Source organism: Myotis nattereri (assembly GCF_964212035.1).
Source record: "Myotis nattereri genome assembly, chromosome: 3".
Classification (NCBI taxonomy): Eukaryota; Metazoa; Chordata; class Mammalia; order Chiroptera; family Vespertilionidae; genus Myotis; species Myotis nattereri.
Window position 1 is genome coordinate 164,189,188 of NC_138077.1, and position 1,153,433 is coordinate 165,342,620.

The 1,153,433-nt window shown below is 37.5% G+C and overlaps 1 protein-coding gene and 2 pseudogenes across 6 annotated transcripts; all 3 read left to right on the forward strand.

Annotated features, from left to right (window-relative positions):
• Positions 1-70,807: 70,807 nt before the first annotated feature.
• On the forward strand, positions 70,808-947,931 carry NEGR1 (neuronal growth regulator 1). 4 transcript variants are annotated; one of them, XM_081085889.1, is made up of 8 exons: positions 70,876-71,426; positions 404,307-404,539; positions 562,152-562,277; positions 639,613-639,744; positions 740,993-741,113; positions 763,977-764,128; positions 769,985-770,051; positions 773,316-773,346. In XM_081085889.1, the coding sequence occupies exons 1-8, from the start codon at positions 71,251-71,253 to the stop codon at positions 773,335-773,337; spliced, it is 1,029 nt and encodes a 342-aa protein (XP_080942015.1). In that variant the 5' UTR covers positions 70,876-71,250; the 3' UTR covers positions 773,338-773,346. The 4 variants fall into 4 exon arrangements, with proteins under 4 accessions (XP_080942014.1, XP_080942017.1, XP_080942015.1 ...); XM_081085888.1 differs by lacking the exons at positions 769,985-770,051; positions 773,316-773,346 and adding an exon at positions 946,144-947,931 and having other exon boundaries at positions 70,808-71,426; XM_081085890.1 differs by lacking the exons at positions 769,985-770,051; positions 773,316-773,346 and adding an exon at positions 764,700-764,758.
• On the forward strand, positions 870,593-870,988 carry LOC308516836 (mediator of RNA polymerase II transcription subunit 10-like; annotated as a pseudogene). Its single transcript has one exon. The product of its transcript is annotated as a mediator of RNA polymerase II transcription subunit 10-like (transcript).
• Positions 947,932-970,262: 22,331 nt separating the features above from the next.
• Positions 970,263-971,035, forward strand: LOC308515526 (chromatin target of PRMT1 protein-like; annotated as a pseudogene). The gene has a single exon. The product of its transcript is annotated as a chromatin target of PRMT1 protein-like (transcript).
• Positions 971,036-1,153,433: the final 182,398 nt, after the last annotated feature.

The window sequence follows — 1,153,433 nt, forward strand, 5'->3', positions numbered from 1 at the left end:
TGGAGAGAACATGGCAAAAGATCCTGGACAGAAACTGGCCTCAGAACCTAGAGACAGAACCTAGCGAGAGAACATGGCAAAAGATCCTGGACTGAACCTGACTACAGAAATTGGCAAGAGAACCTGACTAGAACCTGGTGACTGAACCTGGCTGGAGAACCTAGCGAGGGAACATGGCTACAGAACCTGGCTGGAGAACCTAGCGAGAGACCATGGACACAGAACCTGGCTGGAGATCCTATCCAGAACTTCGCTGGAGGTCCAGACCAGAACTTGGCTGGAGATCCTGGCTAGAGATCCTGGCTAGGATGCTGATCAACTGAACGCTGTCTCCGTGTCATTCCTTCTTCGCCGACTCCATCCACGCCTTTGGGAACCCCTGGACCTGCTGGGGTTGGACCCCAGAATATGGCGCCCGAACAGGGATCACTAGGTAAGCACCCCACACTCGGGACGGATAGGACTCCACCGTAGGAAGAGGGTGGATAGTCTTCGCCGACTCTGTCCACACCTTTGGGAACCCCTGGAACAGGATTCCCATAGGTAAGCCCCCCCCATTGAGAACCCCCACATTCAGGACGGATAGGACTCCACCAGGGTGCTGCAAACCCCCCTACAGAAGATAAGTAGGGTAAGAAGGTGGATAGTATAGAACTTAGATTGAGAAGATGTGCCATACTGAGTCCAAAGAAAGAAGACTCTGTATTGATCTTTACATTAAGAAGATGTGCCATACTGAGTCTAAAGAAAAAAGACTCCGTATTGATCTTTTAACACATATGCTTGCTAGCAGAGGAGTTAAGGTTACTCCCAGTCAGATGGAACATTTTATACAAGAAATATGTCCATGCTTTTCTGAGGAAGGAAAGGTGCCGGAAAGGTAAATGTAGAGGCATGGGAGAAGGTAGGCCCAAGGAGCCTTATCCTTAACCCCACTGCAGCCTTTCCACCCTGGGAAAGTGCAGGATTGGCAAGCTCTCCCTGGGGTGATAGATCAGGACTCAGGTAATAGCGGAAAGCGCCAATCCTACTCTTAAAATGGATATAAGAGAGCATCTCGGGTTTTTCTTTTTAATGCCTGCTTTTAAAAAATAAAAAAGGGGGAATTTATTTCGGGGTCCAACCCCAGCAGGTCCAGGGGTTCCCAAAGGCGTGGATGGAGTCGGCGAAGAAGGAATGACACGGAGACAGCGTTCAGTTGATCAGCAGCCTAGCCAAGATCTCCAGCCAAGTTCTGGTCTGGATCTCCAGCGAAGTTCTGGATAGGATCTCCAGCCAGGTTCTGTGTCCATGGTCTCTCGCTAGGTTCTCCAGCCAGGTTCTGTAGCCATGTTCCCTCGCTAGGTTCTCCAGCCAGGTTCTGTCCAGGTTCTCCAGCCAGGTTCAGTCACCAGGTTCTAGTCAGGTTCTCTTGCCAATTTCTGTAGTCAGGTTCAGTCCAGGATCTTTTGCCATGTTCTCTCGCTAGGTTCTGTCTCTAGGTTCTGAGGCCAGTTTCTGTCCAGGATCTTTTGCCATGTTCTCTCCAGCGAAGTTCTTCTGTCTCTAGAGAACGTTCTGTGTAGGTTCTGTGCCAATTTCTGTCTCTCTAGTTCTGTCTCCTGCAGTCTTGTTACATCTGTATTTATACCAGTTGATTCAATCCTATCAATCTCTATTACAAAGGTTAGGTTAGGGCGTTTCTTATCTCCATTCCAGGGAGTAAAGATTATGTAGCTTAAGCATGATTGTTCATAGTTAAAGTGATTAATTACCCGCCTGGCACTTAGTTGAGGGGTTTTATTCCCTCCCTAACTTCAGGGGAAAATCCCTACCTGGGGAAACAACCTTTCTCAGAGACCTTGGTTAAAACACATAGTGCCAAGAAGGTGAGCAAACATATTAAGAACAGTATGCCATATATGCCAGGTCCCTTGAAACAGTAAGCATGGACCGGCTCCCGGCACATTTAAAGTTTAAAATTACATATGACAATAAACACACACATACACTCAAATATATCCATATACACAACAAGTTCTCTCTCCAAAATAAAAATAAATAAAAGCATAGGAATAAAATATAGCAAATGGTGATAAATATATATGTAGAAAATATAACAGATAAAGAACTTTATGTTTAATGAAGTGCTATTTAAAAGCAATAAAATGTGTAGATCTTATCAAGATGAAAACATATTTTAGATGTCCCTGAATTTTTCTTCCCACTAGATAGCTGCCTTTTCTACTCTTTCTGCTGTGAGACTATCACCTGGTTAGGAACAATAGCAGGAGCCTAAAAGGTTCACTAAACAGGTCTCCTACAACCTTAGGGGACAAAGAAATCCAAAGGCATGTTCTCTTTTAATCTTGGTGGGACCTGAGGGTCTTGAAGCAAAGAGGGGGCTTATCTAGCTTTGATACCATGGACAAAGCTTTCAACAGGGCCACTATTATTCCATGTGGGATTTTGTTGTATATTAGAAAAAAGCCAGTTATACTCCTTTCTTGGCTCTGGGGCTTAATCAGAAGGGTGCAAGCTGGTCATTCTTATGCAGTGTGACACCAATATAACCATAGATGGTGTTCTTGGATGTGATTCATTGAAAGAGCTCAGGAGACAACAGAAAATGATCAATACATTGATGAGGGTCTTTCTTGGCTTGTTTCCCCAACATGGTCACATATTATTCTGGAACAACCTGTTCCTGATGACTTGTGAATACCTGGAGGGGGATCCCTGATAGTCTGAGTTCGCCCTGATTCACCACCAGTCCGTAAGTTTTAAATTGCTGTGCTGGCCACCAATCACTAATGACCTGGCTTGGCAGATGATACCACACAAAACAATGAGCAAGTGAAGAGGAATAACAATTTAAGACATTAGAGAACCAGAGAAAGGAAGGGCAAGATGAACACTTAGAACAAATAAATAAAACTGATTAGGGACTCAGGTGAGATTATAAAGCAATAAAAAAATCTCAACATTTTCAAATAAAGAATAAGATTTGTTTATCATGTGTTTTAAAAATACTGTTACAGCCCGGCCATTGTGACTACATGGTTGAGTATCGGCCCATGAACCAGGAGGTCAGGGTTCAATTCCAAGTCAGGGCACATGCCTGGGTTGTGGGCTGGATTCCCTATAGGGGTTGTGTGGGAGGCAGCTGATCAATATATCTCTCTCATCCACACGTGTATCTCTCTCCTTTCTCTTCCTCTCTAAAATCAATAAAATATATTTTAAAATAATTTTACAATTTAAAGTTCAACCAACAAACTAAAAAAAAAAAAGGATGATCAATATTGAGAATTAGTGGTTCTCAATCTTCCTAAAGCTGTGACCCTTTAATACAGGTCCTCATGTTGTGGTGACCCCCAACCATTAAATTATTTTTGTTGCTACTTCATAACTGTAATTTTGCTACTGTTATAAATCGTAATGTAAATATCTGATATGCATGATGTATTTTCATTGTTCACGACCCACAGGTTGAGAACCGCTGGCTAGTGTAGGATCAAAACATATGATGAAGAAAAAAAAATAAAACTATTGAAGGGAAAGATGAGGATCCTGGATAATATCTTCAGAAGATATGACATTTCGATATAGACATTCCAGAATGAGCAGAATAAAATGTAACAAATAATCAAATAAAAGACTTTATTTTTATTTTTAAAAAACTAGATTATTTATATAGAAAGGCATCATTGAGACTCAAGTATGATTTTAAAAAAACAACAAAAAAACAACATCACCTAGACACATGCTTTTGAAATTCCTGAAAATATTGAGTCTTCTAAACAGTGTCTAACAACAGTTATGCATCCCTGATTTACTACTCTGCACTATTTTATCTAGCTGCCATTCCAACTGAGTCTCTACTATCCCTATAAGATGTAAGAGAGTAAATAATAGCACATATTCTCTACTCGCTTTTGAAGCATTCATCCATATATTCTATCATTCATCTGGTTTTCTTTTCTTTTTTTAAATATATTTTTATTGATTCAGAGAGGAAGGGAGAGGGAGATATAGAAATATCAGTGATGAGAGAGAATCATTGATCAGCTGCCTCCTGCACGCCCCCTACTGGGGATCAAGCCTGCAACCCAGGCATGTGCCCCAACCTGAAATTGAACCCTGACCTCCTGGTTCATAGGTTGCTGCACAACCGCTGAGCAACTCTGGCCGGGTGAAATCTATGTTCTTGACCCACACTTTTATGAGTGAAAGATTATAAACTAATGTTGTATCCTCCCTATTAACTGTTTTTTCCTAATGCCTCCCTATTTAGAATATATAAACCTATTACTTTATTTTCCTTAAGAAAAATAACTTCTCTTTCTGATTCCTATTTTCTTATACAAATATTATTCAATTATATACACATTAGATATATGAAAAATAATAAACCCTGAAACTAAAAGTTTTAAATTATTCCAAGAAAATGAAGAATTCAGAAGGGTGGGAAGGGAAAGCAAGACCAGTGCTATGCATTCCCATCATTCCCTTTGAGCACAAGTCAAGACATTATTTTCCAGACTTCCTTAAAGTGAGGGTGAGACCTTGTGACAAAACTGGATGATGAAATGTGAGTGGTAGTGAGGCTGTAAACATACTGCTTGAAGCTTCAGCTTTCTCTTCCTCTGCACAGTCACTGAGGGCCCATATGTTGAGATGGTTGTGTCAAAAGATGGAAACACTTTAAATCACTGGATCCCCACTCAGAGGGAGCTTCCCTTCAGAGATGCTAAAGCTTCTAGACTTTGAAAAAGTGAAAACTTTAATGTGGTAAGCAACATAGCTTTGGGGACTCTGCTCCACATAGCATAGCTTCATTTATTCTGAATAATGCAGGAGGCAAAAAAAAAAAAAAAAGTGGGGAATTTTATGTGTTCTAAAGTTTTTGTCTTGGATTGTCATTTGCAGTGAATAACATAATAAAGGGAAAATATATATTAACTTCTGATGGTTTGAAATGGAAAAACAAGCAAATCCATATTGAAAAACATAGTAGAACATAATTAGCAAGGAAAATAATAAAAGTATAATAAAACCAGAAAAATAATAAAAATGAAAACAGCAAAGTAAAATAAATAGCCAACATAAAATAAAATGCAAATAATAAAAACAATTATAGCATTTATAAAACTAAATGTGAACATGGTGAATTTCTAGATTAGAGACAGATAATTGTTAGAATGGGTAAAAACAAAATCTATACATATGTTGCTTAGCAAAAAAAATAAAATAAAGTGATAAAAACAAGTTTGGAATAAGAGATGAACAAAAGATTCCTAGACAACTATAAACAACAGAAAAAAATCCTGGCAATGTTTCCAGCACAGTAGAATCTAAGAACAAAAGCATTCACAAGGGAAAAAGACACAGCATATATTTTTCCTTAGTTTAAATTTTCTAAAAAATACAATTGATCTAAACCTTCATTTATCGAATAAAAATCTTTTTTAAAAATCTTCTACTTGACCATGAAAACAACTTAATTTTCTTTTAAATAAGCTATAGTCTCTGCTCCTAATATATCAAATTAAAATATGACCCCAAACAACTTCTATAAAATGCTCTCCAAAATAATCAGCCAGAAACCTAAGAGGTAAATACTATTGTTATTGCCAGTGCACAGACCAGGATATTGAGACACACAGAGATTAACCCCTAGAGTGCCAGGGAGCGCGATCGCACTCCTCCTGTCTTTCGCCAAAAGTGCCAAGAGCGCTATCGCACTCCTCCTGCAGTGTCAGTTCTAAGTCTGCTTTTATTCGAGATGATGATATTGCTAAATATGTCAATTCTTGCTGTGAAGATGACGATTTTGTGGAAGATATTAAATATGTAATTTCATTTACTTGCGATTCATAATTTTTTTCCTAAACTGCTGTAAAATCAGCAAAAATGCCTTGGCAATTTTAGCATAGTTCCTAGGATGTTGGTTGGCACTCAAAGGGTTAAAGAACCCATCCAGCATCACCAAATTAGCAAATTGCAAAACCAGCATTCAAACCTAAGTGTTCTGGCTCCAGGTCTATGCTCATAAATATTGTTACATTAAATATTAATATTTATAAATTAGGGGAGAACTACACAAAAGAAATAAAGGACTAGTAGGAGGTAAATAATAATTTTCAAAACTGAAATTCATAAATGAGACAGGAAAACAAAAACGCTTAGCACAACAAATCTGGTTCTTTTTGGCAAGAGTGATTAAATATATAAACCACTAGAAGCCCAAATACCCACAAAAATTTTAGAAGGGCATATCTTTTGATCAATTAATTCTATTCCTAAGCACAGCTGAACAATAATGGCAAGTATATGCATCTCCAGGATGCTTCATAATTAAAAATATTGGCAGCAATCTGAATCTCAATAATTTGGGAGCCGGTTAAAGCAGTAATGTCATAGCCATACAATGCAACACTTATATGATAACATAGATATATGTTATTGCCATGGAAAAGCATCCACAATTTTTAAATAAATTAAGAGGTTATACATGTTATGTAAAATATGATCATCTGATAATTTAATAATTATCATAAAGGGAATTGTCCATAAAGGGAATACCTAAAAGGATTTGGATGATAGAATTATTAGTGAGGTTTTTTTTGTTTGTTTGTTTTTTATTTTTATTTTTCATTCCATTTAGGATTTGAATTGTTTTTCAGTGTTAATATTACATTCATAATGAGAAAAAGAACACTTTTCACTTTGAAAAACAACAAAATCATTGATTCTGGGCATCTTTACCAAATTAACACATGGAGAAGGCACAGATATTTTTAAGTTATATATTCATCACTTTTTTATATAATCAAGTCTTACAAAACAATCAAAGAAAGGGCTAAATTTAAACTCAAAATCATTTGATGAGCCACTATGCAAAACTTTTTGCTTCAAAGCAAGTTTAGCTCATTATCTGCTTGTAACAAATACAAAAGAAAGGCACATACTTGGGTCTTTGCAGAATAACAATTAGTAGTTTCCTAATAATTGAGCTTAGCCTACCAAGCAGAGCTTAGAAATTAATTTAACTTTTGATTCACTCAGAACTTCTTTCACTTCTTTCATATTTCTCACCTTATTTCCATGAGATAAGTTTTAAGATTTTTAATACTTTATATTAATATGTAGGCATATTTTGCAAAAATAGAATTCATATTAACTCGTATTTTAAACCAATTTATGATTTTAGGCAGATACACTTAAATACAATGAGGTTGTCAAGATAATCTGATGGGTTTAAGTATATAGAAACAGTTAGCTGATAGACAAGGCTAATTAGAATTTACTTATCTTCATATATGGAAACTTCATTTCTGAAGTCATTGTGAGTAAAAGGCACAGTTTTTGCTTTCCTGATCCAAAGATAGTCCTGATTCAGAATGGTCTCTACATACTATTTGAAAAAGTATTTTTAAAACATTTTATATCTCTCAATTAATCTTTAAACTACTTTGACCTATTCTTAGTAAATGTGACAACAAAAACCCTTTGGATGAATAATGGAAGGAAGCAGTAAAAATTGTATGTTAAAAAATCTGACTATCATTTGGATGTCAATCTAGTCAATCTAAATATATTGAGGGGAAAAAATACCAACTCTTATTCTGAGTATTGAGACTACAAAAGGAAATAAAATATAGTATCTTTCCTTTAAAAACTTATTTATTCAGTAAATATATTTAAGACTGGGATATATGTCTCTGACAAAGTATATAATCCACCTGGAATCAAAAGAAAACCAGTTAACTCATGAAAGTTTGGCTTCAGATTCAATAGTTACCTTCTATCAGACATGAGGTCATATCATTTTTAGGGGTGATTTAGTTCTTTTAGGCACATGCCACATCAATGGAGAATTTATATGTTACAAATAATTAATTTTATTTTATAAACCAAGAAAATAGTATCTGTATTAATACATTTTACATAATTCATAAATAGGTGTCTTAAAATAAAGAATAAAAATTCCACCTTCTTGGTTTATGAATTCCTTCTTTCAACTCTCTATCATGTTAGGATTGGTGGAGAAGTATATGGAAAATAAGTTTAATGTAGTGTTCATTGTGGTAGGCAAAATGTCCCACCCCCATCCTAAAGATGTCTGAAACCTGTGAATGCATTAGCTTTTATGGCAAACATGACTTTAGGTGACCTTAAAACAGAGATATTGTCCTTGATTATTTGAATAGGCCAATTAAACAGAGCTTCTGAAAAATGGAAAAAGGAGGTAGAAAGTGTATATGAGAAAGAGATGTGATGAAGAGAAGGGAGAGGGGAGGAGAGGAGAGGGGATGGGAGGGGAGGGGAAAGGAGAAGGGAGGGGAAAAGGCAGGGAAGGAGGGAGGGAGGAAGTGCTTACAATGGATTCTAAAAGCTTTTGCTTTAGAATGCCTTCACTTTCCACCTGGATTTATTAGGAATTCATCTTTAGTTTAAGCACAGCACCTAAAGTATAGCCACTGTAATTATGTTTTTAGGAAGTTGTTTCTTCTTTTAATCCATTTGGATGACTAATGACCACAGTAACAGGAAGGTAAAAGAGATCTTGCCCAGCCAGTGTGGTTCAGTGGTTGAGGGTCAACCCATAAACCAAGAGGTCACAAGTTCAATTCCTGATCAGGGCACATGCCTGGGTTGTGGACTCAATCCCCTCTCCCTTCCTCTCTCTCTAAATTTAAGTTTTAAAAAGCAAAAATAAAAAACAAATGTTTAGAAAGAGATACTGAATGTAGCAGGAGATTAAAAGAAAATTTAAGTTTAAAGTTATGAACAAAATATCACTTTTCCCTTCTTTACTTGAATTAGGCCACCGACTGAATTTAATACTTTCTTTTTAATTACATTTGTGTCCTAGTGTTATTTATAGCAACAAACTTTAAGCTGTATAAGGAAAAATATTTAGGAAGTTGTTTCAAATAGGTCACTTATTGTTAGTCCAAATAGATCACTTTGTATTTCTCATAATTTTCCCAAACTTGGATTGCATTCTGCACTTAAAATTTTACTCTTTTCTTCATGTTCTACATCCATTTTGGGAGCTATGCTGACTCTTTCTCTGACTTTATACTATTTACTAGTGTCCTGGTGCACGAAATTCATGCACAGGGGAGGGAGAGAGTGTCCCTTAGCCCAGCCTCCACCCTCTCCAGTCTGGGACCTTTTGCAATCCGGGACCACTGGCTCCTAACTGCTCACCTGCCTGACTGCTTGATCTCCCCTAACCACTCTGCCTGCCGGCCTGCTCAACCTCAACTGCCCTCTCTGACAGCCTGCTCCTCCCCAACTGCCCTCCCCACCAGCCTGCTAACCCCAAGATGCCACCACTTGCCGGCCTAATCACCCCCAACTGCCCCCTCACCAGCCTGCTTGCCCCCACCTGCCGCCCTTGCTTGCCTGATCAACCCCAACTGCCCACCACTGCCAGCCTCCTCGCCCCCAACTGTCTCCCCCTGCCAGCCTGCTCACCCCCAACTGCCCCCCACCACCTGCCTGCCCACCCTGCCAGGGCTGTGTGATCAATGCTGCACAGAGGGAGGCGTTTCCACCCAGGCTGGGGCTCTGGGATTAATGGCAGAGCAGAGGGAGGCCATTCCCACCAGGCCTTGGCTCACCATTGATCCCCGCCCACAGGGAGGCCTTGCCTACCAGGCCTGGGCTCTGTGATCAATGGCAGAGCAGAGGCAGGTGTTTCCCACCCGGCCTGCACTCTGTTGTTAATCCCCGGAAGGTCATCCGGAAGGTCTCCTGGTCTAATTAGCATATCACCCTTTTATTAGTATAGATCAGGGGTGGGCAAACTTTTTGACTCAAGGGCCACAATGGGTTCTTAAACTGGACCGGAGGGCCGGAACAAAAGCATGGATGGAGTGTTTGTGTGAACTAATATAAATTCAAAGTAAACATCATTACATAAAAGGGTACGGTCTTTTTTTTCAATAGTTTTATTCATTTCAAACGGGCCAGATCCGGCCCGCGGGCCGTAGTTTGCCCACGGCTGGTATACATGCTACATACTTATTTGTCTTAGTTACCAATACACCTCCTGAATATCAGAAATATGAGAGGTAGTTGAAAAATATCAGGGTGCTAAATTGGTTGGTGTACATTTTACAAAACTTGAATTTTCCCAGAGAGCAAACTTTTCTTAACTTTAAGCCCACTGGTATTTAGATATGTTCTAACACATTGCAATAGCTTTGTGAGTTTATTTGCAAAGCATTACTGAGGTCCTTTTTTAAAAAGTGATCTCAATCATGGAAGCACTTTTTGTACTTATATAAAAAATACACTTTATTAGGAAAGAAAGATTTGCAATATAACACTATCACCTTAAAAATAACAAATAAATACAAAATAGTTTATAGAATATACTGATTTCAAGTATATTACTTAATATATGGCATATATACAGTTTTAAAATAAAAGAAAATTAAATATGAAACATTAGTGAATCATGATTTTGAAATTAGGACCATGTAGAAGCTTCTAAGCAAATATTCACTCCTACTATAAACTTACCTGATTGATATAATGAACAAAAGTAACTGAATTCACAGTTATTTACCTATGAAATTATTTAGAATCTGATTATAATAATTAAGTGGCATTTAACTAAAACCCTTCTTCCAAGTGAGTTTTTGCTGTTTCACATTAACTGGCTCATTTGAATTATCCCATACTGTTTTCATCCATGATATCATGCATAGTGGGGGTAGTCTTGGCTTCTGAATTTTAATAAGTCTTGTACAACTGTTCACTGAACACCAAGTAGCTGATAAACAAACATTAGCTAAAGTGGCTTATGAATCAAATATTAAGCTGCATTTTTAAATGATTTTTAAATGACTATCGTCTAAATATGTAAAAACTGCAAATACTAAAGTTAGTCACTTAAATTGAAAAGTAGTTCAGCCTAAATTAAATTAAAAGTACCTTTGAAAACCTTGATGATTAATCTTTCATTCTGAGTTACTTCCACTAAATCTTTTTCCATATAACCCAAAACTTTCTAAATACTCAGTGCATTGTTATTCCAATTAGATGAATGTTTCACAATCTTCCTCTTTCCACAATATCTCTCTCTCAAATTAGAAAAACACATAAAAAATACAATTTTGATAGGGTTGCTATTGATTTCTCTGTTACTGTGTATGCTCAAATAGGTAAATACACAAGGAAGTACATACACATAAAGGTACAGGCACACCCCGGTTTTCACCACTATCCAAAAGTAGAGTTTTCCATGAAACCTTTCCTAAGTCCCAATGGAATAAAGCAAATAAGCAAATTACCATTAATTTATATGAAACAAATGAGCATTCTCAGACCCCAAAAACATTAAAAAATTAACCTATAAATCAAGGGTCCTCAAACTTTTTAAACAGGGGGCCAGTTCACTGTCCCTCAGACCGTTGGAGGGCGGGACTGTAGTTTAAAAAAAAACTATGAACAAATTCCTATGCACACTGCACATATCTTATTTTGAAGTAAAAAAACAAAACTTCAAAAAAAAGGCTCTCCTAACTTCAAAAAAAGGCCCTACTAACTGCAAAATCAAAAAAAAAATAGACCTCCTAACTTCAAAAAAAAAAATCCTAACTTGTTCTTACCTCGGTCCTCAGGCAGCAGCAGGCTCTGCACAGGCAAGCTCCTGACTCGTCCGATCACACCCAAGACTGAGAGGAGGAGTCGAGAGACAGAGAGAAGGAGGGGAGTCGGAGAGTGCGGCGCACATTCCACACATGTGCACTGCGGGCCGGGCCAGGTCGGCTGCTAAGCAACAGGCAGCGGCGGCAAAAACACCAGGCAGGCCGGATAAATGTTTTCGGCGGGCCGCATGTGGCCCGCGGGCTGTAGTTTGAGGACCCCTGCTATAAATCATACCAAATGACAAATAAAACCTAAAATAACACTAACATAGAGAAAAAGTAAGGATGATATGATAAATACACAGCCTATAGGAAGTTGAAATAATGTATTTACACTATAGTTTTACTGGTTCAAAAGACTGATTTAAACTCAAATAATTTAGAATTTTAAGCAGAAATGTGAGATTATCTGATTTTTTTAGGATTCGTATGTATTTTGTGGAGAGAGTTGTGGGGGTAAAGGCAAATATGGAATGATGAAAATCAATTAGGATGACTACATGGGGAGATATGAGGCAAATAAAAGTGCAATCAAGAATAGCTTCTAAGATTTTGGCCTGACACTGGAAGAACAGAGTGGCTATTTATTAAAATCTCTAATTATATGAGGAGGCACATTGGTTGTGTTGGTGGTTGATGGGTGGGGGGAATAGGAATTCAGAAATTCAATTACACATGACATTTTCTGTACTAATTCAAATAGAGGTATGGAAGACAGTTTAATATGAACCCAAAATCCAGAAAAAAGGTCTAAGTTGGTTATGTATAGTTCAGACTCCTTATTGCCATGAATATAAGATATTTAAAGTCCTGAGAATGAAAAAGAGATGAGAAGAGATATGATTCATAAGCCTTGAATCATTCTGACCTATTAAAAGTAGAGAGAAAATGCATCAAGAAGACTACAGGGGTTACCCTTCCATTGAAAGAAAACATATACTGTTGTATCACTGTCTCTCAAACATTAACCTGAGTATTATCTGTATCTGTGTACTTCCTCTTCCCTCCCTTTCCCACTTTTATTCTGAGGGTCAATTTATTTTCCCAACTCACACTGAAGTAGAAACGCATTTCTAAATGTGAGAAGATAAGAAACAAAGATTCTTTGCTTTAGATGCATAATTTTAAGGTTTGATTTTCACTTCTGTAAAAGTAGGTAAGGCAGAGTCTGGGATACATAAGAGAGGAGAGGCTTCTCTCACAGAGTACTCAAACAGAAAGCCAACAGGATACTTGGAACAGAGGGAATTAAAAAAGCTGGTCCTCCCCTACTTCATAAACTTCCCTTCAGTAGTTCTGAGCATGTCTAAGTCCTACAGAATATCTGATAGTAGATATAGAAACTCTGTGTGAGGGTAAGAGCGCAGGGAGACATGAAAAAAGCATTTCATACATGTGGGGAGCACTTATCAATGTGGATCAGAGCAGAAGTAGAGCTCTCTGAGGGGAATGAATGATAAATCTATTTTAAGAGGCAATCAGATGACAGATTACATTAAGGCACAAAAGACTTCTTAAGTATTTTAGGTCAAAAAGTTTCCTGCTCTGGTTAGTGAACAAAAACCACCCCAAATCTTAGTGCTTTAATGCAGAAGGTATTCATATCTCTCATGATTTTGTGGGCTGACTGATCTTAGCCAGGTAGTTGTCTTTGGGGTCTAGCATGCTGCGTTAGCTAGATGTCCACTATACCTGCAGTTACTTGAAGGCTTACCTGGGCTAGGTATTTATTTAACACTGTTCACTCACCCAGTTGATAGTTGGTGTTGGCTTTTGGTCTTAAAGTTGAACTGGGACTATCAACCAGAGTGTGTACACCTGGCCATTCCCTGTGGTTTGGGTTTCTTACAGCATGGACATGTGGTTCAAAAAAAAAGAAGATTTCACAGGCAAAATCCTACCCAAGGGTACCAAGAAGCTCGGGCAGAAGCTTAAGCTTCCTATGGAATTGACTCGGCCATCACACATCATCACTTCCACAATATTCTATTGGTCCAAAGCAAATCACAGAATAAACCCAGATTCAAGTGTAAGGAACTATACATGAACACTAAAATCATTTTAAATGTATTATATTGATTTATAAACATTGTGCCTTATTTTGAAAGAATATAAAACTCATGTTTACTATAGAGAATTTAGAAAGTGTTGACAAGAAGAAAGAATTCATAATTCTATCATTTAAAAATAATTTATACATAATAGGTGGCTAAAACTATTTATTCAATTAATGAATTGACAAATTAATGAACACTGGAATTTTTGTATGTAACTTTGAAATCAAGATAATATTTAGATTTTCTTATCTTCTCTTTCTGCTAAAATTGTGCCATATAGTTTTATTTCATTAAATATTCCACTACACAATCCATTTTAATATTACAGTACATTCACCCCCCTGCTTTTCCAAATTTGTTACATCACTTTTATGAAAGACCTACATTAATTAATACCTATTTTCACTAACGAAAATAAATTCAAAGATTTTCCATTTTACAAAAAAGGTGAAAAGTGAAAATAGCACTTAGCTAATTGCTTCTTCGCTTCATGCTACTTCAGCTTACAAAAGGCTTCATAGAAATGCCCTACTTTCAAATAATGGGGAAAACCTATATAATGGTATATAATTATTAATTTCCTATTGCTACTCAAAATTTCAGTGACCTCCAAAATTTTGCTATTACATTTTTTAAAAGAAACTAACATCCTAGTAGTTAAAACTCTACCGTTATGATTAATTTCTATTAAAATAAAATTTGACACCATTTTAAGATTTTTTAAAATGTGCTGTAATTTTTTTAAAAATGCTAAAAAAATTTACACTACCATTAGCACTATTTGTAGATTTCATTCCCCCTATTCAAAATCACTTTCAATATGGAAAACAGATTTTTTTTGTCTGAGACTAAATTTCTTGTCCATTTCTCATTCAATTACTAGTAATATGAACATATGTCTCTCTGCTTAGAGGCCATTTGTGTTCTTTTGTTTTCTCATCAGAGCCTTCATTATTTTTCCATTAACATGTACATTTATAAGAATGTATTTGCTACCACATTATATATATTTAAATGTCACGAAGAAATAGATAAATAAAACAAAAATCCTAAATAGTATATCCTGGGTTGCATTTCTGACTAGCTTCATGACCCAGTGGAACAGAAAAAAAGTTAGGTAGATAGGGGCGGGACCATGGGAGGAGGAAGTGAAACCAGAAACATAGCTATGCAGAGTTACTAAGGAAAGAAGGGTGCACCTGAGAAGCATGAACTTTAAAATGTGTGGATATTACTAAGACAGACAGGATGCAGATAACCAGTCACAAGGCAGTGAGTGAGGCAAACATACACACAAAAAAGCACGTGCTCCTTTTCTGCTTTCTCCCCCAGCCGGTGCAGAATGGATACCTGACATTCCTGTTGCCAGAGAGAACATCCCCCTTCACCCAGGTGGCCTGTGGCCATATGCGCCTCCACACACGGACTAGTAGACTTTAACTTGGATATTAAACTACTCCCGACTGTAACCTGGAAAAGAAGGTCTGGACGCTGGCCTGCTCCTGGAACCTTTTCCAGGACTGGCTTCTCCCAATAAACTTTGGTCCCATTAATTGTTTTTTGTCTGTGACTTAATTCTTCTGTTTTCACCAGACAAGAACTCAGACTCAAAACACCACATTTTTGGTTTCACCATCACATAAGAATACTCAGAACACTCAGAAATAAACCTAGAGAATAATTATTGTCAGTTTACTTGTGGACTGATTCTTTTTTTCCCCTGACCTTTATCATTTAGTTGTTTTATGGTCTAATTCGGGGGTCCTCAAACTACCGCCCGTGGGCCACATGCAAATACAAATATTGTATTTGTTCCTGTTTTGTTTTTTTACTTCAAAATAAGATATGTGCAGTGTGCATAGGAATTTGTTCATAGTTGTTTTTTTTTAAAACTATAGTCAGGCCCTCCAACGGTCTGAGGGACAGTGAACTGGCCCCCTGTTTAAAAAGTTTGAGGGCCCCTGGTAATTATTACCACCAAAACTTTGTTCCCCAAAATAATTCTATAAAAATTAGAGAATTAATTTATCCCCTGGATTCCATATAGTGTCTGCTAAACTGTAGGAAATCAAGGGATTAGATGGTAGCTCAGAAGTCTGCACTGATTTAATGGGAGGTAAAAACAGATTGTTCCTAAATACTATTAATAATAAATAAATAAATAAATAAATAACCACTATTTACACCACTGCCACACAGAAAATAAAATAAAGCTTTCAGTTTTCAAACAATTTGTATTGTCTGATCCCATCTCAAGTACTGATCCATCACAAAGTGGCTATATAAAATATAGTTTCCTTAAAATCATTTAATGTCCTACTTAAAACCAATATTATCACCAATGAAAGACATCAGAATGAAGCCAATATAATAATCTAACTAATACCATATTATCTAATTAAATACATTTTCACATCCTATCAATTCAACTCTGCAATCACAGCATCAGAATGGAATACAGCTATTAGCTCCTAGGAAAGTACTGCTGTCATGCCTATGACTATGTTTCTATAAGAAAACCAGGAAAGATGCATCTTCTATTTACCATATGGTTTTATAAAATACTCTCCAATTTGTCTAATATCCTACATGTGAAAGCCATTTTTATATGACACATAATTTCTGCTTCAGAACCTGACAATTTAGGCATGTAAGCACTTATATATTACCTAAGGGAAAAATCCAATTTATATCAATGATATTGTCATATTTTATACCTTAGGGACTGGAGTAGGAGTGGCTAAGAGATCAAAGTAGGCAGCATGTTAATGAAAAAACCAGAAGCCACACTAGTCAGACCAAGAACAGGCACTGTACTTACTCATTTCATGCCACTTCAGTTTCTTACACTTGCCTTGCTTCCAAAATCTGCCTGCCAAACCCACAGCAACAATTCCTCGCTCTCCCAAGATGGTCTGTTCAAAAAAACAATAGTTTATAGAGCTTCTTAGAACACTCCCCACAAGAGTAGATGATCAACTGGGGTGTATTTGCAAATAAGATGTTTGCCCGCAGGCTGTCACTAAACTGAGGGCCTACAGGCTAGAATAGGGTCACCAGGAGAGGAGCCCGAGGCGAAAACAGTTTGAAGGGAACCAGAAATACAAAAAGGGTTTAAGAGGCACTCAAAACCGAAGTTAGATTTTAAAAAACAAAACAAAACAAAAAGTACCCTTTTTGTTTTCACCTACAGAACTGTGGATCCTGTTGTAAAAGAGGATTTCAGTCTTAGAAATAACCCCCCCATAAAAAAAAAATTTAAACTTTTAGAATCAAAAATGACTATGTGATGCCCTGACCAGTTTGGCTCAGTGGGTAGAGCATCAGCATGGGGACTCAAAGGTCCCGGGTTCGATTCTGATCAGGGGCATATACCTTGGTTGTGGGCACATCCCCAGTAGGGAATGTGCAGGAGGCAGCTGATCGATGTTTCTCTCTCATCGATGTTTCTAACTCTCTATCCCTCTCCCTTCCTCTCTGTAAAAAATCAATAGAATATATTGAAAAAAAATCAATAAAATATATTTTTTAAAAGAATGACTATGTGAAAAAAAGTATGTCACAATCCTTAGTACTGCTCCATCTTGGTATTATTCCTACTTATTGTATCATTAGAATGGCTTTTAGAACTACAACAGATTTCTGGCCAAAATTATAATTTGTTGTATCACAAACTGGGCCCCAAGCGCAGAGAGCAGCAAGAGATCGAAGAAAGAGACTACGTACAGTAGATTGGTGGTAGGCTTAATACTAACATAGGAGACTTTCCTGGGGCAGCTACAAGAGAAGTACATCTCTGCACCGTCCGCCAGAAAGTTAAAAGCTTATATAGCGGCCTAACTGGGTTCAGTCACTTACTTGGTTCAGAGGGTCTCAGAATCCCTCAAGGCTGCATCCTTGGAAAGGGCTCCTACTGTGGGAATGGTGCTCGAAACTTACATTCTGAAGGCAGGGAGGGGTGAGAAATCGCCAATTGCCCAGGTCAATTAAGGTCACGGGTCAACCCACGGTCACAGCCTCTGATTACCTCCTCCAACCTAGTTAAATGCTTGCAATAAAAGTGCGTTCTGGGAGAGGCAATATCAGCTTCACCTGAGAAGTACGGAATCTCCAAACCTGTTGAATCTGCTCTGCAGTTTGTTAAGATTCACAGGTGTTTCCTAGGCTCACTGAAGTTTGAAACACATGGCCTTAGAGCAGTGGTTCTCACCTGTGGGTCGCGACCCCTTTGGGGGTCGAACGACCCTTTCACAGGGGTCGCCTAAGACCATCGGAAAACACATAGATAATTACATATTGTTTTTGTGGTTAATCACTATGCTTTAATTATGTTTAATTTGTAACAATGAAAATACATCCTGCATATCAGAGATTTACATTACGATTCATAACAGTAGCAAAATTACAGTTATGAAGTAGCAACGAAAATAATTGTATGGTTTGGGGGTCACCACAACATGAGGGACTGTATTAAAGGGTCGCGGCATTAGGAAGGTTGAGAACCACTGTCTTAGAGACAGAGAAGGTCAAGTGTGAGCACTGCACAAAGACAAATCAATTTCTTAAATGGTGCCATGATAGATAAGACCTGGTTATTGTCTCCAAGGAGCAAAATGCTGGTTGATTAAGGCGGGTGGGGGTGGGGGAGAGAAGCTAATAAATACTAAGTACTTACACTAGGTTTGGAACTTTACTTGAGGAGTTCACTAATGTTATCACCTTGAATAATATCGCAAAAATCCAATGGAGCAATATGACAACCCTTACTTTACTGATGAGTAAACTGAGGTTTAAATAACTTACCAGAGATTACACATTTAATAAATCTTGGCCAAGTATTTCTGGGCCCCCATACCATCACATTCTTCTATAACTGAAGTGCAGTGTACATGAAAAAAGTTATAAATAATTCATGAGAAAAACAGAATAATAAGTAAGTGCATGTGCCACAGATTTCAAATTATAAAAGTGATCATAAGATAGTATCATTATGAATTGGTCTTCTAAAAAAAAGATTCATGAAGGTTGGATTAGAAAGTGGTGAAAGGTTTGCATAATGAAAAAACAAGAGTAAAAATGTATATTATTTATAAACATCAGCTACATATCTAGCACTGTGCTTAGCATTTTATACTCGTTATGTGCTTCTTCTGCAAGCCTTATTAAGTGAAAAATATTTTCCAATTTAGAGATGAAAAAAACAGAGATTCAGTGAGCTTACGAAGTAAAACCAAGTTCACAGATCAAATAAGGAACAATATGATGAATTCAGAATATAAAGCTGTGATTTTTCCCAAAATACCCTTGGGAGTAAAAACAAATGTTTGTTTTAAGGTGGCAGAGGTCTCAGTTTTCAGCTTTATTTTGGATTGTAATAGTTACAACAGATAGTCAGAACCAATACTTATTAATCTTATTGATATTATTTAAAGTATCTGTTAAATAGTCCATTTCCTGACAAACTTCAACCTCCTCCCTACTTATACTTCCACTGAATTGCTACAGATGCTTCTAAATATTTTCTTTCCTTCAAATAATCATCAGGCTCCTTCTGAGATAGGAAAAAAAAAAATAACACTTGACGACAAAAAATACAGCCTTTGAAAATTACATTTAACTTATCCTCCAAGTATAAAATTATAATATCACATGCTTAATAACACAGGAAAAATAAAAAAAAATATATATATATATATATATAAAGCCCCTTAAGGGCAAATCAACATTGCTATGAAGTTGCATTATTTTCCATTACGTCAAAGAGTATCACACTGGTCTTCAAAAGAGACTCATTTTCTTGCCGTTTAATAATACCAAGCAACTTGTAATCTAATAAAAAACAAATCAGCAGGGCTATTTGATGTCACATACAACTCCAAGAGAGACCATTTCAATGAGTCTACAACCTACAACTCTCAGTAATAAGAATGTTTCATTGTATTATTCAGTGTCTTGCAGAGGCCCATTAAATGTTTACTGAAAGGAATTTAATTGGGAGTAAAGCCAACAGTCTGTTAGTAAATGTGCATATGTAGATGCTGTATTAATTTCTACATAATTTATCTCTGTACTCTCTACTCTGCTTTATTTTTACAGCAACAAAGATACAATTATTGATGTATGGCACCTGTGAGAAGCAATGCAAAAGATACTAAAAGGAGAAATTAAAGGGGTGGTGATGAATATACATGATTGTGTCATTAGACATTAATATATATAGCTTTTGTATTCATAGACATGGAATATAATGCTCTTATGTTCAGAATATCATATATTATCTAGTCCAACTTCCCACTTAAACATTCATTTGCCCATGTTTATTTACTAATTAATTTATATACAGGTGTGAGCATAAGTAGATTTACAATTGTGAGTTCACAAAACACAGCATTAATAAAGCTATTATAATGATCATAACCTGCATGTATTTTTCAATATGAACAACTGTAAAACTACTTTTGCCCACCTCTGTATTTATTCATGCATGCATTTGTTTGAAATGCTTAAGTTCTTTGATAAAAACAGTTAAAAATAGTACTTGTCTTATAGAGTTCTTGTAAATATTCAATGACATAATCAATGCAAAGTGTACAATATAGTGTCTGATAAAAGGTGGACATTAATCCTATCTAATAAAGAGGGGATATGCTAATTGACTCTCACTCCATCGCAAAGATGGCGGCACCCACAGCCAATAAGGAGGGGATATGCTAATTGACTTTCCCACCCTCAAAGATGGCAGCGCCCACAGCCACAAGATGGCCAGCAGGGGAGGACAGTTACAAGTGACCGGGCCGGCAGGGGAACAGTTAAGCGTCGATCAGGTTGGCAGGGGAGTGGTTAGAGGATGATCAGGCTGGCAGACAGAAGCGGTTAGGAGCCAGCAGTCGTGGATTGTGAGAGAGATGTCCGAATGTTGGTTTAGGCCCACAGGGATTGGGCCTAAACCGGCAGTCGGACATCCCCTGAGGGGTCCCAGATTGGAGAGGTGCAGGTGGGCTGAGGGGCACCCTCTCCCAGTGCATGAATTTCATGCACTGGGCCTCTAGTATTACTATAACTAAACATATTTCTGAGAGTCTGGTATGAGCAAGGATCGGTGATGAAATAAAATGAATAAAGGATGTAACCAACTTTGTAGTTATATCTTGTAAAGATATTAAAAAATATACCCATGCCCGGGGTGGGAATGGCTGGGGGGGTGTCAATTGGGGAAAAAGGAGACATATGTAAAACTTTAGACAATAAAAAAAGAAAAAGAAATGTGATACTAGATTCCAGAAGAAAAAGTTCTGTGAGGGGGCAGAGATTTCCAGAGAGAAGTCCTTCCTTCTACAGTACTTACAAGTGCTTTAATATGTATTTTAGCAGTTTTGTTTTATTTTTACTGACTCACTAGACAGCCTATTCTATTTTTAGAAATGTTTAATTATTAGAAATCATATTCTATTATTCTATATGGAAATTTCCTTCAGTATATTTCAAAACATTTTCCATTTTATTTCTAATCTCTCTCAGGTGAATTTTAAGCAAATGCAAATCAAATGAGGAAAATGCAAAAGAATTTTCTTCAGTTAGGTTTTGTTGCTTTGTTGTTTTGGTTTTTACACAGAAACTAGCGATTGGTAAGTGAATTATTCTATATAGAATGCTATTGTTTTATTTCTGCTGACTTCTAAATAAAATAGCCTAGCCAAAAGGATAAATAACAGACTGACCTGGCCACATGCTCCCAATATATTATTAAAGTACACTATATTTCCTTTGGGAAGAAATTACCCTGGTATTTCCTTTACATTTTTTATATCAATAGATGTCTGAATTTCATTGGAGCCACGGGAGACGGCTGAAGGAATAAAATTTGACAAAGCTGGGTTCAACTAATGAGAGGTAAGGGAGCTCAGAGAGGCTTGAGTTTTGCCATGAACTCTGGTTTTCATTACAGCATTCGGGGAAGCAGGATATATCAAGGAGAAGGATTTGGGAAAGGGTGAATGTGAATAGATTTTACGTTTGGAAAGGTACGTTGGAAAATATTCTGTCAAAATCTGACACTTACCTTCAATTTTTCAGTTCAGGCAATACTGTTTTCCAAAATAAGACTTTTTTAAAGTATTTATTTACTTTGTATTTTCCAATTTGAGTAAAATAATTGAGCTTCTTGTTGACAGTATTTGTTACTGGAAATGAGAGCTATAAATGTGATATTTGCCGTAGAATGCTCATTCTCATATCCTGCTCCTGTGATGTCACATTTGACCTGTCTACATTTTGTGTTGCTTATTACTGCAGGCAATAAGAGATGTGCCCATGTCAAACTACCTCTATGGAACAAATCTATTTCTAGGAGACATAATGTTTTAAACAGGATACACAGGCAACCTGTCAACAAGTAATAAAGTACTTATACTGTATCTCCAGCACAAGGAGTTGAAAAGGAAGTCCTTACTAGTTACATTATTCTGCATGTATTAAAAAAGACTAATAATCAGAAAAACAGTCCTTATCCTTATAAAACCAAGTTTAGCAAAGATTTAAGTTAAAAGCAAATGAGGTGTCAAAATTTAAATGTGAATATCTATCTTTTTTGCCCATCCACAAATATTTTAATATATGTATAACATATAGTTAATATTATTTCCATTACAGATTATACTGGTGTTAATAGAAAATTATTTATAATTCCAGAACCTTTTATTTCCTATATTTCCTTAACCATGTAATATGCCTCTGAAATTATAATCCAAAAAAAAGAGAGTAAGAAAAAGGACTATCAAAGAAACTTGTTCACAATGACATCTGACTTAAACTAAAAACATCTTAACTAAACACAGAATTTAACATAATTTAAAACTCTTAAAAATTAATGATATTAAATGATATTTGAAATAGAAACATTTTATAAACAAAATTGTTAAATGCAAATGAGATTTGCCTACTAAGATAGCTATCTCTCTGTAGTTACCTCAGTAGGCATAGCAAAGTCAGCTATTCTGCTAGGATGCTGCTTCTCTAGATGATAACTTAAATTAGGAATTACCTGTTCTAGTTTAACTTGAAGAAACTATAGAAAAACAAGTATTGAGATGTATGTTTGCCCGTATTTGTACTTTAATAAAACTAGTAATACAAGTACTTGCTTAAATATAAGATAGAATCTATGATTTGCCAACTATCTCTCTCTGATGGAGATGTACTCATTACTCTTAAAATAAAGAAATGAATATGCATATGGAAGCTTTGTCTAAACTCCAATTATAAAATGGCATTGAAAGGGAACAAAGTATACTAAATTGGGTTCTCCAGAAACAGACCTTGAGACAAATACTTGAAGTAATCCCAGAACGTTATCAGTAGAGTAGTGGGGAAGACCAAAAAGAGATTAAGAAAACTAATATAAGTACTTAATAAGCATGGCATTACTTTCAACAACTAGGGAACATCTGGGAAACCATATATAACATAGTCCACCTTAGGTAGAAATTATTCCATTTGGAGGGCCTGGAAGTTGGTGTATCTACTTGCCAACTCTCATGGAGCATTGTTGGAGAGCTACGCCTGGGTGTGTCTGTGAACTTTCACATGCTCGGTGTGAGGGGCTGAGCACACTCCTGTGATTAGAGGAGGCAGTATGGTACCCACTTATGATGCGCCAAGGGGATATGGTTGAAGCATTGATAGTGGCTGCTCACAAAGTAAGTAAAAGTCACATTCTACATTTCTCAGCGTTTACTATTATTCATACAAATGGAGATTCAGACACAAGAATAAAGACAAAAGCAGCATATAATAGATGCAACTATAATTCTATGATTGTGCATTAGAACAGTTACTATTAAGGCAAAACAAACAAGCACAAGTCTCATTCTAAAGCACTAGCACTTCGGGATTATAACTTTGAAGATACCTGAGAGGTACATGAAATGAATAGAGGCAACCAGTTAGCCAGCGAGGCTCCCCTGAGCTTTGGTATGAAATTACATGTTTGCAAGAACACAAATTATATAATGCTATAAAACCCAGGTATTAGTGAAGGAGCAAATGGAAGGATTTTATTAGCTGATATTTTACACATTATAATGGAATAGTGATGTGGAAATTAGTTCATATAAAGGGATTTATTATAAAGCTACATGAAAAATAAAAGGAACCAAAGAAAGTATCTCAGCAGAAACATTAGCTCAATATGCTTTGCCATCCGGGTTGCAGTAGTAGACCTGGGCATCAGTCTCCGTCTTGGTGACCTGTCTTTCCCTCAGAAGAGAACATGTAATAGCCCTACTCTTGGGACTCACAACACAATAACTCATTCTCCCTCCTTTTCACATTTCTGCCTCTATGGCTACTATCTCCTTCTATTGTCTCCTAGTATGATTTTCTCCTTCTCTCTGCTTTGTATTCCTATGCCTCAAGAGATATGACCTCATTTTATCAGTTGGCCCCTTTCTAGTTTGAGGCAAAACTCTGGAGCTGCTCAGAAAAGGTTGTCTTTGCTAGGATGCAGATTCTCAGGCCAATACATTACATCATGACCGCTTGTGGAGAGGATCCTGTTCCTGCTCACTTGCTTCAAAGGGGGAATTGGGTGTGCCAGGTACTTAGTTATTCTTTAAATCCGCCAGGAAAGGGAGAGCAAATGCTTAGGTTTCCACTCAACTTGTGTCATAGAGTAAATGATGGTTCCTGGAATGGGTTAATGGATTTATGTGTGAAATCATTAGCTGATGTATGTTATGTTTGTTTCTTAAGAGAGAAAAACTCTGAACAGGTAAAACACAAAACAGGGCAGCCTTAATAGTGATATGGCAAATTAGATGGGAATATGACAGCCGGTCCAGAGACTGGCCCAAGCTGAGAGGCTATCGGTGCTTGTACTGGAGAACAATTGCACATGTTTTCACAACAGCAACTGGTCCCATGCCCTTTCCAGGCTGTTCACAATTTTGCTTAGGCAAGCCTCAACAGCCAGGAATATTAATTCCTCTTTATTCATTCCATGTTTAGGACATCACTTTCCTTTTTGAAAAATTAAACTAATAAGGCTATGCTACCAAAATGTACTCCTCATGCAAAATAAGGATACTTGTTTTTTTTTTTTAAGTAGGCAGATTTTAAAGTAGTTCCAGACTTAGCTGTGATTTATATATGAAAAACAAAAGAGGTCTTATTGACATTATCATTATCTGTAATTTAACTAAATTAATGTAATTGAAAAATGACCATGTGCCAACTCATTACAATGAATATATTTTAAACACCTTGAACTGGCATAGAACTTATGATTCAGTTGCACAATAAAGCTTAAAAAATAAGGCCCAGCAAATTTTTTAAAAATTAAGATATGGCTTTAGCTACAAGCAACCCTGATTTAAGGGAATCTTTAATTATTAATATTTCTGGGAAATATATAAAGTCCCTTCCATTTTGCCTTCAATAACAACAGCTCCTGCAGCCAATATATTTTCTAATACTCTTATTACTTTATCTGTTAGCACTTTTTTTTTAAAAAAAACCTGGCAATTCCAAAGCTAACAATGGAGGTGGCTGGTGAATCATAATGCTGTACATCTTATTGACATGGAGCATAGATGTCTCAAGAATTGGCTTTGGATGAGTGCAGAAGAGTGAAGAGATTTCACAGAAGATAATTCTTGCATATCATGTCTGAAAGCTGAAGGGAAGTACAAATATTTCAAATAAAAACATATTGTGAGCATTCTCTCTCCTGTGCCAGGGACTGTGGGTAACACAGGAAGCATAAAACACAGTTCCTGATTACGGAGAGCTTACAATCTATGTAAAGCTAAGTAACTTCCAATAACAGCTCAAGATAAAAAAATTTTGACATACTGGCTCATGATTAATATAACCTAAGTAGAGAATGATTGCTTTAAGTGCTCTGTACATAATTGTTATGAGAGAATCAAACTTCCCTTTTGCTCATGGGAGCAAGGTTCTTGCAATACCTTCAGAAAATGCATTTTTTTGATTCACACAGGAGAATAAGATGTAGAAAAAGGCTTTATTTTTGTGAAGTGACATTGCTCAGGTTCCAAAGTCCAATCCCCCTTATGCCAGTCCTGAAAGAGGTGCAGGTGGGATTCCAACAGCAAGGCCAGTGTCCAGAGCTTCTGCTCCATGTTGCAGCCAGGTGCGGTGGTGCAGCATCTAGGCTAATTAAGGCCCATTAGCCTGTGGGTGCAGGGGAGCACAGTCTCTGAAATAAGTGTCACAGGAGCCATGGAGCAATAGAATGTGGTTCTTTGTCTAGAAGTTTATATATTCAGGTTTTAAGCATTTGCAATGACCATGCCCATCCTGGCTACTCATTTGTTCCCAGGTATGATTGACAGGCAAGGACCTTCCATGTCACTCAGATCTTACTGGGCATGACTTTAAACCACCTTTGCCTAGTCCATCCACCATCAATGAGCTGGAAAACAGACTTGGACAGGTTTAAATGCAGCTTTTTGGCAAAATTGTATAAATGCTATGCCTATATTCCTCCTTTCCTGTGAAATAATAACCAGGTTGTTACAAAGGCATCATGATGATTTCATATTAGTAACGCTAAATTGAAAATCTCACTGACTATACTTAATTTTAGATTAAATTGAGATATAAACTATGTTTTAAACTTTGGGTTTTAAAAAGAAATTTGATTAAAGACAATACAAATGAAAATATTTAAATCTCTGTCTAATTATGATGAAGCAAATCAGTTAAAATAAGAACTAAGTTCCCAAACAAATGCTGACAGAGAGTTGCCTTGACCATCGTAGCTGTGATAGACAAAAGCAAAGTGATTCGAAGAGATATGTAAAGAGGACTAAGTTAGGACTAAAACCTTGACAAGAAGTGGGGATACTGTTGTGTACAACTTGCTTATTTGGATGATAATTCCGTGATATTCACTTGTAAGGACAAACTGCTGGAAGAGAGGACACTAGAGCCCTCAAATCATGGTCCCAAAATGGACTTTAATAAGTTGTCTCTAACCAGCTGCATCCATCATGAGAGAGAATGCCTGGATGATGAGTACCTTTCTTGAGAGATGTTATCATTTGCTTCTTTTCATTCTTTCTCAGGTATACATAATAGGTCTCTTTCCCATTTCTTTTTTAAAAAAATATATTTTATTGATTTTTTACAGAGAGGAAGGGAAAGAGATAGAGAGCCAGAAACATCAATGAGAGAGAAACATCGATCAGCTGCCTCCTGCACACCTCCTACTGAGGATGTGCCCACAACCAAGGTAGATGCCCTTGACCAGAACCGAACCCGGGACCCTTCGGTCCGCAGGCCGACGCTCTATCCACTGAGCCAAACCAGCCAGGGCTCTTTCCCATTTCTTAAATGACTCCTACTGAGTGCTCAAATTGGTCTGTTGTGTATGAGGAAAGAGAGGAGAGTAGATAGGTGAGTGGTAGAAATATTATCTCTTATTTTCCCCTAATTTGTTTGATTGTTTTCTATCAGGGTCATTTGATAATGTGGGGGCAATTTCAGTTTTTACTGGTTTGCACTGACCAGGGTCTATAAATGCTAAATGTCCTACAATATTTGTGAAAGCTTTGCAGAACCAAGAATTTCCCAACTCAATTTGCTAATAGAGATCCCACTGTATGCTTAAAAGAAGGAAACCATTGCCTCAAATTTAATAGATATTTTGGGAAGTAGACTTGCTTAATGTTTTGGGAGTAGATTTGCTCTATAATATATAGGACCCTAAGCCAGTCTATACTTTGTAGTTTTAAAAAAATGTAAACTTTAAAAAATTACTCTATTGGGGATTCCTATATCATCTCACTCAGCCAACTTATTTGTAAAGATTTTTTGCATCTAATCAAGAGATAAATTTCCAAGGAAATGGCTATGTAAGTATTATTTAAAATCATTAAATCATGATCAAAATGCTCATTTATATAATTTCAAAGCATGCTTACTAAGGATGGAGATAGATAGACATATAACAAAGAAAATGTATCTAATGTGACAGGAAAATCTCTCTGAACATTTCAGAAAGAGAACAAGTTTTCAATGACATCAATGAAATGATTCTATACCTACTTTGTGTACAGAATAAGTTTGTATGTGCGTGCGTACGTGTGTGTGTGTGTGTGTGTGTGTGTGTGTGTGTGTTTCTTGCATTATCCAGCAAAGGCAGTTTTAGCTTGAGGTTAAGAATACAGTTCAGGAACCAGATTGCTTGGGTTGCAAATCCAGCTCTGCTACTTAGGAGTGGAATGAGCTTGAGAAAGTTATTTAGGCTCCCTGTAGTTTGTGTCCTCATTTTCAAATTAAATATGAATAGTGCTCCTATTTTAATATTTTGTACTAGACCTAAAAATCTACTTTAACTTTTGATTGCTTTTAACATTTTTTACCATGTTGTTTGAACTAGTTTATTTCATCTTTATTCTTAATGTAGCTCAAAACAAGAAAGAAAACCCCATAAAGGAAAACTCATTAAACACACAGTATTAGTAATAAAATAGTGCACATCAAAAGGGTTATTTTATAGCATTCTGTAGCTTTCTCATAGCCCACCTTAGAGAATCATTTTTTAATTTTCCTTTAGCCACCATGGAAATCACAAAACTCTTATGATGTCTGCCTCAAGATTTATTCCCATGATGTTGCCCTGGCAATGGTGATATATTGTGATTTGTAGGTATTAGATAAGTATCTCTTTGCTGACCAGGTAGCCAGAGAACACATAGTAATTATAAAGATGTAAATTCTAATATATTCTAACTAGAGAGGATTATCTACTTCTATAAAGGGGTATTTATAAATTGCCTACTTACCCTTTCACAAATAGGACTGATTTTGAATTGTTGTCATTGATTTTGCAAGCTGTAAAAAAGGAAAGAACGATTATATTAGACACACAGGTGATTTTGTTTTATATTCACTTCATTTTTCTTTTATTTTTCTGAGCAATCACTTGGTTATTTTTCTTTCAAAATTCAAATGTTCTTTAAAATGAGGATCTGCAACAGTTTTTTCTTGTTTGGACAATGATTCTAAATCACAGAAGACAAAAGCAATGGATAAAAAGGTACCATTAACTAAATAATGACTATCAGAATAGAAGTGTCAAATAGTTAAAAATAAATAAAAGAGCATTCTTTGGTATATGGACTTCATATTTGTTTTGTGGAGTTTTTTAATAAGAAAACCATAAGAATGATCTACTCAGATTTGTAACTGGCCAGACTAATAATACTTTTTCAACTAGGGAGATACACTGCAGCAGAAAGATAAAGGGTGAAATAGCAATGGGAGGTAGGGATGGGTTGGGGCATAACAAGATGTTTTCTTGACAATTTTAAATTGATGCGACCAAATCTACACCTTCTCTTTCCTTTCTACCAAGAATAGTCCTCTCCCAAAGGCCATGAGCCACCATCATGCTTCTCAAACTAGAAATTGAAGTCATCTTTGTGGGTTTCTTCCATTTCCTCACTCCTCACAAAAAGTCATCACAAATTATGTCTCAAAAATATATCTTTATCTCTTCTCTTCTCAATTACACACTCATCCTCTTAGCTGCAGTAGCCTTTCACAAATTCTAATGAACATACAGATTACCTGAGGATCTTGCTAAAATATATGTTCGGCTTTACTAGGTTGGTGTAAGGCAGCGGTTCTCAACGTGTGGGTTGCGACCACTTTGGCAGTCGAACAACCCTTTCACAGGGGGTCGCCTAAGATCATCCTGCATATCAGATATTTACATTATGATTCATAACAGTAGCAACATTACAGTTATGAAGTAGCAACGAAAATAATTTTATGGTTGGGTCACAACATGAGGAACTGTATTTAAAGGGCCAGAAGGTTGAGAACCACTGGTGTAAGGCCTGACATGTGTTATTTTTTACAAGCCCCCCAGGAGACTTGATTCTGCTATTCCTTTAAATAGCAAGGCCTAGTTTACCCTGAAGTCACCTAACTTGTCTTGAAGGTTTAATATCTATTTCCAATCTATTCTCCACCAAGTAGAGTGATCTTTGGAAAATATAAATCAGATCATGTTCCTTCTCAAGTCAAAAATATTGTAATAGGATTTTAAATGATCTATTTACTCTAGACTCATGATAGAATCTCCAACTCTAAGAAAAAATGGGTGGAAAGTATCCCAACAATCTCTACAGATTATCTAGAAATGTCTCTGCCAGATATTAAAAGTACCTAGTTGATCTCTCCAATATCAATATTCATTACCTAACTCCTGTTTATGTAAGAGAAAGCCAGAGGTTAACAAGAATTCACCCTGGTTTTCTTCTCCCTTTTGCAAGGGGGAGGGTAGGAAATGCTCCATTTCCTAGTAATAGGAGAGGGATCCAAAAGAATTACTCATAGAAATTGAAAGTGCCTCTGAAATGTGATATATATATGTGATTTAGATGACCAAAATTTCTCACACATATATGGTCTTCAATCACAGTTCCTGGCTCACAATTCCCAAACCCCTTGGAATTTGAGGAAAATAGTGTTTTTTGTTATGTTAATGAGCTGACTTGAGACCCCCACCCAAAGTTGGGGGTTGGTTGCCAATAGGAGCCAATAATATGGTTAAAGCAGCGATTTTGAACCTTCCTTATTGAAGTATGGTAGCAATCCTCTCAGGTAGAAACTATAGTTTAACTTTCACCCTGCTGTTTGGCTTTTGTACTTATTTGCTTTGTTTAACAATAGAAAAGTTACATTGATCTTCTGAATTATATAAATCATCCCATTTGATTGAATGCCTTATTGATTGTAATGTGAATACCCCATTGGTTGTGGTCATACTGGTTTTAGAAAGCACATTCCTCTGTACCTGGGAACCAGGACAGCACAATTATCCCAAGACCGAGGGTTCCACATAATGTGTCCCTGTCAACTCAGTGGCCCCAAGTCCCGAGGGCTCTAGATAATGTGTTTCTGTCAATTCAGTGGTCCCAAGACCCAAAACTATAATTAATCTTTGTAGATAACTAATCAGCTCAATCTCGCTTGTGTAACTGCTTTGTGCAAACCAGGGTCCTCATTCCAAACCTTGGGATGTAATCAATACCTTTGTGATCTTTGCCTATATAAATCTGATGTTGGGGCTGGGGAGGGCACTGCGAGATTTGGGAGAGCGAAATGCCCCCTCATAGTCCCGGATTTGCAATAAATGTGACTCCTTAATTCAACTTTTTGAGGTGTCCTTGTGTGATTACAACATTATCTCATGGCACACAAAAACTAATTACTAAAATTATACAGCCCACCAAAAAATATATTATAACTTTTTGCCTATGTGACAAAAACTAGGTATAATTTTGACGGATTTAAAAATAAAATAAAAAATTATTACCTATGCTTTTTGCTTCAAAGTGATTTTTAAAAAAATCACGTGCCTGTGCTTATATGTAAGGATTTCTGGTACCAAGAATGAACCAATCACATGTAACCTTATTATGTGACATGACCAATAAGATGCATCTCTATTATATGAACTACTGTACATAGTTATGGGTCAAGACAAGGCATTAATACCAAGTGATTATTGTTGTGTTGGCTGTTGGCATTTTTTTATTTGACAATCTAAGGGAAAATAGGTCAGTGCCTCTCAAAATAGTCAGATATCACATGCTTTAAAATTTCTTGTGGCACACTAGTTGAAAATTACTGGGTTAAAAGATTGGAACTTTCAGTTTCAGCCTGGGGCTTAATCACCAGTAGCCAATGACTTAATCAATACTGCCTATGTAATGAAGCCTCCATAAAAACCCAAAAAAACAGCTTGTCGCACCCTTTTGTAGAGTTTCCACGATGGGGAAACAGAACCCTTCCACACGCCACCTTGTCTTGCCCCACGTTCCAAGAGAATGGAAACTCCTTTTTTGGGGACCTTTCCCTATGTAGTTTTTCATCTGGCTATTGATTTTTATTCTTTAAAAATATCCTGTTTAGTACATTGGTGATCTGGTGAGTAAACAGGTTTTCTTGAATTCTATGAACAGTTCTACCAAATAATCAAATTTAAGGAGGGGATGGGGCGGGGGAGGACCTCGGATTGATAGCCACTTGGTCAGAGGCACAGGTAATAACCTGGGTTTACAGCAGTTGGTTTTAATTGGAAGACAGTCTTATGGACTTATGGACGAAGCCCTGAAACTGTGAATTATGATTCTATCAATGGGGAGGTAGTGCCAGAATTTGTTTAAAATCCTTGTACTCATGAAGATATAATCATACAAAATTTCAAGCTCAGGAAGCTTCATTGTAAAGATTATCAAACTCAGATTTAGATAATTTAGTACAAGACCTTATTTCTATGAACATTTTAGAGTATAATGATTTACTGATTACTATTCAAAGGTATTTATACTTATCAGATTTGTGAAGACACTTATATCTTTATTCCATGCACATATTTCTCTCATCCTTATTTTTATATGCCTACCAGTTGACTTTTCATCACAAAACATTGTCCTAGAAAGTGTCATATGGTAACTTTAGAATACTTTTTTGCCTAACACATTAAAACATCAAGGTAGATGTATTGAAAAGAAAGATCATGTTTGTTTGTTTATTTATTTTTCCTAAACTATTTATGATTAGCCCTTGAAATGAAACTTATAAAGACTGAGAGGTCTATGTGTTACTGTAGATAGCAAGATATTAATAAAGGAAGGTAGCAAAGGGAATCAGACATTAAGAAGTTTGCTTCATTAGGAAGCTACAGCTTCACACACTCCCCAGGGAACCTTTGCATCCTCTGCCCTTGGATCTAATCCAGGAGGGGGCAAGAAAGATAGTTACTGGTCATTACTCAGGGAGGAATAAAAAGAACAGGAAAAATTCCTCTTCTGGGTTCATGCCCAGTAGAAGCCAAGATGGCACAGGGGGAGGTGTTTCTACTACAAGGCATGTGCATCAGGAGTCAAGATGGTGACCATGAAGGCCTGTCTGTCTAATCTGGGAAAAGGATTGGATTGGATAAGAGATACAGAACCTCAGAAGATCAAGGGAATGGATTGGTTAGGGGGAGGACCCATCCGAAGCCCAGGAAAGATTAGAAAGTTGACTGGTTAGTTTGAAAGGTTTTCTGGTCCTTCTCAAGCCCAAAATCATATAATCCAAGCTTAACAACCTCATTCTTTCTCAGTTGGTAGCCTATGCTAGCCCTGTTCATTCTTGTGTTCTCTCTTCATGGCAGCCATGTGGGCCTAGAAGTCTCCTGTGGCTCAGCAGCCTTGCAGACTCCAAGTGTGGGCTCAAGCACAAGCCTGGATATAGCAACACAGCGTCTGCTGAGCACAGCTAGGCAGACGGTACAAAGGCCAAAGTGGACTAAACTTTGACATGGCACAGAACTCCTGGACATTGGCCTTTGTTCTTGGCTTAACAAAGTAAAGGCTGGACTGACGGACATAGATGAGACATAGAACCTGGCTTCAGCCTTCTATTTCTATCCAAATAAATATTACCACAACACCTCAATCACCCATGCATGGGTCTCCAGAAATGTTTTCCTTGAGACTTTGTGAAAGGACCCCATTTTGACTGGCAACATTTGTTTTGGTACCTAAAGCTTAAAAATATAGAAAAAAAAATCACAGGGTGAAACCAATCAGAAAGTACTGGATTCAGGGCCCCTCTCCTTTTGTGTTCCCCTGAACTTGCAGTGTGTTGTGTTGTGTTTTGTTGTGTTGTGTTGTGTTGTGTTGTGTTTTATATCACATAGATGATGGGCTCAGGCTTTATCTCTTGATGCCTTTGATTATGAAGAAAATTGTATTCAGTACCCAGACAGTGTCAGCTTCCATTTTTCCAATATTGAAAAGTCATATATATGATTAAATTTGGCCTAATCTTCGCTATATCACCCTTACTATAGGATGTCCTGGCCATTTCCTTTTTTTTCCTTCTTCTTCTTTTAATGGGGAAAAGCAGTTAGAAGGAATGAGTCATCATGGTTTCCTATGCCTCTCACAAAGTTCTCCTTTTTGTCCTGTCAGGTACATAAACTTTGCTTCTCCATCAAGATCATATCGGGTTTTAGCTATTTCGCTCTCAACAAATGGCCACCCTTGAGCCCCCCATAAATAGGAAGACACTTGCCTTTAATTCTATAATTTTTCCAACTAGCCAAATGAAATGCAAAGATTCAATAATTTACACTACCATTTTTAAAGTGCCCATGAGCACATATTCTTTTTATAGAGAAAACTTTATGATACTTTAGTGATGTTTGTATATTTCTTATCTTCTTTCTTTCAAGATAATAGATTACAACATACTAGGCAAGATTGCATTATTCCATATACATAGAAACATGAACATTTGGCTGGCCTGCCGTCCTTTATCAGTAACTCACCCAAAAATAAATAACTGAAAAGCAATCTTGGGAAAACACATTTCAACCCTCTCCAACTTTATATCAGGTATTGTTGAGAGGATCTTGCTGTAGTTGTTTTTGGTGGGGGTGACAGAAATAAGCCAACTGCTAACCTTATGCACAGGAAATGCTTTACCTCAGAGCTCTAAACTGAATATGTTTAGCCAATGAAAGTTATCTCATAAATCTAAGTAGTCCAATGAGTACTGTGTCAAATTTTATACATGTACATCTGAGTTTCATTTGCTTGGCTCACTCCTGTGAACTAGAAGACAGCTCAAGGGCATGACCAAGATTAACTATAAATTTTCCTTCAAGGATATTTGAACTTGGGAAAAAGTCTTAACACTTTTCAGGTAAGTACACAATTCCAGCAAGATTCAGTGTGAAATGGTTTACTTGAAACATGTTAGTTCTTATTGCTAAATGACACATCTACTTCTTACATATAGAAATATAAAGTGAAAGGTAACCCTAATTTCAGATGACAACAGAATTAGAAGATATTTGCCTTGTGTTTTGTTTTCTAAAGCTTTTTATTTTTATTGTTTTTAATATTTTCATTTGCTGGTTTAGAGTAAAATAGTTCTTTCTAAATTAGGACCTGACAGCTTAATTCTGTGATCAATAGGCTTTCTTTGTAGGAGTTACTGCTGGAATATAAACACCTATCTTAATTCTTATTTGTATTTATCATACACAATATAGCACAAACATAGAATGGAGATATTTTAGTTTTGTGAATTCAGGTATGCAGATTGGAAAAATCCTAGTACAAGCAAAATTCTATTCAGTAAGTATTTAATTATACTGTTCTGCTTTGAGCAATTAGTCCCACTATGGTATACAGTTCACCTAAAATTGCTATGCAGGTGTAAATATGACAGATGGGGTTTTTTTGTTTTGTTTTGTTATTTTTTAGTATATTTTATTGATTTTTTTACAGAGAGGAAGGGAGAGAGATAGAGAGTTAGAAACATCGATGAGAGAGAAACATCAACCAGCTGCCTCCTGCACATCCCCCACTGGGGATATGCCCGCAACCCAGGTACATGCCCCTGACCGGAATCGAACCCGGGACCCCTCAGTCCACAGGCCGACGCTCTATCCACTGAGCCAAACCGGTCTCGGCATGACAGATGGTTTTAATGAGAAATCTTTTACAAATATTTATAGCCATGTCTCTATTTAATACTAAATAGTAAGTAGTAGGGGAAAACTGCCCTTTTTGCCATCATGGCTAAATCTAACAATATTGTCTGCAAAGACATGCAGTGTTTCAAAGACATATACTTTTAATATATGCAGCATTAAATATTCTTCATAAAATGCCACTATTTCTTAGCTATCATGACTTTCCCTTGGAATCAGACTGACTAGACTTGAAACTTGATCTTGTGAATTGCTAGACATGCAAAGTTACTAATGATATTTAGTCTCTGTGAGTTTCAAATTCTTCCTCTGTAGAATGCCAGTAACTATACCATTAATTAAAAACCTGCAGAGTATATCATGATGCATAAATGAAGTAATAGTGAGTATGAAGTGTCTAAAAGCATACCCTGTGCATTATACACATTCAGTCATTAAAGTTGTTGTCATGACTATATAAATGTTTATGCTGAACACTTTTTTTATTGTTTCCCTAATTAGTGTCCCCATTTTTTTCTCTTAAATCATATTCATTTTCCAAAAAAAGAAACAAAATCAAAGTGAAATAACATTAGTGTCTTACATGACTGCTGAACTGAAGAATAGAAAGCATATAGAGATCTGTTTTTTTGTTTTGTTTTGTTTTTAGTTTTCAAAATTCAACCTCAGGAAGAGATAGCTGACAAACAGTTATATTAGTTAGTGTTCTTAGTTGGATGTAACAAAAACCCAATTCAATCTACCTTAAGTGAAAAAGATAAAATTTATTGTCTCCTTAACTTACATGTCAAAAGGGTAGAGTTGGCTATGGGAATATGCAAGCGATGTCGTCAGAATGTGTCTGTGTATCACTCTGCTCTAAATTCTCTATGTTAAGTACCACAGCTCAAAAGATCTTCCACCATGGACAAACACATCTTTGAGAATTCCAGGTTTCCACAGATTTTACCACCATAGAAGGAGAGAGTTTGTAAAATCTACAAATCTACAATTAGTTTGATGTAGTTCTCCTATGTTTTCTTCTTAAAGTTTTATCATAAAGTCTTACTATTAATTCAAAACCATTTTGAGTTGATTTTTGCATATGGTGCAAGGTAGAGGGTCCAGTTTCATTCTTTGTGATGTGGCTATCCAGTTTTCCAGCACCATTCAACCATTCATTGAAGAAACTATATATATATATCCTCTATAATAAAGAGGCAATATGCAAATTGACTCTCACACCCTTGCTTCATCACAAGATGGCCGCCCCCACGTCACTACAGATGGCTGCCCCCACATCCCCACATTGTCACAACATGGCCGGCAGGGCAAGGCAGTTGGGGGTGACCAGGCCAGCAGGGGAGGGCAGTTGGGGGCCATCAGGGGCCATCAGGCCTGCAGGGGAGGAGTTAGGTGTCAACCAGGCTGGCAGGGGAACAGTTAGGGGGTGATCAGGCTGGCAGGCAGAAGTGGTTAGGCCCAATCAGGAAGGCAAGCAGGCGAGCAGTTAGGAGGCAGCAGTCCCGGATTGTGAGAGGGATGTCCGGCTGCCGGGCCTAAACTGGCAGTCAGACATCCCCAGAAGCATCCCAGATTGGAGAGGGTGTAAGCTGAGCTGAGGGACACCCCCTCCAGTGCAAGAATTTAATACACCGGGCTTCTTCGTGTGTGTGTGTGTGTGTGTGTGTGTATTCTAATAAAAGGGAAACATACAAATTGACCGTAACTTCACTATGCTCCAAGCCACGCCCGCCAGCCAATCAGAGTGACTATATGCAAATTAACCCAACCAAGATGGCGGTCGGAAGCCATGGAGCTGGAGCAAGCAGGAGGCTTGGTTGCCCCAGCTGTGGCCTCTGCTAAAGGCAACAAAGTTTCAATTATAGAAGATAAATAAATCCCAGATACCTGCTTCTAGCCAGCCTCCACTGGGAGCTTGGGTGGCTGGGGGCCGTGGCCAGCCTGCAAACAGTCATCAGTCCCTCACCCAGGCTGGCCACACCCTCAAGGGCTGAGGGTCCCTGCTGGGGGTCTTGGACAGCCTGCAAACAGCCCTCAACCCCTCACACAGGCTGGCCAGGCACCCCAGAAGGGACCCCCACTCTGAAAAGGCTGTGGCCAGCCTGCAAACAGCCATCAGCCACTCACCCAGGCTGGCCAGGCACCCCAGCAGGACCTCCCTTCCTGAAGGAGGTATGGCCAACCTGAAAATGGCCCTCAGCCCCTCACCCAGGCTGCCTGGCATTCCAGCAGGGAACTCCACCCTGAAGGGGGTGTAGCCAGTCTGAAAACAGCCCTCAGCCCCTTACCCAGGCTGTCCAGGCACCCCAGCGGGACCCCCACTCTGATCCGGGACACACTTCAGGGCAAACCAATAGGCCCCCACCCATGAACCAGGCATATAATAAAAGGGTGATATGCAAATTGACCCTAACAGCAGAACAACTGGGAATGACTGGTCACTATGACACACACTGACTGCCATTGGCCAGATGCTCAGTGCAGGAGCTGCCACCTGTTGGTCAGTGTGCTCCCACAGGGGGAGCTCTGCTCAGCCACAAGCCAGGCTGATGGCTGCCAGCAGAGCAGTGATGGAGGGAGCCTCTCCTGCCTCCTCAGCAGTGTTAAGGATGTCCGACTGCAGCTTAGGCCTGGTCCCCACTGGCAAGTGGATATCCCCCAAGGGCTCCTGGGCTGCCAGAGGGATGTCTGACTGCCAGCTTAGGCCCGATCATCCGGGGAGCGGGCCTAAGCCAGCAGGTGGACATCCCCCGAGGGGTCCCAGACTGTGAGAGGGCACAGGTTGGGCTGAGGGACCCACCCCCTGCCTGAGTGCACAAATTTTTGTGCACTGGGTCTCTAGTATATTGTCTATTTTGTCATAAATTAATTGACCATATATGTGTGGATTTATTCCTGGACTCTCTATTCTGTTGCATTCATATCTCTGTTAGTGTTTATTCCAATACCATACTGTTTTGATCACTATAGATTTGCAATATAGTTTGAAATCAGAAGATGTTATTACTTTTGCTTTGTTTTTTCTCAAGATTCCTTTGACTATTCAAGGTCTTTTGTGGTTCCATAAAAGTTTTAGGATTGCATATAGTCAGCACTCTAAGTCTGTGAACTACCAACTCTAGACCAAAAAATACAGGTGTTTATTATAAAATCTGCATATAAGTGGACCCATGCAGTTTATACCTGGGTTGTCCAAGGGTCAAATGTAGTCTTTTATAATTCATTGTATTTCTGTGGTATCAGCTGTAAGGTCTCCTCTTTTATTTCTAAATTTATTTATTTGAGCCCTCTCTTTTCTTTATGAGTTTAGCTAAATGTTCATAAATTTTGTTTACTAGTATATTTTAAAAAAATAGCTTACTTTCATTGATTTTTTTTCTATTGTCTTTTTAGTCTCTATGTCATTTATTTCCACTCTTACCTTTGATATTTTCTTCCTTCTTCTAAATTTGACCTTTGTTTATTCTTCTTTTACCACTTCTTTGAGGTGTCAAGTTAGGTTGTTTACTTAAGATCTTATTTTTCTCAATGTAGACCTTTATTGCTATGAACTTGCCTCTGAAAATTGCCATATCTGTATCCCATACATTTTGGTACATTGTATTTCTATTTTTATTTCCCTTAAAATTATTTATTATTCTTCTGAGTTTTTCTTTGACACAGTTGTTCAGTAGCATGTTTTTTAATCACCAAATATTTGTGGAATTTCCAGTTTTCTTTTTGGAATTAATATCATGCCATATCATTGTGATCAGAAAAGATGTCTGATATAATTTTAATGTTCTTAAATTTAGTAAGACTTGCTTGTGGCCTAATATATGTTCTATATTACAGAATGTTTCATGTGAGTTTGAGAAGAACATACATTCTGATGCTGTTGTATAAAATGTTCTGCACAGGTCTGTTACGTACATTTGGCCTAGCATATAATTTAAGTCCAATGTTTCCTTATTGATCTTCTTTCTGGATGATCTTTCTAATGTTGAAAATGGGGTATTGAATTTCCCTACTATTCTTTATTACTCTTTATTTCTTATGTATTAATATTTCCTCTGCGCTATCTTTAATCTTTTTCATTCTTTTTCTTTTTGCTCCTCTGATTGGATGAATGCCACTGCCCTGTCTTTGAATTTGTTGACCCTTTTTCCCCTTCATCTAGTCTGATTTTAACCACTCTATTGAATTTTTCAGTTCAGTTAATATATTTCTTCAGCTGTATGATTCCTGTTTGTTATTTTATATCTCTTTGCTGAAATTATATCTTTGTTCATACATTGTTCTCCTGACCTCTGTGAGCATCTTTATGACATTAGATATTTCAGGTAAATCAATTACTCCATTTCATTAAGGTCTTAGTCATTTTAGGTTCATGTTGTTCCCTATGTCCATTTCAGAAAAAATAAATTAATAAATGAGAGTTCATTTTCGATTGCATTCTTCTCTTTCCCTATGTTCTTCTATGAATTGTTTTATAAGACAGAATATTTTAGGTGACCTTTAAATTTCTCCCAGGTGTGAAAGGTCTGTTTTAATAGAGTATTTTTATGTGTAGCTTAAAATATTGTTTGATTTTTTTCCCTCAGAAATCTCGAGGCTTATATAAGACCAAATTTATTTATTACTATTCTCACTCAGTGTTAATTTCATAAAGAGTCTTTAGGATAAATATACTGTATTCTACTTTTTTGTAGTTTGCTTGTTTTTTTTCAACCTACAAGCATTACTATTAACAATAGATAAATGTTCTTAGTTTAGATTCTACTCAAATTCAGTGCATCATTAAAGTAATCAGTTTAATTTGGGGATGTGAGGTGAGCAATGAGATGTATTTAGGAATGAATATATTTACTGAACAGTATTATCCTATTTCTAAAATGCATTATTTCTTTCTTGTTTGGTTTATTACTGGTAGTATTATCAATTTATCACTAATTATTAATTAATACTATCTTGAATTTTACATTATTACTATAATTATTATTAATGTCAATGATATAAAATATATAAAGTCCTTAAATTTGTCAGCTGTATGCTAAATACTTTAAGTTTTCACAAAATTCTATATGCCATTTTACAGATGGAAAAACTGATGCAAAGAAATTTAAGTATTTTATAGGAAGAAGTAGAGCTAAGAGTGGAAACCTAATCTCTAACCATTATATTGGTATGATGAACTGCCTACTATAAATCCAAATTACAATTTTTGCTGAATATATTTATATACATGCATGTCTTTAGAACTAAAAAAATAAATAAGAAATCTATTGTTTGTTTAGAAAGGATATATACACACATACCTTTTGAATTTGATTCTATGGATAAGTAAAAATAATCACTTGAATAAAGAGGACCTCTCCCATAAAATTAATTTTGCTATAATGATAGGCATATTATTAAAAACCATGATTTGTTGTTTATATATAGATAATGTTTCCTTTTTGATAATTTACTATCTAGATTTTAAGACTCAAAGAGTCATTACATAGGAAAACGAAAGCTTATAGACTTTAAAAAGTAGAATTTGCTCGGACTTTATTTTCTCTAAAAAAAAAAAAATAGTGTTCTCCTTAACAATAATATTTGCATCCATAAACAAGGACTCTAATGGGAATGGATAAATCAGAAATGAACAGATTGAGTCAACCAGGGTCAGCAAACCTTGCAAGTCATTATCATAAATGCCTGTCAGCAGGCATGCATAAGGATGTAGATGTCATTGCTTGGTTCTTAATAGAGAGGCATCTCCACCACAGTCTCACTTTCACTACAGCAGGAACCTCTGACTTCACTTTGCAAAGGCAGATATTTGCTGACCTCAGCAAAGGCAAGATGGAAGCAGCATGGAATTGCACAGGGTGCAAATATTATTAAAACATTATTGTTTACTGAGCTCCCATCTGTCAGGAAAGCTCAAGTGATTACACACAAGTTATCTTCCTGGACATGCTCTTTGCTCTCCTTTTCTAGCCCAAATTCTCTTTACTTCTGTAAATTGATTCTATGTTTATACACAGAAAATGATCCAGCTGCTGTTTAAAGCAACATACTCTACTTTTGCAAAATGAGGCAAAACAATTTATATACCATTAAAATATACACACGTACATACTTTGCAAAACAAATGGCTAGGGCTGCAAGCAGATTTTGGATCTAGAACAGGATTTTTTAAATGATTTTTTAAAATCTGAATCTCTGAATGGTTAGTAAGTTGTCTGAAATTATATGTAAAACTAGAGGCCCGATGCACAAAAATTCATGCAGGAGTAGGCCTTTCTCTCCCCCCTCCCCCCTTCCCCAGCTGCCAGCACTGGCTTCTCTCCGGCACCTGGGACCCAGGCTGCTTCCCTCCTCTGGCCGCCAGCAGGCACTCAAGACCCTGGCTGCTTCCTTCTGGCCACCTGCAGGCACTCTGGACCCAGCTGGCTTCCCTTTGGCCCGGCTTCGCCAGGAAGGACATCCGGAATGACATCTGGAAGATGTCCAGTCTAATTAGCATATTACCCTTTTATTATTATAGATATTTGTTATGCACATATGTTGTAGAGAAGTTAGGTAACTTATTTCCATTGAAGAAGCTTTCTCCCCTCCCAAGAGAGCATTCCTTTTCCTATAAGCACGAGTCTTGCATGCTTTGTTTGTACATGACACTAGCCCCATGGCTACAGTTGATTGTATTATGATTGAATTCTTGACCTAAGCTCTAACTATTCAGATTCTCTTTCCCAGTAATTTGGTATTAGGATTCAGACACAGCGAGTAAGTGCCTAGAGATTTGTATGTTCCAAAATGTAACATATATGCATATGTACTTTATACATCCATATTTTACACAGTGAACACAGAGAGAAAACTATTTCATAATATCACAGAAGCAGAGATAAAAAAGAGTGGATTTCGGAGTACTTTCCATATTCAAATTGAGTCCCTCTGATTGAGTTCTGGCTTCATTCCTGTGCTCAAGTTCTGTGAGATGCCCTAATATATAACCTACAAATTCATCATATCCTTAAGTTGTCTCAGATTGTTTTAGTTATGCACAGTCAGTCATAAAATGTGCATCATTTAAAAAAAAAAAACTGGTTGTGAGAGGCCATTGTTTTGAGCCCATAAGTCATTTTTTTAAAACTCTACAAGAGTAAACCTCTGTCTTTGGGGTGTTACATTATTCCCAGTCAGCTAGGCAATGCCTGGTAGACAGCCTCCTTAGCCTTGCAGAATACAAGTATTCTCTTGTGTTCCTCTGTAAAGAAAAATAAGATAAGGCTACATTCTGAAAATAAATACATGCTCTTAAAATAAGATATTAAAATAAACAAATTTACTTGGGTAAAAAACATACTTTGGGAATTTGGACCACATCTGCATTTCACCATATGATTTTTTGCTGCTTTCTGGCAGGAAACAATCATTTCCCCTTGATTTCTCGTCTCTGATACAGATGTTTCAGAATTAGAGGGAAATTCAGTTAACCTATATCAGAGTGTAAAAGAGAACATATTTTTTTTAACTAGATGGCTCTGGATTCAAATTCCAAATCCTTTATTAACTATATGCATGTTCTTGGACAAGTTAATTTATTACCCTGAATTATATTTTTCTCCTCTGAAAAAAAGGACAAATGTGTCAGTCTGAGAAACTAATTAAATGAGATAGCACTTGTCATGTAGCTTGAATGGTGCCACATTCAATACATAGCAAGTGCACAGAGTATCTTAATCCCTTTCCCTTCCACCCACATTTGACCCTTAGTTTAAATTCAGAATATGATGCTAATACACAATCAGTTAATAAGTCCCAGTGGTGGTGACAGAGGGCCCCACATGTACATTTCTAATCTCCTTATTTCCCGAAGCCCCGAGGTCTTTCAGTGTTATTAACACCAATGAAGAAGAACCATTTTATTCCTGTTAGAATCAATTTTCATTATGTATCTGTCTAGAACATTCCCTATAACAATATGAAATGCTAGTTATTGATCACTAATTAGGTAGTAAATGGCAATGCGTTATATGATTAACCACGTTTAGTATTCACAGCAACACTCTGAGTTAGCTATTGCTATCTTTATTTGCGGCTTAGAGAGGATAAGTAAGTTTCTTGTACAAGGTCACCAGTTAAAAAGTGTCAGAGTCAGGATTCAAAACCAGCTTAATTTTGTTCCAAAGTAAATATTATAACCAACTTCTTTTTGTTTGTTTCAATATGTTTTTATAGATTTCAGAGAGAAAAAGAGAGGGAAAGAAGGATGAGACACATCAATGATGAGAGAGAATCATTGATCAGCTGCCTCCTACACCTCCTCTACTGGGGATGGAGCCTGCAAGAAGGAGTCGAAACGTGACCTCCTGGTTCATGGGTCAAATCGCAACCACCGAGCACACTAGCCAGGCACCGCCTTCTTTTATATTTTGCCCATTAAAGTAATTGTTGATTCTGCAGAATTTGACAGCAACCCAGAAGAGCAATAGGTTTTTAAAAAAGTTGGAGATTCTACAAACCAGTATTTGGAAAAAAAAATTGCAGTTTATATACTCACTCTTTTTTCTCAACTATTACTTCGTAATGTCATGTTGTGACAGTTTCCAATTTCAAAATTGTATCAGCTGTTATTTCATTTAGATGTTGCTTATTTTTCTTAGTTTTTCTGTTTGTCCCTTTATTTTTAAGCTATTCTTTTTGTTTTATATTGTGTTTCCTTCCTTCTTTTCTTACTCTCTTCCTCCTTCTCTTTCCCTCCTCCATCCTTCCCTTCCTATGTTCCTTTCTTTCTTTATCTTATTTTATTTTTTTTAATTTATCTTTATTGTTGAAAGTATTACAGATGTCCCCCCTTTTTTTTTCTATTGACACCCTTCACCCCACACAGTCCCTCCCCGCCCAGGCCTTTACTGCACTATTGTCTGTGTTCATGGGTTATGCACATATGTTCTTTGGTTAATCTCTTCCCAGCACCCCTTTCCCCCCTCCCTCTGAGATTTGTCAGTCTGTTCCATGCTTCTATGTCTCTGGATCTATTTTGTTCATCAGTTTATTTTGTTCATTAGCTTCCACATATGAGTGAGATCATGTGATTCTTGTCTTTCTCTGACAAGCTTATTTCACTTAGCATAATACTCTCCATATCCCTCTTTGCTGTCTCAAAGTCTAAAAGATCCTTCTTTTTTGCAGCTGCATAATATTCCATTACGTAAATTTCCCACATCTTTTTTATCCAATCATCTACTGATGGGCACTTGTTCTGTTTCCATATCTTAGCTACTGTAAATAGTGCTGCTATGAACATAGGGGTGCATATATTATTTCTGATTGGCGTTTCAGGATTCATAGGATATATTCCTAGAAGTGGTATCACTGGTCAAATGGCAGTTCCATTTTTATTCTTTTGAGGAAACTCCATGTTGTTTTTCATAGTGTGCATCAGTCTGCATTCCCACCAGCAGTGTACTAGAGTTCCCTTTTCTCCACATCCTCCCCAGTATTTTTCATTTGTTGATTTGTTGGTGGTAGTTGATGCCTTATTGCTTTAATTGGCATCTCTCAGATGATTAGTGGCTTTGAGCATTTTTTTCATATGTCTCTTGGCCATCTGTATGTCTGTTCTAGAGAATTGTCTATTTAGATCCTTTGCCCATTTTCTAATTGGATTGTTTATCTTACTTTGGTTAAGTTTTATATATTTTGAAAATTAACCTCTTATCAGATGTTTCATTAGCAAATATATCCTCCCATACAGTGGGCTCCATTTTCATTTTGTTGATATTTTCTTTTTCTGTGCAGAAGTTTTTTTTTATTTTGATGTAGTCCCATTTATTTTATTTTCTCCTTTGTTTCCCTTGCCCTAAGAGATGTACTAGTAAACATATTGCTAGGAGAGATGTCAGAGATTTTGCTACCTATGGTTTCTTCTAGGATTTTTATGGTTTCACGACTTACATTTAAGTCTTTCTTCCTTTCTTTAGCAATTCCGACCCACTTGAATAAAGAAAATAGTTACAAGTGGGCTAGCTTTATTTTTTGCAGCTTTGCAATTTTAATTTTTGAATCAACATAAAATGGTAGAGAACAAATTAGAATATTATGTTTAAAAATTGATTCAAATGTTTGAATATTGAAAGTTTACAGAATTCATTTATTCAGCAAATATTTTTTGAATGTCTACTTTGTGCCAAGTTTTGTTAGATACTGGAAATGCAGTAACAAAAAAAAGAAAAAACACAACAAAGCAAAGTTCCTGCTTCAAGGGTAAAATAAACAATAAATAAACAAATATATAACCATATTAGGGAATAATGTGATATTTCAAAAGTAAGTCATGTTGCTTCTCTATAGTGGCAGAGTCAAAGAGATTATCAGACTAGCTCCATGCCTGTTTGGTCCTCTTAAATTTAGACCTTTTTAATTATTCTGACCTACTCTCTCAAAATTACCACAATGTCTTTCTCTGACATCTCTACTATTTTGGGAACCTAATTAAAAGTGAATTCAAGTTCCTCTGGGTTATATACACATGAAGGCTTCTGGCTTATAAACACATGAAGAGATATATGTCCTGGAACCACTTTTAGTATTCTCGATAATTTAATAAGAGCTAAGAATTTTTCTGAAGATCATATGGCAGTTAGGATGCAGGGGAACAAAGTTTACATTACAGATAAGGAAGGCATTCATTTCTGCCCATACACGAAAGGAAGAGCGATGAGTTGACTTTATGTGCAATGGCAAGGCAATTCAGAATATGTATAAGTGGGACCTGCTGCTTAGAACAAAACAAAACTAAGCAACCAAAAGTGAATCAATTACAAAGTCAAACTAGCTGGAAAAATTACTGACTACTTCTAGTTAAGACTATATACCCTATCTTGATTATTAATTTTCACACTGATTACTCTGTGTTTTTGCCAATGTTTCTAAAAAAGATGACCCACAACACAGTTTTTAGATGTGATTATATGGTCCACCTGTATAGGTGTTTCTCCCTAACAGTACCTAAACCAGTTAAGCCCTTACGGAGACATGTTATACAAATTTTTATCAAAAAACACTTTCTTATAAGGGCTTTGCATGAACACCCTAATTAAAATATCAGTTAGTTATTGTCTTTTTCATTACCCTGTTTATTTTTCCTCATAGTGCTTTAATTATTTGAAAACTTATTCCATATCTGATAATCTGTTTATTATCTGTCTCCCCCATTAAAATGTAAGTTCAAAAATTGCAACAGCCTTATATTTTTTAAAAACTATTTTTTTTTATAGTTAGAGAGTGAGAAAAGGAGAAGGAGAGAGAAGCATCCATGGACTGCCTTCTGCATGCCTGCAACCCAGGCATGTGCCATGACTGGCAATCAACCAGTGACCTCTGGATACATGGGACAACACTCAACCAACTAAGCCACACTGGCCAGGGCAACAACCTTGTCTTATTCACCGTTGTGCATATGCCCCAGCACCTAGAATACTGGCTACATTGAGAATATTGAAGCCATTCTATGAACATAAAGGTTCAACTGATTAAACATCTAATTTTAATATAAATTAGACCAAATCATACCAAATATACCATCATACTACATTGTCTTTCTATATTAACTCCTACCATTTCCTTAGTAGGAGCTGGCAAACAAGGGGACTTAATTGTTCTTCATTTATTTGCTTTTCTTTTCCTGATTATATATTATTCACTGAAATGTTTCTTTTTTATGTTTCAATCCAACTTCCCATTAATTTCTCTTTATTTCAAAGTATTTTTATAAGTGCCCAAATATTAGGGCACATGGATATTCTGATGTTTTTTTTCTTTTTTTTCTCACATTTTGTTAAATTTATTTCTAAGTATATTATGCTTTATGCTATGGTAAGTAATATTTAAAACAATTTTATATTCAAATAGTATGTTGTTGCTGGGGTCCCACCCCAGCAGGTCCAGGGGCCCCCAAAGGTGTGGACGGAGTTGGCGAAGAAGGAATGACACAGAGACAGCGTTCAGTTGATCAGCAGCCTAGCCAGGATCTCTAGCCAAGTTCTGGTCAGGATCTCCAGAGAAGTTCTGGTTAGGATCTCCAGCCAGGTTCTGTGTCCATGTTCTCTTGCTAGGTTCTCCAGCCAGGTTCTCCAGGTTCTCCAGCCAGGTTCTGTAGCCATGTTCCCTCGCTAGGTTCTCCAGCCAGGTTCTGTCCAGGTTCTCCAACCAGGTTCAGTCACTAGGTTCTAGTCAGGTTCTCTTGCCATGTTCTATCCAGGTTCTGTAGCCAGGTTCTGTCTCTAGATTCTTTAGCCAGGTTCTCTCGCTAGGTTCTGTCTCTAGGTTCTGTGGCCAGTTTCTGTACAGGATCTTTTGCCATGTTCTCTCCAGCGAAGTTCTTCTGTCTCTAGGTTCTGTGTCTAGGTTTTGTGGCTCTTGGTTCTGTCTTCTAAGTTCTGTGTCTGATGGTTTTTTTCTTATTGCACACACGTGTCACACAAAATATAATGTGGGCCCAGCCAGTGTGGCTTAGTGGTTGAATGTTGACCTATGAAACAGGAGGTCACAGTTTGATTCCCAGGGTCAGGTCACATACCCGGGTTGCTGGCTTGATCCCCAGTGTGGGGCATGCAGGAGGCAGCCGATCAATGACTCTCTCTCATCATTGATGTTTGTATCTTTCTCTCCCTCTCCCTTCCTCTCTGATATTAATAACATATACATATATTATTAAATATATATATACATATATATGTTTATATCCTATATAATAAAAGCCTAATATGCAAATCGACTGAAAGGGGGAAACAACTGGTAGAACAACTGATCGCTATGATGCACACTGACCACCAGGGGGCAGGTGCTCAATGCAGGAGCTGTCCCCAGCCCGCAGGTGAGCGAGCGGTGCCAGCCCAGCCAAGGTGGGAGCCAGTGGGGGCCTCCCAATAGCCCTGCCGTCACCCCACATATGGGCCTTGATTGCCGGCCAGGCCTAGGGACCCTACCCATGCACACATTTTGTGCACCGGGCCTCTAGTATATATAGTGGAAGAAGTGGCTATTCCATGATGTTGTGTATTCTCCTATATATATTGAATTTACCCAAAGTTTCTCCTAAGAATAGTCCCACTACAAGATAGCATAGGGATTTGAGTATGTTTTTTGAACTAGACTGCCACATACCAGTTGGCAGTGACTTACCTCTCTGTGCCTCATTTTCCTCCTCACTAAAATAAGGATGAGGAAAACTTCATACTGTTGTCCTAAGGAGAAAATCAGTTAATAGAAACAAAATGTTAAAACAGTGCTAAACACATAGTGAGATGTCAGTATCTGGAGACAATTCTACAGAGAGCTCTCATGTTTCTGCATCTTGAGAGCAGAGGCAGTGATGGTTCTCTACCAGACTCTTTTCAAGGATGTTTGCAGAGAGAACATTTGAGCAATCCAAGCTAAGGGAAACACAATCTTTATAATGAACTTCCTTTTGCCCCAAAGGGAGACATTATTTTATAGATAGTAGACACATTTTCCTTTTATAAGGAGGGAGACACTACTTCTATATTTCAAGATTGTTCACTTTGCAAACATTCTTGAAGATAGTCTGGAAGAAAACTGTGTTTGCAGATATAACCTGGCTTTTTTTTTTTTTCTTGTGGGAATTGGGGCTTGGAGAAGGGTACAAGAAAGTATTTGTGCCCTAACCAGTTTGGCTCGGTGGATAGAGCATTGGCCTGAGGACTGAAGGGTCCCAGGTTCGATTCCAGTCAAGGGCATGTACCTTGGTTGCAGGCACTTCCCCAGTGGGGGTTGTGCAAGAGGCAGCTGATCGATGTTTCTCTCTCATCGATGTTTCTCACTCTCTATTCCTCTCCCTTCGTCTCTGTGAAAAATCAATAAAATATATTAAAAAAAGAGAAAGTATTTGTACTTTGGCTATTACTAATGCTGGAAACAGGAAACTTGTCTCTGACCCAGGAGTCTCATGTCTCCTCTTAGCATTCATGAAGTCATGGCAATATACCTTATAAGCTAGCAAGTAAGATTAAATGCCAGGTTTTTCACAGTTCTTGACAATCAGCAATATTATTAAGATTATTTTTCTAGGTTTTATATAACTTTCTAACATTGAACAAGACAATTATTTTGAGATCATTGCCTCCTGTTTTCCTCCATTAATTAGAAACCATTGCTCTTTCATTTTTTGAATCTCTGAAACCTTCCTACCACTTACTATAAAATATAGCCTCATTTGGAGAACCTGGTATTAAAAAATTGCTCCTGAAAACAAACTGCTACATACTAGTTTATGTTATGTCACCATTTCCTACAAGCGATATATCAATTACCACACTTACAGTCAATGTTCTAATTCTGTAAGTTGAAGTACTTTCAATTTATCAGAAATGTGCAGCCTTCTGTGCAATGTTTTTCTTTCTTTGCTGGATTTTCCTCACTCCACTGTAATCTCTGTTGCCTTTGTTTTCTACTTTACCATCAATCTTTCATGCTAATAACACATAGGCCTTTCTTCAAAATACTTCACCTTGAGGTGTTTTAAATTTTCAGAAAAGTAAAATATAAGCAAGGGCTGCAGTTTATTCACCATCTGAGTGATGGTGCATAAACAAAGTCAGCGATATTTATATTCCAAGATTTTGTATGATATGACCTTTGCTTTCTCCATTTGTTTTTACTCAGTCCTTTATTTCTAGTGTTAAAAAAAGTCTCACCCTAGCCATTTTAACTCAGTGGTTAGAATATTGGCCTTTCGATGACAGGTCACAGGTTCAATTCAGGTCAAGGGCCAGGGGCATGTACCTTGGTTGCACACTCCATCCCCCGTCTGGTCAGGGCACACGAGGGAGGCAACCAGTTGATGTGTCTCTCTCACATTGATGTTTCTCTTTGTGTGTCTCTTCCTCTCCCTTCCATTCTCTCTAAAGAACAAAAAACAAAAACAGACAATAGGGTGGTGAAGGCATGGGGAGTGGATGCAGGCTAGAAGAGGTCAATGAGGGGAAAAGAGGGACATATGTAATACTTTCAACAATAAAGATTTAATTTTAAAAACCAATGGAAAAAAATTATCTTCCCATGAGGATAAACAACAACTAATCTCAAAACATTCTATAAAGTAGTTTAAATCTAAGTCATTTAGTCATTTGCTTATCAGTATTTTATACTTCACATCAGCATTTATAAGCCTATCTCCTATGGTGTTTCCTGTGCAATAAGCCATGCTAGAGATGATCATATCCTGTGGTTTGAGCAGCAGTTTATTAAGCTGTTTAGTAAACATAACTCAGCATGTTTGAGGTATGTGAGCTGTTACCAAAATGAGGGTTTTAAAGTCACTAGTTAAGTTCTGAGTTTTATTAATATCTTAATAACATAATAGTTACTATTACTGCATTTTATATTTTATGGAATTTGAAATTCAAAAACAAATTAAGGATCTGAATCATTTCATTTATAAAGATAGCGTTACCCCAATATTACTTAGAGTCAATCTGAAAACAAAAGTTAAATACTTCAGAAATTTCTTTATTTCCCCGCCAACACCTTGCACAAGCAGAAACAGCATACACATGCTCCACAAACACCATCACAATTCATGTGGGGTCAGCTGAAAAGAAAGATGGAAGGTAGCTCAGGCATAGAGAGTGTGTGATAATTCTGCTACTTGGACAGAATGTCCTGCATATTATCAAGTAAGCCTGAGCAATCTGCTGGGCCTCGGGGGTAGATACTAAACCAAATGAGTAAATAACTTGAGGATTTTAGAGGTGATTATTGCCCCCAAGCTGCTCCACTTGGGAGTTAATGCACCAAGGTCTTTAACTCTCATTTGTGTTTATTTTGATATATAATGTAATAACTGAAAGCCTAGATTCTCTGTCCCAGGTTTATAAACGAACAACCAGGGTAAGGCTCCTGTTATCCACTCATTAGGTTCAATGTCTCTCCACCATTCCTCTTCATTCTCTGAAGTCAATGCTTGGACAGATTTTTGTTGTTGCTGTTCAGTGTTGCAGAATTATTATTATTGTTTTTGGAACATTGTTTCAGCCACCTAAACTTAACATTTTGAGCTAATATTTTCCTCTATGACCTCAGAGATTTTGGATGTGATTAGACACACATAAACACATAATCTATATATGTACATGGGATGTGATTTGGTCTTTGTCCTTGTTTCTGCCACAGAGCTCCTAGAACTTGGAATTATCTAAGTGATAAGAGCTATAAAGGTGTACTGGTATTCATAACAAGCCCCTTTCAACCACACCTGAAAATTTATCAATGGGGTGACATTTGGAATGCCTTTTAGGTGGGAGCTTATTGCCAGTGGAACCAATAACAACATGATTTGAAATTTCAATCCCACTCCCCTAACCTTTGGGTATGGGAGGAGGCTGGACATTGAATCAATTGCCAATAATCAATGATTAAATCAACATTGCCTATGTAATAAAGCCTCCAAAAAACCCAAAAGGACTGTGTTCAGAAAGCTTCTGAGTTGGTGAACACATGGAAATTTGGGAAGAATGGCACACCAACAGAGCTTGGAAGCTCTGCACCTTTCCCCTTACCTTGACCTATGCATCTTTCCCATATGGCTATCCCTGAGTTATATCCTTTTTACAATATACCAGTAATCCAGTAAGCAAAATGCTACTCTGAGTTCTGTGAGCCATTCTAGCAAATTAATACAACCCATGGAGGGGGTCATGGGAACCTCTGACCTATAGCAGTTTGGTCAGAAGCACAGGATTTGAGGTTGGCTTCCAAAGTGGGGGTTCAGGCAGTTTTGTGGAACTAAGCCCCTAACCTTTGGGAGAGATAATAGTCTCCCAGGTAGATAGTGTCAGAATTGAGTTGAACTATAGGACAAGAGCTGGGGTTGGGGATTACTTGTTGTTGTGGAAAAAATACACACATATTAGAGTATAGTGACAAAACATTGTTTCAGTTTAATATTTTTACATAAAACAATCCAGCTTCACAATCAATAATGTTGCCTAATTTTTGAGTAAGAGGAGAATTTATTCAAAAGTGTTGTGGGTAGAAGGTATGTGAATGTATGGAGAAGCTCTAGCAAGCTAAGGCTTTTCCCTTTCACTTTTGCATTATCCTGTCACTTCCTCTACCAAACAGAAAAATAATATCACTAATTATTTATGAAACTAAGCATTTTTCATATAAATGGTTCAGCTTTAGTATCCATAACCTTATACATTTGATTATAAAATTTTATAAATAAATAATGTGAGTATCAATGAGCTATCAAAACCTGACCAAGGATTTGAAGGCAGAAAGAGGATTCTATACCATACTTATCTGACTTTAGAAAGCATGAAATAACAACAGTCAAAAATTGGGAAAGATTTTTATAACACTATATTTTCATGCAGTGTTTTCCAGGAAGAATTTCATTTTTATTCTGTCTTCCTAACCTAGCAAACAAAGTAAAAAGTGAATTCATACCCAAGATAAAGAATGGATAAGACAGAGAAGGGTATAATTTTGTATATTTTTTCATATAAATGATTTTAAAAATATGCCAGTATACCTGGCTGTTTTCAGATTTTATTTCATATTTAGACAGCGTAGGTTTCTGCCACATGGCTCCTCATATCCTAGATGTGTGACTTAAGACTTATTACTTTAAAGCCCTCTGATCTTAGTTGTTCCACATTTGTAAAAAGGGAGGGACTAGGACCTGTCTGTTTTCACTGAGTTGTGCTGAGAATTAAATGAGAGGATACATGTGAATTACTGGCAAAATGAATAGCAAATGTTACCAATTGATATTTTGCTACATATTAAGGACATTATTATTCTATTAATCCATCATTATTATCACTAAAGCAAGGGAAAGAGCATTTTAATGACCACTTTGAGCATTCCTTGGAAGGCATATACTTTGCTTTAAAACCCTGTAGGCAGTCTAGTCCTTTCAGAGTGGGAGGGGTTGGTTTCTGATTCAGACTTCTAGATTGAATTCACTCTTCTGGTTCTTCCTCTTGCCTTATATCTCCAGTGTGAAGAATTGTGTATGATTCCTAGTATCTTACTATCTCACAAATTGGTAACTGTTTCATTATTAGCATATTTCATAGGTATATGCACATAGTTTAGTGGCACATGTGATAGAAAAATTTGTAAAGATGTTTTACATTTTGTTTTTGTTAATTTAAGGAAATTTTCCCATCTCACTTACATAGTATTAAAAAAAATTGCAAAATTAAATGTAAAGGTGGGGGGCAAAAGAAACAGTCTGTATTCATACCACTCAAGATAAATATTATTAGCATTTGGCTTCATTTTCCTCTAAGGTTATTGCCTTACATTTTATACAATTAAGTATTATACTAAATATAAAATATGTACATCCTGCTTTTTTAAAAAAAATGTTTTCTAGCATTTACTATATGCAAAGTTCTAAGTGCTTAAATACATATTATGTACACTGAGTACCAAATCTATCATTTTAACTATTTTCATTATGAAAACATAGAGAAAAATGCATAAAACATAGTTTAAATAAAAACTAGAAATTCAGCATCCATTTAACTACTATTCAGGCAAAGAAGCAGGGTATTGGTTATGCACCAGAAACTTGACCAAGTACCTTTCCCTCATCAAATCCTTCTTGCTTCCCTCTCCCAGAGGGAATTGGATTTTGTGCTAGACACTTTGAGTTGTGTGCTAGACATCTTGAATTTTGTGCTAGATACTTTCTTGATTTGTCCTTATATTTTTATTTCTTCACATGCTTGCAATAAAGACAGTGCCAAGAATGGAGAATGCTCTGAAATTTCTCCTGACTTGCAAGTTAAGTTAGAACGCCGTAGTTTCATGGATGCTGGCAAACAATATGACTTTTGTGTCAGAGACAAAGTACAGTGTACTAATCACTGTAAGAGCAGTAGCCAGAGAATTGGCATGCATATTAGTTTCTCAAATTCCCTTTCCCAAAGGGGGATTTGAAAAGGGCTAGGTGACCCCCCCACACACAGGGGAGTGCATACAGGAGTGGAATTCTAAGCTTAAGGAGCCTATATTTGTTATAATGAGCAGCAAGTGTGTTTAGATTTAGCCCCAGAATACATTGTTTAATACATTCGACAGTAAAGAAACCTGCCTTTTGTCAGGAAGGATATGAGGGATGAGGTAAAGATTATCTCTTTCAAGTCTGTAAGCTATATAAAATTTCTTAAAAGGTAGTCTAAACCAAAGGCAGACAGTGCCTCTGCTCAAAAGACATGCAGAAAAACATGAGAGACCTATGGAGAATTGCCACCCAATAGGCAATACCATTTGAATAAATACAAAAATCGGTTGGGCGAGGCAGGGATTCTGGGGAAAGAGAGAGTATTTTTCTGACTCCCATAAAAAGTAACACTGTTGGATTCTAACATTCTAATTGGACTTCATAAAATTAGGCAATAGGTTATCAGTCTTGATAAGCATCAGAAAGTGTAACAAGGCCATAACTATTAAAACCATCCTACAAAGAGAGGGGAAAAATATATCTCTGGGTGTATAAAAATTAGTACTTGATAAATATGAATGTATTAATTAGATGATGAAATAAAACCAAAAATTAATTCCTTCATTATCTCATTAAAACAAACAAACAAACACCAAAAAGCTTCATGGATTTATATATTAACAGATACAAAGTCAAATTATATTAATATAAACTACAATACAAATTACTATTCATATATTTTTGCACAAGATAGACAAAGACATTAATTTTATAATCAATTGTTCATGTAATGGAAGAGGCATTATTGTTAAGATGACAGTTCTCTCAAAATTAACTTATAGATTCAATAAAACTACAATAAAATTTACAGCAAATTATTTTGTGAATGTTGCCAAACTGATTCCCAAGTTTAGATGAAACGTAAAGACATACAATGGTCAACACAATACTGAAGAAATGAAATAAAATTGGAGGATTCACACTACCTGATTGCATGACTTACTATAAAGCTACAGTTAAAAAGACAGGGTGGTATTGTTAAAAAAAAAAAAAAAAAAAAGGAGATATATGTCAATGAAACAAAAATAGAGATTCCAGAAACAGACCCACACAAGTACAATCAACTGATATTTGACAAATGGGCAAAGAAAATTCAATGAAGAAAAAAGCTTTTCAACAAATGGTGCTGGAACAATCAGACATTATATTTAATAAAAAAAGAAAGAATGAAAGAAATTAGGCTCAAACCTTATACCTGACACAAAAATAAAGTCAAAATGGATCACATGCCTAAATACAAAAGAGAAGATTAAAAATGTTCTAGAAGATAAAATAGAAAATCTAGGTGCCTATGGGTTTGGTGATGAGTTTCCAAATATAAACAAAAAGTATGATCCATGAAAGGAAAAATTAAAGTTAGACTTTATTAAATTAAAATCTTCTACTCTACAAAATACACTAAATGGAGAATGAAAACACAAGCCACACACTGTAAGGAAATATTTGTGACATATTTATATGATAATGTGGTTTTATCCAAATAAAACAAAAATCATTAACAGTCAATGATAAGAAAGTTAACAACTCAATTCAAAATGGCCAAAAAGTCTGAACAGACACCTCACCAAAGAAAATAAACAGATGAAAAAAATCATATGAAAATATGCTGAACACCTTCTGTAATAAGGGAATGATAAATGTAAACAACTGGGTACCACTTTATACCTATTAGAATAGCTAAAATCCAAAGAATTATGCTGACAGGGATACAGAACCACAGGGGCTCTAATTCATTGCTGGTCAAAATATGAAATGGCACAACAACTTTAGAAGACAGTTTGGCAGTATTTTTGGGTTTTTTTTATTAAACATAATCTTATAAGATCAACCAACCATCCTGAGCCTAGATATTTACCCCAATAAATTGAAACTTTATGTTCACATAAAAACCTGTACACAGTTTGTAAAGCTTCATTCAAAATCTCTTAAAAGCAACCAAAATGTCCTTCAATAGGTGACTGAAAAAATAAACTGTGGTGTATCCATGTAAAGACATATTATCTATGTATATAAAAGCCAAGTGACCAGAACAATCGGAACAACCAGTCACTATGACAAGCACTGCAGTGTCCAACCGGCCCGATTGGGGCCCCGATCACCCCCCAACCTCCCACGGCCCTGCCCCTGATTGGCCTTCTCACCCCGATTGGGGTTGGGACTGACAGGCCAACTGCTGTGGCCCCTCCCCCTGTATCAGCCCAGCCCGATCAGCCCCCATCAGGGTGGGCCTGCTGGACCCCACCCATGCACAAATTAGTGCACCAGGCCTCTAGTTTAATGATAAAAGAAATGAGTTAATAAGCCACAATAAGGCATGTATCAACCTTTAAAATACATTGCTACATGAAAGAAATCTGAAAAAACTATATACTATAAGATTTCCAGGTATATAACATTCTGGAAATAGGAAAACTATAGAGATGTTGAACAGGTCAATGGTTGCTAAGGATGTGGAAGTGGGTTAAATAGGTGAAACACAGGAGAATTTTTAGGGCAACAAAACTATTCTCTGTGATACTGTAATTGTGGGTATATGACCTTATGCATTGGTCAAGACCTATTAAACTTTACAGCACAAAAAGTAAAAGTTAATGTATGCAAATTTAAGAGAATCTCACTTAAAACATCAAGGGATACCAGAATAAAAAGCAGATGATGACAAAAGAATTTGTTATTTAAAATGCATGAAACGATCTCATTGAATTGGGTTGGAGGAAAAGGTGCTAATGTAAGTAGCTTTGGAAATGAGTGGAATCATAACACTAAAGTCAAAAGAACTCCACCTAAGCCTTGTACTCTGGTTAATAAAGTAGTTTTCCATGGAGGGATGGGCTAACAATTCTGATACTGCAATACGTACATACTGCAATCAAGTAACTTGATAACATATAGTGGGAACTATGATTCTCACTATTTTGAGTGGGAATTAGCACATAATTAAGATGAAAAATTTAGAATGATCTATATTTTAATAAAGTACAGTTGGAGATATCAGTATGAACTCATGTTTACACATATGTATAAATATTTCTATAACACTGGTTAGGATACATATGTATTTCTTTGTCCCATCAGTTGATAGGGCTAGAAACAATGATAACCTTGTAAAAATAAAGATACCTAGTATCCGTATTTTGGTTTCTCATACTATTTTCCAATTACAAAACAAAAAAAACAAAAACAAAAAAAAGAAAGGAAAAGTTTTCATGGAGAATTCCTGTCTCTAGAACTGATTCAGGAAATATAAAAGATGACTATGGAGATCTAAAGCATCAAGTAGTGCCAAAATGTAAGGAAATTACCAGAAAACACAAAAGCTCACTCCAGCTGGTTTGGCTCTGTGGTTAGAGTGTTGGCCTGCAGACTGAAGGTTATTGAGTCCGATTCCTGTCAAGGGCACATACCTTGGTTGCAGGCTTGATCCCCACTGATCTGGGCACATACGGGGAGGCAAACAATCCATGTGTCTCTTTCACATCGACTCTTCTCTCTCTCTCTCTCTCTCTCTCTCTCTCTCTCTCTCTCTCTCTCTCTCTCTCTATCTCTCTCTCTCCCCCTTCTCCCCTCTCTAAAAATCAATGGAAGAAAATATATCCTTGGATGAGGATTAACAAAAAAACACAAAAGCTAAAAAACCGAGTTTGATAGGGATACGTCAAAGGATCCACTGAAAGAGCCACCCAATGTCCAAACCTCAAACAATTTGAGCAATAAAATAAAGTAACATTGCATTGTAATCCAAACTATCAAATAAATATCAGTGTTCCCACAATAATATAAATAAGTTAAAATGATTGCATAAATAAATAAATATGGGAGGTAAACAAATCTCCCATGCAGAGGAATTATAAATATTTTATGTAGATACTAGAGGCCTGGTGCATGAATTGTGCATGGGTGGGGTCCCTTGGCCTGGCTGGTGATTGGGGTTGATGGGAGCTTCGGGAGGTTGGCCGAGGGACAAGGGCTGTAGGAGGTTGGCTGACTGGGGAAGGGGCTGTGGGAGGTTGGCTGTGGGAGTGCACTGACCCATCAGGGGCAGCTCCTGCATTGAGCTTCTGTCCTCTGGTGGTCAGTGCGCATCATAGCGGCCGGTTGTTTGATTGTTCTGTCACTCACTTAGGTATATGTATATATATACATCACCTTCACGAAAGTAGAGAGAGATACTTTATCGTGGAGAATCCTAAAGAAATACCACTTTGCCAGGTGTTCAAGGTCAACATCAACAGCAATAAATCATTTTGATAGAATGGATCCTTGAGATGATGCCAAGAAAATAGCACTTTGTCTATGAAATCTTTTTCTCAAAAACCTATAACCTAGTGGTTCTCAACCTTGGCTGCACACTACAATCACCTGGGAATCTTTTTAAAATACTTATTTCTGGGCCTCATCCTCCGGAAATTCTGTTTCTTTGTTACTAATTTTGTGGCCCCACCCCATAACAAAGAAACAGAATTTCCGGAGCATGAGGCCCAGAAATCAGGATTTTAAAAAGATTCCCAGGTGATTCTAATGTGCAGCCAAGGTTGAGAACCACTGCTATAAACCTAGCCTAACCATAAAAGAGACATCAGAAAAATTCCAACAGAAGAGCATTCTACAAAACACCTGGTCAGTACTCCTTAAAACTGAACAGTCATCAAAACAAGGAAAATCTGAGAAACTGTCCGGGCTAGAGGATCCTTAGATGTGACAATAAGGTAACGTGGATCCAAGTTGGGATCCTAGAACAGAAAAAGAACATTAGGTAACAACTCAAGGAATCTGAATAAAGTATTGACTTGAATGGTAATATATTAATAGTGATTCATACTAATGTAAGATTTTAATATAAGGGAAACTGTGTTACCTCCTCAATTTTCTGTAAATCTAACAGTTCTAACAATAAATTTATAAGAAAATGGTATTTATAGTTTTAGTATGTAATGTCTTCTAAATATTCATAGACAAAGAAAATTTTCAAAACTTAAATCTATGTACATGTATATGTATATGTATGGAGTAGTGAAAAAGTAGGTCTAAAGTTGTTTGTATGGAAAATAATACAATGATTAATAAATAAAAATACAGGAATAAACTCTGTGTTTAGCATACACACAACTATAAATCTACTTTTGCTCCACCCTGTATATGTCCACTTACAAATGTATATATATATATATATGCAATTTCCAAAATATGAATCACCAGTGAGCTTATGAATAATTTCATCAGAATTAGTAATCAAATAAATATTAATTAAAACAAGTGCAAGAGTTTTCATTGATTATCAAATCAGAAAAACACAACCCACAATTCTCTGCTAATAGAAAAATAAATTGAAATAATTTTTTGGGAGAACAATTTTCCAACATATCCAAAGCTTATCATTTAGGCTTATGCCACTGGATCAAGATAGTCTAATTCTAGTAATGCATTTTAAGGATCCATATTAATTTATTTCTGTGTAAAGATTCAACACTAAATTTTAAACTGAAATTAAATTTGCTCATTGGTTGTTTTAACATGGCAAAATGTCAAATTACCTAAATGTTTCAATAAGAGATATGTCAAAAAATTAGAACTACATACAGCTACACAATGAAGTATTTTGTAACTAAACATAATGTTTAGAAGAATGTTAGTGACTTGAAAAGTTGGCTAAATTTACATATATATATACATATGATTTCAATATTATAAATTCAAATAAATATATGGAGTTGCCAGCCTCTAAGATAGCTCTCTGATTGATCTTGCCTCCTGGTGTTCAAAGAGTATCCTCCCACATTGAATAACAGATGGATTGTACAATAATTTGTATATGAGAACATTACGGTAGGCTACATCATAAAGGAGGAGATAAATCAGTTCCTGCAGCCTGTTGACTATATTAAGGATTTGGTTATTTTCTGGAGGATAATATGAATCCATAAAAGAATAAGAAGAGGAAGGAAATAACTTCTGTGTTTTAGAAAAATTATTTTGAAATATGAGGTTGTAGGTAAGGAAAAAGAAATGTTGGAGACAAGTTATTTAGTCAAGAGAGAATCATTATTTTATGGTGAGCAGAGATGGAGAATTTTCAATTACTATTTGCCGATAAATGGCAAACAAATGAAACTTTATTGTTTATTCTTCTAAATCAAACTATAGGCTCAATAAAAATAAGTTTGGATATTAATTTGATTTCAAATATTAAGTGAGATATGGTAGGGGTCTTAATGATGAAAATCTAATAATGACAAATTTATTATACTTAACTAACATAAAAAGAAAAGAGTAATATGTTTCAGAGAGATGTTGAAATGAAACAATTTTGTTGATTGGTTAATAACTTCATGCTTTACTTTACAGCTATAATTAACAAATATTTTAAAATAAATGTAAGTACTTCTGTGTTTAATATTCAGTTTTCTAAAGTAATGTACATATAACAAACAAATCCTATATAGTAAAAGTGTAATATGCTACGTGTCCAACTGATCAGTTGACCATTCCATTGACCGCTTGACCAGTTGCTATGATGCGCACTGACCACCAGGGGGCAAATGCTCCGACTGGTAGTTTAGCTTGCTGCTGAGGTCCAGCAGATCGGGACTGGCCAAGAGGGGCCGACACACCCTGGAGCCCTCCCTCAGTCCCTCCACAGCAGGCCAGCCCCCATTGGCCCTGATTAGGACTGGGCAAGATGTCCCTGATTGGCCCCCATGACTGGCCAGGTGGAGGGACCCCACTGGTGCACAAATTCATGCACCGGGCCTGTAGTAATATCTATAATAATAAAAGTATAATACACTAATTAGATCGGATAGCCAAATGACTTTCTGGATGTTGGGAGGGCCGAGGCAGAGGCGGTTAGGGGCAATCAGGCAGGCAGGTGAGGAGTTTGGGATGATCAGGCAGGCAGAGGAAGTTAGGGGCAATCAAGCAGGCAGGCAGAGTGGTTAGGTGCAATCAGGCAGGCAGGCAGAGTGGTTAGGGACAGACAGGCAGGCAGGCCAGCGGTTAGGAACCAGTGGTCCCAGATTGCAAGAGGGTGCAGGCTGGGTTGAGGGACCCACCTCCCATGTACGAATTTCATGCACTGGGCCTCTAGTATAAAATAAGATAATAATTAAAACACCATGTTTGGTAAATAAGTTCTCAGTGAATGTTTGTGGTGAGTTTTTATATTATGATTTTTCAGACATTATATCTGTTTTATCTTAAATTTCTTGACTTCGCAGCTTCTTAAAATTAACTGTGTTAATGGTGTCCCAGGTCACAAGATAACCTGGAGAATCCACTAATCATCTAGAACAAAAATAGTTTTGAAATAAATACATTTGTGAGTTGGAATCATGATAAATATAAATAGCAATTATTTGAGAATATGAGAAATATTAATCTATCATTATTTCATACTGCTGCCCCCATTTTGCAGTGAAAATTGTGTGGAAATTAGAAAATCACTTCTAATGAAATAAAGTTGATTTCAGTCTCCAAAGCCATGTGATCCTGCACCGAAAAATAACACACTCATTATATATGAATAATCCAGATAAATTAGTCATTTGGGAATGCCAAAATTGGATTCTGAATGGAGATATGGCCAGCAGAAAAAGCATTTGGAAAAAATTAGCTAATCAGACTGTAAGACATTTTACTACTGTCTGGCCACAATCCTTCTCTTCTTTCTCAAAGGAGTCAGGACTAAATATTATTAAGAGTTCCTGAGAGCATCTGGATTTGCTTTTGGGGTAAGGGAAAATTAGATCATAAATGATCACACATAAATCTTACCATGTAAATCTCATTAAAATTGGCAAATAAGTGTAAGTGTAGCCCCTAGAGTATAATTATAGAAATAGAGCATAATTTTATGTGTTTTAAAACACGATCAGGTACATGCCTCATGTAGAAGTTGTGGGGAGGTAGGCAAACATTCTTTAGACTGAAGAATTGTCTTAATTTTTTTTATCTTTAATTTCTTTATTGGTTAAGGTATTACAAATGGGTCCTCATCCCCCCAAGAATTGTCTTAACTTTAAAACTACTTACATGTGTTCCATTAAAATGTTCTTTAAGCCAATGCTGATCCTTAAATATATTGCATTATTAATAAAGTTTGTGCACCTGCACTTGAATGTGCACTCCAGGAAAGAATATGTACCAAACAAAAAAAGAAAGCATTTACTCTCCCACCAATGTCTAAAGAAATTCTAATTCCTTCAATCCTATAAAGCCAGCTTCAACTCAGTGTCCATTATTCATTACTCTATTTGTGTATAAATCCCCACCTCATAGTCCAAATAAATCCCTCCCTTAAACTCTGAGAAAAAATTAATTGAGCTTATATGTCACCTGTATTTAGTAATGTACATTATAAACTTTAACATAATAATAAAACAGAAACTAATTGACTGGACAACTTCTACCCAGTCATTGTATCCAGAGGAATTGAAAAATGGAATGTTAGTATTGACTATCCAGGAGGGACTGAGATGGCCAGAGAGCAGGTAGCATTAATTCACATGATTCAATCAGTAAACACACGTCGTCCATCACTTTATTCTGGAAGGAACCTTAGAGATTACATATTATTCCAATCCCTCTGCCTTGCAACAACTGGAATGGAGCCAAGAAAAGATTTGTCTTTGATCCTTCACCACCTAGTGGCTAAAACTTGCCAAAAATTAAGGTCTCCTGCCATCTATTTCAGTTTTCACTCCAATTATAATCATTATGCAATGTTAAAATACTGATTTAAAATTAGCTACATCCATAAGAAATTTTACTTTTCCTTCATTTTAAACCATAAGGTCTTTCTACTATATGTAAACATCTTCACATTTACTTATATAGCCATTAAGTGTTTCTGATTGGCATAGACCCGTGGTTGGCAAACTGCGGCTCACGAGACACATGCAGCTCTTTGGCCCCTTGAGTGTGGCTCTTCCACAAAATATCGACTTCTGTGCATGGGCCACAAAGTTTCAATCGCACTGTACATGCGCGCCCGCACGTGGTATTTTGTGGAAGAGCCACACTCAAGGGGCCAAAGAGCTGCATGTGGCTCGCGAGCCACAGTTTGCCGACCACTGGCATAGACAATCAACAATAGTGACGGAAACACAAAATATAGATTGATAGAAACATAGCCATTTCAGTGGTATCATATAAACACAGCCTGGGTATCTGAAAATGTTCACTTGGCCAGTGAAGTTCTGTGATTAAAAAAGTTTATTATACACTAAACTTTTCTTCCTTACACTTTTATGTTTCCATAATAGATATTACTTTCATTATATTCTATAATAGTAAAAAACAAGCTTGGTTCAAGTAACATACTGATAGACGAGATGAAAACCTAGGTTGAGCTTACTAGAAAAATAAAATTTATAATGAAAAAAAATAATGTCATTATGCATTAGAAAAGATGGATTAGGTGTTCTTCCCACCAAGTGTACTAAACACACTGACAGTAAAGGTAAAACAAACACAAGATAACTCTGAAAGAAAACAGACTGGCCAGGAGCCTGAGGACCTATGGAATGACCTGGCTGTGTGTTCCCTGGGTTTCCCTTTTGCTTCATGCATTGTGCCAGACTGAGTGCTAGAGAGGCTGGCAATTTACAAGTGCCAACAGGCATGGACAAAAATTCCCAAACAAAAGCCTGCTCAGTGTAGCCTAAGTACCAGAAAAGGGGCATCCTGGCAAGAAGAAAGCTTTTAAACAATAATTGCTCAAGCCCAGCCAAATACTCCCCAAAACAAAACTGGCTGCACAAAGCTTCTTAAACCTCCTTCCTTGGGGTCAGGAGTGGGCATGAGGGCAGCGTGGTGGTATTAAAAATGGCTGAGTTGAGTTGCCAGGATCTTCATTCCCACCAGGGGGTGATAACACATGCCAGTATATTAGAGGAGGCCTCGTGGTGAGTCAGAAGTTTCACTACCACTTACAAGTAAGGAGACCAGGCCTTATTCTATGGTGTCAGTGGAGACCATGTTGGGAGCAAGAAAAAAGTGTGGCCGCTCTCCCAGCCAGAGTACTAGCAACAGAGGCCTAGGGGGAACCTGAATTTCCACATCAGCCTGTCAATAACATAGAACCACCCCCTACGGTCGGGAACATAGGCTTCTACCCTGACCAGGCACTCTAGAGACGTCAGCCCTTTCTCCTACGAGGACGTTGTGAGCATACTATTTGAAAAGATGATTTCAATATTTTCCAGAGTCTCATGACTACAAAATAATCAATTAAAAAATCAACATACCATGATCTAGCAAACTTTCAACTTGAATTAGAAAATGACATCGATAGATGTCAACACCAAGGTGACACTAATGTTAGGATTATCTGAAAAGGATTTTAAAGAAGCTATCTTAAAAATGTTTCATTGAACAATGAAAAACATGATGGAAACAAATGAAAAGAAAAAAGTCTCAACAAAGAAACAGCCTCGGCAAAGGAAAAGAGTCTCAACAAAAAATAAACAAAAGGTATAAAGAACTAAAATAAAAATGTAGAACAGAACAGCAGAACAATCAAAAACAAAAACTCAAAGAATGGGATCAACAACAAAATGGAGAGGACAGAGTACGGACAAAGTAAACTCAAAGGTAGAATAGAAATTACCTCCTCCGAACAATAGTGAGAATAGACTAGAAAAAAACAACAACCAAAAAAACAGATCTTAGGGACTTAGGGGGCTATAACAAAAGAGCTAACACGTATGCCATTGGAGTCTCAGAAAGAAACGATACAGAGGGTGGGGCTGAAAATTTTTTTGAAGAAATAGTGACTAATAATGTCCCAGATATTTTTGCTGAGCTCTCACACAAGCCACACTTCAGGAAGAAGCCTGAATTAAGCTGCCTGCCTCCTGCACTAAAATGCCTGCCTGCTCTTTGTTCCTGCAGTTTGAGTCAGCCCTTACAGAGCAGTTCCTGGAATTCTATTTCAACCAATAGAACTGAGACTGTCCCTGCCCAATCAGAGCCCTCCAGCTATGTCCCTATCAGCCTCTTCACTGGCCAATCAGAGTGGCTCAATTCTGACCAATCAGAAGATTGCTTTTTGGACCAAACTTCTGATTTGGATTCTGTGAGGATTTGAAGTCTCATTTGCATGAGAATAGACTGATCAGAGAGGAGAGGTGGGGAACCTTTCTTTATATAAATTAGTTCCCCTCTGCCTCAGAGAGTGCACTTCCCCTTTCCAGGAAAGCTGGAGCTGAATCAGAAACGCGGGGTAGTCTTATACTCAGGGCCAGAGAGTAGAACAGAGTGAAGCAGAGTGTGCATCCAGATCAAACTGGAGCAGGACAGAGTGGACTCGACCATATTGGAGAGAAGCACTGCTGTCCAACCAGAGAAGCAAGTCACCCCAGGGAGACCTAGGCACAGGCCACTTTGCCCCAGGGCTGCCTCAGAGCCACGCTCTTCCAGAGCTGTGCTGTCTCATAACTGAGCTGTGACACTACTGAGCGGCCTCCGTGCTGTAACATAATTAAGCTGTTTGCACTGAATAAAGTTTGGTTGACAGACCTTAACAGACACCCTATCAAAGAAGATGTTCAGATGGCAAAGAAGCATATGAAAAGAAGCTTCACATCATATGTCATCAGGGAAATGTAAAGGAAAACAATAGGATGCTACAGACCTGTCAGAATGGCCCAAATCCAGAACACTGACAATAGCAAATGCTGGTGACGATATGGAGGAACAAGAACTTTCATACATTGCTGATGGGCATGCAAAACGGTACAGCCACTTTGGAAGTCCGCTTATTGATGCGGTTCAGACAATTTTCATATTAATATTAAGGTGCTTTGGCAGTTTCTTACAAAACTTAACGTACTCTTACATAGGATCCAGCATCATGTTCCTTGGTATTTAACAAAAGGAGTTGAAAACTTATGTCCACACAAAAATTTGCATATGGATGATTGAGGCAGCTTTATTCATAATTGCCAAAGCTTGGAAACAAACAACCACAAACATTTATTGTAAGACTTCTCTTTCTGGTTTAAATTCTTAGGTGAAATTTTCCGTGAGATTCTATGACAATAATTTAAAGAGCTTTGAAAACAGTGTAGTATCCTTGCAACCCCCTTCCCCCAAAACCCCCCCCCCAAAAAAACCAAAAACAAAACCAGAAACAAAACTTCTTACCTCTTTGCCTATCATCTACATTTAATAGATAAGTTGATATTTTTAAAAGTGGTAAAAGTATGAATATATGACTTATTTTACATAGAGTGATTTAACAGGGAACTGACTTTGTTTTCATTTTCCTTTATTTAATAGCCATTTCCTGACTGTGCATCTTATAGCTGTCACTATATAAAGAATACAAAGGTTTAAGTTTTCTTGCAAGAAAGAAGCTCGCCGTCTATTTATATTTTTATTCAAATGACTACAAAGTGACAATTTCTTTTAAAAATAAGGACTATCACTTCAACTCTGGCTTAAATAAAAGAGCTCCCACAGAGAAATCATAGAAAGACATTTATAATCAACCTTTAAATTCATTACATCTTTGTTAACCTAGGTCACTCCATCACATGGCAGGTGAATGTAGGGATTTAATCGATAAGGGGGAGCTACTTTGGTAGCTATTGAATTCAAATAAAATACTTTCCCCCCTACAAACCTGCTTTACTATTTTCTGTGAAAGCACAAGATGGTATGTTTTTATAAATGTAATCTATAATGGAGTTTCGCAACCTGAGGTGATTTTTGCCCTCTCTCCCCTAATCCACGGACATTTAGACAACATCTGGTGAAATTTGGGTTATCGCAACTATTGCCATCTACTGGTGCTATTGTCATCTAGTGCGTAGAGGCCTGGGAAGCTGCTAAACGTTTCCCAATGTACAAGGCAGTACTGACCACAATTACCTGCCCCAAATACCTAAAGTGCCTGGGTTGAGAAACCTTTCTATAAAAGAAGACTTTCCCACCCCCCGACAAATTCCCTGAACATCTTAGTTCTGACAGTGACCTGCAAATCATCACTATAGGTCAGTTTAATTTGATAAGGTGCTCCAAGCTTAAACTAGCTTAATTAAATAGAAAATCAATTATGGCCCGCGTTAAGGAGTTATTATCCATATGTCCTGTTTATAAGAGCCTCCTGTCTGACTCTTTCAGGAATTACAAAGGTATCTCATTAGTTCTTTCCACTAGATTCTGCGACCTGTTTGCCTAAAATTTCTCATGCCTAGACAGTAATAGCATGAAAAATGTTCCTGGGTTTACTCATTCAGTATCAGAAAACAAATGTGAACTTATAGTCTAAATTTTTTCCCTAATAATAATTTCATTTGCACTGTGGAATAAAAATCAAGCTAATTAAACTAAGGAGGTTTAACAAGTTTCCTTATAACTTTATCTTTTCAACAACACTGAAGTCACAGGGCATGAAAAACAAGGGTGTAAACCAAGCTACATGATGTCATAGTCACTAATTATACTCAGGCTCCACCTTTCTCCTTCCAAACTCACTCCATACTGGTTATCACATTTCTTCAAATATTAGAAGTCCAGCTTTGAAAACAAAATAAAGGTACATGACTCAAAGGAAGTAGTAATTCATTCCAATGTCAGTTCCTAAAAACTGTGATCAAGGGACCATTCTATTACACCCACTAAAAAGTTCAAACAATGCTGTTACCTATTCTTGATACTTAAAAACAAATTATACTAAGGACCTATGTGCTAACTAAGCAGGGAGGTTTCCTTTCTTTCATATTCTTGTTTTTATTTTATTTTTCTCAGAACGAGCCAAGATTGCCAGGTTTTTAATCTATGCTGGGAAGAAATCTAGGATCTCAAAACCCTGTAAAATCCTCTCAAATATATTCCCTTAGAAAGGTTGGGAGGGGAGAAGAAAGTCCTAGAAGTTTTAAAAATCATTTCCCTCCCTAGAACAGCAAAAGTACTGTAGTCACAGCCCCACATATATGTAAATAATCTCTCCACTAGCCCACATATCTATCTATAAACTAGGTTTAGTTATTGCTTCCCTGTGGGTTTTGTGAGAGTTAAGTGCTTTGTGATCAGTGATCAGTGGAAGTGATTTAAAAAAATAGAAATGAACTCTTTGCCTTTAAAATAGAAGTGGTTCTAGTTTCTTTTTACAAGCCTGAAGTGTTGTTGTACATATTAAAACCGCTGCATAGCTCCATCCCTGGTCACAGAAATCCCAGCTCCCTCTTCCTTCCTCCCAGAAGATGTCAGATCTCTGGGAAACAGCAGTTACCAAAGGATGCTTTTCATAGCTTGTACTAGAAAACGCTGGCACCCTACTCCTGCATAAAATAGAGCTAAACTGAGTCAGAATACTGGAAGCTGTGTCTTCTGCTTCCCTTCAAATGAATCTCAATTATTTCTAGAGAGAATTCTAAATAACGCTGCATAATTTTGCCCATGGACATGACATGTCGATTTTTCTAATCCCCCGTTTGCCCTAGATAATTTTAAGCTTTATCCATCAGTGTACCACGCGAGAAAGAAAGAAAAAATGCAGTTTACACGATGACAGTGTGATCTAGATATTTGGCATCAATATTAGCAGGAGTCTCTCATTTGACAATTATTTCCCTAGCGTAAAAGACTGTAAGGAGAATGTTTCCATTCACCCGCAAATGACTAACATTTTATTGATGTTTCAAAATGCGGTTGAATACCATTGCGCTCTCAATTTCTGAGCTGGGTTTGAGAGTTAGGCTTGAATACCAATAACATCAGTAACTCCTGCTGCAAACGGTTTGGTTAATTGCCAAGCCTTGGAGTGTCGGTTCAGCGGGGAGGTGATGCTGGTTAGGGGCTCGTCCATCAGCCAGTGTAGTGGTCACAGGTGATGGAGCCCTTCCCTTTCTGCACAGATCCTCGTGCACCGCGATAAAAATCACTCTGAGCGCGGCTACCGCCAAGCAAAACGACTCCCTGCCCGCCTCGTAAAGAGCTCAGTCTGGGGGGGGCAGCCGGATGCTGACCCCTGCAGAGATTATTGCTTCTGTGCGCCTTGCCAAAGGACCCTGCTAGCATTATGGAAAACGAGTTAGGCACGTGCGAGGTTTTATTTATCTCTTCCAAGAAGAACTGGGATCAGGCGAAGAACATCTTTAAAGGCTGCTTAAGGAGGCTAGGGGTGGAGAGAGGGAAGAAGGAAGCGGGTGCTGAGCGTGTTTTTTAATTACTCTACTTGTGTCTCCCCTTCACTTCCCCGCTTTGCTTTCCAAACTCCTCACTGAACCAGATTGATTGGCTGATTGGCGTAACTGCTATTGACTCCAGCCTCGGCTCTCTCTCTCTCTCATTGATCTGCAAACAACCCGGAATAGCTGAAGGTTCTTGAAGCTGGACATGCAGTCAAGAAGGGACGAAGCAGAAAATGAAGGGGGCGGCCCCTTGCCCAGCACCCCACTCTGCCGTGGGCCAGGACAGCGGCTCGCAGCCGCGGGGCGAGCGACTAAGGGGCAGCGGCGGGGGAGGCAGGGGAGCGGTTCTGCGCCACCGAGCAGGAAGCCTGTCCATCCTGGCCTGGAGGCTGTTAAAAAATGCAATCCTGTGACTCGTTAAACCCCGTAACCCTGCCCTGCCTGGATACAGATGCGCTGATCATCTTGCCTGATCGGCTCCAACGGGCTAAACTGCCTCTTACATAACAGGACGGCCTGGCTCTACACAATTAAAACACTAGATTGTAGTCTCTTCCCGACTCTGCATCCCCGCACTACCCTCCCGGGCCCTCTCAGTGCGCCTGCGTGCAGAGCGCGCACTGGCCCGGCGTGCACGATTCGCGCGCGCGCACGAGCACGCGCATGGCATATACTCAGATACATGCACACACTCTACACTTTCAACACACACACACACACACACACACACACACACACACACTTTAGTGTCAACACACACGGGGGAGGGAGGCGTCCTCCAAACCGTATTGACTGACCCTATAGACACTCCAGCTGCTCCACTGCAAAGCCTTGCATGCACCTCCCGCGCGTCCCCTCAAAAAGCAGCCCCACCCACTGTCCCTACCTATTTCCGAAAAGAGGTAAAGAGCGAACTAGTTGGCTGCTTGTTAACTGTAGCACAGCCGCCCAGGCGAGAATGGAAACAAATAAAAAAGAAACAACAGATCCCCTCAGTTCTAGGCGTCATGATGGCGCCGGCCACAACTTGGAGGACTTGAAAGTTACGGTGCCTCCAAAGGTGAAACGCACGGGAGAGGGAAAGCCAAGCGCTCCTCTGCGCTCTCCTCCTCGGCCCGACACGGAGACTTTTCTAGCAAAAGCAGGGCATATGCCAGGAAGGGAAGCCTTCTGTCTAGGAGGCATCTCTCTTTCCCCCGCAGTCTGCGTAATTGTGATATACCTCCTCCTGATAGATATTTTCATTTTCTTCCTTTTTTTTCCCTCCATTCATTTCGCCCTCCTCCCTGTTGCATCCCCCAATCCCCGGGCGGGGTTGCTAAGGAAACGGCCGCTTGGCAACGCGCGCGAGCCGGGGGCCGCCGGCGGCCGCTGCGCCCCGCGCTGCTTCTGCTGCTGCTGCTGCTGCTGCGGCGATTGCAGCCGCCGCCGCTCGCCCAGCCTCCGCCTTCGCCGCGCCTCCTCCCTCTCTCGCCGCGCGCTCGCCTCCTCGCTAGATGGTGTGCGAGCCGCCCGAGAATCAGACACGCTCCGGACTCGGCCAAAAGCAACCTAGAGGAGGTGTAGTGTGGTGCCAGGGGGAGGGAGGGGAGGGAGGGAGGGACAGCGAAGAGGAAAAGGCGGGGAGGCAAGAAAGAGAGAGGAAAACAACACCCAACAACTAGAGAGGGGGAAGAAAGAAAGAAAAGAAACCCACCCATCCACAAAAAAAAAAAAAAAAAAGAAAGAAAAAAAGAAAAAAAAAATCCTGTGGCGCGCCGCCTGGTTCCCGGGAAGACGCCAGCACCAGGGGGTGGGGGAGTGCGAGCTGAAAGCTTCTGGAGAGTGAGCAGCCCTAGCAGGGATGGACATGATGCTGTTGGTGCAGGGTGCTTGTTGCTCGAACCAGTGGCTGGCGGCGGTGCTCCTCAGCCTGTGCTGCCTCCTGCCCTCCTGCCTCCCGGCTGGACAGAGTGTGGACTTTCCCTGGGCGGCCGTGGACAACATGATGGTCAGAAAAGGGGACACGGCGGTGCTTAGGTAGGAAGAACGGCGTGCTTTTCGTACTTGTCTCAGTCTATCCTTCTCTCTCTCTCTCCACCTTTTTATTTTTATTTATTTTCTTTGCCCCCCCCCTTTTTTTTAAACTGAGTAATAACGCTGCTGATGGGGATTGTTATCAAAAGACCACATCTCAAGACACGCAGGTGCTAATTCTGCCCCAGCCCTGCCTGGTCCCTTTCCGCTGGGGCAGGCAGTGAGCTGGGCTCCTGATGCTAAAGCACTTTGCCCGGCCGCCAAGTAGCCCGGGGTGAGTGGAGCGTGCGGGTTAGGAGGGGCAGGTGGTACTTTGAAACTCCATTCACGAGGTCTCTGTTTTACTGGCACTGGGTACTCTGGGAGAGTCTGACAAGTTTATCAGGTTTGTTGCTGTTTGACTCTAGTCTAAGCGACTTTTCCCAACTGCTTGCTCCCATTCCCATTTATTTTCCCTCTCAGTTGGACACTTCGGCTCAATTTCTCCCTCTTCAGCTTTCTTTCCTTTTACCGCTTTTACCGTTTTCCCCCCTTTCTCCCTTCTCTTTCTTTTTTTTTCATTCCCCCACCCTCTTCTTACTCTCCCCGCATCCATTGCCTCTTTCCTTCCCTTTTCTATTTTCTCTCCATTCTTTCCTTCTATTCTGATTTTATCCTCAATTTTCTCTTTTTTATCACCTCCATTCTAATTCTGCATTCTCTCATTTAACCTCCTTTCCTCCACTCTTCACCCCACCCACTCCCTGTTTTTGTTCCTCCTTAATGTTCCTATTCTGTGATCTTGTCAGTCCCATTCCCATCTCTTTCCCTATCGCTGCCACATACACATGCATCTTCCTTCTAACACCCTCCAGTACTATTTTTTTTTTCTCACCCTGGCAAATCTCTTTTTCTTAAACACACTCCTTCACATATTCTCTACTTCACATCCCCACACACATCGGCTCTTCCATGGTCTAGCAACCACTTTCACATTCAGATTCTCTTTTACTGTTCAAAAGGCACACACTTCTCTACTGTTCCACATGCTGTCACTCACACATGTGTACAACCTCTCTCTCTCTCTCTCTCTCTCTCTCTCTCTCTCTCTCTCTCTCTTTCTCTCTCTTGTCTCATTTTCTCTATTCCCTCTTTCTTCTTTATTCCCTCCCTCCTTCAATTTTCAGTTTTACTTCTTTTTCTCACTCTCCCTTCTCCCTCCTTTTCCCCTAAGCTTGAGCATTGAAATGTTTTGTCATTAATGAACATTCATAGCCTGATGCTACCGCTAGCAACAATGCGGAGTGAGCTTCTGGATACCTTTTCTCTCTTGTGAAAATATAAATGGATGATCAGTAGTACTTAGATCTAAACAAGGCTAAACGCCCCTATTCCTTCTTTTCCCATCGCCCTCCCTTCCCCCCGGCACCCCCACCTGATGTACACCTCAGATCTGCCTGAAAGATCTTCTTTCTCTCCACTGGGTGGTAGTTGGCTTCTAAGAGTGGATTGCACAGTATACATGGCATGGCTAAGTGAAAGAGTGGGATATGTTTCTGTTTGGATCATGTAACATTTTAAATTTAATGATCTGGGATCTGGGTGTGGTATATAACTTACAGCTTCTGAAACATGATTATGAGTCCAAATTTGTGTGGAATACTATTATAGTATCTAATATAAACTAGTAATGTGCTTTTATAATATATCTTCTTATCTTTGCTGTGAACACAGAATGCCACCAGGCATATACAAAAGTAATGCATAATTTTTTAATAACCTAGTAAAATACCTCTTCATTGTTGGTAAAAGCAACGAGCTCTTTGTCACATAGAGGATATAAATTAAGCCCATATTTATGTTCTTTATATTAAGTTTGTTTTAAAAGTTTGAACAATAGTGGTAAGGATGACACACTGTTTTCCGAGGCTGCAAACATACATAATGGGAGTTATAATTTATATGTTTGTAGAAGCATATTGCTTATTTGTAATGAGCATTAATATTTTCAAACTAAAGAATTTGCTAGACTGCTTGTCTTTTGAGGATATACCTTGGCATTTTGCTTCTAATGGATAATCTAGTAAATACTGTGGCTAATTAAAATAGCTGAACTCACGGTTTGCTTCTAGGAGACCTATGGCCAGTTTGCTCATTGCTTCAATACTAAAGCTTCTCTAACTAGTGGGAAAGATATCTTCCCAGTGCTGTTGGTGTGGTGCAGTCCTTGTTTACTTGTATGCACTGTACCTCACCCCCTCCTGTTTTTTTTTTTTCTGTGTCCTGACTTTGTAATATCCTATTTCAGAGAACTTTTGACTTTTAACATTTTTAAACAGACTAGAATCTCTGTCTTTTCTAAATGATATTTCTAACTAATTACAGTGTGTGTTTTTTAAAATAAAAACAATCCTTTTTTTGGTCATATGCAATAGAAATCTGAGCTGCATTACTTTTTATCCAAAGTAATTTGCTTTTAGTAATTCTAGAATTCTCTAGGGAGCATCCCATTTTTATTTATTTTTATTTTTTTTTACATCGTCCATGGATTTTTAACTGTTTTTACATATATGTTTACAAGAAATTCTCAGTTATTTTTCTTTGCTCCTCTCCTGCAACTGGTATTGGCTCTGTTCATAGACCAGAATAGACAGAACTTAAAAGTCTAATTGAGTGTAAGTCAGGTGACATATTTTTCATCAAAAGTAATGTTACAGAGTTATATAGTATGTTTTTGCTTTGGATATTTAGAATTGTGCTTGATGTTGTGCTGTACCTCATAGAAAACAAAACAAAATAAACAAAATTTACACTCAACTATAGACTCCAGCCCCAATTAAGGTACAGAAGTCTAATGCTCAAGAGAATATTTTACTGAATTACATTATATCATTTACTAAGTTTTACACAATATACTCCATTTTTCATCTAACACATTCCTCAAGGTGTCTCCAATAAAAAGCAAGTAGTGGCATAACAGTTATCAAATAACTTTAAGAGCCAAAGGCCTGAAAGTGCAAACACGTCAGTCAGTGACTCTGTTGCTTGTGGTTACATTAATGAAACAGAAGTTTAAAGGTCGGATGTTACATGTTTATCTCCAAAATGCCACAATGTCTGCTTTAGAGAAAGAATCAAGAAAAACAAAACTCTCCTTAACGCATGTTATAATGTAAAAGGGAAATACATTCTCTGGTCCACGACCCACATCTATAATTTGTAAACCATCTTCTCTGTTTAGCCTAAATAGAGGACTTACTATGAAATTTCATTTACCAATTTCAGCATGCTTATCACTTTAACTTTGGCTTTTAAAGTTAGTAAAACAATACATTAAATGTCAAAATGTCCATTTCTTCTAATGATGTTATTATGCACTGATAAATCTCTGAAGGATTCATTTGAGCTTTTTGGACCTTCTTTATAAAGTATTTAAGGATGCCCCTACTCAATAAAGTAACATTTGGTATCTCTTACTTAAACTTTGGATTCAAATGAATGCATGGATGTCTAGAGTACATTGTAATTAGTTACAAGCACAAATTAAACATTCATTAATTTCTTAAAAAGTGACTTTGATTGCAACTACATTTATATGTATTAGTGTTTTATACTTAAGAAAACTTGTTAAACTGTATATGGAGAAATTAACTTTTTCTCCAGTCTTCATATTGCATTTTGCAGTACGTAGAAGATTTGAGTTAATGTTTCGTGGGGCCACATAGCAAAGGACAGGAGATGATAGGACCACATTGATCACACTTCAGGATCTGGCATTTCTACATGTGGAAAATCAAGGAGAACATAATTCAGCTCTGTATCAGTACATAAATTTCGGATGACTTTTTAAATATAGTTTTACAGTTGTCTTAATGTGACTAAATTATTTTATTCTTACCTTATTAACCAACACAGTTATGTTAACGTTATGTTTAATATTCTTTGGAAACAATACAAGGAGCATCCTCATTTACATCTTGCCAGTGTCTGAACATTTTTAAAAACACATGTCATTTTAAGGAAATTATTTCAATATGTTTCTACTTCAACTCTTCTGTATGAATTTTGAACATTTTACGTCACCTTCCTGATATGAATTCAAAATATTCTCTTCTGTGCTTGTCATGTTTTAACCGAAGGAAAGGAGAGTCTTTTCTTAAATGTGACATATTTTACATGAGCAAAGTTGAACACACATCTGTTAATGTAGTTGATTGAAATGGAACTTATATGAGATCCTAATATGATATTGTAAAAAGAAGAAAACTTTTGCTTAAAGCAAAAACATAAAGCGCATTTCCACAGAAGGTACATCCGTTGGAAGACACAAAACTTTTATAAGTGGACTTACAACTGGATATGACAAGTATTTATTACTTCTCAGCTTATTTTTCCTATACATTTGCCTTTGATTAAGTTAATTCATTTTATTTGGATGCAAGAAAGTAAATGATTTACATATGGGAATGGAGAATTACCAATAGCAATAGAAATCAATTATGCTGTACTTTCAGAATATCATTGAAAAGTCTCATGTTATCTGTTGAGTCATCCCTACACATTCCAGGTACATTTTCAAGTATATAGATATTTCAATTTTGAAACATTAAGGCATTATTTAAAAACCTATATACTTATTAAATAGTGCCATTGAACAAGTATATTTAAGATTCTGATCCCCCTCCCTTTTTTTTTTAAAAAAAAAAAGGGGTGATAAATTGTCATACTGACTCAATTGGAAAACTGTGTTTCAGAATATGGAATGAATTGGTACAATATTACATGTTGTGATTTTTCTGAGCTGCCCTATTAGCATTAATTAATACTTGGCATATCAATATGCAATCATTTATTATACTTAAGAACAATAGTATTTTTAACATTTATAAAGAATTTTTTCCCTCACAATCTTTTCATCCTGAAGAATTGGTAAGCCCATGCAGTTATAGAACTCTTGGAACACAAACATGTTAATGAAGTACTTATTTTAAATAGATTGGCTTTGTAAAGTAAACTGCTCCATGAAATAAGTTAATTCTGTATTTCCTGACTTCCGAAGCGTTTCAAGAAATGTTCACATCCTCCATGTGACAGTTCTGGGCCCAGTTGACCAGATCCAACCTTCAGCCTTCTGCTGCTCTGGGCTGTTGGAGGTAGATGGTGGAGCGAATTCCTCAGCCATATTTCTCAGTCTGCCATGTCTTCAGGCTGCAGTTGGCCAAGAATAGGCAGTATGGGAGAATGGAGGACATAATGAGTGACAGGCCAGAGTGTTTGTTTCTCCCCCTCTTCATTGCTTTGGGCAATGTCCAGCAATGTCTCCATCTCCCACTGGAACCTCTTTGCTCCATCTCCCACCCCATAACTGGCTCTTGGGCTTCTGTTTATGCCTCATCCATTTGTTCTTTCATGCTAGGAGCAGTAATGGTTTCCTGCTGTTCTAACTGCTGGGTATGGCTTCTCAGCTTTTCCATCCCTTTGTAATCAGCTCCCTCCATTAAATTCCCTCTGTTTTAAATATCCAGAATGCGTTAGGTTTTTCTGGTAGAGTCCTTATTAATACAAAGTGAAAAGTAATGGTTTCAGTGATTTTAATTATATTTGATTAAATTACTACTTCACCCATGGCACCATAATGTTGCTTGCTAGCATTGGATAGCCACATTGGGGAATATTACAAACAAGAAAGATGGATAGTTGTTTGTTTGTTTTTTTCCATACCCAGATTATAATGAGAATAAAACAAGTGTGTAAATATTTAATTAAATTTACAATTGAATAAAGAAGTTTAGTGAAAAAATATGTAATGTTGCTATGGGAGGGAAAAATAAAGAAGTTGATGGGTATATATTAGCAAGATTCAATAATACTATATCTTTTTTTTTTTTTTTTGACTGAGCAAAAGAGAACCAGGGCTAAACAATGCTTGTGGATATGTGATCAAAATGCTGAGATAATTCTTACAGTTTTGCCTATTTAAATCAATGGGAATTAAAGGTCTTTCTTTTATGTAGCTTAATACCCAAGGAGTTTTCAGTTTCTTATAAAGTGTATGACCAAAACGATGCCCATGTTTCAAACGATGCCCATGAAGTATTTGACTACTGTAGAAATTAGTCTCTCAAGCCATTTGAATCTTCTAATTAGAAATCAAATTACTTTTCTACCATATCCTGTTCAAATTAGCATAAATTAAGACATTATGGACATCACATAACTTATATAGAATAGCTAAGGGGATCTTCATTAGTGGATATTGTGGTTTTTTTGTTTGTTTGTTTGTTTTGTTTTAATTTACTCTCCCTCTTAACTGACTATTAGATGATGTGGTGACTTTTCCCCTAGCTTCTTCAAAATACTTTGTGAAAGATATTTGTTCAGGTGCCTGGCTCCAATATAAACAAACCCTACTATTTGGTACATTTTTCCACACTTTCACAGAAAAGATCTTAATTGAAACCATCATTAATGAAATGACCCTCTCTCAAAGATGCTCAAGAAAGGATTTCTGAATTGGGAGGGCAGTTGCTAATTGATCTCTGCCATTCCATCTTTCTCAAAGTTTTGCTGATTCATTATAGATTATCATTGATGCTTTATAGGTATAAGAGAAAATTATGTCTACTGTTTTATTTTACCTGAGCAGTATAACATTACCTGCTTTTTGGCTTTTGTAAAGAAAATTTTAAATTAAAATTGGGTAACATGAGCTTTGATTAGGTGTTTTATGTGTTTCAAATTCATCATCACAAAAAAGAACTTCCCATACTACTAGAGAGTAAAATCGAACATTTCCCTACATGGTTATAATCATTATCAGATTGGATTTTAATTAGTTCACCATATTTAAAATGTGGTTAAATGTATTTAATAATAGTACTATTTTTGATTCTTTTTAAAAATGTACTTTCTGTTCTTAGCTGTATTAATTTTGTTTGACAAAACACCTGGGTTTGTAAGCGTTACAACTGTTATTCATCTATCCCTAGGGCTGAGCAGATAACTCTGCATAGATCAGGCTGACATCACTATCTTTAATTAATGACACCACTGAAGGAGAAATGAAAGAATAAATGTATTTGTTTTTTTAGTTCATTAATTGTTTCAGATTTTAATAACTGTAATATCTGTCAGACTGTGTTGGATCTGCATACTTATAGTGATTAAGCACTTTTTATTGAATCTATATATGAAGAGCCTCTGCCTTAAGTAATTCCTGCAAAAGTTCTAATTTAGGGATAAGACACTTTGGAATCAATCAGTGTCTTTAAACTAAGATACAAACTACAGTGTGCCTTGAAGAAAAAGTATACTAAAAGTATTTTTTAAAATAAAATGTATTTCATAAGAGTAAAGGCATTATATATAATAAAGGTAAGTTAAGTATTGTTCAATTAAGCTTTTATGGTGTGTGTGTGTTGTGTGTGTTGTGTCAAGATTTTAGATGTGTATGTCTCACTGAGGGTTTCAGAAGAAAAAGTTTGAAATGCAATGGGATACTTATTGGAAGACTTTTGAGATGTCGTTATAATTTTAAGAAGACCCAAGCTTTTAAATTATATAGGAAGGTTTTTGCTATTTGCAATTATAATCAGCAGATAACAAGGACAGTTCAAAACAGCAAAACATTTTTTCTGTTTCTACCTCAGTGCCTGGAGCCTCCTCTTCCTTTCTCTTAAGGTTTCAATTAAATGAAATCAATAAAAGTAAAGAGGTAGAGAGAATTGGCCATTTGCTATGGATGAAAAGCTTTCAATTGTGAAAAGTAGCTACACACCCCAAACCAGGGCAGAACTTTTGTATCATTCCAAATGTCTTCCAGAGTTAGGGCAACAGTACTTTATAAACCACAGGGTGTTGCTACAGCTGATAGAATTTTAATGTGGTCATATGGCTTTGATTTATAACGGTGGGGAGGTTATCTATTAGCATAGTGGTTTCTAAGCCATATCAAGTTCTGAATCTTGAGAGAGGACCTTTGCTGCTCTTAAGCATCCAGCTGGCATGGGAACTGGTCTTTTAATCACTTTCTCTAGGAAAAGGGGAATATAAGAAAGCAAGACTTTGGCAGTGCTGCCAACATTAAGTGTTACTCTTTTGAACAGAAGCCAATATATTATACTTTTTGGATAGCTGGTAATTTGTTCAATTTAAGAGAGATGTTTATAACCCTTTTCAATCCAGAACTAAATTATTCTTTACTGTATTTCACTAAGTCATTTAGACACAGGTTAGTGCCCATGCTCATGCTACAAAATAAGATTTCTTTAAAGCTATAGCTCCTGCCATAAAGTATTGAAAGGTTTGGCTGATCTAAAAGGCCATGGGAAAAAATGTGTTCTGTTGTCTCCAGAAACTCCTTTCCTCTCATGGAACTAAATTAAATTAAATTTAGAGATATTAACAGGATTTAGGAGATATTGTGAACGTAAGAGCTGTAATCAGAAGGCAAGAGAGTATTGCCTATATATTCTCTCCAGTAACATTACATACCATTGTATTGGGATATTAAGTGAATAAATCAAAGGGGTCATAAAGTTTTTCTAATCTTATAGATATAATATCTCTTACAGGAGAACATACTTAGATATATTTTATTTGTGAGTAACCCATTTTCAAATTAATGTCTAGGTAATTGATAAGCTGAATAGAAAATGGCATTTCTACTGTTTAATATATTGCTTGACATATTATTAGTGCTCAAAACCTGAATGCTGAGTAGGAATTGATGGAAGGGGTAGGAAGGGAAAGAAGGAGGAAGGAAGAGATGTAAGTATGTTATGCTATATGAGTGATTTCTAATAAAACCACCTCACTGTGATGACAAAAATTAAGCCCATAAATTTTACTATATGGAATAATTATAATAAAAGAAATGAATTTTAGTTCAAATAATTCATGTTATAATTGGAATAATGTTAGACATACATCATATTTTACACTCAGGTATATGTCTGCCTCCAAAGTTGCTGGTCTGTTTATGTTTATTATAAAAGATAGATAGTAGCTCTATACCTTGGCCTGCAATGGGATCAAGGACCAATGTTTTGTAGTATAAGAGGAATTTATGTATGTATAAATCTTTGAATAATTGCTCACTTGTCTTCCTGAGAATATGCCATTAATCAATGTTTTGCTTATATGTCATTAATGTGAAATAGATATAAGGAGTTACTTTTGCTTATGCACAGAGTTTATCGTTTATTATAATTGTATAGTTGCATTGAAAAACCCATCATGCTTTGAGGTATCCACAATAGGGGTGATGAGAGTTTGAGTTTTTATTTCTCTGCTTACTGGCTATGCGACATGAACAAATGCCTCATCCTCACTTAGTACCTCCCTAGCAAAATGACATAGATGATGTGGGAAATGCTTGTAAAATGCTAACCCAGTACCTACTACATAGTAAGAACTCAATTTATATTAGGTAATGATTTTGTGCTTCTTTTATTTTCCTGATATCAATCTGAAATTTGATTACTGACATGGTATATTTTTCCACATATCACTGTGCCAATTATATGTGAAATCATTATACTTATTTGTTGAATATATATATATATATATATATATATATATATATATATATAGTGATTTTGTTAAAATAACATTTGATAAGTAGCTTCCTGGGGTATCAGATGGTGAGCCCTGATTCAAAAGAATACAAGAAAAATTGAAACAGAGAAGTTTATTACTCACAAGTTCGGTAGGACACACATGGCATGCCTCCAAGGGCCACACGAGGAGTTCAAGGCCAGATGCAGGCAGAGGAAGTGGCAGGACCTGGGACATATGCCTTTATTAAGGTCATAGGAGGAGTGCTTGCTGATGAAATGGAATAGGTCAATTCAAACCATAAAGAGAGAGGGAGAGGGAGAGGGAGAGGGAGAGGGAGAGGGAGAGGGAGAGGGAGAGGGAGAGGGAGAGGGAGAGGGAGAGGGAGAGGGAGAGGGAGAGGGAGAGGGAGAGGGAGAGGGAGAGGGAGAGGGAGAGGGAGAGGGAGAGGGAGAGGGAGAGGGAGAGGGAGAGGGAGAGGGAGAGGGAGAGGGAGAGGGAGAGGGAGAGGGAGAGGGAGAGGGAGAGGGAGAGGAGAAGGTGAGAACAAAGGGAAGGCACAAGAGGAGAGACGGGGAGGCTAATTTCAAGGACTGCTGGGGAAGTGATATCAGGCACTTCAATTTACTATGATTCTTCAGGTTATTATCTAGGGTATGAACTGAAGGAAGGGCTGATGCTAGTTCAAGGTCCCTGCTGGCCTTTCGGCCACACAAAATGAAAGGTAAGGAAACAATAGTATGGAGTAATTCAGCTAAACTCTTGACATTTTATATTTCAAAGAGTCTATTTAGTGGGCAACTTGTATTTATTATTGTTAACCCAGTAGCAAATGAAATGACTCCCAATTGGAAAGTCAAAACACAGCAAAAGAGGTTTTAATTATTAGGGTGCAGACCAAGACCACTCAATAGCACAAGAACCATAAATTTTATGCTGAATAGATTGATGCTAATTTAATTAACTTACCAGAGGTAAAGCATTACTGTAACTGGATGGTCATAGGAAGTATGAGGACTGAAGAAGAAATGAGAAGAGACAGAAGAAAGTACAATATGATGGCAGTAAAAAAATTAGAAGGTGAAGATTAATATTTGTGACAGGGTTTAGAATGGAAGAGGTGACAACTGATGACAACATTGGAATAGTTCATAAAAAAGCGATATCATTTTTTTAAAGTATTGAATTTATTGGGGTTACATTGATTAATGAAATTATATAGGTTTCAGGTATATAATTATATAATATGTCATCTGTATACTGTATTGTGTGTTCACCACCCAAAGTCAAGTGTCCTTCCATCACTATTTATCCCTCCATTACCCTTTCTCTCTAGTAATCACTATACTGTTGTCTGCATCTATGAGCTATTAGTGTTTTATTTTTATTTTTTCTTAGTCCCTTCACCTTTTTCACCCAACCCACAACCCACCTCCCTTCTGATAGCCATTATTCTGTTCTCTATCTATGAGTTTGTTTATATTTTGTTAGTTTATTTTGTTCCTTAGATTCCACCAATGAGTAAAATCATATGGTACTTATCTTTCTTTGACTGGCTTATTTCACTTAACATAATGCTCTCCAGGTCTATCCATTGCTGTTGCAAAGGGTAAGATTTCCTTCCTTTTTATGGCCGAGTAGTAGTCCATTGTGTAAGTGTACCAGAGCTTTTTGTCCATCTACTGATAGACACCTGGGATGCTTCCAAATGTTGGGTATTGTAAATAACACTGCAGTGAATATACTGATGCATATAATGCATATATTCTTTCAAATTAATGCTTCAGGATTCTTTGGATATATTCCCAGAAGTATAATGGCTTTGTCATAAGGCAGTTAAATTTTTAATCTCATGAGGCAACTCCACACTATTTTCCACAGTGGCTGGGTCAATCTACATTCCAACCAACAGTGCAGGAGGGTTCCCTTTTCTCCACATCTTTGCCAACACTTGTTATTTTATTTATCGATGATAGCCATTTTGACAGTTGTGAGCTGGTCAAAACATCATGGTATATGTATAAAAACAGACAGGTAGATCAATGGCACAGAATAGAGGGCCCAGAAACAAACTTATGTCTGTATAGTTGATTCATATTTGACAAAGGAGACACAAATATACTATGGGGTAAAGATGGTTTGTTTCAGTAAATGGTGCTGGGAAAATTGGACAGATATGTACAAAAAAACAAAATTAGACCACCTTCTTACACCATATACAAGAATAAACAAAACAGATTAAAGAACCTGTGTTAGACTGGAAACTATAAAAATCCTGGGGGGAAAAACATAGGCGGTAAAATCTCAAACATTTCTTGTAGCAGCATTTTTTTCTGATATATCTCCTCAGGCAAGGGAAACAAAAGAAAAGTAAACAAATGGGACTACATCAAGCTAAAATGTTTTTGCACAGCAATGGAAACCATGAGCAAAATGAAAAAACAACCCACTGAATGGGAGAACATTTTTGCCAATAATACATCTGATAAGGGGTTGATATCCAAAATTTATAAAGAACTTATAAAATTCAACATCAAAAACAAACAAACAATCCAATTAAAAAATAGGCTAAGGGTCTGAATAGACACTTCTCCAAAGAGGAGATACAGATGGCCAATAGTCGTATGAAAAGATGCTCAAAGTCACTAATAATCCAAGAGATGCAAATTGAAACAATGAGATATCAACTACCATCAACACCTAGATTAAAAAACAATAGTCAACTGTGAATTGTAGATGGGACAGCAAATAATTATTCAGGATTAACTATGCTTTTATGACCCTTATGACATCTCTATGTTATGCTGAAAGACAATAGGGTTCAGAAGCAGACTGTATGGGCCAGAATTTTCTATCTATATTGCCATTTTATCCACAGGCAATAAACTCAGTAGAAGCTCAGAAAATATGAATGCTTCTTTTAATTCTGCATATTTCCTAAGTGCACAGCAGAATGATTTAAGTTTATAATCAAGTTACAACTCTGAACATCATGGTTCATATTCAAATTTCATTGAGTACTTACTATATATGACATACCATCACAATAGTATGCAAAACTTTTCTGGTTTTGTAGTCAAATAAACACAGGTTTGGAAAGGTAAGGTAATCTGCCCTGGGTAGAACAAGTAGTGGCTGAGCTAGAATTCAAATCTAGGTCCTTTTATCCCAAACCTTGTGACTTTTTAAATCTGTGCTTCTCACTAAAAGATAAAAAACAAATGATAAATTTATTGCTTATCCAATTATTAACATTTAATAAGTACCATATGCATTTTAAAATACTGCTAAATAAACAATGATAAAAAATCAAGAATGCATTATATATTTAAGGAAATGTTAAATTATTTTAAATGAGATTAAGTACTTAACATATATTAGATAGTAATAAGCATTCACTAGATTGGAAAATAGTGAATTCTCTCCCCTGCCCCTTTTATTGAATTCATTAGGATGACACTGCTTATCAAAATTATACAGGTTTCAGGGGCACATTTCACAACACATCATCTATACACTGTATTGTGTGTTCACGACCCCACATCACGTTTCCTTCTATCACCATTTATCCCCCTGCACTTCCTCCAGCTCCTGGGAAGTCACCACACTGTTGTCAGTGTCCATGAGTTTTTTTCTCTTTTTCTTTTCTTCTTTGTTCAATCTAAAACTGCATATAGTTACCATATTATTGTCCCCTAGAAGTTACCACACTGTTGTCTATGTCCACGAGGTTTCTCTTTTTCTTTTTATCTATCTGAAACGATATATATTCTGGAAAAAACATTTCATCTAAGATGATTTCATCCCTAATGATTATAAGTTACTGGTAATACAAGAGAAAAACGACTTTGGGCATCATTTATAGTTAGGCATTATACATTGGTTACTTTGATGAATCCTCAAAACAACCTACATTTTTTCTACTTTATAAGTGGAGAAACAATCTCATAGAAGACAAATAACTTTCTGAACTTTAATACAGGTAGTAAATGACATAACCATAATTTGGTCCTAGACTTGTGTGTCTCCAAAGCCCATGCTCATTATTATTACTTAAGGCACAATATTTCCTGAGGCCTTTTGTATTCTGTAGTTATTAACAAAAAGGAAAAGCTGTAGGTTGCTTGCTGTAGTTCACCAAGTCCTCAATTTAATCATTTGACTGTGAATTCTGGTATAACTTTAAAAAAATGAATCAAACTGATTTAAAATTCTCCTTGAAAAAGGTTAGGCAGCCTAGAGTAAAGCACCATTATTTTCCAAGATAGATGGGAAAATAAATTTAAAAAATTCAGGAATCAAAAAAGATGTTTTTATTCCAATTTTATTAAACATATTGTTAATATGTTATAAAGTCTTAATACATCCTTTCCAGCATTTGTCATTTGTCATTTGTTTAATTGCAGTCAGTGTATAAAATTGAACATATGGGAAGTAGATGGGTTGCCTTTTTGTGCTAGCTGTAGAAGAGATATACTATATAGTTTATAATCTGAGTGGAAACTTATTTTTATAAGTTTGTAAGTGTTATAAGATTTTTAAGAATCTTCTTTAATGTGTTTTCATATTCACCTTTTACAGATTTTACATGTGTCCCAAAGAGGAGAGTAAATTTCCTGATGTCTCATTCCTTGGCTATCCAAAGCTTTCCTAACATAAAGTCCTATTTTTGTCTCATAGTATTTAAGAACATTTTCAGCCTTCTGTAGTTCAATTCTAACTCCTTATTTTCTGAATTTTGAATTCCTACAACTTTTTCCATTTTAAATGTTTATTCCATCAATTTTATATTACAGTATACTGTTGTCTGTTATGATTCTGCAAAGGAATATAATAGCCATTATCTTATATAACAGTCTTTCACTTATGTTATCACAAATCCTTCACAGAACTTTGTATATTAGTATTTGTATAGAATATGTTTACTGAATTCTGGAATACTTGAATTGATTTTTCTTTATCTTTTTTTTTTTTATTGTGGAGGTGTGTTTTTTCGTAGGAACGTGTTTTATCAGACCTTCATTCATCATTTTCCAGCATATGTTTATTGAGTCCCTGTCATATACTAGACACTTTTTTATAAGTTTGAAATATAATGATAATAAGAGATAAGGCCCATTCTGTTGAACTTACATTGTAGTTCAACCTGTGTTTTAAACACTATTGGGTAGTGTAAAGAACTTACGTTTCACATTTTACTTTACCATCTATTGGCTCTCTGGTCACAAGTGAGTTATTTGGTTTTAAAGAAACTCAGTTTTATTGTTGGTAAAATGAAAATACTGTTAGCTACTCCTATACTGTACTTATTGTCAATCTTGATAATAACATATGTGAATGTGTCCTAAGTGGTATTCAGTACACAGTTGACACTCAATGTCAATGTCTTTTCTCTTTACCTTCCTCATCCATCCTGTCATATAGCTGTAACTTATGGCCAGGACTATCTAGTTAAAGGGATGGTTCATGTCATATTGTGCTTTATACATTATATTTGTTCTCTAATAATTTCTGGGGCTCACCTGTTTTTCATTCAAGGCAGATTTCTTTGAAAAGTAGAGATAATCGGAATATGAGATGACTATCTCATTCAGTAGTTTTTATTTCTTGGGCTCATTTTTATTTCATCTAAAATGATTTGCCTTTTTACTGTCCGCTCCTTAATATTTTTGTACATGGATTTCCCCCTAAATTTGCCAGTTTTGACATATCCTGAATGTCCATGAAGAGTATATTTTCTTTCTCTCAGTTTCTTCTGCTGGCCTCAAAACCTTCTTGCCAACATTATGTGTTTCCTCTAAATCCTACACGTTTCTCAGTATACTTGCATTATCATTTTTTTTTTTGGTTGGAATTGTAATATATGTAATGAACCCTTCATGATTGCCACCTGATCCTCTGTTTGACCATCAAAGTAAACAATATTTGAAATTATTCTGCAAAGAATTCTTCATTGAAATAGCATGTCTGTGCTTTTCTACCTCCTAACCTCAATGGAATGAATGACACTTCTCTCTAATCTCAATAATTGAGGAGCTGATTTTTGGACTTTTCTTGGGGCATTCTAAAAATTCTCTTCATATCTGACGTATAAAATCACTTGGTTTCTGGTAGACCATATCTAGACTTTCCTATATCATCTACCTTTAAATACCAATTACATATTTTTTAATATGGAGAAATCACTAAAACATACATTGTTGTAAATTTATTTTTTACATTAAACTCTCTACCTATTTCACTCTCTATCTCAAAACAAGAAATTATCAGGCAAGAATGAATATCTATTAATGCTGGTTATCTAGCCAATTGCACAATTAATTTGGGAGCTAGAAAGTCAGAGAGAATTTTTGCAGAAAGAAATGCTTACATAGCAGTTGTTCAAGGAATATAAAAATATTCAAGTAAAGACACCTTTAAATTATCAGGATGTATTTTTTTTATCTGTTTTGGCTAGCTACAGTCATCAATATATATTTTTTTAAATTTTATTTTCTTGTTTAAAGTACTACAAATAATAGTACACATGTCTCCCTTTCTTCCCCATTGACCTTCCCCTGGCCTCCCCACCCCCCAGCACATGCCCTCACCCCACCCTCCCAGTGTCCTATGTCCATTGGTCATGCCTATATGCATGCAGATAAGTCCTTTGATTGATCTCTTACCCACCCCGCACCCACAACACTGCCCAGCCTTCCCGCTGTACTTTGACAGTCTGTTTGATGCTTCTCTGCCTCTGTATCTATCTTTTTGCTCATTAGGTTATAATGTTCTTTATTTTCCATAAATGAGTGAGATCATGTGGTATTTTTCTTTCATTGACTGGCTTATTTCACTTAGCATAATGCTCTCCAGTTCCATCCATGCTGCTGCAAATGGTAAGAATTCCTTCTTTTTTATAGCAGCATAGTATTCCACTATGAAGATGTACCGTAGTTTTCTAAACCACTCATCTACTGATGGACATTTAGGCTGTTTCCAAATCTTAGCTATTGTAAATTGTGCTGCTATGAACATAGGGCTGCCTATATCCTTTCTTTTTGGTGTTTCTGTTTTCTTGGGATATATTCCTAGAAGTGGTATCACTGGGTCAAATAGCAGTTCCATTTTTAAGTTTTTGAGGAAACGCCATACTGTTTTCCACAATGGCTGCACCAGTCTGCATTCCCACCAGCAGTGAAGGAGGGTTCCTTTTTCTCCACATCCTTTCCAGCATTTGTCATTTGTTGATTTGTTGATGATAGCCATTCTGACAGGTGTGAGGTGGTACCTCATTGTTGTTTTGATTTGCATCTCTTGGATGATTAGTGACTTTGAGCATGTTTTCATGTCTCTTGGCTTTCTGAATGTCCTCTTTCGAAAAGTGTCTATTTAGGTCCTTTGCCCATTTTTTGATTGGGTTGTTTAGCTTCCTTTTGTTATGTTGTATGAGTTCCCTATAAATGTTGGAGATTAAACCCTTATTGGAGATAACATTGGCAAACATGTTCTTCCATGCAGTGGGCTTTCTTGTTGTTTTGTTGATGGTTTCTTTTACTGTGAAGAAGCTTTTTATTTTGATGTAGTTCCATTTGTTTATTTTCTCCTTAGTCTCTCTTGCCCTAGGACCTGTGTCTGTAAAGATATTACTATGACATATGTCTGCAATTTTGCTGTCTATGGAGTCTTATAGAGTTTTTATGGTTTCCCATCTTGCATTCAAGTCCTTTAGGCATTTTGAGTTTGTTTTTGTGTACGGTGTGAGTTGGTGATCTAGTTTCATTTTTTTACATGTATCTGACCAAATTTCCCAGCACCATTTATTGAAGAGGCTGTTTTGACTCCATTGTATGCTCTTGCCTCCTTTGATAAATATTAATTGAATATAATGGCTTGGGTCAATTTCTGGATACTCTATTCTGTTCCATTGGTCTATATGTCTGTTCTTGTGCCAGTACCAGGCAGTTTTGAGAACCGTGGCTTGGTAATATAGTTTGATGTCTGGTATTGTGATCCCTCCAACTTTGTTCTTCGTTCTCAGGACATTTGTGGCTATTCGGGGACTTTTTTTATTCTAGATGAATTTTTGGAGAGTTTGTTCTAGATCATTGATGGCGAACCTTTTGAGCTTGGTGTGTTAGTATTTTGAAAAACCCTAATTAACTCTGGTGCTGTGCCACATATAGAAATTTTTTGATATTTGCAACCATAGTAAAACAAAGGCTTATATTTTTGATATTTATTTTATATATTTAAATGCCATTTAACAAAGAAATATCAACCAAAAAAATGAGTTCGCATGTCACCTCTGACACATGTGTCATAGGTTCGCCATCACTGTTCTAGATCTTTGAAATATACTGTTGGAAATCAACAAACGACAAGTGCTGGAGAGGATATGAAGAAAAAGGAACACTTGTGCACTGCTGGTGGGAATGCAGACTGGTTCAGCCACTGTGGAAGACAGTATGGAGTTTCCTCAAAAAACTACAAATGGAAATACCATTTGACCCTGTGATCCCACTTCTAGGAATATATCCCAGGAAACCAGAAACACCAATCAGAAAGGATATATGCACCCCTATGTTCATAGCAGCACAATTCACCATAGCTAAGATCTGGAAACAGCCTAAGTGCCCATCAGTAGATGAATGGATTAGAAAACTGTGGTACATCTACACGATGGAATACTATGCTGCTGTAAAAAAGAAGGAACTCCTACCATTTGCAACGGCATGGATGGAACTGGAGAGCATTATGCTAAGTGAAATAAGCCAGTCAATGAAGGAAAAATACCACATGATCTCACTCATTCATGGATAATAGAGACCATTATAAACTTTTGAACAGTAATAGATACAGAGGCAGAGCTGCCTCAAACAGATTGTCAAACTGCAGCGGGAAGGCCGGGGAAAGTTGGGGGGCAGGAGGGAGGGGTGTAAGAGATCAACCGAAGGACTTGTATGCATGCATATATGCATAACCAATGGACATGGGACGCTGGGGGGTGGGGGAGGCTAGGGGATAGTCAAGGGTGGGGAAAAAAAAAGACACATATGTAATACCCTTTGTAATACTTTAAGCAATTAAAAAAATGCAAAAAAAATAAAAAAAAGAAATATGCTGTTGGTATTTTAATAGGTATTGTTTTGAATCTATAGATTGCTTTAGGTAGTATGAACATTTTAATGATGTTGATTCTACCAATTCATGAACATGGGATGTTCTTCCATTTGTTTATGTCTTTCTATCTCTTTTTTCAATATCCTGTAGTTTTCTGAGTATAGGTCTTTTATTTCCTTGGTTAAGTTTATTCCTAGGTATCTTAATTTTTTTGGTGCAATGGTAAATGGGATTGTTTTTTTTGTTTCTCTTTCTGTGAGTTCATTATTGGTGTACAAAAAGGCCATAGATTTCTGGGCATTAATTTTGTATCCTGCTACATTGCCAAATTCATTTATTAGGTCTAGTAGTTTTTTGATAGAGTCTTTAGGGTTTTCTGTGTACAAAATTATGTCATCTGTGAATAATGACAATTTTACTTCCTCTTTACCAATTTGGATGCCTTTTATTTCTTCTTCTTGTCTGATCGCTATGGCTAGTACTTCTAGTACTATGTCAAACAGGAGTGGTGAAAGTGGGCATCCTTGTCTTGTTCCTGTTCTTAGGGGAAATGATATTAATTTTTGCCCATTGAGTATGATATTGGCTATAGGTTTGTTATATAAGGCTTTTATTATGTTGAGGAGTTATCCCTCTATTCCCACTTTGCTGAGAGTTTTTTTTAAGAAAGGGTGTTGCATTTTGTCAAATGCTTTTTCTGCATCAATTGATATGATTATATGATTTTTGTTTCTCAGTTTATTTATGTGATGTATCACATTTATTGATTTATGGATATTGTACCTTCCTAGCATCCCTGGAATAAATCCCACTTGTTCATGGTGTATGATCTTTCTAATGTATTGCTGAATCCAATTTGCTAGAATTTTGTTGTGGATTTTAGTGTCTGTGTTCATCAAGGATATTGGCCTGTCATTCTCTTTTTTTGTGGTGTCTTTATCTGGTTTTGGAATTAGGGTAATGCTGGCTTCATAGAAAGAGCTTGGAAGTGTGCCTTCCTCTTGAATTTTTTGGAATAGTCTGAGGAGGATAGGTTTTATTTCTTCTTTGAATGTTTGTTAGAACTCCCCTGTAAAGCTGTCTGGATCAGGGCTTTTGTCTGCTGGAAGATTTTTGATTGCTGTTTCAATTTCCTTGGTAGTTATTGGCCTATTCAGGTTTTTTGACTCTTCTTGGCTGAGTTTTGGGAGCTTGTATTTTTCAAAGAATATGTCCATTTCATCTAGGTTGTCCTTTTTGTTGGAATAGAGTTGTTCACAGTATTTTTTCGTAATCATTTGTATTTCTGCGGGATCCGTTGTTATTTCATGTCTTTAATTTCTGATTTTGTTTATTTGGGTCCTCTCTCTTCGCTTCTTGGTGAGCCTGGCTAGAGGTTCATCAGTCTTGTTTATCCTTTCAAAGAACCAGCTCTTGGTTTTGTTGATCTTTTGTATTGTTTTTTTGGTCTCTATTTCGTTTATCTCCACTCTGATCTTTATTATTTCCTTCCTTCTGCTTACACTGGGCTTTTCTTGTTGCTCTCTTTCTAACTCTTTGAGTTGTAGGGTTAGGTAATTTATTACCATTGTTTCTGGTTTTTTTGGTAGGCTTGTAGAACTATGAACTTCCCTCTTAAGACTGCTTTCACTGTGTCCCATAGATTTTGAATTGTTGTGTTTTCATTGTCGTTTGTTGCCATGATGCTTTCTATTTCTTCTTTGATCTCTCTGGTAACCCAGTCATTGTTTAATATCACGCTATTTAGCCTCCGGGTGTTTGATTTTTTTTTATTGTGGTTGATTTCTAGTTTTATGTCATTGTGATCTGAGAAGATGCTTGATATGATTTCTATCTTCTTGAATTTGAAGAGACTTTGCCTGTGACCCAATATATGGTCTATCTTTGAAAATGACCCATGTGCACTTGAGAAGAATGTATATTCTGTGGATTTGGGGTGAAGTGTTCGGAAGATGTCAATTAATTCCATCTGATCTATTGAATCATTTAGGATTGATGTTTCTTGCTGATTTTTTGTTTAGATGATTTTTCCAACAGTCATAGTGGGGTATTAAAGTGCCCTACTATAGCTGTATTGCTGTCAATCTCTCCCTTGATATTGTTCAGAAGTTTTTTTATGTATTTGGGTGCTCCTGTATTGGGTTCATATGTTTACCAGAGTTATTTCTTCTTGTTGGATTGCTCCCTTTATTATTAGGAAGTGGCCTTCCTTATCTCTTGTTATGTCCTTCACTTTGAGATCTAATTTGTCAGTTATAACTATTGCTACTCCAGCTTTTTTTTCATTTCCATTCACCTAAAAAACCTTTTTTCATCCCTTCACTATCAGTCTGTGTGAGTCCTTTTTTCTGAGGTGGGTTTCCTGTAGACAGCAGATATGTGGGTCATATTTTCTTATCCACTCAGCTACCCTGTATTTTGATTGGGGCATTTAATCCTTTTACATTTAAAGTTATTATTGATAGGTACTTGTTTGTCACCATTTTTATTCTTTATGCCTTCTTCGCTTCCTATTTCTTCTTTTTACAGCAGGAGCCTTTAGCATTTCTTGCATTGTTGGTTTGGTTGTAATAAACTCCCTTAGTCCTTTTTTGTCTGTGAAGCTCCTGATTTTACCCTCAATTTTTATTGATAGCCTTGCTGGGTATTGATAGCCTTGCTGGGTACAGTATTCTTGGAGTCAGACCCTACCTTTTCATGACTTTGTATATTTCATTCCATTCCTTTCTGGCCTGATGTGTGTCTGTTGAGAAATCAGTCGCTAGTGTGATGGGGATCCTTTGTAGGTAACTTTCTGTCTCTCTCTGGCCGCTTTTAAGATTCTTACTTTGTCGTTGTGTTTGCCAGTTTAATTATAATGTGAATTGGTGTTAGTCTTTTGGGTTTCATTTTGTTTGGGACACTGTGAGCTTCTTGGATTTGTGTGAGTTTTTTCTTCCGTATATCAGGGCCAAATATCAGGGAAGTTTTCTGTCATTATTTCTTCAAACAGGTTTTCTATACCTTGCTCAGTTTCCTCTCCTTCTGGCATCCCTATTATGCGGATGTTGTTTCATTTTGTGTTGTCCCAAAGTTCTTTTAAGCTATCCTCCTGTTTTTTAAGTTTTTTTTTTTTTTTTTCTAGATGCTGCTCTGCTTCGGTATTGTTTCCTACCTTGTATTCTAGCTCAATGATGCGGTCCTCTGCTTCTTCTAGTCTACTGTTGATGCTTTCTATTTACTTCCTTATAGCGGCAATGTCATTTTTCATTTCATCTTGGTTTTTCCTCATTTCCTCTTGGTTTTTGCACATATTGTTGAATTTGTCTTCCATTCTTTTCAGCGACCGTATGACCATTTCTCTGAATTCTTTCTCTGACATATTGCTTGCCTTCATTTTGTTTACTTCCTTTTCTGGTGATGCCTGCTTTTCTTTCATATGTGGGCTGTTTCTTTGTCTCTCCATGATCTCTCTTCTCCGGGTGTCTGGTTTTGTAGCACTCTCTCTCCTTTTCCTAGGCAAAATCTGACCTTTCCGTGAGAAGGTGCAGAGCTCATCCGAGTCTGCGTATACTTGCTGCTAGAGATCCGGTGTTCCTGGGTTCGCAGCTGGTTGCTGGGTTTTGTGGTTGTCAAGACCCGGGCTGTATAGGCTTCTGATAACAGCCACTCTCCCCTTGAAGATGGTGCAGTCTCCACAGCAAAGCTGTCACTCCAGGAGAGATTTCAGCAGCAGTGGAGGCTGCCTGGTTAGGGGAGCCCAGTTCAGCAGTCCCCAACAGTATCTTGGAGTATAGCTGTCCCTCACCCACAAATATACACTTCATGTACGTCCACACACTCTCCTTTCGTTCTTTCCCTCTCACACTATCTTGCAGTCTGCCTTCCCATTGGCAGCCATCTTCCAGACTAGCCATCAATATTTTTAATTATTTAAATATTTATGGTTGCTTTTATAAGCATTTACTATTTAAATTTGGCAATAGATTTTTCCTTCTGTTTTTCATAAAAAAAACTATTTACATGTTAAAAACATGGAAATCCCCTTTGGAGAAATAAAACTTTCAATTTGGGTAGGTAATTTCCACTAGTAAAATAATAGAGTACTTTGATAACTCTTGATCAGCATTTCCCCAAATGGTGTTATGGGAAAAGCTAATCTATACAATGTTAACACAAAAGAAGCTCTTTTAGTTGACCTGTATTTGGAAAGTACTCTTTAATTTCCTTTACAAAATTCTAACTGGTGCCTACAGCATGCAGTATTTCTCTTTAATATGTACATTATTTTTCTTCCTGTCGGTTGAATTCTGAGATTAGCAGAGTCAGTTAAAATGAGTGTTATCAAAAAAGATATTTGCTTCTACAAAAATAATGTTGAATGCTTAGAAACTATTTGATAAAGGCAATCGTTAAAAACAATTAAGTTTAACTAGAGGTAGATGAAGTAACTGTAAAATATTTATAGGAAAATAATAAAATGTAGATGCATTTTATACTCAGAATGCTTCACAGATTCTTTAAATTCTCCTCCCATTTTGAAGAAACAGAAACTAAAAGTCTGATAATCTTAATTGGAGCAGTATATGGTACAAGAAAGACTGTGGAACTTTAGTCAGTAGTCATATTTGCTAACAACAGAAGTTGCCTCAATTTTTTTAAATACTGACATATGAATATACATGTTTAAGTGAAAACAAAGTATTTTGGTTATGAACATTATAAATTCCTTTTTGATGAACTGACCAATATGATCTTTATCTTATAAGATGTTCCTAAAGAATATGCTATGGGGAAATTTTGGGAAAACTAATGTCTTCATATGGTGTTTATTTTTCAGCTTCTGCTTAAAATTGATCATTTTTAATCCACCATAATTATTTTATTTATTTATTTATTTATTTATTTATTTATTTATTTATTTATTATCTTTCTTTCTTTATTGTTGAGAGCATAACAGATATCCCCCCGGCTTCCCCTCATTGCCCCCCTCTACCCAGATATTGCCCTATGCCTGGCACCAGAATTGTTTTGGTTATATTTTGCTGCTAGAGTATTTTTCATAATTCTTTCACTTATCAGAAAGGAATGCAATTACCCAATCTGCATACAAATATCAGTTTTTAAGAATCTTGCCTCTCTTACTGTATTATGGAATACTGAATGAAGTGTGAAGTTGCATTGAATTCCAAAAGGAATTCATCTAAAATCTTATTTTCCAGTTTGAGCAACTTTTTAAATAATGTGTATTTCGTCCACAGGGTATTTCATTGGGGTGAGTTAGTTTGAGTAGTACTTGACAAGGTAACAGGATCTTAGTGTACTGTGTTATCTCTAGACTCTCACTGCTTGATTTTGAATCACAACTTTGCTACCATGTAAGTGTGACTGGACAGATTGCTTACTCCCTGTGCAGATGCTCTGATCTATAAACAGGCGACAGTAATAGTGCATATTTTATAGAGAGTTGTTATGAGGATTCACTTTATAAAAAACTTGTGAATTACTTAAAACTGTGCCTGGTGCATAGTAAATGCTTATTAAATATTAGTAAATTATTACATGCTGTTTGCTAATATAGACCATATAAATTAACGGATGAGAATAAAGTTTCTGTTTGAAAATATTCTTCATACTAACTGGACTTACCAATAGTAATCAAATCTTGGTTTGGGGTAAAACCAAGGATGAAGGATATCTATATTAATAAAAGGGTAATATGCTAATTAGACTGGATAGACTGGACGTCTTCCAGACATCCTTCCGGACAAAGCTGCAGTGGCTGCGAGGGCCGAGGAGGGCTGGCAGCTGCGGTGGCTGTGAGGGCCAGTAGTGGCAGCAGCAGCGAGGTGATGGGGGCAGCGCCTTCCCCTGATCGGCCCAGTTGACTCCTGCAGAGGGAGGCCAGACTGCAGCTTAGCCCTACGGGTAGTGGGCCTAAGCCTTCAGTAGGACATCCCCTGATGGTTCCCGGATTGTGAAAGGGGGTAGGCCGGGCTGAAGGACCCCCACCCCCCAGTGCATGAATTTTCATGCACTGGGCCTCTAGTCTTTATATAAACACCCTCCAGGGAAGTATAGTTTTTAAGCCCATATGTTTCAAAATCAGACCAATGTAGATTCATTTACTTCCTAGCTATTGGGTGTTCAGGCAGTTCACTTAACCTCTCAAAAACATGGTTTTGTTATCTATAAAATGGAACTGAGTCTGTACTTAGAGTTGCTGTGAGGATAAAAAGAGGAAATTTACATAAGGCAGTTCATTATAGGATACAGTGTAAGCAATTGATAGATTTTTTATATTATTACTATTATTATTTTAACTTCATATTATAGCTAATTATTTCAGAAAAATATTTTAAATGAAAAGAAAAAGCAAATCCACAAACACAAAAATCATATGGAAAAAATTGAAAGAATTGCTACTGGGAACTGAGGAATGAAAACAATAAAAAAGATTAGTGATAACAAAAGATAAACTTTGCCTGTATTGCAATTTTGCTTAACAGAACTACAAAAAAGAACCATTTTATTTGTACCTCATTATTGTCAAAGAACATTTATTAGGCTTACTCATGTTCATGCTCTTGTACTGGCCCATTAAATAACATGATAGTTACCCTTTAAAAGGATATAATGAGGTGTATTCTGTCTATGTATAACCTCCCTTTCTGTAATAGGTTTGATATATTGAAAAATGGCACCATGTTGCTGTGAAATGTAATTAAATACTACACCTTTCTCCTCTTACTACAAATGACATAAAACTCTCCCTCTACTGCAAACTTTAGCTTGATTAAACCTAGTTATAAAAAAATTTATTTGGTCTTATCATGGTTCAGATCACATGGTATAAAGGCAGAAAATAAAAAAATATTTCAAAAATGCATAACAATAAAGGGCTTGGAAGTCAGAGAAACGTCATTATATTTTATATTGAGATACACTTTTTAAATAACTTCCGTAAGTTAATCTTTCTTGTGATCCTCAGAAAGAATCAACGTTGGGAGAATTTTAAGGGATAAAATAACCAAGGTCACTTGGTTATTTATTTAGTAAAAACTATTGAGTAAACAACTTAACATAAGATATCCTGGCACCTAATCTGTTTTTATCATGGAACTAAAAAGGTGATAGGTGAATTTTAATGCACAAAAATACATTATGATTTAACATATTAGATTATTTCCCAATTATAGGCTAATTTCTCAGTATTCATTATCTTTTCTGTAAACTTTGAGGCAGAGTTTCCAAATGACTAAGAACCTTCTTTCTATGCATTTGTACCATGTTAGTTATAAACTTGTATTACATATAATAATTTAGTTACAATACCTGATGGGCCTCCGGGTAATAGCTAATTTTACTTCAGAAATGCCTATAGTTATTTATGTATAATGTATCTCTTTTTTCTTTTGGAGAGTTTTGTCTCATCTCTAATAATGATAATCTTAATGAAATCAGAGGCCCTGGGTGTGGGAGGGTCAGCAGATGTCCACATGCACACAGATTACTACTCTGTGCCTCTAAAAGCCCAGCCAGAGTTGCTCAATCTTGGCATCATTGATCTTTTGGCCTGGTGAATTCTTTGTTGTATGGACAGTCCTTTTTGGTGAGGAAGTTTACCAGTATCCTTGTCCCCTAGCCACTTGATACTAGTAGCATCCAACCCTGAGTTATGATACCCAGAAGATCTCCATGTATGTATTGTCAAATGTCCTCTGGTAGGGAAAATCACCTGTGGTTGAGAGCCATTGAATTATAGCCCAGTGGTCCTTGATTCATTGGCCTCAGGCTAAGACAACCTGCATCAATGGAGATTTGGGAAGGATTGGGAATATTGGAGAATATCTGTGACTTACTGCCATTCTTAATTTGGTATCCTTTAAGTCTTTTCCATCACCTTTACCGTAAAACAATTACAAAAATAACCTTTTTCTAAATTCGAGAATTTTAAATATGGTTTTTCTGCTAAAAGAGTTCAGTGATTTATCTAGGAGAAATTATTCTTAAATATACAACATTTTGATTTTCATTCCTTATGGGCCTAAGATATCTAGTCTTCACATGCTTTGATTCCAAGTGAAGAATGATTAGGCAACCATTGTAGCCTGAGATTAACATCTCTGGACTGGGGACATGAAGGAGGGAACAAGAGATGTGCACCAGTGAGTAGGAAGGAGATACTGGAGGTTGAGTTGCCTTTCCCTTTTTACCTTTCAATTTATTCGCAATAGAAAAATGTCTACTCCAAAAATGCATGGGAATATAAATCTCAAAATATATGGAGGATGGACATATGAGATATTAACCAGTATGATATTATATGTGTATATTTATATTAATATTTTAATAAAAACAGCGATGATAATCAAGTGTTATAATTTTCCAAGAACTGTGTAAATAAACTTACGCATGTATTTATTTTTTTCATTCACTGCTTACCCAACCTTGTAGGTTAAGAAATATTATTATGAGCTATTCTTATCTGTTTGCTTAAAGAAAATACAGACAAAGACATTAAACTACAGATCTTAGTTTGTGTTTAAATCTGGGTTTGGTTTACTCTAGAATGCATTTAGTTAACCACTTCAATACATGGATTTCATATGCATTCCATTTTCATTATATTTATTTTTAATATAAATTCAAATTTGATAGGTAAGCTGTGTTATTCATCTAATCAAGTACACAAATTTCGATTAAAACCAGTAAATAAAAACTAAAAATTTTGTTTATGCACAGAATCTATATTCTAGTATATACATAAAGTTTAGCTCATTTTTTTCTCCCTCTGTGAACTGCAATAATGAAATAGATGTTAGGAAATAAATATATTTGGTATGTATAAAACAATGAAGTTGCCTGGTCAGAGTAATTATAATGCATAACTTAATTTTAAATGTGAATTTCCTACCTCCTCATCAGTGTAAACTAGATAAAGAAGATCAACCAACAAACAAAAAACACATTCTTGTTCTCTTCTGTTGAGAATAGGGTCAGGGAAAGACTCTGGCCAGCTGGTGCAGTTAAAATGTATAGTAAATGGCAGGGAAAATAGACTTGTTTGGAATCCCCAGCTGGATGAGCATTGTGTCAACATTTTTGTGATATTTCTTGGTGATATCAAGTTAGTCTGAAGAGCACTTAGCAGATAATAATTATCATCTGGTGAATACTCTTTAGTAGAAAAGGTAAAAATCTATTCAGTGTGTGCACTGCATGCCCAATTGTTAACCTAAACTACGAACTTCTAAGACTTAATGTTTTTGTGATAGTATAGCTTTAAACAAAACAGATTCTGTGGATTATTTTATAAAATATATGTTTTCCAGTAATTAAGCTCCAATGTCTATTATTTTTATTGAGTGGGTTAATTACCTTATAAAGCACAACATATAAGCTTCTAGATTGCTCCCCAGTATAATTTTAAGCTATTATTTTTAATTTGGAGAAAAACAATAAATATTCACTACATTCATAGGGAAGTTTAATGTTTTGAAGTTAATACGTATTTGTTTATAAATCATAGTAGACATTCTTAAATGAGCAAATTTTAAGTACCATACATGAGTCAGATGACACATTAATATCCACAGTAAGATAAGATTGTATCCTGATGTTTTTATTGTTTTCTGGACAGTTATTTATTCATTAACAAATATAGATTTAGCACCTACTGTGTGCCAGCTGTTTAACTGTCATTTTATTTTGCTGAAAATAAACTAATTGGTTTTAATTAATTTGATGGAATTATCATTCATGGTATTATTTTATTCAAATCATTTATAAGTAAAATCAGTTACTTCAACTGTAAATAAAATTTTATTAATAATGATGTGCATGGCCCTTGCTGGTTTGCTCAGTGGATAGAGTGCCAGCCTGCAGACTGAAGAGTCCAGGGCTTGGTTCAGGTCAAGGGCACCTATCTCAGTTGCAGGCTTGGTCCTGGCTCCTGATCAGGGCGTTTGCTGGAGGCAGTCAATTGATCTGTCTCTCTCACATCGATGTTTCTCTCTCTCTCTCTCTCTCTCTCTCTCTCTCTCTCTCTCTCTCTCTCTCTCTCTCTTCCTTCCATTCTCTCAAAATCAATGGAAAAAATATCCTCGGGTGAGGATTTAAAAAAAATAACGTGCATGTTGCATTAATACACAAGGCAAACATTTAACCAACCTGTACTTTCTATGTAAAAATGGACCTGATCATGGGTTTATTTTTCATATGATTGTGATGACTCATAAATACAATGAATAGAGGTAACGAAAGACTATATGAGCATTTGAGAAGATACAACCTAATGTGGGAAATGAGAAAAAACATAAACATATATTAAAATGTTGTAGAAACATATACATCTTACTGCATATATTGAGGTGGATATATAAGTTTTCTAAGGGGCTATCTGAAGACATAGGAATGGCCATAAAGCTTCTAGAAAAATTCACTAGAAAAAAAAGTAAAAGAGACGCTTTTTAAAGAAAGGACAAATGTAGTTCAATGGAAAAAAAATAAAGCAACGCTTTACATAAAATGTCTCAACATTTTACTGGCTATTGAAACATGTTGAACCATATGTTGAATAAAATGATTTTTCTTAATGTATACATGAAATGAGAGCCAAGGTCTCATTTTTGAAAACACAAAAGCTTTCAAAACTTTAATTTGATGCCTTGAAATGTTCCTTCTTCATTTCCTCCAAGCTGCAAACATTCTTTGAATGCCTCCTAAATACATACAATTTTACTAGGTATTGGAAACTTATAAAGATGATGTCCATTAGAAGAATCTTTGATGGTAGCAGTAAGAAATACACCCGCGAAAGATTTAACAGCATAATTTATAGTAAAGTCTTTATAAAGATACTACATGATACTTATATCCAGAGAAAAAGGAGTATATATGGTATAGAAATCTAGGAGTGAAGTGGGATTTGAGGTGAACCTTTGAGTATGTATAGAATTTGGGTTAGGAGAGAACATAGGTTAGTCTTTGTTCTGTTAGAGAATGTCACCTAATTCTTATTTGGGAAATTCATTTGTTTTGCCTAGGGAAATTCATTTGTTACCACTTCAGATTTCAACATATTTTTTTTAATATGATGGAATTGAAAAAAATTCTATATTCAATCTTTCATGTTGAATTAATCTGCATTTCAGTTTCAGTTAGCATCTCTACCAATTCTTCTTTTAATAACATATCCAACACAATCCCAATTTCCTGAAATTTCTACATCAATATCATGGTTTCAATACACATTTATTATGCTTGGTATTAAGTTTGTTGCTAATATCCTGATATCCAAATAATATTTCTATTGATTCCAACTATAGATGTAGATATTGGATTAATTTCCTGTACCTCACTTTTATATCTATTCCATTTGGAATTATTTTAAAATCTATTATGGATATCTTATTTTTATTTCTGTTGATAACACAATGTTCTAGCCTTTACTTTTTTCTGTATGAACCCTTCCTGTATACCACTTCTTCCTAAGGTCAATTTTCTGTCCCCATGCTCTCTTCTGTAGTCGAATGGAAAAGACTTGTACTTGGCTGTGTCCTAAGATACGACAGAAAGTATAATATATTGCAGTGAAGATGAATGTTGGTTTGTTATTTAATCCATCTTCAGTCTTATTGTCACTCCATATGAGTATTCTGATTTTGTGACTTTGTGTTGTGTGACTTTCATTCCTAAACTTCTGGGCATCAAGCCTAATGAGATGGAAGGATTTCCTAGAGAATCCCCAAAGCATTCTAACATGAACTTTGCAATTCTTCAAGTACTTTCAAAAGAGAGAATGAAAATGGAACTATTAGCCAGTCTTTGCTGACAGTGAGGAAAAGATGATGGATGAGGCAGTGGAGGTTTATAGCTTAATATCTTAACAAAAAATACTGTCCAACAAATTCAGTATAAATTATGAATGTACGTTTTCAGATAATTTGAAAAATCTCTACATATTTAGGCCTATAAGAGCCAATGCACCCAATTACATGAGCACCCCACCCCCTGGCCACAGTATTTATGCTTGCCAAACTAAAAAATGTCCTGTAATTAAAACAACAAGCACAACAGCAACAACAAAAGAAATGCAAACATATACCTAGCTTAGGCAGGCACTACCGATTTATTGTCCCTTAGCAATTGAATTGAATTCTAAACTTGTAAAAATTTACTTTGCCCTAAATTTGACCATTTATAATAAGAGGTCTGGATTAGATGATGTGAGGTTATATATGACTATATACTCTAAATTTTATGCCACTTTTAGGGAGTTATATTTAGAGGCCCCCAAATGAGCACTCATCGTGGTTAATTTGGAGAAGCACCTTTTTTTTTTTTTTAAATCATGCTCTCCTTCTCAAACACAAACACACACATATTTACACACATGTAAACACATAGACACACATTCCTCACAATTTTTTTAAAAGGTAAATTAATACTATTTAAATTATAGAGTTAACTTTACAAAGGAATTTTAAAGTAACAGAACTTAATTGTGGAAGAAGAGAAATAACAAATGTGATACAGTTAGAATTGCTAACTGAGACTTGAGTTTACCAAACTCAAGCCCTGGCTCTAGAGTTTGGTACACTAATACTTGAGCCCTGATAAGGAACTTGTCTCAAGACTACAGTGGTAAAGGAATTCTCAGATAATTCACTGGTTTCCATAAACAAATAGATAAGAGGTTAGATAGCACATATTTTTATGTAAAAATTCACTTATGGCTGCCCTTGGGAGACTCAAATAAAATGTGGTTAATGAGAAAATGTGCTTTTATAATTAACCAATTATATGTAGCAAAAACCATGATATCTACAAAATAATGTGCTGAAATTTTTGTAAATAAAACTATCTGATTAATCTATTTTTTTTCTAGAAAGTAATTTCATAAGTTTGTCTGGACTGCATTCTTTAGTGCAAAGAAAAATTGTTTTGAATAAACATTGTAAGAAAATTATTTTATTATAAAGATATAATTATATCATTCAAACAAAATAGTGTGTATTTTTGTTAGTCTTTTATTTCTGTGTTATTTTTAAATATATATTTTTAAATATATATTTTTGAATTAAATAACAATTAGTATCTATCAATATATTGCTAATCTGATTTTTATGACAAAATAATTCATAGGCAGAATAAGATCTACATAATATACAAAGCTTTTATTTAAACTAATTCCTTGCTTCAAAAAAAATCAATGTAAAATGGTTAAAGAAAAGGTACATTGGTCAACAATATATAATATGCCCCCTTTTAAGATATAGTACGACCTAAGAAGATATAGTATGGTCCTAGGTTACTCTTCTTGTACACATTCGCAGGAGAATTTCTAGTAAACAGGAGTCGATTTTAATGTCCCATTACTCTTTCCACATGTTTTCTATTTTGCCAAAGGATTCTCACATAGACATAAGAAACCCTCTGGTGAATTCGGTTGGGGTTCCCTACAAGAAAAGAATTCATGAGTTCATAAATCTTTCAGTCCCTTCAATTTATCTGGAGAGTTATGGATAGCATGCTGAGTAGCAGTACATGGAGCAGATCATCTTGAAAAATAATGCCGTCTCCATAACAGGGAGGTTGCTATTTCCCAGTGGGGGTGAGCTGTTTAGGCTATATAGATATGGCCCTATTTCAGATTGCTGCTGGCAGGGAAAATCACATTCTTCTAGGTTTCCATGTTGCTTTGAATATATTTCAGTGCCTGAGACTCTAATTATGTCAAAAAAAGCACATGTTAACACTGTAAATTTTCAGATAAAATGGACAAAAGAAAAGAACTTTAACAGTTAAAATGTATTGTTTTATTATTGAAGTTCTCTAATGTGTAAAGGTATTACAGGATTCAAAGATTATTAAAGAATATTTTATGCTATGTATGCTGTATCTTTAGACATAATGGCAAATAAGAAAGTAGACATTCTTCATTGGCTTGTTTTTCATATTTCTTTTATATTTGATTATTTTGTTATTAGAATGTAGGTATTTGTATTTTATTGTTCCTAATTAAACAAAACAGCTACATTTCTAATCAGGCATTTGTTTCTAACGAGTTATCATTTCTCTGTTGTATGAATATCACAATATGCATGTATATGTTAAGTTTTTTTTAACTAGGTAGAGAAAATGGTAATTAGTTATAGTTCAAGGGTAGTATATTATAGTTCTCCAGAGAAAGAGAATCAGTATATATATGTGTATATCCTCTATGTATGTGTATTTTCTGTGTATCTATCTATCTATCTATCTATCTATCTATCTATCTATCATCAATCTATTATCTATCTATCATCTATCTATCATCTATCTATCTATCAATCTATTATCATCTATCTATCATCTATCTACCTACCTATCTATCTATCTATCATCTATCCATCCATCCAGCCATTCATTGATTTATCCATCAGAGGAGGGAAGAAAAGGGGGGGGGGCGCGTAAGTTTGATCTGTCTTAAGAAATTGTTTTATGGGATTGTGAGGGGGCCAGCATGGTAGAGGCTTAGGCAGGATTTCTTTGTTGCAGTCTTGAGGAGAATTCTTTCTTTTTTGGGAAACCTCAACCTTTTTCAACTGATTGGATGAGGCCAACTCACATTACAGAGGATAATCTGCTATAGGGATAGCCTATGGACACAGACAATAGTGTGGTGAAGGTCTGGGAGGTGGGGTGGAGGGGGTCAATGGGAAAGAAAGTGGGGGACATCTGTAATACTTTCAACAATAATGATAAGTTTTTAAAAAGTCTGTTGGTTTAAATGTTAATCACATCTGAAAACTACCTTTATAGAAAATCTAGACTAGTATTTGAACAATCAACTGAGCACAATAGCTTAGACAAGTTGACTTAGACTTATAAAAGTAAGCAATACAGGTAGTATCGGGCAAGTTTTTGTTATTTCTGGTATCAATACCAATATCCCAAATAATGAATAGAAAATGTGGGGCATTTGTAACAAAAAGGAATCAGATATATTAGTAAAACTGATCCTTTTTAGCCAGTGTGTTGTATTGTATTATTCCTTTTTTAAAACCTATTATTCTTCACCTATAATTGCAATTCTCTCCTCTCTCTTTCTCCCTATTTAAATGGAATCTAACTTAATCAATTTGGTCTATAATTGTGTTCCAATTTAACTTACCTATCTTATATTTCACATGACAGTGTGTTAAATTTCTTTGGGTGAGGAGTTCAATTTTATTTCTTTTTTAGACCTCAGGATGCCTTACTAATATTAAGCTTTTCAGTAGTTATCAATAAATATGTGTGAAGTTACTGTCAGGGCATATTTTTACTATTAAGGATGGCAGGAACTATCATAAAAATATTCATCACATTGAATGTGTTCTTTCTCTTTTATTCTTTCTCTCTCTTTTTAAATAACCAAGTGACTTTTCTGTCCTTCCAAATAGAAAATGTGACTTTGATACTATTCCAAATTTAAATAATAAACAATCTTGGCTCTATTCTAATTTTTCAACATTATGTACCAATACTACCAACTCAAACCATTGTCCCTAAATATCTCCATACAGATTTCCTAAATATATTTTTTATTGATTTCAGAGAGGAAGGGAGAGGGAGAGAAACATCAATGATGAGAGAGAATTAATTGATCAGCTGCCTCCTGTACACCCCTCATTGGGGATTGAGCCTGCAACCCAGGCATGTGCCCTGACCAGGAATTGAACCATGACCTCCTGGTTCATAGGTCAACACTCAATCACCGAGTCACATGCCTGGGCCATTTATATATTTTTATTTTTTCTACATATGTCTTACAATCCATATCATGCCTCACTCTCTTTCAAGAAGCTTCTACAGTATGCTATATCTCACACTACTGTCTCCCTAACTCCTGTACTTATAGGAAACCCACATCTTGTTTTTTTTTTTAAAATAATAAATCATCTGTATATTGTATTGTGTTCACCACCCCAAGTCAAGCCTTCCATCACTATTTATCTCAATTTACCTTTTCCTCCCTCCCTCCATTCCCATGGTAATCACCATACTGTTTTCTGTCTATGAGGTTTTTTGTTGTTTTGTTTTTTGTTGTTGTTTTCCTAATCCCTTCACCTTTTTCACCCAGTGTCCCAACCCCTCTGCCTTCTGGCAGCTGTCAGTCCGTTCTCTCTATGAGTCTGTTTCTATTCTGTTAGTTTATTTTCTTCATTACATTCCACATTTAAGTGAAATCCTATGATATTTGTCTTTCTCTGACTGGCTTATTTCACTTAGCATAATAGTCTCCAGGTCACAAAGGGTAAGAATTCCTGCTTTTTTACGGTGAGAAGTTTTCCATTGTGTAAATGTACTACAGCTTTTTTATCCACACATCGACTAATGGGCACTTGGACTGCTTCCAAATCCTGGGTATTGTAAATAACACTGCAATGAACATAGGGGTGTATATATTCTTTCAAATTAGTGTTTCAGGTTTTTTGGGATATATTCCAAGTGAAATTGCTGGGTCATAAGGTGGTTCCATTTTTAAATTTTTGAGGTAAGACTTCATACTGCTTTTCACAGTGGCTGCACTAATCTGTGTTCCCACCAACAGTGTGTGAGGTTTCCTTTTTCTCCACATGCTTGCCAACACGTGTTGTTTGTTGATTTATTGATGATAGCCATTCTGACAGATGTGAGTTGATATCTCATATCATTTCTCTGATGATTAGTGACATTGAGTATCTTTTCATGTCTGTTGTCCCTCTGTATGTCCTCTTTGGAGAAATGCCTATTCAGGTCCTTTGCCTATTTTTAAATTAGATTGTTTATTTTTTTGGTAATGAGTTTTATAAGTTGTTTATATGTTTTGCATATTAACCTCTTATCAGATGTATCATTGGCAAGTATGTTTTCCCATTCACATTGAATTTGAACATGTGAAAACAAATTATGGAGTAGCAATAAAAACAAGCTTTCTGGAATATATGGTGACAAAAAATATGGGATAAGATGATGAATGGATTATGTACTTTTATAGAAAATCATGCTCTACCCTAGGACCTTTGTTCATGTTGCTTAATCTTGAAACATTGCTCCCTTAGTCATCCACCTCTGTTACTTCTGGTTTCTAATCTGGGGTCACCTTATCAATTGCGTTTTTCTGTTTAGTGCTCATAACCACCTAACATACCAATTTTTTAATATATTTATCTGTTTACTGTTGGGTGTAGAGTATAAGCTCATGAGGAGAGGAATTTTGTTTGATTTGTTTGATGCAGTGTCCCTGGCACTTACAAAAGCATCTGACACAAAAGGTGCAATAAACATTGTTGAAAGAATGAATAGATATTTGAGAGATGGTTTAATAGGTACACTCTTTATTTATTCCTCTAGGTACTTCAGACTATATCCGTTATAGTAAATTAGAACATCAGAATGCAAAGCATTTGTGGCATTTGAGTCTAATTACTTACAGAAATATAAACACTCACTGAAACTCAGTTTAACATATAACTTTTACATCAAATAAGGAATTATGTTTTGGAAACATCAATATCCATCTCGATACAGTTGTTTACCGTTTGACAATGAAAACATTACCTAAATTTGCTGTTGTTGTTGTTGTTTTTTTGTTGTTTTTTCTGAAAAATAAAATGATACTAAATCTGTTCTTAATACTCCTCTCTCTTATCCAGTCAGTTGACACAGTATTCATTAAGATATACTACATGGCCATATACTAAAATGTTATTTTACAGAAATCATTTTATAGAATAACTAGAGGCCCAATGCACGAAATTTGTGCAAGGAGCTTAGCCCTCACAGCCCCAGCTTCGTCCAGAAGGTTGTTCGTCTGTCTGGTCTAATTAGCATATTATGCTTTTATTATTATAGATATGCAAAATACTTGGTCCAGGACAAGATATCAATAATCAAAAAATATTTGTACTTGCAATGAGCCAAAGAAAATGCAGACTGTAATTTAATGCTCAAGTCTAGCTTTAAGTTCATAGCGAGGGTCTAGTGATATCTGCTCCTCATTCTGTCACCTGAGGTAGGGGAGGTGTTGAGGTATGATTAAGAGCATGAGTTCTGGAGTGGGACCACATGGTTTGACTCTGGCGGTCTCAGACACTGGCTGAGTAACTTGTGGCAAGTGTTTTGCTTTATTTATTTATTTTTTAACTTCTGTATCTTCATTTTTTTTAAATTAATTAATTTATTTAAATTTCTTTAAGTTATTACATATGTGTCCTTATCCCCCCCACCTTACCCCCCATCCCCCCACTCATGCCCTCACCCCCTTGTTATCTGTGTCCATTGGTTAGGCCTATATGCTTGCATATAAGTCCTTCGGTTGATCTCTCCCCCTTACCCCCACCTTCCCCTACCTTTCCTATGAGGTTTGATGGTCTGATCGATGTTTCTCTGTCTCTGGATCTGTTTTTGTTCATCACAGTTTATGTTGTTCATTATATGCCATAAATGAGTGAGATCATGTGATATGTATCTTCATTTATTTCTTTGTAATGGTGATGGAGAAAATAACACCTATATCATTTCATGCCATGAGGATTAAATGAATCAATATAGCTATAGTACTTAGAAGAGTGCCTAGCTGATAAAAGCATCCTTTGTTAACTGTTATCTGCTCTCTATATTTGAATGTATTTAATTTATACTTTAACACAATGTCTCAATTCTTCTGAAAATAGATGGTATATAAATCTAAAATAAAAATATAGCTTGGGATAGTTCAGTTAGTGGAATTTGATGAACTTTATGTTACATATTGAATCTTTTTAATCCATTTTAATGTGTGTTGGTAATATGTATAATGAAAATATTTCCCTATTTTCTATTACCAATGAATGTTTATTGAATGAAGAATCACACCATGGTTGTATTCTGTGTTAAACCAGATTGACAGTGAGTGTGGAGTGGACGCAGGTCTTTTTCATTTTGTCATTCTACACACACATTATTTAGCACACACTCTGTGATGAGCACTGCGTTAGTATTTGACTTATGAAATAAATAATACAAAATAAAGAATATTAATCAATAATGACACTAAGTCTTTTGGAAACCTACTTCTGTATGATAAAAGGCAACAACAAATAGATGTGAACGGTTCTAAAGTGAAACACGATAACATACTTCTCAAGGCAGTTGGGTAAAGAGTTATAGGGAAGGCAACACTTCAGAGTGATTTTTAAATAAGTAAGAGTTCTGTAGGCAGCCTAAAGGAAAATGAATTCTACGATAAGGATGAAAGGCATGGAGACATAAAACAGAGTGGTTTGGGGTGAATTAAAGTTACTGCATTATTGTTCAGATATCTTATGTAGCGGAGACATAGCAAGAGGTGAGGCTTAAGAACTAGACAAGGATATGATCATAAAGGGGTATTTTAAGACTGGCAATAGTTTGGGTTTTATTGGCTTTGAATTGTTTCAAGTATCAGAATGATCTAGTCAGGATTATATTTTAGAAAAGTAATTGATAGAAGAGAGAGCAAAAGACTGGAAGTGGGATCATTAGTTCAGGTTATTGAAAACAAACAATGGACAGATAAAAAAATTGATTTTATTGGATGGAATAAAACACTTTCTATAACTGTAATTCATCTCATTGTAATAATGGAATTTAAATATTTCAAGGGAGTACTTTATAACAAATACTGGTAACAATATTGCTAGAACATTAAGTAATTAATATTTTGATTTCTTGTTTTAAAACTTGTATTTAATTTGTATAACCTATACATTCAACACCACTTAGGGTTTAGTTTTGTATAACATAGTTCTGTGTCAATAACATCTTGAAACTTAGGTTGAGTGTCAGGTTTTAAAATGAAGTTTTCGAAATATAAAGTCTGGAATTTTAGAGTTACTTTTAGATTAATGGAATATTTATTTAGCAATTTTCTTTAAATGAAATATTAATAATATATTCTATCACTGTTTATGCAGAAAACTTCATACTAAGTTAAAATGTTTAACTCATCTATATGTATTTCTTTTATATTTAAAATTAATGTTTGAGTCTTCTAAATGAATAGCCAAAATATTTTATTTTCTGAGAGCCAATAGTCATATTCTTCTATATTATTTTAAAATAATATAATTTAAAAGATGATACCTGTTTAAGTCTAAGTTATAATATATAAAGACTTGCAAAGTCTAAGTTATAATATATAAAATTATTAAAATTATTCCATATTACATTAAAATGTTCTGCAATTTTCATGAATTATTAATGGTGCCATAACTATACAGTTGACTCAAAAGTTGAATAGTACTTGTGACAAACATGGATCATTTCAATAAAAATGGCATTATCAGCCTTGTAGTCCTATATATTGCTTTTGTAATTTTTGGTTGATTTGCTGAATAGATTACTTAAAATCTGTTCTAATCACTTCTTAATCAATTAGAAAATGTTTTTTGGCTGGATGACCCAGCATAGAAATGTTGACAACATACAGTTGATCCTCATTATTTGTAGATTTCATAATTGCAAGTTTGCTATAACTTATTTGCAAGCCAAAATGAATATTGGGACACTTCACAGTCATTTGTACATATGCACAGAGCAGAAAAAATTTTGAGGGGACTCATGCACACATTCCAACGTGAAGTCAGACACGTTGTCACTTCTTTCAGCTCATACTATTAACATATTGTAAATAAGTGTCATTTTTGCAGTCTATTTAGGGCCACATTTTCTGTTATTTTGCTTTCTGTTTGTGATTTCACTATTTAAAATGGCCCCCATGCATGATGCTGAAGTGTGAAGTAATGTTTTCAGTACAAGGGCTGTGATGGTCTTAGGGAGAAAATACATGTGTTAGGTAAATTTCATTATGGCATGAGTTATAGTGCTATTGGTTGTGAGTTCAATGAGCTAATTAGACCTTAATTCATGTTGAAACCATGGTTTTTAATGCCTTAAATGTTAAGGCATATTTAAATGGAAACATACATAAAACAAGGTCATATATTGATCAGGTGACAAAAATATTGTAACCAGAGGCTCCCGGGAACCTAATCCTTTATTTCCCCTAGGAGCAATGGTTTGGTATTTGCTGATTCAGTGGTTGCAGCACCTTAATAGAACATAACTACCACGAGTAATGAGAATTGACTGTATTTGCAATTCCCACATGGTAACAACAGTGTGAGATAGAAGATACACAAGCAAACAGTGTTTTGCTTTATATATCTAAAACAAAGTTGAAAATGTACATAAAATTCATATAGGTGGGTAGAAAATTCCTGAATTACCTATCACACTATACAAAGTAGACAGAACAGGTTTATAAAATGTAACAGATCTAAAATTTATTAATCTCTTGGATATTAAAAAAGATAGGTTATTTCATAGATAGAAAGTTCTTAAAAGGCATACATCTTCTAATTAATAATAAAAGTGCTAAGGCATTAAAAGCAACCTGGATGCAGTAATCCTCTCTTGCATCCTAGAATATATATTTTGATTATGAATAAATAGAAAATTCATTCACATGTATATGGGAAGTTCTCTATCACATATTGTTATAAAAAACAAATAAAATAAATTGTTAATGAGACAGAGAATTAACTTGGGATCAGGGACTAAATATGGTATACTGGAAAATCAGATTAAGATGCTATACTTAGATAAGTCTGAAAGGATAAATCTAGCTTTCTCTATAAATCTCCTATTAACCTAAAACAAGGAGAATTTAATTTCCAGCTCAAATTTAATTAAAAACTTTGATCACTTTATATACTAATCAGAAAATATTTATCCAGGCTTCATGTCACACAGAAATTAATATACTTATTTTTAGAAATAATATAAAGTAGCATAAAAGAGCACTATAAATCATGTAATGTTTGAGATACTTAATGCATGTAAGTAATGAGAGTTAATAATCATAATGGATATAATCCAGTAAGTATACACACTTCATGCATCTTTTTCTACATTGTTATAATTGTAGTCAATCTTTGTTTTTATAATACTTATAGAAAAATAATTTTTATTATTTACTTAAGAAAGGTACCTTGGACAGCAGCACAGAAACATGACTTTCAGAGAATGCCTCAAATTCCAATGGTGAAAACAGGTCAAGGGGGGGTGGGGGGGGGGGGAGGAGACATATGTAATACTCTTTGTAATACTTTAAGCAATAAAACAACATTAAAAAATTTTAAAATTCTAGATTATTTACCATTTAATCCTCAATCAACCATGAGAAATAGATAATGTTGTTCTCCCACTATATTAAAGCTATCCGTCCTGCTATCTAAGAGATATATTCCTCTAAGAAAACAAGGTAACCTTTTTAACATTAGCATCTGTAAGGGCATGTTCAGCATCTATAAGGACATTTTATTGGCTAGAGGTGTACCTTTATAGTGTAGAAATAATTAGATATGATTTGTATGAATTATCTTTTTTAACCAATAACAGGCATTTATTATTATTAAGTAGTAAGTATATTTTATATATATTTATATATAAATCTAATACATTTGTGATATGTGACTATTAATGCTTTGTACTTTAATTTTTTTCCCATCACAGATCAAATTTTTAGTATCTAATTCATTATACTGCAACTAGGGCTTGTGGAAATTGCTTGTTTTTAAAGGAATAATATTCAAAAGTATAACTGCTTTAAATTGTAATTCACCTTGAATATTAAATGGGTGATATATGAAGAATAATAACTTAGAGGGCAGCAAGTATATTTTATGATTATGACATCATGATGAATTTGTCATTATTTTATTTGCCAGAACCTTGATATTTTACTTAATAAACCACATTGTTATCCCTCCCATCCTTCTTTAATTTTTAGAAAAAAATAAAAATATCAAATAATAAAAATTATAATAAGCTCTAACTGTAAGAGTTCACCAGAGACAAAAATCCTGTTTTCGTTACATAGTACCTAGTTTGTTTTGAATGCTTAATATGTACCAAGTATTGTTCTAAGGGTTTTCCAGGTATCATATCATCTTATTAAATCCTCACAATGTCTCTCTCAAGTAGGTGTTATTATTGAACACAATAACAAGTAGAAGAATTGAGATAAAATTAGGCTAAGTCATGTGACTGCATTCACAATCTGCTGACCTGGATGGAGTTCAAGGCTAGCTTCGGAACTTGCATTCTTACTACCCCTACCTATGCTGTGCTATCTCTAATATGAAATTGTTTAATTTTGGATGGTCTGGAAGGAGAAGAATATTAGGATCCACTAAATTTTGATTTAAGTCATCTTTGTAATTGTTTTTATTTAAAATCCTAAAAATGCTTTTTTTTTCTAACTGTAAAATATAGTAAAGCTCATTTCAAAGGTTGTTTAATTATATACATTAGATTTATCATGTAGATACAGGATTTTTTCATACTGGCTACTCATTAGTTGATTCAATAGATCTATACACGTATTAATTATTGTAAAATCTGGTCACATTAGGACTGTTCCTCATTTTAATTTTCTTCCATTCTATGATAAAAGTGATTTCTAATTTGGATGGTTTCTGGGTAACATAACAGCTTGAGGAATAAAGAATTCAAAGATTTAAAGTACTTGGACATATCATTCTACCTGATGTGATTACACAACTATTGTCTACTGATTAACCAAGGCACAGCTTTAGAATCTTAACACATCTAGGTGGCTTCTAACTATTGGTCAGAGTTAGTGTGTAAGAAGAAAAGTATTTGTGGGCCATGTTCCATGCATTTCATAGAACATGAGTAGTTGGCCCACATTCTCAGAATTCAAAAGAAAAAATACATATACACCTTCTAAAGTTCTCACATATAATTAATTCATTTATTCATGCCAAATTACTGTATGTAATACTGTGGTAGAGAGAGAAAATCTGTGTCTGGAAATTTGGGATCTGATCCTATCTGAATATTTTTTATTTGAATTTAAGTAATTCACTTAATCTATGGGACTCGAGTTTTTTCTCTTGTTAAAACAAACAAGGAAGACCTTAGTTCCAAAGTTATATTCATGCTGATCATAAGTATAGCAATACATACAATCTAATTTGCAAATCCAAATACCATGTTATAAATTTTTTTTCATGTTAAGGACCAAATGTTTTCATAAAATTAGCTTAATTTAATTTTCATCTTAATTCTTTTGATGTAGCATTTTTGTGGATTATGGAAAGAGGCCGACTTTTTAATTTTTTACTGAATAAAAGTCAATTTTATCCCTGTTTTTTTTGTGTCCATCTAACCCAAATGATGCAAGGCTATTGGGGAAATTTTAGGTAAATACTATTTCTAACTTTATTATTTTTCCTCTTGATATATTTTTGTCATTGTATTTGAGGAACTGTGTATTTTTATTGAATAAAAATTATGTAATTTCACTTCATATTTCCTTTTCAGATCTTAATTTTAGAACAGTATTTAGCTACTCAAAACAACAAAATTAAGTAGCACAAAAAGAAAATGCTAAATCACTTTGTTGAGATACTTACAAAGTTGTTTATCTCTAAAGTTTTTTAAAATTAAAAAACAAACAAACAAAATTACAAACAAAATAAGCATAATATTTAATTGTCTCTAGGATGAATTTAAAAAATTTTTTACTGAAAATAAAATATTCGATGATTGCCGTGACTGGTTTGGCTTAGTGGATAGAGCGTCGGCCTGTGGACTGAAGGGTCCCAGGTTTAATTCCAGTCAAGGGTATGTACCTTGGTTGTGGGCACATCCCCAGTGGGGGATGTGTGGGAGGCAGCTGATTGATGTTTCTCTCTCATTGATGTTTCTAACTCTCTATCCCTCTCCCTTCCTCTCTGTAAAAATCAATAAAATATATTTAAAAAATATTCAATGATTATTTATTGACTACTAGAGACCCAGTGCACAGATTCATGCACCGGTGGGGTTTCTCAGCCTGGCCTGCAGGGATCTGGCCAAAACTGGCTCCCCAACATCCCCCAAGGGGTCCTGGGTTGTGAGAGGGTGCAGGCCAGACCAAGGGACACCACTGGTGCATGATCAGGGCCGGGGAGAGACTACGGGAGGGCTCTAGGGTATGTCTGGCCCATCTCGCCCAGTCCTGATCAGCCAGACCCCAGCAGCAAGCTAATCTACCAGTTGGAGCATCTGCCACCTGGTGGTCAGTGCACGTCATAGTGACTGGTCAAATGGTTGAACGATTGGAGGAACAATTAGCATATTAAGCTTATATATATATGGATGTTATTGTCCTGAATGCAGAGTTGACTGCTTTCATTTGCAATTTGATATATTTAGGGTTAAACATAATTTATTATGGAAAAGGCATAAAGATTAGGGATACATTCTCCTCATGTCAAAATTAAGTTTCCATGCCAAAGAGTGATTGGTTGACATGAGGCCCATGAACAATGGAAAGAAGGAGAATGCAATGTAGACCTTTTGGAAAAAGTAGTTTACTGAGAAGTGTCTTTTTTCTAAAATTCATTCTAATCAGCAGGCTCCATGATATGAAGTACACTAAGTGCTTATGCCTCAGGGGTTTTATTTCCTTAAATTTTTGTACTTTTAATGTCTCTGTTATTTTGTGTAAGTTTTTGAAGACAAGTGTCTTACTTAACTGTACCAGCATCAGGCTCTTTATGAGGAAGTGAAAGGAGGGCACACAAGCCTATTCGTTCAGATGAAATGCACAGGATTGCATCATCAAAGGAATGAGGACTGTAGGACACAAGGGTCTCTATCATAAGTCACATTGCTAAATCTCCAGTGACAGTGGAAGGTGACATCAGTGCCTCAGGAGCACTGTACTGATAGCTCTGTGTTGGAAACTGCTTGACTTTCATTATGGATCCAAAACCTCTTGTTCTGGTAGAGACTGGTTTGTCTGTTTGCTTAATTACATCAGCCTAACACGTAGCAGGTAATGAGGAAATCAATTTGATATGGGTATTTAGCATGGCTTAAAGAATACATATTAAAATTAAGGAGGGATTTAAATTTTCCATGTATTTGAATGATCATTTATTCATTTATATTTTAATTATTTGTTTCAATGTCTGTTTCTCCTACTAGAGGCTGAGGTTCTTAAGGGTCGAGATCATATGCTATTACTCTTGGTATTGCAAGGAAATGGCTGTTGTTTCATGAAGGAAGGAAGAGAATGTGATTTCTTACTGAGTCCTTACTCAATGGGTTGCAAAGTAAAGGTAGGGATTTTACATGTGGCAGAGTAATTGATGGAAATCAACCAATTGCAGATTATCAGACATTTAAATAATAAATAAAAACTAATTTTAAGTAGTAAGGCAAGAAATGAAATATGGTCTTCAAGGTGAAAGAGGGAGAAAGTAGTAAGGAAAACAATTACTGAGTGCCTACTTTGCACAAGGTACTATACTGGAACTTTACTAAATTATTTCATTTAATGCTTACCAACATAAGGAGGTTATTCACTGCATAGCATTATATATATATTTTTTGTATGTAACTTGCCTAAGGCTATATGACCAATGCATGTCAAACCAAAGTGAGAACACAGATCTTTAGGTATTTCAAATTTCAATATAGCATCCAATGTCCCTAATGAAATACTCTGGTCCTGGCCAGTGTTGCTCAGTTGGTTGGGTGTTATCCAGTGCACCTAAAGGTTGCTGGTTCAATTCCCAGTCAGGGCACATGCCCTTGTTGTGGGTTTGATCCTGGTTAGGGGATGTGCAGCAGGCAACTGATTGATGTTTCTCTTCTCTTCTCTTCTCTCCTCTCCTCTCCTCTCCTCTCCTCTCCTCTCCTCTCCTCTCCTCTCCTCTCCTCTCCTCTCCTCTCCTCTCCTCTCCTCTCCTCTCCTCTCCTCTCCTCTCCTCTCCTCTCCTCTCCTCTCCTCTCCTCTCCTCTCCTCTCTCTCTCTCTCTCTCTCTCTCTCTCTCTCTCTCTCTCTCTCTCTCTCCTCCTGTCTCATTTCCTCTCTCTCTAAAAATCAATAAAAAATTTTTAAAAAATAAAACAAAATACTCTGGAAAGAAAGGGTCTAACATAAGAACATTAAAGATATTTCACTTTGACACTTTTAATAATTGGAAACAGTAACAATGCCTCCCATCTACACTAATAAAAGAGAAACATGGTAATTGGCGTACGACCGCTACCCTTTTCATTGGCTAATCAGCAAGATATGCAAATTAACTGTCAGCCAAGATGGCGGCCAGCAGCCAGGCAGCTTGAAACTAACATGAGGCTTGCTTGCTTCAGTGACGGAGGATCATTGGAGGAAACCAACGTTCCCCGCCTGCGGCTGCAGGCCTCTGAGCGGGCAGTTTAAGAAACATTGTAACAAATACCGCCAGACTTCAGCCAGCAGATTCGCAACATTGTAAGCAAAGGCCAGAAACCTACTTTCAGCTGCGGGAGGCCTAAGAGCTGGGGCCAAGCCTCAAGGTAAAGCTGGCCCAGAATAAAAAAAAAAAAAGAAAAAAAGGAGCGGTTGGGAACTTCAGTCACTCCCAGCCTGAAAACAGCCCTCAGCCCCTCACCCAGACTGGCCAGGCACCCCAGTGGGGACCCCCAACCTGATGCAGGACACCCTTCAGGGCAAACCAGCCAGCCCCACCCATGCACCAGGCCTCTATCCTATATAGTAAAAGGGTAATATGCCTCCCGGCACTGGGATCAGCATGACAGGGGGCAGCGCCCAAACCCCCTGATCGCCCTGCGGCTCTGTGTGTGACAGGGGGCGGGGCCCCAACCCCCTGAGCAGCCCTGCTCTGTGCCTGATAGGGGGGAGCTCCCCATCCTCCCCCACCCCCACCGGCCCTGCTCTGTGTGTGATGGGGTAGAGCCATAACCTCCCCATCGGCCCTGCCCTGAGTGTGAGAGTGGCGGCACCCCAACCCCCTGATCGGCCCTGCTCTGTGGGTGATAGAGGGTGGTGCCCCAACCCCCTGATTGGCCCTGCTCTGTGCGTGACAGGGGGCAGCGCCCCAACCCCCTGATTGGCCCTGCTCTGTGCGTGACAGGGGGCAGCGCCCCAACCCCCCTGATGGGCCCTGCTCTGTGAGTGACAGGGGGCAGTGCCCCAACCCCCTGATTGGCCCTGCTCTGTGTGTGACAGGGGGTGGCGCCGCAACCTCCCCATCGACCCTGCCTTGAGTGTGACAGGGGACGGTGCCCCAACCCCACAATTGGCCTTACCCTGAGCGTGACTGAGGGTGGCATCACAACCTTCCAATCTGCCCTGCTCTGTGCATGATGGGGCGGTGCCCCAACTCCCCAATCGGCCCTGCTCTGAGCCCAACCAGGGGCTGCACCTAGGGATTGGGCCTGCCCTCTGCCAGCCGGGAGCAGGCCTAAGCCAGCAGGTCGTTATCTCCCAAGGGGTCCCATACTGCGAGAGGGCACAGGCCAGGCTGAGGGACCTCCCCGCACCCCCCCGAGTGCACAAATTTTTGTGCACCGGGCCTCTAGTTTTATAATATTTTGTAACATGTGAAAATCAAATTTTTTAGTCTAACATTTAATTGGTATTGATTTCATTTATTATTTTTCCTGTAAATGATTTTTTAAATTATTTCATTTTATATCAAAATTAAACATGACATTAGAAAAGTTTTGGTAATTAAAAAATATTCAATTTATTGGGTGACATTGGTTAATAACCTGATATAGTTTTCAAGTGTACTGTTCTATAAAACTTTATCTATACATTGTATTGTATGTTTACCACCCAAAGTAAAATCTCCTCTGATTCTTTGCATTTAAATCCCCACTAGTTCATGGCTAATCTATAAACAAATCTTCACATGTAATAGAGTATAGTTCACTAGTTAGAGAAAGCATAGATCCCATAGTAAACTGTAAAATCACACTTGCTTTAAATGATGAATAATTCTGTATTTGACATTGTTTTTACATATGCAGATCGTATCCTTTAAAAATCAAAATATATGTTATAAATTCCTTTAAACAGTCAAATATTTATTCAATATTCTATTAGACTTTTTCATCTAGTGTGGCATAGGTCTCTGATGAATCTATATACTGATATGACTTTTCCTAATTTTAACCTTCATAAATGATTATTGCGAAAAATAATGAAAGATGATACATTAAAGAATAAATAAAATTTAAATAACAAAGCTTGGAATTTTTCATTTTATATTAAAGTTAGGAATATATGTTTTCTTAGAAAAAATCTGCATGGCATGGAAACATTTTTTAACTATTCTCAGCAAACAGAAACTACTGGAATAACAAAATATTTTTATCCTGAGTTAGCATACCCATCTGCATAGCACACAGTGTCACTTGAATCATAATAACTCTTTCTTCATAGCAGAAATCTCTATAGATTATTTTGTGTATATAAATGAAAATAGTACTCTGAAATATTAGAAAACTGAAACTTAATAGATCAGAAAAGTCCTAGGCAAACAGAAAGTGACTTGTTCAGATATAGAGTGGAAAGAGAACCCCAAAATAAACTTGTTAATACCTTTCATTCCTTATTTCTCTCTTACAGGATAAAGAAAAAACTTTTTCACAGAGAAATAGCCCATGATAATTAATACTACAATTATAAGATTATAATTTAAGTTGGAATCAATTATTTCCAGTAATGGACTAGGTGCTAGTTTAGGTACTTCAAAAATTGTATATAATCCATAATCCTCACATTTTTTTTAAAAATATATTTTATTGATTTTTTACAGAGAGGAAGGGAGAGAGATAGAAAGTTAGAAACATCGATGAGAGAGAAACATCGACCAGCTGCCTCCTGCACATCCCCCACTGGGGATATGCCCGCAACCCAGGCACATGCCCCCCACCGGAATCGAACCCGGGACCTTTCAGTCCGCAGGCCGACGCTCTATCCACTGAGCCAAACTGGTCTCGGCAATCCTCACATTTTTTATACTCCATAGTCTTACTTTAAAATATATACTTTCATAAATATGTTTTGCTTAAGATTATTCCCAGGTCTTAACTGTTTCAAATGTTGTGTCCGAACACATAATCTTAATCAGGTTACTTCATGCAAAGGAAGTAGTTCCTATTATCAATGAAATTAGTATTGAAATCCTTAGAGATTTATTCTCCTTTCCCATTATTTCTTATTAAGAATGACATTCTGTTGTCAATAAGTAATTCTTTTTGCTATTCAAAATACCATATTTTCTGCCTTTATGTCACACTTACTTTTTTCTCCTTCTTCATGAAAATAATAGTACTGTTTTTCATATATTTTGTATTTCATATTTTGCTAATTGTTTTATAAATATGATTTTGTTTCATATTTTCTTGCCACACTTCAATTCATTCTTCACATACCAACCTTCACTGACACTTGATAGTTCAGCCACGCTATGTGTTGTTATACCTTAAATACATCTTATGGTCTCCCATTTCTGCCCCTTATCTCACAATTTTCTGCTGAAATATACAAAAAGTACAAGATAACTCTCTTTTATCCATCCTCTACTGATTCTTTTTTATATTCAGTACATTCTTTTAGGCCAGGGAGAAACATTACCTCCTATGTAAAAGTTTTCTTGATAAGAACAACAATAACAGATTGCTACTTCCTCAAGACTATCTTAGCTTTTATACTTTGCTTTTAACAGGGACTGCACCTTAATATATATTTATATATGTGTCAACATCTTCTTAGATATTTTCAATTCCTTGAGGATAGAAGTTACAGTGTTTCAGTATATCTATATTCTTCTGTATATAATTTTATAATACATGCAATGTTAAAATTTGGTGAAAGCAAGCAGGTGATGGAGATATGTTTCCCCATAACTATCCGGATTGAGAACTGAGTACCTAGCTGCATAGCTAGCTAGCTGTTTTTCAAGACTTCACTGTTTACCTCTTTTAAATTAAATTTCATCTCCCTGCCTTTTAGATTTTTTATGTCCTTCTATAGTTTCCTATCTTTTTTGCTTTTGAGGGCAGAAAAAGAGGCTCCAAAGAGGTTAGATAACCTCATACTTGTATGGTAACAGGACAAAGTCCGTGGCGATTTAAGGACGGGCAACAACCTAGATTGTTTTAGTCCTCTGTTTGGCCCTGCGTCTCCCCTGCCCAGCTCCACATAATGGAATGCATTTTGCTTATCCTTCCAGATGTACAAAAACACTTGATAAAAGTAAAAAAAAAAAAAAAGGCTCTATGACACAATTCAAACTATTTTCTATTACTCTAAGGAAAATGTATCACTTAAAGAAATCACAGCACACAGTTTTACAGACATTGTTTTTCAGGATCAGGCTGTTACTCAGTTATGGCCATGGAAATGGTTGGTAACACAGCTCATTCAGCTACTTAAAGTGACTTTCTCTCACCTTCTCTCTAAGGAAGCTGGATGTCCTTACCCAAATGGATTAAAATGTAGCATAGACGTAATTTATGTGCTTGGCTGTGAGTTAAAATTAACTTGAAAGCTTGTTAAAATATCAACTCCGAGGCCACTCTCTGAGATCTTGATCAGTAGCTGAGAGTAGTTTTATTTATAGTTTTAAAATACCCATCCCCCTATGATCCAGATGCTGGCAACTCATGAAGCAATGTTTAGTCGATTTCCTTTGCATCTCTGTGAGAGAGGTTGTGTATTGGTGAATTATCTCAGGACCTTACTGACTTTATGCAATAAAAGCAAAGCCAGCGTCTTACCTCCTTTAGAAAGCTCTGCCCTGTGTATCCCTTCACTTGTTTTAGTTGCCATTCTTCCTAAAAATAAAATAATATATTTAAGAATCATCTCTGTTCAGAAGATCAAGAGATTAATGTAGATGGCTTCTGCTCTCTTGTTATTCACAGTATAGTCAGAGAACCACTCAAATCAACAAGCAAAATTATCACAATGTCATAATAGATATGTATAAAGCTATTTAGGAAGAAACATGATAAAGTAATACATCCTGTAAAGGTGGAAAATATCTCACATAACATCAGTAATTACAATAAGAATAATAATTACAAATACTCGCATAGTACTTACTATAGTTGTAAGTCCTTTTTATACATTAACTCATTCAATCTTTAGAACAATCCTGATGTAAGTAATACCATTATCCCCTTGATAAATGTGAGGAACTTGATGCCAAATGAAGACATGTACTTGTCCCAGACCTCAGTCTTGAATGGTGGAGCAAAGATCAGATCCAAGCAATCTTGATTCAGAACGTGTGCTTTTAATCAAAAGAACTTATGGAGGAGGCAACATTTCAGCATATAGTAAAGGAAAGGGAAAATCATTTTACAAAAAGAGAGAAAAGAAAGGCAAAAGGGTAAATACAAAAAGAAGCTATGGAAGTTGTTGGCAGGCCTGTCTTCCAGAATTAGTCTGAAGGACGGGATGAGAAATGGGTATAAATAATCTATCACTTTTATCACCCTGTTCTCTTTGGTTGCTCCTTAGCCAACAGTTTCATGCATTTATTCATCATAAGCTTGTTATGGTATTCTTGTCAGAGCATGACTCAGGAATGAGGACTCTCTTGGACACCTTTGGAATCCTCCCATACTCTTTAGAGATCATAGCAAAAAGTTTTTAGAAGTACTAATGATTATTAGCAAAGTGGGCATGTTTAGAATAGCTGAACAATGTATATTTGTGAATGACTCAATGTTGACCTAAAAGTCTACATTAAATCTTAGATGGAAGGATGCAGTTCGAGGATCAATATTATTTTATATAATTTACTGTTTCAGAGGCTAAACAAGAGCATTAAATTTTGGATGACAGGAAGTTGGATATATTTGATAGAATTGGGATACTGTAAGGTTAGAATTTGAATTAACTTTGACAAATTAGAGATATATTCAGTTTTATTGTAAATAAATAGAACTAATTGAGATTGGATATAAGATAAATAAAAAAAATGGAAAATGACTAGCTACTAATAATGTTTTAGAAAGAAATTCAAGGGCTAGCCAAAGACTATTATTGCTTTGTTTATAATAACTCAGCAAAAGTGGAGATTTTTGTTTGTAATAAAAGAACACCATAATTTGATTTACATATTTGATGACATGTACAATGCATTTGAATCCTATCTGGTATTACCTTAAATTACCAAAATTTTTTCTAGCAATAAAGCCATACAAATAACTTCCCCTATGACATTTGTACCAATCAATACTACATTATTTTTAAATGTTAGGCATTATATACAAATATTTTTCAAATCAACTAGATAACATTTTAGGGAGATAGGTAACTCAATTCTTAAAGAGCAGACTTTAACTATTAGTGTAAACTTTGCTTGCTTTGCTAGAATTAGTTTGACAAATTATTCATATGTGAGATTTCCAGCAGTGAAATTTGTAAGGTGTTCTATCCAATGTAGTTGCTTAAATCCTCTACAATCAGAAAACTCCCACTAAACTCATGATTATCTGTATGATCTATTCTAATATACTGAGCAACTGTGTAAAGATCATGTAGATTGATTGTTCATTTTACTAACTTCTTAAAGGGATTGAGTGGAAAAATTACACAGTGTACCCTTTATTGTACAAAATCTGCTTTTGATAAAAGGAGAATGTTTTAGAAGATTGTGGAATTTAGAAATGTAATTTTCATTACATGCTAATGAATTTGGGCAAACATCTTTGAAATCAGAGGACAAATCTAATCCTCTAAACAAATTTTAATTTACAGGCATTTAATAATACACTAGTGGCCCTGTGAACAAATTCGTGCACATTGAAAGGAAATTAATTAGATGAAATATTTTAATATCACTATTTGCCCTTCTCTATAATAGAAGTGTCAACCAAATTCAGATGGAAACACACTCATGTGATGGGCGCCAGTAAGAGCTTTTATATGTATTGTGCATGCATGAGTCAACTTAGTCTTTTATAGATATAGAATAAACTTGATTAATTAGACCTGCTTTCTGATTTAGCTAAACTTTTTCCAGCCCAGTGAAGCACCCTAAGTTCTCTTTCAGGTAATTGTCAGCAACACAGCAGTAAATGTCAACACGAAGCACATTATAATTGTAGACACGCAGGGAGAACAGAGGGTAAAATATTTAACTGCAGCAGTGTTTGACTATATTCTGCGCAGTGAAGAAACCTGAAGTCATTTTCAAGGTCCACCATTTCTTACTTCTTTTCAGTGGGTCAAGTTTCTAAATCTCCATTTTCCAGCTAATGAAAAGAAAATAGGATTCCACCGATTCTCCTATCTACCTACTCCAGGACTTCTATGAGGATCAAATGAGATGAGGCATGGGAAAATGCTTCACAGACATTTGGTTACAGTGTAAAATGTTTCCACCTGGCTATAAAGCAAGTCGTGTTACTGGGCTGAAGAAACTCCAAAGAGGCTAGTCGCCAGGGAGAGGAAGCTGGGCATTGCTACGTGATGTCATTACCCGGATGGACACTTAGCATATTAGCCTTTTATGTACATAGATTAGAAACTGCCATTATTAGTTCTATTTAAAAATCTATTTTAAAAAGAAAGAATATAAAAATATTGTTATAGCCACATGATATAACACTAAAGGATTTAACAGTTAGTTTAAGTGTGTATCTTCCAGATTATAACTTTACTTTTCCCAGCTTTGATCACTGCTTTTGCAATGAATATTTAAAACTCTCAATTGATAAATGCTATATTTTGGGAAATATAGATCATTTACTTTGGAAAAATGTGAAATTCAGTATATAATTCTGGCCTATTTAAAAATATTAAATGATAGAGTCAACTCTTGATAAGTAAAGTATTATTTACAATCAGAGTAATGTTTTATATACATGTATAGGTGTCTGCATTTATTTGACAATACACTGAAAATATTAATAATGCCTCATAATAAAGATTTCAGTATCAACTTGCTTAAACATTGCAGTAGCATGGGATGATACTATTTTTGTCAAGACTCTATGGCTTTTCTACAAGTCGAGCTGGAAAAATAGTTTTGGTAATGATTTTAAAAATATAGTTGATTACATTTCCATTTGTATAGGGTATTAAATAAACTCCAACATTTGTTCATTCAGTTAGTAATTTAATTTTACTGAATTCCTGCATTGCACTTGGAAGAGGAAGAGATGGATTAAAGCTAAGTACTACTCAGACCCTTCTTTGAAAAACTTAAAAAAAAATTCTGACCTCCAGTTTAGTAATACCCTGGTTTTCTGGGTTCTTCCCTCTTGGAAGCAAAATGATTCTTTGTGTCTTCTGCAAACCAGTTTCTTCCTAACCTTTTCTTTCATACCCTCTGTTGTTGCTTTACCTTCAGATTGCACTTTTTACCTCAAGCCATCTAACTTTTCCCCTACAAGTACTTCACATTCTTAGAGGACTCTGGTAATAGCTGTCAGAATGATACAATTTTTAAAACTTTCTCTTTTGCTTATTAGGTGCTCATTACTTATGGGGCATTGTTTTATAATATTGCTTCTCATTCCCCTAACTTTGCCATTAAGTAGGCTTTTGCCATTCTCATTTTAGAGATGGGTAAACTAAGTTCCAAGGAAATTAATTTGCTTGTTCGAAGTTTCAAAACCATTAAGTATAACAGTGTGTATCCCAACTTTGATTTCAAAGTTCAAATTCTTTCCAATGTTTTCTTTCTCATTCAGGTCATGAATATTCCTAGATACATTATGTAACCATAGCATATTGTGATTAAATGCTTTGCATGCATATAGGTTCAATTTTTCTCCAAAGGAGATCAATTTCATAGCTGTTCTGTGAAAATGGAATGGATAGCCATTTTGCCTATTCTAATCCTATATATTAAAAGCCTAATATGCTAAGTGTCTGTTTGTCCAGTCAGCTGTTCAACCAATCAAAGCATAATATGCTAAGGCCACTCAACCTCTCACTATGATGTACACTGACCACCAAGGGGCTGACATTCTGACCAGTTTTTTTTTTTTTTTATGTGTGTGTGTGTGGCTGTTTTGCTTTTATTGAAACAAGTAAATCAGACAATTACAAGAATTTGTGACATCTGCACGTTCGTATGTGGTCCAGCTGATTGGGACTGAGCAAGATGGGCTGGACACGTCCTGGAACCCTCCCGCAATCCCTCCCTGTCTGGCCAACCTTCTGCATCCCTCCCCAGCCCCAATCATGCACTGGTGGGGTCCCTCAGCCTGGCCTGTGCCCTCTCACAATCGGGGACCTCTTGGGGGATGTCTGAGTGCTGGTTTTGGCCTGCTGGCAGAACAACCAGTCACTATGATGCACACTGACCACCAGGGGCAGACACTCAATGCAGGAGCTGCCCCCAGGTGGTCAGTGCACTCCCACAGGGGGAGCACCACTGAGCCAGAAGCTGGGCTCATCGCTGGCGAGCACAGCAGTGGTGGCGGGAGCCTCTCCCACCTCCACAGCAGCGCTAAGAATATCTGACTGCCAGCAGTTGCACATCCCCCAATGGCTCCCGGACTGTGAGAGGACGCAGGCCCGGCTGGGGAACCCTCCACCCCCAGTGCACAAATTTCATGCACCGGGCCTCTAGTATAACAATAATTAAGCCATTATAGCTCTCAGTACCATTTTTTATTGTTGTTGTTAATACTCAAAGATATTTTTCCATTGATTTTTAAAATCCTTTTTTAAATATTTTATTGATTTTTTTTTTTTTTTTTTTTTTTTTTTTTTTTTTTTACAGAGAGGAAGGGAGAGGGATAGAGAGTTAGAAACATTGATGAGAGAGAAACTTTGATCAGCTGCCTCCTGCACACTCCCTACTGGGGATGTGCACGCAACCAAGGTACATGCCCTTGAGCGGAATCGAACCTGGGACCTTTCTGTCCGCAGGCCGACGCTCTATCCACTGAGCCAAACCGGTTAGGGCTGGGAATCTTTTTAAAATCCTGATTTCTGGGCTTCATCCTCTGGAAATTCTGTTTGTTACTGATGTTGTGGCCCCATCCCATAACAAAGAAACAGAATTTCTGGAGGAAGAGGCCCAGAAATCAGGATTTTAAAAGATTCCCAGGTGATTCTAATGTGCAGCCAAGCTTGAGAACCACTGCTCTAGGATGTAGATTCTGGTCTGAAGGCCTCAGCTAATAGCACCAGCATGTGTTCAAGAGCCTGGGCATTTATTTACTTAGTGCAATCCTGTTAAATTTTTGCTCTGTGGTGGAGAAACAAAGGCCTATAAGATTCAGCTTTGTAATCAGGTTTTTCCTTGCTACTCAGATGTCTTCATTCACTCCTTCATTCAAGGCTATTATTAGGAAGGTACAAAATAAATTGATGCAATTTTTAAAGTAAAAAAAAATATAGCCTAAGTTAGAACATAACATGTTAATTAAATTAATAATTACAATAATCACTCTTGTCTTTGTATATGCAATTTACTCAACCAGTCTTGGATATATTATAATACTCAAAGCTAGAAACAAACTCTCCTTTTAAATTAAATAATTAATTATTATTTTAAGAACATTTATTCTTGGAGGTATTATAGGTGTCCCCTTGTTTTCCTCATTGACCTCTTATAGCTCACTCCGCCCCCCAACCCCAGGCCTTCACCACCCTATTGTCTGTGTCCATAGGTTAAACATACACCGAGTGGCCAGATTATTATGACCACCTGACGTTTGTAGGCAAATTAGCTATAATTCCAAACTGAAGTTGCTAGAGAGCCAGACCATTATAAATAGGGAAGCAGGTTGTTTACCACGACAGTAGAAGTGATTTTTTTTTCCTGAAGATATGGGTAAACAACGTGATTTAACAGGCTTTGAATGTGGGATATATATATATATATATATATATATATTTTTTTTTTTTTTCTTTGTTTGATCTCTTCCTACCCATCCACGCATCACCACCTTCCCTCTAAGATTCCACAGTCTGTTCCATGCTTCTGTGTCTCTGGGTTGATTTTGTTCATCAACTTATTTTGTTCATTAGGTTCTACAAATGAGTGAGATCATGTGATACTTGTCTTTCTCTGAACGGACAAGTTTCAAGTTACTTGATTGTGTAAGCTTGGATTTATTCATACATTGAATAATACAGTAGTAATAATAATAGTACCTATCATAGGGAAGCTATGAGAATTATATCGAATATTGCATGTAAAGAGCACATAATTCAGTGTACTTGCATTTATGTATTCCCTGCATGGAATTCTTCTTGGAGATACTCAAGATTTTCCTAACACCATTTTATTTATTTATTTATTTATTTATTTATTTATTATTTTATTTTATTTTATTTTATTTTTTTTAATATATTGATTTTTTACAGAGAGGAAGGGAGAGAGATAGTTAGAAACATCGATGAGAGAGAAACATCGATCAGCTGCCTCCTGCACACTCCCTACTGGGGATGTGTCCGCAACCAAGGTACATGCCCTTGACCAGAATCGAACCTGGGACCTTACAGTCTGCAGGCCGATGCTCTATCCACTGAGCCAAACCGGTTAGGGCCCTAACCCCATTTTAAATAGCATCCTCTACTCTCCCATATCCTTTCATTACATCTTAAGTAACTTGGACATGAATTAGGGAAAAAGGTCAATGAATTTGACAGTTTTCCCAACCAGTGTTCTTTTCATGGTTATCCTACTGACATAGTTGTCAAGATAAATGTTATGAGAGAGGAAACTCCTTTTCAAAACTTAGAAAATGTTGAATGCATACATCACTGAAAGGTGAAATTCTTAGGGGACAGAGACTTAGGTAGTCAATTTAGTATAGTTCAGCATACAATAGTCTTCTAATCTTTGTCAAAATATTTTTAATGAAAGCAATTGTTATGCCGCCATAATGTTGTCATTTATCAGCCTAATGAATTTAAACTGAAGGCCATTCTTACTGTGAGAATGAGCTGATTAAGTGGAGGGTCTGCTTTGGTAACAATTAGTCAGAAAAGTGCAGTGGTGCAAATCAATATCTTGGTCCTGAGACTGTCCTTGGAGAATCTAAACCAGAACAAAGCTGTCAAGCTGCTGGGAAATGGGGATGTTGCTGATTTGTGTTTCTAATTTATTTTGATGCCTTTAACTTATATGCTGAATACATCAGGAATGAAAAAGGTATTTTACTTATGAAATTGTATTGGTTGTCCTGCTGATACCTTATTTATTAGTAAACTAATCATGGCATTTTTTGAGGGATAGGAGAAGTATCAGAATTATTGTATTGTTATTTTTGGTCAATGTTTAACAAATATGCATCACTTGCTATTTAGTGGTATAACTTCTATGCAAGTAACTTTATTTTAAATTGGTGTATTTTTAAGGGAAGACCATATAAAGTAAGCAGCACCTTTATTTGACTAATGGAATTTCAGTTATACTTAAGGCTACTTGTACAACATATTTCAGGAATGCATTATGTAAATGAGAACCATCTATCACTCATCACGGGGTTTTAGATTGCCAAGTTTAACAATTTTATTTTAAAAAAGTCCATTTCTGATAATAGTTTCAAACTTCTCTTTTTTTGCATTATATTTTAAGTTTTTCAGCAAACATGTCATCGACTTGTGCAAAGTGCAGTTTTTGGACCTTAGTTTGGTTATTTCTAATACTTAGGAGGTTGGAATTCTGTTTTAGTTATTTATTGCTGCATGAAAAATTTTTCCAAACGTTGTTGAATAACACAGAAATGATCATGGGATCTTTAGGTCATGAATTTGGACAGGGCTAGATAGGGTGATTTATCTTTGCTCTGTGATGTCTGGGGAGTCAGCAGAGGGTGATGCAAATAATAAGGGGCTATAATTATATGCCCACTGTCCAATGGAGTAGCTGCTATCTATATATATATAAAATAGATAGACTGTTTGGTCACTATGATATGCGCCGACCACCAGGGGGCAGACACGCAACACAGGAGCTGCCCCCTGGTGGTCAGTGTGCTCCCACAGTGGAAGCGCTGCTCAGCTGACCAATGGGCGCCAGATGCCTGGCTCACGGCTGGTGAGCATAGCTGCGGCAGCGTGAGCCTCTCCCGCCTCCGAAGCAGCGCTACAAGGTAGCGGCAGGCACAGAAGGGCCAGGATGAACGGGAGCACATGACACCTGGCCTGGGCTCAGGCTCCTCCCTGGCCAATTCATGCACTACTACATCCCTCGGGCCGAAAGCAGCAGTCCAACATCCCCCGAGGGGACCCGGATTGCAAGAGGGTGCAGGCCAGGCTGAGGGACCCCACCAGTGCATGAATCCGTGCACCAGGCCACTAGTTTATATATAAATTTACACTAATTAAAATGGAATGTAATTCACTTTTCAGTTCTTCAGTCACACTAGCCATATATTAGCTAATGTGGCTAGCGTCTATTAGTGCTAATATACAGAACATTTTCATCATCACAGAATGTTCCCTTGGACAGCACTCATCTAGAAGCATCTACACCCAAATATATAACACCTGTTCTTGGATGACTTAAAAGTCAGGAAGAGTTGAGACTATTGACTAAAGTATGTAGATAGGGCATTTACATTTGGGGTTCTTAACAGCATAGTGACTGAGTTCTGAGAGGGTTTTTCTAGCATTTGCACTTGGACCAGGCTGAAGCTGTATGGTCTATTAGGATTTAGCTTCAGGAGTCATATAGGTCATCACGCCTTACTCTGTTGGACAAATAACAACCCCACCAATAGCAAGCCCACCCAGATTCAAGGTGTGAAGATATAGACCCTGCCTATAAATGGAGGAGTGTCAGTGATGCTGAGGCCAGGATTTAGAACCACCATGGACTAAGTCGTGTTACACATGGTGCTTTGGAAAATGAGATATTTATAAACATGATGGGAATGGGCTCAGTGACCAAAGGAGACTTTGTTTAAATAAAATTTAATGCTTAGAGATTTTCATAGTTTTTAGTATGCTGATGTTCAAGGCTAATTTCCAAAGTGGCATTGCATGCCATGTTTAATAACTGTATTTTACCAAGGCATGACTTATTAAATTAACACTTATTCATATCTGGTAACATTAAAGTTACACAGAAGGAAAATTTGGAAAATGATAAACTGAGTTTTCTTCTATTTCTAAAATCCCTTGAGTCTGTTATATTGACCTTGGTTCCTGAAAAAGCCTATCTGTACATGAACTTTTTCTATTATTTGAATTCTACTTTACAAAATTTTGTAGAGTAGTGAATTCTTCTCTTAAGAAAATCATTTTTGCCCAATGTAAAATTTTTTTAATTTATATTTTTTCTAAGATTCAGTAGGGAATTACAGGTAACTATAGAGTGATTATATGTTTTAAAACAATGTGAGCTTATTAGTAAATTCGAACTGCAGACTGTAAAAATTACTATCAATATTCACATGGGGATAGTATTTAGTATAAAATTATGTACATAGAAGAGCTTCAGTAAGAATGTAGTCAATGGAATTTGGGACTTAAGGCAATAGTTAGATTGAAATTGCATGAAAAAATCATAGAAGCAGTTTGTCTTTATAGCTAAGGAGATGTAGGTAACTGCCACCAATATCAGTTTTACTTGTAGAACCAAAACAAATAATTTGTGACAAATTATATAAGTGATAGACAAATAATAAACTCTTCACTATCTCCAAGTGGTTGTTCAACTGTTATGCTCCTGCACTATTCATCAGAGTTAATGTAATTATAACAGAAGTCAAGTTTAGAGTTGACTATATTATAGCCATATTTGAGATCCTAGTCATGTAATTATAAACATGCCTATTGATTATAATCTATGTTGTTCAGAGTTAGGACTTACATGAAAAAAAAATGATGTATTAGAAATAAGCAGTGAACTCTGAAATAAGCTAATTTACTTCAATATAAATTATTAACCAATATGTTCTTCCCATGAAAGTCATAGAATAAGATTGCTTAAGTTAATTTTGATTACAAAGAAAATACTTGGGAAATAATAAGATTTCCATGGTACCATCAAGTAAATAACTCAGCATATATATCATTATTATTATACATAAGGAAATAGATATAATATATTGTATAGTATGTCAATTATAATAAATATCAACTTTAATTAACACTTTAAAATTTAGAAAATGTGAACACTGACCATATTTATTATCCATGGTAAGAAGTACAGGCTGGGAATATTTGACTTGTTTCGAGATGATTATTTTGTAATGATTTTACGGCCCTGGCATTAGTCACTATTCATCCATTCAAAAAAAAGTTGTTGGATACCTACAGCCAAACGCAGATCTGAATGCCATCCTGAAAGATGTCACAGTGTAAGAAAACATGTACTTGTGCAACATTAGTGCAGTACGATGAGTTCTGTGTTAGAGGTAAGCCAGGTGCTATGTGGGTGTGAGGAAGGAAGACATCATGCGTGAGGAAGATGAGGCTTCACTGAAGAGGCCGCTGTCTCCATCCTGATTTGTGCTGTGTATGTGTTTCTGTGAGGTTAGTTGGACATTGCAATTGGATTCCTCATCTGTGACGACAGGGACAATTTCTTTATGTGTAAATTTGTGGAACTCCAAATTACTTTGTAATTATATTTTATTAGAAAATATATCTTTGAAAATAAACATTCATAGTATATGATAAAACATCTTTTTTATTTTCACTAAACAAAGTATGACATATGAACAATATTTGAAAAGTTCAGGATTGACCATGTTTTTTTGGTGTTTGGACTATTTCATTTTCAATATTCCATTTCCCCTTACAGTATAGTATAGCTGAATATTTCTCATAGAAAGGTGATTTAAAAGATGGTACTATTATGTGATTATAAGTGAAAGTATGTTCTTTGTGAATAATGTGCATGAATGTCTTCATAATACCTAATATAAAAATTTTATTATGGATTTTTATAAACTGCATAATTTATCATCATATCAAATCCATGTGTGTTTTGTTGTTGTTGGGAAAAACAAAAACAACAACAAAATGATCTTCAAAGCATATGGAAAGACTGAGTCAATTCTGTGAATGTTTTACACAAACAGGACAAAAATGTTTCTAATTCCATCAATACTGAATTTGGCTTCATTCATTCTTGTGAATTGCACTTTGCTTCTGTAAGTGTCCACCCTGTCTTCTGCTCCCCAGAAAATTACCAGAAAAGAATATGAATATTTGCCTGGATTTAATAGCTTTAGAATTTTTAGAATTTTGATATATCATTGACTTAACCAAGGCTTATTCCTCTTCATCAGAATTATTATTCCACACCTTTGGCTTTGCCTACTTACTGGAATGCCCTTGCACCCTTTTCATCCAGCCACCACTCTTACATTCCTGATTGCCTACTCAATTGTCTTACCCAGTCTTCAGCAACTGTTTCATACTGTTCCTCAGTTCCTACCATACACCTGACACATAGTACGATCTCTTTTTAAAAGACTCTTTCTTTTGTACTTTTTATGACAACTTTGTAAGTTTTACTCACATTTAAAATGTAAGTTTCAGGGGTGGAGGTCTTCTATATATATTTTTAAATATAGTTCATAGCCATTTCTGTTTATCTTATGTTCATTAACTTTTGTGTAAATGGAAGGATTTTAAAACTTTCATGTGATTTTTTCCTAATTTTATATGTGGTGGGGCAAAAGTAGGTTTACAATTGTGCATATGGAAATTGATACAATAATAAATAATAATACAATATTAAACTGTTTTGCATACTTCCAACTATAAGCCTAATTTTGCCCCAGCCTGTATTTATTACCTTCCACACAGTTTTCATATGGACATTGACTATTTTGATTATTACCTCCTAATTTTTATTATCCTTGCTTAGTTAGAACAGCTTATAAACAGATGCTCAGAATGTAAGTTATATTTAAGGGTGAGTGTTATGTAGTGATCTAGATTATAAGAATCTCTTCAGAAATTGAACATTTATATCTTTTGAGATTAATTTTGCTTTGATTGCTGTTAGGGTTTTGATAAATTTGGTGTCCAACTGCCTACCACAAAGCTTGGCTTCCAGAGATAAGTTCCAGCCAAATGTTTTAATTTGGTCCTGTCCATTTCAGGCACCTATCCTATGAGCCATCTGCCACCCTGGATATAAGAATTACTGAAAAAAATTCTTTCAAAGTACAACATAAATGAAAAGCAAAGGCAGCTTTTGCATAGTATTTGGGCAAAATGATCATTTAATAAAGTTAAAATTATTTTTGGAAAAAGTAAAAAACTTTCTGGCTCTGCTGCAAAAGTCAGACATGAATTAATTGCTTGTGGTATACATTTATTTTCATGAAATTAATTGTCTATTCTAAATTTTTTTAGGAGTTTTTAATTATTAGAATCTAAATTTAATTAAATCTAAGATAAAATAAATTTACCTTCATAAAAATATACCTAGGATACCAAAGAGATTCTGCTTATGTAGCTTATCATATTTATTATATTAGAAATTAAAATTGAGAAATTTAAAAATATTTATCATTCATTTATAAATGACAGACAAACCCATTACATTAATGTAAACAACATATTGTTATAAAATTATATAATTTATGTATAAACTTATATATTAAAATGAGATGAATGGCATTGTTTTACATTTTTTTCACATCTCTTCAATGTCTGCCTTAATAGAAGACAAAAGGATCCTCATTCTGATTCTGCATTCAATCTCTGACATGATATTTGATTGAATATAGAGAGAAAATTAGCCTCGCCAAATATAGAGTTGAAGAGGATGACAAAAGTTGACAAGTGGTGTTTTCAAAATGGTTCATTGCGATGTAAAATTTTAAACTACATCAATGAACTTTGGTTGATCTCTCCCCCACTTCCCTTTTACTACTCCCCCTCTTTCTCCTGAGGTTGGATGGTCTGTTTGATGCTTCTATGTCTCTGGATCTATTTTAGTTCATCAGTTTATGTTGTTCATTATATTCTACAAATGAGTGAGATCATATGATATTTATCTTCCTATGACTGGCTTATTTTGCTTAGCACAATGCTCTCCAGTTCCATCCATGCTATTGTAAGTGGTAAGAGTTCTTTCTTTTTTTACATCAGCATAGTATTCCATTGTGTAGATGTACCACAGATTTTTAATCCATTCTTATTTTTCTAAAGAAGCCTCATTAAAGATACTATTCTACATTTTCAAGTTCAACATAACAATATATGGGAAGAAAAAACATCTGAATATTTCAGTGGAGAACTGAAAATATGTGTATCTAGTTCATTATTTGAGTGAATAAATATGATGTAAAATAAAAATCCAGTTTCTATTCAGAGAGTTAATAACAGAATCTTATCACAATGTAACAGAGATATATTGACAAAAAAGTATCCTTTCTCTGATATATCTCTACTCTGATATTTAAACTAATATGGTAATATATATTAGCATTTCATAGTTTGCCAAATTCTTTATAGATATGGATATATTACATATAATTTATACATTATTTTATATATGCATATATATTTAAATTTATTGATTTAGAGACAGGAAGGGAGAGCAATAGCAAGATAGAAACATGGATGAGAGAGAAGCATTGATTGGCTGCCTCCTGCATGCTTGTAGGGCATCTACTTTATTTTTTTTGCCTGCTTAAGGAGCCTATATATTGGCTTGTAGTTTGTTTTGTTTTGTCTTTTGCTCTTCTCAAACTTACAGCATCTTTCCTTTGTCTTTTCAGCCATTTTAATCAAGATATTATTATTCATCCATTGCAGTTGTTCTTCATCTTTTGGTTCTAAACACCTTCTAACAAATAACATATGTTTCAATTTTTTACAGTCCTTATACTTACTAAGAATAACTAATTCTTCTTTCCCTGATATATACATGTAATATCTACATTGCTGCAAACCAACCCTTTAAAATATGTATATTTCCATATGTCCTTTGTAAGTATTTGTTATTCGCTTTTCTGGTTCTATCTTTGTATTTTTCAAATCCAGTCGTCTTTGTTTTGTTGTTTGTTTTTTCACTTTTGGTCGTTGTAGATTTTCTGTTTCTTCCCTAGCATAAAACTAGAGCATCCCCAGATTTCCATACTTAGCCTTTTTTTTTTGACCACTCAGAAATTTTAGTACTTTAAAGTTCACTTTTGTATAGAAGTTTAGCAAGTCTCCATCTCTAGGCATAATCTTTCTGGGAAATGAATGCTCAATTCAAAGTGAATGGTATACTAATGCCCAAATCAGCTATCACTACAGCCTGGCTCAATCCAAAATTATTTTGTCCTAAAAGTTACATACCAAATCTTCCCATTCAGCTCATAGACACAGTATTGGAATTATTTAAAGAAATGGATAAGCCTGGCCAGCGTGGCTTATTGGTTGAGTGTCAACCTATGAACCTGGAGGTGACGGTGTGATTCCTGGTCAGGACACATGCCTGGGCTGAGGGCTCGATTTCCAGTGTGGGGATGTGCAGGAGGCAGCTGATCAATGATTTTCTCTCATCATTGTTGTTTCTATCTCTATCCCTCTTCCTTCCTCTCTGAAATCAATAAAAAAAAATTGATAAGATCGTAAGAAACATCTATATAAGAAATGATGATGTCTGGGGCTTTAATTGTGTTGGCAATGCATTCCAGTAGTATGTCCACAGGTGATAAAAATAAATTCAATATTTTCTATTAATTAGGAACAGGTCTTGACTTCTTTATGAATGTCCTTAATTGCTTACTAATGATGTAAGTACTTATATTAAAACGAATATATAATATTTTTTAACATTTCATGTAAGAACATGAATGTAAGTACAAATTTTTCACACTCCTTGTTGTGTATATGTACAATCTTAACACTGGCATAACATTTTTTTCTAATAAGTTTCATGGATTTATTCATTTAGAAATATATGGTTACATTCTTTTTGAATTCTTTTTCTTGGTTTTACAGTTTCTGGTTAATTTAAAAGGATCTATTTGTATGCTATTTTTGTTAATTATTAAAATTATTTATATTTTATTATTAAAACTAGTGTCTTAGAAATATTTTTGTTTTGTTTCCATATAGCTACCATTTTGGAATAATGAACATAAACACAGTATAAATATAAAGCACATTTATAGTTTTACTTTTTAGCTGTTAATTTTCAACTTGTGTGAAGCTCACTTTACAATATATTGTATATGTATATAATCATGTTTACACCTGATCCAAGGTGTAAACTAAAGTACTTTAAAATGAACTAGGACACATAATCAGGAAAGAGGGCTAATAATATTTATCTTATGGTCTTAATGCAATTAAAAGGGAGACACAGTCAAGAGCATTATTTAAGTTCTTTTCACTGATAACAAAATAAAGATAAGTCACTTTAAAACACTAGCTGTAGGGATTAAAATGAAAATGAGATTTGATGTCATAAAATGTAACATGACTTGTTTCCCCTCTTCTCTTTTAATGGTAGTCTCAACTATGAGGACCCAGCCTCTTTAATCTCTAACTCATTACTCATCCCCATGTATGGAAAGAAATCAGCCTGTAGAGTGAGAACAAAGTAAAATGTCAAGGTTAGTTTATTGGGAGATGTAGCTATTAAATAAGGTCAAGATTATAAATGTAGAAAGTTAGCAAGTCTTATAAATAGTATCAAATTGTGAGGCACTTTAACACAAAATTAGTATCACTGGGTACTTGTGTACAATGAACTTTAGGACACTGGTATTTCTTGAATGTTCAGTGTTGCTATTGGTTCAGATATTTTAATAAATGTTCAAATTATTTGTGTTTTCTTCTTATACCATACCACATTTTTAAGAAATAGGTTTGTGCTAAGACTCAAGTATAATGATCTGGTAACAATATGTAGTTGATGCTTTTAAAAATATCATTTCCCATACACACAAAATTGTCCGACCTTCCCACTCCACAGAATTAATCATGCCATCTGTGCTCACATTGTATTTAATCATGCTTCTAATATAACATTTTCACATCATATTATATTAGAGTTAGTTGTTTATTTCTTGTCTTTTCTACGAAATCATGTCCTCGTGAGAATAGAGATATTTCATTCATCTCCGTATCTCCAGCATCTGACATGTCTCACGCATACTAGATATTCAATAGAAAATATCTGCATTAATCTGAAAAACAATTAAAAGAAATATTTTTAATTAACAAAAATCAACTGTTATATAGGACTCCTAGTATGAAGCTTTATTGTTAAGTAGCAAAGAATTGTGAGTGTAAAATAAATATTAGAAGATTAACAACATCCATGTTCTCATTCCAGTTTAGTAGAACTACAACTAGTAGTGAACACGCAATTTTAGCATTTGCTTGATCCAGTGTCATCTTCAAAGTAATATTTAAGTACATGAAGGCCAAAGAGGTATCTTTCACTCTTCTGGCTTTTAGAATCTTGTTATTTTAACCCAATGTGGTTTTCCCATACATGGAAATTCAAGCAGGTAGTAATTATAATGTTAGAGAGTTCTGGTATACATAAGTGGGTTGGGTTAGAATGGGAAAGTAATATAAAATCAAAGAATCTGGTCACTAGAAGATAAGCCTTGTTATTTTAACTCAAAATAACTTTCAGATTACATATTAGCAATTTAATTTGGTGATTTTCTTCTCCTAAGGACAATTATGTTTTTGCCCTCTTCCCATTTATGACCCTATGAGAGGAAAATCCTACATTCTCAGTATAATACTTTCTCCATACTCCAAACAGTTTGCTTTGCCTATAATCAATAATCTCATATTTGCTTATTTTATATTGCATTCCACAAAGTCATATAATTTTATTTTAAGCACTGTCATTTGTCTCTACAGAGGTGACGACTTGATTTAAATTTGCCATGACAAGTTACAGAAGGGAGACTGGAAATATTTCTAGTGTTTCTCACAAATCAGAATTAGGGGCTACATCCTAACACCTTTAATTACATAACATTTTATTCTCATTATGAAATTAAACATAAGAGTTAATTATTCTGCATATTGGCTTTAAAGTAGAAATGAGAATCAGTATATATTATATAGCTCATTGAAACAGACTAAATTATTTTTATACAGATTTTTTTGTGTGCTTGAAACCCAAACTGGAGCAATACTGGAAGGAAGTCAGGATGTAATTAGGTTGGATATATGAAAAACAGATTGCATTGTTTCACATGCTGTGAACTGTGAGCAATCCTCCAAGCTGTAAAAGACAGCAAGGATCAACAGTTTCCCCCCTGAAAACTCAACATTCTTTGACTTTTATGTATCACTGCATGGGGAACTGAAAAACACAGAGGTTCTACTGATACAACTATTGACCATAATGGCTGGGTTTGTTATCATGTATTAGCTTATGGCTTACTTCTGTAAAGATTCTTTTATTCTTAAAATCAGTTTTGATCTTATTTGGAGAGTGCATGCTGGTGAGGAAAAAAATGGTGAGGAAGAAGGAAATGACTTTTTTTCTCATTAAATGGTGAGTTTAGATGACTTTAAAGATCTTTACAAGGAACCTATTGAATGATCTGTGTGGTTGTAGTCAAGAAACACATATAGTAATTTACATAATTCAAGCTATCACAAAGTTATCCCTGTGACTTTTTAAATGAAGTGTTAGCCTTCTAGTGTTTTAGTTGGTTTCCTGACATTTCACTGTATGTATGCATCTTTGGTAGAATTAGACCAAATTCATTGTAAGGTGGGAGGATTTGGTGATTATGAACATCTGATTGTAATTTACTATACATACTTTTTTATTAAAATTAATATTTCAGTGAGAGGAATTTAATGAATGTTTAACACAAAATAACTACTTAGTAAGTACACATACCCTGCATTCCACTGATTCTAAGACAGTTCCTCTACCTCTCCCACATCTCAAGACTGCTGAAATCATGACACATCTTCAAATCCGCGGAATCTTACACTTGTGGTCAGAAAGGCAGTAGTGATGACACTGTTGTGCTTATATGTGCATGTACAACCTTCACCCAAAATATTCATAATTTTCCCGAGTGGTGTGCATTGTTGAGTACAGTGATGGAGTTTAGTTGCCACTTAAAATGTCTACATAATTATTACAATAATATGTAATTTAAAGTGAAATTAAGAGTATTATATTCTCAGAAGACATGAAAAAAGAAAAAAATGGTATAAATTTGATATTATTGCAACAAATGTTCAATATTGGATAAATTAATATGCTTTCTTTCAAAACTATAACCAAGTATTTTATAAGACCTAACAAAGGAGGATACAATTAACTGAGGATGTGCTGTTAGTTACTGAAATATCTGTAATATAATTGTCTGACATTCCACACAATGTAAATGAATGCAATAGGCATTGGCAGATCCTTCGTAGAGATGGTATTAAAAAACGTATATATAAATGATAACTATTACCAAGTCATTTTGTAATAGTACATAGGGAAATTTTTTATCACTAGTAATATATAAGGAAGGTTCCATCTGGTGGTTAAAGAGTACTTAGAATTTGTGGACTATGTAAAAGCTAAAATAACTGAACAATTCTCTATTGAAAAATTATGTTGAAAGATTATTATAACTCAAAGTAGTAATCTCTCCTTTTTACAATAGTGTAAAAATCCTCAGATGTTTTTAACTTCCAGATATTTGGGGTGATGAATTTTGTACTTTATATTACATTTCTGATTAAGTATAAGTCAATGTCATTCATCACCTCTGTTACATTTGCTGGCCAGAAGTTTCTCTAAATTTGGAAAAAAATATTTTCTCAGCTGGTATTATCTATTTAACCTTTCTAGTTGTTTTCCTGATCAAAGAAAGCATAAAGTAGAAAAAGATAGAAAAGAAAACAATAAGCCAGAAAACAATCAAATTGAGTACTGACTTCTGTTTTACGAGTAGGTTTGACTATAAATGATAAAAAAATACTAAGTAACAGCTGTTAAAACAAGACAGAAACTGAATTCTGTCACACATCAATTTCCAGAGGTAAGTAATTCAGGGTTGGTGTGGAGTTCCTGATTATCACATACCAACCCAGGTCCCTTCCACCTCATGGCTTAAAGTTTCTCAGTTCCACATCACATCTCATTCGAGCCTGTAGGAGAGGACAGGAAAGGAGAAACTCATATTCTTTCCCCTTTGGCCAGACAGGCTACCTTTTCCCTTTCTTCCACCCCCAATTTTTAGGCCAGAACTAGGCCAGATATATGCCCCTAGTAAAGGAGGCTGAAAAATGTGATCTTTATTAGGTGCAGCCATCTAAAAAGTGTAGGTACTTTCAGCTAGAGAAGTACCTAGCTGAAAGTACTTACTGGAAATGCCAGCTGCCTCTGACTCATTCTCACACCAATTACAGATCTTTTGGGAACCAGGTGGGCAATGGCACATTATACTCTCCAAGGAGAGATGACCTTTTGTCTTATGTGGCTTAAAATGTTGAGATAATACAAAATTAATTTACTATCAAGACTTAGTTATCCCTTACTTGTTTTTATGTTTTTTTAATTTAATAAATATATATTAGTTATGAATTTTGTGCTTGGTACTTAAAGTACCACTTGTTTTAAACAGTTTCAGGATTATCATTCATTGTGAGGGATCCTCATGGTGTTGTGTAATGCACTAACCATGCCACTTTAAATCAAAGAACACAAATCTAAATACCAAACTGAATTTTAACTGGTTTCACTAAAATCTGCTTTTGATGTGAATAATCTAAATTCACTCTTTCTTATTCTGTAGCTATGAAAAAGTCTTACTTTGGTTTTAGGTCATAGACTCTTACCAAATGTAGAAGTGTCTTGCACCACTTTTGAGCAATATATTTTAAGTTCTTTGCTGTGGTTTTTTATTCTTAGATCTGTAGGTTGGGAATCCAAATGTTTTTCCTTGTTGGCATATTATGTAGAAGACAATTTTTCTTAAGATGAAACTAGAGAAAGTTTCAGCACTTAGAAGTTTACATTGCTAAGTGTTAGACAGTGACTGACTCTGTGCCAGCAAATGAAGTGGCAGGTTTATAAGTATACATTGTTGATCAATAATGAATAACGAATAATTGCTTTTAAGAAGATCATTTTTAAAATATATAATCTTTAGCCTATAGTAATCTACTATTCTGGAAAAGATGCCTGAATTAAATGATTGATTAAACCAGTTATTACTTTAACAAATATTTTGTGGGGTTTTGTTCATTTTTCTGTAAAATTACATCATGTTTTTCTAAACTTAAACATTGATTTCTCTTTGGTTGATAGTTTTTAAACTAACATATTATATTACATAATAAGAAAAAATATCTAAGTTATTACATCTTAGAAGAATAATGTTTATTAAACCTAACATATGTTTATCAATAATTTTATGCTTGGCAACTTCTACAAAAATGTAGAAGGAGTTTAGGCCTATCATCCTCTAGAAAATGATTTTTTTCTGAATTGTGTACTGGAAATTAGAAACGGGTTGTTAGAGTAACAAGTGGTAAAATTTGAAATTATTAAGAAAGAATGAATAAGCATCACTAAGAGCAGGAGCTCTTCATCCTCAAAGCAATATATCCACTCTCCTAAAGTACTTCTGTGGTTTTTGTTAAACAATGTCATGGCTATGAGCCTGCTTCCATTAGGCCATTAGCCTATTATAATGGTTAAGCTTAGATATTGAATGCAGTGCTATTAATCCTTGATAAACTCCTGTTTCATTGTCGTGATGGAACAGTGACATATTGAACAGAAAGATGCCATCAAATACATGCATGAGAAAGAAGTCCCTTTAATGTTCAAGTTACAACAAACTCTGCAGCACAGTACCTCTTTGTATGACTGTGCAGATCACTCCATACAGCAGATGACATGGAAGGCATTTTCCCTATTTCGGACCCATCTGCACAGCCTTCCAGGACATGGGAAAGAGCTGGGACCAATGAAAACTCGTGATATGACATAAAGGTCCAATTAAGCACTTTGAGAAGCTCTTTTACCATTCTCATGACATGTAGTCATGAAGCCAGAATTTTCACAAAAACGAGAAGCAAGAGAAATTAAAAAAAACTCCATATGTCAGGGATGTGGAGATTCAAGATCAATTTCTCTGTTTGCTATCACCCTGGAAAGCTGATGTATAAACCTGCTTGCAGTCTAGTTCTGAGTCCTATAATTGATTTTTGTGTTTTTGAAAGAACCAGTTAGAGAATCTTGGCAATTTCCCTGAGCGTGTTTGCTCTGGACTTTGATTCTAAAAGAAATTACTTCTTAGTAATTACATTTTCTACTTTTGAGATTCAAAGTTAGATGGCGAATAAAATATTTATTTAGAACAGAATGTTACCACTAAAAATAAAAAAGACTCCTAATTTATTTCTTCCTGTTGATTAGTACTTTAGACAAAATAAACTTACAAAAATATTAGTACCATTCCCTTTAACATTCTGATACATGTATATGTAGAAAGAGCAAGGCTTTGTACCTCTATAAAGTTTATCTTAATCTAGTAAAGAAATAGGCCCCTCTTTTCAGATATACAGAAATGTTGTAAGGGAAATAGACCTTTGGACAAATATTAATGCTATATATTGTGGTAGAATAATTAATCCTGTAATTTCAAGTGATAGATTTAAATTCTGTTGATTTTAATGGATTTTCCAGTTCAGCACTCTTTTCAAATGTTCATAATAATATTAAAATGTATATTTTATGTATTATTTTATTTATGTTGTATAAGAATGATGCCCATTGAATTAGTGTAATAAAATAATACCTTAGACCAGTATCATTAAAAAATTTGATATCATCCTTAGGTTTTGTATTTCATAGATATAGCATTATATTATGATGGTAAGCCCTCCATAGTTGATGTACAGGACTAGTCTCAAATAATTAAAATGATGTATGGCAGACATGTCTTCAGGGTTATAATATGACCTGGAATGTATCTGTATGTGATCCAAAATAAATTATTTTTACAAAATATGCATCTAATTTCCTAAAATAAAATAATACAATATAATCTAAGAATAAAGAAAAGTGTAACATGAAAAAGTCATATTTGTGATACTGAATTAGAAAGAGGATTAAATGACATTGCTGACCTTAAAATATATTTTCTTTCTACCTTTTAAGGATCTTGTGTATATACTTCTCTGATGTCAATAATCTCTATAATATGGGTGTTTAGGAAGAGTGACAGAATGTTATAGTTCTTAAAATTTCCTTTTTGAGTCACACAGATACTAAAGTTAAAGAGAGATATTACAGATTATATGCATGTTTTTCTGACACTTTATGTTACATTATGTTTGTATTGATTTTCAGAACATTGATGTACTGGAACTTTTGTGACTGTTCTGTATGAAATTATTGCAAAGATAGACAAGGAAAAACATGTTTTGATTTGCTTTTCAATTATAAGGCAGTGTTACCTTGATGACATGGACAAATTAAAAATTATTCATGTTCAATGATCTGAAAAATCAGACAAAAATTAATATCTCTGTTGTCTTACAGAAGTTCTTGCTTCTGTTATCTGAATATATAATGTTAAGTATATACTTAAAGCTCAGTGTTAGTGGGTGGTTCCATCACTCACTAGCTTCATGACTTTAGAAAAAAATATATCCATCCTCCTCCTCATAGAGTTCAAAAGTCATAGCCTAGACATGAATGTACTTTTCCTTTAAAAATGTATTAAATATTATTGGTGTACTGATAGGAATAATAAACAAGAGAGACAAAATCAGTCATCACTAACCTTATATATAGAAAAACACGATAAAAATCAGGATCTGAAGCTGAGGCAAAACTATCCTACCATCCAATGCTAGAGTCATCAGGCATTTACTAAAAATCTGGATGTGATAAACCCTATTATCTGTAAACTATTACTTGATACGTCAAAGTAACACCCAACAAAAGTGATAATTCCACATTATCAATACTGTCTGATTTAATAGTGGTAATGCATGGAATTTTTGAAGCTTTAATTAGTATTTTTAGTTACATGAATGAAATATATTCTTCTTACTGATTCATTGCTAAGGATGTGTCTCATGAAGACATATGCATATGCCCTCCTAGACTGTAATTTACATTTTTAATATTTCTAATTTGCAATTAACCGTCTCATTTTTCTTTTATTTGGGACTATATACCGAATCAGTACTCATAAAGTTTAAAGAAAAAATCCATACTTTGTAATGTTCTTCCTAGAGTATATTATACTGTGATGCATTTTACTTTCTGCCAAAACTGCTCTTTTTCTTTTTTTTTTACAGCAGAAGATAAATTGCTCTTTATCTCTGAGCACTGCCTTTTCGCCATAGCTAGTGGGATTCAATACCACTGATTCTTTTTACAATCTTGGTTTAGAAAATTAAAGAAACGCAAGTAGCACTGCTGCAATTCATTTATGGCTAATACATCTTGTCTCGCTTGACTGAGGACAAGTGCCCTCCAGATTAAATTTTGCAGCTCAGCATCCTGCATTTTCATAAAATATAGTCCTTACATAGCTCCATGAATATCCCAAGCATGTGGTTTAATTTAAACCAACATGCTTGAGCCACCCATTTAAATAAAATGTTTGTACTGTTCCAAAACTATTTTTTAAGTGCAGCATTTAAAAATAAAATGAGCAAACACTGTAATTTCAAACAAGCTGAAAGATCTATACTCAGTGGTAAGCTGAAAGATCTGCAGGGAGGGTTACCTGAGTTACCTTAGGGACTAGACTTTTGCTTCTGAATTTTGATTCGTTAAAGAGGCAAGTTGCACTGCAAGCTGGTGCTGCAAGTAACTGTACGTGCTGGACCCACCCACTCTGCTTTCCTAGCTCCTCACCAAAAGGGCAGAGATTACGTTGACATGAATGGCTCAGCAAAACGTTACCTTTCCTCTGCAGTGTTCCATTTACGCTGCATGCTGCCTGCTTTCAATCATAGTTTAAAGGTGATCTTTTACATGAATGTTGACAAACTTTATTTATAAAAAGGTTATATATGCGTGTGAGTTTGGTAAGGGTAAAGAAGATAAAAACTGATTTGAGAATTTATTAAACAGTCTCCATTAGGGAGTTATTTATTGTGACTATACACATACCATTTGGATATGTGTGTGTGTTTTTTTAAATAAGAAACATCCTGACGTCTAAGGAAGCACTTTAAACTTTTATGTGCTTATGAAAACAAACCAGTTAAAATAAGCATTTGATTCTACAAGTTTTTCTTTCATGTATGTGCCTGTGTGTGTGTGTTTTTTTGGTCTCCACTTAATCCATCAGGTATTGCCTCAAAATGGTAACAGTTAGCTTTAGAATTCATCCATGGACTTTTGACCACATAGAAACCATGAAGAGATAAACCAAAGGACTATATGCAAGCATATAGGCCTAACCAATGGACAGAGACAGCAGGGGGGTGAGGGCATGACTGGGGGGGAATAGGAGGTAACATGGGGATAAGGACACATATATAATAACTTAATTTAGAACAATTAATAGAATGTTATGCATACAGAACCTTGTATGTATGTTGGCAGTTTTAAGGAATCACATCAAATGATCTGTATGCACAGGAATTTGTAGTTACTGAGTTATCATGTAAACCTTTACTGGCTCTTAAGTAAACATTTACTAAAATGGAAAAACCTGTAAAATTAATTGAATCACTGTTTATACATACTTGAGAGTGTCAAAGCCAGCAAAATGACAAAAATTCTATACGTAGAAGAATCTATATGACATAGAATCTAACTAGTAAATACAGAATAACTGAATGGGTTGAAGGGTTTTAATCATTGCCTACCATGTATTGCCATATATTAACATTTTCAATGAATTTTTATAAAGATAGCAAAAATGATTAAGTAGTTATATTGCATCTAAGGGGAGTGGCAGGTATTTCCAAATTGTAGTTAAGTGACTCTAGGTCAGCCGTGGCAAACTATGGCCCGCAGGCCGGATCCAGCCCATTTGAAATGAATAAAACTAAAAAAAAAAAAAAAAAAAAAAAGACCGTACCCTTTTATGTAATGATGTTTACTTTGAATTTATATTAGTTCACACAAACACTCCATTCATGCTTTTGTTCCGGCCCTCCGGTCCAGTTTAAGAACCCACTGTGGCCTTCGAGTCAAAAAGTTTGCCCACCCCTGCTCTAGGTAGTTTCATCATTCATCATTATTATTTATTCAGTTATATTAGCAGACATGTACTTTCTTGCTTATATAAAAACTTTAACCAACATGTTAATTTTATGACATAACATTTGATTGATATGGTCTAGTAACGTCATCCTATATAATAAAAGGCTAATGTGCAAATCGACCAAATGGAAGGATGACCCGTTGCTATGATGCACACTGACCACCAGGGGGCAGAATCCCTGAGCTGGGCTCTCGGCTGGTGAGTGCAGCAGTGGTGGCAGGAGCCTCTCCCACCTCTGTGGCAGTGCTAAGGACGTCTGACTGATGGCTTAGGCCCACTCTGCTAAGCCATCAGTAGGACATCCCCCGATGACTCCTGGACTGCAAGAGGGCGCAGGCCAGGCTAAGGGACACCCTCGAGTGCACAAATTTTGTGCACTGGGCCTCTAGTAGAAAATAAAACTAAATAGAAACAAATGTTTAGGAACACCATTTTTTGTTGGCAAAAAATAAAAATGTGTGATTATTCTGCATATGAGTTACCAAAACTATTTTTCCAGTTTCAATACAATAAAAAGTAAGTATCTGAATAAATATTCAGAAATGTAAAGTCATGTTTCCATTTAAGTTGCTCAGTTAAAGGTAATTCCTTGGTAATTATCAGCAAGCATTTTCCATATACTTAGCATTTATCAAGTCATTTCACATAAATTATATACAACATTCTCACAAAAACTTGCATAGTTATATTATTTTCCATAGAAGTAACCACACCCGTACACATATACAGCTGAAAATAAGAAAATGTACATGATATTTGGCATAGATACATCATGTGTCCATATATTCTGACTCTATTTCTCCTCAGTTTATACCTAATATAGCTATATTTGAACAATGAAATTAAAATTTCCTAATCATGTATAATTTATATTGCCTAATGTGCTAATACTTTTTTATTAACAGAAAATTTAAAACTTTTGTTAAGACAAAAATTCTAAGACTGCCTGGCCAGTGTTGCTCAATGGTTGAGTATCGATCTATGAACCAGGAGATCACAGTTCAATTCATGGTCAGGGCACATGTCCAGGTTGCAGGACTGATCCCCAGTGTGGGGTGTGCAAGAGGCAGACGATCAATGATTCTCTCTCACTGATGTTTCTATCTCTCTCTTCTTTTCCCTTCCTCTCTGAAATCAATAAAAATATTTTTTTAATAAAGAAATGAGAAACTTTGCTCTTAAAAATAATTCTAAGGCAATGACTTCTTAATGCTGTGAATTAAAGAAAGAAGTGAATGAGGGCTGAGTAAAGAAACAAGAAAAAAGGAGAGGAGAACTGAAAAGACAGGCATTGAATATTACCATCTGACAGTAAATACTGAGATAAGGTTTTTAAATCCAGAAAGACCTGACTTTGAATCTTTTCTCAACCTCTAAATGACTATATATTCTTCAGCAGAAGACTTGAGGAATACAGTCTTGTGTCATGAACAACATAATGGCAGTTCCTATTATATGACTGTCATTATTATATTTATCTGCTTTATAGAAAGAACATTTATAAAACATGAAAATAAACATATTTCAAGCAATATAACACCTACCTTCTTATGCAGGCTATAATTTATGGTTTCACTAATCTGATCAATCTAAACATCATTTCTCCAGGGCCTATTTGGACCTCACTAATACTAGTCACTCCATATATAGAGATAAATGAAGTGCATCTAAGCATTGAAGAGCTTATTTTCAAGAATGAAAGACTTATATACAGAGAGGGGAGTATAAGACAACATTATTTCGGGAGTCCAGAACAGATTATAAGTACCACAGCATAGGGAAGTCAAGAAATTTTCAAAAATCTGATTACTGCCCTGTCCAGTATGCTCAATGGTTAGAACATTGGCCTCTGCACTGAAGGGTTTTGGGTTCTATTTCTAGTCAAGGGGTCAAAGGCATATCCCTGACCCCAGTTGGGCCACAATCAAGAGGCAACCAATTTATGTGTCTCACATCAATGTTCTCTCTCTCTCTCTCTCTCTCTCTCTCTCTCTCTCTCTCTATCTCTATCTCTATCTCTATCTCTCTATCTCTCTGTCTCTCCTCTCCTTTTACTCTTTTTCTATTTCTCTTTCCTTCCTCCCCTCCCCTCTACTGTCTAAAAATCAATGGAAAAAATATCCTCGGATGAGGTTTAACAACAACAAAAAATCTGATTACTGAGCTGAGCTTTAAAAGATGAATTGGAACTCTCCGGAGTATGAGACTAATATGAATAAATCTAAAGAGGTGAGAAACAGCTTGATATTTCAATCACTTCAGCTGTATATTACAGCAAATGAAGTGTGATGGAAAGGTAAAGGAAAAATTGCTACATTGCACAGCTTTTGGGAGAGAACATTCCAAGAATGAGTATATAGCACAATAACATAATTATGTATTTAAAGGAAAGATACACACATAGAATTTTACAATGTGACAAGAAGTAAATTTACCTTTCAAACATAGATACTGTTTTTGAAGCTGAAAAATGAGATGGTGGGCATCAAGCTGGCAGTTGGCAAACTATTGAAATTTGCAAATGTGTTACATTTATAAAATATATTTTCATGTCAGAAATTTGAGGCAAAGACTCTGTGCCTAATGAACATATATTTATGGATCTAAGAGCAGATATTGAAAAAAGACTACATGTTGAGAATTAATTCCCTTCCAATTTTGTTTCTAACTGCTATCTGGGGCTAGTGCTAACCCCGTCAATGTTGAAGTGCCTATCCTGACTTGATGGCCTGACTATTGTTTAAATAAAATCAAAATAATAATTAATTCTGGTTATAATAGTAGAAATGTAGAGCTCAGGAAAGTTGTTTGTAAACCCATATTTAATATCACTATAATGTAGAAGGGTGACAGCTAAGTTTAATATGCCAACCGTTGTTCTTTGTGATCTGTGTGTCTCATGGATAAATATGTACAATTTGCAAACATTTCCTAGGATGAGTAATAATAATTGTATAGGACTCTTGCTTAAGCAAAAAGCTATAAACACTATCTCAGATAAATTAATCTTTAAATTAAAGTCACTGAAAAACCTCATTTTTGAAAGTATAGGCACTGGCCCAGCTGCTGTGGCTCAGTGGTTGAGAGTTGACCCATGAACCAGGAAGTCATGGTTTAATTCTCGGTCAGGGCACATGCTTGGGTTGTGGGTTCGATCCCAGTAGGTGGCATATAGGAGGCAGATGATCAATGATTCTTTCTCATCATTGATGTTTCTATCTCTCTATCCCTCTCCCTTCCTCTCTCTGAAATCAATAAAAAATATATTTAAAAATACAGGCACTGAAAGGAAGAATGTGATTTATTTTATTCCAGTTAATGAACTATTGCCAAGAATTAAGCAATGACAAGTCCACAAGGGAAGTGACATAAAGGCAGCTAAAGTATTAAATATAAAGAGTATGAAGATTTAAAAGATGTGCCATTGGTGGTCACATTGAAAGATAAACTTATGACCATCGTTATTGAGAAAAATCCCTAATGCTTGATCTCTCTAAGTTCATAATTTACAGAATAACTGACCCTTTCCAAAGGTTCATCTTTCTAAAATAGTTTGGCTTCGAAACTTATGCCACTTTCAAGCACAGGTAAAGATACAGTTAGAGAATGGCATGAAGTAGCTAGTGTGAGTCTCTTCATATTCATCCCAGGGAGCAAATATATCAGCATCTAACATCAGTTTAACATTCCTTTGGCTCAAGGAACAAAAACTGTTCTGAGTCTTAGAATGATTTTTAAGTGCTTGATAGTATTAATCTCGATGCAACAGTTCTGTATGCATTGACTAAATTGACTAGTGTAAAATGATCAGTAGGAACATTACATGAAGCATATAATGCAAATAAGGATATATATCATAGTGACTAAGACTTTTCCTACATGTCTGAATTTCAGTAGTGGCTCTACTACTTCTCAATTTCTTTAAGTCTCAGTTACCTAGTCCTCAAAATAGAAGTTAAAAATGCTAACTAACTTAACTGGATTGTGATGAAGACTAAATACAGTCATTCATGGAAAGGTCGTAGTGCTCTACCTGGTCTATGGTTCAGTAAATGTTTATTGTTGTTATTATTATTCCTTTAAAATATACTAGCTTTGAGTTGTGTGGAGGCTAAAAATATTTTAATACTTTACCGCCCACCTTCTAAATTCTTCTGACTGGGCTAATAACCAAATTAACAGAGTCAAATTAATAGCAGAAAGTCAAAGTTTAATTCCAAGTGCATGGGGAATTAACATGGAGATGATAAATCCTGTGAGGCAACATTGGGTATTTATGACATTTCAGACAAAGGAGAAAAGGTGGGTAAGGGGTCTTACATTTTAGAAGCGAGAATGGGCAATTTACAGGTAGTTGAGGAAGAGTTGAACACACATGGCAGAACAATCTTTGCTGGACTCAGAAACAGTGGGGCACAGGGAGTATCTAGCTCACAGGCACCTGCCTGAAGCCCTTTATGTACAACATGTCATTTAAATTAGGTGAAGGCAGCATCCTAAAACCTCTTTCCTGGAACAGATTTCTCCGTCTGAATCTCTTGGGTAGGAAAGGGGGGAGGATCAAAGGTTGTGCGTCCTTTCTTTCTTAAGAAACATCTTAAAATTAATATCCCAAAAAGCAATTTCAGGGTGGCAGGATGCTGGTCCCTTCAATTGTGTATTACGTGGCATGTTTAAAAATAATATTTGCGTGTGTTATTTTTTTTTTCTCCTGGACATTCCGTAAAGATTAAAAAGTAGAAGAAGAAGCTCAAAATCTTACAGCCTGAATCCAAGAAAACATAGTAAAACCTAGGCACGTTTGTATTATCAGTTGTATGTGGGGAAGCATGAGACTGGGTTGGAGGAAATTCTGATAAACAGGGCAGGCTGCCTTCCACACACTTGGCTTTTCTCGGAATATCCTTCTTACAAGCTTTCCAACCAAGTCTCATGCTTCCCCACGGGAGACCTAGGGGAGTGTCGAAGATGGTGCCCCTAAGGTTGTAAACTGTGTACATAACATTCAAGAAAGTTCTGAGACCAAGTCTTTGGTTTAATTGGTCAAATCAAATAAACTGATAATTAATTTATTAAGTAAACCTTAAATATTTGAGATGATTTTAATACTGTGTTAAGAACCCTTCTATATTATTTTAATTATTATTTTCTAGAAAAAAATCTAATATAAATTAAACAAAACTTAGTGTCTCTTTTGAGACAAAAAATGTAAAGCTTGCTGGTAAAGTTTTGAAGGGTAAGAAACTTTCTATTAAAGAATAAGCTCTGTAGTTGGAGAGAAATCTCAGCCGATAAATTGCCAAGGGTAAGGATAAACCCCAAATAAAGAAAGCCCTCCTCTGGCTAAAGAGAAAAGCACTGGGAACTAGACACCACTTCTTTGGGAAAGGGGAAGAATATGTTTTAGTGCATTGCGATTGGCTAGTTAAAAAGACAGCATCCTAAATTCAGAGTACTAAGCCATAGTAGTGGTTGCTTTTGAAGCAGTGAAAGAAAATAAAATTGGCCTAGATTTTTTTTTCATATTGAATAAAGTTGGAAAGCACTTCACCTACAAGAGAGAGAAAGGATAAAACAAAACATAATAAAAACAAAAACAATGTGGGTATCACTTTCCTCTTGTTGCAAGTGCAGATCCCACAAAACACTCCCCAAGGAGTACTACCAGATGATTCATGACAGTCTTTTGCAAAAGATTTTATAGTTTTCAAAGTTCAGTGTTTTATCTCATTGAATTCTCAACTAACCCTATAAGGTTTTATTATTCCTGTTTTAAAGATGAGGAAGCACATTATTAAGACAGAACAGGATGCAATACCTCCAAGAGTAAAACATATAGAATTGGAAAGCTCCAGATTAAGATATTTTTACTGCTAATTAGTTTTTTTGGTTTTGTGAGTTTATGCAAATGAAAAGAAAGAGTCTCAGTAGTGTCTTAAGACTCATCTATACTAATAAATGGGTAATATGCTAATTAGGGCAGAAGTCTTCTGGACATCCATCCAGACATCCATCCAGACAAAACCCCAGTGGCTGCGAGGCCCCGGGCTCAGGCAGGCATGAACCCCAGTGGTTGCAAGGCCTAGGGCTATGGCCTCGCAGCAACCGTGGCCAGCAGTGGCAGCAACAGCAGGGCGATGGGGGTGGCGCCTTCCCCTGATCAGCCTGGTCGCCTCCCACAGAGGCAAGCCACACTATGGCTTAGGCCTGCTCCCTGTGGGTAGTGGGCCTAAGCTGTCAGTAAGAAATCCCCTGTGGGCTCCTGGACTGTGAGAGCGGGCAGGCCAGGCTGAGGGACCCCTTCCAGTGCACAAATTTTCGTGCACTGGGCCTCTAGTCTATATATATAAAAGGCTAATATGCAAAGTGTCCCCTCGGGAGTTCGACAGGAAGACTGGGAGTTCGATTGCTCGCTATGACATGCACTGACCACCAGGGGGTGTCATGGAACAAAGGAAGGCCCCAGCCAGCAGCTGGAAGGCCTATGGACCTTACCTGTGCATGAATTTTGTCACCGGGCCTCTAGTTATAATGATAAAATTACTTCAGCTTCTCTCAGTTCTATGTCTAGTAAGTAGCAAAATTGAGACTTTAGCATTCATAGAGTGTCATTCATCTCATTCCCCTTCCCTCTGTGTTGCTGCTCTTCTTGAATGGCTTAAGACAGTGGTTCTCAACCTTCCTAATGCCATGACCCTTCAATATAGTTCCTCATATTGTGGTGACCCCCAGCCATAAAATTATTTTTGTTGCTACTTCATAACTGTAATTTTGCTACTGTTATGAATCATAATGTAAATATCTGATATGCAGGATGTATTTTCATTGTTACAAATTGAACATAATTAAAGCATAGTGATTAATCACAAAAACAATATGTAATTATATATGTGTTTTCTGATGGTCTTAGGCGACCCCTGTGAAAGGGTCATTCGACCCCCAAAGGGGTTGTGACCCACAGGTTGAGAACTGCTGGCTTAAGATATACATTACTTTAGGCAGAAATTTATACAATATCTAAGACAAACCATTCTTAAGGATACAAATTCTCCAATAAAAGCCACTTTGATTGAGTAGAGAACAGAATGAGTGGAAAACAAGTTATGGATATTCAAGAATCCTATTGAGAAGCATTTATAAATGCTTTCCTGTGAATAGAGAAAAAACTTGAAATAGAATTTGATTATAGCTAACGTTTCCCAATTCATGTGGGAAGTTGAGAGAATGGTGTGCTAAATTTTAGCTAGTTTGGGACAAATCAACAGATGGCAGAATGGTCTCAACTTTGTTACATGAGATGTTCCAAGTTAGCTTTGGAGAAGAGCAGCTTCTTCTAGAAAATGTTTTATTGCTGAGTGGATTTGGAGCTACTATTTTTTTTTACTAAGAGAAATTTCTTGGGTTGCCAAGTTACAGAATGAGTAAAAACTAACCATGTCTGATGATCTGGAAGGTCATAACTAGCATTTAGTAAATGTTTTTATCTTCTGTATTTCACATGAATTCAGATATAAAGAATGAAATCACGCAATACCAGAGTAGAGCATTTATTTTCCCATTTAGGTGAACATAGTGTGTATGTAACAGTTAAGTGATACAAAGGTTGTATGAATCATCTCAGTTGGTTTGGATACAGAAAGGCTTACCATAAATGTAGGTCTTTAGCACTTCTACACTTACTATACAGCTGAGCAAAATTTAGGAAACACCCAAATAGTAATTTAAGAATTATTCTCACCAGATATGCGTTCCATCTTAGATTTTGACCTAATAAAAAATTAGATTGGATTTTTTAAAAACTTAGTTTTTAAAAACCCCCCACCATGATGGTGACATCAAGTAGAAAATACAATGTTAATGGTAGAAGGCCCTGTTCAATGCATGGAGACAACTCAATTAATTCCTTTCCATCTGTGCAGTTTTTATCCTACTTATCACTCAGCCATTCTACAGCTCTCCTGGGAAAAGGCAGCTCTTATTGTTCAGTTCTCAGACCCTGAGCAAGTAATTGCTAAGTTTATGAAGTCAGTCACAAAAAGTATATTCATATTTGATTGATTGCTTTGAAGAGTTCAGCTCATGGATTAGACCATATTTTGTTGAACTATTATGTAGAAAAACTCTGACTTTCCCTAAAACTTCCTTCCAACAGCAGCAAAAAACCTGTCCTCTCTATAAAGTCTGAGGTTCTTTCCTTAACCAGTTGTTCAAAGGGAAGGGGCTTTTATCTGTCAAGAAAAAGTTTGAAGAAAGTAAATCAATTAAAATTTGCGGAATCATCATATATGTTGTTTTTTATTACAGCTCAGTCTAGGTCCTCTGAGACGCAGTCATCAACCCAGGGTTGGATGCATGATGCTTAAAGAGACAACAACTGAGAAAGATAAAGGCGAGGGAGTGGAAGTAGAAAGGGAGAGCCTTCAGACACTGACACAGTCCTGACATCTGTGGAAGGGGAAATGGAAGGAAGAAAGATGGAGGAAGAGCCTCAGAGTACAGCACAGTTTGAAGACAGTCTTGACCTTGACTTCATGTCCCTGAGCCAAGGTCAAAAGAGACCCCTGAGAGTAAGAAATGGCCAAGCTCTAGTACCCCCATGCTTTGTCATTGACTGGAAGAAAAGTGGGAAAATCTGGCCTTGGAATAAATACCATGATGATCTGAAGGTGCAGAGCTGGGAATTGTCACTTAACTATACTCCCAGAAGCAGAACCTCTTAAAGGGAGGTTGGAGGGGCCCACCTTTTCCACATTCATGCAGTTCTTTAATAAGAATATTTCTCTTTAATCTCATTAGCCACTTGATGTATTAAAAGAGGGAGCACTTACCTTTAAAATCATTATGCCAATAATACTAAATTATGAGGCAGCCAACCTAGATTTTGGTCTTGCTTTTAGTCCTTAGTTGCATGACCACTATACCATTGTCTGCCTGAATTTTTTTCTCTATAATATTTTATGAAAATGTTTTGTTTCCATTTTAAGGTAAATATAAAGTATCACAAACAGGACTATTCTTTTAGGCCACAAGAAAGTCTCCTATTGGCCCTCCTCTTTTATTAATCATATTAGGGGCCCGGTGCACGAAATTCGTGCACTGGGTGTGTGTGTGTGGGGGGGAGAGTGTCCCTCAGCCCAGCCTGCCCCCTCTCACATACTGGGAGCCCTCAGGCGTTGACCCCCATCACCCTTCGATCGCCTGATCGGCCCCCGCCCAGGCCTGAGGCCTCTGGCCCAGGAATCATGCCTGGGCAGGGGACCCCCATCTCCCTCTGATCGCTTGCTCCACCCCCCGCCCAAGCCTGACACCTCTGACCCAGGCTTCAGGCCTGGGCAAGGGGACCATCATATCCCCCCAACCCCCGGCTCCGCCCCCCACCCAGGCCTGATGCCTCGGCCAGAGGAGTTGACCCTCATCACCCTCCGATCACCAATCACCGGATCGGCCCCTTGACCAGGCCTGAGGCCTCCGGCAGAGGTGTCAGACCTGGGCAGGGGACCCCCAGCTCCCTGCGGTTGCAGGCTCCGCCCCTGCCCAGGCCTAACGCCTCTGGCCTAGGCGTCCGGCCCAGGCAGCGGGGACCTGCAGTGGCAGCGGGGGGCGCCGCGATTGTGGGCTTCGCTTTAGGCCCAGGCAAGGGACCCCTAGCTCCTGGGACTGCCAGCTTCGACCGTGCCCAGCTCCCATCGCTGGCTCCACCCCTACTTCCTGCTATCACTGGCCAGGGCGGCAAAGGCGCCTGATTCTCCGATCATGGCTGGGGGGCAGGGCAAAGGCAGCCCCAGGGCCGCCTTAGCCCTGCCCCCCAGCTCTTAGCTCCCCCCTGGGTTTCTGATCACTGTCAGTGGCAGGGGGCTTCTTCCTGCTTTCCCTTTCGCCTCCCTGCATTGTGCCTACATATGCAAATTAGCCCCCATCTTGTTGGCAGTTAACTGCCAATCTTAGTTGGCAGTTAATTTGCATATAGCCCTGATTAGCCAATGAAAAAGGTATCGCCGTATGCCAATTACCATTTTTCTCTTTTATTAGTGTAGATATGTTTAACTATCTTTAATATATAGATAATGTAGCTGTGTAGTTGTTATTCTCAAACTCATTTAAATTCATACCATACACAACAAGATATTAGTTTTAAAGAGTGAGTGGTATATTTAGAAATTTGGGCATAGAATCCTACTTGGGAAGTTTCTTCATAAGAAGTGCATTCTTTACTACAACATTCAATTTGGAAGTAGAAACTACAATCTTACCTTTTGACTGAAAAACAGAATAGCTTATCTAGCCCTTTATACTTAATTGATTTATATAATTTTATTAAAATTTATTGAACTTTTCTTTTAAAACCATTCTTATATTCTGGAAGGGTAAATTTAAATAACTAAATAATGTTTTAATACTTATTGAGCACGTACTATGTAGCAGGCACTGTTCTGAGCATTCCACAGGCAATTTATTCCTAACTCTCCTGTGGTTAGTTATTGCCATAACAGTTCAGTGTAGAAATTAACTGCAGAATCTCAGCAGCATTAAAGAATAAGTATATGTTTAAGCTACAAATCTCCAGAAAGTTTTTAAATTGTGGCTTTGAAGGCAGTTGAAGTGTTGTTCTGGTTTCAGTTTGGTTCATTCACAGATCAGTGGTTGTGTGGGGGATTCATCTGATTCATGTACCTTTAATTTTACTTCTGGGATCGGTGGACTGACCTGGGCAAGAGTGCAAGAAATGCCCAGCTGGTGTGGCTCAGTGGCTGAGTGTCAACCTATGAACCAGGAGGTGTTGCGTTTCAATTCTCAATTCCCAATCGGGGCATTTGCCTTAGTTGAAGGCTTGGTCACCAGTGTGGGGCTTTCAGGAGGCAGCCAATCAGTTACATTCTCTCATCATTGATGTTTCTATCTCTCTCTCCCTCTCCCTTCATCTCTGAATTCTATATATATATATATATATATATATATATATATATATATATATATATATATATATGCAAGTAGGTAAATGAAATGACTGAAGGCATTATAAAGTCTGGCTCAAAGCTAGCACACTGTCAGCCTCACTTTATTGGTCAATACAAGCCCAGAGTAGTCATGATACAGGGAAGTGAGCCATGTCCACAGTGTATAGTCTGCAAAGTTACATGGCAGAGTGTGTGACTGTATGGAGGGATGAGTTATTGAGACCAATAATGCAAAATAATACATATGCTAAGAGACAAATAATTTTTTCATCTCCATTTTACAGATGAGGAAACTGAGACACAACAATTTAAAAGCCTCCCCAAATTTCAGGAACCTTATATATAGTTGAAGATATGACATAAGTATAACTTCACATAAACAGAGCATGCAGGTAGTATATGATTTTAGAAAAATAGATTTTCAACTTGCTGTTGAATATTTGCTATTGTGGCATAGAAACATAGTCACTATCAGGGGATGTAGAACTTGAAGCCGACTGAAATATGGCTAGAATTTGCATAGTCAGAGAAAATAAGTGATGTCATTTGAGATAAAAAGATAGTGGAGTATAAACAGCCATTATGTACACATGCTTGGAGGACAATGAGGAGACCAGAGCCAGTATAATGTTTTTAAAAAGAGACAGACTATTTGATTGTAGAAGCCTGGGTCAGTGATTAATCTGGCCTCTTGGAAAGCACTGAATGGCTATTATTGGGCATAACTGTAATGTTAGAAAGCCCAGATTTAGGTTGTATTTTTTTTAAAAGGAAGAACTATGTGAGATACATTGAGAATGAAGAGTAAATAGACCTGCTAACTTATCTCAGAATGGGGAAAATTCTGGAAATAGTTAAGTTTAACCTCAAGGTTTGGAGCCTGAGCATAGCGAAACTATGCATTCCAATAGGAATATTCAGAAGAGGGTCTGAGCTGGTCAAGAGAAAGATACTGATTTTGGTTTTGGGGGGCTGTTGATTTTTATATTAACAACAGGGTAATATAAAAATAGAATTGTCCAAAGAGAATTAGAAATTAAGAGCTGGAGTTCATAAAGAGAAGGATAGAAGATTGAGGCATCATTTGCCACGTGGTGAGAGTTAAAACTATGAGGTAAATATTGGATGTTTGATAAGTGGGAAAGAGATCTGGGGGTCAGGAACGAAGCCTCAAGCACAACCTGCATTTGGGTGAATGAGGGAGATGAAGAGAATGACCCTAAAAGGAGCAGAAGGGTGGTTATCAGGACACCAAGAGCAGAAACAGAAACTAAGAGCAAATACATTTTTAAATGTGTAATTTCCCGAAATACTGCAAATGCATCTAAGACACAATTGTGATTGACTTTTTAGGGTATTGTTGACCTAAAAGGACTCTCTTTCTAGATATATGTTTTGAAAGAACAAAAGAATAAGTGACTATAGAAGATATAAAGAAAAATAAAATAGACCATTCAAAAGTCTAGAAATGAATAAACTAGAACAGTGGTTACCACAGTAGAGACTGGGGTCAGTAGTTTGTTCTAAGAGAAGAGAAGGGATAAGTCTTTGAAGATAGTTTCATAAGGAGAATTTGAGCGTTTACCCGACTTTTGTGGTAAAGAGGAAGATCAACACTCATGTATGTCAAAAATATTCAGTTTTGTTCGTTATAATCTTGGGCAAAAGAAAAATCACTTGAAGCAATACATATCATAGTGATAACAGAATGGATTTGAAGTTTAATTAGATTGTTTTACATCATGTGTTGGTTATCAAAATTTCAAATATAGTTCATATAGTAGTATGAAACTTACTGTAAAATTATAAAAATGTAATGTCAGGATTATTTAGACTATATCTAAAATAACCAGAAAAACCTTAATGTAATCATCCTGCAATCCCTATTAGTTTGCCTTTCTATTATTCTTTACATAATTAAATCCACAAATATTGTCAAGTCTTATTATAGGTGCTAGAAATTATGTGTGACCTATCACTTTTCCATAATTATTACGTATGTGAAATATATGTTTTACATACACACAAACACAGCCAAATAGGTAGACAAATGATATATTTATTTAATTAATAGTGCTCATAATTAAATAATTGAATTATCTGCACACCATTTTATTGAATGAACACACAATATTTTTGAAGTAGATTAGTACTTACAGAAGTTGTACTTTTCAATTTTCATGTGCACCTTTTTTCATTTAATTCTTGGTGTAGTATTTTAAATAATGAGGCAGTAGTCATTTCAGCTACTAAAAACTTTTATCTCAGATCATACATCATTAGTGTGTAGACTTTCTGTTTTTTGAGCTAATGCAGTTGAGATGATGATGCTGCTGATGATTATGATAAATACAATGCTAGGACTTCTTAGAAAATCCTATTTCTGATGCATTTTAACAACACCATTCTTTGTTCTATTTCATCAGGTAGCTGAGTAAATCATATGCAAAATTTCAGTGTATCTTGTATCTGGCACGATAATAAAAAAATGTGACCAACACATCTAATAAGCTGATAATTTTTAGAGCTAGGGATTCCCCTAACACACAGGAGAAAAGCAGTGTCACAACATTGCTAGACACAAGCTAAGCTAGAAGGGCTGTAAGAGTCCTCAAGCCTCTGTGAGTCATTGGTGTCCTGATTTAGCTACTTGTTCATGCCAGCTGTCAAGCAGAATCCATAGAGGGCAAGGGAAGTGCTGTGACAAGGTGCCACTGAGAGGAGAATTAATTGGGATTCTGCAAGTTAACAATGTGTGAGTTTCAGAGAAGTGGACTAGCTAATGGGATGCTCTATCTTTAGGGAATGGTCATAAAAGTCAGAAAATACAATTGGGTATTGATCCCAAATTCAACATCTTTGATTTTTCAAAAATAAAATTAATTGTTGAGAATAAAAGAATAGAGGAAAGAGTGGTAACTATTTTAATTAAACTTGATAAATTGTTCTCTTTAAATACCTCCCCCTAAAGTATGAACAAAAACAACGTTGGAAATAGAACATATGTGTGCAATATCCTTGACTCCAGTTTCACTCTATTAAATAAATTCTTTGTATTGTAATTAAACACACACACACCCTCTCCTTTTAAAGACTTTTGAGAACTAGGTTCATACTCCTTCTTAATTTTTAAGATGCTGAGTTTCTAGAAAGGTATGACTTTCTCAGAGCCCATAGCTAGGATCTGAAAAGCTGTAAGCTATGCTTCATCTCAGCGTCATTGTGCCCTTCTCAACAGACCTCATTATCCTTCCTTGCACTATATGCATTGTAGGTATTTTCTAGTGATTGAGAAATAACCTGTGAATGTACTGACATTTTTAGAAGGTGTGGTGGAGGGGAGATGAAGAAGGATATTGTACAATTACATTGAAATAGTGTGGGATGCCGAAACCGGTTTGGCTCAGTGGATAGAGCGTCGGCCTGCGGACTGAAAGGTCCCAGGTTCGATTCCGGTCAAGGGCATGTACCTGGGTTGCGGGCATATCCCCAGTAGGAGATGTGCAGGAGGCAGCTGATCAATGTTTCTCTCTCATCGATGTTTCTAACTATCTATCTCTCTCCCTTCCTCTCTGTAAAAAATCAATAAAACATATTAAAAAAAATTAAAAAAAATAAAAATAAAAAAAAATAAAATAGTGTGGGATGTGTGTGTGTGTGTGTATGTGTGTGTGTGTGTGTGTGTATGGGGAGAGGTTTGTGTTTTTATCCAGAAGGTCAGAATATTAATGGTTGGTAGGAAATAAAATAGATAATATTAGTAAGCTTTATGAAGAAATTATTACTTTCATATACTATTGGCATTAATATTAAAATTATAATTAATTTATATATGAGAAAATAATTCAAAACATGTAATTATGTATGTACAATGATATTCAATGTAGTATAATAAAATATTGGAAATAAATGAAATGAGTGTCCAATGATAGGAAAATGGTTGATCTGTGGTATATTAAAAGATTAAAATGAACTTCTCTCACCCTAGGTGATTTCGACTCAATGAATAGAGCTTCAGCCTGGGGACTCAAGGGTCCCAGGTTCCGTTCTAGTCATGGGCACATGCCTAATTTTGGGCTCAATCCCCATTAGCGGGTGTGCTGGAGGCAGCCAATCAATGATTGTCTTTCATCATTGATGTTTCTCCCTCTCTCTCCCTCTCCCTTTCTCCTTGAAATCAATAAAAATACATATTTAAAAAATGAGCTTCTCTCATTGCTTCTCAACCTCAGTTGGTGGCACTCATTGGAGTAAATTTAGCTAGTAACTAGACATTGTTGTTACTACTCCTATTTTCTCACCCTGCATATCACACCCTATATGCCTGGGTTTGAATCTTGACTCTGCCTGTTGCTAACTGTGTACCGTGAAAAAAACATTTATGTCTTCTCCATACCACAGTTTCTTCTTTTCTGGCATTAACATAAAAGGAGGACCTAACTCATTAGGTTAACCAAGATCATATCACTGTAGCACTTCAATCAGTATCTGACGGATAATAGCTCTTCAATCAGCATCATTTTTCACTATTGTGAAGATGATGGTGTAATCCTTTAATCCTTTCATTTTATATGCAGAATGTTCATTAAATCCATCTTGCAACTGACTTTTAACTGTTCCCGAACTTTGCTTCTTTTTCCACTGAAGTCCAGGTCCTAATTTGTAGCTGCTAAAATGATCTAAGTTTGGCTATTTCATTATCTGCTTAAAACCTCTCAGTAGTCTTCCGAGTTGTATATGTCAAGGTTTGGAGGCCTCCCTTGATTGTCTATGCTTACAATTGCAAATTCACTTATTGCCACTCTGCATCATAGTTTATAAAGTGCTTATTCTTTTTCTTGTAGGATGACAAGCTAATATTCTTAAGCCAATGCTATTATCTATATCTCTTTGCCTCAGAAGACTCACCTATACCCACTGTTGACTGATTAACTTCCACTCATTTATTAACTATTAGCTAACTGAGTTTGACCTCCTTCTGGAGCTAGGTTTGGTTAGATGTCCATTCTCTGGCTTCTCATGACCCTGTGTGTACAATTCTATTATCACATTTACTACCTTATATTTTAATTCTCTGGTGTCCTTCCCAGGAAAGTTTGATTACGTTGATGGCAAAGCTTAGGAGTATTCCTAGCACCTAGCACAGGGCTTAGAGCAGCCGTGGGCAAACTGAAATGAATAAAACTAAAAAAAAAAAAAAAAAAAGACCGTACCCTTTTATGTAATGATGTTTACTTTGAATTTATATTAGTTCAAACAAACACTCCATCCATGCTTTTGTTCCGGCCCTCCAGTCCAGTTTAAGAACCCATTGTAGCCCTCGAGTCAAAAAGTTTGCCCACCCCTGGCTTAGAGCATAGTAGCTTCTCTATAAATGCTTTGATCATATTAATAATGTATTGATATAATTATTTTGATCACTGTAGAAATAGATATGAAAAGTTATATAATCAAAGGGAAGTGTAATATCCTATAAGGTAAACACACATGCACGCATGAGCGCGCACACACACATACACACACACACACACAAAAGGACCAAATTCTATTTAAAATTCTAACTACCATTGTTAAAACTGTATAAAAAAGCAGAGGGGATAAAGATAGTTGGCTATGGTTATCTTTAATGCTGATTTTCCAATTAATTTTCAAGAAAAAGTATTTATTATATTTTTAATATCAGTATAATTTATGTAGCTTTCTTAGAAAATCTTCCAGAAATATTTAGTCCTCTCCTGATTTTTAACTGTATTCTAAGGTCCACAATGTATCTTATAGTGTCCATAATCTTCATTTTCCTGGTGTTATGTACATAAAGACTATTAGGATACATTCAAACCAATGACATACAATAGTGGTATTCACAGTGCCCATACCTCAGTGCAAGACTGCTTTAAAGTGTGAAATGTATAAAATTTTTTAAAAAGGAGTAAATTTTTTTTTGTACAAAACAGCTATAATCCCAAATTATAATATCTTGGTTTTATAATATTTCTAAAACTTACAAGCAAGAATTGTTTTTATACAGAAAATCAGCACTTGAATTCACATATGTTCCTTAAATGTAAGCCCTACTTAAAGATTTATTTGAAACAAAACCCTAGTTTTCTTCTTCAACATATTTTATCTCAGCACTTTTTTAATTTTAAAAAAATTAAACCTTTATTGTTGAGAGTATTAAAAATGTCCCTCTTTTCCCCCCATTGCCCTCCTCCACCCAGGTACTACCCTTCCCCAGACCTTCACCACCCTATTATCTGTGGCATTGGTAATGCATATGTACTAGTCTTATATAATAAAAGAGAAACATGCAAATTGACCATACTTCCGCTACACTCACAAGCCACGCCCACCCTGAAGGGACTGTGGCCAGCCTGCAAACAGCCATCAGCCCCTCACCCAGGCTGACCAGGCACCCCAGCGGGACCCCCACCCTGAAAGGGCTGTGGCCAGCCTGCAAAGAGCCATCAGCCCCGCACCCAGCTGGCCACACTCTCATGGGGTGAGGGTCCCACTGGAGGGCTTGGCTAGGATGCAAACAGCCATCAGCCACTCACCCAGGCTGGCCAGGCACCCCATGGGGACCCCCACCCTGAAGGGGGTGTGGCCAGTCTGAAAATAGCCCTCACCCAGGCTGGCCAAGCATCCCAGCGGGACCCCCACCCTGATCAGGAACACCCTTCAGGGCAAACCAGCCGGCTCCCCCCCATGCAGCAGGCCTCTATCCTATACAATAAAAGGGTAATATGCAAATTGAGCCTAATAGCAGAACAACTGGGAATGACTGGTCAATATGACACACACTGACCACCAGGGGGCAGACGCTCAATGCAGGAGCTGCCCCCTGGTGGTCAGTGTGCTCCCACAGGAAGAGCTCTGCTCAGCCACAAGCCAGGCTGATGGCTGCCAGTACAGTGGTGGTGGTGGGAGCCTCTCCCGCTTCCTCAGCAGCGCTAAGGATGTCCGACTGCATCTTAGGCCTGCTCCCTGATGGCAAGTGGACATCCCCCGAGGGCTCCCGGGCTGCCAGAGGGATGTCTGACTACCAGCTTAGGCCCAGTCCCCCAGGGAGTGTGCCTAAGCCAGCAGGTAGGCATTTCCCGAAGGTTTCCAGTTTGCGAGAGGGCACAGGCCAGGCTGAGGGATCCCTCCCCCCGAGTTCACAAATTTTTGTGCACCGGGCCTCTAGTACATATATAAAAAGCCAGTGACCGGAACGTCTTAACAACTGGGATGACTGGTTGCTATGACGCCCACTGCAGCCAGTGAACCTGCCCAATCAGAGGGTGGGGCTGGCCAGCCAGCCTCCCATGGCCCCTTCCCCCTTTAAACTCTCATTTAAGTCCCTTGAAGCTCTCATTAAGATCCTTGAGCAACTTTGTTTTGAATTCTGTCGATATCCTATAGTTTGCTTTCTTCCATTTCTTTCATTTGTGACATGTTTCTTTGTCTCTGCATTTTGACTGCCTCCCTGTGTTTGTTTCTATGTATTGGGTAGAGCTGCTAAGTCTCCTTGAGTTGATAGAGTGGCCTTGTGTAGCAGGTGTCCTGTAGGGCCCAGTGGCTCAGCCTTCCCAGTCACCTGAGCTGTGCTCTCTAGGTGCGCCCCTGTGTGGGCTGCGTGCACAGTCTTGTTTAGTTGATCCTTGATTGCTATTGGCTTCTCTGGGAGGAAATGACCTCCAGGCCATCGGCTGTGAGGACCAGGTGAGGCTACAGTGGAAGAGCTGCTGTGCAGGAGATACTTCTATAGAGCAGGACTTGCTTTAGTGGGTATTTGGTGCTCACTTAGTCTGCCCCTTGAATGTGTTGCTTGTGGATGTTTAGAGTAGTAATCTGGTATGGCCTGTAGCTTTCTACCAGGTGCATGTTCTCTGGAGCCTTCTGGGAGGTGAAAAGTCAGCCACTGCCTGGGGCCACCTGCAGGAGTTACAGAGTGATCTCTAGATGGCTGCTACTTGTATTGGGCTTGGACGTGCCCAGGCCAGGCCAGGCTGTGAAGCACGGTGGACAGGTGCTAGTGCTAGGTCTTGGGCCTCTTATAGATAGGCATGGGGCACACTGAAGCCAGCTGCTGCTTGTTTGGGAGATTTTAGAAAAGTCTGAACCCTGAGCCAAAACAGGTCATTCTCAAAGCTTGGGTGGGGCTGCAAATTGGATGGAGTAGGGTCTCAGGGAATCATCAGGGCAGATCGATTAGTGTGAACCAGGCTGATAGAAACTCAGATATGGCTGCTAGTCAGTTCTGCAATGTGGGAGGTCCCATCATTGGAACAATGACCCCTGCAAGCACCCCTATCTGGGAGAAAGCCACTCCTGAGTTCTTGCTCCGATGCCAGACAATCCAGTTTCTCCCCATTTGTCCCTGGTTCACCCAATGCTGCCACCAAGCAATAGAATTCAGAATATCAGGCTCATGTAGGTCTGTGGGTGGGCCTTTTAAGAGGAACTGCCTGGGTCTGCAGCAACCTCCTTGTAACTCAGTCATAATCCCTACTGGTTTTTATAGTCCAAAGTTACGGGGCTTCTCTTCCCAGCTGGGGGATCTGGTGTGGGTCTGGGACCCCTTACTTTTCATGGGAGACCTCTGTAGCAGAGATATCCCTCCCCATTAAAAAAAACAAACAAACTCCACAACTGGATGTCAGATGAGCCTGTTCTGTACCTCTGCCACTCTGACTAGTCTCAATGTGCTTTCTTATTTACTTCTCTAGTTGAAGGATTTCCATTTAGCCAGATTTTTGGTGGTTTTGAATGATGGCTGCTCTGTATTCTAATTGTAATATTAATGTAGTTGTAGGAGATGGAAAGTACTGGCATTTACTTACACCACCATCTTGGTTCTCCCTATCTCAGCACTGTTGGGTGATGGGACTGTTTCCTTAGAGAATTCCAACTACTCATGATACTGTCATACTAGTAGCAATTTTACACATTTACAAAGAGGAAAAGTAAACATTTTTCCACTTAGGTGATGTTAGGAGACCACATCTGAAAGCATAATTAGACAACTCACTAACATAAACAGAGGAAAGGCCAAGATGGGCAAAGCATTGATTAGAAATCAGGAGAGCAGGGGTAACTTCTAGATATCATTCCTCTTCTCAGTAGGTTAATTTTGGATAATGACTCATTTCTGATCAATTTGTGAGCATTGCCTGAGTCAACTCATAGCCTGTCATCTTTTGTTGATTGGTAATTGGGCAACCAAATCTAATAATTATAATCTAATTATTACAATGGTTTATTATATTTTAAAGAACTCTATAATTTACACAGTGAGTTTAAATGTACCAAGCCTGGACTTAGCCTATAAGGTTCTTAATGATTGACAATATTATCCTCACATTGCAGATAAATTCTCAGAAAGTCTAAACAATTTGCCAAAGCTGAGTGAACACTTGCCTTCTCATTCTGTGTTTTTTTTTATTCAATATCCCACACTGCCTCCCCTGTTTCATGGTAATGCAATAAAACACAGATTTAAAGCTGTAAAAAGACTTTCTTTTCTATTTTTAAAAGTTTTACATAGAATAACTTCCTAGCCTTTTGATCTATTGACATTAGGGTGTGAACTTATTACATCATTTGGAAAAAGTAACGTGATTTAAAATAAATCCACTTAACTTAGTAGATTCAAAACGTATTTGTTCTAATATAATTCTAGACACTTGACTGGCTAGGTGGCTTGAGGCATGGTGGTGAATCTTTAAGGTCTCAGTTAACTCACCTGTAACATAAGATTTAAAAATGCCAGTGGAGCAAAACTATGGGAACAGTAAAAAGATCAATGGTTGCCAGGGGATAAGGAGGAATGTAGAGATGAATAGGCAGAGCAGAGGGAATATTTAGAACAGTGAAACTATTCTGAATGATACTGTAAGGGCAGATACATGTCATTATACACTTGTCAAAACTCATAAAATGTACAACACTAAGAGTCATAAACTATGGACTTTGGGAGATGATGATGGGTCAATATAGGCTCATCAATTATAACAAATGCACCACTTTGGTGCAGGATTTTCATAGTGGGGGAGGTGGTATGCATTAAGGGGCTGGAAATATATAGGAAATCTCTGTATCTTCAGTTCAGTTTTGTTGTGAGCTTAAAACTCTTCTAAAAATAAATTATACATTAAAAGTCAGGATGATAACTTGAACAACTTTATACCATTAAATTAAAACCATAGATAAAATTGAAAAAAAAAATGCGTTGTGTGCTTATGTGAGAGGATTGTTGTGCAATTGAATAAGGAAAAGAAAGTGCTTTATAATCATGAAATACTACTTCACTATCAGATTATTTTCATTCATCTTTTATTATTTAATAGAACAGGAATAATAATAAAAAAGATGTTATGTGATATGTAGCCAAGGTTTAAACTTCAGATTAAATCATTAGAGATTAAGTAGCCCATAAACTGAGGGAGAAGGAAACACAAAGATGAAGTAATTACTGCAGACATTTTTTTCCCTTTCAATGTCATACTTTCAAGAACATATTTACAAAATTTCCATGAAAGCTGGCAATATAACATTAATTTACATTGCATTAAAATGAATTTAATACCAAGAACATGTTACTACATTAGTTTATGTGGGAAAAGGGAGTTCATTTTATTTAATTAATTAATTTATTAATCCTCACCCAAGGATATTTTTCCATTGATTTTTAGAGAGTGAAAGAGAGAGTGAAAAACAGAGAGAAATGTGAGAGAAACACATCGATTGGTTACCTCTTGCACATGCCCTGACCAGGGCCTGGGCTGGGGAGGAGCCTGTGATGGAGGTATGTACCCTTGACTGGAATCAAACCCAGGATCCTTCGGTCAGTTGGCTCTTGCTCTATTCACTGAGCAACATAAGCTAGGGTGGCAAAAGGGAGTTTAAATGTCAGACGGAATGAACATAGCTAAAAGTTAGCATTGCAGTGGGGAGATTCTTCTGTATGATCCAGGTGGGCGCGCTGTAATCACAAAGGATCTTAAAGGTGGAAGAAGGAAGTGGAAGAACAAGAAACAGAAAAATAGCAGCATGGAAGGATTTAACCCAAGATGCTGGCTTTGAAGATGGAAGGAGCAGCTATGAGCCAAGGAGTATTGGTAGATAGAAAAGGTAAGCAGCAGGCCCCCACTTAGAGCCTCCAGAGGTTGTAGCTCTGGTGACACTTTCATTTTAGCCCAGTGACACCCATTTCAGATGTCTGACCTCCATAACTGTGATATATAAGTGTGTGTTATTTTAAACCACTAAGTTTATTGTAAATTGTTGCAGCAGCAATAGGAAAATAATACAATATGTTTAGCATAACAAGCAAATAATATCACATATGGCTGGGGGAGGGGAAAATGAGCCATTTTGAAAAACACCCAGAGAACTCTGTTCTTAACTAGGCCTCCCTTCAATGGACACTATCTTGCCAGAGTCTGGCTATGTGGGTTTTTACTAGAGTCTAACAGACCTGTGGAAATGGAAGGGCCCAACTCCAGTCCCGATAGCCTCCCTGTCTCCTGTAAGGGTGGATGGCAGGGGCAGAGGAATGAAAAGTACTTGTTGAGGTTGCAGCCCAGAGGCACAGGCTCAATAGAAGACTGACACCTCATCATAGGAATACTGAGTGCTTCCTTTCCCCCTACTTCTCACCACCACTTCATTAGGGCTCCTGTGTAATAACAGCTGCATAGAACTGGCATATCTCCGATCCTATCTAAGGATTCTCTATGGAAACCCAAAGACAACAGGTGATGCTTGAACTAGGACACCATAGGAAGGGTTAGCCTGCCATACCTGCAACTATAGCACAGTGGATATCACAAGTTAGCAAATTTGGGTACTAGGTATCAAATTGTAAAAAAAAAAAAAATAAAAAAAGATTTTTTTTTCCCGTTGCTCAATGAAAATAAACATAGAGCTGAAAGGACTCACTCTGAAAAGATTAAGGATTTTCCTGGCTTAGCAACCTCTTTACTGTTTTTAAGTTCCAAGAATGATAAAATTTGCATTTATTGGCTCATCCTACATTTCATTTTTAACACTTACCATGGGCTAAACACTAGCATTGTTGTAGAGACCACAACAGCTCAATCCCTGTCCTCATGGAGATTACATTATAGCTGGGGAAACTGATGAGAGACATATAAATGGGTAAAACATATAGTGTGTTAGGTGGAAATAAATTCTATAAAATAAATCGGGGGAAATAAGAGTGGATTTGCAATTTCAAGTAGGATGTCCAAGAAAGGTCTTGTAAAGGTGCTATTTAAGGATAGGTCTAGAATGTAGATTCATGTCAGTTAAAAAGTTACAGAGATATAGATGAAATATTCATTTCTTAATTCAAAATATTTGTGAGTGCCTAGGATGTGTAAGACCCTCAGTACTTCAGAGGAACACAGAACTACCAAAGGCTTATAACCTATCAGGGCATATCATTAGACTATTGCAGTAGAGATTTTAAAAAAGGTACAAATACAAAATAATAAAGGTATTTTGTGTGTATCTAAATAAAATAATTTATATAAAGTATAAGGAAATATAATTTTGAATTCTCTGATTCTCTCTAAACTCCTAAAACCAGTATTAGTGGTCCCACGCTTTAATTATTTTTCAATATGACGATCTCACGAGGTATCTCTTATTCTTCTTCTGTTGAACATGTGTGTGTTCAGTTTTTCATTTGTTTTCTATTCACCTCCAATTTGCCAGTGAACCTTTAGCTGACATTTGTTAAAGTTCACTAAATTTGGAAAAGATCTCAGGGATTAGGAAGTGTCAGATCTCATTCTTTGTTAAAAGCAATTGAGGGGCTGGGTGAAAAGGGATTAAATGACAACAAAAAAACAACATGCAACAAAATAAAACAATGGGTCAGAATGAAAGCCTCATTTAAGATCTATTTAATGGAGATTACACAGAGAATTTGACATAAATTCTGGATCACATAAAAACCCTTGCAGAAAATAATTATTATTTGCATAAGAATAAGCATAGAGAGTTTATATTTCATTAACCTGTTGAATCTTGTAAAAGGTCAGAAGCAGAAATAATATTAAAAACCATAAGAAAATTCAGTAGAGACAATGTACTTAATTCCAAAATTATAAGCTTATACACTAAGTCCAGGCCAGAGGCAAACTATCTTAGAATATATAATTAATTTAAAAATCAGAATTAAAATACTATACAGTAGTTTTATTTATTTTAAATTAATATATGATATAAGTTGCTTATTTAGAACATTTAAAGCCTTTTTAAGGTCCATTAAAAGGCAATATTTAATAATGTATTGAAAGTTTCACCTTACTGATTTTCAGGGGAAGAATTTCTAAAGATGATTTAAAAATATGAATATCATTTTTAAAGGTCTAATTTACATTTAAAACTTTCCTAATAGAGACATTATGAGAATTTTGTTCAACAGCACAACACTTAATATATTTTCTTCATAATAAGTGTTGAATATGTATGAATATCTGACAGTGCAACTTCCTACTAGTTATATTGATTTTTTTAATTGCAGGGAATAACTTTAGTATATTTTTCTTATGATAGTATTTTTTTAAATTCAAAATCATTGTCATGTCCTCTTTCTCTCTTTTGCATACCCCATTATTCTCAGTGTCATCCTAATTATTTCAGCTACTATGCATTTGATAAGTTTCCAAACCTTCACCAAATTTATAGCACGTTCTCTGTACATCACCCTTTCTGTAGATTGAGGTTCCTTCATGGCTACTACCTAGTAGATCAAGGTGCTTTCTCCTCCCTTGACCTGAATGGATAATCTCAATAATTGTACTCAGAGCAGTGTTAACTTTGTTTTTGACAGTCACATTGTTCAGATAAAAAAATAATAATAAAATCAAATAAATTTAAAGACAGAAGATCTCTTAATTCTCCTCCTTTCAAAATTGTTTGATTATGTATACTTGTGTATGTATTTGGACAGAGAGAAGAGGAATAGAGAAGGGCAAGAAAGAAAAGAGCCCGCCTTCTTTTATTTCATCAGTTTTTCTCCAATATTTCATGTAAATACCTTCTAAATAAAGGCCTTATAGAAGTCAGTGAGAAAATTTTGAAAAGCTTCCTTTGTAATTTTGGAACAATTAATACATTAGAGATGAATTCCATAAACTAATCAATATACAGTGACACATTAGTTTGAAAGAAAACAATTGGTTAATTGGTTAAAAAGTGAGAGTAATATGTAATGCTTATAATTTCATATCAGGATATTAAGGAAAACTTTTTCAAGGTTTATTTATATTTCATTTTTTAGAGCTCAATTAGAGTAAACTATGTCTTTGGCAGACAGAAGTTTTTTTGTTGAAAAGATGGAAGGAACCTTGAGTTAGAGGCCATTTTTAAGTGACAATAAGCAGTACTAGAAAGAAAACTATAATAAAACTTACCCCTCTTTTGTTATCATTGTAACTAGCTAGTAATATTAATAAAGGAAAGAAAGCAAGGGGAAGTCAGACATCATAAGCACAGTCACCAGGAAGCTACAGCTTCACACAGCACTGTTCTCCAAGGGATTAACACCCTCCTTTCCCCATCTGGTACTGGATTCTAGTGGGGTGAGGGGAGAGAAGAGCATATGTGCAGTAAAAATTGGGTGGTACAGGGGAGGTGCTTGCCTGTCAGTCTAGCCTTGGGGACAGTGGGTTTGCTAGGGGGTGGACCCCATCAGAAGAGCATGACATTTCCAAAAATTAATTGGTTTGTTTGAAGAAGCTTCTGGTTAAAATCCCCAGACAGAGAATTCTCATGATTTTGCTCATGACCCATACTCTCTGGTGAGATGGCCTATTCTCTTCCATGCCCATGTGGCCTTTAAGCAACTGCTTGCCCATGGCCATGTAAACCCCACGCCCAATAGACTGCATCTGGGAACACAAGCTAAGCTGGCCAGATGCTGGGCTGGCCTGTACTTTAATATGGAGTAGAAATTCTGGGCAGTGGCCTTAATTCTGGTCCTGCTGAAGGCAAGATTGAGCTTTGTCCATGGTGGGACAGATAGAGATGGAACCTTGGAGGAGAGCCCTCTTAATCTTTTTTTTTTTTTTTAATATATTTTATTGATTTTTCACAGAGAGGAAGAGAGAGAGATAGAGAGTTAGAAACATCAATCAGCTGCCTCCTGCACATCTCCCACCGGGGATATGCCTGCGACCCAGGTACATGCCCTTGACCAGAATCGAACCTGGGACCTCTCAGTCTGCAGGCCGACGCTCTATCCACTGAGCCAAACCGGTTTCGGCGAGCCCTCTTAATCTTACATCATCAGTAAAGCTTTCCAGGAGGACCCCATTCTCCCATGAGGGCCTCTTGACACCCCAAGAACTCCACTTGCACTGAAAACACTTTTGCTTTAGATATATTAATTTATACTAATTTTCATATGTTGTATATCACTATATATGCAGGTTTGAATAATGATTTGTTTGACTAAAATTTGTTTACTTAGAAACATAGTAATATTGCATGAAATTATTTAATTTTCAATAGCTTAGTTACTCACAATTCAATAATTTTTAAATTATGTTTTCCAAATTTTTGTTTCCCTTTAACTTTCCTGTATTATAAATGTCATTTAAAAATCTCTTCATTTGGTGAGATTTTAATTACTTTTCTACTGTAAAGAGTAAAGCTTAAGGAAACATGGTACTTTGTCCAGAGAGAATTCCTTTCTTATGTTTTGAACAGCATCTTCTTGCTTTGAGGAATTGCTTCACCTCAAGCTCACAATATTGTCTCATCTCTCTACCCCCCAGGGTTGGCCAAGGCACTAGCTTGTCACTCGGGGGAGGTCAATCATAGTACTTGGCCATCTGGCCTTAAACATAAATTTAGGAAATAGTGATTTGAACCAAGTTATTCAATTCTTATCTGGGATATAATCTTTTAAACCTCACACTTGGCAGTAAAAATGCCTTTCCTTTTTATTGATAAAACTCAAGAGGTGAGTTCAAAGCTTGTCTATCTCCCAATTTATAAAGAATCTCTATTTTGAGATTTTATGTTTAAGAGAACAAGGTACACAGATTAAAGAAGAGCAGAAAACAGAAAAAAGTTCCGGCTTGTAATTCCATCAACTCTGCCTATATCATTGTGCTTCCTAATTATGTAAACTCTTTTTGCCTAAGGTTGTTCAAGTTGACTTTCTGATACTAGAAATCAAAGTTCTTAAAAAGATAGTTAACCAAACAAAAATGTCACTTACTTACCTAAACAAAAGCCAATGTGATAGTTGGAAGGGGACACATATTGAGAAAGTATCCATAGTCTTTTTCTTCTTGCTAATCTATTTCCCAAACCAGCAGCACCCACAGATTGAGAATAGTGAGGAGAATGCTTCCCACATCAAGAAAGATATTCTGGGGAGAACCAAGATGGCGGCATAGGTTAACGCAAGAGTTTGCTGCCTTGAACAACTACTTCAAAAGTGAAACTAAAAGACGGAACGGACATCACCCAGAACCACAGGAACGATGGCTGAGTGGAAGTCCTACAACAAGGAGGAAAGAGAAACGCATATGGACACTCAGAGGAGGCGCAGTGCTGAAGTCAAATTCTGAGGTGCAGAGTGCACGCGGAGCGGGCTGGCGGAGGAGGGCGCGGTTGGTGTTTTCAATCGGGAGGGAGTCGCAGACTCTGAGCTCCAGATACGGGCGAGTCTTTAGGGACCCAGACTCAAACGGGAGAAGCAGGACTGTCTGGCTTCGGTCAGAGCGAGTGCAGCTTTCTCTCTGAGGTTTGCAGTGGGTGATGGGACTCAGAGAGGCAGAGCCCCTGGGGACAGGACTGAGAGCTGCCATAACTGCTCTCTCTGGCCCACCCTGCTGATCCTGTGCGACCTGCCCCGCCCAAGCCCTGCACAGAGGCATTTGCCGGATAGCCTCAGGCAAAGGTTAGATTAGCACCTCCCTAGAGGACAGAAGTTCTCTCACTGCAGACACAGCTGATTCTCACAGCCACTTGGCCTGGAGGTCAAACCCTCCCTGGTATTAGCTACAACAATCAAGGCTTAACTACAAGACTGTGCACAAAGACCACTAGGGGGTGCACCAAGAAAGCATAACAAAATGCAGAGACAAAGAAACAGGACAAAATTGTCAATGGAAGATATAGAGTTCAGAACCACACTTTTAAGGTCTCTCAAGAACTGTTTAGAAGCCGCCGATAAACTTAATGAGATCTACAAGAAAACTAATGAGACCCTCGATGTTATGATGGTGAACCAACAAGAAATTAAGCATACACCGACTGAAATAAAGAATACTATACAGACTCCCAACAGCAGACCAGAAGAGTGCAAGAATCAAGTCAATGATTTGAAATGCGAGGAAGCAAAAAACACCCAACCGGAGGGGCGGAATGAAAAAAGAATCCAAAAATGCAAGGATAGTGTAAGGAGCCTCTGGGACAGCTTCAAGCGTACCAACATCAGAATTATAGGGGTGCCAGAAGATGAGAGAGAGCAAGATATTGAAAACCTATTTGAAGAAATAATGACAGAAAACTTCCCCCACCTGGTGAAAGAAATGGACTTACAGGTCCAAGAAGCGCGGAGAACCCCAAACAAAAGGAATCCAAAGAGGACCACACCAAGACACATCATAATTAAAATGCCAAGAGCAAGGGACAGGGAGAGAATCTTAAAAACAGCAAGAGAAAGAAACTCAGTTACCTACAAGGGAATACCCATACGACTGTCAGCTGATTTCTCAACAGAAACTTTGCAGGCCAGAAGGGAGTGGCAAGAAATATTCAAAGTGATGAATACCAAGAACCTACAACCTAGATTACTTTATCCAGCAAAGCTATCATTCAGAATTGAAGGTCAGATAAAGAGCTTCACAGATAAGGAAAAGCTAAAGGAGTTCATCACCACCAAACCAGGATTATATGAAATGCTGAAAGGTATACTTTAAGAAGAGGAAGAGGAAGAAAAAGGTAAAGATACAAATTATGAACAACAAATATGCATCTATCAACAAGTGAATCTAAGAATCAAGTGAATAAATAATCTGATGAACAGAATGAACTGGTGATTATAATAGAATCAGGGACATAGAAAGGGAATGGACTGACTATTCTTGGGGGGGAAAGGGGTGTGGGAGATGCGGGAAGAGACTGGACAAAAATCGTGCACCTATGGATGAGGACAGTGGGTGGGGAGTGAGGGCGGAGGGCGGGGCGGGAACTGGGAGGAGGGGAGTTATGGGGGGAAAAAAGAGGAACAAATGTAATAATCTGAACAATAAAGATTTAATTAAAAAAAAAAAGAAAGATATTCTGTTTAGCAACCCTAGTGCCACTGACAGTTTCACAAATATTTAGATACTGAGGATAGATGTCATGGTGCCTTGCTACAAAATTTATTTTAAGCTTCCAAGAAGCCATATTTGGTAAAGAAAAGGCAATTGCTTAAAGAGATTGAGATTGGTAGCAGAAAGGAGAGTTGACCAGAGAGGAGTATGGCAATGAAAGAAAGCAGAGTTGGAAATGTTTCTTGTACTGATGCAGGTACAGACAGAGAGAAGCTGAAGGACATTTGCAATGCTTCATACTCTCCAGTACTCTATTTACTATTGGATTAAAGGCCTAGTTAACTTGGTGGCATAGATTCATTAGAATCATTGGTTCTAAAACTGCCGATGGCAATCTGTGTATATTCTTCACTTGTCTGTATGAACTCATATTTTATTAAGTAGTAGTAACATACTTATTTAATATTCTATTTGGACCCATTTTTTTCCCTCTAACTAAACAATGTATCTTCTGTAAATAAAAATATGTTTCACCACAAAAACTGTTTTCTCAATGTGAATGACCTTTCAAATTAAAAGTTCTAATGTTAGGTTCTATCTAATAGTTGGTGACAACTGTTGATGTTTTGTTATTCCCCTTATCAGCATTATTTTTTGTTGATGGTAATTTTCCCATAAGATACTGTTCTGATAAATTATAACTGTTACTGTAATACCAATAATGACACATCTAATATCATAAACTATATCAAGACTCCTAACTTCTGCTCCAACAATCTTACAGATAAGGAAATGGTCATGTTAGTTAACTTAAATTACCAAGAGTCTGATTTTAAAGTGTGTTTGTAAAAGCAAAGAGAAACATTTGGTTTCCTTTTTAGGAAATTATTTAGAATGATACTTAGCATAGGCAAGTGACATTTTAAAACCTTCCTCTTCCCTATCAGAATTTTCATTGTTATTTATATCCATGATTAGTCTAACCACTGCATTAATAAAAATGCTAAATAGGTGCACTTTGTTTGCTTCGCTCTACCATAATTTTCTTTCTGTAATAGTGAAGGGAGTGAGGAAAACTGGGGAGTAGCAAAACAGGGAGCTGTGAATATAAGCACTCGGGACACTGACAGAAGATACTAAGCATTAGGTCCTCCACAGAAAAGGTGTGAATTCTAAGAGCAAAGGAAATATTTAAATAGCACAAACTTCATGAGCTTTTCAGTTGGATCTTATGGTTTGTGTATGAGTAAAATGATATACATTTGGGGCCTGCACACTTGGGGCCTGCACACTTGCTGAACCTGATGGAAGCCACCTTTGCATCTACCCTTCTGGTTTCTAGTTTTAAATGGGTTTATTTTAATTTAACTTTGGATTTTTCTGTGTTGTTTTTTCTCTTTCACTTTACTTTTCTTTTTTTTGTTTTTTTCAAGTTTCCCTGACACCTGACCTAATTAAAATGGACTAAATTCTCATATTGGCTAATGCATTTAATCTGCTGCAACATATTGTTTTTAAATCCTCACCCAAGGATATGATTTTTCTTGATGAGGGAGGGAAGGAGGGAGAGAGAGAGAGAGAGAGAGAGAGAGAGAGAGAGAGAGAGAGAGAGAGAGAGAGAGAGAGAAAGAAAGAAGAAGAAGAAGAAGAAGGAGGAGGAGGAGGAGGAGGAGGAGGAGGAGGAGGAGGAGGAGGAGGAGGAGGAGGAGGAGAAAGAGGGGGAGAGAGAAACATCTATATGAGGGAGGAACATTGATCAGTTGCTTCCTGGGGATCTAGCCTGCAGCCTGGGTGTGTGTCCTGACTGGGAATAGAACCTGCAACCCTTCAGCACATGGGACAACACTCTTATCCACTGAGCCACACTGGTCAGGGCAATAGATTATTATTTTTTACTTTTTATTGAATTTATTGGGGTGTGACATTGGTTAACAAAATTATACAGGCTTCAGGTGCACAATCCCACAACACATCATCTGTACAATGTATTGTTTGTTCACTACCCCAAGTCAAGTCTCCATCCATCACCATTTATTCCCCCTATATCCTTCTCAACCTCCCTCACTCTGGCAATCACCACACTTTTGTTCTAGTTCTTGAGTTTTTCTCTTTGTTTTCTTTTTTTCTCAATACCCCCACCCCAACTCAGCCCCTGACCCTACAGCTGTCAGCCTGCTCTATCTATGAGTCTGTCTCTATTTTGCTTGTTATTGTTATTTAATTTAAAAAATGCTTGTCTGGAGATTTATGTAAGTTAGAATCACTTTATACTCTTTGTATCCTAGGAATATTTGCTCCAGTGGTATCACTGCATGTCAGGCATAAACTCGTAACTTACCAGAAAAGTTTCACTGTCTGTGGTATAACAATTGTTTTTGTAATTGTTTATTTTTCATTTCCTAATAGGAAAAATGACCCATGTTGCAATAATGAAATAACACACACTAAAATTTCTTATGTTAAAAGTTGGAAAAAAATGTGCATCTTTGACCCAAGTAATATGGTGTAATATTTGCCTTGACATTTTTAAGAGGAGGACACAAAAGCATTTTGAGAAGTTTTGACTTGGCTTTTATAAAGTGGCACCTTCAGATAATTTATAAATTAGATAAAGTGGTATAACTGCTCAGAGCCTAGATTAGGAACATATTTGTTCTAAAATGACATTCTCACGCCTCCATTTGGTCTGCGTGGTCTTCAGACTTCTAACTTGGCTATTTTTAGTAGCTTATTTTTTCTAATCATGTTTGTTTTTTGTGTGATGTGGGCATGGAAGACAGAAAGCAAGTAAAATAAAAAAATTAGCATAAAATAATAGCAAGAATGCTTTAAAAGCATGTAATTATTAAACAAAGGCTTTAGTGCTAAAGCTTAACTTTATGTCACAGGTTAGCAGTAGAGGCTCTGAGGGTAGGGTAAGATATGGGCCTCATAAACTAGCAAAAAGATGACCTATGGCAAGTTATATAGGGTGTCCCAAAAATATATGTACACACCTTTTGAATAATTATAAAGACAAAATTTGAGCTATCAGCTGTTAAAGTGTATATACATTTTGGTGACACCCTGTGTATGTTGAGTTTTCCTTATATGTAAAGTAGGAATAATAATAGTATCTGTCACAAGGATGAAGTGACAATATAATGATTGCTCAATATGTGTAATGATCCTCATATATTTATTGTAAAAAAATTCCCGTAGATTGAACAGCATGGTTAAATTTAGGTTGTCACCGTGATAGAATACAGATGAATAAGTGCATTGTAATATTTTTGGTGAATCTCATAATATTGTTCTAATTCTGTTCCCAAGAAAATGTGCCATTTATAAAATTTTAATATGTAGTTTTATTTCACAAAGTCAAAATAAATGAGAGATTAAATAAATCTGTATTTTCCAAACATCAGCAATCTGTAACATTTTTGGAAAATTGTCTAAAACATAGCATTTTTATCAGAAAACTATATCACTCTCAAAAAATATGAAAATTTCACTAATGATATTCTAATTAAATATGGTCTACATTATTGCAATGCCTATCTGATACTACCTTCAAGAGAGCAAGAACGTTTCTGTTTTAAACTGCTGTGTTCTTACGGCTCAGGAATTGCTTATTTTATTATAAATATAGGTTTATAAGTATTTGTTATTGAGCAAAAAGTCACTTGAAGCCTTCTAGCCTGTGCAGTTTATATGAGGTCATGGAATGAGATCACCGTGGCCCTTCGTGCCTAAATTGTTAGTACTCAAGGCTCCATTGGTCTCAGTGCTTCAGCGTTCTCCTGCTGGTTTGTGGAGTGTCCCCGGGCTTGCTTCATGTGTTTCTAACAACACATTTTTCATGTCGCTCTGCTCTGGATGCCCCTTTCCTGGCTTCACTGCTGTGTTTGCTGTCACACAAGATGTCAGTGCTTTGCTGGGCACAGCAGTGTTCACGATGCCTGTCTCTCCAGATGGGCAGTGAGGCAATGCCTTCCCTTGGTGTCCCCGTCATTTCCTTGTGCGCTCAATACAGAGTTCACTTTAACTGAATTATACTGTCTAAAGCCAGTTGTGGTTATTAACTTTTCCATAATTTCTGAGAGCACAGCTAAGCCTGAAGTGTAACTTTTCATACTGGTTGAACAAACCTTTAAGGGAAAGCACAAAACACAGAGCAGCATAATGCCTGCCCTGCACCCAGGGCTGGGTTTCTCAACAGCCGTGGTCTTGACCTTTTAGACTGGCTATCCTTTCAAGAGGTGGCTGCTCTGTGCGTGGTAGGAGCAACCCTGGTCTTCCAAGTCATGGCAATAAAAAGTGTCTCCAGACATTGCCAAATACCACTTTGGGGCAAATCCCTGGGTGAGGTCCACTAATCTAGGGGATGTGGACCAGCTTATTACAACCCGAGAAACACACCAAGTCATCACTTACCTAAGAATCCAGACCAGACTAACGGTTACCACCTGGTAATTTTTGCTGCCCAAAGAGTAGCCTCTTTCCAAAGTATGGATCCTTGTGCCCTTTAAGTCAATCACTTCTCAGAATCCATCTCAGAATATGGTAAAGGGATTCTTGGGACTGCAGGACCCATTTGGCAGTAATTCTTTTCAGTCATGTTTCGAGTTCCTGAAACAACTGCTCCAAGTAACAATTTGTAGCTCAGTAAACATGTAATAAAGGTATTCACCTAATTAACATTACTGAACACAGCAGTTCTCTGTTTCTTTCATAGAATGCAGTCGGCCATGAAACATGGGTAGATTCGTGCTATGGAGTGACTGAAATAATAGTTTCAACTGGGTGTTTTTGTTTGTTTGTTTTTCCCTCAGAACCAAAGGACTGACAATACAAATAAAAAATCCAAGTCTTAGCCTTAGGAGGCAGAACCCGCTCACACATTTTTATATGACATTCTTCTACTTTCCAATAGTCTGAAATTCTAGCCTCAAAAACAATGCGTTGTTACATAAATGGCACTTTCAAACATTCTGAGAAAGCTCCATCTATTTAAAAGGTGTTCTAATAATCTTCCCTTTGTTAGTAAAATTTCTTTTGTTAGTATTTTCAGTGTCATGATAAATTCCATGTGAATATTATTGTAAATTGGGTTTATTTTAAAGTTCCAAATTTGGGTTTGAATGCTTGCACTACTTGACTTACATCTACTACTTTGGGGGCATTTTAACTTTTGAAATTGACCTTTTTATTTAAAATATTTTCATGCAGAGTGATAAGAACAATAAAACCCCTGAAATGTAATATCCTTTTTCAAGTTGTAATTCTGATAATTGCATATTGGATTTGTAAGGGGAAGGAGAACAAATGAAACTATTAAGATATTTTTAGATGTTTTAAAGTTTAATTTGCCTTCCCACCTGGGCACTTTGAGGAATTTAAAAGTATTTTGTTATAATATTCCAGTGAGAAAAGTCATCACCAAACGGTCTATTCCTTTTAGTGCTAATATTGTTCACGCATCAACACCTGCTTCTTCGGAGATGGTAGCAGCTGTTTGAGTTGGGAAAAGGAATGAAACTTTGATAGTGTCACACTCAGTACTACTGTATAATGAGCTATGCCAGCCTTGGAAAAATCAAACTTATCTTTTGCAGGAAAGTGAGACATTGTTTGCAAGAACATCAGTTAGCCATTCAAAAACGAATAGCGATAAAAAACATAAAGAAGAGTTTCCAAATGATAATTTAATGAACAGATTGTGTAAAGTCCATTTAATTTAACTATGACTGCACAGTACGTTTGTGTTAAAGAGGCAGGAAACTCTTTTGGAAGTTACAGTATATCTTAATTCCAGGTTAGTCAATTATATGTAATTTTGTTTTTATTCAAAAGCTAAATGAATTCAATTATATAAAATGTAAAGCCTAAAATATTCTTTTATCCATAAGACTTGCGCATATACCCATCTGTGTCTTTCTTATGGTACCTCATTTAAATATGCATAATCTTGCCCACCCCCAAATATTTAAAAAGATAGAAAATGACCACAGCACTTAATATTAAATTATAGGCAAAACAAATAAAATGTGTGGCAGCAGACACAAAAAGTTAAAATATGTGATACCTAAGCAAAGCTCTCCATTCTTCTAGCGTTTAAACTCAAATTGCTTAATTTTAGGAGAATGGGTATGTGACACTTCTTGCAGTATTTAATGTTTGAAGTTAGATGGCAATTGCCCATCTTACTGAAGCTCTGTGATACTTCATAGTTGGAGTCCTTGAAGACCATGGGGAGGTTTTGTATTGTGCAGAATTCAGTGACTCATTTACCTTACGCATGTGAACCCAATATTGCATCTGCACTCTGTATGTTACCTGGGAGTGATATTTAAGGTGTTGTGTTCAATCAACCAAGACCTATATGGTTTGGCCTATTGCTTTCTTAGATATAAGAGTTTCTTCTCACTTATGAAGGATAGAAGTTACTGAAGAGTAAGGAGATTATTAGAAAGACTCTTCCTAATCCTAAATACTCTGCTTCTCTCTTACAAATAAAAGTTTACAGCTGAGACTATAACCTAGGTGGATTTTTAAACCAAAGTATCAAAATTGGAATGGCAATAGACACCTATAAGAACGGAAGAAAAATGCTCATGTCTAAACTTTAGTAGACATTTAGGATCTATTATACTAATTTCACATTATCTAGGCAAAGTACATACCACCTGCAGCCTCAGCAGATGCATTATTCAGCCTCATAAGGACCTTCCACCTGTGTTTGATTTTATTTTGGGTTCAGTTTAACATGCTGACTTAGATCCTCTTAGGGCTCATCTTTATCAACTGAATTCTTAGACAATTCATGCCACAGAGGATTTATGATTTTTTTAAAAAAAGCTCTGTTTTCACTTCAATTCTGGTCACCATGTTTTAAAACTCAACCAACGTAATGACCTTGGGAAGCTTGATCAAGTAATATATACTGTAGATAAGTTTTTATTATTCATTTTTAGATGATAGCTCCATTTATTGCACAAATGGTCTCCAATCTGGAGTGTGTTGACCTAGAAAAAGAGCTCCCGTTTCATTTCTGCAGAGACAGCTCTATTTCAGTTCTATCTAATTTAAAATTAAAATCAAAATGTTCGAGGTAAATGCATCAGGCAGGAGAGGGGAAGAGGGGAACGGGGAACAGAAGATGGCAGGGATCATAGAGTGTGATATCTATAAGCTAGTGGGACTAGTTGGGACACTGTGCCAAATAAAAAGTATTCTCCAGCATTAGCTTTTTCAACTACATCAAGTGGCACAGTGGGCCCTGCTGCCTGGGCCTGCCAATAGGGTAGCTGGGCAAGAACTACTCCAGAATTTGAGAGCTACACTGCAGGGAAGCATTTTCACAGACTATCCTGTTTCTTGTACTACGTCATCTAAGATACTTTACACCCCGCCAATATTACAGAATATTATATTCACAGAATATTTTCTCAGGATGTCTTTTGACCCTGAGCCAACACCTCAACGACTTTAAGTGCCCACTTTTCATTGATGACAACACAGACACTCCCTCAGGTGGCAAAGAATGCCTGGCCCTACTGTAGAGCTTTTCAAACCTGCCCCTGGAGGAACATGATAGAATCCCTTCCATAATCTTTGCATGCAGTGTCATGTGTAGGCCTGCACTGTGGCTGTGGGGAGCCCTGGCTTTATCTTACAGTACTTCCATGGATCATATGGTAAAAATGTGGGAAACTGTCTCCAGAAAATAATGTCAAGTATTTGCTCTGAAAAGGGCTACGTTTTGTCCTCTTAAACAGGGCATCATGCACTCAGCTTTGCTCTCAAGCAGCCACGTGGTAGTGCTAGCTTTGTGGTAGTGATAGATTGGCATCTGCTCTTGACCTGTAAAAGGGAATGGGAATATCTTCAGAGGGGAGCGAAGAGCACGTCTGTCAGTGTTGATGAATGGCAGTCCTTGCAGTTAGTCTCACATGATGAGGTGGTGCTGCCTCAGAGCCAGAGGAAGCAGGGCTGTGAATAGGGCCCCACTGCATTCCTTCTGTCGGAGTTTTTATCATGGTGGCCCAGCTGACATGCTCACATCAGATAGAAGGTTTCACCTTGCTTTGCCCAAGTTTAACAAATGCCCTCCTCCTACTAGGAAGAGTGTTTTATAATTGTGCAGCTGCTCTATGTGTAAAGGACACATATCTATGTATAAGATGTACACATGTATAAGAGTCACAACATGCAGAATCTGGACCTCACTGTCATAAAAGTGATCACAATAGCTGACATTAGGGATTGGATTAATCTTTGCAGGAAATATTTTTTTTTTTGTAAAATGTATCACTGTTATACAAATGAAAATATCTTTATAGTTTGGAAGTGCAAGCTATTTATTTGGAGTAAAATAATCTGAAAGGGTAGAAAATCTTATATCAAATATAGATAATTTATTTGTGATCATCAAATTTTTATTTATTTTTTTTTAATATATTTTATTGATTTTTTACAGAGAGGAAGGGAAAGAGATAGAGAGTCAGAAACATCGATGAGAGAGAAACATCAATCAGCTGCCTCCTGCACATCTCCCACTGGGGATGTGCCTACAACCAAGGTACATGCCCTTGACTGGAATCGAACCTGGGACCCTTCAGTCCACAGGCCGATGCTCTATCCACTGAGCCAAACCGGTTTCGGCGATCATCAAATTTTTAAAAATCAGGAGATATCAAACAACATTTTTTTAATTTTAAAAATAAAAAAGGAAAGCATTTGTCATTGTGTTTATTCATTTTAGTCAAAATTTTTTCTCTTTCATTTGTTCTAGACTGTTACTGCTGCTAACTGGTTTATAACAGATATAATTTATGAAATGAAAACAGGATATATCAGAAACATTGTAGTGCCTTGGTTTAAAAAAGGACTATGATAATAATAGCAGTGACAAAAAACAGCAATAAGAACTGGAGAGCATTATGCTAAGTGAAATAAGCCAGTCAGAGAAAGATAAATATCATATGATCTCTCATATGTGGGATATAATGATCAACATAAACTGATGTACAAAAATAGACCCAGAGACAAATGGTAGGGGAGCTTGAGGGGGTGGGGGGGGGAGGTTAGAGACCAACCAAAGGACTTATATGCATGCATATTAGCATAACCAATAGACACAGACACTGGGCCAGTGGGAGCTTGCCTGGAGTTGGAAATGGCTGGAGGGGAGGAGTGGTCATTCCAGGGAAAAAGGAGACATATGTAAAACTTTAGACAATTAAAAAAGGAAAGAGAAAAAGAAAAGAATGTAACTCTTGTATTTATTGAAGAAATAGTTTGTATGTATAGAATCTGTCATAGCCAGCACAATTCTATCAAGAAAAGTCAGTCCCGTGCTGTGGAAAAGGAAGACTATTTTGCTTAATAGCAATTCCATTGGAATGGTAAAACAATTTATATAGAAGGAATGAGATGATTTTTGTCTCCATTGCTTGCAATAATATTTTTGTTCTTACTTAAGACCCATGTTGAGTAATTTCTTTGAAACCTCAAAAAAAGTGCTAGATAGCATTGTTGACTCCCAAACCCCAATACAGTGCTAACGCTATTCTGCCTATAAAGAACTTGAAAGCCTAAACTGGCTTTACAAATATTGGTATAATTATTCTGCGCTTAGTAAATATATTAAGATAATAGGAGGATGAAAATAAATATTGTATGTTCAATGAATAATCTTAGTAGGTGAAAATACCTAAATCTCTTGAGAATCACAATGTGGTTAATATATCATTTTTTAAGAATTTGAGTTATGATGCAGTCACTAGCTATAACGAGTACCATCCTTGCTAAAATGGTAATTATTTCAAAATGTAAATCTGATTGTCTTTAGGATAATTGTCTAGGCCACTAGGTACATGGCTGCTCATGAGATTTCTTCCCTTAAATTGTGACTTGTAAATATTATGAAAGATGGTCTTCTTTCCCTGAACTTGAGAGTTGATTTTTCCGTGTCCTTTAACTGCTCACATTTGAAGTGAGCATTTTTATTACTGAAGAGAAATGCTCTTGGAATCACTACTGGAATAAGAGTCATTGTGGTTGTTTCAGCAATGATGATAAGGTTAAAACAATTAGAAAGTACTCATGGCATAATTGAGATGTATGAATTACTGGTACATTATGATCGAAGAAAAAGTAGAATTAAAGTAATAAGAGAACAAATGACAAAATTTATTTAAGGATTGTTATATTTTCTGCCATATATTTTTTTTTCTCCTGGAGGACAAATTTGCAGAGCTATTCTCTAATATTTATCATTATTTATGTTATGTTTTATATGTATTATTATATTCAAACCATAAAGTTATTCATAGCCATTCCTCTAATAATAGTCTCATCCTTCACCCATTCTGTTGAAATATGGCATGCTGACATTCATTCTGAAGGATAATTTATTAATGTATTAATGTACCCAGTGACCTGTGGACATCTAGTAACTGCCAAAACAGCAGGGCTCAGACTTGCCCTGTGAATCATGTGCAGAAAATACTAACCTAAAGTTATGTGCCTTCTTAGGATATGACTCTGAGATGTCATTATAAAGTTCTATACACACATTTATATTCTGAGTGAAGTAAAATTTTCATGAGGTGCACAATCTCTAACACTCTGTTGGTCTTTGATCAGTTCAAATATTTCAGAGTTGGTGAGTTTCTACATGGGTTGGGCATTCCTACAATCTTTCCCAGTAGGTGGGTGTTTGTTATGCTCCTGCTCTAGAAATTTAAATAGCCCCATGGTGACTTGAAGGAGACAGAGCTTCCTGAGCTACCTTGATGACAGAAATCAATTTGGGAAGAGGCTTTGGGAAGACTGGCTTCAACAGGAATGAGACCATCATGAACTAGAAACCAGAAAAATTATTTGGGTTCTGATTTTGGTTGTCATTGAATTTGCTTGAAACAAATTCCTGGTTTCTCAGGGATTTCATTTTATGCCTTAAAATGTGCACTCCTGTGTCTTAAGTCTCTACTTTTTCATTGCATCATATTTGTTAGCGTATATATATATATATACATGCTCACCTCTGTCCAGACATCTGAAAAGCTGTTTACATTTTCCCAGATCACCTGTTGGCATCACTGATTTGCTCAGTTGTCTCATTGTTACCAATTTCAAAAATTTTTTCTTCGTAGCTTCATTTTTCTGAACCATTTAGTTTTCACAGGTAGACACTATTATATTTTCTCACTTCTTAAGTTGGATACTAGATTATTTATGTCTGCCTTTCTTCTTTACTGATATATTTAAAGTTATGAATGTCCCTTTGAGTACTGCTTTCACTCTACTCATCAACATTTGATGTGTAGTGATTTTTGTTATCATTCAATTATAAATGTGTTAAAATCCAATTATGATTTATCACATTGATTATGTACTTTTAAATTTCCAAATATATAAATTTAATACTCTTTTATTTCATTTTTTAAAATAATTATGGTTATAAAACATGATTCTGTCATTTCTTTAGCTCAGTTCTATGCTTAATGACTAGTGCATGGACACTTTTGAAATTGCTTGATATAAATTGAGAGAATGAGCATGCTATGTATGACTCATATACCTCCATGAAGCCCATGTTGTCGTGTTCATGAAATATTCTCTATTTGTACTATATTTCAAAATGATATATCAATATTGTCAGAAGCACATTGACATCTCCTACTTTGGTAATTACTACATATATTTTCTTCTGGTTCTATGAATTTTTGTGTGTAAAACATTGGTTATTTTATTGTGTATGCATCTTTGGAATTATTATATCTTACAAATGAATTGACACTTTTTTCATTATACAATGACACATGATATAGTAAAATAAAATTTTTATTATTTGGCTGATTTTTTGTCTTTTTAAAGAAATCAACTCCTTCTGAGGTCATAGACATATTTTTCAATATTGTCTAAGACTGTGACAATATCACTTATTTTTCTTTTATAATATTATACCTACCATTTGTTTCTTTAGTCTTATTGCATTGATGAGACTTATAATACACCTTGTATAGTAGTGATGGTAGTAATGACGCTTTTAAAGTGTTTAACATAAACACAAAGTGTTTTTCATATTTTACCATAAAGTATCACACATATGTGAGTATTACTGTATATGTGTGTGTGTTTACATGTAACTTTATATACTCTGCTATTATCATTTCTTTTTAAAAAATATATGGTATTAATTCTTTACAGAGAGAAAGGGAGAGGGATAGAGAGTTAGAAACATCAATGAGAGAGAAACATCGATCAGCTGCCTCCTGTACACTCCCCACTGGGTATGTGCCCGCAACCAAGGTACATGCCCTTGACCGGAATCAAACCTGGGACCCTTAGTCCGCAGGCCGACACTCTATCCACTGAGCCAAACCGGTTAGGGCTCATTTCTTATTTATCTGTCCAGAAAGCCATAAGCTATAAATTTCTTTAGGGGAATCTCCTTTGTTTTGACAACCATCATATCTCCATTGACTAGCATACTGCTTGATATATGGTAGATATTCAGTATTAACTACATTAAAAAAAGTGTAAATAAATTATATATATATATGTATGTATATATATATATATATTCAGAATCAAATTGCTATGTACTAAAGAATAAATAATGAGAGAACCATTATGCAAAACTTTGATCACTATGCTCTGGGGTATTTTTGTTTTTATTTTAACAAAATATTTCTCTGAATTTGTTAAAGTCAGTATTTTACAAGGAAGATATTTACCTGTTTAGTTGGTTGGTTTTTGTTGCTCTTTTATTTATTTTCTTTTATTTCTTAATAATACTTGCTAAAGAATCAGAGAAATTTTGATGGACCAAGAAATAAACCAAGCAACAAAAAGCATGTGAATCAGGGAGATGGTGATAAGTTTTGTGTTATTATTACCTTTTTGTTGCTCATATTATAGAGTGGCATTACAAAAATTATGTGAGTAATTAAAATGACCATTTTGGCCTTTATACAACTTTCAGAATCTCAATTTCTGGTTTAAACATTAATGTGAATGTGCCTATTTAAAATAAAAATAAAGAGCATCATCAAATCTAAACTTGTTACATTTTCCTGGCCAGTTGTGGATACAGGAGTCAAGGCTCTTCCACAAACTCTAATTAACCACATTATAGGATGATCCATTTTACCAAGATGCTAACCAAACACCACCAAAAATATGTCTATGCCAACATTTCAGATCTGAAATACACATAGTGAAATTGGATATATTGTCTTTGACATTGCCAAGTAAACTTATTAGGTTTTGTTTTATTTGCAGTTATCAAATAATTATTAGAAATGTTATCCTCCTTAAATCTATTTTAGTTTATTTTTGCAATGGTTAGTATAGAAGCAAGAATTTTATATCACAGTCTCTTAAACATCACACTCTTTAGAAGAAATCTCAGCCAGGCTTCCTCCTTTGTTATACGTTCTTTTCTTTTTTCTTTCTTCCTTTTTTAAAGAAACAATGACTGGCTTTTCTTCTCAAGTCAATGCATGTCGGCTACACATTCATAGTATCTTTGTAGCTTGGAAGGCTTGTGCTTTGTGACAGGTGTCAGGGCTGGTGGTAATTCAAATTAATATTAAAGTTAATAAATGAATGGTAGAGGAAATCTGCAACATCTTCTCTAAGACACTCAGCTTTGGGACTTTACAGACCATAATGGATTCCATAAGGCAAATTATGAGACGATTCAGAGTACAGTGGGGCCTTGACTTACGAATTTAATTCGTTCCAAGACCAAGCTCATTAAGGAGCTCGTTAAGGAACTCGTTAACTCAAATTGCTCTATCAACTCAATGCAAAAAATTGGCTGAGAGATAGCTGGTATCTAAAAAAACGTGTTAGTCGGGACACTCGTAAGTCAAGGCCCCACTGTAGTGATATATGAAGAGAACAACACAGAGATATGTGTGACAGGTTTTCTGAATATGTCTGATATTCAAGTTATAAACTGGTCTTACAGTTATCTATATATATAAAAGCTTAAGCAACCGTTTGACCATTTGACTGACTGTTTGACTGTTAGACTCTTAGACCAGTAGCTATGATGCACACTGACCACCGGGGGCAGACACTCAATGCACAAGCATGGAAATGTGCAACAGACTGATGAATCTCAGAGGAATGGGGCGGGGGGAGAGGAGGGCGGGAAGAAATTAACCAAAGATCTTATATGCATACTAGAGGCCCAGTGCATGGATTCATGCACCAGTTGGGCCCCTTGGCCTGGCCTGCGGGGACTGGGCCAAAACCAGCAGTCCAACATCCCCCGAGGGGTCCCAGATTGTGAGCGGTTTCTCATAGTAAAAGAGATTAGTTAAGTCAGCCATAACCAAAATGCATTAATTAGAACTACAGGTCAATGAAGAAAATGTATAATAAGTCCCTGTGAATTTGAAAGAAATTGCACACCATCATGTAGTAGGAAATTCTACTTTTCCCCAAGTTCCACGGTAGGTTCTACTTATAAATGTAGTCTCTGAATTGTGTGAATTTACACAAACAACATGTGCTATGTGCAATTAATTATGCCACCTACCCACTAGCCTTAAAATGGCAAATTAAACAGCTTTACAGATATAGTATTTTTATTGACACAGTGAAAGAATTTGCTCTGACATGAATTTATGTAGTTTTGTGAAGACATTTTAATTGACTCCCCAAGACTACCCAACAGAAAAAAGAAATGATGGGAATCATGTAGTGTCTAAGTAAAAAAACAAAAACAAACCTGAGAATTCTGAATAATAATGTTCTTTAACTTTCAAAGAAAGACAAAAATAATTCAATTCCAGAGTGATAATATAAGTCATAGCAGATTGAGTTCTTAATATTTGAGTGGAAAATAAAAGTAGATATGAAAAATGGGAGGAATGAATAAAAATAAGCCCTAATTGGAATAACATTTACTAAGGGAACAATCCTTTAAAAGAAGAAATAGAGTGATATTCTAGCAGTGTTTTTATGCTAATATGAGTAAAGAAAAAAGGAAACTAATGAAAGTGAAGAATAAATGTTTGAATGGAATCACACAGAAAAACAGAAATTCAAAACAAAATATTTCTATGATGACCTATGTCTTGTGAAATGTGTCTCATACCATGAAATGCCCACTTACCTATGGCGAGACAGAAAAGCAATTTTTATCAATCTAACCCATCAAAACATATCTCACTTCATAGGGCAGGCAAAAACAACATATATTTTAGAAAAGCATGATGCATGCATGCTCTCCTATCAACTTAAAGGTTGCACATGGTTGCTTCAGTGCCCCATTCAAAACTCTGTTTCACACCACCTTGCAAACTATATTTTCTGCTATCACATTTAGAGTTCGCAGCTGACAAACTGTTGTTCAACAACCTGATTCGCTTGAAATGAACTCTCAATGATGAATGTACATGGAGTGAAAATAAAACTACATGGGCATACCTAAATGAAAGTCAGAAGAACATACTCGATATAAATGTTAAGTAGATAACTTGGATACCTTTTACTGAGCATGTCTTTTTACTTACTATTCAGAATACTTGAGGTGTATTAGTATTATCTTAACCCCGATAATTGAAGAGGTTGTTAGGATAAGTCCTGATGAATTTTTATTTTCTTCTTTGTTAATCCTCACCCAAGGATATTTTTTCCATTGATTTTTAGAGAGAGTGGAAGGGAGAGGGAAAGAGAGAGAAACATTGATGTGAGAGAGACACATCAATTGGTTGCCTCCTCCACGCATCCTGACTAGGGCTGGGGAACCTGCGAACAAGGCACATGCCCTTGACCAGAATCAAACCTTCAGTCCATGGGCTGATACTCTGTCCACTGAGCCAAACCAGCTTGGGCTTGTTTTCTTCTTTGAAGACCATGTGGACATATTTTATTCACTCTTTATAAAACTCCAGATTGACCATTGTGAATTACAATGTCTTTCATTTAAGTCTTTGTTAAAAATGACAAATGCATGACTGACATTTCATGCTTTTATCAACAGTTCACTTTGAAGATAGACAGGTAATATATACATATTATATAAGAACAATGCAAACCTTGGGGGTTGAGTTGCATATGTAAATTTGAATGAAGGGCCAAGGTCAAGTTTTCCATTCTAATTTTCTAAGGTAAGAGATATTATAAACAAATCAGGAAAAAAAATAAGAACAATGGCTTTGGTTCTGAGGATTGTGGGGGGATAGTCAGAAAAGCAAAAATACATTTCAAAACAAGACAGATTCCTTCCTACTAAAGTGTATGAATCAATGGGCCCTTGTTCAATGATCTTCTCATCTCTGAAATATATATATTCTTATCAGAGGGGTGAGAAGCTGTGTGGGAAAAATGTTCAAATCTATGCAGTTTGTGTATCAATAGTGGAGTATTAAGGAGTACCAACTATGGTAAAACTCTAAAATATTATTACAGTAATTTGCTTCTTTCACATGTGAAATATGTGGATATATGATTATAAGAGTGTGCTCCATGCACATTCACTCTATATCCTGAATTTCCAGTTTACATCCTATGGCAATAATAGTATATGTGCATATGTATGGTTCATTACTTAATCCACTTTTAACAGTGTTTCTTATAGTTGTGTAATTACATATTTTCTACATTAGTCAGACATCTCAAATGCAAATAGTATTGAAAAATATAAATTGTTATTAATGATTGTCTTATCATTCACCACTGTACCTCCATATGTATGTCCAAATCTTAACATATGCCTGGTTGTTCAATAATACACATTTAATAAAAATAAATTAATACATTAGATATAATTTACAAAGAATGGAAGGTTGGCATATCTTAAAGTGAGCAGAAATATCATGTATGTTTGGAATATTCAACTCAGAATTGGTTTTGTGCTTATTTTTCTGAATCCTATGTACATAAGCAGTTATTTTTCATTTTTTTTTATTCTACTCCAAAACCTGAGAGATAGAACACTTCTCCTTTAAAAGTGGAATTGATGTAAAAGAGGAAAGGCATAGAGAAAATCAAGAAAATCCCAGGTATTCTTACAAGTCCTTCCCCAATTAAAAGCACTTAATCGAGACTATATGTATATGTATATGTATATATATATATATATATACATATATATATATATATACATATACATATATATATAAAATTTCTTTTTTGTCAGCACATTATCTAGGAATAAAACCTGAGTGGACTCAATTTACAACATAATGAGATACTAAAATATTGTCAATATTTAGTAAAATATATACCTAGGCAAGGTTTTTCTCTTGCTTTCCATACTTATTTAAAGTATATTCACCAATGGGTAAAAAAAAATGGCAGCTTTAAAATGACATTCTTTGGTGAATAAGAAAAAGTGAATATTTAATCATGAAACTTAGTGTCAGGGTAATGCTGGCCTCATAAAATAAGTCAGGAAGTATGCCCTCATTTTAAATATTTTGGAAGAATTTGATGATTAGCATTAATTTTTCTTTAAACCTTTGGAAACCATCTGATCCTGGCTTCCTTGTTGTAAGGAAAGGTATTCCGTCTAGCTGTCTGAATGCTTCTCTCAATAAAGTGTTTACTTTTGTACATCCACCTGGTTTTACACTTCACCAAGTCTTACTGTCTTTAATCTTAAGTGTGTACTCATTGTGTTATTGTCTGGCAGAACTGGTAAAAAGTCTTGCAAAGCATATTGGACAACTACTGACAGAATGTCTTGTATGTTCCTGGCAAATGATAAGTTTTCTGTACTTACCTCCTGAATTAATGAGTGCATTAGCTAAGCACACTTTTAAACTATGAGGTTTCTATGGGCACTTAAATGTGGGATGAAAATAAATTCATTTTAATAACAATTTGAAAAACCTATCTCAGTATTTGTTTGTTACTAGATTTTAAGTGTGAGAGAAGTTTAGTTATGCTAAAATCTACATCTCAGGAAAACAAACAAATAAATAAATAAAATCTACATGTCATTAAATTTCAAAAAATCAAAAGAATGTAGTAAGTTTTACATCATTGTTGACCAATGATTACCTTTAAATTTTTCTGTTAATTTATTTCATCTATATAAAGCTCATCACTTGCCACCTGAAAATTAGTAGCTCATACTAGTAGCTTACACACACACTCAAACACACACACACACACACACACACACAGTTTATGAACCACTCTACATATTTCTTCATAGTAGTACAAAATATCTTCCACAGAAAGATATAAAATAATCAAATAATGTAATTAATTTGAATGTGCTAGTGAGGAATATTCTTAGATCTTAGTAAGTGTAAGTCTATACTTTGACCATTTTTGAACATAAGTTACCTTATTATGTGTATAGTGTGATTAAGTACTAATTTATTTGGCTGAACATAAATTCTGCATAATAATAATGCAATCCCCACTACAATCATAAAATAGACATATTATAATCCCCACTGTACACAAGAGAAATGAAAACCCAAAAGATGTTAATGAGTTGCCATATATTACACAACAATAAGTTTTAGTGCTGGATTATGAAGCCAGGTGGTATGACTACAGAGTCTATAATCTTAAAAAATGTAATATTTCCTCTTGGTAAAGCCTTGTTTAAATAGTCATGATTATGGGTTAGTAATGATTGCCATCATTTTACTTTCTAGTCAAGTTGTGGTCTTTTTCACCATTTTCTAATAGGTAATGAAGAAGTATTTTTTTTCTAAATAATGAGCAGTATTTTGATACGTTCATTAGATTGTTTTTATTCATGTACTTTTTATTATATCACCCCATGTTAATCTCTGTGCTAAGTATGTATTAGAACCAGAGGTTGCCTGAGTTTGATTACCTGAGAATGAGGAAGGACTAAGGTTTATACAGAGAATTAGTTGCTCATTTATTGAGAAAAGCTAACAAAATTTAAAAAAAAAAACAATTTCGTGTGTGGAATCTCATTTGATATGTTGCAGGAATAGCAAAATTTGTGAAATTTGTATCTTGAGGTGAACTTCATTCTGATCCCTATAAGTCATTAAACAAATATTTGTGGAACACCTACTCTCCAGTCAACTGTACCAGGTATGGAAATAAAACAATAGGCAAAAAGAGGGATATGTCCTCAGCACCACTGAGTTTAACCCTACCAGCCATCTCCACCACCTGCCACCCATTCATTCTCCACTTGCCAGTGCTCTCTCAGACATCCCTCAGCTTTTGACACACAGTTGCCAAACACACACACACACACACACACACACACACACAGTTTATGAACCACTCTACATATTTCTTCATTGTAGTACAAAATATCTTCCACAGGAAGATATAAAATAATCAAATAATGTAATTAATTTGAATGTGCTAGTGAGAAATATTCTTAGATCTTATATCCTCTCCTTTCTAAGTATCATACATTTAACTAACAGAATATGGTTTAATGTAAAGATGATTGGACCAGAAACCCCAAAATACCAAGTTTAAGGATGATTGGGTATTTGAGTCCCTGATACTTTTAAGATTACGAGATTGCATATGTAAGCTTCTCTGAAAAATAGTATTCAACAAATTAGTTCTTTTGTTTAAATGAGACAAAATATATTAAGGTATTTTTAAACCAAAAACTGATATGTATTGTCTATGTTTCTCTATATCTCTATCTCTATCCTTTTTTTCTTCCTTTCTATCTGTCTGTGTGTCTTTCAGATTATTGTGATTAGCTATTGGCTTGGCTTGTTGCCTGAAATAATACTGATAGTGGGAAAATGTGTCTTTTATGACAAATTATCAACATCATAGCAGGTTGTGAACCAAATGATTTTGTAGCATGAACTTCACTGTGTCCTAAAATTATATTCAATAGTTGAAAATTGGGTGACTGTTGAAGATCAGTCTTGCATTTTTCATGTCTATGTGTCTCTGTTTCCGTGTGTGTCTGATAATCATTCAGAATTACCTTTTGCTTAGGAGGAAATTAAAAAATCACACTCTGACAGAGTGAAACCTTCTTGACAAAGCATTAAATTATAAAATCTAAGTACCAATTACCTCCTTGATCGGAGGGCATGGAGTTGGAGTCATGTGAAGTAGAATGAATGATGAACTATGGGTCCCCTCCAGTTTCTGCTATTTGATTCTCTGGTACAGAGTTTCTTTGTTAAAATAATTTACTTATGATGATTGCATGGAGACAGTGTTCACACAGTTATTAATTCCTTCTCTTTATTAGCTTATGACTTTTATTATCATGCTTTCCCTTTTTGCTATAAATTATTAATTATTACTTTGATAGCACTGCATAAAACTTCTAGTAATTGTCATTGTTTGACTAGCAGTTGTGGAGATTTACTTTTGTTAAACTTGTATCATATAGACAGCCATACAGCAAAGGGCACAGTACATTAACAAAAGCCCTTTCCCTCTGCTAGTGTGGCTCAGTGGATTTAAAGTCAGCCTATGCACCAAGAAGTCACTGGTTTGATTCCCATTTCTGGTCAGAGCACATGCCTGGGGTTGCAGGCCTAATTCCCAGTAGGGGTCATGCGGGAGGCAGCCAATGGATGTTTGATTCTCATTGATGTTTCTATCTCTCTCACTCTCCCTCTCCTTCTCCCCTCCTCTCTCTCCAAATGCAATAAAAACATATTTAAAAAAGAAAGAAAAGCCCTCCTCCTTTTGTTGTCTTTAGCCTAGGGAATATGTATATTTCCAGGTTTATAAAGAAACTGTTTATTGAGGGCCAATGGATTTTGTCAAAAATCTGTAGTTAACATCATTTAAACAGATTCTAGAGAAATACCTTGCTATAATTAAGACATTATCCATTGACCAATATTAAAGTTTAATAAAAGTTCCCAATAAATTTACTGGTGATCCCATTGATTACAGAATACTTTAATAAGAGAATGACTTATTCAAATTTTAATAAACAACTTCTAAATCCGTTCAGGATAATACATACCATAGGGTGAATGGATATTGTATTTATTGAATGTGTAATTTTTCTTATCTTTTAATAGAATTCCCTGGCATAAATTCATATGTCAGTACTAGAAAATCTGTATAAAATGTATCTTTTATATTTCCATAAATTTGGGAAATTACATATTCAGACATTTGCTTATTTCACAAAGTGTTCTTATATCCTCAGAAGATTGTTCCATGTGTTCCAGTTGCATCTTTGATATTCATGGCCTGTGTTTCTATAAAACTGAACTACTTTGTGGCTCCCTGATTCTACCATATGGATTATATATAGATTACTCACTTGAGTTCTTCCCTGGAATGCCTCTCTCCTTCCCCTTTTCCAATATACTGTTCTTAATTGAATATGTTCTCAAGCACTTTGTGAGTTCTTCTGTGTTAGGATATATAATATTATGTGGTGTACATATAATGGCATATATAATGGTAGGGTCTACATCTTTAATCTCTATATCCATATCATGCAGCAAATTATGTGGCACGTATTAGGCATTCAATGTAATTTTGTTAAAAAATAATTGACAACTTTAACTCCCTTACAAATCTAAATATAAGTCCCGATTAAAAAGTTATACTGAAAAATGAATAAGTGGAAAAAGTTTTTATTATCTAAACATATCATATTAGTTATTAATAATTTAGCATCTAATTGATGAATTTCCCCTTAAACAAGATGGTTTGAGCTGCAAAAGTCAATTATATACAGATTTTTGTTGGGTAAATACTGTTAATGTATTTTCTTTCTCATGATTTTCTGAATAACATTTTTCTTTCTCTAGCTTTATTATAACAATATGACATATAATATGTATATTATATAAATATGTGTTAATAGACTTTTTCTGTTGTTCATAAGGCTTCAAGTGATGGTAGACTATTACTAGTTAAGTTTTTGGGGAGTCAGTTATATGTAGATTTTTGATTGTGTGAGGGGTGTTGGCACACCTAACCTCCACATTGTTCAAGAATCAAAATTGGTTATTTGTATATATTGGATACATGAACTTGTTTGACTATATTATTTTTTTACTAAAATAAAAAAATACATATATTTTATTTGACCCAATGAAACTCAGAGGGAAGGAGGAGGGGAGCAGGAAAAGATTAACCAAAGAATTTATATGCATATATTCATTACCTATGGACACAGACTATAGGGTGCTGAAGGCTTGGGGCAGGGCAGGAACCTGGTGGAGGGGAGCAATGGGGGGTGGTTGGTGGGGGGAGAAAGGTGGACATCTGTAACACTGTCAACAATGAATATTTTTTATTAGTTCATTAAAAATATATGTATTTTTTTAGTTTGCATGAAAGAAAAAATTAGATTGGTAACAATGTTTAAGGAAAAGCAGTTTTTCTATTGCTATATTACTTGGTATAAAACTAACTTACCTAAATTAAATGTGCATGTATTATAGAATGTCTCTAAAAATGTATTACTAAAAATAGGGCCCTTCCACAAGGTCACAAGTAAAGCATTTCGGGGACCCATATATGGGAAGGTGACATGTAGTGGGGAGATTTATTAGAATTTGGAATAGAAATAAAAGAATGCCCTCAGGTTCCTTGTGTCTTATCTCCATTCGTCCTGCTGTGAAAGAAGTCCAGCCTTGTCTTCAGGAAAAGCGCCAGGGCCTAGAAACACTGTGCCGTTGGTTCAGTCCGTGCCAAAGCTTAGTCCAGTTCATTCTCTGTCCTCATCCGGGTAGCTTAGCCTCTGCTCCCGCCCGCCCTCTGGCTGGTGCTGCTTGCAGTACCCAGGCTCGCACTTAGAGTCACCCACTCTTGGAGCCAGTGCTTGGGACCTGGCATGCGCCACTAGGCCTGCATGGTTGCTCTGAGGAGAGAATGAGAGAATGTGCAAACGAACAGGCCAACAAACACATGTTACCAGGCCAATGTGTGCTACCTGGCCCGAGGCCTTTTTTGTGCTCCGATTTTATTACCTCAGGCTCGGGAGGACCAGGCGCTCTTGCAAACTAGCCAGTGAGTGAGTTTTCTAACCCATTCCTGGCACTTTCATTACTTGGAAACAATGTTATCCTTTAGGGTTTTACTACTGAAGTATGTTAGGCAAACCAGAGCTGTTCAGTCCCAGGCAAATTATTCCCCACCACTAAGGCACAAGCTTGGGCTGTTCCCCCAAATACGCTGTGAATCAGGAGGTTTAACTGTCACTGTTCTGTGTGACCTATGCGAGTGCCAAGTACTGTTCCCTTTAACTTTTCAGAAGGTTCTTCCCTCCTTTTGGGTAGTTTCCTCAAATGTTTGTACTGGTGAGCACTTTGCTGAGTACTTAAGGAGGGCCCTCTAAATATCCATGAGTTTCTTTTTCTTATTCTGTCTTGAAAACTCTCATGCCTTGGAAATCCCAGTCGCTCAGCTCTGTCACATCAACTCATTTAGCTCTGTTTACTCCCCCTGTGCCACAGCGAGTTGGTGCACTCACAGAGTTCACTCGTTTGTCTGCCCTCTCCCAGGAATCACTGTCCTTCAGAGTCTAAAGCTCATGTCTTTAAGCTGTTTCTTACATTATGTCTGGTTTTTCGCTTGTGGCATAAATCTAGTCCTCTTACTCCTTCTTAGTCTAAAGTGTAAATCCTTATTTATTGCTTTAAATAGTGGGAAAAAATTAATATTATACCGCAAATATAATAAAAATTAGGATAAATCCTGGCTTAGTAATAAAATTTTCTTGAATGTAAAGTATTAATATTGTCATATATAAATCCTGATGATGTTATTTATAAGCAAATTCCTCAAAAAGAAATTATTATTTTTATGGTTTTAGTAATACTTAAATATAACTTTAATGGAGGTAAGAAAGTTATGAATTAAAAATATATACTCAGAAAAAAGATACAAATGGCCAACAGGTACCTGAAAAGGTGCTCAACTTCACTAATCACCAAGGAAATGCAACTCAAAAACATACTGAGATAGTCATTCACACCTGTTAGAATGGCTATCATCAAAAAGACAAGATATAACTAGTGTCAAGGATTTGGGATAAAAGGGAACTTTTGTGCACTGTTGGTGGAAGCATTTAAAGATAATGTGTAAATTTTCATGGTAATAACCGTTTAGTAAATATAGTGCTATAATACCATCTTAGTTTGTTTCCTTTCTAAACGATAGTTCAATAAATTTTTGTAACAAAATTTTTTTTTTACAAAATATATGGTCTTTTTATCTATGCAAAACCTTATAGCATTATTTTGAAAGAATTTGGAAATATGTAAACATTGTTTAATATTCTTTTAAAATTAAAGAATCATTGCAATGTTTATATGAAAGTTCATAACTTATTTTACTCAAATGGGTTAAGTATACTATAACTAAAGTATAATATATAGTTAATGCCTTTTTAAAATATTAACCACAAAGTCAAAACAGAGGACATTTTTGATTCTGCTACTTATGTGCTAGAGAATCTGCTAAAACATTTTTAGCTTTTATCTAAAAATGTTTATATCATATTTCTTTGCGTTTTACATTTTTACTTACTTGATCACTGAGTCCACTTACAAATACAAGTGAATATTTAATTATATGTCACTTTCTTTAGGAACAGAATACCAAGAGTCAAACACATGTCATACATCTGGTGCAACTGGGAGAACACAGAACTGAGTGGAAGAGAAGCTCCCCTGCCTGACACAAACTAAATATATTTTTTGAGGAATCTCTATACTGCTTTCTGTGGTTGCTGCACCACTTTATATTTCCACTAACAGTGCACAAAAGTTCCCTTTTATCCAAATTCTTGACACTAGTTATGTCTTGTCTTTTTAATGATAGCCATTCCAACAGGTGTGAATGGCTATCTCAGTATGTTTTTGAGTTGCATTTCCCTGATGATTAGTGAAGTTGAGCACCTTTTCAGGTACCTGTTGGCCAATTGTATCTTTTCTGAGTATATATCCAAAAGAAATGAAAATAGTATCTGGAAGAGGCATCTACACTCCCATCTTTATTTCAGCTTTATTCATAAGTGCCAGATGTGGAAACAACATAAGTGTCTGTCAAGAGATGAATGGATGAAGAAGATATAAGATATAGATATAGGTAGATATAAATACAGATACAGATATAAGTATAGATATAGGTTTAGAGATAGAAATAGAGATATATGGGAATTTTATGTCTAAAAAAAAGAAGGAAATCCTGTAATTTGTGATAGCATGGATGATCCTTGAGGACTTTATGCTAAGTGAGAAAGAGAAAGAAACATACTGTATGATCTCACTTATATGTGGAATCTAAAAACATCAAACTCACCTGTGTGATGTATTTCTAGGTTTTCAACTAATTCTATTAATATTATAAGGTTGTCTTTAAAATCAATTTATTAGATTTTTAAAATTATTTAAACAGTTTCTCTGGAAATGATACAACACTAAAAGTCTCCATAATATTTCTTTCTGATGTCATAAAAACAAATTTTGTAATCTCTACAATTGCTATTCGTTTTCAAGTTACCACCAAATTTAAAAGTAGTTTATTGGAGAATGAAATTTTCACGAGACTATTATACCCTGGGCCATCTTTGTTTAGAAATTTCTAACCCCACCCAGTTAGAATTTATTTCTTTATTATCTTAATTTTTCCATTTTTTATCTTGTATTCTATCATCATTTATGTTTGCATGACTTGTTCCTCAATGATCCTATGGGATCCCAAGGAGAGGTACTTTTTCTTGTTCTTGATTTATTTCTGTACATCAGAGTGTCTGGGACACCATAACAAATACATAATGCATGTTTGTTAAATGTGTATTGTCACATAAATTCAATAATAAGTGTATAAAGTAGATGAATTCTAGATGTTAAAGTATATAGAGTTAACCTTATCAAGGAGCTTGATCAAGATTAAAGGAAATTTTAAATAAGTAAATTGGGACGCTCAGGAGACAGAGTTTATAATGTAAAAGTGTTTGCCAGTTAGATGGATACAAGCATGACCTAACAAATGGTGCAATAGAAAATTTGTGTTATGAACATTAGAACCTTGTAGACAGATGTTTCTCTTTTAAGAATTTCTCAGTTGTTTTAGTTGTGTTTCTTTTATTCCCCATCCATCCAACCAGCAAATATTTATCAAGCATTTACTAGTTGTTGGGAACTACTTTATGTGTTAGAGAGATAAACATCCCTGTCTTTATGGAGCTTATATTCTGTTAGGGATGTGAGTCAGGGATTTAGGGGCATTTAGCCTTCACTGAGGAAGCCAAAATAGCTGGAATAAGCAGGAGGTAAACAGAAGATCAGGTCTCAGAGATAATGGGATTGGGGGAGCACAAGCTGTTTGTCCACCATTGTAAGGAGATGGATTTGCCTCCAAATGAAATGAGAAGTATTGGCTATTTTGAGCAGAGAACTTACAATATCGGAGTTAGTTTTTAATAGGATCATTCTGGCAGCTGGATTGAGAAAAAGGCTCTAAGGGTGAAGCTATCAAAGCAAGGTACCAAATTTCAGGCAATTGCTATAATCCAGGCAAGATGTAATGGTGAATTGGTCCAGAGTGTTAGTAGTACAGATAGTGAAAATGTGTTATATTCTGAATATATTTTGAAGGCAGAGGTAGAAGTATTTTTTGACAAATTGGATATGGAGTGTGAGAGCTTCAAGTTGTTTTTTTCTTTTTTTTCTTTTTAACAACTTTAAGTGAATAGAATTGTCATTAATTGAGAGAATAGTAAATATTATTTACTTACATTGCTTTTCACTTTTTCTCTTAGAACTTGCAATTTGATTCTGCTTCAAACACTAAAAATAAATTGGACCTCCAAATGTTTTCTGCTGGCCCACATTGTGGCATTTTATTATTTTGATCTCTTATAACTTATTTTCCTTGTTTGACCAAAAAGTCTTTGCTCTACATTTCTTTCTCAGTATTTGTGACCCACTTCCACTGATTTTGGTATGCAAAAAGTAATTTACAAACCTATGTTTCTATTAATGAATAAAAATATATTATAACTTAGATATTAACTGGATGTAGTTTATTTTATTTTGCTGTATTTAGAAAATTAAATACATCCTAGTCAAGTGAGTAAATGATATATGAATTAAACAATAGAAATGTGACTTTAGAAGTACTTATACTTATTCAAGAAGTTTAACAATAACATTGAAAAAGATTGAACATACCAAAATCAGAGCAAATTAATAGAAAATGTTTAACACCTTTTTGCAAAATAATTTTCTTAAAATATATAGAATTTTCAAAACTATTTCAGATTTAGCATGGTCACTTATATATGACTGCCAAACATATTCATATCTCTGAAAATCTTGTTTTATACAACTTATGGATATTGTCTGTTATTGTTGCAATTTTGAGTTGTAACTGATATGTTTACTTAGTGGCACCACTGTTTATTAAATTTCACACTCAGGGGCGGCTATTAATTTTTCAGATGTACAATTTTATGATTTATTGCTGCACTTTAATAATACTGTCTGTCTCAGTTGCTACACTGTTCCACACCTGTTCTCTATGAATTTGTTTCTCTTAAAGAGATTTAACACCATTGCAAACCCTTAATGTAATGCTTTATCATGATCCAGTGTGATTATACTGTATAATGCAATCTTAGCTTGTTATGGTTTTACACTTCTTGAGCTTGTAACAACCTCCTTCCTGTAGCAAATGAGAAATATTTCATGCTTTACTTAGTGTGGTCATCAAAGGAAGATAAGATTTTTATCCAGATAATTTTTAGGTCATATTAAATGTTCTGTAAGATTCTGCTAAGCGTGTGTAGGATCACTATTCCTGGGGATTATTTATATTCATTTCACTGACAGAAACTTATGTTCTCATACCATTTTCTTTCTTCCTAAAATACCTCTCTAATGCATGTTTGTTAGCTATTTTGTTTATTTGTGTTGTTTTTGTGCCTCAACCAGTTAGAGCTAACAATGTTTACTTCCCCTTTTTCTTCTGGACTTCAGAAAAGATGATATAGGATTGTAAATATATAATTGCATATAAAGACATTTCTTTCCCTTTTAGAAACAAAAACATTGTGAGTCAATTATTCCTTGATTATGATGAATTACTTTTCTTCCAGATACTGTTTTATTGAAGACTTGAGTGCACTAAAGACAGACAATAGCTACTCGTTGATCTGCTTATTTTATAGATGAAATACATATGTTCAAGGTGTCAGGCTTCATTGAGAGTTACTTTAATAATTAGACTATTTTACCATCTTCAGAAGCTTTTAATTTTCAGCAGTCACTACTGAAGCTATTTTTTAAAGAACATTTCTAGTGGTGTAAACTAACACTACATAACAAATGACAACTTTTGCATGTGTAAGTGCTATCATTCATACATTTTGGCTGTTGATAGTTACAAAGATGATGTTATTACCTGTTGGGGGGCAATTATCCATGGTATTCTTATACATTTGTGACAACTTGTGTTCTTGACTACCTTTTGGAGGAGGTTTCTGAAGTGGTATCTCCCTCCAGGGCAGAAGGGGTATAATTTTAGTCCAGTGTAATTAAGATAAGATCTTCCTCTGGGCCAAATAATGAGCAGGCTTGCTGGAAGTCCTTTCTAAGATTGGGGGTTTCCTAAATTCAGACAACCTCCGCTGTGATAAGCCCACTTTGCAGTAGCCTTCTGGGCCATTTAGCATTGTCCCATGATTCTTGGGTGGAAAAGGAACTGATGAAAATATGAAGCTCAGGAAATGCATAGTGAAGTTGATTTTTTTCTCTGACCCAACAGTCTCCTGTCCACTGAAAGCCTTTATAAAAGTGTGGCAGGCTGACATATTAGTTTACATGGAGAATGAAATCTCTGACCCTGGACAGTTGACTCCACCAGCATTTTACAGAAGAAATAATAGGCTCAGGGAGGGGGAAAAAAACACAACAAAAAACTAGCTTCAAGCCTTAGAGGCCATAAATGACAGAGGTAGAACTTGAACTCTGGTCCTAGGCTTTTGCCATACTGTGATGCTGCTTCTAGGGAGTGGACTTTCAGCCCATGATTGTTTAAAATTTCTTTTTGCATTTTCTTTATATATTTTTTATGGTTGAGACATTCTTCTATTTATTTATTTTATTTTTATTGAATTTATTGGGATGGCATTGGTTAATAAAATTATATAGGTTTCAGGTGTACAATTCTATAATACATCATTTACATATTGTATTATGTGTTCACCACCACAAGTCCTCTCCTTCCATCACCATTTATCCCCTTTATGCCCTTTGCTACCTCCCCACTCCCCCATTTCCTTCTGGTAATTTAAATTGATGATCTCCTGGGAAGTCACTAAAACTAAAGACAGTCAGGATTCATTCTGGCAGCTCATTATAGTCATGAAAAGTTAATGAAGCAAAAATAAAATAATATGTATTCATTAAGATTCAGTTACATCTTCAGTAAAGCTAACATAAAAGAACATTTGAAAAATATTGTAATTATTATTTCAGATTTTTGTAACTTTAGTTTTAAAATTGTACTTTGATTTTGGAAAAGATGCCTGGAATTTGCAAAGATCGGGGACTATGGAGATAGAAATGAAACACTAATTTACACCACTGGCTTTTTCTCACAAAATATTTTCTCTCTCTCTCTCTTTCTCTCTCTCTCTCTCTCTCTCTCTCTCTCTCTCTCTCTCTCTCACACACACACACACACACACACAATTGTATTTTTTGATGGCTTACAGGAAGAATCACATCACATAGTAAACTAACTCAAATAGTACTAGTAGTTTTTCTTAAGGATTTCATAATCTTACTATTATAAACTAGAATTATTTCATTGTTGGGAAATTGTCTTTGAGGAACACAAAATGTAATTAAAATTCTGGACACCAAGTTCTATTCTCACCTGTGTCACCACCTGATCATTGTCATGTTACTTAACTTTCATGCCACCTACTTTGTTGTGCTGTGGGGGGAAAAGGTTGATTACTTTCAATAATTTTAAAGGAACTATTTAATTATAATAGTTAAAGTTTCTTGATTCTGTGTGAGAAGTGTAAAAGCTTTCAAAAGTGGCATTGGTGTATTATCCTATGGCATTACTTCATACATATTTTGAATACAATACGTATTCATTGCTATATGTGGTCTTTGTAATACACTATCTGTGATCTGTGTATATCCATAATAGTAATAATGTTTTCTTGTTATATTCATAAAATAGAATAAAATGCCATTTGATTTTAATATTGAAATGTTATAACTGATTTACAAATAACGATAGATATTCAATATATGTAATTCAATATATAGTTTATGGACTAAATTTAAATTTTTATTTGGCTATATTTTGTATTGGCCTTTATAGTTTATACGTCTTTTGGCATATTGTAGCAATGATAGTGCTATAAAAATTGTATTATTCTTACCATTATTGCTGTTTTAGAGGCCATGAATAAATTTTAAAATACAATTTTTTAATTTTATAGTGAAAATAACTAAATTATATATGCCCCTGCTTACATAACCCTCTATCTGGGACATTCAGTTGTTCCTGGTCAGAATGAGGGCTTTTTATATTTCTTACTCAATATTTTCTTGGTTTTGTAAGAGCAATATAATATGAAATTTGAATGGGATGCAATCACAGGAGTTTATTTAGCAAAACCATTTTTATATAGCTGCCACTCATTTCAAAACAGTTTATAGAGGTTATAACTGACATTTTATTGAGTGACATGTAAGAAGTTAGAATACCTTCTGACTTTAGTATAAACCTTATCTATAATAATAAAAGTTAATATGCTAATTAGACCAGAGGACCTTCTGGACGATCTTCTGATGAAGCTGCGGCAGCGGGGGCTGAGGCAGAGGCAGCCACCGTGGCTACAGGGGCTGAGCCCCTTGCACAAATTTCATGCATCAGGCGTCTAGTCATAGATATAAAAGCCACGTGACCAGAACAATGGAATGAGTGGAATGACTGGAATGACCGGTGACTGGTTGCTGTGATGCACACTGCAGTGACCAACCGGCCCCAATTGACGCCCCCCCCCCCCCGCAACCTCCCATGGGCCACCCCCCGGCTGCCCCTACCCCTGATCGGCTTCCATCAGGGCGGGCAACCAGATGCCACCTGTGCACATAGTTTCACTCCATTTTATGCCATGCTAATATTTTATATAATTAGAGAGCTCATTCTACAAGCCTTAAGAATTGCTGCTAAATCACATGTATATCATTCACATATATGCATAATGATGTATAATCTATACATGTATATATACTTACATGCATACTTATCTATAACTAGAGGCCCAGTGCACAAAAATTTGTGCACTCGGGGGGGTCCCTCAGCCCAGCCTGTGTCCTTTTGCAGTCTGGGACCCCTTGGGGAATGACCATCTGCTGGCTTAGACCCGCTCCCCGGGGGATTGGGCCTAAGCTGGCAGCCAGACATCCCTCTGGCAGCCCGGAAGCCCTCGGGGGATGTCCACTTGCCAGCAGGGAGCAGGCCTAAACTGCAATTGGACATCCTTAGTGCTGCTGAGGAGGCGGGAGAGACTACCACCACCACCACTGTACTGACAGCTGTCAGCCTGGCTTGTGGCTGAGCAGAGCTCCCCCTGTGGGAGCGCACTGACCACCAGGGGGCAGCTCCTGCATTGAGCATCTGGCCCCTGGTGGTCAGTGTGTGTCATAGTGACCAGTCATTCCCAGTCGTTCTGCTGTTAGGGTCAATTTGCCCATTACCCTTTTATTATATAGGATAATAAAAGCATAATATGCTAATTAGACTGGACAGTCGAATGACCTTCTGGATGTCATTCCCGATGTCCTTCAAGACAAAGCCACGGTGGCAGGGGCCAAGGCAGAGGCTGTTAGGGGTGATGAGGCAGGCAGACAAGTGGTTAGGGGCAATCAGGCAGCCTGGCAAGTGATTAGGGGCGATCAGGCAGTCAGACAGAGGTAGTTAGAGGCGATCAGGCAGGCAGGCAGGCAGGCAAGTGGTTAGAGCTAATCAGGCAGGCAGGCAGAGTGGTTAGGGGTGATCAGGAAGGCAGACAGGCTAGTGCAGCCGTGGGCAAACTATGGCCCGCGGGCAGGATCTGGCCCGTTTGAAATGAATAAAACTAAAAAAAAAAAAAAAAAAAGACCATACCCTTTTATGTAATGATGTTTACTTTGAATTTATATTAGTTCACACAAACACTCCATCCATGCTTTTGTTCCGGCCCTCCGGTCCAGTTTAAGAACCCATTGTGGTCCTCTAGCCAAAAAGTTTGCCCACCCCTGGGATAGTGGGTAGGTAGCCTGCAGACCCAATTGCAAGAGGGATGTCTTCCTGCCAGTTTAAGCCCGATCCTGCAGGGATCTCTGTGGGATTGGGCCGAAACTGGCAGTCAGACATCCCCCAGGGGGTGCCAGATTGCGAGAGTGTGCAGGCTGGACTGAGGGACCTCCCTTCTGTGCACGAATTTTGTGCACCTGGCCTCTATGTATATCCTATATAATAAAGAGGCAATATGCAAATTAATCCTCACACCCTCATAAGATGGCTGCCGATGACTAGGCTAGCAGGGGTGTTAGTGAGGGACAACCAAACAACTGAACAAGCAGCCTGCATGGGACGACCAGGCCAGCTTGGGGGGGTTAGTGAGAGACGACCAAACAACTGAACAGCAGGCTGCGTGGGGCAACCAGACTGGCGGGGGGACCATGAGGGGCGATCAGGCCTGCTCGGCAGTTGGGGGCGACCAAGCCAGCAGCGGGAGGGCTGTTGTGGATGACCAGACTGGAAGGGGTGTAGTTTGGGGTAACCTTGCCGGCAGGGGAGCAGTTAGGGGTGATCAGGCCGGCACCCAGAGGCAGTGAGAGTCAATCAGGTCGGCAGGGGGGAGGGCAGTTAGGGACAACCAGGCAGGCAGGCAGGTGAGCGGCTAGGAGCCAGCATTCCAGGATTGTGAGAGGGATGTCTGACTGCCAGTTTAGGGCCGATCCCCAGGATTGGGCCTAAACCGGCAGTTGGACACCCCCCAAGGGGTCCCGGATTGGAGAGGGTGCAGGCTGGGCTGAGGGCACACCCCCCCCCCCCGCACAAATTTCATGCACTGGGCCTCTAGTGTATATATATATATATATATATATATATATATATATATATATATGGAGAGAGAGAGAGAGAGAGAGAGAGAGAGAGAGAGAGAGAGAGAGAGAGAGAGAGTGTTTCATAAACATGACCAAGGTCACAAATTTGTATATGTTTGCGTATGTGAAAAAGCATAAAGTTACTAAATGGATTGGGACTAAAATTCACAAGTTTTCTGCCCATTATCAAACTGCGCATTTGTGCATGTTCTTACAAAGGCCATTTCTTTACAAATAGTGTCCTGGGGGATTGTTAGCACTAGATGAAGCTTCCTGTTTATTCACCTGCTCTGGGATTTCCCATTTACCAGCATTAAAAACGCACTGTATTATAAATGAGAACAGCTTGTTGAGAGCAGTGGTTTAAGGCTTTCTGGAAATAGATGAATACAACACGTTCTGATATATTTGTAGCAAAATTCAGCTTATTGAGTGAATATAGGGTGGTTTTTATTTTTTGAACAAGCATAGGAAATATGTTCCTGTGGTGGTATTATTGATAATTATAAATTCTTCCTGAAGAAAGTAATCATGCATGCTTTATAGTAAACCTCCTTTTAGGAGAGCAATTAGTATTCAGTTTGGTATCCAGGTAAACAATATTGACATCAAAATAGTAGAAGGTTATTTGGATATATACCTTAAAAATTCTTTGCATTGCCCCATAAAAATAAAATAAAATAATAATAATATTTTTGTAATCATAGATTAGTTGGTAAACTCTCCTTATTACAGTTTATCTAAGTGGATTTTGACTAAATATATAGATAATCATTTTTCTGGAAAAAAAAGGGGAAGAGGATGCATGTCAACTATAGTTGAAAAATAAATTTAAAAAGGGGTGAGGGGAGGATAGAATAAAGTTCACCCTACTTTGTCTGCCAACACATTTTGTTTTCATAGTTTTGCCTATTTTATAATCCTAAGCAACACTTTTACTGCTTAAGAGATATTTACTAACATAATGAAGGAAAACTTGAGTTATCTTTATTTTTCATTTTCTCATAGCTAAAGATAATCTAGATGCTTAGATATGATATTTTTATATATATATATATTTATTTATTTCAGAGAGGGAGAGGAGAGTGATAGAAACATCAGTGATGAGAGAGAATCATTGATCAGCTGCCTCCTGCACGCCCTGCACTAGGGATAGAGCCTGCAACCTGGCATGTACCCTGACCAGGAATCGAACCGTGACCTTCTGGTTTGTAGGTCGATCTCTAACCACTGAGCAACACTGGCTAGGCTGACATTTAGTATACTTTTAGTACATAACATGTAAAAGCTTGAATATGCTACAGCATACTTATACATATAGTATTGACTTTCAAAAATTTGGGGCTCAGCATTTTATACATTTTTTTTAATTTTTAGCAAATTAAAAAAATAGCAAGATAAGTTTTGATATTTTATATTTTATAAAATTGACCTTTGTTTTTTGGTATGTGGGGATGTGTAGATGTGATATGGGTGAGTGTGTGTGTGTGTGTGTGTGTGTGTGTGTGTAGTCATAAATGTCAATGTAAGAGATGTATTGTAACACTAGAGTAAAATTTTGGTTTTGTCAGCACAAACCTGAACTTATTTAGCTTTAAATGGGACAAAGAGATGATTTATCATATGTTATAGCAGCATTTAATGAAAGTAGTTTATATACAAACTATATAGAGTAAGAAAATACCTGTCATGTGAAAAATTACTTCTTTGAGCACCCCAAAATTTAATGTTTACAACAGAAGCTTAAACATAATCTTGAGATATATATATATATGTATATATATATATGTATATATATATATATATGTAAAAATTTGTTCTATTCTAGTGAGTTATGTTTAATCAAGTATAGTTACCTCAATCACAGATCATTTTTTAAAAAAGATTTATATAACATTGTGTGTTAAAGTGAACTATAAAAATATTTTAAATTATATAGCTTCAGAATGATACATGGATCACTGTAAATTACAAAGGGTAAGGAAAAATGGAATGAATTTTTAATAGACCTAATTTTTCCTTTTAAAAAATAGAGGTTGTTAAATGAGCATCTTAAGAAGTATTAAATTATTCACAGATATATAAAACATTAATAGGATATTTGTATTGGGTGGCTAATCTCTAATTTCTAAGTTTATTTACAGGATACATAGCATCTTTCCAGTTTCTTATATTTTCAGTTATACTATTCAATTACATATACACTTTTTTCTAAGGTTTCGACTTCATCACCAAATCATTTTTTCTATCCATAAAATATATTGTGCAGATTGACCTTTTCCTTTTTGCAGTGTAGTCAAAATACTTTTTGGATATAAATAAAACATGCTTAACTCTCTTTTCCTAATATTCTTTTTTACTGAAATCTATAGGAATGGGCAAAAGTAGCTTTACAGTTGTGAGTAGGCAAAACAGAGTTTATTCTTGTGTTGTTATTTATTAACTAGAGTCCCAGTGCACGGATTCGTGCATAGGTGGGGTTCCTCAGCCTAGTAGGTGATTAAGGCCTATCAGGGCCATCTTGCCCAGTCCCTACCAGGGCTGATCAGGGTGGCTGCCCAGCCGGGGGGAGGGACTGTTGGAGGTTGGCTGTGGTAGCGCACTGACCACAAGGGGCAATTCCTGCATTGAGCGTCTTCCCCCTGGTGGTCAGTGCATGTCATAAAGAGCAGTCAACCCAGGTTGTAACAGTCACTTAGGCTTTTATATATATATATATACTAGGGGCCCGGAGCACGAAATTCGTGCACTGGGTGTGTGTGTGGGGGGAGTGTCCCTCAGCCCAGCCTGCCCCCTCTCACATACTGGGAGCCCTCAGGCGTTGACCCCCATCACCCTCCAATTGCAGGCTCTGCCCCACCCAGGCCTAACGCCTCTGGCCAAGGCATTAGGCCTGGTCAGGGGACTCCCAGCTCCCCGCAGTTGCAGGCTCCGCCCCTGCCCAGGCCTAACACCTGTGGCCTAGGCGTCCGGCCCGGGTAGCGGGGACCCGCAGCTGCAGCGGCCCCACGATCGTGGGCTCCGTTTTAGGCCCAGGCAAGGGACCCCTAGCTCCCGGGACTGCCAGCTTCGACCGTGCCCAGCTCCCATCGCTGGCTCCACCCCTACTTCCTGCTATCAATGGCCAGGGGAGCAAAGGCACCTGATTCTCTGATCATGGCTGGGGGGCAGGGCAGAGGTGGCCCCAGGACCGCCTTTGCCCTGCCCCCCAGCTCTTAGCTCCCCCCTGGGTTTCTGATCACTGTCAGTGGCAGGGGGCTTCTTCCTGCTTTCCCTTTCACCTCCCTGCATTGTGCCTACATATGCAAATTAGCCGCCATCTTTGTTGGCAGTTAACTGCCATCTTAGTTGGCAGTTAATTTGCATATAGCCCTGATTAGCCAATGAAAAGGGTAGCACCGTACACCAATTACCATTTTTCTCTTTTATTAGTGTAGATATATATTATTGTTTTATTTTCCAAACAAACAATGCTAAACTTACTGTTGCGCCCCGCCCCGTACTTATGTGCTCCCCAAAATTTATGTGCAGTGTTATCTTCTTTGAGGTTTAACATTTTTTAAATTATGTCTAAAATACATGAGATGGGAAAGTGTACAAATATGAAGTACATATAGCTCCGTGCTTTTGAACATATGAAAGCATATGAGCAAACAACATCCAGATCAAGATATAAAACAATTCTATTACCTCAGAAAAGTTCTCTGCTGACACCTCACCCACTCACCCAAGGTAATCACTCTTCTGATGCTAAAAACATCAATTCATTTAGCCTGTTCTTAAATTTAATATAAATAAAATAAAACTATTTTATGATGTCCTCCTTTGCTCAACAGAGTGTGTAGGATTTATCTATGTTGTTGGGTGAATCAGTAGTTCATTTTATTTTAAATTATCGTTTTGTATTTCATTAGAGGAATATATGATAGACTAGAGGCCTGGTGCACAAAAATTTGTGCTCCCCGGGGGATCGGGCCTAAGCTGGCAGTCAGACATCCCTCTGGCAGCCCGGGAGCCCTCAGGGGATGTCCACTTGCCAGTGGGGAGCAGGTCTAAACTGCAGCCAGACATCCTTAGCGCTGCTGAGTAGGCGGGAGAGGTTCCCGCCACCACCGCTGTGCTGGCAGCTGGCAGCCTGGCTTGTGGCTGAGCAGAGCTACCCCTATGGGAGTGCTCCCCCTATATCCTCCTGCATTGAGCGTCTGCCCCCTGGTGGTCAGTGTGTGTCATAGTGACTAGTCATTCCCAGTCGTTCTGCTTTAGGGTCAATTTGCATATTACCCTTTTATTATATAGGATTAATATTCCATTCTCCTGATGATGGACATTTGAATCATTTTTAATTTTTGTCATTTAATTGTCACCTCAGAAGGATAATTTTAATATTTTACTATTAAATAAGTCAGCTATAGTATTTTGGGGGGGGATTTGTATCTATCTTCCCCCCATTTTTATTGAAATGTAGTTGATATATAGCATATTAGTTTCAGATATACAACATATATATTGTTTTATAAAAGTTGCTTAAGAAATGAAATATTTAAGTATCACAAATACATTTACTTAAAATTTTGAAAATAGTTTCCAATAGAAATGGAAATGTAGAAACACATGCAATATATATATTTAGAGGCTCAGTGCACAAAACTCGTGCACAGGGGTGTGTGTGTCCCTCAGCCCAGCCTGCACCCTCTCTGATCTGGAACCCCTCAAGGGATGTTCGACTGCCCATTTAGGCCTAAATGGGCAGTTGCACATCCCTCTCACAATCCAGTTTTGTTGGCTCCCCACCGCTCACCTGCCTGTCTGATTGCCCCTAACTGCTTCTGTCTGCCAGCCTGATCACCCCCTAACCACTCCCCTGCCAGCCTGATTGATGCCTAACTGCTTCCCTGCCAGCCCGGTTGCTCCTAACTGCCCTCCCCTGCCAGCCTGGTCACCCCTAAATGTCCTTCCCTGCTGGCCTGGTTGCCCCCAACTGCCCTCCACTGCAGGCCTGGTTGCTTTTAACTGTCCTCCCCTGCAGGCCTGGTCCCCCCAAACTGCCCTTCCCTACAGGACTGGTCCCCCACAACTGCCCTCCCCTGCAGGCCTGGTCATACCCAACTGCCCTCCCATGAAGGACAAGTCCACCACAAGTGTCCTCCCCTTCAGGCCTGGTCACCCCCAACTGCCCTCCCCTGCTGGCCTGGTTCCCCCCAACTGCCCTCCACTGCAGGCCTGGTCCCCCCCAACTGCCCTCCCCTGTAGGCCTGGTCCCCCTCAACTTCCCTCCCCCACCATCCTGGACACCCCTCACAGTCCTCCCCTGCAGGCCTGGTCCTCCCAACTGCCCTTCCCTGCCAACCTTCCAACATCATTCTGGACATCCTTCCAGATGAAGCCGCGGTGGCGGGGGCCGTGGCAGAGGTGGTTAGGGGAGATTAGGCAGGCAGGCGGAGTGGTTAGGGGAGATCAGGAAGGCAGATGAGCGGTTAGGGACAAGCTGGCAGGCAGGCGAGTGGTTAGGGGTGTAGAACTGCTAGTTTACTACAATTACAAAGTAAAATAATCAGGCACAACTTCTCTCACTACCTGCTCCAAGAACATACCACCCTAGCCACTGCCAGGATTATTGCCACCTGAGTCACAAAATACCTGCTCAACCTTCACTACCAATGCAAGTACAGTGTGGCCCATCACCTCTCTTTCCACTTCCTATTTGGAACCTGATTGGGGAACCTCAGTCACTGCTGGAGTCTTGCTGAAAGGGAGTTTCAGAAATACTGTTTTTAGCTCAACATTCTCTGCGGTACAAAATGGTGCAGAAAAGGGGATGAGAAGAAAGACAGATGAAACCCATCCGAATCCACTATAATTTTGTAAGTGGCAGAGTCTGGATTCAACCACAAATAGTGTGGTTCTAGGGCCAGTGTTTTATATAGTTCAACCTATTAAGGGGATTTAAAATATCATGCTATATTTTTTCTTAATACATTTCATCCATTATTACGTACAAGCCACTGAGCTTAGTGTTGTAAGGACACAGGTCTCGGACACATAGGAATAATTCCATGCCCTCAAAAATTGCATCTGGCTTTGAGAAGTAGGAGGAGGAACGTGCTTTGTTGCTGAGGAGAAGTCTCAGCAGTGCCCGAGGCGTCGGTCCCATCTCATCTCCATCAGAGCGATGCAGGTGACTTTCTAGAGTTAGGAGCCGGAGTGCTTATAGAGTCTTCTGTAGCCACGGGATTTCTGTGCCATACTTCATTCCACTTCTCTTAGATAACATTTGGCTGCAGTTTCTAGAGCAGGTGGCACTTGAGAATCAAAAATACCCTGAGGCAAGTGAACATCCCTCTGCTTACAGTCTGGCCTATATAAAGAATGTTAAACTAGCAGGTGTCCTTTCTCGGAAGCATTTGCCCACAAACCAAAAGGAGGTATTTCTTTTGCACTGGGGAATATATTTCAGACTTTACGGGACTGGGGAGCAGAGGGAAGTTCCTGAAATACTAGCAGTGTCAGGGACATAGTGTGTGCAAGTAGACAGGCTGTTTCAAATCCCCCTGTCCTGCCGCAGAGCCTATCCAGGCACAATGGGGTTTTCCCTGTATTCCTCCAGAGAGCAAAGTCGAAGATCTCTTGGTAGATGTTTCTGTTGTGCCTAGAATGCTAGCAGATTAAAGCACAGAAAGCAGTGTCATTGTTGCTAAATTATATGTTACGTTAAAGCTATATTCTCAATCAGGTAATTCCCTACCTTTTCAGAGTACTGCTACTGTGAACGATAAAGCAGCGAGGGTAACCACTAAGTCCTTTTATTAGGGATCATGGAGGACAAAAGGAAACCATGCAGAACACCTCTCGGTCTAATAAAATTAATGAATTTAATTAGACACAGCATTAAAAACTACATAAAATATTCCCAGAATGTGCATTATAGCATGTAAAAAGAATGGAACTCCGTTGTTCCACTCTATTTTAATATTTGTCAGTAAAACTCATCAAGCAGAAAGATGGTAAGGAGATGGAATAGATTAATCTCAACATGGTTTGCAATACATCGATTGTTTTATGAGTCAGAGTTCACAGAAAACTGCTAAGTTTTCACTTGAGCTTTTACACCAGAAACAAACAGCTCAGATAAAGATACATCATCAGAGGCATATAGAACTAAGCTATGAGGGAACGATTTTAACGTGTCACTTATTAAAATATTTCAATCAATATTTTTGTTATCAAGATCAATGAAAATGTTTTATTAAAACTTCCTATGGATGTAGACATTGGAGAATATCTTAGTGTTAGCAAACTGTTTCTAAAGAAATAAGTGGAAATAACTAGTCTAAACATTTTCACAGACTTAATCAATTGAAGATTTATGATAATCTTTATTTATATAATTAAATGTTTTAAGTGTTAATCTGCTATTTGAAAGTCAGTATAATTATTCTACTTAAAGCAAACTAATTAAAATAATGTACTTTTTATTGTTAATACATATCATTACCAAATAAATGTGTGTGTGTGTGTGTGTGTGTGTGTGTGTGTGTGTGTGTGAGACATATACACACAGGTGTGCCAGGAGGGTGGGAATCATGTTGGGATATTTTGTTTCTATGAGGTAGGGATTAAGTGAAGTGTAATTAAAACCACTTTTGACTATTTTAGTCAACAGATCAGATATTGGTTGATTATCTTCTGTATGTACAACAAGGTGTTTAATTAGCATGAAGGCTGCATATGACTTTAAGGAAATCCAAAATGCTAAATCTGAGGTTGTAAATGGAATGTTATTATTCAAAATTCAAAAGGATCTATATTTTGCAAAGCAATTCTTTTTAAATGCTATTACTAATGCATTTGCTGCTTTACAGATCATAGTTACTTTTGAAAGATATTTGATGGATAGATAGATATATTTAAACTTAAAATTTATGGCTTTACTTTCTGAATATCCTTTAATGTGCACAACATTATAAAATAATAAAGTATAGAATGGTATTATATAAAAAATAAAAGTTGTTTTTTTAAAAAATAAAAGTTTTGCAACAATACTGCTCCCATTTCCATTGCATTCCCCAGAGTGAAACTTATTTACAGTATGTTTTGAAAATGGAAATCTCTGTTATTCTTTGCTGACCCTCCAAACTGAGTTGAGAATCATAATAATATTGCCCAAGGTTGTTTCCCTAATTAATATTTTTCTTATGTTTCAAAGAGGCTGATCAACTTTTGCTTAATTTCAGGCTACACATAAAAGACCATCTAAACTTTAAATTAACCCAGATGTTCTTAAGCGATGTCCTATTACTGGTTGAACCCTAATTGCTCTCTTGATTTCATGAGCTTATATTTGTGTTATCAGAACTCCTTTGCCACCCTTCCCTCCATCACGATGGCATGGCAGAAGAGGTAAGACCTACACCTTCAAGACTCAGAATCCACATTTAATTTCCTTTCTTTTAGTGCGTGCCCCTTACTTGAGTTTAGATTAGTCAGTGTATTGTAATCTGTGGTACTTTCTGCATATGGCAGGAGTAATTCTATCTCTGGCACACCCATTAGATGCCTACAGCCTTCTCTAGTGAAGCAGTAAAAAACACTACCCTTTCTTACCTCCCACATATGCATGTCCCAAGGTGTTGTTCTCATTTGAAATCCATGTGTATAGCCTGCTTTGTTAGGCTGCAATCTGCTCATATCTGCTGGGTCCAGAAGCCATTGATGGTATCAGAATTTCTGGCACAAGTAACATCACTCGAGTCACTGACACTAATGCCCCACTGGCCTTAACAAGTTTGAAGACCCACACTGTTGAGGCCGGGCTGAAACCTTGAACAAAAATTTGCATAAATTGAAGGAAGAGATGATAGCTATAATATGAATTAACTTAAAACTTGCTATTAGGTAGCATTATCAAACTTATTGCCAGCCATATTTTTTTGATCTATGATTTATGGTGGGAATTACCTTTTTTAAAATGTTTTTATTGATTTAGAGAAAGGGAAGGGAGAGATAGAGAGATAGAAACATGGATGAGAGAGAATCATTGATTGGCTATCTCCTGCAAGTTCCCTACTGGGGATTGAGCCCGCAATCCAGGCACATGTCCTGACTAGGAATTGAAACTGTGACTTTTTAGTTCATGGGTCACTGTTCAACTGCTGAGCTACCCTGGTGAGGCTCCCATTCTTTTTAGAAAGTGTTCTTCTCAACCCAGAGCAGTGTGACATTATTTTATATGCTCAATGAAAAAAAAAATCACATTAAAATATAAAAGGCAAAAATCAGTGCATCATTCACAGCTTCTCAAGGACTTCTATTTCTGGTGAAGTTCTTTGCCTTTTACTGACATAACTCCAAGGCTCACTTCAGGAAGTTTAACACAGCAAAACTCTGAATCAAAGGCATGTTTAGTCTCTGTCTTCCAGGAAACAAACAAACAAAAAAATCATCTGGTTTTGGAAAGCCAGTTTTTTCAATATTCTGCTGATCCCATTTTGGGATCAAAAACAACAGTGCCATTTTTATACCACATCTTCTTATAAGAATTAACGTGGTCAAAAACTGAAACTTTTCATGAGTACTCTAATTTCCCTTCAATAATAATCTGCAAGTTCAATGAATTGCAGTGTGACTCTCCTGGGTGATCAGTTAGGTCAGGTGCTTCTGTTCCCAAGGATGATGGGAAATAGAATAAATGATATTTTCAAACATTTTTCTTGTACTCTTTATTTAAAAACAAAAAAAGCAATATCTTCTAAAATATCTTCTCATAATTTGAAATATTATAAGAAAGTGGAAAGCTTCCTTTCAAAGAAGAATCAGTTTTGTTTATGTAATCACTAGTTTCTGGTGCACGAATTCTTGTACTGGTGCGGTCTGGCCGGCCTGCCCCGATTGGGGCCCATCGGGGCCAGGCTGGCAGGGGGGAAGGGAACATGGGAAGTTGGCTGGCTGGCCCTGCCCCTGATTGGGGTGGGGGGGGGGCAATCAGGGGCAGGCTGGCCAGGGGGAGGGGCCACAGGTGGTTGACCCCACCCCCAATTGGGATCAGGGGGGGTGGATCGGGAGGCGGGGTGGATCGGGAGGCGGGCTGGCCGGAGGGAGGGGCTGCAGGCAGTTGGCGGGCTGGCCCCACCCCCAGTTGGGTTGCAGGGGGGTGATCAGGGCTGCAGTGTGCGTCAAAGCAATCAGTCCTTCTGGTCATTTCAGAATTCTGGTCGCTTGGCTTTTCTATACATAGATTCCAAGTCTGATTTTCATGTTCATTGTATTAGGGCTATCAGGTGAAACAAAATCAATAAGAATGAGCTAGACCTATTTCTACATTTCTATGTATATATCATGTGTATAGATATATCTGGTCTGACTGCATTTAGTAAGTTGAAGGGCTGTAGGTGAAGGATGAAGCATAGTAAGTCCTGGGATGGACTTCAGTCTGGGCTTGCTTGTTTGTGTGTTCATTTTGGCTCCGGACATAGGTCCTGGAGAGGAAAGGGCTTGCTGACTTGGGAGGCATGGAGCTCTACTCTGGCCTAAATGACTCTTTTCTACTCATATGCTGTATAAAAAATTTGGAAACTGGGAGACAGGACTGAAAGAGAAAGAGAGAACGGGAGAGAGAGAGAGAGAGAGAGAAGAGATGGGTAGAGATAGGAGAGAGATGTTTTAAGGAATTGACACAGGTGATTATGAAAGTTTTCCAAGTTTCAAATTTGTAGGGTAGGCCCCGGGAAAAGTTGAAGTTTGAGTCCAAAGGCAGTTGTCTGGAAAATTCCTTCTTGTTTTTTTGTTCTCTTAAGGCCTTCTACAGATTGGATGGAGGTCACCCACATTATGGAGGATAATCTGCTTTATTTAGAGCCTACTGCTTTAAATGTTAGTCTCATTTAAAAACATTTTTTCCACAGAAAATTCTAAAATAATGTTAACCAGGTACCTGGGCTCTATGGCCCAGCCAAATTGACACATAAAATTAACTACTGCATTCAATGAGTTGGTCAATTCTGAAAGTTTTAAGTATAAAATTATAACTTACATTGTTTTATGATTAGTAAATTATAACATGAATTTTACAAATGTTTTCACAAAGAGAAAATAGAGGTATGGCTGGCTCAGCGGGCCATGTGGTAGAAGTGTAAGCACGATAGAACAGCAATAGTACCCTGCTTGATAAGGCAATCTTCATGGTGCTGTCATACACAAGAATTATATCCAGGCTTAAGTGTTGTGAGAGGTTGTACTGACTGAGAGTCTGATGGTATTTGAGGAAAATGAAAGCCACCTAACTTTGAGAGGGCAGAAAATCCAGGATCAAGGAAATATCACAGTCTGAATCTTCTTAGAAAAAGTAATTTGAAATACTGAACTAAAGTAGATACAATTCCTCAGCTTTTCTCATCCTTCACCACACTTTCCCCATTTCCTTGCTTACTTTTCTACTTATGATTTTCCTTTTCTCTGGCATTGCTCTTGTATTCGTTCTATTCTAAACACACACACACACACACACACACACACACACACACACACAATATTCCGTATAATAGCCTTCTCCATCATTCAAGTCCACTCTCTAAAGATAGCAGCTATAAATTTTATTTCACCAGCTCAGATTTGCATCAAATAACCCTAGCTGGTTTGGCTCAGTGGATAGAGCATTGGCTCTCGGATGTAAGGTCCCAGGTATTATTCTGGTCCAAGGTACCTACCTGGTTGCATGCTCGATCCCTGGCCCTGATCAGGGTGCGTGCGGGAGGCAATCAATCAATGTGGCTCTCTCACATTGATGTTTCTCTTTCTATGTCTCTCCATCTCTCTTCCACACTCTCTAAAAAATAAAAATGAATAAATAAATAAATAAATAAATAAATAAATAGGAAAATATCCCCAGATGAGGATTAACAGATTTGCAACAAATAAATCTTATTTTGCTTTCTCTACTTTATATATGAATTTCTGATTTGGAGTCGCCATTCACTTGGGTTGGCTGTAAACCCAGTTTTGGTTCTGGCTTTCCAAACTCCAAAGCTCAGTCACAATTTCAGTCTCATAAGGAACTCTGACTTACGCATTGGTCCAGACAGTTTGTTGGTAATGATAAGCCAGTAATTCTGGGTGTCATGCAATCCTTGGGTCTAGTGGCTCTTTGAGCCTCTCATGAGCCAGGTTGGCAACTTGGTGCTCATTTCCCTAGGGTCCAATCTTCCTAGATGCTTCATGGGGCAGGGCTAAACATGCAATCCTGACTTCCCACTTTGCTGAAGAATGAATACATTAAAATTCAGATCACTTAATGAAATAGGTCAGAGATTCATTTTGATACATTAGTTCAGATGGCTTCTTGAGAAACAGAAGGAAGAATTAAAGAAAATTTTGGTGTGTGTCATGGAGGTGATGCTAAACAAAGGAAAATAAAAGAGCAACACTAGAAAAAGTAGGTATATAAAAGTTTTGGAGAAACCCCAAATTACTCAACAAAAACCTATTTAAGAGGAGAGCTGGCAGGATTTCAAGCTATGACTTTGCTAAGGATGATAGTGACAGAGGGGCTTGGAAAAGGAGGTTGATTTTCAGTGAGGACATCACTTAAGACTTACCAGATAAATCACCCAAATACTCTAAAAGTGTTCTCAAAAGCTGAGATCCAAAACCGTTACATCTTTTGTAATAAACCATTCCTAGTCAGAGGCCTTTTTCAGAAAGAGGTCAGAGGAAGCAGGAGAGGGGAGGAGAAAAGGCAGAAGTTCCAGGAAGTGTAATCAGCAACAAATTGAGAATTGGATGCATTTTTCCTTCTTGGGACATTGCACACTCCCATTTCTGATCCTAGAAAGATCCATTCTCTTTTGTATCTTATAGACTGCTTTCTCTTTTTTTTTTTTCCACTTCTCTGCATCCTCCAGCCTGGGGAGATTATTTTCTGTTCTTCTTTGTTTTTCATCACTCACCATATCACTCCATCTATGTCAGTCACTTCATGTATGTAGGTGGGTCATTCTCACTGAATTGCTAGGTAGGTCTCAAAATTGTTACTAATTATCTCTGTCCCAATATAAATTAGACCTTACAAAACTAATGTGTGTGTTTTGTTTGTTTGTTTGTTTTAAATATTTTGTTATTGATTTCAGAGAGGAAGGGAGAGGGAGGAAGAGATAGAAACATCAATGATGAGAGTGAATCATCGGCTGTTTCCTGTAGGCCCCCTGCTGGGGATCAAGCCCACAACCAGGGAATGTACCCTTGACCTGGGACCCTTCAGTCTGCAGGCCGAGGCTCTATCTACTGAGCCAAACCTGCTAGGGCAAAATTAATGTTTTTTGGATGGTATTCTGTCTACAGATACCCTTTGATCGCTTAAATGACACAATTAGATGTTGCCCAGAAGAAGGACCAAATTGGATTCCAACCAGTATAAGTGAGGTGGCAGAGCCCCTGTTATTTCACATTGTTGCTACTATCTTTTATGTCTACACCATTTTAAAATTTCATTTGGCATCACCGCAGTTCAGGTTTTAAATTATTTAATGCAATAGTGTCATTTTTATAGATTACAATAGTGTCTTCTTTTTCCAACTTTGATTGAGATATTATTGACATGCAATATATGTAACTTTAATGTACACAACATGATGATTTGAACATGTATGTATTACAAATGGTTACCACATTAAGTTAGTTAACATTTTGACCCCTCACAATATTAGCTTTGTGTGTGTGGTGATAACAGTTAAGATCTTTCCTGACAACTTTCAACTACATAATATGGCACTGTTAATTATAGTCACCATGCTATGCATTAGATTCCCTGAACATATTAACTTTATAACTGAAAATTGGGGGGAATTATTTTCTAGTTAGAAAATAATTTCCTCCTTTAATATTTGTAACCAACACCCATGTTCTTTTATTTTTTAGTTTTTTTAATATATTTTATTGATTTTTTACAAAGAAGAAAGGAGAGGGATAGAGAGTTAGAAACATCGATGAGAGAGAAACATCGATTCATCTGCCTCCTGCACACTCCCTACTGGGGATGTGCCCGCAACCAAGGTACATGTCCTTGACCGGTATCGAACCTGGGACCCTTCAGTCCACAGGCTGAGGCTCTATCCACTGAGCCAAACTGGTTAGGGCCCCATGTTCCTTTAAATCAATGGCTCTGCCAGGCCAGTGTGACTCAGTAGTTGAACATTGATCCATGAACCAAGAGTTTACCAGTTCTATTCCTGGTCAAGGCACATGCCCTGGTTGAGGGCTTGATCCCTAGTACTGGGCCTGCAGGAGGCAGCTGATCAATGTTCTTTCTCATCAATGTTTTATCTCTCCATCCCACTTCCTTCCTGTCTCTCTAAAACAAAGCAAAAAGACATATTTAAAAATAAAACAAATCATCGGGTCTTTGCTTCAATAAAAGGGGGAAAAACCAAATAGTTATTGGCTACGCCATAGATATGTCAATTAAGAATCAATCAATGACTGCATAACTGGATGGAACTTAAGAAGACAAAACAAAACATTAGGATATTAGAAGATAAAACATAATAACATTGGATATATTATGGAAGAAGTAATGAATTGTGGAAAATATAATTAATATATAAACTATAATGAAGATATACTAAGATAGGACTCTCATTGCCACTTTGTATTTTCAGATAATTATATAAGAAAAAAAGTAAGCCAAAGAGGTATTATCTCCCTTTTATCAAAAGAGAAAAATAAGATTCAGGGCCATTAATATTCTTAAGATAAATAAAAACTGTGAAGAATTAGGTCTATTTTGTTAATGTTCAAGTTGGAAAATGAAAATGGAGAAACGAAATAGACTGCCTAGTATTATGGATAGACTATGGAATGTGGAATAAAATAAATTAATTTTAAATTTCATTTTGCTACTTAACCACTGTGTGGTATTCTTCATATTAACAACTCTAAATCTCACTTTCTTGTCTGTAAAAGAATGCCTTTTCACAGAATTACTGTGAAAATGTGATGATCATTACCAAAATGAAAACAATGAAGCACATGATAGGTGCTCAGGAAAAAATCTATTACCTTTTTGTACTTATTTCTTGTAGGAAGCAGAGATGTAAGTGTGCAAATTCCTGCCACAAACATTTCAGGAACTTGCACAACAATTCTTACTATTCCCTGCAATTCTTTGTTTGACTTTCAGAAGCTCCATTGCAAAATCAGTTATTCTCTTATTCATATCAATAAGGGGTTTTTATGGAACAAAGGTTTTATGACTGCAAACTATGAGAACTTCCATAATTTGGATTAGAAAAGAAAATGAGTTTTTATATTTATCATTACTCATTTGTCATGAGTGTTCTTTATCTGTTAGTCTCCATTAAACTCTGATGTCTTTGCACACCCATGTTTTATCTTACTCATCTTCTCATACTGTACTATGTCTAATGCTGTGCCTAATGCTTATTAAAATAAATTGACTTAATAACAGTACTTTATGCATATTGGTATAATTATATTAATGATTCATTTTTTCTCATAATGTTAGGTTCATAATCTGCTATGCTTTGAGAAGCGAGAAAAGAAAGGGAGCCAAGTGGTTAATTTCTATAAAACTTAGTATGAGAAGACAAAAATACATCTAATAATTATAATTAGAATAACTAATATTATTTCACTCCAGCTACATGCCAGACCTGTGGTACCTGCTTTTTATGGGTTACATGACTGAATCCTCACAACAATTCAATAAGATAGGCACTGTTGTTACCCTCATTCTACAGAGGAGAAAACTGAAGTTTAGAAAAGTTGAATAACCAACCCAAGGACATGCAACTCACATTCAATTCACTATACACTGGCGCCTGAAAAGTCTGCACATTGTTATATACAGTTATTAAATTTGTGTAACTATTATTGACTCCTACTCAATAAGTCAAAACTAAATGCAGTAAACCAAATAATGTAAGCAACATGATAGAATAACTACTCATACATTGGGTTTCTATTTATTTTCAGGTTCCCAAAGATAATATCTATATGTTTACTATGACAATTACAAATAATAATATATTATTGGAGTTTAAATAGAGATAGAAATCACAGATCAATAGATGAAATATAAAATGAAATAGGATAAAAAGTTGTGAAAGCCAGGTATACACTATTGTATTTCTTAGCATGTTTATTCACAGGTTATATAGTATCCTTAAGTTTCTCAATTCATAGAAATACTACTTGAAATAATTAAGAGTTGGTTATATAGCTTTTATTGGAGAAAAGATCTGTTCTGGCTTATAATATTTTTAAATTCTGCATAACCTGGCTTTTAAAAAACAATCATCAAAAAGTGGCTAATGATGGAAAATAACTTCTTTCCAGAGAGAGCATAATACAATGTTAGGCAAGTATTAGAAATATTTTTCCAATTTTTTAGAGAGTTTATCAGGTTAACGTTGGTTTAACAAAATCATACAGGTTTCAAGTATACAACTCAACAAAACGTCATCTGCACAGTGCATGGTGTGTCCATTGCCCTAAACAAAGTTTCTTTCTGTTCCCATTTTCCCTCCCTTTGCCCACCTCCACTTCCCCCACAAGCTGCTTTCCCTCTGGCTATCACCATACTGTTGTCTCTGTCTGTGTGTTTTATTTATATTTGGCTTAATCCCTTCACCTATTTCACCCAGCCCCCCAAACCCCTCCTCTATGACATCTGTCTGTCTGTTCCATGTATTCATGCCTCTGTTTCTATTTCTGTGTCAGTTTATTTTGTTCATTGGATTCCACATTTAAGTGCGATTATATGGTATTTATTTTTCTCTGACTGGGAATGGACAAGTTCTAGGAGTATTCATTTCTTTAAGCCTTTGCACTCCTATCAGTTGATATAATGGAAAGTCCATATTGTGGCTTTCTAAGCAATATCATCAGTGTTTTCGTTCTTTTATATATTAGCTTGATTGGAAAAAAAATGAGAAGAAAGGTTCCTAATTATACGTTTTTAAAGAATTCCTAACAATACGTCCAAGATTTTACATACAGCCATAAACCAGTCCAAATTTTTCCTATGTCCTAATTGTCATATTTCCTTATTTTAGAAACATGAAAATCAATATTTTTAATGCAAATTTTGGGTTGGTTGGTTAAGCTAGTTAGAAGTTTGCCACTTAAATCAGTGAGTGTTTATTTTCTTTTAGTGGGTCCTGATCTTAGGAAGGAATTAGACAATTCTCAAGTTTCTGGCTTCATAGTAAGAAGAATGACATTTCCAAAGCAAATAGGGAGGTGAATAAAGAATAATGCACATTTGTAATTTTGGAAGACAAACAGTGATTATAATACTTGTCTCAAAATAACTCCATAGAATCAATTGAAGGTTAATAAGTTTCTGTAGCTTCTTATCAAGAAAATCTTTCATTAACAATACTCATCTCTGTGGTGTTAAAAAGAATCAGGCATGAGTGCATTGTACTTAACACATGTTGAGAATTAGATGTATTTGTATTTATGACTCTTCTTTTTTCTCCCTCTGAACCATTACCCCCAATCTCCCTTGAAATAAAAGATTCAGATAAAACAGAGTGAAATAATAGCATAGATTATGAATTATTGTACCTTCTTTGAATTGTTTTTTGTTGTTATTTTAATTTATCTGTATTGTTGAAAGTATTACAGATGTCCCCCTTTTTCCTCTGTCGATGTGTTTCCTCTGTCTAAGCCTATTCTAGGCTTCCTGCTGTGATATAAGGAATTTGTCCAGACAATCACATTTTTAAATTATTTTGTATATTGTTTAGTTGCAAATGTGTTTATGTGAAAATGATATTAAAGTAATAGAATGCTTTTTATACCATGATAACTGTGTCTATCTAACAGTTAACAGTGTCTAACTGACACTTACTCACCTGGGACGTTATTGATTCATTGCAACCAGGAGAAGAAGACTCTAATATTAAAATCTGTTCATTATAATCTCCTAGCTGGTTTGGCTCAGTGGATAGAGCATCCACCTGTAGACCAAAGGGTCCCAGTCAAGGGCATGTACCTTGGTTGCAGGCTCCTCTCTAGCCTGGGCCTTTCTCGGGGTACGTGCAGGAGGCAACCAATTGATGTGTTTCTCTCACATTGATGTTTCTCTCTGTCTTTCCCTCTCCCACTCTCTCAAAAAAATCAATAAAAATATCATTGGGTGAAGATTAACAGGAAAAAACTCTGGTAATTATAGTGGTGTTTTAAATGAAAGGAAAAACAAGTCTTTTAAAAAAGCTAGAAGTGGATGCTTAACTATGGCATGCATTGAATTAAAATTAATGCCAAGCATAGTAAACCAGAAGCGGATACAGGAGGCTTGGTTCATGGTCTCTGTTTTGCCACTATCCACCTCTGTGGCTTTAAATATCTCTCTGAAATCCTAAGGAGGTTGCAATATCTATTTTCTACTCTATTCTCTATCTTGCCTCTCATAAGTATGCTTTCCTTGGCAAATAACTCTTTATATATTCTTGATTCCATGAAGTACTTTCTCTAAATTATAATCTGTTTTTCTTATATATATATAAGTTATATCTTTGCGATAATATGAAATATTCCTTTTGCTAAAATTTTATATATGTAAAATGAATCATATTGAATTATTTACATATCCTCAGACTCTTAGTCTTAAGTTATAAACTATAAATAGCATATCATTTATTTAGTTCTAGAATGGGTAATCATATTGCATATAGATCATATTTGCTTATGCAATGCTATACTTTTAAAGGAATTCAAATGATCATGAGACAAAATGTAAATTGCAAATAGGAGGGTCTCACTGATAATGCCTCTAATGAACTTAGGGGAGAATGTTAACAGTTCATGGTATTGAAATAGTACTTAGGTAAAAATGAACACAATAATTATTTGTAAAAATGAGAAAGTCTTTCTGAATCTCTGTCATAATATCTGGTCTGTTAAGTGAATGACTGCATGAGAGGGCAATGCAAAGTGATTTAAAAATATTATTTGTAATACCTATTCAGTTATTTTCTTACCCTTTGAGAGGTTCTAGCAATTATTTGGTTATAAAGTTCATGTGTTGTTGTAGTTTTCTATTCTCTTTAAAAACTTGATCTTTATTGATTATTATTTATTTTCTAGAAATCCCTATTGTGCTTTAAAAAATTATGAGACTTATAAATTAGACTAGAGGCCCGGTGCACGAAATTCGTGCACTGGGTGTGTGTGGGGGGGAGTGTCCCTCAGCCCAGCCAGCCCCCTCTCACATACTGGGAGCCCTCAGGTGTTAACCCCCATCACCCTCCAATCGCAGGATCAGCCCCTTGCCCAGGCCTGACGCCTGGGCCAGAGGTGTCAGGCTTGGGCAGGGGACCCTCATTTCCCCCCATCACTGGTTCTGTCCCCAGCCCAGGCCTGATGCCTCTGGCCCAGGCGTCAGGCCTGGGCAGGGGACCCCCAGACCCCTCCAATTGCAGGCTCTGCCCCTTGCCCAGGCCTGACGCCTCCGCCAGAGGTGTCAGGCTTGGACAGGGGACCCCATCTCCCCCCGATCACTGGCTCTGACCCCCGCCCAGGCCTGAGGCATCTGGCCCAGGAATCATGCCTGGGCAGGGGACCCCCATCTCCCTCTGATCGCTTGCTCCACCCCCCGCCCAAGCCTGACGCCTCTGACCCAGGCTTCAGGCCTGGGCAAGGAGAACATCATATCCCTCCAACCCCCGGCTCCGCCCCCCACCCAGGCCTGATGCCTTGGCCAGAGGAGTTGACCCTCATCACCCTCCGATCACCAATCACCGGATCGGCCACTTGACCAGGCCTGAGGACGCTGGCAGAGGTGTCAGGCCTGGGCAGGGGATCCCCAGTTCCCCGTGGTTGCAGGCTCCACCCCTGCCCAGGCCTAACGCCTCTGGCCAAGGCATTACGCCTGGGCAGGGGACCCCCAGCTCCCCGCGATCTCCCACTCTGCCCCTGCCCAGGCCTAACGCCTCTGGCCAAGGCATTAGGCCTGGGCAGGGGACCCCTAGCTCCCCGCAGTTGCAGGCTCCACCCCTGCCCAGGCCTAACACCTGTGGCCTAGGCATCCGGCCTGAGCAGCGGGGACCCGCAGTGGCAGCGGGGGGCGCCGCGATCGCACGGGCTCCGCCCCTGCCCCTGCAGAACGCCTCTGGCTGAGGCGTCCGGCCCGGGCAGCGGGGACCCACAGCTGCAGTGGCCCCACGATCGTGGGCTCCGCTTTAGGCCAAGACAAGGGACCCCTAGCTCCCAGGACTGCCAGCTTCGACCGTGCCCAGCTCCCATCGCTGGCTCCACCCCTACTTCCTGCTATCACTGGCCAGGGCGGCAAAGGAGCCTGATTCTCCGATCATGGCTAGGGGGCCCTGGGGCCACCTTTGCCTGCCCCCCACCTCTTAGCTCCCCCCCTGGGTTTCTGATCACTGTCAGTGGCAGGGGGCTTCTTCCTGCTTTCCCTTTCGCCTCCCTGCATTGTGCCTACATATGCAAATTAGCCGCCATCTTAGTTGGCAGTTAATTTGCATATAGCCCTGATTAGCCAATGAAAAGGGTAGCGCCGTATGCCAATTACCATTTTTCTCTTTTATTAGTGTAGATGTATTTAGCAGACTAACCACAGATTTCAGGAAAGGGATGAAATAATGTAAGGGCTCAGCCTAATGCTTGCTAGCATTGAGGAAAAATGGCCTGTGTAGAATGAAGTAGACTTATTATATGTGAGTGTGTGTGTGTGATTGATATTGATATAATTATGTATTTAAATAAACTAAGTAAAATAACTTTAGAGTAGAAAAATGAGTTTTAGAGAATGCTATGAATAAGTAAATATGTTTTAAGTCCAAAGCACAATGGATATGCCATATTTTTGCCTCAAAAATGCTAAATTTATCTCTTCTTTGAAATGAAACTAGAAACCCAGCCAAGAGAACATATTAAACTTGGGTTTAAGTAGGTAAAACCGTTTAGCATATTTTAACATTTAATATAAAAACTTCTGAAAATTACATTTATGCATCTATTCTACTCTTCCCGGGCCAATTTTTTCATATTGTCAATACAAGTCCCCTCTTCCAAAGTAAGGCCTGTTCTCTAGTAATTAGGTATGCTGAAGTATATGTAGGACTTATGAAGTTTATGAAATAGATCATTCTATTTGTAAGTATGATTTCACAAATCTGTACTGTGGTAATTTTATGTAGTGAAATTTATAATATCCCCAATATTATTTCCTTTCTATGTTATCATTGCAAAGCAGTTCTGCAATCAGTTGATTCATTGTAACCTACTTTTAAGATGTGTGATTATTTCCCACCTTAATGATACTTCACTCAAATCATTGTATATAGTCTTAAGAGAAAACTTCTTATCTGAAAAAAAAAGTGGTTTCTTACAGAAGCTGCATAAATCAAGCTCGAATCTTTTATAATGTGAATTTTATGGAGTTATTACAGAAAGCAACTGAACACCTCTTACTAAGGCCATGAAAGGAAACAGGAATGGTTCATATATCTAAATCCATATTTATATCTGTATTTTATTTTATTTTTTTATATATTTTATTGATTTTTTACAGAGAGGAAGGGAGAGGGATAGAGAGTTAGAAACATCGATGAGAGAGGAACATCGATCAGCTGCCTCCTGCACACTCCCTACTGGGGATGTGCCTGCAACAAAGGTATATGCCCTTGACCAGAATCGAACCTGGGACCCTTGAGTCCGTAGACTGACGCTCTATCCACTGAGCCAAACCGGTTAGGGCTATATCTGTATTTCAATGACATGTTTGATTTTGATAGAGAGGGAACATTGTAAATACTAACTTCATTCACAATTTGTCTAATGATTTATCCAAAATTTATAATCTCAAGTAGTAAATTCACCTCTAAACTACTACTGCTCTTGGTCATTCAATTCTTCTTTGTCAAAAAGTTTGACAAAGTAATGAGTTTCTTATTCAAAATGCATGGTTGTCTTCCTTAGTCATATTTTTATTTTACCTTTTCATTCAAGGCAATGGGAATAAATTGATAACCTGCCATGTTAGAGGCAAAATCCAATCATACTAGAAATCAAAACCTTATCACTCAAATCTATTTTTTCTTCTTCTTGCCTCTGATTTCATAATTGGAATGGAGAACTCATATCCGGAATTTAATATGAGTAATTTAAACTAACATAGTAATGTCTACTGAACTTTTCCTGCATAATGAGACATGCCTGTGAACAAAGCACTTTGGGGAAGTGGACAGTAAAATTTTCACATCACATGTTCCAGGGTCACTGCTTCCTCAAATTGAATCTGAGTGCTCCAATGCCTCTCAGCTTGTCATGCTACAGAATAGTGAAGCAAGAAAAGTTAACTGAAATTTCAAATCTACCACTGGGAGAAAACCTTTTCCTTGTATCTAGTCATATTTTTATATTGTTTACAGATGATGAGTCTTTTTTACTGTATGTTATTGTTACCTTTATTAAATTGTTCTTTAACTTTTCCATTATTGTTTCTTATAGCTTACGCTCAATGAATTAGCTAGTAATTATCTTTACAGTTCTTTACATTTTCTTCAATCCAATGCAATCATTTTAGAAAAGGTGTGATCTAATTTTGGTCCTGCTCAAAATCTTTGTTTAGATCCTACTTTTACAAGGGCACATTCATATTTATTTTAGTTATTTCTGGATTTTTCACTGTCTTTAGAATTTCTTATGAATCTCCCATTTGTTTTCCATTAAACATTTCCAAAAATCTATTCTCAATAAACTTAACACTGAATTTCTTCTCAGTTATTAAAGCAACTTTCTCCACCAAGATAAAGGCCTTGAATATGCACTTGATCAACTTTGCCTTTCATTGCTATGTTTCACCTCCATCCTTCCTTATTTTTCCAATCCATACTTTTTTCATTAATGCCCTAGTCCTCTTCTGCTATTATTACCTGTGTAATTATCTCTCTCTTTATATTTAGAAATAATCTCAAGTTTTCACATCCTAAGGAAGATTTCAGCAAACCCTGATGATTCTTATAGCTGTTTTTATTTTTCTGTCAATATTTTTCCTTTACTTCAAAATGTTCTTGATAAAATAATCTGTCTTCTGCCAAACTTTCCTCACCACTTATTCCTTGTAGTCAAACTCCTGCCTTGCTTTGAAATTATTCTCATAGTATCAGTGGTGACTTCAAATCACCACATACACCCAACCATCATCTTCAAAACATTCAACATTGATTGTGATTTTCTTCTACTTAAAACTCTTCCTCATGTACTTCTGTAGCTCCTTTATAATATACTACTCTTCAGGACATGTCAGTACAATAACAAATTCCTCCAAATTGCATTAGTTTTAACAAACAGAGGTTTCTTGTTTACTCACTTTATACTCAGGGTGGCAGGACTCTGCTATACATAGTCATCAAGCTATCCAGGTGATGGAGACTTCATATTCATATAGCTACATCGCCTGGAACACACAGAAAGATCATTGTTGACACTCAGGGGCAGAAACACTGGAGGTTGACCGCTATTTTTTTAATGCTGCAAACCAGGAAAATCCCATGTCACTTCTCCCATAGCCCATTATCCAGAACAAGTCATGTGATCCTTCTTCAAGGAGAAGTTTGGGAAAGCACAAGGAATATTTGTTGAGCTCCCCTGTTTCTGCCACACCAGTCTGCTCAGTATTTTTCAGTGTGATTATTCTTCCTTTAGCTACTCCTTAAATGCAGGCCTTCTTCATGGTTGTTCCCTTGACTTTTATTCATAACCTAAATAACTTAGCTATCATTTCTATGGTGTAGACTTCACCTCTCTATACCCAACTTGATCTCTCTCTTCAATATTTAGCTGCTGGGTGTATATAACTTCCCCCTTCTTCAGTAAATTGTGATTAATGAAACAATTCTTATCCTAGACACCACTATTTAAATGCCAAATAATTACTTCAAAGTCACATTTTTATTGTGTCTTTATTGTCTACAATAAATGTCCATTTTACTTCCTTTTTTAAATTTCCACTGTTCCAACATAACTCAAGGACTTATTACTACTTCTGTTACTGTTACTACTACTACTACTGTTCAACTACTATTTAGCAATAACTGCAAATCTGCTATCACTTATTAAAAATCTCTTGATATATTTTTTCTGTAAGACAATGCCAGCTTAATCATCCTAAATATTATATATATGTCTATCTATCTATCTATCTATCTATCTATCTATCTATCTTGCCTCATTTTTTAATTGGAAAGCCCATGATCAGTGGGGCTGTTTAAACAATTTCATTTTACTTTGGAGCAAATATAAAATACATGGTTTGGTGTTGTACATTTAAAGAAAAGCACTTTTAATAGGAAGACAAAAATAAGTAAGAATAGTTTCAAGCAATGGTGGACATTGCACAATGAGAACAAGAAAGGATCAAAGAGTGGTTGACTATGTACCTTTTTACCCCCATCTGTTCACTTTATTTTGATTGAAAGCAATTGCCATTCAACAAATGCAGCAGTTTTTTTTTTGGAAAAATTATTTCTTATAGTAGGTCTGTTGCAGAAGAGGCTTGCCTCTTAAATGTTTCTAGTATTTATTTAGATGTGGATTCATTTGATTTTCTGTATTATTGCTTTACCCATAAAATGTGCAATAATTAGGGAAAATTACTATGTAAGTAAATATAAATAGCTTCACAATATTAAATATAGATATAAAATATGTGTGTGCATATATATTAGTACATTATATTTTATTGCTTTGTTGAATAATGAGATGTGACACTTCAGTTTGCTTTGGTAAGGATTCAGCTAGCAAAAACCCCACTTTAAAAGCTTTTCATTTACAGCCTCATTAGAAGGAAGTTATATATATAGTTACCATGTTTACAGACCTGGGCTGTTTTACTCACTACTTCCAAATGTGAGTAGTTCATGGAACTTAAATGCAATTTTCTTGCATTTTATAGGTACATGTTACAGTTAGAGCATAAAATATTGCCTATAGCTAAGTTACTTATAAAATAACAGGAATGCAACTTTAATGCAAATTGGCTTTTTTTTTTAATTTAACATTTTAATTTTGAAGGTCACACTCATAAAGACCATGGGGGCTTCTGAATTTTTTAGAGCATAATTGAATTGTCTGGATGGTGGGGGGGTGGAGTGGGGGTTGAAATACCACCTGTGTCATCTAACTCATCACATCACACAAAAGTTTTTCATCATACGAGTAAAACTTTTTGTAAGTATGCTTTTTTCCTGAATTAGCTGCACTGTTCTGTGTAAGGCACACTTTACTGAGGATTGTTGTGGAAACTAAGTGGATCCTTAGTTTCCTCAGGAGTAACTCATCTGCTAACTGTTGTCCTCTAGGGATCGAAATGCTGCTTCTTGGAGTTGCAGAGTCAGCATGGCATTTTTGGTGTGAGCCTTAGGAATACATAAGAGATGAAGGAATAGATGGGCGGATGGATAGATGGCTATTGAAACTATGTAAAGATCTAACCTTTATTTAAAATAGCAACATAATATGTTGTTAAAACTCAATAAATCAATTAACACAAAAATAGGCCATTGGGAGGCAATGGATTGAATTAGGTCATGAGAGTGGGGTTCTCCTGCAATGATATTGGTGTCCTTATAACAGAGAGAGGGCATGGAGCTCTCTCTGCAGGTGCACAGGGGAAATGCCATAGGAGGCACACAGAGCAGCTGGCCATCTGCAAGGCAGGAAAGCCAACTTTGCCAGCACCTTGATCATGGGTTTCTAGTATTTAGAACTGTGAGAAAAGTGAATTTTGTTGTTTGAGTCACCCAGTCTACACTGTTTTATTATGGCAGCACAGATAGTCTAATAAGACATACAGTATGATTATAACTGCAAAAACTCGGTGGTTAAGTCTTAGCACATTTTGTCCTCAGTAGATGAAGTTCCATGCCTGATGAAACACACAGAAAGTAATTCTAACTAATAAACAGATCAGTTAGAACTGTTTATATGTGTGTATGATGGAAACCGGGCAGTGCTCCTTCCACAACTGGAGCATAGCAATAAATCCCACTTAAAATTAATGTGGTTACAGTAAGTCAAATTTACTGCTTACTGCTTACTGAAGTGACTAAGTTCTAGAAGGGCACCAAAACTTTCAACTCTGCAGTATCCTGAACAAATACATAGTTAAGATCTTATGCTGGTGTTTTATATGAGCAGAGATGTAATGAGATAATGGTTTGGGGTGATTGTAATAATTAAAAAAAGGGAAGAAGTACTGAAATTAGATAAAATCAATTTTAAGTAAAAATGAGGACATCCATGTACTAGTACATAGTTTTCTGCATGGACTAGTACCGAAACTTTCCTTGTGGATGTTTTAAAATTAAGTATTGATTTGATTTCAAGTAACACGTTTGGGCCCTTGATGATTACTATAGTTCCACATTTGTTCCTTTATTCCTCAAAAATAGAGAATTGGTCAGAAAGAACATAAAAGTGTATTTTAGCCCTTAGAAGAGAATCAAAGTATTTTATTTTTAGCATCAGAGTATTTAAATTTCAGTCTTCTATCTTGGCAATGCCAAGATTACTATTGATGCTTTACTTATATTTCAATGGCCATGCACCACTAAATATAAGAATATTATCCACTTAAAATTCAATTGTATACTGCTACATATATACATCAAAATATTTGCTTTTTCCTTTTTTAAAGTCATGTCAGCTAAAAGTATTTAATGATCTATAGGCAGAAGACAAAATAAACTTGCATGTATAATATTTAAAAGTAACATCTAAGTTTTAGTTTTTCATCTGTAAAATAGTTTAGATGCTAACTACATCAGTGAGAATTAATTTGATGATAAAAATCAAAGTTATACTGTATAAATGGCCAAATCATTGTACAAAATTAGCAAAATATTAGACCTGTAAGGAGAAATTTTTTCACGAAGATTACTTACCAGGCCCAGTTTCATTTTATTAAAGAAGAAAATTCATGAATGTAAAGAGTTTTACTCATTTTATAGTGGTTTTATATCATCCATCTGTTTATAGATATGTTAATTTATTTCCTTGAAACAATTTCTCTTTTGCCATTTCCATTTAAGAAGAAAAAAATCATAATCTCAAAAATTTTACAGTTCCTAAGTAGTGAACAGAACACATCTCTTCAGCATCTCACCACTTTAAGGAATGAAAGACATGAAAATATACAATGAATTTTTACTAGGTTAGAAAAAATATCTTCAGCTTGAATTGGACAATAAACCATTATGGTCCAAGGATATGATCAATCAAGGTCTACCCAGTTGTTTGATTTGCCATGGTCATAGATAGATGTACTGAAGGAAATGCTCTACATTCTTGTTCTTTTTGTTAAAAGATTGATTATAGAACCATTTACAGGACACTTGCTGTGAAGCAGCATTTAAAACTCTGGAGTTCACATTTGATTCTACAATATAGACAAATAATAGAAGAAGGTTTATAATCAAAGTTTTTAAAACCAGGAGTCAAAATATGCCCCAAATTAAACCAAAGAGAACAGATTACAATTTCCAATGCAAAGAGCACACAGAAAGAGATATGGAAGTATTAGACAAATTACCTATAGTCTTGATTTCTTTGATCATTTTTCAGGATAATCCTAATGATCTCAGACATCTTTCTGTAGCATTTATGACATTCCTTCCCTAAGAATTAGTCAACTCATGATATATATATATATATATATATATATATATATATATATATATATTATAATCAATTTCATGGATCTCTCAGGCCAGCCATTCTCTGGTCTTAGTGAAATTTTGCTATTCTCTGAACTGAAGCTTATAAGAATCTTCCCACTCTCTAGGTCTTTTGTAAAACATGAAATGGGAAGATTTGCGGACAGAAAAAACAACAACAGCCCAACATTTTCCTTCAGTGATTAAAAATACCTGAACTCAAATAAAGGCCCAGTTTACCTTTTTCTATTAAACCATTTATAATGCCATTGTCTAAAAAGGGAAATTGATGGTCTGAATTAGACCATGGAAGAATCACAAGCCCATGTGATAGAGGAAAATAACGAGGCACAACCGAGTATCCTGGCGGTCTTTCCTTAGCCATCCGTATTATCAAATAATCTGAATAGTTTTATAATAATGGTTAATACTTATGCTTAGTGTGGGTGTAATAGACATAATAGCTGTTTCTCATATATTACTAAATCCCCACAAAAACACTAAGCGAAAGATACTATTATAATCCCAATCATACTGAGATAGAGTGAGGTTAAATAACTTCCTAATATCTGTTAGCTAGTAGATGATGATGGTGATAGTGGTAGTGGTTGTTGTTGTTTGGGGGGTGGGGGGTTCAAACCCAATCTGAATAGTCTTTACTTTTAACCGTCATATAATACCACCTTTCAGATAAGGAGGTGTGTCAATTAACTCATATTTTAGAACCCATTTATAGTGCATACATTTAGCAAATCATTACATTTTACACTTAAAATTTATTGCAATTTCATTTTTTTGTCAGTTATACTTCTATAAAGTAAAAAAAAAAGAGATAGAATAATATGATGTCTTTCAGGTTAGTGGGATTTTAAGAGAAAAACACACACACACACAAAAAAAACAACCACCCCTACAAAAAAAAAAAAACAAAAAACCTAAGACAATCTATGCAAGACTTTATACAATTTTATTTTAACTGAAGATTCAATATAAAATGTCTAAAAATATTTACATAGTATTATGGACTTGTTGAAGATGTGTTAAATGAAAACTATTGTTATACATGAATGTATTATTTAGAGTTTAAGTGAATTAAACTCTAAAAATATCAGGAACTATAATTAACAGGCTATTTAGTGACTGTGTTTATGAGTTTCTGATCTATATAAAAACTATATTTTAATGTACTCTTATATTAGGTCACATTTGTTTTAACTCTGTTTTATATAAAAATAAAACAAAGCTGGACAAAACTTGATAGTTACCTTTAAAATTTTCTGAAGAACTCAACTAATACAATGATTTACTCATACAGTGAGATCTTATATTGAGGTTTTTTTATGTAGTGAAATACTATAAAATATTTTTTTGCTTCATTATGTTATCTGCTCAAGTTTTTATTTACTCAAGGTCTGGGATCTCCATAAACCAAAGAATGGAATAAAGGAGGCATTTGCCTTTATAGGAACATTTAAAATGAAGTGAAGTTCAGGTTCACCTTGAAACATCAAACATCATTTCTAATTATTTGGTGTTTTTCATCCTTAATTGGAAAATTGATCATATAAGACTTTTTATTTGAAGTGTAAAGAAACGTGTTCCACAGAGAAAAGAAAAGTACTACAAACTGGGCCTTAGGCCTTGTGAAAGTCTTAGCAAGATGCTTACTCATACTTTAAGAATCATATATTTTGGATCAAAGCTTAAAGAAAAAGCAATGTCTATAACCCATAATTTTAATTATTAAATGTAAATGTGGGAGTAGGAGAAGCAGAGATATGAGGTGGTGGGGAGAATTGAAAATAAAATGCTTTCATGGCTAACTTGGAGAGAGAGGAGAACAGCTCTATTTTTATTACAAACTGGAGGCTGGTGCATGGCATTTGTGCACGGGGGGGGGGGGCGGGGGTGGTCCCTCAGCCTGGCCTGCAACCTCTCACAGTCCGGGACCCCTCAGGGGATGTCCAAGGAGTGGGCCTAAGCCAGCAGGTGGACATCCCCCGAGGGGTCCTTAGCTCTTCCAGGTGGGAGAGGCTCCCGCCGCTGCCACTGCACTCGCCAGCCATGATCCCAGTTTCTGGCTGAGCAGCGCTCCCCCTGTGGGAGAACACTGACCACAAGGGGGCAGCTCCTATGTTGAGTGTCTGACCCCTGGTGGTCAGTGTGTGTCATAGCAGCTGGTCATTCCACTGTTAGGGTCAATTTGTGTATTAGCCTTTTATTATAGGATAAACCCTAATAAGCATTTATGATCTGAGATTGGCTTGGGTCAAGGTTTACTATTAAAATTGCAGCAGTTTTGGAGTTTGTAGATGGCAAATTTTACAATCTATGAGATGCATACTTGTATTAGAAAGATTTAAATAATAATTAGGTAATAGATCTAATAATTTCTTTTAAAGTTTCAATTAAAAAAACACACACATCATAATGTCAGATATTGGGAAGGAGATATCCTGAGTTTGAGAAATGTAGCCAATATGCTTAACTTGGCATTCACAAAAGAAAAGAACATAATTTAAACAGGATTTTTTATTACAAGTAGTAAGTAGGAGGCAGGGGATTCATTAATTAGTATAAAGCATTCAAGGGAAATTTACCACACTAATCAATTAGCCGAAGTATTCCTGAATCTTCACTTGATTCCTACAGTAAAAGATTTTCACTCTTACAAGTGGTATAATTTTGCTCAAAAAAAAAAAAATACCAAACAGCAAAGCCTTGATAAACTAAGGAAACTATGGCTGTTTTCTCCCAGGCAGCATATAATAGACTTTTATTTTAATTTGTCAAAGGAATATCCATATTTTAGTGCAAAATAAACATATGAATTATTACCAAGATATTTGAAACAGTATTTTAATCTAAAATTGCCATTCATCTTTGTATATATGCTAAAATGTAAGTTTTAATGGAGATTTATATCAATAATATAAAAAGGCAAGCTTGAAAAATTAGATGTCTTATTTCATTTAAACATTTTTTAAGTCCCCATCTGAGGGCATTCTTTTATATTTTTATATTGATTTTTAGAGAAAAAGGAAGGGAGAGGGAGAGGGAGAGAAACATTGATCCATTGCCTCTGTACATGCTAGGACAGGGGATCAAAACCTCAACCTGTGTATGTGCCCTGACTGAGATTCAAGCCCACAACTCTTTGGTGTATGGGATGACACTCCGACCAACTGAACCACATCAGCCAGGTTGAGATGTGTCATTGCATTTAATTTTCATGTTTACATAATATAATGTTATTATTTTTAAATTGTACATTTTAGCTTTTAGGCATCTTCACAGATAGAATAATTTCTTTTGTGGATTGTAGTAGTTAGAAAAATACTGGAGTTTTCTATATTTAAAACAGAAACTCATGAGATGAAGTTTTATTTGACGTTCATACAGAACCATTAATTCATTCCTTCAACTTATTTGGAAGTTGTATTGCACTAGCTTATTTTATCAATTTACTCATATTACTTTTGGTCTACCTTATGTGATTATAAACATTTACTAGAGGCCCAGTGCACAAATTTGTGCACCAGTGGGGTCCCTTGGCCTGGCCTGTGGGATCAGGCCGAAACTGGCTATCCGACATCCCCCAAGGGGTCCCGGATTGGGAGAGGGCATAGGCCAGGCCGAGATACCCCACAGGTGCAAGATAGGGGTTGGGGAGGAACCATGGAAGGGCTCCAGGGCATATCCGGCCAGTCTTGCTCAATCCCAATTGGCCGGACCCCAGCAGCAAGCTAACCTACCAGTTGGAGTGTCTGCCCCCTAGTTGTCAGTGCATGTCATAGTGAGCGGTCGAGCAGCCTTAGCATATCACTGGCATATTAGACTTTGATTGGTTGACCAGATACTTAGCATTTTAGGCTTTTATTATATACGATATTTCCTACTAGTAAGTTTCCTAACATTTGTTTTCTTTAAACATTCATACTTTTCAAAATATCAAAAGCTCAGGAATTATAGAAGTAAAATCAATGAATCACTGAGGTAATAATTAGTATAGGTTTATTGTGCACACACCAAAAAGACAGTTTGCAAACCAGCACCAATCAAACTAAAACATGGAATGAGGTTCATGGGTATATTGTTATAAAGCAACTCATATAGTGAGAAAGCAGTGACTATTTATTCTTTACAGAAGTTACCTCATATCAAATTTGGAAAACAGTTCAAATTTTGTTTCTGATTTCCATAGACATAAGCAGGAAATTACACAGATAGAACAAGTCTTGCAAAATAAGCTAACTTAAGCTTTGTCTATATGATAAGACTGGTTTTGTCAGCTCTGGGAATTTTCAAGGGTTTCCTCTGTTTTTCATTTTAACAAAAGTTACTTTTGATGAGGTATCAATTCCTATGGAGACATTTCCATTGAGTAACTTGGCACTATGGTTTGCTTGGTTCCATTAGTGTTTAGGCATACACCGAAGAAGAAAAAAAACAAACAAAAAACAACCCTCAAATCCTTCTTAGAAGAAGCCCATTCAGGTTTGTTTGTGTGTTGTTGTTTTTTTTTTTTTTTTAAATGTGAAAGTACTGGGAATGTTAACTTGAACAAAATGAATTTGAACAATTATTGAGCTATTTATGGGAAGAGATTTGTGGTGCAAAGGGGCAGAGGAGAAAAACCAGGGGGAGAAATAGAGCATTTCTGTGGGTATTAGGAAAAAGTAGCTCTGGAGTTAGTGCAATAACTTGAACTCTGTTAATGGATATGTGTCATATGAGTGTGAACTCTGAGGGAGAACCTCTTGGGTTGTGATAGGACAAGAAAATATAAGGAAGAGAAGCACAGGTAGCTATCCAAGAAACAGATGCTAAAATAAATAGATGATTATATACATGGGGTGAATGCTGGGCACTTAACTAATATCTGATGGTTAAATGCTCATAGCATAGATATTTTGGAAAAGGGGTGAGGACCCAGCTAGGAGGAAGCATAGTTTGTTAGGAAGATGTATTCTTTCCTATGCTAGACTGCTGAGTTATCTGTGTCAGACAGAGTTCCTTCAAGATTGAGTCCCTGTACTCACTAAAAGTACTTGTCTTTCTAAGGAGCCTTAGGTTATCAATAATCACTTTCAGAAATGATTGTTTTAATGGAGAAAATGAGATTAGAAAGCAGTCAGTGATTTTCAGAGTTTCAATGACAAACATGTTTTTTTCTGGAGAAATTTTAGAAATAAAGGTATTCTGTAGCTAAAATGAGCTTGACAGTTTAATTATTGAGAAAATCCAGCCTTTGGTTAGACTTAGTGTTTGCTCAGTGTAATGGCCTTTCTCTTCTCATCCCTGCCATAGCATTCTATCAACCCTCTTTTCTTAAAATTCATATCACCGATAAATAAACAACAAACGACCCAGACAAAGTAATTGTGATGCCAGCCTAATAAATTTTGTCTGAGGTTTTCAGTTGTTGTAGATGAGGGTTACAACATACTTTCATAATGAAAATCACACTCCATAATTAATCAGTACAGTTACTGCCAATTCACATTATGACAACATACGACGTGTGTGAATTCCCTGTACTCATTGAGATAGAAAGAGCAAGAACCTCATTCCTAATTCAGCTCAGGGCCTTTGCACAAGTTATTCTCTTTGCCTGGCGTAATGTTTCCAATTCTTTCCCTGGATACACTTATTAATCACTGAAATCTTAGACTTTTTTCCCATAATCCTCCACCAAACATAAATTAGGTCTCTCTTGCTATTTTTTTTTTAACATAACCCTCTGATATTTTCCTTCATAATGTCTTCCATATTTGTAATAATGAATTTTATGAGCTTATATTTTAAGTCATTTCCCCTAATTTTAAGCACTAGCAGACTGATGCATACTATTTTAAATTATATGAGGCCGAGTCTGATATTTTAAGTGAGAAGTTACACTATTAATTATTAAATAGTAAGAAAAGGGGAGGAAAAATACCTGGATACCTTGTTGTTACTGACTTTTAAGCAACAAAATTCTGCAAGATTTGTTATACTTTTCAATATTGTAAGAGATGAATTAATTGCATTTGTGATTTCTACTTAAAGCTTGCTTGAATAACAGCATGTTAATTATCTAACCTTTGCTATTGTAAGAAGCTCATTAAGAAATCAAAATGTTAAGTTAAGAATATCTACTAACAAAATTTATAAATTTTATCTAACCAAGCTTTGGTTTTAGTAAAATACTGACTTATAAGTAATGGTCTACATGAACCTCACTATTTACAAATATTTTTCTAGGTAAAAAAAGACATTACTAATATAATGCAATATCTCATTAAGTTTCTTATTTGTTTTGTGGATTTTATTTTATTATTTTTAAAAATCTTTATTGTTGAGATTATTACAGATGCTCCTCTTCCCCCCCCCCCCCAGCTCCCCTCCACCTGGCACCACTCTGCCCCAGGCCTTTGCCACCCTATTGTCTGTGTCCATAGGTAATGCATATATGCATATGAGATCTTTATCTAATCTCTTCCCTCACACCCCCATGCCCTGTCCCTCTGAGAATCATTAGTCTGTTCCATTTCCATGCCCCTGATTGTATTCTATTCACCAGTTTATTCTGTTTGATTTTTTATTCTATTGATTTTTAGATTCAATTGCTGATAAATATGTATTTGTTGCCACCATTTTGTACATAATTTTTAATCTGTATCTTTTTCTTCTTCCTCTTCTAAAAGAATACCCTCCAGATTTTCAAATAATACTGGTTTGGGGGTGATGAACTCCTTTAGCTTTTTCTTGTCTGTGAAGCTCTTTATCTGACCTTCAATTCTAAATGATAGCTTTGTTGGGTAGAGTAAGCTTGGTTGTAGGTTCTTGCTATTCATCACTTTGAATATTTCTTGCCACTCCCTTCTGACCTGCATAGTTTCTGTTGAGAAATCAGCTGACAGTCGTATGGGCACTCCCTTGTAGGTTAATTACTGCTTTACTCTTGCTGCTTGTAAGATTCTCTCTTTGTCTTTTGCCCTTGGCATTTTAATTATGATATTTCTTGGTGTGGTCCTCTTTGGGTTCCTCTTTTTTGGGGTTCTCTGTGCTTCCTGGACTTTTAAATCTATTTCACCACATAGCGGGAGTTTTCTGTCATTATTTCTTCAAATAGGTTTTCAATATCTTGCTTTCTCTTCTACTGGCACCCCATAATTTAGATGCTGGTGTGCTTGAAGTTGTCCCAGAGGCTCTGTACACTATCTTCACTATTTTTGGATTCTTTTTTTCTTTTTGCTCTTCTGGTTGGGTGTTTTTTGCTTCCTCATATTTCAAATTGTTGATTTGATTCTCAGGATCTTCTACTCTACTGTTGAATCCCTGTATATTCTTTATTTCAGTCAGTGTATGCTTAATTTCTAGTTGGTCCTTTTTCATAACCTCAAGGGTCTCACTAGATTTCTTCTGACTGGTCCTTTTCCTTTTTTTTAGCATTCTCACTAAGATCCTTGAAAGTCTCACTAAGACCCTTGGCGGTTTCTAGAAGATTCTTGAGTAACCTTATAACTGTGGTTTTGAACTCTATATCCAATAGTTTGCTTTCTTCCATTTCTTTCATTTGTGACATGTTCTTGTCTCCACATTTTGGTTGCTTCCCTGTGTTTGTTCCTATGTATTGGGTAGAGTTGCTAAGTTGATAGAGTGGCCTTGTGTAGTAGGTATCCTGTAGTGCCCAGTGGCTCAGCCTCCCCAGTAACCTGAGATGGGTACTCTAGGTGCACAGCTTCGTGAGCTATGTGCACAGTCTTGTTGTAGTTGAGCCTTGACTGCTATTGGTGTCACTGGGAGGAATTGACCTCCAGGCCAGTTGACTGTGAGGACCAACTATGATTATGATGGGAGAGTTGCTGTGCAGGACACACCCTTATGGAGCAGGACTTGCTTCAGTGAGGCTTTGGTGCTCACTGAGTCTGCCTCTTGAGTATGTCACTTATGGATGTGTAGAGTTGTAATCTAGTATGGACTGACACTGACAACTGGGTACACTGGCTCTTGGGTTTCCAGGGAGGTAAAGTCAGCCACTGCCTGGGTCCACCCAGCAGGAGGTACAGAGACATCTGCAGATTCCTCCTCTTTGTATTGGGTTTGGAAGTGCCCAGACAAGGCCCAGCTGTGAAGCAAGGCAGGCAGTTCCTGGTGCTGGGTCCTGAGCCTTTTATTGATAGGTTTGAGGCTCCCTGACTCAGCTGCAGCTTGTTTGACAGGTTTTTAGCCTAAGCAAGGAAAGGCCAATAATATGCAAAAGCTGCTGCACACAGCTTGGATGGGGTTGTAAATTGGATGAGGCGGGGTCTCAAGGGATCACCAGGGTGGAACAAACAGAAATGGCTGACAGTCAGCTCTGTGACCAGGAAGGTCCCAGCACAGGAACAATGACTGCTGTGAGCACCTCCTCTGAATGCAAGCTGCCCTCAAGTTCCTGCTCTGATGCCAGATAGTCCAGTTTCTCCTCGTATGTGTGTGGGTCCCCCAGAGCCTCGTCCAGCATTGGAGCTCAGAGGAAGCAGGAGCTTGTAAGTTAAGTTCATGGTGCCAGCCTCTTAAGAGGAGCAGCTGGGTCTCCAGCAGCCTTTGTGTCACTGAGCCCCAATCCACACTGGTTTTTATGGCCAGTAGTTCTTACTGCGCATAGGAACTGCTTTTCTCAGCTCTGGAACCCTGGGCTGGGAGTCTGGTGTGGGGTGGGACCCCTTGCTCCTCTCGGCCGCCTCTGCAGAGAGGATCTCCCTGCTGATTAAAAAAGCTGCCAACGTGGGTGCCGGAACAGTCTGTTCTGGCCTCTGCACCTCCTACCAGTCTTATTGTGCTTTCTTCTTTACTTCTCTAGTTGTGGGACTTCCATTTAGCGGTTCTGGATGATGGTTGTTCTGTAATTTAGTTGTAATTTTGATGTGGTTGTGGGAGGTGGTGAGTACAGGCGTTTGCCTATGCAGCCATCTTGTTTTTTCTATCAATTCTCTCATTAGGTTTTGATATGTAAATATAGCTTTTCTTTAGAATAGTAAATCTCTGACATTAGAAAAACATAATGGCCACAGGATAATCTTGCCTTTACACAAATGTAAACTACTGATAAGTGTGAAAATGACTTGTAAATATTTTCTTCTTCAAATCCTTGAAGAGTCCATTTAAAGTTTAGTTAGAGAACATACTAATGTGAAATTGTTACACTCATATCCCTAATTTGTTCTATGTTTTGTGTTACCATTGGATTTTCTCGTTTTTAAGGAACTTGTGTAGTAGATACAAGGCCTTAAAAATATCCAAAAGAAAATTAAAAACTCACCAGCAATAATAAGTATTTGAGGAAATTGTACAGTGTAATCTAAGAAGAAGAAGTGAGCTCATCTCTGTTGTGTTCATTATGGATTGGAATTGAAGAAAAAGCATAATTGCTTTTTACTTGTTAGTTATGTGCTCAGTGTAAAATAAAACTGTGCTAGATAAGTTAAAATTATAGGGCAACATAGTTTTCAAAGTATGTTTATTTCAGAAAAAAGTTTACTATGTAATAAACATTACATTGGGTGCTTCAGTATATATGAGAGAATATGATGTTAAACGTGTAAGCATGGCATATTCTCTTACTCTGTGCTTGCTTTTAGTGAAACTTCTCTAGTTTTTGAGAAGGATGAACAAAAAAAACAGTTGAAACCATCTTTTACAATTTTGGGGGTGGAGGATTGTCCAATTAATTTTATTTATTTAAAAAATTTTTTTTAAATATATTTTATTGACTTTTTTACAGAGAGGAAGGGAGAGGGATAGAGAGTTAGAAACAATCAGCTGCCTCCCGCACACCCCCTACTGGGGATGTGCCCGCAACCAAGGTACATGCCCTTGACCGGAATCGAACCTGGGGCCCTTGAGTCCGCAGGCTGACGCTCTATCCACTGAACCAAACCGGTTAGGGCTCCAATTAATTTTAAATATTTTAATGTATCAGAGGCAGGTAAAGATACATGTTTTGTTTTGTTTTGTTTTGTTTTTTTCCAAAAAATCTCCATAGTTTAGAATTACATCATTATGGACACTGGAAAGCATTAAAATTATCTCCTATAGAATTCCTAAATATTTTTTAGGGATACCATGACATTTCATATTATTTCAGCTTGATAGCACCTTGGAGATTAGCTCAGTTCCTTATTTTTCAGATGTGAATACTAGAGTCAGGGTGTTAGATGACTTACCCACAGCCCCACAGCTGTCTGGTTTACCAGGGAGAAGGCAAGCAAACAGGTGTTCTGACTTCCTGTGAATGGACCTGCTGCCTGCTGTGAATGTGCTCATTTTAATTTTCAAATCTGAAGTTGTCATTAGGCAAGCCTAGCAAATGTGTTCAGTGAGCAAACTTGCTTCCTGTTAAAAAATTATCCAAATTATCAGGTAGATGATCCTGGAGTTATTTTAATTAAAAGCAATGGAGAAAAAAATTAGGCACTTAGATAGGTTTCTTGGACTCATAAAATTAAAGAGCCTCTTCTGTCAATATGTAGGTTAGAGGTAATTCCTGTAAATGCGAATGTAAATTAACTGTGTAAATTCCCATGCATATTAATTACAAAGTAAACTCTCACTAAACTACCCTTTATTTCCATGGCAGATGCTCTTACTTTTTAAGAAAGAAAAAAAAATTCTTCTGTGAACTGAAGTTGGAATATTTTAGGTCTCTTTCTCTGGCTCCAGATATGCAGATATATAATTACTCTTTGATGAACTTTTCACCTTAGGTTATTTCCTTAATATAAAGACTATATACCCAAAGGATTCTAAATGGCAACATCCCAGGGGAGTGATTAAATCTCTAAGGTCTCTTACTCCTGTGTATATTTAAAGAAAGAAATATACACTATCCTCTTAGTATGAAAATGTGAGTTATTTACAGCAGTCAGGGATTATTTTACATCTTTACCTCACTTTTTTGATAGAGGTTAAAATCTAATGGCAAGCTATTGGTCCTCTGGCAGATACCTAACTTCCGACTTTAATTTCCAATTTGACCATTTACATGATTAAAAGCCTCATAAAATATAGTAGTAATCATTTTCCTATTTAAGAAATTAGGAGAATATCCAACCATAAATCCCTGAAGTTAGGTATAATTCAGGATTTCTTATCTCAACTAAATTTGAAATTAATCACTGGACTAATTAGTATATATATTTAATAGCCCATAATTTAATCTTCTGTCTTTGGGAAAGAAATTATTTAAAATGCCCAAGTGGACATAGGCTGTAACTAATAAGATGGAGTTAAAGAATAGGAAAAAAGAGTATGAGGAAAAAGAAATGTTTTGGTAGAAGTTATTGATATTATCTTTGATGGTTAAATATGAGAGCAGTAAGCATATGTAATATGAGCTAGGAGTCAGGCGATATTTCATAAGAAATAAAACATTATTGTACTAATTTAAAAATTGTCATTTTTTTCCTGCAGGATTTTCTGTTTCAAAAGCAATATTTATATATTACTTTATATGAATTAATCACTTGAAATATTGATTGAAAATTACATATTTTATAATGATAGGTAACTCCCTGGCCTAAATATAAAAAAACTAAAAAATAATATTGTATGATAAGCATGTGTCAGACACTATTCTAAGCATTTTGCATATAGTAACTTTTTTAATCTGCCATTCATTAAAAATAGGCACTATTCCTATCCAGATTTTACAGATGGGGCCCAGAAAAATGTATTGATTACTCATACATACATGGTTATAAATGGTTGTGCTGGTTCAGATCCCAACTCCATACCTTTGCTACACAGAGTGAGTTCTATGGAAGAACATTGATTTTCAAACGGTGTGCCATAGTTGGCTCACTGCTGTGCCACAGCATTTTTAAAACATGCGATACCTGACTGTTTAATCAGGGATACTGACCTCTTTTCCCTTAGATTGTCATATAAAAAGATGACAGCAGCTGACACAATAATAGTCATCGGGTATGAATGAATGTAAATTATACCCATTTTTTTGTGTCAGATCAGCAAAAAATACATTATTTTGTGTGCCACAGAATTTTACTAATTTGTTTATGCATGCCATGAGGTGAAAAGGGTTGAAAGTCACTCCTCTAGGAGCTTGGTAGAAATGCCATATCTAGGCCCCATCGCAGGCCTAATGATTCAACCTCTGCATTTAAAAGATTTCCTAGGTGATTTATTAAAGTTGGACAAGCATGGCTTTGTAACTACTGCCTCTGAAAGAAGCAAAAACTTCTTTTAGAACTACATTATGTATGGTCTTATATTCTTAACTGATAACTTATGTTTCTGTTTCTTTAAAGGAATCGAAAATTTCCTTGGGGCCAGCATCTTTAAAATGGTATATAAATTCAAAGCTAAATGTTAAGGTATTGAGCCAGGAATCATTAGTTTAATATTCTTGATCTTGCTTTTTTAATGGATGCAATACTGGTTATACATATGAACTGTTTAAGGCCGATCTGGGTTCAGCTGGTTCAGTTCTTGCTTGCTGGCCTGCAGATTACCTAATTTTTGTTTTCTAACCTATAGAACTTGAGATGAGTCAGAAAAAATATATCTGAAATACACCATCTAAGCAGCTGTCTTCTTTTTTATCATAATGACAGCCCACTGTGATAGCCTAAGTCTGTCATTCTTCATGGTTAGTGTTTATTAGAATCGCTTTGTTACTTGTTGTACCTAAGATTGTTGCCCCATCCCTCCAAAATTTTTGACTTCCATATATCTGGGATGAGAGCTAAGATTCTGCATTCCTAACAAGCTCAGAGGGATGCTCTTACTATTGGTATAGGGACCACACTAACAAGTCACTTTTCCTCCTCTCTGATTTCATCTACATTGATTACCAACAAAGTGTCCCAAATTAATTTACTTAGCCATTAAGGAAGGCTCTAGACTACACCAATCCCATTCTCCACAAAAAGCTCCGAGTCTAGAAACTAGTCAGTGAATTGATTCTTCTGAATGAGGGGATTAATAACCTACCTAATGAGAATTTCTTGGAAACTTGAGGACACCTATTTTTTTGGACATAGAGATTTACTGCTTCTCATTAGTCATTTCCTTTATTCTGCCATACAGGCCATCTCTTCCATATTAAGTAAAAGTTGTTCTTATAGGGTTGTACTTATTTCTGCAAATATAGTTCTGATTATTAAATGCCATTATCTTATTAAATGCTTTAAATATAAACTTTCTTCATGAATATGGCTTTCCTTATACTGAGTTTAAGCCAAATATTCTAAGTATTTATAGAATCATAGGATTGTGAGACCTTTAGATTTTGTATATTCGTACCATTCATTTTAAAGATAAAGAGGATCTAGAGCAGCGGTAGGTCGTGACCCCTTTGGTGGTCAAACGACCCTTTTACAGGGGTTGCCTAAGACCATCCTGCATATCAGATATTTACATTACAATCCATAACAATAGTAACATTACAGTTATGAAGCAGCAACAAAAATAATTTTATGGTTGGGTCACAACATGAGGATCTATATTTAAAGGGCCAGAAGGTTGAGAACCACTGATAGAGGGTCTTACCAACAACCATACAACTCATCCTAGTATTGAGATATTATGCAATAATTAAAACAAATTCCTTAAATCCTAATGTGTTTTTATCACAATTATTGTTTACTGTACTGTCTAACAACTTGTTTTTGTTGCCATGAAATGTTGTTAAAACTATCTTTAGTCAAAAGTTATTAAATATATACAGAATAATATAATGTTATTATAGATTGGATGATTAACAACGATTGGAAACAAATTTAAAATATAATAAAAATGTGTCCATAATAAATATAACATTATCTTACATCAAAATGGCTTACACACACACACACACACACACACACACACACACACACACACGACTCAGCAGCTTTAAATAGGCCTATCAGCATTTTCAAGTTTCCCTGAACAGTCCTAATGGTAAAGGAAACCAAACAGTCTGAAGTTACAATACACACCTGCTGGTAAAAGAAATGTTTGCAGCATAAGCAGTGATAGTAGTAAGTGGTAGCCTTAAGGTAGGGCGAGGCTTGAGGAAGCTGTCTTATCTCAGTTATTCTATAGTTTTATTTGGTTTCTCCAGAATGTCCTGAACTGGAGGCTCATAATGATAATGGCTCTTCCTTTAAGATTCCCAGGAGAGACTTCCCATTTGAACCCAAGTCCTGCCTATGTTTTTCTGAGCAGTACAAGTATCTGAATAGTTAGAACCTATCCACAGTGAATCTTTTCATCTTTACTATATTGCAGCTTTATGAAACTACTAATTGTTTCTTTGAACCCGCTGTTTCATATTTCTATTCTTTTTGGTTTAACTAGTATCTTAGTCTGAAATACTACCTCTCCCATTCAGAGATCCATCTATGGTTTCATGCATGCATTTATTCATTCATTTTAGGCATCTTGCTAAGTGGTGGGCCCAGAATATCTACCAAAACTTCCAGAAAGCCTTCCTTGATTCCACCAGGGGAATTACTGAGTGCTTTGTATGTACGAGCTTCTGTGCTAGGCATGCTTCATCCTTTCATTTTATTGACACCTCATAACAACCTTATGAGGTTATTTTATTATTTGTTTTTGTTCCCAAATGGGGAAAATAAATCCTATAGCAGGTACATGACCAGAGCAGAATATAAGTGAACTAGAGGCCCGTTGGTCAGTGCACATCATAGCAACAGGTGGTTCCACCAGTTGTTCTGCTGTTCGGTCGATTTACATATTAGGCTTTTATTGTATAGGATAATTCTAGAATCTCATCAGTTAACCATCACACTCTCATGCTATGTTTTCATAACACTGGATTTACCTCAATGTAGTTCTTAATCCTAAGTTTATTATAATTTTTAAAATTTAAATATCTAGTTCTCATTTTTAACTATAAAAACCTTTTTAGCAGGCTGCATATCATTCTTTAATTATCCACAGTAATAAGAAGAGTATGTTTTATAAATACATAAATTAATTAATCTTGTATGTTATCTAAGAATCTGAAAAATGTTTAATATATGCAGCAAGTTTTAAAACCATAATTCTAGAATTAGTTTTATCTCAATCAAAAACTACATGGATGTTTGTACATAAATAGTTAATACATTCAAGACACTGACTGCTTATCAAGATACAAGCTTATTTTCAATGTGTCATGATATTGAACATTTTACTTAAAATTAAGCCGAAACCGGTTTGGTTCAGTGGATAGAGCATCGGCCTGCGGACTGAAAGGTCCCAGGTTCGATTCTGGTCAAGGGCATGTACCTGGGTTGCGGGCATATCCCCAGTAGGAGATGTGCAGGAGGCAGCTGATCGATGTTTCTAACTCTCTATCTCTCTCCCTTCCTCTCTATAAAAAATCAATAAAATATATATAAAAAAATAAAATTAAAACCTCTGATGTTAGACTCTAGAAGAATAACAAGATGTATTTGTAACATCAAATCTCTGTTCTAAAAACCAACAATAATGGCACCAACATATAAATATTATAGAGTTTACACGTTGTCAAAAATATTTTACTGGTAGGCTGCTAGATATAATAGTTCGAGGGTTATTGACTCAAGCAAGCTAATGGTTCTCCATCTGTTGAAAAAAAAAGCGATAGTAGTTTTGGAGAGATATTTTTTCAAATTAATAAATACAATCTTTGATCCTATTAAGATCATCTATGAAGTGAAATAGAATTCAAAAACTTAATTTTTCATTTAGGGATCTTCAATTTAAAATAAATAGATCAAAGTTATTCTAGATAGGTAGATAGATAGATACATAGACATAGCTATCTAGCTACCTAGAAATAGATATAACTAAATTAATTAAAACAACTTTACTTTGAAACTATCAAAGTTCACTACTTAATACATGGACATATATTTTCATATTCAAAAGCAGAGCTTGGGATTCTCTTCACACAGATAGAAAATTGTTAAGATGTATGTAAGTCTTTATTTTGTTTCTTAATTGCTCTAAATTCAAAAGTAAATTTAATGGCCCAAAGTTTAATTATTTTGAAATAATTCACACATATTCCACTTTATCTATACCTGTATCAACTGAGTATTGAATATGAAATACATGCAAACATATATTTATTATAATGACTGACATTATTTTAGTTACTAAGTTCTTAAGAAAAAATATGTATTTCTCTGTAATTTTTCTTTGCTCTTGTACTAAGATTGTTAAGTAGGACTGATATATTCTTAAATAAGATACGCTTTTAATTTTTAAAATTTAAGAAAAAATGTTTGCTAGCTAGTTTAATTTTCTCCTATGGGATTTGTATATCTGGGACAATGACTTAGTAGGTATATTTCTGTTCCCACTGGTATACTAATTAGGTGAGATTTACTGTAAATTAAAGTTGATGTGATGTTGTAGAGTTGTTAGGAAAGTAAAATCTGATTATCAAGCAATTATATCACTCAAAAATCACTCAGGGAAGTATATTCTTAAATGAACAAATGAGTATTAATAATGCTGAAGTTACTGTTACATTTTAACCTGAATCTGTATTAGTTTCATTACATAGACATGTAAACACTACATATGACATTAACTTGTTGACGTTGACATATCTTATTTAAAATATGCAATTGTATGTGACATTATTAAATAGGTTCAAATTTTCTAAATAATTAACATAATTAACTCATTTTAATTTTATATGCATTTCCATAGCTTTATCTATAATTTGAAGTAAAGTTATATTCAGGAACAGGAGTAATAGATTGAATGGGAAGTAAAATTAATATAATTATATGATAAAATAATACATGTATAGAAATGTTTATATCATTTTAATTTATAGTGATGGTGAATTTTCATACTTAAATAAGTCCATATTCTTTCTACTGATATCAGTAGAATTTGTGAACACATATCCAAAGAAAAAGCTAGATCCATAAAATCTCTTGTCTTCAAGATAATGGTTTTTATATTTGTGTGCATGTGCTTTCCAAACAGCTATGAACACATTTTAGTGAGATTTTTCAGCTCAAAAGTAAAAGGTGAAAGATATCAGTGGTACTCAGATTACTTTAAATCTTTTTGTGGTCTTATAGTAAAGTAAATTCTTTGAGGTATTGCTATGCTACAACTGCTTTTCCTGGTTTTATGTTTGCATACCAGTACACTACATTTTACGTCTCTGCTGTTTCATTTTGGCTGCAATTTGGATAACTCTTTGGGTTAAATTAGGGAGTAATAAATTAGTACTCATAGTTGAGCATGGATAAAAAGACAGGCTGTCTAATGGACAGGATGTCGGAATTATACTCTTGAAGCAAGACATTGTTAGTTCCAAGCTAATAAACAAGGAATATGCGTCTTCTCAACAGGGTACTCATTAGTTGTGCCACATTTTCACTGTGCTCTGATTATTTCTAATTATTTATTACAGTCTAATAAAGAAAATCTGTAGAAAAGGACTTGCATCAACAGCTAATTTGTAGTAATTTCTAGGGGACTGTCCACTGTTCATTTCTAGTAAGTTCTCTTTCAATTCTTTGTGCTTGATTTGAAAAAGAGCAGTTCTAAAAATATTTGTTCAGTAAGTGGGATTTATTGTGAGGTGGCAAAGGTTTGTCTAAATTTTTAGTAGAGGATTTATGTAGAGAAAAGGTGACTTTAAGTAATGTAATTCAATTATCAGGAAATGTGGTGATAAAACTCCCCCCAAAACAGTGGCTCATTCAGTATTGTTTCTCCATCTTCCACACATGGCTGAAGTCTCACTTCCAATGTGCTTGCTGCTCCAATTGCAGACATCACATTCAAGTTCCATTAACCAGAGTACAGGGTATGAAAAGAAATCATGCATTTCCTTTATTTAGCATTTTGGAAGTTGAATACCAGTTCTGTATATGTCTCTTTCCTCAGACTTTGTTATATGATTGCATTTAGTTGGAAGGGATCCTGGGAGGTGTAGATTATATTTCAAAGTTGGAAATCAGAAGTTCTTTTGCTGTAGAAAATGGGAGAATGAGTATTGGAGGGAACTGGAAGTTTCTCCCACAGGCTATTATCACTAGTGTCAACAAGAAAGCAAATGGGGACTTCGGTAAGGAAAAACTTTATTCAAAAGATTATTGCAAGAAAGCTAAAGGGACTATTGCAAAAAGAGTATGGGGAATTCTGCCTTATGCTTTGCCCATGAGAGCTGCAAGCATCTCAAACGTTAGGAGGAAAAGGGCTTTTCTTTAGTAAGGAAGAGTCAGCAAAGCTAGCAAGAAGTGAGTTGGGGGAAGCAGGATGAATGAGGATGGTGTGATAAAATAGTAGCTCAGAGAATGTTTGACCCTTAAGTCAGCCTATTCTCTGGCGTTTTATGCTGGCTAGGATTGAGAGCAGCCCAGGGTCCCACAGTGTGGGGGAAAGTTTGGTTAACAAGGATTTTGTTCTTAATTATAGATCAGTTGGGATAAATTAGTTAGGAAATTATTTATGAGGCAAAGAATGAGAATTTTTCAGCTCTGCGTCTAGCCTTGCCATAGGTGAACAAGGGGGGAATCTCTGGGCCTTGTCTAAGTCATGGGGAAGGAAAGATGTCTCTTTGCATTAAGCCTTTTCTGGAACACAAAAAGTGGGGCATCTTTAATCTTCCAAATTTACCGGGATCACAAATGTTGGGTAAAAGGCAACATTGTCATGGGAATGAGAACAAAGGTAGCTCTAATTCCGAAGTTTATTGACTTTGAAGAGGAACCACCTTCACAGCGAAGATGTGGAACCCAGTGGTGATATTAGTTAAACCTATTCTCTTTAAAGCCACTGGTTCCGTCATCTCTGAGGTCCACTGGCATGGACTGTCCCCTACACGGGGAGGAGTTGTTACTCATGGAAGCAAGAGGCTGATCCTCAGACAAGGAAACTATATCTTTAAAAGGCAGAGCTTGAGCATGAGTATGCACATTTTCTCTCATTTTTGCTCACTCTTTTGAGTTTGGACATTCAGTTTAGACTTTAACCTTCAGTAAAATTTAGAGATGGTCTTTGGCTGTAAAGGCGGGTGGGGGCTTAAGCCAAGCATGCTTGAATGAGCTTAGTTTGAAACAAAATTATCCAGTGGCATGTTGCCTTCTCTGTGTATCGCTTTTTGTTACTTCCACACATAGCAAAGCTTTTCAAATGCACAAACCAATTTATTAAGTTTGAGCTGTCACTGGTATATAAAGAGGCTACTATGGTGACAATTTTGGGAGTTTGCAAAGAATTTGGGCCATGATGTCAGGTTGCCTTTCCCAGCTGAAAGATAGCTCTGTTTTGTCATTATTGTTGATGTGGTGGGTTATGGGTGAAGAGTTAGCTGCCTTTCTTGAGAATATTTTATTCATGCTTCTTGGCCAAAATATACTGATAGAGTATATGAGGGAGCCCAATAAATGTTTTTAACCAATTGAAAAATGAAACAAAAAACTAAGGTAAATGGAGTCCAAAATCACATGATCTAGGTTGAAGGATGTAGTTTAAGTCAAAATAGACTTGCTAACTCCTTATCTCCTTACAACATTATTCAGGGATATAGATGAAAGGGGAAGGAGTAGAGATGAAATCCTCTTAGGAGCTTCAATAAATAAGGGACACATAATAAAAAAAATGTGTAAGAATGCATACCAGTGGCAGTTGGCCACCAATTTACTCCATCTCCATAATCAGAAGGGGCAGGGTCCTGCCTTTTAATCACACAGCCCCAGGTAGTTACCTTGCTTTCTCATACACTGTGACATCCTAAGCTCCCCTTCTATTTATTTATTTATTTTTTTTGATCCAGACCCTGGAACAAGCCATTATGTCCAAAGAACACTAATTTTTCTTAGTAAGAAATTAAATTTAGAAATTACAACTGGATACTAAGGGCAGGTTTCATCTTATGATTAATTTTATTATTGGTTAGTTTAAGTTCATGAGTGAATGATTCTTAGAGCTATTCTTATATTTTTCTTATACAAACTGCTTTGATTTGAAGTTATGTTAGAATTTAAGTAAACAAAAGAATAGCCCGTATATGACAGGCACATAACTCAATACTAAATACATATTAGTATGTGTTTTATCTGCTTTCTCTCCTATAGATAAAGGATTACAAAAGTAACCATTTGGAAGTTTATATGTGAATTATATATAATAGGATGGGTGTAGTGCGCTTTATTTTAAAATGTAGAGAAACAACATGATGAGGTGTGCATATTTTCCCAACTTTCTATTTTAGTCAATGTTATTTTTGAGATTTTCCCAGGTTAATATGAAGATGTGTTTTATTGCTTTATAGTGTTGCATTGAATGAATAAACAACAGATTAATTATTGATTCCTCTGAGACAGGGTTGTCCCTTATTTGCAATACTGTAACAAAACCTTCTATCCCATGTCCCCTTTGCTCAAGTACAGGATTTCCTCTAAGGAAGGTATCTACAAGTAGACTTCCTGTCTGAGAAGATTCTGTATGTCTAGTGTTACTAAGTATTAATGAATTTTCTCTCCAAATCGGTTGTACAAACTTATACTCTTACCAGTATGTGTTTCTATGACCTCAAGCCCTTATTGATATTTGGAATGACAAAACATTAATATCTGTGGAGTACTAATTTATTTACATTTTTCTGAATACCAATAAAATTCTGCAGTTTTTCAGAAGTCTCTTTGGGTTTCTTCAATTCTATGTTATATTACATGTATTATAGCCATAGGTCTAGTCAGGTTTTCTTTTTCATCATAAGTCAGTTTTGGTAACATTTTTCCCCCTAGAATATTCTCTAATTTGCCTAAATCTTTAGGTTTATTTGCATAAATTAGTTCCACTCATTGTTTATGACTTTTAAATATTGCTAATGTTTTATGTATTCTTCTGCCTTTCAGTGGACACTTATTTGGACTCCTTGAATTTCTCCCCCCGCCCTCCCCGCCAGCTTTATTGAGATATAACTAATGGTTCTAGGTATTTATTTAAAATATATTTTATTGATTTTTTTACAGAGAGGAAGGGAGAGGGATAGAGAGTTAGAAACATTGATGAGAGAGAAACATCGATCAGCTGCCTCCTGCACATTCCCTACTGGGGATGTGCCCACAGCCAAGGTACATACCCTTGACCTGAATCGAACCTGGAACCCTTGAGTCTGCAGGCTGACTCTTTATCCACTGAGCCAAACCAGTTAGGGCGGTTCTAGGTATTTTTGCCTTGAGAATTTTTGCTACAAATGTTTGCTGCAAGCATTTTTTTCCTGCAATCACTTTTGGAGCACAACTAATATAGATGTAAGATAATTTTTGTAAAAAAATAAAATATGAAAAAGGGATACTAAAAGGTACGAAATGAATCATGAAAAATTTATAACAAACAGATTATCGTGAAAAATGAAAGGCATTGTTTTCAAAGTCATTCATTCATTAGTATTAGACTTTTTTTTTTTTTTTGCTCGATGATTCATCTCCTTATTCAGCATTGCCCTTTTCCTTTTTGCTACAATTCCTTCTTTCATTAAGAGCGGTATCTGTTTCTAACTAAAGAATTTATAATTAAATCTCTCTAGCACTGTTGTGGATGAGTAACCACCTCTTTTATATTTGTCATAGTTTGGTAAACTTGGTTTTGCCGGGTGGGAGGGATGACTGCTCACTTAGGATTTGCAAACTGGTGTGCTAGCATTTTCTAGTATAGTATGCAATCTGGCTTTACATAAAGCTTTGCAATCTGGCATTATACATAGCTGTTATCATACACTATTTTAAAACCACCACATTAACTCATTACTGTATAAACCATTGTGAGGGCTAAGATTTATATAATATAAAAATGGGAATACTGAGAAAACTTTGTCAATGGAGAAATGAAACCAAAATAATAACAAGTTTAACTACATTAAGTCTGTCTCATGAAAACCAAACTGTCAACCAGTTATTTTATCTTTTAAGGCAAAATAGCCTTACAGCCAATTAGTTGTAAAGTGAAAATGTTCGCTGCAAAAATGCTTGCTGCAAAGATATTTACAGCAAAGATGCTTATGGCAAAGATACCAGACACACAATTAACTTAAGACAGTGTGTAATTCTAAGGTTTACAACATGGTGATTTGATACACATATTTGCATTGCAAAACTTTTAACCCAATAAAGTTAGTTATGTTGTGAATTGCTTAAGTAATTCACTTCTGTTTTTTATTTTATTATTTTTGTTTGGTGGAAACATTTAAGATCTATTCTCTTAGCAGCTTTCAAGTACATAATACAGTATTGTTAACTATAATCACGATGCTTAATATTCGATCCTCAGAGCTATTTATTTTCCAACTTTAAGTTTGTATCTTTGGGCCAACATCTCACCATTTCCTACACTCTCCAGCCCGTGGCAACCACCATTGTACTCTGTTTCTATGAATTTGGCTTTTTTCTTTATCCATTCACATTTTCTCTATCCATTCATCCATCATTGGACACTTGTTTCTGTGTCTTGGCTATTGTAATTAATGTTTCAGTGAACTGAGGGTATCTATCTCTCTTTAAGACAATGATTTACTTCAGATATATGCCCAGAGGTGAGATTGCTGGGTCATATGGTAGTTTGATTTTTAACTTCTTGAGGAACTTTCATTCTGTTTTCAATAGTCTTTGCAGCCATTTACATTTTCACCAACACTGCACAAGGATACCCCTTTCTCCACATTCTCAGCAACATTTATTACCTTTGCTTTGTTATATTAGCCATTCTAACAGGTGTGAGTTGTTATCTCATTTGGTTTAGATTTATATTTCCCTGATGATTAGTATTGTTGAGCACTGATTTCATGTACTTATTGGCCATTTGTATGTCTTCTCTTTCAAATATATATATATATATATATATATATATATATATATATATATATATATTCAGGCCCTTTGCCAATTTTTTAATTGGATTCTTTGTGGGTTTTTTTTGTTTGTTTTGTTTTGCTATTGATCTGTATAAGTTATTTATATGTTTAAAAATTAACCCATTATCTGATAGATGGTTTGCAAATATTTTCTCCCATTTTTGTAGGTTGCCACTTGATTTGGTTGATGGTTTCTTTTGATGAGCAGCTTTTTCTTTTATGTAGTCCCACTTGTTGATTTGCTACTGCTGCTTGTGGTTTTGGTGTTGTGTCCAAAATTATCATTGTCAAGACCAATGTCAAGAAACTGTTTTGCTTTTCTTTCTAGTTTTATGGTTTCAGATTGGAATTCTATATTTTCATTCCATGTATTGTTATCCTATTAAAAGATGAAGACCCTGGAGTTCAGAGAGTTTGAGATTTGCCAATAAATAACAAACAACTAATAAAGGTATTAAATCCTACTCAAACCCAAGGACTCTGATTCTAACCTTAATTCTTTAACCTCTTTACTAGTAATTGGGAACTGACACTCTTTTTCATAGTCTACAGAATTATAAATTAATACATAGAAGAGAAATTCTATGCAGAACAAACCCAGGCATATTTTCACTTTCCAGCATGTTGACAAATGACTTCCTGAGGATCAACCAAAATATATTTTTCCATAGCAGCAGGCATAACTTTAGCTTCTGTTGAAAGGACCTGGGTAGTCATCTGTAGCATTCATTCATCCAGATGGTCAGCACCATAAAAATTTGGATGAAAATTAGTATATGCAGATGAGCTGTAGAAGCTTCACAGCTTGACTCTGCTGAAATGATTTTTTAAAAAATGTGCCTGAAAGCTCAGAGTTCTTCTTATTTTGAAAGAAAAAAAAAAAACAGGGAGAGAAGCCACCTTTTACATATTAATTGTTTAAATTCCAGTATATAATCTTAATCATCACATATGTAATGTTTAGAGGAGGATTATTTGAAGCATTTTTTTGTAACTCAGAATTTAAACTGAGTAGTCAACCTTTCTCAGACTGACTTGCTTATTTTCTGTAATACTATAGGTAAATCACAGAGAGAAAGCAAACTTTATTGAAGAATTCATGAAACCTGTATCACTTACTTGCTACCAAGATAATTTTCCACTTTAATTACATATCATGGGTTTCTTATTTGTAAAAATAAAATATGTGCTAAACTTCTGTATATCTATTTGGTAGCTTGAAATATTGTAATGTTTTCTAACATTCTTGAAAAGTGATTTACAGGAAAAAAAGTTAACTCATTTTATTCCATGTTTCAAGTGTCATATCTGTTAGGCATAGAATTAATTCAAGCTACAATATTTCAAGTTCAGGATTGTCTATATTCATGTCCTTAAAGTGGAATATAGAAATGCCACATGAAATATGCACTCTATGTGCCTGACTCTCAAAAGATTTCAACCAATTTTAATTTGAATCATTAAGAAGCATAAAAAAAAGACTTAGGAATCATAAAATCATAAATTCAGAATAAAATATATAATGGCAGGTCCATAAAATGGAGAAAGTATTACTTCTTTTTAGTTTTACAATATGAAAATTATAATCTTTTATAAATGCCACACTGTAACAAGGACTTTTGGAAATATTAAATAAAGTAAAAATAAGTAAAATCTATGCTTATTCATAATTTTGAATAGGTATTATAGGAGGTTAGCATACCAATCTCAAATTTAGACTTTCCCTTTCATCAGAAAGCTGGTGTTCTTTCAATGTCGTAAGGGTAGAAGAATGCATTCTAGAACCTGGAACAGCAGTGCATGGAAAAATGTTTTATTTTCTTTTACCCACAATATATGAGATACATTTGCATATCAAATGATAACAAATAATATACTAATAGTAGTATAGTTAAACTATATAAATGTATAGGTGGTACATAGAAATGTAACAATTATTTATATTAATTTTATAGGGAAAGCTAACAAACTTTAGGAGTATAAGTACAGTCATAAATAAATTTGTCATCTCTACTTAATCTATTATTTTTACTTTTATCACCCTTGAAGTTAATACCATATTTCATCAAATCTAAGATATCCTCTATTGTAGGACATATTATTTTATACTAGAGGCCTGGTTCACAAATGCTTGCACCAGTGGGGCCCCTCTGCCAGGCCTGCAGGATCAGGCTGAAACCAGCTCTCCGACATAACCCGAGGGGTCCTGGATTGCGAGATGGCACAGGCCAGGCTGAGGGACCCCACCAGTGCATGATTGGGGCCGGGGAGGGATGTGGGAGGTTGGGAGCCAGGGTGGGGCTGCAGGAGGGCTCCAGGGCATGTCCAGCCCATCTTGCTCAGTCCTGATTGGCCGGACCCAGGAGCAAGCTAACCTACCATTCGGAGCGTCTGCCCCCTGGTGGTCAGAACACATCATAGCAACTGGTTGACTGGTCGAGTGTCTGCCCCCTGGTGGTCAGTGCATGTCAAAGTGAGGGATTGAGCGGCCTCAGCATATCATTAGCCTATTATGTTTTGATTGGTTGAATGCTGACCAGACACTTAGCATATTAGGCTTTTATTATATAGGCTATCCCTATGAAAGAATGAAATCCAATTAAATGACCCTCTATTAATTCTAAATTCTGTACTAATTTGAGAGGTGACAAAATGTGGAAGAGTACATCTTAAAACTGAGCAAATATGCCATTGTTTTAATATGCTATCTGTTATGTTTAATCTTGCATATTTGAGCCTTAAGACTTTTATATGTCTGTATTTTAACATCAAATATTACTTGTCATTCTGTGATATTAGTTTGTATAGTTTGAACTTCAATATCATAACATTTTTACAGATACTCCATAATCTTCCATTTTGCTTTTTCATGTCACTTCTTATTTTGTAAAATGAAAAAAAAAATTTGTAACAGCAACCCTTTCGTGACTCTTAAGGACATCTCTGTCTGAGGTATAACTTAGGAAAGCTTGAGTTTTATCAGCTATATTTTAGAAAAACCTTGGACATTAATCTGTTTATTTTGTAGCAGTTTAAGAACATATGGATACCACATTCAATGTGAAATGTATGCTATTTAAATACTTAAATGTCATTTAAATTGATGTATCAAATTGTATACCTCTTTTACAAAGTTAGCTTTATGTTTCTCCTTATTTTGTGTTAATACTTTAAGATTGATATGTAGACACACAGAAACATAGGTCATGGACGAAATAGGCACAGCATGTAGTATCACCCAAATCAGTTTCAGGTACGAAAATTACTTTCTTAACTCCTGGAAATGTTGTTAAAAGATAGCCCATGAAGACAACTGCCTTGTTCCAGTTCAGACATTCTTTTTGTTAAAGTCTGAAACCCATGATTGGCCATCACAGGGCATGTGCAGGCCTGATGCCCTTGACACAAATAGGAATAACTATGAAGGCCTATCCTATCTCCAGAGATATCAGTGGGGTTGGCTGAGGTTTTCTGTATCATGCTCAAAACGGCCTCCCACCCCCTGAAGTGTTTAATCCCAGGAGCATTTCCTATAATAAATGCCCTGCTTTCAAATCTTTACTTAGGAGTCTGCTCCTTGGAAAGCTTAGACTGGACAGCAAGCTGACGGAAAATTTACAAATTAAATACATAAACCTTTATCTTCATCCAGGAGTTCAAAACACCAGGAGGGCATATTTTGTCATTATTGTCTGCATGTGAATGAAGAAATCAGGCCTAGTTCTCCAGCAATTATTTAGCAATATTTGAATGACACTGCCCTGATAAGTCATGCTATTTGTAACTCAAAAGGAATTCTCATTCAAAAAACTAGAAAACAGGGAGTGCTGGGAAATGAACTCAGAAGATGCATTTGAGAACCACATGGATAAAGTACTAAGTAAAGACACTCAGCCTTTATTTTACCTAGAGACTCAAACCCAGTACCTGCAGAGGCTAGATCAAATCCATTATTATTCATTCATCTTTATTTTGAGGGAAGGATTAGATGTATAGGAAATGTTTGCTGTGAGCATTCTTGCAGCAAATGTTTACAGCAAAGACTAGAGCCCCGGTGCATGAAATTTTGTGCACTCCTGGGGGTCCCTCAGCCCAGTCTTCACCCTCTCGCAGTCTGGGACCCCTCAGGGGATCTCCAATTGCTGGCTTAGACCCACTCCCTTCCCCCCCCCCACCCCCGGATGCCCCAGTTGTTCTGCCATTAAGGTCAATTTGCATATTACCTTTTTATTATATAGGATACTATTGGTGAAAATACCTACAACCTTCAACTTGATCTCAATTGTTCTTGACAAAAAAAGAAACTAGTTGAAATGAATAAAAATAAATAAAAGAGTGTCATTAAAAGGAAATAATGAAAAATGAATAACCAAAGTCATGTTAATGCCATGTAACTGAGCTTAGTAAAAATAATATATTTATGGGAAGGAGTTTTCTCTGAAGGTTCTTGAAAAGGATTAACAAGAATAATAAGACAGAGTAAGGATTTTGAAATTTATCCTAAAATCCATAGTGATATGGTGAATGGCAAGCTGGAATTCTCCTGGTTCTTGTCCTTCAAAATTTGAAGAATAAAATTTGGGGACAAAAGGATTTTAAGCAAAAGAGGGGAAATTTACTGCAAATATATACAAACTCCACCCTGGGGAGGGATCCCTAAAATGGAAAAACCCTCCCGGAGAGGGGTCCACAAAATGGGAAAAATGAGTGAGTCTTTTTGTCTCAGGGTTTATAAATGCTGGCAGCTTCTTTGTCTGCACATGCTACTTTCTAATTGGACCCTTCCTCATTTTATGTCTCTCTGTTTTTTGCTAATTGGCTTATTTCCCCCTTCCCTGGTTGGTATCAGTTTCAAAGTTTCAAAGCTCACCTGGTGTCCCCTCTCCTCTTGTAAGATAAACATTCTGAGGGTTTGGAGCTGGCTACATCCATCATATATGCATACCTTTCCTATGAATCCTACCCCAACTGCCTCTCCTGTTTCTAAGTCCTTTCAATGGGAGCCATCAAAAGTTCTGTAAGAAAGAGAGCATGATGTTTAAATTCATTTCAGAAAGCATGTAGTGCAGAGGAAGGCTGGGAGAGTAAGACTAGAGAATGAAGACATTGGTGTCAGGGAGACTATATCATTGGTTGTAGAGAGAGGATTAATGTTTCTAACTAGAGAAGGGATTGTGGAAATAGAAACAGACCCTTTTCACATGCAAAAAAATATTTCAGTTGTAGAGTCAAAAGGGATAGGAGAGTAATTGGACATAGTACAAATGAAAAGGAAGAAGAGAATCAAGGGTGGCACTGTGGTTTTGTGTAGAGTTGATGAAGAATACTTTATCAGGGATCATCATAGGCAGCATGTACATACACAGAATCTAATGGGGATGCTGAGATGTAGGCAAAAAGAACAGCTAATGCAGTTTTTTGCCTGGACTACATTGATTTTTCAGTTTTAGATTCTTAATATCTGAAATATGTTTACTGAAACAAATTGAGTTAATTAGGACTAGTTTCTTTCAGTAATATTGCCATTTAAATGAACATGCTATTGGGCTGGAACATATATACCAAGACCTGTGTACTCATTTTTGACTAAGAATTTTTGAAGTAAAGGTGTAGTATCACAAGAGAGTATCACTTCTCTCTTATTCAAAGAACTTTAAAGTGTGGGTTCTGCTTTGTCGTTTTTAACAAAAACAGTGCTCTACTTAATCTTGTGGGATACATGAATGAAATGTAAAATAGTGATTGGTTGAGTTTTTGTGCCTTAAAAATTGCTAGAATGGACCCATTTATATGAAAAGGGGCATTTTACAAGGTAGAGGTGACATAAAATTTTACATTGAATACCTTTATTAAAAACAAATAATATGTGCTTTTTAAAAGATCTTAATTTTTAAATATGGTATAACCTATACTACAAAATAAATAAGACTTTTAAAAAATATCCTAAGTAGATAGTAAAAATGAAGTTCAGCTATCAAAGCTTAGTTGGATGGGTGTTTATGTTGTCCTTGGTTTTATGATGGAGTCAGGGATTGCTAATGTCAGTGTTCACATCCCAGGCATTAGTCTAACTTTGATGTTCTATTGCCATAGCACTTAATATAAAATGTCTCATGTTTTAACACTTTTATCTACATAGGTAGATATTAATTTTAGAATCCTTATTTTATTAGTTATTAAGTACAGCTCTCAATTTTTATCATATCTTAAACTTCTGCTACGTGTAGTAATAAAATATGAATTGAGGCATAGGAAATTTCTTTTTTTAATTTTTTTGAAGCATAGGAAATTTCTGTATTAAACATGAAAACTTTCTTAACCAAGTCATCACTGATATCTAGTATTGACAGAACTTGAAATGGGAATCCTATGAGTCTTTTGGGAAAAGAGAAAGTACACAAAACAGCCATTAGGAGAGAAATTTCAATTTTACAAGAAAGAAGAATTAAGCTATATTAAAAAAAAAAAAACATTACGGAGAACTCTAAAAAGTTTGAAGCCAATTTAATTAATGCAAACAATCTACTTTTCTTTGTACACTATTAAAAAATCAATAATCTGAGGATCAGCTTTTCAAAAAGTATGGAATTTTGCAATAGTTATTTTAAAAGCAAAATACACTTTTGTTTATTTAATTTTGCTTTTCTTTGTACACTATTAAAAATCAGTAATCTGTGGATCAGCTTTTCAAAGTTTGTTGAATTTTGTAATAGTAATTTTAGAAGCAAAATGCATTTCTATTTATTTAATTTTGAAATTAAAATAATTTTAAAATTACACCTGTCATGTGAGGTCCACTGTTAATTATCGTGAGTTATAGATTATGATATAGTTAAATCATCACAACACTAATAAGTGTCATATATAGTTATGTGAAAAATTAATGCAGCCTATTTTAATAGACCTAAAGGTATTTGAAATTATCTTCTGTGTTTCAGATCCTATAAAGAAGGATTACATTGTCAAAACTGCCAAGTCATATCTGATGCAGTTCTGAGAGAACTTCCTCATTAGTGTGCCACACGCATTCTTGCATGTATGATTGGTGGTATAGTCAAAGATCTTTCCAGAGCAGTTGCAGCACTCACATTATAGGACTTGATTAGAGATACAAAACGGATTCATTTTAGTAGGATACCATTCTCCTGGCTCTATACAGTGTTATTTCAGGGGTGAATACTTGGGAGGGGTACTGGATAATATGAGAAAGAAAAAAACAGATAGAAATATTGTGTGTGTGTGTGTGTGTGTGTGTGTGTGTGTGTGTGTGTGTAAAGGGGAGATGGAGAGAGGAGGATATTTATTTGGGAGGTAGCAGAAGTAGATTTATAATATGCATACATAATGTGATAAAAATAATATTAAGGTTCCTTTATATAACAAACATAAGTAGACACTCAAATATATATAACGAAATTATTTTTGGTTCATTATTTAATTATTAATTAAAATCTGAAGGTTTCTCTATTAGCCATGATATTAATCAGACAACATGATGACTTTTCTAAGAAACACACATTTTTCCAAGTGTTAATTGAACAACATATAACTATTTTAATATATTTAAAAATTTCTCCTTTTAAATATATATATTATTGACAATAATTTTTTTAAATTTGAATAATTAAATATTTAGACACTAGTATATACTTCATATAACACATTCCTCAAAAATCATTCCAAGCTGATAGACATTTAGCATTTAATAAAATTATTTTATAATTGCTAACAATAACTATAAATGTTATTAATTCAGGTAAAATATTTTCAGTCTGCTTATACTGGTACTCTATTAAAATAGCCTGAATTTATAAAGTTGTAATTACTTCAAGAAGTTGTGTTACCTTATGCAACCTTTTTAAAGCACTGACTTAGAAGCACACATGCTAAAATTCATGGACTACCTAATCCTTCATTCTCCTGTCCATTGATTTATCCACTCACATAATAGAGTGAATTAAGCAATAATCAGTGACCCTCTGATTGTAATTTGTGAGGTAACTTACAAGAGTTATCTCTTGTAGTGCTGGTTTTCCCATGCAGTATGGTGCTAGAGAAGAACTTGTCAATAAGCATTCATTCCGTAATGCTAAAACCCATACATAAGATACACAGGAACAATAATTTGGTTCATTCTATTTGGCATGTTGTCTATCAGATATTTTATAATGAATACAATCTTCAATAACAATAGGCATTATACTCAGAGTAACCTTCTTTAAAAATAGATACCAGCTATTTCTGTATGTCTTAAGTAGGAAAATAAATCCTTTAAACACTTTAATTCATGTATATAAAGAACAAGTTATTTTCCCCTAGTTGTCATATCTATTCAAAACCACAAACCTGATATTATTATGCATCATTGATTATATTTCTTGTTAGAGTGGACAACAAATTGACAAGCTAGAACATAGATTAGGAAACTCAGTCAGTGTAAAACTACGGTTCAGGCAGGATTTGGAGCAAGTAAATTGTCTGTAAATTACAGTACCTTATCTTCAAAGTTCTATAAATTGAATAAGTTGTATTTCCTAAAATTGGAGTAGACATCTAGTCAATTTTTTTCTTTAGTAAGAAATGGTTATGGTGTTAAAATATGCATTTTATCTTCTACTTGGTGTTTGAGGTATGACAAGATGAATATCATCTTTACTTAAAATCAAAATGTGTTTTACACTGTGAACTTTTTACAAACCAGTTTGAGCAGAACACTCATTAAGAGTAATGGAAATTGAACATATACAGACACAGTTACACCACAACAAAATTTAAATCTCTAATGTACAGGATACTACCAAGTATGAAAGATTCATGAGTTGGGAATCTTAAAATTAAAAGGTATATAATTTGGTTTACAAATCAAATCGATCTTTCCCGTGTTTCAGAACTTGTTATTCTGTCACCAAATGTTGCTACAACTATTTTTTTTCTTACTTATTTTACCAGGTGCAATACATATATTATGAAATAAATATAAGTTTTGATCATATTGGGATTTTGTGGCAAAAATTAGAATGGGTGCTGGGATGCCCTAAAATGTACTTTTTTTTCTGCTCTGGAAATGTATCACTAGAATTTTATCTATTTGTTAAAATTCTCTTTTCAGACCTTCTCTAACACTTAACTGTTCTTTAGTAACTAAATTTGCATTAGAGGTTGGTCGATGTCTTAGTCAGCTAGGGCTGCCAAAACAAAATACCACAGACTGGGTGCCCAAATAACTAAAACTTATTTCCTCACAATTTTGGAGGCTGGAAGTCCACATCAAGGTGCCAGCAGGTTTGGTTTCCCTTGAGGCCTCTCAGCTTGCAGACAATCAGACAGGTGCCTTCTCACTCTGTCCTCACAAGGCCTTTCGCTGGTACATGCACCTTCCTGGTGTTTCTTTCTCACTCTTCCTCTAAGGCAGCAGTTCTCAACCTGTGGGTCGCGACCCCTTTGGGGGTCGAATGACCCTTTCACAGGGGTCGCCTAAGACCATCGGAAAACACATATATAATTACATATTGTTTTTGTGATTAATCACTATGCTTTAATTATGTTCAGTTTGTAACAATGAAAATGCATCCTGCATATCAGATATTTACATTACGATTCATAACAGTAGCAAAATTACAGTTATGAAGTAGCAACGAAAATAAATTTATGGTTGGGGGTCACCACAACATGAGGAACTGTATTAAAGGGTCGCGGCATTAGGAAGGTTGAGAACCACTGCTCTAAGGCCACCAGTCCTATTGGATTAAGGCTCCACTCATATGACCTCATTAAACCTCAGTCACCTCCTCAAATGTCCTGTCTCCCTTTAGGACCACATTGAAGGTTAGGCCTTCAACAAATGACTTGTGAAGGGACATGATTCAGTCCATAGCCTTCACTTTCATTCTTTCTCTTGCTACTCTGAAACTTAAGATTCGGTATCCATTATAGGCTTCTATGTGTATTAAACTAATTCTTTACCTTTAGATCTTATTTTACACAATTATTTTACTCATGAAAAATGGTTAAATTGAAATAAATGTCAATGAGAAGCACTATAGTTTGGTAGTTAAGCCCACAAATCTAGGCCACACTGCCTGGATTTAGATTTTAGTTCTACCACTCATTGGCTGAGAGAATTTGGGAAAGTTACTTAACCTGAGTCTTCTGATGTGCAATATTGGTATAAGTAACACATTCAAAGTGATTCACAAAGTATTAGAAATATTCTGGCAAATAGTAAATGCCTGTTTTTTTATTATTGATAATATTTTCTCTATATTCTGATGTTTAAAGGAGTACTTAGATTATTTTTTAAAGTGAAGAATTATTTTTAAATGTTTTAAATTGCAAGTTGGTTATATGTATGGATTCTGGTGTCAGGCTGCCTCGGTTTGTATCCTTCCTCTATTACTTCCTAGCAGGATGTCCTCTGAGAAGTAAGTCACTTAACCTCTCTAAGTATAATTTTGATTATGGGTGAAATGACAATTAAAAATAGCACATTATGGGGATGTTGTGAGCATTAAATGTGGCAATGTAGAAAAATGCTTAGAGCATTGTTGGGAACAAAATAAGAATTAATTACTCATGTTTTTCCCTTATACAAGTATTAATATAAAGATGAACATCTCTTAAGTGTGTGCTTCATACTTTTTTTTTTAATTCAGCCAAACCTAAACAATAGCCTTTTTTCCCCTCAGCTGCCATTACTTCATTCAAATTTTTCCTTCTACTTTTGGGGACATTTCTGAGTAAGCAAGTGGAGAAGGTTCTCAGCTTCCAAAACAGTCTCTGCAGATTGATTTTGTTTGTTTATTTGTTTGATGCTTGGGCAGTTATGTACAAGGCAGTGTTTCATGTCCAAATCTATGGGAAAGTAATAGTTGAGTAGGTATCATATTCTGATAAAATAAATCCAAGTTACCCCATTTAGGGCCATTCACTAAATCACGGGTGCAGTAGAGGAAGGATTTCCAAGAAAATATAAAGTTTTAAGGAGAAACTGGGTGATTTAATGGCAGGTTGATAGGCTGATTAGAATCCTTCTAACTGTGCCCCTTCTTTGACCCAGAAGTTATACATCCTGTAATTTATCCTTACAAAGTGACAGAACAAGGGTGAAAAATGTAGGTATGAACATGTTCCTTAAAAAAAGTGACGAAGTACTTTATAACCTTGTATGATGACAGTAACTTATCTGCTTTCACTGTGTGCGTATGAGAATATACATATGTATGCATCTATATCTGTATAAACCAAAATAACAGTGGCTATCTTGAGATGCTTGGGATTGGCTTTCTTCAGAGTGTTTGATATTTGCTTTTGATATACAGTTATATATGCAATCTAATAATAATAATAGTAATATTAATAATAATGCAAAACAAAACCTGGGGTTAGCAGTCATTTCTAATCCCAACACTGTAAGTACATGCTAAAAGCCTAGATGAAGTGCCATGCACTCCCTATTTCTTAGTTTCCTCATTTATTTAAAGGAAACCAGACGACAGATCTCCCCTATCACATAAGACTACTGTAGGAATAATACAAGGCAAAAAAATATAAAAATACTTTGCAATGTTGAAGGAACAGTTTAAATATCAGGTATTAGGTAGGGTTAATGGCGATAACAAAAATATCGATGATTCTCATCCCAGATGAATAAGAGACACAGTGTACATTTTGCTTTTTTTGTAGAAAATATTCCTTGGAAACACAGATCCCATTAAAAGTCCATTCTGAGCAGAAAGTTAAACTAAATGCATCATCAATTGAGGAGAATGACTGTATTTGGACAGCGCTGGTGAAAGAATGGGGCCGGCATAATGGAAGCGTTAGTGCTCAGGGCCACTGCGCTCTGGTTTGATCCCAGCTGGCTGAGCCACAGGAGCTTTTGCACAGACACTATCAACATACTGCTTGTTCTGTCCGAGTTTATCTTGCTTCAGTTATTGGGGCACTAACAAAGCCGCAGAGGCAAAGGAGCCTCAGCTCCCCACATGCCTGGAGAGAGGATTAGAGGTTTCTTTTCTTTAGGTAACTGAGTCTGGTTTCTGTATTTGGAGGGCTTGTTTGTAGTAACCGAAGAGAAAAAAGCGAAGTGAAAATGTTTTTTTCTGAGAGACTGGAAAGGCAGTGCAATTCCTGATAAAGGCTTCGTCGTGCTATAAAAATAAATGACACAGATTTAATTACCCATCACGTCTCTGCATCAGACTTAACGCCTTGTTCTCTTAGTTGGCATAATGTTGAGAAGGAAGAAGTTTCTTCTTTTTTTTAAACTTTTAGATGTTTCTCTTTGCTTCAATATAGAAAACAAATTATAAAATTCACCTCTTGAATTGTTCTTTAAACTGAAATGGAGTCTATGAAGCCACCTTGTCACTGGGAATTATTTTTACAGGAAGGTGGCTCTCATAAACGACATTAAACCTAACACCTGGCAGACTGCATCTTAGAAGGAGATTCTGTGAGTATATGTCTTAGGAGGAGCACATAGCCAGGGAAATTAATGCTAAAATCTGGGCTTTGTCACTTGCTGCTACCTTGTGGACTGACAGTCATGATTCAAATTGTGCACCTCGGTACCTAGCGGGTTACTCCCAGGTGCTACTTGCAGGATGGCATGTGAGATGGTTTTATAACTGCTTGTAATGTGTAATCTACATATTTAAATCTACATAGTTACACTTAGAATCACGCCCTACATTCAGAGAGTGCTGGAAATAAAAGTGGTTTTAACATATCTGAGACTCAGGTTCAGATTCTGGCTCTGTCATTTACCAAATATGACCTAGGAAAAGTCAGTTAAATTATGTGAGTCCCAGTGTCCTTGTCTTCCCTTGTAAGGAATTTTAAAGGATTAAAGAAACTATATGTAAAACACAGTGCCCATTAGCTGATTGGGATGATCAATGCCCCAGAGAGACTATTTAGTTTCAATACTTATAATTTTATCACATAAAATGATTTTTACTGATCCACTAAACAGAGCTCATTTGTTTAAAAGTAAATATTGTATCCTGATTTATTATAATTTCCAAAATAAATGCATCTTCAAAATCACATATAGAATCTCCTTGTTTGCCTTTCCTCCCACTTTCCAGTACCACTGATAAATAGTGTTCCGCTCAGTTTAATCCTAATAATAGAGGAAGAAGAATGGAGTTGGAGATAAATTCTCTCTGAAAGTGCCTACCCATGTTTGAACCTGTCAGTAAGGCCCCGTGGATAGGCCCTGGTTTCCCTTCAGGGCAAGCTATCTTGAGGAAACATACCCACTGGAGGCTGGGTAGGCAGAGACCACCATGGTCAGCTAAGTTGACAATTTAGCTCTTGCCTCAGGTGTTGGAGAAGCAGTTAGTCTGCATTTACTTTAGATCAAAAAAGCTATTTTCCAGAAAAAAGGCTACTGAGACATGCGCAGCCCCCCCCCTGCCCCCCCCCCCCCCCCCCCCCCCCCGCTTCTCTGACACTGGGAGTGAAAGATTACAAGAAGCCACACAGGTCTACTGGGAGTTAATCAGTCTAGTCACTAAGCAAAATATGTGTGTCCCCAAAGTCCTTTGTAACCACTTTATTTCATGCTCTATTTATATTTATTGAACTCATTCTGCATCTTCACACTGTTCTAGAAGCTAAGCATTCAAAGATGAATGAGGAGAGTCTTTTTCCCTTCAGAAGAGGGAGACACATAAATGCATGTAGTACAAGACATAACATCTAATAAATACTACTAATATTGAGCATGCTTGGTGCTGTCATAGAAATACATAGCAATTATTATGGTATCACAGATCAGGGAGTGATTAATTCTGCCTGGAGGATTCTGTAAGGCTTCAAAGAATGGGTGATGTTGGAGCTGGGCTTGCCAGTTAAATACAGAGGACTGGAAATTGGGACACATTTTGTAAACAGAGGAAACAAAAATAAAGGCTGAGAGAAAGCTAAATTCATAATTCTTGGGGGTAACCTTATATGAAGACAGTAAGTATATTTTGTTTAGAGTTGCAGTTCAAGATGATGGAGTTGGGACCCATTTGGAAAGGGTTTTGAATGATGTGGTGAGTCCCTTTGACTTCATTCCTGAAGCAATGATATGCTAGCTGTTTGAAAACTGTCATTAGGGAAAGGCAAGGATAAAACCATGTTGCAGAAAATTATCTCCAGTAACAATGTAGGAAGTAGCCTGGGGTTAGGGACTGGGCTAAGAGGAGATGGCAGGCAAGGAGTCTATTATAAAAATCATGCAATAACCTGAGAAGGGAATACAATAGGCTAGAGTGACATAGCTCACAATTTGCTGTCAGAGTAGTGCAGCTCCTGCTTCATAGAATGGGGTTTTATTGACTGTAGAACATTAAGCATTTCCAGAAGGTAAGAAAACTTACATCATTAATAGAAATGATTGTAGATAAGTTACTTGGATGAGGGTAAAATTTCTATGCCAACTTTTTATGAAAATCATGCAATTAAAAGTTATCTTTTCTTCTTGTTCTAGGTATGTATTGGTGAGTGGGTAAAAATCTTTCTTTTCATTCAATCATGTATTCAGTTTTCATTCAATAAATCTTTATAGATTGTCTTCATATGTTAGTTAGATACCAGGCTAAGTGCAGGATGTTGAATGAGACACAACCTTTGGCTGTGGGCATCTCACTATTAAGAGTCTGACAATAAATGATGCTATTTGTTAGAAACTATCATAATGATTCTATGCTTGGAAATGATATGTGTGGTGTGGTGTTTCTGGGAGAATTATCATTAAATGTCCAAAATAAATCAATTTTTGGACATGATTTCTCCATTACATTTTGAGGAAATAATTTCACACTGCTGGTAATGAAATAGAGGACATTGAGCTAAACCATCAGTACAGTGAGAGGTTAATAAGGTTACTGCATTCTTTTATTTTAGACAGTTCTGAACCACAGAAAACATTTTTTTTTACCTATGTAGGTCAGCATGGAAATGGAAGGTGTTGATATTCTTTTTCTTTCCTTTTTATAACATGAATCCTTCATACAAGATAAAACTAGATTGCCCACAATAGTTATCAGCCATTTTATCAGGAGTAAGGAAGTAGCTATGTCATTGATCCTAGCCCAGAGTGAGGAAATCCACAGTGATCATTTATTTCCATTTGAGACAGGGCATATTTACCACACCAAAGCCTTTGCTCAGCAGAAAATATAGTTTGGGAGCAGTCGAGCATTTGAGATCGTGCTGTGAAAAACATAGCAGCGTTTTGTCAACCTGTGGGTCGCAATCCCTTTGGGGGTCGAACGACCCTTTCACAGGGGTCGCCTAAGACCATCGGAAAACACATATATAATTACATATTGTTTTGTGATTAATCACTATGCTTTAATTATTTTCAATTTGTTACAATGAAATTGGGGGTCACCACAACATGAGGAACTGTATTAAAGGGTTGCGGCATTAGGAAGGTTGAGAACCACTGTAAGGTATGGATAAGTTGCAACCATTCTGTTGCTGAGAAGAAGAAAAAAATCCACCTTTAAAACTTAAAGAAGTATTTATCCATGAAGTAAATAATTTTTTTTTAAATTCAGTCTTGTTAAAATGGCCCTGCTTAATGGTCAGGAGTCTGGAGTTTACAGAATGGAACATAATGGATGACACTAATGTAGCCATCTTAGTTAATTACATGCAAACTTTTGGAACTTGAATTATGTTTATTGTTGATGTCCATCGCCTGCTGAGTGCTGCTTCAATTGAATGTCACAGAATGTTATTTATGCTCAATTTTAAAACAGTGTTCTGTAATCCAGGAGCTTATCATATTAACTCCTCCTCTAAACAAGGGCAGAGATGCAAATAAAGAGGTTATTAAAATTGGCTGTAAAAGACATAGATCTTTCATTAAAAGTTTCTAGACAAACAGAAACATATAGGCTTAACTCAAGGAGATTAACATGGTTAGGTTAGAGGCTAATTGTGTTTTGCATCTGAAATGTAATAAAAGTTTGTACCCTTCGGGGGGAAATACAGCTAAGGTTCATCAATTATTACCATCTTTAATTCTGCAAACCCTGGAAAACTAATTCAGAGCAACAGTACGGCTAGTTAAGATGATAAATCTCTAATTAAACAAGGAGCTATCTCCTTAAATGAATAATCTGTATCTATATCTCAATGTGTCTCAGCATATTTAACTGTCTGTGTGTGGGAGAAAAATCAAAGTGTGCTTATAACATTCAAGGTAGAGAGCTTGAGGTATTTGAGAATGCTATTGATATGAATATAAATTATTAATATCGTAATTTCCTAAAAGCAATTTTTGTCACTTCATAAATAAGAACTTTATGAAAATTTTATTATAATTTTTCCAACCAATTACTTTGTCAGAGGATTGCAAGATGGATTCTTTAAAGCTCGAGTTTCTATCTAAATAATGTTGAAATCTGAAATGCTTCAGGTTCTGTCATAGAAGGGACACACAGGTTTTATGTGTGAAATAAGAATTACAAGTCCTGGAGGAATGTATTCTTTGTTTTCCAAATGTGAACTTTCCTGTCTGTTTTATGTTTTAAAAATATCAATTAGTAAAATATGATTTAATATTTAACATGCATGGTGTATACATTTATTAGATGTACTTAATTTTATAATTATTAAAACATGTTTATTGGATGAATATTCATGGATCATTCAACCTGCAGTAGACTAATGCAACAATTCTGCCTCATATATGAGCAAAACTAACCGAAAGGCAGGATATTACTCTCTGTCATCATTACTTGTTATATATTATGATTCAAAATATCCACTAAATCTGTGTATTATAAAAAAAAATAGTGGTGGCAAGACTGCCACATGCTTATAATTGTGTATTGGATAAAGTCAACAATGCTAAAAAAGAAACAATTTTAAACTTTTAATAATTATTACTTAGAAGGTGAAATGAGTAAATCCTATTTCATTTAAAAGCATGTATCTGATAAGCAATGACTTGATCTGTTAAGGCAAAGAAACTTTTACCCTCTTGCCCTCCACAAAGAATGAATGGTCTGTGAGTCTATAGAGGCAGGGTCTAAAAAAAAAATCTAAGGTCTGCAATGTTAGTGATGATTAGACCATTTATTGTGGAATTGCATTTTAGCAGTACTTAGTGGCATTAGATGTATATAATCCTTACCCCCAGGCTTAAAATGAGAAAATCAAGGAGCCTGATAGAGAAGGCTTAAGTTGTAACTAGGTGCTGGCCTCTCTGTGGCTGCTTTGTTGACACCTTGTCACATTAAATTTACTAGAAACTTGAAGTAAGAAAAAGGCAACAAGAAAATGGGGAAAGAAATCAATGTGTTGCAGGAGGTCTGGGGACCAATCTAAAAGACAAGCTTCCAGTTGTATTTCCAATGTGCCTTTTTCATTTTGTGATGTTGTAAAAGTAAGATCTTCATTAGATACCTCTGGTGTTTACAATCCCCACAGTAGAAATAAAAAGGAAATGAGATGTTCCATTTTTAATATTACACATACAATCATTTTAGAGTGTGGAGGTTAATTTCCCCCACAAATGTGCATGAAAGGAATTAAAGGAAACAGTTTGAACATTTTAATTCTTTTCGTGCATTTCAAGGAGAGGAATTAAGCACCAAAACACAAAACAATTATATGTGTAATTTAGAATACATATTGATTTTTTTTGGTGAGTAATAAATAGGCAATGACACTAAATGTAAAGCTAGCCTTGTTTAAATAAAACATTTTCCTACCTAATAACTCAAAACTAAAGTGATAATTATAGTCGATGCCTAGCTTACCAACTTAATATTTGTATAATAAAATGAATCCTAGTCATTGTGACTATAAGGAACGCATGAAACAAACTAGACATCGACAAAACTATTGTTTAAAAATTTTGTTCTAACTCCCTACTGTTATATAACATTTACCCCTTTACTTAGAGACTACTTGAATCCCCACCTTCAAAAGAACCAACAGCCCCACACGCTTCAACTTGCTGTTAATCAGATAGCATGCCAGATATCATAGAACCTAATTGGAGCGTGCTTGGAGTTCTAATGTTAGATTACAAAGGAAGCCTTTCTCTTGGTCATCTTTGCCAAGTTCCTCTACCTTGGGCACTTTCAAATGCAAAATGTTTGTGAGCACCATTTGTGGTGACTCCTTCACTTCTCTCCAGATTTCCAGACTGAGAGTCTTATTCCATGCAGGGTACAGCTTATACTGGGCATAGCGAAGTTGCATGCGAAGGGAATGCTCAGGTCCTGAACCCCAAAGGCAGATGCATTTTGTACAACTGGATGTGTGCCCTGTTAGTTCAGTTGTGTCCAGCTGTGTCCAATTAACTCAAGAAATAGCAGCGAAATACATTTGTAAGAAAACCAGAGAGTGTGTATGTGTCATGGACTAAATCCTATGTTGAAGCACCAAACCCCAAACTATCGACACCCAGTGTGAGTGAATTTGGTGATAGGACATGTTAGAGGTAACTGAGGCTAAATAAGATCATAAGGGTTGAGATCTGATCAGAGAGAGCTGGTGCCCTTATGAGGAGAGGCAGAGATATCTGAGTGCTCCCCTCTCTCTGCTGTGTGAGAACACAGTCATGTCAGCTCTCCATGAGCTGAGGAGCATCCTCACTAGAGACTGACCCTCCTGGCATTGTGATCTTGTACTTTCAGTCTCCAGAACTTGAAAAGTGTTGTTTAGCCAGCCAGTCTATGGTAATTTATTATGGCAGACCTAGCGGACTGATACGGCGGACTGATTTCTCCTCTAGAGTATGCAGATCTGAGGACGACATCTCAGGCTGCTTTAGGCCAGCAGACTTTCAGCCATATCAGTGGCCTGGAAGTGAAGAATGTTGATTCCTTCTTTTCTTTGTTTGCCAAATCTTAAGCTAAGTGAATTGTGAACATGTTCCTTACTTATAAGCATGACCCAAGGAAACTGTGAAACTATAATAGCTGTGTTTCTGTAGAACCCAGCTACCTGAACTAGCACACAGTGTTAACCATGACAATCTAAGATGCACAAAACTAAATGAATACTTAAAACTTGAAGTTCAATTTACTTGTATTCCTCTAATGCACAATCTACATTTTGTAGCCAGAATTTAATAAGGAATTTTTTCTAATGTTTTGAGTGTGGTAAACAACTTTTGTAATTCATTATTTTATCCGCCTATTCTTCCTTCCCTTAAAGAAATAATAATGTTATGTATCAGCAGTAATACCATGCACTTAGAGATCTATTAAGGCGCTCCCACCAGTTTCAGGAATTCTTAGCAGGGGAATGATAGTGGGAGGTGGAGAGGGGGAAGAGGGCAGTGGCTTTAAGGAAGAATGAAAACTGCTGAGGTAGAAACTAAGTACCTTGGCCTATGGGAGCACAAAGCAGAGGGGACTGGCTCAGCCTCAGTACAGGTAGACTTGACAAGAATGTAACTACATTAGTGGACATGGAAGGACCCATGTGTAATTTACTGTGTGGAATCAGAAAAATTGTTCTGAGGCAGAGTAAATAGAAACGGGTGGCTAATAGGATGTATTAGTGGGCAAGTAGAGAAAATATAGTTCAAATAGACTTCAAAACAAAAGTTAACTTTACATCCTATTAGTTCCTACTTAAAACATTGCTATGTGTAATGAGAAAGAGCTAATTCAATAAAAATGAATTACTGGCTACTATTCTACATCTTAAATGTAATCACGGGACATAGATCAGTGGAAATCTTATTAATGAGCAATAGGGGACATTTGTGTCTTAAAATAGTAACTTAGTGAGAATCTAATGATATCCTTAACATTTTGGTGAGCTTTTTAAAGTAAAGCGCTATAATTCTAGCAAGAACTTCACTTACTGGATAGATTATTCTAATTGCAATTTCCACCATAGAATCCAGAAGGGCACTGACAGTACTAATTCTGAGAGGTTTTAAAGAAAAAGCTGTTCTCATATTGTTATCCAGACCTAGCTAAAACTCTTTGATCCTCTAGTCATCATTAACAAAGTAAGTCTCCATGAACTGCCAGAAAAAAATGAATAAATGAATAGTAAATAATTACTCATTCTACTTTGGGAATGTACAAAATTAAGGTTTCTCTCTTCACTAAGCCTCTCCCCTGAACCAAACAAGACCCACACAGAGAAAAATAAAGATTTGATTAACTCATTGAGAGTAGTAGCTTATTAGATAACATAAGAACATCAAGAAGTATTATTAACTCATTATATCTAATGACTCTTTGGGAAATGAGATGTATTCAAATCCCACATAATATATACGCAGATATCTCAAAGAAGTAACTGATTTACCAATGAAGTAGGAATAATATATAAGAAATAAATAGAGAAAAATATACATTCAAATCTTAAAATTATAGGCTTAAATTCAGGTTGTTAGTAATGATGAAACGGCAAGCCAGAAAGACTAAGTAACTTACTTCAAGTAACACAGCTAGTTACTTTCAGACCTAGTATTAGAAGCCAGATTTCTAGGTATGTAACCTGCCTTTTGTTTTTCTTGTGCTTTGTATTTTTAGAGAATTGAATAAATGTTTTTCACAGATAACATATATAATATGAACTCTATTTTATAAAATATTTTTATCAAACTATATTTCATATTTTTCAAAATACATATAAATTGGTATTTACTTTTCCAAATTGTTATATCTTTTCTATAAGCATTTAATGTATTTGGGAATAGAATAGTACCCCCTTTTCAAATAAATTTGTTAATAAATACTGCTTGGTTTTTCTATTTGTCTAAATCAGTGCATAATCTGTGTATCTGCATACATCTCCAAAGAATCAAGGGAAAGTATACATTAAAACAGCAGAGAATTCTAGAATGGGCCAAGTCAATCAGCATTTTACAGTAGTGAATATAGAGAAAACAATAAATAAAGACAATTATTTGCTCAGCAAAGGGTAAAGTAATTTTGTTTCATTGCATTAGTTGAAACTAACTGTAAATAATTCCTTCAAAAGGCCTGGTGTATAGCATTAAGGACAAAGACAATGTATACTTCATCTTTAATTTAAGCCTTTAACCTTTGTTAAATATGCTTATATTAAAGACCTGGAGCAAATATTCACAATGAGTAGGAGAGATTAAAAAAAAATATGGTATTTGGTAGCAGCAAGAAGAAAATATGTATGTAGTTTACCATAAACAAGTCATGTTTTTTGAAAAAGAAAAACATGTGGTCCACATGTCACCTATTAAATGTGTAATCTTGCTAATTACTTAGTATTTGGAAAAAGGCTTTGAAGATGAGAAGTGCCATATGTGTTAATATTCTTATTTGAGTACTATAGCTTCCATAAATTAAATGTATTTGCAAATAAAATACTAAGTTTTTCATCTCCAGGGATAATTAGTGGTTTCTGCCTTCTTCTAATTTTGTAAATCATAACTTCTCAAACTTATATTAGCATTCCAACTACTAATATATACAGAGAACTCTTTAAAAGTTAATATGGGGAGAAAGTTTTTATTTTATGTACAGATAAAGAAATGATGATTTAGTCCAGTGGTTCTCAACCTTCTGGCCCTTTAAATACAGTTCCTCATGTTGTGACCCAACCATAAAATTATTTTTGTTGCTACTTCATAACTGTAACGTTGCTACTGTTATGAATCATAATGTAAATATCTGATATGCAGGATGGTCTTAGGCAACCCCTGTGAAAGGGTCGTTCGACCACCAAAGGGGTCGAGACCCACAGGTTGAGAACCACTGAAAAGGTGGTATTTTAATTGTATAGTTAGCATATATGGAAAAGCAAATGTTGGGTGAAATCTCACAGCAAATTGATTACTAATGAGTTATTTATGGTGAATACTACCCTGATGTGGCAAAGACTTACAAAATAAGTCTGTCATCAAAACAATGAAATTAATATGTTTTGCTAAATAAGGTATCACAGTATTTGTAGATATAAATTACTAGTAGATGTGTTCAGGGATACAATTTCATTTTGAAAATAAAATTTATTTAAAGTTTTAAATAATGTACCTTAGTTTGTGGAATTGAGCCAGGCAAGTTGAATAATAAACTATTTCAAAGAATCTTTAGTCTAAGACTGAAGATTCAGAGAAGGGTTTCAAACGGCAGAAAAAGAGAGAGAGAGAGAGAGAGAGAGAGAGAGAGAGAGAGAGAGAGAGAGAGAGAGAGAGAGAGAGAGAACACAGATGCAAAGTGCTATGCTAGGGCTATGGATATAAATATTCAACAGTCAAAAGCTTCAGTCATTTGCTCAGTGATGGCGTACTTCCTGAGGGGTTTCCCTGCGCACTGGAGCGTTTCCGGTTTAATATGAAAAAGCTCTGAGGATCTACTTTGCACTAGGTTAGAAAAGACATTTGCTTCACAATTTTATTTTTACCACACACTCTATTTTTTATGCAGGAGATATTTTGCTGTAATTTTCTCTAGCTAATGTACCTATTATTTAAAAATTATTCCCCAGAGCTAATTAACTTTGGCAAGTTTAGATTTTATCATCTTACCTTATGGCTTTATACTCTTCTAATTGCTTGAACAATGCTTTCTGTCGGAAGAGATGGTTTCATTCAGAATATTGTAGTACTAAATGAGGTTCAACAAACATTTAGTTGAGGCTCTAATATGTATAAGTTATACAAATCTTTTTTCTTTCTTATTGATCTTAGAGAGAGGAAGGGAGGGAGGAAGGAAGGTGAGAGGGACAGAGAGAGAGAGGGAAACACCAATCATTTGCCTTCCCAATGCTCCCATCTGGAGAATGAACCGGTAACCAGGTTCTATGTCCCAACCAGAAATGGAACCTGCTACTTCTTGGTGAACAACACTTCAACCAACTGAACCACACCAGCCAGGGCTAATAATCTTAAATAAAATTAAAGTGGGAAAAATGGCCATATTAATTTTAGAGATAGGAATATTATCTCTAAAATTATTATATTAAAAACTTTGATATTGAAATTCTGCATAAATACAAAATATGATACTAGTATGGGCACAAAGGGATTGAAAACAAGTGCAGTATCTAAATAATTCAACATTTCTCATTTTCCTGTAAGTTAAATGAGTACTTAGCTAATTACAAATAGAATTTGGCTGGAGATATGTGGACTTTGAGTTTAATGTTAACTACTTTACCAGGGTTTCTGGCAATTAATTTTAAAGAATGGATCAACTGAATTGTATCTAGAACCAAGCACAAACTGTGATGTGAAAAATTAAAAGGTGATTTAAGAACATTTTTCCATGCTACATAAAATTTAATTTAATTGGAAAAGGTTTAATTACTACTTTTTATGTATAGGGTACTGATTCTTATTTAAATATTGTGTAAAATATTTTTCTTGTATTTAAAGGTGATAGTTGACTAGATATTATGTAAAAAACAAAACAAACAAAATTTAAATGTCACATAATTTGTTTATATGTGTTTGATCTTACCCAGTTGCCAGATCAATTTCCTTTACTAGTAGTAAAGGAGATGGAAATATAATCATTCTTCCTGTAAACACAAGTCTCTTAGGGTGGGGAGGGAGACTCAGTCTTTCCATTTGCTTTGAATATCATTTTGTTGCCGTTTTTGTTTTTCCCAACAACAAAAAAACACACATGTACAAGTTGGGGTCAGGTGTGACCAGGTCTGCATCTCTAATTTTTTAAAAGCCAATATCAGAATTATTCAGTGTGCTAAATTTAAAAGGCTTTTCAGCACAACCAGTAAGCAAGAGTTCTGTTGTGACTCCAGAGACCTAAAGATATTTTCCTGGAGGAATTTGGCAAGGTGGTGTCCTGACCTCCTTACCCCTGAATAAGTGCTTTTAATAGCATTTGGAAGGAAGCTCATGTAGTTGTCAAACTTCTCTCCCCAATCATGAAGTTAAACAAAATAACCTACTTCATCAAAAACCATGTCACAAGGCCCTACATGAAAATATTTATTCATTCTTATGGCCATAAATACTCCCCAAGTAAATCAAGCCACCAAGACACTCTATAAAATTGTTCTAAGGATGAGCTATCTTTCTCTTGAACTTTTTACTCAGTTCAATCAAGGGCTTTGGAACATGTGCTCTAGAAAGTTGGCAAACTTCTATTTACTAGAGATGAACTCTGTATTCTCCTTCCATCTTCCTGACACATTTCTTAAAAAGGCAGTAATTCAAGACTCTGGCTCTGATAAAGTTGACAACTTTTAGGACAGTAGACAAAAATCCTCTCAGGATGGCTGGCAGTGTGTTTATTGCCAGCGCATGCCAACTCAGAAAGCAGTGAGTCACAGTCAAGTGCGGGACTCCTTTCTTCACCAAGGCAGCAAAGCCATGGATGTTGCCAAGCCTCACAGGTGCTCCGTCTGTGCTACAAGTTACTGAGTTGTTGTTGTTTTCCAAGCTAAGTTTATCCTGGCAAAGAAACTTTGCACACTTTCGAGGATGTCAGTGGCCCTTATAATTCAAATGGGGGTGGGGGGTGGCTAGAAAAAAAAGGAAATATTCAATACTATAAAAATTGTACATCATAATACAAATGCCAATAATTTTGTAGATTTGGTGAAATATCTTATTTTGTTCCAAACCACAAATGAGCTAGATTCTTTCCAGGGTTCACAGTATCATCACGGTCACTTTCCAAAAGAAGTGTTTCTCTTATTATGATTGGAATTGTAATGCTTAAAACAAATATTTGTATATTGGAACAATCCATATTAGGTACAGATGCTTCCATTTTATATCAAGTTGTCTTCTCATGACAGTATATGTGATTGTACTGTGTATTTTCATGATGGACAAATGCAAGGTGCTTCATCAAAATGTGTGCCCTCACACTCTCACTATATTCTTGTTGTACACTAAATGCTAATTATGGGTCCCATGAAATTTAATGATGAATGTGTAGGCATAATAGCCATTCAGAAAAGGATTGGGTTTAAAATGCACTGGGAATATCACATGCAAAGGCAAAAATTGGAGAGTGCATGTGAGATTTTAAGGAGAGTGGGTCCTTTAATGGGGTGGAAAACTTGGCTTATCAGGGCAATAGTAGAGAAGAATTCCAGAATATGAGAAACTTGAGGGTCAATGAACAAGCTCCCAAATTCCACAAAGCATATACCAAAAATGTAGATTTTTTTATTTCCTTATTTAACTAGGAAAAGTAGTTCTTTTGTCAAGTGAAGACAAGCTTTTGTTTCACTATGAACAAATTTTGAATTTCAGAGACTGTTATTATTTAAGGTCAGATCTGAAGGCTTGATTGGGAATGAAGGATGTCATTCCAAGCTGGTTCATGCAGCTGGCCAGCAAATTGGTGCTGGCTCCTGGAAGAAGACTCTAGTTCTTCTCTATGTGACCCTCTTCATAGGGCTGCTGGAGTACATGATATTACTTCCCCCAGAGCAGGCAATTCAAGACAGCACCAGGTAGAAGCCAGAATGCCTTTTATGATCCAGCCTCAGATGTCGCAGGTCAGTCCTTTTCCTAATACCCTGTTGGTAGCAAAGTCAGCTTTATTCAGTGAGGGAAGGGACAGCACATGAATACCAGGAGGCAGATTATTGCGAGCTATTTTGGAGGCTGACTATTACATCCAATATTGGACCATCACTGTCATCACACAAGCGGGACATCTGGAATAGTCACCCATGGGTAAGAATAAAAGTGTGTCTTTCTCTGTCAGAATTTAAGTGGACAAAACATTTTAGTGAATAATTCAGTTCGTTAGGGATAGCAGTAAGTCACAAATAGACCTAGCAACTAATCTTTCAACAAAACGTATACAGAACAAAAATAATTATTCATTCCTTTGTTTGAAATTGTATAGATCACACAGTTTTATGACAATCATTGTTTCCAACTTGAGATTAAAATCAATTTAAATGATGCCGAAACCGGTTTGGCTCAGTGGATAGAGCATCGGCCTGCGGACTGAAAGGTCCCAGGTTCGATTCCGTTCAAGGGCATGTACCTGGGTTGCGGGCATATCTCCAGTAGGAGATGTGCAGGAGGCAGCTGATCAATGTTTCTCTCTCATCAATGTTTCTAACTCTCTATCTCTCTCCCTTCCTCTCTGTAAAAAATCAATAAAATATATTTTAAAAAAAATAAAATCAATTTAAATGAAACATTTTTATAAAGAAATAAATACCTTTCAATCGGTGAGTCATTATGTGTATCTACTAATTTATTTATAAAGCATTTAGTTTATTAAAGATTTTAATTTTCCAAGTATGCTGTTAATATTAATCATTATATACCTAATTTTATATATCATATTACTTAATTTTAAAATTTTTATGATTTTCCTACATTTTTTTTTTTTTACCTTTCTCTTTTTAGAATAGAATAGAAACAAAAAGTCCTTTGTCTAGAAAAGCAGGGGACTTTAATGGAATCCATTGTTATAAGGTAATTTAAATTTATTTTTATCCTATATTAGCAGTCATTTCTCTCCAAAAAAATGCAAAAATACTTAATTATTTATAAATCAACAAAATGTCTCTGTGCCAGATGCAGTAGCAAAGCATGCAAGTATTTTTCTTCACATTAGTCAGAGGCTTATACCCCCAAACTTGCTGTTAGAAAGGTTCAACCATTCTGGACTGTAGCCCACTTTATGGAGTAAAATGAAATATAATGTATCAACAATTCAGATTTTATTAATTTCCTGCAATATGCTAAGAATTGGAGAACAAAGATGACTAAGAGATGTTTTTTTTTTGTTGTTTTTTTTGTTTTTGTTTTTGTTTTTTTTAAATATATTTTATTGATTTTTTACAGAGAGGAAGGGAGAGAGATAGAGAGTCAGAAACATCGATGAGAGAGAAACATCGATCAGCTGCCTCCTGCACATCTCCCACTGGAGATGTGCCCGCAACCCAGGTACACGCCCTTGACCGGAATCGAACCTGGGACCTTTCAGTCCGCAAGCCGAAGCTCTATCCACTGAGCCAAACCGGTTTTGGCTGTTTTTTTTTGTTTGTTTGTTTTTTTCCCCTCAAAAATTCACCTGTTAGTGGAGGAAACTGGCATGCCTGTATTTAGCCTACCCCCTGGTGAAGTTGGTGGATTAGCCACGTGCACACTGATGGTGGAGACACAGAGGAATGAGCTTGTGCTGTTGGGCTCTGCATCCAAATTAAAAAAAAAAATGTGTGCAAAAACTTTCTGTTCTACCACTTTACATGGTTATTCTGTTTTATTTGAAACCATGGAAAGATTCCGTTTCTGATAGATATGCCTTGTTACCACCTAAGGTCATGTAAATATATCTTTGCATTTACTATTTCCTCCGGCTTAAATAAACTTCCTCAAATTCTTCCTGCCCTTAGTTCACTTTCCTCTTCCAGTCTCAGTTTAAATGTTTCTTTCTTAGTTAAATCTTAATGACCAGTCTTTCTAAAGTGGTCCCCAAGTTATTTTTTCATTATCTTCTATATCTCCTAAAGACAATTGCACGATCTTAATTTTCTTTCTTATTTCTGATAACTTTATGGGCTTCATCATTAGCATGAAAGGTCAGCATTTGTGATTGGGGGCAAGTGATATACAGGTTGTATTGGGAGAATCCCTGCTCCTGAGATGTTCTTTTTTGTTGTTTATTTAAGGTTGTTGATTGTTTGATTTAATTTTTCAGAATGTCTATAGAATATGGTAAATGCAGAAAAGAACTAATGTTCTGTATATGATTTCACTTTGAAGATGTCAAAGGATTAACCACTGCAGTTTTGGGGAATAGACCGAAAAAGCATCTTAGAAATAATAGTATTCCTTCTGGGGTCTCTAGAGAATTTTTTACTCTCTAGTGGAATCAAGACTTACTCATGCCTGCCCTCCCCTTTCCACCTCACTCATTACCTATTCAATGGTTGCCCTTTTTAGAAAAGTTGCTGTGTAAATAAATACTGATAAAATATAAAACTTGAAGAAGCTTATACATTTAAAGTGGGTGATGAACTACATGCAGAGCTATTCAATATACAGGGGAGGCAAGCAAGTAGAAGGGATACAGTCCTTTTTTGCCTCAAACGATGGACTCTTAAGCAATTCATTAAACAGAGACTTCAGTTTTCTGATGTGTAAAAAAAAAGTCATGGGAGAAATGAAAACTAACGTTGTTTCAACTTTACATTCTATATAATAATATAAATTATGACAAAGAATAAGTCCTATGAGAATCCAGTGCTGTCTATACCACTTCTGGCAGGGGATAATAAAAATAAAGTTTAAGAAACAAATTTCATGTTTGAGTGGAATTCTCAGGGATAGAGAGGTTGGCTAGATTTTGAACACTTACAGGAGTGGAAGATACAAGACAGGGAAGAACACTGAAAGTAGATGGGAACTCCCAGCCAGGAAAAGCAGAAATGAGTCAAAGGGATACTAAATAGCTGGTCCATTTTGGCAGCCTCATGGGGTACGTATAAGGCTAACTTCTGGAGGGCCTTCTGTGCCAATGAAGAGAACTTATACACTTGGTGTGCTATGTACTTCCATAGATGATATTTCATCTACTGAGGGGAGAAAGACTTAATGGCCATCAGTTTATAATAAAACTATTGAGTGTCAATTGCTAAATCAAATGCTTATTAGGGTATTACTAGTAACCTTTGTTAATACATTTCTTACATCAAAAGTTTGATTTCTGTTTGTTTTTTTTCATGTCTTTAACATATAAGGATTGAATGACTACTTATAATAGGAATACTCCCTGTGAATTAAAATAAATAGTGATTGGCCCAATCTATCGGAGATAATTCTGGAATCTATTTTAGCATCATATGAAAGACTGGAAAACTTTTTTTTTGAGTTTTAATAAATTACTGATAATTTATGAAATTCATATTTAGTGATATCTGAATTATGCATGATATTAAGCTATCATATTTTATATTAAAATGTGCATATTTCTTTAATTATTTTTCAATATACATTTTTAAAAATCATGGATTGTGTTTATTTTAGGAAATGGAATCATCTTACATAATTACTCATTAGAATCCAATGACCTTTCTTTAGATTTTTAACTCTATTTCTGCTTCCATTTTTTAAATTTTCTTTTATTTTTTTAAGAATTTTTGTGGTTTTTTGAGGCAAACTGTTGACATATGCTAGGAAGCAGAACCTCAATGAATTGAAATAATGCTCCCTTAATTTTCTTATATTCTGGGTTACAAAAGATATTCAGAGATAAATATTGAAATTGTTTCTAGGGCTTTAACTTTCAATATCTTATTAATACTAAATATCATCTTTCATCTGTATGTTTGAAATGCTTGCTAAAATGGTTAAGTAGATATTTAAAAGGCTGAGAACAGATTGCTGGAATGGGAAAAAAAAAAGAGAGAAAACAGGAGAAAGTAATCTTTAAAATGAACTTGGACAGAAGCCAGGAATCTGAGAATGCTCACTTTAAAGTAATCAGAGCTTTTTGATGGGGAGTGCGGGAGGGTGGTTAATCTTTTCTTGCAATCTGTGTACCATTCCGCCTACTTAAAAATGAAAGATATTAGAAGGGGATGGATGTTTGTAGAGCACAGACTGCAGCTAATCGATAATAGAACATTCCAATATTCTTGCCTGCAACATTTTTCTTTGTATCTTACTGTAGATCTTCTAATCATTTTATTACTCTTCATTTGTTATATATTAAGCATCTAGCAAATATCCTTGTTTTGAATTAATATTTCCTCTCTCTAATGTCTGGCATATTTAAAATGTTTGTATTCTGGTAAAATAAAGCACACTACATATAGACCCCTGTAAAAGCTCTATACATACTTTTCTTTATCATTGGAAAAAGGTTTATTAAATGGTCAAATGTTTTCAACAACTAAGTATTATTTTATTTACTGCTGAATAAATTGAACGATTCATCTAATTTAATATAAAATAGATACCTGTTGCTTCAGGTCATTCCTCTGGCTATAATCTCGAACTGATAATTTATTATTTTGAAGGGTTGCACTGACCGAAACACAATGTCATTGAATTGAATAAAAGCATTATCTCTTTCTGAAGCCAATTTAGTGTTCCTTTTATATTTTCCTAAGAAAGTATCTTAAAATAAATCCATATACACTTACCTCACTCAGTATGTTCTTTGTTCTCTTGGCTTTATTTTTCTTGGTGCATCTCCAAAATATTTAATTTTTATCATTTCATCCTTTGTCAAATTTATTTTACTAGAGTTTCAGTATTTACTTTCTCTCAAACTTTACTCTTTGTTCAAATATAGGACACTTATATTCTTTGACACTAAGGCTAATAGTTATATATGTAGGCATGAAGTTTGTGGTTGAATGACTGGTTTGACACTCAGAAATGCAGGTGTTTGTTTGTTCGTGTTTCCCACTAATGTTTCTCTTTTAAGACATTGAGTCTTTCTATCTCCATTTTCCCTATTAGGTCATTAGATTTGCCATTGATGCTTTTCTTTCTCCTCAATTATCTTATTTCAGAAATGAGCCAGGTTTGATTTTTTAGCAAAAGAATTCACATCTGATGAAACCACAGTCCCAAGAAATACACTTGGACTTCTCTTATCATTTTAAGATATTTCAGATACTTTGTAGATAAGTTCATACAAAAGTATATACAGTTCCTTCTAATCTTTTCTAAGCTCTTTTCTTCTGAATCTCCCATTTTGGGGTATTGAATTTGATCTGTTGATGATAATATAGAAACTTATGAAGTGTGGCATATTTGGAGGTTCTTCAAATAGACATGAAGATAGATGCTGATTTAACAAGCTTGTTTGCTTCTAGTTTTTTTTTTTTTTTTTTTTTACAGATTATTAAATGTAACAATAGACGCCTTTTCATAATAGTGTTTTGTTTTTTTTTTTTTTGCTATGAGGATGCATTTCTGAGTGCTCATTAAAATATTTTTTTTAAATCAATAGAGATATTTTGTACCAGTTATGAAAAGAATAGATTTTAATTGTGTGGAATTCTGATGAGGTTATGTTATGCTGAACAAGGTCAGAATTATGTTGAGAAGGTTAAAAAAAAAACACCTCAAATCACATATGAATACAAACATATAACAGTTTGGTTCATAACAGTACTAAAGAAATTATATAACCTTTTTGCTGTATAATATACACTTTAGAGCAGTGGTTCTCAACCTTCCTCATGTTGTGGTGACCCCCAACCATAAAATTATTTTCATTGCTACTTCATAACTGTAATTTTGCTAGTTATGAATCATAATGTAAATATCTGATATGCAGGATGTATTTTCATTGTTACAAATTGAACATAATTAAAGCATAGTGATTAATCACAAAAACAATATGTAATTATATATGTGTTTTCCGATGGTCTTAGGCGACCCCTGGGAAAGGGTCGTTCGACCCCCAAAGGGCTCGCAACCCACAGGTTGAGAACCATTGCTTTAGAGGATTCTGTGTTCAATTTAACTTTTACTTTTTTTTTTTTTAACTTGAGTGAATGAAGGAGATTACTGACTGAGGAGAGAGAAGATACAAAGAAGTTATTTTTTGACTTTTGTCATTGTGAAGTCATATCAGTGCTCTCTGTTCTTGGCAGATGTTCAAAATTAATACTTTATTTGGACATGTCTTTCCTGGAAATATCCAACTGCACTTCCTCTTACGCAGGATAAGCCTTCTCTGGGCCATTTCTTTTAATTTGCCCCCTCATTCTATAGTAATTTTGTAGCTTTGCCATGACCTGAGAAGCAAGTTTCCTAGGTGGAATCGTCTAAGTCATCCCAGGCTTGCTTGCTTTCCATTATGGTCTACAAATGGTCCAAATACCCTTGCTCTGAGAAACTCAGCAAGTGTGGGAATTCTTTACATGGTCACCTCCCCTTCCCCTGCTATTTGAGAACAAGGTACACTTAATATCTTGCCTTTGTGTCTGTGGTCAAAGACTCCACATACTATGAGTGTTGAAGGTCCTGACATCAGGTGAAGAAATGAACCCCACGCCTGAAACATTTCTTAAAAAAAAAAAAAATCCTCCACCAGTTTCTTCAAAATCAGTCATGATAGTCTCAAGGGGGAGCTGTCTGGAGTCACAGAACCAGCACTTGATTCCTCTCTTGGGAGCAATAGCATAGATGTGACTTGGCGTCTTGCTTTGGAACACTGGGGAGCCTTGCTATTCATTTTTTTTTTAATTCTCCATCTTTGAATATGCACACAATTCAAGAAGGAAAACATCCAATTTTAATGGAATGTGCAATTTCGGGAGACAAAAGGAGAAAGAGAATATATGGGTTAGAAATAATGTAAGTATTTGTAATTAAGACAATAAAATACTACAGGTATATATTAACTGAATTAAACACATGAAGAAATCCAAATCCTTGAAAAACATGCAGAAAGAGACCCAAAGGGACAGAAGAAGAAAATAAAGGACAAATGATTAGGACAAAAGGATTGAGATTCAACCTATTACAAAAAAAAGTTGACGGCCAAAGTTTAACTTAGATACATGGAATAATTCCCAGTTTGTAACAAATTTCAATAAAGAGGCATCAACTACCTGAAACATACTGACATAGGAATGAATTGAAACAGAAACCAGATTATTAGGTTGATGGCCAGAGAGTGGGGAGACTGTTGTGATTGGGTCTACCTTTACTTTTGGTCTTTACTGGAGAGAGAAATGTTGAAGATTATGAAAATTATGTCCTGGAATGGTTGCAAGATGGTATTTGGGTGAGATTTAATATTTAACCAAATTCAAAGTGCTGTTCTTGACCAATTGCATTGGTGCTTCCTTTTATATTTATTATAATCTGCATGTAATTAACCACATATTTCATTTATAGCAAGAACCTTGTAACAGGCATTAGGTCCTTTTTCTTTCCTGAATGCATATGCAGACAGACAGACAGACAGACAGACACACACACACACACACACACACACACACACACACACACACACACAATTTCCTTTCAGTAAGGTTCAGAGTTGATGGACTTATTCTCTGATATTTTTGTCACTGCTCTTACTACACTTGCCAGTGTAACTGCTGAGAGTTAGCAGGCTGACAAGTTCATCATTATCAGCATCTATTCCATTTCCATTTTATACTCAAGGTCTATTGTTACCAATTCATTCAAGAAGGTGTTTTTTATTTAAGTGGTGCTTAACTGCTGTCTTCTGTGCACTGTGAATGCAATCCTCACAGGGAGTGGTTCTGGAGAATGGTTCATTCTAAGTGATTCTATGCGACTGTGATGCTCTTGTCTCTTGCAGATTCATGTGAAAATTTTCTTTCTAATGTAACAAGTGTTTATCTGACTTGTATTATCCTTCAGCATTTTGGGATCCTCTCTGTGGGATTCAGAGGAACACTTTGACAAAGCCTTTACCAGAAAAGAGTTTCAAATATACTATGGACTTGACCATTATAATATGTAAAAGCAAATCTATAGAAAACAAATAGTTAAATGTAAAAATATGTGGTATAAGTTGTTAGTTTTTCAGGAAATTAAATTATTGAAGGTGTTTGTATGTCTTAATATTTTATTTCTTTGCAGCTGCATGTGTATCTAGCAATTACATTTCACAGCTGTGTATATTGAATATTTCTTTCTTTACCTCATGATATATAGGAAATGCATTTCTGAGTTAAATGCCTACAAGCAGCATTTTTTCTCACTGGAAAATATTCTTAAATATATTGCCAACTATGATCAGTATAAGTAAAAACTGAATAAGCCTATATACTCCTCTGATCATAAAAGAATTTCATATTTCTGTGAATCTGAAGATCCCCTCTCTACATTCTTGACATGCAATTGGTGTTTGCACTTAATACGAGAAGACAGTCCTTGAGTATTTATTCTTTGATTTTATATTCATTCCTCTTATAAAGCTGTGGAGAGTTCCTCTATTATGTTTTATATCCTTCTGGGATTCTACATAGTAGAAAATCCAAAATCATCTTTGTCCTCTTGATCACAATATGCAGCTGCTATCCAGTAACAGAGAGGATTTTGTTGTTGTCGTTGTTGACTCTTCAAGACTCAGAGAGTTCTTACTGTCAAATCAGAATACATTAATGTTGGAAAATCAGAAGCCAGAAGAAATGTAAATTTTTATTATATAATTTTAACAGAGCCTACCTTTGAAATACCTCATATTTTCTCTTGCTAACTTTCTATTGTAGCTAGCATGATCTTATGTCTGGGCATCTGCAAAAGCTACTCCACATCCGTTAATCCACCCTTTATCTTGGTTATATGTTCTCTTTGAAATTAAGAAATGTCCATGTCATTTCCTAATCAGAAATCTCAGTGGGTTATTCATACTTACAAGAAAGAAGTTATCCTCCTTACCATAATATTTACATTTCTTCAACATCAGATAATCACTGTTATAATCTACTGCATATTAACTATACTGAACTAAAATTCCAATGCATACTTTGATGTTTTCTGAACTTTTCATGGTCTAATCCACCTCCATGCCTTGATTCCTTCTGTTCTGTTTGCCTGGAATGGCCATTTCCTACTTTGTTACCTGAAACTGTCTTAATTTTACAAACTTTATGCCAGATTCCACTGTCTCATTCTTTGGGAAAATTTCCCTTTCACATATTCACTCTTTGTTTGATTCATATTATAGAATCTGACACATATGCTTGTTAAATATATTATTCTTGTCCTCTACTCAGTGATGGAATCTTCAATGGCCTGATTATTGGATTTCTCAAAAACTAGAAGTGTCTGATATTCAGTGCCTTTTATTCAGTGTGACATTGGAATCTTTTTATTTTATTATAATATGTTGACTCATGGAGCATCCATAATATTTTCTAATGTTGTTTCTTGGAACACAAAGATCTTTGCAATGAAGAGATTTGGAAAAAAGTCACGAGCTTTTTGAAGAAAGATATAATAGGTTTCATTTTTTGTACCCCAATGTCTTTAGCAGAAATCATTTGCAGATGGAGATATTATACAAGAGATATTTTTTTTTTAAAAAAAAGCATCAGTTTGTATGCTTGGTGGCAGAACACAATATCTCAACAAAGACTCCTGACTTATTGAATAGATCCCTTGACCTTGAAAACTACATTTTCTTGAACCATCCATGGTTTGTTGAAAGAAATATAAGCATCCTTTGGAAATATATCCAGCTCCATCCTTAGCTTAAACCTATTGATCTATAATTCATTATTTAAATAAATGTAAACATCTTGTTATGTGTATAATGTTTTGCAACCTCTTTTTGTTTTCTTAACACTATGTTATAGGTATTTATCCTTGTTAGTGTATGTATAACTAGCTTATTCTTATTTACCACTGTAGGACATCTGATACTATGGATATAACACACTTATTTAAAGATTTTTCTAAGGAGGAAACCTCTATAGTATAGTGGTTAACAGCTTTGGATTTGTGCTTTAAACCTTTCAAACTTTACTATACTTCTTACTAGTTATGTGATACCTTTGCTAAGTTTTGACCTATGAGGACATAGTATTTAGAAAATGGCTAAGAATTACTAATGCTAGGAAATACACTTAACCAAAGGAACTTGAACTTTTTTATAATAAGGAATACTCTCAGCAGGTGGCAGCAACTTTGAATGGTAACCATAAATACCAAAAAAAAATTAAAAAAAAAATGGTGCTTTTTAAAATACAGGCAGTTCAGGGAGCAAATACCGATAAATGACCTGGCAAATATTACATTCTAGAAGTACACTTATTAATAGAGAGTTGTATTTTTTGTATGTTACATAATGGTACATAAAAATGCATTCATATCTATGCCTGAATCAGTGTGAAAGGGGGCGGGGCCAAAACCTCCCTATCTGCCCTGCTCTGTTCGTGACAGGGGAAGGCACTGCTGATCCCGGTGCTGGGAGGCATATTACCCTTTTACTATATAGGATAGAGGCCTGGTGCATGGGTGGGGGTCGGCTGGTTTGCCCTGAAGGGTGTCCTGGATCAGGGTGGGGGTCCCCACTGGGGTGCCTGGCCAGCCTGGGTGAGGGGATGATGGCTGTTTGCAGCTGGTTACACACCCTTCAGGGTGGGGGTCCCCACTGGGGTGCCTGGCCAGTCTGGGTGAGGGGCTGAGGGCTGTTTTTAGGCTGGCAGGTGACTGAAGCTTCCAACTGCTCCTTTTTTTTCTTTTATTTTTTTTATTCTGGGACAGCTTTAGCTCTGGCTCCAGCTCTGAGGCCTCTGCTGCTGAAAGCAGGTATCTGGTTTGTTTGGGTTCTATAATCGAAACAATGTATAACTCCAGCTCTGAGATCCTGGCCGGCTGAAAGCAGGTTTCTGGGGTTTTGTTTAGCTTCTATATTTGTTACAATGTTTCAAACTGCAGGCTCAGAGGCTGGCAAGGCAGGCGGGGAACGTTGGTTTCCTCCGTCACTGAAGCAAGTAAGCCTCATGTTAGTTTTAAGCTCCCTGGCTGCTGGCTGCCATCTTGGCTGGCAGTTAATCTGCATATTGCCCTGATTAGCCAAGGGAAGGGTAGTGGTTGTACGCTAATTACCATGTTTCTCTTTTATTAGATAGGATTGTTAGTAGTGCCAGAAATATAGTAAATGCTCAATAACACAGAGCAGCTATCTTTTCTAAATACAGACTTATGCTGTATTTTTTCCTAGTAAATATCCCTATATCTTGGTAATTCTCAAGTTAGTCTCAATGTATGTTTCCTCGATTTTATGCTCAACATATCAGAGGTGGTAAAAATATGCATTTAATGTAAATATCAGATACAGATTCATTTATGACAGAGATAGATATTGAAGTAGCAGGATGTTTTCATAGGCAAGAACACAAAATTCAAGCATCACCATCACTCATGATCCATCAAGTAAATTGAATCTGTGTCTGAAAAAGTAGCAATTTTCCTAGTAAGTAAAAAATACGAGATTTGCGGCATCGAATTTTTAAAGGCATTTCTTTTTTTAAATATATTTTTATTGATTTTTAGAGAAACATCCATGTGAGAGATAAACAGGATGTGAGAGAAACATTTGATCAGTTGCCTCCCAAATGCATCCTGACTGGGGATTCAACTCAAAACCTGGGCATGTGCCCTGACTAGGAATCGAACCAGCAATCTTTCAGTGCATGGGACGAAGCGCAACCAAATGAGCCACACCAACTGGGTTATCATCATCAATTTTTTTAAAGCTCTTGTTTTATTGTTTTCTGTACTTAGTTGGTACACACACTTTAAATTAATATATACTTAATTAGGCCCCACCTAAAAAACAAACAGAAAATTAACTATTGTTGTTTATTTGTAGTTATTTGGCCTATATATTATCCTTAATTTTCATATTCTTATACAGGCTTTATAGCACAGAGAAACAGGTTAGAAATGTGTTTTTCCCTTTGAACATCCTAACATCTATAATAATAAAAGCGTAATATGTTAATTAGATCGGAGTCTTCTGGATGCCCTTCTGAACAACCTTCCAGATGAAGCTGGGCTGCGAGGAAAGCCCGGGTCCCGGGTGCAGGAGGAAAGCCAGTGCAGGCAGCCGGGAGAAGGAAGGCCTACTCTTGCATGAATTTCATGCATCGGGCCTCTAGTAATAGAATAATAGAACACAGTTTTAAATGAACATAAATATTTAATTTTCCATCTGTGTAATTTAATATTGCTTTTAATTGTGAATCTGTAGATGAGCATATTTTTATCTACCATAGACTGGGAAGATGCAGAACCGTATAAACATTTGTGACATTCAGAAATATTAAATGCTTTGGGAATGCTTCACACTTTATGTAGAGGTTTTATATTTCAAGACTGAATTCATTTCTATATAAATTAATAATGTATATGGAATATCTCAGTAATCAGTCTAGGAGATAGATTGTTGTAAACAGTTCTCTTCTAACAGCATTACATCAGAACTCTCTAAAATGTACTAATACTAAAAGTGCCATTTTAGATTTTGTACATTGTTGACATGGAACCTGAAATAATCAGACATTTACACTATTTTGGAGAACAGCTTTTGAATCGTGTACCTTAATAAATTTCAACTATGATGCGATTCCTTACATTTAAAGTTATTCCTGAATCTGCCCATCTGTAACGTGTGATGCTATTAAACACTATTAACACAATGAGTATGGCCACTGGGAGATGGAAGACGTGAACCTATCCTAATTCTGCTCAAGGGCCATATGAGCTTTCTCATATTTAACTTTCTGGCCTCTGTTTCCATATATGTCAAATAGAAGTTGTAAAAGGAACTAAGCCTTGGTAGCAACTTATTAAAATAATAAAGTGCCAAGCACAAGATCTGGCTCAGAGACCTTATCAATTCCTGGTAACGATTTTAATTTTTGTAGAATACGTCAAACTTTTAAATATTTTCGTTCTGAATACCCTTTCCCAGCAGTGCCACTGACATCCCTGCCACTCTCACCCACATGTATATAAAAATAACTGTAGGCATACATTCTAAAAAATAAGATTTGGAGTCTGAACTTTGTGATCTGTTTCCCGTTTTAATTTAAGCAAAACATTCTAACTTCCCGAGCCCTATCTATATCCATAAACACAGGGAAATAATACTTAGTTCAGTGAGACTGGGGGAGAGCCAAATTTCAGTCCTGCTAATGTTGTGAAAATCATCTGTAAACCATCATCGACTACTCTGTGATGCCTTACTGCCCTTCTACAATAAGGACCAGTAAATGTAAATACCTTTCCCAACCTATTAAGGGGCCCTGGAGTCAGGGAGGTAGCAGCAATTGTCCACCAATATTCCAGTTTCTTACGAACAAAGATATTTCTTACCTGCTCTGTCTATTTGAGATTCAGTTTAATAGAACGTGCCAAAATGGGGTTTTGTGGATGAGAAGAGAGAAACTGAGATATGTAGAAGGTGTGATTTTCTTTTTTAAATGGAGCAACCTAGTTAAAAAGTAACATAGTGACAAGCCAAGAAGTAAATACTCCAAACACTCTTCCCTTTCCTTTTCTGCTCATCTAAAAGGAGATACAATTTATGCTCCACAGTAGGTGATCACACCTGCATGCACAATAGAACCCCTTCTGGTGTTTTTTAAGGGCTAAAGAAATAAAACGACACTGCCAGGAAGTAACACACCCGACACTGCCAGGAAGTAACACACCTGTGTGCTTTTGGCTAGTACCACTATATGTTGTAATTGGCCAAATGTTTCCAAATAAGTATACTCTGTAGTTAATTTCATCTGGGGAAAAAGGTGTCATTTCATTCTGCATGTGTTCCAGGGTGCCTCTGTTCCACGGCTGCTGTGCTGTTTTCATTTTAAGACTGGATGCAAGAAAATAATATTGCTTAGGTTTGTTCCACTGTCCTGAAACACATGCATTCTCTCATAAAAGAAGAGCACTTTGTTGCTTTCCTTGTTTAAAGTTAAAATGTGAAAATTAGGCAATAAATCAAGGCAGGCCAATGTTCTGGGTCATTATAGAATACCTCAGAGGGTATTTTAAAGCATGAGTCCTAGTGGCTTTGTCTTCTTCGGGGACGTGTAATAATCCCCCAGAAAAATACTGTTTGGCGTACTGTGTTGGTATTATGAAATAGAATTTATATATAAAAAGAAAATGTAGATCTGTAATTTTACTAGACAGTATACACAGGGCAAAGCATTAGTAGAGTATAAAATGCAATTTCTGAAAAGCTATTTAATTTGTAAACCCAGTTAGATGTCTCATACTATTGATGTCTCAAAAATTTGGCGAACTTCTTAATAAACAATTAAAACTAGACAAATGATCATAAGATGATTGCCTGTGGTAATGCGGTTAAAATTTAAGGCGCATGAATTTACTTGAAGGCGTAATAGTGGGGAAGTTGATGATAAATGTTTCGTACTTTCAGAAATGGCATCATTTATGGAAATATATGGTATCAGAATAAAATTCCAACCTGTAAAAGCCTCCCTTTTGATAGTGCTTTAAAAAATCGTTCCATTATAGCAGGCTAATAGCTTGCCTGTAATGTTTGTTGTTAAAGGAGCAAGTGCCTGAACAAATATTAATCTTACATTATTACCACTAAATATTCAACTGATTTGAATATTAAAATAGCCCAAAGGCTCTTCAATAAAATATGTGATTACTGAAATAGTACAGTCCTTTTTATCATGCCAGGCATATCCCATACATATATTAAAAGATTTCATAATTTCCTAGGTTAAGTAAATATATTAATTTATAATAGTGGCAAAGCCTGAAGTTTAATTTTTTGCTTTCAGAAATGCTCTTTGATTATACTTCAACTTATCTGCTACACTGCAGTAGAATTTTGATGCTGTGAATAACTGTTGAAACTTTGCACTATGTTTGTATTTTGTGAAATGTTGATCCTTTTTCCTTTTTCCTTTTTTTAAAAATATTTCTTTTATTGATTTCAGAGAGGAAAGGAGAGGAAAAGAGAGATAGAAACATCAATGATGAGAGAGAATCATTGATTGGCTGCCTCCTGCACACCCTCTACTGGGGCGAACCCGCAATCCAGGCATGTGCCCTTGACCGGAATTGAACCCAGGACTTTTCAGTCTGCAGGCCGATACTCTATCCACTGAGCAAAACTGGCTAGGGCTCTTTTTCTTTTTTAATTTTTTGTTGTTGTTGAAAGCATTACATATATCTCCTTTTCCCTTCATTGACCTCTTCTAGCCCGCCCCTGCCCCCTGCCCCAGGCCTTCAGGACCCTATTGTTAGTGTCCATGGGTTATGCATGTATGCATACACCTTCTTTGGTTGATCTCTTCCTACCCTCCCACCCTCTCCTGCCTTCCCTCTTAGGTTCAACAGTCTGTCCCTTGCTTCTATTCCTCTGGATCTATTTTGCTTATCAGTTTTATTTTGTTCATTACATTCCACACATGAGTGAGATCATGTGATACTTGTCTTTCTCTGACTGGCTTATTTTGCTCAGCATAATACTCTCCAGGTCCATCCATGCTGTTGCAAATGGTAAGATTTCTTTCTTACAGCTGGTAGTATACTTTTTAAGAATAATGATGATAATAACCAACACTTATATAGCAATTATTGTATGCCAGGCTCAGTCTCTGTTCTAAATACATGAGTTATTAGCAATTTTAATCCTTGTAATAAACCTAGAAGGTATTTATTTATTTATTTATGTATTCATTCATTCATTCCCATTTTATAAATAAGGAAATTGTCTGAGAGTGTTTAAATAAACTGCCCAAGGCCACATAGGTAGGAAGATTTCTAGTCAATGTGGTCAGATTTTATGGTCTTTACTTTTATTTACTAAAATGAAGATGAATATTAAACAGCACATGTAATAGAAAACATAACTCAATTTTAAGAAAAATGAAGAAAACATAATTGCTTCAAGGGTGCTATGTGAGGAGCTTCTTTTCTTCATTTGGTTTCTGTCCTAGGTCCCAGTTCAGTGTCTCCTTTCCCAAGAAAGTATGTAAAATTTTCAGCCAATGTTTTTTTGTGATTCTTGTGAGCATTCAAATATTTGTCACCCTTTACAAGGGTATGTTAACTCCCCAAACACTTGGGAATGTCAATGACTCTAACTACATTTGCTTTTAGTTAATGCTCCCATGTGGTTTTAATTATATATGATACATATTTTTCAATTTATCTTCTGAAAATACATTTTTTTTTCTATTTCTCAGTGTGGTGGTTACATTTGAGAAGAGCCTGCATTGCTTTATCAGTTGATAGGATCACTCTATTACTCCATAAATAAAGAACTATACATTATATGCTATTGTACCTTTTAAATGACAAAGTCATGTTTCTTAGAATGAAGTTCTTGAACACTAACTATTAGCTTGTGGTATTCTATCTTAAATCTGCCTCTCTTGCCAAAACCGGTTTGGCTCAGTGGATAGAGCGTCGGCTTGCGGACTGAAAGGTCCCAGGTTCGATTCCGGTCAGGGGCATGTACCTGGGTTGCGGGCACAATCCCCGGTGGGAGATGTGCAGGAGGCAGCTGATCGATGTTTCTCTCTCATCGATGTTTCTAACTCTCTATCTCTCTCCCTTCCTCTCTGTAAAAAATCAATAAAATATATTAAAAAAAAAATCTGCCTCTCCATAGACTACTGTCTATATTATCTCTAGTTGGGACCTTACATGTAAGAACTTTACAATGTAGATTTTCACTTATGCCAATGAGCTTTGGCAAATGTGAATTTGACATTTTTGTAGTTATATGAGGACTGGCTTTATATTTTTTTGCTATCTTTGCAAAGCTGTAAGCATTTCTCCACATTGTAGCTCTTTTGAAAATTTCTTAACATTTAGGATTTGTGGAAGGAGAAAAATCAGTAACAATTTTTACAACAGGTTCATGGTCTTTTAGTATGAATATAATCCTATTATATTCACATACTTTTTATACTGAAATCTACTTCAATTGCCAAATTAGACAAGGCATAAAGACTGAATAGTGTTACTATATTTGGACTCTCTGACTTATTTATCTTTCAGATAGTATTACTCCCTTAATTAATCATGCATAAACACAATTTTTGCATGTTGTGAATCTCTTGAAATATGTTTTCATCCTTTAAATTATCCCATGCTATTCAAATTAGTCATCTTCTATTTTGTTGCATATAACTTTTGAAGTACAAGTATAATTTTTTGTTAAGTTGGCATAATGTTTTCTCTTTAAAAGCCCATAATTTTCAATGACATATGCTTAATATTCCATAGGAGACAGCATTACTTGTCAATAAGCACATCACAATGACTCAGTGATAAGCACACAATACTTGATAGACTGTGAAGTGATCCATCCTATGAGTGCCACAGACTAATAATCCAGAACTGCCAGCTCATACAGCCATTCCATTGCTAAGGAGCCTTGCCCCTTGCTTGCCTTTTCTAGTACCTTCATTAGCATATAAAGCAATACTGAGGTCACTTCCCTTTTCTTCCTTCTCTCTAAATGTCTTCCTCATTGTCTTTCGTTGTTCTTTTACACAAATCTATTTTCTACATTTTCAAATTATTTTTATGGAGTCAATCTTTGCATATCAACCTATATAATTAATTGTTCTGATATTTTCTTAAACTAGTCATTTGACTCAATTTTCTTTGTCCTTGAACAATTTAGAGATATTTATGCTGTTTCATATTCTTGGAATTTCTTTTTTATAATTGTACATTTTTTCACCTTTTTATTTCATTCATTTATTAAACATTTTATTAATCATCAGGCCCTAAGTTAGAAAAATAAAGCATGGTTTTCACCTTCAAAGTGCTCATGATTTAATAAGGGAAATAAACATTGAAACTCCTGTAATTTTCAAAATGCTATATTAAAGAGATGTGTAGGATACAGTGAGAATATAAAGAAGGTGATAAAGTTTATTTGGAGAACATCAGAATAATTGACAAAGACAGAAATATCTGAGAGGACTCTTGAAGGTTGAATAGGTATATTACTGATTTAAAAAGGTGGGGAGAAGACATTTTACATAAAATATCAGTGTTCACAAAGACAGCGACATGAGTGACTAAATGCTTCAACTCCAGTGTGATATGTTCAGGAAACTGAAATCTGTGGGTAAAGTGGTCAAAAGTAGGTAGGTACTAGGAGATGAGGGCTAGGGGGTTATTTGTTTCTTTATCCTATAGGCAGAGAGGAATAATTACATACATTTATTTACATTTATTTGTCAGGTCTCCTGATAAATGAATGCAAATAAATAGTGGAATCTATTTATGCCTTAGTGAAACCAGATATATTTGTGTGAAGGCCTTTAATCAGGGGAGTATAAATAAAATCCATGCTTTTGAAACACAATGCCAATATAGAACAAGGATGATGGAGTCAGATTAGAACAGATTAGATTAGAACAAGGATGATGGAGTCAATTTGAAAGCTTGAGATAGCTAATTTAAGAGTTGATGAAAGCTTAGATTACTGCTATGCTGTGGTAAAAAGAGGAAGAAAGAGTTTTAGTACGGTTTAAGCTGTAGTTTAAATAGGATTCAGTGATTTGTTGTGTAGAATGAAGATGTCTCTGAAATAACTGGTTTGATTAGCTGAGTGGATTTGTGGAGCCAGGTATTAGGATAGAAATTTCAGGAGAAAGAGTTGGAATCAGGGCAGGGAGGGAAATGTTGAATTTGTGGGAAAGCAAGTTTTATTGGCATGAAGTGTTGATGGGAAATTTGAGTACGCTGCTCTCAAAGTTTAATGCACATACACATCATTGGGGAGTCCTCTTTACATGCAGGTTCTGGTTCAGTGGGTCTAGGGTGAGGCTGAGACTGCAGTTCTGACAAGAACGTGGGTGATGGCCGTAATACCTGTCCATGGACCACACTTTGCTTAGCAAGGATCTAACAGATAGTTGAATTTAATACTCAACTACGAGATACAAGCTAGAGATATAAATTCACAAGTTTTGAGCCAATTGGAGGCAGCTGAAACCTGATAAAACCTATATTAAAATATGATACAAGCAAATTGGCAATTGAAGGAGCACAAACTTTCATATAAATGGTACTTGTTTTTGTTTTGTTAAATATGTTTTTATTAATTTGAGAGAGAGAGGGAAGGGGAAAGAGAGAGAAACATTGATTGGTTGTCTCCTGCATGCCCTCCACCAGGGATCAAGAGAGCCTGAAACCCAGGCATATGCCCTGATCTGGAATGGAACCAGTGACCTCTTGGTGCATGGGATGACACTCAAACAATTGAGCCTCCTTGGCCAGGGGAATGATACTTGAATCTAGGAAGTGCACATAAAATGAGAAAGAAAATAGTAAAGCCTAAAACTGATTCCTATTGAGCAGGAACATTTCAGAGACAACTAGAGAAAGATAAACCAGTTAAGCAAATGGAGGATTGCTGGAGGGGAAATAAGGTCAGGAATTTTTCAGGTTCCTGCAGTCAAAACAAAAGAGCATTTCAGGGAGGAATGGGTTGCAATATCACAAGGCGCAGTCAATGAAATTTAGATGGGTGACAGACAGCATCCATTATATGCAGAATGCCTGCTGCTATGCAGATAGTGGCCACTTCCAGGCAACTTCAGCAGAGGCAGAAGTCCGAAGCAGCCAGGTAACTGTGGCTTGAAGATTGAATTGAGGGTTAAGGATGAGGAGGGATAAAGAGATACTGATTTTTGTTTGCTTAAGGAATTTTATTGGGAACAGTATACAGTGAGTGGAATAGTTGACAAAAACTCATATTTAAAATTATATTTTAATGTCAAAGTTCAACTTTGCTGGCAACTGCTTTTACTTCTTTTTCTGTGCAGAGGACTCTATCATAGGAAAAGAAATAGATTAGAAGCAGATACCAGGGTCTTAGGTGCAGTCTTCCATTAATATTCCATTTAATGGGACTGGAAAAATGACAGCTTGAATCAACCAGTTGAAATTCTGTATTCCCATCTATTCTGTTCTTACTGGTAAATTAGTCAAAATGAGAGCCACTTCACAGTGAGCAGGGGCGCTCCTTTATTTGATCCAATGAGCCATCTGCTTTAATGATGTCCCTTCTGGAAAGTGGGGCGCTCTTTTCCAGAACTGCAACTTAGTTTTTGGCAGGATGTACAAAGGAGGACAAAAATTACCCTGCCTCTCGTCAGCGATGTATTTAAATGCTGCTAAGTGGAAATCAGAATGCAGTACATGATTCCAGGTAGATCCTGAAATTAAAACTTTACTTTTTTTTTTTTTTTTTTTTACCAATTTAACCCTGGACCTATCTTCCTGTCTTGGCACTACTGAGTGGTTTGGGGTTAATCATGATGGTATTTTGTTAACTTTTGACTCCCAGGGATTAACATAGTGGCTGGAAACTTTGAAGGTGTTCTCTAGGTATTTACTGAACCAATCAATATATTTTATTACTTAATAAGTGTTTTAAAAACCATGATAGAAGAGTATCAAGCTAGTTAAAATAATCATTTTTACTGTAAGTTTTGCGTAGCCAGTAGGAACTTTGGAAACATCTAGTCTCCAATATGGTAAGAATATTGTGAGATAATTATGGTTCAATATAAAAGTTAATATCTATAAAGTCCATATTGTTAAAATGTTGAAAATATATAGAATTTGAGCAGCTTCTGGCTTTATTTTTTTTTGGTGCGGTCATTGTAAAGGTTATACTCTATGACAGGGGTCCTCAAACTACGGCCCGCGGGCCACATGCAAATACAAATATTGTATTTGTTCCCTTTTTTTGTTTGTTTGGTTTTTTTTTTACTTCAAAATAAGATATGGGCAGTGTGCATAGGAATTTGTTCATAGTTTTTTTTAAAAACTATAGTCCAGCCCTCCAATGGTCTGAGGGACAGTGAACTGGCCCCCTGTTTAAAAAGTTTGAGGACCCCTGCTCCATGAGATATAAAAACATAGCAATATGTTTTATGAGTTACGTTTTGGTGTCTAGACTGAAAAGTGTTTCTTAAAAGTTTAATAGACTTTCTTGATTTTTGGATCCTAATTCCTTTGTAGAAAAGTGAAATTGGATTGTTTCACTATAACTCCCAAGTGGCAAATCACTTCAAGAGTTCCATGATTAGGTGCTTTCGCACAATCTGATTGGCTACCCTAAAGGCAGAAACAATTATATTATGCTAATGCTCATCTTATGCTCAGAAATCTGAATTTACCATTATAATACATCAAGGTATATTTCCTTTTTAAAGAAGCAAGCTTATAGCTGTCAAGTTTTGTGTAAAGAGCGATTTTAAAGATTAGCAATTGTCAGGTCTGGGAGCTTGAAGCATTCTTACATTTCATGATAATGACCAAATCTTTTCTTTGACAGTAAATACAGAGCTGAATATAGTAATAGCCTTGATTAAATAAAACATGGCTGTGCCAATGTTCAGTAAAGGCTTTTTACATCTTTATGTGGAGTTCATAAGAAGCTCAGGAAATTATTTGGAAATTTGCTCATTAATAGCTTGGCAGAAAAGCATTTTGTTTGCATTGCCTAATAAAATGGACCAGTGGATACATAATTTTTCCTAGGGTATGTAGTTTATGGTCGTAAATGTCGTGGTGCTTTTGTGACACTATTTACCATCAATTTTTTAAAATTATTTATTTTATTTTATAGCTCATCAAAAGTTTTAACAGGAAATATTTCCTTTAAAATTGAGTAAACAAAAGTAATTGCTGAATTTCTTGCTTCAACTAAGAAACATGAGATAATACATACTATATACAGATATTTTTTAGTTTTTATTTTAGATGGAGGTAAGAGATATATGATGAGGTGATTAAAAACCTTTAGTATGTAGACTTTTTCTCAATTAATTTCTGGTATGTATTTCAGTAATAAGCCATGTAGCTAGATGGCTTTATGTGAGAAATGACCTGTGTAAGTAAAATATTTTATTCTAAATTTTAGTAAGGGTGATGCTGTGTATTAGAGAGGATTAATAACTTGTATCTTGGAGCTGGGTTATAAAAATTGATTTTTAAAAAATATGATAATCCTTTTAAAGGTTATTACTAATATGATGAAGGTAAGAGTTGTAAGCAACCCACTGAGTTCACTATCTTTGTCTATGATATGATTATTTTTTTTGTTTAAACAGTACAGTGTATCAAGATAGGAAAACATGGCATAATTTCAAAGGAGAGTATAATAAAATATAATGACATTTACTAGTCCTAATACTCCTACTATGTTATTTTGTTAGTTCATTAAACTGTTTTCTTTCTCACTTTAATGTTTATTGATCCCCAGTGAATTTGAAAGCCTTTATATAGCTCAGCTCTTTAATTTGTTGTTTGAGTAATTATTGTTCTTGTGTTATTTGCTAAGATTTTTTTATTAAAATGTTTTAAACATGGCATGTAATCTATCAGGGAAGCATTATATTAACTTTAAAAATCCCTTGCTTTAATTTACAAGATATTTTCTAATATCATTATGGAGGATTTAGCAGCCTAATTCTCATTTACACAAGAACAGGCCGATTTGACTCTCTAAGTGGGAAAATTTGCATCTGCATTTTAAAGCACTAAGCCTTTTTAATACCCCCCTGATAAATCAGCTTTTAGGATTCAGGCAGCAAATAGGTATGGGGAGAAACTGTAAACACTTAGCTAAGTGGTTACAGATACATAAGCAATAAAAATGAGGTAATTTTACTTATGTAAAGGGTTTGGGCTTAATTTGAATTAGGCCAGTGTCAAGGCCTCTGCCTAGCTTCCAATACCACCATGGTCACCACCACAATTCTGTCTAATAAAGAGGGAATATGCTAATTGACCCTCACAGCATTGCAAAGATGGCAGTGCCCACAGCCAATTAGGAGGGGATATGCTAATTGATGCCACGCCCTCAAATATGGTGGCACCCACAGCCACAAGATGGTGGTGCCTAGTCCGCTCAGTCCCCCAGCCACCCAGGGCTGCCCGAGGCTCGGGTAAACAGGGCCGGCCGAGGCTTGCACTACTGGCAGTGGCAGCAGCTGAGGTGTGATGGGGGTGTCGCCTTCCCCTGATTGCTGGGTCGCCTCTGGCCCCTGAGGGCTCCTGGACTGTGAGAGGGGGCAGGCCTGGCTAAGGGACCCCCCTCCAGTGCATGAATTTTCATGCACTGGGCCTCCAGTAGCAATATAAGCCCAGTAAATTTGCCTGAACACTCATAGAGAAAAAGTTAGGGTTTATCTCCGCTTTCTTTTTAAAAACTTCTATCACAGAAATGATAATGCTGATAACACTGAAATGCAATGAATTGAGGAAATGAAATACTCTTTAATGAAAGAAGTTGGATACATACAGATTTCATTCTTACTTTCTTACGTGTTTTTACTACTTCAGGGCATTTTCTTGCACTGAAATGCAATTATTTGTGTAAATAAAATAACATTTCATGAAAGGAATAAGGTAGTAAAGATTTTATTCTTAACTGATTTGAGTGATTCTATTGTTTTTTATTATGAGTCTTTGGAACCTTTAAAAAACACAGTAAAATAAAACCTTAAAAACTGTCATTGCTTCTTAAGAGCTTTTCAAATTCCAATAGATTTATTATATTTGTTTTAGTCTAAATGAAAGATTAACATGGAGGATGGTGTGAGCAGGTAAGCTAAATTGCCATCTCAGATGGTGATTAAAGAAAAATTGAATTTATTTAAGGAAAAGGGGAAAGGGGATGGGATATCCAAAAGGAAGGGTTACACAGAGAAAAGGAGGCATTGGAGACAGATTCAGGGGTTAGCCGGGGACGAGCTGCCTCTGCTGATTGCTCCTCTGGTTGCAAGTCTCATGGGGTCCTTAGAGGTTGGGGCAAAGGTGCAGTGGAGGAATGACACAGGTATGCTCCTCAGAGGAAGGGCATGCACTGGATCCTTTGTCCTGATCATATTTATCCCTCCCTTGTAGGAGGAAATCTTAGGGAGGTTTCAGGGGAGAGACCTAATAGAAGGTTCATCAGCTTCCCAGGTGTGCTCTTTCAGGGTCATGGTCTCCATATAGCTGGTCCTGAAGCAACCACCACACCACCTGTCTGATTTTCTGAGCCCAGAGTTAAAACTGAGGCCAAATGTTATCTTTAGGGAGGAAAAGGTCAGGGGATCTAAACCACCTGACCAGTGATGTATTAGGGGAGGATAGGTTACCCTGGGGGCAAGGTTCTAATTTTCCCAGGTTTGCCCCTTGCTAGGCATCCAGGACATTCTGCCCTAGCGAGTTTCTGTACCTGACCCATCGTCCTTGCTCTGGGGGGTCTAATATTCTGGGGGGCTATCTAACACTAAATGTTATATTAACTTTTAAATGTTATCAAATTTTTTCTTAGATACCTTGTATTTTTGTTGTTGTGTAAGATACTTTTTAAAATGAAAGGTTCTAAATACTTGCTATTACAATACAAAAATTCAATTGTTTTCTATAATGTCGGTTTTATGTACAGCAACCTTGCTGAACAGTTATTAAATTTAATTATGAATTTGTAATTCTTTTGGTGCCTCGACGGAGATAAGCATATCATTTGTGAATAATGACCATTTGGATACTTCTTTCACAAGCTATACCACTTATTTCTTTATCTTGTCATATTGTACTGGTTAAAATATTTGCTGGATTTTAAAAACTAACTGATGATAGCAAATATGTGTCAAGTTCCAAAGAAAATGCATTTAGCTTTTCACTATGGATAATACTATTGTTCCCTTTATTAATGCTCTTTATAAATTTAAGATTTTTCTTATATATCCTTTTTCAATTTTTAAAGCTTCTTTTATAAATAGATACTAAGTTTATTGAACGTGTTTTGGGCATGGAAACAGTTCATGTATGACTTATGTCAGTGTAACTAATAACTTTCATACCATCTGCATAATTTCGTAATATTTTTTCTTTGCATGATCTAAAAATTAACTATAAAGACATACTTGAATTTTTTTTCTAGTAACTGTGTCATGTTTTTATTTAATCATTTTGTGGCTATCCTATAAGACCATCTAAAATTAGACATTTATATCTTTGTGTTAAATTAAAACATATTAACTTGTGTGACTTTTATTGTATCTACTAGAGGCCCAATGCATGAAATTCGTGCAAGAGTAGGCTATCCTTCCCCCAGCTGCCAGCACTGGCTCCCCTCGCAGAGGGAGGTCCCACACACCCACCACAGCCCACTGGTTAGTGGCCTGGGCCTCCCTCTTTGGGGCGCTTTAGGGCAATTGTGAAGGCCCCCGATTGATCGCCCCAGCGAGCCTCTGACCAATCGCATCACACCCGCCTGGGCTGACCTGGCACCAGTGGGTGTCATAGCGTGGTCCCCAATGGTCATTTGAATGGTCATCCGGGTGGTCATTCCGCTATTCAGTCTATTTGCATATTATGCTTTTATTATACAGGATTTTTTTTTGTTCTTGTTGATTTGTTTTACTAAATTATCTTATGGTTTACTTTGATGTTACTATAACTATATCAGATTTCTGTTGTTTAGAATTTGCCTGATATACCTTTTTTTTGCCCTTTGACTTTTGATTTCCAGTGTATTTTTTTATCCAATTTGTCTTGTAAAGAGCATGAAGCTAGGCTGTGCTTTCTTTTACCTAGTCTAACATTTTCTGTCTGGTCTAAACTAGCAAGTTTTCCTACTTTTCTGTGTGTTTGTTCTGTTTCTGGAAGGAGTGTTTTTCTTGATTTATTTACCTAGATTGTTGCTTGTCAGAGGTCTAATATTATGGGAGCGAATTCGTTCAATCTTCTACCTTTTCCGGGCCAGGTGTTTTGTCTATTGCCTTCAAGAGTGGCTTGAGGTAGCCAAATTAGGCCAATCAATTTAAGAGAATTTTCATAATATACTTCTCTTTCTTCAAGCATTCTTATAATTTTAGCCCTTGGGCAGACTTTCTGTCCCCAAATTTCCTGCTAACTAGTATTTTCTGGTGATCTATATTGGAATTATCTTCCTCAAAATCTATTATGCTTTATTGCCAAAGCAAAATGTAATTTAAAAATAAAGTATGTATATTAAAAATGTTAGATAGCAAAGGAAACTTTAACAGTGCCCATCAGTAGATGAGTGGATAAAAAAAGCGATGGTATCACACCTGTCAGAATGGCTACCATCAACAAATCAATAAATGACCAGTGCTGGTGAGGATGTGGAGAAAAAGGAACCCTAGCACACTGCTGGTGGGAATGCAGACTGGTGCAGCCATTGTGGAAAACACATGGAGTTCCTTCAAAAACTTAAATATGGAACTGCCATTTTGACCCAGTGATCCTACTTCTAGGAATATATCCTTAGAAACCTGAAACACCAATCAGAAAGATGTATGCACCTCTATGTTCATAGTGGCACAATTTACAATAGCTAAGATCTGGAAACAGCTCAAGTGCCCATCAGTAGACGAGTGGATAAAAAAGCTGTGGTATATTTACACTATGAAATACTATGCAGCTGTAAAAAAAAAAAAAAAAAGGGGATCTCTTACTCTTTGACACAGCATGGAGGGACCTGGAGTATAATGCTAAGTGAAATAAGCCAGTCAGAGAAAGACAAGTATCACATGATCTCACTCATATGTAGAATCTAATGAACAAAATAAACTGATGAACAAAATAGATCCAGGGGCATAGAGGCATGGAACAGCCTGTGGAATCTCAGAGGGAAGGCATGGGAGGGTAAGTGGGTGGGAAGAGATCAATCAAAGAACTTGTTTGCATATATATAACCAATGGTCACAGAAAATAGTGTGGTGAAGGCCTGGGGCAAGGGCCCGGAGTGGGTTAGAAGGGGTCAGTGGAGGAAAAAAAGGGGACAAATGTAATACTTTCAATAATAAAGATAAAAAATAAAGAAGTGACCTAGCAATTTTTTTTTTTTTTACTTTAGTCCCTCAGTTTTATCATTTAAAAAACAGGAATTCTAATACCTGCTTTACAACATTATATATTTTATTATAACTAAAATATGTGAAACCATTGGCTCACTGATAGCCACATACTCAGTAAATGTGATTGATTTGGATAGTCAAAGATTTAAGTGAAAAAGTGTATTTAAATGAGGAATGCCTTCAAAAAAGAACTGGTGGTGATAAAACACAAACTATAATTGACACAGTGAATGAATTGAGGTTAAAATATATAGCTTCAGCCCTAGCTGGTTTGGCTCAGTGGATAGAGCGTCAGCCTGCAGACTGAAGGATCCCGGGTTTGATTCCAGTCAAGGGCACATGCCTGGGTTGTGGGCTCAATTCCCAGTAGGGGGCGTGCAGGAGGCAGCTGATCAATGATTCTCTCTCATCATTGATGTTTTATATCTCTTTCTCCCTCTCCCTTCCTCTCTGAAATCAATAAAAATAAAAATATTAAAAATAAAATAAAATGTATAGCTTCAGATCTGCAGTGCTGCATGGAACATCGTGAGGGAGTATGATATTGTGTGGCAAATTAGGCACAGTAATGAAGCTCAACCTTTACTCAACTTTCATCAAATGGAAGTGGCAACTTTAAAATTAAGACAAAACCAATTTAAAATGCCTTTACTGTCTCCAGGCTTCTACTTGTTTGAAATTGATTTATTGATCTGGTCAACGTTTCATTTATGTCTTTGATGATATGCTTTCATTTATTAGTTCTTTCTAACTTTTAGGAACTCTTAAAAGATTTTCAGGTTCACACTGATGGATCCAGGATCGGGTGTAGCTGCATTTCAAGACAACATTGTATTCTGTTTTCTTTTTTCTGTCGCTGTTTTCCAGTGTAGAACAAAAAAACGTTCCTTAAACTTAAGAGCATTTTAAGGCTGTGAATCTGCTTATGCAAATATGTGTCTATGCTGTGTCCATATGATAGAACTATTCCTGTATACACATGTGGAAGAGAAAGAGAACTCTGGATAGATTATTTAACCATCCTATTTTAGGACCAAGATCCATCTTCTTTATCTTTTCAGTTGGATGGAAATACATAAACACGAAACTCCAAGATTTATGACCACTGCACTGCTGTTCTCTTCTTTGCTTGAGCTAAAAGCCCTGGAATCATCCTTGACTTCCTCACATCATGTCCAATCCATGCAAACATATCCTCATTTCTAACATCAAAATGCCTATTGAATCATATATCATGGTTCCCTGTGCTACCACCCACCCAAAAGTCCCCACCATTTCTCATACTTCCTGACTTGTTTTGCTGCTTCTACTCTTGCTCTTGTACAGCATATTCTCTGCAGAGCAGCCTGAAGGATGTCTGTGTAACATACACCAGATCATGCTCCTTTTCACTAAGATTCCTCCAATGCTTTTCCATCACAGTTAAATGAAAGCATAAAATCCTTGTCGTGGCCCCTGACTATTTCCTTGAGAAAAATATTTACCATGCTGCCCCTATTTCCTTGAAAAATATTTACCATGCTTCTCTTTGCTTCAGCTTAGCCAGACTGGCCTTCTGCTAGTTCCTGAAATGTCATTCCCTAGGTAGGCACATGCACTGCTAGAGGGCAGTCCCTGCCAGTTCCTTTGCCTTTGGCCTGCACTATTTTGCTTCACAGCACTTATCATTGCCTGGCTTATATTTTATGAGCATGTGTTAGTTGTGGATTTTCTTTAAACTAGCTGCATATCAACAATTCCTGAAAAGTTATTAAAATTATAAATTACATGTCAAAAATGCCAGAATTGCCAGAAGCATTTTACATGGATATATGTCTTGGTGGGGTGAGAGAAGGGAGACATCCTAGGCATTGGCAAGTTTTTAAAACTCTACAGCCAGTTGACAACCACTGTAAATTTCTTTTGTTCTTTCAGTAGATTGTAAGCTCGATAAAGGCGAGGGCATTTTCTATTTTGTTCATTCCTCTGCTCCCAGCTCTCAGACTAATGGCTGGCACATAGTGAGCTTTCAATAAATATTTGTTCATAATTTTTAAAAAATATATTTAGTTAGTCTTTTCTATCTAGAATGTGCAAACAAATATACACCATTGGCTCTATATAATTCAGTAAACTTTATACCTCCCATTTCCTCACTGGCTTGTTCATTCATTTAAGAAATACTCAGCGCATTTAATGAACCACATAATATTCTAGGATCTCAGATCAAGAGTAAAATAAATAAACATATCTGCCCTTGTGGAGCTTATGTTCTCATCAAGTAGATAAGTGTAGTTTTAGAAATCAGAAAATCTATCTTCTTTTAAAGAATTTTTCATTATATAATGTGCTTCCTTCATAAAAGTCCCTTAACTTCTTTGGGCCTATTCATAGCATTATTTAAGGAATCCTCCTTTAATTCAATGTAATTGAAACTGTTATTTTTGTGCAGCTTTTTAACACATCTTTCCGAAGTAATTTTAGAAGATTCTTTCTCAAACTGTGACTAATTAAAAGAAAACCAGTCTTCTGCATAAGAAAACAATTGGATTGTAACAGATTTATAAGACCCACTACATCTGTCTTAAGAAAAGCTCATAGCTTTCAGAATAAAGCCAGCTGGAGTGATAGCTCTGGGATATACAGGATGGCATAAGTGCTGGAATCATTTAAAAGTTATTTTGAGTTTTGCACAAACTGATCATTCAATTTTTCATTCATCTATTCAACAAATATTCTCAGGTTAAATATTGCTAGGTGGTTTGCCAAGTCATAAAGTTATAATACATGTTCTCTGATCTTAAGAAGCTTATTTTATTGTACTACTTTCATGAAGAAATAATAGCAAATATTATGTCAGCGGTTATATATAACAAGCAGTGCACATTACAAGGAAACAATGAGATTTGAGCTTAGACCCTGTCTTCAGCTTGTTTGATGTCAACTGACACAGTCTGCTTTTATTCTAGTTCTTTATCTACTCATGTAGCTCGTTCTTTTAACTCCCTTTGGCTAATACATGTGTATTATATGTATATTATATTTACATATGTTTATATTCATATTGCATTGCATTTACTCTATACATATATTTTATCAAATTATATAGAATAAATTGAAATAACTATAATAGTTATAGTCATAAAAGTCTAGAACAAAGTCCAATAATATAAATGCATACCATACTCAAAGGCTTCCAAAAAAGCTAAATAAATAACGGTGCTCAGGTATAAGACAAAAGAACCAGAGGTTATAATTAATTGGAGGCAAAACAAAAATCTCTGAACAGATCAAAATGGTTATAGCATTGTAACAACTGCATATTAAACACAACTTGCTGAACCACGTGCCTTCCCTTTGAGAAAAGGGCAGAGCAGTGTTTCTTAGAGGGAACCCAAGCACCTGAGCTCCTGGAATATGGACTTTTATAAATTGCTGTACATATCTTCCTGGGTTATAGGTGGGTATCTCCCCTGTACATGTTAGCAAGATCTTAATACTTAAGAGGAAAGCATCTTGTGTCCAATTCTGTTATCTTCATTATGGAAGTATTTGGAGGAAATGTCAGGAATTTTATAAGTTTTTACATTGTTTGCCTACTCCTTTAACTCTTGCATAGTTTTCTGGTCCTTTTTATTTGGGGAAGCAATGAGTTTAAGACACAGAGCGTGAGCTCCAGAGGCATACAGGCCTCAATTTCCAAACTGGTTCACAATCGCAACCTCTTTGAAGTATGAACTCTCTAATCCCCAGTTTTTCTGCCTGTAAAAAGTAACACAGTTTATACCTTGAAGGTCTTTTTAGATGATCACATTAGAAGTTCTTTGTAAAGGATGGTAGGTAACAGGTGTTAATTACTTCTTGTATCTCTCTTTCTTGCACATTGCATTGTTTACTTTGAGTTGAATCTTCTGTTCTCACTGGGGTCAGTCTTTGTTATTGCTCCTCTAAGATTGGATCCAAACCCATCAGTGATATGATGAGGAATTTTTCTAAATAAATAAAGGTCACTGAATACAAAATTGTAAGATGGCATGATCTCAGAATGAAAGACGATTTCAGCAATTGAGAAAATTTAGCTTTATCTAAACGTCACTGCAGCATGCTCGCTCTTCTCAGTTCTCCTTGGAGCAAACAGAATGTCAGCCTGCATTTGTATTCACGGTTAGAACTGACTAGGTAACTTTGGAGACCTGCTTCTACTCTGATATTCTTAGGATTGTGACCATGGACACCGATGTTTGTAGCAATTTACCTTAAAAATCTTAATGATCATTTTATCCATGGTAAATTCTAAAAAGAAAGGTTGCAGATGACTTACTAGTAGAGGTTAACTATTTGTTTTCACAACTTTAGTAGACTAGCATAGATGGATGCTCAAGCCATGGGACAGTAAAATGCGCATTTTTGTGATGCAACAATTCTAATAGATCAATGTATTTGCTTTGGTGAAGGCAAAATGCCACAATGCATACTTCAAATTTTTTAAAAAAAGATTCAAGGCAAAACAGAGTAACCAATTTCATTTACGTTCATTAAAAACACAGTAGCGAAAAGGACTTTTATTCAGTATCTTCTATGTTTGCATGATAATTTCAAGGAGTTACTTTTTCCAAAAAGTATCTATTTTTTTATTTTATTTTATGGTTTGACTCATATTAGTGTGTTCTCTAAAGTATGTTTCCTGGATATTAGAAATAATTGGAACAAATGAGGTTTAGCTGTAGCATATGGAGCACAGCCTTATTTACTTCCGTTTCTTAACATAGATACTTAAAAACAGCCCTGTGAAAAATGCACCCTAATATAATTTTAATGACAACCAAATGCCTACGCTTTTGGTGTATTACTTATGAAGAAATACCTTCATTTGTTGTATGTCAGAGACCTCTTAATTGTTGCATTTCTACTCACACCAAGAGCTGTGAATAATTGCTATGAAAAAGAGTGTCTTTGTTGTAATGGGTAAAAAGTATTAAGCATTTCTGGCTTGATGAGAACATCATAGTTAAATGAAGACCTTTAAAAACTCAATATCTACACCGATTTAATGAGAGCATTACATTGTTAATATTGCATCTACAAGCTGGAAATAATTATTTAAACATTATTTAACTAAATTTTGGTATGTGAATATAATATTGTTAATATAACTTCTGGACATTCATTCTTTTAGGAGTTTCAAAGATATATAACTTTTACACGCTATGCTACATACATGAATATGTGTGAACTAAAAATTGTATACTGAATTTTATTATGATTATTATATATATATATATATATATATATATATGAACATCAATGATGAAAGAGAATCATTGATTGGCTGCCTCCTGCACGCCCCCCACTGGGGACTGAGCCCACAACCTGGGCATGTGCCCTTGACCAGAATTGAACCTGGGACCTTTCAGTCTTCAGTCCGACGTTCTATCCACTGAGCCAAACAGGCTAACGCTGTGTACTGAATTTTAAAGGGAGGTTAGCAGTAGCAGTAATACTGATATTACTGGGAAATGTTGTGTCAAATATCTCAGAAACCATTTTTGAAGTGAATTTTTTAAAAAAAACTATTTTAAAGTTAAACAGAATTACATAAATGTCTAAATGTACAATCTGTGAAACTCAACGTTTTAGGTTCAATCCCTGCTCTCCCACCACTCCTGGGGCTGCAGGCCACTTCCTTATATTTGGGTTCCTCATATTAGAAGAGATACAATAACCACTAAATGGCATTTGTAGTACAAAATTCTTGACAAAGAGTAAGCAAGCATTCAATCAATTGTAGTATCATGATGATAATGTTAATAAGTTTCACTTTAAAATTAAAGAAGTTATATGGTTAAAGAAATTTTGAAAATGTTGCATACAAAAACGATGAACAGCTCCCCCCACCTCCAGCATTTCGTAGAGCTTTTAGATGCTAATGTGCATTGTGAATCTCTTAAAATTCTACAATTCCCAACTTTAATTAGCTATGAAGCCATATATTTTTTCCCCCACAGAGCATCTCTTAGGACTAGGGTTCTTCCCACACACTTTCCTAAATGATATCTTGATAAAGATCTACCTATTAATCATAATTCATGTAAAATTCATACTGCTTAGGTTTTCAACTGCTTGTATTAAAAAATTTAAATACTAAATGTCAAATGTCAGAATAGTGAATGTTTAAAAAATTTCTTTCATGAACATGACAGTCTGATAACCAGGATTTTAGGAATAAAGTTTTCAGCTGCACCAAAATTAGTCTTTCCATTTTGCAAGTGCTCATAATCGCCAGAGTATAATAATCAATTAATACCTTCCATCATTAATAATTGTTCTTTTATTAATAAATGAGACAATTTATTTATAGCTACTTTATGTTAGCAGAAATATTACATGAGAGTGCTTGAGATTATATACTGTCATGATTCTAGTTAGATTTCAACTCTTTCCTTTTTAAAGAAAAAAATTATAAAAACAATGAAGAGAGATGAGTACTATCTTTCCTCCAAAAAATTCATTCATTTCATGTACAGTTGATAGAAAGAAAAACAGGCTGTTTAAAAGGGTCAAGAGTTACATATATAACTTGAAATTTAAACCTTAGGATCTGAAGTACTGTCTTCCCCTGGGGTTTGGAAGATAAATACACTTCGGGCATTGTACCAGAGGGACACACTTTAATAAAAAGCTGACTCCCCTTTGCTTTCAGGGTGGCTCCTAGAACTCGGACAGAGCACAAGGCTCTCCAGCCCTGCACATGCCCCACTCTCCATCCCCACCAGACGCCTGCATGCGCTTCATCAGTGTCTGCTCTCTCACTAATTAGGTGTTGCTAGGTCCCTGCACACTTTACCATGTTTTTTTATTTGCTTCTCTGTTTTTGTGTATATTATTCTTATGGGCAGATTAACTCCAACTCGGTGTTTAAGATTCCACTTAGGCATCACCAGTTCTAGAAGAATTTTCTAACCCCCGAATCAAAAACTGGATTTAATGCCAATTAACTATATTCCCATTTTACAGGATCGATTGCTTTTAATATTTGCAGTGACCATGCTGTATTCTAGTAAACTGTTTGAATGCCTTTTTGTCCCTAGGCATATCAGCTTTTTTTTTTAGGGCAAATATTGTGGTGTAGTGCTTCATTTCTAGCATCCCTATACCATTTTGCTCTGTCTCTGGTTGTGCTTGATCCCACTGAGTATTAGAAAATAGTTCCATTTGGCAACATAACCTTAAAAATGTGTGAACCCTCTAAGTGTTCCACCTAGTACCTGAGAGTGTTTGATTTGCTAAGTCGGTATTCCTCTGTGAATGCTCTGTATTGCATAACATTGAAAGATTGTCCTTTCAAACCCTAAACTTCTCATTCCCCAAGATATCAGCTCACCCACTGATTTTCTGAATTATTCTAATACCAACTGCATCTGACTCAGGCACTTGCTGGTAATGAACTTCTCAGACATGCTGAGCCCAGTAATATCCTTTGAATTCTTATGTTCTCTCAGAGCCCCCTTTCAGGGGAGAGCATCAGAGTGTTCATCAGCCCCCATGGTGCCCAAATTGATCTTTATTGACAGGACCAAAATCATGCAGAGGGTACTGCATTAGATAATTAAAAAAACAGGCACTTGAAAGGAATATTGGTTTTAAATACATACTTAGTTTTCCTTCTGTTACTTTTTTCTTTAGCCTAAAACAATCATTCTTATGGCATCATCTTTTCATTCTCCACTGTTAATGGCACCAAAATATTTCTAGGGCCTCATTGAACAAGAAGTCTCATGAATGAAGATACTGGTGAAGGCTAGGGCGCACACTGGCATGGTTGCCCTGTGTATCTATTTTAAATTGTCTTTAGACGTCTAACTATGGTCATGATGACCTCCTCTGATCAAAGAACCACTCCCATCTACCCAGTCCTCTCCCAGGCTTCTATCAGCAAATAAATGCCTATGTGTTTGCCCATGTGACCCCTCAGAATTGTAGCCAAAGGCAAGTTCCCATTGAGTTCCTCACAATTGCCCTGGTGTGAGTGGGAGGGTGAGGAATGGGGTAGGGGAGGGAGGGCGGAAAGGAATATAAATATCCAGGGGGAAAAAACTGCAAGGCTTTCGTTGAGCCTGGCAGGTATATAGATTTATATACTGCACATAAGGCAAAAATTTCATTTTTAACCGTTTTCATCAGGTTTCTTTCCTGAACAGAAGGAGGGAAAAGAAAAAGAGTATGGCTTTGTACTAATTAGAAAAACAAAGATAAAAAAGGCCATATTAGAATTGGACATTTTAGGAGCACCATTTGTTTTTCCTTTTCCTTTTTTTTTTTATCCAGCACTGATTTTCTTCTGCCTTCTTTCCCTACCTGTATCGGCACCTCATTTTATTAGCTGTCTGTAACTGCTTCTGACCTATCTCCTGAGCGTGGGATGTGGGAACCACAGGTGTCAGCAGCTCTTCATCGCTGGCAGAGCTGTGCTTGCACTTCATCTTCCCCCATTAAAAAGGGGGAAAACCCACAAAAACACCAAACACCTGTTTTGACTTATCTCCCTTCTTTTCTCCATTGGCAAATTAAACTGACAAGCTGGCTGAACAGTGGCAGAGGGGACTTCGTTTTTAGTCAAATCATTTTTGTCTTTTTTTGCCACTGGATTTTCTTGCTGTCATTTCCTCCATGTGGTTTTTGACAGCTGAGATTCTTTTCATTATACATTCTTTTTCTTTTTTTTGCATTTAATAGCTAAGATTATTTTTCACTTTCCAGATTTAACAAGCTTAGAATGACTGTTTGACCCTTGTATTGAGCTATGTTTCCAAATATACACATATCTACCCTAAATTTAATTCATTCTTTGAGAACATAAATGTCTATGATATGCCAGTGCTGCCAGATATTGGGGCCAAAGATATGAATAACACATGGCTCCTATTATTGAATAGCTCAGCGTGTAGTGGCCAGTTAGATACAAAACAGGTGAATACACTGCAGAACTGTGGGGAGAAAAACTGGGAATTTTGGATGGGTAACCCCTTAGGTTACATGTAATCTGTCATAGAATAGTTCCTGCCCTAATTGTTAGGTTGTTACTTGTGTTTGTTGATGGTAGTAGGGTCTTTGAGAACTACTTTGTTCAAAGATTATTTTTCTCTTGAAATTATACTTTTTATAAACAAACAAAAACTTTGCACTGAAAAGTTGAATGATTTTTTTTTAAAAAAAGGGAAAAGTAAAGAGAAATTGGGAAAACTATGCTAAGTTTGTATTTAAATGAAAACAAAATTAGAATATTATATAAGAATCCATATGCTAACCTTCACAAAGACTGGGAGAACTTAAAGAGGAACAGTCCCTGAAATGTAGAGGCAAATGAATGGTTTGAGGAGTCTCCTGCAGTTTCTGTCGCTGACAAGGAAGAACCTCCTTATATTGAGTTTTGATTATTTCTGTTATGAAGGATAAAGAAAAAGATGCAGGAATAAAAATACTAGATTTGTTCATCATCTGCTACATAAAATTCTTTGGCAAAAATATCATTAATCCACTTTATAATTCTGTGAAGTTGATATTATTAACACTATCACCCTTTTTTCTCCTTTTCTTCCCACCCCTTTTTTTAGATGAGAAGTTGTTCAGGTAGATTTCATGATTGTTAGCAGTGGTCTGTGCTAGGAACTGGTTTTAATGCAGATATTTTTGACTTTCATCTTTTCCCTAAAGTTTTTGTGAAGAAGTTTTCTGAAACATCAGTGGTATAACCCAGGAGTGTGCATTTGACAGACACTATAGGCCATTGTAATGAAGATAATATAAAGTTGAAATACTGCTCTTAACAAGTTTGGACTTATTTTTTCTATTAACATCACCTGTCCTCCTGGACAAGTTATATGAAGCACTGACTCAATCATGGGACTGCACAAAAAGAATTATATAGGTCAAGTCTCAACTTGTAGTGAGTTTACTATCTGATGTGGATATGGAGATTCAGAATAATAATGTTTAAAATTTATGAGCATTTACTGTGTGTCAGGCCCTATTGTAAGGGCTTAACACAGACTATCTCTTAATTCTTAAAACAGCCCAGTGAGGTAGGTATTTTTATTCCTATTTGCAGATGAGAAATTTGAATTTGGTGTGGTGACATGACTTACAACTTACCCTGTGTCCTAGACTTATGAATGGGAAACTCCAAATATAGACTAGGGAAAATGTCATGATGCATACTGGTAGATTACAAACAGACCAAATACACGTATTTTATTAGAGTAAAAAGAAAAGTTTCTTTATAGAAACAAAAACAGAGGCTTCATAGGAGAAGATGTCTAGATTGGGATCCTTGGAAGGAATGTCTAACACTTCTTTGATTGATCTATTTAGTAACTGTGGCTTTGGGTATATGATGTCAACTAAACTCAATGTTCTATTCTATAAAAATGTGAATGATACCCATTGACACCAATAAAAACCACCAATGAGCTTGTATATCCATACCTTCATTATTTCTTTATCTTTCCAAAGTAATGTTTAGCTTTTTAAATAAAATTATCCCCAAATAGTAATTAAAGCAAAATGTAATATTGAGACATACAGATTTACTTTTTAAAAAATTCAAAGTTTTATCATATCTGTCCTAATTCTTCTTCATAGTCCAGAACCAGTCTCTCTCTCTCATTATATGCCTATTACCCAACCGTAAGATGACTCACTTGGCATGTTTTCTCTGAGAAACTTATAAGAATTAAAAGTCAAGCTTTGGTCAAAGTACTAATGTACTTAATGAAGAAATATATATAATTATTAATATATGGTAGAAAATAGCATTTATCTTCTGAGTATATTTTCTAGACTTATATTATTTTTTTTAATGTTACAAATTTAAAATGTGTAGCTTTGAATCAAAGAAAATGATAGAAAATGTTGTTTTTTAACTAGTCCACTTTTTATATAGGAAGTTACAGTTTTGGTGCTCTATTCTTTTTATACTGGCTTTGATACTAGAGTTTTATATGTATTTTTTCCAACTGGTAGCTATAGGGCAAGTGGTAACAGCTTGGTGGAGGCAGAAAAGGGTCTCAGCTAGTGGAGAGAAGTGACCTTCCTTCTTCAGAAGCACCCAGGCTTCCCCTTCTGCCAACAGTGAGTGTGACCCAGATAATCAGTCAAGCCCTAACCAGTTTGGCTTAGTGGATAGAGCTTCGGCTTGCAGATTGAAGGGTCCCAGGTTCCATTCCAGTCAAGGGCATGCCCGTTGGTTGTGGGCACATCCCCAGTAGGGGTTGTGCAGGAGGCAGCTGAACGATGTTTCTAACTCTCTCTATCCCTCTCCTTTCCTCTCTGTAAAAATATCAATAATATATATTTTTAAAAAAGAAAATCAGTCAGTATTACATATGACCCCTTTTTACCTCCATTGATCCCTATAACAATAAAGATTTAAAATGATTAAAAAAAAAAAAAAAGACAGAGAGCCCTAGCCGGTTTGGCTCAGTAGATAAAACATTGGCCTGTAGACTGCAGGGTCTGGGGTTCGAGTCCGGTCAAGGGCACATGCCTGGGTTGAGGGCTTGATCCCCAGTAGGGGGCATGCAGGAGGCAACAGAGATATATATATTTGAAATCAAATATATATTTATATATATATATATAAATTGGATCAGTTGACCTGTAAAAAAAAAATAAGAAAATTGGTCAGGTTAGATAGGGAAGAAGAAAAAGTCTTCTCTTTCCTTATCAATTTTTCTTTTTTATTTCTTTGACTTAGGAACAGAAAAAAAATTTTTTAAAGAATTTAATGCCTAAATTCACTGGGATGCTAAAACTTTAGACTGGTAGGAATATATGAGCAGTTATGAAAGAAATGGTCACTCTCATAAATGAGCCCAAAGACATTTATGATGCAAGTACGTCTAGGGGAAACCAAAATAGTTAAGTGATATCCTGTCCTTTGTTTTTTCATTGTCCAGTGTTAATATTTACTCTCCTTTCTCATGAATGGAAGCAAGTATTTATTTTTAGATGGAGAATTTTAACCTTTGGAAGGAAAATACTTAGACCTCACTAACAGCAAAGAGATATGTAGAGAAACACAGGTGTATTAAGACATATAAAAACAAACAGAAATTTACACCATTAACTTTGACCTTGATCTCTCCCTATACACTCTCATCAAAAAGTGGTTAACAATGTACTTATTCCCACTGTGCTCAGTAAGGGAGGTAAGGATGCAGCAGAGACTGTTGATACTGGGTCAGAGGGACTTGGTAAAGGCAATCTAGCATTTTATTTGCCAGCCATTTTATTTTTACATAGTTTTTACTACAGTAAATCATGACAGTACTTTAGAAATGTTCATATACAGTTTGTTTACATGAGCCATCATCCTATCTAATAAAAGAGAAACATGGTAATTAGCGAATGACCGCTACCCTTCCCATTGGCTAATCAGGGCAATATGCAAATTAAGTGCCAACCAAGATGGTGGCCGGCAGACAGGCAGCTTAAAGCGAACATGAGGCTTGCTTGCTTCAGTGACGGAGGACTCCAACGTTCCCCGCTTGCCGCTGCAGGCCTCTGAGCTGCAACTCTAAGCAACTATGTGACAAATATAGAAGCTAAACAAAACCCCAGAAACCTGCTTTAGTTGCTGGGCTTCAGCCAGCAGGATCACAACATTGTTTCAAATACAGAAGGTAAACAAAGGCCAGAAACCTGCTTTCAGCAGCAGAGGCCTAAGGTCTGGAGACAAGCCTCAGGGCTAAACCTGGCCCAGAATAAAAAAAAGAAAAGAAAAAAAGGAGCGGTTGGGAGCTTCTGTCACCCACCAGCCTGAAAAAAGCCCTTAGCCCCAGGCTGGCCAGGCACCCCAGTGGGGACCCCCACCCTGAAGGGTGTGTGACCAGCTACAAACAGCCATCATCCCCTCATCCAAACCAGTCAGCCCCTACCCATGCACAAGGCCTCTATCCTATATAGTAAAAGGGTAATATGCCTCCCAGCACCGGGATCAGTATGACAGGGGGCAGCGCCCAAACCGCCTGATCATCCTGCGGCTCTGTGTGTGACAAGGGACAGGGCCACAACCTCCCTATCTGCCCTGCTCTGTTCGTGACAGGGGAAGGCGCCCCAACCCCCTGATCAGCCCTGCTCTGTGACTGATAGTGGGGAGCTCCCCAACCCCCTGATTGCCCTGCGGCTCTGTGTGTGACAGGGTGCGGCACCCAACCCCCTGATTGGCCCTGCTCTGTGGGTGATAGAGGGCAACGCCCCAACCGCCCCCAACAGGCCCTGCTCTGTGTGTGATGGGGTAGAGCCATAACCTCCCCATTGGCCCTGCCCTGAGTGTGACAGGGTGCAGCGCCCCAATCCGCTGATCCGCCCTGCTCTGTGTGTGACAGGGGGCGGTGCCCCAACTCCCCTATCAGCCATACTCTGTGAGTGACGGGGGAACTCCCCAACCCCGTGATGGGCCCTGCTCTGTGCGTGACAGCGGGTGGTGCTGCAACCTCCCCATCGACCCTGCCTTGAGTGTGACAGGGGGCAGTGCCCCACCCCCCCAATGGGCCCTACCCTGAGCGTGACTGTGGGTGGCATCGCAACTTCCGGATCCGCCCTGCTCTGTGCATGACAGGGGTGGCTCCCAACTCCCCAATCAGCCCTGCTCTGAGCCTGACCAGGGGCTGCACCTAGGGATTGGGCCTGCCTTCTGCCACCCGGGAGCAGGCCTAAGCCAGCAGGTCGTTATCTCCCGAGGGGTCCCAGACTGCGAGAGGGCACATACTGGGCTGAGGGACCCCCCCCCCCCCCACCGAGTGCACAAATTTTTGTGCACTGGGCCTCTAGTATCTAATTATAGACAACCATTGTAATTCACCATACCTCTGACACACTTCCCATTGGCTAATCAGGGAGATATGCAAATTAACTGCCAACCAAGATGGCGGCCGGCAGCCAGGCAGCTGAAGCGAACAAGAGGCTTGCTTGCTCAAGTGATGGAGGAAGCCAACGTTCCCTGCCTGCTGCTGCCGGCCTCTGAGCTGCATTTTATGAAACAATGTTACAATCATAGAAGCTAAACAAACCCCAGAAACCTGCTTTCAGCCAGCCAGGCCTCAGACCTGGAGATGCAACAGTGTTTCAATTATAGAAGCCAAACAAACCCAGAGACCTGCTTTCAGCAGCCGAGGTATCAGAGCTGGAGCTGAGCCTCAGAGCTAAAGCGGGCTCTCAGCTCCAGTGACAGCCATAGACAGTAAATAAATCCCAGAATAAAAAAAAAAAAAAAGGGAGTGGTTGGGAGCTTCTGTCACCTGCCAGCCTAAAAACGGCCCTCAGACCCTCACCCAGACTGGCCAGGCACCCCAGTGGGGACCCCCACCCTGAATGGGGTGTGACCAGATGCAAACAGCCATCATCCGCTCATCTAGGCTGTCCAGGTACCCAACCGGGACCCCCACCCTGATCCAGGACACTCTTCAGGGCAAGCCAGCCGGCCCCCACTCATGCACCAGGCCTCTATCCTATATAGTAAAAGGGTAATATGAAAACTGACCCTAACAGCAGAAGGACTGGGAATGACTTGTCACTATGACACACACTGACCACCAGGGGGCAGACGCTCAATGCAGGAGCTGCCCGCTGGTGGTCAGGGCACTCTCACATGGGAGGAGCTCTGCTCAGCCACAAGCCAGGCTGATGGCTGCCAGTACAGCGGTGGTGGTGGGAGCCTCTCCTGCCTCCTCAGCAGCACTAAGGATGTCCGACTGCAGCTTAGGCCTGCTCCCCACTGGCAAGTGGACATCCCCCAAGGGCTGCCGGGCTGCCAGAGGGATGTCTGATTGCCATCTTAGGCCCAATCCCCCAGGGAGCAGACCTAAGACAGCAGGTGGTCATCCCCTGAGGGGTCCCATACTGTGATAGGGCCCAGGCCAGGCTGAGGGACCCCCTCTCTCCCCCTGAGTGCACAAATTTTTGTGCACCGGGCCTCTAGTTTTCATATAATAAGGGATAGATGAATGGATAGGGATATATATATATATATATATATATATATATATATATATACACATATATATACATATATATATACACACATATATATATATATACATATATATATATATATATATGTATATATATATATATATATCCTATCTAATAAAAGAGAAACATGGTAATTGGCGTACGACCGCTACCCTTCCCATTGGCTAATCAGTGAGATATGCAAATTAACTGCCAGCCAGGATGGCGGCCAGCAGCCAGGCAGCTTGAAACTAACATGAGGCTTTCTTGCTTCAGTGACGGAGGACTCCAACATTCCCCGCCTGCCTTGCAAGCCTCTGAGCCTGCAGTTTAAGAAACATTGTAATGCATATAGAAGCTAAAGAAAACCCCAGAAACCTGCTTTCAGCGAGCCCGGGATCTCAGAGCTGGAGTTGATACAGAGTTTCGATTATAGAACCGAAACAAACCAGATACCTGCTTTCAGGAGTGGAGGCCTAAGAGCTGGAGCCTCAGAGCTAAAGCTGGCCCAGAATAAAAGAAGAAAAAGAAAAAAAGGAGCAGTTGAGAGCTTCTGTCACCTGCCAGGCTGAAAACAGCCCTCAGCCCCTCACCCAGACTGGCCAGGCACCCCAGTGGGGACCCTCACCCTGAAAGGTGTGTGACCAGCTGCAAACAGCCCTCAGCCCCTCACCCAGGCTGGCCAGGCACCCCAGTGGGGACCCCCACCCTGATCCAGCACACCCTTCAGGGCAAACTAGCCGGCCCCCACACGTGCACCAGGCCTCTATCCTATGTAGTAAAAGGGTAATATGCCTCCCAGCACCGGGATCAGCGTGACAGGGGGCAGCGCCCAAACCCCCTGATCGCTCTGCGGCTCTGTGTGTAACAGGGGTTGGGACCACAACCTCCCTATCTGCCCTGCTCTGTTAGTGACAGGGGAAGGCGCCCCAACCTCCTGATCATCCCTGCTCTGTGCCTAATACGGGGAGGTCCCCAACCCCCTGATCGCCCTGCGGCTCTGTGTGTGACAGGGTGCGGTGCCCCAACCACCCCCCTCCCCCGACGGGCCCTGCTCTGTGTGTGATGGGGTAGAGCCATAACCTCCCCATCGGCCCTTCCCTGAGTGTGACAGTGGCAGCGCCCCAACCCCCTGATCAGCCCTGCTCTGTGGGTGATAGAGGGCGGCGCCCCAACCCTCTGATCCGCCCTGCTCTGTGTGTGACAGGGGGCGGTGCCCCAACTCCCCCATCGCCCCTACTCTGTGAGTGATGGGGGGGACTCCTCAACCCCCTGATGGGCCCTGCTCTGTGCGTAACTGGGTGGAGCTCTCCAACCCCCTGATGGGCCCTGCTCTGTGCTTACAGGGTATGGAGCCCCAACCCCCCTGATGGGCCCTGCTCTGTGAGTAACTGGGGGGAGCTCCCCAACCCCCTGATGGGCCCTGCTCTGTGCTTATAGGGTACGGAGCCCCAACCCCCCTGATGGGCCCTGCTCTGTGCGTGACAGGGAGCAGTGCCCCAACCCCCTGATTGGCCCTGCTCTGTGCGTGACAGGGGGTGGTGCCACAACCTCCCTATCGACCCTGCCTTGAGTGTGACAGGGGACGGTGCCCCAACCCCCCAATTGGCCCTACCCTGAGCGTGACTGAGGGTGGCATCACAACCTCCCAATCTGCTCTGCTCTGTGCAGGACAGGGGCGGCGCCCCAACTCCCCAATCGGCCCTGCTCTGAGCCCGACCAGGGGCTGCACCTAGGGATTGGGCCTGCCCTCTGCCACCTGGGAGCAGGCCTAAGCCAGCAGGTCGTTATCTCCCGAGGGGTCCCAGACTCCGCGAGGGCACAGGCCGGGCTGAGGGACTCCCCTTTATCCCCAAGTGCACAAATTTTTGTGCACTGGGCCTCTAGTATGTATGTATACACACACACACACACACACACACACACACACACACACACAGGGTAGGGCAAAAATACGTGTAAAGTTGTGAGTATACCAAACACAGAGTTTATTCTTGTATTATTATTTGTTAATTATTGTATTATTTTCCATATGAACAAATATATATTTCTCCTTATAAATTATAATTATTAAAAATGTGGTGAAGTATCAAAACTTATATATAGATCACCAACTTACACCATACATAAAAATAAACTTAAAATGGATAAAGAACTTAAACATAAGATAGGAAACCATCATAATACTAGAGGAATCAGCAGGCAGCAAAATCTCAGATATATGCCAAAGCAATTTCTTCACCGATACAACTCCTAGGGCAATGAAAACTAAAGAGAAAATAAACAAATGGGATTACATCAAAATAAAAAGCTTTTGCATAGCAAAAAAAACCGTCAACAAAACAACAAGAATGTCCACTGCATGGGAGAATATATTTACCAATGTTATCACCGATAAGGGTTTAATCTGCAACATTTATAGAGAACTCATACACCTTAACAAAAGGAAGATAAACAACCCAATCAAAAAATGGGCAATTGTCATAAATAGATATTTTTTGAAATAAGACATAAGGAAGTCCAAGAGACATATGAAAACATGCTCAGTCACTAATCATCTGAGAGATGCAAATCAAAATGACAATGTGGTACCATCTCGCAGCTGTCAGAATGGCTATCATCAACAAATCAACAAACGACAAGTGCTGGAGAGGATGCAGAGAAAACAGAACCCTTGTGCACTGCTGGTGGGAATGCAGACTGGTGCAGCCACTATGGAAGACAGTATGGAGTTTCCTCAACAAACTAAAAATGGAACTCCCATTTGACCTACTGACCCCACTTCTAGGAATATATTCCAAGAAACTAGAAACACCAATCAGAAAGTATATATACACCCCTATGTTCATAGCAGCACAATTTACCATAGCTAAGATTTGGAAACAGCCTAAGTGCCCATCAGCAGATGAGTGGATTAAAACCTGTGGTACATCTACACAATGGAATACTACGCCACTATAAAAAAGAAGTTCTTAACATTTGCAATAGCATGGATGGACCTGGAGAGCATTATGCTAAGTGAAATTAGTCAGTGAGAGGAAGATAAATATAACATGATCTCATTCTTTTGTGGAATATAAACTAATGAACAGAAACAGATCCAGAAACAGAGATGCATCGATCAAACTGTTGAACCTCAGAGGGAAGGTAGGGGAGGGTAGGGGTAAGGGGGAGAGATCAACCAAAGGACTTGTATGCATGCATATAAGCCTAACCAATGGACACAGACAACAGGGGGGTGAGGGCATGAGTGGGGGTGAGGGTGGGGTTGGGGAGGCAATGGGGCGATAAGGAAACATATGTAATACCTTAATCAATAAAGAAAAAAGTAATATTTACTAATTAAAGACAATGAAACAAGTTAAAAACTAAGCATTCCCATTTTATAATTAAAAAAATCTAGATGTGTATTTATTTGAAATGTATAAAAAATTTACCTCCCCATTAGTTGGTCGCTAGTATTATTCCTTTTAGTGGGACTTTTTTGAAACACTTTTCTTCTGAATTAATTGTCATGTTCTCTCTTATGACATTATACAGTTAGGTACTTGGCTAATTACTAGGGTGCTTAATGTCAAAATGTGTAATGCACCTTAATGGATTCCTTTCTTCCCTTCCTAACACTCGGCAGCATTACACTGTGTACTGACCAGGAGAGAATGCGAGTACAGCAGTTGGTTTGGTGGCACTGATACTTATAGAGGAAAATAATAATTCTGATAGAACATATATTACATTTTGTGGTGGAGAATTATGATTATAGGCATTTAAAATGCATGGAATGTTTCTGCTATAACTATGTGGTCTTAAAGGCCTTTATTACACAGAGCTTATTTACTCTCAGAACTCTAAATTTACCATGTCATTTTAACACATTCTTGGGGGCTGACAGAACTGGAGATACTTTCATAGGCTAATGTAAGTGGACACACAGAAGTGCCACAGTGCATTAGGAAAATGAAAATCTATTCTGCTTCACGGTTGAATTTACCCTTCTCCAGAGACTGACTTTATTTGCATATTTTGTTTTCAATATATGTGAGTTACGCTGAGGAAGGTTTGAATTTGACTAAATGCTACGATTAAATGACAGACATCGTGGTCGCAAACTTGGTAGCCTATCATAAATTTTTATTTTCATAGAAATTTAAGCCTATTTACTTATTGGTAACAAAGATATTTGTCTTGTGAAAATGAGTAAAATTTTATTGGAAAAGGTTAACCACTGAAAGATATATTTCATAATTACTATTTGTATTACTAATATGTGAGGAGAATTAAAGGATGAATCAAATCAAAATATAGGTGATTATATAATTGTTTTTCATAAGTGATTCTTTTCTGATCAGTTCATGATTGTCTACTGCCAAATATTTCAAAATATCAAAGTCACTACAGACATTATACAGTTGATCAACTTACTACTTGAATCAAAGAAATATGGAAGCTGGATTTATTTTAAAAAACTACTATGACCATGTATTAATTAGAACTCAACTAAAACTATTTAAAGCAATTTGGACCCAGGTTTTTAAAATTACTTGTTATAAATTTCAAAGAAATACACATCTAGCTGTGTTTAATTATAAAAGGTAAATGCTTAGTTTTTTAAAAATTAAGTCTTGATATTTTATCATACTTTTAATAATTAAAATTTATAAGGAGAAATAGATATTTGTTTATATGGAAAATAATACAATAATTAACAAATAGTAATACAAGAATAAACTCTATGTTTGTTATACTCATAATTTTACACCTATTTTTGCCCACCCTGTATCCTGTATAATAAAAGGGTAATATGCAAATTGTCCTATTGACCAGGAGTTCGACCAAAGTTTGACCAGGGCGCGGGACCAGCCCACCAACCTCCTGTGGTCCCTCCCTTGACCAGCCTGGCCTGATCACCCCCCTCTCCCCACCCTGCTTCGGGGGCAAGGCAGGCCGGCCAACCTCCCATGTCCCCTCACCTGGCCGGCCTGGCCCAAGTGGCCCTGATTGGGGCAGGCTGGACAGACCCCCCCCCCCCCACCTGTGCACTAATTAGTGCACCAGGCCTCTAGTATATCCATTCATCTCTCCCTTGCCATATGAAAATGGCTCATTTAAATAAACTGTATATGAACATTGCTTCTAATATCAAATGAGTATCTCATCCATTAGGACTTGTATTTATCACTTAGAGTCATGCATATACATATAGTAATGATTTACTTCTTGATTTTATTTATTATACATCCCCCACCATCACCACAATCACAAGCATGTGTGCGCGCACGCACACACACACACACACACAAATTGGGCAAAAGGAAAGGAAAAGGAAGAAAAAAAGTGTGGTTTAAAGCAGATGTTTCTTAGGGGAAGTATATTTACCCCTTTCACTATGAATAGAATGTTCCTGATGTTGAAACTCGAAACCCCTAATGTGATAGTATTTGGAACTGGAACTTTGGAAGATAATTAGGTGATGAAAGTGGAGCCCTTTTGATGGGATTAGTGCATTTACAAGAAGAGACATGAGGGAGTTTTCTTTCTCTCCAAGTGAGAACACAGCAAGTCAGCTGTCTGCAAACCAGCCAGAGAGCTCTCCCTGGATCCTGGTTGTGCTGGCACCCTGATCTGACTTTCTAACTTCAAGAACCGTGAGAAATAAATTTCTGTTGCTGAAGGAACTAACATACCTATTTTATTTAAAGTTCTTTCCTCTTCAACTAACCAGGCACGCTGATCACACAACATAAAAGAAATGGCAGGAAAGCTTACCTTTATGTTTCCACCCTTTAATCTCTCAATCACTTACTAGTATCTATCCATTCATCTCCCCTTTACTACATGTAAATGCCTCATGTAAATAAACTGTAAATCTCTGGTACTAGGTTGACTATACGAAGCTATAACACAAATAAAGAAATTATGTGCTTTATAAGAATTCTGAATTGGAATAAAACATTTTAGCTTTGTTCATTCTGCTCTCCCAAGTTTTACTTGAATAGCTTCTATAAAACTAAAAATGCAGTGTATATTCCTTTAACTTGATGTTTCCATGTGAGATTTTATATCATTCATTGTACCATGCTTATTTATATAAGCCCACACAATAAGGGAAGTCTATCAGTATAATCAAGTTCAATTAATATGGCCTTAAAACAAAATTTGATCTTACCTTCCAATAACTTCATGGCCTTTTTCATGACCTTTTTCTTTTCGAAGTTATCCATTTTCTACATGCTTGGAATATCAGACTATTAGCTTTTTATTTTTTTAAGGCCTTTACTTTTGCAGTGCCTTTCTTCGCCTCTTTCTTGTGTTTTCCTTTTCCACCAATATCTCCTCCTTGCTTATTTAACTTTCTAATTGAATTCTGCCAAGCCCCTTTTAGCGTCGCATGGCCTGTTTGCTGCCAGGCTGCATTTTTGCTGTGCTGCTTCAGCTTGAGTTGAGGTACAGAAATGTTGATATTTCCAAAGCATCCTATGAAAGTCAGTTTTCACCAGGCAGATCAGAAGGGCAGCAAGGTGGTAAAGCCTACCCTGCAGGCCAAACTTTTCAGGTAGAGTTTGAACGCATCAATGCTGAAAGGATACCTTAGGCATTTGAATAAGCATCATAAGCATTCCTGAATCTGAGGTGTCAAGGAAGCAAATACCTGAACACATAATTGGATTTCTTTCTAGCTTTTCTCTAAATCTCTGTTTTTCAGCTGTAATTTGGTAACCTTGAAAGAGTCCATCTGAATGCTGCCTAATTTTAAATGCTACTTTTAAGCCATTTTACAGGTTAATAACATGTGTAACCCCCTCCAAATGTTTTTATTCATGGGCTATTAAAATTGTAACCCATTAGCAGAAATTATTTTTAGTAAGCTTAGAAACAAGGAGCATTTTACATTTTATGCGTTCTTTGCATTGATTTAAGGAAACCATGAAAGATCTGTGGTCAACTCTCTGGTGCAATTTGTAAAGAATAATTAATGAATTGCTGAATTGCATTTTTGAAAGTTAGTATTGATTTACATTTAAAAGTAGACAATCCATATGACATTATTGATTAGCAATATGAATGCTAAGTTTGAAAATATCATTTCCTCTTGTTATATGGCTTCATTATTCCAACACTCTTCCACCCGCTTTTTTAAACTTCTGTTGAACATTTACTCTTGAAGCATTACATGCTCTCTTCTATTGTTCCTTAATCAGCATATCTATCACCTCCTTGGACCATAGACTCCTTCCTGAGCCTGTAGATTCTATCACATTGTTACAAGTTCCTGTTTATTAGTTGACATTAGAGTCATCATTCTATTTGCCTAAGTAGCACTGTGAGTTGTGTTTTACCCATTCTCTCTAGGATGTGTGTGTGTGTGTGTGTGTGTGTGTGTGTGTGTTTGGGGGTTTGGGGGTTTGGGGAAGGTTAAGGCATTCCATGGAGGGAACTAAAGACATAGTATCACCTTGCTATACTTAAAATTTTTATTTTGTGATTTTATAAAAAAATTTTTTTAAAAAATTTATTTTGTGATTCTATCTGAAACTTTATTAAAATAATAATAATAAAATGCACCCCTATGTTTATAGCAACATTATTTACAATAGCTAAGATCTGGAAACAGCCCAAGTGCCCATCAGTAGATAAATGGATTAAAAAACTATGGTACATTTAGACAATGGAATATTAACCTATATAATAAAGAGCTAATATGCTAATTAGACCAGATGGTGGACTGACCATCCAGACAACCTGGATGACCTTCCAGACGAAGCCTGGGCTGCAAGGGCCAAGGCATCCAGGGCTGCGAGGGCCAAACCCCTTGCAGAAATTCATGCATAGGGCCTCTAGTGCAGCTATGAATAGGGATTTCTTAACTTTTGAGACAGCATGGAGGGACCTGGAGAGTATTATGCTAAGTGAAAAATAAGCCAGTCAGAGAAAGACAAGTATCACATGATCTCACTTATATATAGAATCTAATGAAAAAAATACACTGATGAGCAAAACAGATCCAGAAACATAGAAACATGCAACAGACTGATGTATTTCAGAGGGAAGGGTGTAGGGGGGCGTGGGAAGAGATTAACCAGAGCTTCTATACATATATCATAGACCAGGGACAGACAATAGTGTGGGGAACGCCTGGGGAAGTGCAGGAGCAGGGTGGAAGGGGTCAATGGGAAAAAGGGGACATCTGTAATACTATCAACAATAAAAAAATATATAGAAAAAATAAAACAAAATAAAAGTTACCCCATTACTGTTTCCCCTATTGCATCAAAGCACAATTTAAAGGTAGAAAAGAAGTGAATATACCTCTAGGTTTAATTTAATTTTTCCCTAAAGAATTTCAACAATTTTTTGTATGACCAAGAACTGATTATATTAAACTTTGAGAAGTAGTGTGGAAAAGATAAAATAACAAAAAACAGCAGGCTAGAATTTTATTTATTTATTTTTTTTATTTTTTATTTTTTTTAAATATATTTTATTGATTTTTTACAGAGAGGAAGGGAGAGAGATAGAGAGTTAGAAACATCGATGAGAGAGAAACATCGATCAGCTGCCTCCTGCACATCTCCTACTGGGGATGTGCCCGCAACCCAGGTACATGCCCTTGACCGGAATTGAACCTGGGACCTTTCAGTCCGCAGGCCGATGCTCTATCCACTGAGCCAAACCGGTTTCGGCTAGAATTTTATTAATACACCAGTTAAAAAAAGAAAAAAAGAAAAAAAATGATTTAAAAAAACCTGCAAATCCATTGCAACCCCCAGGAAAACTCTGCAATGAATTATCAAGTCAATTTTTGGGGAAACACTAAAAGAAAAACCTATATATGTTCATAGTCTATGTAACAGAAGAACACAGTTTCCTTCAAATGAGACTTTAAGTTACTGAAGAGTATATTCCTTTTAGGGTAGTCTCTATGGAGATGAAATCCTGCCATGCTTTATTGGCAATTGCTTTTCCATTCTCTTCAACCCTGTGAAGTTCTGACCCTCCACTGGGCTAGCATTTGAGCTGCTATCCATAGAATTGCATGCAATATTAAAAATGCCCTTCTTAACATCAAAGGACTTGACTAATACCTAATTGTCTATCATTCAGTTTGTTTCTTTCTGCTTTTCTTGGTTGGTGTCTGATGTTAATGGTTATATGTTAATATTAAGCATTTTTTTCTTTGTGGTTAATCCAGAGCATTCACTTGCTGTGATCTTGTGATTATAGATCAAATTTGATGCCTAAATTAGTGCTTCTCAACATTAATGCACATCACCCAGTGAACATGCTAAACCTCAGATTCTGAATCAAGATTCTAGTAGAAAGCCCAAGATCCTGCATTTTTAGTAAGTCTAAGATGATGCAGATTTTGAGTGGTAAGACCCTTAAAGATAGGAAATAAATGATGTAGATATTACAATAAAATAAACAATTGGTGCTGCAGAGCACCCTCACCTTGGGGTAGCTTGATAAATTGCTCACTGGTTCATTAGGATATAAGGATATAACAATATAGAAAAAAATTAATAAGCTACTTTTGAGAATGTGAAATGAAAATGAATGCATTCATTTTCTCATTGACTAAAACAAAAAGTAAAAAAGAATGTATTATTAAATTCACAAAACTAAATATATTTCAAACAAATTTAAATAAACTTATAGAGAATAACATTTACACTTCTGAAGTTATGGCAATTTAAGCTGCACCAAGATGTTTGTTTTTTTTTTTTAAATTTTCCTCCAACTCTATTTTCTTATCTATAAAATGGAGACAGTATTATTGTGAGTATAAAAATGATTATGAGTAATATGCTTACATGTAAAGTGTTCAATAAATAGTATTCCCTTTAATTTTTTATTTATTGATCAAGGTATTACATATGTGTCCTTATCCCCCCATTGCCTTCCACTCTCCTGCTCATGACCTCACGCCCCTAGTGTCTGTGTCCATTGGTTAGGCTTATATGCATGCATACAAGTCCTTTGGTTGATCTCTCCCCCTTATCCCCACCCTCCCCTACCTTCCCTGTGAGATTCAATGGTCTGATTGGTGCTTCACTGTCTCTGGATCTGTTTCTGTTCATCAGTTTATGTTGTTTATTATATTCCACAAATGAGTGAGATCATGTGACTAATTTCACTTAGCATAATGCTCTCCAGGTCCATCCACGCTGTTGCAAATGTTAAGAACTCCTTCTTTATTATAGTGGCATAGTATACCATTGCATAGATGTACCACAGGTTTTAATCCACTCATCTGCTGATGGGCACTTAGGCTGTTTCCAAATCTTAGCTATGGTAAATTGTGCTGCTATGAACATAGGGGTGCATATATCCTTTCTGATTAGTGTTTCTAGTTTCTTGGGATATATTCCTAGAAGTGGGGTCACTGGGTCAAATGGGAGTTCCATTTTTAGTTTTTGAGGAAACCCCATACTGTTCTCCACATTATACCCATAATTATTACCTTTGTTCAAAGTTCAAAATTAAGAAGGAAGATAAGGAATCTTATAATAAAGATTATATATGATGATATTGCTAGGACAGTTATCACTATGATATTCCAGTTTTCAGAACAACTTGGAGATTTAAAAATGTAGGCTTTGAGGTCAGATTTGAGTGTACACCAGGAATTTTGATTACATTGTTTAGCCTTAATGAGCCTTGGTTTAAGGGTCTGGCAGGGAGCTTGCCAAATGTAATCTTAAAATGGCCTCTTACCAGGAGGTTAGGGAGAGACCAACAAAAAATTCAGACAGCTCCACATTGCTAGGGGGCAGGTTCAATAAGCAAGGAAACTTAAAAGATTTGTATTAGGTGGTCACAGGTAGTTTTCCACATTCACCTGCCAGAATCTTAAAAGTTTATAGAAACGACTGGGTTCAGTTATGTACACAGCAGACTTAACTTGGTTCATTCACATACCCAGCCTGAATAGTCTCATCACCACATGACTATCTGCAGACTGTGTCCTTGGAGTGGCTTCTGGGGAAGGCAAGTGAAATGCATGTTCCAAGGACAGGGGAGGGGGTGAGAAGCTTTCAATTGCCTGGGTCCAGTTCTCAGGTCACTGGTGGTTATGTCTTCTGATGACTTCCCTCAAGGGGTTATTATAAGAACGAAACAAAATAATGGCTATTTATCTCACAGTACAGTGACCAACACAAAATAGAGACTCGATTATAGACTCTGCTTTTGAGACAAACCAGGGCCACTAGAACAAGAAAAAATGAAGGTAGATTAATTAATGACAAAGTAAGCAAAATATTACATCTAACAAGGGTTAGGTATTAAGACTGATGCCTTCAAAGCTCAAAAAGTGTCATGCCCTGGTCAGGTGGCTCAGTTGGTTGAGTGTCCTTCTGTATACCAGAAGGTTGTGACTTTAATTTCAGGTCAGGGCACATACCTAGGTGTGGGGGTTCAATCATAGGTCGGGGTGCCTACAGGACACAACCACTGGATCTCTCTCTCTCTCAAATTAATAAACATGTCCTCAGGCGAGAAAAAAAAGGTGTTATTAACAGTCTTTAAACTAGTGAAAGGTGCATATTTTCAGTGATTAAAGGTGTGGAAAGCCAAGGCTCAGACATCAAGGCGGAGGGGGAAAGTTGCCTTGTCCAAAATGCAAATATAGCAAATCTTAGGAATGAGAAAGAGTATATCTTAAAAGTTTTCAGGAAACAGAATCAACAAACCCAAGTAAAAATAGATATTTGTAAATAGATGAGGTGCTTTAATTCTGAAGCCAAGACCCATCTGTCATAGTCCTTGCTTATAATGTTATATTTAACTTTTCTCAAAATCTTCTTTATATGTCATCTTCCCAGACAGGGAAAAAAAAAGGAGAAATAAATAGTAATGCTTCACTTACCTTGAAAAATAATCTCAAAATTATTGTAGGAATTAATAGTGGACATTATTAAACACTACTGGTGTACTGGTAGGGTCCTTCAGCATGGCCTGCCAGGATCTGGGGAGGAGCCACTCCCGCTTATCCTGCCCTGCTCATGAGGTCAGCGGAGCGGTGCTCCCACTGTGGGAGCATGCTGACCACCTGGGGGGAAGCTCCTGCATTAAGCGCCTGCCCCCTGGTGGTCAGTGCATGTCATAGTAACCAGTAGACCGGTTGAACGGTCAACTGGTTGCTTAGCCTTTTATATATAGACTAAAGGCCCAATGCATGGAATTCATGAAAGGGGCTTGGCCCTCACAGCCCCTCGCAGCCTTGGCCAGCCCTCACAGCCCAGGCTTTGTCTGAAAGGTTGTCCAGATGGTCGTTCTGCTGTTTGGTCTAATTAGCATATTAGCTCTTTATTATATAGGATGAACAAATGGGCAGGCTATAAAATTCTATTCAAAGTTGAAGTCTTTTAAAATAGAGAAGGTATTTTGCGAAGTAATGATGGCCCCATCAAAGCCTGGAGTGGGCGTTGTTATATTCCTTTTCACTCCTATAATTTTGTAATGTCAAATGCTTGGGACTCAGAAAGTACATTTTAGAAATTGATATCTGACCATGAGGCATTGCTGAAAACCATTATAAAGACTGGAGTTTGTATCTTTCATAGATGATAAAACAAAAGGTAACTCATTCAATTACATATTCACACCTTTAAGAAAACTATATTGATAATTTAATATGTACCAGATGCTGTGCTAAGATACATATCTCACAGAGCTTATGACCTAATAGAAGAGAAAGTTTTGTATGTGAATTATTATACTCCCAAGTATGTGCATTATATAAATTTCTATACTCTTTGATTATGATATGTATATAACCTTTATGTGTATATTTATACATTATTTTATATGTATACTTATATTCTAAAGACATATTTTACAATATATTTAAAATATGTACATATATACATACACAAGTATATGGGGGTGTAGAAAATGAACATGTTGTGGAGGATATGATCTTTTAAGTGGTATGTTTTGGTATGAGTAAGAACCTGTATAGAAAAATAAGGAGTGGGTCCAGGAAGGGCATTGTAAGGAGAACAAAAAAAACAAAACAAAAAACAAACATGAGACTTAAAAGTATATAAAATGACTTTTATTTGGCCTTAATGTACGTGTGTGAGAAAAGTAATGGCATTATAAGGTGGAATGATAAATTAGACTTCTATTGTGGAAGGTATTGAATTCTCTTCCAGCGATTTTGAATTTTATTTTCTGAGCAGTAGAAAGCTAAATAAATGTTCTAAGCAGTACAGAGTCATGATCAGTCTGTGTCTTAGAAAGATAAATATGATAACAATGGGGAGAGGGCAGAATGTAGTATCTAGAAAGTTGCTTCAATAGTCCAGGTTAGAGATAATAGGCACCTTTACTCAGGTATTAATGATAGAAATGGGAAACTGAGAACTCAGTCATGGAAGATCTCATGTGTTTTCATAGAGAACTCTTCCATTTTTTAAAAAAAATGACCTTTGTTAATCACAAGAATTCACAAAGTTTTGGAGGAAACCACACAGTTACTCGAATAGTTCTAGCTTCTTTTACTCATTAATATTATAGTGACACTATAAAATGGGGGCTTTACTTAAATGACAAAGTCAGAAGACATTTCAAAAAAAATAATTCCAGGGTAGTCTTTGAAACTGGATTTTTATGACTGGTTTATTTTATAGGCATATCATGAAATTATTTTCAATGAAACAGCCTCCTGCCTAGAATATCTGGAATAAGATGAAATTAATGAATAAAAATACACACCAATTATTGAATTGTATGCAAAGAATCATTGAAAACATTGAATATGCATTAATTTTTTTAATCTTCAAAAAACTTGATACCTTCTGTATATATGGAAAATATTGAGAAAAACTAACACCTTAAAATGGTCAAAGGCACCACCTTAAATAGGATCTCCATTAAAAGACAAAAGAAGATGTTGAGGATAGGGGAGCCAGTTATGAAAAGCTTCGGGGAACTTAGGGGGAGCACAGTAAACTAGCATAAGGTTAATATACAGATTTATGTTCTTGCCTTCTTCATTTATAATTTTCTAAAAAATTTAGTATTTTTCTATACCTCTTACATAAAAGGAGAAACCCTTACTAATTTACCTTATAAATGTCAATGTTCCTTATAAAAGGGTAACTTCTGGGTTTTTGGAGCTTTTCCCATGTCTATTTCTTGAAAATAATCATCAAAATATAATTCTTGTACCAAAGAGGTATATTTTGGGGGAACAAACTTTGTCCCCCTTCAGAAGCAAATAATTTTATGGGTGAAATGAGAACATCAGTTTAACCATGTCAAATTTTAGATAATGGCAGTTTATTCAACAGGTAGTTTGAATTATAAAACTGAACCTGAGAATAGAAATGAGGACTGGATATTAAGTTTGAAGTAACATTAAATAGAGGTGGCATTAATGTACTGTAAACATATTGTCTAACAACTGATTTTAAAAAAGAAATGGAGTATACTTTTCTTTGATGGCTTATAGTAAGTAGGTAAAGAGAGCAAAAAGGAGGAATTTTTGAACATACTATATTATAGAAATAAAATGAGCATGTTTCAAAGAGGATTAAGGAAAACAAAACCTGGGAATAAGTAAATTCAAAGTTCATTAGTAAGTGTTCCACTTCTATGGGAACATATGCACAGGTGACCCAGTGCGCCTCATTTGGATATACCAATACAGACGTCAAAGGGTACTTTATTATTTAGGCCGAGCTTAAACCAAAGCTAAGAAGAGAGGAGACACAGGAGAAAACAGAATGCAAGAATCACACAAATTTATTTACCAGAGAGCTGATGGGTTCCAGAGAGCTGATGTGTTTCAGTCCTTGGCAGGCCACCCGGAGACACTTGCTAACAGAGACACACGGAGGTCATCAGATATGCAGCTGCAGGTACTTGGTCTCTTGACATGAAGAGAGGCCTCTAACAATCTGGGCTCAGGAGCAGAGCAGGAATGCCAGGTTCCAGGAGGGTAAGGAGAACGTCTCCTCTGTGGAGGGCAGACAGGCGTCTGGCTGCTGGTGTGAGGGTCCTTCTTTTATACCCGATGGATGGGCTCCTTCAGTGTCTCATGTCAGTGTGCTCCGGTGGTGCCTTCTGGACTTATTGGGATACACACGCGGGGGTTACAAGGTACTTATTAGGAGTGCACACGCAGGGAGCTACAAAGTACTTATCAGGGTCACACACACAGGAGGCTACAAAGTTCTTACCAGGGTCACACACACACAGAAGTTAAGTTTCACTTCTAAGTAAAGTTAAAATTCACTCTAATATAAAATGGAGTTTGCTTATGCTAACCTATACTAATACATAATGGAGTTTGCTTATGCTAACTTATACTAACTAAACTTATTACTATAACAGTAAGGTTAGAGGCACTTTACTTAGAATGTAAGGGTCAAAGGTCAACATTTAGAGGTGCTATGACAATGAAAATGAGCTTTGAAAACAAAAAGCATCTTATTTATTTTTACATCTCCTGATCCTTCCATAGTAACTGTAAGGTTGGAGGCGAAACAGCGACCTCAGTACTTGGTACTTGAGTTCTGTCTAAGAAAGAGTCCATGCCAGGACAGGATGTGATTAGTTATAGCATCTGGTCCTGAGTCAGCCATGATATCACCCCTCTGGCCTTGCTGCTGTTCTGAGCCTGGACCTGAAACACAGTGGAAGCTTAGATGTTATCTCTAGGGCTTAATGCTTAAGGCAATGGTTATGCAAGGGCTTGTATGGGATTCTATGAGGCTGTTCTCCAGTTCCTTGTTCCTCCTTTAACAGGGCTCAAAACTATATGATTAGCTATATGCCAAGGGGGAAAAGCCCAGGGAGCATCTGAACCATAGGACCAATGATAGGGAAGGTCAGGGAGTTTAAATCACATGACCGGCATATATGCCAGGGGAGGAAAGGTCACCCTAGGAGCAAGGTCCTTGTTTTCCCAGTTTTACACATTGCTTTTTGCCTTGATGACCTTCTGTACCTGACTCATTGTTCTTGTTCCATTCATGTATGTCTAACTGCCTAATACAAAACTAGATAGGAATAAAAATATATATACATTTGTTAGAGGCAAGGATTGATTGAAGAAGTTAAGAAGGAATGACATCAAGATCATATGTTCAAAACATAGCCTTAGAAGTGAGGATAGTTGTCCTGAAAGGAAAGTTGAATGAAAAATCATTAATATTTTTGAGATGGTTAGAAAGATTCTCAGAATATCCACTTTAATGACTTTGATTGTTCCATGCTGTAGAAAGAGAAGTCATCTATTTAAAATGATGGAATTGATTGGATCCTTGGGGGTTTTAGAAAAGGGTTGACACATGTCTATGAGAAAATAATAGATAAGAACGAATGAATAAGCAGAAGAAATAGTGAGCTTCCACTTGCAGTAGGATAGCATGGTTCTTAATTGTCTCAATAAAAATAATTTTGTTAGGCTGCAAGGGGGTGAATATATACAGTTGACCCTTGAACAGCTCAGGAGTTATGCTCCCCCAACCCCAGCAAAAATCTGTCTTTTCAAACTAACTCAAAAAGAGTCTGGTGGTTAAAGGTTAAACATGTATTCAAGGGTCCTTAGGTTTGCCACCGGAAACACAACTAAGCAATACCCAGAGTGTCCCAAAGAATGAAAAGTTAAGAGTTCTTATAGTAAAAGCCACATTCTGGAAAGAATCCGGCCTGTATTCCTAGCCTCTGATTGGTCCCATATGTAATTCTCTTGATGACTCATGGGCTGTATAATGGATGTCAGGTGGTCTGGATATTTACAATTTTTTTTTTTTAGTCCTTCAAGGGGTAATCAGAGGGTTATCTGGAGGTTTGATGTACATTCAGACATTGAGGCAGGACTGGAATGTTCAAAAGGTTAAGTTGCTAAACTAGTTTAATAAAGAATAGAATAGGTTCCTCAAAAGAATTTGATTTTAATAATTTAGCAGCTTGACTATCATGACTCTTTTATTTCTTCTCTCTGTTTCTCAGCATGTAAATTTAGACTCCCTGAAAACTTAGTTGTTCCTCACTATTCATGGAGGATTGATTCTGGAAATGCATGTCCATACCTAAATTATTGAAGGCTTAAGTCCTGTATATAAAATGGCATCGCCTGGTGAGGGCAGATGCCTGAGTTTCGGGCTGGAACCCCAGTAGGAGGTGTGCAGGAGGCAGCGATCAATGTTTGTCTTTCATATCCATGTTTGTTTGTTTTTTTCTCTCTCTCCCTCTCCCTTCCTTTATAATAGGTATTCATTTGGGCCAGATTGAACGTGCCAGGAAAGAAAAGAAGAACTCCTTAGAAATGGTTGGATTTGGAAAATGCTCTAAGTGACCACGGGTAGCTCTCAGACAGTAACTGTGGTTAAGATCAGGGCATTGGCGTCAAGAGATTAAATCTCAAATCTGCACTTGGTAACTGCATGACATGGAGGAGATTCTTTAGTCTGTTATCTCATTTAGTGTATCTGTACAATGGATATAATAATAATGCTTGCTTTATAGGGTAGCTTATGAAGGTTATGCCAGATGGTACATTTAGCACATTTTCTGGTAGAGAGTACATATGTGGCTATTATCATGATTGTATTAATGTTGTTATTATTTCTTAAATGTTCTTCAACTTTCACTATCTCACTAAAAATAATGACAATGCTTATCTTAATAAAACAACCCATTTTAATGTAATGTTTGGCTTTTTGGAGATTTGAGTCTTACAGTTGACATTATTTTTATAAGTAAATTTGGTCAGGTAAATAGAGGAGGCATTATTTTCCCAAGTTTAGCCATGTGTAAAGAGTGAGGCACAGAGAAGTTAACTGGCTTGCCTACATTGTCAGTCAGTGGGCAACTTTAGCCAGAAATTAACTCTGTTAACTCTCTTCTTTGTGCTCTGGCCATTACACCATTCTCACTTGCTTCAAAGAATTACTTTTCTGCCTGAAAACTTCTTTTAGTCATTCTAAGGGAGTTATTAGGGGATACATAGTATTATAATAATGTGGAGCTTGACTCAGGGCAATGACTAGGGGATGGAAGCTAAAAGTCCTCAGTTGAGAAGAGTGTGAACTGCCAGAATTAGCCGCACCAGATTTGTCCATAAAGTCACCTGCCGAACAGTTTTTCTTCATAGAATAAATCATGTGCTGCATAAAAACCTGCCTCAGGAAATCTCTGGCAGAGCAAGCTGGCCCTCCATACGTTGCTTTCAAGTCTGCAGTTGGTGTGTTTTGCTCATTTGGCGTTCCTTATGATAGTGACAAGGAAACCCCAGCTACACTTCGGGAGTCATCCTTATTTTCTATGGAAGATACACTCTAGGTTAATTTCTTTAAAGTGATGTAAACTTTACTTTGGTCATAGTTACTACTTAAAACCAAACAAAAACTAATTTTCCTAGCCTAATTCAGATTTCATTCAGAGCTGAAGTCTAACTGATTTGCCATGGAGTGAATTTTAACCTCACAGTTCTTATAAACTTACCAATGCAGTAGCCATTAGCCACACCTGGCTATTAAACACTTATTTTTGCATCTGTCCTGAATGAAATGTGCTATAACTATGAAATTTACAATAGATTTTGAGATTAGTATCAAAAAATATTTGTATAATATATCATCAAAATGTTATATTGATTAGATTTTGAAATGATACTTAAAAAGTATTAAATTAAGTAAAGTGTTAATAAAAATAGCCTGGCTGGTCTGGCTCAGTGGTTGAGAATACACCTCTGAACCAGGAAGTCACAGTTCAATTCCCAGTCAAGGCACATGCCTGGGTTGTGCGAATGTGCAGGAGGCAGCCAATCAATGATTCTTTCTCATCATTGATTTTCTATCTCTCCTTCTTATTTCCTCTTTGAAATAAATAAAAGTATATTTAAAAATAATGATAATAACTTCACATGCTTCTTTTCACTGTTTCCTCAAAGTAGCTACATATGTGACTGGCAATATATTTCTACTGGTCATGTGTTTAGACATGTAATTATAGATGTCTTAAGGAAGACCATACATTAGTGATGCTTTCACATATTTAAGAAAATTTTAGTAGTTCAAGATTTGGAGTCCTATAGTATTTTTTATTTAAAGACTTTTTTTTCATTTTACATTTATTTTTATATTTTCTTGAATTGTTGCTAATAATTTAATTTCTACTGTAAACATATATGTATATAAATTCTAAATAATAATATCATGCTATTAATAGCATTCTTCAAGAACAACTTATCTTATCTGTATCAATAATATATAGACAATAATATTCTCTATATAGTAGTACTATATACTCATTTGTTCATTCACTAACATCTCATGAAGACCTATAATATGTTAGGTTTAGGATATAGTTTGGCAAACTTAGTGTTTTCAAATAACTCACAATCTAGATTAAATAGACAAACAATTATTAGTGAGAGTGAGAATTTAAAAAAAAATGCATTTTGATAGAAGTAAACATAAGTTGCTGAGAGAGTGAAGAAGGTAGGAAAGTGTCCCCAGAGGAGTGGCAGCTAAGTTGTAGAAGTTTCATAAACCAGTTAATATTCTTCAGATGAAGAGGAGGTTAGAACATCCCAGCACTAGCATTAGCTAAGTTACAGAGGCATAAAATGTGGCCTGTTTAGGAAATCAATGCATTTTCTATGGCTTAACCAAAGGATGTGTTTGTTATTGGTGGGAGAGGCTGAATGGGAAGAGAGTTGTGCCAGGAGCTGAGATTGGGACGGATGATGATAAAATATGTGATCCTAAAAATAAGAGATCCATTATATAATAATAATAATGAGTATGAAGGAGGGGAGCTTTGCAACGTGTGAGCTAACTTTGACAAAACATCAGAGGTAGATTTCAGGGAAAGAAGAGTGGAGGTGAGAAAGTCAACTAGGAAGTTATTGCAAATAGCCAGCAAGAATTTATGATGACTTCAGCCAAAGAACTTGCATGCTGTAAGAGGTAGGGCAGGGAATAAATAAGACACAGACATCTAGGATAGCACTCAGGTTTCTGTCTTGGGTTATAGGATATCATTTTCAAAGATAGGGATTACAAGAAAGCATGCAGGATTGGTACAGGGAAAAAGAGTTCAGTTTTGAAGACATTAAATTTGAGGTGTCTGTGATCATTTAGTCATTAATTATACATATGGGTCTGTAGATGGAGAATATGAGAGTCATCATTTAAGAAAAAGTTATATAAATGTGTTTGTGGGTTGAGCTTTCTCAGAAACAAAATTCAGAGTGACACGAACAGAGGCCTGGGGATTAGTTAAGTCTTTTGATGAAAATTGGCAAATATTAGAGATGATATTAGAGAATACCTAGGATGCATTTTCCAAAATTAGTAATATAATCAATGGATTTTGTAGGCCAGGGTTGTTCTAGAAGACAGATGTTTCATAATTTTACTAAGTTATCATTTTACCAGTGATAAATGATGGGTACCCACATTATTATTCCTGTTTATGTAAATCAAATATAGAAATATATTTATTGGCATGCATTTTATAGCTAGGAACTGCAATTTTCCAGCATACCATAATTGTTATTGATATCACACATTTAGATGCCCCTTATAAAGAGAGGATGGGATCATAAAAAGGTTACCAAGATACATAACTCTCTATTTAATTGTCCCTTATACAAATATGAATATGTCTATGAAAAATCTATGTATATACCATAGAAAAAGGTAGTGTTTTTGTTTACTGATATTAACCAATAATGAGATGTTTCAAAAAACTTGAAGCATTCTGAGGAATCAGGTGAGTATGACAGATGGAATTCAACTTGTCTATATAAGATGAACAGCTTTTATAAATCTGACCTGTTTTTTTGTAGATTAAACTATTAAAACTATATGGCAACCTTTTGAATTCTGTAAGGAACGTAGTACTGCAGATACTGAAGACACTTTTCTACTGCAGCTCAGTAGTTAATAACAAAAGCACTTTGCACACAAGGAAAAGGAAAACCTTTAATAGTAAAATGATATAATGACTCCATATCAAATGATGCATCCCCATTGTACATGGTCCAAGTTAGATTATTTCATTTTAAGGCATATTAGAGATCAAAAAGGTTCAGAGAAAACAGCCAGGCTATTTAGAAATGCATTAAGATTTACATATGATGAGTGATTGGAGAACAAGAATTGCAATGGTATATAAATGAGAAAATCTACACAAGTTTTGGTTGAGAGAGTAACAAATGTGAAAGCTGTGATGCAAAATTATTCCAATGTCTTCTTTATTCTGCTTTATATTTTATAAAAGAAAAATAGAGGCTTTTAGTTGTTAAATTTGTTAGAAATATTCTGACCAATACAATTTAGTAGAAATACTTAGTAGTGATTTCAGTAATATACTTACCGGTGCAATTTATGGTGAGGCTTTATTTCCCCCAACTTGACAGAATGATCATGCTGGAAGGATCTTTTTTAAATGGACTTGGGTCATTTTTAAAGATGGATTAAAATCATTAATAATATTTGCAGTTATATAAGCTCATGCCATAAAATGCCATTACTCATTTGTTCTACTTAGGCAACACAGAATGCAGTTGCTGAATTGATCAGATCTGCAGCTGGATCACTTACTGGCTCATTAATTTTTATCATATATTGAGTATTCTGACCTGGTACATCAACTATTGAAATAGCCACTTGTCTTGTTTCCCTGGGCAAATAGCTACTGGATGCATTTTTTAAATGTTGATCTAATTTATTTTGTTCTCATTGAACATCTGTGGAAGAGGACAGCTGGTTAACATGTGTTTAGGTTTACATGTGCTTTGGGACTCATATCACCTCTATGTACACTCCTGCAGGATCAGCTAGGCAAATTTGTTTAGATGTAAACAGGTCCTCAGCATTTCACATCTTTTCATTCCCTCTCCCTACTCTTTCAACATCTACCTCCAGGCATTTAGATTTTACTCTTCCTGCCATTTGGTAGCCCCAGAGAAACAGAGTAATTTGGATGCTAAAGATGAAAACACAGACACACACACAAACACTTTGTAACAACATTACTTTGCTTTCTTAGTCTTATGTATCTCCCCAAACCTTCCCTAGTGCACAGAAGGCGTTTTTACACCCAGCATGATAGAGCCCAATGTCTTGCATTGTGAATCTTCATCCCACATGTTCAGTCCCTCCTTTATGACTCACAGGACAAAGAATGACAGTTCTGTGTATTTTCGGTACTTTAACTTCATATTTTTTTTTTCCTGCTATGCCAGCCACTTCTATCTTATTTTACTTCCCAACCCCAATATTCTGTTTCTAATTCCCAAATTAATTCACACTGGGCTAGTAATATGTGTTACAAGATAACCAATGGACACAAGACACGGGGGGGGGGGGGGGGGGCGGGTAGGGGAGGCCGGAGGAAGGTCAAGGGGGGAAAAAAGGAGACATATGTACTACTCTTTGTAATAGTTTAAGCAATTAAAAAAAAGTGGACTTCTAAATATGGCAGTACTTAGCACAAAGAGATAAGATGTGATACCAGGTATGGTTGATGATCCAGGAATGAGACATGGATATGTAGAATCCCCTTGTGCTCCAAATCATATATGTTCATTTACTTTATCATAGCCATTTTATTTTTAATCAAGCCACATAAAACTATAGCAAGTTTTCATTCTCTGTGAGTCCTCTAAGCCACATGGTTCTTGATAATAGACTTTCGTTGTGTGTACACTATTGTTACATGTATATTTAACACTGTACTCTTCTCCCTCTTTTATTTTACCCTCTTGAATTTTATACCTTCTTTCATTTTATATTTCCCTCACCTGAAACATTTATAATTCTCTTTTCCCTTTTATCTTATCTTCTTTTACTCTTCATATCATCCCCAGAACACCTTTTTTTTTTTTTTTCTTCTGTCCTTTATTCTATGCCTGGGGCTTTATCCTTTGTGTGTTGGATGGAAGACTCATCTCTCTTAGGGAATTTAGCGACCAAAAACAAACCTTTGCCTGGCATGAACTCCCTAGGGATGAAGAGGGCAAAGGCCCCTCCTCTGCATGCCCATCTGTAGCCTGGAAGTGGTCTTAGGGAACAAGAAACAGTGTCTGTCTTTATTAGAGACTTAAAGCTGGAGATGAATTTCCAAATGAGGTTTTGATCAGCCCCCAAAGCATCCTTTCAGGACGACTCTTTCAAATTCCATGTGGCAATGTTGTTTTACACTCATCCGCATCCTTTCACTGAGTTAATTGTATACAAAAGGAACTAAGAAGAGAGTCAGAAATAAATGGCTTTAATAAAGCAGATTTTATAAAAATCTCCTGATTTCCTCAATTCATAATAATATTCTAGAGATTTTCCCCGGGCCATGAATAGCTGTAATTTTTCCCTTTTGTACCACAAATGGGGGTGTTTATCCCCCCTCCCCTGCTCAATGGTAGCTGAAATTTCAAGAGGAATGTGCTTCTGTGGTGTCTTCTCCAGTGTGCTCTATCCTGTGCACTCAAATAAATTGGCTCATTGAGCACCGCTAGGTACATTCACGCTCCAGCAGCAGTCAGGGAGGGTCAGTGCCCTGCATTCTGTGCCTGCCCTCCCTTTCTTTACTCAGTGGTGGGCTATTGGGTTGACGATATTTAGTCTTATGTTTGCACTGACTCCCCCTCCATCTACCCTCTCCATAGATCACTGTCATGTGAGTGGTTTGCATTGCTCCCTGATAGCTGTTGCTTCCCGCTCTCTCTCCTGCCTGTCTCTTTATCTCTTTTCTGTAGGCCAGACATGAAGCTAACACCAGGCCTTGATTTCAACACTGTAGTAACTCTTTCACCACTTGCTATTTTACATCTTGTCCCTTTTATCTGGATGCAGTAAATGAAGGTTGCAGAACAAGCAGGATTAAGTAGGTCCAGGAGAGAACTGGACATGAACTCCTGAGGAATTCTAGCGTCTGATGAGGCCATCCTGTTGAAAAAGCAAGGCAGTTCCTTTCTAAGCAGATTGTTTCTCAAGACTGCACAGGAATGCCACTTCCAGACAACCTCTTGCTCACAACATTTTGCTTTTAAAGCACTTAACCCTTGAGTTAAACGTTTCTCCCTTAAAATATCAATATCAAGGTAGACATTGCAATTTTTTTTTATTTTCACAGACCATTGTAATACTATTTAGTTTTTGTATTTTCCTCCTACAGTAGAATTACCCTTCCCTTTCTGGTCTCAAGGACATTGATAGGAAAATGTCATATGACAGGAGGACCCTGAACAATCTCTGACAGGGGAATTACTGGAAAGTAGAACTTCAAAGAAGCTGGTTGGGAGTGGGGTCTGCAAATCTGATACAGTCCAGTGAAGACACCTAGGGTAGGTCATGATGTCAAGGGAGGGGCTGTCATACAATGGGTGGTCCAGAGAGACAGGCACTTAGAAATTATTGTGAAACATCCACAGTCCTACTAGACTATTTTTATTCCATTGGTCAACATCGTGAGCCTCTGCATGTCTCTGGAATTGGGTATATGTTCTTGGAGGAGAGAATATAAGGGGTGTGGGGGTTATGAGCAGGACCAAGTGGGAAAGCAGGAAAGTTGCAAAAGGGGATAAGGGAGAAGCATAAGATAAAGACTAGTCCATAGGGCAGGCCAGATGTGGTAGGGGATCTTAGTGTTACTGAGTTGTAGGGTCCCAAAAAACTGGAAAATAAAACTTTCTAGCATTCACTCAGCCAAGACAAATGTTTCCTTTAAAATCTCATAATGCACTATCATGTGGAATATATCTGGTAGATGAATTACCAGCTGTTGTTAAGGCCTGAAGCCCAATTTTAAGCTAGTGATAAATATCTTGGATTTAGAGGTTTAAATGTTTTTAGTAGCTAAGAATTATTTTATGAAATGATAAAAAACAATTACTCTGCCTTGGATAGAATTCTCACACAGTGAAACCAAATTTAATTAGCTATGTCTTTTTAGATGAGATTGGAGAACAAATAAATATAAATATGTGAGCATTTTTTAGTTTTATGTGTACTAAAGATTTTTGTCTTCCTTTCCCTTTAACAGTCTTTTCTTATATATTCTCTCAGCTAATGTACTTCAAGTGCTCTCTTTTCCAATTTTCTTCTCATGAGTAAAGTTATCCTCATTTCAAACATGAGAAACCCTGGTGGTTGAAGAAAATGATTTCATCAAGTATAATGCACTTCCAAGTATGGTGAAGCCATGCAGGTTGTCTACCAATTAGAGAGTGAATAGACAAGTCTATCAAATCCCCAAATTTTATAGATAGTCTGGGGAGTCACTGATGTAAAATAAATGGAATGCGTAATAGATTCAAATAGATAAAGTGCTTTCGCTTCTTTTCTGTGCATTACTCTATGGTTATATATAGATACCATAAAACTGTAGATATGTGAAATTTAATATATTTGTCTATACATTTTCAAAGCCATTGAAGGAAACATCCAGGGCATGAATACACTCCTTCCATTTCCTATAGAAACTATGAAAAAATAACGTGGCTTTGTGGACTCTATCTAGTGTTAGGCTGCCCACCTTCAATCTTAATTCAGAGATTTATCTGTGTCTTAACCTTGGGCAAGTAATTTTATCTCTCTCTACAATTCAGTTTCCTCATGTACATCAACCCTATGAAGATTAAATGAACTATAACACATAAAGTGCTTACCACAATGTTCTGGATATTTTTATTATACAGAATTGTAGGGAAATGTCTTCACAATTTGAAAGGTACAATGAGGGGAGGAAGTTCAAGAGAAATCCAACCCATCTTCATATGATTACAGTATTCCAAAGACTTTGGTATTTGCCATACTTCACAAATTATTGTAATTTCTGTTGATTTGTACTTAGGATTATGATTTTGCCTGTGGGAGAGAGATTACTTTTCTTATAATATAAAAGAGGAATCTGAAGCTCACAGAGATTGATGTAATGTGGTACAGAGTTTCAGAACTCAGATCCTGAGTTCAAATTCTAGCATAAGGTTTCACTTTCTAGCTGAGTGATTTCAGGTGATTAACCTCTTCATGCCTCAGACTCTCATCTGTAAAATGGGAATAATAACAGTACTTATTGCCTGTGATTGCTATGAGGATTTGGTTGTTATATACATAAAAGGTTTATAAAATGTTTGTTCATAGTAAGTACTGTATATGAACTAGCTATTGCTTTTATATCATTATTTTTGTTATTAAAAAGTTTGCTTAAGTTTATGTACCTAGAAAGCAGCAAAGACTAACTGAGAATTCGGGTTTTTGTGATTGAAAATATTTATATTGCTATTAAAATATCAGGATTTTTTTTCTGAAAATTAATTATAGGACATTTACTGGACTCTTACTATATGTAAGGTGTTCTGATATTCACTTCATATAGATTCTTTCAATTATTTCTCACCATGACTACATGAAGTAAGACTTATTATGCCTATCTTGTAGATGATCCAACTGAGAATAACAGAGGTTACATTATTTGTCTAATGCCACTAGAATCCAAAAAAAAGTAGTCTAAATCTAGAACCTACATAACATTATACAGATTTAAATTTTATAGTTTTTCTCTATAGTCACCAAATGTTCCATCATGGCTGTGTTACTTTTACAAGTGAGAAAAATGGATGTTAACAGTTAATTCAACAGAATAACTATTCTGTTAAGCAATAGAACCATCAGGGAATTGTACACAACAGGTGATGACTGAGCTGTGGAACCAGTGAAAGTTAAGATAACATTGCTGTGGGTGGGCAGGATGCAGCACAAAGGAAAGGAATGGAAAGAGAGAAGAGATCCAAAAAGTGGCATGGAGGTAACTGAAAGGGCAAAGTTTAAATTCTGAAAGCTTGTATTCAGGGCTAGATTTACATCAACAGAATGCAATGACACAAAATATTTCAAAGAGACATTTTATCATAGCTGGATTAATGAAAGCATTGATACTCCCTTGACATCATGATTTTATGACTCACAGAATTTCATGAATATTTTAAATCACATTTGGTTAATTTCTTGACTACATTTTAAAGTTATAGATAGGAAAATGAACTAATAAATTGTAATAAAAGTGGAGTTTACTCCAATTACTTATCTGTATGCATTGCTATTGGAATCAGTTGGTTTTATATTTGTGAACACATATGCATGACTTGCACATTGTTCAACCTCCCTTTATGGAACACACTCATTTCTTTTTTTTCTTTTTTTGGATAAAAATTTTCCATTGCTTTTTAGAGAGAGTAGAAGGGGAGAATGAAGAGAGAGAGAGAGAGAGAGAGAGAGAGAGAGAGAGAGAGAGAGAGAGAGAGAGAGAGAGAAACATTGATGTGAGAGAGACACATCGTTTGGCTGCCTCCTACCAGGGCTGGGAATTGAACCTGCAATACAGGTATGTGTCCTTGACCAGGAATTATACCTGTGACCCTACAGTGCAAGGCCTGACGCTCTAACCACTGGGAACACAGGCCAGGGCTCATTTACTCTAAATAGGCCTTTTCTTTCTGAGTCTCTGGTTGTTCAGAAAGCTGCCCAAAGACTTACTAAGAGCATTTGCAGAAGTGTAAAGTGTATTTCATTTGATTCTACTTACTGTTAATGTAAAAATAAAACAAAAAAAACATTGAAACCTGTAAAGAATTTTTGTGAGTTTATTTGAGCCAAACTGTTGGCATATGCCCGGAAGCAGAACCTCAAAGCAGAACCTCAATGAATTGAGATAATGCTCCAGAGAATGACGGGTTACATTTGTATTTATACATTTGCAATCGAAGGAGGGACATAGGTGGGTTACATGAAATCATTGGTGATAGATTAAGGAGGTGGGAAAAAGCAAAGCAGGGGAAACCCCTGGGACTGGATAAAAAGTAAAATGATGGACACATACTTAGGTGGGTGCAGGAACAATTAACATGAAAATGAAGGAATTTGTGGTCTCTGTCCTTTGCCCAGCACATTTGGTTGTGCCCCAGGGGCTCCAGGAAAGGAGGTTACAAGTTACCTAGACCCGTGGTTCTCAACCTTCCTAATACGACCCTTTAATACAGTTCCTTATGTTGTGGTGACCCCCAACCATAAAATTATTTTTGTTGCTACTTCGTAACTGTAATTTTGCTACTGTTATGAATCCTAATGTAAATATCTGATATGCAGGGTGTATTTTCATTGTTACAAATTGAACATAATTAAAGCATAGTGATTAATCACAAAAACAATATGTAATTATATATGTGTTTTCCGATGGTCTTAGGCGACCCCTGTGAAAGAGTCATTCAACCCCCAAAGGGGTCGCAACCCACAGGTTGAGAACTGCTAACCTAGACGTTTCAAGGGTATGTTATTATAGAGGCAAAAAGACAGATACGCTCAGTTAAGGTAAAGGTTGACCTTCTCAGTGAAGATACCAGCCTAGGATGTAACTGCCCACCATAACTGCTTTTAAAGTTTAATTTCAGACCATCCTTTGTGGTTACTTTAGGTCTCTGAGTTTGCAAGACTGCCCTGCAGGCCTCCCCTGAGCTTGTCGGGTCAGCATGTGGCCCCTCGTCCACATTACTTAAAGTAAGACTGATGAAAGCATGGCTCCTGTGGAGGATGCAGACATTTTTGGAAGGTGGTGAATTATGCGCTGCTCTGCAACTGCAGATGTACCTCTCCCTTACATGGCCCAGAGGAGTAAGTGATGGTAGTTAAAAAAAAAAAATCCTATTTTATTTGTTACTAGATTGAAAAATAGCTACTTAATCTGATTTTTGCCTTGGGAAAAGAAATGTGTTTTCTACGACTTCATTTCCCAAATATCATTATGTAGAATTATTTATGTCATCATATAAGTAAAATTGATATATTTAATAGCAATTTTAAAATAAGTTTTCAGTAAGTTGTATAACTATTAATACTTTTAATAATTTGAGTTTAACTATAAATCAGTATTTCTTTCTAAGTCATTGCAGATATAGACTACAATCGGCTAAATAATTTCAATTGCAAAGTGATCTTAATCATTAACAAATGATTATGCTTCATGCTGTTTTCTCTATGATTAAACTATTAAATATAGTTTTTAAAAAAAACATTCATTAGCTAAACTTAGCAAATCCAACTAGCATGTGCAAGATTTTGTTTAATGTACAGGATTTATAAGAACTACAAAGATGCAAAGTCACATGAACACCAAAGAGAGTTCCTGGAGGAGAATTATTCCCATGAATTGTACATAAGTGAAGTAGAATGCATCTATCTTTCCATCTGTCCTGATACAAGGAAGATTTTCTTGATCTTGTGTGTTTAGCCTTTTAATGATTTTTCTCCTCAGAAATAGGCTTTGGTGAATTATGCTTTATTTGTATGTATTGCTATACTCATTAATCTTTGTGGCAGGCACTGTCTAATTGAACTTAGTTTAATGAAATCATTTTGCTTTGTTGGTCCCTCTATCTGAGTATCTGAATCCAGTTGGAGTTTTACAGGTATCCAAACACTGCAGTCTGCTTCAAGTTAATTAGTCAACATTTATCGAACCCCTGCTGTATGTATTGCGATGAGAAAAGCATTGTGGAATTGTTGAAGGAAGTCGTAGATACAGTTGTTTACTTCATGAAACCAGGAAAGGATCTAGAAAACAGGACTCGGGTGTTTGGGAATCACTTGTTTCTTTGTGAAAAAGTATTTTTTAAAATATATTTTTATTGATTTTAGAGAGATTGAGGGGGAGAGAGAGAGAAACATTGATGAGAGAGAAATATCAATGGGATTCCACCTGTACCCCCCCACCCCCACCAGGGATAGATCCTGTAACTGGGGTGTGTTCCTTGACCCAGAATCAAATTGTGACATCTTGGTGCTTGTGTCAGTGTTCAACAACTAAACCACATTGGCTGGGCGTGAAGAAAGATATGAACTAAAATTAAAGAAGCTGGGATTCTAGGTGGCTGTACTGAGCCATAAAAATGCTATGTTTTCTATGCTATGCCAAATCCTATATAATAAAATGGTAATATGCAAACTGACCCTAATGGTGGAACGACCAGGAATGACTGGTTGCTATGATGCACACTGACCAACAGGCTGTAGATGCTCAACGCAGGAGCTGGCCCCTGGTGGTCAATGTGCTCCCATAGGGGGAGCTCCACTCAGCCACAAGCCTCTCTTCCTCAGCAGCGCTAAGGATGTCTGACTGATGGCTTAGGCCTGATCTCCCTGGGAGCGGGCCTAAGCTGGCAGGTGGACATCCTCTGAGGGGTCCTGGACAGCAAGAAGGCGCAGGCTGGGCTGAGGGACACCTCCCCGCCCCCCTCCCCCCTGCCCCCACCCAAGTGCACAAATTTTCATGCACTGGGCCTTTAGTATCAGTATAAAAGAATGTTACCCTTTCAAGCCAGGAGTTGGTAAGGATTAATGAGATATTTGTTTGGGGGGTGATATTTTCAAAGTGCTTAGAAGAAAAAAAAGTCATGTAAATTCATATGATTATTGATTTATATTGAACTTGTATATTTATAGGTTCAAAATCAGCCCATATTTGTATGTAGTCTTTAGTTTGAATTTTTAAAGCCCAAAGAAAGAGAGATTTCATTTTTGAAAAGTAGGTTTTTATGCTCTATTGTATTTTTTTTACTCACTTCTCTTGAAATTCTCATTTCTTCTATAAATTGAAAGAACCAGGTAACAACAATGTAACAAATTACTTGTTAATGGGAAATTGCTCACTAGATGCAAAAAAAAAAAAAAAAAAAAAAACCCTCCCCAAAGCACAAAAACAAAAAACAAAAACAAAATCCAAAAGTCATTAAACATTATTGTTACCTCCATAATGTACACAATGCTAATGTACGTGATTCATTATTTCCAAGGAGAACTGAATAGCTCCAATCTAGGTGTGTATTTAAAATCCTTAAATAGTTCACAGCATGCATATAAACTGCAGAACAAGTTTCAGTTATTTCATTCTGAGACATGAAGCCTCGATATTATCTAACTCTCCCACATCTCAGCAGATAATCGAAAAAGTCTTAGTGCAAAGGCTAAAAACGAATTGTAAAAAGAAATTTGAACAATAAAATTTCTTTTTTTTCTTACCATCTCAGAAAGAATTTTGTTTTAAAAGTAACTTTTTAAAAAACTGTACTCATTCCCAAAAACTTAGAGATAATTGTTTACAGTTGAGATCACCCCCCCCCCCAAAAAAAAAGAAAATTCTGCCAGCTCTTATAGCTACCAGCCAGGCTCCCTCAATCAGATTCACTTATCAGGTGTTAAAATTAAATGAAATGGAAACTCTCTGGCTGAATCTAATGCATTATGAAGTATGCATATTCAAAGAAAATATTCCAGTAAATCATAAAATAAAACAATAGCCCTGAAATTTCAGAGGACTGTCAAAGGCTCCCCCTCATTATCCTTTTAGCTGTTCATTCACACCCATATTATATAAGCGGATGGGATCCAAATTGCATCAATGTTTTATTTTTGGATGAAATCTCATAACTGTGTTTCAAAGTTATGATGTGATAATGTGAGTTCTTGAAGTGAAGACAAAACCAAAACCAAAACACAGGAAAATATAAATGTCCCTTTGGGTTGTTTTAGATTAATTTATTCTAGTTTTTGGCTTATGCATGAGTCTACTATGTAAGCTATTCTGTTTTCATAATAAATGTGGTTATGGAGCCCAATGCTGGAGCACTAATAGAGACTCAATGTGTTAAAAACATATTTACTGAGTACCTATTGTATTTCAAGCTTTGTGCAGGGTGGTAACCACACAAGATAGTTAAGAGCTATGCAATTGGGAGAAACTGGAAATAAGTAGTTTTCTCTTTCCAAATATCAGGTGATTAAATTTATTGATATTCTCTTCTCAAAATGATAGGTGAATTTGACTGGATGATAAAATAAACCTAATAATTATAAGTTTTGAACTGGAAGGGATCTTAGAGATTACCTAGTCCAACTGAAATATTAGTTTTATAGGGAAGAAATTGAGCCACAGAGAACTTAAGGGACTTGCCTCCAATCACATGGCTAATAGGGATCTTCAATTAGGACTCCGTTCAGTAGAGTGAAAAAGACCAGGTTCGATGTCAGAGATATTTTCTTCTGCATAGAATATGTTTTAATGAAAATTTCTGACAATTACCTAATATTACCTCATGCCTATGTTGATTTCATTGCACAGATGTAGGAGCTCTTGGAAAAGTACGGTCAGACTCCACTTTAAAAATATTACTGATTTCCAAATTTTGCATGAAAAATGGGACAGAAGATCAGTAGATAACAGTGACATACTATTGCTCCTGTTCCATATCCTTCTTATTCTAATTATCTGTACTTCATTAAATTGCAGTATGTTAAGGTTCTAAGACATATCTTCAGTAGAGTATATTAGACACATTGTGAAGAAGAGAAAAATAAATATAAGAAGGCAAAAGTAATGAGAAGAAATGTGCCAGAAAGAACAGAGCCACTTTCAACTCCCCCATACCTCCTGAAGACTAAGCTTACATTACTTGTTCTACTTTAAAAATTATGTTGACTGTATTCTGCCTTGCCATAGAAATACATTTAAGATTCTTCTTTATGTGATTCTTAGGAAAAGTAGGAATTCCTCTTTGAAATTTGTAATGCTTATTCAATAAGTGATTCAACGTGTATATAGTGGAATATAACTACTTCTGAAATTCAGAACTATGACTGAAAAAAAGGGTTGGTATGTCTTCTCCAAATGTAGGCTTTTCCACTAGACTCATATTAGCATGAAGTCTTTTCTGTGAGTGCCAAACTGGACAGTTAAGAACATTACTGAAGGAAACACTGACACAAGATGAAATCATTACTTCTCAGTCTTGAGTTAATCTTGAGCTAATTAAAGCTTCTGTTAATTTCAGTGGGGACTTGAATAAAAGATGGTAAAACATTATGATTAAGATATAACTATTATTCTTTCATATTTATGAAATAAGCAAGATATGCTAATCTCTGATGTTGAGTAACTGAATTCAGATGTAGACATTTGCAAAATAATTAATATATAATCAGATATAAAACAGACTAATTTTGAAATGAAAAGATTTATTAGTCATATAAGATTCAGAAAAACTTGCCCTTAAATAATTTTTAAATATTGCAAGCAAATCAAGAGATATGCCTATTCCCCATTAATTTTTTATCATTTTTTCATTAGTGCTCAATTCAAAACTAATGTGTGTGTTTAATTATATTCATCATACTTTGTGGACTATTTTATATGAATAATTATATTATTAAAATAGTTTAATTTAGTAATCTATGAAAAGCTCAAAAAAAGAAACCTTAATTTTAATAATATACTCTAAAAATTATAAATAAATTCATTTGATATCCTCCAAGTGTAGAATCATGATTATGACTTTATTCATTATTCATTTTATTTACTCAGATAAGCATACATGTTATTACTCAGGGCCTAACCTATTTTGGCTTACCTACTGTTAATATCGAACAGATAGTGAACAATTTCATAGAGAAAATCAGCATGTCAGAATCAATAGTACTGAATATCCCGAGGGCATGTGGTTAATGTTCATGGGTTTCTGAGGCAGTGGTGTGAGTGTCTGCAGTGAGAAGATAAAGAGCGCCAGGTGTGTAGAGATGACTGCTTTCCTAAGTAACCTACTTCCTTGACTGCCTTCTGTAAAAAAATAAATTCCTCTGTTAAAATTTTTTTTTGCACGATGAATGAACAAATGCAAATGCAGCATGAACATGGGGATGGGCTCCCAGAGTGCTCAAAAAAAAAGGGAAGGAAATGAAGGAAGGAAGGAAAAGGAAAGAAGAAAAAAGAAAAGGGAAGAAAAAAAATAAGAGAAAAAAAATAGATTGTCCAGTTAGTATTGCAGGCACAAGAAGCAACAGGCAATGTAATGTATCCACCCTGGGACCAGGCAGTCTCTTCAGGGCATCCTCTTCGTTTCTAATACCCTGTGCTTATGCTCTGTGCATATCCTTCCAAGTAAAGATGAAAATTCATTATTTTATATTTTAGTACACATTTGGCTGTTTATCATCTGTGATATTCATTTTGCTGAGCAATGGAAAAAATATTATGATCATTCCCCTTTTTCCCCCAAGTAATTTTCAAACATTGCTTAAAGATAAATGTTTTAAATAAGACACTTTGCCCTTCTGTTCTCCATGGTAGATTACAAACACCAACATTTCTGGGTTAAAATGAAAATCCGTATTAGTTTTCCAACTTGGTGGCTTAAAACAACAGGAATTTATTTGTTCACAGCCCAGAGGGTGAAAGTCCAAATTGAATCTACAGAAGGACAATGCTTTATCCTAAGGCGCTAAGGGAGATTTTGTCTCTTGCCTCCCCCAGCTCTTGGTGCATTCAGGTATTCCTTGGCTGGTGGAAGCATCACTGCGATTTTTGCCTCCATTATCATCCGCCGCCTCCTCTTCTATCTGTCAAAGCCCAGGAGTTTGTCTCTTACACTGACACTCTTTGGATTTAGGACGCACCTGGGTAATTCAGGATGATCCCTTCATCTCAAAGTCTCTAAGTTAATTATATCTGCAAGGAATTTTTCCCAAATAAAGTAATATTACCAAGTTCTAGGAATTAGAATATGAACACATTTAGAGGAAATCATATTTTGTTTTCATTATTTAAAATTACTTCGTTTGGTATGCAATCCAATGAGATCTACTCAACATGTCTATGGAAAACAGTAGAGCAAAAGGACTGAAAAGACCAATGTCAGAGCTAGATAGACCCGGGTGTGAATTACAGCATCCATTACTTAGCTATGTGACATTAGGTAAATAATTCCAAAAGTGGTAAAATACATAAGACATAGAATTCCAGGCACCCTACAGTAGTTTGAAGGCTTCAGGTATGGTACAACTACCTTAGGGTGCATGATGATGTTCTAAGGGCTAGTCAGGAGCGTGTAGTTTCCAGCAAATTCTTGGTCTTAAATGTTGCTAAGTATTCTTTTCTAAAAGTGACCTGCCTGCGAATAGGCTATGATGAGGATGGTTCCAGGTCCTATCTCATGAAATTGTGGTTAAAATTTAAAATGTAAAGAGTTCTTGTTACCATTTCTAGACACAAAAAGTGATCAGTAAGTTATACTTATAACAATTTTATAGTATTTAAACATCTTATTAATATTTAAATTTATATTGACCCATTCAAATTAGCTTAGTTTCTAATTTTGAGTGTATACCACTGGTATGAGATAAAAATTTGTATTCTCTCACATTTATTTTTATAATTAGAAAATTATCAGTTTGTTGATCATATATTTAAAACTTTAAGGTATCAACCCAATCAGCTGGGCAGTACAGATATGATACAGATTTCTATTTCTTGAAATTTTAGATTTTGCCAAATGTTGGATTTTGTTATGCATTATATAAAAAATGATTTATTTTATAAATATTTATAGAATAACTACTGTTCAAGGTTCTACATTAAAAATGTTAGAGATATAAAGACAAATGAGATTAACAAAGTACTACACACTTTATAAAGGAAATTGTATATAATTAGTTTATACAAAGAAAAGTACTTAAAAATCAATTAAAGTATTAGAGCATTTTTTGACACTTAAAAGTTATTTTTATAAGATTTTATTTTATTTTATTGAGCACTTATAGATTCCCGTAAAAATGGAGAGGCAGGTACAGAGATTTCCTGTATAGTTCTTGCCCCAGACATAAATAGCACCCTATTATCAATACTCCCCTACCAGAATGATACATTTGTTACATTTCATGGGCCTACATTGACATATCATTATCACCTAAAGTCCATTGTGTGCTTAAGAGTTCATTATTGGTGTTGTCATTCATTGAGTTTGGACAAATGAACCTGGTAATGGTATATTCATTCTTTTTATACATTGCTAGATTCAATTTAGTAATATTTTGTTGAGGATTTATGCATCTATCTTCATGAGAGATATTGTTCTGTAGCTTCATTTTTTTTGTAATGTCTTTGTTTTTAGTATTAGGATAATGCTGGCCTCATTGAATTAGTTAAGACTTTTACTTCTGAAAGAGACTAGAGAATTGTTATAACTTCTTTTTTAAATGTTTGGTAGAATTTACCAGTGAATGCATCTGAGCAAGATGTTTTATGTTTTGGAAGATTATTAATTATTTATTCATTTACTTTAATAGATACAGGCCTATTCAGATTGTATAATTCTTCCTATGGTTTGGCATATTGTATCATGCAAACAATTGGTCCATTTCATCTAGGATATCAAATTTGAGGCAAAGAATTGCTTATAGAAATCCTTTATTATTCTTTTAATGTTTATTAGATATATAGTGACAGACCCTCTTTCATATCTGATATTACTAATTTAGTTTCTCTGTTTTTCTTAGTTAGCCTGGCTTATAAGTTTTATTGATCATTCTAAAGAACCAGCTATTGCTTTTATTGATTTTCACTATTGATTTATGTTTTCCATTACATTGATTTATGATTTAAATCATATTATTTTGATTCTGCTTCTTATTTTGAATTTAATTTGCTCTTTTCTAATGTCCTAAGGTGGAAATATAGATTATTACTTTTATTTTTTCTAAAATATTATTTAATGCTATAAATTTGCCTCTAAACACTGCTTTTTCTGCCTCTCACAGATTTTTGATAAATTGTGTTTTTATTTTCATTTAATTAAATATATTTTAAAATTTCTCTTTAGATTTCTTCTTTGACTCATATGTTAATTGGAAGTTATTGTTTACATGACATGTATTTGGGGATTTTTTTTTCAGTTATCGTTCTGTTACTGATTTCTACTTTAATATTATGGTGGTCTGAAAGCAGACATTGTAAGATTTTTAAAAATTTATCAGTGTTTTGGTTTTCTTAATATATTTTATTGATTTTTTTACAGAGAGGAAGGGAGAGGGATAGAGAGTTAGAAACATCAATGAGAGAGAAACATCGATCAGCTGCCTCCTGCACACTCCCCACTGGGGATGTGCCTGCAACCAAGGTACATGCCCTTGACCAGAATCGAACCCAGGGCCCTTGAGTCTGCAGGCTGATGTTATATCCACTGAGCCAAACCGGTTAGGGCTTTATCAGTGTTCTTTATGATTCAGAATGAGATCTCTCATGGTGAATGTTCTGTGTGAGCTTGAGAAGTATGTGTATTCTGCTTTTTGTTAGATAAGGTAGTCTATAGATTTTAATTATATCCAGATGATTGATGGTGCTGTTGAGTTTAATTATGTTCTTAGTGATTTTCTGCCTGCTGGATGTGTCCATTTCTGAGAGGGGTGTTAAAACTTCCAGTAATGATAGTGGATTCACCTATTTCTCCTGGCAGTTTTATCAATTTTTGCTGCATGCAGTTTGTCACTCTGTTGTGAAGCGCATGCAAAGCCTAGGAGTTGTTATGTCTTTTCAGAGAATTAACCCCTTTATTATTATGCTATGCCACCCTTAATCCTTGAACTTTTTCATTTTTGGACATTATCTTGCTTGGTGTTCTCTGAACTGTGGTTTGGTGTTAGGAATTCTCAGTCATTATTGTTTCAAGTTTTTTTTTTCTGTTCATTTCTTTTTATTTTGGTATTCTCATTATGAATATGCTGCACCTTTGTGGTTGTCCTATAGTGACCTAAATATTCTGTTCTTTTTTTAAAAAATATATTTTAGATTTTTTTTTTTTTTTTTTTTTTTTTTTTTTTTTTACAGAGAGGAAGGGAGACGGACAGAGAGTTAGAAACATCAATGAGAGAGAAACATCGATTAGCTGCCTCCTGCACACCCCCCACTGGGGATGTGCCCGTAACCAAGGCACATGCCCTTGACCAGAATCGAACCTGGGACCCTTCAGTCCTCAGGCTGACGCTCTATCTACTGAGCCAAACCGGTCAGGGCTCTGTTCTGTTTTTATTAGCTTTTGTTCTCTGTGTGTGTGTGTGAGTTTGTGTGTGTGAGTTTGTGTGTGTGTGTGTGTGTGTGTGTGTGTTTTGTTTTAGAGGTTTTATTGATAGATCTTCAAGCTCAAAGATTCTTTTCTCAGCAATGTTTAGTCCACAAATGAGCCCATCAAAGACATTCATCATTTTATCGCAATTATATATTTTTAATTTATAGCAATTCTTTTGGTTTTTCCTTAGGATTTTCATCTCTCTGCTTACATTGTCCTCCTGTTCTTGCATGCTATTTACTTTACTCATTAGATCCCTAAGAATATTAATCATTGGTGTTATCATTTTGAATAGCATCTACATTTCTCCCATCTCTGGATCTGATGCTTTTTCTGTCTCTTCAAAGTATGTTTTTTGCTTTTTAGTATTCTATGTCTCTATCCTCTATCTATCTATCTATCTATCTATCATCATCTATCTATCTTCTAATCTATCTGGTAGCCAGACATGCTTTACCTAACCTATCTAATAAAGAGGTAATATGCAAATTGACCATCACTCCAACACACAAGATGGCCACCCCATGTGGACACAAGATGGCCGGCAGAGGAGGGCAGTTGTGGGCTACCAGGCCTGCAGGGGAAGACAGTTGGGGGTGACCAGGCCTGCAGGGGAGGGCAGTTGGGGGGACCAGGCCTGCAGGGGAGGGCAGTTGGGGATGACCAGGCTGGCAGTGGAGGGCAGTTAGGGGCAATTGGGCCGGCAGGGAAGCAGTTAGGCATCGATCAGGCTGGAAGGGTAGTGGTTAGGGGGTGATCAGGCTGGAAGGCAGAAGTGGTTAGGGGAAATTAGGCGGGCAGGCTATCGGTTGGGAGCCAATAGTCCTGGATTGCGAGAGGCATGTCCAACTGCCCATTTAGCCCAGTGGGATCGGGCCCAAACGGGCAGTTGAACATCCTTCAAGGGGCCTAGGTTGGAGAGGGTTCAGGCTGGGCTGAGGGACACACACTGCTGTGCACAAATTTTGTGCACCGGGCCTCTAGTGTACTGTATAAAAGGAATTACTCTAAGTAAGCTTCTATTAATGTGGTGGTGACATGTTGGGGGTGGGTGGGAAGTGTTCTATAGTCCTATGATTAGACCTCAGAATTTTAGTAAGACTATACTTCTGAACTTTGATTTCACAGATGCTTCTCAGTGTCTCCCCTTACCCCCTCACCTCCAATAAGTGGTACAGAATATTTAGAGTTGCATGGAATTGAATATTTACTTTCTCCCATATAGAAGGCCAGAGTGGGTGAGAACTAAGTATTCCCCTTTTCTCTTGTGGAAGATTGGGACTGGTGGAGTTTGGTGTCTCTCTTCTCCCTTCTTCCAGGCTAGTTAGACTCTAATAAAACCCCAGCAAATTAGGTTCTGATTAAATAATTTCTCCAGAGGAAAGACCATGTTATAAGAATAGAATGCTCTGGTGTATTGCAAAATGGTTCCTTTTTCTTTCCCCTTAATAGAAGCACAGTATTTGTTTTGTTTGTTTATTTTTCCTTCTTCAATTTACTATGAAAATCTGGTTGGGGTTCTGGAGATAAAGCTCACAAAGGTGGGGGACCACCCTATAACTGGATATTCATGAAGTTTTTAGCTCTCAAATTTGTCTATACCCGTGGTCAGCAAACTGCGGCTCGCGAGCCACATGCGGCTCTTTGGCCCCTTGAGTGTGGCTCTTCCTAAGCCTTAGGAGTACCCTAATTAAGTTAATAACAATGTACCTACCTATATAGTTTAAGTTTAAAAAATTTGTCTCTCAAAGAAATTTCAATCGTTGTACTGTTGCTATTTGGCTCTGTTGATGAATGAGTTTGCCGACCACTGGCACTGAGCCTCTACCAGTTTTTCAACTGCAGGTCAGGTTTTCCCATCTTGGCAGTGGTTTCTACTCATGAGTTTTTGCTCTGGTAAATTATGACTCTTGGTATTTGCTTGACTGTCTGTCTAATCTTTGGGCAGCAGTTTTCTGTGTCCTCACTTTTCTTCTGCATCAAAGAATTGTTGATTTTCAGCTTTTTATTCATTGTTATAATGGCATTGTGACTACTAAAACCCTTCCACATAGAACTGGAAGTTCTACTATAACATTTTCTATATTTTTGAGCAAGGAAATATTAAATTTACCAAAAGAGAATATACTTAAATTTTATTTGAATTAAACTTAAGAATTTTAAAATGCACTTTTTGGGAAAAAATCTTAAAAATGTTATAGCTTTTGTGCCAACAGTGGATTTATTGAAAAAAAAAGTTTTGAAGTTAATTTTCAGAAATAAAAGCTTTTCCAGAAGAAGCCATTTTTACTTTAGCACATATCTATTTATTTTTGTTCAAATAAAAACAAAATATAGTCAGATAAATCTAATAGAGAAGCAGTTTAAAATAAACCATGTAAGGACTGTAGGGCAAAGGTAGGTAAATAAAAATAATTAAAATGTTAATTTTGTGCATTTTCTCATTTTATTATAATTTCAAAGAAAACTATATAATTTATATTTTTAAATCTTCCACTTTACTCTATTTTTTTTAAAAAATGTATTTATTTTTAAGAAAGATAGTAAAGGAGAGGGAGGGAGGAAGAGAAACATCAATGTGAGAGGGAAGCATCAATCAGCTATCTACTGCATGCCCTCTACCAGGGATGGAACCTACAACCCAGGCATGGGCCATGACAGGGAATTGAACTGGTAACCTCTTGTTGCACGGGGTGACACTCAACCAACAGAGCCACAGTGGCAAGGCCAGTGCTACTCTATTTCTAAATATGTATGCATCTGTTCACTTACCTCAGCAAGTGAAACTTATAATCGCTCTTAAAATGAGACTTTAGGGGAAACATTATTTTGTCCTACAGTTTAAAAAAATGAGTTTCTAGAGAGCAAGCTGACAGCTGTGGAGGGGGAGCTGGAGAGCTGGAGGGATTGAGCAAAAGAGAGAAAAAAATGAAAGAACTCATTGACTAGGACAACAATGTGGTGATTAGAGGGTGGAGGGGAGAGGGATGGGTGGTAGTTGAAGAGGGCATAGCAGGGATAAATGGTGATGAAAAAAAACAAAGAAAAAATGAGTTTCTATTTCCAACAAAAAGACAACAATAAAGTAGAGTTAAAATATATTTTAAAGTGAAGAATTAACTAGGGAAGAAATAGTACTGCTGAAATAATCTATTCTCAGTTATATCTCATAAATTACCTTTTTGGGTTTGCTGTACCAAAATATATGGAAATCTCATAGCATCTCAAGTATAAACAGGGACTAGTTGAATATACAGAGTGGGGCAAAAGTAGCTTTATAGTTGTTTGTATGGAAATGAAACAATAAGTGATAAATGGTAACACAAGAATAAATTCTATGTTTTGTGTACTCACAACTGAATAACAACATTTTACAGTATAGATACTGTAAAAAAGTATCTATAAAGCAGGGAATAAAGTAGTAGCTCTTTTGTAGAATTTTGTAATCTCTCTAGAGAGACAAATACTAATACTGCCAGCCAGTGGAGAGTGACGTGTTCCCATGTCAGATAAGCAACACAAGTTAATTTTAAGATATAATAGAGGAGAACAAATACAGCTGAAGTTAGGTATGTACATGTTTTTTCCTAAAGTGACATGAAATGAGTTCAATCTGATAGATGTGTTTTTGAAGAAGGGCATATCAGCAGTGGGATTTATTTTGTTCTTGGTTTCTGCTTTTCATTCATCTCTCTCTGTCCATGGTAAATATCTGTATCTTTAGATCAGTGGTTCTCAACCCCTTTGGGGGTCCACCCCTTTGGGGGTCGAACGACCCTTTCACAAGGGCCACCTAAGACCATCGGAAAACACATATATAATTACATATTGTTTTTGTGATTAATCACTAGGCTTTAATTATGTTCAATTTGTAACAATGAAATTGGGGGTCACCACAACGTGAGGAACTGTATCAAAGGGTCGCAGCATTAGGAAGGTTGAGAACCACTGCTTTAGATATTTTATGCTGTAGATATAAGGGTTCCAGCATGGTGTCTATTTACATAGCTGCCATTTCTAATTTGAAAAGCTTTGTAATCCTCCAGTAATAAATGCATTCATAACCACATCTTATCTAATCACTCCAGGGCCTGCGCTGCTATTTGGCACTCATTAGCTGAAACTGCCATTCACCTATAATTTATGACTAGCATACAATTATGCGTTATCACTACTCCAAGTGATTACTACACTGCATCTTTTTCAGATGTGGTATGCACCACTCCATGATAAATTATACTGCAATGGATAGTTCATTTCTGTCATTTACTCTATTATTTTCCTTAAAACAATCTTGAGAGAATTATATTGAAATGTGAGTATTTTCTTAAAGTAAGAATATTGTGCCAATGATGTTCTTACATGAAGAGGAAAAAACTGCATTCAGGGAAGGAAGCATTTAGTGTTAACAAATGCATTTGAAAATATTTTGATAGAAATGAAATATGCAACTTTAAGGACAGAGTTGTTTTTTGTTTTTTTTTGTTTTAAAGCACAATTGCATTGTTATTAAAGTCTGACTTTCTTTTTAATAATTTGACAGCAATAGTAAATATTTTAATATTAAATATCATTAAGTGTGGCATGGATAATTGAACAAAATTACAAAGTAATTATCAATTTGAATGTGATGCTTTACAAATCAAAATAGTTTAACCATTTTTTAAATTTACTTAGTATTTTTGTAATAGTTGTAGGAACTAGAATTCATTATTCAGTCTATGTCAAGCAAAGTACTGCTCTAAGTATCTCTCAGTTATTATCTCATACAATTCACATAATATCCCTGTAAATTATGAAATGAGACAGTTGTGTGGCTTACTCAACAGCACATCAAAGGTTTTGTTGTTGTTGATTTTTAGGGATGCCATAACAAAATATCACAGACCGGGTCTCTTTTTTTGAAAACAACAACAAACAAATAAACAAGACAAAACAAATCCAAAACAGAAGTTTATTCTAACAGAATTCTAGAGGCCAGAAGTCCATAACCTAATTACTGACAGGACCAAGATTCGCTTAAGGCTCTATGAAAGAATACTTTCTTGTCTCTTATAGCTTTTATTGGCCCTGAGCATTCCTGGGCTTCTGGTGGGGCTAACTTCAACCTCTCCCTCCTTTTAAAAGGTATTTCCTATGTGTCTCTATGTTTTCTCTCCTTTCTTGATAAGGGCACCTGCTGTTGGATTTATCACCCACCCTCCACCTCCTACACACACACACACACACACACACACACACACACACACACACACAGATTATTCTATCTCTAGGTTCTTAACCAATTACATCTGCAAAGTCTCTATGTGCAAATAGGTTACATTCTGAAGTTCTGAGCAGAACTGAACTTGGTGGTGGGTGTAGGGGGGTGAGACTAGTCACCTCACTCTGGTGTGGAGCTGGAGGCTCTATATCAGTGATGGCGAACCTTTTGAGCTCGGCGTGTCAGCATTTTGAAAAACCCTAACTTAACTCTGGTGCCGTGTCACATACAGAAATTTTTTGATATTTGCAACCATAGTAAAACAAAGACATATTTTTGATATTTATTTTATATATTTAAATGCCATTTAACAAAGGAAAATCAACCAAAAAAAATGAGTTTGCGTGTCACCTCTGACACGCGTGTCATAGGTTCGCCATCACTGCTATATAAACACAAATATAATCCAGAGTCTGTTCCCTTAAACCTGTATGATTGTATCAGGGCCTGTGCTTGGTACATATTTTATTTAGTAGCCATTATAATCGCCTGGGTACATCTTCTCTTTCTTTTACATGTAAGCATGCCCAAGGCCATGTGTCACAGAGCAGCATCGTTTAAATTTGGAGTGACATTTCTAAAACACAAATTATGCCATCACCCTGTGCGAAAAAAAAAAAATTGTTTTTACATTCCTATTAACTTTAAAATGAAAACTACATTCTTTAAAGTAATATTTAGCGTCCACCAGGATCTGGCCCCTGCCTTCTTCTTCAGCTCCTGTTTACCTCTCCCCTCTTAATTCATTATGCTCTACCCATTCTGGCCTTCAAGATTCTCCCCATGCTGTTCCCTCCATCTACATAGCTTTCTGCCACCCTTTTTCTTCGGCCTACTCTCTGGTCTCACTTCGCCACTTCTGATGGACTGTCCTTTCTGACAACCTAGAGTAGGTTTGGTGAATCTGCTATGGGCTCCCATGGCCATCTATGCAATGCCTACCCTATCCTGTGTGCCTGCTGTGATTGTTTGTTCAATGGTCTATAAATTTGTGAGGGCAAGTCACACAACTATATTCTCAGCTACATTTTGAATACTGACTGACACTTACATGTAGGTTGAAAGAATAAATGAATGCAATTTGTGAAAAATTGAAATCAGAATATCTTGATGCATGGGATAAAACAGAGGCAGAAATCTGCCTAGCCATTTATGACTCAGTGTCTTCATATTGTTCCAAAAAGGCTTATTCTGACTTTTTGGCACACTGCTCCTCAAGAAGGAAACACATCTGGGCATCCAGTGAGCAGATGACTATCAAACAGTTCATCCCCAGCGTCCTTATTCCTGCTCTTTTCCATGAATCTAGGACTTTCTAATCACCCTTTGAGAATTCAGACAGCATATTTACATGTCTTATTCCATTAGCCCCACTTCAATGGTAAGTGTTAAAATATACTGAGAAAGGTAGGGAAGCAAGTAATGATTACATGATAGGACAGTCATGACTTCAAAGGTGATTGTGTTAACTGGTTGGTCATGGCCATGCCAGCATCCCAGGGTTGTACAAAACCTAACCTGCACTGTATGCTTCCTCCAATGTTCATCAGCCACACGATGACAGAGGCAGTGAAATGCTATATAACAGGATTTCCCATGAGGAATCTCAGTTGTTAGAACATGATGGTGTATATATACACCTGCAGTTTTAAATGTGTGACATCTGAGCTATGGTCAACTATCACTGAGGTATTGTCTCTCACTGGTTGAGTGGTGAGTCCTTTCAGAAGTTTATCCTGTATGAAGGATTAAGTTACACGTCCATGTTTCCTCTTTCCAGTACAACTTGTACATTTTTTTTATAATTATACAAATTTAATTTCTAAATGAAAAGTCGATAATGCTTCAGAGTTGTTAGAGAGAACATCTAGTTGAAGTAATTTGTTAGCAGGTTGAGGAGTGAAAGTGATATCCTTTAAATCTTATTTGTTTAAAACATGACAATCTGAGAAATTTTCTTGGCTTCCTGGATGCTGTTCTCAATAGTGACAGTGAGGCTACAAGTCTTCTGTGTGACGGACTAATCACCATACATCATTACAAAATGGTTTCTCACTTCAGCACATGAGTCTATGAGTAAAAAACGAAGGAATATGAAGAATGTGGCATATATGCATTGGACATAAGACTATGTCACTACTTCTCCACTCCTATGATTTTTAAAATGATTTACTGTACCATCAAATATGTGCTTAATTCACATCATAAACACACGCAGTGCCTATGGATTATTTGAACTAAAAGATGAAAATGAAGAAGGTAATGATGGCTAGTACTATCCCCTGGGTACATTCATTTATTTATTTTATGTTTATTTTGGAATTTGCCAAGCCAGAGTTGTTGATTTCATGGAAATACTCTTCACTTATTATATGTAAAATTATGATGGCAGATGAATTTGCTTTGAGATAAAACTCTCTGTTTAAAACATTATAATAACATATATTCTCCTGCTATTCAACTTGTTCATGTTGTTGAAAATTTTCAAATAAGATAGGATCATATTTCTTTAAAATTCAAGCTTACAGGGTCTCCTTCTCTGCAAAGGCCTGTGGTGATATAAAATTTAAATGTACCATTGTCTGGGAGTACCACAGAAGAAAAATTATTACTGCCTTTGGATGTTGGTTAGATTGAATTGCTCTATTTTCTTTATATGCCTGCTTGCTATGAGTAGGAACACCCAGCATGGACTTGCCTCACTGTCATCATCCATTTATTACAGAGTTGTGGCATTTATTTGAATTTTGCAAGTATAATATCAGTTCTCCATTCATTATTTTTCATAAGTGCATCTTAGTGAAATAATCCTCTGCTCTCTGCTCTCATGTTTTTGTCAGAACCTATTACATTAGTGGAGAAATCTTGTTTCTTTCTTAGCCTTGAATATACTAAGAGCTCATTTAGGTTTTCTAAAACTGAAACAAATGCAGCTAATTATTCCTTGACCTGTATTAACAACCCAGCTGGTGGAGCCCAGACTTAGCTACTGAATATAAAATTATAATAAAATTGAGTTGCTCCCTTCTTCCAAGTTGTGAGCATGTTAAATATTATGAAGCATTTTCAAAGCTGCTTATTTTCTTGTCCTTTAGGCATGATCAACCACTTTTCTATGGTCTCAAGCCGTATGTTGCTTTTTAACTCCTTTAATATCTGTTTCTGTGCCACAGAGCAGAACATCAGAGGGGAGAAGTACCATCTGCACTGGCTGTCATCACCTGCAGGAATTTTTGAGTTGCCTGCGGATGTGATTGAGGCATGGCTGATTATCAGTGTACTACAAAAGATGCCTTCTTTATACTGAAAACTCAGTATGGGAAACATTGTACACTCTTTAGCTCTTTAAAAGGACATTTTTATACATAAGTTACAGTTAGAAATTTATAATTTTCCACTTTCAAGATCACTTGGAAAACAAAATATAAGATATATTTTAAAACCTGCTATTGAGGAATTTAGCAGAGGGAAACCATCAGTATCAGTAGGTGGGAAAAGAGTATAGCTCAAACATATATGGGCAGCATAAGTGGCTATCTACTTAGTTTGGTTGAAGGAACACTAGGGCTTATTTCACTTTTTTGCCATGGTATGTGAAATGCCAATAACTTAAGACATTTTGGAGGTATGCACATATTAACAAAAAACTGCTGCTTTGGGCAAAGGACCAGTGTTCATTCGTTAATATTAAAACCTTAACCTGAGTGAGTTTGTCAGATTAACTAGCAGTCATTTGAAGAGTTAGTTGTGCTATAATGAAAGGGAGAGATATCTACATTTAATGAAGTACTAAGAACCAGGAGGTGCAGTTATTTTTAAACTAAAAAACACATGCAGATATACTTTTAAAGTTTGAGTCTGTAATATTATTACTCACAGCAAATGTTAGTTGAATGAATGAGGGGAATTATTGAACTTTAGTGACATAGTTATTAGCATTCTACATTAATGTTTTGCACATGGTTATCAAATCAATGAATAAATTAACAGATTCAATAATGTAATTGTTTCTAGATTGGCCATTTTTATGACATGGCATACTATACAAACATTGACTCATTTATAACCTCTTACTTTCTAAACATGCAAAATGAAAATTAGTTTTCCCTTTTTCTTTTTTATTACCAGAATTAATGAATCTGATGGTTAAAAGGTATAGAAAGATTAATGTTCCAAAATAATTTCTAGGTGATTTAGATCTGAGTTCAATATTCATTTCCCAAATGTAACTATCTAAATTCCAATTTATTATATTTCCTTCTATTAAAAAGGTAAACATTTTCTTAATCAAAATGAATCATACATTCTAACATAGAAAATGATATGTAAAATTCCAAATTATAAGAGAATGGGTAGATGGGCAACTTGTGTTTTCTTTAACCATTTTCCATGGATAAATAAACACATCACCTTGGTCCTCACCAAACTTTAATTCAAGGCAGAAATCCTAGGTCTAAGAATGTATAATTGGTCAGGACATCCACTTAGAAAATAAGAAAGATATTTTTTCAGACCACAATGTCTCTCCAAAAGAAAAATGTTCTGGTTGGCAGTTAAATTAGTCTTTGAAATCGAGAAATACTTAATCCCCCAAGGAAGATTTAGAATGAATACTGAGAGGGCCACTACACTACACAAATCCATCAATACCATTCACACCATAGATTATGAAGAATTGCCTAAGTGGCCATCTGCTGAGGGTAACACTTCATCTGAACCAAGGGTAGCATTCACAATGCATTCGGCTGTAGGCATAGAAAAAACTCACTAAAGTTGATTAAATCATACAGATATAAATTGTCTTGCATGATATAGAGATATGTGACTCTAGGTTTTGTTTGGTGGATCAGTGATGCCATACCTATGTTTTGGTTCAGAAATTCCATTATTCCCTTGGCCTTAACCTTATGTTTAGAAGATAGCCATCACTGCTTCAGACATCAGGGCTCAAGTCTTCATATAGCAAAATTTAAGAGCACAACGTCTGTGATTACACAGTGATCATGGTGGTACAATGTCCAGAACATGGACAAATAATTTTATGTATATTCCCTCGATTATCTTATCAGGGAAAGAAAATACTTTTCAGACCCCTCCATTGGGTCTGAGTCTGGTCTCATTTATGAGCACTGGGATAAAAACTCGCTTCTAAACCAATAACTAACAAAGGGAATATAATGACCATGTTTCCTTTAGACCAATTATTTATAACCATCCAGGGATATTGGGTAGACAATAGGCTCCTAACAGTGTCTGCTGAATTCAGTATTTCTTCAAGTTGAGAATCATGGTTATATAATGGTGTGTGTGTGTGTGTGTGTGTGTGTGTGTGTGAAATACTGCTTTCACAAACTCCCACTCACTAAACAATGCTTTGGAAAATATTTTGTTTTTATGTGATTATATGTAAATGCAATAGGTAAATATTTTTTTCTAACACTTGCAAATATAAAACAGTCTTTTGGTAATGTAGCTACCTATTACTACATAACAATACCACCCCAAACGTAATGGCATATAATAGCAACTATTTTAATTTGCCATCAGATTCTGTGAATCATGAATTCAGTCAGGGCACAATGGGGTTGGTTTATGTTTGCTCAGAATTGTCTGGGTCCTTAGCTTGGAAGAACTGAAAATCTGGGCATGACCCAAATGACTGGAGGCTGGAATTATCTGGAGGCCTCTTCATTCCTAAGTCTGGCACCTCTGTTGGTAGGAATCAAAAGGTGGGCACATTCAGGACTCCTGGCCAGGTCATCTATACATAGCCTTTCCTTGGCAAATGGGAAAAAAAAATCCTGGGAGGAATAATCTGAAAAGTGAGAATTATAAAAGAACAGAATAGCAATCATATGGCTTTTTAAAAATCTAACCTCAAAATTTCTTGACTCATCATTCCCACCACAAGCTATCAGTTAGAACCTATCATTAAGCCTACCCAAGACTAAGAGAAGGGAACTTAGACTCCACCAGTTGATCAGGGATTGGCAAGGCCTTATTGCAGAAGAGTATGTGAGATTCAAGATATTGTTTCCAGCTTCAGAAAATACAGTCTGCCACAAGTAGTATGAGGAAGGTGTAGAGAATTTAGGGGGAAATTGGTAAAGACCCTATGATTGAGCTTACTTTAAACTTCTCAGGTATAAACATTGTACAACAATTCAAGGTCTGCTTTGAGAAGAGAAGAAGAGAATACTACCCCTCATTTTGTTGCTACTTAAGAAATCTGACTGCAGAATGGATTCTGATGTAATGTATAACCATAATTTCTCAACAACATAGCTGTACAAAGCACCAGAGGGATATACGGAGTGTTATTTCATGGATCTCAGTTTCTATTTACTGTATCACAAATTCTGGTGAGAAATTTCCACAAGTACTGTGTATATAACAAATCTAGTCTGGTTAAATAAGAAGAAGTGACTACTGAATATTTTCTCTAAACAATACAATATATAACAACTATTTACATAACATTTACATAGCATTTACATTGTATTAGGTGTTATAAGTAATGCATAGCTTATTTAAAGCATATGGGAGAGTAGACATAAGTTATATGCAAATACTACATCAGTTTATATAAAGGACTTAAGTATCCACAGATATTGAAATCCCTGAAGGTCCTAGAAGCAATCACTGGTGAATACCAGGGGATGAGCTATAAAATCTTCAGACCCAGTCACAGAAATTCTAATTATTTTGGTTTGTACATATGTTTAAACTCAATATAAATATTCATCAAAATATTTAAAACATACCCACCAAGATAGGGATGATGAAAGGAATAATTAACACAATAGTTGAGAAGACAATTTGGCAAAATTAAAGATTCACTTAGCCTTGACCCAGCAATTTCACTTCTACGAATTTGTGATTTAGCTGTACTCACATTGTTAACATTCAAAGTCTATTTATTGCAGCATTGGATTAGCAACTGTCTACTAGAAGATAATTAATGAAACTTAACTTAGAAGACATCAAAGTTAACAGTGCTTTGCATTCCTTTTGTAAAACGGAATGACTGTTCATGACCTCTCAAATCTAGTACGCTGGCTTCTCTTTAGGATACCCCTTGCCCTGATAAATATCATATAAGGCCTCTCCTGTAAAGAGTTCATGGGTAAATCTTTAAGCACTAATGTATGCATTATGCAAAGATATTTTATATATGCTGTGAAGGTAAACAAGGTATTTATAATATAAGATTAACTTATTTATACTAAAAATTTTAAACAGATATAGGTATAGAAAAGTATTCTCGTTTATATAATTTTTAGAAAGACATGTAAGAAATAGTTAATTCCTTGAGGGAGCGATACTGGGGTTTTAAAGTAAGGAGTGATTATTTCTATATAATTATAAATGGTGACGGATGGAGCCTTGGCTTGGAGTGGTAAACACACAATACAGTGTACAGATGATTTGCTGTAAAACAAATCACCTCAGGGGGGAAAAACGGGCATTCATTGTTTTTAAAACAAAGGCCTAGTATATGTAATTTCTTTGTTTAAAGTGCTACAAAGCTGATTATGATGTTCATCTGGGGTTAAGAACAACTGTCACTAATGTGATTCATCTTTTTAGGCGAGAGCAAGGAGCAGAAAAATGTATATTTACAGAAAAATACATGGGAATTTAGAAGACATACAGTAAAAGCCCAAGATATTTTTACAGTGTATTATTTAAGGGAAATCAATAGGAGAAATTTTTTATGCTTCAAATCAGCATTTACAAATGCAATAATGAGATATGCTTTAACATATCATTATCGAAGAGATAGGTGAATCTTAATTTCTAAAGGATTTTTAAGTATATAGAATAGAGCCAACTAGGACAGATTTTCAGTATAAAGAGATATCATTATACCAATGATTGCAGGCTAATTCCCCACTTATACCATCTGACCACTGACCATGCTAGATCAAGAGGGTTTAATTTCCTTTGTAAATGTTCATTCCTGCTCATTTTACTTGAGAGGAAGTAAAATGGTAGTTTAATAAGGGAAGAAATCATTTTTTCAAGAGAGTATGTAAATGCAAATGCTGTGGATTTTTGTCACAATAATTATACACTTCCCTTTATTATCATTTCTGACATATCTGTGTAAAACCAAAAAATAAATCATGTTTTCTGATTTGTTTCCAATAGCTTTTAAATGATGCCCACAAAAGTATTGACCTTTAGTGTTGACAAGAGTACATTGTACTGTTTTCTTCATGAAATGGGTTGTTATAATTATCCCTTTCCTTTTGTCTTATATGACATTTTGGCATTCATCACTTTTTAAGACTGTATTGGATTTTTTCATGAAAGCATTACTGGCTGACAGTTGAGTTTGTCAGTTCTTTTCATTCCTAAGAATTTTTTAAGTAGGTTAATATTAATAAAGTAGCATATTTAGATATTGCCCCCCAATTTATGATTATTTCATCAGTTCTTTTAATATAACTGATTCAGAGTTATTTTACAAGTGAAAATAATTTGAGCTCAGAGAAGTTATCTGACTTGGAAAAGTCACATAACCATTAAGTGGAAAAATGGAATTCTAATCTAGGTCTGTCTGACTTCAAATCTGCTATTATCCATATCATACTTATAAGGATAATGTCTTTGAAAAGTTCTTTAACATTTACCAAGAATTTTTGTGGATGTCAACTCATTTGGTCATACAACAACTCCAAAGTTCATTATTAATATTGAAATTTTGCAAAAAATATTAAATAAAGATTGATAAATGAAGTGAGTGTCCAAGAGAACAGAATTAGTAAGTGACAGACCTGAAATTTGAATTCTGGCATTTTTATTCCCATGACTCTTTCCACTGTGACTCGCATGGCTTAATGATTTTACACCCAATATATCACCTAATTTAATTCTCACTTCCACCTGTGTGGTCAGTGAATTTGTAATCTTTTAAAATATATATATATTATTGATTTCAGAGAAGAAGGGAGAAGGAGAGAGAGACAGAAATATCAATGATGAGAGAGAATCATTGATCATCTGCCTCCTATACAGTGCCTACTGGGGATTGAGCTCGAAACCCTGGCTTGTGCCCTTGACTGGAATCTAATCCAGAACCCTTCAGTCCGCAGGCTGCTGCTCTATCCACTGAACCAAATGGGCTAGGACTGAATTAGTAATGTTGTAATGTATACAGCTGAAAAAACAGGTTTTGTGGGAGGTCAAGTGACAAATAATAAGTGGCGGTGTCAAGGGCTGGATCTTACTCTACTGACTCCAAAGTCCTTTCTTACAAGAATACCTGCTATTTAAATCATTTCCTTTTGGCATTAGTGTCATCTATAAATGTAGAATTTCACTTTGAAGCTCTGCTAGGGACAAGTAATATTCAATAGAGTATGTATCAGTCTTGATTCAAGCATTCTAGTACAAGAAATAGGAAGATTAAATGCTGGACTTTGGTATCAATCACAAACTTGTGGGATGAAAGTACTAACTAACAGGCACTTACTGGATTTAAGCATAGCCTTCTGCACACCAAAAACTAAAGTTCAGCTTAAATTTGTGGACTTCATGAGAGTCTAGTTCTTTTGGGGTGCTATAACAAAAATGCCATAGACTGAATTTCTAATAAAAAAAAAGGACACAAATTTATTTCTCACAGTGATGGAGGTTGGGAAATCTAAGATGAAGGCATTGATTTCTTTGGTGTCTGATGAGAGTCTGCTTCCTCATTTATGGATAGCCATCTTTTTGCTGTGTCCTCACTTGGCCGAAGAGGTGAGTAAGCTTTCTAGGGGCTCTATTATAAAGGCACTAATCCCATCTCCCAAAGCCCTCACCTTCTAATACTATCACATTTTGAATTAGGCTTTAATATATTAATTTTGGAGACACATAAACATCCAGTATATTGCAATAAGTGAGTGATTCTTCACAGTGAGCCTAAAATATTATCAGGGAATTGCTTAGGCAAAACGAGAATATGATAAAATTCTCCCCTGTGTGTGTTTGACAAAAGTCTGATATATGAGTATTAGTATAATTTGCTTATGGAAGAGTTAGGAGTCATCAAATTATACAAACCATGGAGTTAATATTATATCAAATGATACCTAAGGAAAATAAGCATAATTTTATTTTATATTCTGGCATTTAAGGAATTTTGTCTCCATGGGAACATTTGTGCATTTGTACAAACATATAGTCCATTTTAATAAAAGGTAATTTTATAAGAGTTTTTTCCAGAATGAGTTGAATTTACTGCTATGACCTAGGCAATAAAATTAACTAAAATTAGTATTTATAAGTCTGGGAAAAGCAGACCTTAATGATGGAATGAATGTTTAGCCCTGTGGATTAACTCTGAGCCTTCTAATGAGCCACTAATGTTCATGGGATGCTGGACAGAGTTTAGGAGGATGCAAGAAATGAAAGCCTAATGACAGTGATATAATTAATTGGAGAATCTGCTCTGGCTATTAAAAATTAAACTTTAATAGGAAATAAAGAAAATTTGCATTTGTATTTTATACTATGATAATTTTCTAGACAGTATAAAACTCTTGTAAAATTATATCCGGTTGCTTTGTATCAGATTCAGATTTCTGTGACAATAAACATTTCTTTAAAGGACCTACTGTAGAACAAATGCCATCTTGTAATTTTGACCATGGACTATAAAACAAAGTACAAAGAAACTAGCAATTATATATAGATAGATATAGATATAGATGATGATATAGATGATGATATAGATATAGATATAGATATAGATCTATGCGACTGTCAGACCATTCGACCATTCAACCAGTAGCTATGATGCACAATGACCTCCAGGGGACAGATGCTCAATGCACAGGCATGGAAACATTGAATAGACTGATGAATCTCAGAGGGGAGAGGGAAGAGAGAGGGCAGGAAGAGATTAACCAAAAATCTTATATGCATACTAGAGGCCCAGTGCGTGGATTCATGCACCTGTGAGGTCCCTCGGCCTGGCCTGTGGGAATTGGGCTGAAACTGACAGTCTGACATCCCCCAAGGGGTTCCAGGTTGCGAGAGGGTGCAGGCCAGGACGAGGGACTCCACCGGTGCACGATTCCTTGCACCGGCCTCTAGTGTTATAACAGAATAATTAGAAAAACACTTCTCTTCAAGAACCAGGTTCGAAGAAGTTTCATAGGGCAAGCGCAATGTCTTCCACATAGGAGGTGGTCAATAAATATCACTGCGTCCATTTAAAAGGAATGTTTGAGATTTCTTCAACACTTATGTAAACAAAAAACACTCCAGAGACTGTGTTTGAGAAAGTTTTTAAAGTCAGTTTTGCTAATCTGAAAGAGCACCATCCATCCATGAAGGCAGATGTCATTTTTGATACTTTTCAAAGTGAATACATACTTGCCTTAGTGCTTACCTATGAAAATTATTTATTTGAGATTTGAAAGATAGAGGAATGTCTACATAAAATAACATTGCTATCATTTCTATGATGTGCAATTTTTGGAAAGCTAGTATAGAAAATATATAATGTAAAATAAAAAGGACTGCATTTTCAATTTTGATGATGCTCATTTTGGATTCTTATCAAAATTATCTGTGGAACATATTGGGAAAAATGTTTTCATGTGTGTAAATATTTTCAATTCAGGAAGTGTCAGTCAAAATTAATAACTATTAGGAGATGTAAAGGAATTTTGTCATGAAAATAAAATAGAATTAAATATGAAGAAATAAGTATGAAATTTTAAAAGTACTAAAAATAAATTATAGGCAATTAAATTATTAGGAAATACATATGTTAAAAAGAGGATAACAAAACTAACTATTCATTTAAATTTACTTAGACCCAAAATAAATCAGACTCCAGAGAAACAGCAAACTGAATCTAGCATGTCCATATGTGCATATTATATTTAAAATACGTTGCCATGCATATTCGTAAAACATTTCTTCAACCAAAAAGAAACATTGACAAAGGAGGGTATATCTTGGGAAACAAAGATATTGAAAAAGTTTAGATTCATTGAAGTTAATTTATTTCTGTATATACCAGGAAAATAAAAGTATTGTTTAATTTCTTTTATTGCTTAATACAGCCACACGTCTTTTTATTTTTAATTTAATTTTATCTATTTTGGCTTTTTTAAATTTTTTAATTTAAATTCTTTATTGTTTAAAGTATTATGTAAATCTCTTTTTCCCTCATTGATCTCTCCCCAGCCAGCTCTGCCCCCAATGGCACCCCCACACCAATTGAGGGTGTGGCTGGCTGGACAACCTCCCACAGCCTCTCCTCAGGCCGCTGTGATCGGCCCTGATTGGCCCTCCCCACTCCGATCAGCCCGTGGCCCCTCCCCCAAGCCATATCCACCCCCAATCAGCCCCCTCACCCCAACTGGGGGTAGGGCTCGCCAGCCAATCACCCGTGGCCCCTCTCCCCAGCCGGATTGGCACTGATCAGCCTTGATTGGGGCAGACTGGCCTTCCAATCTCTCGCCGTCTCCTCCTCCCACCAGGCGCAGACCCGATCTGCCCCAATTGAGGCTGGGCAGGTCGGACCCCACCTGTGCACAAATTTGTGCACTGGGACTCTAAGTAAAGTATATAAAATATCTTTGATTCCAGGATAATGCCTTTGGTCCTGATTTTGTAGGCAATGAAGAATTGCATAATCAAATTATAATTTAAGAACAATTAATCAAATAAAAGTGGGTAGAATGGTAGTAAGGTAGTAAGGTATATTTTGTAAGTTATCTGATGATAAGGTGATACATTATTCTATAAGTTTACTAAGTTTTCCTGTGTACTTGGTAGAGTCATATACATTTTTTAAACAATTATTGATTTGCCAACAACAAGATTTTGTTCATATGGACATTTTGTCTATGTTAAACAATTTTACAATACCAATGAGATGGATAGATATGTTGAATGAGTTCTAATTTTCAATTGACTCATTCATGTGATATTATTTAAAAGTGATTATTGAGAAATGATTTTGTCTCATAAGAAGACAATATTTTACACAATAACTTAATTAATATATGCTTTTTTCCTCCCTACTGCAGAAACAAAAGCATTCTGTTGCTATAAATCTTCAAAATGTTGTATTTGCATATTATTAGTCATTATATTGATTTGTATTTATCTAAAAAAATACCAATTCTATACTTATTTGGTTTGATTCATTTTTATAAATAGTGGACTAATTATTTGTCTAAAATTGGTTTAATGTAACTTTGGCGCTTTTGATACTGGATTTAGAGCTTCAAATTACCCAGGTAAAACAAAATATCTGATAATATCATGTTTACCTTTGCATTTAATCCTAGTACTATAGCTATTGGCATTTAGTCTTCTGGTATATAGACAGAGTTTCTAAATGAGCAGAAAGGACAAAGTGAACCTTGCTGAAGTATGCAGTGGGCTATAGGCATGGCTTTCAGTTTGTCATCTTTCTGCTTCTCTGAGACACTAATTCTGCAAGATTAATCTTGGACAGGATGTTAAGAGACAAATAAGTTTTGATATACCTATGTATTCTCTCTCTTTTTTGAAAATCCCTCATGGACATTAATACACTAAATGTTCTGAGAATCCCTATTATAAGGAAATACTAGAGGCCTGGTGCATGAAAATTCATGCACTGGAGGGGGGGTCCCTCAGCCCGGCCTGCCCCTCTCACAGTCTGGGAGCCCTCAGGGGCAGGAGGTGACCCGGAGATCAGGGGTCACACCTCTGCTGCTGCCACTGCCGGCACTGCAAGCCTCAGCTGGTCCTGGTCCTGGGGGTGGGCCAGCCTTGCTGCATGCCTGCCGCCCCAACAGAGCTGAGGGGATTGGGCGCCACCATCTTGTGGCTGTGGGCGCTGCCATCTTTGAGGGTGGGGCAGTCAATTAGCATATTCCCTCCTTATTGGCTGTGGGCGCTGCCATTTTTGCAATGGTGGGAGGGTCAATTAGCATATTCCCTCTTTATTATATAGGATATTTTAGTTTATTTGTATGTACATGGAACTACATTTTGAAGAGATGCCTTTTAATATCCCAAGGAAGTATCTCCATGGCACCCATTTTGGAAAATACTAATATCACTTCATAGATAAGGTAGCCTAGGTCTACAGACACTAGTTCCTGAATAACAGATAGTTGGTAGGACAATAATACCTAGAGTCCAAGTCTTCAGATTCTATTTTTGAGCCATATATGCTAGGCTGTGTTACTAAGAACCCCACATTCTCTGCAGTTACACTTTAGACCAAGTGTATACCTACATGACCATTAAAATTCACAGAAAGTAAAATGTGAATATTTCTTCCTGATATGACTGGCATGCATTGATAAAAAATTTCATAAACATTGCATAGCTTTAAAATTATTAGTGTTATAAAACATTGATTTCTTTTCTCACTTTTACTTTAATAAGTTTTTACTAATTGAGCCTTAGGCTTCTTATTGCTCATTACTTTTATCATGTGTAGAAAGAGTGCTCGCTCCTTCACTGTTCCTGCAGCCTTAACAATAAAAATAATTAAAAGAGAAGAAAGGTGAGAATTTAGTTTTGTAAGAGGATGCTGCTTCACCATGATTTCTTTGGATATGATATATTTGTAATGTATGCTAATAATCATGCTGAAAGATGATTTATTTAATTAATAATTTATTCAAGCAATAAAAGTTGAGGCATTGTAGATGTCAGACACTGTGCTGGGCTCTGAATCTATCAGCAGCAAGAATACCCTTGAACTCCAGGAGTTGATAATCAAGTTTAAATATTGAAACTATGTTTAGTGTTGCAATAAATCAGATCATATATGTATACAGTATATATTTGTTGGAGTATCCTTTGGTTGCCCAAACTATTCAGTATTTGCTCTGCCTTTTAAAATATTTACTTGTATCTTGATATATACCTGATTTACAAGTGAATTCAAATGAAAAAAAAATGAATTTATCCATTTTAATGCTGTCTTCAGCACATCTTCATCTTTAAAACAGGGCAAATGTTCTCTGCAGACAACATGTGAACATAAGCTTTCACACAGAAGTGTGATTTGTTTATAAGCCTGTTCTTTTTCTAAAATATATTTCATTGATTTTTTGCAGAGAGGAAGGGAGAGGGACAGAGAGTTAGAAACATCAATGAGAGAGAAACATCAATCAGCTGCCTCCTGCACACCCCCTACTGGGGATGTGCCTGCAACCAAGGTACATGCCCTTGACCAGAATCAAACCTGGGACCCTTCAGCGTGCAGGCTGATGCTCTATCCACTGAGCCAAACCAGTCAGGGTAATATAAGCCTATTCTTTCCCCAACAACAGCATAGTTAAATGAACTCAGCTGAAGGTTCTGTGGAAACTGAATTTTATGGACTTTGCCACAAAATCAAGAAAGAGACTGACATCAGAGATATGTATCATGAACTGTGCCACTGCTGACCTACACCTGAGGTGTGGATATTTTAGCAAACCTTACTCTAACAATTCTCAATGCTTAACTCTTTTGGGGAAAAAAAAGTGAATTCAAAACTATAAACAATAACTAATAAATGCCTTCATTCACCACTAAAGCTGAAGACTGATCTAGAGCAAATCACTAAAGACCAATATTGATACATTGGTCAGAGTAAAGCATTGGACTCAATTCATGGTCCCTGCAGTACCAAAGCAAACAAATAATCAATGTTTATAATACATAAGCAGGTAAGAGAATAGAGTTACCTGAACTAGAATACTAGTTCTTCCTTTGTTCCGTAGTGTGGCCAGCTTGACATTTGCTGTTCAAGACTGACTTCAGGCTATCTGCAATCTGTTTTTTCTGAGGATATCAGAGCCCGAATTCACTGTGTTTTATATATGCAGGCTAGGAAAAGGAAAATATTAACATTCAAGAATAGCCCTAGCTGGTTCAACTCAGTGGATAGAGTGTCAGCCTGCTGACTGAAGGGTCCCAGATTCAATTCTGGTCCAGGTCACATGCCTGGGTTGTGGGCTCAATCCCCAGTGGCATGGCGGGCATGCAGAAGGCAGCCAATCAATGATTCTCTCTCATCATTGATGTTTCTATTGCCCTCTTTCTCTCCCTTCCTCTCTGAAATCAATAATAGTAAAAAAAGTATCTATCCACTTCCACATAAGAGAATTACTTTCTACACAACATTATTTGCCTTTCTGTTCTGTTACTGTGTGGGCCCAGTAATTCAAGATCTGATGAAGGCCTACCAAAATATATTATTTATTGTATGGACTTATTCAGATAATTCTTTGTAACATGCCAGGCAAAAAAAAGTGTTGCTTGTGGGTATGTTGAAAGATATCTATGAAAACTGTAGTTTCATAATAGTTTGGAAAATCTAGTAGAATGGGCCAGGTATTTGGATTCAGTTATACCTTGAGTTCAAATTTCAGCTTCATTTTTAGTGTGTAGTATTATACTATTAACTTCCATATTATTTTTCTGTAAAGTATAGGAATAGCAAAAGCTTTATAAAGTGTGTGTATTATGTGCCATTGAGTCAGCTGCAACTCCTGGGGTCTGTATGAATGAGTGATGTCCACACCTCTTGTCCTACTCTGCTCCTGTCTATCCATGCCTATGTCTTCTTTTATGGAGTGAATTCCTCTCATACTTGCTTTTCCTCTTTTCCTACTGCCTGTACTTTTCCCAGAATTATCATCTTTAACAAAGAAGCCTCCTGGCTTATGGTGTGCTCAAAAGAGAAGAGTTTCCGTTTTGTCATGTTGCCTCCAGGGATGTTTCAGATTTCAATTCTTCTAGGACCCATTTGTTCAGATTTCTGGTGGTCCAGGATATTCATAGAGCTATCCTCTAACACCATATTTCAAGTGAAGCATCTTTTCCTCCCTACCAGCCTTCTTCACTGCCCAACTTTCAAATCCGTACTTAGTAACTGGAAGTGGGAGGGTATGGATGATCTCTGTGTTGGTCTCTGATGACAAATCTTTGCCATTAGTTTTTTTCCCCCCTAATCTTACCATTGCAGCCCTTCCAAATCTCAGCTTTTATATAGTACTTGTGTATAGTTGATTAGTGTTTAGTTTATCACTAATGATGAAATGATGGTAATCGTTATTTGATTATTTACATGTGATTGACAGCTACAAGACTGCAATACTTTTATTAGGATTGATTTAATTTTTAGACTTTGTATTCTCTGCAATGTGCTTGTATGGATTTTTGTTTGTAATATCATGATCCCTGGAATTTCCCTTTTGGAAGTCAGAAAAGCATGGATCCTTGACAATAATGATTATTCAAACACTTTTCTCAGCTTCAATGTAATGTCCATTAATTCTCAGTTTATTATTTATGCAAATTATCTCAGTAATTGCTTAGGTCAGCATAATTTTTTTTATGTTTTCATTTTATTTAGGCTTATATCCAACCAACTTTAGAATACCTCTTTCAATTTTTCAAAGCCTGAATTTATGAACTGTTGTTCATGTTCTTTCAGAAAGATAAAGAATTTGGATTCATTATAACCAGTAAATCAATTCATGTCAAAACCCTTTTCCTTAAAGAAATTCTCCCTTCCTTGGTTTGTCTTTGCTTTCCAAAAATACACAATATAGCTGGCTATTAAATAACCATTTTTTATACAGACAGGAAATACAGAAATACATTTTAAGGATTAAAAATACCCCACCACCCACACACTAATTGAAAATTTAATGATGAGAAAGAAATAAACAATCTAAGCATTATCTTTTCTAAAGTCCTAAGTGAGTAGGAAATGGTGTCAGATGCTATCCTGCATCTGTACATTTAAAATTATCCAAATAAATTAAATGAGATGAAAAAATATCCAATAAATATATTATTTTGAGGACAGAAATATTGACTAGACTCTAAAGAAACTTGTACAAAAATGTTAGTTGGCTGAAGACAAACTTTGAATAAAATTTCAGAATAGTATTATTGGTAATTAAATAATGCTTACCAATTCAACAGGACCAAAGTGTGAGTTTGTGATTTACACTTTCAAAGGCTACAGATTAGGGATGCACAACATCATCTAATTAGTCACTATTTTCTCTATTGAAAGTCTGCTGTATATAGGTAGTAGGCTAAAGAAATAATACTTAGAGACATAAAAATGCAATGAGATTGAAAGGGAGGAAGCTTGAGAAAGCTATCAAGTTTCAATTTTACATGAATCTAATTCTTATAAAAGAACTATACATTATAAAAACTATAAAATTATAGTTTTCTGTTCATTCTCTTCTCCACTAAAACATCTTAAAATACTTACATCCTTACTTCATCACTGCACTGAAACAGCTCTCAAAAATGTACTGAGAAGTAATCTGCTAGTTAATGACATGTTTTCAGTCCCTTTTGACTTCTCTATAGTATTAGACACATAAAGACACTCCTTATTAAAATTTTTCTTGATTTTCATGTTAAAATATGTTTTTGTCCTATCATTCTCAGTAACAAAATTAGTGGTATCACTGTAAGTTTCTGTCTTTGAAACTCCTTTTTATTCATAATGCCCCACAGCATGACCATACTTACACCTATTGTGAATAATTACCATATATGTCTATTTACTAATGACTGCATTTATAATTACTTATTGACCATCTCCTCCTGGTGACGGTACCTATGTATCAAATGCAATATGTTAAAAAATAATTATTATCTCTGTCCTCAAGCCAAGTCCTCTTTCTAATTTCCCCAAATTTAGGGAGTTCTTGGATATTTCTAGATATACAAGTTTCTACAATTGAAAAGAATGCCATCTGTTCACTCTTGTCTTATACTAGACAACCCCCACCCCACCTCTTTCAAGACTAACAATTTTATCTTGATCTTGGCTCTCCCATCTATCTCCTCGTATGAATTTTCTATATTGACAAGTTAGACTAGTCTTTCATGATTGGTGGTGAAGATAATAGCTTCTAATTTAATATTCTGTCTGTTTTAAGAATCCTAACTTCAACTCAGGCTACACAAGGGAGACTTGTGCTTTCCCTCTTTATCTTCTCTGTGGCTTTTTGCCTGCCTCCTTCCCTATTTTTAGTAGTTTTTCTAATTCTTCTAATGCAATAAGATATGTTCTCACCGTCTAAAAGTTCTACACCAGTCTGTCTCTGATATAACTTCTATCATGTCTATCATGGTGTAAATATTTTGTATATCCTCCATTCTTGATTAGTAAGCTTATGGAAAGCAAGGACTTTTTTTGTATTTGTCTTTTAATTTTGTAGTATTCTTACATAGCTAGAACTAAAAAGTAAATTTCCAAGGGGGGTTGAAATGGGAACTAACTCAGACTCTATCTCAAAATAACAATCTTGAATTCATTTTGAAGCATGATTATTTCTCAATGAGATTAGACAAATATAGCTCAGTTTCACTTTATTTTCTGTGTTTAAATATAAAGTGGAGTTTATTTAATGATACTATTGGTGATTTTCCACTATTGTTGCTTGTCCATTAATAACTGATTGGGATGACCAACTCATTTCACAAGGGTCACTGAGAATCTATCAGATGATCATGACTTTCAGTCATTACTAAAGATGAAAGATAAATGTTTCTCATTATTTGTAAGACAATTTGGGGTTTTAAAAAATCTGAAGTATGCTTTGGCAAAAATAGTTTACTTTCATTGTTGGGTGGGTGTGTATTTCAAAGGAAATGTATTCATTCATTTGCTCATAACTCAATAAAATGTCACCTGAAAACCTATTAGCTCTTCATAAAGTCATATATATTTAAATTCATCTTTTTTTCTTTTGTACTAAGTACATGCAAACTAATGTAGACTGTCAAAGAATTATACAATTTTGATTTGAAATCCTGAAAACATACATATGGTAAGCTAATGTTTTATAGAAAACATAGAAATATAATAGTTTTTTTAAGGGCTCATAATTAGAAAGGCCAATTAGAGAGAATAAAAGGATGCATGTGTATATATAGTATGACATCTAGGGAATGCTTTAGAATCAGAAGCAAGTCATGAATTAAGGAGCTCCAGGCAAGCCAGGAAACAATAGCCTCATGTGTTCAGTATTGATTGCAAAGACAATTGTGAATATTGGTAACAGAATAAAAGCTGAGGAAAGCGTGGTTGTATTTCCAACATGAATTTTACAAGGCAGTTTATGCTTAACTAACTTGCTGGGCTGCTTGAAAATAATGCGCTGTGAAAGATAAGAAAAGTGGATATAGTACACTTTGATTTTCATAAAAGATTTTTGGCAGCTTCATGTGAGAGATTAATGGCTAAGGTAGAGAATTGTAGAGTAAACGGTAAGGAGTTTCATACACAGGAAACCAGCTCAGGAACAAAAAAGTCTTTGCGGAGGAAAATATCTCAAGTGAAAAAAAAAATAAATGTAATAACCCTTAAAATTTCAGAAGTACTACATCTTATATTTCTAATTAAAAAAATGTATTAAATTTCCATTCTTACTCTTTTTTTCTCTAAGTTACTACTATATACATTTATTATGTTTAATGATGTTACCCAAATAAGAATTATGTTAACTACAAATGATACTAACAGTAATGATTAGTGTGTTCAGCAAGAAAATGCAGATAATTTTAAAGACAGTGAACAATACATTTTTCTTTGGTTAAGAAGTGAAAGACTTACTCTCATAAAGTAAGAACTCTGACCTAATTGACATAAACATTAATAATATTTTAAAATCAACATGTGCAGATCATCAAAAGTTTAATAATCTAAAAATAGCATATTGTTCCAATCAAATTAAAACCAAATGAGTAAGCTTTTCCCATAATTAAACAATATATTTATTCATGTACCAAGTAAGTTTTCTTTATGACGCTTTCTCACTGACTATTTAAACTAGCTCCTGAGTTTTGATCACATGTTCTGAGAAAATACAACACTATGTGAGTGGCTTCTATTTGTTTTTCTGAGACAAATGGAGGTTTGTTTTCCTTTCAGTACATCAAAGCTAGATTTTTGCATCACTAAATTATTTTTATGGTAAAATGAAGGGGCAGGTACAAGTAACCTCTGTAGTTAGTGAGCACAGCCTTTTGTTCCACATGCTGTATTCCATGTTTTGAACCATGGAGGAAATCCAGAGATTTCTGTGTGTTCTTACCTTAAGGATAACCAAGAGCAAAGGTTTGAAGTACAATGGGAATAAGGTGAATGTCAATGCTGGCTCTGTGCTAGTCCCACCCCATTCTTGTTCCCAGCAGTTTGTTGTTTCTTTTTTGCACCATTCTCACAGTACTTTATGTAGAGTTCTCATAGTATTAACACTCTATTTTAGGCATAACTATGTGACAGAAATGCACTTGTTGCAGGACATCACAATGAACCAGTCAACTACTAGGGCCCTTTACGATTTAGCATAGTTAATAACTGATTTAAAAAACGATTTCAGCCCTAGACGGTTTTGTTCAGTGCATAGAGCATCAGCCTGTGGACTGAAGGGTCCTGGGTTTCATGTCAGTTAGGGGCATGTGTCTGGGTGGCGGGCTGGATCCCCAGAGCGGGTGTGCAGGAGGCAGCCAATTGGTGATTCTCTCTCATCATTGATGTTTCCATCTCTCTCTCCCTCTCCTTCCCTCTCTGAAATCAATAAAAATACATTTAAAATAAATAAATAAATAAAAAACTATTTCACAGCAAGGGACAAACAAGATAGTTAATGTGCTGGGGCAATGCAGACTTTAGGAGAGGTCAATTAAACCTGCCTTGGGGCATGGAATAGAGATGTCAGGAAGAGTTTCCCAAAGCAGTGGCATTTAAGGTTAAGTGCTTAGGTATTATCACATGGGACATTTCAGTTAATCCTCAAAATAGCTCATTCAAGGACATATTATTTTCCTCATTTTAAAGAATCAAGTGTGAAAACTTAGAAGAAAAATTAAATAGTCCCCAAATTTCTAAGGTTAGTAGGAATCATGAAGAATTGTGATTCAACCCCATGTTGTTTGAAATCAGGGTACAGTTATCCTTGAAGAAAGCATATTAGCATTTCACCAGATTCCAATTCACCTGTTTTTAGAGAACATTACAGTGATACTTTTCTTCTTGGCTCTTGAGGTTCACTATTTAGAGTGGCTCAAGAAGGTAATGACCAATATCACAGAATTGTGACCTTGAGAATTCAGTCATGGGGGTAGGGAATAAACAGTGATCTAATAAACAGAGGCCCAGCCAGAAATTCATGGCTGGAATTTCAGCTTTTCACAAATCACAGTGGAATTTTACATCCCTTGGAGGCACTTCCTTTCCTCAGCCAGCCAGGCACTGAGATCTGACAGGTCCAGCTGTCCACTAGAGACTACTGCTGGATGGATCCTCCAGCAAGAGTTGGAGGCTCTGGAATTTTCTGTAGGCATCTAGTCAGATGTAATGAATATAAATTAAATGTTGGTTACATATTCAAAATTTCCATTCTTATAATTATAAATATTCATTTTCATTTCCTATCAGTTTTTGCATCAAATGTCTCCTCTCTCTCTCTCTCTCTCTCTCTCTCTCTCTCTCTCTCTCTCTTACACACACCACGCACACACACTCACGTATACACAAACACAGCTCTTGAAATACACACACATATCTTGAGGTATCAAAAATTTAATAATAACAAAAGAGTTGATCTTCTAGAAAGATAAGTATATTTTAGATTTCTCAAAAGGAGAAGAGACTACCAAGGTTATGTTTAAAAAGAAATATTTAAAATCCATGGGTACTGGCTTAAAATTTTCAAGTGTGTTTAAATATTAAGAAATACAAATGAATAATCAAACTCATGGAATTCAGCAAAATTCAGATATTATTATTGTTAGTTTTAAGATATGAGGTAAATAATTTTAATTTACTGATATATGGACAATTATAATATAGCCTGTCTCAACCAAGTTTTGTTTTGTATTCAACAGATTTTTAGTAACTGTAAGGATAATCTTAAAACACCAATGAAAGTGAAAGAAAGACCTTTTGAAATTATATTTAATAAGGACCTTTTCTTAGAAATAACGACTTTGTGGTACTAAAATTAATCTGTAAACTAACATTCCAATAATTCTCACACAAATCCAGTCTTCTGTTTTCCTTACCCCAAAGCAGATAGAATCTGAAGTTGGAAAAGGAGAAAAATTGGAGACAAATATGCTGATATCTTTAAATAAGGAGTGAGTTCAATAGCTGAACAGCAGAAAAAGACACGAAATATAGAATTTTAGATATCAAAATGTTTTAAACTGTGGTATAAATACCCAAAGGGTGTTTAATGATTTTCCAAGGTTTATGTAGGAACTGACAGTTTTTAAAATTTTATTGTTCTTAATTTTTTATATATTTTCCCCTAAAAGTGACCTTCGTGAGAGTAGGTCTGTGGTTGGATTTGTTCCAATTCATACCTCCTGCTTTTAAATCTTCTTTCACAAAATCTTTGGAACATATCACGGAGCATGGCCCAAAGTATAAAACTTTCACACAATAAAACAAGGAGTTTATTTAAAATATTGGTGTTGATGTTGAGACGATGAATAGATAATTTCCAAATTGCTTTTCAACATATTGGCAGGAAGTTATAATAGGGTTATAAACTGACAGAGCCTTAGGAATGATTTTGGTGACATTATTTGCATGTCTCTGATGGAGTAAAAGATTTGAGTGACATCTCTATAACAGGACTCATTCCATTCCCATAGTCTAATTTAAGAAAACTGGTTTTATCAAAATTAATTCTAGACTCAGAGTCATGTAAGCATCTATATATATAAAAGCCTAAGCGACAGAATGACTGAACAACTGGTTGACCAGTCACTATGACACACACTGACCACCAGGGGGCAGACACTCAATGCAGGAGCTGCCCCATGGTGATCAGTGAATTCCCACAGCGGAGTGCCACTCAGCTGAGCAACCCATCCCTGTGGCCCACCAGCCCGGCAGCAGCCACTCACTCCCTCAGTAGTCCTATAGGTCCGATCTCTGAAGAATAGGCCAGGAACCAGTGGGCCAGTGCTTGCTAGCCTTCTGGAAGTCAGCCTCAGGCACCGTGGCCGCTTCCATCCTTAGACGCTCTGCAAGGAAGAAACGATAAAAGAGCAGCCACCAGGTGATTCCTGACAATCGGCAGGAAGGTCAGCAGGATGGATCCGGATCTAAGGCCAGCAAGGGCATCCCACCACCCACCCAGAGGGCCAATTGTTTCCCATCCCCCCTCCCTCCTGGGACAGGTGCCAGACACAGGGCTCATGGCTGGTGAGTGCCACTGTGGCAGTGTGAGCCTCTCCCGATCAGGACTGACTGGGCACGAGCCCGCAGCAGGTGCAGCGGGTCTGGGATGAGCAACAGCAGCAGGCAGGAGTGGCAGGCAGCATTGGACTGCCAGTTCTGGCACAATCCCTGTAGGCCACACCGAGGGACCCACCTATGCACGAATTTGTGCACTGGGTCTCTAGTATAGTATGTTTACTCAAAAAAGTTTGTCCATGTGTCTAGATAATACCACCTAATTAAGACATCCAGCATTAAATACACAAAGTAAAACACAAAATTTAATAAATATTTATCAGAATGCTTAATATAATTTAATCAATTGTATGCTATCAATAATTGTAAAACTAACTTTATCCAGAATGTATTTTTACATTTAAATTCTTACAGTCATAAGAATTTTTAATAGCCAATTTATATATTTAATTTTATTGCAAAGAAGATAAGGTATCAATAAAAGAGCTAAAAAAATAAAATTTGATTGAGCTCAAACTGTATGGTAGAAGTAGAATGAAAATATGAGGTCTAGGAGAAAAAGAAACAATATAGCATTTATTTTAGACTAGAGCTTGTTCATTATTTTGCAAGTGGATGATAGCGAATATCAAATCACTATGTTATTAGTTTTTCTTGGATACATGAAAGAATTAACAGCTTAATTTTTAAATAGCCATAATAACAATCAAAAATTATAACTTTTACAAGGAACTTAGCTTATAATAAAAATTTTAGGTAATTGAAAAATGTAAAATAGTTTCCATAGTGTAGAAAATCATTTTATTGATCCTGAAAGCAAAGAGAAAACAAATTGGTACCATTTTACTTCATCTCACTGAACTTTGGAAGATCCCAATGCCCATGAAATCTCCAAGTGGAGAATTATAACCATGTCCTATAGTTCTGAGGAAAATTAACTCATAAAACTTATCATAATTATAAAATATTTACACTTATATTTTGCTTTATAAGTTTACAAGTTTACCTTCCAGGCACAGACTCAACTGATCTTATACTAAACTAGTGGCCCAATGCACGAAATTTGTGCAAGGGGCTTGGGCGCTCCCACTGATGTGGCTTCATCTGCAAGGTCATTCGGAAGGATGTCCAGAAGGCTGTCCAGTCTAATTCGCATATTACAATTTTATTATTATAGATAGGACTTACATAAAACAGGTAATACTATCTCCATGTTGCAAGTAACTAAGCTTTAATAGAGATTGAGTTACTTGACCCCTAACTTTCTAGTAAACCAGGGAGTTGGTTTCTAAACTTAAGTTTTGAGTCTCAATATATATGCTTTTTACTAAGTGAGAAGTAATTTTTATTTTTTTTAAATTATAGTTGACATACAATACTAGATTGGTTTCAGAGGTACAACATAGCGATCAGACATTTATATAAATTTCAAAGTACAATTAAAAAAATATAACACCAAAGCTCTCTTTTTCTATGTGGGTTCTGCTTTAAGATTGGGAAGTACGAATGGAAGAAAAGCTTTTCTGGATGTAATGACTCATCTATCTGCAAAATCATTTCTTGTGAACCAGCCCTATACTATGATAATGTAGATAAACAAAGCTCTGCAAATGCCTCATTTTCCTTCTTGCATTTATATTTTATAGCACAGGCTTTTTGTTGTCATTGATGATGGTGGTAGTTTGTTTGTCTTGTTTTTTAAACAAAGTCAACCATAGGAAGGTAGGTTAATAAAAGTTGCCTTTATTTACACACTTACCAGGTACCTGGCACCATCCTGGACATGTTAAAAAAAGTATTTTAATTTTCATAATAATGATTTTAGATCAATAATTTTACTAACCCCATGATAAAGGTAAGAAACCTAAGGTGAGTAAAGTTTACTCCAGTTTCCAGGGATAGTGCACAAGAAAGCTGACATTTGCACTCCAATATTAAACTCGCTACATTATGTGCAGCCTCCAAGAATTGTCCATATGATCTAGCTGAGAGTTAAAATTGAAGACTGTTTTTAACATTTAACATCTTTTGCAAAAATATAATCAGTTTAAATTTGTTTTCAAGGAGCACATGGATAACCAAACTGCATTTTGTTTTTTTCCCTCTGAGGTACATTGCCTCATATATTTGAAGGCATAGATCATATTGAAATATGGTTTAGTCAATTTCATCAGAAGAGGACATATACACATGGATTAATGGTTACGTTAGTTAATTATTGCAAGTCTGGCTTCAATTAATTGTACTGTGCATCCATTTTTATTCATAAAATAAAATTTGTGTTCAGAATATATTTTAGTAGAAAAAAATGAAAGAAAAACCCAGCAGTGACCAGCAGAAAGTTTAAAGATCAACATAGAGAGAATGATTCTTATAATTTTTCTTTATTATCTAAATGTCCGTATTCACCAATGCTATAAAGAAGTATATACCTTTCTGTGTATTTTTTATGTTTCTTATTTTATTAGTTGTATTTATATGCACATAGAACACTTTCTAAATGACTTAGACACAAAGATGGCTGATGCGAGGAAGTAGAGTTGCTGATACTGTTTGATGCAGAACTCCATGTTATTTTTCCCTGGTTCTGAGAATGAGGTGTCTGTACTGGCTTTCTCCCCGGGAGGACGGAAGAGCAAGGTGTGCCTGGAGCTTAGCGCTTTATCGGGACACTTCTCTGGGCTGATTCGACTCTCCCTCTCAGATGCAGTTACTTTAAACGTCTCCTGCATGCATTTTGAATGTAGTGCTCACTCCCTTTATAGCTCCTGAGGTGAAAGTCCAACTTCTCCAGGAAGCATCTGCCAGGGAGCAGCACTGCAGACAGAATTCTCCCCACAGCGGTTCAGAGCACCTGCTAGTTCACAGAAATCTTGAAGCCCTTCCAGATCCAAGTATCTCACATTCAAGTCCACATGGGAGAAAGCAAGCTGGTTTAGTTGGATTCAAAAACAAAAAGTAGAAACGACAGAAACATTTTCCAATTCTATTCATGCTTAAAGTCATTTGAAAAAAGCTAGTCCTAAACTAACTTCCTCAATATGTAACACCTTGTCCTTTTTACAATCTCTGCCTCATTCATCAAGCCTGCATTCGTGCGTGCACCACTCTTAATGTGAAGATAAGATCTACCTACCTCTCAAAAGGCTCTGTGAATGTTAAATGTGATCAAGCATTAAAGTATTTTCCATTCCTCTTAGTCCATTCATAGTTATCAATCAGCTAATGAAACTTTTTATTATTATTATCAAGACAAGATGATGATGATTAGACCTCAGTAGTAGGCTGAAAATGAAGTCATTTTACCAATCAGACTTTTCTATTTTATTTAGTTACTAGAGGCCCAGTGCACAAAATTCTTGCACAGGGGTGTGTGTGCCTTAGCCCAGACTGCACCCTCTCTGATCTGGGACCCCTCAAGGAATGTCCGACTGCCCATTTAGGCCCGATCCCACCAGAATCAGGCCTAAATGGGCAGTTGGGCATCCCTCTCACAATCCAGGATTGCTGGCTTCCAACCGCTCACCTGCCTGACTGCCTGATTGCCCCTAACTGCTTCTGCCTGCCAGCCTGATCACCCTCTAACCACTCCCTGCCAGCCTGATTGACACCTAACTGCTCCCCTGCCTGCCTGGTTGCTCCTAACTTCCCTCCCTTGTAGACCTGGCCCCTCCCAACTACCCTCCCTGCTGGCCCGATCGCCACAACTGCCCTCCCCTGCCGGCCATCTTGTGTGTTGGAGTGATGGTCAGTTTGCATATTACCTCTGTATTATATAGGATAAGGTACAGGCTCTCTTTACCCATACTTATTTTACTTCATAAATGCTAATTTATATGTTGAATGTTTTACAAATAATGTATTCAAGTATTCTAAACGTAAAAACTCCTTGGTGTTGCCATTACTAAACATTGATATTTTGCTTACATGGAGGCTCAACTTACATAAGCTAGTGGAAAGAGTAAGATAAATAAAATTGTAGTATTATAGAAACATATGGTTTAATTACAAGTTGAAATAAGTGAATTTAATGTTTAAAATTTAGTGATTAATCCAAAACCAACTTTTAATGATTTCCTAGACATTGAAAATGTTGAGTAAATATTATTTTTAATAAAGACTTAAATAATTTAAATTGCAGAGTAAAGTAAGACTAAAAGACATAAATTTACACTATAATTTGATTGCATTAAAGTTCCCATCTTTTAGGAATTAGGTTTAGATCTCATAAAAAAAAAAAGCAGAAGTTTTATTTTTTTTCTTGAAAAGTATTTATTATTTTCTTTTGATTTAAAATATTAAAATATTTAAGTTGTTTGAGATTTTTTCTTATAATTAGGAACTAGCTGATAACTTTCAGTCTCTTACCAATATATTTTAATATGTCTTTATTATTATAAAGAAGTGCCTGAAGGAAATATAAAGGAAATGGATTTCATTCTCTAAAAAATTAGAAATTAGTTTTCTTTTTTATGCTACATGAAGTAAAATATGCCCCACATATCATAATTTCCATTCTAAAAATCACTGTACATGTATCATTGATATTACTAGATAGCTTATGCCTGAAGGTTTAATTGAATTTTGTCATAATAAAGTTATTTCTATACAGTACAAATTTCAATAAGAAAGTCATTTCAATAAGTTACTTAACCTCTCTGTATCTTAGTTTCCTCTCTGTAAAATAAGCATTATCATAGTACTTTACAGTACCTGTCCCAAAGAGTTGGTGTAAAGATTGAGTGAGAAATATATGTAATACCCTTACAAGAGTATTTGGCAGACAATAATGTTAGTCTATTATTTTCTACATAATAGTATTTAGCTGTTACCTGCACAAGTACATTTTACATAGGTATTTATATAAAATGCAATTCTCATTATTTAGAAGGCATGAGTACTTAATTAAGTAACTGAAGCTCATTTGGACAAACTGTTGATTGTGTGGGTTTTCCTTGACAAAGTCTTATACCTCCTACACCTGCCAAGAAATAGAAGTTAACAATAATTGTTTCTGCTACAAATAAGATTTTGTCATAATAGTAGTAAAAGAGAACTTAAAGTATTAAGTCAATCACTATGTTATATATAATGATATTATTATCTGGAAAATATTAAATATATAATCATAAAATTATTTATGTATATATGTATACACATGTCTATCTATATTAATATACATTGATCTCTATCTCTATCTCTATCATCTTTATCTCTTTCTCCATCTCCATCTCTATCTCTATGTTTATGTCTACCTGTGATGTTATAAAGTGAATAACTGGCATGAAAGACATTAAGAAAGAGAGTGCCTTAAAAATAAAGACAAGTAAAAGAGAGATAGAATTTGTTCTGTTTCTTTTAATCTGTGCTTTACTTCCTTTCATTGTGGCCTGGACTTCAGGATCTCAATGCTCTCTTTGCATGCAAGAATTACCATGGAGGTTGTATGGGTTCTGAATTTATTTTATTTTCTCTGTATTCTTTTAAAAGTTCTCCTGTCAAATTTAGAACTTTGTGATACCATGAAAAGACAGCCATGAAGGTAGCTAGCCAGTTTCTTCACAGCAATATTGTTTTCACATGGCATAGTTTTGAATCCAAGGGAAATTAATAAAAGAAATTTTCTTCTTTTTTTAGTTAGTACCTTTGATGAGAACTTTCATTAATCACCGTGTCTAGAGAAAAGCTGGTCTCTTTCCATAAACTTGAATAAATCCTGGTGTGTAGCATACTGGTAATGGTGCTAAGGATTATGTTTTTGGAATGTGTTATAGGGCATTAGAGATATGAAAGTGAAACAAATCATTCCTCAGTAGCTATAGGCTTTTTCCCTAATAGAGCTTTACAAAATAATAAATAACCTAAGTATGCTAATTTCTACTAAACTCTCTGAGGTCCAACTTTCGTATTTAATCACCACAGGTGATAATATCACAGACAGAGTCAGTTAGAATATTCCAATATCAGTTTGATCAGCTAGTAGCATATGAAATAGAACTTATTACTCCCAAACTAGGGGCCTGCTAATATGTGGTAATGTCATTTATAAAGGCACTCCTTCAGAGACTTCAGAAGTAAATGCAATTCTGATTAGAAAAGTATTAACTTTGGGTTGATTTATCAACCCAAAGTTGGGTTGATATAATTAACAATCGTGAAATAAAATAAATATTCCAGCTATTTTCTTTCTTTATTTTTTTAAAAAATTATGAAACAACATTAAATTTTATTTTTTTTTCATCATCATTTATTCTCCCTATACCCTCTTCCACCTCCACCCACCTATAATCACTACACTGTTGTCCTGGTCAATGGGTTCTTTCTCTTTTTTTTCCTCATCCCTTCACCCATCCTCCCCACATAGCTGTCATATTTCTAACAACCAGATGTTTGGAACTATGTATACAAAACACCTGGATGATTGACTGAAAATTGAAGTATTTGTCATGGTGCTAACACAGCTTATGCTGAGGAGTGTATTTTTGAACTGCTTCACTCATCCCCCTATAAAGTAGATAATGGAGAAGATTTTTTTTAAAAAAGAAATAAAACACTTTCAAGAAAATTCATGCCATACTCAGTTAAAGGATGTATTCATTATTAAACATTTTTATTATTATTTTATTATCTATACTTACAGGGATCCTAAACTCACTGGCTCTTAAAATATTCCGTTTAGAAATCTGGAGAGGATAAAAAGATCTGAGTGTGCTACCTAGAATTATGGCTTTATACTGCTCTCATTAATTACATGACTATCTTTGTTTCACCAACCTCTCCCTCACACAGGAATTACTCCATCCTAAACAGGTAGAATCTCTCACCCTTGCTGATGTCCAGCTCTAAGAATACATAGCATAGTCTATCATCACAGTTAAGAGTTCACGCTGACTGGCTCTGTTCATGATACCTTCCTTCCTTCCCTCCAGAATTCTTTCTTAATACAGCACACATGCCAGGCAGAATCCTTTGTATTGTAAAGGGAAAAAAATAGGGTGAATGTGGAGGTAGAGGACATAGGTGTTATTCTCAAGGAATAGATTTATTTGTTTGGCCTTTTTCATATATTTTATATAATCATATTATAGTTGACCTTAAAATATATAAACCCTATATAAGTATCTTATGATTTTTATGAAATAGAACGATTTGCTACTTCCAATTTATGAAATCCATTATAGTCGAGTTATTTAAGTTCTAACTCAGTAGTATAATTTGATAATAATTATGCAGCGATCCGAGGAAATAATACAAAAAAATGTGTGTTTTTTTTTCCTTCTTTTTTTCTGAGTCTCATTTGAGGATTTTTCTAATATATGTCTTCAAAAGCTTTGAGTTGGGGCCAATAGCAATTATGAAATATAGTTACCTAAACCCAGAGGACATAAGGGCTCATTTTTTTTTAATTTCACAGTAGAACATAACTTCTATTCTTCCTGATGGTCCCTGACATGCCAGAACAGAGGAACAGTGCTTATGCTAAGACTAGAAGTTACAACCCAGATCAGCTCTATGAAAGCACTCGTGTTTAAAGGCTAGTTAATCTCTGTGGTTCTCTCATACCCCCCACATAAAGGAAAAGCTGCTTCTGCCTCTAGGGAGAGGGAAATGCAGAGCAGAGTGTTCAAAATCAGACTTTCATGGTCAAATATCCATTAATAATTAATGTTCTGCTTCCTTTAGAATAGGACAGGTTAAGTAGTCGGTCATATTCAGTAAATAAGAAATTACTTGCAGTAATATCTGCAACATTCTAATACTCTTCCCATTTCTGAAACCTATTTGAAAAGTCTTTGATCTGCATGCATTATGGTGGAAAGGGCATTGGATGCAGAAATATTTGACTCAATTATATATTCAACTTTGCCACTCACTACTGGTGTGGCTAAGGCAAGTCATATAACCAAAGTTCCAGTTATTTCCTGGTGATGAATTAGACATAGCAATCCATGCACTACAGGGTTGTTATGAGCACCAGATACTGTGTGAAGGCCATGAATGGAGAGGTCACACAATAAACTTCACAAATCCAGATGGTAAATACAAACCTGGAATTATCACAACCCTGGTAGTGGTATGTTAGTATTGTACCCAAAAGTATAAATGCGATCTTGTGAAATGGAAATAGGCATCCTCTATCTTCTTTCTGCATATTTAAAAGAATAGAGATACACTATAATTGTTTGATTATATCATTAAAGTGGGTTTTATTTTCTTCATTACATATATAAAGAAAAACTTTTCAATGAACAGTGACCTTCATGACTTCCACTAGTTTGGATTCTGTAGATGGTGAAGCTGACTACAAATGTGATTCTGCAATGTACCCTGTTCGTTATTTTTTTCACCCACTGATTAGTTTCATGCAGTTGGCAGCAACCTACCCCTGCTGCATTCAGCTTGCAATTTTGGAGCAATCTCAAACACTGTGTTCAGTCCTCCAAGGTGTTCTGTCGAAATGCTGTCAAACTATTTCGATGTGTGTGTATTTTCATTCTGTAGCTGCGCTTTGTACTCATTTAAGAGAACCAGTCTTTAATTTGTATCAGAATGTTTTCCAGATGAAACAGAATTCCAGGCCTCAGCAAAATCACTGACATATGACCAGAGCCTTCTGTTCTAAGTCTTGATGTGCCCGACTTCTATCAGATTCAAAGCTAGATAGTTGAATCTTGTTACAGAGTACAACTTTGAATAAATGGCTTCAAATTTGGCCTCAAAATCTACTGTCATCATGCTTACTATCATCATCCTCTGGTTCCAGTTCACCATTCCAGTTGCCTCTCTCATCTTTCCCTTATAGCTCATGCTTATTTGTACATCCTGGGAATGCCTGTTTCTCTCACCTTTCCCTGGTGTTGCCCATGTATAGCACCTCTGTCTAAAAAGCTACGTCTTCCACTTCTCACTGCTTTAGCTCGGGCATTTCCTGTCCTATCCTATTTCAGAAAGCCATTTACTATACCCCAACACCCTTACTGAGTCAAGTAACCCTCTTTTGTCTCTCATGGACCTTAGCTTGAATTAATAACATTATTTTTTATTAATGGACAGTATTAACTACATTGTTTGGTTAGCTTCCTTACTAGACTAAACATTTAGAAGAGCAAGGATAATATCTTTTTTTTTAACCCATAAGTAGTAGATGCTTCATAAATGTTTATTGAATAAATGAATGCTACCTGGAAAAGCTGCTGGTTGGTTCATTGAAAAGGCAGCAAAAATTTACTACTAAAATTGATACTTTAATTACAGCAGCAATATCATCAGTGAAATGCAGTTTATAATTTTAGTGTGCAAACTTACCACTCTGAAAATGCAGGAGATTTTAAAAATAAACATGTTTATGATACTATTCTATGCTTTGCTTTCTGCATCTGGTACATTATATTCAGAATTGGATTGGGTTGAAAGAGGCTGACTCGTACACCTTTCCTACTTATTATTTCAAAGAACAGAATGTGTTTTAATGCAGAAATTGTTACATGAACTAATTTAGCCTTATTAAATTTACTTGTCACACAGAAAGAATGAAAACTGATTTTGACTGGCTTTCAATGAAAACACACGCACACATGCTCTCACAAAACAAAACTGTATGCAGGTATTGTTTCACATTTGTATTGGGAATGGAGACCTACCAGTGTGTTCATGTTTCCCGTGTTTATGTCTGATGTTAGGATGTGATGAAGTGCTATAATTCATCAGATGAGAATACAGTCAGAACAAAGATAATGTCTCTCATTTTCATTTGATTAATAGTGTTCTGTCTCTGGTAATTTGTAGGTGTTATTTGGAAGATGGAGCTTCAAAGGGTGCCTGGCTGAACCGGTCAAGTATTATTTTTGCGGGAGGTGATAAGTGGTCCGTGGATCCTCGAGTTTCAATTTCAACATTGAATAAAAGGGACTACAGTCTCCAGATACAAAATGTGGATGTGACAGATGATGGCCCATACACGTGCTCTGTTCAGACTCAACATACGCCGAGAACAATGCAGGTGCATCTAACTGTGCAAGGTATGCATTTCCATAACTGCTCTACTGGGAGGGACTATGCTTAGAAATGTTCAATCTTTATATTTTATTTTTTAAAATACATTTTTATTGATTTCAGAGAGGAAGGAAGAGGGAGAGAAAAATAGAAACATCCATGATGAGAGAGAATTATGGATCGGCTGCCTCCCTCAAGTCCCCTACTGGGGATCGAGCCCACAACCTGGGCATGTGCCCTTGACTGGAATCGAACCTGAGACCTTTCAGTTTGCAGGCCAACGCTCTGCCCACTGAGACAAACCAGCTAGGGCAGAAATGTTCAATCTTTAGATAGCAAAATTATTCAGAAGTAACTGACAATGTTGAAAGACATGTGGTCATAGTCTTCAGGGATTTATGTTCCTAGATTCCATTAAGTATAATGGGTATTATAGTCATATGAATCACCACATACCAAGATAAAATCAATTCACATCACATTGTGATTTTTTGTGTATGATTCACTTCTTATCTTCCTTTGAGTTACCCCTTCAATAAATCTTTGAGAACCCATGATTGATACATTAAAATAAATATCTGATAACCCATGAGGGATACATTAAAATATTAGAACTTTTTAAAATATGGAGAATAACTCTTTAAAAGTAATTCTACAGGTTTCCAACATTCTGTCTCAATCCAATTTCTGTTTACTTTGATTAAAGTTACAATGAAAAGAAGCAGCCTTCTAGAAATGCTTAATTTAAATATAGAGTAATTGAAAAAATATGGTACACAATGCTTTCTACTTTGCCATACTTTCAGTAGATCATAAATCATGCTAGCTAACTTGCAATCTCCAAATACAAAAAGAATCATCAAATTATGTTATTTTTCTTGAACACTAAAATGTAAGAGCATATTTATTCTGAACACAAATGCTTCTCAAGAAAAATGAAATTATAATGCAAATAGAATGGAAAATGTATATTTTTGCCATTTACATTATTTCCTCATGCGTTTTAGATTAATCATGGTTTGGTTGCATAGAAATATTATGTTGTGGAACTCAAAATGACATTGCATCATTTCTAAGTAAAATTAATAACAAATTGTATGATAATGTGGTGCCAGTGAATACATGTTTTATTCCTAACAGGAATGCTGAGTAAGCAAGTTATTTGTACTACCTCTGAGTTAACCCTTCTAATAATTTACACTACTAATAAGTGTTAATTTATGCAAATGGCTTATATCTGGAAAATATTGTTAATCTATTTCCTTATATACATGTAAACCTGAATTCAAATACAACTTCCATTGTTAGTAAATATTTTAACTGTGATAAAAATTAAATTTATTAATTAAGCTATTAACTTTAAGGAAGAAAATATAATGGAGAATTAAATCAGTGAATTTTCTCATTGGCTTTTCTTATTTTAATCATTGCTAACTCTAAGAAACCCCTCCTTCAAAAGCATAGGAGAAGATAGTACTTTTCACCAAAGCCCACCTTTATTCAGAGATTATCCAGAGATTCCAGAGGGCAGGATTTTGTCCAGCTTCAAAAACTAACATGAGGTTATAAGTCAGAAACACATTTCTTCTGTATCTAGGCCTAATCTGATTCTCTTCTGTAGTGCAGTGCCCTTTGACTTGTGTTTCTAGCTCAGAGACTACAAAAGATTCTTATTACATAAGAAAAAGTAAACTTAGAAAATAATATATTTGAGTGACTTGAGATACAAAATTTTTGCTTAGATTTAAATGATGTATTTTAGATCATGAATATTTCCTCTTTCATTTTTTCTCATTCTTTCTTGTTCCATGTTTGGAGGAGATTTTTACACCAGATTATGGATATATAAGCCTGCCTAGAAACTTGTTTGATTTCCATAGGATTTCTTTATAACCTTATGTTACATAGATTGTTTAATATTATGCACATTTTAAAAGCTGTCGCACGCCTTACTCTGGCATTCTTTTTTGCTGGCCATTTGATGATGGTGAACTTTTGAGTACCACTTCAGGGAATGCGTATTAGGAACACACTCATTGAATGTTTTACCAGTATTACGTTTTGTTCCTCTAGAAGAAAAATTGGTTACTATGTTGAAAGCATGTGCTTGGGACAAATTAAAAGCTAATAATTTTACATATTTATGAGCATAATTACTTATTAGAAGTTGATTGGCATGTGAGCAGTTTTCCAATTACATTAATAAAGTTCAGGGAATCCATTAATAGGCTTGTCAGTCAATTCAAGAACTTAGCAAATGTCATGAAAAGTCAAGCCTGCTTAAGCTGCATTTCCTCTCAAAGAACGGAAATAAACTGATGTGCTCATCTCTTCAGTCTCTGAATTTGTTCTGTTGTCTGGTGCTCAGTGTATCTGGATAGTTTTGAAGTGTATGTTCTTTGCCAAACAATTTGTTAAGCCTTTACTCACCAAGAAAAAGAAATTTAGCAATTGAAAGAAGGGTAGTAATCACTGATGTCAAACAAACATTGGCTGATAAAAAAATAAAGCTCATCTTTAATTGTTGCAACTATGTACTCAAAGAAGCTACTTAAAATCATTTTAGAAAGGGGGAATAAACGGGATATCATGCCAAGGCTGACATTGTGCATGGGAAATTCGTTGGTGCTATTGATTTATTAGAGCTATTAATATCAATAGCTCTAATGAATGGAGCAATGAGGGAGAAAAAACAGTGGGATATGGGTTGGAAAACCTGGATTCAATTCTAAAATTTTCTTCATGAAGTGGGTAATTATCAAGCCTCTCTAAACTCTAATGTTCTCATTGGAAAGATGAGGCCTCAGAAGGTCTTAAGGTCCATGGCAGTCAAAACCAAACAGACAGATGACCAAAAAATAAATAAGTAAAAAATCCATTGTGATCATTAGCTTTTGATTTGAAAGGTCAAAAAGATTTCAGTTAAAAAATTAAAAACATATATTCATAGCATTTGTAGAACACTTCCATTGTGCACCATACAAAACAATTTTCAGACAGTGACATCTTGTATTTACCCTGCAAGTGTGCTTTATTTTCTTTCACCAACTGAGCCGAACAATGCATGTACTTATGGAATTTGAAGAATGTGGTGAATTTGGGTTTTGCTTAAAGGGTTAGAAATTAGCTAACAAACTCAGTGAAAAAATTTCTTATAAGTAATACTAGAGACCCAGTGCACGAATTCGTGCTCCAGTGAGGTCCCTCAGCCTGTCCTGCGGGATCGGGCTGAAACCGGCTCTCCGACATCCCCTGAAGGGTCCTGGGTTGTGAGAGTGTGCAGGCCAGGCCGAGGGACCCCACTGGTGCATGATCAGGGCCAGGGAGGGATGTGAGAGGTTGGCCAGCCAGGGAGGGACCGCGGGAGGGCTCCAGGACATGTCTGGCCCATCTTGCTCACTCCTGAACAGCTGGACCCCAGCAGTAAGCTAACCTATTGGTTAGAGCGTCTGCTCCCTGGTGGTTAGTGCACGTCATAGCAACTGGCTGACCAGTCAACTGTCTGCTCCCTAGTGGTCAATGCATGTGATAGTGAGCGGTAGAGCAGCCTTAGCATATCATTAGCATACTATTATTACTCTTTGATTGGTTGAACAGCCAAATGGACGACTGGACACTTACCATATTAGGCTTTTATTATATAGGATGTTGCTAATAAATCAAGTTACCTAATTGTTCAGTGATAGATGGTGTGCTATGCTTCTCTTTACAAGGATGGGCTTGCAAGGTGTCAAGCAAATGACATTAGCAAATGGTATTTAATGGTCAACCCTTTTGAAGGTAGCCTAGAGAACCACCTTGCCCAAAGTCAACCTCTGCCTAGAGCAACCAGTATCTGATGACTGATTGAGCAGGAAGCATAAAGGCCCCTCTCTTTCAGCCTAAGGAAAGTGACTCTGATGGGTCATTTGGCCATAGGCAGCTGAAGCTGTTCAGCAGTATGTACTGCAGTTTATCATCTTGCTCTGTTCAATCCCACTTTCTTCCTTCTCCAAGGATTTATCACAAGGATATCCCTTAATAAATATCCTGTACTGTCAACTCCATCTCATTTTATTGTTCACTTCCCAAAGACCCTAAACTATGACTATGTTAGATCCTTGCCTTAGGCTTACTCATTGTTTTGAGAAAGGCTTTGTAGAGTGGAAAGAAAATGCATTCAAACACAATTTATTATTAACAGTCTGTTTTATATTGGAAGGGATTTAAAGCAGCTTTTAAAGAAGTATTTAGTAAATCAAGATAAATAGGAGAAATCTGAAGCAAATGATAAGGTTAGACCATAACATTTGTAACATGATTTCTATATATGTTTGAAGCTTGGTAAAAAAATAATTCTAAGATTTATAGGAGCTGACACAACAAGAGAAACTGGATCAGTTATTCATTTCATGGACCATAAGGTTAAAACTTACAGTTCTTACTTCCTTGATCCTGTTACTCAGAATGGAGAAGGATTTCCACTGAGTCATCTCAGAATATCACTGCGAGCTATGAGGAGCAACTCAACAGGAAGTGTGTAGTTCTCACAGTACTCTTTCATAAGATTGTTCCTTATAACATGTTTCAATATAGCCCAAAGTACAGGGAAGTTAAAACATTATTAAAAAATCGAAAGATAAAATCAATAAGATGCTAGTTCATCTATGAGTAAATTTTAGAACCTGTCCTTCCTGAGTCAAACCTCAACAAATATTATTTCCCTTGGTGGATCTTTGAATAGGAATTTAGGTACAGATATTTCAAAATTATACTTACTAATGAATATCTTGGGAGTAGTTAGTCCATCTGACTACAGCATAGAGCCATATTCTATAAAGACCAGCACATCTTAATCTAATGTTAACATCCTTTTCATGATTCATAAAGCCTTGAAAGGTTCATGCTGGAAGAGGAAGACACCACACTTCTGTTCCGAGTTGAGCTTATGGGCAATAACATGGCATCACAAGGTATAGGCCTGCCTTCCTCAAAAGTTATAAAGAAGGAAAGAGCTATAATGGTCAAAAAGCACATTAAAATGTCCACTATATTAGGAAAGTCAAGTCATTGTTCTGCAACAGTAAATATTTCAGACTTTCAACAGCTAAAAAATTAAAGAAAAATTATCAGCACTAGGAAAAGTTTTACAGAGCCCTAAAATGTTAAAATGGTCATTGGTTGAATGCAGTGATAGCTCAGGACTAGGCCCATCCATAACTACACATTTATTTTCTTGTGATTAGAACTTTTAAGATTTAATCTCTTAGCAACTCTTAAATGTACAGTACAGTATTATTAACTACTAGTAACCTGGTGCACGGATTTGTGCCCAGTGAAAGGAAATTAATTAGAAGGTGGCGAGTGGGGCGGGACTAGGCAAGAGGAGCCAGACATGCGCTGGAGCCAACCTCCTGTGGTCCCTTGAAGGGGTTCTGTGGAGTGAGCGGGGTCCCTCCAGCAGGTGGGTCCCACCACCTGTTGGAATTGCCCAGCCCCATGAGGAATCGGGCTCCCTCCTCTCTGGTTCCGGGTGTGTCACCTGAGAACTGCCGCTGTTAAGACACTGTAGCTTGGCAGCTCCTGCATTGAACGTTTGCCACCTGGTGGTCAGTGTGTGTTATACCTACCAGCTGGTCGGATGGTTGGATGGTCATTTAGCCATATATATATCCTATCTAATAAAAGAGAAACATGGTAATTAGCCATATGTAGCCATACGCCCGCTACCCTTCCTATTGGCTAATCAGGGAAATATGCAAATTAACTGCCAGCCAAGATGGCGGCCGGCAGCCAGGCAGTTTGAAGCGAACATGAGGCTTGCTTGCTTCAGTGACGGAGGACTCCAACGTTCCCCACCTGCCTCTGCCGGCCTCTGAGCTTGCAGTTTGAAACATTGTTACAAATATAGAAGCTAAACAAAACCCCAGAAACCTGCTTTCAGCCAGCCGGGATCTCAGAGCTGGAGTTGAAACAGTGTTTTGATTATAGAACCCAAACAAACCAGATACCTGCTTTCAGCAGCCGAGGCCTAAGAGCTGGAGCAAAGCCTCAGAGCTAAAGCTGGCCCAGAATAAAAATAAAAAGAAAAAAAGGAGCAGTTGGGAGCTTCAGTCACCCACCAGCCTGAAAACAGCCCTCAGCCCCTCACCCAGACTGGCCAGGCACCCCAGTGGGGACCCCCACCCTGAAGGGGGTGTGACCAGCTGCAAACAACCATCAGCCCCTCACCCAGGCTGGCCAGGAACCCCAGTGGGGACCCCCACCCTGATCCAGGACACCCTTCAGGGCAAACCAGCCGACCCCCACCCGTGCACCAGGCCTCTATCCTATATAGTAAAAGGGTAATATGCCTCCCAGCACCAGGATCAGCGGAGCCGCGAGGCCTCCCGGCACTGGGATCAGCATGACAGGGGGCAGTGCCCAAACCCCCTGATTGCCCTGAGGCTCTGTGTGTGACAGGGGCGGGGCCAGAACCTCCCTATCAGCCCTGCTCTTTTCATGACAGGGGAAGGCACCCCAACCCCCTGATCAGCACTGCTCTGTGCCTGATAGGAGGGAACTCCCCAGCCCCCTGATCGCCCTGAGGCTCTGTGTGTGACAGGATGTGGCACCCCAACACCCTGATCGGCCCTGCTCTGTGTGTGATGGGGTAGAGCCATAACCTCCCCATCCGCACTGCCCTGAGTGTGACAGCGGGCGGTGCCCCAACTCCCCTATCGGCCCTGCTTTGTGCGTGACAGGGGGGAGCTCCCCAACCCCCTGATGGGCCCTGCTCTGTGTGTGACAGGGGAGAGCTCCCCAACCCCCTGATTGACCCTGCTCTGTACGTGACAGAGTACGGAGCCCCAAACCCCCTTGAGTGTGACAGGGGGTGGTGCCCCAACCCCCCAGTAGGCCCTACCCTGAGCGTGACTGAGGGTGGCATTGCAACCTCCCAATCCACCCTGCTCTGTGCATGACAGGAGGCGGCACCCCAACTCCCCAATTGGCACTGCTCTTAGCCCGACCAGGGACTGCACCTAGGGATTGGGCCTGCCCTCTGCCACCAGGGAGCAGGCCTAAGCCAGCAGGTCGTTATCTCCCGAGGGGTCCCAGACTGCGAGAGGGCACAGGCTGGGCTGAGGGGACCCCCCCCCCCGAGTGCACAAATTTTTGTTCCCCGGTCCTCTAGTATATATATAGTCATTGTTGGTTTGAAACCTTGGGAGTTCCCCTGGTGAAATCTTAAACTGGCCTTGGTATATGGAGGGAAAGGAGAGACCAAGAAAGATGCAGAGTGGTAGATAGTTGGAAGGTTTAATGAGTAAAGGAACTTACACACAAGGCTTATCTTGTGTGGTTGTAAGACAAGTAGGTCTCCAGACCCTTTTCCAGAACATTAAGTGTTTATATAGAGGTTCAATTAATAAGGATAATAAGGTTCAGTCATATATAAAGTGCAGGTAGTTTCAATGACACCTTATTCTCAAGGCTGCATCTTTGTAACAGCTCCTAGTGTGGGAACAGTGGGCAGAACCTTCATTCCAAGCACAGTGGAGGGGTAATGACCCTCAGACTGCCCAGGTTCAGATCCAGAACCAAGCTGTCATCACATTCTCTAGATGACTTCCTCCAATAGTCACCATACTGTATATGACATTCCACTGACTTATTTTATAGCTGGAAGTTTGAACCTTTAACCCTTTTCACCCATTTCTCCCCCTTTCACCTCTGGCAACCACCTGTCTATTCTCTGTGTCCATGAACTCTTTCTTTTTTTTTAGAAAAAATATTAAGAAGAATATTCCCTAAAAGTGACTTCATTTTTCTGTATGATCCATATCTTTATTGCATCAACTAGATTACAGAGATTAATTTCTAAGATCACCTTATATGGGATGATACATATATATGACATCATTTACTCTCTAAAATTAGGTTATAAGTGTTACCAAGTAATTGATAGGTTATAAGTGATATCAAGTAATTGATATCAAATAGGTTACATGGATAAGAGTATACATACTCATACTCATTTCCTCTGCAGGAATTTTTTGCTTATTCTACCATAAATAAGTTTTTGCTTACCCTAATTCAATGGGAGCCAAAATATACTGAGCTCATACAGACTAATCAATAGGTAAATACTGATCAGTGGGTCAAAGACCAATTGAGTAGATTAAAAGCTTTAACTATGGTTGTATTTGCCCTACAGATGTCCCCCACAATGATGTAGTAATAACACTGGAACCATACCTAAAACCTCCCATTTTTCTCTTTCTTTTGATCTGAAATGTCCAGATTTGCAAGTTAGGAAGAAAGAAATGTTAAGCATGTTAAGATATGCCTCTTTAGCTAATCAGACTCTCATTATCTTTATCCAGTTGGAAGCATTTAATTTGTTGAAATATATGAGGTAGTGTTGTTGATGTCCAGACAAATAATGGTCTGGCATCTAAACAATTTAGAACAATTATGCCTAATTAGTGAAACCTGAGAAAAATAAATCCTTTGGGTGTCTTTTGTGATCTAGACTTCAATAAAATTATTCCCTCAAACATACCCTCACAGACAAACTCAGGTCTATTAATCTGGACTTAAATGAGATAGGCTTTTTTAAGCAGTGAAGTATTTCATAAAAATTTTAAAACTTAATGCATTTCTCAGGTGCATTATTTCATGGTGTTTTTTATTTTTATTTTTTTCAATTTGGCTACAATTGCTATGGTTACATGGCAGTGTATCAGGACAGATTCTAGGAAGCCATTTCCTCACTTTTATCTGGGAGGTTGTTGACATTAATTACGCTATTGGTTTAACTGTTAGGGGCCATAAGAAGTAAGGTTAATTGAACAAATTTTCAGCAAAATTTTCATTTGAATATTGGCACTTTTTCCAAGATAGGCATTTTTCTTCTTTTCTAAATATCCTTGTTTGTGTTTTTTTAATATAGTCTTTAGTAAAGACTATAGGCCATTATTTTTATGTGATTGAGACTAAAGCAGTAGCAGAAAAGATGTCAGGTTTTAATGAATAGTTTTTTCATTGAAAAACATTTTTTTCTGTAAGTGTAGTGATCATGTTTTCCTAACAAAAAAAGTAGTATATGATAATTTAATATTAGACACAATCTTATATTAGGGTAGTATTATTCATCAAACTATGTAAAAATCTATAATGTACTGCCTACTGTACAGAGGGAATGAAATATTGATGGTATTTTCCTATCAACTTTCAATATGCTGTTATTTACAAATGAAAGAGAAGTGTGAAATAGCAAGAAAAAATAAAATTGACAGATATTGAAGGAATTACCCCTCTAATCAAAAGTTGCTGCCCTTTAAAAGTCCCTTCAATGATTGATAAATATTTATTCTAGCTCGTGAAGCAGATAGTTTGATATCTCAAAGCTTAGACTGATCACATTATTTTTTTTAATTTTCTTGGTAGTAATTCTGAGTTTTGTTTTGCGTATTACATTGTAAACTAGTTATATTTGTTGCCTATTTTAGATTATCTTTATTCTTTTCCTAAAAAAACAAAGACAATAACTGTGTAATACCTGTCAAATAACAATGCAATGTACACTATCAGCATTAAACATTTCTCTATAAATGAAAGATTACCACCCTTTAGCTGGTCGACTTATTTTGAGAAACCCTGCAAGTGAAATCTAAGTCTGGTGCAATACTTTGTCTTCTCCTTGGAAGTTATTGCAATAAGATTTAATCTATAAAATTATTTCACTGTTTTTGTCCCTAAGTTATGTGTGTAGTTAAGAAATTAAACCAATGCAATTAAGATTTTGTGTTTTCATTAACTAAATTCTAAATGGCATGCCCCTCGTAACCTTTATGTAGGACAAAGATAAAAGTTAGCAGAGGAGAAAATTTGAATCTGCTAATGATATTGTTTATCTTATGATTTATAGTGGAACAATAAGAATTAATTATGTATAGTGCCAAGAGGAAAATGGCATAATTAAAATTGGTAGCGAAGTTCAATTTTCAGAATCAGACTGACTCTCTGTCCCCAGGTCTCTCTGCCCCACACCACTTCACTTCCCATTCCTTCAGCATCTCCTAGTTGGTTATCTGGAGAGAGCAGTAGAGAGACTCGGGAAGAGTGGACCATGCACCTGCACTTGGCTGTCAGAGACAGTTCTAACCCACTTTAGTAGGTTTGCATCTACCAATGGTTTTTAAACATTTTCCGATCCTGAACCCATTTGAAAATCTGGTTGTAGCCGGTAGACCTGGTTTCTAGAAATATATACCATTAACATTTTAAAAAGTTGTTTTATTGAACAGAATGATCACCAACTCCCTAAATCTATGTGTGGACTTCAAATAAGAACCCCAGTGAACTCCTTGAGGGTAAGAACGGGGTCTTAATCTCAAATATTCAGGAAAGTGCCTGACAAATGTTAGGGACTCAATAGAGATTTATTTTTTTCCCCAGCTTCATGCCAATCACTTTTGCTTAAGCTGTGACTTAATGTATTGATGTTATCTTTAGGGCATAACACCAGGAATGCTGACATAACAGGAAAAATTTTAAATTAAGAGGATTAGTTAGGCATTCATGACTTAGGTTGCTTATTTTCATTTCAGGTCATAGCATCCTTATCCTCTGCTAATCCCCATGTTTTCACAAATGCAGACCATGCTATAGTGAAGAAATAATAAATGAGATACCAAATTTTGCAATTTTTTTTTCTCCTTGGGATGTTATTTTGAGAACATAATATTTATGTGGAACAGACAGTCTTAGCTACAAAAATTATAAACAAAGTTCCTAATGCCAAACCCATACAAGGGGTTAATATTTTTAAAGGGTCAAAAATAAGAAAATTAGAATGTCCTCTCACGTATTTTACCCACTCTTCCAGGTTTTGATTTGAGCAAGTTGATGGATGGACACATTTTAAAATGGCATGTTGGTGACTTAAGAATATTTCAGAGCTCTTTATCAGTGCAGAGGAAGGCAAGACATGTGAATTGTTTTTCCTGTACTATGACCCTTTCATGTAAAAGTGGTCCATTTTAAAAGGACTTCTAAGATGCATTTAGTTTAATTAATGGAATACCGTGTAGTTCCATTTTAATTCAGTACCCACTCTGTGCAAATAACTTTGCTAAAAGTTTCCCATGCATTCCTCCTTGTGGCAAGCAGAGTAATGGTACCCAAAAATAACCAAGGAGCCTGTGCCTATGTGAGGTTGCAAGACAAAAGGAATTAATATTGCAAATCACCTCATCTTATCACAGGGATATAATCTTGGATTTTGCAGGTGGGCCCAATGAAATCACAAATGTGATTAATAGTGGAAAAGAGAGAGAGAAGGCAATTAGAGGGAGATACGACTGTAGAAGTAGGTCAGAGTGATGTAATGTAGAAAGGACTCAACCCTCCATTCAACACAGAAAAGGGGATCATAAGCCGACGAAAATGGGAAGCTTCTCAAAGATGGAAATGGTAAGGAAATGGATTCTTGACTAGAGACTCCAGAAGGGAACATAGCCCTGGCAACATGTCGACTTTCACTGAGCTAATACTGGACATCTAACCTATAGAACTGTATGATAAATTTGTGTTTTGTCAAGCCACTTCATTTATAGGAATTTATGGCAACTGGAAAAAAACTAATACGCACATACACACTCAAAAATAAAGGTGCCTTCACACACACCTAGGAGAGACATTCTGAACTTGGCATTATTGACATTGTGAACCATATAATGTGTGTGTGTGTGTGTGTGTGTGTGTGTGTGTGTGTTATAGGAAGGGAGGAAATATCCTTTATATTATAAGATGTTTAGGAACACCTTTGACTGCTATAGGTTGAATGTTTGTGTCCCTCATAATACATATATTGAAACATAATGCCCAATGTGATGGTATTAGGAGTTAGGGCCTTGGAGATATACTTAGGTTGTGAGGGCAGAGCCCTCATGAATGAGACTAGTGCTCTTATCAAAAAGACCCTACAAAGATCCCTCCCCCTTTCTATCATGTGAAATTGTAACAATGAAAACATGGTCATCTAAGTGTGGGTCCACATCAGACAGAATCTCTGGTGAGGTGATCTTGGTCTTCCCAGGCTTCAAAACTGTGAGAAATTAATGTTTGTTGTTAATAAATCACCCTGTTTATGATATTTTGTAATATAAGCCTGAATGGACAGAAAACAATGCCATCAACATCATAGACACCAGTATCATCCCTTGGTTGTGGCATCCCAAAATATCTGTAGACATTGTCAAATGTCTGCTGGAGTAAAAAAATCATTCTAGGCTGAGAACCACTGAACTAGTAGAAAAGATAGACACATGCTTAAATGTTCCAGGGCCTAGCAGGTTGTGGCAAGCTCCATGTAAGTATGGATCTTATCTATCTTACTACCCTACCCTTAGTGACTAGAACAAGGACAGGTATATAATTGGGTATAAAATAAATGTTTAATAAATGATACAATGAATGACTGAAGTCCCCTGGGAGTACAAGCTAGCAATGACCAGGTAAAATTCTTCTGATGTTTTTCTCATTTAGTAATGGTTTGGATGATTTTCCCTTTAAAACTAATAATTGCTTGTGTTCTCCTAGTTTAGTGTGACATAGGCATAAGATTGATGTCAGGTGACTTCCAGCTCTGATATTTATAAAGACTGTAAACTTAGTTAAGTGTCTATCTCCTTAAGCCTCATTTTCATTCTCTGAGAAGTATAAAATAATACCCAACTCTCTGGATTGCTGTGAGAATTTTAAAAAACAATTAGTTATATGAGAAATGTCTCCAAGTGTCTGATTCAGAGTAGGCATTCAATAGATGTTACCATCTGTCTTTTTCCAGTGAGCTAATAATATACAGAGCCTTTCCTTTTTCTCTGTTTGAATTAGGATATAATTGAGATTGTTCTCATTGATTCCAAGTGATTTTTATTTTAGAATATAGGTAATAAAGTTAATTGTAAAATGTTAATAAAAGTAATTATTCTTCCTGTGGAAAAGTTCCATGTGAAAGATATAATAAATTTTACACCAGTGTTAAAGTTTGAGGCTACAATAATTGAAAATACTTCTACTTAAAAAAACACACACACAAAAAAAAACTGATTACTGCCTAAAATTAAGGAAAAGATATGGTGGCAATCATTTTTTGCCTATTTAATCTCAGAGCCATTCTTTGTACCTCTTTTGTTGTGCTTTAAACAATGGGGCTGGCTCATACGCACAGTGTGTTCCCAGGCTGCTATGTGTTCAGGTTTCTGGCAGATTCACCCAGTGGGAGACACTGGAAAGAGATCAGGGACAGGAGGGAGGAAGAAGGCAGGCTGTTTTCCCTTCCTTATTGCCACAGATTGTGTCTCCTGCAAGGACTTTCTTCCCTGGCCCAGCTTCTGCTGGACACCCATCCTCCCGATGACACACAGCTCACACTGGGCAGTTCCATGCTGTGGGGTCAGTTCCTGGGGAACAACCCTGACCTCTGGGCTCTGGTAATGACGCCTCCTTGTAGGAGTTAGTGGCTCCTTGTTGTTACAAATGTCCTCATTTTCTCTATGCTTTGGCTTTTTGCCCTTCATCACTGTGTGAATGACTCCCTGGTTTAAACCCTGTTTATTTGGAATACTTAAATCAGTCTCTACTTTCTTTTTTTAAAAAAATATATTTTTATTTATTTCAGAGAGGAAGGGAGAGGGAGAGAGAGATAGAAACATGAATGATGAAAGAGAATCATTGATCAGCTGCCTCCTGCATGCCCCCTACTGGGGATTGAGCTCACAACCTGGGCATGTGCCCTAACCTGGAATCAAACCTTGACCTCCTGGTTTATAGGTCGATGCTTAACCACTGAGCCATGCTAGCTGGGCCACTTTCTAGTTTCTTAACTGGATTCTGACTATTACAGATTTTTTCTCTAAAATTTCAAGTGTTTCCTAGTTTCAGATAATCACAAAAGGTATGTTTTAACATGTATCTCTCATATAGGTAACCATTTTATATAACGATAACTACCTCTTTATGTTCTGAAAAAAAATATTTTATTCTTGAGTATATATTCTGAGTATAAAAAAACAAATATAAAACAAATTTTTAAGTTAATTACACATACATTGGGATCTCAGATTTACTAAACTAATTATCAGAAAGTAAGATAAATTAGGGAGAAAAGATGAACGTATGCATACTCATTAAATACTGGCATTTATGTGAGCCTTGGGTTTCTCTTTATTACCTTTTTGGGTGCAATTATCATTAGCATTTCAGTCGCATCTTTAATGAACATTAGAGCTACACATACACAATGGCATGGGTGGTAATGGCAGTCTTTCATTATCCACACAGACTGTAACTTTAAGAAAAATAGCATACAGAGAGGCTGTGCAGTGTTGCTGTACATTTACCCTGGGAGCTAGGAGCTGGCCAGCAATATTCTGGGCCTTGATTTTTATAGCTGCACCTGTGCCTTGTAGGGAAACAATAAAAAGCAATTTGGGATTTTTCTCCAATAAACCAGTTACCTGACTTTGGACACTAACTCTAATGCAACGTAGGCACATTTTTAAAGCATTTGTCTTGTGGTAAACATTGTTCTAGGTGTTAGTGAAACAAAAATCCACAAATAGGAATTTGCTTTTCCCTTCAAGGAATTTATAAACCAGTGGGGCTATACTGGCGTGAGGCACATAAATGCACTAAAGTTAGGTAGGAGCTAGGACAGATGTATATGCAGGTTGCATAGAAAGGAAGTAAGGAAGTGGTCCTCTTTTTATGGAGGGCCATGCTCAGCTTTTGCAGTGAAGAAGTTGACTGGGAGAAGAGCTTGAGGTTTGAATATAAGGCAGGAACTGATGGTTAGCTGTAGGAAACTGCTTGGAAATTACTCTAAGTGTGCATAATAAAGCATTGAGAGCTGAATGAGAAGTTACTTTGAGACCCAGCAAAGGCTGAAGGAGTAGTTAGAAGTATGAAGTCACATGGTTTTCCATAAAATCGAATGAGGGTTGAAGGATTGGTGGTTTGGGAACAGGACCAGTTCTTCAGATTGGGGGAATGGCTCCCTTAGAATATTGCCATAGGACACCTTTTAGGAATGGTGCTGACAAAGAAATGCTCAAATGGGCAGCTCCTGAGAGATCAAGAAGCTGGTGGAGGTTGTTTGAACATGTGAGAAGCAATGGGACTTGGGGAGCAGCTGTGGGAGGCTGCGATTGCTGGGCTCAACTGCTGACAGGAGGCATTCATTGCTGAGAGGAGCAGCTGTGGAGCAGGGAACCCTGGGGAGCCATGGCCTGGAGCTTCCTCAGATTAAGAAGCTACCATGGGAAGCAGCACTTTTGAGTATCATCCTATGGAAACTTTAGAGTCATTCATCCAGCTCCATCATCTTGGCAGTTGGCAATGGTGGAAACATAGTCTTATATATATTGACAAGGTTGACACACTCTTGTTGGAGATTTTTAAATAAAAAATGTTCTCAAACTCTGATACATCCTTCCTTGGCTGATAAAAAGTGTGGCTTTTTATTTATTTATTGAGGTTCATTTTTACCCTAAAAATAGATATTATACTAGCCAAAACAAGGTGACGCGAGTTTAAATTGAGGAACTATTGCTCAGCTGATATGGCTCAGTGGTTGAGCATTGGCCTATGAATCAGGAGGTCACATTTCTGTCTGATTCATGGTCAGGAGACATGCCCAGGTTGCTGTTTCTATTCCCAGTGGGGTGCCTGTAGGAGGCAGCCAACCAATGATGCTCTCTCATCATTGATTTCCTCTCTCTCTCTCTCCTTCTTCTTTCCTCTCTGAAATCAATAAAAAAATATTTTAAAAAATAAATTAATTGAGGGATTCATTTATTGTTAAATCCATGAGAGTATATGTAAAATTTGATATATTTTGATATTTTTCCTCTGGAAAGAATGACTATCATTTTTAATTGTTGTCAGAGTTCCTGACACTAAAACACTATGACATTTTCATCAAGAAGCCAGAAAAGAAGGTCAACCAATGGAGAACTTGGTAACATCTGTCAACAACTTATCTACAAAAGGCCCTGTTGTTTAACTGATGAGTTGTGTAATAATCATGTTGACATGAACTAGCATTACTCTGAGGCTTTCTTATTGAAATATCATGGGAAATAACATATTTTCATGCATTACTGATTTAATTTACATCTTTTTGAACAAGCATAAGCTCAGTTAAAAGGGGATGGGGTGGATAGAAGCAAAGTAACTGATTTTTATTTTTTTAAAATTTGGGTGATACAGATGTATGCTACAAGGACTTGAGAAAGAAAATCAAATTGGAAAAGTATTTTGATGCTTCACACTTGAGTGAGGCTCTGAGAACTAGTGTGGATACTGTGGAAATGGAAGAAATGGTGTGAAGGTAGAGATGTTAAACTTGTGAATGTGAGCACTTTAATTTTCAAATTATAATATATCTAGTAATATTTCTTTGTTGAAATCTTATAATGTTGCTGATATCTGTGAAAATCACTCGCTCCATCTAGAAAAATTCCATGTGGATTAAGCCACAAGGGAGTCAGTGTACTCTGGTTTAATAGATGCTACCTTGCTGTGGGTTTTAATTGATAAACTTGACCTTCAATCTTTGCCTATTATGTAATTTGTTCCGAGCAAACAATGAAATGAAGTAAAGTGAGTCAGGTTTAGAGTATATTAGTGAATTGGGGTTTGAGTGACCAAGAATGAAATGTCAGAAGAACAACACAAAGGAGAAGACTCAAATTTGTAAGATTGGCGTACTCATTTTTTTCAGGTTTAGCGTAAACCTAAAAGAGCGTTTTTAACAGAAATCGCTATGTGTATTTTTCAAAGTAACATACATTTACCCTCTAAGCTCCTGACCTCCTAAGACTCCTGGAAAGAGTTACTTTACATTTTATCTAGACAAATAAAATTGCTCTCAAAGGCATTTATTTAGCTAATGAAAATGCCTTGCAGAGCAGTTGAACAATTATTTGAAGGCAGAAACCATACCATGGCTCGTCCATCTCTCACGGGGAGGTGTCAGCTTTGCATACCTTGACGTATTGTTTCCCATCTCCAAAGGAGACACTGCCCCACTTCCTGAGACTTGGCATGTGGTTGGGATTACTGCAAGGCTTTTGAGCCCACTCGGCGTTGACAGCATGATATGTTCCTCTTTTAACTTCGGAGTACACAGCAGTGTGGTCCCCTTAAAGGCAACCTAACTCAATCTGTGCTTTCTGAAGTGTGGTTTGTTATCCACTTTGGCTGCTGCCAAAATGTGCTATGACTTACTCTTTGCACTTGCATGTAGTTACAAAATCAACATGGCCTTATGAAGATCAAAGGGAGGGAATATATGAGTCCCTCGACCCTTCAATTCATACACAAGGCTTAAAATATGGAGTTAATCAAATAGGAAGAGCGATATATTTCTGAAGCAAAATTACCCCCTGTTCTGTTTCTTTACGGTAAATGAAGGGGTCAGCCTTCTGGTTCATCACCTTCTGAAAGAATAGGAGTTATTTGTTCTACTTATTATAGAATTGTTATATTACTGTTCAAAGATGACTGAATATACCAGTTTGATTTAATACGCTCCATAAATTTTCAGTTCTCTCCTTGTCCCACTACAGTACTTAACATCCCATATCATCACCATGGCGATATTTATGAGCAGCCATAGGCACCAAATGCTGCGCAGTGCCCTCTGCCTACTGTGGCGTCAGTCCTCTCTGACTATTCCATAAAATTAAGAACACCGACACAGCTAGAGATGTAGAGGTCATACATATACACATGAAACATCAAGAAGAAAATTCTACACCAACCTCTACCTTTCTCTCTTTTTCTGACTCCTATCAAGCAAATATTCAAAAAGCGCCCATCCTTTACAGCCCAATGGACCCCTTTGTTTGAGCTCAGACTGAAAACTTTGTAGATGGCTGAATAAAACACTAGGCCTACCATTTGGAATAGTCTAATGAAAAGAATAGTGTGTACTTGAGATGGAAAAATCTCTGGTATTTGGTATTCTGACTTGATGGCTCTACATGTATCTTTACATTTTGATTGTTTATTGATGAATGGGACAGTTTTTAAGGACCTACACGGCACCTGGAATTTTACCACAAATTGGTAGTTACCTAACATTGTGGTGGTTAGTAAGGAAAAATAAAAGGAATTTGTTTCTAATAACATTCATTTTGTTTTGCAGTTTGTAATTTATTTCATTTTAAAATTTAAAAAATATAAAGACTGCCATAGCCAGTTTCGCTCAGTGGATAGAGCATTGGCCTGCGGACTGAAGGGTCCCAGGTTTGACTCCATTCAAGGGCACATGCCCAGATTGCAGTGGGGGCATGCAGGAGGGGGGCATGCAGGAGGCAGCCAATCAATGATTTTCTTTCATCATTGTTGTTTCTATCTCTCTCCTCTCTTCCTCTCTGAAATCAATAAAACTATATATTTTAAAAATGATCTGATTTTAAAAAAAGAAAATAATTTAAAAATCCTATATAATAAAAGGTTAATATGCAAATAGACTGAACAGCAGAACAACCAGTCGTTATGATGCACACTGACCACCAAGGGGCAGACACTCAACACAGGAGCTGGCCTCTGGTGGTTGGAGCACTCCCACAGGGGGAGCACTACTCAGCCAGAAGCCCTGAGCTGGGCTCATGGCTGGTGAGCGCAGAGGTGATGGTGGGAGCCTCTTCTGCCTCTGCGGCAATGCTAAGGATATTCTACTGATAGCTCCAATTGGGGAGCGGGCCTAAGCTGTCAATTGGACATCCCCAGGGGCTCCTGGACTGTGAGAGGATGCAGGCCGGCTGAGGGACCACCCTGCAAGTGCACAAATTTAGTGCACTGGGCCTCTAGAGAGAGAGTGTGTGTGTGTGTATATATATATATATATATATATATATATATATATATATATATATATATATGGACTTATGGAACATCAAATAATAGGTAATGGGTTTTTAAACAAATGATTAGATTTTGAATATCTCTTTCTAAATAGCAGCCTAGCCAGAATGGCAAGTAAACCCTTCATGGCCTGCTCCCCCCAGTGCAACAACCATGCTCCCTCTGTCTCCTTTGCCCAACTTTACTTTATGAATGTACTAAACATTTTGCTGTTCTCTTAAAAAATTCTGGTGTTTCATATCTCTACATTGTTGTTTCTTCTTGAATACCTCTTCCTTCCCTTTAATTAGAATCAATCACCTCTTTTCTGAGTCCTCTTTGACCCTTTCCCTCTTCTATCATAGTCCAATATGTTAATATGTCTGTGCTTCAATTCAAAATATAAACCACATGAGAATAGACAACATGATTTATTTATATTTAATAAATATTTTCATAATGAATTAATTTATTTGAGCATAACTAATATGAGTCAGCTAATAGAATCATGTTTTGTAGAGAAAATGGCTTCTCTAAAAGTATGATGCCATCACTGATGCTTACACAGTGGAAAGGGCTAAAGTGTTACATTCGGACATCTGGACCTGGGGCTTGGCTCTCTCTCAGTCTCTGTGTAAACTCAGGATTAAGACACTTGATCTTTAGGGAGGCTTTGTGGATAATGAAACCTATATATTACAGCATTACCTTTAAAATTAAGAGATGAAATGTATTAAATATTGAACACCGTCAGTACTCAATGAATGATGCTATTATTACTATTTGTAATGGAAGTCTTTTAGGACATTTGTATGGGTGTTCATAGTTACTAAAAAAAAAAAAATTCAGTGACTTAAATCCTCGGTTACTCCTCTGCAATGTCACTCTGTCTCCTTTAATAGATGTACCGAAGATCATCTGTACAAATATTAAATGCTTGTTTCTCTGACTTTCAGGTTTTAGGTGGTTTTGTTTTGTTGTTGTTGTTGTTGTTGTTTGGTGGAGTGGGATGACAGCACAACATAGAAAAATGCATATGCCAAGCCAGTTTTCCCTTTGTAATGACAAAAGATTCTTGTTAAACCTAAATTTGTTAAAATGCCACCCAGTCACTTTATTAGAATTGATGAAATTTTTGCCAGATTCTTAATTTTAACTCAGTCATCTCCCAGCCCAACAAAGCAATGAAAAACAAACAAACAAACAAACAAAACACACAAAAAAACCCAAACATTATTGTGTGGCCTCTAACTTTTGTAATAACATAGTAATTACATACAGATCATATTGTTGGAAATACTTTTTAAAAATTTATCTTTATTGTTGAAAGTATGTCCCCCTTTATCCCCATTGATTCACTCCAGCCCGCACACAGCCACCCACCCCCAGGAGTTCACCATACTATTGTCTGTGTCCCTGAGTTATGTATATATGCATGCAAGTTCTTTGCTTTTGATGCCACCTAAAGGAAGAGAAAGTACTTAGTAGTACTCAAAAGTCTTTTACATACACAATGGTGATCATTAACAATAGCCAGAAAAAGAAGACAAGAGCAAATAAATCCAACTGTTAAAATAGGCACTAATATGTACAGATTTTATAGTGAAATGATGGCAGCATGGGTCTCTGGAGCTACTCAAAAGGGAAGCAAACTGTTTTCTTAATATTTTGACATTAAGACATAAAGAGAGTCATAATGAGAGAGAGAGAGAGAGAGAGAGAGAGAGAGAGAGAGAGAGAGAGAGAGACTGAGACTACATTAGACTGTGGTATTTCCCAGCTCCGATATCCCATCAGAACACTATGTAAAAATTATTTTCAAGGAAGAACCATATTTTTCCATAGGACCAAGTAGTAGTGCTGTAGTACTTAGATGTTTGTGGAAAATTATAGAAGTAATAAACTAAGTCCTCTGAACTGCTGCAGAAAAGACAGAGGGGCTTACATTTAATGGTAAATGGGACAGACAGCACCAAGTAATAGCATCAAGTTTAAAATCATATATAAGTTGGGCTGATTGGATGAATCATAATGATTTAAAGCAGTGGTTCTCAACCTTCCTAATGCCACGACCCTTTAATACAGTTCCTCATGGTGTGGTGACCCCCAATTTCATTGTTAAAAATTGAACATAATTAAAGCAGAGTGATTGATCACAAAAACAATATGTAATTATATATGTGTTTTCCGATAGTCTTAGGCGACCCCTGTGAAAAGGGTCGTTCGACCCCCAAAGGGGTCGTGATCCACAGGTTGAGAACCGCTGATTTAAAGCATCTGGTCTTCATTGCCTGGACTGCTACCATAATCAGCAGATGTTCCATACTCTTGGGAAATTAATAGCGGAGAAGGGAACATAAAACCATAGTGTAGTATTTAAAAAAATAAATCTTGGCTTAATTTGTAAAGATTTTGCACCCCTATAAATTCATTTATTATGAATTTCCAAAAGTTTTGATTAATGTGGAAAATCTATGTGCCTATTTCTCTTTGCTTGGCTTAGTTTTTTTTTTAAATTAAATTGTCAGATTTCTTTATAAGTATTATTTTTTGTTCTTATTGTCTCCTGAGAGGGAGCCTGTAGAAATTTTATGACATGCTTTGGAAATCCAGAAGCAAGTGATATATCCAGTTAATTTATGCAATAATGTTGTGCCTCATTTACTCTTCTGTTAAATATGGATGGAAGAAAAAATAAGGGTGATCATTCATTAATGTAGCAATTACCTACATTTTGACTGTTGAAGTAATGGATGGATCAAGTCTGTCTGTGATGTTGATGGGTGCCCTGCCAGTATCTTCTTACAGGATATAGATAGTGCTCAGGTTGGTTCAGAAAGAGTTAATTCTTACTCAGGTTTGGTGTCTCAATATCTTATTCTAGATTGACCATAAACTCTGATCTCAAGGGTCAGAAGTATCTCACAATCTTCTCAAAGAAATTAGAATGTCTTTGTTTCAAATTTAGCATTTGTTATGTTAATGAAGAGGATGTTGGTATTGTGATCAGATGTTCACAGAGAAGTTTATGAATTAGAGACAGGCCATAAAAATGTCTTGCATACACCAAGGGGTATAGTTACTTATCAGTTTTTGTGTGTTTCTTTTTTTTCCATTTTCCCTTTTTTTAGGAGAAACATTTTGTGTTACCAGAGTTTACAACCATGTGTTAATGACTGTAAAATTCAATTCGGGAATGGCAGCTCTAGTTTTTTCTTTTGTGTGTATGTGCCATCTATTCCTTTGTTATGAAAGATTAAAAAGTGCTGAACAACTAGAAAGAAAATAATTGGAAATGAAATCAGGGTAAAATGAATAGGAAAGAAAAATTCTAATCAGTTGATGAAGGCATGTCATTTGGCATTGGATCTTCTTTCAGTTTTACATATTGTCTCGTCCTTCAAAATCTAATCTCTAAGATTGAGAAATCCCAAAATGAGAACATGGAATATCACTCAGAAATATGCGTTTAGAAGTGACATCATGTGGGCTCCTTTTCTTTCTTGTCCACTCTAAATAAGAGTAGAAAATGTAATGTAGGCACAGATTGTTTTCATATTTTAGTAAATATATGAGGTTAGAAATATATGAATTTAGCATCTAATGTATACTTTTAAAACTACTCAAATTGATAAAAATTCCCTCCAGAGAACTGCATTGAGTCACATGTATCAAACAATTATAACTACTGTTAAAGATATGAGAGAAAAATAAAATTATTGTTCATAGTGAGATTTGGAATTATTATAAAGTATATGAAAATATTCAATCTAAAGTAAATTTATATGTATATGTAAATGAAATACACTCTCCTCTGAAATATATATATATATATATATATATATATACATATACATATATATATAGTAAATACATATACATATAAAATAAAAGCAGTTATTTTAAATCATAGCATCTGTGGTAGTCAGAATAATGGTCTCCAAAGAGTCCATCTCCTGATCCCTGGAGTCTGTGAATATGTTACTTTACATGCAAAAGGAATTAAGGTTGCAAATGAAATAAGATTGCTTATTAGCTGAACTTATAATAGAAAGTTTGTCCTACATTATATGGGTAAGTTCAATGAAATTACAAGGATCCATATAAATAGAAGACAAAGATGGAAAATAAGGTCAAGCCCTGACCGGGCACCTCAATTGTTTGGAGCATTATCCCGAGATGCCAAGTTTTCGGATATGATCCCCAGTCAGGACACATACAAGAATCAACCAATGAATACATAAGTAAGTGGAACAACAAATCCATGTTTCTCTCTCTTTCTCTCTCTCCTCAAAATTCAATCCTAATATTTAAAAGCCCTGGGTCCATCACATCCACAATGACCAGAGACTCAACTTAAGGCCCAGGCTGCACGCTCAGCAGGCTCTGGTGGGTGGAGACTTGTGGCAGCACTTGTGGCAGCGGAAACAGGGATGGGGGAGGCGTGGCCAGCACTCACACTCACAACCACACACATGCACAGACACACACAGCACCCACCAGCTCACAGCCTTTTCTCCCTTTCTTTCCCTCCCTCCCAACTTGCTCTTAGAGCCTCTCTCAGAATGAGGAAACAAAACAGACTGGGCCTGAAGAGGCCTGAATGGAAGGGAGGGCTGGTAGAGGGTGGAGCAGCCCCCACTGGCCCCATCCCCTCCCAGCTGGGAAAGAGGAAGAGGGACACAGGGAGGCTGGGAGGCCTGGAGGACTGCTGAGAAAAACAAAGAGAGATAGAGACTGGGAGAGACTGGAATGGAGAGATGGAAACAAAGCAGATTGAGCCTGAAGAGGTCTGGATGGAAGGGAGGCCTGGAAGAGAGTGGAGCAGCCCCTACTGGCCCCGCCCCCTCCCAGCCAGGAAAGAGGAAGAGGGACACAGGGAGGCCTGGAGGACTGCTAAGAAAAACAAAGAGAGACAGAAACTGGGAGAGATCAGGCCAGCAGGGGAGGGCAGTTAGGGGTGATCAGACAGGCAGAGGCAGTAGGGGGCGAGATCAGGCCAGAAGGGGAGAGCAGTTAGAGGCAGTTTAGGGATGATCAGGTAGGCAGGCAGAGAGGTTAGGGGCGATCAGGCAGGCAGGCAGAGGGCTTAGGGGCAATCAGGCAGGCAGGCAGGCAGGCGAGTGGTTAGGAGCAGCAGTCCCAGATTGTGAGAGGGATGTCCCAATGCTGATTTAGACCTGATCTCCAATTGGACATCCCCCAAGAGGTCCCCAATTGGAGAGGGTGCAGGCTGGGCTGAGGGGACCCCTTCATGCACAAATTTTGTGCACTGTACCAGTAGTTAAAAATAACAGAAAAGAAAATGAGATCAAAATGATTTGATGTGAGGACTGACTTATCTTTGAACATTGAGGAAGGGGCCAAGAGCCAATGACTGCAGCCAGCCTCTGGAAGTTAGAAAAGATAAGGAAATGCAGACCAGCCTACACCTTGATTTTATCTCCATAAGACCAGTTTTTGGACTTCTAAACTATAGAACTGTAAGATAATAAGTGTATTTGTTGCCTTAAGGCATAGTTTCTGGTAATTTTTTGCAGCAGCTACAGACAACTAATATGTCAGTTGTGTGTGTTTAAGTGATTGCTATATGCCAGATACCATGCAAACTGCTTAATTTCCATTATGTTATATATAATCAATACAAATCACAAAAAATATAAATATTGTAATTACTACTATTTTATGAACAAGGAAATTATGGAAAGGAGCTCTTGTAGGTTTGATAATTAGATGAAATAATGTAAATAAGAAGTATCAGAGCCAGGATTCAAATTAAAAACTGACTACAAAATTTATGCCTTAAATTTCTGATTTTTCAATGTAGCTTTTACCAAGCTTACTTGGCACTATTTCTTCATTTTTGCATTTCTCTGCAACTATACCTGTTTATGTTTAGAATAGGTAATATAATGGAAAGAGACTATACTTAAGATTCTAACTCCAAATTTGCTATTAAATATCCATATAACCTAGCTAAGCAATTTTGTGTTTCTTACCCTCAATTCCATCAGGTATTTATGTCCCCCAAACAGCCCCCACACTTATGGGACTTAGTGTCCACTATTTAGCTTTATTCATGCTTATAGTTAAAACTGTTTTTGCATTTATTATCTTATTTGCATTATTTACAACAATTCCCTAAATACCATGAACAGTTATCAATATCCCCATCCTATATAATAAAAGCCTAATATGTAAATCAACCGAACAGCGGAACAACTGGCTGAACAACCAGTTGCTATGACGTGCACTGACCACCAGGGGACAGACGCTCAACACAGGTGCTGCCCCCAGCTCTCAGACCCCAGGCAGGCTAAGGTGGATGCCAGTGGGGCGCCTCCCCAATAGCCCCCTGGTTGCCCCACAAAGAGAGTCTACCGGTGGTAGCAATGAGGGGTGGGGCCAGTGAACGGGCGGTGCCAGGCCAGTCAATGCAGGTGCCAGCAGGGGCCCCTCCATCACTGGCCCCACAGATCGGCCCTGATCACCGGCCAGGCCTAGGGACCCTACCTGTGCACAAATTTCATGCACTGAGCCTCTAGTTTTATGTATAAGAGAATAGCAGAGCCAGGTCTTTAAAGGATGTGATCTACCTCTTGAGTAAATAGTACAATACAAAATTCTTTCAAAATGCTTTATTTTTATACAAATCTAAGAATTGAAAAAAAATTAGTATATTGCTTGTAAATACACACTTTAATCAAAAACATTGAAGCAATGTCATTGATTAACATAGTACCTTAATTTTTCTTTGTAAATGTTTGATATGTTTACATCTGGAGAAGGATTTCAATGAAAGTAAACCAATAAAATGATATTTGTCTTGCTAATGTGGTGCTAATGCTTGTATATATATATTTTAAACTCTGCAGGAAATTCTGGCTAGAAGCCAAGGCTCTAGGATAGCTTTAGACATGATCTCTTAACTTACTCCAGAAGCTTAGGATTTTGTCAAATAAACTGAATGTAACTTTGAATGTAATTTCACTTATTAATTGATTAGAATGGTAGGCAGAGCTGTAAAACAGAAATAGAATGGATTTTTTAGTCAAATTACGTGGACTTCAATTCCCACTCTACCATGATTAACATTGTACCTCAGTGAAAAATTTCAAGTTATAATCAGGCAGGGTCAGTTTAATCATCTGTAAAATGAGGATAATCAGGCCTGTCTTTGAGGGTTCTTGGTACCTAATAGGCATTCAAGTATTTCATTTAAATTGCACCTTTAAAACTGGTTTTGACTACAAGCCTTTCTAAGTATTCCAGTATTTAAATATTCACACTTCAATTTTAGTTGCTTGTTTGCTTATGTACCCACTGGGTTCTCAGTGTCTTAAAGGTTGGGATGATGTGTTACTTGAAGTTTATCATCAGCATTTAGCATGGGGTCTGGCCTCCAGTAAACATTTGTTAAATATTGGTTGAATGCGTGAGAATCATCACTGAAAGTCCTTTGGCTAAATTATAATGTCTGATTTTGTGAAGTTACTTTAAAAAATCAGTGATGAGGAAAAAAACCTTTAAAAATAAAACCAAGATGTGCTATCCTACCCCGTCGAGTTTAGTTTTAATGCTTTTCCTTTTTTTTTTCTGTAAGCATCTAATCATATGATAAACTCCGCAGATTCTGTAATATACTTAAGTAAATCCTCCACTATTTATAGTCTATGCATACCTATAATAAATGACTTTGATTAAATACATTTAATAATGTTGATGTAATATGTGCTTTCTTTTTGTGTTAATATATCTTTCAAACACCTCCTCAATATTAACATATTGATTCAGTATTTATAATGTTTGTGAAGTCTAACTTATTTTTGAATCTGTCCAAGAGAGACATACATTTGGAACTAACGAGATAAATCTTACATAGATTTGTGTAAAGTGGAAGAAAATAAATATTCAGGTCTTCTAAAAATCACATAAAAACCCCTTTCTAGTTAAAACTGACAATTTATTACTCTCTTACATTGTGGATATTTGAATGGGATGTCAGTTTTGGTTATAAAATTAACTCACTAATGTCAGCCACTTTTATCATCTTGTCCTAGCTCAGAACAAAAAGAACAAGATAGAAGAAAAATTTTATATATAATTTAGAAGTGATTTGGTGAGATCAACCAAACAATGACAAAGCAATCATGTTCAACAAACATCAGAACATTAAAAGACTGTTTTATTCCCGGATATATCTTTGAAGAAATATAAAGTTGTATTTTTACAATCATTTCCAGTTTCCTCGCACTCTTTCATTTCCAATTCTATTTTGCCTGATTTGTGGAATACTTTATGAAAGAACAAACACCAGCTATTGCAAATGGGCTTCTGCCCATGTGCGCTATACATGACAGCATGAAGCAATGCCTTCTCTAAAGCCTACTCTCTATAAATTAATCATCGCATCTTTCATCTTTAGGATTATGTCCTCAGGGCACTGTAGCGTAGACTTAATTGTTTTGAAAACCTTGCAAGCAATCCAAAGGGAATTCTCCAAGTATCTCAGCAGCAAGAGTCTTTAAACTTCAAATAACATTACTGGGAGTTCCAAGTTTAAAATCCTGAGTGCTTCCAAATGAGTTGTCCTTTGTCAACAGTGTTAAACTTTGCACTATTTAAACATATATATGTATGTAATAAATGAGGGCATATAAATTGGCTTATGTTCTTAGATTTGAGAAAAGAAAGGAAATAGAAATAAACTAAAAACTATTTAGTGTCTACATTGGTAACAATAGCAAACAACAAAAACAACAAAACACATGAGTTAGTTTGGAATAGAGAAAAGTAATAATATATGCTGCTCTGAGTGATTAATAACTGTGGCATTGATTAGATGGACTTAAGACAATAGAACTTATGCATAGAAATTTTAGACATCAACTGTCTCAATTCACAGCTATGGGCACTAATACTCATATTAGTTGAATGATTTTGGTAGCTATAGGGTAGCAAGGAGTCAAGTAGATCTAAATTTAAAATCTGTTTCTGCTTCTTCATAATTGGAGGTACTCTTGCAGCCTCCTTTCTTCAACCTTTTGAGGCTCATTGCCTATCTCTGAGGATGCTATATGGGTTCTGATACCTTTAAGACATTTAAGTATGTGACTGGGTTCCTGTCAAACATGGAATGTTCATTTCATGTTAGTTCCTTTCCCTTTCTGCTCTTCTCTTTGTCTGGAGTTCTTTCAACTCTAGCACATTTTCTAGAACTGGTCTATGTTTGGATTAAGCCTTGCCATAATTCAGACGTATAATTGTGGTTATACTTTTTGAAATGTTTGCATTAAATTAGAATGAAAACTGTGCTACAAAAGATTCTAAGGCATCTTATATAATAAAGAGGTAATATGCAAATTAACCCTAATGCCCTCACAAGAAGGCTGCCTACAACCAGGCCGGCAAAAGGGTTAGTGAGGGATGACTAAACGACTGAACAAGCAAGCTGCATGGGGTGACCAGGCCGGCAGCGGGGGCAGATGGGGGTGACCAGGCCAGCAGAGGGGGGAAGTTGGGGGTGGCCAGGCTGGTGGGGGGGGCAGTAAGAGGTGACCAGGCTGGCAAAGAGGGGCAGTTAGGGGTGACCAGGCTGGCGGGCGGGGGTGTGCAGTTGGGAGCGATTAGGCTGGCAGGAGGGCAGTGAAGGGTGACTAGGCTGGTGGGGGGGAAGTTAGGGGTGACCAGGCTAGCAGAAGGTATCAGTTAGGGGCAACCAGGTCAGCAGGGGGGCAGTAAGGGGTGACCAGGCCAGGGGGGAGCAGTTAGGAGCAACAGGGCCAGCAGGGAGTGGGCAGCTGGGGGCTACTTGGCCAGCAGTGGGGGGCAGTTAGGGCTGATCAGACCAGCATGCAGAGGCAGTGAGGGGCAATCAGGCCACCAAGGGCGGGGGGCGGGGCAGTAGGGGCAACCAGGCAGGTAGGCAGGTGAGCGATTAGGAGCTAGCAGTCCAGTATTGTGAAAGGGATGTCCAACTGCCAGTTTAGGCCCGATCCCCGGGGATCGGCAGTTGGACATCCCCGAAGGGATCCCAGATTGGAGAGGGTGCAGGCTGGGTTGAGGGGATCCCCCCATGCACGAATTTCATGCACCAGACCTCTAGTGTTGTATATAAGAGACTCAGTGATTATTTCATATGGACTTAACTGGTGTCTTTTTTTTTTTCAGATTCTTCCTCAGATAAATTTGCATCTATTCCAAATCATTTAATTGATATTTGTAATAATGGGTAATTCAAAGTTTTGGCCAATCATATTATCACAAATTAGAGCCAATAAGTGCCAACTACTATGGAGATATAGTAATGAAAACAGAGAATAGACCTAGACATTACTTTTAAATCTTCATGAAAGTGCTCTCTTTGAGCAACATTTTTCATCTCCATTAAATTAGAAACAGCATATTCTATAAATATTGACCATCCCTTTTAGTTTAAACTTTTTCACATAAAATTAAGTGCAGGTAGAAAGTAAAAGGACTGACCATGAGGGTCAAGAACCAAGACAAAATGACTGATCTCTAACAATTTCCCTGGAGTTAACCAGAGTTAACCTGCAGGCTGGTGGCAGGAACAATCAAAGCAAGAAAACGAAGGGAGAGTCTTCTGAATTGCAATTAACTTCCTAATGACTTCCTTTACTAATTGCTTCTTAGGGCTAGGTAAGAGTTAGGTGTAGCTAAGAGATAGAAACTAGTTTAGCTCTAGAAACACTTTCTGAAATCCAAGTTATCAAGATGCCAAGTGTATACTTCACCTTGTACTATATATTTTTTTTGTTAGTTTTTATTTTGGCAGAGGGAAAGAGTTAATAGGTCATATATTTCTAGTGAGCCTTCAAAATGTCATTTTTGTAAATTATACATGTATTGTAATGTTCCTGTTCTCTTTTCCCATGAGCATAATGTGTTAAATTGCTTATTATCTGTGGCTTAATTTCTTTGGAAAGCAGTGATCAGTGGATCCCGCTTTAAACATATTCTCTTTTTTGTTAGCTTTCTAATTTTTCCTATATTAGAGAGGCTATCTCAAACTATTGTTAAATTCAGAGCTACATTTTACTTCATTAGCTCTATCAATACAGTAAAGGACTAATTAATGACCAATGAATTTCATATTGTTTAACTTAATAAGTAATCTTCATGATTTTTATTCTTATTGATCATATTTACATTGTTCTAAGAATTAGATTCTGCATAAGAGGAAAATGTCAACTCCATATGAATTTCCTTGGTATGAATAATATGTAAATGTAAATAAAGGCATGTTTGTAAAAATATAAGGTACCTTGGATTTGTCAAAATATGATTTTAAAATAAATGAACTATATCTAAACACAGCTTTTTAAGAAAAAATAGTTAACCTTTTTTGTTTTGTGTCTGCAGACAAGTAAGCATTAAAAACTGAATTGAAAACTAAATCAAAGAATAACATCATAACTGACACTAAGTACTTTTTCAAAAGTCTCAACCAAAATATTGGATCAAATATCTTTATTCTTAAGTTACAAACTGTGAAAACAAAACAAACCAGTTAGCTATACAAAATGTCCTGGTTAAAGAAGAAAAATATTTCACAGTCCTTTGAGAGCATTCTAATTATGGAGAGAATTAAGGTGGCTGCTGTAGCATTCATTCAGAAGTTGCATTTGGAATGAGTTGAATTACTACTGTCTCTATTGGTAGTAAGGACTCACAGGCAAGCTGCAGTCTTGGGTATGGCACATCCTAGATCCACACTGCTGATGGTAGGATCACATAATCTTGCTCTTTTGAGAAAATGTGTGTGTTGATAGTAAAATTTCCAGATTCCACCATCATCTACATTGTGAGTTCTTTCTAGACAACATATTGAGTGGATAGGTACCAAATGAGTAGAAATACTAATAAACATGATCATTCTTTAATGAGTTTGCTTGCAGAAACAGGCAGTTGTATAGAGATTGGCTTATACAAGTTTCCAGACAGACATTACTTCTCTTTTTAAGAAGAGACTGTTAGTCTTGCCAAGTCCTATATTGGAAGAGACATAGAGATAAATCTTGAATGACAGTGTTCAAAAGTTTAAGGAACATTGCTACTATATTAAGTTATATTACTTTATCAGACTTTCTGTCTCTACCATGGCAATTGTATTATCTTTCATTTAAGAATGATAGTGTTGTGTAGTACCATAAGGCAAACTCAATTATATTTTGGAAATTGTACCACAATTGTCAAGCATTTCTGTCCAGTTATGTAGATGGGCACATAAAAGTTATTAATCAAGCTGTTTTATAATTTGTAATATACTTTCTTCATCAATATTATAATTTTAGTAAGTAGTATCTACTTGAAATCACATTATTAATAAACATGCCCAAGCCCCCTCTTTTCATTTTCATGTAATGCTGATAAATACAGTTGCTGTCCTTAGTGATGGAATCACAATTGCTTTTGTTCCCTGAGGCACTGCTTCATACTGAATTTCATTTTGGGTAGATAAAAGATAGACTAAAGGATTTTAATATAATACATAGCAGAATGATGACATGGACTCATCATAATAAGCTCTTGTATTGTATAAATAGGGAAGCAAAGTAATAAATCAATTGTTATTAAATGAACAAATATGACTGATACAAATTATAAGGCCAGAACTTTGTTTCTGTACACTAACATTAAACTCAATAAATAATAGCATGCCTATCACATATCTGCCTGGTTACAGAAAAGGAAAATAATTATAATTAGATAGATGATAGATAGATAGATAGATATAGATAGATGTAGATATAAATATAGCATCCTTCAAAGTAAGAGAAAAAACATAAAATGGAAATGTATTTTGATACATACCAAACTCCATAAATGATCACTCTTGTTACATGATTAAATACATAACCTTAATCAAGGAACTTTTACGACATCTCTAGTTGAAAGATTGAGGTCAAAATGGTGCTCTTTGACTGATTTAAGACTAACAATATCTGACATATTAAATATCTTAGTTGAAATGCTATCATCATATAACAGTTTTTTTGTCAAGTTTGGTTAATGTTTTATAAAGTGAAGTGCATAAAAATAGCATTGAAAATAAAATTCCTGCTTTAATTATCTGGAGAGCAAAATAATTTTAAGCTAAATAACATTTCTAATTCAGTAAACATACTAAAAATATGAGCAGAAATAAAAATGATTAGATATCACCACAGTGGTATCAAAAGTCAACAGTGCCTCTATGGGTGTACAATGGTGAACTTGGGCTTAAGTAATAGTAATGTGAAGAGAACTTGGTTTTCTAATTTTTCAACTAGGTCTCTGGAGGTTTACATATTATGGATTATTTCCTCCTTTTTATTTGATGTAAAAATCCTAGACTTAGCAGAAGTAAATTTCATAGATAGATAAAAAATAAAAATGGAAAGCTAATAAAAGAGGATTAATCATAGTATTTCAATGATTCATTAGTATGTCCTAGACTCAATAGTTGTTTTTTTTTTTATTTAACTAACATAGCCAATAAGTTATTATCACAAGAACACATGGAAACATAATCTACAAATGAAGCTCACCCAGAAAAATACCAACTTTTTATAATTTAATATGTATATGAAAGTATATTTAATGTCTTTATCAGATGACTTTAGTGTAAAAAAATGAGTGTTTAGGTCAGATGGATCTGTGTTGAAATAACTTGTTTACACATTATATGAATATTAATCAGGAAATATTTTAAACATATTAGTACTGCTTAGCTATGATGATGATCATGATGATGATGATGGTGATTATATATTTTCTTTCACTCTTCTCTATTTTATACCTAAATACAATTAGAGCCTAGTAATAGATCTTGTTTCTCTGTTTCAGAGTCTCTTCACTTCAATATATCTTCCCCAGTTCAAATTAATATTATTTAAACAAAACAGCTCAATATGTACACAATAATCCTGTACATATTGAGAGATAAGTTAAGCAAATAAATGTGCTATCGTTAGCTTCTATAATTGTGGTTACAGCTTAAATCTTATGTTCCCTCTTAAAAGTTATTAAAACATGCAAACATTCTTTTCTCATATTAATTGGAGCCCTGCCCTCATTTTCCAGTACATAGTTGGCTACCCTGCAAGTTAAATAACTCTAATTATTAAGATTCAAAACATTACATGTATCAGTGAAGGCAATTAAGATGATTTGAATATTATTAAATGAAAATGAACTATTTCTGTTTCCAAAAACTAAATAAATATGCTTAGGGATTTTTACATTGTTAAATTGCCTCAAAAATAATTGGACAATTCAACATAATAAAGTGAATGCAATAAATAATTTTAATTAATAACAATAAGTAATGTGCTTATTTGCATGACTTGGATAAATAATGTATTGTGTAAATACTAAACAGAGACTAATAGGGGAAAGCATAGGTTATTATACTTCTAAACCTCTAGTTCATAAGTTATGTGATTAAATGTGGTCTAACTCTACTGTAGCATCTAATATAAGAGTTCTTAAACCCCTGGCTTTTATCATTGTGAGGAAATCCTCATATATCAGGTCAAAGAAACTGCTTAGGACTTTCCTTAAGCAGGACTGCATACTAAATAGCATACTGTAATATTTGGTTGGAAGTAGAAAAAATGTTACACTACGTGAGCAGACAGTGCAACGATGAGGGCTTTTTGGTTGTATCGAACCCAAATGTTTTCCTTCACAAGCCCCATTTTCTCTGTAGCCCTTTGGAAAGCCCTCAAGTACTCCAATAACTATCCTATTGGAGGACATAAGGAGGGCTGCAGGGCCAGAGAAAAATCAGCACCAGTGAGAGAGGTTCTTTGGCCGGTAGTACTGTCATTTGGACACTTGGTGGAAGAAAACGTTAGTACATGTTTGATGAGCTCCGGAGGAAACTAAATGGGAACAATCTGGAAAATTTCAGACAAACCTGCTATGAAAAGGAATAAAATGACTTCTGACCAGAATGGAGTAGCTCTAACCTATTTATACAAAAACCCTGGGTGTGACCCGTCACATCTGAGGCTCTACCAACCAGAAGGAAGTCAGTCCTGCAGGGGTCGTCTTGGCAACAACTGCGCCCTCCCAGAGCTGTTTCCCATGAGGGCGAGATTTGAGGCAGGAACCTGCCCTCAGAGCGTGGATGCACTGAGTCCTGGGTCGTGTTGCCAAGGGCTGCACCCTCCCCCAGCTGTTTCCCACGAGGCCAGAGGGAAGAACCCACCCTGGTAGCGCCCAGCAGCAGTCAGACCTGGGCTGTTGAGGCAGAGGCCACACGTGGTAGAACTCTGGGTCTGGTCCAACAGGGGGCGTGGCCCGCCTTCAAACCAGACCCTGACAGTAGGGAGGAGGGAGCCCCATTCCTCACAGAATCTGCTGTTGCATACCTTGCTGTCAGTGGCCTGCCAGCCAGGAACCCCATTCACCTGCACCCCGGACCCTGACAGGAGGGAGGAGGGAGCCCCATTCCTCACGGAATCGACAGGTGGCCAGCTTGCTGTCAGGGGTCTGCCAGCTAGGAATTCTTTTCACCTGCATATCTGTATAAAGTTTTAATACATTATATTAGAGGTCGTGGCAGTACTGTTTTACCCACAGCATCTACAGGAATTGCTGCAAATTTACTTCTCGGTGGAAGCACCTTTCATTCCCAATATAAATTACCATTCCAAATGAAACTTAAATTTCTAGACTCGATATAAACAGTGAAGTTACTAAAACTATTGAAAAGGCCCAACTTCTCATTATTGATGAATGCACCATGGCATCCAGTCATGCTATAAACACCATAGACAGATTACTAAGAGAAATTAAGAATTTGAATGCTGTATTTGTAAGAAAGTTCTCCTTCTTGGAGGGGATTTTCAACAATGTCTCAGTATTGTACCGCATGCTATGTGATTGGCCATAGTACAAACAAGTTTAAGGTTTTGTAATGTTTGGGGATGTTTCAGAAAGTTATCTCTTACAACAAATATGAGATCAGAGGATTCTGCTTATAGTGAATGGCTAGTAAAACTTGGAGATGGCAAACTTGATAGCAGTTTTCATTTAGGAATGGATATTATTGAAATCCCCCATGAAATTATTTGTAATGGATCTATTATTGAAGCTACCTTTGGAAATAGTTTATCTATAGATAATATTAAAAATATATCTAAACGTACGATTCTGTGTCCAAAAAATGAGCATGTTCAAAAATTAAATGAAGAAATTTTGGATATACTCAATGGAGATTTTCACATATATTTGAGTGATGATTCCATTGACTCAACAGATGATGCTGAAAAGGAAAATTTTCCCATCGAATTTCTTAATAGTATTACTCCTTCGGGAATGACGTGTCATAAATTAAAATTGAAAGTGGGTGCAATCATCATGCTATTGATAAATCTTAATAGTAAATGGGGTCTTTGTAATGGTACCAGATTTATTATCAAAAGATTATGACCTAACATTATTGAAGCTGAAGTATTAACAGGATCTGCAGAGGGAGAGGTTGTTTTGATTCCAGGAATTGATTTGTCGCCAGCTGACACTGGGCTCCCATTTAAATGGATTCAATGACAGTTTACCTTGATGCCAGCATTTGTGATGACTATTAATAAATCACAAGGACAAAAACTAGACAGAGTAAAAATATTCCTACCTGTACCCATTTTCACACATGGTCAGTTATATGTTGCTTTCTCTTGAGTTCAAAGAGTATGTGACATTAAAGTTAAAGTTCTAAATACTTCATTTCAAGGTTAAATTAGTCAAGCACTCTGAAAGTGTTTTCACTCTTAATGTGGTGTACAGGGAGATATTAGAATAAGTTTAATCACTTTATCAGTCATTTTTTGCATCACTGTTTTTATATCATGTTTTTGTTGTTTTCATATCATGTTTTTATATCATGTTTTTGTTTTTATATCACGCCTCTGTTGTTGTTATATCCTTTTGTTACTGTTTATTTATTAATAAATGTATATATTATTTGCATATACATTTTACTAATTTTCTTTCATCTCTCACACTTCTATTATAGAGAAAAGGCAAATAGCAATATTAAAATATTTCCGCTAATTAATTCCCTTTTAATGTGCACGAATTTTGTGCACCAGGCCACTAGTTATGAATAACATGACCTTGCTTTAAAGACATTCCAACATTAATAATAACTATTTCTACATTAAATTAAATCACATTTAATTAGAATATAAATATTGGTTTTAATTTGGGTAAATGAAGCTATAGGCAGAAACTGTAAAACTGAAAAATGCAAATTGTGTAAAATTTTTTTTTTTAAAATATATTTTATTGATTTTTTACAGAGAGGAAGGGAGAGAGATAGAGAGCTAGAAACATCGATGAGAGAGAAACATCGATCAGCTGCCTCCTGCACATCTCCCACTGGGGATATGCCCGCAACCCAGGTACATGCCCTTGACCGGAATCGAACCTGGGACCTTTCAGTCCGCAGGCCGACGCTCTATCCACTGAGCCAAACCGGTTACGGCCAAATTGTGTAAAATTTTAACCAGTTCCTGGGGTTAGAGGTCTAAGTGAATTGGTGCTCTTAACAGTTTCTTCTTCAGTATTTCTTCCTTTTTATTGGAATCTCAGAGAATCTCAGGTTATAATTCCTCACTTCTTTTCTTAACCTTCTTTTCCAGGTCTGGTATCCAAGAACCTCTGTTCAATGTTTGTTGACTCTATTTTCAGACCAGGGTCCATAGGCTTTTATCACTGTCTTCCTATTCTCTCCCTCTTGGATCATCCTCCATACCCTGATATTCAGAGATCAGTACTGACACAACACTGAACCCCGCCCCCCCTCCCCTTTCCCAGGGTCTAAGTCTAAGGTCTATATTCAGAACTCAGATATCTATGTAGGAAGTTTAGAAAACAGTGACAAACCTTGATTCAACTGCTTATCAGGCATCAATGCAGGAGACAATGGTTTAATTTCTCAGTTTCCTGAAAGAGGTTTTAAAAATGGACATGTTCACCATGGAATTTTGCTTTTACAAACATCTTTCCTATTGTAGTTCTAGGCATCTATGTGAAAGATTGCTCTCTTTTCACCCAAGCCTAACCTTTGGATCTCAATTATTTCAAGCTTTGCTTTAGACTTCTAAAATATTATATGAAACAAGCATATAAGCTGTATAGCACCTTTCATTTTAAAAAACCTATTGATTTTTATGTCTTTAAGCATTTTCTAAGATAAATCCTTTTTACATAAAGAGGATAAAATATACTAAAAAGATAAAATAACCCTGGCCAGTGTGGCTCAGTTAGCGGGAGCATAGTCTGTGCACTGAAGGATGTCAGGGCACACACCCAGGTTGTGAGTTTGATCCCCAGTGAGAGCACCTGTGGGAGGCAACTGATTGATGTTTCTCTCCCACAGTGATGTTTCTCTCTTTCTCTCTCCCTTTCCCTTCCTCTCTGTCTAAAATCAATAAGAACATATCCTTGGGTGAGGATTTAAAGAGAGAGAGAAAAAAATGACACAGCCATAGCACTGAGAAAGAATATGTTAACTTCCCTAATGACTGATATTATAAACACCAATCAGACTGACTTCAAAATGTCATTGAGTGCCTTTAGCCAAATTTTAGAAGACAAATTATGTACTATTTACAGACTCTCAGTAATTCCTAGTTAATGAGTCTTCTTCCATTATTAGATATGGCACACTAGTAACTGTGACATTTGAGGACTTAAAATGCATCAGTTCCTCAAAAAGAAATTCCATACCTAAGCCAAAAACCTCTATTAACTTTCTAAAAGAGCTAAAACTGTTATTTAAAATTTCTAAATCAGAAATTGTTTTCTCCTGGGTTCCTGAATATATTGTATTTTATCTCTTTCTTTAAAATGCAATATTTATCTAAACTATTAAATATACAGTGAAACTATAATTATTGGTTAGATTTTCCAAAATTATTTACAAGGATCTAATACTATGGAGATTGACCAAATTTGAGATTAAGTTGTTTAAACTCAAAAGTTTTTATGAACTTTTTTATTACTTTTATTGTATAATTACATTTTTCTCCCAGATATTATATATATATATATATATATATATATATATATATATATATCAAGAACATATATTCAAATAAAAATTGTACATATTCTTAACAGCTTTATTGATAATAACCCCAAAGAGAAAAAAACACAAATGTCCATTAATTGATAAAGAGATAAACAAATGTGATATGTTCACAGAATGGAATATTATTTGGCCACAAAAAAAGAATAATGTACTATTATTCTACATTATGGTTGAATCTTAGAACATTATACTAAATGAAATAATTCAGACACCGAATACTATATAAATGAAAGATTTAAAGTAGGAAAATCCATAAAAATAGAAAATAAATCAGTGGTTTGAGGGAAGGGAAAATGGAGAGTGAATACTAATGGTTATGGCATTTCTATGGGGTTGATGAAAATATGGTGATGGTTGTATAATTTTGTGAATATACTAAAAACAATGAAAGTGTACATAAGAAAGGGTAACTTTTGTGCTATATAGTTCATATCTCAATAAAAATTACAATCTACTTAAAAGGGCTATTGTGAGAATAAGTGAGATAATATATGAAAAGGGAAGGACTGTATCTATTAAATAATAAGTATTTATTAAAGTTAGTTGATAGTGATGATGACAATAATAAGAAAACCTTGGTCCAATTGAGGCATATAAGTAGGAAATACATTAGAACCCAAAGTAAAACCTAATTTATCACTCAAGTCTCTTCCATCCAACCATTCACAAAATGTTCTACGGAGTCCATAATGACAATTAACTCCAGAATCATATCATAGAAGTACCTGGAAACAATTTGTAGACATTTATTATATACTAGAGGCCCAATACATGAAATTCATGCAAGAGTAGGCCTTCCTTCCCCCTGGCTGCCGGCACTGGCTTCCCTCTGGCATCCAGGACCCGGGCTACCCTTGCAGCCCCGGCTTCATCCAGAAGGACATCTGGTCTAGTTAGCATATTTTACTCTTATTATTATAGACTAGGAGCCTGGTGCATAAAATTTGTGCACTGGTAGGGTCCTGAAGCCTGTCTGACGTGCTATCGGGGCCAGTCAGGTTCCCTGCCTCCCCGCCTCCTCCTTCCCTTGCTCCCCATGCAGCACCACTGTGCAGTCCCCTGCCTCCCTGCCTCCCCGCCTCCTCCTTCCCCCACCCCCCATGTGCTGCCACCACCACTGGTTGCCTGCCATGTTCCATGCTGCCCTCTGGTGGTCAGCGCACATCATGGTGAGTGATCAAATTCCTGGTCTCCCAGTCAAACTCCTGAGGGGACACTTCACATATTAGTCTTTTATGTAGAGAGATTTAAGTAAATTGTATATGACCTTATTTTTCCTTGTGTAGGTTCTTTAAAAAAGTTAAAACTCAGTAAATGATTTCAGGTTTTATTAAAAGACTTTTGTCTTTAACACGTAAGCTAACTTAGTAATCAGGATCCTCTAGTACTGGTTGAATATCAACCAGTATCTCAATAATTATTTATCTTGCTTGAACTTGTTTTTTCTTATCAGTAAACTGGGGAGAGTAATTCATACATCTCAGTGTTGTTTTAAGGGAAAGTGGTATCATCCATTCAAATAATTTAGTGTAATACTTGTTACATGGTAACTGCTCAGTACATAGAAAAGAGTGTCATTGTTACTAATTTTAGAAAGATGCTGCAAATATTCCCTATTTCTGTTTAAATGTACCTCCTATTATTATTGAACTATTAATAATGTTTTTGTTTTGAACTTATGGTAGCAATGTTTTTGTTTTGAACTTATGGTAGCAATGTTTTTGTTTTGAACTTATGGTAGCATTCAAGAAAATACTAATAGATTGTATGTTTTGACTTCCTCTATTCTAAATAAGTTTTTTTTTTTTCCTATACAGAGATAACTCAAAATATTAGAGTACTTAGGCTAACCTCTACTCTGGGCCAGTGGCAAAATTAATAAATTTGAGACTGTCAGGCTTTCATATATGTGCTTGTCATTCTTAAGGAGTGTAAATGTGTGGCCTTTCAAATAGTGAAGCTACCTTGACATTTTCTGCTACTACCCACCAGGAAGATTGCAGTAATATAGACAACAATGTGGTGAAGGCCAGAGGGAAGAGAAGGTGGGGTTTGGGTGGAGGTGGGCAATGGGAGGAATGGGGACATCTGTAATAATGTCACCAATAAAAATAAAATATAATAAAAAGTTAAAAAACAAACAGATAAGTGAATGGGACTCTGGATGGGGGTGAGAGCTGTTAGATTAGGAATTTCACATAAAGAAGGTTAGTTTCCACCAGTCTTATCCTTAGGTAACAAACATGAATACTGGGGAGCAAGAACTGTGGCAGTAAAGAAAGGGGAGGTAATAAAAAATAGTCTAATACAAAGGACTAGATATTTGCTCCTGACCTCATAAGTGGATGAGAATAAGGAGGAAAAGAAAGAAAAAATAAATAAAACAGACTTGCATTTTTAAAACGTGTTCTGTTTGTAGATAAATAGGTCAATATTTACACCCAAAGTGGAATTTTGTGCTTAGCACTGGTCAGTACAAAATAACTAAGTGATAACAGTAGTAGACACAACCTCTCCTCTCTGCTCCTATCCTCACTTCTTAGCATCTCTCTGGCCTCTATTTCAGAAAACTATTAAATAAAATACATAAAAAAATACAATACCTATATAATGCCTCTCAAGTAGTGCTCTATCTTTCCCTTACTGTTTAAGGCAAGTTGGGGAGTGGGTGAACGATAAGAAGCTTTAGAATGCCTCTTACCATCTATATGGCCATTTCATAAGCCGGCTGATATTAAAAAGTGAGGATGAGTCTTTCACCTAAAACAAATAACTTACCTTATTAGATGTGATAAACTAAAGACTAATTTATCTGTCCTGCTCCCATCTGTCCCTTCTTTCCTTTATTTGTTCCATAATAAAGAGGTAATATGTAATTGACCATCATGCCCTCGCACAAGATGGCCACCCCATGTGGTCAAATATGGCCGCCCCCATGTGGTCACAAGATGGCCACCACAAGATGACTGGCAGGGGAGGGCAGTTGTGGGCAATCAGACTGGCAGGGGAGGGCAGTTGGGGGCAATCGGGCGGGCAGGGGAGCAGCTAGGCATCAATTAGGCTGGCAGGGGAGTGGTTAGAGGGTGGTCAGGTTGGCAGGCAGAAGTGGTTAGGGGCAATCAGGCAGGCAGGCAGGCAGGCAGGTGAGCGTTTGGGAGCCAGCAGTCCCAGATTGTGAGAGGGATGTCCGACTGCCAGTTTAGGCCCAAGGGGTCCCAGATTGTAGAGGGTGCAGGCTAGGCTGAGGGACAACCCCCCCCCCCCCAGTGCACAAATTTTGTGCACCAGGCGTGTAGTTGTAGTATAATCAGAGGCCACAAAGACACATAATACATAATATAACACTAGTAGCTATGGGTTAATACCTTGGAAGAAAAATAAAATATAAGGTATAGGTCTTACTGTTCTTAAATTATTATTGCCAAAATAAATATAACATTTTCATTCACTCTTCTTATTAAGGCATATCTAGTTATCATAATTCTCAAGGTTAGAACATGTTTAGCAGGTTTTGACTTCAAGAAACTTCCCTGGACTAGTCTAAACCCTTTTGTTACAAATTCCAAAACCTTTTGTTTCAAATTCCAAAACCTTTTGTTCCTCTATGTATTATTAGCAACTCCTTTGAAAGCTTGCAAACATTAGACTTTAAGTTTGTTGTAAGTACTGTTAATGGTTGATAATCTTTTCCCAGACATGCATAAGTGAAAATGCTGTCGTCTTTTGATATAGAAACTTCATCTCAAGATTTTAATTAGTATTTTAAGTCTAAATCTTTTAAACTAAGTCTTCTGCCTGCCTTCTTATTAAAAGCATGAGTCTATCTTACCCGTTTTATAACATAAACATACCTAGTATTTCTGTGAAAAACATATCAATGTCCATGCTGTGTGTAAAAACCCATTTGTCTGGTTATGAAAAATATCCAAGTGAACCTAGAACAGATAAAGGTTTCAAGAGAAACATACAGTAAGTTACCAGATAGTTGGACACATCATAATGGTAATGTGTGTGATCATGGATAAAGAATTCCCTACAATATTGAGTACTTCCCTACTCTCTAGTGTTTCTGTGTATATTAAAAAAATCATGTTCAGTGTGATTAATTAATGGCTTGTGAACCATTTTCTAGGAAGATTGGATATTTTATTGCATATTTTGGCTATTATTTGTAAACTCCATGTGTTTTTTCTATTCCTCCAGATCCTCTATCTTATAGTTGCATTGTTAATGTTGTGCTTTACTACAGAAGTTTTTAAAAGAGCTAATGTTAAAATTTTCCTTGTAATAAGAAAAAAATCTTTAAAAAAAATCTAAACAAGTAGAATTCCTACAAGGACCATAGCTATGTGAGTCAGGTCTTCTGGGAGAACTGCAAGCTGGCATCCTGCCCACTTATGCAGGGTTTCTTAATTTGTTTTACTATAAAATAATGCGAATGTTCTCTCTAGCCGTAAGTACATCACTGGTTTGAAATGCAGGAAGTGTAATTAGACTTGAAGCTGAAAAGGAAGGTACCTTGGAGAGTCCTGGCTCTTATTAGCTTTAGAGGTAGGGCCAAACAGATGCCACAGACTATTTGAGCACTGTTTCTTGGATGATGCTAATTGTTTACTGTGCTCATTATTTTGTGACATCCTTAGAATCACCCAGGTGGAGAGATATTGGACTGAAATTGCCAGTACCTGTGCTAAGAAAAACTCACCCTTCCACAGTTTAACTCCATTTTGACCAAGGCAGAGGGATTCAAGGGCCATTGAGGTTTATGAACAAGATTTAAAAAGCACTTGGCATAGGTCTTAGCTGGTCAAAATGGAACTCTCAGTAAATTGTTTCTGATTCTTTCACATTACCAGCTGAAACATACAGAGAAAAAACGTTTACAAAAAGAGATAAGATCAAGAGCAAACCCAGCCTTTCTCCAAGTGATTTAAACCAACAACCAGGCAATTGCTTTGAATCATTATATGTGACTAGAGGCCCAGTGCACGAAATTCGTACACTGGTAGGGTCCCTAGTGGCTGCCGGCTGCTGGCAGGGCCTCCCTCCCTTCCCCTGGCTGGCCCCAACCCATGGCTGAACTCCTGAACCATTCCAAGGTTGAGGGGACAATTTGCATACTATGCTTTTATTATATAGTATTAGCTCCTGACATGTCTTCCAGTTTCATTCTAAATAATCATTACATACTCTTTCAAAATATAACTTCGCTTTGTTGTACTTGTTTCATAAAAGTGGTGAGTGTATCATCTAGTTCTCCATTTCCCACACGACAAGTATAGGATTTTGCATACCCTACGTGTACAATAAGAAATTCAACCCTCTCTCTACTCAGAGAGAGAAACATGGAATTTGAATTGGATCTAGAAGATTTTTAAGACATATTTCAGTTTTCAAATTCTGTGATTTTAATCACTTGTTGATTTGGTTTGGTTGATTAACTTATTAAATAGAAGTATTTATAAACTAGTTGATCCAGTGCACTAATATTTGAATGGTTCGCATGTGCAGTGATCAGTTATGGTATAAATTTAGACTGTGGGTGAGTCTGTGTGTGAGGGTGTGAGTAGTCCAGTTACAATGAATAATAGATAACTTGCAAAAAAATTGAAATTCTTTGAAAAAATTTTATACCACTTCTCCCAAGAAATGAGGAAAAATATCACCCTTGAAACAAAAGAAAGAACCAAAAATGAAAAGTAAGGTAAAGATAGAAGCTGCTCCCCACAGACAGAGGGAAACAATTGCCAATTAAAGATATGTTAAGATAGATATCTGTGTTAGGAGAGAATAAATGAAATTATTTTTGTATATTTTAAGGGGCCCCATGGAGAAAATTGAACCACTTCATTTTATTGATTTGAGTAAAGCATAAAGACAGAATAGCATTATGGTTAAGGACACAAGAGTCATAATACTAAAGAAAGTACAGAGTTATTTTAATTAGGCTGCTGTTAGCTCTTCTCTTTACACTTTTCAGAAAAATTATCTCATTTAAATCTGTATTGTTTCTAACAATAATGGCAAACAATTTGTGTTATGTGAGGTTATCAAGTGAGTCCATTTTAGCTTTAGGAAAAAATATCTCCTTTATATCACTGAAAACTATATTTCAATGTAATAACCTCTAATTATCATTATGCTAGACAAACTTTCTCTTCTGGGGAGTTTATTAAATGGTCAGATTTTTGTGTTGAATTATCTATCTGTGATAAACTTCTAGTTGAATAAAAAAATAAGCATTTTGAGTTTTCTATTTATTTAGCAAAAAATCCAGAATTAGTCAACATGAAAGCATCCTATATAATAAAAGAGAAACATGGTAATTGGCGTACGACCGCTACCCTTCCCATTGGCTAATCAGGGCAATATGCAAATTAACTGCCAGGCAAGATGGTGACTGGCAGCCAGGCAGCTTGAAACTAACATGAGGCTTGCTTGCTTCAGTGACTGAGGACTCCAACATTCCCCGCCTGCCGCGGCAGGCCTCTGAGCTGCAAGCAACTATGTAACAAACATAGAAGCTAAACAAAACCCCAGAAACCTGCTGGGCTTCAGCCAGCAGAATCGCAACATTGTAAGCTAAGGCCAGAAACCTACTTTCAGCAGCCGAGGCCTAAGAGCTGGAGCCAAGCCTCAAAGCTAAAGCTGGCCCAGAATAAAAAAAAAAAAAAAAAAGAAAAGAAAAAAAGGAGTAGTTGGGAACTTCAGTCACCCCCAGCCTGAAAACAGCCCTTAGCTCCTCATCCAGACTGGCCAGGCATCCCAGTGGGGACCCCCACCCTGAAGGGTGTGTGACCAGCTGCAAACAGCCCACAGCCACTCACCCAGGCTGGCCAGGCACCCCAGTGGGGACCCCCACCCTGATCCAGGACACCCTTCAGGGCAAACCAGCCAGCACCCACCCGTGCACCAGGCCTCTACCCTATATAGTAAAAGGGTAATATGCCTCCCAGCACCGGGATCAGCGGAGCCGCGAGGCCTCCCGGCACCGGGATCAGCATGACAGGGGGCAGCGCCCAAACCCCCTGATCGCCCTGCGGCTCTGTGTGTGACAGGGTGCAGCGCCCCAACCCCCTGATTGGCCCTGCTCTGTGTGTGACAGGATGTGGCACCCCAAACCCTCCCCCCCCCACGGGCCCTGCTCTGCGTGTGATGGGGTAGAGCCATAACCTCCCCATCGGCCCTGCCCTGAGTGTGAGAGTGGCGGCACCCCAACCCGCTGATCGGCCCTGCTCTGTGGGTGATAGAGGGTGGCGCCCCAAAACCCTGATGGGCCCTGCTCTGTGAGTGACAGGGGAAATACCCGAACCCCCTGATTGGCCCTGCTCTGTGTGTGACAGGGGGTGGTGCCCCAACTCCCCAATTGGCCCTAGCCTGAGTGTGACTTAGGGTGGAATCACAACCTCCCGATCGCCCTGCTCTGTGTATGACAGGGGGCGGCGCCCCAACTCCCCAATTGGCCCTGCTCTAAGCCCGACCAGGGGCTGCACCTAGGGATTTGGCCTGCCCTCTGCCACCCGGGAGCAGGCCTAAGCCAGCAGGTCGTTATCTCCCGAGGGGTCCCAGACTGCGAGAGGGCACAGGCTGGGCTGAGGGACCCCCCTCTCCCCTGAGAGCACAAATTTTTGTGCACTGGGCCTCTAGTCCTATATAATAAAAGGGTAATATGCAAATTGACCATAACAGTGGAACTACCTGGAACGACCAGTTGCTATGACACGCACTGACCACCAGGGGGCAGATGCTCAATGCAGGAGCTGCCCCCTGGTGGTCAGTGCGCTTCCACAGGGGGAACACCGCTCAGCCAGAAGCCGGCTCATGGCTGGCCAGCACAGCGGCGGCAGCACTAAGGATGTCCCGCATGGGGAGCGGGCCTAAGCTATTAGTCTGATATTCCCTGAATGCTCTGGGGTTGGCAGAGGGATGTCTAACTGCCAGCTTAGGCCCGATTCCCCAGGGAGCGGGCCTTAGCCGGCAGGTGGACCTCCCCTGAGGGCTCCTGGACTGAGAGAGGGTGCAGGCCAGACTGAAGGATCCCCTGGAGTGCACGAATTTTCATGCACTAGGCCTCTAGTATTAAATTACCGAAGTAAACATATATAATGATTATATAGTTAATCAGGTATTTCAATCTAAAGGAAATTATTAAAATCATTTCATTATTGCATGCAATGTGTAACATTACAAAAGGTGGCAGTTTTATGTTCTGAATGGAATATAATTAAGGCAATATATTTTTGTGATGAATAAATCCTACAATGGTGCTATGGATGAGGTGAGTAAAGTGTAATTTACATTTGTTGAAATAATATTTTATACATAGAAAAAAACTGAGTTCCCAAAAGATTAACATTCTAAGTCCAAACAGACACAAAGCTGAACTTACACTTTTTGAGTTCACCTATATTGAGTTAAACAGAAATAAATATTTTGGCAGTTGATGAACTGTTACAAATTATCCATTTAAATACCTATTCTAGATAATTTTTTTCTAACCTTTCAGACTCTGTGAAGTAGGTAATATGGCTCTCAAATAATATAGCAGCAGAAGGCAAAGGAAATTATTCATAATCACATAGTAAATGGTATACAAAAGGTATTCCTGTAACCTCCTTCAGATCTAGTTTGGGTACCACTGAAATAGAATATTTTGGAAGTACCTAACATGTTTTTTTGTTTTGTTTTGTTTTGTTTTTGTTTTTTTTTCTGAAGAAGATGATTTTTTTTAGTATGTGGAGCTGATAACCTGTTATGATGAATACCTGTGGGTGAGAAAACAGAAATAATAAAATAGGTTCCTTTTTGGCCCTATTAAATTTCACAGTGTGTGTTTAATTTTTAAGGAACTAAAATTTTTACATATTGTGTTTGTAAGAAAGGCAGCCATGAAAGATTCAGTGTTCTTCTAGGAAACATTCTCTTCCCTAAATGAGAAAATAAATTCTTGGTTAACTCTCTTGAAAGGTCTTCTAATTGAGGAAGTCCATCCTCTCCTTAGAGCACATGGGCAGCTCCCATTAATAATAAAGGCCTTAGGGGGAAAACAATTCCCTAAGATGCTTTAAAATGCCCAAATAGGATGAAATCTTCTGGCAACATTTATACTGACTCTGAGTTTTGATATAAGCAACTCACTGTGCCTTCTACTGGACTTTGAAATATTTTTATCACCAGTTATACAACTAATTGAATTAAATGGAAAGGAGCAAATGTAGAAGTCAACAGATTTAAATTGCACCCGTTAAAGCAAGGCTTGAATCTGTTTATTTAGATGAGGGGCCATCCTGGTGCCAGGCTTTAGGATCTGAGAGCCTAGGGGAGTGAGATAACAGTGCTCTTGAATTCCACAGGAAGGCAACATGTTTGGAAGAGAGTATTTCCAATCTGCATTAATATGAAAACATCTGTCGGCTACAGATTAATTTTCTTCCCAGATTTTCTACCTTTGGAAACATCTGCAGTTGAAATGCATTTCTCTAAAAATGTAGATTACAGAGGTCAACTAGTTTATCAGCCATTCTAAGAACTGGCTGCCTTCTACACTACAGATATAGCTGAAATCGCAAGATTAAGCACATACCTTCAAAACTATAAGGAAAAAAAAAGTTGGGTGAAGGGGAGAGACTTCCAAAAAAGAACATATTAGTACTAAAATAATTCAGTTGGAAATTCACTTGTGGCTGGCACATTTTTCAATAGATGAAAGTCACATTATACTCATTATAGTCAAGAAATATTTGCACCCATCTTCTTTCCCACATGCATTTTTATAGTAAAAATGCACCCCTTTAAATGTAATAATCCTTAATCAAGTGAAAATAAATCGAGAAAACAAATGTACCTTGCAGAACCTTTAGCTAAGATCATTTATTTACAGCTTTACACATAAATAGTCTGTATATTTTAAAATACACGTGCATAATAACAAGTTTAGAGAAATGTAAATGTAGAAGTCTGTGCAAAGGCCTAATTGAGGTGAAACTTGCCAAAAAATTAACAGTTATGATTTATTTTAGACTAAGATTTAAAACTCTTTAGGGAATTTGCATGCAAGCACCAGAAGGCTTGCTGATGTCACCAGAACGTAAGGAAGAAACTGTCAGTATTCTTATGAAAAGCTGAATTTGCCCCAAAGCAAATTAGTTTCCCCTCCTAAACATCCTTCTTCTTCTTTTTGTAAAAATCCTTTTCTACATCAGACTTTTATTGTCCCAAACAAACGTTTTTCATAAAACACTTGCATATTTAGGGATCCTGTTATCTATAGAATATATAGAGGAGAAATTTCTCTGAAACATGCTACACTGTAGGAAATTTTCTAATTGAACAGAACTCTCTTGAGAATCCTTTTTTGATAAAAAGTGTAAGATACCAAGGAAAAATGAGTCCATAAAATAAATTTCTTAAGTATGAGAACAACATCTCTCTTTCAATATTCTGAGCACTTGCCATTGTTATTATATTTACTGGATATGTTGCCTATCATTCTCACAAAACTCCAAAACGTTTAATTTCAGCTGGAAATCTAACCTAAATTTTTATAAATATTAATAATTAAGCATCAAGGCCCCTCCACTACTTATTCTTCACTGTAGCAAGAAGATGTGAGGTCTTAAAGGAAATGCTAGCAGCTGGAAGCATAGAGTCTTTGTCCAATGCTCTTAACCTTTTTTTGAGGCATTGCATTTTTAGGGAAGAAGAAAAATATTTATGCATACAGCCAGAATTGAAGGCAGTAGGTTATCTTGGTAGGAGGCTGCAAAATAATATTTTACCAGAGGGTAGAAGAGTACTTTAAAAAGCTTCATTGAAACTATAAGGTTTTTATCTTATCAAAATATTGGGAGCTCATTTCAAAGGAGTAAAAAAATAAATGTTTGTAAAAAGAAAATTCATCTAGGACCAAAGGTTGTCTTAAAATTTGACCAGAGGACAACAAAGGAAAAGACATCAACAAAGAAACTTGCTTCTGCTAACACATAGTTTTCACATATTTTTACAGAATTATTTTGGGTAAAAGGGAATATAATTTTTATCTCTAGAAATATATTTTTAAATGGATTAAAGTAATAATTTTATTAAACTTAGGAAGATGGTACAAACTGCACTTCAAAATGCAGCCTTCCTTCTTTGAAATATGAACAATAAGTACATTTAACTAGGAAAGATATTGATAAAAGAAGAAATGTGCCCTAGCCAGTTTTCTCAGTGGTTAGAGCTAGTTTGCAGACTGAAGGATCTAGGGTTCAATTCCAATCAAGGGCATGTACCTCGGTTTCAGGTTCAATCCCCGGCCTTGGTTGGGGTGCTTGCAGGAGGCAACTAAAAGATGTCTCTCTCTCACATCAATGTTTCTTTTGGTGCCTCTCCCTCCTTTCCACTCTCTCTAAAAATCAATAGAAAAAATGTCCTAGGGTAAGGATTTTTTTTAAAAAGATTAAAGAGCAAAAAAGTTAAGACATTTTCCATAGAGAAAAAAAAAATCTTCACAACTCTTGATAAACGAGAACTTCTTGCATGTTTAGGGATCTTAAACTCTTGAGCAAGAGTTTGCTCTGTAATTATCATGGTGCATTTAATTATCTCTCCATCCATAGTGTCAGCATAAGGTTCATCAGCAAAGTCCACATTTCCATAAATGTCTCCTGTGGTTGATTAGCCTCCCTAAAAATAGCTGGGCTTGAGCCAACTTGTTGGTAATTCTCATCTCCTTAAAGGCAAACTTAGTTTCCTAAAACAATTCTCTTTTCTTAGATATTAACTCCTTAAAGGCTGCCAATGTATTTCATTTCAGTCCTCTTTTTATATTGATGAATAGGGTTTGGTGAGAATCATCTCTTATTCTCACAGTGCCCTTAGCTTCAATCAAGGGCAACAAGAAATACCTCTCACCACTCATCATCCTTGTATTTTTTTTGTTTTGTTTTTTTTGTGTGTGTGTGTTCAAAATGCTTTTTTAAATTTATTTTATTTTTTTTTTCCTTATTGACTAAGGTATTACATATGTGTCCTTTTCCCCCTAATGTCCCCCCACTCATGCCCTCACCCCCCTGTTGTCTGTGTCCATTGGTTAGGCTTATATGCATGCACACAAGTCCTTTGGTTGATCTCTCCCCCTTAACCCTCACCCTCCCCTACCTTCCCTCTGAGGTTTAACATTCTGATCAATGCTTCTCTGTCTCTGGATCTGTAATGGTAATGGAGACAATTATTTCATTGACCTAGCTATAGCTCTTAATAGAGGAATGCACTGATAGTTATGATATTGATTTTATTATCTTCACACTAATGTGGCTAAGACTAAGGCGACACATGGTCAAGCAACAAATACTTTAAGTGAACACTGACTTCTTAGAGTTATTCACCTCTTCAATTGGTTCTTGGTGGTGATAGCAGAGGTTAATTTCATATCCTCTTAGATACCATGCATGTCATAATTATTTCCATCAGTTTCTCATCATTCATAATGGTGACTTAATTTATTTAATTAAAACTATATATTTTCATTTGAAAAAATACTTTTTCAAAGTGAAATGGAATAATTTGATTTTTTAGTTGCAAATATGACTGTAGAGCAGAGGTTTTCATGGAATGGTTCCTGGACTAGCAGTATCAACATTACTGAGAACTTACTAAAAATGAAAAATCTCAGGCTACACTACAGGCTACAAATAAGAAACTTAGGGTGAGGTCCAGCAATCGTCTATCAAGCCCTCCAAGTGATTCTAATTTATGTCAAAGTGAGAACAACTGCTGGGAAGCATAAGAGAGGGCTTTATTCAGAGATGGATAATCTTTGCAAAACAGCTTTATAAGGGAAGCAAATATAAATGTAAAAGAATACACTGACCACTGAAATTGGCCAGAATAGATTTTAGATTATTTATTAATTTAAAAAAGTCATTCAAGTATTTCTTTATTCTCTACCCACCAAATAAAAGTCAGAATGGATTTTTCCTATTGTTTGAAATTATGAGGAGAGGATGATTTTGGAGTCATTTCTAATATGAGTTAGAGACAGCAAAATAGTAAATGATTACCCTGATATAACTAATGGAAGTCTAAATAAAGTTCAGGGTATGCTATATTTTGTTGTTCTTAAGTTATAATATAAAACTTAATAAGACTGCCTTCATAAAGGACAAAGTACTTATACCTGGGGCATCTCAGGCTATCTGCTGAGGCAAATAATTTTCCCCAATATTTTTTCTTTTTTTTTTAAATAAATTTTTATTGTTGAAAGTATTACATATGTCCTTTTTCTTTCCTCATTGTCCTCTCCCTCTTCTTGCCCTCCCCCAAGCCTTCACTACCCTATTGTCTGTGTCTTTGGGTTATGTATATATGCATATGCGTATGAGTTCATTGGTTGATCTCTTCCCACACTGCACCCTTCCCTGCCTTCCCTCTGAGGATTGACAGTCTTTTTGATGTTTCTGTGTCTCTGGGTCTATTTTTGTTCATCAGTTTATGCTATTATTTTTATCTTATAAAAGTAATGCACATTATTGTAAAAGTATAAATAGTAAATTAACACCAGGACAATTCCACTGTTGTCAAGTCTACTTTATTGGTTGTTAACAGTGAATTGTGTTCCCCACCCCAACAATTACATGTTGAAGTTCTGACCCTCTGCATCTAGTAATGTGACTGTACTCAGAGCCATTGCAGGTTCACTTCCAGACCACCGTAAAAGAGCAAATATCACAGTGAAGGGAGTCAGCCTTTGTGCTGGTGAAGATTCTTGTTTTCTTTTTCTTTTTAATCTTTAATGTTGTAAGTATCACATATGAGCTCTTTTGCCCCCCCACTGCAGGCCTTCACCGCCCTGTGCCCACAGGTTATGCATATATGCACACAAGTTCTTTGGTTGATCATCTCCTACCTACCCACCATCCTCCACCTTTCCTCTGAGATTCTGCACTCTGTTCCTTGCTTCCTTGTCTCTGGATCCACTCTGTAAGTCTTGCTTTCCATTTGTCAAACAGACATCACTTGTGAAGCACAATAAAGCATAGTACAATATCAAGAGGAATGCCTGTATTTGGACATGGGCCTTTAAAGTGGTAATTAAGGTTAAATGACATCATGAAGGTGAAGCATACTCTCCTATGACTAGTGTCCATAGAAGAAGAGATGATTAGAACTAGCACAGACACATAGGAGGGACCATGTAAATAACAGAGATAGAAGATAATCATCTACAAGCCAAGAAGAAAGGCTTCAAAACACCTTGAAAAACTGCTGGCACCTTGATCTCTGAAGTCTACCCTCCAGAAATGTGAGATGGTTAATTTCTATTATTCAAGCCACCAGTTTGTGGTACTTGGTTTGGCAGCCCTATCAAACTAATACAGTTACTATTATTGATTATAGTCCTTACTCCTTCTTCTAAGGTCATATGTAGCTACTTCTGGTCCCCTGCTGGAATTTTTTCTAGGTAGAGCTGGCTCTCTTGATTATTATTAGCTTGTTTGTCTCTTTCCACTGTGCTAGCATTGTGTTGAAATTGTTTTGATTCTTTTATCATTCACCACTTCACATTTTACCCCTTACCCTGCACAGTCATTGTTGCTAGAGTTTTACATGATGTTTCTATTCTCACTATTACTGCCACAGTTTGTTATCTCTTTTCTGGGCTATGAAAACTTCTTTCTATAGGGTACACTTTCTCTAAGTCTCTTGTCAATCTATCCTGGTCTCCAAAATGCAGGTGGCATGTGTATTCTAAAGCTAGTTTATCACATTAAATTCCTTATCCTCTCTATTCTCCAGTTTGTTTAGTTTAAAACCAGTGCTTTATTTCCCATTTATTACATGACTAGAGGCCTGGTGCATGAAATTCATGCACTGGGGCAGGGGAGTGTCCCTCAAACCAGCCTGCACCCTCTCACAATCAGGGACTGCTGGCTCCCAAATGCTCACCTGCCTGCCTGATTGCTACTAACTGCTTCTGCCTACCAGCCTGATCACCCCCTAACCACTACCCTGCTGGCCTGGTGGCCCCTAATTGCCTTCCCCTGCTGGCCTGGTCGCTGCTAATTGCCCTTCCCTACTGGCCATCTTATGGCTGTGGGTGCCACCATCTTTGAGGGCGGGGCAGTTAATTACCATATTCCCTCCTTATTGGCTGTGGGCACCACCATTTTGTGACAGCATGAGGGTCAATTAGCATATTCCCTCTTTATTATATAGGATACCTCCCAAATGAGACTCTGACTTATAGCAATTTCATTTATTCCCATCCTCCACATACTATTTATAGTCAGGGATTTTAAACCTGTGAGCTTTCCACTGCAGCTGGAATATACTCCTCATTCCTGTTGTCTTTCTATGTAACTTTCAGACACATCTAAGATCCTCAGATTGCTTGCTATGAATGAATGAATGGTTATATCTACAAAATATTTTAAGAAATCTATAGAGAAATGTCCATTAAGGTTGAATTCAAGTTTCCATTTTCTCCTAAGATCTTTCTTAAGCACTGTTGCCTATACTTCATCTTCTGAAATACCTGTAATATTTATCATTAACTTAGCAATGGATAGTGAACTGATTTGTTTCTCATATTCCTAGCTTAGAATACTAACAGTATAGAATAGTACTGGACAGTTCAAAGAAAAACCCCCCACTATATTCAAGAATTTCTTGTTTTTTTGTTTTGTTTTTTGAGGGGAGGGTGTTTACTATGTTAAAATAATGCTTAAAGATACTCTCCAAAAAAAGCTTCTTGTTATCTTCATTAGCTTAAAAATTTGAGAATTATAGAGAATAGCAATCTCAGGGGATACGCAGAGTATGGAAACCAAGTTCAGGAGAGATTAAGACTAAATAAAAAATTTGTAACTTGGCAGTATAACTACCTTTACTTGGTGGACACTTCTGGATCAGGACAAGTTCATAAAGACAATACAGAATATTCTAATTATGGTCTAAAACAGAGACCTGCTTTTCAGCACAATTAAAGCAAACTAACATAGCGGAGAGGAGGATGACGAATTGGGGCTAGACTTCATTTTTCTCAAGACTCCTTGTGCAGTGTTATCTACTGCAAAGTCATTTTTAAGGCTTACCAGTTTATTCATATTTGTCTTTGTGATTTAATAAAGGCATATTTTACAGAGGAAATAAATGCTATGGAAACCAAAAGTTTCCTCAGCCATCAATATCTGCAGAACATTTTCTTGTGATGTTATGGTGATGAATGAAAACCCAAGTTTTCTAGTGTTTAGCATCTTTTAATTGAAGACACTTGGGCCTCTAGAAAGCTACCATGCTTAAAAAGCAGGCCTGGCAGCTTCGACCCACTTCAGTCCAAGTAATTTACATGCTTTCAATATTTTTCAGAGCAGGCAAATTATAATATTAGGTTGGTATATTTAAAAGGCAGGAAGTAATAATGGAGAGGACACATCATTTGGCAAAAGTATCAGTCAATGTTGGCTTGTAAGTATGAGATTGGTCAGCAGGGTTGTGGTTAAAGAAAACAGAAACCCACAAACTTACTAGACAGGGGAATAAAATGAGAAATTGGAGGTTATGGAACTATTTTACACTAAAACATAAGGATAAACTTTTATTTCGTACCTTGCACATCATTCCTGAATAGAATGTTCATTCTTCTTTTTCCTTCCATTAACAATGTATTTTCATAAAGTGCTTTGAGATCCTTATATGAGAGGTACTAAGTGCAAATTAATGTCATCTAAAAGCTGTATTAATGACTTCATAAGCAATGCTTCCAATTTAGATCTAAATAGGTATAAATCTTTTCACATGAACAACCAAGTGAATTAATTGCAGAAAAATAGTTCAGCATGCACCAAATCTATTAGGATACTTGAACACAGCTGCGACTCAGAGGATAAACTAGATTAGAATACTGTTTGCAGAAAATAGCAAATCGAAGCACTCTTTGAGGCAATTAACAAAATCAGAGCATCCTTTGAAGCAAATAAGCATGAGAAATGCCTTTTTTATTCTGATTTTTCCAATTGCCTAATTTTGCTACTGTCTTGAGTGTCTTGGATTATGTTCAAAGCCGAACACAACATTTTCTGTCATACAGATGAGATTTTGTTTTGATGTGAACTATTCAACCTCAACTAAATGCACATTTTCAACCATAGCAGTGATGAACATGAACTATTACAGTAACACCCACCATGGCTTGACTCACTGGTGGCATTACCCATCATATTCAATTCATATTTTCCATTGATTGAGAGTAGAGGCATGAGAAGTATGATAATTTTGCATATGTATATGCAGATTATTTGAAATATGCACAATGTCTTTATATATTTTTTCATAGTTGCATACAGCTACCATACGCATTAGTAAGGTAGATGTCATTTTTTCCCATATTTTAAAGTGAAAGAGGCAATCATTCACATATATTAATTAATGGACATGGGGTCATATAGTAAGAAAGTTCTTTATCAGGGACTTACCCTAGTGTTTTTATTCCAAAACTTTTTCACTAACCAATACTACAATAACATTTCTCCTTTTAAAAATTTTCTAGTTTTTTTCTCATTAGCATATATTTTAGCTTCACACTGCAAAACGAATTTAGAAATAATGTTTTGCTATGGTTTTATATATTTCATATATTTATTTTTATATTTAAACATTTTTTTAGTCTGAAACTCAAATTTCTTTATAAACATAAATGTTATTCTGGAAAGTAGGTAAATGCTTGCATTAAAACTCTGCTGAAAACACTTCCCTCTGCTTTTATTTTTTGTTCAAAATCTCAGAATAACCTATTTGCCTTTTCTACATTGTAAGGATGCATAAGAATTAAGAGGCAAAGCAAAAAAAAAGAATGTCTGAGTCACAAAATGCAGGTGATTTTGTCTGAATGTAAAACATTGGTGAAGTCTAAGGGTAGCCCAGCTTCCACAACCTCCCAAAGCATTTTCAGGAATACAATACAGAAGAAATGAAGTAGAAAAGAGAGACAACAATGTGCACATGGGAACAAACAAGAATGAGAACTAGTGGTACTGTTGGTTTATTATACCATCAAAATCTTAGATATTATAAACCATTGCCTATGTTTGTTCTAAGTTCATACAAACTGCTTTCTCAGCAGTGTGGCCAGAATTATGTTACTGAAATTTGAACTGGACACAGCCCATATGTGTCAGAATGGGCTAAATAAGTTGCACTGCAATATTTTAACACCTTTAATTTTCAGTGGCTTACAATAACCAAGTTTTATTCTTTGTTCATGTTCTATGTAAGTTGTGCTAGATTGAGGATCTTTCATCATAGATGCAGATCCAAGAAAACAGATCAGCCACCATCTTGAACATGATACTATGCTGGAGGGAAAAGAGAATGCTTTAGAGCAGGGGTGGGAATATCTGTCCTGCAGGCTGTGTAAGGTCCCCCAGATTCATTTGGTCTGTCCTTGCCAAGGCAACCACAGGCGGGACTTGACATTCAGTAAATCTAAGAGCTTTTTTCAAGCAACATAAATTTATATTAAGTAATGACATTATAAATAGCCATATGGCCCTTGGGAGAAAAAGGTTCCCTACCCCTGCCTTAGAGGCTCTCCAACCAACCAGGAAGTGACACACATCACCTCTGCTGATAACATTCCCCTCTGCTCATTTTGAGTCCTGAGCCCCCTGTAACTGGTTTGACACAGATAAATTTGCTTAACAGTGCTCATGTCTGTAACACAACAAGTTTAGTTGTTAGAACGATCCATACAACCATGTCTTAGAGAACCATAGAGCTTATAAACACAAGTAGTTAATTTAGCAGAATATATCAAAACCATCTCAGAAAAAACACAGGCTTCCACTTGAGTGTACTCAGACAGAATCATCATTGGTTTTCTACATGCCACACCTCCTCAAAGTAAATTTGAGGCAATATTTAATTATATAATTATCATCAGATTGATTCAGAAATTCTTTAACAATTGAATATACTATAGTTTTTCACTAGTTTTGTGATATTTCCTATGATTGCCACCATTTATTTTTATTTCCACTTTATCATTGAGTTGGCCAGAATACTATGTGGATTTCATAGACAAAAAGTCCAAGGTTAGTATTGCAGAGAGTGTTTAATTTTGTGCAAGTTATAGTAAGAAAATCTTCTGTGAGTAATACTTCACATAATTCTTTTCAGAAAGAATAAATTGATACCTCCCTTATTCTCAAACACAAATACTAGTAGATCATTAGAGCTCAAGTTCATGGAAAATTTAATTCATGAATGAAACCTTATGAAAACAAGAACCCTCTGTGGGCAGTATAGAAAATAAGTTTCTTCTGAAACAAATAAAAGGAACATACATTTAAATCTGATTTTTTTTTAAAAAAAGCTATTTTATTGCCAGAAAAGATGGTAATGTGATTTAAAGCTTTCATTACTGGTTTCAAAGTCTGTTAGGTTCTTATTTGTCTAGTACAAATTAGTTTAACTTGTCATGCAGTGGCATGCCAATATAAAGCATATTGTCTCATGGCTTACAACAAATGTACAAGGTGTGTAAAGTGTCTGCAACTGACAGGGCTCCTCAATATGCATTCTGGGCTCAGAATGAACCTAAGCAACCAGAAAAACTGAGACACCACATAAAAAAAAGTTGTGTAGTCCTAAGTCAGTCACTTTTATTTTAACTTTTCTCGTGATACTTATAATAGTGCCATGAGAGGTGGCCTGACAAGGCAAGATTATTTCAAAACATTGTAGTCCTCACATATAGTCTACCAGAAATACTGTTCTATCAATTTAGAGTCTGAAGAACTATAGCAATTTTAGAGATCTAAGACTTAGGTAAGACCTCTAAAAATGACTAGGTCACTCACTTCTGAGTCCATTCCTTAGGGCTATGTCTTTTCATGTCTCAGCATAATATGTCACTACTTTTGTAAGCCTTTACATAAATGGCACTTTATAACATATACTTTGTACTCCCAAGTCACTGAAACATTGATGATAAATAGTCAAGTACTTGATAATCGTGACACATGTTGGAGAAAGAGCTCTAAGACTGAGGAAAACTTCTGAATGGCTCTTCTACTTAATGCAATTCTGCAATAGAGTTTAACTTCTATTTAGACTTGCTTCTCATGGCACTCTTATCCCCAAGTGTTCATATGAAAGCTGAGATTCATACAAACAAAATATTCCAGCCTTCAGGGTGAATTTTCAAGACTCTGCTTAGGCGAGGCACATACAAAATCTGTTAGTTTATTGCATTTTGGGTGAATGTTGCCTCTCCAGTGTTTTGAACATTCACCCCTTCAGGTTAACACATTCATTAAAAAACATTGCATGAGTGTGATATGAACTCAAATTTGAGCACACAGATTTGAATGAATAAAAAGGCACTTATAGAGCCAGATAATAGTCACATGCATAGGCCTGTGATTTTTCAACCTAGCTGTAGGGCAGCAGAATTTCACAAGAGTAAGAATGAATAGTAAAATTATTACCTAATCTTGAAGACAGTATAATACAAAATTCTGGAATTAAAAATAGCAGGCAGCTATACCTAATCACTCCCTCACCCCGACAAAGCTTTAATTATGGTGCAAATAAAGTATGAATTTAATGTAGGCCATTTTAATATACATGTACATATTCTCATCCAATTTCTGAATTTTATTTAACTACCGGTGACCTATTCAAACTAATCTGCTGTTTTGCCAAAGAGCAGGAAATAACCTGTTAAATGTTCCTTTAACTAATATAAGTATCCATGAACTATTTTAATTCCTTTATTTAAATTAATCTTTTAAAATTGTAGCCTTTGTAATAGGTCTTTGTCAATATTGCATTCCTAGATTTAAAAATGTTTAAAGCAAATGTGTTTTTTTCAGTTCTGGTATATTCAGAGTGCTCAATTTATGACAAATACTTCATAAAAATATTTGATGCAACTACAAATGAGCTTAATATATATTAAGGCTACTGCTACATATCATAGATTATTGGAAAAAATACTGATAGTTTCTGCCTATTAAGTAGAAGGGAGGAAAAAGGAAATCAAAATACACTTTAGAGATATTATATTCTAAGGAGCTGAACATATATTCCCTATTTTTATTATCATGTCTTAATCTTTACCTGTACAAATATTGTCTGGGCAAATTCCCAACCTATACTACCTTTTTAGCCACCATAGCGCTCTATTACCTGAAAATGAGCCTGATGTGGCACCGTCAACGTTATCTAGCAATGAGTATCCGTCACCTTAAATAAGCGTGAGTCTAATTGCATTTCCCTTATGGACTATCTGTTTCCCAGGATTTTGGAAAGGTAATCACTTTTGCCTGCTATGTTTTCTAGTAAGATTTATTTAAAACCATGGCACTATATTCTAGGACTTTTTTCTCTAGTTCATAATCATTCATATCTTCTTAAAATATCTGTACCAGTTTCTTTCCATATAAAAGTCGGATTTGGAAGACTTGTATCAATTGATTTAAATAACTAGTTTGCCTAATTTCATTTAGAATTCTTTTCTCTCATCTGTTTAGTCTTTCATCAAATATTTACTTAACCACTATTTTAATCTAGAAACTCTACTCAGTACTAAATATTAATCTATAAACAAGACACAGAAAGATCCTGCCTTCATAGAAGGTAAAAACTGGTAAAGGATACAAGTTATGAGAAAAGGTGATGTCTATGCTAAAACATAAATGCTGAGGAGGAATGCCTTCCTATGTGAGTCAGATATTTAAATAATAAAATATAATATTTTTCTGAGTTTGGATGTTTCTGATATTTCTCAGGTATTACAAATTTTTAATTCTCTGTCTGAATTTTATTCTTCTAATTTTGTGTTATTTTTATTACAGAGGGACACCAAAATTGTATAAAGCCCCTCAAAATCCTAGATCAGCGGTTCTCAACCTGTGGGTCGTGACCCCTTTGGAGGTTGAACGTTCCTTTCACAGGGGTCGCCTAAGACCATTGGAAAACACATATATAATTACATGTTGTCTTTGTGATTATCCACTATGCTTTAATTATGTTCAATTTGTAACAATGAAAATACATCCTGCATATCAGATATTTACATTATGATTCATAACAGTAGCAAAATTACAGTTATGAAGTAGCAACAAAAATAATTTTATGGTTGGCTAACAGTTGTGCTCAAACAGTGGTAGCCTTTACAAATTGAAGACCAGGATAATTCACCAAATCCATGAATTCTTTCCTCAGTGTCTCAGCCTCAATGTTCTCTCCTTACTGAATTCTATGGTATTTGTCTTGGCGTCACCAGTTTGAGCCTTTTCCTCTACCAGTTTCTGTTGTGGCCTGTATGCACCTTCACATGGTAAGTTATGTATTGACAGTGATTAACTTATAAACTCAAATCTGGATTCTCCAGATCAAGCTAAAGTTCTGCAACTCAAAAATTTGCTCGCTTTACCACTGCTTCCTAATCTGATGTGTCTCTGCATGCAGTCCTTTTTCAGAATGGACTTCACCATTATTTATTTTCAAAGGAAATCTCAACTCTTTAATTATTTTCAAATTATCTTCTCATCAGTGCCCCAATACTTCCAATAGACCATTCCTAACACATGTAGAATTTTACTACTTAAAGGTGACATTTAGTTGAATTTTTGAAATCCTATCTTCCAAGTTTTATTTTGTTTGGTTGTTTATTGGTTTTCAACTTGTAAAGAGAGAAGAAGCCTCCCCAAATAATGTTTCTTTAAATCAACCTGTGTGCTTTCCTTTATTTGCTTATATGTAAAATAATTAACTTACTCTAAAATATAGAGACTCAATAAAAATTAACAAATGTTGCTTTTTGATATTACTTCACATACATACTAGTTTTTGAAAGGATTATGCACTTTTAAAGTTCGAAGGAGACTTAAATGTCCATATCTATAAAATATTTTATTCTATTTTTTAGCATGTGTGGCAGTTTTTCATTACTGCTAATATGTCTCTGTGGATAGAAAGTTATAGTATCTATTTAACTGTGTGGAAGTTCTGATCAGAAGATAATTAATGTGCCAGTCCTCTGAAACACCAAAGGAGAAGTCAACTCTTTATTCTATTTTACCAACTTTCAAATATTTTTAAATAGAGATTGAATCCCTCTTTAGTATTTCTTTCCCTAATTTAAACAACCCCAATTTCTTCATCATTCTTTATATGACATATTAGTCAAACAATTTAGGTTAATTCTATCCATTTCAATAGATTTAAATCCCTTTATAAGGATAATGTACCTCTCAGTTCACTATTTCCCTTTTCAAGGTACAATAAAACTGATACTTATCATTTCTATGAACTTTATGCCTCACAAATAACTTTCACTTACACTGTCTTATTTAATCTGAGCAATAAAAAGGAATTAGCTAGATTCCCATATTTCAGATATGGAAACTGCAATTCAGAAAGTTTAAATTTTTTGCCAAATTCATAATTCTAGGTATAGAACCCTGACGAATCTTTGACACTACATCCAGAAAGCATCCCATTATACTATCTCTCCTCACCAAATTTATTTTTAAATATACTATAGTCGTTAAAATATACTATATTTCCTTCCATAAACATTGTTTACTGACCATAAAATCAGGTACAAGCTTAACACAAAAGTAGCCCTGTCCAGAGATGAATCTATAAACTACCAATAACATTGGTGAGAGTTGCTAAACAGTACAGAATATTTAAAGGGTCAAAATATTGGAATAAAACTCTGATGAAACAGTTTAATATCTTAGCCATTTTAAGTAAAATGTGCAAAACTTGGTAGGGTCAGATATTTGTGTTAGTAAAGTATAGCTTACATTATTCACAATAGCTATGCCCTTTTATCATTGTTTAAATATTGCAATATTACAAGAACTAAATAGTTGGGAAAGTGTCTCCTCTTTATTATTATTTGATTAGCCTATTCTTACTGACATTATAATGGATGATATGATGTTATGAAACATCATGTCCAAAACAATTTCAACTCTGCCTCTGAAACTAAAATTTATTTTTCTAGTAATTGCTAATGGTCTACTTAGAAGATATTTTACTGTTCTTGTCAATTTTTTCTTTGATACTTATTCAATTAAGTCTTTCTTATATTATTCAAATAGATTTCCCCCCAAGAGAAACTACCTTTGGCATTTAACTTGCCTCTTTTCTCTCCTCATCCTTTCCTTTAAGTAAGGGGAAAGAAGGCTTCTATTTGTAGTCTTATTTGTGCATGCTCAATGATAGAATATGAAGGTATTTCAAACCTGGGTTAGGAAAACTGTGGTATATTTTAGATGTTGGCATTTTTAAAATAACACTTTCAGCACAGAAGGAGAACAATAGAATATAATAGTTTTATTCATAAGACATCTTTAACATGTATATGTCTTTGTTCTGTACAGAAAACACTCAAAATATTTCAAACCCAAGGAGATTTTTATGCAGGGGTTTTAATGCTTGTGAGATTGTTGGAGAAGTTCTATGTTGAGCTTCCAGGCATGGCTAGAAAGACATTTCAGATCTGATCTACCAGGGGACAAATGCTAAAAATAAGAAAGATGGGAAGGAATCAGCTAGTGGCTACTGGAAAGTTCTGGCCATATTATCAGGCCTCCTACTTGCCATGTTTTAATTCACCATGTTAATGGTTATTATAGAAATGCAAACACCCAGTCAACTCTGACCTTGAACTTCTCTTCTTTGCAAAACCTACTAGAAACTGTTCTCTCTACAAAGGGGACCATAGAACTGCTTTCAGTATATTTGCTTTTCTTCATATGAAAAAGCCTATGCATTTCTCCTGTTCGCAATGTGTCCCTAAAACGGAAATCATACAGGATAATTATTTTTCTCTTGTGTGTTATTCAACCTCGGATATAAAGTCATGTGCATGTAGAGCACCGTATAAATAATAAATAATAATATTTATGTCCTTCAGGGGAAGACTGAAACTTTACACCTTTAATTGAGTTCTTCTGTTTGTGCTTTTGATGTTTTATTTATTGTATGCTTTGTAGGAGGGATTTTGCTGTTTATTGTGTGGTTCCTGTTCTATTTCAGCACTGGACATAGTTAGTGCCTGTCTTGTGTTGCCCTTTTCTTTGAAATTTTGTTTAATTTCTGTCAGATGAAGGTTCTTTGGAGGCTGAAGGGCACTTGTGTCAATAAATTAAGGAAATAAAAAATGTCATCTGCCACTTTTTTCACCTACTATACAACATTTGTCAATATATCAAGAAAAATTACTTTAGTCACAGTTCCCTCGCAGAGAAATTTATTTTCTTGTTTTTCTCTGATGACCTTCTAATTTTTAGGTGTAATCAAATTGTAGGGAAGGCCAGCAAATTATGCACATAATATTCTTAAAAGTTTAAATTCTAGTCACAGCTAGAGCATTCAGGCCATGTCACACAGCCCTGGGGATGAAGTGAAGGAAGGGCTAAAACTTCCCTTTCAGGAAGCAACTGTGCCCATGAACTGCAGACCTGTGTCTTCCAGAAGGACTAAGCTGTGCAGTCTCAATAACAGAAAATGACTTAGCATGAGCAATGCCAAAGGTGATACCATGAAACCTATGGACCAGGGGGCCTTATGCTATTATAGCTCCTTGGCAACCATCTGGTCACCACCAGTGAATACTGCTCACCATAACTGAGGGAAAAGCCAGAAAGGGAACACAATTTAGCACCAAATGATCTTGTCAGAAAGATCTGAGGTAGTCTCCGAGCAGTACTGTGTGAGTTAGTGATCCATTTACTTTGCCAAGTTTCGTTTTTCTCATCTATAAAAGACCCATGAAAAAAATGCCATCTTAAAGATAACAGTTGTAAAGTGATTAGCACATAGGTATTCATAAGAAATGATCTTTTAACATCCTGTTAATAATAGACAGTTTTCCTGTTCATCATGTGTAATCATCACTTTGGTTTGGTGCCAGACCAGTCAGTTCTACTCCCTGAGGGGGCTGTGGAAGACACACTTTCTATTCCTGATTGTGGAAGATGGCATCTGCTTTGGGAACTTAATAAATGTGTAGGAACCCTAATTGAAAAACAAATAAACAAAATAAGTGTAACCAATATTCTCTCAATCACCCATGTATTCAAATATATCTATTGAGGGCATATTGTGTGCTTAACACTGTGCTAGCTACTGAGCTCCTAAAGATATCTAAAGACATGCCCCTATTTTGAGAGGCACTCAGATATGTCAATCGATTGGTTACAGTGCAATAAAATCTAAAATGTATGGGACAGTACACAGAACAGAATGGAAAAACATTGATCTTTTAATAGAAGTGCAGAGCAGAGGAATCTATGGGCAGTGCCAAGATTTACCTCGGGATGTAGGTTGAGATGATTTTGTAAGATCACTAGGCCAGAATAGTTTTGTCTAGGAGACATCTAGGAAAACAGAGTGAAGGAAGGAACAGAAGTTATCTTATAGTAATTTTTTTAAATGGGTGAATTATGGCACATCAGAAATGAGAGTGAAATGGGAACTTGAGCATAGTTTGTCACATAAAGAGTTAGGAGTGTGAGGTATAAAGTCAGCACGTGTAGATTTAATTCCCTCTTTTGCCCTTTTCTAGTGGAGTCCTTCATCCCTTTTAGTTCCTCATCTAATAAATGTGGCAGGGGCATTGTGGCAGGAAAATTAAAGAAAGTGATTTTTTTTAATGATTGGTGGGGGACCTACATATAATAAGCATTCAAAAAACTGTTAAACACATTGAAAATAAATTAAGCCAAATTTATGAATCACACATAATGCAGGGAAAACACCCTCAAAATGCAAAAAGAAACCTCTCAAATGTTGCTCTTTTGTCTTGAGTAAATTATTTCTGCAGGTTGTCACCTCTGTGTGTGTAAAACCTACATCATGTCATAGAAAAGCGGATGTGATATTTATAAATGATGTCCTGGCAGAAGTTACTTTATCTAAATACATGGTTTTACTTTTCATGGAGGGAAATCTATTTCATTCAGTTCAACTCTGCTGAGTCAGACCTCTTCAATGGTTAAAATGAAAAATGGAAACAGTGATAATTACTCACTATCTTGAATTAATGTGACTACATTATGCCCTAATAAGTATAGTTTACTCACGTCTCCCCTGTAATAATCCAAAATTAATTTCATTTTATGCTTGCAAACAATCAGTTTATTTATAAAGGTTAGCCATCTTTCTTAGCGAAGCTATCCCTTTCTCATTACTTGCTAGACTGTGCAAATTAAGCCAAGGCTAGAGATGCAAGCAGATCTATTTCCCCTGCTCTTGCTGGCATGGAAGGGCAGCATAGGATGGAAATATGTCTGCAGATAACTGAATTTAGGGCCTGAAAATCTGATTTCTGTCTCAGCTATTTCCAACGCTTGTAGGCACTTCAGTGCCTCCTAGCATCTCCAATGGAGGGGACCAAAACTGCCTCTAGGGAGAAGGACAGAAGCCCTCTGAACACTCCCATGGAGCTGTGCAGTCCGCCCCCCTTCGACTATAATCATAGTGTATGGTGGTTATTGTGTGCCAGGCACTCATCTAAGTGTTTCACATTTAATTCTCACAATGACTCTAGGAAGTAGGTGCCATTATCATCCTCGTCTTACAGGTGGAGAAACTGAGCCACAGAGAGATTAAGAAACCTGTCCAAGAACAGAGAGCTATTGGGTATTGAAACTGTCATTCACATCCAAGCTGCTGGCTCCAGAGCCTGTGATCAGAAGCCCTGTGCTGTGTGGCTTCTCAAATCATCCATTTCCCTATTGTAGGATGTAAATAAACCATAGTTAAAAGAGAGTACCTTGTAGCTTTCAGTTGTTAGCAAACTAGTAGTTGTTCTCTATGGTCTCTTCTTACTTTTGGTTTTATCAGATGCCAAATCATTCTATTTTAAATTGCTTATGCAAATATGCTATTCTATAAAAATAATATCTAATTTTTTCAAGTTGGTGTGTTCTCTATTCCCAACCACAGAAATTCTTTATGAATTAGGAGATTGTTTCTCCTTTCTGGGGCTCACTTTCTTCATCTGTATATAAAAGGCAAAGGTGTAATTCAAATCCTTAGTGATTTTTCAACTCTAAAATGTTATCCTTCTGCAGTTACATAGGAATGGAATTGAAGCTTTATATTGTTTTAATTTGGGTACTCACCCATCACTGTATTTTGCACACAGTAAATTCTAGCCAATCTTATGGTCTCTCACTGTATTTAGTGATCATCTAAATTCTAATGTATGATTTTAAAAACTATTTTAATTAAACATTTGTGTTAAAGAGTTACTCTAATGTAAATTTAAATCATAGTTTCCTGAAACATAAAGTCTTCTAAACAGCCTGCCACTATACTTAGACAATATTAGATGGTCCCCAAGATCCACTGGGCAAATATTGTGAATAGGCTGCCAAAGAAAGCACTATAAAGAGTGTAATAAAAGAATGGTTGTTCAGTGTGATGATCTACTTTCTGAGAGACTTGCAAAGTCATGTTTTCAGAAATGTGTGTTAAAAGGAAAGAAGGAAAAAGTCTGTTGTCTCTCACAAACTTTCCATTCCTGGGTAGTTCATGAGTGAGTGGAATTTCTCCCCGAGCCACATTAGTACATATATCTTAGGCCTACCAGCTTCTTGGTGCACCCACAATAAGGATAGCAGGGTATGTTTGACCTGGATTGGCAGGATTTGGAAGGGAATGCTCAGGCATATTGCAAGAATTTACAAAGCAGTGGGGATCTGGAAACAGACTATTGGCACCTCTTTCTTCTTTATTAATCATTATGAGTATGGCAGATGGTCCTTGGGTTATTTCCCAGAAGAAGTAGGAACATGGCTATGGAGACAGAGGTCCTCCTCTTCCACTGTCCTCATTTAAAGTGTGATTTGTTACCTTGAGATTTAGATACATAAATGAAAAACTTCTACTGAACAGTTAATGTATTGAGTGTCACCTGTGTTCCAGGTATGGTTGTGGCCGTGGTGGTAGAGCCACGAAACCCTTGCCCTCGTGAAGTTCATATCTAAAATGTGGCAAGAAACAGATCATAGATACAATAAGTAAAATATATAATATTTTGTACCAAGGGTTAGCTAATTAGGCCCTGTGAGCTAAATCTGCCCTGCTTCCTGCTTATATAAATAAAGTTTTATTAGAACACAGTCATGCCCTTTTATTTATTTACCTGCTTTTGTGTTAGTACAGACTGGTTGCAGAATCTGGATCTTTCTTTTAACAGAAAATTTCTACTGACCCCTGAATTAAATTCTAGTAAGTTGTATGGTTAAACATAAAGCCAGAAAGGAGAAGAAGAACAGGATATATTTTGGATAGAGTGATCAGAGGATAAATAACTGAGAAAATAGCATCTATGTAAAGCACTGAGAAGGTGAGAGAGGAAGCCATGCAGCTTTTAAGGAAAAGCCATACTAGACTGAAACAACAGCAAGTTCACAGGCTCTGAGATAGAAGGATACTTGGAATATTCTAGAAACAGCAGAGAGGCCCAGAGTGAATAAGGTGAGAGAGGCAGGCGATCAAGAATTGGGGGAAAAAAGGTATTAAGTAATCATATAAGGCCTTGGAGGCCATCGTAAGTCCTTTGATTGTATTCTGAGTGATTTGGGAGGTGTTTGGAGGTTTTTGACCAAGTGACATCCCATATAACATTTGAACAACATTTTCTGTGGCTGCTGAGTTGAAAACACATTGGTCCAGGGAATAAGGCCAGAGCAGGGAGAACTTCTAGGAAATGTTGTGAAAATTAAGTGTGTGAAGACAGTGGTTTGGGAAATAGTAATAGAGGTGGTAAGAAATAACAATGATAGCCCTAACCGGTTTGACTCAGTGGATAGAGCCTCAGCCAGTGGACAGAAGGGTCCCAGGTTTGATTCTGGTCAAGGGCATGTACTGTGGTTGCGGGCACATCTCCAGTAGTGGGTGTGCAGGAGGCAGCTGATCAATGTTTCTCTCTCATTGATGTTTCTAACTCTCTATCCCTCTCTCTTCCTCTCTGTAAAAAATCAATAAAATATATTTTTTAAAAAATAACAATGATAATAATAGAGACCTGATTTTCAGTGAAATGTCACATTTATTTAGAGTAGGGAAATAAAATAATGTCATTTTGAAATGGGATAATAAAACAGTGCTTCATACTTTCATGCAAGTATAGTTGTGGTATGAATAACTTGTCCTCCATATACATCTGCTGGGCTAGCCATAAGGTGTTTACTAATTAGGATTTAAAGATGTTTTTGTTTCTTCATTTGTTTTCCATAAGGAGGCTGTGATTTGAATGTCTCCTGTGAATATGCAGGCCATCTGAAACAGGAGGAAAATAGCAGCTAAGTTCCTTTCAATTCTCTTTACTTTTCTCCAATCATCACTGAGAAATGCAGCAATTTAAAATAGGACTCTTCATCACTAACATGAATTAGCAAAGTTCCACTGTAATAATTTCCCATTAAAACTCACAAAGCTCAGGTTTTACATGATGAGTTCAGAGATGGTTACACAAATGCCTTGCTCTGCAGGCAGTCTGTTCCATCTAATGCAAAAGCCATCATGGCTTTTAAAATTTACCGGCAAGACTAACTGGAAACTTCATTATGAGCAGTGGAGTCCTGAGTTTTAGAAAAGAATGCTTCAAAAGAATCAGAATAAGAAGCACATTCTTCATCGGGAGCTCTGGATAAGCATGTGAGAAGAACATCTGAATAGTAGCTCTCTAGGCTGTTGACCCGAAGGATCAACTCATCAAAAATATGTTTGTGCTGCTGCACGCTGACCACCGATGATCACCACTTCGGCAGAACACTAGGGGAAATATGTTTAGAAAAATGGAAATTAGGATAGAAGAAAGTGAAAGCCAAATCACAACACGTGGTGTTAGAGAGTGGGAAGGGAAAGGGAAGCCTGCCAAAGTCAATGCCCTAGAGAATGTTCTGAGGGAAAGGAAGTCCTGTAAGAATGTTTCGTTTTTCAAGGGAAAAAAGAAGAAAGACTTACTACAGCAAGCCTTTAAGAAGAATCATCCCATTAGTTAGAGTCTCTAGAGATTCTAGGAAAGCAGGGAATTTATAGAATGTTTGAGATAAAGGGAAAGTGAATGTTTTGTTGAAACAAAGCTGGATATAATTAATTTATCATAGCCAAGAGATAATAACAGCACCGCCTATGTCTACAAAGCTTAACACTTCATAAAGCATTTTTATGTACATCCTCTTACAAAACCAGGAATGTTTATGGGTCAGAATATTTTTCAGGTGAGAAAACTTTGGCTCGGGAAATTTAAATGACAAGGGGTTTTGTAACCACAATGTCAACCCGTATTTTAAAAATTCTAAACTAAGGTATTTTTAAATACCCATGTTCTTTTTCAAATCAATGGGTTCTGTGCTGTTTTCAAAAACAATATTGGAGTTTTATAATCACCCAGAAGTTGGAGGTAAAGAATCATGTACCACCACCATTAACATTACTCTTTCTTGTTTACAAGCCTTGCCTGCACTCTCTCATTTGCTCTTCCAATTTTCAGATGAGGAAACTAAATCTTAGATACAGAAATAATAATGGAAACCCAACTCTTTTGACTCCAAAGCAGGCTGATAGATAGTAAGTATGAAAATGGACAAAAGAGTAAACAGATGGATGATATTTGCAATAAGTCTGGAATTCTATTTATCTCACTATTGCTTTACTTTTACTTTGAAACCTTTCTTTATATTCTTCTGCCTAAGCCAAGAACTGTTAGGTGCATAACCTATCTGCTTCCATAATAAGACATGTGTTAGACTGTGAGTTATTTTAAACAAGAAACTAAATCTTGCTGACCACTGTATTTGGCATATGGCAGAGATACACGTTTGTTAATGACACAACAGTTCCCGCTGGGACCTTGTGCTTCCTTATAGGAGATCGCTCAATACTGTATAAATGGCTCTTTATGAACCAATGTCTCCTCATGTATATATTACTTGGTAGGACACTTAATTGGGTAGATTACTGCCTTCTTTTTTTAAAAAACAATATATACATATATATATATATATATATACACATATATATACATATATATATACACATATATATACATATATATATATATTTTGTTATTGTATTTTTTATTTTCCTTTTATTATTAAGATATTACAAATGTGTCCTTTTTGTCCCAATGTCCTCTCATCCCCCCAAGCCGGCCCTCACCCTCACCCCCTGTTGTCCACATCCATCACTTATGCTTATATGCATGCATACAAGTCCTTTGGTTGATCTCTCCCCCTCCCCTGCCTTCCCTCTGAGTTTTGAGCATCTGATCAATGCTTCTCTGTCTCTATATCTGTTTTTTGTTCATCAGTTTATGTTGTTCATTATAATCCACAAATGAGTGAGAGCATGTGATATTTATCTTTCTCTGACTGACTTATTTTTTATTGATTTTTTACAGAGAGGAAGGGAGAGGGATAGAGAGTTAGAAACATCAATGAGAGAGAAACATTGATCAACTGCCTCCTGAACACCCCCCACTGGGGATGTGCCCAAAACCAAGGTACATGCCCTTGACCAGAATAGAACCTGGGACCCTTCAGTCCATAGGCTGATGCTCTATCCACTGAGCGAAACTGGTCAGGGCGATTACTGTCTTCTTACTAGACCAATTCTTCCTTTAAAATAGGCACTATTTTTTACTCATTATTTTGACTTCACTACTATGAAGGTGAACACTTTGAAAATATCTGCCTTTTTCTACCCCATCCTTACTCTTAGCCAGAGGGGCTTGTAAGGGTGGGCATAAGAAGTATAGCAAGTATAGCAAATGCAGCATGTCAAGACACAGAATTGTAAAAAGGCATCTTTGGGAGTAAGTGGAGGGGTTGCAAAGTATAGCTGGAGAGCAGAATGCACTGATATTTGCTTACTGGAATCATGATCCATAATTATATCCTTAAGAATAAAATTTCCAATATGAGACACTTTGAATGTATTTTTCTGAATCCAGCCATTTCCTAATAGAATTAACTCACCTTATCACCACCCTAATCATCTATTAAAATGATTTTTTTCATGATAACAATTATTACCTGTGCCCTCCAAAATACTTTGAGTACCTTGAAGAAAAGTATACTGTAAATTTAAAGATTTTATTAAATACATAATTCAAAGCTATAGTTACTAAACCATAAAGATGATTAAGCATAATGAAAAAATAAACATTATCTTTAATACATTCTAAGTCTCAATATTAAACATTTTAAAATTATTTTTCGGCATCTTCTAAATGTCAATATACATATCTTCTAAAGGACTTCTGTATTTCTCCGAGAGGATAAATGGCTTTGGCAGCTTCCTCCAGAATTGGGTTGGCTATTTCCACTTCATAAATCAGTTGCTTTTCTCCTAGGACTGAGGGAGCACCCCGATTCATTTATTCTATTTTAAAAGAAAAAATATATATATTATTAAGGGTCTTCTAAATAACCTCACTAGTGGGGAAAAAATGAAATTTCTTCAAGGTCCATCAGGGAAAACCAGAGATTATACAAATGTTATTTGTCAGCAAATACATATCGATTGAATAAACGTTGTTTTGCCTTCTAATTGCCACATTTTCTTACAAGGAACTTGGCAGGTCAGGGATTTGAGTTTATTGAAAGAAAATGAAACGGGTTGCAGTTTGACCTGACAGACTGCATATGGGGAAATATACAACAGAGGTACATTTTCAGAAAGGGACTTTGGGCAATGAAAATGATTTATAGAACCTCTACATGCCTAAATGTGATATTCACTGGGGAGTATTTAACGATAAGAAGTGTGGAAGAGCTTAAATTCAAGCATCAAAACTCATAGGTCAAGAAAAGGGTAAATTCAAAAGACTTATATAACTGACCTTATTCTGTTGTAATATCCCCAAATTGCTTGGGTCTTGGCTTCAAGGGACATTGGCTGTTACAACTTTTTGGTTCTCATTAATTCCTGACTGACCAACTGATTTATGGTATTGAGATGAATCTATTCTCATTCAATCTTTTTTTAAATACGAGAGGTTGTATTAGATATTGGGGGTACATAAAATATACTTTTATTCATTCATTCATTTGCCCAACATGACTTTATTGAGAACCTACTGTATTCTAGTACTATACTAGGAACATAGAAATAACTATAACTTGGGCCTGAAAAATAAGAATTCACATTAACAGCTCACAGGGGAAGTAAATTCTAGTCAGCATGTTAAGTAGGGGTATATGAAATAGAGGTATATGAAAGCTACCCAATAAATTTTGAAGAAAGGAATTAAGGATAGTTTTAAAGAAAATATAGGGCTTGTAATGGGTTTTAATGAGTGGATAAGAGTTTTCCAGGTTGACAAGGAATAGGGCAAATCAGAATGAACAAAATATCTAAAGTTGAAGAGATTTATTATTAGATTAACTATTCAAAGAAAGCATTTTCAGTAAAAATCGAATTCCCAATGGACCACAATACAGAATTAGCAATATCAGCTGGCACTTACTCTGCCATTTGAACTGAGGTCTGAAAACCACTAGTCTTGTCTCATTTAGTAATTCATTTTGCATATTTCATGATTACTCCATTTTTCTATGAATTAAGCACATTTACATTAAAACAGATTACAGCAGTGCTACAACCAAAAGGGTACTGCTTCATAAATGTAATCCTCTTCCAAGGAAAGCATAGACAAGTTTTGGCACTTTTTGTAAAAAACAAAGTTGGATTATGATAACAGAAAGCTTCTTTATTCCTCTACTTTCTTCTTCTGTCTCTTTAGCCTTTCTGGATCTGGCTGTTGTGAGCAGAAACCCTGTAAAGTTAGAGTCACAGAAGAATGAACCAAAGAGAATCAAGATATGTCTCTCCTGTTAGCCCTCAATTTTCTCTAGCAGGAGCTTCTTATTTCTGCCTCTTTTTGCTACTTTGAATGAATCAAATCCCTGATATGCTCATGGAAATCTCAAGACAAAGACACAATTTGGTGGAATTCTACTCCATTATACACTACACAATTGTCTCTGAAAATTTTAACATGTATATTTTAATGGGCTTCTAAACATAGCTCAGAGTTCTTGTAATCATCATTCAGCAAAGTCACATTAAATTCCTATACTTCACATGGAATAATTAACAAGAGTAGAGTTCTATCTGAGAATTCATTATGCTGTAGATTTGAAAATGACAAATTTACTTTTAATTGTTCAAAGTTATGAGCAGGGTCTGTGAAAATATGATAGCACTCTAAAGATTGATAAAAATGTATACATATTATCTATAATTTAATTCAATAAAAATGAGGGCATACATACACTTTGCCAAGCTCTGAGATGACATGAATAGATATAATCCCATCATTGTCACAGTTTATTGTCATTGATTAGAATCTGCAAATATTTCTGAAGGTCAGCATTGATTTTTGCCATGACTCATGAGAATTGGAAATTACCTTAAATTTAAAAATCCAATTCACTACTATGTTCCAAATTGAAATATCTGTGATCTCTAGTCATATTCTGGTCTATCCCATTTCTATTAAGCACACCAGTCATTTTTTAGTAATATTAATCTTTTTTTTCCTCTTTTTTCCCCAATCAGTTATCAAAATTCTCTTGATTATACTTTTGGAATAACTTTTATACGAATTCTTTTCTGGCCATTTCTGCATTAATATGACACCTGTTTTTACCTATCCTTTATACTACTGAAAACCTTCTGTTTTATTTATTTCCAGTATTGTCTTTCCTCTAATCAGATCTGAAAATTGCAGATATATTATAGTCCTGAAAATACCTGTCAGCTCCCCACCCCCATTACAATACAATCAACAATGACCCATTGTCTGTAGAAGTCACAAACTCAAGTGCCTAAAAGGGCCAGGTAGGTAACAAAATGAGTGTAGTGGGTAGAATTAACAATAGGGAATAGTAGAGACTGGCATGCATAAGCTCCAGATGAGAGAAAGAAAAAACTTACTTCTAGTTGATTGTTTTCACCAGAAGTAATCTCCACCAAGCTCCCATGTGACTGTACCTGCATCTCTCTCATCTACCTTGTGTTAAAATGTGCATACCGATCTTACTTCTTTTACTAACCAATATCAACATATTGTGATCATGCAAAGCCCCTTGCTCAGAGTTGGAGCTATAAAACTGTGTTGAGTGAAATGAGAAATATAGGCATTGCAGGGTTTTGTATTTCCTGATACAAAGAGTAGGCTATGTCTAAATGTAGCTAAATACTAATTTAAAAGAAACTGCTATTAAAAAGAAATTCACCTCTTGCTGGAAGTGCTTAAAAAATCTTAGTTCAATATAAGCCATCAAAACCATTTATTAAATTATGTAAAAATTAGATTTAGGATGTATTTGTAAAACATTAGGAGGAAAAACTCATTTGGTCAGGAAATAAACTGGGGCTTCTGTGTGGGCGGTAGTGTCAACATGTAAACCAATTCCCCTGGTAACACAGTGCATAAAAACATTTTGTTCAAACCTTGGTATCCTGCTGTGTTCTGTAGTTTCCTGCCAAAATATTCCTTTGCTGTCATGTAGATAGCCAAAGCTATTTGTTAGGAAAACTCTCTTCTCTACTCAAATAGCCCAGCTCAGCACTTTGAAGGGCTCACAGGAAACACACTAAACTAGAAACCATCAGGGGTGGTTAGATAAATACAGGTAGCCTGATGTTATATAGTCCACGAGACTACTGTCTCCTAGACTCTGATTAAAAAGTGATTTTGAGCTATACCCTTTGCTCTCGGGGAACTCTCAACCTGCAGTGCTTCAGGATTGAGCATTTAAGTATACTTTAATGAGGACATTTACTAAAACTAGTGTTGGAATCTTTATAGGCAATTATGGCACCCCGAGATAGTCATCTAGATTACATTCTCTAGATGCCCTATAGTTTAATTAGAGCATCCGAATGTATGACACGATGCCAATTTTTCGTACTTCAGTGCTCTCTTTGCTCAATATTAACATGAAAAAATATTATAAAATCAAAAGCCCACGTATTTATGAATAATTTCTCATCATCCTGCCCCCCCAAAAAAAGAAGATTAAAAAATAACATGTAGATACTAATATATACAGATTCACTTAGTAGGAATTCAGATTGGTATGGCAGAGGATATTCCTAATAGGGCTGTGTAGGAGTTTATTTTGCACTAAAATGAAGAAATCTTCAGTAATAGTCCAAATAGTCAATATCAACACATCAAAGGAGATGTGATGAGGAGGCCTTATTCCCCATTGTAGTAAAATATTCTCAACCTTTGTGTTATTGATTCATAATTTACAGTAGGTTTGGTTCAAACATTTTATAGTGAGGGTGAGAGGTTTTGCTAGGTGATACCAGTGAAGAGAAGTAGTTATATGAAAAGAAGAAGGAAGAATTCATTTTTTTTAAATAGAGTGTAGTCTAACAAGATAATTGTGTTTGAATGTATGTGATGGTAAAGAAAAGAGAGGACCTCTAATGAGCAATCTGTATAGAATTGCTGAGTTTCTCTGTGTTGTAGGGTGCAATGAGGCAGAAAAGAAGGTAGGGAGTGGCCAATGACTAACTTTACTCTTTGCTCACTTTTATTGTCACAGAAAACATACTCCAGAAAACATGTTGGCAATCTTTTAAATGCCATAACCTACACTAGTGTGTGTGTGTGTGTGTGTGTGTGTGTGTGTGTGTGTGTGTGTGTGTTTGAAGCTCTGAGGACCAATGGAGATAATCACATACAAATAGTTAAGCCCTCTTGTTATTTTAGGTAGGTGTGACTAATAGTACTTCTTGGTACTTGGTGCTGGACAAGCAATATAAGTTAAATTTTTGTTTAGCTGAGAGGAGACACTCGCCTTTCACTCACCCAAATTGTAAGGCCAACCTTAGAGCAGAGAAAACAGGAACATTTCTGGCTCCCAGATGCATAACAGAGAGCACAGGCCCAGGGGTCAAACTGTCTGTACCTGGTTTAAATCTGGCTCTGCTGTCTTTTTGCTGTGTGAATTAGGTCAAACAATTTCTTTGTGGGGATAATAGTATCAGCTATGTATAAGATTATTGGGAAAGTTGAGTTCAATGTTTAAGTGTTTTGAATAGGGCATAGCACAGAGTAAGTGCTTAATAGATATCATTATTCATTATCACTTTGTGTTGGTACTTAGTTTTAGTGCTACTTTTGAAGAAAGTGGAAGACTGTTCTCCTGGGTTAGAGAACAAAGTCTTTATGGAGTTTATTAGGTGAGACATTATCTTTTCTCTTACTTTCTCCTACTCTTCATTCCGGTTTTCTAAGTATAATAATTTACATTTTGACTATTTAATAAACTGACTATTATTTCTGCCTGTTCATATGTGTATAACATTATTTTTTATAGCATGAAATCTGTTTTGTAGAGACATATAAAAATCTATAATCCATTATGAAAAAATTAAGGCGAAAATAGGCTACTTTTTCTGACCATAAAGTTAGATAGGCATTATCATGGGAAATGTGTTATAACGGAATACTCTGCAATTAATATTATGTAAGTCATTATGTATTAAGAATAATTTCCACAAATATTTAGTGACTCCACTGATTTGTTTGAAAAGAGTTATTTATATTATTTTTTAACTTTAATGAAAATCTCTCTTTTGCTTGTCCTCAGAATGATGGGTCAACTTTAGTTTAAATCTAGTCAAATTTTAAGTAAACTTTTAAAGAAACATTTCCAAAGCCTCGGAAACAGGAAAATAATCCCTGTCTGCAAATGCAAACTCTTATTGAAATGTAGTTTTTTGAATACATATGGATTTTCACCTCTGGCAGTCCTGCCTCTTCAAAGATATTCATCATGATGTGTAGCTGGTCAGGAAATCTCTGTCCAAGGCATGGCCAAGGCAGGTCCCTACGTGTTAGAGTTCTGACTTTGCTCATTGCTTGCATCTCCCAACTCTTTGCTGCTGCTTCTATGAGGCTGAACTGTTCCTTCTGATGAGGAACTTTTAATTTATTTCTTTTCAGGCCTGCAGGCATAAAATTCTGATTTGCATGCCATTCTTGCTAGTCTACATTTAACAGTATGACAGAATAACTCAGAGTAGTTTAGAGATGTGAAAAAAAAATCAAGAACAGTCCCCACATTACCACTGATTACAAGATCATATTTCCCTAAAAATACTTCCTCTCTCTTTAGCATCTTCTTCAAAACCTGAAGGATCGCCAATAAGACTGAGATCATTAAGAATAATTTTGAAATGCCTTATCTTTGCAAAGCAAGTGTGATTTTTTTCTTAACCATAAGCAAAACGATTTTGATTCAGTCACACAGTGTTCTCCTTTAGAGAACATTAAACTGTTGCAGGGATCAGGAGGCCCTGATTTGCACACCCTGGAGTGACTCAAACGCAAGTGTTTATGCAGAAAGGTCTACTTCATAAAATTCTTCCGTTCTGCTCCTTTCTGCATTGAGGCATTATGATTTTGTTAAGGGATGGTTACATCCAGGGTTCTCATTAGTTTGATTAATGGTATACCTCTAATAGAGGCTGCCACCTGACATTTGGGAAAAAAATACATGGCAGGTAATTTTTAAAAAATACAGAACCTGTCCCCTTAACCCAGTTTCATTCCCTCTGGTAAGAGTGGCAATTGGATGTGACACTCATCAGTGGGAGAGGTCTGACATCCTCTCCCCGCCCCATACCTGGTTCAATTAAAAGAAAGATAGCCTGACTTTCTGGAGAAACTGAAGCAAATGTAGGGAGAGAGCTGTTCAATATCCCAGCACAGTAAGTGCTGCCTTTCACATCCACAGATTTTAAACTTTATGCTTCCTGTCAATTAGACACGTTAAGTTTTCACTAAAATATTGAATTAATGGAGCGATCCTGTCCCTAATAGATAATGTATCTCATGTGTCTTGCTTGCCTTTTCAATTAGAAAAACAATGAGGTGTAAAAAATAGGCCAATTTCAAATTTTTCAAATGCTGAACTAAGATTTATATTCAAAAGTCTTGGCTCTGGAGTTGGCTTTAGGTCTCACTAATGACACCACTTACTTCTCTTTTGGTCTTTAGAGTTATTACAATTGTTCCTCTGGTCCTGGTCCTTATTCACTGTCCTTTGTAACAACAGGATGAGACTTTAATTTTGTTCTAAGAGAAATCCCTTCTAACATTAAGAACATATAAAGGATGCAAAACTGGCCTGTGAGAAACCCTTGCCTAGTAGGCTTGTCTCTGGCAGGATATAACCACTAAAATCACCCTGTTAACTTCCATTTCAGTGCACTAAAGACAATACCCCCAATTTCTGTACTCTAATGGGAAATGGATTTATTTAAAATTCTCCAAACAAATTGCAAGTTTTGTTGCTTTTATTGGTTTGCTTTTCCATTGGATGCTCTTTTTCCATATCTATGTCTATTTCCCTCCAAAGATTAGAGTTGTGTTTCTAAGCAATCATAAAAGTCCTTCCCTGCCCCCTGCACCGCAAACAGGAGGGCACTGGGGAACTGATGACAGCAGCTCTCCTTGGGCATGGATGTCCTCTTTAATCAAAGTGAGTTCCCTCATGGGTATGGTACTGACATGCATTTGCCATTTAGATGTACCTGATGTGACACTTGAGGCAATGCCATGCTTACTTACCCTGAAAATTGTAAAATAATTTTACAAAAATAAAAAAGGCAGAAATATTGCTTAAAGAAGTTCCTTTTTAAACCAGCAATAGTACCATGGATTTGGGAAATTTATGTAATCTTCTATTTCACAAAGAGGGTCATTTTATAGTTAACTTGGTGACTAAATTCAGTATGTAAGAGTAGCAGATCTATTGGTTACAAAAATCAGTCTATGGACTTTATAACAGAGTTTCCTGAGTTAAGGAATAACAATGGTAATTTAATGATAGCATTGCGAGGCACATCTTTGAAATCAAATGTTTTACTACCTGGAATTTGAAAAGTGTTTCATAATGGAGGAAATCACTCTATCCTAGAACTAATATTTAGACTAATATTTTCAACTAATATTTAGACTAATATTTTATTTTTACATGAAATCTCTAATACTATTATAACTGAAATGCATGCAGAAAAGTGCTCCATGAAAAGTTGAAACACATGTTTAACAATGTACGTGGGAACATCTCCCCAGTGTATATTAGTGTGGTATTTGCTAGGCATAATGGAGAACATTTTCAAACATTTTAGAGAAATTTCTTATTTTGTTAAGATCACAGACATGGGGGTCTGTAAGAATCTTCAAAACATATATAATACTTATCTTTAGCCTCCTGGAAAGAGGCATTGAAAGATAGATGCTGTCCATGACAAGTTTATATCTTGTCCAAGCATGATAAATCTAAAAATTAAGCTCAATAGATGGTATGTTTTTCCTTCAAAAGAATCAACAGGAAGATGCTTTCATAACTTTCTTTTTTACTCTGTTACACTGTCTAACAAGCCAAAACAGCCAGACTCCTAGCTCTCAAAGTGGGACAGAGCCATATCATCAAGCAGCACAAAAAGGAAATAAAAGGACAGAATATTGTGATCAATGGCAACGTCCCATGCGATTTGGGAACTAACAAATGCCTGTTACCCATCACCTAATAGACAGTGGCAGCGCGCTGCAAAGCACAGTGAGCACAGTTTTGATTTAGACTCAAATTAAATGCTGACTCTACTGTTGAGAAGCTGTGTGTGATGTTCAGAGCTACTGCTCCCGGAGCACTAGCTTCCTCACCCAAAAAATGGGGAAAATAGGAATTTATGAGAATTCTACATTTTTTAGTAGACCATAAACACACAATAATTGGTAGCTATTATCTTTAGTTATTATCTAGTTGACCACATAGAAAACACTGAACTAGGTGATGTGTGGGGTGGGGTGGAATGTACGTAAGAAACCACCATTGCTCCTTAAGGAGGCTGAAAGGAAGAATCAGATCCTACGATGCTTTATGTGAAGAGCACTGCAATGTTCTCCTTATATTGGCCCCGTGGAGTAGGCATTGGTATTCTCATTCTATAGATGAGGAACCTGGTGGTTTGAGAGGTTACCTGACCTTCCCTCATCATGACCCCAGGATGGGCCTGATAACTACCACATTATACTGAGTCACATGACAGTATATTGTCCGGAGGGGGAAAGGTATGCACAAATATGTCTGTGAAATAGGGTAAGTGGGGGACCACTATTGCCAGATACAAGTAAATGGGTGTCTGTCTGTCTCGGTCTCTCAAATTTGGGGTTTGACACCCTGTTGGATATATCCTTTAAAAAGCTAATTCTTGAATACTGGAATTATAGAAGGTGGCCATACCCTTTTCCCCATAAGGGCCTCATTTTTTTTTCTCAAAATAAGGGTTTAAATTTAAATGTTTATTTGTAATTTATATTTTTATACAGAAACTGAAACAACATTTGTATTTTTTATATAATACTCTTTGCCAGGGAGTTCTCATGTAACCCCCGTTCCGTCCATTGAGTGGGTACCTGATGGTCATGCATTTTGTTTGTACTATCAAAGGTTCCTCAGAGAAACAGAATTACTAGAATGTATGTACAGTTGACCCTTGAACATGCAGTTTGAACTATGTGGGTTTGCTCATCTGGGAATTTTCCAAGAGTGAGTAGAGAGCTGGCTTAAGTTATACATGGATTTTCAACTGTATGGGTGATCAGCACCCCTAACTACCCCCCTCACATTGTTCAAGGGTCAACTGTACTATAGAAAAAAAGAGATTCATTTTAAGGAATTGGCTCATTTATTTTAAGGAACTGAAAATCCCAAACCTGCAGGGTAGGCTAGCAGGCTGGAGACCCAGGGGAAAGTTTATGTTGTAGTTCAAATCTAGAGGACCTCTGCTGGCAGAATCCCCCTTGCTGCAGGAGGTCAATCTTTTATTGCATTCAGACCTTCAGCTGATTGGGGGAGATTCAGCCACATTGTAGAGAGCAAGCTGCTTTATTCAAAGTGTGCCAGTTTAAATATTAATCCCAATCCAAAACAACCTAATTGAAACATACAGAACAATGTTTGACCAAATGTCTGGGCACTGTGACTTCGCCCAATGGAGACATAAGTCATCAGGGAGGTTTTATTGTGGCACAAACCTATACTAGTATATCTCGTTCCAAGTGGCCAATGTGGTCAGTCAGCCACTGGAATTTTTTAGGTGGTGATTATTGTGAGTATCATATCCTATTTTCAGTAGAGTGAGGTCTACATGTTTAAAGTAAAAATTAAATTAGGCATACCAGATCACTAATTTTTCAATATAGCAGTGGTGAAACAGAATAGTTAAAGCCTTTTTTTCATATCTGAAAAGCCACAGAAACTTATTACTGTCAATGAAAAGGAATTCAGTCTTTTGAATGAACCCCATTGAAGAGTTAATCAACTTAATAGAAATCATTTTATTATTGTTTAAATTATGTAGATAAAATAAAAAATTACTTCGGAACATATAAAAATACTGATGTTTAACATGATCTAATGACATTGTACTTTTGAACACTTTAGAGTTTTTATGGTAGTGAAACTTTAAACATGTTTGCTGTAATTGAACATAATCCTCAGATGTTGATGTCCAATGTGTCCTGGCTCACTTAAGTAATGTATGAAAGAAAAACTCAAAAAAAAAGCACACGTTTATAGTCCTTCCATAAAGTGAGCTTCTTCAGGAATTATATTTACAGAAAAGGTGAAACCTGCTCTGGAGATAATACATATAATCACATTTGCTAAAAATGGAAAAGCCTTAGTACATTCTTGTTTGGTATCTATTTTACATCATCACCTGCAGCTATGTTCTGTTGCCATTATCCTAATACTACTAAGAAGAAATTGCCACTAAAACCCTCAAAAGAAAGCACTTATTTTGTAAAGCTGTAATTATAAAGCTGGAGTTTCAGCATCTCCCTCAAAGAATAACAATATGAAGGCTCTAAAAACTATTGCAAAAGCAACACTTTGAAGAACCCTCTGTGAATATGTTTTCTCCCAATACATACTCGAATATTTGCATAAATAAGGATGAAGGCTCTATTATGGAGAAGAGTTTAAATGCCTTCATTAAAATAAAATCCTCTTTAAAACTTGCAAGTGATGTGTTCAGCTCTGCTAATGAAGAAGCAGCCTATGTTATCACAATCAAAACTGAATCTCTCTATCAAAGCTATATATTTTTATCTATCTTGATTTTCCCCATTATTTTAATTTTTACTACTTCTTTAGAAAAGTTTGGTACCTTTGAAGAGTTTGTAGAAAATTGTCATAACAAATCGGATGCCTTTTCCTCCAGCTGTACTTCTTTTTTAATCCTCTTCTCCAAAGATTCCTTGTGGGGTCCTGGGTTCCTTCTGCTGGAGAGGTGTCTAGTGCTCATGAAGGTTCTGTTACAGCACAAGTTGTCCATGACATTTCAACTTTCCCAATGTGGCCAGCAAGCCACTGGAATTTTTAGGTGATGATTCCTATGAGGATTTCATATTCATTTCTATTTTAAAAACAGCTTGCATTTTCTCGAAGCCCATTACAGAATATCAAATCAACTTTATATTAACTGTTAGAATCTCTTTATTGAAACCAATTTTTAATTTTACTTCAACTTTTATTGGATCTATTTTTTAATCAAATACTGGCCTTTGCAATGCAAGATTAAATCTCATTTGATTAATTTCATGCCATTTTTTTCTAGGCTTTTTGTACTATTATATGATATCTCATCACTTGATATCCTCTCTCATCTGAGAATTTAATTAATGTCATTAAAAACTAACTGCAGATCATTTATGAAGATGTTTAACAGACTGGAGTTCAAGACTACTCTGAATGAAACAAAACACTTCACACTCACTTTTAAAGACAATATGCATTTATATTTCCAATTTAGCTCATCAGTAAGCTAAATGCAGCCTTTTGTTATTACCTAAATATTTTCCAGTAGAATTCTGAGATCCTAACATATCAATGAGTTTACTTTCACCAAAACTAGGAGTCCTTTAGTTAGCATTAATAATGATTTCCCCTAATGGTTTTGTATATATGTATAAATGAATTTTTTTCTGAAGAAAGGAATCACTGTGTTATAATTAATTCCCAAGAATACATAGCTCCCAAAGTACATAGAATTTTGTGCTTTCTTATGTGGTTATATTTAAAAACAATTAAGATACAATTCACCTTTGTCATAGATAGAACTATTAATATTTTCTCCATGGTGTCTAACCTCTGAGTTATTTGTATCATCCATATTCATTTTCTTGTAAAGAAATCATTTTCTCAAGTGCATATACTTATGATTTTCCAGATAATTTTTTAAAATACATATTTGACCATATACTGTTTTGGATGAAAGAGAAAATAAACTAAACTGTAGAAACTGGAAAATATAAGATCAGATTTTTTTTTATAAACGTACTTCATGTAATGTGAAAAATTGGGATATTATCCAGGATTATAAAACTTTTAGTAAAATAATTACTGTCAGTCTTATTTAATGTATGTTTTCTCTGACAGTAATATATTTGGAACATCAAGGAGATTCCAAACTATTTAACTTTTGAAATGTTCTTCCTATTGACATATCTAGAAAAGAAATGAGAGAACTAGATTATATCTTCCAGTAGTTTTCTAATTATATGAGTGCCCAATTGTGAATGATTAACACTAACTCAATATCTATTTCATGGATCTTGCTTTACTGTTTTAAAGGGATGTTAATTAAGGCTGTGTCAATGAGGGGAAAATTGCAGTGGCATGCTTAAGAATATTAAAAGAACATTTCATGTGGGAAACATAAGGTTATAAAACTATTTACTATGGGATAAGTGGAGTGCTAGGTTCAATTGTATCCCATTATTAAAAGAGAGATATAGAGACTAAGGAGAGTGCTAGCAAGAGGACAACAAACATGAGTGAATGTTCTGGGAAAAATAAAGAATGAATATATTTCAAGTAAAAGCAATGAAGAGAAATATAACGTCTGTGTTCAAGTATTTTTTACAATAAAAGCATAAAGTCTGGGATGAGACAAATCTGTATTTGAATCCATGTCCTTTTCTTGTAAGCTCGTCAACTTTGCATCTGTCCTCTATGTAAAATATAGAATAATCTTTATTTTGAAGACTGTTGTTAGAAACAAGGATAATATAAGTAGTACACCTAGAAGAGTATCGGACATATAAAGAAGTGCTTCTATAAATAATAGTTGGTATTATTTCTACTGTTTTTATTAGACACTCCTCAAAAGCAGTTCCAGAGCAGTGTACAGAGGCTTCTTTGAATTGTTAATCATAGAGTTGCTTGCTGGCAGATTAGTATTGGTGGAGGTTGGAAAAGACAAGAAGAGTCTGCTTGACCTTAGAAGACACTAGATCTGTCAGTTCTTTATTTAATATACAAATACATGGGTAACTTCAACATAATTCAAATTTTCTGAATGCTATGAGGCACAACTTTTGTTTCTGTTTTTCCCCCTCTGCCCGCTCTCCTTTCTTTCTTAGAAATTCTGCTAAATCTAGCTCTGTGCATCTGCAGGGAATTTAATTATCAGGTCTGATTTGGCCAACGTGCTTTCCTCAGAAGTGTGGTAGAGAGTAATAATATATGGCTTAACCCATGGACACAGACTATAGGGTGGGGAAAGCCTGGGTTTGGGGGATGGGGGCAGGATGGGAGAGGTAAGTGGGGAAAAGAGTGACATATGTAATACTTTCAACAATAAAGATTTAAAAATTAAAATAAAATAAAATAAATAAAAATAGGAAAACAAAACTTCAGGAACAATAGAACCAAATAAAAGAATCCTATCTAATAAAGAGGGAATATGCTAATTGACCCTCATGTCATCACAAAGATGGCGGCACCAACAGCCAATAAGGAGTGAATATGCTAATTGACTGCCCCACCCTCAAAGATGGTGGTGCCCACAGCCAATGAGGGAATATGCTAATTGACTGCCACGCCCTCAAAGATGGTGGCACCCACAGCCTCAAGATGGCAGTGCCCAGTTCCCTCAGCTCCGCTGGGGTGGCATGTGTGCGTCAAGGTCAGGCAGGCCTGGCTACTCCGCACGCCTGCCTCCAGAGTCCCCCAGTCCCCTCAGACCCCCGGGACCAGCCAAGGTGGAGGCAAGCCTCTGATGGCACTGCCCAGCCGATGCCCGAGACACAGGCAAGCCTCAGATGGTGGCTGCCCAGCCTCCCAGGGCCACCCGAGGCTCAGGTAACCAGGGCCGGCCGAGGCTTGCGCTGCTGGCAGTGGCAGCAGCAGAGGTGTGATGGGGCATTGCCTTCCCCTGATAGCCAGGTCGCATCCCGTTCCTGAGGGCTACCGGACTGTGAGAGGGGGCAGGCCGGGCTGAGGGACGCCCCCTCCAGTGCATGAATTTTCTTGCAGTGGGCCTCTAGTGTAGTATAAATTAAGAAAAATGAACTCTAATTACATGCCTAGATTTTCTTTAAAAATAGAATATGTAGGTTTAACATTCATGGGTTTTTGTCTATTTGGCTTTAACTCAAAGGTCAATAACTTGTCACACATACTCAGAGATTAGGATTGGTGTAAATGTGAGAAAAATGAGTGGGCCCAGTCAACCAGCCACACAACACTATTTTTGCCATGTCTGCTAATTATCCAAGAGGCCACACTCATGATTTTATATCTCTCTGAAATTAATTAATTAATTAAATGTAATATACAAACACACATACATATCAGGGTCACTATATGCTACACACAAATATATATAAAACTTGTATTTAAACATCTCAGTAACTCTATAACTCTGAAGTATAAAGATATTAACTAGCACAAGATTACATAGATATGAGTTGTCAGTCATAATTCTTACTCTGTGACTATTGCTTAACTATGCTGCCTTTAATGCCTCACTTGACTTCAACAGTGAATTATAAGATCAAGAAACTGAAGAATTAAATAAAATTACAGGAGCCATCCCTTATGGCTATAGGTTGTCCTGTAATTACTTCTTAGTTATACTGGAGACCTGATAGGGGGGATAAACAGACTTTTACTTGAGCAATCTTAGTTTTTTATTAATACTATGGAATTGCACACATAAAAGGAATAAGGTGTGAGTGAAAGAAAAAGGCTAACAAGAAAGCACAGGTTATAGGTTAATAATAACAATAAATACTCTCTATTAAATGCATATATGCAGGTACTATGAACAACTTCTTAGGTTGTGGTTGAGTGAAAAAAAATGATCACAGTTCTCTACTGTCCTCTCTGTCCTTAAGCCTTTGCAATGTGAATTTACAATTATTCACATTAAAAGATAGACTCTAGCCTGGCTGGTGTGGCCCAGTGTGTGAGCATTGATCTATGAACCATGACATCATGATTTGATTACCCATCAGAGCACATGCCCAGTTATGGACTCGATCCCCAGTGAGGGGCATGCAGGAGGTAGCCAATCAATAATTCTCTCTCATCATCGATGTTTCTATCACTCTCTCTCTGTCTCCCTTCCTCTCTTAAATCAATAAAAATATATATCTTTTAAAAATAGAATTTATTTTCCCAACCCTTGGATTTTAGCTAATCTTGTGACTTGCTTTGAACACTAGAATGTGGCAGAGGCAACATTTTGCTAATTCTTAATTTTGGTTTCAAGAAGACTGAGGGAAGCCCAGCTGGTGTGGCTCAGTGGTTGAGTGTAGACCTATGAACCAGGATGTCAGGGTTCAATTCCCTCTCATGGCAGCAGCCCTTGCTGGCTTGATCCCCAGTAGGGGGCGTGCAAGAGGCAGCTGATCACTAATTCTCGTCATTGACGTTTCTCTATCTTCCTTTCATCTCTGAAATCAATAAAAAATATATTTTAAAAAAGAAGACTGTTTTGAACTTCTGCCATACCATGAGAAAATGTTGATGGGAATGCATGACCCAGTTAGCTTCATTGCCCTAGCTGACAGCTAACTAGCTATAAGGCAAAGACTACAATGAAGCCTCACTGAGACTAGCCAAGCCTGTCCTAAATCAGCAGAACTGCCCAGATGTTCTATAAACTAATGAGTAAAAACAAATAAGCCACTAAGTTTGGGAGTTTGGGGTGTTTCTTATGCAGCAGTAGATAAGTGATAAATATTATTGCCTAAAATCTAAAGACAGAATTTCAGAGCTAACAAAGCTCTGTTATAGTAATGGTAGGAGCCAGTATTTACTCTCAAGTTGTATGACCTTATGCCCAGATCTTGTCCTTCCCAGAAGAAAACAAGTTAAGTAACTAACAGTTAATGAAGATCTAGATATAAATTTCTCCTAACTTTCAATCCAAATGTTTAAAGCATGAATCAAGACAAGTTTATGAAGCAAATTCCAATATCCATAGAGTTGGCTTCACTCCAACACAAGCCAGTTTATTTGGATAACATTATAAAAAGATAGGCCAAAATCCAAGACTGAAGCAAACTTATTTATTTATTCAACAAACATTTATTAAGTGCCTGCCATATGCTAGGCCCTGTGCTTGGCATTTTTATGCAATTAATTTTAAAAGAATCTATGATCTCAGAAAGAACTCTAAGCTAAATAATGTAGGCAGAACAAGGCGAGTTATTCGCAAGGATGTAGACTAATTGGAAATTTCCTGGTTTGAATGCCATCCTTATATTGCAATGAGAGTGCTATGGATCTAAAGGGACATACACATAAGATTCTAAAACAATTTGTCAGAATAATTAAGCATATTAAGAATGGGACTTGGACCCAAATTTCTTCAACCCACTCTGCAGAGAACACAATATATTAGTACATTTGGTGCAATTGGTTTATAACACCAATTCTACTACAGCCATAAGCCCATGACAAATACTAAAAGATAGACCCAGCTTTATATATTGCCAGAGACAGAATAGGGAATCACACCAAGCACCAGCATGTGAGAGCCACCAACTCAAAATGACATTTGCCATTTATTTTGCATGCAGCTCTGCTTTCCTCTTCATTATCTCCAGCCCATAAAAACGCTGGCCTCTTCCAGAAAGATTCTCTCTGTAACACATTCTAGGCTTGATCAACCATTGAGAAATAAGTGTGTGTTTTTTTCTCTCACAGTGTATAATTTCCTCTTTCTAACTCTTGAGAAGGAAACATTGATAGAAGTTAATGGTATTTGCCTTTAGAAAACAATAGGATTTGACTCAGAATTGTACAAGATCCATTTCATTTTCCTGTTTCAAAGAAAAGTCCCAATACCTTGCCACTGCCCAGTGCACAGAGTATGTTTTTCAGGTAAAAAAACAACAAAAACAAACAAAAACAAACAAACAAAAAAACACACATGTAGTTGACTCATGTTATTGTGCATAAATCATAATAGGCAGTACAAAATCTGTTTCTGATCATCTCAAAAACAGTAGCCTGCATCAAGGAAAACAGATAATTTATCTTTATTGGTTAAGTAATGAAAATGCATTCCCTCTGTATTATGTTTCTGAATCTGTTTTTCATGATGTTTTTATCTCCATGTATCAAACGTGACCTCAGAGCCCAAAGAATGACAGGTTCTTTCCACATTGAGTTCACAGATATGTAGATACCCAGTTATTTAATAGCCCTATATGTTCTTTTTTTTTTTAAATATATTTTTATTGATTTTTTACAGAGAGGAAGGGAGAGAGATAGAGAGTTAGAAACATCGACGAGAGAGAAACATCGATCAGCTGCCTCCTGCGCATCTCCCACTGGGGATGTGCCCACAACCCTGGTACATGCCCTTGACCGGAATCGAACCCGGGACCATTCAGTCCGCAGGCTGACGCTCCATCCACTGAGCCAAACCGGTTTCGGCAGCCCTATATGTTCTTAACATGTTTGCAATCAGGACCACTCAGACAAAGCCAAACATTTAAATAGAGAAGGGAACAAATTCCAGATAGGATGGGCTTTCCTGATTGAAATTCTCCATGTACTCATTGCAATGCACTTTGCACTTGCTTTTTCGAAGGCCATCACAGTTCACCTCACTGGGCATTGGCTTCGTGGCTTTTTAAAGCTGTTCTTTCTCCACTCTGCTTACATGGTGGGCGGTGTTAAAAAGTTAGACCTACTCCCCACTGACTTGTTGTTAACCCCGAGTCCTCAGTCCAGTTCAACACATCTCTATTCAAGGCCTACCAGGTATTGTTATTTGATGTTTTATTATAGTTTACAGGTGACCTGGATGAAACTTCACAAGGAGCATGCAATGCCTATCTGCAATTTTGAACTGTATAGACATCAGAGCTGACTTACTCTGCGGGCCTTAATTTGGCTTGACATATGAGGTCACATTGGCTACAGCCTTAGAGAACCTTTTTTTTTGTTTGGTAATGTTCATCATGTATCCATGTACTCCTGTGTGAGAAAAATCTAGAGGAAACTTTCCTTTCAGCTTAGTATCTCTGATGAAGAGCTTTCAGACATCTGCGTCTAGTGGTGTGTCACTTTGATCCTCTGCTTGTCAGTGTGCAGGGGCTGTGTTGATTCTGTCACTGCTTTCACCATTCTCCCCGACTGTCTTTTCCTCTTCCCTCTCATTCGAACCTAGTATTCCGTCTGTCATTGCATCCTGTCATTTCCGCTTTTGAGCTGTCTCTCAGCTCCTGCCCTCCTCTCCTTTCCCATCACCACCTCAGCCATCTAGGCTTGTGATTCTCACAGGGATACTCAGTTGTTTTCTCTCACTCCAGTCTTGACCATTTGTAACCCATCGTTCATAATTACACCAGTCCAATGTTCCTAAAGCGCCGCTGTTCTCCTGTTATTTCCTGTTGAATAACCCGGAGTCGTTCCCTCTTACCATGTGATAAACACATTCAAACTGGTACATCCTACTCCATTCACACCGGAGCTCCCACTTGTCCCAGCACACCTAGATACCACACCAAGAGGCAGGCTTATTCCTGCCTCATTGCTTTTTGAATGCTTTCCTTCCAACCCAAAATTGCCTCAGCATCCCCTCTCTTATTTGAAATCCTACTAACATCCTCAGAGACCAACACAAGTTTCATTTCTCCCAACGTTTTCTCTAACAGCTTCAGTCCACACTCAAATCCCCTGTGCTTCCATAGCAACCATTAATACTGTGTAACAGCACCTATCACTGTGTGCTATAACTGTCTATTCCCATGATTGTGTCTCCCACTCAATAATGAGCCTTCTGACGCCAGAGTCACTTGTTTAATTTGTTTAATTCTGTAACCCTATGTGCCCAGAAGTATTTGCCTCGAAGTAGCTTCTCATTGACTACTTGTCGAAGTATTTAAAACTCTTCCTTTCTAAATACTTAACTCTAAACCAAAGAAAAGTTTAGCAATATGCACTGTATCTAAAGATGATTGTAATGATTAACAGGCATGAAGGAGCTTTCATGAAGTGAAGCAATCTGTTTCATTTGTAACTATATTCTTCCCAAAAGCTCCTTATGGACAGAAACCACATATAATTAGCCCTCTGATCCTTTGGTAGAATCTAGCTCAGTGATGGTAACTGAGAACCTGGGATTTGAATGTTTAGGCTTCCAGAGCACAAGATTCTCAGTGTCTGTCACAGCAACTGCTGGCTGAGCTAAAACACTGTCCTAAAGGACAGTATACTGGTTTTCTGTTTGCATCTTTACGTGTGGACCTATCAACCCAAAGAAAGCTGCTGTATGTTTCATTTTCCTCCACCCATGTAATGTGCTCCTGCTTAAGGCCACTTTGAGAAATGTTGAGTCAGCCTTCGGAAACGCTTCCTAATTTAACTGGTTAAAATGTCTCCAGAACACCTAGATCCAGAGGATGCTAATGGTACACAGTTTTTCCCTGCAAGTATGGTGTGATCTTCTTAACAGCAGAAAATGTTGCTTATAGAATTATGTTTTCCCATAACGCATAGTGTCCTGCACAGAGTGAATACTACGGGGATGCTTGTGGAGTGAATGACTAGATATCAAAGCTAAGAGCTAAGCTTTAATAGTGGCTCAGAGAAGGAAATATCAATATGGGATAAACTAGAGAACTATCCTAATGGAATGGTATTTCAAACCTGCCCACATAACCATTCCCGCCTTGTGTTTTATTGAACACAGCCATTCCCATTAGCGTACATGTTTGCTATGGCTGTTTTTTGTGTGCTACAATAAGCAGAATTGAATGGTTTGAATAGAGACTTTATGCCCTGCAAAGCAAAAAATATTAACTATCAGGCCCTTTGCAGAAAAGGTTTTCTTTTTTTTTAGGGATGAATTTATTATTTTATTGATTTTTAGATTTAAGAAAATGTTGAAAGTACAGATTAAACTTAAAAGTGTGTCTTGCCTATAAAAAGCTGTTTCACTGCCAATAGCACAACAAACTGAAATGTTTTTGTCTTCAAAACTATTATCTAATTCAGCATCTACTTACATTCTTGACAGATGAAAGAAGTTCCAACATACGACTTCACTGTTTATGTTTGTCTTACTCCTTAACATCAGTGAAAATATCAACTAACATTCACATAGGAGCTGCACTCAGAATGCTGCAAACATCACCATCGTGACATACGGCTGAGCCTCAACCCCGGGTGGGGAGGGAGGCAGAAATCCAAAGGAGAGACAGTCCCTGCCCTTTGTGCTGCCCACTGTTCAGCCACAGGGAATGGCCTGCCTTGTGCCTGGTAATCATTTTCCCCCACAGACCACAGGTGACAATTCATACCCACCATCTGCAAGAGGGAGACCTTGAAAATAAGCACAGGAAGAGAGGTATGCATTCTTCTCTTACATGCCATTAAGCTGCATTTAGTGTCCATCAATAGGACTGTTAAGCAATATACGATAAGGATAATCAAAGAAGCATTGAAGCCAATTCAACATCTCTAATGAAAACACATTTCAGGAAGAAACTTTAAACAGGTATTGAAACAAAAAACCCCCCAGAAAATGTTTTCAACTCTTGGTCCAGACTGCAGAGGTGGGGAACTTTTTTTCTGCCAAGGAACATTTGGATATTTATAACATCATTCGAGGGCCATACCAAATTATCAGCTTAAAAGTTAGCCTGGTATACTTGGTCAGACATTTAATTAACTCACCGCTAATGCCTTAGCAGAGCCAGACCAAAAGAATTTGCAGGCCTTCTACGGCCTGAGGGCCAGATGTTACCCATCCTTGGTCTAGAGCAGTGCCTGACACCTATTAGATATTCAGTAAATGTCTATTATATGAATTAATGAAATAATAAATACATGAGTCAGAGATAAAACTATGTTAGATAATACTCCGTCATGCCTTCCAAGGCCCTCTGTGTATCTTGAAATGTTTAGAGACTCTGAAATAGATGTCTAGTCCTATCCCTGGATTTATAGGGGACCCATAGTGCTGTGGAAGAGAATCTGAATTTAGCCCCAATTGGCAGAGATTTGTATAAGCATTTTTTCATGGCCTGTGCTTTTAAAGAAGATTAGAGTAGAAAGTTAATTAAGGTTCTGAAATACAATCACCATTGAGAAGAGAAATCTGAGAATCTTGGGTAGGCTACCTGTGGAACTACTTTGGGAAAGTGGTTATTCTGGATAGTAAAGGGTTGTGTCTGACATTTCCTGGCCCCACCACCTTGGGAAGGATGGTGGTGCATGTCAAGAGTAGAACTAGACATTTCACTGTGAATCCCTAGGGACTCTGAGATATCTCTTCTTGGAAAGAGCGTGTTAGAGAGCTACTGCTAGAAAGGAGGGAAACCCTGATCTGTCAGTCAGTTTAGGCCCCTATATCAGAATACCACAGGCTAAATAGCTTATAAACAACAGACATTTACTTCTCACAGTTCTGGAAGGTGGAAGTTCAAGGTCAAGGTGTCAGCATGGTCAGATTCTGGTGATATCTCTCTTCCTGGTTTATAGGTGGCACATGCAGAGAGGAGGGAGAGAGAGAGAGAGAGAGAGAGAGAGAGAGAGAGAGAGAGAGAGAGAGGATGCAAGCTCTGTCATGCTTCTTCTAACAGGGGCACTGATCCCATTCATGAAGGCTCCACTCTCAGGACTTAATTACCTCCTAAAGGCCCCATCTCCCAATACCATCACATGGGGGTTAAGATTTTGACATGTGAATTTTAGCAGAACATAAACATGTGAATCATAACACTTTGGTTGTTGCTATTTTGGTGGAAATGAACACATAATTATGAGTCAGGCATAATGGTCAAGAGACCAAAAGAGTATTTGGAACCTTAGAATCCTGAGCTGACGTAGTGCAGTAGCAGCAGCTCTGATTATATATCAGGGCCCCTGCCAGAAGTAATTGGAGTGTGCTATCTCTGAAAACAGTGAGCTGTCTGCCTCATCACATGGATAGGAGCTTATTGCGTTGAGATTTGGAGTATTGCTGGAAGTGCAGCAGAGTCTTCCTTACAGGTTGGTGATGCCAGAGATAGGATGGATTCAATGACTGTTCGACCTCAAAAAAAATGATGATTTTAGTTTAATTTGTCATAGAAAAGAAACTGAAAGGAATATGAAAAAAAACTACCTTGTGAAATTTAATTATAATTGACTTCAGTTTGATTTTATATAATAGTCCAATCCAAACTCAAGAATCTTTTTTTTTAATCATGAAATACATTGAAGTCTTGTTTCCAACTTATATGGATTCAGACTTCAGATAATAGCAATGGACTGTGACATGAGATAGGAGGGTGAAACTATACTCATGTTGCACAATTTCCAATTATGGTTGTATGTCCCTCCTCCCTCTCTGTGAATGGATCCTGTTCTGAAACACATAGACAGGCCCTTGACCCTCAGGCTTCAGCCTCCTCTCATCGCTCAGCCGTCAGTAGTATTTATTGTGCATTGATTGGGAGGAAAACATAAGCCAAACCTTTTTTTCCTTGAGGGAGCACAGCTCACACTGCAGGCAATAAATAATGACACAGAATCAGAACAAACAGCAGCTCCTGTGGAGTGCAGGACAGCAGGTGTACTTTGCTAGAAAGTTAGAAACTCAAGAATTTGGTCTCTGATGGCAACAGGCCGAGGTTACTGGGAAATAGGAGGCAATGTAGACTTGTATCCCACAGACATGACCGACATACTCATTAGAAGAGTAAAAAGACAGAGTGGAATTGTGGGGAGCTGTGCGGATTGTGTAGGTGAACATTTGAAAAAAAATAAAAGAAAATAAAGAAAGGAAAGGAGAGAAAGGAAACCTGTCTTTTGTAATGAAGGAAAAAGAAAAGGTCAAAAGCCTATGTAACAGCAACAGGGTGTGTTTCTGTGTTGCTCCTTAGGAGCCCAAAATGCAACTGCTCTTTTCTCTTTATTATGGTCATTTTCTTTGTTTTCTGTTCCTATTACTGCTTTCCATTTAAAGGATGAAAATTAGAACGAATGCAAGACTAAAGAAAATTTTTAAACACTTCTTGAATACTAACAATACGCATAGAAATGAATTAAACATATTGGAAACATATGAATACACACATATTGCTCTGAAATTCAGTCTAGTTGTAGAGTAAGAGAGATGAAGTATGGTACAGAGTAATTACAATCAATTATTTATTCCGTTTCAATTACCCCAAAATATTTAGTCCATATCTTTATTATAGTACACTAGGCGCCCAGTGCACAAATTCATGCACCTTGAAAGGAATTGTGGGCTGTGAGGCTGCAGAAACACAGGGGCATAGGGGCAGGTCTCAGCCCATCCTCCACGCCCCCTCCTGGCCCCTCTGCCATGGCCCCTGATCCCCTGTCTGCTGGCAGCCCCGCTCCTGCCACCGCCACTCCCACACACTGACTGTGCTGGCACCGCTCTCACCCGCTGATGGCACGGAGAGATTGGGGCTGGTGCCAGCAGTGGGTGCGAGTAGCAGCTGCTGCCCCAATCACCCCTCAGGAGCAGGGGGAGGTGGAGAAGCCCTCAGGGGATCAGGGCCTGGAGCCACCGCTCACACGCACTGACAGCGCCAAACGATCAGGACCAGTGTCGGGTGCTGGCAGTGGGTGCAAGCAGCAGCTCTGACACTGGCTGCAGGTGCGAGCTGGGCCATCACAGGCAGCGGGTACGGATGGCAACTGCTGGCCCCAGTTGCCCCTCAGGAGCAGAGGGAGGTGAAGAAGCCCCAAGGGGTGATCAGGGCCAGCAGCCACTGTTCACACCCACTGACGGTGCTGAGTGATCGGGGCTGGTGCCAGGCACTGGCAGCAGGTGTGAGGGGCAGGTCCAGCACCAGCAGTGGGTGCAAGCAGGGCTGGAGCCAGCAGCAGGTGTGAGCGCCAAGTGGGACCACAGCTTGTGGGAGCAAAGAATTTTCAGTAACCACCACAGGCTCGCTCCGATGATAGCGACCAGCACCCTACCTTGGTATGGCTCACCTTCTCCACCATCCCGCCGTGGCTGATGCCTGCCATGTTCTGCACATGCCCCCTGGTGGTCAGTGCACATCATAGCAACTGATTGTTCTGTTTTTCCACCTTTCAGTCTATTTGCATATTAGCCTTTTATTATATAGGATAGTGTTATAATGACATAATTCTAAAATTTGAATACCCCTCTGGCTTTAAAAGAAATTTCTGTCTTTTATCTGATTTTGAAACTTTAACTGTATTAGAAAGGAATTGTGAATTATTCTAGAAATGGTCAGAAATTGAATATTAGCTGAACTTTTGACATGACATGACATTTGGTTTCACATGTTGTTCTTTTTCTTTTTTACTTATTTAGAGTAGACAAGGAGTTTGTATTTTTATCTGGGTCAATTTAGGTAGAGGTAAAAATCTTGAGGACATTATGGTATTTTTAATGCGATGTTTATCTCTTGGTATAGTTACATAACAATTCTGTTCTAAAAGGAAACATTTTTGAAATCAAAAGAATAAGAATTGTGTGTTGCTTGTTTTTGTCTTCAGATAGTTAACTCTGGATACATGTTTTAGAGAAGAGTTCTATGTTGCCATTTGTTTTTAATATCTGTGTTTTCTGGGTGATCTATTAAGAACAATCTTAAAAATCTATCTATCTATCTATCTATCTATCTATCTATCATCTATCTATCTATCTATCTATCTATCTATCTATCTAAAGCCAGCAACCGGAATGCTGTAATGACCAGAATGACCGGTTGCGATGACGCCCACTGTGGCCGGCAAACTGGCCCAATCGGCAGAGGGGGCCCCCACCGGCAACCCTCCCTTGGTACTTCCCCCCAGCTGGCCTGGCCCCTAAGTGGCCTCTCCCATCCTGATCAAGGATGGAGTGGCCAGCCAACACCCCCACAGACCTTCCCCCTGGCTGGCCCCATCCCCAATATGTCACCACCACCCAGATCGTCCCACATCTCCTACCACTGGCCCCACCCCTCGTTGTCCCCCCACCCCAATAGGGGGTGGGGCTGGCTGGCCAACTTCCGGCAGCCCCTTCCTCTAGCTTCCCCACACCAGATGGGGCCCCACCCCCCCATCAGGGGCAGAGCTGGCCAGCCGACTGCCTGCAGCTCTTCCCCGAGGCTGGCCCTGCTCCATATGTGCCCCCACCACCCCAATCAGCTCACAGACCCTTCCTCAGGCAGCTCTGCCCCCAATTAGTGACCCCCCACTTCAATCAGGGGCAGGGCCGCTGGCTGGCCAAACCCCCATGGCCCCTCCCCCAGGCTGAAGGCCCCAAATCAGCCCCCTCCAGTCCCATTCAGGGGTGGGATCAGCCAGCCCACCACCCACAGCCCTTTCCCCTGGCTGGCCCCAACCCTAATCAGCCCCCACCACACCAACCAGGGGTGGAGCTGGCTAAACAACCTAGCATGGCCCCTCGCCCAGCCTCATTCAGTGGTGGGGCCCACCAGCCAATCGCCTACGACTCCTCCCCCCAGTCAGCCCAGTCCTGATCTGCCCCAATCAGGGCGAGCCAGCCAGTCAACCTCTCACCATCTTCTCCCAAGAGGCCCGGCCCTTATCTGCCAATTGGGGCTGGGCCAGCCAGACCCCACCCATGCACAAATTTGTGCACTGAGCCTCTAGTATATAAATAAGGGACTTCAGCAAGTCCTGGCACTAGTCATCTCTCTCTGTCTTTATCCCCCCCCCCCCCACTTTGGCATTTTCCATAAAACCGAAAACACTGACTTACAAACTGTAGCAGAAAAACCTATGGCATAAAAATCTGAAGAATGGTTATTGAAAGCCAGTCTTTCAGCCTCTCCATTGATTGGATAGGATTGCGTGACAAAATAACTGTTGGTAAGAGATGTAGACCCTTGAATTTACATGGAAAATGGAAAGCTAGACATTCTTGTGAGAATTTTCAGCAGCCTACCAAATTTCACCCATCAGAGGTAAAGTTTGGATTGCTTCTATTGCTCAGTAGTAAAACACTTATTTCTCAAGCAAAACCTTTTCCTTTTCCTCTCTGCTCCATTTTTTTGAATAAGTAAAATATAAAACAAAGACTTCTTTAATTTTCTATATAATTATTGGATATTTACTGAACTGTCATAGCAATCTAAATTTCACCCTTATTCTCATGTTTTTAGAAATCACTTGTCAAAGGAGAAGTGCCAAAAGTGAAAACCGCTCTGAGCAAAAGTATAAGTTTAAAAGCAGTGGACCGAGAGTATTCTGCTAAGCAAAATTAACCAGTCAGAAAAAGACAATGACCTCGCCCATATGTGGAATCTAATGAACAAAATAAACTGATGAGCAAAATAAATCCAGAGACTTAGAAGCATGGAACAGACTGATGCATCTCAGAGGGAAGGCAGGGGTGGGTGAGTGGGTCAGTGGGTGGGTGGGTGGGTGGGAAGGAATTAAGCAAGAACTTGTATGCATATATGCATAACCCATGGACACAGACAATAGTATGGGGAAGCCCTGGGAGGGGCATGTACAGGATAGAGGGGGTAAATAGGGGGGAAAAACACACACAAAAACAAAGGGGACATCTGTAATAGTTGTTTTCACCTTCCTTTAATTAAGGAACATGGACTATCATCATTAATAAAATGTTAACTATTGACAAATATTCTTTAGTTTAAAGGATGTTCTTATGTTTCTCATTATCCTTAGGCTTCACTAATGTATTAAAAAGTACTCTATAAAGAGAGTCATTTTATTTTTATATTGTAGAAATACGGTTATGTTGGTTACTAGCTAACCCTGCTCTCATCAATAAGAAGAAAATTTTAATAACTCAAAAATCTTTTCCCTTTTGGACTGTGTACATTTGTACAAATGAGTAACAGACAACTCTCTTATGTGGTTGAAACCAAGACATTACACCTTTCTTTTCACAGAGAAAAGGGGAGGAAATCTTGCTGTTTTACTTCCATAGGCTCATATATAATCTTAACGAAATGAAAATCTACTTATATCTCCTTTTAGAAAATGTATGTCACGCTGATTACAAATTATTCAGATAAAGGAAGGAAAACCCGTTTAAACAGGAAGTGTCAACCTTAAAAATTAAACAGCAAACAGTTATCTGATCAGTGAGTTTATTGGGGAATAGCAGAGGATTTGCAGATTGAGACATGCGAACCATGTCAATCCATAGGCAAATCTGAAGAGATGAAAGGGAACCCAGCATTTGTTGTGTTGCAGGAGGAAACTGGGGAGGATGGTACTGAACAGAAGCCTGTTGGTGGGGTTGTGGTGGTTTCTTATTGGTGCTGGGGAGAGTGCTGTTTCTGTTGCTGAGGCAGGCTGGGAAGAAATCTCCCTTCTTGCTAGTTATATAAGCTGCAATGAGTGGCAGTGTCTGAACAGTCGCCTTTCATGGTTTCCTGCCTCCATTTTGATGAGTTTTCCTTCCTCCATTTTCACAGACACTGCAACTGATTTGTAAAACAAAACAAACAAACAAACAAACAGCCAGAAGCAGAATGAATCTTAAGTGTAAAACAGATGTTTTCATTAAAAAGGAGAGAGTACATTTAGTGAATGAAGTAATTCATAGGTAGAGTCACGGTTGTGAATTGAAAGGAAACCTTTTTGTTAATAATTAAAAATATCATCATGAGAGTACTAATGGAATGGAAATATACAGATAAGTAGATTTAAAATAATAGAGAAAGAGAGAGCATGCTTGGTTACATATTTTCATTTAATGTGTGAAGGGAAGGGAAAAGACAGCTGAGAATTCAGAAACAAGAACCAAACAATTTAGATCAGAGCATCAGACGAAAACAGAGACGCAGGAGGAAACCAGAGGCCATCTCTGAGACATTGTACTGGTTAATTAACAGCTTGACAGAGCACACCTTCTACTACTCATCACATGAGAAGTTTATGAAAATTGGGAATACCAAGACTTGGGACAACATGTCAGTCTACAAAAACAATACAGGTGAAAGAAAGATGAAACAAAGTAAGAAACATTTTATAGAATACTAGGGGCCCGGTGCATGAAATTTGTGCACTGGGTGTGTGTGGGGGGCGGGGGAGTGTCCCTCAGCCCAGCCTGCCCCCTCTCACATACTGGGAGCCCTCAGGCGTTGACCCCCATCACCCTCTAATCGCAGGATCGGCCCCTTGCCCAGGCCTGACGCCTCTGACAGAGGCGTCAGGCCTGGGCAGGGGACCCTCATTTCCCCCCATCACTGGTTCTGCCCCCAGTCCAGGCCTGATGCCTCTGGCCCAGGTGTCAGGGCTAGGCAGGGGACCCCCAGACCCCTCCGATTGCTGGCTCTGCCCCTTGCCCAGGCCTGATGCCTTGGCCAGAGGCGTAGACCCCCATCACCCTCCGATCACCTGATTGGCCCCTTGCCCAGGCCTGACGCCTCTGCCAGAGGTGTCAGGCTTGGACAGGGGACCCCCATCTTACCCCGATCACTGGCTCTGAACCCCGCCCAGACCTGAGGCCTCTGACCCAGGCTTCAGGCCTGGGCGAGGGGACCATCATATCCCTCCTATCCCTGGCTCCGCCCCCCACCCAGGCCTGATGCCTCTGGCCCAGGCATCAGGCCTGGGCAGGGGACCCCCAGCCCCCTGCCCAGGCCTGATACCTCGGCCAGAGGAGTTGACCCTCATCACCAATCACCAGATCGGCCCCTTGACCAGGCCTGAGGCCTCCGGCAGAGGTGTCAGGCCTGGGCAGGGGATCCCCAGCTCCCCGTGGTTGCAGGCTCCACCCCTGCCCAGGCCTAACGCCTCTGGCCAAGGCATTAGGCCTGGGCAGGGGACTCTCAGCTCCCCTTGATCTCCCGCTCTGCCCCTGCCCAGGCCTAACGCCTCTGGCCGAGGCGTTAGGCCTGGGCAGGGGACCCCCAGCTCCCCGCAGTTGCCGGCTCCGCCCCTGCCCAGGCCTAACGCCTCTGGCCGAGGCGTCCGGCCTGGGCAGCGGGGACTCACAGCTACAGCGGCCCCGCAATCGTGGGCTCCGCTTTAGGCCCAGGCAAGGGACCCCTAGCTCCCAGGACTGCCAACTTCGACCGTGCCCAGCTCCCATCGCTGGCTCCACCCCTACTTCCTGCTATCACTGGCCAGGGCGGCAAAGGCGCCTGATTCTCCAATCATAGCTGGGGGGCAGGGCAAAGGGGGCCCCAGGGCCCCCTTTGCCCTGCCCCCCAGCTCTTAGCTCCCCCCTGGGTTTCCGATCACTATCAGTGGCAGGGGGCTTCTTCCTGCTTTCCCTTTCACCTCCCTGCATTGTGCCTACATATGCAAATTAGTCGCCATCTTTGTTGGCAGTTAACTGCCATCTTAGTTGGCAGTTAATTTGCATATAGCCCTGATTAGCCAATGAAAAGGGTAGCGCCGTACACCAATTACCATTTTTCTCTTTTATTAGTGTAGATTGTCTACAGTTTATGAATAGTTTAAACCAGGGGTCCTCAAACTACGGCCCGCGGGCCACATGCTGCCCACCAAAAACATTTATCTGGCCCGCTGGGTGTTTTTGCCGCCGCTGTGTGCATAGGAATTTGTTCTTAGTTTTTTTTTTTAAAAAAAAACTATAGTCCAGCCCTCCAATAGTCTGAGGGACAGTGAACTGGCCTCCTGTTTAAAAAGTTTGAGGACCCCTGGTTTAAACAATAGTAGTAAAGGCATATATCAAATTATCGACATTAAGTTTCTGATTTGTTTAGTTTTTTCAAAAAATTCTCACTTTTTTTCCCCTTCCTTCCAAAGCATATTGAGCATATATTATGAGTTTGACACAATGGTAGTGATTTTACATGCACCATCACATTTGGTGCTTTTCAAAACTCTATAGAGTAAGTATTATACTTACCCTCAATTTACAGATGAAGAACCTGAGATATAGAGAGATTATGCAACTTGCCCAAAATCACATACTCAGTAAGTGGAAACTAGGATCTGATATCTAGCCTTCTTTATTTTAAAGTCTATGCTCTTAATTTTATATTACTTTTTTTATGATCTAATAAACAGATTAATAGCATTAGTCAGATACCTATAACATAATCCACTGGTTTATTTTTTTAATCAGAGTTATATTTCTAGGCCTTATGCCATATCTCCTGAATTAAAATGTTTGCAAGTAGAATTAAACATGTGCTAATTCACTAATTTGTTTGTTTGTTCATTTAAATTTACTGGGTTGGCATTGGTTAATAAGATCATAGAGATTTCAAGTGTATATTTCTATTATACACCTTTAATATATTATTTTTCAAAGTTTCATAGGTAATTTATAAAATATCAAGGGAAAATAAAAAAAGAATTCATACATTAGACTGTTTTCTGAAGGGAATTTAAAGCCCATTTAAGTTCTATGAGGTTTACATATGAAAAGAAGTTCAGCCTTATTCTTCATCTAGGAAATATAAATTAAAACAATAATAAAATACTATTTTATACCCACAAGAGTTGTAAAAATAAAAAGACTTATAATACCAAGTGTTGACAAAGATGTAGAAGAACTAGAACTTCTGGTGGGAGTGTAAAATGGTACCTAGACCTAGACATATCTCCAAGACAAATGAAAACATATCTCTATAAAAAGCTTATACATGCATGTCCATAGCAACCTCAATCATAAAAGTCCAAATTTTAAAATAACTCAAATATCCTTAAACAGGAGAATGGATAAACAGATTGTTGTATATTTATATATTGCAATACTACTCAGCAAAAAGAAAGAGGAAATGATTGATATATGTTACATGGACAGATTTTAAAGACATTTTATTGAGCAATAGAAACTAGATAATTCTATTTACATAAAGTACAAGAAAAGGCAGAACTAGTCTATGACTACAGAAGTCAGTAAGTAATTTCTTGTATGTGTGGAGGGGGCTAGGGATAGATAGACTGAAAGGGGCATGACCAAGTTTTCTGGGATGATGGAAATATTCTATATCTTGGATGGTGGTTGCACAGAAGTGTGCAGAAGTCAAAATTCATTGTTTTGAAAACTTGATATCTGTACATGTAAGTTATAATTCCATTTTAAAAAGTATGTAGTTTCGCCCTAACTGGTTTGGCTCAGTGGACAGAGTGTCAGCCTGCGGACTCAAGAGTCCCAGGTTCGATTCCGGTCAAGGGCATGTACCTGGGTTGCGGGCACATCCCCAGTGGGGAGTGTGCAGAAGGCAGCTGATCGATGTTTCTCTCTCATCGATGTTTCTAGCTCTCTATCCCTCTCCCTTCCTCTCTGTAAAAAATCAATAAAATATATATATTTTAAAAAGTATATAGTTTCTATTATTACTCTCTTCCTTCACTTACAACTGAGAAAACGGAGGTTCAGAGAGGATAGGGTAAGATTTATGGCTCTGGAGTTATAGAACTTACATCAAATTCAGGTCTCATTCTTTCTTTTTAAAAAATATAGAATTTATTGGAGTGACATTGGTCACTAAAATTATATCTGTTTCAATTCTATACTATAGCATCTGTATGTTGTATTGTGTGTTTGCCATCCAAAGTAAAGTCTCCTTCCGTCACCATTTATGCCCTCTTTACCCTCTCCTACCTGCCCTCACCCCCCTATCCCTCTGGTAATCACCATACTGTTTTCTATGTCTGTGGGTTGTTTTTTTCCTTTGTTTTTGCTAGTCCCTTCACTTCGTTGTGTTTTTTTTTGTTGTTGTTGTTGTTGTTGTTGTTTTTACTCTGGGCCTTCTTATTTCAAGTCTCATGCTTTTTACTTTCTCCAATAGCTCCTATATAATCATAAGGCTCTCCTTCACAATGTAGCTACATAACTATAAAAAAAACACACCAGACTGAAACATCTTCTTTAATAATAAAAAAATGTAAAGATGAGAACATTGCAAAGGCCAAAGCATCAAAATTAACTAGTTTTGGTGCTTTTCTGGAGAGATGCCCAGACCAACTCTGAAAATCTCTTTGTACAGATGACTCTAGCCTCAATGACCAAGAGTAGTCCATTTTTATTTTTTAGTACCATAATCTATACTTCTGGACACAGCCAGGGAAGATAACTTGGCTCCTTTTCCAGATTACATTTTATGTTAAAGGAGTTCCCCATACACTGGTAAATGTAATGAATAGAGTGCATTCCATTTCATCAAATCGCTTCTGTAGACATTCACAAAAGATCAGCTTCTGTGCACTTCAGTCAGACGCACAGTTATGAAAGCACCATAAAACCGGTATAATCACCACCTGCATGTAAAAAATGCCAGCGATAACTTACCAAAATATTTCCAGTGAAAATATGACTTTGACCCAGATGGCAAAATAGGCTGCATTGGCCATAAATCTGCAGGCAGTAAATGGGCAGGTGGTAAATCTGCTATCATTGCTGGTGTTTTCCCAACACTTTATCTGCACAGACATTTCCTAAAGAGATAAAAATTCTGGAAATATGAAAGAAGAAACAAAATACTGACTGAAAACGCTGGTATGAGGCCTAAGTTTCTTGAAATTTAGGAAATAGGTCCTAAGGTTTATAGGTTCAGTTTTGAGATACTGAGAAGTAGAAAAAAAAAAAAAGTGTGCAGAAAATGGAAGTTAAAATATATAAAAAACCTCACGTTTATTTTCTATAACTTTTGACAGAAAGAATTACCCTGGAAATGCAAATTTTGTTATCTTCTTTACAAAAAAAATTTTCCCCCCAAACAATTACAATGTATTTATCTCCTAACTTCTATTCCCTATCACAATTGTTTTTACCCAGAATTATAGAAAGGATACAACAAGGTTTTGTGGACATAATGGAATAAACCGTGCTCAATTTAGGAATAATTTGTGATAACCCCATTCACAAGATTGGGAAAAGATTATACCCTGCTGAGTGGAAATTTGGTTTTCTTCAGAAAAGAATGGATGTACTCACTATCCATCGTCCTGTAAAAAAGTGTATGACCTGGTGTAAGAAATGAGCAGAAATCTGGACTTTGGAGGGAGGCATCTCCATTACTGAGATATTTGAGCCTGAATCGGAGGCACCTCTTCCAATAGTCTAGGGAGCTGCCCTGTCTCCGTAGAGTTAGATTAGGATCAAGTGATTCCACTCCTGGACCTATTCTTCCAGTCAGTACCATAGCAAATATAAAGGTTTTTGGTTGAGTACATATTCTGTACCCCCTCCTTGCAAAACAGTGCCTGCAACTTGGCACTTCAGCAAGCTATTCTAACACATCTTCAGGTCAGCAGTCTGGGTGAAATATGTGATACAACCAGTGGGTCCTGGGATCATGGATCCACTCATGCACCTTATTTACTAAATAAATAAATTTTACAAAAGAGGATCCCTGGTTAGTAGGATTCCATGCCAGTGGCTCAAACATACTGTGAGCCTTTGATAGTGGGGCTAGCTAAGACTTTATTGGCAAGAAAAGCAACCCTATATGGGGAATGGATGCCTTTTCCTGAAAACAAACCAGTGGTCTTTACAGGTTTAAAACAATGTAGCCAACTTGTCCTCAAGAAATGGTGCCATATCCAGGGCTCAGCATTGGTCTCTATGGTGGGAAGTTGGGCTGTTGGCAGCAATAGTAGCTAGAGCAGTCTTGATAAGTGGGAGCTGATGCTTTTGGATCCATGTGTAATATTCATATTTGGCATCATAGCTGCTTTGTTTATGTGCCAGCACTTTGTGGCCAAGGACACATGAGTCATGTTACCTATGTGGCAGATAATTTTATCTGCTTGGTTGTTTAATACCTCTTCCCTTGTGGATGCTTTCTAGTGGATTTTAATGTGTGTGATACAAAGATCTTCTCATGCTGTGCCCATTCTTATAGGTCCATCTATATAATCCTGCCTCATTACTCCTTGGCTAGAGTACCAGTCTTTTACTTCCAGGACATGTGCACAGGCCACCTCTTAACTGCCTTTTGGGATACTTCTCTTTTCACACACAGTACGTGACCAGTTGTACTGCCTGAGGTCCCAACTCAGGAAAGTAACTTTTTTTCTCACCACTATCCTTTAACCCTGTAGTTCAGCTGCTCTATATTTTTTGACTTGCAAACAAAGACAACACTTCTGTAAACCCTCTATCAATTGGTCATATCTCATCTCCATATGCCCTAGAGGTGGGCTGGAGAAAGGGGTGATGTTGCAGTAGTGCTGGGTTCTGTGGGGTCATAAGCTATCTGCTATCTTGCTTGTGTTTTCTTGTCCTGCTCATTCTCAATCCCACATGTACCACTTTCATTTTTTTTATCATTGCTGGGAGAGGTCCAGAAATAAACCTTAAGTCTTAATGTATCTGAAGGGACCAATCTCAGGATCATGTAATTTCCACACATCAAGTGGTATCCCATGATTAGGGGTTTTGTCTCTGTGAGGACCAAGCATCACATGTTTTTCAAGAAGTATATGATTCTCCCTCTGAAAATGGCATATCATTTCTTCAGAAATCCAGGGGAATGTGTTATGATTGTCACTTCAGTTTCCTACAATTTCTATATGGTGTTCTTCTCACCACTTACACTCCAACACCATAGGATCCACCATATGCTGTGACCCAAGTGTGAGGCTGTTGCACCTTAGCCTGGATCTGCTGTAAAGCCCATTTCTGTTCTGAGCTTTACTAAATGTTTGTCTTTTTTTGCGTGTACCAACCAGTACATTTCTAGCTATGGAAGAAATATGTTTTGTTTTAGAACTCTAAAAGACCTGATAGGACATTATGATTCCTTCTTTGTGTTACTTTGTGAATATACAGTGATTTGTCCTTTACTTAGAGCCCTGTAAATTGTTTTGGACATGGGAGGCCCTTTCATCTACAGAGTTTTGACCTCTCACCCTCTGGAATGCATGTGCTCTACCAAGGCTTCCAGAATGCTACCTCTTGCTCATCTGGCATGATCAGTATAATATCATCAATGTAATGGATTAATTTGAAGTATTATGAGTTGTCCAGATGGTCCAGATATTTTCAGACTGTATTATGGCAGAGGGTGGAGGAATTAACATAGCTGTGAGCAAAGCTGTAAATTAATATTGTTGTTCAATCCAGGTGAACATGAACTGTTTCTGACTGTCTATTCTGATTGAGATAGAAACAAATACATGCCCCAGAATATTGGCTTCATACCAAGTTCCTGAGGCCATATGAATATGCTTTAGCAAATATACCACATCTGGCATGGCAGCTACAAAGGGACTATTACTAGGTTAAGCTTGCAGTTATCTTTCAGGATCCATCTTGTTTCTCTAGTGTTCAGTCTAGTGAATTAAATAATGATGTTATAAGAACAAATGTCCCTGCATCCTTTACATCCATAAAAGCAGCACTAATCTTTAACCTCTTTCCCCACTCTCACAGTTCAACAATGTTGTTCAATTCCTGATGACTATGGAGGGGATGGAACAGATTTGGGGCTTTCAGTTGACCTTACCCAATATAGTAGCTATTACCCAAGTGGTCAAAGATCCAATAAAAATGTTTATCACACTTCTAAGTGCCATTCTTGATTATACATTCAAGGATTGGAGAATTGACCATTAGGAGATACACCATTAGTGGATATGTATGGACATTGACCGTGACTACATTTCTCATCTGACCCTTATGTACACTCACTTTACCAGGAAGACCATTATGATGGTCTCTGGGTATCAATGTCATCCCAGACCCTGTGTGTAACAGTTGTCAAATATCTAGGCATTTGCTTACCCCAAGTAAATGACCACAGTCTTTTGGAGGAAGGACTGGGGGCATCATCACCATGTATACTTTCCATCCAGTAGTGAGGACCTTTCACCTGGAAACCCTATCCCATCTTCAGTGAATGCGTCTTCTGGCTGAAAACTAACTCAGTTTTAGAAACTGGGCAAAGGATCATAACTTTTTTTTTTTTTTCAGTGCGGCTGCCCTCATGCCCTGCTCATCTAACCTTGAGTTATTTTGCTGGTACAAGCTGAGTAGTTCTCCCTTTGACAGCTCATCTACTTGACCCCTAAGGATGCCTTGTTCTATTAAAATCTCCATGGCCACCTGTGGTTCAGGCTTCCTTGGCTATTTATTCATTCACTGCGACAAAAGGAAAGCCTCTTGGGTAGTGGTAGTTAAGCACTGCCACTTAGTCTGTCTTGTTTTTCAGTTCAGTCACCTGCCCTGATGGCCTTGAGTAAAGCTTTGCAACATCACTCCTCTCTTCCAGTTCTGCCCAGACAGCTACCAATGAACTTTACTGATGCTGGTGCCATCCCGTTAGCACATTCCCCATGGCCTTAGAAAATGGCCTTAGTGTGGAATGAGGTCATCTGCTGAGTCTGCCAGCTGTACAATGCGTATTCATTTGAGCATTTGTCTGAGCCTCCTATATTCTCCTTCCAGTGCCTGCCATGACATCCTGGCTTTTCAGCTTTGCTCAGTGTGTGCTATCACCTTCCCCTAGTTTTTAGGAGTCATCCTAGTAAGGATTCACAACCTTTTTTTTGGGAGGATCCTTGTTAGTTAAGTCCTGTACTGTAGGAAGACACACGCAAGTCAATAAACTTTTCCCTGTCCAATTTTTATCCCTTGAATAACCCTGTTTGGAAACCAGTCCCACGTGCATTTACCCAACCCCACTTAGGACACATTGGCTGGGTCTGGTAGCTCTTTTGGGGCACAGATCACTCACTACCTGGGTTATGCTGTGACTCAATCATAGATTAAGGCCCAGTGCCATAGGAGAGAAGGACAAGTACTGAAGTGGGTACATATTTCCCTGAATGAGAGAGGACTTTAAACTATCTTCCAACAGGGCTGGCAGCAGGTGCAAACTCCCAGTAGGTGGGTAGGTCCTGCCACAGGCTCACAAAACTCAAAAAATCTAGGGAGTGATCTTTTTTAGAGGAATGTACCCAAATGTCTCCATCCTAACCTTGGCCTTAGTTGATGTTTAAACCTCTGTAATGTTTGTACAATCTGACTATTAAATCCAGAATTGGGCCCTCAGGTTTCTCCAACCTCTCCCTAGGGACAATGCTAGTTTCTTTGTATAAAAACAAAAAGCCCATTTGCTTCTAAATCTAACTTTAAACTGCCTGTTATTCAATTTCAGGTGTTTATTTTTTTCTATAGAGCAGTATTGCACAATCTACTTATATAAAAACAATGGGTGGTGTTAGTCACATACGGACGAACAGCAACCAGCGGAAGGAAGTCAGTCCTACAGGGGTTGTCTTGGCAATGGCTGCACCCTCCCCCGAGCTGTTTCCCGGAGCTGTTCCCTGTAAGGGCAGAGTTTGAGGCAGGAACCCATCCTGGGAGCCTGGAGGCAGATCTTTCTAAAGTGTGAACTTGAGTGGGGCGGCTGAAAGGCTTAGAAAAGACAGACAAGAGAATGAAAGCTGGGTCTCGGTGGGACGCTGCTTCTCTGAGAGACAGTGATCATGCCCTCAGCCATGCCTTTAGTTTATTGCAGATACTACAAGGCAAAGTAAGGGTGTGACCAAGATGTTTACAAACATTCTCCTGGGTTTCAATCCTACTCAACTACATGCACCTGAACTCTATCAAGCCCACAACACTCAGGCACGTGGGGCGACGTGTTCAGACCATAGGTTCAAGCTTACAACTACATCTATTGGCTATAATTGTGCTGGGAGGGCCCTGCCCTCCAAGCTGGGACTTGCACGTGGCAATGAGAGGACTGTGCCTCTCTCATCAGTCCAAGGCTTGAGCCTGTCCAAAACACTGTAGTGGCTCCCCACAATAAAGTTTTAATTCTGCTTCTTTGTTACTAATGTTGCGGCCCCACCCCATAACAAAGAAACAAAGGAAAATTTCCCCATCAAATTTCTGAATAGTATTACTCCTTCAGGAATGCCATGTCATAAATTAAAATTGAAAGTGGGTGCAATCATCATGCTATTGAGAAATCTTAATAGTAAATGGGGGTCTTTGTAATGGTACCAGATTTATTATCAAAAGATTACGACCTAACATTATCGAGGGAGAAGCTGTTCTGATTCCAAGAATTAATTTGTCCCCATCTGACACTGGCCTCCCATTTAAATTGATTCAACGACGGTTTCCCGTGATGCCAGCATTTGTGATGACTATTAATAAATCACAAGGACAAACTCTAGACAGAGTAGGCATATTCCTACCTGAACCCGTTTTTGCACATGGTCAGTTATATGTTGCTTTCTGTCCAGTTTGAAGAGCATGTGATGTTACAGTTAAAGTTCTAAGTACTCCATCACAAGGGAAATTAGTCAAGCACTCTGAAAGTGTTTTCACTCTTAATGTAGTATGCAGGAAGATATTAGAATAAGTTTAATCACTTTATCAGTCATTGTTTGCATCACTGTTGTTTTCATATCATGTTTTTGTCATTTTTATATCATGCCTCTGTTGTTGTTATATCCTTTTGTTACTGTTTATTTATTAATAAATTTATATATTATTTTCATATACATTTTACTAATTTCCTTTCATCTCTCACATTTCTATTATAGAAAAAGGGCAAATAGCAATATTAAAATATCTCTACTAATTAATTCCCTTTAAAAATATATATATATATATATATATATTTTATTGATTTTTTACAGAGAGGAAGGGAGAGGGATAGAGTTAGAAACATCGATGAGAGAGAAACATCAATCAACTGCCTCCTGCACACTCCCCACTGGGGATGTCCCCGCAACCAAGGTACATGCCCTTGACCGGAATCGAACCCAAGACCCTTGAGTTCGCAGGCCGATGCTCTATCCACTGAGCCAAACTGGTTAGGGCAATTAATCCCCTTTTAATGTGCACGAATTTTGTGCATTGGGCTACTAGTAGAAGTATAATGCAAGGGACATATATACTTTAAAATATCTCTAGTAGTCACATTTTAAAAAGTGAAACTAAACAAAATAAACTAAAACATGAAATTATAATGTTTTATTTAATTCAATTCAGGGATTATCTAAAGTAGGTTTATAGTTGCGTGTATGGAAAGACAAACAGGTTTTTGTTATTACAGAGTTTATTAACTTGAAAAAATAAACTCTGTTTCACCATTGTAAACCTATTTTTGCCCACCCCTGTATAACTAAAATAGTATTTTAACATGTAATTGGCATGAAAAATTAATGAGTTATGATTTTTTTTTTGTAATGAGCCTTCTAATCTGTTGTGATTTTTACATATATAGTACATCTCAGTTTGGAATAGCCAGATTTTAAGTACATAACAGCCACTACTCTACTAGGCTGTATGGTTACAGGACACCTGTGTTGCCTAGCAATAGCTATGAAATCCTGTTACTCATATACTAGAGGCCCAGTGCATGACATTCGTACACTTGGGAGGAGGGGTGTCCCTCAGCCCCGCCTGCGCCCTTTAGCAGTCTTGGATCCTTTAGGGAATGTCCGACTGATGGGGAGCCGGCCTAAGCCGCAATTGGATATCCTTAGCGCTGCTGCAGAGGCAGGAGAGACTCCCACCACCGCTGCTGTGCTCGCCAGCCTTCAGCCTGGCTTATGGCTGAGCAGTGCTTCCACTGTGGGAGCACCTGACCTCCAGGGGGCAGCTCCCACATTGAGTGTCTGCCCCCTGTGGTCAGTACACATCATAGAGACTGGCCGTTTTGCCATTCAGTCAATTTGCATTTTACCCTTTTATTATATAGGATAGAGTATTTTCTCCATACATTTCAATAACGGCAATGGAATCACTTGCTAGTATATGCCAGTCTATCAATATATCCTCATGGTCAACCAAATTACCAAAGTTGAACGTTTTAGTTGGACAGCCACTTTGTCCAAGGCGACACCTGTGTTTCCCCTGGCTAGTGATAAGTTGCCATGGCTGCCTAGTGACTTGTGATCCAGCTCCTAAGACCAAACCCCATTTTGCAGCCTGGATTCTGAAATCCAGGTACTGACTGTCACAGGTTGGGTTCTCTGAAAGCAGGTACTGGTTTGGGGGTATAAGATATTTACTAGGGAACAACACCTGTGAAATAAAGGAGAAAGTAAGCAGGACTAAGTGGAAGAAACTGTCAAACTGCAGCAAATATCTACGAAATATTTGGCCAACGTGCTGACCACAACCCCTGGCTGCTGCCAGTGGTCCTTTCTTGAGGGAAATGAGGCAGTACACTCCATGTCTGCACAGAGGCCATAGATCTCCTTCCCATGTAGAGCCTCCAAAAGAGGGTGGAAGCAAAAATTTAATTGGAGAGTTTTAAGGAGATAATGCAACTACAGAAAGTTGGAAAGTCAGTTTACAATGAAGGCAAATAAAGAAATGGAGGCTAGAAAAGGGGATCAAGAGGGCTTTTATTGTTTTTAAATTTTAATATATTTATTTATTAAAATATATCCTTTCTAATAAAGAGGGAATATGCTAATTGACACTCACACCATTGCAAAGATGGCAGCACCCACAGCCATTAAGGAGGGAATATGCTAATTGACTGCACTGCCTCAAAGATGGTGGTGCCCACAGCCAAGAAGGAGGGAATATGCTAATTGACTGCCATGCGCTCAAAGATGGTGATGCCCATAGCCACAAGATGGCGGTACCCAGTCCCCTCAGCCCCTTGGGGCGTCAGGCACGTGGCAAGGCTGGACCTGCACCTGCCTCCGGAGTCCCCCAGTCCTCTTAGTCAACCAGCCGCCCAGGGCTGCCCGAGGCTCAGGTAACCTGGGCCAGCTGAGGCTTGCGCTGCCAGCAGTGGCAGCAACAGAGGTATGATGGGGGCATCAGCTTCCCCTGATTGCTGGGTCTCCTCCCACCCCTGAGGGCTCCCGGACTGTGAGGAGGCAGGCCGGGCTGAGGGACTCCCCCTCCAGTGCATGAATTTTCATGCACCGGGCCTCTAGTATATATATATATATATATATATATATATATATATATATATATATATATAATTATTATTGACAGTATTATAGATGTCCCCCATTCTCCCCCTTTACTCCCCTATGCCCAACCCCTATTCCTACCCCCAGGCCTTCACCACACTATTGTCTGTGTCCATTGGCTCTGCATATAAATGTATAAGTGTTTTAGTTGATCTCTTCTCAAATTACCCCTCTTCCCCTCACAAACACACACGGAAATATGTCAGTCTGTCACATTCTTCTGTGCCTCAGGTCTTATTTTGTTGGTCAATTAATTTTGTACCAAAGCTTTTATACCCATTCATCTACTTATGGGCACTTGGGCTGTTTCCAAATCTTAGCTATTAGTAAATAGTGCTGCTATGAACATAGGGGTTGCATATATCCTTTCTGATAGGTGTTTCAGAGTTTTAGGATATATTTCCAGTTGTGGGATCACTGGGTCAAATGACAGTTACATTTTTTAATTTTTTGAGGAAACTGCATACTGTTTTCTGTAGCGGCTGCACCAGTGTGCATTCCCACCAGCAGTGTACTAGAGTTCCCTTTCCTCCACATCCTTGCCAGCAGTGTCTGTTGATTTATTGGTGACAGCCATTCTGACAGGTATGAGGTATTATCTCATGCAAAAGATAAAACTAGACTACCAGCTTATGCCATGCCAAAGAATAAACTCAAAATGGATAAAAGACTTAAATGCAAGTGGTGAAACCATAAAAGTCCTAGAAGAAAAGTTAGGCAGTAAAATCTCAGACATCTCACGTAGCAGAATTTTTGCCTACACTTCTCCAAGGGCAGTGGTTCTCAACCTTCCTAAAGCCGCGACCCTTTAATACAGTTCCTCATCTTGTGGTGACCCCCAACCATAAAATTATTTTCGTTGCTACTTCATAACTGTAATTTTGCTACTGTTATGAATCGTAATGTAAATATCTGATATGCAGGATGTAGTTAGGTGACCCCTGTGAATAGGTCGTTTGACCCCCAAAGGGGTCGCAACCCACAGGTTGAGAACTGCTGTCCTAGGGCAAAAGAAACAAAGGAAAAAATAAACAAATGGGACTACATCAAAATAAAAAGCTTCTTTTGTTTTTTTTTAATAAGAGGTCACTAAAGATAATTCTAAAAAATAGGACATGATTTGAAAAGGAAAGATTTTTCAGGAGCATAATGGATGTAATACAGGTACAATTCAAATGGCTGGCCTTTGATAGGATCAGAAATATTTTATCCATGGTAATAGTCCAGAAGGCAGAGTGTAGAAACATATACATATTAAGTGAGAGATTTGGGGGTAAGAAGAGATTTCCTATAAATTTTCCACTAGAGACATGTAATTGGGGAGGAGGGTGAAAAGGCAGGTGAATCATATAGGAGATCTGAGGAAAGAGAAGCTATGGATTTGTTCAGCACTGGAAAGCCAGGATGCGAGGGAAGTGATTTGGATTGCACCCATTCAGGTCTCATGTGAGTTTTGTGGTCATAAATTTGAATTCACAGTAGCTAGCAAGTATGTAGGCAATACTTTGATTTTACTGGGTTTTTGAGTTTCCCAGACGAATGTTGTAAAGGATAATGTGAGTGAAGAAATTAGGGTGTTTGAAAGGAATTGATCTTATTGATGCACTTTGAAATACAATTTGAGTAAAAAACAAATTAAGGATATAAGGGTAGTGTTGACTGATTGTGGAAAAGAAGACAAATTTCAAGAAAGAGGAATCGGTTGAGCCTTTTACAATCTCTAATTATGATCCAGTTTATCAGAGATCACTGGCTGACTTAAATGGAAAGAGAAACTGATAGGTATACTGAAAAAGGGAAGAAAAGAGGGTAGTGATGATAGATTTTACCAGTAGCATAGTGGGCTGAAGAATTGTTTTATTTGTAAATGCAAGGAACAAAGACCCTGATTAGAATCCTCAGATTTAGAGTATCTGCAGGCAACATGATATATAGTAAAAGAACATTAAATACTAGAGGCTCGATGCAGGACATTCATGCTTTTGGGGGCAGGGGAGTCCCCCCAGCATGGCCTGTGCCCTTTAGCAGTCTGGGAGCCCTCAGGGAATGTTGGCCGCAGTCAGACATCCTTAGTACTACCATGGAGGTGGGAGAGGCTCCCACCACTGCTGCTGCGCTTGCCTGGCTTGTGGCTGAGCAGAGCTCTCCCTGTGGGAGTGCACTGACCACCAGGGGGCAGCTCCTGCAATGAGCATCTGCCCCCTGGTGGTCAGTGTGCATCATAGCAACCAGTCATTCCACCTTTGGGTCGATTTGCATATACCCTTTTATTATATAGGATTGAATCCAACAACCTGGATTTGAATCTTGGCTCTATTACTTCATTCATTCATTCACTCACTTATCCATTCATTTATACATTTATTCAACAAATATTAATTTAACAACTACTAAATATAGGCATCTTTCAGCAAATAACAAATTGAAAAGTTCTTCTTTCAGAGGCTTACATTCTAGGGGCGGGGTAGAAAAGGGAGAAAGATACATACATGCATACATACTTATATACATGCATGCATATGTACATAAGTAAAATCACTTCAAGTTGTAAGTACCATAAATAAATAAAAGGAATTAATGAGATAGTCACTGACTTGGACTGAGAGATGCAGCTGCTATTTAGTAAGGTGGTCAGGCAAGGCCTCTCCAAGAAGGTGACATTCGTGCTGAGATCTGAATGACAAGAAGGAACCACTTACACAAAAGAAGTATTCCAGTCAAAGGGGAAGTTGGGTAGCTCTGTCAAATGAGATAAGAAACTTAAATTTTCTGAGCTTTAATTCCTTCATTAATAAATGGTGATAATATTCTCTTAGAGGTTACTATAAAAATAAATAATATATGGCACAGCGCCTTGGAGATAGTAATTATTAAAATGGGATTTGCCTTCAGTATTTCTTCACAGTGATGGTACAGTTTCCTGAAAGATTTAAGGGTAACTCTAATCTACCTTTTGTACTGACTCCTTTGGGTCACACCTGAAGTTCCCATAAAGTGCTTCACAGAACCTACAATGGAATATTCTGCTATTGTACATCTAGTTAAAAACCACCAGAATGTTCATGGGAGTTTTTCTTGATATTTAGGCCTTTGAATGTCCCTTTTGTAGAAAAGCAAATTTGAGAAATACAAAACTTCATAAACAAGGGTTAACATATTTTGCAAGTCTTGTACAATATTTCTATTTCAGTAAACTCATTAAAAAGCTTTTACTGCAATTCAATATTTTTTATTCAGTTTTAATACTGTTCCAGTTCTATCCATGAGGGTGATTAGATTACCTGACTGGAAAATTACAAAATTAACAATAAGGTGAGTAGCTCAGATGTATACTAGATCTTCTGGAGGGAAAGCACACCATGCTGTTAATCTCATTCTCTGTGTAGAAGAAACACTATGATTTTTAAAAAGGCCATTATAATATCATTTCAAATAACTTTTGTTTTAATTTAAGACAAATAGGAGAGCCACCCTTAGGCCCAGCACGCAAAGGCAAGCTAAACCTCAGTGTAGGAGCCTTCTTCCTTCCCCCAAACTGCCCCTCTGTCTGCCATTGCCAGTTAAGTCAGGGTATTAGTAACTATTAATAGTGCAGATTGCTAGCTTGACTAAATGAAAATGTATTATTTCCTCTAACATAAAGCAGCTTATGGTTCATAATCAATTTCACTTGGATCAACCATCCCAGTTCAGTGACAATAAAACCTTCTGTAAAATCTTTTTACAATTACTACTATTTTTCTGAGATGATTTCAGTTTCTTTTCATACACAACCATATTTTCTTCTTTATTTTATACTAGAGGCCCAATGCACAAAATTCGTACAAGAGTAGGCCTTCCTTCCCCTGGTTGCTGGCACCGGCTTCCCTCTGGCACCCGGGACCCGGGCTCCCCTCGCAGCCCGGCTTCATCTGGAAGGACACCAGGTCTAATTAGCATATTATGCTTTTATTATTATAAATTTCCCTTGACTTGCTCAAAGAAATTATTTCTAAACTACAGATACAGATGTTTTAGGATCCAAAGAGAATAAAAATCTTTGAGTAGTCATGTTACATTTTTGTATCTGTACAAATGGTGTTCTTTTAGAGTGTTGAGTATCTACACACACATACACTTCTCAGTACCAAATCAGATATATCAGCTTCCCATTGGCAGAAAGAAAGCTATATGCTGTATATAACAATGATACCTCTATAAACTCAATGAATAGTTAACAGAAAAATTATTTATTTTCATTAATTATTGCTATGAATACCTTTGATAAAGAGAATAATTTTTAGATTTTGGATCTTTAATGAGTATTTTTTATCATCTGGATTCATTACCAGATGTACCGGTTAATAATGTGGATTTTGTAATCAAAGAAAAACATGATAATTTCAAGAGAAACATCAAAAGTGCTTTATTCAAAGTAATGGCCTTTGCTAGCTATACATTTTCCCATCTTTCAGGTAATTTGTGGATACCATCCCAATAGAACTTTTCTTGTTTTGAGGCAAACCATTCAGAGAGACCCAATTTTCTACTTTTTTGTATGTTTTGAAGTGCTGCTCAGAAAGTGTGTGTGCCATTGATCAGAACAAGTGGTAATCTGAAGGAGCAAGGTCTGGTGAATACAGCGGATGGGTTAATACTTTCCAGGCCAGATCTTTTAATGTGTCTTTAACTTGTTTTTGAATTGTGTGATGGTGCGCTATCATGAAGCAAAATTACTTTGCTGTGTCTTCTGGAACATTCTGGTTGTTTCACAATCAAAGCGTGATTCAAATTGATTATTTGTTGTCGGTAGCGATCAGTGTTAATGGTTTCACCTGTTTTTAGAAGCCCATAATACACCACTCCTTCCTGATCCCACCAAACACAGAACATTATCTTCTTTCCAAAGTGATTTGGCCTTGCAGTTGATGTTGATGGTTGGCCTGGATCAACCCATGATTTTGTGCATTTGGGATTCTCAAAATAAATCCACTTTTCATCGCCAGTCACAATTCGATGCAGAAAAGACTTTCTTTCATGACGTTGACGCAGCATTTTATCGATGACTTTTCAGTTTTCCATTTGTCTTTCGTTCAGTTGATGTGGCACCCATTTTCCTTCCTTTAAAATCTTTCCCATTTCTTGTCAACTATCGGATTTGTTTGCTGAGCAACGTTTAATCTTTCTGTAAGTTGTTTTTAAGTTTGACACACATCTTCATCCAATAATGCTTGTAATTGTTGGTCTACAAACTTTTTTTGGTTGACCTGGATGTTCTTTCTTTCACTTTGAAATCATCATTTTTAAAATGTTTAAACCAGTGTTCAAAAGTATCTTGAGATGGAGCATGTTCACCATAAGCTTCCAGAAGTATTCAGCAGCAGTTTTCCTCAAAATAAAGTAATGAATTAAAACTTCCCGCAAATGCTCTTTTTATGGCACGAAATTCAACATTTTTAAGTGTAAAAATATCTATGATGTTAACACCTTCAGCAAATTTGACGTATGAAGTTTTGAAATTTGTTGTCAATACAACAAAATAGCATACATATCAAATCGCATATATATCAACATATGTGTAACTCCATCTATTAAAAAAAATCCGCATTATTAACCGGTACACCTAGTACATTGCATAGGACTTGGAAAGCATGCTCCATTCATCTTCATAACCTCAGTGCCTAGGAAAGAGCCTGAGAAACAGATGATGCACAAGGAATATTTTGTGAATGAATGAATGATTATGGCAACTTAGTTTACTATTGTTGCACGATGTGGGTGACACTTAAATCACTCTTTGAAAAAAGAGGCAAATGAGATAACTGGCTGACTATCCATAGCAATAAATTTCTAGAGACAAAACCACTGCCTATTATCTTTATTTACTTAGCTGCCTTGTGTCATGATGATGGGAGATGTATGATGATCCAGGTTAATCAAAAGCTCAGAAAAGCACAGCTTTCCAAAAGGGCCCACATGCTTCTGCAACACCAATAAACTGGGAACAAACAGTGAATGGAGGCATAGCCATTTTTCTTTCCTTTGCAGCCATCACTTATCTTGTCAGTTCCCCTGCTGCTTCCGCTTTAGCTCACATGGAGGTGTATGTTTAATAAGCAATAGGTGGAGATCTTTAAAGGGAGCCTTTTCAATCACAGTGGATCTAATCATGGTAAATGGCAAACAACATTCTTATTAGGTTTCGCTAGCCAGTGAGGAATTGCCATATATGGAAAGCAAACTACACATAGATGGATGTTGTTGTTGTTTTGTATTTGCTTTGAGCCAATTTGGTGTGCATTGATTTAAAAGCTTTAGATAATTTACTCTCTGGGTAGAAAAAAAATCACATATCCTTTTTGGGTGTTTACCACTCTGTGAAAAATCTCTCATTTTCTCCTATTGTTCTCTCCTTTCATCTAAAATAACATTATGTAACTGGGAGTTGGGGAAAGTAATTATGCAAAAGATTCTATTTATTTTCGCTTTAATGCTTTTAGAAGTTAAGAACTGGTATTGCCTTGGATTCAGGGAAGATGAAGTACATTCTCTTGTTTGTACAAAAATCATGTTGTTGTAGTTTTGATTTGCATTTCTTTAATAACTTGTGAAGTTGAGAATCTTTTCATGTACCTGTTGATGATTTGTATGTCTCCTTGGGAGAAGCGTCTGTTCAGGTCCTTTGCCTGTTTTTTAATTGGTTGGTTGGTTTGTTTGTTTGGTGTTGAGTTGTATGTATTACGTATATATTTTGGATATCAACCCCTTGTTGCAACTGTTGTTGGCAAATATCTTCTCCGAAATAGTTTGCTACCTCTTTTTTGTTAGCAGTTTATTTTGCTGTGCAAAAGCTTTTTAGTTTGATATGTTCCCATTCATTTATTTTTGCTTTTACTTTCCTTGGTTTTGGAGTCAAATTCATAAATTCTTCCCTAAGACCAAAGTTCATAAGTTTATTGCATATGTTTTCCTCCATTGTATTGTTTCAAGTCTTATATTTAAGTCATTGATCCATTTTTAATTTCTGTATATGGGACAAACAATAACCTAGTTTCATTCTTTTGCATGTGGCTTTTCAGTTTTCTAAGCACCATTTATTGAAGATGCTTTCTTTTCTCAATTTTATCTTAGGTATCCAAATAGAACTCTTGGGTTTAAATGTTGACTTAGAAAATTTTGAGATGGTTTGTTATCGTATACTAGTATTTTGGAAATGTAAACAAACAAACAAACAAACAAACAAAAAAACAACAACATAAACTAGGCCTAAATCTATAACATAGCATAAGAATTACATAAAGCATCATATGAAGTTAAACATGAAAGATTTCTATTAACTTCAGTTCTTCTTCACAAGGAACTAAATCATTGATTTGTAATGTAGTATCATTGTCCTTACTTCTACTTTTGTCCATTGTTACTTCTATTTGTATACATTACTGGTTAGGCTTTGTTCAGTATATTTTGTTGTTGTTGTTATATGTTTGATTTATTTATATTTTCTTACCTCTTACAGATCATGTTCATTCTCTCTATTTTTTTAAAATATATTTTCAGATTTCAGAGAGGAAGGGAGAAGGAGAGAGAATCATTGATTGGCTGCCTCCCCACACCCCACACTGGGAATCAAACTGTGACCTCCTAGTTCATAGATGGATGCTCAACCACTAAGCGTGCATTCTGGGCCAATTTCTCAATTTAGAAATGTTCAAAGTTTAAATTTTAAGTTGTAGGTCTTGATTAGCCAAATTACACAAAATTCAATTTATACATTTTTCAGTAACTCTTCAAAACATCCCATAGTCCATTCATTGCAAAAAATAGATGAATATATCTGTGTGATACTTACATTTGTGTGATATACTCAAGTTATAGAATAGTGAATAAAAGCAAAGAGCTTAGTGCCAAAAGACATCTAAATCTTAGCCAAACTCAGATATGTACCTGCCTCATGACTTGGGCAGATTACTTAACTACTCATTTTTAAAAGACCTATTTAATAGATATACTAAGAATATCTCCTTTTAGGTCCTTGTGGGAATTAAATGAGATAATGTATGGAAATTTCTTACTATAATTCTGGGACAATAATAACTTCTCTATAAATATGAACTAATATTAATATTAAAACAATTTTTAAAAGTCAATTTATGGCTCTAACACAAGGAAGCTATAGTTGAAGTGAGAAAAATACTGGATGGATTTTTTTATTGTTGGAGGGAGAAGGAGGGTATTTCCAAATGATTTTGAGTTGTAATTAATTTTTTTTTACATTGCATAGAACTACATATTCATTTGATACTTTTTATATTACAGTGGTAAAAACTTTATTACCACAGAGCTTTACTCTTTGACCATATAAGCCCCAAGTCATAGGGATTCTTACTCCAGTATGAGAGAACTTTAAGATAATTTTTTCATTCCAATGATGTTTAGCTCAGGTGTTAAATTTGTGAATATTTTATAAAGCATTTTCTTTACAATCTCAATATCATCTTTTCTATAGTTTCTTGGCTAAAGAGAAACAACTTATTAAAAGGATTAAGCCAGGAACAAATGGGGTTACAAAGATTTTTTTATTGTGATATGATTTTTCATGACATATTTATAATTATGTATTATCCAACCCAAAATTGAAATTATTGAATTACATCTTTCTTTATATTAAAAATAATAATGAAAATTTCATAGTAAGAGAGTGGCAGCTAATATGCACACACAATTACAGAAAAAAGTAGTAGTTTGAAATCTTTATATTCTTTGGGGATTATTTTCAATCATTTTTATTTTGATAATGAGAGCTTGAGAGGTTTGCAAAAGAAAATTTTCTATAGTCATTATTTTTTCATTAACCACTTAATTTCGCTTTGCCATTCCAATACCTATTCCTGAGAACATGAATGAAATCTGTCATTTAAATAAACCAGGTGCAGATGGATTTCAATTCTCCTCCTATTATACATTACAGTAGGCAAGTAGTTAAGCATTTTTACAAAAAGAAACATGAAAAATTGTAAATATTGTTTGCAAACTGTAATGAGCTTGCAATGAAATCTCCAGCAACACCCAACATTCCAATTATCTCTAAAATTGTGCTAGAGTGTTATTATCATTGAAAGTGATATTCAAAAATCATATACAGCCTTCTCTGTGATTTCACACGTGAATGTAAATAGGATGGTGTCTACATATGAATATGTACTTTACTGAGACTGTACTAGGAGGCCAGTTACTGGACCATGGCCAGCAGATCTCTTAGAACTGCATTACATCTGTTCTTACTAATTAATCCACCTAGCAACGTTCACAGTCATTGGGAAGATTGGCAACAAGGCATGTGATTGCTGTTTATTATCAAGTTTATAACACTTGAAAAAACAAACAGTCTAAAATAAGTGTCAGATTCTTAGTAATAATTTTCAAAAATTACTTAAAAATGTTCATATACATATCAGAAATTATGGCAATGGTAGAGTTGTGATTTTAGATGCTCAATTCTTCTCCTTAATATCATCAAACATTCATTCCTTCATGTAAGACTGATATCTGAGGTATTGCTTTATTTTGACTCTTTTTAATAAGATATAAATTATTTTAACATAAAATTTAATACTTTATACTTACCCTGTAGGCACTAGAAATTCAAATATGAAAGTAATTATTCTTTGACTCTCAGAGAAGGAAATTTAAATGCATTTCAATCTATTTAATAAATGTTTATTAAGCATCTACAATGTGATAGAATCTATTCTAGGTAATGAGGATTTCACAGGGACAAATATTGATAAAAATATGTTACCATGGAACATTTGTTTCAGTGAGAGTGGACAAAGAACAAAATGCGTAAATAATTCAGATAAGTTCTATGGAGGAATTTTTATCAAGAAAGGTGGAATGGTGAAACTTATAAATACAATGATCACGGAAAAGATTTTCCCTAAAGTGACATTTAACCAAAGATTTAAAAGATGTACAGGAAGAAATTCTGCAGATATCTGAAGGAAGAGTCCAGACATGTGGAGCTGCAAATTATAGTCCTTAAGGCAGGGGAAGGCCAGAAAGCAAGGAGCTAGTGGGTCTAGAGCAAGTAATATATGATATTGAAAAAGTAATAAGATGAGGAGGGAAAGGCCACTGTTAGCATTGGAATGGCTTTACCATTTTCTCTGGGTGTGATGGTCTCCTGGAGCTACCGTAATGAACTATCACAGATTAGATGACTTAAACAACAGACATTTGGTTTTGTCATAGTTCTGCAGGCTGGAGATCCAAGATCAAACTATCATCAGGGTTGGTTTCTGGTGAGGCCTCTCTTCCTGACTTGCAGACAGCCCCCTTCTTGCTACGTCTTCACATGGCCTTTCCTCTGTGCAAAAAAATGCAATGGTTAGATGGGATAATCACTCATTTGAAAAGGAAGACATCAGATCAAAGAAAAGGGTAGTATATCCCAAACAAATCCAAAACCTAGCAATACAAATTCTACTAGATCTTAATTTTTAAGAATGATCCTCTCTGGCTGGATGCTCTGCCCTCCGGGCCCACTGGGGTTGCAGTGTCTCCTCCATAGCCCCAGGCTTCTGATCCATTTCCTTGGCTCTTTGAGAAGGCCCTGCACCACAGTTCTTTGCAAGGTTATCCTGGGACACTAAAACCCAGGATGTGGTCTCACCTTCTGAAATGGGTGGAAGCAGCCTTGCCCTCTGGGACTGGATGCTCTGGGCCTGTGGTGGGAGTGGCAGCCCTGGTAAACTCTGAAGCCACAGGTTCCCTTTTCTTGAAAGGTAAGGCAGATTGGTATTGCTTCATCCTGGCTTCTGCTGAGATGGCTGATCAAATGCATAGGAAATGGATTTAGGGATTGATGATCCAGTTCCATCCCTGGTTTTCTTTCCAGAACACACTTTCTCATTTTGACAGTAGAGATAGGCTGAGAATTTTTCAAATCTTTAAGTTCTAGTATCTTTTTGCTTAACCATTCCTTCTGCATTTCATCTCTCTCCTCTTGTATTTTACTATAAGTCATAAGGAGAACCTAGCTGCACCTTCAACTCTTTGCTTAGAAACCTTCTTTGCTAAGTACCCCACTTCATAGCTTGCAAGATCTACCTGTCACAAAACAGTAGGTCACAATTCAGCCACGCTCTTGGCCACTTTATAACAAGGATAGCCTTTTCTCCAGTTTCCACTAGCATATTCCTCATTCTCATCTGACACCTCATCAGAAGCACTCTTAATGCTCATATTTCTAAGAATATCCATTCATAATGATAAATGTATTCTGGAAGATAATAGAAGCTTTCTGTATAGCTCTTTTCTTTCTGAGCTCTGACAGGATTTGCCTTTAGCATCCACATTGTGATCAACAACACAATGCGGTACACAAGGGATGGAAAACTAGTGGGATGTTTTGAGCAGAATAGCAATGCGTCTGCTTATTTTATAAAAGTTACTCTGGCTTCTCTGTTGAGAATTGATAATAGAGGACAAGAATGGTAACAGAAAGAGCAGTTAGGAGTTTCTGAAGACAAAGTGAAAAAGTTCTGCTGACATTGGATGTGAAGTGTGAGAAAAAGGGAGAATCTAAGTATGACTTCAAGGATTTTGGTTTGAGCACATTGGAAACACCAATTATCATTAATTATGATTTAAGGCTGATAACATAGAACATTTGAGTGGGAATAATAAGAATTCTTGTTAGACTCATTAAGGTTGAGTATATGTCAGAACTCAAGTAGAGATACTGAGCAGGCAGTCTTATACAGGGTGTCCCCCCAAAATGTATACACACTTTTACAGCCGATTCTATCACATTTTAAAAATGAAATGTATTTTAATAAACAATACCTTTATAATTATTCACAGTGTGTATACATTTTTTGATCTATAATTCAGCAAAAAACTCTGTCTATAATTCAGGGAAGATCTGTCATCTATTGGTGTTTAAAACCATACAATTTGATGGAATAACTAAAGGAATAATGTAGACAAAGAACAGGCCCAAAAATTCATTCTAGAGATTCTCTAACACCAGGAGGCCAGTGAGATAGGAAGGACCATCAGAGCTGACTGGGAAGTGAGGCCACTGGAAAAAAAAAAAAAAGGAGAGTGTGATAACCTGGAGGTAAAATAAAGTGTTTAAAAGATGAAAAATAAATAAAAGAAAATGGGGACTGAGAACTGGCCACAGGATGAAACAACATGAATCACTAGAGTAATAAGAGAGAATGCAATATAGAGTTGTAGTGGTGCTGGAAGTTTAATTAAAATAAAATCAAGAGAGAAGTATATTGAGACAATTGGGAATGTGAGTATAGACTCTATTTTGAGGAATTTTAGTCTAAAAGTGATGTAATATTGGAAGGGGAAAGAGTGCTCAAGAGGTTTTGTGTTGCTTTATTCTGTTTCTGGTTTTTTTTGTGTGTGTGTGTTTTTTTAAGATTCCAGAAATTAGAGCACATGTTATATGAATGACCCAATAAATGTGAAATACTGGATGATGTAGGAGACAGCAGAATAATTGATATAATGAATCTCTTGAGCCATTGAAAGGAATGGGTTCCATGCCCAGTGGAGGGTTAGGCATGTACAGGAACAGAGGAACATGTCTGCTAAAAAGTCAGAAGGCAGTACATAAGTTCACAAGCACATAGAGAATTTCCATGTGGAGAGAAAACAAATGATTTTGAGAGTGGAATATTAGGATATGGATGGTGTGCCATGGGAATAAGGAACAGGGATAAAGAGAAGAGCAAACTAGGAGTTTTGAATACCTACAATATTATCAGACATCCTTCTGATGTTGGAGAACACAAATCAGTACAAGATCTTTCTCTCTACCCTCAAGAGGCCCACAGTGTGGTAAGGCAGACAAGTGAAGATATATATTTAATTATGCAGAGTAATAAATATCTTAATATAGTAGATTCAGCTACTATATGCAGCATATATAGTATATCAAGTCATGAAGGCATGCATGGGCAAGCTCACAAAATAGAAGGTCAAAAAGGATTATAGTGGCAGGTTGCCAATACTCTTCCCTAACGCTTTTAAGTTTTCTATATATAATGCGCTTCTCTTCTCTTCAGAGTTTGTTTTATAAATCTCTAATATTTATTTATTTTCCTGCTATATAGTCTTAGAGACAAGATCAGGTGTGAGTCGAAACACCTCACTTTGAATCCTAAATTCCTAGTTAACAGGTAGGTGATCTAAGAAAGTCAATGATCTTGCCTCAGTGTCCCCATCATTATCATGGAAGTAGTGGTGTCTCTCATAAATACTCTGAAGGTGGAATCTTTAATATATAGAAGTGATTAGAAGAGTGTCCGGCACATAGTGAACATGCTATCAAAATTAGATTATATGTCTTACTATTTTATTGCATGCTATTTTATTTTAAACTAGAGGCTCGGTGCACAAAAATCTGTGCACTGGGGCGGGGGGGGGGGAAGGTCCCTCAGCCCAGCCTGTGCCCTCTTGCAGTCTGGGACCCCTAGGGGGATTTCCACCTGCTAGCTTAGGCCCACTCCCCAGGGGATCAGGCCTAAGATGGTAGTCAGACATCCCTCTGGCAGCCTTGGAGCCCTCGGGGGAAGTCCACTTGCCATCAGGGAGCAGGCTTAGGCTGCAGTGGAACATCCTTAGTGCTGCTGAGGAAGCAGGAGAGGCTCCCGCCACCACCGCTGTTCTGGCAGCCGTCAGCCTGGCTTGTGGGTGAGCAGAGCTCCCCCTGTGGGAGCACACTGACCACCAGGGGGCATCTCCTACATTGAGCACCTACCCCCTGGTGGTCAGTGTGTGTCATAGTGACCAGTGATTCCCAGTCGTTCTGCTGTTGGAGTCAATTAGCCTATTACCCTTTTATTATATAGGATTTCTACCCAGTGTCTTAGCTTTGTCACCTTTCCTTTTTTTTAATTTTTTTTCTTACTCATTAGTAGGAGTTATTTTTATATTTACCATTTGTATATTTAAAAATATATTTTTATTGATTTCATAGAGGAAGGGAGAGGAGAGAGAGATAGAAACACCAATGATGAGAGAGAATCATTGATCAACTGCTTCCTGCATGCCCCACACTGGAATAGAGCCCGCAACCTAGGCATATGCTCTGACTGGGAATCGAACCATGACCTCCTCGTTCATAGGTCAACACTCAACCACTGAGCCATGTTGGCCAGGCTACCCTTTGCATCTTTTATTTCTCATTTAAGATGATTCCTCACCATGAAGTTTCTATTTAAGACTACTTTTTTATCTTTTCAATTGCGTTTTATCTTTGGGCTAACTGTGGACACTCCCTTCTTCACCTTCTCTGATTCTACCCTCTAAATGGGCTGGAGTGAGTGACAATACAAAAATCCACTCATGGGGGGAGGTAAGAGATCAACCGAATGACTTGTATGCATTCATATGAACATAACCAATGGACACAAGACACTGGGAGGAGTGTGAGGGCATATACTGGGGGGTAAGGGAAGCCGGGGGAAGATCAATTGGGAAAAAAAAAGGAGATATATGTACTACTATTTCTAATACTTTAAACAATAAAAAATAAAAATAAAAGCCACTCATATCTTCTGGGTTCTGGCTTCTCTGTGCTCTTGCTCCCACCCAGCTGTGTTCTGTTTGCTTTATATGAAAAGAGGAAACCTGGATCTGAAAGGGGACTATTGTGGCTCAGTATCCTTTAATGTCTGCCATCAATTGGCTGATGTTAAAGAAACATACTTTTTTAAAAAAATGACAAGAAATTATACTTAATGGGGAAAAAAAACATAGAGATTTTATACTTGAGCAAATTCTATAACTGGATTCTATAACAATTAAAGTTAAATAAAAAAGCTGTATTTATTTTTTCTAAAAATATTCCATAAAGATGATGAATACAAATACAAAATGTATGACATAGTTTATGGGGCAAGACCTAATTCTAGATGAGGAGTCAGCACCCACTGCACATTATTAAGAGGAAATAAAGACAACTAAATAAGTTAGTGCCTTTTGTAAAAGTTGCTACCCCATGGTCCCTACCTTTAGGCTCCTAATTCGGTATATCAGGCCCCTGTGTGAAAAGTCTTCGCTAGCACTCCAGGCTAAAGTGCTCCTCTATGCTTCCAGAACTTGATTGGTATACCATTATTTTGTCTGGGAAATTGACTCCCTTTGTGATTCTCTTTGTACTTTCATGGCTCCTGGTTCCCTAGGAGATTGATGGGAAGTTGACATCTGCTTATTTATTTATTTATTTATTTATTTATTTTTAAGGGAGAACACTGCCTTGTGTGCATGATAGGTATTTACCAACTTTCTGATGGATAAAATTAATGAAGTATTTTTTTTACACTGGAATCCATTTTGAAAAATTCTTTCAGCTAATTATGTGCTGTACTAAAAGCAAGCAACTCCATTTGAAAAGCTTATGCTAAGGAAATTAAGTCAGAAAAAGCTAAGAACCATATGATTTCACTAATATGTGGGATATAGAACTGAGATTCAGAGACACAGACAGACAAGAATATGGTGGTTACCAGAGGGAAGGAGATGGGGAGGGTGGTAGAGGGTAAAGTGGGCCAAATATATGGAGATGGAAGATGATTTAACTTTGGATGGTGGGTACACAAGGCAATATACAGATCATGTATCATAGAAATGTACACTTAAAACCTCTATGATCTTATTAACCAATGTTACCCCAATAAATTAAAAAAAAACAAGCAACTCAGTGACCCCAGGTTTTGCTACATCCAGATTGCTTGAACCTCTCTTTTGACTCTTAATCTCATTCATTTTCTAGATCATTTAAATATGATAAAAAAAGCACCAACTCATATTGTTTTTGAATGAGTTGAAAAAACACAGTAACTTTATCATTGTCTTCAAAATAAAGGGAGGAATGTGTTTAATGGTAATGCTATACATTGGCAGAACATCTTCTCAAAAGCACCTGCAGCCGAAACCGGTTTGGCTCAGTGGATAGAGCGTCAGCCTGCGGACTGAAGGGTCCCAGGTTCTATTCCGGTCAAGGGCATGTACCTTGGTTGCGGGCACATCCCCAGTGGGAGATGTGCAGGAGGCAGCTGATCGATGTTTCTCTCGCTCATTGATGTTTCTAACTCTCTATCTCTCTCCCTTCTTCTCTGTAAAAAATCAATAAAATATATTTTTTTTTTTTAAAAAAAAGCACCTGCAGACAAGGAGATGGGTAAATAATAAGACTCATTCTGCACTGTCTAAAGCAGGCCCAGGCTGTGGAGGAGGTAGAGCACACACAAAGAAGGCAGCCATACACTTAGAAGGAAAATTGTATTATTGTCCGTGGTGGCCAGGGTCAAGATATTGGATGGAAACTCAGGCTAACCAAATGTTTAGCAATCAGAATTTTGAACTGTATCGATGTGCAGTCAGGAGACCAAGGTTAGCATCAGCATTGCTACAAAAGCTAGATTTTTATGACCAAAAGTTGGCTTATCTGAGACCTGTGTGTGCACACAGAGAAACGCACCATTTCTCTGGGACTTACTGAGTCTTTTGAAATGATCCCCAATGGCTAGTTTGATCCAAATGATAGCTGTTCTTTCTGTCACAGTATACCATTAAACAAAGCACTGCTTCTTTCCTGAAGGATATGAACTTTCAGTTTCCAAATAAGGTGGGGAAAATATATCTTTTTAATGTACCCTTGGTCTCAATCCATTGGCTTTATATTTGGTGGTACCAAACATCAAACATCATTTCTTTCCTGAAAATGAAGCCTACAGAAAGATAAATTAATGTTTTTTTAATCGATGTTGTATTTTTGCTTATATTTGTTTTGTGTGATTGTTGGTTTTAAATAATTCAATGTTATTGTAACATCAATCATATGTTGTGTCAAAAACATTTAATGTTTGATGTATAGAAATTCTTTATTAAAACCATGGGATAATGTACTTGTGGAATTGCTGCATAGCTCACTTATAATGGGTTTAGAGAAACAAGAAAAATGTAAAAGAGAATGGAAGAAGCAATGAATGAATAAGTCGTATGCATAAGCATTAAGCAAGTAATTAAAAAGAAGAGACTGAAAAATGATGAATGCTTTCAGTTCCTTTTATATGAGTTTCATTTTTTATGAGAAAGAAAGTTAACCTGTGTGTTTTTTTTAGTTTCTCTTAAAAGAATTGTTATTAATAATGACAGCTAATACTTATATAGCATTTACTTTACAAAACCGTTTCTTCTTTCAAGCATCACATCCCTTTTCAGGTTCACAACACCGCATGAAATAAGGACCCTTTTAGTGCACATTTTGTTTAAATTTCTAAGTTATTTTGAAATTTGAAAAATACAAATAACTGAAAAGATATCAACATCATTATACCAATACACAAATTTAACCATTTGATAATATCAATTCACTTCACTCAAAAATGGAAATAATATTTGCAGCTAAACATTTACTTTCTATTTCCCCTTCTTGATTCCTTGCTCTGTCTGCTCTAAGTTACTATTTATTTGAATATAATATATGGTTGGCAATTCAGTTTGTCTGGATTAAGGTTCATGCATTGGAATACTTTATGAACATCCCAGGTTTTCCTAATGTGCATCCAGTTTTGAGAACCACTACTTTTATCTAGGGCACTGCTTCTCAAATTTTAATATGCATATAGTATATTACCTAGAGATCTCCTTAAATTGCCGCTTTTGACTTAGTGGATCTGGGTGCACCTGAGATGTGCCTTTGTAACAAGCTCTCAGGTGATAGAGGACCACGCTTTAAAGTAACAAGGCTCTGGGGTATGTAAAGACTTAGAAACGAAACTGTAGAGATACATGTGCAGCTTCAGTTCGATTTGCTATTTTCAAATCGCTCACATATTTATATTGTTTTCATTATCATATGGCATTCTATTTTCTGACACCATCATTACCCAAGTATTATCTATTTTTTAAAGTTTTACCTTATGGATTTGAAATTGTGTTCTTTGAATTTAATTTTTTCTATTAATGAAGTTTCACTACTTAAATAGTCATCACATTTTCCTCTTTTATGAATCCCTTCATCCATTTTTAATAACACGTTCTTTTTCTTTCTTTTTTTAAAACTTATTGAAATTATTTACATATTCAGAATACTAATCATTTTTTTGTGTAAATTCATTGTAAATATGTCCTACAAAGCTGCCACTTCACTTACATTTATTTATGGTGTCATATATTTATACCATTTATAACTATGTCATGCATATGTTTATACATGTAAACACACATATGTCATGTTTTACATATACATATATGCATACATATATTTACATGTACACATTTTTAAATTTAACATGGATACCTTTATTGATTTTTTTCATTATGGTGTGTGTTTTATGTCTTACTCCTTCCCAACTTCAATATAATAAAGTTACTTTATATTTTTTAAAAATTTAAATATTTTACTTTTAAAATTGAGGCTTTTAATATATGTCCAGCTTATTTATATGCATGATGTGAGGCCAAGATCCACTTTTGTATTTTTCCTAAGGTAGTTGAATTTCTTAATACCACTGATTGAATTATACATTCCTTTCCCCTAATTTGTAGCAATTAATTATCTAAACCTCTGATTGAGTTTGTTCTGGGCATTTTATGTGTTTTGTATGAATCAGTTTCATTCTGGTATGTTTTTTTCCACCAGAGTTTTATAATTTTTAAGAGTGTGAAAGAATTAACTTATCTTTCTTTTTTCTCTTAGTCAAGGTGGTTGTGGCTAATCTCTGTCCTCTACCCTTCAATATTAATACCAGGTTAACCTTGCTGACCTCTGTGAATACAAATGGAAGTTTTAATATAATTTAAAATTCTTGGATGTATTGAGAAAAAATTAAGATATTTTTATTGTATGCTAGCTAAAGTCTCACCATTATTATCAGTTTCAATAATATGTAACTTCTCCTGAATATTCTGCAAAGACAATTGTATTATACTAGAGGCTCAGTGTACAAAATTTGTGCACTCATGGGGGGGCGGGCGTCCTTCAGCTCTGATTGCGAGAGGGTGCAGGCCAGGCTGAGGGACCCCACCAGTGCATTATCAGAGCCGGGAAGGAATGCGGGAGGTTGGCCAACTGGGGAGGGACCATGGGTGGGCTCCAGGGCATGTCTGGCCCATCTCACTTAGTCCCAATCAGCTCGACCCCAGCAGCAAGCTAATCTATTGGTCAGAGCATCTGCCCCCTGGTGGTTAGTGCACATCATAGTGACTAGTTGACTGTCTGCCCCCTGGTGGTTAGTGTACGTCATAGTGAGCCGTTGAGTGGCCTTAGCATATCATTAGCATATTACACTTTGATTGGTTGAATGACCAACCAGACGACTGGACACTTAGCATATTAGGCTTTTATTATATAGGACTAGAGGCCCGGTGCATGAAATTCATACATGGGGGAGTCCTTCAGCCCACCCTGTACCCTCTACAATCCAGGACCCCTCAGGGGATGGCCAACTGCCTCTCGCAATCTGGGTTCACTGGCTCCTAACCGCTCCCCTGCCTTCCTGCCTGATTGCTCCTAACCACCTCTGCCTGCCTACCTGATCACCCCTAATTACTCCCCTGCTGGCCTGATTGTCCCTAACTGTCCCTGAATCACCCCACACCCGGGACCCAGGATTCCCTCCTCCATCCAGTCGCAGGCATCCAGGACCCGGGCCGGCTTTACCCAGGCTGGCCACAGGTGCAGGGGACTGTGGGTGGGTTGCTTTGCCAGGGCCGTAGATGCAGGCACCCGGGACTGAGTGGCAGGTGGTTTGTTCCTCTCCTGGGCTGCATGTGCAGGCACTGGTGCCTGGGACCACAGGACAGGCAGGTTGTCCCTCTCCTGAGCCACAGGCACAGGCACAGCCATTGGCTCCTGGGACTGGGGGATAGGCAGCTTGTCCCTCTCCTGGGCTGCAGCCTGTCTGGTCCCCTTTCCTCTCTCGTGAGCTCATTTGTGCCTGGCTGGTCCCCATTCCTCTCTTGTGTGCTCATTTGTGCCTGGCTAGTGCCCATTCCTCTCTCCCCAGTATTGAGTGTCTGAGCCATTAAGGTGTGATGGTGTGATGGTGTGATGACTATTTGCATATTAGCTCTTTATTATATAGGATACTAGAGGCCTGGTGCATGGATTCCTGCACTTGTGGGTCCCTTGGCCTGGCTTGGGGGATTGGGCCAAAACCGGCTCTCTGATACTCTTTGGATTGCGAGAGGACACAGTCCAGGCCTAGGGACCCCACCAGTAAATGATGCACTGGGACTCTAGTGTGCACATATAAGATCTTTGATTAATCTCTTCCCAACCTTCCTCCTCTCCCCTTCCTTCTGAGATTCATCAGTCTATTCCTTGTTTCCATGCCTGTGGTTTCTTTTCCTGCATTGTCTGTCCCCTGGTGGTCAGTGTGCATCATTGCTACTGGTCTGCCAGTTGGCCGGTTGCTTAGGTTTTTATATATATATAGATGATCAATAACTGTTTTAGACTTTTTTCCCAATACTTACATTTCTAACTTATTTCCTAACTTATTGAATTGCTTAGGAAGTTCAGGACAGTGTAAAATAGAAGTAGTGAAAATGGACTTTCTAATCTTGTTTCCATTTTTATGAAATATATCCAGCACTTCATAATTAAAGATAATGATAATTGTGAATTATTGGTAGATCATTTTAGTCACATTATGAAAAAAACTTTCTGTCCCTAGTTTGCAACTTTTTTGTTATAAATTTAGTGGGTTTTTTTTTTCTTATGTGATGCTTTATTTAAATCTATTGACATGATCATTTCTCCGTCAATTATTTCTGTGGAGTACTAAGTTGATAAATTGTTAATATCCCCAGTCTTAGAATAAGGCATGATTTTTAATATACATTGCTGGATTCACTTGATAGATTCAGTATTATAATTACAATTTTTCTTTGTGCATAAGTGAAATTACTTTTCTTGGACAGTCCTTGTCCATATTTAATGTCATATTATATTGGTTTCATAAAATGAATTGGTGAGGTTTTTCTCTTTTTATTTTTAGGAAATGATTTATACCAATTATTTCTTTACATTCTGCTTTATAAATCTACTTTTGAGTGGGTTATAAGACAGAGATTATTCCCTTAAATATTGGTAGATCTCTTCTATAAAACTGTGTGTGTATTATTTACTTTTTTAAAAAACACTTTTCTAATTCATTTCAGAGAGAGGAAGGGAGAGGGAGAAGGAGAGAGAAGCATCAATGACGAGAGTAATTGATTAGCTGCACACCCCCTCACTGGAGATCCAGCCTGCAATCCAAGCATGGGCCTCACCTCCCTGTTCATAGTGCAGTGCTCAACCACTGAGCCTTGCCAGTCAGGCTACTTTTTGCTACTAGAGACCAGTTCTCTATCTTGTATTTCTGTCATCTTCCAAATATGATTTTCAGTTTTGAAGGTTACGTGCATAGCTGTAAAGGGGGAAATAAAATGGAGGACCATGAAAGAAAGTTTTTGTGGACCAAGCATAGAAGTTACACACATCATATCTGCTCAGATTCCGTTGTTTAAAATTCACTCATAAGTAACTGCAAAATACTCTGGGAAACACAATCTAATTGTATGTCAAGAAGAGAAAATGAATTTGGTGATCAATTAGCACCCTTGCTGTACCCAGAAAGGAACAGTTTATATATCTTTACTACAAAAGTTTATTTTCTTCTCCTGTGAATTTTATTTAATTCCACTTTTTTTAAAAGTACCATTCAGCATCAAGCATACGACTCAGTTTTGTAAGAGACCATTGAGTCTTACATCTCTCAGCCTGATAGGAACTATTTGATGTTGCAATCACAGCACAGTTGTGCTGACTGCCTACAAAAAGCACAATGTTATATACATAATAATTCCTCTCATCAGCTGGTGAGGTGACTCTGCTGTCATTTGGTACATGTTTTCTTCAATAAAATAACTGGCTGGCAAAATAAACCATAGTCACTGCTGTTTTTAAAATATTTTTAAAGGGCAGGTGGCCATCCAGTCTCTGAAGATTAAAAGCAACTCAGAGATAAATGTGGAACAAAAGGGGAACTAGGGCAGAAAGTGTGTGAGTTTAGGTGTTTGGTGAAACAGGATGAGAAGGGCTCTAACGTTGCTCATCAGCTGAGAAACATATTTCCACCTGCTTATACTAACACATTGATCTGGATGCATTCACTGTGGCTGGTATAATGCACACAAACTCAAAAATTTGCTTAGGTATAAACACTTGATGCAATATTCATATGTTTGGAAAGGCAAATATAAAATTGGCCAATACAATATTCAAATAGCAGAGAATCATCTCTTTTTCTCCTTAAAATAATAATCAAATATTTTTTTTCCATTCCACAAATTCAATAGAACTTATTTGGACCTATTATATCTTAAGGACTTGGAGGAAATATAGGAAATAACCATTTAGCCAGACCCTTTATTATGTTCATTTGTTTTACTCTGATTTGCTTCATCATATAACCATATACCATACAGCAAAGGGTAAAGAACCAAACAGTTGAAAAATCCTAGGAGTACATTTGACCCAAGCACCCAACTCAAAATAAAAATCCTTCCCTAATCCTACTCATCTACAATATTCTCTGAGAACTGTTTGATGACAAGGAGCTTATATTCTTATTAGAGGCCCGATGCACGAAATTCATGCAAGGGACATGGCCCTTGCAGCCCTGGCTAGCCCTCGCAGCCTTGGCTTTGTCCAGAAGATCATCCAGGAGGAAGTCCAGAAGGTCATTTGGCTGCCTGGTCTAATTAGCACATTATGCCTTTATTATTATAGATAAAATAGTCTCTTTCATTGTGAGGGCACTTCTTGTTAGGATACTTTATTATAATGACCAGAAATCTACCATTATTCTGTCCACCAGAACAACTAAGAATACATGCACAAATCAATCCAAAATTTTCTCTTTCTTATATTTCTTATCTTTAGGTAAATATGTAGCTACCTCAGCTGTGTCTATACATGGTATTGTGCCTGGGCACTTGACTCTTTTGATTGATCACTAGATTGTGAAGTAACATATCAGTGTTCCATTCTTAAACTCTAGTGATTATGACTGAACACACAACCCCTGGTATGGTTTTATCAATAAGCTTGTCTCTAAGAATTTCATCCAAGTTGTTTAACAATGAAGAAAGCAGGAGGCAAAGCACAGATTCCTATGGTACATCTCTAACATTCTCACTTCATACTGACATGAATCCACCCGCCAACATTAGTTGTAGTTGCTTAACCAGACAGGATTCTTCCTGGCTGTGTGAGTTCCTCATCCCCATGTCTCCATTCTGTTGTTTGAACTATCATTAACAACTGTCAATGACTCCTGAGGTTTTTATAAACTCCATATGTTCATAGAATTCATTTATCTACTATATTAGTTAACCTATCCAAAAAGTAAATTTAGTTATTTTGACATGACTACACCTAGCCCTTCATTTCTCTCAACACTCAACCCAAAAATTTAGGTATATTTTCTACCCTTCCACTATAGTAGTAGCTGTGATAAAAGAATAAATAATGATAGTTAAGGATAGGCAAAAATATATAACAAAAAATAGCTAATTTTTATTGTGTAGATCATTTGAGTGTTCCAACTTTCAGAAAGAGGAGAGGATTTAGCTTGTTTTGGGAGGTTTTTGCCAAGGGATGAGACTGGAGTGTTTAAAACAAGAAAGTTCAGCAGGTAGGAGATGTAGCAATAGAACATGTGCCCAAGGGAATATATTTCTCAGTCTTAACTGCATCTTCAAGTTCTTAAACATATAATATTGTATTATTTGAAAAGCAAAAATAATAGTAAATGGTACTTTTCAACTGTAATATAACAATGCATACCTAGTACCTTGGAGAGGCTAAATAAATGAATATTTCCTGTTTAATAACTAGAGGCCTGGTGCACTCAGGGGGTCCTTCAGCCCAGCCTGCACCCTCTCACAGTCCAAAGCCCTCAGGGGATGTCTGACTTCTGGCCTAGGCTCACTGGAAGAGCAGGCCTAAGCCGGCAGTTGCACATCCTTAGTGCCACCATGGAGGCAGGAGAGGCTCCCACCACCACTGCTGCTATGCTAGCCAGCCATGAGTCCGGCTTCTGGCTGAGCAACAATCCTCCTATGGGAATGCACTGACCACCAGGGGGCAGTTCCTGCATTGAGCATCTGCCCTCAGGTGGTCAGTGAGCATCACAGCGACTGGTCATTCTGCTGTCAGGCTGAAACTGGCTCTCCTACATCCCCTGAGGGGTCCTGGATTGTGAGAGGATGGAAGCCAGGCCGAGGAACTCCACCGGTGCACAATCGGGGCCAGGGAGGGATGCAGGAGGTTGGCCAGCCTGGGAGGGACCATGGGAGGCTCCAGGGAGTGTCCAGCCCATCTCGCTCAGTCCTGATTGGCCGGACCCCAGCAGCAAGCTAACCTACCAGTCGCAGCATCTGCCCCTTGGTGGTCATTGCACATCATAGTGACTGGTTGACCAGTCAACTGTCTTCCCCTGGTGGTCAGTGCACATCACAGTGAGTGGTTGAGTGGCCTTAGCATATCATTAACATATTATGATTTGATTAGCTAAATGGCAGACCAGCCGACCGGACACTTAGCATATTAGGCTTTTATTATATAGGATACCCAAGGAGTAGTTTACTCACAAAGTTTTGTGTTTTTGTTTTGTTTTGTTTTTTAATTCAGAAGGGAGAAATTGTAAAATATCTGTTTCTCAGAATATGAAGAAGAATATGACTTTTCATTGAATGTGTTAAAGACTAACTTTTCAAATAAGGAAAATTTAGAACTGTTGAAAACCTTCTTATTCAACACTTTCTGAGCACTTACTGTGTACTTAGTATGATTCTGCAAAGTAATCAGGGATTAACAGAAAATAGTTCCTGCATTTATGCGAGTTCTCTAGAAATGTGCAGAAAAATTAATTTGTTCATATCTTGAAAGTGAATAGGAGGAATAATTTTAGCTGTTTCCAGCTAAATTAGTTCATTCAACTGTTGCAACCACAGTGGTGAATACATGGTCTACAGATGAGTTCCGATGTTTCCCAACTCTGTGCCTCTACTTGGAATGCACTTCTCTGTTTAGGTAGTTACAACATGTTATTCCAAAGTGCATCTTTGCATCTCCATCACCATGCTTTTACCTTCATCTAGGTGAGGGGATTTCCCTTTAGAATTAATATTTCATATATTTGTCTCTTTTATATCTTCACGTAATTATAATTTTAATTCACTTCAATCTTTGCTTTCTCCCATTATATATAAATTGCTGAAAAGAAGCAATTCTATTTTATTAGTTTTTAAATAACTAGAACCTACCATATTTCCTGGTGCCATAGCAAGTGATAAATACATATCTTTTGACCAAATAAATGGTATATATATATATACATTTATATAGAGAGATCTTTTGAGGTTAGCTTTCTATAATTACATTTTCCCCTTTATTACCATATTTCAGCATAAACAGAGGAACACTATGATTTTAAAAGATATACACACATATTAAATATAATGTATATTGTATATATATATCACTACAAAACATATGAATATATATTCACATATATGTATACTATAGTTTATGTGTTTGTATATATAATTGGTTATATAATTTCTGTATTGTACTTAAAATACTGAATAAATGTTAGTTATAAAATTTCGGTATTTTTATGTGAATCCTCTATATCATTTTATCATAACTTAAAAGGAATTACCTTTGATTACTTTGTCTACTAATACTAATGAAATACTCATTAGTTTAACACCGAGATACAAGACAATTTATAATATTCAACCCACTTGATAGAAATTAAAGAGTTAAAAAGATAAAACTCTTATTTAAAGCAAGATAATTATGAGTATATGAAATTTTCAGAGTTTTTGTGATTCATATTTAAATGTAAGTCCCAGAAGCTAGACCAAGTATAAAATAATTTCTGGCAAGAGTCTGACTTTTTTCCAATGAATAATTAAAAATGCAACTTTTTTTCCATGTGAACCATTTTATATCTTGGCAGTAGTCATAGTAGTATTTCAATAATTTATACAATTTTGAATATAATATAGTTAATGCCATAAAAGCAATTTCTTTGGTATTGAATTATAACAGAATGCACTTAGGCCACTGTGACTAATGATCTAGGGGCTGGCAACATGGCAAATTGCCTTTTAACCCAATTTTAGAGAGAAATTGTGCATGTAAACAGGACTCTACTGAGATCTCCTGGCATATAGTTGCAGAGTAACCTTTGGCTGTTTCATTCAGAAAACATAAATAAAGCATTTGAGAAAAGTATATAAAGTAACATGATGATTTTTAAAATGTAGGTGATAATTATTGGGGGTGCAGGATGTTAATGTGAATTATGTTTTTATTATTTAAATTTCTGGATAAATTTCATTCTCAGAATATTTCCTAAGCCAGGACTCTGGCCATTCTGGAGACCTAATCATGGTTATTCTATGGCAGGTGAGCAGCCACACATTAGTATGAAAATGCACAGCTTTGATATTGAACCAAGCAATGTAATGTGGAAACAGAATCCTTGGGTCTTACAAGGTAAATGAAGAGCCTGAGGGATGGAAGTCAGCGGTGGCAAGATTAGGACTTTAAGACTGAATCGAGACCGCACAGGGTTTGGAACACATGGTGAGGATTTTGTACACACATAAATCCGTGGGCCCTGTTTGCTTTCATAGCACATGTAGATTTCTATATTATGACAGTTTCCCAGTATGTGATGATCAAGTGTCTTCAGTAAGTGGCAAATTTTTCTAATTCCCATAATGGTACCCTTTGGGTTGGGGCCAGGGTAAGTCACAGATACTTGGATGAGTTTGGTATGGCATATAAAAAAAAGGAAAAATTCATGTTTGAAAGATGGGAAAACCTAGACATCTATTTCCTAAATGGAAATTATGAGTGATACTGCCCCCTTTAGACCGGTGCTCCCCACTAGGCTCTATCACTCACAATGCACAATGCACATCTGCACATTTTCTCTTCGCCTACATCAGTCACAATGTTATGTATGCATTGCTTTAGGTATTATAGTTTTTAATATAAGTAACCAGGGCTTTGGACCTCATGGGAAGTGTACTCATCTATTTTGGAGTCTCTGTTTTGTCCCACTGTCTATTTTGATGCTGATGCTACACTTTCTTTGTTGTAACTGTATAATAATGTCTTGAAGTCAGTATAAGTCTGCCGGGGTTCTTGTTCCGGCATCAAGAAGGGTTCAGGAATCTGGAAAAGGGGCTGTGTGTAACTTAAGAGTCCAGAGATGAAGCATAATTTTGAAAGGCATATGGGGGTCAGAGGAGCCTAGCTAAAAGGAGCTAAGATCTCCTCGTCTTGGACCCCATGATTTTTATTAACACAAATTGTCCTGAGGCGAGGTGGAGGTACACACTTCAAAGGGTCAGGATTTCCTATATAGAGTCCATTGTCAGAATGGGGAGAATTAGCCTATGGCTGTTCAGGTGTTTGGCCAGTAGGAGGCAATAACATGTAGATTAAGATGCCCTGAGCTGTCTGGCAGCAAACAATGATCCCTTTTCAGGTTTGGGGAAATGCCTTTAGCCATTCCCAACAGGTGACAACATATGTGACTCAGCCCTTGTTGAGTCCCCAAGTTCCATCAACCTTTTGATGAAACTTTTGAAATTATGACATGCTGGAATTGGCTTCCAGCATAAGTCCTCTAATTTTCACCATTCTTTTTCAAACCATGCCCGAACATGGTCACTTTAAACAACTACCAGTATGTACTTTGCTCACAATATCGCAATTTGGACAAGGTATTGGAAGTCTCACTTGGATGCCTTCAACAGTTAGGGCCTAGAGTGTTGAGGTGCTTCCTAAGCTCTCTTTTTGTTCCTGTTGTGTCTGAACTTCGCCATGTGGGGTCTCCACACGTTCTCTCCAGCACGGTGGGTCCATGGTGGTCAGGCTAATTATGTGGCAACTCAGACCTCCAAGAGTCAGTGTCCTCAGAAAACAAGGCAGATGACAAATGACATTTTATGATTCAGTCTTGGAAGTCACTTAGCTTTTCTTCTCAGTGCTGTTATTTGAAGCATCCAGGAGCCTACTCAAATTCAACTGAGGATGGGGCAAAGAAAGTACAAAGACCCCATTTACAATTGGGGAAGAACTTGGGACCACGTTATAAAACTGTCTCATACGCCAACTCACAAAGAAGTAAGTGGGTGGCTGGAAGAAGAAATTGGGGACTGGATATGTAAAATTTTGCCCCATGATAGGCCCCACTCAGTCAACAAAGTAAAAGTGATGAAGCTCTCACTACATTACACATAGTAACGTCCAACACATATTAATCTTTGCTATAGATATCCTTTGGTTAGACCTGTGTCCAATGAGAAAAGGAAGAGAACTAAAGTGCTGGGTTTTGAATCCCTCTCCTACTACCTTCTAGCTCAGTTTCTAGAGGGTGTATGTCTTAGAGAAAAGGACACTTTATTTTCAGCCAAGGCTTAAGCACAATTTTCTGGTGAGGTTGTTGGGCCTTGTGGATCTTTGTAAAAATACCTGCATAAAAATACAAAATAAAATATATCAAACAATTAAGAGTGATTCACATGACATTACCAGCAGCCATTTGATTTCAACCTGCCAAAAGGCAATATTCGATGTTTCAACCTAATAGATTCCCCCCCTCCTCATTCTTTATATCTAATTCCACATTATATTCAAGAGGTGCGTACTGCCTTCTTAATTAGGAAAATAAATATGTTCAAAGAACAAAGAAACCAGAGTACTTTATAAAAGGCATGATTTTTCTGATTGTGCTGCAATGACACATCATCTCTGCAAGTCCCTAAAACCTAGCAGCCTTTAGATACAGAAATCTGCCAAAATACATTTATAAAAACCTGAGCTTATCAAGGGGAACTCATATTTAATGGAAACAGACTTACCTTGTGAAAGGAGAAGCCAGGTGTTACATTATAACTCTAGGAGTCCAAGGGTAGACATTGGACTCATGTTTCAAAAAAAAAAAAAAAATTCTAAAGCAAGCTTAAAGAGATGGGAAATGTTTGCAAAAGGAGGCAGCTGGATCCTAGTATGACACAGCTGGGCTGTTTCCTCTGGTTTATGTGGAGAAGAGTTCACTGCCAAGGACGAGGCAAGAAAAGTTCACCCGAGCCTCTTCAGGGGGTGTTTTCTGGCACATTTCCAAACAGAACAGTGGAGCTGGCCACCAGGTTTATGGGAATACTGACGATATTCACAAAAGGTACCTGCTTTCCTCAAGATAAATTCCTGGAAGGAGAAATCATTGGCTCATTTGGGTTGGAATTTTTAAAAGTTCTTAAAATATGCTGCCAAATTGTTTCCAGGAAGAAGCTCATTATTAATTCTTAATAAAATATTACTATCGCTGCTGGTTTTAAAGATAAAGTTGGCTCCTTAAGAATTCTGCCTCACTAGGTATGGGGACCTGCATTTGGGTGCTCTAAGGTATTTCAGTTGTGGCATTCTCCCTATGTATTTTGTACCTGTTTTCTGCTAGGGAGGAGGATGAATTAAGCAGGCATTGTAGACACCCTGTGATATACAACCGGCTGCAAGTGTGCTCTGGCCTTGCTTCTGCTGCTGCCGCGGCTGCTGCTGCCACTGCTGCCGCCGCCTGAGGGGGTATCTGCTATTATGGTTCTGATTTGAAGCAGTATTTTATATTTTGAGCCATCCAATAAGTGGAGCTGAAGCTAGCCTGAGGTACAGCAGGGATTTGCACTCTGCTGTATAAACACTCATGTGTAAAGACCATCTATTGATCCTCTAGCCAAAATGAAGCAAAAGAAAACACCTTTATAGTCTAAAATATTGAAACTTGTAAAACAATGTTGCATGTTTTACTTCAAAATGTTTAGATAGCAGGTAAAAAGTTGCCTTCAATCAAAAAACTTAAAATCATTAAATAAATATTATGCTACCAAAACCTATTCTTTCTAAACTATTAGCCTCATGAGATTGTTTGTGTGTGTGTGTGTGTGTGTGTGTGTGTGTTTGCCACTGAAAATCTACTTAGCAAATAACTGCACCTTTCTTCAATGAGAAAAAAGAAATCTGTCTTAAAAGTCAGGAAGTAGTTACTTTTTCTCATCCTACTTAATGCATAATTTAGGATTTAGGAAGTCAATTTGAGATGGAGAAAAGGGCAAGAGAGGAACACTATTGCCGCTTTGATTTTCCATGACTACATATCCTTGGGGGTATTCCTCTTAGATGCTTGCTTTCTTCTCTCCATTGCTGATTGTCTTGCTCACTGCTACGAAAAATGGATTCTGCATTTTCTCAAGGGAAAATAACCCAGTGGGGACAAGTTGCCCATGGCACTTTCCACCTCCAGTCTGAAGTCCTCTTTACTTCCATCGTGCTGCTCTCAGGAAGTATGAAAAGAAATCAAGCTACTCAAGTCTCATCTCTTCTAAGGGTAGTTCTATTTTAATACTAGTGCCCTGGTGCATGGATTCGTGCACATTGAAAGGAAATTAATTAGAAGGTGGCCTCTGGGGCCAGACTGGGCAAGAAGGGCCAGACACACCCTGGAGCCAACCAGTCCAGGTCCCTCCCCAGCTGGCTGCACCTGGGGTGGTACCATGGCTCCAAGGACATAAGTGGAGTAAACGGGGCCCCACCAGCAGGTGGGTCCCTCAGCCTGGCCTCTGGGGATCGGGCTGAAACTGGTTCTCCGACATCCCCCGAGGGGTCCCAGAGTGCAAGAGGGCACTCTACAAAGTTGCTATCATACAAGATATGGAAGGCAAACACAAGTATGCAGTAAACCAGATTCAGGGCCAAAAATGCCTCAGCAACAACATAATCCATGGTCGAAGGTGGAATCCCTCGACCGCATGAGGAATTGGGCTCCCTCCTCTGGTTTTGGGGTGAGTCACCTGAGAACTGCCACTGCCAAGTCACTGCAGCTTGGCAGATCATGCGTTGAGCATCTGCCCCCTGGTGGTCAGCGTGCGTCACAGCTACTGGTCAGATGAGGGAGGGGCACTTAACATATTAGCCTTTTATATATATAGACTAGAGGCCCAATGCACGAAATTTGTGAAAGGGCCTTAACCCCTGCCCCTGCCTGCTACTGCCGTGACCAGGGGCCTCCGCCACCTCTGCCTTAGCCCCTGCCCGCTGTGGCTTTGTCCAGAAGGAAGGACATCCGGAAGGACATTCAGTGTAATTAGCATATTATGCTTGTATTATTACAGATTAGGCCCCTGAAGGTAAATAACTATGCTCTGAGGATGTGAAGGAAGGCCTTCCTGATTAGAGTGGAGGTTTTCAATAAATAAGAAATGTGTGTGCAGTGGTCTTTCTGGTACCTTGTATTAGTTTTCAAACCTATAGATTTTGTAACTTATTCAATAACTATTGGTCTAGGATCTCCTGAGTTAGCCCTCCTCCCAATCCTAGGGTTGAAAAAGTCTCATTAGATTAGCCTGATGATTGTCTGGATGCAGAAAACTATTTTTAACCATCAAATTCCACTCAAATGCCATCTGTTTCATAAAGCCCTCTCTAGTTTCTCCAATTCTGACTCCACTGGCAGAGTTATATTTACTACCCTGTGTTCCCCAAACACCTTGTAGTTACAAAATCCACTTTGTAGGATTTATGACTCCATATTATAATGAACTAGAGGTCCAGTGCATGAAAGTCATGCATGGATAAGGTCTCTAGGCCTGGTTGGTGATCAGGGCCCATCTGCAGGGTGATGGGTGGGGTGACTGGGGCACCCTCACTGGCACCCACCTTGGCTGGCCTGGCGCTGCCAGTGGGGGTCCCCTGATTGCCCACTGGTTGCCCCGCAATGGGAGGCAACTGGCGGGCGATTGGGAGGCCCCCACTGGCACCTGCCTTGGCTGGCCTGGTGCTGCCTCTTGACAGCGTCCCCTTCCCTCCCCCCCCCGCCCCCCTGCTGCAACCAGTCAGGTCCTGTGGGCAGGGGGCAGCTCCTGTGTTGAGCGTCTGCCCCCTGGTGGTCATTGCGCATCATAGTGACCGGTCGTTGAAACCAGTGGTTGTGGCCGGTTGTTCTGCTGTTCGGTTGATTTGCATATTAGGCTTTTATTATATAGGACTAAGGGCCCAGTGCATGAAATTCGTGCACTGGGTGTGTGTGTGTGGGGGGGGGAGTGTCCCTCAGCCCAGCCTGCCCCCTCTCACATACTGGGAGCCCTCAGGCGTTGACCCCCATCACCCTCCAATCGCAGGATCGGCCCCTTGCCCAGGCCTGAGGCCTCTGGCAGAGGTGTCAGGCCTGGGCAGGGGACCCCCAGCTCCCCGTGGTTGCAGGCTCCGCCCCTGCCCAGGCCTAACGCCTCTGGCCTAGGCGTCCGGCTCGGGCAGCGGGGACCCGCAGCTGCAGCAGCCCCGCGATCGTGTGCTCCGCTTTAGGCCCAGGCAAGGGACCCCTAGCTCCTGGGACTGCCAGCTTCGACCGTGCCCAGCTCCCATCGCTGGCTCCACCCCTACTTCCTGCTATCACTGGCCAGGGCGGAAAAGGCACCTGATTCTCCGATCATGGCTGGGGGGCCCCAGGGCCGCCTTTGCCCTGCCCCCCAGCTCTTAGCTCCCCCCTGGGTTTCCGATCACTGTCAGTGGCAGGGGGCTTCTTCCTGCTTTCCCTTTCGCCTCCCTGCATTGTGCCTACATATGCAAATTAGCGGCCATCTTGTTGGCAGTTAATTGCCAGTCTTAGTTGGCAGTTAACTGCCAATCTTAGTTGGCAGTTAATTTGCATATAGCCCTGATTAGCCAATGAAAAGGGTAGCGCTGTACGCCAATTACCATTTTTCTCTTTTATTAGTGTAGATAGTATTAGGTCTTTCTAACTCTTTAAATATATACTCTTTAAGATCATTCTGCCTAATCAAGCTGGTGCTCAATAAATATTTGTATGGATGGAGTGATTAAAATAGGTTATTGACTGTTTTGCTATTTTATATACTGACCCCTTGAAAGACACAGTCAATTGAGAAAAAAAAAAAGTGTATGTTGGTTTCCAAAAAATGAAAAACCACTAAGCACCATGATTCAAAGTTTGAACCGAAATCTGAAAGATACCATTTTCCTCAAACATGTTCTTTGCCCCCAAAAGTAGTTCTGCTGTATTCCATCAGCAGGTAATTCACAAATCTGGCAAGTCTGCATTTGCAAGTCATGCCTGGATATTTTTCCCTCCTGTCACTACCTATGTGATAGAATGAGGGGAGAAGCCATAGAAGTCTGTGAAATGTCATAAACTACAAAAAGTCAGTTAGAGGCCCTGACTGGAGAAAACAATGTTGCTGGTTAGATTCAGGCCAGGAAATCATCCAGCACCTGCAAGCAAACCAATTAAAAAAAAAATCATGAAACAATGTCTTCTTTCAGTTTGAGAACAACACCTTTTCCAGGAGGTTTGTTATGTAACGGAGATCCGCTTTTGCTTTCTGGGGGCTGGCCAAGACAGAGAAGGGACGTGGCAGCCAGGGGAAAGTAGGACTGTTCTTTTGATATTGCCAGCCATTTCCAGATATGGAGTGCAAGAAAAGCCAATTCTCCCCAGATTTATAGTTATGTCTAGCTTGTTCACTGAAACAGTTTAAAAAATCTTCAGAGATATTGTTTATTCCAACTAAATCAGATTCCAAGTCTGTGGAGAGGGGAGAAAAAAGCAAAAATAATAGGTACATACTCTTAGAGTCAAATCCATTTGACCCTAAATTTGCATGACTTCTCAAGTAAAAATCAAAGAATATGTAACCAGTGTGCACAGTGCTGCCTAAAATGCCACAGCCCATTCTGTTGAAAATCAATATATAGGACCATCATTCAATTATTTCTCTGATTTATGCACAGCAAAAAATATGGTAGGTAATGGAATAGAAAAGTACCTTTTTTTAGAAGAGTTAAAAGGAATACTGAATCCCCAAACTGAGAGGATCTTTGAAAAAGTCACATAGAACCCCTGGCTTTATAATTATATTTTTACTATATTCTCAGAGTTTTTATTACATCATTTTCTCCAGAGTATGAAATTCTATGGGAAATCTTTAAGAGATTGAAGAAATATTAGCTCAATACAGGAAAGAAAAATAAAACAGATACTTGCTGAATATCCCATATATGTCAGGCACTTTTGTAGGTGCTGGTGATATATATGCTGTTGAATAAAGCAGATGGTGTTTCTACAATAAGACTTTACTTATGTTCTATGAAGAGAAGACAGGCAATGAACAGGTAAATAAAAACCAATGACAATGACAGATTGCAAAGCATACTATAACAAAGAGACTATAAGAAAAAGAGGAGTGATAAGGGACAGGGGGTTATGGGTGCAAATGGTTATTTCAACAAGATGCATACTCAGAAAACTTGGGTCTTGCTTTAAGATGATTGATGTTATCAGTGATGCAGTGTTTTAAAATGAAATTTTAACCTTTTAGCATTCACTAACAAATTCACATTTCAGTGTTTTTGTCTTTCTGGTAGGTTTTTAGGGTGGAAGAATTCACTGTGAAGAGGTTTGTCAAGCAGGACCCCAAAAAGATAGAATCACTTTATTTTTATTTCCTGCTTGGCCTGGAAAACATGTTTGAAGAAGAGATCTAGTGATTGTGTGCATAATTCAGAGATAGTAAAAACTTTAAAGGCTTTTGTAATGAGCCTATGACTTCAGAGAATGAGTGGGAGTACACTCAGTGTGTGTTCCTTTAAAACATGAATTTTACACCCTGACTAAGGAATATCATGGTTACAATAAATGCTGAACTGATTTTTTTTCCATAATCTGTGAGTGTAACTAAATAAATGTTATGTATGTTGGATTAAATAAATACTCTATTCAACATTTATCCCTGGCAGTCTAAAGAAGGCCTCCAATGGATTGGTATCTGTGGTGTTTCATGGTCTATTACAACTTAAGAACTCGATGGTGCATGTAATTGATTCCAGTGAGCTGATGTAAATTTACAGATCCAAATAGTCCATGTCTTGAATTTATAGTTAAGTTCACCATCAAATACATCCTCTAATGGTTCTCAATATTATGTGTGACCTAGACTTGAATCTCATGCAAGTAAGTACAGGTGTAAACTTTATTTTATTTATTATTTCTAAAAAAAAATCATCTGAACAGACTTTTAGTATAATAAAACACTATCCTCATATGACTCCTGCGATGTGTAGGTTAACCATCCTTGTGTTGACTTTTTAATGGCTATGTTCCAGACTACAAGATGAATTATTGGAAGAAATTTAATTGAAATCAGTGAAGGCTGCTGATTAAACCAACAAAAACCTATTTATATAGCTCAGGAAATAAGTACACATTAACAACAACAAAGTAAACCATGCAACCTCTCACAAACTCAATTGCCCATTATATTGCACACGGTAGGGAATGATACCAACTGGTATTTGGTCTGAATGTGATTTATCTGACTTTCCTTGCTGATACTGCTTTATACCCTGCCCAATGACACTATGATAGATGACTCAAATGGGCAAAAGGTAATTGGGGCAGGTCAGATTGCCTACTTTTTTGGAGAAAGTGAAACCAATAAGAGATGTAAATTACCTTTAATGAATCTAAATCTATAGATACATTGAAATATGCACCATTCTCTCATGATGGAAGCAAATGAATAGGATTTGAGGACAGGGTATATTAGGTAGCAGTTGAATTTGAGACCCTTGAATAATTAAAATCAAAGCAGATTATTAATTTGAGGGATCCAGAGTGATTTTTTTAAATGCATTTAGTACATCTGTATGTCCTCTTTGGATGAGTGTCTACTCCAGTCCTCTGCCATTTTGTAATTGGATTATTTGTTTCTTTGGTGTTGAGTTTTATAAGTTCTTTATATTTTGGATATTAACCATTTATCAGATGTATCATTAATGAATATGTTCTTCCATTCAGTGGGTTGTCTTTTCATTTTACTGATGGCTTCTTTTGCTATGCAAAAACTTTAGCTTGACATAGTTCCATTTGTTTGTTTTTTCTTTTGTTTCTCTTGTCTAAGATGATATATCAGAAAAAAATATTGCTATGAGGAAATGTCTGAGATTTTACTGCCTATGTTTTCTTCTAGGATTTTTATGGTTTTGTGTTTAACATTTAAGTTTTCAGTCCACTTTGAGTTTATTCTTGTGTGTGGTGTAAAAGGTAGTCTAGTTTAATTTTTCTGCATGTATCTGTCCAATTTTCTCAACACCATTTATTGAATAGACTATCTTTACCTCATTGTATGTTTTTGCCTCTTTTGTCAAATATTGACTACCTATAGTACCTGACTAAATGTGAGGTTTATTTCTGCACTCTCTACATGGATCTATATGTAAAGATGCTCAATATCACTAACCATCAGAGAAATTTAAATTAAAACCACAATGAGGTATCACCTCACACCTGTCAAAATGGCTATCACCAATAAATCAACAAGCAACAAGTGTTGGCAAGAATGTAGGCAAAAGGGAACGCTTGTGCACTGTTGGGGGACATGCAGATTGGTACAGCCACTGTGGAAAACGGTATGAAGTTACCTCAAAACGTTAAAAATGGAACTGCCTTACAACCCAGAGATTGTACTTCTGAGAATATATCTGAAGAAACACTAAACACTAATTCAAAATAATATGTGCACCCCTGTATTTATCGCAATGTTATTTAAAATAGCCAAGATTTGGAAGCAGCCTAAATGCCCATTAGTAGAGGAATGGATAAAAAAGCTGTGGTAAATTTACACAGTGGAATACTACTGGGCCATAAAAAAGAAGGAAATCTTACCCTTTTCAACATCAAAGGATGTTATACTAAGTGAAATAAGCCAGTCAGAAAAAGACAAGTACCATATGATTTCACTCATATGTGGAATCTAATGAACAAAATGAACTATCAAGCAAAATAGAGGCAGACCCATAGACAGAAAGCAGGCTGACTGCTCTCAGGGGAAAGGAGGGATGGAAGTATTGACAAAAAGGAAAAAAAAAAAACCTCAAGGACACAGACAATAATGAGAGGATTGCATGTGGAGGAGGGTATAGAGGGAGTAAATGGTGATGGAAGGAGAACTTGACTGGGTGGTAAACACACAATATGGTGTACAGATGATGTGTTGTGGAATTGTGCACCTGAATCCTGTATAATTTTGTTAACCAATGTCACCCTAATCAATTCAATAAAGAGGAATAAATGTATATGGAAATTTTATAAAACATTTAAGTTGAACACAAACTTTCAATCTACTTACAACTTCTGTTTTTATTTTTTACTAGGGGCCTGGTGCACGAAATTCGTGCACTGTGTGTGTGTGTGGGGGGAGAGTGTCCCTCAGCCCAGCCTGCCCCCTCTCACATACTGGGAGCCCTCAGGCATTGACCCCCATCACCCTCCGATCGCCTGATCGGCCCCTTGCCCAGGCCTGACGCCTCCGCCAGAGGTGTCAGGCTTGGACAGGGGACCCCATCTCCCCCCGATCACTGGCTCTGGCCCCCGCCCAGGCCTGAGGCCTCTGGCCCAGGAATCATGCCTGGGCAGGGGACCCCCATCTCCCTCTGATCGCTTGCTCCACCCCCTGCCCAAGCCTGACGCCTCTGACCCAGGCTTCAGGCCTGGGCAAGGGGACCATCATATCCCCCCAATCCCCAGCTCTGCCCCCCACCCAGGCCTGATGCCTCAGCCAGAGGAGTTGACCCTCATCACCCTCCGATCACCAATCACCGGATCGGCCCCTTGACCAGGCCTGAGGCTTCCGGCAGAGATGTAGGGCCTGGGCAGGGGACCCCCAGCTCCCCACGGTTGTAGGCTCCGCCCCTGCCCAGGCCTGACACCTCTGGCCTAGGCGTCCGGCCTGGGCAGCGGGGACCTGCAGTGGCAGCGGGGGGCGCCGCGATCATGGGCTTCGCTTTAGGCCCAGGAAAGGGACCCCTAGCTCCTGGGACTGCCAGCTTCGACCGTGCCCAGCTCCCATCGCTGGCTCCACCCCTACTTCCTGCTATCACTGGCCAGGGCGGCAAAGGCGCCTGATTCTCCGATCATGGCTGGGGGGCATGGCCCTGGGGCTGCCTTTGCCCTGCCCCCCAGCTCTTAGCTCCCCCCTGGGTTTCTGATCACTGTCAGTGGCAGGGGGCTTCTTCCTGCTTTCCCTTTCGCCTCCCTGCATTGTGCCTACATATGCAAATTAGCCGCCATCTTGTTGCCAATCTTAGTTGGCAGTTAATTTGCATATAGCCCTGATTAGCCAATGAAAAAGGTATCGCCGTACGCCAATTACCATTTTTCTCTTTTATTAGTGTAGATAGCTTTATTTATTAATGTATTTATTTATTTTTGGTTGTTTTACCACTTATTTATACATTCATTGGTTGATTCTTTTTAAAAAAATCTTTATTATTGAGATTTTATAGATGGCCCTCTTTTTTAATGCATAGCTCCCCTCAACCCGGTTCCCACCCCACCCCAGGTCCTCACCACCCTATTGTCTGTGTCCATAGGTAATGCATACATGCATATAAGATCTGTCTAATCTCTTCCTGCACCTGCTCCATACACCTGTCACTCTGAGAATCATCAGTCTGTTCCATTTCCATGCCCCTGATTCAATTCTATTCACAAATTTATTATGTTCATCAGATTTTTTATTCATTTGATTTTTAGATTCACTTGTTGATAGATATGTATTTGTTGCCACTTTGTTGTTCATATTTTTTAATCTTTATCTTTTTCTTCTTCTTCCTTTTCTTAAAGAATACCCTTCAGCATTTCATATAATACTGGTTTGGTGGTGATGAACTCCTATAGCTTTTTCTTGTCTGTGAAGCTCTTTATCTGACCTTCAATTCTAAATGATAGCTTTGGTAGATAGAGTAATCTTGGTTATAGGTCCTTGCTATTCATCACTTTGAATATTTCTTGCCTCTCCCTTCTGACCTGCATAGCTTCTGTTGAAAAATCAACTGACAGCCATATGGGCACCCCCTTATGGGTAACTAACTGCTTTCCTCTTGCTGCTTCTAAGATTCTCTCTTTGTCTTTTGTTCTTGGCATTTTAATTATGATGTGTCTTGGTGTGGTCCTCTTTGGGTTCCTCTTTTTTTCGGTTCTCTGTGCTTCCTGGACTTGTAAGTCTATTTCTTTCACCAGGTAGGGGAAGTTTTCTGTCATTATTTTTTCAAATATGTTTTTAATATCTTGCTCTCTCTCTTCTGGAACCTCCATAATTTGGATGTTGTTATGCTTAAAGTTGTCCCAGAGACTCCTTACACTATCTTCATATTTTTGAATTATTTTTCCTTTTTGCTTCCTCATATTTCAAATAATTGATTTGATTCTCAGCATCCTCTAGTCCAGTGGTCGCCAACCTTTCAGACCTCACAGACAATTAGTGGGCTGCAGACCACTGGTTGGTGACCACTGCTCCAAAGGTTTACTTAAACCAGTGGTTGCCAACCTTTTGGACCTCAGAGACCACCAGTGGTCAATGGTCTAGTCTACTGTTGAATCCCTGTATAATATTTTTTTTATTTCAGTCAGTGTAGCTTAATTTATGACTGGTCCTTTCCCAGTTTTTTGGCATTCTCACTAAGATCCTTGAAAGTCTCACTAAGTCCCTTGGAAGTTTCTAGAAGATTCTTGAATAACCTTATAATGGTGGTTCTGAACTCTATATCCAGTAGTTCACTTTCTTCCATTTCTTTCATTTGTGGCATGTTTTTTTATCTCTGCATTTTGGCTGCTTCCCTGTGTTTGTTTCTATGGTGTTGGGTAGATTTGCTAAGTTTCCTTGAGTTGATAGAGTGGCCTTGTGTAGTAGGTTTCCTGTAGGACCCAGTAGCTCAGCCTCCCTAATCACCTGAGGTGGACACTCTAGGTCTACCCCTTTGTGGGCTGTGCATACAGTCTTGTTGTAGTTGAGCCTTGATTGCTGTTGGTGTCACTAGGAGGAATTGACCTCCAGGCCAATTGGCTGTGGGGACCAGCTGTGACTACAGTGGGAAAGTTGCTATGCAGAACACACCCTTATGGAGCAGGACTTGCTTCAGTGGGGCTTTGGTGTTCACTGAGTCTGCCTCTTGACTGTGTCACTTATGGATGTATAGAGTTGTAATCTGGTATGGTCTTACACTGACCACTGGGCACACTGGCTCTTGGGTTTCCAGGGAGGCGCAAAGTCAGCCACTGACTGGGCCCATCCAGCAGGAGCTATGGAGACATCTGCAGATTCTTCCTGTTTGTATTGGGTTTGGAAGTGCCCAGACAAAGCTCAGCTGTGAAGCAAGGCAGGCTGTTCCTGGTGCTAGGTCTTGGGCCTTTTATTGATAGGTTTGGGGCTCCCTGACTCAGCTGCAGCTTGTTTGACAGGTTTTTAGCCTAAGCAAGGAAAGGCCATTAATATGCAAAAGCTGCAGTGCACAGCTTGGATGGGGTTATAAATTGGATGAGACAGGGTCTCAGGGAATCACCAGGGCGGAGCAAACAGAAATGGCTGTCAGTCAGCTCTGATACTGTGAAGGTTCCAGCACAGGAACAACGACTGCTGCGAGCATCTCCTTCTGAAAGCAAGCTGCCCTTGAGTTCCTGCCCTGATGCCGGACAATCCAGTTTCTCCTCATATGTTTCTGGGTCCCCCAGAGACTCGCCCAGCATGGGAGCTCAGAGGAAGCAGGAGCTTGTAAGTTAAGTTCATGGTGCTGGCCTTTTAAGAGGAGCACTTGGGTCTCCAGCAGCCTTTGTGTCACTGAGCCCCAATCCACACTGGTTTCTATAGCCAGTAGTTCCTACTCTCTGTGGGGACTTCTTTTCCTGCTCTGGGACCCTGGGCTGAGAGTCTGGTGTGGTTTGGGACCCTTTGCTCCTCCCAGAGGCCTCAGCAGAGAGGATGCCCCTCCTGATTAAAAAAGCAGTACACCTGGGTGGCAGACCAGCCTGTTCTGCACCTCCGCATCTCCTACCAGTTTCAGTGTGCTTTCTTCTTTGCTTCTCTCATTGTAGGACTTCTATTCAGCCAGCTTTCCGGAGATTCTGGATGATGGTTGTTCTGTATTTTAGTTGTAATTTTTATGTGGTTGTGGGAGGCGGCAAGCACAGGTGTTTGCCTACACCTCTATTTTGGTTCTCCTCCCCCAACTTCAGTTTTTGGAAAGTTTCTGATATTTTACAATCTCTTTCACTGGTCATACACAACACATAATTATAAACAAAATAATAAAATCTCATATATCCCCAATTAAAGTCCAATTAGGAGAGAAATATTCTATGATTTTGTATGAAATCTAGAACTTCTTCCCTTTACTGTTTTTATTTATGGTGTCATGTTGATGATGAGAGTAATTATAATGTTATAATAATTATTTACTGTAAATTAAACAAGTTTACATTTAGACAAATAACATATTTTTTATTACACTGCTGTGGTCATAAATACTTTAATAATATCACAGAAGTCCAAAATTCATAGTTACTTAAAATAATTGAATTGATTTAACACATTTGCTCCTTTGTAAACACATCATTTAAATTAAATTTCTAAATAAAGTGTTTGAGCTCAGCAAGTATTGCTCAGTGGTTGACCATCAACCTGTGAACCAGGAGATCAAGGTTCAATTCCCTGTCAGGGCACATGCCCAGTTTGTGGTCTTGATCCCTAGTGTGGGGCATGCAGGAGGCAGCCAATCAATAATTCTCTCATCAATGATGTTTCTACCTCTTTCTCCCTCTTACTTCCTCTCTGAAATCAATAAAAATCTCTTAAATAAAGCATTTGAAAAATTTTGGAATACAGTATATAGAAAAGGAACATGCACCTAGAATAAATAGTAAGTTATTTTAACTCTTGTTTTTCTATGCTAGAGCACAGCATATCGGACATACCATTAGACACACTGCTTGCTTTGTTGTTCAGAAGCCTCAATAGAGTCCTTCCCACCTGTGTGCGTGTGGATCATTTACACACAATCTGTAACCCAGGAAGAGATACCAGAACCAGAAGGTCTTAAGATGCCTGAGATAACAGCATCGTTCCCAGTCCCTGCCACCCAATGTAGAACCATCTCTTTTCTCTCCCATTTTCCCTTAGCCTGATGCACCTGGAATGATCCCAAACCCTTCCCCAGCACCATGCCTTATTCTGGATATAGAGCTGACAATGTCTACATTTATGTTGTCCTACTTTGAGGTTATTAATAGTGTTTCTCCATTATAAATAGCACCGGGCCAAAGAGCTTTGTGCATAAGTTGTTCTACATGTTTCACATTAAAATAAACCAATATGAAACCAATCTTTGCTGATTTGGACCCAGAAGGCATAGTTATTAAATATGTGTTACTCATGTAAACTGGTAAAGAAAAATGTGGAAATATTTATCTTATCTTAGTTACATTCCTATCTGCCTCCTTCTCTTTATTTTAAGTTCCTTGAGGGCAAGGATTATGCTTTGAAATTTCTATATTTGCTGTGTGTCCAGAATTAACCTTTCATCCATTCAGTAGAACTCTTAAACAGAATGGACAAATGTTTTGAATATTCAGTGAAGCAACATCTGTTTTTGCCTCCACAAACTACAGTGCATGTGAAAGATTTCATTGCCTCCACCTCCCACCCTAACACACAGTATCTGACGTCAACAGGTGATGCATTCTGGGGAGAAGAGCCTTGCCAAAGGGATTTCCCTTATTTACCTCCTCTTTCCATATGTTCCTTCCCTGTAGCATATCCTGAATCATGAAGCCCCAAGAGGTGATTGCAATCACTGAGATGACATACCACACCTGGAATTCAGTACTCTTCCCTTACCAATTTCCCGTAGTTAAATGTCAAATCTAAGTTTATGGCTAAGAAACTCTGTTGTTTCTTTGCGAAGTCAAATATTGTGCTTAATATCAGTGTACCACTCATGTTTACTGCTTAAAATGCAGGCAGATGCATAAGGTGAAAGTAAACTACTTTAAAATCTGATAGAATTGACAAAATAATGTAATTGAGAGGATAGGATGTATGGTCTTATGACACTTCATCATTTCTCTTAAATATACACACAACTTCTACCTAAAGTTGACTCAGTTATGTGTTTAAAATATATAAATAAACTAATCATCCTAGGCTGATGTCTATGTACTATATTCCATATAAAGGAGAAGGTACTAAGTAACTTTTTCTTTTATTTTATTAATAGTGAGCATTAGTATATATGTATTTGTGTGTATGTGCATTTATGTATATTTGTATATTCTCACATATTTACACATGTATTTCATAGTTTGCCGTATCAAATTTATACCTACATCCACATAGCCAATGGTATTCCTATTTAATGTTGTAACTTTATTTTTATTAACTCTCCTGTTCACTAGTAATAGATAATTCACATTTTTTCCCCTAGTTCTGTCTATAGTATCTTAATGTCTATATTTTTGTTCTGTGTCAGTTAAGCTAAAAAGAGTACCTGTTTAAAATGGTTTTTATTTTTTATTATTATTTGCCTGAGAATAGTTCACTGATGAGCTTAAGGATAACATGTTTTAGATGCTCATTAAAAATATGTCATTTAGAAACAGTTACAATAGTATATCACTTAGGAATAAGCATTTTCTTCAATCATAGCAATAGTTACATATAAACAAATGCTTTATACCATAATAATTATCCTAGATTTTTCTTATAGCAGAGTTATGATTTCATTTAAAAAATCAAAGATGATATTCACAGGATAGGTAATTTAATTTATCCTTAAGATAGATTTTAGTTACTGTTTTTTTTTAAATAACTGTCTAAATATCTCTTACATGAAGAAAATCTAACAATTAGAAAATTTCAGTAAAAAAAGCATATTTTTCTAATAGTTATCAAGGTATCTAATTGCTGTTGGGAGGCAACCAGTGGATGTTTCTCTCAGCACACTATAATTTTTATATAGTAAACCAAAATGTGTATTATAAGCCAGTCATACATTACCAAAGTGATGAAGTTCTGAAAGCAGTTTAAGGCATGGGAAAAGGGCAGTACTGAAATTAAAAACAATATGATATGTCTTTTAAGGCATCTAAAAATAATAGCTAACAATGTCAAGTACTTTTCTAAGTCCTTTAACATGTATTGACTTATAGAATGCTCCCAGCAGCTACATGGGGTTTGTATTATTACCTCCAAGTTTCAGATGAAGACACTGAGTCTGAGATACATTAAGTAACTTGCCCTAAATAACTCACTAGCCAGTAGAGGACCCAGGATTCATATCCATGTTGTTTGAGGTTTAAATGAGACCATTTGGTATTTGGGAGAGTAATGGACATTTTAATCCAGGAAGTTAATTTAAGGATTTTTCTATCCAACTTTCCCAATTTGTATTCCATGGTCTGTAAAGTGTTCACCAAATGCTGCTGGGATAAAAGCTCCCATAGTCCAATACATCAGGGACAATAAAAAAATACAACATAATATTTTCCCCTTTACTCTTGAGAGGTACAGTGGGCATAACAGAGGCTCTAAGAAATCCAAAAGTGAAGAACTGTTTCAACCAGTGGTTTCCAGCCGTCACTGACAAGAAAACTCTTGCGGAACACAAGTGTCACAGCCCCTAGTAATAGTGTCTCTTAGAACATAAATGCTGGGAATCTCCAGCCCTACTATTTAGCAGATAGAAAATTGAGGCCCAAAATGCCTTTGAGAACCCGGAATCTTACTTCCCAGTCCTGCACATGTTTTTATCTTACTCAGCTTTTGAATCAAGATGTAGGCACACCTTTTTTAGCTTAAGTCTCTTCTAAATTTCCACTTTTTTTACACTCTTCAACAAGAAAACCATCATTATGGTGAAGATTCATGGATAGAACAGATTGATTATGAATACTCCAGCTTATTTAATACAAAATATCCACAATAACCCTATTGGTTTCTGCTCAGTGGTTAGAGCGTTGGCCTGTGGACGGAAGCATCATGGATTCAATCTGTTCCAGGGCACATGCCTTGGTTGCAGACGCGATCCCTAGCCCTGGTTTGGACACATGTGGAAGGCTAGTAGTGGACGTGTTTCTCTCATATCAATGTTTCTCTTTCTCTCCCTCCTCCTCCCTCACACTCTCTCTGAAAATCAATGGAAAAAGAATATCCTTGGGTGAGGCTTAACAACAACAATAAAAAATATCCACAATAAAACTTTAATTTAAGCAACACTTAAACATTTTTGTTATTAAATATTACACATCTAAAATTTAGAAAAAAAATAAAACTAACCAACTAACAAAGAAAACTCTAGGAGAGTCTTGAGGAGCTAGAGAATCTATCTTTGGGGTACTGATCATGATCATAGGCCATAAGTGCATTCCACCACCCCAGCTTTAGTGCATGAGATCATGGAGTTATCATATATAGCTCAACAGAATTTTATATATTTTTTTCTGACCACTGCATGTTTTACCATTTCAGTTCCTCCGAAGATATATGACATCTCAAGTGATATGACCATCAATGAAGGAACCAATGTCACCCTAATTTGTTTGGCCACTGGGAAACCAGAGCCTACCATTTCTTGGCGGCACATCTCCCCGTCAGGTAAAGCAGAACTATGCCAGTGTTGTTTGTGCTGTTCACTATTCTCCTTTAACCTCACTTGTTCCAAACTTGAGTCAATTTATTCTCTTACATCTTATTCATGAGGTAGGCAGGACGCGTATTTTTATACTTATTCTTTATACCTAAATATGCTGTCGCTCACAAAAGTTAAATGAACATTTCCTGTCAGAGCCTGGAATAGAACCCGTGTCTCATGATTTTTAATCAAAGTTATTTTCATTCTAGTATCCTGGAGAATTGCACATCCATAGACAAAAGGCCCAAATGGAAATATTCCAAGTGAAATATTTTCGTTGACATGTGTAAAGCTTTTTATTCTGTCCGCATGCACATGTTAATAGGCCATCATGAACGGCTAAGGGAATCAGGGGGAAATCACATTATACAAACTATGAGGTTGCTGGGTCTAATTTGAAAATGCAGTTCAGAATCAAGGATCTGGTAGTTAGAATTACATTTTCAGTGATGAAGGGATCTTAAAACCCAAGAGCTTAAGCGACTTGTACAAGACCATGTGCCTCTGTGGAATTAAGGGGCGTGGCATGAAGAGGGGAAGTTCACCCTAGGAAACTGAGGATAATCATCCAACACTTCTGTTTTCACAGCAGCAACTCTAACAGAATCATCAACTTGTGTCCGATTTTAACATTTGAACTATATAGCTTTAAATTTACCATGGACATGAAGGCGGTGCTTTTAATGAGCAGGATGCCACAACATTTCAGATAATGAAAATTGATTTTTATTTGTCCTATATTTTTAGTGGAAATAGTTTCAACAAGGCTATTGTGATGAAAATGCTTTTAAAGAAATCAGAAAGACACATTTTATAGAGGCATAGGAAGAGGACAGCTGGAACATCTATTTGATCTGCTAATGCTTTCTTTAATATCACTTATCCTTAAGTGTCTTTCAGTTTCCTCATTTATGCAGTAGGTCTGATGAGACTTACTCACATCATATGCTTAGTATTACTATTAATGTGAGAAGGAAATCAATATAACAGCAGTATACACTTATACGATATGCATTATGGCCTCTGTAATGTTTCTGAAGCATGAGTGCACTCTTGACTGCAAACACTTCACTCTCGAGAGTGGCTACAGGATCATAAAAACTGGCATGTGAGCACTGAATTAGTGACAGGGCTCTCCGTGGAGTGTGAGACAAATGCAGGACTAACAGTTGGGATAAATGTGTCCCTATCGCCAATTCCCTAGTCATCAGTGCAACCAATGCTAGTGCAAATCGCTTAGCCTCGGTTATTCTCAGCTAGTTTCCTACTTTTCAAAATCAAATGATAATGATCCCTGGCTATTGTGAGACTGCAAATAGATACTAGGCCTAAACGTGCTTTATAAAGTATAAGATGATATGCAAATGTATGACTGATTCTTAATCATCTTTCCAGGGATTTAAATCTGATATAGTAATATATTTTTTGTAAGAACGAGGCACAGAATCTCCATCTTTATACAATTTAAGATTAATATGTTGGATTTAACTCTCCTGCTTTGCAGTGCTTGTTATTATGCATAGTCTTCCTTTTAAAGTGCTTGGGTACATTTTAGTTTAATTAAATAGCATGAATATTGGTTAGTGAAGTTATTAGAATAATGATAATGGATAACATCATGAAGCTGAAAGAAGACAGATTGGGTTTATAAGTTAAACTGTACATAGATTTGTTTTCCAGATCCTGCCATACAGAGCAAATTAGAAAAATTAGCATAAGTATCAACTATTATCCAATAGTTAGCTAGACATGGCTGATATTTTTATAAATGCTTCCAATATTTTCAAATTATAATTTGTTAACTATCTATATTTAAATGTGCAGAACTGTGGAGTTCCTGCTTTAAGTAACATGCCTGATAATTCTACTAGCTTTTGTCCATTTATATATTTACATTTGAATGCTAAATTGTAAAATTCAGGTATGTTAATGTTTTACCTAAGAAATACTAAGAAATATCAATATTTTATATATTCTCTTTTTTTAAATTTTGTTATTTCATGAAAGAAATGTGGCTCAAAACAGCAGTCACCATATAAGCAAAGTTTAGTGTTAAAAACAGTTATACAGTTGACCCTTGAACAATGCAGAGGTTAGAGGTGCTGGCACTGTGCATCCCAAAATCCACTTATAAATTTTTACTCCCTCAAAACTTAACTTATCCTTTGGTTATTTAGGGGTATTGATTCTAGGACCCCATCCCCACCCTGACAGCACCAAAAGTTTCAGGCCCTATGTAAAATGGCCTAGATCCATGCGTATAGTGGGCCCTCCTTATCTGTGGACTCTGAAGCACTCATCAAAATTAGCACAGGGAACTTATTGACAAAAATCCACAAATAAGCGGAACCATGCAGTTCAAACCCTTGCTGTTCCAGGGTCAACTGTCCTCCCTGTCAACATTGGGAGAGATGTCTAGCTTTTGTACCTGTGTGATTTGTTTCCATCTTTTTACCAATACCTTTGGTAATTTTTGCCAACTCATTCATGGTCTATTTACATTTTTAAAATTAACAAGAAATATGTAGTAACAGAATGATAACTCCACAGAGCTTCTCCCTAATCTACAGAAAACTTAGGTTGTGTGTTCCACCACATCGCAGACATTAATCACCTGAGGCCATTGGAATTGCTCTTTCACTTCTTAGTTCAAACAACTCAGTGCATTTTCCTAAAACTCATCTCTCCAGAGAACTGTCTTGGATATATGAGTTTCCTTAGAGTTTACGTATACCAGTGATTTCTTTCAATTTTTTCTAGTCTATAGTCAGAGATTAATTTCAAATTTATATTTAAAAATTATCGCAGTATCATTTAAAGAACACACTATATCCTTTATTCAGTTTCATTCATGATCATTTTTCCCATTTGCTTCTTCATTTGCTATGTGTAGACTATGTAGAAAAATACACGTATTATATTTTCATTCCTGATCATTTTTACTTCCTCAAAACTTAACTTGTTCCTTGGTTATAAAAGGATCATTGGTTCCGGGACCACCACCATCCCCAGACACCAAAATTTGCAGATGCTTAAGTCCGCTATATAAAATGGGGGACTTATAAGATCAGCGCATACAGTGGGCCCTCTGTATCTGTGGACTCTGAAGCGCTAATCAAAATTTTCACTCATGATCATTTTCCCCATTTGCTTCATCATTTGTTATGTGTAGAATATGTATAAAAACACATGTATTATACCTTTTCATTGAATTGTTTGAAAGCAACCTGTATTTATCATGCTCTCTTCTCCCCAGTTATTTCAGTGTGCATTTCTGAAGAATTAGGACATTTATTACATAACCACAGATGTTCATATGTCTAACATTGTCATTATACTTGTATTCCACTGCTATCCATCTTCCAATTCTGGCAAGTGATCGAATAGTGTCCTTTATGGAATTCTTTTTTCTCTATTACGGAATCCAAGTTTTGTATGTAGTTGTCATATCACTTTAGCCTGGGGACTAATTCTTTATCTTTCTTTGTCATTACTGAACATTGATATTTTTTAACAATGTGTGTACCCTTTATTTAAAACAGAATATTTCTCATTTTGGGTTTGGCTCGTTTCTTCACGATTGCATTCTAGTTATGCCCATCTGGAAATAAATAAATGAAGTTGTAACCTTCTCAAGGAATGATATCTAGAGGCACAGTATATCCATCTGTTCCTTATTTTTTTATGTTAATTTCCATTACTCAACAAGATGTTGTCTGATTTCTGTACTGTGTAGCTATTTTTTTCTTGCCCTACGCTACCAATAAGTAGTAGGGGAAGATTTTAAGATCATAACATACAAATATCTGCTACTTGTCCACCTTACACTTAGATTTAGCATTACCAGTGATTCTTTTGTGAACCAATCTTTACCCTAATAATCATCAAAGAGGATATTTTCAAGATGAAGTACTCTTTTTACTGTCACCAATTAGTACTTGGCATTCTGCTGTCAACATGAGCTTCATTTCCCCCTGTTATTTATTTATTTGTTTATTTATCTACGTATTATGATATAGACTTATGGATTCCTAACTTTTAAAAATTATTATAGTTCATTACTGTTCTAATTATTTTGATGCTCAAATCGTCCCTTATTTGGCCAGTGGGGTGACTTCATTCTGACTCTTGTGTTGTTGTGATATGTCCCATCATTTTTTTTTTTTAGCATTTTCATTTTTCCTTCATGATAAAATATGCCAGACTCATCTTGTGTCTTTCTTGCCCCAGCTCTGCAATCAAGCACTTCACTTACTGCAAATGATTAGAAACCATACACTTGGGGTTAGTATCATTACAGATTGGTTTATGATAGCTAACAGTTAGTCAGGCTTACAGCAAAATTATCAGAGACTCACAGGCCTAGGCTACTTCCTGTGATATTATAATAACCACAAGACCTGACATAACCTCAGTGCAAAGGGTAGACTATATTTTATTTGGATTATTCTAACAATTAGCATGGAACGGGGCCAGCAATGTTGTGTGTATACAAAAATGCTTATGGAATTAATAGTAAAAATATTTATATTAAGGAAAATATAAGTAGGAAATTGTTCTTTTGCTGGAGATTTAAATAGGTTCATACATCCTTGTTCATAAGAAATCCAATTGTTTTGAGTAATCTATGACTAGTTTCTTACCTACTCAGAAAATTTTTAAGGTTTTTCCCAAATCCCTAACATAAAATATATGATTTGTTCTTATTCTTATCAGTAATTTCTTATGCACCAGGTAGTACCAGAATAGCAGGGATAAAGATCATGAACTTTGATGATAATCAGAATTGAATTTAAGACACCGGTCTTCTCATACCAAGTGTAAGATCTTAGACAAAATTGTTAACCTCTTTAATTTTAAGTAATAAGTGATGATAATAATTCATAGAAGTATTATGGGGACTAAATAAAATGTCATAGGGTATTGAAAAGATTTCATAACTTCGAGCAAATATTCCATAATATTAACTATTAATGGACTACTCAAATGTGTTTAATGTTGACTAGATAGACTCTTCCAAGCCTTTTTTTGAAAGTGAGGGGACTATTTACAGCTCTTAAATGCAATTCATATAACTGTTCTCAAATGAGTGTGTTATGAAGCCAAAAATCACTTCAAATTCCTGGAGAACATTGACAGTTTACATAAGCCACCTGATTTTGAATACAATGACAAATAAACGTTTTCACCACATATCATTTTATCAATAAATCTAGATTCAGTCAGAAAAAATAGGAAAAGTTAAAAGATGAATTTTTAAATGATAGATTACAATTACAAACCTGAGATATTTCTAAAGCCTCTGTCAAATTTTCACTTACTAGTCATTGCTGTTTATCTTAATCACTGTTATCTAGTGTATTCTTATTATTTGATATCTGAAATCTCCAGATATGTTCTTACTCTATCCTTCTGCTATTTATTATCTGATGAAGATATTATTTTGGTTCTGAAGCTAAAATATGAGAGAAACAATGGCTGTATGTCTCAAACTCTTTGTTTTCTAATTTCCAATTGCCTCATGCCTTTTGGCAGGATATTCTCACCGTAATTATCCATAGGAGTTAAGAATATTACCTAACTCAATATAAGTTAAGGCACCTTTCTCCTGTTATGTTCTGGACTACACATTCTTTTAGATTCTTATTTCATTAATATCTTAAACTCTTCTTTTCCTTTTGACTCCCACTGTCCAAATTTAAACTATTTTCTGAATGCACTCTTTTGACATGGATCACTTTAGTTTAATAAAAAAAATTATTAAGCTTTTATAAAGAGAAAACAAAAAAAAGGTCAGAGATGTAAGAATGCAAACAACCATGATTTTGAGAGATTAAAAGAAGAAAACACTTCCTGGAGCACTGTGCAGTGAGCAATGTTAATCAGGTCAGATAAGAGCCAAATAGTTGCCTTTGCATTGGGTTGTTTGGTGATCATGTGACAATTCAGTGACAATGGGCCAGAAACCCAGTGGTGGAGGCTTAAAAGGATATGGGCAGTGAAGAACTAGATGTGAGGCAAAACTATGCATCCAGTTAGTCTAGATCAGTGATGGTGAACCTCTTGAGCTCAGCGTGTCAGCATTTTGAAAACCCTAACTTAACTCTGGTGCCGTGTCACATATAGAAATTTTTTGATATTTGCAACCATAGTAAAACAAAGATTTATATTTTTGATATTTATTTTATACTAGAGGCCTGTTGCATGAAGATTCGTGCAGTAGGCCTTCTTTCTCCTGGTTGCCAGCACCAGTTTTCTTCTGGCACCCAGGACCCAGACCTTCACTCTGGCCACCACCTTCCATCTTCATTCTGGACACAGTCTTCGCTGTGGCTGGAGCCTTCAGTCTTTGCTCCACGCTCCGGTGGGAGTCTTCAGTCTCCGGCTAGAGCTGCTCCTGTAGCTCCTTCTGCCCCCCACACTCCCCCTCATAGCTTGATCTCTGCTTTGCCTGCAGACCTTGCCGATGGGCTCCTGGGTTCCAGGGGGCCACCTTGCCTGTGGCCTGGCTTTCTGATCATGATCAGGATCATGGGCCACAGGCAAGGCGGCTCCTGGGTCCCAGGGTCCTGCCTTGCCTGCGCCCAGCTTTCCGATCACAATCAAGATCACGATCACGATCACGATCACGGGCCGCAGGCAAGGTGGCTCCTGGGTCCCAGGGTGTCACCTTGCCTGTGGCCCAGCTTTCTGATCACCATCACGGGCCACAGACAAGGTGGCTCCTGGGTCCCGAGGTGTCGCCTTGCCTGCGGCCTGGTTTCCAATCACGATCACGATCAAGATCACAGCCACAGGGTCCCGCTGCCCAGGGCCACACATGGGGGTCCCCCCATGGGGGCCCTGATAGTGGCTCATGCTGGCCCAGACCTGCCTGCAGTATGCAAATTAGCCGTCATCTTTGTTGGTGGTTAATTTGTATATTGTGCTGATTAGCCAATGGGAGGCATAGTGAAGGTACAGTCAATTACCATGTTTGTCTATTATTAGATAGGATATTTAAATGCCATTTAAACAAAGAAAAATCAACCAAAAAAATGAGTTCACGTGTCACCTCTGAAACGCTTGTCATAGTTTCGCCATCACTGGTCTAGATGGAAATTTGATTTCTCTACTTTAACACACATTGTTTTTGCTATTAGGAACATCCTTTAAACCTGTATCCAATCCATAATAAAACCATTATTAAGCATCCCAGGAAAAGTGGGGTGCTTTTTGTACATTAGTTGTACCACGTGAGTTGAACTATTTTTCAGAATTATAGTTGGTGGCTTTGTTTGTCTAAGGCAGCAATTCTCAACCTGTGGGCCGCGACCCCTTTGGCGGTCAAATGACTCTTTCACAGGGGTCGCCTAAGACCATCCTGCATATCATATTTACATTACGATTCATAACAGTAGCAACATTATAGTTATGAAGAAGCAACGAAAATAATTTTATGGTTGGGTCACAACATGAGGAACTGTATTTAAAGCGCCAGAAGGTTGAGAACCACTGGCTAAGGCTTATGGGACAGGGGACTCTTTATGTTGGGAAACAGTGTCAGTTTACTATTGTATCCCATGGCTTAGCACAGGGCCAGGCACAAATTAGGCTCTGGAGACAAATTCTCTTAGCAGTCTTCATCTGTGCATGTCTTGCTTTACTTTCATTTCTGAAGTATATCTTTGCTTGGGATAGAATACTGTCAGTCATCATTTAACATCGAAGTAGCCATAAAATGGCCAAAGACATTATTTGGAAATCATGTGGATTAAAGTATAGAAACTGAAAGATAAAAGGCAATATTCCCTATGCTTTCCATAAGTATGCTTTCTACAAGTATTGCTATGGGTTTTCTCCTTTATAAGATAAATAATATAAATTTTCAATCAGGAATACAATAAATTATTCAAAATGAAGAGATTTTTAAGGACTTTGAGATTACTAAATGAGAGTTATTTCAGAATAAACACAATAAACAAGGTCAAATATTCATTAGACCATGGGTCAGGAGCCTAAGGTCTGTGGGCCAAACTGGCCTACAGTCTATTTTCATAAATGGAGTTTTAGTTGTTGTTGGCACACAGTCACACTCCTTCTTTTGCATATTGTCTATGGCTGCTGTCATCTACATATATATGAAAGCCTAATATGCAAAGTGCACCTCCCCCCCCCCCCTTGGAGTTCGATTGCTCGTTATGACGTGTGCTGACCACCAGGGGGTGGCTCAGAATGGAGGAAGGCCCCAGCTGGCAGACAGCAGCTGGTAGGGACCCTACCTGTGCACCAATTTCATGCACTGGGCCTCTAGTATTATAATAATAGAGTTGAATAATTACACAAAACTTAAGCTAGTTACTATCTGGTCCTTTAAGGATAAGTTTGCTGAGCCCTGCATTAAATATTTTAAAAGAGGTGCTTTACATTTTGTTTCACAGCTGCAAGACATACAAGTTTAATGTTAGCACATTAAAGCTTCTGTAACCTTTAAAGAGAATTAAATACATTCTTAAGAGAGAAAATGTTAATTACTAATTATGAGAAAAAAACACATAAAAGACTATAAAATGAAAGTTACTATCTAAAACTCATGTACACTACTGAAATCTGCTGTTAATAATTCTGATAATAGTTTAAATCATCACAGGTATCATCTGGAAAGTACTACTTTCTATTATTGCTCTTGATTCTACTAAAATTTCCTCTTGTGAAAGAAATACTTGACTGCTGGGCCAACACGAAGTGTGTTATGATGAAGAGGCTGTGTGTGTGTGTGTGCTTTTTGCAAGCTGCAGTCTATTGCCCTAACACTTAATTCTTTGAACATATTCTCAGGTTTGCAATCCTGACACTACACTTTGCTATTTAATGTTAGGAAAAAAATATTCAGTAAAATCAGCAATTTATGCTCATGCCATTTCAACAATACCAGATATTCCGATTACAATTTATGCTTCCATTTCCATTGTAGAGCCGCACTCTATGTAGAGCTTTGGGGAACTTCCATAATGACTTTACTAAAGGAAAATTATATAATGAATGAATCTACATAACGATGGCTAGTTAAACTTTTACCATGAGACTGCATACAAATGATTTATGTATGCAGTTACAATTGCCTCTTTGTTCTGAATCTGTCTTTATAGTAATTTTTAAAACCTTCATTTGTCTGCTTCTAAAGCCCCCTCTGCCTTTATTCAGTTAGCGATGGGCTCTCTGTATTCAGAACTGTTAATGCCTGCTATATGACTACAGAAAGCAAGAAAATATGCAGTGTTTTAAGACAAATCCAAGGCTAAACAATGGACCTGATGATAATGCCTACTATATGACTGTACATAACAAGAAAAAATTCAGTGTTTTAAGACACATATAAGGTTAAACAATGGATCTGATGGTACGATGCATTATTATAAAAAAAATAGTCCACTGTTCTAAGAGGAAAGTGCTTTATCCATAATGAAACAGGAAACAGGAATCCATCAAGCATCTCAAAGCATTTCATAATAGATCCTGATTTTGTCTCCCTTTAATGGACTAAATTTGGGGTTAAAGATTGGCATTTGGGCGTTTATAGTCTAGGAATTAGGTTTTGGTAGAGTCTTTTTTCTAAGTGATGTCAGTGGCATGTTGCATGTATTAGGGAAAGGTTTTACATAAATGGTTATGTCTAAACAAATTAGGGGCTTGTTTAAAGGTTCCGAATACAGAGAGTCCACCACTAACTGAATAAAAGTAGAGAGGGCTTTAGAAACAGACAAATGAAAGTTAGAAAATGCAGCTTTACTTTGGTTGTAAATGTCATGCTAATTCATGCTGAGGTAGGACTTCCTGGGTAAAAATTCCACTCATATATTGAGATCCCAAAAAGATGCAGAAAGATCACCAGTAGGTACTGTGAATGTATAAAATGAACCCAAAAAGTATTTAAGTATTATTTATTAGCATTTAGTGTGTTCCAGGCACTGTTCTAATATATCTTAGGTTAATATATATTCACTAGTTTACATGTGAATTATTATAACTTCCTGTATCGCATTCATGAGGAAAAGAGCATTATGTTCATTTGAAGCCAGGGCAGCCAATGAAGGCACAACTTGGTTTCACTTCCCCATAAATGTATGATCATGTCCATCAAGGCTCCATTTGTATGCAGACAAGGCCTACTGAAAGTTTAGAGCTGTTACAGGATAATTATGAAAATATACATAAATAATAAAAAGAAAATACGTTAATAATGATTTTTTAAATCAAGACTCAAAATGTCCTTGACAATTATAGACATGAGCATATGTTTGGCTTGCAATAATTATTTATAGAGGAGTTGTGACCTGCTATGTAAAGAAGCACTGTAACCATTTTTCTTCATTCAAAATGGATATGTTATTATTGCATTTTTAATTATACTCCAGCTTGTTTTAAATTATATTTTCCTTGATTAATTTAACCATAATTAGGAAAAATTCTCACTAGTATAAAATTAGGATGATTTTAATAATATTGGATTATAGATCAATAAAACTATGATAAACACTATTTATCTCATTTTTTGGGTGCTCTCATTTTAACATCTATTTAACAGGCTACATAGTAGGCTCTCAATAACTAACTGTTAAATGACAATGTTTTAAAATACTATAAATTCTTTACATGATCAATAAACTTATATTAACTGATTAATGTCTTAAAAATTAATATTACCATTCATTATTTTCATTTATAATAATTGTGAATCTATTATTCCCCAATGAGGTTGTAGAAAAAGCTAATAACATTTTTATATTTCCAACTCTTATTAAGGCAACAGAGCACAGTGCTTAAAAGGGCATGCTTAGTACTTGGACTTACTTGGCTTCAAACCCTTGCTCTGCCGCTCACTGCGTGTGTCATCCTGGGCAAATTTCTTAAGCTCTCTGTGCCTCAGTTTCTTCATCTGCAAAATGGAGGTGACAATAATAATAATAAATAATCATATCACAGGGCTATTATATAAAGGAGATAGTACATGCAAGTATTTAAAGCAAACACAAATTAAGAGTGCCAAATTCTAAGCTATTATCAAAATTTATTTCAGTTTATCTTTATCTAAAAATTGCTTGAGGACATATGATAAAAGATGTCAGTGATAAACACTGTTCTTATTTGATTAAAATCAGATAAATGCAATGTAATGATTGCATTGCTACACTAGTGAGATGTTATTTTGTAGTTGTCTCTACATAGAAAGCAGAAGAGAATTGTTTACTGAGCAACTACCAGAATAACTTCCACAAACAAAGTTTTAATTATTTATTTGGGTTCTCATAAAAGGCTATTGATGAGAGGAAAGGACAAGAAACATAATGCATTAGAGGGATACCTTTGGGTTTTTCTTTTGCTTTCCTTTTTGGTATAAAAAATGTATAAAAATAAAGAACAAAAGAAAGGTCTTTTAAACAGCTATAAATTACTGAGAGGTTGCCCTCATAATAAAGGCCCAAGTCTCTCAAGAGTTTGGTTTGATTACTAGCCCGAAAAAAGCCAAGATAAAGAATATAAAGGATACTATGACCAGAACATGAATAATAGTGCTATGTTTTTCTTCTTCTTCTTCTTCTTCTTCTTCTTCTTCTTCTTCTTCTTCTTATTATTATTATTATTATTATCATCAATAAGTTATCCTAGTACTATGCCACCCAATTTCAGCCTGTTAAAGTTTCCTAAAATTTATGAAATATTTTCTTTCAGAAGACAGTACTTTCACTCTTTATGAAAATGTTTCAAAGGGAATTTTGTCCTAAGGGAAGAGGTTCAACTTTCATGAAATGTCTCCTAGTATAATGCATAATGAAAATAACTCCTGAAATGTGGAGACTAATTTTGCCAGACTGACAAAAGAGGCAAAATGAAACTTTTATTGCATAAAATTTTATATGTATGCTTTGCCGAAGAAATTGTGATTTAAATAACTAGATTTATTGTGTATTTTTGTCTAACTCGGGCCATGTTTCTTCATCATCTTTATAAATTTATATAAAGAATAGTCTTGCATAACTTGACAAATTGATAATAAGCCATGCTAAAGTCTTGAAAACTTGTCTTCAAAGTATATAGGATTATGAAGTTCATTGAAATAACTTTTTTATTTAGTGTGGGGTTTCTTTTTGCCTTCCTTGTTAGCCAGTAGTGGTGTTTTTTTTAGTGTTTCCTTCTGCATTAGGTTTAAATTTAATCAAGTGCCAACTGCATTGTTTCTGGACAGTGCTGAAGCCCTGAAGATGTATTATACCCATGCATCATCATAGCATTGTCATTCAGACGATATATTAGTGTAATACATCTTCAGAGCCCTCAAATGAGAAGCTGTCTAGAAGGAATGGGGCGAGGAGCAAATTCAATTCAATTACAGGACAAAAGAACCGATTGAAGAGAAGGAGAGAACTCTCTGAGCAAGACTCTCCGTGGAGTTTATTACAACCGGGTATTTCATGGACATATATACCATTTTTTTCTTTTGTGACATGACAAGGAATAATTATGGATTTTGAACACGCATCTGTAAGGATAAAGGTTTCCCTACCCGTGTTTGAACAGTAGAGGACTGGTGGTTTGCGGGGAAACATTTAATTGATTTGGGGGAAAGTTGTATAAGCAATGCTATCCATTGAATAGATAAACCTACAATATACAATTAACCTAGAAACTGATTTATTAAAATGGGGTAGGTATGAAAAATATTTATCTTTCAAATAAAGTCTATATTGGCACTTTTTAAATTTTCAGACACAAGTTAAGATATACAATACCTGACTGAAAGGTGATCAGCAGGCAACACATGAGAAAATCAACAACTCTTCTTAGCCAGCTTCTAACTATTTCCACTAGATTGAGTTGTCATGAGTGATCAATAAGTTTTATTGCAAGGGTAAGTTTTTGTTAGATATATCTCATATGTTAAAAAAAACAAACAAACACAGAGAAACTCTTAATTTCATCACTGAACAAAGCACATCCAGGGTTTCAAGTGTTCTGCCTGGCTTACATGTTTTACAAAAAGTAGATTGTTTAAGAAAAACATCCCTAACTCATCACATAATGGTTATATTTTGAATATTTATTTTAAATGAATTTTCTTCTAATATCATCTATTGAATACTCACATGCTATACAGTTTGCTAAACATTGAGTATACAGTTGTAAGAGGAAAATATACAGCTGCTACCTTTAAGGGATTCACAATCTTGTTGCAAAGAGTCAGGTAAAGAGGAAGACAATAGCCCTAACTGGTTTGGCTCAGTGGATAGAGCATCGGCCTGCGGACTCAGGGGTCCCAGGTTTGATTCCGGTCAAGGGCATGTACCTTGGTTGTGGGCACATACCCAGTAGGGAGTGTACAGGAAGCAGCTGATAGATGTTTCTCTCTCATCGATGTTTCTAACTCTCTATCCCTTTCCCTTCCTCTCTATTAAAAAAAATCAATAAAATATATTTTTAAAAAATGTCTAAATACTTTTTTTAAAAAAGAGGGACACAATAACACATTTACTAAAGACTGAACACAATGATAAGGCATCTCTCTCTCTCTCTCTCTCTCTCTCTCTCTCTCTCTCTCTCTCTCTCTTACTATGAGGGTACATTTATTAAAGCTGGGTATAGTTAAACAAGGAAGGGCTTAGCATAAAGCAACAGGAGAGTTGAGGCTGGGCTGCCTTAACTCACGGGAAGTCAGAGTAAGGGGGTCCTTAGGGATAGGTTCAGGGGATTGGCCTGGAACTTGATGCTACTGCCTATTGCTCCCCTGGTTGCAAGTCTTGTGGGGACCCTTCGAGTTTAGGAGATGCTTGCCTGTGGGGGAAGGAGAGAAGGAAGAGAACGGTGAGGGCTGCTCCCCATAGGGAAAGCTTACACAATAAGGCATCTTTGAAAAGTTATCTTCTAAACTGAACCTTGAAGTTGAAGAGAGGGAGGCTGCTGTGTGTAGCAGTGCTGTGGTGAGCACAGCATTCGTAAATGCTTGAAGGCAGCAAAGAAGTTGGTGTGCTCTAAAACAGAAAGCCTGGACCTAGCTGATAAAAGGGGGAGAGTGGCTTAAGGTCAGGTTGGAAATTATCTGAGAGTTCATATCAACTAGGGATTGGCCTATGCCGAGGAGATAAGATTTTCTTTTCTAAATGCAAAAGGAAACCATGGCAAATTTTTGAGCACAGAAATGGCATGACTTGCTGCTAATCTATAGAAGTTTGTGGTGCTATGTAGAGAACAAATTGCAGGGAACCTATCAGAAGAAGCAGGAGACCATTTAAGACACCACTGTAGCAGGTGAAGTGGGAAATTATGTTGACTTTAACAAGGGTGATTGCAGTGAAGATGAATAAAGTAGGTGAAAGCCATATTATACAGGTAAAATCGGGCGACTTGGAGAGGTGGGAAATGGGCAGTAGATTTTAGCTTCCTGGCTTTCTCAACTTGGAGAATGGACGTGTTGTCAACTGAGGTGAGGCAAACCAGGAGAAAAATATATTTTGGAGGAAAATTAAAATTTTGATCATTTTAAGTTGTAAGGCATATTAGACATGCAAATTGAAATGTCAATGAATGATTTGATATATGAGGCTCATTCTTAAGGAAGAGGCCAGAATAAGAAATAAGACTTGTCATGAGTATAAGCCTGTATATGGAGGCAAGTAGAGAGACATAAGAAGGTCACCCATGGTCAACGAGAATTTGGAAAACAAGAGAGCAATGAGACTTAGGAAGGTTTGCTAGACTCAGAGATGAAGACCTAGAAGAATAAAGCTCAGAGAGGAGATTGTTTTAATAATTAGAACAAATATCTAATGAATCGAAATGTAGGGAGAGGAATAATAAGATACATACAGAAAAGTGTCTATTGTGTTTGGCATTGTGGAAATTACTCTGATGTTGATAAAACTGTGACACTATGGGAAACGAAGCCAGATAGGGTGGGTTAAATAAGGAATGTAGGTGTGGTGTGGAGAACCAATGGAGAAATTTTATCTCTTTCAAGAAATTTTTCGTGACAGGAGGAGAGTAATGGGATATTTCAACTGTTGTATAAGGTTTAAGAGACAGAATAATATAACAAACCTATTGTCCTTATCATCTGGCTTCAACAATTATCAATGCATGGTTAATTTTGTTCATCTGTGTTGCCTTCTCCAACTTAAAGGGGGTTCTTTTAAACCACAAAAATGTTTATGTTAAAAGGTTCATTAGTAATAGTAATTGCCGAATGTTTAAACTCCAATAGATCATAAAAACAAAACAGAAGTAGTCGCGATTGTAAAAGTGGTGTCTCCTTCTTTATGCTTTGTACCTCAACCCAAGGTGATCAACAGAGTGCACAAAGAGCTAAAAACTCACAGGTGTGGATTGTGGGCTGGTCACAAGCTCCATTCCCTCAGCTCTGTCATCGCAACATTCCTGTCAGTCATGAGGAGCACCAAGTTTCTCAGTTCCAGCTCTTTCAGGAAAGCTTCTGTTCTCCTCTTTTTGATAACATGCCCTGTCTCTTAGTTCTGTTCCATTGCTTTGTCCTGAAATTGTGTGTGCTCTATGCCCAATTCATCACCCCAGGCATCTGCTGCTCTGAATGGCACCAGCCTGGAAATGTCACCTGGCAGTTTATTGCTCAAAGGAATCACTATTCTTTTCCTTTTCTTTCTTTCTGTAACAGAGGTGCAGCCTTCAAAAAAGGCAGCCTTTCTCTTCTCAGGTGCTCTCTTGCTCTGCAGCCATCTCACATTGCCAATTGCTCCTATCACCACTCAGAAATGTTACAGAGCATATGTTGTATCCACAGAGTTAAATCGGGAAGAAGGAAGTGATTTGGTGTAGTTTCCAGATGATTAGAGAAAAAAAAGTTTACAATCTACACACCTGTTGATTCCGATGTGTACAATAAAGAGTATACTGGCTCACTCTAAATACAGAAAATACTCAGTCAAATACAATTTGAGTCTATAAGCCAAAAAGTAAACTTTTTAAGATGGTATATTTGGTGAATTTGATAGATTCTTAAATTTGTGTTGAATCTCTCAAATATTGCTTGTGATAAATTGAGTCCATGTACAGTCCAAGACTATAATCTGAAAGAATTATGGTGGATTTAAAATTCTGATTTAGGCAGTTTGATAATGGAATTAGAAACCTACCTTTACCAGGTTTCAGTATTCAAATTTATCCTCTCTAGGATTTGTTTCTACAGATGGTGGGGTAATCAGATGTAAGGGGTTGAATAGAATATGATTTCTCCAAACCCCACTAAAGCAAAGAAGGACACATGTTGAGCTTGTTAAGGCCCTGACATAATTATCTTTAATCATGATGTCTAGACTAAACATCAAACATGCCTGGATTAAGATATGCAATTGAGATTGTCTTAGCAACAGTTTTCTTATGCACTCCTTTCAATTTTATTATTTTTAAATTATTTTTTATTTATATCTCTAAAAACATTCACAATCTTGAAACCTATCTCTGATAGGTGATATAGACCTGCTATGTACATGGGAAAAGCCCATCTTCAAAATACAAACAAGGGTATGTATAATCACTAGGAAATCAGTGGAGGAATCTTGTTAACAGTCCACAAGCAAAGACAGTATTGGTGTTAGTGATTCCCTGTCATGAATGATGAAAGGGGCAGTATGTACCTCAGTGATTGCTAATAGAGATGCATATTATTATTTTGCAAGTATTCAGATGTGGTCCCAAAACTGAAATTTAACAAACCCACTAACCAGAGCCTACATTTGAGGATCCATATGGGTACAGGAATATCTCTGCCACTGTAAAAGATCCATAAGAGCTGAATATACTTCTATCGTTGTCTTCATTGTGCTTTCAATATAGTAGGTGCTTAAATTTTTTGACTGAATTTTAAAAACTGAAATATGTTTCTGGTGACTTTGGGTAATAATTTTAACTCTTCTGTTTCCACTAGCAACAATAATATCAGCAATATCCTTTTAGGTGAGCACTTATTATCTGCCAAGCAATTTATATTCATTTCCTTAAGTAAAGCTCAAAAAGAAAACACTCTATCCTATAAGTGGCATTATTTGCATTTAAAGTCTAAAAACCACTGGGCTTTAATTTTTAGTAATTTTCCCCAGAACTACAATCGTATGTTTCAGAGTTAAAATTCACAATCAATTTCAATAGACTCCAAAGCCCAAGCTATTAACCATCACTAAAAAGAGCATAAAGGGTATGAAGTATTGGCTACATGGAGTTGCTAAGAGTAGAATTAGAATTTCTGGTTTATGGGCTTACTGTTATAGAATAGTGTTAATCTCAAAATGGACACGATTTTCTGGAACAATTTCTAATAATGAGAGCTATTATAAAATGAAGCCCAGACCCTATTAGGTAGTAAAATCCTTATTACTGAAATAGTAATAAAGAATATATAATCTCTTATGAAGAATATTACCTATGAATGTGAGAGAATGCACTAATGATTGATACCATAATATTGTATTTATAGGCCAGTGTATTAGTCTAGGTTCTCCACAGAAACAGATACAATTATATATTTTAGATATAATATACATATTGTATATATAATGTATATGTAATCAACTAGCCATTTTTACATAGTACTGTCTTTTATTCTAAATGTGTACCCTGTTTTCTTTTTTTTACTAACATATCTTTTGTATGAAATAAAAGTGAGAACAAGTGATAAAATTTTATTTAATGTATACATATATGATGTTATAATGTATAATAAATTAAAATTATAAATTTTGAATTTTTTAAAAAATATATTTTATTGATTTTTTACAGAGAGGAAGGGAGAGAGGTAGAGAGTTAGAAACATCGATGAGAGAGAAACATCAATCAGCTGCCTCCTGCACATCTCCCACCGGGAATGTGCCCGCAACCCAGGTACATGCCCTTGACCGGAATCGAACCTGGGACCTTTCAGTCCGCAGGCCGACACTCTATCCACTGAGCCAAACCGGTTTCGGCATAAATTTTGAAATTTAATTAAATTATAAAATTTGCTTAGTGTATAATTAGCTATATATATATATATATATATATATATATATATATATATTATACTAACAAAATTTTGTAATTTATTATCATTTTTTTCATTAAAAATATGTTAATGCAAAAAAGAAGAAAGGATGCACATCTATACTAATAAAAGGGTAATATGCAAATGATTGGGACACCCTCACACATAATGACCGATCAGCAGACGCAGGTGGGCGGGAACTTGGCAGCATAGGAGACTTGCGTCACACCATCACAATCCATCACCAGAGGAGACCTGGGGCCTGGTGGAGGCCTCCACGTGGTTCCGCCGGGGGTCTGGAGGCCTCCATGTGGTCCAGCCCTGGGGCAGGACCCAGCAGAGGCCTCTGTGCACCTTGCCCGGGTTCCAGAGGCCTCTATGCAGCCTGGCCAGGAGGCGGGACCCAGTGGAGACCTCTGCACGGCGAGACCTGGAGGTCCCTCAGCTCCATGTGGCAAGGTCTGAGGGTCCTGCGGCTTCGTACTGCATGGAGGCAGGACCCCCAGCTCTGGCCTACCTCTTTGGGGCAATCCATCAAGGAGCCCCGGATGGGTAGGCAGGGCCTACCTCTTTGGGGCGATGGATCGCGGGGTTCCCGCACAGTGACAGGGCACAGGTCAGGCTGGGGGACCCTCCCTCAAGTGCATGAATTTTGTTCACCGGGCCACTAGTTTAAAATAAAAGAGCACTATGCAAAAATAGATCATTGATAATTTTACATTAGAAACCCTTCTGATCTATTTATCTATCAAGTCAATAAAACCAAAATTGTATATTTTCTCTAGATCAGGAATTAATAAACTACAACCTGTAGAACAAATTTCTTCTGTCTGTGTTTGTAAGTAAAGTTTTATCAGAACACAGCCACACCCACTTATTTTTGCACTGTCCATGGCTTCCTTCATGCTACAACAGCAAATTTGAGTTATTGCAACAGAAACTATTTGGTCTGCAAATCTGAAAATATTTATTATCTGGTCCTTCCCATGTTCTTACTCCTGCTTTAGATTATAAAACGATCCCATTTCCTCCTTAGTATTATACCAAACATGGACTGCTGCTGAATTTCTAGAGGCCAATACTTGATTTCATGGTTAGTACTTCCTAGGTGTTCTGTAATTCCAGTAAGAACTATCTCCCAATTTATTCAACTAATTCTTTAAATGCATCCATTTTTGCTTTATTTTGCCAAGCTTCAGTCAACCAGTCGACCAGATGACTATTGACCTTTCTTCAAATTCTTAAAATGTAAAAATCTATGATTTTCATATTTTTATAGATACTACTTTCACACAATTACCTCCATATCTATTCCAAGAAAGGTTTATATTACCGAGTTCAGAATGGATACATCCTTGATTATACTGTTCTTTAGACAGAGAAAATCTGTTTCTGGGCTTCTCTCTAGGAAGAATGCTGCTTTAAGCCAATTTATGTAGCCTCCTTTGAGTGAGGCGGAATTTTTTTCTTGGGAAAGAAGCTCGCACATTTGCTCAGGAGGCCTGTGGGCATTCATTGAGTGACAGCCACAGAAGCAGCTCTAGGCTGAATAGTTCCCACGCAGTTAGATAAAAGTCACTGCTTGATCAACATCCAGTGGGTAGAGAAAAGCACAAGAAACAAACCGTGGGGGGAAAAAGCTGCCTAGTAAAATCAATAAGGCCTCTGTTTGAGATTTGGGAACTCAAACAATGGGAAAATGTATGATTTAATAATATTGATCTTCAGAGACATCCCCAGCGGAGCCTCATATGCCCTTAATGGGGATTTGTTGTGTTAAATGTTGATCATTGACTGTTCCAGCAGTCAAATACATATCTAGATGTGTTCAAATTATACAGCAATCTAAACTATAATAAGCACTATCTATACCCTTTAAAAGTGAAATACATAAACGGTCTATGTAAGTTTGAAATGGCAAATTAAAAGGACAGGTTGGGGAAGCTCCTGGGTGACCTTAGCTAAGAGTTCATCACTTTTAAAAAAGGAGACAAAACCTGAAACCACTGAATTCCTTAATCACATTGGATATTACTCTGTGTTAGAGGATGCAGGGTAAAAAGGAAAACAAAAACCCACAAAGCAGGAATGAGATGTACCCCAAGCATTTTACAATTTTCTCATTTGATAGAACATCTTTTCTATAGCAAGACTGCATGGCTAATGAAAAGAGAAAAAGTCATAAGTGTAAGCCCTGCCACCTTACTATGAGCTCTTGGGCAAGCCCCTTAGCTTCTTAAGAACACAGCTTTCTTACACCTAAAATGCAGGTATATGAGAATCTCTAAGGCATGTCCTGCCAAAGTTCTTTAATTCTGTATATCTAGTTAAGCTAAGCTCCATAGATGGGGCAGACAACATTCTGTCTCATCACATTGTCCTAAAATACAGATACATGAAGTTCACATACATGAGCACACATACACAGAGTCATGATCTGACTATGAACTAAAATACTTCGGGGTATGAAAGATAAAAATTAAGTAATAGACCTGCTTTCTGGGAAAATAAATAGCAGCTCAGTAAAAATTAAAATCAGAGCTGATTAACACACATGGGGAACAGAGACCATTACAATAGCTTATATAAATCTTGCTGATCAAAAGAAGGTAGCAAAACATTTCATCCTGAGAGATTGATTTGTTTGTGAGCTTCGAGAAGAATTTTTACATGCCAATATAATGTCCATGACCATAGGGCACTAAATGGTCAGTGGAACTCTGACTGTTTCTATGTTACTCCATGATGAATGTTAAAGGTGTGCCACTTTACAGTGGCCTGACTTAATAAAGAGATACAGCCTTGAAAGGCTGGAGAAGAAAATGGTTCAACACAACCACTTGTCTCAAATTTTGGACTGGACTGGTTCTTTAGAAATGTAAAAGTGAGATTGGGACTATTTTACCAGATTCTAGGAAGTGGAGCTAGAGCTGAGAGTCAGCTGCAGCAGGAGGGACAGGGACAGGACACATGAATTCAAAGAAGAGGCCCCAAGTAGCAGTCAAAGATAGGATATCAGAGACAAAAGCTTGAAAGTATAAATAACTATCCTTTCTTTAGTAGCTATAGCATTGCAGATACTATGCTAAGTGCTTCAAGTGTGCCATATTACATATTCTCATAACAATGCAAAGAAGATGTGCTATTATTATCATGTCTATTTTACTCACAAAGAAACTGAGGTTTACATAATTAAATGAATATACTAAGTTAGGAGACACTGTTGCTATGTAGTTAGCCTGCATAAAATATGAGTGTTTTTATATTGAGGTAACATTGAATTCAGTATTTTATTCAAAATGAAATTTGCCAAATGGTAATTCAGTGAATAATTGTGATATCTTGGTAATAGCGGTAAAAGGGAGAACTGTTTCCTTAATTAAATATCCCCCTACATATTACATCAGAATATTTTATTCCAGATGCTGTTATTATGAATAAGTTATAAGTTATTTTAGGGTCAAATAAGTATATTTTGGTAGCACATAGTAAAAACATCCTTCTTATTTTAAGTTAAACTCTGCTTCATTTCAAGAAAAACAATAGCATCACGATCTTGTTATATTTATGGTAAACCTTTTTTCTAGTTTGCTCCCATTCTCATTGTGCAATCTTTTGATTCCATTCTTTTCAGAGAGTTTTCTTTGATCAGTCTCTAAATGGCCTTTTTTCTCCTCTCGTGTGAATCATAAGAAGCATATTACGGTCCTTTATAGAACTTAGTTTCTCCAAGTATTAGAGACACTGTCCATTTTCAGACCAAAGTGAAAATGTATTTGTATCATTTCATTTGTTTTAAATTATGCCATTATGTCAAAACCAAATGGTCCCAGGGTATTTTTTTTTTCTGAAAATCATCATAAAAATTTTTTAAAGGCTGAAAAGAAAGTTGATTTCATTTGGATTAGTCAATTAAAAGGGATAAACACACCAAATACATAAACATACACAATCAAAGGGCATAACCTTTAAACTTTTCATTTATTTTCCCCACAATACAGATATCATGAGTCATTGATAATGTCTTAATATATCATTATATTTCCACCAAAAGATAGCAGTCTACCTTTTAATTAAAACAAGAGTGAAGGTACTTATATTTACTCAATGAGTCCATTCAGGCCTACTTATACTTTTTATCAGGAATGAGCTTCATATTTACCCTTGGGAACTACATTGTAAACCAGCATATTCAATAATCAAGGAACTTATAACACTGACATTGAAGGACAGACTCCTGCTTAAAAGGCTAATTATACCCTGTGATGTATTCTCTGGGGTGAAGTAGGGAAAATAAAAAGAGCACTGGAATGGGAGTCAACAGAATGGTTTTCTCTCACAGCTCTGCAAATTGTGCCTGTGCCAGTAAACTAACCTCTTTGGAATTTAATTTTCTTGAAGCAGAATGGGAAAAGTTATACCTACCCAAATTGATTACTTTGAAGACAAGATGGAATAATCAACATAAAAGCATTTTCAAAATCAATCTGAAGCAAGCATCAGTAGGATATTAGGAGATGTGTTGTGTCCTACAAAACTGGATTTGAAAGAACCTGGGAGCTAGGAAGTAGTTTCAACTTTCCAACTCTTTCTGTTTTCTTCCCTAAAACTTTGTAATGTAGATTTCTCTAATAAAACCTCCATGTAAAACTCCAGGGTGAAGTGTGGGGTAAGGATGGGATAGGATTAAAAATAATATTATAAAAATTGAAAAATCAACCCACCCCAACTCTTCTGTTAAGGTTTCTTTTATTATATAAAGATGATGAAAAGAAAATTCCCCCAAGCCTGTTTTCACTCAGAAGTGACACCGATTCCAACATTTATATTTATATGTTTTAATATTGATTCTATGTGCTATACTGAGCTGGGTTTAATGGAAGGAGATTGGCTGACTGATATGCCTACCTAGAATCCCTTCTGGTAAATATCTATACAGGAAATACTTCACTTTTTAAAAATGAGATTTATATGCCTGACTTCAGAATAGCTCTCTACAACTGTGTCTATTTGTCACTAAGTCAATTGCCTCTTTATGTAATAAAAAGCTGATGTATTTTACTACTCACTGGAGGAAATAGTCTTAGGGAAGAGAGCCTCCCTCCTACACTCAATTTAATTGTCATTTGAAAGCCAGTAATGCAACGGAATCATTTACGCTCTCTATATCCTTTATTTTCGGAAGAGGGTTAGAAACTTCAGTGACCCTTAGAATCAGATAAGCTTCTTACATAATTGAGACAAGCAATATTCCATTTTTAATGGCTAATACCTAGGCGGACTGAAAGGCATTTTAGAGAGGGAGTGTACCATGTAATTAAAAGAGGAATGAGACTGCAGAAAACATCCATTTATTTCCTTTTGGAAAATTTAGAAATATGCAAACTATATATATAATTTTTCAGGTGAGTTGATATTATGTGAATGTTATGACAGAGTGGCAGAACAGAGAACATACTTTGAGAAAATTTAATTTACCTGTATTTTTGGAAGTTAACTTCCAGGGAGAGTTAATAGGAAAAAAAAGTCTTAACTGGTAGTCACTCAAGGATTTAGATAATGAGAAGTTTAAGATATCTGACTCTTTCTTGCCTTAAAAAAATATGAATTCAGGGTATTTAATAGCTTTCAGGTATAACAAAATAATTTAGATAAAAGTGTATTTCAGGTGTGCTGGAACAGCCTATCCTGGTTCGCTGTCTTCTGCAATTGCACTGTTTCCTCCAAGTAGCCTATATCCTTTCATGTTGCAGTCCTTAGCAATAAAGTTAATAACTTTATGTATTCATTAAGTACATATTTATACAAAGACTGACACAGAATACTAGACTAATTGTCTGCTCTTTATGTTTGCCATATGTTTTATTAAATGGCTTTATAGCACCTTAGCTATAATGTGATAATCACTCTCTGCAATTTTTAAAAATATATTTGTATTGATTTCAAAGAGGTTGGGAGAGGGAGAGAGAGATAGAAACATCAATGATGAGAGAGAATCATTGATTGGCTGCCTCCTACATTCCCCCCACTGGGGACTGGGCATGTGCCCTGACTAGGAATCGAACCATGGCTTCCTGGTTCATAAGTCTATGCTCAGCTATTGAGCAACAGCAGCCAAGCTACAATTGTTTTTAGCTCTTTTTGGATTTTCATTCTTCCATGTAAGTACATATGAAAGTTTTGAAAAGTTCCTCAACAAAAACAACAAATTACCCAGAGGAATTTTTGAGGATTAAAGAGGTAGAATTGGCATGTTTTCAATATTCAGTCATTTATTTATCTATGAGCACGATATATTCCTTCTCTTATGCTAGTACCTATCTTAATTTATCATCTTTAATTAAATGTTAAAAATCTCAATGTAATGATTATAGATTCAAATGTTGATAAGCCTATATATTTGATTATCAGAGCTGATATTTCTCATACGATTCATTGTATTTTATCAATGAAATTACAAACCAAAATTACTGACTAAGAGTGAGGATAAGAAATAGGTATTGGAGATTTGCCCTGGCCAGATAGCTCAGTTGGTTAGAGAATCCTCCCAATATGCCAGGTTGTGGGTTCATTCTTTAGTCAGGGTGCAGAAAACATCAACCAATGAATGCATACATAAGTAGAACAAGAAATCTCTCTCTCTCTCTCTCTCTCTCTCTCTCTCTCTCTCTCTCTCTCTCTCTCTCTCACTCTCAATAAAAATTAAGAAAAATGAAAAGAACTTGGAAATTTTTTATCTTGTTAGTTAGAAGAGAGGTTTTTTTGGTTTTCTTCTTTTTTATTTTGTGAGTGAGAGCTGTTTTCAAATATCAAAAGGATGTTCTGTGATATGACTATCAATCATTTATGTGTAATCTTGGAGGGTAGACAAAGGACAATGTATACTCTAAATGTTACAGGAAGACATATTTTTACTTTTATGTAAAAGAGAACATACTCCAGTAGTGCTGTAAAAGTAAAGCAAGATTTCATTGAAATCATGAAGTGTTCAAAGAGGGCATTTCAGTTGCTTGGAATATATAAGGTATGCTAGAATGACAGTTTATGTATAAGCTAATGGTTGAACAAAAAGTCCTTAAAATTCCTATTCAACTTAGAAATATAATTTTACAAACTAATAATGAAGTATTTTCTTATAGAAATTAAAACAATAATTTTGCACTACCTTTGGTGGCCATGCAATTTCTATTATTTGGCCCACAGTGGTGAGTGATATTGTGGATAGAGTCAGCATTTTATAAGATCAAATAAAATCTTTAAAATTAACTTACATCATCTGTCACCATCAAGTCCTCAATTAAATGCTTTAACACAAAAGAGAACAGTTTGTCAAAATAAAAGAAGTTGCTTTAACTTAACCTTTACTTGTCTTTTAAAAAACTCATTACATACTCTCATTTCTCTAGTAAAACTTTACCATGGACAGACATTGGTCATTTTATTAGTTGGATCTATGGACATTTATGTTAAGGAGATGTGGATTGAAGATTTTTGTGAAAACATTTTGTGATTTACAATAGGGACAGTGTCTTAGTCGGCTCATGCTGCTGTAACAGCAGCAACAACAACAAACATAGACTGTCCTGCTTACAAGACAAACATTAATTTTGCACATTTTTGGAGGGAACAGAGCCCAGGATCAAGGCACTGACAAATTGGGTGAGAGCTAACTTCTTTGTTCATAAACAGCTGTCTTCTCACTATGTCCTAGCATGATGGAAAGAGAGTGAAAGAGCTCTCTGGGGATTTAACTTTTGTTTTCTTTCATTTAAATAATTTACTCTTTACCGTAGTATAGTTTTCAACTAAATGAAGAGCAAGATACAGAGATTTCCCACTAACCCCCTGCCTCCACACATGCATAACCTCACCCATTATTAATATCACTCACCAGAGTGGTACATTTGTTAACAAAAATGAACCTACATTGACACATCATACTCACCTAAACTCCATAGTTTACCTTAGTATTTACTCTTAGTATTGTACATTCTGTGGGTCTGGACAAATATATAATGATGTGCATCCATTATTAAAATATCACCAGAGTATTTTCATTGCCTTAAAAATTCTCAGTGCTCTACCTATTCCCACCCCCTCACCCCTGGCAACCACTTATCTTTTTACTAAAATGCATATAGGTGAGATCATATAGTATGTAACCATTTCAGATTTGCTCCTTTCACTTAGTAATATTCACTTAATGTTTCTCCATTTATTTTTCATTTGCTTGATAACGTCTTTCTTTTCAACACTATTTCATCATCTGGAGGTGCTACGTTTACCTACTAAAGCATGCCTTAGTTGCTGCCAAGTTTTAGCAATTATGAATAAGACTACAACAAACATTTGTGTGCAGGTATTTATGTGGACATAAGTTTTCAGCTACTTTGAGTAAATGCCAAGGAACATGATAAGCTGGATCATAAGCTAAGGGTCTATTTAGTTAAAAACAAAAAACAAAAACAAACAGCAAACTGCCTTCCTAAGTGGATGCATACCACCACTTTTTGCTTTCCACCAGAAATGTTTGAGAGTTCCAACGTGCTCTCTATCCTCTCCAGCACTTAGTATTATCAGTGCTCCATATTTCAGCCATTTTAATAGTCGTGTAATGGTATTTTATAGTTTTTAATTTGCATTTCTCTGATGTTAAATGATGTGGAGATTCATTTCATATGTTTATTTGCCACTCTTATAATTTCTTGGTGAGGTGTGTATTCAGGTGTTTGGCCCAGGGGTTTTTTATTTTCTTGATGTTGAGTTTTAAGCATTTTGTATGTTTTGGATAACAGTGCTGTATCAGATGTGTCTTTTACAGATATCTTCTCCCAGTCCTGTGGCTTGTCTTCTCATTCTCTTGACATTTTCTTTCACAGAGCAGAAGTATTTATTTATTTATTTATTTATTTATTTAGTCTATTTTATGAATTTTTTGTTTCAAGAGTTGAGTTTTTGGAGTTGTATGTGGGTCTTTTAATAAGGGAACTAATACAATTTATGAGACTCCACCCTTATGAGCTAATCACCTTCCAAAGTCCCCACTTCCAAATATCAGCACCTTGGGAATTAGGTTTTCATATTTGAGTTTGTGGAGGACACAAATATTCAGTTCATAACAGTCAGCAAACTACATTCAGCCCCAGCTCCCTTGCCAAATGCAACCTATTGAAGCAGGCATCCATGCTAGGACAACACAGTTGAGTGTTGCCACAGAGATAGTATATCCCAGGAAACCTAAAATAATTACCATCCCTATCTTTACTTTAAAAGTTTCCTGACTCCTGTGTTAAAATTGGAGAGGACAGATGAGCATATATGCACTAATTAAAACTGCATGTCATGGATACGGATATATGGTATTGATGTTGATTTATGTGTTTTTAATCTTACATGGACTATTATCATTATTGCTACTATTTATGGAGCACTTGCTACATTATATTTGTTAAGCACATTATATTTTTATCTTACTTAATTATCATAAACATTCTATGATCATCCCTCCTTTACAGAGGAGAAGTTAAGTGTGAAGAACAAAATTAGATCTTGGAATTTGAGCTTTATAACTATAAAATGTATGCTCTTTTTCTTTATATAATAGTCAATGGCTTAAAACAATAATGACAAGTTCCAAATGTCATCTGCCTAGGCTTAGTTGACAACTTTTGCTCCCCAGATATAGAACTAAATCAGCATTTTGTTGTTGTTGTTGTTAGTAAATCCTAAGGTCATCCAAGCTGCTGGTGTAAGAGGATTGTAGAATTAACCAGAAAGGAGAGATAAATAATTTCAGGACCAATCATATTTCCAATTCTTGACTAAGAAGGTAGTTATTTCATACTAGAGGCCTGTTGCACAAATTCGTGCATGAGTGGGGTCCCTCTGCGTGGCCTGCAGGGATTGGCCTGAAACCTGTAGTCCAAGGCTGCCTGCCACTCCCGCTCATCCCCTCATTCCGGCCCTCACACTTGCACCTAGTCAGTCCTGATCAGGAGAGCTTAGCACCTGCCGCAGGAGCACTAACCAGCCATGAGCTCTACATCTAGCGCCCATCCAGAGAGGGATGGGGTGGCCGGGACACGATTGACCCTCCTGGTGGGCAGTGGGATGCCCTTGCTGGCCCAGGATCCAGATACACATTGCTGACATTCACACTTGTTGTTGGGAGCCACCTGGCAGTCTCTTTTATATTGTTTCTTCCTTATGAAGCATCTAGGAGGAGAAGAGGCCATGGTTCCCGAAGCCAACTTCCAGGAGGCCTGCTGTGCTGTTGGGATCATGCCAGTGGCACCAGTTTGTCAGTGCCTGGCCTGTTCTCTGGAGATTGGACCTGCAGGCCTACTGAGGGAGGGAGTGGCTGCCACTGGGTTGGTGGGCCACCAGGATGGGTCAGTCAGCTGAGTGGCACTCCTGCTGTGGGAGCACACTGACCTCCAGGGGCCACTCCTGAATTGAGCATCTGCTTCCTGGTGGTCAGTGTGCATCATAGCAACCGGTCAACCAGTTGTTCGGTTGTTTGGTCACTTAGGCTTTTATATATATAGATGTAATTTTCAATGTTTAGATGATGCATGAATGAATAGAAACTAAGAGTAGAGTCTACTTTGCTTCAATTATCTGACTAAGAAAGGACATTTCAATTCACAAGACTTAAGTTCCAATTAGCTAAATGAGAAAGTCAAGCATGATACCCAGCTTCAGGGTAGAAAGATGCTCAGAAAGGCAACAGAGCTCTGCAACTGTAGGCTGATCTTCACCTGCACCGACACCCCACTGAAGATCATTTTATAGGCTATTAGGCCCTGAGTTGGAAGTCTGACAGAACAATAGCATTTAAAGGGAATTTATAAGTAAGGTTCATTTTGAACATGAATGACATTATTTTTAATAATACCACACTGAAAGACATTTTCAGATTCAACATATTAAGCATTAGTTAAAATTAAGATTCATTGTTAACAAAGAGGCTGACCCAGTTATGAAAATTTTAGTTGAAATTGTTCTTAGGCTGAAGAAATCAATGACAGCTGAATTATAAACTATTCAAATAAAAATCTTACTGATAAAATCAGATAACTTCAATTCTGTACTATCTCAACCTCTGCAAAAGTTATTTTGTATGTATATTCAATGATACATTACTTTCTTTTTAAAAGATAATTCTATATTATATATTTTTGATCCCCCATAGTTCTTAACTTAAGAAGCAATGCATGTGGTAGGTAACTTGGCAAATACTTACATAAAGGATGAATGGATATTTGGAGAGCTGAATTAGTTTTCCCAGGAAGATGAGCCTGGAGGATCTAAAGCACAGAATATCTACTTTTGAAACAGAAAGGGATGTAAGGGATAGGGTTATATGAGAAAGCAACTATCACATGACTTAAAAATAAATTGATCAGTTATGGCAAAAGATGATAAACACAAATATGATATTCATCATCATTCCTATTAATTTTATAGTGTCCATAGATGCTCAGAGCTCCATAGTATTAGAAAGATTTTAAGATATTTTCTGAGCCCAAATTTTAGCGTAACTTTTCACTATGTTCTGCAACTATAGTTGTTAAACCTCCAGCCCAAAAAGGATCCACATAAAGAATTAACAGATCAGCCCACGACTCTGGGTGCCTTCTCCTTAGAGCCATAATGAATGTGTGGAATTTAGTATACAATGTCACGTGGTTGAATGCCTAAAAGGGAAACAGTAAATGAAAGAAATCATTTGGTCAGATTTTTTTCTGTAATTTAGACTCCATATTCTGATGGTTAATGAGGTACTTGAGGAAACATCTCTAGGGTGTCTCTTTCAGTATTCTGAGTCACAATGAAGTGAAGCAGGAGGCTTACAAAATAATTCCTGAAAATAAATTTTTACTTATCAACTCTGGAGCATCCAATGGCCTAGCTTGACTATAAAATTATTTGTTAAAACATCCCCATTACTTATTTATGAAGGTAATAAAATGATAATATTAAAATACTAGTATATCTGCTTTCTGGTTCCAAAAGGCACCAAAGATATGATCCCCTGAAATTTGGCAGGGGTGATGTTAAATGGTATACCTTACATATAAAACTAGAAGCTCGGTGCACAAAATTCATGCACTGGGCGGGGGGGCTCCCTCAGCCCAGCCTGTGCCCTCTCGCAGTCTGGGACCCCTTGGGGGATGTCTGCCTGCTAGCTTAGGCCCACTCTCTGGGGAGCGGGTCTCAGCCAGCAGTCAGACATCCCTTTCACAGTCTGGGACGCATCACTCCTTACCGCCTGCCTGCTCGCTGCTCCTTACCGCTCGGCTGGCTCACTGCTCCTTAACGCTACCATGGAGTGGGGGAGAGGCTCCCACCACCACTGCTGTGCTTGCCAGCCTTGAGCCTGGCTTCTGGCTGAGTGGCAATCCCCTGTGAGAGCACACTGACAACTAGAGGGCAGCTCCTGCGTTTAGAATCTGCCCCCTGGTGGTCAGTGTGCATCATAATGACTGATCGTTCTGGTCATTCTGCTGTAACAGACGCTTAGGCTTTTATTATATAGAATTTTCACTAAATCAAAATCTCAGTTGGTCAAGATTTATTTTATTTATTTTATTTTATTTTATATTATATTATTCTATTTTATTTTATTTTATGTTATTTTATGTTATTTTATTTTATTTTCCTGTGTACAGCAAGCAGACAAGCCCTTCCATTATTGTCCCAGGAAACATCTTTATGGCATCATATAAGCTCATTTCCTTAGGGTCCCAACCTGGTTCCTAGGATGTGGGTTATCCAGGAGGAAAAGTAGGCTTTGTATTTTTTAGGTGAACTAGATATTTAATTCCATTATATGTTCCTCTCTTAAAACATACTTATATTAATCTCTATATACAGAATCCATATATGGTACAGAGTAGCAAGCTTCAAGAATAATACAAATATTATACAGCAATAATGGGATAATTCATTCACAATTTGATGAGAACTACCTATATGTTATGCTTTATTAGAGGCCCAAATAATGAAGAATGGCTGAAAAAATATACAAATAAGGTTGACTGCCTTTAAAAGTTTATAGTGTATTAGGAAGATGGAGGTATACATAGTTGTATTTTAGAAATGAATGATGTACATTTCCTAAGAGAAATAATGAATACAATTACAGGGAAGGCACAGATGTGGCATACCAGATCTAGATGGGACACATATAATTCTGAAATCATGAAGTATTTGAAATAGAAGTGATCTCCCAATAGTACAGCTCATGGGAGAGGAGGGAAAGTCTGGAGTAGGGTATCATCAAATGGTCCTATGCAAGGAGTGTTTGGGAATACAGTGAGGATACTTAGGAAAAATGGTGGGAATCTTAGACCTTATTTTTTATTTGGTAAAAATTGAAAGTCATTAAATACTTTTGAGCAGTGAAATAACATAAGTTGAATTATGCTTTATAAATATGCAATCAATAGGGATGTGGAAGCAGGAAAACACAAATCTACTGACTCCATTAAGATGGTTGATTTTATTCTTTTGGTTCACTACTATATTCATGTCACTTAGATCTTAATATGTGCTGAATAAAGTTTTTATTGAGTGAATGAATCAATTTCCTGATTTTGTGAAGGTCATGAAAGAAAAGTAAGCTTTTATTTTAGACACTCCTAGAATTCATTGGGAAAAAAGGTGCAATTGCACAAAAGTAGAATATGAGGGAATTATCCAGTCATTTATAAGAATGATTTAAGAGGGTTTTTTGACTTTGATTTTTGATTTTTTTGTTTTGATCTCTCTCTCTCTCTCTCTCTCTCTCTCTCTCTCTCTCTCTCTCTCTCTCTCTTCTCTCTCTCTCTCTCTCTCTCCTGTTATGTTGTCTCTTTAGTTCCTAATAATAAACAGAGAGGTCATAATTTGAATTAGGTAGGGAAAGCAGGGAGCTCATATCATGCAATTCTATGTACACTCAGTAACTAAAACAAACAAACAAAAAGACCTTGAGGTTCATAGAAGGTTTTTCATAGAGGACAAAGTCTGCAGGATTTTTAGAATTTTACTTCAAGGGAAAGAGATGGAATAATAGTAACCTAGGAAGGAGAGAAAAGAAGGATTATAAGACTTTCATACCCCAGCAAGGCCTCTCCCTCCCATAGCTGTTGGATGGAAGTCATCTGATGGAAGAAGCAAATATTGATTCTGGGCAGATACAGGGTTGCCTAAAAGGATTGTAACCCTTGCCAGCCATGGGGGCTATAAGCCTGATCTGAGAGATCCAGAAAATGGGTCAGGGAGGAGGTTAGGGTGTTTATTACCTGTTGATGAAAAGGCAGCTATTAGATCCAACTTTTAATTTCTTAGTAAATGGCACTGTAGGAAAATTCACTTGAAATATACATATAGTTATTTTGGCCTTGTCTGAAGGAAGACTGGAAAAGTATAAAACATATTTTACTCCCCACTTCGTTTGTCATGTTTATAGTTAAAAAGTCTTAAAACTAATGGTAACTTGCATTGTGAGAGGGTACTCTTCCCACTTTATTACTTTCTTCTTATCTTTGTTACTGGAACAATAACATTTATCCACTTTTATCTCCATTTTGAGGGATGGGACAAACTTAGGCTTATGGCTTTCAGCCAGCATTAGTATTCCTCTACAAGAAAAAGGGTTATTTTCTTACCTCCATCCCAAAGGTGATTGAGTAGGAAATACACAGAAAAGTCAGGACTAGAATTTGTAATTTTAGAACTATTAAAAAACTGGTTGAATAAAAGGTCACATTTTAAGGACATTTTGGATATAATATAATTGAGCCTGTTTCATTTCCTTTTTCATAAGTTGAAAAATCAAAAGGACTTATTTTAAAATTCAGGTTACATCTCTACTTTTGCTTGGAATTTATTATAGGTGAAAGAGTTGTGTGTGTGTTTTTTCTCACATACTTTTCTTGTGTGTGTGTTTTTTTCCTCACATACTTTTCTTTCTTTTTGCTTAAAACATGTATGAATGGTTTCTGATTTCTTCCCATCCAGATATTAGAGAACAATTTTAGGAAGCACCCAACTTGACTGCATTGCATTTTCTTTTCTTTTTTTTCTTTTTATTTATTTATTTATTTATTTATTTATTTTTCATATATATATATATATATATATATATATATATATAATTGATTTTTTACAGAGAGGAAGGGAGAGAGATAGAGAGTTAGAAACATCGATGAGAGAGAAACATCGATCAGCTGCCTCCTGCACATCTCCCACTGGGGATATGCCCGCAACCCAGGTACATGCCCTTGACCGGAATCGAACCTGGGACCTTTCAGTCCGCAGGCCGACGCTCTATCCACTGAGCCAAACCAGTTTCGGCTGCATTGCATTTTCAAGTGTTCCTTCCTATCTCCTCTTACAGAGCCCATCCGGAATGTGCCTTTACAATGTTAAACATCACCTGGCATTTTTAGTTTGGTTGGAATAGAATTGCAGAAGTTGGCTTTTCTTACTTGTGAGAGAGCAGATAGTTATCCACATTTTTTCTCCTCCTTCATCTTGAAAAGTGCATTTAATTCTCCAGCAAACATTTAGTTCTATTATGACAGATACAAGAAGGCATGATGACAGTGAAGGTACTTGGCTGTCAGGTAATCTCTTGTAGAAACTTTGGTCTAGGAGGACTCTCATGATTCCATTCAAACTATGCCCTAGAGGCAATCAGTAGATGGCTTCTTGGCTTGAACAACTTGGAGAGGCTTAGATAAGAACTGTACCTTTTCTAGAAACTGTACTCTGTACAAATTACCATATACAAATTACCAATTATTTCAAGTCATATGGTTTTCTCTAATGTTGCTGCACAAACTTTGAAAGAAAATGTGCATTTTGAATGTTAATGTAATGGTTAACTGTGAAATTGATATGTAAAATAAAATATATTGCTTATACTTTCATAATCTCTGAATGTATACATAAAAAAGAAAAATAATTTTTGTAAAGATACATATATGTGTATATATTATTTTACAAATTCTTAAATATCAAAACCCAGATTCTATTTTGGTCATAAGATTCATAAAAATGTTTTCCAAAAATATAAAAAATTGGAGAATCTAATACTATAATACAAAGGTTATGTGTCATAACAGAAAATAATCAATAAGAAAAATTTCATTTAATTTCAAAAGTTAGAGGGTAATATTTTCTTTTATAAAAAATAAAACAAAGTTTCTATCTGGCTTTGGTCAACATCCCTGGTAATTTTAGGCTTTTTACACAGAGAGTGATGAAAATATTGAAACAATAACAATCTAGGGAGATCCTGAATCACATTGTCTGAAACTCTATGAATAGTCTCTTTCACTGAATATTAATTGATCATTTCAATAGAATGTAAAAACTTTAAGCCCTCTATACCCCTGAGGCAGGAGTATAAAGTAGATGACTTTCTCAGTCCTTTCTAGCCCTTTGATTCATATGTAACAATTTAAAATTAATTTTTCTTAAATGACCTTGAGCACATAATATTATTCTAGGATGAGTCATTGTTTAGTTGTTGCCCTCACCTATCATCACAAGAGAAGCTTGGGTATAATATAAGCATATAATTAATTTTATGCTTTTAAATTTCTTTATACTTAATTATATGTGTATACATTATATAAAAAATCTATAGATAAATATTCATTTTTGCTATTCTTATCACAGTCATTAGAATCTTGTTTATTTTTTACTCCAATTTCTGCAACTGTATTATGCTCCTATATGTTTTTGTACAAATCATGTAATCACTTTGTCTCACTTATCATTTTAAGAGGTAATACCTCCCTTTACATCTAGCAATTTAATTCAACAACCATTTATTAATTATAATATTGTTTGTTCATCTGTCATTTTTTTAAGAACTTTAAGAATTACAACAATGTTTTGGGCTCTCAGCAGCTTATAGTCAGTAGTGGGTTAAAAATGGATATATATGTAAAAACTAACCACATATATGTAAGAGATTCAAACAAAGAGTGGGGTTCTGATAAAATTTAACTTGAAACTCTTAGAAGGATCTGTAAAAGAGGGTCTATTTGAAGTGTGCACTGAAAGATGAATACTAAATCTGGCAGCATTATAATGGATGAAACAGAATCAAGAAATGGGAAATTCATGCTGAGTTAGAAGTGCTGATGAGGCATCCATGTGGAAATGTCAATGTGACTAGTAACTGCAAATAAAAAAATAGGCCACATCTAGTGAGCAACATATAACTGAAGGGGTAAAAGATATTCTCAGGTAGGAAGTATATAGATTGAACTTAAAAATGCCGAGGAAAGGTGCTTAGGAGGATGACTAAAATTAAGTGGCAAAGAGAGGGAAGAACCACTTAAGTGACTGAAGAGGAACATGCTCCCTTAAAAAGGCTAATAAGGCATTTAAGTCTATCAAAGACAATGATGGCAAGACTATGCATAGGCTCAATGCATTTAAAGCTAAGAGGCCATTGGTGAACTGAGTGAAAGCTGTTTCCTGGTGCACTAAGATGACAGAGGTTTAAGGACCGATTGCTTTTGGGAGAAATGAGACTTTAATGAAGTGTGGCAGGAAGAGAAGGAGAAAAATGGAATGGATGATTAAGTTAGAAGCATAGCTCACGGAACATTTATTTTCACTTTGAGGAAATCAGACTAAAAGGGAGAAGACAGTGTAGAGACATTGACATAGAAGAAAGAGGATAATTAATGGATAAAAGTTACTTATAATATCAAAATAATGATGAGAATAATTATTGATTGTGCTATTACTAATGCTAGGCAGTATTCAAAGCATTTTGTGTAAAATAAGTTAGTATGCCCAGTTGGTGTGCTTCAGTGGTTGTCAACACATGAATCAAGAGGTTACCAGTTCAATTCCCAGTCACGGCTCACGCCTGTGTTGCGGGCTCAATCCCCAGCAGCATATGTTTCTATTTCTATCCCTCTCCCTTCCTCTCTCTCTAAAATCAATAAAAAAAAATATTTAAAAACTAAGTTAGTATATCCTCCAACAATTCTACAAGGTATGTGTACTATTATTATACCCATTTTTATAGATAAGGATATTGAAGCTGGGCTAAGAGTGGTTAACAAACTTGCCCCAAGTCACCCTAACAGAAAGGAACAATATATAAGTTGAACTGAGGCCATCTGGATTCAGAGCCCCAGCTCTACAAATAAACCTGGTGTATCTCTGTGAATTCTATACTCTGTCCCTTCCTTAGGGTCCCAGGCAAGTTTTGGAATGTGTCAGTCCCACACTACCATAAAGGAATCAATGGCTCTCAGTAATATGAGAAAGCCTAGATTTTTTATTTATATTTTTTTATTTTTATGAGAATCTTACAGAAGTATGAAAATTAACCAGATTTTCTAGATATTAATCTTGTTGAAAGATTTAATCTTGTTGAAAGATTTGATACTTTCCAATTTAGGAAGTTTCAACATGATGGTTGAAAAGGAATGTCCATGGTGGAGGTGCATAACATATGACTCATTGTTTCTTCTTTGTAAGAGACTGTCAGTGATATGTTCTGTTATGGAATTCATACTATACATACATTTGTAAGATATATCTAATTATGTGCCATTTAATTTTGTTATATTACTACTAGTGGCCTGGTGCATGGATTCGTGTACATTGAAAGGAATTAATTAGAAGAAATATTTTAGTATCTCTATTCGCCCTTTTTCTATAATAGAAGTGCCAGAGATGAAAGGAAATTAGTAAAGTGTATAAGAAAATAATATATACATTGATTAGAAAATAAACAATAACAACATGATATAACAACAACAAAGACATGACATAAAAACGACAAAAACATGATATAAAAACAAAGAAAACGTGATATAAAAACAACATTGATACAAACAATGACTGATAAATTGATTAAACTTATTCTAATATCAACCTGTATACCACATTAAGAATGAAAACACTTTCAGAGTGCGTGACTAATTTTCCTTGTGATGAAGTATTTACAACTTTAATTTTAACGTCATACACTCTTCGAACTTGAGAGAAAGCAACATATAAATATGTTCAAAAATAGGTTCAGGTAGGAATATTTCTACTCTGTCTAGAGTTTGTCCTTGTGATTTACTAATAGTCATCACAAATGCTGGCATAACAGGAAATTCTCTTTGAATTAATTTAAATGTGAGGCCAGTGTCAGACAGGGACAAATATCACACATGTACGAGTCAACATTTATTTTTTAATTGCCAGTACACATCATATGTACTGGCTGGTTGGTCAGTCGGTCCGACAGTTGGATGGATGCATGGTCGGTCACTTAGCCTTTTATATATATATAGATTGTTTTGTACTCTGATATTTTTAAAAAAAATAACTTTGAATTATTTGTCAGGATTTACTCTTACTTTTTCTAGGTCCTTCATTCTCATTCTCCTTGCCGTAGCTTCTCCACTCTCCAACTAACTTCTGTTACTTTTGCTTTATTGAAAAGTTCTTACAGCCTTGGGCTCTTCAGCCAAAAGTGTGATATGAAGCTGAAATATAAATAATGTATCAGATCTACATTACTTTCACTCAATCTAAATTGTGACATTTACAATTTGAATAAACTGAAGGCAGGGTGATGAATAAGAGAAAATTTGAACAGGGTAACCTTCAGTTAGAAAGTAGACTAAAATTGCCAAAAAATTTTTCTTTTAATATATATATATATATATATATATATATATATATATATATATATATAATATACTGAGTGGCCAGATTATTATGACCACCTGACGTTTGTAGGCAAATTAGCTATAATTTCACACTGAAGTTGCTACAGGGCAAGACCATTATAAACAGGGAAGCAGGTTGTTTACCATGACAGTAGAAGTGATTTTATTCAGATATGGGTAAACAATGTGATTTAACAGCCTTTGAATGTGGGATATATATACACTGAGTGGCTAGATTATTATGACCACTTGATGTTTGTAGGCAAATTAGCTGTACACTGCATCATATGGGATATGGAAGCCGAAGGCCTGTTTGAACACCTTTGCTGTCTGCAGTTACCAAGATAAAAAGTCTCCAATTCACACAGGAACACAAGGACTGGACAGTCGAGCATTGGAAAAGAGTCGTGTGGTCCGATAAATCATGTTTCCAGTTGCATCATGCAATTGGCAAAGTGAGAATTTGGCAGAAACAGCATGAAAGCACGCACCCCACATGCATGAGTACAACCCTTCAAGTGGTGGAGGCAGCGTTATGGTTAGGGCATGTTTTCCTGGCATGATTTGGGCCCTTTAATTTGTGTGGAACAACGTCTGAATAGCACAACATACCTAAGTATCATTTCTGATCAGGTTCATCCTATCATGTTTATGGTGTATCCCAATGGAGATGGCGTCTTCCAACAAGACAATGTGCCATGCCACGGTGCTCGTATTGTGCAGGAGTGGTTTCAAGAACATGAGGGAGACTTTACCTTGCTTAGGTGGCCCCCACAATCACCAGATCTCAATCCAATTGAGCATTTGTGGGACGAAGTTAAAAGAGCCATCAGGCAGCTGGTTCCACAACCATCAAATCTCACAGAACTGGACAGTGCTATTCATCAGGCATGGTGTCACATTCCTCGCATCACCTTTCAACATCTCGTGGAGTTAATGCCAAGAAGAATTGCCTCAGTATTGAAGGCAAAAGGTGGCCCAACTAAGTATTGATGGGGTGGTCATAATAATCTGGCCACTCACATTCAAATATATCCCATGTTCAAAGGCTGTTAAATCGCGTTGTTTACCCATATCTTCAGAAAAAAATCACTTTTACTGCCGTGGTAAGCAACCTGCTTCTTTATTTATAATGGTCTGGCCCTCTAGCAACTTCAGCCCAAAATTATAGCTAATTTGCCTACAAATGTCAGGTGGTCATAATAAATCTGGCCGCTCAGTGTATATATTCAAGTCCCCTGGAGGAATGCTGCCTCTCAGGTGCTAAAATGCACAGCTGAAAACTTTTCCCACAAACAATCTGAGTGACTTCCACACTCTGAACCGTCACCAATTCTTATCATTTTCTACAAAGACAATGTGCTTCCTTCGAAACAGCAGTACACATATCAGATGTCTCAGTATTAAGATGGAGATATGCTTGACTTTTAGATCTCGGTCTAATCTCTGAAGCTAATCAGCATACTGGGCAGCTTTCCCAAAGTGTTTTCTTTGCGACAATAACCAGTAGATGATCCACAGGAAAAAAATTCCTGTGACCAAATTGACCTGAGGAAAGCTGAGCACACCTTTCTTGAGGAGTCACAGTGCACATTTCCGTATTAAAGGCTCTAAGAAGTCAGAATCTGAAAATGTGCTTCTTTTGTTTAATCCAGTATTTCCCAAAGTTATCTGAAAATGGGAAAACATTTTCTCCATAATCCTATCAAGAGCATGTCCTATAAAATTTTTTTTATTCAAGGCGGTTGTTTTCTTCTCTCCTACCTCCCCCCCAAAACAAACAAATAAGCAAGCAAACAAACAAACAGAAAATACATTTTGCTATGCTGCAGTCAGATTTGTGCTTTCTGGAACAATAGCAGTTTGGAGAAAAGTCAGGATTCTTGATTATTTATGTATTAGTAATATAAAATGCAAGTGCCTTTCAAAAGAACTATGAAATGCAATCTCAGGAAATTGGTACCCAAAGTTTTACTTGAATGTTGCATTACATTTTCCCCAGATACCTCTTTAAAATTACAAATATTGGGCTAATGACAAAACGATGTCTACAATATAGAAGAACAGGCATATTAATTAAGTAAGCAGTTTACCATACTTTATATTTCTAATATAAAACATGGAAAGTGGCAAAAAAGAGGCATTCAGTAATGTGTGTTGAATGTGTCACTAATGAATTAAAGATAGTAATTGATGAGTATAAAATCGAACACATTGCCTGAACACATTGTTCCTGATAGAAAACCAAGTTATCTACAATCTGTATAGACTTGTGAAATGTAATATTTTATTATTCATTGCCGATAAGGACCTCTGTCTTATAAAAACTGAAGGCATCAATTCTAAATCAATATCTTTACAATGAAAGTGTAAATTGAAGCCTAACAAGTAATCATGCTTATTGATTCTCCTCATTTATTTCCCCTTGTTCATTTGTGAATAGGAGCAGATATCAAGTTTTCATAGAAGTACTACTCTAGAACTTCAAACTATCTGAAAATTAAATTCCAACAATTGTATACTCATTTCATGTAATGCTTATGTGCTAGTAAAGCACTAGTCTTCAGAAGACACTGTATATGAAAACAATATGTCAGTTTTGTATTTTCTGCAGTGGCATATAACAGTAACCATCACTTTAGGCAAGTCCAATTTTGCCTGCTCTTCTGGCGGGGAGTCAAGAGAGAAGCAATGTGTAATTGTCTTTTAATGAAACTGGTACAACAACAAAAAAAGGAATTCCTGTCTCTATATTCTATATTGAATAAATTGTCTTTTCTCCACTATATAGGGCATCCCCCCAAAATGTATATACATTTTAACAGCTGATAAATCACTTAATTTTCACTCCTTTTCAGGCTTAAATGGTCTGAAATAATGGGTGAACCAAGACTCAGCTTTGAACAAAGAAAATTCATACTAATGTGCCTCTAGACTTTTTTTATGGAGATACATAAAACATAAAGTTTAAGGTACAACACAAGCAACAGTCAAATTGAGGGCTCACAAATACCGACCAAAATTATTCTTGATGCTTGCGATTCCATTGCTTCGCTTTATCAGCAGTACCTGGACCAGAATGATCATAAGTTTGAAAATAGGCATTGACAAAAAAATATTCATTTCTGTAGATTCTTTTAGATTTTGAAAATGAACTGTATGTTAATAAACACTTTATAATAATTCAAAGTTTGTACACATTTTTGGGACACCCTGTATTATTGTTCCTACCAAAAAATTACCTATAATTAGCAATACTTTTGTTAACTTTTTAAATAATATATCTTGCTACATTCTCTCTTCTTAAAAAAAATGTGTGTTTTGGAAAGTATGATTTGAGATGTCAGAGTGATCGCTCCTCACCCTAAGCGCTAATCACAGAAGCTGAACGACACCATCATGTAATCATGCAGTGATGGCCATTGGCAATAGTGCCATCTGAGTAGAGGGAGCTCCTCTAAGGGTAATGCTGAGACCTGAGTTCTATGTACTTTATTCTACAAAATGGTATATGCTGCTTTAAAAAATGAGGAGGAGAGAGGCTGTAGAACACATACCATCTAAAATTCATCACATGAAATTTACTTTCCTGACTCATACTGTCTTGTTAATAAGAATGATCTCCTTGGTCTTATCTTCCTTAAATTGCTGAAATCACTAATCCACCTAAGAACAAAATCTGACAAATTTCTTTTCTTGCTCTCTGAGCCTCCGTGCTTATTAGGAGAAAAAGAAAGTAAAAAGTCTAATAGTGACAAAATTAAATCATTTTTTACCTGCTTTTGTTCTTTCACATTTTTAAAAAATTCTTTATTGTTTAAAGTATTATAAATGACTCCTTTTCCCCCCATTGACCTCTCTCTGAACTCCCACCTCCCAGCACATGCCTTCACCCCGCTAGTGTCTGTGTCCATTGGTTATGCTTATATGCATGTGTACAGTCCTTCGGTTGATCTCTTACCCCCCAACTCACCCTCCCCTGCCTTCCCTCTGAAGTTTGATGCTCTGTTTGATGGTTCTCTGTCTCTGGATTTTTTTTGTTCATCAGTTTAGGTTGTTCACTATATCCCACAAATGAGTGAGATCATGTGATATGTATCTTTCTCCAACTGGTTTATTTCACTTAGCATAATGCGTTCCAGATCCATCCGGGCTGTTGCAAATGGTAACAGTTCTTTCTTTTTTACAGTAGAGTAGTATTCCATTGTGTAGATATACCACTGTTTTTTAGTCCACTCATCTACTGATGGGCACTTAAGCTATTTTGAAATCTTAGCTATTGTAAATTGTGCTGCTATGAACATAGGGATGCATATATCCTTTCTGATTGGTGTTTCTGGTTGCTTGGGATATATTCCTAGAAGTGGGATTACTGGGTCAAATGGGAGTTCCATTTTTAATTTTTTGAGGAAACTCCATACTGGTTTTTACAGTGGTTGTACCAGTCTGCATTCCGACCAGCAGTGCAAGAGGGTTCCTTTTTCTCTGCATCCTGTCCAGCTCTTATTGTTTGTTGACTTGTTGATGATAGCCATTTTAACAGATGTGAGATGGTATCTCATTGTCATTTTGATTTGCATCTCTCAGATGATTAGTGACTTTGAACATGTTTTCATATGTCTCTTGGCCTTCTGTATGTCCTCTTTCAGAAAGTATCTATTTAGGTCCTTTGCCAATTTTTTTTATTGGGTTATTTAGTTTCCTTTTGTTAAGTTGTATGAGTTCTCTGTAAATTTTTGAGATTAAACCCTTATCAGATATAACATTGGCAAATATGTTCACCATGCAGTGAGCTCTCTTGTTTTGTTGATGGTTTCTTTTGTTATTAATAGGTACTTTTTGGTAGCCATTTTTCTTCTTTATGCCTGTGTTCCTTCTTCCCTTTCTGTTTCTTCTTTAGCATGTCTTGCATTGCTAGCTTGGTAGTGATTAACTCCCTTAGCCTTTTTTTTTTTTTTTTTTTTTTTTTTTGTCTGCACAGCTCCTGATTTCCCCTTCAATTTTAAATGATAGCCTTGCTGAATAAATTCTTGGATTCAGTCCCTTGCTTTGCATAACTTTATATACTTCATTCCAGTCCCTTCTGGCCTGATGTGTTTCTGTTGAGAAATCATTTGATAATCTAATGTAAGATCCCTTGTAGGTAACTCTCTATCTTTCTCTTGTAGCCTTTAAGATTATCTCTTTGTCATTAACATTTGCCATTGTAATTACAGCATTTCTTGGTGTGGATCTTTTTGGGTTTATCTTGTTTGGGACTCTCTCTGCTTGTGTGAATATTTTCTTTCTCAAATTATGGAAGTTTTCTGTAATTATTTCTTCAAATAAGTTTTATAATCCTTGCTCCTCTTCTTGTCCTTCTGGCACCTCTATTATACATATGTTGCTTTGTTTCATGTTGTCCCAAAGCTCCCTTAGGCTCGCCTCCTGCTTTCTAATTTTTTTTCTCCAATTGCTGTTCATACTGTGTGTGTTTTCTGCCCTTTCTTCTAACTCATTAATTCAGTCCTCTGCTTCTTCTAGTCTACTATTTAAACTTTTCATTACTTTTTTATTGTAGCTATATCATTCTTGATTTCCTCTTGATTCTTACATAAGTTGATTTTTTTATTCAGTTGGTTTAGGAACACTATGTCCCTTACTGTGAATTCTTTTTCTGAAAGATTGCATGCCTCCATTTCATTTAGTTTCTTTTCTGGTGATTCCTCATTTTCTTTCCTTCGGGGGTTGTTTCTTTGTCTCCCCATTTTTGCTCTCACCAAAGGGTCCAGGAACTGTGTCACATGGGCCTGTGACTGAAGCAGTGGGCTTGGTGGCAGACTCTTTCACTTTTTTAAATTAAATTTATTTAGGTGACATTGGTTATTAACTTCATATAGGTTTCAAGTATACATTTCTATGACACATGATCTGTATTTTCAGAGTGTACCCACCACCCAAAGTCAAATCATCTTCTGTTATATGTATTTGGCCCCCTTTATTTATTACCATCCTCCAACCCCTTTCCCTCTGGTAATCACCATACTGTTGTCTGTATCTATGAGTTTCAGTTTTATATTCCACATATGAGTGAAATTTTATGGTTCCTAGCTTTTCCTGAAAATATTTCATTTAGCATAATATTTTCAAGGACTATTCATGTTGTCACAAAAGGCAGTATTTTATCTTTTCTAATGGCTGAGTAGTATTACATTGTGTTTTGTCTAGTCAGATATAGAAGGGCATTTCAGTTGTCTCCATGTCTTGGCCACTGTGAATAATGCTGCAATGAACTTTGGGGTACATATATCTTTGTGAATAAACATTTTTTTCAGATAGGTTCCCCTTAGAGGAATTTCTGCGTCATATCGTATATCTATTCTTAATATTTTGAGGAACTGCCATACTGTTTTCCATAGTGGATGTATCAGTTTACATTCTCAACAGCAGTGAATGAGGGTTCTTTTTTCTCCACAACCTCTCCAGCACTTTTTATTACCTGTTTTGTCAATAATGACCATTCTAACAGGTTTGAGGTGGTATCTTATTCTGGTTCCATTTGTATTTTCCTAATAGCTAGTGAAGTTGGGCATCTTTTTGTATATATGATGACCATTTGTATATCCTCTTGGGAGAGCTATAAAACAGGTCCTCTGCCTGTATTTTAATTGGATTGTTTGTTTGGTATTGAGTTGTATGAGTTCTTGATATATTTTGGATATTAACCCCTTGTCTGAGCTGTTGTTCACATTCATTTGGTTGCCTTTTTGTTTTGTTGTTGGATCACTTTATTTTCCATGGTAATTTCTTTTTAAAAAAATATATTTTATTGATTTTTTACAGAGATGAAGGGAGGGAGTAGAGAGTTAGAAACATCGATGAGAGAGAAACATCGATCAGCTGCCCCCTGCACACCCCCTCCTGGGGATGTGCCTGCAACCAAGGTACATGCCCTTGATCGGAACCGAACCTGAGACCTTTCAGTCCACAGGCCGACGCTCTATCCACTGAGCAACACCAGTTAGGGCAATGGTAATTTCTTTATAAAAGGAAATACACTCCACCACTACACACACACACATACACACACACACACAAACACACATACACAAAGAGAAATACCAGTGCTTCTCTACCCTAGCAGCAAATATGTATCTGAATCTGTTGGTATGGATGGATCAAGAAGGTTTAAATGCCAAACAGTTTGGCTACTAAATCTGAATGAAAGCAAAAAAAGTTTGTGAATATTGGAAAGAACTTTTTATTTATATTTTGTGATTTTTTGAAATAATTATAGATGTTAATCATCTATTTGATAATATTTTGGAAAATGTGGCAGTGAATCTAAAATGCTTTTCAGAAATGTATTTTCAAGTTTGGAAAGGCATATATAGTTTCCAGATTTAAAAAAGGAAAATATATATATATATATATATATATATATATATATGGAAATTATATGATGATTTTATGTGTGCATCACATAGGACTTTCTTGTGAAAACTGTCTTTCACAAACCTTGGTTAAATAAGACATATAAACTGTACCAAAATAATATATTTTTTAAAAATCATGGGCATCATTACTATTATCTCAGCGTGAATCGCAATTTAGACATTTAGACCTTTATTCTAGACTTTTTGAATTGTATCTATTTCTCTAAATCATTTCCTGTATCTTCTCTATTGCTGTTATCAACATTTTCCTTGATCAGAGTGAAAAATAATCACTTTAACAGCTCTCTCTGAGGCTCTAGTTGTCACCATCCCACACTGCATTATTTATTCCTAAGAAATCTGTACACATGCTAGTTATTTCTCCAATAAATTACTCTAGGTTGTCTGTATCCTCTTATTGTAAAAAAAACATTTTTTTTATGAAGCCTCTCATGCCCTTGACTTTAGAATTTCTGTCTGTTCCAGAATTCATCTTCCTGGTCCCATTCCAATTACTAGACTGAACAGAGATTTTCCTGTTTTCTAATTACTTTGGTTGACTTTTATCCAATTTTATTTCTAAGTCAGTTTTGGACACACCTTTGTAAGTATTGTCTTCTGATCAAAGAAAAAAATCTTAATTAATTGTTTTCTCATTGAAACCATTCAGCCATATCTCTTAATGAGTTTTGTTAAGTTACTAATGTAGGTCACTCAGATTTATCTTGTAAAATACAACTTTCATTTATGAAATTACTAATGATTTATTAATATTTTACCAGATGTCAGAATTTGGGGCCGAGGAGTGCATAGAATTGATAAAAGCTTTATTCTTTGTAAAGCCTTTTTTTTCAGTAAGGAAGATGGAAAATAAATAATAGATATTGAATCACATAGTATGTTAGAAGCAGGTTAAATAGATGGATTAGGGGGTGGAGAGATAAAACCGGATAAAGTGGAATGGTAATGCTGGAGCAGGAAGGAAGATGTTGCCATTTAAAATGTAGCCTCACTAGGAAGGTGACATTTGAACAAAGATGTGAGCAAAGTCCCTGACACAGGAGAGTTTCAGGTCTGAAGAGAGGTGAGGCGACCTGTGAGGCTAGAGCCCAGAGAACAAAGGAGAGAGGTGAGGAAATCAAATCTGAACGATCAGAGAGCAGGTCAGATCAGTAATAGCTGTTAGGCCATTGTGGAGATTTCACATTTCTTCTTTTATCAGGCTTTCCTGCAGAGCTGGGTAGTGGTTCTTCATCACACATCAAAACCACAGAAAATACCTGCCTCTCAGCTCCTTCATCCTTCTCCTATCGGGTAGAACATCACTATGGAAGAATAACTTGATTTTGCTGCTCATTGCTTTTTCTTAACTTCCACCTCGTTTTGAAATAGAAAAAAAAGAGGAAGAAAGGAGAGTGTGAAGAACTGAAGAAAACTTGCATTAATAAACATGTACTTGGGATAGCTCTGTGCTATTTACTAAGGCATATTTTATATCATTGAATCTTCAAAACTGAGAGACAGTCAGTCATTAGTTTTCATTTTGAAGACAATGAAGTAGAATGAAGATCAGAGGGATTATGTAAGTTGCCTAAAATCACACAACCAGTGCAGCCCACTGTAAAATAAAGGGGAGAAACAAATTGTTAATTCCGTTGAAATAATTTTATAAGGTATCAATAAAAGATGTGTTAAGAACACGCAATAAAAGAGAAGAAAATCAGAACACAGAACTGTTTTAATGTGTTTGGTCTGTAGTCTTCATCTCAGAGGGCAGTAAAAAAAAGATCAATCTCACCAGTAGTTTTCTCAGTAGCAAGGTCAGTCCTGTGTCTTAGTCCCTCCTCTCTCTAACTCATTCGGCCAAGACCCCAGTGGTTGTTTTTCCTTCTTTGTCTACAGATTTTTGCACAAGTCTCCTACTTCCAGAACTGGTTGTATATTTGTTTAATTGAATTGAAATGTACCACCATCCCACCCTCCACTGGCTTCTTGGATTCTCACCTATATAAGCAACTGACTTCAGTCAGCACCCTCCTCTCTTTAAAAAAAATATTTTTTATTGATTTCAGAGAGGAAGGAAGTGGGAGAGAGAGATAGAAACATCTATACTAATAAAAGGGTAATATGCTAATTAGACCAGGAGACCTTCCAGATGTCCTTCTATCTAGACAAAGCCATGGTGGCGAGGCAGAGGCAGAGGCTGATAAGGGTGGTCAGGCCAGGAGGGAGGGCATTTGGGGTCATCAGGCCCATGGGGAGGGCAGTTGGGGATGATCAGGCCAGCAAGTGGGTGGGCAGCTGGGGTTAAGAAGGCTGGCAGGAGGGGAAGTTGGGGGCAAGCAGGCCGGCAGGCAGGTGAGCAGTTAGGAGTTAGCAGTCCCAGATTGTGAGAGGGATGTCTGACTGCCAGTTTAGTCCCAGATTGGAGAGTGTGCAGGCTGGGCTGAGGGACACCCCCCCCCATGCACAAATTTTGTGCACTGGGCCACTAGTCAATGATGAGAGGGAATCATTGATTGGCTGCCTCTTGCACACCCCACACTGGGGATCCAGCCCGCAACCCTGGCATGTTCCCTGACCTGGAATCAAACCATGACCTCCTGGTTCATAGGTCAATGCTCAACCACCGAGCCACAGAGGCCAGGCAGTACACTCCTTTCTGACTGGACATTCTAGTCACATTCCCCTGCACACCATAGGAACCTTGCCTCTGCTGTCTGGGATTCAAACCAGAAGCCTGTGTACTGAGAAGACTGCATGGTTTTCAGATACCTCTCCTCAGATTGGATGGTTCCGGGTCATGACTGCACTGTGTCAAACTTTGTTTGCCTCTTTCTAACATCTAATCCCAGCCTGTGCTATTGCTTCCCAACTTTTCCTTTCTTTTTTAATAATATATTTTATTGATTTTTTACAGAGAGGAAAGGAGAGGGATAGAGAGCTAGAAACATCGATGAGAGAGAAACACCTATCAGCTGCTTCCTGCACATCTCCTACTGGGGATTTGCCTGCAACCAAGGCACATGCCCTTGATCGGAATCAAACCTGGGACCTTTCAGTCCCTGGGCTGATGCTCTATCCACTGAGCCTAACCAATTAGGGCTCTTCCCAACTTTTCATACTGATAAGGCCTCATACCCAACCAGCAGTTCTCAGGGCATTTCTCACTGCTTTTTAACATAAACCCCACATTCTGCTCAAGCAGATTTAGGACTGTTTCTACCACATGTGACATAAGATCATTCTTTTTTTTTTAATATATTTTTTTTATTGATTTCACAGAGGGAAAGGAGAGGGAGAGAGATAGAAACATCAATGATGAGAGAGAATCATCAATTGGCAGCCTCCTGCACACCACACACTGGGGATTGAGCCCACAACCCAGGCATGTGCCCTTGGCCAGAATTGAACTCAGGACCTTTTAGCCCACAGGCCGATGCTCCACCCACTGAGCAAAACTGGCTAGCGCCATAAGATCATTCTTGCCTATGAACCTTTTTCCTTCACTGTTAACTGGAAATGCCCTCCATGATGGCAACTCATCTTTTTAGACTGTACAAGTTTTGCTTTTCCCTCCAAGTCTTTAGTAAGTGCTCCATTCTGAGAGTTTTTGAGATTTTATGAATGTTTACACCACAGCACACAAAAATCTGTTCTTATAGTTATGCTTTTTAAAGAAATTATTTTTTGCTGAAAGTATTACAGATGTCTCCTATTTTTCTCTCCACTGACCCCCCCACTGCCCCACCCACTCCAGCCTCCTCTCCAAGCCTTCACTGCACTATTGTCTGTGTCCATGGGCTATGCTTATATGCATATAAGTTATTTAGTTAAACTCTTCCTGCTTGCCCCCTCCCATTCCCTCTGAGATTCATCAGTATGTTGCATGCTCTGGATCTATTTTATTGATGCTTGTGCTTCTTTCAAATTAGAATGTGATATCTTTGAGAAGTAGATGAGTGATATCTACTTCTCTTGATTTTTTTTTTTATTCATTTGGACCCTAATACATTTTTAATGCCTGAAGTATGACTAATTGAAAAATTCTTTATCAACGTATTAGTCATTTACCTCACCACTTTCCTGGATTTTTTGGCATAGCCTGGATTTATTTTATTTTATTTTTATTTTTTTTAAAGATGATGTTGACATGGCCACCACCTTCTTCTTTTTTTAAAAAAATATATTTTATTGATTTTTTACAGAGAGGAAGGGAGAGGGATAGAGAGTCAGAAACATCGATGAGAGAGAAACATCGACCAGCTGCCTCCTGCACACCCACCACTGGGGATGTGCCTGCAACCAAGGTACATGCCCTTGACCAGAATCGAACCTGGGACCTTTCAGTCTGCAGGCCAACGCTCTATCCACTGAGCCAAACCGGTTACGGCATTGATTTATTTTATTGATGTTAACTCAAAATGGTTATTATTTGTTTACCTCTCTAGGTCGTATATTAAACTTATATATACTCAGAAATTACCTTAAAATTTTAACAGCAAAAAAGAAGTTATAAGAAATAGAAGAGCATTTGGATAAGAAAGAGAGAGGAAGTGGATAGAGATATAGGGAAACAGATGACAAAGTTTCATCATAGTGACACAGAAAATAAAATTTAAGTTCAGATTATAAAGGGTGCTTAGTTGAATCATGGATGATTAATAAGGGACAGAAATAAATAAGATGGCAGAAAGTCCAGCATCTTGTTAATGTCAAAACCCTCAGTCATTTGCTGACCACAGTAAAGGACTCAGTTTTCTGAATCTAAGAAGACTAAGCTATCACTAGAAGCTTTAATGATATCAAGTGAGGCATGCCACAGAAGTATACCTGAGGTGTTTGATAGTAGATATTTATAATAAAGTGTGCCAACCATTTCTTTTTTCTCCCTTGGTAATGAAGTCAATATTTTGGGGAAAGAACTGTTCTAGGTGGTACGATATACAGATTCACTGTATCTCCTCCAGCACGATCATGGAATGGAAGCTTCAACAGTTCTATTATATCACTAGAGGTCCAGTGCACAAATTTGTGCACGGGTGGGGTTCGGCCTGCCCACCCTGATTGGGGCCAATCAGGGCCTGGCCGGTGGAGGGGCAGGGGACCAGGGAGGTTTGCCTGCTGACCCTGCCCCCAATCACGGGGGCATGGTTGTGGGTGGGGCCAGCTGGGAAGAGGGGCCACAGGCAATTGGCTGGCCAGCCCTGCCTTCAGTCGGGGTTGGGGAGCAATCAGCAGTGAGGATGACTGGGGGGAGGAGCCACAGGCAGTTGTGGGGGGGGGCAATCAGGGCCCCAATCTGGCCGGTTGGCCATCGCAGTGCACGTCATAGTGACCAGTCATTTTGGTTGTTCTGGTCACTCTGTCATTCTGGTCTCTTGGCTTTCATATATGTAGATAGATTTCCTTCACTACACTGATTGCTCTAGAGATGGACACATCACCACATCAGGGCTTATCAGAGATTTTAGGGTTGAATTGATTGGATACTAGAAAGAAAGGGTCTCAATCCTTCTGAGATTAAGCACACTAAGATGTGTTAATTTCCACCTCTTTTCAAAGAGGGAGTTGTCTCTCTTTCCTGATACATAGAGAAACCTGCCTGATAATAAAAAACAGAAAAGGAAGCATTACCAAGAAATGTAGGTCTTATGAATTCTGATGATAAATGTCTCAGTTCAAGTGACTTAACATTGGACTCTTCAATTGCCTGAGACAGTAAATTATATTTTTTTTCTGTTTAAGTAGCTTAAAATGAATTTCTGTCACCTTAAAATAACAGAATCAGAGCTAATGCAGTTATCATGTGATACTCTGAAGAGCAAAGTAAGAAAAATCTCTCACAATTTCTCTTTTTCTTCTACTCACTCTAAAACTGGGGGGGAGTAAAAATTGATACTTTACTATTACTTGCACAAAGTATAAAAGAAACACTCAGAGTCGGATTTCACAGAGAAAAAAGGATTCCAGCTTTGACAGTGACAGCTGTATTTCAAATAAGTATCAGGGAAGTACTTTTAAAGTTTTCTATATACTAACTCCAATAACTCACAACAGCAGCAATTTGTCATCCAACATCCTTCACAGGCATCAGTACTAAGAAGCTATCTTTGATCAGTTCTTCAGAGCATTCCCATTTCCTAAAGATAGCATATTCATCAATTTTTTTTTTCAACCAACTTGTGACAGACACGAGGACAAAAATGGAAGTAGAGAGATGTGGAGCAGATAAAGTCAATTCTTCCATCAGAGAGGGCCAGCAAGAATACTGTCCTCATTTGGAAATAGGATATCATCCTAATTGAGCTTTTGAGTAAATACTAGAAATTGTGCCATAATCCAAGATGCCTGAAGTGTATCAAATGAGAAAAAAAGGAGAAAAGAAAGGCAAGTTTAGATCTCTCAGAGTATTCTCAAAGAGAATAATAACAATAAAAGCCCTGCCTACAGAGATTTTCTGAGCGTGGACTCTGGAAATAAATTCCCTAGAGCTAAAAGCTAACATTGTGTCTTAAACAGGTTTATTTTCCTTTTTTTAGATTTGAAGATAGAGTTAAAATAGGAAATGATTAATCTTAAAGTTCAGCATATTCCCTTCACTTGACACAACTACCTGCTCCTCAGCAAAGATTACAGAGAAAACTAAAAAAGGGCCACAGGATTAACTGATGATAATGTAGTTAACCCACATTCTTAACCTTCATCAGCATGAAGGAGATTTAAACCCCAAATTATCTTAAAATTTTACCAGCAAAAAAATAAATAAATAAATAAACAAATAAATAATTAAAAAGAAATAGAAGAGCATTTAGATAAGAAACAAAAAGGAATTGTGTAGAAATATAGAGGAACAAATGACAAAGTTTCACCATGGTGATACAGAAAATAAAATTTCAAGTACAGCTTATAAAGGTGCCTAGTTGCATCATTGCAAAGAAGTATCAAGGTGAGGGTATATAACCACAGAACTTCCCAGTGAATGAGTGCTAGGGAGAGAGTCATGGAGAGAAAATGCCATGCACCTAAAGGACCTAGTATAAGTTCCTAAGTATCTAGAATACCAAGTATATTAAATTTTAGGTTTTATTATTGTTGAGATGATTTTGTGGGCCAGATATTTTGAAAACATCTTGATTTCATTTTCAGCCAAGGAATAATAGAGACTCGTTCTTTTCCCTATGACAAACCAAGAAACTGACAAAATATATGAAACAATGGTTTGGAAGATAATGGACATTGAGTAATGAAGAATGATGAATCCTCAGAGACAGAAAATAAGGAAGGAAAGCCATACAGTTTCCCCAACTTTCTGCTTTAAGAGAGCAACTAGTCTGTGGTCCAGGGAGGTGAAACCTAAGCAAAGCCTCTCCCACTCATGGAAATAAAAAGATGAAGCTAAGAGTCTGGGGAAATTGTCTTCCCTTGAATATTATTAGCACATTTCCCACATTTATGTGAAGAAAAAAACCGAGTAGGGGGTGAAATCAACCAAAAGAATTAAAGGTAACAGTGTCTGGAGCTGTGGGGAATAACTAGTCCTAGATTGAGTACTGTGTTGGTCCCACCTTAAAAATATTCAAAGCAAGACTGGAAAAGATTAAACTGTTTTCAAGTAACTTAAATGCACCCAAGAACAAGACTGAAGAATATTTATAGGAATACAAAAGTATCTAATGATCCATCAGTGAAACTGACAATGTGTACCATCTGATAAGAAATTAGAAGGCACACAAATAAGCAGGAAAATATGACCTGCGCACAGGAGCTACTTGCCCAAGGAGCAAGGATGCACAGCCTTCCCAGCATGTGGATATATTCACTAACTTAGAAGAGCTCTGAGCCCCATCGTTTAGGTTGTCATTTTTTTAATGAAAGTTTCTTGATATAGACACGGTTGATAAAATCATTGGCCACTAGTGATTAACTCCGTCTCCAGGCTCTATTCCCTGCCTGGAGGTTGGATGTGGTGTGGTAGGGGAGGGGGCCTGAAAGTTCCAAGCTTCTAATCAGCGTTTAGACTTTCAGATCACCAACTCCTGTCCTAAAGAAATTTAAGGACCCACCAAAAGTGAATTCATCAGAACGAAAAATATACCTGTTTTTCTTATCACTCAGGAAATACCATGCATTTTGGGACCTCTGTGCCAGGAACTCGGGACAAAGAGGAAATATATTTCTATATATCACACCAAAACCAAAGATGTTCAGTGAAATCCAAGCCCAAGAAAGATGAAAGGAGAAAAATATTACAAGGCACATCATAAACAAATTGCCAAAAAACAGTGAAAATAGGGAACGGTCTTAATAGAAGCCAGAGAAAGAGGACACAGTATAAATAGAGGAACAAAGATAAGAATGACAAAAGATTTTATGTCAGAAACTATGTAAGCAACAGTATGATTCTAATTATATAAAATACTAGGAAACACAAACTAATGTGTATGATGACAGGAGAAGCAGCATTGCCTGCATGCAGGAGGACAGGCAGAGCAGGAAGGAAGGACTGGACAGGTGCATGAAGCAACTATAGAGGGCAATGGATATGATCATTATGTTGACTGGGGTGACAGTTTCGTGGGTGTATTATGTTAAAACATTAAATTGTATTTAAATGTGTACATTTTATTGCATGACAGTATTAGCTGGATGAAACTGTTTAAAATAAAAACAAAACATACATTAAATGGCCAAAAATAAAAGTTTTCTTCTAATGAATAAAAAGCCTTGCAAAATATATAGGTTTTGTGATTTATAAACAATTAAAGAATTCAAGCAATGTTAAAAAGGCTTGCCTCTGGGTTAAAACAAAACAAAACATATCTGACTTTAATGCCCATTTATTTATTCCTATTATTCCTTGCTGTCATACAGACATAATGAGAAAATTATAAAAGATCTTCCTGACTATAGGAAACAAAAATTATGGAATCAATGTAGTATAATATGAAACATTATGCTCAGTGAAAAGTTAGCTTCTAATGACAGGGATCTTATCTCTTACATCCCTGAATGCAGCTTAATTTTATTCAGTAAATAAGTTTATAAAGTAAATGTTATATAAATAAATGAAAAATGTAATGGCCTATTGTATTGATGAAATAGGAATATATATATTTATATATATGATATTTCTGATGATAGGAAAGAGAGGAGGTGGCCTATGCACAAGTGAAGGGTCTGGAAAGAAAACACACATTTGCAATGTGTACATGCCAATCATGATTCCTGAAGGTGTACCGATATTTTCAGATCATTGAGCCCATCATCATCTCACTGTTTCTACAGTTATTGCCTCCTAATTAGTCTTTCATCTTCTACTTATGCCTCCTCAATTCATTCTCCAGACAGAAGCCAAAGTGATTGTTTTAAAACATAAGCCAGGTAATATTCCTTCATTGATGAAAACTCTGAGTGGCATCTCATTACACGTAGAATAAAATACAATTCCTTACCTGGTGAAAAACCATGTGTAAACTAACTTCTGTCCCCCACTCTCCTCTAACACTTCTCTTCCCCTTACTGGCTGTCTTTCTGTCCCTCAAACCAGGCACTCTTGTTCCTGCCTTACAGCCATTGCACTGTTTCTTTTGAATGGATGGTTCTCTCTAAAGTCTTTCCAAAGGTGGCTCTAGGGTAGCGGTTCTCAACCTGTGGGTCATGACCCCTTTGGGGGTTGAACGATCCTTTCACAGGGGTCATCTAAGACCATCGGAAAACACATATATAATTGCATATTGTTTTTGTGATTAATCACTATGCTTTAATTATGTTCAATTTGTAACAATGAAAATACATCCTGCATATCAGATATTTACATGAGGATTCATAACAGTAGCAAAATTACAGTGATGAATTAGCAACGAAAATAATTTTATGGTTGGGGATTACCACAACATGAGGAACCGTATTAAAGGGTCGCGGCATTAGGAAGGTTGAGAACCACTGCTCTAGGGGCTCAGTTTAAACAGCCTATTGTGATCATTAAAGCCCATTCATCCAGTGACTAGGTAGTCACTCTTTATCATATCACATTCCTTCAGTGGTTCTCAACTGGAGAGGCCAGTATGGTCCCCTAAGGAACATTTGGAAATGTGTGGGAAAAGTTTTGAGATGGGGTGACTGCTACTAGCATCTCGTGGGTAGAGGCCAGGGAAACTCTAAACATTGTACAGTGTACTGATATTGTAACCAGGAATTATTTGACTAACCTATTAGTACTGCAAAATTTCCGAAAACATGCTCCATTTTAATTCCCTGCACGTCACGTATAATTATCTGATAGTCACTTTTGTGTTTACTTCTCTCTTTCATTTTTTTATTCCTTCATACGCTGAAAGTCCAGTGTGAACAGGGCAATAGGTATGCTGTTCACTCTTACATCCCCAACCCTTAAAATAATGACCAACACAGAACGTTTTATCAATAAGCATTTACTGAATGACTGAATGCCACACACCTTTTCTCATAGAGGCAATCAATATATTCATTATATTAAATGCTTGTTGAATATTTCTTCAACTGATCACCATCATGAGCTAAATAAATGTTTTTCCAGAGTGTGTTTTGAGACTAAAGGACAGGGGAATCAACTTTCTACCAGTTTGAAAATAGAAATAAAAAAGTGGTGTGAATACCAGAAATCTTTAGGGAAGGAAGATTGCCAAGCTCACACCATTTTTGAGTAAAATTCTTTTCATAGCTTGTGAAATAAATCGACTTGCCTAAATCTCTGGCAGGGTCAATGATTTGTGTTTAAATGTGCAAACTCGTTGTATCTCTGATTTTCTCTCTGCTGCTCTATAAATAAATTAACACTTTTATCTAATCTGACTTGCTTCCACCTGTTATATTTGAAAAGATATTGCAGTGTGAGCTGATATTTTCTCTGGAGAAATAACTATTGACCTCCTTGTTCATAGTAAAAGTAATAGTTTTAACTGTTGATTTCCTACAGAGAAAGAATTCAGAAGAAACAAGAATTGTAAATAGTGGTGCTCATATTTGGGCAGATTATGATGGAACTGAAAGTCTGGAGTTCATCAAAGCATTTCTCTCTTAGCCCTCATAGAAAACTTGGTTCTACTATTTTGTGCAATATTTTTTATTCTTAGTAGTCACTTTGGTATGCCATTTATCAAATGCAGAAATCTGTTAAAATGAGATAAAGGAATTTGCTTAGGCTCACAGAGTGGTGGAGCTAGGATTTCATTTTAGATCTATTAAGGAAATAGGGCACCGATAAGTTTATATATTTTACTTCTTAGTTATTGCATTTACATTTTAAGCAAGAGTTTCTAGGGGGGAAAATGCCTTTAACTAAAAGAATCAGTGATGATGACAGGAATGTTAGCCACAGGAAAGCCAGCATTGAATATATGTATTTGATTGTTGGCAAAGCTTTGGATGCCCGTTATGTCCCATCCGCCATGCATATGTGTGGATTATTTGTACAATGCTTTTGATTCAGCTACACAGAGAAAGACAGTTATGGCCTCAAAGAGGTTCTTTTTCCTCCTGTTGCATAGAGGTGTCAGTGATATAGTCAATAGGTTGTATCACTTTTATTGAACCAGCATATTCCTATCACCTATTTTATAGCACAATATATCCCTTCATATATTGTTACAATATTGTAAAATGGAAATATTTGCTTTGTTTTAAAATTGTCATTGCTATTGGATATCTGCCATCTTTGTATTCATTTTTTCTTTAAAATAGCTGTCATTTCCTTATTTCCTCTTATAATCATATAGTAACATCTAAAAATTTAAAGAATGATTTTTTTCCATCATAGACTTTTACCACAACTGCCTTTTCACTTTAGCTTTCTTTTTCTTAGTGAATGGGCATTATTTGAGAAATAGTCATCATGTGGAGAACAGGCTTCTTTATAGGTTCATGAGATTACATTTGGTCAAACTTGATTGTTTTTCATTCTAAGTACTCTAAAGTGTCTCTATTTCTCACTTTGCTCTTGACATTTCAAAAATAGTGGGCTCTATTTGGTCTGTCCAGAAATGTTTGAAAGATCTGGGAATGTAATGATGGTGGAAGATTTCTCTCTTACTGCTAGCATGAGGTCATCCCAGATAATGATAACAATTATGTTAGCTCCATTTTTATATCAATTTCAGATCCACCAATATAGTGAATATATCAGGCCTAGAGGCAAGTACATTAACAATGAAACTCTAGAATGACCAGAAAATTCATTACTTTGTAAATTCATTCTTGGTTTATTCTATTGTTCTTTCATTCAATAACTTTTGTTTTTTTTTCTATAACAAATACAATAAACACTGCCCATCTATAATAATAAAAGTATAATGTGCAAATTGACCAAACGACCAAACAGTAGAATGACCGTCTGGACAACCTTCCGGATGACCATGCTATGACACGCATTGGCTCCAGACTAGCAAGGCAGGTGCAATGCAATTGGTCGGTGTGGGGGGGGGGTGGTGGCACCATTGCCCCACTATTGCCCCACAGAGGGAGGCCCAGGCCACCCTCTGTGAGGCAATTGATGGGGGAGCTCCATGATCGATTGCCCCAAAGAAGGAGGCCCTGGCTACCCAGCCAGCAGCACTGCAATGGGTGGATGGGGCCTCCCTCTGTGCAGTGATTGATCATGGAGCTCCGGCCCAGTGGGAGGGGCTTCCCTCTGCTGGGCGATTGATTGCAGAGCCCCACAATCGATCATCCCACAGAGGGAAGCCCAGGCCACTGGCCAGCAATGCCTTGGTGGGTGTGTGGAGCCGGCCTGCAATTGCCCCGCAGAAGGAGGCACAGGCCAGTCAAGTGATAGCACCCATGCCTGTTGCCTGCAGAGGGAGGCGACCAGTGGCGGGGGAGGGTGGGGCAGCGCCGTACAGATGGCAAGCAGTGGCAGCAGCGGAGGTGGGACAAGCTGCTGGCAGCTGAGGGAAAGAAAGCCCCGGTAGACCCTGATCACTAGGGAACCTACCTGAGGGGTCCTGGATTGTGAGAGGGCACAGGCCAGGCTAAGGCACATCCCCCCTATGCATGAATTTTGTGGACCGGGCCTCTAGTCCTATATAATAAAAGAATAATATGCAAATTGACCCTAATGGTGGAACGGCCAGAAACAACCAGTCGCTATGATGCACACTGACCACCAGGAGGCAGACTCTCAATGCAGGAGCTGCCCCCTGGTGGTCAGTGTGCTTCCACAGGGGGAGCACCGCTCATCTAGAAGTCGGCTCATGGCTGTCCAGCACAGTGGCAGAGATGGGAGCCATTCCCACCTCCATGGCAGCTCCCCCATGGAGAGTAGGCCTAAGCCATTAGTTGGACATCCCCCGAGGGGTCCTGGACTATGAGAGGGTGCAGGCCGGGCTGAGGGACCCTTCCAAGTGCACGAATTTTCATGCACCAAGCCTCTAGTGTATTAATAAGCCACAACTTTGGAGTTCTCTGTTTCTTAGATACTGGCTGTAGAGAGAATAAAAGTTAAGAACAGACCTCTCATTAAGCTTTATATATCATCATGTCAGTTCACATTCAAGAAGGGCTAACTCAAAGGATATTTTTTTTTTGGCAGAAATCAAGGCTTGATGTATTTGGGGTAAAAACAAAATATTTTAAAATCATTTCCCCAGAGAATGGCCCAATTTTTTTCCTCAAACTCTCTTCCATGACATCTTCAAACTCAAACTTTTATTTTATTTACTTTCTAGCACCAACCTCAGATATTAGGTAAGCAGTATTATTATTTTTTTTTTTTTGCTCATAATAGAAATATTATAGATTTTTTTTTTTTTGGCTGAAATTCTATAAGAGGGACCAAGGGATTTGGTACAAATAGGCAAACTCTTAAGCGGGAGTACTCAAACTACGGCCCGCGGGCCACATGCAAATACAAATATTGTATTTGTTCCTGTTTTGTTTTTTTACTTCAAAATAAGATATGTGCAGTGTGCATAGGAATTTGTTCATAGTTTTTTTTAAACTATAGTCCAGCCCTCCAACTGTCTGAGGGACAGTGAACTGGCCCCCTGTTTAAAAAGTTTGAGGACCCCTGCTCTTAAGCATACAGAAGGGGATACCTTATTTAATGGGAATAGGATGGAGTGTTAGAATAGAGACAAAGGAGAATATAAAGGAGACAGAAATGGAATAATGAAGGGATTACTGCTTTGATTTTTTTATATGTTACAGTGTTTTTTACAGGAAAAAAAACACAACAACAAACAACTGAGTGCTTTTGAAAAATGACAGGCTCTTATCTACATTCTGTGATAATTTCCATGTTCTTTAAGGATAAATAGTAGAAACAAATATTTGGAATTTGTGAAAAATGGCATATACTAAAAGTTAAAAGAGGCAATATGTCAAATTTCAAGCATTATAAATATAAGTAATGTATCATAATAGTCAGGCTTTGCCTTTACTGTCTTCATAAGACATCTGTATTTGTTTACCGGGACTACCATAGCAATGTACCTCAGATTGGGTGGCTTAAACAACAAAAATGTATATTCTCACAGCTCTAGAGACTAAATGTCCAAGATCAAGATGTTAACATATTGGTTCCCTGTAAGAGGCATGAGGAAGGGGTCTGTTCCAAGCCTCTCTCCTTGACTTACAGATTACCATCTTTCCCTGCGTCTTCACATAGTCTTTCTTCTGTGCATATTTCTGTCCAGTCATACTGGATTGAAGCCCACTCCGATGACCTAATAGTAAATTAATTAAAGGCCCTCTTTAAAGATCCTATCCAAACATATGGTCACATTCTGTAGCACCAAAGGTTATGACTTCCACATATGTATTTTAGTAATTGCACAATTCAGCCCATAACATGAAGCAATGTTAACCAAAAAACATTCAATGAAGATTTATATTTTTGTTCCTGAATCAGAACACTATTATATATTACATGCACCTTAAAAATATTAATACATTAAGTTTTGACCTTGATGAAACTTACGAAAAATATGTAGACACATAGGAGAGCTATGGCACATAATTAAAATGAGCTCTACAGATCTACATAGACACTGGGCTATTTCACATGACTGCGAAGAGCAGCATCTGTGACTGGGATTTACTCAAGAAAAGTAATAGTAGGAATAAAACAATTTCTATTTTGCAGATACAAAAGTAAGGAGCAAATATATCAAGAGACATATAAAGCCCTAGAGTGAGTTATAGGCATAGTGGAAGTGTAAACAATATTTTTTGGTACCCAGTTTAACCTTCTAAAACTGAAACTACTGTTATTTGGAGAAGATAGCTTTATTAGACTATAGCCAATGTAGACTAGTGCGTTCAGATAAGTTACAATACGTTCAAATAGAACATAATAGAGGTTTCACACAGTGCAGACCAATAACATATGGCTTTGCTCAGAGAGAGTAAATATTGCATTGCCTCAACCTGGTCTGAACAGAACTTAGCTGCAAACAAGCATGTAAATAGTAACAGCTGGTTCCTCTCTCTGCAGGCGCTTTCTTTTCAAAATTAACCCCTCTTGAGCAAGGTGCTTATGTTAAGGGCAGAGGAGGAAAGAAGGTGGAGGGGGTAATTCTTCCCCAGTATAATGTACAATGTGTTAGCTAAATGACTAAACTTACCACTGCAGATTAAATCACTTATTTCCCAGGGAAAATGGGTCTCAGACCACGAAATGTAGAGAGGCCAGAAAAACAGTCACAAACTCCAAAATGGGTAACGGCAGGTAGAAAGGATCTATTAGCGCAATATTGAGTGAATATAATCCCTACCTGATGGGCATAGGCATATGTGTTGTTTCTTCCACTTGAAACTATTAAACTGCTTTCCTGGCTCTGTAAGCTTTGGTTAACAAAATCAAATTATGTCATGATATGTGAGGAAACAATTCTTATCTTTTAAGTACAAATGCTACAGGCAATGAACAACATGTCATAATTTCTATTTTATTAATACATCTTTATAAATACCAATTAAAAAAATTCTTGGTATTTTATACAGTACTTTAGATGTATTCTAACAATAAATGCTCATAATACTCCTATGAAGTAGGTATTGTTTTCTTTGTTCATAGGAGAAAATTGACCCCAAGAGAGATTCAAAATGTTACCTCACATCACATGAAACCCAGTGCATCTGCTCTGAAGCCCATATTCCTAGTTACTTCTTCCTCTATTACTGTTGCATAATTATCTCTCTTGTCCTTCTTTTTATAAAGGAATTCATATGAACACGTTTTAGAGCAGCGGTTCTCAACCTGTGGGTCGCGACCCCTTTGGGGGTCAAACGACCCTTTCACAGGGGTTGCCAAATACATCCTGCATATCAGATATTTACATTATTATTCATAACAGTAACAAAATTACAGTTATGAAGTAGCAACGAAAATAATTTTATGGTTGGGGGTCACCATAACATGAGGAACTGTATTATAGGGTCGCGGCATTAGGAAGGTTGAGAACTACTGTTTTAGAGTGAACTTTGTTATTTGTCTACTCCCTCAAAATGCTGAGCGACTTTTAGAAGCCTCACTATGATTAGTTACTTGAATAATGTTATTTGATATTCTCAAGGTGGTGTCAGAATTATTACAGCATTTCTATTAGATATCATGCTTCTTTGTGTTCTGTGTCCTCAGAAAATATTTCTGCTTGTAAACAAAGTAAGATCCAAAGTCTCTGTGGTAATAACTAATAGGAACTCATCTAATCCATTTGATTTTAACCAATATATGTAATATCACTGTTTTCCAAATCTCTTTGGTTTATATTCTTATTTATGATATTCTGATCTATCCACATATTACTTAATGATCCTCAAAACACCATTAGGTATAGAAACATCAAAAGTGTATTTTCCTTTACTGTGGCTTTAAATTTTCTACTGGGCTATAAAAAAAGAGAAACAACCAGTTTATAAGATCATGGATCATACTATCAAAGCAAATTAGCATGTCAGAAGTAGAGTCTTTCCTGGTGCTAAGATGCACAAAGAATTTCTCCCAGGGGTCCTTAGTAAATAGACACATTGATTATAGCCGTCGGAACTCAATAACTTTTATGATAAAAATGTAATAGGAAATTCCATATGGCCTTTCTTATTATGTCCCTCAGTGAAAGTTTGGTAAAGGAAATTTTAATAGAAACCAGAATGTGGCAGTGAAAGAGTACAGTTATCTGGCTTATTCTGAAATGAAAAATATTAAATAGATGAAGAATTAAATGAATTTTCCTCATGAAATCCTTGATGAGTTCTATTTCTCTGCATGAATGTGTGATAATAATTAAACACTAAAGAAGTCAAAGTTCTCTTCTCTGGCCAGGCTCTGGAGTACAGAGTATATTATCCACAGAGAGCTCTGAGTCACAAAGCTAATATAACAGGATGCTAAAATGAAACCTTCAGCTGGAATCCTAAGGCAACATACAGTAAAGTGTGTTGTAATTCACATCACCTCTATGAAATTGCTAAAATATGACTGACCAAGAACCAATTAGATTACTGCTAAAACTCCTTCCCTACAGAATGGAAAGGGTCAGGAAAGGACTATGCATTTTGAGGAGAGAGCTGTGCTGAATGCTCCATCTTCTCACTTACATTTGGTATTATAAAATCTTTTAAATTTGGGGCATTTTAGTGACTGTGTAGTAGTATACAAATATGGATTTTCTTTAAATTTATATAAAGAAAATAGACCTTATTTGTGGTGTAAAGATCAATGGATTTTGACAAACACATCTCATGTGTCCACCACCACACTCAACATACAGAACAGTTTCATTGCTCGAAGACATTTCCTCATACTCCCCTTTTGTAGTCACCTGTTCTCCCCTCTCCAACCCTGAACAACAACAACAACAAAAACTGATCTATTATTCTCCTGTATAGTTTTGCTACTTCCAGAATGTCATATAAATTAAATAATACATGTAGCCTTTCGGGTCTATTACTTTCTCATTTAGTAAAATGTATTTGAGATTCATTCCTGTTATGCATATATGAATAATTTTATTGGTTAGTGTTATTGCATTATGTAGATGTACCACAATTTGTTTACACATTCACTGATTACAGGACATTTGGGCTGTTTTCAGTTTTAATAATTGTCAATAAATATAAACATTTATATACATACTAGAGGCCTGGTGCATGAAATTCGTGCACGGGGCAGAGCGGGGAGGGAAGTCCCTTTAGCCCAGCCTGCACCCTCTCCAATCCGGGACCCCTTGGGGGATGTCCGACTGCCAGTTTAGGCCTGATCTAAACCGGCAGTCAGACATCCTCCTCACAATCCAGGACTGCTAGCTCCTAACTACTTGCCTGCCTGCCTGCCTGGTCACCCCTAACTGCCCCCCCTGCCGGCCTGATCGCCTTTCACTGCCTCTGTGTGCTGGCCAGATCGCCCATAACTGCTCCTCCTGCCAGCCTGATCACCCCAAACTGCCCACCTTACTGGCCTGGTCACCTCTTACTGCCCCCCCAGTTGGCCTGGTTGCCCCCAACAGTCCCCCTCTGCCAGCCTAGTTGCCCCTAACTGCCCCCCTGCTGGCCTGGTTGCCCCCAACTGCACCCCCACTGGCCTACTTGCCCCTCACTGCCCCCGCCTGACAGCTTAATTGGCCCCAACTGCCCACCTGCCAGCCTGGTTGCTCCCAACTGCACCCCCCAGCCTGGTCACCCCTAACTGACCCCCTGCAAGCCTGGTCTCCCCCAACTGGCCCCCTGCCGGCCTGGTCACTCCTCACAGCCCCCCTGCCGGCCTGGTCGCCCCACGCAGCCTGCTGTTCAGTCGTTTGGTCATCCCTCACTAACCACCCTGCCGGCCTGGTTGTAGGCAGCCATCTTGTGAGGGCGTGGGGGTTAATTTTCATATTACCTCTTTATTATATAGGATTTTTGTATAAACATGAGCTTCTATTTCTCTGGGAGTGAGACTGCATGTTTAATAATATGAAAAATTGATAAACTACTTTCCAAAGGGACTGTAGGGTTTTACATTCCTGCCAGCAATACAGGAGAACTCAAGGTGTTCTACTTCTCACCTGCACTAACCAGTGTTTTGTTTTTTATGTTTTGTTTTCTTTCATTTTCTCCATTTCTTTCTTTTTTCCCCTTAACTTTTATAATGACTAAGCCGGTTCATCATTTTATGACATGTCTTTTTACCATCTAAGTATTTTCTTTAATAAAGTTTTTGTTTAAGTGTTTTGCTCATTTTTTTTAATGAAGTTGTATATTTTTCCTGAATTTTGAGAGTTCCTTATATATTCTGAATACAAACCCTCTGTCTAATGTGATTTATAAACTTTTCTCTCATTATGTAGCTTGCCTTTTTAACTAATGGTGTTTGCAAAACAAACATTTTGTTTAATTTTGATGAAATCCAATTTATCAATATCTTCTGTGTGGCTTGTGGTTTTGTATCATATCTAAAAACTCTTCGCCTAAGTCAAGGTCACAAAGACATTCTCCTTCATTTTATTCTAGAATATTTATAGCTGTATGGATTCACATTTAGGTCAATGATGAGTGTTCAGTTAATTTATGTAGAATATGTAAGATATGGGTCAGGGCAGACAACCATGCATTGACCCACATCTTAGGGGGAATGCATTTATTCTTACATAATTAAATATAAGGTCAGATATAGGGTTTTCATACAAGTTTTTGTCAGGTTAAAAAGGTTCCCTCTAATTCTCAGTTTTCTGAAACTATTTTATTATCTTGAATGAATGTTAAATTTTTTCAATGAGTAATTGGCATCTAGAAATACTTGTATATTTCTGTTGTTGTTCTTAATATAGTGAATTATATTGCTTTATTTTTTCAGTTTTATAACAAGCCTTTCAATCCTTGAAAAAAACACAGTTGGTTTGGTGTGTTATAATTTTAAAATATTACTGGATTTGTTTACTGTACATTTTAAAAATATTTATGTATATATTTACTTTTTCCCTTTAGTGTTGTCTTTAGTATTGATATTAAGATGATGCTAGCCTCATAAAATGAAGTGAGGAGTTTTCCATGTCCATTTTCAGAAAGAATTTGTGTAAACCTGATATTATGTCTTCCTTAAAATCTTAATAAACATGACCTTGGAGGTTTCTTTGTGGGTAATTACAAATTTAATTTCTTCTAATTGCATGGATATTAAATATTGATATTTTGTATTTTTCTAAGTCAGTTTGGATATTTGTGTATTTCAAGGAATTTGTCTATTTAATTTAAATTATTGTGTTAAATGATAGGAAGTTTTTCTTAATATTTGATTAGTAGCCATTCATTTTTTTCTTATAACTATAGTAATACCCTCTCTTTCACCTCTGATATTGTTAATTTGTGTCATCGTTCTTTATATTCTTTATTAATCTGGGTAAGATTTATCCATTTCAGTAAACTTTTAAAAGAATAGATTTTGGTTTCATTAATTCTATTTTGCCCATTTTTAATTTTACTTAAAGTTAGGTTTTATTGGTTCTCTTTCTAGCTTTGTAGGGTTGAAGCTTATGAGATTAATTTAAAATTTTTATTCTTTTTTGTTGTCTTTCCATTGTATTCAAGCTTGCATAGTTTTAGATAAGAAATCTGAAAATTTCTTATTTCTATTTTTTTGTATGCAGTGTGTATTTTATATCTGGCCACTTGTTAGATTTCTCTCTGGTTTTCAGCAGCTTAATTATAAAGTGCCTTTGAGTGATTTTATTTGTTTTTATACTGCTTGAAGTTTGTAAGATTCTTGGAGTTGCCATTTTACTGTATGCATCAAGTTTAGAAAATATGTGGCCTTATTTTCTTTAAATATATTTTCTAACCCCTTCATAGGATCCCAATACATATAGCCCTCGGGTTACGTGGTTTCGTGGTTACGTCGCCATCTCCCATTTATTTATATATATAAAAAAAAGTTCCGTCATTTCAACGTATGTACATATGTGCTTTATGGTTTTTTATTATTTATTTACCATAAGTAAAGGTAAGAGGTTGTTATCTTTCTTTTAATTTTTTTTTTTACTGTTTCCCGTCATTGCTGCTGTGTATGTGTTCCATGTGGGTGACGTAGGTGCTTATGTAAGTGGGTTCCACTTTACGACTTACAGGAAAATCACGTATGTGGCACTGTAGGAATGGATCTCCGACGTAACCCGAGGACCTACTGTATCCATATATGAGAACATTTTATACTGTTCCACTTATTACTGTTTGTTTCATTATTAGTATTTTTCTCCCTTTGCTTCAGATTGCATAAATATTAAAATACTCTTAAATTTAATACTTTTTCAGTATCTACTCTGCTGTTGATTTCAGCAAATTAATATTTTATTTGAAATGTTTTGTGTCCCTATATCAAGAATTTTCTTTTTTTTTCTATTTCCCACTTATCTCATTATATTCATGTATTTTCTTTAATATTTGAACATAGTTTTAATAGCTTGCTACTTTAAAACCTTTGTCTGATTATTCTATCATCTCTATCATTCCTATATCTCATTCTGTTTATTGATTTTTTTCCCCTTATATGTTCAGTTTCCTGCTTCTTGGAATATACAGTAATTTTTATTGAATATTGGACCTTGTGTTGCTACATTATTGAATGTCTAGATATTGTTTTGATTTTAAAGTGTTGGATTTTTTTCTCATAGGAAGCTGCATTGTTTAAAGATAAATCTGGTCCATTGAACCTTGCTTTTAAAATTTAAAAAGAAGTCTATATAAGTCTTTAGTTTTGTTTTTTGTTGTTTTTTGTGTGTGTTTTTTTGTTTTTTGTTTTTTTTACCAGCCCTACTACCTAAACATGAGCCCTCCACTGAATGCTCTGGTACTTACAGGAGCCTCCCGGTTCTTGATGGTCAGAGATCAAATGTCTACTTTCCTTGTCTGACCTCTTAAAATTCTCCTGCTTACACACTCATTCTTCTTTCCCCAACTTTTTTGGTGTTTCTTCCTATGCATGTAAAGCCTTGGCCTCAGTACATGCAAGGAAACAAATGTAAATTCCTGTAGCTGGTTGTGTGGGTTTCTTACCCTTAGAATTCTGTACCACTATTTCCAGGGCCCTTGGCCTGCCTGTATTCTAATCTTTCATTGTTTAGCTCAATGGTATCATTGGGCTGTGCTTTCCACCTCTCTGAGCCTAGGGTGTGAAAGTTGCTTTCAGATAGACAGCCATGGAGCTCACCTTGGAGCTCACATTGTTTATATCATATGCTGTGAATGTGTGAAAAGTTCTTTCAAATAATTTATCAATTTTTCTAGTGGTTTATAGCAAAAAAGGTAAGTCTGGTCTTTGTTCCTAAATGTATCTAGGAGCAGAATTCCAGAGTTATCTGTTTAAAAATATTCAAATGTAACATACTCTTTTGCTTATAGTAGTGTAATTCTTCCTCAAGTTACAAAATTCAAACAAATTCATTAAAAATTGTCCAAGACCTTAAAGGCTTTGCTCTCTGCTGACAATACCAGCTTCACCTCTACCCATTCTTGCTAAATTAATGCTCTGACCTAACCAAACTTTTAAAATTTTTTATATTGTTAAAATATATTTTTATTGATTTTTAGCGAGAGAGGAAGGGAGCGAGACAGAGAGATAGAAACATTGATGAAAGAAAGAGACATCAATTAGTTGCCTCCTACACTCCCCCTACTGGGGGTTGAGCCCAAAACCTGGGCATGTGCCCTGACTGGGAATCTAACCTGGGACCTCTTGGCTTATAGGTTGACACTCAACCATTGTGGCATACTGGCCAGGCCAAACTTTTAGAATTTTTACTTGAAATTATGACAGCACAATTATGATGGCATAGCATCTTATATATGTCTCAAATATAATACTTATTTCACTTTATTGAACTTGCCTGCTTATATTTTTGCTTCCCCAATGAACTATTCGCTTTTTGAAATGGAAACAATCTTGTTCACTGGTCAGAGATTCTCACATAATATCTATTGAATGGAAGGAAAGAATGCAGGCAGGAAAGAAAGCAGCAATTGATCAGGAGCTGAATTGAGAGCTTTCCTTCAGTGCTATCTGGTGTACTATGATAAATTATAACAACAAAACAATAAAAACCTTGAGCTTTTAATCACTGGTTGCATTTATTTGATAGGCAGAATAATGATACCAAGGAAGGCCATGCCCCAATCCCTTGAACCTGCGACTATGTCACTTTACATGGTAAAGAAAATGTGCAGATGTAATTAAGGATATTACCTTGGATCAGGCAGGTGGACTAAATTTAATACATGAGTCCTTAAAAGTAGAAGAGAAAGGCAGAAGAGTGGCTCAGAGAGATGAGACTGGAGGCAATAGAGATTTAAATTAGGAGAGACACTTGACCCACCACTTGCTGTCTTGGAAGATGGAGGAAGAGGGCTGTGATCCAAGCAATGAGAGTAGCCTCTAACAGTGGTTCTCAACCTTCCTAATGCCACAACCCTTTAATAGAGTTCCTCATGTTGTGGGGGGTCCAGTTCCTCATGTTGTGGTGACCCCCAATTTCATTGTTACTAATTGAACATAATTAAAGCATAGTGATTAATCACAAAAACAATATGTAATTATATATGTGTTTTCCAATGGTCTTAGGCAACCCCTGTGAAAGGGTCGTTCGACCCCCAAAGGGGTCGCGACCCACAGGTTGAGAACCACTTTTCTAGAAGCTGAGAATAACCATCCACCAAGGAAACGGGGATCCCGGCAATACACCTGCAAGGAACAGACTCCTCCCAACAACCTGAAGGAGCAAAACAAGCCTCCAGGAAGGAAGCTTGTACTGCTGACACTTTTGTTTTAGTTCAATGAGATCCTGTATCATTTCATGTTGTTGCTGTAACAAATTACCACAAAGTCAGTGATTAAAACAGCACAAATGTATTACTTTACACTTCTGTAGGTCAGAAGTCTGGCACCAGTCTCAGCACGTTAGAAGCTACGTGTTGACAAGCTGTGTTCCTTTTTGTAAGCTCTAGAGGAGAATCAATTCCTTGCTGTCATCTGAGGGCCATTCCCGGTTTTAGAGGCCACAGCTGTCCTTGGCTTGGACCTCACTTCCTCCATATTCAAAGTCAGCCATAGTATAGTGACTTATCCCGTCACATCTCTCAGTGCACTCTTTTTCCGTCCTGTCCTACTCTTACGGACACATGTGATAGATTGGACCCTTCCAAATAATTAATTGCCCATCTCAGGGTACTTGACATTAATCAAATCTGCAAAGTCTTATTTGCCATGCAAGCTAATAGAGTTGCAGACCCCAGTGATTAGGGTCTGGATATCTTTGGGGGACCCATTATTCTAATTATCACAGGCCTGTGCTGTGTTTCTGAACTAAATACTAAATTTGTATGATTTTAAACCAGTAAATTTGTGGTAATTTGTTATAACAGTCATAGAAAACTAACACAAGACCAATAACATTCTTCAAAAATTAAATTAATAACTATATATTAGTTTATAGTTCTAAGAGCAACGATTACATAGACGTGACCTACTTTAGTGCATATAGAGAATAAGCATGTTTATTATCACCATTTATAAAGTTAATGCTAATGTAGCATTTCAGTGATATATAGATCAGGCGTATAGGTTTTGAAATTAGTTCTGAATATCATATCTGTCAATGGGCTCATCAGAAAGAAATGTAACCTCTTTAAATGCTAGTATCTGTACTAATAAAAGGATAATGTGCTAATTAGGGCAGACATCCATCCGGACAAAACCACAGTGGCTGCAAGGTGTGGGGCTCATGGCAGCCATGGGTTCAGGCAGCCGTTAGCCTCAATGGCTGCGAGGCCTGGGGCTCAGGCCTCGTAGCTGCCCTAACCGGCAGTGGCAGCAGCAGCAGGTTTATGAGGGCGGCACCTTCCCCTGATCAGCCCAGTCACCTCCTACAGAGGACATCCCCTGAAGGCTCCTAGACTGTGAGAGGGGGCAGGCTGGGCTGAGGGACCACCCCCACCAGTGCACGAATTTTCATGCACTGGGCCTCTAGTCTTATTATATGTAATGAAATTTACCTCATATGTATACCTAAGTTTAACTGAGGAATTCATAATAAAATCATTTAGCACGATACCTTACACACAATAAGGAATTAATAAAAGGTATATGTTATTTTTATTTATGGTGATGTGGTTAATCATTATTTAAATAAGAAGATTAATTTACCTTCTCTAATGAAATGTCAAATTTTATGAACTTTCTATTGTTATCTTTCTTTAATCATATAGTCAACAAATATATAGAGCCCATACTAAACATGGACTATGTTGAGGCTTTTTATATCACAGAATTTACAGTGTAACACAAAACATATTTTAAAAGTTACAAATAATTAAATAAGTAATAGGAAACATGTACATAACACATAACATTAGTGATTATATATATATATATATATATATATATATATATATATATATTATAAACATGTGACATGAATCTACTAGACTGTGTTGTGAGTAAGTCATGAAAGGTTCCTCTGAGGAGGTAATGCATAAGCAGAGACCTGAAGGATGAGAAGCAGTGATTAGGGTGAATTGAAGGATAAGGTGTTTCAGGCAGCAAGAATCAAGTGCATAAAGATAAAAAAAAGTCCAGAGGGATGCTATCTCACTCAGTTGACAATTCCCTTCACAAACTCAAAGCTAAAAGCCATCTTTGAATATTGTTTTCAGATCAGAGACTATTCAAGGATGACTATATACATATATATATATATATATATATATATATATATATAATATATATTCACTATATATATATATATTATACAATATATAATATATAATATCTACACTAATAAAAGAGAAAAATGGTAATTGGCATGCAACCGATATCCTTTTCATTGGCTAATCAGCAAGATATGCAAATTAACTGCCAACTAAGATGGCAGTTAACTGCCAACAAAGATGGTGGCTAATTTGCATATTGCAGGCAGGATGGTACAGCACCATCCAAGAGCGGGTTGGGGGTGTGAGTGCCGGCAGTCGCCCGGAATCTGATCCCGCCAGCAGACCGGGACGCGAGTCGGCGGGGCGGCTGTGTCATCCGCCCACACTCACGCCCCCAACCAGCGAGAGCCCGATCCCGCCAGCAGACCCAGACGCGGGCCGGCGGGGCGGCTGCGGCATCCGACCGCACTCACGCCCTCAACCTGCGAGGTTCAACTCCTCTGGCTGAGGCATCAGGCCTGGGCGGGGGGTGGAGCCAGCAATCAGAGGGGGCTGGGGGTCCCCTGCCCAGGCCTGATGCCTGGGCCAGAGGCATCAGGCCTCAGTGGGGGGCAGAGCCAGGGACTGGGGGGATATGATGGTCACCTTGCCTAGGCCTGAAGCATGGGTCAGAGGCATCAGGGTTGGGCGGGGGGGTGGAGCAAGAGATCAGAGGGAGATGGGGGTCCCCTGCCCAGGCATGATTCCTGGGCCAGAGGCATCAGGCCTGGACGGGGGTCAGAGCCAGTGATGGGGGGAGATGGGGGTCCCCTGTCCAAGCCTGACACCTCTGGCGGAGGCGTCAGGCCTGGGCAAGGGGCCGATCAGGCGATCGGAGGGTGATGGGGGTCGACCCCTCTGGCCGAGGCATCAGGCCTGGGCCAGGAGCAGAGCCAGCAATCGGAGGGGTCTGGGGGTCCCCTGCCCAGGCCTGACGCCTGGGCCAGAGGCATCAGGCCTGGGCTGGGGGCAGAACCAGTGATGGGGGGAAATGAGGGTCCCCTGCCCAGGCCTGACACCTCTGGCAGAGGTGTCAGTCCTGGGCAAGGGGCCGATCCTGTGATTAGAGGGTGATGGGGGTCAACGCCTGAGGGCTCCCAGTATGTGAGAGGGGGCAGGCTGGCCTGAGGGACACCCCCCCCCACACCCAGTGCACGAATTTCGTGCACCGGGCCCCTAGTATAATATATAATATATAATTAATATATAATATATAATATATAATATATAATATATAATATATATATATATAAAGAAAGGAGAAAAGTGGAGTGAATCAAGAAGGTTAAATTGCCCTTGGGCATTCAGACAGAGAGGAAGTGACCCCACATGAGATTAACTGTCAACTCCACCTACAGATCTACAGGGCAATGTGTGTGCTGATCTCCTACAGCGGTATGAGAACTGAACTGGTAATTTCTAATAATGCTACTTGAGTGACTTTCTTACTTTAACTTCTAGTTCCCTTGAATAACCTGTTAAGACAGAAGCACTAATTCTCGAATATAGTGACTTCTCACCATGGAAACAATATTTATCTAAATTGACCTTCCTGGCATGCCTAAACCTGTGCATTGTAATAACAGCTAATGCATTTTTTAATTCCTAAGATGAGTTCTAAGTGCTTTAATTCCATTAACCCAATTAATCCTCACAACATCTATATGAGGCAGGTTCTGTTATCCTCACACATCTCAGATGAGTAAACTAACCATTAAGTTTCTTGTAAAATATATCTATAAATGGCAGAGCTGGGATTTGAAGCCAGATAGACAGTTCTAGAACCCACATCCCTAACTTCTCAGTATGGTACAGTCTGTAGAAGAAATACTTGCAAGATACCAAATATGCTGGTGGATAATAAGCTAATAGAAAATAACAATCATAAATGTAAATAAACCCTTCGAAGGATATTTTGAGAATTCACTTGCAGGTGACCATTCAGTAATAAATGGCTATGAGACCCTAACAAAATATACTCCTGCAGTAAAACCTTGAAAAGTGGATGACTCCTTCTGAGCAAGGGTTTTGGAAAACAATTGAAATAACTTTTCAAATCAATATACAATCATTGACCTGAGTATATGCATTCAGAGACCAGTAACTGAGACATGGGGCTTTTAGAAGTGGTTTGAGAATTACTTAGGAGGCAAAATTTACAGGACACAGTGACTGATGGTTGTGGGCACTGAGATAAACGTATTGTCAAAGTTAATAAGGAGGTTTCTGGCTTGAGCAACTGGGTGATGGTCAAAGGACTCACAGGCTTAGAGCACAGGAGGAGTTGCAGAGATGGCAGGGAAAGGCAGGCTGTGTTGAGTGTGTCCACTGTGAGATGTCGGTGAGTCATCCAAATGGAGATGTCCGGTTAAATGTATTTAAGTTTCAAGATAGAGTTATAGACTAAGTAGATCAATCAAGGGTTTATCAATACATAAATAGTAATGAAATGCAAATGAATGAACAAGATCCCCTGTAAATAGTGTCCTCAGTGAGGGGAAAAAGAGTCAAGACTAAATCAATATTTAAGGGATGTGAAACAACAAAGGATTTCTCTTGAAAAAGTGAAAGCAAATGATCAGAAAGATGAGAGGAAAACTCATGAATGATGATTTCCTAGAAATTAAGAAAAGCAAGATTTATTTTGTCATTTTTTTTTCCTGAAACTTATTAGTACTTTGTAGAAATTTGATGTTGTTGCTAGCAATTTTTATGTGCAATATAAAGTATGGTTCATATGACTTATCAAACCATGAAGCTAAGTCTTAATACCCTTTTTGTGGCCACCATAGCAATATTTCTGGCCAGGTTCTTATAAATCTGACGAGAGAGATTTTATAAAGCATAGCTACATCCTGTTTTTTCAGCTTTCCTTTTGAAAATGGTGATAATAGTGGCATTATTAAAAGCATGGGGAATCTTTTCAGTTCTTCATTTTTTGAGACAAGTCTACCTCTGCCTGGAAGAGACTACACACAAAAGAGAACTATTGTTGAGAGTATAGGCAGTACTTATCCCTTTTTCTTCAAATCGTATTGAAAGTTTTTGTTAGTCTTTATGATTTTGCAAAGGATCTATGAAAACTGTAGTCTGTTCTCACCATGGCCATCACCTATCACTTCAGGATGTCAGCAAAGATGGCAATGCTTGGTAAATTCCTTTTCCTTCTCCTGGACTCAGAAAGAGAAGTGACAACTTCTTTGAATGTAAGTGCTTAGTTTTGATTTTCTGTGCTCTTATCTTTACAGGGCTTTATTCATTCATTTTATAAGTGTCCTTATTTATTTACTCAAGTATTTACCAAGAATAGGATGTTTCAGGCATGCCCCTGGGGCTGAAGACACAGAGATGAACAAAACAGAAACTGTCACTGCGCTCACAGAGATTGGCAAAATCTGTGACCAGAGAGGGCTGCCGTATTTCATTGAACATTTATTTCTATTGGTATCCTAGAAGATAAGAAAATGTTGCATAATGTTTTTATTTTTCATCTAAATTTATAAGAGCACCCGAAGGTATTGAATATCCTCATAAACACTGTAAAGGCTTGGTGTTGGTGATGGTCCTCATGTCTCTAGCTCCCTATATCACTCAGTCTTGCTCTTTACCCTCCCTTTGGGGAAAGTAGTTGGGCTACATTTGCATAGACTGAAATGCCCTTTGCATTTTAATGTACTATGCTCAAATCCTCTCCCCTTGTGTCAGGAGTGATGGAAAAAGAGGCAACCCAGCCAAGTATAAAAGAGGATTGGTTTCCTGGGCTCCACAACTAAGGTGAAAAATGACTATTGGGGAAAATAGGACAACAAAAACCAGAGGCAGCCAAGCCACGTACAGACAACTAGGAAGCTTCAGAGTTTGAGTCCTGATGGGCTACTCCAAGTTTCAAACCTGAAATTTATGCCTGGTGAGATCAGTCTGAGAAGAGAGCAAGGAAGAGTTCAGGATAGAAACAGAGCTACTTGTGTAAACACAAGAGAATACTTAGAGCACACATGCGGGAAGAGCTGCTGCATAGTATGTTGAATGTAAGTGAGAAAAATAAAGTCAACCATGAAGTTATGCTTCCCCCCACCCTCCCGCCCCATAAGTGTCTTAATATTAGTGCTATATTACCGATGGTTAGTGTTGGCAATGCCATTCATTCACAGGTTCTATAGGTATCGGATTAAGAAATGCATACACACTTACTACTAATTCTGGTAGTTGTAAATAGGGACATTGTTCTTTGGTGGAGTTGAGAAGGATCCCCAAATAGGGTTAAGTAGATTGTGTAGTGAGCTCCAGAGATAAACACTCACTAGTTATAAATGGTGTTCTTTGGAGTTGACTGATGTAGTGGTTCTGACACTGGAGATATCTTTGTTGTACAGCTTATTATAGTTGCTTTTAATCTTTCAGAGCCTTTTTAATTTTTTCCTGGTAGACATACCTTTCTAATGTGTTCCTTTTTATCCTTCAATACTTTAAGAACAATTGCTCATATATCTACAATGTTTAAAAAGAAAAAGGCAGTAATACAGAAACTCACACACACCATATTTAATTATTTATTTAAGAATTAGAAAATAGTTGATTATTCAAACAGGTATAATGTACATTTTTTTAATCAAAAAATTCATTTTGGAGGATACATTTTTAAAAAATTATCTCAGTACACAAAAATAGAAATATTCAAGTAACATTTTAATGCTGAAAATAAGTTAGGCCTTAATAAATTTGTTTTCACAATGTTTCATAGTAGGATACCTTTAACGTGATTGGCTTCATTTTTCATTGCTATCCAGGTTAATTCTGATACAGTATATCAGTTCTTCCATACTTTAATTTCCATTTAATATTGTTCTTGCATTAATTCAAGTTATACTTTAAAAATTCTAGGATGTGATTAAGGATTCTGCCCTCCTATATTTTAGTAGATTTTACAGATACATATAAGCTTAGATTATTTTCATTAATAAGAGTGAAAATAAGAGAAGAGGACGGGAACAATAGAAAACCAATCAATGTTTTACTTGTATATTGGAGTCAGGTAAGGACACTGGGTGGAACCAAAAAAGTGATTATAGAATCAGATTTTAAGTATATGGACTTTGAAGACAACTTGTGCTTTTGTAACTTTTCTTCTTATACCTGAAATAGCTTACCAGCCAATCACCATCCAAGTATAACACTCCTCTGTCTACACTTCATGATTAACCAGAAAAAAAATAAGTAATGCCTTAATAATATACATCCTAAACACTCCAGGTTGCAACTAACAAAGTCTTAGTAACCTAGAAGGCAGACAGAGCAGCAACTGATTTAGGGCCAGATCCCACAGGAAAAAAAATAAAAGTGTTGTTGTTGTTTTTAATTGACATGGATTTTAGATTTGGAGCAGCATAACAAAATTTTATTTTGCTTCATTCACATAAAATTCAATATTCTTACTGGTTGTATAACACACATTATTAGAATAGTTTTGGTGACAAAGTAAGATGAACACAAAACTACGGATGATTTTGGAAACAGACCATTTAATGGAATCATTGTTTTATTTTCCAGTTTTCTTTGGTATGCCTTGAAATGTGATTTTAAAAGGCTTGTCCAAGAAGGGAGAAGGGTCACAACCTCTTGAAATTCACATTTCGTTTGCCATGATAATCACAGCCTTTCCTGCCCCATGTTTCTCTGCTTTCAAATAAATAAAAATTCCATTATTTCAGAAGGCATCGTTCTTTTTTTCAATCTAACTCATTGGGGATATTCTTTCACCTGTGATTATGTCTTTATATTTTTAATCTGCTGCAGTTTTTAGTCAGATAGGATGTTTTCCTGAAATATTAAAAATAAAGATAATTTAGTGTGCTTTTAATGACCACTATAACTTTTCTTTTGAGAGCCATAAAGATTTGTTGAGGTTTATTGTGTGAGTCATATATAGTATATAAGATGTACCTCTCTTGAAAAAAATTTAATAATTTTGGAAACTGAAACATGGTAATGATTTATTATATCTCTCTACTATTTTCAAGCCATCTGGCTTGAAACACTGAGAATGAGATTTCCCCAAAAGGAAAGTAACATTTAGTTAGGTTAAGTGTCAGGTTGCTAGCATACAGTGTATAAAAGTCAATATGAACCAAGTGATATTAGCGAACTTCATCTGCACTGCTAGGAGGTTGTTGAACTCAATTACAGAAATGTGCCAAGCTCTATTTGATGCATGACAAGGTTAGGAGACCACAATCAATTAAAAAGAACACATGTAGATCCTATTCTGGGGAAACAGTATTGTTATAGTCCCCTTGTTCGGTTTTTGCTTTTTTTCTCTGATGTTTCCTCTGAACACAGGAGAACAAAGGTTTTAATAATTCCCCAGTTTCATTTGAAATTGTTTTGTCACCAATATCTAATAGGAAGACCCAAGTTTGTTGTTTTACTTGAATGAAGCCTCAGGTGGCTACAATTAAACATGCTCTAATTTTTTTTTTTCTTGTAGCCAAACCATTTGAAAATGGACAGTATTTGGACATTTATGGAATCACCAGGGACCAGGCTGGAGAATATGAATGCAGTGCAGAAAACGATGTGTCATTCCCGGATGTGAAGAAAGTAAAAATTGTCGTAAACTGTAAGTCCCATCAACTTTTATCAAAACAACCTCAGAGGAAAAATGCTGTCTGACATTTGTGTTGCTGTTTTTAATAGTCTATTGATAAAGACCACCTAATGATGTGAAAAAGGCATATATGTTAAAATATTGGTCAAATTGTTTTATGTATCATCAATTATCCCCAATAATCCCATCATCATTCAGTTGAATGTGCAGATGGAAATATTTCCTATGTCCCCCAAGTCCCTGCCATTCTAAACAGTGGTATCCCTACCTCTAAAGCACTGCAGACACATGGTGTTTTCATCATTCTTGTAGCTTTCATCTGTAGCTTGCTTTGACTTAATGTAACTGTGAGACTCCTAATCAAACCTGATGGAAATGAAGTGTGCTGGTCAGTACTCAACAAAGAAAGCAGTTACTGTGCTGCTCCTATTACTTAGGTTATTTAATTTAAAAAACATGGAGAAAAATAAATTTTCTCATAAACATCATTATTAGGAAGTTGATGCAGTGAGAGATATCTGCAGAACTATCAATGTCACTATCCATGCCCTTTCTTTAAATGCATCTCAAACTATTGATGTAAAATATTTTTTATTAACACCCTATTTTATACCTTATGATTTCAACAGCCATAACTGAAATAGTTTTTTTAAAATTTATCTTTATTGTTGAAAGGATTACAGATGTTCCTTTTTCTTCCCCCATTGACCTCCCCACCTCACACTACCACTCCCTGACTTCAACAAGACAATTGTCTGTGTCCATGGGTTATACATATCTTACCTAATAATAGACAAACATGTAAATTGACCATCCCTCTGCTACACTCACCAGCCAATCAGGAGAGTATGCAAATTAACCCAGCAAAGATGGCAGTTAATTTGCGAGCATAGGCACGAAGTGGCAGAGCGAAGACTGAAGGCTCCGGCCGGAGTGAAGGCCTGGGTCCTGGATGCCCGAGGAAAACCGGTGCCGGCAGCCAGAGGAAGGGGAGGCCTATTGCACGAATCTCTTCATGCAACGGGCCTCTAGTATGCATATAAGCTCTTTGATTAATCTCTTCCCGCCTTGCCCCCCTTTCCTCTGAGATTAGTCTGTCTATTCCAAGCTTTCATGTCTTTGGGTCTGTTTTGCTCCTCAGACAGCATGGAGGGACCTGGAGAGTATTATGCTAAGTGAAATAAGACAGTCAGAGAAAGACAAGTATCACATGATCTCACTATCTGATGCAATAGTCTTGCCTTTTAAAAATACCCCCTTAGTATTTTCCTCAAAAAATTTTGCATTATTTAACCTATTCAAATAAAGTACTTTGAGGGTACTAGTATTTTGCCAAGTGAGTACAAGTTATAGCTTTCAATTTTTTTCATTCTAGTTATACATCATCCTATTGACGGCTATGTTAATAATTAATATAGTATCATACCATAGATCAGAAAAAAAATTTCCAAATATATGCCAAAATTTTAGAACAAAGCAGTTTTTTCATATTAACATATATCTTTCCATTTCATGGGCCAAAAATAATTATCTGAATACCCCTGGCGGTAGAGCATCACCAAGTCAAATCACTGCCATAAAGTAAGATTTGTCAGTGACTAATCTATGCATTTGTGGTTGAACTATCTCCGTGAGACTGAGCAAAGGTGCAGAATTTTTCATATATGTCCTGCAGACAAACTTTAGGTTTATCCAAGAAGCTCATTAAAAATGGAAAATTTATGTTTTTCCACATCAACCCTACTGAATCAAAATCCTTGGCGTACACGGCCTGCAGATCTGCATTTGTAATAAGTAGCCATTGAGTCTCATGACTCCAGTTGCAGAGGGCTATTGCTCATCCCTCCTGAACTCTCTAAACTTAGAGGTAAAAAATCATGACTACTAACCATATTTATCTGAGTGTTAGTCTACTGATTTTATTGTTGAAGTGGTAGGAAGAGAGGCAAGAAATAGAACTGCTATGGAAGTAATATATTTAGCATTGAGTACAAAGAAATGAAAAGGTGAGGTAAACTGTTAAATTAGCAAGACACCTAGCCCAGCAAGGCATCCCACTCCAAAACCCCAGACCCAGGAGGGATGTCTCCAGTGGGGATGGCATTGAAAATCCAGCTGCTCTAAGGATTCTCATGGCCCATCCTCCACGGAAAATCCAGATTTCCCTTTGTACTTATACTTTCTTTCTCATCCTTTTTATCCCGCTGACTTTAGCTCATTGTCACTTATAATTTAATTTGATTCTGTGTTTTCCACACACGGGGAGACCTTAGACTAAGGAGACAGAAATTTGAGAGAAACTAAATTGAAAGATTTAGAGATGACTGACCAACCAATGAGTCATCATCTACAGGATCTGGGTGGAGAAGAGACTCCTATATAATAATGAGGTAATATGCAAATTCGCCATCACTCCAACACACAAGATGGCCGCCCCATGTGGTCAAAGATGGCCAGCAGGGGAGGGAAGTTGGGGGCGACCAGATCAGCAGGGGAGGACAGTTGGGGGTCACCAGGCCAGCAGGGGAGGGCACTTGGGGTGACCAGGCCAGCAGGGAGGGCAGTTAGGGGGTGATCAGGCTGGCAGGAAGAAGCAGTTAGGAGCAATCTGGCAGGCAGACAGGCGAGCATTTAGGAGCTAGCAGTCCTGGATTGTGAGAAGGATGTCCAACTGCCCGTTTAGGCCCGATCGGCAGTCGGACATCCCTCGAGGAGTCCCAGATTGGAGATGGTGCAGGCTGGGCTGAAGGACACACACACACCCCTGCACAAATTTTGTGCACCAGGCCTCTAGTCCTTATATAAAACAGAAGGACAGAAACTGGGGACACAAGATGCTGAGAACAGTGAAGGACCTGCCACAGCCTCATGTACATTGGCAGGAGACAGAGAGAAAGGGCAGTTTATTACTCGTAGCAACAGCAGTAGGCAGAGTATTGTCATCTTGCAGCAGTCCCCTAGGCACCACTCAGGGTGATACAATGAGGGCTGGGTGACACCTACATGGCCAGTTTATGTCATAGCTGAGGTTGCCTGAGCTTAGGAAACTTGGTATGTGTTTTTTTTTTGTTTTGTTTTGTTTTTTTTATAATGGCAGCAAGCAAACCTGCCCTTTACCACAGAGGGAGCAATTATCTTTATTATACTGGACTGTAAACAAACCTGCCCTTTGCTCCATAAGGAGAGCTACTTCTTCTGTCTTTGGAGACTGTTCGCTATTACACACATTTTTGAAAAGACAGCTGGGAACAAAAGCTGTCAGTGCCTCTGCTCACAAGACATGCAGAAACACAAGAGGCCCCTGGGTAATTGTTTTCCAGCACAGGATGGGAGCAGGAAAGTTTGAAGCAGGGCCTGGAGACATTTCATCAGCAGAAAAGTGTGCTTCAGGGCCTTTGTAGCGTGTCAGACACCTAAGGATAGGTAGGAAAGAAGACTTTGTTAACCAACTTTACCTTCAGAAGGGAAACAGGAAAGAAAAAGGTAAAGTTAGAGTAAAAATAAAAGAGGTTGCTTTTTAAAATCAGAACACAAGAATTTTTTTTTTATTTTTTAAAGAACTAATTTCAGTTAAATTATAGTCAGTCCTAAGTGCAAGTCGTGGTACACACATGATATTAACATAGCTCACACTAAAAAAAATGGACCCAATAGAACTTTTAATAATTTCAAACAATCAACTTTGTCTTCTGCTCCTTCCAAAATTATACTTAAGATAACCTTCCTTTTCCTAAATGTACCATGAAGAATTGTATATAATACTGATTGATCAATTGCATTCATATCTATTGAATCAGTATTTAATGTAAGAGATGAGTTCTGTTCAGATTTCTGGTCAAGACCTAAATTTTGCCTTTGTTTGGAATAGTTATGTCACACATATACCAATGATGTCTAAGTCATATAGGTGTGTGAGTGTATGTGTGTAGTTGTTCCTAGTTATGAGGAGGCTTGAAAAGTGTTAGTTTTATGAACTTATAAGTCAAAAAATTGAGCACTATCTAAGGATTTTACTGGGATGATTTCCCAAAGGAAATGAGCCAAGCCCTACTGAGCAAACTCTATTTTGTCAATGATCATAATTGAGTGGAGTGGTTTATGTTACCAGCACAGAACTGCTCATCCCCAGACAGCCCCAAGAGTCCCTGAGGATAGAATTGTGCCAGGTTCAAGGCAGCCATCCTTTTCATCGTTATTAATCAATATCGATTGTCCTTCTATAACTGCAGTTGCTTTGTGACATAATTTGAAGAGAACCTCTCTCCTTTTTCCCAAATGGGGTTCAAGATGAAATATAATAATTTTTATAAGCTCTAATAAACTTAGTTATGTGTTAAGTCAATTTGAGAAAGAGATTTAGGTTCCTTGCAAGTTAGAAATGTTTGATATTAACTATTTATCTAATACTTCTGCCATATTCACTGTATTATAAAACACACACAGATAATAAAAATAACATCGTATTTGCCATATAAAAAATAACATCATATTTGACACTCTGTTATGTGAGTTTCTATTCAATTTAATGAAACAGCTGTGTAGTGAAATGATTGGTATAATTGATGTATTTTGTATAGATTGGACTAGTTAGTTGATTTAATAAAATGGCTAATTTTGAGTTATTTACAGATTTTGTAGGTGACTATTCTCTGTCTTGATCTGTATTTCATTATAATTATATATAAAAATGTCTTCATATATACGTGCACTTAACATATGTATATATTTCATGAAATTTTTTTAAAAACACCTAAATAATAAAAAGGAATTATGGCAGTATGTTAATTAAACCTTAAAGGATTAATACACATACACATAGCAAGAGAGAGACAATTTGGAACCAGTTGGTAGGCCAAGCCAGAGGGAGCTAGTGGATTAGAGTTGGACAGTTTCTCTGTTCTTTTTGCATTTGCATTCCATCCCAGAAGCAGCCTAGAGGATACTATTTTTATCGTAGTTCCACAATTTTTATTGTTAAACATACACACACACACACACGCACACACACACACACACACACACACACACACACTGGAAGAATGAATGACTTCCAGAAAACCCATGGGTTCAACTGAAATGGGAAAACCAGGAGCTATGAAAGTCTGGTTAGGGATGAGAACTCAGATTCTATAAAATCAGCAAAGGTTAATTATTTGAAGTTAAATCTGGAATGTGGAAAGGTTAGGAAGTATCATAGACTAATTAAGTAATGTAGCTCTCTATAGGGAGCAGATTCCCAGATATTAGAAATCAGAAAGCCTACATGGCCTAGCCCTTCAAAAGGAATGCTATTAGTAAAAGGGGTAGGGTGCTCTGATCTTGTCAGGGGCTGATTGTTCTCCACCCTATTTAGATGCATTCTCCCACTTAAGGGTAACTGTTTTAGAAATGTGGCCCTTATACTCAGAAATAACTTATTTAAACCCCTGTTCTATAATCTGTTGGGCTTTGAGAACTTGGGTCACCACTTTACTTTTCTGAGTCTGTTTCCAATTCTGTACACTGAGGGCAAAAATACATAAATTTCAGGGTTTGGGTAAAGATTAAATGAGATGATGTACATACTAGTACAAAGCCTATAGTGCCTGATGTATGTAGGCAACTGAATAAAATCAATTTCTCTCTCTCTCTCTCTCTCTCTCTCTCTCTCTCTCTCTCTCTCTCTCTCTCTCTCGTGCGCACATGCGTGCGAGTGTGTGTGTGTGCAGTAAGGGATTTTCCTTTCCTTTATACAATGATGTGTTCCTGTCATGTAGAACATCGCCTGGTCCAGAGGAGACACCGCCAAAATACTCACCGAATAAATTAATTATTAAAAATATTAGCATTCTTTAAGGGAATCATTCTACTAGACAAAACAGGAAGAAGATATTAGGTTTTCTCCACAATCTCAAGTGTTTTGTTCCCCCCCCCCCGCCCCCAAGAAAAACATGAAATCAGTATGTTGAGTAATTTACTTCTGATATTTCTTTTTACTAAATTGTTCAGGTGGATTCAACAAAGGTAACCTAATACTTACATAGTGCTTTCACCCAAAGAGAGGAAACACTAATTCCATTTTTTAACAGAAAAGAATATCGAGTTCGGGGAGATTCTAACCTTTAATAACTTCTTTGATTTTCAAGAACAAAACAGACATGAATAATGAAAAGTATTAATTAAGCAGAAAAATTATAGTGTAAACCTGATTGAGATAAATATAGGTCTAGACATTTCAGTTTTCACTCATGACAGTCAAATTTATGCATTGATCATTTTATTTGGTTTGAGAAAACTTTTTGCACATAGTTTCCAGTAAAATAGAATTGATTTATACTTCCTATTGACAAATAGTGAAGATATTTTTGGATACACTGTGAACTAAGATTTTATATAATAAATCACTGGCATATATTTGTGCATTATTTTGCATCCGATGCATATTTATGTATGCAAATATGCACTTTATCTTTCAATATAACTAGCTCCAAACATATGGAATAGAATGTACCAATTAGTAAAACTTAGTACAATTGTATCATAGCCTGAATTTAGGGGCCACTGGGAGAAGGAGGAGGACAAGGCTTCTAATGAAATGAGCAGTTTTCTTTAGCTTTTCATAAAGTTGTCTCCAAAACTTTGGGCAAGTTAGGGAAGCATGTCAGACTTAAGACTAGAAGAAATTGCAGGTGACAAACAGATCTTCTTTAAATAAAGAGAAAATCTCTACATTTAGAGTATGAATAGGGCAAAGATACTATCATGACCAGAGACAAATGGTTTTATGTGAATTTATAATTATCACCTTAGTTTATATTTCTGGCTTCATTTTATGCTCCTACGTCACTTTCCATTTACTTCATCTTTCCCATTTGCTTAAAATTTGCCTTCCTTTCCTATATCTTATATTTCTTTATAGGCTAATTGACACTTCTTTGGAAGAACTCAGGGTGTAAATAATGCCTGCCTATTGCTGTCTTCTAAATAAAGTACTAGTTCATATGCCATTTCTAGAGTAATAATGAAGCACTTCAGCAAATCTATACTTATATATCTATTTACCTATTTACTTATTGCTTACCATGAGACTATCAAGGTCTTAGGGCCTTGGATACTGGCCTTCAAGTACACCATCAAGGAAAGGAAAAGAAAAAGGAACACATAGTTATAATGCAATGTGGCACGTGCTTTGATAAACCAATAATAAGGTGTTGCCCAAGGCTATCAGAAGGGCACCAAACACAGCCTTGAGGTATCATGGGAAGTTTGTAAGATACTTTGAACCTGATGGTGTCTGAAGGACAAAATTGAATTTGAGATATATTTGTTATTTTTAAAAGTGTGTATTTGGGGGAGGGAGTGGTGGGAAGAGTAGTCTCTCAAACAGAAGCAGCAGCATTTGCTTAGCCTCATAGAAATCAGGGGACAAGGCACTGCTGGGTCTGTCAGACTGCACTGAGCTGGAGAAACCAAAGAGGGAGTGGGCCTAAGCAGTCAGTAGGACATCCCCTGAGGGTTCCTGGACTCTATGAAGGGGCAGGTGGGCTGAGGACCACCCGCCCCCAGTGCAAGAATTTCATGCACTAGGCCTCTAGTATAATTTTAAATAAAAGCTTTCTGCTCAATAGAATAACAAAATATCTAAGAGTAAAACATTTTCACCTTGGGACTTTATGGTATAGACTTAATTTTATGGTTTATATAATCCCTTAGTTAAAGTAAAACTGTTATTAAACATTCAGTTAAGGAATACTTAATTTCTTCTATTGAAGGAGACATCATTGATCTTTTATTTTAAGTTTTAGACTTACACTTCAATTAATGACTAGCGTGCCACGGCTTAATGAGTCTTCTACTCGATTGAACTTAAATGTATTCTTCCATACTTTTATCTAGGATTTGAGAGGAGTTTTAGTGTTAAAAGTTTATAGTAATTTTTCACCCTTGTACTCATGGAACATCAAAAATGCATCTGTAGTAACTGTATGTACATATTTTTATTATTTATCTTCTTTAAAATTGGAAGATGAAATAATTTTCTGGCTTTAATATGTGAGCAAAACTGTTTGCTAGGTGAGTCTGTTTATTTTGTTTTGTTTATAGTTCTTTCTATGTTGGTATTTATCACTTAGAAAATGTACATATATATTTATATAAATCATATATAATATATATAAATTAATAGCATGATAAAGTCTGGCCATTAGATAACAGTAAGAAAGCAATTCTAACAGAGTAAAATTCTCTGGACTAAAAACTATTCTATGCCAAATTAGGAGGTGAAGTTAGGAAAAAAATATACATATAGTCTCCCATTTATATGTGTGTTTCTCTGATGGTGTACTCATCTAGATTCATGCTCTAGTAAGATATCAAAGTGTCAAACTCTGAAAAATTCAGGGTGGCTTCTTATGAATATATTCTTCAAGCTGATCGAAAGTTCAAACCTTGCACAAACACACAGTTCATAAACCTGTATTTACTTAAGTTCAACTTCATCAGCATATTTCCTCAGTGAGTATACATATCAAGCATGATAATTTATGGAATTGAATTCATTCTAACTGAACACTTGAGAGCTAGTCATAGAATGGGAGCAACACTGAATTAATCTTGGGTCTTTTCCATATCGTTAACATGAGAATCCACAGGAACTGCAAGGTGTTCTTAGGTCTGCCATTGCACATACTTGTATATTTTGTGTACATGCGTGCATGTGTATGAAGAGAGTGAAGGTGGAGTGTTTAGGGGAGTAGAATGGTAGAAATGAAAGCAGTGTATAGAAGAGTTGTGGTAGATACATTTTGAACAAAAGGGCCCACATTTTGGGGAAACTCCCTTTGTACCCTGAGCTTACTTTGCCTGTCCCCACTCATCCCTTCTTTCATGTGTATATTCATTTTCTCTCTCTTGTCCATTAGTATTCTTTGCTCATTATATTTTCCCTCCTTTCTCTTCCCCTTATTTCTACCCACATATACAATAATATTAAACCAATTTGGGAAGACATGTATATAATGAGAATTAGCAATGAATTTTATTCAATCATCTTGGAAACATTTTAAATATACAGATTACTAAATAACCACTCCTTATGCTGAATTGGTCTATATTATATTTCCTTATAAACAAATGGGTAAAATGTTTTAGAAATTTTCTAGGTGATAATAATCCTATATTAAAAAAAGCCTAATATGCTAAGTGTCTAGTTGTCTGGTCAGCTGTTCAACCAATCAAAGCATAATATGCTAATGATATGCTAAGGCCCCTCAACTGCTTGCTATGATGTGCACTGGTCACCAGGGTGCATATATTTCAACTGGTAGGTCAGCTTGCTGCTGGGGTCCAGCCAATTGGGACTGAGTGAGATGGGCCAGACATCCTCTGGGGCCCTCTGGCAGTCTCTCCCCAGCTGGCCAATCTCCTGCATCCCTCCCTGGCCCCGAAATGCACAGGTAGGGTCCCTTGGCCTTGCCTGCACCCTCTCGCAATCCAGAACATCTCAGGGGATGTCAGAGAGCCAGTTTGGCTCGATCCTGAAGGCATAAAAGGCTAATATGCAAGTCAACCAAACGGCAGAACAACCGGTCACTATGACACACACTGACCACCAAGGGGCAGATGCTCAATGCAGGAGCTGCCCCCTGGTGGTCAGTATGCTCCCATAGGGGAAGTGACGCTTAGCCAGAAGCCAGGCTCAAGGCTAGCAAGCACAGTGGCAGTGGTGGGAGCCTCTCCCACCTCCACGGCAGTGCTAAGGATATATGACTGCCGTCTTAGGCCCACTCCCTCCGGCCCCCCGGGAGCAGGCCTAAGCCATCAGTCAGACATCCCCTGAGGGCTCCAGGACTGTGAGAGGGTGCAGGCCGGGCTGAGTGACCCCCCTAGTGCATGAATTTCATGCACCAGGCCTCTAGTAAACATATATGTTTGGAGATTACTGGATAATGGAGTATGAGGCAGGAGGTCTGAATTCTATTTTTAACTCATTTAATTATAAAACTTGGGACAATGAACTTAAACTAGATATTAACCCTCTTTCTAAAATGAGGAAAGCATCTCTACTGTCTCCCTTAAATCTGAGATACCGATGTGTTTCTATGATCCAAAAGTTCAAGGTTTTTTAGGGATCGCATGGATTCAACTCCCAGGAGGCAGGAAGCAAAAGTTCAAAGCAACAGTTTTGGCTTCAGTGTCTAATGATTCCAGGCAACCCAATTCTTTGTTTTGTGAATTCTTTCAGCTGTTTATAAAGGTGATAATTTGATCTCTCATGCATTGTTAGCAAATCTGGGCAACCTTATTTAAATTTTAATATCATGGAAAGAATAAGTACAACAATGGAGAAATAAATTTCAGAGAATTTCAAAGTAGAAATGTTGTATCTGCAATGGAGACATATAGAGGATTTGGAATCAGACAACATGTTTTCTAATCCCAGCTCAATGACTTACTAACTATGGAGTACTGGAAAACTAGTTCACTTCTCAGGGCCTCAGTTTCTCTCTCTCTCTCTCTCTCTCTCTCTCTCTCTCTCTCTCTATATATATATATATATATATATATATATATATATATATATAGAGAGAGAGAGAGAGAGAGAGAGAATTATACCTACCTTGAAAATTTGTTCTGAGGATTAACTGTCATAATATATTGAAACAACAGAGTGACTAGCGCAAGGCAAGTGTCTTTCTAAAAATATTAGTTTGTGGCATTTGTCACATCACCCTATTTGTTTACATGTCTGCCTTCTTCTGTGGCCTCAAGTTTTTCAGGAGGGTGACTCCTCTAACTCACCTTTGTGCTTGAGGCAGTGTAGCTTAGTGGTTACAGGGGCAAGCTCTGGAGCTGGTCATTCTGGCTTTGAAGTCTAGCTCTGCCAGTTATTACTCTGAGAGCTTGGTCAAATTATTAAGCTTTGTGTGTGCCAGTTTCTTAAATGATTATGTGGAGAGTATGAGTAATTACATAAAAGTAATACATGAAAATGTTTAGTGCAGATTATTATTATTCCAAATCCCTAACACTGTGCCTGGTAATGAATGTTTATCAGTTGAGTGAATTAATTAATTAATTAATATAAAATAAGAACACATGGAATTCTACAGTTAATGGTTGTTAAATCACCCAGATTTCTTCCCCTGATGGATATATGCATTTGCATTCACAAAATTTTGTAAATTAGATCTTAGAGTTCACAGTTCTCAGACTGGAATCCTGAGATCCTAATTCTTAGCAGAAGGCTATTTTATTATATCAGCCTGCCTCCATGTAAACACAAAAATGGAATGTAATTCTTTTCAGGCAACCCTATAAACTCCAGGGGCCTTATGAAAGAGAGTATGTAATCTGAAGGGTAACGAGGCAGGATCGTCGTGTGTGATGCAGGAAGGATTTGAATAACCAGAATATACACAGGTGCTAGCTGTCAGAATGGCTGACACTGAAATAAAGGGAAGAACCAAGAAAATAAGGATTCTAAGTGAAGAGATAAGATAATCACAATAAACAATCCTTGGGAATAACGCTGCTCTCAGAATTGGTTTGTTCAAATATTGTCTGAAGTAAGAGCTTTTGTTTAATAGTGAATGTAATGGTGGCAGAGTCAGGAAGCCTGCCTGCTTGCTGCTGCACAGTGAAGTTAACTGCAGTGCAAACACACACACACACACACACACACACACACACACACACACACCAAATATAAAGAAACAAACAAAAAAGCCCATTCTGCTGGGGACATTAAACAGTTCTAGTTTTTATAATTAAAATGAAAGATGATAATGTATTATTTAGAAAAGTCTGTATTTGTTTCATGTTTAAGATTCACTCCTCTGTTCTTATCGTCATGCAGTCATGGTCCATTCCGTGAAACATCCTCGCACACTCAGAGCTCCGTATTGGGAGCTGCATCATGATCCGTGCAGGACCCTGTGTTTGAGACTATAGCACAGCTTTCTCAAATTGTTGATCTCACTACCCTTTTACACTCCTAACGATTATTGAGATCCCCAAGTAGCTTTTGATTGTATACATTACATCTCTTCATGTTCCCTATATTTAAAATTCAAAGTTAAAATTTTAAAAAAAAACACAAAGTAGATTACAGCATGTTTTCTATATTTTAAATCACAGCTAAAAAATAACTAAAATAAACACAAAGCAGATTAGACTTATAAGTCAGAGCAATGAGGTCTTCACACATCATGTAGTGTTGGAGAAACTCCTCCGTACATGGGTGAGTGAATGAAAATTCAAATGGAAACTTAGAATGAAATAGTTTTCTACACAAATAAATAATTCTCTTAAAGTATGTCAGAAACCATGAGACATCCTCATACGACACTTTGAGAACCGCTATAATTCTCACTAAATTAGTGGTACTTATTAAACACCTGCTATATGCCAAAATATGCCATAATCTACTCATATATTATACTGATTAGACTTCCAAAAAGTTATTTTTATTTAACATATAGACAATCAAGCCTTAATGAGGTAAAAGTCATTTATCTAAGATAAGTTTAGTTAAAAAATGGGGTTCAAAGCCAGATTAATCTGCATTCAGAATCCATTTTCCCTGTACATAACAATTTTATCAAATAACATTCATTCAAATGGTATTTATCTAGAGATAATGATGATGATTACATTGGAAAGGATGTTGCTATTACAGAATTTCTAAAGTTGTTTTTTTTCCCATATACTTTCTCTGGATTTTATATATGTGCTCAAAAATAGTTGCAATAGAAAAATCAATAAATAACTGGCATCTGGAAACAATATTCTTATTTCTGTCTAATGAATGATAGTTTACATATGAGAAGAATTTCTTAGATAATGTCTTTAAATTTAACTTACTTTTGTTATAGAATTTCATTTCTTATAAAGCTTTTTGTCAACACCCCTAAATTGAAAACAATGTGTGTGTATGCGTATGTATGTGTGTGTCAGGGGGAGGGGATTAAAAATTCAATTGAGGAAAAATAAGTGTAAAATTCTCTCTGAAATGTTGGCAATAATACCATATACTACTATTAATGTTGGTAGTAATATTGTTAAGTCTTATCACATACAAATGAAAATATATTCTAAATACCACATCTAATAAAATGTGTTTTTAACCAGAAGAAAACAAATTAAACAAAACAAGAAGTTTCACTATTCTGCTCTTATTGCCTTGAGGTCTGTTCTGTTAAATTTATCAACAACTTAAAAGTAGTTCGGTGACAACTCCCCAGTTGTTTCAGAGTTAGAGTTAGGAGTTTAATAAAATTTCTAATATTTAAATAATATCATGGGCCACAGTAGCTTAATGCACTTTAATTTTTCTCCAGTAAGTTATACTTATTCTTAGTCCAAATAAGTTAGCATTCTGTAGCCTAAAACAGATATTTAGGATGTTTCTGCATTTAGTGCAATTGGATTTACATTATCAGATGGATGAAGTACTAATGCATCAGTACTGAGCTAAAGTTCACAAATGCTACTTGTTAATGTTGTTTCATGTTTGTGAGCCTATTGGTTTTGCAAATCCTTCTATTTTTCTCTGTGGATGTCAAAAGGACTTTGGACTCAGTGCAATTCACATGCACATGAAGTCTTTGGTAAAGTCTCTCCTGAAATGTTCTGCAAAGTTCACTACTAAATAGAAGGACCTGATGGTTTGTGAATTCTTTAAGGGTCAAGTTGCATAGCTGTGACTAAGACTTAAGTGCCCTGATAGAATTTTATAGATTTTTCAGTGTTGTAGAAATTTTAAGTGGTTTATCAAAACATGTATTTTATCTTCTTTCTTCCCCCAATGCTTCGACTATAGTGTGTAGTTAGTTGTGGCTCAACACACACACACTCCAATTTAAAAATTGAGCAGAGGAACTAAATAGATAATTCTCCATAGAGGACATCCAGATGGCCAATAGACATATGAAAAAATGCTCAACATCACTAATTATCAGAGAATTGCAAATTAAAACCACAAAGAGGTGTCACCTCACACCTGTCAAATTGGCTATCCTATATAATAAAAGGGAAATATGTAAATTGACCCTAACAGCAGAACCACTGGGAATGACTAGTCACTATAACACACAGTGACCACCAGAGGGCAAACACTCAATGCAGGAGCTGCCCTCTGGTGGTAAGTGCACTCCCACAGGGGGAGCTCTGCCAGCCACAAGCCAGGCTGATGGCTGCCAGTACAGCGGTGGTGGTGGGAGCCTCTCCCGCCTCCTCAGCAGCACTAAGGATGTCCAACTGCAACTTAGTCCTGCTCCCTGCTGGCAGGTGGACATCCCCCAAGGGCTCCCGGGCTGCCAGAGGAATGTCTGACTGCCAGCTTAGGCCTATCCCCCTGGGGAGCGAGCCTAAACCAGCAGGTGGTCATCCCCCAAGGGGTCCCAGACTGCAAGAGGGCACAGGCCAGGCTGAGTGACCTCCCCCCCGAGTGCACAAATTTTGTGCACCGGGCCTCTAGTCATCTATAAATCCACTAATTACAAGTATTGGTGAGGATGTGGAGAAAAGGGAACCCTCACGCACTATTGATGGGACTGCAGATTGGTGCAGACACTGTAGAAAACAGTATGGAGGTTTCTCAAAAAATTAAAAATGGAACTGTCTTATGATCCAGTGATTCCACTTCTGGGTATATATCTGAAGAAACACAAAACGCTAATTCAATAGAATATATGCTCCCTATACTCATTCCAGTATTATTTACAATAGCCAAGATATAGAAGCAACCCAAGTGCTTATCAATGGACCAGTGAATAAAGGAGTTGTGGTACATTTACACAATGGAATATTACTCAGCCATAAAAAAAGGTTGAAATCTTACCATTTGTGACAGCATGGATGGACCTAGAGGATATTAGGCTAAGGGAAATAAGTGAGACAGAGAAAGACAGATACCATATGATTTCACTTAAATGAGGAATCTAAAGAGCAACACAAATGAATACACAAAATAGAAATAGACTCATAGATACAGCGATCAGACTGATGGCCATCAGAGTGAAAGGGAATTGGGGAACTGAGTAAAAAGCTTAAGGTATTAAGAAGTACAAATTGGTAGTCACAAAATAGTCACAGGGATGTAAAATACAGCATGCAATGAATAATGTTGCAATAACTATGTATTGTGCCAGGTGGATACTTGAACTATCAGAGGATACTACTTTGTAAAATATGTGATTGGCTAACCACAATGTTGCACACCTGAAATTAATACAAAAAGTGTTGAATGTAAAATGTAATTGAAAATTAAACATAAACAAACAAACAGGTAGTTTTGGCACTGTGACTGATTTCCAGCAAACAGAATTTGAGCAGAAATGACTGGGCCTCTTCCAGGTTTGGCTTGTAAAAAAAGCCCCATGCACACTTTCGTGCTTGTTTCCCTTCCTAGCTAATGGATAGTAAGCCATAGTTGGACATTGAAAGCTACACGTTGCCGTGAACACAGCTATTGTTATCTTGATGCCCTGAGTAATTGTATGAAGAAGAATGTCCCTACCTCTGTACCTCATTTTACTCCTAACCATTCACTGAAATGAAACATTATGGTCTATTAGGTGAGTGATATTTAACCTTCATTTTTGTTGACTCATTGCACGTTTTGGGTTGATTTGATACCACAGCTCAGTCTCACCTGACTAATACAATTAATTATGTAGACTCAAATACTCAGTGTAGAGTAGAAAGATTTGCCTCATATCTTTCTTTAAAAAAATATAGTCCAGAAACAATGATTGAAAGCTTTCTTAGAAGAGTAAGGATATAATGGATCTCTTTTTCCTCCAAGATGAAGCATAGCCAACTAAATTTAATTGCAAATTTTGTCATTCATGAATAAATAATCTATGAATATCATGCCTTTCAGGCTTTATATGTATGATTTGACTCAAAAATACAATTGGATTCAAAATAGCATCTCACCATCTACCTCTGACATAATCTTTCCTGACAAAATATGACTTAAAAACAAAGAAAAATGCACAATGGTTGAAAATCCTTCAAAACTTAAAAGTAATTCACAGTAAGTAGTATTCAGGTGGAATTTCAACAAAGTAAAAGGCTCAGAGAATTATAACACACACACACACAAACACACACACACACACACACTAAATTAAATAAAACAATGCTCTACCCTGCTTAGCCTAGTGGAAGAAACAGCTCTGCCATCCTGCTGCTTAGCTTAAAAACTTCCAGACTGCACCAAAGACAACACTGGGTAATCTCCCCTCTGTATATGGTTGCAGCGTTTGAAGACATTCAGAGTATTATTCCCTTGCTTTCATCCTACCCTCCTTTATCCATTGGTCCATTGCATTTCAAAGGGAATGTTTCCACAATTTAAAATTGTATATGTGGGAGGGAAAAGATGAGAAGAGTACTAGAACCTGATCTGTTGGGGATTATAGCTTTCCATTGGCTCCAACTATTGTGGTACCAGAGATTACTGGTAGAAAAGAAACTCAATTTGGTCCTGAAAAGTGTATCTGAATTGCCCTGGTAAACCCAGGAAAGGAGAGAACAGTTGTGACCATAAACACGCTCTGCACTTTGGCCTGCACTTTGGGAAATGCATCCAACTAGAAATCAGAAAGACAGTGAGTGGGGTATTTACAAACTACATACTGCAAAACATCAGTTCGAATTAGAGCACTTCTCAGAAAGAGATGGGGGAACGCTAAGAACATATGCAAATATGCACTAGAATAAGTAAAAACACATTTTTAAAAACTAGTATTTAAATGATTGGCTATAGTAAAACAGAGAATTTTTGTTTTGTTTTTCTTTTAAATATATTTTTTATTGATTTCATAGAGGAAGGGAGAGAGAGAGAGAGAGAGAGAGAGAGAGAGAGAGAGAGAGAGATAAAAACATCAATGATGAGAGAGAATTATTGATTGGCTGCCTCCTGCAAGCCCCACACTGGGGTTCAAGCCTGCAACCCAGGCATGTGCCATGACCAGGGATGGAACTGTGACCTCCTGGTCCATAGGTCAAGGCTCAACCACTGAGCCATGCCAGCCAGGCAAGAAAAATGTTTTAAACATATAAAACCAGAAGACAGTTCTGCCACATAAAAACTGGTATCACGAAACCATAAAGAGGAAAAAGTGGTGAATCAGGACACAAACCAAAAGCTCTATCTTGCTTATCCCCCTCTTGATACAGGGCAATGGGGCAAGAGAAAGGGATTATGAAAAAAAAAAATTATGCTCTGAGAATTTTATATCACAAGGTTCACTCATGTAGATTTGGGCTGACTTTATACTCAAGACCCTGAGAAATGCCAAGTAGAAAATTGAATTTAAAGTGGTGCTAGGGTATGGCCCTTTAGATGTCTACAGAGGAAAAAGTAATATTTTCTGTCAAAAACATCTTAAACCTAAGCTGCAATTTTTCATAAGTGGTATTTAAGAAGCACGAATTCTTAATAAAAAAAAAATCCAGTGCACAAAAGAGAAAACAAGCCAGCAGCAGAAATACAAACAAACTTTAAAATAAATACACATAATACAATGATTGGAAATATTGCAAATAGAATATTAACAAGATGTTAAAGTGCTTACAAAAATGAAAAGGGAATTAAAGTATCATGAAAGAATAGGATGCCATCCAAATTGATCAATGTTCTACAAAATCTCTTTGCTAAGTAGAAATGCATTTAGCTGACAAAGGGCATCAGCAAAAATTTATAGTAAGTGTCATACACATGGATGAAATATAAATACATTTTCTTTAAGATCAGTTAAAACAAGGATGACCCCTTTCATTACTTTTTATAGTCAGGATAGGAAAATAAGAACAGGAAAATATTAGAGGTAAAAGTATTGAAAATACAAATTAAAACTGACATTATTCCAAGATGATGTCATTTTCTATATATAAAACCTAGAAGGATGTACTGATAAATTAACAAGTAAGTGAGTTTATTAGGATTAATAGATATAAAATCAGCATACCAAATTGAATTGTATTGTTATAAACCAAAAAAAAGAGCACATCCAATTGAGAAAAATAATACTTAGAATATCAACAAAATATAAAAGTACTAAAGTAAATCTAATGAAATATATATAATTATTTAAATCCATTAAGCTAGACCTAATTAAATGGAAACGCATAGCATACTTAGAGTTGTTTTGGAGATATCATTACCCTCAAACAAAATACAGATTCATTAGAATTCAAATAAAAATATCAAACTTGGGTTTTCATGAAACTTCAAAATTACTTCTAAATTTGATATTAATAATGTAAGAAATGCCTAAGGTAAAAAAGTCTGGAGAAGATACCCTAACAGATACCAAAATGCAATGTAACTCTACAGAGATTTAAATGTGTGGTATCAGTACAATAGATAAATGCACCACTAGAGTAGAACAGAGAGCCCCTAAACAGATCCATTCATACATAGAATTCTGATATATAAAAAAGAAGAAATTATGGAGCAGAAGGGAAAAGATAAATCATTTTGGAGCAAATAGTTTTCATAAGTAAAAAGTAAAAGGTAGTGAAAGGAAACTATTACCTCACAACGTAAGCAAAATTAATTTCAGATAAATTGAGGATGTAATTGTAGAAGGCAAATTTTTAAAAACCTCTAAAAGATAATATAAGATACTAAATTTCCAACGCTTGGTAGGAAAAGTTTCCTTAAACTACCCAGGAAAATGAAAACTATTATGGCAATGACATATATTATACCACAATAAAATTGAAGTTTTTATGAAAGATAGCAAAAAGAAAAAACACAAATTGGGAAAGGTATTAAAATACATAAAGCCTACAAAGAATAAATATACAGAAAATATATTAAAAACATTTACTTTTTAAAAAGAGCCCAGAAAACCTATAATATATAGCAGAAGAAAATCTATTGGATCATACATAAAGATGTCCAATATCATGTTTGTTATGGAAATACAAATTAAAACTATAATCACATATCATTATATAAGAACAGCTTAAGAACACTGCATCTTAATATATTACATTTTTGTGAGAATATAGTACAAAAAGAACTTTTAAATACTGTTGAGGAAATGTGAATTTAAACAATAATTTAGCAAAGCAATTTTATATCACCTAGTAAAATTGAACATCTACATACCCTACAGCTTAGCAATTTCTCTTCAAGGTATATTCCCTGAATATGTATATGTATCAACCAGAGGGCATATACAAGAATGTTTGTAGAGGCATTCTTTATAGTATCAACAGAACAAAAAACAACCTAAATGTTCATCAACACAAAACTTACCATATAATAAACTTCTATACAGAAATGAAAGTAAATCTATACTCAGTCTGAATGAATCTCAAAAATTAATATTAAGTTAAAGGAAAATAGAAAAATATATATAACATGACATTGTTTAAATAAAATTCAAAAAAAAATTTAAGAAAACAATACATTGTTTAGGGGTGATTGCCTAGATAGTAAAACTAAGATAGAATGCTTCTGAAATATACATGAAAATGCCAAAGAAATGAAAACTAGGAAAGAGAAGATGAATTATTTTGAAGGACACTGAACTTAAATCTAATTTATATGTGTTTCTAGGATGAAACAAGAACTTTAAAGGTGCTGCCTTAAATGGGCTTGAAACACTTACATTAGCCTACAGTTGGGCAAAATCATCTTGCTGCCATTACCTGGCATAATGAGAGAGTATTGTACTGAATATCACTAGTCCAGGAAAATATCAAAAGTTAAAATTCAAAGTATGACTGAGTATTGCTTTTGCACCATCATAAAGTTGAAAAGTTGTAAGTTGAAACATCGTTAACTTGAAGATCCTCTGTATAAAGTCATAGGAAATATTTACAAATTTACCAATGCTTGCAGAAGGTTTTATTTAAACCTCTCATCCTTTGCAGATCAAGTAGAGGTAAATAAGAAAATAAAGAATTTTGATAATTTTAGTGATATTGAATATATATATATATATACTTGATTTCCCATTCTCAGAGAATAGATTGTTTCAGGGCAGCCACCGAATTTTTATAAATCATAATTATCTACAAAAATTAGCTACAACATATCTCAAAAAATTCCCCAAAGCATAAATAGTATGAGTCATATGTTCTGATCCAAATTTAATAACAAATTTTAATTCCCAAACCACAATGACAAGATTCCAAACCTCTGAAAAAAACCTTAGATAACTTATTTGGTGTCTTTTAAGAAATAGCAGGAGCAAGTACACTATGTTAACAAAATCTTACCTTTAACAACAGCATGGATGAAACTGGAGAGCACTATTCTAAGTGAAAGAAGCCAGTCAGAGAAAGACAAGCATCATATGATTTCACTTATATGTGGAATCTAATGGACAAAATAAACTAACAAACAAAATGGAAACAGACTCATAGATACAGAGAGCAGACTAAGAGTTGTCAGAGGAAAGGGGAGTTGGCGGAGGGGGGAGTGAAAAAGTTGAAAAAATTAAGGGAAAAAAAAACAAAAAACGTCAGACACAGACAACAGTATGTTGTTTGCCAGGGGGAAAGAGGAGTTGGGGGCGGTTGAAGAGGGTAAAATGGGGATTAATGACTTGGGATAGGGAACACATAATACACAGATGATGTATTATAGCATTGCACATGTGAAACCTACATAATTTTATTAACCAGTCACCTTAATAAATTCAATAAAAAGAAAAAAAAAAACAAATAAATACAATGCATGACTGTGAGTGCACACGAAAAGGTTTGGCCCTAAAATTAATGTTCTAGGACAACTAGGAGATAAGTAAGTATAAAACATTCATTTTTCCTCACAGTATCTGCTGAACTATTGAGACTTTGAATGCCCATTTTGATGACTTTACCAGATTCACAGAGAAGATTAAGTTCAAGACCCATTAAAACCATAGGAGACTCGTCCTGCATGAAAATAAGACCCCCCAAAGGGTTAAATTTAAAAACAAAATGATAATCTTCCCTGAAGAATTACAACTTCATTCTAGGCTCCAAAATATCTCTACAACTAAAATGCCAAGTAAAATTCAAATCTCAGAGACAAATTCATACAACTTACAATGAAACAATGAGACATAGAGGACAATTCGCAAAAACAACTGATAAGAAAAGTAAACTTACAGAATCCTCAGATACTGAATTTTGTAACTATATACTTTTAATAAGAAAAAGTTAAATTTAAATATGAGTAAGGAATAAGCAGTTTGAATAAAAATTTTATAGAGCTTCCAGACATGAAAATTTGAATAATTAAATTTAAACATACTACAACCCAAATAAACAAAACAGCAAACAAAACTGAGATAGATATAGCTAAAGAGAGAACCAGTGCATTGGAAGAAAGATCTGGAGAAATTATTCGAATACTATTGAGAGATACAAGGGACAGAATTTTAGAAAGAGATATAAATAACAGAGTGCAATGTCTAAAATATGTAAAATATAACTCCAAGAACATGTTATAGTGAACGAGGAAATGGGCAATAAAAAATAAATATTCAAATTAAAAAGAAGAAACATAGCTCAGAATGTTTTATGGAATTATTGGAAAATATTTTTAAAATCATAGTCATTTTAATTGAGTCAATAAAAAACTACATAAAATTCAGGCATATTTATTTTGTAAGCTATGATGAGAAGGGGAATTATTTAATTTCATAAGAGCCATGTACAAAGTTTCTACATAAAGTATCTTATCTAATATTGAAAAATTATATACTCTCACTTTCAGATCAAGGAAATTATTTGACCATTAGCATTCTTACTTAACATTTAAGTAGATGTTCTTACCATTGCAGTACAAAATGGCAAAGAAATAAAAGATGAGAGAACTTAAAAGAAAAAAAAAAGACTTCTATATTATTTTTATTTGTGGATGATCACTCTGTAAAGTCAAAAGAATCTATATAAAATTATTTAAATTATTAATAGAATTTAGCAGTGGTTCTGAATAGTTCATCAATAATCAGAAACCAGTTATTTTTAAAAATATATTTACAATTGCCAATATATACAAAATTATATCTTAGAGAAAATGTGGAAAACTTTTATGGAAAGATTGTGAAGTTCATTGGAAGGAACTTAAGAGAGTTTAAATGAATAGAGGGGTCTGCTGTATTTTTTGTAAATATATTTTTATTAATTTCAGAGAGGAAGGGAGAGGGAGAGAGAGAAACATCAATGATGAAAGAAAAATCATTGATTGGCTGCCTCCTGCACACCCCCTAGTAGGGATCCTGGCATGTGCCCTTGGCCAGAATTGAACTCAGGACCTTTAGCCCGCAGGTCAATGCTCTATCCACTGAGCCAAACCAGCTAGGGTGGTCTCCTGTATTTTTTTAATCTGAAAACTCAGTTTTGCAAATAGAGTGAACATGTCAATTGTCCCCAAATTGATCTATAAATTAAATACAGTTTCAATTGAGATTCCAACAGATATTTTTGTCAAACTGGATAAACTGATTCTAAAATTGACATGAAGAAGAAAGAAGCCAAGACAACTCAAGACTGTCCTAAAGAAGACAGGGGGGGAAAGGGGGTTGGGTGGGATACATACATTGCAATGTAGATAGTGTGAGGTTGATGGAAAGAATGATAAGTAGAGCACTAAATATTTTATAGAGACCAAAAACTAAGTAATGGGCAAATTACAGCTGAAATTCAAATCTGGTTTTATTTAAAAGCTTCTCCATGTAACTTCCAGAGTTATCTTTACAAAGTACAAATCTGATACTGTGACTCTCCTGCTTAAAAATCTCCTGCGGCTTTCTATTCCTTCAGGATTATATCAACCTTTTGCAATCTGCCAGCCTCTTCTTGATTTGGCCTCTGCCGGTTTGCCGAGTATTCTTCCAGGCTCCCCTTTTCTCATTCTTAGTATGGTGTCCCACCCACTCAGAGGTACTCACAGTTTTCTGAATTCACCATGGTTTCTTCTCTTTTTCTTTTTTCCAAATAATTTTTTTATTGAAAATGTGTACATATGTCAGATACAGATAACTAACATGCAATAGTTATTTAACCAACAGTTAGTTTGAAATTAAATACAAATTAGTACATTTGAAAAATATGAACATTTTCCTTATTATTAGGGACTTAGACTGAAATGGTGGAAGATGAATCTGTGTGCTTAACAAATGTTCACCATGGTTTCTTAACTCTGAGTGTATGAATGCACCATCCTGAAGATGTTTTTTTCTGCCCTACTACTGATGGGTGAATTCTACTCTGCCCTAAATACTGTGCCTGACACCCAATAGATAACTATTGTATTAAATGTTCAATAAATAAGACCAAAAGATGGCAGCCTGCTCACAGTGTAAGGAAATTTCCACAGAGGTATTATGCATATTGTTATTGAATATACATTGAGTTCTTTGATGTGGCCATTACATTAGACTTGCTCTAGACCGACCTGACAAGCAGTTTGTAAGGGGATATTATTAAATTTGTTTATAGTCAGTCACTCAGAATGTGTCCACATTAAGATAAATTTTGAATAAACACTTCATTAGTTCCTGCATTATACCAATTTTGCCATAAAATAAATCACATTCTTACTATGCCATGTAATTGACTGATGAAATAGATGCTAAGCTTCAGTGTTATATAGTAAAGAGACAAGCTTTTAATATGAATATTCATTTTGCCATATATCATAGCTGTTCAGTGTTCCAAATACACATAAGAAATGTATCTGGTTTAAATTACCTTTATCCCCTTTCTGTTACTTCCAACCAGACATAAACAGCCAGCCCCCTATCTTTCCTCATAATATAAATATAATAATGCATACACTTTTCATTACTTGTTTACATAAATTGTTTTGGAGGTGTGTACATTGTTTTCCTTTATTATTGTACTTTATAAATTTATCACTGTGTATCTGCATGTGCTCTGTAAAAAAACACAAACACAACACACACACACACACACACACACACACACACACAACAGAAAACTTAATAGAATTTGAGGCTCAGTCCATATCAGGACATATCTTTTGAGACCAATTTTCAAATTGACTTAAAATATTAAAATAGATAAGTTATAATCCAAAGTCTTGTTACCAATAAATCTTATTAGCATTTTCCATAACATTTCACTTGATAATCTTGATTCTTTCTTTACAACTTGAGTCTCAGATTAACAGGATTTTAATGTATTGGGAAGCTAGACTGCAAGTTACAGATGCATTACTCCAGCCCAACTAACTTTCTCATTTGTAAATTATGTTTAAGGAAATTACTAAACACCAACATCAGTGTGGTCATGCTGAGACATGAAGAATGAGACACATGCTCTGTGGGACAGGCTTTTATTTTAATTTATGTTAAAATTTCAACCCCTAAATTAATGAGTAGCAAATGTGAACCTCCAAATGGGCTCATGTGGAAATACTTCTATTTGTGGTTATCTTTTTAAATTATATTAAAGTTTTGCTCTTTTGTGAATGGAAAACAAATGCAATAACTTCACACCAGAACCCAATGTTCGCTCAATGAGAGTACAGCAGACATCAAACAAAGGCAGCCATGCAACTAAAATTAAAGTTCAATATCATTAATTTAATTATAGTACATAATTATTTGACTGCTGTGGATTGAATTTAAAGGATGATATTGTAATTGATTGTGAATCATTAAAAAGCATGCAGTAAAGATAATGCTGCCTGGGTGGTGGTGAGTTACGAGTTTCTCCTATCCAGGGAGCAGATTGTGGGAACAAATGGCTCCTGTCACCACCAATGAATCATGGAGGATGGAAATGGAAACAGTGCTGGCTCTGAGCAGGTGGGGCAGAATAATGACCACCAGGATAGAGGGCTAACAATGTGCCAGCCCAGCCCGTAGCTAAACACTCTGCACACATTATCTCATTTAATCTCTACAATAATCCAAGGGTCTGGTTAATGTTGTCTCCATTTTAAAAATGAAGGAAATGAAATTCTGAGAGTTTAACCCACACATGCTCATGCAATGCAGTGTGTGTGTGTGTGTGTGTGGGGGGGGTGATCTATCAGATTGGAAAACTAGAGCTATGAACTATTAGTTACACTCTCTCTATTGAGAATCTACCAAGGGAGCTACCTGCAATCTTACTGTGTTATAATTTCCCTTCTAATGGCATTTTCTAGGCATGTTCTCCTCTCCTCAACGTTCTTTAACTCGATCGTTCCCCTTTCTTCTGACATGATTTGTAAGAGAGGCTTAGGGAGTAAACTACTTTATTTTTTCATCTATTTTATCAGATGGATCTATCTTATAAGAAAAAGAAAACAATAAGAAAGGTCCTGTGATGCACCTTTTGGGTTACATTTAAAAGAGATAGTAGTTAGTAAGCAATGGAGACTACTAGATGGGATATTTTTACCAAACAAAGCACTCAATAGGGATTGAAGAAAGTGCAGATGGAGAAGAAATAGTCTACTTCATTTGAGGTCACTCACAGCTGGTTGTTATTGGTTTTTCTTGTCTTCCAGCAATCATTTCATTCTAAGGTCACTTGTATTTGCATTGAATGTGGCTCATTGGAACTGGGGACTCAGAGAAAATGATATAAGGCCACAAGATAATTATTTTTCTTACCAGATGCTAATAGTCTTTTAACCAAGAGATAACATTTAGAAGATATTTACCTTCCTTATTTTCATTATTAAACCACAAAACCTTTAAGGCATAGGAAAAGGAAATTATTCTTAACAGTAATTTACAGAATAATCATGGTCCCCAATTTACAAATGTGTTCTCCCCAAAATGGCTTTCATGGCGTGGAACACTTTTCCCAAATAAAAAGTAGAATTAATTAAAATGTAGACCTTAAAAAACACTTTAAATTATCTAATTTTAACTCTCACAAGTATTCTATGTTACCAATAGAATTTTTCCTTTTTTACAAATAGGATACCTGACTCTTATAAAAGTGTAGTGATGTGCTGGGTGTCCAATCACTCTTTATTATCAGTATAAAGAAACTGTGTGTGTGCCCTAGCCTGTTTGGCTCAGTGGGTAGACTGAAGGGTGCACATGCCCAGATTGTGGGCTCAGTCCCCAGTGGGGAGCATACAGGAGTCAATCAATGATTCCCTCATAATTGATGTTTCCATCTCTTTCTCCCTCTCCCTTCCTCTCTGAGATCAATTAAAATTATATATATATATATATATATATATATATATATATATATATATATATATTAAAAGAACTTGTGTGCTGTATACTATGTGCCACATGTATGTTTGGTTACCACCTGGCCACAGAGATTAATTTATCGCATCTGAACTATATGTCTGGTAGTAAATATTAGTTTTTCACTATTCCTTTGGAAAATACAATCCAAGTTCAAACTCATTACTCCAGGTGCCAAGAACAGCTCTTGTCGTACCCTTTAAAACAAGACACCTTCCTCTCCTTGATGGCCTAATGCACTGCTCAGCAGACTGTGGCTGGCAAGCCACATGCGGCTCTTTGGCCCCTTGAGTGTGGCCACGAAGTTTCAATCGCACTGTACGTGCGTGCCCACACGCGGTATTTTGTGGAAGAGCCACACTCAAGGGGCCGCAGTTTGCCCACCACTGGCCTAGTGGGAATGGGAAACTGTCTATACTGCTCCCCCAGAATGGTTCAATGCCATGGATGTTTCTGTGGAAGGACTCTTGAGTACCTGTACATGCCAGAAGACTCATTCAGAGGGAGTGATAGTTCTGGTGTCAGGCAAGACCTGAGTTAAAAGACGCCCAACTCTGTAACCTAAGAGTTCCTGAAATTAGTTTGTTTCCTATTTGTTAATTGGGCATACTAAGGCCTTCTTTGAATATTACTTCTAAGAATTCTGTATAATGTGCATAAAACATCTGAGATATAGCCAATATTTCAAATGGTACTTGTGTTAGAAAGTCACCCTGCTGGTGTCACTAAGGATACAAAGCAGACAAGTTTCAAGGCACTTACATTCTGTTGAGTAAAAGCATTCAATGAGCAAATGCATAGTATGTAAGGTGTTGATTAATGCTATCAAGGAAAAAAATAAATAGTAAATAGAAAGTAAGAGAAATGCTATGTAGAGTGGTCAGAGAAGTCCTTCTGGTAAGGTTCTACTTGAGTTTCATTGGAGAATGTGATGGGGAAAACTATGTGTATAGCTGGTTCATTCAAGGCAATCTTATCTATACAGTGTTAATTTTCAATGCATAATTATTATAATACACTAGAGCTGTGGTTCTCAACCTGTGAGTCGCGACCCCTTTGGAGGTCAAACAACCCTTTCACAGGGGTCACCTAAGGCCATTGGCAAACACGAATATAATTACATATTGTTTTTGTGATTAATCACTATGCTTTAATTATGTTCAATTTGTAACAATGAAAATACATTCTGCATACCAGATATTTACATTACGATTCATAACAGTAGCAAAATTACAGTTATGAAGTAGCAACGAAAATAATTTTATGGTTGGGGGTCACCACAACATGAGAAACTGTATTATAGGGTCACGGCATTAGGAAGGTTGAGAACCACTGCACTAGAGACTCAGTGCATGGATTCGTGCACTGGTAGGGTCCCTCAGGCTGGCCTGCGCCCTCTCATAATCCGGGACCTGTCAGGGGATGTAGTAGTATGCAAAGCTGCAGGTGGCTGGGGAGGAGCCTGAGCCCAGACTAGGCACCACGCTGCTCCCACTCATCACAGCCCACTGTGTCTATGGCTGCTGCTGCTAGGTAGGGCACTACCACAGAGGCGGGAGAGGCTTGTGCTGCTGCAGCTGTGCTCACCAGCCGTGAGCCAGGAGTCTGGCACCCATCAGTCAGCTGAGCAGCGCTCCCGCTGTGGGAGTGCACTGACCACCAGGGGTAGCTCTTGCATTGAGTGTCTGCCCCCTGGTGGCCAGTGCACGTCATAACAACCGGTCAAATGGCCATTTGGTCATTTGGTCATTCGGTTGCTTATGTTATTATATATATAGACTAGAGGCCCAATTCACGAAATTTGTGCAAGGGACTTGGCCCCCACCACTGCCTTGGCCCCCACTGCCACAGCTTTGTCTGGAAGGTCATCCAGGAGGACATCTAGTACTGAATTACAGTACTAAGTAGAGTACATGTGTGTGTATTGGTGTCAGTGTGTGTACTCCAGGATCTGTTGATCAATTGAGCCTATAAGATTATGGACTGATTTACTGCATAGAAGCATTGGATATGTAGTACAATATGAAAATAAATAGAATAGGCAACAAAGAACTTATCATTTTTTTATAAGTAAGGAAGAGTTGAGTAGTACAAATGGAAAGATACCTTCAAATACATGTAAAAATAAATGCACAGGAAGTGCTAACATGTCCTAATTTTGGATTATTCCATATATATGATCTTTTGGTCTAATGTTCATTTTGCAGTTTTCAAGATCTTTCTGTGGGTGAAAAATGAGCGTTGTGCTTACTTCAAAATCGTGACCTATTTAAGATAGTAGTAAGTATTGATTTTATGTGGATGCTTTCTTTTAGGTGGAAAGAAGTTAGACTTCTAGTTAATTCCTGGAAACATTTTTTATTAACAACATGGGAAAGATAAATGTGTGTAGATCTCTCGTTTATCTTTAAAGTAGTGGGAACAAATGATGCTATTCATTACAAGCATATGCTTTTTGAGAAATAAATGCATTTCCTAAAGCTTCTTTGTTTTCAGTGTTGAGGAAGAAAATATTAAGAGAATATTTTTTCACATTAAGTACCAACCGAAATAGCATTGTTGGACTAATAAAATATTAGTACTAGTATTTTAATTCATAAATTCAAAATTGACAGGAACCAAGTTATATCTGTGCCTTCAGTAATTGACACAATGATGGCACTAAACACATCCCCACTGAATATTACAGTGTGAACAAAGATAACACATTTGGATTCTCTTGTCTACTATACCTCAATGCCTGGTCAACTTTGACAAAAGTACTCATTAGTATGCTAATAAGTTGATGCCCTGGACATAGTATGTAGTAGAAGCACTGAGTGGCATTTGTTGGGTTTACTAGTAACCTCCACAGTGTCCTACCATGCAGCTCATTGTGGTATGATAAGCTTTAAAAAAAAAATCCCAATTTAATATTTCCTCATCCTAACACATCTTTAGTTTTATTATCTTACAATTTATTGACAACTGCTCCCACCCCCCACCCCCCGGGGTTTAATTTAGTTTTGTATCAAAGAATAGGCCTGTGTTAAATAATAATCTTATATAATAAAAGAGTATTATGCAAATTAACCCTCACTCCATCACAAAGATGGCAGTGGCCATGGAGCTGGAAGAGCAGGAGGCTCGGGTTGCCCCCGGCAATGGAGGAAGCCAAGCTTCCCGCCTGCCCTGGCCGGCTATGGGCTCTGCTCAAGGCTACAAAGTTTCAATTATAGAAGTTAAATAAATCCCAGATACCTGCTTCCATCCTGCAGACGTGGCCAGCCTGAAAACAGCCATCAGCCCCTCACCCAGGCTGGCCAGGCACCCCAGAGGGGTGAGGGTCCCCACTGTGGGGCTTGACCAGCCTGAAAATGGCCCTCAGCCCCTCACCCAGGCTGGCCAGACACCCCAGCAAGACCCCCACCCTAATCTGGGACACCCTTCAGGGCAAACCAGCTGGCCCCCACCCATGCACCAGGCCTCTATCCTATATAATAAAAGGGTAATATGCAAATTGACCTTAACAGCAGAATGATTGGGAATGACTGGTCACTATGACACACACTGACCACCAGGGGGCAGACGCTCAATGCAGGAGCTACCCCCTGGTGGTCAGTGTGCTCCCACAGGGGGAGCTCTGCTCAGCCACAAGCCAGACTGAAGGCTGGCAGCATAGCAGTGGTGTTGGGAGCCTCTCCCACCTCCTCAGCAGCACTAAGGAGTCTGATTGCAGCTTAGGCCTGCTCCCCGCTGGCAAGTGGACATCCCCTGAGGGCTCCCGGGCTGCCAGAGGGATGTCTGACTGCCATCTTAGGTCAAACCCCCCGGGGAGCAGGCCTAAGCCAGCAGGTGGACATCTCCGAGGGGTCCCAGACTATGAGAGGGCACAGGTCAGGCTGAGGGAACCCCTGAGTGCACAAATTTTTGTGCACCGGGCCTCTAGTAATAATAATAATCCTCTATCAAAGTGATTACTACAACCTGCTATTTTGAAAGCAACATTAAGAAAACACTGAACAATCTATCCTTCTTTTGAGTAATCTCAGAGCACTTCCTCAATGAAAGGTTCTGAGTGGTTGTGAAGAAGAGAACATTGATTGACATGATTGACATCAATATTCCCCTTTCATATGTTTATTGCTTCAACATGTATTTATTAAGCACCTAAAATGTGCCACTGTGTAAAAATCTGGATACATAGTGGCGAACAAGGCAGACATGGTTTCTGCCTTAGTAGAACATACAATTGAGCAAGAAATAGATGTCCTTTGAAATACATTTTTAAAAATGCTACTCCACGGTATCTTTTATCTTTGTCTAAAAGCTACAAAGATGGCATTTGGTTAATTTTTAATGACTATCATAATTTTCTTTAATTTCACTTGGTCTCCACATCAAAAATTTAATCAAGTGAATAATAATATTACAAGGATATGTTGCCCTAAATTTTCTCAGCAGCAAGATATTAACTTTAGGAATCAGTATTAAATTGGTAAGTTTAATCCTTCAATATACTTAGCCATTCATAGCAGTTATTTGTCATGACCCTTATTATTAAAGTAACTTTTAAGAAAGTAATTTATGAGATAGTACAAATATATATAGGACAGGAAGAAAATCTGTCTTAGAAATGTGAAACAAGAATAATAAATCTAGTGAGGTAGATAAAGTGGAATTTTGTAAGTGTGGTTAATTGAACACTATCATGAACCTATGATTTACAAACTAATAATGCAGTTGAAGAAGAGTTGGTTGTAATAAAGGATAATCAGAATGACCCTGACCATGATATTGATCAAGCCATACATAATGAGGGATATAATGGAAGCTGAGACAACTGAAGGATGAAAGATTGGAGACTAAGATAGAGTTGAATGTATGATGATCTTGGCAAGGTGGCAGGCTTATAAACAATACACTAGATATCATTGCTTGAGAACAATACCCTAAAATATGTTTCCCATATAAAGTAATTTTCTCCTAGATACATTTTATATCTTCTTTATTAAAGTCATTGCCTTTCAAACTCTATCACTTACAATTGTTTCCTATAATTTCCCTTTCTTTCAATTATTATTCATAGCTGTTGTCAAGGTTTTGTCATGTTCCTCCATTTTTTCCTCTTAAAGATGAATTTTACTAACTATGGAGCAATTTGAATGTTGCTACTTACCTCATAGGTCTTCCCCAGTGTTTACAGTTGAATCGACCTGTTGGCTATAGACAGGAGCAAGAGTATAAACTTCATTACAAGACACCAGTCATTTATCTCTGGAACTTCACCAAAAATGAAGTGGAATTGCTTTCACCTTACTTCATCATATTTCCCCATCAAACTCAATTAGACCAAAAGAAAACCCTAATAATAATCTATGTTATAAAAGGCCTGTGGCCGTAACAACCAAAGACCAGCATGGGTGGGCGGGGCTGCGAGCATTGTGTGGCAGGTGTGTGGGCAGGGCTGCAGGTGAGCAGGCAGGACCTGAGCGGGTGGGCAGAGCTGCATGATTTTGCACACTGAGCTTCTAGTAAATATATAAAGTTCTTTACTACAAAGTTAAAATAACACAATATAACAGAATGAGGATTAATATTTAGTATATTAAAAACAGCTTATTGGAGTTCTGCTTTCAACAAAGATGAAATTTTTTGAGGTAGACTTGTGCTCAAGATGAAACACAAGAAGAAAATATAAAAATACCAAAGAATTACTTAAAGGCATTATAGAGTTGTTGAGGCAAACATTTGTGAAGGGAGGATATTATGAGTTAACATTTTTAGCCGTTTTATTCTGCTGATTTAAGGTTCAGGGCTGGACGCTACAAATCTAAGTTTTTCTTGAGCAGAGGGATTTTTTCAGACCTCACTATGCTGAGGAGACAAAACTGGGTGAGAGGGGGCTTTAAGGTTCAAGATGCAGGTGAGAAAAGATAGGTAAGGAATTACACCTGACAGGATTTTTCCCCCAAAAAAATATATGGCAAATTTTAAGAATAACATGGAAATTTTAGAAACTAAATGGAAAGCCTTAAGAAAACTGAATTGAGTTTCTACCAATCTTTCTGTACTGAGAAAATATTTGGTATTTTTATAGATACCAAGGGGAAGGTCCCTAGTAAGCTCCTGGCTTGCATTTGGAACTCACAAATGGCTATGCCCATGAGTGGGAACCAACCAGAGATATGTAGAGACTTTAAAAAATATTAATGAAGATCACTTACTTTTGATTAACATAATCAGTTTCTGACCTTATTTTTCTAGAAGAAAAGTGGAGTTTTCTGGAGGAAGACAGTATGATCTAGAAACTGTAATTTTTAATACACAATGTAGGGCATCCAATTTAAAAACCAGCATGCTGAAGACAGGGACAAATGGCTAAACCCAAGAGATTAAAAAGAGATAAGAGAAAGAGACACATACATAACCAAGCCACTGGAGTAATGGACAAGACAATAAGGTAATTATGATTAGTAGTTTCAAAGAAATAGATGAAATAATGGAGAATCTTATCAGCATATTGGACTCTATACAAATAATCAAGTGAAAATTCTAAAAAGATATAATAACTGACAGTAAGCGATAAACCAATGGGCTTAACATCATGTTAAACATACAACAAGAGATAATTAGTGAATAGAAAGATGGGTCAATAGACTATATTCAAAGTAAAGCTCAAGGAGAAAGCACTAAGATACAGAAAAGAATATGAGTCATAGCAGACATCGTAAAAGATGTATATGGTAATTGGAATCCCAAGGGAAGACTAGAAAGATAATGGACCAGAAGAACAACTTGAAGAGATATTTTGCTCTAATGGTTAAGACTTTTCCAAAATGATGGAAGTGATGGAATCAAAATTTTAAAGTTGCATGAGCCACAAGATGTATAATATTAAGAATCCTATGCAAAGTACATAATAGGCCAATTTCTGAAAACTAAAGACAGTAAAAACAAACAAACAAACAAACAAACAAACAAACAAAAAAAACAACCTTAAAAGCAGCCAAAAGCAGACGATATCTTCAAAAGAGCATCAATAAGACAAACAGGTAAATTTTCTTTTTCTTAATTAAATTTATTGGGGTGATATTGATTAATAGGATCATACAGGTTTCAAGTATACACTTCTATGATACATGATCTGTATATTGCTTTTGTCCTCCACCCAAACTCAAATATCTTCCACTATCAAATATTTTGCCCCCTATATCCCTCCTAATTTTTCAATTAAAAAATACATAATGATTATGGGCAAATAACTTACAGTGCTGAAATAAAATAATATCAAACCAGAACTGTACACCCCAATAAGATTATTCAAAAATAAAGTCAAATAAGAATGCTTTCAAATAAACCAGAATTCAGATAATTCATCACTAGCAAATGAGCACTAAAGGAAAACATAAAAAATGTTCTACAGGTAGAAGAAAAATGATCACAGATGGTAACACAGAAATGCAGGAAGGAATTAAGAATAAGAGAGAGAGTAAACATGAAGTCCATATCAGTGAATATTGACTATATGAACTATTAATAGCATCTTAGAATATTAAAAACATACCTAGAATTAAAATGATGGCAACAACACAAAAGATTGGAGGTAAGTAGTAAAGCTAAGTGTTCTATGATACTAATATTATAGGTAAAATAGTAAAAGTAATCATCTAAATTAAACTGCAGTAACTCAGATTGCATGCTTTAATATCTAGAAACATCATCAAAAGGATAATAAAACATCTTCAACAAAAAAGTGACACAGAAAAAATAAAATATTAAAAATATTTTCAATAAGGTATTGAGAAAGATTAAAAAGAAGATAAAATGCAGCATACGCAGGTTAGAGAAAAAATAGTAAGATGGTAGATATATATCCAAATATTTCAATGGAAGTAAATGGAATATATACTAAGATTCAAAGACTAAGGATGTTCAGACACAACCTAAATACAAAGAGATAGCTCTGCATACAAAAAGATAGGAAGAGATATACCATGAAACATGAACCAAAAGAGAATTGGTGTTCATAATTTTACTGGTATCTGACAAATTAGACCTTAAGATATGAAACTTCATTAGAGATAAAGAGGAACATTTCATAATTAATGATAAAGAGGTCTGCTATTAGGAATACATCAAAATTCTAAATCTGCATGCACTCAAAATAGAGTCAAAATACATTTAAAAATTAATATAATTTTAAAAGAGTTTGGCAAATCTACAATCATATGGGAACAACAGACAACATATGTGACCTAAACTGTTGTCTCACAGAAAGCTCTCTGATCTCAGAAACCTTCTCTCCATTCCTGGCCTGGCTCTCCAGCCTCATATTCTGACTATAACCAGAGTCCTTCTCTGCAAGACTCTTCCCACTTCTGTTAGAAAACACCAACTCTTCTAAACAAGGCATTCTTCCTTGTGTTCCTTCCCTAAGTCTCCAGGAATTCCCAGGTGTTATTCAGGTGACTCTGATTTTTTCATGCTTTAGGTCAGTGATGGTGAACCTATGACACACGTGTCAGAGGTGACAGGCGAACTCATTTTTTTGGTTGATTTTTCTTTGTTAAAATGCTTTTAAATGTATAAAATAAATATCAAAAATATAAATCTTTGTTTTACTATGGTTGCAAATATAAAAAAAATTCTGTATGTGACACGGCACCAGAGTTAAGTTAGGGTTTTTCAAAATGCTGACATGCTGAGCTCAAAATGTTCACCATCACTGCTCTAGGTAAAGGGTGGATTCTAGGTTCCCAATAAAAAGTGAATATTGGTCCTCTCCATCACATTCTATCTTCCCATTAATGAGAATCATTGGAACCGTTGTTTCCAATGCTAGTGACATCTTTAATGATACATATCTTTCAAAGATAAATATTCTATCAGTTGTCAATGAAAATAGTTATCCAAGAATGAGTGTAACTCTAACATTTAGTAGTCCTGTACCCTCATGCTTGTGCTAAAAAGCACCAGGCTCTTTTCTCCTCTAGCCTGACAGTCACAAAAATGATGCTTTAGCAGCTCTCAGTGACTGCTTTCACTGCTGCCCTGGGAATGACACAGGCAGTAATTGCCCAGGTATTCCCCCAATCAAAGGAGAGGAGTTTCAGCTTCCTCTGGTCAAATAAGGATGCATTGTTCTCTCATGAGAAAGAGGAGCGAGAGTAATGGGCAATTTACCACTATGAATGAACCTCTGTGATTCTCTGTGAGCAGGTCAGACATGTCCAAATGACACACAAAAAGATTGTCTTATCTGAAAGTTATATTTGGCTCAACCCAACCAAAATAATGATTTTAACTGTTAGCACATACATATATTAAAAGAAAATACGAAGAGGAAGGAATAAAGTGTTGTGTTGTTTTTTTTTATTTGAGTATTTCAGAAAAAAAAAGAAAGAGTAAACCTGTGGGCTGAATATAATCCATTGCTACTTTTATGTAGATTAATCATATTAATAGTGATAATAATACTAATAGCTAAAATTCATCTAGTGCCCAAACCATGCCACACACTGTTCTAAACACTGAACAGCATTAATTCTTTGCAACCTACTATGAAGCTTAATTGAGAGGTGCAAAAGCTGACACTAGGAGAGGTGAAATAGCTTGCTCAGAGTCACAAATCTAGGGGGTATAAGGAGGCATTTGAACACAGACAGTCTGGTTTAGGAGACTGTGTCCTTAATCATTTTGTTAGACTAAATTTAAAGGTAATAGCTGAGTTTTAGTAAAGCCTTCATCAAACAATGCACTATTGGGACACCTTATATGGATTCTTTTAACAAAATTATGAGGTAAAGATTTTCCTTAAAACCTTCCCATAATTCTTCTGTACTGTATTCCTTCCCATTTACATAGTTCTCTCCAAGGCATAGCTTTGCAGCTAGAACCCAGATCTCCTGACCCCATCTGGACCTCTGTCGGCCATGTCACCAGATTGCAGCACTAATTTGCCCATCTGGCACCATATTTCTGGAATTATTATTCGCATTCTCACTTGTGTGTATTTCACAGACTTTGGTTTTATTACATAGTTACATGAAAAAGCTTCATTCATTACAATGTCTTTGAGACCAGATTTTAATGTCACTGTGGCAGTTTGCATTGATTGCTCAAAATATTCTGAATTTACCTTTTAACTGACAACACTCACATTGAAAGCCAAACCTTTGTAATTCTAGCCTTAAATCTGTCGAGAAATAAATTGTTTTATTTTGGCACTTGATAAGATTCTATTTATTCGACATATGGTTTCCACCTTGTTTAGGGAACCCAACATTGGTCAAATGCACTGCCTCCTCAGTACAGCCTACTCTGTTGTCTTTTTCTTTATGGAACTCAATTGATGACCAGGCATATAATAATTAATATTTTTCTATAGAAAGGTACACTATAATAATATTATAAATGTTAATACCTGGTCAAATATTTGTTAATGCCTACAGACAGATGCTTTCAGAATACTGCAATTGGTTTGTTAAATATGAGTTCACGAGACATTTTTCTATAGACTCTGTAGTTGGGAAATAATAGAATGGCTTTGGTAGCAAAATAAATAATCATGGCCTGTAATGTGGTTTACAATGCAACTTTAAAAAATGTTCAAAATTACATTTTAAAGAGTGATGAAATGCAGACGTTATTCAGCCCTGTCTGCACAACTTTCTCCAGTATGTAACACTTCTGAAATAATAACGAGAACTATATTTTGGCATAGATTTACAGAACAAAAGGAGAGCAAGCTTTTACTACTGAGAAGGTATATTGATAGATGAGGGATTTGTAGTAAATCTCAACATAATTGCAGTTTGGGCTTGAAATATTTCACCATCAATGTGATTCTTTTTCCTGTGAAAGGCTTGACTGGCATTTCCAGAGATGAACACTGCCTATTCTATGCCCCAGTCTAAATAAAAGTTCTGCAGTAATAGATCCACAATGGATGCTAGTGTGTTTCATGTTTAATGCTGATTGAGTGCCCATGCTTTGGCTTCTAAAAGAACTGAGTATCCTATTCCATGGTGGTCTTTTTTCCACACTCTGCAATCAAAGGTAGACAAGTGACCCCCCCCCCTCCTTCAAGGGCTTTCTTAGCATGTGGCTTCCATAAAGGAAGGACTTGTTTTGAGACCCATGCTTTTAATGCAAATAAGTATTGTCTGTAGTGGTATTGAATATCCTAAAGTTTTTAAACTATTTTCAGAACAGGGAAATGGTATAAAAAATAAGACTTTTCTGCCTGGCTGGTATGGTTCAGTGGTTGAGCATCAACCTATGAACTTGGAGTTCATGGTTTGATTCCTGGTCATGGCACATGCCCAGGTTGTGGGCTTGATCCCTAGTGGGGGACATGCGGGAGGCAGCTGATCAATGATTCTCTCTCATCATTGATGTTTCTATCTCTCTCTCTCCTTCTCCTTTTCTCTCTGAAATCAATAAAAATATATTTTTTTTAAAAGATAAGACCATTATTTGGAAGTAGATAATAAATAAAGTACTTGAGTGACTAAGATATTTAGATAGGTTCTCTGAAGCATTTAGGTTCATTGGTGTATTCACATTGAGGAGCAGGGTCAGTGTTTAATGTGTGTGGAGAATAACATAAAATGAGACTGATCACTAAATTGTTAACTTCTTGAAGGCAGGGAGTAGCTCTAGTTTACCACTGTGTCCAAAATGCCCAGCACAGAATCTGTCAAATAAACATATTTAATATTTTAAGGATGAGTGAGCCCTGTAGTAGAAGTTGGACTCCATGTTGTAGGCACCAGAGAACCTATAAAGTTTCAAAAATAAAATGCATACCTTCAAGGAAGATAACTAAAGTGTTAAAACTCTGTAGCACATGTTCTATCAACAATTGAAATAACTGGTAATCTTTTATCCAGAAGAATAAAGGTTTAGGAAGTTGTAATTAGTCTCAAAGTATATGAAGTTTTATTCAATGAAAAGTGGAATGAATATCTGTGTAGTTCCAAAGCAAAGAATTAGAATGAGTGGATGAGAGTTTTATCAAGCACAGTGGGGCTCAATTTAAGGGAAATGAATATTTTACATTGGAACAAACTACATGCCTTGAGTGTGTGCTACATCACTGCAAGAAAAGTTGAGGGTGAGCTCCTAAAAGGCAGGAACCATGTTTATCCCTTGCATGTATATTCATATCTATCACATGATAAGATTCCATATATGTATAGAATTAATATAGTTCAGGTTCAATAGAAATCTCTCAGGGATATTGCTCATTTTCCACTCTGAACCCAAATATCCATTTGTTTATAGAAGCCCAATAACTCCTTATAATTTAAAGTCAATAGGAAGTATGTTGAACTTAAACATGGTATTAAAATAATATGTATTTTGTCCCCAGACAGCCAAGATAAATGAAAATTGTGTCTAAAGGAAACTATAGTTTTAGAAAAATTATTTTTATTATTACAGAATATTCTACTTTTACTTCCTAAGTGTTTCTCATCTGTCATATGAAAGCCTATTTTAAAGTGTTTAATATATTTTCATGAATGATTTAACTTTGCAAATAGCTTTGGTAAATATTTGATATGCTGTTATTAAATTTTCTTTTGCTGACCTAACCTTTTGACAGTTATTTTACTTTGGCCTGATCTTGTCGGATTTAACTCATTTCCACATTTGGATAGTCATTCCAAAAAAAGATTTGATGGAAACTGTGTGTTTATACCTTCTTATTAAAGGTTATCTATCCCAGAAACTTACATTTTTCTAGATAAAGTAAGTCCAAATGGCAGACTACTATTCTTCTCCTATTCTGCTGCAATAATAGGATCAACTTAAACAGATCAAGGGATAAAGAGTGTCAGAAACACAAAAAGATATTTTGTACAATATACCTTAACCTTGCCAGAGAGGTGTGATTTTTTTCTTCTCTTAGAGGCCAAGTAATACAAGGCAAAGTTTTGATTGATTGTGTGAAAAAGAAAATTGTTGAAGTCTCACAAAGCTTCATTTCAAATTATGTTCAAAAACAAAATTAATAGATTTAATATTATTTATTTCAGTACAAAATAACAGACTTGAAACACACATCTAACTCCCTTATCTTGCAAATTTCCAATGAAATTACAAAAAATTGTGTGTGTGTATGTGTGTGTGTGTGTGTATGTGTGTGTGTGTAAGAAGAACTAGAAAATCGCAAATGAAATTTTGAGGAATTCTTAGAAGATAAAATATTACATAGAATGGGATGGAAGTTGAAAATAATGAAATAACAAATGCAAGAATAAGAGCCATCTTTCCCAAGTTCAGAAGTAACCTGTGCCAATTTCAGAAGTGAAACTGAAATCACAGATCACTGGTAATCATCAAGGTAATTAATGAAAGAACTGTTTGTAGAGTAGTAGAACTCTATTATTTCATCCCACTGGCTTCCACTGGGCATATAAATAAAACCCAGGAATTGTATTGTAAGAAGAGAATTTTCTGCATATTATGAAGTTATGATGTGGGTGTGGGGATCTAAGGAAGACAGAAATGATTTTTGAAAATGCTAGATATTAACAAAGGTATGAAGAGCACAAGTTAAAAAAGAAAACAAAGAGGTCAGTTGTACTTCAGTGGGAAATGCACTGGAGTTTTTATTCATTACTGAACTACAATGGTCTCTTATTTTAACAATTAAAGGACTCAGCATGTATAACAGCTTCACCCTCACACATCCTAAAATGGAAGTGGCCAGTCAGTATACAGTCAGTATGCCCACTTAATAGACACCATAATTATCTCTCAAGAGAGTTAGTTACCTTTTAAAACAGAGGTCAGATAGGGAGACAGTTGACTTACCTTTAGAGAAAACCTAGGGCTGCTACCCAGGTAATTAAACCTAGTACATTAATAATATGTAAATACAACTAAAACCAATACTTTGGACTTAGTAGAATTTCATACAAGCCAAACTATCAAGGCAAAATAAAGACATTTCATTTCAAATAGGCAAAGACACAGAGTTTAGATCAATTTCTCAATGATGTACTCCAGTAAAATTTTAAAAAGCTATCAGAAATAAAATGGCAGGAGACAAATTAAGAAACGACAGCTGATTGAACTTGCAGATGCAAAGAAAATGCAAAAGTAATTAAATGGGATTCCAGTAGGCATTTTGGAATTTCTTCTTTTAGGAATAGGAATTTAATGGCATAGCAAAACACAATTACTGTTTGTAATTAAGAATATGTATCTATTCATAGGTTGCAAAGATGGATTTTGTTGATTTTAAATTACTGGGTTCAAGATTTGGGAAAGAAAACTTAATTATAGGTAATAAAAGATAAGTATGTTGCAAACATTGATGATATAAAATAACATGCCAAGAATTAAGATATAGGAAAGTGAGAAGAAAGAAGGATTAATTTCTAATCTATTCATCTTTCATCCCCAGGAGTGAATATATACAATTTAAATATAATCAGTGGAAATACTATACTATTTTAAGTAATACAAGTAACCACTATAAATACTAAAAATCAAAAGTGCTAAAAATAATTAATTCCTGAAAGTAAATAGATAGCAAGACTGATATTTTTGAGGTGTTTCTATATAAATCAATTTTTTTTCATGTGTAGATATTTTTTAATAAAACTGAACTACTTTTAATTCTATTTTTAAATTAACCTAAAAATACTGAGGAATTTCAGATGAGTACAATTTTCACAGAAATGATTTGATGTATATTTTCATTGTCACTTTGCAATAGTTATATATTCTGAATTCCCATTTTTTTAGGTTATAAAGATGATCATATTTTGCATTGTAATTTACTCTATTAAAAGTATTGATACCCATAATAACTATGTGATATATCTATTATTTAAAACTTTAATTCTTCAGTTGAGAAAACTGGGACAAAAATTTAAATATTTTTTTTCAGTGAGCTATATAACCAAGATTCAGTCTACAAGTCTAGGTAGGGCATGATAGTACCTGAATATCTCTCAAGAGATGCTGCTTTGCAAAATGGGCGGGGGAGTTGTATATATCAATAGCTGCTTTCAATTCCATGGTCCACACATAATCACCTGCTTTAGCTACCACTGAATTTCAGAGTGAGAATAGCAAAAACATCTAAGCTTTATCTACAGATTATAATGATGCTGATATTTTGTTAATTATATTTGATTATTTAATTCTTTCCCAGTCACTATGAGATAAGTACTGGCAATTAATTATATTTTTGCTAATGAAGGAAACTGAGGCTGAGAGTGGTTAAATAACTTATTCAGGGCTTTGTGCTTAGTCAATAGTAGAACTGAGATTTAAACTACAAATTCTTATTCCCTGTTAGAAAAGATTAGTGATTATGTATTATACGCAGGCATGGTGCTAACTAACAGCTCTCTATATATTATCTCATTTAATCTTTACAACTCTAAGAAGTACTATCATTATCTCTGTTCTACAAAGAAGAACTCATTTTCCCAATTTTAGTGACAGGGTTGGAGTTTAAACCCGTGTCTTTGATTCCTGAGCCTAAAAATTTTAATCTCCATGCTACATTTCTTCTAAACCTTTAGCCTTGAGCCAGAAAACTAGTAAGATGCAGAATGGAGAGAGAAATACTTTCAACTCTACTAATATAGGCAGTATGGTAGGGTGGGGGCAAGAGGTCATAGGACTGAATATCAGGTAGATTTGTGTTTGAATTATCATTTTTTCACAAATTAGCTACCTGACTTTACACATTCACTTCTCTCATTTGAGTTCAGTTCCCTTCTGGAGTGGGCATAATCTACACTAATAAAAGAGAAATATGTAAATTAGCCATCACTCTGCTACTCCCACCATCCAGTCAAGATGAGCATGCAAACTAACCCAACAAAGATGGCAGGTTAATTTGCATATGAAGGCACAGATTGAAGTCTGAAGACGACTGAAGACTGAAGAGGCTTGGCTTCTCCGCTGCAGCCGGAGCGGAGAAGCCAAGCCTCGCTGAGGCCAGAGTGGAGAAGCCTAGCCTCGAGGCTTGGCTTCTCTGATGTGGCCAGACCAAAGGCCTGGATCCTGGGTGCTGGAGGAAAACCAATGCCAGCAGCCAGGGGAAGGAAGGCCTATTGCGCGAATCTTCGTGCAACGGGCCTCTAGTAGTTATATATAGAACTATAAAGTTTGTACTAGCCTTAGAATATTCATCATTTACATTAAATGATAAAAATTTAAAACATAATTCATTGTTCCATAGATTGGTAATCTACTCCTATAACATGTTTGATAAAAGACTACATCAAAACAAACAAACAAAACAAAAAAAAAAACCCACAAAGATGTTTAAAATTAATGATGTTTGTTATGTGTGTAGAATTTATAGATACAGCTTCTGGTTTGTTTTTTCACAATCAGGATCACAGGAGCTTATAGGACAGCCGTGAGTGAACTAGAAAAAGTTCACCTTCTCTGGGCAGATGCAGCCTGAGGGGGTACAAGCTTAGGTAAGGAGAAGAAACTGCAAAGGAGAATACCCTCCCTGCCTCTTGCTTCACAGAGCCCAACTCCAGGACTCACAATCTGGTTGTTGAAGAACAGACTGGATTTTAAGCCAACTTGTTCTCCTGTATGGGTGCCTTCATGCAACATACAAACTACCAACTGTTTCTGGTTTCCCCACTCAACTGAGGATTAGGAATCTTGTTGGCTGTTTATAAACTGAACTCAGAGAAGTAGTTAAATAAGGTCAAATGGCTAGCAAGTCTTGAAAATTGACTGTCAGCAAAAGCCCTCCAACTCCAAGATCAGTGGTCTTTCCATGAAGTCACTACTTCCACTTCATCAGATTGGGTCAAACTAGTTACAAAAAAATGAACATTTCTTAGCCTGCACAATTGTGTTACAAAAATAATCATCTAAACCCTTCAGACTTTCCTTATTGAGACTTCCAACTTTACATTTTGGGTTTGCTGAAGAATTATTTTGAGTAATAATTTTGTGGCCTATAAGAATATTTTCATGTCAATTGTCAAGTACAAAATTTACTGACATAGAATATATTCAGAAGGCTGTAGTTCTCTGAAAGTTTTAGCCTTACAGAGTTAGTTTAAAGTGGATAAAATGTATATTTCTGTAGAAACACTGGTTAATTTTATTTTACTCTTTTCTGTTTATTATTATTGTATTATATAGGTCAGATGTAATCAGAGGCCTCACCTTAAAAATGTTTTGTCAAGAGAAAAAAAAAAAAGATTACATGCAAGACACAGAGATGCAGTAGCCATCATTTGCCATAACAAACAGTTCTGCGGCTCTTTAACACATGGCCCATATTAAGCGATTCAGAAGTTTGGCACATTTACAAGGCATCTGGCACACACTTGAAAATACAGGTTTCTGAATCCTTGATGCAGAAAAAAAAGTAGTTTTTTCCTGCCCATATAAAATTGTAATTATTGCCAAATTAATGAATAAATCATAAAGCATGTAGGCAACAGAAATAAGTTCATTCAATTAAAGATTTAATTATATATCCATTTATCCCTAAAAAGAATATAAACAAAAATAATCTTGACATGGCAATCTCTACCCATCAAACACTGTGCTAACTATTGTGGATCTAGTGATAAATGAACAATTCCTGCACCTAAGAAGCTCACTCTCCAAAATAAAACATGTGGGAGTATGCATATGATATAATGGATGCATAGACCAATTAATTATGCTTTGGATGGGCTGGGCAGGGATCATTGAGGGAAATGACATTTGAAATATGACTGAAAAGATTAGTCATTTGGTAGAAAAAGAAAGAATGTATAGTCAAGGGACTTTGGACAAGTCACTAAACCTATCTGAGTTAGTTACTACACAAGAATAAAATCTGTTTTTCAGCCATGCTGTTGTAGTTATTAATTTAGTTCTAAATCTAACTATAGATTTTGAAAACATTTCTTTTCTCTATTATGAAAGCACTTGTAAAGCATCCCCAATAGTTGTAACAAACTTCATCCTTATTATCTATTAACAAAGGAGCCCCCAGGGATAATCAAGCCATCAAAGTTGGCATATGTAAAGTTCAGGCAGACTCCCAGCCTGCTCTCTGTAAGCTCCTTTTCTCAGTTGTTGGCATCTGCTCCCTTCTCCTGCCAGACCCTAATATTGCCTTTCTTTTTTAATCCTTGACGTTATTAAAATACTCTTTCTAGAGAGATCTAGTTTCTAAATTAGTTTCTTCATGTTGGACATTTAGGAAGAAACTGAATATTTCTTTCTAAATACATTAACACAATTTGGGGGCATCTTTTGTGATTAGTGATTTGGTTTTATAGCAATATAAAGCAACAAATAAATCAGAGTACAGATGATGTTTACTAGTATGATGTTCAGAGCCAAAACGAGTATTTAATTCACTAAGAACAGATGTTTGGCAGAGAATTCTATTTTATTCTTGATTTCAGGCCTTTCCCAACACTTATTACAGTTTTTGTAAAGGTCGAGATAGAATCTCTTTGAACCATTGTTAGAGCCCAATCCCAGGGATGGTTCCTGTGAAGAAACATGAGGTTTTGTTTGCTTTTTAAAGAATTCACTAGTTCTTTTTACTATTGTGCTTCACTGTCTGAGTGTAAAGCTATTTCAAGACATTCTTTGTGGGCTGCTGTTTCAGATCTCCTTATCAAACTACAGTGGTCCACGGGGTTCCTTGCTCAATACTCTTGCATCTTTCTATGTACCGTGTGACAATGCCTAGTTATTATTTTTGAAGTGAAGAGTATTATTAGATGTCTATGTTGCAATAGTATGGCCTTGGAGCCAATTTGGGGACACCAATTTCATGTGTTAATAAATGAATTAGAGACACATTGCAGCTATTTGGAAAATCCAGGTCAAAACCTTCTCTAAGAACTTACCAGATATATCTAGATAACCGAGACTCGGAAGGTGGTACTTAAATTAATAAAGATAAATCACCAAATTATCTTCTTCATGAGGAGAATTCCCCTTATGTCAGGGCTGTAGAATCTAATTAACAAAATTTATCATAATTTCAATGATAGAAAAAGGCTAAGAGATATCTAGTCCTACCTCTCATTTTATAGATAAACAAAGGCTTGAAGATGATAAGAAATTCTCTCTGATGGCAGAGGGGCAGAAGGGCCAGCAGAACTGTTTTGCCTTCTAATAGAAAATGCTGCCTTTTCACTGTACCATGAGGGTTTAGTGATAATTATGCCATTTTTACATCAATGCACTAGATTTTTGAAATAGGCAATGCACTTGATTGGGATAGGGAAGGTGAGCGCTGGGATCGACCTTTGGGTCAATCGGGCTCAGTGAGAACTCAATCTTGGTTATAAATACTCTGGAGTTGGACAAGCTTTATTCACCTTTTTCACTTTTAAAATGGGGGAAACTAAATGGGATTGTGTGCAGGGTTAAGAAAGCTAATATATATATATATATAAATGTATATATATATATATATATATATATATATGTATATATATACACTGTATGTTTATATACTGCTTCTAGCTTAGAATTCTGTATTAAATATGCACTTCAAAAAGATAGCAACGTTAAATGTGTAACAATAATGGTACTTAATGTTACCAAGCCGAAGCTTGCTAGGGTAACTGCTCAGGAGGTCTTGGGATAAGAATTAAGAGACTATGTTTTGTAATAGACTGGCAGTTTTTCCTTCCCTTTTCTGGTGCCTTTTACAACTCTAAGTAAACAATCATTTGTGTAATAATTTTCTCAGTGCCTTCTACACCTAAAGAAGGACAAGGACTGGTCTGCCTTGCTTACCAAACTACTCCTCAAGTAACTCCTCCAGTAGCACAGTGCCTGGCAAACAGACAATACATGTGGGTATTACTGTTCTGTTTTCAGACTCTGAAACAGCAGAGGAAGAGTGGAGTGGGGAAGGATATGAGCGAAGTGGGTGTTCAGAAATCCATGCTCTGGATCACACTGCAAAACTATAGATTATTCCCAAGGCAAGTAGATGAGAGGAATTTGAATCAGATTTTGCAAGATCTTCCCAAGCACCTGCAAAAACAGTAATTGGTACTTCACCAGATACCCCTGTTTCACACAGATACTGCTGTGTGCTAGCTATTTCTGCATAATGTATATTCTGTATTGGTATAAAGTAATGCTAGGAGATTCCCAATACTGAAGAATCATTAACTGCAGGAAGAATGGGAGTCCACAAATCCCCTGAAAACACATTTGTGTATATTTTTCAATGAAATTTTTATTCAAGGAACTTATTGTTTTTAAGTCTATGATAGGATTTAAGCTACAAAGGGTGATATTTTCATATTTATTTTTGCCTGTTTAGTACATTTGGTCCGATCACTCTTTTCTTCAGACATATCAATATAAAAGGCCCTAAAATCCATCTTCCCAGTATATGCTATTTATTCCTTAGCTTAAGCTATTCTTCAACTTTGTCTAAGACCTTTGAACATTCAGAACATCACTATAATTTTTTTTTAAACCTCCCACCTCAGTAATTAGTTCTGGACTCTGCCAAAATGAAGATACTTAATAAAATCTTCTTGAATAAATGAATATAAGCACACATTATAAATTCTCTTCTGAATGAAATTAAAAGTAGTTTTGACTCCATAGGAAGAGTTTCAAATGGAGGTAGCCAAGCACAGAACTGAAAATTCCATTGACAAACATGCAAATTCAAATATGTATAGCCTAGCTGTGATGGGTGATTTTACTACACTTCAATACTAAAACTCACAATATAAAATATCTTGCATTTTTTCACCACCATTTATCTAGGGAATTTTTTGTCAGTGGGAAATACTTAGTATTCTATTACTGAACTCATGTGTTAGAAAACTTCTCCCAAATTTATGTATCCATTGAAAACCAGAACCCCATAATGTCAAAACTTTATTTATGTTTAGAATGTATCCACTTGCATTAATAGTATCACTTGTCATTTCTGTCAGAATGAGTTCAGAAATTATCTATCACTTGACCTAGTTGATATTAACCGACAATAAATCTTGCATCCTATCTCATAGCTGGCACTGCCTTTTCACACCCTACTGAATATGTTCCGAGTACAGAATATGTACTTTCAAGAACAGATAATGGACGAAGGAAAATGAGTTAACTATGAGTGAAATCACAACCATATTCATGATTTATTTATTTTATATTTTAGTGGAGTTTATTTTGTGGACTGTTTTAGAGCAGTTTTAGGCTTACAGCATAACTGAGAGGAAGGTACAGAGATTTCTCATAGGCTTGCTGCCTCAACACATGTATATCACTCTCCATTATCAACATCACTCACCAGACTGATAGATGTTTTACCAAGGAGGAACGTTACATTGACACATCATAAGTGCCAAAACCCAAAAATTTACTCTACGATTTACTTTTGGTGTTGTATATTTTATGTATCTAGACCAGCCGTGGGCAAACTACGGCCCGCGGGCCGGATCTGGCCCATTTGAAATGAATAAAACTATTGAAAAAAAAAGACCGTACCCTTTTATGTAATGATGTTTACTTTGAATTTATATTAGTTCACACAAACACTCCATCCATGCTTTTGTTCCAGCCCTCTGGTCCAGTTTAAGAACCCATTGTGGCCCTCGAGTCAAAAAGTCTGCCCACCCCTGACTAGACAAAGCATAAGCACATACATCTATCATTATAATATCATAGAAAGTACTTTAACTGCTCTAAAAATCCACGGTGCCCTGCCTACTCATCTTTACATTCCATGCAAGAAAAAATTGCACTTACTAAAATTAAAAAAAAAAAAAAACAGCTCTGTGAAAGACAATGTCAGGAGAAGGAGAGGACAAGCCACAGACTGGGAGAAAATATTTGAAAAAGAATATCTGATAAAAGACTGTTATCCAGATACAAAGAGCTCTTAAACTTCTTTCTACATAGGAAAACAATCTGATTTTAAAAAATGTGCAGAAAAACCTTATGATAGACCTCACCAAAGAAGATATATAAATGGCAATTGTGGGTTGCACAGGTCCTCTGAGAGGAACTTGACCTTCATGGATGCTAGGTATTAGAGAAGATATGAGCAATCATAGGCATATGGGAGAGTCTTTATTGTAGCCTAAGTAACCATCACTACTAAGGAGCCATCAGACAAAACAATTCTTCAAAGAAGCTTACAAAGTAGCCCTACAAAGCAACCCTTGCTAACAGTAGCAAACACAGGAGCCATACCAAGCAGCCTCACTCCAGGTGGTCAACAACACATCTTTATATTAACTTAGACAAAAATGGCTTCTTGCCAAATAGTGACATCAATATTTGGGCTACAGAAAGGCATGCCTGCATATTGTGTACAGTAATCGCTATGTTCTTGCTTTTGTACCTGCATATGATGAACTGGCCTTGAGCATCTGGCGTACTCTGCACAGGGCTCCCACACTCAGATTGGCCTTGAACATCCGGCATACTTTGATCAGGGTTCCCACAGCAGGTAAGCATATGAAAAGATGTTCCATAGCAAATGCCTCAGGGAAATGCAAATTTAAACAAGAGATATCATTTCACAACCTTGTTAGAATGACCAGGATCTATGAAACCACTGATCTTTTTATTGTCACCATGGTTTGGTTTTGCCTGTTCCCAAATGCCATATACAGTTGATGCTTGAACAATACAATTTGAACTGCATGGGTTCCCTCCTCAACCCCCCCCCGAATAAAAATATAATCAGCCCTCCCCCCTGTATCCCTGCTTTGACATCTTTGAATTCAACTAATCATGGGGGTGGGGGGGTTTGGTAATCCTATCCACCCAGGTTCTGCAAAAATCAACTGTAGTTGAAATCATTCAAAATATATATATATATATATATATATATATATATATATATATATATATATATATTGAAAGTATTACAGTTGTCTCACATACCCCCCCCCCCTTTAACCACCTCCACCCAGCCCCTATTCACCCTCTCAGGTCTTCACCATCCTATTATCTGTGTCCATGAGCTTTTTATATAAGTATATACCTAGTAAGTTATTTGCTTTATCTCTCCTTGTCCCTCCAACCCCACATGAGGTATGTCCATCTATTTCAGGCCTCCATGCTTTGGGTCTTCTTTTGTTAGTCAATTCATTTTGTTCATTATATTCCACCAATAAGTGAAATCATGTGATATTTGCCTTAGATGTCCATCCATGTTGTCTCAAAGGGTAAGAGATCTCTCTTTTTCATAGCTCCATAATATTCCATTGAGTAAATGTTCCACAGCTTTTTTATCCATTCATCTACTGATAGGCATATACAGCCTTTTGGGATCGGCTTCTTTCACTTAGTGAAATATGTATTTAATGCTTCTCTGTGTCTTTTCATGACTTGATTGCACACTTCTTTTTAGCATCGAATAACATTCCATCGTCTGGATTACCACAGTTTATTTATTCCATTCGCCTACTAAAGAACTTGGTTGATTCCAATTATTATCAATTATGAATAAAGCTGCTATAAGCATCTGTGTGCATGTTTTTTGTGTGAACATAAGTTTTCAGTTTCTTTAGGTAAGTACCAAGAAATGTGATTACTGGATCTAGTGCTAAGAGTAAGTTTAGTTTTGTAAGAAACTACCAAACTGCCTTCCAAAGTGGCTGTAAAATTTTGCATTCCAACCAACTATGTATGAGAATTCCTGTTGCTCTACATCTTCACCAGCATTTGAAGTTGTTAATGTGCTGTATCTTGGTCATTCTAATAAGGGCATAATGGTACCTCCTGTTTAAATTTGCATTTCCCTGATGGCATATGATGTGGAACATCTTTTCATAGGCTCATTTGCCATTTGTATATTTTCTTTGGTGAGGTCTCTCTTAAGGTATTTTTGGACCTATTTTTTAAATCAGGTTGTTTGTTTTCTTATTGTTGAAGTTCAAGAGTTCTTTGTATTTGGATAACAGTCCTTTATCAGATTTATCTTTTGCATATTTCCCCCCAGTCTGTCCTCTACTTCTCTTGACATTGTGTTTCACAGAGCTGATTTTTTTTTTTAATTTTAGTATGTACATCTTACTAATTTTTCCTTGCATGGAATGTGTCTTTGGTGTTGTGTCTAAAATGACATGGTTAAGGTCACTTAGATTTACTCCTGTTTTATCTTCTAAGAGTTTTATAGTTTAGCATTTTACATGTGGGTCGGTGATATGTTTTGAGTTAATTTTTGTGAAGAGTGTAAGGTCTGTGTCATTTTTTTTTTTTTGCTTGAAAATGTTCAATTGTTTCTACACAATTTGTTGAAAATACTGTCTTTGCTCCATCACATTGCTTCTGATTCTTTGTCAAAGATCAGTTGACTATATTTATGACATCTGTTTCTGAGCTATCTATTCCATTGATCTACTTGTTTACTCTTTCACCAATGCTACAGTGTCTTTATTATCCTGTTATAATAAGTCTTGAAGTTAGCTAGGGTTAGTCCTCCAACTTTGCTCTTCTTCTGCAATATTGTGTTGGCTAGATTGAGTCCTTTGTCTATCCATGTAAACTTCAGAATTATTTTTTGATACCAATAAAATAACCAGTTTGGATTTTGATTTGGATTGCATTAAATCTATAGATCAATTTAAGAACTAACATTTTAAAAACATCAAGTCTTCCTATTTATAAATATGAAATATATGCTGTATATTTAGTTATTTGATTTCATTCATTAGAGTTTTATAATTTTCCTCTATAGATATCTACACTAATAAAAGACAAAGATACTAATTGACCATACCTTTTCTACGCCCAAGCCACGCCCACCAGTGAATCAGCACGACTATATACAAATTAACCCAACCAAGATGGCGGCTGGCAGCCATGGAGCTGGAGCAAGCAGGAGGCTTGGTTGCCTGGGCAATGGAGGAAGCCAAGTTTCCCGCCTGCCCTGGCTGGCTGTAGCCTCCACTAAAGGCAACAAAGTTTCAATTATAGAAGATAAATAAATCCCAGATACCTGCTTCCAGCCAGCCTCCACTGGGAGCTTGGGTGGCTGGGGACTGTGGCAAGCCTGAAAATAGCCATCAGCCCCTCACCTAGGATGGTCACACCCTCATGGGGTGAGGATCCCCACTGGGGGCCTTGGCCAGCATGCAAACAACCATCAGTCCTTCACCCAGACTGGCCAGGCACCCCAGCAGGACCCCCCACCCTGAAGGGGGTGTGGCCAGTATGAAAACGGCCCTCAGCCCCTCACCCGGGCTGGCCAGGCACCCCAGTGGGGACCCATACCCTGAAGGGGCTGTGGCCAGCCTGAAACAGCCATCAGCCCCTCACCCAGGCTGGCCACACCCTCATGGGGTAAGGATCCCCACTGGCAGCCTTGGCCAGCCTGCAAACAACCATAAGTCCCTCACCCAGGCTGGCCAGGCACCCTAGCAGACCCCCCTCCCTGAAGGGGTTTTGGCCAGTCTGAAAATGGCCCTCAGCCTCTTACCCAGACTGGCCAGGCACCCCAGCAGGACACCCACCCTGATCCGGGGCACCCTTCAGGGCAAACCAGCCAGCCCCCACCCATGCACCAGGCCTCTATCCTATATAATAAAAGGGTAATATGCAAATTGACCCTAGCAGCAGAGCGACTGGGAATCACTGGTCACTATGACATACACTGACCACCAAGGGGAAGACACTCAATGCAGGAGCTGCCCCCTGGTGTTCAGTGTGTTCCCACAGGGGGAACTCTGGTCAGCCACAAGCCAGGCTGATGGCTGCCAGTACAGCGGTGGTGGTGGGAGCCTCTCCTGCTTCCTTAGCAGCGCTAAGGATGTCTGACTGCAGCTAGACCTGCTCCCCGCTGGCAAGTTCACATCCCCTGAGGGCTCCCGGGCTGCCAGAGGGATGTCTGACTGCCAGCTTAGGCCCAATCCCCCAGGAGTGGGCCTAAGCCAGCAGGTGGTCATCCCCCGAGGGGTCCCAGACTGTAAGAGGGCACAGGCTGGTCTGAGGGACCCTCCTGAGTGCACAAATTTTTGTGCACCGGGCCTCTAGTTTTATATATTTAAGTAGATTCACAACTAAATGCTTAATTTTTGTAAATAGTATTATGTTTTTAATTTCATATTCCTCCTGCTCATTGTTGGTATGTAGGAAAGAAATTGACTTTTCTATATTAACATTGTATTCAATAATCTTACTCTAATTGCTTATTAGTTCCAGTAGTCTTTTTTTTATCCATTCTTTTGGATTTTCTACATAGATAATTGTCATCTGTGAATGAAGACAGTTTTGTGTCTTTCTTCTCAATCAGTGAATATGCCTTACTGCATTAGTAAGGACCTGCAGTATCACATTGAAAGGAGTGCTGGGAGACAACATCCTTACCTTATACCTTGTCTTACTGGGAAAGAATTTCTCACTATTAAGCACAATGCTAGCTGTAGAATTTTTCTGGATAGTTTTCATCAAGTTGAGAATTTTTCCATCTATTTCTAGTTTACTAAGAATGTTTATATGAATGGGTGTTAGATTTTGTCAAATGCTTTTTTTCTTTATTATTGATATGATTGTGTGATTTTTCTTAGTTTGTTGATGGCATGGATTATATTGATTTATTTTTTAAATGTTGAATCAGTCTTGAACACCCTGAATAAATGCCACTTGGACATGATGTATAAGTATTTTAAAACATTTTTGGACTCAATTTGCTAATATTTCGTTGAGGATTTTTGCATCAATGTTCATGAGAGAATTCGGGTATGATGTTTTTTCTTATACTGTCTCAGGCTGAGTTGGTAATAGGACCACATATAATGAGTTAGGATGTATTATTTCTAATTCTCTCCTCTGAAAGAGATTATAATGGATTGCTATAATTTCTTCCTTAAATGTTTGGTAGATCTACCAGTGAATATACCTGGACTTGGTACATTTTGTTTTGGAAGGTGATTAATTATTGGTTCAATTGCTTTAATAGATGTAGGACCCTTCAGATTGTCTTTTTCTTTTTTGTGTGTTTTTTTCCATTTAGTTTTTTAAGGGATTGGTCTGTTTTATCTAAGTTACAAAATTTGTGGGCATTGAGTTATTCAGAGTATCATCCTTTTAATTCCATTCTTTTAATTTCCATGGATCTGTAGTGACACCATATTTTTTTAAAATTTCTGATAGCATTAATTTGTGGTTCTCTTTTTTCTTTGTTGGTCTGGCTAGAGGCTTGCTGACTTTGTGGGTTTCTTTTAAAGGACCAACTTTTGGTTTCATTGATTTACTCTATTTCCTGTTTTCAATTGTATTGATTTATGCTGTAATTCTTATAATTTTCTTTTTTAATGACTTTTGATTCAATTTTCTCTTCTTTTTATAGTTTCTTAAGGTGAAACTTAGATTATTGATATTTGATCTTTCTAATATATGCATTCAATGCTATAAATTTCCCTCTAAAATCTGCCTCGCAGATTTTGATAACTTGTGTTTTCATCATCATTCAATTCAAAATATTTTAAATTTTTTCCAGACTTCTCTTTTGACCAATGTGTTATTTAGGAGTGTGTTTTTAATATCTATGTATATAGGAACTTTTTATTAATCTTTCTGTTATTGATTCCTAGTTTAATTTTATTGCTGTTATAGAGCAAATACTGTATGATTTCTATGTTTTTTAATGTATTAAGGTATATTTTATGGCCCCAAATGTGGTATATCTTGGTGAATGTTCAATGTGATCTTGAGAAAAAATGCAAGTTTTGCTGTTGTTGGATAAAGTAATTTATAGATGTCAATCATATGAAGTTGATTGAGGGTGCTCTTGAGTTAAACTATATCCTTACTGGTTTCCTGACTACTGAATCTGTCCATTTCTGTGAGAGTAGTGTTGAAGTCTTCAACTATGATAGTGAGTATATCATTTTCTCCTTTCACTTCTATTAGTTTTTAGCTCATGTAGTTTGATGTTCTGTTGTTAGGTGCATACATTTTAAGGATTATATATATTCTTCAAGAATTGACTCCTTTTTCATTCAATGCCCTCCTTTATCCATGATAACTTTCCTTATTTTGAAGTTTGTTTCGTCTGAAATTAATAGACCTTCTACTTTCTTTTGATTACTGTTACATTATTCTCCATCCATTTACTTTTAACCTTTATGTGTCTTTATATTTAAAGTGGATTTCCTATATTAAAAAGATAGTTGTGTTTTGTCATCCACTTTGACTATATATATATATATATATATATATATATATATATATATATACTAGAGGACCAATGCATGAAAATTCATGCAAGAGTAGGCCTTCCTTCCCCTGGCTGCTGACACTGGCTTCCCCCCAGTACCTGGGACCCAGGCTTCTGTCCTCCAGCTGCCGGCAGGCACCCAGGACCCAGGCTTTGCTCAAGCCCCAGCTTCGGCTTCATCCTGACATTCAGAAGGACACCTGGTTTAATTAGCACATTACCCTTTTATTATTATAGAATAATTGCTGCATATAGACCTTTGATGTTCAGAGTGGTTTTGTAGTTGGGTTAATATCTATCATGTCCTTAACTGTTTTTGGTGATTTTAATTGAGCATTTCATATGATTGCATTTTCTTTCTTTATTAATGTATTAGTTATACTTCTTTTTTCTTTGTTACTTCTTTAAGCAGTTACCCTAGAGTTTGCAATATACATTTTCATTTAACCCAAGTCTATTTTCAAGTAACTGTAATTCACAGGTAGGGGAATAATAACAAAATCATTGTAATTCCTTTCTTTCGTGTCATTGCTGCCATTTTTCACTTTTATATAAGCATACATAATCACAAATATATATATATACATATATATAAACACTTACGTGCATAGATCATACATAGCTAAATTAAGCAAATACTTTGTTGATGTTATTTTGAACAAACTGTTAGTTGTTAATCAGTTAAAAATAAGAAAAAGTTATTTTTATTATACTTTTCCTTATCCTTTTTTTTAATGTAGATCCAAGTTTCTCAATTGTATAATTTTCCTTCTCTCTAAAGAATTTATTTGAACATTTCTTGCAAAGCAGGTGTACTGCTATCAAATTCTCTCATTTTCTGTTTTTTTTAGAAAGTATTTCTCCATCAGTTCTTAAGGATAATTTCACAGAGCATACAACTTTAGGTTGCTTTTTTCCCTTAACACATTAATATTTCACTCTTCTCTCTTCTTGCTTACATGCTTTATTAGAAGTCAGACATAATTCTTACCTTTGTTTCTCTGTAAGCAAGTGTATTTTTTTTTCCTATGGCACCTTTTAAAATGTTTCCTTTATGTTTAATTTTTTTTAAATTTGAAAATGACATGCCTAGATATATTTCTTTTTTAAAAAATATATTTTATTGATTTTTTACAGAGAGGAAGGGAGAGAAGTAGAGAGTTAGAAACATCGATGATGAGAGAAACATCGATCAGCTGCCTCCTGCACATCTCCTACTGGGGATGTGCCCGCAACCCAGGTACATGCCCTTGACCGGAATCAAACCTGGAACCCTTCAGTCCGCAGGCCGACTCTCTATCTATCCACTGAGCCAAACCAGTTTCGGCGATATATTTCTTTTTTACTTTTTTATTTTATGGCATTTATCATTTTTGGCTCTTTCTGAGCTGTGTTTCCTGTGTCCATGGTTTGGTGTCTAACACTAATTTGGGGAACTCTCGGTTATTATTGCTTCAAATATTTCCTCTGTTTCTTTTTCTCTTTCTTCTTCTAATATCTCTGTTATGCATATATTCTACCTTTTGAGGTTGTCCTATATATCTGGATATTATTTTCTGTTATTTTTAGTCTTAAAATCTTTGCTTTTAAGTTTTCAAGAATTCTATCAATAAATCTTATAGCTCAAAGATGCTTTCCTTAGCTGTGTCCAGTCTACTAATAAGCCCATCAAAGGCATTCTTTATTTCTATTACAATTATTTTTAATCTTAAGCATCTATTTTTGGTTCTTTGTTAAAATTTCCATCTCTCTGATTACATTGCCCATCTTTACCTGCTGTCTTATTTATCTATTAGAACTCTTAACATATTAATCATAGTTGTTACCTGGTCTGATAATTCCAACCTCCCTCCCACACCTGGTTCTGATGCTTGCTCTTATTATTCAAATTGTGGTTTGTTTTTATTTTTTTTGTTTTTGATATACCTTATAATTTTTCTTGCTAGCTGTTCATGATGTACTGGATAAGATAAACTGCTTTAAATAGGCTTTTATAATATGGTGGTGAGGTTTGGGGCGAGAGGATGGCTCTATAATCTGAAGTTTAGGTCTGTCTTTTAGTTGTCTCTGCCCCTAGACTGTGAACTTCACAAGTGTTTCTTCCCTTTGGTGGGACAGAATGTCTAGATTGGTCTAGACCAGGGGTGGGCAAACTTTTTGACTCGAGGGCCACGATGGGTTCTTAAACTGGACCTGAGGGCCGGAACCGGAACAAAAGCATGGATGGATTGTTTGTGTGAACTAATATAAATTCAAAATAAACATCATTACATAAAAGGGTACGGTCTTTTTTTTTTTAGTTTTATTCATTTCAAACGGGCCGGATCCAGCCCGCAGCTAGTAGTTTGCCCACGGCTGGTCTAGACTCTAGAGTCAGGTATTTTTTCCCTCCAAGTCAGTTAGGCTCTGATTATACCTCAGCAAGTTAGGTGTTGAGAAAGGTTCAATCCGTGATGTGTGGGCAGGCTAAATAGCCATCACAGACTAAAGAAATTGAATTTATTTAAAGGAAAGGGGTTGGGGATGGGGATATCCAAAGGGAAGGGCTACACAGCACTGAGCCAAAGGGTATTGGATCCATGATGGCAGCAAAAATATACTTAGGACAATGAAATAAGGAAGGGCATAGAGGAGGCAACAGGAAAGCCTAGACTGGGCTGCTCTGACTCACTGAAAGTCAGAGAAAAGGGGGCCCTGAAACAGATTCAGGGGGGTTAGCCCGGGATAAGCTGCTGCTGCCCATTGCTCCCCTGGTTACAAGTGTCTTGGGGTCACCTAAAGGGAAGAGGGGAAAAGGGAATGGGGTTGGCATGCTCCCCTAGGGAGAACACCTGCTCTGGGTCCTTTGTCCTGAGAATCTTTGTTTCTTTTCCTTCCTTCCTTCCTTCCTTCCCCCCTCCCTCCCTTCCTTCCTCCCTCCCTCCCTCCCTCCCTCCCTCCCTTCTCTCTCTCTCTCTCTCTCTCTCTCTCTCTCTCTCTCTCTCTCTCTCTCTCTCTCTTTCTTTCTTTCTTCCTTTCCTTCTTCCTTTTCTTTCCTGCAGGTAGAAATCTTGGGAGGGGTGGATCTTAATAGAATATTCATCAGCTCTCCAGGAGTGCTCTTTCAGGGTCATGGTCTCCATTGACTGGCCAGTGCCAGGGCAGGGAGTCATTAATCAATGTCAGTACAGCTGGTCCTGAGGTAGCCATGGCGCCACTTGTCTGGTTCCGCTGCTTTTCTGGGACTGGAAATGAAATACAACTGAGACTTAGATGTTATCTTCAGGGAGTCTAAACCACGTGACCAGCGATATGAAAGCTCAGGGGTCCAAGTCTCATGACCAGTGGTGATAAGCTAGGGGAGGAAAGGAAAGCCTGGAGGCAAGATTCTTGTTTTCCCAGTTTTGCCCCTTGCTAGGCATCTGGGGCTTTCTGCCTGGTGAGTTTCTGTACCTGGCCCATCATCCTTGCTGTGCTCTGTCTGTTTGGTTAACTAGTTTCACCTGAGGGCTGGGCTTGTTCAAATGAAATGAGTGCTCTGGTGCATTTCAGAATGGTTCCTTTTCCTTTTGCCTTCTGGAAGCCTGAGGGGCTTTGACTCAGATACTTACTGCCAGAACCTGGTCTAAGTCCTGAATGTAAATCTCACAATATGGTGCCCCCACCTCCTCACCAATAACTGCATCCCCATGGAGTTTTTAACTCTCAGAATTTACTCAACGAGCCTTGGACAATTCGTCACTTACATTTCAGGTGTTTGAACCATGGCCTAGCTTCCCTGGGTGGTTTCATCTGATGGGTCCCTGCTAGTGTAAGCTGTGATTTCCTGTATTTAACTGTGTCTCTTTAACGTTGGATGCAGCAGCCCAGCCCTCCTCACCTGTCCTCCCTTCTCTCAGGATCCAAGAAGAGTTGGTTTTTTTGTTTGTTTGTTTGTTTTCAGTCTATTCAGCTTTCTTACTCACTTTTAGAACTGTGTGTAGCACTAGAAACCAGAAGCCCTAGTCTTTACATTTTAGGTTGTGTTGGGTTGAGAAAACTTGTGCAGAAATATAGAGTTCCTGTATTTCCCCTCTGACTGTTGCCAGGGGAAATGGGATTCTTCTATATGGTATCACAGAAAATCTATTTCAGGGATACACTCATAGCAGGATCTGAGGTACAGTGGCGGATTTATTGGAGTGAAAACAAAGGAAGGACTCAGGTCAGTGATGGCGAACCTATGACACGCGTGTCAGAGGTGACACACGGACTCATTCTTTTGGTTGATTTTTCTTTGTTAAATGGCATTTAAATACATAAAATAAATATCAAAAATATAAGTCTTTGTTTTACTATGGTTGCAGATATCAAAAAAATTTCTATATGTGACACGGCACCAGAGTTAAGTTAGGCTTTTTCAAAATGCTGATGCGCCGAGCTCGAGCTCAAAAGGTTCGCCATCACTGATTAGGTGATGTCTCATCCACCACCAGGTGGCTCAGCTCCAAAGAGCTGAGAAGTCCAGCCTCTGGAGCCACAGACTTGCCCTTGTCCCCACCAAGCCCAGAAGGAGGCCCAGGCCCCAGAGCTGCGTGCCATTAGCCTGGCTTCAGGGCTCCAATAGTCCAGCACCTTCTCTGTTCCCATCCCGCCTGAGATCCGGTGCTGCACTTCAGCCTGCGTGGCCACCAGAGTAAGAATGCCTCCCGCCTTTGTTAAGCTTTGGCTATATTTCCTTGGGCTTGGATGAAAGCAGGCTTTCTTTCACACTACCCAGTCTTTTTCCTGGATCTTCTTAGGGCTATGCTGGGCCCTACCCCTGTCCAATCCCCTTTTCCCAGGTTTGTCTCCTCCCTTTGTGGTCACCATTTTGTCTCCTGGGAATGCCTGATCAGAGGAATTTCCCCTTACCATTTATCCTCCCCACCCTAATCTGGACAAAGGGACTGGTTGCTCCCTCAGGTGATTGGAAAGCCAGTCCTTCCAGTGGAGAGACAGAGGGACATTAATCCCTTGGTGGGGCCATGTGGCTATCCCCTGGAGTGTCTGGGAAGCTCTTTTCCTAACTTAATTAAGCTTAGCTAGCTTTTTCCCTTCTCTTTGCTTAGTACCTAACTGGCTGACTAGTCTAACACTACCACCAGTTTCCTCTATTATTAGTATGTTACGTTGGAATGGTATATTTGTTACAACTGATGAACCAATCTTGATATATTAATAATAACTAAGCCTTACATTGGGGTTTACTCTTAATATTTTATACTAGGGGCCCAGTGCACAAATTCATGCACCTTGAAAGGAACTGTGGGCTGAGAGGCTGCATTGGGCACAGGGGTGGGTCTTGGCACATCCTCTGTGTCCCTGCCCGGCCCCTCCTGTCATGGCTCTCCCTTTCTGCTGGCAGCTAGCACTCCTGCCTCCGCTCCCACATGCTGACAGCACAGGTCCTGCTCGCACCCGCTGAAGGTGCAGAGCAATTGCAGCTGGCACCAGCAGTGGGTATAAGTGGCGGCTGCTGCCCCAATTACCCCTCAGAAGCAGGGGGAGGTGGAGAAGCCTTCAGGGCGATTGGGGCCAGCAGCCACCACTCGCACCTGCTGATGGAGCTGGTGCTGGGCCCCGGCAGCGAGTGTGAGCAGTGACTCTGGCACCAGCTGCAGGTGCAAGCGGTACCAGCGCCAGCAGTGGGTGTGAGCACCAGGTGGGACTGCGGCACAGGGGAGCAAAGAATTTTCAGTAACCACCAGAAGCTCTCCCCGATGACAGTGATTGGCACCCCGCCTTGGTCTGGCATCCCCGCTCACCTCCACCATTCCACCATGGCAGACACCTGCCATGTTCTGCACATGCCCCCTTCTGGTCAGCACACATCATAGCTATGGGTTGTTCGATTGTTCCGCTGTTTGGTCTATTTGCATATTAGGGTTTATATATCTAGATATTTTGGGTTTTGAAAAATGCATAATGTCACTCACCTACCATAACAGAATAATTCAGAATAGTTTTTACTGCTCTAAAAATGTCCTGTGTTCCACCTAATCATCCCTTATCCTTTTTTCCTGAAACTCTGGCAACTACTGATGTTTTCACTGTCTCCATAGTTTTGTTTTTTGAAGAATGTCATGTGGTTAAAGTCATACCAAATGTAGTCTTTTCAAATTGGCTTTTTGCACTTGGCAATGTGTGTTTAAGTTTTGTTCATATCATGTCTTGACAGCTTATCTCTTTTAAGTGCTAAATAATGCACAGACGGTTTTATAATGATTGTTTTTCAATAACAAAGGGGGTGATGTAAGGTGGCATGTAATGAAAAGAATGAGACTTTGGAGCCTTAGAGCCATGGGTTTTAAAAGTAGCTTGGCCATGTTTTAGCCATGAGCTTGAGCTGCAGTTTTGTCATCTCTCAAATGGAAATATTATCCACCTTGAAATGGTTATGATAACAAAAAAAAACAAAAACATGTAAAGCCTTATCACAGTACCCGATCATGCTGACAACAGAGGCAGGAGCTGTGATGACCATGGAAGTAGTAGTACCATGCTTGGCATACAAGAGCATTGTTTCAGTAATAAATGTCTGCTTCTAATAAACATCACTTATTTTGTAAATACAGGCAAGTAGAGTAACACTAGCAATCAGATAATACTGTTAAGTCAATGGTCCAAAAATACAATAAACAAATATAAAAAACTTTAAGCTAATTTATACAATGAAATATGAAAGCAAAATAGAAAGTGAATGTTGTGGAAAAAGAATCCCTATGTAATGCATCTAGTTGAGCAAAAATTTCTGAAATAGAAAGTTTTTTAAATTGTTAATGTAATTTTAAATTTCGGGGGGGCGGGTGTCGAAGTTGGAGTACCACATGGATATTAGGCATTTCTGAACTATTTAAAATATTTCGTGTTTACTAGGTACACTCCAAAGAATGTTTTAGTGAGATCCGAGATATTAGATTGACAGGAAAGTCAAGAGTTTCAGATTCATAGACTATGTTTACAGTCACCATTGCCACTTTTTATTCTTTCAGCCTTTTACTAAAAAGGATTATAATAAATTATGAACCTGAAAATTGAGATTTTAAAACAGAAAAGTTGAAGCAAACAGATTTTTTTTAGCATTGATGTTGGTTATACTTGACATTTGAAGTACCTAATGCAGAGCCTTGATCTAGTGTCAGTGAATTTACTTTGCTTTGGGGAGTAGTGGGAGTCAATGACTCAATGAATTTCTACATCTGCCAAGATAGTTTAAAATATTGAATTAGAGGGAAGGAGACAATTTGCCGAAGATGAGACTATAATATAGAACCCATAATGATTTAGAACAGGGCCTGGCAAATTGTTTCTGTGAAGGGCTAATAATAAGTATTTTAGGTTTGTGGGCCCTCAGGTCTCTGTGGCCACTACTCAGATCTGATACTGTAATGTGTAAATAGCCACAGACAATATGTAAACAGATGGTTACCTTATGCTCCAATAAAACTTTACTTTATTCAGATGGCTGGATTTGACCAGCTTGCTCACTTCTAGGTTAGAAAATGAGATGAAGAGTGGAATTAACCTGAAAACATTTTATTCAGATTACAAACTAAAATGACTAATCAAACTATTTTTTACTAAAGTCTGACAATTCGTGCAAAGAATGATACAGATCCATATTATGACACCGTGCAAATAGTGGAATAATTATGTGTGAGAAGAAATATAGTTTTTTTCAAAGAAATATTTCTTGAGTAATTGGTAGAAATAATATGCTCTTGTTTATTGGGCAGTGGAAGAATGCAGATTTTGGACTTGGAGTTGGATGTACCTAATTTTTAATCTTAAGTGTCATTTATGTTTACATAATTTTGATTATGTTACTTAACTTTTCTGTGCCTTAGTTTCCCTACTTGTAAAATATAGATGTATCTTACATCATAAAATTGGTTTAGATAACAATCATAAGAGCTTTTAATAAAGCACTTAGTATAATTCTTGGAATAGAGTAGGTGCATTTAAAGAATTTATAGGTAGTTATTTAGTTGTTAGGTAACTTTAACATAGAATGCTGAAAAAAAAGTAATAATAGTACCTTATGTAAAATTGTGAGAATTAAATAAGATCATGTGTGAAAAATACTTAAACACTTGTGTTCAATTGATACTAGTTTCTGCTGCTGTTGTTACTATCACTACTAAATACAGTAATATGCAAGATATATACATTCAAAAGTAAGTTCAAAATATGCAGAATAGAATGTGATAATGCTATGACAAAGATAGAGAAATTAAATCTGATTGGAGAATCAGGAAAGGATTCATAGAGAAAGTACATTTGAACTGGGTAGAATAAGTTGTATTTCAATTAGTGGAGCTGAAAGTTATAAAAGATAAGGCAAAGGATGAGAGCAAAAGAGAGAAACAGGGGTTAGATAGGCATGTCCAGGGAGCAGTAACTTAATATGATGCTGTTTATGGAATCTGTACATTTCTTATTCAGACCTCAGAGCAACTCCTTGTGCTGGACATTATTATACATACTTTGTAGAAAAGCAATCTGGATTCAAAAGATTAGTGACTTTCCTAAGGTTATATAAGCAAAATTCTTATCCTGGAATTGAACTCATACCATTCCCATCCCCCCAGTCAATGTTATTATCACTCTGCTATATAGACTCTCTCCACAAGCTCAGCTTAGTGGAAGTTTAATTCCCCATAGAGAGGTCAATTGTTATTCTTCAATGTAAATACTTTTATATAGCATATTTCATTCATTGATCAAAACATACTTATATCCTTGAATTTCATTTTTCTATTCATTCAAAAAATATATGTATTTTTTAATCCTCACCAGAGGATATTTTTCCACTAATTATTAGAGAGAGTAGAAGAGAGAGAGAAATATTGATGTGAGAAAAACACATTGATTGGTTCCTCCTGCAGGAGCCCGACCAGGGCCTGGGCCTGGGAGGAGCCTGCAACCAAGGTACATGCCCTTGACTGGAATCAAACCTGGGACCCTTTGGTCCGAAGGCTGACACTCTATCTACTGAACCAAACCGGCCAGGGTCAAAATATATTTTTGAATGTTTATTGTTTGTCAGGCACCATTCCAGGGAATGACACACATCAGTAAAGAACACAGATCAGATATTTGCCACATAGTAGTCGGGTTTTGTTTGTTTTTTTGGTTTTACTTTTTGAAAAATTATTTTTAAGACTGAGGTATGAATGTATTATCAAAACACTGTTAATATTTATCTCATAGAAGAGCACAAAGTTATTTATCTAAGTATTATTCTATTTTCCTAAATAAAGGTGTCAAAAAGCTGATGTCTCAAAGTCATTAGAAAGCAAAATTAGATCTCCATATAGTTGATATTTACTTTTAATTTTTTCTTTTTACACTAAAAATCACAACTCTCAATACAGTATGACATTGTAGTTATTTTAATCAAAACTTAGAAAAATACAACTAAAAAAATAAAGCTTTATTGGTAGAAAGTTTTCTTTTTGGAAAAATATGCAATGCCAAAAGGAAAAGAAAGAAAAGTGTTCTCATATGGAAGCTGCAGATAGAAAGCTCCTATGATCTTTTCTCAATAACAACATAAAAAGACAGGATTCATTTATGATAAAGACACAGTTCTACATTTCAAAATTTGCTAGTTCTGCATTTATATTTTCACAGGTTCCAAATGCTCTTTAAATTGTGAAACTTGTGCTTACTAGTTTTTTGCCTCAGAGATAAAAGATTCAACTTCCACCGAACAGCTGGATCTAATTAGAACCCAAAGTTCTGATTCCACTTGATCTGATTTCCCCATCTGTATGGAGTCATTATGCACATAAATAGTGTAAACTACAACTTCCAGTTCAAACCAGAAAGAAACTGGCAATCATGGATCCTGCTATGCAAGGGTCACTGAAATTTCTATTTAACATCACAGCATTTCCATATAGGCTGACTCGATCGTTTAAAACTTTTCCACCAATAAATAGACAAAAGAGAAATACGATTTTTTCCTGCCATACATCTATTTATTTATTTTTATATGGGAGCACTGAAAAATCTGAAGTGTCAGACTTAGTAATAAAATGTTCAGCAACTCCTTACTGTATGCTTCCATGTGTATTCAATTTTGTTGTATATTTTGTATAAGGTCACTTTTCTCCAATCACATCATTTTAGAAATGTGGAGATTGAAGGTCAAAAAATTTGTCTGGCTTGTCTTTAGTTCACCCTGAAGAGACCTAAGAGTAAAGCCACAGACTCTGACTTCCCACCTAGCATTCATCTCAGCATTCAAACTGCCTGGACCAGGACACCCTGCCAGGAAAAACATAACGTATCTCCACATTTATAATTTGACTTCTTAGGTAGTAGCAGTACATCATGGGTTTTACAAGTCAGAGAATAAGGAGAAAAAGAATATTCATCCAAAAATAATCACTGTTAAAATTTTGAATTTTATGTTTCTATAGATTCCATGTATATAGTTTTGTACCCTTTCCATTTCAATATATTTATCCTGTCCCCATACAATTAACTAATCTTCATAAACATGCTTTTTAATAGCTAAATAGTATCTTACACTGGTATATCACAATTTAAAACAGCATTTTGTTTTTTAATAGGTTGTTTTCAGTTTGCTTATATAGTAATACTATGATGAGATCATAATTCTGGCACTTGCTCTTTTGTACATCTTTATTTGTATCCTTAGAATAAATTCTTTAAATTGAAATTCTTGGGTCATAAGATAATGCATGTTAAGCCTTCTGATATGTGTTAGCAAATTATCCTTCTGAAAAGGCTGTGCCAGTTTAAAATGATACTCTCTGAACATGAAACTTTTGTTTTTCCTGCACACACAACTAACACTGAATATTATCATTGTGCAATATCTCATTTTTGATAGATAAAATATGACATCTTATTTTAATTTGCATTGATTAAAATTAAAATGGACATTTGTCACATGATTCTTAGACATTCTACATATATCTAAATAACTAGAGAGTGGTGAAATTAAGAAAATGTGCGCAAAGAAAGTAAGGGTCAATTTCAGCTGAGAGGATCAGAGAAAGCAGTTAGCCATAGTCTCGACAGTCATTGGAAAATTATTTGAGGTGTGGAACTGAACAGAAAAAAAAATGAGTTGAAGAAGTGAAAAAGATTTAGGTGACAAGAGGGAATGGTAACTGAAAACAGAACATGGTGGAGAGATAACATGAACAAGTCAGAGAAAGGCAAGTGAACGTTTCCATATGCAGTCCCCTGAGTAATTGACAGGAATGGTTTGCGGTCAGGGCACCCTTAAAGGCTCATCGAAAAACAAACGAAAAGCAAGAGAAACAATGTAGCCATTTCTGTGGCTGAATCATGGCTCTTCAGAGTTGGGAGAATCCTCTGGAGATGCTCTCGCTCCACTCCGCAGTTTCCACGCGAGGAAACGGAGCAGGTAAGCGCTTCGCAGAGGCTCTCATCTTGTTAGAAGAGCCAGAAGTAGAATTCGGGCCTTCTAATTCCCAGCTGAGTGATCGCTGCACAATTTTTTAGGACTAAAACATCTCTAAGCAAACAGAGTTGTAGTGTTATGTTTAGCCCTTGAATGAATTATTTAAATTCCCTGAAATTCAGTTTCCTCATCTTTAAAATGGGAAGACAGAACCAAATAGACATGAACATTTTTTTTTTGCTTTTGTCAAAATTATTGGATTTAACCTGCTTATAGCTGGCAATCAAGTTCTTTGCTTTCTGGGCCATGCCAATCTTAAAAAAAATAAAATAAAAGTGTTTCCCTGCATATACATTCTTTGATAGCTGAATGGCTTTTTTTTCCCTGTGGTCAGGTAATTCAGAAACTGGTCTGGTTTTTGTTTTAAATTGAATTTCTGAACAAAATTGTTTCTTGACCAAGATGATTTATAAGGTAGTTTAGCCCCAAAGCATTATTTTAAGAAACTTACAAGCAACTGTGAATGGGAATAGTGCCAGTTGACTACATATATTTCTGGCTCAAGAAAAACTAGTAGAATACATTACATATTATTTTGTGTTGGAATTGAAGGAGTTCTCCATTGCTTTCTCTCATATATTTTACCTTCTTTCCTTATTGCATATGCTCTTATGAATAATATCTGTAGTAGCCATGATGTAATTTGATTTCCATAGAAATGTGTCATTGTTATGGTCACATACATAGTGTGCTAAGGGTAGACACTGTCTGAAGGCAGATTGTTTGACATTTGTAGGTATCAGTGCATGCTGCTAATAAGGTTGAGATCATACACTCAACTCCTGTTCTTTGGTTCTTTTCACCCCTAGCTGCAAGGAGTAACATTATCTGTAAAGGGGAATGAAGGAAAAGGTGTAGAAGAATCAGTATAAATCTATCATTACCACAGAGAAAATAACAACTGAATTAAATCTCACTCCTGAGTCATTGAATGGTCATTAGAGCTTGTCAGGAGGGAGGGGAAAGAAAAAAGAAAAATGGCTTACTGGTAGTTCATCTATTAGCACAGAATCAAAGTACTTATATGAGACCTCAAATGTTTATTGTAAGCAAATGACTACTTCTTCACCAATAATGATATAGATAAGATTCTAAGAAAGATATATGATTGCCCTTCCATACCAGGGATGGGGCCAATGCAAACTCTGTGGAACCAGTGAAATTTTGGCTGGTCAAATTTCTGAAAGTTGTAAGTTTAGGTTAATGGACGCTTGAATTAGAAAAGAATGATGACTGCATGCAAGGATTTAGAAAACCTTCTAAATGAATCAGTGTTCGCAGGTGGTTCCCAAAGATAGAAAATGGTGGCAAAAGAAAGTTCCTATGGCTTAGACTTGGGACTGGAAAGAGCATGTGAAGAATGACTGGAGGTGAACCAAAAGAGTCCTGAGCACATTTGGTACAATATAAAGAATTCCATTGGTTTTTCTTCGATTGGATAAATGTTATTTCATTGGCATATATTTTAAATAAATGTGACATGGCTAGAACCACACATTGTAAACACGAAGATTATTTTGGAAATACCATATCCATAGCTAACTAGTTCCTTAATGTATTCACTCATAGTCAGTATCTGTAATAATAATAATAATAATTAGTAGAAATATTACTGAGGGACAACATTTTAAGTTAGAAACGTTAGCTCAATAGTATGCAAGTTGTTCTGCTTTGGTCTCATTCACAGCCTTGCAGTGTTCCTGTGGGAAAACCCTGAAGATCCTCCTCAGCAGTGCAGAAGCATAACAGATCAGTTTTCTCTCTGAGACTTAGATATGATTTCTGATCAAGGACAAACAGACTCCATTATGCCTTACTTTGAAATAATATATGTATTTTTAAACATGAAGAGAGAAACCATTTTTCAAATGCGTAGTGCTCATTAATAATTCTCTCCTACCATGAATAGATTGCCTTGCTTTCTAATACACATTCTCCTGCAGAGAACCAGGATGAACCCATGTGTTAGGTGTGCCCTAAGATCAATCTTTCTCTTAATTGCCATGTACTACATAGTTCTTGGGGGGGGGGGAATCAGTTCACTTATAGATATTTCTGGCATATTTTCTTTTGTAATGAGGGTTCATGTTAGTTATAGTTAAATTATGAGGCAATGCTGCTTTTCTAGAAGAGATACTATGGCAGTTCAGAGTGACCTACCGATTTAGATTCACTATTTCTTAGGAAACCACAAAGAAAAATAATGAAATACTGCTTAAAATATTAATGTATATAAGTAATATATAGATGTACATGAATGTATATATGTAAATGCACACACACACACACACACACGCACACACATTGTTGGAAATGGCAAAGAATCCATGTCTGCAAACACCAAATATTATAATGGTAAACTTTCACATTTTGGGGCAAAGTGCTAATACTATTTCCACTTCTGTAAGATAATGGGAGCAGTAGGAGAACAGGATCACATTCCGAGAAGCAATTTTTCTTTCGTAAGAATGTTACAATCTAAAAATACCTGTCTAGAGGGCATGACCTATGCAGGGCAAGGCGGGCAACCGATGATTAAATATGGAACTTCTCAATCATTACTCAACTTCTCACCAACCGAATATGTGTCCACTGATTAACCCTGAATAAAATTTAAAACCCATTTTTCCTATTCTACCTTATCTGTCAAGGAACTACAGACAATGTGTAGATAAATGTTAGCCTCTTTTGCTTCTCGTATATTCTTCAAATGTCCAGAAACTTCAGGATTAGTCATTTTCTGTAAGAGAAATTAAATCTTACCATGGGCTTCAAAAATGGTTCTACTGAATATTTAATAAGCTTAAAAAGTCCTAAGGTAATGATTCATTTCACTCATTTGTTACTTTATTATAAAAATAGTTTTTGAGAGACTACTCTGTTTGCTGCTGTGCAAATAAAAAAAAATACCACCTAATTCAGGAATATGTTGTATTCCTAAAACTATGTTAGGTAAATAAAGCGTAATATGTGAGTGAGAAGTGGTGCTGTTAATAAGTGCTCATATTTCTTTCTGCATTAAAGGATTAAACCATAAACTGTGGGGACACTGCTGACTTGAATATTTAGTATTCTGAGCTGTTATGCTCAAAATATATCACAAAGCTTGATTTACCTACTATTCAACAAATGTGTATTCCAAGCATACTCTGTGAAAAGCACTCTAGAAGTGCTTGCATTTTTCAAAAGTCAGAAAATGTGAAGTTGTTCTAAAAATAACTGTAAACTCAAATGTAATCTAAGATTTCTGCTAGAATTGAAAAATAGAAAACTGAAAGGGCATGATGCAAACCTGCCTTATTACATGGGATGGTTCCTAATTTGTGTTTGAGGGGTAGAGTGCATAAGAGAATGTCTTAATATCGCTTATCAAGGTAGCAAAATGGTGTAAGATATAGACTTGTATAAATGAATAAATAGTATGAGAACAGCCTGTAGGAAAAGCTAGTAGGAAATTGACAGAAGAGGGAAATATTTTTATGGTGAAAAAAATAGTTCTTTCTAGTAGACTTCAGTATCCTTTACTAACAATAGAGTCTTTCCCAGATTAGAGTCTGTTCATACACTGTATGGCCAGATTAATATGACCACCCCATCAATACTTCATTGACACTTCCAAAAATACTGAATACTGAAAACTTCCTAAGCAAATACTCTCAAGGTTTTATTATTTGCATAACTAATTCACTTCATTGTACTGATGGGGTGGTCATAATAATCTGGCCACTCAGTGTATGAACAGACTCTAATCTGGGAAAATTACAGAATAAGCCTCTGGATAAGGATCACTATGGTATTGGAAGTAACACAAGAGGATGTAGAAGATCCTTTTATTATTAATAATAAGGATATGGTAGATGTGCCAAGCTTGAGGGTAAGCATTTTGGTACTTCTCCTATTCAATCCTCACTACATCAATATCATTTCCAATTAAAAGCTGTAGAAATTGAGTTATGTGTTTTCAGTACCTTTCCCAAGATCTCACACCTATTATACTCATTTGACAACTATTAATTGAGTACTTATCACATGGCAGACACTCTCTTAGAGTCCTGGGATACATGAGTGAATAAACTAGAACCTGGCTTTACTGAGTTTTCACTTTAGCAAAATACGACAGACAATATATGACTGGCATGAAAAACAAAACAACAAAAAAGTAAATTATATATTAGAATGTGATAGCACTATGGGTAAAAATTAAAGATACAGTCAATGGTTGGGAATTACATATATATATATATATATATATATATATATATATACATACATATATTTTTATTGATTTCAGAGAGGAAGGGAGAGGAAGAGAGAAACATCAATGATGAGAGGGAATCATTGATTGGCTGCCTTCTGCACACCCCCTACTGGGGATTGAGGCTGCAACCAGGCATGTGCTCTGACCAGGAATTGAGCCATGACTCCTGGTTCATTGGTCAAAGCTCAACCATGGAGCCACGCTGGCCAAGTAGGAAATTATATTATGAACTAAAGGCCTGGTGCACAAAAATTTGTGCACTCAGGAATTGGGGGTCCCTCAGCCCGGCTTGTGCCCTTTAGCAGTCTCGGAACCCTTGGGGGTGACCACTTGCTGGCTTAGGCCTGCTCCCCGGGCTATTGGGCCTAAGATGGCAATCAGACATCCCTCTGGCAGCCCGGCAGCCCTCAGGGGATGTCCACTTGCCAGCGGGGAGCAGAACTAAGCTGCAGTCAGACATCCTTAGCGCTGCTGAGGAGGCAGGTGAGGCTCCCACCACCACCGCTGTACTGGCAGCCGTCAGCCTGGCTTGTGGCTGAGCAGAGCTCCCCCCTGTGAGAGCACACTGACCACCAGAGGGCAGCTCCTGCATTGAGCATCTGCACCCTGGTGGTCAGTGTGTGTCATAGTGACCAGTCATTCCCAGTCTTTCTGCTGTTAGGGTCAGTTTGCATATTACCCTTTTACTATATAGGATAGAGGCCTGGTGCATGGGAGGGGGGCCGGCTGATTTGGTCTGAAGGGTCTCCCGGATCAGGGTGGGGGTCCCTGTTGGGTGCCTGGCCAGCCTGGGTGAGGGGCTGATGGCTGTTTGCAGCTGGTCACACCCCCTTCAGGGTGGGGGTCCCCACTGGGGTGCCTGGCCAGCTTGGATGATGGGCTGATGGCTGTTTGCAGCTGGTCACACCCCTTCAGGGTGGGGGTCCCCACTGGGGTGCCTGGCCAGTCTGGGTGAGGGGCTGAGGGCCATTTTCAGGCTGGCGGGCGACTGAAAGCAGGTATCTGGGTTTTTTTAGCTTCTGTAATTGAAACTCTGTCACCATCACTACCGCTCTAAGCTCTGAGCCCGCTGCCAGTTGAAAGCAGGTACCTAGGGTTTGTTTAGCTTCTATAATTGAAACATTATTGCATCCAGAGCTGAGAGCTGGGCCGCGGCCGGCAGGGAACCTTGGCTTCCTCCATCACTGGAGCAAGCAAGCCTCATGTTCGCTTCAGCTGCATGGCTGCTGGCCGCCATCTATGTTAGCTGTTAATTTGCATGTCACCCTGATTAGCCAATGGGAAGTGTAGCGGAGGTATGGTTAATTACCATGTTTGTCTATTATTAGGTAGGACTAGTAGCCCAGTGCACAAAAATTTGTGCACTCGGGGGTGAGGGTGAGGGGTGGGGCCAGACCCCTCAGCCCGACCTGCACCCTCTGTCATGTTCCAGGACCCCAGCCACTCCTGGCCTAGGCACAGGCCTACAGGCTTGGGGCAGCCTGGCTCCTGAGGCACCATTTTATCAAGGGAACAAAGTCGGTGTTAGCTACAGCCCTCACAGAACCCAGTACACTGCATCTGTGCATACAACTGCCTCGTTCATGTGCCTGCTTCACCCTACTGAATTACTAACATCTTGAGGACATAGCTCTGTCTTATCCTGCTTCACCTTCAGTGCCTGGCCTCGTGCCAGGTACCTGAGAGGGTTTGCTGAGTGAGTGAATAATGAGTGAGTGAATGAGTGAATGAATGAGTGAGTAAGTGAATGAGCAAGCAGCTAAGGGGCGGGAACTTCTGCCGCATTGCAATGGCAACATGGCAGAAGTTTCGGCCCCACTCCTGACTTCCTGAAGCCCACCCTGGGAAAGTTCCTGCCCTGCTCCCAGTGGCCTGGCACCCCTCTCCTGGCTGCATACTGAATTACTAACATCTTGAGGACATAGCTGTGTCTTATCCTGCTTCAACTTCAGTACCTGGCCTGGTGCCAGGGACCTGAGAGGGTTTGCTGAGTGAGTGAATGAGTGAATGAATGAGCAAGTAAGTGAATGAGCAAGCAGCTACCCATCGGGATAGTTTGCACTCTGCTCTGGGCTGCCTGACGCAAACCCCGGGAAGTTCCTGCCCTGCTCTCAGCGGCCCCTCGCCCCTCTCCCAGCTGCATAGTTCACGCAGGGCAAAGGCGGCCCGGGTGTGCTCGGTGCATTAGCACCTGCCAGCCTCGGATCCCTGCAGGAGGGCTGTTTGTGGGTGTGGCCGGTGGTGGATTGGTGCATTAGCACCCATCAACCCAGGTTCTCCATGGGAGGCCGTTTGTGGGCATGGCCAGTGGCGGATCACTGTGGTCCCGCCCGCCAGCCCTGGATCAGGTCCCATACAGGCCGCCTGCCTCCCGGGTCGCAGATAGCAGGCCCGGATGGCAGAGGGGCAGGCGGGATGGCACTGTCTCGCCCTGCCTGCAGTATGCAAATTAGTCGCCATCTTTGTTGGCGGTTAACCACCATCTTGGTTGGAAGTTAATTTGCATATAGTTCTGATTATCCAATGGGAAGCGTATCGGAGGTATGGTTAATTACCCTATTTGTCTTTTATTAGATAGGATAGGATGGAGTTCTCCCGAGAGACTCTTTGAGAAGGTTAGAGCAAGGACTTGAAGGAAGTGAAGAAGGTGGTTAGGTGGCTATCTAGGGAAGAATGTTTTCAGCTCCAGGGAAAAAACCTAGAGCTGAGGCCTGAAGGTTAGACTCATGCAGTTGCAGAGGACTGAAAGCAGACAGGGAACAGGCGAAGCAGTCAGAGTCACAAGGGTCAGAATCTGGGTAGGTGAGAGCCATTGGAGTGATGATGGCTTTTGCTCCCAGTTGAATGTGTTGCTCCCTTGGGCTGCTGGGAGCTCTGCCGCTGTCAGCGCGTGGAAGAAGCTCTAACTGGGCAAGAAAAGCATGTGCTGTTGTTTGTGTTCCCTTCCCTCTGGCCTAATGTTTTTCCACATGAAACATTTTTGTTAAGTAATAAAAACCACCACAAATTGTTTATTATTCATTTAAATGATTCAGAAAAGCTAATTAATTATTTTTATTGACCCTTTATGATTCCAAATCATATCAAATGCCAGTTCTAAATGCATTCTACTTACCACTTGAAGTACTATAGATTGTTTATGAGGTCCTGTTGGATCTGGGAAAATTACTATATTTCTGAACCAGAATTCAAGGAAGCTTGAAGTTTACAAACTGTAGCAACCACCCCCATGAGCATGCATTTGTGTTTGAATTATGATTGGGGTAGTAGCAGTGTAAAGAATAACAATATCCTTCCCTCTCCTGAACACTGGTTCTTTTCTCATCTACCTGGCTTCCTAAGAGTGGGTCTTAGGAAATTACAGAGGCAGCATACCAGGCCAATATATTTCTTTCAGCTACGTTTAGCCCAGTACAGTTGAAAAGTCAATGAAATTAATGTTTTTGATGCAACATTTGCTGCTTGACTTTGCAATCTATTCTCAAATTCAACCACCAGTTTTCCAATGATTCATTTTTTTCTAGCATGAGACACTCCTACAATCACTAACTCACCAACATTACCATGATCACTCAAAAGACATGTTGCTTGAAACATAAGGTCTCTTCTGTCCAAAAGGTTGAACTTTGGAAACTGTATTCTACAGACTTGTTGACAAGCCTAATGTTGTGGGAAAGATTGGGGAAACCTCAGGTCAGGTCAGAGGAGGGTAGGAGAAATATCTGGGGTACATGCAATTTCATATCATCTTACATCCCACTGAAGAAGAGGCACCCTACTTCATCAGGCTGACCTTGTTGCCCAAAATAGAATAGAAATCGTCTTCATTTAAAGGGATTTGCAACACCAAATTTATGGTTGTGCTCCTTTATCTGGTTGATTTTACTTCTCTTTTTTGTTTATTTATTTTTTATTTTTAACTTTTCTTATTCACTCAGGAGTATAGTTAGCCCTGCCTAAAATTCACAGTAATACAAGTCCAATACTAGATAAAACAGTGACTCTCTGCCTGAGACTCTTGCTGCTACAGACTCTCAGAAGAAGAAATATCGAAAGAGATGAGGAAGAAACACATTCAACTTTTATAGAACAGATATTTATATTTTGCCTACTGTAAGCTATAAGAAACATTTATAGATTTCCCACTGCATACCAAATACTAGAGCAAGAACAATCTATTTTATTAATTCTAGTGATTCTAGTGAATGAATGAACAAATTAAACAAAAAACCCTGCTGCCCTAATTAATTTGTGACCTCCTTAACCATTTAAAATATTTCATTGATATACCCATGATCTCTTTCTTATTCTTTCTTTTTCTTCACCCTTTTATTTCCCCCTCTCTCCCCATCTCTCTCCCCTTCCCTTCCTTCCTTCCTTCCTTCCTTCCTTCATTCCTTCCTTCCTTCCTTCCTTCCTTCCTTTCTTCTTCCCTTCCATTTCTCTTTCTTTCTTTCTATACACACATCAAATTATATATTAATATTCCTCTCTTTTTAAACATGATCAGCTTTATACTTTATTTCATGGTTTAAACATTTTATAATTTGTTCAAACACTTATTTTCTGGCCATGTTGCCAGGCATTATTAGCAGCACCTACTCCAAGAACAGCTGGATTTGCCAGTAGTGACAGGCACAACCCAGTCAGCCTACCTCAGTATCTGAGTGTAGCTGCTCTGCTACCTGACTGCAAGCATGCTGTTTATTCCAATCCTGCCTCTCATTTGCATAGAAGCCAGAAACTCTGCCTAATTTGGTAATGATGAAAATGGGAACTTGGAGAACGTGATCAGGTAAATGCATTAACTCACCATATTTCCTAAGGCCCCAAGCATATGGATCTTTCTAAAGAAAAGCTTAGGGACCATAGATTAGTGAACCTCACAGAGAAGACCAAATGAATGAAAGTGGTACTTCTGTTCCAGTGAGATGTCATTCTTGTCACTTTTTAAAAATAGGTAAACTATTCTTATTCCTATAGCTCTACTTTGGCTGAACAGAAACTTTTCGGCATTGAAATACATCGCCAAGTCTGTGCTGCGTAGTGTACACCACACTCACCTGCCTTATCCATGACTGGTTCTTCTTACTGATGTCATCCCCTGTCTACTCATGGTACTTCTATCCCAAGTGCAAATCTGAGAAGGGATGCCCACCCCCGCCCCCCGACATTTATCCTGTGACAGTCCCAAGATTTAATAAGTAGGATGAATGGGCTTTTCCCAAAGGTTCTATTTTCACTTTGGCCTCATTTGGTTGCAAATAAAATTTTTATAACAGGAAGACATTTAAACAATGCACAGAAACGAGACCACTAGGTCACCCATCATTGCTTTCATGTGTACTTTGGTTAGTAACATTCTGTTTTTCAGAACACAACATGTTTTATGCACTAGTAGACCTGCTTCATAAGTTCATTCTTTTTTAATGTAGTTCACAGGGTAGTAGCTCCTCAAACTTTCAGGAACTGTCTCATTTTTTCATGAGATACATATGTATATCAGCTATAACACACTGTCAGTGCACAGTGGTTCTCAATCAAATAGGCTGTCAGTAAAGCTGATTTACTAACAAGAAAGCTGTCAAGCTGTGACAGCTGCTGTCTTTGCTGCCCAAACAATCTGTTCTGTGCTAATGGTGACTTGTGCACTCCCATTTATTATACAGTCGTAATGAGCAGTGTCCTCAGAAACGCCATCTGAGTTCGTGGATTTACATACTTTGTTGTGTGGGTTCTGCAAAATCAACACCAGCAGAATTAGCAGCTGGTTCTCTACAAAGATTTTTGGAGGAACTTTTTTGTTTGAGAAGTTTTGGTTAATTGCCCAATGGTGAGGAGTTATCCCCCATCCATTCCATGAATGTCTATTGAGTTTTTATTGTGTGTCCAGCACTCTTAGGTATTGGGAACACACACACACACACACACACACACACACACACACACACACAACAGAATAATGTCTGGGTTATTTTATCCATTCATTTCAATCTATTAATAACTATCTGGTGACTCCAAGTTAGTCATTAGATTTTATGTTGTAGTCAAAAGCTCTCAATTTTTTAGTAAATTATAAATGACTTCTTAATCTTCCAAACTGAGGTAGAATATTTAAGCTCATATATATTCAGCTCTTGAAATAATTTCCTCTAGTCGATATTGAATTATTAATGAAGAACTTTATTTTTCAAGTAATTGTCACCTTGGGAGAGATTGAGATGGGTGGGAATACTCAATTCCCAAGACTTAAAATTTACCAACCACTTCTCATGCTCTATCACTTTCATTAAGACAGGAACTTCCTACCATTAAAAGGAGCCAGGATATTCCATTTCTGCTGTTTCCTGGTTTGAATCACTAGGTGACTAGAGAATGCTGTGAAGAGAAGTAATTCACTTTGACACTCTGAGGCATCTTCTCCTCGGCAATGTATCTTTTGAAACCAAGAGCATCATTTCAGTTTCAGGGAAGCTCCATGTTCCAGGCAGATTAGTCCTGAACTCCATGAGTCTCTACAGAGCCAATTTTGCATATGCACAGCTCTCTCCATGGCCATGGTTTCTACCCCCATTATGATAGCAGTGTGGCCACAGAGCAACCAAGAGAGAATCCCATGTTGAGTTGCATTTAACACATAATCTGTTCCTGCAATGAGGTAACCCATAGTGGAAACTGTTGACTGAACAGCAGTTCATTCACATTACAAGCATTACTTGCTCTTAGAGAATAATAATAGAAGCTACATAGTTGGCCCATAATTGTATAAATGAACATATGAATGAGTCATAAGGGCAGGCAATACATAAGGCTGGAATTGAGCATTTCAGAAAAATAGAAGAGCAGTTCTGTCTGGATGCACGAATGTCGGTTGGCAAAAACAGTCGAAAGCATCCTTGGGACTGAAGTGAGGAACTGTGCGCTGAGTGACCTGATTTTTCTCCTTGGAGAGTCCTGATTGGTTTCATGTTCTCCCCTCCCCTTCCTCAACCCCTCTGCTAATACATCATGAAGTCGCTGTAGATGAAATGTACATCTCTATTCATGCTGCCTCAGGTACTCAGGTGCATCAACGACACATGCTTGTTGGGCCCACACCACATTACTTGGCAGGTCACATATGCCTGGAGCCCAAACACAAATGAATAATAGTTGGTGATCTGACTTCTCTCTTCACCAGCAGTGCAGTATTTGCTCTGAGAAAACATTTTAAAAATAATGGTGTCAAAGGACTCTACCTCACCTTCCATCTCCCTACACAACACACACACACACACACACACACACACATTCTTCTATCATACTGCCAGACCATAGACACTAACCTTCATACTACCCAAGGCACAAAGACTGAGAAAATATTGACAAAATGTCTTTAGCAAGAGCAACAAAAGAAATAGGAGCACAAACCTTTGTGATGAAAAGGCGCTTTGTTGAAGGAGCTCTTTGTAGCCGCACATTGAAGAGTTGTGAAAATGCTCAGTAATTGCAACTCTTTTTTTCTGTTGATGAAAATGATAAAGCATAAACTCACCTCGTTGACAAAGCCATTGATTGGCGTGGAGAACTTGCTTGGTGCCTCCCCCCACCCCCGCCCATATATTTTCCCTCAAATATGCAGCAGCATTGCATGCAAAGATGGTCTATTTTTCGGTTTACTTGCACAGTGCTCTGCACTGGCTCACTGGGCTGAGAAATGCACGTGCCTTCCCTTTGACACCATAGTACCGGCACAGGAGAGACTTGGGCTTTCACATGAGGTGTGAATTTGGGGTATAGACTTATTGTCATTCATTATATCTTTATTTTATCCCTTCCCCTTGTACCAGGTGAAATGAGTATGAGTATAGTTATTAAAATCTACTGGCCATTTTTTCCCTCAGTATTCTGACATGGTGGTATTATCCAGTGACAGATTCTGAATATTGGGAACATGGTGTTTTTAAAGGATTCAGAAAATACAGTTAGCATATACACAGGTGGAAACATTATGGAAAATGCCCAGTATGTTAATAATAATCCTTTCTATGAATATGAAGGGTTTTTAAATCTAAAGGTTTACTACCCATAAAACGGTTGCAGTTAAGAGTGTGACCTCAGACACTTTCCTTCTCTTTTCTCAGCTATGAAATGGAAATCATGATAGTACTTATAGAATTGTTGTGAAAGTTAAATGTGTTAGCCCATGAACTGTGTGTGCTGAGAGCTGTTCCTGGCACAAAATAAGTGCTCAACCTATGCTAGCTTTTGCCATGTCCCTTGTCCTTCATTAGAATGGGAAATAATGGGCTGAATTTCATTTTCTCATATATGAATTACATGTACTCATATATGCTGGGTCCTCTGGTTAATTTTAAGTATATGAAGAATGTCTATGTTCTTATCACTGTCCAATTCACATCCAATCTAGAGAACCAAACATTAAAAACTTGCTAAGTGCTTTATTTTTATAATCTAATTTTACAACAACTCTACAATGAAGATGTGTATTCCCATTTTACCAAGGAGTAAACAGGATTGTGGAGCTCAAAGACTCACAGAATTTAAATCCATTCTAAAGCTATACTGTGCTGCCATGTGAACAGGGCCATGTGATCCACAAGATGAGATCGAGCTGGAGGGAGGGATGATATCTTTCTGGAAAGATTTATGTGGTCTTCAAGGAGGAGGTGGCAAACTTAATTGAGATGACAAGGTTATTCTCTCACAATGAAATTAAATGAACGGAGATAGCCATGTCCAAACTGCTGGTGGAATACCTTACGTTTACCTGTATAATGAAAAATTTTGAGTGAGAAAGATCTGGATTTGAATCTAATTTGTCAGCTAAATGAACTTGAGTGGTGACTCAACCTCTCTGATTTCAACTTTTTCATCCTTAAGATAAAAATAAAATAGCTTCAGACTTCTTAAGATATATGTATTCTTAAGATAATGCATTTAAAGAACTTTGCTGTATTTGACACTTAATATATGCTTAATTTAGATTAATTCTCATTATTAGTACTTAGCTAGGGACTGTATGCGTGAGGACAGAATGGTTTTATGATGCCAGAGATAGTAACATGGGTTAACTGACCAATGTAAGTGTCGGCTAACCCTTTCTTTTCCTCCTCTTCCCCTTCTTCCTTTTCCTCTTTTTCTTCTCCTTCTCCTAAGTATTTATAATACTTAGTAAATATTGATTAGCCATAGTGACATCAGTGTGACTGTTTCCCATTCTATCTTCATTATGATTAAAATTACATAGCATATGAAAGTTTATATAGATTGTTTAAAATTTCTATAAGCAGAAAACATTTAGACTTTTTTCTATCACTACTATCTTCGCTACCCATGGAAATTAAATTACCTCATACCAAATTATATACCTGAAAATAATCATCACTGTAAAGTCCATCTCAGTTAAATTAAGCATGCCTTTAATCTATTTCCCCTTAATTTTATATTAGGATATTTCACTTTTGCATGAACACATATAATTGAACATATAATCCTATATAATAAAGAGGTAAGATGCAAATTGATCGCCACACCCTTGCACAAGATGGCTGCCCACATGTGGTCACAAGATGGTTGGCAGGGGAGGGAGCTGGGGGCAATTGGCCGGCAGGGAAATGGTTAGGGGCCTATCAGGCTGGCAGGCAGAAGCAGTTAGGGGCAATCAGGCAGGCAGGTGAGTGGTTAGGAGCCAGCAGTCCCATATTGTGAGAGGGATTGTCAGACATCCCCCGAGGGGTTCTAGATTAGAGAGGGTGCAGGCCAGGCTGAGGGATACCCCACCCCGCCATGAACAAATTTTGTTCACCAGGCCTCTAATCAAACAATAATATGGGAAAAGCCTTACTCTTTGAACTGAAAGGAATTTATTTCATTCATCTGTAAATGCCCTAAATTTCTAGGATGTATAAATTAGTTGATGAGTTTTTGTTCCTAAAAAACTTGGAAATTGATGATATGTAATAATGTCCTAGCTTATTTGGCTTGTTAGGCCTCTGCATATGAAGGGAGTGCATATCAAAGCAGTTCATATTAGTGGTGTGTGTTAAGATACTTACACTATATTATTAGAACCCCCTAATTATGGGAAATGTTGTAATACCAACTTTTCCTCTTTGTCATAAAAAGGGAAACATAGAACAAATCTTTATTGATAGTCTGTATACCATACAGTTCATACAATAAATGTCTCCTTATTTACCCTACTCCTGTTCCCCACATAAATACTTGTAAGCATCTGCATTGACATTTACTCCAGTCCTTTCCCTGACTTGGAGGACCTGGGATACTATTACAGAAACAGGACCTTAAGGATATAGGAAAAGACTCCTCTAAAGAACCCCAGGCACATTTATAAATACTATCCAGATTGTTGCTTAGTGGAACACATATGTTTTATGCTTGTAACTAAAGTTTCCATTGAATAGCATTCAGTTATGATAATAGTTGTTTTAATAATTTTTTTTGAAAATCACTAACAATATGATAGCTAACTCAAAATAGTACAGGCATTCTATAAAATCAAATACCAATATGCCATGGATGTCTGAAAAATATTACTTGATGATATTTCTTAGAAAACATTAGAATCTGATAGAATCTTATGGAATTTTCTCTCAAAATGGAGAAGTTTGCCTTTGATGGCAATGATTCGGTGCTATTTCCTGTAAATCCATCATTCTATGATAAACCTTGCCCCGATAGTAATTCTAATCTTTCATAGTTTTCCTTGTCACATGAAAGTCTATTTACCTTCGCCTTTTAGAAAACTATTTCCATCATTTTGATAATAAAAATAAAAAATAAAAATGAAATGGTTTACAAAAGAGTAGAAAGGTATGAAATATACATAGAACTTCTAGATTATTAATTTTTGAAACCAATTAGAAATAGAAATTATTTTCTTCATGTATCCTTTGACAAGTCTGACAATCTTCTTTCTCAGAACTTACTGTAATACATTTTTAAACAAAATATTTAGTTGTTTCTGGGACTACTATAGCACTACCATTCTAAGGATTTCTATTCAGAAAATATTTAAAAGGTATGAAAAAATCACCTATATTTGTATAAAACAGTTAAGTATTTGCACATAAGATTAAGAGTACTTTAAAAACAACCAATTACTTCTAGCTTAGATTTAGTTTCTCTTTGACTATTTGTTTTATGTTTAACATTCTCTGCTTGTATACAATATCATTTCTCCAGAGACAAGATCAAAAAAATATTATTGCTAACAGGATACTATATTATTAGCCTGGCATAGACAATATGAAGTATTTTTAAGATGGAGAGGAACAAAATAAAAGATACCAGTTTTTGAAAAGCTCTCTCTCAATCCTGCAATCTCATTCCTACCCATAACATCACTTAATACCTTTGCACAGTTGACTCAAACATTCATAATCCAAGGCACTCCTGTTAAAAATGACTCTTTCTCTATAATATTTCTGATCATCTGTATCATAAAAATAATTCTCTTAGGACAAAGACCCATATGCTATTGTGAATATCCCATATGGTGCACATTTAAGACCTAAAGCTGTACTCTTGGTCAGAGCTATTCAAGACAGCTAAACAATTGTAGAAATTGCTCACAGAGTACGTGTAACTCATGTCCAAAGCAACCTGGTCCTGCCAAAACCCTCTGTCTTTGAATGCTTATTTTGTGCCTTAAATTCCTCTCCTGTCTATTCGTCAAGGTTTCTGGCCCGGTGCACCAAATTGTAATGCTCATGAGAAGTGAACTTATCTTGCAGTCAGAGACATACTGGGGAAGTGCAGGCCTCCCGACATGAGCTGCCTGGTTTTGTAAAACGTCCATGTCCTTCTGAGAGCTAGGTAGTTAAGAGGAAAGAGAGAGATGTGGTCAATCTATAATTGACCATCCCTCTCTACTTGCAAAAATCAGTCTTTCTACTTTTTATGAATGGGAGTGAACAAGTGGGTAGAGAGAAGCCAAATATATGAAATTAAAATCTCTCCTCATCTTTGACTTTCCCTAAGAATGGATGTTTCTCCTGAAATCCCATATTTAGTCAATCATTTCCCCCAGGACTTTCCAACCCTGTTGACACTTCCATAGTTCAGCCCTGGATGATGAACTGAACTGAGCCAATTTTCTCCCCTTCACACCCAAACTCCTCTAGTCCGCCCCACCCGCAATTGAATTATACAAGATTCAATGTTGCATCACAGGAAAATAACAATACAAGTAATGAGGTTGTGAAATCTCTCAGGGAAAGTTAAGAAATGTAAATATTAACATGTGACTGCCAAGGGACTATAATATATAATTACTGACAAGATGACAAAGAATTCCTGATGGTAAGAACCAGGAGCTGCAGGCATAGACAAGGTACAGACTGTTTAGTTATGAAAATTTCAGATTGGGCATGCACAATCAAATGCATAGATGTCAGAAAAATGGGTAGAAAAACAGGAAACATTTTTTTATTTTTTCTAGTAGTATGTATTATATTACCAAGAAGAATATACAATTTGGCACAAACTCAATTTCAAAGTAATTTAAGTTTTTAGAATTAAATCATGTTAAAAAATACTTCAAAAGACTTATGCACTATGTATATTTCTTAACAAAATGCTTTATTAATTAATTCATGAAATTAAATAAATATTCAGAGAATCTTGCCATGAAAATACTTACTGGATTAAGAAAAGTTTTATCTATCACTTTGTTATTTTCCCCTTACCCTTTGACTCAGTCTATTAAGTAAAAGTAATCTTGAAAAAGCTTTCCTATTGTAAGTCAACAGAGTACACAATAGGAAAACTATAATTCATTCAGTTATTTACTCAAATTATATAAATTATTATGTGCAAAGCATAGTTCTTGCTGCTAAGGTCATGGTAAATGACAAGTAGCAAATGCTCAATAAATGTTTGCTATTTACAGAAAAAATGATTATTAAGAAATAAACCATAGCTTAGAAACTATAGTGCACTAATGGAGATAATAGCATTATTACTAATATTGATGCTATACTAACAATATACTATATTAATATGCAGTTATATGTGTTTTCTATGCATACTTAAATACCACAATTTGCATAAAATAATATGGTTATATATAATGGTTTTATTATTAATAACACTGCTATCATAGAAATTAAACAATATTAATTAATATATATAAATAGCATACAGGTCTTGAGATGATTGCTTTCATAAAAGTAATGCAAAAGGGAAACTAGAATATAAGTACATAGTAAACAGTGGAATGGTATATGAGATTCTTATATCTATATTCTAAATGGTCAATTGATGACATGTGATTTAAAAATTATGCAAATATAGACATATATTTATGTATATATACACATATACATGATTATATATATACTAATATATATATATATATATATATATATATATATATATATATATATATATATATCACTCATCAATGGTATGATCCCAGAGAATTTGAGAAAGGTGAATGTTAAGTTACCTGCATCGCTCTGCCAAATAATCACTTTGAATCAGGGTGGCAGTAGTATTTGTACTTAGCATTTTCAAGGCATTTCCTCGTACTCATTCCTTATATACTTATGTAGTCATTCTTTATATAAAAACATTTAAAACTATTAAACTTTTTAAAATGTTATCATATGCATGTATGGTAGCATTCCACAACTAGTAACTAATTATGAGCTAAGACCCTAACTGAATTCTTAATGCAGAGCTCTTAGCTGCTATACTATATATTTATATCAAGGAATATTTTAGATAAAATCCTCCTTGCTTATCTTGCATGACCTTTGTCTTTCATACCTTCCCTTGTTCACTGAAGGTAAATATTACCCAGGTCAGGAGTAAGATTATCTGGAGTCCAAAAATATGGACCTCAACTGACAAAGATATGTTTTCATTAACATTCAAGTTTGGGTTATTTTTATTTATCTCTAAGTGAATGTGAATTTTTACAAAGAAATCTTATTGCCATCCTAATAATCAACTAGCATGTATTGATTGCTACTTGACTCAGACACTGAACTATATTTCAAGGTAGAAAATTAATCTGCAGCTATTAGTATTTTTTAATGTAAATAATTTGACAAAGAATTAACATCTGAGACTTGTGAAAATACTTATGCCAAATGGGAAAAGAAATTCTTATTGATATAAGCCAACTATTCTCATTGTTTATAAAACATGAGAATTATCATTTTTTCATCGCATACCTCTGTGTTTGGGATGTAAATAAGCTGACATCTCAACAAACCACTCACTATTACCTAGCAGAAAGCTTCTAATCACCTGGCATTGGGGTCCCTGTTGAAATGTCTTAACAAGCTTACAATCTTTAAATAATTAAGAAAAATTAATAATATTTTAATATTTTTAAATGAGCTTGTCTCTTAATTAACAGCTATTAAAAATAAAATTTGATGAAAATTGGCAAGAAACAAAAAAGAGGACACTGCTTTTGACATTTACAATTAATTCTACACAAATATTTGTTTAATTTGACAATGTGGTTAATCACCAAGGTGAAACTGAAAGTTACCAAAACTGAATGGTGGTAGCAAAGTTAATAAATTCAGTTCATAATCATTATGCACATGCTAGTTATAATAATTTACTGTCCATACCAAATTTTTATAAGCATTTCAATTAAATATAAAATGCTTATTAGAAATATAATGAGTAATTAGGGCAACATAACTATTAGGCATGAAATTTCCAAAGCTTATTAAAATATCAAAAGACAAAACCTGTTCTACCTCGTGTTTTTGCATATTTTCGATAGCTAAATGAATGTCAGTAGAGTCTGTCTATTGTTTTACTATTTTTGTTTTGTAGGTATTATGCATTTAAAATGCCCTGCGAACATTTGGTTTAGTTACCAATTACAGGTTTATTTCCAGCTTGGAAGAAACAAAGCTAAAACACACACACACACACACACACACACACATACACACACAAACTCACATTGAAATAATTTATTTTGATGCTATGACTAGGCTATCTCAAAGGATTACTTCAGTAAGAAGAAATCCTTAGTGGAAAATAAACTTTTCAAGGCAAACCCATTGAACTCTCTGTGACTTTAGTATGGAAGAGACTTTCAGCCAGAATGGCTCATTGATGACTTGACCAAGTGACTGCTTTGACTAATGGGCATTACAGATAAGACAGAGAGCAAACACATGAGTGAGATATAGATGCTGACTGTCATATGTCACCAAGATGTGGTGGTTCTTTGTTACATAGTATTAGTGTGGCAATAGCTGACTAAAATATGGCATAAGCCCAAAGGTTATCAGTGATTGCTTTCTGAGTCACAATATATTGGTAGAAGCCATAGACAAACAGTGCTTGAATTTTTTCTAGAACTCTGCTGACCAGAAATATAGTATTTTAATGCCAAGTTATGTAGTGTTACATTTGATATTATATTGTATATAAGAATAAAGTGCTAAAGTTAACCATTTACTTTCTGATGCTTTGTTTCAAATAATATCTAAGTACTATAAGGAATATGTTAAATTTAATTAAATATGTAGCCGAAACCGGTTTGGCTCAGTGGATAGAGCGTCAGCCTGCGGACTGAAAGGTCCCAGGTTCAATTCCGGGGAAGGGCGTGTACCTGGGTTGCGGGCACATCCCCAGTGGGAGATGTGCAGGAGGCAGCTGATAGATGTTTCTCTCTCATCGATGTTTCTGGCTCTCTATCTCTCTCCCTTCCTCTCTGTAAAAAAATCAGTAAAATGTATTAAAAATAAATAAATAAATAAATAAATAAATAAATAAATAAATATGTAAATAGATACTAGAGGCCCAATGCACAAAATTCGTGCACTCGGGGAGGGGTGTCCTTCAGCCTAGCCTGCAACCTCTCCAATCTAGGACCCCTTGGGGGATGTCTGACTGTGAGATCGGGCTTAAACCGGCAGTCAGACATCCCTCTCACAATCCAGGACTGCTGGCTCCCAACTGCTTGCCTGCCCACCTGCCTGATTGCCCCTAACTGCTTCTGCCTGCCAGCCTGATCACCACCTAACCACTCCCCTGCCAGCCTGATCAACGCCTAACTGCTCCCCTGCCTGCCTGATTGCCCCTAACTGCCCTCCCAGCAGGCCTGGCCACCCGCAACTTCCCTCTCCTGCAGGCCTGGTCCCCCCAACTGCACGCCCCTGCAGGCCTGGTTGCCCCCAACTTCCCTCCCCTGAAGGCCCAATCACCTCCAACTGCCCTCTCCTGCCAGCTTGGTCGCCCCTAACTGCTCTCCCCTGCAGGCCCAGTCCCCCCCAACTGCCCTCCCTCCCCTGATGGCCCTTTCACCCCTAACTGTCTTCCCCTGCAGGCCCGCCCCCCCCAACTGCCCTCCCTCCCCTGCTGGCCTGATCTCCCACAACTGCCTTCCCTTGCCGGCCATCTTGTGGTGGCCATCTTGTGACCACATGAGAGTGGCCATCTTGTGTGAGGGTGTGATGGTCAATTTGCATATTACCTCTTTATTATATGGGATAATAAATATATTAAACATTTATTGTTGATTATATATTGACAATATATGTATTTTACATATTCATCTAAGTTTAAAGGTATGAAAAAATAAGGTTATATTATATAGCAAAAACATGAAGGTCACCTATTTGCAGATATTGCATTATTCATTTTACAGGCACACAATTCCTGTATGGATTGTACTTTCTAATAAGGGAAAAAAGACAATCATCAAACAAAGAAGTAAATATATACTATGTTGTATGGAGATTATTATTAATGAGAACAATAATGAAGGTTAAGAGGAAGGGGGTGTAGGTAAGGGGATAAAATTATATTTTACATACAGGGTCAGGGTAGTCCTCTTAATTAAGTTGGAATTGGAGTAGAGCCTAAAACAGTGGTTCTCAACCTTCTGGCCCTTTAAATACAGTTCCTCATGTTGTGACCCAACCATAAAATTATTTTCGTTGCTACTTCGTAACTGTAATGTTGCTACTGTTATGAATCGTAATGTAAATATCTGATATGCAAGATGGTCTTAGGCGACCCCTGTGAAAGGATCGTTCAACTGCCAAAGGGGTCGCGACCCACAGGTTGAGAACCGCTGGCCTAAAAGAAAATGAAGATGCTAGCAAGACATACATATATCTGAGTGATGAGTATTCCAGACTGAGGAATTATTAAGTATAAAGAACCTAAAGTAGGAACACTCTTGTTACATGTTCCATGAATATCTAGTAGTCAGTTCAGTGTAGCCAAAGCTGATTGGGCAAGAGAGAAAATGGACAGAAGTATAGTAAGAGAAAGAGTAGGCAAGTCAGATTATTTATGGATCTGTGGACAACTGTAATGCATTTGACTTGTATTCTGAGTGAAGGGGGAAGCCAGAGCATTGTTGTGTGTAGTAGTAAGGGTGGAGGATGTCTCTTGTTTTAACAGAAACATGATGGCCACTGCACTGAGAATGGCCTATAGAGGGAGGAAAGGCAAAACCAGGGGTTACCAGTTATGATATTTCCAAGCAAGAGATAATGTGGGCTTGCACCATCATGGTAGTTATAAGGTGGTGAGAAGTGATAAGATGCATTTTAAAGGCAGACCTACAAAATTATAGAGTCTCTCAAGACTTGGGAATGTTTTGAAACGACATTTATGGACTAGTAATAGCAACTGTTCATCAAATGCTCAGATAAGTTTTACAGGATGAGTGCAATAAATAGAGAGGAATCTCATGATTTTTTACTTAAGGGGCACTAAATAAGATTGAGATTATAAGGAAGGTAGCAGCTGAATATATATATATTCTTTCTGAGCAAAGGAAGAAAGAGCCCAAACATTCATGTGCTGCTGTTGCTGACATGGAATTTCTTACATGTTAGTCAGACTTTTCTTTTCTTGACACACCCTTTAGTTGTCAAATTACTTTGGCTGTTGGAGTTTTCTCATATCATGTTTAGCTTAATCATTTTTTGAAGGATGACATTTTTTTCTTTGTAAAACATTCATACTCTCAAATAAATTCATACTATTATTTATGAAAATTACAGTGCTTCTACCACCCTTCCTCCCAGGTCTTTTGATTTCTTTAAGATATACTATCTGTGGGTAAAATGTCTCTCTTACTTTATGTCTTCTTAATTTTTTGCTCTTAGTTACTATATATTATGTTTCCTGTGATTTAACTTTCTTCATAAATACAAGTATGCAAAACTGTGTTTTACAAATGCAAAGAAAAAATACCTCTCAGTTCTACATCTAGTATCCCTTTCTGCTATGTTGTTTCTCTACTTGTTCATAAGAAAATGGCAAGTCTATGCATGAAGAACATCCATGTCACTGTCATGACCTCGGTTACTTTACTCTTTAAATCACACAGAAATACTATAGCAATGCAACTTCCATGATGCAGGTGTAAGGACACAGCTGATTGCCACCTCAAAATACATGGAGAGGAGAAATGGTTCAGTACAATGCTCATTTTCTTACTAGGGAATCTGTGCCTATACTTATGGAAAATGTCATTCACTTAACACATTCCTATATTCTTGCTAGACGTCTAACATTCTCTGTCGTGCATTTGAGGATGGTGGGCAGGGAGAAAAGAATAGTTTACAACTGTATTTCTATAATATAAATCTTATTTTTTATTTTAATTTTTTATCTATTCAAAAGCTTTCTTTTCTCCAAGAATATGTTTGGAAAGTAATTCTTCAGAATATATTAGTAATATGAATTGTTCATTTTTCATAGAATTAAACAATTTTAATCAGCTTTTTAAATGTGCTATTTTAAGATTATTGAAGGCCACAGAAACAAAAAGAAATAATAAGCCATTTAGTCAACTAAAAAATCTGATCCAGTGATTACTCAGCATAGGGCCAACACCATACCAGCTAAAGGCTCCCTGTGCCTTCACATGTACTATTAGGTCCTTGAAGAAGTTGGCCCTGGGGCCAGAGAGAAACATGGTCTGGTGAGAAACCAGCCCAAGGAAAGATTTTGCTGGTGTTATCCCCATCTATTACCAAATACATCTTTATTGCTGTCATTTTTTTTACACTGATGGACTGCAAATATCTTAAATTTATGTATAAGACTAATTTATTTATACTCTGAGAGATCAATATTAATCTTTTAAAATGAACCATGACTTAAAACATAACAAGAACAGCAACAAAAAACATAGAAGTTTAAATAACATATCTTGACTGATTACTACAACTAGAAAATTTTCCTATGAGAAAAAAATTCTTAACAATATTTTCATGTTTTATGGGTAATCTAAAGAAAACATTTGAACTCTCCTAATCTTTATTTTTTGGGGATTCACTGAAAAATAATTTTTATATTAGGAAATGTATAATAGTTTTAATAGGAAAATAATGCATTCAAATGTTTAAGAATTCAGAAGGTTTGGATTGATGGGCAACTTTTGTTACAAGATAGCACATGCTGAGAATAGAGATGCCTTTGGAAATCCCAACTTCACAGTTCTTGCAAATGTGTCCCTTGTATCCAAATCAATCATATACAACTATAGTTTCAGCATGACTGACAACAGAGAAGAGATCAAATCATGAGTGAAGTCTAAAGAAAGAAAGTTTGGGTTCACCAGCTAGGAAAACAGTGAACCATTTAATTCCTATTGATAAAACTGGTGGCCCAAAAAATTTCAGACATTTTACAGTTGATGCATCAGTGGAGTGAGCATTGCTGACTATAAGGGGGCAGCTACTTCAAGCTGTGATTTCACTAGTGCTAAGCCTTGCCAAAAACATTATATATGAATGAATTCTGCCTAAGCACCAACAAACTCCTCATTATATAACCCTTTCTCTCTTTATTGTTCTTTTATCGACTTCATGAGTCACAGATAACCCCACCATTCATTCTTCAATGGTTTCTAGCAGATACACATTAATAATCAACACACTTTCAGATCCATTCACAACACAATATAAATGACTAATAAGAGCTTGCATATATTTAACCACTTTGAACACATTTATTATTATAAAGGCATCAAACCATAAATTTAGGGAAAGAATTTCTGATGTTTTAGTTTTTAAAAATGCACAGATTTTTCTTTGACGGTTTAGGGGACCAATGCAAGGGCCTTCACCTAAAATCAGACTTAATATGCAATTGCCATCTTAGCTCTGAAATGTTTTACAAAATGTTTTGTTTTTATGTACCTGTGTAAACATAAGGGATCTGAGATAACAGCTTAATACACTACATATTTATTAAAACCATTGAAGTCAAGTTTATATATGAAATTCCACCTATTATTGTCTTTCTTGTGAGAGATTTCATCACATGCTTAACTGAATCAATACATTGATCTTTTTATGCCTTACAATGATCTTCTGTATGCCCTAACCTATAACGTACCTTCACCATTGCATGTCTTTCATGAGAGGATACCTTTGTGTTCCACACAATTTTTATTTTGTATCACATTTATGAACTTATACCTCTTCCTTCTTGGTCAACAAAAAATAAGACAAAACTTACCACAAATGCCTTTCAAGGAGATTTTCTTGGTTAACTACACTTAAAAAATTAGAATATGGATGGAATTCTGGGAGAGTAAAAATGATATACTAGTCCAGATTGCAATTAAATTAATCGCATGTATAGTACTTAGACAATGTATTTTTTTAAATAATCGGTTCCCTTTTCTATCCATTCCTTATCCTGATTCCATGCTTTTAAATGAAGCATGCCTATGATACCCTATAAACTTGTAATACTTCCTGTTTAATAATAGCTAACGTTTACTTCTAACTCAGTGAGAAGCACAGAGGTAAGCACTTTCCATGGAGTGTGTTATGTTGTCTATACAGCAACCCTGTGAAGTAGGCATTATGTAATTTACAGGTGAAAAACAACTAACGTTTAGAAGGGTTAGGTAAACAATGAATGTTAGAACCACTTTTGTTTGACTGCAAAGCAGATCCTTTTCACCACACTATTTTGCCACTAGCTAAATGTTTAAGGTCTTGGGGAAGCTGGAGATACATTATAAACTGGATTATTTTCATCCTTTGAGAAAGCAGCCAGGGATGTAATTCAATGTGAAAGTCCTTTATGTTATGAAGATTATGGTTCAGCTATATTTCAGTAGTGTGATTTTTTCCAAAAAAATCTTACTAAATAAATTCTTTTTTAAAATGTTTCTCTTAGTAATAACATGGAGTTCTTAGTTTTCTGTGAGAACAAATTAGTCCAGAATGCAAGGATATATTTGCCTCATAGAAGTTGTTTATTGAACTTGTGATCCATTTCTATGGGATCTATGAAAGATTGTCAAATTATGCAATTATCATCAATTTCATCTGTAACAATATTTTACTGAACACTTCCTATATGATGTGTTCTTCTGATAGGTACTGGAAACCTTAGATTTTTTTTAAAAGACTATTTTATCAAGGCTGTTTTAGTGTAGCTCACAAGTTCTAGAGTCTAGATAGACCAAGGTCAACATGCTTATTTACCACAGTGCTTTTTTATGTAGTTTCTGTAGGAGGAATTTCTTAGTGACTTATTTTCTTTTACTAATTCTCATCCTTCTTTATTGTTGTAATTATTTAATATGGTACTTTCACCATTGTCCATCATTTTGAGAGGGAAAAGGTGATGTTCAAAATACTTTTGCAATTGGAACTCTCATGTTTCATTTCAACTATCTCAGTTCAACTAAGGCTCACTCTTTCTTACTTTTTTTAATAATAAGACTGTACAAAACCAATGTTCCCATTGAGGATGGCAAGAGAGGAAGAAGGTCTTTGTGGCTGGTGTCATGTAACTAAAAAAAAACCCTTGAATCTCAATTAGGCTTATTGAGTGCCAAGTGCTAAGGTTCTGTTGCTTGCACCTGCAGAGCCTGGAGTTTGGGATGAAGAACCTTCAATTATCTTCATCCTGAAATTACTGGCTAAACAATGATAGGAAATAATCCCATTGAGTAAATGAAAATGGAAGAATGCTCTTTTATAAGCATCTAATCACACAGGAGTTAAATATTCTTTCTACACCCTTTCACTCCTGACTTTTCCCAACATCTGTTCTTTACTGTTCCCCACATCTCTATAATAACATTCTTCTGAAATTAATTTGCTTTAGTGTTCAATTGCTTCAGCTCATAGTCATATATAATCTGACATAAAGACAGTATCCCTAAATTTCAGCAATACAGATGAATCAGTTTATTCCAAAGGATGCCATTTGTACTCATCAATTTGAGAAGTCTTCTTTGCTTCTTTGATGTAATTGGAAGACAGTATATCTGAGCAGAACAAAAACTATCACCATGGAAAGAAAAACAGTTCCAGAAACCCAAACACATGTAGATGCACACATTTACATTCCCACTCCCTATAAAAACAGCTTGTGTTGCTGGTCATGGCCAGAATTCACAGAGCAATAGAGTGTGGTGGTAAACGAAATAGGCTCTGGGAGCAATCATTCAGGTTGTATTATGTGGTTGTCTTTTCTAGGAAGGGCCCAATTTGATTTCTTAGGACATGGAACATTTTAGTGGGAAATGAGTGCTTTGTATGACTTAGTCAAGCATACTTATAATTCACTACTAGAGGCCTGGTGCATGGATTTGTGCACTGATGGGGTGCCTCAGCCTGTCCTGTGCTTCTCACAATCCGGGACCCCTTGGGGGAATGTCGGACTGATGGTTTTGACCCAATCCCCGCAGGCCAGGTGGAGAACGGGCTGAAACCAGCAGTCCGACATGCCCCGAGGGATGTAGTAGTGCATGAAGTGGCACGTGGTCGGGGAGGAGCCCGAGCCAGGGCTGGGCACCAGAGAGTTCCCGCTCATCCTGGCCCCACTGCACCTGCCACTCAGGAGCGCTGCCGCAGAAGTGGGAGAGGCTAGCCACCATGGCAGATGCGCTCATCATCATTGAGCCTGGTGTCTGGTGCCCATTGGTTAGCTGAGCAGTGCTCCCACTGTGGGAGTGCACTGACCACTAGGGGGCAGCTCCTGCATTGAGGGTCTGCCCCCTGGTGGTCAGTGCGCATCATAGCGGCCAGTCGACTGGTCACTCGGTTGTTCAGTCATCCAGTTACTTAGGCTTTTATATATATAGTTATAGCTCCAGTTGTAGAATTAATTAGTCATAAGTGTTGTGAATTCTATATTTCTGGCAAGTAAGTATCTTGATAGTGCAAATAATTGAGGTCTTCTCCTCATGTAAAATTCATGAATATATTATAGCTCATGAGCCTGTTGAATCTGGGATGATTTTTGACCTGAAAAGTCATGGATCACGTAACATAGCATGTAGAATAGACCTTAAACATCTACTAGTCCAACTGTCCAGTATACCCAGAATATGTCCCAAGAAATAAAGACCCACAAAAACTCAAATATAAAAACTTTTGCAATTTTGTGGTCTCATATATTTGGAAAAAGTTCCATATGATAAGAAATTCATATGTCACACTTTCTGAGATATGCCCTAGAAAAGAAACTTACTGGGTATAATCAGACATTTCTGTGGCCACATAACTCTTTTATGTGTGCAAAACAATAGGGCTCAGAATGATGTAAACTTGGAAATTTGACTGTATGTCCTGTCACTGCCCGTTAACTAAAATGAGTTGATTCGTGACCAATGATGTAATTAATTAAAATTATCTCAATTCCCACCTTTCTTGTGGATTGGCCAATGACTTTCTCATCATTCTAAAAATAGACTTCTAGCTGCTCTGTCTGTTTCCTCACCTGCCTCTCTGCAGACTGTGTTTCACACATCAGCTAAAGAATCTTTATAAAATGTTCATTAAACCATGTGACTCCTTTACTACAAATATCTAAAACTTCATCTCCTTAGAATAAAATTCAAAGACCATCTTGCCCCGCCTTTAATCTGTTAAGCATGTTTCTACCTCAAGCATGCTCTCAACTCAGGCCTTTGACTTCTCTGTTTCCTCTTACTTTACTAATTTCCTGCAGAAAACTACTTGATTCCTTTTCTCATCATTCAAGGCTCTGTTCAATTATGCCTTATCGGTAAGGGTCTGTTCTTTTACCTTGCTCAGTTTTCATTTCAGTTCATATCAATCTCTTATTATTTGTATAAATTTAAATATATATTTACTGTTTGCACATGTATATATACCCCCCCCAAAAAAATAAACCCCCAAAGTCCTAAATCTCAAAACTAATATTCCTATGAGGCCAGGAGTATTATTTTTATCAATGTGGCCCATAATAAACATATTTGTTGAATTGATGAAGGTAGTAAAAGCAAATAAGTGGATTAATCTTCTTCCTCTTAAGTAGTATTTACAAAAGAGGCAGAATAACATGAATAAGAGTTTATTCATGTTCCCAATAATAATCAATAGAGCCTTCAAGTTCAAGTTAATAATTTTAGCCTCAAAATGAAATCTATGTGAGACTCTCCTCTCCATATTGATTACCCATAGCTCATAGCTCTTTAATGCTGTAACACAAAAAAATACTCTGGGGACTTTTTTATTATGCTCAATTTTAATTTTTAATTTTTGATTCATTATTTATACACTTCCATATGACATTTTTGGTGTTCATCACAGCAGCCCATGAACCCTTAGACAAGAGCATCATGTTCCTTTGACTTGTGTGGTGAAACACCTAGTGCTGAGCCATATGCACACTGTACTGCATAAAAGCATTCTAATGACAAATTAGATTTTTATTTCAGTTCATTACACCTGGGTTTTCAGGCAGTGTTCCAGATTTCATGGTTTAGTTTGTAATGAGTCACAGCCCCCTTGACAAACAAGAGACTAATTGACCTAACCAGGTTATCAATAGAAGCTTGTGATGGGTCTCCTAATGCATATGGTTATTTCATCTTCAATAACAACTGAATATCATAAAAGATTATGGTCCCTTAGCCTGACAGGGAAAAAGAGAGATGGCAGTTTGTGAGGACAAGAGTGAAAATACAATCTGATCTATACTTTTCACAAGCAAAACAGTGTCATAATAATAGACTAATAGGTGGGTTTTTATTTATAGATGTCTTTTGTATATTTTATTTCCTTTTATAGGGGAACATGGATCTTTGCTTAACACAGAAACCATTATTAAAATGATTCCTGATATGATTGTTTGTGTGTTTGTATTTATGCACATATATATATATATATATATATATATATATATATATATATATAGAGAGAGAGAGAGAGAGAGAGAGAGAGAGAGTATCCTTCAAAAATGTATATAGACACTTTGCATAAATTATAAAGGTGATGTTTATTTAAAATAGAATTAATTTTAAAATTTGAGCTATCAGCTGTTAAAGTGTGTATACATTTTTGGGACATTCTGTATATGTAGTATGTATTTACATATATACATATATAAAAATGTGTGTATGTATATTATCTCACATTTTCTTATGGGTGAGACTTTCTGGGTAAATATGTTCATTATTTTTTTTTTAGCATTATTGCCAAGCACTTCAATAAAAATATTTATTTTATTTTTTTTCAGAATTATAAGTTAAACTTTTACTATTAAGAATAAAAATACCACAGACATGTAGAGGTCTATAATTTCAAAGTGAAGTATCATCCTTAACAGAAAATGATGGAGTTGCAAGGGCATTTTTTAAAGAAAAGGCAATGTTCTGTTTTAAGAGTGTTTAAAGTTTTCATATTTACCACATTTTGAAAAATCATTAAACTCTGTACTTTTTTATTGCTTTGTAAAGAAACCTAAAATATATCCAAAGTGCACATTTACTCAAGTCATTCATCTGAATGAATTAGTATTTTCAACCTCAAGGTTCTTATTATGTTGAACTTTTTCTCATAATGCTATTTAAAATGTATTCTGTTTTAAATATTGATGGAAAAGAAAATATGAAAAAAAGACATTCATATAAAACTTCTAGAAGATAACATAGGAGAAAATCTAGATGACCTTGGGATTGGTGATGACTTTTTAGATATAACACCAAGAGGCATGATCCATGAAAGAAATGATTGATAAGCTAGATTTTATTAAAATTAGAAATTTCACTCTGTGTAAAGTGCTATCAATAAAATTAAAAGACAAGCCACAGACTGGGAGAATATATTTGTAAAAGCCATGTATGATAAAAGACTGTTATCTAAAATATACAAAGAACACTTAAAACTCAACAATAGGAATATAAACAACCCAATTTAAAAAATGTCCCTAAGACCTTACTAAACACCTCGCCAAAGAAGATATACAGATGGCAAATAAACATGTGGAAAGTCACTCCACATTATATGGCACCAGTGAAATGCAAATTTAAGAAATGCGATACCACTACACACCTATTAGAATAACTAAAATCTGACAACTACAAATGATGGCAAGAATTGGAGCAATAGGAACTTTCATACAGTGCTGGTAGTAATTCATAGTTGTACAACCTCTTAGAAAGACAGTTTGACAGTTGCTTTTTTTTAGGAAACTAAACATACTTTTACCATATGATCCAAAGGACTTGGTATTTACCCAAAGGACTTGAAAACATATGTCCACACAAAACTTTCACACAGATGTGAATAGCTGCATTTATAATTACCAATACTTATAAGAAACAAAGAAGTTATTCAGTCGGTAAATGGATAAAGTGGTACATCAGACAATGCAATATTATCCAATGCTGAAAAGAAATAAGCTAGCAAGCCATGAAAAAGACATGGAGAAACTTTAAATGCATATTAGTAAGTGAAAGAAGCCAAACTGAAAAGGCTATATATTATAAGATTTAAACTACATAACATTCTGGAAAAGGTAAAACTCTGGATTCAGTAAGAAGATCAATGATTCTCAGGGGTGGTAGAGATAAATAGAGTACAGAAAAATTTTAAGGCAGTGGACTTTTAGGTTACAATGATGTGTCAATGTAGGTTTGTCAATTGCAATAAATGTACCACTCTGGTAGGGGGTGTAGATAATGGAGAGGCTATGCATGTGTTAGGACAAGGAGTATATGGGTAATCTCTGTACCTTCTGCTCAATTGTGTGTGAACTTAAAACTGCTCTTAAAATTCTATTTAAAAAAGGATACGTGCGTACAATGCCAATGTTTCCTTTCAATCTCTTCTACTTATACTGTCTTCTCCTTCTCAGTATTCTAACCTTCCAAAGTGATTCCTCTCTGTTTCACATATGTCAAGAAATCATATTGGCTCCAACTTTACAATAGACAATAGCCAATAACTTTTCATTACCTCTAGTACTACGACCCCAGTTAGAGCTGTCAACCTAACTTTGCCTTGCTTACAGCAATAGCTTTCTATTAGTTTTCAGATTTCATCCTGACCTCACTGGTCTTTTCTCAACACAACAGCCAGAGTGGTAACCTTTAAAACAAATGTCACATTATGTCCTTCCTCTGTAGAGGTTCACCATTTCACTCAGACGAAAAGTTAAGTCTTTAAAATGACTCTCAAGGTCCTGTCTGCTCTTCCATCCTTCCACACTGCCCGCAAGCAGAGACCCACTAGCCCCATTCTCTTGACCCTCGGATATTCTGCCCTCTGGAGCTTGGGCCTTGTGTAAGGGTCTGTGGCTTGAAGGCAGCTTGGGCCCACTGTGAAGTCTTTCTATGGAAAGTTCTTGAGAAAGACCAGGCAACCTCAGGGTGTGGGAATGAGGAACAGCATTTCAGGTTGAAAAAAATCACATTAAAAAAATCACTAGAGAGCTAATGCATAGGGTGTGTCCAATAGGATGAAGTAGAGCTCAGAGTGCTTTGGAACTTTTACTGATGTAGCCTCAGCTCAGAGTTGAAGGAAGCTGACCCTTGTATACAGCTTGGCCTCTCCTATGCAAACTCTGACCCAATAGATGCAGCCACAAACAGTGAATTGTGTGGTAGTTCCAGGCAGGTATTTCTAGGCTGATTACCGGAAGCACCCAATATAAACCTGCACTGGAACCCCATCCAAATGGATTCAGAACCAACACAATGAGTGGGGAGCCTTAGAGAAGATTAGAGCCTGACCCAACTAACCACAAAAATGGCACACCCAAAGGGAGATCTTGGCAGGCACCAGACGCTGCTAAAACAACGTCCCTTCAGGGCACAGCCCCCAAGTGACAGCTCCTCCACTATGATCAAGGTTTATCCTTACAGTCAGTCAGCCTGAGGGGTAAACCCACCCATATCATTTAGTACTCAACGATAACAGGCTGGGTGCACATAAACCACATAAGAGACATTCCTGGAGCACCGAGCTCAGGTGATCTGGATGACTGAGCCACTGAGCCCCACAAGACACCTACAACATAAAACCACCATAACAAGTTTGGGAGTCATCACAGATCTACCTAATACACAATAATAAACACAAGTCAGACAAAATTGGGAATCAAAAATATGCCCCAAATAAAAGAAGAAGAGAAATCCCCATAAAAAAGAACTAAATGGAAAGGAAGCAACCAAGACACCAGATACAGAATAAAAAACAATGGCTATAAGGATGCTCAAAGACCTTAGGAAAACAATGGAAATTCTCAGTGAGTATTTAAACAAGAAGATAGAAAAAATATAAAGGGACATAGAAACAATAAAAATGAAACAGTTATAAATGAAGAATACAGTATCTAAAATGTAGACTACACTAGAAAGAATCAACAGCAAGTTAGAAGAAGCAGAGAATCAAGTCAGCAATTTAGAGGACAAGATAACAGAAAACACCCAAACAGACCAACAACATAAAAGAATGTTAAAAAATGAAAGTCTAAGGGACCTCTGGGACACCATCAAGCATAGCAACATCCACATCCTAGAGGTACCAGAAGAAGAGGGAGATCAAATGATCGAGAATCTGTATGAAGAAATAATGGCTAAAAACTTTCCTAACCTGGTGAAGAAAAAAGACTCACAAGTCCAGGAAGCAGAGTCCCCATCAAGATGAACCCAAAGAGGCCCATACTAAGAAGCATCATAATTAAAATGGAAAAGGTTAAAGTTAAAGAGAATCTTAAGCGCATTAAAAGGAAGACAGTTACCTGCAAGGGAGCTCTCATGAGCCTGCCAGCTGATTTCCCAACAGAAGCATTTCAGGCCAGAAGTAATTGACATGAAATAGTCAAAGTAAAGAAAAGCAAGGAGCTACAACTAAGATTACCCAGAAAGGCTATCATTTAACATTGAAGGTGAAATAAAGAGCTTCGTAGACATCAGAAATGAAAAGATAATGTGAAAAAGAAATTGGTATTTATATATAGGCATTCATGCATTGGTAATAAAGAAGCAGCAATATGATTGCCTTATGCTAGCCTAGTGTAATTGGTATGTTTACTTCAGAGTACTAAGAAAATCTCCCAAAAAATGTTCTGATGAATTTATTGGAAAAAATCTGCATATACGTAGACCCATGCAGTTCAAACCTGTGTTGTTCAAGGTCAACTGTATATACAAACACCTATGTATATATGTATGTATATGTGTGCACATATATATATTATATATATATAATATATATAATATATAATATATATTATATATATATATTATATATATATATATATATATATTATAATGGATTGACTAGTGATTATACAGTCAGAAGTTCCACAATATGCTGTCTAAAAGTTGGAGACCCAGAAAAACCAGTGGTATAGTTCAGTCTTGGTCTGAAAGTCTGAAACCCAGAGAAGCCAATGGTTTAATAACTACTCAGAGGCTGTCTTAGCTCAGCAGTTAGGCAGAGAAGAGGTGAGTTCTCCCTGTGCCTTTTTTTCTCTTTAGTCCCTCAGTGGATTATATGATGCAAACACACATTGGAGAGGGTAATATGCTTTACTGAGTCCACTGATTCGAAAGCTAATATTTCATGGACACACCAAGAAGTAATTTTTAGCAAATATCTGAACCAGTCTAGGTAACACAAAATTACCCATCACATTCCATCTTCTGCTCTCTCTCTGTCTCTTTGCTTCAGCCACACAGATCCCCTTGATATTTTTGTCAAACAAATCAGCTTGCTGGAGCCTCAGACCTTTATTGCAAGCTGCTCCCTCTTCCTGGAAGACTATGTGTGTTGCTTAAATCTTACCTTCTCAATGAGTCCTAATCAAATTACCCTACATAAAATTGCAATCCATTCTTTGCTCTAATGTCTCTTACTTTGCTGTATGTTTTACCATATATTTTATCAGATTCTAACATTTCATTTAAATTAATTATTTATGATACTTACTGCTTATACTCTGTTTCTCCCTCCATCCCCCTAGAGTATAAGCTTCATCCTGTCAGGAAGTTTAACTGCTTTGTGCCTTGGGAAATACCTGACAGTTTTTGATGGCTCAATAACTATTTAATAAATAAAGAAATGACTATTCTACCGAAAACCTTTTCAAGCATCATTTTGTGCCAAGCATTGTGCTCTAATATATGAATATTCAAATTGATCACATACTTACCCTGCCTTCAGGAAACTAACAAGGAATCCTGAGCTACTGATAAATAAATGCAATACAAGATAGAAATAGTTTGGGATGGGAAATTTATAAACACTACTTAGAGACGGGAAAACTGTTTGTAGCCAGAGCAATAGGGAAGAGTTTAGAGATGGTGACACCTAAATTAGCACTTGAATCTGTGGAAATGAGGAAGAACAACATTCCAGGTAGAAGAAACCACATTTTAAAAAATCGCTGAAGAGCAGACAGGGAAAAGCATAGAATACGGAAAGAGCTTAGGTTCTGAGTCAACATGCCTGACTTCAAGTTCAAATTCTTGTGTGACCTTAGACAAATTATTTACCCTCTCTGAGTTTCAATTTTTATATTCGTAAAAAGGGATAATGCCATATAGCTTAGGGTATTGCTGTGAAGAAATCATGAACAAAAATCACCTAGTCCAGTGCCTGGCTTCGAGTGATCACTCAATATCTGAGAGCTATTATTGGAGTATAGTTTGACTGGAGTGTAGATGAAGTGTGTCCCTCACCAATGCCGTTTTCCAATAGGAAGCAAGGCCAAAATGTATTGCATTTACTCTACACTCCCTGGGAACATTTATCTATTGTCCAACTTGAAAAATGAAGCTGAAAGTCTTGTATTAGAAGCATAACACCCTGAAAATGTGATGCATTGGCCTATCAGGCATAAGATTGCTTTGAATATAGAAGGAATGAAAATATATGTGTGTTATATTTCTGCTGAAGATTATTTTTACTTACCCACCGGTTTATTTGTGTGTGTTTCTTTTTCAGTTGCTCCTACCATCCAGGAAATTAAATCCGGTACTGTGGCCCCCGGACGCAGTGGATTGATAAGATGCGAAGGTGCAGGTGTGCCGCCTCCAGCCTTCGAATGGTACAAAGGAGAAAAGAAGTAAGGACTTTGTGATTGTTACTGTGTTCCAAGCACTTTGAGCTAATGTGTTTGTGTTTCAGATCCTTACTTTAAGCAATTTCTTTAACTGGCTTGAATGATTCTCAACAGCCTCCTCGCAGGCAAGCAAACTGAAGGGTCCCACGTGGGAAAGAAGAGTAGCTAATAGCATCCTGAAGAAATGTCCACTTTGGTTTATATGATCTGAGAAATGCCTGCAAATCCCTCATCGCTGATTCTTTTATTTGTGCTTCTCCCTTCTGAACCAGCACGCCATTGCTCTTGCTGGCAACCACATTTAATTGGGAAGTAAACCAGCACTTAAAGGACTTGGGCATAGACTCCATGAGAGCACTCCAAAAGCCATGGGAGCCTCTGTCTCTGCCCAGCTTCCTTGATAAGACTCAACACTCTCACCTGCCTTGCTCTCCCTCAAGACATTCTAACACTTTGTTTTATAGCTCACTGTGTTTTAGATATTCTGTCACTAAAGGGGCTGTAGAGGAAATAAAGTACATGGTTAAAGGACTATCCCATGTGATTTTAAGGCTCCTCTAACTTCAGCTCTGTACCATTGTCCCCTTGAGAAACCTCAGAAGGCCTTGGCAAGAACATTTGAACAAGAGAAGTCAGGACTCCACTACTTTCTCTTTATTTTCAACCAGTCAGCTCATTCAAACATTCAAACCTCTTTAGCTGGTCTTAGCTATCAAAGAAGAGCGGGACCCCTGTGGATTAACTGGAAGATGGGATGTAGAGGGAAGGGTAGTAGCTATATTTCACTTTAAAACCAGGGAGGGATGTATTCAAGCAAATGTTAGGTTCAACCATGACTGTAGCTTTACTTAAAAAAAAAAATTTGCAGCTATTTTGCATAGAATCTCTTCTACCATTTGGGATATTCCCTTTTTAATTCTTTTAACTAAGTAATTAATGCTTTTACTAATTTTAAATCTACCTTTCTGTGGCTTCATGGAAGCCCCCATGTTTTTATTTACTTAGAATAAGACAAACCTCTCTAGGTCACCCTTGTTGCACCCTATAATATTATGTATCCCCTAATACAACCTTCTCAGATCCAACTGGTTACCCAGTTGAGGTGTCTTCAGTTTGGTTTTTTGTTTGTTTGTTTTTGTTTTTTTCTTTAGCATATTTGTTTCTTCTTTTTTTTTAATCCTCACCAGAGGATATTTTTTCATTGATTTCTAGAGAGAGTGGAAGGGTGGGAGGAGGAGGGGAGAGAGAAATAGAGAGAAATATCAACGTGAGAGAGCCACATCGATCAGTTGCCTCCCACATGCACTCCCTACCGGGGCTGAGGAACCTGCAACCGAGGTATGTGCCCATGACCAGGAATCAAACCCTAGACCACTGGGTTTGCAGGTGGATGCTCTAACCACTGAGAAACCTGCCAGGGTGAGATAACTTCAATTTGTGATTATCTTTATGGACAATCATCTAGAAAAGTGGTTCTCAATACTTTGAAAGTTATGAACTCCTTTATTCAAATGCAATCTTGTTTAGAAGCTCAAAAAGTAATAGCTACAGTATGAAAGTAATACTTCTCTGGTAGATATGGGGTGGATGAATAGGACCTTAATTCCACCTGTTCAGAAACCTCCCTTTCATGGGACATCCTTGCAGTCCCCCCACACCCTTGGCTCCACCCCTGAATTTCCACAAAAAATAAAAAATAAAATAACTAAAAATAAAAAAATAAATAAAAACAGTTTAAATAATGACAAACTAAAGTCATTTTTGATCTTGTGTCATTTTTCTTAAAAGCTAACAAACAATTATTCCCAGTAGTGCAAATGAGAGCTCATTTGTTAAAGTCCACTTTACTTCCAATATTTTGTGAGGTGATGTCCTGAATTTTTTGATTGTTCATTTGTTTGGGGGGTATTTTTTGTTCTCTCTCTCTTGTTTTCTCTTTCTCCCCCTTTCCTAAATACAGAACCTTTAAAAAATGGCTGTAATAATCCCTAGTCCATTTTTTTGGCCTATAGCAATTATAGCAAAATGCCAATTGATGCTCATAGTCATAACTTCAGTGACTTTTTTTTCCTACTGAGGAGATGGACTATGGCTATTATTGGATTTTCAAAGAAATTTAAAACTACTCCTATCAAAGATAGATTAATATTCCCCAATCAGTGTCACTCCCCAACACACTTGTACAGTTAGAGAAAGTCTAGGAGCTATGAAATAAAATGCATATGTAAATAGCAAACATATTTTCATTTCAGAGAAAAGTATACATTTATCTTTGTTAGGATTGGAGTTGAGGAAATATTCAAATTCTCAAACATAATTAGAATATACAAATTCCTCTCAATATTATAGTAAAGCACACTTAAATATATGCAGGAAATAGGAGAAAGAAATATGCTTGTTGCTGAGCAGTTGTTACACTCACTAATTGGATCTACATGGTAGTTTCAAAGCCCAGGCCATTCAAATATTTACCTCATCAAAATGAAAAACTCACAAGCAACTGCTATTTGACAAGCAGTGTTCCAAATTTTTAATAAATATTAACCAGCTTATTTTTATAATGAACCTGTAAGATAGATATCATCATTTTCTTCTACTTGTTTGGGAGAGATAAAAGAACAGAGTGTTTTCAGAGTAATTTGCACAGGTTGATAAAGTTAGTGACAGAGCTTGGATTTGAACCCAGAAAGTCTTGCAGTTCTTCGTGCAGAGTCCATGAGTTTAACCCCTACACTATGGCACTTAGTTTAACTCATGGCCCCTCAGAGTCTACCAAAAATCAATTGAAATGTCAACATTAAAGGCCAAACGTAAAGGCATTGCAAATCAATTATGAATTAGCCATAGGAAATATGACACATAAAAACACCCAACTATAATTTCCCCATTTATTTAGTCAAAGACACAAAAACAGTGGAATCAAAGTAGGCACACAGAGAAGCAACAGATAGAGCATGTTTCTGAGTTGTTTTCTTGACCTCCAGGTGTCTGACTAGAGCACGAAGCTGTCAGAGACCCTGTCAGAGACCCTGTCAGAGTCAAGGGGAGTTTCCACAACATCTGGAGAAGTTTCATTTCCTAGAGATCTTTTATACTTGGGGCTTACAACTATATTCAGAAATAACGTACACACTGTTTTTATTTCTACTTAAGGGGATATTTATAAAAAGTCACCTCTATTAAATGTTCAAAGCCAGATTGTCAATAAAATAAATATAAACAAATAAGCACACACACACACACACAAAAAAAAAAAAAAAAAAACAGAGACAGTACCTGACCACCCCTAGTCTTTTCTCTGCATAGCATTCTGCATTCTATGGAATCCATTTCTATGTACTGGAAATAATCCACTTGATAACCTTTAAAAGAAAATCTTGTCAAATTTATCACAATTTAAAGAACATTAAAAAAAAAAAAAGCAAATACTTACTGAAGACAAATCATTTTTCCAGGCCCTTTAAATACTTTTAACTTTTTTAGTCCTCAAATCTCTGTGAGATACAATTTATTATTTTCAATTTACTGAAGGCAAAACTAAGATATGGTCCTTTGGAGTCTGCCAACTTTAAGTTGCCATCAAGATACATTTTAGATTTGTCAACCTCTTAGTCCATGTCCTTCTTCCCTGTATATATTGGCATTGTTAGTTATCTATTGAACAAGTAACAAGTTAACCCAAAATTTAACAGCTTAAAATAGTGATCTTTTATTATTTCAATCAGTTTTTTGGGTCAGGAAATCAGGGTCAGCTAAGCTGTACATTTATGACTCCAGATCTCTGATCAGCATCTGAAGCTTGAGGAGGGTTGGAGGAACTGCTTCCAAGATAGCTCCCTTCCAACATGCCTGGCAGGTTAGTGCTAGTTATTGACAGCGTCTCAGTTAAACCCTATGTGGATGTCTTCATAGGACTGCTGGACTGTCAACGTGATATGGCAGTTGACTTGCCCCAAAACTAGTGATCCAAGAAAAAGCGAGGTAGAAGCTGAAGGTATCTTTTGTGACCAAGTCTCAGATGCCATGCTCTGTCATTTCTGCAATACTTGATTGATTACACAGGGTGATCCTAATCAATGTAGAGGAGCAATACAGGAACATAAGTATCAGGAGATAAGAATCATTAGATGCCATCTTCAAAGATGACTCCCACACTGTCTCCATCATGGATAATATAATTATTTTGTATTAGAAATATTAGCCACTTGACCATAATGCATTGCATTGTTTAGATAAGTATTGAGAATGACTCAAGTTTTAATAGTTGTTATGAAAATATTATCCCTTGCTATAAAATGGTCCTTTTCTTAACACTGTAATCTCTTTCAGCATACCTGGCAGGGACAGTACAATTAGACTTAATTTTGTTTCAGATACATTTAAATATTGGGATATCAGAGTTGTGTGTTCAATTAAATAGAGAGCCACAAATTAACGTTTTTATTAATAACAGAGAAGATTGATAAGAAGAAATATATTCCTTATATATGTAGTAAAAAGACACTTTGAACCAGGCAACTACTATTAAGCAAATCATATTTTTGATGACATGAAATTAAGTTAATCTATGGCTTAAGAGCTGTACATTCATTTATGATTAAGACTATATACATAAATTTTAATGGACTCATGTTTTTGCAAAAACATGGGATTTACAATACTTTGTGAAGATGTCATTACCCTTTGTCTCAGATTGGAATTTTGCTATTTGCTTGCTTGTTTGAATTTCCTCCCTTTTTTTGGGTATCCTCAAATCCCGCTCTGAGGCCTAGAAAGACAAGCCCACTGGTTTCTAATGACATTTAACTGCTCTAGGCATTTTTTTAAAAAGTACATTATTCACTTTGTCTGTATTCAGGCAAATGACCAATAGTAGCAATGATTTTTGGAATTCTTTAATAACATGTTTTCTTTCTTAATCCTCCATCAGAATTTAAGATAGGGATACAAAAGTCACAAATGAGGTAAATATAGATTAGCTCCATGAATGAAAAGCAAGTATATAATAAAACATTACAAATTATTTATATATCAGTTAAAAAACAAATGTGTACCTAAGAAATTAAATATTTTGTATTTGAGATGAGTACCTATAATATTTTGACATTTTAAGCAATAAATTTAAATTTCATCTATGCATTTTAAGTCATTTTATAGCCAATATCATGTCAGCATATCTCTCATTTCAGAATCTTGTTAATTGTTTAGCCAGTCTATACCACTGCTGTAGAGGAAATGTGATAAGCATTACCGTTTTGCTTTGGATTAGCTATCTATGTGCCTAAAACATGCATGTACAGATATTTACAAAATGTATGTAGGTATTTGAATGGATAGGAAAATGCCTAAAATTAAGTATGCCATGCTCCCTTTACACAGAGATATAATGACCTTTTTCAGTTAGGTTAGGTTTTTACTTTAGGGAATGATGATTTTTCATTCTTGGTTCTACAGAGGTGAGATGAACTTGAGAAATCATAATGAAATAAAGTGACCTTTCCTCTCGTTTTTCCTATTCTAGATATATACGACCCTATCATCTAGACAGGCCATAAATTTTATCTGAGTAGTATTCACTTTAATAAAAAAATAGAAGTGAGGGTGTTTTCTTCCCTTCTTTTATTTTCAAGGAAAGCAGAAAATGAGTTAAAATAGTTCTTTGTATCATCAATGATCCTCTTTCTTTGCTGTTTTTCATATAATTTATTTATGTCAAAGGTAGGAATACATTACATTTCTATAACACATTGTGATATTCAAAGCATTTTTTATATATGGTAGTTTTGCAAAATGTGCACATTTTTACATTTCACTTACATAGAGTCAACTCTTTAAACTTGGAGTATTGCATGAGAGAGAAATAAAAGAAAGATATAAACATATAATAATAACAATTCAAATAGTGCGGACGTGTATACTGCTCTATGAGTTTCAGAAAGACATAAAATGGGACATACTTTGCTGTTCCTTCAACTGGTCTTCATTTCCATATGCCTCTGACAGTGTAGCTCTCCAATCTAACAGATAGTCTCATGTTGAAGATGTGTACTTAATATCACATAGTTCTCAAACTACCACTTCATCTGGAGCTCAACCATGGATAGTGATATAAAAACAATAGTCTACAACTAGAACACTTTTGGAACCTATATCCTGATGAGTATAATTTAAACCTTAGCAAAAACTACCAATATATACATACTTATTTAAAAATTATGCACATACATTTCTGAACTGGTATATTGCATACATTAAATGAAGTACAACAGATCAAATTTAAAAGATAAGATGCCAATGGACATTCTTAGATGGACTATCTGTTATTTTCTTCCCACACTCCAAAAGGTGACTTTTACCCCCCTTGGCATATTTGCCCTCTCTTTTTGAGATTCTTTTAAAGTATGGTAGTTTAAAGTGAGGAAGTTTAAGGAATTTTCAAGGACAATTTTAATGGCATGCAGCATTTACCCTACATGCTGACTTTACAATCTTACCACACACATATAATCTTACCCATTCCTTGCACCATTTTAACTAAATTACACCTGAGGGAGTACTGTATCTCATAAAGGTTATATGACTGTTGAAGGGAAGTGCTGGATAAGGAGTGAAATCTAAGTTCAAGGAAACTTGGAAGATGATGAATATGTTTATGCCCTTGGTAGTGATTCACAGGTGTATACATATCCTCAATATTTTTGCAGGTTTGTATACATCATATGTACAATACAGGGTGGGGGAAAAGTAGGTTTACAGTTGTGACTACGTGAAACACAGCTTATTCTTATATTATTATTTATTAATTGTTGTATTATTTCCATATGAAAAGCTGTAAACTTACTTTTGCCAAACCCATATAAATATATACATCTTTGTATACCTCAATAAAGTGATTTTTTTTAAAACAGCAGAAAACAAGACAAACTCTTAATTTCCTTACTCTTGTGCCAGAATATCCCTCATCTAGATTTCACACCACAACCTTGATTACTCAGAAGAGACTATAAATATATCTCTTCCCCATCACTCTTTCATTCTTTCTCTCATCTCTCAAGAGTGAGCAGTCACATGTTTAGATTTAGAATGATACCAGAAATAACTTCATTACGAACCCATGTTAAAATGATTTTCCTTGCCCAGCCGGTGTGGCTCAGTGGTTGAGCATTGGCAAATGAACCAGGAAGTCACGGTTCGATTTCCGGTCAGTGCACATGCCCAGGTTGCAGGCTCGAACCCCATTGGGGTACATGTGGGAGGCATCTGATCAATGATTCTTTCTCATTATTGATGTTTCTCTCTATCTCTCCCTCTCCTATCCTCTGTGAAATCAATAAAAATATATTAAAAACAAAACAAAACAAAAAAACCTTCCTCATCTTCTGTAATAGCTGCTTGACTTTCCGTGAACCTCTAGTCTCAAAACCAAGTTGTAAAATTGTGCCAATATGTGTTTTCATCATCCCTTAATTTAAAAAAGAAAAAAAAAATGATTTTCCTTGCTGAGCTCAGATTTTACTTCATTCAACATCATGTTTTGGACACTATCTGTGAGGTAAGTTGAAGATTTTTAAAGGAAATAAGTTCCTGTATTGAAGGAACGTGAATTTATAATGTTACCTCTCTATTATTTTTCTGTGTTTATTTATTTACATTATTTTATTAATTCCATTCTGTTGATATTTCACTTCTTTCAATAACCAAACTCTTATTAACACAACTCCATCACCTCTGTGATGACTTTGTCATCTGAGGTCTGGAAGATAAGGGAAAAATATGTGAAACAAGTGGGAGCATTTCAATTACTGAGAATGGAAGACACGTGTCCATGCAAGACATAAATACACGTCATTATATTTAAAACTTGGGTCTAGTCAAACAACATCGAAAGTAGACCATCTCCAGCTTGCGTCCCCTGACTTAGAGTCTATGATTTGTCATAAAATTCATCACAGTGAATTAGGTACTAAGTCAGAAAACCTAAGGGAACTCTAAATTGAGTCTGGTAAAAGTGCACAGCAAGAGTCCATTCTACTCAAGTCAGATCATTAACACATGCTTTAGGGAAAGGTAACTTCTGTGCTGGATACTGAAGGGTGAGCAGCATTTACATACATTGCAAGGGATCAAAAATAATCACAGGCAAGGAAATAACAGTGGAAACATCACACACCATGATGTGAAGAGTTTTTTGTGTGCCTGTGGTGCAGGATGTGAAATCAGGTGTAATAAGAGGTAAGGTTAGAAAGTCAGGGCAAGAATTGGAAGGTCTTAAATGCCAGGATAAGACATTTGAATTTTATTGCATAGACATTGGGAAGGCATTGAAGAGCTTTGCACAGGTAGTAAAATGACCCATTCCCTGTCTCACAAATGTTTCTTGGAGCAATTGGGAGAAATGGAAGGGAAAAATATGTAATTGATTGAAGCTAAGGTATTGGCTGTGCAGTTGAAAATAAAAAAAACAGCAAGAGAGGAAATATGGTATTTGTATATTTTAGTGACTGATTAGATACAACAAAATGACAATCTGAAGGCATCCCACGTTTTCTATCTCAATAGCAATGTAAATGGTGAAGCCATTATCTGAGGCTGGGAGGGATCGGGCTGAGTTTGGTTTGGGACATGCTGACACCGAGATGTTAATATTTCTCCTGAGTAAGGGAGCATCCCTGAAAGGACTCACACACACATTTGTATCTTTCCATAATGCCAGGTTTATTAGGAGAGACAGCTCCAATAAGCCAATAGAGTCACATGCATGTGACACAGAGAGAGGGAGCTTAGCTGATAAAAGTAAGCAGGGCACGTGTCTGGCACAGAGTCCCTTACGGCAGGTGTCTGCATTGGTGGCACACATCCCATGGAGTGAAAGTCTGGCAGGACTCCGAGTGTGATCCATGGTACAGCCAAGCTAGAGCATTGGGTGGGTGGAGCTCTGAGATTTTATAGTCCACCAGGGGTAGAGGTCCCACTCATATTGGTGTGCAGGTGTGGTACTTATCCAGGCATCCAGAGTTGTGGTTTTGGGCATTTAGGACCCCTCCTAAAGGTATTCCCATTATATCCCATTAACTTCAGTCTTGACATAGCACTTGACATAACTGTCATGGCTGACAGTGACTCCAAATTGTCAAAGGTGCCCAAGAAGTCCATTCTGCTCTTGATCTATACAATACTGCATACACAGCCTCACATTCCCCTGGAATGTGTTCGTGTTCTTAAATTTATAGTTAAATTTTTAAATACATGTTTGAACTTATACTTGAATCCTTTCAGTGGTTCTTCATTGTCCCTAGAATAAGGTCCCTAACACCACAGTATGGTATGGTAGACCTTCATGTTTTAGCCCCGTTTACCTCTCTGGCTATGAATCTTGCCTGCCTACCCTCTCACAATAGGGATGATAGCCATCTGAAATATTTTATTTCCCAAACTGTGGCTTGGTCTTTGTCTTTCAGGCCTTTTCCTATGTTGATCCCTATCATACTCTTCCACATGCACCCTCTTGCCTGATTACCTTCGGCTTGCTTTATTCCACTTGTTCTTAAGTCTCAATTGAGATGTCACCTTCTCCAGGAAAACTACCCTGAGCCTTTTTCACTATTGGAGGAAGCTCTCCAGGAGTACTCCCATGAGCTTATCTCTCTAAGCACTAGAAGCCTGGTGCACGAATTCACGCACAGGTAGGGTCCCTCTTGGTGGCCTGCAGGGATCGTGCTGAAACCCACAGTCCAATGCCTCCTGCAGTTCCTACCTGCTGCTCCCGCTCATCCGGGCCCCACTGTGCCTGCTGTGGGCTCGCTCCCAATCAGTCCCACTCCAATCAGTCTGATCGGGAGAGGCTCGCCAGCCATGCAGCACTCGCCAGCCATGAGCCCTGCGTCTGTCGCCCTCCCAAGGGGAGTGGTCTGTGGGATCAGGCTGAAACTGGCTCTCCGACATCCCCCAAGGGGTCCTGGTGTGAGAGGGCGCAGGCAAGGCTGAGGGACTAACCTAACGGTGGGAGCATCTGCCCCCTGGTGGTCAGTGCACATCACAGTGAGCAGTTGAGCAGCCTTAGCATTCATTAGCATATTACTCTTTGACTGGTTGTTCGGTGGTTCTGCCATTTGGTCTATTTGCATATTACCCTTTTATTATATAGGATATTCACCTTTTTTACTTGTCCATCACTCCTTCTACACTATAATCTACCTAAGAGTGAGGATTCTGCCCTGTTCACCATTGTTCATTGACTCTAACATGGTGATTTGGAATACACTATGTTGTGAAAATGAGTTGTGTGGCTTTGTAATAACAACAAAGTATAGCCATTCTTATTTTAATACACTTTCAAACTGATAAGAGGATATTAGTACAAATGCATCCTGTCACCCTAGATTGTGTGATGCTGTCAACCCAACATATGATTACAGAAAGGAAGACGGTTTCTATTGCTCAAGTCCGACTTCCCAGGATTTCTATTATGTGAATGTGGTCTCTGCAAAATGCTCATGTTGGTATATTGTAGGATGAAATTTGACATTAAAATCATGGACACATTGATGTTCGCAAAGCAGTTCAAGCATAGGGGAGAGATCTAGTCAGAGGCCAGGTTGTCAGGGATACAAGACTCACTGCAGTCAGGAGAGGATTGGCACCTGCACTGTAGGCTTTGTTTATTTGATGTGGGGTTAACAGGCAGTGTCTCCCCCAAACTGAATCAAACTGTCACAAGTAAAGCAGCTCAAAGCTCTCCAATCTAAAATTATCAATGTCATTAAAATTGATAAAGTAAATAAGACATTTTAAATAGCCTAATAAAGTCTAAATCATTAAAGCGTCCTAATATATTATAATAGCATTAATATATTCAAATGTGCAACTAAAGATAGATAACTCTTGGGGCTAAGACAGTGATGCATGATATTCTTGTCTGTTTCTAGGAGTAACTGATATCATATTGTTTTTGAGCCTTGGGTACCAAGCAACATGATAAACCACTAGGTTGCTATAGAAGCATGTTCAAAAAATTTTAATTTCTCTCTAGTTTCTTACTCCTCCTTTTAACTTTTTTAAAACCTACCCTGCGCATCTGTGAAAAGCCTAGATGAGGTTGATAATGCTCATGTAGCTGAGAGAGCGTGGCGCATCTTAAAATCATGATGCCACGATCTTTTCAGTCACTCTCCTACATCTTTTCTTTAAAAATAATTTCCTGTGTGCTCAATATTTAATATTTTGCTGCCATCTGAGAGGAAATGTATCTGTTCTTTCTAAGAAACAGACCCTATCATTAAACAATAATAACACCTATCATATATCTAGTGCCTATTTCATTTGATATGTATATCTGCATAGATGTTACATTTTATATATTTAAAAACATTCTTACATCAACACTTTATTCAGATTGCCTTTATTTTTTTTCAAATTTCACAGGTGAAAAACTAAAAATTGTTAAAATGTGAGAACAATTTATTCAGTCAGGCGTATAACAATTACTCACTGTGTACCTACTAAGTACCTGGCACTATGCTACACGCTTGGAATACAGTGAATGGCAACACCACCCAGGAATATTACCCTAGTAGAGTTGCATTCTAAGGGAATATTGACAGCAATCAAAGCCATACTAATATATAAAACTTACAACTGAAGTGGTGTCACCAAGAGAAGTATTTGATATGATGATGATTTGACAATAACTCTGTAGCATCACTAGCACTTGAACTTTAGAAACAATTTTGAAATTACTTAAAAATATTGTATTCTTGCTACTTGTCTAGGTTGTATTTTTCTGCCATTCTAATTACATATTGCATATATACTATAGGGAGATTACCACCCAAATATTTAGTGAATCTAGGGGGAGAAAACAAACATTAATTGATACTGAAGTTTTGTGTGTTGGGGATATAGTTTGAGAAGAGAGGAAGGCAATGCTCATTGCTTGTTTCTCAGAGTAGCCTGGAGAGTCAGACTCTTTTGGAGGCTGAAGACAGCCTCTGTAAGAGGCTGCACTGATGCACATAACTAGCCCCCAAATAATAGTTAACCTCCAAGGAAACCGCCAAATAGCTCCCTAAATTGAACCTACATTTATCTTTGACTTTCTACCCCATTAGATTCACCCCATGGATTGAACTTGGTATTTGTGGTATTTGTATATTTCAGATGCCATATAACACTTTATTTAGCTCCATTTGTTTTATTTGCTGGTTTGAGTTGATTTCCTTGAACCAAGATGATTTCTGACTTCTCCAAACATAAAAGCAATATTCTTGTTCCTGCTTAGTGATTTAAATGCCAGTAGCTACTTGGGGAGAATACCAATAGTAGTAAGAAGACCTGGATCTGAATTTTGGTTTTATCACATATCAGTTGGTGCAAGATTAATTAACTTAATCTTTCTAAACTTCTTATCTTTCATCTGTAAAATGGTCTAATAATACCTCCTCGGCTTGAGACGAAGATTAGTTGACATACATTTGAAAATGTTTAAATGTTTTCTGAAGGTCAACTTTCCATACTTTTAACATCAACCTTTTTTTGTGCAATGCTAAAAATCTTTGTTAGATTACCTCAGTCATAAGTGTGTTAAGAACAGCTAACATGTTCCACAAATAAAAACATTCATACTCACAATGAGAAGACTAGAAGTACAACAGTGATTTAGAGCCAAAATATATTGAAGCGAGAATACTGTCATTGAGAGAGGCATTATGAAGTGTATTGTACAAGGATCTATATGCCATCTCAATCTCATCTTCAGATTTTCATGTGGATCTAAGGTCCCTTAGATAATAACCATGTCACATCCCTTCCTCCTCTTGGTTTCGAAACCAGTGTCTCAAGGACAGGAGGTACTCAGTCATCGTTTGGTGACCAAATTAAACTTCATTTCCATTAAAACCATATCAGAGTCCTACCACTATCACTGGACTGCTTCAGTGCTGAGGGCTGGCCCTGCACCTGAACAATCTGACCCTTATGTGTGTGCCTGTCAGGCGACCTCCAGGTTCTCGATTCCTGCAGGAAAAATTCAGGACATGAATCCAGGTGAAAGTGAGAGTGAGTTTATTACAGCTTGAGACAGTGTGGCAAAGAAAGAGCCCCTGGAGACAAGGTCAGGGGGTAAGCCCAGGAGAAGCTGCCACTGCCCACTGCTCCTCTGGGTGCAAGTCTCATGCAGACCCTCAGAGCTTAGGATAGAAGAAGAAAATTGCATGTCTGAGGAAAGGGGAGCAAGGACATGGTCAAAGAGCACTTGCTGGGGTCCTTTGTCCTGAGGGTTCTATCTATTTTCTATAGGTGGGGATTTTAGGGGCGATCCCATGGGAGGGTATAAACAGAATATTCATTAGATTTCTGGGCATGACGTTTAATATGCTGATGTATTAAAATGAGCACATTGGTTAGTTTCATCTCTATCTTGGATTAATCTGACTATAACTGTGTTGGTTTATTTTTAATTATCTACCACCCTGACTAAGGTGATTTAAACTACCTGCTCTTAGATATCTTTGGATAGAAAGTAGGATAGAGTCTTGTGATTTATTAGCTGGCTGTTAATTGCTCAACTGTTCTGGCATTCCACTTGCCAGTAAATTTTCCTTTTTTTTTCTGTTAACCTGCCTCAACATTACCCATGACTTTTTCTAAATCTCCTTGTTGAATTATATCTTTAGCTCATACCACCTCTTGAGTGCTGCAAATATACACTCCATTGCAGGAAGTTACATTTCTTTCTGTAAAAATGACTTGTATGATTTAAGAACTGTCTTTCATCTATGCTATGCTAATACCCAAAGATCAATTAATAAGATTGTATTGATATTCAGTTATATAACATAATATATTATTATCTTACTCCCTTATAAATGAAGTCTTATGAAAGTTTTACCATTATTTGAGAACATCTCTACCACTCCTATTCCAAGTTATTTTAATATCATAAATATTGTCATTTGATACTCTCATATATGTTTCTTATATTAGCAATGGAGCTTTTCTGTGACTATTTGCACCTGAAAGTTAGATCTCTAGAAATATTTATTGTTACTGCAGACATGGAAAGGCAGATAATAAATAAAATCCTCAAAATGTGTAGTGAGGCTGAATTTATAAAAATAAAATGGATGAGGTCTGGTGTAAGTTGGTCCATTTATTTCCACAATCTTAGCAATCAGTGCCAATGGCTATGTGGTCAGGTTTGCTCTGTGGTGTTGCTGTGTGCTCTCTTGGCCAGCCTAGATAGCTATAGACTGAGAGAAAGTGATGATTGTAAAGGTTTTGAACATTTCATGAGTCAGAAATATAAGTATTGCTAGTTATTACCATACTTCCCTGACACTTCTATATATACTAGAGGCACTGTGCACAAAAATTTGTGCACTCAAGGGGGGGGGGACCCTCAGCCCGGCCTGTGCCCATTTGCAGTCCAGGACCCCCTGGGGATGTCCACCTGTTGACTTAAGCCCACTCCCCGGGGGATCAGGCCTAAGCTTGCAGTCAGACATCCTTCTGGCAGTCAGGGAGCCCTCGGGGATGTCCGACTAAAGGCTTAGGCACCCAAGGGATGGGGCCTAAACCGTTAGTTGGACATTCTTAGTGCTGCCACGGAGGTGGGAGAGACTCCTGCCACCACCTCTGCACTGGCCAGCCATGAGCCAGCTTCTGGCTGAGTGGCACTACTCCTCAGTCTGACCTAAACCCTAGAGATTAGTACTTCATTTTACAACTTTTTCTTGGTTTATAGGCAGCAGCAAACTCAGACCACACAGTCGGGTGTGCAAGAAATGTTGCTTTCTTTATTGTTTAGTAACCAAACCTAACTACAGCTTCAGCCCCCATTCTGCCAAGTGAAAAAACAAAAACAAAATATTACTTAACTTAGGTTCCTCACCCCCTTCTCTGGAGTTGTGCTTCCATATCAGACAGTGTATATCGCAGGCAGAGGTGCCAGAGAGCCGAGCACAAGGACCGAGGGTCAAGGACGTCTGTGCCTCAGGCTTCTGTCTGGGCTGCCCCCACCAGCTGCCCCTGACCCTCACCTCAGAGCTGAAGGCCATGCTGATCCCTGGTATATCCTCCTCATCTGGGCCTGGAGGCCTCTTGAGTCCAATGTGCTCTCTCCCTCCCTCCCTGCCCCCTTCTCTCTCTCACACAAAGAGCTATTGGGCTTTCTGGGGTGAGGTCCTCTGACACCTCCTCAGCCCCGTTGCATGGACACCATCTTGGTGCCTGGGTCACGGCCACAAAGCTGTGTGGCTGCTCTCAGACCCTCCGTCTCCTGCTGCCTTAGGGAGTGACTCAGCGGGAGGGGAGGGTCACAGTCCTTTTCACATGGCCGCCAACAAACACTGTGTTCCTTCCCTCTAGTTCTCCTCCTCCTCCTCACCCCAGTCCAGGCACGTCTGTGTGCAGGGCAGGGGAGGGTGGGAGGCAGGCGTGTCTCTGACCCAGCACACAGGCTTCTGGATCCACTGCTCCCCCAGGAGGTCTTCCACGCTCTGGACCTCGACACCCAGAACCTGCCCCCTCTCAGCTGCAGGTCTTTGCCCACAGTGGTCAAATCTGTTTAGAGCAGTGGTTCTCAACCTTGGCTGCACATTAGAATCACCTGGGAATCTTTTTAAAATCCTGACTTCTGGGCCTCATCCTCTGGAAATTCTGTTTCTTTGTTATGGGGTGAGGTCACAACATTAGTAACAAAGAAACAGAATCTCGGGAGGATGAGGCCCAGAAATCAGGATTTTAAAAAGATTCCCAGGTGATTCTAATGTGCAGCCAAGGTTGAGAACCACTGGTTTAGAGGCTTGAAGTCAAGAAGTGCCTCTTTGTTCTCTGCTTTCTGGAGGTGGTCAGCGAGGAACATTCCTGCCTGGACTGGGGAGGGGTTTCTGGGTGTTAAGAATACCAGGAGGGGGAGCACAGACTCCTCCCTCACCTCTAACCCCAGGACGTTTCTTTAGAAGCAGAAGCCTCCTCCAGTGCAGGGGCCAGTGCTGGCTGCCTCAGTTTCTCAGAGACAAAGAATTTGATGAATGTCTTTTCCCCACTGCAGTAGCTGCTTCATTTGTTCATTCTCACATTTTTCATTTTTCATTAGCTGCTAAATCGCCCCTGTGGCTGCAAACCTGTTGTGCCTGACTCAGCCAGTGGGGAGCTATGGGAGCTGTGCAGGGACAGAGGAAGGGGGAGGGGGGCCCAGCCCTCGGAGAGGGTCAGTGGTGCCTGCCGGGTTCTCTCAGAGGATGTGGCTTAGGTTAGGTCCTGTCCTTTGGTGACTTTAGGAGGGGAGGCCGTGTCCTCCGCTCCCCACTTTGACTCAGGGGTGGAAGTTCTCCTTACTCTCTAGCCTCATAACTCAGTGGATCATGGTGGGATGTGGCAGGCAGGTGGCTTCTGTGGCTGCACACGGGCACTGGCCTGCAGCCAGGGACCCGGATCCCCGCGGGAGGGCCGATTGGAGGCCGGGCGGGTGGCAGATCACCATGGTCCCACACAGCAGCCCCGGGTCCCCTGCAGGAGGGCCAGATGGAGGCTGGGTGGGCCAGCCCATCGCCGCTGCACCACCCAGCTGCCCCAGGATGTCCCCCACCCCAGGTCGCAGATTGCAGGCCTGGATGATGGAGGGGCAAGTGGGATGGCACTGTCCCGCCCTGCCTGCAGTATGCAAATTAGCCGCCATCTTTGTTGGAAGTTAATTTGCATATCATGCTGATTAGCCAATGGGAGGCGTAGTGAAGGTAAGGTCAATTACCATGTTTGTCTATTATTAGAACTATACTAATAAAAGAGAAAAATGGTAATTGGCTTACGGCGATACCTTTTTCATTGGCTAATCAGGGCTATATGCAAATTAACTGCCAACTAAGATTGGCAGTTAACTGCCAACTAAGATTGGCAGTTAACTGCCAACAAGATGGCGGCTAATTTGCATATGTAGGCACAATGCAGGGAGGCGAAAGGGAAAGCAGGAAGAAGCCCCCTGCCACTGACAGTGATAAGAAACCCAGGGGGGAGCTAAGAGCTGGGGGGCAGGGCAAAGGCGGCCCTGGGGCCGCCTTTGCCCTGCCCCCCAGCCATGATTGGAGAATCAGGCGCCTTTGCCGCCCTGGCCAGTGATAGCAGGAAGTAGGGGTGGAGCCAGCGATGGGAGCTGGGCAAGGTCGAAGCTGGCAGTCCCAGGAGCTAGGGGTCCCTTGCCTGGGCCTAAAGCGAAGCCCACAATCGCGGCGCCCCCTGCTGCCACTGCAGGTCCCCGCTGCCCGGGCCGGACGCCTAATCCAGAGGCATTAGGCCTGGGCAGGGGCAGAGCCTGCAACTGCGGGGAGCTGGGGGTCCCCTGCCCAGGCCTGACACCTCTGCCAGAGGCCTCAGGCCTGGTCAAGGGGCCGATCCAGTGATTGGTGATCGGAGGGTGATGAGGGTCAACTCCTCTGGCCGAGGCATCAGGCCTGGGTGGGGGGCAGAGCTGGGGATTGGGGGGATATGATGGTCCCCTTGCCCAGGCCTGAAGCCTGGGTCAGAGGCGTCAGGCCTGGGTGGGGGGCGGAGCCGGGGATTGGGGGGATATGATGGTCAGGGGCGTCAGGCTTGGGCGGGGGGTGGAGCAAGCGATCAGAGGGAGATGGGGGTCCCCTGCCCAGGCATGATTCTTGGGCCAGAGGCCTCAGGCCTGGGCGGGGGCCAGAGCCAGTGATCGGGGGGAGATGGAGGTCCCCTGTCCAAGCCTGACACCTCTGGCGGAGGCGTCAGGCCTGGGCAAGGGGCCGATCAGGCGATCGGAGGGTGATGGGGGTCAATGCCTGAGGGCTCCCAGTATGTGAGAGGGGGCAGGCTGGGCTGAGGGACACTCTTCCCCCCCTCCCCTCCCCACACCCAGTGCACGAATTTTGTGCACCGGGCCCCTAGTAGGATATAAAAGGCTAATATGCAAAATATCCCCTCAGGAGTTTGACCAGGAGACCGGGAGTTTGATCACTCGCTATGACGTGCACTGACCACCAGGAGGTGGTGCGGAACAAAAGAAGGCCCCAGCCAGTAGCCAGCAGCCATGGAAGGGAGGCCCCAGCCAGCACCTGGAAGGCCCCTATCTGCCCTGATTGCTGGCCAGGCCTAGGGACCCTACCCATGCACAAATTTCATGCACCGGGCCTCTAATGAAAATATAAGAGGCTGCCCTAATTCAAGACTAGTTAGTTGGTCAGGCTGTGTCACTGATAGGTTGTCAGTATCTTCTGGCAAAGCTAATATCCTGCAGTTCATAGATTTGAGGCATTTATTAGCACAAGGCAGAGGAATAAGAATAAGGTGAATGGTTCTCAGTATGTGTTTTAGTCCATTTCTGCTGCTATAACAAAATATCACAGACTGGGTAGCTTAGAAACAGCAGAAAATTATCTCACAGTTCTGGAAGCTGGAAGTCTGTGATTAAGGTGTCAGCATATCTGGTGACTGTCCTCTTCTGGGTCACAAACTTCCTGTTGTATCCTTACATTGCGGAAGGGGCTGAGGATCCCTCTGAAGCCTCTTTTATAAAACACTAATCCCTTTTAAGCACCTCTCAAAGACCCCACCTACTGATACCATCACCTTTAGAGATTAGGATTTCAACATATGAATTTGGGGAGACACAAACATTCAGTTTATAGTGGCACAAACTCCTATTGGTGACTGAAGGTAGGAGACCATAATAATAGAAGAATCTTATAGCCATGAGGTCCATTGAATGGTAAAAATGTGAAAAAAATAAAGATGGCCACATATTTATAAAAAAGCACCCTATGCTGCTGATCTAGCCCAGCAAAATTAGTTACTCTCTCTTTTGGGGGGAGGAGGACCATGAGAAAAAAATGTCTCATTCTATAATCTAAGTCAACACAAAAATGGTTCCCTTAGAACTAGAAAGAATTAAGTGTTTAGGGAAAAGAGATACATAACTCCAAATCAAGCAGTATTCTGGATTTAGTTCTCTGGTTTTATTGAAAGGTATATTATAAACAATTTCTTGAGTTGCCACTTCAGATTTCACATCACCAATGCAAGGAAGTCTGGTTTCAAACAAATCTGAAATGGATATGAAAAATCTATGGGGCCAGGATCACCTGTGAACAGGCTCATATATATATGCTTCATACTGATCAAGCATTTTCTTTAACACATAATAACAATTCAATTTGGAAAATATATGTTTTTACTGATAAAAAAAGAATTATTTTCTTTGCAGATAATACAGATAATATAATTATATCAGACCATACTAAACTAAATCTGTTTCCTAAAGAAAAAATAAGTATCATCGATTAAAAAACTCTTTTATTATTTGTTTTTTATCAAGGAGTAAAATTACATTAGAGCCATATTGATAGGACTTCCTGGTGTGGCTCAAATTTTTATATTCAGTAACTGAGAATAGATGTGTTCATCTTAACAGGGTCTCCCTTGTGATTAAAATGCCCTCTGTTGTAAACACTTGTTAATATACCTGATTCTTATCTTCAGCTTTGACTTTCTCAAGGGCCTTCAAAAATCTTCAAAGAACATGTGTTGCCCAGCCTAGGCCCTAATCACAGCGCAGAACTCATCTTTGTAGCATTTTAATTACTATTTTCAGAATTGATATAGCTGAGAAAGTTCTTTATTACCCCCAGGATACCTGCAAGAAAATCACAGTGATATACTCTTAAGAGATCCACTCCATCTCAGAAGTCACTTTCCCTCAAGGTCAGCTTTGCCAAGGCTGTCGCAGCCATCCACCAAGCAAAGATAGGTTCTGAAGTGATGCCTGAGGAGTCAGCACTTCTGAAACTTCCAACTACAGAAGAAGGAAGCCTTGGATTCTCCAGTAACCTCAGAGAGCTGGCTTCCCCTAGGGAAGAAACAACCCCAGGGAAAATCCTTTTCTTTTTTATTGGTCATAATCACCTGCCAGACTGATCTGAGCAGCAAGGGTTGGAGCACTGATGTGCACTGCTGGCAGAAGTCAAAAATCGGCCTAGACATTCAGAACATGGATGTGATGCATGATCTAGCAACATCTGTGGCTTTGTAACATTAAAGGACAGAGAACTACAAGCCAGCTTAGAAAGATAGCCATAAGGAACATAAGCCCACAGTGCCTTGAAGTAACTCAAGGGAATATTGAATCAATATTCCCTTGAGATTTTCTCCCTAGAGTCTAGCCAAGTGAAGACACTGACTTTTTCTCAAGTATCTAGCAACAAAATTGATCTTGGTTTGGTAGATGGGGCACAATGGGGTTTAGTAGTCTAGGGAGTTGCTAAGTTCTCTAGAAAATAAGTCCATAGCATAATTATGAACAAATTGATTTGAGCTATAATGCTTATGTTCTTAAAAACAGTGAAACTGATTTTTTTAAATATAGGACATAAACTAATTCATTAAAGGCAAAGTTATTAATGTGATGCAGAAAAATGTGCAATATCACTGAATTTAGCCTACATTTTGATAGATTTACAATATGAGACAGAGGAGTAAAAGCTGCCATAGTCTTAATATGTTATGCCCTAGTTTTTTTATATATATTTTTACTTATTTGAGAGAGAGAGAGAGAGAGAGAGAGAGAGAGAGAGAGAGAGAGAAACATCACGAGAGAAACATTGATCAGCCGATGTTTCTGCATGCCCTTTCTGGGGATTGAGCCTGCAGCCCAGGCATGTGCCCTGACAGGGAATCAAACCAGTGACCTCTGGGTTCCTAAGTCCACGCTCAAACCCTGAACCACACCAGCCAGGCTGTTATGCCCTAATTTCTTGTGTCAGAGTTTGAGATCATTAGGTTTATTGCTCAATTTCAAGATTTTCCAATATTTTTTTCAACTCAAAGCTTTATTAATCTGATTAAAGTTTGAGTTTTAGATAATTCAAATCCAGCTAGTACATGAACTATAAGGAATTCCCAGAGTAATCAAGGATGGCTGCTTATTTTAATCTGCATAGTAACTGCAGTGTATTTTATCTAAATTCAGATGCAAGACACATACCATAATGCAAACAATTTCAATCTAGACTCTCAGAGGAATGCCGTTTATTAGCATCTTTAAAGTTAAAGAAATATTTAATGCTAAAACTTAAACACATTAAAAGGTAAAACTAACATGAGCCTACATAGCCCATATTGTGATCAGCACATCTTTTTTCACAATAAACAGAGGGGCTAGTTTAGGAGAAGTTATTATCTGATTGGCATCCTCCTTACAGCAGAATTCATAATGAGAGAGAATGTCCTGAAGGGGCACTGAAAGAAGCTTACCAGTCCCTGCGGTGTCGGGACATCACCTAGACTCCATTGACTCAACTATTTGTTACTGAGGATACCACTATTAAGTGCAATGTAGGATTCAAATATAAAGTATGTCCATAAGGCTGTGCTTTGCAAGGAATCTGAATTTATTTGGGTTGAAAAGACCTGTGTGCATAGAAATTGCTAGAAAAAACAATTCAATAATGTGGTTTTTGCTTTATAAATGCCACAACCATTTGGTAAGATACATGCAGAGTGAAAGAGAGGAGATTCACTTAAGGTGCATCAGAGAAAGGGAGATGGACTAGATCAGACCTCAATGAGGAGGGAAGGGTCTAGATGGCAGACATAAAAGAAGATGATGAGCATTGAGTGTAGATTCAGGAAAAGAGTGAAGCAGGTCTGGGCATAGCAAGCAGTGAGAACAAGGAAGCTATACCAGCCAGAGTGAGAGCGAGGGCCTCTGCTGGTAGTCTGGAGAGAGATTAATGGGTAGTCCAGGTGGAATCTGGAAAAACTGAATCTATGCTAAGGCCCAGAAAAGATAAAGGACTATTATAAGCATATTCCTAAAATGTGGCAGAGATGAGACTCAACTTTAAATACTATCCTCAGTACTATACCTCTGTCTCATTGTACATGGCAACAGTAAAATGGTGTTGACCCTTGAATCACCTTATCTCAGGTGTAGGTTAAACTTTAATGGGAGTTATTCAATAATATCACCTGAAATGGTCTAGACCAGTGGTCGGCAAACCACGGCTCGTGAGCCACATGCCCCTTCAGTGTGGCTCTTCCTCAAAATACCACTTGCGGCCGCGCACATACAGTGCGATTGAAACTTCGTGGCTTATGCACAGAAGTCGGTATTTTGTGGAAGAGCCACACTGAAGGGGCCAAAGAGCCACAGGTGGCTCGCGAGCCACTGTTTGCCGAGCCACAGTTTGCCAACCACTGGTCTAGACCCGCGGTTCTCAACCTGTGGGTCACAACCCATTTAGGGGGTCATTTGACCCCTAAAGGGGTCACCTTTCACAGGGGTCACCTAAGACCATCAGAAAACACATACATAATTACATATTGTTTTTGTTATTAATCACTAAGCTTTAATTATGTTCAATTTGTAACAATGAAATTGGGGGTCACCACAACATGAGGAACTGTATTAAAGGGTCATGGCATTAGGAAGGTTGAGAACCACTGGTCTAGACATATCCCAACCAGTTTACTTAGAAACTATCAGTTTGTGCTTTTAATGGACTATTTATTATATTTAATTTTTTCTACTTTTTCTTGACTTTAACAGATAAGATGCCATTGTTTTGGTATGTTTAATTTTCTAAAATACAAAACAATGTATAAATCAGTCATGCATATCTAAGCTCAGTTTGTTAAATAGTGCAAATAATCCCATAAGAACAGTCTACAGTTGTCATACAGCCTCTTATGTCCAATATCTATTAATAAAAGGAAAATATAATTCAACATTATCATGCTATATACCAATGCCAGTGATCAAAACTGTCTATGGGTTGCCATTACAACCCCATCTAAAATAAAAATGGAAATGATACTTATAATACATGCTTACCTATAGTTTATTTTGTCTTCTAGGCTCTTCAATGGCCAACAAGGAATTATCATTCAAAATTTTAGCACAAGATCTATTCTCACCGTTACCAATGTGACACAGGAGCACTTCGGGAACTATACTTGTGTGGCTGCCAACAAGCTAGGCACAACCAATGCGAGCCTGCCTCTCAACCGTAAGTAATAGTATTGCCAAAATGCCCCCATGGGCCTCTTGGCTTCTATCTATCAGTAGAGATAAAATGTAAAAGAGTATGTTCATTTTAGAACTCAACTTGATGTGATACATTTCTTACACAGAGTAACTTGGCCCCAAAATAATATGGGTGCTTGAGAATTTTATAATCTCTATAGAAGTCTACATGTGCTTAGAAAAATGTCTTAGAGATGAGAAAAGGGTGTGTGTGTGGGGGGGGGGGGAAGCACGTATAATAAGATCCACTGAAAAATGTCTCCTGACTAAAGATATTTAGTTTAGTGAGATTTTCTTTGTTTTGTCGTTTAAAATGTGTTATATTATCTTGAAACATGGATTAATTTAGGTTGAATATACTCTTCTTGGTTGATGTTCTTTAGATACTCATCTTGAAATAGTAAGAATTTCACATTCCATAAACACAATGAAATAGTAAGTAAATGATGACATAAAAAATATTTTATCTATAAAGAGAACATTTTTACTCAAAAGTATATTTTAGAATGCAACTTAAGGTTTTACTAATATATATAATACAGTATATATCTTAGTTCCTAGAAATGAAAACAGAAGAGCCAACACAAGGATGAGTTGAGGGGTCTGCAACCTAATGTAATGTTTCCTCCTGCAATTCATTTTAGTGCTTTTTAGTAGCTGAATCAACAACAAAATGTTGTAACCCTTAGATATTCCTTATTTGGAAATGGTGTGTTTCTCAAAATGTTGAAAGGGGATGACAGAGAATTCACTGTATTTTCAGTTCCACAGTTAGCTGAATCATCCTTATCTCTTATATTTTTACTGAAACCTGATGTATATATTTATGCTATCATCCTATAGTCCTAAACTGTCTCTGAAAAATGCAAATATTTTTAGTTAATCACAGACATGATCATTTCCATTTTGGAGAAATGAGGATGGGATATATAATAGTCCAACTACTTAAAATTTACTATAATAAGAAGTGTTATGATTTGTAAACTTTGAATTACCATGATTTAAAAACCTCTGATGTTAAATAATATATATACAATATGTGTGTCAGTTTGCTGTTAATTAAAAAAGTCATTTGAAAATTATTTGTTCTATATACACTTTTCAAATATTACCTCATTTGTTTTTCTAGCTTAATATTACTTAATATTATTACTTAATATTTTTATTATCTCCACTCTGAAAGAAAAGTATTGCTTGTCATGCAATAGGCATTTATACTTGCTGGGGTTCCTTCCATGAGGATGCTTTATTTAGTGTAATTATGAATAATATAAAGCACTGAAAATATTATAGAGTACTATGAATTCCAAATTAATGTAAATATTGGTATTTCTTCAATATGCTATTAATATTTTAAATGGTTTAAATATTCAAGAATCTGAAAGAATAACTGAATTAGAAAGGCAAAGTAAAGAAAATTTAAGACTTAATAATATGTTAGGCTTTTGCTATTTAAACTTCTAAGTCACATTCTGATATTCAAAATTGAAGCATTCATGAATGCCACAAATTAGAAACAAATGACACTTATTTAAGTGTTTATTTCACTCTGGGGACCTTAGTACAATCATCTGGAAGTGAAGCTCTGCTCAAAAGGCTTCTAAACATGGTATCTTTGGGATGGACTTCAATGATCTCACTCTCTCTTTGCCACCGGCTTCCTGTTTTAGAGGTGTTATGAAGTACTAACACAATTTGTTTTACTTGTGATTAAAGACATAATATGCAATCCACATTGTCTATAATTATGAACATAGCCCTTGAAGTCTGAAAAAACCTTCATATGTAATACTCTTGTACAGCTTCATCTAAAGATCTTATTGCATTCCTGTGTACAGTAATTATTTTTATGTATTTTCATCTCTTTACCAAATTACGTTTGTTGAGAAGACAGGGTCATATCTAATATTTTATATTTCATATAACCAATACAGTGCTTAATATTTAATAGGCAATCAGCAAATCTTTAATGAATAAATAAATTCAACATTGAGTAAGTGATTGAAAGGACAATGAATAAATTAATGAACTGGGTTTTAGCTGTAGAATGTGCATTTAGATATACAAAATCATGTCACAGCGCTTACTGTTAGCTTAATATGGACCAGATCCTACTCTAATCTCTTCATATAAACTTGTTCATTTAATTCACATACAACCTAAAAAGATAAATTTTATAATTCCCCTCTTAAAGATGAAGAAACTAAGATAAAGAGAGATTAAAAGCTTGGCCAAAGTCAAATACTTAATAAGTTAATAAATAATAAAGCCAAAGCAAAAACTTGAATCCTGACAGTCTGGCTTTGGAGCCCAAGCTTTTCACTCATACATTTCTCCATCACTATGAATGTAAAACCATCAGTGGAGTAAGAGGTAAATTGTGTCATTTACAACATACCCTTTGAAAGAACAAACATGTAACATGTTTGTTCATCTTGTAGTTTTTATCAAGTTTTCTTTAATAATTTAAAGTGCTATTCTTTAATTTATAAACGCTATTTTTGCTCAGTGCACAAAACAGACTTTGTGGCACTAATTTCAGATTAATATGATGTTTACAGCATAGAAGTTCAGACATTTAAAAAATTCAAAGAGTTAATGCAGAACTGAAACAATTGTTCTATTCAGGCTCAGACAATTCATTCAATAGCAACATTCATTCTTCAAATATGCATATTGACTGTTTATAATATTCAAAACACTGTGCTAAATGCTAGATATTGGAAATAAAATATTAATAGACCTGGGATTCCATCCTCAAAGAGTTCTTAGACACATGATAGAATGGGGACAAGAACATAGAAAACTAATGCAATCTAGTCAATTGTATTGTAGTAGGGTAGAGACGAAGCTGATAATTCAGTCTCCGGCATCATCAAAGCAATGTTCTCTAGAGCAGGTAATATCACTACATGCATTATGACTAAGATGCAGCTCAAATACCATTTTAGTCATCACTGTCTAATTTTTAGAGGCAGAACTCCACAGAATTTGTTCAACAACAATTATGAGCACAATAAGAGAATGATCAAGTCAGTCTCAATTACTCAGGGCAAGGTATAGAGGAGATGACCTTTGAATTAAGGATGTGCTTGGGTTGAGCCTGGGTGTTGGAATCGTATGAGAGAGAGAGAGAGAGAGAGAGAGAGAGAGAGAGAGAGAGAGAGAGAGAGAGAAATTCTCTCATATGGAACAGCTCTGACATTACAGTATGAAATAATTTGAAGACATATGATTACAGTAAAATGTGGAAGAAGAGATTGTTGTGAGATTAGGCTTGACAAGGTGGTGGAATTAGGACAGGAAGGAATTTGGACTTTATCCTTCTGGTTTTGGAGAGTGAAAAACGGATATAAACAGATTTTGTTTCTGAAAGATGTTCTTAGGCAATGTGGAAAGCTATAGATTTACAATAATAAAGGCAAAAGGAGATAATTGCACAAAAAGAGTAACAGGAATGAGAGAGTTAAGAGATAATTAGGAGAGAGGAGTGAGTGAATCGAGACTAGAAAGGGAATTGTAGGACTCTAGATAAGTTCCAGATCTGGAGAGAATAGCAGGCAGTTGTAGGAACCTTGGTAACTCCCAACAGTTAGTTTGGATGGCATTAACCAGAATAGAACACGATAGGAAAATTAGCACTTTTAGATCCAGGAAGAAGGTAGAGATTGAAAGAAGAGAAATAAGTTCAATTTTAGGCGTATCAGTTGGAAGTGATGTTCAGTAGGTAGCTGCACATGAAGTCCAGAATGGAGATGATTAGGACGTTAATAGAGGTGATAGTTTCAGTTATGAGACTACCAAGTGCCTAAAACTTGCATAGCTTTAAAACCTGCATAGCTGAGTGAAAAGATGAGCAAGGACCAACATCCAAGCAAAATCAACATCAGGAGCATGGGGGAGTGTGCAGTGGAAGAAAAGCATCCTACAGGAGCATGTGTCAGTGGAGATGCCAGCGGAGGATCAGTGCTGTGGAAGCCATGGCAGGAGGCCAGCTCAAGAGGAGGGAAGGTCAGCAGTGATGATGCTACATCAGGTCAGAGAAAGTCTGAAAAGCAGCCACTGTCTCTGACAACTGGCAGTTACTGGTGATCTTCACCAGACCAGTTTCTATAGAAAACCGGGATTTGATGTCACATTGCTATGGATTAAGTTAAATAAGTTGATGAGGAAACAGAAACACTTCAGTAAGCTTCCTCCTTCTGTAGGCTAAGCTATGAAAGGAAGAACACAGGCTGATGATTTGCCTTGATGCCTCAGCATCTGGTCTGATTTGGGTTTCTTAAGGCCCAATTGCTGCGTCTGTCAAGATGTCTCTAGCCTACAAAGATGCAAAAATGTCAATCTTTGGTGAACTATACTTGCCATGCTTCTTGCTGTTTTGCAAGACTCCCTCATTCCAGTTTGCCTCTTTTCTCACATGCTTCTTTGGCCCCAGGTAAAGAAGAAATGCTCTGATTTAATATGATCCAAAGCCTTTGCCTTCCATGGCCCACAGGCCTTAGACTGTAATTATAAGAGGGACTGCAGTTCCAAGTACAGGAGTTAGTAATTTCATCTATATAATTACTTCAGGTAGAGTATATACTTTATCAAGTAAGGGGAAAACAAACTGGATCATGAAAAAAACTATAGGGAAGCTAGTATACAATGGATCCCTCATCTTTTAGATTGTCTATCCAGAAATTTCTGAAATATGTCTGCATTTAAAAAGTATTTGTGTATGTGTGTGCATGTATGTGCATGTGTATGAGAGAGAGAGAAAGAGAGGATGAAAATATTCTGCAGTCACTTAAATCATCTGTAGATCAGCTTCAGGGAGCAAGTGCTTTAACAAAATTAGCAATGATGACAGTGTGCCAATTGTTCATAGACAATATTTTTGTTAAGTAAAAATTGGGGTTCATAATTATTTGTTATGTTATTATTATTTTCAACTGTGTTTTTTGCTTCCTGAATCTGAGCAACTGAAAGGGATGATTCCTCTAAGTCTTCTCCTTAAAGAATGTGAACTACATGGTCCCATCCTGCCATCTATGGGTCCAGTTAATCAAATGTACACCATCTATTGATCAGTAATTTAATAACCAATAAAAGTAACATCTACTAGTATAGGTAAGACATTTGATATATGCTTCATTTCCCAGTTTCACAAAAGAACAGATTTTTTTTATAGAACATGTATTAAAAGACTCAAAATCTAAAAGGAAAAGGAAAAAGAATTAGTTAAGAAGGAGGAGATCATAGCTACATAAACCAAGCACTTAAAATGTACATAACTTAGTTTAATACAACCTTCTCCTGAAACCTAATATAAGAAAATATTTGGGACAATTCAAGCTTTAATATTAGCAGAGCATTTACAGCTCAAAATAGATAACAATAATACTAATACAGTGTGTGGATGCCACCCCCGCCCCATTTAATGTGTTCCCAAAAGTGTGGTATCAAGTCTTTTGCTGGAAGATAAGTTCTAATGCACACAGGCACATGCGTGCGTGCACACACACACACACATGCACACACACATTTATTCATATAGTAAAACATTTGCCTAAGAAATATTACATATAAAACATCCAAAGGATCCACCCAAACTGTCTTTTCCTTGCCTTGGCAACCCTGTGGAGACGATTATGATGTTCCAATTTTAAATGCTTTATAGAATCAGTGCTATATAACTTTCTAGAAAATCTCCTCTCATGTTAGAAAATATTTCTAATTTGATGAACACCTCCTCTTTGATATATATATCAGTAGCTTATATCTGAAAGGAAAATGGAAGAGGCTATTGGAGAAAGTGAGAATGTGGATAGCATAACCATTTTTCCCTGTTTAGATCTGACTGATGCAGGCAAACGTTATTTTTTGACTGATTTGTTGAACATGGAACCAGCTGTGCCCTTGTAAGTAATATTTCATCTCTCTGCTTGCTGCAAATGTCCCACATGCCACTTAGCAATTGTATGGCTCTGTTATTTTTGACTATTATAATGAACCTTGATTCCATGTGAAAGGTGATACCACAAATCTGAATGATTCATGTTTTAGATTGAAATTGATCTCTCGTCTTGCAACTTAAAAGAGATGGGGTTTTGGTTGAAAGAGGCAGTAATAAATTTAGAATTGATGATTGTTGAAGACAGCATGCTGTGCGAGGCAACTTGTTTTATCCTCACAGCTTCATGTTAATGTGAAGCCTTTTGCGGATGTCTTAGTAAAAAATATTTGACAAAAATCAGGTTTGCAGTTGTAAGTAGATTTTGATATATCTAAATCTGCCAATGGAAGTGCACTCTACTAAACAGAAATACAGACTGATTATTGGATGCAAGCAAATTTGCTGAAATGGACTATGAGCAAAAAAAAAATAAAAAAAAATAAAGAGGATTTTTTCCCTCCCAACCTTAAACTTAGAGCTGTGTTCTTGAGAAGCCAGACACAAAATGGTCTTTCAGTGCCATTCGTGAATAACCCAACAGCTTGAAACAGAATAACTGTTGGAACCTGTGCTGCCCCAGCTCGCCAAATTGCCATCAGTGAAAACCAAATATAAATACTAACAGAGATTTAGTTACCCATGTCAACTGTCATAACTTTATAGCTAGAGTAAGTCAAATATTGCCTAGTCAATCTTTTTCAAACTTTTTAAATCCATGAATTCCTTTCTTTCTCCAAGTAAAACTTAATGCAAACCTTTTTATACAACAAATATAAAATTGAGGTTACTTTGGTTGATTTGGAGGTAAACCTGGAAAATCCCCTCTTTTTCCTTCTGTATCAAATGATACAGTGACCCTAGGACCTGTCAAAAAGTTATAGTATTCCAGAACGTTAGGTTTTAAAATTCCTGGTCTAGCTTTCTCTTTATAGGTGAGGGAACTTAGGCCCAAAGAAGGTGAATCAGAACTCAAAGCTGTACATTGCACAGCAGACCTAGGGCTAGAATGTAACTTAGATTTTTCTACTTCCACTGTTCTTTCCACTGTACAGCCAACCACCAAAAGCTTTGGAATCAAACAGATCTGATTTGAAACCACAATCCCACATTGCATGATGTTGCCAGTTTTCTCAATCCCAATCTTTAAGCTTCAGTCATCTCACCCATAAAATAAGAGGGGGAAAACTTTATTTTATAGGATTTTTGTGACGATTAAATGAGGTAGGATATATAAACTGACTGAGATAGAGTGCCTACTTCAAAGGAAGTGCTCATTAAATGTTAGTTTCCTTTCCTTTCCTCTCTGTTATGTATAATCCAAACATTGAAGGGTAAGCCAAGAGACGCCCAGATCTACACACCTCAATAGCGGTGTAACTGTATCTCACTGAGCATCCCAGAACAGCACCGGTTCTTTGATTCGTTCATGAATGCACTTATGTATATCACCATGATATTGTCTTTTTTATTAGAATTATTCATTAAATCAGCCATGCACATAAGCATTCACTTGCATTGATTAAAAAAAAAAGTAGTCAGGTTGATGGAGAAGGTTGTACAAGATTAATTACTCTAATAATGTGTTTCTCTCAGGTTAAAAGGCAATTTGACAGCTGTATCCTCAAGCTACTAAGACTGTACATACGTCCCCATAGCTGACAAAGGGTCAGTAAATGCCAAAGAGAGAGGGGAGCTTTGGTATTTGCTGCTGTCATTGATCAGCCTTGAAAAGTAGCAGCCGTGTGGGAATTAGGTACCAAAAAGATATAGCAAAAGCAAAAGGAGTTTCAAATTTAACCACAAAAATGTATTGGGAGCCCTAGCTTAAGGGTCAGACTATTTAAGTTCTGGCCTTTACTTGTAGAGATACTTAACTCTCTGGCCTCAGTTTCCTCATCTATAAAATGAAGTCACGAGAATAACTAATCTCCAAGTTCTCTTTCAGCTCTAATGCTTTAAGTTCTAAGAAATCTATATATGTTTCAAAATAGTATTTATTGATTGTTATTCAAAACAGTTATATTTACTCCTTAGCAAAGTAGAAATGCTGCCAATATTTTTCCCTTCTGTACATTTTTGTTGTTGAACTCGAAATAATTTTTTATTGACAGAAAGAATTGTATTTTTATGTGTTTTGCTCTGCGGTGAGTTTCCATGAAGTTTAGCTCAATAGTACCGCTGGCCTAATCATGTCATCTCTGCAAAGATTTTTACTCTTCAGGGAAATTTCCTTCATGTTCACAGTTTCAATTCTGTAGCCCAAAAACCTATGAAAAAGCACTAGAATAGACCTTTGTGCTTGCTGTTTTATTTCACAAAGCTCTGACCCTATAACAAACTGGGTCCAAACATGACCCTATAAAATGGGAGTCGTGCTTATTAAGACATTGAAAGAATAAAAATATGCCAATATTTCTAGAAAAAAAAAATTACCATCCTCTACTTTAATAGTGCCTTTCTCAGCCTTTACTCTGACAGAGCATATTAGAGGTCCTATGAGAGATTCCCTTCCATTATTTCTAAGAAGTCTCTTGAATATTTACCCATCATGCACTGCTTTATCTGCAGCTGTGACTAGATTTGAAGTTTGATCTAATAGTTTGATCAGATGATAAGGGCTCATCTACTCTCCCACCTCCACTTCTGTGCTGTGATTCTTTTTCTAAGAAAATGGAAATGCAGCCCCTATTATAAAATTCAAGAATATGTGTGAATATGCTGATTATTACAAAGTACTAAGTGGCATTATTATAAAACTTCCCATTTCTCCTTGGGCAATGTAAAGCATAATTAATAGAGAACATCACCAAAAGAAAAAAAATAAATAAAGTGAAATTGGCTTTTTTTTTCCTGTGTTGATATTTCAGATTTAAGAAAAATAATAGAAAGAATTAATTGTGAAAGCAATGATATTTTCGTGGGCCATGCTTTCTCTAAAATGCTGTAAATTCCATTTTAGTAGCCTAAAGCTGCTGGGGAAGGGGCTGAAAATGCCATGTCCTTATTGAATGTGTCCATTCAGCATGGACTCGATTTCCTTACTTATAAAATATAATTCATTGGAGATTTCTCTCCAGAGATGCAAATTAGATATCTGCCCAATGTATACTTAAGTAAGATTTGAATAAGTCAAGCAAGATGTGCTTGCATAGAAATGCTATTTCACCTATGGCATGGCCAGACATGTTTAGTAGGTTGGATGTTTCTAATTCTGTCCTTTTTTTACAAGCTTTCTCTCCAAGAAGCTTTAAGGAAAAGAGGTAACTTAAGCTACTCAGCTCTAAAATGTGTTACTAGACAGTCACATGCTCTTCTGTTTACTTTCTTTAATTTTTTAATCAATCCAATTAGTGCACATGTGGAGCAGCCTAATTAGTGAGGCCGATCATCTTTCTTGTCAAAGAACCATTAGAGTACTACTCTGTCCAATTATAAGGAATCACTGGGTTTCTAAAGTACTTCATGACTCAAGATATAACAACATATTTTCCTAAAACTGGCGGGATGATAGCCTATGTTTTAAGAACTAGTGGTTGAACCTGTAGGGAAATTTATATTTTCTCCAAAAATAAATCATAACATCTTGGGAGACCTGTAGTTTATGGTATAATGATATGCTTACCCAAATGTAGATAATATCTATAATCAAACTATTTAACTGAGTAAATACATTTTAAGAAGACTTGCATAAGCTTTGGTTGCACAACCCTGCAGGCTTGACTCTGCTGGAAAAAGATAAATTGAAAGGGTTTATTTCTCTCAAGCTCGCATACTGCTTGTTGGAGTCCATGTTTGACATCCTTTGTTACACCCATTTCGCTTCATACTTCAGAAACACCTGTATTTCCCCAATATCCCTCCTGCCAGCAGCACCTGAAAGCATGGGTCTTATATGCCAAAATATCCTTAGACTGACACATATTACTATCATAATCATCTCCGATCTATGATTTACCTTTCTTTTCCTTGTTAGCATACTCCCTGATTTCTTTGCCCCTCTTATGCTTGTCATCATTATTTTTTTTTTTCAAAAGACAAAAACCACCACTGACTCACATACCATTAGAGACAGACTCTTGTCTGCTATTTATATTCTGCTTTCTGAATTATGTCCTCTGTTTTTCTTTCTTTCTCTCATTTTTCTTCAACTCCAGGACTTAACCATTACCAAAACATAGGTAGATGATTCTCTAACCAGGAGTGTGGATTGGTATAGAACTAAGCAGTTTCTGAATAGGCAAGCTCAACATTGCTTTTGAAAGCTTCATCACTGAAAGTGTAATCAAACTTAGCTTACCCCAAATTGATTTAAGTTTCAGCCCAAGGGCCAACCTTTGACCAGGGCAGCGTTCACACTTGCATTGATTCTGCTGCAATTGAATTACTCAGGCAATTCTGTGCACTTTCAGCTTTAGCCCTGGAGTGCAAATGGCCAATTTGGGAAGCAACTTGGTTGTGCTTGAAATTTGCAGGAAGATTGTCTCATATGTTCCTCGGGAAAAATCAGGCTTACTTTTAAAAATATTCTCTTAGTCAGAGAATTGGCTGCCCAAAGGATATTTTGCTTATTTTTATGTTTGTTTGGATTTGAGAAAACTTTGCTTCTCCCAAAGAATCTCTCCAGACTTTGAAAATATGAGTTTTAATCCTTCGATACATGTACTAAAATTTAGGGCAAATGAAAATTAATGAGGGGGAAATAAGGCAATGTGATATTGTGCTATTAGATATAGAAAAATGTCAGAAATATATTGAAATTTATAGTTCTATAAGCAGAAGTTGAAAAAAGAATATGTTTACTGTAATGGAAGCAAAAGAACCTTTCATAGTCCCTATGACATTGCATTCTATGACACCTCCCTCTCTTTCTTCCAAAATATTTTATTAAGATTGGCACAAAATAACATTACAAACACTCTTCTAGGGCATAGCAGGCTTTCATTATAAATGTCTATTTTTTATGTTTACCCCTTGTATTGCATATTAATTGTACAGTATCTAACCTTCTCACAAAACTACTTTTATTTTCACACAGACCTTACTATCTCTATATACCTATTTCATATATTTATAATTTAGATTAATTATAAGATTATATAATTATAAGGGAGTTTTGAGTTATTACATCTCTTTCTACTTTGCTCACCTAGAGGTGGAAATGGCGTATATTAAACAGGATATAGGTAAAGCACCTGGCACCTCATAGGGATTCATTAGTTGTCTTTCCTCTCTCGCCTCCATAGCTTCAGTCACCCTTTTTATAGCTATACTCTCTTAAACTTTATTGTAAGGTAGGAATGATTTGACTCAATCTCTTCAAACTCATATAATAGCCCCAGTACTATTGAGATTTCATTCTGTCTTCATGATAAACTCACTCATACCTAAGTGCCCACACATGCAGAAAACATTCCTTGTTGACATTTGCTGCAACACAAAACATCATCCTCTTAAAATGGACTCTATCACTATGCCTTATTCCCACTCCATGTCAATTTTTAAGCAACATTCAAAATTAAAGTTGTAAAGCCTTGAAGGATGCTTTCTTATAATATTTTAATCCTATGAAAACAGAAAGACAAATATATCACCTAGTCATTAAAAGTGTTCAAAGTCTTATATTAAACTCACAATCTATTTCAGATTCAATGTTATCTCTCCTCTAATCTGTCCAGTGTCTGAGGAGGAGGAATACACATTCATTAGGTTGTTTTAATACTCTCAACATTAAAGATAAAAAAGAAAGAGGGAAAGAAAAAAAAGTTGCTTTTTATATAGGTGGGATCAGTGTGTGTGTTTTATATGACTCCCCCAAAATGTTTAAGTTATTTCATTTTCACATTCTTTTTGTTTAAAATAAAAAAACCATATTTTATAGGCTGCATACCTTGTCATGATGACATATGTCATCATTTAAAACTTCAGTATGTATTCACTCATTAAGTGTATTGCCATCTAAATGCCCAGTCCTGTGCTATGGTGGATATATAAAGGTAAGTTAATAATATTTGATCCCTAACCTTCTGAAGACTGCTATGTTGGAAGGGGAGGTTGGGAGCACAACTAGTTACCACACAATGTGATCACTTTATAGATGTGGTGGGGGGGGGGGAAGAAAAGGAAGAAACAGAGAGAAAGAGAGAGAGTTAGAGAGAGAGAAAGAGATTATGAATGATTAAAAAATCCCATATGGCTGGAGCACAGACGACAACCGAAGGAAATGTGGAAAGATGAGGATGGGGAGGAAGGGAGATGCTGGCTCATGAAAGGCCTTGTAAACAAATTATACCTTCTTTAGCATGTTCTAGAAGTGTCATCATCTAAAAACTATTTTTATATACTACTGATAGCTTTTTAAATGTTAATGACAAAAGAGACCAATAATTATTCCTGGAATTTATGTAATACTTTTGTTCTTAAATTATCTCATGCAAAACAAGCTCAGTTACTAAGATAAAGACTACTTTTGATCTGAGTCTTAATTCCTCTGCCACTTTGGCCCTCCCCAGATACATATACCCATGTATTACCTCCTTATATGTTTCTAGAAAACCATAAATGCTCGGGCCAATTTTTACTTAAAGGAAGAACATTTAGTTTATTCTGTTGACCTATTGTGCTGATTAAATAGTAAAATAGCTAGTACTGAACTATTTAATGAAATTTTTAACCCTTTTAAACTTTACCCTCCTCTCCTAATTTGTTTTCTAGTACACTGTTAATCTCTTCAGTAATGAACACTTTAATAGTTTGGTCTAATCTCTTTTTTCTTTCAATTACACAGTATGTGGCAAGAAGCTGTCCAAAGACACTTAGGAACAAAATTGTTTATCTCTATGTATTATCTAATCTAATAAAAGAGAAACATGCAAATTGACTGCACCTCCACTATGCCTCAAGCCATGCCCACCAGCCAATCAGAGCGACTATATGCAAATTAACCCAACCAAGATGGCGGCCAGCAGGCACGAAGCTGGAACAAGTAGGAGGCTTGGTTGCCTTGGCGATAGAGGAAGCCAAGCTTCCCGCTTGCCCTGGCAGTCTTTGGCCTCCGCTCAAGGCAGCAAAGTTTCAATTATAGAATATAAATAAATCCCAGATACCTGCTTCCAGCCAGCCTCCACTGGGAGCTTGGGTGGCTGGGGGCCATGGCCAGCCTGCAAACAGCCATCAGCCCCTCACCCAGGCTGGCCAGGTACCCCAGTGGGGTCCTCCACCCTGAAGGGGCTGTGGCAAGCCTTCAAACAGCCATCAGCCCCTCAGCCAGGCTGGCCACACCCTCATGGGGTGACGGTACCCTCTGGGGGGCTTGGCCAGCCTGCAACAGCCATCAGCCCCTCACCCAGGCTGGCCAAGCACCCCAAGTATAATGACTAAGGAAAATAGCTTAATAGGGTTCTATAAAAGATTCTCAAGTCCCTTGAGCTAAAATAGGGCATATATTTATCAATTTTTCCAACATTCAAAAAATATGCTGAATCTTAGAGGGGAGAACAATAACAAAATATTATGAAGACATACTCTCTGCCCTCAAGAAACTAAGCATCTATAAACTCTCATGAACCCTTTGTCCTTCTCTCCTCACCTCTCATTTTATACATGAAGCATTAATTTCATAAAGAAGAGGAAAATACAATTCTTTGGCATAGGTAGTTAATGGCAGAACTTAGTGTCCCAAATAGATCCTGGGAAAGAATCTGGGGTGTTTATCCAAGGTGTCCCTTGAGATAAACTTTAACTGTGTAGATGTGGGACATTCAAGTAGTTGCTAGCAGAGAGGCTACACTATGCAAGCAGTACCAGAGGGCAGGCTTAGGACCAGAAAGAGACCAGAAACTTTAATTTTAACCTTTAAGTGTACGCAAAATAATTCAATTAACTGCCAGAGGAATTACACCACATGAAAATATGCAGTTGCAAATCACACAGCATTTTATTACTCAAAAAATTCCTGGTGCTGCAGGTACAGGCTTACATGGGATCCCAGTGGTGCTGTCCTCGGGGGTCCGGCAGCTAGGCTGGTCTGATCCGGATGCAGGGGTCCAGCGTTACTCACCAAGAGCTCGGTTGTATCTCAATCAGGAGGTACTGACCGTTCTTCGTTCTTCTGTCATCTGACAGAGAGAGGAGTGTGGAGTGGTGTCGCTTGCCGGACTGGCAAGAGGACGTGCCTTTGTGGCTGTCTTGACTGATGAACACCAGGCTGGTTGGGACCCCCACTTTTAAAGCCTGAACCCCACTTGCAGCAGTCCAGGTGGCTATCAATTAATTACATCTATGCACACATGTTTATCTCAAACAGGGCGAGGGGCTACATGTGGTTATCTAGGGAGAGTACATCACTCACTCAGATGGTTATTTTGACAGGTCACTCTGAGTTATTTACTGAAGTTCAAATCCTTATCTATGAGGGACACCCGCTTCAGAGCAGTGAGGAATGTGTTCTTAAAATCACGCTTTAAGTTTCAAGGAAAGTTAGCTCAAACATTTTAAAACCTTTCTTAGACATTTTCCAGGCATCCTCAAAGCATTTTTAAACATTTCTATATATTACTACAACATTTAGATAAGAAATTAGTTCTCCTAACACTTTATTTTGGACACTATGATAAAAAAGGCAAAAGGCATCTGTGTCAATACCTATGAAGTCTGAGATTTTACCTTACTTATAAACTAATGTTAACTTGCCACAGTTTCATGGCTGCTGGCAGAAAATGCAAGACTCCTGGGTCAGAGATGTAAGACTGTATTACTCACAGTAGCCAGATGTCTTTATGTTTGCATCTGTTCCCTGAGCCCCAAATTCACAGAGGAGCACCATGAATGGCCTACATGGATGCTCTACTTGCCATGGCTTCTGTTAAAGGAGAAGATTGCTGAGCTTATGGAACCAAATGTGCTCAGAGAGAGACATTGCCTCATTCCACAAGAAGTGGCTTGAAAAAAGAGCATTTATTCTTTATTATTTACTGGGGCCTTGCATTCTAAACATTCCCAAAAAGCATATGCCAGTCTGAAAGATCCCTGAAGGAGTGTCTCCCATCAGCCTGTAGAGGCAGAGAGATAAACATGGTGGATATTTCCTCTAAAGGAGTTCTTCCCAAATTGTCCTAGGCACACTAATATACCAAGGACCTTGGTAAATGCAGACTGATTCAATAAGTCTGCAGCAGAGGCTGAGATCCTAAATTTCTTCAAGTTCCCAGGGATGCGGATGCGGCAAGTTTAAGGACCACACTTCATTATAGAGTAAGGCTCTGAGGGAAGTCTGAGTAGGTCTGAGAATGGTTTATTTCAGTCACCATATTCTAGATCAGCGGTTCTCAACCTGTGGGTCGCGACCCCTTTGGCGGTCAAACGACCCTTTCACAGGGGTCTCCTAAGACCATCCTGCATATGAGATATTTACATTACGATTCATAACAGTAGCAACATTACAGTTATGAAGTAGCAACAAAAATAATCTTATGGTTGGGTCACAACATGAGGAACTGTATTTAAAGGGCCAAAAGGTTGAGAACCACTGTTCTAGATCCTGGGACTCTATTTCAAAGGCCCAGAGAGTCTTTATAGACCACTTGCTAGGACTTAGAAGACTATGGAGACTGATACTGACTAAAAATATATGAGGCCACCACATATACCTGAGTAGACCTCAGGATACTGCTTTATTAATTATAAGAGAGTGACTTAAATTATAATACTCATATTATCATGACCAGCTCACTCTGTTCCTAAAATGAAGCTACATGAGAAGCCATGTCATAATCAGAAGTCATTTTATTAATTCATCATCAGAAATCACTGGGTGAAAACAGAAAATACATGAAGTCTATAGGATCGGCTCACTCTCTGTAGCTGAACCCACGTGGGACACCAAATCATAGTCAGCAGGTTGCTTGGTGAGCCTGGAATCAAAACAAGGAGAGATAAATAAATCAAATATTTAATGGCATCAGGGTCAAATCAGTATTGCTTCATTCTTCTAAAAAAATGGCAGCTTTACTAATGGGACAAAATATGCATAAAGTTCAGTAATCATGGCTCTCTTTTCTCTGTGAGGTGCATGCATCACATCTATCTCTGAATTTCTCCTCTTTCCAGATGGGCCTCTGTGACTTTCCTTTATCTATGCATGCAGCTGACCAGACCCTCAATCTCTGTTTTATCCCCTTAGGAGTAACATACTCTTTGTTTAGAGGTATTAATATAGTCCATCAGGTTTCTGTCGAGTTCTATTTGCTATATAATCTTTTTTTGTCTTTAAGAGGTAATTTTGCATATATCTGTTCTAATCTGTTGCTTTCATCATTTAACTTTCAGAGGGCAAACTCATTTCCATCATTTTCAATTCTGCAGGTGAGGTGGGGCATAGTCCATCCAAAAGCATTCAATCAAGGACCAGACAGTCATCTCATTGTTTATTTATTCAACTGATTGTTTGGATTCGCTATAAAAAATTTTAAAAATACACTAAAATTAAAACATTAAAATGAGTTTTTTATTTTCCTTGAAATGCTTTTAGGAAAGTTGCCTTTGAAGGCCACGATTATGAATTACACTATCACTGTCCAAACCACATCAAATATTGTATACTATTCCTATTAATTTCTATGACTAATCCAGTCAGGACCTGTATATACTTAGAAAATGTATCTAAGATTTAATATTATGAAAAGTCTTTAATTTTATACATACCACAACACACACATACATAAATAAATATATATCTACTCTAGCCAAACTACCTTTACACATAGGTAAGCCATGTTCCACTGGAAATTATTGGTTCATTATCCCAGTATTTGAAGGTTGGAATATCTTTTCTCTACAGAAACACGCATTTATTCATCTTTTCATTGCTAAATATGAACTCTGTGCTAGGACCCATATCCAGTGATGCAATGGAATAAGGCAGCCAAGGACCCGATCCTCAAGAAATGTATAATCCGTGGAAGATGTAGATGTGTTATCAGACCAATGTAACACTCAAGGATCAGACATCACTTTCTAAAGAAACTGGTATCTAGTCGGAGATTTTAAGATTGAGTGAATGTTAGCCAGGCAAAAAAGAGAGGCTAGAGGGCTTCAGGGAGAGGAAGCAGTATGTTTAAATCCCCAAAGCAAAAGAAACTTTCCTAGGTTCACAAAAGTCTGTTTAGTCCAAAATATACTTAAAGTGAGATCACAAATTGATTGAGATAAGGGGAATGAAAAATATCTAGTTGTTAAATCTCAGGTGTAAAGGCTATAAGAGTCCTAAAAAGGTCATCTTATCTAAGCTTAATATTTGAGGTGGGAAGACTGCAGCCCAATAACTAGTCCAACGTACCCCTGAGAGTTAGTGGCAGAGCCCAGACCAGAAGCCTCGTCACCAGATTCTTCCTACAAACACAGCCTCAAGGGTAGAATTACTGATGCAATGGGATATGCCTGCAATTGCAGGCAGAGTTCCAATTTAAGATAACATCCATTCCTAGTGTTATAAGTTAGACTCAGAGACTTTAGCGAATATGTTCTTATATGAACACATATGTGTTTATACTCTATATCTTTATGTATATCATTTAGGATTAATTTTCATTGCTAGTAAAAAATGACACTGGTAAATAGTGTCTTTAAACATTTGTGGGTTTGTTTTCCTTGTGCAACTAACTACAAGTCTAGAGATAGGAAAACTGGCCGTCATGTTGGCACCACAGTGTCAACAGGATCATGAAATCTATTCCTTCAATCTCTCTTAGCATGTTCTTATTGTCTCATTGATACAAGATAGCAGACAGCACTCCAACATCACAACCATGCCCCAAGTAAGAAGGGAGGGCCATAGGCTGGCTGAATCTGCTATCTTTTTAGGAGCTTTCCCAATTTGCCTGAACTGTGTCACATAGCCACTCTATTTGTAAGGAAGGCTAGAAAGTATGGTTTGTTTTTCAGTTGGGTCCATTGCTGTTCCCACAGAAGGAGCGCTTAAAGGCTAAATCAGAAATCTGGCCAGGGACTCAGAAGAGGTTGCTTCTTTTCCTAGGTTAGCCATTTCCTTGGTCTTTGAGTGATCACTCCATGTCTGCGAAATTTGTTGCCCTTGTTTTTGGAAATGGAGTGGGATTAAATAAATAGGTTGATTTTTGGAAATTTTAATAACCTAACTAAGTCCCTCTGATCTTCATTGTAGCTAAGCATTTTACCCAGAAGTTGGTCAGGTACAAACAAAATATGGAAAGTAGACTCAGGCCCGTAGGTGGATATTTTGCTCTCTCCTGTAACGCTTACACCTCTACCCAGGAAAGACAGTGAGGCATAGTTCAAGGGACACAGGGTCGGATAAAAGCAGATTGGTCTGGTTTACACAATACATCTCACAGCTCTGGATGTCATTGGCTGGTGAACAGATAGCTACAGAGGCCTTAAAGAAATCTTTTAACCTTTTGAATTGCTATCAGGAAGATGTGGAGTGTGAATACCCCAATGTCCAAGTTCCTTTCCCTCCATTCAGTGGTTCTATCCACTCAATCATAATCTATCTGAGTCTCATTTTTAATAGAGACCATTGTTTATTTCTAGATCGAGCTCTCTTTATAGCCCTCTTCGGTGGCATATAAAGGTAAACCTATATTTTATTTCTTATGCATGTGTTTAGTAATACAAACTTCCTCAGTCAAATCTCAAACTATTTATATTCTTAGCACACAACAGTTTATACCCATATTAAACAAACCCAGTGTTCTTAAACCAGAGGCAGTGACATCATGTGACTTCAAATATGGGAAGGAGAGTTCTTCAGCAGAGGAGTTTTTATTCACTATAAGGAATCTCTGGAGGTTTCCTTTAACCCCAGGCTCCTCTAGGGACACTTCCTTTGCCAGTCATCTCTCAGGAACTAAAAATTGCTTTAAAGATGATATTAGCGCCCTAGCTGGTTTGGCTCAGCAGATAGAGCATTGGCCTGCGGAATAAAAGGTCCCGGGTTTGATTCTAGTCAAGGGCACATGCCTAGGTTTGGGCTCAATCCCCTGTAAGGGGTGTGCAGGAGGCAGCTGATCAATGATTCTCTCTTATCATTGATGTTTCTATCTCTCTCTCCCTCTCCCTTCCTCTCTGAAATCAATAAAATATATTTAATTTTTTAAAAAGATGATATTAGCAAACCAATGTAAAACGGCCATCCTATTTCAACTGTTCATTGATTACTCCTCTAGGGGTTCCTTTGAGGATATAACAAACCAGAAGGCAAGGTGCCATTTCTATTCATTTATGAGTGTCTAGCACAATGATATGTGCAGTCAGGCATTTATTACCTAGAGTTATTTCCATAACAATGATTCCAACCTCAAGTGGGTTAAAACACTTATGTGTTTGCAAGCTTAATGGACACTTTCAGTAGTTGTGATTAAGAATAAGGAATGGAAGAGATTAGAGAGGTCACAAATGCTTTGATGGACTGTTGGAGTTTTAAACTCTAATGAGCACGTTGCAACTGAGCTAAATAAAGCGTATTTAAACCCAGAAATCATCATTGTTCTAATATAAGAGAGAAAGGCTGATCCTCAGAGTTAATTTGGAAATTTTGTCTGCCCCACTCCATGCTTATACTGGGCATGGTATGAAAATTAGCTGTGATGTAGACAAGGCATATTTGTTTGTGCCAGTTTTACACTACTGACTCTTAAAAAATGCATTTTCCAAAAAATGTACTTGGAAGATATCAGCTTTCTGTATAATCATTTCATATTTTATATTTTAAAAGTTATTGTTTTTGTTACTATTAGTTTTGCACATTTTTGCCAATTATTTTGTTTGACCAGGGTCATGGCAAAATCAATTTGGTCAATCATACAGAAAACTATTATTTATTTGTTAAAATGGTAAGTTCATGATGCTGACTCAGATTATAATTAACAATAAATGTTTTTGTGCCTCAGGAAATAGTCCTGTATTGATTAAATAATGTGAGGACATCTTTCCTAAACATGCTTTGTGAGGCAACTGAACATATGTGGCTCCTGCATCTTGATTTTCAGAAATCTTTAGATATGTCTGCCCCCCAAAATATTCATGACTAAGAAGGAAGTAATAATAAAATGCTATTTTTTTTACTAAATTGTGTCTCACTTTCTGTTTTTTATATTTTTATTGATTTTTTACAGAGAGGAAAGGAGAGAGATAGAGAGTTAGAAACATCGATGAGAGAGAAACCTCGATCAGCTGTCTCCTGCACATCTCCCACTGGGGATGTGCCCGCAACCCAGGTACATGCCCTTGACCAGAATCGAACCTGGGACCTTTCAGTCTGCAGGCCGATGCTCTATCCACTGAGCCAAACCGGTTTCGGCTCACTTTCTAATATGAATTTTCTCACCTGGTATATGAGCTCTTCACTCATTAATGTATTGATTAGTTTTCTGGAAACTTTTTACTTCTTGAAACTTTTTGAGTTTAATTTCACAATGAGCTAAATTACCTAGTATCAAAGATATGTATCAGCAAACAGTCTTTTTCCATGAATGTAAAACAAACCATCCAACCAACAAAAACCACACAAACACAACAAAAAACAATTACAAAAGCTTTAGACTAACGATTAGCTACAAACAAATATTTTATTAACTCTCTAGCCTTTCAATTTGGTTAAAGCTTACAAACATTTCAGCTACTTTTCTTTTGGGGCATATGATAATTTTTTCTATTAAGAAAAACTTATATATATTCAGACCCCAATGAACTATATACTAGTAGTATTAGCAGGGAAGGCACATATAAAGTTCTGTGAGAGTGTCAGTGGCATTGGAGTACAAATGTAACTATGTGCCACTTGTCAAATAAAAGACCATGAGTGGCATATATATATATTGGAGGCCTGGTGCATAAAATTCGTGCATGAAGCGGGGGTTCCCTCAGCTCAGACTGCACCCTCTCCAATCAGGGACCCTTTGGGGGCAGTCGGACATCCCTCTTGCAATCTGGGACTGCTGGCTCCTCATCACTCACCTGCCTGCCTGCCTGATTGCCCCTAACTGCCCTCCCCTGCCGGCCTGATCTAGCCCCCAACAGCCCTCCCATGTCAGCCTGGTTGCCCCCAAATGCCCTCCCCTGCTGGCCTGATCTCACCCCTAACTGCCCTCCCCTGCCGGCCTGATCTCGCCCCCAACTGCCCTCCCACGTCAGCCTGGTTTCCTCCAACTGCTCTCCACTGCAGGCCTGGTTGCTCCCAACTTCCCTCCCCTGTTGGCCTGATCTCTCCCCCAATGGCCCTCCCTTGCCAGCCTGATCTTGCCCTCAACTGCCCTCCCCTACAGGCCTGATCTCACCTGAATTGCCCTCCTCTGCTGGCCAATTTGGTTCTGATTGGTCAGTTTCTATGCCAGTCAGCATCAAAAGCTCCACCTCCTAGGCAGCCATTGGTTTCTCACACTTCACCCAGATTTGGTTCTGATTGGTAGGTTTCTATGCCAGTCAGTGTCTCTGGGCCTATCAATGGGGCCTGATCAGAAAGGTGGGGCTGATCAGCAGCCCCTGTAGAGGCCTGAGAGAAATGAAGGCCAGCTGCTGGCCAGACTGGGAGAGAGAGAGGCAAGTGCTGATCAAAAGCTGCCACAGAGGCAACAGATCAGTCCCTGCTTCTCTCTTCAGGCCTCTCTCTCTGGACCTGATTCACAGCCCCCTCAGCAGTCAGTGCTGGGGCACCCGCCTGTAGTGAAAACAGTCAGCGCTGGGTTGCCACGGCAACCCAGCGCTGACTGCAGGACTGACTTCTGGCTGGTCCAGCCTCAGTCGTTACTGGTCATTATGACCCAGGGTTTTTATATAGTCCAAGTCTATAATAATAACAAATACAAATTAAAAACAACTTCTTGCTATAAAAGACATAAAAATTACTAAGCTATTCTCTCCCAGAATCTTTTTAAAATATGGGCTTCCCCTGAAAAACTCCTGTGTGTGTCAAAAGATTGTGAAAAACAGCAGTAGATAACATTGCCAGAATTACACTTAAAAATCCTTTATCTGGTCCTTCAAATTATCTTGCATCAACGCTTATTTTTTCTGGTTTTCAGGAAACTGAGTCATCAAGAAATTAAGTAGTCCAAAATCACATATGTAAGGGTATTGTTTTGTTATTCATTAAGCCATAGTATGTCTTTTGATTAGATCATTTCACCATTTGCATTTAAAGTAATTATTGCTAGGTAAATATTTATTGCCATTTTGTTATTTCTATTTTTATCTTTTTTTTTCTCTCTTCTTCTTAAAAGAGACCCTTAACATTTCTTATTATACTGATTTGGTGGTGGTGATAACCTCCTTTAGTTTTTTCTTGTATGGGAAGCACTTTATCTGTTTTTCCATTCTAAATGACAGCTTTGCTTGATAAAGTGAGTAATCTTGGTTATAGGTCCTTGCTTTTCATACTTTGAATATTTCGTGCCAAACCCTTCTGGCCTGAAGTGTTTCTGTTGAAAAATCAGCTGGTAGTGTTATGGGAGCTACCTAAATGCTTTTCTCTTATTGCTTTTAGGGTTTTCTGTTTGACTTTAACCTTTGGCATTTTAATTATGATGTGTCTTGGTGTGGGCCTCTGGGTTCATCTTGTTTGGGACCCTCTGTGCTTCCTGGACTTGTATGTTTTCTTTCCTTCGCCCATGTTAGGAAAGTTTAATGTTTTTATTTTTTCAAATAGGTTTAAATATCTTGCTCTTTCTCCTCTCCTCCCAGCAACCCTATGATGAGAATGTTTATATGCTTGAAGTTGTTCCAGAGGCTCCTCATACTACACTCATTTTTTGTATTTTTTTTTTCTTTTTGCTATTCTGATTGGGTGTTTTCTGGTTCCTTATCTTTAAAATCACTGATTTGATCCTCTGCTTTTCTACTATACTGTTGATTCCCTGTAAAGTATCCTTCATTTCAGTTAGTGTTTCCTTCCTTTCCACTAGTGTTTTTTTTGTTTGTTTTTTCTATTTCCATTTTTATGTTTCCTATCTCTTTGTTGAAGTTCTCACTAAGTTACTCTATTCTTCTTTTAGGTCCAATGAGCATTCTTATAACCAGTGTTTTAAACTCCGCACCTGGTAGACTGCATGTCTCTGTATTATTTAGTTCTTTTATTGGAGTTTTGTTCTGTTATTTCATTTGAGACCTCTTTCTTTGTCTCCTCATTTTGGCAACTATCTATGTTTGTTTCTATGTATTAAGTAGAGCTGTTATGTCTCATGATCTTGGTAGCATGGTCTTATATAGTAGGTGCCCTCTAGGGCCCAATGGTGCAGCTTCCCAAGTCACCTGAGTTGGGTGTTCCAGGGAGCACCATTCCCTGTGGGCTGTGTACACTTTCCTGTTGTAGTTGGGCTTTGATTGAGACTTTCCCCCCACCCCAGGCCAATTGGCTATGAGAACTGGCTGTGACCATAATGAAGGACCTACTGTTCAGGGGCCAACCCCACAGAGCGGAATTCACTTTGGTGGGGCTCAAGTACTTGCTGAGTTTATTCTCAATGTGTCACTCCTGGAGGTGAATGTGTAGTGCTTCAGTATGGTCTAAAGCTTTCCACTCAGTACACTGGCTCTGGGGCTTTCTAGGAGGTGCCACCTGTGTCTGCCCAAGTAAACCTGCTATCAGCTACAAAGATATTAGCAGATGGCTGCTACTTCTGCTGGGCTTGGAGGTACCCAGTAGAAGCCAAGCTGTGAACCAAGGCTGGCTGCTGCTAATGCCAGGTCTTGGACCACTTAGCCAGAGGTATGGGATACACAGAAGCCAAATGCTGCTTGTTTGAGAGATTATAGGAAAGCCTGCAACATGAGACAAGACAGGCCATTTATACATAAAAAAACACTGGGAAGGGCTTGGGTGGGACAACAAATTGGGTATAACAGTTTCTTAGGGAATCACCAAGGGGGGGGTGAACAGTATTAGCCAAGGTTGTTGGAGATTTAGATTCATCAGCTGGCTCTGTGGGGAAATGGCTCATCAAAGAAACAATGGCCTCTGCCAGCACTTCTGTTTGGAAGAAAGATGTACCATCCAGCTCTCACCCTGATGCCAAAAAATTCAGCTCCTTCCCATATCTCCCTGGTGTCTTTCTGGCTGATGTCCCAGTTCTGAGGCTCAAAGCAAGAGAGTCTATATCTGTATACAGGCCCTTTAAAAGGAACTCCCTGGGACTCCAGGAGCTTCTGTCCGGTTTTTACAGCCAGAAGTTATAGGGACTTTTATTCCTGGCACTGAACCCAGGGCAGGGCTTGGTATGGAGCTGGGGCCCCTGGCTTCTCAGGGGTTACCTCTGCAGCAGAGATATCTGTCCTGATTTTTATCTGCCACACATGAAAGTGGGACCAGTCCATTCAGCATCTCTGCCCCTCCTACCAATCTTGATGTGGCCTCTTTTTATAGATTGATTGATTGATTGATTGATTTGAGGGAGAGAGAGACCTAGAAAGAGAGAGAGAAAGAGAGAAGAGAGAGAGAGAGAGAGAGAGAGAGAGAGAGAGAGAGAGAGAGAGAGAGAGAAGAGACTAAGAGGGAAAAAGAAACATCAGTTTGTTGTTTCACTTATTCATTGGTTGATTCTTGCATGTGCCCTGACCAGAGATAGAACCCTCAGCCTTGATGTATTGGGAGAACACTCTACTCACCTGGACAATGTGTGGCTTTATCTTTATGTCCTGAGTTAAGGGACTTCTGTTAAACTAGATTTCAGGCAGTCTGAATGATGGTTGTTGTGTAGTTCCGTTGTAATCTGGATGTCACTGTGGGAGAATCCAAGTACCATGTTTACCTATCTGCATCTTGACAAGGCTGCACAGCAGATGTGTGCTGACTCACTTTCTATCCTTCCCCTTTTCTTCTTCTCAACCCCTCCTTCCACCCCAGATTATTAATATATTCCCTAGGTCCAGTCTTATGTGAAGTGACTTAACATTCTAAAATTCATTCATTACTCCTAACAATCTATAATAATAAAAAGGTAATATGGTAATTAGACTTGACAGCCGAATGATCTTCTGGACATCCAGACGTGCTTCCTGACAAAGCTAGGGCCCAAGGGAAGCCGGATGGGGTCCTGGGTGCCTGCTGGCAGCTAGAGAAAGGAAGCCTGGGTCCCAGGTGCAAGAGGGAAGCCGGTGCTGGAAGCCCGGGTAAGAAAGGCCTACTCTTGCACGAATTTTCATGCATCGGACCTCTAGTAGATAATACAAGATCCTTGCCACAAGAAGCCTTATATATGTATATACTGGTATATTTATGTTTGTATGTACACATACACTCATATGTACATATGTATACACCTATGCACCTATGAAATATGTATCATTTTACTTTATATGCTATATATACACCTCATTGACCAATTGAACTTGACTCTAAAAACACAGATGATATACACACATAGGAAATACAATATATACAAACTACATATAAATTTATATATGAACACATTTTTATAATTTTGGGAGGGTGTTCTTCATATCCCCACTAATAAGTTTTTCTATTTACCATTAGAAAACCAATTTCCAGCAGAGAACTCATCACATAGCAGTTTCAATAAATATCTGAGTGACTAATCATTAATAAATTACTTAATTCTGGGTTTACACATCTGGCATATTACTTCTACGTTCCTCAGGGACTCCTGGAAACCTAGCCCTGTTCCTGGCCTTCTGGGTTTTCTCCCTACATCTACAGACTATCTCTCAGGGGGAAAAGAATAGAATCAGGGGCACGAGGACTAAACATTTGGCAAGATTCTTCTTAGAGCTCATAATACTCTGAGATCCTAGGGCTCTCAGGTGTAGATGCATATTCCCTGTCAAGGAAGCTTGAAAAGTCCTCTAATCTGCCCACTCCAGAAACAAGTTAATAAAATGACTTCCCTAAAACAGGCAAGGAAATCAACAATCTAACTGACAATGAACAAAAGTGCCTTTTCTCTTGATACACGTGTGATTGAATGAGTGGAATGGAAATGTTATCATTTTATGAGTCTTTGAACTTATACATTGCATATGCTGATATACTTTATTTTGAGCTGAACAATGACAAATCAATTACAATGTGAAATCTAAAATAAATAACAGAAAACTCTGAATTTTCATGTCTTTATTATATGGAAATCAAGTGTTAGTGGTTTACCTGAGTTATATTCTAAGTATCAAGAAAGCAGAAAAGCACTGCATATAAACATTCATTACTAGAAAATATGTGACTATTCAAAAAAAACCACAGTTGATAAAAGTATAGGTAATAGCACATGCTTATCAATTCTAAATCATTTATGCCTTTTGCTGGAAAATAGTATTTTTAGAACAATCTTTCCTTGAGCCATTTATCTAATATTCAACTACTGTATTCATAGCAGAGTCTATATAAAAAATGTTCTTTTGAAACTGCACCAAACTCTGCATTATTTAATACATTTTATCTCAAGAAAATAGTTTTGAAATATAATGGAAATAGGGATAAAAGAAAGAAAACACAACAAAAAGCAAATAATATAATTTTGTGGGTCTGCATTTCTCTAAATAAAATTGATAGCTTTCTTTTCTCTGTTTATTGTCAAATTGTCCTGAGGGGATTAGAACACTTCTTCTAGACTCTTAATGCCTAATCTTTTGATTCTATACTTTACTGTATATTCTACTTCAGAGTCAGTATCAATTAAAAAGGTTTTGAGCACTAGCAGATTATCTTACATTTAAAATTTTAAATGTGATGAAAAAGAGAGAGAGCATTGAGGGTGAAACCACTGATTTAGAATATTAATAAGAGGCATCACTCATTTTCTCAGCTCAAGAATGTCAGGCTTGGGCATTCTGGCTCCCATAACATCAGATGTAGGAGTCTCAGGCCATGGCTTCCTATGATCTTACCAGATGGCCTGTCAGTATGGTGATGCGGTATCCACATGGGTGAAAGGAGTCAAGAAGGGACAGAGACATCTCTTGCTCATCTAGGATCATTCATGAGTGCAGTCAACTGATAAGCCTTAGAAAAAACAATTGTGGACTTTCCTCTTGCAGGCAAAGCTAAGGATCAACTCGTTTATGTCTGGATTGCAGGTATTTTGAAGGCAGGAAGGCAAGAAGGCAGCTCCAGATTGGTTCCTTGTCCCTCTAACATGGTCTTTTACTGTTTTCTCCCCACAGTCCACTTACCTGACATTTTTTAAACCACTTCCTCTCTATCCTGCTTGGCCATCCTTTGATAACTCCCTCTGTATTAGGGCCCAGGTGACACAGGATTTAGTGTAACAATCTCCCTGTTTCTCCTCAATATGAGCCAATCCTTCCTCAGTCTGGCCTCTGCCACACCTGCTTTATGCTTCTATCCAAAACCTTTACTCACTTTTCTTTCACAGAAGACCTCACTGGCCAATTGAACTTGACTCTCACACTGGTAGGGAGAAGAGGAGACACCTCTGCTATAAGGGAGATGCTACAAAGAAAAACATTTCAAACGAAATATTTGTTTTCAAATTCAATGAAGTAAAATCCTTGTGTCCTTTTAGAGTATATTTCTAGTTTTACTTCCCAGGATTTTTCATGGCTGTCCCCCTTGTCTTGTTATAGTTAAACAAGGGTCTGAAACTATTGCCCATAGAACAAACCCAGCCACCCATTTTTGTATGGCTCATGAACTAAACATTATTTTTGCCCTTATAAATCATTGGAATAATCAAAAGAATAATAAATCATGGCAAGTGAAAAATCATCTGAAATTCAAATTTCAAAGTCAATAAATAAAGTTTTGTGGACACACAGCCTTGCCCACTTGCTTATGCATTGTCTGCAGATACGAAGACCAGAGTGGAGAGTAGCTAAGGAGGTCATTTAGCCTGCCTAGCCAAAAGTATTTGCTACCTGGTTCTTTACAAAGTTTTCTGACCCCTGTTTGAAACCATGGACTTACTTGGACTAAAGAGACCTGGGTTCAAACCCAACTCTGTTATTTACTCACATTGTTACTTAATCTGGAAAATATAATACATCTCACAGGGAGTATTTTTTCTAAGAATAAATGAGAACATGCACAAATAGCACCAGAGCAAATTATCTGATGAAGAATAGTGTTCAATAAATGCTCGTAATAAAGTTGCCTGAAAGTTGTATTACTAGTTGTCGCCTTCTCTATGCCTTGGTTTCCTAGCTTTAAAATACAGAAAAAAATAAAAAATATTTTGTTCTTCCTTGTTGGCACATTTTTCTAATGACAATATAATATTAAAAATCTAAATGCATTGAAAGCTAAAGGTATATTCAAAATTTATTCATTTAGATCTCTGTATTAATTTCTTAGGGCTGTCATAACAAATTACCACACATTAGTTGGCTTAAAGCAACAGAAATTTATTCTCTCACAGTTCTGGAAGCCAGAAGTCCAAAATCAAAATGTTGCTAGGGTCGGTTCTTTCTGGAATAGAATGTGCTCTATGCCTCCCTCCTAGCTTCTGGTGATTGCCAACAATCCTTGATGCTTCTTGGCTAGTGGCAACATAACTCCCATCTCTGTTTGTCTTCAATGGCCTTTTACCTGTGTGCTAGACATTGTGTTCAATCATAGCATTTATTTTTTATGATGGACTTAGCTGTGGGCATAAGTCAGCAGGAAAGTATTATTAAAATATGCAGAATAAAAACATAAATTTAGGAAATGTTAAAGGATTATATGAGTTGGTTAGAGAGGACATTCCTACCCTATTTCTAAGAATGTCTTCTCCAGCCTCCCTCACTGACCCTATGAATATTCTCTCTTTTTCAATATCCATGACTTCCACTTAATTCATTATATTTAGTCGATGATCCTTTCCTTCTCTCAAGTGTATGTGCTGTTTGTTTTATTTGTCTCTCTGCATTTCTGTGTACCTGGGAAAGAGACTATCAGTCAGCTGGTACTCTGCATGTTCCTGTCTGCATGCCAGTACTTGTTGCTCTGTCCTACTTAGCAGGCCCGAGTTCTTAAAGAGGAAATATGCTCTGCACAGGAATCAGGACAATGTTGGCAATCATAGGGAGAGACACTTATTTTTCTTGCTAAGCAAATAGCTTATTACTGAAAACTATTAAGAACTGAGATGAAGTCTGTGTACAAGAAATGACATGAATCATAGACGTCCTGGTCAGGTTTACACCATTGTGTCTATATACATAGAAGCATGCCCAAGCACACAAACTCCAGCTGCTTATTTTTTCCTTTTCTTTTCTTTTGAATATGCATTAATTTTCTAGTAACCCCAAGCCAAGGATTAAGTCAAGTTAGATCTCAGTGGGAATCTAATTCAACCCTGTTTCTGGGTAGAATTCATAGAAAGCCTCCAAGCAGTGGAAGAAGGGCCTCCTCCCAGAAGCCATCAGAGAATGTTTTCTTTAGTACCATTTTATTCTACCCGGTTAGCCCTCAATAAATGGGTCATTGACTGGTGGGAGGAGAGGCTCTCAGGACTGGTTATTTATTTGAAAATACCATGCACAATGTGTTTGCTTCTGTAATGATTTCTAACTAATGGGTCCTCTTTAAAGGTAGTGTGATTTGTAGTAGAAAAAGATGAACCCCAAGCTGGGAATCAGGACACCTGGATTTTAAACACAGCACTATAAGAGGTGAACTTCGAGTCACCTAAGGTTTCAGGACATGGGATAAGATGATCTCTAACACCCTTTTTAGCTCTGACTCAATAATTATATGATTTTTGAGTTCCAGTTTTACCTTTGTGGAATGTAAATATTTGATCATAGCCACATAGTACTTGTTGCCTTGGCAATTTTATGAAAACCATCAGTATCCATAAGTGATAAAGCACAGATATGGATAAATATTTTCCTTATTTCTTTGAACTACAAAAGATCATTTTGATTTTTGAAGGTTTGTTTGTTGTTGTTTTAGTGCCTACGGTATAGCTTTGTGCTTGTCAGCTCTAAGGAAGGGGAGGGAGATAAGAGAACAAATATGAGTAGAGAGGGCATTGGGTTTTGGATTGTATAAAAATGGAGTTGTTAAAGAAGCAAAGCTTTTAATTTTTTTCCATATTCAGAGCAAAAGAATAAAATATAAAAGTGAGAGGAGGTGGCAGAGTGAGAGAAATAAAAACTAATGGATTCACTGGTTACCATGTATGTGATCTTACCAAATTTATGAGATCTGATACAAGTCTCTTATTCTTAACCCTTGGAAAAGAAGGTGATGACTGTGTGGTGATGATTATGTAAGATGATATACACACATTCCCTAGCGAGGAGCTGGTCATCCTAGAGATGTGTTTCTCAAACTTTAAAGTTAATGCAAATCGCCTGGGACTCTTGTTAAAATGCAGATTCTGATACAGTAAGTCTGATCTGGAGCCTAAGAGTCTGTATATCGCACAAGCTCCTGGGTAACACCAAAGCTGTGAGTAGCAAGGGAGCAGGTATTTAATAAACGTAATGCCTTTGTCCTTCATCTTTCCCCATTTGAACATAAGTTCATCTTTACTTTGAAATGATAGATTGGAAACTTGGCTTTTTGTTTTGTTTTGTTTTCTGATCCGTGTGCCTGTTCTCTATCAAAGTCATCTATCACCTATGGTGAGGACAAAGGACTCCAACAGTGCATCATCTTAAGTCATCTTATGTCAACCTGCTGAGACAAGTCCCCAAACTTTCATTCAGCACTGTGATTCTTTCTCTTTTGAAACCACCACTGCCAATTCTCAAAAGCTAAAAATTATTGATTAAAGTTGCCAACCTCCTTTACACTGGAAAGGCAGTATTCCCAGTAAAAGTCTCTTTCCTTATTTCAGACTTACTACTGTTAAGAAAATGTAACACAAAAATAAATATATCTTGCACTTACATTCCTCCAGGCTCATGGTGTTACCATTTTTGATAGTCTTTTATTTCTTCAAGTGATAGCAAAAGACCTAGCAACTGTTTACTTGTCTTTCTAGTATTTCTGTAAATAATAGAAGATAATTTACTCTCCCTCTGTATGACTGGAGCATATTTTAAATTATCCATTTAAGCATGATCTGTAATCAAAATTATGTAGGCATTTAAAACATTATTCTCCAAAAATGCTCTGTGGACTTTCTCTGAACTAGCTCATGGAGTCCAGGTGCAAAGCAGCATAAAAACCGTGAGGGGAAAAAATCAGCCATATCTTGGGTTCATGCACTGGCCACTTATCTATTGGTTTCCAGTCAAAAGCCATAGATGTGTCTTTCCAGGAGATTAAGTATCTCCCAGAGTCAGCAGGAAACCTGAAATCTCTCACTGCATTTAAATAGAAGGTAGTTCTGTCTCTTTCTATTCTAATATATTGCATGGTGCAATAGCTCTCCAAAAAAAAAAAAAAAAAAAAAAAAAAAGTAGGAAGCATATGTCTCCAGGAGATTCTACTATTTGTCACGAATTCTCCCTTTCCTTCCTCTAAGAGGATTATACATCTTTACACTTCTAAGTGATGTGTAAGACCTCCCTTCCCTCAACATCAGTGTACACCATGTCTGAACAGAAGCCACCAGAAGTATTAGTAGCTCTGCCTTGGACTTTTTCTCTACATAAGAAGGGCATGAGCCAGGTAAGAAATAGGCCTTGAACCTGACCCTAGAAGGAAGACACATGGAGAAGGAGCAGAATTGCAGTTCACCTACTGCCAACAAGTAACTTGGGTAAGAAATAATTTTTTCTTTTGGAGGCACTGATATTTTAAGACTGTTACCATAGCATGAGCTAGCAAAGAGGATCCGTATTAATGATTTAAAGGGAAGTAAAATAAGGCCCTCACTGTAGACTAAAATATGACCTAAATACAGATTATTATTTGCTGGTGTGTGATGGGAGTAATGATAAGCACAGCAATACATTTGTTAACCTTGTTCTAGAACAAGGAAAAATACCAAGGTAAACCTGAAAATTTGTATGCAGTATTTTAAAGAAGGAAATACTATTTCTCTAGGTTCTAGGGAAAATTTATGCTTTCAAATGGTAGGGAAGATAACAACAGAAAAGGCAACAATGCAGAATAAGTCCTATTGAGAAAGTGTACTCTTTTCGCTCTCTCATCATCATCTTTTAAAATTATTATTTTCCCACCGGGCTGCTGTGACTCAGCGGTTGAGCATCACCCAGGAACTAAGGAGGTTGATTCCTGGTCAGGGCACGTGCAGGGGTTGCATGCTCGATCCCCAGTGTGGGGTGTGCAGTAGGCAGCCGATCAATGATTCTCTCTCATCATTGATGTTTCTATCTTTTTTGCCCTCTCCCTTCCTCTCTAAAATCAATAAAAATACATATTTTAAAAAATTTAATTATTATTTTTCCAAATAATCTATATGATTTATTCATGATAATTGAATTAAACCTTTGGAACTTACATTGACACCTGAAAGCTTTTAGCCACAGGGGAATAATAACACCTTTAATAATTCATCATTGGTGTATTTTTGTGCCTACATTTTGCTTCAGCCCAAAAACCAGCAGTGGAACAGATTTAAAAAAATGTCTTCTAAATAAGGACATGTAATTACTCAAAGTATGGTTAATCATATGTGTTTTTTAACTCTAGCAAAAGTGCAACTTAACAGTCTCCTACATCTCAATGATTCATGAATGCTATATTTATGCATATTCATGAAAGAAAGAACCAAAAAAATACTTTGTCACTTTTTTCTCTTTTTGATGTAAGCAGAGTAGATACTAAAATGACACCTAAGCCATCTGTTCAACGCTGAAAACTCTAGACCTCAATATGATTGGCCACACAGGATTCCGAGTGTCTGTGCATTCACGGTTTATGCTTGCCTTTAGCTATTTGGAGGCCAAAGTTTGTGGAGGAACAATTATATTGAAAACTTGGGACCCTAAGCACTTCTATTTCATATGACTATTTCAACAGCAGCTTTATTTTTATTCTACAAAAGGTTTAGGATTATCAATTCAAATTTAGCTTGACTTAGTATTTTATAAATTCAAGTGAGTACGTAATTTTATCCAGTTCAGTAAGACTCTTTTGTTTATCTTTAAGGAGTAAAAGACAATGGAACTAGTTAATGCAGACTTTTTTAAAAACCCACAAAAACATTTTAAGTAGTGTGACCTCATAGCTTACTATCCAAATTGAAAAACTTGGATAGTAAGTTAATAGAGTAAAACAGGGCCCTATTAAAAATTATATAAGGATTGTCTTAGGCAAACCGGGACATATAATCACACTGGCTATGGGAACATTTGGAATCTAAATGCTGAATCAAAATTAACAGGACCATTGATCTTTGTTAGAGGCTTGCTTTAATTATGTTCTTGGTAAACTCTTTAAACTCAATCTCTTTATTGGCTAAAAGGAAGGTGAGGTTGTTGAAATAGCTCAGAGAGATTGAGAGTTGCCTACCCTAATACCTGCTCTCATGATCATTGACAGAATATGCTAAAGACTTCATATGCAGCATATTACTTAGTTGTCACTGCAACATTATGACATAGTTTCCCAATTTTACAGAACATAAAGTTTAATCTCAAAGACATTAAATAACCTGTCCAACTCCATATAGTTAATGCATAGTGAAAGCTGATTCAAAACCAGTTGTAGCTAGCTAGCAAAAGCTACATTACTTTTTTAAAGCTCTTGAGAATTTTTTCCTTAGGGGCAGCTTTCAGAAGTCTAGGAGGCAAAAGTCAGAATTTTTCTACATCAGAAAAGAGAATGGATATAAAGCTTGCTCTTTCATACAGCATCAAATCCTGTCTCATTTAGTGCCTATTAGCGTCGTGGCTGGTCCTTTAAGGGATCTAAAATGTTCACCTTCATGAGACACAAAACATTGGGTCTCAGAGATAAGGGTAATTCTAATCACCTTAACAAAATTACAATGTGATCTAGTGGAAAGAAAATGCAGTCTTTGCTCACATAATTTGATGTTAAGTCTGATGGGTGACTTGGAAGCTGTTCTGCCTCTGAGTCCTGATGTCCTCATCTGGTCGTATTTACCTTACAGAATTAAAGAAAGACAGTAAATTGTAGAATATATATGATGGAAAATTATACAATACTTGATATATATTAAGATAATATGTGATGAAAATTGATTTTATTACTTCTCCCCCTTCCCTCCCCTTCACCCACTGAGGTAGCACTGAAGAGATTCAACACAGATAATGAGATGGGTAAGAAATTTGACAAAGAAGACCCGACTTAAGTCCTAGATCTGCTATTTATTAGCTTTTTAGCCTGGAGATAATCCCTGAGTCTCAATCTCCTCATCTTTAAGTGGATATTGTAATAATAGGTTTACTTAATTTCTGTAAAAATTACTGTAAAAAGTTTTTGTTTTTTTTTATAAAAGTGCATATAAAAGTTCTTTATAAGTGACTTATAGCTATCACCACCATTATCTTTACTGTCATCATCACTACAGCCTCTCTGTGACTAGGGCAATATCTATGCAGGTGATAACCATAGACATGAGACTTCAAGTGAAGGTGAGGCAGCTGATCTTTAGACAATGCTTTGAGAACACTGGGCAGAATAAAGTATGAAAAGTGAGAGGGTAAAATAAAGTATGAAAAAGTGATAGGGTAAAATATTAGGTTGAACAAGCAGTTCTAAGCTGAGATCTTGGGAGTCTTCTAAAGATCATGAAATATTCACAGCATTTACAATTCCTGAAGATTGTTTTGACCAGAATTATATTGTGATTTAAGAGATATTAGTGTGGATTGATGTGTACATGCAATGGTGTTTTGTGGAGTATTAGGTTCCCTGCAAATAGTGGGATCTGTCCAGAGACAATCACAGTCCAACCTAGGAGGCACATCACAAAGCAATTTTAAGAATTGTATTTAAAACTTAAAGGGTTGCTATTGTTGTTGTTTATTTTATTTGTTTATTTCAGTAAACTTTTCTGGGAACTTTGGGGATGATGAATGTATTTTGCATGATACTGTGGTAGTAAATACAAGACTCTAGGCCTTTTTCAAAATCCATGGAAATGTACATCATGAAAAATGAACTTTATTTTATGTAAATTTAAAAAATTAAACAGACTGTCAGAGAAACCCAAGATAGAATGCAGACTGTGACAAATGAATCTAACTGAGTAACAAATGAATCACATAACCACACTGAAATTAATGTGGAAGAATAGAGCAGATCTAAGGAACTTACTAAAATTGTCTTTTGATTTGATACTGTAAGGCTAAAGATAAAAATAAACTGTACTCCAGTTAGTACATTTATTTCTCATAGAATTATGGTTAGCAATTGAAATCAATATTGCATGTATACTAGAATGAACAAATAAGTAAATATTTTATAGATAATGAGAGTCAGCATTTCCATTGTCCGAGGAAAAAATTACAATTAGGCAAAGACAAAATGCTATAATTAACAGTGGTGCTTGATTAGGATTGGAAATATCAATATGAACTCATGTTGATTTCAATATGGATACAAACAGATATATAAGTAAATTAGATATGTGTGCTTACATGAGTAAGTATACATAGATACATTCCCTAATACAACTTGCTGAGAGGCCTAGAAGCACTGACACCCCAGTAATGTTGAGCACAACTCACACCTAGATCTTGATTTCTAATACCATCCTATCTAATAAGGAGGAAATATGCTAATTGACTGCCACGCCCTCAAAAATGGCAGCACCCACAGCCACAAGATGGTGTTGCCCAGTCCCCTCAGCCCTGCCAGGGTGGCAGGCGTACGGCAAGGCCGAGCCCGCCCCTGGGAGGGCCCAGCCACTCCGCACACCTGCCTCCAGAGACCCCCAGACCCTTTAGCCCCCAAGCCACTGAGGGCTGGGGGCACAGGGAAGCCTTTGATGGTGGCTGCCCAGCCACCCAGGGCCGCCGGAGGCTCAGGTAACCAGGGCCGGCTGAGGCTTGTGCTGCCGGCATTGGCAGCAGCAGAGGTGTGATGGGGCATTGCCTTCCCCTGATTGCCAGGTCACCTCCCACCCCTGAGGGCTCCCGGACTGTGAGAGGGGGCAGGCCAGGCTGAGGGACCCCCCTTCCAGTGCATGAATTTTCATGCACCAGGCCTCTAGTTCTCCAATAATAGGAACCAGGTGACCAAGTGCCCTTGGAGAAATGGCTGACTCTAAGAATGGGTAGGGAAAATACAAGATGGGCTTAGAAAATTTTGTGGTGCCCATAGATAAGAGAGTACAAATAATAATAATAATAATAATAATAATAATAATAATGGTTGAGAAGAATATCAAAAGAACATAGGAACTACCCAAAAGAGTTCAAAATGCCAAAACTGGAACAATTTAAGATACAAAATAAATATTGATAGCATGGATTATAACCCAAAGAATAAAATAAATATGTGTGTCCATACAAATAGAAATAAATTATGTAATGCATATACAGAGAGGGAGTAATAATCCTTTCTTACTGAAGAATTCTAATTCATAAACGTGGGGAATAGAAAGCCACCATCAGAATACCATGGCAATAAATGCTGCAGGTAAGAGCAGATGTGTATTAAAATAAGTGGGAAAGTCTTAAATAGAAATAAAATATTTGCATATCCTCAAAGTATCATCCCCAAAATATGTATTAATTTGTGAGGAATTAACATACTAGTATATCCACAAATTCTTTGATACTTTACCCTCTAAAAGGTGGGATTTAATTTCTCTCTCATTTGCTATGGACTGGACGTAGTGACTCACTGCTAATAAACAGAGTATGAAAAAAAATAGTAACTTTACAGTGGAAAAACTTAACGGAAACTACTATTGTAACCTAACAATTAAGGTTAACATTACCAGCAATAGACATGTTGATAGACTGTACCCTGGTATGGTAGAAAGGGAAGGGCAGGGAATATTAGCTCTGTCTCATGACATACCTCTGATTCCATGTCACCTCCAGCTAAAAAAACAAAAAACAAAAAAACTATACTTTTACCCCAAATATACTTTTAGTCTAATCATGAGAAAACATCAGAGAAATTCAAATTGAAGGACATTCTGTGAAATACCAAGCAATACACTTCAAAGTGTCAAGGTAGTGAAAGACACCAAAGAAATATCACAGGCTATCTTTAGAAAGAGACAAAAGAAACATGAGAACTAAATGCAACATGGTTTCTTGGATTGAATCCTGGAATAGAAAAGGCACAGTAGTGGAAAAACAGGGGAAATCTGAATAAAATTTAGTTTAACTAAGGATATTGTAGCAATGTTAATTTCTTGGTGTTGGTAATTATATTGATTATCAATAACTTATAGCTGGTAACCGTCTCATAGCTACATAAGATTTTACCTCAGCGGAAGCTGGGTAAAGGGTATATATGGACTCTCTATTCTATTTATTGAAACTCCTCTATAAGTCTGAAATTATTTCAAAATAAAAAGTTAAAGGGAAAAAATATCCTATATAATAAAAGGCTAATATGCAAATTGACTGAACCACAGAATGACTGGTGACTATGATGTGCACTGACCACCAGGGGCAGACGCTCAATGCAGAAGCTGCCCCCTGTTGGTCAGTGCACTCCCACAGGGGGAGCACCGCTCAGCCAGAAGCTGGGCTCACAGCTGATGAGCACATGGCAGTGCTAAGGATGTCTGACTACTGGCTTAGCAGTCAGTCAGGCTTCCTCTGAGGGCTCCTGGACTGCAAGAGGATGCAGGCCGGGCTGAGGGACGCCCTCCCGCGAGTGCACAAATTTCATGCACCAGGCCTCTAATGTCAAATAAAGACTTTGCTTGATTAAAGTGATAAGCAATTTAATTTAATCTAATGGAATAATACAATAAGAAAAACTAGAAAGAGTTTATCAATATTTGCTTTCTCCCTCATTTTGATTTATTTCCTCCAATACTCGATGTAACTATCAAAGCATTTTTAGACTTGACAGTCCCCTGGTTCCATATCACCTCCAGCTAACACTTGTCTGGAACAGAGCCAAATTTTTCAGGCTTCACCCTACTTAGAAGTCATTAGCAATTCTAAGCCCTCACCTAACTCAGGATTTAAGACTCCACTCCTTCCTTTCTCTTTACAATCTCTTCCCCTATTTTGCAGTCTTTAAGATGGTTGTTTTTTCTAATGTACCCTCCCAAAGACATTTGTGTTTTCCAAAAAGAAATGTGGGAGATGAACTACATCTACTTCAAAGAGCTAATTCTTTAACTGCAAACTATCAAGTCTCACAGTATTTGGGAATATGCAGTGGAAAAGGTATTTCCTGTATTCTTCAAATCAATCCATAGAACGTGTCTGAAACCATCCCAACTCATAGCCTTCCTAATTTAAGGAGTCTTCCTGCTTTGCAAAATGTGCTCTCCACATTCCTATTTATTTCATCCAAAATAAATATTATACATCTGTTGAGATGTTTTCATGTTGCTGTTTTACACATCTGTTGTTCTGTGACCCTCTTATTAGGAACTAGAGGCCCCAGTGCATGGATTCATGCACCAGTGGGGTCCCTCAGCCTGGCCTGTGGGGATTCAGCTGAAACCAGCTCTTTGACATCCCCTGAGGGGTCCCAGATTGGGAGAGGGTGGTTCTCGGGTGACACACCCTGATTCGGGCTTCCTCCTCTCTCGTTCAGGGTGCGTCCCCTGAGGACCGCAGCTGCCAAGTCACCGCAGCTTGGCAGCTCCTGCGTTGAGCGTCTGCCCCTTGTGGTCATTGTGCATCATAGCTACTGGTCAGATGGTTGAGTGGCCGAACAGTCACTTAGGCTTTTATATATATAGATATTTGTCACCATATGTAGTCATAAAAAAGACATCAGAAATAGGTTAATTGAACATTTATGTCTACCTTCAAAAACAGAATATCTCCTCCCCTTTACATTTGCACTTTGAGACTATACCTCTCCCTCTCTCTTTCTTTGTGTTCTATTTTCTCTGAGTGTGGTTGTGTGAGTATGAGATTGTGTGTGTGTGTATTCACTTGTGTGTAGAGTTAGGAAATGGAAAAATTTTATTTTAAAACACTGTCACTGAAAGGATAGAATGATAAAATGTTACACATTGATGATTTTTCTTAGAATTTTATGTTTATCCAAGATAATGTATGCACAAGAATTTATACATTATCATAGTAAATGCTTCTGGAATTGCAAAGTAAACCATAACATTCAATTTAACATAATGGCCACATTGCATTAATTCTTCAAACAGTCAAATTCTTCCCCATTAACTAATAGAGCTATATGCACCCCTCTCTTCAGCAAACACTTCCCACTTTCTGTCTGGCCAATCTCTTGACTAGGTAATGAGCAGACTGCTTCAGACATTTAATACAGGAAGATTTTTCAGACACATTACATGGAATATGAGTTCTATAATTCAAAGGCTAAAATCTAGCAGGGAAATCCTAGTTTTCGATGCAATATAGAGACTGCTATTGTGCATTAAGGTTTGATGAATCTGGGTTATCAGAATTCATATAAAAACTACTTTATTTTCATTTCAAGAGAAGAGGTCTGGTAAATGATATTTTATAGTACATTAAATAATATTCTCTAACTAGGTATGTCAAGTTCAGAACTCTGTGCCATCTTTTATGATCTCATACTATCAAATATGAGATGATCTATAGTCATATTTTCATACATAACATAACACCAGAAAAAAATATCTTTGACTGAGTTTTCAGGCTGATATGTAAGAACATTGTCAGCTAGAAACCCAACAAAAATTTGAAAAAATTCCTCAAGGATCTTATTCTCAAGCCTATATATTATAAATACCTCAGTGAGGATGAAGGACATTTGAAGATATTCTCGACTCCTAGGGTAACAGATAGCAACAAAGGAGTATCAGAAAGTGACTTTTGCCCATTCAAAGATAAACTGCATATAGTCTTACTAGAGGATATTTATTTTATTTTAATGAATTTATGTTTACCTCATTTTTAAAAGTTACCTACAAAAGGAATAGAACTTGGCAAAATATTAAACATTGATCCCTGAGACTGGCTAGTGCTCTGCTCTGTGCATACTCAGCAGTACTCATAGAATTCTCACTTCCAGGTCACTTTTAGAATAACATTTTCACTTTCTCCTTCCTTGTGGTCAGAGAACACAAACAGGCTCCTTTACCTATATAACTTTTGCAAGTAGTAAACATTATAAAAATTCCCATTTTTATATGGCAAATAATACCATAAACCAAGATTCAGAAAGGAAATGATCTCTCCCTATGGCGAGGGGTGGGGGGAGGGGGGGGTAACATGGCATGTGGACATCTTCTCTCTCCTCTTCCCTGGAAGGCATTACTTATCAGCCTTTTTACTACTAAGCCATGTACACTACCAATCAGTCAGAGTCAGCATGCCAGAAATCCTCATTGGCTGAAAGATATTTGAAAATGATGAGCTGTTTAAACTGGATATGATATAAAATAGATGATATCAGTAATTTGAGAGTGAGGAAGCTGCAGGGCAGCAATATCCAAGGAGGGCTTCTCAACTTAGGACTCAAAAGGCTAGAATACTTGGTCTCCAATTGAATTCCAAGTGGCTTCTCCCCAACTTTGTTTTTTTGTTTTTTTTTTTTGGGGGGGGCAATGATTCTTTGAAAGAGTGCACTTTCAGGAGGGAGGGGAAAATGAAACTGTTGAGTACTTGGGGTACTTATTGGTGTCTTTCACCGGAGATACTGGAAAGATCTTGAGCTTAAGGTTCTAGGTTTCCTGGAACTTTGGTGTACTGAACCTTCCCCTTTAGGTACTTGAGCTGCTCTAATTTCAACCTCCTAGCCAGCTCTACAAGCTGGCATCTTTGATTCTGGCAACCTAATTGGTCAAATACAGAGAAGAAAAATTCTAGGAACTCCATGCTCAAAAGCTGTTCTCTAATCAAGAGAAATGATAAATTGGGCCTTGGAATTTTCTTCTAGCTTGTCCAAATCTTTTTACCAGCAAGAGTAGGAGAGTATGGGGTCTGTAAAGAAATCCCATCCAAGAAGAGAAATGTAATATCCTGTGTTGTATGTTTTGGAGTTTGAGGCAATAATAGGATTTAGGAGGCTGAGAAACCCCAATATCTCTGCTAACTGAATTATTAAGAGAGTTAATACAATTGTTTGATTTTTATATTAGTATTTAATTCTTTGAAAATAATGTCTCTAATTAGCATACAATATTGCCCAATTAGCAAAATAACATGGTCTATAATTAGCATTTGATTGACACCTGTCTCATTTATATTTATTAATGCCCACTTTTTCAATAATAGAAAAAAATCAATATTCCAAAAAAGAAAACTTGTCAGGGCTCAAAAGTTGAGTAAACATGTTTATATAATGATAAACCATTTGTATTTCCCTACTCTTGCATCTAAAATATCTGAAGGGCATAAAGATGAAAGCCAAACAACAAAATTATTTGTATTAGTTCTCAAAAGTATTAATTAAAGCAATAAATCTTCATTTAGAATGCTGACTTGGTTATTACAATAAAAAGTTCCTTTTTATAAGCCCAATTTACTATTAAGTCTTACTTTCAAAGTGTTCTATGATGAGATATTTGGCACTAACAAAAGAAATATGTTAAATAGGAAAAGAAATTTGGTACCTAATTAAATGTAATTATTAGGAGTATGTTAATAGTGTAAAGATACTTGGGCTGAAGCGATTTGAGTTTTCAAATAAGTTATTTTAAAAGCTATCAGCATACTTTTTTTTAGATTGCTTTGTGTGCACAACCATAGTCACAGGTAAAATTTTTTAAAACTGCACAAACCTATATGAATCCTCATCTGTGTTTAATTCCTAGAAAAAGATGGAACCTGTTATAGAAATATATGTCAGATGACTAAATCTCAGCTATGACTTAAAAATATCTCCACTGTACAATTCCTTTAAACCTCTCATCTGAAAGCTTTATCTTTGAGTCAGATTTCTCCACATATGACACATTCTGATAGCGTATGGCCTACTTCTACAGCTTAAAGAGCGTTCATTAAAATGAAATACATTAACATATAAGCCACAGACAGGGAAGATGAAATTGCCTTGAATAACTACCAAGGAAGTAGGTGTAAATGAAAACAGTTATAAGTTGAAAATTAATTCAGGCATTAATACTTTGGTACCAGACAGATTCCAGGCTAGGCAATTAACTACTCATTCTGAAATGCTTAAAATAGCCTCATTATTTAAAGATACTGGAAAATTTAGATATAAGACTGGCCTCTCAAAAAGAAGGTAAGTATCCTATATAATAAAAGCCCAGGTGGTGTCACGCCCTTGTGTGATGTCATCACAAGATAGCCACCACAAGATGGCCAGCAGGGGAGGGCAGTTGGGGACCGGGCCAGCAAGAGAGAGTAGTTGGGGGCAATTGGGCCAGCAGGAGAGGGCAGTTGGGGACCAGGCCGGCAGGGGAGCAGTTAGGCGTCAATCAGGCCAGGAGGGGAGCAATTAGGGGGCGATCAGGCTGGCAGGCAGAAGTGTTAGGGGCAATCAGGCAGGCAGGCAGGCAAGCAGTTAGGAGCCAGCAGTTCCGGATTGTGCGAGGGATGTCCAACTGCCGTTTAGGCCCGATCCCTGTGGTTCCTGCAGGCCCACAGGGATCGGGCCTAAACTGGCAATTGGACATCCCCCAAGGAGTCCCAGATTGGAGAGAGTGCAGGCCAGGCTGAGAGATACCCCACTCCGTGCATGAATTTCGTGCACCCGGACTCTAGTAAAATATAAAATACTATGGTATATGCTGCTCAGAAGCATATTTTATGGGAACAATGTAGTTTGAAATGTAATCTTATTTTAGAAAGTATATTCAGTAGAATTTTTAATATTAGGAGAAAACAAGAAAAAAGCAGGCAATTGCATCATAAATATATGTCATTTTTACAAGCTGACTCAATTCTTTTGTGGAAGGATATAAAATGTAAATAAATTAAATCTGTGTTGCAAAAGTTATGAGTAGAAATATTGGTGTATGTCCCTATGTTTAAGTCAAATGCAAAGAAACATCATTGCCAATTTTTTGTGTTGTCAAGAAATTGGAGAGTTTCAATTGCTGAATTCTGCTCAGACCATGTGGTAAAGTAAAATGCATTTTTGCCTATTTATATACAATGTATTTCAAGAAGGAGAAGGAAATAATATCTGTAATTAAAGATATAGATGTTTGTATACTCTTATCACTTGTTTTGCTATTATCCACATGACTATGAATAAGTTATTACCAAGAACATTACCATATTCTTTCAATATGAAAGATGGTAAATATATATTTTTTAATGAGATTGCAGAAGAAACATTTAAAGTTATCTTCCTGTGATGACCAATGGACTTTATATCAGTGTAAAATCAAATCAATTGGAAGAGCTGCCAGCTGTACTATAAAAGGCATGAGACTGCCTTGTTGGCACCAGAAATGAGTGCCCTGATCAAATGTCTACATGTAGGAGAGGAGAAGCTAGCATCCATGTTCTTTGCTCTGATTTAAATTTTGTATTCTATAACTGGCTAAATAACATTAAGTAATTTACCTAAGATTCTAAACATGAATAAGTGCAGAAAAGAACAAGAACACGGGTCTTGATTTCTAGTCTTTCTTTTGTATATTACACTGAGTATTAGTATAATATATTGTTTGTGTACATAATCATATGCTGTAAATAGGTATGGATGTGTACGTATGGGTATGGCTGCCTGTAATGTCTTTTGAAACACTCAACTATATGGTATATCAGGCAATGTATTTTTCACCTTCCCTTTCTCATTGTTTATTTAAAAATAAGAGCCCTGACCGGTTTGGCTCAGTGGATAGAGCGTCGGCCTGTGGACTGAAGGGTCCCAGGTTCGATTTTGGTCAAGGGCATGTGCCTTGGTTGTGGGCACATCCCAAGTAGGGGGTGTGCAGGAGGCAGCTGATTGATGTTTCTCTCTCATCGATGTTTCTAACTCTCTATCCCCCTCCCTTCCTCTCTGTAAAAAATCAATAAAATATATTTTTTAAAAAAAGAGAGACAATGTGATTGAAATCCCCTCAATTAAATTCAATTATGATTGATTTTTCCCTCATGATTATCTCTAATGGAATGTGATCTATTTTCAAAAACTGTCAATGATTATATTTTATAAGAAATAAAGATCACTTTGAAAGAGTATGTTTGCATATTGTAAAAGTGTAGTCATATTTGCACTTTTATGTTAAAATAAGAGACATTCCATTGGCAATCCTGATAGAGTATACAGTATCATTTAATTAAGTACTTATAAACATTATCCATAAAAATTCTTCATAAGAACATAAAATGTAGAGCACATCACTGTAGTCTAATAAATTCCTTTTATAATGCTGGTCTCTGTGACAACATAATGCCCATGATGTAGGTGTTCTAAGTTATACTCAGAGAGATGCATTATACTCTTACAACAATAAATTTGTAGGTAGGACTAATTTCGTAGCTTTCCTAGGTGGTATATTTCAGGATACTGAAAAGGGAACAAAAGTTTCTTAATCCCTCTCCATACACTGATTGTCTTCTAAGTACTACAAGCAGATTATTTCTGTACCATGGAAAAAGCATGGTCCAATTTCTCCTGCCAAGTGATAAGGAGCAGCAGGTGAATAATAGGGGGCAGCCCTTGGCACAGGTTAGGCTGTGGTCTCAGGAGCTAGAGGAAAGGTTGACTATGGATACTGGGTATTATACAGAGGGAATAAGAATTTTTTTATCCAAATGTCTCAAGCTTTGGTGATAGTATCAGTGTCCCATAGTTGTGGTCATAGTGTTCTGGCGTGGAGGGCTGGATTCAAGAAAAGTCATGTTCACAGCAATAGACAGAGAAATTGGGTCAGCAGCAAAATGTCAGCTTCAGGATTCTGACAGGAACAATTGAGTTAGAGCCTGAATGGACTCTTGAGGCAAATGTGCTTTTAGGAAATGGCAACTTCAGGACCTAGGAGAGGAAGGAGCTCAGAAGGAATAAAATAGCAAGGTCCAGACAGTCTCAACTTGAAAATGTTATGCTATTTATACATTAGAACAAGTGAAAAAAATAATGTATGAGAAGCTTGGAAAGTAATAGGACAATAAGAAGGAGAATGAAAATGGTTGTAGATGAAGAAGATAATATGTGATGAACTTGGGAGCTCCAAATAAGACACATGTGACAAAGAAAGAAGCAGCCAAAATAACTCAAACATGAACTGACTGCTCCACCATTTGGCCTTAGACAGTAGACATGATTGCCCCATAATGCTTCTACATTCATGGAAGAGTGAGAAATTTATAATATAGTTCAACTTTACTGTGTTACTGTATAAATGAGGAAGGAAACGACTATTGGAAACATTCTTCCTAAAGCAGCAGTGACTATGCTCTTCAGATGCTGGTATATACAGTAATACTAGTACATAATTCATTGTCACAAATTAGGCATCCATTTCATAGATTTCAACCAAAATTTACTGAGCACTTGCTACTAGAGTATGTGCCTGACAATATACTAGGAACTTGAGTTTTCAATGGTGGTCAAATGCTGACATGATCCCTGCCCTCACTCACTTAGGGGATATGAAATAAACATCTGAAACAACCCATGAAAGAATGCTATGCAGGCAGAATAGATATATTATGACGCTACCTATCCCCCAGTTAGAGCTGTTATAGGCCAGGAATCCTTTCCTCCATATGTACTGGTGAAGGTCATGAGCCAATGCAGAACACTGTCTCTTTCCCTCTCAAGCTGATCAAGAAGAACTTTTATTCTTTTATTCTTTCCAAATGGTACAATAACAAGAAAATTAACCTGCTCTCTGTGGAATATATAGATAGCAAGACAACAAATAATATTTAAGCTAATTCCTTGATATTTGAAAGTTTCTCATTGCTGCAGAATTTTCTCACTTTTTTCTGGATCAGATAAAACGTTTGAAGTGCTTAGCACAGTGTCTGGGATAAAGGAAGCATTCGATAAATGCTAGCCTTTACTCAAGACTCAAATGCTGTCTCTAAAAATGTTTGTTTTCCTGGTGTCCAAGAGGTTGAAGCTTTAGGCTTTTTTTTAGTATTACAACTTTCCTATTCTCAGTACAGAGAAGCTATTAACCTCTCTCTACACAGACTTATATAAAATGACTAGCTCCTTCTTTTATTTAAATCACTGTACGTTGACAATATTTGCTGTACCAGAGGGACTCGTGTTATTCAGCTCTACAAAGTCACAAATAATATATATTTGAAAACAAGTGGTAGCTGATGTAAGCACCAGATGGCTCAAACATAAAATCAAGGGAGCTGCTTTTAGCTCCACCCCAGGGCTCCTGCAGCCGCCTCCTCACTGCTCCTTTCCGTGTTGTAGTTTATTTCTGAAGTGACAATAAAATTGGGAACAGCAGAATGGGAAGGAGCACCACAGCCTCAGCATGTTTGAACAATCTGCTCTGCATATGAGATGAAATGTTGCCATCACTAGAATCAACAACATCTTGACACATGATTCAAACGTCAAGAATATCCAAGAATCTAAGATGTCTTTGAAACAGCGAGAAGCTGAAGTCAAATCTAGACTGGAGCCCAAAGCCTGAAAGTATTATGTCTCCTCTTTTCTGAAAGTTGAGATATTTGGAGGGCCCTGTTTTGGCATGGAGGGTTGAAGCCCTACAAAATCCATTATGATATACCCTTGCATTTGAAGGCAGCATGGAGTGGACCTCGCGTAGTGTGAAGGTATCTCAGAGAAGCGTTATACCCAAACAGCAGGAACGTTGCTGCTGAGAAAAGCCACCAGCTATGGAAAGGCTTACCATGAACACAGAACCAGTCCTATCTCAAGAAGAGAGATAGTGGGACCGTTTGGGTTATGTTTTGCTACATAATAAACCACCCCAAACTTATTAGCTTAAAACAACAAACATTTGTTATCTCAGTGTCTAGGGGCCAGGATTTCAGGAGTGATTTAGCTAGGTGGTCTCACATGAGACTGCACTCAAAGTGACAGCTGAAGCTGTAGTCATCTGAGGTTTGATGCGTCTAGTGGATTCGCTTCCAAGATCACTCAGAGTGGTTGCTGGGAGGAGATCGTCACTTCCATGTGGACTTTTCCATGAGCTGCTCATAAGATGCCTTTCCCCAAGCTACTGATCAGAGCGGGTGGGCAGTGGCTCAAGACAGAAGTTAAATTGTCTCTTTTCATCTGGAGCAAAGTTACATACCATCACTTCTGCCACGTGCTGTTGGTCAAACACCAGCTCTGGTACAATGATGTGAATAACGGAAGCCATCGTGAAGGCTGGCTTTGGCGGAACTGGCAAAGCAGCGCTCTTCCCTTTTCCACTTCTGTTTGGGACCACACTGATATGGAAGAATTTCCTATTATTTAATCTCCCATGCTTACTTTACATTGTTTTGTACATCTCTAAGTATCTCTCACTTTATATTCTCTTTCTGTAGTGGACCGTTTTTGTTTGATTCTTCTCCAAGAGATCTTAAAGCTGCAGAGCTATGAGTCCAGTTTTCGGAAGTCCTCTTTCCAAATCGGAAAGACATAAGAATAGCCAGTGTGTGGCAGACACAGCCTATCCTCTTTCTACTCCAGTGACTTTGCTAAATTGCAAAACACACGTGCTCTAATTTCTAATTAATTATCCCCAAACGAATACTCTCCAGTCTATTGTCTGTGACTCTTGACAAATGAACAAATTAGATGGACAGTATCAGACAATAAGGCAGGGGACTCTTGCTTTGAACTGGCAGTAAAATGAGGATTCAAACAAAGAAGCTTCAAGGAGAATAGGAGAGCTATTCATGAAGGATTTTTCCACCTCTTACTTTAACTATATGAAAACATAGTAGTGGCCATAATCAAAACAATTATGGAAGAAAAGTAAGTTGGTAGACACAGTTATTAGCTGTAATAGTCATAAAAGATGTTTTTAAAATAAAATAAGAGCAATGTTTACAGTGATGAGGGTGTCAAGCCAACTTGCCAGCCTCTGGTTTTTCACCCTCATTATGATCCATTTGAATGTGTGACCTGATTAGCTAGTAGCTAGAAACGACTTACAGAGGCATCAGCCAGTAGAGCAGTTCTTCATCTATAAAACTGATCATTGGTAATGCAGATATTAATTCTTCTTCCTTAAGTCTTGTAGACTATCTTTTCCACCCAGTTTACTGAGGACCGCCCTTCCCCAATACCTTCTAAGAACCATAATACCTTCCAAGGCTTCAGTGTTAAGCACACAGGCTACAGTCAACGTACTCTAGATTTGAATTCTGGCTAGGCCACTTACTTTCCGTGTCACCTTGGACAGGTGACTCAATTTATTTACTTGCAGTTTTCTCCTCTTTATTAATGGGATCATCATAGTATCTACTTCCCTGAATTGTTGTGATGCATAAAAGGGTTAATGTGTTTAAAGCATTCAGAACATTGCCAGGCATGTATTCAATTCATGCATACTACTAAAATCACCACCTCTAAAAACATATTTGCCTTCTTTATGTTTTATGTGATGTTACATAGATTTTATTTTAATTATTTTGCCCCCTGCTTGAAAATGAGTGTTGTCTTAATAATCCTTGTATCTTCAGCACATAGTATAGTACTTGGCACACAGTAGGAACTCAGTCAACTTTTAAATAGATAGATTAATTCATTAATTAGCTAATTAATAGATAAACCAAGTGATTTTATTTTTCACTGTTAAATTTTTATTTTATCATCTATTGAATGAATGAGCCTTTTTACAATTGTATATGCTATGGGCATTCCTTATTGATTTGGATTAAAGAAAGTTTGGTCAATTTATCATTATTCTAACTATAACCAACCCTGGTTATATAGTTTGGGAGTGTCACTAGTGACTGAAGAGCTGTTGTGTTCATTTCTTTTAAATCTTAAATAAAAGATTACTTTTCCTTTTGATAGGATACCACTTATATGCTTATCAAACCCAGGTTCCTCTTCTCTGATATAACCATTTGGTCCATAAAATCATGATATCTTTAAATACATACATGGAATAAGTTGTAAATACAGAGTCCATCCTTGTCAAAGTTATGCCTTATGAGCCATTACACAGCCTGAATTTCCCCCACCAAATCTGATACTTCCTGCAGAGGCAGTTGCCAGGGTTGCCTGCTCCAGGTGGCTCATCAAATCCATAGGAAATGGAAATATTGGGAGATTTATCACAAAATGAGTCATGTACAAAAGTGTCACAGCCCACATCCCATTAAAAGACAAAGGAAAAAAGTTAAGGTAAGAATATGTCAAGAGAGAAGAAGACGAAAAGAAGCAAAAGGAAAGAAGATCCAGAAGACAGTAGACTATCTGCAAAAATGGTATTTAAAGGGGCTATATGAAACACTGAAGTCAACACAGGGCTTTGGCTTCCAAAGGAGTCTAATCACCTCCAAGCTGGGATAGCTCAGGAGAGATTTTCTCTCCCACAAAACTTGTTTGGTAGTTGCCATGGACACTAGTGAAACTCCTAAAAAGTAAGGTGCATGTGTAGTATGCCCTTACCTGATAAAAGTATAAGGTGTGGGGAGCCACTACAGTGTTTTGGACAGGTTCAAGCCTTGGACTGATGAGAGGGCACAGTCCTCTCATTGCCACATGCAAGTCCCAGCTTGGAGGGCAGGGCCCTCCCAGCACAATTATAGCCAACAGCTATAGTTGTAAGCTTGAACCTATGGTCCGAACACGTGGCCCCCGCATGTCTGAATGATGTGGGCTTGATAGAGTTCAGGTGCATGTAATTGAGTAGGATAGAAACCCAGGAGAATGCTGTAAACATCTTGACCATGCCCTTACTTTGCCTCGTGGCATCTGCTATAAAATAAAGACATGGCTTGTGGGTGCTGGTGCTGTCTCTCCATCAGGGGGCAGCGTCCCACCCAGACCCAGCTCATTCTCTTGTCTGTCTTTTCTCAATCTTTCACCGTCCACTCTCAGGGTCACTGAACCAGGATGAGCTGGCTTGGCACATAAGGTGCCCTGGGGCTGAGTATGCCATGGCCATGCCGGCTCGCCACAGTAAGGTACCGCTGTTCCTTCTGCGGACAGGTCAAAGGTAGACAAACCAGTTCAGATCTGTGGTTTTGAGCTCAGCTGGGATTCTATGAATCCAACATGGGACTCCATAGCCCAAACCACTCTTCCCTACTAGACTAGGCTTCATGGGGCAGAGATTCTGTCTCTTCATGCACACTCTTATATCTCAGATATCCAATCTACTCCCTATAATAATTAATACATTTTGTAGCCTGAACTAATAAATGAAGTGATTCAGGTGGAGCCAGCATCCAATTAGCCTCTAAAGCAGGAGACCTGACCTGGCAGTCAGAAAACCTGAACTCTGAGCTCAATTCTGATCACAACTAGCCTGTGGCAGCTGATAAGTTATATTCGCTTTCTTGACTCTTCGCTTCACTTTTTGACTGAGGAAACACCCTAGAGAGCATAGGTAAGTTGCCCAGGGCTGCAGAGTTAATCACAGCCAGGATAGAGTCCCAGGATAGTCTACCTTCTTTCTACTGAAACTTGCTGTGTTCCTGTAAAGTAACCCGGATCTCAATGGAATTGTAGACTAATCCATTCATTCCAAACATAGCTACTCAGACTGCCTTCCATCCACCTCTCCAACCGTTTTCCATCCTGTGCTGTCTTTAGATAGAAAATGCAAATAATTTTAATAACTAATATAGGACACATATGTAATTTATTTTCATCAAGTTAATAATCATTGCTAACTTTTTAAAGTTCCTATTATGTACCCAGTGAGTGCTATGCTAAAATCTTGACAGAAATCATTTAATTTTCACAATTCCCTTATGAGACAAGTCATTATTTTCCCCATTCTACAGTTTTGTAAAACAAAGCCCAGAGAAAGTGCTTAATTTTACCATTTTACCAATTTTACCATTGTGAGGTAAAAGAGATAGATATTACTTTCCGAATTTTTTCCAAGTGACAAGGTGGGGCTCAAAGCATTCATGACTTAATCCAAAATTATTAAACTAGTAAATGATACCACCTGAACTCAAGTTTTCTGGCTTCTAGTATGGATTTATTTTTTTCTCATCTACTACCTCTAGGCACTTTCGATGCAAAACTAATGTTAATTTGTAAAAAATGCTCTATTTAAATGATTTAGATAAATGAATGTTAAACAAATAAGTCACTTAAAACAGACTACTTTAGCAAATGTTAGAAAGATGTAGTGAGCAGGAAGGGAAGGGAGAGCCTACCATTAGAGCAGCGGTTCTCAACCCGTGGGTCGCGACCCCTTTGGGGGTCGAACGACCCTTTCACAGGGGTCGCCTAAGACCATCAGAAAACACATATATAATTACATATTGTTTTTGTGATTAATCACTATGCTTTAATTATGTTCAATTTGTAACAATGAAATTGGGGGTCACCACAACATGAGGAATTGTATTAAAGGGTCGCAGCATTAGGAAGGTTGAGAACCACTGCATTAGAGGCAGGTTGAGGAGTTTCTGAATTTGGCAAGGCACTATACAGCAGTCCTTCCTACCTGAGATTTCACTTTCTGTGGTTGTAGTTATTTGCTGTCTACTGGGGTCTGAACATATTAAATGGAAAATTTCAGCAAAAAACAATTGATCTGTTTTAAATTGAGCACCATTCTGAGTAGTGTAATGAAATCTCACGCCTTCCAGCTCCGTCCCGCCCAGGATATGAAATCTCTCTTTGTCCAGTGTCTTCATGCTGTATGCACTCCCTGCCCACCCTTTAGTCACTTAACAGCTATCTCAGTTGTCAGATTGATTGCTGTGGCATTGCAGTGTTTGTGTTCACGTAACCCTTATTTTACTTAATAATGGCCCCAAAGCAGAAGAGTAGTGATGCTGGCAATTCAGTTATGGCAAAGAGAAGCTGTAAAGTGCTTCCTTTAAGTGAGCAGGTATGTATGTATAGGGAAAAATAAAATGTGTATATACAGGGCTTGGTACTATCTGTGGTTTCAGACATCCACTGCGGGTCTTAGACTGTATCCTCTGCAGATAAAAGCGGAGGGGCCTGCCACATAGATAATGTTGTTTTCTGACAATTGCCTCAATGAGTTCATCTTCCTCAAATACTGTGGTGGAGAAAGGAAGTTAAATAAACAAATAATGCTAAACCAACTGTTTTGAATTCATATAAAGCCTTAAACCTAATATGATTTGAATGGCTAAACATTCTATCCACCCTGATCAACTGGTGCTGTATCCTGGACTTATTTCCTAAGAGTTTAATTCTGTGTGCCCAAGAATAACTTGCTTTGCTGAAATATGTATTTTGGGGTAAAAACCAGTCATAACTGATATTTGCTCAAATTGTTTCTGAGTATGTTAAAGGTCTTTATATTAACAACATCTACTAGAAGATACAGACCAAGTAATAACTAAATACATTGAGCTTGAAAACAGTTTGTTCTTTAAAACTAAACTTGACTATAATCATATGTTTCTCTTTTATATGTGCATTAGATTGTGCAAATAGGACACATGTAAGTCTAATTCGTTATGCCCTTCTGAATTATCAATCTTCTTTCTTTGTGATAATGAAACATTTTGGAGTTAAATGGCAGGAGAGTAAAATATAAAAATTATTATATGGTCAGGGCAACAAATATCTTGATCAGACTTACTATTTCAATTTGCATAATACTAACTGCTTCAATTCTGCATAATTAAAAATAAATCTTTTTTTAAGAAAAAGCTTTTATTTTGCAGGCAAAGCTGAAACTTCCATTCAGACTCAGTAGTAGAATTCTTCTCATCTTGGCAATCTATTTAAACTGTATCCTTAAGATGTTTGGTTGGAGTCTGTGAGTCACGAATCCTCCTGTTTCACTGGATTTTGCAGAATTGTCACATATATATGACATGTATGTATGAGCAAATGTCCACATCACAATATTTACACATGAGCAGATGCACCCACATAAGCACATGCAATTGCACACATGTTCTTTTATTCACATAATACATATTTATTGAGCATCCACTATGTGCTAGGCAGTTCCAGGCTTTGAGAATACAATAACAAAACAAATTCCCTGCCTTTATGATGCTTACATTCTAGTGAGAAATACAAGAAATAAATAAACAAAGAGGCTTACCATGATATGTATATTCATATCGTGCAACACATATATGCATACATATACAGTATACATGTATGTATGAGTATGTGTAATTTTACATACTCTCTTGTTACACTCTATTACACTCACCTGACAGTCTATTAAATATACATGTGCACATTTGCACTTTTCCAAGTCAATTTTAAACAAAGCAGAAAATTTTTTCAAAGTTGAATATGTTCCAGAATTGTTTGAGTCAGGCTTTGACGCCAAGTAAAATTGCTTGTGGAGTCCTTGATCCTCAGTCACTTACTCTCCTTGCCTTATAGAGTTATGGGACCAAACGTTATGCCAGTAGTGAAATTATGATACCACCTACCCCGGCACATTACTAAGGAGACTTGTCTCTCTTTGATTGCCATTTTTAGAATAATATTACTGGGTAGAACATTGCAAAGATTTCTCTCTTCTTCACTGTCACTGGATCTGTAGTGCAATGAGCTTCTATTTCCATCTCTGTAACTGAGGGGCTGTGTGATTTGGAACATCACGATATGTATCTGTCTGGGACTCATTTTCTCATCCGTTAGGAACTGGTGAGATCAGGATAGCCTTGAAGATGTCTTCAGGCTGTAGAATCATCTGTTTCTAGCTGGGATTATTAGAGAGCCCATCTTGTCATGGCCTCTCACCATCCCATATTCTCAAGAGCAGTGCCCAGTACAGACTGCGTAGTAGATACTTGCTAGAAGCTTGCACCAGCATTGAATCCATCGACATCTCTTTGTGTTGTTGCCAGTCACCAGCCTGGACAAGGCACATGAGTGAAATATGAAAACTAAAATTTAGTGTATTGGCTCTCCAACAGGTTTTTTCTAATCCCACATCATAGTTACATGACAGATTCCCCTGCTACATGCTCCTAATGTACTCTGTATTTGTTTCCCATAGTTCTTACCACAGTGTAAACTATGAATTATTTTGTTTTATTCATTGCTAATCTCTTATGTAATGTATTTTAAAGAGAAGGAAATTTGTCTTATCACCATTGAACCCACACACTTAGCATAATGTCATGGAAATAGACACCCAAAAGGTAAAAAAATGAATATCTTCAAATAATTTGATTTGTCGGTGTGACAGTGATCATGCACCTCTTCTCTAGGAAACCCACTGTGATCATCTCTCAAGGCTTTGCCCTTGGCCTTTAGTATTTTTTCTTAGCTGAGCCAATAGCATAGCTGCTCCTTAGCAGGCCTCATTTTTGCTAGCTTTGGTATCTGAAAAGTTGTATCATTGCTATGTGGCTTCAAACAGAGCAATGGGACGACTCTAGGAACACACATTCTGCCAGCCTTTTCTGTTCCTGCCGTTCTATGTTGAACCTGTTCTTACCCAGCTTACAGAAGCTGCATGTGAGTGCAACTCACTTCAGTGCTTATTACAGATATTCCATAGTATCCTTCTTGGTCCTAGTTTGCCATTGTAGGCTGTTTCACACTGGCCAACAGGTGGAGTCATTTAACATATTTTCAGGGAAGCCAGTACTCCAAGGGACATTTGTCACTATTCTCAAACTGCCTTGTTATTACTAGTTTTAAGGTGTGTGTTTTTCTTGATTGCCCAGTGTTCACAAATATATTGCCCAAGTAGGGCATAGGAATAGCTGGAGACTAGAAGTTTTCTTCTACAATATCAAATTTTTTTAATCACAGTAAGAGAGGAATCGCACATGCAAACTTTAGTATCTTTCTGCCATATGCCAGTCACTCTATTAGGTGTCTCATCTTGGTTCTTCATTTTGAAAACCCCATTTTACCTATCATTATTAACGTATACAAAATCTCACAGCAAAAGCGAAATAAGCCAGTCAGAGGAAGATAAGTATCACATGATCTCACTCATATGTGGAATCTTATGAACAAAATAAATTAAATGAACATAGATCCAGAGAGATAGAAGCATAGAAGCATAGAACAGACTGTCGAATCACAAAGGGAAGGCGGCGGAGGGTGGGTGGGTGGGAAGTGTTCAACCAAAGAACTTGTATGCATATAGGCATAACCCATGGACACAGATAATAGGGTGGTGAAGGCCTGGGGTAAGGTTGGGGATGGGGTAGAAGAAGTCAATGGGCATATGTAATACTTTCAACAATAAAGATTTTTTTAGAAAAAGACATCTCACAGCTAGTATATGGCAGAGATTTAAATATATTTCTTCTGACTCCAACCATATTAAAAGCATACCTCACTTGCCTAAGTCTCAGTAATAGTGTTGATTTAAATTCATCGAACTACCTTTTAGATCCAGTGTATCAAACTGATAAAGTAACGTGCTAATGCAGTGAAGTGAGTATCACAAAGTATCTGGCCATTTGCAAGCTCCTTGGGGATCCCTGTGTCAACAAAATCCAGAGGTGCTCACTAAAAGCCATTCCTCTGCACAGTCATATGTGGGGAAGAGTTGGAAAGGGCTCACAGGTTGCATTTCAGTCCTTGAAAGTAATTAGGATTTTGTAGGTTTAAGAGAATACACGGTCCAAGTATTAATTACCAGCTGTCTGAGCTCTGCATTTCCTTGCATGACATCAATACAATGGACTTTTATGAATACATCAGTGGTTAATGCTTCTCTTTTGAAAGCGTATTGTGTCCTTAACTACATTCTCTTGACTTCGATATTTGTTCTAATTTGCATGAGAGTGAAAACCAAGTGTGTTTGCTGAAAGCTGAGGCATGTATTGTCCCGTGATATTGGGTGGTATGTTTGAGAAGTAGCACAGCACTCTCATCAGATCCTTTCCAGAGATCATTGACATAATGACAAAAGTCACAGAGTCTGGCGCCTGAGTGCTATTGAAATATTCACTGAAACTGAAAGTTCTTTGGTGGCCTTTTGAGATGATGCTATTTACTGAAAGCTGGTAGTTTATTTAGGAGAAGTCTGGGACAAACGTTTCAATCTATTTAATGCATAACATGGACCAAAATTGTTCTCTCAAAATCTGACCCAGTAAAGAACTATATTAAAACAACTGACATGTCTAGAAAGTTATTAATATTATTAAGCATATGAGTACACCATCTGTTATTAATTCTCCTTTGCTACTACAGAAACTGTTTTCCTCACTCAGAACAGGCTTTGGGTAAACTAAGAGGATATTTCATATTCAAAGAAGTTGTCTTGACCAAGATGAAGTACAGCAACATTTATACACCCTCAGATTTATCAGGATAACAAACATGCTTATTTTAGTTTCAATGCAGGGCTTTGTCTTCATATGCATCCTGGAGTTAAACACATATGTAGAGATACTCAATGCGACTCTAATTCTATGCCTCTGTGAATCCTCCTTTACCCTGTCACATACACACACACACTCAAGCACTGCAAGCAACAGCTATACGGAGCATATTCCTTCCACGAGGCACTAAAGCTTCTTCAAAATAAATGCAGAATAATCTTGTTCATTTGTAAAGTTTCAGTGAATTTTGGGAGGGCAAATGCAGCTAATGTTGACATGTAAGCTCTTCCTTATAAAATTTTGGAAATACCTTTACAATTTTTTTCATTAAAAGAAATGTTTTTCTTGAGGGGAAAAATACTTTTCAGGTTGAATTATATGATAGTCACGTATAATAACATAATATATGTTATTATAGTTGATAGTGCTGTAATAGTTTTAAAGGTCATTTATCATCATGTTGATTAAAAATATAAGTTAACTATTATAGAGCCATGACTAATTATTTCCTAGCAGTCACTGTGCACAGTGATTTGTATGCATTTTCTCATTTACCCTCACTACAATGTTGAATCGTAAATATTATTGTTATCTTCATTTTATGAAATGCACAAACTTAGAGAGGATAAGTGGCTTATAAGTTTTGGACCCAGGGTTTGGTCCTAGTTAAGTTTCCTGCAGAGCCGCTATTATTAACCACTGTGCTACACCATCTTTTAAACAACAACCATGTGGTGAAAACAAAAATAACTCAGTGAAGTATGAGGGCCAGCTATTCTAGCTTCTTAATTACATGTCAGAAAAGTGGGCTTGGGTTAGATTTACACAACTCCGATTAGCAGACAGGATGGGACCTAATCGCCAGGACAGTGCTGTTTGTATGAGACCGTGTGGTCACTGATGTCAGCTACAACCCCATGAACGTTCACAGGCCATGTGTTTCTTCTCTGGAGGCAAAAGTGTGATGTCTAAATTGTTCTCACTGCACAAAGTCTCTGCTATTCCAATGCCCTTGGAGGCCTGGCACACCCTTTATTGGCCTCCCCGCAAAGGTAAAAAGAAGCGTCACCTTTTCTGCCTTCTGTGTCCAACCTAGCTCACAAGCTGTCTTCTGCGGCTTCCATCAGCACTAACCTTGGTCATTGCAGGGCAACATCCTCTTTATTCTACTGTGAAATGACATTGCTCCACTCCGCAATGATTGGGAGTCAGAGCTTTCAGATGAAACCATGGCAACCAAAAGGATTAATTCCTGCCATGTCTCAACACAAAATCATGTTATCTCTCTACAGTCTAAAAGATAACACACACGTCATGGCTGTGTAATAACATAAAGATAAAATAACAACCAAGAAACCAAATATGAACTTCCAAAATACATAGAAACCAAGAGGTTTGATGCTGGACAATCTAGCACTATATTGTGTGTGCAGGGTTAGAAAAATGTAAACAATAGTATTGAAATCTATCGAAAGGCTCATTCTGCTTAAAATACACTTGTTTCCTCAACACCTTGTTTTAATAGCATTTCCTCCTCTCCTGGCCAAATTCACATTTACTAACAAAGTAAAATCTTGTTTTTCAGGACACCTTTTTCCACATAACTGTCGAAAATGTTTGTCTTGGTGAACTTCTCTTCACCTCTGTTTTATGTACAATTAAAACCATCTCTTTGCTGAGGCCATTCCCTACAGTAATACAGTTGCCTACAATGATATATTCTGCTGTTAACCCTGGAGCGCTCACTCTGCTTCTCCACATAATGAGACACATGAGAAAGTCTCACTGAGCCCATTTACTGTTGTTCATCAGGAGAGCCCACTTGGCACCTCCTGAAGAATATTTCACTGCTTACAAGTTGATTACTAAGATGAAACAACAGCTCAAATCTGATCCATCTAAAAACAACAATGCTCTTGAAAGCTAAGCAATATCTGGTCAAACTGTGCTAACAGAGTGGGAGTTTACAAGGTCAAGATTCTTATTCGACTGTGTAATCCAGTTATGTCCATGTCCTCTGAGCTATTTGGAGAATTGTCCCTTTATGGCATGAAGGCTTATACAGAAGTGAACAACTATATTTAGTGTTGACTTGGAATATGAGAACAAGATTTGAAAATTATGTGTTACGAACCCTTTTGTCCAAGCAGAGTCCTCTATTAAAGACGCCTCCAAAATGAAAATTGACTATGTCTCTTTTCCAATTTGGTGACAGAAGCCACTCCTTTATTACCTACCTCTAATAGAAAGACTTACCCTGTTACTGGGAAAGTTAGAAGAGTAACTAATTGTAAGATCCCTTGTATAAGAATGCCCCATTTAAGTAAAACTACAATGAAAGTCAGCATAGTATTTTTTCCAAAAGTTTGAGAAAGTGGAATGCTAAAACATCCTATTGCAGCATCTCTCCCATTTCTACTCCTTATTAGCTGTGTGACTATGAGCAAGTTAGTTAACCTCTCTGTGCTCCATTGTCTCATCTGTACAGGGGGAATTAATAATAGTGCATATCTAGAGTCTTTGAGATAAGGAAATTGGTTAATATATACTTAATATATGTAACTGTACCTGGCACATATTAAGAGTTTAATAAATGTTAGTAATTTTAATTAATATAATAATAATACTGTTGTTCTAACAGCTGTTTAAAAAGTAGTTCTTGAAAAATTGAATCAATACCTGAAGTATATATGGAAATCTATAGCAGACTTACTGGATCTAGTCAGCTTCAACTATTATCCAAACTGTATGTATTTTCTGTGTAATAAAAGATTTCATTAAAAAGAACTTGGCCATATTGAGTTAGTGGAATCATTATACTTTGGAGATATAAGGGGGACTTATTTTAAAATATCCCTGTATATCTTAATAATGCATGCCTGAAGTTTGCCACAAAAGCCTCATTTTAAAATTAAAGTTCATTTCTCCCTCACAAAACTTGTAACATCTTGATCTATAAATTTCTACTCTTACTTAAATCAGAACTGTTAACTACCTTGAATTCTATAGTTATTTTCCAAGAGCCAATATGCCTCCCAAATAATTACCCAAAAGCATAATACATTAACTTTTTTAATTGGAAAAAATCAATGTTCACATTCTAGGTGGAATTTAGTTATTTATATAGTTTCAACTGCTCATGCTGTTCTCCATCTTTCTCTACCTAATAAAGTTAAATCCTCCCAAATCCTAACACTCTACTTTTCTTGTCATTGATTCAGATATTAATTTTTTCATTCACTTTTATAAGTAATAACAAAAACTACTCTGCTACTCACTCTCACTTGGTTGTTTACATAAAATATATTTAATCCTACCAACAACCATCCAAGTAGGAGTTCTTTTCTATGGTCAGTAAAGGAGGACAGTGGAGTTGGATAGGTTTGTTAAGTTGCTCACCATCATATTTGAATAATGGCAAATTTGAGAGTTAATACCAGTTTAATCTGGGTCCTTTCTAACTCGTCAAACTGTCTCACATCAAATAATTGAGCTGACTCTCATCCACAACCTTCTGCACCAGCCGTTTCTAATCTTGGTGCTTTGGCCTCACTTCCTCTGGTTTCTCTTCCACTCATGCCCATCCAGCCCCATGGATGACCTCTAGCTTTTTATAATCTGAAATCTTCAACTCAACCAACTTAGCTGGTCCCAATTCTTGTTTTACATAAAATTATCTTACTAGGCCAATGTGGGACAAATATCTTGCATTGACTCTGAAACTAAATTATGTTTTGACTATGAAATTATGGAATAAATGCTATGTACAACATAATTTTTTATGCACTAAAGTTTTGTATTCTTGCAAAAGACCTTTCTAAAAGACAATGTGGCTTTACATAAGCAGTTTAGCTCTACATAAGCAAGCACAATGAAGAGCTTGCTTTACAGAGATAGCTGTTTGCTTCTACCATCCTTGCACTGAGATGAAGTTGTAGTCGCATGCCACTCCATCTTTTCCAATGAACACTCAAATAAGCATTATAAATTCAAAACAATGGAAGCCAAACAGTTGAAGAAATTGAAGTGAAAATGTCCAAATTACTGAACATAGAAAACTCTGTTCACTGTCCTACTGAACTTAGTTTTCCCCCTGAATAAATATTCTGATTGAGTTTCTACCATTCCATCCATTTTATGCTTTCAATCTTCTTTTGAATTATAAAATCCTTTTATTTGAGTACACACTCTTAATGTATATTAATGAGATCCACTATGCAGCATTAAACAAATTTAAACATAGATTTTCTTTTCTTTGAAGGAGTTTTTAAAGAAAAATTAAAACCATAAATGCATAAAAAATAATTGAGGGTTTATGCAACCTAACAAAAAAATAATTTTTAAATTAGAGTAGCGTTTATCCATGATATTTTATTTTAAATTTTAATTTTCTATAAATAATGGAATTTTGACATAAGAATGAAATATTGTAATATTTTCAAAACCTACATTATACAATCCATAGACTCCATAAGATCAGGAATTTTAACTGTTTTATTAGCTACTATAATCCTAGCACCTAAAATATAGCTTGACACATAAAATAAATATTAACTGTGATACATTAGTGCATATAGCTGTCCTCGGTAAAGGAAATTAGAAAAATTCTCTCATTTTTAACTAAGCTAGTGCAGAGTTGTCTTAGTAAGTTGTCACTTCTCGACGACATCAAATCTCACTGCCAGATGGATGACAAGACTTTTGAATTTTTAATTGTAACTTGTTATGTAATTATTTTGCAATGTCTCTTTTCAAAAGTTATATTCCCCCTTCCCAGATCTAATGAAACTTAAGCCATGACCCGAATTCACTCTCCTGAACATTTTACATGACCCATTGGCTCAGAACAGTCAAAACACAACCCAGGGAATCCTGCAGACTGGAACACAAGCAGGCTTTAATTCATCCAAAAAATCAACCCCCAGAAATATTTTTGGAAGCTCCATTTTATAATTCTTACTAAACTAGGATTTTATTATTCCAAGCAATAGCTGAACTAGACCATTAGAGAAGGAGTTTGAGTTCACCATTGAATAGAATTTGTCATAGCCTTATCAGTGGAAGAATCAGTGAAAGATAGCAAGAGCCCCAAAGCAGTTAGCAAATTTAAAGGGAAATTTTCTTTTTGTGCTCTACAACCTCTCTTGTAGGTCATAGGAACATAGTTGAGCAAGGAGGCAAATCTTGCTCACAGGTAAAATGTTGTATGACCATCTATCCTTTTACCTCTCACAGCCATACTCACTGCATTTAGTTCTAAGAATCTAGATATTTTTTTTTTACTATTATGGAACATATTTGTTAACTAGGTTAAAAGGGAGTAGATTACCTGTGTGCAGTTAGTACTGAAATAAATTCCTCAGGACAATGCATCATTAGAGTGTCTCAAAAATGCCAAGCTTTCCTGATATTTGCATTCTCCTTCAATAAATATTGTTCATAGCCTTTGGGATTATCAATAATGGTGTTTAATTTTTTTATTGCTATTATTCTTATGATCACCACCATTTAACACTTGAAAAGAAACATCCTATTTAAAAAGTTAAAAATAGAAATCTTAAATAAAAGTACATAAATAATTTAAAATTTGATAAGATTTATTATTTGTTAGATACTTGCTGGAAAATTAGGTTGATAGACCAGTGGCATAGTTATATCTAGACTACAAACAGCAGTGCCTTCTAGTCATGAATATATTTTAGGTAATTCAAAATGTGTACATGTTTCTGCATATGTGTGGGTTGTGTGTGTTTACATTTTATGTAGAGACATAAAGGCAGACATCACTGGTCCTCTAAGTGACCAAATTCTGCCGATATGCTTGTAAAAATATGAGATTTATCCTCAAAAAGACATTTTGAATTTATTTTAATTTTACCCATTTTTTAGTACATATTAAGAAACAACAACTGATTGAATGACTTTATAGGAACTGGCATTAGCTCTCTCAGAATAAGACATTGTACATATAGGTTTTATCGTTTTTCTAGGAAGAAGTTGTAAGGACTCTAAGGCTTAGTCCTTAACCTTAACACAGTCAAACATGATGCCATGGATTAGAATGCAGAAAGGACTCCTAAACGTTGGCTCTGTATGAAAGATGGCTTAACAACAAAGACACTGATGGGGTTTGTGTAAACTCAGAGGCTGGTCTTTGTTCAATTGTTCCCAAGGTCAGGGAAGCCTTTAAATAAAAGACCACTTGTGTATGTGTTGCATGATCGTTGATTGTCTCATGAGTGTTTGTCTTTTATGTATGATTAATACGCAAAATGTTTTTCTTTTCTTTCCTTTTCCCTTTTTGTAGAAATTATTGAGCCTACTACCTCTAGTCCTGTCACAAGTCCAGGTCAGTATCCACATACATTCACAAAGTATGTCTGGGTACTTTCTCCATTAAACAAGATCTCTTCATTGTTATAGAAATAAACTGAGTGGAACACGGGCCGCATGCTTGCGGTGCTGCTCTAACATCTGTTACTTGTCCTCGTCTGTCTGTGATTTGTCTTCCCTTTGGATTTTGTGATCTGACCCTGATGTGAGACTAATATCTTTTACTTTATTCTTTAGGGTTTATGCAGTAAATCTGTGTCACATTGTGTCAGAGTTGCCAGGCGATTAGCTTCTGAAATATCTTTGCAAACCTGTCTGAAGAGAGTATGTAATGTTTCCTGAGTAGCTATTTAAAAACTATTTACTCTGGTGTAGTATTTCATTATTATAAAATCCTTATAAAACAGGACAGCATTTAGTGCATCTAAAAGGAACAATAGCTGGGGAAATACCTATGCTTCCACTGTTGGAATATAATAGTGGGAGATTTGGGTCTCTTGAAACTGACAAGTCAAAGGACTTATTTCAGTTGGGTTTTATTTTCAGATTGTTCCTAATTCAACCAGAAATACTCAGTCTGAAAAGATAGGCCATTGGTATAAGTGAGTTTTTAAGCTTTGTTTTCTATTGTGAACATTTCTGAGTGACATGAAATCAAGATAAAAGCTATTGATATTAGAAACAACTTTTATCCTGTTATATAGGAATTTAGAAGTTCATTTGAAAGTTGGCTGCTGGCTCTTTAAAGAAGAAAGTGCAACTGCTGAAGTTATTTAGCTTTAGAAAGTTCATAGACTTTCTTGTAACTGCTGAGTAAAAGAATTTGTTGATGCTGCCAACCCATGAAGAGGTATAAGTTGGTTAAATAGTTGTTTCTCCTCTCATTCCAGAAATGCCTCTAAATTTTAGTCTAAAACAGGATTTGCTGATCTGAGAAACTGAGTATTTTAGAAATGAAAAAAAAAATCTATCTCAAATTGTAATCAATCAAAAATGCTTAAAATTACTTTAGATGATTATGAATTGCCCCCACCCCGCAAATGAAGCAAGTTTAAGTAAGTCTATGATTATATATTTAAAGAATCTCATAATATAACACTTTCTGGTCAAATTATAGAATACATTTCATAATCCCTCAACTGAAACATATTTGAGTAGTCTATTTTAACTGATTTTATAGTTGATATAGACAAAGTTCATGTTATATAATTAATAACATTTTTCTATTTTAAAGGTAGGATTAATAGCTTCCTGAGTTTGAATGCCATGTTAATATAATTAGAATTTTAGTCATTTGAATCTAATTTTCTCTTAACTTATAAAAAGACTCACTAAGTCTTATTGTTATGAATACCTATGGATTCCACAGAGTTATATAATGTCAGGTTCATATAAGATCTTAGAGTTGTTAATCTTGTCAGTCAACGTTTTTATCTCTTTTTTCCCCATCAAGTTTAAAGAGGATATTAATAAATTCCATATCATTGTGTCACCTCATGGATTGAAATTAAGTTAGATAAGTACTTACTTTCTTCTTAAACCATTGTCCTAATTATTAGAGGAAGTCTTGATAAATTAAAAAGGTAGATTATCTTCCTTGTTTATTCAGATAAAGAGTGGGATGCAAAATATTTTAAGAAGTGCTATGTGGAGTCATTTAGTAACATAGTATTTGTTGACTTAAGGATTTTTTTAGTAGATCATTTATATCAAAAGTTTTTTCAGTGCCAGGTACTCTTACAAAAATATTAACGTCATAAAGCAAACAAAGAAATTGCTCTTGCTTCTACAAAGATTCATGTTTCTTCAAACAATGCATAGCATAAAGGTTAAGAACATGGACTTTGCAATCAACTGCCTGGTTTTGAATCCTAGGTCTGCTACTTAGAATTAGCTATGTAAACTTAATCAAATTACTTAACTTCTCTGCTTCAAATTCTTCATTTGTAAAATAGGTTGAGGTGGGGTAATAATAGTATCTACTGTATAGAGCTATTATGAAAATTGAGTATGTCATTAGTGGTAAAGCACCTACTATATAGGGAGTATGATGAAAGTGTAGATTAAGTTTTGGAAAAATATGAATATAACATAGGTATATAAAATATTATATGTAATATATACATAGAGATATATTGTATTATATAAAAATAGGGCTATGTACTCTCTCGAGTTCTCTGAGACCTTAAAATTATTGCCACTGCATATAGAATGCCTAAAGCAACAGACATTAAAAAAGTCAAACAGACACTGACCCAAAAATGGTTAATTTATTGCAAGGATTCAATGTTTCAAAACTATGAACACATGAAAGTAGTTTTAAAATTGAACTCCTTATCACTGCAGTCTTTGATGAAGATAATGTAAGCTTTTAAAAAATTATTGTAGAAAAATTAATAAATAGATGTTTAATTGAAATAAATAGAAGGATCAAAAACAAACACAGCTTTCAATGAAACTTATCCTTCATTAATTGTGAATTTGTTAAAGGCCTCCAGAGATAGGCTTGCTTCATCAGGGATCTGAAGAGCATGTGGTTACAGCAGGATTTAAAGAGTGGTATAAGTGATAAACAAAGCTTTTTAAAAGTATGTGCAGTCTGCTGTGCAAGATACAAAAATGAAAAATTTGGCAGTATATAACTCTAGGCAAAAGATCATTAAAGGTAGATGGGAAGATAATTTACCCTATGAATAAAGCCAATCTGTTAAAAGGCCCAGTCATTTAAAACAAACCTTTAAAAACATGTTATCCAAATAAAAATAGTAAATGAAAATTCTCACAGAAGTATTCAGGGGATAAGAAATATCAGATATTTAAACTAGTTCATTTACTGCTTTTACATAAGTGGAAAAAACGAACATAAAATAACTCAAGACAAATCATATTTTTGTAATATTACTGCCTGAGAGTTAAAGCAGAGATAAAGTGGATATAGTTATGAAAATATTGGACACACTGAAAATATACTGAAAAAAGTGGATTTATATCATTTATGTCCATAAGTTCTAAAGAAATGAAGGTCCTAAAGTCATCACTTATATTTTTATATTCTTGACAAGTCAGAATCTGTTTCAACTGATGGGAATGAAAATTGAATTATTAAAGTCATTATTCAAGAAAAGGCCATGAAATATAGTAAGTAATAAGAACAAAAGAAAACTCTTCTTTGATCAGTCTCAGAGTCTCAAAGTTTGAAAGGTACAGGGCATTTTTTTACAACAAATGAGATATGCAGTGAATTTGAAAATTTAGACTACTTTTATTATAATTTCTTTGCTATGTGCTATTCTGGGTAGTGGTCCTAAAATGCTTGCCATTAGGCCATATTAAAGCTATTTAACCATTTCCATTTTTTTAATTTTCATTTTTGTGATCATTTTTGAAGTATATTTTAAGATTAATATTTGACTTGTATTCATTAAAGGATGAAAAGGAGGTTACAGTTGAAATCTGTCAACCTTGAAGAGGACAAACTAGTATCTCTAAAACTATTAGTTTGCTAGAGCAGCATGTCTACCTGAATATATTACAGAAGAATTCTTTACTGTGACCTTGAGCCCAACAAGTCAAGGCTGAAATTCCTACTCTAGTTTCAAATTCACAGTGACACTCTAATTTTGAATTTACATTTCTAGGTTATAACTATCTACATATCATTAAGCTGACTATTCAAAAAGTGAAAGTCTAGCCAAATGAGCATTCACTAGACTTCATGTGGACTCAAAAAATTTAATAGACATTATTTCAGCCAACTTTTTTTAGTCTGTAGGCAAAAGATTAAGAATTGGAGCTTGTTGCCTGGCTGGTGTGGTTCAGTGCTTGAATGTCGACCTATGAACCAAGTCACGGTTCAGTTTCTATCAGGGCACATGCCCCGTAGTGGGCTCAATCCCCAGTAGGGGGCGTGCAGGAAGCAGCAGATCAATGATTCTCGCTCATCATTAATGTTTCTGTCTCTCTCTCTCTCCCTCTCCTTCCTCTCTGAAATCAATAAAAATATTTCTAAAAATATTTTTAAAAAAAAGAATTGGGGTTTGTCCCACCTAACATTTGTCTTTAATTTGTTCCTAGAAGTAATCTTTAGTAGTAAACAAATATTATTTTGTAATTAATTTAATTAATGCCATTATTGTTTGTAGTAAAAATGGCTTATTTATAAATCTTTAGACAAATGGAAATGTGCTTTAAAAATATGATTTTTCCACCCTGGCCAGTGTTTCTCAGTAGTTAGAGTGTCAGCCTGCGCATTGAGGGTCTTAAGTTCAATTCTTAGTCAAGGGTATGTAACTGGGTTGTGGGTTTGATACACGGGCCCGGTCAGGGCATGAGCAGGAGGCAACCAATTGATGTGTCTCTCTCACATGGATGTTTCTTTCTTCTCTCTCTCTCTCTCTCTCTCTCTCTCTCTCTCTCTCTCTCTCTCTCCTTTCTCCCTCCCCCGCCCCTCCCTTCTACTCTTTCTAAAAATGGAAAAAATATTTTTGTGAGGATCAACAAAAACAAACAAAAAGTATGATTTTTTCATATTTGGAAACACACAAAAACTCAATGCAGAAGCTTAAACTGTCCTTGAAAAATGTCGTTACTTTAAAATAGCACATTGTACTTATCAGTGTTGTACCATCATTTTAAAGTCCATACAACAAGGCTAGTTTCATTTTACAGCTGAGGAAAGAGAGAAACAATTGTTTTTACCCAAGGTCAGCAAGCATACAGCAAAACAAAAATGAAAATGTCCAGTATATAGTTGATCATCAACTATGTGTACCTCACTTAAACAACAGAAATCATTTTTGGGGGAAAAACAACACAGAATGTTTCTTCTGGACTTTTAAAACAGGAAATGCCTTAATTCAACTTACACCAGGAAGCCCCATTTCCTTTCTTCCTCTGAAGGATATTGTTCATCATTTAGCAAACATGTATTGAGTAACAGCTGTATCAGACACTGAGTGGTGGGGACATAAGGTTATTATCCTAAAGGGATTTATAACCTATTAAAGAGAATGGCACGTGTGTAAATAACCATTATAGGCAACTTTGCCTGAAGGAAATCTTCATATATATGAACAGGATCTTCATAGATTAAGCATAGTTACAAAAAATGTGGGTACCATCACAAGCAAAAGAAAGCCTTAAACAGTCAAAGAGGTAGAAAGTACAAAAATCAGGGTGAAATCTGATTTGATCTTTATCCGTGGTCTCTACTGTGCCTTGTACTTATCAAGTTCTCCGGGTATGCCAAATGGCTTCAATAAAAATGCTGAACTAGCCAAAGCATTTGAACCAAAAATTAAACACAAATGTTAAAAAGTTTCTAGACAACTAACTACATAACATCTTTTGGTTTACATTAGGTCATATCGTTTATCATTTTTAAAACACACCTAAAAAGAAGATAATAAAATAAAAACAAATTTACTACCAATTAAACTAAAACTCACTCTCATACAACAGTTTATAGATATATTTATATAAAATATAAATATTTATATAAATATATAAAATATTTATATTCTAGCATTTCCAATAGTAATTGAGAAAGCATATTAAACCATTTTTTAATTGCATCATTGTATTCTATGTTAGAAAATAAAAATGTCCATTTGTCACGGGTTTATCTTACCTCAAGAATTGGATGAGTGAAAAACTGAATAAATAGTTTAAGAACTCATATGTAGTCCTCAGGGTTAGAACATAAGAAAAATAACATAGCCCTAGCCGGTTTGGCTCAGTGGATAGATCGCCGGCCTGCAGACTGAAAGGTCCCAGGTTCGATTCTGGTCAAGGGCATGTACCTTGGTTGCAGGCACAACCCCAGTAGGTGGCATGCAGGAGGCAGCTGATCGATGTTTCTCTCTCATCGATGTTTCTAACTATCCCTCTCCCTTCCTCTCTATAAAACATCAATAAAATATACATTTTTTTAAAAAGAAAAATAACATAAGTAACAGTAGTGTGCTTCAGTAAAACTCATGAATAGAGAAGGGTGAAAATAATAAATATAAAGTACTTACATGATAGCAAGAAAAGGCTGGGTAATTTACCCAGTTGTTTACTCAATAGAAAATGCTTAAATCAAAGGCATATACCTGACTATCTATGGATGGATGGATAACTAAATGAATGAATGGGTGGATGGATGGGTGGATGACTAGATGATAAACTTACATGTGGTTCATAGAACTAGAGCATAATAAATGCGAGGAAACTGGTAGAAGTTAAACATGTAAGTCAGCTTGTGAAGTTTCTGTCTGTCAGTTCTCAAGAACTGCAAGATGCTTATTGAGCACCTGAATGTTTCAGATCCTACCTTATGTATTAGAAATGCAAAGTGATTGGCTTGCTGCCTGTCTTTCAAGATTCTCACATCCCAATGATCAGAGAGAATGGAAATAGAAGAAATTAATATAATGCAACACGTGCTTTCACAGAGATGTGTGTATTGCACTCTAGGAACTCTGGTTCCACCTGAGGAATGTTAGAAAGGCTTTCTGAAGGAGGAGAATTTTCAATTCTGTAGTTTCAATATAGGAGTAAAGGGGGAAAGCCATTCTACATGGAAAACCCAGCATGGGCAAAAGAAGAGAGGCATAGAACAGCCCAGCGTGTTTGAGAGCAATTCCAAGTAAGTTCTGGAGTGTAAATTGAGCAGAGTGCAGTGAGACTAGGAGAGTGGATGGGAAAGTTCATGAAGGGTGTTGTGTCCATTGCTTGGAAGCTTGGTCTATTTAAACATAGACATAGGCTGATTATTAGGCTTCCTGTAACTCTGAGGATCGAGGTAAGAGGTGAATTAATATGAGCAAGACTGGCATCAGGGAAAAGATAAGAGCCTGATATAGGACAGTGGTAGTAACAAGGAGAGAATGGGACCAACTCAAAAATTAGAAAGAAAATTCATCAGGGCTTGGTTATTGATTGGATTTAGAGGACAAGGAAAGGGTCAAGCAAGGATGAATCCCACCTCTCTGTGGATGGTGGGGATGCCAACCAAGATAGCAAAAATACCCCAAATGTCACACCAAATGGTTTAGAATTTATCCTGTTGTTTGGGAAAAGATTCAAAGTTTTGTTTTGTGTAATGAGAATATTATTAATGTATATTTTGTAAAAATCAAGAATGGAGGTGAGCAGGCACTAAGCAATCTCTAAAAGTGCAGTCCTAGGGACAAGTTTGGTTCCATCTCTTAAGAAAATAGTTATCTGAGTACAAACATCTCTGTAAAAGCTGGTGATGAGTTCCTGCAAAATAAGTATCAAACTTGTGATATTATTTCAAAATTTATTTTAAGGTTTGTGGGTTTTTCTAATTGAAACAATCAAGCTTCCATTATTCTCTGATTGTTAGAGTATACGGAATTTAAGACAGCTCAGAATATATTTCAAATTCTAATAATATGACTGAATATAATGAATTCAGATATTAATTATAATTACCCATAATTAGTTGATTAATTTCTAGATAAAAGTATAGCAGAAAATCTGTCATGCAATTTAGAATAGCATGGTCTTTTATAATGAAAAGTGGGGTGCTCTCTGCTCTCACTGTTTATTCAGTCCTTTCTTCATTGACATATCATCAGCTCTGTCTCAAGATATTATTTTTAGGCTATTGGTCTTTTGAGTTACAATGGGCTCAAAGTAAAGTATGGCCAAGCATAGGGATTAATACTTCAAGCACATACATACTAGTAACAAGCCTTTAAAATGCTAAATCAAATCATTTTATATATAGCAGAAGTATTAAGATTACTAATGATTACCACTACTTTACTCTATATACATAAAATAACACAAACATTAGAGTTTCTAATAAGTATTTACCAAGTACATACTATTGCATAGGACTGTATAATACATTATAGAGTTATGTTACAATCATCAAAGCAACTAATAATGCCTTGCATTATATTTGGAGATATGTGTCTATCGTACCTCTAGATTTCAAGACCCTTTACAGAAGGAAGCAAGATTTTTATTTGTGTGTTTTTTTTATTTTTTTTTATTTACAGTGTCTGAAACATCCAATCTCATTGCATGAATACATAAATGATGAGTGAATTAATGTGAGGAGTATTTCAACATGATGAAAAATTAGAAGAATTGAAAGGCATATTTTTTGTATTTTATATTGTAAAAGAAAAATACATGCATTATTCTAAGTCCAGCATGAGCCCAGGTTTACCTTAGGAAAGAGTTCTCATTATATATCTACTCGAAAAGAGAAAACCAAAGGCTGATGGAAAGTAGAATTTTATCCCAAAATCTCCACGAAAAAGAGAAAATTTCTTACTCATCTAACCACTCCTGGTTGATCAGTGGAAAGAAAGAAAATAGAAGTTAGCAACAGGCAGTTCCAATGGCTGAACCCTGAATAGGTGAATGTGGCAGTGTCTTGCATTTAGGAGTCATGCAAGATTTGTTGGATGCATAGATGGATGGATGGATGGATGGATGGATGATCTCCTAGGTGCATGAGTTTCTTATGGGTGCTGTAACAAATCATCATAACCATAGTGGCTTAAAACAACACAATTTTATTATTTTATGGTTCTGGAGGTCAGAATTCTGAAATAAATCCTATTGGCTAAAATTATCGACAAAACTGCATTCTTTTCTGAAGGCTCTACTAAGAAATCCATTTTATTGCCTTTTCCAGTTTCTAGAGGATTCCCACATTCCTTTGTTTATTTTATTTCATTTTCAAAGCCAGCAGTGGCCATTCAAGTCTTTCTCATATTACATCACTATGACCCTGACTCCACTGCTTCCCACTGTCACAGTTAAGGACCCTTCTGATTACAGTGATAACATTGGACCCAGATAACAAAGAACAATCTCTCTATCTTAAGGTCAATTGGTTAGCACCCATAATTCCATCTGCTACCTTAACTTCCTTTTGCCATGTAATATAAGAAGTTCATAGTTTCCAGTCATAAGTATGTGGACACCTTTGGGAGGCCATTATTCTGTGTACTCAAATCATTCTTCTTCTCTACAGCTAATATTTTCCCTCAGAATCCAAGTCTCCTTGGATTTTTTTAATAGGCAGGTAATGAGTTTGAGAATGCAGGCTATTTGATCTTTAGATTTTATGTTAAACTAGAGACCTGATGCATGGAATTCACGCAAGGGCCTTGGTCCCGGCCCTCGCCCGCCGCCGTGGCCAGGAACCTCTGCCGCCTCTGCCTCGGCCCCCACCTGCTGCGGCTTTGTCTGGAAGGAAGGACATCTGGAAGGATGTCCAGTCTAATTAGCATATTATGCTTTTATTATTATAGATATTTATAGTTATCTATTTCATTGTACAAGAGGTAAAAATATCTATTAAGATCACACTCACCAGGCCACATTATTGGCAACAATATTACGTTATAAAACAAATAAGCTGATGTTACACATATACCCCCCTCCCCCCGCCCCCACACACACACAGAAGACTAAAAGATCTTAACGTTAAAGATAAATCCCAACTGGCCCACTGGTCAATTAGAGAAAGAATCTATACAGGAAAGAATCAGAAATGCTCGTAAATCTTGAAAGAATTGGAGTTAATGACTTTTGGTGTGATTAAGTGATTAGCCTTTCACTAATACATGTAGGAAACATTTCCTTTGTTCTTGGACACCAGATTCTGTAAAAGCCACAAGCAAATGCTTGTTTTTAGTTCTAAGTAGGAATGCATCTATTTTAAGTTAACTTCAATTCTGAATACTAGAAAACAAACTGAAAAGGAAAAGAGGTGTTTTTATGGGGATTTTGCATTTAGGAATAAAGGGTGAATTGCTTGGAAGATAAGCAATCTGATTTCTGCTGTTCTCAACCACCTTTGAAGAACAGGTGGCCCCTGGCCTCCTGTAGAACATCCATATCCTCAATTGGTGTATGCAGCCAGAACTTCTCACTGTACTAGAAATCCAGGACCATATCTAGAGTGGGAAAATGAACAAATTTCAGCCAGCTATTATTAGTAGACTAGTGGCCTGGTGCATGAAATTTGTGCACAGTGTTGCGGGGGGGGGGGGGGGGGAGGTGTCCCTTAGCCTAGCCTGCACCCTCTCCAATCTGGAACCCCTCAGGAGATGTCCAACTGCCGGTTTAGGCCCGATTCCTGTGGGATCGGGCCTAAACCGGCAGTCGGACATCCCTCTCTCAATCTGGGACCACTGGCTCCTAACCACTCACCTGCCTGCCTGCCTGATCACCCCTAACTACTCTGCCTGCCGGCCTGCTCACCCCCAGCTTCCCTCCCCCCACTGGCCTTCTCGCCCCCAACTGCACCCCTTGCCAGATTGATCGCTCCCAACTGTCCCCCCGACCAGCCTGCTCGCCCCCCCCCCCAGCCTGAATGCCCCCAACTGCCCCACCCTGCCAACCTGCTCTCCCGTAACTGGCCTCCTTGCCAGGCTGCTCGCCCCCAAATGCCACCCCTGCTAGCATGATCGCCCCCAACATGATCCACCCTGGCAGCCTGCTCACCCCCATCTGCCTCCCCCTGCCTGCCTGCCCACCCTGCCAAGGCTCTGTGATCAATGCTGCACAGAGGGAGGCCCTGGCCACCCAGCTGGTGCTCTGGGATCAATGGAAAAGCAGAGGCAGGTGTTACCCACCTGGCCTGTGCTCCGCCATTAATCCCTGGAAGGTTGCCCAGAAGGTCTCCTGATCTAATTGCATATTACCCTTTCATTAGTATAGATAAGTTGTTAAACCAGTGTATGCCTTTGTGATGGGATTAATGCAACCTCAGTTATACACCTTCTTAGGGGTATTAGTGTTTTTAAAAAGGCTCCTTATTTAACTTTAAATAATTTATTTCTAATGTTGCAAATTTCAAAGTTAACCATGCACATTGAGAGATTATTATCAAACGAGAGGCCTGGTGCACAAAAATTTGTGCACTCAGGGGGGTCTCTCAGCCCGGCCTGTGCCCTCTCGCAGTCTGGGACACCTCAGGGGATGACCACCTGCTGGCTTAGGCCCACTCCCCGGGGGGAAAGGGCCTAAGCTGGCAGTCAGACATCCCTCTGGCAGCCCGGAAGCCCTCAGGGGATGTCCACTTGCCAGTGGGGAGCAGGCCTAAGCTGCAGTCGGACATCCTTAGCGCTGCTGAGGAGGCAGGAGAGGCTTCCACCACCACCGCTGTACTGGCAGCCATCAGCCTGGCTTGTGGCTGAGCAAAGCTCCCCCTGTGAAAACGCACTGACCATCAGGGGGAAGCTCCTGCATTGAGCGTCTGCCCCCTGGTGGTCAGTGTGTGTCATAGTGACCAGTCATTCCCAGTGGTTCTGCTGTTAGAGTCAATTTGCATATTACCCTTTTATTATATAGGATAGAAGAGCCTTTCTATTGCCATATAAATCACTAAATCCAGGAATCTATATCCTAGGCCCCTTCCTGACCATCTGGTCAACTGTAGTAGCCAACTTTGCAACCCATTGTGTACCTTAAGTAGACTAAATAGAGCAGTGGTTCTCAACCTTCCTAATGCCGCGACCCTTTAATACAGTTCCTCATGTTGTGGTGACCCCCAATTTCATTGTTGCAAATTGAACATAATTAAAACATAGTGATTATTCACAAAAATAATATGTAATTATATATGTGTTTTCCGATGGTCTTAGGCAACCCCTGTGAAAGGGTCATTCGACCCCCAAAGGGTTCGTGACCCACAGGTTAAGAACTGCTGAAATAGAGGCTTTGCAAGTACAAATAGACAAGGCTGTTAGTGCTTTATTTGAAGATGATGATATACATAACTCATATTACAAAGTGAATTACAGTTTTAAAATTATTTTCAACCAACATCTACTTCACAAAAGCATCTTGTGATATCTGAATTATTTGTATCAACATTTTATAAGTAAGGAATTTTAAGTTCAGAGAGTTTAAATAACTTACCCAAAGACTCAGCAAATATTTTCTTTGGACGGGTCTTTCTGTATTGTGTTAGGGGTGCTACTTCTATTCTCATCCCAATGTCACAACAATCTAACAAACCAAACTCAACTGCTGATTGGCTGCCTGATAATGATCACAAATCTGAGCCATTATTGAGTGGGAGGCCCATGTTTGGGCATTTTTCCTAATAATATGCCAACTGGTTTTCTTGTTAAGTGAGTCAACTATCTTTTGCTCTTCTAAACAAACAAATGTCATCCTTTAATGTCACATTTTGCATCTTAGAAGTTTTGAAGAGAGATGATGTTAGTGGTTTTCAAGAAACTACTGATTGGTTCATGGGCATATGGACTTCTGCCTCTGATCATGTAGCCCGGTACTCAAAATCTTTTCAATTCATGGACTGCTCAGTGCATTTTCTTATTTCTTTTTATTGTATCACAGTAGCACTAATCAACTCAGCAAGGTGCATAATTGTTAGGAAACCACACATGTGAGCACATGAGCCTGGCCTTTTCTATGTGTTTGTGTGTTTGTGTGTGTGTGTGTGTGAGAGAGAGAGAGAGAGAAAGAGAGAGAGAGAGAGAGAGAGAGAGAGAGAGAGAGAGAGAGAGAGATGTCTTATACACACATCTTACAATTGATAATGACAACTTGACATGGTTCACACCATGAATGCATATATCCTATTAGAGGTGATTTCTGCTGTCACTTCTCAGAAATTCTCAAATTATATTTCATTAATAGTATTTTTTTATCCTTTTTCTAGTTTTACCTTTTCCTCTACCCCTTTCCTAACTTGAATCAACAAAGTCCCTTAATTTCAGAATTTCTCTCAGATTTCAAATGAGATTATACCCAACTACCCAGATGGTGGTCTCACTACGGGTCATCTAGACAGTGAGGACAAATTAGACCTGTCCGTCTTCAAAGGTAATGTCATCTCTCTTGAAATTCCTTAAGTTCAAGGATTCATGTAGTTATCCATTCATAAATGCATTCACTCATTGAACATCCTTTATCAAGTGTATATTGTGTGGTACAGAGTGTGCTATATTTAAAAAATAATCTTAGGAGGTAGCCCTAAAATATTACAGCGGCTGCAGAAATGCGTCCTCTACTTTTTACCACGTCATCTGTTAGCAGTTCTGGTGATTGGATTTATTTACAGATGGGACTACGTGCACCCCTAAGGAGAAAGCACCTGGATAAACATCTCACACTGCTTTGCCTCTGTGACTTCTAAAGGCTTACAGAGCATTACCCAGCTTATCTACTGCACTTGGCAGAGCAGAACAAATTATGAAGATACATTCCCTATTATAATGTATTTTAAAATGCCCTAACTATATTCAAATCGCATTCTCCATGCTAAAAACCTGTGCTTTTCACAGCCAGAAGAATGCCGCCACGAGGTGGCACCTCTGTGCTGTATTCTCTACTGAAGACTCACAAGTGTTTGTTCCGTATACTGACTGGTGTTGGAATTTTATAAGAGCTTTTTTCTTACAGTAATATTCCTTAGAGTACAGTTTGCACTAACCCCTTGGGCAAGGATTGCTCTGACAGACTTAATAGTAATGTATTGAAATTGCTCATTATCCACAGCCAATTGAGAAATGAAAAATTCCATCCCGTTCCCTGGTGGTTGAAATGCACGGTGCCACACTCATCTATTTGCATTTACCATTTCATTTGTTTGGGACTGAGTGTTATAAAAGAATCTAATTAGGGAGTACAACACAATTATTAGGACATGTAAAATCAAGTCAGTGACTAGTTTAGGGTGTCAGGCATGTCCCAACATATTTGTGAACGTTGATGATTAAGATGTGGTCCTTGTCCTCAAGGAACTCTCATTTCCCTGGGAAAATAGACTGTAAAAATGGAGTGATAGAGTTACATGATCTTAAAGAATGCTTTCAACTCTTAAATTCTATGGCTTTCCTACAAAAAGGGTATAAAAGGTCTCTGGTTCTAAATCAGCTGTGAAATTGCCATGCTGTTCCTTATGAGCTTAGTTAAATTGACTGTTTCCCAGTCAGAGGGTCATAGAACTTTTCTGAATATAGTTTATTCTGAAACATTTAAATTAAATCTGGGAATTTAGAATGAAAAAAGATTCAACTCAGACACAGATCTTGCTGCTCCAGGTCAGAGGCCATGAAACAAACCTCAAGTGATTGAAAATGACCCTACAGATTCCTATATCATTAGGCTACTAACTAAAATTCCCAAGCATGGCAAATCATAGCTAACTTGTCCTTTACCCTGGAAAATTGCAAAAATCATGGGTCTTGTGCAAATGCAAAAATTTCCAGAGGGCGCCTGTAACCACAGATCAATGAACCCTTCAAAGCCTGCTACACTGGGGTGGAGTGACAGAAAGTTTCTGGTGGCAAATAAAAGCAGGGTACCTCATATCTTCTTTATTCTTTCCTCATACCTTCTTAAGGCAGATTTGAAATCACCTTCCCATTCTCTCCATCTACTCTCCCCTCTTGCCTTTCCCTGTCTCAGCCATGCCTGTGCCACTAGAGAAGACCTATGGGTCAGTGGATTGTACGTATTTTTTCACACGAGATATTTCTCATTGTAGGTAGTGCTCAGGAACCAAAATGAAGTGCTACTTCAAGAACTAGGGAATAAGTCTGTTTTCTAATAGTAAACAGATAAGGCTTAAGCATTACCTTGAATAAACAGACAAACAAACAAAAGATTTAGGCCTTTGACTGCCTTGTACACAGTTTCCAGATCTTAACAGACTGTAGGGTGTGTATTTGTAACAGGCCAAGGGAATCCTTGAGACAAAACATTGTCCCTCTAAGCCCTGTGCAGGGAAGATTTCTCTGGCAGACAAATGAACTGGATCTGCCTAGCAGGACATGGACGCTTGGGGCTGAATCTGAATCCAGACATAAAGAGCAACATTATAATAACTGGGAGGATGGGGAGTGTCAGTAGGTCCTAGTGGGCAGCATTGGGTGGAAACCCAAATCACAGCATGACTATTGATTAAGCAATTACTCTGTAGCCAACACTGTGTTACATAAATTTAAATACATCATCTCAGTTAACCTTTATGACAACCCTAGGGGTAGATCTTTTCATTGCAATTTCTGGGGGTGTGGGAGGGGGTCGGGGGCTGAGGGAGTCATTGCAGTCAGGGTTTATCTGACTCTAAATTCTGTGATCTTAAAAAATAAGCCTGTTTATCAACTGAGATTCTCACCCATAGTCTGAAGGGCCCACAAATTCTATGAGAATTTTGTTTTTTTGTTTCTTTTCACTTTTATGACAATCCTTAGAGAATCATTTTGCCAGATATGAAAAAAGACATCCCCCTATGTAATGAATAATAATTAAATTTTAAAAATCTCAGGTCCATGAACAGTCTCAGGTCCACAAGAATATGTTATCTATTTAATAGGAATTCAGACACATTTCAGTTTGGGAAACACTGCATCAAAATAAACTGCCTAAGACTTTGGTTTGAATGACTTGGTGAATTACTAGCTGTGTGATCTTAAAAGGCTATTTAACTTCCCTAAACCTCAGTTTCCGAAGGTAAGAACATGCCTATTAGGGCTTTGAGATATTTTAAGAAAATATCTATAAACTCGAATGTATGTAATAAAGGTAGATATCAGTACTAATGCAGGCTTTGTCTTCAGGAGAAAGATGCTGATCAGCCGAAGTTGTTGTTATACATTGAGAAATCGGCATACCTACCTCAGTTTCCTCTGCATTTATGTGGCAATAGCCCTTTACCTTTTTTATTAACTAAAGAACATAGAAGAAATAGATTTTTATTCTCACAAAACTGAGAGCCAGACCCTAAATAATGGTAGATTTCCCAAGATAAAATCCACTGTGTACTTTTCCTCATGGCTATGGCTCACTTTTATGGGGGGGGGGGGGGGGCGGGGAGGGGGGTAAGGAGAGATTTCAGTACCAGACAGAAAACAGGAAGGAAAATGTGTTCAGCAACCTAATGAACTAAATATGCCTAAGCAACGCCAAAAAATGTCCCAGACTTTAACTTTCTGAGCTACTATATAAAGTCTGCTTGTAAAGTAATAAAACTGATTTCGACAAGATTTGCCTGAATTCGGCCTTTCTAAATCATTTATATAATTGTTCTATAGTTCCTCTATCAGGGAAATTATTTAATCTGTCATGTGTATTAGTTTACTCTGTGTATGTGGTATTTTTTATCCATGTTACATATATAGCAAAACTGTTAGTTTCTTGATGTTCACAGTTTCTGTTACACCTTATGCCTATAGTTTATTTTACTTACACAATTTTTTAAAGGCATCACTTTTATTTTTTTAAAATGTAGATTTTATTGACTTTTACAGAGAGGAAGGGAGAGGGATAGAGAGCTAGAAACATCAATGAGAGAGAAACATCAATCAGCTGCCTCCTGCACACTCCCCACTGGGACTGTGCCCGCAACCAAGGTGCATGCCCTTGACTGGAATCGAACCTGGGACCCTTGAGTCCGCAGGCTCTGTCCACTGAGCCAAACTGGGTAGGACTACACTTTTTTTTTTTAATTTGTCAATATTTGTTTCCTTCTCAGTGCAACCTAGCTTAGGAATGTCATACATAATTTTTCTGTGAACAGATATTATACAAATTTTGTGTGCCATTGACATTTAGTCTTTGTGTATGGTATACTTTGTAAACTCTGTTATGGAGGGGGAGAACTATTTTTACATGTAATAATCCCAACTGAAAACATTCACTATTACAAAAGATTTATTTTAGTGTAATTGACAGTTACTTTAAAATATAACACTTGATTCTACAAAAAGGAAGAAATATTTCTATTTTGAGAAGAAAATATCAGTTTTTTTTTGTTTTTTTTTAAATTCCTCTTATTTTTTTTTTTTTATTGATTTTTTACAGAGAGGAAGGGAGAGAGATAGAGAGTCAGAAACATCGATGAGAGAGAAACATCGATCAGCTGCCTCCTGCACATCTCCTACTGGGGATGTGCCCGCAACCCAGGTACATGCCCTTGACCGGAATCGAACCTGGGACCCTTCAGTCCGCAGGCCGACGCTCTATCCACTGAGCCAAACCGGTTTCGGCGAGTTTTAATTTTAGAATAAAGAACAAAAATTGTGCTTTAAGCAAACTATTATCACTTTCCTTATGCATCATATGTTATCATTTACTTGCATCTAAAATGCCAGTAATTCTAACTTTTGACAGATTTTCAATGAATCTACCTATGTAACAGAATATAATCACACTTATAATATCTAAACCCTAAATTAGATGCATATGTGAGGGTAAATTTTTCTAAAATCCTGATGTAGAATTTGGATGATTTAAGTTTAGATGTAAAAGAAGAAAGATGTGCTTATTGTGTATTTACACTCACATTTATTCACATCAGTTATATTTAATATTGGTTCTATGGGTTTGTTTGTTTTTTTGACCGATCACCTCAGTACAAATACAGATGCTGAGAGTTTCGGCCATGAGAATGTTAAAAAAAAAAAAAAAGCCCATATCTTTTTTTATTATTATTAAGCTTATCTCAACAGAACCACAAAAGCATTTCTTATCAGATGATTTACTTTACAACATCCTGACATTGATCTACATAGAATCAATAACTAAAAATAATGCTTCCACCCTGTGGAACTTCTGTGGAAGTCTCTGGGCTCTCAGAAGCTAAACCCTCTCCACTTTGGTTGAGTATCTGATGAACAATTAAATGTAATAACATGATGTGTAAAAGTGAAATAAAGGCTTTTGAAGACAGAGGGGAGTTTATACACTGAGTGGCCAGATTATTATGACCACCTGACATTTGTAGGCAAATTAGCTATAATTTCCGCACTGAAGTTGCTAGAGGGCCAGACCATTATAAATAGGCAATCAGGATGTTTACCATGACAATAGAAGTGATTTTTTTTTTTTCTGAAGATATGGGTAAACAACACGATTTAACAGCCTTTGAATGTGGGATGATTGTTGGCACTCAGAGCCATGGAGTGAGTATCAGCAAAACAGCCAAAGGCCTGTTCGAACACCTTTGCTGTTTGCAGTTACCAAGATAAAACATCTCCAATTCGCACAGGAACACAAGGATTTGACAGATGAGCATTGAGAAAAAGTCATGTGGTCTGATATATCACGTTTCCAGTTGCATCATGCAGATGGCAGAGTGATAATTTGGCAGAAACAGCATGAAAGCATGCACCCCACATGCATGAGTACAACCCTTCAAGCTGGTGGGGGCAATGTTATGGTTTGGGGCATGTTTTCCTGGCATGATTTGGGCCCTTTAATTTGTGTGGAACAACGTCTGAATAGCACAACATACCTAAGTATCATTGCTGATCAAGTTCATCCTATCATGTTGATGGCGTATCCCAATGGAGATGGCTTCTTTCAACAAGACAGTGCGCCATGCCATGATGCTCGTATTGTGCAGGAGTGGTTTCAAGAACATGAGGGAGACTTTACCTTGCTTAGGTGGCCCCCACAATCACCAGATCTCAACCCAATTGAGCATTTGTGGGATGAAGTTAAAAGAGCCATCAGGCAGCTGGTTCTACAACCATCAAATCTCACAGAACTGGACAGTGCTAAGATCAGCCATGGTGTCAGATTCCTCACATCACCTTTCAACATCTTGTGGAGTCAATGCCAAGAAGAATCACCACAGTATTGAAGGCAAAAGGTGGCCCAACGAAGTACTGATGGGGTGGTCATAATAATCTGGCACTCACACACACATATGTTCAATATACACATGTTCATATATACAATCTCCAATGTTCAAAGGCTGTTAAATCGTGTTATTTATCCATATCTTCAGAAAAAAATCACTTCTACTGTTGTGGTAAACAACCTGCTTCCCTATTTATAATGGTCTGGCCCTCTAGCAACTTCAGCATGAAATTATAGCTAATTTGCCTACAAACATCAGGTGGTCATAATAATCTGGCCACTCAGTGTATATACTTGACTGCAAATACTATTCTTGTGGCGTATTTTGAGACAAAATGGTTCTGTTGGTCAAATAGATTCGGAGACTCTGCATATTATATCATTGTCTTGAAAATTCAAGTTATACATTAAGCACACTAGATACTATGAGATATCCTGCAATACAGAAGGCTGATAAATGACTAGAATATTATTCCTTCTTTCTTATTAATCAAAGCCTAATGTTGCAGGGCTTGGTATCAGTCGTACCTAAGGTACCCGAAAAGCTGACAAAATGCTCTGTTTTCATTTTGCTCCATCTTCCCAAGTCACACTCCAACAAAACTTCTTTATAGCCTGAATCTGCTAAGTCAGCAGTTCTCAACCTGTGGGTCACGACCCCTTTGAGGGTCGAACGACCCTTTCACAGGGGTCGCCTAAGACCATCGGAAAACACATATATAATTACATATTGTTTTTGTGGTTAGTCACTATGCTTTAATTATGTTCAATTAGTAACAATGAAAATACATCCTGCATATCAGATATTTACATTACGATTCATAACAGTAGCAAAATTACAGTTATGAAGTAGCAACGAAAATAATTTTATGGTTGGGGGTCACCACAGCATAAGGAACTGTATTAAAGGGTCACGGAATTAGGAAGGTTGAGAACCACTGTGCTAAGTCATCAAGCCAACCCTAGACTTGGAGGGGTTGGGGAGGGGGACATTTTAACCATGTTTTGCAACACAAGAGTTTACGGACTTAATTATGCCTTAGGAGACATTCATAGCCAGAAGGAATTGTGAGTATACTCAGTGTACCAACCTTCAGGTATGAGTGTATCTTCTTTTCCAAAAGATTTGGCCTGTGAGTGCATAACCACAGGGCATACCTAATTATATATTCAAATTTACGGTAAACCTGAAGTTTAGGTAAAATGTGTTTTGCCTTCTGAAAGTGGAAGAAAGAAGTCAATAGAACTCTGTACATATGGCAAGATGCTGATCAATGTTTAACTTCTGAATACATAAGCAAGGAATGAATATGCTTTATTTTAACAAAATATTTTTTATGTGATTTGCAATAGCTGTAATAAACACTTTTGAGGGCAGATATGTAAATGTCCCTAATGTATTTTTCTCCTCATCTGTACTTAGGCTGCATGAAATTTCTTACCATTTGCATTTTCATAAGCACAGTCTTTTCACTCTCGTGTTGTATATTTTGTCATTCTTTGGCATGTTATCAGGGAGTGCACATATTTGTATTAACATAAAATATTGGCTTTTTATTTGTAAAGGGTTCATGGAGATCTTTTCTAGACTCATACAGCTTTTAGAAGCAGAATCAGATGATAAAGCCTACTTCTCTGTTTCTCAAATTCAGGTCAAATCCATTTTATAACCAGAAAACTGATGGTTGAGGCATTCGGCAATATTACAGACTATGGGATTCTTTAGATCCCAAATTACATTAAAAATATGTTGAAAATATTTACTTTATAGTAAGATTAATGTTCATTTATTCATTGAATCACCACTAATGTATCCCAAATTATATATTAATTTTTTAAAAAATATGCCATTGTTTTCTTAAAAATATAAATCAATTATATATATGTCAAGTGATTAAAAGTTGTGTATTTGTCAAATATCAACTTATTGGGTCACAAATAGAAGTTTGTGTGTGTGTACATGTGTGTATACAGTAAATAGATAATAATTATGTGGGCCGATAATAAATACCTGGAAAATCTCGTATTATTCTTTGGTACCATATGCATACTAATGTCAGTCCTATTGTGGAGAATAAAATCTGTGACAATTTCAAAAGACCACATAAGAAAGTTATAACTTAAGATTTTAAATTATCATATTTAAATATGCTATTATTCTTACAAACATTAATGTTGATAGATATTAGAGGAGTCTATTGCAGTTGGCTGAAATGATAAACTCTTTGAGGATAAGATAGTACTTTATCTGCTCTTTGGAAGTTAAAAAAAAACATTTATACAAGCAAAGAAGATGGCACTTCTTTATGCATCAGATGTAAAGAAATTGATGAATTCCAAAAGCAAGATATTATCCTTGTCAAATATTGGGTTTTCACTTTAGATATCAGATTTTAAAAAGCATAAAATTGGGATCCTAGTGAAGAGTTCAAAGTAGGAAAAATGAAGAAAGTTATTACTGTAATTTCCTCATTTAGATTAATTCTACAAGCATCAACTTGTCCATTCATAGTTTTATTCATTCTCAATCTAATCTAACCCTAATAGCTGAGGCTAGAACTTGCTCAAATGAAGATGTCACTGGCAATAATATATTCAACACAATTGCAGCCAGATTAACCTATGATGTAATGAGTTAAACAAAATTTAACTATGGATTATTTTCTTGAAATATATTTATATTTACAGAAGATCCATGAAGAAATTATACAATTGATTTTTTTGGTATTATGTTTGGATTGGGGGTTTATAAAAAATTTATTAAAAATTCTTTAATAACAATTTGTTAATTAGCCTTTTAGGATATGTTTTAAAATTGAAGTTTCATTCAATAAATAGAATCACTTTTCTTGACAGTTCAATGAGACTCAGTGTTGAGAAGGGGTGTAGCTTAGATAGTTAAGGGTCCATACATTTATCTGGCATTTATTATGGTGTAAATATTTTGATTTAGGTATTTCAATATAATGGACTTTGTTTTGTGGCTGAGCTATTTCTCTATCACAGATACACTGCACTAGATCAGAGATGTCCAATAGTCTTGTTCTAAATGTTCCCTCTTAGGGATTAATAGTGACTATCCAGAGCAGAGGTTGAGAAGGGTGCAATGGCTCTGTCAGGGCTCAGGAAGAAATGATCCTGCAATAAATGCACCAATGTTTCTATCACCACTAGAATGTAAGCACCATGAGGAAGGGAATATTGTCATTTTTGTTTGCTGTTGCATCCTGAGTGCCCATAATAGTGCCCAACATAAAACAGACACAATATACATGTACAATGTATATGTACATATATATTGCTAAAATATGATGATCTGACCCACTTTTTTAAAAAACAAATTTGAATATAAAAATTTCAAACAGTGATTTGAGAGGGATTATAGGCCAACAAATCCCAATAGTAAAAGATCTGATTATTTATTTATTTTTATTTTTGTTAATCCTCACCTGAATATATTTTTCCATTGAGTTTTAGAGAATGAAAGGAAGGGAGAGAGAAGGAGAGAAACATCGATGTGAGAGAGACACATCAATTGGTTGCCTCCTGCACGTGTTCTGACCAGGGCCAGGAACCTGCAACCAAGGTACGTGCCCTTGACCAGAATTGAACCTGGGACCCTTCAGTCTGAGGGCCAGTGCTCTATCCACTGAGCCAAACCGTCTAGAGCAGTGGTTCTCAACCTGTGGGTCGCAACCCCTTTGGGGGTCGAACGACCCTTTCACAGGGGTTGCCTAAGACCATCGGAAAACACATATATAATTACATATTGTTTTTGTGATTAATCACTATGCTTTAATTATGTTCAATTTGTAACAAATGAAATTGGGGGTCACCACAACATGAGGAACTGTATTAAAGGGTCGCGGCATTAGGAAGGTTGAGAACCACTGGTCTAGGGCAAGAGACCTGGTTTTTTAGAAGACCATTCTGTTAGACACCTGTTTGTAGACATTCTGTTAGTTTATTTTGCTACATAGAAGAGAATAAACTCTTACTCCAAACTAACATTATTATCCCTTAAAAGTAAAAAAAAAAAAAAAAAAAGCCTGAATTCTGAAGTGACCTCAAGGTCTTTGTATTTACCCTGCTGCCTCAGAAGGCAATAGTCAGCAGATGTTTTTTCACTGATGGGAAATATTTGCCTTTGAAATGACTTTGGATGGAACTGACAGCATCCAAGAGATGAAAATAATGGAAGCCAGGAGACCTGGCAGGCAGCTGTGCAATGGGCACCCTCTCAACCATCTCCACTGAATATATTCTCTCTGGTGGAGTAATGACCTAGAGGTCTCCTATGATTAAGGCAAATAATCTTATGAGTGGTCATGAGTATGTACGTTGATTGGGTTTGGCAGATTGCATAATCAACTGCAAATTAGCTTCTGGAAATGACTGGCTATACCCAGTGGGCAGAAGAAATGGAAGCAAAGGGATCTGGCAGACAGGAAGTACCCATCGCAGCTGTATGAGTTATAGTCCCATAATTTACTGACGAAGAGAGCCAAGCTGGACCTTTCATAGCTCTGCTTTTCATTTCTGCTGTTTGGAGGGACTGCAGGAGGTTGCTGTACAGTCAAGCAATTTATCTTTAGGATGGTAGTAAAGCACAGTGAGCATGCCCTACTCATATCGGTACAGCTCTTAAAGCATGAGAAGCACATCTCCTTTCTTTATACCCAGCAGAAAAGCACAACATCTGCTCTGCAGATAATTGGATACCAGCCTTGTCTGATGAAAGGATATTAATTTTCACTTCATAGATTAAGAGACCTTGGGAAGTCAACTAGTCCATCACACACTATCTTACTGCAGAATACTTCCTAACCCTGACAGAAGTGCTTGAGAAAGATAAAGGCATGCTTTACGATGCTATGATTTTGAATGCAACAAACTTCACCTTAAATATACAGAGAATTTTTAAACCACTCCAAGAAAAGGGGATACTAGATGACCACTACCTATCAGCTGTTAAAACAGCCCATGTTTTTCTGTTTGCATACTTATTTTAGGTAGCCCCAGACTTACAGAAACAATATCATTTCCATAATTATTAATGAACTCATGTTGATTTTCACTATTTGTTAAGGACCAGGAGGATTATTAGCTCATAAGTTTTAATTCAGCGTACATTTGGTTTTTTTATGAAAAAAGATGGAGATGATATTTTTTTTTAGCATCCTACCTTGACTGAACCATAAAAATTATGTAATTTAACATCTTATCCTGATTCAAACAAATACTAGCAAATAGAAAACGAGGTTCTAATTATAGAACACATTAGGGTCATGTTTTATTTACATGGAATTTTTGTTGGGTCTATATATCTTCATGTTTTACTATGCTGCATGTATTTACATCTATATATTTGCAATTACATTCTTTCTTCAACCACTTTATTTAGCTTCTTAAAGAAGTAGCGATTCTACATTGAAAAAAATGAGTTCTTAAACCACCACAATTTAGTGAAACAACAAACCAATTCTACCCTGGGGAATCAGCTGCCTTGAAAGTAATTTATTCATCTGATCTCATAAAATAGATTGAAAATCCTCAGTTTTAAAAAGGTTCTCAAATTGTTTTGAGAAAAACATATTTGGAAATTTTTTAAAACTATAGAATGCAAATAAATATTTCTGTTTAAAGAGAAATGCATATTTCAAACAATTTGCAGGGTAAATTCAGGTAGTTCCATATATATTTATAATACACAGTATATATGGCATTATTTCAGATGGCTATTGGAACACAGAAAATCATAAAGATATATGTGGTTTGCTGAATAAGTATATTTCTCATCTCTTTCAATCAGAAAGAAGTTTCTCTTTACATAGGAACAGCATCATTTGTCAAATGATCAGCACTTACTGTCCCAGTATGTAAAGTACTAGCTAGTATCACTTCAACTAAACATGCATTTCTTATTGGAAATCTCATTATTAATTAAGCTTGTCTCCCTATTGTTTCTAGTGTATTAGAATCAGCATTATAGAAACTGGACACAATATGCCTAGCTTATCTGTTTCATATAAGCTAATGTTTCAAACAGAAACCAGACTAAGCACATCAAAATGTAATGTATTACTTTGTTTGATCAATTTTTAAGTATTGAGGATGGATGTTAGCAAAGTTGCAGGTGGTTTAACTATCAATGAAGGGGTCTGGTGGAATGTGGAGACTGCCTATAAAGAAGGGGTTTATACATTTATTCTATTCATAAATCATAGGACTCTGGTAGGTAAACAATGAATTCTTGCTTTGTTACCAATCTACTGCACATCTCCCTAGCTCAGCCAGCGTCTGTAGTGTTATTTGAGCAGAACATGCAGAAAATCAAACACTCTGTTTTTACAAAATTGTTCCAATTTAAGGTGCATCAGGACTCATCAGGATGCCTATTTGAGATGATTTTCTTTCTGAAAAGCATTACCTTCAAATAAAATAAATAAGAGTGTAATCTGTCATAATCTTAGCCCAAGGAACTGATCCCCTTACAGTTCTAAGAAAAGTAAAAATAAGATCAGGAAAACAAGGTGTATTATACAAGAAGAGTATATCAAACTTCTGGCCAATGGGTGCCTTCATTCTTCCCACCCCCTCCTCCACCACCTGCTGCTGTACTCAAACCAAGAATCAATCCATCACCATTTCTAATTTCAGGACTTTTCTAAGTTTCCATGGATATCTTCCTCACACTAGTTGCAGATGCCAACATGAGATCACTTCTGGCCCTCTAATTCCTCTATCCCTTCTGGTTTTTATGCCCTATTTCCATCTGTATATTTACTTATGAGCTCTATTTATGTGCTATTCATGACTACTCTTTCTATTTTGGAGTATCTTACATTACTTAAAATTATCCCTTTCTGTTAAACAGGGCAAGAGCTGCACACTGACCATTGTCATCTTTTACATGAAAAGGAAATAGAAAAAAATGAAATATACAGATCATGTATCATAGAAATGTATATTTGAAGCCTGTATGATCTTATTAACCAATGTAATACCAATAACTTTAATTTTTTTTAAAAGTTATAATTAAGAAGTAACAACCAATGCCGAACCGGTTTGGCTCAATGGATAGAGCGTCGTCGGCCTGCAGACTGAAGGGTCCCAGGTTCGATTCCGGTCAAGGGCATGTACCTTGGTTGCGGGCACATCCCCCGTAAGGGGCGTGCAGGAGGCAGCTGATCGATTTCTCTCATTGATGTTTCTAACTCTCTATCCCTCTCCCTTCTTCTCTGTAAAAAATCAATAAAATATATTAAAAAAAAAAAAAGAAGTAACAACCAGTCACAAGCAGCAAGCATATAGACAGTCTCTCAGCTGAAATTTAAGATGTGGGAAAGGCAGATCTAGATTGATTCTCAAAACCTAGAGACTCAAAACTAAATTTCTGTCAAAAATTATAACAATTATCAGATACTTTTTTCAAGTATTCATCCTCAGAGAGTTGGTGGCACATTTTTAATGCCTAGTATATGCTCATTAAATGTTGATAGAATTGTTAAACTATTCCTTTAATGCAATGGTTTCTTATGAAAATACTTAATATCCTATTGCCAATATTACTATCATCTTCTCTTTACCCCACTTTTTCATAGCATTATATAGTCCCCCCCCCTTTTTTTTCACTTCCTTCTGATCTCAGAAGTTACCAAAGTACTAAATTTCTGTGGTTACCAAAATCCAAACCTTTACTGATACTTACCTTAATGTCTGTTTAATAATCTACCTTCAATGGTATATGTTTATGACAGATTTTGTGATGCTCAACTTAAATATTATAACTATTTAAGAGAAGAGGATATCAGTGAAGTAGATAGTAATTAAAGGAGACTTTAAGTAGGAAATGAGTTTAAGCAATGAGTTTAACCAATTGTACAGTTTGAGGGAACAGTCCCTGCAAGATTACCTTCACTTTAGACATATGCTGTAATTTTGTGGGTTCCCCAGGGCCACGGTCATTTCAGACCAGATGACAATGAATTCAGGGATCCCCACAATCATCCTTACGTTTGACAATCTGCTAAAAGGACTAGAGAACTCATTGAAAGCTATTGTGCTTATGGTCATTACAGAAAAAAGGATACGGAAATTTAGCCAAAGGAGGGAACGCATAGGGCAGAATCTGGGAGGGGCCCAAATCATAGCTTCTGGATGACCTCTTACTGTGGAGTCATGAATGGCATTAGCTCCTCCTGGACTCACTGTGTGACGATACACACTGAGTACTGCCAACCAGGGAAGGTCACTCAAGTCTTTGGTGTCCAATTTTTATTAGGGCTTAAAATTACAGACTGCTTGTGTGGCTGCCTTTTCGTCTCCACCCACTCACAGAGGTCAGAACTGATGTAGCACGGCCTCAAAGCCCTTGTTTTGCATCATATTGTTAGACTGTCTGGTAGTGGCCAAAGCCCCCAGACAAACAGAGACACTCCTATCAAGCAGGACATGCCGAAGACCTAGAGATCTTCTCCAAAGGTCCAGGGCTAAATCGAGACTTCTCTTTTAGCAAAGCCGGATTCCTTGCAACATAGTCTAGAACTGAGTTTTAAAGGAAAGAGAACATTAAGACAGGAGATAAGTCATTTCCGGTAAAAAAAAAAAAAAAAAAAAAACATAAGGAAAGGCTTAGATGTATACGTGAATGAATGAAAGAGAAAGAACGCTGAAGTGAGGAGCCTATCTAGCTATGCAGGAGATATTTTAGAAGTGGAGATAAATAAGTTGGGCTAGAACAGAGGACAGTAATTCAGAAGTTGTGCTTTGGATCTATAAAAATTGAGAATATTTAAGATTCTTGAGTTTGTGGGATGAGTGGAATGATGAAAATTCTATGTAGAGAAATTCCAAAGTATTTTTATTTCCACATTTTAAATGATCCTGGGAACTGTAAAGTACGAAAAGAGGGCAATCAAAATGATGAGGCTTAAAATTTCTATCAGGCCCAATTATGGGAAGTGTCTATTTAGGCATTTTTTAAAAAAATAGGGCTTAAAAAAGATGAGATCTTTCTTTAAAGGCCTGATGGGATTTTATATTTCAAATGAGCAAAACTAAAATTCAATGGGGGAAAATAGATCAAAAAAAGTATAGACTAGCAATATAAGACACTTTTTTAAAATAATTTTTTTAAATATGTTTTTATTGATTTCCAATAGAGAAGAAGGTAGAGGGAGAGAGAGAAAACCATCAATGTGAGAGAGAAACATTCATTGGTTGCTTCCTGTACTGGGGATCGAACCCATAACCTCTGTACATGCCCTGACTGGGAATGGAACCAGCAACCTTTTGGTTCATGCGGCAACACTCAACCAACTGAGCCACACTGGGCAGGGAAATATAAAAAACTTGTTATTAATTAAAATAATCTATAAATTAAACATTTTTTAGGTAGCTGGTTACTATCAATATTCAGGTAGTAGATGGCTATTCACCTGCATTTTCAAATTGTAGAAATGTTTGCTTTAGAGGGCAATGTCTCTTCCTATTTTAGAATTTTTGGGGGGTTTTTTGAAGTACACAGAATGATTCAAGTGAGAGAAGGCCTGGATCCATTGACATCTGCTGGGAAATTGCAGGAATATAGGTGTAAAGTGATCCCATTTTGGATTAGAAAGGTGGGAATGACTATAGAACAGGAGGATAAAAGAGATGTTTTAAAGAAAAATGAACAGACCTTGGTAAATGGCTAGATGGGGAGCATGAACCTGAGGAAAATGTGAAGAATACCCATCTTTCAAACATGAGTGACTAGGCTAACTGTGAAACTGCTCGTACTGGTAGAAACAGTCATCACAACGGAGAACAATTTTTGGAGGAAAGATGGTAAATTTCCTTCTTAAGCAGTGGCTCTCAACCTTGGCTGCACATTAGAATCACCTGGGAATCTTTTTAAAATCCTGATTTCTGGGCCTCCTCCTCCGGAAATTCTGTTTCTTTGTTACTAATGTTGTGGCCCCACCCCATAACAAAGAAACAGAAGTTCCAGAATATGAGGCCCAGAAGTCAGGATTTTAAAAAGATTCCCAGGTGATTCTAATGTGCAGCCAAGGTTGAGAACCACTGTTCTTAAGGGTGGTGAATTTGAAATGAAGAAAGAGGTTCCGTAGGCAGTAGGCAGAAAACAGTTTACATTTAGACTCCAGTGGGAGGCCAGTTCCTTCTATTTTCATTGCTTAAAGACTTTTCATTATGAAATTTTCCACAGTATGTTTTATATTAGGACTATTTAAGTATCTGTCTACTAAACTTGCTTCTGTCATTCTTGAGAGTAGGGTCAAAGTTTTAAGCATTTTTTTTTTATTTTGTTTTACCAAACCAGTTTTGTGTCTTGAACAGTTCCAGTAAATATTTTTATATTAAATTACTTAGATAAAATTCTGAGACAAATCCATAAATATAAAAACTAAGAGGACATAGAGAAAAATAGAAAGGAAGGTACTGACTGCTTGGAGAAGGGAGAGGGAAATTGCTGAACTAAGAGCCTTATAGTTGGAGGTAGGGGAGAAAGATCAGGATCGTACACTGTATGAACACTTGAAGGCCAGAGCTTCAAGATCAAGGGCCTGGTTAATTGTGAGGTTTTAATAATGAGGGTGGAGAAAAGGCCTTAATGTTTTTTCAATTAAAGTTTAATTGATAATTTTCAAGAGGTACTGACATTACTGCAAATGGTTTAGAACTTCTCATTAGAAGGGGAATATTCCCTATGCCTCAGGAACACTTACAGATGTAGTCAGGCTCTCTCTGTGAGGGACATATATGCTCTTCACTGCTATCTCTACCTTTCTCCCTCAAATGAGAATCTTCCTTCCATGGTAGTTTATATTTTCTCTTTGCCCAATTAAATGAGCCTTCAAAAGACTATCTCCTAGAATGCTGATAGAAAAGCCAAGAAGCACATTCTTCTGTTTTGTTTTATATTTTACACATTTGGCGGCTGTCTTATTTTTCCATTTTGAAAATGTAGCCCTTTGGGAATGAGAGCATGTTTGCTAGTATGGTGCCTACAGGCTAGAAGCGTGGGAGGGCCAGCCTTGGCCGTGGCAGGGTTGAATGACATTCACACTGCGATGACCGGTGAGTAGAAAACTGCTGTGAGCTCATGTTCTCACTCAAGAAAGAAAGGGTCAAGCCCCGAGGCGGTCACTAGAGATTCTGAAATGTTCCTTTTCCTGCATTTCCCTCAATTGTATCACTTGTATTATATCCATTATTTTCTTTTAGCCACTGTTATTATCATCCTTAGCCCAAATAAATATGGGTTCCTTAGTGTTTGCTTAAGTCTGTGAGTTCCAAATAGTGTTAACCTCCTGGCATTCATTATTTATCTAATAAATGCTATTCCAGCCCTCACTGTGGGCCAGTCATTGTGCTAAGATCGTCTGTGAGATACTTGCTTTATGTATCAATTAAGATGCTTTGGGCTGCACATAACAGAAAATCCCAAGAAAAAGTTACTTAAACAATAAGGAAACATTATTTCACATAACAAGAAAGCAGCTCCATAGTTAGTTAATTCAGTGACTCGGGAATCAGCTCTTTCCATTAATACTGCTCTGTGTTCTGTTAAGGCCCTTAAAATCACAAATTGACTACAGTTCCAGGCTTTCCATGCAGACACATCAATGTCCAAAGGAAGAGAAAAAAAAAAGGAGCCATTTCTTCTTCTGTGGTTCCTTTTATCACTGAGGAAACATTCCCCAGAATAACCTCCCCAGCGGTCCTGCATTGCTGAGATATTACTCAATCATTGCCAAGACTGAGTCACATGGTCTTTCTTCAAGCAATGGGGGTGGGGGGATAACAATACCTGGACTTGTTTAGACTAATGGGGATTTACCCCAGAGTCACTAGACTCTGCCAACAAGAAAGAATATATCTGAGATACACATAGATTAACTAGATAGATATAGATATAGATATAGACATAGACATAGACATAGACATAGACATAGACATAGACATAGACATAGGCATAGGCATAGGCATAGACATAGACATAGATAGATATAGATAGATATAAATAGAGATATAGATAGATATAGATGATATAGATATAGATATAGATATAGATTAGATATAGATATAGATATAGATATAGATATAGATAGATAGATATAGATATAGATATAGATATAGATATAGATATAGATATAAATATAGATATAGAGATAGAGATAGATATACGGAGATAGAGATAGATAGATAGAGAGATAGAGATAGATGATAGAGAGAGAGAGAGAGAAAGATGATCAAACAGATCAATGAAAAGTTGGAGAATAATGCTCATTTAGGTCGTGTGTCTTACATGTTGCTTTTTAAAATAATGTCATTGGCCATGAACACTGTATCCTATTGTCATAAGCACTATTTGAATAAGAATATTGAAGTTTCATATTAGTTAGATGAGTAAAAATGTATATTAGTTCTAAATTTGTGTTTCAAAATTAGAACAAATATATAATAGTTATTGTCACCTTTGGCTGGATTTCTATAATCTTGGTATGTACAAAGTAAAAAACATACTCCTACAAAAGAATAATTTGGAAAATAACACTTTTTTAAATAAAACAAGAACATTGTGTCTACTATAGAACTATAGACATCACATTGACAGTCCAATGATTATTTCATAATGTAAAGAAAAATACATAGTATGAATGTATTCAAATTATGTCATACTTTTAAATAGTAAGTGGGTTATATGGATTAGAACCTAAGTGATAATGTGAATCAATTTAATTTGTGGATTAACATAAGGTTATTGCCTCATTTGGGTGGTGAGGGGCTATTTTTCTCTCTCCAATAAGTGCAATCATTTCTGTTTTTATCCCATTTTAGGGCCAAGGTGTGATGAATTGAAAGCGATGTACTAAATCCTCCTTTTGTTTTCTGTCCTTCCTATTTTACAGTAACTCAAACTGGCTTGAATAGGAGCTTCCTAGGTATACTCCAGGGAAATAAGATCACTTGGACAAATTTGGGCTTAGTGAGACAGCTCTTGTTAAGCAGAAAAACAGCTTTTACTGGGGTTTTGCAGTCTGAACGACCCAACTTTAAATCATGGCTTTACTACTTCATAGCTATGTGACCTTGGATTAGTAACAAAACCCTCTTGTGTCTTCGTTTCCTCTTTTGGAGTGGAACAATGAATACCCTACCAATCAGGGGTCCTTATGGGAAACAACAGGAACTAACTATGAAGAACTTAAATAAAAAAATGAGTTTATTGGAAAGATAAGTTAGGATCTAACAGCATCAGCAAGAGACAGGAACCAGGCCTGAGTATGGACAGGAAGCAAGGGAATTCTCGAGGGACAAGAAACAGAAAACTGGATAGTCAGCATAAAACTGTCAGGGCAGGACTCCACACTTACCTTCTTAGTATTTTTAACGAATAAATTTCAATCTACCTGGAAGATTTCAAATCTCAGGAAAGACCTTCAATTCACTATATTTAGGTCATTGTTCCTGTCCCCTATGTGGCCTGATACAAACAAAGGAAATACTTGCCTCCTTTGGCTTTTATTGTAGGATCTGCTTATCTTTCCTACTTCCTCACAAAATGGGGAAGAATAATTGTCCACTAGGAAAAACATGGGCTTTATGCATGTGAATATATTATCTCATTTAATCTTTACAAGAACTCTATAAGGCATTTAACTCCTCAGAAACAGAATCCAAAAGCTTAAATAATCATTCCAAAGCCATGCCAATCCTGTATAATAAAAGGCTAATATGCAAATCGACCAATAGCTGAACGACCGGTTGCTGTGATGCACACTGACCACTAGGGGGCAGACACTCAATGCAGGAGCTGCCCCTGGTGGTCAGTGCACTCCCAAAGGGGGAGCGCCGCTCAGCCAGAAGCCGGGCTTAGGCCCATTCCCCATGGGGAGCGGGTCTAAGCTGGCAGTCAGGCATTCCCCGAGGGCTCCCAGACTGCAAGAGGATGCAGGCCCGGTTGAGGGACCCCTTCGCCCTCAACCAAGTGCACAGATTTCATGCACCAGGCCTCTAGTAATAAATAAAATGGTAAACCCAGTTTTCAAGTTTAGATTGATTTATTTCCAAATTTTACAATCCTTTCATTATACAACACCATATTTGGGGGTGGGGGAATACCCTTTAATTTTATTTAATCATCTTTCTGGTGCATTAGTGGTTGCAGGTAACAGACACTCAAAGACAGGAATCTGGGATGGGTTATTTGAATGGCTTGTGTATGAAATCAGGGAAAATATGTTTATAATATAAAAAGGATGCAAGTAGTTCTTGGTACATGGTGAAAAAAGTGGCAAATATATTTGGTTAATTTAGCCAACAATTGCATGAAGTATCTGTTTCTGTGAATTACTGAATAAGGCCATGGGCAGAAAATCATAGCACTGTTTGGGGAAAGAATGGACTCTGAGGAATGGAATGGTGAATTTGGAGAATATTCAAAACCATCTAGTTCCTCAAACCCTAGTTTTAGGACCTCAAACTTGAATCAGTGAAAGTTCAGTGGCAAAAACATCTCTGTGGAATCATAAGCAGTAAGTGACTTTTACAGGGAATTATGCTAACAAAATTTTGGGAAGGCTGCAATAACAGTTTCTAGGCTGGCCTCCATGGTTGGCTCTAGAACAGCAGCTCATACCTTCCTTCCATGAAAATTACTACATTAGCCAATGCCAGAAAGCTGGAGAATCTGGGAAATCCTACAAAAAACTAGTGCCTCCAATTCACCATAGCTAAGATCTGGAAACAGCCCAAGTGCCCATCAGTAGATGAATGGATTAGAAAACTGTGGTACATCCACATGATGGAATACTATGCTGCTGTAAAAAAGAAGGAACTCTTACCATTTGCAACAGCATGGATGGAACTGGAGAGCATTATGCTAAGTGAAATAAGCCAGTCAATGAAGGAAAAATCCACATGATCTCACTCATTTCTGGATAATAAAGACCATTATAAACTTATGAACAAAAATAGATACAGAGGCAAAGCTGCCTCAAACAGACTGTCAAACTGCAGCGGGCAGAAGTGGGAGGGGGGTGGTGGTAAGAGATCAACTAAAGGACTTATATGCATGCATATAAGCATAACCAATGGACATAAGACACTGGGGTGTAGGGGAGGCCAGGGGATTGTCAAGGGTGGGGGAAAAAAGGAGACATATGTAATACTCTTTATAATACTTTAAGCAATAAAAAAAAATTTAATTAAAAAAACAAAACAAACTAATGCCTCTGGAAACACCCTTCTTTAATTAGAATCTTGAGATCAGCAAGGGGTAGGCCATATTGTCAACTCCAGAACCCCACTATTCCTGTAAGTTTCACAGGAGCAAAAGGGACCCACATACCACTCCCTCTCTGTCTGTTAACCTAAGCACTGAGGTTGAGTCTTATATACAGCTATTTGCGAATTATATATCACATCTAGAAGTCTCACTCCAGGTGAGTCAGGGAATGCCATTTTTTAGCTCTCCAGCCTCTGTAGTACAAGACCCATCAGGAAGATGCTGGAAAAAATGCCAAGTAAGCTCATCTGTTCCATTGACCACACTATTAACATGTTTTAGAAAATATGCATATCAATAGAAAGAAGAGCCCAGCCTGCATGGCTCAGTGGTTGAACTTTAACCTATGAACCAGAAGATCATGGTTTCATTCCCAGTCAGAGCACATGCTCAGGTTGTGGGCTGGAACCCCAGTAGGTGGTAAATGCAAGAGGCAGGTGATCAATGATTCTCTTTCATCATTGATGCTTCTATCTCTCCCTCCTCTGTGAAATCAATAAAAATATCTTTAAAAAAAATAAAGAATATAGGATTGGTTGCTGCAAATTTGTTACATTGTAAAGAAAAATTAATGAGCAAACAAAATTTTCTTAAATTTAAAGGAAAAGTACATTTGCTTACAAAAGGTAACTTTTGTCCATTGTTCACAAAATATTTTTGTTTTTATGTTACCAGATGTTAGGGTATCTAGGCAACATAAACCGCACCATAAGCAAAGTTTTTGAGCAAAACTTTGTCATTTTATAAATCAGTACTATTTACTTCTCAGCTAGCTCATTATTTTCATTTTGAACCATCCTGGCAACTTTCATATTAGGAAATTTGACTAATGTTACTAAAATAGGGCCACATAGTGTGGAAGAAGGTGTGCAACTCAGAGAGTTTGATAAGTGAATAAACAACTTGTGGAATTTACAATAACAATGTGTAAGAACCACAAAGCTCTGGGACCAGAATCAGAGGGATGCAGCTGAAAAGGCTTTAGAGAACAAAGCACATCTCAGGAGGGGGCTCCTGAGTAGTTACAGGCATTATACTAAAATCATCTGCCTGGGAGGCAGCAGTGAGGAAAAAGGGGAAAGTAGTTTCCGGGGAGCTGGAGAGGAGAATGCATCTTCAGATGTCATTGTCACCTTAAACAAAGCATTAGTAGGTAGGACTGTGCCATCAAGAACATTCTTGATTCTTCTCTGCTGGGCTCTCACAGTAATTACTAGGGATTACTTCCTAAAAGTGTGGCGTGATCTTATGAAAGAAAGACTGGCCAATTTTAGGTTGAATCTTCTTTCATTTATAAACAGCTTTGAAGTGTAAAAATCTCCTAGGTATTCTCTCCCTTCCTCTTAATTTTTTCTGTCTCTATGTAGAGCACAAGTGGTTAAGACCCTTCCAACTGCTGTGCAGCCTTGCTGTTTTGCATAGCAAAGTATACGCACTCCTTCACCTGACCAAACTTTCAAGACTATGGCACAGCCCTAGCGGGTTTGGCTCAGTGGATAGAGCATCAGCCTGCAGACCCCAAGGTCCCAAGTTCAATTCCAGTCAAGGGCACATACCTCCATACCTCGGTTGCAGGCTCCTCCTTGCGGGTCCTGGTCAGGGAGCATGCAGGAGGCAACTAATCAATGTGTTTCTCTCACACTGATGTTTCTCCCTGTCTTTCCCTCCCTCTTCCACTCTCTCTGAAAATCAATGGAAAAACTATCCTCGGGTGAGGATTTAATTAAAAAAAAAGATGATAGTACAGAACATTGTGGGGGGAAAATAACTGGAAATGTTAGATACTATATGATTTTACATAACAAAAAGAGAAACAATAGCAAGCATTATTACTTATAATTTAAAGTATTGTTAATATTATTAATAGTATTTATTCACTTGATGCTGTTGCCCGGAACTGTGATAATTTTATTTTATCTCTAGCTCTTAAACTTGGTTTGAATTCAGGAGGGGAAAGGATGTTGAAATGTCAGTGCAGGACACATAACATACCGTCAGAAAAATATGCCATTAAAAACAACTTTCTAACAGTGGAAGCTGAACTAGCAATAGAAAGGTTTCAGAGACTAAAAGGGCAAAACCTGTTTTGTGCCCAGTATGCTATGCTTGAGTCTGAATGTCACTTTGTTTGGGGCTATGCTAATACTAGTTGAAGCATCAGCTGGGTTATTAGAGAGGTCTGTCTCAAACCTCTTATATTCTCCTGCCTAGACAAATAGGTTGAATTTTGTCTTCTTTTATTTACTACTAGGGGCCTGGTGCACGAAATTGGTGCACTGGGTGTGGGGGGGGGGGCGGGGGGAGAGTGTCCCTCAGCCCAGCCTGCCCCCTCTCACATACTGGGAACCCTCAGGCGTTGACCCCCATCACCCTCCAATTGCAGGATTGGCCCCTTGCCCAGGCCTCTGACAGAGGCGTCAGGCCTGGGCAGGGGACCCCCAGACCCCTCCGATTGCTGGCTCTGCCCCTTGCCCAGGCCTGATGCCTCAGCCAGAGGCGTAGACCCCCATGACCCTCCGATCGCCTGATCGGCCCCTTGCCCAGGCCTGACCCCTCCACCAGAGGTGTCAGGATTGGACAGGGGACCCCCATCTCCCCTGGATCACTGGCTCTGCCCCCCACCCAGGCCTGAGGCCTCTGGCCCAGGAATCATGCCTGGGCAGGGGACCCCCATCTCCCTCTGATCGCTTGCTCCAACCCCCACCCAAGCCTGATGCCTCTGACCCAGGCTTCAGGCCTGGGCAAGGGGACCATCATATCCCCCCAATCCCCGGCTCTGCCCCCCACCCAGGCCTGATGCCTCTGGCCCAGGCATCAGGCCTGGGCAGGGGACCCCCAGCCCCCCACCCAGGCCTGATGCCTCAGCCAGAGGAGTTGACCCTCATCACCCTCCGATCACCAATCACCGGATCGGCCCCTTGACCAGGCCTGAGGCCTCCGGCAGAGGTGTCAGGCCTGGGCAGGGGACCCCCAGCTCCCCGCGGTTGCAGGCTCTGCCCTTGCCCAGGCCTAACGCCTCTGGCCTAGGCGTCCGGCCCGGGCAGCGGGGACCTGCAGTGGCAGCGGCCCCGCGATCGTGGGCTTCGCTTTAGGCCCAGGCAAGGGACCCCTAGCTCCTGGGACTGCCAGCTTCGACCGTGCCCAGCTCCCATCGCTGGCTCCACCCCTACTTCCTGCTATCACTGGCCAGGGCGGAAAAGGCACCTGATTCTCCGATCATGGCTGGGGGGCAGGGCAAAGTCGGCCCCAGGGCCGCCTTTGCCCTGCCCCCCAACTCTTAGCTCCCCCCTGGGTTTCCGAACACTGTCAGTGGCAGGGGGCTTCTTCCTGCTTTCCCTTTTGCCTCCCTGCATTGTGCCTACATATGCAAATTAACCGCCATCTTGTTGGCAGTTAACTGCCAATCTTAGTTGGCAGTTAATTTGCATATAGCCCTGATTAGCCAATGAAAAGGGAATCGCCATACGCCAATTACCATTTTTCTCTTTTATTAGTGTAGATGAAAATTATATGGGCCCTAGCCGGTTTGGCTCAGTGGATAGGACTGAAGGGTCCCAGGTTCAATTCTGGTCAAGGGCACATGCCTGTGTTACAGGCTCGATCCCCAATGGGGGCTGTGCAGGAGGCAGCCGATCAATGATTCTCATCATCGATTTTTTATCTCTCTCTCCCTCTCCCTTCCTCTCTGAAATTAATGAAAATATATTTTTTTAAAAAAATTATATGGTAAAGGCTATGGCCAGAAAGGAAGAGGATAAGTGATAGAGTAAATGTGCCTTTCTTCCTTTCTCCGTCCCCTCCCACCACACCTCCTGCTTTGCTTTCCTTTCTCAATTGACTCCCACAATTATCTACTAACTAAACAAAGACTAAAATTACCAAACTCAGAATCCTGTTCCTCATCTCACTAAAATAACCTCAATCTTGGTGATGGTTATTTAATTCATAACTTTGGCTCCTATTGGAAAACACTGTAAATATTTCCACTAGCCAAAAAATGGTATAGCCAATTTATCACCTCCACATATTAAAGGTTTATTGTGTTCTATTCGATGGCAAGGAAGTTGGAGGCAGAGTTTCATACAAAGAAAATTTGGACCAAGTCAGTGTAGTATAATAAAGAGTCCTTAGTGAGTTAACACCAGTAGTTTCTTGCCTTTCTTGCTCACTAAACTGTTGTTCACTCTCTGGACCTCGGTTTCTCCATCCCTAAAAAGAGGGAGTTGGACTGGAAGACTTCAGTTTGTATGATCCCATGTCCATCTTCTCAGCTCTGAAAAGGTAGAAGATTATTAATGCTCTTGGATTGAGGCTGGTAATATATCTTTAAAGGAAAACCTTCATTGAGAATTCCACAATGAATTGTTGTCTTAGAACATCTGAGTTGCACACACTTTCTGGTAATATTCAATATATTAGAGGCCATTTGTAAAGTCTACATATCTTGATTTATTTTAGTCTGGGATTGCTTTCTGAAGGGATAATCTCATTTGTGATATTGCCTTTTTAAGATGTAGCAGCATTATACAGAAAGATAAATTTGCAATGCCTGCTAAATGCAAATGATTGCTATTTTGAATAAATCATTTTAAGGCTTTATTTTATACACATGTATATGGAGATTCATATGTATTCTTTAAGGGTTACAGGCAGTAGCAATAAATAAAATTAGTTGGCCCTGGGGATGAAAAATATAACATTATGTAAAGGGGAATATTATCCCAATAGTACTAGAGGGTAACATCTAGCCTGTATTTTATCCATGTGCCCAAATGAAGTCATTCTAAGAATTCTGAAATCATCATGAAAATTGGTATACGCGAAGCCCATTGCAAAAGCTAAACAGAATGGAAGGCTGATATTAGCAAAAGTACTTCTCAGTCAGAACTCCAAGTCCATAGTCATATTAAGGAGAACATGGTAATAGTTAATTAGTTTACCTAAAAAGCCTGTATGGTTTTTAAGTTTATACTCTGTAAGAACACATCAGTAATTTTCCAGAGAGTATAGAAAATGAGGTACATTTTGTTCTTTAGTGCTAAGGAACAGATATCTTGATGAAGAAAATTCTTAGTGAAAGTGCCATTTTAAAAACCTTTTTAGGTACTGCTATTGTAGAAATTACTGTTAAATGATAGTTTATGTGTTCTAAGCCAAGAGAAAGAAAGTCTTTGCCTTTTAAAATCTACTAGTGACAGTTGCCTTTGAACAGAGGTTGAACATACTTGCCATCACCTCCACACCACCTCACACACTGCGGGACACTTTCCCTCTGAGCCAGAACGTGGTCTCAGACTCTTTCTCATCACAGCCCACCTGGCAGCCACTACCAACAGATGAGAGTTGGCACTGGAGATAAAACCTATGAGCCATGCCCACCTTAAAGGTTTGATACATCTCTATGTATAGTTACTATACATGGGGCAGGCAAAAGTAGGTTTACAGTTGTTCATATGGAAAAAGACATAAAAAAAAATACAAGAATAAATTCTGTGCTTCACAATGGTAAACCTACTTTGGCTTATCTCTATATATAACTAAACATACTCACATACGCCTCACTGGAGTCCAATCATCTGTGGAGGTGAAAATATAATACTAATACCATCATCTCTACTTGGATTATTTCCTCAAAACTCTCCATAGGTTCCCCTTTCACTTAGAGTAAAAGCCCAGCACCATGTAACAGTCTCCATAAACGTACATCATCGGGCACTCTGCCATTACTATGACTGTATTTCCTAATTCTCTTTCCTTTGGCCAATCCGGTGGACTCAGACTAAGCTCTGTGTTATTCCTAGAACATGACTTGTCCAGTGGCCTCTGTCTCAGGGCCATTACACTGGCTGTCCTTCTTCCTGGAATATAGTTCTCTATAACCATGTGCCCTTGTAATGACTTCTTCAAGTCTTTGCTCAGATGTCCTCTCTGGGTGTGTCCTACCCTGGCCAGGCTCTTTCTAAATGCAGCCCACCCAGCCATTCTCAATGCATCTTCCCTGGTTAATCTGTGTCTTTATCTCACTTGTACTGAATAATTTTTTGAATTACAAAAGTGTGTTTCCCCTGCTCAACTGGAATGGAAGTGTCCTCAGGGCAGTGCTTTCCTCATGACTTTATCCCCAGCACCCATTGCAGATGATATATAGTTACCTGTCAATTATTTGTTGAATTAATGCCTACATGGCTCACTGGATTAAGTTATGCCCAGCTGCAAGGAGTAGGGGAAGTACGGATGTGAAGTAGGCATTGAGATAATCCTGATTAACACAACTTCTATTCGCCATGTCCAGTTTGGAGACTTTCTATATGGGGCTTAAAAATGACAGATACCCAAATATTTTTATTAATAAACAATCAAAAAATTCTCTACTGGCGCAAATTCCTATATAAGACTTAAGAAATGAGAACTTAAAAGGGGGACATACGTAATACTTTCAACAATAAAAATTTAAAAGTCAAAACTAAATAAATAATAAAAATGGAAAGGCAGAACAACATGTCTTAGTCATATTTTGATACCGGAGTTTATGTTTAAAATAGTGACTGCTATTTTGTATATGTAAAAAGATATTTAAATCAGAAAAGATTTTGTGTATTAGGCAAATATAATTCTCACTGTTGCCTACCACCTACCTAACAGTTTATTTGGTTTAGAGAGATGAGCTGTGGCAGGTGTTTTTTCCCCTCTATGCTAAAAAAAATCCTATGTATGCAAGATGTTTCTCAGTGACTCAGCCGAAAATACCTTTTTGTAATGTTTCCAAAACTAGTTATTTAATATTAATGTGTTTATGCGTTGGCAGCAATGAAGATGAACAGTTATTTGTGGCATGGGTTTTGTTTTTGTCTTTTGGCTGTTTAGTGTATAGAGGTATTAGTAAAAAAGAATTAATGGCACTTTAAAAAATAAGCAGGGGTTTAATCTTCATTGCTCCGGATTCAGTGTTTCATCAATATCAAAAGACGTGGTGCTTGAAATGAGATGGTACATTAGTCCCAAGGCTCAATTATTTGTAATTCGCTCCAGAAATTGGGCTCTGGTCTTCAGGATTGGGCCAGTGTCCAGAAAACAAGGATACAGGGAACATGAGAAAAATGGGGCTCAGAGAGAGAAACAAAGAGAAAAACAACAACAAAAGGAAATTTAATAAATTTTAAACCAAAGGCATGAATGTAATTTTTACGTGACTAAAAAGCATTTCTTCATCAGGAAAACAAATGAATAGAAAAGGGAAACAATTTAAATAAAATTTGATACTTATAAAAGCAGTCGCTTAAATAAACACTTAAAAGGAAAAAACAAAACAGGGAGAGGAAGATTAAGAAAGTCAGTGCCTAACATTATACATTATCTCTTAACAATACAGTTTACAAAATAGTTTTATTTTAAAGGGTCATTCTGTGAATAAGTGTGATAGTTTCTAAAGTCTTCATTGGTAGAAATAGCTAAAGACTACTCCCATAAAACCATGCTCCAAGGAACACCAATCCACTCAAAAGTTTTGTTTCATTTTGATATAGCGTTCATTCTTATTATTTGTACCATTTTAAAAAGAGGAGCACAAAGCAAAGTGAGCCACCTACAAGTATACTGAATATATATGGACTAAACCAAGAAAGGGTTATTGTTACCCAAGTGATTATGCTCCCAAAAGAAGAGTCATTGGTTATAATAAAGAGAAATTTTTCAGTTGGCAAAAATTTTGCTTATAGATGCTCAATTAATTTTTCAATTCTGTCATATATTTTATTCCTATATATTCTATGAAAATATATATATATATATATATATATATATATATATATATATATTTCTCATTTCTTCATGTGGGTGGGCATGGACTGAACATCTACTGGGCTGGGCTCTAGCAGGAACTTATAGAAGAAGGCTGCCCAGGACAGTGTGGAAAGGCCTGGGTTTGGGTTTTCTGAAGTACTTTTCCCACTGACCAGTTATGTGACCTCAATCAAATGCTATATCCATTTTCTTTCCTGGTGAAGGCTTAATAATAGTGCCTGAATTATGAAGTTATGGAATAATATTTATTACATGAAATAAGCATGCAAAACAGTCATAATGGTCAACCCGTTGGACTTTCAACCAATCAAAGCGTAATATGTTAATAATATGCTAAGGCTACTCAACCACTCACTATAACGTTTATTGACCACCAGGGGGCAGACACTCCGACCTTTAGGTTAGCTTGCTGCTGGGATCCCACTGATTGGGACTGAGCGAGATGGGCTGGAAACACCTTAGAGCCCTCCCGTGGTCCCTCCCCAGATGGCCCACCTCCAAGTCCTTCCCCAGCCCCAATCTTGCACCGGTGGGGTCCCTCGGCCTGACCTGTGCCCTCTCACAATCTAGGACCCCTTAGGGGATGTTGGAGAACTGGTTTCAGCTTGATCCCTCAGGCCAGGCCAAGGGACTCCAGTGGTGCACAAATTCGTGCACTGGGCCTCTAGTCCATTAATAAACATTAGCTATTGATATTTTATAAAATAAAGAAATAAGAGCTTAATAGAAGGAACCTAATATTTAAGTGTGAAAAAAGCACATCAGACTCAGGCTTTCATCTTTACTAGTCATACACTGTAATTTTCAGGTAAGTTATTTGACATCTCTGAGACCCTGTTTCATTAATTTTATTTTTTTTTATGAAAAATAAATTTTAATGACAATTCAGGAGATTCAATGTCAAAATAAGGGCAGACAATAGCAAGGACATAAGGAATGGCCACGTGCTACTTACTTCCATGACTGTCTCTAAGCTGACTGGAACTCCAGTTTAAAGTAATACTGAATAGTTGGGGTGACAGTTTCATCACTAAGTCCACTGTCTTCTGCAAGAGTTTACTATTTATCCTTTATTAGATTCAGGACGTTTCTTTCTATTCTTAATTTTCTCAGAGGTTTCTTTATTTAATTAATCATGAATTTAGGTTGCATTTTTTCAATTGTGTACTTTTTAAATCTACCGGGGATATTTTTCTTCCAAACTCTTTCATGGACTTAGTTATAGAAAAGATTTGAAGATGTTTAACCATTTGTGCAGTCCTAGGAAAAGGCCGGTAGATCATTGTTATTCTTTGCAATATGAAGTGTGACAGGTTGTATTATCTGAAAATGGTTTCAATAAGATTTTCCATGTTACCTGTTCTTCCAACAATGTAATTTGCTTCTCCCATGGGCAGGTTGGGTTTAGGTTCCCTCTCCAGAAATCTAAATGTACCAAGGCTCTGGTAGAAGTGACATGATAGGACTTCTAAGGTTAGGCCATGCCGGAAGCCGGTCCATCCTTGCTGCTTGGCACAGTCGGTGCAGGGAAAAAACATCTGCACAGCATATGGTTCAAGGGACCTGGCATATATGGCATACTGTTGTTAATATGTTTGCTCCCCTTCTTGGCGCTATGTGTTTTAACCAAGGTCACCTCTCTGAGAAAGGTTGTTTCCCCAGGTGAGGATTTTTCCCTGAAGTTAGAGAGGGAATAAAACCCCTTAACTAAATGCCAGGTAGGTCGTTGATCACTTTAACTACGAACAATCACCCTTAAGCTACATAATCTTTACTCCCTGGAATGGAGATAAGAAACGCCCTAACCTTTAGAATAGAAATTGATGGGATTAAAATCAACTGGTATAAATATAGATGTCACAAGACAATAACACACAGAACTTGGCTGGAGATCTTGGCTAGAGATCCTGGCTAGGCTGCTGATCAACTGAAGGCTGTCTCCATGTCATTCCTTCTTCTCGGGACTCTGTCCACACCTTTGGGGACCCCTGGACCTGCTGGGGTTGGACCCCAACATCGCCATAAAAGGCAGTACAGCTTCTGCCTGCTTCTCTTGAGCTATGTGCTCCTGGAATCCAGCCATGATGAGGCGCTCAGGGATCCAGATCCAGCCCCCTCCTCCCGCCCCTAGAGGAAAGGGAAGTGGCGGTGGGCTCGGGCGGAAGCAGGAAGACACGAGTGGGGTTGCAGGGGGTTGTGGGGCCATGGTCGAGAACTTGGACCACCTGGAGGAGCATCTGGAGAAGTTCTGGAGAACATCCGGCAGCTCGGCATCATCGCCAGCGACTTCCAGCCCAGCAGCCAGGCCGGGCTCAACCGGAAATGAATTTGATCGTGAGGATATTGATAAGTGCAGACAGCAGCTTCCAGACATGACTGTACCTTTAGAAGTTTTCAAATATATAGATCAAGGTCGAAACCCACAACTCTACACCAAAGAGTGCCTGGAAAGAGCTCTGGCAAAAAATGAACAAGTTAAAGGGAAGATTGATACGATGAAGAAATTTAAAAGCCTGTTGACTCAAAAACTTTCTAAAGTCTTTCCAGAAGACATGGCTAAGTACCGAAGCATCCGAGGGGAGGACCATCCCCCATCGTAACTTCCTCTTCGAACATCCAGTCCTGTGTGAATCACCATAACCTTCAGGCAGCTTGTGACTGAGCAGCCTCAGAGACAGGAGGCCTAGAGGACTTTGTAGAGCTGTGCTGCCAGCAGCCCCCTCTTTGCAGAGGGCTGGTGAGCGCACATTTTTGAGCGCGATGCATTTGATCCTGTATGGCAGAATTATCTTGGAAATATTTTTTTAATTAAATCTTTATTGTTCAGATTATTACATTTGTTCCTCTTTTTTCCCCCATAACTCCCCTCCTCCCAGTTCCCACCCCACCCTCCGCCCTCACTCCCCCCCCCCCCCCCCCGCATTGTACTCATCCATAGGTGCACGATTTTTGTCCAGTCTCTTCCCGCATCTCCCACACCACTTTCCCCCCAAGAATAGTCAGTCCACTCCCTTTCTATGTCCCTGATTATATTATAATCACCAATTCATTCTGTTCATCAGATTATTTATTCACTTGATTCTTAGATTCACTTGTTGATAGATGCATATTTGTTGTTCATAATTTGTATCTTTACCTTTTTCTTCTTCCTCTTCTTAAAGGATACCTCTTAGCATTTCATATAATACTGGTTTGGTGGTGATGAACTCCTTTAGCTTTTTCTTATCTGTGAAGCTCTTTATCTGACCTTCAATTCTGAATGATAGCTTTGCTGGATAAAGTAATCTTGGTTGTAGGTTCTTGGTATTCATCACTTTGAATATTTCTTGCCACTCCCTTCTGACCTGCAAAGTTTCTGTTGAGAAATCAGCTGACAGTCGTATGGGTACTCCCTTGTAGCTAACTGAGTTTCTTTCTCTCACTGCTTTTAAGATTCTCTCTTTGTCTTTTGCTCTTGGCATTTTAATTATGATGTGTCTTGGTGTGGTCCTCTTTGGATTCCTTTTGTTTGGGGTTCTCTGCACTTCCTGGACTTGTAAGTCTATTTCTTTCACCAGGTAGGGGAAGTTTTCCGTCATTATTTCTTCAAATAAGTTTTCAATATCTTGCTCTCTCTAATCTTCTGGCACCCCTATAATTCTGATGTTGGTACGCTTGAAGCTGTCCCAGAGGCTCCTTACACTATCTTCGTTTTTTCGGATTCTTTTTCCATTTTGCTTTTCCGGTTGGGTGTTTTTGCTTCTTTGTATTTCAAATCTTTGACTTGAATCTTGCAATCCTCTGGTCTGCTGTTGGGAGTCTGTATAATATTCTTCATTTCCGTCAGTGTATGCTTAATTTCTAGTTGGTTCTTTATCACAACTTCGAGGGTCTCATTAGATTCCTTGTAGATCTCATTAAGTTTATCGGCAGTCTCTAGAAGACTCTTGAAAGACCTCAAAAGTGTGGTTTTGAATTCTATATCCAGCAGCCTGCTTTCCTCCATTTCTGTCATTTGTGTCCTGTTTCTTTGTCTCGGCATTTTTTGTGCTTCGCTGTGTCGATAGAGTGGCTTTCTCTGCTAAGTGTCCCAATTACCTAAGGTAGACACTCTTGGTGCACCCCCTTGTGGCCTTTGTGCACAGACTTGTAGCCAAGCCTGATTGTTGTAGGTAACACTGGGAGGGATTTGATCTCCAGGCCAATTGGCTGTGAGAATCAGCTGTGTCTGCAGTGGGAGAACTTCTGTCCTGGATCTCTAGGGCGGCGCTAATCTAGCCTCTGCCTGAGGCTAACCAGCAAATGCCTGTGTGCAAGGCTTGGGCGGGGCGGGTCCCAGGGGATCAACAGGGCGGGCGGAGCGAGCAGTTATGGTTGCTCTCAGTTCCATCCCCAGAGGCTCTGCCTCTCAGTGTCCCGGTAATCACTGCAAGCCCCTCGGAGAGAAAGCTGCCCTCGAGTTCCGACCAATGCCAGATAGTCCCACTTCTCCCATTTGTGTCTGGGTCCCCAGAGACTTGCCCGGAACTGGAGCTCAGAGCCTGAGACTCCCTCCCAATTGAAGCAGACAACCGCGCCCTCAGCTGCCAGCCAGGTCTGCACGCACCTCCGCACCTTTGTATTTTACTTCAGCACTGTGCCTTCTCTAAGTCTCGGTATGCTTTTCTCTTTCCTGCTAGTTGTAGAATTTCCCCTCAGCCAGCCTTCCTGTGGTTCTGGGTGATGTCCGTTCCGTCTTTTAGTTGTATTTTTGAAGTGGTTGTGGGAGGTGGCAATCTCCTGTGTTTACCTATGCCACCATCTTGGTTTCTCCTGTTTCATTAATTTTAAACTAGGAATAAGTATTCCCACCTGTAAGGTTCTTTGAGAGAATTAGAGGTTAGGAATACAAAAAGTCCTGGTGTGGCCGTGATTCATAAGTTATTATTTTAAATATCTTTTCTTTTACTATAGAGCCCAGTTCTACTTGTTTCCAGTTGGTTGAGTCGAGATAGAGTTGTGAATAAAAGCAAGTACTCTGCTGCCAGACACCCTTTATTTACTGCTGGTGCTACAACTTCATTCATTCATTCATTCATTCAGCAAGTAGGCATTGCCTACCCACTGTGTGCCCTCACTGCTTCAGGCCTGGGGTATACAATAAACAAAGATTCATGCCCTCATGGAGCTCTCCTTCAAACAGGGGAGACAAACAATAAGCATAATAAATCAGTAAACTATGCAGTATATTAGAAAGTGATAAAGATTTTCTAAGAAAGAGAGAAGAGGGAGGGGGAGGGTTGAAGAAAGAGAGAAAAAGAGAGAGAGAAGGGAGGAGGGGAAGGGGAGTGGGTACAACAAAGTAAGAAGGAGAGAGATTTGCAGTTTTACTTATTAGTTACTTATTATCCTAAAAGGTCAAGCCAAGTTACCTAATCTCTCTGGCCTTAGTTGCTTCATCTGTAGATTGGGGGAAATAATATTGTCATTAATAAGATTGCTTTGATGCTTAAATAAATTATTCCCTATAAAGAGCTCATATGAACTTATATTCCCTATAAAGAGCAGAATAATGCCTGCTACATAGTAAACAATAGGTATTGGCTAATATTGCTATTATTATTATTTTTATTATTATTAATAGGAGTTAGGGAAATATGGCCACTGTAATTATATAGGTTGACTGAAATGTAGTCTACCAATTTCATTGTTTTCAGGCCCTTCTAATTGTTTTTATTTTCAATGTTTTAAAAGCCTGAAAATGTTAAGCAAGCCATCCTTGAAAATTTTATAATCAAGTAAAATTTAGATAAACCATGTAAAAAATATATAAATATTCAAAGCACACTAAACAATTGTGTAGTTGTAATTTATTTACATGCAAGCAATTTCAGAGCTACTAAGAATCTTTAATAAGCAACACCACCGTTGTAGATAACAAAACCAATGACAATATTAATTGCATATTGGCATGAAAAAAAGATTCAGTACCAATCAGAGTTTCTGATTTTCTCACGAATAAAAGAATACAAATAGTTTAAGGTATATATACTACCTATAGATAAAGTTTTTAAGCAAGAGATACTTAAACCATAACTCAATTGGACTGGGATTGGTGTAAAAATACTTTACCAGAGCAAAGTTCTCTCCATGTACATATATTTACCTTAATTGCCCATCACAATGTAGGACTGGGTGTCAGAAGAACCTAATAAAAATGAATAAATAACACCTGGATTCCTATTAAATATTTAGCCTGTCTGGGAGAGAAAACAAGCAAGTGAGATATACTTTTATAATGACTTTTTTTCTGCTGATTGATTCTACTAGATAGTGAATTGATTTGGATTACATCTAACCAGCTACAATGGGATGCTGGTTTTCTGACTGCTTTTCTCATGCCATGTCAGGGTATTGCATACGTGCCTAAGAGAGGTGCAGCAGGTAAAGAAAGGAGCAAGCAAGACTAACGCAGCAGGAAGTAAGTTCAGGCCAACTAAAGAAGCACAGGGAATATCATTAGAGCAGATTCAACTGACTGGCTCAGCTAAGCAGAACCTAGGATAAGAAAAGATTTGAAAACACATAAAGCTCAATCAGGTTTCTTGAGCTAAATTATTTTTATATTAGAAAAGTAAAATGATTAGTTCTGTCTAGTTCATACGGAAAATATTTTATCAATAAGGAAACTTTTATAATTACACTATACTTCTTATATGTTTTTACAAAGCAGTTGTTTGTAGGACCATTGGCTACATTTAAAGTGTCAGACAAAAATTTGAAATGGCATAACAAAAGGAATATATTGGCTCACGTAACCAAAAATTGTAAGGGGTGCTGTCTTTAGGTAAGGTTTAATCTATAGTGTGAATATTTTTCAACATATAACTGATCAAATCAACACAGTGTACACCTTAAACTTACAGAACATTATGTGTCAATTATATCTCAATAAAGCTGGGAAGAAATAAGGGTAGGCTTCAGGTAATGTTTGATTAAGCTGCTCATGATGTCACTGAGAAATTACTTCTGCCCTGTGTCTGTCTATTCATCATCCATGATATCAGCTTCATCCTCACATGCCTACACCAACATCCAACAAATCAAATTCTCTCTCCCTGTAGAAGCAAGATGATAGACAAGTTCCAGACCTCTCATTCTCACACAGTACTAAAACATGGGGTTCGGGAAGCGAATCTCCCCCTTGCAAGTTTTTGCCTCAAATTCGCAGACTAAAAGGTCTTGTTAGTAAAAGGGTGGAAATTTATTGGAAGCAAATACAGACTCACACGTAGGAAGTGGTTCCCAAGGGGGTAACCAACTGAGCCCCATTTTTTCTAAGGTTTATAAATGCTGTAGTTCTTTATCTCTTCATGCTCCTTTCTAATTGGACCTCTTCCCCATTTTATGACTCTATGCTTTCTAATTAGTCACCCTTCTGCAGAGTATCAGCTTCAAAGTCCAAAACCCACGTGGTGCCCCCTCTTGCTCTCCCCCTTATCTTGCAACATTCCTCTATCTCCTGTGAAAATGTTTCCCTCTTTCCAGCATCTGTAAACATTTCTCTCTCCTCTGTGAAAGTATGTTTCCTTCTTCCCAATATTCTGTGACTTTTCTTTATCCTCTGTGAGTGTATGCCGTCTTCTCCCCTTATCCTGTGGCACTATTCTATTCTCTGTGCATGTATGCCTTCCTCACCTATGCATCCCTCCCCCATGGACCCTCTTTATTCCTAAGACTCCCTAACCCTGACTGTTTTATCTCTAAAATTCCTTTCAATACCATGGTCGGGGGAATGGCAAAAAAGTGATTTCTTCTGGTAGATCCTACCTATATTTTGTGACTTGCTTTCATTCTGTGGCCCAATTTGGTTCATTAACTATTTACTATCCAGAGGAATAGGATGTGCTGATGTAGGGGATTAATCCCACCCAACTGAGACTAGGAGAAGAGTGCAGTTTCCAGATAAATATCAACTTACTATGGACAAAGGAGAAGGATATAGCACTGGGGAGGGAACTTAAAAATCCTTTTCAGAAGTTAAACCTATTTACTATGAAACATGTTTTATGAGTGAGGAATGTCATATTCACAAATAATCATTGTAACTGTGAATTATTGAAGCTGGAAAAGGGTCTATGGGCCAGATCATGAAATGCTTCAAATGCCATGTCAATGAATTTGAGATTTTTTTTTTCCTTGCTATCGGAGATTTTGGAAGATTTTAATCAGGGGAATAACATGTTCAGCCTGTACCTTTGTAGACTGGTCAGAGTTTCTTTATGCCATATACACATGTGCACAGCACACACATCCTCAGTGTGCCACAGTCATTGTGTCATTTAATAGCAAAAGGAAATCAATAATATACGGAGTGTCCATTCTTGGAGAACAAAGCAGAGTGAGACAAAGGATAACAGCTTACATTCCTTTTATGAGGAGCCGATGAAAAAGCATCTCAAATCAATAGAAACAGGCTTCAGTTTATTTGGAAACACTGACAAAGTGATACATGTGCAAGATCATCGTGACTTCTTTTATTCCTCATGCCCTCAGACTCCCTACAGGTGTTGATCTTGTGCAACAAAACAAACAAACAATAAAAAACCGTTCCCAGAGGATAATATCATGATCTGTTTATTGGGATATCTCCTCATTCTCTCTGGGAGACATTTGAGATCAAACCCAAAATGTAGACTGAAAATAAATATAACGAAGCTCTATAATCCACTGAGAGAACAAAATGCCTCGAGCAGAAGGGTCATGGGATTTCAAGCAAGGCTTCACTGTCCAGGAACCCTGCTTCTCCTTAAAACCAGCCCTCTGTCCATCTAGCATCAACTGCAGCTAACTAGACCAAAGTAACTGGACACTTTCTCCCTTAAGTTCACTAGACAGGCATCAGTAAACGGTAGTAGAGCAAGTCCCAGCAAAGCAGGAGGTGGCAGCAGCCACGCTGCAGGCATAAACAGTGCTATTAGAGGCAAGGAGCATGGAATCCAGAGGAAGCAGAAGTCAGGAAATGCTAACTTGCCCTCAGCGCTCTGGCATCCTCAAGGGAGACAATTAACGCAATGTCACTGAAAGCAAACCTCAGCCTTTGACCAGTCCCTGTGAGAGGGGAAAAATAGCTTTCCACACACAGATGTCAAGAAACCTGCTGCACAAAAACATCCACCAAAATCTTCTGCCCTAAAGATGGGCTTCCAGTGAAAGTCAACAAAATTTGCTGCTAAAACACAAACACAAAAAGCAGACTTTGAAATATCTGCCTCATATAAACAATATAAAGCAAAGCTGCCTGGTTATTGTTTTTGTAACACTTTAAATTGCGCACATTGAAGGGGGTTGTGGGGCTGGGTGAACAAGGTGAAGGGAGTAAGCAAAAACGAACAAACAAAAAAACCTCATAGAAACAGACAGTAGCATGGTGATTACCAGAGGGAAGGGAGGTGGAGAAGGGTAAAGGGGGGATAAATGATCATGGAAGGAGACTTGAGTTGGAGTGGTGAACACACAATACAATATACGTATGGTGCATTATAGATTTGTACACCTGAAGCCTATATAATTTTATTAAACAATGTCACCTCAATAAATTCAATAAAAACATAAATAAATAATAAAACTGCATACATTCAGCAATTTTTAATATAAGGAATATTACCAAATAGCCTTGATTAGAATTAAAATTGATTCATAGACAATATTCTTCTTCATGTACATATCAAGCTGATACTCAACAATATGTGCTTATTATTGACAAGCCAGGGTAAAAGAAATAAACTTATAATCACGTGGATGAGCATGCATTAAGTATTTTCATTTTACCTAGTATTAGTTTGGTGGGTCCCCCAAACCACCTCAGTTTTAATGATCCACTAGACTGGGACTCACAAAATCCACTGAAAACTGCTATACTTGCGATTACTGTTCATTACTGTTCATTAAAGGACACACATTAAAATCAGCCAAGGGAAGAACATGGGGCAAAATCCAGGAAAACTTCCAAATGTGGAGTTTCCATTGTTCTCCCCCCAGGGAGTCAAGATTTCCTTTCCTGGCATTGATGTCTGAAACATGCACAGAGCATTGCCAACCAGGGAAGCTCACCTGAGCCTTTACTGCGCCTCTGTCACATAAACACTGTTGACTGCCCACAGGATAGCTCAGCTTTCAGCCCTTCAGAACATACAGCTGATACCATGTGACCCAAAGCCCCCACCTTCAATCACATTTTTGATGTGGCTCAAAGCCGCATTGCTTACATTGGCCAAGACTCCCAGGCAAATAAAGACCTTCCTACCAACTATTCCAAGGTCTTAGATGTGGCTTCCCAGAAGCAAAGACCAAAGGACAGACTCGTCTGTTGGCAAGGTTAACTTGTTTAAGACACACCTGATAAAATGTGAGTGGCCATATATTGTTTTATAAATTTATTTTAATTTGTATTGTCAAAAATGACAATTGAATGCTACAAAAGGGACATGAGTCAAGAATTGACTCTATAATCTGTTAAAGCTATTAAAGACCAGTATGGTCTTCCCTTTTTTTTTTCTTTCCTGCCATTCAATTATGAATCGTTCAACTGGCTCATATTTTCTCTAGATAAGTCAAGTTGATATAAGGAAAAACTCATGAGAGATTGTATAAAGCATCACACACCCACAAACATATACACACACATCCATGCTCAGTGTTTCAATGAATGATGAACGGCATATATGACAGCGGTATACTTTATAGTGTAGTAGCCTATACTACCTACATTGGTGTAAGTGAAATCTATGTTTGCACAATGACAAACTGACTAATGAAGCATTGCTCAGAACACATACCCATTTTAAAGTAACACATGACTGTACACACTCACTGATTTTGTTATGTTTTCTTCCTTTAACAGTTAATTAACTTTACCAAAATATATCACTTTCTGTATTCACCATTGTTTCTTTTGTATCCTCTTTCCCTCTGGGTTAACTTTTCTTTTTGTTAACATCTTCTAGTTCTTCCAGTACGAGTCTGTGTGTGGCAAGCTTTCTTATTCTTGGTATGCTTGAAAATTTGTTCAGGATATTTTAATGATAGCTGTGTTAACCCAAAGGGTTGAATTGCCAAAGAACATTCTGCATATTATAGAACTTACCCAGCACCAAACTTGATTAATGATTCAAAGGATACAGGCAAGCAAGAGCTCAGGCAAGACATTCATTTCCTGCAAGAACTCAAAACCAACATATGCAGCTTCTGAAAATGTTCCTTTCCCTGTGTTAGGATGTGTTTCCATTTCAGATAAACAGAATAATGTTGAGCAGCATAAAGGGTCAGGCAAAAGTAAGGTTACAGTTGTAATACAAGTAAATAATATAATAAATAATACATAATAGTACAAGAATAAACTTCATGTTTCTTGTATTCACAACTGTAAACTTACCTTTGCCAACCCCTGTGTGCTAAATTTTTCATAAAATAAGACATTAGGAACTTGGAGCTCTTTTATTTTATACTCTGATAATTACAGACATAGGGGAGTGCTTAGATGACTACCCCCCATTCTCCAGCAAGCCATGCTCCATAAATCCGTAAACTCCAGGTTCATTTACAAGAAACAATCTAGTTACGCAAAGTATATCCTTTGAAAAACATTTTCTAGATAAAGACTCCCTGTCTATAGTAATTACCATTATCATACTGCAAAGAGGTCTGTTCAAGGTCATTGGTATTTTATAAGGAAGCTAAAGGTCATTCACTTCCCCCCAGTTGCCAACCCAATAGATAATGAGGGAATCATAGGCCCAGTGTTAACATTTTACCTCCCATTTGTTTTATAGGATATTGTATGTCTGGGTTGACAGGTTTTTTGGTGTTTTTTTTAGGTGGGTTTTTTTTTTTTGGCCCCCTCAGTAATTTCAAGCTGTCATTCCTGATCTCCTGACATCTACTCTAATAAGAAATTTTCTGTCAGTCTAATTTTTGCTCTTTTGGAGATAATCTATGCTCTATTTCTCTTAACTTTTAAGATATTCTCCCTATTATTGTCCTTTGCAGGTTCATTATAATGTTCATGTGTCAAGTATGTATTTAATTTCATTTATCTTGCTGATATTCAATGAGAACTTTTAATCTTAGGACTCATGTTTATTTAATTCTGGAATATTCTCATCTATTTTCTTATCAAGTATTGCTTCCCTATTATTCTCTGTTTTATTCTGCAGAAATCTATTTCATACAATTGTTGGAGTCCTTCAATTTACCTTCTGCTTTTATTTTATCTTACATATATTTTATTAATACACATTTTAAAATTATTTTAGCACCCTTCCTGTGAATTTATTCTATGGTTTGCTTTTTCTTTTTCTGCCCCACTGTCCCAAAGTAAGATTTTTTAATTCTTCACTTTTTGATCTCATATATTTTTCCATATTTTTGCTTTTATTTTATTTCTACCTGTTTTTGTTTTATAATTTCTTTTTTTAATGAATGTCTAAGTGTCTAAGTGATACTCATTTCCTAAATGCCTTATGAATTATCACTTACATAATATAAATGTACTGCCTTTTCATGACTCAGAATAAAACAAAATAGCTTTTCCACCAACCCCCAGTCTAAGGAAAGGTTTCAAATTCACCGCTCTTTCTAAACAAATAGAAACCAAGAAAACTTCATGTCAGTCAGCTTGGCTCTACAGCCCAGGATGATAATAGAGCTACAGATAAATCAAGGTACATCCAATTTCCAAGTGCCTAAGAGATCTTAGAGTACTAAGAGTCAAAATGTCTTTGGGAGGCATACATCTCACTAAGCCAATTGAATTTCATTTTTTTACGCCATAGTTATGATCCTGGAGTAGGAGGGATCAAAACCTTCACCTATTGAAATTTCACTAAAGCCATATTAAGGCTGATATTAACAAACAATGAAAGAAGATAAAGTGAAAGTCAAGTTTGTAAATATCTCTAAATTAGAAAAAGATCATAGCCAGTCAGGGGATTTTGTGGTTGATAGTATATTATTAATCAACATCTTTCCATCCTTTTAGCTAATATCCCTCTATTGATCACTCCTTACCTCGCTGCTGGCATAGACTCAATGATAGGTCTTAACATAAAAAGATTCAAAGGGGCCATAAAAATAATCTAATCCCAATTGTTTAGCTGTGTTATAAATTCTCCTCAAACGTTAGTTTGGGTGAAAACTAAGCTGAAGAGAGATGTTAGTATGAGGGAGCAACATGGAATAAGAAGGGTAGTGATGTCTGCAGAGAGTAGAAGTTTGCCCACATAGTCTGACACATGGAGAAGGTAAAGGAGAATTGTAAGTGATAAGATAAGAAAGATCGTTGAGATTCTGCTCTGGAAGATCTGGAATACCAGGCTGGGAAGGAATGCTGGGACACAGTTCTGCTGGGATTGAAGAAGTGTAGAATACTGGCTTCCCAAATATCACTAACGCAACATGTTGATAAGACAGTGCTGAGTTTGATGTTCATGTAGGTAACTAAAAAGACAATCTTGAGAAATTTGGTAGTGCCCCAGAGGAAGAAGATCAGGTTAGGTTTTATTGAGAACTTGCTGTATAGTTTAGGGTTGGCCTTTCAACATGGGACTTGGTTAGCATAGGGTAAGGATCACCATACAATTGTTTAGAATTGTTGGAATAAATGGATCTCTCAGAAAGTCCCTGCAATGCACAATATCATTTATTTATTAGGCAAGAATCTCCTTTGTTAATAAAGACAATGGAAGAGAAAATACATTAATGTAACTAGTAAACTAGGTAGGGATAGATGGTTTCAGTTTCCAAAGCCATTGGAGGTTTCCAAGTGGAGGCATAACTTAATAAGCATTGTATTTTACAAAGGTTTTTGGAGCATTTACTAATGGAGTTATGAGATATGTGAGAGACAGAAAACAGCATTAGCTGGGAAACAGATTTGTAATAGCTATTAGTAAATGTGTCAGAATATATGAAACATAATGAGGAGAGAGAACAAACGGAGATCAAAGAAGAATAAACAGTTGGTAGGCTGGTAGTGGAGGGATGAGGGATGATTAAAGGATGTTAGGAAGAAATAGAAATTCAAGATAGTGCTAAATTTTAAATGTGAATGCCTAGGAGATCACCTATTCTACTCATAGAAACAAGCTTTTCTCAAATCTTGTATGAGCACTGCATATTATTTGAGCACTGCCTATGCCAGCTCAGTGCTTCTTAACCCTGGCTACAAATCGGAATGTGAAAATACCTGTACCTGGGCCCTACTCCAGATCTGAACCTGCATATATGAAAATTGGGCCATTGGAATAAAAAAATAAATAAATAAAAACACTCCCAGAAGATTTTGATGCATTGTGTTCATCGACTCTGAAGGGGAATATTGGCATCTAAGGCTTGGTCACTGACTTCAAGGGACTTAGACTTTAGTTGGAAAAAGGTATTATAGGTAAGGTCCAATTCACTTCACACAAGCCTGTTCTATCACCGAGTTGTTCAGGACTTCCTGAGAGTAATACGACTAAAAAGACTCTACTCTTTAATTTCATGTTCTGTAATAATGGCTAATATGTCTGCTCCCTGTTGGGTGATGTCACCACTATGTCAGTGTGGAAAAGATCCAACTGCACTGTCATCTACAGTGATTATCGGTTTTGGCCTATTTGACTTGAGCACTTAAACATATACACACTAACCTTTGAATAATCCTTGGGCACTAAATGAATATTTTTAGTGCCTTCCTTTCTGCCAAATATGCCCTTCTTTAGAGAAAGGCTTTATGATCTCTGCAGTCTCAATAACTAGTCACGTGTCCCTGTCACTCTGTCCCAGGCTATCTCTGGTCAAATTAATCAGGCTGCAGACAAGGTCTCAGCTGGGTCTGTGATGATGTAAATGCTTGTGATGAATGAGTGCCCCCCAACCCAGATCATTGTAATTCAGCGGATAGCTTTTCATGTGTAGCCCCATATTTTCACGCAGATACTAAATTCAGCCAGAGAATTTTCTCTTCTCAGAAAGTTAAACATCTGCTAATGAAAAATGACCAGAAGTAAAGTACTTATTAGAATTTAATTATAGAGAAAATTATGTTTTTTTAATAGTTTACAATGTGATCCTGCTTACTAAAAGTGGTGCACCCTATTTTATAAATTTTCAACTTTATCCCTATGCAACAACCAAATTATCTTAATGGGTGTCCAAGTGACAAATTAGATGAATGCCTTCCCCCTGAGTCATTTTCTGATAAAGACACATCGTTTAGTTGCAAGATGACAAACTATGTGTTCAAAGTGACAAATCATTTAATTAAAATTTACAAGCGGTTAAATACTGTTTGACCCAAATGGAGCCTGTTATCATGAATCAATTTCAGAGGAGGAACACGTTTTTCAGAAAAATCAATTCCAAATAACTGTAGCCCTTTGAGCACATCGTACGACCGCTTTATGGTATTTTTTGGACACTTCTCCAGGTTAGTGGCAGTTTTTACCTAGTTCAAAAGAATTTCAATCTAGTTGAAAAGAATTTGAGTTTTACTTAGTACTTAAACTCTATTCAGTTTCATGAATATTTAATATCACGTTCGATGTTTAAGCAAAATGCTCTTCTATCTTAAGAGAAAATAGCTGAAATTTTGATGAGTTATGGTTTTTTATTGCACATACAGGCCAAAGGAAATTGCAATCATCTTTCATGAAAAGGCTGGGTAGTTTTTATTGTTTGAGAATAAGGGTGGCCATTGCATTTACTTACTAGTACAGTAAATGTAAAATTGCTTAAGTAACATGCTTTATTATTTATGCTGCCAACCACATAATGTGAGGGTAGTTTCATAAAAAATATAAATTAGAGAAATTTCACATGCCAGCAGGCTGTAGATCTGTTTTATGGCTCTGACTTAGTAGGTGCCCTTCTATTGTAGTTGTGCCCGGTAATGAAGTACATATTTAAGCAGTATTGAAATGCAGATAAAAATATGATGCATAGAAGGCAAGCCAGTTTCTTCCTCCAGAGATGTGGTACTTTACAAGCTCCATCATTAGTAGTTAATGACTTGGGATAGTTTTCATCAGTTCAGCTCAGCTTTTTGCTCATCTGTTCCATGTCAAGGTTGATAAGGTCTTAGGAAATGTGTTTGCTCAGTTTGGCAGTAAGACTTTTAACACTGATGGATTCATCCCGCGTGGAAGATTCATTAATAGTCGTGGTTAGACATAGCCCATTGCCCCACTGTCTAAACTAACATAATAAATAGAAGTAACCGATGAAATATCAAAATAATCATCAAAAATATATATACCATTCCCCTCCCTCCCCCCAAGTCATCAATGTGATTATAAGGACAAGACAAATGATACTGCCGGATCATTTTAAGTTGCTAATAAGATACTTGTATATATGTAATCTATTTTGTTTTCTTGTCTGTGGGATAACAAACAAAAGTTTCTCACCCTTAGATATGTTGAGAGGAATGATAATTAAACATTCTGGAAAGCACAGAATTTTCACTAGAAGATAATTTATTATTTACAATATACTATACGATTCCATTTAAAATATTCAAAACCAGTGAAGTTTGATTTATGAGGACAATTATCAGTGGTTACTACCAAATATTTAGATTTAAATGTGTTATATCTAAGTCAAGAGCTATTTACAATGCTGGATATCAATTGGAAAGATAGCTATAATTTTGACAGGCAATTTTTTCCAATAGGACAATATGTTTAAAAGGTCAAAATATAAAGTACTTAATACCTCCATTGAAATTACTGGTTCAGCTAATGTTTTTAATGCTATTTTCAGTATTCTAAAAAGCACACAACCCCTAATTATCTATAGAAGTCATAAATAATTGTCCAAAATGCAAATGAGAAAAATTCTACCAGATCAAAATAAGTAGTTCACTAGTTAAAATTTCCTCTCATATTAAAAACCTTCTACTTTTAAAAATATGGCAATAAAAAGTAAAGGCGCCCTTCACCTACTGTTCCTAAAGCATTAGTGAAATTTGACTCTGCAGTACAGCATGAGTGACAGATAACAAGAGCAGTGCAGATTATATCATTATCTGAGCGTTTGTTTATTACCGTGTTTTGTATTTTCACATGATGACACCCACTGTAACAAACCACCAGACCTCAGGCAGGCCTCTCTCGGGCCTTAAATACTAACACAGCCTCAGGATCCAGTCATATGATTCCAGTTCTAAATTTAACCTACTGACTAACCTAAGGCAATTTTTCAGCCTCAAGGTCTGTGCCAAAATGCATGACTTCTGAGAGGACAGAGGCCAATTTTGTCTTACTTTCCTTTCCTTTATTAATTTCGTAAGGCAGATTTTATGAATACATGTTTTAGTATTACTACATAAATGTTGGCCATGGACAAGGACTAAATCTTCTGGCTGTGGCATGTAAAATAAAAAGCGTGAAAGATGTGAAAAAGCACTTTCCAGGTTTGTTTGAGAGCTGGCTCAAGGGCTGCCCATGATTTGTACTGGAGGCCCAATGCACAAAATTCGTGCAAGAGTAGGCCTTCCTTCTCCCGGCTGCTGGCACTGGCTTTTCTCTGGCATCCGGGACCCTGGATTCCCTCGCAGCCCCGGCCTCATCCGAAAGGTCCTCTGGAAGGACGTCCAGGCTAATTAGCATATTACGCTTTTATTATTGTAGATTTTGTAATCGATCTGCTCCTACTAGAACTTAAGCTCTGAGAGGACAGGAATTTGGGGTACTATGTTAAGTACATGTGTCCCCGGTCCCAGACAAGGGAAAACCTGTCAGAAAGTAAGTGGTCAGTAAATATTTGTTGAATAAATGGATTGAAAATAGTGAACATGTACATCAAGCCCTGGACAGTGGTTGATTATATGTAATTACATAGCATTTTAGTAGTACTGTTACTACCATTACTGATGCTACTTCTTTTACTAAGGGCTTTCATTTGGTATCTATATATTGTATGCCAGGCACCATTAACTGTTTCACACAAATCATCATATTTCTTTTTATCGTCCCTATTGTTTGCATACAGGTTGAGATTCAAAGAGTGAAAGTTATCTCACAGCTAGGATAACTGAGAGTTAGGAGTATAATGTGGGTCTGTCAATCTTCAAAGATTGTATTATTAATCATTTTACAACACATAAAATACTAATCTCTAATATCAACTTGGCAGAAGTCGGTTATAATAATCATTTTTTCCTCAATATCTTGTATATATACATTCTATTTTAAGGACCTATTATTTATAACATAAACTAAGATATCTTCCCAAATAATATTCTTTTCTATTTCTATTTCTATAACCTGTGCTAGGTTCCTCTGCCTAAAGTGTAACTATAATAATACCATTAATCTGATCAGAGGCGCCCAATGTGTTCCCATTAAGTACAGTTTCTCTTTATTCACTGATGCAGTTTACTTATTCACTGATGCAGCTTTCTCTCCCCAATGCCCATCCTGTAAGAAAGTTGGACTTGAAGAAAGTAGTGATAAAATGAGTAAGAAAACTGCAAAATTGAATTGTGTATGTAACTTAATGGGCTCATAAATATACAACTTTAAATAAGTTGCAACCCTGATATCATCACTGTCTTCAAAAAAATGTATCACTCTTTTTCTCCAAATCAGCACGTGGGGATGTTGTTAAATAAGTTCTAGAAGACTAGGGGTTGATCCAGTACCCGAATCACAAAGACAGGGGACCAGTTGTCAGCAGGACCAATGTGCAGCCCAGCACTGTTCTGCTCCTGAAATAATGAAGCGGATAATTACGGATTGTGTTGGCAGCTACTCAGGACTAACTGCAGACACTGTCCTATTCATTGCTGCATCCTCAGATCTACCTCAGTCGCTGGAACAAAATAACACTCAATAAATGACTTTATTGTTTTTATTGCTGTTGATCTCACCAAAACTCTAATTTAAAATTGTTTCCCATTATTTGTACTATAATTGTATTAACATTGCAGTAGGCGCAGGAATTTGAGATGGTGAATGAAATAAAACGTGCAAATTCGAAGGTCTGAACCAGCATCCAAGCATCCCCAGATATTTTCCCAATGAAGGAAGGATGAGAAGTGCCTTTCTCTCTCTTGGAAATGTAATCCTCTCCTGAAGATAGAGCTGACTTGGATTTTCTTGAGTGAATCACCAGCCAAGCTCCTTTCGGCTGCAGAACTGTGTGCCACCACGCTGCCTTTGGTGGTGCATCAATCACAGTTTCAGTTTATTATCTTAGACTAGAGGCCTGGTGCACGAAATCGTGCATGAATGGGGTCCAGCCGGCCCACCCCAGTCAGGGCCAATAGGGCTGGCCGGGTGGAGGGGCCATGGGCAGTTGGCAGGTTGACCCTGCCCCTGATCAAACTCCTGGTCAAACTCCCTATCAAACTCTCAGTCAAGGGGACAATTTGCATATTAGCCTTTTATTATATAGGATTCAATGGTGCAGGCTTCCCTCAACAAGTTTCCAGTGTGAGGTGCTCTGTCTAGTCAATGATGTGCACACGATTGAGGCAGCATGCTTTTATTTCATTTGGAAAGCATATTTTCCCGGAGGACTTGGCTTGCAGGTGTGCTTCATTTTCTGTGGTCTGTAAAGAAAGTTCTTTAATTTATACACATGTAGGTTCTGCATGGACTTACATCTGCAGTACAACTGTATCCTTGGGAGGGTTTGGTACTCTATAATAAAACTCAGTATCTTTAGTTTTCCATTTTAGACAATTTAAAAACCATATTGGTTTAGTGAAATTGGTAAAGTTAAAAGGGGAATGGCACTAACATGGATACATCCAGTCAGCCCTCCAGATCCACAGGTTTAGGTCTGTGTATTCAACCAACTGAGGATCAAAACCATTTAGAAAAAAAAAGTTTCATTGTTGCTGACATGTACTATATGGTTAGGCCTGCAATGGTTGTGTCTGTTCTGAACATATAAAGGCTTTTTTTTTTCCCTTGTCATTATCCCCTAAACAATATAGTATGACAACTATTTACATAGCATTTATATTGTATTAGTTATTACAAGTAACCGAGAAGTGATTTAAATTATACAGTAGAATGTGGTAGGTTATATGCAAATATTACACCATTTTGTATAAGGGACTTGAGCATCCACAGATTTTGGTATTTGTATTGGGCGGGGGGTGGGGGGAATCTTGGACCCTAATTTGACTAGATGTCATTCATTGCCTTTTTCTTTATCATTCCTTCAACACTTTCCTTTGGTGCATGCTGTTCAGTTACATTTCTCTTTAGTTCATTTGCTCTCTCTTTTAAACTTAACCATGTTGCTAATAACTAAAAGCCATTGAATCTTTCCTAATCCAACAGATTTCCCATATTCCTTAACCATTCTGAGTCATACTTAAAATCAGAGTAATGTATGGTATAGCATATTTACTGGATACAGTAATGTGCAGCCCAGTAATAATAATAATAAGTAGTAGTTGCGCAACCCTGACTTGATAACACAATATGGGGTCAACTTTGACCTGAGAATCTGATTTTTTTTGCTCTGTTTCTTTAATGAAGAAGCTACGTAAGCAATCTGTTGATAGAAGATGAAAACTTGACTTTAATCTACTTTTATTAACTACATGGAGCCTTTGCAGATGTCTTGAAATCCAACTGGGGTTTAACAGCAACAGCAGCGGCCCATGAAAGAGATGAGTCTAACTCTGACCTTCTCCAAGGGGACATGCCTCACTCTGACTGATGAAGTCTCCCTTGGGTTTTTGGCCATACAAGTAATCTAGCATAGGCCCTGTCTATTTAATGTTAGTATTCTTGGGGGCATTTGCTCTCTAAAGGGTATAAATTCCTTGAGAGTTAAAGAAAGTCTAGTACAGAGCCTGTACAAAACGTGAAGTTGCATCATTTTGTCCCAGTGTAGAACTGCTTTTAATGAACTATGAATTTATCTGCAATGTGCCATAATAAGAAATGCAAATACCTGCAGACTCAATGGTCCCTGGTTTGATTCTGGTCAAGGGCATGTACCTTGGTTTTGGGCACATACCCAGTAGGGAGTGTGCAGGAGGCGGCTGATCGATGTTTCTGACTCTCTCTGTCCCTCTCCCTTCCTGTCTGTAAAAAATCAATAAAATATATATTTTTTAAAAAAGCCCCAATCGGTTTGGCTCAGTGGATAGAACATTGGCCTGCAGACTCAAGGGTCCCAGGTTCAATTCCAGTCAAGGGCATGTACCTTGGTTGCGGGCACATCCCCAGTGGGGAGTGTGCGGGAGGCAGCTGATCGATGTTTCTCTCTCATCAATGTTTTTAACTCTCTATCCCTCTCCCTTCCTCTCTGTAAAAAATCAATAAAGTATATATAAAAAAAGAAATGCAAATAAGAAAGTCTCCTGGTGAATGTGTTCATGACATTTCACAGGTTCTCCTGTTACAGGAGCTATGGAAAGGTTTTACACACTAGAACTCTCGTGCCCAGGAAGAGTAACACCACATTTTCTCAGCAATGATATAGCCATGCTATAATGCAGGGTTCATCAAAGTTTTTCTGTAAAGGGCCTAATTGCGTGTTAGGCTTTGCAATCTCAACACAACTACAAACTCTGCTGTTGTAGCAGGGAAGCCGCCAGAAGCATTGCATTATGAATGAGGTGGCTCGGTTCCAGTAACATTTTATTTATAGTCACTAAAATTTGAATTCTACATAATTTTCACGGGTTACAAAATAGGATTTATCTTTCATTTTTTTAACCACTGAAAAATGTAAAAATTATTTTTAACTTGCAGAACATACAAAATAGATGGTGAGGTCAGATTTGGCCTATAGTTCAGCAACCTCCTGCTATAAAGCATCCCATTGGCAGTCTGGTTTCAGCAACTATTTAAAATGGACTCAGATCATTTATACTTCTCAGGATGGGTGGAATAGTGAAATAATAAAATGGCCATCAAGTGTGCTTGCTTCTTGCTCACATTGCGGGACTGTCAGGGTCAGCAGAGAGCACTGCCCCTGTGTCCTTACCCATGGATGCAGGAACCTGTACCATCAGTGACTGATTGCCATATGAGGAAAAAGAAAACTTGGAGAATAATGAACTTCCCTTAAAGATTTCTGTTCAAATGTGACACATCATTTCTGATCCTATTCTATTGGTCAAAGTGAGTCATGTGACCATGACAAAATTCAACAGGGCAGGGCAGTGTAGTCCTGTCATAGTTCTGGAAGCAGATGAACAAGAATACTGTGAATCCCCCTAAAAAGCACCTCACTTAAAATTCTATTCCCCACTCCCAGCATTCCTCAACTGTCTCCTTTCTGCTGTTTAATTTTGTTGCTTAGTCTTTGTTACTTTATTGTGTACGATGCATGCAATTTACTGAGCTATTATGCTTATCCATCCTCCCCCTCCCCCGCCCCATCCAATCTCCATTGTAATTTACATGAAGGCAGACATTTTTATCTTCTTTGTTCACTTCAAACGTTCAGCATCTAAAGAAGGGTCAGGTACATAAGGTGCACTCAATAAATATTTGTTAAGTCAATGAATTATCCAGTAAAAAGAAAGAACTACACAAGTCCTTACAGCATGTCTACATCTAGCTTCATCTAATTTTCTTTCCATGTTTTCCCCTATTTCATCATATGTATTATCTAGTGTGACCATAAACCCACACACACAAACACACATATGTGTAAGTCTTCTCAAGTTGGTCATTGAGAATGGATTATTTCTTTTGAAACTTGCAATTTATAAATAAAATTTTGTGTCAAAACTTGTTTACCAATTAATCAATTGACTGTTTTAAATAAACAGTACCAAAAAAAATATGCTCCTTATATTTACCTTCAAAAGAAAAAAATAGCCCCAGCCAGTTTGGCTCAGAGGAGAGAGTGTGGGCCCGCAGACTGAAGGGTCTCAGGTTCGATTCTGGTGAAGGGCAGGCACCTCGCTCTGTTGCAGGCTGCAACCAATGGATGTTTCTCACATGGATGTTTTTTCTCTGTCTCTCCCCCTCCCTTCCACTCTCTCTGAAAATCAATGGAAAAGTATCCTTGGATAAGGATTAACAAAACAAACAAACAAAAAAATCCCCACAAAAACAAAAAGAAACCTCAGCCTTGAACCTCAAAAAATAAAATAAATAAATAAAAAGAAAAGAAAATATACTGTTCTCTGTATCTAGGAGTCTGTTTCTATGTTGTTTGTTAGTTTATTTTGTTCATTCGATTCCAGCAATCTCTGTCTTTTAATACAAAAGCCTTTTTCACTACACTCCCCAGGGTAAAATCATTTGAAGTATCTTCTGTGATTGGCCTAATGCTCACAGTCACCAGCCAGGCAGGAGGTCATCCTGCTGGGCACAGCCCTGCTTTCTAAGGCCTGCTTTGCACTACAAAAGGAAACTACCTTGAGAGCACCTATTAGTGCTTGATTTTCCTCTTTGCATTTCCACTGCTCTCTAACTGGCACACTGTCATGAAAAGGCTCCTCTTCTAAAAGGTTCTGTTGAATTTCCTAATACCAGCTATTAAACCTTTACTTGATCTTAAAAGATGGGTCCTATCCTGAAAGAACATTAAAAGGCATTCCTAACAAACTTAGGCTATTCCTACTTAAGAGCAATTATGGGTTTCACACTAAAGCTGCTGAGTATTTTTCCCCTCATTGCATTGGATTACATCATTGATTTTACTGATAAGTGAATTTTATTTATAGGTTTTTTATGCAATTACCTACTAGTCTAATAATGTTAACTGTTCTGTAACACCTCATTTTAAAGAATGAAGGTTAGTAGGTTAATGTAGCCAAACCCATGTATGATGTGATGATTAAAATTGCAACCTCAGGAATAAGAAAACCAGGGTTTGAATCCTCTTTGGCCAGTTTTCTGACACTGGCTATTATTTGAGCTATTTAAGATCCCATTTCCTCATAGGTTAAAGAGACCATAAAGAATAAATAGAAAGAGTTATATAAAGCCTTTATTACAATGAATAGCACATGGCATTCAGAGAGAAAATGCTGTGGACTATTTTCTCAACAATATCTTCACTGAATATCTTTCTGAATGCACACCTTTCTTCAAAGTTCTCACCATACCGTTATGCCGTCCCTGATTCTCACACCTCAATAATCAGTTTCTTTCAGGCTAAATATTCATCTTCTCTAATCATTCTTTAAATGTAGATTGCTTTTTCATAAGGACATCATATGGATATTTGACATTGGCCATGTGTCTGAGATTCACTTGTGACATTTATATAAGTCAGATGTGAAAATTAGACTATAAGCAAAACAGTGTGTCCCTCTGTCAACATCCATTTGGCCTTCTGTGGGAAATACCAAGAGAACCTATTAGAGTAATTTGCAAAATTTTCTGGGCCAGTTTGCTTAATCAAATTAGAATCTGATTATGCATTCAAACTTTATAAGAGAATAAATTAATCCAAACTTCTTCAACAAAAAATGGATGTAAGACCACATTAGGCAATCATGACCAAGTTCAGGATGTTAATTTAGTTTGGCTAATTATACAAATCTTAAAGACCATCATTTAGAAGTGATCTGTCTTATTTTAAGAAGTATACATTAGGAAGATATACAATTTGGGGAGGAATCTTTGTAACATGATAGATTGGCAAGAAAAAATTTATATTTTTGTTAATTTAGCCAAAGATGTGGAGCAACTACCTTTCTTGAGAATAACAATGGATAATAATGTTTTTTATACATTAAGGGGTTTTAGTGTTGCTATTGTAAATAGGTGACATTGGATGAACACCTGTTGATTGAAAATAAGGAACAGTTTTTCAATCATGAAGAAGACAAGTAAGCACTTAAATAGAAAGTTCATCATCCATGAGGAAGACCAGAGAGGGTTAGGTCAGGTTCAGACACCAGTCAGCCTCAAAAATATTTTATTTGTCAATGATATGGAATTAGTTTCTTTTAATTTATACAACCTGAATTAAACCAAATACCAAAACCTCAAAACTTGCTTTTACTATCACTATAAAATTTTTTAGGCCTAATCAGAAGTAAGCAAACGAGTTTGTTTCTGACACTTGTCTACTCCTCTTTCTTTTATTCTTACTCTTTATATATTTCTTTTAACTATCTGTAGTGCTTTCTAACTTCTTTTTCCAGGTAATTGCAGAATGTGCCCTGCTTTATCATGCCAGCTAAACCTACCTTGCCTCAAGGCCTTACTCTAGTCTTGGTGACAATAGGTAATAAAACTAATACCTATTGACAAGTCCTATGCACCAGGTACACTATCATTTTAACTCATAGAATATTAAAAACAACTTTATATGGTAGATACATTTTTTAATTTTCTTTTTATAATTAAGAAAACCGGTGTTGAAAGAGGTTAAGAAAAATGTCTATCAAGGCTTAGAGACTGGGATGAAGGAAGTAAAGTATCTAGAATGTAAAATTTAGTGTGGCATTCACTCTCCAAGATGTAAGAACCTACTTAAATTTTATACATTAGTCGTGGGCGCCTTGCTTATCCCACCAGATCCCAGGCTCTGTTGTCCATGGTCACACAACTATTCAGAAGAACTGAAGCAATCTAACTCACTTCCTGTGTGGCTCATTCAGCAGTGCTCCCCAACTCAGAAATACTGATGGTATTCATCAAGTGACAAATCACTTTAATATGTGATCCTGCCAAAACCGGTTTGGCTCAGTGGATGGAGCGTCAGCCTGCGGACTGAGGGGTCCCGGGTTCGATTCCGGTCAAGGGCATGTACCTGGGTTGCGGGCACATCCCCAGTGGGAGATGTGCAGGAGGCAGCTGATCGATGTTTCTCTCTCATCGATGTTTCTAACTCTCTATCTCTCTCCCTCCCTCTCTGTAAAAAATCAATAAAATATATTTTTTAAAAAAAATATGTGATCCTTTCTATGAAACATTATCCTCAGCCTGTAAATATATGTATCACTCATTTATTTATCCAACTATTAAGGACCTGCTACAATCCAAATACTGTGTCTAGTTAGGAATGTGCACATTGGCATAGCAAAAGAGACATAGCGACTTGTTTTTGTGGCATAGAGGGAGAGCCAGACATTAATGAAATAATCACTCAACTGAAGGTAAATTGCAACTGTGACAAGTGTCATGACCAAGTACATAGTGCTGTGAGTGACAATAATACTGATATTTGACTTGTTCAGATAATTCTTAGAAGCATTATGAGAAGTGATGATTGAGGTGATATCTAAAAGTTGAAGAAATTAGTACATGAAGAGGAGATTAAGGAAATTCTGGGCATGATAGCAGGTAGGGAAAGACACAAGCATGAGTAATTTGTATGTAATGCAGAACATAATCGATTATGTGAAGAAAACATTATGAGTGCTTAGGCTGGGATTCTCGGTGGAGGTAGTTAAGGGAAGCCCCTGGAAGAGTTGGCACTTAGCCTGTGTGTTGGTGGATTGGCAGGATCTGGACATGCAGATGTAGGGTAAGGGCAGCATGCTTGGCTGAAGGGTTTATTAAGAACAATGGAACGGAGGTAGAAAAGGTTTGGTGGGGTACAAAGCAAAGTTTGCCAGGATAGTGGGATGGTAGGTAAGGTACAGAGTTAAATAGAAGTTTAAAGCAATCATTAGGCGCTTTAAATGCAAGCCTAATTTGGTGGGCAGCAGAACATTTTGAAAAGATATTGAGTGTGAAAGTTACATATTTAGAGGTATAAAATGTATTAATGCAGTCACATATCAGAGAAAAAAATGAAAATTGAGGTGTGAGCACTCTAATCTCAAATTTGTAAACCATTTGAGAGATAAATTTGGTACCCCTAGAGAGATTTTGTGGGGGTTTTAATTTTTTATTTTTTATTTTGTGGGTTTTTTTTCTTAGAAGAGGGTTAGAGAAGACTTTCTGGGAGAGAAAAATACCAGAGCTGATCTTTTATTACTTTTTTAAATGTATCTTTATTGTTAAAAGTATTACAGATGTCCCCTTCAGAGCTGATCTTTTAAATTTAAGAACGGATGTAATTGAAGAAAAGGTATCCCCAAGTTGAAATAGTAGTTTTCAAAATATTGAGTAAAAGATAGAAGGGGGAGAATTTAACTTTTACTTGAAGAAAGAAAATGCTTAAAGCAATGAAAATAGATAAACTAGACAAGGGGGGCGGGGGGAAATAGCCAGGACTGATAAAGAACCTGAAGCTTGCAGTCTGCGAGTTGGTTTGGTTTTGTGTGTCAGGGGAGGGTTTTGAGGAATGGGGTGACATGATCAAAGAGGCAGAGGGGAGATAACTTTGTCAGAGACATATGAGACTGATGGGAACTGGGCGATACTGAAGCATGAGAGTTGTTAAAGAGAAAGTTAAAGTCATTTAGGTAACAAATAACCAAGTTGTGGATCCAATATAATTCTATGTCAAAGACGTAGTTGATTAACACTAGGAAAAGAAGCTAGAAAACGTGTCCCTTGTTACCATGAGGAAGTCAGAGTCCTAATTCAGTCATCCAATCGTTTAGGGAACATGTGTTGTGTGTCATGTGCACCAGACCCCGTGATAGGAAGTGGCTTCACAAAAGTGAATAAAGACACAGTTTCAACTTTTGAGATACTTAAAGCCATATCAAAATTGAGCAACAAAGAGACCGTCTGAATGAAATTATTTAAAACATGGCAATGCAAACTGACAATAGAAAATAAATGTTTAATAAGAACCTACTATGTGTAAAGCACTACTATGGTGGGCATTACAGAGGTAACTGTAAAATATATCACTCAATCCCTGTCATCAAAGAGCTCACAATTTACCTGAGTTTACAAGACACAAATACACACTATATTAAGACAAGACAATGTTTAATCTAATGACAAAGGACTGGTACAGAAAATAAAAGTTTGTGGGAGTTTAGAGACTATGATGACTGTAAGGGAAGACTTGTGTATCTGTGTGATGTGTGATGTTGGGTAGTAATGTAGCTTCTCTGAGTCTTATTTACCTTTCTTATAAAATAGGAAAAACAATAGCTGTTGTGAGAACTAAGGGAAATAATACATGTAAATTCAAGTGTTAGTGTCAACAATGTTAGTTCCTCACTAAATTTGCAATAAGAAAAACTTGCTAGACAACAATACACATAAGGTCAGAAACCTTCTCTCTCATTTCCCCTTTTCCCGGACAGTGATTTTTCAACCGGTGTGCCACAAGAATGTTTAAAACATGCAATACCTGACTGATTTAGCCAGGGGCACTGACCTCTTTTCCCTTAGATTGTCAAATTTAAAAAAAATGACAAAAGTCAACACAATAGCTGTTCGATATGAATAAATCAAAATTATACCTATTTTTGTCAGATTGGCAAAATATGTATTTTTGGTGTGCTGCAGAATTTTAGTAATTAGTTTATGTGTGCCATGAAAAAGATTGAAAATCCTTGCGCTAGGACATAGCACCATTTTTGACTCATATAGGGACTATAAACATGTGGTAAATGACTGAAAAAAATTAAAAGTGGATTTGAGTGTACTGAGCATATCCATTTATGTTACAGAGTTCACATTCGAAATAAATAAAAGAAAATATTAGAAATTGAAGTAGGAGGCTGATCCTGATCTTTGGATCCTAACTTTATCTATTAGGTGATGACACATCATTGAAAGTCCTTGAGCAGAGAGGAGTGATTTGATGAGATGCTACATTACAAACATTATCCTAGTGTCCAGGCATTGGGGAGAAATGAGGAGGACATAGACCGTGAGAGTGGAAGGAGGGGAAGAGGTAGATGTGACCCCTGTGAAGGTAGAATCCCAGGACCTAGTGACCAAATGAAGAGAGGAGGGTGGAAGAGATGTGAGGACTCCTAGAAACTAGAGGAAGGTAGTAGTGCATCCAATAGAAACCAATCGGGGAAGCAAGAAGTCAAAGAGCTTCCCAGGACAGGAAAATTCAGTGCTCAAACGAATGAAGTCTAAAATAAATTGGGATGAGTTGTCATCATTCCCTTTCACAGAGGTACAGTGAAATTGCTGGAATGCCAAAATAAGACATTTTAAAAATTGGGGAAAATAAGCATAGAAGGAGGGAGAAATGTAGGAAAAGAAGAACAAAATGAGATTTATCTGTGCCCAGTTATATGGTAAAATTTTCAGGACATGTTCACTGGTGCTTGTAGTTATTTGTGTGTCTTATAGGAACTTTTTCAGAATTTCCTTTACCTCTCAACTTTCCACAGAGTTTTGTATAATAGCAGCCTACAAATTTTCTACAAATATTTTGCCATGAGCCAGTCATTGTGAAGATGAAAAAAATGATTAGGGCACATTTACTACCTTCTAAAATAATCAAGTCCCTTATAGTATGACCAGATCTGTGCACACCTCATTACACTGGACAAAACGCTCTCTACCTACCTATGAACTAAAAGGGACCAAGCAGTGAGATCCTCCACTCTACAAAAAACACCCTTACTGAAACCTCGCAAGGATTTCTTCTGCGGGTCAGATTTTCCACAGTGCTCTGCTTAGAGTCCCTCAAGATATATCTATATTATACTTAAGCAAGTACTTAAATATATCTTCAAACCTTAGAGGGATTTTAGAAACCTTCTAATTTGACTCTAGTTTTGAATTTTGATTACATTTTTATGATATGTATTCTCATTTATTGAAAACTAATTACAAAGGAATATTCTTTGTTGAAAATGTGTTTGTAATGAATAAGGGAATTTCTCCATATTGAAATTCTGAACCAACTGGGATTTTTGAGGAGTAACACACAATACTTTGTAATCTAGCAGTGAAAGATACACATACTATAACCTCAAGTTTTATGTCTTTGGGCTTATAAGTCACAGGAGATAGAATATAAATTTATAATTTTACAGTGATTAACCATAAATTAAGAACTTTAATTGGGAAACATGAAAAGATAACAAAGACAGTGCAATAAAAGCACCATCTCTCAGTCAAAATCTTAACTCAAGTCCCACCTTTGCAAAAAGCTAATGGATGAACTTGAACAAGCTGCTCTCAACCTCAATACTATTGATACTTCGGATAAGTTGGATAATGGAATTGTAGGCAATATTGAAAAACTTATCTTTGCAAAAGAACAGAGATCAGTTCTTGGAATTTGCATCATGGAAAATAATAGATAGCTTCTTCAGAATGTGATCATTGGTCTCAATAAATTTCCCAACTGTTATTCAATATTTAAGTCTTATTGGTTCACTGGCATTCAAAAGCAATTGACATGAGATCTAATAGGCCAAACTTGGATAGTTTGCTTACCCACAAGGTAGGGCTGAAAGAGGCTAGAGCCACCTTCATATAACCACAAATTGTAAGAGGGAAGGAATGGTGTCTTATGAAAGGATGCTGAGTAAGATAACACCTTACTAGTATGTCCACTACAGTAGTTTACAAAGCCTCTTTGCATTTATCACATTTGATTCCCCGATTCACTCTGTGGTAGGGTAGATATTATAAGTATCTTAATTTTCTAGACAAGGCAATAAAAAGGGGTGATTTGCCAAAGCATACACACTAAGTGGGAGACCAAAATCTGAAGGTGGTTCTTCTGGTTACAGATGTGATGTTTTTTCTGTTTTACCATGCTTCTCTCAAGAAACAATAATTTTTCCACCCAATTCAGGATTTTGGGATCCACATTGTAAAAATGGAAGGTAAATAAAAGAAATTCCCAAAGGAAGGCTGGATATTTGAATAAATTCCATGTCCCCTCACACAAATTAAAAAATGATTCAATTAAGTGATGTGAATACATGTTAGAAGATGAGAATATGTTCAGAGAGTAGTGGTAATATATGTGAACAGTATCTATGTGGAAGATAATGTAAATATCTAAGACTCTTCTTATCAAGTAAAGTGCCGGGAGCCGGTCCATGCTTGCTGTTTCAAGGGACCTGGCATATATGGCATACTGTTCTTAATATGTTTGCTCACCTTCTTGGCACTATGTGTTTTAACCAAGTCTCTGAGAAAGGTTGTTTCCCCAGGTAGGGATTTTCCCCTGAAGTTAGGGAGGGAATAAAACCTCTTAACTAAGTGCCAGGCGGGTAATTAATCACTTTAACTATGAACAATCATGCTTAAGCTACATAATCTTTACTCCCTGGAATGGAGATAAGAAACGCCCTAACCTTTGAAATAGAGATTGATAGGATTGGAATCAACTGGTATAAATACAGATGTAAGAAGACAGAACGGAGAGAGACAGAAATTGGCACAGAACCTACACAGAACGTTCTCTAGAGACAGAAGAACTTCGCTGGAGAGAACATGGCAAAAGATCCTGGACAGAAACTGGCCTCAGAACCTAGAGACAGAACCTAGCGAGAGAACATGGCAAAAGATCCTGGACTGAACCTGACTACAGAAATTGGCAAGAGAACCTGACTAGAGCCTGGTGACTGAACCTGGCTGGAGAACCTGGACAGAACCTGGCTGGAGAACCTAGCGAGGGAACATGGCTACAGAACCTGGCTGGAGAACCTGGAGAACCTGGCTGGAGAACCTAGCAAGAGACCATGGACACAGAACCTTGCTGGAGACCCTAAGCAGAACCCCTCTGGAGATCCAGACCAGAACTTGGCTGGAGATCCTGGCTGGAGATCCTGGCTAGGCTGCTGATCAACTGAACGCTGTCTTCATGTCATTCCTTCTTCGCCGACTCCGTCCACACCTTTGGGGACCCCTGGACCCGCTGGGGTTGGACCCCAGCGGTAAAGGGACAAGAAGCTGTATCAAACAAACAAACAAGCCAAAACCAGTTGGATTTAGAATTATGACAACAGACAGTACTATAAGGTCTGAAGAAAAGAAGAGCAGGCAAACACTCTAGTGAGAATTTCTTAAACACAAACTGCACAGGAAATGTTTAAATTTGGCGGAAATATGAGTTATTTAAATTGTATTTTGATGCTGATTGGCACAGAGCTGAGAAGGTGGGTGGAGAATAAATTAAGGCTATGGAGATTCTTGAGAAATGGAGAATTCAAGTCTATAGAATGTGCTATATAAGTTCAAAAATAAGAAATCAAGCTTGCAAATTAGGGTTGAAAAGAAGAAACAAAAAAGAAGAAAACAGTGGGGCCATGTGAGCCACCAGTTTTTGTGGGCAAATGTGAGACTAACATTTGCAGGGTAATTGTGGCTTACTCTATGGCTTACTTTAGAGTAAAGGGCAGAGGTTATTTCTTTTGTGTACAATGCTGAGTTCTAACCTTTCGACTACTGCGTGTGGGGCCTTCTCCATTTAGTACTGTTCCCCATCAGTGAGCATTCTGCTCAGAACCACTCCAGGTTTCATGTTGATCTTTATTAGTTTTTCATTTCCCTGGGAGTTCCTCTCTGACAGAACAATACTTTCCAGTTACAAACAGTTCTGCCATATAAAATACCTTGAAGGGCAATAGCACTTGTTTGTGCTTCTTTTCCCCACATCTTAGTGAAAAGGCTGCTGTTGTTATTTCAGACCTTTCTCCAGCCTGGCAACAATTATAATTCCACCACACAATAAGCTGATATGTCTCCAGTTTTTCCATTTCTTGACCATCTTGGCATAACTTGGTTTAGTCACTGTCATCTTCCCATGAAATTAAATGCAAGTTTATTCATAGCCTGGGCACTGACTGGCATTTTCCACTACATATGCTAGATCAAGTATGATGACTCACTGTTCACAGGGCCAGAGATTTGAGGATTTCAAATCCTATAACCAAAGTTTTTCTAATATCGCAACCCCATCCCTGCAACCCTAGGGACAGGTTACTCTCTAAGGGAGATACTACACTGAGGCCCACTGACTGTCTTTGGTTGCAGCTCAGGTAGGACATAAAGATGACACAGAACTTGTCAAAGATGAGTGGGAGAATATCCTATTCCCTGAATCCATAAAGCAAATCTCTGAATCCAAGCCTATATCATCTGTCCTTAAATGCATAATAGCTTCTTCAGGTTCCAATTGTCACTGCATTTCTGTATTGTAGAAAAGCTATTGAGGTACTTGGGATATGAAGGATGCTATATAAAACCTAATTTAATTCCACACTATTCCAGTAATTTGCCTCATAAATACTTCTTGAAGTGGTGAAATACTTTCGGGGAAAGAGATAAACCTTATGTATTCATGACCTACGAATTATTTCATCCTCTTGGAAGTCAAAGGACTCTTCCAGTGTTTATGCTACTGAAATAAATCTGCTATAGGTGCTTTTATAAAGGTTGTTAGTACAGATGACATTGCTGGAGCTAGAACTATTATGTTGTGTCTTCCTTGAAGTTATTTTTTACTCACCTTTCTTAGTTGTTTTAAATGAATAGGCTTCAACTTTTCTTCATTAATAACTGCTTTCATTTATCTGAAACTTCATAGTGTGGTAGATGGTAGGGAGTGTTAACATGATTGGATGCTGAGAAAAAAGGCAAAGGAGGTTTCAAAATCATTAACTGAAGTGATAGTATGAACCCTGTGATGAGACAGGGACATGGATTTAATGACTACTCAAGTCCGTATTTCCCCCATGAACTGTGTTTTCACAATGCATTTTCTCCTACTCTGAGCATGTCTAAAAGCAACCCTTTTATCTTGCCCTTGTGGAAACCCTTGCTGTATCTGGAACATTAAATGAGAAGTTTCACTGCATCAGTTATAAAAGGTAAAAATTATTTTCAATCCTTGTAGCAATGTAGATTACTACTTTAACAGGAAAGCTTATTAAACATTTAAAAATTAAGACATTTTGTTGCGCTTTATGTGTAGTGATATCATTGAGGATTATCTTCACATCTCTGCACTAATAAAACCTAATGGGATGAGAATTAGCCACCTAAATAAATACTTGAAGGAATAAAATAAAAGGAGGTTCAAGGTAATCATGTGTATGAGTGTGTGTATGTGTATTGGGGTAGTTTATAAATTGATACAATTTATCAGCTATCAGGACCTACTATTTTCCTCACAATAAAATCACAAATATTTTCAGTGTAACATGAAAGATGCCTCATGTTGGAATGGAATTTATTCAGCTGATAATTTTCAGTCCCTACTGATGCTAGGAGATAGGATGTGGGTGTAAACATATATAAGATACAGACCCTTCCCTGAAAGAATTTACAGTCTAATGAATATTACCTGTTAAAAAACAAAATCACACGTGGAACTCATTTTTTAGGATTATGTACTAGAATATAGAATAGGATTGTTGAATATTTTTAATGGGAATAACCAATTTTTAAAGTATCCTTTTTCAAAGGAACTCTAAATATTTGCTTTTATAAACATAGTAACATAGTTTTCACACAGTCCCCTCAAGGACAAAGGCAGAGCTCTGTCTGTTTCTATATGCTTAGTATTGGCCTCAAGACCAATAGTCAAGCTGTAAAATGAGTGATGATTCCAACTCCTAGGAAATCTGTAGCACCTACTAGCACCTGTTGGTTCTACTGGTTCTTTCCTGAAATAAGTTTTTCACTGTAGAGTAGGATAAAAAAAGAAACTCAGACTTTTTTTTATAACAGTCTTGGAACAATTTAAGAACTTCTATTTAAAGCTTATCTTGAACAAGCAGATCTGGCCTACTCAAAGGAGTGCTAAAGAATTCTAGAGTTGGAAGGAGCATCTTCCAAATGCCCAACTGGTGTAATTGATTAGAAATGAAAGGTTTGGAGGAGAGAATGTAAGAATTGGACTGCTCTCTGAAGTCCAATACACTAGAGGTTGGGCTGGCTCAAATTTTCAAAACATTGAAGACCAACAGGAGACCATACACTTTCTTTTAAAACATTTTTTCCCGTGCCACAAGTATTACATAGTCATTAAAGATGATCTGGAAAGTATAGAAACATAAAAGAGAAAAAGTCATTCATATTTTCAATACCCAAAGATAACCACTATTGAAACTACATCTACTTTTTAGAATAACATATTAATAATTCCTCTTAAGAAAATGTTTCTCATATTTTAGTTATGTACAGCATTTATAATTTAAATGATACATCACATCCTTTCTTGATATGCACTGAACTCATGACAGAAAGAAGTCTTAGTAAAAAATAATGGGTATACAATGATAAGCTCCTAATTTAAAAAAACAGCAAATATAAATTTATTCATTTTTTAAAATTATATTCTGGGTTTATGCTACTCAATAGAAATACAAAGAAAAGAAAAAAAGACAGTCCAGGCTGAGATGACAATGTGGTTTAGGATTTGAAGTTCTGAGACATAAGTGTGAGTCCTGAGTCCATTTAATTAATTACTGTATAATCCTGAGCACATGACTCAATCTCTTTGAGCCTCAGTTCTACCATGTATAAAAAAGGGAGGGGGGATAAAATTTGCTGAAAAATGTATTATGAGAATTAAGTGATATACTAGTAATGTACATGAAATTGTATTATAAACTTGAAGTAGCTACTCAAATAATGCTAGCACATAATTTACTTATGTTAAAGTTAAATTTTAGCTCTTGCTGTGGCCAGTGTACTAAGTTAGAGTGTCCATCATGCACAGAAGGGTCTCGGGTTCGATTCCCGATCAAGGGCACATACCTGGGTTGCAGGTTCCCTGACCACCCTCCGTCAGGGCATGTGTGGAAGGCAGGGAATTGATGTGTTTCACACATCAATATTTCCCTCTCTCACCCTCCCTCCCTCCCTCCCTTCCACTGTCTCTGGAAAAGCAATGGAAAAAATATCCTCAGGTGAGGATTAAGAACAACAATAAAAATGTAGCTCTTAAGTTTAATTCCAAAAATTGAACTGCAATTCTTTATATCTGTCATTGCATAATGGTTCATAGAATCTAACTTAAAATTAATATTACCAGCATGGCCTGTCTTCCAAGTTAAAAGATTCAAAGGTAATTTTGAAGCTCAGATTTGATCAGTAAGGTGACCCTTTATTCAAATAACTGTCTTAAATGTAGTGCTGTTTTATTTTTCCACATAAAATTTATTGTTCAAAATTCACAAAAATGTAGGTACCGTTGAATATAATTTTAGTCAATGTAAATAGTGACAAAGTAATTAAATGTTAGCGATTTCTAATCAGTCTAGCTTATATTGTGAAACAGTAAAATTTTCTTATGGATGATTGAATTTTTTAAATGTTTTTATTGGAGAGAGAGAGAGAGAGAGAGAGAGAGAGAGAGAGAGAGAGAGAGAGAGAAGAGAAACATCCATGATAGGTCCTCTACTGGGGATTGAGCCCACAACCCAGGCATGTGCTCTGACTGGGAAATCAAACCTGTGATCTGTTCGTGCATGGGACAGTGCTCAATCCACTGAGCATACTGCCCAGGGCTGGATGATTAAATATTTGCATTAACTCTCATACCTCTCCCAGCCTTGCTATTGCAATAGTCAATATGAATTCTGCTATGATCAGGTTCGAATTGAGGGAGCCACTGAAGTATCTAACACCTACATCGCATGTGTAGTGTAGACAATACCATGGGACCTCCGTATGAATAGCACACGGACTAGGCATGAAAGCATTATGCTTTAAGACGATCTCTGTGACAGTCTCACGTTACTCTTTGACAACTCAAATAAATTTGACAAAGACACAGCATCAAAACATAAGCCTCCTGAAAAGGGGGAAAAAAATAAAAGTAATGAGATTTTTATCCTATGCCCTTTTATTGTGCAGTTGTCACTGTACTTGAAGATTTCAGAAAGCTCTTCGTGATGTAACTTAGAATGTTTCCTGTGAAACAGTTGGAGCCAATTGTATAACTTACATTTAGTTGGGGAGCACCTTGACCTTCTTTGTGTGTTTGTCAGATAGTGGTTGCTGGAAGCCTGCCCTGCATCCATGGGGAGACCTTGCCCTGCCACCTGCTTTGAGAGTTTTCTGCTTCTGGAATGTTGCATCAACTTCTCTAATCTCTGGAAGCCTCTTCTTATCAAGGAGTTCTCTTATCTGACAGGGTGTAAGGAACAATGGCTTTTTTTTCTCAGCAGGCACTGCAAACCATCTCTTTCTTCTCAGCTCTGTAAAGCCTTACTTCTCTCCTTTCAACACTTCTATCTTTCAATACTGACTAAAGACCCCAAATACGAAAATTTTCAAATAACCATTTAGTGACTGGTACACAGCCCAGCTGGACAAAAGGAAACAGCTTATAATGTCCTTCTCTAGGGTCATATTTTTCCTTCCCATAGGGTTCACGTTCAGCTCTGGGAAAGTATCAAAAAATGCAAGTTTACTGAAGAATTTCCTCTTTTAGTCTCCATGTAAATGTATGTGTTCTTCTATTTTTAATTTTCATTTATTAATTTTTAGAAAGAGAGGAAGGGAGAGAGAGAGAAGGAGAGAGAGAGAGGGAGAGAGAGAGAGAGAGAGAGAGAGAGAGAGAGAGAGAGAGAGAGAGAGAACACTGATTTGTTGTTGCACTTATTTACACATTCATTGGTTGATGCTTGTATGAGCCCTCACTGGAGATCGAACCCAAAACCTTTGCATATAAGATGAAGCTCTAACCAACTAAGCTACCTGACCAGAGCTTTGCCTTTATTCTTTATTTTTAATCATTCCTTGTGATAGGAGACATAATTTTTGCACTCAAATTTTATTAATATTTTTGTAGTATTTTGAAAAGGAAAAAACCTTACAGAAAATAATGGTTCATTCATTTACTCACTCAACAGACTTATACCAGACACTTTGTTGGGCCCATTCCAAGCACTGTGAACAGAAAAATGAGTAAGACATTAGTCTCTGCCTGAAATTTCACAGTCAATTAGGGAGAAAAATGTATAAACAGGGAGATAAATATGACTTGTTTTCAAATATATGGGGAGCCCAGATGGTGGAATCAATTGTGCTTATGAAGGTCAGGGAAGGCCTTACAAAGGTGTATAAACTGAGATTTAAAGGAGTCAGAGTTGAAAGAAAATAAGGGGAGTAAAGTCATTCTAATTGTGGAAGAGTGCTAACCCCTGGCTGTTTAAAGAATTGCAAGTAATGTTTATCCTAAGGCATAGGAATGTTTCTACCTGGGAGGTGATCTATGTCAATGTACGTTGATAGAGATACCTCTGGTAACCGGAAGGAGGTATATTTCATGGAGGTGTGCCAGGGTCTTTCTCAGCATCTAGAAGGGTTCAGGAATTTGGAAAAGGGGCTGCATGTAAATTAATGAAGAGACTAGAAATATAAATTTGGAATACATGGGGAAGCCAGAGGAGACTTAGCTATAGCAACAAAGTTTTCCCTATCTCCGGAACCAGGGCTCTTTAGTCACCCATTTTGCCCTATAGCAAAGCAGATATACATATCAAAGGTAAGGTTTGGTATACAGTAGGCATTGTCAGGTTGGGGGAACTGCCCTGGCTGTCAGGCAGCAGGCAATAATATATGCAAATCTTTAGGTTTGGGAAAATGCTTTCAGCTATTCCAGCAGCAATAGCATGATTCAGCCCTGCTGAATATAGAAGCCCATCAACCTTTTGAGGACTTCTTGCATTTTATTATACCCTGCTGGAATTAGCCTCCAGCAGAGGTGGAGCAGGCATTGTAGGGATACTAGTCAAGAGGATAATGCACTATAAAACAGACTCCAAGGAGTCACATACAGTGCAAGAAGAGGCTGTGGCATAGAAATACTGGGTATGAAACCCTCATATCCATAGAGTCAGTAAAATATAATTATTTTTATTTTCAATGATCTTCAAGTCTTTTGAGCATTTATTTATATTCAAAATTGGAAAAGGTCATATTTTAAATACAGGAATTGAGATAGTTAATTACAAAGAAAACACTGAGGCCAAAATATTTTGATAATTAAAAAGGTAGAACATATTATATAGCCTGATTTTCAGTCATACCTTAGGGGAAAATTTCTGAATAGAATTTTGCAATATAGGTCAAACTTGAATATGCTGGTTAAATAGATCCTTCTATTTGGGACTTCATAAGACTCAAATAAATCATGTATCTTACTATGATTAATTGGTAAATAAATAATTGAAGATAATATTAAAAAGTGGTAATGTCTCTATTCAATAATATGATACAACATAATAAAAAATAAAAAGACAAACAAACCACTTTTCCAGTTTTGGAGAAGATATTTGTAATTAATACATATATTCAACAAAGGACTTCTATCTTGAATATATAGAAAAATTTCTATAAACAATAAAATTATGCCTGGGCATGCAAGCAACAAATTGGTGGGAAAAAAAGTGAATAAGTACTTTACACAGACCACATCCAAATAAGCAATAAATGTTTCAAAAGGCACTTACTGTCATTAGTCATCAGGCAATAAAAATTAAAACCACAATTTGAAACCTCTCCAAACCCAACAGAATGGTTAAAATGAAGAAGACAGAGTGTAATGGTTGGCTAGGATCAAACAAACAGGACTCTTAAACATTTGGGGAAGGGTGTAAATTGGCAAAGCCATTTGGGAAAACTGTTAGGCAGTATTAATTAAGCTGAACATATTCCTACTCTATGACATAGCAATTCCACTTTTAGATATACCTATAGAAATAATAGACATATGTTTACCAAAAGTTATATACAAGAATGCATAGAATAGTGTTATTCATAATAGTGTTGGCCCAAATCTAGAAAGAACCCAAATGTCCATCAACAGAACAGATGGAATTTTATACAGAAATGAATATGAATGAACTACAGTTACATACACTATCATGAATAAATTTTGCAAACATAATATTGAATGAAAATAAGCTAAACATAAAAGAGTATATATTGTTTGATTCTGCTTATTTCAAGTTAAAACATTGCCACAGTTAGAAATCAATATAGTAATTACTCTTAAAAATCAGGACAGTTGCCTGGTTGATGTAGCCGAGTGGCTGAGTATCAACCCATGAACCAGGAGGTCATGGTGTCAGGGCACATGCCTGGGTTGTGAGCTCAATCCCCAGTAGGGGGCATGCAAGAAGCAGCTGATAGATGATTCTCTCATCCTTGATGTTTCTATCTCTCTCTCCTTCTCTCTTCCTCTCTGAAATCAATAAAAAATATTTTTTTAAATTGGAATAGTTACCAGAAGTAGGTCACAGTTCCTTCAGGGGTGCTTCTTGATCTGGACGCTGGTGGCATGAATATATTTCCCTTGTACAAACTCTTCAAGCTATACATTACAATTTATGCACATTTCTGTTCTACTTCACTTAAAAGTTTACATTAAAAAGAAAAAGAACATAAAGTAATAATGAATACCCAGTGTCTGTTCTGAACAAACAACAATCTAATATGGCCGTCTTTAATTAAAATCACAACATGCCAACTAAATTTGTAGTCCTTTAAATTGGTCATAGAGACATAATCCATGTAAAACATGTCAGTTTTGAATTATTTCCCCTTCTCAATAGTGTTGTGCACAATTCTTAAAAGTCAATCTTGTCAAAAATAATTCATTTTACTTTCTCAAAATAATGAGGACATTGCAGAGGCTTGTTTCCTGATTTTATGAAACAATCACTATTTGATGACATTTAAGAAACCTCCCCGGCTTTGTTTTCTGAGATGGTTGTCTCAGGACAAAATAAACAGAAATCTATTTGGTACACAACTGATTTGAAATGCCTCCTATTTCCTTTTCCTCGCGGTTTTCTGTGAAATGACTTCCAATGAGTTCATCTCAATTGAGGAAGCGTGGCTTCTCATAAGGAAGAAAATATCTTCTAATGTGGTCATGGATGCTCTAAAGGCCACATGAGCTCCTCTGCACTCAGAACTCTTTACGGCAACATGATTGAAACTTTATACTCTGAGTTGCTTTGACTATTTCACCAACAATAGTAGTGTTCATTTTAGTGCTATTTTGACAATTCCTTACAAAAGGATCCTCTAATCAGTAAAGTGAAAATATGAGGGAGGATTTGAAAATAAAGATACAATATGATCTTGTTTCCTTCTTGTGCTTTTCTTTTTAATTCTTACAACAGAAAGCTAGGACATTCAGTGACGGGGATTTTACACTGCAGAGTCACATTGTATAGAGCATTTGCTAAATGTCCTTGTAGATATCCAGGAGGTCATATAACTGTGACTGAAACACTGTACTTGACCATTGGACTTCTCCCATGCAGGTTCTCATCAGGAAGACAACTGCTTGCTAGAACATAAGAATAAGCATATTGAAGAATTCCATTTTTATTTAAAGCCATGAATATTTCTTGTCTTAATCTCCCAGTATCATAAATTGAATTGTTCTCAGGTATCCACAGTTTAGATTGAAGTTTCTTGCTTTGAGAACTTTACTGAAGTCAGAACACTCAGGAGTCAGCCCCCAAGCAGATCACTTACTGTAGTCTATCCAGTCATAATTTCTAATTCATTTTTATGGTCTATCAATCTGCTCCTCCATAACCATAAATCTTCAACTAACTTCAAGTGCAACAATATTTAAAGACATTTATTTTTAGGGCTCCATAGAGAATTCTAAATTTCTCTAATTATATTCTTCTATTATCTAAAATATTTGCTTTGAAACAGTTTTGAAGCTTAAACTCATTTAAAAATACACTGAGGCTGTCTTAACCTTGAGCTTGTATTTTCTCTTTGATTTATTGCCATTTCTGAGCAGACGAAGTTTAAGCTTTCTTCATTAGTCATTAACCCCAACTAGAGTTTAAATGGGCAGCTTGCAGCCTCAAGCTTGGACAACCCTAAAATAAAATTGTCGGTACTACTTCTGTGATTTCTAATTTTGCTCAGAAGCCAGAAGTATTTGTGGGAATCATTTTAACTGTACATTACCTTATGCATTGTGTATGTGCATGTTTATTTGTTATTATGTGGCTCTCAAACAGAAATGTAAATTCCATAAGGGTGGATATTATGCCCATTTATGTTATTGAGCTGTAGTAACTGATGCCTAGAACAGAGCTTGGTACATAGTAGCTGTTCAAAATACATTATGTGAGTTCATGAATATTATTATGTTCTAATGTGTGTTGCTTTGGGGCAAAAATGTATTTTATATTATACTTTGTACAGCATTTGAATACTTACTGCTATTTTACTAGCTAAACCAAGGATTGGCAAACTTATTTTAACCCCTAGAGTTTCCCTGGGAGCGCAATCGCACTCCTCCAGTCTTTGGCCAAAAGTGCGGGGAGCGCTATCACGCTCCTCCTGCAGTGTCACTATTAGATGCTAGTAGTTCACTCTTTATTGACAGATGGCACCTAAGTGCAGGTTACTTATGGTGCCGAATGTTTGTAGTTCTAAAATTGACCACTGGCATTTATCGGCCTAATTTTTTACAGGTACTACGATTTTATGAAGTTCAGATTTTGTAGCCCTAAAGCTTCGAAATGGCGTCCAATTCTAAGTCTGCTTTTATTAGTAATGATGATATTGCTAAATATGTCAATTCTTGCTGTGAAGATGATGATTTTGTGGAAGATATTGGAGAAGGGTGTCCCTCTATTTTAACATTATATGTTTTGTTCAATTTTTTTTCTACTAGTATTTTATAATACAATCAGCAAACAATATATGTCAAAGATGAAAACAAATGTAGTAAAGGTTTCCTTAAGTTTTTGAATATGTAACTTCCTTTACTTGCAATTCACAATTTTTTTCCTAAACTGCTGTAAAATCAGCAACAATGCCTTGGCAATTTTAGCATAGTTCCTAGGATATTGGTTGGCACTCAAAGGGTTAAAGGGCCAAATAGTAAATAGTCTGTCTTGTGGGTTTATGTTCTTTCTCACAAGTACTTAACCCTGCTGCAAGGATTTAACTCTGCAGTAGTAGCAAAAAAGTAGTTATATATTTTTAATGATTGTTTCTATATGGTCCTTCAGCTAAAATGGGTTTTAAATTACTAAATATTATTTAAAATATATTTTTATTTATTTCAGAGAGGAAAGGAGAAGGAGAGAGAGATGGAAACATCAAGATGAGAGAATCATTGATCAGTTGCCTCCTGCACGCCCCACACTGGGGATTGAGCCCACAACCCAGGCATGTTCTCCAACTGGGAATCGAACCATGACCTCCTAGTTCATAGATCAATGCTCAACTGAACCATGGTGGCCGGGCACTAAATATTTCTTTTTAAATCAAAAGTCATGACACTTAAAAATTATATAAGATTAAAATGTCCATTTTCAGAAATAAAGTTGTATTGAACATAGCCATGCCCACTGATTTATTTTTGTCTCTGAATGCATTTGTGTTTTAATGACAGAGTTGAGTAGTTGCAACTATTAAATAGACTATACAGCAGAACATTTAAAGAAGAGGACTGGAAATGATGGGGCATTTGTCCTTACATTCTCTGATTATAACAATTTCCATATCTTCAAGCCCTAGGATTCCTATAGCTAAAATGTAGTAAGGGGTAGAAGTAGAAAGAGTAAGATGTATTTCCACACATGTTGGTGAGAATCTGTAGATACAGAACACTATTCTCAGTTACTGATAATTATTGATTCAAGAACCAAAAGCATAAATGATGTGCACAGATGATGTTAAAGGGTCACAGAAATCAATAGGGCTAGGCTTTCATCTTTCTGTCAATTTACAACAGTTTTTTTACAACAAAAGCTGAAATTTACTTCTCATTTTAACCCTCTAACACAGTTGAAGTTGCTAATGAAAAAATCTAGAAAATCTGTACATCATTTAATCAAGAGTTGGCTATATATTACCATCTGCTAAAAACTGTAAATAAACATCAAATGAATATTACTTACATCTATTAGAAAAAAATAGGCTAGTGTGTGTTTCTCACAAATCATAAAAAACTGTTAGCATTAGGTGAATTTATAAAAATACACAAATGCGATATTTTTCCAATTAAAATATGAGCTTCACAAGAATAGACACTACAGTGGGGCCTTGACTTACAAGTGTCCCGACTAATGAGTTTTTCGAGATACGAGCTGTCTCTCGGCTGATTTTTTGCTTTGAGTTGCGAGCTAAAATTCGGGTTACGAGCCAGCTTCAGATACCCCACCACTAGTTGGCACAGCGAACGTCACAGTGAACACCACAACATCAGCCCAGCATCACGTGTCTCACTCGTTCACTGTTGATTTGACATATTAGTAATTTGAGTTACGAGCTCCGTCACGGAACGAATTAAACTCGTAAGTCAAGGCCCCACTATATATGATTTCATGAAAAAAAAATGAATAATGCTCACAAAGCCATTCATTTATTCATTCATTCATGCATGCATGCATGCATTTGATCAACAAATATATATTGTCTATTCCCCGCTAAGTGCTATAGGGACACAAAGATATATGAGGAGCTCCCTCTGCCCCTCAGCAATTCTTTAATTGTAGAAATAACATAGATCATAAAAGTGGACCCAATGAAATGTTTTGATATAATCTTAAGATAAAAGGCATTCAAAGGCGATATATCTCTTAAGTGCCAAATAAGTAATACAAGAAATAGGGACTTGTGGGAAGGAATGGATCATTAAGACCTAGAATGATCAGTGAAGGCTTCCTGGTAGAGAAGAGATTTACAAAGAAATTTCAAGAGTAAATAACACCCAGTAAGTATTTGATGCATAAATATATATCTAAGATTTACATAGCTGAAGAAAGTAGGCAAAATCATCAGCTTTCTGGACCCTGGTTCTAGACCTAGACCCACGAGGAGGTTCATGGTAAACAAGTATTTACTCAGTGGCAGAAATCACCAATTCCTCCCTCCTTCCACCTGCTATCTGAGCCTTTCAATGTGCAGATAACAGATTAACTTGAACACAGTAGGATCCTGAATAAAGGGGGAAAAGAACATAGGATTGTTTCTGTAAAGATGCTGTAACATCTGGGAAGATGATTGTCTACAACAACCCTCAACTGTTTCTGACAAAAGGTCAGAGTCAGCCATAACCTTCTATCAAAACAAGGCCCAGTAGGCAGATCCCTAATGTTGTTTCAGAACTGTCCCATGTTTTTGTTTTAAGACTAATTCCCATTACCCTGGCCTACTGTTACTACAGTTTTAAACGTTTGCTAGGATTGTGCCACATGAAGTTAAAATGTCTAATTATTTCATAACAGCAAATTGTTTATGTGTTATTTTGGAAAGTAATGTAAAACTATTTAAAATGCTTCATATATGAATGCTCATGTAACATGTGGAGTTTCTATTTGCTAAACATTTACTAGTATATAAAGGTGGTATTTCATTCAAAGTAAATCATGGAAATGTGTTTTCTAACATGGTAAATGAACACATCCATTTTGTAATTCCGTTTCTTTTATAGGATGTCATAATCAGCAATTTAAAAACATTGACCTATAAATGGCATGTACCTATTTCAGTTACCACTTGACATATTTACCAAATATCAACTTTGTGATAACCATGGAGAACATTCAGTGTTGGGTAATTTAGATTCCCATCTTCAAAAACTAAAAAGTACTGAAGATGTGGTCAGTATAAAAAATATTTTTTCAGGTTTTTTCCCCATCTGATTATTATATTTTTGTAAATGCTTGCCAAATGGTGTTATTGGTAGCATATTAATACACATAACTATTGCAGTTACCACTTGACGTACTTACAAAACACCCATCTTGTGCTTACATAGAAGAATTCAATGATAGATTATATAGATTTCCATCATCAAGGGACTATAAAAATCTAGTAAAGGCGATAACATGTATTCAGATACCTATGCTAGAGGGTAGAATAGGATTTCTTAAAAGCCCACCATCACTAAAAATATAATACAATCTATTACTGTTTTCTACAGGATCCTGAATGCTCTGACTTCTGCTCATCTCCCCAGCTTCACATGATGCACTCATGTGCATCACTGCTCTCCAATTTCTTTTGATGCCTAGGGTCAAAACTGGTACAGTGTCAATTCTATCTTGTCATTGGCTCAAGCAAATCTCATGACTGAACTAAAGTCATGAGCAGGGAAGTACTACCTACAGTGGGAGTCTCTGAAAGTACATGGCAAAGCATATGGATACAGGGAGAGCTAATGGATTGGGGCCAATAGCACAACCTACCACACCAGGTTACGTACAAATTCACATGATTGTGTTTTTCTGATCACTGACTCCTTTTTGTACCCAGTCACACTGACTTCAAAGTAGTTGATATCCTCACTTTACTTCCAAGTGATGGTTGATCGCATAGCACATGGGTCATGTGGTTGATCACATTCTCAGACATGGCCATGAATTTTGCCTGGGAGAAATGTATTCTGGACTAATTTACATAACAATGATTTTAGCCACATGTCCCCTAGATTCAACTGTTCATATCTTGAAACAAACATGCCATCCAAGAAATATATTTATTTGTAATGGCCTGGAAAGCCTCACCTAAATTTCTGCACACAGTGAGCACCCTATAAATGCTACTTTGTTTTATCCATTTCAAAATAAAGGTGACCAATATGTTTCTGTGATTCTGATCATGTGGAAACATTAATATTCAAAACCTTACTAAGCTCCTCACCTGTAACCGCTAAGCTGATTGAGTTTGTAGGACCAATCAAAAACAGACACAATAAGACTTTATTCTTTCAATTCTGCAAATATGACATTTCTAATTTCCTTGATAGAAATAAAGACCTAATGTGGTGCCTCTCAAACTTTAATGTGCATTTGAATCACCTAGAGATCTTGTTAAATTGCACACTTTAATTCAATAGTCTGGCTGAAGCCTAATATTCTGTATTTCTAACATCCTCTAGCTGATGTTGATGCTATTGGTGCTCAAACCACACTGAAATGGCAAGGGTCTAAAGATAACCCTTTCTGAATAAAATCCTTATTCATGAGTCTTGTAATAACTGCATTTAAAATAATGAGAAGTGAACTCAACATGTAGACTACTGAAGATTTTTTTTCATGTATCAAAATTCTGTGATACTTTTGTATGCTGAAAATGAATAGAAATTATAATTTGGAAACAGATCTGTAATCAAAATAAAATCATATTCATCAAATAGCAACTACTTTATTACTCTATTACAGGCTGTGGTTATTGGCACTGAATGCAGAATTACACCTGGATAGGTAAATTGGATCAATGCTCAGGAAACTTTACTGATAATTCAGTATGTCTCACTTCCTAATAAACCATCAGTCATTGTGTTCATCCATGAACAAAATGCATTGATTTTACTTGTAGAATAAGGTGCAATATATTTTGGATAAAGGCACTTATTTTGTTCACTCAAAAATATTTAGCACCTACCAGGATATTACCTGGTGGTAGATACTGTAGGTGAGTCAGTGATAGTTGGTGACACATGACACCTATTTTCAATAGGCTTACAAACCAGGAAACAGAAATAGATCATCAAATAACAGTAAAACAATTTGGGAAACAGACAGAAGTGCTAAGAAAGTCTAAAAAAGGGAAAATAGGAATCTCTCACCCTGAGTCCTGCTTAGGACCTTTAATGAGCCATGGAAAGGACATAGGGCATCAGTGGAAATACTCAGTATATTTTAAAATTTATTAAAGGAAAGGTAATATGATAAAATTCCATTCACACCCTAGAAACCCAGCCAATAAATAATAGATTTGACACTTTTGCTCCTATTTGAACATTTATGGTTCTCATTCACCTGTCTCAGTTTTTGCTTCTGTAAAATCAGTTGGTCTTCTTATCCACAGAGCCCTACCCAAAATTGATTATAGCGCTATACAGCAGTTACTCAAATAACTGCCATTTAGTTCAACATTGTTTCATTATAACACCAATGGGGTGGGGGGGAGAACAGAGAAAGAGAGAGAGAGAGAGAGAGAGAGAGAGAGAGAGAGAGAGAGAAGGAAGGAAGGAAGGAAGGAAGGAAGGAAGGAAGGAAGGAAGGAAGGAAGGAAAGAAAGAAAGAAAGAAAGAAAGAAAGAAAGAAAGAAAGAAAGAAAGAAAGAAAGAAAGAAAGAAAGGGAAATTCCTGCCCAGAGCAACTGTCTGTGCAGAGTTTGCACATTCTCCCCAGGTCTGCCTGCAATTTCTCCAGGTGCTCTGATTTCCTCCCACATCCCGAAGATGTGCATGTGGGGTGAACTACCACATGTACATTGTACCAGTCTGAGTGATTTGGGGTGTGGCTATGAGTGCGCCCTCTGATGGAAGGGTATCCTGTCCAGTATAGGTTCCCTTGGTGCACCCTGAGCTGCTGGGACAGGCTCTGGACAACCAGGACCCTGAACTGGAATAAGCAAGTTAAGAAAGAATTATATCACTTGTTTTTATTGATCTTCTTTAAATGTTTGTGTAGTTCACATTTATTACAATGTTTAATATTAGAAGCATTTTGGATTTTTATTAAGAAGTTTGGTGATGTTTTTGTGACCAAAAATATGCCAAAGGAACTTGACTCTTGTTTATATCAATTAGCTTATAGGGAAATTGGTTTCCTTATACATCGTTTTGATGAAAGCCACAGTTCTAAGGACCTTGTCAAATTAAGTAAAGGCTTACTGTATAGTGCTTGAAAGACGTGATTAATTAGAGTAGTTTGAAGAAGAATAAAAACAGTGATAGAAAATGTAATCAGGAGTAAAGAAAGAAAATAGGATTGGGGGATTTGTTTGGAAAGTTATGTAGGGGAACTTTGATTTTTGTGGGAATTCTAGACAGGGTGATGAACAGCTAGCTACCTGGTATTTGCTGGTCAGGGCAGGATAAAAATGAATATAATCCAGCCAGACACAAAAGTAATCACTTTTTTTTTGCCTCTGACCCCTGGAACCTGCTTTTCCTTTGAGCTACCAAGAAGAGGCAGGTTTCCACTGCTCTGTCACTGGCCAGGGACATTTGCCAGTCTTTCAGATCAGCATATTCAGGTCCTGGCGCCAAATGGGGCCAGGTGCTCACTCAAGAGTGTCTGGCCCCACTTCACTTGCAATATTCTGTGGGAGATGTCTAGGTTCCTTTGACAACTAGAATCATGAGCTTGGATTGAGACCAGTTCATCACAGCACCTAATCCAGGGCCTTCTTTTGTGTGATGCTCCAAACCAGTGAAAACTACTAAACTACTATTGTGCCTACGTACTTTTTCAACCTAAAACAAAACAAAAACAAGAAAAAAAATATTTTCTTTATTGCATTGTAATTTGGTAGGTAGCTGGTTTGAACCACAGATTGGTAGCTATTGCTGATAAAAAATAAATGTAAGAACCATGCCCATCAGGGCATGCAATCCCTGTGAGAAAGTGTCTCCAGATTTCAAAATTGTTAATAATGAGAAGTCTTAAAGCCCCTAAAAAGCGGTGCTGCTTTAAGAAGAACATGTTCACTATAAATCTTCCTTTGACTTAAAGAAAGTCATACTTCTTCTTGATGCCTGACCTGATGAGGTCTCCTTGCCTGAAATTTACCATAAGCACAAAGGATACTTCGAACAGATCTTCTAGACATATGTTAGACTGCACAAATTCAGGCACTTAATTTCCATGGAGCAGTTAATTAATGATAAGTGGCAGTCAAATGATGATTAATGATACTTTTTCTTTCCAATAAGTTTGTTCTCAGCCTGACTTCCCCTGTCCCCAATTTTCTCATAATCATTCATAAATGCAAAGTGGACAGAAAGTTTGTAAACATTCTCATATTTGGTGCAAAGCATTTTAAATTCTTGACTCACTAATGTGTTAGATTTTTTTAAAACATGAATTTATGTAGCCATGGCTTTATATGAATGAGTAAGACTTCATCCATCAGTTTCATCATCATTGGGGAGGGGGGGGGTAATAGCTTTTTTGAGATATAATTTGCAAACCATACAACTCAATGGTTTTGAGCATATTCAGAGTTGTGCAACCATAGCCACAATCAATTTTATAAAATTTTTATCACCTATGAATGAAGCTCTATACCTTCTAGCTATCACCCCCCAAAACATCCCATCCCTTTCAGCCCTACAACCACTAATCTTTCTGTCTCTATATATTTGCCTATTCTAGACATTTCATATAAATGGAATAATAATTTTTATAATGATTTTACTGATTACCTTTATGCAGATAAATATATTTAATATTATTAATTTTTTTCTGAACCATATATTTATAGTCATGTACCTACAATATTTGTAGAACTACTAATATAGCTTATATTTAAAGCTCTAAAATATAGTTGAGAATATATATAAATACACTTTGAAACAGAACTTATTTCTAAGTTGATGGCTCATTACTGATTCAACAACCTCAATATGGTTTCAATTCTTAAAAAAATATATTTGACTGAAAACATATTTTTAGTCATTTTTTTCAGTTGTTTCTGTTTGCTTACCAAGTTGTTTTGAAATATAGAGAACTACCATGTTTAGTATCAGTATCAACAGACCTTTAAGCTTGCAGAGAATAAGCTCCCTCTCTGTCTCCCATGCACACTGTGCCCCAGGAGTCACACTTCTGTATTGCGCAGGACAGTTATGGGACAGTGCGGAGCCCAGTGACTGGTGTCTACTTTGAAGATTCCTTAAAAGCAACCGCAAAAACATATGTCTCGCTTGGGCTATGCCTAGGGACTCCTAATTTGTCTCCCCAGCTTCATCTACTCTTTACCACCAATAGCCCGAGTGATACATTTAAAATTTGTCATTCCTCTGCTCAAAACCATCCAATAGCTCCCTGTCTCACTAAAAATAAAATCCAAAGTCTCCACTGTGGCCTGTATGACATTGTCCCCAGTTCTATAACCTCATCTCTTACAATCACCCTCTCATTGGACTCTCCTACTGTATTTTAGCTGTTCTCATTTTATTTCTGTTTTTAAACACATGAAGCATGCGCCTGCCTTGAGGCCTTAATGCTAACTGGTCCTCCTGCTTAATACAGTTTTCCTTCAAATATCTTTATGGCTCATGTTGTTACTTTATTCAACTCTCTAGTCACAAGTCTCCAAATTCATGACCATAAATATTACAGCACCCAACCCTTCCAATCACTTCCTATTCCCATATTCTATTTTTTTTTATTTTCTCAACACTTATCACCACCTAATGATTGATTAATTGATTGTTTTTTTCTCTCTTCCCCTGCCTGAATAGAATCTCCCTAATTGCAAGAAACTTGTGTGTTTACTGCTGTATCCCTAGTGTGTAAGTAGTACCTGGATAATAGTAGGTCTTGAATAAATGTCTGCTGAATGGGTGAGTGGATAAATAATTGGACAAATGGGTGAATGAATGAATGAAATATGAATGCTTTTCTCTTCAGATAAAATATCTCCAATATAGAAGCGTGGAATTTCTACATAACATTTTTTTCTGAGTATAATTTAAAATTATCAACTCTGCTTTTAGGGCTATAAATTAGCTTTTGTCCTAAAATTATTCCTAATATTGTATAACATGAATGCTATCCTAGATTAATTTAATTAGGTAAAAAGAATGCCTGATTTTATTTTGACCTGAAGGAAACTTTGAAAGATTCAAAAGATGAGAGAGTTTTCTAATCAGACAAGCTAACTATAAACCTGCTTTTAGAGCTGACATTTTATAGTCACTGGATGAAATATTTGAAACAATAGGAGGCTTGATCACGAACATTCTTCTATAGGGTCCTGCATACACATCTTTCATCTCCTCTTCTTCCATTAGTGCATGTTTTACTAGAAAACTTAGAATCTTATAGCCATTTTTTACCTTATCCAAACTGTACTTTTTTAATATTAAACTGAATTCATGATTTATAGCTGCATCATATTTCCAGATACATTTTCTTTTGCTTTCAAATCAGTATTTGTGGGTTTTGAATATATCTAAACAATGTCAGGGAATATGTATTTATTGCTTAAACAAAAAATAATCACTTCTATCTTTATTCTTATGTGGAGAGTCACAGCTATAAAAAAGTTATAAGACACACCATTTCTGAAAATTTAGTAATATGTATGAATTATATATTTCCTGTATCATCAAGCTAAAATTTCAGTGTTTTATAAGTAATTCTGTGGTATAGGACTTTCACACATCTAAGAGTTTTTACAGTGAAAATACAGCATGACTGCATTAACTACACAGTATTTAATTTCATTTAAAAATCTGAAACACAAAACTTAATTTTAAATGAAAACAAGGAAAAGAGGCACATTATATTTCCCACTTACCTAGTGAAGCCTCAAGAAAAAGCAGCAGACAGCTGCAGATAAAGGGTGTATTAGGGCAAAACCCGGGAGCAGAGGTCGGGTCAGGAAAGCAGCTGAGGCCCAAAGCAAACCAAAGATCTAACAGGTATCTTCCTATTCGCTAAAAGGGAGAAAAGGCATCTTCCAACTAATGGCCAAAGTTTGCCAAAAGATGCCAAACAACAAAAGTGCAGAGATGAGTTGCCCAAGTGGTTTAAAGAGACATTGTCCCCGTTTGATACTGCAGCACGAGACCATAAACAGTGGCCCAGGGGACTTGGTACTCGTGTAGCATTTTTTTAGGCATTGGTTTTCCCTGCCCTACTAGGCAGCTGGCATTCTGAGAAGAGAGACCGGGGCTGGCAAAGGGCCCATAACATATAGTAGGCACTAAACACACTTCATTGAATAACAAACGTAAATCACCACACACACATACATACACACACATACATACACACACATACACACACACACATACATACATACACACACACACACCAGTGAATCCTCCATAAATGAGCACAGGGAACCCATAAGCTGTATTTTCACTATAAAACAAAATACATCTCTTAAAAATTTCACTTGCAGAATCACTTTGAACTGAAAACAAACACAAAGTTTCCATCTGAAAGTGTTAAGCAAAGCAACCTGTGTGTGTTTTTTTAATGGAAGGGCCTTCTCCACCATGCCATCGCATGTCACCCCTACCACGATGCTCTAATTGCCCCCATTTGTCTGGCTGCAGAATAATGAGGTGGTGGGGGGAGTGTCTAGACTGGCTAGAGAGCTCCCAGGGTGAGAACAAAATGGCACGCTCTGTACAGTGGGCCTGACAGATGGACAAAGCCCCCGATGGATGGCTCTCTGTGCAGACTGCCTCAGAGGCCACTGGCTCCGGGTGATTTGGCTCAGGCTATTAACAAAAGGAAGTTTTACTCAGCCAGATTTTCACCAGTAAGGATTTTATCGTGCAATGCACTGAGCATTTGAATTAAAAATGAAATGCAGTTTAGACTTTACTTAATCTTTCAGGCTTTTTTTTCTTTTTCATTTTACCTTAAAAATAATAAAAACTGCTGTGGTACAAGGCAATGTATATTCCTTACTTGTAAAAGAATTGGTTTAAATACTGGGTGGTAGTTTGTTCCTTCTTTAGAAATAGATGGTACATTGAATCTAAGTTCCTTGAAAATAACATGGCTATGCTATAACGTGGTATCAGCAATTCAAGGCAAGGTGGTTTATGAAAAATATACTGAAACTACCCAGATGTTACCTCTTAACCATAAAACCAAAAAAAAAAATGATGTGTAGGTCACGCAAAGGTTTCTCCTTACTCATACTGGTTTGTTTGTAAAAGAGATGTCTTAAAAGGTTTTATCTGTACCTTAACTCTAGGTGCTAAATATTTTTAAAGTGCTCTTTTCTTTTTCTTTATTTGACTCCAAAGGTGGTTTTGTTTGTTTGTGTGTTCGCTTGTTTGCTCTTAATGGCAGATCTTATTCTAAAAAATTTTTACCTTTGGATTTTTTGCTTCTCTGTGAGGGCAGCATGATAAAGTGGTTAAGAGCAAAGATCTTAAAATCATATAGGCTGGGTTGAAAACAGATCTGCAGCACTTACATGTGTCAGCTCGTCCCATCTATAAACTGGGGCGAGTAAGACTGTCATGAGGAGTAAATAAATTTATATTTGCAGAGTTTTTAGAACAATAGTTAAACATCGTATATAAGTCTATGAAAGAATCAGCTGTTCGTCTTACTTTGTCCTAAGTCCAAGAGGTCTTCAAACATGTAAATTGTTGTATTTTCTTTAGCCTTGTATTTCACTGACATTATGTTCCCAGCATTTGAAATTATTAGGGCTTATCTTCAGTGCCTTAACACTGTAGCTGTTTTATGGATAAAAAGACAAGTCCTTTTTATTTCTGTGAAGCTTTGGCTTGGTCTCTCCATGTCTGCTATTTAGGATGAGACTTAACACAGGCTGCCTGTGCAGCAGGTGTGTAACCCTTCTGCCCACAGGCTAAACACAGAGCTCAGCTGAATGTCATCCAGCCAGAAGGGCAAGCACCAAGAGCTAGCATTGCGATTCGTATTTTCAGCTGTGAAAATACAGGAGGATGCTCGGAGTCTTTTGGGGCATTAGCCTATACACAAAATGCTGGGGCAGTCTCCCTCCCCACCCATAATGATAATTCCCCGTCTTCCTTTGTCCCTTTGATAAGTGTCTGCATGTGTCTCTGAAGCGGTGGCCTATATGAGAAGTGTGTGTGTTGGCAGTCTGTGTGTTCTTCTATGTGGCTGCATAGTCCCCTTTGAGCACATCTCTACTGGTTTTCCTCCCCTCTTTGTTGCATATTATTCTTGTAGGGCTCATGCCATACTGAAGTGCAACATTACTCTCTTCGTGTCATTGTCTTAGTCTATCGCTTAAAATTCTAGACAGTTAGAATGGAGTATTGACTTATTTTACAATTGACATGATTCCTTAATATAGAAATTAAATTTGCATTTTATTGCTTACTGTATTTATTGAATACAATTCATTTGTTCAACAAACACTTAAACATATTATATGCCAGGATCTGGAAATGGAGTTGGTTTTTAGTATGCTCATTTTTAAAAGGTGCCAGAAATACTATGCATCTCTATTAACTAAAACATAGCTAGTAATGTAAATGGTTTTTTTTAACCTATTGATTTATTTCCCTTGGTCAGCTCTTCATAGAAAAAGTAAAGGATTTTCTCTCTTGCTATAAACACAAAGTAAAGAATCATTGGTGAAAGAATATATAAGATCAGACATATATTTACAAAAAGATTAAGCTATGTTAACACAAATGGATGCAAATCCATGATAGGAATGAACTTAACTAATTAACCTTAACATCAAAAGATTTTCTTCTTCAGAAAAAAAAGGGAAAATGAGTACAATCTATCCATTGGCATGCTTGTTAACTTGAGATGCTTATGCAATCTGGCTCACAAGGCCTGTCTTCTCTACCCTGGAAAAGCAGGCTGTAGCCTGGGCCATGCAGGGGGCTTGTGCCTAGAAGGAAGACAATTTCTGAGTTTGGGCCCAGGTAAATACCCAACTACTTGCGTGTGCCTACATGCCTTCGAGTTTCAAGGCTTGGGCATACAGGTGCAGACATTTTTAGGTGAGCTTACACAGTAAATACCAGTTATTCTAGGAATCAACCTAAACAGGCCCAAAGGAGATGGGGTAGGGAGTCATGCAAACTAAAGTACAGATGAAGAACTTCAGCCTGGCTGCCAGCTAGGCTTCCAGCTCCTCATTGGCATGTCTTTGATATGTAATTTTCAAAGCTGGCGCTATTCTTATTGCAATCACACTCCATTATGAGGAAGCAATTAAGCCCATAATAAGTAAAGAGGTGATGTTTTGTACTTTTTAAAAATTTCACACAATGGTTGATTTGTTAGCTTTTGAAAACAGATAGGAAATTTTCAATTACACCCTGCAAAATACCTTTTATTTTTTTATTTTTTTCGTTCTGAGTGTTTGAAAAGCAAATGTATCTTGGATCCAGTGCTTTTTTGTGTTTACAAATCTGGATATGATTTAGTAAGCTTTAAAGAGATAGCAAACGCCTAGTAAGGAAATCAGATTTACATAATTTTCTGTTTGCTTACAGAACACTGCAGTTGAGATTATCTTTTACATTTGGGAAGACTGTTTTAATATGATAAGATGAAATACCACCTACCGTCCACTTGATCTTGCTAGTTTGACTTCTTAAAATAAATTATGGGCTGATTTGTTATAGTGACTTTTAACATAAATTGCTATTATAACCTAGAGAAGCAATTCTAAAGGAGACTGCTTTTCACCTCATCTACATAAAAAGATTTCAGTTAGTTCTACATTTATCCTTGCCTCTGTGTAATTTATTTGCTGTAACTTTACATGGCAGGAACAATGAAAATCCATGCTTTGTTCATTTCATCCTTTCTTCTACTCATGCATGAAAAGAAGCAAATAGCAGCTTAAATGAAGAAATTGTACAAGTAAAAAAAGCGTCAGCTTTACTTTTTGTCTATTAAAAAAGCATTTTTAGGGGCATGTGTGTGTGTGTCTTTTCCCCCACTGGAAACACAATTAGATGCTAACCTTTGGAAAACAAGATGAGCTCAGGGCTTTATTTTATTTATGTATGTATTTTTTTACTTATTATTTATCTATCTGTTTATTTATTTATTACTTTTATTTATTTACTTACTTATTCTTGCAGCTTCAATAGCTGCGGTAAATAATGATCGTTATACTACAAACATCTTTTAGCTGTAAGAGTGTGCTTGCTAGAAAAATAGAGAGCATCATGTTAAACCAAGAGACTCCAGATACAGGCTCTTGTGCAATCATGAGCCACTGGGGACCGTTTGGTGTTTTGTTTTGTCTTTTGGTCCAGATTTTTGCTTTATGTTTTGTTAGCATCATGCTTGACAAAGCTTTCTGTCTCTGCCTCTAAATGCTATTTGCCCAAATTTGCCATGGTGCCTATTTTCTGTAGCATCTGTATTCATTATTTGATCACAAAGGCGTTTGAAAATGAGCATGGTTATGTGCTTACGAGGATTAGTTATTCATTGATAAGTATGCAGTTGTAGGCTTTTTACAATTAAAAGGAGTGAGGGGGGATGCACACACAGCTTCTGGTCAAGCTTTCATGCAGTCCTCTGGGTAGAGATTACATAGATGTACATACTATCTCATTCAGGACTCAGCGTGGAATTGGAATAATTTTGGATTTATAAGTGGCTCCTGATTATTTCCTTTCAACTCAGTGGGACAATAGTACTGACCCCTGGAGTCTCTGATTGGAACCTTTGTTTTTATTGTTTGCAAAACTGAGGAAAAGTTTGTAGAAAACACAGACATCAAACACAGCGTAGGATTCTAGAATGTCACCTAAAAAAAGCATGAATTAAAGATAGACAAATTGGTTCAAAGGGAGATTTGTTTGACGTTACAAGAGAAATTCTGCCCTGCCAAGCATTCCCATGCTTTATACCCACCCTGGTCTAGGAAGAACTCAAAACAGTCCAGCCCTCTGTGAAACAGCTTTCTTGGAGCTAAGAGCACTTATTATATGGGCTGCTCATTTGATGTTCAATCATTCCACCTTTTGGTTTCCTATTTCTAAATCTTGTCTCCTTAACCCTTGCATTGCTTTTGTGATGTATTCCAGTATGAAAGGAGATCATTGGTTGCATTTGTTTTCTATCGCTAGGACATAATTACCGTGAATAATTTTTTTATACCACAAACTAATTTATTGTATGTCAACTATAAATTAAAAATTAAAAATATACATTTTAAAAAAAAATAAATGAAAGTTTTTGGTGAGATGCATGTATAATTTTGCAAGGCATCTACAGGCTTCAGGAAAGAATCCACTTTCAGGTTCATTCAGATTAGTGTCAGGCCCCAGTTCTTTTGGGTTGTAGGGCTGAGGTCCTCATTTCCATGCTGCTATGAGACTGAGGCTGCTCTCTGCTTCTGAAGCTCACATGCATTCCTTAACACAGGGCCTCGGTCCTCAAGCCAGCAAGAGCAAGTGGAATGTCCCTCTGGATTGTAGTCTCTGACTTCCTCTCTGCCACCAGTGGAGAAAACTGCCTACTTTTACTTTTCTTTTTGGTTTTTAATATATTTTTATTGATTTCAGAGAGAAAGAGAGAGGAAGAGAGAGACAGAAACATCAATGATGAGAGAGAATCATTCGCTGCCCCGCACACACCCCCTGCTGGGAATCGAGACTGCAACCCAGGCATGTGCCCCAACCTGAATCAAACCCTGCATGACCTCCTGGTTCATAGGGCCACGCTCAACCATTGAGCCACACAGTCCTAGCTTACTTTTAAAGGAGTTCATGAGACTTGAATAGGCCCACCCAGATCATTCCATATTTTAAGGTCAACTAACTTGGGACTTTAATTATATTCACAAAATCCACGCACAGCAGTATCTTGATTAGTGTTTGATTCATTAGCCGGAAATGGGAATCGTGGGAGATGGGGCTTACCTGTGACACCCAGAGAACTCTTGCAGAGTAGATGCTAAGTAAATATTTCCTAAATTAATTCACAAATGCATGAACAAATGAATGATAAAAGAGATGCTTTTGGAAGTCAGATAACTCATCACACCAAGTACTAATAGATAAAGCTGAGCATCTAGGTAAGAAGATTTTGACGGTCATTATACTTCACCTTATGGCCTTGAGGGGGTTGATTGATCACCCGAAGAGTACCATTCTTCGTTTAACAAATGACAACAAATTTAAAAGGGACTTTTTTTCTTTAAAGACCCAACTATCAGCACCTGAGAATTATGCCCTGGAATCAAATTGCTTTTATAAACTGATGTATACACTATAAAGCATAGTCACAAACATTATCTCCCCTAAAACTCTCAATAACCAATGATTATTAATACTGTAATAACCACTCTGTATTGAACAGTGGAAGTACGTCTTATTAGGAATTAAAATAGTAAGTCACCTATGCCAAGTAGAAGAGTCTAGTTTTTTCCAGCATTATGTCTTACCAGCTGGAAAAGGGCTTCTGATCGTTACTACCAATGAAGTGACAAAAAGGTACTCTCTTCAAATAAACAACAGACAAATATGTCTCTAATTCAGTGGTTCTCAACCTTCCTAATGCTGCGACCCTTTAATATAGTTCCTCATGTTATGGTGACCCCCAAAGGGGTCGCAACCCACAGGTTGAGAACCGCTGCTCTAATTGGTACCTCAGAAATACTGACAATTTTTTCCCCCAAGGATTTGTAGTTTTCTCTTTTACAAATACAGCTTTTGAATCTACTTTTATGATCCAGTGATCTAGAGATCAAGCCATATTTACTGACTTAAGATTCCTTTTCTGTAACTTAACAAACCCAATTGTAATTCAAGAGTATAACGTGTATTTTAGGATGGATATTCAAAGAATGGTTGGAATTACCAGACTCATATAATTTAGAAAGCACATCCTTAAGTAGAAAAGGACTAAAAATGTCTAATGTGCAGAGATGTATTTGCAAGTTGCCAAAATGAATATGATTGTCTTTCTGCTAATGCTTTTAATCATGGGATCTCCCAAGACAACTCCTTCCCCAGAATTGTTTGTTTCAATATGTTTTTAAAACTCACTTTGTTTCTTCTCAACCACTTCCTTTCACTTAAAAATCCTCTTCATAATATATCCACGTTATATTTTACTTCGTTATCAGCAAACAATAAAACAAGACTTTCCATGGCTTATTTTTTCCATAGCTGGTAACCCCAGATTTAGTCTGAGGTAGTTTTCATAGTCCTATAATTGACTTTGAGCTTGACCTAGGATCTTACCTTTAGCATTGTACTCTGAGATTTCATAGGAATTGTCACCTTGTTCTTTATGGGGAAAAAATGACATTGTGGCTATCTTAAAGAAGAAAAATTCTCACCCAAAAAACCATTAAGACAAATTAGGGAATACTGAAATTAGTCATTGTGTGCATTTCATGGAAATTCTAAACCATACAAATTTGAGTTAAGCTTTTAGTACACAAATAAGCCAGTTCTATAACAATAGACACTGCCATTGTATATCAGCCAGCTGCATAAAAGAGATGGAAAATTGGGATTTGTTTTCAATGTTAAATTGAAATCTAAAAAAATATTGTTGCTCTGTAATAAATAGAAATGCTGCTTAATGAAAAAATTCTATTTATACTATTGGTGAGTTTCTTGTTCCTAATTCAGACATGTAGATAAGGCTGCTCTATTATTTTTTTTATAATGTGGTATCTGCCATAATGCTTAAACAAAAGATCATATTGTTCATATGTGAAGAATGTCAGAAGAACAGTTTAAAAAGAATAAGCAAGAAATGGTTTAATATATGAGGAGATTCTGGTAAGATTAGTAGAAATATTCACAGTGCTTATTGCAACCTTTTTATATCCCATTTCTTTGGGGGAGGGGGGGTTGTAACAATGCGATATTAACATTTAATACATTTTTCCTTTTTGGTGAAGGGAGAAAATAATCATCTGTGTTTTTTCTAATTTTAAGACTTTTAAAGTACATCCAAGTTCAGTTACATAGCCCAAGCCTTCTTATTTATATTAAGACATTTTTCTAAAACTACAAAAGAAATGGTTTTATGGTTGCTTTCCTTAAATCTTGCACATAAATTTATAGGGAATTTTAGAAACTCTTTTTGACCATTAGAATAATACTAAATGTATTAATTGCAATTATATTTAAATTTAGTGTGACAGAAAATGTATATTAGAATACATATATTTACATGTGACTTTCTGATTTCATTAGCAATGATTTAGAAATTGGTGTACAGAAACAGTTAATGCAATAAAACCAAATTGTCACATTTATTGTTTTTATACTAGACCTTACTTTCTAAAAATCTAGAGTTCCCTTAATTCCTTTTCCATTTTTCAAGTTTTCAAGTCCTGACCTCAAGCATGAATAACAAACTGAAACTGGTTTTTACTTAAAAACAAAACAAGCAAACAGAAAAAGCACTGTGTTTTATGCAGAGATATTCTGAATGCTATTTTTTTCTGAATTCATGTGTACCTTTGAGAAACTGAAGAATCAACACATAATCTAGACATTCTGCAGAACTTTAGATACCTATTATTTTGATTCTAGGTAGTGTTCTCATTCTTCTTTATGCAAATAATTTAACCATTCATATTAGATTTCTAATATGACAATTATTCAGATACCACTAATATTTGATCAAGAAATACTAAGAGTTTCAATATGCTTGATGCATTAAAAAGTACAAGTTGAACACATTGTGATAGGTATACATAAAGCATACATTGACTACATATCTTGGAAATTATTTCAAAGATTTGATATTTTGAAAAATAACTATCACTTCTAGCATGTATATAGAACAAACTCATTTGTGTTTTATTACTTGAAATGACTAATTAAAGTGATGTGTAACTGTTGGATAATTTAGTAGATTATGAAATTATTTTGATCATATTTTATGTAGAAACACTTGCAGATGGTATTTGCTTCATTCAATATTAATAAGCAGTAAGAGTTATAGAAACCTGAAACACAATACTAAAATTAATGTGGGCAGTGCAATGTGCTGGAAAGGACACAAAACTCAAAGTCTGACGATTTAAATTAATTCTCTGTGTAGCTCTCTCCTGTCTAGGTTTCAGTCCCATTGGCTTTAAAATGGCATAACCCTACAATGCCTTTCTCTAACTAGATTTCTGATTTGATTATACTTGACAAAGGGGAATAGAGTCTCTCAAAGTTTCTTTTAAACTTGGAATTCTAATAATACATGATTTGGTAAAAAGTCATCCCTTTTCTTCCAGAGTAGAATATTTTGTTTCTACTTGACAATAAAAATTCCTCAAAGCCAAGGAGTAAGTCTTGTTCATCTTTGTACATTCAGTACTGAGCACAATGCCTAACACAAAGTAGAATTTCAGTAAGCATTTGTTGAATGAATAATGTGATTAATATTATAAAACTCAATTCTTCTTAAGTTACTCATTTTCTGAATTATTTGAGTCTGAGATTATTTTTCCAGTTTGACGTTTAAATGTATATACAGTTGACCCTTGAACACTGGGTTTGGGGCACTAACATCCTATGCAGTAGAAAATTCACGTATCATTTTTACTCCCCCAAAACTTAACTACTAATATTCTACTGTTTACCAGAATCCTTACTGATAACATGAACAGTCAATTAAAACATATTTTATATATTATGTATTATATACAGTATTTTTACAATAAAGTAAGCTAGAGAAAATAACATATTAAGAAAATCGTAAGGAAGAGAAAATACATTTACAGTATTTTTTTGAAAAATATCCTCAATTGGACCTGTGCAGTTCAAACTCGTATTGTTCAAGGGTCAGCTGTATTTTGATTAAGGATAATGGAAAATACTGTTAAAGTGTGGCGTCTGTTAATATATTAAAGGCTCTGTCTTATGAAATGACAAGGCTTCTCCTTGTGATTTGTGATCAAAGGAACTGTGGATATAATTTTATCAGATGATTGACTGAAAAACTTATTAATGTAGTTCTAGGAAGCCTTACTTCAGCTATAGTCAAAAACTCTTTCAAACAATAATGCGATCAAATTTGCCATATCTATAAAAAAATGAGGCAGTGGTAAGGTTTTCTAATATAATAGTTTGGAAAATTCCCACCCTCTTTTTCTTTTTCTTAAATTTTATTTTATTTTATTTTATTTTATTTTATTTTATTGTTTACAGATGTCCCCCAATTTCCCCTTCTTTATCTCCACTTCCCTTTTTAAAAAAATAGCTTGACTAGTGTCCAGAGAAATTATAAGCATCATATTGTCTCTACTTGGAGGAAAGAACGTGACAAAATATCCTTAAAAATCAATATTAACCCATAGTGGGTAATGTGTTCAGTGCTATAATCACTATGAAAATGTATTTATCTTTTTTTCTTTGCATCCTCAGATAGACCATCTTTGCACTAGAGTTCTCTAAATACCTAATTTTTGTGCACACGTCCTCAAGCTCCTTTCATAGCAGTTGTACTTTCCACTTTCCCATTTTACAAGTTGGATCAACTTAAGCAGAAACTGCAAGGCAGTCTGAAGCCTTGAAAATGAGCTTTTCAAGGTTGTAGGGAGATGAGTATTTTATAGTGGAAATCATAATAAAAAATATAAGAGCCATGGGTGCTTTTAAATATTTAAGAAATACAATAGGAGACAGAACTTTCATTAGGCAATGTTGCTGGTATAGCAGAAACCAAAATGATGATGGTATAAAACAGTGGGTAATATTCCCGGGATAAAAATCTATGAGGAAAAAATAATCAGATTTAATTAAGGCCCCTTTTACATTATTAAGAATATGTGTCTGCTAACAATATAATTAATGCAGACCTCATAAAAGCAACGCAAGTGACTTATTAAAGGCGAAGAAAAGTGGAGATGAAGAGATAGGATGTTTACTTTTTATCAATTTATCCAAAATTAATTTACTGCACATCTACTATGTGCAAAGCACCGTGCATTGTAGTGGGGTAGGAAGTTACACTAGACACGGAACTTATAACCTGCTGTTCTCTGCTTCATATAAGAGTGGTATCTTAGTCTGGGTCCTCCCAAAATGAGCAGCTCACTTATAGGTGATTATTTTGGAAAGGAATTTCAAGGAGATTGGAACAAGTTAAACAGGGGAGAAGGGAAAGCCAGTCCAAGAGCATATTATTGAGCTGGTCCCTGGGTCACTGGGCCCCTCCCTCCTGGGGACCCTCCAAGGAGCCATATGGAATATATCTCAGAATTGTTTGCCTTGCACACAGCTAGTTGTCAGAGCAGTAGCTAAAGTAAAGAGGTAATAAATAACAGGATGTAAAGTAGGAGACAAAAGTTCTGTGAAACAAATATATTCTGCAAATTTATCTTATGTGGAGGGGAAAGAAGCAGTTATTCATTAAACCATTATTATGTGCAGTCATTGTGTTAGCCACTAGGGAAAAGAAAAAAATAAGTAAAGAGAGATGGAAAAGTCAAGGTTCCTGCCCTTTAGGAACTCACAGTCTGGGTGAGGAGGCAAGTCAGTGAGCAAGGCCATGAGGGAGGGGTTTGAATTCCAATGGGGCCTCAGCAGAGAGAACAAGTTGTGGTTAAAGGGCCAAATAAGTTATCACAGAGATAACCTTTGAATTGTGTCCTTAACGAGAAGTAAAAGCATTCTATATGGAGGCTTGAAATTTGGAAGGAAGTAGAAGAAGGTGATTCCAAGTAGAAAAAACAACAAACAAACATGAATTGAAACCCAAGGGGTTATTGGTATGGTTTGCTCAGAGCATAGTGTTCTACTTAGATGAATTATATATGAAGACTATATCCCAGCCCACAGAACAATATACAAAGCACAAGAAGTCCTCATAAGTATTTTTAGGTACTCAGGCATTAATTGGTTAAATAAGTGAATTTCCTGGTCTTCATTTTTACAGTTGTAACATATTGTTGGTGTGGTAGAATTTTGAGTTACACATAACCTCATTCCAACAACTGGATATTTCTTCTGATTATTTGTTTTTTAATATATTTCTATGGATTTCAGAGAGGAAATGAGAGAAAGAAACATCAATGATAAGAATCACTGATTGGCTGCCTTCTGCATGCCCTCTACTGGGGATCAACCTGCAACCTGGGCATGTGCCCTTGACCAGAATCAAACCTGGGACCCTTCAGTCTGCAGGCCAATGCTCTATCCACTGAGCCAAATCATCTAGGGCTGGGTATTTCTTCTTGGGCCGAAGTAGGGGTTTGCATTGGTCTGTAGAAATACCAATGCATCTTAAAAGCTACCATCTAGTGAACACTTAAATGAGCACTAGCTAACTAAGCACTTTCTTCGCTCATTTGCTTATTCAGCAACACTATGAGGAAGATGCTTTTACCGCCTTTGTTCAGCTGAGAGAACTGAGGCTTAGAAATGCTCAGCGAGTCCGTGATGTGCTTGATACAAATAAGGTCTCCATCCATAACTAATGCATTCCAATGGAAGCCACCGGCAAGAGCGATTCTCCAACAGTTCTCTCCGTGTGTGTGTGTGTGTGTGTGTGTGTGTGTGTGTGTGTGTGTGCGCGTGTGCGCGCGCGCATAGCTCTGCCAGTTGATGGTATGATATCGTCAGAGACATCTAAAGAACACAAGATTCTTCTTTTCAGTAAAATAGAACCAGTCTCCCTCTACAATGGTCATTAATGGTTCCAAATCCCGAGTTCTTCATTGATATTACCTTCCCTATAGTATGCCTTTCTTTTTCTTGAACTTTATAGTAAACTCTCATTAAACTGCAGTAATTAAAACAATTTTTCTATAGTTCTCTGTAATAAATATTTTGCAGTGCCAGTCACTTGATCAAGTGTTGTGAGTCATACAAAACTAAATTAAATACGATTTTTGTTTTCAAGAAACTTAGACTCTACTGAAGGAAATTAACAGGGGAGTGATAAAGTATAGGTAAAAACAAATGGCTATAAGAGAAAAGAGGAAATGGCAGATTAATTCCAACTAGAGTTAGGTAGCAAATCAGGAAACTTCATAGAAACGGAAGCACAAAAAGTCAGCATACTTGAATTCTAGTTTTATTTTTGCCTCCACCTTAAGCACATCATTCAATCTCCACCAGCCTCATCTCATCTATAAAACTGAAGGGTTGCGCTGATACCATTGTTAATATTTAACAGGAAAGGAGTGAAAGGGAAGACCAGATAGAAACATGCCCAGTAAGGTCTGAGTGACATGGGAAGGTACTTGCCCATCAATCAAACCTGGGCGAGTCAGTGGCTCTCTCTCTCTCTCTCTCTCTCTCTCTCTCTCTCTCTCTCTCTCTCTCTCTCTTCTCTCTCGGCTCTCACACTCCTGTCTTCTTGGGACGCCTGCTGCAGAGGTCTGCGCTCCCTGTGTGGGCATAGTGCAGGGCCATATGAGGCTCCACAGATGGACTGATAGGCTTGAATCTGGCCTGAATGCTGACCCACACCCGGCTGCAACATGGAAGGGAAACTCTGGGCACTGGCCCAGCTTCTGGCTCCGCTGAAGTCCCAGCTGCCTCTTTCAGGACTGGCTTGGGAGAACTGGGACATGACAACCCAAGGAATATAACTCTGTGCCGTGGAGGCTTCTGAAAATGCTATTTCAGTGGCTCCCCAAGAACCCCACAAGCAAGAGGGCTCCCACTCCTGTACCCCTGCGGCAGCAGGCTAGGCTGTCCTCCACAATCCTTAAAGTTCTGCCCTAGCTAGTTTGGTTCAATGGATAGAGTGTCAGCCTGTGGACTGAATGATCCCGGGTTTGATTCCGGTCAAGGGCACTGCCCAGGTTGTGGGCTTGATCCCCAGTGGGGAGCCTGCAGGATGAAGCCCATCAATGATTCTCTCTCCTCATTGATGTTTCTCTCTCTCTCTCCCTCTCTCTCCCTTCCTCTCTGAAATCAATAAAAATATATTTAAAAAATAAAAACATATTTTAAAAAAATAAATAATCCTTAAAGTTCTGACAGAGTCTAATTTTGTGAGCAGTTTGCATTTGAGATAGGCATAGGAAGATGGGTTTTATTCTAACATATTCTAGAATAAAGGATACCGAAGTCAATCCCAGAGGAAGGCAGTGTGTGAGCAAATTCACAAGTGTCTGGCCATTTTCTGAGAATGAAGAGCCTTCCTGCCTCCTGTGACTAGAGGACCCTGTCAGAGGGCAGTCAGGGATAGGGCTGCAGAGGTACTTTCAGGAAGATTACAGAGGGCCTTGGATGTTATGAAGGTTTTTTAAATAGCCCAAGTATAATGGAAATGATTAGCGAATCATTGAGAGTCACTGAAAATCAACCTGGAGCATAACAATTGGAGCAATTTAAGTGAATCAGAACTACAGGCCAGGTAATCACTGGCTTTATTGCATTTGAAAAGTTAAGAAAAAAATTGGAAGGTAAATGGAGTATCCCCCCCCCCAAAAAAAAATAATGGGAGAAATAATCAAACCTTCTGAAATTCTTTTTTCATTCTTAAAGAACAATGTTGCAGAATAACAGAAAAGAAGCTAGTTTAGGATAACCTTCCCAACACAAAAGAGGCAAAGAATAAAATGTAATAAATAAGACAATTTGATCATCAAAGCTCCAAGTTTAAACACTTATATCAAAAATAATTTCACACTCACATAACCTCACATGCAGACCTTAAAAATGCCTTCAACTTGCAACAGTGTTTACTGGTTTGCAACTTCTCCCCCCCCCCTTTTTTTTTTTACCACACTAGCAATGTCACATTGATGATACAGCTGATGGCAGTGACTATTAGTGACCTTAAGAGCACAGCTGGGTTTCTATTTTTATTGCTGTGAAAACCTCTTTTCTTCACCTAAATGATTCCTTAAAGGCCCAAACTAAAATCTATGTAGTCAAGGCAATTTGTATTGTATGTCTGGGTAAATATTTCACACACAAAAAAGCCAGCTTTTAAAACACACATACTCCCTTCCACACACATAGATACACATACTCCAAAATATGTAATAGCACATATATAGAAACCCATCTGCAGACCTACCTGGACTGAACAACTGTTCTTTGCTCAAGTTCAAAGCACCAGTTAGGGTTCTACAAAATCACCTCTTTTGGCAACACACTTCTCCTGAAGACCTAGTATGTATAGATGATTGTAAATCACTTCTGACTTGCTAAAAAATAAAACAAAAAAATACATTGACAAGATATCAGTGAACAATTCAATTCAAGCTTTGAAACATTTTCAATGAATATGAAGGACGGAAAAGGGCAGCAGAATTTGTTTCTCTTGAAGAGTTTGAGCTGGCTATTTGCAGATAAAAGTATTTATCTACAAATAGGCAGATTTATCAATATAGGTAATAGCAGGATCAAACAAATGCTTAATATTCCTAATGTAGTTGACGTTGAGTAAATAGGGCTGTGTACCATGAACTTTGGCAACATGGCTAGTCAGCAAACAGAAAAGATTCAAGGCTGGGGGTCTGCCAGAGAAACAGCTTAGCGGTGGCTGGGAACAAGCTGCCAGGAAAATTCCATGAGTCAGAGAGACAAAGGAATGGTGTGATTTCTCTAGCCATTCCCCTCATTGTTTATAAATCAAAGTGGAAATACTTTCAGTGAAAATAAGTACTCTATAATTTTGTGTGGTGAAGACTTGGTCTGTAAAAGATGTTGGAATGTGTTGAAGATAGTTTGACCAAGTGAAAAAGTAAAAATGTAAAATGTTAGAATACGTATCTTTTTTTCTGTGTCTCAGAGTGTTTTTGTATTTTTCTTTTCTTAATCCATTCACTATTTTCACCCAGCCCTACAACCTTTCTCGCCTCTGACAGCTGTCAGCTTATTCACTATCAATGAGTCTGTTTCTATCTGGTTGGTTAGTTTATTTTGTTCATTAGCTTCCACATGCAACTAAAATCATGTGGCAGTTCTTTCTCTTTCTGGCTTATTTTATTTGCCATAATGCTCTCCAGGTTCATCCATGCTGTTGCAAAGACTCAGATTTCCTTCTTTTTCGTGGCTGAGTAGTATTCCATTGTGTAAATGTACCACAGCTTTTTTATCCTCTGATGGATACTTGGGCTGCCTCCAAATCTTGGCTATTGTAAATAATGCTGCAATGAACATAAATAAGCATCTACATACAGATTTTCTATAACGTACACCTCAAACTTCATAAAAATGTACCAATGTGCACCGGTTAGCCTAATTCTTTCTAAAAATGTTAAAAACAAAGGCTGACTGGCAGGAATTCAAAGCTGGCTATGATAATAGCAGCTCATAAATTAAACCTTATTCTACCAGTCTGAGAACTGCTTATCCTATCTAATAAAAGAGAAACATGGTAATTAGCCGTACCTCCGCTACCCTTCCCATTGGCTAATCAGGGCGATATGCAAATTAACTGCCAGCCAAGATGGCGGCCGGCAGCCAGGCAGCTTGATGCGAACATGAGGCTTGCTTGCTTTAGTGACGGAGGACTCCAAACTTCCTCGCCTGCCGCTGCCAGCCTCTGAGCTTGCAGTTTGAAACATTGTTACAAATATAGAAGCTAAACAAAACCCCAGAAACCTGCTTTCAGCCAGCGGGGATCTCAGAGCTGGAGTTGAAACAGTGTTTTGATTATAGAACCCAAACAAACCAGATACCTGCCTTCAGCAGCTGAGGCCTAAGAGCTGGAGCCAAGCCTCAGAGCTAAAGCAGGCCCAGAATAAAAAAAAAAAGAAAAAAAGGAGCAGTTGGGAGCTTCAGTCACCCGCCAGCCTGAAAACAGGCCTCAGCCCCTCATCCAGGCTGGCCAGGCACCCCAGCGGTGACCCCCACCCTGATCCAGGATACCCTTCAGGGCAAACCAGCTGTCCCCCACCCGTGCACCAGGTCTCTATTTTATATAGTAAAAGGGTAATATGCCTCCCAGCACCAGGATCAGCGGAGCTGCGAGGCCTCCCAGCACCGGGATCAGTGTGACAGGGGGCAGCGCCCAAACCTCCTGATCGCCCTGCAGCTCTGTGTGTGATAGGGGGCAGGGCCACAACCTCCCTATCCGCCCTGCTGTGTTCATGACAGGGGAAGGCACCCCAACCCCCTGATCAGCCCTGCTCTGTGCCTGATACGGGGGAGCTCCCCAACCCCCCGATCGCCCTGCGGCTCTGTGTGTGACAGGGTGCGGCGCCCCAAACCCCCCACCCCCACGGGCCCTGCTCTGTGTGTGACAGGGTAGAGCCATAACCTCCCCATCGGCCCTGCCCTGAGTGTGACAGGGTGCGGTGCCCCAACCCCCTGAATGGCCCTGCTCTGTGGGTGATAGAGGGCGGTGCCCCAACCACCTGATCCGCCCTGCTCTATGCATGACAGGGGGGAGCTCCCTAACCCCCTGAGCGACCCTGCTCTGTGTGTGACAAGATACGGAGCCCCAACCCCCGATGGGCCCTGCTCTGTGAGTGACAGGGGGCAGCGCCCCAACCCCCTCATTGGCCCTGCTCTTTGCGTGACAGGGGGTGGCTCCACAACCTCCCCATCGACCCTGCCTTGAGTGTGACAGGGGGCAGTGCCCCAACCCCCCAATCAGCCCTACCCTGAACATGACTGAGGGTGGCATCGCAACCTCCCAATCCGCCCTGCTCTGTGCATGACAGGGGGTGGTGCCCCAACTTCCCAATCGGCCCTGCTTTGAGCCCGACCAGGGGCTTCACCTAGGGATTGGGCCTGCCCTCTGCCACCTGGGAGCAGGCCTAAGCCAGCAGTTCGTTATCCCCCGAGGGGTCCCAGACTACGAGTGGGCACAGGCTGGGCTGAGGAACCCCCCCTCCCCCCGAGTGCACAAATTTTTGTGCACCAGGCCTCTAGTCTATATATATAAAAGCCTAAGTGACCATCACAACCGAACGGACGGCCAAACAGGCTGCATGGGGAGACCAGGCCCGTAGGGGGGGTTAGTGAGGGACGACCAAATGACCAAGCAGCAGGACACATGGGGTGACCAGGCCCGCAGGGGGGATAGTGAGGAGCAACCAAAAAACTGAGCAGCAGGCTGAGTGGGGTGACCAGGCCCACAGGAGAGGGAAAGGTGGGGGTAATCAGGCCAACCAGGGGGGAAATTGGGGGTTACTAGACCAGCAGGGAGGGGCAGTTAGGGGCTATCAGGCAAGCAGGCAGGTGAGCAGTTAGGAGCCAGTGGTCCCGGATTGTGAGAGGGATGTTCGACTGCCTGGGGATCAGGCCTAAACCAGCAGTCGGACACCCCTGAGGGGTCCTGGATTGGAGAGGGTGCAGACTGGGCTGAGGGGAAAACCCTCCCCCCCCCCACCCCCATGCACGAAATTTGTACAATAAAGGTGTTTTGTGTAAAAGGAATCCGTAAGTATATATATCGGTGACCAGCCACATGACAACTATGCTACTCAGGCATTCCTCAACCCCAAAGCCAGAGGGGAAGCAGAAGATCTTGAGGGTCTAAGTACAGGAGCGTGCAATGTCTACACAAACAAAGCTCTTCCCTCAGAAGGCACTGTGCCCCAGATGTGAAAAGTCCATGAGAAGACATGGTTTGTGCTGTGTTTTTAACACATCCCATCGTAGGGCCTGGGCCATATGATTGCCCATGAAATAGTATAAAAAAGAATAATGATTTGATGTTATCTGTGCTGAGACTTGTCTGATTCTTCCAGACACCACACCCAAGGTTGTACAGTCTAAGCATATCCTGTTCTAGGGCTCTTCCACTCTCCTAATCTCTCCCAAGTATTTAGGCAGAATTAAGCAATACAAAAAAAAGTGTGGGGCTCATCTGAGGTTCTGGGTATCTCCTCCATCTATTGATGGGGTTAAGAGGCAGATGTCCCTGAAGAGAGGACTCAAATATCTGTGGAGCAAATGCCTCCCACAGTATGTAATGAAACGGAATTTCACTGTCTTTTGGATAGAATCAGTGGTGCGTGATTTCTGAGTAAACTAATGTGCACTGTAGTTTGTATCCACATTAATCTCTTTTATATGGTCTAGTCTAACTTAGGTGTAAATAATTCACTTTTTCATTAACGCATAATCTTCCTCAGTAAAACGTAAGTTGAGGCCAGTTTTTACTTATGGAAGCAAAGTTAATGTAGCTTAAGTAACTCTACCTAAGATTGCAACAAGAATCTTAGTAGTTTGAGTAACGAACTTGAGTAATTTAAGAAAATTGCCTAGGCAAGTAATTGGTATTATACCAAAACTAAATATTTCACAGTTACATTGGCTTTTGCCTAAAAATAAAAACTGGAGCAATACAAGGGAAAACTGCCAACACTGAAAATAATATGCAGCAGCTGTAAGTAATTGGGGGTGATAATTATAATTAGACAAGATGTAAGATATGTGTTAAAACACAGATTGGATCTTCCTGTTGACAACTGGGAGAGATCCCAAAGGCCTGGACTCTACAACTAGCCCAGGCCCTTCTGCTCCAGGCCTGGTAGCCTTGCCAAAACTAAACACTGCACTAGATCAGCCCTGGAACCACTTCTAAAGGCCATGCACCGCACTCTTCTCTTCGGGGAAAGACAGAGGAAGGGGAAAGGAAGAGGTCATACTCCTTGCCTTCAAGGAGCCTGAAAACCAGGAGAATGGCCAAATATCTAACAGTACAGTAAATGGCATTAAATAAAATAAACCCAGAAAATGAAGAGAATACATATTTTGGCAGATAACTTGGAGGACAGTTGTATAAGCAGAGAAACATTGATTTCTTAACCAAGTGTAGATGAAGATTGAAGTAAAATATGCTTGTTTCATGGAAAACATCTTAAGCTAAAGAGAAAGCTCTATGGGGACAGAGGCCACGTCTATTTTGCTCAGAGAATGCCTAGCACATAGCACACATCCAATTTGCTAAATGAATGAGCAAATTCATTCTGAGTGTGTGTGTGTGTATGTGTGTGTGTGCTTTAAATATCTCCCTCTCCTTTCCTCTCTCTCTCTCTCTCTCTCTCTCTCTCTCTCTCTCTAAAATCAATTTTAAAAAAGACAATTAAAGACATAGTAGAAAAGAAAGAGAACAGTTTCCCTCTCACACACTTTGTCTTAAGAGTAAAAAAAATCATAGGAGCAACTAATGAAGTATTTTATAGAAGTTGTCCTGAATTAGATAAATACATATTTAAGAACATTTTTCCATATTCATTGTCATACACATCTATTGAACACATTTATAAAAGAGATAGATGCTCACATTATAAGGAGGAATGTTCCATGACTTCCGTATGTTTTATAAACCAAAGAGAAAGCTATACATTTACATATATATATATATATATATATATATATATATATATAATAAATTTTAAAAGAACTGTTTCTGAAATCAGGAATAAGAAGACTAGCACTTCTATTAGAGATATTAGGGGGGCCTCTTGGAGGTGGTGGTATTTTAGATCTTTAAGGATGAGTAGGACTTTGATGCATAAAGAAGAGAAATAGGAAGGAAGACCATTTAGGTTTAAGGGTATGGAGTGTGCAAATGACAGGGAGTAATAAAAACACTTTTGTGTTCAGAAAATGGGTCATGTGACTGGAGCTGAGTGTGCATGAGTTTGGATAAGTTGACTAGAGCCATATAACAGAGGCCCTGAATACTGAGCTACAGAGCCTTGGCTGCCCTCAATAGTCAGTGGAGACCCCTGAAGGTTTCAGGCTAACATAGTCTTCTACTCGCATCTGCTAGGACAGTCAGTTGGTCACAAGGTACCCAAGCAATTATTTAAAACTGTCAGCTAACCTCCCCTGCTCAAACTCCTCCTAAGGCTTCCATATCACTCAGAATGAAACCAAAACCCTCACATGTCCTATTCCTCCTAATTTTACTTAGGATGAGAAGCAGTATGATATTCTCAGGCAACTAAAAACATGGCAAAGAACATACAAAAGATATGGCCATCCCAAAGGCACAGTTGGATGTCTCCTAAGAAATTCAGATGTAAATTAAGGGCCATAAGTTTATCTATACTCCCAGTCTCTTGCTGAAAGAAGATGAGGTACAAAGTCGGGTGCCTGCTCATCCGTTATATAGGCTGCCTCAAGATTTATTTCTTGCTCAAATATGGAAGGGAAGTACTCTGACTCTGCACAAGTCTTAGAAAGTAAACACTGAATGGTGAAAAGCAATATTCTTCTGGGAAAAGTGTTCAAGGCATTGTACCTCCTTGTATGTTCATGGTGATAGTTTGGGAAATGGACTATCAGTATTCAATAAATATTAGTGAACATTTACTAAGTATCAGACTCTGTTCAATACCAATGATAAAGATGCATATAATAAATCTTGGCTTAACATTCTTGGTCTAATGAAAAAAATTGATATGTAAATATGATGTGATTGATATGTAAATAAGATATCAAAAATGATGCCAAATTAATTTGGCAAGTGGGATTTTATAAAGAGTTTTCTCTTTTAAAGGAGAGGATACTTGAACTGGGTCTTGAAGCTAATTTCTAATAACTAATTACTAATAACTGACAGCTATTTTCTGTAATTTCTTAAGATTTCCTATAATTTCTTATGTAGCTGATTGGGATTTAACATGCCATGCAAATCTAATTAGTCCAAATAGCACTGAGACTCCTAAGTTTAGTGCTATTGGTCTTGTGCTCTAAATCACTGAGTCAACAAGTCACATACATACACACACACACACACACACACACACACACACTAAATATCAGTCAATGGAACTAAGGTTATATAGTAGTAGGATACCCCAAGTCAATGAACCCCAATGCCACCATTTTTTTACAGTGAGATATACATGTACTAGCATGTGTATATCATTGCATTTTGTGAAAAATAATTGTATTTGTATCTGCCACCTAGACTACTCACCTCTACCATGACCCTTTGGAGAGCCCTCTCATGTTTGTTCACTATATATATTCTAATGTTCTATATTTGATTTTTTATTTATATATTCAACTAGAATGAACCTTTCCTAGTGTGGAGATTGAGTTGTATTAATTTTTAGCTGTGTTCAATTCCCAGCACATGAAAGATGTTCAACATCTACTTAAGGAGTATGAATCATGATAGATGACCTGGCATTAGGTAATTGACCTCACATTCCCTTGACTACCTCCACCCTGTTTTTTGACCTACTAATTGTCAATAGCTATTCTACAGTTCATTTCTTACAGTAATTGCATGCTAACAATGCAGCAACAGGTTCCTACTTTATTTTAGGACTAATAGAAGTATTGCATTCACAAGACTAAAAAGTACATCAATATGAGATATCAATGGACAAATATATACTCTGTTAGTTGCAAAGTAGTATTTAATTTTTAAATATATTATTGATATGCCTTTATCTAACACAATAGGAGACTGGGTAGAAGGTAAAAGCATGTAGGGGGAAAAGATGGCATTGAAGGTATATGATAAAAAGGAGAATATAGAGTACATATGGCCATATATGGAATTAAGGAACAAAAGAACCATGTTTATCATATTAGCCTTTGTATTCCCAGTACTTTGTACAGAGCCTGGTACCTAGTTCAGTGCCTATTTGCTGGATGACTGAAAGAGGTGTACAGAAAACTCTCTAGCCTGTAGGCAAGTGGCTTGCCTTAGAACAGCGGTTCTCAACCTGTGGGTCGCGACCCCTTTGGGTTCCGCAGGGGTGGCCTAAGACCATCGGCAAACACATATATAATTACGTATTGTTTTTGTGATTAATCACTATGCTTTAATTATGTTCAATTTGTAACAATGAAAATACATCCTGCATATCAGATATTTACATTATGATTCATAACAGTAGCAAAATTACAGTTATGAAGTAGCAACGAAAATAATTTTATGGTTGAGAGTCACCCCATCATGAGGAACTGTATTAAAGGGTCGTGGCATTAGGAAGGTTGAGAAACACTGCCTTAGAAGAAAGTCCTTTTATAAGAGAAAAATGCCCCTTTTAATTCTGACCTATTTATTTATTTAACTGAATTGTTCATTCAACAGACATTTGTTAAGCATCTACTAGGTACCAGACTTTGCCAGACTTTGTGTCTGGAAACATCAAAATAAATAAAACATGAACTGGGAGAGTTTACAATCTAGTAAAATAGATTATGTATAAATATATTAGCAGTGCAGTGTTACAGTTGTATAAAAAGAAATATATATGGTGACCTAATGACACACTAGGGTAATCTGCTCAGCCTGTTGGAGAAGAGGAGATTTAGAAAAGATTGCCCCCAAAATGCACTTTAAAGAATAGATATGGAGTTTTGAGGGCCCTTTATAGTCTACCCACTTAATGCACTATTTAATTAGTCAAGATAATAAAATTTTATCTTTGTTATACATGCTTAGTTTTTGAGATTTATTTCTTATTTATGAAATCATTTTATATGCTTTGTTTGTTATTAGTCCTTTACTGCTATACTGGTTTGATTGCACTCAAGATTCTTTAAAAACCACAGCAAAAATAACTCTGAAATAGCTGTCATTGAGAAGGCAACAGACCAATTAAATATTTATTTATATTTTAAAAAATACAACATCTTTCTAAGCTTGAACAAGAGAAAGTAATTTAAGGAGTTTTGTGGTTTTATATTAGACTTGTTATATATCAAACCTTTGTCCAATGATAAAGATGTGTTTTCTTCATAATCTTTTCATTCTTTAGGACTCATTTGTGATGCAAATAGAAGCATTAAATAGTTGATTTTGCTCTGTGTTTACTAAGGAGTAGTAATCTTAGCCCTTGAATCTCATTCACCTGGAACCAACAATTGTAGTGTGAAGAAAACTTCCCACTGGCAGGGTCCAATGCATCTGTCATCCCCTCTAATTTCTTAGAGGTATAAACAAGGCAATTTATTCTTCTTGTAACATGGAAATATAGTCTTTGGTGAAAGTTCCATTAAAAACTACCTGCTGGTAATTCAAATTCAGTGACTAAAACTGCTTCCTGGTTTGAGTTATGGATTTGGCAGTGAAATAATATATTTTTATTACATTATTTATTTTGTATTAGAAAACAGTGCTTGAAATCCAGGTTTCATTAAGAAAAAGTAGTTAAAAGTATGTTGGTGAGGTTTCTTTTATTATTGCTGTTATAATTATTATGGTAAGTGAGAATCAGTCTCAGGCAAGGCTGAGCATGTCTGCGACATTCAATTTCTGGAACACAATTTAATTCACATTCAAAGAGGTAACTATTCTCTTGTGAAATGAAGTGGAATTCATTCAGTAGACTCCCAAGGTGTGGTCAGTCTCTGGGTGAAATCTCTCAGTAAAATATTCAACATGTCTGTTAGCCAGGTACCACATGAGCTTCTCATGTATAAAACAGTGATCTTTCTAATGTGTAAATAAATGTAATCATATCATTCAACAGCTCCAAATTCTTCAAAATTTCCTTCATTATAAAGATCTAAACTCTTTTCTTTATAGTTAAGATCATTCTATCTGCCTAGAGTCCCAGTTTTAATTCCCTCTACTTCAGGCCTCCATTTTCATGGTGCAACAATACTAATCTACTTTTAGATCCTAGAATATATGTTGTGCTCTCTCTTTTCCTCATGCTTTTGAATATATTGTAACCTCTACCCAAATGACCATCCCCTATGATAAAATTCTCTGTTAAATCATCCCTCCTTTGCACAGACAGATTTAAATACACAATTTTCTGTGTCATTGAAGTTTGCACATGCAACTCTGGTATTTCTAGGATTGTATTATATTTTTGAATATCTTTCTTCACCGCCAAAATCATTGTTGCAAGAGAGAACTTGTTTGTTGTTGCAGCATTTAGTACAATATTTTACCAGTAAAAAAGATTTACAAATATATGTGCATATATATGTATAATGTCACTTATATGTTGAATCTAAGAAAGCTGAATCTAAGAAATCATATAGAAATAGAGAGTAGGTTGGTGTTTACCAGAGGCTAGGGGTGGGGAAATTTGGGATTGTTGTTTAATGGTGTAAACTTGGAACTCATCAAGAGATTAAGTCCTGGAGACTTAATGCACGGCATAGTAATTATAGTCAAAAGTACACTATTATAACCTTAAAAGTTGCTAGTAGACTAGATCTTAATTATTCTAACCACAGGAAAGAAATGATAATTATATGATATAATAGAGGTGTTAGCTAACACTATGGTGGTAATAATATTGCAATATATAAACGTATGAAATCAACACTGTTGTACATCTTAAACTTACACAATGCCATACGTCAATTTTATCTCAATAAAAATATGTTTTTGAAAAATATGCGTGAGTGAATATGGTTCACTACTACAAATATTATCAATGCATATAAGAGGAATAATGTTAGCTGTGAAATAGTAAGTATTTAGCATGAGTTCAGCCCAGTGCAATGTGTTATTATATGTACTTCATCTCCAGTTCTCACTGCAGCCCTGCCAAGTGGATTATATCACTTCTGTTTTTTTCCTTAAGAAAAATGAGGCTCAGAAAGGTTAGTCGAATAGGTCACACATTGTCCTACAGCAGAAACAGATGTGAACCTAATTCTGTCTGACTCCAATACCAGGGCTCTCCCCAATATACACAGCTGCCTTTTGATTATCGTTAAGATCCTGAAAGACACGAATTAGATTTTGATTTAGTCTTTCTCCATTCCTTTCCAGCTCCAAATACAGCCCAGTATGGAATTACCGGGAGCGCCGACGTTCTTTTCTCCTGCTGGTACCTTGTGTTGACACTGTCCTCTTTCACCAGCATATTCCACCTGAAGAATGCCATTCTACAATAAGTTTAAAGACCCATAAAAGGCTCTTAAGAATTCTCTGAAAGTGCTAATGGCTGGATCCAATCTGGTACAGTTTGTTAAAAGCAGCGTGGGATATAATCAGCAGTGCTTACAAGGGGATGATCGCCTTCTGTAGAATTGCTCATTATGTAAATACTTTAATTCTATTCTTTTTTTGATTAGCTACATTACCTTGTGAAGCAGTACACATTGTCCTTTTTTTAAGATGTGAAGGCTCTGAAATTACTTTTAGAGGATATTAATTGTGATTTCATGTTTGTAATCTACAACTTTTCAAAAGCATTCAGTCATGGTCTGCTAGGTTGCAGGCTGTAGTTTACAAAAACGAATATTGCAGTGAATATGTGATTCTTTAAGGCTGCAATACAAGCATTCATTTCCCTGTTTCAATAAGAATCAATCCGCATTTACAAAGATGCATTTTTTTCTCTTTTGATAAAAAAAAAGCAAATAGTATTGCCTTCAGATCATTTCTTCAAAACACACACATATCTAGATTTTTCTGCTCGCATGATATTCAGGTTTCAGGAATGAGCCTTGTAATATAATTGGCTGTGCAGCTCTGCTTCTTTCCTGTAAGTTCAGCATGGGTGTGCCTTCATGAAGTATTTCTCTCTTTGCCTTCAACTAATAAAAACATATTGCCAAACCCTACAATTGAAAACAAAAATAAACTATAATGATAAAGTTAAACCATATCCGATCTCTAAAGAGTAAAGTAGCTATAGGACTGTAAAAATCCCTTCGTTACCAGTGGGGTTTGTGAAATTTGCCCCACAATAACTCAATTTTATGATGAAAAACAATTTAATTAACATAATACAGGTACCTTTGACATATGATTTATTTCAATGTAGCTAAATATTAGATCCACTTTGGGAAACAATTCCCTTTAAAATGGCAGCACAGTCCAGCCAATAGATTGCCCAGCAACCCACCTTTTCCTTTCACTATTCCAAGCCAAAATTGCTAGGATGGTTTTTCAGAAAGGACACAAATTCCAATCACCTAATATTACCTGACTTGGTAAGCACTCAAAATTAATTTGGTTCCGTGGCAGGAGAGGTGGTATGAGAAGGTGCTCCTGTTGACTGGAGCATTTTGCATATTTTTCATCTGAAAACGTCCACTCAGTTGATAGTTTGGGATGCATGTTATATAAAACAATTGTTCAAAATATATTACAACAAATGTTTCATGCTGGTCTGCAGCAGATCAATCCCTGAAATAACTAATTCTGTAATAAATTCTGTAATAATTCTCTATAGCCATGTCAACCCAAACAAGTAAGGCCAAGAAAAAATATTGCCATGCTTTATCTTTTTCTTACATGGTATAAGGATGATATGATCAAATTAAGACAAGACCAGTGATGAGAATATCTTAAGATATTAACTATTAAATTATCATAAGTATTAAAATATATCACAGTGAAAACTACATTTTTTAAGGAAAATGCTGTTACTTTAAGAAGTAGTTTATATTACAGGAATAGTTTGATGGTTTTATTCTTTACCAAAAAAAAGGCCATAGCCTTGAAAGTCATTTTACAAGTTTGATAAAGTTACAAATTTCATTACACCAACAGAGATTTCTGCAAACAGTCAGTCCCCTTTGCAAGCCATAAAAACACCAAAAACTTACTAATAAAGATAAATACAGGAAATTCCATAGAAATTATACATATTTAGGATATCTAATATTTTTTCCCAGAAAGAGAGAACTTGGAAATTGTGTTTTTTTCCAAGTAAAATTAGTCCCAAAGTACACCATAAATCTATTTTAATTAGAAAAATGAATCCTAAATGAGGAGGCGTAAATATACAATGTTTTCACAAAATGGCAATAACATGGCATTATGCTATTAAATTTACTCACTAATAATTTATTACATTATTTTGACTGATGTATTTAAAATGTTCTCTTAAATACATACAGCATTCTAACTTTGATTATTATTGACTTGATTTTTTAAAATATCCTTTGTGGAATTTGGAAGCAAATTACAAAGTTGTTTTTTTGTTTTTGTTTTTGTTTTTGTATTGCAGCTTTAAAGTGGCACACTCCATAATAATCTACTTACTAGAAATAGTGGTGCTACCACAAAAGTGTTAACCATCAGTATCATTGTTTGGGAGAAAGAAACAGATCAAGAATGCATATTATACAGTGACCGCTTTCCTAGAGTTAAAAATACCTCCTCTTTGTAAGGTTTGTAGGGTAAATGTGAGGTAAATCGAGATATAAACTATGGATGAACCAAATAATTAGTTCAAAGTGTTGTCATGATTCCAAATTTGTGGAGTCTGGTGTTATTACCATAGAATGTGACAGAAGTACAGTCATAGCTCAGTAGCTATATGTATTTGCCTTTATGTTAGAAGAGACGTTCTTGAGTGATATTTTTAAATAGAGGAGGTATTCACTATGTTTTTCTGTATCACAGCAACATTCCTAGTTCCTAGACCCCTGGACAGAGTGAAATCATGAGTATTTATGAGTTCAATATTGTTCAAATAAGGCTACAGTATTTGCTTTTTTGTGTGAATGTATTGCATATAATGTTCAAGTAGATGATTTTACATTTATGGACATATTAGACGTCTGATTACTTCATTTTATCAGTCCTGACTGTACAAGATTGTTGCAATTTCAGAATAGCAGTTTTATGAAATTGATTTATCTTTTGATGTATAATAATTTTTTCTAGCTATTCATTTCAGCATTATATTTCCACAACTTACATTTGTGGGATTCCTTTTGTTGCCCTGAATTTCTTTTTCAAAGAAAGAAGAAAGAAAAAAATAAAAAGCAGTTGAGAAAGGATAGCAGAAAGAAAAGGAAAAGACAGAAAAGTGAAGGAGGTAAAGACAGTGGGATAAAAAGGAAGAAGGAAGGAAGGAAGGAAGGAAGGAAGGAAGGAAGGAAGGAAGGAAGGAAGGAAGAAAGAAAGGAAGGAAGGAAGGAAGAAGGAAGGAAGGGAGAATGGGAGGGAGGAAGGGAGGAAGAAAGGAATGAAGGGAGAAAGGAAGGAAAGCAAGAATAGGAGGAAGAGAGGAAGAACTGGAATATTAGGGTAGTTCATTTGCATTCTTGGTTTAATTAAAAATGGTGTAATTATGTTTTACAGTGATCCTATTCAAAACAAAAGTCCTGTTACACCATGAAGTTCCTATTATGCAGCAATTATATAATGAAAAGTGCTACCCAAATTATAATATTGTGTATTATGGGGGACTCTAAAAGATTTGAGAGAGCGAATGTCAAACTTAAAGCTACTTTTGGAGGATTTAAAACTTAACTGAAAAATTAATGCTTCATCATGACATTTAAACTATATCTAGAAAGTAGACTGGAGAACTGAGAAAATTAGCCAGATAATTCAGGACAAATTATATATACATAAATACCCCAATGTGTGAAAACTCTGAGAAGTTTATCAAAGCCAATCATCTATATTGATCAAATTTATTGAATATTGTTAATTTATCCATTGTGTTTAGCTTTGTGACACAGCCAAAAGTTACCTATTTAATCTTTTCAATAAAAATTGTTTTTTGAATTTCAGAAATGATTTAAAAAGAGGTCAGGTTTTTAACTATTTATTGAAGTATGTGGATGTACAGTATTTCAATAGATATGAATATGAATAAATGGTATGCCTTAAGATCCTTTGAATATGTATTTACTTTAAAGACTTGGAAAAACTCTTCCTGTCTTTTAGTAAAACATCCATATTTCGTAATCTGATGTAAGATATGTTGTACTGTTTCCAATAGGTGAATATAAATTCAGTTTATCAATTAAAATATGTATTTGATTTATTTTAAAACTTTATTAGTTTAAGAGAAAAAAAGGAAGAAAATAATTTAAACATATTTCTGCTATTTCCTTCTTTGTATTTCATCCATCCACTGTACCACACTCACATCTTTCAGGTACTCCAAAGAAATACAGGGTGAAAATGTGGGATGCTACAGTATCAAAGGGCTCCACATTGTAGCCTTTCCAAAAGCTTTGACATCCATCCTAAAGAAGAATTTTTCTGGAAAGATTTTATTATCATTATTTAGGACTTTTATCTGCTGAAAAGCAGCAGAGTTCTCAAAAGACTGATGATAAAATCTTGTTGATTTTATGGGCTAAGTATCCAAAAACTCAAATGTGTATAGGATTCAGACAGATAGCATAATTTTATAAGACAGCTGGGTATAAAAAGGGAGCATATACTCCACCTCAAGGCATTCAGATTCAATTTTCTTAAAAACTGCTTTCCAAGTAAAACATGATTTTTCTGAGAGCTCTTAGTTTGTGACTACTATAATATGCAAATGAGAGCCACCCTAAGTGAATGACTTAGGCCCTCATCTCCAAATCTGTCCATCTCTGATGGTCAACCAAATAAAAAGGAACATAAACAAACAAAACAGCAAACCTTTGAAAAGATACATGCTTGGTGAAATAAGCTGCTTTGAAATATGCGTGTCATTGCTATTCTGGGAAAACCACATCTACCAAACCCCTACCCCCCATAAAAATAAAAACACACTAATAAACATCTGATTTTCCCACCGGCTCATTTTTTTATCCCCTTGTAACTTTTATACTACACTTGATCACATGGAAGCAGAAGCATCAAGTCTCAGACCCTGCAAGCTAGCATGTGAAGCAGAGCTATTTTTTCTTTGAACATGACAGGATTAGAACACAGATACTTCAAAACCACACCCAGGTATTTGGGAAATAGTTACCTACTTTAGCCTGTCAGGCAGAAATTTAAGAATTTTAAGAGAAAAGTTTCCAAGAATAATTCATTTAACAGTGAAATTTGATCCAAACACCAAAGTACCTCCCCTGAACTTCCCAAAATGAATATGATTTCGCCTTCATATGCACCTTTTTCTAACAATTCTATTTACTGAAAATATTTAGGGATTCACATTTCTAGAGGAAAGAGAACAGATTGACAAATGAATCAAATAAATAATTTTCAGTCTGTGGGAGAGGAAGAAAGAAGGAACACTGTTTGGACTTCTTCCTAAAAGCTCCGCCCACAATCATACTAAGGCTAGCATGACTCTCCCAACACCTTGAATCTAAGAAATGTGCTTTGCCTCAGAGACAGATGCAGCCGCTAGAATTACTCCTGAAGAGCCACAACTATTTCTACCTTATATTTTCCAGCCATTGCTATGTATTGATGAAAACGAGATTCAGATATTTTAAGTCACTTGCTGAAGATTATACTTTACTAAGAGGTAGGTTTGAGCCAAATGTGCAATGGAAGATGTGTTTCTATTTCCATTAGCCTCCTTAGGAACAGAAGGATGTAATTACATCTCTAGCTTCACAAACAACTGTAAGTATATTTATATTTACATATAAGTAACTTTATTATTTTTCTTTAAATCTATCTCTTTATTTTCCAATGTCTTCAGAGGGGATGTGGTGTAAAGGCAGATCATGGTATACATCTCATCTAAAACTTTTGGGGTATGAAACATATAATGCAATTGCTTTTGGACACACAGCCCTTGTAATGTTAGGCCCATCACACCAAATGGAGGATATTATCATCATCATATATATCTTTCTAACATAGCAATTTGCAAAAGACCTATTAATTTTGGGATAATCCACTAAGATTATTTCCCATGCATCTTCAATCAACAGAATTCTTAGGGAAATGGAGATCAAAATACATGAAAACATTTTTTAAAATTCACAATAGAATACTGATTTTAATTTTGAGTTATGTTTCAGACAATTTATGTCAAAATACTAATTTTATGCACATCTGCTTGTGCTGGGGCAGTAAAACAAGAGGGAGATAATAATTTTAGAAATTAAATTATATACAACCTAAGAAATACATTTGTATTTTTGTTGTAAAAAGACAAATGTAATACCAATCCTGTGGACATAACTTCGTAGTTTGAAGAAAAAAATGAAAAGAGTGACTTTCATATACATACAAAATGAACACAATTAATTAATGAAGGCCAGGGTAAGATGTTACAACCATATAAAAGGACAATAAGTAACAGACACATTTATAAATTTAGAATATTGAAATTAATTTGCTAGTGTAACAAAACTGGCTTTTTCCAGAGAAGGAGAATTCACTTGAATCTTTAACCAGCAGAATTCATTTACATGTCTATAGACAAGATACAAGGTGGGGCAAAAGTAGTTTTACAGTTGCTAGTACATAAAACAGTTTATTCTTCTATTATTATGTATTAATTATTGCATTATTTTCCATACCAACAACTGAAAACCTACTTTTGCCACCCCCCTGTACATTTTGCCTTAGTATAACTTACCTAAACCTTGTAGAATAGCTCGAATTAATAAAAGTTAAAGTCCTCATAGAATTAGAATTAAGTAACCTGGAAGAGTGTGTTCTAAATAATGTAGGGGTTTTTTACTGTAACACAAAATTTGCCCTAAAATTATGAGATGTAAAAATCTTAAAAATCTTAAAAATCTTAAAAATCTTAAAAAAAGTTGAGTTAAATGTATTGCTAATATTTTGATAACATAGTAACCTTTATTGTAATGAATCAAAAAAACATAAGTTATCTATATACCTAATATTCTATTTTCTGTATATTCTAATTACTAATTTTCTTCCTTATTTAGTTAGGGAAAAGTAAACAATTAAACTATAACAGGAACAAGTTGCATCAAGAACCTACCTTGTTGAAAAATGAATATATTTTGGACACATGAAAAGAAAAAGTTTTTTTGTCATTTGGAGAGAGGGACATTTAATTTGTGGGATTTTATTTTTTTATTTTAAATCTTTATTGTTGAAAGTGTTACATAGGTTCTCCTTTTCCCCCCATTAACCTCTTCCATCCAGCTCCCGTCTCCCCCCCTCTCCAAGCCCTCTCTACCCCATTGTCTATGCCCACGGGTTATGCATATATGGGACTTGAAATCAACATTTTATATTTACATTAACAACAAGAAGAAATATGAAGTAACAGTTGAGAAAGCAATATTTCAGCAACCAAATACAAGGGTAATGATGAAAATATTTCAAGAAGCTATTCCAAGAGTTGAATGATCTGTTTCCACTAAATGTTAATGAGCCCAGTCCTTGCACAAATCTTGGTTTGGTAAAAACTACAGGAGGTAGCATGGCTCATTAGGCTTTCAAAGCTTTAAAATGTTTAAGGGGTGGTTCTCCTCTTCCATTTCAAGAGAATTGCTAAAAGCATTGGAATGTCCTCAGTGGAACTTAGAATTTGCTAGTTTCTTCATTAATTCTGACCTTTTCACATTAAAAAAAAAAAAAGTTAACTTCACACTTAACCACAGTATACTTCTATCTCCTGCAGTTCTGAGTTCTGTTTAAGCAAGTATTCCAAGCTCATGGAATTTCCTGGGAAAATTTGGGAACTATATTTTAGAAAAAAGACTTACAGAATATTCTTTGGAGACTATAATATGCTAATAATAAAGAACAAAGGTTTCTTGCTGGTTCTAAAGCACCTGGTAAGATCCACAGAACTCCATAGCCTTCTAAGTGTGTTGTAATGTACCCCGCGAATCACACAAGGACGCCTCAAGAAGTCGAATTAAGGAGTCACATTTATTTTGAAGCCCGGACTACGAGGGGGCATTTTGCTCTCCAAATCTCGTAGTGCTTACACAGCCCCAACACCAGATTTATATAGGCAAAAATCACAAAGATATTCATTACATCTCGGGGTTTGGAATGAGGAACCTGGTTTGCAAAAAAGCAGCTTGCTACAGAAGCTAAATTGAGCCGATCAGTTATCTTCAAAGATTAATTATAGTTTCGGGTCTTGGGACCACTGAGTTGACAGAAACACATTATCTGAAGCCATCGGGTCTTGGGACCACTGAGTCAATGGAAACACATTATCTGTAGCCACTGAGGCAATTTAGAGTAATTGTGCAGAGCTGGTCTCCAGGTACAGAGGAATGTGGTTTCTAAAACCAGTATGACCACAACCAACGGGATATTTACATTACAATCAATAGGGTATTCAACAGGGTATACAATCAATAGGATGTTTTATATAATTCAGGAAATCAAAATAGCAAGCAAATAATGACAGAAGCCAAGTCAGCAGGGTTAAAATATTAAACAGCAATTCCCACCCAAGTATGGTTGCCACCATATTTCAAGTAGTTTCTTAAACATGGACTGTGGTCATCCCCAAATTCAACATGTCCCTACCAAACGTTTGACAAGTGACATGGCATAAATGTGGTCATTAGCTCATTTATGACATACTCCTTAAGAAATTGTAGCTAGAGATTTGAAACTGCTTCAAGCTGATGAAACAAAACATATCCACACAAACACAAACCCGCATTGCTATCAGTGGTCTGGAAAATAAGCTTGCAAGCCAGGCATGTGATGTTCTGGATAATTTAAAACAAAAAGGAAGAAGGAGGAGGAGGAGGAGAAGGGGGAAGAAGGGGAGGGGGAGGGGGAGGGGGAGGGGGAGGGGGAAAAGAAGGGGGAGGGAGAGGGGGAGGGGAAGGGGAAGGGGAAGGGGAAGGGGAAGGGGAAGGGGAGAAGAAAAAATGACTAGAGTGAAGCCAACAGTTTCTGTTTAAGATTCATTTACTAAGATTGTAGCACAAGTAACATATTGTGTTTAATTAATCAGAAGTTAGAAACTGCTTTAAATGCTGACATGGAGAAAATTTTGAAAACATTTATTTGCAAAGATATATGCACCCCTATGTTCACTGCAGCATTATTCATGGTGGCTAAGACATTGAGACAACCAAAGTTTCCATGTATAGATAACTGAATAAAGAAGATATGGTACATACATACAATGGAATATTACTCAGCCATAAGAAAAGATGAAATATAGCCATTTGCAACAACATGGATGGACCTTGAGAATATTATGCTAAATTAAATAAGTCGGTCAAAAAAGAAGAGAAAAATCATGAATCATATAATTTCACTCATTTGTGGGATATAAAAGTGAAACTCATAGACACAAACAATAGTATAGTGATTACCAGGGGGAAGGGGTGGGAGAGAACGAAAGGGGGCCAAATATATGGTGACAGGAGATTATTTGACTTTGGGTGGTAAGCACACAATGCAATATACAGACCATGTATCATAGAAATGTGCACTTAAAACCTATACAATTTTATTAACCAATGTCACCTATATAAATTTAACTTTAAAAACATAAAATAAAATATTGCCAAAGGAAAAACTTCCTGTGTGTGTGTGTGTGTGTGTGTGTGTGTGTGTGTGTACTTCCTGCTCCCTGGATCTATCATGAAAAATAATATCTTCTCTTTGCAATGTGATTTCAATTTCCACATTTATAATCAGTAAACACAGTGATGTGAATAAAGGTTGGTATTCAATATTTTCCAAGTTGCCACTCCTCGTGCTTCCTTTAAGTTTTAAAATTTTAGTTGTTATTCATCTAAAATTAGATTTTGACAGCAGTGAACCCATTTCTCAAGAAAATATGACAATATTTTATCTCATCACATAACATAATGAAAGAGATAAAAATTCCATTGCTCTATGACTTTGTTAATGATGAATTCTCCTACAACTGCTAAAACTGCTCAGTCAAAAAAATAACATCTGAATTTGGAAAGGTCAGCACTTTATAAATATTCACAGTGAAGTAAAGTCAGATCTACAATGGTCAGATATAAACGTTTGGTGATGTCTATAAAAAAGAAATCTCCAAAGCCTTAAGAATTTAATTCTTAATATCAGGCTTTCAGAGAAATTACAAATGTTTTCCAAAACCAAATTAAAGTGCAACTTTATTTTAAGGGGTGTCAGTGTTTCATAAATTTATGCTATCAGTATATTCACATGTCATATTTCATCAGTCTTGGTTGCAAACAACAGAGACAGACTGGCTAACTTGAGCAGAAAAGGAATTCACTGAAAGAATTTTGGGTAGCTTTCACAATGATGGAAAATCAGGAGAACAAGATGACACCAAGACAGGAAATGCAACCAAAAATGCAGCCATTAGGCATCCAAACCCAGCTAAGGTCATGCCACAGGTAAGCGCACTACCTTCATGGACATCTGTCACCTCCACTTGAATCTCAGCTCTATTACTGCTACCCTAAGTAATATCTATTTGTTCCCATCTGCTTCACTTTCCCAAGATCCATAGTCCTGAGCAGCTGGCCATGCCTAAGCTTATATACTCAAGAATTAAGCTGTCAGATACGTGCAATATCTACCCCACTGAAGTTTTAGAATCAAAAGACAGGGCCCTTTTTTTAACCAAAATCCATTCATTGGAGACATTTAGGAAGAGGCAGGGTGTTCAGATACAAGTTAGTAAAATTATAAAAATTGTCCATTACACATGCCTGTAAGTAGGTGAGTGTAAAAAATTATACATAGAAACCATTATATGTTTGCTGCCATACTAATTTATTGAAGTTTATCTATTTTAATGTAATTAGAGAAAAAGATCCAATTATGTCTTCATATTTAGGGTCTCCTACATCAAAGTTCTTCAGCTGTTCATTAAAATGAATGTATTGAAAAATTCATCAGAATTTTATATTTTCTTTGATGTAGTCTTGACAAGTACAGTGTAGTTTATATAAAGTCTGAAGTTAATAGTTTATAAAGATGAAAAATTCAATTTGGGGAGGTAGAATGAATGGCTAGGTAGATGATAGATTATAAATAGATGATGACAGATAGATGATAGATAGATTAGATAGATAGAAGATAGATAGATAGATGATAGATAGATAGATAGATAGATAGATAGATAGATAGATAGATAGATGATAGATAGATAGATAGATAGATAGATAGATAGATAGATAGATAATAGATAAAACAGCTTTTCTTTCCTCAAGATGGGCATTTTCTAGTAGGGAAAAAAATGAGCAAGCAATTTCTTTGCTTAGTTTCCTTTTTTAAAAGAGCAATCAAAACACACAGACAAAAAGTCTCTCTCTCACTCAAAATATTTGCCTAATGTTATTTAGAATAGAATTAGCATATTATTTTAAACCTATACACTTTCAATCAATAGTTCAAACAAGGGATTTCTTAATAGTAGTCTGGTGTTCATGACAATTATTTGTTTAAAGTGTAGAGAAGCATAAAGGATTTTATATATGTGTTTGATATTTTAGTCTTAAGAGGCATTTTTTGTATTCTAATTCAATGCCTAAAACAAGATTATGTGTGTGAGCAAATTGTAAGAATCATATTAAAATTTATATCAAAGCTAATTACCCTTGGGGAAACAGCTTCATAGAACAGCCTAGAATTCCAAATCAGATCAATTGTCTCTCTTTTAAATTGAGATTATAGTAATGTTAGTTTGAACACTGATAAGCTCTCATAACATGGACATTTTCAAAAAGTCTTTGAACCAAGTTCCAGATTTATGCCTCAGAAAGAAAATTCTATCTAAACTCTGCTCTCTATAAAGGTATTAATTCAATAATTTGAATAATATTAATAAAGAGAAAAGATTAAAATTTATAACCTGGAAAAATACAAATATAAAATCATAATTATTAGTTAAATGGCACATTCATGACTAATTATTTTGTAGGTCCTTTATTTCATAATGGCAATTCATGGCTACAGTCAAGAAAGAGGTATCATTATTTCACTAACCTATCAGGCTTTCATCTTTAGAAAAGTGAATGATGACCTTATATTTACTGGGAATTTTTAACACTGAATAAATTTCCTTTTTGCACTGCTCTATATCATTTAGACTGACTTACAATGTGATATTCATTCATTCATTCACTCATTCATTCATTCACCACATGTTTATTGAGTGCACACTTTTACCAAAACACTGTGTTGTTATATAAGGATGAGGGACTCACAATGTAATGAAAGAGTTGGAAACATAAGTAAATGATTACAACACAAATTATGAAAACGTTGCAATATAATATTACAACACAAATATTGCAAGTATGTTTATAAAGTATTTGTGGTGCACAGAAGACACAATAATTAACTGTATGAAGAAGGTAGAAAAGACTTCAAAGAAGTGACATTGAATTTGAACTTGCAATATGTTTCATGTTGATTGTAAATTGCAATAAATATTTCCCTGCAACTCTCCCTCCACACTCATTTAACTCTAGTCTCATGACCCTCCTTACTGTTCCTCACACATGTCAAGTACGCTACCTATTCAGGTATTCATACTTGCTCCTCCTTCTACTTGGAATGATCTTGCTTTCATATAAGTGTGGATAGGTCCAAAAGTTCTTTTATATCTTTCCTCAAATTTTACCTTTTCATTGAAATCTTACCAATCTTTTAAAAATTATCATTTCTATCTCAATTATTTATATCCCTCTTCTTTCTCTCTCTTTGCTTTTCTCTTTAGCATTTTAACTAACAATATATAATTTAGCAATTTATCTTTCATAATTTCTGTCTTTCTCATCAAAGTATGCTCCATAATGGCATAATTTTGTGTTCACTACTGTATCTCTAATATTTACAAGCAGTGCCTGACACAATAGATGATCAATAAATAGTTGTCAAATAAATAGATAGATAGATAAATAAATAAAATGCAACATAAGGTCTCAGGATTATAGAAATCAATTTCAATACTGAGTATTGACTCACACTTGTTCTTAGGAAACTACTAAAAAGGCAGTGAGAATATGTATATTTCTTGCCAAATCAGAAGCCCTTAGTACAACTGAGAGGAGGAAACTAGTAATACATAAGGAAAGTTTCCCTGTCCCACAGTCTCCACTGATTTCTTCCCAGGCTAGAATTTCAGCTGCAGAGCTGAGGTGTTACTTTTCTGAGCTGAACCTTAATGGATGCCAACATTCTTGCTATGAAAAATGTTTCCCAATTTTCTTCTAATTTCCCTAAAAAATACCCAGTTTTAACCTTCTCCACAGACTCATTTTATTTGTCTTGATGTTTCTAATTGTAATTTTTCACTCTACTGAAGAACTTCCTAATACACAAATGGTTTATGTTGTATGTAAAGAGATTTTTGCAACTTCATGTTCTATTTCCTTCCAAAAATTCATGCAAAATACTATCATTGGGATATTTTTTTTAAAAAAAAACTCTCTTGTCTTTCCATGTCAATAAGATTGATAGTACTGAAAACAGAATAGTTGTTTAGTTGTTGAGATTATAACATAACCCAAAATTTTATGATTTTTATCACTTCAAACACAATTTCAATTAAAATCTCAATTAAAATCAGCAATATGCTATGTTGGATTTCTTAATCTTAAAAATACTATTTTAAGTGGGACTTTTAAAAGCTGTGTATTTTGACAAGGAGAGAGAGAGAGAGAGAGAGAGAGAGAGAGAGAGAGAGAGAGAGAGAGAACCAGGGGCTGTCACATCCAAAACAACCGAACAGGCCGGCAGGGGAGTTAGTGAGGGATCCAAACAACTGAACAGCAGGCTGTGTGGGGCAAACAGGCCAGCCAAGAGGGGACAGTTGGGGGTGACTAGTCTGGCAGGGGGGCAGTTGGGGGCGACCAGGCCAGCAGAGGGTGTCAGTGAGGGGCAACCAGGCTGGCGGGGGGGGGGGGGTTAGGGGTGACCAGGCTAGCAGGGGGGCAGTTGGGGGCGATCAGGTCAGCAGGCAGAGGCAGTTAGGGGTGATCAGGTTGGCAGGGGGACCAGTTAGGGGCAATCAGGCAGTCAGGCAGTGGAGCAGTTAGGAGCCAGTGGTTCTGGATTGTGAGAGGGATGTCCGACTGCCCCCAAGGGGTCCCAGATTGGAGAGGGTGCAGGCTGGGCTGAGGGCACCATCCCCGCATGCATGAATTTCATTCACTGGGCCTCTAATACATATATATATATATCCTATCTAATAAAAGATAAACATGGTAATTGGCGTACGACCACTACCTTTCCCATTGGCTAATCAGGGCGATATGCAAATTAACTGCCAGCCAAGATGGTGGACGGCAGCCAGGCAGCTTAAACTGAACATGAGGCTTGCTTGCTTCAGTGACAGAGGATTTCAACGTTCCACACCTGCCTTGCCGGCCTCTGAGCTTGCAGTTTAAGAAACATTGTAACAAATATAGAAGCTAAACAAAACCCCAGAAACCAGCTTTCAGCCGGCTGGGATCTCAGAGCTGGAGTTGATACAGAGTTTTGATTATAGAACCTAAACAAACCAGATACCTACTTTCAGCAGCTGAGGCCTCAGAGCTGGAGCCAAGCCTCAGAGCTAAAGCTGGCCCAGAATTAAAAAAAAAAAAAGAAAAGAAGGAGCAGTTGGGAGCTTCAGTCAGCCTAAAAACAGCCCTCAGCCCCTCACCCAGACTGGCCAGACACCCCAGTGGGGACCCCCACCCTGAAGCGTGTGTGACCAGCTGCAAACTCATCCAGGCTGGACAGGCACCCCAGTGGGGACCCTCACCCTGATCCGGGACACCCTTCAGGGCAAACCAGCCAGCCCCCACCCATGCACCAGGCCTCTATTCTATATAGTTAAAGGGTAATATGCCTCCCAGCACTGGGATCAGCAGAGCTGCGAGGCCTCCCAGCACCGGGATAAGCATGACAGGGGGCAGCGCCCAAATTCCCTGATCGCCCTGCGGCTCTATGTGTGACAAGGGGCGGGGCCACAACCTCCCTATTGGCCCTGCTCTGTTCATGACAGGGGAAGGCACCCCAACCCCCTGATCGGCCCTGCTCTGTGCCTGATAGGGGGGAGCTCCTCAACCCTCTGATCACCCTGTGGCTCTGTGTGTGACAGGGTGCGGCACCCAAGCCCCCACCCCACGGGCCCTGCTCTGTGTGTGACGGGGTAGAGCTATAACCTCCCCATTGGCCCTGCCCTGAGTGTGACAGTGGCAGCACCCCAACCCCCTGATCGGCCCTCATCTGTGGGTGATAGAGGGCAGCGCCCCAACCCCCTGATCCGCCCTGCTCTGTGTGTGAAAGGGAGCGGTGCCCCAACTCCCCAATCGGCCCTGCTCTGAGCCCAACCAGGGGCTTCACATAGGGATTGGGCCTGCCCTCTGCCACCCGGGAGCAGGCCTAAGCCAGCAGGTCGTTATCTCCTGAGGGGTCCCAGACTGCGAGAGGGCACAGGCCAGGCTGAGGGATCTCCTCCCCTCCCCCCGAGTACACAAATTTTTGTGCACCGGGCCTCTAGTATATATATAAAAACAGGTAAATGCTGAAATCTGAGTGGTTTATTTCAATTGAAGTTTATTTCTCATTTATGCAAAATCATGGTTGAGGTGAGGGGTACTTTCCTCCATACAGGTGTTCAATAGCCCAGGCTGATGAAGCCTCTATTGTCTTCAAAACATGGCTTCTATAGTCAACTCAGATATTCAACATCAACTGCAAGGCAGAAGAAGAGAAAGTATAGAAGAACACGTGAAAAGTTTCTATATGCCATGTTTAAGCATGATAAGATCAGAAAAATGTGTGCCAAAAAGAAAGAATAAATAATTTTTGTTAAATTTAGCCAGTTTATGCCTCAGTCTTATAGTCACTAAATGTTCATTTTAGTTTTATTCCCACAACAAAATGTAGAACTCATTCTCACATTTCCCTAAAGTCTTGTCTAGTCTCTGCATCTAGCTAGAAGTTTAGAATCTTCTGGTGATGCAAAAACTCTCCATTAAATCTGAACGTGGTTCCTTATGGACTAATAACACTATGAATATAAATCAGCATATTTCCATTCCTTACTCTCAAAACATACACATGCCCAATTTACAAAGTTAGTAAAAAAAAAAAAAAGAAAGAAAGAAAGAAAGAAAAAGAAAGAAAGAAAGAAAGAAAGAAAAAAAACTACAATAAAAGCTTCCATTCAGGAAAAAATAAACAAATAAATTAAGTGACTATGGTAAGAATTTATGAAATCCTGCCAAGCAGACATTTAGAAGGTTGCTACACATAGATAGGGTATATTTCTTGATTAGACTCTGAATTTAGATTCTGAGAATAGCTCTCATCCATTTTTCTCCCTGGCCCTTTCCTTTACCCTGTGGAAATATCTACCATCTCCATCACCATATCTGAAGTTGGTGTGGGCGATTAGGTCCTCATTCGGGGCTGTGGAGGCCTTGGAAGTCTGATTCCTGCTTCAGTAAGAATTCCACACCCTTGGTCTGATCTTTGTCATAGGCCATTGGATTCTCCAGAAGTATTTCAATTTTATTTTCTATTTTTAGAAGTGTAGTGACAGCCATTTTCCCATCTCTTTCAATTCCAAAATTTCTGTACTTCATTCACTTTGATTTTTGAGCCAGATTAGAAGTAGGATACATTGCTTCTATTCACAATCTACGGGCCACGGAGCCAGACATCAGACATGTGGTCCCATCCAACTTCACGAAAGGCTTATAAATGATGTCTATCTGTGGATTCAGCAGAAAGGAAAACCAGTTTGGTTAGCAGCCAATTTCTGCCATAGCTATTAAGTTTGAAGGATTGTTACTATCTGGAGAGAATATTTTTATTTTGTCCTATTTTCAGGTTATATGATAGCAAATATGATGATGACAAAAAGGTTTCAGAACTTTTATGAAATGTATAATGTCTACGGGTATTCCATTTTCTGAGAACTCTTGCCCTATTATTATCAGTTTGATTTCCAAAAAAATGAAAAATAAGCAACAAGTAGTATAATTTGAAGACATAAAAAACTCATTCAGGCTTATATTTTTGGCATGGGTTTAGAATCATGTCCTCTGAACATGTTTCTTATCTCATGAAAGACAGTTTTCACTATGATATACCCATACCAAACTTGGTAAGTGTTCAAGAATCAGGGAAGTAGAAAAGGATATGAATGCATTCTTATAAATTTTTAAGAAATTAACTAATAATTCACAATATCACTGAGATCAACCATGTGTCTTTAATGAGCTGTTTAAGCATTAGATGAAACGTGTTTCCTAAGACAAATTAGTTTTTCTTTGTTGAAAGTACAAAATCATTGAGTTAAGTTATATTTTTAATTTATATATGAATGACTAGTATGTAGAATTCTTTTCATGCAGAAGTCCTAGGAGCAAGTTTAGGGTGCAGACAGAGGCTTTATGGTGTTAGTATCCATTGTATCAAATTCCAAGATAGTTTTTCCCATTAAAACACTACAAATTCCAGTTCCCAGTAGTAGCTCAGCTTTGAAAATGATTCAGGTCAGGAATAATAATGTGAGTTTACTTTACTGGGAGATTTTTGCATACAAATAATTTATTTCTAATGGTTAAAGATAGAACCAAGAGTAGAAATTAAAGTATCACTAGCCTAACTATTCTAAAATTTTTTAATGGAGGTTGCCCACAACAAATCTCTTAAAGGAATAACTTCTTAGACCATTACCTCTAGCTTTAGCCTCTAATTATCATGTTAGGCTCTTTAGTACTTGTTTTATTCTCTAGTAGATCATCTGTACAAAGCTATGGCAATGGCTTCATTGTGAATCATCTTCAGAGTTATCACCATCGCATATAATGAAAGTTTGTGTCCCCCAAATTAATATGTCAGAATCCTAACCCCCAATGTAATGGCATTAAGAGGTTAGGCCTTTGGGAGGTGAAAGTCATTAGAGTAGAACCCTCATGAATGAGATTAGTGCCCTAGAAAAGAGACCCCAGAAAACTAGCTCTCTTTCCAATACATGAGGACACAGCAAGAAGACTGTCGTCTGTGAACCAGGAAGCAGCTCTCACCAGACATCGGCTCTGTCAGCACCTTGAGATTAGACTTCCCAGCCTCTGGAACTGGGAAAAAATAGATGTTTTGTGTGTTTGTGTGTGTGTGTGTGTTTTGTTTAGATACCAAGTCTATGGTAATTTCCCTGAATGGACTAAGACATAGCCATCGGAGTCAGACTTTTGTCTATGAACACCTTCTCAAAGTTTTTTTTTTTTGTTTGTTTTTTTTTAAATAGAAGGACAACCACTCTGGTACTGGTGTGAAAACACAGAGCTTTTCACACTTCTGCCCTCCTGGAAAGCATATATTTTCTTAATTACTCAGCTGATCACATTTTTTACTTCACTTTCTCTGAATAGCAAAGACTCATTATTCTTTTTCATACATATTTATAATGTCTACTAGGGCCACTTCAACAAAATTCTATCACCACACTACAAATTGGATAAAAATCATAAAGCATCTTGCTAATTTTTTTTTTAAATAATGAGTTCTATTTCCCTTTGACTAGCATGGACTTAGGAACTGGAGTTGTTGTTTTTTTCTTTGAGTCATTAAAGCTTGGAATCTATCATCCATTTAATTTTATCCTCATTATATACATTTTATTTTCACTAGTTACCACAGACTTGATTCCAAATATATGGTTCTGTCAGCTCAGGACAGTTGCAATAAGCATTTTTTCTTCACCTTGATTATGGCATAGAAAACCTTTAGAGAATCACACAAAGACTATACTATTCATTTCATTTTTAATTCATCCCTCCAAATTAATGGTTTCTATTAATTAGACCACAAAAACTGAAAAGGGGAAAATGGAGGGTGGAGTTTTTTCATCTAAAGGTGCACTGCTGTAAGGTATATTAAACAGTTGATCCAATTTTAATGAATTCTGAGATAGGTTTTAATTAGGGTTGACATATGAACTGAATAGTTTTACAGTATTCTATACATGAAGGGCTCTTTTAAAAACGAAAAAACCTAGAATTATTATATGTAATTAGAGCTACAAAAGAAAATATGAATGGCACATTTTTGGTGCCAAGAGAATACTAATTCAGACCTCAATCCTAATAGGCTTCCAGCTCATTCTGGCTGCCATATTTCACAAAAGTCAGCATTTGGACATCTAAATGGTTAACGAAAGCTACAAGGACAATAAACTTGTTGTTCTATTGACAATGTAATTTCAGATTAATTTAATTTCAAGATCTACATAATTTTTGTATTTCATGTTGGTCTCAAAAATATTCCACATATGCCTAGGACAGAGCCAACCTGATTTGAAAAGCAGTGAAGAGTCTCAATAAGCACACATTCAGCTAAGCTTCATAGACATGGTAATGCACATACTCCAATTGTGTCAGCTTTGATGAAAGCACCTGCCTTGTTAATTAACCAATAGATAAATGACTCGCTTTAAAAGAGAAATGTATCTGGCCTACTGGACAATGAGGTTGAATTTCTGTAGCTCTTTTGATTCAATACCAAAGAGACAGCATCAGGTTGTTTTAAAATATTACTCTACCCCACACTTTTAAAAGCATTCAGACAAAAACCCAAAACTGTTTTCAGGGTTGCCTACTAATTTTTGTTAGAGAAAATAGAAGCAGTATGGTTCTTGAAGAAAAATCTATTTTTAATTCATATCAAAATTAATTTGAATAATTGCAAGCAAACATATATTGTTGAAAAGATAAATAAAAGTATATTGTTGAAGAACTAAAGATCTTCTAGCGGACTTTATGATGGAGCCAAAAATGTGACCTGGAAGAGATTTGTCAATAGGAAACTACGGAGTGGGTAAATATATCAACAGAAATATCATCAACATCAGCATTATAATATACTAGTGGCCCGGTGCACGGATTTGTGCACATTGAAAGAAAATTAATTAGAATAAATATTTTAATATCACTATCTGCCCTTTTTCTATAATAAAAGTGTCAGAGATGAAAGAAAATTAGTAAAATATATATGAAAATAATATATAAATTGATTAATAAATAAACAATAACAACATGATATAACAACAAAGACATGATATAAATATAACAAAAACATGATATAAAAACAACAAAAACATGATATAAAAACAACAAAAACATGATATAAAAACAACAAAAACATGATATAAAAACAACATTGATAAAAACAATAACTGATAAATTGATTAAACTTATTCTAATATTTCCCTGTATATCACATTAAGAGTAAAAACACTTTCAGAGTGCTTGACTAATTGCCCTTGTGATGAAGTATTTACAACTTTAACTTTAACGTCACATGCTCTTCAAACTCAAGAGAAAGCAACATACAACTAACCATGTCCGAAAACGGATTCACATGGGAATATTCCAACTCTATCTAGAGTTTGTCCTTGTGATTTATTAATAGTCATCATAAATGCTGGCATCATGGGAAACTGTCTTCAAATTAATTTAAATGGGAGGCCAGTGTCAGAAGGGGACAAATCAATTCTTGGAATCAGAACAACCTCTCCTTCCGCAGATCCTGTTAATACATCAGCTTCAATTATGTTAGGTCACAATCTTTTGATAATAAATCTAGTACCATTACAAAGACCCCATTTACTATTAAGATTTGGCAGTAGCATGATGATTGCACCTACTTTCAATTTTAATTTATGACGCGGCATTCCTGAAGGTGTAATACTATTTAAAAATCCAATGGGAAAATTTTCCTTTTCGGCATCATCTGTTGAATCGATGGAATCATCACTCAAATAGGTGTGAAAATCTCCATCGAGTATATCCAAAATTCACCAAATTCACAATCAATAACAGATAGAAACACAAGCGTGTTATTGGTGCCAGTGAGAGCTTTATATGTATCGCACATGTGCTAGTTAATATTTATTTTTAAATTGCCAGTGCGCATCATATGTACCGGCTGGTCAGTTGGATGGTCAGACGGACAGATGGTCAGTCACATAGCCTTTTATATATATAGATAATAATACATGCAAATATTATTTGTAGATATGCCATTTTCATGGGCACGATTATAAAAAAGAATCCTGCCCTATGGAAATGAATTATCTAAATTGGACTAGGTTTAGGATTACTCTACATCAGGGGGCAGTATCCTTTTTCTCTAAAGATTCAAGCAGTAAATATCCTAAGCAATTGGTGAATTGCAGCTATTCAACTCTGCCACTGCAGTAAGAAAACATCCATAGACCATCTACACTAATAAAAGAGAAAAATGGTAATTGGCGTACGGCGCTACCCTTTTCATTGGCTAATCAAGGCTATATGCAACTTAACTGCCAACTAAGATGGCAGTTAACTGCCAACAAAGATGGCGGCTGATTTGCATATGTAGGCACAATGCAGGGAGGTGAAAGGGAAAGTAGGAAGAAGCCCCCTGCCACTGACAGTGATCGGAAACCCAGGGGGGAGCTAAGGCCCCAGGGCCACCTTTGCCCTGCCCCCCAGCCATGATGGGAGAATCAGGCGCCTTTGCCGCCCTGGCCAGTGATAGCAGGAAGTAGGGGTGGAGCCAGCGATGGGAGCTGGGCACGGTCAAAGCTGGCAGTCCCAGGAGCTAGGGGTCCCTTGCCTGGGCCTAAAGCGAAGCCCACGATCGCGGCGCCCCCCGCTGCCACTGCAGGTCCCCGCTGCCTGGGCCGGACGCCTAGGCCAGAGGCGTTAGGCCTGGGCAGGGGTGGAGCCTGCAACCGCGCGGAGCTGGGGGTCCCCTGCCCAGGCCTGACACCTCTGCCGGAGGCCTCAGGCCTGGTCAAGGGGCCGATCCGGTGATTGGTGATCGGAGGGTGATGAGGGTCAACTCCTCTGGCCGAGGCATCAGGCCTGGGTGGGGGGTGGAGCCGGGGATTGGGGGGATATGATGGTCCCCTTGCCCAGGCCTGAAGCCTGGGTCAGAGGCGTCAGGCTTGGGCGGGGGGTGGAGCAAGCGATCAGAGGGAGATGGGAGTCCCCTGCCCAGGCATGATTCCTGGGCCAGAGGCCTCAGGCCTGGGCGGGGGCCAGAGCCAGTGATCGGGGGGAGATGGGGGTCCCCTGTCCAAGCCTGACACCTCTGTCAGAGGCATCAGGCCTGGGCAAGGGGCCGATCCTGCGATTGGAGGTTGATGGGGGTCAATGCCTGAGGGCTCCCAGTATGTGAGAGGGGGCAGGCTGGGCTGAGGGACACTCCCCCCCAGCCCCCCCCACACACACCCAGTGCAAGAATTTCGTGCACCGGGCCCCTAGTTTATAATGATTTGATATGACCGTGTTCCAATAAAATTTTATTTATGAACACAAATTATTTTATATAATTTTCACATTATGAGATATTATTCTTCTCTTGACATTTTTCCATTGAAAAATGTAAAAGTTGTTCTTAGTCTGTGGACTCTTCAAAAGCAGGTGTTGGCTTGTCTTTAGTCCATGTTCCATAGTTTTCCCAGGATAGGTCCAATTTGTATCTATTGGCATGGCATAATTATTAATAGTTCTCCCTTTCAATACAAAGTATTCTGTTGTGGTCAATAAATTATATGGTCACCTAGCTATGACAAAAATGTACTGGAAAAAAACCAACAAAGTATGTGAGAAATCCAACTTTACATCAGAAATCCATTGAAAAAAATTTTAAATGTCAATAAATTAACATTATTGAATGTAAGTGCTCTATGGTATCTGACTTACATAGTGCACATTTTAAGGCATAATTGGATAAATTAATAAAAGTATTCAGGAGCTGAAGAAAGAATCCACAGGTAAAGAAAAGTGCAGGCAGCAGATAATAATTAGGTTTGTCTGAGATGAGCTGAGTAGGTATTCAGAAGAACAAGGGAAAATGAAACATAAATTGAACCAGTCTTCTATTTTTATGTTGATAGAATATTATTTGTGAATGCTGTCTTCTAACACAGGTCAAGCAATATTGATTAATATCTGAAAACATCACTACTGAGATGATAAAACCTGACATGGTAAGCTAATCACAACAGAAATTTGGGCTAGTTTTTTTCATGAGTTAAAAACTGGACCACATACATAACAAGTAAATAACAGAAAGCAAGCCTTTATGGAACTCTCACACATCAAGTGTATTTTCATACCAAACTGCGTAATTAATCCAACTCTGATTTCACAGTAATCAACATAATGTACAAGATATTTCTTCCAATCTCAGTATTCTGTAACCATATTTGCTGGTTAGACCCAATGCACTATTGAGTTTTTCCTTTGATAGGTTTCATTTGTCACTAAAAAATGACCAATAATGACAACATAAACTTTAGGTTTACAGGCACAGCTTCATCAGAAAGATGCACAATTCAAAGAGCATATTTTCTTCTCCCAGCTCAAAGGCTAAGATGTACCATGGCAGATAAAAGCTACATTTTGTCCCCCATGATGACAAGAAAGAATAGCCACGCTCTAGGGAAAGCATGCTATGTGGTTTTGCAACCTATAGTAAAAACTCACAGGCAGCCCCATGAGGTATCATGATAACTCCATAATTTCCCCTTTCTCACTGGTGTTTAGATGTGTACAACTCTATAAAGAGCTTACTAATAATAAAGAAGAAGAATTTCTGTCATCATTTCTCCCCCATAGTCTTTATTTCTTTTTTTCTTTATCTGAACTCTAGAGGCCTTGTGCACGAAGTTCATGCACTGGTGGGGGGGTCCCCCAGCCTAGCTTGTGCCCTCTCACAGTGAGGGAGCCCCGGATTGATAGCCCCAAAGAGATAGGCCCTGCTCACCCATCCGGGGGTCCCGATTGATTGCCCCAAAGAGGTAGACCGGATCTGGGGACCCACCTCCGCACTGCACTCGCAGCATCAAGCCTCCCCCACCCGCATGCACCCTCTGCACATGCAGCCTCCTGGTGATTGCTCCTTACACGGCCACATAGGCTTTTATTATGTAGGATGAGGCCCCACTGCTACATATCAATGGGATCAGAACCTGAGGAGCCAGCATAAGTCAAGGTCATCACATAGCAAGAGAACTAACAGTGCATTCTGTTTGGACACCAAGCAGAAGTTGGCAGGGGTTGTGGTGGCACAGACAAAAGGCAGGAAAGGGCAGGCGGGGCAAGCAGGTGGACTCGCTGACCAGACAGACAGCCAATAACAACGAACTAACCTAGCAGTGTACCGCTCACACACCTACCCAACCCCGAACAACTTAACCAGAGCCTCCTCACCATCCACTCAGGTTCCGCGGCCCCGGCCTGCCTTCTGCAACAGTGGTGGCAGCCCTAGGAGGAACACTGGCGTCCTTTTCCTCCCATTCTCAGAATTTGAAGATGGCTGCACGGAAAGTTGTGCTGAAACGCACCACCAAGATGTCTCTCAATGAGCGCTTTTCTAATAAGCTGAAGAACAAAAAGCCCGGTGCCCGTGATTACTCGGGCTTCGATGCAGCAACAGCAGCAGCGAGCCAGTGCCAGAATCAGAAGACTGGCCCAGCAGGTGGAAAGCTGACCCTCTGTCCTGGCAGCAGTGACACTTAAGCAGAAGAGCTTAAAGCAGCGCCTGGGTAAGAGGAACCTCCAGGCACAGTTAGGCCGGCCCAGGGGGCCTGACCAGGTGAGCGATCAGGGACGAGGTCTGCCCTTAATTCAGAGCGACTTGCCCAGAGGAGGACCCTGGGGGGGTGGGGGGGGGGGTAGCGGGAGGGGAAGAAAGTGCTACAGAACCCTACTTAGGTGTCTCTCCCAGGTCAAAACCTGCTCCGAGGTGGACAAGCCTTAGCTCCCCAAACGGGCTTAAGAAGAGGTGGTATTTTAGGTCGTGGAGGTCTGGGAGAGGCGGCAGAATCAGTGGTCGAGGTCAAGGGAGAGGTATGATAGGTCGGGAAGAGGGGACTTTGGAGGCAAAGGACAGGGTAGCCGAGGGACAGGTGCGCTGGCTTGCCCTGTACTAATCAAGGAGCAGCTGGACAGCCAGTTGGATGCCTACATGTCAAAAAAAAAAACAACAAGGACACCTGGATGCTGAGTTAGGTACCTACGCGGTACCGACAGATCCCAACCAATGGGTGAAGCATGCCTGCCCTCCCGTGAGAGACTCTTGCTAAAGTTATCGCCTCTGTAAATAACCTTGAGATAACAGATCAGAAGAAACCCACCTGGCCGATGCTGGAAGGACCTATCACAATGTTACCTTCCACCAGCTTGTGCATTTAGTGTGTTCCTGTTACTTTTATTTTTATGAAGTTATTACATATGTGTCCGTATCTTCACCTTACCCCCCATCCCCCTGTTACTTTTTTGATATTGTATTCTGTGAAACCTTTTTTTCCCTCTGACTTGGGTTTGGTTACCTTTTGTTGTTTTGTTCCTTTTTCTTTTCTTCTTCTCCCAGACTTTTTTTTGAACATGAATATGTCAGCCCTCTTTCCACCTCTGCCTCCCCTCACCTGCCATATATGGTGTGGTGTTCTAACATTTCCTCTGCTCCTCACTGTACCCCTGAAAAAGTCCCAGAAAGCATCCATCAATGTCCCTCCCTCATGCCTGTTTTTCTGAAATACAATTCTGTTTGACATCACTTTCATAGCCTCTTAGAAGTATTTAAAAAATCTGGGGTTCAAAAAATGCATTCTGCCATGTTGATATTTTAGTATAGTAAATTAGGAACACTGGCCTGGCTACAGGCTCACATAACAGGTTGCACATGGTAGTGGCTCTGATTTGATTGAAGTTGCTACCATGTGCATTGACACCACATAATGTGTGCTGGTTTGATTGTGTGGTTTGATACTTTCTACCCTGAAATAAGATTTATAAACTTTCCTCTTGGCTTTGCATCATGGAATAGGGTACTGTTGGGTTGGCTTATACCTTCAATAGAGAAGGAAAACAGAAGCTTCAGAAGGGATGGGAGAACTATGGCAGATACCTGCTGGGGAGGGTCAAAAGATACCAATGCTCCCTGACCGGTGCTCTCAGTGGTTAGAGCATTGGCCCTGCGCACCAAAGGGTCTCAGGTTGGATTCCTGGTCAAGGGCACATACTGCATTACAGGTTCGATCCCCAGCCCTGGTCAAAGTGTGTGTGGGAGGGAACCAACCAATGTGTCTCTCTCACATCAATGTTTCTTTCTCTCTCTCTTCTTCCCTCCACTCTGAAAATCAATGGAAAAAATATCCTCAGTGCGGATTAACAAGTAAAAGAAAGATACCCATGCTGGATGTAATTCTTATGTTTATCCCAAACCAGTATTTTCCATACATTGGCTTTGTTTGATCCTTTTATTTCCCTTGGGGGTTTGTAAGGTCAACTGTCTTTTGTCAGCAGTTAGTCTCAGTAGAATCTTGTATGTCTGGCTTATTATAACAAGAAAGCTAAAAACCAGAGCTCCCTGTACAAACTACATTCTATTAGTTCTATGACTTTATCTTTTCCTGACTCCAAATTTACTCTAGGTTTAAAGGAAATGATTATTTGATAACGATGAAATTATAGAATTATCATATTAAGAAGAAAAAATGGATAAAAACATAAACTGACAAAACAATAAAAGAACATCCATATTAGTACTAGATAAGACAGTGAGATTTACAGCCTAATCAAAAAGACATGGAAAGGATGTGTAGGTACAAAGACAATATCTAGGTAACTCATTCTATAGCTGAAAAGTCACACTAAAATGACCATTTTCTCTATTTCAAATCTTACATTCAGATGAAGTACCCAGATTTTGGTGTGTAATCCCTACTAACAAATGTCTCCTTTCACTGACTTCCTGATGTGATGAATTGGCAAAGCACATACACTTGGAAAAGTTTTCACACAAGAAGCTAGCCTCAGTGAATCTTATTTCCTACTTGGATGTAGTGTTAGGAGTTAAACATATTTATACTCATGGCACTACTTAAAGTCCATTTATATAGGCAAATATTTCTTTAAAAGTTTATTCCATAAAAAAAGAAAGCTAAATTCAACATAAAAGTAAAAGTTTAACAAAATGAAATTTTCAAAGTCTGTAATGTACATATTTAGTTAATAAAATTTATAAATACCTTTAGTATCTTTACTGATTTCTTTGAGTATCCTATATAATAAAGAGGTAATATGCAAATTAACCCTTACACCCTCACAAGATGGCTGCCTACGACCAGGCCGGCAGAGGTGGTTAGTGAGGGACGACCAAACGACTGAACAAGCAGGCTGCATCGGGGAACCAGGCCGGCAGGGAGGTTAGTGAGGGATGACCAGGCTGGCAGGGGGGCAATTGGGGGCAATTAGGCTAGTGGAGGAGCAGTAAGGGGCGATTTGGCTGGCAGGGAGGGCAGTTAGGGGTGACTAGGTTGGCAGAGGGGGCGACCAGGCCAGCAGGGGTCAGTTAAGGGTGATAAGGCAGGCAGGGGGTCAGTTAAGGGTGATCAGGCCATCAGGGAGGGGGCAGTTAAGGGCAACCAGGCAGGCAGGCAGGTGAACGATTAGGAACCAGCCGGTCCAGGATTGTGAGAGGAATGTCCAACTGCCGGTTTAGGGGATTGGGCCTAAACCAGCAGTTGGACATCCCCCAAGGGGTCCTGGATTGGAGAGGGTGCAGGCTGGGCTGAGGGGACCCCCCCCCCCCCCGTTTACATGAATTTTGTGCACCAGGCCTCTAGTTTTCACATAAAATTTCCAATTAATAAAATTATGACTTTTTTCTTCAAGCTTTAAGTCTAAAGTTGATGTCTATTTAAAGCAAGTACATAAAATCTAATTTTTTGAACTTCTTTAATTGTGAGTAAAATTTGTAAGTTTTTTTTAGCATGATCTAATTCCAAGGTCAGTTCTCTTAACCATCACTCTATACTACTTTCATGCATTTTATTTTTAAAATGGCATGTTTGAAAATCTTAAAAATTCTAGTACATTAGAGTGATTGATATGATTAATTAAGATATAACAGAACATGAACCATCTGTGTCAAATCTGTGTATGAATTGCCATTTATACATAACTCATTATATGTACTGTATTGGACAAAGAGACAATGATTAATTTCATTTAGGTATTGAATCTGTGTAATTTCTTATTATTGAGAGCTGAGAGACAAATTGTAAACATCTGCTGCTTCAACCACACCATCTCTCTTGAGGAATGCATTTATTACTTTCACATTCTATTGAGGTCATAGAATTTCAGGAGAGTCACTTGTTCTTCTATCTGTTGAAACTATTGCTGATATCAGGAAACTATTGGCTGAAATTTTATAAAAATGACATGGTTACTACTTTAGCAATGTTCTTATTATATGTGACTTTTCAGGTCAACATCTACAGAGAATGCAAGTGACAAGGAACTTTCATTTACCAGATTTCAGTTTGCAGGAAAAAAATGGTTCAGTAGGGAAATTGAGTTTCTGTCTAGTATTAATAACCTGAGATAGACGAACTTGTATTTTAACATTTATTAAGGGATTAAATCTTAAAATATTCTAAATTTGAAACCATAGTACAAATGTCCAGCCTCTGAATCACATTAACTCTTAACTAATTATGAGCTTTGGAAGTATAATTTTAAGGCGCAGTATTGTATTAAAATATCATTCAAATACTTCATTCCTTTTTGTAGTCTCATTTTAATACTATTTAAAAAGTCAAGCCAGGCTGGCATGGTTCAGTGGTTGAGCATCGACCTATGAACCAGGAGGTCAAGGTTTGATTCCTAACCAGGGTACATACCCCAGTTGCTGGCTGGATCCCTTGTGTGGGGTTTGTAGGAAGCAGCCAATAAATGATTCTCTCTCATCGTTGATGTTTCTATCTCTCTTTTCTTCTCAACTTCCTCTCTGAAATCAATAAAAAAATAAATAAAAAGTCAAGACAACAGATTTTCGCCTAGAGCCATTAAAAAACAAACAAACAAAAAAAGGCAGCCCTGCCAACACCTTGAGTTTAGACCAATTAGTCCCACTTTGGATTTTTGAACTACAGACTATAAGAAAATAAATTTGGGTTGTTTTAAGTAATTACATTTGTGGTAATACAGCCACAATAGGAAACCAATGCAATATCCAATTTAATTCCCTTTATACTGCCCTATCCTTTATCTATATATATAAAAAGGCAGCGACCGTGGCGACCGAAATGACCTTCAACTGGTCACCATGCGGTGCTAGATGCATAGACACAGGTAAAGTCCATGAGTGAACTAAAAATGAACAAAACAAATGTTTGCCTTCACAGAGCTTGCACTGTAAGAAGGTTAGGTCAAGGATGAGAATTCAAAATTGCCACCAGCACAGACCAGAGATACACCTGGTAGTGGACTGGGGGCATGACTGAAGGGCTGGCACTGATGTGATGGTGGGGCCTTTCTGGATTTCCCAGAGGAACCAACAGCTGCCTAGGAGGCAGAGCTTTTGATGCTGACTGGCATAGAAACCAACCAATCAGAACATAATCTGGGTGAACTGCTAAGTCAGAACCTAAGGTGGGGGATGAGGAGGGATTTTAAGGGCAACAGCTGTTTTGTGTAAGGTGTACAAAAGCGGTTCAATTTTTTAATGACTGGTTTGACAGTATAGTGCATATAGCTGGCTATCAGTCCAGATATAAGGGTTATGTATTTTTGTCTGCCAAGAGCATCTCCTCCTGTTGAAAAAGGCTCCCCCCCCCCACCCCTGCCATTTAAGCAATCCTATTCTATATAATCTATCTATAGTAATAAAAGGGTAATATACTAATTAGACCCAGTTGACCAGCCATCTTCTGGACATCCAACTTCCTTCCGGACAAAGCCATGGTGGTGGGGGCCAAGGCAGAGGCAATTAGGGGTAATCAGGCTGGCAGGGGAGAGCAGTTAGGGGCAAAATCAGGCTGGCAGGGGAGGGAAGTTGGGGTTGACCAGGCCTGCAGGGGAGGGCAGTTGGGGGTGACCAGGCTGGCAGAGGAGGGGTATTGGGGGCAACCAGGCCAGCAGGGGAGGGCAGTTGGGGGCATTAGGCAGTCAGGCAGGTGAATGGTTAGGAGCCAGTGGTCCTGGATTGCGAGAGAAATGTCTGACTGCTGATTTAGGCCCAATCCCTGTGGGTCCCAAATTGGAGAGGGTGCAGGCCAGGCTGAGGGACACCCCTATCCCTTATCTATATATATAAAAAGGCAGTGACCAAAACGACCGGTCACCATGCTGTGCTAGCATAGATGCATAGACACAGGTAAAGTTCATGAGTGAACTAAGAATGAACAAGACTAATGCTTGCCTTCACAGAGCTCGCACTGTAAGAAGGCTAGATCAGGGATGAGAATTCAAAATTGCCACCAGCACAGCATGAATTCCATGCACCGGGCCTCTAGTATATCTATAAAAAGAAAGGGAGAGAAGAGACTAGGAAGGGGGGTGGAAACTATGGGTTTTCACAACTGGGAATGCATGTTCTTATCAAGTACCTTTTAGGGTCTTAGGGAACTACATCCGCTTGTTTGCTTCTGTCTGGCTAATAATGTGCGAACTTAAGGGGGGCTTTAAAAATTATAGGTAAGCAAACTTTAAAAACTCAAGTTAATAAATGTTGCTTTTAGATTAATTAACTATACAAAGAGAGCAGACTACAAATCAGTTTGGGCCTCTTGTAGGATGCTATTAGAGAAAAAAATGCTTCTGTCATTTTCACTGGAATGAGATATAATTTTGTTTCTGTCTGCTCACTCAGTTTGTAATACATAAGAACTCAGACACCATTGTGTGTGAGTAATAACTTAATCCCTTACTTAAAAACACAATAATGGCAAATTCTGATAAATTAAACCAATATCTATTGAAATTAAAGTTTAGGAAAAATTCTCCCATGTGATTATTACAAAATAAGCTGCTGCTAGCAGTAAATTTTACCTGTTATATCATGAGAGCAATTAATGGTCCTGTTGAAATAATTTTGTAGCTATAAAATGTAATTGCATTTTGTTAACCCAGCATGCACCTTTTTCTCAAATGAAAAGTAAGTCCATATTGTTAGTTTTATTGTTTTGCTTCAAGTAAAAGGACTAAACAATTAATAATTATGTGTTGCCTAATTAAGAAGCTATCTGATATATTTTTTTTAATTCCTGTACTAAATTTCAGTTTACATTAGGTACCTTAATAAAGTAATGATACTTTGATTTCTCCATGGCAAGTTGGTATAATAAGGCTATGAGGTATAAAAAAAAAACAGTGCTACAACTTGCATACTTACTCTTCATGTGTAGTGCTTTTGAAATCAAACCTATAGAAATTTAATAGTAACTTTCATGCATGCCATATTCATAAATAGTCCAGTTAGCTCATTAGCATTTGCAAAGTTCCATTGATAAATTATCATCTCAATGAGGTTGCAATCATCTTAAGAAAAAGATAACTTTCTGGAAAAGGCAAAACTATGGAGACAGTAAAAGGATCAGTGGTTGCCTGGGTTTAGGAGGAGGGAGGAGTGAATAAGCAGAGCGAGGAGGATTTTTAGGTCATTGAAACTATTTTATATGGCAATACAATGATGAATACATGTTGTTATAATTTGTCCAAGTCCATAGAATTTACAGCATCTTAATGCAAACTATAGATATTGGGTGCTGTATCTCTGTAAGTCATGTGGTGCAGGATATCCATAATGTGACAGGTTGTGGGGAGTTGGTGGGGGAGATGGGATTTACAGAAACTCTCTACTTCCAGCTCAATTTTGTTGAACCTACAACTGTTCTAAAGAGATAAAGTTTATTAGGCTTTTTTTAAAATGCCTTAAGTGACACTATGTCTGTCCAGGTCAAAAGTGGCAGTAGCAGGCCTGGATTTCTAGGCTTTGGTTTGGTCTAAGCCATAGCTGGGTTGACTTAATGTTCATTGGCACCCAGGGTGAGAAGGGTTCAGTTCACTTGGTCAAGCTCCCCCCGTTGAAAGTGAATATGCTAAATGTTTTCTTGAAGTCACAGGAGGGAGCATGAGATCCAAGTTCATTGCCTACTTCCATTTCCACATCAGGCCCAAGCCCTTTCTCCAGGGAGAAGGTAACTATACATACTCTATTCTATAACCTCCATATGAATCAGCTCCCAACCAGCTAAGAAGATGATTAACGAGAACCTGGACTACTACCAAGGCACTACAGGCCATAGTTCTGGTTTGGATCGTTATTACTCTGCACGAAGACCAGAAAAATGTATGGGACTTTAAATGACCTTTATTTGTATCAAATGATAACCATTACGAAAAATCTTGAGTAGCCACAGCAATCTTGAGGAAAAAGAACAAAGTTGGAGGGATCACAATACCAGATATCAAGCTATAGTGGAAAACCACTGTTCTCAAAACTGCCTGGTACTAGCACAAGAACAGACATATAGACCAATGGAACAGAACAGAGAACCCAGAGATCGACCCAAGTCATTATGCTCAATTAATATTTAACAAAGGAGGCAAGAGCATACAATAGATTCAAGATCATCTCTTCAATAAATGGTGCTGGGAAAATTGGACAGATACATGCAAAAAAAAAAAATAAAACTGGACAACCAATTTACACCATACCCAAAAATAAACTCAAAATGGATAAAGGACTTAAACATAAGATGGGAAAGCATAAAAATCTTAGAAGAATCCATAGGCAGCAAAATATCAGACATATGTCATAGCAATATCTTTAACGATACAGCTCCTAGGTCAATGGAAACTAAGAAGAAAATAAACAAATGAGACTACATCAAAATAAAAAGCTTCTGCACAGCCCTAACTGGTTTGGCTCAGTGGATACAGCATCGGCCTGTGGACTGAAAGGTCCCAGGTTCAATTCCAGTCAAGGGCATGTACCTTGGTTGCAGGCAAATCCCCAGTTGAGGGTGTGCAGAAGGCAGCTGATCAATGTTTCTCTCTCATGGATGTTTCTAACTCTATCTCCCTCCCTTCCTCTCTGTAAAAAATCAATAAAATATATTTTTTTAAAAAAAGCTTCTGTGGGAGACCACCTATTGTCTTCACTAGCAGAGAGGTGTGGACAAGGAACCCGGAAGGCTGGTGATCCTTGAAGCCCTTGAAAAGGTCAGGGCTGTGCACCCATTGTTAGTCCAGACAATGGTAGCTGAAGCAACTTCCCCATTTATTATTATGTAAATCCTTGCTGATGGGCTAGTCTGCCTGTTACTGGAAATTGCCTGCCTAAGGGCTATGGGTGTATCCCAGACCAATAAAAGGTTGGCCCAGCCTGAGCACAAGTGGAAGTCCTACTCCTTGAGTTGGACTTGCCCGTCTGGTCCCCCAATATTCCCAAATTATCTCTTGTCTCTTCTCTTTCATTTGTGTGCGGCTCTTCTTCCAGATCCTGAACCCTGAACCACGCGGGACGTGAAGGGAAACATTTACCACAAGCTTCTGCACAGAAAATGATACCATCAACAAAACAACAAGAAAGCCCACTGCATGGAAGGACACATTTGCCAATGTTACCTCCAATAAGGGATTAATCTCCAAAATTTACAGAGAACTCACACAACTTAACAAAAGGAAGATAAACAATCCAATCAAAAAATGAGCAAAGGACCTAAATAGATACTTTTCAAAAGAGGACATACAGAAGGCCCAGAGACATATGAAAACATGCTCAAAGTCACTAATCATCTGAGAGATGCAAATCAAAACAACAATGAGGTACCATCTCACACCTGTCAGAATGGAATCATCAATAAATCAACAAACAACAAGTGCTGGCGAGGATGTGGAGAAAAAGAAACCCTCCTGTACTGCTAGTGGGAATGCAGACTGGTGCAGCCACTGTGGAGAACAGTATGGAGTTTCCTCAAAAAATTAAAATGGCACTCCCGTTTTGACCCAGTAACTTCACTTCTAGGAATATATCCCAAGAAACCAGAAACACCAATCAGAAAGGATATATGCACCCCTATGTTCATAGCAGCACAATTTACCATAGCTAAGATCTGGAAACAGCCTAAGTGCCCATCAGCAAATGAGTGGAATTGAAAACTGTGGTACATCTACACAATGGAACACTACACTGCTGTAAAAAAGAAGGAATTCTTACCATTTGCAACAGCATGGATGGAACTAGAGAGCATTATGTTAAGCAATATAAGCCTCATTTGTGGAATATAATGAACAACATAAACTGATGAACAAAAATAGAACCAGAGACATAAAAGCATTGAACAGACTGTCCAACCTATGAGGGAAGACAGGGGAGTGGGGGCTTAGAAATCAACCAAAGGACTTGTATGCATGCATATGAGCATAACCAATGGACATAGACAGTAGGGGGGTGAGGGCATGTGCTGGGGGATGGGAGCGGCAGGGAGAGGTCAATGGGGGAAAATGGAGACTCATGTAATACTTTAAACAATAAAGAATTTAAATTAAAAATAAATAAATAAATAAAGGAACAAACAAAACAATGATGACCATTCATTTGCTTCTGACATAACATAGCTTAAATAAATAACACTTTTAATGCTTTTTAAAGTTTAACTAATGTGCTTATTTATTCATTTTAATAATTGGCAGGGATCACTGGCATAGCCCCTTATTAAACAACCTTATGTTTTGGGGCATGCTACATAAACTGAGGATCTTGCAGATCATTTAATATATTAAACAGTTCCACAACACAAAATTGTTAAATGTATTCTAATTTAAAGAATGGTAACTTTTTCATTCTCTAGCTAGTAGTGTGAATACCATAATGCCCCACTAAGGCATTTTTGTTTCCTGCTTAGACAGTGGTATCTTCAATGATGTGACCTTTTATAATAAATTTGGTTGTGTCCCCTGAAGTCAACTTGTATGGAAGCCAAAATAGCACGATATATTACTATAGAGACTAATTTTCTAACAGCACTATGAATGTAGGACACCAATAATTAGTTTTAATCATTTCAGTCTGCCAAAATGTTCTTCGAAGAACTATTTATCTAGTGCCTTCCCACATCATTTAAACACTGTGTTGTTAATTCTTTTGCTTTAAAACCAAATAATTTGATTGATAGGATATCAAATAACTATAAACAAAGGCAAATTAGGGGAAACACAATCAATTATTTAACTCTTGAAGTAACTACTGTTAAACTGCTGTTAAAAAGTGTGCAACCTAATTGCATCACACACATGCACATACACACTCAAAAGACAGAAGGAAAACTGCTATGCATGATAGTGCTCAAGCCAAAGGGAATTCAAGGGGAAAAATTGAAAATGTGACTACCTACATTTCCAACGAGTCATTGAGGAAGTAAGTGAGGTACATTGCTGAGGGCATTAACACTTTTGTGGTCATTACCCACCATAATAATTTTAGAAACAGTATCTTATCAGCAGACAAGAAATGTTCTCAAATGAGCCTAATTTATTCCTTGACTGGATCTAACAATGCAATCATGTTACTAATGGAACCAGATATAAAAACTTTTTTATATGCAAATAGAAATTGAAAGTAAATACTGTATCTAATCTATAAACCAAACACAAAATACTTATTCAAATCATAGAGATTTGGGTATTGCATCGCAAAGAGAGACATAACAAAATAAGTTAAACACATTTTTACACATTTTTTGCCATCAGCTGAGCTCAGTTACTGTTCAGTCTCAAAACAACCCCTTTAACAATAACAACAGATAATTAAGCTATAAATAAATGTAAAACAGTAGGAAGTGGTGTATCACCATATGTCGCTTTTACAAATTATACCGAGTGACTTCATTATTAGCACACAGCTTGCCCAACGATCATTATAAATCATTTCATTGATAGAGAAAATAATAATGGCTTATCATATTATCCCCTTGTCTATTGTCACAGCTTTCCTGTAGGGATCAGCAGGTAGAGAAAAACATCTAACTGATTTATATCTTTCCTTTAGTTGTATATTCATAGCAATCTGCACTCATAAAAAGTTTTATAAAAGCAAAAAAATATAGGACTCCTCCAAAGGATTTCTTAAGAAATGAATATACATTTGTCAAAACTGTTGATCAGGAGCTTCTGAGCCAGTTTCAGCCATGCATTTTAAAACTGAGCTTTCTCTGTTGTGTTCAGAGGAGAAAGGAAAAGGAAAAGGCCAACCTTTCTCTCTTTGTTAAGCACCTACAATGTCTCAGGTGCTTTGCATAACCTACACCCCTTGGTACTTACAGCGGCCCAGCAAGAGAGACTACTGATGTTACAGAGATAAGAAAGTTGAGCCTCGGCAATGAGGAATGGAGACAGGATTGAACCTACTAGTACATCAATATTGTTCCGGATTTCACTTGGCACTGTCTGTCATCTTTTCTAAACTAATCCATCTTAATAAATAAGAGAAGAAAGGGTGAATTAAAAATTAATAACTAGAATTCTTCCATAGTGCTGACATCTGTGAAGCCAGGCATCCAGTAGCTTAGTGTCACCCCTGACACTTACTTGCCTGGTGGATTCTGAAAAGAGGGTAGCACAACTCAGGGCCCCAGGTGGTTAACATTTAGAGCAGTCCTTGTCAAACTTTGGTGAAGAACCCTTTGTTTTGTTTTGTTTTAATTTCCCATCCATTGTACAACATCTCCTTATAAATGTAATACAATAAATTACAAGCATGAAATGAAAATATGCAGCAAGATAGCAGAAAATAAGCTCAATTACTTCTGATTAGATTTAACAGACAAGCCCACTGATCATGTGCTTAAAAATAGCAGCAATGGCAACGTGCTCTGACAATTTCTAATCGCCCACACACAACTTATCTCCTCTTCGGGTGGACTGGTCCACAGCCCACACAGGAGGTGGCCCTGAACTGAAGAACTTGATGGAGACTGTATATCACTTGTTTCTCCTCTATTTGGATGCATACCCAGCCAATAGCTCAAATTTCAGAGTTCTGGATATTTATGTGTGGAGGCTTATGGAAATTTACCAATTTTCGCAAACATTGTTGATTGAAAGTAAATGGAAACATTCACAACTTTTTAGTCGTTTTATAATAACACAGCCATTGGGATGTGTTGAAATGGCTAACATACTATAGTTGTTGCACCTCTTCCACCAAGAAGTCATTAAACTGTTTTTTCAGGGGGAAAAAATATTTAACAATTTGAGCAGTGGACAATCTACTCCCTATGCTTTTAATTGTAAATGAAACCATTGAATGCTTCTTTACCTTAAAATTAACCTTTAGAAATCAAGTTTTTAAATGTGTCCTATATTCTTGCTACTTGGAGTTGGCATTCGGCTTCATTATGTCATTAACACTTTTCAATTCTAATCATCAACAAAGTGCTTTAATATATTTGGACAAAAAGACTGATAGCAAATGCTGTGTAAGTAGGAAATCTATGCTTCCCAGCAATGCACACATGCAGACCCTATTCTGGTCTTACATTATCAAAGTCCGTTCTGTTAGCATTTTTCTATTAGCACTTAAAAAAAAACAACACCTAACATAATGAATAGCTGATAGGAATAAAGACAATATCAACTATCACATGATATACATACTTATAAAACTCACAGTCTTCTTTTACAAACTTGACTGCATTTTTACTTTAAATTTGCATAAAAATGGCTTCATAATCAGGATTATTTTCATGAAAATTTTGGAACACTTAGTAGAACAAAGGTAAAATAGCAGGCAACATTTATGTGACTTTTTCTTCTTTATGTGAACACTTTTAGAGCTGATGATTATGCTGCTTTCAGAGTAGTGTGCTTTCTCTTTTGGTTGTGTTTGTGTTACAAATGGCAGTAAAATTTAAATTTCAAAACTTAAATAGAATTTCAATTGCCCAGTTTTATTATCACATATTTTATTATTCCATATAACCTACAAAGTCCTACAAAGTCCCAATATCAAACATCACTGAACTTTAAGAGATGACAGGAGAAGAGAAAAAATGTGAAATAATGTTATGATTTTACTTTGCAAAAGTAAAATATATATGACAAAATATGCAGTAACAAAAATTATAAATAAATTTGAACTTTGAAACATGAAATAAGAATGTAGGACTCAAGCTTCTTTTTTTCTTTTTCTTCCTCTTTTAAAAATTTTAATTTATTTTTATTTAAGTACTAGAAGCCTGGTGCACAAATTCATGCACAGGTGGGTCCGGCTTGGCCTGCTCTGATGGGGGCCCATCAGGCCAGGCTGGTGGGGGGGGAGGGGCTGCAGGTGGTTGGCCAGCCAGCCCCACCCCCGATCTGGGTGTTGGGGGCAAATCAGGGGCTGGGCCAGGGGGGTGGGGGGCCGATAGGGGCCTGGATCGGGCTGGTTGGCTGCCGCAATGCGTGTCATAGCCACCAGTCATTCTGGTCATTCCACCATTCCAGTTGCTGGGCTTTTATATATATATAGGTAGTTGATATACAATCTTAAATTGGTTATATTAGTTTCAGGTATACAATATAGTGATCATCATTTTTATACCTTACAATGTGATCAGCCTTCTAATTCTAGTAATCATCTATCACCATGTAAACTTATCACAATATTATTGATTACATTCACCATTCACTCATCCCCACTTTTCTGCTAACTACCCCTTTGTTCTGTTTCTACAAGTCTGTTTTTTATTTGTTTTGTTTTTATATTCCATATATAAGTGAAATAATATATCATTTTTCTTTCTCTGCTTGACTTATTTCACTAAGCATAATACCTTCCAGTTCCATCCATGTTGTTGTAAATGGCAAAAATTCATTCTTTTTTATGGCCGTGTAATATTCCATTGTATATAAATATATACTACATCTTCATCTTCTTTATCTATTCATCTACTGATGGACACATAGATTGTTTCCATATCTTGGCTCCTGTAGATAATGCTGCAGTGAACATAAGGGTGCATACATCTTTTCAAATTCGTGTTTTCATTTTCTTTGGATAAATACCCAGAAGTAAAATTGCTGGTTCCTGTGATGTATCTATTTTTAGTTTTCTGAGGAAGCGCCATACTGTTTTTCATAGGGGCTGACCCAGTCTGCAGTCCCAATCACAGTGCAGAAGAGTTCCCTTCACTCCACTTCTTCCCCAAAAGGTTATTTGTTGACTTTTTGATAGTAGCCATTATGTCTGGTGTGAGGCGATTTCTCATTGTGATTATGATTTGCATTTCCCTGATGATTAGTGTTGTTGATCATCTTTTCATATGTCCATTGGCTCTCTGTATGTCTTCTTTTGAGAAATGTCTTTTCATGTCCTGTGTCCATTTTTATGTTTTCTTTTCTTTCTTTTTTTTATTGTAGTTTTGATTAAAGACTAAGCACTACTGAAAAATCTAGAAATTGGTGTTGTTCATCATGTTTTGATATTTAAATATATGATGGTATTTTTCATTAATTCCATCTTAAAAATCAAATTTGTATTGAAGACCTTAAACAAATTGATCAATTGTAACCATGTAAAAAAAATAAAACTACTTATTTTTTCAGAATTTCCACTGGCATCCAGCAGAGGATGGTCTTAAATTAGAAACACTTTAAAAAAAACACACACACAAAACAAAAACTGCTTGCTATCTTAGCTAATGAGATAACAACTATTTATAGCAGTATATTATCGTTTGTAAAGGAAGCAACATTTGCACATTTGTTGCCATTAACAGAATGACTTTTTAATGGATATTGCAATAGTTTATATCAGATAATCAGATTGAGATTCAGCCTATCCTGCCAAATACAAAATTAAACAACATGTTTCTATTTTATGGAAATGTTTATTTCACTTCTTTAAAGAGCTGAAAAAGAAAAGCATCACTTCTTCCCAATCAGACTTTTATGTAACAAATATCTTTGTCATATTTCTGTGATCTACACAACCTTTGTTCAAGTTAAACACAGAAACATTATTTAGATTTTTCCCATTACAAACTCTTATTTCTTCAAAGGTAAACATATTTATTTAAAGAAAAACATGCAACTGCATGTAAAAGTTTTCAAATAACAAAGAACAGTAAGTTTTAAAAACAGATGCAGGATTAGAGTAATGGAAAGAATATCTATTAGAGAGGCACTGCATGGCTTAAATGCGGGTTATGTGAAAAAAATCTGGATATTCTAGTAGACCATACTGAAATGAGGTAATGAATGATAAAGTGGCAAAAGAGAGTAATACCTAAGCTGAATTAGTAGAACTGACAACTTTATGATCTTAGCATCATAACATAACTGGTTTCAACTCCATGAACTATATTTTAAGAAGGTGATGGGTAAATTACAGGACCTCCAAAAGAAAAAGACCAGGAGAATGGATTTTTTTCAATGTTAGAATTATTAAAACACAAGTCAGAGGGGGAAGTGGACAAGTAGAATCTGACCATTCAAATGACTTCTGTTTGGCTTGGACAGTGCTAAACTACACAGTGCTTTGAAGTTTAGAATGTATACTAATATTTAGAAATCAGAAGATTTCACATACAAACTAGATTTCTAGTTTTTTCTCTGAAATTAAAAGCTCTGGCAGCATAAACCCCACATATTCCCTTTGGTGACAATCTGGGATGCTGCTGCCTATCTTCTTTAGAAAAGCTATGGATTCTCCATCTTAGCCCAGCCGACTTTACACCTCCATGCCACCAGCCAGTCTCCCTAGGTGTGTCAGCTTCTGACCTGACAGATCCCTGGATGAGGCTCTGGTGATATGTGGTCTAAAAAGAAGGAGCTATAGCTGTGCTTTTCAATCATTTAAGAAAATGAATTTACTCTAAGTTTTCACAGTAAGCATAAGTAGGAACTAAATGTGGAGTTTATAGGGAGACAGCTTTTAAGAAAATGTAGGAAAATTTGTATCATTTGAAATACAACTACTTAACAATAGAATTGTCTTTTTCAGAGAGAAGAGTGCACCCTTTCATTGGAGATATTCAGGCAAAAGTTGGGTGGCTAATCGCATTGTCCTCTTAGTTTTAAAAATTAAGGATTCTATTTAAAATGGTCATTGCATTATATTTGTGTATATGAAAGTAGTACAACTTCAGATGTTACATAGCTACTCAACTGGAAAATTCTTCTTGCTCTGCTTTAAAATCATCTCTGTCTTTCAGGTGTCGTGTAGGCAGATGAAATAAAACTTTTATAGGACAAAGGTAGTTATTCCTCCAAGTTTTTCCACTTTTAGTCTTAAACTTGCATGCACAGATGTATTTTCTGTTAGTCTTCTCTTTATTTTATGGTCATAGCTATAATAGGATGTTTATGAGCAAGAAAATGTTGATTTGAATGTTTGTCCCTACTCAGATCCTGAACGTAATGGCACTTTCTACACAGGCAGTGAACTTACCTTCACAGAATAGAACTGTATCATCTGTTGTCACACCATCCTATCTAATAAAAGAGAAACATGGTAATTGGCGTACGACCGCTACCCTTCCCATTGGCTAATCAGGGCGATATGCAAATTAACTGCCAGCCAAGATGGCGGCTGGCAGCCAGGCAGCTTGAAACTAACCTGAGGCTTGCTTGCTTCAGTGACGGAGGACTCCAACGTTCCCTGCCTGCCGCTGCAGGCCTCTGAGCTGCAACTCTAAGCAACTATGTTACAAATATAGAAGCTAAACAAAACCCCAGAAACCTGCTTTAGTCGCCCGGCTTCAGCCAGCAGGATCGCAACATTGCAAGCAAAGGCCAAAAACCTACTTTCAGCAGCGGAGGCCTAAGAGCTGGAGCCAAGCCTCAAAGCTAAAGCTGGCCCAGAATAAAAAAGAAAAAAAAGAGCGGTTGGGAGCTTCAGTCACCCCCAGCCTGAAAACAGCCCTCATCCCCTCACCCAGACTGGCCAAGCACCGCAGTGGGGACCCCCACCCTGAAGGGTGTGTGACCAGCTGCAAACAGCCATCATCCCCTCACCCAGGCTGGCCAGGCACCCCAGTGGGGACCCCCACCCTGAAGGATGTGTGACCAGTTGCAAACAGCCATCATCTCCTCACCCAGGCTGGCCAGGCACCCCAGTGGGGACCCCCACCCTGAAGGATGTGTGACCAGCTGCAAACAGCCATCATCTCCTCACCCAGGCTGGCCAGGCACCCCAGTGGGGACCCCCACCCTGATCCAGGACACCCTTCAGGGCAAACCAGCCGGCACCCACCCATGCACCAGGCCTCTACCCTATATAGTAAAAGGGTAATATGCCTCCCAGCACCAGGATCAGCGGAGCTGCGAGGCCTCCCGGCACTGGGATCAGCGTGACAGGGGACAGTGCCCAAACCCCCTGATCGCCCTGCGGCTCTGTGTGTGACAGGGGGCGGGGCCACAACCTCCCTATCCACCCTGCTCTGTTCCTGATAGGGGGGAGCTCCCCAACCCCCTGATCGCCCTGCGGCTCTGTGTGTGACAGGGTGCGGTGCCTCAACCCCCTGATCGGCCCTGCTCTGTGTGTGACAGGGTGCGGCGCCCCAACCCCCCCACGGGCCGTGCTCTGTGTGTGATGGTGTAGAGCCATAACCTCCCCATCGGCCCTGCCCTGAGTGTGAGAGTGGTGGCGCCCCAACCCCCTGATAGGTCCTGCTCTGTGCATGACAGGGGGCAGCACCCCAACCCCCTGATTGGCTCTGCTCTGTGCGTGACAGGATACAGAGCCCCAACCCCCCTGATGGGCCCTGCTCTGTAGTGGCAGGAAGCAGTGCCCCAAACCCCTGATTGGCCCTGCTCTGTGCGTGACAGGAGGTGGTGCCGCAACCTCCCCTTCGACCCTGCCTTGAGTGTGACAGGGGACCCTGCCCCAACCCCCCAATCGGCCCTAACCTGAGTGAGACTGAGGGTGGCATCACAACCTCCCAATCCGCCCTGCTCTGTGCATGACAGGGGGCGGTGCCTCAACTCCCCAATCAGCCCTGCTCTGAGCCCGACCAGGGGCTGCACCTAGGGATTGGGCCTGCCCTCTGCCACCCGGGAGCAGGCCTAAGCCAGCAGGTTGTTATCTCCCGAGGGGTCCCAGACTGCGAGAGGGCACAGTCCGGGCTGAGGGACCCCCCTCTCCTCCGAGTGCACAAATTTTTGTGCACCGGGCCTCTAGTCCTATATAATAAAAGGCTAATATGCAAATTGTCCCCTCGACCGGGAGTTCAACCAAGGGGCGAGGCTGGCCCTCCAACCACCCACAGCCCCTCCCCCCAGCAGGCCCCGCCCCTGATGCCCCCCACCCCAATCGTGGGGTGGGGCCAGCTGGCCAACCTCCCGAGTCCCCTCCCCCAAGCCAGCCGGCCTGATCAGCCCTGATCGAGGTGAGCCGGCCAGACCCCACCTGTGCACAAATTTATGCACTGGGGCTCTAGTTGCGAAATAAAACCAGTTAAGATGTTATCTTTTAGACACAAATAGGAAACTTTAGCAGCACATAAAGTATTTGCTTTTGAAAAGAAATCTGAAATTAAATTTAATCAGTTCTCTAGACATCAATACCAGTCTACAAGAAATAAGGAAAATAAAAGTTCAAGTTGAATACAACACAAGGAAAGGATCATTCTACATGGTAATTGGTCCAATTTATGTAACAAAGCAATGAAGGATATGAGAGTGAGGAAAGTGGGAAGGGATACTCTTAGAGAAAATGTGGAAACTTTGGATCATAATTTAAACTAAACAACTCAAGATATTTATAGGCAAAGAAGAAACTTTATATGAAAATTGTGTATAAGATACTATAATACAGGTAGTAATTTTTTAGTGAAAATTTGGGGGACATAAGATATTTACATATTATTTAAGTTTTATTCTTCATATTACTTATTATTTATAATGAGAAAAAGTATAATGAAGAAATCTAGTGGTCACAACCTTACCCAAATGAACAAATGTAGTATCACCACTAATGGAACAAATTTATACCATATAACTCTTGAATATTACATAAACACCATGCAATGTTCCTGCCAAAAATATATATATATATGTATTGCCCTAGCCGTTTTCTCAGTGGTTAGAGCATTGGCCTGCAGACTGGAGGGTCCCAGGTTCAATTTCTCATCAAGGAAACAGGTACCTTGATTGCCCCAGTTAGAGCACATATGAGAGGCAACCAATCAATGTGCCTCACATCAATGTTTCTCTCTGTCTCTCCCCCTCACTTTCACTCTCTCTAGAAAAATCAATGGAAAAAAAATCCTCTGGTGAAAATTAACAATAAATAAATAAATAAATAAATAAATAAATAAATAAATAAATAAAATCTAATCATAAGGCAACAATCAGGCCATTGAAGGACAGGAAAATTGAAGGCCATTTTGCAAAACAATTGGTCTGGACTATTTTAAAACTTCAATGTCATGAAAGACACACAAAACAATAACAACAACAACAACAAAAGAACTTGGGAAATGTTCTAGATTAATGAAAGCTAACTACAAAGTATTATTCTTGATTAACCCCTATATTGAGAATAAAATAAGCAACTATAGTGGGTAGTCTGGACAATTGAGAGACATTGAAAATTTTAACAATTGCTGATTCTAAATGAAGGAAGGATATGCAGGTATTCATTTCACTTTTCTTTCAACTTTTCAGAAAATTTAATATTTTTCAATAGCAAAACATTGAAAAATAATTATTTTTGAATTGTGTAAAGTATGAAAATTGAATGGCAGTTAAAAATAAAAGTTCTTATCAACTTAAGATGCATACTGAACTGTTTGTGTTAAAATAGCATAATGTCTTTTGAGATTTTCTTTAAAAATATTTTTTTCTTAAAAAAAAGCGAAGGAATGCATTAAACAAAATTGGCAAAATTGTAGAAGCTAGGTGATGAATATGTGGGAGCTAATTCTATTTAAATGCTAATTTTCTAAATGGCTCATTAAAATAATATTTTAGCAATTTTTAATTTATTTTTAACTATAGCTTCAAAAGCTCCTTTGGATACAATTTTTGATATGTAAATAAAAATGTAGAGCCAAATATTGGCAAGTACATAAGTAACACATTTTCTGGCAGTATTCAGAAACCTGTTTAAAGTTAACCTCCAAGCAACTCTGTCAGCCTTCCAGATTCACAGGAAGAATAAAAAAAGATGTTCAAAGTCTTTAAGCTTAAAAATATGGAAAATAATCCTTATGTAATTGTGAATGATACCTTCTTCTGATCTAGTAAATATTCTAATTTTAGGGTAGTATTCTGTTGATATCAGATGGTTGGAATCAAAATTAGTATCAGAAGATGGATTTAAATTCATCTTATTCATTATTTTTATACCTCTCTAAATATACTCTTTTAAAAGTCAAATTGGGCATACCCAATTATTATGTATTATCATGGTAAATTATCAAAGTAATTTGTTTATAATAGTGTTCATAATATAATAAAACTCTCACACTTAGTCAGATACAGAATAAAATTATCTCTTCCATAAAAATATAATACAAAAGGAAACATTTTGTCTGTCCCTCAGAAATACTTAATATATTTCAATAGTGCAAAAACTGAATACAACTTTCTTCGAATTAAATGCTAAATTTAAAATGTTTAATAAATGATTGAATTATGTCTATGTAATGGTCTTGACTTCAATTTTATAGGAAATATAATCCTAATTAAACAAGATTTTCTGTCAACTCTTTGTACACATCCTGATACTCTTAAGTTGATAAATTCATCTTTTTCTTCCTTTTGATGAGATGTAGTTAGAACAATGACCCAGAATGAAAAAGATATTCTTATGCTCTCTGTACAATCAGATATAGGAGACATTTTAACTATCTGCATATAAAAATATATGGTGTGGTTCAGTGGTTGAGCATTGACCTATGAACCAGGAAGTTACGGTTCAAATCCTGGTTAGGGTACATGCCCAGGTTATGGGCTTGATCCCCAGGAGAGGGTATGCAGGAGGCAGCCGATCAATGATTCTTTCTCATCATTGATGTTTCTATCTCTCCCTTCCTCTCTGAAATCAATAAAAATTTATTATAGAAATATAAAATAAAAAGACAACAAAAATCACTAACAAAAGCAAAAGCATCTAATGGGAAAGACATATAATGTCACAACATATAAATCAGTATTTCTGCAGAGTATGTCTCTACAATTCTAACACTTCTAGGTAAATGTTTAAAAATTTTTAAGAATCTGTAACCTTTGTGCATATATTAGTGATATTCAGATATTTCCTGAGATATAGCCCAGAGCAATTATTTTGAAAGGTTATGACTAGATATTAATAGTAAAATATAACTACTATATCTATTTTAAGAATAAACCTTAGACTTCCAGGCAAGAAGGCGGTATACTTAAAGGTGGTACTTACCTCCTCCCACAACCACATAAAAATTACAACTGAACTACAGAATGAAACATCTGAAATCTGTCTGTATGGATGTCCTACAACAAGGGAATTAAAGAAGCCACATGGAGACTGGTAGGAGGGGAGGAGACTTGGAATGGGCTGGTTCCACACTAGGTGAATATTGGGAGGGATATCTCAGCTACAGAGGTCCACCCTGAGGAGCAAGGAGTGCCCACCTCATACCAGGGTCCCCATCACAGGCGTCCAGTGCCAGGAAGAGAAGTACCCATAACTCTGGCTGTGCAAACCAGTGGTGCATGGACTTATTCAGACTCACTCCCTCTGAGCTTTTGCACTGGGACAGCAGCTTGAAAGGCACCAGAAATATACATGGAGGAACTGAACATTTGGCATCAAAGTGAGAACTAGGGGCTAGGGATGGCAATATTCTCTGGGACAGAAGAGCTGACAGAGACCATCATTCCTTTGACAAGCCCTCCCCACATAGAGCTCGCAGGTGGGCACCATATCTGAGACTCCATCAACCTGACTCACAGGTTGTCCCATCCTGGTGATTCCCTGAGACCTGCCCCACCCAGCTTTCAGGCCCACCCAAGCTGTTGCCAGTGGCTTCTCTATACAAATGGCCTGTCTTATCTCAAGCTTCAGATTTTTCTAAAATCTCTCAAACAAGCAGCATTTGGTCTCAGTGTGCTCCATACATCTTGCTAAGTGGCCCAAGCCCTGGCACTAGCAGCAACCAGTCTTGGTTCATAGTTTTGCCTTGCATAAGTTCAGCACAAGTAGCAGGCATCTGCAGATTGCTTTGTAGCTCATGCTCGGTGACCTTGGGCAGAACACAGGTGTGGTTGACCTTGGCCTGCACCTTCCAGGAAGCCTCAGAGCCAGTGCACCTGGTAGACAGTTTCAGTCTATGTCATAGCACCACCACACAATCACCTTCACAAGCGACACACTCAATGGGTAGACTTAGTGGGAACCAGAGCCCTACTCTGGTAAGTCCTGCTCTGTGGGGTGGGCCTCAGCACAACTGATCCTCCACAGTGGTAAGAGATCAGTGGTCCACGGTCAAAGCCAGTCCTTGTAGATGATTAGCCCAGGGGTAAATTCCTCCCACTGACATGCCTATAGCAGCAATGACTCATCTACAACAAGAGTGTCTATACAGCCCACACAGTGGCTAAGACTCGAGTCCCAGCTTGGGTGATCATGGAGGCTGTGCCACTGGACCCTACAGAATACTGAATACATTAGGCCACTCTACCAAACTTGGAAGATGTAGCAGCTCTAGCTAATACGACATACACACACACACACACACACACACACACACACACACAAAATGAGGAGACAAAGAAACATGTGCCAAATGAAAAAACAGAACAAAACTCCAGAAAAAGAACTAAAACAAAATGGAGAAAAGCAATGGGCCTGCGCTCTAACCAGAGAGCCACACCTGCCAGGCAGGACTTTTATTTTTTTTTAAAACATCAATAATGTGAGAGAATCATTGATGGGCTGCCTCCTTCAAGCCCTCTACTGGGGATCAAGCCTACAACTCGGTCATGTGCCCCAATGAGGAAAATCAACCATGACCTCTTGGTTCATGAGTTGATGCTCAAGCACTGAGTCATAACAGCCAGGCAGAGATGCAGAGTTTAGAACACTGGTATAAGTTTGCTTAATAAACTTAGTAAGAATCTCAACAGCATGAAAAAGGACCAGTCAGAAATGAAATATACACTAACTGAAATAAAGAATAATTTACAGGAAATCAAGAGTACAGTAGATGAAGCCAAAATTTCCATCCATCATTGCACATAAATCAAGGTCTTGCTGATATTAAATTATTAATGGGCTTACTATAAAATACTTTTTTACATTACCTATCATCCACAAGTAATGAGAATAATCAAAATAGTTTTTTTTTAATTATTAGAAGGGATAGAACTAGGAATAGAAAAAAATGTGGAAATATATTTAATCTCAACATAAGAATTTAAAGAAATTGCATATTATTCATCATGGAAAGTATTCACATTTGGGTTGTAAAGCCTGAGGTGGACAATCAAGTTCATAACATCTTTGCAGTTATCTAATGAAAGTGCTGAACATTCTTCCCAGATGAATACATATATGGATATATACATAGAACTTCTCAGGAAGACTTGTCATGGACTCACTTGTTATGAAGACTTAGGGTAGAAGATATCAATGATCAAGGGAAGAAATGAAACTTTAATATATATATATATATATATATATATATATATATATATATATGCCTACTCTAAGATAATTCTCAGATTCTAAGTAAATGAATAAATAATCTAATGCTCTTCTGCTGAAGAGGTAATGTGTTATGAATGATATGATTATTCTATCATATTAGCACCTGGAACATTTAAATTTAATTAAGAATGTTCTCAAAGAATAACTGGAATATTTATTTTTTACAAAGAACCATTTATATAAACAGCCTCATGGTCCATCTAATAACAATATTGCCCAAGATTGGTTAAGCTTTGATTTCTCTGGAATCTCCATGGTACAAGGATAACATAGAATAAATATAATTAGTATATGCATACATGTTTTCTTGGATTTTAAAGAAAGTTAGAAATAGTTATAAATCATTGTACCCATTTTAAAAGAGCTATGATATGAAGAATAAGTCAGCTAGGATCATCCAAATTTCTGGTCACCCAAAAGGCATACTGTGAAAGCAACCACAAAGCAAAAATCAAGGTGTATTTACAGGGAAAATTGTTAAGAAGGAAAAAGCAGCCACCAGCTACAGTGAACAGTCTTATTCCTGACTAGGTTGAAAATATCTAACAGGAATATGTTTCTTCTGTGAATATTCTAAAAAAAAAAATGGAGACTGTTCTTTAATTTAAGGATTTGTGGAAACTTCCTTTATAGTAACAGGATGCTGTCAAACCTTGTTCCAGAGACTAGAAATTTCAATTGAAATATACATGATTTTTTCATTCCTTATGCAGATTTCAGTGCGCAAAGAGTAGAAGCCTAAATCCACCTAGCATTTGCTTTTGTGTATTTAAAGTGCCCGACCTTTACACCACAGGAGTTTACAATTTAATTATATGATGGTACTAGCAAGACTACAAAATAAAATCACTCGATAGTAAAACACATGCAATATAATGTTGCACACTGTGAAGAATAGCCAATATTACACAGTATGACTCCTCAAGCATTTGAGAAATCATTCAACAGAATTGCAGCCTTTGAGAGCAGAAGAAAATATTTTAAAGAGCAAATAAGGTCAAAATTTTATTAAAGGGCATGAAACACAGCCTTGGGATTATTAATCAGTATGGAATATAAATCTTTTCATGACAGCTCTTAGCAGTGAAAGCAAACATTTGCATAATATTTTACTTAAAATAGATCAAAATAATAATAGAATTATTTGAGTTCTGCCAAATGGGTTCATTACAAATAAAATATCTGTGAAATATTATAAAAGAGGGAGGATGTGAAAAGGGTCTCCAATGTACATTTTAATAAAGATTTCAAAGTACTTTGGAAATAAACAGCATCAAAATAAAAGGAATGCATACTTATTTTGGCTTTTAATGTCATGATTTTATGCAAGAAAGCAAAATTCATCAAGTCTTACATGATGTTTCTTCTCTATTGCTGAATAATAAGCCATTCCAAAACTGAGTGCCTTAAAAAAACAGAGATGCATTACTTTTCATGTTTCTGCTCCATTTAGTGTCTGTCCACTGGGGTCACTCTGAGACTGCATGTATCCAAATAGGCTGAGCTAGTTATGTCAATTACACATCAATTTTAAAAATGTAACTGATCTAAAAAAAGGAAAAGTTGGCTGAGCCGGAAGATTCAGGAAGGCCTCTCTCACATCTGGGCCTTGGAACTGGCTGCCGCCTGGGGCCTCGATTACCTTCATTGTTGTGTGATGTTGTATCCTCCAGGGCCCCTCCACATAACTTCTCTCCAGTAAGGGAGCTAGGACTAACTTACAACATGGATACTGAATTCCAAGAGGGAGAATTCTGAGAAGATAAGCTTCAGTGTGGAAGCTAATGTCTCCCTGACCCAAACTGTGGTATGAGCAAGCCCATATAATTGTGTGAGGGCACCTACAAAAGATATAAAGAAAGGGAGCATGTTCATTGCTCTTTCTCAGTATGATATCTTAGCACACATGAGCTATCTTTCCACATTCAAATAGAATCTATGAAATTGAATTTCCATTTTTCTGCATTACTTTGTGATAAGAAAAAAAAATTGTTATCCCCTTATAATTAAAACAATTTCATAAGAAATACTACAAGTGAAAAGTACTAGTACTTTATTGTTTCATTTTTTTCAATTACAATTTTCATTCAATACCACAAGGAAAGTTCCATCTTGAATTTTGATGCTAAATAGAGAGGAGAAAATGTCTTCTTTAGGAATTCCTAACCCAAAAGCATTTCTTCAAAGCATTGGGATAAAAATGAATATTGTGTGGATGGTCCAAAAAACTTTATGTAAAGAATTAAAAATGTAGCCAAAACCGGTTTGGCTCAGTGGATAGAGCGTCGGTCTGTGGACTGAAAGGTCCCAGGTTCGATTCCGGTCAAGGGCATGTACCTGGGTTGCGGGCACATCCCCAGTGGGAGGTGTGCAGGAGGCAGCTGATCGATGTTTCTCTCTCATCGATGTTTCTAACTCTCTATCTCTCTCCCTTCCTCTCTGTAAAAAATCAATAAAATATATTTAAAAAAAAAAAAGAATTAAAAATGTATTAACCCTAGACCAATTCTCCAGGTTCCTGGAAGAAGCAAATCAAATACACTCTAAAGTAACCTGTGTTCCTCCTGAAATGCAAATAGTTTTTACAGTTAAGCTTAAAAATGTAACTTTACAGTCAAACCTGAAAGGAGAACAAAGTACTATGAGTGAGAAGCAGATGGCAAGTCATACAGCAGAATATACAGAAAGTTTTGATACTATAATTATCAAACTATGAATAAATGAAAGGAATTGAAATGCAAAGATTGGCAATCAAACGTTAAAATATGACTCATTATATTAAAAGTAATAATTAAAACTTTTACAAATGGAAATTACATTTATTAGAATTTAAAACTCTATCAATGTGCTTATAGGAAAGTAGCTATAACTGAAGAATAGACTATTGAGTTTGAATAGAGGTCATAAGATAGAATGGGAAATGCATGGGTAACATGATTAAAAGTGTGAAAGAGAGATTAGAAGACATGAGTCTAATACATGACAAATTTGTGTTTCAGAATGAGAGGAAAGAGAAAGCGAGGTAGTGACAATTTTTAAAGAGATAATGACAGAATATTCCTGAACTGGGGAAATATCAAATATACAGATCTGAGAAGCTCTACTAGTATGTATCCCAAGCAAGAGAAATAAAAACAGACTCAAACCTGAAGAGAAATAAGCTAGAGGGGAAAAAGACAGATTATTCCAAAGAAGTGAAAATTAGAGCATTAAAGAACCTGAATTAAAGCGTTTAACTGTATTTTTGTTTTTTGTCTTCATTTTGATTTTTTAATTGCAGTTGACGTTCAATATTATATTAGTAACTTTAACATCTGCTGAAATGCACCAATTGGCAAAGCTTCATGGCCTTGATTATTATGGGGACTGCAATTATAGTTATTCCTGGAGACCCCACTAAAATTAAACAAGGTACACTTATAACAAAGGGGGAACTACTGAACATAAAATAGAGGAAAAACAGTATATTTTATGTCTTGTGCATGTGTGTGTGTGTGGACTGTACATTGTCAAGTAAATTCGACTAATAAGTTATATTCATAATTATGTTTAATTTTGATAGAAGGAAACAGGAACATAATGAATTAATATTTGTTTTATATTTATGTGTGAAAGGTGTCCAAAAGTTTCTAAGGATGGAATAACTCAAGACAGATCATCACTGAGGTGAATGAATAATGCTTGTTATAGAAAAAAGAGAAAATTCATAATTTGTTATTAATATACAAACAAAAAATTAAAGACACTAGGAGGTCCAAATATAATAAAAAATGAATGTGTGACCCATGCACTGTGAAAAAAATCAACTTAATTATGGTTTGTTATAATAGTTCCTCTTTTTGAACAAAGTCCAGCTTTAATTAAAATCTTCACATTCGATCAGATGAAGTTGCAGATGAGCTTTGTGGGAACTCTCTATTGTTCTTATTCATTTTAATGTACTGCATTTCAGCAGTAAGGAGATATACAAAAGAAAAGCAATTCACTAGCTCTTAAAAGAGGTCTGTTATTATTCTAAATTTAATTAAATTAGATTAGTTGTACATCATTTATATTACCAGAAATAGCAGGCAATTTCTAAGATTCCCTCCTCCTGTCCCATCATTACCCTCATCTATCAAAACCAATTCAAAATTACAAAAACTTTGTTGAACTCCTGTTATTTTTTTAAACGAGAGAATATTTCTTATAAAATAGTCTTTCTTTCCTTTCAGCTGTCCAGCAAATATAAATAAGACCCAATCAGCAAATCACTTAATGTCCATGGTAACAAAATAGACAACTCACCAATTTTAAAAGGTCTATTTGCAGTTATGAATTGCAATAATGACTAATCCCTCATTTCTCTTTAGCTTCTGTATTTTTAAAAAACTCACACATTATATTTTGCACATGTCTCTGACTTCCTATGAATACAGTTGGACAAAATAGATCTAGAAATAATTCATTGTGCATATATTTCTAAGACTAAAAGTTAATCTAGTTGCCTCCGAGGCTATTTCAATATTATCTTTCAGCTATAGGACAACACTATCTCAAAAATCCAATGTAGTGTATCTCTATGTACATGTTGGCTGAAAATGTAACAATGTCAGTATGTTTTCTGTTGTTTTAAATTACTATATTATAGAGCAAAGGGTTATGCAGCACTAGATAACAAATACTAATTTTGATTTTTGGGCAGTGTAGAAACGGGGGGACTTGGAGGAGAGTTTTAGTAAAAATGCAAAATGCTTTGAAGAAATTATTTGTGGAAATATGATGGCTTTGAGGAGTTTCTAGTGAGAACTTAGAGGATAGTATAAAAACTTTTCTTGGAAATCAGAGCATAGGGGTTCCTGTACGCAGTGGTAGAAAATTTAGCAATGCTTTTGCCTATGCTAATGTAGAAAATAGAAAATGTATCTAATTCGCCAAGTGACCTAACTATAAAAGATTTCAAGGTAGAATGCTGAAGGTGCTATCTGGTTTCAAGTTTCTTATAGTAAAACCTCAAAGAAAGATCAGAATTCTTAAACAGAAAATATCCAGGACTTAGTAGTTTTGAAATTTTAGTGTCGTCAGATGGCAAACAGTAATAAAATTAAGAGAACAGCTTCAGAACAGAACAAATCCTGGGCACTCTCAGGAAAGAACAATTTAAAGAAGTGAAATAAGACAGAGAGAGACATATACCACATGATTTCACTTATATATGGAATCTAAAGAAGAATATAAACAAACAGACAAAACAGAAACCATCTCATAGATACGGAGAACAAACCGATGGTTGCCAGATGGAAGAGGGCCTGGGTGGAAAAGGCAAAGGGAGTAAGAACTACAAGCTGGTCATTACAAAGTATTCACAGGGATGGAAAGTACAGTATGGGAATATGTTACAGTCAAAAATATTGTAAAAACATTTTATGGTATCAGGTAAGTAGCAGACTTATCTGGGGGATCACTTCATCCTATTTAATAATAGACAAACATGGTAATTGACTGTACCTTCTCTATGCCTCCGATTGGCTAATCAGCATGATATGCAAATTAACCACCAATAATGATGGCGGCTAATTTGCATACTGCAGGCAGGGTGGGCCAGCGCGAGCCACCATCCGGGCCCCCCTGTGCCGCCTAAGCCCCGCCGCCAGCTGGGACCCCCATGTGCGGCCGTGATAGTGATCGTGATTGTAAACCTGGGCCCAGGGACCCAGGAGCCACCTTGCCTGCAGCCCATGATCGTGATCGTGATCGTGATTGTGATCGTGATCGGAAAGCTGGGCCACAGGCAAGGCGGCACCCCAGGACCCAGGAGCCCCCTTGCTTGTGGCCCGTGTTCGTGATCGGAAAGCCGGGCTGCAGGCAAGGCGATACCCGGGACCCAGGAGCCCGTCGGCGAGGTCCGCAGGCGAAGCAGCTATCAAGCTATGAGGGGGACAGTGGAGGGCAGAAGGAGCTACAGGAGCAGCTCTGGCCAGAGACTGAAGGCTCCCACCGGAGCGAGGAGCAAAGACTGAAGGCTCCAGCCACAGAGAAGACTGTATCCAGAGTGAAGATGGAAGGTGGTGGCCAGAGTGAAGATCTGGGTCCCGGGTGCCAGAGGAAAACTGGTGCTGGCAGCCAGGAGAAAGAAGGCCTATTGCACGAATCTTCGGGCAACGGACCTCTAGTTAATTATATAAATGTCTATCCACTATGCTGTACACATAAAACTAATCCTATCTAAAAAAGAGGGAATATGCTAATTGACCCTTATTCCATTGCAAAGATGGTGGCGCCCACAGCCAATAAGGAGAGAATATGCTAATTGACTGCCCTGCCCTCAAAGATGGCAGCGCCCACAGCCACAAGATGATGGTGCCCAGTCCCCTCACCCCTGCCTGGGTGGCAGGTGTGTGGCAAGGCCAGGCCCACCCCCAGGTGGGCCCAGCCACTCTGCATGCCTGCCTCCAGAGTCCCCAAGTCCCCTCAGCCCCCCAGCTTCCCAGGGCCGGCCCGAGGCTCAGGAAACCAGGGCTGACCTAGGCTCGCGCTGCCGGCAGTGGGACTCCCCCTCCAGTGCATGAATTTTCATGCACCAGGCCTCTAGTATAAAGTAATATTGAATGTCAACTATAATAGAAAAAAAATGTTATACTTAACCACCTCCCCCAAACTAAAAAAGATAATCAGTGGAGGGTGTTACTGTTTGGGCAATTAATAAATAAAGCTGCTATAAACATCTGTGTGTAGGGTTTTGTGTGGATATAACTTTTCAATCCCTTTGAATAAATACTAGAGCCTGTCTGGCTGGCATGGCTCAGTGGTTAAGCATTGACCTATGAACCAGGAAGGAGGTCATGTTTCAATTCCCTATCAGGACACATGCCCAAGTTGAGAGCTCAATCCCCAGCTGGGAGGTATGCAGGAGGCAGCCAATCAATGATTCTCTCTCATCATTGATGTTTCTATCTCTCTTTCCCTCTCCCTTCCTCTCTGAAGTCAATAAAAATATATATTTTCAAAAAATGCTGAGAGAGAATCATTGATCGGTTGCCTCTTGCATACCCCACACTGGGAATTGAACCCACAACCCAGGCATGTGCCCTGACCAGGAATTGAATGTTGACCTCCTGGTTCATAGGTAGATGCAAAACCACTGAGCCACGCAGGCCAGGTTCTCTCTCAGCATAGGAAAATGACCCATGCAAGCACCCCTGTCTGTGAGAAAGGTGCCCCTGAGTTCTTGCTCTGATGCCAGACAATCCAGTTCCTCCCCATATGTCCCTGGAACCTCCCAAAGCCATTACCCAGTGCTGGAGCTCAGAGGGAGTGACTCCCAGTAAGTTTGTGTGCAGGCACTTTAAGAGGAACTGCCTGGTTCTCCAGCTGCCTCCATGTCACTCAGCCACAAGCCCCACTGGTTTTCACAACCCAAAATAACAGGGACTTCTCTTCCCAGCTCTGGAACCCTGGGCTGGTGGGTTGGTGTGGGTCTTGGACCCCTTGCTCCTCTAGGAAGGCTTCTACAGCTGAGATATCCCTCCTGGTTAAAAACAAAACAACAACAAACAAACAAAAATACCACATGTGGGTGTTGGACCAGCCCAACCGGAGTTCTATGCCTCTGCTCCTTCTACCAGTTTTGGTGTGCTTTCTTCTTTACTTCTCTAGTTGTAAGACTTCCATTCAGCCAGATTTAGGTATTTCTGAAAGATAGTTGTTCAGTATTTTGGTTGTAATTTTGATGTGGTTTCCGAATCTTTTTTATGGTTAGAGATTATGGGATACTTAACTAAAGTAACTTATCTTTTAATTGATTATATCTGTAAATCACTTCTAAATCCCAGAAACACTCCATGAAGAACTATGGCACATGGGGGTTTTTTTATCTATTGTTTACTTATCAAATGAAAAATCTGTGTACACAAATCTGATCTTTCTTCAGTCCCTGGAGATTTAAAGTATATTTACATTATGGAAACACTCGATGTTATTGATCTGTGGGTAGTAGCCGAGTTGGAATTTCTCTTCATGAAAGTTTTCTCCTTCTATATCTTCCTAATTGTCAAGGAGAAAAATGACATGACTGCAGATCTTTAACGTGCCATCCATTTAAAAACAAACTATATGCCTGCAAGCCACAAAAGAAGGTCAAATGAATAGTCTCAGTGTCATATTGCCAACGCTCTCTACTACTTGAATATTTTGGCCATTATTTTTAATTGCATCTCTAGATACAGAGAGGGTCAGCATGCCATATTTTCAAAGCGATGCTTAAAACTTAATAGAAAGTACTGTGTGAACCATGAACAATTTAACAAGCCCAAACTTCAAGTAACATATAATTTATTATAAAACATATAGTATTTTTAGAAGCAAATAATATAACATTTGCACCACTAGCAAAATATTACTGATTTCCCGATCAATGTAACACTTTTAGTAGGCATAGTAGATATGAACTCTATTGTAAATTGTTTGCAAAATGTTTCTTTTCTCAGAAACAGATCTAATATAAAATACATGAATTTATATTTATTATGACAGAAAATAATTTTGTAAGTGTAAAGTCATATAAGTGCAAAAAATGCCAAACTATTCAAAGTATAAATGCCTGTGATTTTTTAAAAAAGAAAATTGTCTTCCACACAAAAATTATAGCTGTATTGCTTTAAAATATCACATTTTAAAAATCATTAAGCAATTGTGTACCTTGATTATAAGTACAATTATTCAATCATGACTATAGGTGTGTTTGGTGTATGTTTAGTTATGACATTTATTTAATTTAGTTATGATATTTATTTAAAGCCCGTTCTTATCAAAATTTGATGTAAACATCTAGGGTATGTAAAAAGATGAGAATAATATTTATTAATATTTATTTTTATTGACATTTATATAGTATATGTGATTTATTATATGTAAATACATTTATTATAATTTATTTTTATTAAAAGAATAAAAATTTAGGCATACTTTCTAAATAAACTCTTGGTTGTATACACAAGTGTACATATATGTTTTTTAAAAGTGAATTCTCAGCAGGTTTATTAATAATAGCAAAAACTAATTTTGCATTAGCATGATATGGATATGTATTGTGTTGAATTTATGTTATGCAATAGTGAAAATGAATAAACCAAAGTTGCATGAATCAATATATGTGAATCTCATGAACATAATGTGTTGTGGATAAAGCTACAGAACACTTGAAGAATGATGTTATTCATATACTAGAGGCCCAGTGCATGAAATTCATGCACTGGAGGGGGCGGGGAGTCTCTCAGCCCATCCTGTGCTCTCTCGCAGCCCAGGATCCCTCGGGGGATGTCTGTCCACTGCAGGCGGACATCCCTCTTGCATTCTGGGACCCCTCGATCCTCACTGCCCACCTGCTCACTGCGCTTTAGCACTGCCGCAGAGGTGGGAGAGGTTCCCGCCACCACCACAGCACTCACCAGCCATGAGCCCAACTTCTGGTTGAGTGGCGCTCCCCCTGTGGAGCATCCTGCATTGAGCTACTGCCCCCTGGTGGTCAGTGCGTATCATAGCAACTGATCATTCTGGTTCCACTGTAATGGTTGCTTAGGCTTTTATTATATAGACTAGAGGCTCGGTGCACAAAAATTTGTGCACTCCGGGGGGGGGAGGGGGGGTGCCTCAGCCCGGCCTGTGCCCTCTCGCAGTCTGGGACCCCTCAGGAGATAATGACCTGCTGGCTTATGCCTGCTCCCGGGTGGCAGAGGGCAGGCCTAATCCCTAGGTGCAGCCCCTGGTCGGGCTCAGAGCAGGGCCGATTGAGGAGTTGGGCACCGCCCCCTGTCATGCACAGAGCAGGGCGGATTGGGAGGTTGCGATGCCACCCTCTGTCACGCTCAGGGTAGGGCCAATTGGGGGGTTGGGACACCGCCCCCTGTCACACTCAAGGCAGGGTCGATGGGGAGGTTGCAGCACCACTCCCTGTCACACACAGAGCAGGGCCAATCAGGGGGTTGGGGCGCTGCCTCCTGTCACACGCAGAGCAGGGCAGATCAGGGGGTTGGGGAGCTCCCCCCTGTCATGCACAGAGCAGGGCCGATCAGGGGGTTGAGGAGCTTCCCCCTTTCACTCACAGAGTAGGGCCGATAGGGGAGTTGGGGCACCGCCCCCTGTCACACACAGCAGGGTGGATCAGGGGGTTGGGGCACTGCCCTCTATCACCCACAGAGCAGGGCTGATCAGGAGGTTGGGGCGCCACCACTCTCACACTCAGGGCAGGGCCGATGGGGAGGTTATGGCTGTACCCCATCACACACAGAGCAGGGCCGATCAGGGGGTTGGGGCGCTGCCCCCTGTCACAAACAGAGCAGGGCGGATAGGGAGGTTGTGGCCCCACCCCTATCACACACAGAGTCACAGGGCGATCAGGGGGTTGGGGAGCTCCCCCTATCAGGCACAGAGCAGGGCTGATCAGGGGGTTGGGGCGCCTTCCCCTGTCACAAACAGAGCAGGGCAGATAGGGAGGTTGTGGCCCCGCACCCTGTCACACACAGAGCCCACAGGGCGATCAGGGGGTTTGGGCACTGTCCCCTGTCACACTGATCCCAGTGCCGGGAGGCCTCTTGGCTCCGCTGATCCTGGTGCTGGGAGGCATATTACCCTTTTACTATATAGGATAGAGGCCTGGTGCACGGGTTGGGGCCAGCTGGTTTGCCCTGAAGGGTGTCCTGGATCAGGGTGGGGGTCCCCACTAGGGTGCCTGGCCAGCCTGGTTGAGGGGATGATGGCTGTTTGCAGCTGGTCACACACCCTTCAGGGTGGGGATCCCCACTGGGGTGCCTGGCCAGTCTGGGTGAGGGGCTGAGGGATGTTTTCAGGCTGGCGAGTGACTGAAGCTCCCAACCGCTCCTTTTTTTCTTTTTTTTTAATTCTGGGCCAGCTTTAGCTTTGAGGCTTGGCTCCAGCTCTTAGGCCTCCGCTGCTGAAAGCAGGTTTCTGGCCTTTGTTTACCTTCTATATTTGAAACAATGTTGCAATCCTGCTGGCTGAAGCCCGACGGACTAAAGCAGATTTCTGGGGTTTTGTTTAGCTTCTATATTTGTAACATAGTTGCTTAGAGTTGCAGCTCAGAAGCCTGCAGCGGCAGGTGGGGAAGGTTGGAGTCCTCCATCACTGAAGCAAGCAAGCCTCATGTTTGTTTCAAGCTGCCTGGCTGCCGGCCACCATCTTGGCTGGCAGTTAATTTGCATATTGCCCTGATTAGCCAATGGGAAGAATAGCAGTCGTATGCTAATTACCATGTTTCTCTTTTATTAGATAGGATAAGTAAATTCAAAGAAAACAATATTTTATAGGTATTTTATATTTAAGAATATATATATATAGAGAGAGAGAGAAAGAGAGAGAGAGATTTTAAAAATGTAACCACATAGTATGATAAGTAGCAAATTCAGGACAGTGATAATCTTGGTGGGGGGAAGAATTGGATGTCAAAGACGACAAAGGAATCATATGATCTCACTTATTTGTGGAATATAATGAACAAAATGAATTGACCAACAAAATAAGACCTGAAACATGGAGGCATGAAATAGACTGACATACCTCAATGTGGTATTGGAGGGTCCAGAAGAGATAAACTAAAGAACATTTATATGCATAGCCCATGGACATGGGTAATAGGGTAGTGAAGCCCTGGGGGGGGGGGCAGTGTAGAGGCTGGGAGGAGGGGAGTAAAGGGAAGGGGGGAATGGGAGGTATCTGTAATACTATCAACAATAAAAATATTATTTTTTTAAAAGAAGGAGTTAAAGGAGATGCTGATCAGGACGGGTCTGCACAGAAGCTTCAACTCCATAGGAATGTTTAATTTCTAAGGCTGAAAGAATCTCTGCAGAAGCCAAACATAGAGCCCCTAAACTAAGGGTCCATAAGATGCCCAGACACACACAGCAGGAATGGCCAACTAATGGAGCTGCTGCCTCTGCAACAATCAAGGAGCTGCTGAATCCAAAAGCTGCCCCCTTGGCTGCCCATTCCAGAACCTCACTGCCAGAGCCTCACATTAGCAGTTCCCCAGTCAGGGAGGGAAGACCCAGGAACTCGTCACCATAGCCACTGACTCGAGATCCATGTGTCTCTGCCACAATTTGCTCCAGCAAATGGATGCCCTGAACCCCACCTCTTAGTTCTAAATCAAAGCTTCATACAGACTTTCTGTTGGTATAATCTAAATCACATATGTGTATCCTGACTGGAAGAAAAACCACAAAACACAAATTTGTTCTTCTCTTCTTTTGAAAAAATGAGAGGTGTTCAAAAAAAATCTAAGCAAACTGCAATGACAGATTCCCTTAGACAGGGACAGGAAAATTTCAACTGTGTACCTGTATCCTTCCACACTATTGGTTTGTATGTTTTTTTGTTTCTTGTGCATGTGTGTTTTTGTTTTATTTTATTTTTGTTGTTGTTGTTACCATGGGCATTTTTTAAAATCATGTCACAGGAACTGCTGATTGCCTTTCAATATGTAGCTGAGCTTCCTCTTTAACAGAAAGAGAACCCAGCCAATGAAATGTATGCAGGACTTTGGTATGCAAATTCTAAGTGGTCTCCTTAAGAAAAAGAATGGAACTTTCTTGATTTCTTCTTCCTATTTGCTGGAATGGAAACATGACTGATTTGATCAACCACTTTTAATCATAGTCAATATGCTAAAGATGATAAAACAAGAGAGAAAGAACATATCTTTCTTTTGAAAGTGCTGCTCAACTTTGGACTAACTCACTGTAGTCATGTTTAAATGAGAGAAAAATGTCTATCTTATTTAAGCCACTTTTTGGGCCGGACTGAATGGTTCAGGTCTTTGTTACTGGCAGCCTAACTAACCCGGCCTTAGCAAATATAGAAGTAGTATCATTATTCTAACAGCTACTTAAAATTTAACCTTAAGGATAACTGTACAGCCAAATATATGAAATCTTGGAATTAAGAGTCCTGCCCTTTTATAAATCTTTATAGCAAAACTCCATGGGAACTTGCCTAATCTTTTGGAGGAGTTGATCAAATTACAAGCTTCATAGCTCCTCCAAGAGGAATGTTGTCTTGTTTCCAATCTAGCAAGTTTCTCAGTATTATTATTCTACTCTAAAACTAAACCCATAATTTTAAAAAGTTCATCAAATGTTAACTATAGTATACAGATTATTCTTAATTCTTAATTTTACTTCCCTCTGACTATAGCACACATTTATTTTTATATTTTAGTTATGATATTTATTTAATTCATTAAATTATTGATAATAATTGATTAATTTTAAAGATTAATGCAAACTTGCACTGTGCTAGGCACTGGATTAAGTGCTGCAGATACAATGAACAGTATACTCCATTCCACAGGATGAGCTCATAGTTTAATGGGGGGAAATGGGCACATGAACCTTTAGCATACATTTTGATGAGTGCTACCATATGCTATTATTGAGGTATTAAAGTACAAATTGGAGGATCACATTCTACTAATAGCTTATTAACCTGTAGGACCAGTACTTTTTAAAAATTTCTTAAAGTCATGTCTATCTATTTCCCCCTATATTACAACTATATATAGGCTGGTACATCTCTCTATATATTCTACCATTTTTGATGAGTTATTTATAGTTAATGTTTTTAAAATATCAAAGTTATAAATTCTATTCCTATTCTTCCCTAGATTTTTTAAACCATCTTAAGCTTGTCTCTAATACTTACATAAAATAACATTTAAAAATATACATTGATATTTAGCAAACATCCATTTTTTACTCATTGACTGCATTTATTTTATTATTATTATTATTATTTTGTTAATCCTCACACGAGGCTATATTTTTCCATTGATTTCTGGAGAGTGGAAGGGAGAGGGAGAGAGAGAGAAACATCAATGTGAGAGAGATACATCCCTTTGTTGCCTCCCACATGCGCCCTGACCATGCTGGGATTGAATCTGACCAGGAATTTGATCCTGTGACGCTTCAATGGGTCAGCTGACGCTCTTAGCACTGAGCACACCAGCCAGGGCTCATTGACAGCATTTAAAGCAAGTCATTTAGATTAGTTAAAATAATAGCCTTCTCTGTATCTATTTAGATTAGTTAAAATAATAGCCTTCTCTGTATCTATAATTATTTTGTAAATAGTGAGCTCACATTTTAGAAGAATGTTTTCTAAGCCATTAATTTTTAGTTTGTGAGTGAAAATATGATATGAGGCAGACTCAAGTGCTTCTGAAAACTAAATATTTTACATCTATTGTTTCTTCTTTGTTTATAAGGAGTATCACTTCATCACTATACAAAATAACTTTGCATGTGCATTTGATGGCCTGAGTAGTATGTTCTAGTATATTGGAAGTGGAGGAGATTAAAGTCTTTAGTCTTAGAACCAATAGCAGGCCTAACTTACTTTTTTAATGCAGCATAACCTTAATAATCACATATCAAGTAGGAAATTTGTCAGGCCATTATGAGAATTAACACAGTATTGAAGAAGCTGAGTACTTCAGCAAGACTTAGTGTGTAAGCACAGTCATGCCTGACTACAAACACAGTCATACATCTCTTATTCAATAAGCCAGGAAGATGCATTATAGTTTTAAAGGCCAGAAGCTTGGGGGCAAAACAAATGGCTAGCATGGAAGGGCTAAGCCAGCAGATATAATCACATAATGAAAAAGTTTAAGAAAAGAAGTAGAATGTGAATTGTGTGGCTATCAATAAAAGCATAATATTGGCACACTACTTCTTTGGGAAACAGTGGGGAGATTTCAGGAGGAATGGTAGGCTGAGAAACCCTAGATCTCAGAAGTCACAAAGCAGCTGCATGCTAAATGCATCAAAGTTGATAAAGTATACCCTCAGGTAACCTAGCAAATAATGAATTGCAATCATCTAACAGAGGCTAAAAATAAGGCATCAACCCAATTTTCCCTTCTTTCCCATTGAGCCTAACGCTGAAGGCATTCTGCAAAAAGAAAAGAACCGTACTACTTAGAATAACTTTCTGTTTACAAAAATCCTATTATAATAGGTTTTATATATTTGTGTGACTTTAAATATCATTGAAATAGTCATTGTATGTATTAAGAATTTAAAAACCAAGCAGTGTTATCCAACAATGTTGAAAGAAAAAAATGTAAGATATTGTCAATAATTCTCTTTTCTGCCAAATTCACTTGGAAGATTTGGGATGGACTATTTCTATTACCAATCAACACCACTTTTGAAAATAACAAGATGAGCACTCATTTTTTATACATACTAGAGGCCCATTGCATGGAGAGTTTTGTGCAATAGGCCTTCCCTTCGCCTGGCTGCCAGCACCGGTTTTCCTCCAGCACCCAGGCCTTCGCTCCCGATGGAGCCTTTAGCCTTCACTCTGCCGCTTCGCCCCTATGTATGCAAATTAACTGCCATCTTTGTTGGGTTAATTTGCATACTCTCCTGATTGGCTGGTGAGCTTAGCGGAGGGACAGTTAATTTACATGTTTGTCTATTATTAGGTAAGATGTGTTGTGTTTACTTGCGACATACATGCATGCAACATAAATTCATTCAACCCCTATTCCAGATACTATGTTATGTTCTGTAGGGGAACAAAGCTGTAAGAGATATGAACCCTGTGCTAAAGGAGCTTATTGTACAATGCAAGAGATTATATGACTAACAAGACTACAATATAAAATATAATAAATATCATTAGAAAGATAGAGTAAAAGTGCTAAGGTGGATCAGATGATGAGGAAAGGAAGAATAACATTTATTTAGTCATTCAACAGATATTCTCAAGGACTCTTCTAGGCTTTGGGGGTAGATAAGAGAGACAAGGGCCAAGCCCTTCTGTGTTTTTACAAATGTTAATACACTTTATCTTCATGAAAACTTGGTAAGGCAAGTATTATTCCAAGGGTGTGACTGTTTTACTGTTTGGTGTATAAATAATGGCCTCCCAGTAGTGTTGAAAACTCAGGGCTAAGAATAGCAGGGAATTCAGTCCCTACTCCTGCCCTCCCTAGAATGTAGCCCAAACTGTGAACATATATCACACACCAATGAAGGAAAGCAGTCTTCTGGCAAATGGGGAAGATTAAGAGCTTCAAGGATCTTATTTGGGGACCTACTATAATGGGAGGACTTGCTTTGTTGCCTTCAGATGTTAGGTCTATTTACCTAACACTTCAGCAGGCTTTCCCAATGGGTCTTCCTCCTCCTGGGCCTGATTTCTAATTCCTTACGATATCCTAGCTGGAATTGCAGGTGGTTTTGCTATCCTTCTGTTCCTCTAGGTACTTTCCCATGAAGCATAGACATTAATGTCATTGTTGGCAGAAGCTGTGGTCTTCAGGTCTAGCAGGAGCTTGGTTAACTTCTTCTCCAATTCCAGGGAAGACTCTGGAGCTTTTATGCCAGTTTGTCAGTTATCTATCTCAGGCCTCTTAAACACTGGAAGGCAGAGTTTACTCTCATATCCTCTTAGATATTTGGGGAATTGCTTTCCATTTTCCCTCTTTACCTCAGCTTGGTCTTCAAAGAATGCAGCAAAAAGAGGTTGTACTGAATCTTCAATGGAATTATAGGCCACAGATAAAAGGCATCACTGACATGCAGCTCATAAGATGCCACATGATTAATAGCAACACTACACTCTTCAGAGAGCGAGTGTTTAGCTGCCACCTCAGCTTTAGAGAAAACCAGACATAAACAGTGCTCCATTGTTACTTTTAAAAATCTCTACTGGTAAATCTGACCTAGCTTAGTGGAGCAAAACCTGTAAGAAAGCAAATTAAATGCAAGACACCCCAGTATCTGAGTTGAAAAGGAACCTTAAAAAATAATGGGAAGAATTAAAGGGGAAGAAACATCTGTTTTTCTGGGTCTAAAAGAAATAATGAGAAAAGTACTGTCCATAGTTTGCATAATTGGACCTTAGGTTGTGAACAACACAACTTTCTCTGATGCCAGTCCTTCCAAGGTGAATGTGGTAAGATTACTTGTCTCTTCTAATTAAGCACAAGTGGACACAGAAGGAAATACTATCACCTCAATTCTAACTCTTCATCTCTTTCTTTGACTAGATTAGGGGGCAAGGCTTAGGTCAATGCCTCAGTAGCACTCAAGCCACCGCTCCCTCTGCCTATGCTTTGTCTCTAGATAGACATGGCAGACTGATTGGTGCAGCAAACACATATGTACCCTTATAATTCTTCCTAAATCCTACCAACAAGACTTGGCACAGAAGATGAAATTTATTTAGTCTTCAAGATCATTCACTCATTTATTGAGCAAAGACTGAATGTCCATCCACTATTGCTTTGACAATAGTGCTTGATACAGGGAATGCAATGATGAATAAGTCATGCACCCTGAAAACAGTAAACGGCAGAAGAACCCCTTCTACATATGCCTGGCCTTTATTTCCAGGGCACTTTTTTCAAGTACTCATGAGCCATGTGTCATTGCTCTTCATTCAAAGATGTTCAAAACATATTTATCTAAGTTTTAAAACATGTGCAGTGCTGCTTTTTATTATTCAATTTTTAGTACAAACCTATAAGGTAAATACTATTATTATCTTTATGTTACAGAGGAGGGAACTGAGATACAGAGAGCATAAGTACATTGCTAAAGGTCACACAGATAATAAGCGAGAGAGTAGAGTCTTAAACCTAGGTTCATCTGACTTCAAAATTCATGTTTTTAACCACTAAACTTACCACGACTTCTTTGAGACTAAGAATATTAACATCTGTCTAAGACCTCAAGGGAGCCCTACATAGAAGCTTTCATCTATTCCTGCTTCATCTTTATAAAGTAAGAATAATGTTGTTTTGTCAGTAAATGAGGAGAAGAAAGGAAGGAAGGAAGGAAGGAAGGAAGGAAGGAAGGAAGGAAGGAAGGAAGGAAGGAAGGAAAGAAGGAAGGGAGAGAGGGAGGGAGGGAGGGAGGGAGGGAGGGAGGGAGGGAGGGAGGAAGGAAGGAAGGAAGGAAGGAAGGAAGGAAGGAAGGAAGGGAGGAAGGAAGGAAAGAAGGAAAGAAGGAAAGAAGGAAAGAATGAAAGAAGGAGAGAAGGAAGGAAGGAAGGGAGGGAGGGAGGGAGGGAGGGAGGGAGGGAGGAAGGAAGGAAGGAAGGAAGGAAGGAAGGAAGGAAGGAAGGAAAGAAGGAGAGAAGGAGAGAAGGAAGGAAGGGAGGGAGGAAGGAAGGGAGGGAGGGAGGGAGGGAGGGAGGGAGGGAGGAAGGAAGGGAGGGAGGGAGGGAGGGAGGGAGGGAGGGAGGGAGGAAGGAAGGAAGGAAGGAAGGAAGGAAGGAAGGAAGGAAGGGAGAGAGGGAGGGAGGGAGGAAGGAAATGGAGGTCAGGAATTCACTACAAAGACCGCTTAGAAGTGCACATCACCACATACCTCCATTCATATGAAATTTCAGCTTCACTCAGTTGTCAATACATTAAGGAATTATCAGTTTTCTCACTGCTGATCTGCAAAATCTGATTATGAGAAGGGCTTTGCTGTCTTCTCCAACCCACTCTCTCTTCAGGTCCCTCCCATGAATCAGCTACGATGCCATCTCCAGTTTGGTCTCTGGGCTCCTCTAAGTTAATTGGTTTGTTGATTTGGTTGGTTGATTTGCTTTCTAAATGTGATTGGTTAATTTAATTTTTCTCAGTCAAATAAAACTGAAACAGGCATTTTGGTGGCTTCCAGTGGCCTAAGAAGGATAAAGTGAACTCTGCCATAGCTGCTGTCAATTTCTAAAACGAATATACTAGAGATATTAGCATATTTAACTAGACTCTGTTTATGTTTGCCAGTAAGGTTGTTTGCTCTTATTTGGCCAGATAAGAGTTCATAGGGAAGGTTCTAAGGAGAGCAGTAGGAATAGTGTAAAAGGCAGTGAGAAGAAAGGAAGTTAAGTATATTCCTGTGTAATGCTGAGAACCCTGAAAAGAAAAGCAAATGATAATCAAATTTAAGACAAGAACTTAAAAAGATGCCTTTAGATTTGTTGTTAGCTGTGAGAATAAAACTTATTTTGTTTTGTCAAAAATGGAAATATGTTTATGCCAAAAAAAGTTCTGCATGAAAAGAGATAAAAGAAAGTTGTATCCAGGCATGATTATAAGAGGAAATGTTTTCACTCTTAATTCTTCATAAAACAAAATTAAATTGAGGGCGTTTTTGCTAAGAGTTCTGAACATAGTGCCTGGAACATTGTGAGTGTTCAATAAATATCTGAGAACAAATAAATGAATTTTTTTAATGTCAGGAAAGCATATAGATTGTTGTGCCTTAAGATACTATAAGAAATTATATCAGAATTTCTAAGAATTCATTTTATTATGCTTTAATTAATGTGAGTGACTAATAAAATGAGATCCCCCTAATATAAATAAGTGTCTTTACCTAACGCCATTTATTTATCTCAGAAGGTCTCCATTACCTACAAAATAGTTACTTTTTTCAAAGCACTATAGAGAAGCTCATTGAACTTTAATCAATAATTTAGAGGAGCTATTCTCTTCTATTCTGGCTAAACAATTACATTATTTTTTTCTCAGGAAGAAGAGACACTTCTGGACTTATTTTGATTGATTTTTATAAGGCAGCTCTCTTGCCTCTGTAAGGAGCATTTTATAAAGGAGTTTCAGTTTTGCTTAGTTTATGCTAATAATAACATTTACATTTTTGTTATTAATAGATTCAAATGTCTCAATCAAGTTTGAAAACAAAGCCACCGTTTTTTTAAAAGAGGAAAGTATTAATTAATTCTACTTTTGTGCAGTTTGAAAACCAGATCTCAGTTAAACATCATTTACAAGAAAAGTGAATATTACTCAGAGGCTACAAGAGCCAAAATTGCCTTTGCTGGTTTAACTTAGTTTTCCACACTATAAACAACAAATATTTGCGTGTTCTTCTTCAGTAAATCCTGCTGTTCTCCTTCTCGTGTGCATGATAAAACAAGAAAAATATGGCATTAGTCTATTTCCTTATATCTGAGGAAATATGAAAAATCTACCCTTCTTTGGAGAGAGGCAGACTGGGATTCTTCAGTGTTAATACCCAGTTGTGGTAATTTTTGTGGAGGAGCTGGGGTTCCTGGAGCATACCCAGAAAAGGAGGAATGGGGTGGGGTAGGGGGTGTGGAGAGAGCACAGGCAGGAAGTGAGACTTCCAAGTATTCCCCTGAAGCATGGCGCATCCAAGGCAGGGTCTGAAAAGGGTGACAAAGGAGAGGGAGCTGATTTTTCTCTTCAACAAAAATGCATCTGAACCCAATAATAATTCCAGAAAAGCAGCATGTCCAAGTTGTACAGCCCTTCCTACATAGTGCTGGGTCGTTGAAGCACTGACGACCATGGGAAGGTAGTTCCTCCTTAGGAATTACAATCTTCACTTAGTAGCCACCTGGGTCCTCTAACTATTAGAACACTTCTCAGCCCTGGCACTTGAGAAATGGTTCAAGTGCAGGTCTAAAGCAGGAGTTTCTCAGCCATGGGAAGACATGATAAAATCTCCTGAGAAATGTTTGTCAAACTACACATACCTGCCCAGTGCCATGTCTACCCCCTGGAGATTCTGAGGCAGCTCCCCTGGGCATGCTGTGAGCCATGAGCAGAGAATGGAGAAGGGGAAGTAACAGGGTAGGTAACCTAGTGGCACTAATTGTATTCCCTCCCTTTCCCAATAATTGCATTTGTTTCTTAGGGTTGGACGTTCTCTTTGGTTCCTAAGAGCATATCCTTAGCATCTTCTCTCTACACTACAATGCGTTAGGCCACATGGCTACAGAGTCAGTATCCTCACAAGCTATACTCCTGGTAATCGGAGGAACTTTCCCCAGCTCTGTGACCACAGATCAACAGTTTCACAGGCCACATCTTCTGATCTTACTGAATGACCACCTGACCTCACAGTGGTGACCTTACCCTTACCATTGCCTCTTCCCAATATATATTTCCAGGGTGGCAATAATCTCTAAAACTTCCACAAAATGCTCATCCTAGGAGCTCCTTGTTTCCCCCTATATTTTTTGTTATGCACTCTCTGCTTCCTTTTCATCCCACTGTCTCTGATGGTTCCTTAAATATGGTATTTTCTAGGCTTCTATTCTTAGCCATCTTCAACTTGAATTCTTCATCTGCCACTTTCTTAAAAGTTCCTAATCCAAGTTACCCGACTGCCTGGTATATTAGTAACCCAAATATGATACCAGGTAATGAAGCAACATGCTCCAACATATGAAAACTTTCCCCCAAACAAATGCATTCTTTTTCTCATTTTTCTTCATGCTGGTTCTTTTACCTGCATTCCTTACTAAATTGTTATAACATTGTCTACCCAAAGAGTCACAGACACATTGTTAGATCCTCAGCCTCACTCCTCGCATTTAATGCCAGTGCCCTATTAATGTTACCACCTACATTCTCCTCTCTCTTCAGTGTCAAGTTTCATTCATAGATTAGAATCTTCTCTCTAATGACGCCAGTGAGTGCCTCCCAGTCTCTGGACCACACCTGTCGCTCTAGCTGGGGGTGTTATCTAGCCCTTTTCTAGTCCAGCTCTCTATGCTGAGGTTCTATGGTAGAATTACCTGTGTGATAATCCTAACCATCTGATTACCTAGCTTCCTCCTTCCCAGTGAGCATTTGTTTCCACAGGAGGCAGTATTGTGAGCACAGCTCTAAGTACAACTTCTCGTTGTACCTAAATGACTCCACCTGTAGGCCTGCTGCTGCGTGTACTCCTCAGCTTACACTTATCTGTTGATTCTCATACATCATACTTCCTGAAAGCCCACTCCTCCCTCAGTCACGCGCCATCCTGCCTCCCTCCCACCATCCTGAATTCCCACCCCCTCCCTGGGTCTATCAGCTGTATCTGTAATGAACTCTAAGTGTGAATGAGTTTATGGACTTTCTCATGAGGCTCCTGAGATCCAGACAAATCAGGCAATTGGCCGGACATCTGTTTGTGTCCCTAAGCATCCTATCCCGGGTAAGGAGACAGCCTGCCCAGAGCAATTGGAGGATTTCCAGCAGGTTGTTTCCTAATTCCACTTGCTGGCACACCAGGGAGATACCCCCAGTCCAGCCCAGACACACAACATTACACACAATTTCCCTAAAGCTCTGGGATAACAGAGAGAAAGTTAATTCAGACATCTGATTCACAGGTCATGTTTTACTCATCTTTCAATTGGTCCCTGAAACACTTGCCCTTTGTAGGGGATAAAGGGCCCACAGAGGTGTAAACTAATCTCAAGGACAACAATATTAGAATCCAGACAACACAAGAAAAGCCTAACATCTATTCAAGACCTTAAGACACACAAAATAATCACAGTTTCCCTCCCAAAGTGCCCACTGGCTGCTGGATAAAGTCCAAATTTCCAAGCAAGACCAAAAAAAAAATAAAAAAATAAAAGACCTCCATTTGGCGATAACCAAATGTTCTAGTCTCATATTCGGCCTCCCCACCTGATCCTCTCTGCAGGCTTCCCCACCTTACACTCCATCCTGCTGAACCACCAAGCATGCTGCCTGACTCGCCACCTGTGTACCTGCCACCTGGAGTTATGTGAGGAGCCCTGCCACATTCTTTCTATGATAGGGAAATGGGTGTCATTTCTTCTTCCCAACTTCTCTCAGTAAAGTTTTCCCTTTTTTATCTATGCTTCCACACACTCTTTAAAAGGTCCCAGGTAGTAGCTATTAAATTATGTTTTTTGTTTGTGTGTTTTTTTAATATATTTTTATTGATTTCAGAGACGAAGGGAGAGGGAGAGAGAGATGGAAACATCAATGATGAGAGAGAATCGTTGATCGGCTGCCTCCTGCATGCCCCCCACTGAGGATGGAGCCCACAACCCAGGCATGTGCCCTGACAGAGAATTGAACTGTGACTTCCTAGTTCATAGGTTGATGCTCAATCACTGAGCCAGTCTGGCAAGCTAAATTAAGTTTTAATTGTTAGTATGTTCTACTAGATTCTAACTAGTTTGGAGCTAATATCAAGTGTTTTATAAATAAAAGACTGACTCTTTCTGTTGTCTTTCCCACAAGATTCCAATATTCCCCTTGATGTTAACTCTCAGGCCCAGAAAGTTCCTGATTATTCTGTTCTGATGGTTTGAGGCTTAAAGAACAAGAATGGTAAAATCCTGGCAAAAAGTGTCTTGCCCTGGCCCATGGCAGACATGGCAAATCAATTACAACATTCTCTTCCCGAAGCAAGTGCTGCGGGCTGGGTTCTCTGGAAGCAGACACTGATGAGATGGAGCGTGGGTGCTGGTTATTGATTAGGGATTAACACCATGGAAGCCACGGGGAGGAAACAGGATCAGGCAGAGGGAGAAATGGAGTGTGATGCAGGCCTGACAAAGCCTCAGATAACGACTGCGAAAACTCCGGAGCGTACGCCCATCAGAGTTGTTCTACTGCCATAGGACAAAAATGGCTTGGCCCTCCTATCCTCACCACAATCAATCACTGGATGCAGGCTGCCTTGGGAAGGGTGTGACCTTGGTTGAAATGATTCTCTGCAGCTGAGGCAGACCCTGAGGCAGCTGAATGCTGGAAGCTGTCTGCCAACTGCTCTCTGGAAGCTGGGGACAGAAAAAGCCTTCCTTAGAGAATGATCTGGATGGTGCACTTGCCAATATCACACCCAGAAGTGGCACAGGGCTCTCGGCACAGCACTCTGAACAGAGCAAGTGCTGACAGTTGGCAGGTAAGATGAAATCATCACGCTGTATCCCGACATCAAAACTTGAGGCCCCAGTCTCTGAGGTATTTGCTGTTTGAACTTTTAAAGCTTATCCCTTTTCCGAAGTTTTTGAACGAGGGACAAAACCTAGTTCAAACAATTCAAAAGTGCTGTTAACGTTGACACAGCTCCTCTGTCAATAAAACAGAGCTTTCAGCAGTTTTAAATTTGTTAATCCTTTTCTACTAGGCAAGTCTAAGACAGCTCCTTCTTTCCTCTGTAGCCAGGAGGTCTTAGGAGAAGTTAACCCTTATTTTCTAATGTAAGTTCTACTCTCTCTGTCCTGTGCCCTCCTCACTGTTTCCCTTTTCCTAACCTCCCCCCTCCCTATGTTGCCCTCTCTCAGGCCTTATCGCCTCTTTCTCCCCTCCCCTTCTCTTTTCTTCGTCTTTCCTCTTTTCCTTCTCCATCTGTTCTTTTGGTCAAAATTAACTAGACTTGACCACTGTGGGTTGATGTCCTGATCCATATCTTTGTCCTAGAAAATATTCTGAAAGAAGATTTTCAGATTAAAATTGTATGAGGGAAGTTATGAGGAAAAGAAAATAGTGAAAGGAGAGCCCGATTTTACCCTTCTTCATTTTATTTGGATATTAGACTGGAAAATGTATACCATGGTATGAGATACCACCAGCACATCAAGTGGCTCTAGGTACCAAGGGATGTGTTATAAACTGTCCCTGACAAACGATAACCAGTTCCATCCTGGTCAGTGATGAGATTCGGTTAATGGGCTTCCTTATCCCTCCGAAGGGAATTACACAGTTTGGTAAGTACGTTTATCTGAACAAGTGCAGATGCGTGTAACCTAATAGTGCTTTGCTGAAGTTGTCACAGTGCACTTCCAGTTTAAATGTCAGTATCTATTGAAATGGAGTTGAAAATATTTGCAGTGCTGAATCGCACTTTAAATATTTCTGGGTTTGTGGTTGCATTTAACTATGATATATCAGTTAGTGGTCATTTCTTCTTGCTTTGGTATTAGGAGGGACTCAATCCTGCCTTCTGTTTATTCCTATCCATATGAAACATTACTTTTTAAAAGGGCTTAGTTTTAATACACAACATTGCTTTTAAGAATTTTCTTATAGCCTCAAGTGGTAGTATCACTGGCATGAGTAAATAATGTGTGCTGAGTAAATGATAAATATGTACATTTCCCATGTACCTGATCTTCTAAGAGGGCAGGTCCCTTTTATCCTTCAGATATTAAGAATAAAAGAAAAATGGAAGAAAACGTGATAAGAGAGTTAATATTTTCACAGAACAAATAACTTGGAGGTACATTGATGGAAATAAAAGGGCTTAGGATCTGGCAGAGAGAGAGAGAGTAGAAAGGGAAGATGAAGTTTGAACAGCTACTATAAGGAGTGTGACTTTGGCAAATGGGAAGCGTCTATACAGGATTGCTAGGAATATTTGCCGTGATGAGCTGCAGATTATCCATGGGGCAGGAGGGAGAAGAAAATGCCAGGCAAGATCACAAAACTTAGAAGCTTAAAGCAGGGGTCAGCAAGTTGGTTCTAGCCCAGGAGCCCCCTTTTGGTTATTGTGAATGAGCTGCAGTGTACATTGGAATATAAGGATCTGTTTGAGTCACTGTTTACAATTCTTCTGAGTATATACCAAGGAGTGGAACTGTTGGGTCAAATGGTAATTTTATGTTCAGCGTTTAGAGGAACCACCAAACGATTTTCTACAGTGGCTATTTTATATTTTTATCAGCAACGTTGGCGGGTTCTAATTTTTTCACATCGACACTTGTTTATGTGTGTTTTTTCATTATAGCCATCCTAGGAGGCATGAAGTAACACATTATTTTGAGTGGGATGACTGTCTTAATAAGAAAAAAATAAATGTGACTATATTCACATTTAAATTATTGTGGCAACACCCAGCTGGGGAAGCTCAGTAGTTGAGTATTGACCTATGAACCAGAAAGTCATGGTTGGGTTCCTGGTCAGAGCACATGCCCACGTTGTGGGCTTGATCTCCAGAAGGGGGAGTGCAGGAAGCAGCCAATCAATAATTCTCTCTCAGCATTTATGTTTCTATCTCTCTCTCCCTCTCGCTATCTCTCTGAAATCAATAAAGATATACTTTTTAAAAATTATTGTAGCAAAAATTTGGTTACCAGAGGGAATGGGGTGTGGCAGGTGCTAAAGAATAAAAGGGGCCAAATATATGGAGATAGAAGATGATTTGACTTTGGGTGGTGGACACACAATGCAGTATGAAGATCAAGTATCATAGAAATGTACACTTGGAACCTATTTGACTCTATTGACCAATGTCACCCCAATAAATTTAATAAAAAAAAGAAGTAAAAATATTGTTAACCCCCTGGAAATGGGTAAGGAGACACCTGATTGGTGGTATTGCTCTTATATCAGTCAGGGGCAAAGCAGATGTACAGTCCTCAGTTCATCCTAGCTTGATGCCTGTGTCGGTGGCCAGAGCTGTTTCATGCCTGAAGCACATAAAAAATATATATTGTTGAGAAGGTACTGCAAATAAAGTCAAAATAATTATATGTTAGATTTAGAAAAATTCATAATGTGGAATAATGACAAAAAAGGCTAATATCTATACTATAAAAAAAAACTGCTCCAAAATGTTAAGAAACGGCAAAAATCCAAAAGGCAATTTGACAATTCCATTGAATATACAATTACAAATGGTCAAAAATATGATGAGATACTAAAATTCATTATTATTAATGGAAATGTAAAACATAATAACAAGGCCCATGCACCTGACTGCTGAACATTGCAAAGAGCAGTGATACCTATTGCTGGGCACATGAAGAGAGGAGGAGGTAGGAGGATGCCATGTGTAGTTGATAGAAATGGGAGCTGAAACCATTTTGCTGGAGAACAATTTGTAAAAATGTGCTAAAATCTTCTCTTTAGCTACCATATAACTCAGACCTGCTACTTGAACTGAGTGTTGTAGAGAGGAAATCTTAGTCCATATATTCGAGAATGTTTAGTTCCGCATTATTTTCAGAGGTTAAACATTTTGAAATAAAATAAATTTCCATTAACATGCCAATAGTTTAATATCCCATATTAATACCCAAAACTATTAGGTAGTCATCCAAGAAGATGAATTAGTGTGACTTGAAAAAATGTTCAGAGAAGGATTGTGAAATGAAAAGAGCAAGACAAAGATGAATATCTATATCATATCTCATTATTATTAAAAATAACAGAAGCTCCATTTTAAGGGTGCATGTACATCAGTATATCATTCTGTGAAAAAATATTAAAGGCTACATGGTAGGTTCAATGAAACAGAACTTAGAAACAGCCTCATACATATGGAAAATCATGTTATAGAACATAATTACTGATGTGTTGGGAAAAAAAGGATAATTCAATAAGTGGTGCTGAGACAACTGGCTATACATATGGAAAAAATTAGATTACTGCCTTATGCTTATCTATAAAAAAATTTTATGTTGATTTAAAGGCTAAATATAAAAAAACCAAAGCTTTAAACATTTAAAAGAACATGTAGGCAAATATGTTCATGATACCAGAGAAGAAAGAATTTTTTTAAACAAAACACAAAAAAAGCACAAAAGATAGAGGAAAGGATAAATTTAAATTAACTTCTGTATATCAAGAGCCATAAATAAAATAAAAATATAAGCCACAACTGGGAGAATATATTTGCAATGGAAATTACCATCAAAGAATTGTTACCTAGAATATATAAAGAACAAATAATAATCAAAAATAAAAAATGAGCAAAAAAATAATAATAACAGGGACTTTATAAAGCTGCTTGAGTAGCAAATAATCAAAATAGATTATCAACATTTCCATCAACCAAGGGAATTCAAATTAAAGCCATGGTTATTGTTTCACAGTTATAAAATGACAAATATTTTAAAAGCTGATAAGCTGAAGAGCTGACAAGGATATGAGAATAGTAGCACACTTACACAATGACTGATATCTAAATAAGTTGCAGATCTATTCACTAAGATTCAACAGTTCCCCATTAGGTATATGCCCTACATAGACCCTCATAAGCAGGTATGAGGAGACATGTATAAGAACATTGGGACAGGGGTTGACTAGTACTTCACTAAACCTATATCTTCCTTTTCCTTGGCATACAGTTAGACTAAATTTCCTCACCTCCTCCTCATCAGATGTGACCCTGCAAATAAACTCTAGTAAATAATAAGTGAGGATTTACTGTGTAGCACTTCCAGACCTGCCTGATAAAAATACAGACAGCCATACATAATCCCCATGCTCTTTCCTGTCCCACTAGCTTGAACCAAACAAGCAGAGACTTTGAGAACTATATGATGAAAATATTGGAATTTTAACATGTAAACACCCGGGCCCCTCTTACTTGGAGGGAAGCCTCCACTAATCAGCCACATGCATTTTGTTCTTTATGTGATCTGGAAATAAAATTCTATCACGTTTAAACCATGATACATTTGGAGATTTGTAATCAGAGTTGCTAACATTTCTTTACCAATATAGATGTTTGCTGTGGCATTGTTAATAAGTAACACAGGAAAAGCTCATCAGTTGAGATTTGGTAAATTGTGGGAAGTTCATGTAATCATCTGATTCAATAATTAAGTTAATGTGCTTGATCCATATATTTTAATATAGGTAGACGGCAAAAATATTAGAATCAATTTAAAATGTACATATAAAGTTTCACATCATGTGTGCAAGTATATCAAAACATCACATGTATTGGTATGTTTGGGAAGTCATCTAATTCTCTGTATCAATCCCTGCATCTCTGTTTTATCAAATCAGACATATCATTGATTATAAGATGTATTATTATTTTATGTACCATTAAGAAAGTAAAACACTACCAATTAAACTATGAGAAAATACTTTATCACTTTGAAAATGTTTTAATACTATAGAAAGAGTTCTCAAACTTAATTGTGCATGACATTTTTATCATTTATCATATGCCTACATAAAAAGAAAAATTTAAGCAATCTCAATTGGTTAAGGTCCTTCTAAAAGATCTCCACTTGCAGACTCCAGCTTTTCTGAATCACTTTTTGACTCAAAGTCATTTGATGTCCATTTTCCCCACACTATAGCATCTTATGTGCCATCAAAAGTGCAGCATTCAAAGAAAAAAAATGCTAAGAAATCTAAAGCCTTTAGTGTTGGGCTTTAAGCACACCTTACAATTATGTAGAACTATCTTACTTGTGAAACTCGCTTCAGCAATGTTGTCAAACATTTATGATACATCCCCTCCTCTACCTTTTCTTCACAACCCTCTAGTCTAGAGTGAGGATTAAAAGAGTGCTCTACTATTATCTCTGGAATTTTCTTCTAAGTTGATGTCACTCATTCTATAAACTTTGATGCTGGTTCTTTTGATGTTTACAACTGCATAGGCAACAACTGTGTCATAACTGCTGTCTGATTGACAGTAGTGTTTCCACATGAAAATTCCTTAGGAAATTTATACATGTCTCTGAATCCAAAATCTTGTAGAAAATTAATAGAGAAAACAGGAAAAGTATTATAATTCTTGGGAACAAATAAAGCTCAACAATCAATGGAAAGCCACTGCTAATCAATCATTATTGTTGTCATTTCCATGTCGTATATGAGTCTGTGACCTTGTTCTGCAGCTAACAGTGAGCTATTCTTGCAAATAAAATAAGTATTGGGAAGTTTATAAGCATAATATGTTTATATCAATCCTGTGTGGTGTTCTAAAAACTAACAAATTTTGAATCTTTAAATCATCAATTTTGACATGTAAATCTGTGTAGTACTGTTAACTCTACTAGGACATCCAAATCCTGTTATCATACTACCCAGTAATACTCACTGGCATTCTGTACTTTTTAATATTTGCTGTAGGTCCACTTCCCTGTAAATAGTGTAACAAAAGAAATGCAACAAAAATATGTGGACATTGTTGTGGAACACTACAATATGAAATAAAAACCAGTCTAAAATAAGAAATAGCAAAAGCAATGTTGATTTCAACATCAAGGCCAACTAAAGAAATTATCTTCACTTTTTTTTTTTAAAGAGTTCATGTGAAGCAACATATACCTTAACAACAAACTTGACAAAGTTGAGGTTGCTTTGGATATAGTATTCATTCAATCAGATCAACATCAGTACAAAATGAAATTATTTTATATCTGGAATATTTGTTACAAAACAAAGATGAAGATTATCAATTGGAGTAATAAATGCTTTATGTTTTAAAACTTTACTCTAAGAATAATGTAAATATTAAATATTAAATACCTAGTGTAATCTTTTTATATCTTAAATGATATTTATTTAGCTTCAAAAATGTGTCTTATTATGAGATGTCTATATCAGGTAGACATTTATGAATTATTATAATATATTGACTCATGATGTCAATAAGCCATGCATTTCCTCTCGTTTTTAAATAAGAAACCTCTGAAACTCTTAGTATAATCTTATCACAGAAAAATGATTCATTGTTTATCATTATGGTCACTGGTTATTATTTAAAATACATAATGTATTATGAAAAATGCAGAATAACATAATTAAGCCAATTCTTAATTTTTTCCAGGAATTTTGATTTTTCATTTATGAATTCCAAAGATGAATATCTATTGGAAAATCAGAAACATTAGCCAAAAGCAATAATAAGATACTTTCGATTGTTAGATGCACTTCAATATTAGGGGTGTTAACATGTGAAAAAAAATGTGGTCTTAAAGTATTGAGAATGCAGTATTAAATGAAGACATTATATTAAAAGATAATATCTATGTCCTTCTAGGTCTAAAATATTCAGTGAGCTTATGGTTTAGAATTTTGTAAAAAGTAGAGCACATTAATAATTGCCCAGAATATTAGTCATGTCTCTCTCTTTTCTTCTGTCTTCTTCCTGTATTGTTATCCTAATTGATAGATTTTCTATTTTTGTTACATTTCTATCATACTGTTTTATAAGTATATGTTATAATCACAATAAAAATATGATGGTCTAAATTTAATAAAAATTTTCAAAGTAGAATATGTTTTGAAAAATATATTTTTTAATTTTGGTTTTTCCTCAAAGCAGCAGGAGGTAAAAAAGTAACCATCCAAAAAGTACATTTGTGTGTGTGTGTGTGTGTGTGTGTGTGTATTTAATGTATTTTTATTGGTTTCAGTGAGGAAGGGAGAGGAAGAGAGAGATAGAAACATCATTGATGAGAGAGAATCATTGATTGGCTGCCTCCTGCACGCCCTACACTGGGAACCGAGTCCAAAACCCGAGCATGTGCCCTGACCAGAAATCCAAGGGCGAACTCCTTTCATAGGTCGACACTCAACCACTGAGCCATGCTGGCTGGGCCAAAAAGTGCATTTTTTAATCTACTTTTTAAAATACTATGGTACAGCCCTAACCTGTTTGGCTCAGTGGATAGAGCATTGGCCTGCAGACCAAAGAGTCCCAGGTTCGAGTCCAGTCAAGGGCACATACCTCCGTTGCAGGTTCCTCCTAGACCTAGGGCACTAATCAGAGCTCCCAGGAGGCAACCAATAGATGTGTTTCTCTCACATCAATGTTTCTCTCTGTCTTTCCTTCTCTCTTCCACTCCCTGTAAAATAATAAATGGAAAAATATCCTTGGGCAAGGGTTAACAAAAAATAAAATACTATGGTATTATTAGACTAGAAATATATGAGGAATAACAGGTATAATACTTAGTTCATTTGATAACCAGAAAATCCACATTACCCATCCCTAGAATGTCCTCAATCATAATATTCTCAGAGAAAATATTCTTTTCAAGTATTTTCTGAGGGTTGAGTAGTAGTGAGCTTTGGGAATACTCCAGATTGCAATAGTATTAAAAAAAAAAAAGCTTATCATTACTTTAGGGTTTTTGTTAGACTCATTATGCTTTATTGTAACCTCACTCTTAGGAATTAAGGGAACATAAACCTACATGGCAAAAGCAAAGCATGAACACACTTAACTAAATACACTTTAATACCTTCATGTCTTTATACTCCTTTCCTCATTAGGGAATCAAAATACAAAATGGCTTTGCTAATACAAGATCGTTGGTTTTAGTAGTTGCTGGTCCCAGAATTTAATCCCAGTCTTGTCCCTCACTCTCCTTTGCACTTATAGGACAAGTTTCTTATGCTTAGTCATTCCTTTTTTAAGAAGGAAGAAAACTATAATCTCAGAGGAGTTATGTGAGATTTCCTGGTTAATATTAGCGAAGTGCTTTGGTGATTAAAGGGATTGCCAAGCTGACAATCACTATTACAGAGACCAGCACAGTTAAGGGGACCAACTGAAAGATCAGCACCTACATAATCTTAGGTTAGTTGCAAGAATTCTCATTATTAGAGGATGGCTTCTTTCAGAAAAGTATATTTAAATATTAATAGCATTTGGGGAGCAAATACTCCCAGAGATAAACATATGCTTTGAATCCACAATTACGTATGCATCTTCCCCATGCCTCCTCTATGTCTGTAGTTTTAAAATTCTGTAGGTGAAAGACGGGTGCAGTCTCAAGGTCATTGAAGCAGCTGTGATTTTATTAGTATGCTCATTGAACGTGCTATCGAAATGTAATTTAAGGCATTAATATATACACACTAACTAAAGCCATACAGGCTGTAGAAAAAGTTATTTATGGTGCTGGAATTTTACCACTTACAAAAATAAATAATAGAACGTGTGTGTCTCTTGAAACAATGTAAACTCGGCTTATTCAACAGAAGCTGTAAAAGAAACCTAAACAATTCTGTAATTCTATGAGGAGGGTAATTTCACTGATGACAGCTTTTCATAATTTTACTCTTCTAGATAGATGGCAAGTAATTTTTTATTCTGTATTTTATTACTATTTTGAATTGCACTCCTTGTTGGAGTTTCACCTTTTACTAATAATTCTTCAGGAAATGTGTTTTCACTGTTTTTCATATAGCAGTTACTGCTGGCAGTACCTAGTTGAAACCAACAGAATTACAACTCTCTTCAATATCCCTACATGACATGGGTAATATTTCAGTTTAATCCAGTGGCATGAATTGAGCCGGGAACAACCATTTCAATTTCTACTGCAGTTTGTTTAGGCTTAACATGGACTAGCTACCATACCCTCTCTCGGTGAACCATATTAAATTGCTTACAGAGACCTGCCCAGGAATCAAAAGACATGGTTTTACTATTCTCATGACATGCTTTTGCCTAATAATCATGAAAGCTATAAAAAGAAAGCCACTGCAGGTGCCCTCAAAAAGCTCCTTACTACCACCCAACGACCAAGTTCCAGGAAGAGAGTTAAATAGCTATTAAGATTACTTTACTTTTATATAACATTATGTTTAGTACTATATTCTTTAAAAAAAAAAAAGAAAAGAAAAGAAAAAGAAAGAAAAGCTCATCTGCAATATAGACCAGTTCTGTTTCCTCGTAGCCCTGTCCATAATAATATGACTCTGCTATATATTTACCATGTAAAAGACTGAAGTACAATAATTCATATTCTCTATAGTTCTGGTATTAAGGGCATTGGTTTACAAATGACTGCCTGAGGTTAAAGGAATTGGTTATACCCAAGAATAAAACAGGTTGGGTACCAAATTCAAGGATCTTAAGTAAAGCAGGGTCATGTGCTTTATAAAGCCTATTTCCCCTTAAAACATATGGATCCAGCTCTTTGTATCCAAAACTCATCACTGTTGAGGGTATAGTCAATGAATTGAAACAGTAGATTTTTCTGAGACTAACACATAGTAGGAATACAGTAAATATTGGTCAAGTGAATGAATGAAGGCATATGGTTATGACACTCCTTCTAACTGGAGACAAATACCACTACACACAAAGATAAGTGAAGAATCATATAAATTGTCCTGATTTTTAAAAAAAAGAAGTATGCAAAGTGGTTTTTGTTTATTTGTTTGTTTGTTTGTTTGTTTGGCAAATGAATAGCTGTTGCATATATTGCTCAATAATCCTGGCTTGTTTCTGGCAGAGTAGAGAGTAGAAAATGCATGATAAATGCACCCAAAAAAAGAAGGAGACTGGAATTCTAGTCCTAACTTTGGGCACTGGGCAAGACTTCAACAACCCATGTTCTAGGCTCCCAATGGCATAATGAGGAACCATGAGTTATTTAATATAACCTGTTCTAACATGCTATGGTTTCGTGTAGGGAGCATGTTTAGCTGTCACAATATAGAAAAATATTTTTTGATTCGTTCTTGTTACTCCTTTCATATCAGCTTAAAACTATCGATTACTACTTAGTCTTCAGTGACCAGATTTGAGGCATTCACCTATTATTTATTTAGCAGATATTTATTACCTACCTGTCATGTGACAAAGTACTGGTCTATTAGCCACTCCTTTTGCTTAATTTGTCAAAGTCCTATGTCCTCCTCTATTTTCATTTTCTTGTGACATGCCACTACTTGGTCATGTGTACAGTATGTAGAAAAAGAAAATATGCTTTATTTTTCTCCCTGATGACATAGCCATGGAAAAAATAAAATGAAGAAATCATTGGTTATTACTCAGGAATGCTGTGCAAAGTTGAAAAAATATACTATTTGTTATATTGAAATGTGTGTGGCTTTTGAGGAAGTCAAACTCTTTTGAAATTATTGAGGCCGGCCTATCTTCATGCCTCTCAATATCCAATTCTGTGCACAGATCAATGCACTGAAGCTTTCTGACTCCCTGAAGGGCTTTTAGTACATTGGTAATACCTCTTCTCTGTAGTCAAACCTCTTGGGGAAAAACTGCTCCATGTATCATCTGCTTAGTTCTGCTCTCTTCCCTTCTTAAACTACTGATCTCTCCTCCCAATTTTGCTTCAGCAGGAATCTTTTAAACAGATGTCTTCTTCATTTTCTGTTATTCTAATAATAACCAGAGACACTCCTTAGGTCTTTTACACTGAACAGGCAAGTCTTTGAGCCTACATGAAATTTGTTCTAAAACCTTTCCTTATAAGTCTATGAAATCTGTTCTTAAGACACTGCCCTAATTTTTAAAAATACCCAGATTATCTATGTCATAAGATAATTAAGTATGATTTTTGGATTTAGAATGTTTTGGTTTGGGTTTCAATTTGGCGGGGGGGGGGGGGGGTGCATAATAGTATTAACAAATAGCTCTCTATTTTGTAGAGACTAGTATTTAAATAAGTTTGTACCTCCCAATACTAATCAAATAAAAGTTACTGTGATGTGGGCGTTAAATTGAAATCAAATTGGCCATTATATCTGTGTTCTGTAAAATATAAAATTATTAATGATTTTAAATTTAATAAATATAAATAAATGTCAAAAAATAAAAAGAGACCTTATTGAGCTCTTAATAAATGGAAAAGCACTCAAAAAAGAACTAACTAGGACTTTCTCTGTTTTCTAGACTATTATAGTCTAGCAAGAAAGATAAACCAAGATCATTCACAACTTGACTACAGTCAAGGAAGGACCAAAGTACAAATACTCAGTTCAAAGGAGAGACAGAGTCCTAGCAAGTTTGGCCCAGTGGATAGAGCATCCACCTAAGTACTGAAGAGCCCTGGGTTCGATTCCAGTTAAGGGCACAGTACTTTTGTTCCAGATTTGATCCCCGGCCCTGGTCGAGACAGGTGTTGGAGGCAACCAATTGATATGTCTGTCACATTGATGTTTTTCTCTCTCTGTCTCTCCCCCTCCCTTCCACTTGCTCTCTCTCAACAACAACAAAAAATCAATAGAAAAATATCCTCAGGTGAGGATTTAAACAAAAAAAAAAAAAAAAGGAGAGACAGAATACCTAGTTAAGAGCCTCCGGAAAGGTGATTTTTGAGGTTGGCTTTGAAAAATGAAAAGGATTATAGCAAGTGAGAATGAATCGCTCTAAGAAGAAATACACAAAACAAGAGCACAAAGGCTGAAATGTGTGAAGCTTTCTTTGGAGACCAGCAAGCTGATGGTTTTGGTAGACTATAGGTAGGGTTTGTCCAGGCAATTGATGAGAACTGAAACTGAAGGTTACCTCCAGCCAAATATCCTTCTTAACAACGTAAATGTTATTATGTAACCTGATATTATTTTGTTATATTAACCCAGATTCATTTGTAAAAATTTCACTGTATCCACAGCAAAAAGAGCCAATGTTAAATATACTATTTATAATTTCCTAAATAATACCCCTTCTTACATAATTAATTTTTAAAAATATATGTGTTGAAGCACTAAGAATGGAAGATTAGCACAGTGAAGAATAAGAAATTCTCCTGGGTTTAGGACTTTAAAGTTATATTAAACAAAGCTTAAAGTAACATAGCTGACTTTAAATTAAACATGAAACATTGAATCTGTACAGTTAGCCTACACCACTATTAAAATGATTGTAAAGGAAGAACAAATGTGTAAAATCAAAATGAAAAGTGCATGAAAGAAAATAGCCAGTAACAAATGCCAACAATATTACAGAAGATAGGACATAGATAGATGGCTAGTAACTTAATGTGATTTGACTTTTCTATGGTTTGTTATGCATAATGGAACAATAAATTGATGTTTCTCTCTCTCTTCCTCTCTCTCTCTCTCTCTCTCTCGCTCGCCTCTCTCTCTCTCTCTCTCTCTCTCTCTCTCTCTCTCTCTCAAATCAATAAAAAAATAAAATAAATGCTTTGCCATAGAAGTGGGTGTGAGAGAAGACTCCTTCTATTAGGGTGGTCAGGGATAACCTCTACTAGGAAATGGCATTTAAAGTAAGATCTGAAAAAAATAAAAATAAAATAAAGTAAGATCTGAAAGTGATAAAAACCCAAGCATACAAATATTTGGAGGAGCATTTTTCAGGCGAAAGGAAGTTTAAGTACGAAGATACTTAGGCATAAAGGAGCACGGTAAATTGGTGACCAATTAGCGTGTCTGGGGAAAGGAAGGAGAGTGGTAGAATGAAATAGATTTGGAGACATAAGCAAGGGAAAGGATATCATTTTATCCTTAGATAATTTTTTTCATTTCTGTCTAAGTATAATGAGTCTAAATCTCCTTAGTCAGTAACTTATGAAAACTATCAAATTTTGTCTCTAAGTCTACTTACATCGATCATCCTGCTCTTATCCTACCATACTGACTGGAATTTGATCTCATTTGTCATTGCTCCCACTTTCACATCCACCCAAAGTATTATGTGAAAGTTCTAGCATCTTGGACAACATCAATGGCTCTGAAAGGCTCCTTCAGTAATCTATCATTATCATGAGGGGTTACACCTGAGACACGTTATGTCATTCCTTAGGGTTTCTTGGGGTTTGGAGACTCAGCAACTTTCATGTAGAGCGTAGAGTGTCTGAAACTTCAGTGAAGCTGGAGGATCTTGTGCCTAGCTCCAGCAATGAGCACAATTCCATCCCTTCTGAGGTTTTTCCTCTTCTGAAGTCACTATCATAAGCACCGAAAAGTCCCTACTACCCATGGAACCCTCACCTCTCACCATATTGAGAGAGGAAAAGAGTCCTTGCTCTAGCCCTCACTCTCACCCTCTCCCTTCTAAATTCTCTTAAAGATATTCCGTTTCCCCAACCTCCTTTCATAATCTCTGCAAGGAGTTTAGGCTTTCAGAAAAGGTAAAAAGTGCTGTTTTTAAGCAGCTTCTAATTAAGGTTCCGCAAATGACCCTGATGATGATATGAAATAAAAAAGAGCTGGCTATCTATTTGAAATGAGGAAAGAAAGAAGTTAAAGAAGAATAACCAAAAATTAATATTATGATAAATTATTTTGTCTCACTAGCTTCAGTGAATTTTTTATTACCTGCAAACAACAATAATAACACTTAACTAATGGGAACATAGAGCTTTCTCCTGAAACCTTATAGTGTTTATAAAATTTACTACTTTGGCTTAGCATCTATAATCACCTCTTTGTCACCATTCCCTCTACTCTGACAAGTGCTGGCTTTCTTGGTAATAGATCTTTTGGGCTGTCTAGATGCTTTAGTGTGGTACTCAGCTGATTTATTCACCTATCCTTTCTCTTGGGAATTAGAGGCTATTGGAGCTGACTAAATAAAACCATTGCTGACTCTTCCTCTGAAATATTTTACATTGTTGCTAAGCATCTTTTCAAAAAGTGGAATACATGAGCCATACGAAATCAAGAACTTCAAGCAACTCCAGAGTTAACAAGATGGAGCACTATAAAAGAGAAGCTATTCTAATTTGGAATGTGTCCCCAATGAAATACGTTGTGTTTTTTATTTCAGCATTCTTAAATAGGTCTTCGTGCAGAGTTTACGGAAGACATATTCTCCAGACAGTCCTTGATGTGGGAAAAGCTTTTATTTTAAGACTAAAAAAGATGGATTTTCTAAATTGTCATAGACTTGTAGTTTAGCAGCTGTATTCTGAATGGTCCCTTCGCAGCTTATTCTTCTAATTATGCTGCTGACAGCTTCCCCAGTGGATTAATATACACACTCAGACTTCTCTTATCTTTAACCTTTAATCCCCATGACTCCCTTCTCCACAGATGCCTCTCCTAATGCCTCGTTCTAAGTATGAGGACTTCTTAGATGGGTACTTGCACAATAATTTTTTTTTAAAAAAGGCTATTGTAGTCTTTCTCTGATCTTTAACATCTAATTTCTACATACATGGTAAACACCGACAAATAAAAAAAGTCATCTATTTTACAATACAAATGTTATCTGTTCTTTGTTCGGCTTTTAGAAAGTGATAAACCTTTGATGATTCTATGTGGGGCAACTTATTTAAAAGAAAAAACAGGCTCTACTATAGAGTAATACCTCATTTAAGTGGCATAAAAGCAGACCAAAATAACCCAGAATAGATAATTATTCATACAACTGAGGCTTACTTCTTACTAAGTCAAGTCTTTAACATTTTTTTTTTTTATCCAAAATCTTTTAGGAGGCATCCAGCCTCCTTCTCCAGAAGACGCTGAAAATAATTCAATATTCCTTTATTCAAGATCATCATCCACATCAAGACCAGCAAGAGAACACAGTTTGGTTCATTTTGGCTCTCCTTCCTTTCTTGATATTTCTCCACCAAATCCAGACTTACTTGTAAGGCTGTGTGTACTTTTTTATTGCCCCCATTCTCCTTACCCCCTACAGTGTCCTCAGTTACGATGAGCTGCTGACGGTAGGGAAGAAAGATACACCAGCCTATTAAGAACTCTATAATAAATGTAGCTAAGTCTGTCAACTTTTAGCAGCTACTTAAAAATGGCTCTTCCTTTAATCAGGCATGGTCATTGTTCTGAAGAGTAACATTCATCAAAGTCAGTTATAGCAGGGTTTTCTAGCACCTAATGTGATTAAATGATTTGTATGTGTGCTTTTAAAGTAAATCAGGTTCTCTGGATTTAAGATGACAAATTGGGAATCTGGGAAAAGAGGACTTAAAAAACTCCTCACTCCTTATATTCATCTGAAGGATAAATTATTTTCTCTCTGAGAAATGGAGGAAAAGAGATGGATTCCAAGGAGGTCGGTAGAATAGAAAGGTAGAGGCACTAGTATACAGTCCGTATGCAGAGGATGATGTTTCTTCTCTGACCTCTCCAGGCTTCACAAGGTCAGAGTAAGGGAGAGGAAAGAAACCTGCAAGACTCCAGGACCCAAGGGAAAGAAAAGCTATGGATCCATTGACACCTCCATTAAGTACAAACCACGTATCAGGCAGCATGTCCTGGGCACCAGTCCTTGGATTACTGCTATTTGAGCCATCCTTTGCCTTTCTCCGGTTCTCTCTGTATCTCAGGGCAATTGAGTTGACAGGCTGCTGCATTTCTCAGGCTGCCTCCCATGCCTGGTGGGCTTCTGGCTATGTTGAGCTGATGGGAGGCAAGAGATGGAGACTGGAGGATAGGATCAAGGTGAAGCAGGGTATTTCCCCTCTCTGTTTCTGAGAGCATCACTGTCAGTGTGTCCTCTATGGAGACACATCAGCTGCAATTCTGACTTGCCAAGCCCGACCTCATACCTGGGTTCCAATAGCACTGCCCACTCTCCCTGTCCTCTCAGCAGAGGAGTGGGACTTGCTTTCCACCTCAACTAACACCCAAGTTGCCTAACCGTTTCTTGTTTAGCTGTTCAATGACTCCACTACATTTGTTACGTATTCTCTGCATTCAATTCCAGTACACTCATAGTATTTATACACTACACTGTAGTTTCATTTTTCTGTTTAGACCCTAATGATAAAAAAATATTTACATTTTATTTAATACTTACAAGTTCTCTCCAGGCCAATAACCATTACTTCTGTTTTACAGATGAGGAAAAGCAAAAGTCAGTGAATTTAAGGTCTTTTCTCAAAGTCACAGCCCTAATCAGTGGTAGAGCTACGATTCAAATCCAGTCCCAAAGTCACTCTTACATTGTTCTGCCCTCCAAAGGCAACAGCAAAGCCAGGGGAAGCAGAAAAAGACAACAAAAAGCAACTCTTAGCCTGAAAGCAATCATTTAACCTGCAGCATAGATGTCCTAGGCCAGTACAGTCTCACTATTGAGAGCTTCACCCCCACTGAGCACTGAGGGGTCTCGTAGGATAGGTCTTAGCTCCACAGGAAACTGCCTGCTCCAAAGGAGCAATGCTCTCTCTGCTCTAGACCAATGAGCCTGTGTGTTACAAGGACAGCACGCGGTAAGTCACATATGTCTGAGCTACAGTCTACTTTTCAACTTTGCCATTTTAAATTATTTTCTGCCTTTGTCATGCTCTCCCTGTCTTGTAGAACTATTTATGAATGGGATATTATATTATTTTAATGGTAATCATTAACCCCATCTTTTAATTGACTTACGTTACCTATAAATATTACATCAAGGATAGTCTTGTTTAGCTACTGAATTCCGAATATTGACTTTTTCAAAATGACAAATTAGGGCAGTAAAAGAGAGTTCCATTATGAAATAGTTTGATACCACTAAAAATAGTCTAAGAACTCATTACATTCTGATATAGCACAAATAAAAGAAAGTTTGGTCATTACAAAAACCAATGCTCATAACAATTGAGACAGGTTGGTTTCCATTCTGTTATTAATCCTGGCCTTTCTAAATGCCAATAAAGTTCCATCTACTAAATGCACCATATAGACTGTTAAATGACAAGATTGTAATTAATAAACTCAATTACAAGAATACATGTATGTGTATACCCAACATTAATAACATCATGATTATACAGATGAAAAGGGGAACAAGTTCTTTAAAAAGAAATAAATAAAACAAAACACCAGCACATATCCTTGGTCCAGTTTCTATCCAATGAAGTAGGAAACAAGTGAAAAATATAAGAAACACAGTTTTATGGATTTTAAATCTTCTGGTGTGTTTTGTTTTTGGTTTTGTTTTGTTTTGTTTTTTTGCCTTCCCTCCCTCCGCTCCCTCCACCAGTTCTCCTTTCTCTAAACAAAACAGTCTCTGCCACTCTGCCAGTCCCTTCTTTTATGTACTACAGAACACTGGTGGCCAATTCCTAGATGAAGGATAATTAGCCCCTCAATTATCACGTTTATTTTCACCTGTTCCACTACCATTTCCCTAGAACTTGAAGCTTATCTAATTAGTCTTTTCCCACTCATTCCCCACCATCAGCCCTTGCACTAAGTAATTAACCCATGGTAGGCCAATCCTCCAGCTTTTGTTTCAACTCCTGTTGGAATCATTAGAATCAAAAGAACAAAGAAACATCATGGGATAGGTTAATAAGAAACTAAAATGTTCTATCTTCCCTCTCCTTTTGCCAGCTTCCAAGTCCAAATTACAGAAACTTTAAGCACGGTGACATTTAGTCAGACACACATGTGCTTGCTGTTGAATGTTTCAAAAGAGCAAAGTAGCATCGCCAGAATTATCAAGTTCAGTTATCTGAAATGCCAGAGGAAATATGGCGTTTATTTTATACACAAAAGGTGAGAGAGATCAAAAGGAAACCAAATTTTAAAATACAGGCCAAAATCTCTCTCTTTGTAAAACCTTTTCAGGTTACTGTAATTAATTGAATCTAACAATTTAATCTTTACATTTTTTTGGTAGTCTATAAATAATTTTTCCAAACTATTTATTTTGCTTTATCACACAAGTTGATAGAGAAGTCCAGCAAAGATTTCTGTAAGGTTAAGCAATGTCTTGTGTTTACTCATTCATTCAACAAGTATTATGGGGTATGTACTTTATACCATGCACTCATTAAGTCCCAGGGACATAGGAATAATTGAAGGTTCTTGTAGTTTCTTTTTTTATGTTATTTTATCGATTGATTTGCAAAAGAAAGAGAGAGAGAGAGAGAGAGAGAGAGAGAGAGAGAGAGAGAGAGAAATCAATTTGTTGTTCTACCTACTTATGCATTCATTGATTGATTCTTGTATGTACCCTGACCGGGTATCAAACCCACACCCTTGGTATATCAGGAAAATGCTCTAACCAACTGAGCTACCCGGCCAGGGCCAATTCTTGTATTCTTGTATTCTTGAAGCTGAAAGTCAAACGTACCTCAAAATATATTTTTCAGCCATACACACATGCTTAAGAATTTGACAGATTTTGACATTTTCTATTCCTTCTTCCCAATAGTTCCACAAGTTCCTTTGAGGAGCCACTTATCTTATGCCACACAAATTATTTAGTGCCGGACACACGATCCAAAATAAGCAAGTGGGAGCCAGGGTCAAGACATTTGTTTCACTGTTGAAGCTCTCCCTGTCTCCGCTGAAAATCAGAGGATGTGACTCTTGAGTTGATGTTCCCATCTTGTAATCTATTGAAAATGAAGTTAAAGCAAGAGTAAAAAACAAAGCTATAAAATAAGGGAAAGGAACCCATCATTTAAACTCTTGTAAGCCCTTTTCTAAGTAGGCCTTCTCCTGGATTTCTGTTACAGGGGTCAATATTCTCTCTGCCTAAAACATTTAGGTTTGGGAAGTCAGTTATACCCAAAAGTATTCTAATTAATAGAGATGTCTCCCTTATATTGAAAATAATAATTTAATATTTAAGGTAGTTATATTTTCTTTTAAGCAATTAATGAAAGACCTGCATCTTATCTAATTTTGAACTTTAAGCATTCAAATGAGAAGATATATATGACCTGTCCATATGTATGTTTTGCACTTGCTTTTCACCTGTAAACTTTCAGGTTCCTTCCTAGATTATACATTTGCTTGTGTGAATCTGCTGAATCATCTCATTCCCTAAAGTGTGTTCCAAGAAGTTGTATCCTTTATTCTTATATCATACACATGTCCTATAAAGGTTTCTTAACACAGCAGCTATTAGTCTATCAAGTTGAATAATTTTAGAGTTATCTCCATGTCTTCCATTCATTCCACAAATACTTACTGAGCAACAACTATGTCATGGTATTGGTGATTCAAAGATAAATAAGAAAGGTCAGAAGAGTCACAATTTTCAAGGAGGTTCCAGGCTATTTAGGAAAGCATAAAATGATATAAAGGAATGACTAAATACTGAAGGACAATTGCTACGTAGGTTTTAATCTCTCAAGTGGTAAATCTAACAAGGTGCCATTGTTTTTCACGTCCCACATCCAACCTCTCAACTACTTCTGTTGGTATGGCCCCCGAATCTGACTATTTCTCATCGCTCCATTATGTACACCCCTAGTCCCAGTCCCATTATCTCTCACTTCAACTACTGCAATAGTCTCCTAAGCAGTCTCCTTGCTTCAACTCTTGTAGCTTTCCCATCTCCAGTCTGTTCTGTATTCAGCAGCCAAAATCATCTTCTGAAAGCATGAAGCAGATCAATCAATTCTGCTGCTTAAAAACCTTCATGTCCTTTTATCAACTTTAGAGGGGAAAAAAATCTAAACACCTATCTATATCCAACCAGACCTTACATGGTCTGACTCTTACCTACCTCTTCCACATCTGGTCCTATCACTGTTTCAGCCTTGTCTATCTCACCCCAGCCACACTAGCCTTCATTTCAATGCTCAGAGATACTAAACCCATTCTCATCTCAGGACCTTTCAACTTGCTGCCCTTCTGCCTATAGCATTCTTCCTTCCTTATCCTTTAGGTCTCACCTCTTTTGGCAAGCCTTCCCTGACCATCTTGGCTGAAATAATTGCTCCTGTATCACCATTCCACCGAGTCCTTATCCCATTGTAATATTTTATTTTCTCCATAGCAAGCATCAATATTTTAAATCATGTTGTCAATAATCATTGGCCTTTCTCTACCCTCCATTAAAATATAACTCCCAAGAAGTCAGGAGACTATGTCTTATTCATTGCTTCCTCCTCTGTGCCAAGAATACCTGACACATATTAGGTATTCAGTACAAATTTACTAAGTAAATACAAGACTTAGTAAATTTGATACAATGAGGTACATCTAATTCAAACTTGGAAACAGAAAAGAAAGTTAGAAAAGATAAAATTTGGGGTAAATGGGGGATCTACTAAATTAATATAATATAGAATAGACTATATAAGTTAATGGGAAATTTGGAGGAAGTACAATAACTTGAGGAATTAATTCAAATGTGCTTTATGCTATATTACTCTACAAAGCAAACTGACCAGTAGACCACAGAGTAGAGCAATGATGAATAGAAATAAATTAAATGTAGGAATGTTCTAAGTAGTATTTCTAGGGTTGCTGTGACATTTCTGCTTATTCAACATTGTTATTAATAATCTGGAAAAGAAAATATGTGTTGTATTAATGGAAATGTAGATAATCCTAAATTGAATTTTGATGCAAATATTAGTAATGACCCAGTTCTCAAGTAATACCAACTACCTCAAAAACCTAAGTTGAGAATTGATTTGAACACCTTTTAAAGTACAAATATTTGTGTACAAATATTCAAAGTACAAAAATTCACTTGAATTTAATTCTAATCACTCAAATAGGATAAAGTTAAGGAACTAAAAGGAACCAGTGTTAGATACTATGCAGAAAATTAGATATCACTTGACAATTAAAAAGAACAGTTTTCGTTTATTTTTCTAGTTTTCTGGGTGGATGGGAAATCTATTGCCTACTATGTGCAGGGAATTTTATGTATGCTTTACTTTATCTTCAGTCTAACTCCTAGTTTATCATGTCCATTTTATATACAGTTGTAATTATGCTAAACATCCATTCTTGCATTATTTATTATCATATTATTTATTTGTATTACAACTGAAAACCTACTTTTGCCCACTCCTGTATAAGAAAATTGGTAGAAGTGAGATTTAAACATTGATATACCTATTTCTGAAGTTCTTCTTTATCATTAACATTTTCCTATTGCAAACTCTGAAATACACAGCATTGCACAAGGCTAATCAGAAAATACCATTCCACTTCACCTAAGACTTGCCAACACATTCACTGAGAGCTATTAAGAAATAAACAAAAGTAAGGAAATGTAAAACAGCAACAACTCCTGAATAAAAAAAAAAAAGTAAATGTATTTTTCTAGACCATAGCTAAGAAAGCAGTGCTATGAAAAAAGTCCAAAAATAATGACCCACAACAGAAAGAGAATATTTATAAACTTAAATTAAGTAAAGATTAATTGATACCAAGTAGCAAAATAACACACCCACAAACTTGTAAAAACTGGCTTTCATTCAATTATGACATTTAGAAGCAGATTAATGAATAATTGAATGAATGAACAAAGTTATGAATGAATCAACGATTAAATGAACAAAGATACTTTAGTCTAATTGTGAGAACAATCTTCGGTTGGTGGACAGGGGCTGGAAGGAAAAATTCAGACACAAATTTAGGACCATCATTTTTTTTTCTTTTTGTGTCAAGAATTTTGTGTTTCTCAAGTGATTCTCTGTTACCTTTTAAGAATGTGAATGAGGCTTTAATTAGCTCCCTTTCTTGAACTAGAAGATGGGCCCAGGTATCACTAAGTGGGAACCACTTCATCAGTATTTTATGTAAACTTGGGCATTGCATCTATAGTATTTTCAGCCTTCACATTTTTAAATTTTGTCAGGCAGCACTGTAACAAGATCCCCCAAGTCAATGTGGTACCAGAGGAAGAAAAAAAAAACTTGACATAAAAGAAGCATCCATTTAAAGTAAACACGTTAGAAAGGCTCATTTTTCATTTGTTAACTAGCCTCCACAAGGCTGTTGGCTGTGACAACAAATGATTTAATGAGTCCAATTTAAAATGGTGTTGTCTGTGCAAGATAGATGTCTTGGAAAATACTTTTAAAAATCTCACAGCTATAGCAAAGGCTGCTTTAACATGCCCTGAGAAAAATCTCCACTTTTTTCCTGAATTTCTAATATGCCAGATATCAAGCTAGTAACAGCAAGAAGGATAATACATATTCCCATTGTACTTGTGACCATTTCCTAATAGTAACTGTTAATAAGATGTTTCAGGAATACCCGCTCCAAAAACCATAAAGACATCACCTGTGTGGAAAAGTGATTAGTCAACAAGAGCCTTTCTGCACTACATGTTCATCTTCTCCGTCAATCACTTAAATGGCCCATTAGAATGATGCTTTGTCAGAAAAGGATGGTGATGCGGAACATGATGTGTAAATTAGGTAATGACTGGAAAAGGGACTCATCTCTAAGTGTGGGCACCATCTAGGTTTTGACATTTGATTTTACAAAGCTTGTAAATGCATTAGATTAAGGAGATGAAACTTTCCAAATCCATTTTTCAAGTCCACAAATACACGTCTTCCTCCTGTGCATTTCTTAGGTAGCTTTTAAGAGTGATGAGCAGATAAGAAGCATTACCTCTGAATTCACATGATTCCTTTCATATAAAGAAAAGTTACATTTTTTATAATCCTTTGGCAATAGATAAAACACATTATATAGCTTCTGAGAGGATCAAGCAGACCTAATTTTGTTGACTGACCTTCCTAGCTCAAAACTAAGTATTTTGTTTTGTTCTTGGAACCTGAATAAATCTAAATTTGACTAGTCTAAAGGTGTATCTTTACTATTTTGAATATGCAGATGGGGTGATTATCCAGAATTAACCATCAAAAATGAGATTGACTAAAGCCACCTCCATAACAATATTCCAATTAGCTAAAAAATGTTTTTAAGATTCCAGGAACAAGAACCATGAGCACCAACACCGAAGGATGTATACATTAAATAAAGGGCTAGAAGCCCAGAGAACAGATGTGATTTAGAGCCAATCTCAGGATAAAATTATTCAAAAAGTCAAAGAAATGAGAAAAAGCAATGTCAAAATATTTTCACATTTAAAAAGTGATTAACGTATACTGAATAAATATAGAAATGTAAACAAACAGACCTATCCATAATATAAATACCTTTTCAAGTCAAGTTTTGGTTTAGATAAATATAGTTCAGGCAAGCAGAAACAATTGAGTAAACCATTTCTCAAAGCTGTATATGTGTCTTCCCTGACTTTTGCAGCAATCTCAAGGAAACCAACAAGGAAGGGAGTGGGTGGAACAAAGGCTACCAAGAAGAGTGAGTAAATTGCTCTGTCTAGTCTGTACAGGGCATTAACCTCACCATTGAGCTTTTGTTTGTGGTCTAAATTTCAGACCAGCATTGTATAAAAAAAAGTGTAACTTTTATGTAAATTTCTTCATATGGAGGGAAGCATCATGTGAATTCAGAGGTAACCAAGCTATTCTTTGTATGAAACTATTAGAAAACAAATCTCAAAATGTCAAATCTTGCATGACATTTTCACACTCCACACTTGTTTCTTCAATCTTGGGTGGTTTAAAAAAAAAAAGAGCAATGGACATGGACAACAGGGGGATGGGAGCATGAGTGTGTGTGGGGGGGGGGGAGGTTGGGGGTTAATGGGGGGGATGAGGACACATTTGTAATACCTTAACTAATAATAAATAAATAAATAAATAAATAAATAAATAAATAAATAAATGAAATTTAATCCACTGGAAAAAAATAGTTTTTCTGTGGATAACTATAAAAATCTCCTCAATATTAAGCTAGGCTCACAGCTGATCAGAATAAAAACCTCCCTTGGAGTTGAGTGTAGTCATCAAGATATATGTGCTGCACAAGCCCCAGAGTTTTTTTTTTATCATGTCTGAAATGGAAATACAATCAGAGGTCCAACCCTGAATTATCTGCATCTATTCATTGTAATGCAAATACATTATTAATAACTGATACTTTCTAAGTCTTAGTCCAGCATCTTTGGTAGTTCCAAATGATATTATTTGATCCTTACTCCACTTCCTTTAACATATAATCTTTATTCTAATCTCATTCTACTGTTCTGTCATCTTCTCTGATTTCTTGTTTTATTTAATTATATTATTATTAAGTTGTTTCACAGCATGAATCTCTTGTGAGAATATGTTTCTGTTCCTTGGGGTTTTATTTCTTCAAAGTTGGGTTTTGTCTTTTTCATTGTAAATTTTTTAAAAATTAGATCGCTTAAGTAGCTGTGCCAAGCCATTTTCTTTTACTGATTTTATCCCAATTGTCTTATTTTATCATTTACTGTTCTATAGTGTAAGAGACTTTCTGATTCCATCCTTTAATATCAGACACAAGTTTGTCTTCTCTTCTGAACTACCTAAAATTTCCTTGCACATTTTCCATAACCTGAGGGCATGGCAGATAGGGTGAGGTGAAGGAATCAAAGTTGGCATAATAAACTAATTTTCAGTCTTCTATAATCCCTTATTTCTGCTCTTCTAGAATTTGTTAAACACCCTACACTAAAGCTAAATTCTTCTAATTGTGGAAAAATACCATGACACCTAGGTAATAGTCTCAGACTTCAGGTTGGTCCTTAAAATTCGTATGTATTAGGATTGCCACATGCCAGCATCTGTTCTCTTTTATATAGTAACTAGAGGCCCAGTGCACGAAATTCATGCACTGGTAGGGTCCTCAGTGGCTGCTGGCTGCCAGCCAGGTATTCCCTCCCTTCCCCCAGTGGCCCCGCCCCCTGGTCGAACTCCCAGACAAACTCCGTCAAGGGGACAATTTACATACTACGCTTTTATTATATAGGATAGAACTCCTGATATTAAGCTCGACTCACTGCTGATCAGAATAAAAACCTCCCTTAGAGTTTAGTGTAGTCAATTTCTAGCTACAGGAATGCAAGGAAAGTATGTGAAAGCTTTCAGGTACCTTTCTTCAGAGACAGCATGCTTGTCCTTTCCTGCATCCCACTGCTTGGAATGTGAATGTCAATGAAATCAAAACAACAATTAGTTGAAGCACCAAGAGAGAAGATGCTCAAGGTCACCCATAATACAAAGAAAGTGTCATAACCCAGGCTGAGGCCTCCTTCTGGGAGAAAGAAATAATGCTTATCTTGATTAGCTCCTATTTTCAGTTCTCTGTCATCTGTAGCCTAATTTTGACCTAAATAATACAGCTTCCTTCAAAGAAAATCAGCACTTGTTCATTTCTATGGTTTCATATTGTCAACCAACTATGTTGAGAAAGAAAAACATAAGTGTATGCTCCTAATTCAATTCTCTCCAGCTTTGGAAGAATTTATGAGCATGCTCAGGGCTTTGTTAACATTCCCAAATGGCTTTTCAATGATGGGGTGATCCACTCTAGAAACTTCAGTTTCTTTCCATCATTGCTGCCTGTTCTGAAGTGTTTGATAGTGTTCTGTTCCCCTTTTCTTATTAGCTTTTGTTGGTGGCTACATTTTTTGTCTGAATCTTTGTTTATTATTTTTTCCATTTTTTAGTTATTATATTAGAGATTCTACAATATAAGCTTATTCTTCATTTTTAATCCAAAGAACAAGATTTCATTTTTGTAGCTTTTTGGAAACTTGTTTATTTCTACCCAGGTCTAGACTATTTAGCAGCTAACCACATCTTTTGAGGCTGGGAATCAGGGCATATGATCCTTGTAATGGTTCATTTTATGTATCAATTTGACTGGACCATGTAGTACCCAGGTATTTGGTTATTATTATACCCATTATTATGAGTGTGTTGGTAAGGTGATTTGTTTGTTTGTTTGTTTTGATGATGGTGTTAGATGAGATTAACATTTGAATCAGTAGACTGAGTTAAGCAAATTGCCCTCCCTAATGTTAATGGGCCTCATCCAATCAGTTGAAGGCCTACACAGAACAAAAAGTTGATCCTCTGTTGAGTAGAAGGTAACTCCTCCTGACTAACTGCCTTCAAGCTAGGACATCAGTTTGTTCCTGCCTTCACACTTGAACTGAAACATTGGTTCTTACCTGGCTCTTGAGTCTGCTGGTATTTGGACTAAAACTACATCATCAGCTCTCCTAGGACTTCAACTTACTGACTATACTGTAGATATTGGGATATTTTGGGCTCCATAATTGCATGAGCCAATTTCTTATAATAAATTCTATATTTGTATTTATATTTGTTATATTATATTAGTTCTGTTTCTCTGGAGAGCCCTGACTAATACAATCCACAGATATTTTTATTCACTTCCAAAGGGAAGAATGCTTCCAATGAATAAATGAATATAATCTCCAGTGAAGCCCTGGCTACTGACAGACATATCTTGTGACTTAGGAAGCAAATAGATTACAGTGTATTTATAACATGGTGAGGTCACAGCTGGGCCAAGGCTCAGAATCAGACATGACTGTCATATGGAGTTAGATGGCATCTTACATATTATTTGTATGCACTGCACTGATTTACATGGGGGTTGATTCTCAACATGGTGAGAGGAATTCAGATTAATATACATGTTTTTTTGGACTGGATTGGGAGAGGGAGAGAGTAAGATTGCCAGATGGCACAGAAAGATGGCAAAGCTCCTGAGAAAGAATTTATTCCAAGGGAAGAAAGAATCTGGAATGACAATTTCACAACAGGGTTTGAGGATTAGATGACAGCAAAGATATAGTGAGATGACAGATACTGAAATCTCATCCTAGCTTGGCTTCCTTACTGGCAGCATAGACTCCAAGGAGAAAAAGGATCATCCCCCCCACAAATAGCTTAATATTAGAGGGCCCAAACAACGATACAACTGAGCATTGATGACTCCAAATTTTATTGCACCATAAAGATTAAGAGCATCAGAACTGGAGTGAATCAGCAGGGGCCTTAGTGATTATAGCCGAAATGCAAATGATGGAAGCTTATGTGAATTTAATAAACTTCTATAAGAAACTTCATGATTTCCCAAAATACTTGTGGAATTGTGGAACTTTACAAGGTACTAAAGCTCCTACATTAGCTTACAAATGAAAAGTGTGAATATTGATATAATTGTCCTCATTCATATCCATAGATTGGTGAGATTTTGGAATGTTGGGTGATATGTGCTACTCTTGGACCTACCAGTGTCCTCAACAAAAAGCCTGTAAATAACATAACTTAGTTGTTCCAATCAATCCAGATCAGACAATTTTTTCTGTAGGATAGGAGTATGAGGGACTAAGATCCAAGAGTAGTTCATACTTCATGTCTTAGCCTAGTTTATTATATTCTTAAAAATAAAATTGTCACTAAAATAGAACAGATTTTCAGGATTCAGGGAGCCTTTCCTCACATTGAACTTCTGCCATGCATAGTTATCTGCTGAGCCTTTTAAAAATATGACAAGCATATAGTAAAAGCCTTTCAGATAATTTTCTCTCTTTTTTCTTACCTGAGCCCACTGTCTTCTGCCTGCTAATGGCAATGTCCTAGTTTATCTACTTTCTTAAGTTATGGCATGCAATAGTAAAACATGAATAGAATTTAAGTTTTTCAAAGGAAATATGTACAATAATATTATTGTCCTTTTCTCTTTCACTATTTAAGTCCAAAAATGCCTAATTTGTTTCAGTTTTGCTGGTTGACATTAGTTCTTCAGTAAATACTTCTTGGATACTTATGTGCCTAGCACTGGAATCAGCTCTGGGAGCTCGGTGGTAAAGGAGACAGACCCAGTCACTCTTCTCATAGAGCTTGTAAACTGTTGAAGGATAAACACACATAGGAATAGATCCACAGGAAATTGCAATACAATGTGCAGAAGAGGCAAAATTACATAGTATAGTATAGTATAGTATAGTATAGTATAGTATAGTATAGTATAGTATAGTATAGTATAGTATACTAGTAGTATAGCATAGTATAGTAGTTACGAGCCTGAGCCCAGAAGTAGAATGCTCAACTTTGTTTAATTACTAGAGGCCTGATGCACAAAGATTCATGCAAGAATAGGCCTTCCTTCCCCTGGCTGCTGGCACCGGTTTCCCTCCAGTATGCAGGACCTGGGCCTTCACTCTGGCCGCCGCCTCCCACCTTCACTCTGGGCCGGCCGCCACCATCTTTGCATATTCCCTCCTTATTGGCTGTGGGCACCGCTATCTTTGTCCAGAAGTGATGGTCAATTTGCATATTTTGTCTTTATTAGATAGGATTATATTTTTAGTTGGTTATGTGAGTAAATAAAATAATAAGCATAAAAACATTCATTAGATGCTAAATAATTCTTACCTACCATCATTAGTTTTATTTTCTCTGATATTTTGTTTTTATATTGCCATATGTGTATGTTGTCTCTCCTGTATATTATTGTAATAATAACAATTATTATTATTATTATTATTATTATTATTATTACTGTTAATTATAATGATGACCACTGCCACCCTAAAATCTCTTGTTCTAGCAGCACAGATTCATTTTTGTAGAATTTTCTTTTAAGCTTCTTGTTAAAGTTCTAAGGCAGAGAGATTCTCTAAAAATGTTACTCATAGGAAATCTATTGCCTGATAATCTAGAGCAGCCGTGGGCAAACTATGGCCCGCGGGCCAGATCCGGCCCATTTGAAATGAATAAAACTATTGAAAAAAAAGACCGTACCCTTTTATGTAATGATGTTTACTTTGAATTTATATTAGTTCACACAGACACTCCATCCATGCTTTTGTTCCGGCCCTCCAGTCCAGTTTAAGAACCCACTGTGGCCCTCGAGTCAAAAAGTTTGCCCACCCCTGGAGAAAGTGTTGTGGATCTTGTTCCTTCTAAAAGTTGGCCAATTATAATCATTATCTATCTACACAGTCCCTCCTGTCTGTTTTCCTACCAGGGACCTGTTATGTCCTCAGAGAGGTTCAGCAGTGGGTTTTTTGCTGCTCTTAACAAGCTTACTGATAGTATTGCCAGATGGCTAACTGTCATTAGTACCTTATCAAACTCTGAAGACATTATTTGATCTTTGAACTTGTGTGTCTACAAAATCACCAACTGAAAGTACTTAGAGATGATTCACCGGAACCATCCTTAGCAGCACATATTTATACATTATACTAAGATCTTTCTTTATGTATTTCTTTATTTTAAAATAAAATTAATGTTCTTATTTCAACCCCTGCTAGGGCATATCCCTGATGTGGGAAATCAACCAATAAGAAAAAATGATCATGTTGTCTCTCTCTTACTGTTTGGCAGTTTTAGTATGCCCCAGCTGCTATCCTGGTGGGAAAAGTAACTGCCTTGCTGTATCTATAATTTATCAACATGGAAACATTATGGTTCTAATAATAAAATTTAAGAGACCAGTCTTAGCTTCACAGCTTCACAACTGTGCTCTGAAATTTTTCTAATAGGAGAAAATATGTTTTCTAAAAATAAAACTGTAATTACTGAAAGTTGGTGAGGGGAGTGGGGATACAGATATAGAATATTCTGTGAAGATAAATATATAATCTATAGAGTTGGGGAGAGCAGTTACAGGGCATGGACAGAGGAAGCTATAAAGAGGGAGGTGGCAGCCCCTAAACATCTACATAGGAGAAGATTAGGAGCAGCAACCCAGTTGGAAAAGGGGATGCTGCTAGAGGACTATTCTGGGAGCTACAATCATATAGCAGGTACATGCCTTCACGTAGAATAAACTTAATTTTGGGCAGTGCTGGAGAGGCTTTTGGGAGATTATGGGAAAACTAAAATCCTTTTTGATGTCAGCAGTAGGAATGAGGGGAAAAAGGTCATAAAAGCATAAATATTATCTAAACTAGAATATGTTATATGTTCAGGAGCTATGATGGAGAAGATGGTAAAGTCAACAAATATAAAAGAAGGCCATTTCCTACACTGGATAGCAGATCATTACCCATAAAGGTAACAGAATGTTAAATCTATTTAGAAAGATTGGCATGGGCCCCACTCTTTATTCTTGAGCTGTGCTTATTCTTATACAGTGCTCTTTAAGAACATAAAAACAGCAGTTTAGCAAATCTTTCTTAAACAAATTTACATGTTTCCATATCACAAAAGCACCATTCTTGCAGCACTTAGAATAATTATAATTGGCCTGTTACATACCTGTATCTTCTTATAGACACTGCAAACTTTACAAAAGCATGTACTGCTTCTATCTTCATATAATTAGTAATAATAATAGTAACTAATATCAACTCATCACTTATTTTTGCCAGGTAGTATATGCATTTAATCTTCTTTACAATCTATGAAGTATTTATTTTTCCATTTATGCACAACAATTCTATTTTTTGAAATTTTTATTGGGTGGAGCAATGTGCCAGACACTGGAACTAAGTTTGCAAGCAGCACACTCTGGCCCAGTCGATAAAGCTTCCACTAGATGAAATATGCTATTAAACCCCAATCAGACCCACAAAAACCCAAATAAGTAAATAAAAATAATTACAACAAATAATGTATTTGTCAGGATTGATAAATTTGGAGAGAATATCTGGATGATGAGAGAGATGGGAGCAGATGGCTACTTCAGATAATATGGACAGTGAAAGGTTTACTGAAGAGGTGACATTTGAGTAAACATAAAAACGAGGCTCTCATGTGACAGTATAAAGGACTAAAGTATAAAGGGGCTTGGCTTGTTTGAAAACAGAAAATGAACCACTCTGAAGTAAGCAAATGAAGGGTTGGCATGGATAGGGAGGAGTCAGATCATTTAGGTGTTATCTTTAGACCATTAAGTAGTTTGTATTTTATTTTATGGGCAATAAAAAGCAGTGACATATTTATCTTCACTTAATAAATTAACAGTTAAAAAATAAAATGGAGGCTTTAGTGATGCTGATCAACTTGTTTAGGATTACTCAGTTAGCATACAATGAAGCTAGAATGTGATCTCCTATCAGTCTGATTCCAAAGACATTAGTTCTTGAGCCTAATTCTTAATAGAGTGCCCAGTACACAGTACATTATCCATCACCACCACCATGGTAATTACCACTATCATCATTACCTTAAAGATGAGGAAGTCAAGTACAGCCAATAAGTGGAAGAGGTAGCATTTGAACCCAGGTTCTCTAATTCCAGAGCCAAGGTGTTTGGCCCCAGCACCTATATAGTTTCCAACTGATGGAGGAGATTCAACAAGTATTTTCTGATTAATATATAAGCCAATAAGTATATAATACTGTAATGGTTATCAGGGAAATTGAAAGATGCGTAAGATAGAAACCCTACCCTTATAGTGTTTAAAAAATAGGATAAAGTAGGAATTACAGATTAGTCAAATTCACAGGTAACCACACTATAAAGCAGAATTTCTTTTTAGCAAATACTTACTGACCTCCTGATATCTCTGTCGCTATATCAAACCTAAGAGAATAGAATATTTTTTAAAATATCACATATCACATCCGCTTTACTAACTCAAAAGGCTTCATGGAAGGGCTGTGAAAATGAAAGAGAATTTTGACAGGTGAAAATTTTGATAGCTTTTATTGAAATTTTTTGAGTCTTCACTGGCCACCTTATCTAAAGTTGCCCTCTGCTCCCCATCTCCCTTGTCTTCCAGATAAGGAACATTCTGGACAATGATAACAGTGTAAAGGAGGCCCAGAAGTGGAAGAGTTTAAGAGTGCTCAAAAAAATAGCCAATGGTTCAATTTGATTGAAAAAGAAAATTCGTCAGAAACTAAGATGGCGGCATAGATAAACACCAGGAAATTGCTGCCTCCCACAACAACTTCAAAAAAAACAACAAAAAGACAAAACGGACATCATTCAGAACTACAGGAAGGCTGGCTGAGTGGAAATTCTACAACTAGAAGGAAAGAAAAGCACGCTGAGAGCCAGAGGAGCTGCGGAAGTAAAGTGCAGAGGTACGGAGGCTCGCGCGCGCAGAAAGGGGCTGGCACCTGAGGACGTGGCTATCTGTTTGAATCGGGAGGGAGTCACAAGCTCCGACTGCTCTGAACTCCGGTTCCGGGAAGTCTCTGGGGACCCAGGACTCATACAGGGAGAAACTGGACTGTCTGGCAGCGGGCAGAACTCGGAACTTGAGGTCGGCTTTCCCTCAGAGGTGCTTGCAGCAATTACCAGGACACTGAGACGCGGGGCCCCTTAGGGCAGGGCTGAGAATCCGCCATAGCGGCTTGCTCCGCCCTTTGATTCCCTGAGATCCCACCCCACCCAGGCTGCAGCAGAGGCTTTTGCATATGAATGCCCCGGCCCTTTGCAACCTGAAAATTACCTAACTGCGGCTGGGACAGACAGACCCAGAACTTCCAAGAGAAGGCCCAAGGCCCCACAGCGGCTTGCATTGCTTCACAGCTGGGCCTCATCAGGGTACCTCCAAACTCCAAAAAAGGAAGGGGAGTCTGCAGTGCTCTTCGTAGCTCCTGCTGTGTAACCTCAGGCAGAGGCTAAATTAGCACCTCCTTAGATCCAAGAGTCAGTGTACCCAGTGGTCAGAGTGGGACCATCCAGATTACAACTCCTCAGATCCATAAGGGACACACTCAGGGAGCAGACTCAGTGAGCACCAAAACCCCACTGAAGCAAGTCTTGCCCCAGAAGGGTGGCTTCAGCACAGAAGTTCTCCCACTGCAGACACAGCTGATTCTCACTGCCAATTGGCCTGGAGGTCAATTCCTCCCAGTGATCCTACAACAATCAAGGCATAACTACAATAAGACTGTGCAAAAAGCCCACAAGGGGGTACACCAAGAGTGTCCACCTAAGGTAACTGGGGAGGCTGAGCCACTGGACCCTACAGGACACCTAGCACACAAAACCACTCTACCAACACAGGGAAGCATAAAAAATGCGGAGACAAAGAAACAGGTCACAAATGACAGAAATGGAGGAAAGCAAACGACTGGATATAGAGTTCAAGGCCACATTTATAAGGTTTTTCAAGAATTTTATGAAAACCGCCGATAAATTTAGTGAGATCCTTGATAAATCTAGTGAGACTCTTGAGGATATGAAAAAGGACCAACTAGAAATTAAGCATACACTGACTGAAATAAAGAATAATATACAGAGATCCAACAGCAGACAAGAGGATCCCAAGAATCAAGTCAAAGATTTGAAATACAAAGAAACAAAAAAGACTCAACCGAAAAAGAAAAAAGAAAAAAGATTCCAAAAATATGAAGATAGTGTAAGGAGCCTCTGGGACAACTTCAAGCATACCAACATCAGAATTATAGGGGTACCAGAAGAAGAGAGAGGGCAAGATATTGAAAACCTATTTGAAAAAATAATGACAGAAAACTTCCCCTACCTGGTGAAAGAAATAGACTTACAAGTCCAGGAAGCGCAGAGAACCCCAAACAAAAGGAACCCAAAGAAGACCACACCAAGACACATCATAATTAAAATGCCAAGAGCAAAAGTCAAAGAGAGAATCTTAAAAGCAGCAAGAGAAAGACAGTCAGTTACCTATAAGGGAGTACCCATACGACTGTCAGCTGATTTCTCAACAGAAACCATGCAAGCCAGAAGAGAGTGGCAAGAAATATTCAAAGTGATGAATGCCAAGAACCTACAACCAAGATTACTTTATCCAGCAAAACTATCATTCAGAATAGAAGGTCAGATAAAGAGCTTCACAGATAAGAAAACGCTAAAGGAGTTGATCACCACCAAACCAGCATTATATGAAATGCTGAAAGGTATTCTTTAAGAAGAGGAAGAAGAAAAAGGAACTCTTACCATTTGCCACAGCATGGATGCAACTGGAGAGCGGATAAATACCACAGGATCTCACTCATTTGTGGAATATAAGTAACAACATAAACTGATGAGCAAGGACTGATCCAGAGATGGAGAGGCATTGATTGGACTGTCGGGCCTTGGAGGGAAGGTAGGGGAGGGTGGGGGTAAGGGGGAAAGACCAACCAAAGGACTTATATGCAAGCATATAGGCCTAACCAATGGACACGGACAATGGGGGGGTGAGGGCATGAGCGGGGGTGGGGGAGTAGAGGGTAATGTGGGGATAAGGACACATATGTAATATCTTAATCAATAAAAAATATATATAAATGAAAAAAAAGAAAAAGAAAATTTGTGCGTGTGGGGGAGAAAAGACAAAAATCTTGGGGGAAAAGTTTATGGTTATATTTTGAAAAAATATGTTGTGTATTTAAACATGCCTGTTCTTCATAGAACATTGCCTGGTAAACTTCAACTGAACTTTGTACAAGGAGTTAAAAAATAAAAGAGTTCATGTATCTAATAAGCTCTACATTTTTAAGAGGTTTATCTTTGAAGCAGAGGAGATAATGTCTTATTTACCATGTGAATAATACAGCACTTTGAACAGTGTCTTCCACATGGAGGTACTCAATAAGAATTCACGTTTGGCCCTAGCTGGTTTGGCTCAATGGATAGAGCATAGGTCTGCAGACTGAAGGGTCCTGGGCTTGATTCCCATCAAGGGTATATGCCAGGGTTGTGACTTGATCCCCAATAGGGGGCATGTAGGAGGCACCAATCAATAATTCTCTCTCATCATTAATGTTTCTATCTCTCCCTTCTTCTCTGAAATCAATAAAAAAATATTTTTAAAAAAAGAGAATTCACATTTGTTTGTTAGAAATAATATTTTAAACCCCTTACCAAGTGACTCTCAGTAGGGCAGTATCATCCACAAGGGATGTTTTTTAAATTGTTGAGGTGTTTTTAGTAACCATAAAAAATGGGAGACACTAATGGTATTTAATGTCTAGAGACCAAAAACTCATAGGACCATCTTGGATAATATAAAATCAGCCCACATCCCACAGCATTTCCGAATGTCACATCAAATGTTAGTGTAAGTAAAGCACCTGTTTATAATTATCTGTGTTTTATACCTCAACCCATTTTATAAACAAATACAAATAAGTTGTATACAGTTTATAAGTGGATTCCTCTCCAGTACAGTATCTGATAACCCAGGCCTGCTGAAACCTTGATTTACAGCCTCATGAGACATCCTAACCAGAAGATCCAACTATGCCATGCCCAGATCCTGGACCCACAGAAACTAAGCGATAATAAATGAGTGTTTTTTTGAAGCCACTAAGTTTGTAGTAATTTGTTGTGCAGCAATAGAACACTAATACACATAGGTTAAGTAATTTGTCTGACTTGTGTAAGTACTAAGTGATGAATGTAAAATACCAAACACGGTTCTTTGTCCAGTGCCAATGCATTTTCAATTATCAGAGACTTTATGTTTGAGAGAAGAGAGGTTGAGATAGCTCATGTTAAATAGTTTCAAGGCACTAATTAAATTAAAAGAGGCGTCAATATGCCAAGAATGATATGGGACAGATGGTTGTGGTGCCCAGGAAAGTGGTCTAGACTGCAGATACAGATTTGGGGGGGTCTATTATAAAATGGTTATGTAAAGCCAAGAGCATGAATGAAATCGCTCAGTGTGGTAAAATTGTGAAGATGATGTAGAATGAATATATAAGAGGTCAACAGGAGTGAAATCAAGGAAGGAGAAGGAATTTTTACAGAGTTAAGATGTTGTGGCGAATGACCCAGAGAAGCGACAGCCAGCACCCAGAGGAATCAGGAAAGTAAAACCTTTATTACACAGTGCTGCTAGTCCAGGGGACTTTGATCCAAAGCCTGAACGGCCAATGTGGGGATATATATATATATATCATCTCGTGGTGGGCCCCTCAGGTGGGCTTTGTAGCTCCGCCCAAGTCAGTCAGAATGGGGAAGTAAGATTACTGTTTAACTAGATACTGAATTAAGCTGTAAGCCTCCAAAGTTGCCCCCCTATTTTCCTTCTCAAAGAGGGAAACTAGAATAATGGTACCTTGGAAGTCAAAGCAAGAAACAGGAAGAAGTCAGCATTCCATGTGACAGAGGCAGCAGATAAGCTAGAGCTGAAAAGGTCTTGTTAGATTGAACTATTAGGAAGCAACTGCTAGAGCAATTTAACTGAAGACATGTAAGTCAACAAGTTGGTCCTGGAAATCTTCACACATCTTTGATCAGCATACTGAGCAGAGTTTAGGATGATGCAATGTACACTACTATGGCACTCCATACAGGCTAACATAGATCAATTCATTTCAATTTAGCTCCACAAACATTTACTGAACATCTATAAGTCAAATAGATTATCTGAGTACAGTTGTGCAGATTCACTTAACTACAGCACATTCCACTCATATTTTTCCAGCTCAGTGACAACAATATGGAGGCACTTTATCAAATCTTTCGCTGAATTCAAGACAAGATATGTGTACATATTTCCCCTGATCTATAGTTCTGCAGCTCATCTCCCATGTGGATTCCAAGAGTCTGCAGAAGTTTCACATATGAAATCCTAATTACTTCTCATACCTGAGTACACCCACAATACAAGGAATTTAGCAGGATTATTATGCCCATTTTATTAATTTTATAGTATCCCTGGTGTTTTCTTCTCTCAGATACATGCCCTGGGTTCTAAAAATCTGAAGAAAACTGTTGTTTTGTTTAACAGAAAAATAAATTTTATAATTAACCACAGCTATGTTATTTCTGTATATATATATATATATATATATATATATATATATATATATATATACTAATAAAAGAGAAACATGCAAATTGGTGTCACTCTGCTACGCCCACCAGCCAATCAGGATGAGTATGCAAATCAACTCAACATATCCAGGCACGGAGCAAAGACTGAAGGCTCTGGCCGGACTGAAGACTGAAGACAACTGAAGACTGAAGAGGCTTGCCTTCTCCGCTGCGGCTGGAGCGAAGGCCTGGGTCCCGGGTGCCGGAGTAAAACTGGTGCTGGCAGCCAGGGGAAGGAAGGCTTATTGCATGAATCTCTTCATACAACGGGCCTCTAGTATATATATAAAACCTGATTAAGAAAATTGCAATTTTACAGATTGCTCTGGTATGAGACTGGAGCAATGTATGAACCAACATTTTTTTTAAGTTTTGCCTGAAGGCTGATAGTCCACTACCCTGAAAGTAATGGTCACTGATAAGAAACAGAGCATTAGACAAAATATAACATCCAGAATCATTTCAGGCTTCTAAGCAGCATTAGTCTACACTTAAGTACATGTCTCCGGTGGTTCTAGAGAGCATGACATGTCTGTGTAAATAGTTATGAAACCTAAGAAAAATCTAAAATATATCTATACCTGAAATTGACCTCACACAGAGAAGTTACTGCTGATTATCACTATATGTATTCACATTAGAAATTTTCTGATGCATGATTTAATACCAAGGTAGTAAGAATGTGACTGAGAGGTGTTAAGAATTTGGCAAAGACTTTTAAAAAAGTACTTGAAACACACCAACCAAATATATGCCAAATGAAAACTGCATTTACAGTATTTTGTTTTGTTACTGCTGTGCCTCAATCACCTAGAACTATGTCTGGCACATAATAAGTGTTCAAGTTTCATAACAAACGTGGTGCTGGCAGCTCATGAGAAGTGGGAGTTTTGGAGAGGAGCACACACCACTGAGGAGAATCTTCCAAGTGAACAACTCAGGGAGGTATCAAAATTTTCCACTTATCATTCTGTACCAGCAGAGGCTTCCCTGAGAAAAAAGGGCACGGTATATATGGACCAGGTGATGCATTTAAACTGTTGGCCTGGGATTGGCACATAATCATGGCTCAATCATATTGATTGTCATTTGTGTTATTAGTGCAAGTGGCTTGAGGAAGATCATTCCTTAAGAGGGGCTGCTCTCCTAGCCAATGGACAGCAAAAAGCCTAAGGTATGTCCTGGCCAAGAAAGGGCGTGTCTTAGTCCATTCAAGCTGCTATAACAAGATCCTGTAGACTGGATGGCTTCAACAGAAATTTATTTCTCACAATTCTGAAGGCCCTCCTATCATGACATTTTTTGGGGTTCACTCTCCTCCTATAGATCTGCTTTCCTGAATTTTTGCTCTGTCCTGCACCCTGGTCTTTGTATTTATTATTTGTTTTTCATTCATTAAATGATACATATTGTGTTCCTCATTATCTTTGATCTTCATAACAGCTAAAAGAGGTCAATATATTACCATCCTTATTTGCAGATGAAAAACACAAAACTCAGAATTGCTCAAGTTGGCATAGCTATTAAGTGGTAGAGCCACAAATTCAGGTGATCTGATTCCAGAAGCCAGTCTCTTAGCACAGAGGGTTGCTGCAAATAATCATAAGAAAAACTTGAATCAGTGGTCTAGGTACGGAAGATATTTTCTAATGAAAATCTAAGTTGCATGTGTTTTAAAAATACCCCATTGTTGCAAATTATCTATGATGGATCTGGGAAGAAAACATCACTGTTGGAAGATACTGAAGCAGTCAACAACTTCAGTTACTGTCACAGCAGCTTTCTCTCTGACAAGATTAAGGAGATGAGCTGGCATGACACATATTCTGCTAACTTACTAAACTTTTTAAAGAGTGTTTGCAGCCTTTGTTCTCACCTTTCATAGCAGCTGCATTGTCATACCATTTACTGCTAATTTTTTTCAGTTGTTAGTTACCATTTTCCATACTTGTTTCTTTTTTTAAAATTTAAAGTCACAAAATCTGGATGGTTTTCAATGGGCAAAAAAATGTTAAAAATTATTCATCAGTTTGTTTGTGTTTTTGTTAAAACAGTAAGGCACAATAATTACTAATTAATTGGTGTTGTTTCAGTTTAGAAAAATGATTAATATTGGGTGTCTTTTTGTTAGTTTTGTTTACTGCTTCATTTCGCACATATTTTCCCATTATTACAGTTAGTTCTTAAACTATTTTACATATGTCACATTTCCTTTCTTTATTTTGACATTTTCCCAACTGCTCTTGTAAATATGGATCAAATTTAGCAATTTGAAGACAGACAGTCTTTATTATGATCTCTGAAGGGCAAATGTCTTTCACTTAAAAATGTAATAATACTAATTACTTTCATTAAGCTCTTCAAAATAGCACTAGGTATTCTTTATTTCTTATCTGTTATTCAAGACATTAGTATAGAGGCATTTGTAATTGATTTACTTATAATCCAAGTAAATATAGATTTCTTGTTCTCTAAGAATCTTCACGACTTTCAAAGTTCTCATTATACACATCTGGTCTGGAAACTCACCTGTTGTAAGCAATGATTGTCTTGTTAAAAACAGCTTAAACCAAACAATAGATACAACCTTTTAGTCTTGGAATAGATAAGCCAGGATCTAAAACAGTTTTATCACTTTATTGTATTTTCAGAATATCTACTCAGGTCACATTATTTTCTATTTTATGTTCTGTTTAATTCTCTGTAAAATTACCAGAAACAATTTCAAAACAAACTATTGGTATTGAGTGTTGAATGATATTATTTTTCAGTGGAGTGGTCCATAATGAAAGATCACAATATTTATTAAACTCAATGACTTCATCAAGGCAAACTACTGCTGGCCTTTCTGATCATAACACTTTCAGTTCTTAGTCTTATTTCCTACCCTCAAATTTATGCCAGTCTCCTAAATCACTCCCTCCCTTTTCTAAGGTAACCCATGTGAATCTTCACCCGTTTTTACCATCTTCCACTGACTCTGTAAAGGATGAGCCAAGGAGGAGGATTTGGCCTACAGATCTCAAAAAAAAGGACATGTGCAAACTCTCCACAAATAGTATCTTACCACTGAAGGCAGGAAGAATGCTTGTTGGAACTACCTACATATATCACAAGGGAAAGCTTTCATTCTCAGTTATAGCACAGTATGAATTCTTAAAGAAGCCTGACAATCTTTCCTTGAATTATGCAAATTACATGTCCATGGAGCCTTGCATATTCTTCTTATGGTTCTCTTTTAGTTTACAAAATGATGTTTTGTGATTACAGTTCTAATAGGGAACGTGTGATGTTTTTAGCCAAGAGATCCTTACTCCCCAGAGGAGGTGGAGCTATTATCGTCTTATTTAATCATCACAACTAATTGAAGTGGATAGAAGTTTTACCTCTGCCTTTCATTTGAGAAAACTAAGGTTTAAGAATAAATATAAACTTTACATGTCCGCAAAGCTTGTAAGTGGCAGAGCTAGTAATAAAATTCAGAACTATCTAACTTTAAACTTCATACTTTTATCCAGTGATGTATGAGAGACACTTTGTAGTAACTCATGAATGCCAATTGTTAAATTATTAGAACTTTTTAAAATTGGCTGTTAAATATAGCCATTGGTAAAAACAAATTATATAAATTTACACTTAAATAAATTATTTAAACACAAAGATAATAAGTAGTCAAAACACATTAATTTATCATGATTTAACTACCTTATTATCAATGCTCTTGAGTTTATGTATGTCTTGTTATACTTCATGGTAGAAACACTAAATAATGGTGGGCTACTGCACATATTTTTCCAGTTCATTGTTTGATAAAGTCATATTCCTAATTTGAAAGTGGACATGATGGAAATATTTATACCATGGAAATTAGCAGCACTCAAATCAGGGTTTCCCTCCACTCCCTGACCCCACCAGGGCTGGCTGTCAAATATTTACCATTGCACTATTATCTTAACTATTACACTATATTCTACCTTTAAACAGTGATTATTTCTCTCTAAGAAAATGTTATAACATAATCTATGTGTTAAAGAATTGGTCTTATCACTGCCATGTAATCCTGTACCCCTTTAAACTAAAGATTTTACATATCTTTAAATATTCCACACATTGTGGACTAGGGTAGTTACATAAATGTTCTATATCATACAGTAATAGAAAAAAAAAATCCAATATCCTCAGGCTATCTAGATGCCCAATACATTAAATGCATTACTTATTTAACAAGTATCAATGAAATGATGGATCGTTGTTCCCCTTAAATGACTTTTCTGAGCAAGGAAGAAATTTAATATTGGGAAAAGGAAATGAAAAATACAAAAAATAGAACTTCTTGTTTAGACTACAGATAGCAAAAGAGACATATGAAATGATTTTAAATAAATTATTTGCCTGCAGAAAATTTAGATTTTAAGTAAGAAGTAACTAGTAGAATTTGGGCAAAAAGAACCTCTGGTTTCCACTGCATTGTGTATCTTATTTAATCTAGCTATAAGAGTCACAAGAGCCAAAATTTTTATTCTCAATTCCCATTTGAATTTAACAGTTTGTTTTGCATAGTTAAGTCATGCTAATATGTGTCTAGTGAAATTAAAATGAATTATTCTCTTCTATTAATGCTACACAATACTGTTGTTTAAAGATATTTATGAAATTATTATAAATTTTCAGAACTTGATATAAATGAAATACTGCAACAGCCAAGTATTTAGTAATATATTCTAAGTTTTCCTCTAAATCACAAGTTTCCAGGAAACTACAGGCAAACATGAAAAGTAAAAGATAATATAAAATTAGAAATAGCTTCATTACAGGTGAACCTTTAACACAGTTCCTTATTCTCCAATAAAGAGCAGCTACAAAGTGTAGAATAACAACTCAGAAACTGAAAGTTTAGCTTAGGTTATTTTTTAAATTGGCCTTATTGGATGACAGTTCCAATTCTGAAAGTTTCGTAGAACCATAAAATTAGGACTACTGTCAGGCGGAATCATTTAGTTTACCTCATTAGGCAGGAATCTATCTATACTAGCATTCCCTAAAGTTCCACAAGATGGTAATAAATATTACCTGAAAAGGGGATTAGTCAAATAAGCTTGAGAAGGACTGATATTTTTTATTTTATTTTATTTTTTATTTTATTTTATTTTATTACAATTCCTTTTCATGCAGGAACCCTCTCTAGCTTCTGGGAGCCACTCTCTCCCCTTGACCCTTTAGGTCCTAGGAAGGTAAATCCCAACTATAGCTAACCACGGGGTTTTGTACCACCCTTATTGATGTTCCTAAAGTTGTCAAAACCTTCATAAAGGCAATTAAACTCTTCTAAAATTACCTAGTTAAGTGTTGACTTTTTCCTACAAGGTCCCTGACTGATAGACACAGCTTCCCATGATTTCCTCACTAGGTACATGGTGCCATACTCTTTACTTCTTTGGCTGAAACATATCCTTGGCCATGAAATGAGGCTATTTACACTGGATAATTTAAAGGTTAGACAGAATCTCAAGGCTTCAATCCTTCTGGAAGGTAAACAAGCAAGGTGATGACTGCTGTTAATGGGTGACCTTCATCAGTGGAAACAAAAAGAACTCCTAACAGCTTCTCAATCCAGGCAATGTATACTACTCGTTGGAATAGAGACTGGATAGTGTCCAGAAATAGCCTCAGTTCCTGGCATCCCACAGGAAATAATAACATAGGGTTCTGGTTTGCACAGAGCTTGGTCATTTCTTGATGCTGACATCACTCCAGTCCACATAGTCCTTGTTTTCTTCCCTTTCCCATTGCATGGGATCCTATGTAGCCTAGGGACAGGACAATAATGTATCTGCCCAAATGTTTTGTCTTACACCATGGATTTTTAACTTAAAATCAAGAATTGCTTCTTAGATTCTCTTATTTTCATCATTCCAGAACTAATGAGAAGGCTCCCAAAATATAGGAGAAGAAATACAATAATGCATGAAATGAAAAGAAACCTATCAGTATGTCTCCAAATGCATTTTCTTGTCACTTACATTTTAATAGGTTCTATTTCAGATTGGTGAAGCTAGTATATCTGTTTACTTTTCCTTTCTTCCCCAAAAGCCTCTTGAAATAATGCTATAAAATTATAAAAGGAGCAAATTTATGAAAATATAATGGTAAGCTAAATATTTTAACAGATACCTGCAAAACCAAAGGCAAGTAAAATTCAATAAAAAAAGACACCATAATTGAGGGATCCAGAACTCAGGATGTACATAGAGGAATATTGCAGCAGAGCTAGGAAACTCATCTCACAACAAACCAAAACCTCTCCCTGAATTTATAGGTGAGATACCAAGAATAAGAACAGAAAAGATACTTGAAAAAAGCAGCAAACTGGCTATGCAGAGATACGCTTCAGGCAGGCCTGAAGCCTAAACCTGCCAACAAGGCAGCAGCCTAGATTTTACCTTTAATCTCCCCAGTCTACAATAGTACTGAGGAATGCTTTGGGAATGTAGCAGCTACAGTCATTTCAAATGTTGGCAGACAGGCACATAGCAAAAATCTTGAAAGAGAGAGTTGTAAGGGACCAGCAAACCCCAAAACCACTGAGGATGTCAAGGCTAGTGCCCTGAAGAATCATCACCCAAACCAAGTAACATTATTAGTAGTCAGGCAACTTCTCGGGGACTTAAGAGTAAGAGGGTCATGCTCATGCAACTGATAGTGTTGCTGTGTTCATCGCACAGTACAGCCAGTTTGTGTGTAGTAACTATGGCCTTTAAATGCTTAAAGGAGTTGTATAGTTTGCCTTGTGTGTGAGCAATGTTTTGTCAATCATATCACCTTCCTATTTTGTTTAATTGTAGATTGGTGTCAAGAGTGGAATTCCCACACATACGACACACACATAACTAAAATAAAAAATATCAGCTCACATTCAGAGGCAGTATAGTAGAGTGGTTATAAGTACAGACTCTAGTCCCCAGCTGCCTTTAGTACAAATCTTATTTCTGACACTTACACGATATTAACCTTTCATACCTCAGTTTTCTCATCTCCAAAATGGGGACAATACTTTAATTCTCAACACACTTAAGGTCCTTTCTTATGAGACTTCATAAGTTGGTACATACAAAATTCTTTGTACCTGTCACATAAAAAATCCTATATAATAAAAGGCTAATATGCAAATACACTGAACAGCAGAACAACTGGAACAACAGAACAACAGAACAACTGGTCACTATGATGTGCACTGGCCACCAGGGGGAGTGTGTGGAACATGGTGGGCATTGGCTGTGGTGGGATGGTGGAGCAGGTGAGCAGGTGTGCCAGACCAACACAGGGCACCAGTCACTGCCATCGGGGTGAGCCTCTGGTGGTTACTGAAAATTCTTTGCTCCTGTGCTCCACGGTACCGCCTGGTGCTCGCACCCACTGCCAGTGGCGGAGCTACTGCTCGAACCTGCTGCCAGCGTTTGGTGCTAGTCCTGATCGCTCGGCTCCATCAGCAGGTGCGAGCAGCAGCTGATGGCCCTGATGGCCCCTGAGGGCTTCTCCACCTCCCCCTGCTCCTGAGGGGCAATTGGGGCAGCAGCTGCTGCTCGCACCCACTGACGGTGCTGGCCCCACTTGCACCTGCTGCTGGAGCCAGACCCAATCACTCCAAGCCTTCAGCGGGTGTGAGCAGAGCCGGTGCCATTAGCACGTGGGAGCAGTGGCAGTGGGAGTGGGGCTGCCGACAGACAGGGAACCGTGGTGGGAAGGGCCGGGTGGGGGCACGGAGGATGGGCAAAGACCTGCCCCTGTGCCTACAGCAGGCTTGCGGCCCACAGTTCCTTTCAAGGTGCATAAATTCATGCACTGGGCCCCTAGTATTTTATATTATCACTAGAGGCCTAGTGCATGACATTTGTGCACTGGGGGGGGGGGTCCCTCAGCCCAGCCTATGTCCCCTCGTGGGGAGTAGGCCTAAGCCAGCAGGTGGACATCCCCCAAGGGGCCCTTAGCACTGCTGCGGAGGCGGGAGAGGCTCTGCCATCGCCGCTGCACTCGCCAGTCGTGAGCCAGGCTTCTGGCTGACTGGCGCTCCCCCTGTGGGAGCACAATGACCACCAGGGGGAAGCTCCTGCATTGAGCGTCTGCCCCTGGTGGTCAGTGTGCATCATAGCAACCGGGTGTTCTGCCATTTGGTCAATTTGCATATTAGCCTTTTATTATATAGGATTTTGTTAAAGCTATTTTGAAACAGGGTCTGTAACTTTTTCTGTAAAAGGCCAGATAGTACATATTTTAGGCCAAATATGATTCCTGTTGCATAATCTTCTGTGAGTGCGTGTGTTTACAACTCTAAAAATGTAAAAACCATGTTTAGTTCGCAGGCCATACAAAATTAGGGTGCATGCCAAATTTCGCTCACTGTCTGTAGTTTGGAACCCATATTTTAAAATCTTTCACTTTCTCTTGCAATGATGAACATCCATCCCTTTTCTATTAAGAAATGCCAACCTTACATTGATATTCTAAATCACCTGTTTAAAAATGGATGAAAAGAGAAAAGAAAATTATTTCCCCCAAATTTGTAAGCTTAGAGAAATCAACTGCAATGTCAATCTCCTCCTTATCTCAATTGGGCCCAGTCTAAGAGAGTCATCTCTTTTAAACATAATTATGTCTGTGGGAATAAATTATTTATCCTCTTTAGATGAATTATGTTAATATTATCATTCAGTATTGTTAGGAACCATGTATCATCCTGGAAATGAACTTATAGATGTCAATTTTTCAGACATGTCTATCTAAATATTTTCCTACTTAGACTGACTGGAGGGGTTATCAAATTGATAATATTGAGCAGAGGAAATATATATTACACAAGGGAATTAAAAATGGATCAATGTTAATAAAATATCAGGAATTCTAGCTTCAGGAATGTGGGAGGAGAATGAGCAGGGAAGCAGCCACATGCTGAGAACTGGCACAACAGAGCAGCACAAGTTGCTCCAGAAAACTGGAGGGAAGGCCAGAAGTCTTTTGTAGAAGTGACATTTGAATGAACTGGGTGTAGGATGTCACAAGGCCCTCAAATGGCAGCGTGTCCTTAAGTAAATTCTGATACTAACTGAACATACAAAATGGGATATTATAGTTTTACAGGTCCCTGACAGATGATAGTCAACTGGAAGCATTTAATTTCCTATGACTATCTTTGGTGGGGAAGAATTTAAAATAACCCACAGAATTTTAAGAACATATTTCTGATCATAGCCAAAAGCAGGAAGCTCAATGCCTAGTTAGCCTGTCAAGATTTTGGCAAAACCATTTTTAACATTTGTGGATAAGGCTAAATTTAACAAATTGCAAGAATAAGGTAATTGGCTATTTATATTGGGAGGATCATTTGATGAACACGAATTTCCAAGTTGGGAATACAGGCATACTATGCATTGATATATCTTCTATATATTCATATTTCATATATATGAATTGAAACTTTCTGTTGCTAAAAGTTGATAACTTCTGTTTTTATCTTATGTGAACATGAAAAGTATTAGAAATGGACCGAAAATTTCTAGAATTATTAATAAATCAATTATAGATATTTAAATATAATTTAAATATAGCACTGAATATGAAATATGTTATCATGCATTGTGCTGTTGTCTATTTTGAGTTGAATCTTGTGGAACCAGGCACTATTACCTGCAGAAATTGTTTCTCCTGAACCTCTTGAGGTTTGAAAACATTCTGATTCTTAACATTTATATATACTACCTGACATTCTCTAAATAGTTACATTGAAACAGTAATATTGAGCTAATAAATATTTGTATATACTTACTGTATTTCAATACCAAACCTATCTGAAATAAACGTTATATGTTGACTAAAGTGCCCATGGAAGCAAAAAGTTAAAGGTTATTTTTAGGAAAATTCTCAAAGACATCCTTTTATTGCTGGCTAACTGTATATCATTCCACTTGAAATATTAGATATCTGCAGCCTGTATATTCTTTATAATTTCTTAGGAAAGAGAGTAAATTGCTTTTACTTCTCAGTTTGCCCTCCAAAATGCTGATAAAGGCAGTTGTTTGGGTAGCTAATTCTAGAGTACTTAACGCAGGGAATAAAACCAGAATAAGGAAAGGCTTCTAAATACATATGACAAAATGTTACTTGGTATGACAATAAGTTACATAAAAACTGCTGGAGAAAGAAATTAGATTTAAAAGTCTCATCTTGGAAACCTAGTTAAGTTGAAAATAACATCATAGGATTATCTTTTCTTTAAAACAAAAAGAAATTGTATTTTCTTCCTATGTAACTCGAGTGGCTTCTTTGGCATGCTGCATCCCCAACTCACATTTAAATACTAAAATTTCATATCCAAACTTGTGGCCGACAGGACAGCAGTGAGCAAGATAGTGTGAGTGAGTGAGTGAGTGAGTGAGAGAGTGAAAGGAGAGTGCGGGGATGTGCGGGGAATGTCTGTATTTGTGAGTGAGGGACAGCTATATTCCACAGGACTGTTGGGGACTGGCGGACCAAGCTCCCCTGGCTGGGCAGCCTCTACTACTGCTGAAATCTCTCCCAGGCTGGCAAGCTCTGGTGAAAGACTGTGCCATCTTGAAGGGGAGAGTGGCTGTGATCAGAAGCCCAGCCTTACCTTCACCCGGGGAGACCTCCCGGGACCCTACAGCCACAATGCCCAGGGACCAGCTGCCTCGGCTGCAAACCCACGAACACTGAGACTCTAGCCTCCCTGGCCACAGGTGCCTAAAAAGTTTGTCCAGAGGGAGACAAGGTGGCAGCCGAATATGCAGACGGGTCCTGTGCCTTTTCACAGAGCCGATAGAAGAAACAGCTGAGTTGAATAACATCCACCCAGAATTGGTGAATTAAACACAGCTGGTGAGGCAATCTGTGGACAGAAAGGTCCGAGATCACCTGGAGAGAGGTGGGATCAGGGACCTGGGCTGGGGGGAGGAACGCGTGCAGCGGGGACTGGAGTCTCAGAGGGAGACTGCACTGCACCAAATCCGTGCCCATTGGGGTCAGTGTAGCCCTCAGCTGTGGAAGGGGGTCCACAGTTGGGAGACTCTAGATCTAAGCCCACAGCCATGGGAGACTGTGCCCAGAAAGGCAGCCTGAAGTTCTAAACCGGCCGCGTGGTGCCAGGGGCAGAAAGACAGGAGGCAGCATGGTTGCTCTGTCTTTATAACTTCCTGGCTTTTACTTGTTAAACCCGGTACATAGAATCTTTCAATTAAAAACAGTCACTGAGACTGCAGGGATAGGTGGGTTTTGTAGAAACTGGGGATCAGAATAGGGAGAGACAAGCAGAAAGCCAGGTCTGGGACAGTCCATCTCTCCAACCCTTAACAGACTTTTTTCTCCTGAAGACCAGGCTCCTGATAGCAGCAAAGCCACACCCAGTCTTGAGCATGGCAGGGAAAGGAAGATTTTAAATACCCACAGGGAGCCCTGGGGGACTGGGTTGAGGGGCCATTTGGTCCCAGAAACTAATACACAAACACCACCACCCAGCGGCCATGTCAGAAATAGAAGCTTGTGTAAATACAACTGAAAGCAGGTAGAAAAACAAAGTGGACAGATTGATCCCACCTGCTTGAAACCAAGGTTGTGGTGTACAACACAGTGGAGCAGTGGATCACTGGGAGCTTCAACACAGTGCTGAATACCTGACAGGAAACTGAGACATGGCAGGCAGAACAGGAAAGAGTGGTCTTAAACCAGCCCCAGTGGGTCATTGAAACTCCGCTGAAGCGAACGAACTTCACTACTTCATTTTTTTATTTTTTATCTTTTACTTAAGGAACTAATTTTTTTTTCTCAGTTTACTTTATTTTTTATTATATTTTTATTTATTATTATTATTTTTTTTAAATATATTTTATTGATTTTTTACAGAGAGGAAGGGAGAGAGATAGAGAGTCAGAAACATCGATGAGAGAGAAACATCGATCAGCCGCCTCCTGCACATCTCCCACTGGGGATGTGCCCGCAACCCATATACATGCCCTTGACCGGAATCGAACCTGGGACCTTTCAGTCCGCAGGCTGACGCTCTATCCACTGAGCCAAACCGGTTTCGGCGATATTTTTATGTATTATTATTACCATTGTTTTAAGTTTTATGTTTTTGGGATTAGTGTCCTACATTCTATTTTTATTTTTATATCATTATTTTACTCTATCTCAAGTTTTTCTTTATGCCAACACTTTCTTCCTCACTTCTCCCTTTTTCATCCTGTTTCTCTTCCCCTGTTCCTGCTTTAGTTTTTCTCTATCCTTACCTCTCACTCCCTGTTAAAAACTGATCTTCTTTATCTGCTTTATTGATGCATTACTATTAAAGTAGTCTCTGTTGGCCTACTCATACATATAATTTCCTCTCCCCTGCTCCAAGTCCATGCACACTTCCCTTTGCTCTTTCTTCACTAGCCAAATTTTTTTTTCCTTTTTTTTTCTTTCTTTCTTGTTGTTGTTGTTTGTTTGTTACTTTGTTTTTTTTTTCCAGTTTTTTTATTTTATGCTTTTGTTTTTCCTGCCCTAGCCGGTTTGGCTCGGTGGATCGAGTGTCGGCCTACGGACTGAAGGGTCCCGGGTTCAATTCTGGTCAAGGGCATGTACCTGGGTTGTGGGCACATCCCCAGTGGGGGGTGTGCAGGAGGCAGCTGATTGATGTTTCTAACTCTCTCTATCTCTCTCCCTTCCTCTCTGTAAAAAATCAATAAAATATATTAAAAAAACAATAATAATAATAATAATAATAATAACTTTAAATGTAAATGGATTAAATGCCCCAATCAAAAGACATAGGGTAGCTGAATAGGTAAGAAAACATGACCCATATATCTGCTGTCTACAGCAGGGCTCCTCAAACTATGGCCCATGGGCCACATGCAAATACAAATATTGTATTTGTTCCCGTTTTGTTTTTTTACTTCAAAATAAGATATGTGCAGTGTGCATAAGAATTTGTTCACAGTTTTTTTTTTTTTTAAACTATACTCCGGCCCTCCAACGGTCTGAGGGACAGTGAACTGGCCCCCTGTTTAAAAAGTTTGAGGACCCCTGGTCTACAAGATACCCACCTCAAAACAAAGGACTCACACAGACTGATAATGAAGGGATAGAAAAAAAAATTTCAGGTGAATGAAAATGGAAAAAAAGCCTGGGATAGCAATATTTATATCTGACAAGTTAGACCTCAAAGTGAGGCCATAACAAGAGATAAGGAAGGCCATTTCATAATACTAAAGGGAGCAATTCAACAAGAAGATATAACTCAGGTAAACATATATGCACCCAATACAGGAGCAACCAAATACATAAAAAATAACTTCTGGAGGATATCAAGGGAGAGATTGACAGCAATACAGTCATAGTAGGGGATTTTAATACCCCACTGACATCACTGGATAAATCCTCTAAACAAGAAATCAGCAAAGAAATAGCAATCCTAAATGACTCACTAGATCAAATGGAATTAATTGACATCTTCAGAACATTTCACCCCAAAGCCACAGAATATACATTCTTCTCAAGTGCATGAGTCATTTTCAAAGATAGACGACATATTGGGACACAGGTAAAGTCTCTTAAAATTCAAGAAGATGGAAATCATATCAAGCATTTTCTCAGATCACAATGGCATAAAATTAGAAATCAACTACAATAAAAACAATGAAAAAATCAAATACCTGTAGGCTAAATAGCATGCTATTAAACAATAATTGGGTTACCAAAGAGCTCTAAGAAGAAATAAAAAGCATCATGGCAACACAACAATCCAAATGAAAACACAACAATCCAAAATCTATGGAACACAGTGAAAGCAGTTTTGAGAGGTAAGTTCATAGCTCTACAGGCCTACCTCAAAAAACAAGAAGAAAATGGTAATAAATTATCTAACCCTACAACTCAAAGAGCTAGGAAAAAAGCAATAAGAAAAGCCCAGCATAAGCAGAAGGAAGGAAATAATAAAGATCAGAGCAGAAATAAACGACATAGACACCAAAAAAAAAAAAATCAACAAAACCAAGAGCTCATTCTTTGAAAGGATAAACAAGATTGATGAACATCTAGCCAGGCTCACCAAGAAGCAAAGAGAGAGGACCCAAGTAAACAAAATCAGAAATAAAAGAGGTAAAGTAACAACTGATCTCACAGAAATACAAAAGATTATGAAAAAATACTATGAACAACCCTATTCCAACAAAATGGACAACCTAGATGAAATGGACATATTCTTAGAAAAATATGTTTCCAAAACTCAATCAGGAAGAATCAAAAAACCTGAATAGGCTGATAACTACCAAAGAAATTGAAGCAGTGATCAAAAATCGTCCAGAAAACAAAAGCCCTGGGCTGAACGGCTTTACAAGGGAGTTCTACCAAGCATTCAAAGAAGAACTAAAACCTATGCTTCTCAGACTATCCCAAAAAATTCAAGAGGAAGGCACACTTCTGAGCTCTTTCTATGAAGCCAGAATTACCCTAATCCCAAAACCAGATAAAGACACCACAAAAAAAGAGAACTACAGGCCAATATCCTTGATGAACTAATATGCTAAAATCCTCAACAAAATTCTAACAAATTGGATCAGCATTACATCAGAAAGATCATACACCATGACCAAGTGGGATTTTTTCCGGGGATGCAAGGGTGGTACAATATCTGCAAGTCAATAAATGTGATACATCACATAAACAAATTAAAAGACAAAAATCACATCATCATATTAATCGATGCAGAAAAAGCATTTAACAAATCCAACACCCTTTCTTGATAAAAACTCTCAGCAAAGTGGGAATAGAGGGATCATACCTCAACATAATAAAAGCCTTATATGATAAACCTACAGCCAACATCATAGTCAATGGGCAAAAACTACTAGTAAACACATTTCTCCTAACAACCAGAACAAGAAGGGATGCCCACTTTCACCACTCCTGTTTGATATAGTACCAGAAGTGCTAGCCATAGCAATCAGACAAGAAGAAGAAATAAAAGGCATCCAAATTGGAAAATAAGAAGTAAAACTGTCCACATTTGCAGATGACATGATATTATACATTGAAAACCCCAGACTCCATCAAAAACTACTAGATTTAATATGTGAATTTGGCAATGTAGCAGGATACAAAATTAACACCAAGAAATGCATGGCCTTTTCATACACCAATAATGAACTCATAGAAAGAGAAATGGGAAAAAAAAATCCCATTTACCATTGCACCAAAAATTAAAATTAAGATATCTAGGAATAAACTTAACTAAGGAGGTACAAGACCTGTACTCAGAAACCTACAGGACATTGAAAGAAGAGATAGAGGAAGACATAAACAAATGGAAGAATATGCCATGTTCATGGATTGGTAGAATCAACATCATTAAAATAAATGTTTATACTACCCAAAGCACTGTACAGATTCAATGCAATCCCCATTAAGATACCAATGGCATATTTCAAAGACCTAGAACAAACTCTCCAAAAATTCATCTGGAATAATAATAATAATAATAAAAAGACCCTGAATAGCCACAGCAACCCTGAGAAAGAACAAAGTTGGAGGGATCTCAATACCAGATAGCAAGCTATATTACAAAACCACGGTTCTCAAAACTGCCTGGTACTGACACAAGAACAGACATATAGACCAATGGAACAGAACAGAGGACCCAGAAATCTACCCAAGCCATTACGCTCAATTAATATTTGACAAAGGAGGCAAGAGCATACAATGAAGTCAAAACAGTCTCTTTAATAAATGGTGCTTGGAAATTTGGTCAGATACATGCAAAAAAATGAAACTAGATCACCAACTTACACCATACACAAAAACAAACTCAAAATCGCTAAAGGACTTAAATGTAAGATGGAAAACCATAAAAATATTAGAAGACTCCATAGGCAGCAAAATATCAGACATATGTTGTAGCAATATCTTTACCGATACAGCTCCTAGGGCAATAGAGACTAAGGAGAAAATAAACAAATGGGACTATATCAAAATAAAAAGCTTCTGCACAGAAAAAAAACCATCAACAAAACAAGAAATCCCACTGCATGGCAGAACATATTTGCCGATGCTATTTCAGATAAGGGCTTAATCTCCAAAATTTATACAGAACACATACAACTTAACAAAAGGAAGATAAACAATCCAATAAAAAAAATGGGCAAAGGACCTAAATAGACACTTTTTGAAAGAGGATATTCAGAAAGCCCAGAGACATATGAAAACATGCTCAAAGTCACTAATCATCCAAGAGATGCAAATCAAAACAACAATGAGGTACCATCTCACACCTGTCAGAATGGCTATCATCAACAAATCAACAATTGACAAGTGCTGGAGAGGACATGGAGAAAAAGGAACCTTCATGCACTGCTGGTGGGAATGCAGACTGGTGCAGCCATTGTGGAGAACAGTATGGAGTTTCCTCAAAAAATTAAAAATGGAGCTCCCATTCGACCCAGTAATCCCACTTCTAGGACTATATCCCAAGAAACCAGAAACACCAATCAGAAAGGATATATGCACCCCTATGTTCATAGCAGCACAATTTACCATAGCTAAGATTTGGAAACAGGCTAAGTGCCCACCAGCAGATAAGTGGATTAAAAAACTGTGGTACATCTACACAATGGAATACTATGCCACTATAAAAAAGAAGGAACTTTTACCATTTGCAACAGCATGGATGGAGCTGGAGAGTATTATGCTAAGCAAAATAAGCCAGTCAGGGAAAGATAAATATCACATGATCTCACCCATTTGTGAAATATAATGAATAACAAAAACTGATGAACAAAAATAGAGCCAGAGACAAATGGCAGGGGAGGGAGGGGTAGAGATCAATCAAAGGACTGGTATGCATGTATATTAGCATAACCAATGGACACAGACACTGGGGTGTTGGGGGCTTGCCTTCAGGGGTGGGAGTGGCAGGGGGGAGTTTCAATCAGGGAAAAAGGAGACATATGTAAAACTTAAAACAATAGTTAAAAAAAAAGGAACAAATAGACTTACCTCATGGGGTTACTAGTAAGTGAGATAATCTATGTAAGTGGCCCGTAGCCCAGTTAATCTCCATTTCAACTGAATGGAAAAGAAGAAAGAAACCTATTGAAACTGTGGGCCTTCAAAATTCATCTATAAACACCGCATATTCAGAAGTCATCCCTGATCTGACCAGAAAGAGTAAAGTGTTTTGTTCCTCTCCTCCCCACCCCCACCCCAAATAGCACTCTGCTATGATGCTCCCCACACTTAAAGAAGAAAATAGCAGAAAATTTCCCAACTCCTCCATTGGGCACTGCACTACCTGAGGGTAGGATTGTGTCTTTAATGCTTACAGTTCTAATACCGCCATGGCATCAGGCACATAGAAGGCACTCAGGAAATATTTTTTCCTGTGCATGAATAAAGTCTGCTATTTGGCAATTAAAAAAACAAATAACAACAACTAAAATCTCTTCTTTTAGCCACTAGATTTGATCTTTATTGCTTTTTTTTTTTAATGAAAGGAACTAGAACCCTTTGGGTATGTGGCATATTAAAAGTGGTAGAATTCAGGATGAAATTGAAACATTTTACTGAAATGAGAAACCAAGGATTTATTGTTTGTTTGGTTGGTTTTGTACCTCCCTGTACTATTTAGATGTTTATTACTGTGTATAAATATGTATAAGTATATCATTATAAATAGATAAATAACCATAACTAATGCTTAATATGTAAGTCAAGTCCGGATTAAATAACAAAGGGAAAGCATAGGTTCTTTTATGTACCATGCCTTCTCACAAACCTGCAGTAAGAAACGTATTTAACAGAAAACAGGTATTACTAGTGGTTGGCATATGGAATGAGAATTCTCTTTCCCCCAAAAAATTATTATCCACTCATCTATTTGCCCTTTGGCTTACTCCTGATGCTCGAAGAAGTAGAGGGTGAGTTCTCTTCTCCCCATCAGTGTGCCCTCCAGCTCTATTCTTTACAGTTCCATGAGCTTCCTGCTTTTCTGGGGCCCATAAGTAGTTTTGTGATCTCTGGCATGTCTTCAAATATGTTATTGCCTCCCTTAAATGTTTTTAAAGCTCACACACAGAATATCCACAAGTTTGCTCACTGGAAAGGTGAAAAACTCCAAATTGTTATTTCCATGGTGGGCTGATAAAGCAGCTTTCTATTTTCTGGTTAGGGGGGTGTGTGTGTGTGTGTGTGTGTGTGTGTGTGTGTGTGTGTGTGTGTGTGATTATTTGTAGCATTTACCTCTTTATGTGATGGAAATTTTTCCACGATGGCTAATTTTCAGCTACCAACAGCTTAACATCTGGCTCATAAACTTCTTAAACAATTGACAAGCATCTCTCATGAATGTGAGCTAGCTTCAACATGCTCTTGGCCCTGCTTTCTTCATTTTGCCTTATCCCAGCCTTTCTTCATGGATTTTTACCTGGAAAAAAAAAATCACCTCCGGTTGCCTTCGAAAACATTATTCCCTATAAATTCACAGGGCCCGCTTTCTTTGCTACTCCCTAAATTATATTGTTTGTGTACACAAACAGAGGCTGAAATCCTCAACCTGGTATTTTCTACTTGTTTGTAGAACTTGTATACATTTTGTATGCAAATATTGATAGAAAAGAAATGAAAAGGGAGGAAAGAGAAGAAAAAAAAGACATAGGAAAAGAAGAGAAAAAAAGTATCATTCTTTCTGTCTTTTACAAACCTATTACTTCTGTGTTAGTCATTCTTGCACATGTACCATTTTTTTCCCAAGTTAAAAATACCTTAAATACTTAACGTATGTATGATTCATTCCAATGTTGCCCACAGCATCCAGCTCAATGCCTAGCTCACAATGAGCCTTCAATAAATATTTGTTGGGAAAAACAATGGAATGAATGAGTAAATAATTTCACAAGAGAAATGATTAAATAGAAAAAGCTTATTTTAATATAAAGTCACATAAATAAGTAGTCAACATTCTGAGTTCTGAATTTCCTTTTACGTTAGCCATCAATTCACCAATGTCAAGTTGGCATCGCCAGGCCATCAACAACATGCCTTACTGTAGACCCTTTGCCTGTGCATCTTCCTCCTATAATGGGGAGCACATGACTGATTGCCTTCTTCCGTGTAAGATAATTTTTATTTTATTTTAACTTGGCTTGTTTATTGGTGACAAGAATCTCTGAGATTGATGGAAAGGAAGGAAAGCTAAAAAATCTGGTTGAACACACAGTTAAACCATTTATTTTCTAATGAAACTAAAATCAAAACCAAAAAGATTATTTTAATGACATGCATTTAGAGATGTCAATCTCTTTTTTATTTTGATCATTCTCATGACTATGAATGGTTTCTCACTGTGGGTTAATTTACTTTTCCCTGATGACTAATGATGTTAAATACATTTTTCATGAACTTTGTGACCAGTCACATATTCTTTTGTGAAATCAGTAAATTCTCCCTTATTTTTTGGATTATTTGTCTTTTTATAATTGATTAGTAGAAGCTTGTTAGCTATCCTATTTTTTTATATTCAGATTATTTTGCTGCAATTATTTTTTTCCAGTTTGTAGCTTGCATATTTATTTTTAATGGTGTCTTTTGATGCGTAGATTATTTTTTAAATTTAAATTCTTTATTGTTGAAAGTATTACATATGTCTCCTTTTTCCCCCATTGACCTCTCCTGGGCCACTCCTACCCCCCAGCATATGCCTTCACCCGCCCGCCGCCCCCTAGTGTCTGTGTCCATTCGTTATGCTTATATGCATGCATATAAGTCCTTTGATTGATCTCTTACCCCACCATTCCCTGCCTTCCCTCTGAGGTTTGACAGTCATGTAAGATCATTCTTTGGTGCTTCACTGAGATAACCAGTCTTTGCTGACAATCGATCAACTCAGTGTTACTTTTTTCTTCTAAATAATGATGGTAGCCCCACAGACTTGTTCAGCATGATATCACTATCAGAATGAATTATAAAATGTTATTGTATGTATGATTGTAGTCCCCCCTTATCCACAGAGAATACATTCCAGGACCCTCAGAGGATGCCTGAAACTGCAATTTACACCAAACCCTATACATACTTTGTCTTTTCCTATACCTACTTATGATAAAGTTTAATTTATAAATTAGGCACAGTAAGAGATTAACAATAATAACTAATTATAAAATAGAACAATTATAAAAATGCACATTAATAAAAGTTACGTGAATGTGGTATCTCTCTCAAAATATCTTAGTGTACTGTACTCTCACTTAAAGGAAGCTCTTTATGATTTCTCTTTGGCATATCCAAATTGCCAGCATCACCACTCTTGTATTGGAGCCATTATTAAGTAAAACTATAAGCCTGATGCATGAATTCATGCACAGGTGGGGTCCAGCCAGCCTGCCAGGCTGGTGGGGGGTAAGGGGACATGGGAGGTTGGCTGGCCAGCCCCACCCCCAATAGGGGTGGGGGGCAGATTGGGGGCGGGCCGGTCAGGGGGAGGGGATGCTGGAGGTTGGGGAGGTCCGACTGGGGCCTCGATCAGGCCGGTTGGCCACTGCAGTGTGCGTCATAGCAACCGGTCATTCCCGTTGTTCTGGTCATTCCATTGTTCTGGTTGTTTGGCTTTTATATATATAGATAAGGCTTACACAAACACAAGCTCTGTGATACTGAGACAGTCAATCTGATAATCAAGGCAGCTACTAAGTGGCTAACATACACCATGGATAAAATGTCAGACAAAAGGATGATTCATATCCAGGATGGGACAAAATAGATTGAAAGAGATTTCATCATGCTACTCAGAATGGTGTGCAATTTAAAACTTGTGACTTGTTTATTTCTAGAAGTTTTCATTTAATATTTTTGGACTGTGGTTGACTACAGGTAACTGAACCATGGAAAGTGAAATATGGATAAGGGGAGACTACAGTATTCTTATCATCAAAGTACTGTTAAGTTCTGTCTACTGATGAGGACATCAGTTTGTTCAGTGCAGATAGTTCAGTGCTTAGCTCTTTGTAATATGTTGAGCATTTAACTCAGAAATACTTTTTAGCTTTGTTAAGTAAAAATTAACTATACCCTAAAAATGGGAAACAAAGACTAGTACAGCATTTTTATTGTTATTGTTCATTTGCTTAATGTATTAGGTATAATTCTTAACCAGGTGAACAAAAAATCACATTTTATTATTATCTGTAAATCAATCTGTTTCTATTCTGAGAACTAAGTCCCATGGTGTTAGTGAGACATTCAACCTCAGTTATTTCTAGGCTTTCTTCCACCCTCAGAATTGTGTTGAGGTTCTAAAATCTTACCCAGTTCCAAGCATTAGAATATTGATCACTAGGCCTCTAGTTATAATTATAGGGGCTATGAAAAGAAATGGAGAAGCTATGAGAGTATGTAACAGAGGAACTTTCCTGATGAAGCAGCATTTAGCCCAAAACTTAAAAAGTAAATGAAGAGGCCTGCCTGGTGTGGCTCAGTGTTGAGCGTCAACCCAGGAACCAAAGGTCACCAGTTCAACCCATGCCAGTCAAGGCACATGCTTTATCCCTAGTAGGGGATGTGCAGGAGGCAGCCGGTCAATGTTTCTCTCTCATAGATGTTTCTCTCTATTCCTCTCCCTTACTCTCTCCCTAAAATCAATAAAAACATATTTTTAATTAAATTAAAAGTAAATGAAGAGAAGAAGATGGTTCTAAAGCAAAGCATCAGACATAGAATGTCTGGAGGCCTTAAAATAAACACAATGTTATTTAGAATTTAAAAAGCAAAAGACTCTGGTGGCTGAACCCTAAGCGTGGGAGAAAGTGCCTCAAAGTGAGGCCATCAGAAGGTGAGCAGGGGCTAGAGTCTGTAGAGCTGTGTAAAACATAGCAAAGATTTTCATCTTTATCAAAAATACCCTGAAGTGTTTTAAGCAAAGCAATGAATGATCAGATTTCTATTTAAAAATTCTGGCTGCTATGCAGAGAATGAATTGGAGGGAGGCAAAGACTGAATATGTAAAACATTATGCCATTATCAGTGATTAGCATCCTTGTCTCAAATTCTTTCCAAGTAACTGTTGATGTCAGAGTGTGACAATTAGAACCCTCAGACTAAGATCCATCACGTATACACATATTCACTGAACTGTCCTTTTCTCTACACATCTCTCCTGTACTTTTTCTCATGTCTTTTTCTTTTAATAAAGTCTCTACCAGACATGTCAGTCCCATCTCCAGTATCCCTATTTTAATGAGGGAGGTTTATTTACCCGAAGATCTTGCCTAGTTAAGCCTCATCTCACTCTTACATCTTATGCCCTATGCCCATGGACTGGAGTCCTCCCCCTGAACTCCAGTCCAGGGGATGGGGCTTTGTTATACACCAACAGCTATATGCCATCACCTGAGAATGCCTTCTCTAGTGCTTCCAATTACCCCACTGCAAGACACAGCTTAACTCTACATCTCGCCATTCTTACTAACACCCTCATACTTCAAGTTACTATGGTTTCTTACCTCAATTATTTGAATGTTCTATGGACATATCTTCCATTATCAAATCTTGCTTCCCTCCAATGCTTTGGATCAGCAAGAAATATATTTTTAAAGCAAGAATTTTGCTGTGTCATTTCCTACTTAAAGCCCTTCAATAGTTTCCCATTTCTTATAGACAAACGGCAAACTCCTCCTCTGTCATTCAAGGCCCCATTTGTCTTTTCAGTCTTCCCTCACACCGCCTCTCCTTTGTATTTTATGCGCTAATCACTCCAACTATGTAATAGTTTTATTAGGGACTGGACTAGCTGGGATAATCACCTCACTGGAGCACATTAAGAATATTGGGTTTGCTAACTTGAATCTCCAACTTCTTGTTTACCTAGCAAAATTTATACTGGTGTTGCTCCTGGGAAAAGAGTCAGCACCCACAGAGGAAAATAAAAAGAGTGCCCTGGTCTGGTAGCTCAGTTGGTTAAAGCATTGTCCAAATACACCAAGGTTGTGGGTTCAATCCCTAGTCAAGAATCAACCAATGAATGTATAAATAAGTGAAACAACAAATCAATCTTTCTCCCTTTCTCTCTATCTCTCTGAAAATCAATAAATACATTTTTTTAAAAGAAAAGAAAAACAGTCTCCTTGTTCTTGAGACATACTGAAAATGGGCAGCAAGTTGAAAGTACAAAACCAAGTCATATATGGCACAGAGCTCATTTTTAGGAATGAATAGTTTATTTTATCCTCTAAATTTTGCATTTTAAATATAGCTCCCAAGAAGTTCTCTGGTTCAAAATACACACAAACTGAAGAAAGAGAAGAAAATAGGGAACATTTCACTGAATAATTCTATAATAGTGATTCTGCCTTGACCGAGTTTAAGTGAATTATAAGTGAATGTATTTTGCATATAATTTTTTGTAATTAAAAAAATCAAATTTTCCTTGGTCCCAATAAATAAATACTAAACAAATAGTTTTTCAAATGTCCATTTTAAGGGGTGACAAAGTGTTAGCCCTGGTTTTCAGCATATTCCTGCAAGGTCATCTGCTTTTTCATATAGCAATTCCTTTCCCTAAAACAAGCTTCATGCCCCCATGCTATTGCCTACTCAGCTTAAACAACACTCCTTTAAGGGGGGGGGGGGTCTTCCCTCGATCATAGTCTAAAGGAAAGTCATTTATGCTCTTCTATCTTCCAACCCTTCTCTTAGCATTTTATTGTGTATCCATTCTATTTGTGTATCTGTTCTTCTAAGTCTTAAGCTTCTGAAACGGGACATCCTGTCTTTGTTTTGTTAACTTGAATATCCCAAGCACCTGGACCACTGCCTAGAACTAGAGCCTCAATAAATATTGAATAAATAAATGAGTACATGAATGAATAAATATGTGTGTAAAAGACTACTCCGTGTTAGAACTCCCTGGTTCCTTGCTGAACTGCCCCTGTCATTTATCACCATGGCTTCCAGTTACCATGTTCTGCTTGAAGCTGTCCATGAACTGAGTAAATGACAAGTCTAGAATTACCTACAGCTTCTGCCACACATACCCAGGCACATGACAGTTTTAAACAACAGGCATAGGAAAAGTAAATGCTCAGATATTAAACACCATGAGTGTTCTCCTTTGTAATTCTGTTTATAACTGAACCTCCTCATATTCCTCCCCTGTTTTCATAGGGAAGCCTCCAGACATTGGCCAATAGTTAAATTAATGAAACCCCAGCTCTGCACACCCTAGAGGGCTATAGCTTCGGTCATTCCGGTGAATTCAAAGCTACAGAGAATGTCAGGCCAAGGTAGCTGCCTGGGAAATTATCGATGGACTATGAACAAGCAAAGTTTTCCCCTGGCTGACTCAGTCACTGCAGAGTTGCAACACATACTTACTATATGCCAGGACATTGGATTATCTTTTACAAACATTATTTAATTTTAAAAATATGGAAATCTTACAAAGTCGTTACAACTATATTCTACCTATTCTACATATGAGAAAATTGAAGCCCAGAAAAGTTAAATAAATTGTCCAAGTTCATCCATATAGAAAATGGCACAGCCAGAATTGCTACTGATTAAATCTGATTGCAGTGTACACACATATAGCTTATGTTCTTCTGCTCCCAGCCCCCTAGCCAACTTTTAGAAGAAATTCAAGCTAGTTTCAAGTACCAGAACAAGTTAACAAGAAAAATGATTGCAGGGGGGAAAAGGAGACATATGTAATACCCTTTGTAATACTTTAAGCAATAAAACAATTTTAAAAAAAAAGAAAAAGAAAAATAATCTTTCTGTTTATGATGTTATCATTCTTCATCTTGGGTTATTTTCCACCAGCTGTTGCATGCTCTACTTTTGTTGTAAATACCGTTTCTTTAAACAGAATAGATGTCTCATTATTTACATTTAAATTAATTCAAAATGATTAGGAAGCATTCAGGAAAATAAATCTAAGCAAAAGACTTTGAATGCTTTTTATAAAGTATATGAAATAGAATCACTTTAAGGATCTTGCTACTATTTTAGAAAAAAATATACACAAAAATCTGCCCAAATGATTATCATTCATAGTAGTTTTGTTAATGAATTTTTAATGCTATGGTTAAGCACAAATAGTTCATGAATTATGAAAGACTCCATGGGGAAAGAGGTCAGCATATTGGTTAAAGAAAAAAATAAATTTAGAAGATACTGGAAATAATACTGACTAGCAGAAAGAAGTATTATGATGGTGGAGGGGGGAGAAAAAGGATAGTGACTACCCCCAAGAATGAATTAAAATTACTCTGCTTGCTTGAGAACCTGGAGAAGGTGTGAGGGTGTGTGTGTTTAGAAAGGACTAAGAGTGAAACCCATTCTGTATTGGCATTACAACCTGAGCTGTGAGAATCAACGCCAGTGAAGGTGACTTTGATGAAGCCAACATTTATTGAGGATTTAGTATATGCCAGGATCTGTGCTAGACTCTTTACATGGCTCTTTACAGATTTAAAAAGAAGATAGTTTAAAATAAATGAAAGAAAGTTTGGGGATCAATATACCTTAGAGAGGAAAGAAAACAATTGTTAAAATCATTTAGATCTTTGCGAACAATAAATAAGAAACTTGTGTAGAATTATTATATTTCCAACACTTCATGAAGGATCATAAGTTAAAAAAAAAAGTGTACTCTGACATCACAGGGCCATGTAATCTGTGAAGGAGTTAAATCTGACAAGTGAACATAAAATATAGTAATAGTTCAGAAAGTGAATAAATTTATACGGCTCCTAGGGTCAAATGAGGCAGCCAGGACTTGATTTATACCTGAAGAATAGATAGTACAGGAATTAGATGAATGGTGGCAAAGGAGAGAGACCTCTCTAGACTAAAGGTATCACATGAGCAAAGCAACACAGATGAAGTTCAATGTGACTTATTAAAGGCCATAAGATTTACCTGATTGGAATGAAGGGCAGATTCTGAGGAGAAATTGGAAAGTGTTAGACCTATAAATTGGAATGAAATTACAGCAAGCTTTAAAACATTTTAATTAATTAAAATAAAAGGTACTTGAACTCCAGTTAATCTTTGCAGTCACTGTCACTACACTTATCTCACCAAAACCCAAGTATGTAGCTGCCCACCCAGACACTGATTTAGTAACTTTCTATCTATGTTCACTACCAGTTCACAATAGCTTCAGGCCCAATAGCTGTTAACCAACCCCAACTAGGATTTGAGACAGGTACAGGGCAGTTCCATATCCCTTATGTGGACATAAAAAGGTGTTGCCCTAAAAGAGGTTTCTTTTCCTAACAACAGCATTCCTCTATAGGAATACCTGCCCCTCCGTGCCTTCATCCTAGAGAAAGGCATGGGCTCTTGCATGTAGAGAGCCCAGATGCCTTAACTTGAACCTTGGGTTTCATTGGCCTAGGATATAAGATATAACCTGGTATGTACAATTCACCTGTAAACCCATCCCATGGCGGTCATGATCTTCTCAGAATATCTTTAAATAGAATGTTCTCTACAGGCAAAGCAGTTTTCTCTCTCCCATTTGGGGGGGAGGGGGAGGGGTGTGAGTAGAGGGTATGTTTTCCAAAGACAGAATAATGTGAACATGAAAGCTGAACTCCAGTGTAACTCACTACCCTGCCTCTACAGCAAGCCACCTCTGTCCAATGTGCTGAGTTTCATGTTAACAGTGGTAATTAGGTGAGAAAAGGTGCTCCTTGTAGCCACTGCGGCTGTCATGGTAAAAGATTCTGCAAACTTGAGTACTGTTCAATGGTGCATTTGTCACTCTAAGTAGAACAATGCCTAATAGTGATAAAGAAAATGAAGCAAACACCTGACATTAAATCTCTTTTATGTTATTTTCATAGAAATTGGAGGACACTACACTCCTGACCTCAGGAAGACACACAAAAATAAAAATAATGTCCTTTTGTGACATGGACCTTTTATAGCTGGCTAGGGTGTTCAGGGTCATTATAACAATTCCCTTTCCAGGTGAAGAAACTGAGACCTAGAAAAGTTCAGAGATTTGACCCAAACTCATCTGGCTTTTTCAGACAGAGCACAACTATTTGGACAACGTCCTAATCAACTTACTTTGTCCAGTGATGCCCTGCTAATAGCGACAAAGATTTGCAGTCTGCAAGACAATAGGACATATGTGCTTGATTTTTACTGCAACTTTGTGAGGGTAGTATTTATTATCCCCTTTTCACAGATTCAAAACCCAAGGCTCAGAAAAAAAATCAACTGACATCTCCAAAGAGCTCATGTAAAAGGTAGGACTCACACCTGCATCTTCTGCCCCAAGAGGCTGAGTTGGTTCCCAGTCCCATGCTGCCTTTGTTTCAGCTAAAATGCCATAAAACACCTTCTCTGTTTCTCCATTGCACTTTTACAGAAGAATGTATCTATTTAAAGGAGGCACTTGTTCATCAACCACTTCATTTAGCACACAGGTACTGAGTACCTACTGCATACCAAGCAATTGCATAGGTCATAAAGATAGAGCAGTAAGAAAAATAGGCAAAGTTACTGCTGCCCTCGTGGAGACAGACAATAAATGAAAACATAACATGTACATGTAGGTGAAAAATAAAGTATAAAAGAAAATACAAAGTAAGCTAGGAAGGAGTACAGAGGGTAGTAGAGATAGCACTTACTGTCCAAGCCTGGGCAAATCAGCATGTACAGATCTGATCTGCAATGACCTGCAAGCAATAGTAACAAGCCCAAGTTCCCGGATCATTAGGGGTCTACAAACTATATTCAGTTTTTCCAATAAATAAGTAAACAAACAAACCATTAAAGAATAAGTTGAGTATTTACTAAGAGAAAACTATAGAAACTGTTTTTTAACTTACAGGTTACATCACCTCTGTGGAATCACAGGCTAGATTTAATCATAAATCCTAATTGACAGAAACACATGTCATAAACATGAGGACCCCAGTCACTACTTAATAAATGACATTTGTCCGGTTTAAAAAAAAAAAAAGAATCCTTCAAAAAATTAGGGATTTTACTAGAACAAAGTAGTCCTTTGGCCCCCATAAGGTTGGGATTCACCATGCATCTTAAGACAATGGGGATCTCTGCCCTTGTATCTCTTTGAGATAAGCTTTGCCCTTACAGCCTCAGGGCCAGCTACTCTGAAAAATAACTAGGCATGCCCTTGTTACAGCTGGCGATGCTGGCCCAGGTAAACCTGAGTATTCGGCAAAATGTATATATCCTTTATCACTTTCTAGAGCCTTCCACATTCACATGAGTACTTACTCTTCCCATCCCGATACCCTATGTGTGCTTGCTGCCCACAGCCTGCAACTACGGAGCCTTCTTAAGGCTGCTCTCTCCATTCTCAAGACCTTGCTCAGAGAAACACCACTTACTAGGCACCACATGAAGTGCTTTATACATGTTGCATGTTGTTGCTTACTCCTCAACATAACTTCATGAAGTAAACTCAGCTAGTTTTACTTTGCAGAAATTGATGTTTATGGAGATTAAGTATTATGCTTGTGGTCACACAGGTAGTCTCTTTCTCCTTTCAATGTAACATGCTATGTGACCAGCTGAAATACCAATTGAATGGTAAGATCTAGATTTTTACATAATGTTTTAGTGCCTTTAAGACAGTAATGGTCAGAATGTATTTATAAGCATTGCAAAAAATTACATTGTTTACAAATTTCTTGCACAGTCAGTGTACAGTGATGAGTCAACAAGGTAAAGAAAACATGGGTCCTCACCATCCTCAAAAAGAAATCTAGTTTCCTGTATATATTCTTTAAAAATTTAAAGTTCATAATTTTTTAACTTTAAAATAAAAATTTAAAGTTTATAATATGAAGCATAAAGGAGGTGTCATTTGGGAATCTTTCCTTGGGAATATGGTTATGTTTATCTTTTCCTCAAAATAAAAGTGCAGGCATGTTTTAGGTTATGAAAAAATAAAGTTTATATTTAAAATATACAATAGGTAAGAGACAATTAGAATCTAGTCAACATGGTCTGGCTAGAAAAATGTTTTGATTTCTGATATTATCTAGAAATCGCCTTAATAGTTTAGTAATACTTCAGCTAATGCAATTTTTAGACCTCATTTAATCCTTACAACAACTACAAGATGAGAATTATGGTCCTCATTTACAAGTGAGGTAACCTGGGCTCAGCAAAGTAAAATAAATTCCCAAGTGACAGAGTCATCATTTGGACTTCGGTAGGTCTCTCCCCAGGTTTGTGCTCTTAATCACTCCAAGGCGTTTTATGTGCCTTGTTCTTACAACCAAAGCCCAGGCCTTACACAGGACCGGACTCTATACAGCTCCAAGCAGTGCCAGGGGTATTCGAGACTAGACCCAGAGCAGTTTCTGTTCCAGATGAACAATAATACTCTCAGAAGAGATAAATACTTAGACCATCACTTTGAAAAGCCAAAAACATTTTAAGTGTTAAATGTGTTCTGCCAATCATAGCAATGAAGATGAATCATAGTCTTGATACTGTATTAAAGTTAAATATCCTTTTTTGCATGATTTATTCCAAAATTAATATGCTGATGATTCACAACCTCTTGTAATATCACCTTTGGTTTACCATTTTTCATCACTGTAGCGTGATAGAAATTGTCTCTTTTGGTTAAAGAATATTCTTCTGGAAAAATTTCATTTTGGTCTGCATAAGTAACACTCAGTTATGTTTGAAGAATTATTTTCTCCATCTGTTCAAATCTACTCTGTGTTAGCCTGAAACAGGTAACATTAAAGCCAGAATTCCTGGCTTTAAGGAATTTATTTAGCCCCCTCCCTGACCCTGTGATAAATGATCTGGATCTGTTTTACTTATTTAACGAGTTTTGCCTGACTGTTGTTTTAGTCAGGCAAAAAATGATAAGCCAAGATTTTTTAAAAATACTGTACAGATTTCTCTTGGGGAGGCTGGCAGTCTTTCATACAGTGTTCATTCTCTGCAGCACCAATCGTCACCACAATAGAGAGACTAAAACAAAAGCCAAATGCTGCATAAGGAGTACTTTTCCTCCTGAAAAAAATTTCCAACATTGGGGAGCATACTTTCCTCTGGATGCACACGCATAATTTCCATTATTGTTAATGGGAGCTATACATGCATAACACCCATTACTGCTAATGGGAGCTAAGTGCTCACACTAGGGTAGAATACAGTGAAATCTGTCTTAGAAAATCACCCAAGAGACCAGCAAAAATCAGTTGCCTGGTAGAGAATGGTTTTAAATTAAAAGCAGAACAGAATTGAACTTAAAACCACAGGGGAACTATCTAAACTTCAGGGAGCAGTGGGAATTGGCTTCTCTCTTTCTTGCTCTATTCCAGTATCTCATTTTCCTATCCATGTTCTTGATGAGAGTCAATGACCTTGTGATCTCCTAAAGAGATGGCCTGGAAATGAATTTCACACCATCATTGATTCAAATGGTAGGCTTGGGGAAAGACCGCAGCTTCTGGCTGATTACATCACAACACATGCCACACAAAGTCATGTGATGTCGTTAATGACAGTTAATGAACCAGGAGGAAAACAGTAAAGCAATATTATTATGGCAATTTATATCAATCACTCATTAAATATCAAAAACATCTGTCCTATTATAATGTTATTGTAAAAGTCAATGAAAGATAAACCAGAAAGTGATTTCCATCCATCCAAGTGGTCTCACTTTTCCTTTGACATTTTAGGTCTTTGAAAACACAGGCTATTCTTAGAATAACATACAATCATAGGATCTTCGCCCAGCTGGTGTCGCTCAGTGGTTGAGCATAGACCCATGAACCAGGAGGTCACAGTTCGGTTCCCGGTGAGGACACATGCCCAGGTTGCAGGCTCGATCCCCAGTGTGGGGCGTGCAGGACACAGCCGATCAATGATTCTCATCCTTGATGTTTCTCTCTCTCTCCTTCTCCTTTACTCTCTCTGAAATAAATAAAAACATATTTTTAAAAGTAATAAGATCTTGCCCTAGTTCAGGCTCTTCATTTTGCAGATAAGAAAATTGCATAGAAATCAAGTGTGTGTGTTTTTCCCTCTCCAAGGTCACAGAGTACTAAATGCAGATCTTGGATCCAGAATCTAGATTGTCCTGATCCAAGATCCAGGACAATACTGTTTTCATCCTAGTTTTAATGTCCAAAAGCCTAAAGACTCCCAAGGACTTTTATCTTTTGTGCCTTTGCATTGGTCTTTGGGGACCAAATGCACAGATGGGTAGATGAGTTGCAAATTCCAAAAGGGGCAATTCTAGAGCTCTGGAAAGAGAGGAACTAAATGTTTAGGATGTTACTCAAGTGATTGCATGCTCCAGTTATTTCCAAAAATAGTTTCCAATACAAGTCTCAACAAGTGCTTTATTTTAAAGAGGCATTAGCAAAATAGGCAAAGGAAATGGAAAGCTTATTTCATGTTTAGAAAAAAAGAAGGAAAATACTGTGCTTAGGATGACTTTTCTGTTCAGTCTCCCACTTCCTAGCTATCTTCCAATCCTCTCATTGCAGAGCACCAGCAAAAAAGAAAGTCATCCTTGTATAATCCACATCACATATGTGTATATATAATTTTTGTTATGCTTCATACACAGGTGTTCCTAGTTGGCCTACTTTTGCTCTGAATCTCCCAGAAATGGGCAGGAGCAGAAATAACATTGGGACTGTTTGCAAGAGCTGTCAGTGTACAAAACCCCATATTACTTCTCTCTCGCTCTTTTCCATGAAAGTTGTCCCTTGCTGCCTTGGCCGCCAACCCTCTGCCCCTCACAGGCTTGAATATTAGGACTCAGGGAGATCAACTTCTCAGTGGAAGAATCCAAAATGACTGACGTTCCATTCCAACCCAGGTAGTCTACATATCCTGGTTTATAATTTATAAATATAATCTTTTCTATATACTTCTTTGAAATGGGTAGCCCTCCTGATTTAAACCTCTAGAGCAGGGACAGTTTGATCAAGGTCTTCCCTCAGCTAACCAATGACAGTCTAGTTCTAAATTTCAAGCAGAAGAATATAGAAGAGAGCAGCAGAAGAAAGAGGAGAAATGGAAAGGATAGGAAAAGAAAGGAAAGGGAAAAAAGAGAGGAGAGGTGAAGAGAGGAGAGGAGGGGAGGGGAGGGGAAGGGAGGACAGGGGAGGGGCGGGAGGCAAAGAATGAGAAATGGAGAATGGAGTGAGGAAGAAGGGGCAGGAAAAGAAGAGCAAAACAGAAGGGGAAGAGAGTCGAAGAAGAAAAGAAGAGCAAAAAATAAGACACCATAATATTTGGGATTGCACAGCATGAAGTTGGTGTGCTGGAGTTTAAAAAAGGTAAACATTTTAGAGCCTGAATAGCAGAGTTTTACTTTCAGCTCAACCTTTGTACTGTATGTGAATAAACTTGCTCTCTTTCAACTTTTCCATCTGACAGAGAAGGATAAAGTACTGCCTGTGTTATTTCGTGGGGTTCTTGTATGATGAAGTGATCCATGAAAATGCTTTATAAACCAAAAGAGCTATGATTTAGGACTCTATGATTCTGACTGCCTAACAAAGCAGGTGGTCAGAGAGAAAAGTCATACTGAAAGGGTCACTTTTGTCCAGGTATCAGAACACATCTTGATGGCCTCTGAATATCAGCCTCACTTTCTTTGGGCACCTTCACCCCAACCCAACTTTATTCTGTGAGAAAAGCAATCCAGTGGAAACCAAAAAAATCAGTCCACCATTATATACCCATGCCATATAATTTGACAGAGTTCATTCAAAAGTCATATAAAAGGCCAAGTCATTTCTGCTGACTCTACAGGAAACAAACTCCAACTCCATAAAGATATAACTCCAAGCAGGGAAATATCGAAAGAGCCATAGCTCAGCCCAGTGGTTGAACCTGTTCTGAAGGTGCATAATCTTCACTGACTCCCTTCAGATCTTTGTAGAAAAAGAACGAAGGCCCTAATTCAATCTATGAATCCTGAAATGAGGTGCTTTTGGTTTTTTTGTGACCTATATCGCAAACTAGCTTTCACTGAACTTCTTTTGTGTACATTATATATTTCATTGTTTACATTTTTCCTTCCAACAAACTATAATCACCTTGAGGGCAATAAGTGAGTTTTTGTTGTTGCTGTTCATCTCCAGGGCTTAGCACAGTACAAGACATATAATAGAAGCTTAATAAGTATTTATTTTATATATTTACATATGTATTTATTTGCCTGTCTTCCAATAGATTAAAAGGTCATGTAGACATAAGCCAGTTTATGTAGGCACAAGCCAGTACATAGCTTACATATTTAAATAGTTATTTAATTGATTGTATAATTAATTAACTCAATTGAGTATAAACAATTGCCCACAAAGCCAACTAAAAAGAATAATTGATTTTATAAAAAGCATGAATTCCTGCCAAATAGTGCTAGAATATCTAATAATCATGTTCCCCAAACCCATCTTGTTGTAGCTCTTTTAAAAAGACAAAGAAACAGTGGTTGGGTCTTCAGGAACATATTTGGGGATGATAGCTTCTCTAAAGAAATGTTGAGATAATTGTTTTATTCCTAAGAAACATTGTTTATTGCAATCCTGTTTAATGGTTTATTTCCTTTTATTTCAAGTCTACTATTTCTTATTAATATACGCATTGCATAAATGAGGTGTCTACTATTTATTCATCTACTTTGAAGACATTAATAATAAATATTTTCTTTGTGTAGGAAGATGGCACAATTGCTTTATTCTTCATTAAATGTTGTATAGTGAAGAGAATACAAGTTAAAAATGAAAAGACTTGGGTTTGGGTTTCAGCTTTAATGTTTATAATCTTGTGACTTGGCAAGTTGCTAATTTTGCTAATCTTGCTGAGCCTCCAGTTCCTATCTGTAAAATTTTTTTTTGAAAGAATCAAATGAGAGAATGTCTGATGTGAATGTTTCCTATACACTTCAAAGCACCACAAAAAGGTTCATCAGTCATACTTATAACAGTAGATACCACTTGTTCAATGCCTACTGAAAGTTAGGAATTCGGCATTCAATATTTCTAACAAAAATTATACAATTTAGGTGTTATTATCCCCATTAAATAAATGAGGAAAATAAGGCTTAGGGAATTTAATTAACTAACTTATCCAGGATCAAACAATAATAAAAGGGAGGAGCCAGAATTGTAAACCCAAACTGTCTCATTCAAATATTAAAAGCAAAATACTCCACTTGGATTGGAATGAACTATTCACAGTAATTTACAATTTGATTACATTTGTGCCTCTACCCTTTTTATTTTATTTTCCTTTATCAATATGGTCTCAAATATCCTTTCGCTGTCTAACTTTGGAGACTTTCTGCATTACAGTATGTCTTATCTTTAAGGTTTACCTTCACTCTTCTTCTGCTTGATACATAGGATTTACATATTGTTGATGTTCATCTGATCTAATTTAGTTTCACTGGGCACTGAGGAAGAAACAAGCAATATCTTAGGTGACAAGAAGGTAGAAATGCTCATATCCATGAAGGAAATTTCCTAAGTATTTTTGGGTAGATACTGTGTGTCATAAAATAACAAAAGGCCACAAGAAGAAGATACCTAAATAGTACTTCTAAGGACATTTTTGAGTTGAGAACCAATGTCATATTTACAAGTTCACTTACTCCAGATCTTTTTTTACATGTATTATAATATTTTTTATTAAATGTATTGGGGTGACATTGGTTAATAAGATTTTATAGGATTTAAGTGTACATTTCTATGATACATGATCGGTACATTGCATTGTATGCCCACCACCCAAAATCAAATCATCTTTTGTCACCATATGTTTGACTCCCTTTAGCCTTTACTATACCCCACTCCCTTCACTCTGGTAACCACTATACTATTGTCTGCGTCCATGAATTCGGATTTTATATCCCCCATATGAGTGAAATCATATGGTTCTTAGCTTTTTCTGAGTTTTTTTCACTTAGCATGATATTCTCAAGTTTTATCCATGTTACCACAAATGGCAGTATTTCATCTTTTCTTATGCCTGAGTAGTATTCCATTGTACATATGTATTACATATTCTTTGTCCAATCATCTATCAAAGGACACTTTGGTTGTTTCCATGCCTTGTCCACTGTGAATAATACTGCAATGAAAATAGGGGTGCATATATTTTTGCAAATAATGTTTTCAAATTTTTGGATAGGTACCTAAAAGAGGAATTGCTGGGTAATATGATAACTCTATTTTTAATTTTTTGAGGAACTAGCATACTCTTTCCATAGTGGCTGTACCAATTTACATACCCACCAGCAGTGAATGAGGGTTCCTTTACTCCACAACCTCTCCAAAACATTTTGTTACTTGTCTTGTTGATAATAGCTATCCCAACAGGTGTGAAGTGGTATCTCATTGTAGTTTTTATTTGTATTTCCCTAATAGCTAGTAAAGTTGAGCCTCTTTTCATATATCTTTTAGCCATTTGTGTGTCTTTTTGGGAGAAGTGTCTGTTCATGTCCTCTGCCCATTTTTTAATTGGATTGTTTGCTTGGTGTTGAATTGTATGAGTTCTTTATATAATTTAGATATTAACCCCTTATCAGAACTTCTCCCATTTGCTTGGCATTCTTTTTTCTTTGATTGGCAGTTTCTTTGCTGTGCAGGAGCATTTTAGTTAGATGTAGCCCTGTTCATTTATTTTTGTCTTTAATTTCCTTGCCTATGGAGTCAAATTCATAAAATGTTCTCTATGACCAAGGTCTATAAGTTTAATATCTATGTTTTCTTCTATGTAATTTGTTTCAGTATACCAGGTCATTGATCCATTTTGAATTAATTTTTTTATATGGGGACAAACTGTAGTCTAGTTTCTTTTTCTTTCTTCCTTTCTTTCTTTCTTTTTTATTTTTTAATGTGACTTTCCAATTTTCCCAGCACCATTTATTGAAGAGGTTTTCTTTTCTCCATTGTATGTTTTTGGCTCCTATGTCAAAAAGTATTTGCCCATATACATGTGGTTTTATTTCTGGACTCTCACTTCTGTTCCATAGGTCTGTGTGTCTGTTTCTGCCAATACCATCATGCTGTATTGATTATCATTACTCCACAGTATAATTTGAGGTCAGGTAATGTGATATCTCTGGCTTCATTCTTTTTTCTCAGGATTGCTTTGACTATTCTGTAGATGTTATTTGCTTAAAGAGTCATTTTCCACCCTTTCACTTTGATTCTATCTTTGTCTTTGCAGTTTGGATGTGTCTCCTGAAATCAGCATATGGTTAATTTTGTTTTTTGATCCAAACTGCTACTCTGTGTGCAGTTTTATTGGTGAATTCAGTCTATTTAAATTTTGGGTAATCATTGATGTATAAAAATTTTTTACAGCATTGTATCTTTTGTTTTTGGACAGTTCTGTGCCTTCATTGATCCTTTTGTATTTCTGTCTGTTGTTTTTGTTTAGTGGTGTAACTCCTTTCTTCCCTATTTCCTCTTTTTTTTAAGTTGTTTGTCTCAATTTTGGGTTGTTGTTTTTTGTGGTGGTGGTTAGCATTAGGTTCACACACAAAAAAGTTTCATATACACAGTAGTCCTTTCTCTTTTGAATACATTTAATCTCCATATTCTTTTACAAATTCAGACTTTTACCTGTCCTTTCGTGGTTTTGTTTTTTGTTGGGTGTTTTTTTTTTTTGTCACAAATTATCCCTGTTTATGCTGTGAGTTTGTTGGTGGTCTCAATAGTACTTTCGTGACTTTTTTTTTTTCAGGTAGAATAACTCGTTTGAGTATTTCCTGCACTGGAGGTCTTGTGGTGATAAATTTCCTCAGTGTTTTTATGTCTGAAAACATTTTTATTTCTTCTTCATATCTAAAGGATAACTTTGCTGGATATATTATTCTTGACTGGTAATTTTTATTAGTTTAAATATCTGGTTCTACTCTCTTATAGCATGTAGAGTTTATGCTGAGAAGTTCAACAACCTAATGGGTTTTAATTTCTAGGTTACTTTCCTCTTTTCCCTAGCTACCTTGAGAATTCTTACTTTGTCATTAATTTTTGACAGTTTTAATAAAATGTGCCTTGGAGAAGGCCTTTTTGAATTGATGTAATTAGGTGTTCTGTTTGCTTCTTGGCTTTGAGGATCTAGTTCTTTCCATAGGTTTGGAAACTTCTTGCCAACTATTTATTTTTAATAGGCCCTTTGTTCCCTTCTCCCTCTCTTCTTTGTCTGGTATGCTTATTATTTTTATATTGGTCTTTCTGATGGAGTCAGATAGTTCTCATAAAGGTCTTTCATTTTTTTCATTATCAAGTCTCATTCTTTTTTTCTCTGCATCATTTCTAGATTTCTATCTTTGATGTCACTAATTCTTTCCTCCATCTGGTCAGCTCTATTTTCTATGTTCACTAGTTCATTCTTTATCTTTTTTATTGAATTGTTCATATCCAGAACTTCTATTTGGATCTTTTTTAAAGTTTCAGTCTTTTTGGTAAAGTACTCATTTTGTTCTCTTATTTTGTTTCAGAGTTCATTGAACTACCTACCTATGTATCATCTTGTTGAGTTTTTTTCAGAACTGCAATCTTGAATTCTCTGTCATTTAAATCGCATATTTCCATGCGCATATTTCCAGACATTTTCCATATGTCTTTAAGTTTATTTTATGGAGATTATTTTTTCTTTCTGAGTTGCCTCATTACCTTGGTTATTCATGGTATTTGATGGATTCCTCCTCTGTCTATGCATCTATGTAAGGGTGGCATTTCTCTAGTAAATTTACTAAAGAAATGTCAATCTTATCAGTCATAAGAAGTCTTTCTATTGTTTTCCAGTAGGCGGTGCTGAATCACAAGGTTTTTTTTAGCTCTCTTGCACTTCTCTGGCTTTTCAGGTCTCTGCAGGGTGGTGGAAAATGGCCTGTGTTCCCTAGAAAGATGGGTGTCTCCCTTGTGATCTGGTTGTTCTGGCCCCAGGGGAACAACTACACAGGGGAATGTGTTGGGCAATGGGGCTTCCAAATCTGTGAAATCCCAGTGCTGACCCCATAGTCAGATGCCACTGGCAGTGCAGCCTCAATGTGTGGGGGTGGGGTAAGCTAGGAGAACCCAGCACTTCCTTTGTTGCTATGCCTTTCCCACAATGGCAACTTTGAACCTCAGTGGACCCCACCCAACCCTTCAATTAGTTACAAAGTGTTCCCTTCATTTAGGAATAAAAGTGTTTCTATAGTGCTATTTCTTGAGTTTGCAGATAATGTGCTCTGCAACGCCACTTGATGAGTGAGGGAGGTAAGCTCTGGGAGGTTCAGGGATGGTAGCCAAGTTCTGTGACTTTGTTTCTCTCTCTGGAATACCACTTGCCAGACAACTGTGGCCACACCTCTCTTCATCCCAGGTCACTGGGCTCAGCTTCAGCTAGTCCTACCCACTAATGCAGGAATGCTCATTGTATCTCTTTGCTCTTCCAGGCTGAATTCTCCCCTCTCCAGGATGGTAGCTTAGCTCAGCTTTTCTCCCTTCTCACCTCCCCAGTTTAATCCCACTTACCCACCTTTAGATGTTATAATGTGTGGATCTCTCAGACACGTTTGGGCATTGAGCAAACATTTTACATGTTTGTAAATTGAAGATCATTGTACAGAATAACCAGCCTGAACTCTTCAAAAATGGTAATGCTATAAAAAAAGGAAAAGGAAACATTAAAGAATACTAACACAAGCAACTAAAATTCAGTATATCATCTTTTATTGGACATCAAATCAAAAACAACAACACATGTTTTGAGATAAATGGTAGAAGTTGATGATGGATTATATATTAGAAACACTATAACAATATTAAATATTTGAAGTATGGTAATTATTTGTATTTTGATTCAATTAAGTGAAAATTCTTGTGCTTAGGAAATATGTACTAAAGTATTTAATAGTAAACTGTCCTGAGGTTTGCAACTCGCTCTTAATTGACAGTTAGATAGATAGATAGATAGATAGATAGATAGATAGATAGATATGTATATACTAGAGGCCCGGTGCACGACATTTGTGCACTGGGAGGTGTGGGGGTCCCTCAGCCTGACCTACACCCTCTCCAATCTGGGAGCCCTCAGGGGAGCCCTCACCAATATGGGAATTTCCGTCTGTCTTAGAAGAATCCATAGGCAGCAAAATATCAGACATATATGATGTAGCAATATCTTTACTGATACAGCTTCTAGGACAATGGAAACTAAGGAGAAAACAAACAAATGGGACTACATCAAAATAAAAAGCTTCTGCACAGCAAAAGAAACCATCAACAAAACAACAAGAAAGCCCGGTTCATGGGAGAACATATTTGCCAATGTTACCTCCAATAAGGGGTTAATCTCCAAAATGTACAGGGAACTCATACAACTGAACAAAAGGAAGATAAACAACCCAATCAAAAAATGGGCAAAGGCCCTAACCAGTTTGGCTCAGTGGATAGAGTGTCGGCCTGCGGACTGAAGGGTCCCAGGTTCGATTCTGGTCAAGGGCATGTACCTTGGTTGTGGGCACATCCCCAGTAGGGCGTGTGCAGGAGGCAACTGATCGATGTTTCTCTCTCATCAATGTTTCTCTCTATCCCTCTCACTTCCTCTCTGTAAAAAAATCAATAAAATATATATTTTTTAAAAAATGGGCAAAGGACCTAAATAGACACTTTTTGAAAGAGGACATACAGAAGGCCAAGAGAAAAAACCAAGATGGCGGCATAGGTAAACACCAGAAATTGCTACCTCGCACAACCGCTTCAAAAATACAAGTAAAAGGCAAAACAGACATCATCCAGAACCACAGGAAGGCTGGCTGAGTGGAAATTCTACAACTAGAAGGAAAGAGAAAAGCACACTGAGACTCAGAGGAGGTGCAGAAGTAAAGTGCAGAGATACAGAGGTACACATGGAAAGGGCTGGCAACTGAGGACACGGTTGTCTTTTTCAATCCAGAGGGAGTCTCACTCCCGACTGCTCTGAACTCCAGTTCTGAGCCAGTCTCTGGGGACCCAGACTCATATGGGGAGAAACTGGACTGTCTGGCATCGGTCGGAACTCAAGGGCGGCTTTCTCTCAGAGGTGCTTGCAGTGATTACCGGGACACTGAGAGGCGGGGCCTCTTAGGGTAGGACTGAGGAGCAGCCATAGCTGTTTGCTCTGCCCTGTTGATTCCCTGAGACCCTGCCCCACCCAAGCTGTGTGCAGAGCCTTTTGCATATGAAAGGTCTGGCCCTTTGCAATCTGAAAATTACCTAACAAACTGCAGCTGGGTCAGAGAGACCCAGAACTTCCAAAAGAAGGCCCAAGGCCCCACAGCAGCTTGCATTGCTTCACAGCTGGGCCTCATCTAGGCACCTCCAAACCCCAAACAAAGAAGAGGAATCTGAAGATCTCTCCATAGCTCCTGCTGGGTAGCCTCAGGCAGAGGCTAAATTAGCACCTGCTTAGAGATCCAAGAGCCAGTGTACCCAGTGGTCAGAGTGGGACCATCCAGATTACAACTCATCAGATCCATAAGGGACACACTCAGGGGGCAGACTCAGTGAGCACCAAAGCCCCACTGAAGCAAGTCTTGCCCCAGAAGGGTATCTCCAGCACAGAAGTTCTCCCACTGTAAATACAGCTGATTCTCATAGCCAATTGGCCTCTAGGTCAATTCCTCCCAGTGATACCTACAACAATTAAGGCTTAACTACAACAAGACTGTGCACAAAGCCCACAAAGGGGTGCACCAAGAGTGTCCACCTCAGGTAATTGGGGAGGCTGAGCCACTGGACCCTATAGGACACCTAGCACACAAAGCCACTCTACCAACACAGGGAAGCAGCCAAAATGTGGAGACAAAGAAACAGGTCACAAATGGCATAAATGCAGGAAAGCAAACTACTGGATATAGAGTTCAAAACCACACTTTTAAGGTTTTTCAAGAATTTTCTAGAAAACGCCGATAAATTTAGTGAGACCCTCAAGAAATCTAGTGAGACCCTCGAGGATATGAAAAAGGACCAACTAGAAATTAAGCATACACTGACTGAAATAAAGAATATTATACAGAGTTCCAACAGCAGACTAGAGGATCGCAAGAATCAAGTCAAAGATTTGAAATATGAGGAAGCAAAAAATGCCTAACCGGAAAAGCAAAATGAAAAAAGAATCCAAAAATATAAAGATAGTGTAAGGAGCCTCTGGGACAACTTCAAGCGTACCAATATCCAAATTATGGGGGTGCCAGAAGAAGAGAGAAAGCAAGATATTGAAAACCTATTTGAAGAAATAATGACAGAAAACTTCCCCTACCTGGTGAAAGAAATAGACTTACAAGTTCAGGAAGTGCAGAGAACCCCAAACAAAAGGAATCCAAAGAGGACCACACCAAGACACATCATAATTAAAAAGCCAAGAGCAAAAGACAAAGAGAGAATCTTAAAAGCAGCAAAAAAGAGAAAAAATGTCAGTTACCTACAAGGGAGTAACCATACGACTATTGGCTGATTTCTCAACAGAAACTTTGCAGGCCAGAAGGGAGTGGCAAGAAATATTCAAAGTGATGAATACCAAGAACCTACAACCAAGATTACTTTATCCAGCAAAGCTATCATTCAGAATTGAAGATCAGATAAAGAGCTTCACAGATAAGAAAAAGCTAAAGAAGTTCATTACCACCAAACAGTATTATATGAAATGCTGAGAGGTATCCTTTAAGAAGAGGAAGAAGAAGAAGAAGGTAAAGATACAAATTATCAACAACAAATACACATCTATCAACAAGTGAATCTAAAAATCAAGTGAATAAATAATCTGATGAATAGAATAAACTGGTGAATATAATAGAATCAGGGGCATAGAAAGGGAATGGACTTACTATTCTCGGGTGGGAAAGGGGTGTGGGGGAGAGGGAAGAGACTGGACAAAAATTGTATGCCTATGGATGAGGACAGTGGGGAGGGGTAAGGGCAGAGGGTGGGGTGGGAACCGGGTGGAGGGGAGCTATGGGGGAAAAATGAGGAACAACTGTAATAATCTGAACAATAAAGATTTAATTTAAAAAAAAAAAGGCCAAGAGACCTATGAAAATATGCTCAAAGTCACTAATCATCCAAGAGATACAAATCAAAATAACAATGAGGTACCATCTCACATCTGTCAGAATGGCTATCATCAACAAATCAACAAACGACAAGTGCTGGCAAAGATGCAGAGAAAAAGGAACCCTCGTGGGCTGCTGGTGGGAATGCAGACTGGTGCAGCCACTGTGGAGAACAGTATGGAGTTTCCTCAAAAAACTAAAATGGAATGCCCATTTGACCCCAGTGATCCCACTTCTAGGAATATATCCCAAGAAACCAGAAACACCAATCAGAAAGGATATATGCACCCCTATGTTCATAGCGGCACAATTCACCATAGCTTAGATTTGGAAACAGCCTAAGTGCCCATTAGCAGATGAGTAGATTTGAAAACTGTGATACATCTACACAATGGAATACTATCCTATCTAATAAAAGAGAAACATGGTAATTGGCGTACGACCACTACCCTTCCCATTGGCTAACCAGGGAGATATGCAAATTAACTGTCAGCCAAGATGGCGGCCGGCAGCCAGGCTGCTTGAAACTAGCATGAGGCTTGCTTGCTTCAGTGATGGAGGACTCCAACGTTCCCTGCCTGCCGCTGCCGGCCTCTGAGCTGGCAGTTTGAAACATTGTAACAAATATAGAAGGTAAACAAAACCACAGAAACCTGCTTTCAGCGAACTGGGATCTCAGAGCTGGAGTCAGAGCTGGAGTTATACATTGTTTCGAATCGAAACAAACCAGGTACCTACTTTCAGCAGCGGAGGCCTAAGAGCTAGAGCCTCAGAGCTAAAGCTGGCCCAAAATTAAAAAAAAGAAAAAGAAAAAAAGGAGCAGTTGGGAGCTTCCGTCACCTGCCAGCCTGAAAACAGCCCTCACCCAGACTGGCCTGGCACCTCAGTGGGGGCCCCCACCCTGAAGGATGTGTGACCAGCTACAAACAGCCATCATCCCCTAATCCAGGCTGGACAGGCACCCCAGTGGGGACCCCCACCCTGATCCAGGACACCCTTCAGGGCAAACCAGCCAGCCCCACCCATGCACCAGGCCTCTACCCTATATAGTAAAAGGGTAATATGCCTCCCAGCACTAGGATCAGTGGAGCCGAAAGGCCTCCCGGCACCGGGATCAGCATGACAGGGGGCAGCGCCCAAACCCCCTGATCGCCCTGCAGCTCTGTGTGTGACAGGGGGCGGGGCCATAACCTCCCTATCTGCCCTGCTCAGTTTGTGACAGGGGAAGGTGCCCCAACCTCCTGATCAGCCCTGCTCTGTGCCTGATACGGGGGAGCTCCCCAACCTCTGATCACCCGGCGACTCTGTGTGTGACATGGTGCAGCGCCCCAACCCCCTGATCGGCCCTGCTCTGTGTGTCACAGGGTGCGGCGCCCCAACCCGCCCCCCCCCCCTCTATGGGCCCTGCTCTGTGTGTGACAGGGTAGAGCCATAACCTCCCCATCGGCCCTGCCCTGAGTGTGACAGAGGGCGGTGCCCCAACTCCCCTATCGGACCTACTCTCTGAGTGACAGGGGGGAGCTCCTCAACCCCCTGATGGGCCCTGCTCTGTGTGTGACAGGGGGGAGCTCCCCAACCCCCTTGATCGACCCTGCTCTGTGCGTGACAGGATAAGGAGCCCCAACCCCCGGATTGGCCCTGCTCTGTGCGTGACAGGGGGTGGCACCGCAACCTGCCCATTGACCCTACCTTGAGTGTGACAGGGGGCGGTGCCCCAACCCCCCAATCAGCCCTACCTTGAGCGTGACTGGGGTGGCATCGCAACCTCCCGATCTGCCCTGCTCTGTGCCTGACAGGGGGCAGCGCCCCAACTCCCCAATTGGCCCTGCTCTGAGCCCGACCAGGGGCTGCACCTAGGGATTGGGCCTGCCCTCTGCCACCCAGGAGCAGGCCTAAGCCAGCAGGTCGTTACTCCCGAGGGGTCCCAGACTGCGAGAGGGCACAGGCCTGGCTGAGGGACCCCCTCTCCCCCCCGAGTGCACAAATTTTTGTGCACCGGGCCTCTAGTCCTATCTAATAATAGACAAACATTGTAATTAACTGTACCTCCGTTACGCTTCCCATCGGCTAATCAGGGGGATATGCAAATTAACTGCCAACAAAGGTGAAGGTTAACCACCAACAAAGATCACGGCTAATTTGCATGCTGCAGGCAGGGCTGGATAGCGCAAGCCACCATCCAGGCCTGCGTGTGCTACCAGGGCTAAGGCAAGCGGTGCCTATTGCCTTGCTGGAGCCCTTCCCCGCCCACTGGAGACAGGGGGCCCACTCCTGTGTGCAGTTGTGGGGTGGGCGGGGGCGGGGGCTGGGGCAATGCAAGCGGTGTGGATCCCCTGACAGAGCCCTCCCCTGCCCACTGGAGACATGTCCCAATGCGATCTGGGGGCAGGCGGGGGCTGGGGCGAAGGCAAGTGGTGCAGATCGCCTTGCCACAGCCCTCACCTGCCCACAGGAGACACATGCCAATGCACGGGGGCTGGAGGAAGGCAAGTGATGTGGATTGCCTCACCAGAGCCCTCGCACGCCCACTGGAGACATGTCCCAATGGGACCCAGGGGCGGGCGAGTGCTGGGGCGAAGGCAAGTGGTGTGTATCGCCTTGCCCGAGCCTTCGCCTGCCCACCAGAGACATGTGCCAATTTGCGGGGGCTGGGGGGAGGCAAGCAGTGCAGATCGCCTCGCCTGAGCCCTCGCCTGCCAACCTAAGACACATCCCAATGCGATCTGGGGCCTGGGGCAAGGCAAGTGGTGCCCATTGCCTCAACAGAGCCCTGGCCCACCCACCAGAGATACGTGCTAATGCGCGGGGGCTGGGGAGAAGGCAAGCTGTGCCTATCGCCTCAACCAAGCCCTCGCCCACCCACCGGAGACATGGGGCCCACTCTGAAAGAGAGAAAGAGAGAGGGAGAGAGAGAGAGAGAAAGAGAGAGAGAGAGAGAGAGAGAGAGAGAGAGAGAGAGAGAGAGGCGGAATTTTGCATCCCGCATTCCTCTCTGATCAACCACTGTGATTCCAAGCCAGTGAGGGCTGCCTTTAGGCCGCTGCTCCAGGTCCCTCACCCCCACCCCAGGCCTGAGAGCACAGTACTGGACAGGGGCACCCAGGGGTTTGGGAATGCACCACGAGGGGCTGGCACAGAGGGGGGGGAGGCTGTGTTTACACCACCAAGTTCCCCACTTCTGCCCTGGCCCTTCATGCCTCCTCCTTCCTCTCAGAGGCCCAGCTCCTGCCTACATGCTTACTGGGCAGGCCCAACTGCAATGGGGAGTGAGCCACGGCGATCAGGATGGCCACTTCCTGGGATGGGACGGCCTGACCACGGCGATTCATGAGGGTGATGAGGCCCATGGGGCACGTGCAGCCCTTGGGCAGCAGAGGTGGCCGGCCAAGCCGAGACTGGCTTCAGTGGGGCCAGTGGGAGCCGTTGAGGCCACCCCAACCCCCACAGGTCTCGGGTGGATGGTGGCTCAGTGGAGAGCGGTTTCTCCATGCATGGTGCCCAGGGGTGGCTGTGAGCTGCTGCAATCCCGCCCCACGCTTCAGGGCGGGGGAGAAGGCTCGCAGCCACCAGCACCCTGGGCTGCACCGCCTGTGCCTCAGCCTGCCAGGTTGGCAGGATCCAGAGCAGGTGAGCTGCTCCCTTCCCCCAGTGGTAGAACAGGGAGGAGAGCGCTGGGTGCAGGGAGGGGACCTCAACTGGGATCCTCCTGGTGTGGGAAAGGGGCCTAGCCTGAGCCTGGTGGGGAGCTTAGGAAGTCTGGCTACGCAGGCGCTGGTTCATACCAACTCTCACTCTGCCATCTTCCTCCAGCTCTTCAAGCTAGCCCCCCTGCCCCACCTGTCCAGGGCAACAGGCTCTGGGTGACCTCCCTGAGCTCAGACTGTGGACCCAGAGACCTCAAGGAAGAGTGCAGGGGCCGGTGCAGAACTACCAGGGCAGAGTTGCTTCGGTGTCTCAGTGAAGTTTGCAACTGATCCAAGGAGGAAACCTGAGAGGGGAAAGGCCGGGAGGCATGAATCGCCAGCAATTTAGCCACTTGAAAACAGCTCCCCTTGGAATGTGAGGCGGTTGTATGTTCAGCTGAGAAGTGAGGGGGCTGAACCCCACCATCGCTGGGCTCCTGTCAGTCCGAGGCCCAAGCGTCCACCACGACAAGGAAAGAAAAGAGTGAGGGGCCTGGAGGAAGGGAGGACAGTTGAAGAAAACCGTGTCTAGACTTTCCCCAGCCCTCTCCTCCTTTCTGCTGCCTACAAGAGCCCCAGGCCCGGCCACAGTTCTGTGTCCACCTTTTAGTCCCCTATTCTCCAACCGCAGAGGAAAGAAATAAGGAAGGAGTCTGTGCTGCCTTCAGAAAGTCTCTATATACTTGATCGGCCAGTTGCCTTCCACAGAGGGAGGCCAGACTGTGGCTTAGGCCCACTCCCCACAGGGACATCAGTAGGACATGCTGTGAGGGCTCCCAGACTGTTAGAGGGGGCAGGCTGGGCTGAGGGATGCCTCCCGAGTCCACAAATTTTTGTGCACTGGGCCACTAGTGCTGTTTTAAAAAAGAATGAACTCTTACCATTTGCAACAGCATGGATGGACCTGAAGAGCATTATGCTAAGCAAAATCAGCCAATCAGAGAAAGATAAATATCACATGATCTCACTCATTTGTGAAATATAATGAACAACATAAACTAATGAACAAAAATAGAGCCAGAGAAAAAAAATATTTTAGAATATAATAGAAATAATCCTATTATTTGCAGGTTTTTAATATTTCCTACTTTTGTGAAATTTTACTATGTTAGTACAGTTTTGGTAATATTATTATATTTAAAATCATTTTTCTTGAAATATTAATGTTTATTGTATGTAAATGGCTAATTATTTTGTATCCATAATCTGGTAATAGATTTATTTTTCATATTGTAATAAAAAATAAATAAAATCAACCCAAACCCTAAAAAGAAAAAGAAAATTGGGAGGGATAGTTGAAACTGTCTATGTATTGTGAAACTCTTTAGGTACTGACATGGAAGAAAGACCTCAATTTAATAAGCAAACATAAACAAATGAATATATATATAATGATCCAACTTCATAAAAATTATATACACACCCTTTTGTGCACTAAATACAAATGAACAATAGAAATCCTTGGATACAGTGATGGGTCAAATGAATCATGATGTAAAGTTAGTTGTCATTATACATAAAGTCAGCTCATTATTTTGCTTCTGATCATAATTTATAATGGTTCTAAACTGATTAGTCATATGAAACTGGATCACAACCTGTTTCAGGTTAGGTTCTTCAGGAAGCAGACTCTGAGATAGGCTATACAATTATATAGCAGAATATTTATTAGACTGCACCATCAGATTAACATCCATAGAACAGAGAAAAAGGATATGCAGAATATTTATTAGGCTGTGCCATCGTATTAATACCCATAGAACAGAGAAAAAGGAAGCAGCCTGATGATAGCTTCAGCCAACCCCATGGGGCACTCTGGAGCTAAACTGGCCCATAAGAGCTGTCACTTGCTGTGTCAAAATAGCAATCTCTTAACACCCCTACCTTGACCAGTCTTTGGATATTGGCAGTGCTGTGAAAGTTGTAACCTTGGCCAAGGAGCTCTCTAAACTGCAGGAACTGACCACTGAAATCCGTCAGCAAACAGCACTCCCAATAGCTCGGCAATAAGTTCTTTCTTGAAGGAGGAACAGATAATGCATCTCATTTCCATCACACAATTTGTCTCCTTTTATTTCAGCAGTTATAGATTAAAATTTGGGGATTCTAATTTCAATTGCTCCATACTCTTCATTCATAGCCCTGTCACTGAATATGAGCTATACATTTGTTCTTAAATTCTAATAATCTCTCTTAGTCTTTCTTAGGGTCTGCTACGGACTGAATTGTGCCCCCTGCCCCCCATTCCATATGTTGAGACCCTAACCTTCTATGTAACTGTATTTGGAGATAGTGTCTTTAGGAGATAATTAAGGTTAAATGATGTTATAAGTGTGGAGCCTTAATCTTATAGGACTGCTGGCCTTATAAGAGAAGAGATAAATCTCCCTCTCTCTGGGAACTCTCAAAGAAAGGCCATGTGAGCACAAAAGTGGCAGTCTGCAAGCCAGGAAAAAAGCTCTCACCAGAAACCAAACCTACTGGAACCTTGATCTTGAACTTTCCAGCCTTTAAAACTGTGGGAAAATAAATGTTTGTGTTTAAACCACATAGTCTGTGGGTGTGTTTTTTTTTTATAGCAGCCCAAGCAGACTAATAAGGACCAAAATTGAAGGTCATATCCAAAACCTGCCAAGTAGTTAGACCATGTAATTTATAGTTCATAGGCTGACATGATAGCATTAATGGCATAATTGAATTCTAATAATAAGAATCTGTGCTATAGAGAAGACATAGCATGTTCAGCTTCCTTTCTCTGTGTCCTAAGTATTCTCATGATTGTTCTGTCTCTACTTTTATATTTAATTATCATTGTTTAATTTTACATTTTTTATGTTTAAATAAATAATTGAAATACATGATAGAAAAAAGTTTCTGCCTTAGAATTAGGCTTAATTTGTTACATTGCTTGTTTTTATGATCCTGGTATTATTATGAAGACAATCAAGTTCCCTAGGGTTTTGTGAGCCAGACTAGTCCATTTTTCTTTACCTTACCCTGGGATTCTAAAAAACCAAAGTATCCAAGAAAGGGAAACAGTAACAGTAATATTTCCCTCTTGACCAGGTTGCTTTGATTTATTTTTTCAGGAGGAAAATGATGTCCTTGAAAAAAAATCTATCCAATCTCACTTTTGAACTTTTTTTTTTAAATCACAATTGAAAAAGAGCTAAAGTGTGGACATGAGCAAGGTATGTCTTTTTATGTTCTATTCAGTGAGCACCAACTATCCTTTATGGGATCAAATCCGTGGTCTGGGGTTTATTTTCATTTGCCCTTGAGGAGAAGAGCTAGCCTGAACAAGAGAATAAATTGGGAGATGTCATTAATTGAAGAGAATAAAGCAAAAGCATGTCCAAATGTAAGTTAATATAATACATCCCTAAGCAGAAATCAGAATATGTGCTTTTTCAGATGTAACATTTTAATTGGCCTACCTGATAGAAGGTTACATTTGTACACCAAAACTCATTAGTACTCAATTGTCAAATACCCTCCCTGAAACATGACTAAAACTAGCAGTAAGTGGGTGCAACCCAGAATTATGAAAGACCTAAAAGTTGTCTTTAGCAATAATATTTGCAACAAAGAGTTCCAACTGGTCCATTAGATCAACCACACTTTTACTTTCATCCAAGAGGGTTGAGCGTGCGCACGCGCACACACATTTTATATTTTTATTGATTTCAGAGAGGAAGGGAGAGGAAAAGAGAGATAGAAACATCAATGATGAAAAACTCATTGATCAGCTGCCTCCTGCATGCCCCAAATGGGGAATGAGCCTGCAACCCAGGCATGTGCCCTGACCAGGAATCAAACCTTGACCTCCTGGTTCATAGGTCAATGCTCAACCATTGAACCATGCTGGCCAGGCTCATCCAAGAGTTTTAAGTTTGAAGCTGACAATTTGAAAATTCCTTTTCTTATAATAGTCCATTTCAAATGTCCTCCTGGAAATTATCTGTGAACGGTAATTCCTAATAAAATGCCACTATTGAAGGAAGAAGCCTTACCACCTGGCATGAAAACAAACTACTACATCTTAGCATCATGTTTGAAAAAATTTCTGTCATAAAATGGCTACAAAACCAAGAGATTATCTTTCCTACCCACCCACCTCCCTTCTAAAAAAAACTCTGTAGAGAATCATCTCATTTATAACAAAGACAGATGTATGAAAATGAATGTCCTAGAGCCGTGGTCGGCAAACCACAGCTCACGAGCCACATGTGGCTCTTTGGCCCCTTCAGTGTGGCTCTTCCACAAAATACCACGTGCGGGCACGCACATACAGTGCGATTGACACTTCGTGGCCCATGCACAGAAGTTGGTATTTTGTGGAAGAGCCAGTATTTTGTGGAAGAGCCACACTCAAGGGGCCAAAGAGCCACATGTGGCTTGCGAGCCGCGGTTTGCCAACCACTGTTAGAGTATCAGAAGCCCATGCATATCCCAAAAATAAAAATTATTTTTAAATGAACATGAATTTAAAATGTGTTATGATTCTCTTTCTTGATTCTCTTCCTTACTTTGGTGAATTAGTTGCCCACATTTTCTCTTTATTTCTTCAAGGTGACTACCAATGGTTCCACCCATCTATATCTTTCTACACTCAGGAAAGAGAAATACCATAGCACATATCACTATGCTACTGGAATTCGATATGTCAACAAACATTTATTGAGCCTCTATTTTGTGTCAAGTCCACTGGGGATAGCCCAGTGAAAAAGACGACCCCTGCCCCCGCCAGGAACTCATTGGCTAATATGGGAGAGCACAGAAAAAACAAACAATTGCAATACAGTGTGATAAGAACTAAAATGGTGAAAATACAAGCTGCAATGGAATATCTAACTCTGTCTTGAAGAGAGGGTCAAGTTTGAAAATCATGGAGGAGGTACTAAGTTGAAACCTGAAATAAAAAACAGGCTTAAAAAAAAAATGTAGCCGAAACCGGTTTGGCTCAGTGGATAGAGCGTCGGCCTGCGGACTGGGGGGTCCCGGGTTCGATTCCGGTCAAGGCATGTACCTGGGTTGCGGGCACATCCCCAGTAGGAGATGTGCAGGAGGCAGCTGATTGATGTTTCTCTCTCATCGATGTTTCTAACTCTCTATCTCTCTCCCTTCCTCTCTGTAAAAAATCAATAAAATATATTTAAAAAAAAAATGTAAAAGCTACCACAAGTGCCATGACCATAAGACCAGGTGTTTCACATTTGTGAAAATTCAGTTGATTTACAGCTTAGTTTGGTTTAGGTTAGGTAGGAGGCATTGGTGAGAAATAAAGCAAGAGAGGTGAGTTTACAAGGTAAGACTTGAAACCTGCTTTAAAGACTTTGAACTTTAAAGGCAACATGAAGCAAAGAAATATTTTAAGCTGGAGAGTCACAGGATCATGCTGGCATTTGGAAAAATCACTCTGGCTGAGACACAGAGAACAGATTGGATTGAGGTACAACTGGAGGCCAATTGGTTGGTCATAAAAAGGCTATTGTGGCAACCCAGTGGCTGCAGGACGGAGAAAAAATATGAATTTGAGAAATATTTAGGGGATAGTTTTGACAAGTCTTATTGATTGTCTAATATGAAAAAGAGGGAAAATGAAGAGTCAAAGGTGAGAAACAAGTTTCTAGTGTAAGAAATTGGATATATTAGATAAGCAAGCAATGGTGAGAGGGGAAAGATATGGAGTCATAGAGGACTAGCTTTAAAACAAAAATCACATTTTCCACTTTCACTGAGAGATATAAGAACCAGAAGAACTGGCTGAATAGAATAAGTTTGTGGGTGAGGTGGCAGAACTTTGAAGTAGTTTCAATCCAGTGATTTCTCTTTTCTTTATGAAGTCAGAGACAACACCATCTGCTGAGAGAAAGAGAGATAGGAAGCATGGATATTTGAAGAGATTGGAGACATTTTAGAAAGCTGATGCTCAGAATGGGAGAAAAAGTAATGAGGGATCTATAGAAAAAAATTATAGGCGGTATTGATCCATCTGAGGTTGGAGATCATGAAATTAATTGGAATTAATAGCATTTAAGTGGCATTAATTTCCAGAGTTGCGTGATTGACATTTTTTTTTTTTAAGTAACATTCATCCTGGATAAAGAGAAGAGGGGAAAAATCAGATTGAAGTAAAGTTTAGAATTTTTCCCAATGGCTGATACATAAAATAGTGTAAGGGACTTGAGGATAACAGCAAAAATAAAAACTGTTTGAAGTAATAGATGAGAGGGTTTAGGCTGGGTAAGAAAGTAACAGTGAGAGGGAGCTAACAGAGGAAAAGTAAAATCATCAAGGGATTAGAAGCCCTAAGAACGTGAGGAACAAATCTAGTCACAAAGCTGAGGAAGAGGAAAAGATAGGATGATGTGGTCAGAAACTACAATGTTTTTAGTTAGTGTTTCAAAATTGAAGCAGTTTCAGATGATGACAGCAGGTGCTGGCTTGCTCTGGGGAGTGAGTAAATAAAGGTCAAGATCACTGAAGGTGGGGAGGTAAAGGCACAGAGGGACTGGAATGGATGTACTATCCTTGAAGCAAGTACTCAGGAGGGTGGAGAGAAATGGCATGAAGTAAAGGACTATAACGCCAGTGTCCATTTCTTCAGGAGTGAGGGGAAATAACTGGTTAGGCGAGTGATGACACCAACAATTTTGTGTGGAGGATGGAGTAAGCCTCAATGAACAGAGGTTTTGTATGAAAGGGGAAGAGTCATGATCTGGAATAAAAGTCATAAGTGCAAACTACTGATACACCACTAACCCCGAGGCCTGTTGGACCCAAAAGGTAGAGGGCAGTGGCCTTTTCTTCCATGAATACATCCCAATCCCCTCCTCAGCAGTTCTGAAAAGGACCACCCTCCGTGGGTTTATTCAAATTTAATCACCATCTTGCATGGGCTTTTTGTATTTATATTTGTGGAGAGTGCATCCTTTTCTCTCCGTCTCCAAAACTAGCTGGATTTTCATGGCATGAATATTTGGGACCCTACAGTACAGCTGCTGCACATCAATCTTGCATGAACTCCAACACAAAAAAAAATATGCATGTGCCAGCAGAAGGCAGGGACCACACTGGGTTTTCCCACCCAGGAATGGTCACCATGATGTGTAATCCATCAACAGGAAAGGTGTGCCTTTTGCAAAGAAACTCCACGAGGTCACTTTCCTAGGTGTGATCAATCTCCCCCATGCTGATCATGTTACAGCGATTACCACTCTATTCTAACAGCTTCTTCTCGAGGGAAAAACAAAACTGTGTCTGTGAATGTTTCGTATGGTGGGTCTTGTCAGGTTAAATTACCTTGTAACATAACTCACTGTAAATTCACCTCATAAGTAAAAAGCAGTTGGAGATTTTAAAACACCATCAAAAAACACTCGATTTGGGGGTGGAATTATGTTGTGCAATTACAAGTGAACCATGCCAGTGACCCTCATCATCAGCCAGAAAGTCAGCATTTCTTTAGTTCAGCACATGAAGGGAAAAAAAAATCTCTCATGCTTGATGGCCTGAAAAGTTCCACTGGACAAAGAAAGTAATATTTGTCCTTATGACTTTTGTAGGAGATAGAAAAAAATAATTTAGCATTTAATAAGCATCAAATATATGTTAGGCTTATGCTGTACATATACATACTCCCTCTTAGATAAGACTCAGTATAAGCCCCATCTCCTCTGGGAAGACTTCTTGATCACCTCCCAAATCAGAGCATGATGTTAAGTTTATGTGTCAATTTGACTGAGCTATGGGGTGCCCGGATATTTGGCTAAACATTATTATGTGTGTGTACTTGAAGGGGTTTCTGGCATCAGTAGACTGAGTAAAACAGATCACCTTCCCCAGTGTGTGTGGGCCTCATCCAATTTGTTGAAGGAATGAATAGAAGAAGAAAAGTCAGTAAATGTGACTTCACTCTCTCTGCTAGTTTTTGAGCTGGGACATTGGTCTTTTCCTGCCTTAGGAATTGGACTCAGACTGAAACTTATACCCTTGGCTCTCCTGATTCTCAGGCCTACAAACTCAGGCTAGAACTGCCCCATCGGCTCTCCTGGGTCCCCAGCTTACTGCCTACAGGGTCTTAGATTTCTCGGCCTCCATAATCATGTAAGCCAATGCCTTATAATAAGTTTATGATAAGTAGGATAATATATACCCTATTGATTTTATGAAGAAGCCTAACTAATACACAGTGTTAGGACCACATGTAACTGGGTAAAGTAGCTCACAAGGCCAAGTCAAGGGGAAGAGAAATATGATTATCCCACAATGAGGGCATGGCAATAATGTGAAGAATTAGACGGGGAGGAATTAAAAATCAAGCCAAAATTTCAGCCTACCACCCTACCACTCAGGGCTGTTGTGAGGGTGGAGTAAGTTTCATGTATCATACACAGAACAGCCTTGCATATGTTAGGAGATAAATAAATGTTCTGAATGACCTGTCTATATATTAAAAATCATGTGGCTCTGTCATTAACCAGCTATAAGAGTTAAATAATTCAAAGGGCTTTCCTGTGTCTTTTTTATTTAACCTGCCACTTGAGTTTATAATAGCTGTCTCACTTTCTTCATTTTGTTGCTGAAAAGACCAAATAACATCTTTGAAAGAAATAAGATATTCTAAGAATGCAAAGTATAATACAAGACTAACCACTTGGTTAAGGTCAATAAATCCCTACAATTTTAAGTGATAGGAAGCCATAGTTCTTATTTTATAGATGAGGTAAATGCTTCAAGGAACTAAAGTAGTTCTTTTCTGGCCATAAATCCAAATACTGACTGAGACAGGATAGAATTAATGTTTCCTATCTTCTAGATGTCAGCCGGGTCAAAAACTGAACATGGATGCCAAGGTTTAATCATCCTTCAGTACTAGGTGGTTCACATTCAGATCTTAGCATTCAAGGCAGTAAGGAAATCGTCAAGCAATTTCATAGTGGCATCCTCTCATTCAGCTGATAAATCCCTGGGAGCTAAGGATACAAAGGTCAAACTCCCCAGGGCCTGTCCTCGGGGACGTAGAGCTGTGGAGTCAGAGATTGTGAAAGCCACCATGTATCTCTGAGAATATACAGAATATCCCAGTTTCATGGGATTCCAAGTGCCCACAGACAACGTTCTATCCACTGCCTATCCCCACTGATGAGACAGAAGAGGGAAAAAGGTAATTATCATGGAAATTATGTCCCTTTTCACTCATGGAAACTTGTCATAATACTGGATCTAGCTTCTTTTAGGCTTTCCCTAACCCTGTCATCCTTCCCTGGTAAATATCTCTGAACCCTGTTTCCTATGGACAGGCTTCAAGGGACTTCCTATGGGGTTCCTAGAACTTGGAAATCAGGGACTTGGCTATATGCCAGGAAGGAAATCACCTTCATCCGTCCACCATTCATAATAATTGTTTATTGACCACAATTATTATGGTCAATCTCTATAGCTGTGGCCAGGCATTGCTATAGAGATTGGGGAGACAAAAATAGGCATAACAGACAAGCATCTCAGCCTCTATTTTCTTTCTTTCATGCCCTGTTCTTCTTCCCCATTCTCCTACAAGTATTTCCTGGCATCCTCCTGAGAAACCAATCACCTTTGAATCCTGTCTCAGGGTTGGCTTCTGGAGGAACCCAAACCACAACACACAGAATCCTTGCCCTTAGCATCCGATTCAAAAATCATCAAAGTGAACAATGGGAGAAGCTGCGTGTCTCACACATGCAGGTTGAGCTGAGCTCTGTTCCAGTGAGTACAGCCTAATACATGTGTCTTGTGTGTGGATCGTATTCCTTAACATCCCAACCATCATCAGCTCTTTGAAAATAAGACACTGGTTTTACACAATCTTCATAACATGTCCAAACCCCTATGCCTAGAAAAATACCAAACATATGATACTGGTACAAAATTTGATCTGAACCAAATGAAACCAATTTTAATTTGATACCTGATACCATTTACCTGTGAAAAGATAAAATTCTGGACCTTATTGACTATGTTTTCTGTGCTTAGGGAGATACTTAGACTTTTTAGCAAGAGTATTGCTATCTATTCTGACCCTATATTCAAACATTTAAAAATTAAGATGGAAAATGCGTTGGTCCTTGAGGATTGATTTTTAATAACTTCTGATAAAATTTACTTGCATAAACTAAATTATTTTAAGTTATATACTTAGAACTTTCCTTGGGATTACAAATGTTTAGATTTGATGCATATACTCACATAAACCAAAATAGATAAATTAGTAAAACTATATTAACTGAGGAAAGTTATCCTATACAATAAAGAGGTGATATGCAAATTGACCATCACTCCAACACACAAGATGGCTGCCCCCATGTAGACACAAGATGGCCACCCCCATGTAGACACAAGATGGCCACCTCAAGATGGCCTGCAGGAGAGGGCAGTTGTGGGCAATCAGGCCAGCAGGGCAGGGCAGTGGGGATGACCAGGCCTGCAGGGGAGTGCAGTTGGGGGTGATCAGGCCAGCAGGGCAGGGCAGTTGGGGATGACCAGGCCTGCAAGGGAGGACAGCTGGGAGAGACCAGGGCCATCAGGGGAGGGAAGTTGGGAGCAACCAGACCTGAAGGGAAAGGCAGTTGGGAGTGACCAGGTCAGCAGGGGAGGACAGTGGGAGGGACAAGCCCTGCAGGGGAGGGCAGTTGGAGGTGACCAGGCCTGTAGGGGAGGGCAGTTGGGGGTGACCAGGCCCACAGGGGAGGACAGTTGCGGGCAATTGGGCTGACAGGGGAACAGTTAGGCATCGATCAGGCTGGCAGGGGAGTGGTTAGGGGCAATCAGGCAGGCAGGCAGGCAGGCGAGCAGTTGGGAGCCAGCAGTCCTGGATATTGTGAGAGGGATGTCCGACTGCTGGTTTCAGGATTGGGCCTAAACGGGCAGTTGGACATCCCTCAAGGGGTCCCAGATTGGAGAGGGAGCAGGCTGGGCTGAGAAACACGCGCGCGCGGACACACACACACACACAGTGAACGAATTTCATGCACTGGGCCTCTAGTATATGTTATATTATTCCTGGATGTTATTCCATAAAACTTTACTTTCAAAAAGATAGGTATGTTCATAGCTACCTTCCTGGAATAAAGCTTGAGGCTAAAAGGTTAAGACAGAAATACATTACATTTTAGAGCAAACAAAAATATGAATTTCTCATCATGTTAGGTGTTGCTGAGAGATTGTGGATTTTTTTGTAAAGGAAAAAGATTCAAGTATATTTCTCAACAATTCTTTTGGCCATATTTCTTCCTAAGTTATATTTTGAGACAAAAATTTCCTGTGGAAATTTAAGATTTTAAGATATTGTGTAGATGTTCACTTCAAAGGGCTCTAATAATTTGAGGTGAAGTAGTATTAGTTGCCTATGGTTCTTAATAAATATCTCATTAACTAGACACCCCAGTTATAGCCTCTAAAATCTATATATTATGTTTCAATAAGAGTCATCTCCTTTTGTTCCTGGTGGGTGGAAGTGCTCTTCTCTTACCCCCCTCATTGATGAAATGTTCTCTATACCAACTTAAGTGCAGAGTTCTTGGCAGCCTCAGAACCCAAAATGAATGACTCTGGAATATACTGCATTTTTCCAGCAGTGACATTTGGGCCTCTAGCTTGTTCCCTGGCTGGGATCTGAGAGCAAGCCGCACACAGGGCTGCCTTAGGCTTGAGACAGAGTCAGCATGTTGAGTTTGTACTTCTAAACATTATTTATCACTGATTTTCTTTGGATGACCAGCAATTGTTAATTTCAATATACAAAATAAAATAAAACTTCTGTTCTATGTATTTAAGGGAAATAATAAAAATGCAGTCTGAACATACTGATTTTATGTAGACTCTAAATCTTTATTTTTTTAGGAATAGTTATTTCGTGCTCAGATTAATATAATACAAAAAAGTAGTCTGCAGTATTCATATTCAGTGGAGATGTGACCTGTCTCATTCAAATTACAGAAAATAATTTCTAAATCACTGAATATCATAAGAGTATATGCATGAAGACACTAAAAAAGGCCTTTTTCTTTTCTCTAGTGTTTCACCCATGCAGGATTGTATCTCATTTCTTTGAGACCAACCCTTTGGTGCTTATTACTGTGCCATCTTTGCAAACCAGATCTCCAGACTTCTGTTATAATGAGCCCTAAAGAGAGAGAGAGAGACAGAGACACAAAGGATTATAATGGGAGGGTATCTTGTTAAAACCAATAAAGCTACAGCAGCCTTGGAATAATAAATTATTTTGTTTCATCATTTTCAGAACAACATTTGAAGAATATGCCAACATCTTCTTAAAATGCTGTTCTTTCTTTCTGCTTAAAATCTCAAGCAGAAGTTTCCAGATATTGTGAAAGCACATTCACATTTCATTACCACAGCTGCCTGGGCAGCTGCATAGAAATCTATCAGTTGTTGGTGTTTTTGAAGCACTGACAGACTGCAGGGAAAATGAAGTAGAAAAGCTAACCCTGAATTAAAAGGTATGCAGATCACTCTTATTATCACGATGAATAAAATTCAAATAAAATACACAAACAGTCACTTTTCTTAGTTAACACCAGCAAAAGTACACTAAAATCCTCTGAGACTAGATTGGCACACTGGCAAAAATAAATAGACTGTCCCTAGAGATTATACAACAGCAGCAGGTACCGGGATATTTATCTCTCTGAATGGCAACTGAACCCCGAAATCTGCATTTTTGTCATGGGATTGTGGTTAATTATAGCCAATTATTTTAATTAACTTTATAATCAATGCCCATCAGTGAGATAGTATTTTTTACAGTGATCAAAGGTTAGCCATTGAAATCAAAATACATGGCCTCAAGTAAAAAAGATTAAATTTCTAGGATACTCATGGGGGGAAAAACAAATACTCCTTCAATATCACACCCCCATTTCTTAGGTCTTTAACACCAAAGAAAGTGCCTTACTTACATGGCAGAAAGGAGTGTGGGCAAATGGCAACTGATTGATAAAAGCAAATTAAAGAATTAAGAGTAATAAAATAAGATTGATAAATATGCTAAAATAACTTACCTTGGAAAGGGATAAATGAAAATCTTGAGAGAGAAAACCTGGGCTTTGAATGGTTAAACCTTATGAATTAAATCTGAAAATAATTAAATATACTTAAGATAAATTAATTTAAATGCAAACGACTTTTAATTCTAAAATAATTGTACAAACAAAGTGTAACAACTGCTATACCCAATTTCTGAAGAACAGCATCCTCATAGCCATCTCCTCTACCCTTAATCCCCTTTCCTCCTCTGCATACAGAAACAGGGAGTGTTGAGTATATACCAAAGGTATTATTTAGAATGTTTGGTGCTTAATCCAAATAAAAAGGTGCTTGAATATAAAAGCACATTTTCTTCCCACTGGTGTGAATAATTCCAGTTCACAGAAACTCAGGGGAATATACAATAATTTTTGTCACTGATCATGATATCAAGTAGTCTATGAATTGAAAAACTAGGGCATTGTGTTCCCTGGAATCTGTCCATATTTCCAGTGCTAGACTTGTTATCCGGAGAGGAATACCTCTCCAATGATTTGGATGAAGTGTATGATAAGGTTGTGTGTTCTGGTACACAGACCTGAAATACGATCTTCAATCTCACACACAATGATTGCATAGGGCAGATTAATGTCAAAGAGGCTTTGAACAAGCTAGGTTCATCATCAGAATATTTCTCCAGTACTGAGTTATGGCCTAATGTGTTTCCCTGCACTGTCCCAAAGAGATGAGAAAAGGTGGCTGGAAATATTATATAGTGCTCATAAAAGAGGTGTTCTTTCCCATCATTCAGAAAAAAAGCAAGGAAAAGAGTGGCTAAACTCTCATTTCCAGAGAGCAGTCTATTGTGTGACCACTGAAATTCACCTAAATTATGTTGAAATAGAGCATTCTTTGAATGTCATTTTTAACGTATTGCTATGACCAGATACACATATTTCCAAAGCCTGAAAGCACTCATTTTGGATGTAGTCATCACACATGGTAACCTAGGAGTTTTATGGGTAAGAACAGAAGCTTAGAGGGAAGGCAAGGATGGGTGAGTGGGTGGAAGAGATCAACCAAAGACTTTATATGCTTTGTATGCAGAATCCACGGACACAGTGGGTGAACACAATAGTGTGGTGAAGGCCTGGGGACGGGGGTCAGGCTAGATGGGGTCAATGGGGACGGGGGGCGGGGGACGGGGACATATGTAATACTTCCAACAATAAAGATTTAAAAATAAATAAATAAGAAAGAGCAGAGCATAAATGAGGTTACACTTATACTTTTCATTTCTATATGAACCTCTTATAGCACCAAAGACTGTTCCTTATAATGAAAATTTCTTGCTGTTGGTCTCAAGATGAACCAATATGGGCAGTTCAGTATAGACTAGATCAGTGGTTCCTTTGCCTCAAAATTACTGTTATTTTTATTTTTGTTTTTCTGTTCCTTAGGCCGCCTAAACTTCTGAATCCTAATCTCTGAGATGATTAATATACAGGCATTTATGAGCACTTGGGAAATATTGGACTAGACAAATCCTCACCTGAGGGGAGAAAAAAACCCTAACACCAAAAATGTAGTAGGTCAATCAAGCGATCTTCAGACCCCATGTGCTGCCCCATCAAATAATGATGCTGCCTGTTCCTAGTCTGGCAACATAACTCCTGGAAGAGTTTTCAAATAAGAAATAGCTCATTGTCTAGAAATCATGAGGACCCTCCTTCACTGAGCTAAGTGGCGTTTATCTGCGCCTCATCTTTAAAGTTGCTAAAATGTATTTTGATATTCACTGAAGGTGTCTGATTCCTTATCAATTGTCTTCTCTTCCAACGTTCTTGAGAATAAGAACAATCTTTAATTCCTCTTGGTGACTACTATCAAATATTGCATATCTTCTCAAAACATATACTTTTTTGTTGTTAAATAAGCTAGAATGCTACAAGAAGACACATGCTCACACACTAGCTCTGATATCTTAAGCAAGATCTCTTGGTCTTCCATGTCTTCATGAAATGCTGTGCTAAGTGTTTTCTCTGGGTTTTTTTTTTTTCATCTTTCATCTCTCTGCTACTGTATATTTACATAAAATGAATTGAAAACGACTGGACAAATCAGACTCTACTCTCCAGGAAACAAAGATACCTTCACTTCTTAATCAATTTCTGTTTGATACTGACCTGATGTACTTAGCTCAGCCACCGAACTGAGGAATTTCCTAGTAAACTTGTGTTCTATATGCCAAGAATCTAAAATATTCATGTCAATTTTAGAATCTGGTAGAGGCATGAATTATACATATCATCCATTTAATGTTGATCACCCACCCATTTGGCTTCACAGGGATACAGATTACCAGGAGGAGTCTTTTTTTTAAAAAATATATTTTATTGATTTTTTACAGAGAGGAAGGGAGAGAGATAGAGAGTTAGAAACATCGATGAGAGAGAAACATCGATCAGCCGCCTCCTAAACACCTCCTACTGGGGATGTGCCCGCAACCCAGGTACATGCCCTTGACCGGAATCGAACCCGGGACCTCTCAGTCCGCAGGCCGACGCTCTATCCACTGAGCCAAACCGGTTTTGGCAGGAGGAGTCTTAAGGTGCTCCAAAGAAGCTGAAAACTTAATATTGAGGAGAAAAGAGAGTAACTCAAAAACCCCTTTGCCAAAAACTTGTGGTTGAAATTATATCCTAATGAGATTTTTTTAAAAACCTTTAAAATCAGTGTCCCTTTCTGATTTTAAGCAGATGCAACCTAAAATTACTCAAATATTTATATTTATGACAATGACTCTAATCCATTTTGTCAATTGTATAAAGTTGTCTTCTACAAAATAGTATGGTGGTTTTTTGAAATAAATTGATTTTTTTAAATGGACATGGATAAAAAAGCTACAGATGGGGTTTTTATATACAGTTGTTTGCTCAGTAGATGGAATATTGAATCTTTCACCCATTAAATGTATCCTCACCACAGATTTGCTGCACCTGCTATTTTACATCTCAGTATATTTCATACTGAATATTTATGGTTCTTTCAAATTAATATAGAAACATTAAGTGGTCAGAAATAGCCCAATGCTGACATCTACTGGATACATAAATAGATGCATTTGACTATCAAAAGAATCCTTATAGCATACTTTGTAAAGATGTAAGAAACCTAAAGTAAAACTTACTTTGCTTTACTTAATAAGCATATCTACTGGTTCTCTTAATTCATATCTAAGCAAAGAAAGTCACTATATTTTGAAATGGTTAATGTTGGGAGGTTGGACACAATTGGACTCAGAGACCAAGGAACTATGATATTCTGAATGAAGATGAGCTCAGAAATAATGCACTTCAGCCACGGAGAGTGTCCTTCTGCCACTAACCCAACCGCGTCAGTGAATGCTGCTTTCTCTGTGTGTAAATAGAAAAGGCAGCTCCAGCTCCATCTTCTTTTGGTCTTGAGAAATTCTGTGAGTCCTGCTCTAACTGTTCTTTTCCACACCAAGATGGTTTCTTTGGCAGATTTTTCCTTGGCTTCTATGAGACCATTATGAATTATGTCTTGCTTTTGCCAAGGATATTTAATTGCTAGATAAGTTCTTATGATGGAAAGTCAGAAAGCCTTGGGTTCAATTTCTAGCTCAGCCTTTTATATATATATATATATATATATATATACTAGAGGCCCGGTGCACAAAAATTTGTGCACTTGGGGGGAAGGGGGGGGTCCCTCAGCCTGGCCTGTGCCCTCTCGCAGTCTGGGACCCCTCGGGAGATAACGACCTGCTGCCTAAGGCCTGCTCCCGGGTGGCAGAGGGCAGGCCTAATCCCTAGGTGCAGCCCCTGGTCAGGCTCAGAGCAGGGCCTATTGGCGGGTTGGGGCACCGCTCCCTGTCACACTCAAGGCAGGGTCAATGGGGAGGTTGTGGCGCCACCCCCTGTCACGCACAGAGCAGGGCCAATCTGGGGGTTGGGGCGCTGCCCCCTGTCACGCACAGAGCAGGGCCCATCAGGGGGGTTGGGGCTCCTTACCCTGTCATGCACAGAGCAGGGCCCATCAGGGGGTTGGGGAGCTCCCCCTGTCATGCACAAAGCAGGGCCCATCAGGGGGTTGAGGAGCTACCCCCTGTCACTCACAGAGTAGGGCCGATAGGGGAGTTGGCGCACCGCCCCCTGTCACACACAGAGCAGGGCGGATCAGGGGGTTGGGGCGCTGCCCTCTATCACCCACAGAGGAGGGCCGATCAGGGGGTTGGGGCGGCGCCACTCTCACACTCAGGGCAGGGCTGATGGGGAGGTTATGGCTCTACCTTGTCACACACAGGGCAGGGCCCATCAGGGGGTTGGGGCACCGCACCCTGTCACACATACAGGGCGATCAGGGGGTTGGGGAGCTCCCCTGTATCAGGCACAGAGCCGGGCTGATCAGGATGTTGGGGCGCCTTCCCCTGTCAGGAACAGAGCAGGGCCGATAGGGAGGTTGTGGCCCCACCCCCTGTCACACACAGAGCTGCAGCGGATCAGGGGGTTTGGGTGCTGCCCCTGTCACGCTGATCCCAGTGCTGGGAGGCCTCGCGGCTCCGCTGATCCCGGTGCTGGGAGGCATATTACCCTTTTACTATATAGGTTAGAGTCCTGGTGCATGGGTGGGGCTGGCTGGTTTGCCCTGAAAGGTGTCCTGGATCAGGGTGGGGGTCCCCACTGGGGTGCCTGGCCAGCCTGGGTGAGGGGATGATGGCTGTTTGCAGCTGGTCACACACCCTTCATGGTGGGGGTCCCCACTGGGGTGCCTGGCCAGTCTGGGTGAAGGGCTGAGGGCTGAAGCTCCCAACTGCTTCTTTTTTTCTTTTTCTTTTATTCTGGGCCAGCTTTAGCTCTGGCTCCAGCTCTGAGGCCTCTGCTGCTGAAAGCAGGTATCTGGTTTGTTTGGGTTCTATAATCGAAACAATGTATAACTCCAGCTCTGAGATCCCAGCTCACTGAAAGCAGGTTTCTGGGGTTTTGTTTAGCTTCTATATTTGTTACAATGTTTCAAACTGCAGGCTCAGAGGCCGGCAAGGCAGGCGGGGAACGTTGGTTTCCTCCATCACTGAAGCAAGCAAGCTTCATGTTAGTTTCAAGCTGCCTGGCTGCCGCCTGCCATCTTGGCTGGCAGTTAATTTGCATATCACCCTGATTAGCCATTGGGAAGGGTAGCGGCCGTACGCTAATTACCATGTTTCTCTTTTATTAGATAGGATATCTGAATAAAACAAGAAAGTTATTTAATTAAAATGCAAATAGGTTGCATTTTCTCGCACTATTATCAAAAGAATTTATGGCAATATATGTAAAACACACAGCATTTTCTTTAAAAATAAAAAGGTGCTAATGCTAACTAAATAGTGATGATTATTACCAATATTATTATCATTATTTTCAGCTAAATCTATAGTATACCCCAAACCCAAATTCTACTGCCATGTGAAGTCTTCAAAGGCAGGGGCCATAGCTTACTTATGTTTGTATCCCTTGCACTTAATATAGTACCAGATGCAGAAGGTGCTCAATAAATGTTTGCTACTCTGAGCTCTCTGTCTAAAATGGGTGGTATCAGCAATTCACCTTACATTCTACAGAGATTGCACAGTGCTGAAACATAGGGCTATGCTCTTGGTTAAAAATATCACAAACAAGGAACAGTAATAAATGGAGAAGAAGTATGATCAGCTTACTACTGTCAGTTTTCACTCAATATAACACACTGTCTTTATCATAGCACAGGAGGGCTTGAACTCATGGTATTCTGATGTGTCATTAGCCTAACCAATCTCGTGGCAGGAGGATTGGTGCAGAGAAAGAAGATTCTACTGTTCTGGAGCAGAGAAACAGACGCAGATACATAATTGCCCTATTCATGACTGTTGTCCTTTTCTCATTTGCTCCTCATTCTCATTGTCAGAACATGTCCATCACTTGGGGGCAACACAGAATTTTAGTTAAGCCCTAGCTGGTTTGGCTCAGTGGCTAGAGCGTCGGTCCACAGACTGAAGGTCCTAGGTTCTATTCGGTCAAGGGCATGTACCTCGGTTGTAGGCTCTATCCCCTGCTCTGGTCAAGGCTTTCCTGCCATGGTTGGGGCATTGTTTCTCTCTCTATGTCTTCTCCCCCTCCCTTCCACTCCCTAAAAATCAATGCAAAAATATCCTGGGGAGAGTATTAACAACAGCAACAACAAAAAGACTTAGATAAAACCAGAATGAAAACCATCGCATAAATAACTTTGTATCTATTGTATGTTAAAATAATATTTTGAATACTTGGATTAAATTAAAAATATATTATTAATTCCACCTGTTTCTACTCTTTTTAATGTACTTCCTAGAAATAATAAAATTATACATTTTAATTATTACTTGCATTATTTACTATTGGGCAGCACTGACTAGCATGCATCCTGATTGATTTTCGCATTGTTTGTATTCTGGGCTCCCACAGTCCATTGCTCATAACTCTATAAGAGACTTGTAATAAGTTACTCCACTAGAGTAATAAGAGCCACCGCTAGACTGTGAGAGACTCCAGCCTTATTCACTTGTCTCCTGTGGACCTAGCACAGAGCATGGCACCTGACAGATGTTGATGAACAGCTAATTTCTCCCCCTTCCTTGTCCAGGGTCATACAGACCGTTAATTGCAGAATGCAGACTCTAACCTAGGTCATTTGACTTCTCTGATGTGTTATCCATGACATCCACTGCCTTACACCCTTTCTCTAAAGACTAGCACAAGAAGCAAATTGAAGTAAAACTCAAATCAGTCTAATTTACTACTCATTAGCAGTTTTTATGAAGACTGGTTATAGAAGAGATTGATACTCAAAGCTAATGTGACATTTTGAATTATCTCAAGTTGTCACTTTCATATGCTGTGCTTCACTCTCATTAGGAAAAGTAATCAAGAGCTGGGCCTATTATTGTACCATATCCCTCCCTGTTATTAACACTTAACACTTGGAGATGTGTAATGCTCAAGTTGATGCTACACTTTTCTTGTTAGCACAAAAAGTAGTCTATTCATTTTTTTCCTGATTAATGTTTTGGGGAGATTCCCCTTTTAAGGCTGCCTCCTCAGCCTGCCATTTAGATACTCATATTGATTTTCTCTGAAAGGATTTGCTTCATAACTTGATGGATGCATTCGGGTTCTTTACAATGGAGACATCCTGTGATGCTTTTAGTTTCCTCTGTTAACACCACAGCATCCCTAGGTGATGCAGGACTGACCCTGGGAAAATACTTTTTATATACACTGTAAACAATTTGAGCTCAAAGTGTATTTAATAATGGACAAGCCTACAATAGGTGTAGTGAGTTGTCTGAATAAAAATTTAGAATAGTGGGAAGAGAAGAAATACTTACATATTTTATTGTCCCACCCGTGCCAGTAAAGATTCTCTATAGTGTCCAGCTACTATCTCTTTCTGTTCAGGTACAGTAACTATCGCCTTGTGTTCTTTATTGCAAAATACTCTATTCCTGGCTGATTTCATATATCTTGCTAAGAGGCCAATGTAGCAATGCTGTGAAACTCACAATCCCATGGCTCTTTGAAAACTTTTATACTGAAACATGATAGATCTTCTTGCCTCTGTAGTTCCCTAATGCCATATATCTAATACTGGTTACTTCATTATCCTATATAATAAAAGGTTTATATGCAAATCAACCGAATGGCAGAACAACCAAACAACCAAACAACCAGTCACTATGATGTGCGCTGAGCACCAGGGGCGCATGCGGAAATGGCTTGTGTCGGCAACAGGTGGCAGAGCACAGAACATGGTGGGCATCGGCCATGGTGGGATGGTGGAGTAGGTGAGCGGGGGCACCAGACCAAGGCAGGGCGTGGGTCACTGTCATCTGGGCGAACCTCTGATGGTTACTGAAAATTCTTTGCTCCCATGCACTGCATTCCCACCCAGCACTTGCACCTACTGCTGGTTCGATAGGGCCAATCAGGGCCTTCCGGCTGTGAGCCAGGACCTTCCTTCCAGTTGGCCTTGCTCGCACCCACTGCTGGTGCCGGAGCCATTCCCTGCACCTGCTGCCAGTGCCCAACACCAACCCCGATCACTCGGCACCACAGCTGGTGCAAGTGGTGGCTGCAGACCCTGATTGCCCCTCAGGGCTCCTCCACCTCCCCCTGCTCCTGTGGGGTGATCAGGGCAGCAGCCGCCACTTGCACCTGCTGATGGCTCTGGCCCCGCTCGCACCCACTTCTGGTGTTGGCCCCAGTCACTCCACGCCTTTAGTGGGTGCAAGCGGGGCTAGCACCATCAGTGCATGGGAGTGGTGGCAGCAGGACTGGGGTTGCCAGCAGACAGGGGCCAGGTGGGGGTATGGAGGATTGGCTGAGACCCACCCCTGTGCCCACTGTAGCCTCACAGCCCACAGTTCCTTTCAAGGTGCACAAATTCGTGCACTGGGACCCTAGTTTTATATAATAACAAGATGCCTGATGCATGAAATTCATGCACAGGTAGGGTCCCTAGGCCTGGAAGGCCATAAGGGTCGATTGGGGCCTTCTGGCTGCCAGCCAGGGCCTTCCTTCTGGCTGTCAGCTGGGGCCTCCCTTCCCCAGCTGCCGGCTGCTGGCCAGGGCCTTCCTTTGTTCCATGCCACCCCCTGGTAGTCAGCACATGTCACAGTAAGTAATAGAACTCCCAGTCGAACTTCTGAGGGGACACTTTGCATATTAGGCTTTTATATATATAGATGTAATCATTCATTGTGTCACCCATGAATATTGGTTTCTAATAGCAGTTTCAAAGGTTGTTGCTGTGTTTCATCAATGATGATCCTTAATGTAGTTCTTATTCAGAGTATGAGAAAACTGAATGATAGTTAATTTTCTGATTATTAAATTTGCCACTTAGAATTTTATAACATAAACATAGGAAACTACTTCTTCCAATCATATCTTCTCCTGAGCTCTCTCTTAGTAGATTTGGGCTGCTACAACAGAATACACAGATTGGGGAGGGCGGGGGTTCATAAACAACAAATGTTTATTTCTCATGTTTCTAGAGGCTGAAACGTCCAAGACAGAGTGATAGTAGATTTGGTATCTGGTGAGGCACAACCTCCTGGTTCATAGATGGTCTTCTTCTCACTCTGTCCTCTTTTGGTGGAGAAGCTAAGGAACTCTCAGTGGTCTCTTTTATGAGGGAACTAATTCTGTTCATGAAGGCTTCCCCCAAATTGCTTCCCAAAGGCCCCACTTTCAAATATTATCATATTGGGGGTTCAATTTCAACTTATAAATTGTAGGGAGTCATATTCAGTCTACAGCAACTTTAAGCAATTTTAATTGTATTCCTAAAATGTGATCGCTTTTTGTGTTGACCACCCCTGCCTCCACATTACCACCAGCTAAGAGAATGCAAAAAGAGCCCATGGGCATGGTGGAAGAGTGAAGCCAATCATTGAAGGAATTGCCATCCTTTGGCAGGCACAACTTAAGATTATCCAGGGATAGCATAGAATTTTCATATCCATTAGAAGCAGGAAAAGACATTGATTAAAAGGGTCTAACATTGTTTCAGAACAATGGTCCCAAAAAGTCTCAGAGGAAATAGATGAATTCACCCCAGAAAGACTGCCTACTACCTGCTATGGAGCCTGCAGAGGAGTTGGGATGATGCCCTGGTTGTCAGTGGTGAAGTATGGACAGAGTTAAAGACATCTGCTGCCATCACCACAGCCCTTCAGCGCTGTGGACCAGAGGCGGCACCACAACTGGAACGCAGTCAAGAGCTGCCACATGCAACACAAGGCCAAGGGCTGGGGTTGGACTGTCCATAATCAGAACCCTAAACTCACCCTACATTCTACGTAAATGGGAATAATCCAAAATCTCATGTGATCCTATGAAAGATATACCACACTAGCCAGCATGCCACCCTCCTGACACTTAGTCCCAGTCCAGAACCCTGGGATGATCTCATAGGTGTAAGTCCCAGAGCTCCTTAAGGCATCTGGTTGACCATATGAGGGGGTCAGAGAAGGTTTGAAAGCACCACAAAGGGGATAAAACAGGACCAGATCCGATGCGGTATTGATCCAGTCTTGGGGTACTCTTTCCTGATGGCACTGCCAGCCCTAGCCAACCCCAAACTAAAAGTTTTAAGAGAAACACCCCAAAGTGTTAGGGTGCCCCTGTGAACTTTGGGTGGCACTAGCTAAAACATAGTAGTAAAGAGCTTTGAAATGCCCTCGAAAGTAGAATAAAGAGGAAATAATATTCTCAAGGGAAAATATAGCATGCTAGAGGGTAAAAGGAAATCCACTGGCCATTTCATGTGATGATATATTTGCAACTATGTCCCACTTACCACCTTGTGAGTACATTTTAGGTCAGTGATTGCCAACCTATGACACATGTGTCAGAGGTGACACGCGAACTCATTTTTTTGGTTGATTTTTCTTTGTTAAATGGCATTTAAATATGTAAAATAAATATCAAAAATATAAATCTTTGTTTTACTATGGTTGCAAATATCAAAAAATTTCTATATGTGACATGGCACCAGAGTTAAATTAGGGTTTTTCAAAATGCTGACACGCTGAGCTCAAAAGGTTCGCCATCACTGTTTTAGGTCATATTTCTTTTAACATTCAGATGTATATAACTCTGAACTCTCAACACAAGGATGTCCTAAAAGTCTCCCTGGCTCACTTGTCCCGGGTTTGTACTTTGGGTTTGGTTTCTCTTATTTTACCAGTGTGATAAACACACTTGTGTATCTACCTGAGTCCAGTGCTGAAAGCTAGTTTGGGAATTTATAATGTTTTTTTCTCCCAAAAGCACTTGAGGCTCTTATGCTAATTTGCACTCCCCTACTCCAGTGACTTCCAGAGTTCTGATAGTGTGACTTTCTTTGTTAAATCCAAAATATATCTTATTTTACATGATGTTCCACTATTACTCCTTATACCTGGTCTAATAAAAGACTGTAGTGTTGAGCTAGTATTAATGACACAACATTGTGATAGTGTCAAAGTTTGTCTCTATCACCTCTTTCCCTCTTGGCAATGTGATGCAGCAGTAAAAACATTGATTTTCAGTGTTTTAGAACATGGCTCAAATCCTGCCTTTATGATTTCTTAACTCTGAAACAGTAGCAAGTTATTTCATCTCTCTGAACTTTGATTTTCTTTTCTGTAAAATAAGATTAGTAACATCTGCCTAGTAGGGTCATTGTGAAGGTTAAATAGGATAATGCATGTAAAGTCCTTGACAAATAAGAGAAAAGAGTATACACTAGTTAATTTTCCTCCTACTTTATATTCTGTCCCCAGATCCAAGCAGAGTGCTCCTGACTGCCAAGTACCCACTGATGTGGTCTCTCGGCTCCAGGCAAGTCCATGCTCATACTTCTGACTGCATACTCTTCCCTTCCAAAGGAATTTACTACATTTGAGTCCCTAGGAAATTCTCTGTTCATAACAATGGCAGGAAGAAATCATTAATTCAAAGGCTAGCCAGATTCTAACCTTGCCAGCGGTCATTGAAAGCTGGAACAGGAGCATGGGATTCGAGGAACATTCAGGAATTGTCATTGCAGAATCCACAAGGGAGAGAGTGGTAAAGTGTATGCCAAAGAGATAATCAGGGAACTACTTCCTATGAGCAGTGGTTCTAAACAAGGAGAGGGAGGGCTTGTCCCCACCCCCACCCCCCCCCCACCGGATATTGGGCAGTGTGTGGAGTCGTTTGGGGTTGTTAAAACTTTCAGGGAGTGCTATTGGCACCTAGTGGGTAGAGCCCAGAATGCTACTAAATATCCTACAATGCACAGGACAGCCCCCAAATAACAAATTATTCCACTTAAAATGTCAATAGCGCCGAGACTGAGAAATCCTGCTATAGGACAATGATTATCAATCCTGCATGCACAATAGAATCATCTGGGGTGTTTTCAGAAATACTATGCCTATGGTCTTACCCAGAGATTCTAGTTGGCTTTAGGGCCTAGGCATCAGTCATTTTTCAAATGTAGAGACACATATAGAACAACTCATGCACTTATCATATTCGCAGTCAATAAAGAGGCTAATTGGTCTTGTTTCTTCTAGACTCCAAACTCCATGACTATCTTGTTCTCTTCTTCTACACTCCAAGTTCCATGACTATCTTGTTCTCTCCTTCTAAGACTTCAAGTTCTATGACTATATTGTTCTCAACATTATCTCAGTCTAGCCTAGTAACTGACACACAGTAAGAACAACAACAACAAAAAAAAAAAATGAAGGAAGGAAGGAAGCAGGGGAGGAAGGAAGGAAGGAAGGAAGAAAGAAATTCAAATTGAAATGTGAAATTGAAGCATCATAAACAATACTTTAATGATCCTCATCAGCAGCCTTATGAGAAACTTTAAGCAAAATTGGTCAATGGGGGAGTTATTTATAACTTCTTACTTAAAACACAGGGCTTTCACGTCCAAATCACTCCAGTTGAACTTCTGATTACCCACTTTCTTCTAGGGCTAAGCAATGTCACAACTCTCTATCACCTCTAATTTTTTATATGTATTAAATGTAGCTGCTTGGTCGTGCTCAGTAATCCCTCTATCTTAAAATGTGTTTTCTTCCTGGTTCCCTTAGCTGATAAAAAGGATATGAAATCTTGGTATTTGTTGAATGTATTAATGCTGGAAACCAAGCATTATTGTTGAGGCAAGATTTCAAGTAAAGCTTCAGCGATTATAAAAGTATCAAAAGTCAAAAGATCCTAAGAACTCTCAAGAAGAAGAAGAAAAAGGAAGACTGCCAAGGGAACAAACCTGCTTATTAGCCAATTCTCTTCCTCTGGCTTCTTCTTGTGAGTTTTTAGCATCTTTTGACCTGCCATAAGCAACCAGTGTGATCATCTTAAAATAGCACTATCCTGCATAAAAGCTCCAGTGACTTCCCATAGATTTACAATAAAATCCAAACTCCTTAATATGCCCTACATGATATGACCTCTGCCTACTTCTCTCATAGCTTCTCCTGTCATTCTTCTTCTTGCCTGGAACTCTTCAGTCGTCTTAAATCCTCTAATCCAGTGATTTTCAACTGGTGTGCTGCAAGAATTTTCAAAACATTCAATACCTGACTATTTAGTCAGGAGCACTGACCTCTTCTCCCTTAGATTGTCAAATTAAAAAATGACAACAGCCAACACAACAATAGGCATCTGGTGTGAATGGATCAAAATTATACCTATATTTTTGTCAGATCAGCAATATATATATATATATATATATATATATATATATATATATATATATATTAGAGGCCTGGTGCACAAAAATTTGTGCACTCAGGAGGAGGGGTGTCCCTCAGCCCGGCCTGTGCCCTCTCGCAGCCTGGGACCCCTCGGGGGATAACCACCTGCTGGCTTAGGCCCACTCCCTGGGGGATTGGGCCTAACTGGCAGTCAGACATCCCTCTGGCAGCCCGGGAGCCCTCAGGGGATGCCCACTTGCCAGCGGGGAGCAGGCCTAAGCTGCAGTCGGACATCCTTAGCACTGCTGAGGAGGCAGGAGAGGCTCCCACCACAACCACTATACTGGCAGCCATCAGCCTGGTTTGTGACTGAGCAGAGCTCCTCCTGTGGGAGCACACTGACCACCAGGAGGCAGCTCCTGCATTGAGCATCTGCCCCTGGTGGTCAGTGTGTGTCATAGTGGCCAGTCATTCCTAGTCATTCTGCTGTTAGGGTCAATTTGCATAATACCCTTTTATTATATAGGCTAGAGGCCTGGTGCATGGGTGGGGGCCGGCTGGTTTGCCCTGAAGGGTGTTCTGGATCAGGGTGGGGGTCCCACTGGGGTGCCTGGCCAGCCTGGATGAGGGGCTGATGGCTGTTTGTAGGCTGGCCAAGCCCCCCAGCGGGGACCCTCACCTCATGAGGGTGTGGCCAGCCTGGGTGAGTGGCTGGTGGCTGTTTGCAAGCTGGCCACAGCCCCTTCAGGTTAGGGGTCCCCCCTGGGGTGCCTGGCCAGCCTGCGTGAGGGGCTGATGGCTGTTTGCAGGCTGGCCACAGCCCCTTCATGGTGGGGGTCCCCACTGGGGTGCCAAGCCAGCCTGGGTGAGGGGCTGATGGCTATTTGCAGGCTGGCCACAGCCCCTTCAGTGTGGGGGTCCCCCCTGGGGTGCCTGGCCAGCCTGGGTGAGGGGCTGATGGCTGTTTGCAGGCTGGCCAAGCCCCCCAGCGGGGACCCTCACCTCACGAGGGTGTGGCCAGCCTGTGTGAGGGGCTGATGGCTGTTTGCAGGCTGGCCACAGCCCCTTCATGGTGGGGGTCCCCACTGGGGTGCCAAGCCAGCCTGGGTGAGGGGCTGATGGCTATTTGCAGGCTGGCCACAGCCCCTTCAGTGTGGGGGTCCCCCCTGGGGTGCCTGGCCAGCCTAGGTGAGGGGCTGGTGGCTATTTGCAGGCTGGCCACAGCCCCTTCAGGTTAGGGGTCCCCCCTGGGGTGCCTGGCCAGCCTAGGTGAGGGGCTGGTGGCTATTTGCAGGCTGGCCACAGCCCCTTCAGTGTGGGGGTCCCCAGTGGTGTGCCAAGCCAGCCTGGGTGAGGGGCTGATGGCTGTTTGCAGGCTGGCCATGGCCCCCAGCCACCCAAGCTTCCAGTGGAGGCTGGCTGGAAGCAGGTATCTGGGGTTTATTTATCTTCTATAATTGAAACTTTGTTGCCTTCAGCAGAGGCCAAAGCCGGCCAGGGCAGGCAGGAAGCTTGGCTTCCTCCATCGCCAGGGCAGCCAATTCTCCTGCTTTCTCCAGCTGCCAGTTACTATCTTGGTTGGGTTAATTTGCATATAGTCGCTCTGATTGGCTGGTGGGCGTGACTTGGGGCATAGGAAAGGTACAGTTAATTTGCGGTGTGCCACAGAATTTTAGTAATTAGTTGATGTGTGCCATGAGATGAAAAAGGTTGAAAATCACTGCTAAACTAACAACATATCTTCATTCTCATCATGGGGCCTTTGCCCTGCCAGGAATCTTGTCCCTCTAAATCACAGATAGCTCACTGCTGTTTGTTATTCAGCTAGCCCTTAAACATTACCTCCTCAGGGAAGCCTTCACTGATCATCTAAAGCAGTGGTTCTCAACCTTTAAATACAGTTCCTAATGTTGTGACCCAACCATAAAATTATTTTTGTTGCTACTTCATAACTGTAATGTTGCTACTGAATCGTAGTACATCGTAGTACATAATGTTGTTATGAATCGTAATGTAAATATCTTATATGCAGGATGGTCTTAGGCGACCCCTGTGAAAGGGTCGTTCGACCACCAAAGGGGTCGCGACCCATAAGTTGAGAACTGCTGAAAAGGAACTCCTGTCACTCTCTCTCTCGCACACCACTCCACTTTAACACTGTGCAAAACACTTAAACTTGTATTTTTCTTCTTTAGTTATCAAGTTTTTGTTTGTCTCCCCACCTCCATTGGAACATTCACTTAATTAGAGTTTGGAATTTGTCTGCCTTGCTCATCATTGCCTCAACAAATCCTATCATATAATTGGCACTCAGTTACATTTTTTAGATGAAAGAATCAAAATTGGTCTCTGAACCTAGGAGACTGAATCTGGTTCCCAAAGTCATTTCCCAAACAACAAAGAAAATAGACCATAAAAACTAAAGTAGAGTTTACTATCAAGTTATCAAACAAAAGAATATCTTATTTGTCTTCAGGCCAATTATAGCTATCCAGTGTTTCTAAAAAGACAAGGTCAGAGACATGTTAATAAGGCAACACTTTTCCTTCAAGATGAGTTTAAACTACATTGTGTCAAAGTAAAAGTAATGGTTTTTGGAGGATCCACTATTAGCCTGAAGCCCTCCTGAGTGAGGAGGCTGAGCTAGAAGTGGAGGGCCTAGGGATGTCTTTGCTCTGCTCATGCTGGACTCCATCAAGAAGAAGTCCTCAACCCTTTGTGTGTGTGTGTGTGTGTGTGTGTGTGTGTGTGTGTGTGTGTGTGTGTGTCATATTTATAAAAGGGCTGCAGCCAGCCTCCCCCTGCCCCAGGGGCCTCGGCGCCGGGGCAGGGGCGCTCCGCCCGGCCTCTTTCCTCTTGGACGCGAGCTTCAGCCCAAGCTCCGATGGGGGAGTCCCAGCCTCCCCGGGGCTGGTGCAGGAGGGGTCCCTGGGGGTTCCCACACCAGCTTCACCCTCCAGAGAACCTGCTGGCTCCAGGGGCAGAGTGGGGGGTCTGCTCCTGGTGTAGGGGTGGGAGAGGGGACAAGAGCATCCAGGGGCCTGAGCCCAAGTGCCTGCGAGGGGCCTAGGGGAAGGGGGGGCATGGGGGCAAGGGAGCTGGGGCCTCAGGGCAGACAATGGCCCAGCAGCCAGGTGGGCATGGCTGCCGGCCTGGTCCCAGCCCTGTGTGCCCCACAGGCGGTGTGACTCAGTGTCCGCCTCTGTGCAAGGGGGGAGCAGGGTTTGGGGGGGAAGGAGTTGTCATGGCTTTTGATGATGCAGGAAACGCATACTCCTGGAGGCATAGAAAAAGACACATGCAAGAGAGGCAAGGTAACAGGCCATCCAGAGGACAGTGGACACCAGAGGAAGGGGACACACAGTAGGAAGCTCTAGCTGAGGTCAAGTTTCATTAAGCTTGATATTTGATTTGGAGACAGTCCTGAATGTACCCATTATTACTTAACTTTTTAATATAACTCCTAATATAGGCATCTCTTCGTTCCTAATATATCTCTAGGACTAAAAAAAATAGTCTCCAAAATTACTATTCAGCGTTTTAAATGAAAAGATTAAAATACCATAAATGTGTAATCTGGAAAGCATACCATGCCAATTTTTGCTTGGGATTTATTTGCAGAAACTTAATGTCAACGTCAAAATCTTAAAGTGGAATATAGGAGGATACTACTATATTTAATTCATAACGAAATTAAAAAATGTTACAAGGAGACACATTCCCAAATGGCAAATGCTATCAGGTTCTGTCCATATAGATGGATCTTGACTAAGGTGTTTAAGTGCTAAGAGCCAATAGGTTAAAACAAATATACTCTACGTGACATTCATTCAAGTGAAAAGTTTTAAAACGAAAAATGCTCTTCCACTAAATGGTAATGTTGTTCCCTAACAAACTGCCAAATCATGCCCTTGTCAGGAGAAATAAGCAGAATAACAAAAGATGTGCCCCCAAGGGCCTGAGAGGCAGCGTGTAGCATATTAACTACATCACATCTTTCAAACCGCACCGTACCTCCCTCCTGCTAGTCAGCGTATGTTAGCAGCATAGCTCCACACAGCTCAGCACAGGTCCGACACTACAACAGGAGCGTCCAGAGGGCTGCACAGATGCACAAGAACACAGGGTCATGCCATCTCTGCTCCTCTGAAGATATCCGAGATGCCTTTTAAATCCTACAAGGTACAACCTGAGAAGCCTTAAGAATTGATGGATTTAAAAGAGAGTACAGGGCTGAGATTTCTTGCTCAACATAGCATAACACCTGAGAGCGTGAGTTCCGGAGCCAGTGTGAATTCAGTCTTTGCTGTACCATTTACTAGGTGAGTAACCGAAGGCAAGGTGCTTGACTTCTCTGTATCTCAACTTCCTTGCCCGTGAAATGGAGGTGTTAATAACTACCTATTGGGTTGCTGTGAAGTCTAAATGAATGAATACATATGGCATACCTTAGTAGTGTCTGTCATATAATAAACACTGAATAAGTGTAAAGTATAAAAGATAGTAATAATTTCTGGGCATAAAATTATACAATATGATGCTTATGCATACCAGTACCTCAGAATGTGACCCTATTCAGAGACAGGGCCTTTAAAAAGTAATTAATGTTAAATGAGGTCACATGGGTGGAGCCTAATCCAATCTGACAAGGGTCCTTGTAAGAAGAGGACATTTAGACACACACAGATACCAGGGATGGGAGTGCGCCCAGAAGAAACCATGTGAGGACACAAGTCAAGGAAAGAGGCCTCTGAAGAAAACCAAACCTGCCAGACACTTTGATCTCAGAGTCTAGGCTCCAGAAGTCTGCAAAAATTAATGTCTGATGTTTAGGCCACCCAGTTTGCAGTATTTTGTTATGGCAGCCCTAGCAAACTAATACACATGTTAAATATCAGAGGTTAGTTAGTTAAAAATATTCTCAGATATTATATCATCTAGGAAGTCCTTAGCTTAGCTGAATCCTGTTTCTAAACTTCGCTGTTCTTCTGGCGGCCTGTTCTATAAATGTATTCCCCATTGAGCTAGATCTAGGCAGGAACTATTTATCGTCTTTACGGCCGTACAAGGCTTGGAGGTGCCTGGATCAACAGAGGCACTTTGTTTGCTCTTTCTTACTTGGTGCCTAGTGTTGCTACCTTTCCCGTGGATTTATTTTCAAGACCAGTTCTTTTCTATCCCTTATTCCTACAGCTGCCATCCAAACCCTTTTATGCAGATACTATCTCTGATTCACATAAGTACAGTCCAAGAATTGTATCTATCTTCTCAAAATAAACAGTAGCAACTTTTCAAAACAAAAGTTTTTCAGGCAATGCTGAGCAAAGAGACTAAGAAAGAATTGGCCTTCCCCTTTAAAATGTTAGAAGGTAAGCTTTTGAGGGTCCAGGAATTCTGCAACAAGTCCTAATTAAGCTCAGGGTAAAGAGGCCACCAAGGGCTTGTTTTAGCTGGGAGCAGTTACTCAGGATTCTCAGGAGCTTCTCTTTTCAGGTGAGTAAACTCACTTCTTGCTCCTTGAAAGATCTTTCTAGTCATCACTGGCAATGCTTCAGAAACTTCTTTAAAATGAGATTTATTACCTCTTCAAGCCTTCTGAGGTGAGTGGGAATGATCAAGCCCTCAGTAGACCTTAATGTAACAGTCTATTTGATCGGGCTTGGCCTCCAAAGAAACAAATCAAGGAGGCAGCTTTATAGTAAATATGATTCTAATGAATGAAGAAAGGGGGATATAAAACAAAGAAAGTGGACTTTATTGGAAGACAAACCATTTCAATTTATGACATTTTGGGAGAAGCATTGTGAAGATAGAAATAGAAAGAAGGTTATAATTCAAAGATGTCCTGCCTAAATCAAGGGAGTTTTCATAAAGGGCCCTGTATTTACAGTATAACTTATGATTTGTTAGCTATCCTAGGTGCTACAAAGCAACATTAGTTTACCCATTTTCCTTTTGAAGGATATAGTATATGGTTGGCTACATAGATCTTACCTACAAGCAAAGCTCAATTTTGAAACCTATTTGAGTCCTTTCTATTAGTATGAAGCTATATATTGCAAGACTCAGTATATTTTATGTATTCTCTAACTCCTATATCTAATATAATTTTTATACTATTTTACAGTGTGTTTCCCATACTCTGAAAATGCTGAAACACTGCAAAGTTGGCCAGGCAGAAAAATAATTCAGGTATAAACTACAGAAATAATATTAGCACATGTGGTAGACTTCTGCCAGCGAAGAAGGATACAAGGTCAGGAGCTTATTGACGGCAGAGCTGACTGATGGCGGAACGATGGCAGAGCACATCTGGTGCACAGAGCATGATCGGAGAGTCAAGAGACTTGGGCTGTATCTCAGCCAGGTTTTCGGTTCATGTTGTGACCTTGAGCAAGTCACTTAGCCTCTGCCCCATGTTCCCGACTTGCAGAGCTGAGATAAGAATATTCTTAATTCATAGAAACGTGTAATAATTAATGGTTGTTATTATGGGAATCGGTGGAATTAGAGCAGGGGTGGGCAAACTTTTTGACTCGAGGGCCACAATGGGTTCTTAAACTGGACCGGAGGGCCGGAACAAAAGCATGGATGGAGTGTTTGTGTGAACTAATATAAATTCAAAGTAAACATCATTACATAAAAGGATACGGTCTTTTTTTTTTTTTTTTTTTTTTTAGTTTTATTCATTTCAAACGGGCTGGATCCGGCCCGTGGGCCATAGTTTGCCCACGACTGAATTAGAGTCTGGCCATATAGAGACAAGTAATGAAACCTAAAAAAAAAAAGGGGGCCAACTTTTCTACCTGCTTTAATTCCTCATGAGGGGGAGTCCAGTGTTTTAAGGATTACAGGGGAGTCTAATCAATGTACTTGCCTCAAAAATTCTAATCCTACAAGGAGTCCAGGACCATCAGAATAACTTGTAGATCAAGCAAATTGCCTGGAGACACAGAGCACTAAGCCAAAAAAGATTATTCTTTTTTTAAAGTATAGTTTTATTGATTTTAGAGAGGAAGAGAGATAGAAACATCAATGATGAAAGAGAATCATTGATCGGCTTTCTCCTGCATGCCCTCTACTGGGGATCGAGCCCACAACCTGGGCATATGCCCTTCACTGCAATTAAACCCAGGACCCTTCAGTCAGCAGGCTGACGCTCTATCCACTGAGCCAAACCGGCTAGAGCCAAAAAGGATTATTCTTGAGCCTTAAAATCTCATGGAGTTTGCCTTATAGTTTGGACTACTTGGTATCTATTACCCCTTTCTTCTTTTATATTTCTCTCTTTTTGAATGGAAGGTCTGTACTATGCCCGTCCCACCATTATATTTTAGACACACATTGCTTGTTTGATTTCACAGGTTCATAGCTACAGAGGAATTTCCATCACAGTGAATCATACTATCCACAGCTGTCTTAGGTGATATTTAAAAGAGTCTTTGGATTTTAGACATTAGAATTGTACTGCAATGAGTCAAGACTTTGGGAGCAGTTAGGGTATAATAAATGCGTTTTCTGTGAGAGAGGCACAGATTTGGGGGGCCTAGAGGCAGAATGCTATAAACTAATTGTTTGTGTGCCTCCCCCCCAAATTCATACGTTGAAACCTAATCCCCCATGCGATGGTATTTGGAGGTGGGGCCTTTAGTAGGTGATTAGGTCACGAGGGCAGAGCAGTTGTGAATGGGATTAATGCCCTTTTCAAAGAGGCTCCAGGGAGCTCCGCTGTCCTTTTAGCGTGAGAGGACACAATGGAAGACAGTCATCCAGGAGCCAAGAAACAGGTCCAAGCCAGACACCGAATCGACTGGCACCTTGATCTTGGGCTGTCTAGCCTCCACAAATATGAGTAAGAAATTTCTATTGTTTATAAAGTAGCAGTGTTTGAAATCATTATAGCAGCCTGAACAGACTAAAAGAGTCATGTTAGGATGGACATTCTCAAATCTGGGTCCTGATAGTTAAGCTCTGTGGCCACACAGATTTTAATTGTCACCATAGAACGTATCTTAGTTACTTCAACAGGACTCCCTGAGAAAACAACAAAAATAAACACAAATGCTGAAAAAGGAGACACCAAGGGAGGAAAGAAAGGAAAAAAAGTAGCATATGGTTTTCCAGTAACAAACTGTATGGGTGCAAAAAACAAATATAACTGCCTTTGTCAGAGAAGTCTTTAATTATTCTCAAGGGTGTTATATAGCAAGGGTGACTATGATTTACATCCAAACTGAGAAACATTTAAAATTGAAAAGGGATGCTAAAATAAGTTACAGGCTTTAACGTGTTTCCAACTAATATAACCAGGATCCCAGGCAAATCTCTGGTCATCCGCATTATAGCCTAAATAAGCAAGCTCTAGCATAAAATTTAGAAGAAACAATAGATGTAATTACTATCTGTGGACTTCAGTTTCAGCTCTGACACATAAAGAGCTTGAACGTTACTCCCATCCTTACAAGAAAAAAGCTGAACAAATTAAACATCAACAACTTCTCTTGGATTTTCTTTTCATAGAAATGATGTCTCAGAGAAAACAAACCACCAATGTAAAATCTGGAGAGACAATAGAATAAAAGGAATGACAGCTGTGTGGGTTTTTCCCCATACCAGCCAATTCTCCAACACCACCTGGGTACCCGACAATTCAATTGAATTCTGCCACTATGTACCAGCATTTAGCATCAGATCTCTTAAGAGCTCAATTCTACAAGACTTGCCCCCCATTTCAGATGCCAATCACAATCTGGGTCTCCCATACTACTGACCAATGGCTTATAAGTTAAGGGTTCCCATGACACCCTTCTCAGGTTCATTAATTTGCTAGAATAGCTCACAGAACTCAGGAAAACACTTACCTACATTGCCAGTTTATTATATAACTAGAGGCCCAGTGCATGAAATTCATGCATGGGGGGAGAGGGTCCCTCAACCCAACCTGCACCCTCTCACAATCCCAGACCCCTAGGGGATGTCTGACCTCCGGTTTAGGCCCGAAACCTGCAGTCGGACATCCAGTAGTTGGACATCCCTCTCACAATCCAGGACCGCTTACCCCTAACCGCTCGCCTGCCTGCCTGCCTGCTTACCCCTAACCACTTGTTTGCCTGTCTGCTCAGTGAACATCATAGTGACCTGTTGTTCTAGTCATTCTGGTCGTTCCACCATAACAGTCACATATATATATATATATATATATATATATATATATATATATATATAATAGAAGATAAAGGATTGATAAGGGATACAATCAGCCAGATGAAGAAGTACATAGGGCAAGGTCTGGAAGGGTTCAGAATGCAAGAGATTCTCTTCTCATTGAGTTGAAGTGGGGTGGGCCATGCTTCCAGAATATGATGTATTTACCAATTGGGGATCTCTCTTAACCCTTCAGTTGGAGTTTTTTATAGAGGGTTCATCTCATAGGCTTGATTAGTTATTAACTCAATCTCCAACCCCTTCTCCCTCTCAGGAAGATGGGAGTGGGACTGAAATTCCAACATTCTAATCATGTCTTGGGCTTTCTGGCAACCAGCCCTCTTCCTGAGGCTATCTAGGGGCCGCTAGCTACCAGTCACCTTATTAATATACAAAAGGACATCACACTAGAGAGTCCAAGGATCTCAGAAGCTCTGTGTCAAGAACAGGGGCAGAGACCAACTATAGATTTCTAATTATCACAGTCCACCCCTGGTCTCTGGTCATAGACCTCTTATGGCAAAGAGATTGTAAAAGTCCAAAGATAATGGTACATTTCTAGAATTCCACTCAGTCATTGGTAATTAGTCCAGTAAATCACCATATTATATGATAATGTATCCCAGGGAAAGGCCACTCAGGTTTTCAAACTTTTCTGTGCAATCTCCTCGGGTTCCAAAAACAGGAGCAAGCCGAGACCGGTTTGGCTCAATGGATAGAGCGTCGGCCTGCTGACTGAAGGGTCCCGGGTTCGATTTTGGTCGGGGGCATGTACCTGGGTTGTGGGCACATCCCCAGTAGGAGATGTGCAGGAGGCGGCTGATCGATGTTTCTCTCTCATCGATGTTTCTAACTCTCTATCTCTCTCCCTTCCTCTCTGTAAAAAATCAATAAAATATATTTATAAAAAAAAAAAAAAAAAAAAAAAAACAGGAGCAATCTCAGCAATACATGACCTCACTTTTTCAGACAACTGGTATAATTAAGCTAAAAGACAATATCATCATATCCTAGCCAGTGCAGCTCAGTTAGTTGAGTGTCATTCCATGTACCAAAAGTTTGCCAGTCTGATTCCTGGTCATGGCACATACTCGGGTTGCAGGTTCCCCAGTGGGGAACGTGCAGGAGGCAGCCAATCGATGCTATGCTCTCACATCAATTTGCTTGCTCTCTCTCCCTCTCTCTCTAAAAATCAATTTTAAAATCTTAAAAAATAATAAAAATAAAAGACAATAGCATTTCTTTCCCTGGACCTCTTTTAAATTGTTAATGTAATTTTGGGTTTGCCTAGTTAAATACCCATTAACTCACTTTTCATGCTCAGCTACTATTCCTCCTCTTCATTTATACTCAAATTTTTCTAACTTTGGGAAGAACATTGGGTTTGGCTTGTTTGGCTACAAGCAGCAATGCCAGTCTAGCAAGTTCCACAGTTTCTCAGTCTATTCCATCATACAGGTAAAGTTACATAGGTGAACAACTAGAGGTCTATTTTTACCACCAGGCAATATAACCACATTCATTGTTAACACCAATTTTTTCAGATAGAGTGAAAGCACAACCCACCCCATCAGGCCCTTAGGAATTCTGACATAAAGGTTTAAAGATATAGTTACAGTTTTGTTTAGGAATTATCCCTGCTTCCAGCATTTGTAATTGCAGCCCTGGTCCTGTAGCCACTACATTGAGTGGGGTGGGAGTGAGGGAGAAAGTATAGTTGTTATACCAGTGTCCTCCCTGCTCAATAAGAACTGCAGTCACACAGGCTTCCTCCTCCATTCACTTTTCGCAAGAGTCATCAGAAAAATAGAGAAATCCAACTAGTAGGGGACATTTCTTTTTGTTGTTGTTGTTTTGCTGGGGTCCAACCCCAGCAGGTCCAGGGGTTCCCAAAGGCGTAGATGGAGTCAGCGAAGAAGGAAGGACACGGAGACAGTGTTCAGTTGATCAGCAGCCTAGCCAGGATCTCCAGCCAGGATCTCCAGCCAAGCTCTGGTCTGGATCTGCAGAGAGGTTCTGCTGTTTATTGTCTTGTTACATCCATATTTATACCAGTTGATTTTAATCCTGTCAATTTCTATTACAAAGGTTAGGGCGTTTCTTATCTCCATTCCAGGGAGTAAAGATTATGTAGCTTAAGCATGATTGTTTGTAGTTAAAGTGATTAACTACCCGCCTGGCACTTAGTTAAGGAGTTTCATCCCCTCCCTAACTTCAGGGAAAAATCCCTACCTGGGGAAACAACCTTTCTCGGAGAGGTGACCTTGGTTAAAACACACAGCGCTAAGGGGAGCAAACATATTAAGAACAGTATGCTATATACGCCATGTCCCTTGAAACATATGCTGTGCAGATGTTTCTATCCTGCAGCTACTGTGTCAAGCAGCAAGGATGGACCGGCTTCCGGCATTGTTTATTTGTTTTTTGTTAATCCTTACCTGAGGATATTTTTCCATTGATTTTTAGAAAAAGTGGAAGGGAGAGGGAGAGAGAGAGAAACATCGATGTGAGAGAGATAAATCGATTGGTTGCCTTCTGCATACTACCCGACCAGGGCCAAGGACAACCAAGGTCCGTGCCCTTGATAGAATCGAACCCGGGACTCTTCAGTCCACATGCAATGCTTTAACTACTGAGAAAAACTGACCAGGGCCCTTTTTTTAATAGCTTTCCTGAAGCATAACTTACATGGATAAAATGAACTCATTTTCATGGTACAATTCAAATGTATAAAGCTGTGTAACCACCACCACAGTCAAGATATAAAACATCTCCTCTCCCCAAGAGTTTCTTAATGCTCTTTTGAAATATATTCCCTTGTCCATCCAATCTGCTCTTTGGTTTGCTTTCTGTTGCTATAGTTTTATTTTTTCTAAAAATTGCTTATAAAAGAGACCATACAGTATAAAGTATTTTTGTGACTGGCTTCTTTCACCTGGTGATGTTCTTAAGATGAATCATGTTATTGTATGTATCGGTAGTTTTTCCTTTCCTATTGCTGGCTAGGATTCCTTTGTATGAATACAGAACCATTTGTTTCTATATCCAGAAGCTAAAAGACATTTGAGTTTTCTTTTTCTTTTTTGATATTTTGAATAAAGTGGTTGTGAATATTTGAATACATTTCTCTTTCTCAGAACTAATTAACTAGGAGTGGGATTTCTGGCTTTATGGTAAGTATATATTTAATGTAATCAGAAAGTGTCAAGCTGTTTTTCCAAAATGGCTGTGCATTTTGTATTTCCAGCAGCAATGTATGAGAGCTCAAGATGCTCCGCCTCTTCACCAAGACCTAGCATCATTGGTCATTTTCAGTTTATGTAGTAGTATCTCATTGTGACTTTAATTGGCATTAAGCTGATGACTAGTGATACCATTTGTGTGTTTTTTTGTGAAGTACCTGATCAAAACTGTTGCCCACTTTTTATTTGATTTTCTTATTGTTAAGATTTAAGAGCTCTTTATGTATTCTTAATACAAGTCCTTTGTCAGATATACATGAATTATCTTATTTTTTAAAATAATGTCTTCCAATGAGCAAAAGTTTTATTTGTGATGAAGTTCAATTTATCTATTTTTAATGGTCTGTGCTGTTTGTGCAATTTCCCTTTATAGAAAAAAAAGTTATATGAAAAGGATTCGACAATGACTGAAAAGTTAAGGAGATAGATTAATCAGTCTAACCAGGGCAATTCAAATTCAGAGATTTAAACCATCTATTTGCTTGGCCGAAATGGACTGTTTGCAAAAAGGACTAGTGTGAATACAAAAAATGTTGCACAACCTTGCTTACAATACCTGGCTGAGAAGGTATTTGATTTAGGGTAAAAGAAAAGAAAAGATCAATTCTATAATAGAAGTTACTATTTTAAAATAGTTTAGTCTTAGTGTAGAGAAGTGAAGTCAAACGTGCTTATCTTTGTTCAAAACCTTCCTCAAAATAAAGCCGAAAGCAGAGGGAATCAGCTCTTAATTAATTAAGAATAGTAAAGGGAGAAAAAAATCTTTTTTTGTAAAGAAAAAGGAAGGGAAATTAATAGAAAGGGGAATTTGGAGTATGGCTCAGCTGAAATATTAAACTATATTCTAGATAGGAAAGGCAGAAAACTGTCTGTTTTTAACATGAAAACACAAATTTAATTCCAGTACACAATTAAGTCTGGACCATATGTGAAATAAGCAAAAATACCTAACTACTTTTAGAGGGAGACGCCTTTTGAAAATGGGTTTTTCTAATTATAAGTTGTATTTTTTAATACTTCATACCAGTCAATAAGCTAACGTTCCATGTCCTCCCAGGCATGTGCAGACAAAATAACTGTGCCTTGCATCACTTTTCATTCAGGTTCTAAAACCTAAGGAAATATAATTTTAAAAACCTTAGAACATTAATAGGCTTTACAGCTAAATTAAAAATAAAATGAGAGGTTGTTCTATTTTCCTAGTATTTCCTGGTGTTTTCAGAAAAACTATATTTAATCACAAGCACAAAACCATTTGCCAAAGTTTAAAGATAGACAAGATTTATAATGAGCCCTCCTTTGAAATTATAATTTCAATGAAAATTGAGAGCTTTTTCCCCCTCCCAGAAAGGCAACTATATATCGGTAATTTATTCATCTCTAGGAGAAAAAATAAATTAATAGGCTTAATGCATATTGTAATGTCCTTTCTATAGAAAGAGTAGATGGTAAAAGAAAATGCATACAAGCTCAATATTTGATATTTTCAATATGATCATGATTCAGATAGGGAATGCATTTTTAATGTTGCCTTTTCAACATACTGAGTTGTTGTTTTTTAAAGACAGAAAAGCTTTCCTAAATTAGACTTTCTTTAAATTCTCCAGGATACTAAAGAAATGGAGGAACAGCTTGCCTTCGATAAGAATTCTTCTTTCAAATGTGACAGAGTGAGTTCCAATTTTTGTAGCTAACTGGATTAGAGTAATCCTAAATAATTGAGCCTCCATTTATAGTTTGAGCAAGTTCATTATAGGTGAACTCCCAGCATCTCCTCTCTTTAAACCTTTTTTGATCAATTAATGAACTTTTAAGTAGAAAATGTACAAAATCTCCATAGACTATCATTTCAAGTATTTTTCCTTACAATTTTATTAATGTCTTTGCTAACTATTAAGGGAAAGTAAAATTTGTTGAAGGCTCGGATATAAGCTTCTCGAGAGTAAGTTTTGGGGGCAGGCTGGGAGAGGACAATGGGGGAAAAGGGGACATGTGTAGTACTTTCAATAATAAAGAATTTAAAAAAAGAGAGCATGGAAGAAACTCAATGCACTCTTATTGAGTAACTATTGGGGGTGGGAAGAGAAAGAGTAAGTTTCTTGGGCGTGGAAATCTGACAAATTTTTTTCTTGTTCACCACTATACCGCAGTTTCTAGCACAGAACCTGGGACACAGTAGGCATGTTCAATAACAATGTCTCTCTCTATGCCTAATGCATACCAGAATAACAATAAGCTCTTTAAACATTACTTAATATACTAATATCCACACAAGAGAACATAAAAACATAAGTATGACTCTTTTTCTCAGATGAAAAATTGATTCTCAAAGAAATAGGTAACTTTCCCAGAATCTCTCGACTGTTAAGTAATGTTAATGTATACAGACCCAGGCCTATGAGTTCCCAAGCATGGTGCGGACATTTGGCTTAGATAAACCTAGTGCAGATTCAACTGGATCTCAAAGACATTTCATTGATCCTTCTCTCCATGCTCACCTTATTTTTGGCTCCATGCTCTTGGATTTGCCTCTCCATATGACAATTTTCTAATATCATTTTATAGAGAGAATAGAATGGTAATTCTATTCTCTCTAGAGAGAATAGAATGGTAATTCTATTCTCTCTAGAGAGAATAGAATGGTTATGCCTCTAGCATAACTGACTTAATATTTTTATTATTGCTAATGTAGTGATTTCGAAGTATTGTTATGTTATGTTCAAGATTTTTGTCAAATTGAAAAATCCTATTGGGGAAAGTACAAAAAGTGACCAAAAGTTCTTTGCAGCAACTCATTTTGCCACTCCTTGAATCTGGGCTGGTCACAACCTCAGGAGCTTCCTGGGTAAAATCTGAAATTGACCCAGGAACATGGAGGCACCTACGCTGAACAGGACTGTATCCCTGAGGCCTTCATTGGAGCAGGTAGAGCATCAGAGATGGTAGGGGCAGGTGGGGTAGGTCTGAGTTGTTGTTCAGGTTTTAAGTTTCCCACAGGCTGTCAAATGCAGTGTTGGGTTGCCAAGTCTCTCTTTGCAGGTGGAGTCCCAGCAATAAAGAGATCAAACCACATTTGCTTACGGGTTACTTTTATTACACACTTTAAAGCAGATTGAGATAGACTTCTGGCTTTCCAAGTTTTTAGTCTGAGGTGTTTCCTACACCTCATACCTGTTCCCAGATTTTGTTGGTTTTTCCCACATCAGCAGTGGCTTGCCCAACACTATCAATGTCTTGTCCCAGGATTGGGGTCAGCATGGGTGTCAGTGCCCCATAGCATGTGAATTCCTGCAGTGAATGTGACCCTATCAGGGCTTTCAAAGACAGGGGCATAGGTTGCCTGCCTCTATTCCCAACCCCTTAAGAATTTGTTGTACCTCCTCTATAGATTTGTAGGGACCCACGCGCCCAGGGAGAAACCCCTCATTGGGCCAAGTCTCTCTGCAGGCTGGAATAATCCAATCTATAAGGGAGTGAGTGCCTTGAATGCCTCCCCTCCCCCAACTGCCATGCAGGCACTGCCAGAGAGCAGTGGGTGGAGTGATGTTTCTCATTTTCTCTGCCTCCTACCAGGCCAGAGAAATGTCACCAACCCTTGTATCCTCTAGCCAGACTAACCATGCCTGTACTTTCCCTGGCCTATTGTTGGAACTTGACAGCTACATCAATAAGCTCAGCAGGAATACCTTCTCTCATCATAGAATATTCCCTGAATTTGGGGTTGCCCTACTGGCTGAGGTTATTGTTATGCTTTGGATTTCTTTTGCATTAGGCATCAGACAGCACTGGGGTGTCCATTTCTTTGTCAATCACAACAGTATCCTCTTCACTTTCCCAGGAATTCCACCTCTTAGTGTACCAATCAAGCTTTGTCATAAGCCCTTGAACCTTCATCCATGGCAGCTGGTGCCTTCTCAGCTTTGTTGAAGGCGTGATAAGTTCTCCATCTTAGCCTGCTCACCCACCTTGTCCCCGGCCCTAAAGCTAACAGAGTAGTAGACAACTGCATGCCCTTCTCTAACCTCAGCTCTTCTTCCAACTTTCTAACTTGAGTTTCAGCCCCTAGATGTACATCTGTGCCCAGCTCCTGCCTAGAGTAGAGGTCTGCCCACTGTGCCAATCATCCATGTCCCTTCTTTGCCACAGTGCATGCTACACGGTTCCTCAAACAAACACATTACAGCAGCCGGCATTTTCCAGGCATCCCTAAACTCACACGATGGTCCACAACCATCTAACATATGGCTACCCCTCCCCACATAGAGGTCAAGAGCCCATTTCTTCAGTCTCCTGGCTGAACCGCCAATTGACAGTTCACAACCTCAGGAGCTTCCCAGTTGGAATCTGAAACTGGCCCCCATGCAATGGGCAAGTAGAGATCAAAGAAAGAGGCAGATCATTCCAGATTGGTAATTGACAGGTTTAATAGGTAAGAGAACTACTTACCATGCTTATCTTGGGTAACCACAAAACCCATAGATCTCCTCACTTGCCTGCCAGAATCTTAAAAGTTTAGATAGAGGCCTTAACTGGGTTCAGTCACATTTTCAGGTCAGATTGTCTCAACAACACATTACTCTCTCAAGTCTGCATCCTTGAAGTAACTCCTAGTACAGGAACAGTGGGCGGAATGTACATTACAAGGACAAGACAGGGAGTGAGCAGCCTCTTGTTGTCCAGGACAGTCACATCCGCTCCATGACTTACTAGGACTCTAACATGGCCTTGTGACTTGCTTTGTTTAATAAAATGCAGCAGAGGCAACATTGTATGAGTTATGAGCCTAGGCCTCAAGAGACCTTGCTTATGCTATTACTCTGTGAATGTAAACAAACCTTGGCTGCTTCGTAAAGAATTCGATACTTTGTGGGAAGAATCTAAAGCACTAGACAAAGATCAGCCAGAATGGCTCAGTGGTTGAGCATTGACCTATGAACCAGGAGATCACAGTTCAATTTCTGGTCAGGGCATATGCCTAGGTTGCAGGCTCGATCCCCAGTGTGGGATCAATGATTCTCTCATCGTTGATGTCTCCATCTCTCTCTCCCTCTCCTTTCCTCTCTAAAATCAATAAAAATATTTTTTAAAACAAAAGCACTAGTCCCTCCATCTGAGATCCCAGAATTATGTGCATGCTCAGAAAAACACCACATGGAGTAAGATGAGCCACTTTAGAAGAACCCAGGCCAAATTGCTAACCACAGAATAATAACTTTGGTTTTAAGTCAGTAAATATTGGGGAGGTTAGTTATACAACAATAAAAAATGATACAACTTTATTCTAAAGTTCCTTTTCTATATGGGATTATAGACATAATCACTATTTGTAGAAATACTGGAGATTTTCCCTACAAATGCAGGAATTTTGACAAATTCTCTTTCACACAATTTCCACCCCCCAAAAAAGCAAAAACATGATTAATTCATACACTATATTATTAAGTATATACCTGACAGGTGAGGATATTGATAGGAACCAAATACTTCAATTATAGTTTTAAATATCTAATGATTAGAAAAGTCTTCCATAAACTAACTTCTGGCTCCATATATTTCAAACCTTGTTTTTGTTTCACTATACACATACTTTAGATACTAGACACCTTAAGACATATTCATATCACTTTGGCCACATATCTGTGAGTTATAGCATCAATCATGTTGGCAGAGTGGGCAATAAGAGTATTCCTGGAAGCTATTCCTCTGTCAGAATGAGGAAGCAGCAACTTAAATATGTGGGAAGTGATGGTGTGAGTCACATAAATATATCCCACTAAATTAAAAATATATTCTCTACTCAAATTTTCTTGGCTAGACCTCAAACAATGTCTGGGGTCACTCCAAAGCCCCCCCAAAGAAGGAGAGATGTAATGGAAGAGAAGACAGAGTGGGAAAAGACAGGATACTTAACTGATGCAGTTAAATTCATATCTTGTATAAATTTTACAATAGTCTTTGGCTATGTGAACACATTTCGAGAGGGTCCTTATCAAGGCTTTGGAATAATCTCTGTCATGGAAGGACCTGAAGTTCATTACCTTCAAGGTTTATCCTCCTCTGATTTGCCACCTCGTTGTGGCTTCCTTCCTCTTGCAGTCATGGAAGTAGCAGCAAATTGTCCCCCTATATCCAAACCCCTTGGGAATCTTACTTTTCTAATTTAAGCACTTCTTCAATATATAGTCATATCCATATTATTTTTCCTTCTCTTTGCTTCTAAATTTCAGAACTTGAATTTTATGGCAGTGCAAGCCACCTGAAAAGATAATTGCTTGAGTGTGATAATGGTGACTGACAATTTCATCTCCAAACTATTTATCAGTTCACTCTCCATATAGCGGGAATCAAGAGAACATGACACCTCTTGTCAGTAAAACAAAAGAATCTTGTGACAGCATTTCAATTGAATTTTTCACCTGGCACTCACCACATTAGCACTCAGTTAAAATAACTCCATTCATTATTCAAAAAAAAAAAAAAATACCCCACAAAAACACTTGCTCTAGACAAAGTAAATGAAATTGTACACATAAATAAAAACTAATACTGCACCTGAGCCCAGGTTTTTAAGACCTTCAAAATAACCTGTCATGGTTTACTATAACTTTTTTTATATTTCTCTGACAATAAACCAATCACAGGTCATTTTTGTATACAAGTAAATCATTCTTTTCAGCAGAGAATGACTATCATGCAGAACAGTAAGCAAAACATGTCAGTTTTAAAGTTCAACCTAAAGTGTCTCTTGGTTATTTCTAAACCTCAGTAAATGTGTGAGTCCAAAACCCTCAATGGCCCAATTGCCATTTTCATAAAATGTGAGGTTCAAATTTATGATGATTTGGGTAACTTCCCAAAAGTTGTCTGAAGCATATGCTATTCCTGTTCTCCAAGGTTTCCACCTTTTTTCTTTCCAAGGATACTTCTTAGCCTTCAAGAGAGTCCATTTTGGTGGTCAAGGTCATGGGCTAGATGAGGATGTGTTCATAGCACAGCTCTGCCATGACTGATAATGGGATTTAAGCAAATTGCTCAAATCCTCTGAGCCTTAGGCTTCTAGTTTATAAATCACAGATAATAACTCTGTTTTTAATAAAGTTGTTGTGTGGATTAAATGATCAGATATACATAACAGCATGTTGACTTGGAAAGTATAATCACTTTCCATTATTTTTCTTTCATTTATAATTTCTCATTGTAATTGTTGTTTTGCTCTGAGAAAGAGAGCAATAGTCAAAGATATAATGAGAATGAAAAAATAATTCAACCTATCCTTCTAGGATTCATCCCAGCTTCCTATTTCAACCCCCTGGGCTGAGTCATTTCAAAGGAAGAGCTTTCTATTGCTCTTTTCTCAGGTACCACTTTAATTCAAAAGACATGGCCTTTGGTCACAGAAGATAACTAGACTTATCATGGTAATCACCTCATCTACATATCCTATCTAATAAAAGAGAAACATGGTAATTAGCGTACGACTGCTACCCTTCCCATTGGCTAACCAGGGAGATATACAAATTAACTGCCAGCCAAGATGCCGGCCGGCAGCCAGGCAGCTGGAAACAAACATGAGGCTTGCTTGCTTCAGTGACGGAGGACTCCAACGTTCCCCGCCTGCCTTGCCGGCCTCTGAGCTTGCAGTTTGAAACATTGTAACAAATATAGAAGCTAAACAAAACCCCAGAAACCTGCTTTCAGCGAGCTGGGATCTCAGAGCTGGAGTTATACATTGTTTCGATTATAGAACCCAAACAAACCAGATACCTGCTTTCAGCAGCAGGGGCCTCAGAGCTGGAGCCAGAGCTAAAGCTGGCCCAGAATTAAAAAAAGAAAAAGAAAAAAAGAAGCAGTTGGGAGCTTCAGTCACCCGCCAGCCTGAAAACAGCCCTCAGCCCCTCACCCAGACTGGCCAGGCACCCCAGTGGGGACCCCCACCATGAAGGGTGTGTGACCAGCTGCAAACAGCCATCATCCTCTCACCCAGGCTGGCCAGACACCCCAGTGGGGACCCCCACCCTGATCCAGGACACCCTTCAGGGCAAACCAGCCAGCCCCACCCATGCACCAGGCCTCTACCCTATATAGTAAAAGGGTAATATGCCTCCCAGCACCGGGATCAGCGGAGCTGCGAGGCCTCCCGGCACCGGGATCAGCGTGACAGGGGGAAGCGCCCAAACCCCCTGATTGACCCTGCTCTGTGCATGACAGGGTACGGAGCCCCACCCCCCTGATGGGCCCTGCTCTGTGCGTGACAGGGGGGAGCTCCCCAACCCCCTGATCGACCCTGCTCTGTGCATGACAGGGTACGGAGCCCCACTCCCATGATGGGCCCTGCTCTGTGTGTGACAGGGGGTGGCGCAACCTCCCCATCGGCCCTGCCTTGAATGTGACAGGGGGCGGTGGCCCAACCCCCCAATCGGCCCTACCCTGAGCATGACTGAGGGTGGCATCGCAACCTCCCAATCCGCTCTGCTCTGTGCATGACAGGGGGCGGCGCCCCAACTCCTCAATCGGCCCTGCTCTGAGCCCGACCAGGGGCTGCACCTAGGGATTGGGCCTGCCCTCTGCCACCCATGAGCAGGCCTAAGCCAGCAGGGCATTATCTCCCGAGGGGTCCCAGACTGCGAGAGGGCACAGGCCGGGCTGAGCGCTTCCCCTTTCCCCCCGAGTGCTCAAATTTTTGTGCACCGGGCCTCTAGTATATATATAAAAGCCTAAGCAACCAGCTGACTGGCCAACTGGCTGACCGGCTGACCATCCGGTAGCGATGACACGGTCTGACCACTGGGGGCAGATGCTCAACACAGGAGCAGAAACCACAGGCATGGAAACATGAAACAGATTAATGAATCTCAGAAGGAAGGAGGGATGGGGGAAGGTGAGGAGAGATTAACCAAAGATCTTGTATGTATACTAGAGGCCCAGTGCATGGATTCGTGCACTGGTGGGGTCCCTCAGCCTGGCCTGTGGAGATAGGGCTGAAACTGGGTCTCCAACATCCCCTGAGGGGTCCTGGATTGAGAGGGACCCCACCGGTGCACAAATCCATGCACCAGGCCTCTAGTAATGTACATGAATACTGAATCACCATGTTACACACCTGAAATTAACATAATATTGTAAGTCAGTTGTTTGCTTCCAGGACATTTATACATAGGTCAGGAATTCCAGTATATATACGCCAGGGGTTTGCCATAGAGTCCTGGAAACAAGTTTCTTCTTGCTCTGCTTTGGAGTTTGGAAGAGAAGTTCTGGTTGTTCTCAAGGTGTGATGTCACTGTGTTCTGTCAGTCAGTGCCCTGCACATATACTCAGGGAAGAATAGTCTAGGCAGCAAAGGATTTGGACATTCATGTGTCCTCTGGCCACATGCCATCCAACTGTCACATTGCCATCAACTCTATTAAACACCCATTCATTTATTCTGAGTTCTACCTAAGAAACAAGAACAAGTAAATGAGAACATTATATCCTGCAATGAATGTGCCCTCCCTTTGACTTTTTCAAAACATGAGCAACTAATTAAGGAGCAGAGCTGAACTCCTCATATCTCTGGCAGGATTAATGCTAGAACCTGAAAGACAGACACCCTTTTATTGTCTACAAGTACACATTGACCAGTCAAACAGGAATTTCTTCATCTTCAATTTTAGCAGCAAAAATAGCCAGATTCATCTGAAAGATCATACTCACTCTAATATATAAGCTCAAAAAAAGGAAGTGTCCAGTCATTCATTCTAGTAGAGTGTGTTCAGGGCAAGGGAAGGAAAGTGGGAGGAAGGGAGCAGATTGGTGGCAGTGGGTCCAGCCCTGCTCTCTTAGCTGGCCTTCAGGATGGTTTCTGAACCTAAGCTTGGCTGTCTTCACAGCAGCCTTTAGAATGTGAGAAAGTTAACATCTCTTGTGTTCAGGTTTTGGCCTTAACCAAAAATCTGAGACAATGGAAAAAGTGTCACTTGCAATCTGTTCTGTAAAAATGTCAGGAAAAAACACATAGCAATTTATAATATATAAACTCTAGAAATGCCAAAATAATCAATGAAATACCATAATCATCAAGGTTTTCTTCACAGTTGGAGAATTACCAAACCTCTTTGCCACAAGCAGTTCTGATTTTATTCTCAAAGGCATTGACTACTATATATATATCACACTTAGAAAATATGCCAGATAGATATACCTCCCCCAAAAAACAAAAATATTCACAAGTCAGTTACTGACTTTCCCTTTAAACCCTCTGGGCTGGCTCCCTGTCATTTGGCCCTCAGCATTATTCCCAGCCTCCTGGAATTTCCTCAGTATCACAAGATGGCTGGGAGCCTGTAAACTACATCGCACAGACTTCCTTGCCAGCTGCTTTCTAGTGAGGTTCTGCCAATGGGAGGCACTACCAGGGAATTGAAAGGCAGGTGCGGATTTTTTTTTTCCTGCTTCTGGTGGTAGAGAGAAGCATCAGCCAGAGGCCAGGGCAGTGCAGGCTGCGGGCTCCTGCTCAGGCAGTGCAATTCCACAGCAGTGGCAGAGACGGTGCTCAGCAACACGGTGCTGATGGGCTGCGCCTCCATCCGGCAGCAGCAGTTGAAGCCTCTATGGCAGGAGACTGTGGGCTCCTGGGCTGCTGCTGCATGAGTCGGGGTATGGGCTCCCAGCTGCCTGCAGAGGGCCGTGATAGTTGCAACAGCAGAAGAGCAGCAGTAGAAACTCATCAGGCTCCTAAGCACAGCAACCCTAGGTTCTGGAAAACCCCATTCCCCTGCTGCTGCTCCCACCAGGCAGGTGGTAGGTAGGCAGCTCTCCTTCCCCTCTTCACTCCTTTCGTCTTTCCAACAATTTTTATATATATATATATATGTAATTGATTTTTTACAGAGAGGAGGGGAGAGGGATAGAGTTAGAAACATCAATGAGAGAGAAACATCGATCAGCTGCCTCCTGCACACCTCCTACTGGGGAATGTGCCCTCAACCAAGGTGCATGCCCTTGACCAGAATGGAACCTGGGACCTTTCAGTTCGAAGGCCAATGCTCTATCCACTGAGCCAAACCGGCTAGGGCTTTCCAACAATTTTTAACTAATCCCTTATTTTGTTACCTAGTTTTTCTGAATTAACACTTAATAACACACCGTCTTTATCTCTCATAATACTAATGAATCAAGAGAAAATAATAAAGATATATATTTTGTTAATTTCATATAGGTCTATACATATTTGATAAATGTGCAAAAATTTTATGAAGTAAAAGTAACTTACAGTGGGTAGTACTACTAACTCTGAAGTAAAAAACATTAAAATTTTATAGAGTTCAGGCTAAACATGGTGAATTAAACACATACATTCAATCCTGAAGTAACACTAAAATAAGAGCTAAGGAATGAAAAATATATAAAACCACAAGAACAAAGGAAGTGGAAGAGGGAATGGGGCAGCAGGAACAGCAGACAAGAAACCAAAACACAATTGTGAAAGATGGAAAGGACACGGACTAGTGGAAGCTGCCTAGCAGAGCTCATAAAGCTGAACTAAAAGATTCAAGCAGCAAATCATCAAAAGGCTCAGGAATATATTTTAAAAATCAGAAATTTAAGTAGCTTCAGACTTACAAATGGTAACAAACAAATCAATAGAAATTAGCAAAGCAATGTTTTCTAAGTTCTAAGAGAAAGTGATTTCCAAACCAAATCCCTGTCTTCAGTTGAACTTTAATCAAATGCAAAGGCAGACTTAGAATATTCTCAGCATGTAAGATCTCCAAACATTTTATCTTGTATGTAGGCTTTGTAAAAAAAATTCTAGAAGATGTGCTCCGTGAAGACAAAGAAATAGACCAAGTAAGAGGAAGACATAAAATCCAAGAAATAAGGAATTTAATGGGGGAGGGGGGAGATAAAAGATAGAGAAAGAGAGGGGAGGAAAGCATATGTTCAAAGGCATTAACTTTATAGAAAGCTGTCTTACAGTTCTGTGAGACAGTTTGGGTCTCAAATAGTCACAGGAACCTATGATATAATTAAAAACTTGTAAAGAGGAGGAGAGGAGAGATGTAATCAACGTACAATACAAATTTAAACTATACATATTGACGTATCAGAAAAGCATCGTATAACTATAGTGGAAGAATAGGAGGAAAAATGGGTGCATGCATGGAAATTAGGGTTGAGGAGGCCAGTGTAAATGAGATCATTCTAATCTTTCATAGAAAAAAGCTAATAGATAATGTCTAAAATTGAAAACAAAAATGCACAGAACTAGCAATAAAGTATAGTATTAGAAATTGGGAGGTAAACAACTAACAGAGATTGAATATAAATGTTTATATGAACAGAATAAGAGGACAGGAGTTTGTTTCCTTATGTTTGTTTGCTTGTTTGTTTTAGGCTCGCTGTACTGGATGGCTTTTAAATTCAAACATAAGTATTACTTTGAGAACAATAATTAATTTTTAAGTAAATAAAATAAAAGATAAGGAGTTTGGATAATTTTATATATATACAGTACTCTAATAAATTGGGACATATGAAAGTCAAGCTATATTTTCTTTATTAAAATTAAAAAATGACTGTTTAATAAATTCCATGACTTTATGCACTACTAATGTACTTTGTGATTTTCATAACATACAAAGATGCATTTCAGGCCAAATCAGATGAAACTTTTCTAAATTTTGAATTGAATGGGTGTCAAATTATTTTGGTTACTAAGGCATCTGTTAGGTCATGTTCTGATTATTATTACTACAGACTGAATCATCCTAAATCATAGTGGCTTAAAGCAATGGTAATCATTTTATTATCTCTCTTAGTTCTAGGTTTCTTGCTAGGAATCTCTCATGCAATTATATTCAGATGAAGAGGGAAGCTGGCAGGGGTGGGCAAACTTTTTGACTCGAGGGCCACAATGGGTTCTTAAACTGGACCGGAGGGCTGGAACAAAAGCACGGATGGAGTGTTTGTGTGAACTAATATAAATTCAAAGTAAACATCATTACATAAAAGGGTACGGTCTTTTTTTTTTTTTTTTTTAGTTTTATTCATTTCAAACGGGCCGGATCTGGCCCACGGGCCGTGGTTTGCCCACGCTGGGTTAGAGTAATCTCAGAGACTTTCTCACATACATGCAGTAGTTGAGGCTGGCTGTTTTCTGGGGCCTCACATAAGGCTGTCAGATGATGTAGCTACACATCTTTTACCCCTGTGGTCTGGCTTCCTCACAGCACTGCAGTTGCATTTTAAGAGTCATTATCCCAAGTGGAACATTGGAAGTTTTATCACCTTTTATGATATAACCTCCCAAATTACATAGCGTTACTTCCTCCCTAGTCACAATCCCCCTAAAATCCAAAGGAATAAAAAATAGACCTCCACTTCGCAATAGGAGTGTCAATGTCACATTGTAAGAAGAGAATGTGGGACAGGGGATCTTTTTGCAGCTATTTTGATATATGTGATCTGCCATTGTTCTCTTTGTTCCGATGTTGAAAAATCTACATTCACATAAGGTTGAATAACCAGTAACTATCTTCTAAAGTAGAAATGCTTAGACCATCAGGTTTCAGATGGGGGTATATGCACTTGGGAGGCCTGAATAATTTTAAGGAAATAATTTCTAGATTCTAAGCTTCACATGTACTTTTTCCAAAATTTGTCTGCCTGAGAATATTCACACCAGTTGGTCATTTTTAAAAAGAGGGGTATGCCTGTCATCCATTTTACCATCTTACTATGGTACATTGACCCTGAGTATAAAAAAATCTCCAGATCTCCAAACAATGGGGCAATTCAGAATATTGGTTTTAGTGTTGAGAAAGTAAATGACTAATAACTAAGTCATAACATCTAGAATTATTTTTGATACTTTGCGTTTAATGAAGTTGAAAAAAGTAAGGTGACAGCTGGTAGATCATTTAAAATAATTTTTAATGATAGATAACTATGTAATTTGGGCATATAATTTAGAAGGAATTCAAATCTTTGTGTGACAT

Bases quoted from the DNA above. Each gene is read 5' to 3' on its own strand.
- NEGR1 (XM_081085888.1), top strand. From the start codon at position 71,251: ATGGACATGATGCTGTTGGTGCAGGGTGCTTGTTGCTCGAACCAGTGG. The intron at 404,540-562,151 runs GTATGCATTTCC...TTACCATTTCAG, and splicing joins GGTGCATCTAACTGTGCAAG to TTCCTCCGAAGATATATGAC. The intron at 562,278-639,612 runs GTAAAGCAGAAC...TTTTTCTTGTAG, and splicing joins GCGGCACATCTCCCCGTCAG to CCAAACCATTTGAAAATGGA.